The 865,018-nt window shown below is 40.3% G+C and overlaps 2 protein-coding genes and 2 long non-coding RNA genes across 19 annotated transcripts; 2 read left to right on the top strand and 2 right to left on the bottom strand.

The window, feature by feature from the left end:
- Positions 1-37,700: 37,700 nt before the first annotated feature.
- Positions 37,701-559,630, top strand: FHIT (fragile histidine triad diadenosine triphosphatase). Of its 6 annotated transcripts, none has more exons than XM_077184623.1 (9): positions 37,701-37,830; positions 53,913-53,989; positions 99,768-99,830; positions 167,716-167,837; positions 425,134-425,279; positions 426,156-426,185; positions 477,605-477,673; positions 551,793-551,896; positions 559,310-559,630. In XM_077184623.1, exons 4-8 carry the CDS (start codon positions 167,738-167,740, stop codon positions 551,892-551,894), a joined length of 447 nt encoding a protein of 148 aa, XP_077040738.1. In that variant the 5' UTR covers positions 37,701-37,830; positions 53,913-53,989; positions 99,768-99,830; positions 167,716-167,737; the 3' UTR covers positions 551,895-551,896; positions 559,310-559,630. The 6 variants fall into 6 exon arrangements, with proteins under 6 accessions (XP_077040738.1, XP_077040737.1, XP_054496210.2 ...); XM_077184622.1 differs by lacking the exon at positions 99,768-99,830 and adding an exon at positions 55,335-55,459; XM_054640235.2 differs by lacking the exon at positions 99,768-99,830.
- Positions 559,631-559,752: 122 nt separating this feature from the next.
- LOC143695009 (uncharacterized) lies at positions 559,753-606,622 on the bottom strand. Its single transcript, XR_013183876.1, has 4 exons — positions 606,487-606,622; positions 599,723-599,881; positions 563,252-563,828; positions 559,753-563,138 (listed from the first exon to the last, which is right to left on the bottom strand). It is a non-coding gene; the product is annotated as an uncharacterized LOC143695009 (long non-coding RNA).
- Positions 606,623-608,270: 1,648 nt separating this feature from the next.
- On the bottom strand, positions 608,271-615,694 carry LOC143695015 (uncharacterized). The gene is made up of 3 exons (XR_013183885.1): positions 615,618-615,694; positions 612,889-612,993; positions 608,271-608,384 (listed from the first exon to the last, which is right to left on the bottom strand). It is a non-coding gene; the product is annotated as an uncharacterized LOC143695015 (long non-coding RNA).
- A 161,057-nt stretch (positions 615,695-776,751) lies between these two features.
- Positions 776,752-864,645, top strand: CFAP20DC (CFAP20 domain containing). Of its 11 annotated transcripts, none has more exons than XR_013183869.1 (19): positions 796,979-797,257; positions 798,164-798,379; positions 801,710-801,797; positions 803,972-804,061; positions 804,528-804,621; positions 806,546-806,618; positions 815,457-815,571; positions 817,351-817,507; positions 821,104-821,262; positions 824,917-825,041; positions 826,148-826,322; positions 826,851-826,997; positions 832,135-832,466; positions 834,217-834,630; positions 839,569-839,775; positions 845,925-845,986; positions 858,868-858,959; positions 860,348-860,560; positions 864,178-864,645. XR_013183869.1 is itself a non-coding variant. In XM_077184581.1 (18 exons), exons 3-18 carry the CDS (start codon positions 801,762-801,764, stop codon positions 860,371-860,373), a joined length of 2,304 nt encoding a protein of 767 aa, XP_077040696.1. In that variant the 5' UTR covers positions 776,752-777,099; positions 798,164-798,379; positions 801,710-801,761; the 3' UTR covers positions 860,374-864,645. The 11 variants fall into 11 exon arrangements, 9 of the variants coding, with proteins under 9 accessions (XP_077040696.1, XP_077040704.1, XP_077040703.1 ...); XR_013183868.1 differs by having other exon boundaries at positions 860,348-861,679; XM_077184581.1 differs by lacking the exon at positions 796,979-797,257 and adding an exon at positions 776,752-777,099 and having other exon boundaries at positions 860,348-864,645.
- The last annotated feature ends 373 nt before the right edge of the window (positions 864,646-865,018 follow it).

Below are 865,018 nucleotides of genomic sequence, written 5' to 3'. Positions count from 1 at the left end.
TTACTAATGTGACAGTTCATTTAACCAGAGGCTTTGGTAGTGTCCTGTTTGAAGTGAATTACCACTGAAGACAATGTTGAGCCCCTGAATTTTAAAGGCAAGGAAACTATTATGCTTATCAGAGTTAGTTTTTAGGAAGGCTTTCTTATATTAAGAAGTTCAGACAAGCTGTTATCTTTAATAACTAGCTACTAGGATGAATTTCAAACCAAACACTGTCAGTCTTATTCATCTACCAGTTTGTACAGTGAATGCACCTTTCAGGAGAAGAAGAGAAGAAAGCAATCATGGATGAAGGAACATTCCTGTAAACTCCATTACCAGTTATGGAGTTACTCCCTTCTCACTCTTTGACCATAAAGTGCAAAATTATATTTTAGAAACTTTTCTGGAGTGAAGCTCAAGATACTGCATAGTAAAGCACAAAGTACTGAAGACAAAGCCATGTGTATGCAGCTGTGTCAAGGGAGGTTTAGGTGAGATATCAGGAAAAGCTTTTTCACCCAGGGAGCTGTCAGGCACTGGAACAGGCTCCCCAGAACTGTGCTCACAGCACAAATCCTTCCAGAGCTCATGGAACACTGGGACAATGCTCTCAGGCCCATGGTGGGATTGTTGGGGTGTCCTGTGCAGGGCCAGGAGCTGTACCTTGATTATCCTTGTGGGTCCCTTCCAACTCAGGATATTCTATGAGTCTATGATGAACTGATGCCTTTCAAGTATTACAGTAGAGTTTAGGGAGGTGGGAGGCCAGTGTCTTGCCTCACACACTTGGAACTCCTAGAAAAAGCAGGAAGTTTTGGACAAGCATATATTTAGGATCTTTTCCTTAAATCTAGATCTTGCTCCAGATTATTACCTTGTGTATTATCCATAGGCTGAAGCAAACTACATTTTCCCCTATTATCCTACTTTAACCCTAGAAATAGGGTTTATTTCACACACAGTGACTAGGTGGGAGCAGAGAGAAGTGTGATTGATTTTTGCTGTGACAAAAACCACCTGGTTCTCCTGGAGACAGGACAGGGAGGGGGAACCAGACACCCTCTGATGAGATCTTCATGTGTTTCTGCTCTACTAAAGTTTATCTAAGGCCATTTTCCCCACTTTGATTCTTGGCAAGCCATACTTTGCATTCAAAGGAAATCTGTCCCAGGACTGTAATCATGGAATTAATAGACCTATGCAGGGCTTCCCTGAATCTGCATTCGCTGAAAAATCCTGTACCCAGCATGTCTGTGAGGAACCATTCAAGCAGCTGCCTAAGTGCATAAAGCATTTGAAAACACTGGCCTTATCTCCTCAAGAGTAGACAGCAAAATGTACAGCCATGTTGAGGTTTCTGGCAGGTCTAGAAATAGTGCCTGCTGAGCAAATAAGGTCAGAGTGGGTGGGTGAAAATAGATTGTTCTCAAAATTTGGCACATAAAACTTTAAAAGTGCTTTATGAACAGAAATCATTCTCTCAGGTCTTGATCCTGCAAAAGCTCATGTGGGTAGACTTCTCAAGATCATAAATTTAAAGATCTGTTTATGTTTTTGTAGGGTGGGGATTTAGGCTAAATAAAAATGTGAAAGATTAGCCACAGGAGGCTTCACCTGGAAAGGAAGATATCCCTGCCTTTCTCTTTATTAGTTTTCCTGTGAGAAAAATTCTTGACTAACTTATTTTTTTCATTTGCCTACTCTTTCAAACCTTAAGAAGCAGTTCCTCTAAGGCACTTGTTTTGATTTTTTTCACGGAGGTATTCTAGGAACTCGCTTAAATCATTTGATGTTTGTGTTAATAACATAAAATTCTAGTGATCTGAAATCTTTATGTAATTAAGCAAAATAATACAGTTCCCTACATGAAACTAAAGTAGTTGGGGGCAATTCTCAGTGGAAATAAGAATGACTCATTCCTCCAGCAACACCAAGAATAACATATATATATATATATATGCTGTAAGTTCCCAATTGGAACATAAAAATGCGAGAGCTGCACTGTCCTGTGAGGGTTCAGGCTCCCCTGTGTGCTGGGGGGGACTCACACGTGGGCTGTGGGTGAAGTAATGGATGGAGCAGGGAGCGTGCTGGGAGGGGTGAAGGGAGGAGTGAGGGCTGGAGCTGCAGCGTGCCTGGAGCTTGGGGCTTTCTCCTTTAAAAACCCTAACCCTAACCCTAACCCTAACCCTAACCCTTGGCATAACCCTAACCCTAACCCTACCCTGGGCAGGTAAATCAGCCTAGGGTTTGGGATGGTGCCAAGGAAAAAGCTGTGGAGGCAGCCATGTGGTGGCAGTTTTGCACTCCCCTAGGGATGCCTTTCACAGCTGCAGTGTGCCTGGAGCTCAGGGCTGCCTGGTTTAAAAACCCTAACCCTAGGTGTAACCTAATCCTAACCCTAGGCACATAAATCAGCATAGGATTAGGGATGGTCCCAAGAGGATCAGTGTCCATGCTGAAGGCTATATAGACCCTTAATATCCACAGGCAAGTGTCAGTGGTATTGGCAACACTGTTTGGTGACCCACAGCCCTGTTTTCCTCACCCCAGAGCAATTTGGAATCCCACATTATTTACCTCTTGTGGTATTAGACCCTGTTTCCCATTGAAATCCCATGTTCTTGTCAAGAGGTGGGGAACCAAGGCAGGACCAGTCCTTTCCAGAGCTCCATGGGCACAGCATGGCAGCAGCAGTGTCCCACTGCAGGACAGTGTGAGGGGACACACAGCACTCAGGGATTCACAGGGGTGGGACTGTACAGAGACCAGAGCCAGGCAGCTCCTGGTGACCTCTCCCCTTCCATGTAAGAGCCACCCAGCTGGTGACAACAACAGCTTCACCGAGCCCACGGCTTTATCAACACCTGCACTTCATTCCTGCTTTCATCCCCTGTCCTCCCAGAGCTTGTCAGGAAGCCCAGTGTCCCTTTTCCACAGAGGAGCCTCTTCTGACAGTGAACTTCACTCCCTGTGTGTCTCTGCTTACACAACACACCCAGCTACCCTGCTTCCCTCCTAAGGAGTGGGATGTTCTTTAAACTGATACGAGATTTGATCCTCTGTGTTTATGGTGCATATTGGATGAACGCTAAATTGCAGAAGTTTTTACAAGTGAAAAACCTTGCTAAAACACATATTATTGAATGGGCATCTTGCTGGGCTTGGATCAATGAAGCTTATACTGTGGCTTAGGTCTAATCTTACGACAATTCAGCAATTGAATCCACTTATGTTGGGCTACTGGCAATGTTGCAGGATGCATTTTGTATCTACTGATTAACTGTGTTCAGTTTGTGCTGAAAATGAAAAAGAAATCAATGAAAACACTTAGAAAACTAAAACAGAGAAAGAAATGAACATATAAGAAACCAAAAAGAGGAAACAGCCCTGCAAATTCTGTAGTGATGTTGAAGATTTCTCTCAATTAATATATTTTTCTTGGTATCCTAGAATGATTCCTAGGTCATCACACTGAAAATTTAATTTTTAAACATTTAGTGCTTAAACTCTTAAAATAACAGCAGCTCTGGACATGTGGTGACTTAATGTGGGACCAACGTATCCACTGGAAAGCCATTGACCAGCACACAGGATGGTGATGTCCAAAACATAGTGAAGAAATGTTTCAGATTGAGTTCCTGGAATCATGCAGCTGTGGGAATTGGCACAAGGATGGAGGTCTTTAAGACTTTTCTACATAGTTTGTAGGCAGTGAGTAGAAAGAGGTGATCCTAATGTTTTTGCTTAGGAGGAAAAACTTCTATTACATCTCATGCCTTATTAGATATTAGGAACTACACAGAGGCAATCTGAGCAAACTCCACAGAAAACCAGGCAATGTTAATTTGGTTTGCTCAGGGAGACCCTCTTTATTAATACAGATCTGAGAATTCAGTTCTCCCAATTTAAGTGTTTTGGAAGTGATTTTCACCATTGGATTAATCTCCAAATGGGAAAAAATGGAGACAGAGCAATCTGGATTTTGATCTTGCAAAGCATTCCCAGGATCTGTCATTTGAGTCTTGCTAAATGGCTTCATGCAGCTAGGGATATATCACAGCATGTGTATTTAATGCTTTTGAAAGGTGCTTAGCTGACAGCCTCAGAGGATGACTCCTGGGCACATTCTGCCCTCAGTTGTGTGCAAGCTACTTCTCTAGGCATCAGTGAGAACTGCCCTTGCTTATGAGAGATGTAGGCAACTCACATTTTCCTCCTGTTTCTTCCCTGCTACTCTGACATATTGGCAACCTTGAACCTTCCTTTTTTAATTTTCACTTTTAATTCTTGCGTGATTCTTAAATCTTACGTGATAGATCAAAGTTTGCCTACTGGAAGTCATTGCTGGAACTCCAGCTCTATGAATGCTCTCCTAAGTTTGTTTCATCATTTTAATCCTTAGACAAGTCTCAGCATCCCGTGATGATTTCTATAATTCTCCCCCAAACACCTCTGCTGAATAAATTATTCTGTATTTGTCTATATTCTTACACCTTGATCTGATGCAGAGTTATCTCACATTGGATTTGTGTTCTGGTGTCTGTTTTTGTATGTGCATCTCTTCCACTGCTTTCCAAATGTGTCTGAATTGCTAAGCTCCTGTTCAGAGATTACTGCTTCCCCTCTCAAAGATGTAAATTTGCTTTCATTTCTTTGATCTTTGACTACTATCTTGGCCCACAGATCTACCTTCCACTTTCACTCTGTTTTATTCTGGTATCCAGTGGTGCTCACAGCACCATCCAGATTGGGCTTGGGCAAAAATATCCCAAGTACCTTGATCATTGCTGATTTTGACAGCAAGGATCCCAATCATTGCTGTCCAAATTGCCAGGCTTTGGCTGTGGGGCACCTCTGTTTTGCTCACTCCAGCACCACACTGAGCCACAGCTCCTTCTGATGCCACAGCAGAGGACAGGGCAGGCTGGATGTGGCAGCAGCACCATCCTCCTGCTCCCCCCATGAAAGCAGAAGGTGCTGCCTTGCTGTCTGCAAATCTTCTCTTGCTCCTCAGTAATTTCCTTCAGAAGACCAAGAACTAAATTTGTCAGTACTTCTGAGAAACAAGGAGCTTTTTGTGATACCATAAGATTGAAGCATTGTGTGCTCCACACTTTGCTTAATATTCCCCCTGCCACCTTCTGTTCCCATTGCTTAGGCTTTGTCATGATTTGAATCATCTGCTTCCTGAGAGTAATCAGATTAAAATATTAGTTTTCTATATCTGAGATTCCCTTTCCTGAAACAGAAAAAGCTGCAAGATGGGGTGGATCTTCAAAAAGCGCTATCACAAAGTTGTGTATTTCAACTACATTGAAATTCACATTGTCTAAACATCACTGCCACAGATTATTTTACCATTACCATTAAAAGACAACGTCAAGTTCTTCTTATGCTGTACTGATTTTCTAACTCCTTTTCCATTTTAATTTAAGCTAAAAGCTAACCATATGTCCTAGTTTAAAGGACAGGTGTCTGCCAGGGAAGACACCTCTGCCCTTCCCAAGAGAAAAGCTCCCACTAACAGGCTGCAGCCAGCTGCACCCTTTCCCCCACCTTGGCCACTTCTTTTGTCTCTCTTAAGCACCAGTTGTTATCATCTCTTAGGCAACAAATAGGACAAAAGACCCTGAGAGAAGGAAGAAAAAAAAAAAGGAAAAATCCTAACCTCCAGCACCATAGCATTCCCACTGTTCAATCTATTGCTTCTCTGACAGAAAATCATCTGCTGCAAGTGTTATATTTGTAATTTAACAGAACACAAATCAGAAAGGAATTTTTGGTTTTCAGAGTTATGCCCAAAGGTCAATAACTGCTGATTGCACTGCCAAATACTTTTCTCTGTGATGTTACTGTGAGTATCCAAGCAAGTCCCGCTTTTCTCTGACTAGGGGGAAAAAATCAGATAACCTCAAGTGAAAATTGTATTAAATCTGAAAAGATGCTAATGTGCTAAGAAGCTGGTGAGGTCACAGATGAGATGAAAAAAGGCCACAATTTCCTAAGAAATAGATTCAGGTGAAAAAGATGAAAAAGGTCCTGTGGATAAAATGGAAGTAAAGATCTGTCTCTTGTTTCCAATAAAGTGCTGCTAGAGGTTCTCCCAAGAGATTTCTGTTAGTCTATCTATTTCAGATTGCTGAAGTTTAGTTGTTTCAGCACAAAACCAATGAAATAACATAAACTCATGTCACAGCACATCCTTTTGCCTTGGTATCATCTGTCTGAAGACTTTAATGTTGACCAAGATACTGCATCTCATTATTTGTAGTTTAGTTTAGGTTCATTTTTCATGGAGCTAATGGATTCTGTGAGGCATGCAAGCCTGAGTGAGCTGGACAGGTGAGGGCTGGCAAAGATCCATGACATGGGTATAACTCAACAGCTTTCCTATAGTTTGATTTTGAATATCATAAAAGCCCAGCTTTGATAACAGATTAGTGCATCATTACTTAGTGTAATATTGTACAAACTCTGATTAATGAATTTACATTTTATCAGTAAATGTAGCCACATATACACAAAACTCGTACATTAAACAATGCTGACATGAACATGGTTATGTGTGTGTGTATGCCTTTCCTTTGGTGCAGAAAGAGTAATTTTTATTGTGTTTAACTGCAACAGCCACATTTTTATTAGCAGGTTACAAATTTCCTTAGCACAGGACTTCTCAATCCTCAAAGAAGCAAAACCATTAGGCTCTGTCTCCTTACTCCTGTACATGGGTGGAAGCTGGGGAATGACTCAGCAGCACTCAGACAGGTACAGGCAGCCCAGACTTCCCCTCCATGGTCAAATTTATAACCAAAAAGCCAACACCCAAAAGATAAAAGGGTGGCAGAAGGTTTCCTCCAGGGCAGCATCTAAACCCCAAACTACATCCTTGGTGGGGTTTTCCTCTTCTGTTGCCCTGGCAGCTGTTTCACACATCCTGAATTGTATGAGGCCATTGGATGTGGAGGGGCTGTACCAAGGGAGAGCTGGGCTGCAGCCTGGCTTCCTGCCCTGCTGGGGCTGCCCTGGTGCAAAACAGAGAGGGCATTTGTCCCTCCTTGTGGACACAGGAGTCCTTGGGTGCACCCTGGAAAATACCCTTGCTCAGACATCATAAGATTGCCGTGCTGACTGCCCTGCTTTGTATCTCAAAGATGATAATTTTCAGAAATTGTCTAATAAGCAAGCAACACTCCTGAATTTTTTGGAATTAGGTTTAGGTGATTTTATGTAATTCTTGCCTTTCAACTATTGGTTTCAACTTTGCCTTTCATTCTTTCAGGTTGTTCCTTGTCATGTTCTAGTTCAGAAAACATTAAAAGTAACCTTTTCCTAATGTTACAAGATATCAGGAGAGTTGTCTGCCTCAGTAATGGAAGTGTTTAATTTCAAGAGAGGGGCAAGTTATCATCTGACTAATACAAAAGAAAGGAATTATGTCTGGAGGCAAGGTCCCTGGACTGGGACTCAGGGACTGTGTTCCCTGCTCAACTTTGTGCACTTCTTTCTGCTGTATTCTGTTTTAACTTTCTATATCTCATTTACTTAGGCTTTAAGTTCTTTAGGGTTGAGGCTTTACCATGTGCCATGAAACCATGGGGTCCTGATTTTCACGTGGAATGTGTGGGTACTCTAAGAATTGGAAAGGAAAACAAAGCTTATGTCATTGTCTTATTGTAGGAAACAGGCAAGTCACAGGGCTTCTGATGCAGACTCACTCCTAAAGACACTCTGTTCCTCATCTCAGCCTTTTACCACCATCTGAAGTTGTTCTTTATAGAACAGGCTATGTAATGCAAATATTTTTTGCACAAGTTGCATCCCACCATTACATACTGCATTTTTGCTTGCAAAAGAACTATTAATTTGGAAAAAGAGAACAGGAAGTATCACTATATTCAGAGAATTGTTCTGCTGAGGTAAAATAATTTATTTAATTAAAGTGAATTGACTAATTTGAAGATGTCTGGAGGTACCTCTGGGCAATATTAAGGTAAAGGACAAAATGTATAGTTTACAGGAAACATGGAAAATGATAACTTCTCTGATGATTGTCTAAAAGTATTTGATGTGAAACGTCTCTTAATGAAAATTTTCCCCAAAATAATGATTATAAGGTGCTTCAGGAAATATTTAAGTCTAATTTATCTTTATTTCTGGTGTTCTAGGTTAATGAAAAGCATTCCCTAGGCATCTGCACATTGCCTGCTGTGTTTTTTCTTACTATGAATCTCATGACATAAAGCATAAGAATATTAAAAAATACATCCATGCTACAAGGTCATAATGCACTTACAGACAGGTGGAACACAGAACAACCTGGCTGCCTGCTCCAGCACTCCTCTCTCGTGTCTGTGACATTAGCAGCAGGAAACAGCTACAATAATTTGTGAAGCATTATCTCTGTTCTTTGTTTAAGAAAGGAAAAAAATAGTGAAACATCCCAGTTAAGGTGCTGGAGAGCCATTTACCACCCTAATTCCTTCCTAGTGGAGACTTCTTTGCTTGAAATATAGCATACTGCATTAAGTCTGTGCACTTTTCAAAGAACACCTCCAAAGATATCTGTAATGCAAAGGTATCTGCATGCATTGATATGGTAATCAAGTGTAAATGTCATAGTAGGTTACTTCAGATTATGTATTTTACAACACAATTACATTCCCATTAAATTAATACAGGAATCTTGCATTAGCAAGTCACACTTGCTGGCAAATAGCTACTAAATGGTTGTCTGTTACAATGAAGAAAAATGTAAATTTTGACTGATGCTGAAATACACGACTTCATTGCCACAGACAAATAATAGCTGATCCACTTCTCAGACGTCTGTGGGTTTCTTTTTCCTCTTCCAATTCTGTGTTCACAACCTGGGTACCTGATACAGTGACCTGTATTTCAATATGTGCTTGGAAAAAACCCCAACCAACCCCCAGACATAATCACTGAGAGAATGGAGAAGTTTTCATGTCCAAGGGGGAAATGTTCAAATTATTTGTGTGTCTAATGCTATGCCCTCTTTATCTTCAGCACACACCTCTAAGTTCCAAACTTAAGTAGTTTAAGTAGTTAAGACTTGGGATTTTCTGTTGCAAATTTAAAGGTGGCACAACTGATTGTCCTGTTTATAGCCTTGAGTTTGTTGGCATGTTACAAGGTTTCTACATTAATGATTTGTTCCTTCCAGTTGATGGTGTAGAGCTCTGAGTATTTGGCAGTGAACATACCACCTGTGCTGGGTTACTTTGATACCAAGAGCTGAAATCCTTTTTTTACTTTTTTTCTTGCTGCAGCAATGTGAATCCCTACTCACAGCCTCCTGATTTGCCAGGAAAGATGGAGAAAACTCCAGAAGGAATTAGCCTTCCAAAGAATTCCACCTAGAAGCTGTGTCCTTTTCTCAGAACTCTCCAGGACAAACTGGTCATTTGTTTAAGCTGGGCTCTTTGATGCACTGTGAGACATTGTCACCGTCTACCTTGAAATGCTTCCATAAGAAATGCTGGATGCTGTCATCTTCCTCCAGTGCCTGAAAAGAGGCTGCTGAAAGTCATGGAGGCCACTGCAAAATAAAAACAATGTGATGGAAAGTTGGAGCCATTTCCTTGGCTGTGGTAGCTTACAATAACTTTCAAAAAGTCAATACTGCTACGCTTAATTACTCTGAGTAAAAAATTTTGCTCCATATTTTCATCAGCCTTTCAGAGCAATAGAATCTCAGTCACCCCCAGCACAGCCTTCTTGGTGGCATGGACCAGAATTAACTCTGGCTGTGGAACCAGCCCAGATCGATTGCTGAAGTAAAAAGCCTTGTTACTTACAAAGACAGACTTGCATTAAGTATGCACAAATCATAGGCTGAGACAGAAGAGTCTTTCCTGTAGCTATTGTCAAAGGCAGTGAAACAAAGTATTTGTGTAGATTCAGTTCTCATCATATTAATGCATGCAAAATCTTTTTGGATTCCTTTCTACAGCCACAAACCTTAGCTCCATCCTTAATCTCACAATTTGGCCTCAAACTTAAAAAAAAAAAAAGCCAGTCATGTAGCTTTTGCAGCTGTCTGCAACATAATTCATAGTGGAAAATTCATTTCAGCTTGATTTATTGAGGGTGCTCACTTAAATCTTCTGCAGCACAATAGATTGCATCTCAGTAAAAGGGGCCAAACCAAATGGTATTTGGATGAAGTATAAAGCTTCAGACCCTGACCTGAGCACATTCCTAAGGCTCGATGACTTCATCATCCAGCCATTGCTAAATTAAAGATGAAGAGCGTAGGAAGTTGTGCGTAGCAGATGCAAATGTGTTTTATATAGAATATGCTAACTTTGACTATTTTTTGGTATTGTTTGCACACCCAAGGAACTAAGATGAATTTGTACAGATTCTCTGTGGGTGTAGGAATGCACACTTATCTAATAAAGGAAACTATATATATGAAAATTCAATTTTCTTGGAATTTAACCAAATTCATCTATGTGAAGTAGACAGTATTTTCACACACACACACACACACACACACACACACACACACACACATATATATATAATTTTTTTCTTCCAAGTACTAAAAATAATCCATCCTCATAATGAATACATTTTAAGAGAACCATTATATGAACTCAGCCAAAATGCATAGATTACATGAAAAGTTCTGTGGTGATGTTCTTGTAGGACAAAGACTGAGAGTTTGCAAAGCCCAAGCTGCATATGTTTATAAAGAAAAAAAGTTTTAATGTCTGCTCTGGAACTGAAAAGAATTGGAAAAAAAATCTTCTGTATGCTCAGAAAGAGGTAAAATGGAAAGAAAACTTGAAAGCTGCCTCATACAGCAAGTAACATTATCTGTGATCTGCATTTTAAGAGCATCTTCAGAAAGAACTAAGTCAAAACAAGGATTATCAATACAAAAGTATCATTAGCAAGGATAGAATTTTATGGGCCTTTTTCCATGCTTAGACAAATAGAAATAAACATGCAAGTAGGAGGCTGAGAGAGGATTATGACATTATATGGAATGATTATGCTTTTATTTCCACAAGTAAGCAAATGGAGAAACAATCAAGTCAAACTCAAGATATCCTGGCACCTTTTTGCCCTTTGTCACTCCGAAGAGGAAATTACAAATTTACAAGTGAAGGAAAACAAGGGTTCACAAGACATTCCTCCATCCAGTGTCAGAACTGCCAATCTCTGCCTGTTTGTGTGGGGATTGTGAACAACAGACCTTGGGCATGGCTTAGGTGTGTGAACAGACACAATGGCCTCCTCTCAAAGAAATGGGAACACATAAAGCATGGCTGCTAAAAGGGTAAAACCTGTGCAAATGGTCATTCATGAAAAGCAACATTCAGTGGTGAAATAGCATTTTAGTTACCATGCCAGTGAATGGTACAGCTCTCATCTTTCTCCACATGCTACTTTTATCCCAATTTTATTTCAAGTGTCATTGTCCAAAACGCCCTGACCACCTGTTTCAAGGTGACACTGGAATGCTTGAGACATCTTCTCCACTTTTATTTTTTGATGTATACTTGTGGAATCATTCTTAACTGTTCCTAAGAAAGAGTTGGTATTTTTTTCTATTTCTGTATGAAGGCCTAGCCCTCCTTTTTTTATACAAGCACATACACATTCATTCATTGTATTTGACCTAAACCTTCTATTTTTTAACACTTTATTTATGTATAAAATTTACTATATCAAGATATTATAAGTCAATAGAAGAAGCAATTACATTATAATAAGCATGCATCTATTTCAACCTGATTGACCTTGTTACAGCTTGTCATTCAATTTCTTAATTAAAAAAATGCAATTTTGTTTCTATAGAGCACCCAAGGAAATGAAATTCTGAGCCAAAAATAAACCAAACCTCTTCTGGAATATATAAAGAAATGTCCTATCATACTCCAATGCAAAATGTCATTAATTTGCTGCCTCTGACTAATTATAATAATTTGGAAAACAGAATGTTTCTTACCTTCATTAATATTTTTCTTTACTATAGGGATAGAGGTCTGGGACTTGGAGAAGACAAAAAAGGTTGCAAGTAGAGCATCATTCTTTCACTCCTTTGAGAATCTACTGAAGTCTTCAGAGAGGCAAGTTATTTAAGAATGTGCTTAAATGTCCCTTGTCACTAAAGAACATCATCACATCCTTCCCTTTGCTTGGAGATTCAGGTATCTTTTTATTGTACTTGGTTGAATTGAATTCTAAATTCAGAGATTGAGCACAATTTGTACTGTAAGACAAAAATATAAACACAAATTCCAACTTCCTCATGAAAAGGAATCTTAAGAATATTTGTCAACTTCATGTAGCAGGGATGAAAGAAGATTTTATACAAGAATACTGCTTTGACAATGGTGCTTTGCAGTGCAGATTGCTTCTTGAGTCTTTCTTTCCAGAGTCTGATACCTATGAAGAGCCCGCCTTTGTGATGGTAAGTTCTGGAAAGCAGCTCTCAGGGTTCCTATCAAAATGGTTTTGGGATCAGCATTTCAAGCAAAGGATATGCTACAACTGTTTTACCTAATCCAGCCAAGCCCAGCAGTGTTCAGCAGGTGATGCCAAAGAGGTGTTATAAATGTTGTGACCAGTTATATTGTTAAGGGTCATTACTTTCTACATAATTTTATAATCATTTTACAGATATTAATGCAAAACATAAACCCAAGCATTGCAGTTGAAGTTTAAAAATAAACTCAGGACTGTAAATGTTTATACGTGTTTATAATAATGTTGCCAACCCAAACTAAGCACAAGCAAGTGTAACATCACCCGGCATATGAAATTCCCAATCTTAGTGAAAGCTCTCAGGAATCGATGTCAGTAAGTCTGTCTGCTGACATCAGCAAGCTTGCCAAACACCAAACCAAATGTGGGTCATTCTGAAAGCTGGTTTTGTCTGGTTTCTTCTGGAAAACTGCATTGTGGCACTTTTAATTTTTCCCCAAGAGTCAATTAAAACATGAATGCAGGAGGAAGGACTTTTTTGCTGAGAGAAGTATCTTCTTGAGCTTAGATGATTATAGATTTAATGACTCATTTCATTAGCTGACACTGCTCCGAATGGCTTTTGTTAAGAAACTATCAATCACTGCTGGAAATTCAGCTTCAAGTATTTGCAAACAGTAACAGCCAAGATGGATGGCAGGAGATGGGGAGGAAGGACATGGCAGGAGATGCGATGGTGTTGTACAGCCTGTTGTCTGCAACCAGATGTCCATTGCTCAGCCCATTCCACAGTGATTCCCTGCAGAGCACAAACCAAGGCAGGGACCTCTGCCTTGGGGCTGCACTTAGGAAGTTGTGAACTCTCCAACATGGAGCATTTATTCCAGCAAAGGGACACCTTGTCATCCACTGTCACTGAATGACATCCAATTCATCCTTGCCACTAGATGACAGCACAGCAACACACATCCAGGAAGGAACCTGTATTTTGCTATGGGTTAAGAATTCCTGGGGACACAGGTTTCAGGAATTTTAGGATTAGCCCCATGGAGACGAGATGACCTGGGATTTCTGTGTCTTTGGACTTCTCCATCCAACATGAATGATGAGAAGGAACTTGAGTGATGTCTGTGCTACTGAGCAGGACAAAAGCCTCACCAGCACTGGATTGCTCTGCAGCTGGATGTTTTCCTGGTGTTTCTACAAGTAAAGCAGAAAGTGGGAGAACATGGAGGCCAGCACAACCTTCAATGCCAAAACACAGACCTGGCTACTAAATCCAAAAGTCTAAGGAAGGCATTTGGTATAAGAAGAAACTAGGATCCTTTTGAGATCAGATGTCTTCTGATGCTTTAGTTTCAGAAGTCTTTTCTCAGTGCTGATCTGGGAACTTGAGGAATAGAGTAGACCAGTACACATTGGAAGACTAGAGAACACTGGTAGTGATGGATGCTTTGGGATGGAAAACACCAATAATTCTGTCATTATTTCATGTACACTTCTTGACACACTCAAGATTTCTGGTAAAATACTTTTGTCAGATGTTCTAATGAGAAATTAAAGATAACAAAGAGAAAAAAACCTGTGAGTTCAATTTCATGAATATTAATTCTGGAGAGTCGACGCAAACAACAATCTTCCTTTCTGCTCTTTTTCTCTACTCTAAGTTACACTATTCTTCCAAAATGAGAAAGAAGAGGGCTACCACACAAACAGGTCCCTGCTCCAAACTTCTGTGATCCAGTCCACTTCCTGTGCTCAATGCAGGGAGGTGGAATACACGATCTCTTGAGATCCTCTTCAATCCCAGCTTTCTTCCTTAAGTTATTGTGGTCCTTGGGTTTGAATGAATACAATATTTAGTTACATTAATTCTTCACCCCCTCAGAAGGAAGATCTAAGAGTAAGTCAATATTCCTGTGCCACAAGACAGGGCTCTACACCAGACTCTAAGGAGAAGGGTCTCTCATGGTAGAATAATTATTGAAGTAATTAACTGTTCCTTCAAATGAAGTCTTGGAATGGTCTCCCATATTTGTGCAAGCCCTCTACCTTCAGGATATTCTGAGATCAATCCCAGTCTCTTTCCTCTCCTCTGCTCTTTCCCATATATTTCTGAACATAAGACTTTGCTTGTCAAAAAAAGCAGAACATTCTTGTGAAAACTTTTGCTTTTGAAAACCCTGCTTTTCCAAGAAACAGTCTTGTTTCCAAATTTTTTCCAATCAACAGATGGGGAGAAGATTTATAGTTTTCTGTGTGGCAAAAAAGAAAAGAGGAAAAACTGGATTTCATTTCAGTGTAACATTTTAAACCACCCCCCATCCCCCCCAAACCACCCCCCTGTCCTGCTTATCTGTCCTTTCTTAACGGTGCACATGTCCTGTCCTGAATTATTAGAATGCTTTCCTCCACCTTTGGTCAGTCCATGATAATTAGTGCTATTGCATTTGTGTAGGTATGCACCACATACAGGTGGTGACACAACAGGAATACAATATATTAGCATTTTGTGACCAATTCTTTAACATGTTTACCACTTTTCTTATAATTCTGCTTTCTTTCAAATGGTAAGGAGAAATTACAGCCCACTGAGAAAAGGAGGAGACAATAGTTGTGTGTGGGCAGAGAATAAGTGTATTACCGGATTTTGTGATTTTCTTTCATCTATTTCTTTCTATTTGATAATAGAGCTGGTTGATACCATACAGAGCGTACTTTATCATTGGCAAAAAATGTGTAGGAGAAAAAAAAAAACCCAAGCATGCCATTAATTGCTTATAAATATATGCTCTCAACACTAGCAATCAGCCTTCAGGATTTCTAACCTCTAAATTCTGTTCAATTCCTTCATTTGAATACAATTATCAACTTGTATCTTTTCTAGCATGATTAAACACATTGCTTGCAGGCAGGTTATGATTAAATAGGAAAGATTTGCATTTTTTGAAGTACACAGTATCTGTGGCTCTCTGCATGTGTGTCTGTGCATATCCAAGTCCCAGTATAAACTCCCACATGTGTGGATACACACATGAATGTGTTTGCCCATGTCTGCAAGTAAACTGGGGAGTGAGAAGCAGGAAAGAGGAACCAAAGCTAAGTTCCATGGAATGATCTAGAAGCTCAGGCCAGATTCTTCAATCTTCTGCACCCAGTTGCATCCAATGTGACATTCATAAACGCTCAGTACTGGTTTCTCAGGGAAGTTTAAGACCCAAGATGCTGAGCCTTTCTCACTTTTCCAACCACATACCTTGAGGAGCTCAGCTGGAGGTTGTTATTTCTTTCCTAGAAGACCTGTGTTTTAAAAGCAAGTAGGAATAAAAAAGAAACTCTCTCAGCTTGCTGAAAGCTTTTTCTTTAGACAGTCATGCCTCACATACACATGGTAGCACCTGCAAACACTACAGGAATATTTGTGCAGGCCTGTTGAAAAGCTGGCCATAAAAGTAATTTTCCCCAAAGCCATGGCTATAAAAAAATTATCTTACCAGAATTTTACATGCTTTCAAATATGTTTTTATTTCCCTTACTTATTATTTACTGTCACTCTGCCTCCCCTCCCACCCTACACAGCACCAAGGCTATGCTTGAGAGAAACACAAACATTCTCTCATGTTATGATCTGATGTTATAATGTGTTCTAATACTGAAATAATAAATGAGAAATTAGTGCCAGTAGTACAAAATATCAGTACACAACAGGAAAAACCACATGAACGATGGCAGAAAGGGAAGTATCTCATGTCTGCTCAGTGGTAATTGGGAATTAATTGGGCACTTCTGCTGATCATGTGCCTGCCTATGGCAACTGAGTCTGAGCTTCACTTTTCCATCACTTGGCTGGTTTAACACTGATACAGCACCATTGTGGCATTAAGACCAACTGACATTGGTAAAAATGAGGGCAAAGTTAAGCCTCCTCTACCTAAATAACATCCAGTTGGTCTTTTCCTCACAGTCTCTATCTTTTCTCTGCCTGTGGCCAATTAGGTAGGAGGCTTCTTGTCCTTCAGGGCAGGACATTTAATTTGTTATTGCTGTTCTTATTGGAGTTACAGCTGTCAATCAGCTTCAAGCTGATTAACTGCCAGTTATGGCCCCAGAGGGCCAAAATGCAGAGAAAGGCCATGTTACCATTTGCACTTCCATCATGAGAATCAGGAGTTTATCACATTAATAAGATTATGATGAGAAGAATGCTATCCAAGCATGACAAATTCTAATGTCTTAGGATCCACACTGTTGGACAGTACAGCCTTTGTCTTCATTCATGGACTTGCTTTACAGCACTGCTGAGAGCCTCTACTGTACTCCTCAGCAGAGACACTTGCAATGTAAATAGCAGGACAGACAAAAGAGAGGAAAAAGCGGAATCTTCATTCTAGTCAGGCCTTCTGGGTCTCCATGAGATTAAATGATCTGTCCAAGGCTGCACAAGTAGTCTGTGGCAGTGATAGTTTTCTGTATTTTACAGTCATTTGTAAACCTCTGTGCTACACAACCAATAGGTTTTCAAGTTGCCTTTTGATCTGTATTTCATACCAAGATCTTTTGCCTCGAAATAAGATCATGACTACTCAACTCTGAGGAATTTTGATGCCTTTTACAGTAGTTATCACACCTGGGAAATACTGAGCAGTTTCATTTTCTGATTCATCTCCCTCACAGTTCTGCCCATGTGGACTGCAGCACAGTGGTGGGACACCAATTTACCCTTCATGCATTCTCCCTGGCTTTGAAACCTATTGGTGCAAATGGGATTCTGCCTTTTTTCTTCTGGTATCTGTGATTCTGATACTACTCAACAGGAGTCAATGATCCTTTGTAGCAAAAAAAAAAAAAAAAAAATTAACCTCATCTATAACAGGACTTTTACAAAGATAGGAACACCGATAAAGTTAAGGACTAAGAGTAGTTCTGAAAGTTTATTTGGTAGACACAAAGCAAAAAATTTCAGAAAAGTCATGTATGCTGAAAGACTGCTGATTTCAGGAAAATTGTGCAAAGTAAATTTCCCCATTCACTTCTCTCTCATGTGAGGGGTAAGGGAATAGACAAAGTCAGAAAGGACTAAAACTATCCCAGATAATTCAGATGAAAGCAGCTTAACTGTACAGTTGACTAGGAAGTAGAAATGACTGTAGTTGGACAAGAAAAATCCAGAATTATTTTGGTAGTTGCATGGACTACACTTAGAATGTTTGGGAATAGCATCCATAAGGTGCTAAAATGCTCTAATAAGCCAAATGTGTATTTGGGTATGTCGGAAAATCAGTTGAAAAGACTAAGAAAAGGTGGTTACACATATGGGGCAATGCTAGCATGACAGATGGTATTTGTTTTATTTATGTCTTCACAACTGTGTTTATGTTCTTTCAAGAAGCCTGTCTGGGTGGAGTCTTGCAGAGAGGTTGTACAGGCTCCTTCCTCAGGGAAGCTGTTGAGTGTGTTGAGACAGCAACAATTCCAGGCTTCATGGGGACAGTAAAAGAGAAACAGAATGAAGATGATGGCTTGAAGCTCATGCAAAGACACTGCAGAGATGAGGAGGGTGAAACCAGGCAAATCTCACAATAGGTGCTCCCTTCCAAGCAACAACAGAATTTCCTCAGTGACCCAGGAAGTCCTGGAGCAGGGAGCACCCAACCAGCTGCAAGGACAGAGGGACCTGGGACAGCTCTGTCCAAAACATTGTAATGCAGCTCTGTCTCCCCCACCTGTTTTAAATAGTTTTTAATATAAAAATTTCACTTCCAGTTTTTCTTCAAGTAAATGTTGGCTTTTCTGAATTTAAAACCATTCTGTCTGCACTAGGTTGAAGGTCTAGGCACATCAAGTGTAGTGCTTGGTTGACTCACTGTCTTGGCAACAGTCAAAAAATAAAAAGCATGAAGGCAACCTAATTTAATGCAAACACCTATTAAATGTTGTCAGATTTCTTGGGAAAATGGAAAGTACTGGAAATTCTCTATGATAATGAATCATTAAATTACAATTTTGGTCTTTAAACCTTTCTTTCAAGAACAACAAATTGTATTGAGAAAAATACATACAGTAAATAAGATGCTTCAGGAAAAGACACGCTCTCCTAACAGAAATTGGTTTTTTGCCAGATGTTGAGCTTTGGCTCAAAGAAATTTTCTTTTAGAACATAGTTCCATCTCCAGGAACTAAGTTTCTGAGCACATCACTAAGGTATTGCTTTTTCTTTTCAGTTCTTCAGATAACTGCTTCAGGTGCTTTTGGCTACAGTAAAATAGAGCTCCTCTATGGTGAAAAGATTTTGGTTTTATTTTTCAAGCCATTCCCTGGAGAATGGGATCATTCAGATGTCAGTTCCTGTTAGGTAAACAGCACATCTTAGACCTTAATGCAGAAGTCTCTCACTGCTACCACTGCATAGAGGATAATGCAAGCAATTTATACTTTCCATTTATGTTAATAGTGACTTATTAAAAATTCATCTGAACAACTGAAGCTGGTAGAATCCCCCTGAACACTAAATAATTAATAAGTTTTCCACAAAGGTGACCTAGGCTCAGCATGCAATATGTATTTTTTTGGCTTAGCATGGGAATTTCTTGTTCCCTACCAGAGGAAATAACCAGTGTCCCTACACCAGTGCCAGGGAATAACTAGGTATCTTCCAAATCTACATTATTGAATTAGACACTGCCAAATGTAACTGATGGTAAATGCCAAGGAGAGAAAAAATTATTTCTTAATCTCCATTCTCTTCTGACACTTCCCCCCCTCAGAACATTGCAGATGTCAGGCTGGCTCTGTGCTTCAAATCCCTCTGCACAAAATAGAGTGAGAAGCAGCACTGGGGTTGCTGCTACCTTCTATCTGGTGGTCAACAGTTAGAGCAGGAAGGATATGAAAAATACAGACTCAAATTTCATTTTAGCTTCAGCAGATTTTAAGACAGATCTTCATCTTTCTCTTTTCCTGAAGCCTGGTTGATTTTGAGACTTGATTTCAGTTTTGACTGCTATAATTTCTATTTAATTAATATACTTATTTCAAATATCTAAAGCCATTGGAGAAAGCATCCAAGACTCCTCATTTACCAAGTGAAAAGAGAGATTTTATTTGCAGTGACTTTTTAAGCCTCTCTCTTAATACAAATATATTGAATTTTCAATTAATAATCTTTTTTTTTTTCTGTGCAGTGTGCTGTGAGTTCAAAAGACAAGTATTCTCTCTTAGAATAATCAATAATTGGGTTTTGAGGACAACATGACGGAATTTGCAGGGTCGAGTCACTCAATATGGATCTGTCACATCTCCAATTTGTGCATTCAAATATTTCAGCAAAATTGAGACAAACTCTGAACTCTTCAGCACTGGAAAAAGGAATTTCTGATCATGATCAATTACTTCTTGGATGTTTATGATCATGGTCAATTACTGCTGGACAAGTTTTACAATTATAGACTCCAAGTGGTAACTGAAGAGTGACTCTGAGGATTAAATGCGGTCTGAGTCTAAACTCTCTCTTAGTCACCTCTAAAGAGGTGTCTAAGGCCAGTGTAAGCACTTTAGAAGACCTTGCTCTTACTGAACTGCTCTCAGGTGAAAAATTAGGTCTGTAAAAAAGTGTAATTCTGTGCTTTTCATAAGCCATCTATGAGTAAATCCAATAGTTCCACTTGTACCAGCTGACAAAAGAGGGACACCTTCAATTCAATTCTGTAGAATGGGAATTATAAATTATTGAACTTTTTAATATATTATAATTAGAACAATGACTAAAAATGCAGTAATCTTAATGAGCAATGAAGGCCTGAAGTCTGTTAAAACTTGACAAAACAATACTGACTTTTATAGCTGTGAAAGTTAAATTATTTGTGCAAGTGGGATTCTAATGTACTGATCAGCAAATCCAATCCTCCAGTGTATTACCTTTTCTCATTCCATAAAACTTAAGTATCTATAGTTCTTTCACAGCAATTAAAAAAATGAACAGGGAAATGTATTTCCCCTTCAAAGAGGCTTCAATTACTAATTTTGCTGGTTTGATAGAGCAAGGATAGTGAAGTAACTCCGTGCTGAATCTGAGCCTGCCACAACAATCAGTGTTTTTGGACTGCCAGACAAATCAGTCCTAACAGCATATGTTCATTCCAGAGTCTTGACAAGTCTACAAGGATGCAATACATATTTTCTTACTGTTACCAACTTCATGTCAATCACCAAACACATGAAATTGTAATGGTTACATATTTGAGAGGACACATATCCAGCTAAGAAGGACTGGAATATAAAATAAAAAATTTGTTAGCGTAGAAAATTATGGCACAAAAAAAAAAAAAAATCTGTTGGGTTAGAAACAGACAAAAAGAGGCCACTGGTGAGATTTTAACATTCAGACTAGCAGACTCCCCCTATTATAACCTATTTATCAGGCACAGGAAGAATTTATCTGCTTAGCAAAAGAAAAGAATTTTTTGTTTCTCACATAACCTGGTTTTTAAATGCCTCTGTGACAGTTCTGTCTCCTGGTCTTGCTACTATACAGCAACCAAAAAAAAATTATATAAAACTATAGAACTTATATATTGACAGTGTACTGTTTCTATAAAGGGAATTGGTTTCAGTGACTTTAATGCTCCCTTAGAGCTCCCTTCATCAATAGAGTGGCCAATGGAGCTACACAGCTCTTCAAGAGAGACCAAACAGTAACCTGGGTCCCCAAAAGAGAGGGACAGCTCCTGTGGAAAGTTTCTCTCCTGCTCCCCCCTTCAGCCCCTCCTTTGGACTGTGATTGTTTCTATGGGAGGAGAAACCAGAGGAGTCTGGTTGTCTCTAGCTGAGTACAAAGGTAACTTTAAAACCTCTGCCTCACCTTGAGTTCCATTCTATTACAGTGTCCTTGAAACGTGTCAAGGAAAACAAGCCTAATGCCTCATAATTGCTCTGCATCAAAGCATCTCTCCTAAGCAGGAACTACCCTGACTTCCTGCACTGTGCCCTTCCAGGAGTGATAGCATCCCATATCTGATAAGGTAATCAAAGCTGACTGCAATACTGCAGGTGGAACTAGATTTTATACATTATGTCTTTTCATTAGTATTTTCTGTGTTGGCATTTTCCTCTTCCTGTGGATGCATTTTAGCAAGTGTGTGTTTTTTTCCAATTCACTGGGATGACGACTTCAGGTAGTTATTGGAAATAGCCCTTATCTATTCTTTTTCTGGTCAGTATTCTGCAGAAATTCTCTTTTTAATAGGTACTTCCTACTTCCTTATACAAGTCCAAATTACCTGTATTGTTGGAGACCCTGAATGTCAGTTGCTCCTAATTCAAATACAGTTCATATCCCTTGGTAAAAGACTGTGAATGCCCTGTGGTTCTCCAGCTATGCAGCCTTCCATTATATATCCATGGACTCATAAGAGTTGCACATCCTGATACTCCTGGCTGATGAGCAAGGAGACAAAGAGGAAATCATTTTACTTTGTCAGAAAATGTCTAGGTCTCAGAGTTACTATTACTGAGCCCACACTCTTTCTTGCTTGCTGTGAGAGGCAACATTTTTCTTTAAAGAAACCAACATCTAAACAGATGAGATAAAGGATTGAGAAAAGAATAATATTATCCATTTTATAGATAAGTAACAAAGGTACAGGGAAAGTGAGATACTCTCCTGTGGTCACACAGGAGGTCTTCGGCACAGGCATGTTCCAAACAAAGCCTTCACTCTTTGGTGAGGAGTCTATGAACTGTGAGTTGCAAGGATGTAAAAGCTCTTTTGTTAAACCACCATTTCTCTTTTAAGCTACTTACAACAGGGCTTTTTATTGGAATCTTCTATGATTTAATTAATCATCTCCAGACTCATCATTGCAGATTCAGTACCTGTATTTTTATCGAGCTGGAACTGAGTTTGGGATTTTTTGGGTTTGTGAATGATGAAGCCTACCTGAATTCCTCCCTGTTCTTTGTTGTGTTTTTATAAAAGCTCCCTGTCTCCCTGTTGCTGGCCAATGACCTTAGCTACATGGACATTCTGTTGCCCATGTGCAGCAGGTAACTGGCTTGTGCACCCAGTGAGCAGAGTCAATGCTGCAGGGGCAGCCTGCACTAAACCTGGGATGAACTGCGAGTGTGGACTGAGTTCCCACTGAGCTCTGTATTGTGTGGAAGGAGTAAACCCTACCCCAGCCTACGAGGGTACAGTGTAACACTGCCCTTTAATCTATATTAGGGTCTCCCTGTCCAGCAAATGAATTGGTTTTCTCCAGGATAGGGTTAGGTCAGAAATGAGTGTGTAAATGGTTGGCACAATGAGGAAGCTTTGACTGAGATGAATCAACACTGAAGTGCAGCTAATGCTAATTGAATCCTTCCACTCAGCACAGGATTATTTTCAATTGGTTCTAGAATGGCCTTTTCCCCGACACAATCACAGATGTCACTAGGATTAGGAAAGGACAACCAAAGGACAACCATGAAAAGCTGCCTAATGGCATCATTCCCTTGTATTCCCTTCCTGGTTTGTCCCAGTTTTAGAGCATGGCCTGAAAATGACCTTTAGGGAGGACAAAAAAATTCCCAAACACCTTCAATAATTTGCATTGTTAGACATGATCTGAATCTGCAGGGGTTTTTCTGGTCCAGAGGCCAATGCTACCAGGGTCAGAAGCAAACATGGATCTGTTTCGGAATAGTTTTATTTGGGAATGGGGAGAGTCAGAGATAACTGGCAACATTTGATATGAAAGAGACAAAACCACAACTGCACTTCTCAGGGAACAGTTTCTCTCTTGGATGCATGGTTAAAAATGGGACTGAATTTGCATGTGTGCTTATGATCCCCAGAGTGGGTCAGGGCCTTTCTGGGCTACAGAAGCACACAACAGAAAAGCAGCCACAAAAAGCCTGCATCAGAGACAGAAATTACTTTTCTGCTCTAGGATTAAGTGTATTCATCACATCATCTTAGCTAGTAGTTTTGTGGCTTGGTTTCCTTTGTTTGGCTGCTTTGTGTGGATATTAAAGGATGATTTGGGGAGGAAGAAAAAATGTCTCTAAAGAAACAGAAAAGAAAAAACCCTTTTGTTTGCAAGTGCACCAGACCTTAGAAAAGTATATAATCCATGGACCATTGGCACGATCAACTGTAATGTCTCCAAAAGAGCCATTGTGTTAATGTAGCTGATGAGCATGAGTATTGCCTCTGCATACTAGAAATTCTCATGAAAATTTAAGAAACATGAAGATAGTGGATAAGTGAAGCATATAGTCTTTGTAAAAATTGAGAACACAGCACTGTTTCATCAGAATGCAGAATAAACCACCAGCAAAATGTAACTTTAGCGGCATCTGATATTTTTTCTCAGATAAAGTAACTGATTTTTTGACAAAGGAAATGAAGCAGGTCTCATTCATCTGGACTTCATAAAAGGTTTTGATATAATACCATTTGGGAAATTACCAGTTAAGCAAGAGAAGCTGGGGAATAGTAGAGGAAATCTAAAGTAGGCAAGGAAGTATCTAAAGGAGAGATAACAATTTAAAGGGAAAGCATTGCAATGAAAAGAGCATGCTAATGGAGTTCTTCAAAGACTCATTTAATATTTTCATTAATGAGCATGACACAGAAAGGAAAATGTGTTAATGAAATTTCCTCAAAACAGAAAACTGGGAGAGATAATCAATGTAGAAGAGGACTAGAATAACATGTGGGTCAACTTAGATGATTTGATGATCTCAGAAATACAAATAGAAGGGCATTCAATATTGCACACTGCAAAGTCATGAGTTCAGAGATGAAAAAGAGAATTTTTGCTTTTAATTGGTGAAAGTCTACAAAGGGACACCACAAGACAATTGTGATGACTAATGCAAAATAGAAGAGAGAAAATTTCATCTTAGGATGCATCAGGAAGGTGTGGGAAACAGTATTGCATTTAGACAGTGATGTAAGACCTGATCTTGACTATGACTGAGAATCACGGCCTGAAAGAACAGGATTAATAATGTGATTAAAGAAAATGTATAGAATTTGATTTGCCTAGTCAAAAAACCAAAGGCTGGGAAAGGTTCTGTTTAATGCCTGCCAAAAACGAAGAGAGGTAAACACCTGACATTTAAATTAAAAGTATTACCAATAATGGGAAGTTTCACATTGGCAATGCATTTGTTGTAGCTGAGAATTAGGAGATTTTGGCCATTGCAGGAGTGACATACCAGAACAACTTCCAAAAGGAATCAGTGTCAAACACCCAGGGGTCTCTGAAACAGGGAGTGGACATTTTGTCAATGGGATGAACAGGAGATAGTGGTGGCAGCTCCCAAGATGGGAATCCATTTGGATCCCAGCTGTGATCCTGTGCAATAACACATTTTGAACCGTGATCTTACTAAGTAACCTCTGAGTGACTGATCCACGATCTTGTCACCTGGTCATGTGATTCAGACAGACTTATGTCACACCTTGTATCATCTGTATGAGGACTGGCATCGCTTTCCATCTTACTGAGTTATACTGGGGATGAACTTTTTTATACCAGGACTTCTGTGCTTTAAAACAAATGTGTAATTCTAAGTAATTTTATTTGTACCCCTCTTGATTGTTTCTTTTTATAATCTTTGTTCTTTAGCTTTTCAGTTTCTACAAATTCGTAGCTAAATATTCTGTTTTATTGTGCAAATAATCTTTTTACTTCCAAATCTTAATCTGGGTTCAGTTTTTTGACACCTATTAACTTTTGATTTTATTCAGCAATGACTAAGACTGAATGACACTAACAAAGTAGACAGAGATGGACAGAGAGACAGAATTTAGAGCCTCAAAAGAGTATTCTGATGTTGCTGTGCATTAAATTATACACTATTAGTTACATTATGTGCTGTCACGTCCTGTATGGCAGAAAAAACTGGGAGCTTGCTTGAAATTCTCTGCTTTTTACCTTTTTCTGCTTCCAAGGATTTATCCCTCTTCAATCCTTTGGTACCTAACCTTTTTTCGGTGAGGTCTCAAAGATGTCTGTCAGATCCATCTCAGTCAGTTCCTTAAGATCCTTTGGTTGAATATGATTTAGATCTTCTGAATAATAAATATTTAAATTATCTAAATATTCCTTTACTTGCTTTTTATTAATTCTGCTGCTAGATATTCCCAAACCTCATTAATATTTATCTCACTGAGCTCCATGATCTCCTTTTCTTTTCTATTAAATATAGAGAAAAAATGTAAATGTTGAGCAATCCTTTTTCTCTCTGGCCAGTATCAGTTGACCTTCCTTTTGATTTAGGAGATATTTGTTTTCTTTTATCCATAGCGTATTTATTTTCTTCATGTCTTCTCCCAGGTTACTTCATTAACTTGAATTCTATTTTGTCCTCTCCCATCCTTATTATTTCTATATTTCTATATTACAGATGTAGCTGCTTGTATTTTTAGCTCTCATTTATTGTGTTCTTTGCCTTCTGTCAGTTTGTAAATGGACAGTGTTGCCATATTTACGACTAAGGGATTTTCTGTGTAGAACTTGTAGACTGTCTCATAAAAATACCAAAATATGTGCTTTATATATTTGTCATATATGCAGCTATAGAAGAATAATGCCTGTTCATTTTTGCTAATTTGAAATAGTGGTATTAGAAGTAGCAACTTAAGGAGGGCTGATGGATGCAGGTATTTGAATATGAAAACTGTGTGATTAAATACTGGCATCAATGTAGCCTATGGAATTGCCATTGACTTCAGCTGGGTTAGGATTTTACTTGGATTCTGCATTTGTACATAGCTTTAACTTTAAACCTAGAATTAGACTGATGCCTTTAGCAGAAGTTGCAACACAGTAACATGATTCCTCTGCTTAAGAGCTTGCTGAACTGGACAATATTTTTCAGGTAAGAAATGTTTTCACACAAAGAACAAATTCACGTAGAATGAAGATGTTCCTATTTTAGAGCTTATGAACAACTTGAGTGAATCCTTCCTGTGCATTTGCTCAAAAAACAGTATCAAAATATTTATGGACAATCTGTTATTTAAAAATATCTGATATAGTCACAGTCCTATTTGCATAAGTGTTTTCCTGCAGTGCTCCATCCACAATATTCTTCAAAAAACAACTGAAACAATATTTTATTAATTATCATTAAGAAATAAAAACATCCTTAAGTTGTGTCTTTATGCAACCATAATTCAAAACTGGAAGGACTTCAGTCCTTCAGTTTTATTGTTGACATGACTTGATACAGGTTGCTATGTTTGAAGTTTGGGATAAGTCTTACAAAAATGCCTAAAATTACTATTGCTAGGCTATGACTACTCCCACAGTATGGGTGTGTATGTGCATAAGTGTTTTTTAAACAGTGATTACTCCACAGAATCAAAACTTGAATCATGTAGATATTTGGAGTATCACAAAAAATTTAGAGCTTGGGGAGGTTTTCTAATTGTAGGGAATTCTGCAGGACATGCAGCTGCTGTTGATTCATGTTTGTGAGTGTGCTGAAAGCTATGGTGGGACTGTGGCACAGTGCGTGGCTGCAGGCTTGGCACTTAAGGCTGGTCTAGAAATACAGGCACCTTTTTCTCATCTGACTTCTATTTACTGGGTGTGAGCAGTTCTTTGAGCTGCATCATGAATTTGTAAGGAATTTGCTTTCTTGTGTTGTGCAGTTAGAAGTCTCTCTATAGCAACAACAACAAGAATACTCACTCTTTCAAGTTCTTTGTGCAGTTTCTTATTGCCAACTCAACAGACACGAAAATTTTGTATTTCTTAAAAATTAAGGCTTGCATGGAAAAAAAGACACTATTTTAACTTCACCAAAGCCACAGTTTGTTGTTAGTATCAGAGTTCTAGCTGTAGCTTTTTTTATTGTAAAAGCTATCTTAGTTATTTCATTCAGAATCAATAATGACAAATAAAACAAGCTCTTCAGACACAATATAAAAGGACAATATGCAGACTACATTTCAAAAAAGTCTGTTTTTACAGGTTATTAATATGGATTGAGATTACTGTATTTTTGTAATTCAGATTCCATCTGGTTTTAACTTATGCTCTAGAAAATGAAAGTTTAGATAGAGATCTTGAGTATTTGTCTTACTGGCTAGAGCTGCTCGGAGCTGTAGTGCCAAAAGAATGAATGTGAAAACTGACATGCAATGAAGGCTGATAAATAGAGATGCAACAGCATGAAAATTATAGTTATGAATAAAAGATTTATTCTCAACCCCATGATTTTTTGTATCATTTATAACATGATAGTATACAATTTTCCACTGTCACTTAGTCCATGCTTCCGGGATTCTTCACAGGAAAGGAACTGATACTTTCAAGTCAGAAATACCAGCAATTGTTCAATAGCTGAAACAGGCAGTTGCAGGAGAAACGGCCATAACAATGAGCTGGAGCTGCTCATCTGGGATAATTTTGTTTATATTGATCCCTTGCCAGTGTTTGCTCAGAATAAAATATCTTAGCTGGTTTGTAGTTTGGAAATAAATATAAATGTCCAAGGATGTATTGCCTTTATCCTCTCCCAAATGCTGGCGTGCCAGCAGGACACTTTCCAATTTGTTTGTCTTCTTTCTTAAGTATATAAAAGCCTGTTCATACCAAGAATAATTAAAGTAATAAACAGACATTACTGGGTCCAACTAAATAGAAAATGAATATTCCTAAACATTTACTAAAGGCCTATTGGAAAATGGCAGCATTATTCAAGTAAATCAACCAATATGGCCCCCACCATTAACAAATAAACATGTATGAAAAATGAACAGAATCCCCACTAGTTTTCCACTGTTGTGCAGCTTTGACTCCATGATTGTCTCCAGTGTGGCAATGCATTAATGTTGAATTTCAAGCCTGGCAGCTGCCAGAGATTCTCTGTTCCCATAAGGGGAAGGAGTGGAAACCAAATGGTGCCTGCGCTACCGGGTGCTCCTGTGCCACAGGTTCTTTTTCAGAGTATAATGTTTAAAACCTCAAATCAAACACTCTGCTCTGGTTCTGGACCATCATTTCTTCACCTCACATCCATCCATTTCCCCCTGGAAAGGGAGATGTCTCATTGCTAAGCAAAGAGGGGAGAAATTGATGCAGTTGAATTCTTACAAACCTTCTCTTGCAGATTCATATTGTATCTTACTGAATACTAAATACAAAGCAGATACAATTTATGCTCTGCAGTAAAATTGCACTAGGCACCATATTTATTCTATGTTTATTTGAAAGTGGAAAATTTCACTATGATAACCATTCTCTGATGTTTAATACTACTCATGTTTGATTACAGAAACAGAGTATGGATTTCAAAGTTTAAACCCTCATTTCACTTGAGGTGTTACGCACAGCTCGTTACATGAGATACTGAACACAGTTTTGCACAAAATTATGAAAATCTCCTTCCTGCATGAAATTATTCAGGTTTTTCTAATTCATGGGAGACCATGTTAGATATGTCAGAGAAAGGTGATTTTCTAAAGTGAGTTGCAATACATACTTTAAAAGGCTTCTTCATATTCTAAGTACAAAACAAGTCCAAAAAAGCTGAATGTGAATTTAACATGAAAATTCAGGTCAAATTTATCCCTCAGACTCCAGTAACATCTTTTTCACTGGTTTATTTTACTGAAATCATGGTACAAATATATGAACTTACTCTAAATCTTGAAAATTTTAATCAGATTATATTTGATTTAGTAAAATTTGTTTTCTGCACTGCTTAAGTTGATGTCACTGTACAAATATTCACATATCTCAGTATTCTTCAGGTATAATCCCCCATAGCACTCAAGTGGAATGTCTGCAGTTTTGTAATAGCAAAAATACCTGCACAGGGATAGGCTTTACATTTTATGCTAAATATATTAAAATTCAAATGATGTCTTGTGGTAAAGAGACTGAAACCAAGAGCTATTTATTATATATTGCATAAAAATTTTAGAGCAGTCAGAGCCAGATTCTGCTCTCTATGGAGACAGATCATAACAAAGGGTAGAATTGAGAAGAAGGTATTAGGAAAAAACATGGCAACCTTCTTTTTCAGCACAATGAGATGGTTATGATTTCACCTCAGTGCCCAAGGATAGGGTTGCACTCTTTCAGACACTGCAGCTGCAAGATGGAATAGTCTTTTACTGAGTTTCTAGATATCCTATTATCTATATCCTCTTCCCAATTTGTCTATTGTATTCTATGGTGTTACTAGATCCAACTGCATCCAGCTTTGTTTTTAAGCAGAGAGTACATTTTGGAGACTGAGTGAGGACCAGAGAATCCTTCCCCATCTTACAGGAATCATAAAATATATCAGCTAAGTCAAGCCTTTTTGCTTACTCACTGTGTGAGTGGAATGCCAGTCTAGGTTAAAATTCTGTCTATGGCTTATAGTCATTCTCCTTTACCAAATATAAAATTCTCCTCTAACAAAATGAAGGGATTTTTCCCCACCACTTATTTAGGGAAGCCTACTACATTGCATTTAAATATTCCTGTGTGGCCTCACGTCTGTGAGACTGAGACTGGAATTTATCTGAACGTTTTTGTTGCCATTCTGTTGGCAATCAGTCCAGGCTTGCTGTCTTGCCAACTAAGGGATCTTAATAGTACTGTCTGTTTCTTGAGTAGCACCATTTTTCTCTGTATTGCTCTATTTGCCTCTCATGCTAATTCTGCTTTGCTTAGAAGTTTCTTGTGATAGGAATGCACTTTTGCTTTGTACTCTAATATTAAAAAAAAAAAGGTATGAAAGCAAAACAACAATTTACAGATCTTTGTTTCTCTATTGAATTATTATGTTCTGGAAGACAAGTGGTTTCATAATGAATCCAGTTGGGAGGCATATAAAGGACTAATTTGAAACCTCAAATATCTTGGTCTTTCCCTGGAATCTAGCAATACAGCTTTTGATTCATTCATGCAGCCTGTATTTTTATAAGGTTAGTCTCAGCTGGTTCAGCTCACTTCTAAACACTTGCTAGGGAGCCCACAGCAGCCACAGCCATGGCGCACTGATGAAGGAGTCAGCAGAGTGGCAGCCTTCAGTTACTTACTGTGAATCCTCCATAAACCCAGACCCCTTCAGATTCTCCCTCTCTCCGACCAGCAGCAGTGGCACTTTACTGATAACCCAGTTTGGAATGCCTTCCTTTCCCCAAAGGAGTGGTACAGCTGAGAATGAAGTGACAAGACTGTGCTGAGATTGTGAGACAGTGAGACTGAGTGCTGTGAATTTTTGTCAGTCTTTGCACAGGGCCATGCCTGCTTTTAGTGCTGCCTTCCTACTTGCAGACTTTATTCTGAGATTAATGCCAGAGAAAAATGATCATGGTCTTCTGTTAGTCAATGAACACCTATTCAAAACTCCTTGGGTTTCTTATTGAAAGAAAGGTAAGACAGGGTCATATGTGCTTTATTAAAATTCCCGAATATGAAGAAGAAGACATATTACCTGAACTAGTAGTGATCCTAAACCAACGTCAGAAAACAAAAAGCATATGGATGTCCAGGTAATGCTTAAAGTAATAGTTTTGACACATTCTGAACAGGGTTGAGAAAACTGTTTGGCTATTGCTGACAAATAAAGAATTTTCCAGGCCACATTTGTGATTTATATTGGTTACGAAGTGGCATCAAACCCAAGTTTCTTAATGTCCAAATCATAATTGTGATATCTGATGTGAAGCTTCTTCCTGCAGAAGTCATTTACACTGAGTTTGAATTGGTACTGGGTATTTGGCAATTCCAGTGTGGATGCTCACTCTGCCCTCTTAGCAGTGCCAGGATATTTACAGAGACAGCTTGCCAGGTCAGGAGGGCAGGATCACTGTTGCCAGTTGTTCCCAGTGCCTTATCTGACATGGGCAGCATGGCACAGGGCCAGGGAGAGACTGTGCTGCTCTGTGCACTCCTTCCCCACCTGCAGCTCCAGGATCAACTGTCCTTGCAACTGTTCCCAATGATCTTGAGGAACACTGGTTTGATGGCTCCCATTTACCAAAAGTACTGTAATAATATCAGTTCCTTATGACTTAAAAGGTCAGAGTATGCTGCAATAAAAATTACTATGAGAGGGTATTTTAGAACAGTTTAAAACTTGTTCCTGTGTTTTCTAGCTCCTCTCCTTTGCTGACTGCATAGGTGCTCCCAGAGGTAGGTGCAGACACAGTTTATGAAACCTACAGTCACTTTCAAATCCCCTTATCCCCCTGAAAAAAGCATTTTCCAGAGAAATCAAACAAAAATAAATCTAAAAATATCGGACTATCCCTTACCTACTCAAAAGAGAGCATAAAAAAAACCACAAAATATTTAAGCTATCAGGAGTGTGGCTAGCTTTCTGAGTTTTCTGTGGCCTAGTCAAGATTGCAACTGCAGTTAAGTAGCTGCTGGCACAGCTGTTTCAACTACTGAATGTTTTTCACAAGCACAAGAATTGTCAAAGGATAAGTTACATTTTTGTCAATACTTTATCATCCTGTTCTCGAGGTAAATTTCCTTTGGGTAATCTATGGATTCAAAGGCCAAGCTCTAAGATTGGCCAGCAGAATTTGATTAAAAACAGTAACTGATTTAAATCAGTTTATGTGATTTAGTAAAAAAAGTTCCTTAAATGACATTGTGTACATGACATATGGAAATTTTAGCAGCGTTTCTCCAAAGCTATACTGGGGCCTTCAACATTAGTCCACCAAGCAATTTAAAATATATTTGAGCAAACCTGTGATTGGTTTTGTCACTTCCAGTGAGATGCTTACAAGAGAAATTTAGTCCCTTCTTCTCTGTAAAACAGAGCTCTAAATTAACTTACCTTATCAAATCTTCAGAAGAAAAAGATAATTTCAAGCTTTCAAAATGAAACCCCTTCATGTAAAAAATCTTCAATTTTATGTAAGTTCTGTAAATGCCTATGGACCATATTTCTCACCCCGAGCTTGTCTGTAAGACAAGGCCTAGGTTGCCAAAGACCAAAGATTGCAGCCATGCTTACCTGGGCTGTTTTAAGAGCTGTGCCTGTCCTGCAACTCTCCTGCCTTTAGCTTCTTCCTTCCTAGTAAAGCACAATAATTTAATATACTCAGTATATCTTGAAAATGTTTTATAATTTCTTTGGACATGGCATGTCAAACCAAGTGCCAAAACAAAAGCAATTTTCCCTTGACTTTGCAAAAATGTACTCCACTTTGATGTATGCCTTTGATAGTGTCACAATATGAATATTCTTTGCATTAATATTCACATCTATTGTTTAACAACTTCTGTAGGTAATGTATGGGATGCTCAACCTTTTCTTTTAGATTTAATTATTGTAATATGTGTTTTAGTTGCTCTGGTTCCTTACAAAATTGCCTAGGAGATTTTTAAGGTTAAATAAGTTTTCTGTTGTACAGGAAAGCTTGGTGGGGTTTTTTTGTTTTGTTTTGTTTTGTTTTTCTGTTTGTTTTTTTTGGTGATAAAGATCTAGTTCTTTTTGTATTAAAATGCTCTAAAGGTTTTTGTTGCTCCTTTAGTTAAATAGGCACCATGTACCATCTTTGTTTTCAAGCATCGCAGAAAAAACTAAAATAAAACCAGAAACAAAGAAAAAATATTTACTGTTGTTTTTAGAAAAAGTGATCATAAGAGTAAAGTAAATACTGAAGTCTTTGTGTATAAACCTGTTTGCTTTTCTGCCTTTAAAATTTTAACACTTTGTGTCCCTTGTGTAAACTGAATATCTTCAGTTACCAAAAATATTTGGGTAAAAAATACATTAAGGAATTTCACTGCTCTTTAGTTTCAAACCACAAAATTGATTTACTTGAAAGAGAAGTTTTCCAGCATCAGAAGACAAAGATTGGTCTTCATTCAAAAGTACAATGTTAACAATCTAAGGAATTACCTAATTTATTTAGTCTGTACTGATTAACTTCGTTCTTGATGGAGACAGCTGCTATTGCATGTGATGACAAATGAAGCTCCCTGCTATGTTGCAAAGTTTTCTGACTAAATTGGCTGGTTTCCTAATAGTCTCAATGGCCACAGAGAGCATGGAAAAGGAAACAGATGAAAGAAAGACTTGTGGTGTTTTTTACGGTTTTTTCTTCTGTTCTTAAAATTTGAATTCAAATTATCAAGCTGTGTTGATTTGAAAATTGGTGTTTATATTTTATTAATTGTATTGTGTGCTGTGACACATCTGTGAACCTACAACAATTAACCAGCTTATTTTTCCAAGATATGAGTGTTGTTTCAATTATCCTTTTGAAATTTTATTTGTGGCATGCTGTAATTATACCTTGCACATACATTTTGTAAAGTTTCCCATTGAACAGAGAAACTGCATTGTGTTGGCAAACCCCAGCTTGTTGTGTTTGCTGTTTTAAGCGTGCTGCTGTGAAAGCTGGTCCTTGTGCTCCAAATGTAAATTGGACACAGCTAATTGCACCTACAGCTGGTGAGCAGGTTCAGTGAGTGCTGATTTCTGGAGGGAAATGTGCCTCCACTCCTCATGCCTAGACAGAGCTTTGATGTGTTTCATTATTGGCAGGGGTAGGCTTCACTGCCACTGCTTCTTATGGGAAAACAGAGCATTCTGTACTTGTTGGTATAAACCTGGAAAGGTTTTTCTGTTTTGAATGAAGACTATTTCTCATTACTGTCTCTGAAAAACTCACTTCCCAAAACCCTGAGTGTTGAAACTTATTCTGAAAGTAAAAGCAGCCTTACACTCTTGTGCTGTTTGTAGAGTCCTTCACTCCACAGAGAGGTACAACACCTAACACAAAGAGAGGCTGCATTCTGTGGTGAGCTGCAGCTGCTGAGGTAGGGAAGAGGAGAGTCCAAAAAAGGATGTGGTGTTATTATTGAAAATTCAGTCACTTGTGGATGCCTTGTGGATGCAGTTATGGGAAATGCACAGGGTGTAAACTCAGCAGACAAGCTCAGGTGGTGACAAGCAACCAGAGAGGAATTAATGGCCAACTTCTCAGAAGGAGCTGTTTTGGTTACATGCAGTATCATTGTTACTCTGCCAGATACATGAATATTGCTCCTGGTTTTGAGAAAAAATGACTAAAAGCAAGTTAGAAGGAACAGCCAGTTGGTCTGAAGTAGCTGATGTGTTGACCAGTGGAAAATACATTGTGGCTTGAAGAAGATACTTCATGAGAGTAAGCCTGCATCAGTAATTAAGAAGTGGCCACGAAAGTGAAACTGTGCATGAAAACCCAAGGCCCAGCCTCCTTAGAAAAGTGCTAATCCCACACATTACAATAAAACCAACAAAAGATAGCTTTAGAATTGAATGCTAAAGGAAGGAGTGAAAGCTTCTTTAAAAATCCTATGATAGTTTGCTGATTTTCTGATTCTACACACTGAGATCTCACAGAAGCTTTTGGATTGTGAATTATATAATTTCACACAAAAGAAGTAAATACACACTTTAAATTGCACAACCCAGCAGAAAGAGACTATGAGAAGAATCACCTTGTTTTATGACAAAACTGCAGATTTCCATTTACTTATACCATTTTTACTTCTTCAGAACTACTATGTTCCTGCTTCTTGGATACACAACAAATACTGAGGCAAAAGACAATAGAAAGTTTGATTGAAAACACATGCTATGTAACACCACATATCTAAGGCTTGTACTTTAATATAATTTAAGACAGTCCATATTGGAAACCACAGAATTCATTAAAAATAAATATAATTACCATGCATCACAGAGGAAGAGAGATTCTCATGTATTATTTTGCAGGTAAAACACCTTTTATAAGGATTTGACTTACTGAAACTTTGAAATTGGCAAAGTCAAGATATTAAGAGCTTGTGCTCCTCTTAGGATTAGAGGGAGGAAAAATACTTTCTGTGCTAGTATAAAGTATCTCAGTGTAAAGGAACAAAGTGAACTGCCCCATCAAACAAAGAAGCAGCAGTGAGCTAAAGGAATGTTTTCCTGGGATCTCTATCAGGCTTTTCTTCAAGAGATTTCATGCTCAGCTGAATGTTAGAAGCAGATTATCTACAAACACACTTCACTTCTGCTTATGTATTACATTTCCCTGTTAATAATAGAATATTAAAGCTGTTTTCTTGGTAAGCCAATGCTTCTGATGTAGCAGTAGCCCACCTCTTTGTGTGTCTCTCACATATTTTAGCAGCTGCAAGTATTTATTTAATACATAATCTCTGGTTAAAGACAGGGGTTGCAGAGGTAGAAGTGGAGAATTATGGTTAGAGCTATTCAAAGAGATTAGAATTTGCAGTTTGTTTTCAACAGTGTTGAATAACATTCAGGATTGTTTGTTGGTGGTGTTTTTCTGTTGGTTTTAAAACTTTGTGACATATTTAAGCAGATTTTCTGATGTGCTGCTTTACTGAAGTGTCTGCTTTCTCAGCATATATTTCAGTACAGTGTTTTCACACTATCATAAGCATGTGCTTGGAACAACAAAACTGTCTTAAATTTTTATCTTTTCATGTTGACCTTAAAAGAGGAAATGTTTTTGAACATTTTTTAAAATGTTGAGTCAACAAGAGACAACTCACATAAAAGAAGTGTATTTTTCATGAGGGTGTGATGGGCACATCATCTCACACAGCATTCCTTGACTTGGATGGATTTCCATCTGCAAATGGCAGTGAAATTGTGCATATACAAGTCTGATGGTCCTTGCTTTTACTAATTATATGGTCTCCTTAACAATCAATGACAGTAAAACATGCCAGGAAGGGGAAAGTGTGATCAGTAAGAAAGAAAGTGACCCTGTGATGGCAAAAAACTTCACTTTTACTAGGTAAGGGAATTGCTCCCACTGTGTTTGCTTTTCTAAACAAAATGAGTGGTCAGGATGTTTCTCAGGATCAAGTGCATATAGGAGGAGCAGCCACTACTGGATCCTCAATTGCTTAATCCTAGAAGACAGGTGTACACACTGTAAAAGGGACATATCCAGGGTAGCTTTGCAGACAAATGTCTCAAGGGACCTGTTGCTGTGCAGTGTCACAAAGGGCTGACAAAATGTGTAACAGCAGGGAGAATTGATGCTGTCACTTCAGCACAGAGTGGTTTTTGGGATTAGACAAGGGACTTTGCAGCATGGGAAGTACAGACACTAAGACATAATGCACAGCACTGGCATCAAAAGGCAGTTCTGGTGTTCTATTGGCATTCAGTAGTAATGACACTTGATACCACATTCATGGGTTGGGGACATCTTCAATGTGAGTTTACAGGATAAACTATGACAACTCCAGTATTGGTCATTATTTGTGGCAGTGTTCATTAATGCAGCAGTAGAAGTGCCTTGCACTAATTTTTAGTGGTACTGGCTCCAGCAAATACATCCAACATGTTCTTTAGTACATAAAATAAAGTTCAAGGTTTGGGCTTGAGCTCAGCATCTCTGATTGCTTGAAGTACTGTTAGTAATGTTCAGCAACTTCGTTCCCCTGCAGGGGATATACACTAAAGTAGCTGTGTGAGAGTTTTCTTGGGTACCAAACAAAACTCTCAACAAACCAAAGACCCATTGGAAACCTGGCTTTCTGCTCTAAGGCCTTGTCTTCACCAAAAAATCTCAGTCCAACTAAACAAAAGCAAGACGCTAACCATGCTTTTTTCCTTTAGGAAAAGGGTGGAAGGAGAAATACTTAATGGCAGAAGCGGATGATGGTGCTGGATGTGCTGCTCTGCAAGGAGCCGCTGCTACAAAGAGCCCTGTGTCTCCAATACTGAACTGAAGGAGCTTCAATATCGTGTCTGTGCAGGGAATTCAGCACTGCCTGCATAGAAGCACAGACTGACGGTCTCACTGTTGCTACATAGAACTAAAAATTAAGGCAAGATCATAGCAAAATGGAAGGTATCATCCCAACTCTTGTCTCCAGCATGGTCTACACCAGATACGCAGGGCAGCAGCACAAGCACAGCACACACTGTAACATCACTTTCCCCACTTGTAATGGTGGGAGCCGCTCGTATTGCCAAGGGAAGCGTCCACACAATTAATGAGCGAGGCTTTTCCTGCGGGCTCCCCTCGGGCACGGCTGGCCCTGAGCACGGCGCTCCTGCACGCCCCGGGTGTCCCTCACCTCCGGCAGGGCTGGCACCGCCGGGGCGGCCACCGCGGCCAAGGAGCCGCTCGCCCCGCGATCCCCCTGTGCCCGCCACAAGCGGGGAAACCGGCGACAGCGAGGAAAATAGGCGATTATGAGGAAAACAGGCGATTAAGAGGAAAACAGGCGATAAGGAGGAAAATAGGCGATAAGGAGGAAAATCGGCCACAGGCAGCACAATCGGCCGCAGTCCCTCAGCCACCGTGCCAGCGGGCCCTGAGATCGCGGCGACCCCGCCTCCCGGCCGTGCGCCACCACAGGCGGGGCTGCGCACGCGTGTCACCGCGGGACTGTAAGTCTCCATTTTGTGTTAATTTCACCCTCGTGTCCCTGTCCCCGCTGCGGATCGCTCCAGCGGGAGGGAGGAGCGGGCTGCGGGCGCTGCCGGGGAGCCCGGGGGCAGCGCTGCCCGCTCCCTGAGGCGGTGGCGGTGCCACTCCCGTGCCCTCCGCGCCCGCCGCCCCCTCACGGCCCCGCCATCCTCCTGTCCCTCCCCTCCGGCTGTTGAAATACCCTCGTGGGGACGTTTCGCGCTAATTAAAATTGTTTTATTTGCCTCTCGTGGCGGTGCTGCGGTCTCTCGGTGAGCGGCAGAAATAGAGTGTGTTATAGCAGATTTATTAATTCCCATGCTCAGCAGAACGCAAGACAGACATTGCAACAGCCAACCCATGCTTGGATCACTGAGACTGAGCAGTCGCTGAAGTTTAAATTTCTGCGTAAGGCAGTAACGCTTAAAACATTTCAGAAACCTTGCGTGCTTTGTCGAAGTGATCGATCAAGTGCTTTTATACCAGTTCCTAAATGATTTTAGCTGAACCTGGGTAGGCTGTATGACTATACCGTACACTAGATAAAGGTAGCTATGTTTTTTTGAGTATAGCATGTGTCCAAGGAATAGATTAGTATTGCAGATTCCTAGTAACCCATTTCAGAAATTAATAAAATCCAGATTAAGGACAAGAAAAACCCCCAGTCCCTACTCCCTCCCTAAAATAGTTCTCTTGTTCTTGGCTGTAGGATGGAACCTAAAATGTGAGCTCAGGGATTTTCAGCTAAAAGTTTTGAGACAAAGAATTATTTTAGGTTTAATTTTTTTTGAGGGTGTAGTGTAATGAAAAATCTTACATGATTTCATAATCTTAAAAAGACTAAAATACAAAGTTCAGCTCAAGGAGCAATTGCACAATATGTCCACCTGTAAGCAGTTTTTAAAGTACTTAACTTTTGAATGTTGGCTGTTAGTGATTCAGATAAGACATTACAGAACATGTGCTAAGATGTTAATTTTAAATTGAGTGACTGAAATGTCTAATGGAAAAATGGCATTAAATATTTTGTCTTTTTTTCTCAGAACACGATGTGTCATCTCCAATAAATAGCAGGTCCCCATATTTCATAACCTACATTCACATTTCCTTTCAAATGCAGTTTTAGACATTCTGAATAATTTCAAGTATTTGAACAACAGGAGAGTACTTTTCCTATCTTTGAAAGTTACATTCTATGCACTGAAAAATTCAAGTTAGGTGGAGATGGCACCTCACCCGTGCCCATAGAAACCCTTCCTGCACAGCCCTCTGAGGGACAAGGAGACAGCACCAACAAAACCACTGAGCTGTGCAGGGAAACCATGCAGACAGCTCACACTTCCATGAAGCTGGAGTTTGGATAAATTTGGGAATAGCAGCCTACACCCTCCTGTTACCATGCAAGCAGCCTGGGGCTAAGGCTGGTTCAGATGAGGAAGATGTGGAGGAAGCCATGTTTAGGCAGATTTGTGTTCCCCTTGGGACGCCTTTTGCAGCTGCAGTGTGCCTGGAGCTCTGGGTTTTGTGGTTTTCAGAAGCATAACCCTTGGTGTAACCCTAACCCTAATCCTAGGCAGAAAATGCAGCCTTGGGCTAAGGCTGATTCCAAGGAAAAAGCCATGGGGGCAGCGATGTTGAGGCAGGTTTAGTCTATAGACCCCACACTGGTTTTATCCTGTGTTTGCCTTAGTGCCAGGAAAAGCTGAATTTAGTTTACTTGCCAATTTCACCACTTACTGTGAAACCTTTCGTTTATTTCCTTCAGCTTGATTTCCTTTTTTTTTTTTTCCATTTTGGGCCATTTTGTCAGAGGTGCTGCTAGTTTCATTAAGTGGGAACTATTGCTTTTTCAAGTATAACAATTCTAATGTAAGTTCTAATTCAATCTCTTTGAAACGTACTATTGTAATAATGCTAATTTAATTGCCATTGTAGTTTTGAGAAAACTTAGAAGAAATAAGGCAATATGTGAAAGCTGTGAGGTGTACTTGTTTTCATTCACTTATTTATTAAACATTTAATCCATTTTTCTGACGCTTTTATTCAGTTTATAATTTTGTTTTCTTTGTTAACATTTATGTCTCAGTCTTAGAGTGCAATGAGAAGAATATGTTACACAAAGCCTGGAGTCACAATGATATATTTTAGTTTGACAGCCTTTGAACTGTGTGTTTTCAGTTTCCATTGACTTTGCTAGTGACCAAATTAATACTTTTACATGCTGGCAAAATTGGAGGATATAGAGATGCTATTGGAAACAATGGGTCAACTCATGTAACTTAACACTGAACATGGGATTATCCACTTGTCTTGCATATTACAACTATGTATGTACTTTATAGGATTTGCCTTTTTGTAGTTACAATGTATAATCCTCTCAGTCGTTTTGTCATCTGTCACATGAATCCTTTTGTGAATTTGCAGAAAATTGAATTACTCAGTTTCATACATGTCAGTCATTCTTTCTTCTCCAGAATCTGCAGATTCAATTATGTCAATTGCATGTATTTATATTCTAATTTTTTCCTATTTCTGCAAAGGTTAAAAATATTGTCACTTTCCAACTTTGTCAGCTGATTTGTGTATAGAATGTCTTCAGTGCATAAATAAACAGCTTCAGACAAATTGGCCATGCTTACTACAGAGGGCCAAATGTTGATATGGTAAGTCTCCAATAAAAGCATTGTTGACTTCTGTAGCTCAGATCCTAACAGGAGAATGATTACAAAATGCAAATTGATTACTTTCAAGCATTTTGGTGCTGTGTAGGCAATGTTTAATTTTGTGCATCAGTCTTAAGTTGATCCAGTTGATCCAGTATCATCCATATTTTCTCCTTATTAAAATAATATCTCAAGTGTCTTTTTTGCCTTCCTACAGATATTTTATCACTTAGATTTATTCTGTAAGTTATTCTTACAGGGCTACATCGTTTTGTTGCTTTGTTATTTCCATAAGCTCTAGGGGGAGATGGACGCTTTAAAGAAAATCTTAATAAATTACATTCATTCTTCTTGTCTTTTTCAACTCCACCAGTAATTTATCAAATAAAACTCTCAGACATGTTTGGTGCAATGTGTTCCTTGTGCATCCTTGCAGTTTATAACTCATGTTTTCTGAGTGCAGTGTTCAAATGCATATGTAATTGTGGTTTTTTCTTTGCTTGTTTGCTTTTTATTTATTTATTTCTTTTTAAGGCCTAACCAAACCTTTGGGGTTTTTTTTGCTGATAAAATGCCTGTTGGGTTCCATTGGGTACCAGGGAGGGAAATATGATTGTCCCTAAAGCTACAGGATAATTCTGAGTATCCATGGTAAACAGTCAATGTCAGAATAAGAAACCATTCACTTTTGCACGTAGGTTTTTGTAGTGAAGGAGTTACCTCTACACATAATAATGTTCACACAAACTACAGATAAAATTGGGCTGTATGGGAAAAGCAGCTTCATCATCAGCATTTAAAAAGCTTTACTGGTAAAAAGGGAACTTGCATTAGGTGAATATGATTCCTGTTGGAAAGGGTTGGATCTGGCCCTGATTGTGCCTAACCCAGTGGCCTCAGTGTCCCTGCAGTGTCACTGGGGACTCTGCAATTAAATTTCACTTGTGCTCTCTGTGACTCAGCTCCTGAAAGGGTTTCTGCAGAAGCTCTTAAATTAAGACTAGTTCCTCCTCCCTTCCCTTAAATTCCAAGAGAGTCTGCTAACTGTATTCCTACATGGAACAGACTGGAAAATTGTTGAAAGAGCTCTCCTCCTCCAGTGCTTGGACTGTGAGGGGGAATCCCAAGCTGTGAAAGGCTCCAGAGTGGAGGTTCCTAGGACTGTAATTCCTGAGGGGGATGTGTCAGGGTGGGAGGGCTGAGGATACCTGCAGAGGGGAGCAGGTGTTTGCATAGGTCCCTGAGGATTGTTAGAGGATAGAACTTTTCAAATTGATAGACCTACTCTTCCTTAAAGTGGCATGGCTATTCTAGTGGCAAATTTGAAAAATTGTAAAGAGGTCTTGGGAAAAAAAGCTGGTTTTAATCTTTTGGACAATACTAAAGAAAATGTCCTAATTGTGAGATTTAAATAAACCTTTTTATTTTATTCAGGCTATGTGCCTCTCCTCTCATCAATTTGCACTGCAATACTGAATATTCCCAGTGTAGCTCATCAGATTTGCATTGTAACACATAACAACAGCTGCATTTTTCTGCTTCTCATTTGTAGCTACTTCAAAGTACAGAATTTCTATATTGGCACTGCAGTGATAGCTTTTACTTTATCAAAATAATGCACTGTCTTACTGCATGAGGAGCCAAAATCATTTGTATCAATTCTTCTGAATATGGAGGGTTTTTAGCATTAATATTTGCTGAGATTTAGCAAGGTCTTAAGTCACTAAAAATCTGATGTGTCTGGTAGGTATTAGCCTTGGCAGGTGTTTTGTTCAGAAGTCATTGCAGACTGACTTGTTGGAATACTTTATATATGTCATTTAATTTGCTTTCCAAGTTATTTCTGAAATGTTAAAGAATAAGGCTTTAAATTGGCGTAGTGCTGATGCTTGGCACTAAGTATGCATATTATTTATCCTGTTCAGTGTTATTATGCAAATACTGAAAATTAAGTACCTTCTAAACTGTTGTGCTGGATTTGTGCATGAGTCTTAACTGAGAACTGAGAGATAATGAAGGCCTGTTAGAAAGCAGTAGGTAACACATGAGGCTCAAATTTGCATTTAGCTGGCATTAGGAATGAACATCAGTGTTCTGTTAGTGAAAACAAAATAATGATTCCTTAAGCTTGTAGGAAGTAAAGTGTTTCATAGGGACTTTGGATTTTGAAATAGCTTTTAGGTAGCATTAATGCAGTGATGTTTTTCTAGATGGTCACTAAAATAAAAAGGTGCTTGGTTTTGTTGTTTTCTGTTGTCACTACTTTGCCTGTTTTGATGCTTTACCTGACTTTTGCTGCCTTCCTGATACTTCCCTTTCAAAAAGAGAAAAAAAAGGAAAAATCATTAACTTTGTATACTTTATCCATGATCTTTTTGGTATTTTTATGAATCAAAACCAATAGCTTCATTACTTGCTTGTTTAATATACAGCAGCAGAGCAACCTAGCTGGCAGTCTTTAGATCCCTCTGTGAAAGGACTTTGAAATTGCACTTGCAGAGAAATCTGTGTCTCCTTTTTATTTCTTGTGATGTGACATCTAATGATTTCAGGCTTTCAGTCTCTTTTTAGTGCATGTTGTGTTATTAAATATTTAAGAATTATATAGTTGTGATGAATCCTATTTCAGAAGAGCAGAATTTGGGTTCATTGCAGAGAAATTTTCAGGTGATATTTGTTTTTAAAACATTCAATATTAGAAAGAGAGGGGGGAAGGTCAGAAGGGAGCTTGCCTAAATCTGGGGTTTATGAGTCTCTTAAGTCTTATTTTTGATTAGGCAGATGTTTTGCTGAATAAAATGTGTAGTCTTGTTTAAAAATATGGTTAGGTTCACATAATCATCAGAAAAACAAAATGCAGACAAACAGAGCTCAAATGAAGACCTAATGGTCTATCTAATATTTTTCTAGAAAATTTTAGGACCCAAGAATTCAGCTTCCATTGCTCTGCAAGCCTTTGTAGGAGTTGGATTTAAACTGCAGTGATATTATTGTTTGGGGAAGTGGTGATTGTCAACCTGCTGTGCCTGTTTGTGTGGTGCTGCAAACTATTGTCAACTAAGGTGTTCAGCTGTCATCATAGACTGGTGTAAGACAGGTTATTTTCCTATTAAAAACTGTAGTTTTTAAATATTTATATTATTAAATGTATTTATATTATAAATATAAGAATTTTTTTATAAGTGTAGCTATCATGGGTTGTCCTACTAAGGACTGAATTGGAAAAGGGAGAATACAGAGAGTATTCTTGGCACCCCCACTGTAGCAGTAGGACTGCTCAGTGGGGGATAATAAATAGTTGTGGGCTGGGAATTGCTGTTTGTCTGCAACTTTGTAATAAAAATCAGGATTAGTGTTTGAAGTTCTATGAGAGCATTTGAATCAGGAAAGAGGTGGTTGGATATTGAAGCTAAACAGTGCAAAGAATTCACTCAGGATATAATTTGAGGTACTCGAAGGTTAGACAAAAGAGTTCATTTTAGTGTAGGTATTTTGATAGGAGTAGTCAAATAAACAAAAATTACTTTCTGAGGAAAACAAGTTTTTTTTAAAGGTGTTTGTTTGTCTAAAGATGTAGAAAATTGCTTAAAAATTTGAAAGGAAAATATGAACCCAAAAGTTCTAGTCCATTTGGCAGTTGCTTTTCCTTTCTTTTTCTAGTGTAATGTTACTTTTTGGTTATGTGTGAGCATTTGTTGTATATTGAAAATAGCAATACGAAGGCAGCATTAGAAAGGATAGAATCATTCTACATTATTGCTTAAATGTTTTATAGTTATTGTAACATGTTGTAACAGGTTCTCTGTGTATTGAGACTGGATGATGCAGTTATCAATAATAGTTGCCGATATTGTAAGGAACCACCCACTGCACTCAGTGTGATTTATTTCCAGGTGCCAGGGCCTCTGTAACTCTGTTTGCAAGGTCAGAATGCTTCACACTGACAGACTGTGCAAGTGTCTGTACACAGTGATCAGCTCCCTTCTCAGCTCCCTGATAAGCTGAATAAATTAAACTCCTTAGTCAGAAAAGATGAGGATATCAGATAGCTGTTGCAGACAAGCTGTAAAATTCTCTGTGAGCAAAGGAGAGAGAAGAAGACCAGAAGAGGGTGGCAGAAGAGAAATGTGGTTGTTGCCATAATCTGAAAGGGTTGGCTGGCCTGCAGCAGTTTCAGAGAATGAATCAGTGACACACCAATGGAGGAATGCTGTTCTGGAAAGCTGTGTTGTTCGTGATCCCACCTCAACATGTGTTAGCTCTCAGCAAAGCTGGTTTTCAGAACGCTGTTCTCTTGCTTACTGTCTCAGAGGCCACAGGAAATAGTACCAGGTTTGCTCACAATGGTCTGAGTGTGGATAAAGGGAACAAATTCCTTAAAAACACATTTGACTCATTTTGCTGCTCATAAGAATTACAAGAGTAGTACAGATCCTACAAGGAAACAGCCAATATAGAAAATTCATTTGTGAGCCATGAATACTTATAAATTCATGTAGTTAATAGTATTAACTTTACATTTCCTTTCCAGCTCTTCTGAGTGGTCTATTAAACTGAGCATCTCCTTGTAAATGCTAAGAAGTGAAGCTTAAAAAGCAGCTAGGCCAGGAGTAATTTGGACTGGTGGTGTTAGATAAAGTGCATTATTTGACAAAGTTATGTTGTCATATTGCATCCCCCAGCTGGGCAAATAATTAATGAAGATCTCTGTCCTGCTCCCTGTTGCTTTTTCTCAAAAGTACCAATGCCAAACTTCAGCTTTTAAAGTGTCTTTGTTTAGTTGCATTTTACTCTCATGCTGTCTCTTCCAGCTTGGGCAGAATCCTCTTGTTGCTGTTGGCAGGGAAGTTCTGATTTGATGGAGGTTGAACATTGTGAACCTAAACAGGGCTTTTGGCTCCCCATGCTAATAATTCTCATTTCATCAGGCACAAGTAATAAAAGCACTTGCAGTGACCTGCTTTGGGGCTTCTATAAAATATAAGCTTTAACTCCTGGTGTAACATCTGTCCTTCCAAAAAGGAAGGTGCTGCCAGCTACTTCAGCTAAGGCTCATTTGTGTGTATTTCTGAGAACTTCTGCTCTTTGTAACTAGAGGTTTTTTACTAGTCAGCACTGCTTGTCAGGTTTATGCTGCAGATCTTGATATTTTTTAGTTATTAGCTCTGAAAAATCCTAGATAATCAATGTAACTGAGATCCTTTAAGCAGCCATTGCATGCTAGATGATCAAGGAGGTAACTACAGGCCACTCCTACGAAACCTGATTTTTAAAATATTTGTGTAAATTACTTTTTTTTCCCGTTTGATGTCAAGTCTTCATCTTAACTGAGAAGAAATGTGCATAACTGGCAGAAAGGGCTTTTCTGTCTAGAGCTGAGTTCTGCAACTTAGCCTGATATTGAGGGAATAGAATTTCAGAGAAATATTTTCTGAATCTGAGACTCTTAGGGACATTTAAAAAAATATTTAAAGATGGTTTTATTTTGGTAAAATGTTGTCTTTTTCTTTCCCTAAGTAGTTTTGTCATCTTTGTGTTACTACAAGGAACCTGAGACAGACTAACATTGTGCAAATCTGATTAAAATTATCTGTGCTGTTTCAAAGGTCAGGCACACTCAGTGAATTTGCTTTCAAATTATTTTGTTTATTCTGTGTACGTATGCATCTTGAGCTCTATAAAGGTCAGGAGAGGAGATTCATTTTGGAATTTAAAATAAGTTGGATTTTTTACTGCTGGTAGCCCTGGTTAGTTTCATTTGAACTGATGAAAATTGTTTTCCTGTGTTGGTTTTGTTCTGCTGTCAGTTTTATTTTTCTTGTGAAACTTGTTTGTAACTATGAAGTCTATTTGAAAATAAGACAGTATCAGTAATGCATTTTATTTTTTTAGTATTTTATGTGATCTTAAAAATTAAGTACTGTTTGACCTTAAAAATTAAGTACTCTTTGTACAAATTAAATAGTAGTCTTACTTGCTTTTGGTTTCTTGGCTTCTTTAATTCATCTGATAGACTGTTTTATCAACTAGAATAATATATTTAAAGGATACACAGCCTTTAACTGTCTCTTGCCACAAATGGTTTAATAAAATAGGCATGGTGATGCAATTCCTGTAGAATTTATAAGACTCCTGCTATTAATGTTCAGGCTGAATAGTATAACCACAAAAGGATTCGTGTGTGTCTTGTGAAGTGTAACTAATTGCAGTTTTCAGTCACAGAAACAGTGACAATTAGTAAGGAATTGGGCTTCTATTAAATACAAAAGGAACTGCATTGCAAGAGCCTAATAATTGTCCTAAAAAATGCTGTTATATAAACCCCCTTGCATTCCAGTTCTGTCTCTAAAATGGTTGAAATATTTAGGGTTGTTTGGCACAAAAAAAAAAAAAAAAAGAATGATACTTGTAGGAATGAAGAAATTTTCAAAACAATAATAATGATTTTCACTAAAAATGAGTATATTTTTCAAAGTTTACATTCACTTGAAAAGTCTTGAGCTGTTTAACCAAATCAGATTTTCCTGTCAAGAGCATTCTGACATTTTCTTTTCTGACTTAAGGAGGTGAAATCTGAATGAGGCAGAACATGCTGATTGAACAAACACAGTACTAAAACTTCACAACGTTCTGTGTTTTAATGCACATTTTACTGGAAGGATGGACAAATTGTGCAGTTATATGAGAGGTTAAGGAAATTGTTTTGAGTCTTTTTATGTGTAGAAGAATATACATCTCATGTGGGCAGTTCTGTCTCGTGGGCAGTTGTGGTGCTCTCAGAAGTAACAGATGTTGTTGTGAGCTGAGCACTTGTCTACCTTGCCAAAGATTGGTTCAGTGGGTATTCAACCTGCAGTTCCTTCAGTCTGTGTGGATGTAACCAGGCTTGGCCATCAGTAGCAACACACTGTTTTCTTTTTAGTTTATGAAAAAAAAAAGTTTAAAAAATTGCTTTAGCAAGTCAGCCATTTGCCCAGGCTGGTTGGCTCTAATTTCATAGGGCAGACATTGGAACAGAAGATGGTGGGGCCTCAACTGGTGCCTTTGCTTGTGGGGGTTTTGCCAAGATGCTGCTCCTGCTTTGAGGCTCTTATTTTTCTTGCCTGCTTCTTACTAATTAGTATAATTTGTAAGCTTCCCTCCACTGATTCATTATTTTTGGTAGCAGGCACTCTCATTTTTCTTTACTTAAGTGTTTTCAATGAGAAAGATTTCTGTGTCAGCTTTTCCTTTTGCTGTTTGAATCCTACTCCATTAATTAACTTCAGTGTTTTATATCTGTTGTGATATGTGGCCTTCCCAGTGCTGCAGCTGAAGCTGTAGCTGTTAGGCCTTGACAGTGTAATTTAAGAAAAAATTAAAAAAAATAAAATTGGGAATTTTAGGGTATTTGAATTAGAACTTAGAATACATTTTATAACAAAAAACCCCAAAATTCCAAGTATTGTGTATACTTGACTTACTTGGAAAAATTTCTGTTAAATAATATGTTGTCCTGTTTTTCACTTTCTCAGGTGTCAGGGGAAAAAATTGCATTCTAGTATTGTGATATTAACACTTTTCATGTCACGGTAATTCTGATGCATGGCTGGTTTTTAGAAGACTTGCTTAGGTGGGGCAACATCCCAGTGTGATGGGTGCTGTGATGGCACATCTGAGAGAGGGGAGAGCTGAGGGTGCTGACTGAGTGTCAGGGTCTGAATGCAGGGAAACAGAGAGCAGAAAGGAAGAAATGGTGGAAACAGTGTTCTTTAGAGGAAGATTAATAACACTTAACTTTGGGAGTGATATGTAAGGGCTGGTGTTGTACATAATCAGGATTCTGGCTTATATTAATACCTTGGATGCTACTTAGAGCTTCTAAAATTACTTTATTATTTTCTTCCAGAACTGTGTTGCGATATAGAATCACATTCATTTTCATATACTTACATGTAATAAAACATCTGTTTTTAAAACAGTGGAGATCTTTTATATAAAAAATAAACTCTTTTGAAAAGTTTGGGGTTGGTAGTAGATTCTGAGGTATTAGATACTAAGCATCCTGTGAGATAAATTTGGAATCCTAGAATTAGGAATACTCTATCCTTGAATTTTTTTGTTATTATTGGATACTGAGAGCAGAGCAGTGGCTTTCTGTGTTTGGAAATTTGGTGAATGGTGTGACTGTGCTACTGTGGGCACAATCAAGTGCTTTGCTGTGTTTGCACATTTATTTTATTTTATTGTCATTAGGAAGCTTATAACGGCTATTTCTCTTGCAGTGTAGGAGTTACTTCCTAGGTAGAATTCTCTGATGGATGGTTTCAAACTGGTGTAGCTTTATCTGAATGTATATATATATATATAAAAATATATATATGTATGTATTAATTTTGATATATTGTATTGAATCTGTTTGCTGCCATGTTGTGCTGGATTGCTTTGGTTCCCTTGGGTGCTTCTCATTTATTCTGTGTGTGCAATGCAGGTGATTCTGGGAGCATTCTGGGACTCTTCCTTTCAGATTCCTGTGGATATGCACTGCAAACAGTGGAAACTCAATCTGAGCACAGCTGATGTTTTCTGAAATGCAAAGCACACAAGTGCCTCGCTGTTCCTGCAGTTGTGTGTGCACCTGGGATGGCAAATATCAGTGGCTGCTCTTGTCTTCTGGCGACAGCACTGCTGCTTTTGTGCCTGTAAACTCCTGAGGCTGAAAAGTTGTGGCTGGATTCTTCCTTTGAGCATTATTCATTCTGTCCATATATATCATGTGTTTCTCTTGTTATCTGCTTAGGGTTCCATGCTCAAAATTGGCTGAATTAGTTATGCATTTGTTAAGTTCCCTTTTGTTTTGGAGAATGTGTACCATGTCTTCAGGAAGTTTGAAGGAAAAACTGGAGAATACAAAGAATTAAGTATTGTCAGTGTTGATGTAAAACATAAGTCAGAAAAAAATTTGATAGCATTGTTTAAGTAACTTCTCATAAATGTGTAAGATTCTCATTAGTCCAACATCAGAAGTCTAATGAATATTAATGAAGGAGATCAAAGACATTTAGAAATCAAAGCAATCATTTTTAAGAATTATATAAGTTTTTACTGCACAAAAATATGAATCATCTTAATGATATGGCTTCATGAGAAGTTTTTCTTGAAAATATTTTTCCTGAAAATTTTCGCGTTGAACTAGAAAGGCAAGTATGTAACATAAACCAGACAAATAGATACATCAAAACCTGAAATATTTAAAATGTCTTCATTATGCTGTATTGAAATACCTAAATTAAACTGTGGAGTCTAACAGGCTGGGAATTTTTACTTGGCCTGAGTCCATGATTTGAACTTGACTCAGACTGTCAACACAAATTGGTAAATATTGAGAAGGAAATTACTTTTGGATGTCTCAGACCTTTACTGTTTCCGTCTACATTTCTAGTACTTTTGGACTAAATGTATCCGTGCTGAAACATATACATACTGTAATTCTGTTAAAAAAGATGGCTTTACACATCATTTAATACATACAAGATTTTGATCATCAAATATCAGAGTATGACCAGAACTGTCTTCATCTCATTATCTGCTTTTCCAAATCTTATCTAGAACCAGCATGTGGTGTGACCTGTGTACCACAGTTATTTAATCTTTGAACAGTACATGCTTGTAAAATAGCATGGGATATTCCAGCATCACAGTATGGTGTGAGTAAATCTTCTAAGACTGAGGGCAACAATTTGAACAATTTATTAAATATTACTTTTCATTTATCTTTACATTTTTTTTTACTATCATTAATTTAATTATTCTTTTATTTCACTAAAAATAAAAAGTTAATTTTTCTATGAGGTGGTGATCTAAAAATCAAAATAATAGATGCAAGGCATGAGTTTAGGCATCTTTCATTTTTATTCCTGCAATTAAAGAAAACATATCTGTATAATTTTCTTTGGAATTTGTGATGATTTTAATGCATTTAATCCACAAAGGCCCTAATGGTGCTATAACTCCAAAGGCCCCACTCCCCTGGTGCAACATGGAGAGCGTTGTGCTCATAAAGCACCCGCTCGCTCTGGGCAATAGCGACATTATTTGACAGTTTGTGATTCCTACGAACTTTAATGGCAAAGAGGATCCTTCAAATACTGTCAGAGAAACAGTTTCATGTTGAACTTGGATATAAAGCTAATGGTATCTAACAGCTTTTAGTGTCACTGAATCAAATTCCTCAAGTAGAAAGAAGGGGTGACACTCTGTTTTAAAGTGACCGTATGTTTGACCCAGTTTGGCGATGGCGGTGTCATCACAATTGTATCTCGCTGCTGTAGGCTCTTGCAGCCTGACAGGCGGAACAAGTTGCTTTAGCTCACAGAGCTCATCTGTCACACTGAGCAGCTTGCAGCTTTCTGTTATCTGAATGAAATGTGGAGCGAGGACTTCTCCCTGCTGCCTGCCTATCAGCATAGTCAGCAACCTGCTCACACCCCACTCACATGAAATGAAATGGTAGAAGAAGAGAGAATTAAAAAAACTATTTCCAGAGATGCAAATGTAAGCCACATTTAATAATTAAATGACATGTGGTTCAAAAATAATAATTAAAAAAAGCATGTACAGGAACTCGAAGGAAAGTTAATTTCCAAAGAAGAATTACAGTTTCCTTATCTGAAATGAGAGATGGAAGCTTTTAATTGTATATTTAAGACCCAAAACTAAGAACAGTTTTATAATTTGGTAGGGCAGTGACAGGCATCTTTTTTTTCATCACAAGCACTTACTTAGCATTTAAAGTGTTCAAACCTTTATCGAGATTTTATTACATTTTCCCAAAATAGTGCATCTAGAATTTTGTACCTTAGGCCAAATCTTGCCATAATCTCTACATTCTTTGTAGTTCTGTGATAGGAGCAATGTTAGGGCACTGAGTTTGTGCTGGTTTCTTTGAAGTTCATATATGACTGACTTGGCTGCTTTATTGTTGAAATGACCAAATTTTACTTGTTCTGAGAATATTGGCAAAAGGTGCCCAAACCATAATTCTTAGTAAATGCTGATTAGTCTTTTTTCCTATGTTAAGCATAAGAAGAAATTCTTCTAGCCTGTTATGTCCAGTTTTAAAAATATTTTTACTAGAGTAAAATTTCCAAATAAAACTTCAGCCAGTAACAACTACTAAGTGGTTTCTGTTTGTTATAATAATAATAATAATGATTGTGGCAGTCCACAAACAAAATGATTCACAAGTAACGCATGTCAGGAATGCCTTCTGTTATTCAAAAATGAGATAGATTATAGCTGGGGAGAAACCTGTTAATAATGTTTTATTCAGAGGGATGCTGTACAACATTATTCAAAAGGAACACACCAGTTGGAATTTTCATCGTGGAAATGATGAGCTGAATCACCCCAGTCCAATGGAAAATAGGACTATGGAATGTGTAGTGTGAATGTATGAATTAGGAAGATATTTATACCTTTGGATTTTGCAGCTTCAGTGGAATAGAAAGGGTTGTTCTGTGATCGATGGATTTGTGGTGAATTGCACAAGATCTGAGAAAATGAGGATTGCATTTATCACATCTAAGGGGAATGTCAAAGTGTGTGTCTGCCCATAACCCCATCAGTGGTAAAATGATGACAATGTGCCTTTGGGAGATACCAATCAATATGACTGTTGTAAAGCTCAGCAACGACTGATTTCATTCTATCTGATGAGCTCTGGGGGTGCCTTAGAGAGCAATGGAAAGGGAAAAACAAAAACATCACGTTTGTACCCAAGACCTGCTTTGCAAAAGTTTGAAAAAAGTCTCATGAAAATGAAATGGGACATAATGTTCTAGGCTTGAAAAATTAGATAAAGATGTTCAGCTGAATTCTGTTAATCTGGTCATTATAGACAGCACGGACACACTAAATAATCATTGAGAGCATGACACAGAACCAGAATGAGTGTGCAGTGAACTTTCCAGAGTGCAGTTAGTTGGGAAAACCAATAGTTCTTGGTCTCCTTAAAAAAAAAAAAAAAAAAAAAAAAAAAGAAGTTGATGATAATTCATTCAGAAAGCTCATTGGTTTGTTCAACAGAAATAAATCCTATGATTTCTGACCAGAATAAATCATTGGCAATGTCACAGATGAAGAATATCCAAAACAAGCTTAGAAGTAAAATGTAAGAAATGTAAGTTAACAAGAACATTTTAAACAGCAGAAAACTGCTGCTTCTGTCACAAAACCTGTAACATATAAAGGCTAAAATATATTTTGTATATTGTTTTTCTTTTCCCAGTAAGAACTCTGACTCAGATTTTCTATGGACAAGAGTGAGGGATTTCTGAGGGAATAACTTGCATATATAATGTATAAAACCATGCATATATAATGTATATAGGCACACTTAAAATCTCTAAAATATTTTCAGCAGTGGTGAAGACAAAAGCACCAGAAATCTGTGGTGGCATTTCCTAACTCTGAAGTTCCTAGCTAAAAGATCTGCAGCTTTGTTCCTTCACTTGACCTGTTTTTGTGTGAATGGGTATCTTACTCCTTATGTAGCCAGCTCTTGCTAGTCTAAATAATTTGAAGAATCATTATCATTTAGGTGCAGTTCTGAAATTAAAGGAGGGAAGAGGGTGAAAGTGGGAGTTTTTTTGGCAGCAGCAACAAAGTGCAGACAAGAAGTAATTCTCCAATTTTTCCAGGAAAACTGAAGGAAAGACTCAAACAATTTTGGTTTTGCAGAAATTTGTGTTTCTTTTTGTGCTAAACTTAGATAAAAATTGTACCTAGGGTTATGAGGTAGAGATTCATAGTTGTACAGATCAGAAGAGATCACTGAAGTTCTCCCTTTGAACTCCTGCATGGGGAATGTAAATGTCTCTCATTTCCCTCGATGGAGGCTGGTAAGGCTCGGCTGAAGTGGATCTGCTGGGAAGCTTCTCTTCATTTGGAGAGACTGACAGGGTTCAGTGCCCACTTCCTTTGGTAGTTAGTTCTACCTGTTTGTTAATCATCTTCCACATTAAACTTGGGGTTGTACAAGTTGATCTTTTGTCTGTGTTGAGTTGTCTTGCTGGCATTCAGGGCAGTCCCTTTTAATTTCTGTGACAAATTGGCGTTGGCCAAAATTGCCTCAGCCTTGGCTCCCCTGTCCATGTACAGGACTGCTGGATGAGTTCAGTGTTAGTGACCAAACAGTGGGGTCATTAAAGCAGTAGAGGGAAGCAACATCTGTTTGTACAGACTTTTACCCTACAGTAGTAGCTGTACCAAATAAATATGATTATTAATGTATAGGCCAAACATGTATTTATTATCCCTTTGTAGTCTCAAATTACAGAAAGAGGATACTCTAAAGGTAAGTGTATTTCTTACATTGCAGTGACAAGCATCGCCTTACACCCTTTGTGTTAAATTCACAGATCTGCATGCAGAGATTGAAGATAAAGCTGACAGGACAACTTCTTTAGCCACCTGGCTTCACTGTCAGAAAAAAAGGGTGAGTGATAAAGGGAAAATGTAAAGAAAGTTGATATCTGGAAGTTGATATGCTGAGAGTCTCCAAATCTTAGAGAATAAGTGCTGACTTCTGCTTTGTTCACAGTGGTTAAGTTGTGCTGGTGTAGTGATGTTTGCAAAGATTAATGCCAGTGTATTTAAAAATAAGTGTAGTGGTCCTGCGTCTGCTCCCTTGATTAATAATGCCAGGTGGGAAAACCAAGAAAATTGAAAGTGACTTTTTAATGGTTCTTCTGAATTTGCATGAGGCTTGCTTATGTAGTAGTGCGCATCAAGGATTTCTGTGGAAAGCAGGAAATAAAGATAGATAAGGCTGCATAACTTTGTGGATTTTCACTGTGTATTGAGTGGATAAATACCTAAAATTTAGGTAGTAGAGCATAATAGTTATCTGTGTGTATAATAGCACAATAACTTTAGTCTTTTAAGATAATTCAGCATTCTGTACTTGCTCATAAACGTATAACATAATTGCTCTTTGATTAATAGCTAAAGTAGAAATAGGGTGGCTTTTTTGCTAAAAAGAGACTGGATGTTATATCAGGAAGCCTGACAAAGACCCATTTTCATCAATAAGCTATTTTGCTGAGTTTCAGGTATCCCATGAGCTTATATTTGTTTCAGCAACTTCATCTTTTCATTTTTCACTTCACCTTTTTTTGTTGTCACATTCAGAAAGTTGAACTAGGATAATTAAAGCAGCCTGCAACATAAAAGAAAGATGTAGAAATTCAAGATAGTCACATTATGCAGTGAAATTTAAATTGATATGATTTTGTGTTGTTATAAATTGTAAATCACTGTGATCAACTGTTTAAATACCAGTTAAATACCAGATTTGTATAGCCCAGAAGAAGCAAATGTGTGCTATGCTGTGGTGTGAATTTGCTTTTTTTCCTGATCATGTTTGCCTTTTATGACATGGTACATTAATTTTTAATATATATAGGCAGTTGAGCTGTTAATACATAAAAAAACATATAAGAAAAAAGAGATTGGAGCAAGTAAATATTTCTAATAAATAAAAGTGTTTTCAAAGGAAAACATTTAAGAGAAGCTAGAAAGTGGAGGTCTGTATGTGGCAGCAGCACTCTGTGGGTTTACAGTTGTTTGTACCTGTCTAATCTTCTTTCTACCTGAAGTTATTGTGGTAACTGTGGTGTTGCCTGCCATAGCTGATCTTGAACCAAATAGCCTTCTTATAATTATCTTTAATTTAGATAGATTTGGCTTCCATTTCATACTCACACATGCACACACCCAGTGTTCTTTCTCCTGCTCTTTATTTGGGAACAAGCTGAATGTGTCCTTTCGATCCCTTGCAGTACCTGCATCCTTTAGGTGGCACATCTGCACAGCTGCTGTCAGGTGCTGTTACCCACATTCATTGTCAGACTTGCTTTTCCTTAGAGAAATCCTGGCAGGAAGAAAATTCTCTGGAGAGGAGGTGGTGAGTAATTCTGCCCTCAAATGAGCACATTTCTTAGATGCTCCAGTCATGTGGATAGAAACTCACCAAACCTTTGTTGTGAACTGGTGAACACGAGCCAGCTCCGTCCTGATGCTGCTGTCTCACCCTTTTAGCTCTGACTTAAACTCAAACTGCTATGATTTGCCCCTTGGCATTGGCTACTGGTCTGGGTTTGATGTCAAACTAAGAGAATTGTGCAGCTTTTCTTCGGATTGAAGAGGCAGTTTAGGTCTGTCCTTTGTGTGTTGTGGGATGTTAAGCACAGGGGCTGGGTGAGCAGAAAATGGCAGTGAAGCGTCTGGACTGCAGAACCTTGTCCTTGGCTGTAACGCAATTGCACGTGGTGATCTCTGTGGCTCGTTGAGAGCCTGATTGCTTTGCTTTTGAGCCCTGAGCAGCCCTGGTGAACTGAATCAATTTATCTCTTTGTGAAAACATGTGGCTTGAATTCCTGATTCTCTGAGCATGTTTGAGCTGATATTAGTCTGGCTCCAGACAGAGAAAACAGGAGCTCTGAATGGAACTTAGAGAAGAAAGGAATGAAGGGTCTCTCCTTCTGTAATTCTATGATCAGTTCAAGTAATCAGCAGAGGAAATAAGAATTACAACATTTCTCTTTCTTGTTGGTCATTTTTATAATGTGGAATGTATATTTAGAATCATTTAGGTTGGAAAGACCTTTAAGATCATTGAGTCCCACCATTAGCGAAGCACTGCCACTAAACCATGACCCTAAGTGCCACATCTGCACATTCTGTATTTGAATATAGGATGCTGGTGTACTTAGAGTGTATGAAATATGGGACTTGCTTATCATGTCATTGAGAATTAATTTTATGTACTGTCAGTTTTAAAATAGTCTCAGATTTTCCAGATGGAGGAAGAGTGAATAAAGTAAAAAAAAAGAATAATAAAACCTTAATCACTGGCACATCACAATCTGGAGGTAACAGTACTATTTATTAGGTGGAAAGATGGAAAAGTTCCATTTGCAGAGGAGCACACTATGTATTCACATTTTTTTACTGCTTGCATTGCAGTGGGTCTAAATTTGATCAAGTATCTTTGTCATTGGGAGGCAATAAATGTTTTCCCCACTAATTGTTTCTAATGCATTTCTTTTAATTTATTGTGGACATGAGAGTTGGAAACACTGAAAGTTGCTCAGATTTCATGAAAGAGCTGGAGCAATGTTGCCTTGAAATAAAACAAGAGTTTTGAGTTCCTAGAGGAAGAAATGTATTCCCTGAATGCATTTTTTCCAAACCAGCTCTTTCATATGTCCGAGATTTTTAAGATAATTTTCTCTAGTATTTGTTTACTTGTAAGATGATTGACTTTAATATTTTTCTGGGACCATTGTATATCAGAGGCATCGGAGGGTTATATACATAGACTTTGAAAATATAATTACATTGACCAGCATAGATTTAATTTTTTTAAGTAAGTTATCTGAATTTGGAAGCACCTAACTTTGGAAACCTGCTATGTCCTGTAGAAAGAAACATGGTAGAATGGGAGTGTGTAGTTAATGTGTCCTTTTTAAAGAGAATATTCGTAGTACCAGAATACCAATTACTTTATTGGCCCTGCAGAAGAACTGGAAGGTGATTGCCTGAATTAAGGTGACATTGGGCGGGAGTGTGATCGAATTGAAGCTCCCTCTTACCAAACACAATTGGTAAGCCCTTAGAATCTCCAAATAAATACTTGTGCTTTAAGGTCAGTCCAGACCTCGTGGATTGCTTTTCCTTTCCCTGATAAAAGCAGATGCAAGCATGCCAAATTGCTTTGCTCCGGCTTAACCCCAGCACTGTTTGAATTCATAAATGCTACAAAAGGAAAGCTTATTACCGCATGCGACGGTGAAGTGGGGAAATGTCATGCCTACCTAATCTATTTCCTGGGAAGGGGAGAAAAATCTTTTTATTCTTTTACTAAGACCTGGGGAATAAAGTAAGGACTGGATGTGATGCTGATAATCAAGGATTGTCTTTCTTTTTCTGAATTGCTATCAACCCTGTATTTTCTGTTGTCTCTGATATATTTTCTCAGAAATGAGACAGTAAAGGAACTTTTTTCTGTATTGAATAATATACTGTATTTAAATAGTTTTTATTTTTTACACTTATTTTACTTATTTTTTTACTATTAAGCGGCTGTTTCTCTGAAGCTCTTGCTTTAAGGATAGATTGTTCAAACACTGACACATCATTTAGCAGATGAAACAAAGCAGTGCTGCATTTGGGCTGTATATGGTAACTATAGCAGTATTAGAAAGGGCATCAATGGGAGCTTTGCTCTGAATTGATAACAAGTACATAGTTTTAAATAACTTGGACAAGAACAAAACACTCCTAAAATAGAGTGCTTGAGGGGAAAGTAGGTTTTCACACTGTAAACAGTGTTCTTTGAAAGCTGGGAGAAGGAAAAAAAATACTGTAGCACAGTACTGTAGCACAGTAAGTTAAATCATTACGTTAATTGAACATTTGTCTATTTGCAGGTTTTTTTTTTTTTGGATGTCAGTAAGATGAATGGTTGAGAAAGGAAGTGAAAGGGAAGTAGTAGTGGGTAAGGTTCAAAACAAAGGAATTAACATTCTTAGGGTGTAAATTGTGGGTAATGTGTTAAGTTCACTTTCCTGAAACTGGTTTAGTGGTGTAAACTGCTACCTGTAATTGACTTAGCAAATCTACAAACACAACTTTTATGATAATATATTCCTCAAGTTTTGAATGAGGATGACTGACATCTTGTGTTCTATCAATGAATCTTATTTTGTTTCATCATAAATATTTCACAAAATTTTACTTCATTGTGAAGTTGAAATTCTGCATAACAGGTGTTGAGTCCTTTTCTTTTGGAAGGTAGTGCTTAAACCTGAATGCCTCTCATTGTGTTCTATGCCTAAAATCGGGCAGATACTTTTAAAGCTATTTAGTAGACAGTCTATCAGCCCAATGAGATACTGACAGGATTTTATAGGATGCAGATGGTGGAGGAAAATGTACTATTTCACTGTTAGCATTTTGTTTCTGATGACAATCCAGTTATTAGGTTGCTGGTTGTCTCACAAAACATAGCATGTGGCTACCTAATTAGATTGCTTTAAAGCCTGTTGGAAATGCTGATATGTTTCTTATAATCCTTTTGCCTTGGATTGCTGTTGTTAAAGGCTAACTTCCCAGTCTTGAAAAAAAGGCTTGTTCACTGGGCTAAACATGAAAAATGCATTATGCTTGATGTTCTGCTTGATGCTCTTGGTTAAAGTGTAATGTGCAACAAAATTCTCTCCGTACTGTGTGTGGCTCTCGAAGCTGTAGCTGCTGGGCAATAATGGCAAAAAGGTGCTCTGATTACAGTTATAAGGACTCTACTTAATCATAGTTGGTAAGAGATTAAACTTTAATCATTCAATTAAAGCTTTTGGTGCAACTTTTTTTAAAAGAATATCAGTAATGAAAAAACTTGGTCTGGGTAAGTGTGTGTTATTTGACACTGCAGATAGCATTGTCTTTGTACAGCATTCTGCATATATATTGCACTGGAAGGGTTTGCATTTAATGAGGTACTCGAAGAAAGTGGAAGGATTTTTTTTAATATGCTTTAAATTGTTCATTAATGAAACCTACATGTCCAAGGCTTCACTGTACACTTTTAACTACTAAAAAGTGAACCCACACTTCTGTGTGGGAGCAGTAAGACTGAAGTCTGGTTTTAGGGAATTGCTTATTTAAAGGCACTCAAGGGCAGTTGCAGAGAACTGAAGTCACCAAGAAGATTTAGTGTAATCAGGGTAAACACAAAACTAAAGTTTGAAGCTATTCAGTTGTCTTGTGAGCAAAAGCAGATCCCAAACTGGCATGCATTTATTGTTTTATTGATAATACTTCTGAAGAAAAGCTACTGAAATTCATCTTTAACCCCACATTTTCAAATTATTCAAAGAATTTCTCGGAATCTCTGCCAGTCTTCTCAAAGAAATGATGTGAGCAAGGAAGGTGGAAAATAACCTGTTTGTTCCAGCTGCTGTCCTGGAATACTGTGTCTGGTGTCAGTCTCAGGTGAGCTGAGCTGAGTGCTTGCAGAGAGTGTTCAGGAGTGGCTTCACTGTGCAGAAACTCAAACTTGGGTTCAGTGCCACAAAGTGAGGATGACTTTTGGCCATATTCCTGTTATGAGATGTCTTCTTGGCCTTTCAAGTGTTGGTACTAAAGGTTAGAACACAGAAGCTGCAGTAGCCAATTGATTCTTTTTTCCAATGTCAGCATTCTGTATTCTGCATGAGGAACATAAATCCTTACCATAATTCACACGTACAATTTAAAATAGTAGGCAAACCTGTTAACCTGCAGGTAGGTGAACCTGCTTATTCTTGTTATCATGAAAATGAGATGTTGAATAAGACAGCAGTAATCTGAACCTATTATGTTTTATGCTATTTGAGTCAATACTTTATAAACATTTGTTTCAGTAGATTGCTGTAGTTAATGCTATAGTAATACTAAGCATTTTGTTGCTGTCACTGTTTAAATAGTTTTGCAAACTGAATTTCTTCCAGGAAAATCTCTGCTGACTTCCAAGCCTGGACAATGCTGAAAGGTCCTAAAAAGGACTTGCCCATTTCTTACGTGTTTAAAGACTCATTAAAAGAATAAAATTTAGTGATGAATACAGAATTCCAATTTAATTGGAGAGTACTAGAATGCATTTTTTCCCTCTTCTAACTTAGAAACTGTTTTTTTTTTTTTTTTCATTTTTTTCCTACCTGACAAAAGCTAATTTAAGCCAACCAGATTGTACATTCAAAATGTACAGAAGTTGGTCCTATTTACTGAGTATTGCTCCCTGGATATATCTCAACTTCCCCTCACAGGACTGACAGATGCCTAAATGTAAGAGATTGTTCTTGTCATGGGAGGCACTGACACAAATTCAGTTGTGTGGGTTGTTGGTTCTGTCTGATGTTGTCCCTTCTAATGCTACTGAACAAATCACCTTGCACAAGGTAAGCAGCATGCCCTGTCTGTCTTTATTGAAAGCTGTTTCTTCTGATCTGTCATGTCATGATATCCTGTTTGAACCGAGTTCTTGAACAGTCTTGTGTTCAAGCCAAACTTTCACAGCAGTTTTCTGTTGCAGAGTGATCTGCTCTGCAGTGTTTGACTGTGGATGAGTATCAAAGGGCCCATTCACTGCAACATGAAAGGCTTTTACCTGCTGTGACTAAACCATGTTAAATTGTTGCAGACATGCAGGTGTACCGTGTGTTGGCAGGAGTGTTCGAGCATAAATACCTTTGTTCAATCACCAGGTAATGAAACCAGCAAACTTGATTTGTCTCCTTCATGTGAATTAAAGAAACAGATTGACTAAGGCACATCTTGCTGAAGGAGCAATGGCTTCTGAAGAAGTTCTGTCTTTCCTTTGAAATATATTTTGTTCACTATATTTTATGGGTCTTCTAATTGCATGTTGTTCAGAAGAGGTTTACTGTAAACTCTGCATGGTGTGCTCACAGTTGTATTGAAAGAGAATGTGATAAGCTACAGCTTTGTTGAACTAATTAAGTACTTCCTGGCTTTGTTAGTGTTCAGAAAACTTGACAACAGTTGTATTGTACTTTCCCCTGTATGTTTTGAAAAAGCTGTATTGTAAATGATACAAGGACAATTTTTTTGCTAGAGTGGTACCTTCTGTTGCACTGTTGACCCTGATGGAACAGCTAAAAAAGACACCTCTGGTCATTTTTTCTCATTATCAACTGCCTAATTAAGTATTTCCCTATGCACATTGTACAATAAAATCATTTTGTAAAAGTGTGGGAAAGAAGATGTTCCTGTTGACACTCTTGGTCTAGGAAAAAAAGTATTGGTAGAGAAATCTGCTCTCCAGAGGAGGAAGAAGCATTAACAGTCTTCAAGAGAACTTTTGGAACAAATACAGGTATGGGCAGCCCTCTTTCTTGGGAGGGGACAGTGTGAGTGAAAATTTAAAACCCCATAATGGCCTATGGGTTCTCTGTACACTGGAGTGTCCATGCTGCAGAGTGCCACATTTGAGCCTGAGTTCCCAGGGCAAGCTGCCATGGGTAAGGATGAGATGTTCACTTTTATTAGAGCTGTATTCTAGTCAAGGCTTTCCCTAGGTTTTTTAGAATAAGTAGGATGTACTTGGGATGTGAAAATGAGATGTTGGTTTGCTTGAGAATGCAGTTCAGAGCATCCTGGAGTTTTTTTATTACAATGATGACGTTTTTAGTGTTTTGGTAGACACAAAGAGGTGGAAGGAGCGGAGGCAAAATACAGTTATCTTCAGTAAGATGAAATAGAGTTAATAATGTATTCCTCTACTTGAAAAACTTTCAAGAAATTTTTCAGAAGATATTTTGATGAGTTCAGAGAGAAGTTGGTGGTATCATTAAATAAGTTGACAACTTCTGTAATCAGCTTTTTGGTATTATAGCTCAAGGGAAAGTCAATAAACTTTGATTCCCAGCATTAATGTAATTATTTTTCCTCTCTTTTTTTTTTTCTTTTCTGGCTCCTTCTGCAGAAGACTGCAGTAATGTAATATCAGATGGCCAAAAGCAATTCAGTGTTCAGAAAGGCAGTGTCCCCTAGGATGACGTACAAATGTAGGAAGACTGGGGGTGGAATAAATCATTTTCTCTGATCTTGTTAGGGATGAAATTATTATAGAGAAGCGAACGTAATTCACTGAATATTCTGTGAGATAGAGAATTAAGAAGCTCCTTTGATTATCAAAGGTATTTTTTAAAAGTTCTTTTTGTTTTCCCCTCACCCACAGTATTTTCCTTACACAGTACACAAAAGTGTGTTCTCATTGCCACTTGTTTTGGTAGTTGTAATGTACTACCTTAAGTCAGCTGCTATACTGCTCTAAGCCAGCTGCTATATTTTCGTTGATTGGGCTAATTGGACTAACGTTAATTTTTATCTTCTCCTGACCTTGGCCTAGTGAGAAATTACTTCAAATGTTTCAGTAAAAAAACTTGCATTGCATTAATTAAATAATATGAAATTGCATTTCATATTATTTAATTAATCTGCTATTGATGTATTCAATTTCATTCTCATAAGACAATATAAGACAGGTGAGATGAGTGAATCATTACAATATAAATGCCCTGGTGAGTAGTACAGGCCAAAGAATTTGCAAAACCCACAAAGGCTTGATCAACCTCCTGTGAAAATATTCTTTTCTATGGAAAAAAAAAAAAATTAAAGGTGATGTACTGAATCTTTAAAACCAAACCTTTCCATAGGTTAATCATCAGTGTGGTTATTTGAGGCTGACCAACAACATTCAGTTGGAAGTGTCAGGTGCAGCATTAAAGGTGTGAGTTCAGGTGTGATGTAGCAGCTGTGGTTGTGTAAATCTGCTTTCAGTGATGTGAACAGGCAGTAACTAGTAGCCAGCAGAGCAGACTGGCTTCAGTGCTTCTCTCAGTGTAGTCTGCCCTGAAGAGTCCAGCACTAACAACTTTAACTGGGTAAGTACAACTCCATCTATTTTTTTTAAACTTTTATTGTCTGGGTATTGCTTTCCAGTTCAAGCCTGAAGTTGCTTAGAATTATTAGTTATTGTTATGAAGGAGTAATGTCCCAAGTGCTTAAATTTAAGGGTAAAAAAAGATATACCCAACTGACAGAAGTGTTTATGTTCCAATCTGGGGAGAGACTTGCCTTTGAATAAGGTGGACACTTTTTTATCTCATGAATTCAGTGAACAGTAAGAGATACTGAATTTGCTGCTTGGTGGTTTCTCTGTAGTTATTCCCTGGGTAAATATTTGTAGAGTTTTTCTCTGCACTTCCTCAACTTACACTTACAGACATCCAGGGAATCAGTAGAGTGTGTCATGGTTGTTCTCCCCTTTGTCTATCTTAGTAACTTCCCCAGAAAAACAGTCTTAGAGCCTTGTCAGTACAGAGGAACAGGTTTCACAAAGCAGTTACAGGTTTGGATGATGCAGCTGAGCATATCTTGTAAATTCCACTATGTGCATTATTATACAGTGAGAATTTGGTGACCTGTGGTAATTATATTGTGTGATCTTTCAAAAGGAGGACCAAGCTCACATAATGGGCTAAGGTACTTTTGAAAAATGAAATGGTACTTTTTGATATTTATCTTATACAATTGGTATTTTCTGGCATTTAATAGGGAAAATGTTTTACTGTGTGTAAAACTGAACCTGAACTAAGTAATCTAAATGTTCTTTCCTTGTGGTTTCTCCTTATTTTTTTCCTTATTTCCCTTTTGGAAGAAACTGGTAATCAGAGTAGCAGACCTCTGGCAGACAAGACGTGTTTTATGTTGCTGTAAGTAGGGGTTCACTTTGAAATGCTGACAGGCCTTGCATAAACCAAGAGCTGATTTTTCTTGCCCCATGGCAAGAAAGCAAGATCATGATGCTTTATTATTGAGGCAGGTCCTTGAGTAGTGTAGCTAGATCTTAACAAAATGTACCAAATGGAAACTTCATTTCTGCAGGTAGTAAAATTGTTTTGAACTTCTGTTATTGCTGTGTGTGCTTTGTTTTTCTTGTGTCACTTTCTTAAAATGGTTGGTTTGTTTTTTTTTTTTCTGAAGGCATAATTTCACCTTTCCTGAGCATGTATTTTACCCTTTGAAGTTATCATTAGAGTATTTCCTTTGGCAATATATTTTATTGGAGCATTAGCAATGCAGCTGAGTCACTGAAAAATGTGGGAGCCATGGGCACATGAGGTTTGCCTGGTTTTGTGGTAGTAATAGGATTTTTTTTAGTGGTCTTTAGTAGAGACAACTGTCAGTAATGTTTACCTTGGCAAAGGCACTGGGAGTAGAATAAACCATAAAGAGAGTATGTAGGTAATACATGATAATAATGATGGTGCTTATTAGCAGATGACACGTTTGCATGTGAAACAGATTGGAGAAAGAGCTGTCCTGTACACTCTACTTCTGGAATAGCCAGTGCCAGTTGATAAATAAGTATTTAATGGGCTTAATGACTTTTTGCATCATTTCTTGAAGAAGGTCTGTGGTTACAGTTGATGATAGCATCACAGGATTATTTTGCATAGTGACTTGTATTTTCTTCTTAGGTATGTGTATGTAGAGATCGTTAAATTTCTATTCATGGTGCAAACATTTACATAGGTTCAAAATCCTGAATGACCAAGCAAATTTTATAGTTTGAAGTAATCTTCCACAGGCAGTTGACTGTATGACTAATAGAATTACATATGCGTAAAATTGCTTTTACTGGAGAAGCCAAAATGCAGAATAATAGCTTGTCAAACTGTCATTTGCCAGTGAGAGTGTAGATTTTGTAGTCCAAATTAGGTTGTGTTCTTTTTCTTTTTGTCAGGTCACATTCTAATAACCATATTGTGCATTAAACCCTGTGATTATCTGAACACTTGACAGATGGTAGGATGTTAATTTATATGTAAGAGACAGTGATTGCCTGTGCAGCAATGGCATTCAACAAAATATGAAATGTCAAAATTCCCTTTTTTTTGTTATGTCTTCACTTATTTCAGCAAGGTAATTCTAGCAGAGGAATATTTTGTGTAGTTAAACATATGCTTCATTTACTAGTATTAACAGGTTTTGGAGTTTTGAATCTTAATTTTTATATTGAGAGATGTTTACATGATGATCTAGTATACTAGAAGATTGTAGAGTACAGCGAAAGTGAAAGAGGTTATTATATTTGTGAATCTAAAGTTTTTAATATGCATATGTTTTAAGGAAAATGAGATTACTTTTAGGTTTACTTAAGAGTTACTATGATACCCCTGAGTTGGCTTTATGATAACACAATTGTCCTAACTTACACCAGAGTTACAGTAATTATTATCAAAATGAGTAGTTAGTTGCTTCTAATATCTTACTAAACTGTTATCCTAACTTGTGTAAAATGCCATGGGAAAAATGTGTTTGAACCCAAAGGATTTTGCCTTTTTTCTGAATTTGAAAGAGTTGAGTCTGTAACATGGAGCTGAGGGAGAAGTGTAAAGAGTGACACAGTTCAGCACCACACACTCCATGAAACTTGAAATAACTTTCTAAAGCTGCAATACAGATACCCAAAGAAACAAGCTAAGGTTCTAGTTTCCTTTGACAGTGCTGTTTTCAGAAAACTCTTTCTACCTTTAAATCATGTCAAGGCATTCCTTATTCCCTTGAGTTTATTGTATAAAATTCCTCTCTACCTGTGGTTCACAGGATTTGCTTGTCTGTTACAGATTGCTTATCAGTGTTACTCATGTTATCTGCTGGACCTTCAACTAAATGGTAACACCTTTGAGTTGAAAAACTTTCCTTTTTATGTGTCAAAATCTCCAGAATACTTGTCTTTTGAACAAAGAGTTTAAGTTTGTTGTTTTTTAGTACTTAAGAAAAGAAAAAGAGGAGGCCAAGTATTTAATTTGCTTGGAACAGTTTTCCAGCAGAAGAGAGTTGAGGTAGAAAATCCCAAGTCTTAATGATGTATTTTTGCAGTTCAATTGTCTTTGGCTGAGACATCATTATTATGTATTTATAATAAATCACTGCTGTATTTAGGTATTCAGTAACTCTTGACTTATGGAAGAATACGTTCCTTAATCACTAAGAAAATTAGTTTTCTGTAAACTGTTTCACTACACCAAGAAAGGAGTCATCAAGCCCTAGAGTGGTAATTACTTTGCTTGTGCCACAGCAGCATTGTGTTGTTGTTTTCAAGGTGTGGGAAAGGCTGTGAATTGGTACTTCCAGAGTGCAGACAACAGGGATCATTTCTGTTGAGTATCTAAGTTATAGAAATTCCTTGTTGGCTTCAGTGGTTGGGGAAACATGTGGTCATCAGTGTAGTCAATATGTGTTATGGAAATACTTACTATAGAAATATTGTCTCTGAAGCATAATTTTCTTTAGGAAGAATGACATGTACAAGAATTTCACAAACAAAATAGGTTGTACTTTGTAGGCTGCTACTTTAAGCTGAATGTTGTAACATCTCTCACCTTGTAGGTTTTGCAATGAGCACCTTCCTGTTGCAATCTTTTCTTGAAGGCAGATAAAAATCAGGGAGCAAAATAATAAAAAGTACAGTGAAATATTTCAATATTTGCAGTGGAGCTACATTGGAAATGAAGTTTACAGCTTTGCAGTCAGAAGTGATTTTTGTGTTATGGATTCTGGTGAACTGGCAGACTCTGAGTAGCTCTTCTAAGTTGATTGCAATGTTTGTGGCTGCTTGTGATGAGAATATGAGTTCTATAAATGCATAGTGATAATTCTCTATGTAGCTGAAAGAAGAGATGTAATATGTGGCCTTTTTTGTTATTTTGCTTGTGATTTTTGATATAGTGTGGAGTGTAGTTTCAGTGCACCTAAAGTCACTTGAGTACTACTTCTGAAGTGACATTTTACTTGACAGTGAGGTGTGTTTTCAAATAGGGATTATGTTTCAAAGTACTGTTTGAAATACTGAGCTTGTTTCTCTTTCTACAGTATATCCATCTAAAGATCTCTCAGCATTTCATAACCATTAATGAAATAAGCTTCACTGCAAGCCAGGTATTACCCCAATTTCACAGATTGCAGGGAGGTTAATTAACTTGCCCAGAGTCACTCAGTGGTCTGTGATGAAAATTGGTTTCTATTTAAAAATGGATTTTTCATCTCATGGTTCAACCATTAGGTTGTGCTTCCAAAATATTATTTGTGGTTGCAAATAATGTTTGGCTTATTATCAAGTTACCATAAGCTTTGTCTATGCACAAAATGGAGTTGAAGTGACCAAATCAGTTTTAACTCTACCTTTGTACATTTCAACTGAATGGAGTTGGGTTTGAGCTGGATTTAATCTAAAAGAAATTTAAAACAGGCATAGACTTGGCATTAAGTTTTTTTAATATGCAAATTTGTGCTAGTTTATGTCAAAGGAGCAAGTAAAATGAATCTTCCTTATTGGTCTGAGCTTTTAATAGAAGCATTATAATTTCACTTAGTGTAGTTTAACAGAAATAGCATCATTTGAAAACTGAGGGGAAAAGACATTTTTCAAATAACTTTAGAAGTCCATCAGGCATGTGACCTGTTCATTTCTATTATTTCAGTTGTATGGCCACCACATTTAATTTTAAACAAACATAAGAATTAGTTTCCTGTTAAGTGTTTTCACTTTCATTAATGAAACATACAAATTCAGCTGGAGAAACTTATTAGTTTTAAGCTATAAAACTTTATTTCTGGGAGAATCTTTCTCTATGGCTTTGTTGGCTTTGTAGGAAAGAAAGTCATTTAGGAGAGAGGACTTTATTTTTCTTGATTTATAGCTTCATTTTCCCTGGTTCTTTACCCAAGTATGCAAATCTGGTTGTAAAAGTGTTGATGCTTGGGTCTTAAGAAACCTGCAACTTCTTCACACTCCCACTGTTGACTCTTTATGTATCCTCTGACAGGTCATTTCAACTGCTTTTAATGTAGTTCCTGGGTTTACAAAATTGGCATAATGCTTGTGAAGTGCTTTGAAAGTTTGAAATATGTTTTGATTTGGAAAGTATTAATTTTATTATAAAAACATGGGAAGCTTTTCAAAATGGACTGATCTTTGGTTTTGACTTTAGGTGTAATCTAGTAAAGCCCAGCTAAATGCAATTCTGTTTAATGAAGAAGAATTGAATTAATCACCTAATTAATTAAGTCAACAGCATTTGACTTTATGCACCAGAATGCCTGATTTTAAATTAGTTATATCTTTCAAGTTTTTTTAAATGAAGTATTTTAGGGCATAAATCTTTTTTTTTTTTTAAATGCCACATAAATGTCTCCATATAATTGCTGATTACCTGTAGTGCAACACCTATGTAGGGCATGCAGTTGTGGATCTTTTCTTTGAGCATTGCTGCATCTAAGGTACTGCAGTAAGGCATAGGTGAGTGCTAAATTTTAACTAATTTTTTACATCTTCAAATGCAGTGAATCTTTAACATCTAGGTTAATACATTCAGAGATATATTTTTTTAGAAATTAGATGTTCAATGAGCCTTTTGGTACTTCCTCCTCATTATCCTTCCTTTCACATTCCTTGATTTTGTTGAAGGCCAGCATATATTTGTAGCTCACCAACTGAAGCTTCCCTCAGTTTCTTTCTTTATTTTTTTGTCCAAGCAATGAGAAGATTTCTAAGACTGTTCTGAAGGTAGTGGTCTACTTAGTGCTGACAGCAAAAATCTGTCTCTTCACTTGTATCTAATTTCCATAAGGACACTGTGGCCTGTAAGTGCAATATAATATAAATAATGCAACATGCCAGCCAGGAAAAAGAGTTTGATTTAATTAATGTTCATCCAACACATTAGTCCTTCATTACATATAATTACTTGGGGACTCAAAGTAGGCACAGCTGTAATATGGCTGGTGTTAAAGTTGAGATTTCTCAATAATGCATCTCATAGGTTACTTTTTCATGTTTCCTTCAAGTTCCCTTCTCTTAGTGTTGTGCAGAAAATTACTTCAGTTAGAAGTGGATTGACCAGGGAATGTTTAGTCTTGCTGCCACTCAGATGTCTGGGAGAGCAGACAGAATTGTTCAGTTACAGGGATGTTAAATTTATAGCAGGTAAAAGCTTTCTGTGTTTGTCAGACTATTTCTTGAACAAAAAGTGATTGCACCCTCAAGGCAAAGAGCCTCAATGAAAAGTGGCTGTACATAAATACAAACTAAATTCCAAGCCAAACAATTCCTAAACTTCAAAAACATGTTGCAAAGGAAAGCAGAGTGCCAGCCAAAGGTATATGTCAAGATTTGTCTAATTATATTTGTACTGTACAACAAAGAATAAAGTTATGTTTCACCAGAGTATTTAACTTCTTAGTATTTGTAGTCTCGGTCTTAAACTGCATTGTTGAAAGCTTTTATTTGTCACTTTTTGTACATATGGATACTCTGGCAAAGGGACTTAATGATCTGCACCTGCATCCAGCTAATGCTCTTCACTGTAAAATAAATGTCCAGTCAGGTAGAAAATTGTTCTGAGTACCTGGCCATGCTGAGAACAGAACTTGCTGAGAGTAGCACCCAGATTTTCTGTGAATGGAAGTTCAGTCTCTTCTGTTGATTTATTCCTGAACAGAAATAAATTTTGTGTGATATTCTCAAATAAAAAAACAAACAAAAACGGTGCCACTGTTGAGGGAATAGATGTTCAGGTAACACTGTACATCTTTGGGTAGGAAAATATTCATTGGCTGTGTATTGCCTAATAACAGGGTCAGGTTTGTTATAGTCAATGTTTTCTCTTAATATTGCCTTCAAATATTTTGATCATTGAGTTGGTGTTGTCTATGCCTCAAAAATATGACATTGTGTCCCAGTTCAGTTAGATGCTGTTGAGAATTTACTTCAAGTTTGTGTAGATATGTTTGAATGCCTTGTCAAAGTTGGAAATGAAAGAGTTCATTATTATTATTATTATTATTGGTAGATCTTGGTAACTTATTTCATATTTCTTTGTAATTGCTGAAGGTTAAATACCTTCAGTCACAGTTTGCTGGGATTTATGGACTGACAGTTCCAGGCAGGGTCTGGGAGTTTTCTTTTCCCCCATGTTTGCTACAGCCCTCGGGGTTTTCACAGGTATTTGAACCTTTCCATATTTTCCCTCATGTTAAAGCCTTTTGGTTGGTAAATAAGACTTAGTGATGTAGTAGTAATGTAGTTCCTCTGAGCACTTGGGCTTGGGAAAGCTAATACCTGCTGCCAAGGGAATGAGCATCAAAAGAGACCATGGATTAATGCTGACTCTGAAAGTTTTTTATCTTTTCTCATTCAGTCTTATTTCTAACACATGCCTGCGGCATGTCAAGAGCATAAGAATTCTTCCCTTCACAAGTCTTGTATGTAATAAATGGAATTGTTTTATTAATACTCAAGTTTGTTGTAGTTCTGTCTAGTGACACTGAAATGATTTTATGAAGGGTTTAAAAAAGCATAAAACATCTACTAAAAAGACATGTTGACAAGTGAAAATTTTGGAGGAAAACTGACTTCCTGTTGTCTTTATAAGAATAACAAGGAAAATAGCCTAGTTCAACTTAAGCGTAGACCACAGTGCTGAAGGTGTGCCTGATCAAAGGGCTGTTGAAGATATTAATGAAGGAACAGCAAAAATGTTTAGAAGATTTTTTTTTTCACTGACTTGCTTTGAGTATAATGTACAGAAATCTTTAATATAGGAGACAGGGCATTATTAGCTGACTTAAGAGAAAAATGAAGTTGTATCAAAAGGTTGGTTTCTCTTTTTGTGTTTCTTTGTGTTCAGCCTTTTTTCATCATAGCCCTTTTTCCACTTTTCTGTTGCGCTTTTCCACTTTTCTATTGCACTTTTCCATTAAATACTTCAGTGTGGTTCTCTGAGAGCTGAAGACAAAACAAAAAGTGGATTTAGAACTAAATAACGAAAAGCAGGGATGAGAAGCATCTGACTTCTTTTTATGTTTATAGTTGGAATATAAGAACCATGTATCAGAAACTTGACAGTAAAAATGAACACAAAGGTGTTATTCCTGTGCTCTGGCAGCACGTGTAGCTTAACGTGGGAGTTACTTTGTGCTAATAAGATTGTATTTCATGCCTAAAAGTGATGTTAAACACAAATGAAAACCTTTTCTAGCTATTATAATAACTATGAGCTTCAAATTAATGTTGGTTTATACCTGCTGCTGCTGCTTTAACATAACAGCCCTCACAGTGCAATGCCTCACCTGGATCAAATTGAGTATATGCATGAATCTTTGCAAGACTGGAGCATTTCATTAAATGCAAAATGGTAAACTTTTTATGGTTCTACACTTACTGTTTTTGTAAACCAATCTATAATTTAATTATGGCAGGGGAAATTGTATGAGCTTTATGAGAAGCTGCCTAACCAATGACACTTTCTAAGTTTTTTTGAAGGAGGGAGATAAAATAAATGTAGCTTTTGCTCTTTTGCTAGCACTAAGGTAAATTTTTTTTGCTCTGGTTCTTTTTGTGACAGAGCTGGGTGTATCCCTGCACATCCTGTAGTTTGAGAATGTTTGTTTAATGAGGATCTCCTATTCCTTGCTTCTTCTCCCTCTCTGTAACCCTGGCTCAAAGGGGGAAGGCAAAAAAACTTGTGTGCTTACAGGGTCTTGGTAAAGGACTGTAATTACATTTATCTTATAATTGTTCTTACTTTGCTATGTGACTGTTTTGGTACTCTCATCTGTCATGTCATGTCTTTTGATCAAGAGTCTGAACACTTCTGCCTCTTTCTAGGCACAATGCTTAGCCTGGGAGAGTTTACTGATTGTCCTTGGCTCCTTTCACATTCAGGAAGGGAGAATCTGCTGCAGAGTGTGACTTTGAGCACCTCCAGCACAGCTCACCAGGCTCTGCTGCCTCCAGGGACCATAAAGGGAGCTGTGCATGACTAAAGACACACAGGTTGCTGTCGTACTTGAATGTCCCAGACTTGATTTTTGTTGTAAAGCAAGGAAAGTGAGATTTTTAAGACCAGGCTCATAAGGTTTTATTACAATTTGACACTTGTTTTAGAAATATTTTTGTTTTAGTTAGAGAAACTGCTCATCAACGCTGGGGTTTGAGGTCACTTCTGCCCAGATTTGCAGCATGTCCCAACTTAATGTATTCACAGAATAAGCATGATATAAGACTTGGCATACCTGGGGAGATCAGTACTTGTGACTTACTCTGAATTGCCAGAACTCAAGTTTATGTGATGCTCAGACTTGTTCTGAATGTGCTGGATTGTGGTTTTTTTCCTGGTTTGGTTTTTCTTTTTCCCCTGGAGAACAGTAGTAAAGAGCAAAGAGTGTCTTTTCAATGATTACTGAAGTTCTTGGTCTGAAGTAAAAATGAAAATTCTCCAAACTTTGACTCAAATAACTGATGATAATAGCTTTTCTTTTGATTGGCAGGAAATACTTTGATCATAACTTGATTGAAAAACATAAGATGCAAAATGCCACTCTAAGTTTTACTGTTCCTTTGTGCAAGGAATGAATTACTGGTGATAGAATATACAAATTATTTATTTTGAGAAAAGAAAATTAATTTTTTTAGTTAAATTTTATTGGGACTAAATTTTACTTGAAGTTGTGATACATGCAATTTCTAAGACATACATTAATGAACTCATTAGTGCACAGTCATATTGAAATCTATTTTGGCCCTGGGCTAATTTGTCTTCTCAAAGCACAACATGCCATTACTGATTCTGAAAAATATTTTTCTTTTTCTTTAAATGTGATATTATTTCTATTTCTTCATTCCATCTTGTATATATATATAGCACCCAACCATAAGGGAGATGTTTTCTTTCCCCTCCTTTATATTTTCAAATACATGTTCAAACAGACTTCAAAGTTAATCTTGCAGTTTGGCCAGTGGAGAGAGCAGAGTAATCTGTGGTGACAGGCAAAGGGATAAGGGTGGAAAGGGTCCTTCTGGGATGCTGCTAGGGATAGCATTTATGGACTCATCCCAGGGGAACTGCTTGGTATCCAAAGCAAGTAGGAAAGTGCTTGCAGAATTGGCAGCTGAGTGCAAATAGAATATCTTATGTGGCGCTTCAATTATTGTGATAAATTTGCTCAAAATAAACCTATGCTTTCTACAGTCATTTTAGGTTTTGTTGTTGCTAAAATAAAATCTCAGTGTGCTCAGAAATTTGTATTTCCCATGAAACATGTAAAGTTCGTTTTCTACACTTGTGCTAATTCTGTTTCTGATCTGAATTTACAGAAATAGTCGTATAAAAGTAGAAAAATTTGGTTGTACTATTTCTCTGCTATAGTATTTGGTTGGAGTCATTATTTCTGTCTTTTTTAGTTTTGTTTTTTGTTTCAAGAAAAGTATCTGAGTGGTTAAAAAGCCAAACTTGGTGCAAATATAAATGGATTGCTTCACAGCTTTTGGATCCTGCTAATGCCCTTCACGGTGTTGGATTTGTACCATATTTGTTAATGGTCTGGATTGGATCTTCAGTAACAGATTAATGTCTTTAACAAAGGCAGGGTTTAAAGTTTCAAGTGTTTATGTGGATATAAACTGTTTTTCAGTTTTTTGTTTGGTGTCATTGTCTCTCTCCTCCTCTGAAATGTGTTTGTGAGATAATCTGATTGATGCAATCAGAGCCCACCAAAACATTTGCTGGCTTCCACTTAGAAACTCGTTGTGGGGGGTTTGGAGAGGCCTGAGGCTGATCTGCACTGAGCTTTTTGTTGACAGACCTTGAATTGAGTTTGCTATTCTATGACTCTCTTCTTTAGCACATAGATACAAGGATCTCTTTAAAAAACAATGGCAACCAAACCCAGCAGAAACAACAAAGCTTCATGAAGTCATTCTAATCCAACATCAGAAAAAAACCCCAACAACTATGAAAATAATTAAAGTTGAGGTCACAGTAAATACCCTAGGCCTCTGAATATGGAGGCCTTTTATCTGTTAAATTTGTTTATATAATAGTAGATTATATATCTAGTATTCCAGTTTATAATAGGTATTTTAGCTTTAGAGAACTCATAAGACTATATATTTTCCTGAAACTTTAGTTTACTGAATGTGCCCTGCCTTCTAAAATTAATCAGTCTTGCCATTGGAATGCAATTACTAGAAAGTGTGTTGGATGTTCTGGAGTTGCTTTGTGAAAAATAATTACACACACCCCCAACCACCACCTCCTCCCTGCAAAAGCAAAGCAAAATAAATCCAACTCAAACCTTAATTAATTATTAACTAATTCATTTGGAAAGAAAAAACAGTTGAAGTATATACTCTAATGTGTTTCATTTTGCCAGAGATCTTGACCTCTCTGGCATACCCAAGGTACAAGATTCTTAATGAGCAGAAAAAAAATTAAAATCAAATGGATTATATAGGTTGTGGTTTAAGAAATTATACTGGCAGATGTTAAAAATATTCCTTGGAGTGTACAATTTGGTTAATGTAAATTATTTTTGTGGATTTAATGATCCATGGATAGTAAATGTTTCTCATTTGTTACAAATATCTTGTGTCAAATCAAGAATAAGCTGCTGTTTTGTTTTGCTTCATATTTACACAACCAATTTAGCTCCTTTTAACCCTGCTTAAAGAAATTATGAAGAAGTTGCCAATGGTGTTCATAAATTTTCAGAATTTCTATCTTATGTCCTTGAAATTTCTGTTTAAGTCTCCCTTCTTCTAATTGCTTATTAAAGTTACATTGGAAGCACAGCAAACATGACACAAAGAAATAGTCTGTCTGGATCCTTGTGTTCTTTTCTAAGGGATATAAGGAAAAAGAGACTTTGTGCCAAATATAATTTTAGGAAGGGATACAATCTGAAATGCTCCTCTTTTTTGGGAAAAAAAAATCAATTAGGCTTGCTCTAGAGTACATAGTAGATTATTGCAAATGGGATTTGATCTCATGTTCACAATCTCTTAAGAACAGGATGAGTAGACAGAGCTGGTTCCTGGTAGTTGTTTTGTCATCCTGACCTTACCACTACTTTTGTTTAATTCTGTGAAATACAATTGACTCCTTAAAGGCAATTTGATTAAAAAAACGTCGGAATCAAAACTGGGCCATTGGAAATGGAATTCAGTTCCCAGTTGTGGTTCATGTTCCTTGTAATCTTGATATGGAGGCCAAATTCAGTTGTTTCAGTGTCTTTTAATATGTGGTAATAGATATTTTAAAACAGTAATTTACTGAAGTGTGAATTAAATGAAAAGTACGGGGGTTTTCCTTTTTTATTAAGTACAGAAAAAGTGAAGTGCAGGGAATGAAAGTGTTTGATAAGATGAAATATTCACATAAATGTTTGAATTTTTCCATTTTGTTTAAACCTTTTTATTTCCTTATTTGCAACAGAAATGTGCTGCTGCTGACAGTGATGACTGAACCATCCTTATCTGCCCTCTTTTGCAGCTTCACAGTGGGAAGTCTTGCAGCCCTTCCCATTTGGGCAGGGTGACCAGTTTGAGGGAACAAGCTTTTTAGCTCCATTTTGTGCTTATCACTCTGGGTCTTGATTGCTTCTGGTAGTTTGATTGCTTCCAGCTCTCTTCAAGGGGACTTGCCTGTAATCACACAAAATTGAGCAAAAAGAGTTGTATGTGAATATATTGAGGTGGCATATTGATAAACCAGTGCTGCCTTAGCAACCATTGGTGCTCAAGTGGTTTAATTAAAAAAATAGGCATTAAACCTCCAAGTAGCCTGTGGACAACTTAAAAGCACCGGTGGAGGAAAAATAAGTTGAATGTATTAATGACTTATTTGGTGCTACTTGAGAACTTTTCAGTGTTAGAGATCTCACCCAGTGTGACAATGCCCTGGAGGACTTGGCTCAGCCTGGAACAAGATGACACATGGCCTCCTCCTTTGTGGCCATGCTTACTGCCTAAAGAATATCTCCTTATGTGATGAGGTATAGAAAATATCACCACAGGATGGCTTGGGTTGCAAAGGACTTGAAAGATCATCTTGTTCCAGCAGCCCTGCCACGGGCAGGGGCACCTTTCCCTGGACCTGGTTGTTCAGTGCCCCATCCAATCTTGCAGAGCATCCAACTTCTCTGAGCAGCCTTTTCCAGCACCCTCACAGAAGAGAGGTACTGGGACAGGCTGCCCCAAGAAGGATCCTATGATAAGAGTTATGTGTTCTCCAGGGGCTTCAAAAAAATACATTTATTAACTGATTGGGAGAGGAGAAATATAAAATAGAGATATATTTAACAATATTTTTTGGTTTGGATTTTTTCTGTGGATTTTTAAAATGTTTTCTGGATTTAAAGACATTTTGCTTACCACTTAAGAGATGATGGATGATGTGCTTGCATCGAGGAACAGTATGCCTTTAATGTAATGGGAATTAGTTTGTAATAAAGCTTTTTTCCTACCACAGGAGAATTCTTAGCCTTCAACAAACTTGCACTTAAATGCTGACTTTTTTTATAGTACAATTTAGGTTAAGCTGTTTAAAATGAGGGTTGAACATAACAGTTTTGTTTTTTAATACATGTCACAGTGTAACCCCAGCTGGTGTCACAGTACCACATAGCCCCTTGCTCACTCTCCCCCTTCACTCCCCCAGTGGGAAGGAGAATCAATTGGAGACAAAATATAAAACTCCTGGGCTAAGAATGGTTTAATAATGGAAACAAAAAAAAATATAATAATAGTGATTATGATAATAACAGTGACAATAATAATAGTAGTAATAATTGTGATGAAAAGGAGACAGTGAGGTCTAAAAAGGGAGAGAAACAAGTGATGCTTGGTAGAGTTGTTGAGCACCCACTGGTGCCCAGCCTGTCCCTGAGCAACCACTGGCAGCTCAGTCTATACCAGGATGAAGCAGATTGGGTTTTTTCCTCAGAGGTAGAAGAGCATGCTTGTGTGTCAAGTTTATTGAAGAAGTGATAATAGATTAAAATGTGTGCTAGGGCATTTGGTGTGTAGAATTTCTAAAGCTGTATCTCATCTAAACCAGCTATGTTCAGGACTCAATTATTGGCATTTTAGATTCTCTTGGACTCTGTTATACCATTATGCTCTGTTTTAGAGTTACCTACATTTATTGATTTGGGACATATGCCAGTCCCTAATTGTTTCTTTCAAGTAGCATTTGTTGAGAGTCCTGACTCCATTATACAAATTCAGACTGTACAGTCCTTTGCCATATTATGACAATCTCCCTGAGCAATTTTAGGAACTGTGGACTTGATCAATCCTAGTCTTTGTCTTGCCAAATTCTGTCTTTCATACTTAAAGCATCTTGAAACTACTTGTCTGTTGCTAGTTGCTGTAATTTTTTTTCCACGTGTTAGTCTGTGTAGTTATATTGTGGATATCAGTCAATATCTCTGCCAGGTGGAAGCATTCTGTGTGTCACTTTACCTCTGAATCCTCTTGTGTACCATTTTCTCTCTGCAGTCAAGCAGCTCTTCAATCTTTTGGACAGATTTATGCAGCTCTTCTCCCTGGAGGAAATTTCAGTTGTGCTTTTTGCTGGTTGCTTATTTTCACATCACTGTTCCCCAAGCCCCCAAAATTAAAAAAGTGCTTATCCCCCAATCCCTCAGTTTTCTTTCATTGCAGCTCAGAATTTCCTGGTTTGATTCTCCTTTCATTCCATTATTTGCAAATAGTTAGGGAGGAGAAAGTCTTCTTATTTCATATATATATAAAGAGACGCACATACACATTATAAATTTATATGGTTTGTTAGAAGAAATGAAGGATGTCTTGCCTATTAACAATACTGTTAGTGGAAGGTTTTTGGGGTGGTGGTTCATTCCCCTCCCCCCACATTAAAATTCTGATAAATTTTTTCCTGAAAGGTTTTAAATTGAATGCAGGGAAATTTCTTTTTTGGTTAAGTTCAACCTGCATTTTGGAATACATTTCCCTTATTGAATGTGACAGACACCTATTTGAAAATGAAGATTATTTCTAGTCTTTAAATTAGTCCTGGAGCTGCAAATATCACATTAGTGCTGAAGAATAAAGGAAAGCTTGGGTTGAAAGAAGTTGATTTAAGTTCCGCAAATATGAGTTCAGTTCTTGACTCTTGCTCCTTCCTGACTTCATTCCTGACAGTGGTAAAATAATTTTGGTTTTGTCCAGTATTTTGAGGATTGTCTTCATTATTCCTACAGACTTGCAATGTAAAAGGAATGTAGATGTGGATGTAGATTATTTAGAAAAATTTTACCTTTCATTCTTTGCTTCCATCTGAGAGAGATGATGATAACTCTGTTCCTTTATCTCAATTTATGTTATGTTCATCAAACAGGGGAACTGGTCTCTTGCACCAGCAGCACCATCCCAATAGGACATTCTGAGAGTTCCAGAACTCACAGATGGCTGTAGGGCTTTCATTCATAAAAGTGCACCAGGATGTGTTGAAGAGTCTTCAAGGTCTTGAAAACTGCAAGTGAAAAGCACTTTTCTTGGTGCATTTGTACAGAAATATAGTAAAAGTTTCTATTGTATCAGCAGATTTCTTAGCTAGGCTGATGTTCAGCATACCTCTAAAAAAAGCAATGTAATACAGTTTTGGTGGATATAGATTCTTTATGCAAAATGTCCATGCCACTGTAGTCTCTGCATTAAAATTCCAAGGAGGAATATTTTTGTTTTAGCTTTCCAGTAGAAAAATCAAAACAACAAAATACAAAGTGGCAACAAGAATTCAAGTTCCCAGATACAAAAAGTATGAGAAGAGTTTTTGTAAGTATTTGGTTGTCTTAAATGCCTTGTCAAGGGGCTGGCCAGAATTGGATTTCAGTCCAAGTTAATGACAGAACTGATAATAAGAGCTGTTAGCAAGGAGCAATAGGAGTAACTCTGACTTCTTAGCATGTCAAGAATTCCAGGAAGTACTGTTTCCCTGAGACTTACTGACTCCTACAGTTGTGTGGGAATGCATTCAGTGTCATCAGAAGACAAATAACTTCCAATCAAAATGAACCTGGATGATGCATAAAAACCTGGGGACTGAAATAGGCAGTTGTTTGTGCTGACTGGAAGGGTACAATTTCAGTCATGTCCTTGCCCATCAACCTGTGCTGCTCTGTTTCAAAAGATGCCTTCCCAGCCACTTTCTTTGTAGAACAAAATGAAGGTGTACTTTGCTTATTGACACCTATGGGATCATTTATTTTTCAATGTAGAAATCATTAAAGTTAGAGATATAAACTTTTTAATAGTTTGTGAAGAGATTTAAAACATGAAGGCTTTTAGAAACAGAATAATTGGTAGTCTTATGGTGATGCAGAGGAGTTCTGTTTTGTCCTGTGTTGATTGTTTCTTAGGAAAGCTGTAGTTCAGGATGTAGTGCTGTCTAGGTCATTGGTGCAAAAATTAGAAGTGCTGCTGGATAATGCTCAAGCCTTTTGGTGATAAGGCTGAAAACTTTTAGAGGATTTCAACATGGGAGCCTGTCTATTGGTGTCAGGTAATAGAATTATTGTAGTACTTCCAGGAGTTGTGTATTGGTAGAATTATTAGGAAATACACATTGAGTTAATCTAGTTCAAAAGTCTAAAATCCCATAGATGTCACAAGAAACTGAAGGTTACAGAGGTTTTCATTTGGAGGGTGAATAGGACAGGGCTCTGCTGAACTACTGAGGGTGTAGATTCCCTCCCCCTTAACTGTTACATACAAGGGACAGTTCAACAAGTTGCAGTGGCTGTGCAGCTTTGCTGCCTGATTCATTGTGCATTTAATTTAATTCACTAAAGGTGATCTTTTTGTATTTCAGTACATTGACACAAACTTTGCTGGCTCTGATTACCCAGGCTTGCATTGGGCCTTCCCATGGTAGAAATGACATGATAATTGTACCCACATGCTGTTATATGGCCTGGCCTTTGAGTGTTTATTTAACTGATTTGACACAATTTGAATTTCCTCATCAGAATTGCTCATTTTTAGGGGGTTGGCTAAAAATGTATCCCAGCCATGTCCTTACCCTTTATGTGCAAGCTACCCTAAGCAGCAGCTGCTTCAGCACAGTGCAGAAAACGTTTTGGACTCTTGTTGAGTGCTTGGGCCTCTGATCTAGAGAGGAATTACTTTGTTATATATACACACACACTCTGATACCTTTCAAGATTATCTCCAAAGAAATGGTGGAATTTTGACTTGTAAGAGGGTGCTTTTTTTTTTTTCCTGAGTACTTATTTTGGAGGGGAATGGTAGTTGTAGGTGGTTGTAGTTGTAGGTGGTTGTAGTTGTGTTTTGCCACTCAAGTATCTTTCAGAAGACCTGGGAATTGGTCCGTGCAGAAGCTTTCCCAAGGGATGGAAATTAACTAATTGCTTTGACGAGGAGGACAAGGCTTCACTCTGGTCTTTTGCTCACCTCTCATACTTAAGGTTGTAAGAAAAAAATTGAATGCCTGATAAGCCTTTCACTGGGACAGATCATGTCCTGTCTAGCTTTGGATTTTCTTTGTCCTTCCTGGAAGTCACAGGTCTTAAGTCAGTTTTCTAGGAAAGTCTTAATCAGTAAAGCTGTGAGTTCCATTTCCTCAGTATAAAATTCCAAGAGTAAATCTAGGCATTTACTATGAAACACAGATTTTTACTCTCTTTTTTGTTTCTTAATAAAATGTCTTAGAGTAGCAGTATTTTTTTCTGTTTTCAGCTCCAGTTTAATGCTAGGATTCAATCTAATTGACATATTTCAATTTTCCATATTAAGTATTCTAGAAGAGTATCTGATTTTCTCAGCAATAAATTTCAACAACTTCTGTTTGTACAGCATCAGAAAACATCTGGTGTTATCAAAACCCAGACAAAATGAACTTGCTTTAGAAAAGACTGGTTTTCTGCTTGTAAGGTCCTCAGCTGTTTATTTTGCCCCTAAATAAAAAAAACAAATGTTGTGCATAGAATAATATCAAGACCCTTGCATTAATAGATTTTGATATTATCTAAAGCCTGGGGAGCTCTTTTTGCTTACACAATGGTTTGTTATGTAGCTTTTTTGGCTTGTGAAAAAGAGCTGTGTAAAAGCTGCTTTCTTTGAACTTGTAGAGAAATGTGTGTTTTTGTAGCTCTGATACTTCAGTTTTTCTTGTAAAACTTACCCAAGGAGCAGAGTAGTTTACTGCATAAAGGTTTTTGAAAATGCCATGGATTTTAGAAAGCTGCTGTGCATGTTTGCACCTGTGCAATCCACCTGTAGGAAGGAGAAGTCATTCTCTTGACTTGACATTTTGTTCACACTTCCATGTGCACCAGATTTATGGTATTAACTCTTCATTAATGTAGACTGTCTCTAGGTGAACTCACCTTTCTTAATCTGGCTTCTACCTCTATTTAACTTTTTAAGTATGTAGCAATATTTAAAGGAGCAGGGAATAGAACATTATCTAATTTCAGGGACTATTCATGATGTGTGCCTGATCCTCAGTGTATAGAGGATAACTGATTCTTTTTTTCCTTCCTATGAAGTATGAGGATTATAGTGAAAATTCAGATGAAAAGCACGATGGTTGTCAATAGGGTTTAATCTTCTTGAAATCCACCTAAAATAGAAGTGACTGTAATTCCACCTGAATGGAAGTGACCCTAAGGCACAGAACTAAAAGATACCAAGTCTGGAGCTATACATCTCTGCAGAATGGCAGTCCTCATGGTAGTTCTTTCAAACAGTCATTGCAGCTTTTCTGAGCAGCAGTGACTTCGGTGTTATGGGAATTTCTCAAGCAAAATGATATCCCAGTTATTGGATTTTCTTCTCAGCTTTCAGAAGTCCTGAACTTGACCAGAACTTGGGGTGCTCTGAGCTGGAGCATTGGTCTCCTTGTAGGAGATCAGACAAATATATTTTCACTCATCCATTGACACTTTTTCAGGTGCATTATTTGCATCATGCCACACAGGTGAAACTGCCAAAGATGCTTGTTGCCATCGTTTGGCTGCTTTTGCAATTTTAGGGATTCCTCAACAGATTAAAACTGATAATGGTCCTGCTTACACTTCTCAATGACTTTGGTCCTTTCTCACTCTATGGGGAATCTCTCATATCACTGGCATCCCTCACTCCTCCACAGAACAAGCAATTATTGAATGTGCTTATCCAACTCTTAAGTGTCTTTTAGCTCAGCAGAAAGGGGGAATGCAGGGATGTATGCCAATGGAACAGCTACATAAAGCACTGTGTGTTTTCAACTTTTTAAATTGCTATTCTGATAGCAAAGCTCCCCCTATAATAAAGCACTTTTCTACTTCTAAAGAAATGTTATTAGACTTAGGGCAAAAAGCACGAGTCCTTGTAAAAGACCCAGAAAGTGGGAAAATCGTAGGCCCATTTCCCCTCATTACATGGGGAATGGGTTATGCTTGTGTTTCCACAGATACTGGTCCTCATTGGGTTCCAGTCAAGAACATCAGACCCTTCATCGAACAACCAGCTGATCAAAATACAGAAAAGGATTAATGTCTTTGAAGAGGTGGTTTGGGTTTCCTAGAGATGTCAAAGTCATAAAAGATAAGTCTTCTGTCCTCGGGGAGCCGGTCGATCTTATGTCCAGAAGTGGTCGGTACTGTGCTCCCTTTCCTTTTGATGACCTTTTTCTTGCTCTGGACTGGCAACATCCAGATCCCAGCCAGTTTGTAACGTCTTTTGAACGTGAGCTTTCTGCAGGTCTGCTAATTTCCTTTCCCTGCTTGACCTGTCACACAGGGCATCATCAAGCATGGACTCTCTGTGAGTGTCAGAGGTGTGGGTGCCTTTGGTATTGTGCATCTCATAGAAGAAGAGCTGACTGTCGGCATTGTGACCCTTTAAGGAGCAGTCGGAATAATATACAAATTAAACAGCTGGTGTGTGGGCATCAGTATGGTTTGCCTGAACATCAGGAGTTATCAAGTGAGCAATGGCTTGCTGTTGTTAATAAGTTTTGTAGTGTTAATTCTAACTCCTCCCACAGCAGCAATGTGGAGTCCTCTATCGCCATTGCCTCAAGCTAGTATTTGGCTTACACCTAGCAAAGGCTTTTCTAGTATTAGTACTTCCTCCTGTTCTTTTACTTGGCCTGTTAATCAGCCACAAACAAATGTATGGATAACTTGAGCCAATTTAAAAGGGCAAGGTACTTTATGCTTGGCTACAGCCTCTCCTGAAAACCCATTTACTACTTGTCTTGTTGGTTTACCTTTAGATACAAGGCCACGTCCCCCTTCAGCTCATAATGCTGATGCGTGGAACCAATGGGTCTCCTATCTCCCTTGTGCAGCCCTTGAGCCTCAGGAATTAGAACTTTTAGGATCTGTAAAAATGGACCTTGTGTTAAATTTAATTATTCTGGGACGAGCCAATCTATAGCATGGGATATTTCTCCAAGCCAACCCATATTCAAGACTGCAAGTGCCTGGTGTAATTACACTTTCACCAATATCTCTCACTCTACTAATGCTCCATTATCATTACCAGCAGGAGTGTTTTTTATTTGTGGAGACAGAGCTTGGGCTGCTATTCCATTGCATATTGAGGGAGCCCCCTGCAGTTTAGGGTGACTCTTGCTGTTGACACCCAACACATCCATGATTTTACAACATAAATTTCCACGGGGAGGGAAGCACAGTATTCATGTGTTTAGCCCTGATTACGATGATAACCTCGACTTCTGGTCACTACAACAGTGTTGGGCTGTCTCCTTTTTGCTCCAGGAGTAGCGTCTGCGAAGACATGGATTGTTAAACCAGCTAGACTGCTGGTTAGCTCAACAAACTAATGATGCTTCACGTGCTTTAACAGGATTGTTAACCAATATTGATTTGATTTGACATGTTATACTGGAGAATTGAGCTGCTATTGGGTTTTTGCTTTTAGCACATGGACATGTATGTGAAGATCTTGATATGAACCTTTCTGATCACCCACAATCTATTCCTGTGGATATTAAAGCTTTAAAAGATAATGTAGCCAAATTAAAAACAGTAGCGCTATTGGAGCTGATTGGCTTAACAATATTTTTGGAGACTGGGGGATCACTGGATGGGTCAAAAATTTAATTAAGATGGGAATGTGTGTAATGGGAGGCTATTAATTATAGTGATACCTGCCTTGCTTGATTCAATGTATTCAGAGATTGATTAATAAATCAATAACACAAATAACGATTGTAGAACAGAAAGGGGGAAATGTAGGACATCAGACAGCTACAGAAGTTGAGTTGGGTAGCACTGCAGACCTCCTGGCCCTGATACAGTGGAAGCCATGGGAGAGGTAAACTCAAGGCAAGAACAAGAAGTGAAGACATCACGTCTGATTGCTCTGGTGCAAGAGGATATTAACAAGGACTTGATAACTGAAAAGATTATGTTGCTAAGGGAACAGGGGCAAGGGGGTCTGAGTTGAAAATTTTCTGTGGAAGTACGAGAACTCTAAATTCTGGTGATTAGTGTAATAAACTGGCTTTGCTTGCATACAGCATGGTCTGTCTCTCTCAATTGCTGCATCTCCTGACTCAGGGGTTGGCCTTTGTGTTCTGACAGGAGAAAATCCTGATACAAGGCACAGGTTCCATGGTTCCAGAAAAATACTCATGCTTCCTTTTCTAGCTCTGAGTGTAAATAGCTTTGCTAAGGCAGCCTTGCTCACTCCTTCCAGCCCTGGCTCTCTAAGTCACACTCTTGTTTTCTGCTTTCTCAGAATTAAACTCATAATTGCTTCTTAGCCTTTTAAAGTTTTTTCCTTCTGGCACCTCCACCAAGCTGGGGTGAGGTCATGGGGGTTAAAGCAGTGGAATGCCCCAGGCTTTGCAAAAGCATTTCTACTAGTTCAAGTTTGATTATTTCCTAAAAGGAGCTTCTAACAGAGATCTTTTAGGAGAGATCCAGTGACTTGGTAAACAGCTTCTGCTGTTTCAGCTCCATGAATGTTTTTTAAAAAGCTTAAGTGCTTATATAATTTAGCTGAAGAAAGGTGATTTAGAATATTAAAATAAAAATAATGATTGCAAATTTCACAAACTACTTTCAGAGTCCAGTCAGTAGCTTTTTGTGATGAATATCTGCACAATTTAAACAAAGCAGTTGCTGTCTGCACATAAGTGAATGTTCGGACAATTCATCTACTTTTGGAAAAAGCCCAGTACCTTTTATGAAGATATATGGAAAAATAGAGGAAAACTGTAATTTTCAGGAGAAAATCCAAATGGTAATTTTTGTTACTTTCATATTTTAAAATTGATATTAAGATATTCCGTAGTACTTCTTTCTTTGCAGAGAAAAACATCTAAAATTTTATTGGATACAACTTATGCTAAAGGCATGTTATTCAAGGAGGTCTTCATGGTTGTTATTGGGCACTTAGACTAACAATCCTTACCTATTGTTAGTGCTAAATTACATTTCATTTTGACAGTTGACCACTGTGTCACTTTTCCAGAGACTATTTTCTTCTTGCAGTGAATGTGACATAAGGAGAATGGTTTATCTATGAATATTGTTTCTTGTAGATATTTTGTTCTTACAAAGATGCTTTAACAGGCTTCAAGATTGCTGGGAAGAGTGGTGTTTTTTTTTGTTCTCTTGAGTTTTTTTAGTGCAAAAGTTGCAAAGTATTGAAAGCATGGATTTTCCTTGATTAATGTAGCCTTTGAGATTCTCAGCTTCTTGGCAGCCTGTCCCTGAAGATTCCTTTTCTTTCTTTTTTTTTCTTCCCATCTCCTTCTTCCTCTTCCCTCCAAGATAAAGAGGAGTAAAAAGCTATCTACCTGCTAGGGAAAACTATGCTTGAGCATAGCAAGGGGAATTAGTCTTATTCCTAGCTTTAAAGCTGAAGCTGTTCCTGAACTTGTACAGACATAAGGCATACTGGATCTGCGAAAACAATGTGACATAACAGAAACATGATTTAGTGTAGCAGCAGTTGAGCCTCTGATTATGCCCTCCCGATTCTGAATTGTTGTCTGTAGGTCTTTGCATTTAGAATGCCTTTAAAAGAACCAGACTCCACTGATTCAAAACCATGCTGGTTTGCTTTAGATTAGGAAGCAAACCCAGTTATTTGCTCTCTTTGCATTCAGAATAACATGAATGTCATGAAGTAGTGGAGACCGTGTCCATAGTCTTTTCTAATTGTCTTGAGTTTCTAAAAGATGCTTCAAGTTTTAGTTTCCCCTTTCTGTGCTTGACTCTAGGAATACCTGTTGTTAAGTAGTGGTGGGTATGTGGAAATACTTGCAAGAAAAATGAGTCATGTTTGATCTGTTTGTTTAAAAAGATGCAATAGTATTTAGTCTGTGAACTGTAGTGATGAACACTTCCATGTCAGGTGATTTGTGTGTAAGGCTGATGAGGAAATGTGAGCACTTGGAAAAGTATTTATTTTCTTGTGAAGTGCTAAGAAAAATAGATAGAGGCAGAGTGGTGAGAGTGGCAGGGCTTTAAGCTGGTTGTGCTCTTCCTTCTCGCAGATTGCTGTGCTCTGCTGCTGAGTAGGCAGTGAGCAGGTCAGGGACAGAGGCACCTCTGCTGCAATCCCAGCAGAGTTCTCTGGAATAAATCTGGTCCTGCAGATCCCAGCAGTGGTGTGTGGGGATGGTTGGACTGGAGGGCTGAACTAAAAGATAAAGTTTAAAACAAAACTCTTTTCTCATGATCCTCTTCAGTCTATATGTAGAATGCAATTAGTAATGTTTTGATCTTTCATGTGTTGTAGTCTTAGGCTTTTAAAAGCTTGTGTCAGATATTTGTGGTTGGGTTTGATCTGCCTTATTAATGTCTGTGTGGGCTTTACCAATGACCATTAGAATAAGCAGTGCAACTACAGAGGAAAAAGCCACAGCTCTCAGGTTTCTGATGTTCAGTTTGTCATGCCTTTTTCTCATTGGCTCAAAATCTTCCTTTTTTGTTCTGAACATTTTAGGAATTGGGCTACATAGCAGTGACTCTTGATGCTGAATGTGGGGATTCTTAACTGCAGCTGTCCCTGGAGTACAGCTCACCAATGACATGAATAAATGAGGACACTTCTCTTGTCTGTGAGAAGCTTACTAAGCTGCTTGCACTCTCTGACAATTGATGCAGAATTGGTTGAGACTTAACAAACCTTAAGACAACATTTATTCATAACATTTCCCCACATTCTTTCATATTTCTTACCTGAGAGCTTCCTTGCATTAATACATGGGTTTTGAAATATAAATAGCTCTACTTGATGAAGAGCACTACACACATATATTTTCTGTATGTAACTGTGTGTGAGGGAACTACAGTTTGGTTTTAGTATAACTAACTCTAAAATTAAGAGGCTATTATTTATCATAGTCATGACTTAGTCTTTTTATATATATATATATATATAGGGTTTTTTTAATAGCTGGGGTAATGTCATTGTGCTAAAACATGTCTTTTTTTTCCACCTGTGCTGGAGCCAGATTTTTTTTATTCAAGTATACTCAGGTGATTCCATTTCCTGATAGAGCCTGATGAGGTGAAGACCCTCATTGGGGACAGAACGTTTTGTGTGCTATTTAATTCACCTTAAGGTGTATGATAAAAATTCCTCAACACTTTCCTTTGTTTGTAAGGTTCCAGCATAGACAGCTACTTCTGCAAGAATATAAAAGGGTGTGAAAAACTGTATTTGGAACTTGTGGAAACTAGTAGAAGAACATGAAAAGTACTAGGCTTTAGAGCAGGTCAAGTATGTCTTCTGCTTGTATCTCAAGGTATTGCAGCTGCTGACAATCAAACAAGTTTCTTACCAAACAGTTCTATGAAATCAAAAGGTATTCCCAGATTTGGTATGTAAAATATAGACTCTGAAACAATGACCTGAATCACTGCCTTTCCCGAGCTCTGTAGATGATTGCTGTGGCTGATCAATAGGTTTTCTCTTAGCAGAGAATGTGGTGAACCCTCCTCTCTTGGTCCTGTTCCAGTGTTGGATAATAAGAACATAACTAATTCATCATCTTTCTATGGTTTGCCAGTAATCTGTTATTAATGCTTGTATTCAAGTAAATAAAACTAAACCTGATAGATGTAAAAACTGTTGCATTCACATCCTTATGGTGCAGTGAGGTGTAAAAAATTGGCTAGGAACTGAAAAGTATAGCTTTTCATGAAACCTAATGACAGTGTCTAACTTCCTGATGAAAACACATTTTTGTGAATGTCAGTGCACAGAGAATTGTTTAGACAGACTGCAATGATGATTGCTAAAGAAATATCGAAAGCAATAAAATATAGAATAACAACCTTCCATTGGTTTTGTTATAATTCAAATACGTTATCACTTGTGTAGTATAATTTCATATGAAGAGTCACATAGAGTGTGACAGCTGATCCTTGAAAAGGAAGTCATGGGGAAAAAGGTTTTCTTCTGATATCTTGAAGACTTAATATGGATGTTGTCCTGTGTTTTGTGTCTAAAACCCAATATTATAGAAATTTGAGATGGAAGAAACTTTGAATTAAACTTTTTTTTTCTTGTGGGTGGTGTTGGAGGTCCAATTAACTTTCATTGGTAATTAAAAGATCCACTTCTGAAGAGAATTGATTTGGAGAGTAATCTTACTCAGTGGAAATACTTTGTGGAAGGGAGCATCTAGTTGCATCCTTTTTGCCTCTGCAAATCAAGCCAACCAGAGGAGGCTGCTCTCTAATGGTATCCAATACAAAAGGTTACATTTATGAAAGGTGATTGTTTCCTTAGGATTGTTTATGTATTGCATTTATGCTGAGGTACTGCTTATCTAATAATTGCAATACTTAGTGGTATAGTTACTTTTTTAGAAAGGAAAAGTTTTTATCCTTTTGAAATAATGGGTCGCTATGTACATAAGTTAGGGAAACCCTTTGAGTTCCCTTGACATTGGAAATAAATTGCGAATCTTTGATCTCATTCATCTAAATTATACCTGTGCTAGGAAGTCTCAATCAGAGGTTAGCAGGGTGCAGGCAGTAGAGCTGCACTGCTTTAGGTTCTTACAACAGAAGGAAGCCTTGAGGGGGCTGTGTGTGTGTGCTCTGCCTAATGCCTGGCTCTCCTGAAGCCTGGAGTGCAGGGCTGTGCAGAGCTGTCTGCTGCACTGAGCATTTGGAGACAAGGCCACATCCCCTGAATGAGCTCAGGAGTCTGGCTGGGCTGGGATAACTCTTAGTCCCCCGTTATCTGCTGCTTTCACAAGAGGTGCATGTCCTGTTATTTGTGTCAGTATCTCCTTGGGGAGTCAGGGGCATTCTCACTCAAAACCAGAAAGCAGAACTCCGGGTTCAAATGATTGCTCAGAGCAGAAAGAATCTGCCCTGAATTTACAATGTTCATAATAATGTGTTCACTAGCTGTTTGTAAAATCTTCACAAATCCCAAGTCTTTCCTGCCTTAGCTCCACACACCCTCTTCTTTCTGAATGAGTTAGGTTGTCTTCAAAGCAAATGAAAATACTGCATTCTTAATCCGAATGTTCTACTATAGAAAATTACCTACTTATGATCAGCAAAAAATATTTTAGGATACAACTTTGACACTATTTTTCTTTTTTATTTTCAAACCTTAATTCAGTGTTGCTTTTAAAACCTTAATTCAGTATTGGTTTATAGTGTCGAGGGAGGGAAGCAAAAATGAACTTTGAAAGAATTGAATTTTATTTTCTCTTAAGAGCTTAAAATAATGTACCTGTAGATTGTTTTGTTTTAACAGTATTTATCAGAGTAGAGTCGATTTAAGCTTTTGCTCTGTTACATCTGTGGAGAGACAGATGGCTGAAAAGAATATAAAGAATGTAGTATTTTTTCAGTTCTTTCTGTTTTCAGTGAAATTGCTCATTGGGTCCCTTGGCTGCCTGAATACAGATGGAGAAAACAGGAAGAGATAGTGCAAGAAAAAGAATTTGTATGTGAAATTTCATCCAGTGAAATACAGAAAAACTCCCCATATTCTCCACTCCTTCCAAACCAAATTACTAAAAGCTAAGTAACAACAAAATCCTAAAAGTAATATCTCAACTGAGTTTTTACATTGGTCATGTTGTGTGCTCTTGGACAAACTGGGCTTTTTTTTAGATATTAAACTTTTATAAGTGACCACGCACAATACTTTGTTCTGTCACTTTGAATTTCTGTTCATATCTCCAGTTCAGTGAACCTTTTCCAGTGGTATCAAACATGACTCAGTATTGGGAAATGCTATCAGAATATTAAATTTGAGGTGCTTGGTTTCATTTTCAAGTTTCATTTATTGATAGGACACATACCTCTAATATGCTTAATGAATGAAACACCTTAAGCCCAGTCCATCTGAGTGCTGCTGGCTATCAGCTGGTAGCAGAGGGTTCATCATAAATACCAAGGCCTTTTTTTGCTCCACTGTTTAAAAAACAAAACCTTTTCTCACTTTCATATTTGTTATATATTTGTTATATATTTGTTATATATTTGTTATATATTTGTTATATATTTGTTATATATTTGTTATATATTTGTTATATATTTGTTATATATTTGTTATATATTTGTATAGAAAGAAACCCCAACAAACCACAAGAAACTGTCTCCTGGTGGTAAGGTCAGAGGTGATTGGTGTCACATAAAGGAGGAGCTTGACTGCTTCTGCAGGGAGACACAAGAAGAGCTGGCTTATTGAATTGACAAATTCTGCCTCTAAAAAGGCAGTGAAGGAGACTTGCTGAGGCTTCAGGATCTAAGAAAAGGTTTTTAAACATAGACATGGTGGAAGAGTAGATAGCCAGGTGATGGGAAGCTGTAGAAAATAAAAGAGGGATACCTGGAAACAAGAGATGTGAAGGCAGTTTTGACTGAAGGGATGTACAGAAGAAATGCATTTGATATTGGAGATATGGTAAAATAGGGACTGCAGGGATGATGAGTTACTATTTCTAATAAGCAGCTTGCACTTACATTCATCACTGCATTTCAATCATTGAAAAATCAAAACTTTATTTAAGGAAAAAAAATGTTCAGAAATAGCCCTTTATATAGTTAATAGCCTGTCTGGTCAGTTAGCTGCCAAATATATGCTGAGCTTAGTATTCCCACTGTGATTTCTTTTTCCATAATGGAAAGAGCAGGAATGGCTTTCATAAAGACTATTTGTCATCTTTTAAAGGATGTATTGGATTTTTTATTTTTTTTCATTCTAAAAACATGGCCTTTGGCATTCACAACATGCATTTTTCATAAATGCAATTCCTTGGCAGAGTGAACTATTCTGATGTTTGTAAGAAGTAGAATTGTATCAGGAAAAAAAATTTAAGTAGTTGAATGCAGGATACTATAGAGTTTTCATAATGCAGGAAAAGTATTTCCTAGACAAAAGCATAATCAGATTATTTTCAAGTTTTAATGAAAATATTTTACTTTGAAAGCTTAAATTATATTTGATCTGTTAAAATTTTGTGCTTTTTCCTACATTCCTGCTTAAATTATGATTGGAATATTAGTTCAAAGAGACAATTCCTAATGAAGCCTGCTCACATAATTGCTGGAAAATTATGTTGGAATTGTTGGAAAATTGTTGGAAATATTAAGTTTCCATAACTCTGGCAATCTACTAAAGATAAAACGAATTAGAAAAGGAATTGTGGTTTTACTCTTTTTCTCTTTCCCTCAAAAAAACCCCAAACCCAAACAACCAACCCCAAACTTTTCCTGTCCTGTTGCTTTAAGGTATTATTTCTAGATAAACCTTTTGGTGTTAGAATAAGAATTATTAGATTTCAGTTTAGCAGAAAATAGTGCTGACCACCTCTCCTGTTGGTCTTGGTACAATTCTTACCACTTGGTGTGAAAGGAAGGAATCTGAAAAATGAACAATAAGTGCCAGCAGTTTGAAAAAGTATATTTTAAATTACTCTATTAAAGCTGTTTAGCTCACTAGCTTGGATAGTGGTAGATAGCTTAGATATCTTAGATATTGAATAATTGCCCAATTCCTGTTACCGTAGTTGAAAAATTTTTTTGCCTTCTCAAAAATCTCCAATGCCTTCTAAAAATCACATTTGCAACAGTTTTTAAATGGCATTCTTAAATTCCCAACTGTTATCAGCAGCAGTAAGACTTTAGTGGCTATTGACTACTGAAACTGTATTTGACTTCAGTATTAAATATTCTGTTTTACAAGGACATTTACAGAGTAAAAAGAATTCTCTATCTCCTTCCCTCCCCATAATTAATAATTTTGTCATGTGCCTTCTCTGTGCCTCTTCTGTAACCATGACTCACCTTAATACCAGTGTTTGACATTAGAAGTCTCTCCAGAGAGGAAGAAAACCATTCAGAAATGAGCTGTATAAAGGTTATTAAACCAACACTTAAGATTCTAGTCCTGCACATTTTCCTTTGCCCCTAATTACATGCCAAGAACAGCAATGTAGAATTTTCAGTATATACATATGCTGAATGTATCTTTATCAGTGGAAAAGGACCTACAGGGAACTGAAAGTTTACTCCCAGCAGTCACATATTTTGCTTATATACATTTAGAATGCTCTTTTTATCAAGAATGGGGAGGAAATCTTGGGGGTTGAGTGTCCTAAAATTGCACATTGAAGTATATGTAATAGGATTCTTTTCTTACCCCTTCTTGTATGGGTCAGGTTTTTAGCTGATGTTGTTTTATTGACTGCACTGTTACTCTTTCTTGTGCAATTTGCCTTTACTTATAGAAAGTTTGGAACATTGAGTAGATGCTGTGTAAATACATCCCTGCTTGCAAACTTGTCACCTCCCAGAAAGCTCCAGGTCTAACCTGAATATCAATATCCATGATACCTGGAACAGTGTATTAATTTTCCAAATAACTTTGAAATGTAGGCAAAAACCCACTCACCTTAAGTTTTTCTGTTTCTAAAGCTTCTAAAATCCATGTAGACTGGGAAAAAGTTCATTTTTAATCACCAGAGCGTAGCATGCTCAGTTCCATTGCCTTTACAGGTAGCAGACAGGGGCAGCTGCAAAGCAGTGATAATTTGCAGTGAGGCTGTTCCAGCTTGCAGTGTGACCCTGGTCAGGGAGGTTCCTTTCAATTAGCAGGATGAGGCAGGGAATTCCCCTGCCATTATGTTCTTGTTGCCAGGGTCTGCTGCTGATTTACAAAGTATTGCATAGATTGGCCATTAAAGTCTAATTCCTTCAGAAACAATTTAACACAAACTTCCTTTCCTAATTTATAAAACTGTGTCTTTTTCTAACCAATTTTTTCGACCATGTGCATGTCAAATTAATGATTTGAGACTATAAAAGGTCTCTAGATTTTTATTTTTTTGTTGGCTTTTTCAGTGAAGTTTGCCTAATACTGGATGAAATTATTTTGCCCTCATGAGGGGTAAAGAGGTAATTCAGGTTAGCTGAGCAAAGGTGCAATTTTTGGTATTTAGTGCTTACTAAAAAAAAATTCAAGTAATTGAAGCATTTATAAAAGCTTTAGAATTCCCAAACTGATTAGGCTGCTTCTGCTAATTAATAATAATAAGGCGGCAGCACAAAGGCATATTTTAGCCAAAATGAGAGTTTCCTAAATTGAGAGAACTTTTAATAGAGTCTTTTCAAGAAGTAGAAAAGGCAGTGATAGAAAAAAAGTTGTGAATTATGAAAATCTGGAAATTATATTTTATCCATAAGCATGGTTTGTAAAATAGCATTTAAGTTAGCTTATAGCATTTAAGTTAGCTTATTTCTCAGTTCTTCAAATTCAGATATTTTTTGACAATAAAAAATTGGAATGCTAAGCTTGAAATCACTGATCTCTGGTTAGTAAGTCAAAACAAGAGACAGATACTGTAGAATTATGCTGGGTGTGTATGTAATGCTATTTTTTGTCTTGTTCATGGTTCAGTTTTCAATTAAATACCCACTAAAAAAAGGTAGTTAAACTGGGCATGAATAATTATCAGGGGTCATGTCTTTAATGGTTGTTTTTCCACTTTAACATCTATGAATGCAAATTTTGTTTTCTTAACAAAATACACAGATTTTCTTGTTTTAAACCTTGCCCTCTTTCTTTATTTCAAGAATGCATCCCCATTTGTTTTGGTTTTCTAAGCACATTATAGTCCTATTTGTAAATCAAATAATTCTGTTTGTTTTGAAACACTTTCCCCAAGTGTAGTTCTGATGTTCAGGGCAATGGGAATGGGGCAGCATTTCTGCTGCTCCTTGGCTCTTAAAATTCATGTCATTTGCTTAAAAATTAACTTGCATGGTGCACAAGCAGTGAGGGCATCTGTTGAAAAACTTCTTAATGTTATTTTTAGATATTCTTCATTTCAATATGTGTTGCTTTTAATATTCTACTTCTTGGTCAAATGATGAGGAAACAGCTACACTGTAGTGTTATCGCTATTGATACCTGCAGAGTGTTTATACTCAATTAAAATATGCAAAATTGAGAAATAAGTTTTGATTAAAAACTCATTTTACTTAGCTGATGTGAAGTTTGATAAAGGTTTTGAATCTCTGAACCAGCATTCTTGTTAATGCACCAGCATCTGTGCTGTGTTCCAGATTTCTTTCTGATATCGCCTTCAAAATGAGTATCATGTCTCCTTATAGTTCTCTGCTGGATATTTTCTGGTTTGTCAGAAGGTGTTTAATTACAAACTAAGCTATGCAAGTATTTAATTCAAACTGAAAAATGTTATTCTGATTTTTGGATTTAATCCTTTGTGATGTTTTTACTTATATAGATTGTAATATGCCTATTTTAGTAATTTAAAAACCTTTAGTTACTTTCCATTTCCTTTCAGGGTTGTCTGTTAAATTTTTCGTATGATGCAGTCTGAATTCCTCACTGTTACTAGTGTGGCTTCTCCCTTGCTTGCACACAGGTTGTGTGCACATATTTGTATTTTTATACTTGTGAGTATTTCCCTATGTACCTGACTCTGTCTTCTATCTTGAAAAATTATTTGGGAATATGCAGTTATCAATATGTACCAAAAAATTTTAATAATTCAATAATCCTGACTGCTGCTACTTTGTCAGAATCTGTTGTTCTGTTGTAAAATTAATAAGCAGATTTAATTAGGGGTGTTGGAAGGAGTATTACTTGAGAGAAAGAAGCATTCTGATGCATGATTGGTGCTAATTCAGGTATTTTAGGTACAACTTTTGACCAAATGATTCCTGCCTTGACACCTCAGGATGCACTGTTTGTGTGTTGAGGGGAGGAACTGGAGGGTCACTGTTTATCTGCAGCTGGCCAGGGGATTGCAGCCTATCATTTCCTAAAGGTGGTTTTATTATCTGCCTGTTTGTAAATGTTACTGTTCCAATCTTGTCCCATCCTCTGTTTGAGGTGGAAGTGAGCAGAGTTCCTGCTAACAGGCAGTCAAAGCACAACTCATGTCATGGCCCACTGGGGTTGCCTGGTTCTCAAGCCTCAGTAAGGGCTTTAAGTTCCTCTCTTGATACTTAGCCTGGAATTTAGTTATTTGAGAGTCTGACTTTTATCTTAAATCTCTATGAAATGAGATTTGTTGGAAAACATGCACAGCTTGAACTTCACTCAAAAGCCTGCATTTAGGGAACACATTCCCTTTCATGGTCACCCACAGAGCAAACATTTAGAAACGCTTTGCAGACAATTGATTTGATTAATCCTTTATCAAGTTATGCTTTGGATCTCAGTTTTTAAGAACCAATTTTGTAACACATTTTTTGTGATAACCACATTATTGATACCTGCAGAAATAAGTATTCTATTTCTTGTGTTATCCCAGGCTTTTCGTGACTGTAGTTAATTCACTGTGTGTTACATCCCTTTCATAGAAAGTCAGGTAGTTCCCATATTTGCTTTCATCATGGGAATTATGGCATACAGGAGTGAATCAGTTCTACATTTGACCAGTAACTCAGTAACCAGCACTGAATCACTTTCTTAAATAAAATCCTGACCTTTAAAAAGTCTCATCAAATGTGATGGGTTTTGTGCACTGTGTGTGTGTCTCCCTTCCAAGCATGGCTATAGGAATGGCAAACTGATGGATATTCTGGGCAAGGTACAGATCAGATTGATTTGTTTGGTGTACAGTTGCTTTGAACCTGTTTGCAATGGAGACTTGTGGTACTAATGAAGGTCTTTTCTCTTGGAATATTTTCACTTCCTTCTTCCTTGAGCCTCATTTTTTTCTGTTTGTTTTTCTTTTTTTTAATGGTAGTGTTGCACCATCTTATTGCACAATAAACTCTGAATTTGTTATAAAGCTATAGTGTTCCATTAAAACTATTATAACTGCTTGCTTAAATCCAGTTTTGATAAGGCAGAAAATTAATTCAGTTTCTAAACCAAGTAAATCTCTACCAACCTGTCTCATTTTATCAGTGAGAACTTGTGAGATTTTGTAGTTTCAGGAATCTTCCTCTGTTACTGGTAGAGATCAGTGGAACTTTAGCAACTTAATATTTTTGTTGGAATGGGGATGAAGGCATAAACTTTCCTATGCTAAGCAACAGGGCTGGCTGTTGCCTATAGAAAAATTGATTATAAAGCTTTTTTTTTTATTGCAGTGCCGATAAACCCAGGCTGCACTGGTGTATAGAATGCATGGACACTTCCCTCGTACTTGATTTATAGCAGTTCTATAATTTTTAGAAAAAGAACTTTTGAATTTCTTGTAATAAGAACTTTTTGTATTTTCTCTTTTTCTGTGTGATTTATAAGAAGTCTTCTTCTCTTTTATACATTACCCTGATTTCTAGGAAGATTTTGTAAATGTTCCTAATTGCCAGTTTGCACCCAGAAATCAGAATTATTGATTGCTTTGGGACAATTTATAACACATCTCATAGGATGTACTGAGTTTAGGAATTACAATATCACAATATGGTTCTAATAGAGGCTGAACTGCCTTTTTTTCCCCCCCCTCATATTTATCATTACCACTCAAATAACTCTCTCCAAAGTGTCTGTTGGTGTGCTGCCTCATGAGTGTTTAATGATGACTTTCATTCAGTCTGAGCTGTCAGTAGGTCAGAGATGCCTCATATCTTGGATGGAGTTATGAAATATCCTGAGTTTATTACCCTATTAAAATTCATTTTAAATGTCAAAGTTTCTAATTTGAACAAGGAAATTTAGTTTAGGAGCATCTTCAAAGTAGCACACAATTTTCTCCTTGAGTATCAAGTGAAGTGTCAGATAAAAATAAAAAGAATTTTACAGCATATGATATTTAATTCTTTCTGTGTTTTAACTTCAGGTAGTTTGCAGAGGGGGCTATAAGAAAGAATCATTCTGTGGTCTTTTATGATTTACTTTTTATGTTAAAAGCAGTTTGGAAAAAAAGCCTGTCTAACCCAAAGATACTGATGATTTTAATAAAACAAACCCCAGCATTCTAAGCAAAGCCCACTGCAATTTTTTCGTTTAGAAAATTCTATGCTTTGTCATCCCCAGAATGCCTCATTGTTTGCTTTGACCCAGTTTTTTGTCTGTTCTGTGATGATAATTTAATTTTTTTCCTTGCCAAGTTGTAGCCTGTCTGCCCAGGCCTTGTCCTCTCTGCTGGCTGGGTTGTGTTGGGTCCTCTTCTCACAGTAGCGTTTTCCTGGTCAGGGGACTGCAGCTTCAACAACCTGAATGTTCTACAGCAGGTGAAATATTACGGGGCAAATAGATGGCCAAGCTAGATGGTAGTGTGAGTCTAGAGTTGTCCAGGTGAAGATTATGAAGATTATCAGGTAATGATCAACAGAAATGTTTTTCTGAGCCCTTTCAGCGTGGTTCTGTTCCTGAAGCTGGACCCACAGTTGTTCCGTCAGCTGCTTGTAAAATCTGAAGCTGGAGCTTTGATAAATAGTCTCTTTTCTTGTTAATAAAGAAATGTCATTAATGGTATCAGATATCAGAGGTACTGGCTTGTTGCTCTCTGATTAATTCCTTGTGTGAAAGTATGAGATTAACAATGGAGGAGAAAAGACATGATAAATTCATTTAGTGATAAGGACTTAGAGTAATCAGGAAGTAGCTTGCTGGTTTGTGAAGCTTAAATGTTAAATTCCCTCACAAAAAAAAATAATAGTTGTGGTGTTCATTTCAGTATCACTAGATCACTGTTGAGTTTTGAGGATGGCTCATGTGAAGCTCAGTGAGGAAAATAGCATGTGCAATGTATGTCTGGAATTCTGTCAAATAGTCAGATAGCATTTGGTATCACACAGGAATTTTAATTTCAAAAGGAAATTATAGCAGCATAGGAGAAAATAACTGTAATTTTTTAAAATAATGGTAATGAATTTTGTTTGAAACAAGCCTCTTAGTGTTTGATAACTCCATCATAATGGTGTGTAACACTCTCCAGAATCCCCCATTACTGTAACTTTCTCTCCAGACTAATTTACCTGTTTCCATACTCAGAGTCTGCACAAAGAGGTATCATTTTCAGAGATGCTGGCCTGCATCTTGAATTGATCAGCCTGTGGGGCTGAGTAGCTATCCCTAAGGTCAGTAGTCTATTTTGAATGTTAGAAGTCTGTATCGTATTCCAAAATACTTAATAAAGCAGCCTTAAATTGCTTATATTAAAAAAAATAATGATGTTAGTAGCAATGAAAACTTGAATTTAATCATCACATTTTCATGACTTGAACTTCAAAAGTTTTGATGGCATCCTACATGTATTCAGAATGTAAGTCACAGTTATTCAGTCATTATCAAATGTTAGCCTTCTCAGCTAAATCTGTTCCTCTAAAAAGATTTGCAAAAAATACTTGTTTCTTGTGGCCACACAGAAAAGAGACTCTTGGTTTTGTTCTACAGCATGAACAAAAATGCAACCTGCCTTAAATTCTGGTATTGATGTAAGAAGAGTTAATGTTGGGAAATTGAATTACTTTCATGTGCTCTAAATATAAGTTTCGAGACAGTTAATTTCAGAATGGCATTTCTCAGCAGATGTGTGGAATTTATAATAGATCTCATCCTCACTATGAGCCTTAATATACAATTATATAAAAATTCTAGAAATGTCAAGTAGGGAAAAATTCTTAATGCAAATCAATAACAATTTGGCCGTATTGCTAGATCAGTTGTATTTTGTGGTTTGTAATTTTTCAATGAATAGACAATAATGTTTTACATAAGCATTGTAATTTCTTTTGATATTGATTTGTCTTGATAGTTCCCTTAGTTATTAGCATGACTGTTATTTGTTTGACATTACCACCTAGTGAATGTCATTCTTGTCATAAGCTGCTGTGCAAGTTCCTGCTCACACATTGAAGATACCTTGCCAATAATACCAAAAGCAGGACAAAATATTATCTCCCTTTTGCAGATGGGCTGCTTAACACGAGTACTTACCTTGGCTTCTGGGCAGAATTGTACAGTGCATGCTGGAAACTTTGCTGCACAACCACATTGTCACTGCTTCTTTTGGGACTCAAATTGAAGCCATTTGGATTCTCTGCAAATAACTGCAAAAGCAGCTCTTGCTTTGAGCTGTAGGGTTCTGTACCTTGCACCTCAATGGGGTGACAAGTTCTGTCACCAGTACTCTGTTATTAAGAGCCAATAACAGAAGAGTCTTCCAAGCTGTGTTTGTTTAATCTTCCATTCAAAACAGTTTCTTGAATAGTTAGAGCCTTGCTTTGATGGGGGCTCATGTGTTCAGGCTCATGTTTTATATTAAGGTCCAGAAAAGAGTTGAGTGCAGGAATCACGTTGCTCCAGAAGCCTGAGTCCCTGCCGTTGGAGCAGCTCATCCTCCCCTCTTCTCATGCTTCTCTCTGTTGTTTCTTTGCCACAGGATTTGGGAATCTCATCGCTGCTCTCTTCATTCAGGCCCAGAGGTCCCTCTTCTGTTGTACTTGTGAGCTGGTGGTAGTCTCCAGAGTGATGTAGTGATTGGGTTTGGGTGGGGGTTTGTGCTTGGTGGGGTATTTTCAGTGGCTCTTCACTACCCTTGTGCGTTGCTGGTTCTTTTCTCACATACATTCACACAGATGAGGACAGACTGCAAAGAATATTCTGGTCATTCTGACCACTCCTGTGATCCCCTGAATTTTATTGGTGAAAATTATTGTATTTTGATATTGAAGGGCATGTATCATGTGCTGGCTCAAACAACAAGTTCATTTGGTTTGCTCAATTTGTGTATTTTTAATATTGTTTATTACAGGTACTGTTGAATGAGCACATATACTCTTAGGGGTGACACAAATTAATTCCACTCCCATCATAGAATCTCTCCATGGATTTATCACAAATTGCTGCAGTTGTGAGTGATTCCATGCTCTCATGAGAAGCATGATATTAAATTCTGTCACTACTATACTGTTTTTAATTAATTTAGCCTCCAAACTAATCATTTCCCAGTGTCAGTTCCTTTCTCTTTGGTCAGTAGATAAATTAGTTAATGGCAAATTAATTAGTTAATGCAGTCAATGTTTAAAAGCTCCATGAAAGGGATAAGAATGACTGGTGCAGATTCTGTAAATGTTGAAGTAGGGGTTCATGTCTTTAACAGGGAATACAGAAGTTGCATTTTTTGCATTAGTTGCTTGACTGCTAGTGTTGAATTAACTGTGGAACATGCTCAGCTACAAAACAAGAGTGGAAACTGAAATATTGTAGTGCCAATAGCTAGATCCTGAAGTGATGTTTTTGTGATAATTTGGAGAATAACAAAACCAAACAGGAATAACTCTGACCGAGCTGAAAAGAATTGAACTGTGCTGTGTGCTGAGGAATGGGAATGGGCTTTTTTTTTTTGGAAGATTAATTAAGGTATCTCAAAAATAAACATTTTTTTTGAGTTTTTTGAAAGAGTCTGAAGTCCTTAACATTATCTATTAATTCATTGCTTACTTTAGTCTGTGCATTCTTACTGAAAATGTCTTTATCTGGTGAGTAACAGGGAAACAAATACAATAAACAGAGGACTGTTGCACTTTTACTGTTTCAATGTAGAAGGCTCATGCATTTGGGTTTCCTGGGAGATAAGCCTTACAAGGAAGGCTTAAATAGGCAGCAGAGCAGTGACCCTTGAAGAGACCCATGACCTGAGTTGGCAACATCTTCTCCTCATCCTTAAGTCCTGGCCCTCAGTTTTGCCAAAAGTGAGAAGCTGGAGCTCATTGCAGTGTGTGACACTGGAAGAGACAGAGGGCAGTGCTGGGGTACAGCCAGTCACCACAGCCCCATTTAGCAGTATCTGTGCTCTGAAAAAAGGGATTTGGAACTCGCTACTGGTGGAACACAGGGGATTAAGACAGAGCTGTGTCTGCCCAGGGGCTTGGGGAAATCACCAACCATAGGTCAGACAGGATGCAGACATCTCTGGTTTGGGGAAGTTGAATATACTTGAAACAAATGGCTTCTTGGACAGGTAGGACTTGGTCTCTCATGTATCAATCAGGTTGTTTCTGCCTTCTGTAGGTGCTGGCACCTACTGGTTGTTAATAATATAGACAAGTTGGATTTCTGGATACTTCCAGAGAGGCCAAGATTGAGTTGGAGTGTTTCTGCTGATAACAATGATTACTGAACTGGACTTGGGAAGTGTTTGCCTGCAATGTTTTCCACTAAATGAATCAGTGTAGTAGTTGGAAAATTGCATGTTGTTATACCAAAATTAATTTTAAATCTCATTAATAATTTGAACTAGTCTGACAATGAAATGTACACTTTACCCTCTGTACGCTGTTAGTTGCCATATTAAGAACTTCAACACTTGGGTTTGATTAAAACTTGTTTTAAATTGGATTTACTGCCTTTAATATAGATACTGGCTCAACAAGGAGGATGCAATGAATGTTTTGCAATTTTAATGAACTGTTTCAAATGACACCTTGTTATTAGTTTCAAAAGTGACATTGTTTTGTCATGACTTTTTCTAAATCAAATGTAAATGGGAAAAACACTGGAAGTAATCCTGAGGGTGCTCAGATAGGAGACAGAAAAAACTGTTTAAACTGTTGATATATAGCAAATGGAATTACTTAGTGAGTGGTTGAATCCTTGCCAGTTAAATGGGTGTCAAAACAGATAATGGTTAACATGATTGGAAAAGAGGTAATTTCTTCAAAATACATTGGCTCATATAAAACAATTGCATACACAAAACTCAGTAACACTTTTGGAAAACTGTCTCCTGTTACACTGCATTTGATCAAACAGATTTAGTGTTTGTCACTATTTAGAGATACAGACTTGGACATTAATTTTTAGGAAAGACTTTCTAGCTTCAGAGAACCCAGGCTGGAGAATGTCTTCTCTCAATACATAATTTGTGTGAGTGTTTTGTGTGTTCTAGGAGACTTTAGTGAAGATTTATGCCCTGTTGGGTGTATATGAGGCTAATTCTACTGTACTTTGTGTTTAATACTTCATGGCATGCTTTGTTTCTCAGGTCAGTGTGTATAATTCAAAGGCTAATATGCTTGCTCAGTGCTTACAGGATTCTGCTCTTTGAAACTTGAATTTTAGTTTTTTTTGGTATTGTTTTGGGTTTTTTCTGGCTCCCCCAACCCTCCACCCCCCCACCATGCAACCTGGTCTTTAAGAAATAATGGTATTTCTCCTGTGATGACTCAGGTGTACTTTGAATTTTATCGGTGTTTCTTGTGTTTCATGCCTAATCTTTTCAAATGCAATTATCCATGTGATGTATTATAAGCTTCTGGGGAGAACAGAACATTATAGTTTCTACATGAATAGCTTGTAAGAAAATGACTAAGTGGACCTGTTTATAGACCTAATGCACCGGGATTCAACTCTAAAAAGAATGTAAGAACAATGAGCCCTGGTTAACATTCTGTGGAAGCCAGCAGCTTTGATGTATGTATTTGTAGATGTCTGCAGAATACAGATAATCAGCATTTGAGGTGTGCAAATTAAAGATCTACTTGACCAGTCATAATTACAGCACTGCAAGGGCAGAATGGCAGTGAGAAGTAATAAAATGGTTTTTAATCTCTTGCACTGTAAATTATAATCTGATTGTGGTTAAGAGAAAATGTTTTGGTGGCTGCAGTATCCCATTCATGTGGCTGCTGGGGGGATTTTCTTACCTTCCAGATTTTACTTTGAGCAGGTATTGCTTAGGAGTTTCCTCAAAAAGGAGAAGCCACTAAAAATGTGCTTTATTTATTGATTAAAGGTTCTTCTGTCATGGGGGTTTGACTGACTTCCTTTTTTAGTATTGAAAGATGGTTGGTGTTTATTTCATGATGTTTTAGCTGCCTGAATGATATCTTAGCATTTTGAAATTTAACATATCTGTCTTCTGATTTGTGGAAAGTATCTCCATTTGATTGTTGTGTCAGTTTTACCCAATTATTAGTCAGGGTTTTTACGTGCAGTACCTTTACTGTATTTTCTAACTCTGCTTTTTTATTTGGCTTTTATATCCCCCCCACTAAATTTTGATTAATTATACTGAGTAGAAATACAAGTGTTTCTTATACTTAGGCTCTCTATTATAGCAACAGAAAGCAAAAAATATCAGATTAGACGTTCAGAAGAAAGAAGAATGGACTGAGGTCCTAAACTGCTCACTGTGCTGGAGAAAATGTTCAATGAATGCCAGGTGTGGGTAAGGTCCTGGTAGGTCCCCAGAGAAAGGCTGGCATTGCTGGGGCTGGCACCCAGGGACAGCTGCTCTGGCTGTGGGTGCTTGTACAGAAATGTTGTGCTGAGCACCCTGTGTGTTTCACTTCTTGTGCCAGGTGTTTCTCTTGCTTTGAGCTGGGATCCAGCCTTAGGGAGCCCTACTCAGGCTACCTGGACCACGTCCATAACTCAGCAGGAGTAGGAGCCATCATTTCCACTACAGTGAGTACAAGTGAAGTTAAGTAGAAAAGATGGTCTGTCCAGAAGTTTGCAAGAGTTAATTGCACATATCTGACAACACAATCCAGTCATTTTGGTCTGCTGGGTGCTCTAGTTACTATTAATATTTTCTCTCTATTATTTATGAGAATAAATAATTGTTTTGATGACTGTTCTGTGAACACTTGAACAATAATTTTGTCTTGAAGAGTATTTTCTGCAGTTATCTGCATTTGTAACAATTTTGGTAACATATCAAACAACTTCAGTATTTATGAAAAGAATAAAATTCCTGAGGTCTTAATAGCTGCACTTTAATTGCATTGATAGTAAATGAGGAATATTGTGAATTTAGAGTTAGAAACTTGGCAAGGTTGAGAATTGCTGGTGTTTCTTTCTTTTCTCATATGAAGAATGACTTTTACATTAGTTTGCTGAATTTCTAACTTGGCCAAATACACTGAAAATTGGGATGTGGTGCAGAGTATCTTGGTTGCAGGTTTGCAGTTCAGGCTATTAAACATAAGCTATATTTAAAACCTCATACAATTTTAGTAGCTTTCCCAGTAATGTTAACAGAATTGTCTCAACCTTTGCTATGTTGTTTAAAGTGCTGACAAAAAAGGAAGCCTGAACTATAGCATATACAGATTTTTTTTTTATACAGAACTGCCATTCTCTTGTTTCTATCATACTTTGATCATTACAGTCAAATAGTTTCAAGCATATTCCTTTCATTGACTTCTTTTTCTTTCAGCTAGAGTTAGTCCTGTTGCACCAGTGCTATTCAGGAGAAGATGAACTGATAGTAACTCTGCTGTGTCTCTCTTGTGACCACACCAAAGTATTTTAGACCTTCCTAATCTTGCATTGTGTGATAAAAGCTTTTATGTCCTTTGCTGTTGCCCTGATACCAGTGCAGCTGCCTCACCCGTGGTTCTTGTTATCCCATCACTAACATCACATTCCTTATATTGGCTAACTTGAAAAATCTGCTAAAAAATTTCCAGTGATAACTGGCAGGAGAGGCAGCACTGTTTCACAGCAAATGCTTGTGAATCATTTAAAACAAACACACATCTGTCTTCTATTTGAGTGGGAGTGTGTTTCTGTGATTCTTAAGTGTCGTTCTTCATCTGAAGCAGGCACCTGAAGAGCAAGGAGTAGTTAGAATGGAATAAATGTTTTAAATTGGAGAGAAGGATTTATTTGCCTCTAAGTAGAATTTCACAATCTCTGGACAGATGCTTTCTCCCAGTTAATTCTCTCCAATGTACACACTCCATCTGACAGTCTGGATATGTTTTTTGTTGTCAGATGATCTTCCTCTGTGCATTGAAGCTTCTTGACACTCTGCCTTGCTGGGAAGTGTAACTCTAGCAGGAAAGCAAGATGGAAAACAAAAAACAGCAAAGAAAATGCAGGATTCCCTTAGGGCAGTAAGTTTTGCTTTTATGTAGTAGCCATTTTCTGACAGGACACATAAGCAATTCCTTGTATTTTTTCCTTGTGTGACTCTCCATTTTCCACACAAGGCATACAGAGATGTTTATGCCTTTTTCTACTTCATTAAAGCACTTCCTGGAGGAACAGTTCCTTTCCTCTCTATGGCTTTGCATGGCTTGTTTTGTATAGAAGTACAAAGATGGGGGAGGTTAATGCTATTACTTATTTCAACAGGAACAAAATATGTGGTTTTTTAAGTACTATATAGAAGCAGGCTTGCAGGCAGGATGAGAGAATGTAAGTAAATACAGCTCTTACAGGCATCTGGTTTATAGACAGTAAGTATTTATCAAGCAAGACAAAAGCCATATCTGTATGAATATAAATGACATCCTGAAATTTGATCGCTTGTAAATGTGTACTGATCTGAAACATTCTTCAAAATGGTAGAAATTATTTATTCTTGTCTTTTATAATGCCTATGTTTTCATCAGAATATCTCTGAATAGAATTCTCTTCACTTTGACGTAATAATAACATGGAAATCAGGAATGTCACTGGCAGAACGGATGGACCTAGAGTGTTTTAAAGTTGTGTGTATATATATATATATATATATATATATATATATATATATACACACATACCATATATATTTGTTTATAACCAGACTCCTCTCAAGAGACTATCAGTAACGATTTGATGAAGTTTATCCTTTGGAGTGGCGGAGTTTGAAAAAAAAATGGTGAAGAGGTAATTCAAAAGACACTAAACAGTAGTAATTAGCTTAGAATTTTATGCCAACAAACCATTTTAGCATGGTTCTCCTCAGTTTTTGTGAGACAGGAACCTTGTGAATAGTATTGAAAAATATGTTAGTCTAAAGATGATTTTTATGTTTTGTTTTAGATAGAGCAGTGTCAGATGTCCCATATTGCTCTGTCATACAGAGAGAAGTTGAATAAGCAGAATTAGAAACTTTTTTTTCTTTAGATGGTTCTCTTTATTGTCCCAAAAGAAACATGGAGAGTGCTTTTTAAGTTAATGTTCCTGCAAAACTCTCATTTGTGGTGTTTCACATGGTTCAGATGTCATTCCCATGTCTGAGAAATGGATCCAGACCACTGCTGCTCTTCCTCTCAAAGCCAGATTTCCCTGAACCAAAGAGGAGATGTGGGGCACTGATGTATACCAGGCAGATAACAGAATGTAGACATCATGGCATGTGTAATGAAAATTTACTGAACAATGAAATAGATATTGACAACACAGATTTCTTAGAGAAAGACAAATGACACGTGACATAATAGAAACATGAAATGTAGTGCTTTGTGTTACAAATAAACAACTCCCTTGAGAAGCATCTTGTTAAATAGAGACATTACTTCCACTGGATTGAAATGCACATTTTTACAACTTCTGCTTTTCTTATGACAGCATATTTATATTAGGAAAAAGCTTTCTTTGATTCTTCTGAATGCAGATGTACCACTGAAAGTTCTCACGTTGGTGTAATTATTCTTCCTTAGGAATTACTATCCTGTAACAATGATTTATATCAGTAAAATGTATCTGTTCTATGGCTTTTGTTGGTGGATGAAGTGAATACTGCAGCACTAGTTAAGGTATTTCAGCTTAGAAAATTCTAAATTGTTCTGTTGGTGGGTCTGGATAACAGAAAGTTTGCTGTAGTGTCATCCTTATGATAAATGCAACCAAGGGCTGTACTGTTGCTGCTACAGTTAATCTAGCACATGTGGAGTGTGTTGTTAGGGAACTACAAAAAGAGAGATTTCCCCATGAAAATTGTCTTTGCTGAGAAGTTTGATCAGTGATTTCACCTTATTTCTCATGAATGATATAGCAGGGCCAGTGCAGACCTTATCTTAATGTATACACAGATTTTATGATTTTGAATTCTGGTCAAAACCAAACTTTGCACATCAATTACCTTTGTTCTTTTTTAAGCTAGACTTCTAAGCCTAGTAATGCTTAGAAAGTGTCATTTAAAATAAAAGAGGGTAGTTGAGAGAAAAGACTTTGGACATAAAGGTTAATAAATATTATAAGTACTCAACATTGGTCTGATTTGCTTCATTTTGAGAGGTCTTGCGAACTTGAATTTTGAATGCTGGCTTTCCTTTTTTGAAGGTTGTGTGCTTGTTTTAGGGGTGCATGGCAAATGGGTTAGCTTTAAAGAATTATCAGGCAAGTACTTTTGTAAAGTGATTTGAGCATGTTGCACTTTGGAGTGGCTTAGCCATTTCTGTATTTAGGGATGTTGTATAGGATAGAATGTTCTATCTATAGAACGTTCTATGTGTCAGAATGATCTGGGAGAACTGGCACATACAGGCTTCCAAAGTCCTTTGGGATCTTTGGAATTTTTTTGGCATTAAATAAGGGAATTAGAAGAGAAAAGGCAAAAAGGAGAAAATAAAGCCTGCCCTAGAGCAGTCACTGGGGACACTATCATTTTTATTTAAGATAATTGTGGAAGGTGGTAAAAGAGAGTTTTAAAAGATTTGATTTTACTGCCTGTTTTCTCAGACTTCCTGCTGTCTGCTGATGACAGCTGCTTCATTGAGATTATTGGTTGTGGCTTTTATTGTAAGAGTTTGGAAGCTGTTAATAAATAATGTATGAATAAACCAAATGGAAGCATATCCATATCTGCTTCATTAGCAAACAGACTTACAGGAATAGACCAACTTTTTGAACTCGCAATACCTAAAGTCAGTCCTTAATACGTGCAACAAATTTCTTTTATGCTTTTGTCCCCAAATGACACCCTTATACTCCTATGAGTGACTTTTCAATTGGAAGCTTTGCATGAAAATAATGGTGAATAGGTGATGTGGCAAGAATCTCCAAATTGTGTAATTTAAAAAATAATTATTTATCAAGTGAATATAATTTTACTTTGACTTGTACTTCACTTGGAATTCCTGTACTTTTTGGTAAGATGCTGAAGACAAGAACAATATATGACCTCAAAATAATCATGATGCTACCTGACTCTGGCTGCATTGCTGTCCTTGTATGTACTGGATTAGTTTTTTATTGACTTAATATATTTCTTTCCACTCTTTGTACATGTTTATGTTTTTCTTGTCTCACCTATTTGTGTATTTCTACACCTTCAGTTCATTTATATTCTTTATGGATTTGTTGTTTTACAGCAAATTGCCTCATGTAAGGCTTAGGTATTTCCTGCAGTGGACTGAACCATCGGAAATCCTTTTTTGCAGATGCAAATTCTTGGATGTAATAATAGTTTTTGCTTCAGTTACAAATCCATTGGATTCATAAAACTTTACCTCTTCATCAGCAGTTAAGCATGTTGGATCACTGTGGGCTACTTTCCTGTTGGTAGGCTGGGAAGAGTTTATTTAGGAGTAGATTTAGGTCTATTTTCTAAAATGTAAGTAACCCTTTGTGCCTTATGTGTATCTTTGATTTCATATCTGTTAAAGGAATGCAAGGGAATGCAGTTAGCTGTGGTTGTTGCTGTTGCACAATGAAAGGCCTATAATTCACCTCTCTCCTTTCCAGCCTTGGCCCCCTAGGCCCTTCCAAAAAAACCCCATAAAAACATCCTAAACAATCTCCAAACTCCCAAGACGGTAAAAGGATTGTGGGTTTTGGGGTAACTTTTGGAGAAACTTATTCTCAGTATCTTTTCTGAAGCTATGTGCAATCACCTGTACTGTATCATCTCCTATTTGCCTACTACTGCACAGTTCCACTGATGTGGAAAACGTCTCATGGAAAAGAAATTCAAGATTGTTATCTTTTTACTGCACTGAAAAATATCTAGAGTTTTACAAAGCTTTCAGTAAATTATTGGCAATCCATTTAAAGAATCTGGCTGAGCTATCAATAGATAAGTCAGGTTTTTGCTTGTCTGAGGTATCCTTAAAAGCCTGAATTTTCTACTTGAATTTAACAGTGGCAGTTGTTCCAGAGTAAGTACTGAAAAAAACCACTGCATATTTTTATCCAGCTCTTCTTTGCTGAAATTGTAATGAAGGCTGAGAGTGTTTATTTTTGATAATATAAAATTTTTATTTTACTTTTAAAGTAACACTCTAAGTGGTTTAGAGACCACTTTCAAATCTGTGAGTTCCTTAGGTACTCTGCTACAAAAATAATAGTATTTTCACCTTTGAGACTGAAGCTAGTTTAGATCTTGCCTTTTTACTTTTGTGGTTCATAATCATGTCCTATATTCCCTGTGGCCCTTCAGGGAAGGGAGCATCTCAAACTCTTGGTGTACAGGTTCTGTGGATCTTGTGGTTAGCCCCCCATGGGGAATTTCCTTCTGCTGATGAAATATTTCTGACCACTGAAATCTAACGGCTGATCTTTCTCCAGAAAGAGATGGAGTAGTTCTCACTAAATTAATCTTTGCATTAACTCTTAATTAGAAGAAATACTGAAGGTGGCATTATGGCATTATGTTTTCTAAGGAGTGCTCACATGATCTATAATTAATGTCATTAATGGGCTATTATATTTGGCAACAAAAGGTAACAAGAACTAAACTATTAATAAATTATTTTATGCCGTAGAAGTATTTCCCTAGACTTTATTACTGGTAATTTTTTTAAGTGGAACACAAGGCCCAGGTAGAATGATTTGAGCCATGCCTGAGCTGCTTAGGGTTGTTAAATATGCAATAAATAATTTAAGAATAATAAGATTGATTTAAGATGAGTAAGAGATTTTAAGGTCACTCAAATTCTAGATAAACATTTTGCAATCAAACTTTAGGCTTTACAGTTGGAAGACCGACCCTGAAAAAAACCCATATTAAATAAACAGACTTATAGCTTTTGAGGCACTGTTACACACAGAGGGCATGTAAAAGGATGTAATTGAAATATTTAGGTACAGACAATATTTGTGAAAGATACATCCATCATTTTCCTGGATAAATGAAATTGCAGTGGGTTGCTGTTTGTTTTATAAGCTGTGCTGCATCTGGCTATTAAGTTGACTTCTAATGGTGTGTGTAAAGGAATACCTTGCCCTTCATTAGTTTAATCTAAAATTCAAATTCTTAGAACAGTGTGTAACGGCATTAGAAGTATTCAGACAAATTAAATGATTCAGTATGGTAACTTTGAAGAATCTCATTTCCATGCAGGGAATAATTTCTATCATCTGGCAAAAAGACAAAACTGTGAATTTTACAGTGACTGCTTTCTTTTGTAACGTTTTGTTGCATGGGGTTTGCTTTACTGTTAATCCATGCTCAAATCTAAGCTCGTAAATGCTTATCTAATGTTACTGACTTTTAATGCACATACAAATTTTAATCTGCCTATTCTTCTCTTTTGCACATGTTGCTGTGGTCTCTGCTGGAGCAATTATGGTTTTGATGCAGTTTTTAATCATGACTTTATTTGGGATTTGTACTCACCTGTCTGTGTAGCACCATTATAATTTGTAGCATAATTATGGATGTGAGGCATTTAAAAATCTATACATGGTGAATGTGATGCCTGGAAGATACCTGTGCTCTATTCAGTTTGTCAGTATTTTCATCATCTTTTGTTGCTGTGAATGTTTATAAACCAGATTAATTCATCCCTTGAAAAATGTTACTCTCTTTCCAGTAGCAAATGTCAGGACTCTAATAACCTTTATTAATATTTTCTCTGAAATACTGAAAGTTCACCAAGTTGAACATGGTCTCTGGGCTGTGTGTCCACCCATCAATAACTGGTATTGACTCGTTGAGTTGGGTGAAGTTGCTTCCAGGACTGAAGAGAATTCCATGCCTGGCTGACAGCAGGTCACTGCCTCAGGCTGCCAGGGGAATGGACTGAAGTTTCAGCAGCGCTTAGGAAGGAAAGTTGGAGAGAGCTGCTGGGTAAAAGAACTTTCCACTGTGCTCATATTTTCTGTCTAACCTTGAGAGTTCAGATGTCATTCTTCTGGTGCATTCCTTTTGGAGAAATCTGGGCTGCTTTGAAGTTACTGCAAGTTCACTGATTCTAGATCTGCAGTTCCTGGCTATGTATTCCCATTTAGCTAATGAATTTGGATTGCAGGCACTAAGTTTTCTGTCCCTTTTTTGGTCATTTTGGGTTTTCAATTTTTTTAAAAAAATTATTTTATTTTTATTATAAGGCAATAAGGAAAAGGTTAAAAATTACTCTGCTTAAGGCAGCTCTCAATCCAAAGATTTTTATAGACATGCAGGAAGGTGATCAGGGCATTGCCAACAATCTGTTGTAAATCCTTTACATGTTCTTAGAAAGCTCGTGCATAGTGAACCTTTGCTTGAAATTATTGTAGGCAGGGAAGAAACCTCCCCAGATAAGCATAAAAAATACAGTGGATCTTTCTAGGTGCTTCTTTCCAGAACATTTTATGGCTTATTCCCAAGTGAAATTGAAAACCATCAGGTCAGCAGCTGCCTGCCCTGGCAGGGGGCTGGCTGATCAGAGTATTTGAGAGCTTGGGAATTCTGTATGGCTGTAGATTTCACATCAGGACAGAAGTTTGCTGCTTTATCATGTGTAGCAAACAATGGTCTGAAATCTCTGGTTGGCATGGACATGCTCTTAGAGAAGAAAAAAGAAGCATGAAAGTCAAAATCCATGAGGCAGTTTCAGGCATGGGGTTACAATAGTGGGTGTGGCATGACATGCTGACATAATCCATGTGTCTGTGAGGTTATCAGATCAAATCTTGACTTGATACTTCAGTTGTAGCCTTTGGGCAAATAGTCATTGAAATTTAAAGGTTTTCTTGGCCGTGGCCTGGTTCCTTTTGGCTGATTCTAGTCTTTGTTTCTCTTCTGGTGATGTACAAGCTATTAGACTTCCAGGTGTTGTTAAAACACAACTCTGGACTTGCTGAAAGCCACCCTAAGTGCAGGAGAAAGTGACTCATTGACGTTTTTGCCTTATTTGGCCAGAATTCTGAGCATTCATCTTTTTGGAAAATTCCCATTTCTCTCTGCTAGCTGAGGTACAGAAGGTGTTTATTGTGCTGAGTTAGACTCAGAAGGACTCCTGGGAGCTACAGGTTCAAAGTTCAGCCTACAAAGTTGTGGTTGAGAAACTTTATCCTCTGTGTATGCTCAGGGATGTATTGTGTGAGTTTGTTTGTTTTTGTGGTGGTGTTTTTTCTCTTTTTCTAAAAATGACAGAGTAGATAGAGGAACTATTTTAAAGAGGATAAATGGAGTTCCAGGCCTTTCAAATGAGAAGCAAGACATTCCCCCAAAACTAACGGAGCATGAGAAAATGGGGCATGAATATGTCTCAAGCTGATAAATATTTCATGTTTTTTCTTTTCCTTGGGTTTACTCTGTTTCCTGGCATTTGGACTTGCAGCAAATCTGAGGATATGAGTATGACTATCTCCTTTAGTTATATATCTATTTTTTGGAGAAAAAGTTCTTCTCCAAGTACAGTCTCCTTGTAAAATGCTGCAGTTTGATATCCTTCCTGTTTGGAAAATAATGACCTGGGAAGTACAAGCTAAGTCCTGCCTTGCTCTAAAAAAAGAGGAAAGCTGGTTGTTTTCACAGACCAGACGTTGTCATCCTCACACATCAGTGCTGTGAATCGGGAGTAAATTCAGTAGGCTCTTTTGTGTTTGACTTTTCTTTAGAGAAACTTCTGAAATGCGAGAATTTTAGATAAAAATGTAAAATAACTGTGCCACAGTCAAGGCAAGGATCAGACCAGTTCACTGTCCCTCTCATTTGTTACAAGAGTTTTTGTAAATTTGCTGCGTTCTTCAGTATTTGTGCAGAGTTCAGCCCAAACTGAGTACCTTAAACAATGCACTCTTCAGTATTGCAACAAATCCCAAGCTTTTCTTTCATGATTTCAAGAGATCTTTATCTTCTCATTAAAGATTTTTAAAAAAATCCTGGGGAGGAAGAGAGCCTACAAGAAAGATCTTTAAAGGTCTCTTCCAACCTACAACACTCCATGATTCTATGATTGGAAAAATGATTAAGGCTGGAAACATTTTTTTGCTTTTCTCCTGCAGATCTCTACATTTTGCATGTAAGGGTTCTGGATACAAACTGTTTCCCAAAACTTAAGTGTTTTGATATTCCTCTCTTTATGGCATTCCCTAAAGACTCAGTTCCTGAAGTTTTTGTATTATCTTCAAGAATCAGAATTTTAGGATGGTTTCATAGTGACCAAATATAGTCACTGTGTTATAAAAAGCCTTACCTCGAAGCATTGCAATAAATTGTTATGAGGTCCTTCCAAATATTTTTGAAATTTCTATATGTCCTAGCAATCTGAAATTTTCCCCAGATGTCTGATAAACACAAGATTTCAAGCAGTATAGAAGATGTGGCAGACACTAAATTCTGCAGAATGTAAATTACAGTCAATTTGCCCATAAATCCTCTTGGCATTTTTCTCCTGTAGGCTCAGCACAGTGTTACTCCAGTGAGTCCCATTTACCAGGAGTCTGGAATTTAACTGATGAGATACCAGTTAAAAAATCTCAAGCAGGTCACTAGAAGCTCTTGATGTTACAAAATTTACTTGCTACTTTAGGTCTTTGATTTTTCTCATTTAATTTTGTGTTTTGGATTGTTCTAATGTCACCAAACTCTAGCAGTACATGTTAAAAAAGCATCCATCCCAAAGTCTGTTCTAGTGGAAGCTGCTCTTAAATTACTTTTTTTTTTAGCAACTGCCACTTAAAAGCTTGTGCATATGGGTTTTAGAAAATTAGGGATTTCAATTTTCAAACAACTTCTCTGTGTTTTCAAATGACTGTTCTGTGTTTTCAAATTGGTCCAAGCTCCTGGTACTCCCACACAATGGTAGAATTTTACAAGTATTTGAATTTCTCAATCTATTTTCATTTTTCACATTTTAAAGGTTTGACAATCCACATTCCTGTAAATTGAATTACTTTAGTGAGGAGTGATTAAGCTGCAAATCAGGGGCCCATTTGGGAGCTGCCTTAGACCTACAGGGAGGAAGTTCTCTGATCCAGGGAGCTTAAGGCCTGTGAGTGGAACCTGGAAACAGCCAGCTTGGGCAAATAGGTGTGAGTGTGGAACTTACTGAGAGGACAATTCAGGAACCTCCTCCCATACACCCTGATAAAGCAATGCCTTCTTCTCTCTTCAACATTGCAAATGCCAAATCCCTATAAAAACTTCCTGATAGATATAACATTTGTACTTTCTGCTCTGATTTTCCTGTATTTCTCTTTGAGTTCTCTTCATCCTCAAAGCTATGTGGTAATTTATGATAATTACTAATTTACTGCTTTAGGTTGCAATGAAAAGCCCACCAAAATAATCAAGTTTCTTGCTGCTCCTTGTTTCTCCCCTGTAAACCTGAGCCTATAGTTTTGAGATTTAGATTCTGTGTGCTTTATCCCAAGAAGCCAAAATAGTGGAACTTATAGTCAAAGCACAGGATAAACCTTCCTGGAACTGGGAACTGATGGAGTTTTAATGTAATGAGCTGAAATCCTGCCTATAACCTTTGCCAGTTACTTTCAAGTATCTTTCATGTGTCTCTCTGCTTTAGTCTTAAATAATGATTCTAAGAGAGATGCTGAGGAGCGAATGTGTGTGATGTCAAGGAAGGTCAAATTACTGAAATATTGGTATAGTTCTAAAACATACCTGAAATATGTTCAAGAATAAAGCTTCTTAATTAGTAGATGTGTGAGCTTTTTGTTAACATTCCCTCTGTCAGTCTCTTCAAAGTGTTGGCTTGAAAACTCATGCTTATACTCATATATGTATAAATAAATTTATCTAAATTGGCCTCTAGAGTTACCTTTGTGCTGCCAAATTGCTTGGATCAAAAATAGAGGTATTTTTGCAGGCTAAAGACTAGAAGGTTTTAGCACCAGTCCTAGAGTGACCATCCTAGTGTGGTTACTAACAGTCAAGTTTACCTTTTAGGAGTCCTTAAGGTAGATATTTTTAAATCCCATATCCCTACCAATCAGAATTTTCCCTTCCTTCAAGCCTTTCTTTCCCATGTTAATTTCTTGTAATACCTAATGCTGTGTTTTTTGTTGTTAACTTTTTGTTTACCCCTGAGAATGATGCTTTGGAAGAATAGAAGACCAAGTATGAATTTCTCCATTCTTCTGATTCAATAATTGATCCCAATTTACAGAATTGCATTTCTGGAACAAAATATTTCCTCTTTATAAAGGCTTATGCTACTTCTATAAAACCAAAGAGGTTTTATTGGATGACAATAATTGTATGGTTGGCAACTAAACAATAGATAAATTACTGGCAAGCATAGAGTGGCACCTGGATAGAGGGATTTAATAGAATCATTAAATAGCATTAATTTAATAGAACTACTACTTAGAGCACTTTCCAGTGTTTTTAAACTCTCTGTAGACTGACAAAATGCCACATTAGGTTAGTTCTGTTCATGGTGGCTTTTTACTTACACTGAGAGAAATCTTCATGTCACTAATTTGCAATAACTGTGGATTGTTGCAGAATCTTGTCTCCTAAACACTGGCATATTTCTTACCCCAGGCTCATATTTCCTAATAACTCATTATCAAATCACATTTGGAGAAGGGACTGCTGGATTACTTAGCTAGAATGCAGTCATAGGTTTGGCCTTACTCATGACCTTCACCAAATAATAAGAGGCAGCTGCATAGATCTTGTGCATGACAGGAATGTTAATCTCCATTCTCCTATAGCACACCAGTGTAATTGATGGTGAAATGCATAGGGGCATATTGTCCCTTCCTTACACACTGCAAAATCACTCTGATCATGCTCTGCACTGAGCTCTATGGTATAGGCTTTTTCTCTCAGGCTTGGAGCTAAAATCCTTGGGTGGCTAAAATAGGTTCTAACAAGGAGCTCCTAGCAGTGTGCAAGAATGAGAAATATTCTTGCTTTTCCTAATCTTCAGACCATGCATTGCTTTACTGTATAGGTTTGGGAAGTTCATGTCAATTAATGTAGCCCTGTCAGAATTTAGATTAGCTGTAGCTGTGATCTGTATGGATAGAGCTGGGACTTGTTCTAAAGCAGATCTAATGAAAATAATATTTGGAGTGAGGCTTAAAAGAAAACCTGAATGAAAAGAGGTAATGTTGAAGCTTTTCCCCAAGGAAACATTAGTTTTTTCAAGATTTTGCTTTATGACAGAATTCCTATTTGGAGCTTATCATAAAATATGTTATATTGGTGGTAATGATTTCCAATCATGCAACTTTTTACTAAACTGTCAATTTGGTAACTCCTTCTTCAACAGATAGCAGATGATTGATGCTCTAAATATTAGTGATTATTGAATTAATTTTGATTTGATGGTTTTGTGGCAAAAAAAAAAATAATCAAATACCAATTGAGTTCTCCCAAACTGAACTGTTCTGTTCTGAGGAATTCAGTAAGGTTCCCATTGAGAGTGCATCTCCTCTTCCCACACAACAAACACTTATGCTTGAATTTCTCCACTGAATAATTTTGTGACCCTCTCCAGTGAAGTCCTCCAAGTTCTATTTTCTTCCAGGTGATTGAATAATACATAGAAGAGGCCTCCTGCAACCTCCTGATGTAAGCATGTATTTCTCATATGAGCATTCTGCTCTGGTTGCTGAAACACAAATAAGACCATCAGTGATTTCTTTGCAAGGTTGTGCAGCAATGAAAAAAGAAATGAATACCAAAATCCATGTGACACATATTCATTGAGTCCTTATTTAAACAGTGATTGCAAAAACCTTTGGGGAACAAAACCCCACCCCAAATCAGCTAGATCATGTAACACTGACCTCTGTGAGTCTCTTAGTCTACATACGTGCCTTGTCTTTGAACTGGGAGCACAATATTGTTAATCAGAATGTTTTGGAAAGAAAATAAGGATTATTATAGATCCAGTAATGTGAAGCAGCTTTAGGTACTCAGGACAAACTGCATATAAGGCTCTTTTGAATGTGAAATGAGGCTGGACAGTCCAATCCCCAGCAGGCAGAGCTGGGGTGGTGGTTATTTCATGATCTCTGATTGAGCTTATTCCTCTATAGCTCTTGCAAAAATTTTTAATCCAACAAAAGCCAATTTTATGAAGCCAAGAGGCTTGGCATTGGTAAATAGAGTGCCCAGCTGTACACCCTGACCCCTGGAGAGGGATTGACTTTCTGCTGAAATATGTTGTTCTCCTGCTCTCCTCTGCTTTCCTACTTGTAGCCTTCTGCATCTTCTAATTCTTCACTAAGCTAATGTTATTTAATGGGGAGCTGAATTGTGCAGCTGGTGTGCCTGTGAGGATTCTGAAATTAAAGTTTCATCAAGCCAGGATATCTCCAGACATTGAAGCCTTCGGTCTTCCCCATTCAAATGTGTGTAGCAATAATGGAACCCCAAGTGACCCTGCAAGTGAGCTGGTAACTGTAACAGGAATTCCCCAGAGAAATTATGTAATGAAATCAAAACCTTTCAGTACTGAGCTGTTAGTTTTGCAGGGAAGAAGCCTCACTGGTTTTAAAGCTAAAAGAAAAATCTTACTATAAATCTTATAAATCTCCACTTCTTATAAGGAACTACCGTGATACTTCTGGTTTGGAAAGTGGAGGCTTGTACATGAGTACACTGAAGGTTTTACATTTAGGCTTCATTTTCTTGTTCTTGCCCCTCTTTGACAGGGCTGTGGGCTTGTTTTGGTAAATTGCAGTGGAATGCAATGGAAATTATCCAAGAAAGCATGACACAGAGTATGTGGGTGGCACAAAATGTATTGAAGTATCAAAGCCTTGGGTTTACCATAAATTAATAATCTGTGGTCTCAGCTTTTGGAGGTGGGGGAAGTGTGATCTATTCCCACTCTGTAAATAAACTTCTTGGCTAACATAGGAGTGATCTGGTTGAAGAGGAGTCTTACTTGGTTTATCATTTCTTGATACTTCTCAGCCTCCAAGTTCCCAAGAACTGAGGTTGTTTAGCACACAAGTGATCATTGCCAAGAAGGAAAATGCTATAATAACTTTTTTCTTTTTTTCCTTAGGCATAAACAGAACAGCTGAAATAGAACTGATATTTGAACAAATTTTGAGGTTAGATAAGAAATACAAGGCTAGTTGAGCATGCAAATGGATCAGAAACCCAATAATCTTCTCAATATGAATAGGTTAGGAAAAAACTTGTGTCAGGCTACCCTTGCAGCTCCTGAGTTCTTTGATCACCTTTGCAGAGTAAAATGGCAAATACAGACCTGACCTGGGTTTATCCTGCCAGAAGGAAAAATATGAATTAGATCACATGCAGGGTTGTTTGCTTGCACTTTGACTCACTGAGTGGCAGAAAATCTACATGCTGCAGAAAAGTGCATTTGTATTTTTATGAAGACAAAGACCATCAGTCAGTTTATGAAAAAACCCCATTATTAAATATGTAATGTGAAAACTGTTACTTGAAAAGCACTGTCTCCATTAATTGTTAATATGCATTCTGTAAAAAAATGTTTTGAGATTGCTCCTTATGCAATAGTTTAGCTGTGGAACGAACATCTAGCAACTGATGTATTGGCAGACACATCCCTAGTAAATTGGTTTTATATTATTCACTGCTAACCAGCAGCTATCACATATGTGATATTCATCCCTCTTCTCTTGTACAAAGCTTTGGATGTCATTATTAATTCTTTATGGAAGTAACTATTGCTTTTTGATGACAGGGAAAAGGATTTGCTCTTTAATTTTGTGCTTTATTTGAGGAATTTCTACTTCCTTATCTGTGTCAGAGAATTTTTTTTGTTTGTAAATATGTCACTTGCAAAGAGGAAATAAAATTTAAAGTTTTACACTTTTTACATAAATCTTTTTCTTGCTTTCCTGCCTTGACCTCCGCTTTTCTCCAGTGACATGAGGTCTTGTCCAGCAGGGGGGTTACTCAAAGCTGACCAAATAGCAGGAGACATTTTCATTCTAGTGACAGAAAGGAACAAATAGATGTGTCTTCCCTTATCCCAGCTTTATAATTAGAGTCAGAAGGAGGCAGAAAAAACCAGACTGAGTCTGTTAGAGACAGCTTGTTCCTCAGAGGAGAAAAAAAGAGACAGTGGAGTGCTGAGAATAGTAGGGGGTTTTCTCCCCTGCAGTTTGTTTTGTTGTGGGTGGTTTTTTGCCCCCATTCTACTTCTCTCATGGAAAGGTGCTGGAAGGTGATGCAAGCACAACTCAAACATTTTTTCCTGGAGTGCAGCAAGGTGAGACTGATGGCTGTGAGCTCTGTCCTTACACTGGAGGTGAGCAAGGTCAGGGCCTCTCTGTGAGATGAGCAGCAGCAGGTAGTCAGGGAGCACCAGGATTGGCTTGCCTAAAATATACAGAAAATACCAGATAGACAAGTTATGTTGCTTTTAGTCTCTGTTTTGGGTGTGTGGAGATGATTGTTCAAATGCAGTGGCCTAAAGTTTGCAGTCCATTGACATGATTTTCTTAACCATCTTGATCTTCAAAGATGTCTTGACAGATAGGAAATGTGCTGTTCCTCATAACCAGATCACCAGGGTACACCTGGAGTAGTATATATTTTTCTTCCATTTAAATGAATTTAAAAATTGATACAAAACAAATGATATTTTTTAAATTTGAAAATAATTTTGAATAATTTTGAATCTTTGCAGGATCATTTAGATAGAGTACTGCTTTTGAGACAAAAAAAGTTATAAATGAACATTAGTGATTTTAGTACATGATGTGTTTGACTTTGGTTTGGTATCTCAGATAAGAGATGCTTGTGACTGTCTCCTTCCTGAGAACAAATCAGCTGGTGTTTATTTGGGAAGTATGCAGAAAACACCTTCTCCTTAATGGTTCATTGCATGATCTGGCATCTGGTAAGCTAATATATTTTCTTTATGGTGAAAATCCCCAAAAATCATTAAAGAACTATTCAACTTATTTATGCTTTCTAAAATACAGTAATTATGATAAAAATTATTCTTATTAACAACATTACTGAATGATGGTAAGCCAAGATCCATCTCATAGTAGAATCTGTTAGCACAGATAATAAAAAATGTTAATTCCAGAGGTAGTTTCCCTCTTCAGCAAGCAGGTGGCTGTGGTTAGTGGAGCTTCTTTCCTGTTTTGCATATGGTAGAATACAGTGGAGTTAATTTTTAAAGGAATCTTGTAATTTTTAGCTGTTTTATTGATCCCTTCACTGAAGAACTGAGCATCTGGAGCCATCTTGACTTGATTATATATATTTGTTTCAGTGAAATTTTTTATGATCAGTTATTTTTTACTTTTGAAACTGTGTGTGCCCTTGTATATGTAATGAAGATGACATCAAGTTCCTTTTTGAACCTTCCTGAGAATGCAGTTCTAAATTCAGCCTGGATTTCCCCAGCAGCTTGTCTGCTTTATGAAAGTTTCCCTTGTCTGTTCTGCAGCTGAATTTAAGAAGTAACATTCAGCTGTAGTATTCAACTTGATATTTCATAGCATGGTTTTAAAAAGGGGTTTTTCTGACATTTGAAGATGTGGGATTTAAAGTGGTATGCAGATGACAGAAGATAAATTTTCAAGGTTTTTTAGTATGTAACTTGAGCGTATTTTTAATGGGTAGTCACTTAAGATTATGCTTTTGTTTTATAAAACACAAATTATTGAATCAAAACTTGTTAAAGTGAAGACTCATTACAAGAGAAATGAAGGCTCTGAAATAGATAGGGCAAGATTTATTCCTGCACTGAAATGAGTAAGTTCAGGCAATAACATTTGTAGATGGAATCTCTAAGACTCATTTCAACTGTCAGGATCTTCTTGTTAGATCCTTCGGTTCAGTTTGGTGTCAATTTTCTCTTTTTAGTGAACTCCTGAGGCAGCAGATAGGGCTGAAATGCTGGTGATTTAAAGACGGATGGATGCAAAGTCGAGTTTTGAAAAGGCCAGACAGATCTCTCTCTCTTTCTGTATTTGCACAATAACTGTCTCTGCCATGCTTGTCACCCTTTAAAGTTTATATCACTTGTTGCAAAGGTTGTCATAGGGGTTCATTTTCCATCGCAACCACTCGCTGTGTCAAACCTTTCTTCCAGCATTCCCTTTGAAGATGACCCTTCCTTAGCTTAAGTTCATGCCCTTTGTTGTTATGTTTGACACAATTTTCTATAGCTTTATAAACTAGATCTTTTGTTATCTTACAAAGTTCTTGTGTAACTTCACAAAATCTGCTGTTAATATATTTTTCCAAGTTAGATCTCAATCCTCTGAGGAGTTTTTTAATGATCACAGATCTTCCAGCACCTACATGATTCAGTGATGTGTTTATATCATTATTTCTTGCATTCTTCTCATAAAACAGTGATTGAAAATGTAGGTGTTGTTCAACATGTGCTTTCAGTCTCATACCTGTGCAATAGATAATGTTCCTCTGCCTAACAGCATCTTCATACGTGAAACCATTCAAAATTGTATAAATAAGTAATCATTGCATTTTAACCCATGATAGAATAGGATTGAATGCTCTTTTTCTTTTTTTCAGGATAGCTTTTACTCAAAAATTGGTTCTGTGTAACAGACAACTAAAGAATAACCCCATTTATGGGCATAATCTGCACTAGCAAAAGTCAGTTACCAACCAAAAGTAATCTGGCTTTTTTTATCACTGAATTGCTGTACAAAATCATATACCTGCTTTAAAAGTATTTGCACAAAATGGAAATTTATCAAGGTAAATCTGTAATTGGTTTAAGCTATTTTGGGTTCTGTAGGAATAAATTCACCATTCAAAAGGGAATTGAAAAAAGAATAAAAAGAAGCTTAAAAGAGTCTTCAAATGATTTCTGTTATGTGCCTCAGAATGCTATTTGTAGCTTCATTGTTTATCTTCTGAAATTGACTCAAAGTTTAAAATTTTCTCAATTTTGCTTCTCTGTTTGTTGCATGGCTCATTGCAAGCATCTGTTGATTTCTTTTGCCTTCCTGTAAGGGAAGGGACCAATTTAGTAATTATCACATGAAATTCAGTTTTGCACTGTGCAACATGATAGAAAACAGGCTTTCTAAGGAAACTGTCAGCAAGGTTGATTAGATAATAATATTTTCTTTAGAATTCTGTAATATTTAAAATTAGCTGCATGGAAGGATTATGAACTTTTTTATAAATGCATTTGTATCTTTTCATAGAACAGCATTGGTGATGTCTGTAACACATGCTGGTTTGTCAGTATTATTATTTAATGACCCAGGATTATTAAATACTGTAGGATTGTGGCAGGTTGACCCTGGCTGGATGTCAGGTACCAAAGCCTCTCCATCATCCCCCCTGCTCAGCTGGACAGGGGAGAGACAATAGAATGAAAGGCTCATGTGTCAAGAGATCACTCACAAATTACCATCCCAGCAAAAGAGATCTGACTTGGGAAAATTAGTTTAATTTATTACCAATCAAGTCAGAACAAGTTAAAGAGAAATTGAATGTTAAACCCACCTTCCTCCCTCTCCCACCCCTTCCCCCTTTCCAGGGCTCAACCCTCACTCCTGCCTTTCATATGGGAAGTATTCATAAAATTTTGTTTATTTTACAGTGTATAATAAACGTAACTAATTTTGATTACAGCTTCTTAGTTTTTCCTTATAAAAAGAAAAAAAATTTTCAGAAAATTTAAATATTAACAAAATTTCACTCTCTATGTCTGAAACCATACTTACCTGAAATCTGCTCCCTCTGGTATGGATTATTTTTGCAGTTGCTCACAAATAGCTGGCAGCACCTTTCTGAGAAAAACAGGCTATGAATACAAAATATTAATAAACCAGAAACATGCAATTCCAAGACAAAGAGTTTTCAAAAATTGCATTATGTATACTTAATGCCTAACTGACCTTTTCTGCTGTTTCTTAAATCTCTTAAAAATTCATCTAATTTCAAAGCCAGAGTATTAGCCCATTTATATGTAAATTGCTTTTAATTCATGCATTGATTTGAAAGACTAATCCAAAAGATCCTTTACCACAGGTGACCTTTTTGACACTGTACTTCTGGGAAGACTGTAAAGTGGTTTCTTATGACCTCACATCCACCTGTAGCATAAAACATGTGCCTACTTCAGTCTGTATAAATCAATCATAAGAGAGTGGTTTTCAAGCAACACTGAATTATTAACACTGTAACTCTCTTGGTTAGTCATAGTTATAATAGGTCCTATTTAAACCAATAATTATTTTCTTTTGGCATCCTTGCATATTTTAGATGTTAAACACAGTTAAGGCATTCACTGATTATGCCCCTTAAATAATAAATAGTAGAATAATCTAGCTTTTAATGATGATCTCCAAAGATTTTAAATTTCAACAAACATTCAATATTTATTTTTTGTCAAAATTTCATTCACTGCAAGAGCTGCTAGAAGAAATATGCTAAACCTGACTTCTAAGCCCTTCCCTTTGCAGAGGAAAGTACAAAATTGGAATGATTAACTATTAGGATTTAAAAATATATGTTTTCTTCCATTTGTGCTCCAGAAAGTGGATTTTGATCCACACCTGCTGCAGAGTGCATTTCACTGCATAGTGAAGGCTCACCTGGCTTGATGGACAGTCTAGTATTTATTATTTTCTCCCTATGACAGGTTTTTACTGGGGAGCTCCATAATAATTCTGCTGAATTACTGCAGGTTTTTATTAATAATACATAATGTTGAAGAAAATAAATGCTGTATTTTCTTCTGATTTCTTTTTGAAAATAAGATTCATTTTTTCAATCAGTTAATGCTTCAGAAAATAAATGGTACAAAGAGCTAACATTAAAGATCATTGCCTACTTTCATAGTCATCAATAAAACAAGAAATGATTTGATGTTCTGAAAATGCATTTTAGTTCAGAAATTAAGAATTTTTTGGACTAAAGAAACCCAAAATCTACCTTTTAAAATCCACTTAGGCAATGAAGTGTACCAGACAATGCACACCTATATTATTATTATTACACAATAAGTGAAGATTATTTGTGTTGTATGGTTCATATGAGAAGACATAAAATATTTTACCAGTTATAATAAAGGAATAATCCCTTGCCAAGGTACATACAGTCTTGGAAAAATGCAGTAACTGAAAAAAGTGTGGAGATAATGAGATCCAAATTGGTCTCTGCCTAGAATTATCACACACTTATCTGTTTTATCAGGATAAATAAATACAAATGGTCTTTGTGGGGGACGGGCCTGTCTGCTCTCTGACTAAGGAGATTTTTTCAGAAGAATGAGAACAAGGTGACAGAAGTGGTGTTTTATCATTTTCTGTTAACATACACACAAAAAAATTCCCCAAGCTCATATGGCATTGTTTGCAGGATAAGATAAATTGCTTTCAGAAGAAGAATACTAAACCCCTAAAAAAGAAGTCGCTGCTGTAAACAAGAGCATTTCCTAACAGGTGTTTTTAGTAATGAAGCTATCTGCTTACCTGTTGTTTTAGCCATAAGTTGTTAATTATATCCTAATGTGGCTTGAGATTTCCTACCATTAATGAGCTGGCCATAGGTATTGGTTATAGGATTTCTTTTCTCTTCTGAAACACTGATCAAGTGTAGCTACCATGTTAAACAGTGTTGTCTGGGCATATATGGATCAAAAGGGATTTTATGCAGGACCACTGGCAGAACACATCTGGTGACAAAGAAATTGGCATTTTGATGAGATTGGGAAAGTTTGGTGAATTGAACAATTACATGTTGAAAATGTATCTTTGTTAAAATAACTCCACCAAAAAACCCCTCCAAAACACCTCCCCCAGGCCCCTGTTGATCGTGGTAGGGCATCCTTGCAATCTCCTTTTTTACTGATGGCCTGAATGGCTGCAGCTCTGAAAGTCACACACACAAGGGACAGGGATAGATGTCAGTATCCTTCTCTGGTCTGCTTGTGCATTTGATTGATTATCCTTGTTATTTGCTATGGTAATACAGTTGTCTGCTCAAAAATTAGATATAATTAGGAAATTGAAGGGATAGATGTAGGAAAGGGTACTGAAAATTAGCTGCCCATGCCAACAAATGGGATGGTGGTTTTGGCTGAGCTAAAACCAAGAACTAAGATATCTAACATCAGATTGGTAATTCTGAAAGTTTTTCTGGGTTTGAAGATGCATGTGAATAACTTGAAATGGAAATACTGGATTTAATTACCAAACCTGGAAGGCAGTTTCCATATTAGGGCCAATTGGTTTTCCTGTTATCATGGGGTGATATGATAAAGAGTAGGACATTGTTTCCTGTTACAGACTTTGTCACCTTCTGGATGGTTGAGAGGAAAGAAAAAAAAATCAGTTTGTCTTACACTGGTGTAAATACAGACAGAAATACCTATGTGTGTATCTGTTTGTGGACATGGGCTTATTACCCAGAGAACAAAATGCAAAGGTTTTAGTGTTAACAAGTGAATAGGAATGAGAGGGAAAGAAGTTTTAATTAGTGCTAGTATTTAAATATTCTCATTATGTTTTCCCTGGCTAATAACTGTAGTTGATGTGTTATGTTCTGGAGTGTACACAAGCAGAATGGAGAAAAAAAAAGCCCAGAAAGACCCCAAATTTCAAGTGTTTTCTGAATTGGTCAAAAATGTGTTTCACTATGAAGAGTGATAATACTCTTACAGCATTACTACAGTTTATTCCAGCAGTGAATCTGTGCCAGTAATGGCAGTGTTTCTGAAAGCTGTGCATTATCCTCCTCCTGACTGGGGACTGGGGTTCTGCTTAACTGATATGAAAAATGCTGGATTTTGATACAGGATAGCAGTGGAGAGGAAAAATACTTCAATTTTCAGCTGTTTTAAATGGCAAGGATTCTGCTTCATGATGTATACATGCAAAGGTCTCATGGTTGTGCATACAAATACTTTTCTTATACTAGCTGTCTGCTAAGGGTATAAAATTAAGAACTATTTTTTTCTGTAAGTATTTAATTGGTATTTTTATGAAAGTATAAAGGGGTGTTCAGTGTGACGGGGGAGGTGATGCTGCACAAAATATTAGGTTGAATGGCACTTTGTGTGGGTGTGAAAAATTAGCTGGAGCTTCTGGGGTCCATGTTTTTACTCCTGTTGTTGCTGAATGTTTTTCTTCACCACAGAACACAACAAACACATCTCTCAGTAGTGCTGCTTTCAAGTAAAGCCTCTGTTGCAGCAAGTAGCATTTAATGGGGTGGGACTTATGACTTTATGGAAGTCAATTCCTGAGAGGTGAATTTATGTGCAAACCTGGGAGGATCAGGGAGATTGATAATGATATATTCACAGGGTAGCTGTCAGGAAGAACAGGACTGCAGTACCAGGGATAAATGAGGATCTTGACTCAGCAACATAATACTTCACAGAGTGACAGCGAAAATAAGATGACAGAAAAGATTTATATTGATCAAAAGAAATACTGGCCTTGGGCTAAAGGACCAAAGTGATTAACAAAAAGTGATGCAACTGGCATTCCATGAGTAAGTTTTGACAGGATTCAGAGATCACACCTTGGAAATCCTGAGAATTCACACGTGAGGAGAGGCTTTGATGGCTCTCTTAGTTCTGAAGTCTTTTTTAACTGGACACAAACATAAAAAAGGATAAAGGGGCATGTGCAATGGTACCCCCAATGTCAGGAGTTGAGGAAGGGCTGCATTAACCTCTGAGTGCCACAGGGACAGCCCTGTCTGTGAGTGAGTGGGTGCATGCAGGATGGGCTGATTTACTGCCCAGCAAAGGGATAACAGGTCTGGCCTTCATAAAGGATGTTCCAGTTCACCAGGTTTAATGTGCTGTGTTAGTGTGCTTGTGTTTTATGAGAGTTACACGTGTTACAAGGAGAATGGGGGCCCTTTCTGTAAAGACAGAAGATGCCCATTATTCCCTACTGTGATTTCTATGCCTGGAATTGCCCTGTTTTACAGTGATGAGGTATTAATAAAACAGGAAATTAATTTTCCTGTTGGAGGAAAGGGGCAATCCTGTCCTGTCACATCCCATGGGTGTTCAGTGGCCTGGTGTCTCAGCAGAAATGTCAGCTGCTCAGGGATGGGCTCACTGCTCTCTTTGGTCCTCCAGCAAACAGGATGGTGCTCTGTGCTCCCTGTGAACTTGTGAAATACAGGGCTCAGGCCTCTGTGAAACATTATGCCTGACTTCTGCTGTGCCTTAGAGGAGCAGCAGCATTGCAGTAAATAACCGTGTCAAAGACAAGGTTTAGCTCAGTCCAGGGAGGGGAGTTGAACAGTGCCATGGCATAACTGAGCCTGAGCTGTGACAGGGAGGAGGAGGGTGGGGGTAAGGACTAGAAGGACAAGTGTGTTTGAAGTGGTCTTACCTTTCACAGATACTCTGAAGTGGTGCTCAGGAGGTATACATCAGAAAATCCATGCAAAGTGAGATTTGCCTCTCAGCTTCTACTGCAGTGGAATTTCTCTCCTTTTAAATTATATTTTTAGGATACTTTGATTGATATGGAGAGCAGCTTAGATTTTTCCATGGAATTTTCAAAGAATGGCTGTTATGCCTTCTAAGGACAGAACTCCACTATTTTCTAAACCAGTTTCAATAGAAGGAAATGAATGAAACCCTATCAGTATTGCCTGCAGAGATCTCTTGCAGAGGAGAAGTCTCCTAAGATAGTGATGCTCTTTCAAATCCTTTCTAACCCAAACCACTCTATGATTCTGTGACAGTTTTGTTTGCATATCAGGCAGATGGAAATGTGGAATGGAGCTGATCCACAGCTTCTTGAGTCCTATGCAAAAAAAAAAATTATATTTCTGAAGTGAGATAACCAAAGAACATGACGACAGGCTTTGACTATGAAATTTTGTCAAGAGAACTGTTTCATGCTACCTGTCCCACTTTTATTTCCTTTTAGAGTATTTAAGTTGAAAATATTCCTGCTAGGACTCTTTTTCTTCCTGCAGCTTAACAACTTCCAGAGTTTTCCATACTGACTTTGCTTAATCCAGTTCTTAATTTCTTTAGCATGTTTATTTTTCTGTTCAAAAGGGATCACAGCTCACAGGTAGGATTTCTAGCAATCCTTTACAGACCCTTTGTTGGATGCTGATTGATGTTCTCATATTCCTAGTCCTTGCTGCACACAAGTATTCAGCAAAGAACCCATGCAAGGTTATATTTCTAACTTACAAGAAACAGATTGAGAACCTTTGTATCTTGCATTTCTTTTCCCATTTGAATTTTGATACTAGACCAATTGCATTGGGGATTTTTTTGATGAACTTCAGTTTAGAGCCTCTTTTATTTTCCCTCACAAACTTTCTTTCCATGACAAGTGGATCTGATTTTCAAGATGTTTAATTTTTTTGCCTCTTGATATAATAGATAATCCAAATACTATGCAATATTGGGAGAACAGTTTTAGCCTTCTGCAAATAGCATTTTCTTGTGTGAATTCTGAAAAGCAAATTGTTTTGCTTGTCCAATTTGGTTTGTGTAATATGCAGTTAAACCAAAGGTTAAGGGTCACTTGTTCTTCCTATCTGCTGACTATTTTATAGTTTTGATATAGCAGCTAGTTTTGGGCTAATTCTCTATATGTGTAGAGCCTTATCCAGGAGGGATATTGTGTCTGATATTTAAATTTATTTTTTCTTCTGGAAATGAAACAAAATGGAATATTTACTTGTTCATACCTCCAGTTGATTATTTCAATATCTTTGTGCTGCAGCATCTCTTTGTCATACTTGTAAGTGGTGTGCTGGTTTTGCTGGAGAAGAAAACCTTATCTAATACAAATAACTTGATCCTATTTCAGTCTCAGCCCAAAGGTGTTTAATGTTACCAGGCTGTACATCTCAGCATTACACCTTGTTCAGAGATCTGGAGTATGTTACAAGTGTTAAAGATGTGCTCTGGCTGAGGAATGCTTTAGTCTTGGATTTGGATTAAAGGCAACTGTTGCTATCACAGAATGAATAAACCTGTTTGGGATTGAGACAAATACCTGTGTTCCAGCCCCTTTTCCTTTTAGGGTGAACAGAAGTCTGGCTCTCAAGGTCAGGGAGGGGATTTCTATTCTGCTTTTGTGTTTTGCTGTTGTTATTTTTTTTTTTCTGTGTGTGTTTCTTATATGATGGAAAAAAAGAAACCTTCTTTTCTGGTTACACATATTTCCTGAAAAATTAACTTAAAACCCTTTCCCCCCCACCTTAAATAGTAAAGCAGATATCTCCTTATTGGAGTTATTTCACAGTTTTCTTTTCCTGAAGGCAGAAATATATTTGTTTCCAAATTAAGTTAGAATTACTTAAACAGAAAAATTACTTTTCTGCATTAGCACCCATAATTTACTGTCATTCCTTTATTATTAATAGTTACAACAAAGCCACCGAGGTCAGTTTGCCAATGGAATGAAAGTTACAGATTCTGATGGTTTTATAACGTTAAAGGTAATTAACCCCAGCTTTGCTGTTCTAATGGAAGGTGCAGTTGGTCTCACATGCCTTCATGGCTGGCTGCCACCAAGTGCTGCACATGGCTCCAGCCTGCTGCTGCTCCAGCTTCACCTGAGGCACTCTGCAGTTCCTTCCTCTGCCTGCCTGAGTGCTGGGGGCTCAGAGAAGACACTGCACTTCCCCAGGAGCTGAATTTTGCTGATAATCCGGATGTTTTGAGCGAGGAACAAAGTTTCAGCAGGTGTGGTCATCACCTCAGAGTGTTACTCCTGTCAGGGATTGTCCCTGGCTGTCCATGTCTGTGCTGGAACTTGGAGTGGATGAGTACAGGGACTCCCTGCAGAGCCACTGAGGCTTCCCCAAGCAGAGAAGGTCATACCTTTGCTGATGTTTAGGGCCAAAAATAGGGAAAGATTACAACACTAGGTATTTTAATCTGGCTACAGATATTATTACTGTTTTGCTTATTGGGTAGGTTAATATATCACTGAGGACTTAATACAGATAACATTTTGTATTCTGTTGTAAATAAGAAAAATGAGAAATAGTATAGACTGTAAATAAATAAATGGCACTTGTGGTGAAATATCCTTCTATAGAGTTTCCCTTTGGACAATATCTTAGTCTCCCTAAAAATGGCAGTTCTCACATCCTGTTCTGTGGAAACTCTGTTGGTATGAACTCCTGTGAACTGGTAGAGCCCAGCATGGTGATAATAAACCAGTTTAAATCTTTAGTGTGTTAACTAACAATTGCATATTCTAACATCCCACTGATTGACTTTCTCAAGAGCCAGCCTGATTGCATTGTGATTCTGTGAAGGTCAGGACCTTGGTTTAGAAGGATCACAGAACTTGCTGTTCTCTTCAAATGGTGAACAAGAATAAACCCACTAGATCAAGCAAATACTTGACATTTTTCTTCCTGAGCTAGAGGACTCTTATCAAAAAACACATCTGCCTTCATACAGTCTGAAGCATAGGAAGGCTCTCTTCATATTGATTATGGGTTTTCTCTCTCTTGTTACTGATTGCAGAATTTGTTCCTTGAGGAAAAGAAAATCATAATTCCCATGTTATTTACTGTCTGAACATCTAGGCTTCTCAGAATTTTCCCTTCCAGAGGATTCTTCAGAGCACTTTTAGAAATAAATAGCTAATCACTTTGGTAGTCTTCTTGGAGTAAGTGTTATGTAAATAATGGACCAGGTTTTATTGACTTCAAAAGAACAGCAACAGCAAAAGGAAAATTCAACAATGTCCTCACTTTGCAAATACAATTTTTAAACAAAATTATTTCAAAGGCCTTTGATTTATTTATTTGGGAATCAGTGAACTTTGGATCAAACAGAAAATTATTTCCCCTTCATCTCTTCTTACCTCCTGTCTAAAAAACCTGTTCCTTTCCCCACTCCTGATGATTTTAATGTGATTTTATATGTATATCTATCTATATATATATATATATTCCACCCAATTTAAACAAAGACCAGAGCCACTCATAGTGCTGCCTAGGGAAATTTTATCAACATCAGGATAATATTAAGAGGATGAATCAAGCAATTAATTTATTTCAAGGTAAGATCAGCATATCTGACTAGATATTATATTACTATGTGTAGCAAAATTTCAAAGTTAATTTAGACTATGTGAAGTAAAGTCATCCTTTTTCAAATGCATGAGAAGAGATTATTAAATTCCATATTCCAGTGTAAATTAGCTTCTAAACATAGAGGTTTGCAGCTTGAATTGAATCAAGGAGTGTTTCAGAGGTTCAGAGTGTTAACTATTTGCTGATGGCTTTGCTCAATTCATTTCTGGAAAGGATATCTCACTGGGCTTGTCCAATTCTCAGTATATAATGGATTAATGGCTTGGAACTTTATCTATAATTCCTTGGTTTTATGTTTAAACACTTCATAAACTCTTGATATCCTTTTTTCCCTCTTGAGTTCATTAAGAAAATACCATAAAGCAAAGCTAGCCCTTTCTATTCTTTGTATTTAATTATTTAGAAAATGCATGGTGATATCAATATTCTAAACCACTGTAATGTAATAATTTAAGGACTTTGGGAAAAGTAAAAAACAAAACTCAGTTTTTTGTTGAGTCTTCTCTGTTAAGAAGAGCTGTAATGAGCAAATTCATCAAATGCCTGATGGGTAGAGTGGTTGCTTTTATAAAGCTTAGAAAGCCAATATGCCTTTGCTGCTCAGCTTTTGCAAACTGGGATATGGTGACCATGCATAAGGCTTGAATACAAAGCACTGGTTTTATTCTCTGCTCATTTCATTAACTCTTTTAACACAAACACTAACTCTAAAATGCATAACCTGCATTCCTGTGCAAAGGTTTAATCACTGACTATAAAGAAACATTTTGAAGCATTTTTGACGCTTCATATTTTCATGTTCCTTTTGTTACTGTTTCTTACCTCTTCCCTTAAAGGAAACAAAGTAAAAACAAGCAACTACCAAAAAAAACCCCAACAACCTCCCCCTGCAAAAAAGCACTCTCCCCAAAACCCCCAAACCAATAAAAAACCCAACACCCCCTGGGAGCTTTGTCCAATATATACAATATATATACCCCATGATGTTTCCAACATCAACAAGCCCTGTGACTGTGGAAGCAATTCTCCTTTGAATGTTCAGCTCTTGGTGCCTGAGTACTGATTCAAGTCAAGGAGGCAAAGGGCACAGTGTGGTTTCTCAACATTTTCAGAAGCATAAACTCTTGCAAGGCAATATTTTTTGGCTTGGTAATGCCAAGTATGAGCTATTCAGTGGCTTCTCTCATCTTAGTTTTCAATTCTGGAATTTATACTTCAGCAAAGGACCCATATTATTAACAAATAATAATAACATTGAGAAAAAAGAATCAAGATGCGTTTGTTTTTCTTGGTTCTAAATGTATTTAGCCAAATTCTCTGTACAGAGATATCTGCATATCACCAAATAATTTTTGCTCTTTGCTGAAAAGCAGTATAGCTTTTTTTGTGCTTCTTGAGATTCTGAACTGCTGGGAAGCAATGTGAATAATTGATACCTTTTATTACTCATTGCTCATTGCTTTTGCATAAAGAACAAAAAATGTCCTTTATAGTTTGCTCTCCTGTGTACTAAACTGGCTTTAGGCACGGAGAAATTAGCAGCTATAGAGACTACTATATCTGAAGAGGTTTTACATTTTGTGACTAGCTTGATGGACTTGCACTTTTAATTAACAAATCAACAAGCACTAATGTGCTAGCAGCAGAGCTTAGGTCAAACATAATCAGCCAAACCCGTTCTAATGAGTGAAATTACTCTAGGGATTAATCTGATGATGCAAATGAAAGGGCTAGGAAAAGAGCTGCTATTCCACTTCCTTGGATGATACATGTTTTCCTTCCAAAATATTTTAGAAAATATTTTAGCAACACTTAGATTTTGGATGTTACACACTCCTATGCTGGGAGCTAGTCAATATTTGAGGTTTATGTGCTGCTCATATTTTTTGTCAAATGAAGTATAAAATCGGGCATTGCAATTGTGTTAAAACGTATTAACACTAATTCTGGTTCTAGCTAAACTCATCTGAAAAGAACAAGGAATTAATTTTACAGGTCAGCTTGAGATGTTCTCACTGGTGTGTACTAGAAGCCGGTTTAGAGAAGGTTTTGCAGGCTGCTGTCATGGTATTTTTAATACATCTTAACTTTCCTTTGGCACAAAGATACTCTAATGCTAGTAGGCTTTGTATTTTCATGTAAATTATAGGATAAATATGAAGCTCTGTAGCCTTGCAAGGAGGATAAGGAACAGGATGTCATATCTAAATTCTGTCTCCAGCTTTTTCACTGTTAAGACATTTGCCATGTTACTTATCCTTTTGTGCCTTGTTCAATAAAAAAGGGATAATGATGCTAGCTTAATATTGTAAAGTGTTTTCAGGATGAGAAGAACTTGCAGTGTGGCAGCATTGCTGTTCTCAGTGTGTTACTGGTGAACTTCAGTTCTAAAAACCACTTTGATCCTTTGGGAGAGAACATTCTCAGGTCTGTCCCCTGCATGCAAGATTTGGGGAATGATGGTGCTTTGGGTGTTTTAATGAGAACCATATTTAAAAACTGCTGCTACCACAAGAACAGAAGGTGATCTCTTACTATATTGCAGTGAATTAGTGACTGTTCTGGTTTTTTTTTTTTTTTGTGGTTGTTTTGGGTTTTTTTGGGGTTTGTTTTTTGGGTTTTTGTTTCTTTGTTTGGTTGGGATTTTTTTTTTGTGTGCTTTGGGTTTTTTTGGTTTTGTTTTTTTGTACTTGTATTTAGTGCCCACAGAAAAACCATATTGGACTCAAGTAAAAGAATAGAAAGCAGGAATTCAGGAATGGACCATTTTGTGGTACAGTTTGGTCTTGTTTTCCCCCACTTTGTCTTTGTAGAATGATGAAATAAAGCACAAATGCTTAGCTATGATGCATTAGAAATAAGACACATGCACAGAAAGGAAAATGAACAAACTCAGTACAGCATAAGCACAATGTTTTCCTTATCACAAAATGAACTTTTTTTATGTCATATACTTTCCCAGTTCATTCTTGTCATGGGAACACAATGCTGTTATCGACACAGCATTCCCTAGCCTGCTTTCCAGAACATCTCAAGTTCATTATTCTCTGTTAAGATATTTAGGAGCTAAATTGAGCAATGCCATTTCATTACAAAATATAATGATTGGAAAGAGGACAAATACTTGTATCCTGAATCTTGTTTATCAGTTAATTCTTTATTATAGTACAGCAGCAATTGCATATGCAAAATGGAATTCTAATTACATTCTGCATAGCAGTGTAGTAGTTTTATCAATGCTATTTAGTTGCATAATGCACAGAGCACAAACTATGGTACAGCAATATAAATAATTAGTTTAATTTGCTATTAATGAATCTACAAAATGAAATTATATTAGTATTTTCAGAACAAGTGGTTAATTACAAACATGGTTTGCGTATTACCCTCTGTTGCTGTTGGATGTATTTTTTGACATTGGTTGTAATTATTTTGTGGAGAATTTCTCATAGTGGGATGTGCCAGGAGGTTTGTGCCAAGCTGTCTAAATTTTGGCCCAGACATCTCCCTTTAGGCTCCTGCACTTAGCTGATAGTGAAGGTATACTGGGGGTTTGAGTGGTTTTGGTAATGGGTAAATAGAAGAAAGTGCAAGAGACACGATGGGAAGTTGCTTTTTCTCACGCACCACAGGCATGGTTTCATCTACCTTCTAGCTATAAAACAGATTAGGTCTGAAAATGTGATTTATCAAAGATCATTCATGCTTTGTCTCTTTTGCAAAGAATTTTACTGTCAAAAGGTCATGGTGTTTCTGACTGCAGCAGTTCAGCAGTTTATTCATGTGGGCTGTGTTTTATGGCTGCTTTTGCAGGAGGAGCAAAATGTAAGTGGGCCCTGAAAACCCAGTCAGTTGAACAACATAGCATGAGGTGTAATTACCCAGACCCTGTGGGTTTTTTTAGGAAAAGAAGCTAGGGGGTTGTTAAATACACCTGAAAGACTGGCCCAGGAAAGCTCCCTCCTCCAGTTCAATCAATATCTTATTACATAATAAACCATGATAGAGAGGTGGGAATTATGCATTCATGGCCAAGGCTTTGTTCTGCAAAGGTTGCAGGAATCAGATAATCAATATAATTGTTATTGCCAGATGTTATCTTGTTAGGGGAAAGTAGCACTGATTACATCTCCTTTGTGGACAAGGTAATACTTATTGCTAACTGTGGGGAAAAATTATTAAGTTTTTAAGGCTGAAGTTCAGTTATGTTGACTGTCATTTGAAAATAAGTGTTTGAATGTGGTTTTGTCTGCCTTTGAGCAGACATTGCTTTCACTCTAATCTCAAAATTCCTATTGTTGTCCTGTTTTTATTAAACTTGCTGGCATTCTGTGTTGATCGTTATCTTCAGTAAACTCCAGTAAGGCTGAAAGAGCAACAAGCACATTTCCTTTTCATCTTTTAGCTCTAAGTGGTTCAGTATCTTAATTTTTTAAAACTACATTGTGCTGACAATAAGCTTCTAATCTAAATAACTGTTTGCTCAAAGGAGCTGAGCACCTAAATTATCCAGCTGCTTGCACATCTGTCTCTTCATTGATATCTGAACATGAGCTGCCTGAAGGTAGATGGTGCATATCTGGGCTACCTGCATTTCTCCCTCCCCTGTTGTCTCTGGACTGAACAGTGGCATCCTATTAAAATTTCAGTCTCCACATCTCCTGGCCTTCAATAGGTGTAGTTTGTTTCTGTGCTGTGGCTGCTTCTAGGGATAGAGGAATTTTAGTATTTACCACAGTTGAGGTATTTATCTCTGCAGGTCTCTTTTGATAGCTAAGAAAAAAGGGTATAGAAAAAACAACATAACCTGTTAGTGGAACTAAGAGAACAATTCAGTGTGCATCAGCTTCAACTCAAGGGACAAGCCCAACTTGCCTTGGGTCCTGTTTCCTGTTTTTCAGCTATTTGAAAATACCATCACTTCTTTTCTGGTCTAAGGCTGTTCCTTTGCTTTGTTTTCTACCAAGTGATGTTTTTGGCTGGTGATTTCAAAAATAATTCAACAGTTATCTGAAATGTTATACTTTAAACTGCTGCAGGCTATTAGCTAGCTGCTCTATAAATGTTTTGCTTAGAGTAATAATATGTGTCCTGCCCATGCCCAGGATGCCTCTCATCTTCCATCAAGAGGAATATGCAGCAGCACTGGTATGAGCCCATGTTCTCAATGGTTCTTTCTTCAGCATCCCTTATCAGTTTGCTTCTGACACTGGCCCTCTCTCAATGGAGTCAGCAAGGTATGACATCAGTTATTTTAATTCTTTGTCTGTATTACTTGCTCCTTGATCACTCTTTGTTTTTCATCTTAGAGAAGAGTTTCAGTAGCCTGGGGATTTCAGTTTCCTCACATGAGAAGTATGTGTTTGAGGGGGAGGTGAGTAAGATGCTGAAACCTCTGCCCCTGCTTTTCTCTTGATTCTTACAGAGAAAGAGAATGTAATTGTGCTGAAGTTGTACTTCACTTGATTCAGGATTTTGTTCACTTAACTGAAATTTCTTTGGTTTTCCACCCTGCTTTTTCTACTCTAATAAGCAGAATGAGGATTGTTGCTGTTGAAACATGTATCATTTCTGTTAAGCCATGTGAACCTGTGAATCTTTTTGCTAAGATTTGAAAAGTCAGACATTAAGGGGAATCACAGAAAGGGTACTGACTGGTCAACAGCAAGTTTATTCAATTCAGTGTCACAGTTAGACTTATTAGGCTTCATGTCTGCTTCTCTGGAAACAGAACTGCAATTTCTTTTTATCTATTGTGGCTGCAGACTCACATAGTACATGCATTAACCAGGGCAAATGGTCCGTAGTTAGTTTAGGAATTTAATCTAAAACAAAACTGGAGATTTACCCTTCTTCCTGGTTTATCAGTCTTGTTTCCTGCTGTATTCACTGTTCTTGGCTTCCCTTCCCAGCTGGGACAGATTGCTGCTGCCCTGGGAAGGTTGGATGAAAGCTGAGCCAGTTTGTGTTGCACCACTGCCTGCAGTGAGTGCTCATGGGCATTCCTGGTGCAAGTCCCTGGGAATTCCCTGGTGTTAATATCCATGCCTCTGTTTGATGGGTAGACTCTTGCTTCCAGTATAATTTCTCCAGCCAGGATCTTGCCTTTTTTTTTTTTTTTTTTTTTTTTTTTTTTTTCTAGATCACTTCTTCTGAGACTACTGATTCTCTTTGGGAACATCAATCTGTCTCTTTTTCCCAAGCTAAAGAGTCTATGTGCAAAAGCACAACATGTCTTCATCCTCCAGGGTGGCTGTTCTCATGTCACAGGTCAATCCCCTGCTGCCTGGTAGCGTTCTCAGTGTAAACTGTTTTTCCCACATACCGAGGTTCTGTAGTCAAATTGATAAAATCAGATCTTTCCCAGAGATTTTTCCCTTAGATTTTTCTCTTATTTTATTGTTTTGTTGGTATTTTTGCTTTCAGAAGAGCAGGTTTCTTTATGTTGCATCGTTTTCCTAATTTCCAAGTGGATTGTAGTGGAGGGCAAAATTTTCGCCGGCACTTTGATGAATGAATGATAAAATATCTACACAGCCCCAGTGTGTGCAGAGGGCCTGTGTCACTGTGTGGCAGAAGGTTTGTTCATTTTTAGCTGAAGCATTAACTGCTTAGGCCCAGGGTCCTTGTACAATATTGATTTTTAACTTTGCAAAAAAGAGATCAGTGTTTGTATTTAAGAAAAAGGAATTGGGAAGTGCTGCATCAGAGCAGTGGAACCACAGGAGAAAGATTAATATTAGCTGCATCTGACTACTTGTTATTCTAGCTCAGCATTTCATTAACGTTGTAAGATTGTTTTGCACTTGGTTTCCCAGGGAATATGAAGCTTAATGTTGAAAGACATCTAGTCTGGCAGTTCTGCCCTCTGGAGGGCTTAGAAAGGGCTTTTCAGAGGACCTACCCCTTTCAGGGCCTCTGTTGTTGGTCCTGTGCTAATTACTCATACAAAACTTGATTTTCCTTCAGCAGACATCAAAGGAAATTTTGCTAATTTATTTTTGAGTATTTGTCCTGGAAATAGAGATGACCACTTAGAAAGTAAGAGCTTTTTGAATTTCATCAAATCAGTCCTGCATGAGGCCATCCTGAAAAAATGAGTCTTTCAATTAGAAATATGAAATGGACATACCAGAAATTATCAATATTAAACATTTATTAACTGAAGTATTCCAATATTGAAACAGTCTGATATTTCTTCTTGGGTTGCTCAGTAGATATGTGAGATTTAGCTTCAATTCCAGATAATGGATTTGACATTATAATGCGGTTAATAGTAACTACTGAAATTTTATGTTCTGGAATTCTTTAAAATCTTTTAACTTGCACTTTGTTTTCCAAAGTATTTTACCCAACAGGTTAAAATACAGCATCCATAAAGTTCTCTGAAAATGCCATAGAGTATTCTATGGCATTTATTAAAAAATAAATCTCAAAAATATGAGGAATTTGTGAAATACAGACAGATTGATATACTTGTTCTATTATTCCTATTTGCTGATATTGTTGATGTTTGTGCCCTCACTCCTTATACTGGGTCCATAATTTATCTTTGCATTAGTGCAACTTTTGCATTTGACTGTGAGTACAGTGGCCAAGTTCTTTGTGCTGCCAAAGCCTGCTAACACTGGTAGCACTTTTATATTTCTGAAGACAATGAATTGGATGATGCAGTAGTAATCCAGTTCAGTTGGGGGCTGATCAGAATCATAACTCTGAACTTCTTTAGAAGCAAAAGCTTCTGAGTGTCTCTTTTCTCTGTTAAATAGAAGGTTTATAAAATTTAATTCACAATGTACTTTAACGACTGTGTTCTTAGCTCATCTCAGAAAAATGAGGGAAGTTGAAGAAATCCATTTTATTTGGCAACATACATAGCCCAATTTGCAAAATACTAGTATAAGGATCCTCAAATTGAATAATTTTATTTGTTTGGGAAAACAAATTTGTATCTGAATTCTGTGAAAGTATAGCAAGGACTTCCTGCTGTGCATTGATTTGGTACTTGGTGGTGGTGAGTTTTGAACCAACACTGTGTATCCTTTGTCTTCATTTCACTGGTTACTATAGACAAGATGGTGGTATTTTTAGTTTTTTTTTTCACAAACAATAATCAAGGTAGAGAGCTTCCTGGGTCAGGAGTTTATAACAGAAATTCTTCATCATGTATATAAATTCTGAATCCTTTAAAGATTCCAAAGTGTGAGAATGGATTGTTGCTAAGGAGTCACTGCAGTCCCTCTCCTGGGAGCCACATTTGGAAACAATGGATCAGCTCTGAGCAGCTCATCTTGGACTTCAGTCCACAGGCAGAGGAGTGAGGGCTTGTGCTTTATGGCAACCTTATTCCCAGCAGTTAAATTTCATTAAAAGTCAAGCAAATTATATTGGAGAGCTTGCTAAAATTACTGTCCAGTGTAAGCAGTTTCACTTGAAAATGTTTATGTACAAGAGTGAGCTGTGTTTACTGTGTAAGTAATGGCAATTTTAAAATAAACTGGCTATTTGTGTTTTTGATTATTGTTGCTTGCACTAGGCAGCATCAAGCAATTTGTGTTTCAGGTGCTGTCTTATAAAGTACATACTTTCAGGTAGTATTCTATGGTAGTCATCAATTGACCATGACCCTACAAGTTTATAAAATAAGAAACTTTCAGTTTGAAAAGCAGTAACTTTTTCAGCTCAGAAAGTTTGATTTGAATGTCTGAGCAGGTACAGACTTTAAAGCACTTGAAAATGACTAAAGAATTCAGATTTGACATGCTATTTCTAATTACTGATAGATGAAAACACACAGCAAGGGGAGCAAACTGGAAGAATTGGAAGTTTGTGCAGAATTGCAGAAGCTTGTTCTGGTTGATAGAGGTTAATAGTGGGGCAGTCTCCTGGCTGGAGTGCTGAAATGTGGATCCAGGATTAAGAGACTGGGAATGGGGAGTGGTTTGAATGCAGGGAGCTCTGCTTTGAAAGAGGAGATGAGTCCATGGAGAGCTCTTTGGGTAAAGATCATTAAGTAAAATGATCATCAGGAAAAATCTTTCTTCCTTACAACGTTCCAGTTTGAATACTAAGGACTGGAAATACTTGGCATCAGTTTCCTAAGAACCTTTTGTCTCAACCCCTTTGAGACTGGCAAACATTAAGGGGAGCATATAAATATATTATGAAGTATTTGCATATAATATTGAGCAACCTGCATACTAAACTTTGGAAAACTAATGTAAGATATTCTTCCCTTGTTATTGCTAAAGAAAGGGCAAGAAAGGGTAAAATCATAGAGATGGGTAAAAGCAGATTTCATTCCAAGAAGGAGAGATGAGAAAAACTAGGTTTTCTTGGTCTGTGTTTTTTTATTCACAGATCAGTGGTGCCAGGAGGATCATAAACTGACAAATGTGCATTGGTATTACTGGCAAGTCCCCTTGTCCTTTGTGAGCAAAGGACACAATTTCCACAGGGACCTTCTTCCTATTTTGAGACATCCAGAGGCTAATTGGAATCAAAAATAAATTTTACCTCATGATGAAAGATCACAGGGTTGATAAGGTCTACCACAGTTTTCTAGGCATGGAATAAGCTGGGTTTGATTGCTTAATACTTTCACTTTTTGGCCAGATGTAAAAAAAGAAAATTAAAAATTCTATAACTAAACCTCCTACTGCTCCTGTGAGTTTTCTGAAATGTTCAGTATCCAGTAATTCTCATTAATGTTTATACAGATCTTTTTCAAAAAAACACATGAAGATCATCTATACTCTGGAATGCAACAAGCTGGAAATAAAATAGATTTTTAGCATGTTCCTTAGTAATGAGATACACTTGCTTTATCAAAATAAAGAAAGCAGAAGAATAGAGGCATGTCTAGTCTTTAAAAGAAATCATAGGCCTGCCTGATAATGAAGAACTGTTCAAGAGCAATTCATCCTTGGGAAATGATTACCTCTGTCATCCACCCAAGGTCAGTGACACGTTCAGTTAACAGCTACATCAAAGGCAGAAGCATAAATTAAAAGAATTCCATGACTCCAAGTCAGTTTGAGCATAAAATCTAAAATACCCTGCAGTTTGTAGGGTCTCCCTTAGCCTTTTCAGTTTTTGCATTAGCTTTTGTTGTATTTTCTGTGCTATTTTTTATTGTTAATAATTCTTTACCAAATTGCTTCCAGAAGAGCCCAGGAAAATCAAAACTTGGTTGTGCTCTGGTACTGCCAGGATGCTGCAGACAGTAGACAATTCTCTAGGTGCACACAGTCACTATGTTGGTGAGCCTGGAAGTAATCCTACTAAAATGAATTTGACTACTAATAGTTGTCACTAAGTAAAAGAGGAAATTTCTGTCCTCAAAAGCAGAACATTTCCAGTGCTGGGGGCATGGGAGCATGCACATGCCCTGGCACTCAGGCTACACAAGTAGTGCTGTCACAGCCAATATTTATATATGCATGAGGGTGGTTATTTTATTTGTGTCAAACACAGACATTTTAAAAGTTAAAATATAATTTTGAAGGATTTAAATTATGCTGTTTCATTTTGTGCCCTACTGCCCCAATAGTCAACCAGAATCCCTTATCACTCCTTTCCCTGCAGCTTGATTTAAAGGTTATAAATAATTCTCTTCAATAGGTTTTGCTTTGGAGTCCAACTTTTGAACTTTAATATACACCACTATACTATATTGTTACATTGGCAAACAGTTGACTGAGAGTAGGTAATATGATTATAAAGCTGTTTGCTCTTGCCTACTTTAATAAAAAAAAGAAAAATAACAACAGAAAATGTGACTTAAATAGGCCTGAATAGTGGTAGGGCAAGATGATTCTGTTACCACATGAGAAACCTTGTTTGGTGTCACATGGAAGTATTGGGGATGCTCTGTAGCCTCTGAAGGAAAATAAGCTGTGATGTTGTCTAAAGTTTTGCATTCCCTTCCACTTCTCTCTGTGAACCCCCCAGTCTGTCTGTTGCAGGGATGGTCTGAGGCAGAGGTCACGTTGCTTTTTCTGCCTGGATGCCATGTAGAGACTCTGGATACTTGTTTGAGAACTTAATGTAATGAGAGTTAATTGCACAATACTGTCAAGGGCTTCTTCCTAGGTATAGACCCTTCCACTTTATGGAGCATGACTTGTGGGCAGTAAGGTTTTAGGTTTATTTCTTCTTTGCCTTGACTTTGCAAATTGCTGTTTTTAGAAGTTTCTTGTACTTTACGAAGAAGGTTTTATTTATTTTTTAAATTACAATGGCTGTGATGCAGGAGCAGGGAGGAAATGTAGCTATGTTAATCAAAGCTGTCAGCTCTTGTTACTGGAGCACTCTTTGTATCAATTTTTAAAGTGTTTAATAAAACATAGGGACTGTGTCTCCTCTTTCTAGTCTGTAGTCATCTGACTACACTGAAGTCAAAGGAAGGTACTTTTCATGTGCAGTGCAGTAATGAGAAGAGAATGATAGATTCTTTGCTGCTGAAGATTTCAGCATCTGGTAAGCAGTTTCTTTTTCTAGGTTGGAAAAGAAAGCAGCAGTGGGTAGTGGCCTCTGTTAAAACTCTTGATGCACTGTTGGCAGCTTTTCCTGGCTAGCTCTCATGTAGTGGTTATCTTCCATATGAATTTTGGGTCAAATTCTAAGTAAATTTACTTCTGAAAATCAAATACAGCTCTAATTCATTTTGCTTGTGGAAGGACTGAGAGGATAATTTCATCTCTTGGTTTTATTACATATTCTGATTTTGCAATTTCATCCATGTATGTGAAAAACAACTGAGAGTGCATGTTTTTTCATGAGGCCCAGAAATGCAGTGCCATCCTTTCTGAAGACTCTGAAGTCTGTTGTGTGCTAAGTGCATCAGAAGTGCTGCTGGGTTTCCAGAGTGCAATCATTCCTGAGGCAGACGTTGGCAGCCACATAATTAAGACAGGACGGAGTGCATGAGTTTAGCTCTGGAAACAAGAAAAGAGTTTTACACTGAATTGAGATGGAAATTATGAGGGTGCATCTCAGTCAGCTCAGGCTATCCAGCTGCTGTAACTACAGGAGGGAAAGGAACTCTGCACTTCTTATTGATGAAAAATAAACTTGTTTCACTATGATTCTATAAGAAAAGACATTGAGCAAAGGCATCTCTGTAAAAGTTAATGCTGAAAGCTTTGCAGAAGGAGATAGAAAATTGTTTACAAGAACCATTTAAAAACCTTTTAGAATGTAAAATAGTTGCAGGTCTGACAATGGTGTGCTGACCGTTTTATTTTTTTCTTCCTTCTTTTCCAATTTATAAGATTTTCGTTGTATTTTACATCTGCAGCCTTCAGAACAAATTCTGGCAAGAGTATTCAGTGTCAGGCTTTCCCACCCCTCCTTAAATCTGTTTTCCCAGAGGCCCCACCCCTGTTGTTGATGGGCTCAGCCTTGGCCAGTGGTGGATCCATCCTGGAGCTGCAGGAATGGGCTCCACTGGGCATGGGGGAGGCTTCTGGCAGCTCCTCACAGAAGCCACCCCTGTTGCCCCCTGCTACCAAAACCTGGCCATACAAACCCAATACAGTTACCATGAGGGTGAGGGGTTTCCTCAGGACAGAGAAAAAGCCAACTGTTATGAATTCCTGTTTCTCATACAGAGAGATGCCTTGAACACTCTATAATGAAATTTTTATATGTGAGAGAGATTGTCAACATCATCCTATATTGTTCTTTGATGTGCCCCAAAAATACTGCAGCAGAAGGTATTAAAGAATAAATCATGTGCACAGCCCCCCCAAGCACAGTTTGTCTCTTTACTCTTAACCAGTTTGTGTCAGGGTGAATTTCCTCCTTCCCTGGGCTTATCCCTTATGAATTCCCCATGGGTTTTCTGTTTGTGTCACGGGGGTGTTAGTACCTTCTTGCTCAGCATTCATTATCACATTATTTCATCATTTCAGGGGGAAAAGTAAAGCAGTAACAGTCTTGTGTCAATGTCCTCTACACAGTGGAAGCAAACCTCCTTTACCCTTTAGATGCAAAGAAATGCTTTGCACAGTGGTTGTGTTCAAGTATCACTGAGCTGGTAATTGTGTGAAAAACATTAGGTCCAAGTCTTTAAGTATCAGCTCTTGCCAGTCTCTAGAGATTTTGCTGTGACCTGTGAGTATATCAGATGTAAGAAAATCCAGAAGTGTGTGCATCTCAGTGCACATGACCCCCCCTACCCACACAAGTGCATTAAAAATTGAAGAGCCATTTCTTTTCAGTGCTGCTGTGGTTGGTCTGTGTTCCCCTCACACTGGGATGAATATTAAGATCAATGATTTCCCCTCTTTCTCACTGAAAAATCCTAAACTCCGGTTCTGGATTCAGGGCTTAGGTTGAATATATTTAAATTTTAAAATTTGAATAATTAGAATTTTATCTTCTCCCTTAAAGAACCTTGTACCTTTCTAATTTTTAGTAATGGAGAAATGTAAATTAAACAGAGCTCACTCTTCAGTCTTTCTTACTGGTTTTTGTTCTTGCCTTTTCATAGATAAGATCAAGGCTCCAGCCTTGCCTAAAGGGCTGCTAATCTATTTGCTCTCGATCTTTTAAACCTCTTTCCAAGAGGCCACAATACTGACTCTAAGGTTTCTGGGTTGCTCTTTTCTTTGCTTTTCAATCCCTAAAGACTACAGGGCCTCCTGCTAAGGCAGTTATTTTTATGTTCTTTCCTGTAGTAAAAAGTGTGTTGCATTTTAACAAGACTTCTGTTTTTAAACAAATGAAGAGGTGCCCTGACCAGAGGTACTTGTACAGCACTGTAACCATTAAAATGGTTCTCTTCAGGCAAAGTGAGACACAGTAAATAAGGTCCTTATCCTGACTCTGGAATCATTAGAGTGGGAGGCTGATAAAGTACAATTGTGAATTCTGAAGGCGTGTGGGCTTTGTGGGGGTGTGTGTGTGTCTGTGTTAGGAATCTTTGCTGTTTCACCTGCTGAATGTGGGCCATGCTTTTTCCTGGCTCTGAGAGACCTGGCCCCCTCTTATCACTGAGGTGACATTTGGCATTCTTGGTCCTCTGTTTATGAATCCATCTCTTCAGCTTTTGAAATTACATGGCAAATTCTTTTTCTTTCTTCATGCTGGAGCTGCTGCCTAGCATTACTGATTTTAGAACTTTTTTAGTTTTGCTGTAGTGCTGAGAAATTAGTTCCTTGTCTCCACATCCCAATGAAAGGAGCATAAAGAAAGAATGATTCACAGAGCATTCTGATGGAGATCGCTCTGTGCACTAGAGAAAGGTTTGCTTTTCCCTCAAAAACCCAAGGCTGAAAGCAGTGAGTAGGTGAAAATAGAGACATGTAGATAATAAAAAAAAATCTGCAGTCTGCTAAGTGATGTTTTCTTGCCAGAGATTTAGTAGTGGTACCTCTGCTACCCCTGGAAGGGGTTTGGAGCCCAGAGGCCTCTTTGTTACTGCTCATCCCTGCTAGCTGAAGATACTGGCAGTTCTGGATTGGTGGTGTAGCTGCCATACCTTATCCAAAGATGGCTACATTTCTGGAATCAGAGAAGTTACTCCCATATAAGTAACCTCTAAATGGAATTTTACAGTTTGTCAAAAAGGGTTTGGTTATTTGGAAGAAATAGCCTCTGTTTAAAACTGTCTTTCTTGTTGGAAGAGTTCCTCCTCTGGTGAAATTAGCTGGACTTGGTATGCAGGCTAATTTTCTTTTGTGAAACTTGATTTTCCTTTTATAGTTTTTAGACTTAGCTTGGAATGCATTGGCTTATACAGGTCTGTAAGAATTGCATCCACCTTTCATCCAAACTGGAGGCAGGATGTGGTTAGCATGTGCTAGCAGAACATTGCAGAAAGTTCCAGTGCCAGAGGAACTTTCTTGAAAATGGCCACTGGACACAAAAGACCACTTTTCCATGTGCTGCTTCATAGAACTCCCCAGGGGTTTGGTTACTTCTTCTGGTACTGGTTATGAGCTGTTGTACCTTGTGGTAAGCTGGTAGCTGGAAGTTGATGGAATTCCAGACCATACAGACATTTAACCATCTGCCTTGTTTGTTTTCTCTTCATTTAGCTTTGCCCAGTTCAAGCGAAACAATTTTGGAATAAGGGACTGCAGAGAGAAAAAGCCAAATATTTGTTTACTTTTTGCAAATGAAAATATTGTGCTTAGTTTACTGTAAATTTAAACCTTAGTTTTCTACCTGATTGCACATAGAAACATATGTGTGATTAGTGAAAACCAGCCTTCCAACTGTCATCCTAAACTCCTTAAATTATATTTTGGAAGTAAATGTAAATCACTCTTTTTCTGCTTGTGATGGCAGACTTTTTTGGCACTTAGAAAAGAGGCTGCATACCAAGTTTTTAAAATAGTACAGAGATAATGTTGATTAATGTGGGTTATTATGTAAGTACTGGACCAGAATTCATAACAGAATTAAAGGTGTAATAGAAATTAAACTTACATTTAATTTTAATTACAGATTACCTCATTTACTCAGTCCCCTACCACACTGCTCAATGATCATTATCATGACACGAAAAGCACCACAATATTTGTGAGCCTGCAATGTGCAGCAGTAAAATTCCTTAAAGGAACTAATTTCTAGTTTGGAGGGGCTGGCACTTGTGTAGTCAACTTAGAGTGCCTTCCATGTCACTGGACAAAGCCATACAACTTTCCCAAATGAATTAATGTTGGAATTAGATATTTCAGACCATCCTAATTTATTTGTTAAAAATTACTCTTGCTGAAAGATCCTGATCTGGGTAATTTGTTCAAATAATAAGGTATCCTTAAGTGAAATGTACCAAACAAAACATGCACTTTTTTTTCTGAGCTCATATCTTTTAATAGTTGCCATTTTCCATCAATAGAAGCTTTTATATCTTTTTGTTTCTAAATTTCTAAGCTCTGCATGGCATGTAGCTGCTTTTGCACTCAAGACACTCCTCAAGCTTCCCTTCAACAAGAGATAGATGGAGTTCTGTGCCCTTTGGCAAAGTATGTTTTCTAATAGATTTGTTGTTTTTGTGTTGCTTGAATATTCTCCAATGTATCTGCCTGATTAAAAAAATTATAAGTCCTTGCATGAGGCCTTATTCCAGCTCTGGCTGCACTGGTGCCAAGTGCATAAAGTAATTTAGCATCCATTTGTGTGCTTGGGACGTCCCTGTGTGCATGTCCAGAGATGAGGCTGAACCTTTGCTGCAAAGTCTCTGACATTGATCTCAGTGACTCCAGAACTCTTCTAAACCCCTGATTCTCAGTGTGTGCTCTTGATATGCAAATATGGCAACAGATACCTGATAACTTGATGTTTAGCACAGCCTCTGCTTCTCTCTGCTCAGCTTTCTCCATCAAATGATTTTATTGCTGAACATTTGTGTTCTACTCTACGTCAGAGCATTCTTCAGTCTATTATACAAAAGCCTTATCTGCAATGATTTTAATTTCCTTTTAAATACCAGTAATGATGCTAGTATGGAATTAAATGCCAAATTCTGCAGTGTTCATCTAAACTTAGGTTATTCTAATTCACAGTTATTTATTAGTGTCTATTAGTGATTTAAAAAAATGTTGTCTTGTGTATGTCATGTTGAATTGTTCTAGTTCTTAATGAAAATGTCCTGTGCTGTTGTTTTTTGAAAATGTACCCTTTTGAAGGGTACCCTAATTTTGAGGATGTACCCTTTTTTATCAGTCAAGCTTTCTAATGCATTTAAAGAAAAAAAAGGTGAATTCCAGGTAGCTAACTTTATTTCCCATACATCCATTTCATATGGCATTAATTTTGCCTTATTTTACTTGCTTATTAGTAAAGTCATACATGAACCATTCCAGTATTTTGCCTGACTTGCCCAATTTATGGATATTGGTTTTGCTTGTTTTTTAAAGCTTAGCAATGTAATCTCTTTGTGACACTTTTTGCTGCTTGGCTAGCTGTCTCAAAGTTTTGGGATGCAAATTATCCAGATCTATTTCACTTCAGCATCTGTTAATTAACTTTCCCTCTCTAATAATTGTTGTAGAAAGCACTCACCCTGCAATGGCATCATCTCACTTTTTCCTGAAGACCAATACTTAGTGACTGCTTTTGTCTTTTTTTCTGTATTATTACTTCTATTAATACTTCTGCCACAAACCATGCATGTATCCAGCATGTTATAAATACTGTGTTCTTTATGAAATCTCTTAGTGTCCTCTGCTGCCCATTTTTTTAATATATTTTTTTCCTTGATCAGTTATGCAATTGCTTAGTCCTGACTCATATGCATTGCTAGGAATGGCTGTAGTTTCTTTAATTCATTATGTGCCCTTTACTACTGATCTAAATCATGTTGGTTATTTTGATTTTTTTTTTAATCCAATATTACCTAATTTCTGTTTGAGTTAGGACTATCCATGAGCTTGAAACTTGTTCTTAAACAGTGCCCAACTTTATACAACCCAAATCACTTTTTCTCTGTTGAGTTCTATAATGAACAATTCACAAGTTTTTTTTTTAATTCAGATTTCCATAATTGCAAAGTTCATTGAAGTTTGGCTTAGTTTGCTGTCACTTCACTTTGTATGTTCTTTTGCATGGGGAGTTTTATTTTGTACACCTTGATCTTACAGTTTTGAAGAAGGGGGAAGCAAAGGCAAGAGGGTGATGTGTTCTAAATGTTCTTCCAAGAACTGAGCCATCACATTAATTTATTTTTTTAGTCTAGGATTGGTAGATCAATCTGGAATCTACGAATTTATTTGTAAGAGGACACATCTTTTAGATGAAATGTTCAAGTGCTCTCATCTGGAATAGAGATTTTGAGGTAGAACTTGATAGATTGAATACTGAAACAATACCATCCACAGATTGTGAGTTTAAGCTTGGTAAACATAATCATTCTATTATTCTCTCTCCTCACTTGAATATTTACCTGAAAAAAACAGTTCCTTAATCATCTTGATACAAAAGGATATTTGAGGATAGTGAATTTTTGTGCTCACAGTAACAGTAAAAAAGTATATGAACTGCTGGAAGTTAATCAGATGACACAGAAAATTAACTTGTATCATCTTAGAGTTATCTTTGATTTCAGAAATCACTCTTTGCCCTGAGTAGGTGGTTCAAATAAACTGTTCAAATAGACAATGAGTTAATGGAATAAATTAGGAGGGGATTAATAGTAGATGTACTTTATTCATCAGAGAAATGTCAGAATACTGTATATGCACCACTTCAGAAATACATTTTCCAGTTTCCATATTATTTCATATTATTTTGATATGAAATAATGGGATGAATGAAATAATAGGAGTGGTCGTGAGTGGATTAGGCATATCCATTTATAATCCATTTTTATTCCTCTTCAAGTTTGGGTAACTTGATTTTATTAAAGTCAGTTAAATATGGGTCAAATAGGAGTCTCATATCTGGGAGATCCATACCACTGACTGGTGAAATGGGCATATAGGCTATAAATTCTTTCAAAGAGTAAAATAAATTATGGAAAATTTACGTAAATTAATTTTCTGTAAGTGAAGGGGCACTAAACATCTGCAGGGAAGGCTGGACCTACAATATTGGTGTGATAAGTAGCATTTCTGAGAAGATCTTTTGAGTCATTTCAAGGGTTACGATAATTTTTCCTTCCTGTGAAAAGGCTTTGGATTGTGCCTTTAGTAAATTAAACCACCATAAAATGAGAAATTAATTTAAAACCGTGTTGATTCAGAAATAATTAAATATGTCAACACTTACATCTAGTACACTCAAGGTCTGTAAGTGAATACATATTGTACTTAGGCTGTCCTGAATGTTTACATATTAAATGCACTGCAGTATAATAGTTTTAAATGTCTTTAAATGCAAACTGCTGCTGCAGTTTGATTGCTGATTTGAGATAATACTTCACTTGTGTTTGGAAAAATTAATTCCTCTGGGGAAATCAATATTTGTCCTGTCAGATTCCATACCTTGGTTTGTTGGGGGACAGGATGGCCTCTGGGGAAATGCTGATTGTTCATCTGCATTAGCAAGATCTGGTTGTGGAATAAAGGATTGCTCAGTCCAGATCCCTCTGTCATTCTGGGGTGGGTAAATTCTACACTGTGAACTTGAGAAAGTAAAAGCTCTGCCTCCTGCTGCCATGACTTGTTTCCTCTGCAGCAGTGATGTTTGACTGTGTGTGTGTTCAGTAGGGATGGGGAATACCAGTGTGTGGGAAGGACAGAGGGCATTTCAAATACCTGGAGGAATGTTAGTGAGGTTCCTCTCCAGCTCAGAAATAATGACAAGCCATGCAATGGAACTGCCTTGTTTTCCTTTCTTGTTCAGTGGGTGTAGGCATATATGTACTTGTGCAGCAAATGTGCATAAAATAAATGACACACTGCTCTGATTTGTCTTCAGAATTCTCCCATGAGTATGATGCTCTGAAGAATACATCACACATATTTCTTCTCTCTATAAATACCTTTGTTTCAAACTTACCAAGCCATTCTCTATGGACATGTAGAAATTGCAGGATAAAAAAATACCCAGCCCAGTAAACAAAGTCACTTATTCACCTGAGTAGGCACGAGGTAGGCAAAAGCAGGATCCCTCCTTCCAGAAGGTGAATCTCCTACAAAATGGGGTCACTGCACTGTTTTCCCCATGCACAGAACTAAGGTGTTCACCAGGGGGAATGAGGCTGCTCCCCACAGTGCTTTGGGTTTGAAATCACGTTTCAAGGGATGCAATTCCTTCAGGGATTTCTTGTGAGATCCTGTGACTTCATCTGAGATTCTTTATCCCAAATTGCTGATTCCACAGAGTAGCTGTAATCAGGAATGCAGTGAGCCCCCAAAGCCCCCTTGCCTGCTTTATAAGTGCAAATGTCCAGGGTACAGGTGCAAACTGAGAGGCTGCACCTGAGCAAATTTAGAGCTGCAGTATGCGGTGCTGTACATTCTGAAGAGATGGAAATCAAAGTCCTTTGTAAAACTAATAATTTTGAATAAAATATTCAGCTGCAGGAATATGGATTAGCCATTGCCATGGCAACTGGTACACATTCTTCAGTTAAACAATGAATTACAGAGTATTAGTCCTACACCTTAAAAGAGCAAGGCCCAACATTTCATTCTTTAAGGTTAACCTAAGTGAGTCACAGCTTGGAATATCTATGTGGAACTGGGACAGTTGCTGTGTAACTGTTGAATTCCTCTTTCCATCCAACAAGTTGAAGGGGGTAATACATAACTAACATAAGAATCTGCTGCTCCATAAGGCTTGTGCTGTTTTTGGTGGAAACCTAAGGATTGTTTTCTTTAGTTTTCATTCATAATCTACATTTTTCCCCCTCCATATTGAAGAATATTGTTTCTAGGGTTGGTTGTGGAATGTCCATCCCTGGAGATCCAGCAGGCCAAAGCCATGGTTGAAATGATCAAGTGTTTGCCACGGTCCCACTGTTGTCCTGAGGTTGGAGTTGACACTTGTAGGTCTCCCTTCCAGCCAACATTTTCTATATAGTATAGGAGTTCTAACAGAACGAGCTACTCCTTCTCTCTTCACCTTCAATTTTCTGATCTTCTGATGCTGGGGGAAGAGGAAAATGCACAATTTAGCTGGTTACTGTCAGAAAGAGAAAATAGCTAAGTCAAGTTTGAGGGCAAGGCGTTTTGTTTATTACTTTATTTTGGCCAATTTATCTCTTTAAGTTTTTTTAAAAGGTGAAAGTTTTTAATTTCATACCACTTTGGCATTGGAAAACTCAAATTTGCTAGCAAGATATGACATCTGTGTTTGATATTTTGAGGTTTTTACAAGTCATACCCTTGAAATGCATGGAGATTTCCATAGTGATTTTGTAGCAGTGTTTGTGTATTTGTTGCTGTTTACTGAAATTTGGTTACTTGGCAATTAAGTATTTCAATAGAGAGAAAAGTGAGAAAGCTTTCTTTGGAATTATTTTTGTTTTTTTCAAAAAGCTCATAAGGTGAGAAATGTATGTCCATTATATTAGTTGTGTGATTAAATTATAGGTTGTTTGGTTTTTTTTCTTTTTTTCCTTTTCCTTTTGCTAAGAAATTTTAGATCATTTATAAGATTTCTAGTTTCTGGATAACTTTTTAACATTTCAAGAAGCCAGAGTACTTCAGTACATTCTCGCAGATTTTTAATAAACTTTTTCTAAATTAGTGAAAGAAAATAAGAAAATTTCCAGGGAAATCCCTTGCTAGGTATCACATCTGTCAATTCATGTCAAGCTGGAGTAATTTTCATCAGCTTCAATCCTCAGTTTTGTTCAAAACTCAATTGTAGTATTTGCTAAAGACAAATACAATTATTTTAGAGCATATCTCAATTTTGATCAAGTACCAAATATTTTACTGTTGAAACTGTAATGTCCCAAGTTATATCAACATTGAGCTAGTTAAATAAAAAGCTAAAAAAATTTCTGAAATGATGCTCAACAGTGTGAAAATCTCTGGAGACCTTCTGTAAGCAAAGTGAAACAGAAATCACTACCCTTGCAAGTACTGATAACACACAGAGCTGTTTGTCTTCATCACTAGCTGAGAATGTGGCACATCACTATGTAAATTTGATTTGAGTCCTAATTAAATATTTAAAAGATGTTGGCTTTCTGTTGCCTTTTTGAGAAGATGGCATATTCTAGATAGAAAACCTTCTGGCTTCTTATTCCTATATATTTCTTATATTATGAAAGATTTGTTCACAAAGTAAAATGAATTTGGTGTTGATTTGAAAAAAAATGTCTGCTAATTACTCTCTGAAGACAGATATTTTAGCTGGAATATAACAGGTTTTGCTTCTCTTGGGGATGTTTAAGAGCACTGATCATACATAAATTATATTAATGAAATGGGAGGATTATTTTCTTAAGGATTTGTGCAAGTGATCTCTGGGAAATCTATTTTTTCATATTATTTTGTATTAACAAAATTAGTTTGAGTTTGACTACATTATGCTATTTTAGTACTTGAGTTCTAGAAAACTTTTTGAGCTGCAGGGTCTGGGTCTGATCTATTTCTGGGTGTAACTCTTCTGGATTATAAGGAGCAATTTAGATGTCAGCAGAATGAAGTCAGGCCTGGGAGCTGCCCATGTGCCTGGAGTCTGCAGCCTTGGCAGAGCTGTTTGTGTAGGGCTCCCTCTGGGAGGGCTCTGCTCTCCCAGGGCACTCACAGTGGTGTCCATCACCTTCAGTGTGTCTGTGCACGCTGGAGCAGGAGATGGTCACCAGAAAAGCACCATCACCTACTTCTGCAAGTGCAGAGGGGATTCTTTTGGACAAGGAAGAAGGCACTGGAGAGCATGTTGGGGAGATTCTATTATTCTGTCATTCCCAAGTGCAGTTCTGGCTTAATTTCTGCCTGATTTACTTCAACAGGAGCTAGCAAGGGGAACACATCAGCTGCTGTTGTTGTTGAGAATTAAAATTTAATGCCTTGGGTTAAAATTAAAAGGACAGTGCCCTGATGTGTTTTCCCTTCCCAAGTGTCTTATGGCAGTGCACAGTAAGTGTGAACAGAAATAACACTTGGAACATTCCAAGCAACTGAAGAGGAAATTCAGTGGAAGTCCTGCTGAATTTACCAAGCCTAGGCAAGAGTGGTATTTTATTTTTCTAATGAATTTTTTTCAAGGGAAGATTTCTTTCATTACCACTTGTGCATAGAAATCTCACAATGAGATTATATTTCATACTTTTTAATATAAATGTTACATGTATAAACTTAATGAAGAGAACATTATTAAGAATGCAAAAGCAAGTGGGCACAAGAAGAGAGTGTTAAGATTGGAATTGCAACAGAAATTCAACTTCTCTTACACATATACTTCCTGATAAAGTAATCAGAATTATCTCAAACACATATTTTCCAGAAAACATCTTCTTTACTCAGTGCACAAGATGGACAGTGCTCAATTGATGAGCAGCTATTAGAGATGTTGTTTTATCCTGAGTGTTTGATATGTGTCCCTAAGCTTTATTTCCAGCACATTGTTCAGACCCTGCTCAGACGTCGGAATTATTAATTTCCTCATAGGCTTTTCTGTGCTCCTCATCACTACTGTATCCAAGTGCTACTCAGGTTTTAAATTAAATTTATCTGCACAAAGCCCCAGTGAGGGATGTGGTATTATCTCTGTTTTACAGATGGGGAGCTGACAGAGATTAAGGTCAGAAAAATTCACCAAATTTGGATGTACATTTTAGAACATAAGATTGGAATTTAGTGCCCTTCAGATCATACAGGACGTTCTGTGTTCAGAAAACACCACTTGCTTCTTCAGCATCAGGTGTGTTCTTCTTGTTGCTGGATAACTTCCCCAGCAGCTCAAGGCTGCAAACTGAACATTTACATGGCACTACTTATCACTAAAGAAAACTCTGTATTTGATATCTTGGGCAGTATCACACAGGCACTCAGAGCTTTCTCTGAAATAAGCAGAACTTCAGTGAATCACCTGCAGAAATGAGGCACTGGGCCTTGCTGAAAACTCTAATATGACTTTATTATTAAAGACTGTTCCTTAATGCTTGCACGTAAATTGGCTTTACACAAGCCATCTGAATTCTCATCCTTGTCAATTTGGTCATTTGATTTTTGCAATGGAGAAAGATTAATTTGGAATATTGGAATTTGTGATCCAGTTAATTTGGAGTATGAATATTAATTGAGAAACCATATTGCCTCAAAGATGGTACTGTCTTCTCTGTGATAAACATGAAGAGAATCTTTCCAAATGTTCTTCTTTAAAAGCAGCAGCATAAATTTGCACCATGGCTGAACATACTGATTTGTGAGTCTTTCTGTTCATTTTTGAGAATTTTGGTGGCATTATTTTGACCAGGGAAAAAAGATTTCACTGTATCATTTTGTACTCCTTAAAGTCTATCTCTGCTTTGTTTTCCTATCTGTTAGATTCATATTTATTTAAATTTTCCCAAAGCTCTTTGAAATCTTTAGCTGGCAATGATTAGAGAAGTGAAAAGTTTCTTACATTCATCAAGAAAGTTACCAGGATAGTGGCTGCTATGATAGAATTATGTAGAGAGTTAGAGAACCCCTTTCTTTAAACACCTTTTTAATGTTAACCTACAAAGCTTTTCATTAGACTACATTCCTCATGCCAAGTTCCTACCTCTTGTGGACCTGGGAGACACTACCCTGTGTGAATGGAGTTGGAGAGTTTCTCCTAGCTATGAAGTGCACTCAGGGAAGCCAAAACATCTCTTATAACAACACAAGAAAATTAATTTTTCAGTAGTTTCAAAGTCTCTTTTGTTTACAGTTGTATTCATTTCCAGACTGCTGAGAGCCAGCTATTCCCAGAGCTTTATGGTATTGCTGTGGCATTACTTACAGAACAACTGCTTGCTATTGAGGAAAAAATGAAAGTTAGTGAGAACTTTGCTTGACTAAAGTGTGATTTCCTACTGGGCAGCTTGGGTAGTACATGTGTATTGTGCAAATCACCTTTTAAATAATAAATTGCATCCATTATTCAAGAAGTGCAATGGTAGTCCAAAGTTTTCATTGGAAATAAACCATTTATGCCTACCTTCTATATAATATGCTAGTACTGGGAGAGTCAGGGCTGTGGGTGCAGGGCTGTGGCACTGAGCTGGCAGCCCAATTTATGAGTTCCCTGTCCAGGGGAGTCAGAGGAATTTGGAAATAAATCAGAGTTTCAGCTTTGACAAATTCTTGGAGCTACAGAGGGCTCCCTGGTTGAGGTCTCTGCCAGTTTGCCATACTTCAGCCTAAACATTTATCCTGCAGATTGCAGATTAAGATTTAATCATGTCTATAGATTTCTAATTACTCATGAGTATCTTATTAGAAACCCTGGCTGGCAAGGAGCCCCAAAGACCTTTCAGTAAATCGTACAAAAAATTTGTTCCCCAATTAGCTGCAGAACAGTCATCTGGCACCCAATTCTTGTTAAAAATGTTAGCAAGTTTACAGAAAAATGAGAACATAATACTCTCAGCTACTTCAATCCACCATGTGACCATAAATGTTTTTTAATCTTGAAAAGTTAAAAGCAGGAACACTAAAACATTTTTTGTTGATGCCTGAAGTGATACAGCGTAGGAAAGCGAGCCAGAAATACAGCAGAAACATACAAAACTATTTGCTTGGTTTATGGCTTGATTATGTGACTCGTGCAGTTCTCCATGGTGAGTCTAGGTTAAAAAATAATCATATAGATTGTTTTCTAAAAGGAGAAAACATGAAGAATCTTATGGTAGTTACAGATAGATGAAAATGCATATTTTTCGGGACATTTGGCAATCATGAAGTAAAAAGCAACCAGGAGAATGATGTGCAGATACAGCAAAATGTGTAATTATCAGATGAATAAGAAAATTAAAATAATACATTTGTGAAAATAATGAGCACTTAAATCTTCTATGTTTATTCAATTTTTTAAGCATTTCTTCATCTTTTACCAAGGACAATGCAGGCTAGCATATTGAAAAACAGGTTTAGGCTCTTTATCAGATTTGGTTTTGGTTTCTCTGTATTTCTGCTTCTAGTATTAAAGTGGAGAAGATGCTTTATTGCATCAATGATTTTGAAATTTGACTTGAAGAATATTGACAAGATCATCTTTGACTTCTCTTACTTCTGTAAATCAATCTAAGGAGTTGCTGACTTGTCTTAAGGCCTGATTCTGAAAGTAACCTAGTGCAACCAAAAAAACTGTTTATTAGATTTCAGTGATTAAGTTTCTAAGAGCACCTGTCTAGTGGGAAAATATTCCTGAAGAGCAACTTGAGGTGAAAATGTAACCCCAAACTTCTCAGGCTTTGTGTCCTACTGGAATAAATCTAATGTCTGCATGTATTATATAACAGGAACTGCAAGCCACTTTCTCTCAGCAGAAAATATCTTACGAAAAGAAGTCATAATGTAATATTCAGTAAGTAGCTGTATTTTAATATCACTGTGTTTTCTGCAACCAGATATGAAACTTCTCACAAAAACATCATGTAAGATTGCCTGTATTTGCCTACATTTTTTTGAGTCATAGTGTTCAGGATTAATCTAACCAAAAATCTGTACGTAGGTTCCTGTCATGCTTTAATGCTGGTTTGACAGTGAGTGTTCCTTTTTCAAAATTTGCTTATTCTTCCAATTGATTTGCAAGCCAGCTATCATTCAACATTACCTTGTTCAGGAAGGACCCTCATAGTCCTCTGTACAAAAATCCAGAAAACTCTGATTTCTGCCACAGGTTTCTTTGAGAAAGATAAGGAAGTGACCAGAAAGCAGGAATGGTGTTCGCCATTTTCCAAATATATGGTCAAGTAAAGGGAAAGCATTTGAGGAAAATCAGGGGGAAAACCTGTGCAGAGGGGGAAAGTAAAACCTAGAAAAGTGCTCTTTGTGTGCAGTCCATAATTTGACTCATGTGAATGAACCAGAAATAGTAAGAACATGTCACATTAGATTGCATTTTTCCAGTGAGTGTAATAAGAACTTAAAAAAAAAAATCTGTCAAATTTCAGCATTAGAGCAGTACTTTTTTTTTTTTTTAATACATTGGATATGTATGTGTACCATGGTCACTCTGTACTTGGCCTGTACTGTCCTAACAGTTCACTATTTGGCCCTGACCTGCTTTGCATTGTGGGAGCCTCTTTTTCTTCCTGCTGCTCCCCAGGGTGCAGCCCTGGGCTGCCAGCTCTCCACAAGGATAACCCTGGGAGCCCTGCTGGAATCACCTGCCTGGGATGCACTCAGGGCTGTGGCAGGGGGCTCTCATTCTGGGGGGGACAAAAGGAGGTGGGGGACAGATGGGGACATAAATCCTTTGAAATGATGCTTCATTAATTCCAGCATTCATGGAACTATCTGGTTTAAGTGGTTTTATGTTGGAGAGCAAGCACATATATAAAGTGATGAAATGAGAACCAATGGGATTTATCTTAAGGATTCCAGTATCTAGAAATAAACATAAATGTGCTGTACATAAATGTGAAGGACCCACTATCTTGTCTTATTAGCTAGATATAAATGTAAATATGAAAATAAATTTTCATTAAATGTCTATTTTCATTTATATGCCCGAGGAATTTTTAGACTAAGTATGGTGTCTGCATTTTCCTCTGAATGTTTGTGTTACATTTATTAATTCAGCAAGCTGAAATGCTTGCAGAGATACTCAAGTCTCACAGGAATTGCTCTAAATATAATAAATTCAAATTCATAGTATTGCCAAATAGCCATGGCCTAATAATAATAAGTTTGCATTCAGAATGAAATTTTGGGCAAAAGGACAAAAGAATAAAATACAAGAAATAAATCTTTAAAGGTGTTTACTGATTCAGGAGAGCTTTTGGAAGTGATGTAGCTGATTTCTTAGTGAAGAAATTATAAAATTCTGGACTGTATCTGGAAACTCATCATCCAACATTTCTGGCTCATACCACATTTCTTTTTGCCTGGGCTTGTGCTTGGCTCTGAGTTGTGTGGAGCAGCCTTTTGCCATAGCACACCCTGTGCTCTCTCTCTCTCTCTCTGATTGTGCTTTGGTTTACACCACCGTAAAGGTTTGGGAAGAGCCATTACTCTCTTCTCCCAATGGACTTTACTCCTTGAATCTTTTCACTTAACTCCCTGCAGGTTGTCTTCTGCAGCTCTCTTTGCCCCCTCTCTGCTGTCCAACACTGTAGATGTCCAAATTGCATTCACTCAGAGGAAATAGGAAGCCACTTCAGGGGAAGGCTTAGCCTTGGTGTGTATTTCTAAAGCCTGTAAAGTGACTTTATGTTTTGCAATATAAGTAATAATAATAATAATAAAAGATAGAACTGCTTTTTCTTCACTCCCCATTTTTAAAGCCACCTTTTTTTTTTCCATCGAAGAGTTCAGCAAAAGAACATTCTTAGTTGTTCCATCATGTCAGCTCTCTTAGTCTGTAGCTTCAAAAGGAATGAGCTTCCTCCCCATCACTCCTTTTGCTGGGGTAGAGTTTCCCTTACATTTATATATCTCAAGAGATGTCACCATTTTTTATTGCTCCTCTACCATGTAATGTAGCCCTAGGTAGCCACACTAGGAAAAAGGATTTTCATGGTATAATTTCTGCCATTTAATGCATACTGTAAAGCATTTTCTTAATTTTTTCCTTTTCTGCCTTTCACCTTTCTGCTTAAAAAAATAGCATGATTGATATGAATATTTTTCCCTAATAAAAATGTATTTTCCCTTGATCTTAGTGTTGCTAATACATTATTCAGTGTTCCTTCTTAATAAAAGCCATTGGTTGTTCCATTACTCACAGCAGCTATTACAACACTAAAGGTCTCGTTCATCAGAATGACTTGCAGAGGCAAAATCAAACCCCTGAGTTCTCCATGCATCAGGATAATAGCTGTGGTGCATGCAAGTTGTTAAAAAAATGAAATTCAATGTCTGTTTCTCTGTTTTGTTTTGCCTTCCCCCCCCCACCCCCCTCCAGAAGATTAACACTAAAGAAGGACCTGTGAACATAATTTATTTTATGGGATACTTGTGGTTTTGCATGTATTTTGTTCTTTTGGTAAAAGTTGTTGAGAATGAATTGATTGATTGTTGATTTTGATTGATTTTATCCTGTTTCACAGAACATCCTCCTTAAAATCACTGATATAGTCCATGGATTTTGAGTTTCATTAATTATCAGACTTGTCTTTGGATTTCTGCTGAATTTTTGTTGGATAATAATGATAGAAGGAGGTATAATCTTAGATAACCTCTGCTAATTTGAGGAAAAATGGGCACAGTTTTTGAGCAGAGAAGATTGTGAGAAGTCTTAGATCAAGTCTTTGAAAGATAACTTCTGTAATATTGTGGTGCATTGAGTTTGTGCATTCTGGCATAAAATGGACACAAACCTACTGCAGGATAATGCAAGACAGCAATCTCATTTCATGCTCATAGTTGTAAAAGGTTTTTTAAAAAAAGTAAAGTTGCAGGTCTAGATAGGATGTCAAAACAACAACAACAACAAAAAAGGGATGTTTGGAAACAAATCCTCATACTTGAAGTTGGCTGTTACCTCAGCACAGAGGCAAACAAGGGCTTCCACTGCCAGAGTGATTTTCTCAGCATGGTTAAATGGTGTGTGAGTCATCTTCTGAGGCACACAGTGTACACATGGACACTTGAAGAATGTCGAGCCTGTTTAGTGCTTTCAGGACTCTTCTAAACCCTCATTTTTCTACAAGTTTAATGTATTATATAACTCTTTTGCCTCTACAAACCTTTTCATTTATTGTTTATAGCTTTGCACTCTTTACCTGAATTATAAGAAAAAACCAAGTTGGCCTAATTTGTATTCCAAAATACTTGCTGCAGAAATGAATTTGACAACTACATCTACATCATTTAAAAATATTTATGCCCTCTCCATGTATTATGGATGTTATATCGCCTTTGATGTCTAACTTGATTCTGCATTTGCTGATTAACCTGTCAAAGTTGCAATTGCTTTACAGTGTTACTACAGGGTTGCTCACTTGCTTTTAGGTGTCTGCATTATTCTTGGTCAACTGGGTTCTGGGTATCTGAAGTTTGAGTTGTTTAGTTGTTTTTTGGGGTGGTTGTGAGGATTTTGGGAGTGGGGAAAAGTCTTAAAAAAATTTGTTTTGATGATGGACCAGAAAAAAATTGGAAAGGACAGACTTGTGTACATATTGCCCGTGTGTACCCACACATTGCCTGACCAGGCACAGCAGACAGGATGTGTAATGCCAGAAGAAGGAATAATTTTGAGAAATAACTGTGTATGCTAGTACACAAAAAATGATAATGCTGGTATTTTGTTTGACCTGTAGCTTTTAAATAGGCTATAGTCTTTGTTTGAATTTTGTGTGTTTTCTGCTTTAGATAAGTTGATGGGACAGCTGGACTGATTGCAGAAAGTATTTTGGGGCAATGCAGGTTTGGGGGCAATGCAGCTTTCCTGTCAGGAGCCAATGGTGAAGATGTACATCAGCTCACTGGTGATGGGCAGAATGGAGAAAAAGAGAAAGCCTTGTAAGCAATAGCCAAAATATTTGTGTCTTATCAGCACTGGTTTGGTTTCAAAACCAAACTGCAGGACCATACTGGCTCCTGAGAACAAAAGCCCATCCCAGTCAGACCCAGTACAACTGGGAACTATCTGGTTTTTCTCAGGAGCTCAGGTCACTGCTCATCCATGTCCTGTGCTGAGCTCAGGGAGTCCTGTGCTGCTTGCCCAGGGAGCTTTGTGTAGTCTCCTCCTTGGCCCACTGCTGCCACCCAAAAGCCACAGCCAGACAGGGGAAGGGACAGTTCTCATGATGGTCACAGTCATGACCTAGGAAAACCCACTATAACTGCAACACTGGGACTTTCAGGGCTGAGACTGTGAGAGCAGAATGGAAAATCCTGTCCCAGGGGGGCTGGGAAATGCTGCTGCAGCTCAGGGGAAAGGGAACAGAGCTGCAAGGCAAAGGCTGTGGGATTGCAGATGGATGTGTGGCATCACACATGGGAAGGTGCTGAGGAGCTATGCAACAGGCCACAGTCTATTTTCATTGTAAGTGTAGATAATTTAGCTTGATTGACCATGCTAAGAAAATGGGCTATCTATTTAAACAGTAATAATTTTGATGTTTTCTTCCCTGCTAGATTAAGCAGGGGAAGCCACGTGTAGTGGATTTGATTCCATCATAATCTGTCTGTGATGGGAGGAATTGGTCCTTGTCAATGCCACAGGATTGGTTACATGCATCACATTTAATGGGCTTGCTGTTCAGTAGCTTCTGTGGGTGGTGAAAATGAAAAATAATCCACACAAGCTTTTGCCTTCAACATCGTGTAGAGCATTAAATACCATCCCCATGGAGAGAATCTAGGCTATGGCTGTCAAAGATACAGGAGCACCTTTTCTAGTTTTGTAATTCTTCTTGGCTTTTTCAGAACAGAAATGGCATAGTATGTGATGTTTTGGCTCACTGAGAGGGAGAACAGTTTTTAATTAGAGGCCATTTTCTGGAACTGGAAGAACACAAAATATGTAGTTAAATTTTGTGCAAGAGTGGGAGTGAAGGGTGCTGAGAGATAAAGCTGTTCTAGGGACATAGAGCCAGTAGAAAAACCAAGTGATTTGAGAATAAAACAATTTCTTTCTATTAGTGTTTTTAGGTATTTCTTGATGAAAATGTCAAATCCTGGCTGCTAGCAACAAGCACATTTATTGCTAGGTGCTTGAGTTAAATAAGTAATATTCTGACTTGTGTGGATTTCATCCTTACAAAGTGGCAGTGAGAGCAGAGAATAAGTAAAAAATTCCAAAACATGAAAAGAGGGAAGGTAGCCTGCAGTGCAGGTCTTCATTGCACATTACTTCTTGAATGTGGTGCAGAATTCAATGTCTAAATAGAACTATCACTTTCCCCATAATCAAACCTTTGAAAGGGAGCAATGCCAAATAGGAATTTAAGGATGTAGGTACTTTGTTCCCTTAACTACAGTGTGTAACACACATTTTCATATCTTGATGAATTAAAAAAAAATTAGTATTTTTGTAAGACCTTAAAGAAAATTAGAAAGGAGGGAGCTTTGTTTTGCCACATAAATTTGCAGTGTTTTTACATGAAATTGAGTATTGGAATCAGGACTGTCAACATTCATGAAGAGGTGATGTTAATATGGTAAAATAAACTTTAAAATTTAAGAATACTCCTGGGAGTGTTTCTAAAACAGTCCTTTCTATTAGCACAGACAGATAATGGTATTGTAATTGGTTTCCTTTAATACACACATTTGAAATTAGCAGCCCATTTTGCATTCTCATCTTCTCCCTTTACAACCAGATGTGCAGCTTTCCTAAAACAGTGCTCAGGGGACTCTCAGCAAAAGCCTTGAGCTTGGTTCCCAGCAGGTGCTGATCTCAACACCTTGTTCTAAGGAGGAGTAATTGTATTAAAAAAAAAGAGGCATTTTGGAGTACCAACACCATCTCAATTAAGCATCCAATGGGGAGGTCTGTGGTGGCAGGGAGAGAACATTAAAGAACTGATGCCATCAGTCCTTGTAGTCAGCAAACTTCCAGCACTTCTCCAGGTCTCTGATTTTAGTGATGACCTGTAACAAGCAGACACCCATCTTCATGTGCTATGGACCTGCTTCTAGGTGAACTTACCTCCTGCCCACAAGAGAACTTATTTTCTGTTTGGAGTTCTCACTGTGTATTTGACACAAATGATTCTACAGCTTATGCTGTTTAAAAACTGAAGCGCAGACCAAAGCCCCTAACCCCAAAACTGAATAAATCTAAAAAGTGAGATGTGTATAAATTTCCTCTCAAAAATACATTTAATATATGACTAGTACTTATACAGACTGGGGAAATGCCATGTGCCTATGATGCCTTTTTCTTGGATCTAAAATTAAGAGCCAGGCATGGTAGAGGGATAAAGGGTTTTGATTTTGGTATTTAATAAGGATCCTTGTGGTGCAACATTTGGCCAAGGTGGAATGCACTGAAATGCACATTCAGGGTAGATCCTGCATACACTTTTATAGACCTTGCAAATTAGTATATTCAACAAAGATGCCCAATGAGAGGCTTGAATGAACAGTGTGATATCTTCCTATCTCAAAGTATTCCCTTCTAGATGGGCTTAATTTTAGTTTACAGGATGTATTCTAGAGGGGGCCTTGGTTTCTCTAGCTATTGTAGGGCTTTCTGGCCCCTAATTGTGAGGCCTTTAGGATGTTTGGTTTCCTGGCCTAACAGAATACCAGGACTAGGCTAAGTTATCAGACTTAAGGAATTACAAACACTTTTTTCAGGGTGAAATGTAGATTTCCAGTGTCTTCTTTTTTTTTTTTCTTTTTTTCCCTAGTATGGGTTATACAGATTTGAGGTCTGTTGTGGCTGTAAAATTAATCTACTTGCTGTGTTAGCCTTTAATACTGTATTCCAACCTACAACTGCAGTAGCACAGCTTGAAGGGAATTTAATTAGGAAAATGAGGCAGATGAAATAGGCAATGTAATGTATATCAGCAATATGAAGAAGAGTAGATACACTTTTCATCTGAATAGTCAGAATAGAAACTGTGTTAAACTGGGCTGAAATTTAATCAGAAATGGATTTCTTTCATTTTCTAACATTACTGTGTAATTGTCCTCCTTATTACTGGGGATTAGAAAGGCTACCATCATTAAAGAGGAAACATATTTAACCAATTATGTGTTGTTTCTAGTTTGTCTGGCACTGACCTCCTCTTTATGTGAAAAATGGAAATCCCTGGAGGAGCAGACTTAGAGTGGTCATTTCAATCTGGGAATTGGGAAGCCCTGTGTGTGTGCACACACCTGTGCTCATTGATTCCTGCTGCTTTACAGACCATGCAAGCAATAAGTGGTAGAGTTCAGGTGACTAAAATCTTGCTCTGCCAGTAGCAGTTTCCTGCCTGGCAGCACTCTGGAATATTCCAGCCTTGCTGTAGTGTGTAGCTGCACAGTCATGGATATTTCACTTGTACCCATTACTTATTTCCCTAGTGCATTTTTTAGCATTTGTGTTGGTTCTGAGCACAGATGATTGTACTGTGCAGAAAAACACAGAGGATCACTAGGGCAGAAGGCAGCTAAAGTAATATATAATAGATTATGAATAATTGTTTAAGAAGAAGTCTCCCATAATCCCTTTGCAGAATTGGAGAGAGTAGCACAGGGAGGTCTGCAATATTACACAGCACAACAGTACAACTGACACATTAGTTTGAAACATATTTATCTAGTCTGAATCAAAAGATAGAAATACATTATTCAGATACATTTTTGCATAATAAACAAACAGAAGGGGTTTTAATACATACTTTAATTCTATGCATGAGATTTTTTAATGTTCTAATAATTCTGGATCAACCCACTTGGGCTGTAATGTGATTCTTCAAACTATTGCAAAGAGCAGTATGAAATGAGTGCTTTTAATTTACTGATTGTTCTAGGTATTTTAAAAACAAGACAGGTAGTCAAGTAAATAAATATCATGTGGTAGGTGCATGATGAAAACACAGTACAGGCAACCTAATGCCACCAATCTTATTTTGCTACTTTTTGCTGTTTTTTGCTTATGGCAGCAATCAGCCAGAGGACTTCTCCAGTTGATTACCAAATCTCAGGTTCTCTCCCTCCTTAGGTCAAATTTCAAATCATCATATTTTACATTTAGCATTTGTGATTTTGAAGCCTTGTTTCTGTGTTTAAGTCTGTCCCATGCCTCTGGACAGTACCTTTATCTATCAGTGTCCTGGAAGATAAAACAAGTAATCATCAGTAGTATTTTTAGTTTTGTCCATAGCATTGCCAAGTGCAAGGGCAGGTGGTACATTTGATTTTCCAGCTTCTGGAGACAGCAGCTTACCATTTCATCACTGGAGGGTAGTCCTGGTATGGAATATGTCTCTATCCTTTGTCAGAAGCATTTCCTTCATTGCAAAGAGAACTATGTCTCTTTACTGAGTTGTGTGAAAACATTCTGCATGTTTTAATCAGAATGAAAAACCCCCATGGGTGGTTGCTGATGGACTGCTTAAGAGAAATGAGGCAGATTGATTGAAGTTCCTAATAGTCATTTTTTCAAGCATCAGCACAAGATAGCAGGTGTTTTCTCTGCTAAGCAATTCTTCTAGTAGCTAAAGAGACTTGATTTTTGTATGTTGTCAACTTTCAAGTTTAATATATGCTAAGGGACACATCTCAGACACTTAATCTTCTGTTGTCTTTATGTGGAAAAGAATGTAGAACCTTTTCAAATCTTTGAAACAGGCATACTTAAAATCTCCAGACTTCCATGGTCTGTTGAAGCATTTCCTTTCATCTGTGATTTTCAAAAATAAAACAAGACATGGTGCTTCTTAGAAAATGTTTATTACATGGAAATATAGTAATCTTATTTGTTACTGTATCTTATACTAAGACTTACATGTGTTTTTCTGGTGTAAACCCTGATTAGATGCATCTGCTGCCCTTAATTTAAAAGTTCTGCTGTGGAATCAGACCACTACAAAGCCAGAAGTTCCTTTAGAAGAACAAGTATTTCTCAAAGACATCTTCAAATGTCCCCCTCTTTAGAGGGGGTTGTTACCTACACATAACAACCCCTTCTAAAGAGGGGGACATTTGTATGTGGGAGCAGGTACAGGTGTTAGGCACAGAGTTTGGGGTAATTGGGGTGGGGCTGTGCCTGAGCCTCATCCCCAATGGGCTACAGCTGGGAAAAGCAGGTGAGCAGCACTGACAGCAACCAGGGAGTGCCCAGGGGCACTGACCAACCACCAAAGGGAACAGAGGGCACACGGGTGCAGTGCATCAACAGGAGGGGTAAAAGGTTCTGCTGAAGAACAAGGAAGGCACATGCTTGCAGCCTTCTGATGAGGTAAGGTGTTACTCTGTATGGGGGAATGCTTAAAGCTTTCTGAAATTGTGTGGTGATACTCTGTGTATTGTTGCTATCTCAACTGATACATGCTGTGACACAAGTGGGATGATAAATCAGAATAAATCTCTTAGATTAAGGACCAAGTTGAGGTCTTACTGTACACTTGTAATCTTGCAAGTAAAGAACTGCAACAGAAGACCCTCCATGGCTGTAGCAGTAGATTTCCCTGTCTCAGGCAACATATGAAACTGAATTTCCTGATTAGTCACTTGGTTCAAACTGGGTAATGCTTCTGATGTGTCTCAAGTATTGTCACATGAAATTTGTCATTTCTTCATTTTTCACCCTGCAGTACCTTGGATATTTCTGATTGAATTAAATACTTTAAATACTCTAGGGCTTAAAGACCTAAAATAGAGACAGTTGGGACTGTGCTGTAGCTATTTAAGAGGGTTTTTCATTCTTGTCACGAAGAGAGAATATTTTAGTGAATGAAAGTGGAATTCTTTGACTTGCTATAAGAGAAAATGTAGCAGTGATCATCTTCACATTCCAGTTGCTTAAGCTAGACAGTGTGGATGGAAAATGGCAAAATAAACTTTCTTCAATTTGCCAGTGTTTCTACAGTTGAGGTATTTAATGGAGAGATTAAGAAAATGTGGTTTATTTCATACATCCTGTGTGCACTGATTTGCATTGTGGCAGAAAAAATGTGAAATCCTATTTGCGCTTTTCAAAGAACATATGACCCAAATGTTTACAATGCAGGACAAATGAAAATGGGAGGGAGAAATTGCATTCCCTAGAATTCTGTAGCCCTGCCAAGATGATGAGAGACAACTTTAAGAAATTATATGTAAATTTTTTGCTTTGGAAAGAAGCCTTTTCCACCCCTTCTTCAAAGACATGATCATTTTATGGAAGATGTAACAACCATTCCGTGACCCCCCAAATGATGAGCCCAGGAGGCACTTTCTGCTGGAAGCCGTACAGGCAGTTTGATTGTTTTATTCCTGTTGCTTGGAAAAGGCAGAGTCCATCCCTTAATTATCTTAACCATTGTCTCTTTCAGACCCTGAAGATCAAGCCTGACCATGCTGAGATTTGGGCAGCACCTCATCAAGCCCTCGGTGGTGTTCCTGAGGACAGAGCTGTGCTTTGCTCTGGTGAACCGCAGGCCGGTGGTGCCAGGACGTATCCTTCCCATGCTGCTGCTCTCTGGGAAAGGCAGGACATGCTCGGGACACTTGGAAGGCCAGGTAGGATGCAACATGGGTTTATTCCAAGTCCAGGCAGTGATGCTTGATCAGAAGATGCTTGATCAGTGTTGCAGAACTGCTGAAAACAGTTGCTTAGCAACTGTGACCTTCGAGGTGAAATTCTATTGACCTTTTCACCACAGAAGATATATAAACAACCAGGTGCTACTAAAAGCATTTTAAAGTCTATTGGAGGTGGTACTGTTTATATTCCATATTATGCTAAATAACACATCCCACTTCCCTTTTAATAATGTCACTTATTTTTTGATGTGGTAACTCTTTTATGGAGGGTTTTCAACTTTTCCTGGCTAAATGTATAGCATTTGTTAAATGCCAGTAGAACCCTGTATGAAGATTTTGAAGACTTTTTTGGGGGATACAGATTGCTTTGATTAATTTAGGTGGGAATGGATTAAATAAGCCATCTGTATAGTGCACACATTTCATGATGAAAATATGAAGCCTCATGGTATAAGTAAAAATCTTGAGTTTGAAACTGTATTGTAACTTGATTATACAAGATGTTCAATGTACCTATTTAATGTGTTGTGTAGTGTGTTATTTTCCAGTCAAAATTCTGCTGCTCTGTAATTTGTGCTGATTTTAGTGGCTGGAAATGAAATTTTTCAGAAATAATTAAGACTGATCTCCTCTTCCATAGAGGTTCATGATAAAATTTTAGGAGGAGCTCAGGTAAAGAATGAATGTCTTGGGGAAAAAAAGGAAGTTGTCTGGAGTGTATTGAAAGTTCTCTTGTTAGTTTTGTAGTTTTATGTTGGTTTTTTCATAACTTAAAATCAAGTGAATTTTAATATAGATTTTTAAACCCAAAATTATTTTTCCTCTTAAGTATGGAACCTTCCTTTCCTCCCACCAGTTCTGTACATTATAATTGTTCAATATTGAACTTTTCTCTCCACCTGTTTTGAATGGTGTTTCTGTGTACCAGAAGTCAGAGCATGGCAAAGATGCACAGACTTCATAGAAACTTTAAAGGTGTTACTGTCTCACCAATATACTTTAATGAATTAAATGAACAGTTTTTCTGATCTCTGAGTGTCTGAAATTCTAGGTGTAAATCCAAGGTGATTTACAGATTTCTTATAACAAAAACTGGTTTTAGAGCTATATAAAGGCAGTGTCACATCGATCACTCTGAGATGCAGCGCCTGTAAGTGCTGGAGCAGTTGCTGTATGCATTGTATGGATCAGAGAGTAAATAAACTCTTATCTGTTCTGTGAGTACAGGTTTTAAAAACAACATTTGACTTTTTAAAAAAATTAATCAGTTAAGTGAACAATTGCATCTGTTGTTAAAAATAGAGTATTTCAGATGAAGCATTCTTGTTTTAAAGTTTTGTGAGCACCTAGTAATGACAAGTTAAGGACCCTATAAAACTTAATTATTACAAGCTTCTTTTCTTCTTAAATAATTAAAGATTATAAACTCTCATTGTATAATTATTGCTGACTTTTGGCAGATACATTTATTTGCTCAGGGTTTAGCTTTGTTATCCCATAATGAGTTTTGCAGTGTATTTTATAGTGTCACATTGTTTTAATAGCTTGTGTTGTAATATATAATGTAGTCTTTGTTTCTCCATTGAATAAATGTTCAGGTAATAAAAACCCAACCCTTTTCCTCTCTCATTACAATGAGAAGAAATTAGGAGAGATCTTGATGTAAGGGCTAGAATACAGTATGTAAAATAGAGCAATTTGCAGTTGTAAGCCTTTTTAAGTGTCTGTATAATGCAGCATTCATCTGGAGACCTGACAGTAAGAAGTGTATTTTCTTTGTTTTATTGCAATAATTTTATCTGCCTTGTCTTTGGCACATGTGTGACATTTTTTTTCAGTAGAAAATAAAATATTAATGTATGTGAATTAGAGATAAAGGAAATCAGTTTGAAAGCCAGATCACTCCAGGTGGTGGCTTTAATTAACTAGTAAGGTTGAAATTCCATCTTGAAACAGAACATAGGGTTGGAATTATGAATTTGCAGTAATAGTTTTAAAATAAAACTATTCTCTGGGAAAAAGTCTGTCACAATGACCTTGTGGAGTTCAGTGTGACTTGAGCAATGCCAAAGCAGGCTTGTTCACTTACACATTGCAAAGTTTTGTTTTGTTTATTTTGAGCTGCCAATCCTGTGAATTTATCTTGACATTTGAAAGGCAAATTGTGCCAGAAGTCCAAAATTAGGTAGAGTAAGAATATAGTATTTATGGTAAGGAAAGGGTTTTCCTGTTCCTGGACAGAGCTGCCTCATTTTTCCCAGCATTAAACTTCTGCCCAATGGGTGCACTGAGTTCACGGACTCAGGAACTCAGTTTGTATTGGGATTCCTTCAAATGATTACTGCAGATTCTTGGACAGGGAGGTGCTGGGTTCTTATTATTGAGTAAGGATATCCAACATTAAACTGGAATCTTCAGTGTGCAAGCCACAATGTGCACATGGGTGGGTCAGTAGGAAGTTGACCTCTTCTGGCATGAGGAGACAGAGGAGAGCTGCAGGTGGTTAGGGTGCAGGAATGGTGCCTGTTCCCCTCAGGAGATCCAGTCCCTTTGCTGTCACCTGGCAGGCAAAGACTCAGAGGTGTTGGACCACAGGCTGTCTGGAGACATTGTTGCTTGTAATAATAAGGGATCTGTATCTGCTCTGCTGTTGCCTTTGCCTTGTCTGATATCAGAGCAGAAGGCACATGGCATTGGGGACAGTGTTGATTAATGAGGTACTGGATTTTGGAGTGTACTTTTATAATGCCTTTCTGACATTGTTGCAGAGCCAAGAGTCTGGGTAGGAACACAAATACTGTATTCAGTGCACATCTGGGCTGTAAGCTTGGAGTGGGGAGGAGGTAGCAGGGTGTTCTGGAAGCTTGCTGGGATACCTTATACAGGTATCCATTCCCTTTTTCACAGGGGTCCCTGTTTCCTCTCTGTTCTGTCAGCTTGCTGCTTTGCAGAGGGTGATTGTGAAAAGCAGTCGCTTGTGGCTCCCTTGAACAGCTCTGTGGTTGTTTGGGAGGAGGCAGCTATTCAATAGCTGGAGCAGTGCAGGGATGTGTCTATAGTCAGCAAATGCATTGTTTCTGTCACACAAAGGGCACAAGACGAACTGAATCAGCTCATGCAAGCAGCATGAGCTCAGCTTCTCCTTGGCTTCTTGCTTGAATTACTTCATTCAGAACCTTGCTGCTTCCATAGAGCAGAACTGTGGTGCTGTTTGAAACAAATTCCATCTGCTCTTTGACATGGACCTTTTGTGCTTTAATTTGGTAGCAGATACCTTGTGAATGGCCTACCATTTTATTGATGTTTTCTTAGCCCTGCACCAGAGCTTTACATGGTTTCACTCCCATCTTCAATAAATATGAACTGGTTTTTATCACTGCCTTTCTTATGGTGTTGTGCAGGGTACTTGTTTTCATCTTGTGTTAAATATGAAAAATGAATTTTGACATTAGCAGAATCCATTTGGAGACTAGGACTTTTTATTATAAATAAAATTATTCATTAGTTATGTCCATTTTTTTTTTTCAGTAGACAAGGTATTGATCTTTAGATTTGTGTTCAGGGTGCCATAAGAACTAGCACAAAAGGAACACAGCAACATTTGTAAATTGATTGAATGCAGTGTGTAATGACAGAGACAAACAGCAGATCTATGGCAATACTATATTATACAAAGCATTTTTCAGCAGTTTATTGAATTGGTTATTAAAAGGAACAGTCTTTCCAGCTGGGAACAGCAAACTGAGGGTTATTGGGACCAAGTACTTTTATAGAAATTTGTGGACACTTTGGCTCCCTTACTAAGGGCGCACGTATGTGTGTAATAAATTAGAATAAACCATTTACAACAAATTTTCATATGGGATTGATTATGAAAAGGTTTTTCCATCTAAAAACCCCAACAAAACAGAAACAAAAAAGGAAGACTGTTTAACTGTTACATACTGAATTTCGCTGGACTATTTTGTACTGCTCTTTTCATAGATATCTAAGTTTTCCCACCAGAAAGTATTCTGATTGTGGGAAATAGACCATGTATAAAACCCCAAAGCATATGATATTTTCTGGCACCTTCATCACTACATGGAGGTAATGGTCATTATTTGTTGCCGAGGCCGTGTGCTGTTCTGTGAGTTCCTGCCGCTTGTTCCTGTTATTAATGAGCAGAGAAAACATTAGTTGAACCAGATGCTCCCTTCAAAGGGCTGCTCACACCCCGAGCTGCAGTGTAATTGGTCTGCTGCAGGGGTGGGATGGGATCCAGGGTCAGGCAATGTGAGAGCAGCATCTGCTCTGCTGCACCGTTTGTCTGGCTGGGAGCTCCCTGTCATCTGCTGTCACAATGGCTGTATTGCTTCAGACTGATGTGTTCTGTAGTGCCACAAATATTTTCCTAATGCTTTCCTTAAAAATAAATGGTCTTTTAGTATTATTATTGTTAATATATTTTCCAAGTAATTTTCATTTAGTTTCAGGTCTGACAGAGTTTCCACTGAAGATAGCACACTAGAAAGAACAGTAGTATTCTCGCACAAGTTTGGTTGAAAACCGTGGTATTTATCTTGTATATGAAGTTTAAATTCTTCCTAAACTTACAGAATTGCTGTTATGATTTTATTTGTACATTATACATTTATCATATCTATATTTATGCTCTGTAAGTATGAATTTTATGGGTTTCAGCCTAAATAAGTGTTAATATTTACCATAAAACTAAGATTAAGAAAATAAAATTTGTTATATTGCCAAATATATGTTTATATCTACATATTCCAATAATGTGCACTGCATGTTTGCAACAACTTGTTTGAGATATCTAATCTTGCAGGAAAGTACTCTTTAGTTCTCATTACAGAAGCTTCCTATACATTACCACTGTTATTAGTTTGTTTAGCACAATGTTAAGGAGCAGTCATGTTCTATTTAGCTCTTTAGCAAAGAGCTAAAAGTAAAGGGGTTTGGTAAAGGCTTTCTAATTTAAATAGGAGGCTGGAGATGCAAGGGAATCACAATGGAGACACAAAATGTTGTTTGGTACAATAAGGCCTGAGTTACTTACATGAATTTTTCGAAATGTGTGATAACTCTTGAAGAGGAGGGCATTAGGAGGAGGATGCAGTTCATTTGCTTGTGCAGAGAAGACCTCCTGAAGAACTAATATAAATGATGCATCTTTTTTTAAAATGGGGAGGAAGTGTAGAATATATCTCTTCATCAGGAATGCAGAGGAAATTCAGACTTTATGTATTATAAGTATCTGAAGCTGTTGCGTATTGGTGAAAACTCCTGAATTTTTTTACCTCAGATTCCAAATAAGGCTGTTCCATGGCTCTTCCTTACTGATCCCTCAAGTAGGATTTATTAATGCTTTATAATGTTTACTTGCACAAATGAGTGTAAGAAAAACAGTTCCTATGCTCAATAACGTTCAGCAAAATTAAGCTGTGTTGTACAGAGGGCAATGAGTGGGACTGTGCCCTTGGCAGCACCAAGCCAACAGAGTATTTGCTGTACTCTCCAGCTCCCTTCTGGGAAAAGGGCTCTCCTCCAACAGCCCAAGGAATGACTGATCCGCTCTGTGTATGCAAACCACTTGAACTTGCTGGTGATAGAGAGGCCAGTTAATTATCTCAGGGCTGGAGTCATTTTGTTTGCAGTCTACAAACAAAAGGATGGTATTTGACTCCCATTAAGAAATGCTGCTAGTGAAGATAAGAGATTCACGGCTCTGTGCACAAAGGCTTGTCTGTATGACTTATTTGTGGGGATGGAGTTCAACTGTCTCATTTGGTCTGATAAAAATGCTTTCTCCCCCTTCAAATCTTGTCTTGCTTGGAAGGTGCTGACTGTTGAAAGAGGATGTCCTTCACCATAAGGGTATACAATTCTGTTTGCATTGTTGTAGTTGTGTTAATATACTGGTATTGATGAAAATCCCATTCTAAATCCTTTGTGCCAGTATTGTAAATAGAAAGGAAAAAAAAATTAAAGTAATATGGTCAGAAGTATCTCTTGCCTATTTACAAATGGAATAAATTACCAGTTAAATCACTTATTTACATGTATTCAGCAGATCAGTGGTAAGAATTTCTCAGGCTGTAGCACAACCTACATTGGAAGAGGTGTTAGGAAAACTGTGTAAGGCCACATAAGGGAGAGGCAGCAGCTCCTGGGTTGGAACCTGTTGCATCTTACCAGGGCTGTGGAGGGTGAGCAGTCTCTTAATAGTCATGTGTTGAACCAACCTTCAACCCTGACTGTGTGGAGAGTAATGAGATCTCTGGGCTTGTAAGCAGTGTCATAATAGGTTGGATTTATGCAACTAAATTTCTTGACTACATTGCTAACGAATATTGAAATTCAGCTAAAAACTCCCATTTCTGTCTAATGGCTTTTATTCACCTGTTTGTCATCGTTGCTGATTGGAACTTATAAATGCCTTAAACAGCATTATGCATGAACCTCTCTACTACTCTTTGTGTTTCAGGGGCACTCAACTGTCCAATTCTGAAGGTGTGTTAGTAATGTGTGTCTTCTAAAGTGGAACTGCTTGTCCTTATGAGCTCCAGGGATACGCAGAAGGGCTCCCATTTTGTCATGTTTGCCCTTGTTATCAATTTTCAAAGCATGTTACAACTTTAGTTTCCAAGTAACTGAAGTGAATCTAGTTTGAGGTTTCTGTCATTGGGGTGACAGAAATACCTGGTAAAAGAATTTATTTTAGCATAGCAAGAAACCTGGCCAAATGTTTAGTGAGAAAAGCATCAATCTAAGGAGCTGGAAGAAGTCAAGCTTGAAAAGCAGAAGAGCAAAGCAATGTAGAAGGATATGAATTTAAGTGGTAGCAAAGTTTTGTATGAAAAGTGGCAGGGAAACTAAGGCAGGACTCAGGAAATGAGTGTTTCCTTTGAGGTTTAACACAATAATGGGGATTCTTGTTTAAAAAACTGTCAAGTCCTGTGTGTCTTATCACTCTCTACAACCACCTGAAAGGAGGTTGTAGGGAGGTGGAGACCAGTGTCTTCTCCCAAGGAACAAGAGATAGGACAGAGTAGTGGCCTGAAGTTGTTCTGAGGGGGGGTTAGATTGGACATTAGGAAAAATGTATTTGTCAAAAGCATTGCTCAGCTCTGGCACAGCTGCCCAGTGCAATGGAGGGATCACTTGTCCCTGGGGGGATTTAAATGATGTGTAGATGTGGCACTTGGGTACATGGGTTAGTGGTGGCCTTGGCAGTGTTGAGTAAAGGGTTGGACTTCAGGAGATTAAAGGCCTTTCCCAACCTGAACAGGTTCTGTGATTCTATAATAATGAGTACTTCTAGTCCAGCAGTTACTTTCTAGTCTAGTAGAGAGCAAATTTGTAATTGGTGTACTTACTGAACAAACCTGTAATTTTATCCTTTTTATCATGTCATTAATACCCAAATAAACAAATGGACGGTAGATAACAAGTATAAAGGAGGTGTTTGCTGCTGTTGCACTTTTGACACTATAGAAAATTTATGTTCCTGCACCAGTAGCAGATAACCACAAGCTTTGCATTCAAATTCCAATTACTACGAATTTCAGAAAAGAAAGGAGTACAAACAAGTTTTTTCTCTCAGTATATAGCTGGATTTAAGTTCAGATTTTTTTACTAATTTAAACAGTTTCTGGCTAATGAAGGAGATGACAGTTACAAGCCATTCCTGTTACAGTTTGTGCACCTTTTGTCCTCAATATAGCCATTAGAAAGTGATATGCAGCACACACACAGTTAACCAAGTCTGGGCAAGCTATTGCATGACTTGCTCTTACAGCAGAATATAATTAAAAGAGATGATTGGAATACATGGTTATTCATAATAGATGTCACACAATTACCATAAGTAATGCAATACATGCAAAATCTCCATTTGTAATGAGAATAGATTTGCTGGAAAGTCAATTGGAAATTTCATTTATTGCTTATTGTTTCCAGTATATTGGGCTATTTTGTGCTATTCAGTGTAATACAACTATGTGTTTTCTTCAGAAACACATTTTTTGAGAGGCATCTGGCATGAACTTCCTATTGCAACTCCTAAGAGGAGATCCAGTGATTCAATGTTAATCTGTCATCTCTTCTTGCTGTGAAGAGCCTAATATATGGTATTTTTCTGTTGAAACATACATTAATATTCCTTAATGTACCATAATTATATTCTAAAGAAGATATTTCATCATTTCACAAGTAACCATTTTGTACTCCTTATATTTTGAGGACCTCTATTGCGGTTTAACCCTAGTCAACAACTAATCACCATATAGTCACTTTGATGTTCCCCTGCAGCAGGAAGAGAGAGAGAATTGGAAGGGTAAAAATAAGAAAACAGTGTTAGATATAAAGACAGTTTAACAGGTAAAGCACAAGCTGCTCACATGAGCAAAACAAACCAAGAAATTCATTCTCTGGTTCCCATGGGCAGGCAGATGTTCAGCCATCCCCAGGAGAGCAGTGCCCTGTCACATGGAACAGTTTGAACACCCCTTGACTTCCTTCTTCCTCCCAAATCTTCTTTGGATTCCTTCTCCTTCCCTTAGCTCTCTATGCTGACCATGACCCCTCATGTCTGGGATATCCCTTGGGTCAGTTGGGATCAGCTGTTCCAGCTGTGTCCCCTTCCACTCCTTGTGCCACCCCCACAAGGTGGGGTGAGGAGCAAAGCGACAGTGCAAACATCCCTGAGTTGTCAATGCTGTTTCCAGCACAAACCCCAAACTGCCCCAGAGCAGCTCCTGTGATTACCTCCCCCCCAGCCCAAACCAGTACAACCTTCAGCAGCCAAGGGGGAAGTCAAGGGCATTCCATGTAAATGGGAGATAAGCAGGATGCTGCCTGGAATGAAGGAACAGGCCACTGTGAGGTGCCATCCTAGTGCATTCTCCAGAGCATAGAGTGATCTATATCTCTTCAGACTGCCTGGTGTAGGGGTTAGTCTTTGGGGGTAAAGCCAATTTACTGTATTCCCTCAATGAGTGCAGGTACAGAGATCTGGAGAGAGTCCAGTCACCAATACAGATTTTTTCAGATGCAACTCAAAGGAAATCTTGAGCACAATTTCTTTGCTCTGACACAGTACTAGACTTCCACATACCTGTGTAAAATAGCTTGAGTTTTGAGATGCAAGGCCTCAAGTCTGTTTGGCTTCAGCTCCTCTGGCTTCTATTGTTTTTAGGTAGGGTGAAGTCCTTCCCTCCCTGTTTTCCTCCTCTCCAGTGCACAGCACAGATAACTCATACCCAGTGTGTGCTTTCCCTCACTGGCTGCTCCAGAGGGGAGCACATACAGGGTCTCCCACCTCCTGTGTGTCCAAAGGTGCTCACCTGTTTCTTTTGTTCAGGGAATGTTTTCCTCTGTGGTTTGAAGTGATAAATGAGATTATCAAGTACAGTGATTCCAAAAGGCACCATAATTGCTTTGCAGAGCTTCAGCGGAGGGTCAAGCACCTTCTCTGAGCAGGTAATTGAGTAAATTATGTTTTAGTAAGTTGTCTTGAGTAAAGTTAGATATCAACATAGCAGACAATGGAGGCTTTGTTGTAAAATGAGGCTACAGTAGGAAGTGGAGTGCATAATTCATGGATACAGATGTATTTCACTTTATCACTCATACCATATCTGGGTTTCTAAGGCTGCACAAGTGTGCACAGGCTGCTATTCATTTGCTAATGTATTTTACTTGTGCTGCTCCTTGTAACCTGCCGACTTCTACTGCTTCTGATCAAAACATGAAAACCTCAGCATCTCTCAGTGATCTCTCTTGAGAAATGTTCATCTTGTACAATAAAAGTTGAATATTCTTCTTCTGATGCTCCAGTGTAACGTTGTACTGCATTCAGATGAGTGATCCCTCTAAGAGGCTGCCTAAGAGCTGTTGCTTTTAGTTCAGGATTCAATGATCTTTTCCTGTTGGTAATTGGGAATATATTGAGGTGGCCTGTTACTATTTACTTCATAGAACTAGAAATTGTGTGCAGTGAGTATGAATTTAAGTACGTAAATTTGGAAATTCTGCTTTTTGTTGGTCTGACTTTTTATTGGTCTGATGAACATTTCTGGTCTGATGAACTTTGTGTATCAGAATACAAGATTTTACTCCAATGTAAAAATGGAACTATTTATGAACATATTTTAAAAATGTGTCATTGTTTCATTCAGTATTTTTTTTTCTGTCACTCCCAGGTAGAATTTGCCTGCTTGTAGAGAAAGAATATATGATACAGGCTATATATTTAAATTATGCCATAGAAATGAACATTGCCAGAATTCAGGCCCTGTGAGCACATATTGCAGGAACACTTTCTTAGGCTCAGTTTCATTAATGATGTTTTAGGGGTAAGGCCTAACTAATTTGGGATTTAATTCACTTTACTACCTTCATACACCGAAGATAAAGGTGAGGAAAAAGTATAGTGAGCACCTGGCTCAGTAAATAAATGGCATTCCTGGCTGGGAAGAATCCTAGAGACCAATTGTGAGAGCATTTCATTTCTGGTGACATTACTGAGTTGAAAATCATGTGTGATTTGGGGAGCAAGGGGAAGAAGGGAGAAGTAGAGAAAGGGGAAGGGGAAACAGGTTTATATATATGGGAACAAATTTTCCAGGAATAGAAGTCTTAGATTAACAATGGCATTAATAAGAGCTATAGCTGTAAATCTGAATCTGGGGATTCCTGAACTAGGAGCAGTGATTTTTTTTTTTAATATTTAAAGTAAACTTTGTGACTGAAACAAATTGCTGGAGATGAGGAACATTTGTTATTATCTGATACTTTGAAATCAAGATTGAACTTCTCTATAAGATTAATAAGAAGCTAATATCTGTATGGAGGAATAATAATGGAATCTGGGTTGACATGGAGGAATTGAGAATAATTTCTCTCCTTTTCTCTCACTCACTGACTGATGGGGACTGTTAGTGGGACAACAATGAGCTGTGACATTTTTTTGCCGTTCTCAAGCCTTCAAAATGGAATTTCATCTTTAAAAGAAAGATTGATTTAAAAAGGAAGGGAAAAAGGTGTGTTAGGAAGTGAAGCCAACATAATTGGATAAGCTTTCAAAGGAGAGGTGCATCTTATTTCTGAAGGGGTATCCTTTAACTTTAATAATAGGGAGAATTACAAATAAAGCAGCTTTATTGACCTCTTAACCTCATATTCCTGCCAGGAGCTTGAAGGGAACATAAAGTTACTCTATTTCTAAATATCTGTTAATAACTAATTTAGAATTCATTAAAATTCTGCATAACTCATATATAGTAACTCCTATATTAGTGATTGTATTTCTATACATTTTAACACTTCTGTGAAATGCATTCACTGTAAGGCAAAATTCAATTGATTTGAACTGCATGTGAAAAAAAAGTCTGGTTTGGGTTTTTTACTGCCTGCTCATGAGGACATATCAGGACACCTCTGCCAAGCTTTACCTACCTGTTGAGTGTTTGGTGCAAGCACCACCAGCAATACTGCAAACAATCTGATGCTTTCCTGTTAGGGCCAATTGCCTCCCGTCTCAGTGTTCTGTATCAAACTTTGGCATATTTTCAAAATGAAATCGTGTGTTCTTCCCCCTGCCAATTGCTTTAGCTCCAGGTAGTGCAAATTAAAGACAAAATGAAGTCAAACTTTTAAATTCAATTTGCATAGCTCTGTTATGGTGGAGAGAAATTACGTTGGGAGTGAAAAGTCTGTAAACATTTTGAAATGGGATAAATGTATTTTTCAAGTGACTCTTCTTAAAAAAAAATTAGTGAGACACTTGAGACATGGCTGCTTACACTGAGAAGCAGAGGAACTAGCAGAGTATTGCAAGAAAGTTTTTTATTGCTATGTTTTTTTTTTTTTCTACAGTCATTTTGAGTGAATGCAAAATGTGGAATTGACACCCTTCTTAGGTAGTGAGAAGATTTTCAGGATAAAAAAAAAAAGAAAACCACTTAATTAGTATCCAGTCATGTGGAAGCATACTAATGACATTTCTGCTCAATTAATGTTTCCTTACTATGACCCTATCAATATTAATAAAATAAGTTATACTTGCTTGTCTTTCAAAAAAAAAAATCTGAATTTGACCTGGAGAAAGTTCATCACAAAAATATTGCGGAGTTGTACAATTCTATTTTTATCAGCAATGTTAATGGAGCACTGCTGACTTGACATAATATTTTGCTGAGGCCATTTTAGCTTAGAAAACAATGCAAATTTTTCCCTTTTCTCTCATATTCCTAAACAAAATTAAATTAAATGCATCTAGTATCAATTATGACTTATTTATAAATACCTGTGGTATTGAATATAATTTTTTAATGTGGAGAAACATCCTTCTTACATGAGAGTTTGGTGTTAAAAGAAAGGACACAATGATTTTTATGACATTTATTACATCTTTATATACAAATCTTAAGCTTGTTTGACCATTTTTTAAACTGTAGAGACACAAATTCAATATGAGTTTTCTTTTTCTGCATATGAATGATAATCTTAATCCAAACCTCCAGCAAGAGTCCAGATCAGGATTTATTCATCCTTAAACAAGAAAAATTTGGTTTATTTATCTGGCATTCACAGCAGCATTGCTTGTTTTACTGGAACCCTGATGTTTGGTGTGGATTCTTTATTCTTGTTGAGGACTGGATTTCTACATTTCTTGGTATTTTAGAAGCCCATGGATTTATCTGCTCGTTTGTATCTGTCCAGTGCTTGCAGTGTAGCAGACAGTTTGCAAAACTGCCTGCTAAAACCAGGGGCATTTTTGTGTGCAAATTAAACAGATGATTTTATGTACCTGCCATAGGTAAGAATTGAGAGAATTATACATGGGATCTATTTGGAAATGTAATGGGGTTTGATCTTCCTAATTTAAATGCCAGCACACATAATTATGAATATTTTGATATGAAACAGATACAAAGAATCTGGCTCTACTAAATGGAAGGGTAAAAGAATTACTATTTTAACTAAGCTGTAAAAATGCAAGGTCCTCTTCTGTGCAGTGGTTAGATGGCTGTTGTACCTATGTAGTCAAAAAATCTACTGTTTTTGAGATATTCTTCTATTTATTCCACATGAGGGCATGGTGAGGGAGCAGGGGAAAGGGAGTGATGTGCAATCCAGATCTGAGTCTTTTCTCGGATCCCCCTTGATCTTTAACCATCGCATTGATGGCACCTGAATGAATTTAACTTTGTACCTCAGCTAAAGTGTTGTCCATGGGGGATCATTTCATATTGCCTACAACATATCAGAGTAAAGGAAATAATGTGACTTGATACCTGTGTTTTGTCACGATTGAGAAGGCACAGAGAGATGCTCTATTTGTCTTTTTAAATAATGAAAGTTGAATCAAGATTGTCATCGGATCTGTCAGAGGATTCAGCAGCAATAACTATCTCCCATCTTATTACTTCTCCTTCCCTGTTTAAACTTTTTAATCTTTGCAAGAAAAATTGTTGACTGTTGTAGATCTCCAGTGTTTGTTGTGCCCATTTACTGCATGACATAAGGATAGGTGCTTACTTCCAAAGCCTATTTCCCAAGTTGGTGATTTTGTGAGGAGATGACAGTGTTCTCACCTGTCAGACACCTCCTGTGTTCTTATCCCTTCAGGTTTGCAGAGAAAAAACAGTAATTTACTAAATCCATGCTCTTTATCCCTGCAGGTTTGAAGAGAGAAAAATCATGATTTATCTAATCTGATTCTGTTTTTAATTTGTATTTTGGTTTTAAATGGTATTTAAGGCTTTTTCTGCCATATGTATTTGGTGGCTTTGATTTTTCAAAGCCATTGCTGAGAGCATGCTGCTGGTCTCCTTTGATAATTGTTTCCACTCATAGGCAGGGGCAATTTCATTAACTCTAAAAAGATTAATATTTGTCCTTCTTAGCCAAATGTGCATACTTGTTATTCTTAACACTGTACCAGTTTGTCAGTAGTCACAGACTGACCAAAATTGTTCATTTCTACCTACAAGGGGTAGAAGATAGCTTTAAGAGTAAGATACTCTGACACATAAGGAATTTGAGAATATTTCCCAGTTGGAATTCACATTTTTGGGAACATGTGACCATTAAAAAGATGTATTTACAAGTGTTTTATTTAAAAACTAAAAATGCCACTACAAATGCTGAACAGAAGAGGAACAGTGTGGAGGTATGAAATGTGTTTGTGTTTCTCATGAGAGACAGTGGACCTTTGACTGTCCCTATTGCAGGGCTGAGGCACTTCCCTGTGAGCTCCTTTTCCCATTGTCCTTGTTCCTTGCATTGGAGTGCAGTGAAAGCCAGCAGACTCATCTAAAACTAATGTTATTCCAACTCTTGAATCTAATTTTTGTTGGTTGTCAGTTGAGCTGCTGCACTCTGCAAAGCCTCTGCTGTCAGAGCCACAGAATTCTGAATATCTGTTTAAGAAGGTCCTTTGTGACGTCCTAATTATATTCCCTGACAGCCTTGTTTGTTCTGTAAAATAATGAAACTGAAAACTTCCAAAATTAGCTTTAATATAAACACATATTCTATGCAACACAGTGATAAACCTTGTGAAAGTGCCATTCCCATTGAGTAATTAAATATCATTACCTGTAGTGACTGTTGGATTGTCTGTTTGTTAAGGAAAGGGAAGCACAAGTGTGCTGCATATACTGAAAGCAATTCAATTTGCCCAGTTAGCAGCAAGGTTTAAGATTGATTTCAGTTTCATGATTCATCTCATGATATTAGTTGTTTTGTGCCTTTTGATGTAAAAATATTAGACCTAAAATGTTTTTTTATTTTATATTGTTGAAGCTTAAATTAACTTTAAAATTTTATATGCAGATTCAGTTGAAAATTGAGTTTAAAATATCCATTCCATATGAAAGAAAAAAAGGTAGTAATCATTTTTCTGTCCTCCTCCTTGGAGTTCTGGGCACACTGAATGCTGAGGATGTGACACAGGCTGTTTTCTTTAGGGTTTTAAATCTGCTCTGTTAAGACACTGAATCCCAGGTCCTGGCCTTCACCCCTCTGCAGTATTTGGTAATAAGGATGTGATGATGCATTTGGCACTAACAAAAGGAAGTAGAGAAGTAATTAATTAGGTTTGACTCTGCAGATGACAGTGTAGCTCAGATCACTTCGGACTATAAAAATACCACAAATGAAAGACATTTGGAAGTAGTTCCCAATAACTGGAAAAATGTCATTACTGGAAAATAATTTTAATGAAGCTGGAGAAACAGTAGGGAATAACTCAGAAACTGGTAGACTCTTTATACCCAGTTCCCTCCAATACCTTTTGGCAGCTATAAGAAGGAAAACAGTATTTTTTTCCCAGTTCTTCAGAAAGCAGTGAAAGATAACTAGACTTAAATAAACTCTTTAGATCAGCTAGTTGTATATGATGGCAGCTCTTTACTCAATTAAAATGTCTTCATTTATTCTCCAAACCTGTATTGGTTTAGTTGTTTTAGCTGTAACTTAGGCATGCCAACAGATATACATTGCTCTGTGAATAAGGCTGTACTAATATGGAAAAGGAAACCCTATAATTAACTCAGGTCATGTTCGACAGGATTCTTGAAATTTGCTGAACTTCTCCAGTTTCATTCATTACTGAGTTGATTTTGATTACTTAAAAGCACATTGCCCATCAGTGGATCAAGCTAGATGAAGAACATAACTGCTGTAATCAAATGAATTTTCTTCTTTTCCCATACATAAAATACTGTAATAAATTAAAGACAATGTAATAAAAAGGCTGGTTTTGTCTTTAATATTAAGACTCAGAGACTCCTTTCTGAAGTAGCCAATTTGTAGCTAAGAGGAAAGTCGGATTTTAATAAGGCTTTTGCAATCTGGTAAATACAATATTCAAAAAAGGTCTTGTCCTTACTTGTAATTTTTGTAGATTTTAAACATATTTTCCTTGTATTCATTTTTCCATGTCTTTGCCTATTGTCTATATGTCTCATTTAGAAGATTGTGGTAGAAAGGGGATTCCTAATAAAGCCACAAGGATTTCTTAAAGAGTCCACTTAAATCAATAAATAGCTTCTGATAGCTGCTTAATGACTGTCTAAAAACCTTTTACTGTTTTTCTTGACAATAGTTTTGATGGGAGAAAAAAAAAGTTGTATTCATGCAAAGCAAGTCTTTTAGATTACTTCCTGTAGTAGTTTGGTAGTAAGTATTAACACTGATAAGCTGGGCTGAGTGTAGTGTTTTGTCATGTTAGGTATAATAAAATAGAACTCTTTTAACTCCACAGCTAAATATGGTTCTTTCCTTTTTCTGATGTTGGTTTTGATCCTCTGCAGCAGATTTTGAGTTGTGTTGAGGGAAACTTTAAATCATTGCTTTGAAGAAGAGGAAAATATTACTGATAACAAATTTCCTTGCATAAATGTTACATTCTCATTTTGGATCCAGACAGCTTTAATCAGCAATCAGTTTCCTGGGGTAGTTATGTCTCAGTGTTTGAGCTCTTGTTAGGATCACTAAGTAATCCAAAGGACCAGCAGATATGATAAACTTGGTGTGTGAAGAACATGGTGGTTTTAGGTGTAGCAAGTGAACTCATCTTCACATCAGGATTTGGTAGAGCTGAAAAACTACTGTTTGAATTTTCAATATATTTCTTTGTCACGAGCAAATATTCAAAATCATGATCCTTCTTTTAAATGGAGATGCATCACACAGACTCTAAAATCTAAATGATATGTGCTAGTTTCATTTGGAAGTATAATTAAGGTGTATAATGTCATTTAACTGTTTAATGAACTCTGCATAATGTAATGGAATACAAATATTTGACCTTCCTGACAGTGACTGATGGATTGAAGTTGCACAGCATGATATCATTAGAATGTCAAATAACATCATTATTCATGATTATCAGGAATTATTCAGGTGAAATGGCAAATGTAATAGAAAGCTATTATTTTTGTGGGGGCCTCCGATTGACTTTCTCTGTCAGTATCAGTCTTTTGATGATACAGGGGGAAGATACTCAGATTTATTGAGCTACAAAGAATTAATGTTATAGGTTAAACAAATGTCAGTAATATCAGTAAAGTACTTTCAGTAGGTCACGTCATGTATTAAGTGTCGAAGAGTAACTACTACAGGTAATGTTTTAACTTCTGCTGAAAACTAAAGCCATCTTTAGATTACAGGTGTTTGCAGCATAAAAGTATATCAATCACCACTATCTTCTGGCTGCTATTTTTGATCAGCAGAAAGGAAAAATTCCATAGTCTTTACAGTAGAACTGCAATTTCACCCTCTTTTCTCAGAGCCTGCCTTGGGAGCCCAGACCTTTGTTCTGAGAGAATTTAAACTGAAATCACAACAAGGTGTTATTCTGTCACTTAAATGCTCAGGAAGTTGATGGCTTGGGGCAGGAAGTACCATGGACTTGGAGCACTCAAGTGCCTAAAAATATGTGATTGACCTTTGTAGATGGCTGAGACTAACCATCCTCCTGATTTCTATAGCTGCCTAGGTAAACACATGCTGTCTGAAGATATTAAAACTACTGCCTTTGTGAGGTTCTCCTACAGATTAACCACAAACAATAGAATTTAGCATGGAATTTAGTACAATTGGCTTTTATTTTACTTCCCTGTTGAATTTTGTAACTTTTAAACTTGTATACAGCCTCAGCGGAAGCATCCCTTCTTTTTACCCTTGTTTTCCCCCTCTGTAGATACACTGACAGTAATTTGGAGTGCTTCTTGATTTGTGTATTAAACCTAAATCGCAATCCTAATGCTCCAATTTACTTTTTGTTCATGTTGTGCAAGTCGTAAACCCTTCTGAAGTTGGTAGCTTGGGAATTTATGTGGAAGGATATTTTCTCTTAAGTGCCTGTATGATGTAAATGTGCTTGAATGGGCTGACAGAAGGCCAGGTGATTTCCAGTACCTATTTTTAGGGTGTTAAAATCTGAGTATTCTTTTGCTCCTTGCTGCTCTGGGCTTCTACCTCAGTCAACAGGTTTTCAATCTCACCAGAACTCCCACTTCACAAGTTGTCAAAGGGCTGCTCAAGCAGGAAATGGAAACCTTGAGCATGGTGTGTGTGATTTGAGGTGTGTGTTATTACCAGGGAGTTGAAAAGTAGCCTATCCTTGGATATGCAAAAGATGGTGAGTTATAACCCTGTACTGATTAGGAAAGTCTGGCAATGAGAGAAAAGTTATTGTTGTCATATTTATTTTTTTTTAAAGCAGTGGAATACAATTACAAAACCATGTTGGGGTTTGCCAGCTGTTCAGCCCCAGCAGCTGGGTGGGCAGTGCCTTGCATGCCAGGGGCTGCAGCTGCAGCAGTGCCATGGCTTGGGGACAGTGTTTATCAGATGCTTCCAAGTTGAACCTTGTGCATATTCAGAGTGTGTTGCTCCTCTGAATACAGAGGATCCTGGCTTGCAAAGCAGTTCCACAAGAAAAATCCCTGTGCCAGAAAGCTGCAGGCCAGAGCCAAGGGTGCTGACCGAGTCATGCGTACAACATAAACAAAATCCTTTGTGATTTTCATCATCATGTTCTGTTATGTTATTGCACTTAGCTTACAGAACAGAATAAAACAAACAGAAGACCAGTCAAAATGGTGCTGATTTGACCTTTGTGTACTTGTGTGAATAGTCCTTATTAATTTAATGTCTTTCTACTTATTCAAATGAGGCCATTTAATAAAACTAGCTTTGAGCAGAACTTTCTAGGAGCAGATGCTGTATTTATAGAGCAAAACCATAATTTTAAAGCTTTATGAAATCATAATAAAAAGATTATTACATATTACTGTCTTTGGTTACACATTTATAAATTATTCTAAATAAAAGGAATTATGTACATGAGGGGTCAATAAATTGTTTTCTCATAGATTCAACTGTCTTTCCTAACTGAGCTTGCCAGTTTGGGCTAAATTTGCAAGGACAGTAGTATAAAGGATTTTGGATATGAACATTTATCATGTGTGTAGCATGATAACATTTACATTTTATACTTTATCTTTAGGCTGGAAATGTTAATTCCCTGCCAGATTTGGCAGAGGGGGCAGATTGTATGTCAAAAGTAAGTAGGCAGCAGAGTGGAGGAGAGATACTAATGGTGACCCAAAATAAAGATTTTACAGGGGTTTGCCTTTTGCTAGACAGTAGAGAAATTACACTAAACTGATTCCCTGAGGCACAGATCCGTATGAAAACAGTTTGAGTTTGGGTGGGTTCTTAAACTGTTTTCCCTGTTTTTGAAACCCTTTGTTTATTGTATCATTAGTAAAATAGAAATGAAGAATGTCTTCCTATTTAAGAATCACATTTCTCTTGAAGCCTTTGAAATATTTTACTAAGCATAATATTGTAATCACATTATGGCTTAAAATACATCTGAGACTGCAATTTGTATATTCAGATACTCCAGACATTGATCAGGCATGTGTTTTATTTTCAGGAAGCTGCAGCACTAGTACAATATAATTTAGCTGATTCCATTCTCTGGTTAGTTTGTTGCTTTAGTCCAATGCTTGTGCATATGTTATCTTGCTTGATGACATGGGGAAAATTGTAATGGATTAAAATGGTTTTTAATGAATTTTAATTACCTGTATTCATAAGATATATGAAGTAGAAATAGCTTTGTGAGCCATAATACTTATAGGAGGAGATCTAAATTCTGTAAGGGTTATAATTATCTCAAACTGATGAAAAGAGAAACTGAGTTATAATATGGAAAATAAACATGAGATTTAGGCTTTTATCCTTTCCAGTGAAGGTGACTGAGCTTTTCCATAGGAGGATACATTTGCTGTAGATTTTACTTGAAAGAGGGCAAATTATGCATATGTGGTGTTCTTGTTCTCTTTGTAGAGTCTCTCAACTCCTTTTCCTTTGACTGTACAGGACAAACAAACAGCAAACAAATAGAAAAGCCCTAATTTAATGATTACTAGTTGCCTCAAAAAATAGTAGGGTGGAAAATTGTATTTCATCAATTTTTTATGGCTGTTATTGGAGTCAGGGACTGTGTTCAGCACATACTTTGCACATTGATTGTAAACAACTGCCATGTTCCATCTTGGATTCTCAGTCTTTTCTGCTGTCTTGTAGGGATTATCAGGTCTCTTATAGCAAGTTTAATGGATCAACAATCAGATTTGATCTAAAAGATACTGTTTTCCTGTATAATAAAGAAAATCTCCACTCCTCTAGGACTTGCTTTCTTCAGTTTTCCATCCTGTCTGACCATAGATCCAAGCAGAAGTTTCACATACTTATAATAAGGCTATTTATATTCATGACTATTTCTATATAGAAGCAACAAAGGGAACTTTTGAATAATACCTTCAACAAAATTAAAAAAGCTTTTAAGAAGTCTTGTTTTGTTGTAAATATGGAGTAAGGAGAACATTGCTTCATCTTAAAGATACTGGTATTTAAATTCCACATTTTTTTTTCATCTTCAGGGAATGTTGCTTTTCCAGCAATGTAGGGCTGTGCACTGTAAACATAAAGAGATATTAGAATGATTACACATTGAGTACTTCTCATAAATATCTTTTTAGTCTAGTTTAGGCACTAGAACAAGCACTGTTGTAATGGCACATGTAGTTCTCTTCCTGATGTAGTAAATTTTAAGGGATCAATAACAGCTTAAAGACAGAATTAGTAGCTACCTCGCATGTCTCCATATGAATGTAATGGCTGTCTTATCTGTGAGGAGCTGATGGCTATAAAATGAAATGCATTTAAATAAATGCCTAAGGATGATTAAAATATCATACAGAACCAAAGCACTTCAGCTGTAGATAGTCATTAAATTGACCATTAATAACTTACAATATAAGGGAATATTACTGTATTCATAAATTTTGCATGCAGATTTTATTAAGCTGGCATATTATATGAATTGATTCCCTGACACCTTCTAGCTGTGGCTGTATAGATAATAGTGTCTTGTAGGAGTTTTCTATAATCTGGGAATTCTGATTGACTGTTCCCAGCTAGAAATCAGAGTTTTGTTCTGGGTGGCAATTCTTTCAACCAGCTGTTAATCAAAGAATGTAATTATAGCATTGTGTTTAGAATGGTCATAATGTTTTGTCAGCATTTCTGTCACAAACTCCTTTTCTTCCAACGCTTGTAACTTGAACGTGAGAACATTCTCAAACCTGTCAATTATGGTTACAATGTTTTTAACCTTTTTAAACCTGTTTTTAACCTCTGAAGAGCAGCTGTGGTAACAACTTGTATGCAGCCAGGGTCACCCCACCACAATTCTCTATTTGCAGAAAGTGTATGTGGGTGTGTGTGTGCTCACACACAAATGAACACAGCCTTTATATTTGTAATACCTGCCCAGGATAGTCAGGCCTTCAGTGACATTTCTTAGATGTGAATTTAGAGCAAATATCCCAAATTATAAAATAAGGTATATCTTTAGCATGTAATAATCATTGTAGAATGTTTTTTAATACTGTTCAGGGAGAGAACTTGGTAGGACATAGTAACAATAACCTAAAATTTCTCTTTATTAGAAAAATTAAAAAGAAGTTGGAAATAAATCAAAATGAAAAGTTTGAATTTGATTATTTCCACAGCATAAACTTAGGTTGATTTCAAAATCATTCAGGAAAATACAATATCATAAGGAAAATGTAATTTCTATGGTTTGAAAACATAATTTCTCTAGTATGAAAATATCTTCTGCTGATGAATTTCATCTTTCATACAAAGTATGAGGTTTTTCTCAACTGGAACATGTTTTATTTTTTAGAATCATTTAAGTAAAATTAACCAAAAGGATAAAGCTGAAATATTTTATGCTTATCATGAGGTGAGAATTCATTTAAACAATTCACCTGTAGGAAATGTTACTTTGAGCAACCTCTTCTTGCAATATGTTTCCATTTTAATATGAGGTCTTTTTTCTACAGAAAACAAGTTTCTAAACAAAATCAGGCTGTTAGGGTTTACTTAGAAATAGCAGATTGCCAGAAAGGTGATGAGGAAACTCCAGTTCTTTGCAAAATGCCTTTCAGTGTCCCTGTGTGAAAATTTTCTGCTTACACTTTCTTCTATAGGAAATATTCTGACTTGTTTAGAAGCAAAGTCTTATTAAAGGAACAACTTTTAATGTGCAAGGCAGTGCTTATTTATCTCAACCCACAGGTAAAAGTTAAATTCATTCTTCAATCAGAACTACAACACAGAGCAGGGCTGTTTTCGAGGGCTGGAACAAAAAGTATGCTAAGAGAGTTCTGCATTAGGGAGTTTTCTACATGTCAGCTCTTTGAAAGGCAGTAGTTTTTGTTTTCCCATTTTACACTTGTATTAGCCCTGGGGCCGAGGCTGTAGGAAATGTTCCTTAAAGGGGGATCAGTGATCCGAGCATTCGGAGCTCCAGAGGGTGCTGAGCACACAGAGCCCAGCCAGAGGTGGGAGCCAGCATCAGCCAGGGGCTGCTCTGGCTGGCTGAGGGTGACACGGGGCTTTTGGCAGGGTGAGGGTGACATGGTGCAGGGTGAGGGTGACACGGGGCAGGGTGAGGGTGACACGGGGCAGGGTGAGGGTGACACGGGGCTTTTGGCAGGCTGAGGGTGACATGGGGCTGTTGGAAGGGTGAGGGTGACACAGGGCTTTTGGCAGGGTGAGGGTGACACGGGGCAGGGTGAGGGTGACATGGTGCTTTTGGCAGGCTGAGGGTGACATGGTGCTGTTGGCAGGGTGAGGGTGACACAGGGCTTTTGGCAGGCTGAGGGTGACATGGTGCTGTTGGCTTTACACATCAGTTGTTCATAGGTGTGAGATGCTCACAGAAATTTCAAGGCACTGCTAGCATCAACTTCCTTGCATGATTTAGCTGTGGGATGCAGGCTTTTTCTCTGAGCTTCTTCAGCCTAAAGCAGACTCCTTATCTGCTAAATTTGCCCAATGCAGAATTTTTTGACACTCAAATACACACAGAGGAATGCTCACAGACAAATTTCCATGGCAACCCTGAAGTCACCTCTCAACAGACTTTATGCTGCTTTTCTGTCCAGCTCTTTTGCAGTACTATTACCAATAAATAAACAGAGAATTAAAAGTTTCTCTCAAAGCATATGTTTGGCAGGTGTTTGCATGACACACAGTGACCTCCATAAGAATCTGCTGGACTCTGAATTGTTTACCTAACTTCTTTTTTAAAGTGCATTAAAGTGTAGTTGTTTAGTGAGATAAACTAAGAGAAATTAATGAGAAACTAACAGAGAACATTTTTGGTTCATTTCCCAACAAGCAAAAATCAAGTCAAAATTCAGTTAAGAGTGCTTGAAGTTAAAAGTTTATGAAAACAAATCCCAAACACTCTTATTGTGATTCAAAATGGAACCTACACCACCCCAAGATGCTTCCATATATTTTTCATCTCTCTGATAGATACTACCTCACCTTGCTAAGGCTAAAGTATTTATTGTTGATTATATGTGCATTACTGCACATAGTCCTAGTAGGAGAGTGAATGAGGTTTAAAAAACCTGATGTTGGAACATTGGCAGTATTTTCAGGCTTGTGCTAGGCAATAGGGGAGTTGAATGTAGGGTTCTACAAGAAGGAACTTTAAAAAAATAGCCTAGGAGTATTTATTGTTTTTTTTGATGAAGTGTTGTCACATGTACTGTCCTACAGTAAGAAGTAGCAAACTAAAATAAGTGGAGAATCTATGTAGTCAGTGATACATTTTTAAAAAATAAAATATAAGTAACAAATAAAAAGGTTCGGGGTGTAACTGATTGTAGAAGAAGCTGCCTTGGCCTAAAAAACTGATTTGGTGTTACAGGCTTTTCCCCTCAGCTGTATTCTCACTTGGATATATTTCCTTGTGCTTCTCTCCCCTGGATGAAACATTCCCACACTTGACAGACAATAACAAGCCAGTCCCACTGTGCCCAGCAGGGTTAGTCAGGGCTTGGGAGTTATATACTGAGTGTTCTCTATTACACTGCCTGTGGTATATATATTTGTTCCTGGTGTTATTGTGGATGCTTGTTGTGTAGCAGCTCAACTGGAAAGGTTTAGATTGTGCTGCTTTGGAACTGGCCAACCCTGCAGCTCTCTGAGGTGTTTGGGTTTGCTTTCTGCCTTGGATGCTGAGAGAACCAAGCACAGCAGCACTGGAGCGTGTCCTGGAGCAGGACAGGAACAGCACAGGGAGACAAACCAAGCTGGTGTAACTGGGGGGCTGAATCCCATGAACTTTGCTTTTGCAGTGCTGAATATTAATCAGGGAAAGGATGGATTAAGAAGATTTCCAAATGGCTCAAAAGATACATGTGTATGAAGTATGTTAGATTGAGAAGCTGATAAATATTACAAAAGATGTCTGTAACTTATTTCTCTTTGATGTGCCAGAATGCTTCCTGCCATACACGTTATCTTTGATACATTGAACTGATATTAAAAGTCTTATGTCTAATCCTTTCACTTGTGTTGAGCTTTAGAACTTAAAACACTGAATTTTAATTTATATTAAGTCTTTGTAGTCTCTTAAAAAACAACACTTACCTAGCTGAGCAGAAATCACGTTTTGCCAATCAAATTTATGCTTGCCTTCAAAAAATTCTTTCTCATCAACAAACCATATTGGTGTCAGAAAGTAAAATTTTGTAGTTGTTTGATGATCTTTTTTTTGTTCAATATGTTGAATTGAAATTGTGGAAACATAAGCATAAAAATGCTGGGGAGCCTGTCACATAGGGTGCTGCCTTCTCTTGCTTGCTTATTTTTGGTGCTTCAGCTGTTCCTTTGATGCCCTGTATCCCTGCTTGCAAAGCTAAGGCTGAAAAGCCAGAAGATGAAAAGAGACCTAGTAAAATATCTAGGTAGAGAAATCTGGTGACTGAAAAAGTCAAGAAATAAGACAAAACTAGCAAAAATCCTGGTCAAACCTTATAAAGTAATGCTGGGTGGTGAGCTTAACAACCATAACTATGTGGCTGCTTAAGCCAGTTGAGTAGAAACAATATTTTACTTATTTTTTTCTTTGCTGGGGACAGAATGAAAACTTTCCAAATATTTTTGTTTTGATTCAATCCACAAGGGTTTGTTCTATTCTTGAACATAAAAGTGTCGAAATTATATTTGTGTTGAAATATTAACACAAATATAATTTCAATTTAAGAGCTGACAGTTATTAAAACATGTATTTCTGAAAAATCAGAAATATTATATTAGTAAACACTATTTTAGTATATCTTTTTAAGGGATGCTTAAACCAACTTTTTCTTGAACTTCTTCAAGGGCAAGTGTTCACCTCCTTCCTTTGCTGACAGACTATTCCAGTAAGCCATCTGCATTGAATTTCTATTCCTATGTCCTTGTGCTCTTCCTTTTTAGCATTCAGGTCTGTAAACAACTCTCTTACTGCCGTTGCATTTCTTCTGGACAGGCTGTAAGAACATTGTCCCATGTGCTCTGTAAATACTGGTGGGGAAGGGCAGAAAAACTTACACATCACTCCTTTTGCAGTGGGAGGAAAGGAAGAGATTTCTTCTCCCTTGCAGTATCCCTATTTCCCTTCTCTTTCTTCAAGCCCATTAATGAAAGACAGATGCACTTTCTAGACATTGGAAGGGCAGTGAGTCTCCAGAAGAGCAGAAGCCAGAAGAATGAGAATCTCCAAGTTGTTTTTGGCTTTCCCAAACAATTAATAATGCTCAGAGTGTGTCTTTGAGCATTTCAGCTGGAAGAGATTGTTTTAGTGTCATTAAGTTGAATTGTGCTTAATCCATTGCTGCCTCCCAGCAGATCACAAAAGGCTTTGTGGAAAATTTGTCCAACATTGCTGTGTACGCTTCCAGCAGGTTGTTACATGGCTTTGATGGATAGGATACAGGTAGGAAAAATCACCACAACATCTGGGAAAGCAAGAATGCAGGCAGAGATACTCTTCTGGAAGGTGACTACCTAGAGGTGCTGACAGATGGTGAATAAACAAACTTGTCATGTGATTTGATCAACTAATTATGTGTTTGGACCACAAAGTGCCATGATATCAAGCTAAAACCAGTCTATATTTGTTGCTGATTTGAGAGTACCTGACACTTTGACTCAACTTAATCTCTGTTGTGTAACTTCTTCCACCTCAGCAATTATGGAGGAGAACATTGTTCTGTCCCTGACACTGCTGTCATAAATAGTGTCACGATGATATCAACGTGAATGTTGCTATCAAAGGAGGCACTGAGGTTATTCTTTGTGGAGAGGATATAACTTACACCCATTCTGCCTGAGACAATGATGGATTGCTATGGAACGTTCAAATAGGAAAGGAACTTTTATCAAGTCATGGAAAGTAATGTGCTGGAGATTAATAAGACACAATAGGGAGGGAGAAAAAGCAGCAGCAGAAGTCTTGACTGTCACAAAATTCCTGAGAGTAAGATGTGCAATTTATGTATTTCTAGTCTGTTATGCCTTGTATTTTTAAAATTTAGGGGTTAAAACCAACACCACATTATAGGAGAAGGGTTCTATGCTTGTGGAGAAGTACTGTGAGATGATTAATAATCATTATTGAAATTCCTGAGAGTCTTTGACATCTGGGAAATTAAGGCCTCAGGGACTTCATCGCTGAGCTTTGCAATTCTAAAAAGTGTGCAGCATTTTTTACTTGTCTTATTGATGGTAAAAAATTAGACTTAATCCTGATTTATCTACTTTTCCTGAAAAATCAAGACTTAACTGAGTTTTTTAATAATATGCATACATTACTAATGAAACTTGATCTACTTAATTTAACATGAAGAATAAATGCAGACTTTTCTCTTGTATGCTTTAGCATTCAATGAGGCAAATGGTAGATGCCAGTTTTTGGGAGGGAGCAAGTAATGTTTATTCAAGCCACTCGATTTTCCTGCAATTTATGGGATATGATAATTGCTGCAATTTTAAGATCAAAAAGCCATTTCTATTCATTTGAACACTAATGTCTTTAGGGGTTTGGGACTTTCTATTAATCCAAAATGTACAAAAGCTTAAAAAAAAAAATCCCAGATTTTACCAATGAGTTTCAAGGACTGCATGAAATATGATGGTTCTCTGTGTGAAATGAATATCATGAAGAGTTTTATCAGTAGGGGTAAATTAAACACACTGGAAATCCATGAATTGCCAATATTGGAATAAAGAAATCTATGTGCTGTGCTTCAATATAATGAATTGGAAACATAGGGAGTGTATGTACATGTATACAAATATGCAGTTGGAAAATTTAAAAAGCTGTTATCGAGAAAAAAGTATTAGAGTATTATAAGAAAGTTTCTAATTCTAATGAATGAACTCTTTAACATGCTGGTAATGCTGCTTCATTTAAATTGAAAATAAAAGATTATATGAAAAGAATATTCCCCAAATAGTATCCATGGACTAGAAATAAATGTTTCTGCTGTCAGCAGAAGCGCTGCACTTTAATCCTTGTGCTTTCAAGAGTCTGTGTTATAAAATATCTCTTCATTTGTGTGTGTCACACTGGAGCAGTGTCTGCAGCCTGTTCCTGAGTGAGGCTGTGCCCAGTGAGGCCACATTGGGTGACAGGATGAGGGCAGGCTGGTCACACTTGCAGTGATTTGGTGGCAATAGCTGTGAAAAATGCTTTCTCCTTGAGATGGTTCTGAAGTTTTGTCAAGCTGTGGCTGGTGCTCAGGACAGCTTGTGCATCCTTTTTGGAAAACTGTTGTTGTGCTGTGCTTGATCCAGTCTTCTCTTCCGTGGTGGTTTGCTGTGTGATCTGTTTGCTGTTGGCAGAGGGCAAACAGACTCTTCAGATTGCAAATTTGATCCATATTGTGCCACTTCCTGGCCCATTCCAAAGGCTTTGTAAAGGCCAGTGATGGACTTGCCAAGGTGAGGTGGTTGGGACTGGAGTCCCTGCTCCAGACTGCTAGGGACCATAAATAGTGTATTTTATCATGAACCTAGTTGCATGATAGGGCTTTAATATCTGCAAGATTTTGTATTTTTGTATCTATTCTTAGACAGTCTTTTTTTTTTTTGGTAACAAAAATCACCGTGGTTAAACCATAAAGCATTTAATAGAGTTGATAATCTTTCCTCTGGGAAGTGCTTTCACTAATGACTGGCTCCATAGGCTCTTATCCTAGGTAGTGTGCCTGTTATTGTCAAAAATGGACCTCTCTCAGCACAACCAACTTATGGATTAAAACAATGAACTGTGATCTTACAAGAGTGAACACATGTGCATCCAAGTCCTTCTAGAGGGATGTTTCTCGGGGTGATACTGCAGGAGTGCACAAATGTGTAAGTTCAAATATGACAAATTAGCAACCTAAATTTAAAACCAGTGTGTTGACTGCAGTTAACTACAAATTTTCCTCAGTATTACCTCAGAATCACAGATCATTCACCTGTTTGCACTGCAGGGAGATGTCTTTTGCACCAGCCTGTGGTAATACTGACAGGTTCAAACAATCCTTAGAGAAGTGGTCTGGACAGACAGTCCTTTTTGGCAGGCCCTGCCTGGGTTGGTAAACTTTACTGGCTATAATTTTGATTGTTTGGTGACCATTGCAGAATAAAACCCAAAATCAACCAACCAACCAAACCCCAACAGAAAATAAAAACCCCACTAGCAGGAGGATGACTGCAACCCTTCCTGCTCGCTGTGCCTTCAGAGTCGTGCCACACCTGTTTGCCTGCTCCCGTTCACTGCCCTCACCAGAACCTTTTAATTGCACCTCCCTGTGCCTGAATGGCTTAATAAGAAGACCTCATTCCCATCTGCCCATTTGCCAGCATATTAAAATATCAATTGTGTGAAACTTGACTGTAATTTTCTGGTGTCCTTAAGCAGGAAGGCTACAGAACTCAAATGCTGTTCATCTTTTCCCTGAATTGGTGGTAAAACCTGAAAAGGTGCTCTAGACTGAAGAGCATTAGAAAAATTAGGGGGCTAATCTGGTACAGAAGACATTACAAAAATTTGCCTCCCACTGTAATGACAGCATAGGACCCTAAGGGTTCAGAGGACTGGGTAACTAAATATTTTAATATGCAAGTTCTCTCATTTTGCAGATAGCTGAGGCATTTTTTAGTGCCATAAGATTGGGGGGGAAAAAAAGGGAAATATTTGGAAAAAACTGTGGGAGGAAGAGGAACATATCTGCTAGGCAATTGGAAAGGCTTCCTACTGAGAAGCAACATCTGGCAGGCATCATACTTTTGATAAATTTTCTAGGAAGCTGTGTCACTGCAAAATAATGGGAAATGGGCTTTCCTAGGTGTAAGAACTTCCTTTCCAGCTTAAGATAAAGCCTTATTCTCCAAACCGAGGAAAGAAAGAACAGCTGGTAAGGTTTAAAATTTGATTAACACAAAAAAAAGGAAGAAGGAATGGGTTCACTTCTGGAATGCATCCAAGGGTTTTGGCTGGTATGTAATGCCATTTTTTTCTGGAGCATATGCAAGAATTCAATGAACATATATTTATGTTTTATAAACTCAAGTTTCCAATTCATGTTTCCTTGGTCACTCTGAGTTAAGAGGGTTGCGTATGGCTGATGTTTAAAGACAGTGAAGCATGAGAAAAAACAAGTGAACATGTGATTCTGTGGTTGGCATTAATTTTTATTATGGAGCCCAAAATGAGAGGTTGGAACCTAGAAAGAAAAGCAGATAAAATGTCGTTTTTATAATTGAATTCTCTCCAAAGAACTGTGCCAATCATGCAACTGGTAAATTGCTATTACCCAAGATGAGCATTCAAGTTCAGTGGCTTATTGAATTATATCAGTTGACTGAATGATTAACTTGCCTGTTTTGTTACCAGTGCATGGTGTAAAGGGAATATACAAATAAAAAATCAAAGATTCCGTAGAGTTGATACATTTCCTCATTTCTCTTTTGTGAACTTTATTGTTTAGAGAATCAAGTAATTTTAACTTGGAAGCTGTAGTGGAGTTTTTTGGGAAGAGTTAGAGTGTTCCACTTGAATGCAAAGAATTTTTACTCTCTGGTAGAAGGCAGCTGTTCTTTTGAAAACTAACACAGAAACTTTACCCAGTGGGTTTCTTGCTTTCTCTCCATGCAAAGATGTACAAAAATTAAGTTTAGGAGTTATTTTTGTTGCTACTGCCTTATATGTGAAATAATGTCACCTTTCCTTAGACTGCTTAGCAAAGTTGTGATCAAGTAAAGGTTGTGCTGCAGGGTGTCAAGAAATGAAGGAGTGATGAAATCAGGAGGCAGGTAAGTCACAGCCCAGATTTCTTGCTGCCTTGTGGTTTCCTTACGTACTTGTTCTCATTGGATTCCTGCACAGGTATTGAACTGAAAAGCTGCAGCTATAGAAGCCATAAAAAAACTTCAGGGTTTTTGAAATTGGGAGACATTTAAAATCAGTTTTATTACCTTCTGTGATTCACTTTAGAACATATTTCTGTAGCGTCATATAAATATTTGAAAAATATGAAGTGGAAATGAAGAACTACTGGTGCTTGATTTTGTACTGTGTATTTTCTAGAAGTTGAAAACAACTCAGCACTGGCTATTCATGGCATTCTTTTGGGGAGCCAAGATAATGAGAAACACATAAGGAACAGTCTGGAAATTCTGCCTTTGGATGTTTTGAAAGATACTTCAAGGGAGTTTTTTGATCTTGTGCCTTTTAGGAAGATGTGTGGCATTGGTCTTCTGTCTTCTCTAACTCTCCACACCCCTCAAAAATTTTAAACAATAAAACCCCCAGCAAAAATATAATTTTCAGGAGCTGACTGACTGAGGAAGAGATTTTTTCATTTAAGGAATTTTTATATTTTTTTTAAGAAAATAGAATATATCTCAATAAAGATAACTTTCTAAAGTGCTGGGAAATAGTCACAGACATCCTTTTTGAGTTTGTTTGGGGTTTTTTTCAATTTTTTTTTAATAATGGTTCTATCATAATTCCATATACTATCAATTAAAAGGGGGGGAAAATACTGGAATTTCCAGGGCTGCAACAGGGATGGAGCAATGAATACTTCTACTGTTTGCAAGAAGTCTTACATCTGAACATTTCAGGTGAAGTCACATCCTTCAAAATTAAATGTACAAACCTTTCATCTCCTTAGGAGCCCTCAATCCATACAGAAAGCACTTCCTTTGTGAGCAGGGTTGAAGACATCTGCTGCACACCAGCAGCACAGGCAGCGAGTAGGATTACAGACTTATAATGTAATGGCCTAAGAGACCGATTTTAATATGGCTAAGAAAAAAAGTAAAGTATAATTTCTTTTTATCCTCTCATAAGAGTTTAATTAAAGGTTTTGTTTTCTCGAGGCAATCCTAATCCTGGCAGTACAGTAGGAGTAGAATAAATTGGTGTGAAACTTGCATTTTAAAAAATGTTTAGTTTTTGGTGTTTTTCTCTGGAGGTGTTAAAACAAATTTCACTATAAAAATTATAAGTATTAGAAACTCAGAATATCTCAAAATCTGCTATCTTTCTTAAAACCAAGTTACAGAAATCTCATTTGGGGGAAGGAAATCCCATCTATCACAATACTTATTTTGATGAAATGTGTAGATAGTAATGGAAATCTGAAAGAAAAAAAATTTTGGTGATGTAAATAATGTGAGAGCAAAGTACACCCCACTTTCTTTTTAGACAGTTTTGGTTTTTTTGGTTTTTTTTGAGTAGTATTACTGACTTTAGTGTTGAATTTAAAGCAAGCAAACAGTTTGGTAGGTTGAGCTCTGAGTTGTGCTGTGTCTGGAATGAGTAGGTTCAGGGAAAGTGTTGTTTTGGTTGATTGTATGGAAGCCCACACATTTTTGATCAAAACTCCATTAGTTTACTGCTGTTTCCCAGCAGTACAAATATATGATGTACTCACTTTTTTAGGTTTCTGTTTGACTGCTGGGGTCATCTTGCTGTTGGTGGGGAAGTCCTCAAAGCATCAATACTGTTCAGGCACAACTGTTGTGTTCCTGCAAAGGGGCAAATCCTGGGACAGAGTGATCAGCTCATTGTTAGGCTGGCAGTAAGGCCTGCAGAAGGCTGCATTCCCTTCCCAGCTCTGCCAGAACCTTTCCTATTCTTTTATCTTTGTCTCAGAGGCTCAGGAATGGCAGTGCTCTTCCCACAAGGCTGAGCAGATATTTTCTGATCCCAAAACGTCTGACATTTGACACTGCAAATGGAAATACTTGTAAGATGCTCTGACAGGCTCGTTCTTACCTGTGTGACATCATCATCATAAACATTCTTAAATACTGTGAAAATGCACGATGCATTTAAAAATAGCATGGCAGACAGGACACTCCTTCAGCCAAAACAAGATCAGAGAGATGCAGATTTTGAACTACCTTGTGATTCATCCCCAAAGCCTAATATTAATAGTACCTGATATTTCATAATTTGTTCGAACTTTGCTCTTAAAGAAGAGAAAATTATGTATGGGTGCCAGATAGGTTCTGCTGCTCACTGCAAAAGTGGAATGCTCTGCTTTGTATTGCCCTGGTTAGGTCATTCCTTCCTCTTAGGTCCATATGGTACTCTTTAAAAATTAAAAATCTTCCTGAAGAATAACTTTTAAAGTAAACTTTCACAGATGGGTTTTGGTAAGATGTCAACAAACATGACCTTTCAATCTCTAGTGCAAATGGCAATAAAACCCAAGCCTATCTAATCTGCCTGCAAATAGCTGTAGCTTCACTGATCTAGTCTAATCAAAGGAACAAGCCCACAGGGGTTTAAAGGATTTCTTGCTGTTGCTGCAGCCATTAATTTAATTGCTAGAGTATGGTGAACTCTCAGAGTACAGTAAATGTTTGGATCTGCAGGGGGATAAACAGCTGAACCCTTGGAAATAAAATCTAAAGTAAATAGGGTTTTCTCTGCAATTAGTGTTGTCTTAAAGTATGTTTTAAAAGCAGGCCCCAGTAGAGCTGACATGAGTTATCATCTGCATTTCTATGTGATGTAGCACTGGTTATTCCAACATGTCCTGCAGGAACTCCAGTGAATTGCCTGCAACTGCCAAGTGAAATGCTGAGCAATAACAAGTGGCAGGAGTGCACGTGGGGGTGGTAACACTTATTCCATCATCTGCCTGGCTGCTGCCATCCTTGTCCTCTTAAAATTATAGTCTCCATTTTGAGATGCTTTTCCCCCAAAGGATGAATTTTCAAGGTGCTACTGTACTTTTTAATTACATTTAAAGGTAATTACTATACAGGGCAGAGATTAAATTATTAGTGGAATGTAAAAAACTGATGATATGGATGAAAAGGACTTCTTGAACAGACTCTCAACTGTGCAGGTCTAAAGTGATTCCAGATTGAGGAAGGTGTCTGAATTTTAATTTTATGTGGGGCTTCCCAGGGCAGAGTTACCTTCCTTTCAATCTCAAAGATATTTTGCTTTTGGTATTAATATTAATAGAAGCATGGCTTTAGCAATTGTTGTATAAGGTATCTTTTTGTTTTAATCAAGAACAGAAAATGAATATTTTTTCCAGGAAAAAATGTTTCTGTGTAAAAGTCTGAGCAATTTACTGGTCAGCAAAGTTGGGTGCTTTCCCTTTTGGCAATGCATATTCCCACTTATGGAATGATGAATCGATTTCATTTAATAATGAGAATTGGCTTGAGGCAAAGCCAAGCTTAGAATAAAACAAAAGAGATCCTTATTGGGTTAGAGTTTAAATTGCCCTCTACCCACTCTCCATCCCAGCTCTAGCTTGGCTCCTTTGGCTGCCCTCTGGCTGGCAGCTGTAGGTCTGGGGAAGGTCACAGTCCAGCCTCTGGAGGTCCTGGGGCAGAGGAGGGTTGTGTGAAGATGCAAATGTTCATCATGAAAGGAGGAGAATTTCAAATCACTTGTAGCTGGAAATGCAGAATGCCAAGTGCAGCCGTAGGTTCTTAGGATGTTTGTGTGAGATTTTCAGATATTTTGATGAGCAAGGACTTAGATTCATGACTCAGAATTCTAATTAATTGGTGAGAAATAAATACTGAAGATTTAAGTGTAGTTTCAAGTGCTGCCAAATATTTAGGAGAAGCAAAGCTTCTCATGATATCTTTTTAGTAAGGACTGTAAGAGTACAGATGTATTAAGGAATTTATGGGTATGCTTTCTTTTTAATGGAAAATTGAAGACCCCCTTTTGGTTTCCCGTTAACAACCACAAACCCCACTGGAATTTCATCATAATGAAGGACAGACAGTTTAGTGCTTCTTCCCAGCTTCACAATGTCATGTGGTTCATCCCTTGTCATCCCTTCCCATGTATCTTAGGCAATTTTATGAAATGTATTTCTCACTGGGCTTGGATAATCCAGCAGAATTATTAATGAGAAGGTTACAAAAACCCTCTACAAGTTGGCAAGTTTATTTATGGATCAAATGTGACCACTGAAATGCAGGAAATCTCTAGGGAAAACTGTTATTACCTGTCTCTAACAGTGTGATCCAAATTAGAGTCTTTTATAAATGTGCAATGGAAACAGCCCCTGCCTTGCCAGTAGAACCTCCCCTGTGTGGAGCCCTCCATTGACTCAGGCACGTTTTTCTTTAATGCAAATGGCTTCCCAGTGTAGTTATTCAATGAGCAGCATTGCATCAGCAGGTGCCAAAATGGGGCTTGGCAGCTTTTTTTGCAGCACTGTGCAGTTCTCAGGGGCACACACTTTGTGCATCAGATGTGTGACACTTTCTGTCAGCCATGTAAGAGCTAAGGATAGGCTTTAAGCAGTGTTTAAGCACTAAAGATGTAGCTGACTATCCAACAATTTCAAAATTACTTTGGTGAATATTAATTTTTATTGAAAATCTTTTGTAGTTCTGTCTGACCACAGCCAATATTTCTAAGAAGAGAAACATGAAGTGTCACTTAGTGCCAGTTGGTGACTTTTTAATCCATGGAGTGTATGTGCTTTTTGTTTGAGTTGTGCTGCTCCAGAAAGGAATGAATTTCTATACACTGGCATTGTAATCTAGGACTACACTATCAATGTACTTAAAATCAGTCAGGTATAGAAGTAAGAAAATTCCAACAGTGCCCTAATTTTTTTAAAAAAAGGTTTGCTCAGGCATGTGGTAATTAAACTGTCCATGACCGCATGTAATTACATCATTATGTACACAGTCCTGTTTCTGTAATTTGGATCATTGGAGGGCAAAGTGTCAAAATCTCTCTAATGATGTTTAATTCCATTCTAACATTTCCTAGAGGAATTGCTTTGAGTTTATTTTCAAACCACAAAACTTAGGAAACCTCTTGAAGTTTGTGGGAATTATGTAAGTTACAGCTACTTTTCTGAACTGGTTTGATCATGCCATCACTAGTTTCCATACCTTCTGATCTGTCTCTTTGATTCTAACAAACAGGCAACATTTAGAGTAACCTACTTCTCCCAGATTTTCTCAGTACTTTTAGGAGCCTGAATATGGGTTGAAGTGATTTTATTTTAACATGAATACATTCTTTAATTATTCTAGTTTTTAATTACTTTGCAGAACTTTACCTGTTAGTATGACTTTTTGCAGTGAAGTACAGTATAGGAATAGCCATTGGACTCTTTATTGAAATCTACAAAATAATCTAGTATGGATTTTATTGTTCATGCTGTGCTCTCATTTGCTCCATTTAAAAAATGAGAAGGGTGTATTTTAAGAGCTATAAATATAAATGTGGGCTTTTCCCTCTCAGTTAAGATTTTTTCACTTTGCAGAAATGTTTTCAAAGTAATTATATTCCTAGAATAATAATTCAGAAGGTTTGTGATTAATTACTACTGTTCTGCCATTAAATCTCAAGATATTTAAAGACACTCTTTCTTATCGTTGGATTCATCATATGAAATGAGTAACTGCAAGGTTTTTTAATAAAAGATTTAATCTAGGTTGCTCCTAAGAGTCTGACCATTGAATTCAGAAGGCTTTGAATCAAGATGTAGAATAGGATAAAGAGCTGCACTGAATCTTACTGGATGCGAGGTCAAGTCTCTGGTCTTTCAGCGACCAGATCTGGTGCTGAAATGATTTTTGCCTCTTCCTCCCTCATTTTCTCTGTTTCAGCAATAGTGACACTATAATCACAGCCACTGAAAGCTCCAAGAACTCAGATTACTTTCTGAAATGATGTTGTGGAAGAAGTGGCAGTTTCTCCATGGATGATGGAGTGTGCCTAAAGCAGCAGGAGGGCTAATTAGGCACAATCGAAGCCTCTGTGTCTCTGTTTCTGTATACGAGAGCAGAATAATTGTTCCACTTCCCGCCCATGTTTTTAAAAATGCACTCATTAAAATGTAACCTTTTTGAGACAGACTCTCCCTTATTATGCATGAAGTATAATAAGGGGCTATTTTTAGTCTAAATTAATAGACAAATCAAAAAATATTTCGAGTTTAAAAAAAATGAACAAAATTAGTTAATATCTTAAGCAGACACATGCTTATTCTGGAAACCAGAGAGATATTTTGAAATTTTTATACAAAGGTTTTATTTTTAAAAGTGCATAAAATACCAGTAGCAGTTTGCATTGAGAAGAAAAGTTATCTAATACCAGGTAGTTTGATTCCTTCAAGAACACTGGTAGCTCTCCAGAGGTCTGTCTATAATTGGCCTCTTGGGATGTCTGCTTTGTTTTTTATGTCGTGGACAGGGTGAGCATGATGCCCAATAATTAACTAGCACAAGCCAACAGAGTCATCACGTTTAAAAAAATCTTGATGCTTTTCCCAGGCTTAATAATAGTGTCTGTTTGTTATACTTTGGCTCCTAGGGACACAACCTGGAAATCAGGAGTGCTATTAAACTAATTACAACACAGACCAAAACATGTTCTTGCCCCAAAAGGATGAGAGTGCAGAATATACACAAATTGCATATGGTTCCTTTAATAGTGGTGTGTATGAACAGTAAATGCCATTTGTCCCTGCCCTTTCTATTTATGGAGCTTTGCAGATACAGAGACAAGAACTGAAAGAAAATTACTTTCCCCTACCAGATTTGAGAGGTAGGGACAGACCAGTGCTTATGGAAGGACAATTCATGGTTTGAGTGCCAGGAAAATGAATTCATTTACTAGAACTCAGCATCAAAGTGGACAAGAGACACTGCTGGACAAACAAGGCTTCCCAGATTTCCTTGTAAACATACTATAAAATGTCCTAGCAACTTGTTAGATGAGAGAAGATGGCAGCTTTCAAGTGCCAAGGAATCACTGAAATGCCTGTTGGCTACAGGAAGAAAAATGAGATAGCATGGGCTTTTAAAACTTGGAAAGGTTTCGACTGCCAGGCTTGGAATAATTAAAGAATTTATTTCACAGTGAACATACTAGACACGAGAAGGCAAGAAAGCTTATGAAAACTTTATAAGGAATATTTAGCACAAAATGGGGAGTAGATAAGCCAAGTATCCCAGGAAGAGAATAATTAGAAGAAAGCCAGCAGTCTAAAGACAAACAATTAGAAACTGGCATACATCCAGCTGCTATAAAGTCAGATTATTTTAGGGCAAGAAATATACCACTGTATACTGAAATTACAGTCAGCTTATCTTAAGCAGCAGCTTGTATCCAGGCAGTGTGTGGTATTCCATTCTGAACAAACAGAATATCTCATTGGCAAAAGAATCAAAGATAAATTTGTGTGCAGAGGTGCTACTCATCAGGAATTATGTATTTCAACAGACAGATTCTTCAGGATGCTGATATTGCATGTATTAGGGGGAGAAAGAGAGAATTTTGGGGTTAGACAAACACCATACAGCTACTTCAAGAGTGCATTTTGTAAAAATCTTAAAATGCTCTCGGAGAGAAGATCTTGTTTTCAGCAGTGTTACCTGGCATCAAGTGAGGTCTTGGTGAGGTTTTTGGGGGAGCAGTCAGTAAATTTACACTGTTTCAAACTGTACCTAATGAAATATGTACTCTTAGTGCTTTCATAGAGAAATTCATTATTCACTTGAAGAACAAGTTCAACAACATGAAAGCACCTCTGTCCCTTCCTGTTGCTTCTAAAGAGAGCTTCTGGGGTGATTATTCCAAAGATATTTGGCCTTTGACCTCAGAGTTAGATTGACATGGCTCTTCATACTGTCAAGAAACTTCTTGTATGGCTGTGGGGAAGGTGAGAAGTTATAAGCATGTGGTTTTAGCTGTGTCTTACAGGTAATAAAGGCTAACATGCTGCCCTGGTAGTGTTTCATAAGCTTTTCCCTGATTTATATTATATCAGTTCTTAAAATACAGACATCAATTTATAATATACAGAAGAGTGGCTGAAACAATCAAAACAGGAGTTGCCTAGCAGTGATGGTTTAAAAGAATGGGACAGGTCATTTTGGATTGGAGGAGGCTCAGGAGGCTCAATAATGGTTTACAAATTTCCTAAGAGGCATGGCAGGTTTGAAAAAAAGTGAAAAGCACATATTTTCCTCTCTTCACTTCATGCTGAATATCCATATCCACAGCCTTTCCTCTAGACTTTGACCTGAATGCTTCCTATGGTGTTCCTGGAATTTCTCCTCACACAGCATTTCAGAGCATTAATAAATCCAGACTATGCATTCCCTATTCCCTCCACCCTCCCCCTTGTCCTTCTGTTTCTGTTCTTTGAAGTAACACCAATGACAACATTTTTAACAAAAGGTCTAAAATAGAATTGTTCCAGTGGTATATTTTTCTCTCCCTCCACCTGCTTCTCTAAAAAGCAGTTGCTTCCTGAAAAGCATGTCAGGAGCAACAAGCTGGCTGTCAGGCACCAGCATTGCCTGGCTTTGTTAGTTCTGCAGCCACAGACAGCACATATTGGAAAAGCACATGCCACATCCCCAAACTGCCTTCCCTCAGGGTCAGCTGCAAGCCACTTTTACATATCTGAGCTTGTTTTCAACTTATTTTCCATTCTTGTCATGGTTATTTCTATTTCACATGATATCCTTGCAGGTAATACTTTAATATCTAGTAGACAAATGTGCCATTCTGAGAAATTATTCCTGTATTTAAGAGTGTTTTATTTAAATATGACAATGTTTTCCCAAAATGACAACTCCACAGAGTCCTTTTTGCCAGGTCAATCTTGAATGCTGTAATTGTAATCTCAGCAGCAGGAAACTTGTCCCAATGCAGTCAATGGAAGAATATCTGTCATTCTGTAAATCACTTTAATAATAGGGGCCTTTTCATCTTCAGTAAGTAAAGCCATTATTATTACCAGGAAAATAACATGTCTTATTTGCTGGACACAGCTTGTCATGCTGTGTGAAGTCCAAACACAACTATTGAAGACTGCAAGGCAGAGGAGTGCCATCCTTCCAAGATAACTCAATCTTGTCTGTCTCTCTATAAATACAGAAAACCTAGAACAAGACAGATATTGCAAAGTCAGTCTGGAGTTAGGAAATAGCAGAATTAAAATAATTTTTACAGTTTTCTGGTTCCCAACACAAAACCAACTCTAATTACATCATCAAACTATTTCTTGCTTTCAGATCTCTGCATCTTTCAGTATGCAGAGACAGTGGTGGAAGCTTCAGAAGCAGCTGTTGAGAGTTTTGCTTCCTTGCATGATTGAGTATATGGCCCTGGTTTTTATACACTGTGCTAGGACTAGCTGCAGTATCATTTGCTTTATAGACTTTCCTGTGACACTTATCAAATTGTAGGTACTTCACAGAAGTAGTGAACCTCTGCTCACACTCTGCTGAGAAACCATGTGATGATTTTTATGCTCATTTGTCTTCATAGAGAAACAGCGAGCGTTAACATCAGCTAATTTGGGAAACTCAATCTGAGTCATTGTTTTTCAGAGCTCTGTTTCATGCAAAGTTCATATCTTCCTTTATTTGCAGCTATGAGAAATCTGAACCACACAATTCAATAATTCAATATTATGACAATTCAAAATTGTGACAATTCAGTAATTGCACCACAACATGCAGGGTTTATTTCTAGGTAGGGCACGATCCTCCTATGCCATTCCCTTTCGATGGTCTCTGTCCTTTTCTCTCATGTCACTTGGCTATCTGACCAGATTTTCCCACATTCAGTCCTTTTCTAAGTCTTCACACTTCTTTGTTTTCCTTTCTTCACCTCTTCTTCTCTTGGTCTCTGAGCTCTTAACAGAATGAAGAACCTTAACTGCTTATATTTTTGTGCTGCAAAGTGTACTCTGACCACTTAGTTGAATTCTCCTCCATGGTTTGGGACAGTTTTTAATGGCAGCAGAACCAAGAAGTTCCTCCATGAGAGGTGTGGTGGGGATAATGTACAAGCAGGTGCATCTCATGAGAAATGCGTGAGCAAAAGAAACCAGGGGATGATTTTTAAGAGCAGAGCTGATCCTTTACTTTGGCTCCAGGAGCTGTGAAAGCATCAAACCTCAACAGAGGGAGGCTGTGTGGTGATGTAATTATTTGGCTGAGGGTGTTGGAATGGCAGTCTCCAGCTGGCTTTATTGCACATCCAAATGGAGAGGGATTTTTGGCAGATGCCCAGTGAGCTCCTTCTTCCCAGTGGTTATGCCTAAAGTGCAGGAGGGTAATCAAAGAAAAGGTCACCAAACCTTTATAATAGGTAAAAGAAAGTTATCCACCATAAAGCCCACTGACCAAAACAGCTCCAAAGGTTGGTTAAATGCCATCTGCTTGGAAACAATTGTGTTGGGCATTCAAAGAGGATTTAGCTGGATAATGAGCCACATGCAGAACTGCAGCACATTTTTAACAGCTCTTTGCTGGTTTTTTTTGGTTTTGGGTTTGTTTTTGTGTGGTTTTTTGTTTGTTTTTTTTTTTTTTTATACAATGGAGTTGGTGGGCAATGCTGGTTCCTTTGGGTTTGGGACTGGAAGGGTCTGGATCCATTAATTCAGGGACTACAGTATAAAGAATGCCTGCATTTCCATTGAAGTATCAGGACTGTAAAATTAAATATTTTATTACAGTGTAAAAGCTGGAAATTGGTAGTTTGAGGAACATGACTGAGTCGAGCATTTTAGTATAGGCTTAATGTCATAACCATTAATTTGTTAAAAAGTGATAGATCTTTGTAAGCACAGTTCTGCTGAATGTGTTGTGTAGTACTGTAATTGTACATGCTTCTTTAGAATTGGGATGTGAATCATATTTACCTGCAGAATAAAATAATTTGATTAGTGAATGTATACAAATAGCCCATTTTGCAAAAGAGTCCATACAACAGCAAAGCTTGGATTTAACCTCTTTGTTGCAGAAGGCACATTCTAGTTTGTCAGTGCATATTGGTCAGTAAATCAATCTTCAGTAAAGATCTGCTTAGAATTATTTATTCCTGAGCAAATTCCTGCAGTCACTGTGATATTTTACACAGGATGGGCAGAGCAGGCAGCCAGAGTCACCTGGCAGGGCTTCTGCCAACTTTCACTGTAGCCCTTTGTGAGCTTTCCTGTAAGCTTTGTGTTCATGTGTGTGTGTGTCTGTGGAAAGGAGGGAAAAGAATTTGTGAGAGTGAGTGTCTATGTGCATGGTGAATTTTCAAAACAGTGTACAGAAAATTGGCAGCATTATTTACTAAGGGAAAAATTTCTGGAAAAATATCAGTATGGTGCTTGGTTTTTAGAGTGCACTTCCAAGACCTTGGATTATATCACTTAGGGTTTTGATGGTTGGTTTTTTCCATTTCTAAATGAGAAATGAGGATTAGTTCTAATACTCTTGTTGCTCTGCATATTAGTTATTTAACTCATCACGATACATGGAAAATCTAAAACTTTGATTTTATTTTCTGATTCCATAATTGCAGGAAACAACTCATAGTGGGCATTTAAAAAGTAAGACACTATTTAAAATAAGTCTTAAGTAAAATTGCTGGTCTTGAGTGTCATGAAAATACCTGGTGATGTTACAGGATGATATTGTGGAGATGAGATGTAAAGTTCATTGCTTTGGGAATGATGGGACCAAAGTTCTGCACTTCCCTCTGTCCTTTTCTCAGTGCTGCCTATTTTTGAAGTGACTGTCCAGAAGGCTCTTCTAGGAGCCATTTTGTTAGGCTGTAACCAGGAGATTGCTCTCTGTGTTGTATTTATTTGGTAAGAGAAATGGAACATTAATCAAATATTTTTTGCAGTTGACTGGTCTCCATAGTGGGAATACTGAAGGAATAACTAGGTTTGGGAAGAAATTTAGATGATAAATGAGCTGAATGCTCATATTGTGTCTTCTAGCCCTGTTCTAATCACTGTTCTAAGTGACTGCGTGGTTTTTTAAATCTTAAATGAGGTAGGATTGGTTTTACTCTCTGCAGATGCGATTGTATTTGAGAAGAGCATCTCCATTTATTTCTTACCAATTGCTAGTCACAAATTTTATCTGCTGCTCTAGTTTTGCATATAAACAACTTTGGATTTTCTTTCTATAAAAACACAATAATGTGAAACAACTTTTTGAACTGTATTGTACAAAGAAACAGATCTTTGTGAGGTTTTAAGAGGACAAGTTAAATAAAATGACTTTGTCATGAGGAATTCTGAGACAGTCTTAACTGTATTTACAAAAATTTGTCAGAGGCATTTTTTAGTCCTCATGTTTTAAGTGTCCAAAATGCTGAACTACCACACATTAAAACTTAACTTTTAAAAATAGCTAGTTATTAAATTTGCCTTCATTTGAACAGATGAATAGATGCAAGACAGAAATTAGTTTGCTACTTCTAGAACTTGACTTATCTTCAGAAGATACATGCAGTAACATTTTTCTTCTTTGTGTTTTCTGAGTTAGAGCTTCTCAGTGTAAGTAAATGTGTGTGTTTTTCTCATTACTTGTTTTTCGGGGTGTGAATATATTTATAAACTCTTGTAGCTTCACAACTTTTTCCATAATGGCAGAAAAAACATTGCTACAAAGTAAATCTGTATAAAGCAATATTTTACTTCTTTTGCTTTAATAAGGTTGTGTACACTCTTATTGGAAATCCCTACAGGATAAGTTTGGACTTTGAGTATCTGCAAGCACTGCAGAGCATTTCAGGGAATTTCAGGGAATAGCTCTACAAGAGCTCTGCAAGAGGAACCCAAGTCCCTTTCTTGGGCTAATTACAATCATGATTGAGCTGAAATCCTGCTTAGATAAAGGCTGGAACTATTTCAGCACCTTTGTTTCCTTCTAGAGCTGTTCTGTGCAGCTCAACATACTAAGTAATCATTTAAGGAGAGGGAAGGGGTAAGTTCTTACTCAGTGGAGGACTCCTGGAGTAGCAGTTTGGCTCCAGAGAACGCAGTAGAGCAGCATGAACTGTGAGACTGCCAGCCAAGGGTATGTGATACATCTCCAGGGAGTAAAGAGAGGCAAGTGAACGTGGATTTCTGGGCTTAGGGAAGGGCATTTTAAGTTGGAGCTGCACCACTAAAAGGGAACTGGCTCTACCTTCACATTTTTTGAAGCAGGTTCTTTTCTCTTTGCCTTTCTTATAGGTACCCAGAATAAATATTTGATGTCAGATTGAATTAACCATGTTGTGCTGAACTGAGAAAATGTTGTGCCACTTCATTGCAGTCTGTTGGGGAAAAACAAGATAAATAATGAAATAACTTAATCAAAAGCAGTTTGGGGTTCTTCAGTGTGTTGTTTGCTTGGTGTTTGATTTTTTTTTTACTTTCTAGTTCCAACTTTCAGCCAGAAAACCACTTCTTGCTACTATTCCTCTTGTGGAGTCATGAACTGATTTGTGACCCAGCTCACTTGCAAAGGATCCACTGCAATACTGAAATCCATGATGGTTTCAGAAGCAGTGCCAAAATATTTTTTCAATGCTGTGTATCAGACAGTATTGAAGCCATTAAAAATAAAATAGGGTGAAACTTGTGTATTTTGTATATTGACCATAATAAAATCTGTTGCTATCAGGAAAAAGAAAGGAAAAAATAATGACTTTAATGTATGAGGATGTGCAGTCACTTAGAGTGCTTGAAAAACACTCTCTATATCTTCATTTATCATCATTAGACTACATTTCCAAAAGAGTGAATTTACCTTTATCAAGTTGGGAAAGGAATTTGCCTTCATGCATCCTTACCCATATAAATGAAAATGTTTTATTTTTATGCTTTTGATAAATGCACATGTGCATTACTCTTCATAAAATGTAAATGACAAAATATGGATGCAGTTTTTAAAACTAAAAATAAAATAGGCAGAATTGAAAGTTTTATGTAAAAAGATTAGGGGCAAAGGAAAAAAATCAAAGATTGGACATAGAACACTAAATACAGAATAGCAGTTCGTTCTATGCACTAGAGTTCAGCAGCAGGAAATAATGCATTATAGCTTTCAAATAATTTGTACAGTTTAAGACTATATTTTAAGTAAAATCAGTAGCCAGAGTCTCAGCAGGTATAAATAATGTGCTTCCACTTGCCTTGAGATATTTTTGTCATCTGTTAAAATGGCTGTGGAAGAGGAGAGCTGGTCACAAGCAGAAAGTTTTCCAGTGCAGGGCTGGAAATCTCCAGAGCTGTGCAGCATCTGATGTGTGGCTGCAGACTGGAATTGTTTAACCTACCAGTTTACCCTAAAATCCATCACAGTACAGAAATGTGTCTACAAGAATTGAAAACTCCTTCCTCATACTCTGTGTGTTAAGTTTGGCGCTGAGCAGCAGAAGGTGTTTGTGGTTTGCATGTCAGTCTCTCGTGGGCCTGGCAAGAAGCCACAGGCAAGCTGATGCATCCTGAGCCTCAACAGAAGTGATAAACAATCAAAATAAACCAAAAAGTGCCTCTGTCTGCACAAGCAGCTTCTTCATGCAGAAGGCAACTGATGAGTGCTGACATTTCTCCTCCCTGCGTTTTTGCAGCAGTTCCATTGGTTACAAGCAGGCACAAGCTGTGATAGGTATCGAGTACATTCCTTGTTTTCATGTCCTGGGGATGCCTGTGGGCAAAAGAGAATATTTTCTATTTTTGAGTTTGATTGCTCTTTTGCTGCTTTGGGAATAGGAATTGAAACTGCAAAATGAGGATGCTATTGAGATGAGCAGGTACATCTCTGAAAAAGTGCTGAAAGTTTAAAGGGAGCAGGTTGGGTTCTGTGAATTAGCTGATAATTTTGGTTGTCTTTTATGGATAACAGCAATGGGGTAACTGTATTCTCCTGTTTTTTCTTCATGCCTTTGTAACTAGTTTTCCTTTTTATTGTCTTCCCAGTTTTGTCACCTTTGCTCTCAGTCTGTGACTTTTCTAACTCTGTGATCCATTCAGTAAAATCTCTATTTTTTTCTGAGAGATTTTGATCCCATTTACATTCTACAGAAAGGAGAAATACCCTTTGTTTTCTGTAACATATGTGCCTATAACAAATGGTTTGTTTATTTATCTTGTCCTGTAACACTTATGTGCTCCAGTGACATAAGAGGCAGGTTGTGCCTGCTCTGCAGTAGGGAACTGCTGCTCCTGCCTCATGGAACAGCTCTATTTCATTACCTCTTTTCAGTGTTGAGACAGGGGTTTGGTTGTTTTTTGGTTATTTTTTAAATAGCTCCTTTGTTTGACAGTTCCTGTTCATAGCCAGGTTAATGCCTTGTGTATTTTCTGTGCCTGATATGCACAGGAGTTTCACTCAGGTAAATTAACATACTTGATTTTCCACAGCTGGCAATTCCTCTCCTGTTGGCCCCTCTGAAATCCAGGCTTTGAAGAAAGGACATGGAGGATACACAGTGCCAGTGGCATCTGGGTCTTTTAAAGACTGAGACTGATGCCAGGGAGCAGCAGGTCATCTTCTTCACTTCTCATATTTGTTCATTTTTTTTCCTCCCTCTGCAATGTTTAAAGTCCATTTTATTCTATTTTTCTACCACTTTTTCTTTGTTCTATTTCCTGTAAGGCTGAACCAGCCTGTCCAATAGGTTACAGTAGAGCTTCAGAGTTCCCAAAGCTGCTGTGAGATGAGCTGTGAAAAGCTTCCAGCATTTCCCTGGCTGCCCAAATGAGTCAGGTAGCTCTGATACTCCATGAATGATGACTTTCAGAACTGTGAAAGACAATGAGGGTTCTTTTTCTGAAAATTAAAAATTTTGGCAACATGAATCCATATTTCTGACCATCCTTGTAATTTTTTAAATAATGAGATGTATTTACTAATGAACTGTGCTTTCTTTCTACTAGTTCTGTCCTCCAACTAAATCAGCATGGTTCTTATTAGTCTTTACTTTCTTTGAAAGCAACATCTATATTCTACTTTTTGCCATTTTCCCTTTGTTGTGTCACATCTACAAGTGCATAAACTTGTCACGCTCCCTAATCAAAAGCAAAATTTAAAACCTTTTCATTTAGTGGAATATATAAATTTCTTCTTCTCTCTTTTTAAAAAATTCAAAATATGTCTATTTCAGCTAATATGGAAAAAATTTAGGATTAAAAGGCAACTTTTCTGGCACAACCAATTCTTGCTTGTTTCTGATATGAATTCAAGTTAAATATTGCCCATAAAATTGCTGCCTTGTGTTTCTCTTACAGAGGCATAATAATGATGAAAAAGAGCTTTCTCTATTTCTGTATTACCACTATGGACTGTTTCACATCTGTGTATTTATAGAGACATACCTGCTGTGCAACAATTATTATTTTCATAAACATGAGAATGAAGAGAAGAGTTTGCCATTGTTCTGAATCAGAGATAATGATGGATGCTTGGCAGCTTGTTTTGAAGCAGCAAATGAAGAAGACAAGGACTGCAGATCCCTTGGTCAGGCTGGCCCCTGCGGGAGCCTGAATGGGAATCTGGGGGTAGGATGTGAAATAAAGATTACATTTAGACAGATGACATGATAATTTCACTTCTTCCACTAGAGCTTGAAATTGCATCCTTTTATGTTTCTATGATCCATTATTTCTGAAAGGAACACATGTCTTGGAGCATCCTGCACTGTCACAAAGATCTTGCTGTAGGTGTGAAATGAATCTGTGCAATCTCTGTGTTTACAGACAAACTATAAAATATTTCTTCCCTTTGCTAACTGCGAGCTGTAAGCATGGGGAAAAAAAGTGTTCAGGTTTTGAAAGGAATAGCAAATTTTCTGTAATTGAGATTGCTAATAATAATAATAATGTAATTTTAAATCACAATTCTATATCTTGATGTGATACAAAAAAGGGAAAATTATAAATATCGTGGAGTAAAGATGTTGCCTGTAAGGGATGAGAATGATAACAAGGACAGTGCTGATATAGCTGAGGGACAGAAGTGATTTCAGAGTTGTTAGTAAATATGTGGATATATAATATACTATGAAAAGGGGGAAAATATAAATATTAAGCTGAAAATGACAGTCTGAAGAAAAGAAAAATATTTTGATGACTTTAATATTGGCTGCTGTTAGGAAGTCTAGATGAAATACAAATACATATGGCTTTATAATAGTAGTGTGATTTATTTTGTTTCCTGTGTTATATCCTTGCATATGCAGTTCTTCCAGAAAAATAAAATAACAAAGTGGAAAAAAGATCAAATACAGGTAATGATTTTGAATTTATAGAATAAATTAATTTTGTTTAACTGTTCAGTTTAGCTGGTTTAAAAAATGTATCATTTCAGAAAATAAGAAAATATTTTTCTTTAATACAGCAAAATGAAGTATGACTGTAGCAGCTTTATTCTTTTATCCTTCCTTATAGTCTGTTTTGACCAGTTATTTCATGGCCTGAAAAAGGCAGGAAGAAAGGAAGAACAGACAGTCCTGATTGTGGCTGGGTAGATTCCAGTGGTATAGAGGGGATGGAATACATAAAAGGAGTAAGAAGAGATAAAAATGATTGGATATGACATTTAGGAGACTAAAGGAATGCTGGAATAATCATAAACAATGTAATGGTTGCAAGAAATGAAGTCTTTCATTAGATCAACTTATATTGCTGGGAAAAGAAAAACATATTTTGAGACAGAAGCATGTTTTCAGCTCTTTAGTTGTGGTCCAATTATTCTCACTGTGTCCTGAAAGACTCTGCCTGTCCTTCTCCCTTATTTTTTGCACAGTATCATTCAACTTTCATTTTTTTTCAGAACTTGTCTTCAGTTTCAGGCTTAGGAAGTATGGTGGCTGGCTGGAATAAATATCTCATTACAAGGTGAATTGGCTGCTCAATGCCTGAGTTGATAGATATTTTTTTTATAATCAATTTTGCATGTGATGTCTTAAAGTTCACATGAATGGTTTGAGAAATTTCTTGTCAAATGCAGAAATTTCTTCTATCATTAGAATGAGACAAGAAGTTTTGTGGCCTACTAACCCTAAATGATGCCAATAGTGGAGTTCTAAACCTCTCCTCTCCATATGAGGTACACTTGTATAAAATGCTGCTGGAACATTATACCTTTAGTCTTATTTTAGGCTGTGGCTTCAGTCATATTAATGCATAGTGTCCCACTGTTTGTAAAAAATACAAAGTTTACCTTGATAACAGCAGAATTTGTGTTAGGTATCTCTATTGCACTCAGCACTGAGAAATATCACTTCTTTTGATTTATGTTAGGGAAATCATGCTTGCCAAAGCACAGAATTTTGAATTTGAAATTAGGACATTTTTTGTTTGACTGCCATGACATCTGTTTCAGCTGCTTCAGTGCACATGGCTCTAGTTTATTGCACATTCCCTGGAAACAGTTTTAAATTGCAGGGCAGGTGTGTGTTTTGAGTATTTTAAGTCCCTGCACACATCTGGCACTAGAAAATAGGTCATATACAGGTGGCACTGGTATTTTGGATAAAAGATTTAGACCCCTTTTTTTTTATGGAAGATATTTTTGGTGATGCTTAACGAAGACCTTGTGAGAGGAGACAAGCATGTAAATGAAGTCAACTTTCAGACCTCTGGGATCTGTTACAGCATGAGTTACTCTTAACAGTTAATTAGCTGGGGCTGTTAATCAAGTTTAGCAGGTGTTGAGTAATGAACCGAGGCAGGGCATCTGCTGTGACCCACCTCACTCTAATCTGGTTAGGGAACCTAATGCCAGTTGGAGCCCAGAATGCTTTGTAGTGACATCCAGCATTGCATTTTCCTGATGCTTCCATCAGTGCTGTGACATCAAAGGATGGTGACTTTGCAACAGGAATGCATAAGGAATCAGTCCAAAATTCCCAAAGTGGAAGCTGTCAATGAATATGTTCCTTTTCTTGACTTTGAAAGCATTTCTTTGCTTAAGTTGAATAAGCAGTTGAACTTCTGTCAATGTTTATATCTGTTTGCCTTCCAAAATGTAATGAAATCCATTTTAGACTGCTGTTTAACTAGGATCATATAGAGCACTGTTGTCAAAGTGGTAGGAAATTATAGTTTCAGCATGTCATTTCCAAGACCTCTCTGCAATAAGAACTTTTCAACTTCCTATTATGTATTAGGTGATTTTGCATATTTTAGAATTCCAGGCTTTGCAATCCATTGTCACTGAGTAGCAGCTTCAACACTTTGGCCTTTCTATAAGCTCTTACCTTGACCATTAAGCTGCCTGTTTTTCCCAGCATTCTGTCCACAAAGTGGGCAGTGTCAGCTTGGGGTGTGAGGCCACGTTTGAGCTGGCTGGCAGGACTGATTCTTAGGAGCACCTTGGGGCTCACTTTAGGTCAATCAAATTGTTCAGGGAAGGGGAATCCAGTGCTGCTGAGTATGTTCTCTGTGTGTTGTGTCAGAATACAGAGTAATTTCCTATGTTTTCATTTTTTTTTTAATATCACCTTGCCTCAATTTATTTGCTGTACTCTGTACATTTCTTTCCAACTTTTGCCCAAAAGCAAAAAGTAACTCAAACTTTAATTTCCTTCCTCTTACTAGATTAATCAGAGATGCTTCAAATAGAAATGAAGGCTGAGTCATGTGAATATTGCAATTCTGTGCTTCTAACCAAGTCTGAAGCTTTTAGATCTGTTTTGCCATTAAATGGCAAAACCTGTGTAATGTTGTATCTGTGGCTATTTTGCTCCAGAGCTCTTTTATAATCTACTTTATTTATACTGGTCATTTTGTATCTCTGTGATCAAATTCATAGCAATGTTTCCAGCTATTCACTTTTTCAGCACAGCGTGGGCTTGTGTATCCAATAATTAGCATAATGCATAGAATAAGTGTGTTTCTAGCAAGTGGATAATTCAAAGTTGTAATCAACATTCCTGGCAGAAGCAACAGCAATAGTTCTACTGTTGGCAGTGTTTGACACGTGTCTTTTGATTGGTGTGAGAGATTATGGTGCTCTCATTTATACAGGACTTAAAGTCTCAGATTTTGATTATAGATCCCTGAAATGATCACAGGAATTAGAAAACCCTCTGCAATATTTCCTTGCATGAAAAGTAAAATTCTGATCCAGTGGGCTTGGCAGGCAGTTCCCACTGAGCTCAGGAGATTTAGGTTATCGCCCGGCCAGTCAGGAAAAGCTCAGCAGAATTGATATAATATAAAGCAAAAAGTGAGGTGAGAAACAAGCCCAGAATAACTACATGGGAATTCAGAATGAGGGAGATGAAGATATCACACAGCTACAGAGAGAGCAGGAGGAAAATTGAATATAATCAGAAATTGTGCTAGGAAGAGAAGGAGATCACATAGACTGTGAATTTTAGGTGAGCAGAGTCTGGAGAAGATCTGGAGAGGAATATGGACCAGTTGGTAACCTGGGGATGGGGAGAAAGCATCCCCAGGGCAGCAATGGAGGGGCAGAGTCAGAGCCAGGAAGCCACAGAACCTGTGCCTCGCTGCTCCCTTTTCAGGAGCATTAAACAGCTGTGTTTAATGTCTCATGTGATTTTTTTTCTGCAATGTTGTCAGTATGGAGTTGTGCTTGGCAGTTTAATTAGCTGTAGCCTTTCTATATGTTTTTATTTTATTTAGGATATGTAGTTTTCCCTATTGGAAGCCATTCCTGTCTATTATGTACATTAAAAAGCATGGTAAAATTCATTGGGAAAGCTCTTAATATATGTGCAAAGTAGCCATAATCCAAAATAGCCATATTTCATACATGGATATTTGATATTTCGTTTCCCCTATCCTCAAAAGTATGAAAAGTGATCAGCTCCTATTAAAGACTTATCCAATTTTATTTAAAAATTCTGGTTTGTAGTGCTATGATCTTTAAGACCCTCTGGGAAATTGCATGGAGTTTCATGACAAGAGTGATATTAACCTGTGCCATTATTGCAAGTAACATTTTTTAGAGCTTCTGGATGTGGTTTTCCCTTTCTCTTATTAATTTTGAGACCTTGTTCATCTCTTCTGCATTGGCCTGTGTAACCTTAAGGAGGATTATGGTTCTGCTTAACTGTTTGCCATCTTAAGCCATCTGGATAAAGATGCCTTCCTTTCATTGTGGTAGTAAGACACCTTTAACTTTCAGAGCAAAATTAAATTTTAGCTCTTTGTCTCCCCTCTGGATAAAAAAAAAAAAAAGGTGTCAAAACTTGGGACTTCTCCCTTGATGTTAGTTTTGCCAACATATATACTACTGCCTCTCTAGACTCCTTTCCTGCATTCAAAATTAACCTGTCTGTTCCTCTGAGCCTTTAACCTTTGCTCCAAAAGATAAATCACTTCCTGGAAATGTCTGAAAACTGTTCCAATGGTTTTTCCCCCTCAGCAAAGTCTTTTCTACGAATGCTTTTGTTAAGTAAAGTAGGTTTTAGTACTTCATAGGCCTGTTACTCTTTAGCAAGTTTGAAATGATTTTTTGTGATAATTTTCTTTCCCTTTTTAGGTTTTTTGCACTTCAAATTTTTGTTTTCAAAGTGCTTTAGTAACAGGCAGTATTACATGATTTTTGTCTTTTTGTGAGTGCATAGTGAAATTGCTTTTGTAAGTAGTCAGAGTAGTCTGTTCATCTCATTTCATACATGAAAACAAATGGTCTCTTTGAAGTTAGATGGTCCTGTGTGTTACATCACTGGTAGTCATGTAGGCTCCAGAAAGTCGTTTTTGTTGTCCAGTCCTTGCTGCTGGTTAACTTGCAGATATAATAGCTGCGGAAGGCAGCACAGCTGTGGTGTATCACCTTCAAATTCTTTTTAGTGGCAAAGACAGAGATTTTGCAGACTTTTGCAAGTTTCTCCAGAAGGACTTTGACTTCATTAATTTGACTTTGATATCTTTTTTGAGAAGTATGTAATGGATACATTACTAGAAATGTAGATGTGTGGCAGCAGGTTGTCATTCTCTGATCCCAAAATGCACACTGCAGTGTACATAAGGATAATGTCCTGGTCTGTCAGTGCCAGGAATAGAAACTGAAGTTCTTTATGCCCCTGGATTTCTGCAACATGTATTTTTGATTATTCCAGTTCTACCAGCAAATCAGAACAATCACAAGAAACTCCATGTCGAAAGTGCTTCCATAAAACCTTTTCAAGATTATTCAAGTAATCTTAGGAGTCTTCCACTATTTCCACTCTGTTTTGGAGGTGCCGACCTGCCCAGTATTATTAATGAATCAAAAGAGAAATTAATTATAAACTAGTATTAGGATAAATTAAAAGTACAAGTTTATTTATATAAAAGTATAAATTGACTGTTTTTTCATTCACGAGATGCAGCACTGTATAACCAGTGAAGTCTGTGTGAATTGATCAATCTATTTATATAGATATCGGTGCAGAGATCAACTGTTCAAAAATAACTTTCTTCTTTCCTACCAGGATCTGTTGCTGAAAATAATAAATTTTAGTTTCTAAACATTGTCTGTTTGAAGATCCAAAATTTATTTCTAAGGGTAACAATTTCTGTGCAAACTGAGACCCAGTCACTCCATCAATTATGGCAGGAGCGTGTGCTGATTTGTATGGCCCAATCTAAAGCTTCTGCATTGCCTTGGTTATATTGATATCTGACAGACAACAGGAAACAGAGAACACCCCAGGCTTAGTTAGCAGCAAGTGTTCTGGCTTTTGGTGGAGAGGAGAAAAGTGCAATGGATGTATCTTGGTTAGGATGCTGCTCCTGAGACTCTGGAAAGGAATTCTCTTCGATTAAACCAGGGCTGAGAAAAAGGCTCTTGTTTTCTGTCTGTATGTTGGTGTGCATCTGACAGGTGTCAGCTTCAAAGCCAAGACAAAGACATAAAAGCATATTTTGGAAAGTCTTTTGGGAGAGCAATTCTTGAAATAAATATTGGATAGGAAAAACAGTTGTGGTGCTTCAGCCAGAGGAGAATTCATAGAGCTTGATGGGGGAAGTTGGAGGTGGCTCAGTCTGTGTTACTGAGCCTATTTCAAAGCCACTATATTTGGCAGAGAAGCACAGGATGCTGACTGCTGTTGCAGGAATCAAGAAGCTGCCTCCCCTCTTTTACTATTTGCTTCTCAGTGTGTTTAAGTCACTCATGGTCTTTGGCCCTGCAGGATTTGTTCCAGAATGGTTTTTGGGACTGCCTCGAGCTCAGTGTCAGCAGCTTTAGAAGCTCTTTCCTACATGGCTGTATCTGAGTGCAGCCTTCTGCAGTGGTTACTACAATGCCCACAGCAACACTGACCCTGCACCACATTCTCCTTATTTGTACTCAAAAAATGAGTTTATAGTATTTGTATTTGCCTTCCCATTCCACTCCCACGCATCCACCAAATCACTTTTAAGTGATTTGCTTTTGAAGCCAAGCAGAATCATAAATATTTAAAAACAATATTTTAGTATTTTGAGACCTTGTTCAGGTTATGAGAAGAGCAAGTGAAATTTGGAATGTAGGAACTGCTGTTAATGACTGCAACAGTAGTGTAGGTTTGTTTGGTTTTTTTTTACATGCCAGACTTTGTTTGTTTTAGTGAAGTGAACCATATTATATTTTCCAACAGGAAGGAAGCTTCCGTGGATCTTGGTTTTTATAATTCTTATCAAACTGAACATTCTTACAGCACAGACATCTGTTTTCACAGTTGCCTTCTGTAGGAAGAGACTTTGTTTTGTTTTGAAATTCATAGTTCATGTATTTTAGCAGATGATCATATTTAAGCCAGATTCTGATTGTCATCAGTACAAATTGGGAATTAACTCAGTGTATTTCACTTCATCTCTCCCAATTTATGTTAGTGTAAAGGAAAACTGAATCTAATGAATTGGCTGTTCTATTTCTGTGTTTAATTGTGCCGACAAGTATTATTTTTAGAGAAATGAGACGATGCAATTGCAGATAGCTCAGAAAGCTCCAGTATTCTGGCAGCTTATTGCATTTATTTTGCTGTCCAATAGAGTGATTAGAAGACTTCATTTCGGTTTGACAAACAGTATGAGATACCCCAGCCTTCCATAGGAAGCTTTGAGCATGCTGGCACATTCTTCCAATCTAAAAAGATTTTGTAAATTTTATTAGAAGATTTTCTATTTGTTCTCTCAGATGCTCCATTCTGTATAGATTTTGTAAAACCTTTACATTTTGGTATTAGGTGGAAAAGGCTCACTTTCCAGAATCTTGCAGCTACTGCAGTACATTTTCTAAGGCATGAATATCAGTTGTGCTCTGAAGGAGCACTGTGTGAACTCTTTCAAATTATACTCCTAAATCTGTGCAAGCAAATGTTCTGACTTTTGGACTTCAAGGCAAATTTGAGAGCCACACTTGGTTTCAGTGTGTGGAAATTCAACTATAAACCCAAGTATGTTGGGCTCAAATTGGTCTATTTTTCTTCCTGGTTTTATTTAGCTCTTGGAATGGAAATAGATGTCCTTAGTAAATCCTGAAGCTTTTATAGCTGTAGTTTTATCTCAGACAAATTATTGGAAAATGCATAATGCCATTGATCTGACTAGAACTAATAGGAGTTTTAAATAGCAAAGAAAATAAGACCTTTAATGCTGAAAACCTCTTCCTCTCTTTTCTTTCTTCCTTCCTTCCTTCCCCAAAACATCAGCAAAAGGAGCTAATAAATGCAATTGATTTATTTTGAAGTGCTGTCTGTCTTTTTCACTTTTCTTTTGAATAGCAGAGTCTGTGCCAGCCCTGGCTCCAGATGTCTGCAAGACAAGCTGTAATATGTTTCAGAAATCCCTGTTTGATGGCAATTGTCTGGGGAGAAAAATGAAATAAGCTTTGTCTTTGCTACAGTAACACTTGGCTCCTGAGAGCAGCCTCACAAGGAGGGAGGGCATTTCTGATCTAGGATTAAAAAACCTCTGTTTGCAGTTGTTGGGGCATATTTGTAGTAAGCACAAGCAGTGGAGGTGTTTTTCTGCAGCACATGCAGATGAGCATCCTACAGTTGTACCTTTCTTCTGCAACTGCTGGGGCAATATAGCAGAATGCAATGAGCCATTCTGGAGTCTGTGGCTTGAAGAACTTTGTCCCAAACATGTTATGTAAGAGCTCTGATGTTTTAATATTTTAAGCATGAGCTATTTACTTGGTGGGCCTTACATTCCTGAAAACTTGCAATACTGGACCCATCTTCCTTGGAGATAGCCTCAAATATTTCATTAGAGCAGAAAAGGCCAGAAGTCAAGGTGCTCCCATGCTGTGTTTGCTTTTCAGGTCGTGTAACTTTGCTGGAACCACAGGGTTTTCTTTGCCATCAGCACTGGTTAGTGGTCAATTCAAACTCTTGCATGTATTCTGGTGAGAAAATTCAAGATGTAATTTCCATGTTGAGAAATTTGGGCCGCATGACTTATGTGCTTCTCTTGCTGGCAGCATCCTTCAAAGCATTTAAAATGGAAAGAAAATGCAAGGAATTCCACCTGTGCCCAATTTTTAAAGAAAGGACAGTAACAGCAGAAATTATCTAACCTCACCAATCTTGATTTTACAAAGGGATAATTTATTATTAATGTTTTTTAAGGTCAAACTTGTTAATGTGTGTCAGATACAGTCTAACTAATTCCATGTTCTTGGCTTATGTGCCACATTTAATTGCAGCAATTGGAATGGATTTCAGGAAACCATATTCCCAGTGTCAAGTGGGTTACATTTTCTTGTTTGTTAAAAATGAAAAATTCTGGGAGTTGCATCTTGGCTCTAAGAGAATCAGCTATATTTCTCCTGAAGTGTGAATTCTTCCCAAGTTGGCTCATTTTATTTGTCCTTTATTCAATTTCCAGTGGAAACATAATCAGAAAAAATATCTCTTTAGGAGATATTTGATAAGATTCTGGAAGATATTTCTATGTGGATTGGCTTTGGTGAAGAACAGTTACTGAGTACTAAGTCTCCAAACAAGTTGGAAAAGAACGATACCAAGATTTGATAGACTTGCTTTCCTAGAAGGAGCAGTTTGCTCACTGAACGGGGCTTTTCTCATTTGTGTTTTTTGTTTGTGTATTAAGTGAAGAGATGCTTCATCTGTGTTTATGGAATGCCTAGATAACAATTAGACAGGGATAGGAATGTAATCATGCTCTACCCTTGAGCTGTGTCATAGGAATAGTACAAGAAAATTAAGTCTTATGTTTGCTACTAGTGTAGCTTACTGCCCTATTTACCTATTGTATGAAAAGTTATTTAAAATACATTTATTTTTTGTTTGTTTGTTTGTTTTTAATTTCTGTGGAATAGTATTCTTTGCTGGTTTAGAAATAACAGGTTTTTAACCATATTAGACACTGGGTCTCAACATGTGCTCAGTTGAATGCAGTTTCTCAAATAAAAGTTTGCATGAATTTTTTGCTTACTGTAAGAAGAAATATTCTCCTTGCTCTTAATGCAAGGCTGATCAAGGAGTCTTGTTTGAGTAGTTACTGCTAATTGGAAACTTCTTCTATTCCATATGTGTTTATTTGCACTGTAGTTTTACTCTGTTATCTCCCCTCCAATCCAGATATGAATGTGGATCACCTGACAGCACTGTGAGTTAGGCATGTGTAACCTGCACCCTCTGTACCTTGTTTCTGATTCCTCTTCTAAAAGGCTTCCCAAGGGTCTTGTTAGAATTTTCCAGTTTAGTGAAATCAGTGTATGATGACAGTCACCAGTCTGTTCTGGTCTCTTTACTAAAGGGAGCTTGATGTCCACCCTTCTGGATCCTGAGGCCTTGGAGAACCCATTTGCCTGATTTTTTTTTATTCTCCTCTCTAAATAATGTCTTGTATTAAATGTAGGTACAGAAACTAAATCAAAGTGTTGTAAGAGAAAGCTGGCCTGTTACAGCCCCTGATTGCTGCTGGAAGTGAAATACTGCAGAATAGACCAAATCAAAGCATTGGGAGGTGAGATATGGAGAGAAAACATTTCCTGGCTTATAAAATATCAAGGGAAATAAACAAATGCACTCTATTTTACTTGCTATTGAAAGCCAGAATGTCCTTTTTCCATTAGGAGTGTTTTGCTATTCTTTTGGAAATCTCTTTTAATTAAGGCTGTATAATATGTTTCCAAGGATATGAAAGAAATAATTCACCGTGGCTCCAACAGCCACTGTTCCTTCCTGATGAAGAAAAGCAAATATTTCTTATCACTTGGAGAGGCAGCAATGATTAGAAATAGTCTATAGTCAGGAATCAATTACTCTTTCTCTGGACAGCTTCAAAATATTGTTGGCCATTTTGCTGTGTAATTCTGTGGTGTGATGATACTGCAGCAAGGTGTTGTGATCCTCTCTGTGCTGGGACATTGCTGGCAGTAGCTCTCCAGCACGTGAACTTGGCTGAACCCATTTAAAAGTTACTGGGGTGCTACAGAATGTTTGCAATATCATCACAAAACCCACTACAGTGGGTTTGACACCGAGTAAGGGCATCCAAACAGGACCAGAATTACTCTGAGCTCCCCAGCTCATAAAGCTGCCTGCCAGCCTTGGGGGTGTTGTCAGGGCACTTTTATCCAGAATGAACACAGTCCTGTTTCTGCAGTGTCAGGTGGACAAAGAGGAATGTTTTATTAGCTTCCTGTACTACCACAGAACTTGCTCAGAGTAATTCTTGGTTGTCCCAAAAAGAGCAGGAGGTGAAGAGGGAGCACTGACCACCGTGCCAGTGACCCTGGAACTGAGGAAGAATCTTGTGTGTGCTCCTCAGAAGTTCAGCAGGGTTTCAGCTCCTGCCCATGCTGCTCCAGGAGCTGTTAATGCCTGCTCAGGCACAGTCTCCCCCTTCCCTCACCTTCACAACCTGACCTGAATTCCTCTGTCTGCTTTTTGGTGATTAGCTTAGTCTCCTTCACAATGTGGGTTCATCATAGGGAAAAACTGCCTGAGAAGAGGGAACGTGAGCTGCTAAATATGACAGTGCTAGAAAGTAAAAAAAAAGGGAATCTTTCTGCATTGCAAAAGGTGATGTCCTTGTAAAAGGCTTCAGTCTGCTTTTTGTTCAACATTTTGCTGAAGAACTGTCCATCTCATTTACTTCCTCACTGCTAACAAAGAGGAGCACTGACAGCACTGTCAGTGCTCCAGGTGTCTGTCAGGAGAGCAATAAAAGTTTCAGCCATGCCCAGTGTGATTGTGTTTGATAGGTAAAAACAGACAGATGCTAATTTCAAAACTCAACTTGCAAGCAGACAATTCTCTGTAGGTCAGGTTAAGGAAATGAGAAGTATCTGTGACTTACAGAAACAAGTCACTGAATTTCTCTTGTGATTAAAAATATTAAATTACTTTCTTTTTATAGTGCTGATCATAATTTTTTACCAATAAGGCATGTGCATTTATTTTCTGCAGACACTGCAGTTTTACTGTCTTCCTTCAGAACAGAGATGTTGGAAATGAATCAAATGTGATTCACTGGACATACAATGACTACCTTTGAGCAGCACTAATGGCTCCAAGAGCAGGATGTATCCAGTACCATCTCTGATGTACAAACCCTGTAGTCAGTGGGGATAAAGTAGACAAAAGCCAGGCCCCTAGATCTTTTCCTCTCTTTTTCTTTGCTTTCTCCTACTATTCTCCCTTTTACATTTTATTTTTAACTTCCATTTTAGGTGTGTTATGAAAGTGGTTTTGTCAAATTATTGCTTTATTTATATAAAGGTTAAAGGGTTGGCACAGGACTGAACAGCTCAGTTTTTGCTTTCCCTTCAGGGCTTTAGGAAAGCTCTGTTAGGAATTGCTGAAGGACTGCTGGACCTGTTGATTCAGCAATAGTTTGGTGTGAATATGGCATCTACTTGCACATTTGAGATACCTCATTTGTAGTACAAATAGTAAACATTTTAGGAGCATGCTCAAGTGGCAGAGTTAACTGGCCTTCAAGTTCTTGATGGACCACTTTCAGTGGTGTTAATATAAATAACACATCTCAACATACAAGTAAGCAGCTTCTACATAATTATATGAAATTGTTTACTTGTAAGGGTACTAAGGCTTAGATATGAAAAAGGGCAGTATTTATTTCCAGAATGCACCCTTTTCTCCCTCCACTAGGTGAATTTATTCTCAGTATGCTATTCTGTACCATGTAATTGAATGAAAATTTAAAGTTTTTATCTAGAAATTGCATTGATTTCCTTTTTGCTCCTTGGATATTCTTCAAAGTGATGGTGCTTGTGGCAAATGTCACTTTATCAGCAGCCACACAGAACGTTATTTCCAGCTACAAAGCACCATGAAAGTATTCAGAGAAGCAAATAAAAGCTCTGAAGGATTGTTAGGATGGACAACTGCAATACCATCATCATCAGAATTACCTTAAATTCATTGCATACTCCGTGTGTTTTAATTAGTGTGTTGGTGAAATAAATGGGGACATATGTTACCACAGGAAAGTAGCAGGAGATGACAATCCATTAAGCCCTGACAGGTATTGTAGGCTTGAGAATGAATAATGAAAAAAAGTGACAGTAATTAAAACATGTTTACTTAAGATGACAATTACTTGAAATACGGTTGCATAGTAAAGACCTCATTATGAGCCAGACTCTGTATGTAAAAATTATCCTTATGCCAAGGGGTAATTAATTTGTTCTGGTAGGTGAGTGATAGGTCATTTGTGGTTCTGTCTCACCTTGTTTACATCTGATGGTAATGGAGATAGTATTGTACTTTGATCTCTCATGAACTTTAAGGTTCAACATGGTTTTATTATTGCTTTTAAATGAAAGTATCTTTATGGATTCTGAGTGAAGACATGGTCAAGTCTTGAAAAGTATGTGGACTTTCAAACAATGTGTTCTGCATAGCAAGATTTCCTGTTGCTGAAATAGTTGTTGCAGCCTATTTGCATCTTGTATCTCCCAGTTTTTACTTTGGCAGAGTGGAACTAAGAACTGTAATTGAACTATTACAGTTTCAGGAGAGCATTTGAGAGATGTAAAAATAATCCAAGAAAAGCAGTTGATATATTTTAGAGATGCCTAAGACAGGAGTTTCCAGGAAGTCTCAGTACTCTGGGGTTTGTTCAAGGCTCATGGAATCACTGGATATGTAACATTTACAATGTCCTAAGAGTCCCAAGTATGGTTAATATTTTTTAGAGTTCAAACAACAGATGCTGCTGAGGTGGCTGTCAGTCTTTAACATTTTCAGAGCCTTGTCTAAGGATGTGATACACATTTATATTTGTGAGTAACCTCAGAAGAAGAGCTGAAGATTTTTGAACTATTTTTACATTCACTTTTTGGATGTAATTTTTTTTCCCTTCATTGTAAGTGTTTACAGAAAGACAGATGGCCACTTCTCTTTTTCACTTGCCACCCCGTGTCATAATCTTCTGCTGGAGTTCAACTCTTTTTGACTACAAAAGTTTGGCAATGTGAAAAAATGAAGCTTGTTGAGAATCCCCAAAGGATTTTTATTATTGCATTTGAAAGACACTCTGTATAATACAACAGAGTAAAATAATGGTCTATTATCCCATACCATTTTTGGGGTTTTTGATCTGTTTTGTTTTGTTTGTCCCCACTCCAGCCCCCATCCTGCCTGGCTCTGGGGCTGCTGCAATAAATGGGAGCTGAGCTGGGGTTCCTGGAGGGAGCTGGGTGCAGGTGAGAGGCAGCCCTTCCTTTGAGTGTTCTGTTCCCCTGGACACACGTGGCCAGTACAGTAAAACCTCTTTTTCACAGCATTAAATGTAAGCATTATTAAAAAGAGGATGTGGTGTTAAAATGTCCTCCATTCCAAATGATTAGTATCTTATTTCTCACTGCCTCATAGGAATGAAAGATACTGAGTTGCCAAACTGGTATCAGAAACATCTCCCCTGCTCAGTGTGTAGTGCTGTCTCATTTTTCTTGTATGTATTATTGTTAATCAGTCATGGCCGTGTGAAGTCTGATAAACAAATTGTGCTTTCACTGCTTCAGTGAAGAACTAACAGATCCTTTTAAAGTGTCTTGGGAGTGCAAGAATTGCTTTACAGCATCATGCTACTGGTCTGTCGTGTCCATTATCCAGTTTCTCTAACAGTGCTGAAAATCAAATGCTGCAAGGAAAATGACACAATTCACCTACTAAAGCATTATGGATTGACGTGGTGGTTGGGAAGGAAAGTTCCTACACTGTGAGCTTCAGAAACACCTTATCTGCTTTTTGTCTCCACCAAGTTGCTATACCAAAATTCTGACACCGTGTCCTCTACAGGCTTCTTATGCTATGGGTGAGGGAAGAGGGATTGAGGAAAGTTCTCTTCTAACTATTGTCCATTAACAGGAAGAATGCATTAGGCATTTCTTTGCTACATTTTATGACCTCTTACTTTTGTCTTAATTAGTGGTATCTGAATGTCTGTACTATTTTAGATAAATTTTGACCAAAGATCATCCTTTACTGTTCATCTCTCTGTACTTATTTTCCTAAATAGTCTTTTGCATGGGAATTTGAGGAAAAAAATTATTCTCAAATAATTTTTTCAAACCATATTCCTTCATGCTAAAATTCATGTTCTAGCTTCATAGCAGGTTAGCTGTACATTCACACAAGTTTTTTGCTGACATGTGAATAACTTGATAAACAGATGCAATTGCCTTCATAACGTGACTTTCATAAATACAAATGTTAAGTTCTGACTTGTTCTGTTCAGGCATTTGATTGCTGGTTTCCTGCTGTACTGTTCACTTGTGGCAGAGAAAAACAGACTTTTCCTTCAAACTCTGGCCATCTGAAGAAACCTCTGACTTCTAAATTGAAAGGAAAAATTGATCTCAGTGTAAAAGATAACACTCATGGTTTCCAGGTCTGCAAGGCTGACTGTAAAAAATTGGGAGGAAGGATGCTGTCACCTTTGGTCTCTTTTGTGAGATGCACAAAATACAGGATAAGGATGGGGCAAACCAAAACTGTGGGAAATACAAGTCACATTTTTCGTTTCAGAATATGGATTATGAATTTTGTAAATCTTTGATATAAGCTTGGATATCAGCTTTTCCACTAGTGTGAGATTATTTAACCTTACTAATACTTCTAACATGACACCATTTTTTCTGTATATGCATTTTTAGGATTAACAAAAGCCAGCATATATATAATTCCTATTCTGGAAATAACTTTAACAGTTAATGGAACAGGTTAAGCTTTTGTATTTCATTCTGTGATTTTGCAAAACACTTTTCTTACTAAACTATTGCTCCTTTGAAAGAATTTTATATTTTCTACCTCAGTGTCAGATTTAGTATATACAAATCCCACTGTACGACTATAGATAAAGGAACAATAAACTTTATCTTAATATAGTGACAGATTTTGTGAGAAGTTGCTGGTATAGATCACATTGATTAAACTCACAGTGAATTTTCTACCACTTTGTGTAATTTCAAGTTAATATTTAGTAGAGCTCAGTCTTCGCTGGGAGTGAGCCCGCTGTGGTCAGTACTTAGCTTCTTTCTGCATTCACTCCTATTGATTCCAGTAATTTAGTGCAGAGATTTTGAATTCCCACAACTACTCCTTGACCTGCTATTGAAGAATAGGGTGGATTTGTCTTGGCAACTCAGAGTTGGAGTTCCTTAAATACCCATTAGCTTTAAGTTTATCCTTGTTTCACTTAGACACACACACACGCACACGGAGCCATTTGTTCGCTCTTAGCTTACATTTTCTGGATCACATCTACTTATAAAGACATCCTTGCAGAGAGCAAATGCTCATTACCGTCTCAGTAATTCCCCACTAAGGCCTAATTGATTGGCTTGTAGTCCCCAAGTCTACATTGGAGAAGGTTTTATCCTATTAGAATAGCTGGCAAATTGCTTAACTCCCATTGCATGATGGGCAAAACTGTCCTTGATGAAAGTAAAATTATTCTGTGACATGCAAAACTGGCTTTAATAGGAGATTTATCTATCTGTGATTCCTTTTGTGCTGGGATTCCTTTTGTTTTGGTTCACCGAGGGTTTTTTTGTGTTGGTTATTTTGGGTTTCCCCCACTGGAGGATAAATTCTTCATGACAATGCTAAGAATTTATAAAATTTAGTAAGCTTGATTTGATATGAAAAAGAGCCAAATCTGTCATTGAACATTTTTCTTAGTGTTAGAAAAGTAAAATTCGACTGCAGGCAAAATCAGACACTTGGCCCAAAGTAAAATTTTGCTTTTCTTGAAGGGATCCTTCATAATTTTAACAGTCAGAGTGTGGCTTCTGAGAGAGAGTAAGTAAAGCTGAAAGCATTGAGCCTATGTTTTCATGAAATCAAAAGGAAATTTGAGATAAAATTGGTATGAACCATGATTTTCATTTACCATTTTTGAAAGCAGCTGGATTTGGTTTTGATGTTTTTTTCCTATAGCTTCACCAGTCATTTAAATTTCTTATTTGAATAAAGACTCTCGGGGGCATATTGGGATCTTGGTCTGTGCCTGAGATTCCCACTGACAGCAGTGGGAGATCTGTGTGTGAGCCAATGATGGTTTGTGGCCTGTGGTTATTCTGTGCCTTAAAGGCACAATACACTTCTGCCACTAAAGATTTCATTTACATATTCATTTTACGTGGGGCTACCCAGTTCTTTCCCATAATAGTTCTTCAAAATATGCAGGACAGGAGATTTGCTGCTGTTACAGTGCCCTATTGACCAAATCTGCAGTGACTTGGCCTTGGGATGCTGAGCTGTCCCAGGGCAGAATTGGCCTTTGGAGCTGATGCTGAGTTAATGCTCAGGCTCCTGCAGTGAAATGTGTGGGGAGTGGGGTGTGGCAGCCTCTGTCTCTGTGACCTGAGCTCATTCCCACTGAACTCAGAAGAGTGAGTGGTGTTTAAATCCTGCCCTGGGAAGGAGCTGCCACTATCTCAGGTGTGGGGTGAAGTGCTTCTGGCAGAGAGCAGAACCTCTGGAGGGTGGGGACCTGTACCATCACAAGCTGAACCAGCAATGTCCCTTTCTTAGAGAGCAGCCTGGAAAGGGGAGAGTGATGGTGCCTCCTCCACACAGCAGATGAGGAAGGGCTCCCTTGCTCAGGGTGGGCCATCCTCAGCTCTCGTGGGTCAGGACAGGCTCTGTGCCACTGCAGAGGGATGTTTCATCTTCTCAGGGTATTCCATGCCTTTTGCAAAGGAAAAAAGAAGTGAGGATGTGCTTATATATTTATGAATATTTTCAAGCTTCACTCAACCAGAGAGAGGGAAGGGGGAGACTGATGCCATGACCTAGAGATTGGGGAACTTAGGGGAAATTAGTTGTAATCAGAAATCCCAGGATCCAGTCTCTGCTCCAAGGTCTTCCTATGCATTTTACATTAACTGAGCACTGCAGAAAATGAAACTTCAGGTGATATTGCCTGTAACAGTTAGCAGCATCTGCTTTTACTGAATCACAGGGATTTGATTGATGTGTTTTAAAATTGCTTTGAGGTAGCAAAATCCACATGGAGTAGGAGCTCAATATTTATTAAACAGAAAATTGTGGCCAGCTTCACATGATGGCTCCTAGCTTTGCAAATAGCATTGAAAACTATTCTAAAATTACAAATTGCCATTTTTATGCATGGTACTGATGTAGAGATACCCAAACCCATGATATCCCATTCAAATGTCTTGTTTTCATTTGCTTTTAGATCTTCCAGATTTTTTATTTTCAGGGCTAAGGTCTGATACAAACACATTTTAGATCTTAGACTGAATGGTTTCATCATGTTTGCACTTTTTTATTGATAATATTGCAAAGTTTAGGTGAAGTTATTCATCTATTTCCAAAAAGAAAATTAAGGAAAATGTTTTTGAAAATGTTCCTGTGGTGTTCCCTTTGAAAAAGTTTTCTAGTTTCCATGGAATTCTGATCCTGAGCTGTGTCAGCATCTCCTAAGGGACAGAGTGTTGGAGAACAGTCTGTACTTCAAGCATTCACACTCCTCATTCTGTTTGAAAATAAAGGTGCAAAAACAGGGAGAGGAAGAGAGAGCACTGAAATTAAGGGCAAGAGGAGTTGAAATCATGCCTCAAATCATGCCTTTGGACTGATGCACGAGGAGAGCCTTTCTCACTGATGGAAGTGCTAGAGTAGCAAAAAAGCTATAAGCTTTTTTCATAAAGATGGTTTAAGTTTTATCCAGGCCTTGCTTTATCTACTATATTTTTTCTGCAATTTCTGTGTGCTTTCAACCTCTCCTAATAAGATAACTTTCAGACCCCAAGTGATGCTTCTATGTACAGCCTTTGGGAAAAAAAAACCAAAGTGGTTAATGGATTTGGCTATGAAAGTCGCAGAATTATGGAAAACTGAAATATTTATAGACAGACCTGACAGAGAATTTGCTAAATAATAATGGAAAATTACAGACAGCAAGGTGGTCTTATATTTGGTACAGAATTAAATCAAGCAACCAGCAGAATTTGTTTAACCTTTCTGTAAAATTGTAATGAATTGCATCAGGCAGCAGCAACTCCTCTGCAGACCCTGTGGGGTTTTTGTTTTTTTTTTAAAACATAGTTCTAAAAGTTCATGGTGAAATTTCCTGTAGACAAATCCTTTAAGGTCACTTCTTGAGCCTCTTTTGGGGGAGTGATGAGGTTTTAGCACACATTAACCTGTTGCTTCTCATAACCATCCAGCCTAGTGCTGGGGCTGTGATTTTTGGCTGCTGCTTGGCTGCTTTCAGGTGATACTCCCATACATGGCAGCCCAAAGATGTGTCTGTCCTGATAAAGCATTTGTATTGCTTTGACTGTGGCATACCCAGCCTCTCCCAGCCTGCAGGCAGGGGAATGTGAGACTTGTTATCCTTCCACTGTGGGCCAGACTGGAGTGCTCTGTGTGTGTGTGGCACCCAGCACAGCCCAGATTAAACTCAGGAACCATGAGTGTGCTTTGAAACAAGTGTGTTTGCAGACAGTCATGTTTGAAGTGAAAGCCATCACTTATGTAGCATAAAGCTTGGCCCTGAGAAGTCTTTTGTCCAGTCCATTCATCTTGGTAAAAGATAGTTCAAGTAGTTTTTTTTTTCCCTGCTGGGCAGTTGATTGCACTGATTTAGAGCCCAATGGCTGGCACAACAGACATGCAAATGGAGCAAGAGATGGAGATAAAGCAGGGTCTGTTAGAGCAACTTGGTTTTGTCTGTTCAGGACACTAAATGTCATTCATTAAATATAGCCCTGTAGCCACAGATACAGTCACTTTTATGACTGTACTCAGAGATGGCTGGAGTTGTGCTTCTTTAATGAATGAGAGTCTTCAGTGCTTAAAAAATATACACACTATTAAGGAAGGTAGAAAGTTTTACACTTACTTTTATTCTCTGCAATCACTGCCTGAATGAGTTCAGTTTAATGAGAAATTGATACTGTACTAATCCAAATATATTTAAAAAAACCCTGAAGTCATCCTGAGTTCAAGTCAACTCTAATTTTTCCCTGTAGAAGACTGATGAAAGGCAATGACATCAGCCTTGATAATAGCCCTTCCTTTAGCTTATTGTTAATGATCACCATTGAATCAAATGTAGACTTGGTGGAATTCCAAGGACTTAAATGGAGGTGCACCAGAGATAAATTTTGCCCAGTTTACATAGCAGGAATATAAACATTGAGGCCCATGTCATGCCCAATGAGCCACTTACTGCACTAACAGATGCTTGTTCTTGTTAGGACAATGGGAATTTAGTAACTCTGTCTTTTCCTCTTAGAAACAATTGCACAAATTTGCACATTTTAATAACTTCCCTCAGCAAGAGTAGTCCATCTGTATCATGGCTTTTTTTACCTCCTTTTCAGTGTTTTGCCTATGTCAAGAGAAAGCCAAATTTTGCAGGAATTATCACCATGCAAAGTACATATTGTCAAAGGAACTTCCTGCTGGGACACATCTGTTGGCTTGATAAGAAAGCAAAACCAGAATAATACCTATTCTACTGCAGCATGCTGTAAGGAGGTAACACAATTAACATAGGCTAATTAGTTGTATTTTACTCATGATATTTTATCATAAACATAAAACTGCCTAAACTTGTGGAAAACTTACTACAGGAGCATCCCTGGAAGAAAAAAACATTTATTTTTCTGATTTTTCTTCCTCCTTTTCCTGTTTTAAAATGCAGAGAGAAGATAATTCCTTGGCTATTTAAAAGCATGGTTAGGTTCATCAGCTGGAATTGGTTTTTATGATGTTAGTGCTCTAGTTCCACTGGTTATCATCACCTGAATATATTCCCTTTTAGTCACATTAATATTTGCTAGAAACTGAAGATTAATCAGATGAACTCCACAAGCAGCTATTATTTACAGCTTGAAATAGGAGGAATGTTTTGGGAGAAAGATTATTCTGTAGCTGAAGTGTGTATTGCAGTACAGGAATAGAATGTGTAGAGCTAAGGGATCCTGAACTCTGCAATTTCCTCATCTAAGAATGCTTCACTTTGTGATATTCACATTTTGAGGTGGATTTCTGCAAAGTCTTAGAAGTCATGGGTGGGAAGGGAAAGTTTTTTCAGCTTATAGTGGTGAATTGGGATTGAAGAGTTTTATTGTTTCAATATAGAATTTACAATATTCAGAGCTCTAAGTTCATTTAGCTGTAATTTTGTTTGCTGTGGTGCTCAGTTCTTCAAGTCTTTGTGTCTGTTTGATGACATTGCACTGATTAAACAAAAGAATCATAAAGATAACAATGACAAAGCAAAACTTCCTGTAAATTGAGGTATTTACATAATGACCACAACTCACAAGTAGATTTCAAGCAGCAGACCTGAGTCACACCTGTATATTAAATAATTATCTACATGACTTAGCAATTACTGCAGTTATTTGACAGTGGTGCTTTGGATAAGGAAAAGGAATGCTGGGAACTACAGTAAATAGGTTCTTTATATATTTTAATTGACAAACATTTTTGAAGTTCAATAACCTTTCAGAAAAACCTTCTTTCAGTTGATTTCATGCTCTGCTTTTTAAGCTGTTTAAGTTTACAACTTATGCATAATTTTGTTTCTGTGCAAAGTTTTTTTTTTTTTTTAAACAAATGACATGGATTTCATATTTGACAAAATAAATGTGTAGCTTTTGGAGTATTTTTGAGAACTAAATGTCATTATTATGCTTTTCCCTTTTTTTTTTTGTAACACCATCTGTTTAGTAAACATCAAAATGGATTGATATGAAACTTAAAAAGTTTATAACAACAACAAAATAATGCATGACAGATTATATAAGAACAAGTCATTAAAATGGCCTATAAAAGGACAACCATCTGTAGCACTAAAATAATCTTTCTATTGAAGACAGTAATCACTTTCTAAGTCAATGACAATTTTGGATTTACAGCATAAATAGTAATCATGTGAACCAAATAATTGGAACGTATTTTTTGTAATTAATGAACTCTTTTTTCCCCCCATTACTGTTTGTGAAGAAGCAGAATTAATACAGAATACACATGTATGCTTAATAATGATTTCTATATCTTCTCCCGAGCTCACATAAAGCAATTATAAGTTCATGAAATATTATTATATATAACTCTAAGTCTGAAGAAAATAAGTTTGTGTTTATGGAGAAAGTTTCTGATGTCCTCTGTCACTCTGAAAATCTTGGCAGTAGGCAAGAAAAGTGAAAAATGCTGAGGCTGCAACTTCAGTAAAGATTCAGATCCACATAGATCCCCTCTTGGAGAGGCCAGTGGGTGTTTTCTGAGCAGAGAACAGCCAGCAGGTGTCCCAAGAGGAGAATATCTGTGAATTATTTTAATTAAAAAGCTACCTGTTCGTAATGGTTTGATTTTTTTTTTTTGACCTGTTCAAGGACATGTTAGAGGGAAATGTCCACTTTTAGTTGCACACAGCCTCTGCCTGGGAACCAGCAGCTGCCTCTCTCACAGCAGGATGCTGTGGTCACCTCTGATGATTTGTGTCTTGCTGGAGGTCTCCACCCTCTAACAGATTGATCCTGTTGGGAGTTGATTTAATTCCTTGTACATGAAAATTTATGTTCTTGGACTTAAAGCAACCCTTGTAATTCACTTTCAATCTAAAAAGGAATCCACTGAATAGAAGGTATTACCTTTACTTCTTTTATTAGTCATATAGTTAAAGCTTTTAATCTCCAAAGTACTTTAAAAATGCTAATTAACCTTCACAAAATTCCCTCCCCTTAATGGTAGGTGGCACACGAACGACTCCCTGCTACATTATAATCCAGCCATTTCAGTAATTAGTTTTGAAGTACAGCACATGAACTAATTAGAAAATTGTGCAACTACCAGGCACCTGTTGGCCACAAATGCCTGGGAACTATCCAAAAATGTCACATACTTTCAAGTGATGCTGTAGCTGTGTACCTCATGGAGTAATTAATTTTTTGTATGCCTTGAGATGGGTCTCTGGGAGTCAACAATAGGGGAGCTTTCCTCCTTCCCTGCTCCCACTGGGCCTGTGGGACTGTCTCAGTGCTGGAGAGCTCTGAGGACCCTGCAGGGCTGTGCCAGGGAGATTTTATTTTTTTATTTACGCGTTTTGTTCGTTGTGTGTATTGTGCACAGGCAGAGCTGTGGCCAGGAGCCTTTCCTGAGTGGAGGCACAGCAGGCTGGGGCCACAGCTGGGGGCTGGCACTGAGCAGGGGGGGACCAGAGCACCCCCAGTTTCCAAGCAGAGCCTAAAGCCTTCACGAGGCATGTGGAAAAGGAAGCTTGGCCAGATGCTTCAGCTTTCTCTCCTTCAGGGAGGTTTTACACTCCTGGTAAAGGAGAGGCACAGTAGGTCCATATTGAGTGCTTCTAGCTTTTAAAGTTATTTTTCTTCTTCGTTCTCAACTGTTAAGCAGAAATTAAACTTGCAACAAATACTGAGTGCTTGGAGTGTGCATTACCTGAGTATGTAAGTGTTGGCTATAAAAACACTTCACCCTGTCTGTTCTTGCTGCTGGGTCTGCTCTCCTGAAATAAACTTCCTTGGTGCTTCTCAAAGCCTGTTTTGCTGCCAAAAAACAGAGCTCTGATTTCAGTTCAGAAGTTTGTCTGGATTGAATAAGCAATAGCCATGTTTCTGTGACATAAATGTAAAGAAAACTATCTCCAGTCTAACAGTTCTTGCCCTAGAAGATGGAGCAAGCAAACATGGCTTCATTTGGGGCTCAGAGCTCTCAAGGACAGCAGCCTGCTGCTTTGTGCTTCTCATGTTTTGTGTTCAGTGCACAGCCAAGGAGAACAGCCTGGAAGTGGAAATGGAGTGTTTCACTTTGGTTTGCTGCAGTGGCACAGTCCCTGTGTCTTACTGACACTTTCAGTGTTGGTGGTGCTTTGATTTTTAATAGCAGATGAGATAAATCCTGTTGTTCAGATAAGCACAGCTGAATTCCAGTTACTTCCCATGTAGGGTAGTGAAGCTGGTTGCCTTTATCCATGTTATGGTATTGTGTACAGCCTAGGATAAATCCATTTATACCATGGATTGTGACACATGGGTATGTCATATCACTGATTTTTGTCTGAGTTGGAGAAGTTTAACATGTTCCTCTGATATTCTGTCCTTTGAAGACAGATCTAATTTCCTCCATTTTAAATTCAAGTAGCTTTGTGTGATCATGATTGTTATTGCTATATTGGTGTTCTATAACTCAACATCCAACTGCATACAGTGTACAATGATCACTTCCAACATTTTAGCATTTCCCTTTTCTCTGCTGCCTAAACATCTCTCCAAAACTCAGTGGTAAAACCCCATAAACAATATTATTTCACACTAAAACCAAAATCATTGCTTCTCTTGAGGACAAGACTAAACTATTTAGGACATTTTTCCAGAATTTGTCATGTCAACTTTCAACAAATTTGTTTTTTTCCAAGATGAAATAATTTGACTAGTTTTGCACATTGATGCCTAGCTGTGGACTTTGTTTCCTTTCAGGCATATGCAGAATCTGTTATTTAATGTTGGAATTCTTTGAAAATTTTGTTAAGATTTTTTTCAGTGAGAGAAGAGTCCCCATTCTTCTATGCTGACAGAACTATGTTAGTGCCAGCTTTTGTAGAAAGATTTTGTTGCCCTGAAATTCACTATTTCACCATCAGTCCCTTCCTCTGGCTTCCAGCATCTCTCCCTCGGAGGTTCCTGGGTGCCAGGAGCTGCCCAAACTGGTGAAATCAGCAGCCTGGAGCAGTCCTTACCCTCAGGGTTAAAGGCTTGGCTCTTGTTGGCTGCTGTGGGTTTTTCTCAGTCACAGTGATTTTCTTCTCTTAAGATGATGATTTTTCTGTCTGTGAGGGTTGAGGTTTCCTGTAGATGTTACATAAACTTGATACAAAATTAAGCCATTGAAACTTAATATTTCTGTGCTTTTACTTTCCATACCTTCAAAAGAAAGAATGATTTTTTTTTTGCCAGAATATCACAGAGACTCTCATGTGCATTCACTTTAATCCCTTACTCTCTACCTTCTTCCTGAAATTAACCCTGTTCTCATCCCCAAGAAATAAAAATCAAAATAAATATTGAAGATAGATTTTTTTAAACTTGAAATTGTATTTACTCCCATACAGCTGTGTTTATCCACATTTGGTTTTTTATTTACTGTTGAGTGCCTCCAAGGTTTTTTGGACCTCAGTGTAAGACTTCTTGTTGATCAGTAATTTTGAAAATATAATCTTTTCCTTAAGTAGGCATTAGACATATATATTAGACTAACATATATTAAATAACTAAGTAATTTTAATCTTTTCAGTACCAATAATCAGCTATGAAGCATATTAGAGATGTGTCACAACAATAAAGCCTTTTTTGGTTTTTTTTTCCTCTTGTTTAGTAACCATAATTTTTAATTCTCACCTGCTGTGCTGCACTAATTTAATATTGTTGAATTGTGGCTGATTGAAACTGTAAACTTTAGCAGAGAATTTAGTGCTTTAATATTATTAATGAATTCAGTATTGGATTTTCTAAGCACTCACTGAATGAAAGAAGCAATAAATTAGGAGCTGTTTAGTTTAGTTCTTCAGCACTGGCTTTGCAGGGAGTTCACTGGAGGTGATTTTATGGAAAAAGGTTCTGAGCAACTGAGGTGGATTTTCTTCCTTTCTTGTTTCCCCTTTTCCTTAGACAAGCTGAATTATTTAGGGGGTTGGTCAAAGAGGGCAGGATGGTAGCAGTGGCTGTTCCTGAGGAAAGTAAAAGAATTTGAGAAGCTGTAAAAGCTGCTGGAACCACTGTTAATTCAGAGTGTGAGTCATCCTGGTCCCCTCACTACCTCAATGTCCTCAGCTTGGCTGCCCAGGGAAAGCTGGGGGTTTTCAGTCATGCCTGGGTTTCAGCAATGCTTGTGATAGGAAAGACTTTGAAATTTTTTTCTTAATATTTATAGGGTTGATCCATCTAGTATTTAATGGATATTTGCCTGTTTAATGAGTTTTTAAGGGTGACAACTGCAGTAAAAAAAAAATAGTGCATTTGATTTTGTGAGAACCTGCATACTATTGAAGTGATACACACCTTTCTTGACAAGCTCATCTGATTTCTAAATTCATATGATCCATAGAAGAACTTATAAAATTAATTATATATTAATTTATCTAAGTGGGTCCCAGCACTTTTATTTATAATAATACTTGGTAAAATACTTCCTTAGATATTCACTGCACAAAAATAGACATAGTGCTTGGTGGCCCTTGCAGACAGCACCAATCCTGTCATCTCAGGGCATACTCAGACTTTTCTAATGCTTTGTGTGATGTGTGATTGTCACCAGCTTCTCCTCACAGCCCACTGGGTAACAGGATTGTAGATACTTTGGGCAAGGTAGGTCTTGAAAGTTCAAGAGCAAAAGTTGACTGATTCATGTGTGATGAGTAATCCTCTAGAATTTGTCATCACAAGTAAAGGTTACAGGTGCCTCTTAATAATTCACAGTCTGTAGTCTATTTGCAATATGAAGCTTATTAAATTTTAGCTTATCATTTGGGTGACAGGGAAATTAATGTAAAAAAATATTCCTTTTTTCACCTGCAATAAACCTGTAACTAATTAACAAATTTATGACTTGCCTCATGTGGTTTTCATGGTGTTTTGCAGTCTGAGAGCTCCTCTGTCAAATGTGTCCAGTCCTTGCTTTGGCAGAGATGAGCACAGAGGTCACTGTGCCATGTGTTACACACTGGCCTGGATTTGCTTACTCCAGAAAATGACATTTGTGCAAATGTGCAGGTGCTGACACTCCACACATTCTTGAGAACTTTATTTATTTTCTTTAATGATGTTGTTAATTGGAGAAAAAGATTAATCTGCATCAGCCTGAGGGCAGACTCAGTGAAAATGACACAACCAAAGTGGGTCACTCGCTTGTTTTATCTCCTTCATGGTTTATTCATGCAGAGACCCTTGGGTGTTCCTGCACAGGCTGAGGCCCCACTTACACCCAGGATGCTCCCCTTGTTCTGAGATGAGGAACATCAGCTCTGCAGCCTTGGGCAGCTGCACACAAAGCTGGGGGTGCTGAGCTGGGCTTTCCCTGCCCCAGGCAGGAGCTGCCCTCACCCACAGCATCTCCTGGCCAGCCCTTGGATCACCTGGGGGCACTTGTATCATTCTGCTCTTGGCTAAGATGTTCACTTCTTGCCTGATTCTTTTTTCCTTTTTTTGTAATACTCAAAAACCAAACAAACAACCACTTACTAATTTATTCTCTTACCTTACACTAACCTTTTTTTCCTGCATTGTCCTCTAGCTTAAAGGTTCTTGCCTCCTTTTGTCATTTCCTATCCCATCTCAATCCCTTAGGACAGAGATATTACAACACCTGAGATTTCTTTGTCAGCTCCTATTCTGGTACACTGAACAAGTCTAAGTTTTCCAATAATGAGATATATTGAATAAACACTTAAGGGTATGGCAATAAATTAAAAAATGAGCATTGCTTTTCTCTAGCCCAGTTAATATTATCTTGTATATATCTTGGTAAGTCACTTAGATTTACTTAAGTACACTGTAAAATGCTATAGCCTCTTCCTTTGCTGCCTCCCTAAAAAAATAGGTATAACATTTTTATTTGGTTAAGCAGATATTTTGGCTAAGATAAAAATGGAAACACAACTTTCCAGGCTGAGGAAGCATTTTAGGATTCTACACTAGTTTAAAAAGCTGGTCATAGAAGATAACTTAAGATCAACCCACTTTAATATTCCCCTGGTTTTCGTTGAGTTCTCAGAAGTTTTTTTTTCTCTCAGAAGAAAGTAAATGGTAAGGCTCCCAGATATCTCAGATATGATCCAAACTATCCATAGCAAGAACACACAGACATCCTATTAACTGCTGTTGCTGATCATGGTGTGCAGTGAGTGCTCCCCTGCTCAAGGAGCGCTCAGTACTGTGTAAGGCTTCAGGATTCAGGGGTGCTGGAGAAAGCTTTTGGTTTATTTTTTTTTTTTGAGACAAAATGGGACTAAGGAATATGATAGATGTCTTTGAAACCTGACAATATTTTAACAGGCTAGAATCAAAGCCTGTTTAAGCTTTCCCTTCTGCTTTTGCATAAATCTGACAATTTTTGAGCTCAGCACCTTTCCCAATCTAGGTATCATTATAGAACTGCTAAAAGAGAGCTTTATAATAGGAATTGATTGCAACTTTAACTTGGGAGCTGTTACTTCCTTTCCATAATGTTCTTTTCTCCCCCCTTCAGTTTACTCTTTATTAAATCATTCTCTCATGCTGCCTGTTTGATGCAGGCACAGTTGTGTTGCTGCTGGCCCATAACAAAATATTTGTGGCAGAGGTGCTTTGGGGAGAACAGGAGCTCCTCTCAGGCCATCAGCTGCTGAGTGCTTTGATGTCTGGAAGACAGCTTTCTTAATTTCATTAGATAGAAGGTGGCCCAGAAAATTAAATGTGCTGACAATTCTAAGCAGCTGGTTATATGCTGGTTATTAGTCCTTGTAGTTTCCTGACAGCAATTTTTTTAAAAACTTAAACAATCAGAAAAACAATGAAAATCAGGTAGAGCATTGAATATGTAATAAGATGAGGGCAGCTTTTATGTTAATATTCAGGATTTCTTTTCCCTCCACTTAGGTGAAATTTTGTTCAAAAATCATCACCATCACTGTCCCTTTTTAGAGAGAAGAGGAATATATTAAAAATTGAGTAGGTTTTATACTTTTGTGCTTTGTCCTTCTCCAAAATTTTTCTGCTATAACTCTGCCTTGGTTGCATTTGTCCATAACATGCACTTGGGTGCATGATTTCAGTATTGGCCTTTCTTACCTTTATGCTTCACCAAGCTTATTTCCCCCCTGTTTCTGTTTTCTGCTTTTTTGCTAATAGCCGTTCCAGTAAATGGGTATCATGCTCCAGAACCTTCACTCATGTTTCTTTGACTGAATTTACTGTAAGGCAAACTTATGATTCCCCAGCTGTCACAGCAGCATAGTCCTTACAACCTTTGTCTGATGTACTGGAAATGCTTTAATTTCACCATGGAAGCCTGTGAGCATGAGGATGTTCTTTGATTCTGCAATAGTATGGGGAGTCTTTTTTGATTGTGTTTTTGTTGTTGTTGTTGCTGTTGTTGTTTTTGTTGTGTGGTTTTTGTTTTTTTTAATACACAGTAGGAGGTGGCATTGTCTGTAGTTTTCTGCCTTTAGTCTAAGGAACTATTCCTCATAACCTTCCCTTTGCTGTGCTTTATGTACTGAAGTTCTGTTTTCCCTGTGTTCAGGCACATTCTCCTGAGCACAGCATACTGACCAAAGCTTTCAGAGCCCTTGGTTCAAAACTAGTTGTCCCTTTTGCTTTGTGTAATAAGTTGCATGAACAGCAGTCTCTAAGCTTCATGCCCTGCTTTCTTTATGGTGCACTATATTTGTAAACATGTTTCTTAACTTCAAAACATGTTTGTTCTGCCTCATTTATTTGCAGATAACTTACTGTCTCTTGGATCTTTAGCTTCTTGTTCTAATGATTGCTTTGAAATATTATTTTAATGAACCCATGTAACACATCATTGTATTCTTTTTTTGTGGTTGGACTGCTAATGATACCCATCCATTAAGTAAATGGTTTTGTAAGCAATACAAATGTAATAAATAAAGTTAGTTGGCTCTTTTTTACCACTTCTGTGCTGATAGGCATATCACATGCTGGGGAGGTAATGTTTCATGACCAGAATGTTTCAGGCTCTAGGCAGCCTGCGAATCTTTGTGTTTAGGTTCAGTCAAAGAGCTTCAGAGAACTTCCTGAACTATGATTTATATACAATAGAGTTTATAAATTTTGAATCTGGTTGCAGTGTCCCTTGGGAGGTGATCCTGAAAGGCAGAGAAGTCCAGGAAGGTTAGACATTGTTGAAGAAGGAAATCTTGGATGCACAAGATCAGGCTGTTCTCATGTGCTGGAAGAGGGGCCAGCAGGGAATGAGACCAGCCTGGAAGAACTGAGAGCTTTGGCTGGAACTCAGGAAAAAAAAAATAAGAAAAAAAAAGGAGAGTTTATGACAGTTGGAAAAAGGAACAAACAATGCAGGAAGTATACAAGGGTATCATGAGTTTATATAGGGAGGAAATTTAAAGGGTCAAAGCCCAACTGAAACTTAATTAGGTTACTGCCTTAAAAGGCAATAAAATATTTCTATGAATATGTTAGCAACTAAAGGAGGCTCTGAGACAATCTCCATCATTTATTGGATGGGAGGGAAAACATCATGACCAAGTGTAAGGAAAAGGCTGAGATACTTAGTGCTTTCTTGGCTGCAGTCTTTAAGAGCAAAATGACAGCAATTGTTCTGTGGGTACCCAGCCCCCAGAGCTGGAACAGGGAGCAGAATGAAGCCCCCCTAGCCCAAGGTCAGTGACCTGCTCCATGCTCCACTTGGACACACAGAGCTCTGTGGGGCCGCTGGGACCCAGCCAGAGGCACTGAGGACCTGCTGGAAGTGCTCACTGAGCCACTTTCCATGGTTTGCCAGCAGTCCAGGCTACCTGGGGAGGGCCCAATCAACTGGAAGCTGGCAAACATCACACCCATCTACAAGAAGGGCTGGAAGGAGGATCCAGGGAATTGTCAGCCTGATCTTGATCCAGGGAAGAGCCATGGAGCAGGTCACCTTGAGTGCCATCAAGTGGCATTTGCAGGACAGCTAAGGAGCAGGCCCAGCCAGGGGGGTTTAGGAAAGCAGGAACTGCTTGACCCATTGCTGAGTGGGAGAGGGAGAGGCTGTGCATGTGTCTACCTAGACTTTGGTGAATACATTACATATGAATGGCTATAAATAACATCATTTCTTTAACCAGCAAGGGTTAGCACTATGACAAGCTCTTATTTTTAATATTTCTAACATGAGCACTTACAGTGATAACTCAAGGTGGATAGCAGGGGTTAATTTTAGCCATTAAATAAAGCCATTGCCCCTGCCATCCTAAATGAGGAATTTTCTAAATGAAAAGAGGTGTTTCCTTTGAGTTCTTGAGAGATCAATAACAAATGTCACTGTAAAACTTCTAGGGATGTGCCAACAGCATAAAAAAATCAAGCTGCTTATAAGTTATAAATGAGACCTTTGCTTGAACTACTAGAGATGATTCCCTAATGAGATTCACATCACTTGATTTATTTTTTAATATATTTTAATTCTCAAAGGATATAAAAAATCTGTAAATTACAGCTCTGGAATGTAATCAGACTTAGTCATGAGAAGGCAAGGTTTAACCACGCATATGGAAATGACATAATATTTTACCAGGTAATTATAACTGGAAAATTTAGGTTGAAAGGATGGGTCAGAAGTCCTCTTTGAAATGTTATTAATTCACTGAAGAAATGAGAGTTACTATAAAAATTATTATTTTATCCCCTTTTGGAGAAAATAGTGCCTTTGCACTTCCAGTGATTTAGTAAGATTTAAGCCAGATGGCACAAGCAAGTGTTCACTTCCCCTAGAATTGTGAAGGTACCTGCCATTAAAGATCAAAGCTGACTTTATTAATGTTTTATGAGGTCTTCTACATCACTACTAATTTTGGAGCAGGTGTAGGGCAAGCATTGTCAGCAAGAATGCTTCTACTGCCCCTCCTTTTTTTTTCTTTTTTTGAATAGCATTTTAACATGATTGCCTCAGGCATTCATTCAGGGAAAGCATAGGGGTGATGGAAAATGGCAATTTTCATGTATTCCACACATTAGGATGATTTGGGAAAATTATCCCATTTTCTAAATGTCCTACCATCATGAATTGCACAGAAGATTAGGGTTTGCTTTGATTGAATGGCATTTTTCTTAGGTTTTGACTGTTCTGAACTCTAGTCTCTTCTTGACTGGGAATTGAAATACAGGGCAGGCTGCAAATTCTGGCTTAAAGCTTTTGACTGGTGGAATTTTAATTTTTTTCAAACATCCTTCTACAATGAACTTAATAAAGACAAATACAAATTCAGGTGGCATTTCAGGTTGATGCAAATTAGATTGAAATGTTATCCTAAAACTTCTGCATTTTGGTGGAGAGAAGTTAAGGTGAAGTTAAGAAGTTAAAACAGGGTTGATAATTTTCTTGTGTACTGCATGGAGATGTTAGGTCCTGGGCATATCCTGAAAGAAGAAATCATTCAGGATATTATTTATGATACAGAGTTACAGATTAAGCACACAATGCAGAAGTTTTGGGTTGGTTAGGAGATGCTTGCTCCTTGAATTGACTCTTCTGAACCTCTGAATTCCTAAGTTGTTTTTTTGCAATCCATGAAACTCAGATTTTTATTTATTTATGTTTAAATACAATACATCCTACAGTTTCAAAGATACTGTGCCAGGAGATGCATTAATAATGGAGATGTGTCCTACTCTCCAGACATTGGATTCAAACATCTCAGGAAGAAAATAAAAGCCCTGAAACTGTTGGGAAATACTAAGATACTTCTGAGGACTATTTACTTTGAGTTTTAGAATGACCATATTTTTGTGATTCAGTTCAAAGCTACTAACTTAAAATTGCCATCAGTATAGGGGTGTGTGCAGAAAAATTTGGTGTTTGCTGATAAACTGGAATGTATGTTTAAAAGACAAAAAATACACTTTATTGAGGACCTTTCCTAAATGACCATTAATTACTCTTTTAAGTTTTTGGCTTTTTTCCCCAGAGAAATGCTGAACTGCTTAACTGTAATTTGGAGCTGGCAGACCATGGACACTTTCCTGTCTGCCCTCCTCCTGCTGGCCAGCTTTTGTTGGAACATTGCAGATTTCCCATTTGAAAGTGAAGTGGGAAATGTCCTTTAAATTTTAGCTGTCGTGTCAAATTAGGTCAGAGTTTACAGCGTGCCATGGCACAAAGTGATGCAGTGTTTTATGAACACAGCCTGCTAAACCTGGGTGCCTTCTGCTGCCAGTTGTACATTATTTGAGAATGAAGTGACTTTCTGCTTATAAATCTTCATTGGATTCATAGCTCTCCTGAAAAGATGAATAGTGGGAATTACTGGGTCCTGCAATGTTGCAAATCACTTGTGTTGTTTGACTGTTCTGTTGAAAAATCTATTGTAGTCAACAGCTCCAGTTTTCTGGAAGGTGGAGGTCTGTGCAGAGCACTGAATCACTTAATAAAATAATTTCTGTGCAGGAAAGTTAAGCATAACACAGTTTGAAGCCCCAGAGATTTTCCAGGTGGCTTTACTGATTTACTGATCTACAGAAATGATTGAATTGCTATCAAAAAGATGAAGAAAAGGCTTTGTTTTTGCATGTAAAAAGAAGATTGTGAAGGAGAACTCCACCCATTAGAAAAATGGAGCTCCTCTGTTACCAGCCCATTAAACCAATCTGTTAAACCTGCTGGCAAGAGCAATCCATGATAGTGCCCTTTCTAGGCTGCTGGTTCTGTTCCTGGAAAAGTCATTCCCTGTGTCAAACCTGGACAAAGGAATTCATGAGGGGAAAAAAAAAATGCATCCTGCTCCACCTTCCCTTAAGCATTCATAAGATGAGAAAAATGGATTGATGGGCATTATCTAGAACTGTTTTAGCCAGACTCTCCACTACTCTGAATATGAGTTGAAGGGTGAAACCCATATCCAGAAAAAACACCTGATGCAATAATGTACTTCAGGCACAATGTCCTGGTGAAGGTCTTATGTTAGATGTGGAAAATCAGTCCAATGTCCCAGTGCTGGCTGTTCTAGCTGGGATTTATTTTTATTTGCCATACATGGTGCCAGGTATGATATTGTCGCAGGTGTTTCCTGCCACCACTGCTTGGTCAGGAATTGCACAATGCAGGAGACAACAACTCAGCAGGGATGCAGAGGAGTGCCAAGGCCAATGGAAGAGCTTTGGAAATGGAAAAGCCTATGGCTTTTATGAGCAATATTCCTCACAAGCCAGAGTTATTGGTAAAATGATTCCTGGTGCTTGTGGTGTGCTCAAAATAGGGAATGTGTAAACAGCAGGTGTCATAAAAAATGTGATGAATGAGAGATTGCACTTCAGTGTTCCTGGCCTGCCATGGGGGACAATGACCCAGCCACACTCTTGTGTCAGGCAAAACCACTGCAAAGCTCTGGATTAAGCTCCTTGAGGTGCCAGTGGAAACTGAGAGCTTGTCTGCTTGTTTGTCATGGTAGTTTAGATAAATTTGAAAGATAGCGTGGCAGGATTCAGAACAAGAGCAGATAAAGAAGTTCTGGCTAACAGCCTGTCTATCACTTAATACTCTGATAAAGCAGCAGCACCGACTTTCAGGGCTGTAGGCGAGGCTGCTGAGTGCATGATGGCTGCTGTGTTTATTTGGCAACAAGGAGCACTTTGCTCTCCTTTAGCATGCCACCTGCTGCTAAAGGCTTTGCTGTCTCTTTCTCTAATATGTCCATGGTAATTCTATACCTCAAAAAGGCTGTTATTACTGTTAAAGAGAAATGGAAATGTTTGTACACGAACAGAAAAGCCAGTGTGTGCACACAGACATTGTAGATGTTTATCATTCTGCACCATGGACTAAGAAACTGTATAATACAGTGCTTTTTAATTTTTTTTTTTCCAACTTGAACTTAGGTTGTCTGCATCCCTCTTTAAAAAGGGATGTTAAAGAAACTAACCATGGAAATTTGTATTATTTATATCATGATGAAATGTAATGGTCTAAACCAAGTATTTGAATTTCATCACATTTAAATATCTGGAAAGAGATTATCTCCTGCTCTGAAAATCATCCCTTCAGAAAGTGCAAAGTCCATGAATGACTGAGAGCAAAAGACCTAAGAGCTAAAGGGTCAGCAGATTTGGTCAAGGTTAAAGATCAGCCTCAAGACCTTCATGGCTTAAGTGAAAAGAAAACTATTCTCCCAATAATAGTGAATTTCTTTGATTTGTATGAAAATCAAGAGAATTAGAAGGGACATGGTTGAACTTGATTCATTTGGCTAAGATGTGCTTGGTTCCCTGTTGCTGTTTCCATTGAATTTTCAGCTGCTCCCACAGAGTGAAGAGCCTGCAGGGCAGTCCCCAGAGCCCCCCTGTGCCAGGAAAGCACTGACTGCTGGGCTGTTCCCTGACAGAACCACGAGTTTCCTTTGGCAGCTTTGTGATTTTAGCCTTTAGCACCTCCTGTGTGCAGGTGATACTGGTATTAGATGTGTTTTCTCTGTATGTGCAAAATGTGTGGCAGGGGCTTGAACAGCATTGCTCAGCACATTCACCACAAACAATTCCCTGGAGCTGTGCTTGGACAAGACCTGACAGGCAGGGAGGACCCACGGGCTGGGAAGACAACAGCAGGTCAGCTTAGCCTGCTAGGGGCTGCTCTCCATTTGTGTTCTTGGCCAAACAGAGATGGCTAAAGATTCCCAGCATTTCTCCCTCTGACACTTCCAAGGAAACTCACTCCATTTTGTAATTTTATATACTAATATGTTATTTAATGGATTCAGTGATGAGCGAGTAGATAATTCAGCATTATGTTGTGTTTGTGGAACCACAGCTGCTTAAGAGGGATGTTTCTAAGTCCAGTAAGTCAAAACCAAAAGATTTTGAAATAATAGCTGTGCTTGAACTGAAATTAAAATATTTGCTTGTCAAGTCACCCCAAGGAGCATAATCCAGCTGTTTAGATCATGCTTGCTGTGACTGATTGACAGTGCACTGCTCTGCTTTTTTTTTTTAATTATTTTTCAGGTAGGAGAAAGTCCACTAACCACAGGGAAATCCCTGTTCTTAGACATCCCAGAGTAGCAATTTGATGAAGTTAAGAACAATAATGAATAATAAAGAGATGAGACTATAGAACATCTCCCCCCATCTGAGGTAATTTACCAGGTGGACGAAAGCAAAGATCTCAAGGCCTTTCTGGGCATATCTGTCAGGCAACACAATGCAGATTAATTTCAGCTGTTCATGTGATTTACTGCTCCTAAGAAACAAAGAATCATCCATTGCTGGGTTGGGTTCAAATAAGTGTTACTTATTGTGTTGATTTTGTTTGTTATTTTGGTTTGGTTTAAAAAAAAAAAAATTCTGACAGGATTTTTTGTCTTATTGTGAGCCCTAAAGATAGAAAAGAGCATGATAAGGCTCTGTGGAGAAGTGGTGTGGAGTTTGGGAGGTTAGAGATTGCAGACAGAGCAGCAGACCTAGTAGGGCTTGAAACCTGGGGTTTTGTGTGCCTGACAGGGAGGTCACAAGTATTGTGTTCTCTCCAGTTCAGGGATAGGGACATTGGAACCCACTGGCTTTAGACACATCTTGATTCAATTTTATGTCTAAATGTGATGATTCAGAGCATTTGCTTTAACATTTTCGCAAAGTTTATGCTGACTTAGATTTTCTGATTTTCTAGTGAGGTGTCAGATATGTAAGTGGATTACTTACTCTTCTTCCTGGCCCTAAGCAACTGCTTACCAGTCAGTGTGATCCAATCTTTTATGAGCCACATTCCTCACAAGCCAGAGTTATTTGCCTTACATGTGCATGCAGTACTAAGCTAAACCTGTTTTCTTTCTTTACTTTATAACCTTTCTACATAGAGCATTTTATGCATGTTTTAACCCCAGAATTGGTGTCATAGTCTGATTCAGATATTTCAATGTAATTATTACACTTTTAAGCTATTCCATTTATAACATTTTGGGGTCACAGACCAGTTCAAAACATCCTGATTTCCAAAGGATATTGCCCTGGAGCCTTCATAGCTCAACGCATCTAAAATAGTGGACCCAGAAAAATGACTGTGTTTCCTTTTCATTTCCTCAGGATCTGAGGTACAGAGATGATGTGTGATTCTGAGACTGACATGAACACAAAAGAGGTGTTAAGAGGTCTTTAACACAATTAGAGGTGTTTAATAAACCCATCTGAACTCCATAGAGGAGGGCAGAAATTAGGCAGAGGACTGTTTTTGTCTTGCAACATGTGATGTAGGATGGCATTATCCAAATGCAAAGCTCTCAAGAAAGGCTGTCCTTGAACGTGCAGCTTGTAGACAGAATCTTGTAATACCCAAGAACAGCTGAATCATAGAACCACAGAATGCTTTGGCATGGAAGGCACCTTTAAAGATCATCCAATTCCAACCAAGGGCAGGAGCACCTTCCATTAGACCAGGTTGCTCCAAGCCCTGTCCAACCTGGCCTTGAGCATTTCCAGAGCTGGGGCATCTACAGCTGGTGTGGGCAATCTGTGCCAGGGCCTCCCCAAATTCTCTCTCAAGGAGAGAATTTCTTCATCCTCTCAGATGTAAATCCACCCTCTTCCAGTTGAAAGCCATTAGCCCTCACCATGCCCATGTAAAAAGTGCCTCTCTCTCTACCTCTCCTGGCCCCCTCCCAGTGCTGTAAGGTCTCCCCAGAGCCCTCTTTTCTCCAGGCTGAACAACCCCGGCTCCCCCAGTCTGACTCTAGAGCAGAGGTGCTCCAGCCTCCTCTGGACCCTCTCCAACAGATCCCTGTTCTTGTGTTAGGAGCCCCAGCCACAGCTGGATGCACTGCTCCAGGTGGGACCTTGTGGGAGCTGAGTGGAGGGGGAGAAGGAAAAACTCTTCTAAAAGCTTGGAGTTTCAGAAGGGGAATGATACCTTTCATCATGCATTTGTTTTGAACAATTTTAAGCTGACATTGGTGAAGAATCCAAAGCTTCCATAATAAAATAATGGGGAGGATGAAATAAAAGATTTAATGATTCCTGTAGTTGCTCAAGTTATTTGACTAGTGAATTTTGAAATATTTAAGTTGGAACTTAGATTAAAACTGAACTACATCCTATAAACATAACAGTACATATCCCAATCATAGTCTCTATCAATAAAATAACAAAGAGTTTTCAGCTGGAAGACATTGCTGGTTTTTACCATGTTTTTAGTGCAGATACAAATGCACAGATTGCTGCTGATTTAAAGCATGTGGAAAAAGCCCATGGAGATTTATATTTCTTTCATGATTGAATGCTGGTACTTGGTGTTATGTGGGAAAGCAGTCACTTGGTTTAATAGTTGCACAGCTGGTGTTATCTGAAAAATAATCATTATGATAGAAAGCACACATTTTTCATGTTTTTTGTCAGGTCTGTCAGAATATGTTCTGTGCTAAGTCTACACACTCCATCTGACATTCCTTAAATTAATATATTAACATATAATACTTTTAAGAATGTCAGTTATAAAATGTGACTGTAATTGAAACGTAACAGAGTATGGCTGTGTGAAACAAAGCAATTTGCAGGACCCATAAAGTGAGAAAGTCACTGAGATCCATGTTTAGAAACAACATAACATTATTGTCTGGGAAACAAGTGACAAATTGCAAGAATTAAAATTATGCATAACCAGTTCAGCTTGGTAATATGTACTGATTTGAACATCTTTAAATTACAGCAAATATGAAAATATTAATTTGAAGTACAAAACAGCTTGATTACAAAATCTGGATTTCTCTTTGCTGCTCTGTACCTCATCAGCAAGCAAGGAGAGGCAGATCAGTCCAGGCTGTAAATGAGCACATGATGTCACTTGTGAGGAGCTGGGGACTTGCTGGATCTCCATTATTTCTATCTGTGGTAACTGAACTTTTTATCTTCTTGCTGCCAGAGGCAGGGGTCAGCCTGGGAAAAAGAAGCTTATTTACCCAGTCTTCTCTCTTTTTTATATGGTAATGGCCAACCACTAACATAATTCTGTCCTGTGTGGACTCCAGCAACAGGAGGAAGGATAAGGAGGGGGTAGAGCGTGAATGCAAAATGATCTGCAGTGGCACAAGTTATGGGGAGCTCCTCCTCTTGTCACTTTGTCAAATGGCAGAGGTTTCATCTCCCAAATAAAGGGATTGTGTGAGCTCCAGAAGGAAATGTTTCTAGTTCTGAATTTGAATTATCTCCTTTTAAACTCGTGAGTGGAATGTGAGTGGCCCCATGCTGGATTGAAATTCCTCACTGTTACAGATGATTCTGTGCCAGGAAGGAAAAGTGGTGAGTTAAGTTTCATGTGCTGGTGCCTTTTCCTTGGCTATTCCACATGTGCAATTCCTACAGGAAACAAGATCTTGAGGAGGAAGAGGTTCTGTAATGGAAGAAGTGGCACACTAATTCTGTACTCAGAAAGACTTGTAGAATTTACCAGAACCATAAACCTTAATGTGTAAATGATATTGAATGTAATCTGTTGCTATCAGAAAATCCAAAGATTTGACTTAGGAAAACTCATAATATTTATATTGCTTGCTTTTACATTGCCATGACATTTTAAAACTCTTCACAGTATTTAAAAGCTTAACCCCACACTAAAGAGGTTTCTCTTTTTTACCATGAATATTTCATATCAAAGAAGAATACAGTAAGCTCAATTCAAATAGAAAAATTTCAGGATTTACATGGACGTGTTCCAGCATATGTTATTGTTCTAGTCAGCTGCTTCAGGAAAAATCCTATAGAAAATTCACCTTCCCTGACATTAGTAGAACTTTCCAGGCACTCATAGCCAGGGTTCATTTGATGGAGTAGCAATGACTGCCCACGTTTAGTTTTCATATAGGTAGCAAATATAAGGATAATAGCAGAAAATATAACCTGTAAGTTATAAGAGTGCCAGCCATCCTCAGTTCCCCCCAGTGCAGGCAGAAAAGAAGTGTTTATGATCCAAAATGGAAGAAATCTTGAGTATGTCCTTAATATAGAAGACAAATACACTTAAATGTTGCATTCAAGAAGTTCAGTTCACAGAGATGGCTCTTTTATTTTGGTGATTGAGTGGTTCTTTGTAAAGATAAAAAGTGTTCTGCACTACTGAAAAAGTGAGGTTCAGTTACCATGGTGGCTTTGAGATGGGTAGTAAAAGGGTGTTTGTTTGCAAATGTAACTGTTTCCTCTCTCTCTGCCCTGGCTTCAATACTTGGCAATTTCCAAAGTGAATCTTGAGCTAATTGCTGATATTGCATTAGCGTTTTTTTCACCATGTCTCGTTCACCCTCAGAAACACAATGGGCACAAAAGGAAAAGGTTTGAAAGAGAAGGAAAGTCCATCAGAAAGAATTCTGATCTGTTTAAGCAGCACTTATTAGCAGTGTTCACCCCTATTGTGCTGTTTTCATTAATTAATTAGCCTTTTCATGGCAATTTTCAGTGCCCTTCACACCCATTTTTATCAGAGTCTTAATTGAAGACACCAAGTCATGATGAGCCTGTGCAACTGCTCTGACAGAAGGAGCTGCTCTGGTCCAACAAGGGAAACACTCTGGTTGTGTTTGTCACTAATTGTCATCTCTACTTGTGGGTGAGGGGGATGAATTGGCTGCCACTCAAATGGGCTGCACTGTGCTAGGCCCTCCTGTAGCACAGGACTATTGCTGTGCACTCCAAAAACGAGCCTGAAGGAGCTCATCCCAAGCAAATGTGTGTTACAAGTGTTGAGTTACAGTAGAGACACCAAGCTAACAGACCTCATGTTTAAATAAATGAATAGTTTTGAACAGCTGCCTTGTTCCTCTGTTAATTTTGGTGCTCATGTTTTAAAGCATTCTAATTTCTTGTGTTTTTGCAACACACTGATATCCTGCTGTGTGTGGATCAATCCAAAATATTGTAATTAGTCAAGAAAAGTTTGACATCTGTAAATCTAATGTGCTGTTTTTTCTTTGCAGTTAGAAATTTACTAAATACTATTCTGGTGACGCAAGAAAGTTCATGCTCATTCTTAGTTTTTCAGTAAAATCTCAAGCAAGCATATTTTATTCCTTTATTTTCAGGACACAGGAATTTAAATACATGGAAAATAAAGACGAAGAGTTGTTGTTTCATATCATAAACAATAGGCATCAGGAAAAACCCAGGGTAGAAAAACACTTTGTCATTTTAAAATGAGAAGCTCCCTACTCTGGCTGTGGTTTCACATACAGAATTCTTCTAGAATTTTCCAGGAGTATTAAGGATGAGCCCATGCCTCCACCTTCCCAGTTGTTCACAGGTGTGTTCAGCCAGCATGGATCCAGCTGGAAAGTTGCTTTTGCTTTGATCTGCAAGAATATTGGTGATTACACTTCCTGTGACACGCAGCAGGAGTAAGGATGGCCCTTGGTGCCTGCTTGGCACAGCAGGGCTGGGCTCCCTTTGATCCTGACACTGGGCTTTGCACTAAAGCCTTTAATGCTTTTGAAGTGAAAGCTCTTCTCTCCCTCTGTTTGCACACACTAAAGAAAGAGCAGAATTTTGCCCTTTTATGTTTATATGATGGATTTTGTCTTTATAGATCCCAAATCACTTCACAAAAATTTGTAGGCTGCAAAGAGACCTTGAGAGTTTATCCAGTTTATCCCTCTGCCAAAAGGGAGCCCAAATGATACCTGATTGATTCTTGGCCAACTTAAACTTTTGCAATATTTCTAGGACTCTTATCACTGGATTACAACTGAATGACAGTTCTTTCCAAAACTGAGTGCTTTTTTGTTTGATTGTTTTTAATTTCTTCGGCATTTTGGTGAAGATATTTTTTAGAAGGGTCATCTTTTAGAAGGGTCATCCCTGGATTGGTTTAGGAATTGAAGCTCCAGATTAGAATCAAAGAGAATTATGTGCTTAGATTTATTCTAATAAGTAGTTGTTTTTCAGTGAGTGGGGTTACTCAAATATGATGTAAGTCAATCCAAAGTTTGTATACTTGGCTGGACAAGACTTTAATATCCAATATTGTAATTTTTTTCCAATGCTTATGAAATTTTTAGTTGTTTATGATTAACTGTATATTATTTTCAAAGCCTCCTGGTGTCACTATGTATATAACATTATTATTTATTATCAAATAAGGTCACTGGATCTGTTCAGACGAATCTGTCCTGAGTATTGTAAAAAGGTTTCAGATTGCTTTGGGGTTATGTGTTTCTTGTTTCGTGTTTGCAATAGTTTATTTCTTTTTCACAAAATATGTGGGACTGAAAACACAGATTGATTTCCAGGCCTATTTAGTTATGGGTATTGATCAGGTTCTAAATTTGAGAAGAAAAGTGCTTTGGTTAACCTTATATAGGAGTTTTGGATAAAGAACCTTATATAATAGCAGCCATGGCCATGGGAGCCTCATTTCTCCTTATCCTGCTGCTGTATTAGTGCTGAAAACAGTACAAGGATCTTGTAAACCCCCATTATTGAAATACAGCTTCTGCTTTGGTTTATCTTGCTAAATACTATGATTTATGCTTTAATATTTTGGAATATACTCAGAAGATTTTCAACTTAAAACAGTTTTACATTAATAGAATATATTTTATCCACCTGCTATGTAGAAATGTATTTTATATATTCCTGAATTGCTTGATAAATATGCATGGTGAGAGAAATTTGGTTTGGAAGCAATGTGATAGGAATAACTTGCCTGTTTCCAAACACAAAAGATGAAACCTCTAAGGGATGTGTGTGTGTGTGAAAGGGACTGGTGGGTGCTAAACACAGCTCTCTGATGTGAAAGCAGTTTTGGGCTCATGGGACTGCCATCCCTCAGGAGGGACAGGCAGGACTGATGATTTTCTGTGGGAAACGCAGCTGGAGCCAGAGGTGCTCCATGGAGCCCCAGAGCTGGAGCCAGAGGTGCTCCATGGAGCCCCAGAGGTGGAGCCAGAGGTGCTCCATGGAGCCCCAGAGCTGGAGCCAGAGGTGCTCCATGGAGCCCCAGCGCTGGAGCCAGAGGTGCTCCATGGAGCCCCAGCGCTGGAGCCAGAGGTGCTCCATGGAGCCGCAGAGCTGGAGCCAGAGGTGCTCCATGGAGCTGCAGAGCTGGAGCCAGAGGTGCTCCATGGAGCCCCAGAGCTGGAGCCAGAGGTGCTCCATGGGCCCCAGAGCTGGAGCCAGAGGTGCTCCATGGAGCCCCAGAGGTGGAGCCAGAGGTGCTCTGTGGAGCCCCAGAGCTGGAGCCAGAGGTGCTCCATGGAGCCGCAGAGCTGGAGCCAGAGGTGCTCCATGGGCCCCAGAGCTGGAGCCAGAGGTGCTCCATGGAGCCCCAGAGCTGGAGCCAGAGGTGCTCCATGGAGCCCCAGGGCTGGAGCACTGCCGAGGGGCTGGGGCTGGCAGGTGAGCTGGGCATCCCAAGGGGCAGAGACAGAGCTTCCTGCTTTATTGGCTTGCACCTCTGTGTACCTGGGAATGTCTGCGCTGGAATTCCCCAGGAAGCCAAGAGGAAACTCTCAGATAATGAGGGAAGTGCAGTTGTAAGGCAGAGCAGAGACAGGGAATGTGTAGGGATCAGACCCAGCTGGAAAGGCAAAGTTGGAAACCACTTTGCTTTTTTTTTCTTTTCCAGTAAGTTTTTTATGTTGTAGCAGAAGAACACTTGATTTATATCACTGGAGGGTTTTTTTGGCCTCCTGGGAACATGACATCACTGTTACATTGGCTGATTCCTTTGCTGAGGATAAAAAAAGATCCAGTCTCAAATGTACACCTGTGTATGTGCAGCTGAATGAGTGAGGAGTTCATTCTGCATGTTACAGCAACCCAAGAAATTAATTAGCATGTGTACAGCCTGACTCCAAAACATGAGCTGAACATAAAAGCTTTACTTGTTTATAGCAGTGATGAGAATCTGAGCTAGATTAATTTTGGGACTGTATGAGTGTGGAATTGTGTGGCTGTAGGATGGTGTAGAGAAAGGGAGCAAATCTTTTGTGGAAGATTTTATTGAGCCAGCCAAGCCTAGCATTAGATTATTACAACACTTTTGTAGTGTATAACAGTGGGGTTTTTCTCTTTCTTTTTTTTCTTTTTTTTTTTTTTTTTTTTTTTTGCATAGGAGCATAATTAGATATGAAAACAGCACAATCAAAGCATTGTGTCCCAAGCTGCCAGGATTGTGTTGGGTTTTCATTTCATGCTTGTAGTTTATTGTAGCTGCCTTGGTTATATGCCAGGTTATCTGAACTGTTGCAAAAGCAAATGTTTTGGGCTATTCTAAGCACTTTGAGCTTTTTGAAGGGCAGTTTCCTTTTGTGTGCTTAATTTGGGCATGGAACCCTGACCTGGGCTTTGAATGAAAGATTTGTAACATTCAGTGCCCTGCCACACTCCCAGTTTCTGTGCTCAAGGGTACTCTGGCACCCCTTTCTTCTCAGTGCATTTGTCTTGAAGAGCTTAAACCCAAATGGCAGTGCCTGATTTTAGCACCCAGTTTTGGAAAGCTGAATCTCCATTAAAAAGCAGTCTTAGTATAAGGACCACCAGCCACCAGCAGAGTTTTGAGAGTGTCTTAAATTACCATCACGGCAGTTATGATTAATATATTTGTCTCTTTAGGGCTTTTGTGGCACTGATAATATTTGCTGTTCTCACTAATCTCGATTAAATGAGTGCCTGAGACTGACGGGCAGTTTGTCTGTAATGACAAGTGCTTTACTGTAGCAGAAAAGGATGAGCTGCCCCAGGGAGACATCACCACCCACTTGAGCGAGATCCATGAAGGGTTTATGACCCGTTTGAATCCTGATTGAGCATCACTGTCTTGACCCTCAGGGAGCCAATTGTCTGGAATACTTGCTCTGTCAGTCTGAGCGATGTGCTCAGAATCCCTCTGAAACCTGGATGTCTTGATTGTGTGTAATACACACAGTGAATTATCAAAATGGTAAAAAAGATAGGGAAATATTTTGTCACTGGCTAGCTGGGTGTCATTATTTAGAGAGCACACTGTTTTACTTGCCAAGTAAAATGCACTGTGAGCTTAACCCTTTCAGGAATAAATTATTTCAGGTCTGGTATTTAAGGTATGTATGAAGGGTTTCCTTTGAGGCAGATGTGTCTGATAGGTAATTACTGAATAAAATTAAACTCATTGAGGCAGAGGGTCTGTGCCTGGAGCTCTGGGGAAGCTTGGGGCCAAATCCAATTGCAGGGATGGTCAGTGCCCCTCCATGGCAGCCCAGGTGGGCACAGGCTGGTCACAAGGTCTGGAAAGCTCTAAGAGGAAGCCAGGCTGGTGGGGAAGGCAGCACTTAGCACAGACACAGCTTCTGTGCTGCTTCTGGTCATAAAGAAGGTTTTGTGAGTCCATAGCAAGGGTGGAGCTGGAATCCTGTCTCTGCAGTGGGAGAAGTTGGGAAGGGCAGTTCAGGAGGGTGGTGCAGGTCTTTTTTTCTTATTGGTGTCATTGGCCTTTTAAATCTCAAATGCTCTTGTAGCAATCTCAGGATGGTCAAGTCATAACCCCCTGTGGAACAGGAGAGGGGTGCTCTTGTAATAAATAAACTGTGTTTCATCTGCTGGGCAGCCTTTAGACTGTGTCTATATGTAGTAGGGAAGAAGGAGATAGTTGACTGTTGCTGCAAAAATTTTAGAAAAAAAGCTTCACAAAAATCAAAACCAAAACACAAACAACAAAATCACAAAAAGAACCCTTCCTCCATTTTACCCTCATCCTGCAAAAGCAGAAAACAACACCCAGTACCAGAAATGGGGGGAAAAAAAATCCTCCTTTGTTTTATAGTTAAGTGTTTCACAGCCAGCTAATCTTTATTATTATGGCTATTGAAGCAATTAAACAGATTAAACAGAATTAACTGTTGTTTTTCTGCTAACATGAAGATGGCCTCTTAATCCCAAATGCCCTTTTTTCTAAGTAAATTGTACTTTCATTCCTAATTCCAAGAAGATTGTGGTGGGGTATGTATTTATCTATGCAGGTACTGTTGCTGTTAGCAACATTTTTTAAAATTATCAAATAGCATATGTAACTAAAACCTTGTTACAAAACTCATTAGATCTTAAAAATGGTTAGATAAATTAAAGGAAGTAGTAGCAGACTCCTGTATAACTCAGTACAAGAGAACATCAATATTGCTCATTGAACAGTTTATTCTTCTAATTTTAAAAGAACAACTATTTGTCATGGTTCCTGTCCTTGGGCTGGCAGTTATCTAATTAAATGCATATGAAATTCAAAAGCCTTTACTGAGGGACAGTAATTTTCCTTGGTTGTTTTTAAAGTCACCAAGAGGAAAGAAGAATTACATTGAACAGATAATGGATAAATTTCTCCATTGTGCATTAAGGTCTTGGATTGACTAATCATCCCATGGTTATTAATCAATGTGTTATCTTTTAATTTGAAATTAGAGGTTCCGTTCTCATTATTGCTGACTCCAGGTAATAATACCTGCAGTCCTTGATTACCATGACAGGCCAATGCACTGCCTTGCAAAATACCACAAAACTAATCAAAACCAGGTCAGATCTATAAAGAGCATTCTCAGTTCATTATGTTTACATGACTCTTCAACAGGGTATTTTTCAGTCTAGGCTCTCCTGAATGCCCTCTGTGTTGTTTTTCACACTGATGTGTGTCTGCCCCTTTTCCTTACCACCATCCAAATGGGATGTGCTGGTTTGTATGTGATGGTATTGGAAGATAGAGACACTGCCTGAGACTCTTGCTTAAAGGAGGTTTTTCCCTCAGTCATGCCAGGACAATTCCAAAGGGTGGATTGTTGCAGGTGCCCAGGAAGTACATGTGCAACATAGACAGAAAATAGCGTTTTAAAGTTGTGATTTCTGTACTAAATGTAATGCAGTGTTCAAAGGGAGTTTGTAGGCACAACCTAGCCCTGACTGCACCTTGTGAAGGTAGCCTGGCAAATTAGAAGGCACAGCAATGCGTAAATATATGTATTTTAGCACAATTAGGCATGTATTCTGGTATTTCTGAAGACCCGTTTTTGACCACTCATTGCATATAAAGATGAAAAGATATTAACCAGCAGATATGAGGATGGATTCATGGGAAGGTTTTGTTACTTTCACCCTTGTAATGGTTTCCTATTTCTTTACTTTTCCCCTAGGGTCAGAAATCCTCAGGCTTAGTGCACTTGAGGATCTTCTCTCCTATGGCTCATACTGAAGTGATATTATTTAGAGAGAAAAATAGTCCCTGATTCTGTAATTGAAGCTTTTAAGGGCACGATACAGACGCAAAGATCTGGCTATTCATGTGCAGCTGTGGAACTGGGATATTAGAACTAGATATTAGAATTGGAACAATCAAGTTGAACAAGTCTTGATCTGTACCACAATTATAGTGAACAATCCAGAGGGTTATGTTGGTTTCTTAACAGATCTGTAGTATTATGTAGTTTGAATTCAGCATTAAAAAATACACTGCAAAATGTTTCTCATCAATGTCAAAGACAGCACACTGTTTAAGGAGCAGAATGCTGCTTCTAACCCAAATTATCATTTAGTGAACTGCCAATAATGATCTCGGCTCAGGAATTTCCAGTATTGAACCCTTTTGATGGCAGAATAATGATGCTGTGAACAGACTCCTATTTCTGGTTTTGTCTACATCAGTGTCATGTTCAAAAGCAGTTAAATAATTCTAATTTTTGGGCTTGTTGCTGTGTGAATGCACACTTTTGTTGCTTTTTTAAATACTGGAAAAGGCACTAAAAAGTCATTTCATGAATAGTGCATGTGGTTTAAAGCTAAATATTTTAGAGGTATAGCATTCAACAGAGGTGCATAATATAGACTTCACATTTAAAAAGTAAGGTATCCATTGTATTGGAGGAAGTCTGAGAAAGAGCAAGTCATTATGCACAATCAAATGAAACAACCTTTCTGTGGTGTGTTGGGATTCATATCATCTACTTTAGCAGATAAGCTACGACACAGCAGAGATTAATCAGTTATTTGCTGTAATTAAATCACAAAAGTGCTTCATCAGCTTCCTGATTTCAGTGCTCTTCCACTTGCTTATATCCTGGCTGTGCTTGAGCCAACACAAACATGGAAAAAAAATGAACTCTTTGAAAGAAATTATATCCCAACATGTCAGAGCTAAAACCTCCACAGTATTAAAATTATACCCTGCTGAAACTTCTAATGTCCTGGAGAGATTTCATTATGCTATGTGCACTGAAGTTTGTGCTGAACTCCAAAATACAGTTCACACGTCTGATAAAATATTAAAGAAGGACAAATGTAGGGCTTGCCAAGCTGAGGTGCTGTACACTTGTCCGTGCATATTTGGCCTTTCATGACTTCTCATGCATCTTTATTTATTGTTTCCAAACGAAGTGTATTGTCACGAAAATGACATTGTACTTGGAAAAATCCTATCAGGCAAAGTCAGCCCCTAAAATAAGTGTTATAATAAATATGCAGAAATGTCATTCTTTACATTAGCCCAAAGGTTTTGTATAGCTTAAGGATATGTGCAGTAAGCTAACTATAAAAATAGAAGCTTGACAGTGGGGATGAATGTGTGTGTCAAAATAATATTACTCTTTCTGGGAGGATGGCAGAAAAAATGACACTACATCCACCAGCATGATTTTTATAGATCTGCCTCTTTGCCAGATGTCACCTTTTATAAACTACTTTATAAAAACATGACAGCGTAGAGAAGTAGTGTGTTTATAGCTTGATAAACTTTTGTAATAAAGTTAGGATTGGCTGAAAATTAAAGCCTTAGAGCCTACTCATTAAGCATTTGAGAAGCTTGCTCAGATTTAAAAAGGAAAATATTAAAGAAATATGCAGAATGAGTCACAGGCAGTAAGTGGTCTTTTTCAAGAGAGAATGGCTTATGGTTGTGTTTACCAGGATGCCATGCAATAACCTTTCCAGATATATTACTGGGATTTTAGAGAATAAAGTTTGCATTACTTTAAATGTAAACACACAGAGACAAAATATACAGTGTGTATTAAATTATATGTTTCCAAAGAGTGCTATGAAGACATACAGGATTATACTATAAATATCACCCCAGCACACAATTGTTTTATTACATAATAAAGGTCTGTATATTACCCTCTGCTGCACCATGTGACACATAATTCAGATTTTTCATGACATGTCTAATTTATACAGGTCTCTGGCTCTGGAAATCATACAGGGATAATATCTTATACTCAAACTGTTACTAGCCTGAAAGACTTCACCACTGGAATTGCTATCCCAGAACAAACACTGCTCTGTGGAGGCTGGGGTCACCTCTCTGTGTGCTTCACTAACTGCAGTGCAGGGAGAAAAGTCCCCTCTGGTCTGTAGGAAGCTTTGACAGACACCTTGAAGGCAGAGATGCAAAGACCTCCTGTATACCCTCTTGCCTCTTAGAGAATTCCTGTCATATCTCCCTCCTTCCTTCTTCACCCAGAGAAACTTTAGAAACTATTCCAGCAGACTTTATTCCATCTGTATTAACAGCTGGTGAGGAGCGGCCATGGGCAGAACGTGCAGGGTCCTGGGCATCAGCTGCCATCACAGGGGGGCTCTCCTGGACAAGATGAGGTGAAATCCTCTTTGTGCACATGGATTGCTCATAACTGGAAGTGCTGATCTGCTGAGAAGCAGAAATGCCACCACCACTTGAGGAAACAAACCCATGTTTATTTGCTCAGCCGCCTCTTTTTGACAGACACAACTTGAAGTCAAAATCGTCCTCTGACATACAGGATCTTCTGTACTGGGTGAACCATAAGCAAGCTGCTTTTTCACAATCATTTCTATACCTGAGTGTTCTCTAGCAAAGTGAAACATATTCAAGCCAATGCTGAAAATATTACTATCCTTTTAGTTGTGTTTGAAGTTCTTAACCTTACCCACTTCTACCCCCCTAGAGATGCACTTTCTTGTGTAACTTCAAATAAACACAGTCTTTCTCTTGGGCTATGTAGGTTTGCATTTTGTGGGGAAAAACACACACAACCACGATTTAGAATCACAGGAAAATAGGCTTGGAAGTCTCCCAAGAGGCAGTCAGTGCACTGCCATCCCATGGCAGTACCCGCCTGTGTTGGTTTATGCTGATACTCTGCCTCTCAAATGTTTGTTTAATCCTTTTCCCCCACAGATCTTTGGTGATGGAAGCTCCACAGTATCTCCAGGAAAATCCATTCCAGAATTATACTATTAATTTGGGGACATGCTGGTGGGAAGGTTTTTTCCCAGGTGTCTAACCCAGCCCTGTGAAATTTCCAGAAGCAAACAGTTTGGGGTTTTTTTGGGTTTTCTCAAAGGGTTGGGTTTGGATTTTTTCTAGTTGTGGTAGGGATTTTTGGGGGGGAGCATGGGTGTGGGAGGGGCAGGGGTTTGAGTTTTTTTTAATAAGGCTAGTTAAAAAATGAGAAAACTGTTTTATAAAATTTTACTAAGCCTATTTTGTAGTCCTTGTGTATCCCAAGAAAATGGTGCAGTACAATAGAAAAAGAATTTGCAGGACAACTTGAAGCTGAGCTTTACTTTAGTATTTAGTATGGAAATCAATCTAAAAGAACCTTTTGTTCCATAATACATCTAATGGATGGGAGTTCTGCTTTGGATGGCGTAATAGGCAAAGTGGCTCGCTCCTGTGATTAATGTCTCTTGCAGATATAGTCACAGTGGGTGCCTCTCTAAGTGTGAAAGCTCCCACAGCAATATGGAGGGCACAGGAGACTGGGTTTTCCTGGGAATTGTTCCTAATAGTTGAGCACAGGCCACTACTGGGAGGCATCTCCTGTACTGCCTGCAAGATCCCAAATGACACCAATCCCAAAACCCCTCTGTGACCCATCAGGTAACAGAGCAGTGAAGGAGTCACCTGGCTGCATTACAATGCCCAAGGGGGCATTGAAGGGCTCCTTGGGAGGGAGAACATGGCAAAATCTTGAAATGAAGCTTGACCTCACAGAAAATAGCACAGAATATTTGTTCACAGCAGCAACAATATTTGTTCAGAAAATAGCACAGACGTCCCTTGGCCCATCCTCTCAGCGAGGAGCAGCCACAAAGGAGGTGCTTCCAGGCCATGTCCTTCCTGTGCCCCTCTCCTGCACCCCAGTCTGGTGACAGCTGATGTGTCCCTGAGCACTGCTGGCTATTCCCCATCTCAGGAAAAGTGTAGGTTATGCTAGAGACAGATCTGCTCCTTAAATTCACTGCCCTATGAAACTTGACCACACAGGTTTTGACAATGGTAATGGATTTTTGGGGAAGACACCTGGCTGTTTGGGCCCAGTGTCCCTTACGTGTCCCTGAATTTATCCTGTTCTTTATGCACTGCTCTACCTGCTCATGGTATTTATCAGACTGTTAAAGTAGCACAGTCCTTGCCTTAGAGAGGCAAGTGAATGCTCTAATGGAGGAATATAAGGTGCTCTGGTAAATATCTAAGTACTTCTGATTGGTTGAAATGGAAATAGAGGAAAATTACATTATGGCATTAGAGTGGGTTAGATCTTATGATAAAGTTTTTGTGTGGTGAGGGTTAGTTTTGTTCCTCTAAGACTCCATATAGCTTTAAACATGGGATCTTAGAAAACATTGGTTTTCCTGCTGATCCTGCTCTCTGTGGTTTAAATAAACAAATTTCACTTAGGTCCCTGAGCTTCGCTTCGCACTACTGCAGCCAAATGCAGCTATCCTGAAACTAAATAGTTCAGACTTGAGGCTCTTTGGCTTGACTGCTTTTCTGCTGATTTTGTAGACTGAGTGGACTCCCTGAGGAGTCACATGAGCAGTGGGGTCAAGTGCACTGTAGTTTGTCCAGAGAAGTTTTTGACTGTGCAATTATTTGCAGATTCTAATACACCTGTAAATTTCTATATTCAGGTGTTGCCATTTGTAAATTAAAGGATTTCCAGATGCATGTGTCCTACTGATGGAGGGAAGTTCTTATGCTACAAGTGGAGCACTTAGAAGAAAATAGGCAATGCTGTGTAACGTTCTGGCTTTTTCTTGATCTTTCTCCTGTCATGTTGCTTGTTGTGGTTTTTAGAGTCTTGGCAAAATGAAATCCTTTGTGGCAAATGTCATTTTTCTATGCATGATTCCAAAAGGATGGGACTGTTTAGACTTTTATCTTTGCTTTGCTTAATTCTAAAGAAAAAATGGGGGGTACCCCCCTGTTTCTGTTGTACTTGTGAAAACAGATCAAACTTAGTGTAGCAGCACCAAAATTACACTGTGAACTGTGTAGCCATTTCAGGCATTCACTGTATGTTATATGTGTTAATTTGCATGAAATTCAGTCTAAGTGCCCTTGGAAAGGTGGAGGTGCTCCCAATGTGCAGGAGGTGTAACTCTGGCTCTGTGCACTTCATGGGCTCCCAGCTCAAGCTGGGCAAGTCCTTGACAGAATGTCCCAGGAGGGGGCTTGACCTGGTGGGTTTGTATCCAAAGCTGGATTCAAACCCCAGGGGAATGCAGAGTGTTTTGTTGGGCTCCTTCTGTGGAAGGTACTCGCTCCCTGCCAGCACTGAATGTCAGCTGTAAAGGTATGGGGTGATTCTGCACCACACACAATGCACTGCCTTGTTCCATTCCAGTTATTCAGTACTTTGTCCTTTATATTTTCACTCTCTGGTCCTTGATGGTTCTTAAGAAAGCACAAAGTGAGGTTTTGTAGCTGATTTGGTGCAGCAGTGCGACTCTATTGTCAGCGTCCGGCTGGCTCCAGCACTGCCAGCAGCATGAGGGGGCCCTTCTCCCGAGAGCGGCCTTCGGGATAGCGCCTGAGGCAGGGCCCAGCTTGCGGCTGCAGGCACACCTTGTGCAGGACGGAGTCTGGTAAAGGCTGCAGCCAGCGGAAAGAAGACCGCCAACCGCAGCTTAATCCAGCCTTTAATGAACCCCGGAGGGACCGACAGGAGAATTTAAGGGGTAGGGAGAACAAGGGAGGTGCCGGGCATTGGGCCAATGGGGGCGCAGTGGGGAGTGGGGTCCGAGGGATTGACACGTGGGCAGCACCAACGGGAACCATTCTGGGGAGGGGCCCCTGTTCCTCAGCCAACCATCGAACTCCCCTGCTGGAACATTCTGGCAGTAAGGGCGGGCAGTGAGAGTGATTGGCGGGGCACTGGGGAGGGGCCCCGGTCCCTCAGCCAACCATCGAACTCCCCTGCTGGAACATTCTAGCAGTAAGGGCGGGCAGTGAGAGTGATTGGCGGGGTACCGGGGAGGGGTCAGAAGAAAAGATCCAAGGGTTTCCAGGGAAACCAGGGCGGAGTTTAGGGGATACATTGTTGGCTGGGGTGGAGCCAGGGAGACAGACAGCTCCAAAGGCGGGAAGGGAGAACTGGGGCAGAACCATTTTCAGACAGAAGGGGATTGGAACAAACCAACCTAATAACTTAACAAAACACACTGCAACAATTTGGGAAATAAAATTATGAAAAGTTCTGTCGGGTATATTATATGGTTGTTTGATCATTTGCCATATTTACTACTTCATTTCTTCATGTTATTTTTGAAAAAAAGATGTGATTTCTTTAAATTCTACTTGCAAGTTATTTTTAAATTGATTATACGCAAAATATGAATAAAATAAAACGAAATAAAGTGAAAGGATTACAGAGCCTTCCATTGTATGCCTAAGCGTTAGGCAGGAAAGATTTCAACCAAACTAAATATGTAGCTGGCCATTCCCTTGTTTAAATGCTGATTTTTTTAAAATGGAATTTTATTGTACTTCTCTTGAAGTAACTTTTGGAAACAGTAGTTTTCCATGACTTGTAGCCAGTGAGAGCTATCTGGATCATTGTCAGCTATTCAGGCTCCTCAGCTGGGGTTTCTTATGCTGAGTAAGTGCCTTCTGAAATGTAATGTCACAGTCTACCTTCTTCTGTTACTTTTGGAATATGTTGCAAAGACAAATGGAATTCAATTAGTTTTAACCCACAAGCCCCACTTCATTTGCTCAGCAGAAAATCTCTCACCCTCCTTAGCTTTTCTTGGTTTTGGGAGATTGAGCATGAAGGCATGGAAGCAAGGCAGCAATTAGGAAATGTAACTAAAGATCTCAACTCTCAGAGAAGGAAAGATGCTAGAAAAACTGTACTTTATGTAGAGGAAAGGTGTTTGATTAACTTTATTGGACTTAGTATCTGAGTCAAAGTAGAGACACTGTATGACAGTGTGATGAGATTGGAGAGAATTATTCCAAAAGCAGGATAATCTGTGAATTAGAAAAAGCACATGGAGGAATGGATTAAGAAAGGGTGTAAGTAGACTGTTTTCCAGAATAATAATAATAATAAAACTTTTTAGATTATTGTTTCTGGTAAAACAGACAATGTTCTTAAAATTAAATATGGTTTTTCTGGATGAGTATTTAGGGCTTGGTGGCACTAAATCATTACTTAGTTGAGATAATCCTGTCAGAAAAAAAGACGGATATTTTGATAGAAGGAAAGCTTTTACAAGTGATTCATTCACTTTTTTAACTTCAACTTGGATAGTTATGAAACTCATCCCAGGGATTTTGTTGTCTGGCATTGTCATTTTGTAAATACTTGAGCAAGGCTTACAGAGATGAATACAGGATTATGCAGGTGCCATTAAGTATCCATCATTTTTTCTTACTAATTTGGTAAATAATATTTAATTTTATATATAAGTGAAAAACACAACAATATTTCATCTTTCCATCTTAATACTAGCTGAAATAAATAATTTTGTTTGTGCATTACACAGATATAGGCCCCTCTGTTTCTGCAGTCTTTGGCAGATGCAAAGTAGGCTTCATTTAAATGAAACTGCTTAAAACAAACAAAAAACATGTCCAGAAAGTAAAAGAGGCTGTGTAAATCATGGCCACTTACAAATTCAGAATCTGAGGATCTTTGTAAATGACTTCTTTTGACTTTGAAATTTTGCCTGTGCATGTGGTTGTTTTCTTTTACAAAGAAAATTAAGTGAAATGATCAAAGCACCAATTTTCATTACTCTTGTTTTCCTGACTACCCCCAAATGATGATGATTGATGTTTGTATTTTAACAGCTTCAGCTGAAGGGTCCACTTAACTGCATCTATTTTCTATTTTATAATGGGCCAAGGTAAATAATTTTTTTCTTATATGTACAGTCTACCTTTGTTGGGGTTTTTTTGTGGGCAGAGGAAATCTACTTAAAATTCCATTAGTTCCTAAGAGTTGGTTCTTGAGACGATATAAAACCTGTCCAAAAATGTGAACCATGAACATACCAGAGCTATTCACCACAGCTGTCAGAAGAACATGTGTTATTCCTCCGTGTTCCATGCTTTAAAATAAATGCTTTGTGGTTTCCATTTCAATAATTGTTTTCCACAAAGTAATAATTGTTTTCTCTCAATGTTATTGAAGTTGATTAAGAAATATTTTACTTGTGGAATTCTGCCTTTCCAAGTAACAGTAACTATTCCTCTGGAAATATAATATTTTAAGTTTGTGTGGTGCAAACTACTCCAGTATAGGTGATTTCAATTTTTTGACGGGCTCCAAAAGAGAGCAACAGGGTTCACCTTGTGGAGTTGTAATTTCAGGAATGTCAGTTACTGAAATTAATTTTCAGATAAACCCAAAAGAAATATAGACAGAGGGAAACTTTGTGACTGATTAAAAGAGTTTGTAGTTCATCCCAGTAGCAGGAACTAGGCAGCCAGCTGGTTTGAACTTTTAAGAAGAAATTTCAGTTCAGATTTTGATTAAGGGACTTCTTCTCGGTCTGCAATTCAAGGACCCGTTCATATAAAAGCCCTGGAATTTCATTGCAAACAGATTTGAAAAAGAGTTAAACCACCTCAACTTCAACCTCAGGCAGAATGGATCTTAATCATTATGAACCCGTGCCATTAGTGCTGAGGTGGGTGATAAATAGCCTGTCTGATGTCTCCATCCAGCCATCCTCCTTTGTAGCTGTGCTACTGCAACACTTTAAACTTCCACTTCTTTCTGGTGAGCTAGGAGACCATAGATAATCACTTAAGTTGAGTTCATATTAATTATATTGACAGCAAAATGAAGTATCTTAATTTCCCACTATCGATCAGAAGATTCTTTGTGAGGCTGCAGGGCTTGGATAGCTGTCTGTTGGACCTGGTCTTCATGCCAGAGGTCTGCAAAGTGTCTCATATGCAGCCTTTTGCTATCCTCCATAAAATCTAATTTCTCATTTGATAGATGTTTTGTGTACTGACCAACACTGGGATATGACTTTGTGCATTTAAGGGGTCAGTCTGTAAGGCACAAAAGGAAAGGAACCCATTTATATCAACCTGGAATGTCAGCTAAAATCTCATGAGGAGCCAGTGCAGCTGAATGTGTGTGAAATGCTGCAGATGGAGCTCTGCAAAGCACCCTGGCCATGTGAGCAGCAGAATTCTTTTCCTGAAGGTGGGAGGTTTTGTAACAGCCCACTGTTAGCAAAGTTCCTGGTTTGTTTGTAATTAATCATGTGCTGCTGTTTGACAGGACCTAATAGAACTAGAAAGCAATCACTTACAACAGGAAGCAACTGTCAATTAATACGCTAACACACTAATGAATCAAGTTTACCAAAAGTGGAGTGATGGGAAAAATGAAACCCTGAGCTTCTGTGTGCAGAAAATTCATCCTTTAGCATTTCAGATCTGTTTTGGTGGTTTTCAAACAGTGGCTCCTCCTTGTCCTTGCAGTGCTCATGTTGGTTCATGCTGATGCTGAACTCGCACAGGTTTAAACTTCCAACGTGATGAAATCTCACCACTATAGCTCTGAAAACCTGTGTGTTTATTTTAGTGAAAACATGAGAAGGCTCTGAAGCCAGTGCTCAGTTTGATTCAGCAATGTTTTTATTATTATTCAGGTAGTCATTGTTTTCCTAAGAGTGAGTCACATAATAAATGTGGTGTTGTACCAGACATTACCTGTAGTAGGTATCCCTAATATTTGACAGCCAGACAGATTTATTGGTTTGGGGGCTTTTTTTCAGATCTGGCATATCACTGGTACTTGCACACAGAGTCCAAAATGTGCTGGGGTATTTCTGTTTGCAATTCTGTGTACTCTGCCACAAGTAGGTGAAAACAAAAGCCTGAGACATTTCCATTTCAGAAACAGACTTCTGGCAATTTGGTATTGTGCCTCAAGGTTTCAGTAACCCATATTTCAGATTTCATTACAATGTGTTCTGTGATGTTGTTCTACATTATTTTTGTTTCCTGTTTAAAAAAGAAGAAAAGAAAAAAAAGAATGCAGTGATTTTGTGAGACTTAAGATGTCTTTGCAGTAAGAGTTGGCAAATCTCAGCACCCTCCCTTGGAATCAAGGCATGGATACCTGTCTTTTGGAAATAAATCCTGCTGCATTGGCATCAGATGCACTGTGAAGGGGATGCAAACAATGAATCTAAGAAGCTGTCAGTGTATATTGCCTTGTGGGCTGGGGTGTCCAGCAGTGCACAGTTCTTTCCATCTCCATGAAGGAGCAAGGCTGTGGAATGCCATATATATGGATTAATCTCAACCATGCAATTTATGGATTTGAAAGCTGCTGTAAATTTACCCCAGTGTTTTGCATTGAGGTGATTTGTATCTTCAAGCAGGAAACTGTGTGTATTTCCTGGACAAATCACTGTGGTATTTTAAGTGTCCTGAAGCAGTCTGGCACAAAGGAATGCTGCAGGAGTTCTGCTGATGGTGTTTGCCAGCTGTGGACATTGTGGTCAGCAGTGAAACCCTGGCTGTGGTGTAATTATGGTTTTGGGTTTATTTCACTGATTTTAATTCATATAGGCACCTGTGCTACTTAGATTTAGGTTTTTTATTCTTTTGATAGAAAATAAATTTTACATGACATGTAATTATGTTTGAAGTAAAATGGACACAGCCATTTAAATTAGCTTGTAATGTTATTTCAGGAAGGGGTGTTCCTTGGGAAGGTGACATGTGGTTTGAAAATGTCAGTAAACTAGCATTTTTTTCAAATTGCCACTGTGTGTCTGTACATTAAAATATTTGGAATTGGCTTTTGATTTATGTAAAAAATCAAGTAAGGTTTGGCTCTATATTGTGTATTTTTGAGTAGTACATTTTAAATATTTTGCTTTGTACCTGCTTTAAAAGTAGCAAAGGCAGCAAAAACCTATTTTATTATAAAGTTTGGTTTAATTATCTATGCTGAACAAGTCAGAAACACAGCATAAATAGGAAATAACATTGCTTTTATACTTTAAAATATATATATAAGTAGCCTTGTAAGTTGTTCTCCTGCTTGAGGCATTTGGCAGTTTATTTCTTATTTCCTGAATATTTCAAGATGTAAGCTTTTTAATGTTCAAAAGAAGCAGGGCCATAAAGCAAATTGTTTTGAAACTCCAAGATGAATGGACGATTGCAGACATCGTTCCTTTAAAGCACCAGCTGGGAGACTCCATTAAGTTGTGGCAGCAGCACACGGACCCACATGGAGATTTCTGCAGCCTGAAATATTGTTATTGGCAGGTTTCTGAATAATTTCACAAAGGCACTTCAGGCCAGGAATCTTGTTAGTGGAACCCAGTCTTTATATCTCCAGCATGTAAAACTCAGCTGTATCCTCCTAAGACTCCGAGTATTATTTTTTTATTCAATTCACTGGCTGTGATTGACAAGGACCTCTTCATGAATATGTTAAGAAAGAACTGTTTCCTGGATATTATGTCCTTTCATATCTGTCATAACTAGAATATTCATGATGCTGTTTTTAACAGGCCTTCTATTGTAAAAGAAATATCACGGAAACATATTCTACTTTTTATAAAGTCCAGGGAAAAATGAATGCCTTTGGGGCTGATAGGTAAGGGGTTTTTTTAACAATTTAGAAATACAATGTGACAGCTGGCAGAATATATATCAGTGAGCAGAAAGCTCTTAAATATCGCAGTCACAGGCCTAGAATTGATAAAATGGTAGGGGTTGTATATGTATTTTTGTATTTTCTGATGGCTGTAGTTACATAATAGTTTCTCGTACATATCTCCACTTAAAGATGCAATTATGAATCAATTTCTTTACAATTTTTATTTCTGGTTGCTGAGAGCCTTTTTTTTCTGTAAAATCCTGCCAAAACTTCAACATGCACAGCCATATGTCTGTGTTATACAGGAACATTGGACTGCTGAATGCCAGCTGCCCTTTGAGGTTCAGTGCTGGCATCTCCAAGAGAGGGATTCTGTGACAGAGAAGAGGGCAGCAAAACTGAAAGCCATGAAGAGCAGCCACCTCTTCCCTGAAGGAACAGGCAGATGCAACCCCCCCTGGTATTTTAAAGCAGGCTGAATTTGTCATGGGAGAGATTTTCTAAACAAAAATATGATATTGTCAAAACAAATTTTCTGTTTAATAGAAAATATTTACTTGGTCAAAAGGCTTCTTTCAATAATAAATAGAAGAGAACGTTCTAGTGAAGGTGTCCCTGCCCATAGCAGGGGGTTTGGAGCTAGATGGTCTTTAAGGTCCCTTCTAACCCAAACCATTCCATGTTTCTATGATTTTATGATTTTGACCTAACTTTATTTTGACTTGCAAAGGTAGTCCAATGTCAGTTTTTGAGATTAAAAGACAAATAAGATCCTTTTTTGTAGTCAGAATTGCAATTTTGATTTTCAGTATCATGTGACTTTGATCCCAGTCAAAGGTAAACACATCTGCTTTCTCATGGAGGAGTTAAATATTTCCCATGAACATATCCTTATTTGTCTTCGCTCAGAAACATTAAAGCTTTTTCTAGGGAAAAAAACATGTTTTTCTAGCTAATTCTAATGATTTCTATTCCAAGAGGCATTATGTGTTACTGAACAGTTCCGCTGTGTTACATAACTTTGTTAATGTTGATCCTGGGCACTTGCAGCATATTTCCAAATTAGTTATGGAGACACTTACAAATGTGTTCTGCACTTTAATGCAGATAAGGGGACTTCCACCACTCTACCTGAGGCTGGAATTGTTAGAATTCAGCTCATTATTTCCTGGGAAAAGATTGGTCTAAGTGTTGCATAGATGCAAGTAACTCTTCCCTAACTGCTGGATGCCATCAGTTTATTCAAAATACATTGTTATCCTTCTATATTGAAAAAAAAAGCAAGGAAAAAAAAGCTTAATGTTTATCAAGGGTTCAGGATTGTGTTTTGGAGAACCACTGTATTCTCTGTGGCTATTCACAGCATCCTTTTGGCTGGATGTGCCATGGGCTGGGTGCTGGGAGCAGATTCCTGCGGGCTGCAGCAGCGATTCAGGCCCGGTCGAAGTGCGTCTGCCACCGCGATGCCGTGCAACAAATGGGGCAGCCCCGTGTTTCCTTTTATTAAGTAAGAGGAAAAAAGCTGACGAGAGCACTGTGTTGCCCCTGGTGTCTCGGCGCAGCGCGATGGACGCTCCGTCAGCAGGGGCCGGCAGCTCCCGGCGCTGAGCGCTCCCGTCCCCGCCCGAGCTCCGAGCATCCCCGCGGCCCTGGCGGCCCCTGCGGAGCTCAGGCCGTGGTGCGAGATCGAGATGCAGACACTGGGCTGGAATTGAGCGCGCTGACCTGCAGGTGAAAGGCTCTGCATCCTATCGGACATCTTAGTGACATACAGTCCCCCAAAGGAAATAAGTCCTGATCAAAACGCAGGAGAGCAGCCCTGCTTAGGAGCAAGCGCAAAGTTATTGCGTGGATCAGCGTGCTTGGGGAGGTCGTGCCTGCCTGGCTCTGGGAGTGAGAACAGCTGGGTATTTGCTCTGTCAGAAGGAAAAAAGATGTCTTTGGCAAGGAAGAGTGAGATGTTTGTTCCCTGCCTTGTTGGTTTCTCTCCAGATGTTTTCTCAGGGCTTTTGTTTTTGTAGGGAAGTTGTATGGCAGTGAGAGAAGTTCCAGTTCACTTTGAATGTGCAGTGATCCCAGGGCGATGGGAACTCCTGGAAGAACTAAAAGGCTCTGGGTTTTGCTTTGTCTCCAAAGAGCTTCAGCTGGCACTGTTCTTACACCTGCTCATAAAATAAATATAGCACAAATTGTGGAGGCTTCACTTTGCTTAATGCGAGTGATCCAGGCAGCACAAGGGAAATTGGAAATTAGGGGTGCTCAATTTTGTTGTGTTGCCTGTGTGAATGGGTTTCCCACCTTTATGTTCAGTGGGATCTCTACTGGCTTAAACTGGATAAGACTGACCCAGGGCCTGCAATTCACTGTTCATGTCTTAAGGATGCTCATAATAGAGATATTAATATTTTATTTCTAATAGCTAATGGAGTCCTAAAGACTTTATAGACATTTTACCCCTTTATGTCACTGGTTTTGCACCGTAAGTCACTGGTGATTCATTGGGATCTCAGCACAGGTCCACAAGATTCCTCCACAGGCGTCATTGAACTAAATATTAAATTACCTTTTTCTTGCTCTTTGTAACCTCTGTCTGTAACTCTTATGGCTAAAGGGAAAAAGAGAAAACTGAGCTGGCATGAGTTAAACCTGGATGCTGTCTGTATAAAACATGATTAAGTAGGAAAAAAAGAAAAGCAATCAAAGTGGTGTTTTTATGCCAAAAAGCAGTGAATAAAGAATGCTGCTGGCTTCTGTCTTAATCCATAAAAATTCCACAGTCAGAATGTCTATGGAATAATCCTGTAAGAAAGAAAAACAGGAAGAGAGAGAATTCACATTGACTTATAACAATGCATGGGTGTTAAACTGTGCTCATCAGCACAATGAACCAAATACAAGACCAGAAAACCAAAACCACAAAACCCCCAGCCAGACAGGTTGGCATCCTTAGTGCTTGTGGTACTTAGTTCATGTGTGGGTTTCTCTTTAGGTCTGCTGCAGCTACATTTCTGGCTCTTGACTGATGTGGTAAAATTATGATAAATTAAAGAAATTATGATCTTGTGTAGTTTGCTTTTTGTCACATTTGGGTTATAAATTTTATCCTGCTTTGAATAATTAATACAAGCTAGTATTTACTGTTGCATAGTGATGAAAGAAACAAAGATGAGGAGGAACTGTATGTTTTCAGTGAAGAAATTCTTAATTTCTATGTAGGTTCCCTCATTTGGTTATTGATTGGTTAGAGACATGTAGGGATAAAACAATCTGGCCAGTTTCACAGTGCTTGTAAAAGATAATTCACATCCCAGATAATACAGGCAAATGCCCCTTTGTTGTGTCTGTAAGGCACAATAATGTCTTTATGGAATGTTAATATTCTGAGATTTGTATTTATTTCCTCTTAGACCCCTGGTTTTGTGAAGCTGCAGACCCCTGATGAAGTATCAATATAGAGACATGTGAGGTAATTAGAGCTCTGCTTGACAAGCAAGTCTGTGTTCAAAGTAAGCACAGCCTGGGTGGTTGGGAAGTGCTGACATGAAGGGGGAAGGGGAGTATCTGAAATAGCAGAGAATGAGTGACCTCATTGAGATAGTGAAATGGTGAAACAGGAGAACTGGGGGCTGGGAAGAAGGGAAATGGCATTGAGAGCTTTTGGAGAGAGGGTGATGAAACAGAAAATTCACATTCAAATGATCTTGAAGGATAAAGCTTGAAAGGCTTCTTGGGGTGGGAGTTGTTTTATGACACAGCAGCTTTTGCTGCATTTGCAGACCCAGTGGGGCCATGTCCCTCCTGTCCCCTGCCTGCAGTGTGGGTGCTGTTGGAGAGGTGCTGGAGGCATTGGCAGCTCATGTCCCTCTCCATTTTGGAGCTGAAGGTGTGACCCAGAGTGATGGCAGAATGTCCATGTGGGACAGAAAACAAATGGTTGGGGATGACAGTGCCTTGCTGACAGCTTCAGCTCCCAGTAATGTCCTGTGTCCATCCTGAGCCTGTCTCTGGGAAGTATTCTAGTGGTACATTTCTGAAAAAAGATGATAACTTTTATTTTATTTTGTTTTGTTTTGTTTTATTTTATTTTATTGTTTCATTTTAGCATTTTCCTAAAAATAATGACACAAGATTATTTGGGCAGAATGTGGATGGAATGTAGGACACAGTGACATCTCCCTCATGTCTCTGAACAGAAAACAGGAAAACAAATCACCAAGTAACTTTTTTATCAAATGATGCAGCTCATCCACAATAACAGCCATCCCATAAAATGTTCACCTAAAGTCTGTATTTTCCTGGCCACCATTTTAGGGTATGTTTAACAAAGAACATTGAGTATCTTTTGTACAGCACCTCCAATACTGAATAATTAGAATAGGAAGACTTTCAAGTTGGCTTCAAGTTTTAGGTTGTTATATAAATAAGTTCACAGGAATCTCAGATGCTTTACATAAATCTGACAGCAACTATAAAAGGCTTTTGAACATTTTTGTTGCCAAAGTCCCAGGGATTGCTGGAATCTTAAATAGCCTGTTTTAAGCTTCAATTCAGAAGCTTTTTGTCATGTTTAATAATGTGGTGAATAATTCCTTTTCTGTTCTTAGTTTTCACATTTATAATCCACAAGGATCTTTGAGGCATGGAATAGATGCTTTCCAGATCCATAAGGGTGAGGGGTCTTTCCTACCCCAAACTCCAAACTTGCTTTCAAGCTCTCTTTGTACTTATCTTTGTCTGTGTCTGGCTTCTTCCAAAGGGCTGTCATTAGAAGCTGCTAAAATCAGAAGTTGTTAGTAGTCTGCAGAATTATGTTTGAGGTATCAAAGTGAGAGAGACTAACGCTGATGATAAATACTTTGTAAAACCAGATGTGCATCATGCAGCTGGATTAGGGAAAGGTCTGAACTGCAGCAGGGTGGGACCCATGGCTCAGGCTCAGTCCAGGCAGTCCAGCTCCACTGAGCTGCACTGATGCATTTTCAGAGAGACTGTGCTGCAGTGCAACAAGGCAATTAAAGCACAGAACGTGCTGGAAACACGAGGCACAGGCATTCACAGAGGCTCAGAAATGCCAGCACCTGCCATCCCTGGATGACACAGCGTGTTGTTCCTGCTGTCACCGTCAGCCTGGGAGCTCCTAGAGCTGCAGGGTCAGAGTTTCATTTCAGTGTAGTAGAAATGAGTAGAGCTTTTCCTGGTTTAGCTGTATTTAATGGCATTCTGAATATGAATTCCACTCTTCCCATCCACCAGCCAGGTCAAGTTTCAAAAGTGGCCTCGTGCTAACTATTGTAGTTCCTTCAGCTTTTGTGCAGGCTCTGAAATTGCACCAGTGTGTGTGTGTTACATTCCCAAACCTGGTTGGTAGTTTCAGGGGTAAGCAGGTAGGTTATCTATATCATTTTCCTTTTGAAATTTGATTCCAAAAGATAGAATTGTTTGAGTATGCCTGATTTTGTGAATAAGTCTTGGGAATATTAGGATTTAAGACAGTGTTTATGAAAATACATCTGTGTTTGAGCTAAACAGTTTTCTTTGAAGTTCCACTTCTTCCTCTTCATCATCACCATGAGAAAACACTATTTCTCAATGCACTGTGAAGGAATCATTATTTAGCAAAATCATTTCAGAAAGTATCTTGCTATGTAAATATGTGGAATGGTAAATGTTCTTAAAGGCATATCTTTTTAGGGCTGAACATACCAAATGGTGGCTTATTTGAGATAGTTTAAGACCACACTAAAGCTATCTACAAACTTTAGAAATATCATTCTAGCACACATGAGTATTCTGAATAGCTCTTTTGATCCAAAACCATGGAATTTGTCACAGGCCTTCGTTTTGTAATCAAAACTTTAAGAATTTTTAGGAAAATGAAACGGATTTTTAAATTGCTCTAAAATGAATCTTATTTAATTAGAGAGCATGGTGTAAATAGGATTTTCATTTTGTGATCGAATGAAAAAGGTTTATCTGCCTGTTTTCATACCTTTTACTGATTCTGCCTCAACGATATTAATGTCCCACATTGTTGAGCTTTCATCAAAAGATGCAATAAAATGGTTTTCTTTTCATGAATAGCTCTGCTGTTTTGCAATCAAACATCTCTCTGCCATTTGTCATTGTATTTACCACCCTCCAGTTTCACTCTTTAATAAGCTTCTTGTATTGGCTGTTGTACATTTTCTGAGAATAATTTTTCTGTTTCAGAATAGAGGTTTGGTTTACTGTAGTTTTTCTAATCTCATTTGATTTTACAGACTCATAGAGTGAGATTGTCTTTCTTTTCTCCCCATTTTATTGTATGGCCTTCTTATTACATGGTTCCCACTATTTTATGACACACTCTCCTACTTCACTTTGCAGTTATTTCCAACAGATTTAGCATTTAGCTGTCCACATCCACTTTATGGCTATGTATAATGTATGGATGGCAGTACAGTGCCATTAATTTTTAATGAATTGGCTCTTTATCTAGTGCTATCTAATAAAGATGATCATCAGAGTGCATTGTCATACTGCAGGGCCCAAGAAACTTTTTAATATTCCTTATTGCATATGCATATTCCCAGATCCTCTCTTGCTCTCATTTGGTTTACCGTGGCTCAATCACATTTCCATTATTTAGTTGAAAATCTGCATGTTTCACTCCTAATAGCTTGCAGCCCGTGTTGAGCAGTAAATTGGCAGAGGGATGTGCAGAAATATTAAAAGTTCCAGTGAACACTGACTTCTCACTATAGTTTTATTCTCTGCTTTTCTGGAACTGACAATTACTAACTTAAACTGAAAATTAAACCAAATGAGTGCATCTGTGCTGATCCATTAAAGACTTGGTGTTTCCAATTGCTTGGCTTTCTTACTGCAGATTCTCTGATGTCTCCCAGGTAACTCAAATGGGACACTGTGGTGAGGCTGGGCAGTGGAGGAGGCAGAGTTACATCTGCTGAGTTAATTGAGGCTCTGCAGATGCTCTGGCAGAGAAACCCTGAGCTCAGAGTAAATAAGTATTTATTCACAAAATTATTTTATTCTGTCTGAAAGCTCACTACATCTGCCAGCAGTGAATGAGCTGAATTTTTTCCTTAGAAAAGCAACATTTCAAGTTCTCAAAGTGCACAACCTGTTCTTTGTGCCATGCAGAATGCTTTTTCCCACTGCCTCTGTACCTGTCTGTGCTGTGCCTGTGCAGGTGTGGATTTAGCACTTTTAGAGGTGAGAATGAGCAGTTCCAGAGGAGGAGCTCAGTGCAGCCCAAACCAACCTGCACAGCAGACCCACGTTATTCCAGAACTGGTTTCCATGAATCTTGCTTAGCCATGGAACTGCCAAAATGGCAGGAGATTGCAGCTGTGCTGTGACAGCTGTCCATAAAAACATGGAGTGGAGCAGGGAGTTAATTTAACAGGGGTCACGTGAATGCCCCCAGATGGTCACAACCTTCAGTCACTCCTGAATTTGAACCAAAGATGGGGATGGAAGCATTTGTATTACAAATGTTTGATTTCTGCCAGTACACAGGTTTATACAGTAAATGTAAATACTCCATTCAGGTTTCATGTTGAGGATAGGTTGACTTTTATAATTGATAAGGAGTATTTAGTATTAAAATGTAATGGGCTGCTGTTAAAGTCCCTGAAGGCAATTTTACATCATCTCTCTCCATTCTAGTGTTGGTGAGAATAGTAAAAGACTTTAAATCTAAGGCTTTAGTTGACATAATTAAATGTGAACCAACCTGCTGCATCAGATCTTAGACTGTTCTGCTGATAACTCTCATCTCCCCCATTATTTCTCAGTCTTCTTCTGTGGCTGATCCAGAGGCAATGTCCCCTTGCCTCCCTGCTCTGTGGCCTGTGGAGCCATCTCTCACCTCCTCTTAGCATGTTTCTGAGGCACCCTGCACTTCTGAGGAGCAAAAGTAAATGAGACTGGACTTGAGGCGTGCCCAGAGGGTCATCCCCTCTCTCTGTGCCCATGGCAGCACCTCAGCATGTCCCAGGGGAGGTGTAGGGCCACAGGACACAGTGCTGCCATCTGAAACCCTCCTCTGGCCTCCAGTGAACAGGAGGCCAGAGGAGGGTTTTATTTTAAGGCACAAGTTTTATTTTATTACTGTAAATTCTAGATGTTATCATTTTCTGATAGTCACATAACTTAATAATTGATCTTCAGATACAGACAATTCTCTTGGGAATATACTAAAATTACCATCTCGGTTCTGAGTGGTTTTGTAAGTATTTGAATTTGTTTCTTTTGCTAGAACTAAAGTGCCATCTGTGTGTCAGTGCATATATAAAGTCCCTTTCTGTTAAGTAAGTGGCTCTTAAAACCCAGGAGATAATATTTAATTGCTGCCTTGAATGGGTGCTGTCATTATTATTAATGTTGACTGGATTCGTAGTGTTATTTGAAACACTGGAAAACAGGTTTTGTTGCTTAAATAAAGGCACTTCAGTTCTAATTTGCTAAAAGACTTTCTAATTTTAAGCCTTCTTTATAAAGAAAATAATAGGACTATTACTCTACTGGTATATTTTCTATAAGTATATCTATACCAGATTCAGCTGAAGCTGGAAACAAAGGTGGCTGTGTTCATTTACACACACGGTATGTGGGGAAGCCCTTTGGTCCTTGCTCAGGCTGGAAGATTTTGAATTACATTTGGTTTTCTCTTATATTCAGAGGGCTTTGTGCTATTTCAAGACATTGTATGATGCTATAAATGCTGCTGACTTTTTGGTATCTGCTCTTAAAATAGATGTTGTGGAATAACATTTGGCTTCAAAGAAGCACTTTGTAAGTGAATCTTGACTGCTGGAATGAGACAACGGCAGCTGAAAAAAGAAAAACACTGATTCATGGATTTCTGGCCTTACAGAAACACAGTGTCCCTGGGAGCATCCATATTGTAGTCACTTCTGTAGCTTGCATCAGACCTGTCTTGGCTTTAGAGTGTTCACAGGGACCTGTGGTTGGCATGGCTGGGACACGAGTGCCATAAATCCCAGGAGCACTGGTGGGCAATGCCCACTGGGCATCAGGGCACTGCAGCACCCAGCCCAGGCAGGGCTGAACAAGCCTCAGTTCCTGCTGGAGATTCACAGCATCTCCCTTTACATTTGTACTTTCACAGCTACTGAGCACGTGGCTTGTGTGGTTTTATCTGGCATCTGCTGTTTCTCATCCTGGTCTCTGTTCCTGCATATAAATCATTTAGGGGGCAGGCAGAGGGAGTGGGGAACTCCTGCAGTGGTGTTGAATTACAGCTGTGTCTGAAATCACAGCCAGCCCAACAACCAGAATTTAAAAGCAAATCTAATATCTTCTTTTTTATCTATAGTTTGTCTTAGTTGTTTTAGAATGAAAAAGAACAACCACAGTTATTGAATATTGGCTTTCACAAAGATAGAGTTCTTTCCAGCAAAGCAGATAAAAGAACACTCCCCAAACCCACTGGAATACATTTTGCCCTCCTACACAGCATTGTTATGCTATCATTATCCTTCCTGTCCTTCCCCCTTTGCCTGATAAGGATGTTTTTATATGACCAAAAAAAGAATGTCGGGTCTGTCATAATAGTAAAAAACTTACTGGTACATGCCTGTATATTATACTGAATACGGATGCTTTGAAATAGCATTCTTTCTTTGAAATTTTGTTTCATAAAGACTGAGGTTATAGTGAAGCTCTGATAATGCAGCTGTTGATTTCAGTGGGGCTAGGGTTCCACTTCAGGAAAGAATTTTTTGGCTATCGTTCTCCAAATGGGAGGAACATGTGATATTCTCCTGCTGCTGAGTATAAAATATGTTCATTTTCAATAAATATAACCTTGTCTTGAGGTTTATATTGCTGTGTGTTATATTAATTATCTGAACATTCTCCACAGAAAGTCCAAGGCAGCATGTTCTCAGATTTCATGGATTCTCTGCAGTCTTTGTTTTCAGGCTGAAAATATTTCAGGGATCAGGGACTTAGTTAGTTATTTGGTACTTTGGACGTAGGCTTCTGGTGTTTTGGGAAATATGTGGCATTATTTCTGCTTCAGAGCAATCTGCTTGGGAAGTAGTGCTGTCTGGTTCATGTGGAATTCTTGCTTCCTAGGGTTATCCCATTAGCTTAACTGTTATCCCATCAGGAGGAAAAGGGCAGTTATTGTAGGAAGCTTTGTGGAGATTTTATCTCTCTTTAGCAAAGTATTGAGCAAGAAAGGGGAAGAAATCCCTGAGAATGCTCAGGGGCCATTTCTGACTGCACTGTCCCCGAGGGCAGCAGCCTTGATCCAATCCGAGTCCTTTTCAACTCTGTCCCAGAGCACACATCTAGCTTCCTGAAAAAATAAAATTAAAAGGCTTAATTGTGTCACCAGCGGGACAATTTTCAAAGTGAAAATAGATGATTTCATGAGAGATGTAAAAATCTCTGTTGCATGTGTTTATTTGTGTGCCTGGTGCCTTCTGTCTTATCCTCCCCATTCCCTGATCTCCAACAGCAGTGACATTATCCCAGCCAGCTCTAGTTTGACATTTCCAAATTAGTGTAAGGAACAGCCTACATTACTGTTTTCTTAAATTTACTTTTTAGTATGCTCCATCATCCTAGAAACAATGGCAGGTTATGCAAATTACTTTCAAAAAAAAAAGGAGAAAAAAAAGAAATAATATCCTTTTCTCTGGTGTCAAGTTTCCCAAACCTGATTACTGAGGGTTTTGTGTGTAATTTGCACTCACAGAAGCTACTTGTGCAGGAAAAGATGTCATTAGTCCCCTCAGACTTGCAGCCAGTGGTGGCCAGCCAACTTTTAAGTCAAATATGCTCTTTTTGACAAGAATGGACACCTCCCATTCTCTCTCCCGGGGGCACTGGACTGTGTAAAGCTCAGCCAAGGTTTGTCCCTGGCTCCAAAGGCCACCTGGCTACCAGCAGCCCCTTGGGGTGGGAGCTTTGTTCTGGCCTCCAGGGGGGCTGCAAACATCTGCCTGCACACATCAGCTTATGCTGGTTCAGTCTGAATTAGTACAGTTTTCAAATGAGCTGGCAGAGTGTTTGATCAGAACAGCTGTGATTTTTCTTTTTTCTTTTGCTGTCACATATACAGACATTTCTCTTTGCTCCGGAACTTTGTCTTAGTTTGTAAATTCTCAGGAGACAAGCAAACCCAGAAACTTCTAGAGCAAGGATGTGTTGAACCAGAAAAAAACAGGACCTGCAGCTTTGAGACACTGAATCTCTCTCTTGATAAGAGCTGAAGCCCTGGGGCATACATATATATATATAGCCAAACCACAATAAATATCAATGCACAAAATGTGTCACCAGGAAAGGAACTGAGAATTCACTCTGGGAACAGAGATCTGCAAATCAATAAAAAAGGGGAAAAGAGAGATTTCTAAGAAAACATACTGTGTTTCAACACCTGCCCCACCCAGTGACCAAGAGCAGGACTTTACACTAAAGCTCTGCAGAGATAAGTTGTGCTGTGATTTGCTCACACTACTGCTAATTTTCAAACTGTTTAAATGCCATGACTATAAAACATCTTTCCTGATGAAAGAGAATTGTATGTGAGCCTGGATATACTGCAAGGCAAGCACAGTGGCAGAAATGTGTTTCTCTTACAGATAGGCACCCTCAGCACTACACTGAGCTTTTGTTCAGAGACACTGCCTGCTGGGGCAATCATGGCACATCTGATGGCAGGGCCTCCAGTGGTATTTTAATGGTACTATTTACAACTTGCATGCAGTTGAAGGCTTGACAGCTGCTTCACAAACAAGTGTGTTGGGAGGACTGCAGCCACATGTACCTTATCACACTGAGGGCATGGTGAAGCCAGGGCAAACAAATTCAGGGGGAATATTTGCCTGTCAGTCTTAGTCCCACATTGTTAGGTTTATTAGTTGGAACAGGAAAGCAGCCTAACTAGGTGCCTTTGAGTAGAGGAGCTCTGCTCAGGAAGATATGGAAAAACTGGGGCTATCTGTGTATATATATAAAAGTTAGGCATGAGTGGGAGAAAGTAGAGGCCTTCCAGAGTATGGAGCTGAATTATTTGGGCTCAGGAGGATGGGAGGGTGAGAGGAAATGTGTGAAGAAAAGATGATATTTGAGAAAGCAGAGTGACCCATCACACTGAGCAAATCCAAGTGTGGAAGTGCAGTAGTGGGAAGGCAAGTATGTGTGTGGAAATGAACAGGTCTGTTAGGGAGCTCTGAGATCAAAATATGCAGTGTTTCTTAAAGACTATCTAAAATTAGCCAGATATGTAAAATGGAGGAGAAGAGCTGTGGCTGATAAAGACCAAACCAAGTCATTTTGCTATTAGTACTCCTAGGAGAAGTATTGCAAATATCTGTAACCTGATCTACTGCCCACCAAGAATTTCCTTACAGGTAACAAAGTGTTAGCTTGGTATTTGGGATCAGGCACCCACTGGAGGAGCTCACTTTTAGGACCAGGTTCCTTGCACCAAGTTAGTCTGGTTTTCTTATGGGTGATGAGCTGGCAATTTGTAAATGCTCTTGAAGTGCCCTGGCTTTGTCAGTGGGAGAAGCAACCACAATGGACAAGTGATCTTGGCATCTTCCCCCTCTCCATCCCCTGTGGCTGTCTTTTAGAATCATTGACAAAACCAAGCAAACAAAAAAGCATGTTGAAATTGCATACTATTTTACATCTACACTTTTTAAAAATCAGATATGCCAAAATGTTAAACTAATTACAGACAACTCCTGTGCTTATCAGGATCTCTTATCAGGTTGTTCATTCTTCTCTGACCACTGCCTACATGACCTGAATTTGTGTGCAGCCTGGGCACCTCCTGGGTGTGCCAAGTTCTGCACAGATCATTTGTGTAACACTGGCTTTACAAAGGAAACCAGAGTTCTGCCTTGTTTAAACACTTTTCTATATCAGTAGAATACTATCAGAGATCTAATATAACCTGATTCAGGATTTCTTTTGGTCATTGTAACCCTAGATTAAAGCTAATTACTTGATAGTATCAGTCAGTCAATCAAGCAAGCCTTGTAAAAATCAATATAGCTCGTAACATAATAATATCCTTTGTCCAGGCTCCTTATACATCATCTGCCACCTTAATTGGTACTGATGTCAAGCCACACAATGGTTCAAATCTGGGCTGATTTGTTTTAGCAGTAACATGTTACCCAGCTAATGCAGGATCATTAACATCATTTTTCCAGTTACTGACCTTGGGGAAGCTGTTCATAGTTTGCTTATGAAAATTGTCGTTACCCTTTACTCATTTTTATTCTTCTACTTCTTTCTGGACTACTCTCGACAAGAAGAGTCCAGAGCTAAGTTTCAGCTGATTGCTGAGCTTATTTTTTCTAGCTGATATGAATTATTTTGCAGCAATGAAGTTCTTATGATAACTAAGCAAAATGAAATCTCTTCAGTGTGTGACCTCCAAAATGATGATACTACACATCCTAAGGCTTATGGATCAGCAGCAAGAGCCTGGAAGGAGACTATTGCTTAACTTATTCACATCTTTGCCCCTATAATGCAAATTAATATAGAATCTGACAGTTGTTGTATGGACATTTAAAAGGATGGAGGAGAAATTGTTTAAAAAATTCTTAGGAAGGCCTTTGGATTAACCAGTTTCCTGTCACCCAGTGTGCCAGATGACTGCTCAGACTACAGAAATTGCATCCTCCAAACTTTTCTGTGCTTGAGAAATTTATCAACTCTGTCACATTTAAGAAATTTCTTTCCCTGCGATATGAACATTTCTCCAGGGATTTACAAATTTAGCAAAAGCTTTGCAAATAAATGGGATAAATTCCCTAGGCCAAATCCAAGTCTTGCTTGGATCAAATCAAAGGAAATTGTGACAATAATTTTTAGAAACCAAAATGAGGTTTAGCATGTAGCTGTATGTACATTGGAAGCTGATGGCTGCTGGGAGACAGTAAATAAGATTACCAAGAAAAATGAACATAGGTAGAGTTTATGTTGCTGCATGAAGATTACATGATATCTGCCAAATAGTGATAAGGGTGAGTAGCAATCAAAATATGTATACTGAGGATATGACCTGAAATAAGATACTTCATGCTCAGTGAAAACTCTCTGCTAGTTGTCACATTAGAAGGTGCCATGAGAGCAGGCAAAAAGTTGTTTATTATTATTATTATTATTATCTGGAAATATTTGTTTCAGTTCTGCTAAATGATCCTCCAGACAGAGCTACCCATTTAACACCAAAACCTTTTGGGAAGCTTTTGGTAGTGCTGTATGTTTTGATGGCTTTATTTTCTAGATAAATAAGTGTATGTCATATTAAAATGACAGTGTCTTACAGAACCTATTGAGGGTTGAAGTACTCTGCTTGCTGTTAATAGGGAGAGGGTTTATACAAGACATGTGAAACATGATTTAAATATAGATATACATGGAGGAATTTTCCCTTTAGATTTCTTTAAATGTCTATGCCTGCCAGTTAAACAGTAATACTGTAAATAATAATAAAACAGTAGCAATGACCATACTGGGAACATGTGACCCTCAGGTCTGTTCAGGTCCAAAGTGAATGCAGTGCTCATGGACCTCATTTTCAGCCCTGCTTCCAGCACCCTATTCTGTTCCCTCAGGCAGAAGGACTCCCAATGTACTCCCATAAAATGATGTTGATTCTCCTTCAAAACACTCCTTAAATGTCTCATTTTCAATGGAATATACACACAAATGTACTGGTTATTGGCAGAGGCTGTTGAGGAGCTAGAGACTGCTGTGGAGGTGCTGGACAGCAGTTTTTGGTGTGTGTTTCTCTTAGGGTTCCCTGTATTCTGCTGGATGATGAGGCTCTCATGGAAGAGGATTTGATCTCCTCCCTGAGCTGCTCCCACTCTGGGGCTCGTGACTGGTTTCCCATGTTCTGTGTTAATGTAAATTATGAGGGTGGTGACGATCTGGGGTCCATCCCTTCAGGGCCTCACCTGCCCCAGCCTTTTCAAAGGATGGGGTAGGAAACCTGCTGCCCTCCTTGTGAGGATTATTGGCCATGAGCCCTGCAGGAGCTGCTGAGCTCTCTGTGCTGCTCTCTGCAAATACTGCCAGGTGGCATTAGGACCTCCCTCAGCCTCAGAGAGCCACAGTGAGGAGGTTTTGCTGCTTGCAGTGAAAAGAATAAAAATTACAGCACGGGCAGGGTGGCCAGCATCCGTTCTTCACACTTACTTGGTGGAAGAAACCAAGGGAATTTGTTTAGATATGCACAACACAGTCCCAGGATTTTAATTTTCTGTACACATAACAGAAAAATTCCATTAGACCCAAATCTGAAGGAATACAGGTATCTTACTTCATCAGGGTCTATTAATTAGATGCAATTTACAGGCTTTAAAAGAGAAGTAGATGTAGCTGGTATTAGTTTAACATTTAGCTGTCATAAGTAAAGAAAAACAACCTCAAAATAACCTTCCTTAAAGTCTCCCCAGGCTTGTCTACCACGTTTCATTCTCATATTCACACAGGATTAAAAAAAATAAAAGAAGGCTGAAAGAGAATATTGCAATGATTCAAACCCCTTTCATCTGAGCTTCTCTCAGCATGTTATTCACCATATCACAACAGAAATGATCACACCCCTCAGATTTAATTGGCAAATCCCATTGTTATGAGGCCTCAACATATACTAAAGTGTCTCTATTTTGCAGTGAGCTTGCAATGTGCTATTCTCTGCTGAGCACAATGAATATTTATATTCTTCCACTCTGGGAAATTCAGAATTGTTTTGCAGTAGCTGCATCCTTCAGGACTCTTTCATTTTGTTTCCCATTTCAAGCCTGAGTATTTTCAGTGATTGTGAAAATGCCTTGCCAGTTCCTTCTGTCACTGTCAGGTCTTGGTTCTTAGACTGATGCCTATGGTATCCTTCTGGAAAAAAACCCACTTTTTCTTTGATATTGTTATTTACCATAATGAGAAACTGGAAGATGAATCGTGACAACAATAAAAACCATCTTAGAAAAAGTTTTGTTCCATGCAAAGGATATTGCCTCCTCCTCCCTATGGTCCTAATAGTGAATTATCATAAGGATAATTTAGAATCTCACCATCAGTGTGTGATTTGTGAAGCTCCTTTGTTAGAGTAGATGCTAAGAGAATATAAGTATTTTACCTTAAACTAATCCCAAAATTCTTAACTTTCCTTTGACCATGGGAAAAAGAAAAAAAGTGCCATGTACATGATAACATACAAAAAATGTTCATAATTACTGCTTGAAGACCCTCTGTATTATGCTTGGGAATATGATTATCTCAGAAGGCATGTTAAATACTGCACAAGTGCTGGAATAATCCCAAAGCTACCTGCTACAGAAAATTCCAATTTTATTTAAATTTGTATTTTTACATGGATATCACTGTCCTTTCTGAGGGATACAAGGTTTTAGTATTGATTTTACAGGTGAGGTTGTCAAGAGTATCTGTAAAGCCTGAATTGATTTAATGTCAAATCCAAATACCACATTACTCCTCTGGAAATCTAATTAATTGTAATATATTCCATTTTAACATATTTCTAGTGAATGCTGTTCACCAACACTTGTAACAAATAGTTTAGCTTCATTTCCCAGGGAAGAGAAATGAGGATTTCTTGGTAATGGTAAAGAACATTTTCTAATTTGCCTCAGGATTTGCAATGCATAAAAGTTTTATTCATGGGGCTACTTATGGATGGAATACATCAGGATATTCCATATTCAAAGTGTCCCTTTTCACATGGAGTGCTCAGCATGTCTTGCTAGGCTGGTTACAATGTATTATACCCCTGTACTAAACCCTCTCTCCAAACAGCTAAAATGGAAGCAGAAGATGATTTGTGAATGTTTTTGATAGTCAGCTCTGATGGAAAACTCTCAAAACTGAACAAAAATAAAAATAAAATAGTTGGCAGGCATCAGTGTCTCTGCATTGCTGTTGTGAGATCTGGTGATACAGGGACTGGAACCCTGATTCTGTGTCAAAAACCACTATATGTTATTGCATACTTATACCTTATTTGCATACCATACCTGAGTTTTGAGACTTATTAGAGGAAAGAAAAATGCAGTAAGACTTTCTTTATGTCAGAATCCTTGTTTCATAGTGAAACCCTGAAATTAGTGCCTCAGTAGAAATTTTTAGCCCAATAATTTTTGTGATGGCAGTTGTCTATAGACATTTGATGTGCAATAATAACATGGTTGGAAACTGAAATGGAAATTTTTGAGATCTCTGTTCCCGGAACTCTTTTCCATTGGAGACTATGTGTCACTGTACTTTCTGAGGTATCCAAGTTATCTTTCAAATTATCTCTTTCTAGTCTTCAAGATTTCCTTTTTGCCACAAAATTAATTGGGAGAAGATTTCTAATTACACTGAATAATTTGAAATACTCGAGGTAGAATGTACCATGCTTAAAATAATAAGACATTTAGAAGATTTAGACATGTTTTTTCAGGCTGTTGCATCTAAATAGCAATCCCACAGGCAATTATTGGTGTTGTCTGTCTACTTCTCATGGGATGCTTTGAAAAGGTACACCTCTGGCATAATGATGCAGAGATACAATAGCATGCTGTCATCATCAATAATACTTATTTTTCCTTCAGAGCTGATCATCCATACTGACAATTTAATGATTTTTCTTGGAGACTCCAGACGGGTGGAAACTATGTATGTATTGTTTAGTTACCTCATTTGGAAGATGGCTACAAACATCAATATTCATTACCCTGAATGCAGCAGACACCCAACATTGGTTTTAGTTGGAAAAAGTGGATAGTTTCCTTTTCTGACCAACATAAATTACAGCAGTTGGAGGGGACAGCCAGGAGAGAGCAATGCTTGGTTGCAGTGTGGTTGTTCTGAGCTGTGCTCATTTGTGGCTGCACTCTGGCATGGCATGGCCTGCTCTGCTCCCCCAGCTCTCTGCAGGAGCTGCTGCTGCTGCCCCAGCTGTGCTGGGGCCAGTGGAGCTGTGCTGGGGCCAGTGGAGCTGTTCTATGGCCAGTGGAGCTGTGCTGGGGGCAGTGGAGCAGTGCTGGGGCCCGTGGAGCTGTGCTGGGGCCAGTGGAGCAGTGCTGGGGCCAGTGGAGCTGTTCTGGGGGCAGTGGAGCTGTGCTGGGGCCAGTGGAGCTGTGCTGGGGCCAGTGGAGCTGTGCTGGGGCCAGTGGAGCTGAGCTGGGGCCACTGGAGCTGTTCTGGGGGCAGTGGAGCTGTGCTGGGGCCACTGGAGCTGTTCTGGGGGCAGTGGAGCTGTGCTGGGGCCAGTGGAGCTGTGCTGGGGGCAGTGGAGCTGTGCTGGGGGCAGTGGAGCTGTTCTGGGGCCAGTGGAGCTGTGCTGGGGGCAGTGGAGCTGTTCTGGGGCCAGTGGAGCTGTGCTGGGGTCCGTGGAGCTGTGCTGGGGCCAGTGGAGCTGTTCTGGGGCCAGTGGAGCTGTGCTGGGGCCAGTGGAGCAGTGCTGGGGCCAGTGGAGCTGTGCTGGGGGCAGTGGAGCTGTTCCGGGGCCAGTGGAGCTGTGCTGGGGCCAGTGGAGCTGTGCTGGGGCCAGTGGAGCTGTGCTGGGGCCAGTGGAGCTGTTCTGGTGCCAGTGGAGCTGTTCTGGTGCCCGTGGAGCTGTGCTGGGGCCAGTGGAGCTGTGCTGTGGCCAGTGGAGCTGTGTTGGGGTCAGTGGAGCTGTGCTGGGGCCAGTGGAGCTGTTCTGGGGTCCGTGGAGCTGTTCTGGGGCCAGTGGAGCAGTGCTGGGGCCAGTGGAGCAGTGCTGGGGCCAGTGGAGCTGTGCTGGGGCCAGTGGAGCTGTTCTGGTGCCCGTGGAGCTGTGCTGGGACCAGTGGAGCTGTGCTGGGGCCAGTGGAGCAGTGCTGGGGGCAGTGGAGCTGTGCTGGGGTCCGTGGAGCTGTTCTGGGGCCAGTGGAGCAGTGCTGGGGCCTGTGGAGCTGTTCTGGGGCCAGTGGAGCAGTGCTGGGGCCAGTGGAGCTGTTCTGGGGCCAGTGGAGCTGTTCTGGGGCCAGTGGAGCTGTTCTGGGGCCAGTGGAGCAGTGCTGGGGCCAGTGGAGCAGTGCTGGGGCCAGTGGAGCTGTTCTGGGGCCAGTGGAGCTGTTCTGGTGCCCGTGGAGCTGTGCTGGGACCAGTGGAGCAGTGCTGGGGCCAGTGGAGCTGTTCTGGGGCCAGTGGAGCTGTGCTGGGGCCAGTGGAGCTGTGCTGGGACCAGTGGAGCAGTGCTGGGGCCAGTGGAGCTGTTCTGGGGCCAGTGGAGCTGTGCTGGGGCCAGTGGAGCTGTGCTGGGACCAGTGGAGCAGTGCTGGTGCCAGTGGAGCTGTGCTGGGGCCAGTGGAGCTGTGCTGGGGCCAGTGGAGCAGTGCTGGGGGCAGTGGAGCAGTGCTGGGACCAGTGGAGCAGTGCTGGTGCCAGTGGAGCTGTGCTGGGGCCAGTGGAGCTGTTCTGGTGCCAGTGGAGCTGTGCTGGGGCCAGTGGAGCAGTGCTGGGGGCAGTGGAGCTGTGCTGGGACCAGTGGAGCTGTTCCGGGGCCAGTGGAGCTGTTCTGGGGCCAGTGGAGCTGTGCTGGGACCAGTGGAGCTGTGCTGGGGCCAGTGGAGCTGTTCTGGGGCCAGTGGAGCTGTGCTGGGGCCCGTGGAGCTGTGCTGGGGCCAGTGGAGCTGTGTTGGGGCCAGTGGAGCTGTTCTGGGGCCAGTGGAGCTGTGCTGGGACCAGTGGAGCTGTGTTGGGGCCAGTGGAGCTGTGCTGGGGCCAGTGGAGCAGTGCTGGGGCCAGTGGAGCTGTGCTGGGACCAGTGGAGCTGTGCTGGGGTCCGTAGAGCTGTGCTGGGACCAGTGGAGCTGCACTGCTGCAGCACCAGTGCTCTGCACGTGCCTGGCAACTCACTCGTGGCTCCAACAGATGTTTTCACTTCTTCGCCAATGGGAACTTTGTGAACCAACTTTTCTCTTTCTGATAACAAATAAGAAAGTAGAAACAGCTGAAGCAGCTTTTTTCTTTTTGTGAAATACAAGTGACTTTATATTACCATGACCACACATCCTTTTGTTTCTCTGTGGGTTTAATATCTTTTTCCAAATAACAGACCCATCAAAGTATTTTTTATTTTCTCCATATTGAAACAAGGTTGCTTTAAAATAGTGCATATGGAATTTCAAATGAAATGTAGATCTCATTTCCATATCACTGTTTTCTTTACTCTTTTTTTTTTTTCTTCAGAAAACAGTTAAGGAGTCATTATATTTTCCAGCAAGCTGTCTTGTACACCCTGAAGGGAATATTATAAGATTAAATGCAGAGTAGCATTCTTCTAGCAAGGTGAATGTTTCTCATTACAGAGATCCCTAGTTGATCTCCTAAATATAATTCCCTGTAATAATGTGAAACTTCTGAATTATTTATTTTTTCATATTAGATCAGGAGTATAATTTCTGAAAATAAATTTATTGTCATGAGCAAATCAGCTTATGAAGGTTATCCATAACCATGGAATGAAAGAGAACAGATGCCGTGTTTTGCAAGACGATCTATTGTAGCCACTTTTTGGCTTTTAGGAGGAAGCTCTAAATGCAGACTTAAAAATTGATGAACCACGATTCTGTTAATGTGCAGGCTCAGAGTCAGAGCACTTTGTGTCTTTACTATTATATTTGATTGAATAAAAACATCTCTGAGTGAAGGTCTGTGCTTGGCTGTGACCTGCCTGCCCAGCCCCAGGGACTGCCTGAGCGCTCGGGATGTGGCAGTGCAGACACCTCACTGAGCACTGGCTCAGCTCCCAAAGGGCACAAATCACAAGTGACTCAGCAATGACTCTGTTTCACAAACCTCTGAGGGGCCTGTGAACTTTTAATTGAGTTATTTCAGGAGTTACAGGTGCCTTCTGTTCTCACAGAGCCCACCCCTCCAGAATCAGAGTGGCTTGGATCAGTGTGTCCCAAGCTTCCAGCTCCATCAGATATTTCCTTGCCTTCTGCCAGGTTCTTAAAGTGGTCTTTGATGGCTGTTCCTCACAGTGATTTCTGGCACTGCTGGGTCTCTTTCAGGTGCAGTGAAAATAACAAAGGGGAAATATTGCTGAGTGTCAGGGTGTGCCAACCAAGGAAGGGCCCTGATCTTGGTAAGGATGGACCTTGGCTCACATTGAGCTTCCCCTGGATATAGCACTCAAGGTGCTTGGGGAAAATTGGGCATTGAAGGGAGTATCTTCATGATGAGTGAAAATTTCTCTCATTTTTCCAATGCTCCTGGGTTTTTTTCCCCCAATATGTTCACCCTCTGTTTGTCTTTGGGTGTATTTTCAGTCTCCCCATACTCAAGGAGCAGACAAGGAAGCAAATCTGTGCCTACTAATAGGAGACAGACTAGGACAAGTTTTGGGTTCTCCTGGCAGAGACAGAGCCCTCTTTCTGTACAGGTCTTGGCACTGGCAGCTGACATTGCATTTCATCTTCTCAGGGCATCTCTAGGATGGGGTCAAAAAGCTGCTTGTTGACAAATCACAAGTACAACTGTGTGTCAGCTCATTAGTAAAATAAACAGCGATGTGCAAAATCAAACTGGTTTTTAGTCTGACAGACAGCACTGAGAAGCCTATAAAAAGCACTTCCACGGAATGATTTCTTCTCCAAATCCTGGCCTGTTTTGCAGAGCAGGCATTTACTGTTCTATATGTGATCAGACACTTAGGAAAGATGTTGCCCATGTTAGGCTGAAGGACTCAGCAGGTGAAGTGTCTGTCTCCTGTCTGGGACAGAGGTTTAAGTCACAGTTGAAGTTTCAATTAACAGGACCTCATGGTTTCCTGCTGTGACTCTAATGGATAATGGTTCACATTAAAAAGAACTAAACATAATTTAGCACATTTTGGTGCAGATGGCTGTCGATGTTGAAGAGATGGCCACCTGGTGACTGTATTATTTTTCACCCCTGAAGAATGGCTGCTGAGGTCAAGTTTTCAATCACTGGCAGGGATGTGGAGGGGAATTTGTGCTGTGACTCTGTGTGCCACCTGGCCTGTCTAATTAAGGACTAACATTGTCTGCTTTGATATCCCCTTTGCCTTGGCGTCCACAAAACTCAGAATGATTACAGGCGTCTCAAACTAATGAATGCTCTCTGGATCTGAGGAGGAAAACATGGTGATTTTTTTCTTTGTTCATTCTGTTTTGTAATTAAAAAATATAGAAGTGAAGAAAAAATGTTTTGTTCCACGCCTGCCTTGAAATATCCTTCTGGGAATTGATATAAAGTTAAAATCATGCCTGAATCATTGCAGCTGAGAGAGAGCAGGCAACTGCAGACCTCCTGTGTGCAGCAGTTTCCTTAGCTGACTGTTACATTGCAAAAAATTCTTCCAGGCCATTTATGCAAAAATTTTGTTACAAAATGTTTTAATTATGAACAATTAAGTAGTTGTCTAGGAGTCAAAAATTGCATTTCTTCTATCCTTGTGCATCTATTTTATCACTCAGGTAAAGCTTTGAATACAAATTCCAGCAGAGGAGTTTACATAATGCATGTGAAAGACCTTTCTATTTAATATTAAAAAACAGGAATTATAATTTCAGCACCAAGCTGGGAAATGATTCATTATTTGGATAATCAGAGAAACAAAGATGAGCTGGCTCAGATGTATTATGATCCCTTTTGTGAGATTCATTAAATGGAGCCCCTGACTTCTAGAATCTATATCAGTGTTCTCTGTCTTAGGGGGATTAAACTCTGTTATAGATTATATTTCATTCAACCATAGTGGATTAGTTGCAGTTTCTACCTTTTAATTAAACAGCTGCTGTAACTAAACACAAATTTGAATTATTTAAAAGTCCACAGAATTTTAGTCAACTTACAGTGCTTGGATTTTTTAATTATATGAAGCTATACATTTTTTATGATGAAGGCTTTAGTCAGATCAATCGACAGTCACTAATAACTCATCCTTTCTAGAAGGCTGCAGCGTTTTCCCAATGCATGAAAGTATTTCAATTAAATTAAAAATATAAAGCTATCTAAGAAAAGGCCTTTGTCACCTTAATTTTCTTTGTGGCTTTTGATGAGATGTTTGTGGTGTCTTTGTTGTTTTTAAAACTATTCTCTTGGCTTAGTGTGTTGTCTAATTTACAATGTCTGTCTCATTATATCCAAGTGTAAACACTGCAGCTGAGTTTAAAAGGTGGTTGTTGTGCTAGATTGATGAGCATCATGCTCAGATCAAAATGTCATGATACTGGGAGTGTGTCAAAGCAAATACACCTTTGGTAGCTTTGGTAGTTTGTACTGAGAGCAGCTGTGAATGCACAGACTACTTCTTTATGACATACATAGAGCAAATCAGTCAGTTGAGTACTGTTACCAACAACAATTTGTACAGCTGAAATAATCCCTTACCCGTGGTTAATTTTTATATCTAAGCCATTGCTTACTTTTTAATTTCTTGGAAATTAAATAAAAATGGCTGAATAATTCAGAGTATCCATGAAGCCTATATATCCTAAAATAATTTTTGGAGCAATTATAGAAAAAGTCACTTAAGGCAAGAATGTCAAACTTGTGGGTAGCAGTGATGTGAAGGGCAGGTGTGAATCCCTTTGACCAATAAGAGGAAAATATCGTGAACTGTGTGAAAATACTATTGACAAAATATAATTAAGACCATTAAAGCCAAACAAATTCCAGGTGCATGAAGGGTACACATGAGTTAGAGGAAAAATCTGAAAACTCAATGCTGAAGTGGTCTGATATATAAATACTGATATGGCCAGATTTGTAAACTGTGAATTTTTTTGTCTACAAAGTAATTTCATTAGGAGAAAATCTCTTATTTGATATTTGATTATATTGATAGTCTCAAATGGTCCAAATGTTTTTCCATGTTAGTTTGTTGATCACTCAGAAAGTAAATGCAGATTTTTATTAAATCAACATTAATTTTTTTAAAATTTAAACTGTTTCAAAATAATTTATGTTAAGACTAATAAAACTCATTAAAATCTGAATATTTATATGAAAATTATAATAATTTTAAATTGAGATTATGTTGTGGTTGGGATGAGAGAACCTGGAGTTTGAGAGCTGAGCAATTTATAGAATTTCCTGGCTGGTCCTACTTCTAACTCCAGACAAATGAAACCCAGGATCCAGAGTCTCAGTTCAGAGGTATCAATTCACGTTGCCCTTTGGGGTGACTCTGCACACCTGGAAGTTTCTGACTTCCAAGCTCAAGAACCTCAACATGTGGGTGGCTTATTACAGAAGGGTGAAGTTCAATGCTTGGATTTTTTCTCATGTTGAAAAATTAACACAACAGAATTCAGGCAGCAGGGTAGTCACTCACTCCTTTTTTATCTACCAAAAGGGTTTCCACTTGCCGTAGACCTCCAGGGAAGGAATTGGCTTTCCACTTGAAACACATGTCTTCCTCTGAAACTAGAAAGGTCATTATTGAAGGATAACAATACAGAGAAAAAAAAAAAAGTTGCATTGGTAAGGATAACTAGAAATTCAACCAGACTCTCTGTGTCTTCTTGAAAGTGCATTGTCCTCTGACCCTCTGATACAGAGGCTGCACACAACAGATGCATCAACTGTGACCAAGCAAAATTATTTCTGTCATCTTTTCCTTGCAAGATTTCCTGCATTTCTTCTACTTGAACCTAACACCATGTATGTGCACTTCTGTGAAATGCACTGTGCATGTATAAACTGGTGGTTTAAGTCCTCAGGAGGTCACAGGCTACTATTTCACCTGTTTTTTTTTTTTAAGGGGCGTGCTGTACTGAGGTGTTTGTGTCCTTGATGAGGATTTGTCCTGTACTGTAGCCTAATCCATGTGGATTTTGATTGCCCAGACTCTGAGCATTTCCACAGCAAAAAATGTGAATGTGCCATGGTCATTGTGGAAAGCAGAATAAGCCTGAAGCTGTGCTGGCTGTAGCTTGGGAAGTGTGGCAGTGTTTTGGTCTCCAAGCTTTTCAGCTGGGTGTGATCAGGTCCTGTTGACTGCAGTCCTTGGCTGAACTGGGCTGATTTTCACTGCACTGTGGGTTCTCTGGTGCTGGTGAGGCTGTGGGGCTGGGAACAGCTGCTGGGGCTGAACCTGCTGCCTCTCTTGTCCTTCAGCTTGGCACTTCCACCACAGAGAGCACTTGGTCAAGTGACCATTTGCGGTTTGTTTATTCAGCCTTTGCCTGAGAATGTGTGCCTCAATTACCTTGTTGGAATGCAACTTGGGAATCTGTTCCTGTACAATAAAAAGGGTGTTTGGGGCAGCAGTGACCTTCAGAGTGTGGGGTCTGTGGAGGATCTTGGTGTGTGTTTTGGCTGAGCAGGTTATTTAGCCTTTAGGGAGGCACTTTCTCTGAATGTAGTGTTTTCCCTTGATACCAAAAAGCAGCATGAGTTTTGTGTTTGTGTCTGTTCTTTTGGATAAAAATCCCCATAGAGTCCAATCAATGCACATTCTATGGATTATTATTTATGTATTTTTCTTTAAAACCTACGTGCTGAGGCTCCTCAGGGCTGTAAGACTGCTGATGTTCAAGTTACGTGTTCAGTGGCTGTTTAGTTAGGGTTAACCTAATGCATTACAACAAATGTATTCTGAAAGGAATGCAAGAAATAAAAATAAGAAAGAAAGATGACTAAATATTGTTGGCACTTGAATAAAACAAAAAACATAGAGCAATAATTTCCACAGTCCCTGCAGTCATTCCTGAATTTTTAATATTGCTTTGTTTATTGTACCTTTACATTGCAGTCATGTTGTTTACCAAATAATTTCAGGTCATTGTAGTTGGAGAGTGATGGCTTCCCAGAGTCACATTTTCTAGATGTCAATATGTGGTAGAAGCTCCTGGCTGGGCTCTGTTCCTATTTGATTTATTTGATTGTAGGCTGTCAAGTTTGGGGGATTTTTAAATAATTTTTTCAATTGTGAGGTTACAAATGAGTCATTCTGAAGTGTTTCCCTTTCAGTGTTTTTAATGTTTGGGAAAAATAAGTCTAAAAAGGTCTTCCTGTTTTTTCCTCACTCTTTTATTACCAGATCTTGGAAGTGAAAGTCCTTTTTACAATTACTTTCAAGATATTATTACAGCCCCATACATATAATAAATAAAAAGCTTTAGAATTCATATGAAGTGCAAGCTGCACAGACATTTCAACTGCAATATTATTGCATTAGAGTTATACTCCCTTATTTTGGCATGGGGACCCAGATAAGTTCATTTTAGGCTCTCTTCTGCCTGAAGGAGCACAGATAACCCTGGTACAGCAATCAAGGGTTCCAAAAGGGGACCAGCAGAACCAGGCAGGTAAATAGACATGTCCCCTGAAGTAATTCCCAGTTTCCAACATGGGTGTTTTTTCAGGATAATGACTGAGTTATTAATGTTGTTGAAGGAGCAAAGGGCCATGCACTACACCTACACCTCTGAGAAAAAGGTGTTCACAGGGGGAAAAGTTGCCCAACCAAAGTCACCACCTGTACTTTTAATTTGGCTGCGTTGCCTTGATGGGAGGCACGTGTTTCATTTGTGTGTATATGAGATACACCCTTCCCTCAGCTGCCTTTGACCCTTTGTGCTGCATTTCAGCAGTGCAGAGGGTGCAGGCTGTGTTTTATGCTCCTGCAGCTGTGTCCTTTGCTAAGAGGGATCTGAGCACGGTGGAGATGGAGACTAAACAGTGCAATCTGCCAGTGGCATCCTGCATCCTCTGTTCCTTGCTCAGTTCTCACAGTCTTTACAGAAGCAATTTTCCTTTGACCTATATAGGTGTTTGCTTGACTGAAAAAGGAGTTCAGATGCCAGATTCAGCTCACTTGTGGCTGAGATGACAAATAGACTGAGAATGCTGTTAGATTTGGGGTTACCATGTGGGGAAGGGTGAGTCTGGTTTTGCTTACACATTTAATTTGTATACACTCACATCTAATTTTTAGAGAAATGGATATATGTTAACCATGAGAAAAATGAGAATTGATACCCATTCTTTTCCCAGGGTATGCATAGGGCTGTGAAAATTATTCTGCTCCAGTGAGTCTTCTGTTACACCCATAGATCAGGATAATTTGCTGGGATGTTTTTTGACCAGCTACGTCAAGAACCTCCAGGCTCTTGTGTCTCAGCTGAGCATCCTTTTATAATGGGGACAATGTAGAGGGCTGTGCTGCAATCATAGTTGATTCTTGGATTTTCAGACTAGAAAGGACTTTTCTTAAAAGATAGGCTGTTCTTTTGAGTAACACAAGAGATGGGTGGATCACAGAGATCCTAAACTGGAAATGATCCACAGGGATCATTGACTCCAACTCTCAACACCCATGGTAGCCCCTTCAGACAGCAATTGCTTGGTCTGAGTGTGTTTGCTAGGCTGGAGCATGACACCAACATCTCTTTAAAGAAAGCTTTGGGCAATTTTTTATTTAAACTTTGGTGAAAGAAATTGTGCATGCAAGCAGAAATCTATACCCTAGGCCTATGTAATTGGAACAGTAACATAAAGTTACACTAAAGGAGGAAATTCATTATCATGCAATGTAATCAGGTATAGCAAGCTCCTGGTCATTAGTTTTTACATGTAAGAAGGAGAAACCATAGTTCAGGAAGATGCACAGAAAGAATAATGTCAAAAAGAGCTAAATTGTGCTTGTCGTTAATCTAGTACAAAGAATGAAGTATTTCTCAAAGGATAATGTATATAAAAAATGAGCTCTGCAGAGGAGTGGTGGACAACAACCAGGCATGGAAGTCCATCATGAATCCTCATGATAGTGGAGAATCACCCCCAAAAGAACCAGAAAATTCATTGATAAAAATCTTAAAAATCAATTTTTTAAGCATCATGGAATAACTGAAGGAAAATCAAAGTGTGCTTAATATGCTGAGGTTGCTTAACACAAGATATGGCTGTTGCACCTGAATATAAAGTATGCTGAAGGCTGACAGAGGAATGTTCCTGTAAACCTGCAAATACATATTTAATAATCAGGACATGGTGTTATACATTTACTGTATGAACAAACAGCTGCCACATAATGTCCTCACTCTGCTGAAGGGAGCCTATGAATTCTTCTTCATCTTTCTGATTAAAGTGAAGCCAGACATAGCCATTAGAGCTGTCTGCAAATGAAAGCTTTTAAATATACCTGCTCTTTCTCTGGCTCAAATCTTCCCTGGCTTATTTTAATCTTTATCCACATCTTGGTCAGGCAGAATAAGGATATATATTTTTTTTATGTGATGGTTCACAGGTACTAGGGAGCCTTTCAGCTTAAGGAGGAAAAACTGACCTAGTTTATAGGATGTTATTTATCTCTAAAGTATTTCTTCTTATTTGGTATCTGCCACATAATGAAGAATTTTGCCATACATGTTGTACTTTGATCAGAAGTCACAAAAGGAGCCTTAAACTTACTATCTTTCAGGGAGATATTGGAACTTTTGTTCTTGTGAATAAGGTAGGTGGGTAATACTACAATAAGAAATACTGAGTACAGCTAGAAACTAATGCAGAGTGTAGGAAAAATCATCTGAAAGGAAGGAATAAAAGGAAGACTCATCTTTCTCTTAGGATCTCTAGGCATTTTTAAGCCTCAGTTCATCATTTCAAACTGCTTAAATAAAGGTAATTTCCAGTTAGAAGGGGGCCAGCCATTAAAAAAGCATAAGCAGTATCTTGTTATATCTCCTTTGTAATATTTTATGTGCTTTCCCTAGGACAGTAGAAGGTACATTGTATAAAATCTCATTTGACCCCAAACAGGATCACTTTTAAAACTTAAAAAAGGAGAGATTTATGTGCTACCTTATTGTTAGAGTTGAATTCCAGCTGGAAATGCAAAGAGGAACAGGTACAACCAGATATTGTCCTTATGATTTTCAAACTGATTTTTCAGAACTTGCTTTCCCTTGTTTTTTTGGTTTTTTTTTTTGATCCAACCCTCAACACTTTAGATAACCCACTCTATTTTTTTTGTTTTTGTTTTTTTTTTTTTTTTTGCTGAACTATCAGAACAAATAGCTTCAGGTCCAGTTGTTTCAGGGAATGGTGCAGTAAGCAATTGTTTTGATGTCATTCTGAATAGGCTCCATTCATAATCCTGTGTTGAGCCTCCTGCTTGGTGATGGGGAGACAGGTCCATGGAGAAACATGAGTGGTGGTTGTGCCACAGACATTTTTCCTTTGTACTGTGTGTGTTGGGGAAGAGATATTTCTAGGTAGGAAGCTTCCTTTTTTTTTTGCTGAACATGTTAGCTGGGTGTCTGAGCCCCACATAAATGTGGAGTTTTCTCCTGGGAGTGTGTGTGCCCAATTTACTTTTTGTGTGCCCGAGCATCAAAGCTCTTGAGAAGTTAATGGAATGCAGTGCCAGCAGCACCTTTAGGAATGGGGAGTTTAGGAACAGCAATGACTCTACTGATGCATGTTCTCCTTCTCTCTTCAGCTAGAACGTGCTTCAAATGAAAAATTGCTGTAGGGGAATTAGGAAAGGCTGGTTTTTACCCATCAGTGCATTTAAGTCTATGTGTGGAGGGTCACACGTGTAGGAGGTTTCCATAAAATTTATAATCTCAGAAATACCATACCTATCAGGAAACAGTTAATATTAAAATGCTTGATTCAGTCTTTGATGTTCCTTGGAACACACAAGTCCTCAAATAAGTGAGATATGGAAAGAATTGAAAGAAAGCAAAACAAAACACTTCTCCATTAGAGCATGTAACAGAGAGGGAAAGTTATACTTTTGTATTCACCTATAACCTTATCAGGGGATGCCAGACAGTAATTCCATTCTAGCTGCCACACAAAAATATCTTCAACAAACACAGTGATAGCTTCCCAGGAAAAGACTAATCTTTAATACAACAAGAAAAAGGGCAAGGAAGAGAGAGGGGATGGTTGATGTATGAGTAATGTGTAATATATTGTACCTGCTCAAATTTGAAACCAGTTAGACCACAAAAGGCACATGTACCCCATATCCTGGGCTGCATGCAGAGCAGGTTAGGGAGGGGATTCTGCCCCTCTGCCCTGCTCTGGTGGGACACCACCTGCAGAGCTGCTTCCAGCACAGGGAGCACATGGACCTGTTGGAGAAAGCCCAGAGGAGGCCACCAAAATGACCAGAGGGAGGGAGCACCTCTGCCATGAGGAAAGCCTGAGGGAATCAGGATTGTTCAGTCTGGAAAAGAGAAGGCTTTAGGGAGACCTGATTGTGTCCTTCCAGTACCTGAAGGGAACTTGAGGGAAAAACAGAGAGAGACTATTTACACAGACAAGAGGGAATGGCTTTAAACTGAGAGGGGGTTTAGATTGGATATTAGGGAGAAATTCTTTCATGTGAGGATGTTGCTCCACAAAGAGAAGTGCCTCAATCTTCCCACTATCCCTGAAAAGCCAAGTGCTATTGGCACCCTGGCATTTTTCTAGCAGCTAAATCACAGTAACCATCAGGGCTCTTCCTTGACATTCTGTACTCACAACAGTGTCCCACAAGTGGAGGGGGGAGGAAACTCTTAATTCATTGTGCCCTGATTTGCATTGTCCTCTCATCTGTGCCCTGGAATCCCCAAATTTCTCGCTACTGTTTCCCTGTAAGCCAGAGCAGGGTCTCTTAAGAGGCTGTGATGCAGGTGTTGCATTCATGCTTTTATCAATCCAGACTCTTCCATGGCTTCTCTTGTGTTTTTACCACTGATAATTAAAGTGCTGTTATTGCTATGCCCAAGGTTTCACCCAGAGCAACATGACACCATTTTAGTTGTGTGGTATTATCATAAAGTGACCCAGAATTCAGTGCAGAGGCTGTGGAAGAGCCTGATTTCTCTCTGATCCCTGCACAAAACCATCTGAGGTGTCACTGGAGCTCACCTCTCCACAAACTTAAACAGATTTTTCCAGAGCTAATGTTCTATTTTAAGGTATTGAAAGTGCATTAACTTAAGGATTTGTACCTAACACTGCTTTCTTTTTCTCTAAGCACCTGTAGAAATGCTTTTGTGAAGGAGAAATCTAATGATCTTATTGCAGAACTTTGAAAGATAATTGAGTTGTCTCCCATAAACTAATGTCTCTTATTCACTACTGTTGAAAGATCACAAATCTTTCTTTGGTGTGAGCTAGTTCTTATGTAAATTGTAGTAAATAATATATGTATGCATGGGCCAGCTAATGTAGGACTATACTCTGTTTGGTTTTGAAGAATTGTACACACTTGGCAGTGCAAAGGCAGAGAGGAGGGAGGAGGAGCAGTTAGTATTTCATATCCATGCATTGCAGGAAATAAAAGTTAACAGCTCTAGTAAAATTCATATGCTAGACAACTGTAGAGCTGAGGAGACAGTGAATCCCAGAGGGTTAACTCCTCCTCACCTAAGCAAAGTAAATTATTTGACTTTTTGAAATGTCTTCTGAAATGTAATAAAATCTGAAGGGGGTAAGGATCTTCATCTCATTAATACAGGGTCCCAGCAAATGTCATTTTCTAAGCTGCTTTGGGAAATGGGATTCTTTTCAGATTTCAGCGAATAGTTCACAGTCACAGTGTATTACTTTAGCAGCACATTTCTCTTCCTTATACATTACATGCAGCACAGTTTAAACAGTAGAGTGAGCTTATTTTGGCTTCATTCCTTTATATGAACAGAGAGAATTTTGATTTGCTATATATTTCACTGCTACTGTAGATTCCCTTTCCATCTTAAATGGTAGTTTATTAAGATTAAGTGCTTTCTTATGTAGATGTATTGAAAGGACCTTTGATTTGGTTTAAATTAAATTTGATTCAATTAAAATGTAAGATAGATTGAAGCACATTTGTGAAGAGAAAATGAAAAAGGCTCCATTAAAGAGAACCCAAGCCATAATAGACATGGAATCAGGAGGTTGCTATCAGGTAGGCAGGTTGTGAAAATTGGATACCAGAACATTACTTTCAATGAAGAATCCAACCTTGTGGTGTCTAGGAGGGTATACAAAGAGCAAATCACATGGCTCATGCATGCCCTAAGAAATTATCCAAAGTGACTAACTGGCTGGGTCAGGTCTTGTTAGCATTCAGCACCACTGCTTGGGCATGAAGAGAGAAAGAAGAAAAGAAACATGAAAGGAGACATTAAAGGAGGGGAATGAGAAAGGGAAAAAAGAAGGATTTGTGAAGGCATTATGAACCCAATCCTTTTTTCTTTGTACTCTCCTCGACCCACATTAAATCCAGGCTCTAGGATGTCCTCTGGACAGGGCAGAAGAGGATTGGGTGTAGCTCATCTGCACTCAAATCACCGCTCGAGACCTCTACAAAGTTTGCCTTGGTGCTGAACCTTGGAGTGGTGTCTCACCCTCACCCAGTTGGGTTTGTGAGTTCAGAGCCACGGTGAGCGGTGGGTTTGGAGCCCAAGCACTCCTGTAAAACACTTGTTCACTAAAACATGAGTGTCAGGCAGCCCAGCTGTGCCTGGGAGGGGTTACAGCCTGCAGAAAGAGCTGAGCCTCTCCTGGGAGCTGGCCCTGACCTCCTGCCTGGGGAGGAAACTTTCCAAGGTGCAGACCTTATCCACTCCTGCAAAGCCACTGATTTTTTCCACATAGACCGTGTCACATTTAAGCAGCTTTTGGTCATTTCCAACACAGACCGAATTTAAATCAGAAGCCTTGAAATAGGAACTATTTTATTTTATTGTGAGCAACCAGAGCTGCTTAGCCCTTTGCATAAAGTTTAGGAAAGCTTTCTTTTTATCCCCTTTTTTTCTTTGCATATGTATGCTTCATTTCAGACCTGGAAATGCATAAAGGCTTTTGCATTCAGTAGCATTATATATAGATAAGATATTTTACCATTAAGTCATTGTATGGTTATTAGTCACTATGATCAATGTAGCAGAGATGTTGGTTTAGCCGTTTCAATACTAATAGGCCACCAAAGAAACAGTTCATTTTGTCAGTTATGTATAAACTCTCTTCTCATTTGCATAATTGAAATTCTTTAAAATGGTTGGATATTTTTTTCAGACTGTCAAAGTTAAATATTTAAATTCTCAGCACTGCTTTGAAGATTTTATTTTTTGCTTTCTGAGGCAGTCACAAATATGAAGTTTAATGTTAGAATATCGATTTTAGAAACAGTCATCTGTAAGAACGCCAATTCAACACTTTGTCTTGATTTAGTGAACTGCATTTAGATATTTTTCAGTCAGTTTATTGAGTAATATTACACATCAGATATACTTCACTTGTCATGTTGACCTAGATCTGATATTTTTCACATGTATAAAGTTATTTGAACTTGCAAAAGTTTTTTTCTCTTTGCTGCTTGGTACCAGTTATTGGGGCTTTGTCCCTAACTTGGTATTAATATCCTATTTTTAAAAATTGGGATTTGGATGTTGCAAAAGGAAAGAAAACAGCACGTGCAAATGTGCAAGAGTGTGCCCGAGTGTGCCCAGGTGTGCCTGAGTGTGCCCGGGTGTGCCTGAGTGTGCACGGGTGTGCCTGAGTGTGCCCGGGTGTGCCCGAGTGTGCCCGAGTGTGCACGGGTATGCCTGAGTGTGCCCGGGTGTGCCTGAGTGTGCACGGGTGTGCCTGAGTGTGCCCGGGTGTGCCCGGGTGTGCAGGAGTGTGCCCGAGTGTGCCTGAGTGTGCCCGGGTGTGCCTGAGTGTGCCCGGGTGTGCCCAGGTGTGCCCGGGTGTGCATGAGTGTGCCTGGGTGTGCCCAGGCGTGCCTGAGTGTGCCCGAGTGTGCCCGGGTGTGCAGGAGTGTGCACGGGTGTGCCCGGGTGTGCAGGAGTGTGCCCGAGTGTGCCTGAGTGTGCACGGGTGTGCATGAGTGTGCCCGGGTGTGCCCGGGTGTGCCTGGGTGTGCCGGAGTGTGCCCGGGTGTGCATGAGTGTGCCCGGGTGTGCCCGGGTGTGCTTGAGTGTGCCCGGGTGTGCACGGGTGTGCATGAGTGTGCCTGGGTGTGCCGGAGTGTGCCCAGGTGTGCATGAGTGTGCCCAGGTGTGCCCGGGTGTGCCCGGGTGTGCCCAGGTGTGCCTGAGTGTGCCCGGGTGTGCCCGGGTGTGCCCAAGTGTGCATGAGTGTGCCCGGGTGTGCCTGAGTGTGCACGGGTGTTCCCGAGTGTGCCCGGGTGTGCCTGAGTGTGCCCGAGTGTGCCCGGGTGTGCATGAGTGTGCCTGAGTGTGCCCGGGTGTGCATGAGTGTGCCCAGGTGTGCCCGGGTGTGCCCGGGCGTGCCCAGGTGTGCCTGAGTGTGCCCGGGTGTGCCCGGGTGTGCCCAAGTGTGCATGAGTGTGCCCGGGTGTGCCTGAGTGTGCACGGGTGTCCCCGAGTGTGCCCGGGTGTGCCTGAGTGTGCCCGAGTGTGCCCGGGTGTGCATGAGTGTGCCCGGGTGTGCCCGGGTGTGCTTGAGTGTGCCCGGGTGTGCCCGGGTGTGCAGGAGTGTGCCCGGGTGTGCACGGGTGTGCCCGGGTGTGCATGAGTGTGCCCAGGTGTGCCCGGGTGTGCCTGGGTGTGCAGGAGTGTGCCCAGGTGTGCCTGAGTGTGCCCGGGTGTGCACGGGTGTGCATGAGTGTGCCCGAGTGTGCAGGAGTGTGCACGGGTGTTCCCGAGTGTGCCCGGGTGTGCATGAGTGTGCCCGGGTGTGCCTGAGTGTGCCCGAGTGTGCATGAGTGTGCCCGAGTGTGCCCGGGTGTGCCCGGGTGTGCCCGGGTGTGCTTGAGTGTGCACGGGTGTGCATGAGTGTGCCTGGGTGTGCCGGAGTGTGCCCGGGTGTGCATGAGTGTGCCCGGGTGTGCCCGGGTGTGCTTGAGTGTGCCGGAGTGTGCACGGGTGTGCATGAGTGTGCCCGGGTGTGCCCGGGTGTGCCTGAGTGTGCCCGAGTGTGCCCGGGTGTGCCTGAGTGTGCCCGGGTGTGCATGAGTGTGCCCGGGTGTGCTTGAGTGTGCCCGAGTGTGCCCGGGTGTGCAGGAGTGTGCCCAGGTGTGCCTGAGTGTGCCAGAGTGTGCCCGAGTGTGCAGGAGTGTGCACGGGTGTGCACGGGTGTTCCCGAGTGTGCCCGGGTGTGCATGAGTGTGCCCGGGTGTGCCTGAGTGTGCCCGAGTGTGCCCGGGTGTGCCTGAGTGTGCCCGGGTGTGCATGAGTGTGCCCGGGTGTGCCTGAGTGTGCCCGAGTGTGCCCAGGTGTGCCCGGGTGTGCAGGAGTGTGCCCGGGTGTGCCTGAGTGTGCCCGGGTGTGCATGAGTGTGCCCGGGTGTGCCCGGGTGTGCACGGGTGTTCCCGAGTGTGCCCGGGTGTGCATGAGTGTGCCCGGGTGTGCCTGAGTGTGCCCGGGTGTGCACGGGTGTGCATGAGTGTGCCTGGGTGTGCCGGAGTGTGCACGGGTGTGCATGAGTGTGCCCGGGTGTGCCCGGGTGTGCAGGAGTGTGCCCAGGTGTGCCTGAGTGTGCCCGGGTGTGCACGGGTGTGCATGAGTGTGCCCGAGTGTGCAGGAGTGTGCCCGAGTGTGCCTGAGTGTGCACGGGTGTGCCTGAGTGTGCCCGGGTGTGCATGAGTGTGCCCGGGTGTGCCCGGGTGTGCACGGGTGTTCCCGAGTGTGCCCGGGTGTGCATGAGTGTGCCCGGGTGTGCCTGAGTGTGCCCGAGTGTGCCCGGGTGTGCATGAGTGTGCCCAGGTGTGCCCGGGTGTTCAGGAGTGTGCACGGGTGTGCATGAGTGTGCCCGGGTGTGCCGGAGTGTGCCCGGGTGTGCTTGAGTGTGCCCGGGTGTGCACGGGTGTGCATGAGTGTGCCTGGGTGTGCCTGAGTGTGCACGGGTGTGCCCGAGTGTGCCCGGGTGTGCAGGAGTGTGCCCAGGTGTGCCTGAGTGTGCCAGAGTGTGCCCGGGTGTGCAGGAGTGTGCCCGGGTGTGCACGGGTGTGCCCGGGTGTGCAGGCGTGTGCCCAGGTGTGCCTGAGTGTGCCCGAGTGTGCACGGGTGTGTATGAGTGTGCCTGAGTGTGCCCGGGCGTGCAGGAGTGTGCCCGGGTGTGCACGAGTGTGCCTGAGTGTGCCCGGGTGTGCCTGAGCGTGCCCGGGTGTGCCTGAGTGCGCCCAGGTGTGCACGGGTGTGTAGGAGTGTGCCTGAGTGTGCCCGGGCGTGCAGGAGTGTGCCCAGGTGTGCCCGGGTGTGCAGGAGTGTGCACGGGTGTGCATGAGTGTGCACAGGTGTGCCTGAGTGTGCACAGGTGTGCCTGAGTGTGCCCGGGTGTGCCCAGGTGTCCCCGGGCGTGCCCGGGTGTGCAGGAGTGTGCCCGGGTGTGCCTGAGTGTGCCCGGGTGTGCCTGAGTGTGCCCGGGTGTGCAGGAGTGTGCCCGGGTGTGCATGAGTGTGCCCGGGCGTGCAGGAGTGTGCCCGGGTGTGCAGGAGTGTGCCTGAGTGTGCCCAGGTGTGCCCGGGCGTGCAGGAGTGTGCCCGAGTGTGCCCGGGTGTGCCCGGGTGTGCCTGGGTGTGCCCGGGTGTGCCAAGGTCAATTTTCCAAGGCAGTGCCCATATTCAGATCTGTCTCTGTGTGTGCAGTGTTCTTGCAGTCAGTGCACAGATCTGTGGCTTTCTTAGCTGAACTAACTCATGTTGTGTGTTCTGAGTGCACATTAGGAAGAAAGAACAGACTGTGGAAAAGTGTATGAGGTATTAAATAGGTCAATAATATATAATGTGCATTTCTGTTAATTGATGTAGCCAATGTACAGTGTAATAGCTGCAAAGGAGCTGTTGTGGTGCATGCTGTGAAGACATATTAAAACAATACACAATAGTAATTTAAATTCTAATAAGTCCTTTAACATAGAGCAGTATTGGATCCAAGAGTATCTCTATGATTTCCCTGTCTAAAGGGACAAGCTGTATGCTTTCATTTCTACTATATTAATAGAAAAGAAATTATGAGCCCAGCTACTTCCAGTGTATGGACTAAACGATGTGTATACATCATGTTTTGGTGTCGTGTAACCCAAGTTTATTTTAGGTTAAAGAAGATTGAATAATGTTTGTGCTTTTAGTAGGAGCATCTAAATAGCAGTTCCTGATAGTACAGTGCTGATAACTACTTTAAAGGGTCTTTGCTGATTAAAAAGCAGTTTGCATGATTCTTTTAAACAACTCTATACTTACTTGCCCGTGTAATCTAATGCACTTCAAACATGGGAGATGTTCATAGTTTTTGACCTCAGTAAATGTGATAGCCATGGACAAAGAATTTTTCAATTACCAGAGAACAAAGCTTTGTGGCTAGGATAATACAATGATACAGTAAGATACAGTATTTGTGGCACAGAAGGAAAAATGGGCACTGAACAAGGAGAAAGGATTATAAAGGTAAACACAAAGGATGTTATTTCCCATGTATAATTCTCTGGACAATACTGTATCTTTAAGAACATGATGCCCAGAAGCAGTGATCACAAATTAATCAAATATCACCTGAACTAGGGCTGAAAAGGATCAAGTTAATAAAGCAGAGGGGGAGCTAAAAGTAAGGATAGCATGGGAAGTGTTGTTTGTCTACTGGAATACAGCAATAAAGATAAAGATGAGTGTTCTAAAAATTGCAGTAAATTCATATCTCACAAAGAAATACTATTATATTTTTGTAGTTCATATATTAAAAAAAATAAAATAAAATCTGCCTTTAGGGATTTATACTGTAAAACCATAGAACTAATCCTTTTATAGTATCACCGTAAAGGAAACCTCCTAATCCTTGTCAATGAGTGTGTATCCAGTTGCTGCATCAGTTCAGAATATTTTGACAAATTTCACTGCAGCCAGACTTGTCTAGGAGCAAGATATTCTTGGATGTCTGGAACAGGCTGTAGAAAAGCTGCTCTTTCAGTGTGAGGCACTGTATAGACCCTTTGAAAGTTCATCTAATGAATTTCAGTTTATACTAAAGAACTGTTGCTGCTTAGCTGTCACCTCCCATTTGTCTCGAATGTACCACTGCAGGACTGAAAGTTCAAAGGTGTGTACCAGAATTTAGAGCAGTGGCAATTGTTGGAGCTGAGTTTAAGGCAGACCTCCTGGCAAGATTTACAAATGCGTCCTGGAACTCAATTTTCACACCCTTTAAATCATTAATAATTAGATATGTTGATCCCGTTTGCTTTTACTGAATGGGAAGAGTTCAGTTGGCTGAACCACTTTTAAGGAGACGAAAGATAATTTGTTCTGCAGCACAAGGTGACAGTTTCAGTCCTACTCCAAAACTAAACCCTATGTCCATATTTGATTTCACAGGAAAAGTACCCCACAACTGCTGGAAACATGCCCTGCTAGTAGCAAGCCTGGACAAGAATTTCTGGCTTGCACAAGATGGTTTTCAAGCTGTGATGCTTCAGTTTGGAAGGAAGGGAAAGGCTCTGCTGGTCTGTGGCAGTGCTTGTTTCTTTTGGCCCAACAGAGTTTTTCTGCTTTTTGCAGCCCTGCTGATCTGCAAGCTGCCAAGCATTACCACCTCTGTCTCTTTTTAAAAAAGAGCTAATATCACATGTGAAGGGGAACAAGCAAGTGCCTTCTACCCAGAGAGCATCAGAATGGAAGAGATCACCATGGCAGCAGTGTTATTAAGTGCAAAACCACTTTCCAATCATTTTCATTATATCCCAGCTCCCCAGCTGGATTCTTTTCCCCTAAAGGTGGCAACTCTATTGCAGGCTGGCTGCCAGGTCCAGGTGCCCGCTTCAGCAATGCCTCACTGAGGTGGCTTTGAACCCAATAAAACACAAAACCACTGCCTTGTAAGATCTCTGCCACAGGCTCCAGGCTCTGCAGGGACAGATGTGGATGTGGTTTATGGCAGTGGTGTCACAGGACTGATGTGTTGCCTTCCCCTCTCTGGTAACAGGGTATGGGGTTTTTTTTTCCCTTGTCAGTGCCTCTTCTTTTCAGTGAGACACAGCAGGGAATAAACTCATGAGTGAGACACCTTAGGAGCTAGCTACATGAAATGCACTTAGATTCCTCATAAAGTCCTGGAACTGCAATAGGTTTGAGATAATTACACCACTATTATGCTTGATTGCTTAAATATACTTTAAGAATTCATAAACAAGCATAGACTCCTCATGAAGTAATAATGAAATAAACATGGCAGATGCAAATTTCCATTTCAAATTTAGATGAGGTGCCTCTGAGTTCAGTTTGTTATTAATTTTACTGAAATACAGTATATGTAATTTGGCTATTTAGATGCAACATTCTTTCCTGTACCCTCTGGCCTGCTCTGTGTACACTGCCTGAATGTTGCACTGAACCCTCTGTGTCTCATGGCACATTTCAGGAAGGTTCTGCTGTGTCTGTGTCTGTTACAATGGGGCATAGGGGTGGTTGCCCCATCCCTGGAAGTTTCCAAGGCCAGGTTGGATGGGCCTAGGAGCAATTTGGGATAGTAGAGAGTGGCAGGAACTGGAATGAGATGATCTGTAAGGTCCCTTCCAACCCAAACCATCCTATGATTCCATGAGGTGTTACCAAATCTGCAGGGAAATGATGGGTCTCATTCTGCCCATACCTTCAAAAAAAATGGGCTGTGTCCATCCCTTACTGTGGCCTTTGCTTGGTAATGAACTTTCTATTTTGGCTCAAATAATGATGGAGTGACAGGGACTCACCTGTGCTCTTTAACCTCCTCAACAGGTTCTACATCTGCTTCCTGATTTCTTATGTGGCAGTGAGTGCAGTAGGCTGACACTGGAATTTAATGTTTTCACTGCTCTCTGGACAGCAGGACTCAGTCTCTTGGGGGCTATAAAACAATGTAAAATGCCCTATCTGTTGGTCTAGGAATGCCATGCCTTCTACTGGCTGGAGTGCATTTTTCACCTTCAAATGTCTCTAAGGATAGCACCATTTTGAGCAAAAAAGGCAAAAAAATTGCATAATAACAATACCAGAAGGAAAGAAAGGACAACACTGACCAAAGAAAGCTCAAATTTAGTATTTCCATGTGAGTCTTTCTAATATCTGAATTGAAGCAGATAGAAAGAGAAAATGCACTGTTCTTTCTGTTTAAAAAAGAAGGTACTGTAACTATTCCTTTTTATTTCAAGGAAGGAATAATTACAATGACTTAGTGTTTAAGGGCTCTTGGCAAAAGCTGTTTTCTTAAAACAGTAACTGTATTGCCCAAGGAAAATAAAAAGGTTAAATTTCTCAGAGAAACCCAATTGAAGTGTGCCTTTGCTCTAACAAGCTTTCTGCATATTGGTGAGCAGAACAGACAAACTTACTGGTTGAAATTTCCTGTAAAGGACATGGTGATGGGATAAGCAGATATCCATCACCAGGGAATTATTTTAGTAACTCAGTGTGCTTTGCCTCTGCCAGAAACACAGGACATGGAGCTCACCCAGGGATTCTTTAGATTTACCAGTGGTTGAGAACAAAAATTATAGGTAATTTTCCTTTCATCTCTTCTTGCCCATTTATATTTCAAGGTCATCATCATCCCCTTAATATCAGGACCCCTCCCTGGAGCAATATGTGAAGATTACTCTTATTTTCTTGGAGGTAATGCTATGAAATTACCGATAGTCTTCAGGTAATTTACACAGTCATGTGGATGAAATCATGTTTTTCCTAGAGAGATTGCCATCTGCTAGTAGACTGCTTTGCTGCCATGTTGGACAAGATTTACCAAAAACTCTCGACAAATATTTTTTAATCTTCTATAAATTCAGTATTTTTAAATGTATTTTCATGTTGCCTTAATGTGTAGCAGTAAGCTGTATTTAGTTGTCAAGTATGATGGTTGACTTCACTCCATGAGGACTGTGAGATCTTTTAAAAAGTTATAGCAGGTTTAAACAAGGAAAAAAGACAACTTCTATATTTTTTAGTAAAATTTGCTAACTTTAGTTTCACATTTTAATAGAAAATTTCTATATAGTTTTTATCTCTCACAATCAAAACAAGCTGGTGCCAGTATTCACCTGGCAAGTATTTATATAGCATTAGAAACTGGTAGAGAAAACTCTCCCCTTGCTAGCCAAAGGAGTGCTATATGATCACAGAAAGTATTGTCCTCTGTGCAGTATATTTTGCATTTATTTACCTTCAGATTTTTTCCCTATTTTATCATTTCTGACTTCCTGCACTGATTTCAGAAGTATGCATAACCTCATGAATGAAATGAAATTCATGTTTAATAATGGTTCTGAGGCTCTGTATAGCTTCAGCAGTGTGAAACACCATTAACAGGGAAGGTTAATGAAGGCACAGAGAAACAAAGTTGTTTGCTGATGCAGCATTGCTAAGTTTAGGACAGAAGACAGAAGTTGAAGTAAGATTGCTTCACTTTCTGTCAAATATCTTAATAATGGCATTTTCTCTTTTCTGTGGGGATGTAACATAGAACACATTGCATTAACATTTTTAGGTATTGACTGTAAGGTCACTGAACACCACACAGTCTATAACTAAAAGCACTCAGTGGGACAGAGCCTAATGCCAATATTTGTAATTGGAACAGGACTTGTTTAGACAAAGAAAAATGTGAAAACCAAATAATGCTGATTGATTGTCCATCAGGAATTGGACATCAGCCTCCATTCAAAAATACTGCAAAACTTGGCAAAGAGGCCTTATTTAGTTACATTTTATTGTGGGAGCCAGTGCTGAGTTCTGCTAAGTGAAAGTCTTTGCACTTTTTTGCTTTCTTATTTTAATATTTGTAATCCATGGCATGGATTGGCACTGATAATGTTCATTTCTAGTGTATCTTGTGTATATTGTACACTGTCTGCCTCTTTTGCACACACACCCACACCCCCCTCTAGTTTGGTTTCCATTGGCTGCCCAACCTGCCCATTGCAAGAAACTGGGACGGATGGAAATTGGTGTGATTTTGTGTAGAGACTGTCTAGGTCAGCCGAGGCACCAGAGGATGTGCTAGCTTCATTTTAACATCCTGAAAATCTGGAGATGGAATAGCCTCACTAACTGAGGAGAGGAAGGGGAGTTAAACAAGAGGGTAGGCAGCAGCTTCCTGTGCTGTGTTATAGGTTTTTGTAACACTGGGCTTTCCCCAGTTCCAATCTAACACACTGGGTGGGTGTGCAGGAGGTCGTTTTATGGCTGGATTTTGCTATGTCTAAGGAAGGCTTTTATTTATTTTTTTTATAAAAGAACATGAAGGCACTATTTCAATTTTCAAGGCACTTCAAAATCTCTGAAAAGGACCAACTGAGAAAGGTCCCTAGCAGTTCAAGTTAAAAGAAGTGAAGATTGTAGTTTCTGTGCCCTTACTACTTTAGATAACTTCTTATTTCAATAGATTTAGGTATTAACAGGCTTTTGCCATACCCTTTCAGATTTTGAATTTCACTCTAGGCTCATATCAATTTTTTAAAAGTGAATTTACAAATAATGTTTTGTGATTCCAGGGCATCCTTGGCTCACTTCGTGCTGGGCAAGACATCAAAGAAATTGGTCAGGTTTCCAGCAATGGCACACATTTATATCACTTTCCCTATAAGAATGTGATTAATTTAATAATAATGGGGTTTTGCCCAAAGCACTCTGAATTTCTTTGATTTAGCATATCTTTACAGTGACATGTTTGGCTTTCTCATCATGTCCTTTATGCAGATTAAAGGTAAATGTGTCCTGAATGATTGATCAGATGGAATCTATACTCTTTGAATGTATAATTTTAGCAGCTATAATTTAGCAGCCTCTGCACGTGTGTGTTGATATACATCCAGGTATTTATAGATATCACACACCTCTGCTTTTCTGTGTGCCCTCCTGATGCACACATGGTAGATTCTGTATATATCCTGTCTCACTGGATACTCTCCAACTTTCTGTCTGGTAGCAGGCTGTGTCGGGTTTCTCTTGAAAATATCTGTGTGCCACAGAGACTTCATCATTCCCAGCCAAGTGAGGGATTTCAGTGCTCAAAGGTAGTACTGAAACCCAGGTCAGGGACCACTTTAGGCTACTGTGTTTTCCAACACACCAAATCTTACCTTGAGTTTTTCATCACTTGAGCAGAAATTTCTAAATCTTTCTGGACCTGTAAGGTGTGGAGAAAATTAAAAATTGTGTAATTTCCATGTAAAGAGATTACTTTGTGTCATTTCCACACAACCAGGCATGCGAGATAGAAATAGTCACAAAGAGCTTTATTCACAGAGGCTTCTGTTTCTAGAGGAAGGGCCCACAGCAGTTCTGGATTAGCATCAGATCAACCATACCAAAATCAGAGAAAAAAGATTTATCAGCTGCACTGCTGTAAGGTGAAGAGTACTGAACAAAGTAAAGCAAATTGATGGATAGCTGTTGTGAGCTACTCATTTCAGGAGCTCCTGCCAAACTGTCCAGCCAGCTGTGGAGGTGGGAGGTGGTGCAAACTCTTTGTCCCTGGGGGCTTTCCAGCTGGTGGTGCCTCTGTGAGCACACCTGGGTGCTGCACGGGGCTCCCCAGGACTGGGCCCACTGCGCAGATGCTCTTGAGGACTGCCAAAGGACCCTGTGATGGCAGCAAGAACTTCAGTACTAAAAAACCTCCCCCAGATTTTTGATGCCATGCATTTATGGGTGCTCAGTGCACTTTTTAACCAAGAGGTGCAATCCCCCTTTGGATGGAGTCACACTGGCTTAAAACCTTGGGGGTGTTGTTTGTTAACACTGTATCTCCTCCTCATGTGGAAAATGTGATATTTTATAAACACAAACTGTAGAGATACAGTGGAGTTTTCTTTACTTTCCTTGAGCTACCAATGAGCCCACAGTCGGAACAGTTCAAGTTTCTGACAGTAAGCAAGGCCTAGTGGAGCAATGCAGTTGTTTGAAGTTTTTGTGAGGAAGTTACCATCCTTTCATCTTTCTTTACTTGCTTCCTGAATCCCTGTAATTTACAATGTGTTTACAGAAGAACTGGGGTTACATGGCCATGGCTGGAAGCTCTGAAAATTAATTGTGCTGAGCAATCTCTGTATTTGTTTTCCTTTTGAGTCTATAATGCAATGTTCTGCTTGGGTCCTCAGAACACAGCTGCAGTCGACTTTTAAAACAAATCTGCCGCCCCTCTTATCACTGTAACACGTAACTGTTCAAAAGGAAGCTGACAGAACTAATTTGAGCTTTTTTCCTAAGAGGTGTCAGCTGGCAATCTTTGTTTAAACACTGTGATTGTTATTAAAATTAGTCTTTATTTAATTTTTAATCTTAAAATTAGGCAGTCCAGCTTTGAATCCATTCCCATCGAGAAGTGAAGATTAGGTCTGTCTTGAGCAGTCAAACAGATTCGTAATCTGCTGTGTGGCTTTTAATGCAGTCCAAGTTCTGTGCCATTATGAACCATCTGAATCATGAATTAGTAACTCTGAACACAAATACACATAATATATACTATATGTGTAATTTGTACTTTGTAGATTAAATCCAGCCAATGAAGATTGCACTTGTACTGCTGTATCCTCGCTAAGAGTTTTAGGAGGCTATATTGTCAATTCTCATAGAAATACTTGACTCTTGCACATAAGATTCCTGGCAGCAGTGGGGTACATGTTCTCACTTAACAATGGAAATTCAGTCTTGCAGGGGTCTTGCAGTGTCATTTTACAGAGGCAGGAATTTTCATCCTGTGTCTAGTTCATGTAATGGTGTAAGCAAAGATTAATTTGACATGTCAGAAGTTGAAAGGATAGCTACATTTAGGACTATAATCTTCCCTTATAACATATTAATGACAGTTTTATATCTCTGTCAAAAGGAAAATGTACCTCTTATTACCCTTAGTAGTAGAGTATAATTTATTTATTTTATTGGTAAGACAAAGGACACAAGATGTGAATTGGTATTACAGTCAATTGTCTTAAAAATTACAGTGTAAGGGTATAATTTCTATCTTCCAAAATGCTGGCTGGATTTCTTAATGATGCCTAAAGGTTGTGGTGCCACTTGGAGCAATTACTGTTATGTCTCTCATTGCTGCCCTTTAGCACGAATGAAGCCAGAGGCCTAACTGCAAAAGTCAGGAAAAAATACCAATCCATTAAATTGACTATTCTGTTGTAACTACTGGAGATTTAACTGATGTCTTTACTTCTTTGTTGAAAATAATTGATTTTCTGTAGAACCTAAACTTCTTGCAATAGGTGATAAAGGCAGAATGCTGAGATAAATTCAGTTATTAAAGAAATATTTACTTAACACTTTAATGAATCAAACCATATTTGAGTACTTCAGATCAAGGCTATTGAGAAAATTAATCGCAAATTATCTTCAAGTTTTTTGAGAAGATTGAGGTAATTTCATTTATTCTTGAATGAAGACATGTAGAATGTTAATATGGCTGGCAGGAAAACTCCAGTTCCAAGGTGCACAAAAACATGATACTGTGAAATCAACTTCATTTTCACTGGAATAAAAAGGCCTTTTGAGAGATTTTACAAAATACAAGTGCAAGTAATCTGCTGCACTTCAAAGTTACTAAGTGCTTAGGGCATTCCTTTGGCAGGAGCCAGGTTCAAGCTACTGAGAGAAACAGCAAAGGGATTTGAAGTTAGGTTTTCTGCATCCTAAATGAGTGTTCTGGGATTTTTTTTTCTTTTCTTTTTTTTTTTTTTTAATTCCCCTTCATTTCAGTATGTTGACTGCTGAATACATTTGTTCTACACATGGGGCATAGGCCATTAAGGCTGGGGTGGTTTCCTGTTGTCCCCTGGTAACAGTCAAACAAGTTTCTCCAAGTGAAGTGTGTTCAGATGAACAGTTTTGCCCATCCCTTGAGGTCTGTCCAGGCTGACTTTGATTAGAAGACTTTAATTGCCACTCTGCCATGTTACAGCCCCATGTGCAGCTCCATAGCAGGAGTGGCTTTGCTGGGGAGGGACTGGCTCCCTTTAACTCACTCAGCTTCCTCACAAAGCTCCTCTGGGATAATTTGTCTTCTGGCATGTCCAAGCTGCAAATCCATGGCATCAGCTGGAGCACTGCCTCTTTGCTCTTTTGGCCTTGAAGTTGTGTTTCCAAGCTTTAAGGAAAAGAGCACAAGGGATAGGATTTTTTGGAAGTTGTCAGGAGGCAAAAATTGCCTCAGCTCTCAGGCTCACTCTGTATCTGATCTGTGTTTTTGTGGGGCATGAGGAACCTTCTGCAGTGGATGGTGCTTGAAGCTGGGCAGATCTTCAGTAGGAATCCATAATATCAAGTAAGCTGGAGAATATTTCTGTATTAGAAATGCTCGTGCTTTCTGGTAACTCAGGAAGGTGATGACACTGATGTGAGCTGGGCTTTTTTTCCTCTTTCTTTGTGCTAGTGCCTTATTTGAGAGGAGATGCTTCAGAAATGTGTCCCTTGTAAATACATGTTCTAAAATCCTGTCTCTGCTTGGGTCCCTTTCAAAATTGAATGGGAAACAGTTAGTAGAACACTTGATAAAATTTTAGGCTTTCTATTCTAAAAGCTTTCCTTAGGCTGCCTTATGATTTCGTAAGTGGCACATTTAGTGGCTGATAATGCTACTAGTCATACAGTACCTAACTTGTAACAGAAAAAAAATCTATTATATGGCTGTAAAAATGCATATGGACACTGCCCTTAGCTGCCAGATCCATCTCAGCCATGCCACAACCGTTGATATTAAAATCCTGGTAGTTTTATGTTTTGTGGATTAGGTGCTAATAGTGGAGAAGTGCTGAGCTTATCAAGGTTTTTTTCTTTTTTTTTCTTTGTGAACATCATGTAATCTGTGAAGAAGGAAAAACAGTAGGTCAGTAAGAAACAGGACTGGCCCCAGCCCTGTTGTCTGAAGTGGGCAGTGTCCAGTTTGCTGCTGCTGAGGGGCAGAGCCAGTGTGGGACAATGTGGCACAGCTCCATCAGAGCTGCAACCATGCTCTCTGACTTGAATTAAAGCTGCACAAACACAAAAGAAGTGATTTAGAAAAGACTGAAAGCTAAGTATAAGAAGCAAATATGGCAGGGAGACAGGACAGAGGTAAGATGCTGTTTGGAGAAGATGTAAATGAATGGCAGAGCTCAAATAGACTCAGGCACCCTGACATCCACACTAACATTCTGTCCCCTTCACTGCATTGCTTGTGAAAACATCCTGCCCTGAAAAATGGCAGTAGGTGCATACTGAAGTAACCTGTGTCAAGCTAGATGTTTCATTTTATTTTCATTTATAATTCAGGAAACACATTTTGCAGAAAAATGTCTCAATGGTTATAGTCATTACAAGCAGTGTGTGCTGCAGGAGGCTCATTCTGGGCAGAGAAATATTGTGCTTGCCCTCTGGATCTTTATTACAGCAAACAACCATCTTAAGCTCTGAATTGAATTTTTGTGATTAAAGATATGTTTAAAACTGGAAGAGGCTAGGTAAATAGAATAAATATTTCCTTTGAGCAGGACAGGTGATGCCAGGGCCATCTAAATCTTCAGCATTCATTTTCTGACATGTTCTTCTGACTGCAGTGACACCTGCTGAGATGATACTGGATTCTTAGTTGACAATACCCTTTTTCCAAATTAATTGCTTATCCATAATCAGTCAACCATGGCTGCTGTTTGCAAGCAACATCTTCTGTACAACTCTGAACAAGTGAATTAATGCCAATTAATTTCCCGTTATTATTCAAGAAACAGAATGATAGTTGGGGCAGTAGTGTCTCTTGCTGTCTTTTTGAATAGTCTCTTGAGATCCTAAGGTCCAATGAAATAACAAGAAGCAGGTAGGAGGAGAGCACCATCCTATGCTTTGTGAAAAATGGTGTTTGGTGATTAAATGCCCTTCTCATGAAGGGAACTGGAGTGCTGGGTGTCAAGAGGAAAGTTTAAAGCAATAATCCCACAGGCTGAAAAAGGAGCATGACACTGCACAACATGCAAAGGCTCCCCTTTGAAAACAGAGTTCTGTTCATAGCCACATAGTGATGTTGTCCCTTGCTACAGGTGACCTTTTCTTTTTAGGAAGATATTTACATATTTTGAAGTTTCACATATAGATTAAAAAAAAGTTCTCACAGGGATTTTTATTCCTACCAGGAGATGGTCCAGCTTGCAGAGGTTTTTTGTTGCTGCATCAGAATAGAGATGGAGTTTTAAATGGAGCAATTTTTATCTAAAATGTGATCTGTTTGGACATGGCTGGATGTTGGAGGAGAATTGCAGCCAGGCCAGCCAAAAAATGGGGCTGTGAGAGGGTGGCTCCTCCTGGGATCCAAGCAGGATGGCAAAGGCAGGAGAAGCTTTGGGCTGGGTTGTGTTGGGAGCACTGCTAAGAGGAGATGGAGCAGGCTTGGGATGGAGAGGAAAATCAGTGAGAAAGTCTTACTGCTGAGGATACAGAGATAATGGAAAGTGACAACATAAGGTGATGAAAATGAATATATGTACATATGAATATATAATTGCAAGAAGCCTTGTTAATATATTGGAATTTATTCTCATGATGCCACTAAAAAGCACACTTAGAATTCAGAACAGTCCTCTTGCCATCAGAGATGAACTGGCTCTGGAACAATTAGACTATGCTTTTGTCTTTAGTATTTACAAGGCTGAATTAAGCTGCAAAATTAATACAGCTAAAATCATTGCTGGGTCTATACTTTTTAAATTTAATTTTTCTTCTGTCTGGGTGAAAACTGAGAGATTTGTTTTGTAAATGCTGGTGTCCTTGTATTCATCTCACTTTCATTATTGCCCATCAAGGCATCTAGGACTGGAAAAACATCAGTATCACCCTTTGAGACCAGTGCTGAGCATGTAGGGTTGCTTCCTGTGCATGAATTTTCCTTTCCTGGCTTCAGGGACATTCTGCATTTACCTCTTTTCAAATGAATTAAACATCCTTCTGGTTCTCTGTAACTTGTGGAATGTTTTCTTACAAAAGGGTCCAGAATTATGATTCTCTGAATTGAAACCATTGATAGAAACATACAAACTTGTGCAAAAATTTGGGTTTATTTCTTGTGACTCACTTGAGCTGTGATATTAAGTGGATTCCTATTTATTATTTAAGTCAAGAATACAAGAGAGATATGAGTCTTTCCCTGGAAAAGATGAGATTTAAGATGAGAATAAGGCTAATATCCTTTCTATTTCTTATTTAAATTAAAAATAATTATTGGGAAACCAATTTCAAACTAAACTATTGTGTGGCTATTGAGTTAGAGACAGAACTTGGTGCCATTTTTTTAATCATAGATAATAAATTATTCCTATAAATTTAATGGATTTTAATGTAATACCTACATTCATTTTAAAAGAATTCTTAAAGAAAATGTTTTAGACATCTTTTGAGTTATGTGCAGCTTTTTACAGGGGTGTGTATATGCTGTGTCTATTTTCCTAGACAGGCCTATTTCCTGGTTTATTGACAAGGTATTCTTTTTCATCAGGCTTTAATTTGCTGACACATCTGTATCTGTTGCTCTGTGCAGCAGCTGAGTTGTTCTATCTGAATGTAAAGAGTTTTCCTGGCTGGGGTGCAGGGCACAGGAGGAGCCAAGTCCCTGGGGTCCTGCTCACAATCATAAGCTGACACTGAGAGCATTTTGCAGGTGGTGCTTGGGTGGACAAAAGAAGAGAACATATACAGATCTAATGAACGTGCTGAATTGGTTTCTGTTCAACATTTCTCACTGGACTACCAGAGAAAGGAAATTAAATCAACTCACGACAGCTATCTTGCACATCTCACCTGGGAAGGTATGCATGAGGTAGGACAGGCACTGCTTAACATTAATCAGTCTCCTGAAGTCATTACATTCATGAGGAAATGTAATTCACATGTGATTACTTTTTAATTTACTCTGTAATCACATTCCAAGTGAACAGGGCAAGCTTAAAATGAAATTTAAAAGTCAAATACTGCTTTGTATTAAGAATTCACAATTTTTATATGCACTTAGGTTAATAAAGATTTTACAATAACCATTTGTGACTGAACATATAATTTTTTGATGGAAGCTGGTGCCATATTTTGTATAAAATGTATTTGAATTTTGTCCGAGCATTGTAGTGGACCCTAGGACTTTAAGGATTATGTTTCATACCAAATTTTCCTCTTGTTTAAACTTTCTTATTTTAATAATAGAACAAAACAAAACAGATATATCCCAGATCTCATTTTGCATGAATTAATGCATTTTTAATTTCTGCTTTGCCTCTGAGGCAAATTATACACTTGTTATATCCATCATCAGGAAAGGCAGGCAGGATTTCCTAGAAGCAGAACTGATTTTATAGAATGACAAATGGGGATGTACAGTCATTTCATGCTTTCTTCAAGAGTTCCTTACACTTTTGTTTTGGTCCTAATTCCAGTGAATCAGTTGTGAAATTCCTGTTTGTCAAAAGCTTGGACCTTTTCAGAATAACAAACCTTGAAATCATCTAAACTTTTCATCACTTTTAGCTCTAAGCTTATCATTTCCAAGGAATTGTTGTTTGAAGTGAGGTGGTCAGAAGATAGTTCAGTGTTACTGCAGCTGAGTGTTGTAGGGGAAGGTGAGTGCTGGAGGATGTCTGGGGTAAATTAAAGCCAATTTACCTTGGTTTAGTTTAAAAGCAAAGTGAGCTCTTTCATGTAACACCGGATTTTTGTTCTGTTGGTGCAAATCCAGCCCTCCCTGTGGGCTGGGAATGACCTTGTTATGCTTTCCCAGAGTGTGCAGAGCACAGTGGTGTGTCCCAGGGAGCCCTGATCCCATTTCCCTAGCCTGGGAGAGGGGCTTGGTCAGCAATACAGGGAGGACAGAGCCATGAATTCACCTCTGTACACTCATCAAGCTGAGGATGGAGAGCCTGATATCACACTGGCTGGCACTGGGGATTTGCTTCTCTGAGTTTTCCAGTCCAGAAAGTTGAGTGGGGCACTCTCCTTTGAGCTGGACTGCCCAGCCTGTGGATGAGGAGAGGGCTGGATGGGTGCTTAGTGCTGAAAAAGGGTTGCAATTATTTTTTTCTGGTTGTGTCCCTTAAAGGAATGAGAATTTTTTTTTTTTCCCCACAGTTGGCTCTTTGGAAGTGTTGATTTGATACATATGTTATAAATGATCTCTTGGCAAAGAAACACTATGATTAAAAAAGGTAGCAGCCACCTACATACAAATACATGCAGTTTAGGATTTTGGTTCATTTTCTACTGAGAACACTCCCTGCACTCTTTATTTCAGCACAGAGGGAAAGGGACACTGTGAATTAAGATGGAGAAATTCCTGTTGTCTCTACCCTTCATCAAACAAGAAAGAATATTCTGCCACTAGAGCTCTCTGAGACTCCCCAAAGTCTTGTGCCCTTTGGTTTGCTTTGCAGCATCTTCCAGAGTGAGAAAACAAACAGAAAATCCTCACCTGTGGATCTTGGCAGGTTTGGTGCAGTCCTTGTCTTCAAAGCTCTCTGGCTCTCTCAGGATGTCCCTTGCTTGGTGGGCACTCCTCATGCCCTGTGTCACTTGGGACTGTGATTTGTGTCCCTCTGCCTTCACATGTGCCCCTCCTGAGGGGGGAATCAGGAATTTGGGACATTGCTTTTCACTGACACCTGTTCATGGGAGGGAGACTCATCTGAATCTCAAGTTTCCTCTGCTGTTCTGCTTGTGGCTCACTACTGGTGTGGGGATTTCTGATCCCAGGGGCTGGAAGTCATTGGCAGAAGGGATACCATGCTGCTAACATGTAAAATGTAAATACAGATTTTTAGCTTGTGAAGTATTTTCATTTTTGCCAGCCTCAGTATAAAATAGATCTTTTGGTAGCATTTCTTAGTGGACTAGCAAGAGCCCGGTTTTTCATTTTAAAGGCTCATGGTGTAATATGGTAAAATGTGGCTAAGAACTGGTTTAAACTAAGATCCTCAGTCTCCTAAAATCCAAAATAAACCTCTAAAAATCCTTTTAAAAAAAGAGGACTGAAACTATGGTTGCATGATCCTTCCTGGGCTCTTTAAGTCTTTGACTCCTTCATGTTTAACAGCACAAACTGTTGTTAGATGAGCCTTCAGGTCAACTTCTGCATCTAAGCTGCTTGGAAGCTTTACCTTCAAAGCAGAGATTGTCAGTTAAATCAGGCTTTGTTGTGTCCCTAGCTGTTTGTGTGACTTAAGCTATCATGATGTGTTTCAAGCTTCAGTAGTGAAAAACTTCTGTAAAAGGACAAGCAGAGGCTTTATATATTTCTAAGGCAGATAACCTTCCTGAATAAGGGCACTGAGCATGCTGTTGCTAAATTACATCTAAAATATGGTGAGATAGTTGGAATTGGGTTTCCCATGTGCTTGATCTGTGCCCAGCTCTTCGTATGGGTTTATGGAGCATGAATAATGAAAGAGACTTTGTACACTAACATCTGGAAAGCCATAAAAGTGTATTTATCACCACCCAAGATAGCAAAGCTGAAAAGTGCTGCAGACCTTGCATGGGTTGCAATAGTGACTGAGGAGGTGACTTTAATTGATAAAGCTCTCCTGAGCTATGTCTCCTGTCAGATTATTAGAATTGCAATTATGATCAAGATAATTATTGTCTTTTATTGTCAAGGACTGGGTGAAATGCAGGTCATATTCTGCTAGCTGTGGTCAGGACAGCATCTCAACAGCTGCAGGTGGGCTGTGAAGCATGCCAGAGGCTGTGCTGTAGTTGCTTTGCTCATCCTTTCTAGGGAGAGATGTGGAAATCTTTCAGCAGTGCCAAGTAATGTGTAAGACCTGGAAAAAAAATCCATCTTTCAGGCTTCAACAATAAAGTCTGTAAGGAGTTGTGGTCAAAACGTAGCTGCAAATCTCCTACAGTGGCAAGTTGCCCATTCCTGAGAGTATACAAATCACCATAGGAATGAAGAACACCAAGGCTTCAGGTCCAATGTTTTGTTCCAAATCTTGGTCCTCAGATTGACTCCTCAGCCCCCACCTGTCCTTGCTGTGGGATCTGCATCTGTAATATTTCAGGGGGATGCAAGAACAATCACCTACTCAATCACCAAGGCTTCCCTGGGCTTCACCTGCTACTGCTGTGTTGGAGACCTGCCATGGGATCTCTCCTGTCCCTACACGTGCAATTCCCTTCAAGTGAAATGGGCTTGGTATTTTTTTAAAATCACTTTTCTGGGGAATTGATATCTAGAATTCAGTTTGGAAATATTAACCTGTTAACTTCAGGGGATAAACTGCAGATTGTATGACCACAGCACCTTTTGTTTTGATGAATTTGAAGCAGTCTTGCTCTCAGTGGAGCTGCTGAAGTGATTTCCAAAGCCTTTCACTTTCTCACTCATCACATCAGGGAGGCCAGTGCTAGGATACCATGCTCAGCTCTGGTGCTCAAAGGACATTAAAAACAAGTGAGACTGCAGAAAAGAAGAATAATAGTCAATCAAGAAATGTAGAAAATGCCTGCAAGTGCAAGAGAGTAATGTGTATAGAAGAATAAGGCAGAAAGAGCCCTCAAGGACCAGCTTCAGATGGGGTTGCTCATGTCTTAAGCATTGCTCATGTCTTTGTGAGTAACAAAAGTCAAAGTTTGTCCCACAATTAGTTAAGAGAGAAACAACAACCAAATAGCTTCATGCAACTTTAAGCAAAGATACAGAGGCAACTCAATTTGTGGTTTTCGTTTTTTTCACACAAAGAGCTTATCTGCTGCTTAAAATGGTCAATGAGAAGCATGTTTCTATGGTTAGCATGCACAGCTGTAGGAAAAGATTCCTTAGATTTGACATGTTATAAATAAATAATTTGAATTTTTGTTTTAGAATGACATTTTCTTCTGAGATCAGTCTGATTTAATTAAGCAAGTTCCATCATCACACATGCATCCTAACCTGGAAATCATTTAGTAGGACTTGAAGGGACAGCTCTGGTTAACCTGGGGAAAAATGTGTCATATCAGATGGTTTGGCTGGGTTTTTTTGCTTTTGTTTTAATTTTAAAAAATCCCCACATTTTACATATTTTGACATTGTGAAATTATAGCTTCTCTGTTTGTTTTTATTTGTTCTCCTGTTTAGACAATGATCTCAAGAAGAAATTATTTAATAGCTCTAGACCTCCTTTTCCTGGTTTTCTTTTTTTTTAAGTTGTAGAAAAGATTAGCAGAGTAGCAGACGAACGTGACTATCAGCATTTTCTGTAAGACTTTCACAGTAATTGAAATTTCCTGTTTTCTTTGGCCTGTCCAGGCTGCACCATCCAGGTTTTGCTCTTTCCAGTGAGCTTCAATAACTGCATTTCATTTGGGAGCAGAAGACAGCATTCTCTAATAAAACACATCTGGTAGAGCTGAAGGATCAGTCATGAGCTGACCTAAATGTGGGCTGGAAGTGCTCCTGAGGGGACACTTCTTTCTTCAGTCCTTTTAATCTTTTTTAAATCCTTAGAAGTGGCAGCCCAGCTCTATAAGTAGTTCCCAGTCCTAATTAACAGCCCTACCTTGTGGATGTGGTTGTATATAGAGTTTGCTAAGTCAGAATTCAGTGAGACTGATTTGTGTTTACCTTTCATTAGGTCAGTGTCTCTTCCATCACAGAAACCCTTTTCTTGGAGGGAGCAGCCACAGGTAAATGTCACACAGTTTTAAAAGGAGACTTTCTTCATGCATTCAAGTTTAATTAACCCAAATCTGCTTTGAAAGAGTGTTTTCAGGGGTTTCTCTGTAGCTTGGCAAGGTGTCCCCAGCAGCAGGTCTCTCCAGCAGTGTGACTTTGCTGAATCCCATCAGATTTATGTGCAACCCAGTACTATAGGTGCTGGAACAGAGAGGGGAGCAAAGTTGTGCTGCTCAGCAGAACTGTCCAGAACTAGGAAACAAAAGCTGAAGTGATTGATTGGGTGAAGATTTCTGCAAATGATACCAAAATTAAAACATTAGGCTAATGACTTTAAAGAAAATTGCATTGCCATGTGCAATTTATTCACTAGAGTGAAAGCAAATGTGGTTTTACTTTCACAAAAAAAAAAAAAAAAACTTAAATAAAATTGAGCAAAGAAACCTTATTTCTCTCCTTCTTTCTCTGTCTGCTTCTCTCTGGAACTTCAAAGCTGAGTGGCTGTCAGAATGTTTTATCCATTTGACCTGTCACAGTGGAGGTCAGCAGTGATCAGTGACTATACTTGTTAAAAGATGGAGGGCTGTAATTGAGAATAATTCCTCAGCAATTTGGTAGGTAGGGGTTGTTTCAAACTGGCTTTCAAAGGCAGTGCCAGAATGGAAATGTTAGAAACTCTGTAAGTGAATCAGTTTTTATTTGTGTGGCTTTTTTGCAAATTTCTTTTTTACTTTTTTTCTGGGTGGGTGTTTTTTTTGTTGTTGTTTTGGTTTCTTGGGGGGGGAGGAGGGGGATGGGTTTTGTTGTTGTTTTTGTTGATGTTTGGTTTATGGGTTTTTTGTTTGTTTAGGGTTTTTTTAGGGGTTTTGGGGGTTTTTTTTGGAGGCTTTTTTTTTGTTTGGTTTTGTTTTTTGTTTTCTCTCTAATGAAAAAACTACAGAATGGGAGCACTCACATTTTAAACAGCCATGTATTTTCCAGAAATCACTTGAAGTGTAATCAATTTTTACCATCTCCTGGGGTGCCCTGCAGCTAAGATGAGAAGGAGCCCAGGAATGCAGTGACAAAGAGCTGACTGGGAGGGCTCAGGTGCCCTGGGCTGGACATGTGGCCCACGCAGCTGATGCACAAATGCCCAAGCAGCAGCTGCTGCACCCTGGGTTCATGCTCAGGAGGAGAGGCACAGCTGCCAGAGAAGAATTTTAGAGCTTCTCTGAAGTACTGCTTGGAATAAATGAGTTTATTTGTTGAGTGCTTGGAGAGAGCTAGGGAGCCCAGGTAAAGCTTCTGGGGCACAAAAATGGGTTAAGAACTGCAGTGTGTGTGCAGCATGAGGGAATTGTGACACTTCTGTGCTGGCCTCTGTCCAAGGGTGAGTCAGTGAGCACAGGGGGAAGTGTCCTAAGCCAGGATTTATGGGAACTGCAAGGGAAATGCACAGATCAGTGCTGGGGGCAATGCCCAAAGCCAGAGTTTCATGGGGGCTGCTAAGGAGCCAAGGTTTGTGCTCACTCCCTTCATCTCCTCAGGCAGAGCAGCCCTTGAATCTGAGCCACTCCTGTCCCTCTGCCCCCACCTGCAGCCAGGGGCACACAGCTCTACTGCCCTGGATATTGGGGTGGCTTTTGGGAGGCTTTTTGGATGATGAGGTTACAGTAATTCTGCTAAATGCCAATCTATGGCATTTTTTCTCACTCCTTTTCTGAAAGTAGCAGTTGGTTCTTTAGTTAGAAATCTGTGAAACTTTGATGGGTATGAGAATTCTGGTGGCTCAATACTGCAACATCTCTAAAGTCCTTTCCTATTTTTTTACTTAAAGAACTGCATATGTTTGTGGCTTTTATGTTTGGGTTGTCCACAGCAGCTTGGTTTCTTGTAAGAATCCTGTTTGGAGTTGTCACAGATGTTGAGGTGCCTGTTCATTAGGTGCTGACAGGTTAGGCATGTAGGAATTTTAAAAACATAAAAAATTTAATGTTTGCTTTCCTTTAATCTTTCTCCCAACCCCACCTTATTCAGCAAAGTAAATCCCTTTCTTTGTCTTGCTAACACTGTGTAGAAATTTTAAAAACTTCAGGTCATTTGAATACCACTATAGACTGCAAACCCTGAATGAGAAATGTATGTTAGTGCTGCAGCTCCATACATTTTCTGTACTTAGACCTGATTATGTAAATTAATATGTTCAGCTTGGTAATGTAAATTGGGTTGATTTAGATCACAGCCCAGGCTGAGTACAGTGACTGTTTGGGGTTATTTGGCATGATACAATATCATTCCCTTCCTCTCCACTGGGTATGACTGCATGCTCCCAACAGGCCACAGCACAATTAATTTAGAAACATGATCAAATTCTGCAATCATTACTGGATGTTGTCCACAGTCTCCAGAGACCACTGATAAGAACAACAATAGACTAAGACACGATAGTCCTCTCATCCACAGTCTAATTACAAAGTTACACACTTCAGTTCTCAAAGGACAACCTTTTAGCACAACTTCAGCATCTTTTGATTATCTTTTTGCACGATATCTATAATTTGATCCATCTTTATTTCTTTCTTTCTTTTACAAATCATAAGAAACAGGGGCTAAATGTGCAATAATGTGAGTCCAGAGTGACAGAATTAAGGGTTTTGTCCCTTATGGATTTGCTGCTGTGATTTCTGTATGTGAGTGACTGAGAAATCTTTATTTTATCATCTGTAAACAGACACAGAGAGAACAGGGAAGGGATTCAGAATTCCTACCATTTCATTTCTCATGGTGCCCCTGGGACAGCAAAGCATTTCTTTGACCTTGTCTTGGATCTAATTTCTTCCTGCAGACTGTAATGATGATCACTTTCATTTTATATAATAATAATAATAATAATAATAATAATAATAATAATAATAATAATAATAATAATAATATCAAGAGCTCTGGGGCAGAAAGACCAAAACGATCACATAGCTTGAATAAAGGGAAAAGATTTACTTTTAGAAACTGAGAAATGAGATGAAATCACAATTTAAATATCACCTCTGAATCATTAAGTTTCAGGCAGACTTTAAACTAAAAAACCCTGCTAACATCATTAAAGAAATCTTATTTATATATTATATATATATATATATATCAGATTATAAATATATATTATATATATATTTATAATCTGATAAATTTGGTTTCCTTAAATTTTAGTGTTCTGAATATAAGATATCATTTCTAATCTTTGTTATATCCAAATTCCCAAATATAAATTTATAAAAAATTTCTTACTGCTAGGTTTGCTATCCTTCATCCAGATGGAGCAATGGCTTGAAAAACAACACGGATACAAATATTGCTACATTCTGGTCTGTGGAAACAATTCTACTGGTTCCTGCATTCAGAATTTACACATTTTTTGTGAAATTCAGAGGTCTAATATGAACAAGTCCAATCACAGAGCAAAGGCATCTATAAATATTGGTCTGTTTGATTTGAGCTCCAGCTGCCCTTGGCTGGCAGACTGGACCCAGAGCTGCATTGGGCTTTTCCATGAGGCAATTCCAGAAAGGAATTCCAGAGGAATAGGATACCTAGGAAGCCTGAATTCCCAAGGCAGTGCCTGAGTTACATTAAATGGACATTGAGGATAAAAACAGCAAATCTTGACTCAGACTTCTCTCAGTACAGTAGAGGAATCCTTATCTGTATTAGAATAAGTTATTCTACTCTTCTTGTATTCCAGCTGTGTTTTGAGCTTCAAAATATCCAATCTTAAAAAAAAAATGATTAATGTCAGTGAATGTAATGATGGGACTTCTTTCAGTGAGAAAGTAAAATTGACTCTTTTTTTTCTTGCTGTTTTTTTAAGGTTTTTGGGGAGGATTAGCTGGAATTACTGTGCTGTATAATGACACATCCCAGCTAATTCTCTGTGCATTCATAGCAGGCAGTTCTGCTGTAATGCAGACTCTTAGCACACATTTTGATTGATGGGAATAAAGAAACAATTGGGTTATCTGAAACAGGTGTAGTGGAGCAGAGCTTCATTTGGCCCAAACAACAATTAGTGTATATTTCCATTTTGGCATGTAAAACAAAATAATTTTAAACATTTACTTTTGTCAGTTTCTAAAATAAAATATTTTCCATTTTCAGAATAAGGTTTCTTTCAAACCATCTGCTTAAAAGTTAGCACTTCTTTACTTAATTTTTTTTTAAGTTTTAGACTGATATGTAACATTTAAATTTTGTTAAAGAGAAACCTTTTCCCCACTATTTCTGATCTGCCAGTTTTAATAGTTGGGTTTTTTTGGTTTGGTTTGGTTGATTTTTGGGTTAATTTTTGGTTTTGGTTTTTTGGGGATTTTTTTTTTCCAGTTCTGTGTGATCTAAATATCTGGCTTGATTTTTCCCTCTGACTTCTAATGTGTGAGAGTTTATTTTAGTATACACGGAAAGGATATTAATTCTAATTAAGTTTTTCTCAATAGCTTTATATATAGAATAAAATTTCTCTAGGGCTTTTAAAAACACAAACCCCATGGAAACCTGGTTCTGAGGTCCTGCTGTCATGGCAAAAATATTGGTAAATATAAAACATACCATTTGGCCCATCAATATCTCCAGAAGGCAGAGAGACAAATGTGTGGGATGTCAAATCATCCTTGGGATTTTGCACTGCAACTTCATCTAAAGCTCTGTTACTTGTTCTAAGTATTTTTATTGGTAAAGCTGTACACTGAAGTTTTATTTATAGTTTCATCATCTTTATGCTGAAGTGCTAAGGGACACAGACTCAAAGATGTCATGTTAATCTTCATAAAAATCCTAGCCTGTATGGCCATACCCCTGACTGGGTTTTTAAGAGGGCTTTGGTTTGATTATTCTGGTTTTTTCAATTCCCCAAAAAGAGGCACCAGTAAGAAATGACTGCCTTTTTTTTTTTTTTCTTTTTTCATTCTCTTGTTTTTGTAAACATAAATTTTAGGGGAAAAAATTGCTGAAGTCTCATTGCCACTAAAGTGACTTTACAAGTTAAGCTGGAAAAGAGCTCAAGATACCACTTGAGCCATAAATGTAGTCACTCCTTTAATGCTGTTAAAAAGTCTCTGCCTAAAGAAATCCATTGATGCTCTATATTCTAATTTACAGTTCTGTGACTCACATTTGTAGCTATCAGCACCAGCTGCCAACACAGTCAATTCCAGCAATTCAGAGTATACTGATTTATGATAAGATTCCCCTGGAAGAAAGCTCAGAAAAACAGGTACTGGAAAAAATAAATGTTATTGTATGTTGCAAAATGATCTTGTGTTCATTCCGTTTTGCAAATAAGATTACCAAACAGGCAGGAAAATGATGTTAAGATCATCTGATTAAAATGACTATTAAAAGTTAAAGGTGCCAAAGTACCTCCTGTAATTTTTCCCTGCTGTTTGTAATAGCACCCTGTGAGGCTTGAAATTGGAATTGGATTGTCATCTGCCACGTTACTGTCCAATGCTGCTTTGCACCTTCTCAGCATCTTTCCTGGGAGTGCTGGTGCTGAGAATGGCTTGAAAGAAACACATTGCACTAAAAGCTGCTCCTCTGCAGTGCCATGGGAGCCAGGCAAAGGCTGGGAGTCTCCTCCTGCTTAGGTCCATCAGGTGGACCCCTTGCTGAACTCCCAAACAAAGCTTGACAAGCATCTGTTCTACAGCTGAGGCAGCTTTGGGGGCTCTGTGAGCACAGTTGTTATAAAGTTGTTTCCTACAAACAAGAGGAGAGAACAGTGGTCATGGGCAGGTCAGGTGAGCAGAGCCCTGTGTCCTGAGCAGGCTGATGCACAGCAGGAATCAGGAGTTCCAGGCACCTGGTCCTGCCCTTTAAAGAATTCCTGCTATTAGCACAACACTATTTCTCTAACTGAGGCCTTTGAAGTGGTGGGATATCCTGAAATACTGAAATACTGAAAGGTTTATACACAAAGGAGGGGAGGCAGAGTGAACCAGCACCTTCCAGTATTGCCATTGGCCAAGGCTGTCAGTGGCCAGCGCTGAGGAGGTGCACATTCCAGATCTCTTCATTTTGGGATGAATTGCTGTACCAGTAAAACCAAAGCTGGTTTTGTCATCTGCTTCCCATTCCATATCCCAAATGAACCTGTTCTCATGATGCTGTTTGCTCATTCTGGCATCTTGTTTCCAGTTTAAATCTGTTTTCTGATGCCTTGTTTTGGTGAGCCTTTCTGAAACCATGCTTACTGAAAGAATATGAATCTGTTGGGCAAGATTTGTCCTTCCCTCTTATTTCCTGCTGCAAGGTAGTTTCATATATCTCCCTTTTAGTCACATCCATCATATTGTACTGGGGGAGTTACTTCCCTTCTCCACATTTTATACTAAACAGTTGCTATACTCATAAATGGGATTAAAGGCTCTGCATGTGGCTTTTCAGTAGGGCTCTGCTTGTGACTGAGGGCTGTGTGCTGCTGTCCCTGTGAGCAGGGAACTCAACACTGTCACTGTCCAGCAGTGAATAATAGCTGCATATGGACCCATGTTTGTGGCTCTGATGCTGCAGAAATTGAGATAAACACTCCAACCCAAAGAGATGAGAGTTGGGGTTGTGCCAGTGTTCACCACCTTTGCCTCACTGGTGTCTGGATTCCTGCCAGTAACTCATCTGGGACCCCACCTGTATCAGAGGTACCCATCTGGGAGCATTTGCAGGATCAGATTTTGTGTTTGTGCTCTGAGGTCATAAATCTCCCAGGGAAGAGTGTCATTTTTACATGGTGTTTTAGACATAAAATCTGTTTGATGTTTAGGGTAGAAAATTTGATTAAAATTCAAAATTAAAAATTTTAGTACCTCATCATTTGACGGTACCTGTCAACTTCCAGCCCAGGCTATGCATTTCAAATTCATGGGATATTTACTTGAAAATAAATTACAAAATTATGCTGTGTGTGAGGCTTTTTCGACTTCAGAATGTAGCTTGTGTATCCCATTATAGAATATTTTTACCATCTCCTGTTAACCATCAAAAATGGATTTGTGTGTAATTGGTATAACTGGAAAATAATATGCTAAGATGTAAGTTGTTGTTTTTTGTGGTAATAGCTCAGTTAAATCGCTTTCAGTTATTCCTGCTGTTTGCAGAGTACTTCAAACCCCCTGCCTGACTCTGGTTTCTGAACTTCTTTTTTTTCTTTTTATGCTGTGTGCATCATTTAAATTCTGTTTTATGCTTTGTAAGCGAACACTAATATTTTGTATTTTGCAAAAGACAGCTGTGAGGCTCCTTATTTTTCTCTTCAAGGCTTTTTACAGTTTCTTTACACATACAGTGTTAGAATACTTCCCTTGTCTTCTTCACCATGAAAATGCTTCTGCTTCCAGTATGAAAATTTTAAGCTCAACAGGGTTGTTTTCCCTTTCATCAATTAATTTGTCAGGAAAACCTGTTTGTTTCCCACTGCATTTCATGAGAGATTGGTGATGACTGGCCAGGAATAAAACCAGACAGATTTTGGTACATTTAGTGATGCTAGAACCTCCCTGCACTCCATCATTAGCCACACTGATCCTGGTATCATACAACAAATGGAATCACAGCAGGGTCCAGGTGGAATAATTTCAGCTGAGACACTGCCCTAGAGCTTGCCTGAAGAGAAGCCAGTTGTCCCAATCTTTGTGTGTTACAGCTGAGGAAGGATTCTCATCCCTTTCTGAAAAAGTGACATCATGTGAAAATACACATTGGGGCAGATCACAGCCACAGCTGGGAGCTGCTGCTCTGCTCAGAAAGGGGATCAAAAGCCTGCCTGGGCTCTTCCAGAGCAAATCACAGCAAGGTGGCCTTAAATAGTTGAAGATGATTTAAGCAGAGGAGTTTTCCTTTGCTCTGAGTTGGAGCTGGGTGCTCACATGCCTGGTCACTGAGTCTCAGCTGCAGGGACACAGCTTAAGGCTGGGCTGCAGCTTCTCAAACTCTGCCTGAACAGGGTTATTGCCCCAAGAGAGGCTGCTGCAGTGTCTCAGGGGAAGGAGAAGCCTGCAGAGGAAAAAGGGTCAGCAACACTGAAGTGCTGAAGCTGTGGCTTACCAAATATCAGTATTTTAAAAGTTCCCATATCTAGGTGGTCTTAAGCAGAAGAATGTGATGATTTACAAAGTAGCAGAAGTTCTTATAGCCCTGGTCACTCTCTGCTCTAACCTGTAGCACTTGTAGTTCTTTCTCCTATGTTTTCTCAAGTCACATAATGGTGAGGAAATGAGAAAGGAACAAATGTGTCCTTAATTTGGGAAAACCAAAAGCTTCAAGGTCACTTCATGATAAGTCCATTGCTGGTGAGAGGCAGGAGGTTGTATTTTTTTTTATATTTTCTTTATCAGAAACAGCTCCCCATGCATCTTATTTTTAGGTACCATTTTCCTGCAGTGGGCCTGAACTGCTGTCACAATATTTTCTATCTTTAGGTAAAAATTAGAATTAATATATATTTAATTAGACCTTTTAACTGATAACAGTGTAACACAACTGCAGCTAAGCTTCTCCTGCTGCTTTTGGCTTATGCTTCTTTTAGGAAAGGTTTGTCACAGAGTGAGTTAATTTATATGTACCTGAGTGCATGTGCTATCAAGAGAGGCCTTGTAATTTGATGTGGTCACTGCATTTCTGGTATGACCCTTTTATCACCTCTGTAAATTCCACTGAAAAGCTTTACATTGGTCATATATATCTATATTTATTATGAATACATTATACACTGTGGCATTTCTCTCTAACCTGTCAACTAAGAGCAATTAAATTGCACCCTGACAACAGAACAAATAATCTTAAACAATATGAATATACCTCATCTCTCAAATCTGAGCTGTTACTTTCCTGTTGGTTTACCTACTCCTGCCATAATCTGAGAATATTTTTTGCTTTTCATCCTGTTTTTACAGTGCAGTTTGTTTTGCATTTATCTACATAGCAAGTGTGGGAGAGCACATAGAAGAGAGGAATGGAGTGTCTTGACCTACATTAACTCACAGCTGGGGAGCAGCAGTGTTTCTGATTTGATCTGACAACATCTGCTTAAGTTGATGCTTTATCTTTCCTCGCTGTTACTTTTAGAGATCACACTCTGTGATCTTCCCTGCCTGTCTGTGCTCTCACCAGCCCTCAGCTGCTCAGGGCATTTTTGTTCAGGGGAAGATAGTGGATGACTGTGCCGGCCCATGACCCTTCCCCAAGCTGTGTAGGAAGGGATTCTGGAGGAGGGTAGGCAGAAGTAATTTCCTTTCTCAAGTAGCAGTGCTGCCTGTTTGAGAGCCTTTATTATCTATGAACTGCTCTGGAGCTTGAGACAGAGAGGTGAGGAAAGACACAGAGCTCTGGCTGCAGTCCTCATGCTCTCAGCAGAGACCCCTCTGTGCTCACAAGGAGGGATGGATGTGCAGATTCCTTTGGGTTCTTCCTGGATCTTTAACCCTTTCTGAGAAGGGTTTATTGACAGCCCTGTTTCAAATAACCAGCCTGTATGTCTTTGTGTTCCTAACAATTCAGCAGCTGTTCTTTGGGCAGCTTTACCTGTGCCCATGCCAGTTACCCATGACCTGCTTTGGAGGACTGAGGATGTCCACGTTAGCTCTGGGTACCCTGGCAGAGTGGAGCTGAGCACTGGTTTCACTGACACAAAAAAAGAGACATCAGCTCCAGTGCCTGTGTGCTGCATGGGCTGTGGTCTCAGCCAAGGGTGAGACACAGGCAAGCAGCTGAGTTACAGAGATGGATTGTGTCAAGGGCTCCTTCCAGCTGGGGATTAAATACAGGATTCCAGTTCTGATGAGTGCCCAGGGTGTGAGCACTGCCCTTTGAGAAGGAAGCTCAGCATTTCTTCTGCAAGTGCTTAAATAGGCAGTGTATCAATCTTAATCTTGGCCTAGTTTAGCTTTATTTTCCTTAACCACATTTGATCTGTGTGAATGGGCTTTTTCTGCTCTTAGAAAAAACACCAGTAGTATTTGCATTGTGTTGGCACATTCATGTACCTTTGACTTTTAAGATGTCCACAGTTTGTTTAGCAAAGCATCTGTCTATGCTGTTGGCACTCCTGTAAATGCAAACAGCTCACAGTGCATCACAGCAGACCAACACCCTCCCACAGGGTATAAAATACTGCTCCATCTTGGTGAACAGCTCTCCTCATTTCACAGCCTTAACCTGAAACTGCAGCACAGCCTCATAGCATGTCTTAGAAGTCAATTGATGTGGACCAAAGGATTAGAAGGAGATGTTGGTTTCAGCAGTCTGTCATCTGCTGCAGACCTTCATGTATGCTCATGAACCCTCTTCACCCTCCAGGGAAAGTGTGCAAACACTTCTTCCTCCTGCAGCCCCTATTTTCTCTTTGTGTCTCTGCTATATACCTCATTGCCTGCTTTTATTCCAGATGAATGCTGCCTCTTCAGCTCTTTGTGTGTTTCTACTCTTTCTACTTGTGTGACAGCCTCCAGCTCCTTTGAACTCTTGTCTTTGTAATTCCTCCTTTTCCCTACAAAACTCTCCTTCTACTGATGTTCTGCTCCTATCTGCTGCCCATGGTTCTGCACCTCTCTCCACATATTTACCTTTGTGCTGTACCCTTTTGTGTGTCTCTTCTCTCATCTGTGCAATGGAAAATCCAGTGCTTCTCTTCCTATTGATAATTATGGAAAGAGGTGAAAGTTATGGAGAGGAGTGATGGTAAGTTTGGAGATCCTCCTTGCCAGACTTGATATGTTGGCCTCTTGCCTGTGACATGGACATTTCCCCATCTCTTACCCAAAACCACACATTTTCCTGTATGGCATCTGCCTTCCCAGATGTTTCTTCTTTTCTGGCATGCAGCTGCTGGTTGTCAAGTGTCTGTCTGGGTCTTGGGATTACAATGTAAGTCAGCATGGTTTCATGTTCAGGTATTCTGCTTTGAGCAATTTCTAGTGCTTTGTTCTTTCTAGGCTGGTTTTGTCAAAGGTCATCTTTGAATTTTCCAATAATTTATATTCCAAACTAGTCCTGGTGTCTCTGAGATAGGCTTCCCAGAGTGTCTATGAAAATGGAATCCCTCTCCTGGCCAGTCATGTATTATATTTAAACTGTTGTGTAATTGCTACCAGCTTAAGGCTGTGATAGTTTGTGTGTTGCTGTGCAGCTTCTTGAAAGATTTGTTACTGAGAATATCAGCTGCTCTCAAACTTTTAATGAAACTGTACAGTGTGTGTTTTTTCAACCTGCAAATTTCCAGCCCAATGTTCCTTACCATATTACTCTCAGTGCAGCCTGTGAAAGGGTTTCTGTATATTAAATCCAGTCCCTCTGATCTGAGCTATGCTGTGTAATTTCACTAATGTTGCAGTCAGATTCTCTAATGTACACTTAAGGTGATTAGAAAGAGTTTAGTGTTCTTTCTCTGTCTCTTACCCTCTTTATTTTTTCTGTCACTGCTACCCAAAGGAATTAAGAGCAGAAACTGTATGGAAACACTTCCCTTGTTACATCATTGCTTCACGTTGTCAAATTCCCTATATAATGTATTCAATACCCTGTAATTATTCCCACTGTAACACTGGGAACACAGCTCTGGTAATTCCAATGCTCTGTTTCACCACTGAAGTAACATTAGTTTTGGATTTAATAGGACAGTATATCCAAGTTTAGTGTATCTCACAGTTTTACAGCATTGGCATTCAGTGTACTGAGATTATCCATTTTCAGCTGCTGCATATTAATGTTGGCTTTGTGTGTATGAACTTCTGTTTTATGAACATGCTGCAGTGCACTGGGCTGAAATTTGCAGATAGGCCTAACATAGCATTTTGGCTATGCAAGATAAAATTTGAGAGCACAGTAATAGCACAGCTTTCTGACAAGTGTAAATGCTGCTTGGAGAGAGTGCAGCAGAAAAGCTGAGGAGACAACCGGGAAGATTTTTCCCAACCATTAGGGGAGATTGGAAAGAGAAATCCTAATCCTTGTGTCACACACACTGTTCTTGCTAGTTAAAAGAATTGCTGAGAACTCAGGTGTCTGTGAAAGCTCCTGCTCAGGCTGTGGTTTCAGAGTACAGGTAAATATTTAACCAAAATCCAATGGAACAATTACCCTGTGATATTGCTGTTCAAATGAATGTTGTAAATCCTTTTCAGCAGCAGCCTTGTGGAGCCCAGTCCATGGGAGGGATGCATGGGTATCATTAGAGACAGCAGGATGGAAAGGGAATAAATGTCCCTTGGGTTTCACCTTCAGCTCTATGCATCCCTAGGTTTCTTCACAATTTGTTTTCTCAGAAATTGCCTTTCACATGTGACAACTGTTGCAGAATGCAGAGGAATCAAAGCTTGACCAGGACTTTCAGTCTTGTAGAGTAAATGAGGATGTCCTGGATTCCACTAATTCCTGAAAATTGCATTGCTCTTCTTCCTAAGCCTACAGAACATAATGTATAAAATGTGATATCCTGGGTAAATTGTAAGTTTCAGGATTACATTCTATTTTATCTATATTCCTCCTCCTGCACTATAATTACCATATTTTTCTTAGCTTCCCACACAAGAATATAACCAGTGAAGATTATACACAGTGGGTTTTCTGGTCCATGTTCTGAAGATCTGCAGCCCTGCCCTGTGAGGTTTGGAAGCTCTGTAAGAGGTACTGTCAGTGAACTGGCTGCACTTTACCTGAGGCTATCCTGATTCTTCTGTGTACAGTCAGAAAAGCACTTGCAATTAAAGGCATTATAAAGATGCAATTTGCTACTTAGCAATCTAAGCATGTCTATAAAATCAATCCAGTTTTATTTTTCAATCCATTGATAGTGTATCATTCTGGCTGTCTTTACTCCACCTGTGTTTCTCACTAATGGCTCTTTTGGGGTTCTACTGCTGGGGAAAAAAGAAAAGGAAAAAAAGGATAAAAAAGCAACATCCCTACCATCATTCACCTTGTATTGATGCTGCCCTGACTACCAGCCTGATGGCACACACATGACATCTTACCTACCTTTCTTGTACCCAAGTGATCTTTGACATTTCTGGAGATTTTCAGGCACTTTTCCTGCTGAGGTGAATTGCATTGCTTTGGGGTGAAAATAAACCACTGAAAAAATAATTGTAAAATTTGATTGACAGGGCTTCCTTTCACAATCCCCACATTTCCAACTCCTTCTCTGCGGGAAGCAACCATAAAGAACAATCTCTACCTGGTACTTAAAGACCTAGAAGCTGTGTTTTTACCCTCACTGCAATTTCCAGCCCAGGTTGCTTTCTGGGATTTTCAAATCACATTGTGAGGGCTTAGATCACATTGGCTAAACTCAAGGATGTTTAGCTGCCACAAAAGTTGATTTAACAATTTTTCAAATGTTTCCCTGATGCCAGTCTCCTACTAGAGAGAAAATGACATCTGTTCCTTATTAAATCTGTGCATTCCTTTTCCCTTTCTGTCAAAAGGTGATGTCTAGCATTGGCCTGGTCAATGGATTAAGCTGTTTTTCTCTGTTTAGGTCACATCAATGCTTTTACCTGGTGTTACAGAATGTCCTGGCACAGTTTCAAGCAGTACCCAAGGGCTGGACATCTGATAAAGTTTGTTTGATGATTCCCAGCACATCAAGCTGGTCTTCCTAATTTGATTTCTTGGGGGCTTGTGGTGCTCTTCCTTAGGAGCTTTAAAACATAATTCAGTTTTTATTTTTTAAAGGAATGGGAGAACATAACTGATCAAACTCGAGTTTTTTCTTAGAGAAAAGTAGCAGTTGTTAAAGAAGCACCCTCTGACTTTTGAATTTCAAATGACTTTGTCCAATTGTACTGATAAGCTAAAGAGTACAGATGTACAGAAGTTAAACACAAATACTTCTTTAATTGGCAACAGAATAATGTGTGCAATCATTTTGCTTTATTCTTTTTTATTCTTGATTTTTTTTAACTGAATAGTCAGTAGGTACAACTACTACTAAAAATGAATCTTTTATTGGGAAAATAAGCTGGGCCTGCAAAACATTCCAAGTGATAGGGTTAACACAGTGGGGTTGTAACTCCTCAGAAGACAAACAAGAGGATGCCTCTGTGTTTTGGATAGAAGCTATTGCTGGATTAATGACTGGCATTGGTATAGATTGGGAGCAGAAAATACAGTTCAATACAGATGGGTTTGGAAGCTGTGTGCTTGGAAAATGTTTTATGCTTGAAATTGTGTAGAATGAATCAACCCATTGAATGGTGACTGGAGAGTCTCTCACTGGGTATTTGAGAAACATCAATTTCTCATCAATCCTGGTATGTTTTTTAAAGTAAAGATCATGGCTTGTGAAAAGTTCTCAAAGTGTGGTGATGTCCAGAGAGCTAGAAAAAGACATTTTGAAAGGTGTAAACTCAAAGGGGAAATAGTAGTTTCCCAATGCATATAAATAGCTGTAAACATGAATTTTGTGAGACTCCTGGCAGTAAGGTCAAAAGGGGTTTCTTAAAGTGTTTTGATTGTCCCCTAAGTTGTCAGTTCTGACAAAAGAAAAAGGCAGCTGGAAATGAGAGGAAACAAAAGCAGATCTTGTCTCAGCTGACAGTCATTAAAATGAAAGGCATGCATCCTGCAAGGGACGGCAGAGCTCTGGGGGAAGGTGGGAGCAAACAGCACTGAGGAATGTTTATTCACTGCTGGCACAGGGAGCTCTCTGGAGGACTCTCTGTACAAGGTGTAAAATTCCTAGCAATATGACCTTTCCTGAGGTCTTCACAGAGAATCCTTCCGAAGAAAGCTCTAAAGGCAAAATAAATATATTGAAAGGACTCTCCTAACACAAGCATTTCTATGCCTATTAAATCATCCACTAAGCTCCCCAGGGCACAAGGGTTGGTGAACATTATCATGTCTATCAGATGGGAGCATCTAAGGCCTTCACATCATTTCTTAAAGTAAATCTAGCTGAGTCATGGCATCACATGTGTTTATATCATCTTTGAGAGATGTATTTGTAGGTATATTGAACATTTAATGCTTACAGAGGCTGCTTGGTATCAAAAGGCTGTATATTCAAGTTTTCTTGAAATTCCTTTGTATTAAATGGACCCTTGAGGCAGAGTCTAGTAGAAACTGGGAAATCCAGTGTAGTAAATGCTTTTTTGCTTTGCATTTATTGTTATTCAGAAAAGTTTGTAGATAAAATGAGTGCATTGCTCTGGACTTTCAAATCTCCTTTCAGCCATGCAAGTACCTGCGGTAACACACTGAAGGTGGCCCCTGTTTTGAAGTTAACAGAGGAGCTCTGGGCTCTTGAACTCACAAGCTCTTATTTGCCCTTACTAAGGTCTGGTTTCTCTGGTATATGAGTATATGATTTGCTCTGCTATATTCTCTGGATCAGGGTTGTAAGTGAACTCGGTTTTGGTCATAGAGAAATCCATGGAGGAGTCTGCAACTATGAGCACCTTCACTTTGTGCCCCTTAACCACAAAGCTTTTGTCCTTTGCAGTGCCTGCCAGGTACCTGTGTTGTGCCTGAGGGCAGAAGGAAACACTCACTTGAGCCAGAGGCACTTTCCAAAGGTCTACACAGGACATGCCTGAGGCTCCAGGCTCTCTGAGGACACAGGGAGAAAGAGAGGTGCTGCCCAGAGGAGCAGAACAAAAATTAGCAAAAGAAGCTCAAACATGTGTTGAGACTGAAAATGTTTAAATTACTGTCTGGTGCTTTTCAGAAAAGGGTATTCTGGGCAGCATTTCCATGTGTGCTCACACAGAGATCACAGTGAGAAAAGCACTGTCTGAGCACTCCTGAAAATGTAGCTCTTAGTCTTGTTTTGAAGTGTTTTCAAGAGTTGTGGGAATAGTTGGATGAATGTTTGAATCTCTTAAACAATGGAGGAGAGAAAGAAAAGGTTAAAAGCTAGACAGCCTTCCACCCCACTCTTCAGGCAACCCAAGCTCTCAGAGGGCTGCACAACCAATAAAAAATGGTAAGATTTCTCCTCAGCAGACAGTTCAGATCTCAATTTTAATTTAGTTCAGTTCCTTTAGTTTAGTTTCCACTTGCCTTTGACCTGGGTGGGTTTTTTTGTTTTTTTTTTTTTTTTTTTCTGGTCTTTGTATGATGGCTGCAAACTCTAAAAGCAGGAATTGTGCTTTTCTGTCATTTGGTGCCTGCCATGGTGGTTTCAGCAGTGGGGTGGCATGGGAAGAATGGCAATGAGCAGGGATTTAAATGTGGGATACAAAGGGTTTTACTTGCCTGCACTGGATGGTGTCCCACTGGTGAAGGACTGACAGCTACTTAAGTGTTTTCCAGAAATTTTGACTCTCTTGGATTGGTATTTTCTAACATCAGTCCAAGGGCTGAAATCTGTGTAGGTAAGTCCAGAAAGCCATAAAACCATGAAATCTTTCTTCTTCCCTAACACAAACAACAATATTTGACAACTCAATTAAAATCAACTCGGTTGAGAAAAGAGTTAAAGGATTTGTGTGGTGGCTGTGTGGACCAAGTCTCAGCTTAGAGCAATTTTGTAATTTAAATATTAACCCTTGCAAACTGGGACTTGCACTGGTAGCAATGGTGCAGCCTTGAGCACAAACTGTTTTTTTAACATAGCTAAGAGCAGTTGAACTAAGGGAGCAAGGTCAGAGTAGACTCCTTCACTGGGTCTTTCCTTTTGATCATTGAAAACCACCCAAGTACAGATGGGATGCAATCTATGTGCCTGAAAGCACCTGTATTCTAAATAATTAACATGACATTTACAAGGCTGTTTGCTTACTCTTTTCCTCTTTTTTTCTACTTTTTTCTTTTTACCATTTACTTCCAATAATGGTAGCAAGTAGGTTTCTACTCCTGACTGAGTTAGTGATTATAATGTCAAAGGGGCTTGTGTAATGTCTTCTGTGTCTTAATAAACCTGTCAGCTGAGGTTACATTGCTTTCTAATTTTCACCAGTGTAACATGCTGCTGCACAGCTGGGGAGAGATGGCAGACTCGGGAGCATTGTAGCCTGCTGCTGTATTTTATTATTAGATTGTGTCCTGATAAAACCATGCAAAGTGGTTAAGCTTTAAGTTTACAGATTAATCCTACACTTTAGCAATCAGTCTGCTGCTGTCTTTGTGTGTTTGGTTTTGAGTGTTTGATCTGTATTGTCAGCCTTTTGCATCATTTTTCTCAGTTTCCTGGGCAATGCCTCATTTTAACATGCAGAATATAAATTCTGCTTGCAGCAGGGACAAACAATTAGTAATCAATAATAATAGCAGCTAGGAAATCCTAATGAATTGCTGTGGAATATCTATGTCTTGATTTGTCTGTGTGTGTGTGATGTTTTAGAGCAAACTAAAGCAAGAAGTTAGGGGAGGAGAATCCATAGCTCTGCAGATGGCTGGAAATAAAAGCATCTTATTGCTAAGGTGGATGCAGTGGGAGCATTAGATGAATGGCTGCACTGTGTGAGTTCAGTCCCTTATATTTACTGTACATAATGATTTGCTTATAAGTAAGTGAGGCCTTGCAAACAGGTCTGCAGAGACAGTGCATTCAGATAATTGTGGTTTCTACCAGGCAATTCTCCCCCTTACTGAAATTTCCAGGAGATCAGCAGGGGCTGCTTGAAGGGGAACCCAGGGCAGCTGTCCTCAGCTTCCTGTGCTGGTGCACAAGTTGCATTCCTTCCCTCATCAGCATCCACTGCTGTAGGGGGATAGAATATAAGAAAATAAAGACAGTGTAGAGAGTAATCTTACCCCTCAGGAGTTGCAGCTGGGCCAATTATCAAAGATTGGGAACAGGCCTGACTTTACCAGGCCACAGCTGTAAGCAATGAGAAGAAGATGCTATAAAAGAGTGGGGTGGCTGGGGAGAGGGGAACTGGAGTCAGTGGCTGCTTTGTGAAGAAGAAAGAGTCAGTGCTCTGAGGAGCTGCCCATGGGAAACACCAAGAAGGTGTGAAACCTTTGTGATAAGGAGACAACAGCATGGAACCCCTGCAATAAGATGACAACACACTGCCACTGGATATTTATTTCTTGCTTTACTCTGTCTCCTTCTTTCCTCAAGCACAGTCTTTGTTATTCCCTGGCTTGGTTTCCCCCTGCTCTTGGCACCTATGGGTTTCCTCTTTGTTTCCTCAGGCAGGATCATCTTGCCTGATGGTGTCTCCTCTCCTGGGCACTGGGCCCACCCCATCCTCTACAGCATGCACAATTTCCAAATTAGCACTTAATCATCCATAGAGAAGACCAATAGTACCTCCATCAGGGGAAGTGCAACTCTGAGTATATGACAAAGGTTGAAAGGACTTGGTCCAGCATGCTGGACATGAATTCAGCCTGCAAAGGGGGCTGGTTTCGATACTTCAGGTAATTTTGACAAACACAAGAAATTTCATTCATTTTCTTCTCATTACATTTTCAAATTTGCATTTCACAGAGTTAATCAATTAATAAAAGTGCCTCAAAATCTTCTCAAGACATATGGGGATTATTGGCATCTGTGTGTTTAAGGAAGCAGGTATTTTTCAGCTTGAAAATAGCATATGCCTAAGGTTCTAATGTAACAATTTAGTTTTCAAGAGCTGCAGCAGCAACACAAGTGCCTGTAACTCACCTACCATATGCTGTGGTGTGAGGGGACAGCAACAAACATGTTACATATCCTGTTTCTTTGCTACAGCTAGCTAAAAATGTGTATTGAAATGTGTTTGGGTGTTCAAAATAGAAAATAACATTAATTTAAAAATCTTTTTAATAGAAACCAGAGTTTTAGTGGGCTGTGTTTAATATAGAAATGAAAACTGCCATGATGTGTCCTGAACAAGCTGGGTTTCTGCTCAAAAGCATGGAGTCCAATGGATGTCACCAGACTTCAGTACCTTGGTCACTAAAGCACCACTGGCAGTTCCATCTGGAAGCCACCATTCCTGCATTCCAGCCTCCATGTTTTTCAAGGGCTGTGAGCCTGCAAACATCGATCACAATTTAAAGCATTTGTCCTTTATTTAGTTAACAAGGAGGCACAGCTGTTTCCCTCCTTTGCCCACCAATCCCTTTTGCAGCAAAGCTGTCTCAGAGGACTGAGCTTACCTTGAGTCTCTCCACTCATGTAATTCTCCGTATGGTTTGGGAAAGCATTTCCCCAAATACTTCCCAAGCATCTTTCTCCTAATTAAAAAACCCAGGGTATAGCCTTAAATAAGGTGTGAGCCAACCAGCATTTAGGATTTTATGTGATCTTAACAGGTTGCTTAAGACACTGAAGGCAAATTTGACCACTTTTGCTTGAAGCCTGACTTTAAGGTAGAAATTTGTATTTTAGTAATTTATTTTATGGCTACTTTCCTCCCAAATCATATTTTAGAGAACATTAAAGCCATTGGCCCAAACACACAAAGACTATAATCTTTCCCTTGGAGGAATGCTAGCTGACAAGGCTGCTAATGTGTCACCTTCTAATAATCTGATAATTATAAATGATGCAAACAGGAGCGTGGGGTGGAGGAGCAGCAGCACACACCAGGCAGTGCTGGCCTGATGATTGCAGCACAAAAGGGAGGGGGATTTGTTAGCTCCAATCCAAAGGCTGTACTTGAAACACCAGGGGCATGTTTAATTACCCTGCAAGGCACAGCCTGTCATGTTCCATTGCTATTGCAGGTGTATTATGGGAATAAGGTGTTATTTATACATCAGAGGACTTACTGTAAATTATATTCTGCCTTTTATGAATTTAGAAAAGAGGTTGAGTTTTGTCATCAAATCTGGCGTTCTGTTCTTCCAGAGGAAAAAAAGTATAATTTGTACTTTAATTAACATTTTTTTTCTAGATTGCAGCCTGTTTTGCAACTAAGAGAGTGTTATTGGTTTGGAATTGATTTTGGTGTCATATGTTGTCATTTGACAAAAAACAGTTTTACTAAGCTGTTTGACATTCGAACAGCTGGTAATGTCACTTTTGTTAATGTCTTTAACCACATTTTTAACAAAACAGCAGATGCTCATCACAAAAGCCATTTTCCTCTTCCATCCAAATGTGTAAAATCAGCTAACTTACTGCTTCAATTAGAGCTGAACCTTCTAAACAAGGGAACTGACCTGAAAACAGGCAACCCTTTAAGGAATGCCCTTTAGGTCTATATCTGGTTAACCTCTAATCCTAGGAAATACCTTTTTTGGAGAAATCTGTTCTTCAGTACGTAGGATTGCTGCAAATGGTCCCTAGATTTGCTACCTCTGAATGCTGAAGGATCTGTTTCAGTGCTGAAATACTCAGCAGTCATGGAAAGAATTGTTAACTGTGTATATAGAGCTATATGTTTTAACATCATCGAATATTTACAACGGAATAGTCGAGGAGCTAAGAGGAGCTGTAGTCTGGGATTTTGTATTTGTCAGATTGTGCCATATGTAAAATTGTTTATGCTTGTAAAATGTGACTGCATTTTGTTTGGTCCCACAAAAGAGGATTTCCAGCCAGAGTTGCATGTCAGAGATGATTCTGACAAGCAAGAACTTCCCCAGAACATGATCCTTTTTTTTGGTGAGTGCAAATTTTATACATACATGATTTACAGTTAAAACAAAATTTAATATGCATTTAGCAAACACAGCACACATAGGTAATTCTTTATGTTAGGTAATTCTTTGGAGTTTCTCAGACATCAAAAGTTCAATTTGGCTTTTTACTGAGGTTCAGCCTGGCAGGCAGCTCAACACCATGCAGGCACCCCCACACACACTATCCCCAACAGCTGGATGGGGAGACAGCTGGAAGAAAAAAGGTAAAATCTGTGGTTTGAGATAAGGAGAGCTTAATAGGACAGGAAAGGGAAATGATGATTATGATAATAATGATACTAATTGATGATGATAAAATAATCAGACTATACAAAACAAGGGATTCACTGTTCAATTGCTCAGCACCCACTGACTGGTGCTTGGCCAGTTCCTGAGCAGCACCCCCAGCCAGCTTCCCCCAGCATCCTGTGTGACCTGGGATGTCCCTTGGGTCACTTGGGATCAGCTGTCCCAGCTGGGTCCCCTCCCACCCCCTGACCCACCCCAGCTTCCTCACTGCTGGGCTGGGGTGGGGAGCAGCAAAGGCCTCGGCTCTGTCCAGCAATACCCACAACACCCCTGAGTTACCAATGTTATTCTCATCTTAAATCCAAAGCACAGTACCAGCTACTAGGGAGAAAATTAACTTTATCCCAGCAGAAACCAGGACACTTTTGGTGTCAAGGTGACAGACTCATCCTCTGTGTCGTATTTTAGCAACACTTCATAAAATCTGAGCTTGGATGGTGAAGTGGGAAATAGCTTAACAGGGGAATTATTTAACTCTTCCAGGCATTTTATAGGAAGAAGTTTAAATGAACCTTTAAAAATGGTAGCAAAATAATTTAAAAATAATTTATTATTTTTAATAGTTCAATACTGTCTTCTTGTCTTTTTTCTTTTTTATATTTTCTCTTTTTTTAGCTGAAGGTCAGTTACAAAACTGTAACTGTTACTAGGCAACAATTAAAAATGCTATTTCTACAGCTTATAAATTCTGTTTATTACATAGAATATATTAAGCCTGCACATGCTTACTATAAAAAAGAAATTATTGGGTTCTCTTTGTATGTGTGATGACAGCAAGAGATACCAAAATCTCATGATCAAGATACATTTAGTTTATATTCTGAAATTGACATTAAAAAAATAATGTACGTCTGTACCAATCCCTGATAGTACAAATTTGTTAAACTTTTTTACTAATTGTTACTGATATAAAATAGTAAAATTACCAGAATTTAATGTGAATGTGGTAAACGTTTTTCCAGTTTATCAGTTTTGTGATAATATTGTGGATCCAACAGAACTGCCCTTGTAGCTGTTATACTGTACTCCAAAATTTCTGCTGCTGTCCTCTTCCAGACATAGCCAAGTGAAATACCTGTTTGCATGTTTATTCTCTCTGGGATTATTTGAACAAATGTATGCACTAGGCTGACTAACAGTAGAAAAAGCAAGTTTTTACCAGATAAGGCACAGTACTTATGGAGAGGGAAATTTATATTCCTAACAGAGACCATTCATGCTCTGTGCTGAATTACAATTGGTACATGTTTCAGTTAAAGAAAGGAGATTTTCAGGTGGCCTCCATTTGGTGGCAAATTAAAATAAACTGATCCCAAATGTCAGGTTCTGAACATTTACTATGAAATGTATCTTACACTCTAATTCCCTGAAAAATTATATCTGTTCCACCTTCTGAGGGCATCTCATTGACCAGCTAGAACTATAAAGGTAAAAGATAAATGGTTGATTTAATAACAGCACAGGCTAAATTCAAGTTGATTTACTGTGTTTAGAGTTTCATCCACTTAGACAAATGAAAGGTAAAAAGTTTTTTGTTCTATTCTTTGTTTATACATTACTATCTTATGCATTTTCATTATGTAGAAAATACTTCAGCAAAGTAGCCTGTTTTAGTTGTTAGAGAGTGTGGCAGAGCAGGTGAAACTTCAATATTTGCTGGCAGTGTGTGACTGTTCTGAGTTTATCAAAGGATGGCTCTTGTAGAAAGGCTCTTAGGCCCCTTATTTTCACATTTACCTGACAAATTTCTTCTCAGTATTTCTCTTCCTTGCTGGGTACAGTTTATTCCACTTGTGTCCAAACCATCATGGCTCAGTTCCTCTTCTCTTGCTTCTTTGACCCAAATAATAGCCCTGAATGCTGACTCATATTTTCTGCTCAGTGATCACAAATTGTTTGTTCCTTGCCTACTTTTCTTTTTTTACCCAGAATGACATTCCTGCAAATAGAGGAGTTTGCTTGTTCCATGATTTTGGAGCTGCCTTTTCTGAGTTGGTTTTTCTATCAGGTTTTAGGTGCACAGCAATCACAGTTTTTCTTGGAGTCACATTCATGCCTGTTTTCCTCTGCTGCTTTAATGAATTTGGAGTGTTGGGACAATCTCTGAGTTTTGAGTCAGTCTCCAAGAAGTGCTTCTTGTTCTTACTCTGAAGTACAATTTGCCCAAAACCTTTTAGATGATGCTCTGGTGTGTGTGGCACCTCACTGCTTCCAGCTGCTGCTCCTTCCTTTCTGCCCAGATAATGGACAGTCTTTCTGTTTGGGCAGAAAAATGCTTCAAGGAACCCTTTTGTGTTTCCTGCAACAAAGGCTTCACACACTTAAAATATGCAAAATGTGTGCTATAGACCTATGCAGACATGTTGGCTCAGTATAGGTAATTAACTATAATTTTGTTAAGATCCCTTTCACTCTCTGGAGAGCATGACCTAAAGGCCAATAACCAGCCTTCTACTGACTTCAGCTTGTATCAGATCAATTCCTGGTCAGTATCTATATACTATAGAATAATTCAATTGAGTTTAAAGGTGGGTTTTAATTTCAATATCAGTGCTTTTCCTTAAACCTACAAATAAATGATATTTGAAAGTGGGAAATGAAATCCCCAAAGTACATCCTCCAAAAGAGTTGTTTATTGCTATCATCCATCTTTTGGTAATAATAAGAACAACTCAGAAGTCAGGAAATACTGAAGATTAACAAGCCTAAAACAAGTCTGAATAATGTGTTAGTTCTATTCAAAGTGGTTATTGAATGTAAGCTGACAAGAAGTCAAGGGGAAATTTGCCATAAATTATTGCCAGTGGTTTCTTTTGTTTTCAGAAAGTCAATCTTTCTCTCAGAAGTCAAAAGTAATTGAAGTTGTTTCTCTGAATTTTCATGATAATCCCTTTTAAAAAAGTGGTTGAGGTAATTTGGGTAAATAACTTAAATATCTCAAAAAAGCAAGAGATTTCTGTAAATGATGATATGCATGCATTGCTTTGGTGGTAACCACCTGTGCCGGAATATAGCTGAATTGTTGAACTATTCAACTTTATCAAACATCAAAAGCCTGAATTCATTTTTTTTTTAACATTATGTAATTTATATAGTGCATGAAATTATTTTAGAAACACATACTGAAGTGGAGTTAGAAAATTCTGAAATTAAGATTGCCTGTGCAATTGACTGGGAAAAGCTTCTTTTGCCACTCGGGTCCAATCACAAAGCAGAAGCAATGGACAGTGTGGGGTGTCTGGTTTTAATTCCATTGGGATTATGCAAACCTTGCACGACCCAACCTGGTGGGATGTTGCTTGTGAAGGGATGTCCCACACAAACAGGTCCCTCTTGCAGAGCTTGTGATGGATTGAGCCACAAAACTCCAGGAAGAGTCTACTGTAAAGAGCACCAGGGAACAAACAACAGTTTTAATCCAGCTGCTGAATATGCTGCTGGGAGAAACTGGTCTGTTATGGGACTAATCATTGCATAAAAATGGTGTGTGTGTATACATAAAATATATATATATATATTCTGGGTTTGCAACTTTGAGTGTATCAGCACTTGCTTGTGTGGGTCTTTGGTGAATTACACAACAAATCCCTTCTCTAGCAGCTTGCACAGCCAGTCTGTATTTACTCTCTGAGTCCTCAGTATTAGACTTGAAGTATTTGGATTTAACTGATAGCTCAGCCCATAAATGCCTTTCCCTGGAAAGACAGATTCCCTTTGTCTGCTCCATTAGTAGTAGCACCAACAACCTGCTCTTCTTCTGCACTTCAGGAAAGTCTCATAAACTGCACACAATTTTTTGACCTGAATTTTTCCTTGATCTGTGTGACTTAAGAGTTATGTTGTGAAATGACAAAGTTTAAGCTGCTTCATTCAGCTGAGTGTGTTTCAGCTGAAACCTCCCTGGTTGAATGAACTTTTCTGCATATGCAATAATATTGGAACTGTCTGATCTGGCTGAAAAAAAAATGTTAATATCACTTTTTCAACCACAGCTGCCTGTGAGCCACAACTACCTTTTTGCCAGCTCCAGTGCTGATCAAATTCACATAGAATCACAGAATAATTCAGGTTGTAAGGGACTTCACAACTTCAATGGGATCTTCAATTTGTCTAAACTTCAATCTCTTACTAGACTGCAGAGATCTGGGAATAGAAGGAAAGGAAGTTTTTCATTTGTCCTGCAGTTTGTGACATGGTTTGGGGATTTGTGGTTTTTCTTTTGTCTTTATCCAAGAACTGTGAGCATGAAAGATAAATGGAGTAAAAGATGTGTGACACCACAGAGGAACAGGAGACAACAAGCATCCTGAAGAGGAAGGAAGTGCATGTGTATGCAGAGGTGTGGTAAGGGCTGAGGGATCCTGGCACGGGCTGGGAGAGGTGCTTTGAGGAATTAACATTGTCTCTGGGGAGAGAGTGAGAAACCCTTGCTGGTGGCAGAGAGAAATATGAAAGTGAAGAGGAAAGGCATGAGGGAGAAGAGGAATACAGGTGAAAAGGCAGAAGGGATGTGAGGGTGTTTGGGACATGGTGAGCTGTCTCTGTCTAGGAAGTAGAGGAGGAGGGACAAGCTGTTCCCCAGCCATGGAGGAGGGTGTGTGGGCTGCAGGCAGCTGCAGAGCCCCCTGACCAGCCAGGAGATCAGTGTGGAGCTAGGGATGGAAACCAGGGATGGAAGTTCTGGACTTCTGCAGACTATGGAGCCAGACCCACTGTATCCCATATTTCTTATGGTAACTTCACTAAAAATCCCAACCCCTCAGTTCTGTCAGGGGAACCCTAATATTTCATATTCATTACAGTGAGTGTAGATCTTTGAATCAGTGCATTATGAGTTTATTATGTGTTGTACCCAAAACTGGTGTCACATTTTGCTGAATAGCATATAAGACATTTTGACATAATGCAGCTTTTTTATTCCAACCTTTTAGCTAAACACTGCAAAGTAATAACAACAAGAAAATAGTTTCTGCAAAGAAGCAGAAGTATTTTATGACAAAAACAGCATTTGGAGTTACATTCTAGAAGAGCAGAGACAGTTTTTTTCCCCTTGTCACTCTCATTAAAGCTCTGAGAGATTTTTTTGTACTGTCTCTAGCTGTTGGAATACCTGTCTCCAAACAGCTTTCTGTAGTGGAAAATCCAATTTAATCTCAAAGAGTTTTATCACTTCTTCACTACTTTTTTCTTCTATTGGAAAATAAAATAAAAAGATCATATGTCAACTAGACTACAAGGTGTAAAGCTTCTGAGCTTGCATTAATAAATGTATGCATCAATTATATTCTTGCACATTCATATATGTATAGCTGAAGGCAGCCTCTTTGTTGGCTAAGGTGTACTTATGCTGCATAGAATGTATTTTTCCAATTTCTAGTGTTCTTGAAAGGCAGAAATTTTCCAGAGATTGTCCAGCTTTCAAGTCTCCATGAGATGAAACTTAATTTCTTTTCCAGGGATAAAGAACATGGGAAATTAAATAAACTTTCAGTCTGAGAATGCTACATGCATTTAATTACTCTAATTTAAATGTTCACCCTTTTTCTCGCTGTGTGCTCCAGCTGGTGAAGGTGTTGCATGTACTCACTTATGCTGTGCCTTCTACAAACTGGTGTGGGTTTGGAGAGCCCAAAGGAAGAGCTTACAGAAGACTTTTGTTTGAGCTCTGCAATTCACAATATATTTCACACAGAATTCACAGAATGACTATCTTGGAAGAAACCTTCAAGATTATTGAGTCCAACCCATGCCCTAACACATAAGAATATATTTGAACAGAGGGATCTCAAACTGCCACCTCCTCCTTCCTTCTGAGTTCAGGCCTGCCAAGGCTCCTGCCCCATGTGCAGCTCATCTCCAGGGCTCTGGTTGTGCTCAGTTGTCCCAGGACCTCTTCCCACACCCTCTCAGCTTTCTGCCCTGAGGTTTAAGCTTAGCCCTGAGCTGTGCTTGTGCCTGTCTGCAGCCCTGGGTGAGTTCTGGTCTCTGGTTTGCTGTTACTGGGATGGTTGAAGGACTCAGGAACAATCTTCTTCTCTCTCCTGCTTTTAGTGGCCTCACTCCAGTGATTTGCCTGTGGCACCTTGCTGTCTTAAAGCAGCATCATGGCAGCTCTGGATTTCCTATCCCTCTCTGCCTCCTGGATCAGGTGTGTCCATCAGCTCTGTGGGTTTCCCTACAGCTGTGCTCACTTCTGTGTGCAGGGAATGTGCTGCAGGAGGCTGGAGGGGCTGCCTGGAGGAAAACCCCTCTGTGGCTGCTCCTGGCCTGGTTTGGGGGCAGCCCTGTTACCTCCAGGGCTGGAAGATCAGCTCTCATCCATGTGAGTGTAAGAAGGACTGGAAAGAGAAGCCCAGTTTCCTTTCTAAGCAGCAGCTGTGTAGTTGTACCCCTAGGAGAGAGTGCTTGCCTTGGCTGTGAAACAATGCCTGTAGCTAAAAAGCTTTCGGCATTGTAAATGATCACACACTTCATTTCAAGGCATTTTCCCTTTCCTTTGGGCAGTGTTCTACAGTTCTATTCCTCAAAACATGATGCTAGTTAATACTGCATCAAACACTTGGAAAATAACATTAATGCAACAGTTGGAATAAAAAGTACCCCAAAGTCAGGAAGTACCAAGGGTCTTGCTACTTCTGGAGCCATTTGCTTTGCTATCCTCTGCCCTCTTGCATATTTTATGATGTTCTGAGGTATCACACTGCTAACACATTTATAAGGTCTGGGTTTGTGAAAGAGCAATAGAGACAAGCAGGTGAGATGAACCTGAAAGAACAGAAGCCATCCTCATGGCTCTCCTTTGGATACCCTCTAATAGCTTAATGTCTCTGCCTGTGGCCTGTGCTCTTTTGGAGATTTTGAGGAGGCTGTAGCACATGTTGGTACCCAAAACAGGTGATATCATTGTGCAGAATGGGAAATTCCAGGCCAGGAGATGCATCTGCCACACATCCCCCTCACTGCAGGTGGACTCTGAGGGGACCCTGTGAGTGGGGACTTGGGCTCAGCTGGAGATGAACAAAATCCCATGGAGCAGCTGTCAGGAATCAGAACCTTCAGCTGAGCACAGGTGTTACATTACTTTCACTTGGATATTAACTGGTAATTAGTATTTTGAGTGACCATGTACTGCATTTACTGATCTTGAAAACATCAGTGGTCTTTCACCTCATCATCTGAGCTGTGCTCCAGGTAAAGCCATCTTTGCTTGTGTTGTGAATGTTGGTTTCTTGCCTCTACTGTTTGTAAATATAATTTATAATGATCTGCTGCTGGTTTTTATCAAGCATAGTGCACTCCTTTGTAGAAAATAGGATAATGTATTAGGGTTAGTAGTGAAACTTCTCTATAACGTGTGTGTGGGCATGCAGTTTGTCATTGGTTTTGATACAAAGGGGGAAAAAAAGGGAGACTGAAACAGTAATGCAGATGACACAGACAAAAATACTCAACAAGGCTTAATTGATGGTATTTTCACGTTATTTTTTTAAACCAGGCTGTAAGGTATGATAAGTGTTAGAGCTGTGCTATTGCATATCATTCTGGAATCTGTGTGGTGCCTGATTGGAGAAATTTTTATACAAGCCTAAGCTGCAGAAAAAGCTATTTGCAATAAGTGCTGGTAATGGATAGACTTGCAATAGTAGCACCCTTGATTTTCACAGCTTTAATAGTAAATCTGCTTTATTTATTGCTGTAGGTACTATGTATGTTAAATGATCAGTTAAGGGACTTCAATGTAAGAACACTTTGGTGTTCTTTAAGGGAGATCTGAGCCCATGAGCTTTTTGAAGAAATTATTTAGTATGTTTTGTATGATTGAAGTGGACTAAGCAGGAGAACATTTTGTATAGTCCCTGAATAGAGTAGCATTTCATGCTGAGAATCTGCCTGATTGCTGGGTGTCACTGGAATATGTTTATTGTATTTGATATGTACAGCAGAAATGAAAAGTAGCCTCTGATGTGGACAATGTCAGTGTTTGGCTGTCACATCTGACAAACAACAGCTGAGTCAAACAAGGGCTCTTAGTTCAGCTAAATGCATCTGTGTGCACCTATAGCCAAATGTGTGTCCAAGTCAGCTGCTCTTTGCTCCTGTGGCCTTCAAAGGCACCTGCAAGCTTTGGCCATGGCCCTGCACCCTGCTCTGCATGGGCAGGTTAGAGAGGGGTGTCTTACAGGAGTGGAGCCACACTGAGGGTTCCTGGGGTATCTCTGGTACACAGCACTCCTTGTTACTCTCTTGCATCCTGTCCTCTGGCAATATTTACTTGATTGACCGAAATTACACTTAAGTAAAACTTGCTATAACAGCAAAAACAATCACAGGGCACGTGGCACCTGGTTTGGGTTTTCCTGAGCTCTAAGTATCTGATATGTGTATTTAAATAAACACAGCTTCCTCTGCCCTTTCTCTGTCCAAAGGCTTGATATCTTTCTCTCTTCTAGCCTCATAAAGATTTGGTGTGTTGGGAGATGTGTACACGTCAGTGTTTAGAAACATCAAAAGAGATGTTGTGCTCGCATCAGTGATCAGCACTGAGTATCAAGCAGTATTTGGGAAAGAATCTGGCATATCCCTCAGTGACTTATCTGGGAAGTGTGAATGGCATTTAATAAAACAGATTTTCCAGCAAACGACAGGCCAGGGCCTTGAAGCAAAAAGTGCTTCTGCCCCGTGCCAATCATTCACTTTCTTCCAGCTCAGTGATTTCTCCCATGTAAAACGTTCTTGTATTTAAACAGCTCCACACTGCAGCATTAGTAAGGTGTCAAATCCCTCACTGAAGCCATATAATAAAATATGAAAACCTGACCACTAACCAGAGTTAGGTTACTCATCACTGCATGGTCTGCCTGCAGCCTGTGCCAGTGCCTCACCATCCTCACAGGAAAGGATTCCTTCCTAATATCTCATCCAAATCCACCTTCCTTCTGTTCAAAGCAATATCCTCTTCTCCTATCACTACATGTCTTTGTGGAAAGTCCCTCTCCAGGTCTTCTGGAGCCCTTTTAGGTACTAGAAGGGGCCTCAAGGTTTCCCCAAAGCCTTCTCTTCTCCAGGATGAACAGCCCCAGCTCTCTCAGCCTCCCTGCACAGCAGAAATTCTTCAGCCCTGTGAGCAGCTTAATTATTCTCTGGACTCATTCCAACAGGTCCATGTCATTCTTGTGTTGGGGACCCCAGATCTGGACAGTCCAAAGCCATCTCTTTACCTTTCCTGCTCCCCTGTGCTTACCCTGGGTTTAGGTTTTGAGTTTTCATTTCATTCCATTTACCTCATTCTTCCTTGTATTGTTCCTAGTAACAATAAGCTTGTTGCCTAGTACACCTTTGAAGCTTAAAAATGTGGTGTAGACAAGATACTTCTGAATTTTAATATGCACTGTGCATGCTAAGAAAGCATTAGTATTCTGTCTTGTTTGCTTCCACTTATAAAATTATAATAAAAGTATAGTTTGCCTTATCTAACCTGATTTTTAACACATTAGATACCTCTTAGCCAATATGTTCCTTTTTTTTTTTCCCCACAAAATTGTTGTTCAATGTAAATGATGCTCTAACCACCTTTTCAGAGTTTAAATCACACTGTCAGTTACATCAGCATTGTCCATGACAGAAAATAATGCCCTATTGTTCCAAGGTCCTGTGCTCTTTTTTACAGATCATGAAAAAGTAATGCACTGCAAAATATTGTGACATTAAGCAAGTTCAGTTGTGTTTTGAGGTTGTTAATTACCCTTACAAGGTGGATAAGAATTCTGTGGGGAATCTCTTAAAAGAAAAGTGCTTTGCCCTTGGGATGTGTATTACCATATGGAAAGCAGGCTTATGCTCTTAGTTAATTATCTTTTTTGTTTCAGTTCACTTAAAGGAAATGTAATAATTTGTTGGTTGTTAGTACCTGTGTATTTTAAAATGGGAAATTGTTAGAATAATAAACACCCCAAGGGTGTGCTTACAGTGCTCCAGGAAGACACTTTCAATTATTTTTTCCCAAGGCGTTAATTTTTTTAAGTGGAACTGACAAAAATATTAAACAAAGATGATGTATGGCATCTTTGGGAAAGCTTATTTCATTATTATTGCTATTTTTTGCAGATGGTTCAAAACTTTTCTCCCAGTGATAATGACATTCTTACTACTTTCAGTGAGAGTGGAATCACACTGAATTTGACAGCTTTGAGCAACAAAATATCAAAGTAATAAAATTGAAATTGGATAGGATGATAGTACTTAGTCTTGTCTCATGGAAATGTGAAGGTCATGGAAATAGGTGAGGGAAAAGCTCAGCATTATAATAAACAAATGGATATGGGCAGGATCCTACTGAAAGGAGAGCCTGGGATTAGTTCACCTGGCTGGTAACAGGATAGCATTTCAGTCACAGAAAATAGAATTCCTTGCTCTGTAAGGTGTTAGGAAGCTCTGTGTCATTTGGGGCAGTGTGCATCCTGCAGAGCTGTGTGGGATGCTGGTGATTCTGCTCTTCTAAAAGAGTCATGTCTGTGCCCAGCACTGAGGCCATGCTTGTTTTGCTGCTCCTACTGCAATTGTTGCTTTGACTTTTGGCATTATTTGGAAAAGATTAATTTTGTATTCTTTAAGGTGAAATTAGAGTAACTTTTCCTCTCAGTCAAACTAAAATTGTAGTTGATTGTTATTTATAATTTGTAGCTTTTGCTAGTTGAGTATTTTTTACATAAGCTTCTGAAAATGAGGGTCAAATTGAAGAGGTTATTCTACTGATTTCAAGTAGTTGCTTTGGATTTACCTCCCTGAGACTGAGAGCAAGAAGCATCATCTAAATAAAGGAGCAATTATTTCCAAAGCACTCAGAAATTAGTGGGGTTTAGTGTGTTTCATTTCCTAGAAGAAAACAAAATCATGTCTAAGCATTTCCTTCCTCAGCATTAGCTTAGGAAATCATCATTATTCTCCCAAGCTGAAACCAAAGATGGTTGGGAACTTGCTATACATGTCACAGATTTGGTGTACTCATTCCACCTGACACTGGGTTGCAGTAGGATGGATAGACCTAATTTAGGAGGAAATAAATTGAACAATTGGCAGCAGTTGCTTCCCATGAACACTAGGAGTCTTATGACTAAGATGTTCTGAAATGGAGAAAAAGCCAGAAGAGGAATGAAAGCACCCCATTTGTTCCTGTGTCAGCAAACAGGGAAATCAGTGTTGTGCACAGCTCCACTGTGCCAGGCACTGGAAAAACTGATGGACCCTTTTACCAGTGTTCACAGGCATGAGTAAAAGTGCTCAAATGTGTTCCCAGAGGAGTTGCTGGGAGCTTGGAATGGACTTCATCTAAAAGTCCTTACTTAGACTCTCTTTTCAAACTGCAGCAGTTTTTTCCTCTGCTTACTACAAATAGCTGGTTATTGAATTGCTTTAAAGTTAGAAAAATCACCTCAGAATGTCTTTGCCAACAAACCACTCTTGTGTACATGCTGAGCCACTTGTGCTGCCTTTCTCACATTTGTTCTTGCTTTGTATTCCTGTCCAACTCCCAGAGCCAGGATTGCCCAGGTGTAGCTGAGGGCAGGATTTGGTCAGGACAATCTCTGTGGTGGGAGCCAGAGAGCACAACTTGACTTTCAAAGGCCTAAGGTTGAGTTTGCAGAAAGATGAGCAAATTTGCTCTGGAAATGCCAGTCAGACTGATGCCTTCAGTTTTCCAGTTTTATATTTTTCAGATCAGTACTGCTTTAGTGTAGAACTCTAAACTCCATAGCCTGTCAGCTATTGTTCTTCCATTTTATTCAGACAAAACAGTTTCTCTCTAGGCCTGAAACTCAAGGACACCTCAGTTTCTCAGGCCTCCAAAAATGTAAACAGCAGTGAAGCAGGGGGGCAAACTGGGGGAATGTGACTCCATTACCTGAAGCTGTAATTGGACAGTTAACATCTGATACACAAATAGACCAAACTTATATCTGTCCAAAAAACCTGTGACCATTGTCCATCTTGGGTGCAGCCTCTGTGAGACTCCTGCACTGCCTAAGGTGTATCCTTTGAAGGCCTTTCAATAAATACCTGCTTTTATCTTTTAACTCTGTTCTAGGTAGCCTCTCCAGGCATCAAGACCAGAGCAGAACTGTGTTTTACTTTGGTGAAATGGGCAGTTCTGACTAGCCTGGGTCTGGCAGTGTCTCCTTGCAGTAGTGTTGCCATTGGAAAGCTGTGTCCTATGCCAAGGCCAGCAGTGTTGCTCTGTGGTTCCAATTGACCTTTTTGGGGAGGTGCCTCTTTCAGCATTGGTTTGGGCCTTCCTTAATCAGAGCATTTCAAGGTACTAAGGCATCTTTAGCAAAACAAGTTTTGTTTTGTTCTCTCCCCTCTGATAATTTGTCACATCAGTTCATTAATATCTTTCAGAAGAAGAGAATGCAAAAACATATTAGGTGGAATGGAGGTAATTCTGCTGTCTTTGGGGAAATGCTTTGGATGTGTGTGGGAGTAGAGATTGCACTTGGGTATTTCATGTTTCCAAATCCAAGTCTGCCTTGTTGGATGGAGGTTCTGCCAGGCTCGTGGGGTGGCATCTGAACTCTATCTGAAAATAGACCCATTTGGTTCTGAACTGTAGTTCTCATCTAGTCTTTAATTAAGTGTCTTTACACACCAAGAAGCATCCAGGCTTACATTGTGAAGCTCATACCTGCCTGATTATATTCCAGTTTTATTTCTATAAAATCTACTCTGAAAAAATCAATTGAATATAGAATTATGCTGGTAATACACATAAGATTTTCACTGATCACAAGCTCTGATTTGAGATTGGCAGGTGGTCATTATACAGTGCTTTCCAGATATGGTGGCAAAAGATATATTTATCTTCTGAACTGCTATTTTAAATGAGAGTGACAGCAGCTTGCAGTTTAGGTTACTTGGTGCATCCCAGATTGTTATAAAACAAGCACATAGCCTGAGGTTAAACACTGTCCTGGCTTTTTAGCTAAGACAGAGCCACCCATATTGGTGTATAAAACTAGGAGATCCTGACTTAACTTGTCTAAATAGCTATTAGCCCCTGCTTTAATCTTTATATAAGCCTTTCTTCTCAATTAGCAGGGTATAAATTTGTTTTCAAAAAGTCTTTGTTTTCTCTCTGGTGTTGTTTACTTTCACTTAGATGATCTCATTTGATCAATAGAAATGTAGTTATGGAGAAGGTAAGGAAGGAGAAAGCGTAAATAGCATGTTCATTTGAATGTCACCTCAGCATGGTGAAACAAAAGATTGGTTGACTTTACAGCCAAAAGGGAGTTCCTTTGCTGTCCTGTTTCATATTTCTCTCAGGTAATGTGAAAGGTTGCTGTGTAACTCCAGTCAGGAGCCAGTGAGCTGCCAAATGATGCCCAAGCAGCCCCTGTGTGCTATAGTGCTTCTCTGTGCCTCCTCCTCCTCCCCAGTGTGGCTATTGCTGGTAGGTCATTCTGGTTCATTACTGCTGAAGGAAAGGTTTGCTAAAGAGCCTTGGTCCAGTTGTGGGCAGCTCAGGCTCCTGGTTCAGGGTAGGAGGAGTTAGTCTGGGCTGAACTGTGGTCCTGAGCAGGTGTCCAGCACGTGTTTGTCTGAGCAGATGACTGGAATCTGGATGTGTGGACAACTTTAAAACTTTTGAACATGCTTACTTTAACACTTTAGCTAGGCCAGAAATAGTAAATAAGCAAGGTATAAGCATTATTCTAGCCTTCCCAAAAAGAGATAAGGCTTGATTAGAGGTTAAATAGCACTCAGCCTCCTTTGGGCTAACATTGCCTGGAATCTTTGTCTGGTGTTGGAGGCAGCAGACAGAAGGGAAGGCAATGTAGCCACCATCAGCTTGGCCTACAGGAGAGTTCAAAGAGCAAGATGGAGAAAATAACTCATTCAAAGACATCCAACCATTTATCTGTGTGGACTGGAATGTGTGAGGATGTCCTGCTGTGTGCTCAGCAGCCTGCAGGTTTTTCACTGCAGAGGAAAAGCACAGCAGCAGCTCCAGGAATTAACACTTGAGAAGTTGGTTCTCCTTGCTGCTCCTTCAAGGATTGCTGATAGGAGAGGGAGGATTCAGGACAAAAGATTTATCTGAGATATTAAGCTATATCACTGAAAAATGGACAGGAAAACACCTCAACAAGCTGTGTGAGGAACTCAAAGGCCATTTAGCTGGAGAGAAGCTGCAGGGTATTCTGAGCATGGAGCACAGAGGAGCTGAAGAGATACTGTGCATTAGACTTTAATGAGCATTACACAAGATCTTCCTAAAGTATTGATTAGCTAGACATGAGGGACTTTTGAACCTTAAATGCCTGCAAAAGCATGCAGGGTTTAAAAGGCTCATCACTACTCCACAGAATAAGAATCAGGTTCTGGGTAAAAGGACTGAACACGGCAAAGGCTTTGGTTCAGCTATTTTGGGCTACAAAGAGCCTTTGAGGGCTCAACAATAGCATCATGTTCAGAGCCCAAGAAGGAAAAAGAACAGACAAGCCATATATTGTGAAAGTCATCTACATGGCATTGAAGCTTGGCTGGGAGAGAATGAAAAGATGCAGATAAAACATGGTGCTGCATGAAAAAGCCTTTCTCCCATTTACATCCTCACCTCCTATTTGGAGAGACTTTTTAGAAGCTAGGGCTATGAGAAGGAAAAGACACAATGAACAATATGTATGTCTGGTGTTTTCAGATGTCAGTACTTCATGGTCCTGGGGCTGGGATCATTTTCATAGTCTGGTAGTACTTTACAGTGGTGCAAATGTGCTCAACTCTTCACCCAAAATGACAGCTCTGAGTATCCTTAGAAACAAGGGGTCCCACAAATAAAGGGTGCCTGAGTCTGCTGAGGGCTGGGTGTGCCAGGAGGTTAAGGTGGCCCCACTGAAGAGACAATAGGAGAAAGCAGTTGTCAAAATTATAGACATGGTATCCTTGGTATTTGATGTGTTCCACCTACTAACTGGTTTGGGTTGTTTTCTTTCTCAAAAACTTGTAAACACAATCAGATAATTTAAATTAAATTATGAATGTTTTTATTTTGAAATTCATATAAATATCTGTCTGGATCTAAATATATATTAAATAGATATAGAGAAAGATGTATGACACAACAAGAAGTAGAAAAAAGTTACAGTGGATGTAAAAGAACAGGATGCTAATTAAGAAGTCTCTGACGACTTGGCCAAAGAAGATGAGCATCAAAGATAGATTAACATTACTTGAATTTCCAAACAGAATAATGAACCAGTCTTTTTCACTTCAAATATTCACATAACACCTGTTCCATATAGGGATGCTCAAAGAGATGGAATAAGATTGAAGTTTTCAACTTTCAGGATAAAATTCTGGAATTAGATATTCTCTTCATGTGGAGGAAGGAAATCAACTATACTAAATAAAACTGAAGAAAATGAAGTCAAATAAGCAGAAGGTGAACCTGTATCTGATGGGGCAGATTTGTGCAGTGAAACACTGCAGGCCTTGCAGAACATGCTTACTTTAACAAAGAGATGCTGATATAATGACCTGGGATTGGTCCAGTACTGGAAGGAATGATGCTGGGACAAAGTGTGCTTGAAGCACAGTTTGCATAATTACTACCTTTTTGATCTTTATATAAGCAACAGCTTGCCATTTAGTGCAAATCTTGTGGTTATTTTACTACTTTTATACACTTGGGAAAATACTGCTCTTTAGATCTGGCTGATCTGCTATTTCACCATTGGTTAATTTGCCCAACATGGATATGTGTCTAATAAAAATATAATATTTTTCCCAAATACCTACTAAGTTATTATGAGAGGAGACATAATTTGGATTAATTCCAAACTAAGCAAAAGAAATTAAAGATTTTTTTTCTTAATTCTGTCTCCTCAGCACTTTACTGAATATTCAGGGATTTACCTCTGCATAGTTATTCACCTATGAGAAACTGCACTGGGTGAGAATCAATGGGTAGTCCAGCAAAGAATTAGCAAAACATCTCCCTGCCTCCATGTGGATGTACAACAGGCATGAGAAGGGCATGCAAACATCCTTTCTCTGCTGTTATTTGCTGAGAACAGTGAAAGAGGGACAGCACTGCTAATGCTGCTGTATATTTGCAATTAACAGCTTTCACAGCTAATGTGCATCCTTATCTCTCTGTGACATTTAATCACCTGCAGAAAGCACTTTTTCACTTGTATATTCTAACATGAATGTTATCCTTTAATTGTAAACAGGCAGAAATCAATTACCAGCAGTAGAGAAAGTCACTGCAGCAAACAAAAAAGAGAATATGTAGTCAAAAGATTTCACTTAACCACCATTGCTCATTTTTCTACCAGACCTCCTACATTTCAGCATGCTCACTTTCTCCTGGGAGCTTTTTAGTCCATTGTCAGTCTGTAAAATTAGAAAGAAGAGTGAGTTAAAACCTATGTAGAGACTAGAATTTTCCTATTAAAAATCATCTCTGCCTCAGTAGAATATCTGCATATCCATCCATTACAAATTGTTCTAAAACCTTTCCGTCCTGTTACAAAATTCTTCTCACACTACTTTAGTGCATTTAGCATCTACCCAGTTTGCTTGGGGAGTGCTACATAAGTGAAAGTAAATTCTCATGAGAGATGGAGAAAAGGTGAGGCAGGCAAAGTATGACAGGTCTGAGATGTATGCAAAGTCAATCCCTACTAAATAAACAAATGGCTGAGGAGAGATAGTGAACAGGGCATTTTAGCAGATGATTACATTATTATAATATTAAAAGAATAAAGACTCTATGGCTCTGTTACTCTTCTGTACATTGAAGTCTGTCACATTTCACTTAGATGAGATGGTACTTGGGCAGATTTATGCAGGGGGAATATGTCAGTTGTTAAAGGCCAGGTCCTGCAGCAGGCTCCACGGTGGGGCTGTGGTTTGTTAGAACAGGGCAAAGCCTTTCCTTTGGACATGTAAAGTATTTTATGTAAAGGGGACTGGAGCAGCTCAGCAATCCTTTTCCATAAAGCACAGGACTGGATTAGTTGTAGCACAAGACAGAGTGCAGAAACAAGTAAAAGTCTGAGGGATGGGAAATTAAAGCATCAGAGTCTGTTTATAAGGGTGGTTTCTAAGCAGGAGCCTGGTAGTCCAGAACACTGAACATCCCAGTAATCCATGCTGCTGGGACTTGTGCTGCTGCTATTGCAGCAAGGATTAGACTATCACAATAGGATGATGAATGAATAAATATAGGAATATATCCTCTTAGTGCTGCATCTCAGGGGAGAGGAACAGTGAGGTGGTGGGGTATTGATTCAATTATTTTCCTAATTAAACAGGAAATATTGCAGGTAACTAAAGGCACAGAAAGAGGTAGCAGAAATGCCCTCTGTGAAGAATGCACACAACAGAGTTGTTAAATGTGCCAAGGACATGGTGTTCATTCAGTCTCATCTGTGCCCTGTGCATGTGGGGACAGTGTAGGGGAGAAGATATTTAGGTTGCTCTGGATTCACTGGCACAATAATGATGGATCTACAGAAGGAATTTTCAGAATTTTTTGTGGCCAGGATTGCCCAGCAGAAAGATCTCCATGACACAGAACTTTCTGTGACTCCACATTTAATTTGGATAGTAGTTCTTTCAGGTAGATATTTTCTGAGCAGGTATCAGGGCTTGATTTAGTAGAAATACCAGTCGTTCATTTAAGCTGTCTTGTTTCTCAAATGTATATTTTAATTTGATAGGGTATTTGAAACAGTAGAATTTTTTACATAATTGGGCAACTAATTGTCCAGTTTATTCGATTTTTTATGAATAGATAACAGGGTAACAGAATTCTGTTGCTCAGCACTGGCATGGGGTTTGTAATACCTGAATTGTGCAAATGTTTTGACTTAGAAATAAACAGTCCTATCTCAGAGGCCCTGCTCTGTACATACCAAGTACTTCAAGATAACTCCTGAATGGGGTTTAAACATATTTTCAGGGCATCTCCTGGGACATCACTTGGAGGCCTTGCCCCTGTTCACAATCAGAAATGCTGTTGCCTTGGTCTGTTGCACAGGTAAAAGCAGTATTTGGCAGCATGCAGAGCACAAATGCTCTGTGGGTGTGCAAAAGGAGGAGACATTTTTGCTCATTGTCAGTTCTCACCTGCCTGGGCACACTCAAGGTGGTGTTTGTGTCTCCAGGTGTGTGTTCTGTACTGCTGGCAGAGAGCTCTGCCACAGCCTGCCTGATTTGTCTGAGGACATGGTACTTATTTTCTTATCAAAAGATAATTCATGAGTATTATTAAGACAATGGATTTGACTTTTCAATGAGTTTATGTCTTTAAGAATAGTTTTCAGAGAATGAGTCAGCCATATGTTAAATCAAATTTAACATCCATTATGAAACACTGAATCATACTTTATATCTCTGTAATGATAATAAATGATCATCTCTCCCATGTTCCCCTCATTTGTACTACTGCTCATCAATCTTGCTAATATCACAAAGATTTATTAAATGAATAATCTTCAAAGTATAGCTGCTTTAATATTAATAGCCCCATTTTATGTTGTTTCTCTTACGATAATTCCATTTGTGTTTAAGCATGCTGACTTTAAAAGTAATAATCCTTTTTACAGTGAAATTTAATGAATAGAAAACCAGTAAATCAATAATAAAGTCCTTCTTAATGAGATTCTGTAATTATACCAATACATTACGAAATACAGGAAACTTCTGAATGCCCTTCACATGTAGGAGAATCATAGAATTAGCAAACTATACAGTGAAAGCCAAGGTAGTACTTAAATGGAAGAGATGCTGAGATAGCATTGTGAATACATGCAGATGAATAATATATTTAGTCCATGTTTAACAGTATCCCAAAGTTGTTGTGTTATGCTCAGTGAGTTATGGCTCACCTCACTTCAGAGTAAACTCTCTGTTAAAGTACATTCTGCATGATTAGCTCTCATGACTCTGTTAACACACCAGTCCTGGTGCTAGTCATAGCTGGATTGTCTTAATTTTTGTTCTCCAAGAGTCTTTGGTGTCCCTTAGTTGTTTTTCCAGGCTGACTTTAGGGAGGAATCACTGCAGCCCTCTGCTTATACAGACAGATAATCTTTAACCCCACAACTGAGTAATATGTTAAGCATCTTCTTAGTAAAGTTTCTCACATAAAAAAAAATGTTCTATAAAATATCAAAGTGGTGAAATTTGAAATATTAATTTTTTAAAATGATTCTCATTCAAAACTAGAGAGCTGGGATTTACACGGGTGAATTGGGTGATTTCTAGGAGAATTGAGAAAGCCTGGCCAGTCTTGAATATTTTCCTTTTGGTGAAATAAATAGGTTTGAGCAGATGAAGAGTGGGTCTGTTGGCTGAATTTGACAGGAGAATCCCTGGGCTCTGGGAGGGTGTGAAGGCAAATCTGCTTTTTCCCGGGGTAGGGGAAATCAGTATTCTGATGTCTAGAGCACCACACAGTGCTCAACAAGTCCTGAACCTCTCTCTGCCATGTCATTAATAACCAAATAACACCCAGAGGGGCCAAATCTGTTTCTTGGGCTCGCTGCTGGTGCAGGTATGGAGAACTATTATTAGAGGTGGGTTGGGAGACAAGAGCTGCAGTTTTCTGCCTTGCCTGAGGTTCTTGTTTAGCTCTCAGCATGGGTGCAGTGGGTTGTGCTCACTGACAGCTCCTTATCCCTCCAGCTTCAATATTTTTGCTGTGTTGCAGTTTGTGAAGTGCCTGGTCTGGAAGGCATGTGAACAAAGTGTTTTGATAATCCAGCTGAGACGTAATGAAAGCATGAATGACAGCCTAGCACCCTCCTGAGACAGCCTTGGTTGTGGCTGTACTTACTGTCCTCTGCAGATGTGGAAGTTTTTGTTATGTAGCTAAACTGATAATCAAAAGCTGGGCTGATATCAAAGGTGACCTCCAGGTCAGGAACCTTCAAACCAGACACTCTGAAACTTCCTTGAAAAGGAGCTGCAAAGGATGAAGTGAAATTCAAAAGGCATCAGGCACCAGCCAAAATAAGCTCAGCATTTAAAAAATCTAATTGTAGGGCATGTTATTCTGATACCCACAGCTAAATGTCATTTAGGTGTCTCTCAAACAGGAAATTACTTTCCTTGGGTCACCTGTTGCAGGAAAATAAACCTGGCCTTAGCAGTATAAGAATAGTTTCAAATTATACCTCTCAGTCATAGTTCCTAATAAAACTCTAGGAACACATGGCAGGCACCCGTGAATTTCAGCCTGAGAGTCTCCAGAGCACATTTCTGGAGAGAAAAAAAAATTAGAAGGTCTTGTTCTATGTCAGAGAAGACACCAGGAAGGCCACTTGGGATGGGGTAGTGCTCCCATGTATGGAGTTAAAAAAAGAGTGGCTTTTAAACCAAGCAGGGGACTTGAGGCTGAGGATCAGTTCCCTGATCTATGTGTGTCTTAAAGCCTGTCCCATCATTTACTTTTGCTGTTCCTTTTCAATTTGGATTTTAATGAGCAGGCAACATGAAGTACAGTGTAGCTTTTATCAGAGCTGAAGTCTCTCATGTATTCTATTGCAAAGGTGATAAAATCATTACTCTGTGTGTTGGTCTTGTTGTTTTAACCTCATGTACTTTCCAGATAAAAAATGTCCTATAAAGGTAGGTATTTTTCCCTTTAAAGGTTTAAATTCTACTGTCATTTTGCTCTAAGTTTTAACTGATAAACTGAATTCCTGAGAACTGGAATGATGAGGTTACAGTATCATAACAGCAAATTCCATCTTTTTGCTTTGTTTTTTTAATGTAAAATCTAGAGAATTTTGTGTATAACTGATCTTATAGGAAACCTAGCTAACAACTACTCACAGTTTCTAAAAGCTGAAAAGTTGCTTGCTTCTCACCAGAAGGAATTTAGCAGCACATAAGCTCTCTTGAGCTGCTGCACTCAAGCATCACAGATCCTCACTTTGCCCTTCTACCAGTCTCCCAAGCTTCTCTAACTTCCTGAAATCAGACGTTTTAGATGGCTTGGGCCTCTAGGGCTCTCACATTTTAAGAAAGAATCTTCCCCTTCTGGACCTCAGAACTACCTATTGGAAATATTATCATCCATTTAGTTCAGCTTGTATTAAAATTCGGCAATTAATTATCTGCAGTTCTAATCCAGTGAGTCTGTGCAATTAACATCTGGGATTCAGCACATCCTTTTGCTGACTTTTTAATTTTAGGACTTGGAGACAATAGATCCCCTCTAGGAGAACTGAAATAAGTGCAAGTAACCTATAGCTGGAATTTTTAATCCTATCTTAGAACCCATCTTGTTGCTCACTGGCTCTCTAGTACCTTGATACTTCTGAGCTCCTTTAATGTGTGACAGCAAACCTGTGTGACCTGAAGTGGTCTAATGGATACAGGAAATGTGGAAATGGGGATTACTCTGTTCTCCCTTCCATAGCCAGCAGGTGACATTGGTTTTTCTGTCTTTTTCTAAAATGGAATCACAGAATCATAGAATGCTTTGGGTTGGAAGGGCCCTTAAAGACCTTGTTACAATTCTCTGCCATGGGCAGGCACAGTGTCCACTCGACCAGGCTGCTGAGAGCTCCATCCAGCCTGGCCCAGTCTGAATGCTCTTTGTGTTCCTGGTGTGACAGATTCAATTAATAAACAAACTTATCCTGAAAACCTATTACAGGATGTTATAAATGTGGAAAAAAAACCCCTGACTACTAACGTTAGCAAAAGTTCCTTCAACCCTGCCAGTGGAGCTTGGTTACGTATTCATAGAATCATAGAAGGTCTTGGGCTGCAAGAGACCTTAAAGATCATCTGGTTCTAGTTTCATTTAGCAGTCAGGGCATTTACTATTAAACAGAAAGACAAAAGAGTAGAAACAGAAATTAAAATTCTACATGTGCCTAGTCTTTCATTCTGGGGAACAAGGGGACTTCATCTCTAGGGAACAAAAGTGGAAAATGCAGCTATTTGTTTCACAATAGAAAATGGTAGGTAACTCCCTTCTGGAAAAGACTATTCTAGAAATGACTGTAAGTTTCTGAGCAGTCAAGCACTCAGCCATACCTTATTCTCAAGCAAAGCATCATCCTGTCTCTTCACATCTTTTATAGGCAAAAGCACTGTTCAGGACACAGTCCTATTTTTGCATTATCAAAGAACCTTAACTGCATCAAAGGAAAAATGGACATTTGTCCTTCATTCTCTGGGTGTCTAGATGCAAATTGCACCTGTGTTACTTAAAATCCTACTGACACCTAAAATCCTGCTGACAAATCCTGCTTAAAATCCTGCCCACAATTCATAAATCCCTTATTATTCAGCTGTGGTGAAATGCAGTGACAACAAAATGTCGTTTACAAAATGACACAGCAATGTCCTAGTAGAAGCCATCACCAGTGATGACTCAGGTTTCTTGGGGTAAGGTCCTTTAGCATTTTACTTAATTTGTCAGTATAATGTGCTTCTCTTTTGAAAAGACACTTAATTTCAATTATGTATTTGTAGTGAAACAAAAATTTTTGGGGAGGAGAAAAACCCACTTTTTTTTCTTTCTTATCTGTACCTCTCTTGTACAATTACATCCTGCATCTGTTCTGCTGAAGGATTTAGCATTTAGGATGGACTTGAGGTAGATTATCTGCAAAGGTGAGAATTGGCAGGTTTCTGTGTTTCAGTACTGGTTTTTTCTCTTGCCTGAAATATTCCTGAGCACTGTCAGAATATGTAAAGTCATAACTTAATCAGCCTTCACATCATCTGTGGATGTGCCACAGAAGGAAATATAAAAAATCTAGAATAGTGTAACTTCTTACAGATGTTCAGTGATTTACAGGATTGTATCTAGAAGCTAGAATATCATGTAGAAGGTGTGGATTAAATATTTAAGAGCTAAGAGACAAACTCTCTTTAGTCTCTCTGTTTGGCTGCAGGCGTATGGGTAACACAAGGGAAGATGAACTCCTGTGTTTTTAACTCTGAGCTTTTATTGTGCAGCGATGGCTCTGAGTCATCTACACAGGCAAAAAGCCTGAGCCTCCCCCAGCTGGTGTGGAAAGGAGTGGGCTGGGGGCTGGCTGAGCTCAGTGCCCACCCTACAGACCCCAGCTGGGGTTAGGCTCCGTGTGCTCAGAGCCAGGCGCTGCTGTGGGCTGGGAAGGGGCTGCTGCAGTGACCCTGTGGGAAGGAGAGAACAGACAGGTACCAGGCTCTAGAGGCACCTGCCTGTGCAGTCAGTTTGTAATTCCTGAGCAGAACCCTAGAGATGAGAAAACATATTGAAGTTGTTTGGGGCTCAAGTTAAGTAGAGAAATGTCTCGTCTTGGTCACAGAACATCCGGAGCTCAAACATGAAAATTCCTTTGCAAAAGGGGAGCTTCCATTAAACCATTATTAAATGGGCTTAATAGTATAGAATATAGTATAGAATAACAATCTTCAAGTTCTAGGAAGCATGGGCTTGCCCTTGAAAATTCTAAAATTGACTTAATAAGGAGATTCAGAGGAAAGAGAAAGAATAACCTTGGACTTACTATTGTTTGTGTTTTAATTTCTGAACATTTTGGGTGCATTGAGATGGATTTTCAGGCTTTCTTATCAATCAGGAAGAATAAAAAATAAGTCTTGTATTTTCGGTAAAAGCAGGAATATTCTAAAGCAATTTATCCCAGCAACAAAAGAGAAAATCCAACTGTTGCAACAGTGAGCAGCACTCCAGGAAGATGAAGCAGGAGACTATTCTGCCCATAACATTCACTGAGACAAGCTATATGAGTAGTCCAAAACAGATTTCACCCATGTATTGTCCATTTGAAAAGTGAGATTAGTGCCAATAAAAGCAAAATCCTTTACAGAGACCAACAGAAATCTCTCTATCAGAGATAGGTGCTTCTACCAAGCACTATGGAGGAGCAGCCTCCTTGTAAGGACCTAAAGAATGCTGTCATCTGGCTCATTGCTTGTTCTGTTTATTTGTCTTTCACCTTTGTGTTTTAATTAGCTCCCTTTTTTTCTTCTGTTGTAGTGATTTAGTTTACATGCCATGGAACATGCATTTGATTTCAGTGCAGCATGGCACGCATGCAAATAATACTCGGGTAGGTGCTGTCTGTTCAGGAGTTGTAGGTGTGTGATCCATTTTCTCACCCTAATCTGTTTAGAGTGAATAGATATATGTAAAACAATTAAGAAAATAACAGCAGGACCCTATCCAATTAGAAAGGCAGATATATTTCAAAACCAGGAGCTAAAACTGAAGGACCTAAGGAGTACTGACCCCTTCTCCTTTTGCTGTTATTCATCTTTGCAGTGTCCTGAGTTAAATACCTGTTTTTTGAGACAGGACTCAGTGACTAAGTTTCAGCAGCTGCTGGTTTTGCCTAGCTGTGTGCTATCAAGGACTAAGGATGAGGTGCAGTTGTTAAGGGCTGGTAAGAGAAGGTTGGCTGAACAGCATTTGCCTTGGAATTTAAAACTGAAACTTCCAGATTTATAACATGCAAAGTGCAGCATCTATTAACTGGAGTGCAGTGTGATAATATAAGCATTTTTCCTCACTCTTTCCCCAGACCTTAGTGTTTTGTAAGCCACCCTTAGCATTTACCTCTTTGTTTGGGATTAATAGAAAAACACAGGGAGCTTGAACTGAGGTCAAGAGCAAAGCCTGCCAGCATCCATTTTCCTAATGGTTCTAACACTGAAAGGAGGAAAGTTGGTAAAAGAACATATTTAATGCAGCTTTGAGTCTCTGTAGAGGACAGCACTGGTTTCCATAGCATCACCAGAAACATCTCTCTGAATATGGAAGAGGATGTTTGGGCTCAGGGTTCTTCTGGTTTGGCAGCAGGTGTGGAGTTAAAGCACCTCAGTCCAGAGTGCTTTTTCCATGGCCAGTGGGCACACAAGAGCATTTCCACAGGATGAAAGCATTTCCTAATAGACCATTGAGGTCACCCAGTATGAGGAGGCTTCTCTTAAGAGCCTGATTTTAGAGGTGAAAAGAAGTAGGCAGTTTTACAAGCATATAAACCAACTCAGATACACATATAATGCTACAGTGCCTTTGACTCCTGCTCTTTCCTCTTGGCAGCTTGGCGGCTGAACTCTTTTGCTTCATGGTTTTACAGGAAATATGCCCCATTTATTTCAGCTGGGCTGTGGTTTCACATTTAGTCACAGCTTAATGGTTTCTGTCCTTGATGTTGCCCTGGTTCCTGCTCTCCACTGCAAGCCACCCATTGTGTGTGGTGGCAGAGCTGGTGACCTGGATCAAGGGACTTTCCTGGCAGATTACAACCCATTATGTGGATCCCCAGCCTCACAAAGACAGGCTCAAAACAGCCAGGAGATTTTAAAGTACTTTTTTAAAAAAGGAAATCCACGTGAGCAGAGAGGGGGAGATAAGGAATCTTTCTGCAATGGGAGGTGCAGATGGAATTTTTTCCAGGGTTATCTGGCAGGCTGAGGCAGAATCTTTCTTCCTCTAAAAACTGTAATACACAACTTTGTATTTTCATCATCTTTGACAGTAGCAGTCTGTATGACTAGCTCTGGCTATTCTCTTTACACTTCCCCTCATGTTCTGCAGACTCTTGAGAATGGATTGGAATATCTTTCAGTTTAAAATGACTTTTTCTCTATAAATCTCAACTCAAAGATGTTGTGGGCACTAGTTAATCTAACATTTCCTTCTGGCTAGTATGTTATAATTATAAAGTGCAGATGACTTTTAAGATATATTTCTGTCTGTTGCAGCTGCCATTAGAGAAGCAGCACAATACAGCTTTGGAGAGTCACAGACTTTGTGTGTGTGTGCACATCCAGCTGAGTGAGACTTTTTTTTTTTTAAATTATTTTTTTAGCTGTTTAGAAATTGCCAGGAAAATAAAAGGTAAATAGCAGTATTTATTCTGTGGCAGGTCTCTCTAAGGCTGCTAATATCAAAGGCATGAAGAGGTTCAGGGAAATGACCACTGTTGGTAACTTTGTCCCTTTCCCATCGCTTGTGGTAAAGGTCAGGCCTAAGGCCCAGAATCTCATCTTGTGTGTCCCCTGAAGGGACAGGAGGGGCTGAGCCCAGCTGCTGGCCCTTCTGGCAAGGGAGGGGCTGCAGGTCACTGACCCACCTAAAGGGGAGGGAGGAAAAGGCAGGGGACATGTATATACACTGATATATGTGACATGCCTGCATGTGTGTGTACAGAAAATAAACGGGTCTCTCGGTGGATGTTGCTCTGTAGCCTTTCATATAAAAGCAGTCATTTAATATTTTCCTCTCTGGAGAACCTTACACTTGTTTTATTAGTATGTATTTTTTAATTTCTCAAGTAAATATATAAATAACTGGAGCAGATATATTATTGATGCAGAACACTTGTGTAAGTCACTGAAAGTCGCAGATGTGTCATAAAAATAGATGGCAATCAATAGTCACAGGAAAATGTTATTTGTTTCTTGCAAAGCTGCAGCTATAAACTCCCCTTCCTGCTAGTAGGAGTGTTACTGCCAAAGCTCTGCATAGGTAGTTCAGAACAGACTGTATCATTCACAGTTTTAAAGAAATCAGCTTCAAGAAGCAGACTTTTCAGGCAAATGCAGCACTGGCCTATATTGCAGAGTAGGGCTATTTAAAAACAAACCAGAAAAAGCTGCCCAGACTCTGAAAGTAAAGACATCTTTACATTGAGATGAATATGGCCTCTCCTCAATGTATGCATGGTTTTGGCCACTGTTTCCATCAGTTGTCTCATATAAGTTAAGGTAATGTAAGAGGGAAGAGGGGATTTACTGAAATTCACTTATTGCTGTAAAGCTAGGACTTGTTTAAGCAGGCTTGCAGGCTCAGAGGTGTGCATGGTACCCAAGTTATTCTGTGACTGCTTCATTTGATAACACAGATAACATTCAGACAGCCCATCTGTATGAGTCTTCCCTTTAATTTCAAAGAACAGGTATTTAAAAATCCCTTTTTACAAAAAGGAGCCAGTGCTACACCTGTGCACCCATTTCCTCCCTGTGACCATGGGCCCATGTGCAGATTTGAAACTGTCCATCTTTGTGATTGCTCCACTTATCTCAGTCCCTTTGATAGGTCTCCTATAAAATGCATTAACCAAAGATTTTTTTTTGAGCATGTTAGTGGGGCTCAGTTTTGATGTCTTTGATTTTTCTGAAGTGATTTCATTGTTTGGTGTCAGTGTGTCTGACACTCCCTGGGGTTTTTGTAAAGAAAAGGGAGCTTAGGTTTCTGGTGTGTGCCCATGGAAAACAGGTGTGAGGGAGACCCCATGGAGAATCTGCAGGCACTGCAGGTGTGGGGTGTCTAGATGCAAATTGCACCTGTGTTACTTAAAATCCTGCTGATATCTAAAATCCTATTGACAAATCCTACTTAAAATCCTGCCCACAATTCATCAATCCCTTATTATTGGGGGATTTATGGGGTGCTGAGCTGGGGTGTTGATTTGGCCACACTTCAGTCATCTCTGCTCCTCTGCCAGGGGCCTATCAGATGAAACACAAATTGTCCCCTTCCCACTGTGTTGTGTAAATTATTCCAGGGTGGGATTACACAGCCTTTCTTAAGCATGGCTGGGCAGGACCTGTCTTTACATTCTACCCAGTCTAATTTTCTGCCAACAGGAAGTGTTGGTGTGTAGCTGCCACCTTCTTTTCATTGGTATACAGTTTTTGTGACTTATGAATCATGAAGTATGAAAATGAAAAAACCCTGTTGTGATGTGCTTTTGGCATCTTATTTCTTTTCACGGATTTCTTATTACACTTTGACAGGTGTCTGACACAAGAAACTGTCACTACTGTGATTTAACCTTGGTGTACCACCTCCAATTTCAATGCCTAGGACTGTGAAACAATAGAACTCATCTGAGCTGTTGAAACATCAATAAAATTGCATTTAATGTTTTTAGAGAGATGCTCTGTAGGTTGCAGATTTTTTTTTATCCCGGTGCTCAGGATAGAAGCCAAATTTGTACACATTTTGGTGATTTTTAGGTTATCTTTTATGGGAATTTTTCTCAGAGAAGTCAGCTCAGACCAGCCTGATGTTTTGCAAAGAACTCAGTAAAATAGACACAGCTGCTTGCTAGTTCCTTATATAATTGTAAATTCATTCATTATAAATATCTAAGCTGTTAATACCAAAACAGTGTTACATGGATGAATGTGAAGCAATCTATACAGGTATTTTTTAAGATAATTTATTCCCTCAGAAACCTGCAGTGACTCAACCGCAGTCTACTTGGGTGCAGCAATTTTGTTTAATTTTCCAATTCCCGGAATCTGTGACTAACAGAAAATTGCCTCTTGGTGTGTTTGTGATTCTCTGGGAGCTGTGGCAGTACCCACTGCTGGTCTGCCCTGCCCTGCCCTGTGGCACTGCCAGAGCTGCTGCCCTGTGATGTCCCAGGTGATGTCCCAGGTGATGTCCCAGGTGATGTCCCAGGTGATGTCCCTGATGTGCTGCAGCCAGGGGCACCAACAGTCCCAAACCTGGGCTCCTGAGGCTCCTCTGCAGCAGAATCCTGTTTTGTGAGCCTGAGTCCAGACCCAGCAGTGCCTGGCCCAGTTTCCAGCCTGGCTTCCAGCATTATTTCCTGCAGAGTGAGAGGCCCCTGATGCTGACAGAGGAGCACCTAATGCAAGTCATTAGTGATCATGGCACTGCAATTCCTGCCAAACCGGAGCCTGGCACTTCAAAATGTGCTGCCCTGTGTCAACCCCAAAGTATCAAAGATGAGGCTGTTGTCACCCTGCAGTGCTGGTAGGTGCTGTAGAACAGGCTGTCATCTGGGCTTCATTGATCACACTAAGCAGCTTCTTTACTTTCAATTACTCACGGGTGTCAGGAGGAGAAGGAGAACACTGGAGAGGTATTATACGTAGTGGCACTTCAAAGGTGATTACTCTTTCTTCCTATCAATCATGTTAAGGAAATTCTCCTAGTGCACTTAATAATCCTATTTTCCTTTGAAGAAAAGAAAAAGTCTTGATTTGAAGCTAGCCATAGAATTAGCAGTGTCATTACACATTTTTGAACTCATTAGAGTGTACTTAGTATGCCTGAGATGTAATAGATTTGAAAAGCAATTTCTCCAATGATGGCTTCAAGTGGATAACAATTTTTTCCCAAAACAAATCATGAATCAACTCATCATTATTTTTTTCCTAGATTTTCATGTACAAATGTATCACAGTTCTTTAGCTGTGTGGTTCATGAGGGGTTAAAATTATAAGGACACAATATAGCAAATAACATACATAGCATACATTTTGATTGAATGCAAATTCTTCTATATGATTTCCAAGCCTGTTGTGATGGTTCAATTTTCCATTGCTTAAATCATGGTACCTACACACTTAGATTAAATCCAAGATTCACGTACAGCCAATCTATACAGAGGGTTTTGTTTACTTTGAAATCAATAGATTGGATAAGTGTGGGGTGGAGCAAGATTTGAATCTTAATAAAGATAAGGGATTTATTGTCAGCCCTTTCTAATAGGTTATGCCTGTTCCCCTGGCACTTTGCAGAGAAACTGTTTTGTGAGAAAATGACACTGACTTGTCTGCAGCTGGAGCATTGAGGTGATGCATGTGGTGCACATTGGAAAAACTCTTCAAAGGACTAATGGTTCACACCCATGGCTCTTGTCTTACAACAAATCTCACCAGAGACTGCGGGGTTTGCTGCAAAAAGCGGGGTGCCTCTTTGAAGGCTTTTCAATCAAGTCTTCCAACTTCTCTCCTGTCTTTATTTCCTTTATTTTATAACCCTTTCCCAATTTATCTTACAAGTGTCAGAAAGCATGAGCCCCTTGAGCTTTTTAGGGACCACTAATGACTGTGTGAGCGAGCCCATTTGATTTCCCTTTGGGCTTGATTACATGCCTGACAGAGCAGAAGCTTCCCAAGGGGTCAAAGAGTCTGAGGGGAGCAAAAATTCAGACAAATCAAGAGAATTTCAAACAAATCCCCCTGCTTCATCCCCCAGGCAACATATGTGAGTCCAGCAGTGTTTTGAGCTGGAAACAAATGGCTCACTTTGAGAAATTTCATTTGTTGTTAGTTCCTCTCCAGACTCAGCATGGTTTGGACACTACAGTCAGGATCTTCTGCTAAGAATGTTTGCTGTTCTGTCTGAGTGCAGCTGCTGGGAAACATTTTCTTTTTATTCATATATTAAAATATGTATTGGTGGAAAATACAGCTGACTGCTCTGCAGTATGACCAGGATCACTAAGACTGTTAATTTTCCTGGAATACCTAATCTATCATAAACCTCCACCTGATTTACATAGTTAATTTATCTGTAGAAAGGTGGCACCCACCAGATCCTTCCTTTCCAAAGCCTTGTTGAGCTGAGCATTGTGTATCAGACTGACAACCAAGGATGCTGAGACACAGATGAGATGGATTTCCCAGTGCTGCCACAGGGAATCAGGCTGTGAATAGCACAGTGTCCATCCCCTACTCACTGCTATAAAGATCTAAACAAAGGACAGTGCTTGGAGAGAAATCATTTGAACCAGCATTCTCAACAGCTTTTGGTTACAACATGTTGAACTGTTATAACACCAGCACATCACACCAGTTGGGCAGAAGTGTGAGTGTGAGATCTGCAGAAGGCTGCAAACATTCTCAGTGTATCACAATTATAGCCATCACAGCACCCAGCAGCACTGTGAAAACACAGCCTTGTGGAACCTGCAAGTTCTCACATCTTCCCTGTGCTGGGGTAGATTTTGGGTAAAAATAGGACAGCACAGGATAAATCAGAGGGATTTGGGATTTGGATTGCCTCTCTCCTTGATGAGGGTCTATTTTTGCTTTGGTCAGCTCGTGACAGTCCAAAGTGAGAATCAAACCCTGCCTTTGATGTGATGGCAAAATGCCTTAATCACTCTCCAATGTATTGAATTTCTAAAATCCATTGTTTTTCAAACTGTTTTGGCTGCCTATAACTGCTGGGAGCAGCTGCTCCTCCAGGGCTGGGGACAAGGACCTGCACCCAGTGATTAGTGGCTTCAGCAGCAAAGACTCATTCTCTGTCCCTGAGAGCTCTGCCAGCCGTGGTTAATGTCAGTGCTTTGTGATCTTTGAAATCTTCTGCCTCCCTCGGAGGAAAACCATTGTTTTTCTGTGGTTTGATAAACACTGAACGAGTCTGTTTGGGCTCTGTTAACAAGTAGTTGGCACAAAAGGTGTGTGGGGTTCAGCAGAGAGATTATTCTGCCAATCTGCAGCAGATCCGTGCTCCCACAGCTGCCTCTGCAGGAAGCAGAGGAAGATACCAAAGATCTCAGACTTTCTGTTATTGGCATAGCCTGTTCTGGCAGATCCCTTTGTTACTCAGGGTGGTTTTTCTAATGAGTGTTAGGGAAGTATCAGGCTCTTGGCATTGTTTATAGGTCGAGAGGACATTCAAACACATACACTTTTAACAGGTTTATTTGTTTGGTTGGTTTTTTGTGGTGACTTTCAAGCATGTTAAAAGCTTAAATCTTACATACAATCTTTAAATTCTTTTAGAGAGATATGAGGCTATTAATCAGAAATACATAAGACCAAGGTAAAATTACTTGCCTGAAGAAAATGTGGTTTTGATAATCAGGCTAAGAAACATTTCATCTTGTCCATGGACAATTGGTGAAATACTTGATGGTCAGGGAGGCCCCCAATGGCTCCTTGCTTCTGCAGTCAACCAGGGATGCCTAAAATGAGGTATAAAATAGTAAACAAATACCTGTGTGAGCTGTCCTTCACACCCAGGGTTGGGTTGGAGTCATTGCCTAAATGTGTAAGAAAAGACCTGTCTCTTGATTCAGGTGGAATTTCAGAGATAATGATTATTGCTAATTGCAGGCTAAGAAGCCTGGGGAGATAAATGCTGTTTAAAGTATGGAGTGACTTTTACTGCTTAAAATGATTAGGAACATGAATGATTAGAATTATGTGTGTTGTTTTCACTTTGTTACACTTTGATATCCTCATACCTTTGGGACAGGCATACATCTATTTTCTCCTTCTGTCTAGTGCTGAATACACTGCTGACTGTTTGCTCTCTCTCAGCAAAAGATGAGATATCCCTTAATAGAAGGCACTTAATTATGGGCCTTACTTAAAATTCTGATTTTATCTTTTGGAGTATTTTCCCCTGCTAAAATAAGAGAGATGACAATTGGTTTGTGACAACTGTTTCCATAATAATTATAGTTGCTACCTTTGATAGAAAATTAATGCTTTTCCTGGAACTGGGTCTATAGTAGTTTCTGGTTTAAGGTTAAAGAGAAATTGTGTTTTAAAAATATCAGAGAAGCATTTTTTCCCCTAGATTTTGCTTTTGGGAATTAACCCAGATTGTATTATCAACATACTATATCATTAAAATAATGACACTAAATGATAGTTTACAATGTTCAGTACACACTCAAGTGGAAAAATATAATTAGCACATCTCTGTTGCAACTCTTTATCAGTTGGTTTAACACCAGTGTAGATTCTGGTAAGGAGCCTAAATCACAGACTCTGTCACTGCAGTCCTGCTGCCAATAGGTAGTTGCAGCCCTTAGATGAGAATTACCAAGTTTTCTGTGCCACTTGCTTTTCTCACCCTATAGTCAGGGGTTGTACTTTACTGTGACTCCTTGGTGACTAGAAAATGTTGCAGGATTCGGGGGGAGCCATAGAAATGAGTTATAAACTAGAGTGGGTGCAATCTTCAGATTTTTTCCATGCCTTTTCCTTTTTTCTTTATTGTCTTTTTTACCCTTGATTACTGCTTCTTTAAAAGAAGAGACAGAAAGATGAGAGGGTGGGACAAAAAACATTGACAGATGACAGCAGAGAAATAGATGGGGAGGAATGCAGAATAAATGGACAGAAAGGTTCTGGGCAGATAGAAAAAGAATGGAAGCAGAAAGAAGGAGACAAGATGATGTCCTCAGAAATGAAATGAAATAAAGCCTTCTGCCCCCAATGGCCTCATGGTGCTCCTGAGCTGCCAGCCCTGTGTTGTTATTTTGCAAAGCTTGTTTGTGTGATGGGATTCACAAGCACAGGTCTGACCAGGGCATACAGGAAGGAGGCAGCAGATTTGCCAATGAGCTCAGTAGAGCCCTCAGTGCTTGCCTGGTCCTGGTAGATAAAACCCCTACATTTTAAAAGGCACCATCACCTTGTAGCTTGCGTTTGTGCATTTCTGCGTTAGCATCCGTAACAGTTCCCTACCAAAACACAAGGAAATTATTTGTAAAAATATATTTTCTCCTTTATCTCATGCAGTTGTCATTAGTGAGCTACTTAAGCACAGTGCCTGGGCTTAAAACTAGCTAGAGGCATAAATCAGTAGAATTGCTGAGAAGGTAGGCAGCACCTGGAGTCTCGCAGACTATTTCCTCAGGGAGTGGAAGCTGATGAGCCAGACTGGATTTCTTTGCAGCCATCAAGTTTATTCACAAAGAAAGCACCCTGTGACCCATTTCTCCAGACACATTAGACAGCAGATAACAAGGCTACTTCTCTGTGAAGCCAAGTCTTTCTTGGTTAGGGCTTTAGTCAAAGGTTCTGTTTCTGGTCTCACAGGGCAAATTACCAGTTTTGTTCTTAGTGCACAACTTTGGGGATGTTAGCACTTAAAAGTTTTAAGGTGTTTCTCTTCTTTCTGCTTTCTACATGCATACATGTCTTGACATTATTATCTGGCAAAACATTTCTGTCCATACAGACTGATTTCAAGCTTTCTTCTGTTTGGGTGGATGAGACAAAGCACAAAAGCTGGCTGGTCCTGGAATTACGTGGATATGTCAGGCCTGGATTGTGCCCCTGTTAAGCTTTTTGCTACAGCATATTAATCCTGCTGTTCCCATATCCTCTTGCTGGTTTCCAGTACTTCCTGAAAACCTTTGAGCTGGAAATTTGATCCTTCCATGTTAGTGGTGTCAAAAGAATAGCACAGAGAGAAGGTCTATTCCAGCTATGCTTGGGCATTTCTGATTTAGCTGAGGCTCCTTTCATGGCTCATTGGAAACAGCACAGGAGAGGAGGGATCCCAAAACCAAGCATAGGCACTTACATTCAAATCAATACTGGTTCTTCAGACTCACAGTAAATATGTTGTTCCTAATAAGATGACCTTGAACCTTCAGAAATGAACTGGGATTGTACAGCCTCATTTTCTGCGTATAATAATCGGCCAGAAACCCTAATATATCACTCAGGTCTCTTTCTGTGTCATGATCACATCAGATGATCTTTCTTATTTCCCCTTTTGCATTGCAGAAAACTAATTTGAAATATAATTATGTTGCTGCTGGGGATCAGCGTGGCTGTTGGGCTGCAGAGTGCTCACCATTTGCTGGGTGACATTGTGTGATATTATCTCCTCATCTATCACAGTCCCTTCCTCTCTCATCCTTGCACAATTCCAGCTAATACCCCAGCCTCTGCCTGGTGAGCCTGCATGGATAATGATAGCTGTGAGTTTATGCTTGTATGTTTTTGTTTTGTTTCCTTTCATCCCAGGTCAGCAATGATTGCACAATGCTGCCTTAATACAGGAAGAAACACAAAGGTTTGTAATCAACCCGTGGTTCTATCAGCACAGAAATTGGAGTTCTTGTATTCACCAATGCTTTTAATATTTTTTAAGAAGGATTTTTTAAAAAGGTCACTTGAAAATGAAAGCTGATTTTCCTTTTCCTTTTTAAAAAAACCCCTAATGTTACATTGGCAGAGGGAGGGTGTTTTAATGAGAATGCTTCAGTGAGGGTGCCTGCTTTTCTACAGTGCATTGCCTGAGGATTTGATCCCATTTCAATCTGTGAAAGCATCACTTCCTTGTCATGTTAAAAAATAGAGTTTTTTTTGTTTTAAGAGTGCAACTTTCTGACACCTGTCTGTGCTTTGCTGTTTCCTTTTCTTATTTCGTTACAGGTGAGCCTTGGTATTTCAGCCTTTGGTTTTGTTTTGTTTTCTGAATGAGCTTGTATGGGGAGCACTTGCAGTGCTGTTTCTGTGGTGCACAAAAAAGCAGCTGAATGGTGGTGAAAATGGAGCATTGGAGCAGGGAAAAGTGGCCTGTGAATCTGGGGGTTTCACACCCTGGACAATATTAAAATATGGACCTGTCCAATTTTCAGGGTTTCTTGAGCAAAACAGGATACATTTTCACTTGATATATTAGTTGTTGTGTGTCCATGCTTCTGCTTGAAGATTCTTTCTGGATGAATCTTAGAAGTTGAATTAGAATCTTAGAATTGGCACTGCGTTTAAGATCTTTAAATAAAGACAACTCTTTCTTCTCCTCCTTGGGAGATGAAAGCCGTGCTGAAAGCCATGTCTTTGAAAATGAGTTTCTGCTGTTGATGGGTCACTTGATGTGGTTGTCCTAAGAACCAGCCAACCCTGTTCTACAGACTGAAATTATACCTTTTTGAAGTTGGGAAAACATGTCAATATGTGTACTAAATCTTGCAGTTGGAAGAAAACAGTCTGCTCCTTTCTGCCTTTCTGGGTCTCTGGGGGGAAAAAAAAAAAGGAAGACCAAAATCCTAGATAAAATCATAGGGAAGTCTCAGGAGTGCTAGTCTGTAGTTTATCCTCTGTACTTGGCAAAACTTCATTTGTTGTCTTGGCAGCTCTGTGTGCACAATGTGCCCAATGATGAGACCAATCTGACCTCATTGCATCAAATAGCTGTTTTATAGCCAGTGACTCTAAATTGTTTTAATTGTTCAATGGAAAATGAAACATCTCTTGAGTTCACCTTCATAACATCTGCTGTTATCTGGAATTGATGCATTCCTCACCTTGCTATGGGAACCATTTGCTAGGGCTTTTCCAAATCTTACAGCTTCCCCATCATGATGAATGCGACGTGTGCCAGAATTATATAAAAAACATGCCAAAGACATTTCAGGTATTGTTTAATCTGGTCTCTGTCCCAGGACTTGTCACCTATGCTTTTATCACCAGTGCAAGATTCCTCAGTCTCTCTGGAAACATCTGCCCTTGAGCCCTACTTGGTAGCCCTCAAAAGAAACATTTTCTTTTCTCTAGTGGTCCCTTTGTGTTGCAGTTTAAGTTCATTATGTTTTGTGGCCAGACACACCAAAACAGTGTTTCCTCTTTGCAACAGACCTACATATACCTCAAGATTGTTATATTCCATCCTTAGGTTCCTCTAGCCCATTACCAGTGATGTCATTTAAGATTTTTATCTAAAGCCTTCAGCATCCTCCCTCTAGGCAGAAGAAATTTTCAAGAGCTCAGTGGTCACTGATGTGTGACTGCTTGTTGTAAATGAACATCACTAATAGAGGTGTTGTATGTGCTGTACAACCAAAACATGATAAACAGAAGTAGTAAAATTCCTCTGTTCTCAACTTTATTCTGTCCTTCCCATTACAGGTTTAAATGCTCACATCTTCTAGATGTTCTTACATATAGCATGGAAGAAATAGCTGCCCTTGTTGTGATTTCTTTGCCAAGATGTGCAAGATCTCTTTAATTTTGCAATAATTCTCTCCAAGCTCATTACATCCTCCTGTGGATAGCTGATATGTGTTGGTTGCTTCAGCTGTGCCAGGATCCTTTGCCTGCATTAGCAGACATTGAGTTGAGAGGCATTTTGGTTTTATTAGCATGTGCCTGCCACTCTCCTGCTCACATAATATTGTGCTTATTTGCTGTAATGCTACTGAAAATCTTTCCTACCACAAGAAGAAAAGTAAAAAAGGCAGGAACAGCAGGCTCACTATGGGCACTCCTGACAGTATGCAACTCCCTGGAATTTTTGCTGCTTCAGTGACTGAGTACCTTAATATTTCAACTTGCACCACATTATCTGCTGTATTTCCCAATACTGGCATCAATGGCATCAATGTGTTTTTCATGTTTTTCTTTTTCTTTTCTTTTTTTTTTTCCTCCCTGGGTGCCAACAGAGGATAATGTGCTGTCCTTGCTGTTTTTGCCTACAGCAGAGTAATTTCAATATGCCATTCTTCCTTTGGCAGAAGAGGAACAGATGACACTCATAAAACAGATCTTTGCATTAGTCCTGAGCCCTTCTCCCACATCCCTGGCACCAGTAAGATTTATTATTCTTCTAAATATCTCCTGGCAGGCTACTCAGAATGTTGGAAAAATGATAATAAAGGATTTTAGTCTGAGCACAAACAGCATGCTTTGCTGCTCAAAAAGTGTGGTAAGCTATATTCTTCTGCCTGTTAGGCAGACACTCAAAGATGTATCATAAAATTATGGATAAGTAAGATGCTGTGTGGACCCTTAGGTTTGATCTGGCTGAAATGGAGAGGAAACCTTGTCTAAACTAGAGCAGGACCTCCAAAGTCCCCAGTTATTTGAGCTGAAATCCATTAAAAGAAAAAGGAATGTAAAAATGATAATTATTGAAGGTCCTGTTGCCCCATCCCTAGGGAGCTGGGAATTGAGCCCAAGGGAGGCTGAAGGATGAGGAGATGGTGTGATGTGCTCTCCAGTGCCTCAGCTCAGCTCTTTAGCCAAGACACCTTCTCCTTTCCCTTTGCCTGTCCCATGCTACTCTTTCACTAAGGTTGGATAATTATTAGCAAGTTTTATATATATATATATATATAGGTAATGGCCTGGAAGCATTTAGACTTTCCATAGAGTAAAAGCAATTAAAAATATTATTGGAGACTCTGGAACTTCCAAATCCACAATCTGCATCATCCAAAGCAAAATTTAAAGGATTTTTTGCCAGTTACTTCTGAAAATATGACAATTCTGCTAATAAATGCAGTGCTCTGGAGTTGCTATATAAATGGAGTGTATAAGAAAAGCAGTTTTGTAGTCTTGAGACAAACTTTTTTTCCTAAATTTAGGATCTCCAGAGGTTATCTCAGTTAGAAGCTAAGTTTGGTGCTTGATCCACTGAATCCTTTGATCCATTGGAGATTACTCAGAGAAAAAAGAAAAAGAAAAGAATCCAATCCTGCACTGAAGGAATCAGCCAAAAAAAAATTGCTGATCATGGTGCCATTACCCCAGAGTTTTTGTCCCAGGATCACTGAAGCTGTGTTGGGTTGTGCTTTTTGTTTAATCTGTTTCTGACCTTTCTGTCTTTCAAATGTGTGACACACATAAGTCAAATGATCAGAAAACTTATTTTTGCTTGTGTGGAGGCACAGCTGTGTCCCAGGGCTGGAACCTGTTGCAGTTTTTTTCCTCCTGAGTCTGTAAGTGAGCTCAGTGATCCCCCACAAGTATCCCAAATGAAGGGCAGCTCTTATGGTCATCACTCTCAGCAAGGTTCCCTGCAATGCACCACCACATTAATAGGTTGTACTCACAGGTTATTTCCAGTACCACTGGCACAACATTGGCTTAATATATTCATTTAATGGGAGCCCAGAGGGAAATGAGATAGGGGATGAGAAAAGCCTCTGCAAATATGACAAGATGTTGATTCCCACTAGTAAACCTCTTTTGGGTAATAGTATTAGAGACTGTAATATCCTCCCTGCTGAAATAAAACAGTTTTCCTGTTCCCAGCTGCTGTGGGGTGAAGAGCTGACGTGGCTGGGAGAGCTGCTCTGACCAGAGAGGCCAGAGAATGTCTGCTCTGCTCAGACACATTTATTCACTATTGCTGCAAAATGCAGGGTTCTCTCTTTTGGCAGTGTGCAGGAAGGTGGGAGCTGCAGTGCTGTGTGAAATGCAGTTGTGATAAAACAAGAGCCATGCAAATATTGTCACCTGTGTACAGCACCTTCCAAACAAGCACTGAGCAAACAGCAGTTTGCTGCACCCTGTGGGCCCTGCCTAATGGGGGTGATGGTTTCAGTTTTAGAAATTTCTTTCAGTTATGTGACATTTTAAGGGAAATCAGAGAGGGAATGAGAGTGGTCTGTTCCTTTTCTAATGGTCCTAATTAGGGAGCTGCTGTTGCTTTGAGTGCTTGGGGGATGATGCATCCCTTCCTCAGCAGAGGGCTATTGCAGCACTTTGCCTACTCACACACCTGTTTTCTCAGAAAGTCTGAATGTTCCCATTCTCCAGGGGTGTTGAATATTTCTCTTTAGATCTTCAGACTCTCCAGGTTAGCTAGATCCCTCAAGGCACTTGTGTTGGCTTCTCCCAAAACCAGAACTTGTGATGGGGGAGTTTAGAAAGGTCCTTCTCTGATCCATATTTTGCATCTCCCCCTACTCCTGTTTGCAGTCTGAAACCTAAACTGCAAACTTCTCAGAGCAGCTGTCTGATCCAAAATGGAATAGCACATGGAGAACACATCCTGTCCTACATCCCTGACATTGCAAATGTGCCAAGCAGCCCCAGCAGCTCTCAGAGGCTGTGGCTGCTGCTGTCCCCAGCCTTTCTCTCAGTCTGATGTTATCTCAAACACTCTCTTCTCCTCCTGCCAATTGCTGTGGAATATCCGTGAATTTTTATGTTGAGAGTGTTCCTTGCTGAGGTGTATCAAACCCCATGCTGAAGGTGAAGGCATTTGGGGATGGGAAATGTGGGGAAGAGAGGCTGGTGCCCAGAGCAAGGGACACAGAGCAGGTTTATTGCCTGGGCTTCTTCCTCTGAGGAGATCAGGAGTCTCCAGCTCCTCCAGAGCACACACTTAGCAGTAAGATCACATAAAAAATTCAGATAAGACTTGCAGTCTGAGGGAAGGACCTTGCTCTTTTTCTTTACTATCAGGCAAAAGAAATGGACCAAATACTTTGGGGAAAGGATGCAATTCTAATGAGATGCAAGATTCCATTCATGTTTCTCTTGAGAGGCTTTTAACACTAATGGTCAGTGTTCAACTCTTCCACAAAACTTCTCAGGAAAAATAAAGTTTCACTTATAAGTAAGCAGTGCATGATTTCTAGACATCTGTTAGAGTTTTCCCAGTTTATTTTGTTGGAAGTGGTAAATGTCACACTACCCAAGGTGGAGGAGACGGTGAGGATTTCTCCTTTGGAATTCATTTCTTCCTTAAAACATTTTCACAGTATTTTATGAGCATTAACTATTTAATCATATTTCTTCATTAATAATTTAAAGGGAATTCAGCTTTGTAATCATACAAAGAAAAATCTTGGATTTTGTTGTTTTGGAGTTTAATAGCATTTAAGGTCAGTGCTTGGAAAGTAAACATTTCAATGGCAAGATCATTATGAAAGTGCTTTTGCTCTGCCTTGAAACATAGTGTATTTAATAATATTGAATTTAAGAAATATTTATTTAGTAAGATACATTCTCAGTTGATTTCAGTGAGAATATGGAGCTAACATACAAAGTAGTCTTGAACTAGGGATTGCTTTCCAACTGTGTGGGGAAAAATGTTCTTAGTTAAGGGGCTCTTCTCTGGTAAGATAAACCCAAATATTGCTGTAATTTCACTTCCTTTAGCCCACCCTTTATGAAGAGGTCTCATTTGGCATGATAATGCATGATTAAATTTATCAGTTTTTCCCAGTATACCCTGCTGGCACCAATATGGAGAAATCTCCAGAAGGAACCCAACAGAAATAACTTATGTGCTGTGATTTGCTACACTCGCCTTCTGTAGTAAAGCAATATAGATTACAGGGATAATTCAGCTATTGAAGAGGACCTTCTGTTGGAATACACTGGCACAGGTTTCCAAGTTTCTGCATTTTCACTTGGTTAAGGATTCAGCCCTTCACCTCCCCAGAAAATTGACTTGGAAAACGTTGCACCTTTTGTGATACATTAAAGATGCATTATGGAAAAGCAATACAGAAGAAAAATGGGAGAAGTTTACAGCTCCTGTGGCCTGTCCCTGTGGTGTGCCTGTGTTTGCTGCTGTCTCAGTGCAGCACAGCCCATTTTCCTTGGTGGATATCAGGGCAGGTTGTTTACAGCAGGAACAGGCAGTGCTGAAAGGCCCCTGTGTGTTCTGCTCAGATGCAGGGCAGATCCTGTTCAGGATGGAAGGAAATGACAGAACAGAGCAAAGCAGGTGCAGCACATTAGTCATAGTTACACTCCTTCATTACTGCTTCAAATTGAAAAATGCCAACCACTGCACAGCTCGCTGGAGTAAGTTCAGAGAGAACTGCACACATTCAAAGGTCAGGAAAAGGAAAATTATAAACTATATTGTTTTACTGCCTCCACAAAATGATTTATTTTTTCTTTGTCTTTCTTTCAAAGTTTAAAAGAGAGAGGGATTGTGGTAGGGAATGAAATTTTAGAAATTAAATTTACTTGCAATGCAACAGCTCTTTTATTTGAGTAGAAAGCTGTAAAGCAGGGCTGTATTTAGAGGCATCCTTTGGGAACTGAGCCTCGCAAGGTGAGATTTGAGAAGCATTGGAGGCTGATTTCTGCATATAAGGCATGATAATTTAGCAGGGTAGTGGGAGTATTTGCCTCTCCTAACTGCCTAATTTAATTTACCATTTTTTATAATTAGCTATAAAGCACTTTTGTTTTATGTGATTTCCATGTTGTGGGATGACATTATTGTGCACACTTGAAATGTTCCTAATTCTTTTTACTCTAACAAATAGGATGTGAGAAAATTTCACTATCCAAAACTTGTTCTGACTTCTTGGACTTTGTTTTCTCTCTCTCTCCCTTGTTTTTGGTTTTTTTAAGTTTTTTTGTTGTTCTTTGGTGGGTTTTTTTAGGTTTCTCTTTTTTTTTTTTTTTCTCTTTATTTTCTGGCACATTCTGTTGTTTGACTGACTGCATGCTCTGGAATTGCATCTATTTAGAAACCAAAAACCTCTATATATGACTGTGCTGAGAATATTATGGGGTAAACATTCCTGTGTTGTTTGGGTTTTGTTTTCATTGCATACTTCTGGTGTAAATATTTTTGTTTGTACAAACTTCACAGTAATGGGTCTCAATGCAATTTTGTCTGAAATTTGCTACATATCAACAGATTTCTTTTAGCCTTTTTGAAAACAGACAAATATAAACTAGACATAAAAAGTGTGCTCTATTTCTGGTTGAGGCTATTGTGCAAACCATAACTGGTAGCACAGTCCACTGGTCTCACTGGCACAAAAATGAGCAACTAAAACATCCCTCTGGGATTCTGATAGGAATAAAATAGCAATAATTATTATTTCAGATATAGATAGCAAAGAGTTTAGATATTCTGAGAGATTCCTGTTTAAAACCTGTTGGTTATGTCCTTATAAGGCATTTGTTATTCCTGTGTGTGTGGTAGATTTTTAGATTATTATCTTTTATTCTGTTTTTCTCAAAGTGTGGCTAATTGATGCAGCCTCCATGATTTGAAAGGTTTTAGGCTGATTTATCTCAAGTGTGCCCTGATGTTTTTCACCCAGGGCATTGGAGACCTGAATGCAAGACCAGAACTTTCTTTGGCACTGGAAAGTTGCTCTGTGGAGATGAAAATTATTGATGGGGGACAGCATTTGTTTAATGCTGTTTTCAAAAAACTAAATTCTTCTCATGTACCTCTTGTTCCCCCTTTAATATTTTCTGAGGGTGAGATGCAAAACTGAGAGGAAAAAACCATATTCTAGCATGATATAATTAAAAAATATTCTAGCATGATATAATTTATTAGGAATACAATTTGAGTGGCAGTGTTCTTTGTATGTAATGCAGTGAGTCACTGATAAAATGAAAGATTGAACTACACAAATACAATGTGGTCTGTTTACAAGGTTTTAGCGGAAAACAGTCAAGCCAGTTGTCTTTATAAAGTAGAAAAATATAGTGATTTTTTTTTTTTTGTAGAGTTTATTTGAATAATTTTTATTTTAAATTCTCCTTCTATGTTAGAAGATGTAGAGGTCCAATTAGCATCAAGCTCCCAGAAAGACTGAAATGACAAGGAAGCAAGCATGCATTTCATATCTCCAGTTAAGAGCATGAAGCCTATGAATTTTGTAGCATGCTCTCATTTTTGAGATGACTTTAATTCCTTATGTAATATATTCAGCACTGAATTTTAATCAGTACACAGTTTGTTGATTCTTATTGTGTGAATTTGTAAAAATAACTAATAATTGTGCCCTGCATAGTAAAAGGATGGTATTTTCATGGATCAATAATGAAGGATTCAGTGATCCTTAGTAAATCCCTAGATATCGATTCCATGATCTAAATTCATTTTAAGTTGATTTTTCTCCAGCTGTACTGTAGTGCTGTCCCCTGAAACCTCAGTGGTATTCCTGATTTGTTTTATTAATATGTATTACACACTAAAGATATGTCAGATGATTCAAGCAATTTAAGTGACACTTGATTGCTGAGATGCTTGTTTGGCTTGGGGTGGTTATTATTTTCCTTCTAATCATAATAACCCATTTGCTGTGAAACTTCATCTTTTTATTGTTCAAACAAGGTATAGAGCTTTCCAAGGGTTATTGTGCAATTTCATGTTGCCAGTGTCTGTCAACCATAAATAATTGTGACTGTCTTGATTTTTCTTTACACATCTAGATAGATTGCCCAGTGGAGCAGAGAATACCAATTTAACACTATTTAGGACAGTATTGTGAAGTGTATCTTGAGCTATGAATTATCACTCAGCAGATGCCAGTGGGAAGCTAAGTTCAAAAAGGATGTTCCTAAGAATGTGAATTCCTTAAACACAGTTTCTGTGCTGATTAGTTGGGTGCAAAAGGAAAAAGGTGCATTTTTTGGGGGCCTCTCAACAGAGCAGAGGTTTTTCCTCAGTGAAGGATTATCCTGAGTTCTTTCTAAAGTCTGCCTGAAAGCAATTAAGAATGAAACACTTTAAAGCCACAAAAGTGTAGGACTCCAAGAGGTGGAATAATCAAACTGGGTTTTATAATGGAAAAAAAAAAAATACTGTCTCAGATTAAACCAAAACTGATTAAATTTGGGGGAACCTGGAAGAAGAAATGTTGGACACTGACCTCCAGAAAAATTAGGCACAGCACTTTGCAAAATGTAGGAGTCTGACATGTCTTCAAATGAGCCCCATAAGTTATATAATTGTTTCTCAAAATGGCTTTCATGGTATCAATTTGACTCGCAATGCTTCTACGGTCAATTTTGCTGAAGCCAATGGTTTTAATTCCAAACAGGGAGTTACCATAAGGTAATGGTGAGTACAGCTGAATGAATTACTCATTCTCTTTTGGTCCTTAGAAGTGGCAGTCAAAAAACCCCAAAACACATATAAAAATATTATATAACTGTATTTCATATAAAGTTCCTACTTTCAGAAAAGTATTTTTAAGCTATTTAAATTTTGACCTCTGTAATATTTAGACAAAAGTTTGATTTTGCTAATTTAGTCAATTGAAATGGTCAGCTGCTGGCCCCCAAACTGGGTGGAATTTTTCTTGGAAACATCTCTCCTGTAAGTGTAATCAGTCTAGTTTATGTTGCTGCCATTGCAGTTAGTGAAGTATTAGGTACATAGTAGGAAATAGGTTACTTAGATAAACCTTTGAAATATGAAGTGCACTTTTTAAAAATAGTTTGTCTCATTTATATTTTACATGATATGCATAACTTTGTTATTCAGATTTCACTGTCTCGCTTCAGGGAGATATTATGAACAGCTGAGTTGTTGTTTGTTATAGGCATATTATTTATACTCCCATTTTCTGACACATTATCTGCTTGATCATATAAAGTAACACCATTTCAGGAACTATTTAATGTATTCTCTCCCCTGCCCCTAGAATCAGTAGGTACAATTCCCTAGAGGAAATCTATCACTGCCTGTTCTTCATCTGTTGCTTGGAGCTGTGCTACTCTTTAGTCAAAATAAGCTCTGTAGGACCTGGCCTGAAACTCAGGAAATTCACTGAAAACCTTTCTAGTGACTTTGGAAAACTCTCAGAAAATTGTAAGAATGGTGGAAATACCCTATTTTGAAAAAAAAAAACCAAAACCAAAACAAACTACTAAATCTCAACAAACCAAACCCAAACCAGTAATCAAGCACTAAATAGAAAGCTCAGACTGGGCTGTCAGAATCCAGCAGTAGTTAAGACCCCTGTACTTATGTAGGTGTGCAGGGATTCCACTTTGGGAATACCAGTGTGGCAAAAAAAATCAAATTATCTGGGGCAGTCAGGAAAGCCTCAGTCCAGAACATGACTTTTCATTGACTGCTGCCCACTAGGCATCTGCTGAGCATTGCTTGTTTAGCCTGATTAAAGGAAACCTTGGAAGGATATTTGGCTCTGTATTTCCATGTATGTGTAAATATAATGAAATGGTAGAACAAAAATTAATTGCTTTTTGGCCTTCTTCCCACTTTTGTGTAGTCATTCCCTAGCTCTTTGAAATCAGCCTTGGTACTCAATATTGCTACCAGGGAAGTGTGGTAAGCTATGGATTAATTTTGCTGAAAGAAAGTCCCAAAATATGGAGTGAAATTAAACTTTATTGAGATTGGTTCTAGAAATTCATCATCTTAGGCTTTAAGTTCAAATCTGTATTATAAGTTTGCATTCTGGCTTTTGAAAAGAGAATTAAAAAGATGTTTAGATAATTTGTGTGCTGTCTTGAGAAACCCCCATCTAAGTGTAGAAGAAAATGTGTTGTCACTTTTCCTTGACTGGAAGACTGTTTACTTCAGCTCTTGATCTGAAGTCTTGGCACAAAAGGTATTCACTACTATGCCAAGAACAGTAATGAAATAAATTTCACTTTAAATCACATCTGGATTTGAAGAGATTGAGATCACACTGGTTTTAGATGCTGTGCTGCAGACCCCTATTGCTATGGCAGTCTCACTGCCTTACCAAATAGAATTCTTTGTACATTCTTTGTACCTCCTCAAATCCATTACTGAAATATCTTTCTTTGCTCTCTCACCTCAAGCCAAATGTTTTTCAACTCTTCATGAAGTTACAGCTGTATTGATGTGGGCATGAAGTATTTATCATTATGCTAACAGTATGCATCACCACCAAGGAGATGCCAAAGAGCTTCTGGGGCTGGGCAGGAGGGAAGTGTTGACCTCTGTTTTCTCTTCAAAGAGGCTGATCCTCAGGCTTGCTGAGCTCAGTCTTTTGCTTTTTTGATTCTTATTTCTTATAGTTTTATATATTTTCAATTCAATGCTTTTGATTGCATGGATAATAATTATGAACTCAACAATTACACTTTGATCTTTTTGTTCCTATTTTGCATGGCTTTAGCTCATGTTCTCTATGCCAGTTGAAGCAACAGTTTTCTCAGTAAAGCTTGACCAAGGTCACCCAGCAATGTTCCTCCAAACTAGTCCTTGGGCTACAGGTTCTTGAAACCTGGGTTGTAATTTTGGCAGAAAGAAATACCCTGGTAGTTTAGCTGGCTGTGCCAGTGGGTGCTGTGCTGCTCCTGGGCTGGGCAGAGCACCCTTCTGGCAGCTCTGCTTAGCTGAGCCTCTGTTCTCAAGTATTTTATTCTGGAATAAGCAAAACTGCCTGGAAATGAGCCTGTAAGCACTGAGAAGCTGCAGATGTGTTACTGAGGAGGCTGTGCACAGTACAGGCACTGCAGAAGGGGCACAAAGCTGGGTCAAGAGTGGAATTAGAAAGTCTTAAGCATAAATGACAGCTTTTCTTGTGGTCAAGCTGTCTGGCTGCTCAGTTTCTCTCTCTGTGAAATGTCTTTTTTGATATGTATTACAGAGCAGACAGTGAAGATTACGTGATTAATGCTTTGCATGGTATTTTGTGAATGCAAAGTGCCATCTATCTTCTAGATGAAACTGTTAGGAGCAATATATAAACCTGAAGTGCAAAGATTCTGTTACAAGCTTAGTATTAGCCCTTATCTAAACATTTTAATTCAAAAAACTTGACTATATATAGATTTTTCTTCAGACCAAGGTATTTAAAAAGCACAGATCTTTCTACCATGTCATACTGCAAATCATTTATGTTTAAAAATGGGATTCTGATCATGTAACATCTGGCTTGATTACATTTTTCAAGCTTTCCATCAAGTTTGTATTTTTATTTTAAAAGGCAAAAACTATCCCACTCAGTGTCAAAATCTCAATATTTTGGAGGAGCTTTCATTTCTGTCTATTCAAGGTGAAAACAAATGGTGAACACCCAGAATTTTCCCTTAAAAGAAAATTTTGTTTTCCAGTTCTTTAAAATATTTCAATAATTTTAATGCCAGAACTGTCCTGCCTTCCTGTGGCTGACAGTTGTCTGTACATGTAGGTAGAGCAGGTCCATGGGGATTGTTTTCCAAGGCAAGGTGGGCCACTCTCACCATTGCTCAGTGTGGGAAGAAGCCCAAGAGGTGCAGGAAGCAGGTTCTTGTTTATGTTCTGGCCATTATATATTTTAAAGCCAAAAGAATTGATTGGGCAACATAAGTTGTCTTTGTACCAGAGTGAAGGATATTCAATAAACAAATAACTGCTTATTTTTGTACACAAAGAATGGGGGAACTGAAAGCTTATTCAATGGCCATTGTGATGGATTTCCTGGGTGTTATGGACGTCTCCAATGTGTAATTCTGCTCTCGAGTGTTTGCACAAAGTTTTATTTGTTCATAAATATTCTTGTTACTCTGTAGATAGATTTCTTTATTCTTAAGCAGCTACTTTAAGTATTTGTATGGAAGAGAGGAAACCTTCAGAGCAATGCCACTGGGCTCAAAGATTCATAATCAATGTGGAGCATTAGAACTGTGCATCACTCACCACATTTCTCATTGCCTTTTCTGGGTAGAGGATTCTGTTTTAAAATACTCTCTTCCATCTAGAGACTCATGTGTCTAGAAGAGTGTTTGACAGGAGTTTTTTTCTCTTTGTGCTAAGGCAGGGTAAAGTGACAAGGAGATGCACACTAGAGATGTCAGTTCATAGCATCCTGGATCTGGAATTGCTAATGAAGTCTCTTCTGTGCCTCACAGAGGATGTGCCAGTGCATTTCAGCTTCAAGAGGATAGAAGTACAAAGCAGTCAAGGGTACCTTCCTTATCACATAAGAAGAGAGGTTAAAAATACAAAAGAATGAGACTGTAATTCTGAATGGGAATGTTCTATTATTCATAAAGTATTTTGTTTCTGTAGAGAATCATATTATGAGATGACATTCAGATCTTATTACTCCTTTTGTTACTGTTGCGCTGTGAGGCTGTTCCACATTAGGGGGCTTCTCCTCCATTTGTTTTGCAGAACAATCCTTTTTCAGCTTTTTTCATATTTTAAGGGTGTGGCAAGGCAAGAAAATTTGTGCTTTCTTGGATTTTTGGCTATTTTAAGAACTATTCATCATTTCTCTCTGAGTCACTAAGCAATGTGATTGGCTATAAGAAATTAATACCAGAACTGAAGATCAGGAATAGTAGTAAGAGATATATAAAGAAAAATAAAATCTTCAGAGTGCTGATGAACTATGCATTTCTAACACTCTTCATATGTTGTTATACCCTCCTGCATTTTAATTGTGACACTTCAGGAGTAATACAAATGTTTTCCATGGCTCATTTGTATGCAGTGCAATAATTCTCCCTAACTTTGTGGGGCTTCTGTTCCAAGTGGGGAACAGGAACTGCCTCTCTACACTTGGATGATGTAATTTCTGACTTCCAATTAGTAAGAGTAGGATTCTTCTGCAGAAAATTCTGTTCTCCATTTCATTCTAAGGCTATTTCTTTCTTCTCAATCTGGCATTGTGATTACCCACTGTATACCTGAGCAGAAATTTGGATAAATGCTTCTGAAATATAGTGCACTGCAAATCAGTACAAAATGTAGATAATAGGTGAGTGACTGATTTAGATTTTCTGTTCAGGTCTTAAGGGGCATAAACATACCTCAGATTTTTCTCTCTAGTGCATCTTATCCCTATTTGTAGTAGCACCATTTCCAACAAACTAGCTTTTTAATGCTGGGTAGGAAAAAAAACCAAAAAACACACTGCAATTCTGAGTAGCTTTGGTGAATAAAAAATATTTATTCTTAGATATGATTTCCTTCCATGGAAAGGAAAATGCCACTCTTTCCACAGTGCATCAGCTTAACAAATTCACTGTGGAGGGCCAAAGCTGGCACAAGAGGAAGCAAGAGCTGCAGTTTCTTCATGCCACTTGGTTTTTCAGCAGGAGCAGCTTCATTTGTGGTCCCACCAGTAAGCTGTTTGGATACAAGCAAAGCAAATCATGCATAAATGCATGATTGTGGGTGCAAAATTGTGTAGATGATTTGAATAGGAAGTAATAAAAAAGGCAGTCAGGATGCTGTAAAATACAGAGCTCCTGGAAGTTTTCTCTTACATATTCAAGCACACTTATTTTTGTCCCATAACAGACATGATATAATCTAACAACTGTGATCTTTATGTGGCATTAAATAACTAATATTTGCAATTTTTCAAGCTAATGAAACAGGGTCAGTGGTCTGACACGTGACCTGTGGAACTGACAGGTTTCCAGAACAAGAATTTCCATGCTATGCTACAAAAGTCTGAAGTTAGAAATGAACAAACCAGCTTTGTGAGCAGGTGAGATGTAAGGTAGGAAATACAGCCTGTCTTGGCATGGACACTGCACGTTTCAGGTACTGCAAGTTTGTGTTTGGTTTTTTTGATGTGCGTTAGTGTTCAGAGAATCAAAGTCTAAAGTAGTACAGGAAGGGAAATATGCCATTTTCTCAGTCCTTGTGATCTCTATTAATAGTTTTCATCCCTGGTGTGTGCTGGGATTTACATAACAGAGACAAACATGCAAGAATCTCTGAATAAGAGCACAATATTCTCAATCTCCAGCCCTTTGAGAACTCTGTTCCAAAATAATAGGCATTAGACAAAGCAGGATCTTACTGCCTGCAGTGGGCCACAAGACCCTTGTTGTTTGCCACAATGTTTAATTTGTTTCTTTCTATCTCCTTGGCTGATAATTGGAATACTCAACCTATGACTTTTAATAAGCTGCCAGTCCCAAGGTTAATAGACTGAAGTTTTGTAGATGCTTTGACTTCTTGTGCTTGGAATAAATTGCCCACAACAGAAAATGTAGATCAAGACCTCAGAAATCAAATTGACTAATTTTAAGAAGAAATGAAAGCAAGAGAGACTGTTATTTACAATTACTGTTTCTCTTTGCACGTTTTATCTCCGTTTCTTTTTGTTAGATAAATGCCTATGCAGGCAGATATATTTATCAATTTAGACATGTATGTGGTTCCTGCAAATATATCTGCCATTCTGCTTCCTTGCTTTTGCTCTCCCTCCCTGAAGCTTTATATCCCAGTGATTAGAAGACATAGCTAGGTGTCTATGGAAATTTTGTGACTTTCATACGGGGGGAAGGTTTAAATTTAATTATTTCTAAACTTTAAATTATGATCTGTGACAAAATAATTAGGAAAAATCAAACCTATCTCAAAATTTCATGGTACTTTAAATGCTTGGTATTTTGTTGTAAATCAGAGCTCAGACTGGTAGAAATGTGCTGTGGGAAGGATAAGGACAGGTTTTCCTGTAGTGCTATTCATCCACTTCTACATGATAATGATAGAACAGGGATTACCAGAGTTAGGAACTTGAAATTTTGCAGAATAATTTGGTAGTCAGGAAAAAGTCAGGCATTGTTTGGTTTTATTTGTTACATTTAACATGTAGCTTACATTCTTAAGCTTTTTAAGAATTGACTATTAATGTTGACTGTTAATAAGACTCTGAAGGCTTTGATTTCCAGAAGAGTAGAGCAAATCTAATGTTGTGGTACTATTTAAAAGTTGTAAGCTGGGCTTTTATGACAAAATAACAGAGAGATTGATGTAAGTTTTAATTAATAATGCTGATGAAATGAAAAGAAGATGATGCTTATCACTGTAAATTTGGAGCAAATGGCTCTTATGGGACTGGCTGGGCAGACTTAAATTTGATTTCAAGCTGATAAAGCTGATAACACTGCTGTAAGATTTCCATGTATCCTTTAACTTGGCTTCACTTTTGTCATTCTGGTATTTCTGTCAGTAGTGGGGACGAAGGCACTGCACCCTGTTCAGTTTTGCAGATTACACCGACCAGGGTGACACAAATAACAAAGAGAATGACTCCCTAACACTGAGCACACCTGCACACACTACCTAGTCTAAGAGTTAGAAATCAGGACCTACTCCCAGATTTTTTGGTGCCTTTGTAGCACACCCTGCCTGCCTGGCTGCTGTCCCGACACACTTGACTGTAATTCAGCACAAGTTCATGACACCACCACCATTTCTGCTTCCTGCTGTTACCCCACTACAGTTTGTGGGAAACAGGAACTGATGACTTTCCCTTTTGTCTGGAGCCTGTAAGGTCTGGGGCTGTTGATCTTTAGGAGCCAGGGCAGCCTTTTCCTCCTTGGTCAGAAAGCAGGCCCAGGATGAAGCCATGAGCCAGGCTGAGTCCCCTCACAACCTTGCTCCTCCTGGGGCAGGCTGAAATCTCCGTTTGTGTCCTGGGCACAATATCCCCTCACACACTCACACCCTGTAGTACCCAGCCCTTCCTTCCCCAAGGGTCAGCACTGGTCTTTGGCAGCTATCCAGGCTGAAAAGAATCAGATTCCAGCAGGCAATTTATCCTGGTTGCCTGAGATAGCTGCCACAGGACGGGAAAATTGCATTCTAGAGAAATCTCGCTTTTCCCCCTGAGGGGTGGCTATAAACTAGATTTACACACATTTAAACTATCCTAATATTTAGATGGCTAAAGTTAGGTGAAGTGAGCAAAAGGTTTAGCATGGAATGAGTGGGAAAGTTTGACTCCTATATTTTCATATTTAGGACCCAAGAAGAATTTTCCCTTGGCTCACCCTGCAGCATCTATTGGATTCAAGAACAGAAATTTTTCTTTCTTAGCATCTTGAGAACCAGCAGGAAGCTGCCTGGGCTAGAAATGTTTCTAAACCACTGCTCTCAGGCCCTTCCCCTGCCCTCAGTAACAGAAATAGCTTTGCCATTCCAAGTGCTACTGGGCAACACTTGCAGCAGCTCTTCACTGTCTCACTGCCTGCAAGAACATTATCTGGGAAGAGCCTACTTTGCCCAGATTCTTAGGAGCCCATAACAATTCCTAGAGAATATCACTCAACAGGGACACCTAAAGAAGAAATAAAAGATAGTTTAGCTACTCCCGAAGTTGAGAGTTGCTTTCAAGTAGTGTCTAAAATTCAGTGTCAGGTAACAGGCTTTAGGATTAACTCTTGGGACCCTGAGGAAATGGCAGGGACACCTGTTTTTATTCTATTCACAGTTAGGCACCTAGCTACTTGACATGCTGCCCACACAAACGTGGCTTTACTCCAGAGTAACCCCCAGGTGTGGTAAAGGCACTGCACACGTTTGTGTATCATCAGGAGCACAGTGAGAATGAGCCAAATAAGGGAGTAACTAAGAAGCCTTTGATGGGGAACTGTACTTGCAAGTTATAATTTTCCCTCTGTTCTGATCCCCATGCAATTTATTCTGAAGTCATTATGTAAAGAAACTGCAGGCTTTCTGTCAGAAAGGTGCCTGTGAGGAATGTTCATTAGAACAGCAGAGAAAGGAGTGACACTGAGGGTATTTGCCTGTCCTCCTCCTTTCCTCCCACAGAGAGCAGGAGCAAACGTGCCTGTGGCTGGCTTCCACCTTACACCTCTTCAAAGAAGTTTCTTTGAAAGTCTCTTACACAAGTCTTCTGTAGAGAGCTAAATATGCAGGTGGAAGTTAACTGAGTGCACTGTGTACCACAGGATACTGAATTTTGGTGTTTATTCTATAAACACAGAAACCCCTGGGAAGGAGCAGCTAATTTATGTGGAGCACTGGCAGCCAAACCAGAAAAGCCCTGGCCACTCTTATGGGCAGCACTGGGCCATGTTTGATGGTGCAACTTTGGGGTACTGTAGCATTTTCTGACAAAATTCACAGCCTCTGTGCATTGGGCAAACTGCATAGAGATGCCACATGGAGTGGTATTTTATTTCCCTTCATCCACAGCTCTCTGCTGGTCTCAGATGAGCAGTGCTTGCTCCAGTGGGGAGCTGCTCTGGTGGTACAGCAAGTGATCTGCACTTTGTGTAACTGGAAATGAGCAGAGGGGACAGGGTTCTTCATGGGTTTGCAAAACAAAGACAAGACTGTGGTGAGGTGAACACACAGCAGCATGTAAGGGCTTTCTGGACCTCATAGCTAAACAGGAATATTTCCCTGATCACAAGTTAAGTCCCTTCTATTCATTGAGGGCTGCTAGAATGTGCTGTATGGCTACAGTGATTCAGCTGAGGTGTGGTAGCTTTGTGTCCCTGGCAGTTTTGCAATTATTTGTTGCTTGCATATTATAAAAACTCAGGTAATGAGCAAACATTGTATGGGTCTGGATATAAGCATTTTGTAAAAACCACGTTTAGTCAGCTCTTGATGCTTGGTAGTCAGGCAAGTAGCAGTCAAGTAGAGAGGTGGCAAGTTATGCTGCCCTAAAGCCATGTAGACTTATATGAAAATGTCCTACTTATGCAAATGGATCATAAAAAAGGACAGAGTCTGGTCTCCAGCACATTTAATAGCATTCTTAGACTTTGCCAGGCAAGTGTTGCTTCCTGCCTCATGGTTTTGATAGATGGAAAGTTACTGCTAATGCATTTTTAACTCTATTGTAGTGAAAATGTCATCGACTGAAATGCATTCTCTCTTCTACGTGTGCTGGCTCCCTTAACATGTCAAACTCTCCTAAGCAGGTAAAAGGTGTGGCTGCCATGTTCTGCCTGGCTTATGGACTCTGTTCTCTCAGTGTCCAGAATTTCTCATACCAGCTCCATCCATCCATCCCCCTCATTCCAACCAGGACCCATCGTGATCTGGACCCTCGGTGGTGCCAGAGCTCAGCCGGACTCTTTGGGCCAGAAGTGACCAAGGTTTTAGAGAGCACAGCTCCAGGCTGTGGTGCTGCCAGGTTGAGGGGATGGTGAAGCAATGGCAGGACAAGGCCTGTGCTCAGCAGCTGCCTTTGGAGACAGAAGCCCCTGCCTTGGCAGCTCCAGCGTCCCTGGCACTGCCTGGGCTGGGGCTGCAGGTGTCACAGCAGCCGCGGCACCGCGAGCGCCTGTGACCCTGTGTGTGTGCTCTGCCTGCTGGGCCTGACTTCAGGGAACATGGGCCTTCTTATTCAAAGGAGACCAACATATTTCTAAGTGCATTATTCTGCTAAAAAAATACACATGGAGATTATTAAAATCTTATCCATGTTTGTCTCCTTTCTCAGGCAAATGGTGCAGTTGATTTTCCTGTACACCTATGATGTGGCATATTTTCTGCAGTCCATCCTTTTTCTGCATGAGTCCTCACTTGTGTATCAGTTATGAGAATGTTTAATTTATGAAAATAAGGACCTTTAAATCCTTGTTTAGGGCAGACATTGCAGGTATTCATGATTTCCAGCATCCTCTGCTTTAAATTTAGCTGGAGCAGAGCCTGCTAGGTTGTGCTGTCATGCAGGGGGCTTGTGGGGAGTAACTGTGGCCAGACAGCTGATATGTAACTACTCAAACTTAAGTATTCACTGAAGCATTTTCTTGTCTGAGAGCTCTCAAATCTCGGGTATGTGATCTGTGTGCTGAAGCTGTGCCAGCCAAATATTTATTAGTCTACTGCTTCCTGAAAAATTTAGAGTTCACACATATTACAAAAAGTAGCATTTTTCAGAACAGACATCACTGAAAGATGTGCTCTATTAGTTAAAGTGGTTTGTTTTGCACTGTTGTAATTAGGGTTTAGCTCAGACAATGTTTTCTCAGTAGCCTCATGTTGTTTGAATAATTCAACTATGAAGAATATTCTGAGCTAAACTCTGCTTTAATTCCAGCCAATTTATGAACCTTCATTCAAACACTCTTCAAGATGCCACCATTTTAAAATTAAAATAATTTGCCTTTCTAGTTCCTGATTTTATATAACTTCCTTCTGCTTGTCTAACATCCTTTGTTTAGACATAAAATACAAAGTGATATAACATGTTTTTGGCATTTTTATCTGATGGAAATAACTAAGCTTCGGTACTGATTTGCTTTTATGTTGTTTGAAAATGAGTCCACATGGATAGGAGGGTTCACATTGCAAACACTGCTGGATTCTTTAGTGATCTCCAGCACTGTTCTGCTGAGTTAGATTATGGAAGATGTTTAGCACAGTTTCCCTAGGAAATGGCATTTATATTCTAGTGCTGCATACCTCTGTTTTGAACATGTGCTTTACTTCTTCTCCTTCTGTGTTCCTGTCCCCAGTCTCTCCTGCATGGTTTCTGAGCAGGGACTATTTCTTACTTCATCTGTGCAGGACCTCACACCTTGCCTCAGGTTTAGCTTTTGGGGCCTGAAGGGATTTTATAGTGCAGATGATAAAAAAACCCAACAAACTGATGTTGATAATGAACCATCTGCCTTGTCTGCCTTCAAACCAAGAGCAAAACTGTATTCAGATGTAAGCATTCCCTGGAACTTTGAGCCCATTGACCAGCTTTGAGAGGGAAGTGGTCTTCAGTGGTGGGAAAGGAAGGGGAATATGTCCAGAGGCTCCCTGGTGACCATGGGAGATGTTTGGGTGCAGGAGGCAGGCTCTGAGTATCCCTTCTCATCTCCCTTTTCTCTCAGGAAGGGCTGGAAGTGTGAACAGGCAGCAATAAAGCACAGGCCCTTATAAATGGGAACCAGCAGGGAGGATCTGGGTCACAGTTTGCAACCTCCTGCACAACAGGGGCCAGGAGGTTTTGAAATGCAATCCAAAGCCAGACTGCTCCTTTTTAAGCCTTCCTTGAATTTGTTAATAAACCAAATTTGGAGGAATTCTTTCTCACTATTAGGAAAAATATAATTTTATTAATCTTTAAAGAAAGTCCTCGTTCCCTTGGCCTGTAATTCCACCGTATCTCGTACTTTGGAGGAAGGTCAACATTAAGTGAAACCAAGCCTGTAGTAATTTTTAGGAGCAGTGCATACTCAGTGAATTGTGAAAAATACAGGGATTAATATATAGGTCTTAAACCTTAGGGAAGCACTTTGGACTTCTACAGGCAGCTTAATCTAATCTAAAGGGTGGGCATGGTTCTAAATGTATTTTCTAGTGAGCTCTGTGCTCCTGGAAGCAGTAGAGAAAATTGTTTGACCAGTTAATGGGATTAGCCAACCACATTCAAAGGTTTACAGTCCACTATGGAGCATCTAATTGAGTAAGATAGATATTTCTAATATTCATTGCTTTAATTTTTATGTTTTATTAAAGTATGAAAGGCTCAGTGCCTGCTTGTAAGATAGCTGGAAGGTCTTCTGAGAGAGGGATTGTTTAGGGTAAAATAAACCAGAAAGACAGTAAAAAGAGGCAGAGAAGAAAATGTTCTGAGAGCTTCTATTGTGCTAGGGATGTTTGTGCATCTATACAAATTACTCAACTGGACCATATTACCTTCCTGTGATGGTGTCATTGATGTGGGAGGAAATTGTGACTTAAGAAGCAAGAATAAAGGATTATGGAAATAATAACTGTTGTTAGAATTATCTGAAAATGCAGCTGGTTTAGTGCCTGCAAGAAGGCACAAAATGCAAGGACCACAGGCTGAATCTTCCTGTGCAGGATTCCAGCTGCTGTAGGAGTGGAAGGATGGTTCTCCCTGTCCTTTCTTCCTTCCCACCACGTCCTCTCTCTGACCCTGGTGTCTGGACAAAATGGAGCTGTAAATGCATCTCTGTGTCCTCATTGCCTCTGGCCCAAGTGCCAGCTGGGGACACAGGTGACAATGGTGACAAGGTGACAATGTCAGTGTTTCCCTGCAGGGTGTGGGACCGAGGGTGCCTGAAGCAGCCTGGCCTGAGGCCCCAGCACAGCTGAACATCCCCTGGCTCAGCCAGGCTCCATGGCACTGATACCAAGTCCTGGAGTGTCAGACCCCCAGTCTGAGTTGTTCCAAGTCTTTTCCAGTCCAGTCAGCTGCCAAGGGACAGGGACAGCTGCGAGCAGAGAGAAGCAAACCCCAAATACAAACTGTTCTTCACTCCTGAGAGCAGCAGCAGAGGGAATGAAGCATTCCCACACGTGCAGTGGGATGGCCAGAACTGTGGGAAGCCATGGCAGCCTGCAGGGCAAGAGGAATTCCTTGCAATCAGCTGTGTTTGAGAATTCCCAAGTCTTGTGGGTGGGAGAGCCAGACTGCTGTGTGTGTGCACTGAGGCACTTCTTACTCAGTTCTGAACAAGTGAAGGAAAGGGTGCACAGAAATGTACATTTAACATCCCCAGTGGTCCATTGTCCAAGTAAGGATTGAAACAAGCATGCTGCAGGCCTTAGGAAATAAAGAAAGAAACAGATTTGAACAAAATCTGTAAGATACTTATGCCATAAAGACATAAGAAGCCATCTTGATAATGAACATACAGAAGGTTGCAAAGATAGTGGGGAATTAACCCCATTAACTTGAAAGGGGAAACAAAAGCATGTGTCAATAAATATTTACTCTCCTTCTGGTATTTGAAAGTGTTCTTATGTGCAGAGCAAACTGAAATCTTTTCTGTGGGATTTTGTAGAAGTAATATTAATATTAACTTTGTGTCTTTGTTGCTTTATTTTATTTCTTTGAAACAAGTAGTAAATTTACCATTGCAAAAATGAGATTTTTTTTTTCAGTTGTAAAATTTATCTCAGCTCATTTGTCATGAAAATTTGCCCCTTAGGACTAGTTTGAACAGTATCCCAGGTGTTTAATGTTGTTCACCTAATGAAGGCACAACTCATGAAAACAACTATTGAACTGTGGTACACTTCATGAATACTGAGGAGGCATTCAATTTTAAAATGCATGTAGTGGTAACTGGGTCTATAAACTGCTGCTCCTGAAGCCTCAATGTTGGATGCATATTTCTCCAAATGAATGTTTTTCACTTGCATGTTTTTCTATTTACTGAAGCAGTTTGTAGATCTCCATTTAGCTTCATCAAGCTGCAGAGAGTACAGTTATAATTAGTTTGGCCATGGAGGGCTTGGCAGATTTTTTTGTGAAATACTCTACTTCATAACATGCCTTACTAGTCACATTTCTGTCCTCTTAAATAAGAGGAAATGAATCGTAGTTGGATGCAAATAATGTAGGAGAAGAGGTAGAGAGCAAAGAAAGGCGGCTTTTATATCCAGGTGTGAGGGCCTGCTGTGCATCTTTAACACTTTGTTAAAAGAGCAGCTGTGTGAAGAGGAGGCAGGAATATGGGGTGGATGAGGAGAAACCTGCACAAATGTGTCCAAAAGGAGTTTGAAAAAAAGAAAAAGCCTGACCCAGTTGCACCCCTTAGAGAGGAAGGGAACCAAATAAAAGGATCTGTGTAGACACTGAGCACCACAGGAGCAGCTTCTGCCGGGGCAGAACAGGAGATCTCCTGCACAATTGTGCCATTGAGATGCTCCAGCAAAACTGGAGGTTCTGGGAAGGGAGGATGCCTGGGGTGCCTACCCTGGAGGATGTCTTGGGGTGAAGCTGCTGTTCAAATGAGATGTCACCCTTACTACAGGGGAGCTGCAGCTCTGTCAGTCATAGCCTGAAAACACAAAGTCTGTATTCCAGGGAGCTGAAATGAAGTAGCTGTCGTTGTCTGCCACCCTGATGACAAACCCACTTTTCCTTTCTTTTTTCTTTTTTTTTTTAAGCTTCATTTTGCAGTGCCTGGCCCAAAGGCAGGGGGATTTTTCTCTTTTTTTCTCTCTTCTCTGAGCTGATGTTGCTTAGCTCTACTAAAAATGCGTATCAGCATTTGCCAGACGCAAATCATTGTTCTTGACAGATTAATGCAACTTGGATTATAAAAATCCAATGTTTTTCTCTTACTGTCTGAAAATTCGCAACTTGCCAGCATGGTGGGAGGCATTAATGTTCTCATTTAATTCTGAGAATTAAGCACATTTTCAAATTTAGGCTGGCTAAAAGTAAGAATTCTGTTCTGAGAAAAAATGGTTGATGTGCTTCTGTCTGTTGTTCTGAAATGGCTGTTGAGTTTCTCATTAAAAATCACCGAGAGTGTGTAACACAGCACAGAACAGTCAGGATGCTCATAGCAGGAGACAGGTCTCTGTGCAGAATTACCAGGCTCCAAATAAATGCTCAAATGCCCATATTTTTGACTGATCTGAGATCACTTAGAGTCTGGAATCTCAATTTTTCTTTTATTTTATTTTTAACTAGTCATTGTTTTGTAACCCTGAAAAACATTTACTTGTGAACCATCACTAACTGCATCGGAAAAATAAAAAAGAATGCCAGATAGCTCTATTCTTCAACTTTTACTGTATCCCAAAATAGCTCTAGACCTCATTCTGCTCTGAGATCTGCAGTGCACATCTCTGCTCTGATATGCTGCTCTCTGTCCTGTATTTTTAGGGAAACCAGTAGGAGTTCAGAGTATGTGGGGCTGCAGAATCCTCGATCTTCCTTGCTGGCCTGAGACTAGGTTTTATTTCTGTGATTGAAATGGATGTGCTGCTGTGATATTAAAAATGACTGTGAAAAATTTCATTCTTGCTGCAACCAGGTGGTCAGCATTTTGCATTTAGCCCTTTGTGTTTCCACTCAAAGAGCAAAGATGAACTCCTGATTCTGGGGATTTATTTTGCTTTTGTTTTCATATTGAGTCTGCCTTGTGTAAACACTGCAGATTCACTACATAGTGTCACCTCTGCCATGATTCCTGTGGCTGAGACACAAGCAGATTTTTATTTAAAGAGCCTAAACTACCAGATTTGGTAAATGATGTGTCTCATGTATTGAAATGGTGAGCTGGTGAAGAAATCTTACTGGCAGATCAAATTTCTCAGCTGTTTTGCTTGAAAGCCAGACACTTAGCATCATTTTAATGCAGTTTTTGTGTTTGAATTGATATAATAAATGTCAATGTTGAATAGCATAAGGTCATATTTTACTACTTTGACCACAAGTGCAATCTTCCAGGATTCAGTTTTATTACTATTATAACAGTCAAGCTGGAGAAGGTCACCAGTATATCTTTCAATATGAAGTAACATATGAATGAATAGTTTATACCAACTTTATTCTCTGCAATGTGCTGTGAGCTGTATTGACAAGGACCTGCCTGGGATATATTCTCTGTAACTCTGGAGCTGCTGTAATTTTGTGTTGCTTGTGATCATTAGGGCCTTAGTCTTTGCAAAGAAATGAACCTTTGAGGTTTGTACTCTGCTACTTCAAAAGAAAAAGGGCATTTTCTTCAGCAGTATAGATATTTACTCAGAAAAGCACAACTATACACCACACAGCATGATGAAAATGATCCAGCTTTTGCATGCATACACTTTGGTTGAACAACAACAGTCCCCAGCAGTGCCAGATTTCAAAGGTAATACATCAAGAGTGTGTATCAAAACCTGTGTGCACCCTCTCTGCTTATAAAGAGAAAGACTACACTGATCTTTAAAGCTGAAGTAATTGGACACCTACCTGCATATTTACATTGCCTGGCATAGTGTTACAATTACTTTTTTTTGCGGATTCCATGGTGCATTTGTACAAGATGCAATAGATACCCTTGATTTTTCTTTTGAGTGAAGGGCTGTGTTCCAAGTGAGACCATCTCTGTTGCCCTCTATGGAAGCTTCAGCACTACTGATTTTCCTCTTTTTGGGATTCATCCATTCATCCTTTGTTTTTTAAAGAATTTCTAATGAATTTTTATCATGTGAGGATGAAATGCTACTCAACTTATTAACTTGTATATCTTACTTCCTTAGAGAAAAGTCACCAGTTTTTGTGGAAATTGAGAGTGGAAAAAAAATGAGGGGTTAAAAGGTTTAGCAACATCCAGTGCTGTACTGAATTATGTAAGGCAAAAATATTAAGTAATAATATTTTTCTTATTGCACATAGTCTGTTTGGGGATTATGTGCAGCAGGATGTATGGATCCCAGGCTCCTTTCTTTACTTTTTTGGGGGCTTTAAAGCATTCTAGTAGCTAAAACAGTTGTTACTTTGGAAAACTTTTTTGCTTTTCTATTTATTTTTTTCTTGCAGTATCTCAAGGGTTAGCATTACTGAACAGTAAAACTATTTTGTAAAGCTGAAGTCCCCAAACTGTTTCTGCTTTGTATGGTGTTGAGTGCACAACAAACAATATCAGCTTGCTGCTCCTGCTGTCAGTCAAGATCTCCTATAGCTGTTGCAGAAGATTTGTGCATCCCATGCCAGAGGAACTGGGTTTCAAATCTTGTTTGACAGCTCTGGAGGAGCCTGTGCTGTGCATGCAGCTATTTTTGTGGTGAAAGCTACATAATGTGGAATGTTAGATATTTCAGGTGGGTTTTTCTGTGGCCGGATTTGTGCTGTGAGCTCCCTGAGCACGGTCAGGATGCCCAAGGTGAGACACCCGAGGTGAGGGCTGTGTCCCACTGTGCTGCACCCTCCTGCCCTTGGATTCCTGTGTGCCAGCAGCACATCCAGCCCTGCCTGGGGCTCCCCTTGCTGTGCCCAGGCAGGGGAAGAGGTCCCAATGCTCTTCCACCCACACAGGTGTAATGGGAGAATGGGGCTGCAAATGTCCCGGCCGTTCAGCCCAGCCTCTTCTTCATCAGTGCTAAACCATGTTTCAGAAAAATATTTTGAAATCCTTCTCCTTGAAGAATCTGAATCAAGGTAAATAATTTTCCTGACATCTGCTTCCACAATGTTTTGCTTGCCATTATGTGCAGATCTATTCTATTGCATAGCACTTGCCAGCGTGGGAACATTTTGTGCTCTGATGTATTCAAAATTATGTTTAATGACTTTGGCCTTCACATATTAGGGCTTTTATTTCTGAAAAATGTTTATAGCATGCAAACAGAGGAAGCAGGTGTGAACATGCAGGCACATAAGCTAAATCTCCAAGAGAGAGTTTTAGTTGTTGGTAAATTTTGGAAGTTTTGTGATAGATCAGTGGCAGTCCCAGAAATGTCATTCTCCAAAACACAATTGTGTGCCTATGTGAGTTAAGGCAAGAAAAAAAATTTAAAATTGTATTTTAAGATGCTCATTACCCTAGGAATCACTCCTGCTTTGTTAAAACTGATTTCCTTTTGTCCTGTAGGTTGTCCTAGAGCACACCTGGGGAGATTGGAGATGTTTTGATATTGGAGTTCTGAACAAGGAAACATGCTATGGGTTTCAATGCACGTACACATCTATATATCTATAGCTTACACAAGTTTAAAGGAAATCAATCAGCAATTGACTATTGCAGAGCAGTGGTGATAGCATCTGGAAGTAGGGACAGTTTTCTAAGTCTGAGCAAGGCTTTTGAATGGTCCAATACTTTTTGAGGGCAAAATAACTCAAGGATGAAGCTTGAGTAACTGCAGAATTTCATTATTTTAGTATTTCTGTAAGTGCAGATGAAAATGCAGAGGATTCATTTGTCACCAAATGTTTCCAAATCCAAAATCTGTAAGACAGAGTTGCTCTCAAGGCATTGTCTAAGTGGCCCCCATGGCTTTGGCCTCTGTCTGCTCCTGTTGACCTTTAAAGCGTGCTGGAGGGCTCATCCCTTCCCTGGGCCTTAAGGAGGGAGGCATGGCTACCAAATGTAATTCCTGATGCTTCTTTCCTGCTCAGTCCTTGCTGGTTGGAAGGCCTGGGTGAAACTGCCCAAGGGCAAACACGCTGTTCTGAGCAAACAAAGAAAATGAAAGCGTGTAAAGCAAAACGAGTCCGACCATTCCTTCCCAGCAGCAGAGTTTGCTCTTAGCTTTATTCAAACATTGGTTCCCCATTCCTCCTCCCACTGGAAAACATTAAATTATTATAAGTGATACTGAGTGTTTCATGCATTTTGTAGTACCTCAGGTCATAGAGGTTGCCAGTAAGTGCAGTGTTTTACTTCCAAGCTTGGGCCTCTTGATGTCTTGGCTGCTGCCACTGGAGGTTTAGGTGTCACAATTGTGCTGCATGTGTGCTGTCAGCTCTGCCTGTGAGCACAGCTCCATCTCCCAGCCTCCCAATTGCTATTAAAGGAGACAGCAGCAACCTTGCAGCAGGCATCTCATTTCATCAAAGTAGCGGTAAACTATCTTCGAAAAATCCTTCTCTCACTTCAAAATCCTTTAGTTTTGGTGACAAATGTTGGGGTATATTTGCATACAAATCCTTTTCTTCCAGGAAAAGGCTGATTTTTTTGTTGCTGCTGGTGTTTTTTTAATGCTTTCTAAACATAGTTTGTCTGAAAGTTTTATGAGCCACTCCTCTTTTTTTTTCATACACAGCCTGATGTGCTGTCTGCTTCTGGAACAGAAGATACTGAAACAACATTAAATTGCTTGTTGGTTCCTCTTTTGAGGACAGCCTAAGCATGTTTTGCTATAGAACAATTTCCCTTGCCTCTTACAATTCTTTGGCTTCTCATCTCCATTCATAACTTTGCTTATCTTGCACATATAAATTAGCAGTACAAATACGATTGGATCTGGCATCATGGCTGCAAGGGGTTTTTAAAATTTTTCACTATTGGTTTAACTTTTTTTCAAGTTTGGTTTAAAAGGCTGGGGTTTTTATTCATTAACTTTCCATTCTAATCAACTGTCCTAAGATAGTGGCAGTCAAATGGAAATTTTATTTACTCTTTCTGATGGGAAATTTGGTTTAAGAGAGGTTAATTTTCTCCCACTGAAAATCTACCCTGTAGAAGCACTTTTATCTCTTGATGACTGGTTGCATGGCAAAAACATCTCAGCCTAACCTGTCGTATTCTTGGGCACCATTTTATCTCCTCTGCAATCGAATTTGTCTGTAGTGGAACCAACATTCTTTTTATCACCCAAGGTCTGATCTTCCAGCTTTCACCTTCAAAAGCACAGCCATCCTTAGGCAGACTGGTAGCTCAGAATGATTTATAACTGAGGAGAACTTTGAAGTTCCTATAAATAACCAAAAAAAAGCAGTGTTTTCTGCCTTTTTTAGTTATACTGCAGTTTGCTTGCTTATGCTTAGGCATCTCTTGTGTCTTCCATTCTCTATCAGTGACATGCAGCCAGTAATGACTGTGCCACCAGTTTCTGAGTGGCCTGATAAGAATCCTAAGATAGTAATGTAAAGCCCAGGGAAAAATGATTCTCAAGTGTTTTTCACACCAGTGGTAAGGATCAGCATGGGGCTGCATGTGAAATGCAGGCACCACATTCAAGGGGACTCAGTAGAGAACATGTTTAATTCCCAGAGCAGCGAGTCTGCACATCACTTTTGCCAGACTGAGCTCTCCAGCTGCACACAGCCATCACTGACATGTTGGGAGGTTGCTGAGTGATTCACATCCAGCAGCTTAGCAAGGGGAGGCTGGACAAATGGCACTGGAGATGCTTTCATTTGGAGGAATACCAAATGTTCCTGCTCTCTCAGCCCCTAGATATGGGATATCTACTTTGTGACCTTCAGAAAGAGAAAGAAATTCACATTTCTCAGCAAGATGGCTTTGATGGTGATCATAAACCCCCAAGATATGCTGTGTGCTTGTAATTTAAGGAAGAAACACAGAAATCTGGAAATTCATATGCAGATACCTAATTCAACATCAATTTTCTCCCTCACATCCAGGATGCAGTTAGAATACTGTCACCTTTGATGGTTTTTTGTTTCAATTGTTTGTTTGTTTTTGGCATATATTTACTTTCTCTTTTAACACTGATAGCATGTCAGATTTAAACCATTTTTTTCCCTTCCCTCCAGGGAACTGTCTACTGGAAATAAGTGCAGTGACATATTGTTGTTATCAGCTCATATTATGGTAACACAGAGAATTCCAAACCAAAGATCACAGCCCAAATCTTTGGGGATATGTAGACATGCTGTGGAACTCTAACAGCTACTCAGATCTTGCTCCAGTGAGACTTTCAGGACTGGGATTAATTTGGAGTGCACAGGGATCTTGCAGGTTGTCCCACTGTTTCCAGCAGTGGAAAGGGAAATATCTACTGCTGAGGATGAGGTAGGATGTAAGGGTTGAAGGGCCCTAAAACCAGATGCTTCCCTTAATGGACATCAGCCTAAAGTATCTGAAAACCTCACACTCTACAGCACTTACAGGGAGCTACATGCAGGTATTGAGGTTCATAAGGGTGTTTCCATCTGGAGCTTTGCAAAAAAGTGGAGAAGGGATTGGAAGGGAGGAGAGCAGATTTGAGTTTCTGCAGAGCAGAAACCACAGTCATAAACACAGAAGATTTCACCTCTGAAAACATCCTTTCACACCCCATGTATGGTTGATTTTTGTGTTGATCTCACAACTACAAGACATTCAGGGTCTCCCCTTGCTACTTGTGTGTTGGAACATTTGTTTTTCCCAGAAGTGACCCTGTGCTAGGCATGAACATCCTTGGCTGCTTTCTGTAGTGTCAACAGAGGAAGAAAACATCAGTGGCTTTTACAAGAAGCTGATGTCGTGCAGGAGTCCATTGTTAGACTTGCCTCCTCAGGAATGTGTGCATTCCTGTGCCTCTCCACAAAGCTGGCTGTGGCTGACAGCAGCACAGGAGGATCTGCACCCAGCTGCTTCCCTGGAGGTGATGGGCTCATGGAAGTGGCAGGAGTGGAAGTGCTCCTGTGGGCAGCAAGCCACACCAGCTCCTGCTGCACAGGCCCTGAAGGGATTTTGTGCTGCATGTGATGAGGTTTGGCCCTTGCAGAGGGCAGAGGAGAGGGGGGAGATGCCTTCCCCCCCATCTCCTCCATGAGCACCTGTTAAAGAGCTAAACATGCTGCTCTGGATTTGCAAATCATTATAATGACAGACTGTGACAATAAAAAGAGCCATGAAAATAGATCATGTAAAGAAGTCCTGGATTAAAAATCCCCTGGTACGTGGGGACATGATAAAACTCCACTAAGTCAATAATCTGTGCATTAAGAACTCCTCTGGTTATGTAAAGCAACTAAAACAGTCTGTTTTTCTCAGTGAGCCAGAGGAAGCAGTAGCTTGGGTATGTAATAGGATGATAAAGAGTGCTTGCTTTTCAGTAGCCCTTACAGTCTAACTTGATTTACAGATCAGATCTCTGCTGCTGACAGTAGAAAGACTGTAATGATGCCAATGACCGTGTCTAAGAGAGTCTCGGTTGTGTCTTTATTCCAAGTCCTCAGAAAGGAAATAATAAAAACAGATAATCACATTAAAGTAATGGTTTCAGATGACACTCACACAAAATAAGGTTATTCAGTTAAGCTGCTAGTTTGTCTTCTTCATTCCCGTGTTCTTGAATATTGCAGGAGTTCTGCATGAGAGTATGAATTTATGGACCGTGCATGGCGGAGCGATTCAGCAGAGCTGGGAACAATGTGCATTAATGACAATAATAGCATTAGAACAGCATCTACAGAGGCAATCATGACACAGGGCCCTGTTGTCCTTATCCAAGAGAGCTTATTATGCAAGTGAAAAACAGGAAGGAGACCTACTTTCTGATTCCCCCCTCCTTTATAGCTTTCATTGTCTCGGGTGCTTTGTAAGCTATGTTTTAGCATCTCTGCTTGACTTTTATTTTGTATTAAAAGGAGTGCTTTGTACGGATAGTTTCATGTTGAAGATGTACTCCACATCTGTTTTACATTTTCTCAGCCCTTAAGTATGACTTTCTCAAAACTGACTCCCCTGGCAGGTGAAGAAAAATGCACCTTTGGGAGCATTTTGTCCTGACACACACCCTCTCTTTGAACTTTCTCATCGACACCAAGCTTTTTGTGTTAAAGCAGGTATGAAATAAGTTGTCAAAATTAAGCAGCTAAAGAATAGTGGCTTAAAATAATTTCTTTTCATGTTGAGCTGCCTCTTAGTCTCTGCTTAAATGCTACACAGGGTCTTTGATATTTCCACCCCACCTTTCTCTCTACTGCAGCTGAGTGAGGGCTGATTCCCTGCTTAGCTGCGCTCGTGGTTTTAATCCCCAGAGACATAAACTACAGAAGAGACTATTGCTCTATCCCTTTTCCTTCTGAAGTACCTGTGTCAGCCTCTACTTGCCTTTCCCTTGTTTACCCTTTCAGTGTCCTTGTCATCCAGCTATTAATGTTTGCAAGGTCTCCTGACACACACAGGGGTGTGTGTGTGTGTGCACCTGGGCCTCTCTGGTGAATGCTACAGAACTCCTTTGGGTGTTAACAGGGCTGCTCCCAGTAGTCCTGCTAAACAGCAAGGGAATTTACATTTACAAAGCCAGTAATCAACTCTCTTACTTGGAAAGTCATTTCTCTACTACATCTACTTCAACAGTGGCCAATGCAGTAGAGATCCACATCCATTATCATGGACTTTGCAATTTTAAGATTCAAAGGAACTGATGAAAATACACTGGGACATTTATCACATCAAAGATGTGATATTGCAGGGCAGAGATATTATAGTTTGTCTCTCTGTCATGCATATGTTATGAATGGCTCTGTCACAAGGGAGACAGAAGATTGTCATTTTTTGGACTGTTCCTAAAGATGCTGATGCTTTAACAGAGGGCTAAGCCATACCTGCAAGGGGTGCAGTAATTTAGGCTCCTCCTACTCTCATGGAATAGTTCCCTGGAACAGCATAGCCTACCTTGTTGCTTTAGATGCAATTTCATCTCATGCAAAATATGCCATGAGCACTTCCAGTTCAAGGCAAACACAGCTCTCCATTGACTTTAATTGGAGCAGTTTTCTGAATGCCCCAACAGAATCAGGTGGAAAACCAATCCTAGAAATTAATGGGAATCAGGTGGTTTAGTCTATTTAAAAACTTTGAAAATCCCAGCATACATTACAATATTCTTTGAGGAATACTTAGTGTAAGATAGCCTGAATTATCCAAATTCAGTTTTCCAAAACTCCCTGTTATTCATGTTTCTCATTATCTATAAATTACATTCAAAATTACCTTAATTACCTGAAACCTTGGTTATCCAGACATATTTGTTGTCCCCTGTGATGCTCTGGTAATTGATCTTGTACTGCATTGCTCCAGCTGATGCTTCAGTGGTTACAGAATGAAGGCACTGTTGGTCTGCCACGTGCTACTACAGGTTTGTCTTTCTCTGTGCTGCTCAGCATAAAGTTGGTGCAGAGCTACAAAGAGTACATGGAAATCTCTTAATCATTGCATTGATAGGTATTTGGAGAAAGCAGAGCTGTTATCAACTTCTCCAGGTCTAACAGGACCTTCCTTGACTTAACTCTGGAGCAAATAGAAGAGGATGAAATGAAACTTCCTAAGCAGCAAAGTACTTCAACACTGCCAATAAAGATCTGCCTTTTCACAGTTCCAGATCCACTGGTTTACTCTGGTCAAACCAATTTGCCCTCAAAATTAGGTGAGAGAAATCCCAGGGTGATTCACCAATTATTAATCTGATTAATTTACTACTGTCACCCACCATAGATGCCCAAACCAGAAAAAATATTGTACTTTGAAGTTCCATAGACAAAAATGTCACTAAAGCTTATGGTTTGTACAGAACCTTAATTCCCACATATGTGGTATCTTTCTACCATGTAAAATCTTGTTTCCAGGAAAGCTTATTGTCTGGTGTATGGCATCCAATAAATTTCAAGAAAGTAAATTTGTCATAACTAATATTTAGTCATTAGTTATTCCCTCATTATAGCTCCTGAATCATGACCTAGAATATAGCTTCATAATGATCACATTAGTTTTTGAATATGATGGTGCTGCAGCCTTAATTAAGACCAAACGCTGAAGCATTTTCTCACAATATTCTCAGGTGGAGGGGTTGGATCACAAACTCCCTTTCTCTGTTTGAAATGAGGCATTGCAATGGCATGCTAAAATGTTGTAATTCCAGCAGGGTTATTTTGGTAAATTGAATTTTTCTGGTGGTGCAGGTCATTTGGACAAGACTTGTAGCTGCTGAGTAGCTTTGCATGAATAAATCAGTTACTATGACAAATGCCATCGCTCCAATATTTAAGCCAAAGCCCTGGTTTTTGACTGTTGCACCCCAAATGTTGTTTGGTCTCTGCTGTCAGCTTTGGGTGTGGCTGTTTGTTTCAGTGGTCCTGTACATTTATAGTTGCTATAGGGGCATTGATAGCTTCATGTAATTGTGACCAGTTTTGTCATCCATTTAGAAAAGATATGTATCAACTGGAGCAATAAAGATGTAGTCCTTAGCTGGAATGGGTTGCTGTACAGCAGGATTTCTTTACAGGATCCCAGAGCATCACAGCAGTTAGAGATGACATCCTTCTATATTGGAATTTCTGCATTTCTCTGTTGGTCCCTGGTTATTTATTGCTTTTGGGCCCTCCAAGATCAGAAGCTTGTTGTGACTCTAAGAATGTGGTCATGATTCCTGTTACAAATGTAAGTTTAGATCTTGAGTAAATTTCCACCAAATGGGACTTGGATCAGAGGTGGTTTCTGAGCCACAAACTCCCACAGCTGCTCTCACTGTGGTTCCACTTAGGTACCTGCTCCTGCCCGAGGCTGTCCCTGAGGCCAGGAGCCAGCAGAAAAGGACAAATCCTGCAGTAAAATACCACTTGCCATGAGGAACTGAGCTTTAGGTTGACCTACTTGACATACCCTAAAGGCATTTAAAGGGAATATCAAATATATGAAAGACTTGTTTAAATGAAAAGTGAGCAGTTCTGAATCTCACATTTCCCCACTGTGGCCCTGTGTCTTGTGGAGTCACTGTACTTTGTGTAGCAGGACTTTGTACTTTGCTGTTCTATCAGGCAAGATTCAGACAATAAGCCATACCTATATTTAAATTAATAAGCCATATCTATATTTAAATTTGATGTATTGACTTTTAAAAGTAAAGTTTATTGTTCTTTTCTTGGAACTATTGCATGTTTCACTGCCATGAAAAGTTATTTTAAGTCCTTTCAGTGGGGTGAGAAGATCAAGTAGAATAAAAACCCCTCTGTATAAAAGCTGCAATGTGGTCTTCAAAGAGTGTACTTCTCATAGTGTGGAGAGATCCATGTCAAAGATTTGCAGTGATTGCTCTTTGTTCTAGTGGAACCACTAGTTCTCTGATATATTGCATAAATCTGATCTTCTGCATTAGTGTAAACATGTACTGAGCTGCCTTATCAAGATCAAATTATTTAGATAATTTGTCTTATCTTTATGGCTTTTTTTTATTAATGCTAATATGTGGCAGAGCAATATATTAAAAAAAGTTGTATGTGGGTTTAATAGTCTGAAGCAATTTTAAAGTTTTTATTGTAACTTTATTGCATTTGCATTGGTTCTTAATCATCTTTATTGTTCAGAGTTTTTTCCCAAACTAGCAAACTCTGTGATGTACTACTATTTCCCATATTGTACCAAGGCACTCCTCTAACATATATTTAAATACAGTTCTGCATGTAAAATCCATTAAAGAGTTCTCCTTCATGTTTTCCTATTATGAGATATTTACTCTTAATCCAAACAGCTCTACAGGTTTCCTCCCTAAAGTCAGTCCCTCCATCTTACTGAATAAGGCTTGTTCTGGGCTGGGGGAATGTCAGGTTTTGCATTGCTAGAGGTTTATGGATGTCCTGATTCTGTGGCTTTACTGGGAACTGAATGGGTGCCTTGACATATTGTTGTAATGAAGAAAATATGCATTTGATTAATTTTTAAAGGCTGTTTTGATGCCCTCTGTGTGTATGTGTGTGCTACTTCAGTGTTCTCTTCCTTCTTAACTCCTCCTACAGCAGCATCTGTGAAACCATTATTGTTTTCCTCACACAGAGAAATTGCTCCCATAGCCTTCAAAATTTGAAGAATCGTTCAAGGGCAGAAAAAAGATAAATGACTGGCAGTTGTTTTTCAGTTATAATAATTTTATTAGTCATGCATTCTCCTGTGTTTTTTCAGAGCTCTGGGACTTCTTTCTCTGAGCAATTAGAGCTTTTGAACAAAGAAAACTTCTGCTTAGATGCAATGATGAATTTAATACCCCTGCCCACACTCCTCAGCTGAATCTGGGGACATTGTGGTGAGTTTTAATACCTGAAGCTTTGTCTGTGTGATTCTCTCTGCTTGGGGGCTCTTGATGCAAATTCATGTAAAACATTGTAAGAAAAGAACCATCCCTCCCTCTGCCCCCTACGGCGCATTATTTCTGCATTCCCATCAGCCTAGGGGTGTGCAGAAGGGTTCTCTCATACAGATGCATGAAATAGTTGGAAATAATCATTTATTACAGTTTTCTAGTAATAATTTCTGCAGCTGGCTCTTCCAGGCCCTGGGCTCCCAGCACCCCCCAAGGCAGAGCCCTCCCTGCTCTCTCAGGGCTGGGCTGGCCCCTGAGCAGCTCCCAAGGGACATCGCCCATGTCCATCAAGTTCTTCCTGCTGGAACCAAGAGATGGTGGCAACACCTAATCTGCATTAATCCTACAGTGAGCAGAGCCCCCATTTCCAAGGCAGGAGGAAATCCCTGCTGGGGGCTGCTCTGTGAGTGACTGGGCTGTTTCCAGCCTGCAGGGAGAGCAGAGGCTGCTGTGCTTTTTAAGTTACTTACCTAAGTTTATGAAATGCATGCAGGAATATTAGGTCTCTATAGCTTGGGACAGTTTTTTGTAATGAAAACCAATTAGTCAAAACCAAAATATTAATGAAAAAGTAATTTTTGAGGTGTTTCCCAAAATTAAATCATTAAGGAAAATTTTGAGTATTAACTAATGCACTTTTTAGGTAAAAAAACTAGAATGCTAAAAATAGAAATTTTAAACTGTTAAAACTTTTGGAGATTTTGTTTTAAACTTTCAGAGATTTTATTTTGGAGATTTTGACTTTTTGTCATTAAAATATGTCTTTGGTTGCTTTTGTGAGGCGCTTTCATTGCTGTTGTTTGCTGTTTGGTGATGTGGTTGGCTGTTGTTCTGATTTGCTGTTGTTTTCTTAGATGTTGACTCTTGCACTCCCTCTTGTGAGAGGGAAGACTGTTTAATGAAACAGGAAATGTTTCTATTCTAATGTGACCTATGAATTCCTGACTGTGTGGAAATAAATAATTTTCCTAAGTTAAAAAATTTCATAACAAATGGTATAGAAAGCTAACAACATTGGTGAAACCCAGGAGCTTCATAAAGTAGCAATTACCCTTTCACTTTTAGATATTTTGCCTTTTTTCCCTTGTATTTTGTTCTTTTAAAGCCTAACATATTAAGAAAACCTGTCAATTTTAATGTTTTTAAGTGGTTCCTCAAAAAGACAAAGAGAAAAAAAAGAACTTTATTCCTATTGTTAGAGTGTCAGTATCTGGAGAGCCTTTAATTTTTTCCTTTTTAAAGCTTTGAATTGTTCTGTTTGAAGTTCAAATTCAGGAATAAAACAAGAGTCAAAACTGAAAGTATGTTTCTATATAGCAAATTAATGGACTTAACCAGGAAAAAGCTGTGTTCGGCTCTAAAGCTTGTCACATAAAAGGAATTTTAACCTCTTTGGGATTTCTTTTTTTTGATTTTCTTTCTTTTTTGACCCCCCCCCCAAAGGCCATTTTTCCAACATTTCAGAACTACAGAACGTGTGTACCTTGATAGTTATGTGTGAAAATTTATAATAGGCACTTTGTGGGGTTGAGTGGAGTCCCATTGAAGTGAACAGAGAGCTTGGCCTAGGCCTTAAATACACAATTACAATAATTTAAGCTTCTAAGTCAAAATCCATATAAAGCAAATAAAAATTACTGCTGAGCCTTTGAATTTCAGCCTTCACTCTGTGTGTATTAGTGGAAGGAAAATTACATTTGAAGTGGTCACCATGCAGATGTTGGCCAGGAGTTCTGATTTTCTTGTAGAATCTGATTTTTCTCTCTCTGATCAGCTCAAAGCCAGCGTGCAGTTAGCACGTGCTCACTTTTCAGTCATGCCCCAAAATCCCCAGGGTGAGCACATCCTTCAATCCACAAATCCAAGGGGGATTTTTCCAACACAGATTGATTTGTGTATGCATATTTAGGTGTTAGGGAGAGAAGTAAAGCTGTTGAGAGACTTCTGCAAGATTTAGAGAGAGAAATGTGTTGTTACAGATTATAATAAGGTGTAAAGGTTTTTCACTCCCTAAAATGGAGAAGCTGACATATTAAATTGCATGTGCTCTAGTGATGTGGACTGACTCAGAGAACTTGAAGGAAATAACAGCTGTGCACATCAAAGCTTAAAAATAGAAACTTCATCAGTCTGTAGCAGTTCAGAATGGATGAAGAAATCAAAAACTTATTAATTACAGTGCTTAGAGAAAGGAAAGCTAAAGTTCAAACTTTCTGAAGGCTGAATGCTGCCAGCAGTGCTGCACATGTCTGTGCTGGGTGGCAGCACCTTGTCCTGCTGAGCCACTGTTAAAGGGCACACACAGGCACCTGTGGCCATTTCAGATAGCCCAAGAGGACTCAGGGGTCCCACCTGAGTTATGATGTTATGATGTAGGGCATATGGGAGACTCCAGCCCTTCTGGAGTGGCAGCTGGATGCCCTGAGGCATCTCAGATGGCAGTGGATGCTTCAGTCTAAGGAGTAATTGCACATAAACATAAGCACAGACTCACTTTCTCTCACATTTTAATACATAGTCACCTGAAGTGGTTTCATAGCAGGGTTTACAGTGGGTTATTGTAGAAAGTAATGAACAGTTTATCTAATTTTAAACTTAGTAAGAACTCTGAGGTGAATGGAACAGGTGTAGAGCTTAAAACCAAACCAGGTATAAAATTAAAAACTATCCTAGCATCAAAAACTTTAGTTAAAAACTATGATTTAAAGTTGCAGTGGATGGTTGTTTTCCTAATGACCTCCAATTCATGAATTCATTCTAACATTTTCCTTTTAATATATTCATAGCTAAATATAACTTGAATGTTGTCCTAATTACATTCTCATGTTAATGTAGCTCTGATTCAGAATTTCTATCATTATTCTTTGTAGAATTGTTTTGAAATGATGGAAAGTTCAGAGAAGATGCTCCATTCTATGATTGTGCCTTTGAATTATTTATCAAATTCAAAGACAGAAATATAGCTAAAATCTAGTTTGAGTTGTAAATGAGTTTTGGTAATGTAAGGAGGAAGTGCAAGTCCTTTTTGCAGAATGCCATGGGTGCAGCATTAGGTACTGCAGGAGCACTGGGGGCCCAACATGAGCAGAGATGTTCTTGGTTAATAAGAAACCTCCACTGCACCAGCTGGCAAGTGCTGTCTAAGCACATAAGACAGATAAGACAGATGATGTATGGAAGAGGACAGACAAAGAGAGATACAGAGAACTTGCAAAATGGCAGTGCAGGTTAGTGATAAAATTAAGAGAAAACCTGTCCTGTCTTGGCCAGAACCAGCCATCGCTCCCTCTGCGATGTGCCATGGAAACAAAAGCTCTCCCAAGAACTGTTTGCCTCATGTTTTCCACAACCCATTGCAGTGGCAAACAGTACAGTGCTAACATCAGATTGTAGGAACCAGCATTAATGCAAAAATTGTGGCTGTGGCCCTGAGCTAGGTAGAGAACAAACAAGTGCTGGTGAGGCGTGCGCGAGTCTGAGAGGGTGAGACGCTGCTGGGGAAAACTCGAAAGGAGAAAAGGAAACTTCTCATAATGTAAGCAGCAGTTTTGCTAGAGGTAAGTGAGGGGAAATTCTTCATTTATAAATGGTTCATTGAGCCATGATAATAAAGCAGTGCTGCAGAAGAAGGATAATTATCTACTTAAGTATCAGATGCCCTAAGGGTACAAGCTTCCCTTCTCTCCTTTGGAAAAATGAATTCAGATTAAACAAATGTCCTTTTTCCTGTTTTAGTGTTGACATGGATTTCCTTCTTATGAGTAAAATTAATTAGTTTTTCCATTCCTATATTCCTGGTATGGAAATCAGGTCTGCCAATCAACTTTGCAGCTCTTCCTTCAGGCCCCAAGTTTAGCCAATAGCATCGTTTATGGATGTGCTCTGTACAATGCACTGGGAAGGCACAACTGAATTACAAGGGGTTTACTATGCCTGGTAATTTACCAAGGGAAACAGCATTGCAGAACTAAAACCCCACAAAATGAGGAGTTTTGTCTCCATCCACGATTGTTTTGTTTCCAAATGCCTGCTTTCTAAATATACTTTTTTCCTTTCTTAAATGTTAATAACATAAGCTGTAACAAGCGAAAAGGACAATAGGAGTGGCATAGCTGATTCTGTACAAAAAACCCCTGAGAGACAGATTTTCAAAGCAGATTAGCACCCACAGCTGGGAACAGTCTTCTCTTGTTCTCTTGGGAGCTGCTACAGGTAGAGCTTGCTCAATTGTGCTCCCACTATAGCAAATATCCATTACAGACTTGTCTGTTCTCATCTGGATTTAGAAAAATAATCAAAACCTGCCACTAAATCTTTACTTTGAGAAAATGTCTGGTTTTCTGTCCTATCAGAATGATAAGTGTGATTTTTATAATATAACCTTGGTGTACGTAAACATGTTGCCTCTGTGCTTATGGAAATAATTGATCTTTAATGTGTATTAATCTTATTTCAAATGTCTCACATGGTTCTTGACAATCAGGTTGATGTAACCTTTTTGTGAACCTGTTAACTGCAGAGCAGCTCCTAGTTACCTTTCCTAGATTAGAGAGAATATTCCTGAACACCTGCAGGCTTCAAGATGCAGTAAAAATAAAGATGACTGTAATACAATGGCATGGAACTTAATTTTCTTCAAATAGTCTTTTGAATACTTATTTTAATACTGGAAAAAATAATTTTCATAGCCTTTGGTCATGAAAGTTCAAGTGGTGTTAAAGGTTACTTTAAGGTCTTCATTCTGCAAATTCTGTTCTGTAAGTCAGCAAAGAATTCTGTCTGCAGGGAATTGAAATGAGAATCAAGTACTTGCTTGTTGGATCTACACAACTGAGGCTCTGCTAAGAATTCTGGACCATATTAGTAATGTTGCATAATTGACTTTCAAGTGAGGAATCATAGCAATTATTAATTACTGTGAACACAGCAGATCAGATGACTGTAAGCAGCATCTGTGTACTTCCATTATTTACTTTATAACTTCATTTCACTGACTGTCAAATCACAGTCACCAAGGTAGAATTAAATCAAAGTATATTTACAGGATTGTGAACACGGTGCTTAAAAGGAAATAGTCTTAATTATCTTAATGCATTTTTAAAAATACACGTTATAGTTACAACAGGTGAGCATTCCTCGTGAATTGTAAATAATGTGTAGAAATAAGTGACCTGCTATGATCAGCATAGTGCCAGCTTGTCATATTTAGGTGCCTAAAATTAGAGGGGTCAGATCAAGATTTTCAAAAAAATATATCACATATGGGGAAAAGCATTGTAAACTCCTGTCTCAGACAACACATCCAAAACCCTCTTAAATTGCTTTGGCTTTCCTCCATTTTTAATCACAAAAGAAAATGTCTCTGACTTTCACAGGAGATAAATACCAGCATTTCTCCATTGTGATGGTAAATTTGAGTCTGTGAAAAATTTGCTTTCCCTTAAAGGTCTCAGTACAGCACAAGAGCCTTGGTAATTTTTGTCCATATCTGAGGGAATATTCGTCCATATTTGAGGAAAAGAATTCTGAACACAGCATCGTATAATTCCCTGTAATTAGCCCTGTGTTTCTTGCTGTGTCACCAGAGAGGAGGAGCTCAGACAATTCAAGGTTGATCAGAACCAGGTTCCAGGCTGGGGATTGAGAGCACTCAGATTTGTGTTTGAGCCTTGACACTGCCACCCTCAGACGTCCTTGTTTGTCCCCTGCGGCCGGTGGAGCGTTTCCGTGACCTGCGTCCCGAGGAAGTGGCTGATTTGTTCCGTACGGCACAAAGGGTCGGCAACGTGGTGGAGAAACATTTCTGTGGCACTTCTCTCACCTTTTCCATCCAGGTTGGTAAACCAGTCAGCTGAGAAAGGTTTAATGGTTTGTTTTATCAAGCTTTCAGCCTTTTCCCCCAGCCCAATCACAAAAGGAACTTCAAGGAGCAATAAATGCAAAATAACAGCAATAACAGACAAGAAGCCAAATAACTGCATTGCAGTATTCCAGATTTGCCATTGAGAAATCTAAAGAGGAAACCAGTGGGAAAGTGTGGTTAATTACTGACTGCAAAGCCTTGGAGAAAGCCAGCAAACACTCTCAAATGCTGTGCTTGTTTGTGAGTATTTCAGGAAATATTCTTCCTTCAAAGAAGTGTTGGCAGGGTTGACCTCTGGAGAAGGCAGCCACAGCCCCTGTTGCACACACAACCCACTGTACATACTTGAGATAGGTGATCCCTCCTCACAGATATTTATATGCAGGCAGGGATCTGTAGCCATGTAAATACATTATAAATTCTGACCTTTCAGTTGTTTGTGCTGGGTGTTTTTATACCAAAAATGAACTCTGTTTAAAGCAAACCAGGACACTAAGCCCATTCATTAGAATCAGAATTTAAGCAAGCACAGTTTGATTAAATTCTTATTCCATGTGTGGATTTATGTTCACAAGGATCAGAAATCTATTGCTAGCTATTGAAAAATATAATCTGAAAAAATGAAAAATAGAAACTTGTTTTTGTGATGTGAGATAGTTTCCCTCTTTGCTGGGGTGTGATATGGAAAGGAGCTTTGTCCAAAAACTTAGTGTTGAATAGTCCTGTGGAAAAATATGCTAATTTAAGAGACAGTGTAATTGATGTAAATGACTGTTGAGTAAGATTTCTGAATTCCTTGTGATCCTTGTTAGATCCTCTAACCTGAGACTTTTCCTTTTGCTTACAGGATGGCCCTGAAGCTGGACAAACAGTGAAGGTGAGTGCTCATTATGCAGAATACAAATTAAGACACAATTATAGGAACTAATAAAAGATCAAAGCTCGTCATCTGCAGTGCATTGCTGTAGTGTGACTTTATCCTTGAGATCAAAAAATCCCAAGTGTACAATAGCAGTAAATACTTTTTATTGAAATTGCACAAGCTAATGTTTACACGTTTTCTTCCTGGACAAAAATTTTCAATCAAGAAAATATCTTTTCTAAGCTGCTGGGTGTATTTATGCAAGGAAAGCCTCATGAAAAAGGCATCCGGTTCTGTTTTTTGTTTGTTTTATGGAGAAAATATTGCCCTTCCATTCAGGATCTCTTTGTTTTTCTGTTTATTGCCTAATGAGTTGTAGCTAATTGTAGGAACAGTTAAACTGAACCACATTATGAAAATATACCTTTTGTCTATTCTATGCTTTCTCTCAGTGTATTCATATCACATTCTTGTTACTGAAGTTTAAATGTAATGGGCCCAGTGAAGCAAAAAACCAGATTTTAAGTGTACTTCCAAAAAAAAAAAGGTGGGAGGGTGGAAGGGAAGAGAAGGATTTATGATTATATTCTCCACTTGAGTAATAACACAGATAACATCCAAGATGTCTCTCCAGCCATGTTTCACTGCCTCATAATGCAAATGCAATTGCATGTGTAGTTAGATGATATGCCTCAACGTTAGATAAAGACTATTTTTACATTTGGAATCAGAGGAAAGTCAAATATAGCTATGGGTTAGCACTTTGTAAAATCAAATAAGATGTCTCAGAGAACCTGTTTGAGTTGATTAAGATAACTGTAACAACCAAATGATGGTGGATAGGAACATTTTACTTTTTTTTCAATTTGCTGAATTGACCTTATTTTTCCTTCTGCCTTTTGCTGCCTGCTTTGAATATTTAACAGAGAGGTAATAGGGAGAGAGAAGAAGAAATTAGAATATCACCAAGCTTGGGATGTGATGAAGGAATATAACATGATTTATTTCTGTACTGTGACAAAACAGATTCCTTGACTCATGACTTGGAGTGCATTGGGTGGGTTTCACTGGCAGTGTCGGTTGATAGGGGAAATAATAAGTTAAAATACTTTTGAAGTAAATTTTGTTATTATCACCAGTATGATTTATGATGAAAAACTGAGCATTTATTTTAATAATTTGGACAAGTGTTTTTCTCTCTATTAAGAAAAGGTATGTAGGAATGGTTATATGTGAGAAGAATTATTTATATGAGTGAGCAGAGATGTAAAAAGATGTGAACAGTACCAAATGCTTATGTAGGCCTTAAAAAGGCAGGAAGTTCTGGTTTGCTTTGGGTTTGTACTGGAAACAAAGAGCATTAAGTGTTCATTACAAAATGGCAGCCACCCTTCATGCCTCCTTCTCACACTTTTAATAAACACTGAGATGAAAATGACCCGTGCTTACACTGTGAACCCCTAGACTTTGCAATTATGAGTGTGTATTCATAAATCAGAGGTTATCAGTTTAAATTTCTCTACTTTTCTGCATCATTGGGCAACACTGTAATTTATCATCATCGCTTTGGGATGTTTATCATCCAAAAATGCCAACAACTATTTTCTTCAGAGAATTTAGAGCTTTCAAAACTTCAATCAGGAAAGAAATTACTGTGATCAAGATCTTCTTTTAAGTGAACAATAGCATGGATACATAAATAGCTGGTTTCATTTAAACTTTTCTGAATCACAAGGCTTGAAACAACACCTATGTGACCTACAAATAATTTACGAACCTTGAATTCAATGTGTCGTGCTTCTGGATGTGGATTTATTTGGGGTTTTCTTTTCATGTATGAGAATCCACAATAATCCAGTCTCCTCTGAGAGAGCTTTTAATTAAAATTTCTGGAACAGACCAAACATTAGAAAAACATTCTAAAAGTAAAAATAGCAAAACATCACAAATATCCAAGGGAGTTTGTGGAGACTGTTTAAGTAGGGTAGGCAAGCGTATCTCAGGAGCTAATTAGGTGTAGCTGATTTTGCTTTGAATGGGGTTACATACCAGATGGTTTCAAGAGTCTTTTCCAGTTGTATTTTTTTGTAATTCTGTATACCTGTGTAAATATATAAATAAATACTGTATTTGTTATGGAGGAACAGAAATACAGGAAGCAGAGGAGTATTGACTTTTCAATTGCTCATTACAAAATTTTGCTACAAAATGGGAAGAGCTATCAGCCTAGCTGAAGACAAAAACTGAGACTGAAAAAGATTAAGGAATTCTCCTTCTTTGTCCACAAGAAGAAATGGTAATCCATGTACAAGAAAAATCTTGAACCTGAATGTGCGTCTCAGGTGTGTCTTAGCAATGGAGATGCTGAAAATTATATGTGCAATGTATGCAGCAGGTTGGAAGGAGAAGACCCTTTCCATGTGATTTTGGCTAGAAATCAGTGATAAGATTGTCTGCCAGGGTTACATGTCCCTTTTGGTGGTGTGAAAGCTGCTGCTCTGTGCATTTTGTGTTAAAGCCTTTCTAGTTCCCTAATGGGAAGTTGTTCATGATCTAACTGCAGTTTCTTTATTGCTGTACTCTGTTCCTCCTTGGCATCTAAGGTAGCAGAGCCTGCAGTCAATGTTCTAGGGCAGCTGATGGCCCTTGCAAATTCCCTTTTACTGTGTGTTTTCACTGGATGGGTCTTTGGAAGCAATTGTACCTGACCCTCAGTTCACCAATATTTGTAAGTATAGATGGGTCTTCTCCCACCCTTTAGCAGCTGGAAATGTACACATGGTAAGGAATTCTGAACCATGTCCCCAGTCTCAGACAGCAAAATAATGCAATATATTCCTTCATAACATTTTTCATAGCTTTCCACCTATTGTACCTATTCCAGCCCTGTCACCTGTTTATGAGAGAAACAATTGTCCTTCTCCAAAGATGGCCACAGAATTGCACACTGTTTTATTGTGAGAGGTTCTTGAACCACTCACAACAGAGAACTTGAGTATCTCAGGCACCTGAACAGTGTGTCATCAAGCAAAGCTTTCTTTTAGCATTCAAGAGATTGTGAATACTTATTTCTTATTATTTGAGAAAAGGAGGAAATTGTGTTTAGGTGCTCCCTTAAAGACTATTAATCTCTGCAATTTTGAGCTCTCTTTTTATTGGAGAACACAAAACCCATGGTGTCCTTGTGCCAGGAAGGGAGGGTGAGTTTCCTGCTGGTTCTGTTTGAGAATGCCTTAAATATCCAGGTAATTTCATGGATCAGGGAAATCAGCTCTGCATCTTAATGCAGGGCTCTTATTGCTATGTCAAGTGAGCGACGTTTCAAGATTTCCCTGGTATGTTTTATAGCCTTCTTTTCATCATCAAGTCAGCAAATGCTCAGGCTGCCTGGGTGGATGTATAGCTTAGTGTAGAATAAGCTCTCAGGTTTACCTTTTACGTGAGATTCAATCACAAGAAACTCCATGGATTCTGTACTCTGTAAAGGCTAAACAAATCAAGCTGGCAGGAGCATGAAGCAACTAATTTATCTGTAGAGACAAGATAATATTGCACAGCAAGTGTCCATTGCACAAACAGGTATGAACACATCCTCTATTTTGCAGCAGTGTTGAAGTCTCCAGCAGCTCAGCACCTCCTCTGTTATCCATGGGAAAGGAAGGGCCTGTTTGCCAATTACAGGTTCCCCTAAATAAATGAGAAAGCAAAGCTGATGGTGGCAGTGTGGGTATGTGTGCAGAAACTTATTTTATATGTCACACATTCCACTGGTTATTTTACACTGAGAAGACTGTCTCATGATTATTTTTGATGTACATATTTTTCTTTTCCAGATGTTTTTTAATGCTGTGTTAAATCAATCCACCTGGCTTGCATTCCTCAGAAATCTTAGCCTGAGCTGTGGAGCCCAGGGCTCATTTAAGCCCACAGCAGACTTCTCTTTCATCCTCTTTGTCTATTTATGTCTTGACCCAAAGTACTGGACTTGAGGTTTGAGTCTTTAAATTTAATCAGATCTCATTGCAGACTAATTGCATCGGAAGGATTAAATTCACTAACTGCAATGCTTTTGATGCCTCAGCCTTCTTTCCCTGCAGACCAACAGAAGTGAGCCCCGGTTTAGTGAAGTACTAGAAACCCTCTTTTGCTCTCTTAGAAGAAAAAAAAAAACAAGCTGGTGTTTGAGAAATGTGAAGACTTTTCTTACCTTTAAACAAATCTAAAAACTCAGATACAAAAAGATGTGGAAGCAACAAATTTTTGAAAACCAGATTGTACTGAAACGTGAACAAATCATCTCCTGTGCTTTACCCTTAAGAATGATGATTCTCTTGGAAGCTTGTGAGACGTCCAAAAATGATTTGAGGAAGTGCAGCAGTGTCTTTGAATTACTCTGAGAACCACACTAATAGTATTTGGTTGGAGACTATGTAATATTGTGGACAGGTAATTGGTACAGCAAATTCAGTAGTCTCAGGGCTGCTATGTCTGGTTTGAGCTCAAAATTTCCTTTCTATTTCAGTACTATATTTAGTTTGGGGTGGTTTGGGGTTAGTGATGTGTATTTTCAAAGCTAGGATTATACTGCCCCTTACAGAGACAGAGAAGCAGCAGGATCATCCAGATAGTTTCTCCCCCGCTTCCTTGAAGTCTTTTGTCAGCTCTATGGTTTCTACTCACTCTAAATAATAATTCCTGCCCTTTCCTTCAGAAATTTTTTCAAAATCTGCCTTGTGTTGGTCTAAATCTCCTTTCAGTCCTTTGGCCAGACATGTGGCTTTTTATGATGCAAAATAAGTCCTAATAAGTCTTTGCTTTGTCAAGTCCTTATTTCTGTTCATAACATGTAGCATTTAGGTTTTGACTGAACAATAAAGAAAAACCATATTGCTATTTTTTTTTTTTTGCCAGGCTTATATTTAAGAGGCACTGATAACTCTGTAAACCCTTCCCTAAAACAAATAATAATTTACATGGCCTAGAATGAAAACAGTTCTTTTGGCCCACATAATTTGTACAGATCAGTTCCTGATCTGTACATGTAACATTTGACAGAAGTAAGAGGTGTCTGTGTCCAGCATATACCCATAGAAAGTTTAAGAGATTGTTTTGAAGACTGAAGAAGATGAAAGAAAAGTGGGAATGTGGAAAGAGCCTAGTGATTGATGGACATAACACCATCCTAGCTGTGAATACCAAAGGCCCCAAGGCACTGATAAATTGAAATGATGACCTGGATAATGAAGTCTGATCTAGAAATACTGGGTTGTGAAGTTCCCTGAAGGGATGGGGACTGAAATTTTTCAAAGATTCTCTTTAGCAGTGAATTATGATAGTTCTGAATCTAGATTATTATGAATTTCCAGTAGTGAGTGTCATGGCATGCTGTACCTCTGGCTTGTAAAGCAATATAATCCTCTGTCTCTGTACAAACACAGAGTAGTCTGTATAGACTATAAATATAAAAAACCTAACCAAACAAACAAAAAAGAAATCACCCAACAAAGCATTGTTAGAAATAGGCCAGTATAAATGAGGATAGTAAATTAAATTTCCAGAGATTTAAGTTGAAGAATGGTGATGAAAAGGAACATTTTACTATTCCATGCTAGCAGTTCTACCCTTCTTTCCTGCCATATGGATTTCTTAGATGAATGTTCTCTTTAGGTAGTTTAATTCCAAAAATATCCCCAGAGCTAGTCACAGATATTGACACTGTCTAAATTAAACTATAATAAGCAAGTAAGTGGGTTCAAATGCTGGTTGAAATTGCTTTGGCATGCAGATATTAAAGTCCTGCAGCTCTGCTGGCCACATCCAGCTCCTCCTGGCTGGGCACGTTCCCATTCACCCAGAGCTGCCCCTGGGCTTTTCCTGTCCCGGGCTGGTGGGTGGGAGCTGGACCATGGCATCTGCAGCTCTGTGGGACAGGAGGGGAGGGAGCACTGCCAGGAGGGTCCCTGGGAGGGTGCTGTGCCTGTCCCAGCCTGTCCCAGCCTGTCCCAGCCTGTCCCAGCCCCATGGCAGAGCCCAGGGCTTTGCCAGCAGCTGCTCCAGGGGAACCCAGCGGTCGCCTTGGGAGACCTGATCAGTTCCCACAGGAAAGGGTTAAACACTGCCAGGGCTCTCTGCATTCTGCCCCTCTGCAGCTCCAGGACAGCCTGCTCCTGCTTTGACAAAAGATTTTTAAATAGCCGTTTTTTATTTTTTTCCCCTGGTGTATGTTCAGATATTTGCAATTTTCATGACAGAAGAATCTTGAACAAATCAGTCTTTTTTTTTTTTTTTTTATTCAATAAACAGAGTTGCATTTCAAAATGAAAAAGTATTTCTAGCGAAAAGATAGAAATATTTTCCTCTGAAAATGTTATAACTGAGTATTTGACAACAAAAACTTTTTCTTTGTGATAACAAAACCTCTTTTGGAAATGCTGTTTTATTGAATTGACATGTTTTGACCAAAAAAAAAAACAATAGAGGGAGGGGTGTTGAGAAATCCATGACATGCTGCTCTTTATTTGCCCCTCAATGACTGAGATTAGGATCAAAAATCCTCTGTTTTAATTAGAAAGTATCTTTCACTTCTTTGTTCCCCTGTTACAGCAATATGTTTTGCATTTAAAGCATTCTCTGTCTCGGAGTAGGTTCAATCAATCAAATGCCACTCTTGAGTACAGGTCCTACAAATACTGTATTGTACTTGAAATGTAAAACCTCTTGAAATCCCATGCATCAGGTCTAAAATCATTAATAGCACAGCCAAGGCTGTCTGATTAATTTTTGTGTGGTTAGTGTATGAATTTCTTTTCAAGCTCCATCTCATCCATAATACTTCTCTTTGTCAGTCTCATATCTTATAAAACTCTTCACCAAGGAGGGAATGTTTGGTTTTGTTTTGTTTCTTTTTTTTTTCAATTTTGTTACAAAACATTGTTTTCGACTAAAATGTATCTCACCAAGAAATGTGCAAAATTATTCCAGTTTAATTCAGACGTGTAACTTGATGTTTTTCTGTGTTTTGTAGTAGGTGAAAATTGTTTACTAAGCAAGTGTTGTAAAGCTAGATTTCAGTTAAATAGGTTTTAAAAAGACTAACTCTTTCTAAAAAACAATACAATGCTTTAAAATGAAACATGACCTGACTGTGCTCTGATCTTGTGTGATTTTGCACATTTGTCTTTACATTCTTACCTCCCAGGTATTGCTTTTCCCAAGACCCACAGAAAATTATTCATTTGCTGACCACAGATTAGAAGGGATGTGAAAAGACTTCTCTGCCTCATGCCAGTGTGTGCCTTCCACAAGCAGGCACTAACCCACATTTAAACTGCTCATGGTTGGGTTTATTGGGTGTTCCTGCCCAGAGGCATTTTCAGTTGACTGATCTGAGCTAAACTCTGGTGGCCCAGTGTCTGTGTGGATGCTGTGCCAGGGCAGGGTCAGGTTCTTTGTGCATGGTGCTCACCCAGTTTTGGCCAGACAAAGGCAGCCCACTCGGGAGGGTCCTGGGTGCCTTTTCAGTGCAACAAGAAGGAAAAAAATATATTAAAAAACCATATATATGGTTTATATATATATGGTTCCATATTTTTTTCTCCTGAAAGTCACCTCCTCTTCTGAAAAGGAAAAAAGTGTGTACTTAAAGCTGCCCCTGCAAATTTCCAAAGAGCCTGCACAGCTTGGAGGAGTTTGCTTCTTAAAAATGTCAAAAAGAAAGAGTGTATGTAACATTTTTGCATGTAATATCAAGGGAATGGAGGCCTTTCCTAGCCCTGTGTTCCTGTGCCACATGAAAGAGCCAGTACCCTGGCACTGCCCTGTAATCTGAGGAAAGCACATCTGAAATACAGGAATATCTGACCTAGCCCATTTTAGTCTGTTCTGGCAGCACCATCTTAGCCCATACACGACTTTCTTTCTTAGAGAAAAGTCTCTGCCTGAAGTGATTTAGAAATGGAAAACTAAGGTTAAAATAATAGAATAAAACTTGCTCAGCAAGCTCCAGACAGGATGACAGGGTGAAAAGTAGGTAATATTTTTACTGTTAAAAAAAAAAAAAAAAGCCAATAATTCAGGATACTGCAGTGTGTTTCAGTTCATGCTCACATTGGACAAGCCAAGAGCTTCCTGCAAACAGCAAAACCCTTCTCTCAAGGCTCATTTGCCCAATCTCTCCTGAAAGCTGCTTGGGTGCCCTCTGGCAAGGCCACTCTTATGCTGGGTCTCTGCTCCCTGCATAAAGCTAAGCTGTCCTTTGAAAGAATTTGAAATATGCCTTTAAAATCCAGTCTCAGGGAGCTCCTGTGCTCACATTTTACACTGGCTTTCCCTTGTGTGCAGGGATGGGCTCAAACCCTGCCCTTGTGCAGTGCAGCTCAGCTGGGGCTGCCCCAGGGCACAGCCTCAGCCAGGGTGGGTTTGGAGCTCTGGGCTCCCCTCTGCCTGCCTGGTTTGCAGGTTCAGGGATGAGAAATCCTCTCTTGCTTGCACTCTGCTGCTTTTCCAGGCAGGTGAGTGCAGCACTCCCTGCAGGGAGAAGCACCCAGCCCTTCTCTTTGGCAGAAATCTCTCTCCAAGTGGATTGTGCACACACACACACAGCAAATGTTAGGAGATGTGCCTTTAAAAAGGGAAAGGAGCAGTCACAAAACATAGCCTGATTCTTCCATAAATGTAGGCAGTAACCTGCTAAAATCAGGTTGAGATGTTTGGCCTCTTCTCAGCTTTGGATCACATAAAAGAAATCAACATCTATGGGTGCAGTTCAGCACAGCTGCCTGGCTTTTTCTGGAGAGAAATTCCTGGTAGATAACTTGGCAGGTCAGGATTAGGATTTTTAAAACAAATTTTTCTGTGTCTAAATCAGATGCTGCTGCTTAGGATTTTCTTTCAACACATTACCACTGTTCAATCCTTTGCTTTTGAAGGAAAGAAAAATTATCACTGAAACTTCTGCATAGCAAGTTCTGTAAATTAAAAGCATCTCTGAGTATTTTAGTAATGATGCCACAATTGACATAAATTGGGGAAAAACCCAAAATTAATCTATCAACAATTACACTGTCTCCTTAACTGAGATTACAGACAGAAAATGTGAGGAAAGTTGTACTTTTTGAGAGATACCACCTTCATTGCTACCATGAAATCTTCGTTTCACATCGTCTGCCTGGCATCAGTGATCAGAATTCTCTCTGTGAGAGGCTGAAAGAAAATAAACTAGAAAGAAAATAAACCAGACCAGATGGAAAGTGCTCATGTGAATGATTGTCTTGATCTTATTTGTAAAGATGTTAAATCTCTAATGATGAATAATTCCTCTGATTTCATGAATGTTGAGTTTCTCAGATTTCAATTATAATTTTTAGTATTTGAAGTAAAGATAATGCCCAGAGGTAACACCTTTTTTTACTGGATCTGTGAATGAACTTTATTAATTCCCCATTGAGAAGGTATAGAAAAGGTAATATCACTAATTTCCTCAGCTGGCCTTCCAGCACCCCAGGTGGAGGGGATTTATCTTTAGGGAGTGGTCAGCCTGCCCAGATTGAGGAGTGGCTCAGTTCACACTGCATTTAATCAATCCTTTTTTGCCTGAAAATAAGTCATGTCTGTGCTCAACAAAAGCTATTCCTTCAATTGTGCCTTTTGGTGAGGCCACCCTGAGTTAAATTCAGAATTATGATCCAGCAGAATATGAATTTATAACCTGTCTTCGATTGTCTGAGCCTGATGTAAGTAGCACAACCTTGATGTCTGGGGCAAGATTTTTCTCTGGTATAAATGGTTCAACTCACTTGTGGAAACATGTGAAGTAAATCAATGGGGCTTTTTCCATTTCTTTACAAACATTTTTGATCCTACAATAGTAATATTTTGATTTCATATAGTGTATAATTTAGGCCTACAGTTATTAGTGATGTGTGTAAATCTAATAATTCTGAATGAAAAATAGCATTTTGAGAAAATAACTTATCAAGCATAATTCAATAGAACATTTTTTATTTTTTTCTTTAAATATGTTTCACTTCACCTGGAGAAGTTCAGTTATAATAACTATAAAGTAAAAAGAAAATACAAATAAAGAAGGAAAATACCAGTATTTATTATGTTCTAATAAACTCCCCTCAGTGCATATCCATTTAGTATCTTTTATTAACAATTATGAGAATTGTGCATGGATCCTGGGAAGAATAGGCCCTGTTGTTTTATTTCTCATCTTTGTTTTCAGTACTAAATCTTGCCCTGCAGTCAGTTCTATAGGGCAGACAGGCATTCCCACTGCTCGGTTGTTTCCTCTGCTCAACCCAGACAGTTTGAGCACCTCCTTTAGCACAGTGAAGGTAAAAAGTTCATAAATTAAAAAAAAAAAGCTGACAGAATTTGTGGCCACACATAAAAACAAGGGATATGCAAATTAATGAATTAATAGATTGCTATTGATTACCAGTAAGGCCTAATTAAATCATAAATTTTCCCCCACACAATTACTTGTTTCATGTTATTAAATGATCAAATCCATAACTAGTTTGGAAGCTCAGCCTCCCAGAATTAAATGAGGTGCTCAAGAGAGCAAAGTTGTGTTTTGGAGCAACCAAGACAGAGGCAGGGTCTAGTTACATGGATTTATGATTTAATTTTCTATGTAATCTAATTTAATGTAACTATTGAGTTTCTAAAAAAAATGAACTTTGATTAGATTTTGTTGACAAAAATAAATACAAAATACATGGTAGTTTATTCATTATCTGTTGCATATTGGGAGAAGTGGCTCATGGGTATTTCTGTACCTTAAGGGCCTTTTTTTCCCCATTTCCTCTGCTCTTAGCAGTCCTGCACAGCAGTCACTCATCCTTAGAGCCCATCCAGGTGCAGCACATTCCAAAGGTACAAAATCAGGAGGACTCAAAACTCATTTCTGTGGGATCCTTAATTCATTTTATATGACTAACAGCTTCATCATGTCTCATTCCTGGATAGGCATCAATATTTCACAGCATTAACTGTGTGTAAGCCCAAGGAAAGGCTGTGTTGGAGAAGGAGAGTGAGCAAATGAAGCTCTCCAGTTTGACACACTTTCACTTAATTGGGAGCTTTTAGAGCAGATCATGGGAGCAGGAAATGAGACTTTCAGCTAATTCCCTTCTGTATGAAGGATGCTTGGTGCCAAAGCAGAGCTGTCCTGGTGAGCAAACTCCTGGGCTCAGATTCCTCAGCCTGGGGCTCAGGGGGTGCCTCCCTGGCCGGCTCTGGAATTTACAGCACCTTTCAGGCAGACCCTGCCTCTCATGGATCAGCTTCAGAGATGTTTGGCCTCTTCTCAGCTTTGGGTCACATAAAAGAAATCAACTTCTATGGGTGCAGTCCAGCACAGCTGCCTGGCTTTTTCTGGAGAGAAATTCCTGTAGATAACTTGGCAGTTCAGGATTAGGATTTTTAAAATAAATTTTTCTGTGTCTAAATCAGGTGCTGCTGCTCAAGATTTTCTTTCAATACATAACCACTGTTCAGTCTCTTGCTTTTGAAGGAAAGAAAAAATTTTGCTTGGGTTTGCTGGACTTGCCTGGGATGGGGAGACAAGATCTCATTCTGCTCTAGGGCTCTGCACATCTGCATGGTCCTGGTGTGGTTTAATCACACTGTGCTGGGAATGTGCTGTCCTGGGCTGGCTCCCAAAGCTGGGCTTGGGGCAGGGCTTAGGACAGCCCAAAGGTTGGGCAGAGCAATGTTCCAGCTTTATTTGTGTGATGCCCTGGAGACTTTGGCTGGCTGTGCCCATCCTGGGCTGAGGCTGCTGCAGGGGCAGGACCCCAGCTCTGCCCATGGTGATGTGGAGGGGGATAGAATATAAGAAAATAGTGTACAGAGTAATCTTACCCCTAAGGAGCTGCAGCTGGGCCAATTATCAAAGATTATGAGCAGGCCTGACTTTAACAGGCCAGAGGTGTAAGCAATGAGAAGAAGATGCTATAAAAGAGTGGGGTGGCTGGGTGAGAGGGGAACTGGAGTCAGTGGCTGCTTTGTGAAGAAGAAAGAGTCAGTGCTCTGAGGAGATGCCCATGAGAAACACCGAGAAGGTGTGAAACCTTTGTGATAAGGAGACAAGAGAACCCCTGCAATAAGATGACAACAGTGATGGTTGTGGAGAGAGGAGGGATGGCTTAGGGATACAGGAATTCACTCAAAATTCTCAGGGCCCTTTGAACAAGCTGTGTATGGGAAATGCCAACATTGTCCTTCCTTGAGAGCTGGAAGGGTTTGCTTTGCTTCTTCAGCACATGAAATGCAGGGACCCATTTTTAAAACCCCTCTTCCACGTCTTTCCATTTTCTTGTGATTAGCATATTCAATTTCTCTATGAATCTTTCTATTTGTTGAACACCTGGATGCAGGAGCAAAAAGAAGTTGCTCTGTAGTAGCCTGCCTGGGTGACTCTGTAATTAGCAGCAGATTGCAATGAATGACATCCTGTTCCTTAATGGGCAGGGCTGTGTTTTGCTGGTGTTGGGTTGACTTGACCTCAGGAGGTCTGGGCTGGCAAGCAGATGTCAGCTCTATTCAGCAGAATATCTTCTGGTCACTCCAGTAAAACAGGGAATATCTGTGCAAAAGTGAAAGGCAGAATATTTGCAGTAACCCCTGAGAGAAACATGCGAACAAATTTCAGTAAGCAGGCAAAGACAGGTTGCAAACCCTATTGGGAAATGATAAATTGCTGTTAAATGTTGTAATTATCCCATGACATTCAGGACTGAAACTTAAATAAATTTTGCCGCAAACTTAAAAAATAATGGAGAGCGGTAATATGATTTAATAAATTAGGCACAGAGTAAGGGAAAAAAATAGAGCACAACAGAAAATTAATATTTATCTTTTACCAGTATGTAACAGACTTTGTTAAAAATTGTCAGAAAGTGAAGAAGAGTTTGTTAGACAAATTATAATTTTAATTGCAGATGTAATTGATTATACACAGCATGCTCATTAGGTTAAGGGAGAATATGAGGCAACTCTCAAGGTCATTACAGTAATAGATATTGTAGGCATGTAATTTGTGATAAGCTGGTTCCTGAACATCTAATTGCTCATTCATGGCAGTGTGTCTGGCACTTTTACTCCCCAAACACCTCTTTGTCCAATTTTTTAACACCCCTTAATATTCCAGAGTCAAATTTACTACAGGAGGCATCAAGCAGTGAATTTTCAGCCTCCAAATTACACCACCTCACCCTTTTTGTGCCTCAAAGACAGAGCACACATTACTAAAAGTTAGTGGTCTGGCACTAAGCAGGGTACATACAAATAGAAATACTCACCCACAGAGACGAGCTAGGATTTCTCATGGAAAACAGCTGTTCCCTGCCCTCCCCAATGGCAGCCAGACATTGCAGTAGGATGCCAAAAGAAATGTTCTTTTTTAAAATATGCACTAATTAATAAGGAGTTTGTATTGTTCCCTGAAAGAACACACGCTAGCAGTGCCTTGTTAACTCTTTCGTTATTTTGTGTCACTGCTTTGACACAAAGTCATCAATATTGCTCAATATTGTCTCCTTGGATGAATGTTAGTTGGAATGTCACTCCTCAGTTCTTACAGGCAGACAAAACAGAAGCCCTTACAATGTATATCCACTTACAATGTATATCAAGTGTAAGTGACAACCCTTCCTCACTTTGATATAATGCATTATATTCTTAAAGAGAATGAATCACTGCCCCAATTGTTGACATGCAAATAGTTGAATCCAGGCCACAGCACCAGGATAGGACTGGAAACTGAAGCCAGACATCCTGAAGTGCAGGTTGACTGATTTTCTACCTCCTCTCTCCAGTCATTCCACCTTAACCCAGGATCAGGCAGTCCCAATGAATTAACCAGTGCCATCAGGTTATGTAGAATTGCAGAGTGGTGGCTGGCATAAGACAACCAAATTCATTCTCTTTAGACTAAAAAGTAAGGAGAAAATGCAACTTTTGATTCAAATATCTTTGGCAGTATTACAGAGTTTTAGTTAGGATTTGCTTTTTTGTTTTTTAATAAATAAATAACGAGGCTCTCAGAGCAGCATAACTTTCCTTTATAATTATTACCTTATTTGTAAGATGTTATCTTCACTTGACACAACATAGCCCATAATTATCTCTTGTTTAATGCTGAAGAGTGCAGTAGATACAGCTATAGATATTTATTCATACACCAAATGAATCCCAGTATGATTTTATAGTCATTCTTTGTTAACATTATTTTTAAGATTTTGAGGTTTGAAGTACCTCAGGAAAAAGATTCTATCTAGAAGCATCATGTTCCATTACTGGTTCTCCTCTTGGTACTATGGTTTTGCTCTTTAAAGCATTGTCCATAATGATACATATTTGCTAAACCTCTCCTTTGCAATATAGAAATTACTCTGTTGACTGACTGTCTGATTGATAGTGCAAAAAATAATCCCCATGTGCACCAATATATATCAATCCCTATAACTACCTTGTAGATTGACCTGCCCAACAAAATTGTTATGCAAACACACTGCCATCTGTTGTGTAGTTATTCTTCAGTAATAGAACATAAACTGGGGATATGTCAAAGTAATTTAGTAACTCCACAAATGTAAAATGAGACTTAGTAAATATAGTGTGTTACACTGAGTTTATAAACCCTTGTCATATGCAACCACATAACAGGGATACCCAATGTCTGCAAGCCTGGCTTGTTTCGTTTCATCCATCAAATGCTGGTGCCAGATCTAGTTATAAAAAACATGATATGAATTATAATAATTAATTTTAAAATAAGGATTGAAAGAATTCTGTGGTTGATACCAAGCCCACTAAAAATTCTGGGAAGATCCAAGCAATTTATAAGACTGTCAGTGAGTTCTAAGCATCTTCATTTAATGAGTTCAGAGTGTACATTCACATTTATACTGGTGGTTGTGCTACCTGCTCAACAATGTATGTGTGGATTTGTCGCTCATTTTAGCAGTGAAGCCAACAGTACCCAAATAAAACAGATATCTCCTAGAAGAAGGTGCTGTTTTTTAATTGGAGAATTACAGTAAACTCAATAGATTAACAAAAAAATTATTATTTGGATTCTGGTTCTGTAAGTGCAGTTCTCAAAATGGTGTTTAGACATCGTGATAATTAATGAAGAGGTTTCAAATGAAGCATTTTCCAGTATCCCTTCCCTTTGCTAATTTCCACTTTTTTAATTAAGAAAAGATAAATTGTATCCAATTATTGAAAATTATGTAGGTCATTATCTTGAATGAAACTGCAATTAAACTGGGCTTTCACACAGAAAGAGGAGGGTGTCTTGTCACAGTGCAGGTGCTGGTGTCCCTGCCTTGGGGCCAGGGCCACAGTGGGGTCAGGTCCTGCCTCAGGCCAGGGTTTGACTGGGGCTGTGCTGAGACTCCTCAGTGCCCCCAAGAACTGGAGCCCAAACCCCACTGGGTGCAGTCCAAGTGTTCACTGTCTCATAGCAGCTTTTGTTTAAGCAACCAGCATGGAATAAATCCCCTTTTTGCTGAGCAGAGATTCCCCTTTCCCAGGCAGAACCAGCAGCTGGGGTGTCTCTGTGGGGTGGAAGTGGGGGGATCCCTGCACCAGCTGCTCCCCAGAGCTCAGCGGGATGCAGACCAGGCTCCTTGTCTGAGCCTGGGCACCAGCACACAGACTTTGTCCCAAAGGACTGAGAATTGCCTGTAAATGGAAGGGGACAGGGTGCTGAGAGCTCTGCTGGGTCCTGCCCCTCCTGCTGCTGGGAATCCCTTTGGCATCTCTCCCTCCTTTGGCCAGGCAATGGGCACAGGGTGGGAGGTGCTGGGCCTGAAGGAGGAGGAGAAACCCTGCAGGGACCTGAGAGGGAGGTCCCTGAGGAGAGAACATCCCTGAGGAGGAAAACTGAGAGGAAAGGACAGGGAGAGCCAGTGACCCCAAAAAACAAGCTGAGCAAGATTCTCCTGCATTTAGCAGGGCTCTAATTCAACCCCAAATAATCTTTTTCCTTTTAAAATAAACAAGCAAAGCCATCCAAGCATAAAACCAGGAGAATTTTATTGAAAGAATTAAGGAGGGCTACAGGTTATTTAACTGCTTACATTACTCAAATTGCTGTACCTGAGGAAATGTAAAGAAACAAAATTTATTCTGTTTTCTAGCCAATTTTAATAAACTAATTTAACCCTCTACCTTATGTTAAACTGCTTTAAGGTTTTCATATTAGATTCACCTTAGATTTAACTCTGATTATTACAGGCTTGGCTGCAATCATTGGTAATTACAGCTTCCCATCCTTTTCCAGAAATATAGGATGTGAAGTGCTTTGCACTTTAAACTTTTTTCTGTTTATTGTTCCCATCCAGTTGGATGTACTAATAAGCATTAACATGCAAATAATTATCACCAATATTTGATATTCATAGAGAACAAATGCTAATACAGTTTATACATCAAATATAAAAGAGGCTTTTAATTCAAAAAAGAAAAAAGATGAAAAATATTAGCTTTTTATATAAAAAAAGCATTTGCAATGATTATAAATTCTATTGAGCTTGCAGAAAACTTGAGCTTTGAGTTAGCAATATCTCTCATTAATGTTTAGCCTCAAGAAAGAGTTTATAATAAAGGGACTTAGGCAGACAACAGATAAATAGAATGATACAGCCAAGAGGGTTGAAGAGTCCTGGGTATGTTTGTTGTCATTCTACCATGCTGATTTCCATCAAGGTGCTGAATATGCTGAGAGTTTTGTAGAAGACAAAGTGAAATGCAATATGCATCGATAACAGCTAAGCTTGGAATGCCAGGAAATTATTTTCTTTTGATTCTCCTCTAAGTTTCTTTTTCTTGTTATAACTTCCTGTGGGATGGAACAGGTTAGCCCTGTTCTTGCAAAGTCAGCTGGTTGGGCTAAACCTGCAGATCTCAGTGGAATGGTAATTGGGAGGAATCTAATGTGCTGTAAAACAGAGGTCAGTGTGGGTAATCTGGTGTCCCCTGCTGGCTGTAAAAACTGGATCTCCTGCAGAGGGGAGGGAAATGTTTCTGTGTCGGCACCGTGTGCCTCTGTGGCTTTGCTGCTTCTGTGCCCTGGAATCCGGGTCCCTCTGGGTGTGACTGGGGCTTCAGTGAGGAAAAGGGATAAAAACAAATTGTCTTTGTTTTTATGGGAAGGCTGAGCTGAGTAGTTTGCTCCAAGGTGGTAGAACAAAATTTAAAAAAAAAATTAAAGAAAAAGGACTCTACCATTTGTTGCAGACAGAATTTAGTTTATACTGGGAGGAGTACCTGAAGTATGAGGCTGGGAAGGGAAGAGAGGAGGCTCAAAAGTAATGGAGGGGGACACAGAGCTGAGATTAGGTGGGAAAGGGTGGCAGGGTCCTGCCTGCAGGTTGGGTTGGATGTGGCAAGAGGTCAGCAGGGAACACTGAGGTATTTGGGCAAGGTCCTCACCATTTAAGCCAAATCCTTGTAGGTCTGGGATCAGACCACTTGGAAATTCTGTGTGCTTCTGTTGAGTTGTATAAGTGTCCCTAAATAACATCTGCTAAAAGCAGTCCTCAAATGAAAAATGAAAATGCACCAGAAGTATGAGCAATATCAGCACTTTGCTTTCACAGTGTTTGCAATAAATGCTTTCGGTGTTCTGAGGCTGAACTAGGAGAGTTCTAAATAGATTGGGTTTTTTTATAGCCCAGTCAATAAATGCTAGTAACCATAATCTCTTTCCCTAAGTGTCATTATGTTTTATGAATTTTTAATAGAAATTAATCACTGAAATATTTAAGTCTTAATTAATTAATTACACCAGGAATTTACAGCCAACGTAGTGTGATGTCTGTTAGAAAAAATTATTTAATAGGCTTTTAGTCCTGCCATTGTTCTGCCTTGTCAATGAATTACTTAAGTGTCATTTGTTAAATAAGTTAGGTCAATAAAGTTCTTTAGCTGTTTTTCAGAGAGTGAGCATTATTTCCAGATAATGTATATCTAATTCTCTTTTTACTTTGGTCTGTCTGTATTGGCTAGTGTGGGTTAGTATTAATTAGCCCTTCAAAGCAGATTAGGCAGGAGAGATCATAACAGAGTCATACATAAAGGTTCACAGTGACAGAATTCTTTAATTAGGAAGTGTGGGTTAGTGGTGAGCAGTGTCCTCAAATGGATTGCCATCTGTTAAATTAAAGCTGCTTTCCTTCATTTGCTTATGTAATGTTCCTAAAGAAAGTGGCTCTTTTTATTTATGGAAATTATATATTCCCTTTCATTATTTTCTCTTAATTGATTCTGCATTCCTGTAATTAGTAAGCAATGGAAACTCAGTGCAGGAGGAGAGCCACAGTAATGGACAATATGACCCTGTAGTAATTGCCATATGAACTGGAGAATATCATTCTGCTCTAAGATGTTCCTTTTGAAGTGTACGGATTAAATGAATGTAAATTTAAATTCCTGTTTCCAGGGGAATATGCTGCATCATTTTGTGTCCTTTTTTATTAGGTTACAGCAAACTCTGGAGTGGGCCTAGATATGCAGCCTTTTCTCTTCTAGCTTTTTTAGACAAAGATTCTTGCTTTCACGTTCTTTCACAATGTACTGATTTGGTTTGTAAATGACTGAAATAATTAATCCTGGGTTACTTAAATAATCATAATGTGTTGGGGACCAACATAAACAACGAAATTCACATAAGATAAATTGATTTTTGGGAAAAATTCCCTGGTACTCAAGGACATCCTAGAAATCTTGGAGTTTTATTGACAGCTTTGGAGTCCATAGTTTTGTGGCTTTGCTCTTTGCACAGCAATTTTCATGAAAGACCATGAAAAACAAAACCTCCTTGAGCTGAAATTCTCTTTTCCTTCTTTCTCTGATTTCTTTTAAAGAAGGAGCTGTCTGGTCCTGCAGTAATGGCTGTGGAGGGACGGTAATTAGCACTCAGCCTCTGATAGCTGTGCAGACACACCCCTCTCACCAGGGAAGGAAAACCCTGCTGCTGTTGTCAGTGGCTGCAGTAATGAACTCAGAAGTTTGGATCTGATGTTGGGCAGCTTCTGTTTGAAGCATGACATCTGTGATGGCACAAGTTACAAATTATAGTTAAATCAAGGATTATATCTCCAAGTTCAGCAGCTATTGATTGCCATGTGGAGATATAAAGAGCTCTTCTTTCTCCCCTGGATAATATAGATAATTAGATGTGCTGTTAAGAGATATTCAGCTTCTGCTGCAGCATCTGGCAATTGCCAGTCCCACAGCAAGAGATTGGCCCTGGTGGATTGCTTGGCTGGCTGGGGGGTGCTGGCACTTTTGGTGTGAAGGGTGGCACAGGGTGGTGCCTTTCAGGGGACTGGTGTCAAAATGGGATGTGCTGGAGGCCTTCCAGAAAGGAGCAAGGGAAGGCTCTGAACTTAGTTAAAACTTACCTTGTGCCACAAAATCCCAGAAGTCTCTTCCACTGCATATTCGAGGGTTTCGTGTGGGCTTTCCTTCTTTTGTGCAACATAGATATGGTAATTTGTGCATTATGTATTGAGAAATGGATCAATTAAAAGCATAGAAACAGAATTAATCAGATGTTCACTTTATTTATGAACATATGTTCCATATTATATTTCCACCAGGATATCTAATGAAACTAAGTCAGAAAAAGAGCAGTTCCTAACATGCTCCTTATATGTTCTTCCATCTCTGCTTTCAGTTAGAGACAAAGTTGTGTCTGGTTTCTTTGAATTTCTTTTTAATGTGGTACTTGATGTATCTTTAACAAGCAAGAAGTACTATAGAAGTCCCTGCAAAGCTCAAAAACATTTCCTTCACCAACAAATTTAAAAGCAACAGAAGGAACAGAGTCAGAGAGAGTTTAATTTAAAAACTCAATATACAATCCCTGAAGATACCCCCAAGAGGATAAAGGAATCACTGAGGAGAACAAGTGCTAGATTGCAAGATAAAAATATTCTACTTTTAAGTTATCTCACCACAAAAGGGTCTTTAAATTGGAGCAGAGAAGTTGAGCCTGTGTCAAGCTATGGACAAGGCATTAATAGCAATTTTTTGGTTTGATTTGGTTTTTGTCCTCTTGTGTGTTAAGATCTGATGGGGGGAAAATGCCAAGACCTGATACAGAACAGATAAAACACATGGAAAGGAAGAAAGGCCTTTATGCTGCTAGTAGAAAGAATGCATTAAAGTATGTGCATAGGTAATATCTTCTCAAGCATTTATTTTCTCAATTCCAAACACACTTTACTTTCGAAACAGGTGAACCACAGAGAGAGAAATAGATTGTAATTTTCTTCTAATAGTCCCAAACTCTTCTTGAAAATGCAACAAAGCAACTCAGCAACTTTAGTGCCAGATGGATGAAAAAAAAATGCATATTAAGCTTTCTTTGTTAATTAAAAATGGAATATCAAGGTTTAGGTTTACAAATGTCTCCAAACAGGGTGGTGTCTTGGGACAGGGTGCTGCTAATGCACTCAGTATTGGCCTTGGATATTGTTTTGTTTGAATGTTAAAAAGGTGATGTTATACAAGAGTGAAGAAAAGGTACACCAGGAGCAGGTAAAACAGCATTTCAGTGCATACCACAGGCAGCAGTCCTGCAGGGGTAGGGGTCCAGACAGGATAGCTTCAGAATTTTGTTCTAGGCCTAATGCTTATCTTCCTATTTGAAGTCTGTTGCATTTATGTCAATTTAATGATGCTTAGGTTTAGCCCCCCAAGCGAGAGGTAGGCAGAGAGCGCTCGCACCCGCTCCCAGCAGAATTCAATTAGGGCTCTCTGCAGTCCAGAGCCCAGCTCACCCTGCAAGGCAAAGCCTCTGCTGAATTTACATGTGCTCATCTCTGTAAAAATGATTTAGCTGAGGCATGCTGTGGGTGCAGTGTTTAACTGATGCTCCTCAGCTTCCTCCTGGAGGCCCAGCAGTGTTCAAGGTGAGAGAAGTCAGAGCTGCCTCTTTGCTGCATCTCAGATAAAAAGGGGAAGCTGTTTGATCAGAGGGAGGATTCTTAGCATGGCACTGCTGGTTCTGTTTGTCTTGTATCTCTTGCAAATCACATAAGGGCTTGGTTAATAGCACTGGATTTGGTGGCAGGGTGGAGTGGCTCCCAAGAGAAGCTTCCAGAAACTTCCCCTGTGTCTGATGGAGCCAATGCCAGCATTTCCAACAGGGGCCCTCCAAAGCTGAGGCCATCAGCACCAGGGGCAGTGTCTCTGAGAGACCCACATTACTCTATTCTGATGTGATTGGCAATAAATTAAATCAATTTCTCCAAGCCAGGTCTGTTTTGCCTGTAACGATAATTGGTGATTGATTTCCCCTCATCCTTATCTTGACCCACAAGACTTTCCAGCTGTGGAAAGTTAGTGACAAGTGTCTTTGGTGGGCACCTGCCATCCAGCCAGGGTCACTCCACCACACTTTAATGCATTCAGGTTTTTCATGCAACTACACAGGTCCATCTGCTGAGTTGGTAACTCTGCAGTGTAGTAGGGAGAGAGCTTGACAGAAGAGCATCAGGCTTTATGCCACCAAATTTAGTGATAAATGCCAAAATAATATCTGGAAAGTATCAGGCAGTACCAGATCAGTGCTGACATTTTTTTCTCCCCCTACACATCAGCTAAGTGTAAAGAGATGAGTGGTTTTGCTTACCTTGCAGCTGCTCCCAGGTGACAGCTCTGTTACCACCCAGCAAGTCTGACACAGAACTGGCTGCAACAGATTGCCTGTGCCCACATTCCTCTACTGCTAGAGAGCAGTGGATTACTGTATTTTTAGAACAAATGAGGATAAAAGCCACACTGTGGTTTTGGAGGGCAAAATCTGAGGTTGAATTCTGCTGTTCAGTGGTATTTTTCAGTAATTTCTATTCTAAAACAAGAATGAGGAATGAACATCTGTCATATGTAAAGGAAATAATGCAGAGTTACCCTCTAAGCACAGAATAAGTATATTCCATAATACAAATTCAGTGGATGAAGATGGATGATATTTCAGCTTCTGCCTATCAGAACTCTCTGTGTGCCTGGCTGATGTAATTTTGTCTGTTTGAAAATGTTGGCAGAAATTAATTCTTTACTAAAAAGCATAAGTACATCCATTTCCTTTACTTAAAAAGCAAAACAAAATTATTGCCAGGCATTGCCTCTGTCATAGCAGAAGTCTTATAATCATGCTCGCAATTATACAAATGTTGTCTTTATCTTAAAATAAAATATTTGACAGCAGAAGAGAATGCAATAAGGAAGTGATAGAGATGTCTCTCACAAGAGAAAAAACTTTAGTGTTTGGTGAAATCAAGAAGAGACAGTGAACTCATGCAGGGATGAAAAGAGAGAGGCAGGATGTTAAAATAACCAGCAAAGGGAAGATATTTACAGGATTTTGGGGTAGGTGGAGATGAAATTTGCTGTGACCTCAGGCAGTGCCCTGGCCCAGCGAGGCAGCAGTGGCTCTGGCTGGGCAGGGATGAGCTGCAGTCTGTCCCTGGGGGAGTGGGACAGGCTCTGCATGGGGACATTACCCAGGAAAGGGAGGGAGCCAAGGATCCAACAGAGCATGGAGAGAAAATGACAAGGAAAATGAAAGATTTTCTAAAGATATACTTAGAGAAAATCGAAGAGTAGAAAGTGACCCAAGAGAAGACTGACTTTTATTGGCAAGAGAAGGGCAGGATTTAAAGGAGAGTTCATTAAGAAAAGACAGCTGGAAATACAACAGCCAAGAACTCCTCACATTATCATATTTATGTTACAATAAACTATGTTTATGGCCAGAAGGGCTTATTAGAAATCCTGTTGCTCTGTAGGTTTGCTGAGATCTGATTTTTGCAGATAGCTGAACAGGAATCTGTCCCTGAATGTTGCATTTCTTTCCTAGTGTCTCAAAGGCTTTTTGTAGAGGAAATGTCATGATGCATGTCAAAAAACCAACCACACCAGAATGTTTTTAGTTTTACAGGAGAAAATACACTTTTTGTTTTTGCTAAACACAAAACCAGGAACCATAAGCTTGTTGGCAAAAGAAGGAGGTAAAAAAGAGCATGAATTATTTAAAAATAAAATCATAGTAGAAAACTTACTTGACAACATAGTTAACTTCATTTGCAAACACACAGAAATAATCACACCTTTCCCTCTGCTTCCTCTGGATATTGCCTTACAAAGAGTTTTTTAAAATTTATTTATTTTTAGCATTGCCCCTTTCTTATAATACTATATCAGAACTTTGCAGAAATTTTTATTTTTATTATGACAATAGTGAAATTTAAAATTTGAGCAGAATAAATTATATTCTGTATCTTCTCCAATAAAAGATATTCCTTGATATTCTTACAGAATATTGATATTTCCAAGGCAAATGTGAGAAGAGAGATTTGTCTGAATAGTGAATTTAGTGTTTCATCTTTCCACTAAAAGGATCAGCCTTGAGTGTATCTCTGGTCCTAAGTGCTGCTTGTTTGCAGAGGACTTCATGTCAACTGGTTTTTAATAATAATCAATCACTTTTTCTACTTTTGCTGGTCCTACAGTTGACTACACACTCTTGAACAGATATCTGTGATCCTGATGGGTTATCAAAGTGGGCCCAGGTAAATTGGGTTTTGACCTCAGTAACAGCATCCCTCTGTAAAGCCTTTGTGTGTTCCACTATTTTTTTACTTTATGGATTTTTAACTTAATGTCATCTACTTAATGCCCATTTGAATTACGTATTTCACACGTGCTTTATCCACATACCTGGTTTCTGGTCATTTGCTGACTTTACCAAAGCTTTTATACTTAATTTCTGTTTTAAGCTAATTAAAAAAAATTAAGATGCTACAAATTTCCTGTTTTCTTTGTTCAGCAAAAAAAACTTTCCATACTACTCTTGTCTTTCCTGTGTTGTGAAGCTGCTTGGTCAGTGCTCTGGGGATGAGGCAAAGTCTCCACTGTGAGGTCCTGTCACCTGATTTATCTTTCATAGAACTTTATAGCTTTTTTTTTTCACAGCTTTCCTAGAGCTGCTCTGTCTGATGTGGGTGTTATTTTGAGTTGGCAGTGTCTAACAAAGGTTTAGGTGCTGAGCCTGTGCCCAGCAGCTTTGAGGCAGAATTACTGCATTTGTTTTGCCCTCCAGTCAGTCCCAGCCCAAGGAGGCTAGCACACAGCAAGCCCTGCACTCTCTGCTGCATCCTTGGGAAGCAGCAGGGTGTAAGTGATGCTCAAGTGAACATTATGTTGCAGTGATGTAGCTGTGCTATAAACCTTTTCATCTGTCCTGTGTTTTAATTACGCTGCAGAGCTCCCTGGTGAGGCAGGTAAAATGATATATTAAAATTATTCCATCTGTCAGAAAACAGAGCCACATCTTTGGAAAAATACACTGCTATCATTTAAAAGCAGCTCAGGAAAAGGTCATAAGAAAAATCTGATGGCTGGTTAAAAGGTGGGAGAGTGGGATGTAAATTAGGAGAGGTATTTCTCCTTCACTTGTAACCTGCCCAGGATGTTGGTGTTGATACAGAACAGAGGCTGGGATCTATCCTGGGAAGAGCAGGAGACAGAAATTCAGCCTTGTAGCTTTGCTGAGGGTTTGTCTCTCTGCCTTTTTTACCTGCAACTATTCAGTTTCACATCATTCACCTAGTTGATATTTTTGTGCATAGAAATCTCTGGGTGGAGAGTTGGTTAATAAATGAGCTTTCTGCTTCTGTAGATAGCTGGATGTAACAGATGTTTCACCTCCAGCCACACTGTGATCCAAAGCCCTTTTCCACTCATTTGCAGTTTGGGGGTTTTGTCTCTTGTAGCTTATCAGTGCCATATGTAAGCTCTGGGGACATGTAGCAACCTTTCACCTTTCCTTCAATCCTTTTTGGGTGAATTAACATTGTTCTGCATGAACAGATGAGCCTAATGAGCCTGAGTGTTTCAGGAGGGTGAAGGTGATCGAGCTGCTCTCCATGCTCTGCTCTTTAATCACTGCAGACTTCCTCATTCAATCCCCATAAGCAGTAATTGCTCCTTATGCCACTGAGACAGGCATGAATAAATGCACTTTTGGCACTGTTCAGGCAAACTTTCAGCAGTAACTCTGTGGGGGATCCCAAGAGGGATCCCCCATGGTTATTGTGTGACATGCAGGACAGCTGGAGGAACTGAGCATCTCTCAGGGTGAGCTTGTGCTGCTGATCCACAGCTGTGTCAGCAGAGGCTCATGGAGCTCCTGAGTCCTAAACTGCTCTGCAAGGCTCCAGTGCAAAAGCCTTTGAGGTGTGAGGGGCTGTGTGAGTGCCAGGAAAGGGCTCTGTCTATGAAAGGGAGATGGAATCAAAGCTCTGGCTGCAGGCAGGGCAGTGCCACTCTCTGAGCATTCCCATGGACCAGGGCTCTTTTCCTGGGCTCCACAGAGCCTTGCTGCCTGTCCTCTGTAAGTCAGTGGTTAGTGGTGTGACTGTGGACAAACCATCCCTCATTATTTCCTCTCCCACCCTTTGACTGTCTTGTCTGTTTAGGCTGAAAATAAAATGTTTCTTCAGGACAGTAACTTGTCTCTTAGGATGTATTTGTTCAGCAAGTACAAATAAGATCAAGGCACCAGGGCTGGGGTTTCTATGTGCTCCCACAGCATGAATAATAAATAATAGCAGAGGTAAACTGATTGTGTTAGTACCATTTATGTGCAGAGGTATTATTGAATGAGACAACAAAGGAATACAATGGGAACATTCCTAAGTATTGCAGTAGAAAATGATGATTTTTAAATAGTGGGGGGGAATTTCCAGAGCAGATGTCTACTTGCAAGTGATGCAAAGATTGCACTGTACTCGTGTGGTAACAGCAGTGCTTTTAATCTCATATATGGAAATTCTGTTGTTACTATTTCAGGAATGGAAAAAAAATTTAAAATGCTGGTCTTCTTGAGATAAACACAAAAGGACTCCTCACCATCAAGGAGGGTTTGACAGTAGCTGAGATTTAAAACTTTGAGTATTGTGAGTGTTATCTGCTTCCACAGAAAGGCTGCCTCATTTCCCTCTGGGACTTCTGATCCCAGCCACACACTAAAACTATGCATGGCTGGATGCTAATGTTGCTATCTATAGGCTTTGAAGTGATTGAACTCCCACCAGAACTTAGATTTTAATCATCACTTTGATCTGAGGCTCTGCTACAGGACCAGTTACAAATGCGTCTCGAATCTGTAAACCTCAAATTGTGCAGGACTACTACGTGTCACCTATTTCAGGAACAGTGCAAATGATGGTACTTGTGAATCAAAGTCAAATCCAAGGGGAAGTTTATGCAAAGTTACTAGAGATTCTTAAAGAATGTCTATCAATTTGTCCTGTTCTGTTTCTTCGGGTAGAAATAAGAAAATTCTAAAGACGTTGTTAACTTTCTATGTGTTTACTTTCTAAAGTAGGAGAGAAAACTAAGTTTCTCTTATGACAATGGTCAAAGCATTGATGTTATTGTATATTTTTTAGTAAAAGGATATTTTTTGAGTGTTTATCATCATCCTGTCTCCCCTTGTCTGATTTCTGCAATTAAACTTCCAGCATTTACAGCACAGGCTGAATCCAATGCTGATTATTTCCTTAAAAGCTGCCAAAGAGTTCATTCTTGTCTCCACAGAAATAACTGCCAGAGACCCATTTGATGACTTCAAGTAAGTCAGTATTTTACTGTTTTCATCCTACACTAAAGCTAATGAGCCAAGTGGAAATTTCATATCTGATCAGCCACAGAACTAAAAGGTGGAGGATTATGTGCTCAGGGTATTATATCTACACAGCCAGGACAAACACATATTGTCAGGAAAAAAAAAGTCCCAAACAAATAAAAAAGAAAAACCCCAACCCCAAAAGACTTTTCTGTCCCAGTTGTTCCTGCATTGCACTTAGCATTACAGGCTGGCCCAGGCAGCATTCACAAAATTGCAGGATCTCTGCCAAAATGCAGAAAACAACAAATATTAGGAGGTGTCTCAGAAGTATATAAAAGAAAGCATTTTGCTCATTTGGGCTGTGGCCTGGTAAAATCTCTCCACATCTGCTGTGCAGTGTAGCCAGGCTCAGTGGAAAGCATGCTGGACACAAGAGGCTGCTCCAGGTGTTGGGGTATAAACTGATCCTTTCAGGTAGGAATGCAGCTGTGCTTGACAGACTGAATCTGTCCACTTGTCAGAGAGGAGGGAGCTGTTGTGTTACAATTTCCCATCCTATACTAATAATACCTAAACAACAGCTACTTACATTTGTATTCAGTCAAATACAATCAATAGACATCTGTTGGTACATGAATGACTGTACACTGGTACCTGTTTACTGCTAATTAAGCTTCATTAGTGATTAGTTTGTCTTCAGAAGGGGAAAGAAGCAACTGTAATTAAGGGCTAGCATATTATGTGGTCCCATATTTTCCCTTTTCAGAACTTGCATTCTAACAGGACCATTAGTCTGCAGTGCATTTGTCTGTATTTAAGTGTAACTACATTTCCTTGAAAAGACCATCTGTTCATAAAGACCATCTTTTTCATGCTCCCTGCAGTAAACTTTAGAGAGTGGTAGAATTAGCAGAGGACTGTATTTAAATGAAAATATATGTGGATTGAAACTAGGTGAAGCTGTTCTGTACACAGAATAGTTCTGTGCTGGAAAGATTGTAATTATCTTCCTCCTTTACTTTCACAGAGTTATTAATCTGCACTGAATTTTGCCACCTTTGACTGAGTAATTTTGTTCTTTCTACCTACACCTGAATGGAAAGTACCAAATGGCAAATTATTAGAGTAGTGATTGTGGTGAAGGTGGTTTTACTTTGCAGAAAATGAAGCACTTATATTTTTCATTTTGCTTGGAATGATCATAAATACTCACATTTTAAACCTGCAGTATAAAGGTCTGGATTTCACCCTACCACAGTTCCAGTGAGTGCTGCTTTATTCCACAAATTGTCCTGTTGTAGAGTTAGGTAGTATTCAGTTTTAGAGTGGCCTGGATGAACAGCGGGTTGGTCTCCTTTAAATAACAATTTCTGTTTAAATTAATCCTATACATAAACTGGGAGAGTAGACTAAACTGAATGTTAGTGAGGCAGAACTCACCACCATAGAGATTTCTATGAAAGAATGTGAAATACTCAGCAGCATTACAAAAAAAAATTGGAAAATTTGTAAATGTTTTCACATTGCACAAAACAGATCAAGTATTCCTGCTACTTCAGTGTAGATTATGCAAATACAGCCCTTGAAGATCAGCACAAACAGAAAAATGACAATAGAGAGCAAACAAGATAACATTCTTATCTGGAATGCAGACAAGAAGGATAAATGTTAACTCTATGAAAAAGTTAGGATAAACTTTTTTGGTTTTGTTTAACGGTTCATTTCTTGTACAACTAAAGTGTGTATCCTGGGCTTTCTTAGAAACCTCAGCAAAACACACAAGAACTTCAACCAGAAATCATGAACTGAGCAGTGCTGAAGTACTTGGAATGTGATTTTTTTCCCCAAAGATGAAAGAAATCTTCTTATTAGCTAATAGCTGCTTCTCATGCAGTAATCAGTGTAACCAACAATAAGGGAATCCTGTGGCCAGGAGTTCTCTTGAAATGTCTCACAGAAGTAAATTTCTGTTTAGCAGACAAAACCAGGTCTGTTTAATGGTGCAACCAAGTGACACCTCTGCACTGTGGGACTTATCAAACCTTCAATATCAGTATGACCTTCTGTGTACTCTTATCACAAGCATGTGCATCTCTTCCATGACAAGATAACTCTGTATGGCAGAGAGGTTGCCAAACAATCTCATTGTCTTGTTCTCCACATGCTGTTATCTAGAGGAGCTTCACACTGTAGGGGGATAGAATATAAGAAAATAGTGTAGAAAGTAATCTTACTCCTAAGGAGTTGCAGCTGGGTCAATTATCAAAGATTAGGAACAGGCCTGACTTTACCAGGCCACAGCTGTAAGCAATGAGAAGAAGATGCTATAAAAGAGTGGGGTGGCTGGGTGAGAGGGGAACTGGAGTCAGTGGCTGCTTTGTGAAGAAGAAAGAGTCAGTGCTCTGAGGAGCTGCCCATGAGAAACACCAAGAAGGTGTGGAACTTTTGTGATAAGGAGACAGCAGCATGGAACCCCTGCAATAGGATGACAACATCACATAATAGCTGAGTTATGTATAAATGCAAAAAGAGTTTCCATTTTAATAAAAGCTTCTTCCAATAAAAAAAAAACAACACATACTTGGGAGTCTGCCTGAGCTGCAGCTCAGGGGAATGCAGGGAAGCACTGGTCCAGAAGCCCTGGGGCTGTGTTAGCCCCGTGGTGAACTCCAGTTAATGAACCTGGAAACCAGGGCTGGGTTCTCTCTGAATTGTGATCCTGGTGCATGGCTCTACCCTGGCCTGCATCCCACTGTCTGGACAGGCAAACAGTGAGCTCCTGTATTCTTCTAAAGGCTGTAGACAGACCTAAAGCTGGAGGATGAGGGGTTTTCTAGTCCCGATTGACAGGAGGTATTTTCTCCTTTCAAATCTAGAAGCATTTTCTAAGGCTTATTTTCTGTAAGTGGGTTGATAAGCTATGGTAGCAAAGTGTATGTGTTATGGCTCTACATATATTAGGCAAGAGAGGAAGCCTTAATCAGCATTCAGATTTCCTCCAATGCCCTCTACCTTTCTGTCAGTACTATGCCAGGAATGCAGGGGAAGAAACAGTATTAGAGCCCTTGGATTTGTCCAGATTTCACATTCATGTTTTGAAGATACATAAATAGGGCAGAAAATTGAAAAATATTAGGGTTTGGTTGGTTTGTTTGATTGTTTCTCTTTACAGATGGCATAGTTGGATCAAAAGTGGAGAGCACTGGGTAATAGTCCTTAAGAAGTGCAGATGGATCTACTGAAATTACAAATGTCTGTATCTGAGTGTGCAATTTCAACACTGTGAAAAAGCTCAGGAAGTGCTAAAGTAAATTTTGCATTACAAAGATAGCAGGCCCGGCTGTGGATGCTGTTGTTCAGTCTGTGCCTGCAAGGAGTGTATAAACAAGTGAGGTTTAGTAGGAATATGTCCTTGAGCTTGCTTTCAATTGCTCAGCATTACTAAAAGCCACATCCTTTCTCTGACATGAATTACAAAAATCTAAATCAGCATAAAACAAACTATACAGCTTTGATTTCAGTTACAAAACTGTCTATTTATTTCTCTTTATGGTGCTGTTCTGCTCCCATTGTGCTGCTGATGATCTTGAGAGTGTTTTCAGTTGTGATTCTTGCTGCTGTTTGATGCCTTCTTGGTGCATCAGACTTGGAGATAACATTTGTTTAATGCCTCTGAAGTTCTGTGTCAAGTGTCTCTGCCTGCAACTACAAAAGGGATTCAGCCAAAGATTGCTCCCACTTGGCTTATTGCAAGTCTCTTTTCCAGACACCATTTCAAGTCCCTTTTCCAGAGACCCCCTGTTTTCCTGTCTCTTGCCCAAATGGTTTGCTCAGCTTGCACTGTTTGTTTTCATGCTCCTCAGGTGCTCCTGTGTTCTTCAGCTACACTGTTTGTCCATGTAACTCAGGTCTAATTTCAACAGCCTGCAGATGCCTGTTAGAACTCCCTAAATAATGGAAACACCCTGCTTCTGTGTTCTCATTTCTGGTCATTTTTTTTTAAACAGAGTGAACAGCTGTTGAACTTTCAGAAAAGAGAGGCAAAAGCTTGTCAGAGCTGTTGAAATGGCGCTTGTTGGAGTTCCCCTCACTAATTGCACATGTTAATTAGCACTGTTTTAGAGAGGTAAGAAACATAGAGGTTATTCTGTACAAATGTGCACCAGCAGCTACCTTGTCTCTACTCTTGCTGTCACCAGAGGAGCCTCCATCTAGAGCAGCTTTGCACACAGGTGAGAATTGCAATTACATGCCTCAGAAACAGCTCTGCAAAATTAATCCTGTGCTCTACATATAAGCCCTCCATCATAAGCAACTAAACAAATCCTGCCCATCATTTCTGTGATGTTGCTCAGAAAATGTGTAACAGGAAAAGAAATCAATATAATATCAATGCAATCGTTATTAGACTCAACTTCTTAAAGCTAGCATGAGATTAACTGAAACAAATCTGAAGGCTGAAAGTTTGATGTTGATGTCCTAAATCAAATTAAAATTGAGCTAGAATCGAGCACAGCATAAAATCTTATTTACACAACTTACATATTCTATTAAATCTTATCTCATTAGTTTAATCTTACTTGATAGCACCTCAAAATTTCTAATTTTAAAAAGATCCAATGTTCTTATTTAATGAATATAGCAATTAAATGTAATGCTATGTTATGATTCATGGGATCATTCCATTAGGATTTACTGTGCTAGTATACTGGATGTAAATCATTCTTGCCAGAGATGGGTGAATTATTACTGATGTGCAAAAACTACTATGTTTAAAGAAAGTTAGAACTGTAAAATTAAACTCTGAGGGATTAGGAAAAGGCAGAATTAAGGCTGTCTGTGTAGCTTTAATTTGGAAGATGAATGTGATACAGTCTTAAAGACTCGATCACAAGCTGTTACTTTATTCTGTGCTCAGGGTGGACAAGATCAAGTGTTTATTTTTATCTGCATAGTTCAGTGAAGTTCCAGATGCCATCCAAATTCTGCCCTGAATACAAGGTTATTAATGTCCTCTGAGCTTTCACACAGAGCCTCTCAGCAGAGTATCTGAATGTCTCTGAAGCATTAATACACATATTTTATACTTTAAGTAATGCTCATTCTCTTTGGGTGACAACTTAGCTTTAGAGCTTGATTTCTTTTGCATACTTAGCAACCTAAATGACAGATTCAGCTTATGGCTCTTAGAGACTACAGTTAAACTTGTCATTGCTCAGGGTTTCTGCAGAGCAGTCCAGTGTATTTCATGTGGATGCCCAGAAGGTGACCAACAGTGAACAGTGAGATGTTCTGGCTGAGGTGACTTTCCCAGTGGTGCAAAACTGTGGCAGAGAAAAGGACAGGCTCACTTCTATAAAGTGCTGTCTGATTACCTTATCCCTGGATTTATCCTTAAATAAAGCAGCCTCATGCACAATTTGCTGTGCTTTCTGAAATGCCTCTACCAGACAGAGCAAGGACCATATCACAGAAAGCCTCACTTAACCTCAGTCTGCTGTTAGAACTCTCTCTTGAACTTGCATGATACCACACCTTTCTTGAAACAGCATTTTCATTGTTCTTGCTTTTGATTAAATGTTTTAACTGATAATTGAGCATCTATACTGCATTGCTTGTCATCATATAGACTGATGAAAATTTAATTTTCCAATGTGAAGCTGGTTCAAAGCCAGTGTGGATCCTGGTAGGCAGAGTCTCCTTGGAACAGCCCCTGGTGAAACCCTCTGCCCTGTTGAACTGGATGCTAAATGGCTCACAAGGCTTTCCTGAAATTCTGCTCATCCCTGGTGTGAGCACCTCAAGGACCTAATCCTCTGTAGGATCATGTGCACCAGTTTCCCCTCTCTGGAGGTGTCTCTAAGCATGTTGTGACCCCTGGAAATGCTCTTGTACAGGTCTCTGTTCCAGTGTTGGTGGCTCTGCATCTCTGTGAAAATGTGTCTCTGCTCTTTGGGAGGACAGGATCCTTCTGGCTTGCTTTCCTGCCTAGCTGTGATGCAGGGCTGGTTTTGGCTAATTTCATCTATTATGCAGCTCAGGGGGAACTTAACTGAGCAACACATTTTTGCAGTATTTCAATGGGCAGAGGAAGCACAGTCAAAATTTCCTTCTGCAGTCTGTAATGACTGAGGTTGGGAAAACTCCAGCATTGTATTTGAGAAGCATTGGATTAAATGATGTCACTTAAGAACTCATTAGCCTGTCTTTCAAGTGTATGCACTTTGGGGAATAATCATCTTTCCTCTCCTGCTTTGCCTTTGAGTTGTTCGTGTGTCATATCTCTCATGCCTGGGTACTGCAGCTTTATGGCACTTTGGATTGGATAAAACCCCTTAGCTTTGAAATGTTAAATCCTTCAATTAGTTCAAGTTGAAGACTAAAGGCCAAACATTTCAAATGTGGGCACCTGAAGTCGACAGGAGCTGGAGGCATTCATCACCTTGGAAAATCAAACCAGATCATTTAGGGAGCTAAATTTAGACTCAGATACCTCACTTTGGCCAGCCCAGTTTAATCACTGAGTCCTGTAGAATTACTCTGGATTATATGTTTTTTCTCTACCCTTTGGAGTTCTGCTTTCCTTTCCATGGAGGGAAAAGGCTGGAATTTATGTTTAGATATTCATGTTATAATGTCCTCCTGTCCCAGCAAGCTGCTCCCTGTGAAAAGCTCCATCCCACTCCTTGTGCTGAAATCACCTACTGGGTTCAACAGTCTAAAGACAAAGTAGGCCCCTAAAAATTGCTTAGAAAGGTCTACATTTACCTACCAAAAACAAATACTAATTTACATTGTCTGGGTGAACCTGTGGCCTGTTTTTCTGACATCAGCCACTATCCCTCCAAGATGTGCTTTCTGGCTATCAACAATGCATGTCCTCTGGTCAGGATGGTCCAAAAAACATCTGTCTTTCTAAATCTTCCCTTTTAAATGTATTTGGGTACTATGAAGACTTGTATCCTACCCATAAGTTTTGATTTACTCCATAGTTTTGAGGGGAAAAAGTGATCAATTGAGGGTTGTGTAGTTTGGACACCTGCTTCTAACTATACACATGGAAAGAATTGATTTCTTTAACTGATTTCTTAACTGAGTGAAGTGGTAGAAGGAGTATGGACAACTGGTCAACTGTTTGCTTGTGCAAATTTAGGTGTGCAACTGCCCAAAGAAGTAAACCCGCAAGTAAAGAGAGTTTTTTAGAGATTTGTATTCATAAGATGAAAAGCTTCTGAAAGAATGCAACAACTCTGGGACTCAAATGCCTTTCCATTGCCATGATCTTCTGCTTCTGCTGATTGTGAATGCTGAAAGTCTGCTCTGCTTCCCCAGAGTCCTGATAGGAAACTCATTGTCAGAACTGGAAAGGCAGAAAACTAGCAGAGACAAAACCCCAAACAAACAAAACTCTCAAACCCCCAAACAAGGAAACAAGATTTCTTAATTATAGTTTACCCTAAGCAGATGTTAACAAGTCTATTTAAACCTGTAATCTGCTGCTGGCCTCCTGTCCTCATCCATGGTGGCATTTCCCTGATCAGCTAATTCTGCCCTGATTAGCATTTCAGAAATTGAGGGGTTTTGTCAAACAGCTTCAGGAGCTGCTTTGGAATACCCCCTTGGGTGGTTGGTTTTTGTGAGCTGCAGATTACAAAGGATGATTTCCCAGCCTGCTCCATTATATTTGTTCTTGCTTTGATTTGCCATGAGAAGGATTTGTGACATTGAGATGCCCCTCCTTGCTGGACTTCACAATTTCCCTGCTTGGATGGTCTCAGCCTTGCTCATTATCCTGCTGCCATCCCAGCAGCAGCCCCTCACTCCATGTCCTCCTTCCTTGGCAGGGCAGTCCCTGCTTCTCTGGGTGAAAAAGCTCTCTAAAGAGGCAAAGAGAATTGTCTGTCCTGCCTGTCCTGTATCTCCCCAGCTTTTCCCTCTTATGGAAAGGGCAAGGATCTGGTTCCATGCTTGGAGTAGTACAAAATTGAGAGTTTGTTTCCTCATAGAAATAGGGGAGGGAATTTCTTTAAGTTATTTTTAAGTTGTTAAACTGTTGTTTCCCATTAAAATTTGGGAAAAAACATTGACTTAAAATTCTTGCTAAGTCTAGTGTAACTTAATTCATTGCCATTTTTATTTTCCATGTGGAGAAAGAGGGTCCTTCTTTTTCCCTGGCCATATTTTGTGTGGTGCTTCCCCAAAGGCACCTCCTTTCCTTGGACTTGCAAATATGGACCTCTTCCTTTCTGATGACTAAGAATATGGAATACTTCATCCCTGTCTTCATCTTCTTATGCTCTCCTTCTGCCAGTATAAGAGTATTTTATATCCCTGGATATAGCATGTGCTGCTCTCCCACACCTCCTGCTAAGAGTTGCTTGTGGCAGTTCTCCTTGGAAAATACAAGAAGAACTTCTTTTCCCAGAGTTATCAAGATTCTCTTAATATCTAGTCTTCCTCCCTCTCTCCAGCAGTAGCAAGAGGAGGTTTGTTTGCTTGACTCAGTTTGGAACAATGTAGAGGTAAATGTTCCCAGCAGCTGAGTTACCAACAGAGGAGTCTGTGTAGTCCTATTTTTAACTTGAAGCTTGTCTTCATTTTACTTATCTGAGATGAAGGTCCTGTGATGATAGAAGATTTTTGATAAATAGACACATTGGGATTGATCCCAGTTTCTTTACAATTTTGGATAGATTGAACTAGAAAATAATTCCCTGTGAAAAGAGCCTTGACATGTCTCTAAAATATTCAAAGAATAGCTTCTGAAGCGCCTAAACACCGCTTGGAAAAAGACATATAGGTAGAAGTTTTCATGAGAGCTTAACACAGATGAAACAGGGTTTTCAGAACTGATTGGCAATAATGCAGCTGGCTAATTTCTTTGAAGTGTGCTGAACGTTGAAGTGCTTTGAAAATCTGACAAGATGTGTTGTTGTCAGTTGCTGCTCATTGCTGAGTGAGTTTAGAAATTTGGCTTTAAATTTGGATGTTTGATGATGTGGCTTAAGAGCAATGGCTACCTAAGAAGCAAATAAACTGATTTATTTTTGCTTTCTTTTCAGGTTAGATGCCCAAGGGAAAGCTCTTAAATGAGCATTTGTAATTTCTTGATTTGTGATTTGAGTTTCAGAATATCACTTTGCTTGCTAGTTGTCACTTTGCACACTCTAACTTCTAACATAGAGGCTAGTTCTGTTCATGTTGTTTAGCATATTCCTATGTAGTAGGAATGCCAATGGCATCCACTCTCTGTGAGCATGGCTTTCACTTCAGGTTCTTCCAGTGTTTAAATCTGAAGCTAAAATTCAGTTTTATTTTTATGTTTACAACCTGAACTGTGAGGTTTTGTATTTATTGCATTCTTAATCTGCTGAGATGCCAAGAGACTGCCATGATATGATTCACACAACTGGGGTTTTGCTTACTTGACTATAACAAAATAATAGCAATAAAGACCAAGCCTATCCCTGATGCACCTCCTGGAAGCAGGGACTGTTCTGCTGAGGAGTAAATAGAGCTCATTAGGAGCTTCCCTCTGTAGCTGCTGCTGCTTATTAGAGTCAGAACTGCTGCATGCAGAGCAGCACCCCAGGAGCATTACCCTTCACCTTCTAGAAATGTGCTCTCATGTAAAAATGCCTGTCTGCAGGTGCTGTTCTGGCACCTGGCTGCAGGGAAGCATAGAGCTGCTGATGCTGGAGAGAGGAACAAGTAGTTGGCACCTCTAAAATTCAGGCCTTTGCTCCTGGTGAGCTGAGAGAAAACCCAAGACTGCAGACTGATCTGGGGAGCTTCAGACTCTCAGAGATAACAGAAGGTTTGAGGGGAGCTTTGGATCAAGTCCAGTCTTAGCTGACCTGATTTGCTTATTCCCAGGCAGCACATATTGCTCTCTGAACATCCCTTGTTAGGAGCACAGACTACATTTCTGGAGCAGCAGCTTCACACTGTACAACTAGCACCTTTTTTTTTAATGTGTAACTGGCCTGAAAGTTGGAGTGCCCAACTCTGCTAATTACATGAAACTCTTTAATGTGATGCTGGAGGTGTTAAACAATCGTACCTGCATTAAATATGCTGTGCTTATGCAAACGTGGCACACAGATTGCAAGTTCTAAAATTTATCAGGCAGACTAATTATTTAAATGTGAGCTATAGGTTACATAAATAAATAGCTCTCCCTCAGTAAATGGTAAGGTGTCATGGTGTTAACCACGTGGCTTGTAGCAGAGTAGAATTAATGTTAACACTTCTGTAGCTTTCTTCCTCTGATTACTAATTCTTTCAATGTTGGTAGATGAACTGATTTTATGAAAGTTTTGCCTGCCCTCTAGGTCCCTATTTTGTATTCCTTGTGCATTGCAGCTTGCTTATGACTCTGGCAGCAATGTTGGATACTAAAAACCATGGAGAGCTCAGGCTGCCTGCTCAGCGTGTGGGATGAGGCAGATCCAGACCAAACTGGGAGCTTTACTGGGGCAAGATCACTCCCCCAGCTCCTGCAACCTGGTCCTCCAGCTATAGAAGCAGCCAAATTACAATTAGCAGCATTTATATCTTAGAGCAATGACATAGAATTGCATATATGCCAAGAAAATAGAGATCACTGAGGTAATGAATCAAGAGTTTGCTGTGATGGGCTCCTGACATTTTGCTGTTATAGGTGTGCTGCAGGAAAGGTGCATTTGTGTTCACAGAGGCACAAAGTGATAATATGCTGCCTGCAACTTCTGAGAATGGTTTTTGAGTGCAGAGTTATGAAAGCTTCAGAAAATCCTATATGAGAAAAGCAGCTTGAGCTAGTCAGAGAGAGTTTCATTAAAGTTTCTTGCTGTTATTAGTTTTAAATTCACTTACGTCTCCTTCAGTTTCATTTCCGGAGGCACCTGCTCTGGTGGTTTTCTGGCAGAAATGCTGCAGAGGGTGGGGAGTGTTAAATGACAGGTTGCATATTCCTCCTTGGTCTCCTAGAATTGCCTTTTTTTTCCCCTCCAGTCATGCTAATTTACGCACAGTTTTCATAATGAAACTTGAGCAGGCATCCTTCCCCATCTGCCCCAATTCCCAGTCCTTTTCTGCTGCACCAGCCGAGTTGCCTGATTTCACAGAAGTGGAAATCGGGTGAGTGTTTCACACTTCACCCAAGGGGAGGCTGTGGGTCTGATCCTGCCACCTTCAAACGCTGCGCTGGCAAAGCGCAGGGCAGGAGCTGAGCAAAATGCTCAGCTCTCAGAATCTCTGCTGGTCAGAGTGACCCCGAGATGCATTAGAAAGTCTCTTTTCCCAGCCCGGCAGTCAAAGAAGGAGTCAGAACTCTTCTATTCTTGTTCTCAAGGTTGTTTATTGTTTCTTATCTATAAAATTCTTTCTCTGACCTGCTGAGGTCTGTCTGGCAGGTTGGGTTGAGGCACGCTGCCTGTCCTTGGGGCAGTGTTATCTTTTTATACTAAAAACTACATGTACAATATTTACAATAACTTTCCAATACCTACCACCTATGTTAGACAGTGAGTTTCTACTCTAAACTAATCTAAAAATGCCAACATCACCCAGAAGATGGAGGCTAGGAACAAGAAGGAAAAAGGACAAGGTATGCCCAAATTCCTCCATCTTGGGACCCCGAGCCCCCATTCTAAATACCATAAAAATCTATTCTTCACCCCGTTACAAACTACTATTCTACTTAAACTCTCTTGACTTGTAAATCTTCATATAAAGGTTGGTAATTGTTTTTTCCAAGGCCTAAATCAAAGTCCGAGGGGTCTTGGGCTCTGTGCCAAGGTCTCTGAGACTGCTGGGCAGGGGCTCGAGTGCTCCAGGGCAGCCAGAGGAATTTCCTGGGTTCCAACACTCAGGCTCCCAGCCCAGGCAGTGCTGTGCTCTCCTGCATCGCAGGGAGCCTCTTGCCCACCCGTTTCATGGTGGATTTCGGAGGAAGATCGCGGTTTCATGGCAGTCATTCAGCAGCAGTGCCTGCGTTGCCGCGTCTCCGGAGGAAGCAATCGGATCAACTCCGTTAGTGCAAGGGATTAAAAGAAGCCAGATGCTCTCTTAATGGACAAACATACGGCGAAGTTGCAAACTTGGCCTTTTGGGGAAATTGAAAGCCGTTTAGTTCAGGTTCAGCTTAAAGGGTTGGGAAAGAAATTGTCGATTAGCGTCAAACCGGGCTGACAGCGCGCCCGCACCGCGCTCGCAGCTGCTCCGGAGCGGCCGGGCCGAGCCCCGATTCCCTGAGGGGCCTGGGGCCGCTCCTCGGCCTGGCAGCCACAGCCCGAGGGTCCTGAGCAGCACCTCCCGAGGCCAGCCCTCAGATGGTGCAGGCAGGGCACGGCTGTGCAATGGCAGCTCTCTGCAGCCCGAGGCAAACCCTGAGGGCTGCTGCTCGCACCGAGCCCCGCAGCGCCGGGCTGGGAGCGCAGGAGGGGCCCGGCTCGGTCACCTCAGCAACCCCCGGCCATCGCTCCGGGAGAACTGTACCGGGTTTGGGCCAACCAAATCCCTTCCCAGCCCCCTGAGAACATGGAAAGGGTCAGGTTGTGAGCCGAGTTCCAAGCTGCTCGCAGCTCTGATCCCAGGGCAGCAGATCAGCATTCGAGGCTGGCAGTGGAGCTGTGCTGTAACCCCTCACAGGTCACCTTTGTGCTCAGTGAAAATCCAGCTTGCTCTGCTAGGCTTTTCCTAGTCTGTGGAAAGGGAGCAGAAAATAATGGTGACTGCAGCTCCTTCTGTTTTCATTTTATTCTGTGAAGAGCTACTGGTGAATCATGAGACTGTTGTTAAAGTACAGTTTCAAGTTCTACATAAAGTTATGCTGCTTAAATTTGTTTAAATTCCTTCATTACTATTTCTTTCCTTCCATTTCCTTCCATTTCCTTCCATTTCCTTCCATTTCTTCCTCCCTCTCTCTTGTTTTCTGAGCAGTTTCTATATCATCAAGGTGTTGAGCTGCAAGCACAGAAGGCCATGCAAACAAGACCAAGGCAGATGCACAAGTTTTACACGCTTTAATGAAGTTGTGGGACTTCAGAGGAATTTGGCTCCAGTTTCTGATGCTTCCATGCTCTGTCTTCTGTTCCAGCGTGGATGTTAAATTGTGCAGAAATGGACCGTGACCTACCTTTCATGCCAGCTGATCTGGCTGTAGCTGTTTTTGTGTAACTAATTTAAAAAGATTGATTGTTGGTTAATTACATTAATGAACTGAACCAACATGGGCACAGACTAGAGCTCAGCAGTCTCCTAAACAGTCATTAGGAATAGACATCTATCTTTTTACCTGCTTGTACAGCCTCCTGTTGGGTGGCAGAGTGTGTGGAATGGTAATTCTGAAGGTTAAATGACTTAGGGACTAATCACAGACTGTTCACCTCTGCTCCCCCCTGCCCATATGGCCCTGCTTGTCACAGTCAAAGTCCATTTGGACAAAGTGTCTGTTGAAAGGTCTCCAGGACAGCAAGTCTGGTGGTTTCAGCTGGCCTCCTGGCAAACACCAGCCTGTGTTACAAATCCACCAAAGTTCCCTGTTGAAAGGATTCTGTGGATTTAAACAATTTTGAAATAACTTCTCTGCCAATTAGGGTAATTCATGTTTATCAAGGTGAAAGTGTACTGAGCAGAACAGTTCACTCTTCTCTCTAGCCAGCTCATGAATATGAAGAAAGATGGAATCAATAATACATTTCTCTAATTAAACTGGTAAGTTAAAATGATTGAGTTCTTGTTTTAGCAGGTGCTCAATGGAAGATGCATTTCTGGGTGTTTATCAGTGTTGACCTTGCAGCCATTCACCACACCTAGGTGGGAGCTGTGCAAATGTTGCCTGCCACACAAGGGCTTACAAAAGTACCTTAAGAACGTAATAAAATGTTTGAGAGAGGGATATTGGTACATTTTCTAAACTAACTTGAAAATTACACACAGTGAATAAAGGCAATGGAATGCATTTTAATTGCACTCCATTGGTGAAGTTTGGTGAAGTCTGTGGACATACTATTATATATCCTTTGCCATTATTAGCCCATCTGTTTGCCAGATTTAGTCAAACCAGGAGGGACTTCAGCTGAAATTAATAAATGTGTTGCCACTGGCTTGAGCAGAAAGAGAACTGAAGCAGGGCCGGATATTATGCAAGATGGTGAGAAAAATTCTATTTATTTGGGAAGTCAAGGACAGTACTTTGGCACTGGTAGCCTGGGGGAAGATGTTGGTCTGTAAAAGCTGTTGTCAGAATCTTCAAAGGTGTCACTGCTGCTAGCACAGTGTTCTGTTCTGCACAGCTTGATCCAACAGGAACCCAAGGAGTTGTTCCAGGGATTTCAGTCCCCTTTGGGTGATGTTGTAGGTGCCCTATGAAGTCTGATGATTTTCAAGGAGGCTTTTTTGTATCCCAAATTCAACACTGAGTGGGGGAAGTAAGTCAAAGAAAAGTGGGATTGTCCTGCAGTCATAAGATACAGGCTGAAAATCTGCTTTCTTCATTTTCAACTGTCATTGAAATGGTTTGAGGTGACGAGGGAGGAGACTTAATGCTGAGGGGTTTTTGGAGACTGGTCCATTCCCCGTGGCCCCAGAGGCTTCTGTGGACTGTTGAGGGGTGAACACCTGGGTGATTGCAAAAGGGATTTCAGGCATTGGTCCATGACACCTTAAAAATACTTTAAATGAGAGGCAAAGAAGTTGTGGAATTAGTCATATGCAAATAGCATTAAATTATGGTTTTATGTAAGATCTTATGTTTCTAGCTAATTGAAAGACAGAGGCCACTGCTGCAGGAGAAAAATATGAAAAGAAAACTATACTGAAACATAAAAGTGTTTCTGATCAAGTAAAATTCTGTTTCTGTTGAATGTTTTATTTTGTTCCAGTCACATAAATTACCATCTTTGAAATACTAAAACTCCCACAATCAGCTTTTTATAACAGAAAATAATTTACATTTAAAAGGTTTAACTGAAGCAGCTAAACCTTAGTGATGAATGTGCACATTTGGCAATAAAACAGGGAAATAGCCCATGTTTTGGAACCCATAGCTGCTATATATTATTTTAATATTATAAAGAACTAAATACAGTCAAGTGAATGCCACAGGTATGCACTGAGATATTTGCTAGTTCCTGGGAAATGTATTCTTAAGGGTATGTAGTACTGACACAGAGCCTTGGAAATCTCCTTTAGCACTGATGGATTCTGTGATGAGAGGCAGCATGGCTTGAATGCATTTCATCCTCCACAGAAACTTATGAACTTGGTCACATTGCCATCATCAGAACCCATTTCCTTCTCAGTGCAGCAGCACCTCTCTTCCATCTTGTGGTGGGCTGGCCCTGGCTGGATACCAGGTACCCACCAAAGTCACTCTGTCAATCCCCTTCCTCAACTGGACAGGGGGGAGAAAATATATCAAAAGGCTTGTAGGTAGAGATAAGGATGGGGAGAGATCAGTCACTATTTACTGTCATCAGCAAACAGACCTGACTTGGGGAAATTAATTTAATTTATTACCAATCAAATCAGAGTAGGGTAATGAAAAACAAAACCAAATCTTAAACCCACCTTCCCTCTACCCCTCCCTTCTTCTTGGGCTCAACTGCACTCCTGATTTTCCCTTCCAGTGGCACAGGAGGATGGGGAATGGGGGCTGTGGTAAATTCATCCTACTTGTCTCTGCTGCTCCTTTCCCCCACAGGGGCAGGACTCTTCATGCTGCTCCCCCGCTCCAGTGTAGGATTCTCTCCCACAGGAGACCAGAAAACCTGCACCACCATGGGCTTCCCATGAGATCTCATCCTTCTTTGGGCATCCCCTGTCCCCCTGTGATCCTCCATGGGCTGCAGGGGCACAGCTCCCTCTCCATGTTTTGCACCAGGGGCTGCAGCAGCTGCTGCTGCTGTTTCTGGAGCAGCTCCTGCCCCTCCTGCTCTGACCTTGGATTCTGCAGGGCTTTTTCTCTCACTCCTCTCTCTGGCTATAGTTGCTTTTGCACAGGGCTTTTTTCCCCTCCTCAAATCTGTTTTCCCAGAGGCCCCACCCCTGTTGTTGATGGGCTCAGCCTTGGCCAGTGGTGGATCCATCCTGGAGCTGCAGGAATGGGCTCCACTGGACATGGGGGAAGCTTCTGGCAGCTCCTCACAGAAGCCACCCCTGTGGCCCCCTGCTACCAAAACCTGGCCATACAAACCCAATACACATCCTTAAAAATGAAAGAGGAGACAGAGACAGTATTTTCATTCTGCAGGAACTTTGTCATCATCCTAGAAGAGATTGCAGCAGTTGTCTAAAAGGACCACAAAATAGCCACAAAAATTAGAGATAATGATTTCCCTCTCAGAATGGCTGGTATGTAAGGCTTGTCTTCCCCCTGTCACATCCATTCCTGATTTATTTTCTCTTCCTCTCCCCCAGTCCCTGCATTAAAGGGGGAGTGGGCCATTGCTGCTATAATGCTCTTATTCCCTGCTAGAGCAGAGAAGATATATTTCAGTTTTATGCTCTCCTCAAATGTACTCAGACATATGGAAGAAGTACCTTACAGGTGTTTGTATTCTTGCAGAGACTCCAGAGAATTGAAAACCCTCTGTATTCCAACAACAATCTTTCCCTTGACCTAGTGTGCTTTATATCTCACGTGGGAGACTGAGTCCTGCTATTACTGGAGTCAGAGAGAAAATGGGTGGAAGTTTCAGCAAAATGGGGATGAGACCCTGGGTGTTAATTGTGGGGCTGCAGGGCCCCGTGGTGGGAGCAGCTGTGCTCAGCTTTGTGCAGAGCTCAGCCCGCCCTGACCGAGCCGGATGTTCTTTTACATCTACGAGATTTGCCTGGGGGATTTGGTCCTTCCTCTTATTAATATCAGAAAGTAAATTAGCTTTATGTTGCCCTTCATATCAGCCCTTTCAGGGGTCTCCTATCCTTTTAATTTAGCCTGGGTCTCTGAGGGAAAAACCCAGTAAAAACACACCGGTGTGATGATTAGTAAGCACATTTTATATAATTACAGTGTTGGCATCTCAGGGGGGAAATGAAAGTTTGTGCTGTCCCTTTAACAGGACAATTTGATAATCCTCTTAGCATTTTCTCTTTTAGCTGATAATATTTCACACAATTTTACTTTGTAAAATATTCCTAAAGGGAGGCTTAAGCAATAATGCACAGATTATGGAAATGACTCTCATTAAATATAGGCAGAGACTTCAGCAAAGCCATGAACTGCTTCAAAATGTGTAACCCCCATTAGGAGCTTCATTTAAATGTTTATTCACAGAGCAGTAAATGTTTATTATAGAACATTTTATTGAAACATAAATTAAAGAACCCTAATTATACATATCACAAGTATTCAAACAATATGCATTTATCAAGACTTAAGTAAAGATCAGAGGTGGAGGAAATGCAGTTGTGCTTTTGTTTTCATCACAGCAACACCAAATTTGCACAAAAATACCTGGGCAAAGTGACCCTGATGGAAGGCACGGGGCCTCAAGGCAGGTGCTCTCCAGCTACACCTGAGCAGGTGCCACCTTCCAAAGTAACTTCAGAGGCACCTTCACTTGTCATTCCCATCTGTATGGGACTGGGGACTGTCAGGGTTTGGGGCTGTTTTTGCAGAGTAAGGGTTGCTGCTCCTGCAGGTCTGCCGAGGTGAGTGCTGTAGAGGGGATGGACAGTGAGTAAAGGCAGGGGATGGTCCTTGGCCTGACCTTCCCACCACCATGCATGGACCCTCATTTCTGAATTGCAGAGCAGCTTAGAGGTCAGGAAATACAAGTTCAAAGATTTAATCAATCTTTATTTCCAATTGGTTTATCCATTTGCTGCCTTTCAGAGGATCTCTTAAAGAGATGTTCAAAGAGATATACATTTGGATTACCACTCCCAACCAGCAGGCTTATTACCCTCATTATTGTGCAAGTTTTCTCGGGTTTGGGGCTGAAGGAGAGGGTTGGCACTTCTTTTGCAAGTGCTAAAGCTGCCTTCAGCCATGGAAGTTCTAACTCCAGATATCAAGTGTTTTAAAAAAAATCTTTCTGTGCTTGTTTTCATGAGGTCTACATCCCTTTTCTAGCTCACCCACAGCTCATTTCTTTAAACTTCATAGCAGTTGACATATGCATTATTTATTGAGAATGCTGAATCTGCACATTTCTGAACCTACATGTTTAAAGATGTACTCTGCTGCAAGTCCCCCACTTGGTTTGGCTTCTGAGACATTTGTAAATTCTCTTAATTTTGTTGCTTTCCAAAGTACCTGTTTTCTATGCTGAGCAAGTATCTGGATAATTACTCTTCCAGAGGCAAATCCATGGTGTAAGCATTGGTAGGGATCATTGCAGAGCTTTATTTTTCCTCCTAAGGATGCCTGTACTGCACAGTGTGATACAGATTTACACAAAGGACCCTCACACTCCAGCTTGGTAGCACATGGACAGCCTGTGTGACCTTCTCTCCCAAGACTTGTTCCACTTTCTTGTTTTCCTTCTTTGCAGTCTCTTTCTGAGCACCATTTTTGAGTCACAAAATTTTGACCACTGCCTTCATTCTATCAACAGCTTCAACCCTCCCTTTTTTCCAGTGGCTCTTCCAGTCCATCCTCACATCTGTCTCTGCTGTTTCCTCTGCTGCTGCCCTGGCCTTTGAGATAGGCATGGATTTCCCTGTCCTTCCCTTGCAAGCATCAATCTGCTCCTCTGCACATCCTGCTCTCCAGCCTGGCAGTCTGTGCCACTCCTTTCCATCTGTACCACGGCCTTATGGTCCTCACAACAGCAGAAAAGCAAACCTCAGGTTTGTGTTTAAATAAACCAGAGCCAGGGGTGCTACAGGGGTGTGTCAAGCCATGCAGCCCCCCTGGATTTGGAGCAATCCTCACCCCCAGCACTGCAGAGCTGCCAGCTGGGGAGGAGAAGCCCACGGCCTGCATCTGTGCAGCCTCGTGCTCAAGGCTTTAGTAAAGTTGGAAAAGAAAGCACTGATTCCTAGAAATGGGGCAGTTTTGTAGGAAAGGAAAGGTTTCAAGCAGTTTCCTGTCATATTTTATTATTTTATAAAAATTAGCTCCTTTAAAGTGGTCTGTCTTTGACTAATTTAGAACTCTTTAAATGAGGGAAAAAAAACACTACTAATGCAGGCAATAATTTTAAAGGCTGTTAAAATTGAGTGGTTTAGTTGTCCAAAACTCTTTTCCTAATGTTGGGTGGGACTTTTAAAATTTTTTTAAAATTTGTTTCTCCATCTTAAACCAATTCAGGACTTGGAAAATCGTCAAGAACTCATAAATACTCACTGAATAGAGATTGTTTTCCCACGGAGATGTCTCTGCCAGGACTTGCAGGTCAAGGGCCCTGGAAGTGGGCTTCCAGTGCCTAGAAAGAGCAGTGTTAGCAGGTGTGCCTGTGGCTGGTGACATGCTGGCTTTTCAGGGGCAGCAGAGGGAGAGCTTCCTGCTAATGAGCTGTGGATATACAGGCAGAGCTTTCCATGGAATAACTTTGTAACAGGGACAATTGAGCAGTTAATCAAGAATAGCAAACAAGGGCTCCATGGAAGCCCAGTTTACAGAGAGGACAAAATTGCCCTATTTTTCATGTGGCTATCTCTGTATTATGGCTGATTTTCTTTATCACCCACTAACAGTCTCACTTGGAGAATGGTTATTAGTTTGGAATTTCTACAGTTAATCTGGTAGTTTAGAAGAAGCATTATCACAGCCTCCCACAGGAAGCCCCTGTCTCTGTAATGGACAGGGCACTTTGCAGCAAGTGAGGTCTTACCTGAGAGCACCATCCCTTTTCCCAGTTACTGGCTGGTCAGAGTCTCCTGGCCAGCTGGTCTTGCTGCCTGGAGCTGCTGCTTCCCCTCCAGCCCTTCCTCCTGCCTGGCCACAGCCACAGCAGATCACAGCTTTTCCTGTCCTGCTGCACCCTGAGACTGTGGAAACCCACAGCTGCCAAGCTTTGATGTAGAAAAAATTAAAAGTAACAAGGGAAAGGATGAAGCTGCTGAAAGCATCTGGTTTTGCTGCATGAAGGCACAGGTCAGCCATGCTCTGCTTTTGCAGATGTGTGGGGAGCAGCCCTTCCTCTGCCAACATTTTGGCAGCCCCCCATCCTCAGGGGTTGCATGACTCTTTGCCAGCTTTTATGTGTTCATGCTGTAAGAACATGCATTGCTAATAGACCCTGGGTGCTGAGCAGCTCATGTGCAGACTGTTATCTTCCTTTCAACTGGAAGCTGAGCTCTGTTGCTCTGCTAACCAGCACAGCAGCTGAGTGAACACAACATAATGTCCATGAATTATTGCAGGCAACGCCCACGTCCTCCCTAGTGGTGTGTGGCAGGGTCATCTGCTCTTCACTGTTCTAGTCTACCTGGGAAATCTCTTTCACTGTCTATTTTTGTCTGCTATTTTCACTTTAAATCCAGTGCAGTGGCGACACGTTGGTTATTTGACCATAACTCAGTGTGTAAAACCAGCTGTAACCAGTTACATTGCTTTCTGCATGGCCTTGAGTGCTGAAGTAAAACTCACCTGACCTGAATGCTTGCTTCTCCAACAACACAAGCTCCAGGTCTTTTGGCTGAGACTTTCTGAGCATTTTGCAGCCCTGGTTCACTGGAGAGCAGCTTTAGTGGTGTAATCCCACAAATGCCTGTGATGCAGCCAGACTTTGGCAGTGGTGGGATGAGAGTGCCAGAGTGCCCATGAGCAGCCCAGTGCTCCCACAGTCCTGGAATGCATGGAGCTCATCAGAGCATCCTCTTGCTGCGCTGGGAGGCCAGAGGCATCACACCCTGGCTCTGGCTCATTAGTTCCTCATGGTGCTACAGATCTGTTCTTTGCAGTAAATTTTCTATTGCTCCTGTCATCCTGGGTATAAAGGTCTTGAAGAAACTTCTCTTACAAGTGATTTTGCATCACCTGATAGCTCTCACCATTAGAAGCTTCTCAATCTGAGATTTTATTTACATTGCAAAGCAGGGAGAGCTGCAGTCCCTACCCTAGAAAAATGTCAGTCTAATAATTTTAATTTTGAAGGTCCTATAAAATCCAGCTCCCGCAACCTCCTTCCAGCTACTGCTGTTTTAAATATCCCTGACTGGAAATCTTGCCCCCAGTTTCAGAAGCAGCTGGCAGGGTTCAGGCATCTTTAACTCACACAGTGACCCCACCTGGGTATTTCTACTGCATCCTCACATTGGCACTGTTGTCACACACACTGTGGAAGTGTCCTGCTTCCTCCATCAGTGCCTGAGGAGCAGGGGATGGACCTAAGCAATGCAAGTGTGTGCCTGCATTTTTCTGCCCTGATGTGGGTGATATTGATTGGTCCATTAATGTAAATGTCTTGGCTGTTGTGTGTTGCTTTCCTTGCTTATTAATCAAAATCCTGCAAAATGAGGGAAAAGCAATTTTTTAGGAAAAAAAATGAAATACCATCAACAGTGACTGATTACAGGCTGCTGGAATGTGATGGGGCTGTCTGCCACCCACCAGGCATGAGGCTCCCCACAATAACTGGGGAAAAAAAATAAAATGCTTTATTTTGACAATTTTGGTCAATGTTTAGATGTTTTCTGTTCAAGCAGTGTTTTGATGGAAGGTTTGCCAAAACAAAATTTGTTTTGTTTGCATCTGACATATTTCAGTCAATTGCAAATGGGTTTTTTTTGGATGTGCAGGTTTTTGTTTTGCTTGGAAAAACAAATTAAAGGAAACAACTTTAATTTGTGGGCACCTTGAAGTTATTTTTGCTACTGCCATTTAGGGAGACCTCTCCGTAGCTAGCAGTGGATGCAAAACACTGAGACATAAACAAAACATTTGGGATGTGAATATTCCCACTGAACCAATTCACAGGTTGGAAATGGAGCTGGTGCTTAAGTGCCTTGGTGGATTGAGGGTTTAGCAGTAACAAATAGTACTAAGGAGCAAAAATGATCAATTAAAGATCTCCTAATGAATCAAAGTATCAGCCACTCTGAGTTGAGAAGGGCAGAAGCTGAAAGGCAGATTGGAGAAGGTGTGAAATCTCCCTGTTCAGGGTTTCTGACTGCATGGTAGCCACAGCTCTGTGCTGCTCGTATTTCTTGGTAAAACTGAATAGAAGGGAAATATGTGAGACACTGCTGCTGATCCTGTTTGTTTCTGTTATACAAACAGTGGGGAGAATCCAGATATTTATTTCTTTGCCATACACTGAATTTAAAAAAACAAACAAACAAACCCCCCCAAAAAAAAACAAACCAAAAATGGATGACTGGAAAAAATTACTCTCTTTTAAATTGATTGTTGTTATTTCAAACCTTGGGAATGTTCATTTGTTTTGTGATACAGTTGATGGATTCTGCTGTGCAGGCTGGCAGTGTGTGAGAACATAATGCCTGTAGTAAAGGTGACTAACCCCTGAGAACATCCCACCAATGCCAAGTGGCCCATATGCTGTCATAAACACTTTTTATTCTTTTTTTTTTCCACACTGATCATCAGAGCCCATTTTGGGTAGAAGATCACATTAGGCTCGTTCATTACCTGCTGTGCTGCTCTGTGCATCTGCAGTGCAGCATCTCTGCTCTGAGCTTTGGACTCATCCCTGCGTGTTTTCTGATATTCCAAATCCTCTGTCACGGGTATACACAGATCTTCTCCTCTGTGTGTCCTGGAGCAGTCTGCACCAGAGATAAAAATTATGCTTAAAGGTGGCCAAACTTCTGGGGAATATGGTTGTTGATAGCTGATGTTAGGTTTTATATGTATCATCAAGAGAAATTCCTGTAAATTGATACTTGTAGCAAAACTATCATTCCTTGTAGCAGAAGAGAAGGAAACTGACTGCAGATGAACTGGCTCTATTCTTATGAATAAATTTAAAATCTAATGAGAACAACAGGTGTGAGACAGTAGTGAAATTTTACAGTATCCCTGCAAACTTTAATCTACACTTTTATTTTTCTTGAAGGTCTGTCCAAAAGCGAAATTTCAGGCCTAGGGCTACTGAAGACTGTCTTTAAAGTTGCTTTGTGATTTTGAGCAATACATCATGTGAGCAGTGATGTTCAGATGATACATTGCACTAATACATCACAGGAGCACTTTTGCTTTTATGATATATTAGTATAATACACTATCAGAACACTATCACTGATATATTACTCAAAAACACAGTTTCTGACCCTCAAGATTCACCCTCATCTCTAGTCTGAATACACTGAAAGCTGTGGATAATGATAAGAATAAGAAATCACATATTCGGTTTCTCTAGGGTAAAGCTGAGGAAAAAAATAGTGTGGTATTTGGAATATTTCATTAACTGAAACATCCTTGTGTTTTCATTTTATTCACTGAGCAAATGTTATTATGGATAGAAGCTAACACAATATAGGTGTGTTTGAATTTTCTTACAAATAGCCTAAGAAAACCTTTTTTGATTTCATATTTCATTATAGACTTAAGCCATGTTTTGAGAATGTTTCCATGAGGTGCAGGCGTTTCAGCTGATTTCTACCTCATCAAATTGAATCAGTTGCAAGCTATCTAAATTCTTTGCAAACCATTTGGTGCTGTTTCTGATTTTCAGTCATTTTTTAAAAGGATTTAGGCACCATCTAAAAAGATCTGAAGGTGCATAAATGTGATCTATCACTCAGATTATTTGCTGCCTCTCCTCACTGAGGTGTTGGGTTTTTTCCCTGAAGAATTATTCTCAGTTATTGTTTTTCTTTACTAAAGAGTGAAAGACAAAGGAAAAAAGAAAAAAGAATGCATTGCAATGTTGTTAGTAGCTGAACTTACTGCAGAAAAGTATTTTTCCCAGTAGAGTTTGGGTCTTGAGGACCTTCCTTTATGGTATGAACAGTGGGAGAAAAAAAAATAAAAGGTAATAGTAATGACACAACACTAAGGTGCTGCCAAGTCATATATTTGTGTTCTTGCCCATAATTTTGTTTGTATTCCTCAGATCTCATCAGCATTTTTGACGAAAACACATCACCATTCACCTCCTTCCCAAACTGGGTAACCCAAAGCTGCCTGTGCAGCTCAGTGCTCAGCTCTGCTACCCCGTGGGCAATTGCCCTGTGCCAGGAGAGGGACACAGTTCAGGCTCTGCCAAACTGGGCTTATAATCCTTGTGCCTCACAGGTTTTGGGCCACCTGGCACTCTGTCCCTGCAGGTGTGTCCCCAGCATGAGGCTTGTGCCCCACAGGTTTCAGTTTGTTGTGTTTGGGCTGCAGCCTGCAGGGGGGAAAGGAAGCATTAAAGTCTTTTTAACCTTGTGAGAGGCATTGTCCTCTTCTGCCAGCCCTTCTGCCCACGTGCTGTCCATGGCATGGCAGCTGTTCTGTCCCCAGAAGGGAGCCTTGAGCCCAGGCTGCCCACACGAGCTCTCCCCCACATCCCATCTCCAGCACCTTCCTATTTCCCTCTGTTCCAAAGCCACAACACTCAGCTCCAAGGGACATTGTTATTTCAAAGCTGTGGCTAAATATGTCTCTGACTGACAACTATGAATAATTCCACAGAGCCCCTAAACTTCCAGGCATTTCACTCTGAAGCTCATATAATACACCAGGGCTGCTCTCTCATGTTTTTCATCTTTTATATTCTCCAAAGAGTTGAGATACAGTTATGGAACAGGTTAATGTATTTTCCTCTGAATATAATGCTGTGGGAGCCTGTGCACAGTTACTTGTGTGTGTTGAGAATAATGCTGACAGTTCAGAAAAGAAAGTCATGAACTTGATAATCGCCATTATTTTGTTTCACGTTTTCAGCATGTTCATGTCCATGTGCTGCCAAGGAGGGCTGGAGACTTCAGCAGGAATGATGATGTCTACGAGGAGGTAAGATTTACACTCCATCTCTTCTTCAGAGTTGGTTTTGCTGTTAGTAAACTGCTTTAGTGGTCCAGCCCCTCCCATGGATGTAGGGATGGGATCTCTGTGTTTTTATTGCTTGCAAAGATCCTGTGACAGCACCAAAATCTATACTGGGATTTCTTTGTGAGCTCCCTCTCTGTGGGAGGATACAGTTGACACCTTTGGGACTTCAGTCTGTCACTGCACACAGGGTGCATCTCTACAAATAATTGTGGTCTCTTATTTTGAGGGCACAGGGAAAAAGGGTGACCACATGGTCAGCCTGGCATGCAGGGAGGGTGTCCTACACCAGCTGCTCACCTGGGGTGCCAAACCTCCCCCTTCCAGCCAGAGAAAACACAGGCAGCTTGTTACAGCTCAATCACAAACTGCCTTCTGGCCTGATTTTTGTAGGGCTCTGCTCAGCCCTGGACAAATCACATTGTAGCCCCAAAGGTGGAAACTAAAGAGCAACTCTGCATATAGATGGAATATCTGCATGTGTGCAGACTGTGCAGCAGAGCTCGGTTCATGAGCTGTTCCAGTGTGACTGAATCACTGGCTTTTGTTTAAGTGAACAATTGTACTGGCATTAACAAAAAGTTTTCCCCAGTTTGACAGCTGTCATAATGATTCTATGAAAAAATCTCACTATTGTTAAATTTATGGCTTGTTCTTCGTGGGTTTGGTAGGATCCTCTTTCTGAAACATGACATCTCCTTCTCTTCCTGAAAGTAATTAATATAAACTTGTTCAGTGCTACTGCAATACCATCTGCTTGAAAGAGACATCGTGACATTTTCCGCTTTGGTATTTTTTTCTTTGTGATATCTACATGATGACAAGTCCCCACTCACAAAAAAAAAAAAATGGTGGAGTGTTTTAAAGTTTTTCAATTACTTAAATATGCAAAAATGAAGAAGAAAGCATATTAGTGACAGGTTATATGAAGTGTAGTGCCTGAAAACTCCACTAGTAAGGGTAAAAGCCTAATGAGACTGCTGAGCAAGGAGATCCAATGGAAGTAAATGATGGCAATCTTTGCTGGCATGGTGGTTAAAAGCAGTTGAATGAGACAAAAGTTAGCAGGGTTAAAGGGTTGTCAGGCACTGGAAGAGGCTGTTCAGGGAAGTGGTGGAGTCACCATCCCTGGAGTTATTTAAAGGATGTGAAGACGGGGCTCTCAGGGCCCTGCATTACCGATGGGCTTGGCAGTGCTGGCTTGATGGGTGGATCCAGTGAGCTTGCAGGTGTTTTCCCCCTAAATGATTGTATGGTTCTGTGATCTTTTCCTTTTCACATGTGTTAAGGGGTTTCAGATGCTGCATCAACCCATCAAATCTCTTTCCATTTCTGTCATATTTACAATTTCATTTGCTTCTTTTTTAACACAATTACTTCTCCCTTGTTATAGCTAAACAGAAACAGGCAAAACTCTGATAAACTAGACTATATATTTAGTGTTGTTAAATGCAAAAGGGTGGCAAATTGGGGAAGAATTTCTTTTTTATTTTGTCATTTCCAATTACAGCAATTGTAGGTGTTGCTTTTAGCAAACAGGAACCATAAATATTTAGACATAGATGTGATAATGCATCTTTTAGCAGAAGAATGTATAGCCTCAGAGTCTAACTAGCTATTCTTGAACACTACAGAGCTAACACACTTTTGTACAGACTGTAGCTGAAGAAAGATTTATTTTTTTTTAGGATGACAGGGAAACAAAAACACATTTGCTGCTATAAAAAGTTTGGTACCGAGTTCTATCACTGTCTGGATTGAGGATGGAGAGACTTAAGAAATTTGCTATCACAGGTGAATAAAGTATTTTGAAAAATGAAAAAGGGACAAATTATTGAAAATACAGCTGACTTTGGAAATAATTTGGAGCTTATGTCAGTACAGCAAAAACATTTTTATATAATGCATCTCTGTTTGATGTCAGTAAGTCATATCCTTTTGACAAGAAGATACTTTAAAAGATTTAGGAAGATATGTAGATCATGGTGGGGCAACAGGCTGGAATTCGACAAGGGATAAAGTACCATTAAGTGAGATGTGGGTGCTGGAGAGAGCTTTAAATCTATTTTTCATGGAATTTGTACTTTAAAAATCCAAAACCCCTTCATAAACACTTCATTTCCATGTATTTGAGTGATGGAGCTCTAGTTTAGGCAGCAAAGACCACCTTCTAAAATCATCCCATTGGCCTTTTCCTTGTAAAATGTGACATGGAGGCTGATCAAACACTCAGCAATTGTAAAGCACACTGAAGATAAATTGTGCATATTGCAGTGCCTGGGTTAGCTACCACAGCTAAAGGTTTAACAGCAATTGGGAGCAATTTTCACAGGCTCTAGGTCTCAGCTCTGGCTCAACATGTCTTTTGCAAACCCTTTTCTATCTGTAAGTGCCTTTGAGCTCTCCAAGCTCTGCAGTTGTCATCTGTATATGCTCAGCAGATTGCTGATAAATCCCGCTGCTCTTAGTGTCTGACAGTGAAAGGAATGCCCAGATGCTGAGCCATCACTCCTAGGAGCCTTCTAGAACTGAGACAGCCAGAAAGTGCTTGCAGTCTCTGACTGTGTGCTTAATTTCTCCCATTCAGTTTTGGAGTGACCACTCACCTGATGGAAAAGGCAGAAGAAAGCACATCAGGTTGTTCCCTGCTTAGGCTGTTTACTGGGCTCTGAGATCTTCTGGCTTTTGGCTCTGAAGCTCTGACACAGCCCTGTCTAATGCAATTTTTTAGTGTAAAGAGTATAATTAAGGGAAGGGTGTTTCTTAGCACTTGTATTTTAATCAGGTATCTGATGGACACAACTGTCTGCTGATTTCTGGATATATTTTTAGATCTGTGGTAGTGGAAAATTAATTGTAGAAGGAATAAAACAGGGTCTGACACTTATTTCACAGCACCTTCTCTAAGGCACTCCTTGGTAGAATGTGTCACAACATTTTAGGTTTTTTTACTTCAGTGCATATGAAAGAAGTCACTGTGTGATTTTTCCAAGATACAAAGAGAATCACTAATAGTAAAAAACCATCTGCATTTAATATTTTAGATGTATTTCCTCTACATCTTTGCAGGGCTATTTCTTGGAAGGGTATTTCCGGGGAAGTGTTAGTTATCCACTCTCTGGGCTCACTGTAGTGGAAAGCTAAAGCTATAGTTTATCAGTTCTTACATTTCTCTACAATTATTTGAAGCCTAATCCTGCAAGTGTGCACATGCCAAAGTTAAATTGGTCTTACAGGATTTTTTATAGGATCAGGCTCTTCATCTTTTGCTATTGCTAGATTACTTTTCTCATCTTCATCTTGAGTAGTTCTTATTAATTGATTCTTTATTTCTTGGACAGCAGAACAATAGCAGCTAAATATTAGGAAAACCTGCTCTTAGAATAACTCTTCATACCTCTGTATTTTCTGTTTGGTTTGAAAGAGATTATATTTCACATTTATTAATCAAGGAACTTAAAAGCCTCTTATGAAGTAGTTGCTTGCTTTGAAGTAGATGAGTTCTTTGCTATTATAAGGGCATGTCACAGTGACTGATAAGAATTTGGTATGAAAGAACATCTTTACTGTAGAGCAGCCCCCAGTGTTGTTGCAGTCAGCACAAGTACTGCAGTTGTTGGAGGTCATCGTGTCCAAGACATTCAAGAACATTATCCTGAAAAGCCTTGGCACTTCCAGGCATCTGTGGGCAGCCCTCATTCAGTGGGTGTTTGAAAAGTCCATAGCACAGCCTGTCCCTGGTCTCCACTGAGTGGTTAGCCATTACTGCAATATAAATAACATTCATCATCCTTTAGGCTGGCAGGTAATAGCTGTACTGGGCCAGAGACGATGGGGCTCTCTCAGAAAGGAAGACTCAATCAAAACTCTGCACTCCTGTTATGAGTGCTGACCTCAATAAATTAATTTTGAGGCTGACAGACTCAGATGGGTAAGGGCAGCCTGGCCTCTCAGTGAAATCCTGAGCATCCCTGCTGAGGTGAGTTTTGTGGTGCACACCCCTGTTCCTCCCCAAATTCTGTGTTTCCCTTGGTGCCTGCAGCCTCCTGTAACAGATGCAGCTGCCACAGCAATGCACATCCAGGGCTGTGCACACAGGGCAAAGAGTGCCCAGCTCCTCACCAGCCTTGCTCTTGTGCCCTCCTTGTTTCACTGCCTGCCTGCAATTCCCATCCAGAACTGGGAGAGCACTGAAAGACTAGAGAGCACTGAAAAAGGGGAAAAGTGTGAGAGAGAGAGGTTAACCCAAACCCCTGTGTCTCCATCCTCCTCTGCCTGCCAGACCTGCATCATGGATCTCTTCTAATGAACCTGAGTGAAACTTCCTACTGCGAGTTCTTCAGTAATTTATGAAATTTTGTAAAAAGCCAGCAAAAGAATTTGCTTCATGCTATCCTCCTTCCCCTCTGGCATTCAGGCAAGCAGTGAGAGACTCACTTAGGAAAAGATACTTTGACTCAGTGATCTCATTCAGCATGTTATGCTAAATCATTTCAGCACGAATACCTATTAGTAATCATTTCCAGTTCCAGGAAGGATGAAGGAGGCATTTTGGCATATGAGTCAAGAACCTGCTGGGCTGTTTCTTCAGGCTGGCAAAACAGGGGAACTGTGGTGAATTCAGAAGTTTAGTCAAACAAGCCTGAAGTTTAATTCTCCCTGAATGGCTTTGACTGTGACATGCCATCACTCCGAGCTGCAGACAGCATCCTGCCTGCTGCTGGGCACTGAGCCTGGCACAGGGCTGGAAACCTGCACAGCTGCACTGAGCTGCTTAAAGGGCTTAAAGGTAAGGAATGAAGTAAAAAGATAAATAAGCCCTCATCCAGGTCTGTGAGACAAAATGGAAAGATGCCCAACAGCTCCTGGTAGCATCAGATTGAACTATTCATGAAAATTAATGGCATGCAGAGCTAATAGGCTGTTCCTTGGCCTCAGAATGATATTGTACCTTATGGGAACATATTGTAGCCTGCTGGGAGATCAGTCTGCTGTGTCTGAACTCCCTTGGGGCCAGACCCTGCTCTCTCTGCACCCTGCTTGGTTAAACCCTAGAAAAGGACAGAAGCAGCACAGAATCTCAGTAGTTTTATGGGGTGTTTTTTAAAGCTCTGGTTTCCCAGGTACAAGTTTATTTCCTAATCTCCTGATGCAGCAGCAAATAAATTCTCCCCAGTAGGCTTCAGATTTTACCCTGGTCTTGCCAATGCTGCTTTTTCTGACTGCAAGCATCAGAGGAGGTTCTCCTAGCCAAGGAGCATGAGCCCTTCCCAGTTGATTCCTGAGTCTTGTGATATTTTAGTGATTCCAGCAGGGCAGGGCACATGAACTGTGTGTGAATATTTCCAGCTGGGAGTATTGCAATAGAACCTAGAACTGTGCCAATAATTGTGGTTTTGATCTAGTAGATGGATGGACAAAAAAATCATTTTTAGCTAACCTGAAACAATGTTTTTTTCCATCAAATGAATTTCCTTTTGTTTTAAACAGGATAATTTATTTTCTGGACCATAATATTTTGTCTGATTAGGATTGGAAATCCCCTGGGTAATGCTGGCATGCCCTGCAAGCCTATTCCATGTCCTCAACCTACATGAGGCAAAACTGACAAATTTGTCAGTAAGGCCCAGTATCAATACTGGAAGACATCCTATGGTCACATTTATCTCCCTTGGTGAAACCCCCACTGTTTGTGGCATTTTCTGCCCTTTCCAGCCCTGTCAGGTATTTCTTAATTTGACACCTGAAATCTCTGAGACCTTCCTCTATGCTGTCCGTGTTGCTGCACTTACTTTAAGATAGCAGGATATCATAATCTGATCTGATTAAGTGCCATTTCATTCTTTTCTCTAGATCCTATGGAAGATCTTCTATAGGATCTAGAGAAATGGAAAGAACTCAGCTGTAGAAAGGAATTAGAAGTGGTAGAAGGTTTCCCATGAAGGCAGCCATCCCTCATGATCACACACGTGCCCTTTACACCTAGGCTTTGTCTGGAAGGCAACGTGCATTTGGCATTTTACCTACCATGGATCAGCCTCATTGCCCTCTACTCTGGCTGTCTCTCTGCATTCCATCACTGCTCTTGATGCTTCTTACCCTTTCCTGCCTCAGGGCTTTTACAATCCTTGTCCTTCCAGGTTAAAAGACATTGGCTGCCAGGATCCACTTACATTTCATCTATAATATAGTAGATGCAAATTTTTGTGACCATTGCAAAGGATCTCTCGGCTCCTTGTGTAGGATGTTTGTTGTGTTTAGCTCATGGAGTATTTGCTCTGCTGCGTCCTTGATGGTGCTTCATTGGCAAGTGACTTTGTGACAAAAAACCTCCGACCAAGGACAACTTGCTGATAAGAAGATTAAAGTGAACATGGTCTCTGAGGTCCGATCATGCTGTCAGTGCTTAGACTTGCTCAGATGCTTCCTGTGTATTCCCAGCCCTGAGGTAAAACTGTCTTCAGATCTCTGCTTATCCTTGGAGGCAGTGTAGGTTGAACTCATTCTGGTGGGGAGAACATCCCCATTGGTATCCTAGGTACTCATCTTTTTGGAATTGATGATATGGAAAGCAAACAAACCTATCAGGGAGCTGCCATTTTCTAAAGAGAGATTTTTCTTTGCCAAATTAAAATGCTGCCTTAAACTTCAAATGAAATGCTCCCCTGTTCTCTTTAAGGTTCAGGATATTGGAGGAGGTAGTTGGTAAGCACAAACCAAATCACACCAAAATCCAGTGCAGACCTGGCAAGGGATTAAGCCAGAAGAGAAGAGAAGCTGATGGTAAAATGAGGATAGAATGAGAATGGATTTAATCTTTTGTTGCAGTGGTTTTGCCAGGAAAGCAATGCAAAGTAACCAGAGATCTGTTGCAATACTGGAGGCAAAGAAAGTGTTATTTCAGTTTGAGAAAGGAAATTTTAATAATACATTGCAGCAGAGTGAGAATTTAGTTTAACAGAGTGTTAGCATAATTGTGCACAATTTGGTTTTATTTAAATACATTAAGCACCATTGTTTCTTTTCCGTGTTAAGGATTGACTTTGGTGCTAGTTTGCAGCAGTTTTCCTTAATTGCTTTAATCCTTGGCCTTAAGAAAATGAATACTTTAAATTCACACTTGTTAAGTACACTGCTAATGAAGAACAGGCTTTAGCAATCTTTGGTGGGCCCAAACTATATGTTGGAAAAAAAAAAAAAAAAAAAAAGAGAAAGCAAAGAGAGGAAAAAAAAAAGAGAGAGGGAGAAGCTAATCACCAACCATTCTGTTAATGCTTATTTTAATCATCCTGCCTGCCCTTGCTGGCAGACAGAGCCATTTGGCTGCAGAGGCAGGAGGCAGCCATCGCCTCAAATGGCACTGATGTTGAGAATTGGGCCCAGGAGGACAATCTGACTTGTCAGTTTATATAGACATAAAGCTTCATTGTTGTGCACAGACACAACTAGCTTTTTAAAAGCCTATTTCCCTCCTGATGATGTGAGAATCTGCTCCCCTCTCTCCTACTGTTTTCCAGCCCTCAGATTTATTAGACAGTGTTTGTAGCCCTGCTCAGTGTGTCTGTGGTGCCATAGGGGCAGGTGGGGACCAGCAGTGCCACGGTGACCAAATGCCCAGCTTCGAACCACAGGGACCTGTGGGGGCTGGGGGAGCAAAGAGCTGTGACTGCACACTGGGTGATGTCTCCTCAGAGAGTTTTAACATACTGATAGCCCCGATGGAATATTCTCTATGGAATTAAGTGTGTGTTTTAAAACACACAGGATGCTCAGAAGTGAGGAGCTAACAGCATTTCCTTGGGGGCCAGAAGAGAAACATCTCCAAAATTCAATTAATTACCAGAAATGTATGATCTGTTTTCAAAAACAGCAAATGCTGCTATTTTGCATGTGCAGGAAACTTTTATCTTTCTGACAACTAAAGAGTTGCAGCTCGCAAAGTCAGCTTACAACTTCTTCTGGCTGCCTGTGCCTCCCCGTGCTGCAGGGAGCCCCTGGAATGGTTTCAAGTAGCACAGTGCAGCATTTTTCCCATTTCAGCTTTTGTGTCCTGCAAATTGGAGAAAGTGACAACTGGTGCCCACATCAAGCAGTGGCATTTACTGCTCCAAGGAAAAGAAAGCTTCAAAATCCCACTTGGCTGAGTTACAACCCAGTTATAGCTATCCAAGCACAGGTATTCCAAAAAACAGGGAAGCAGGGAAGTAAGGCAGCCTTTGTCCCACTTTGGCCCAAGAGCTGGAGCATGGTGTATGAGGTTGCCAAAGAATCCCCTCCTGCCTTTAATTGATCATAGGTTTGTGGTAAACATACAAGCAAATCCAGCTAAACATTTGTGTCTCTCTTTTGCTACATAAATTACTTCAGTGGACTGGTATCTTGCTTCTAGGGGTTGTAATCTCTGTGGAAGTGGGAAGGTCTTGCAATAAATAGAGTTTTAATGGAAGGCCTGTTTTAGAATTTCTCTTTTCTTTGAACGATGACCTTTTTCTTTTTTTGGAAGGAAAAATCTATTCTCATTCATTACATGAATGTCTCTGAAGGGGCAAATGCACACAACTGCCAGGCCATGTACAGCACGGGCTCTATGCAGGGTTCTCTTCAGCTGAGGCTTGATTTGGAGCAGTAATTGAGATTAGCTCCCTAGGAGATGGGCCTCTGCTCTCTTCCTGGCTTTTTTCTCAGTAAAATAGTTGCATTTAATGCATTTATGAGTAGACTGTAAGTGCTAACATACTTTCTTCCCTTACACTTGCCATTTCCATGGCAGGCTCTGAAGAAATAACAATACATAAAGCTGCATAAACACTTAAGGTCTTCAGTGTCTGCTGCCATTGGCACTTTCAGATTTTCTATTTGAAGATAATTTCATTTCACACTTTTACATCTGAAGAGCCTGTTTTTGAAGACCTCCAAGTATATTTTTTAATGTATATAAATGAAATTTCCTCCTGCCTCTGTGAGTACATTAAGTAACAGTACTTGCAGGTTTGATGCAGAGAGGTGAAGAGACCTTGTGAAGTTCTGGAGTCAGGGCAAAACAGCTGAGTGCAGATACATCCATGAATCCCTGAACAAGCAAAAGGTGGACTGATCACCCATCTACAGCTACATGGAGTAATACAACATATGAAGTCCTTGCTTCCCTGTATGAAAGTATGATTCTAAGACAGCTGGTAGATATTCCAAGATGTGCTCCCCAGTGTCCACCAACATTGAAAACTGGAATGACTCTCAAGAACTTTGCTTCCATTCTTGGGTTTGTTTTTTTTATTTTTTTCCCCCCTGAAGAATAATACTACTGACATTTAAAAATTCAGATTGTGACCTGGTAGTGCACTGGCTTCATTCAGCCAAGGCCTGTGAGCAGCAGCAATTGCTGCTCTCTGAAGGGGAACACCTCAGGTATTTTAACAAGAGGTGACATGTTCACCCAGCTGTAGAAAAGGGGGTCTATCTTCACTGGTATGGTGTCTCCTGGGACACCAGGAGGGAAATGCTTAGGGAAAAAATGAGAAGAATGAACATATGTATGAAATGTCCCAGCTTTTTGTCTCCATAAAGGCAGATTCAGGGAGTCCTTTGCCATAAGTGAATTCTCAGGTGGTTTTCTAATAAAGGATAAGCAAAACAGCCACTGACTTTCAACAAGAGTCAGATGTCTGAATGCCTTAAAGACTTTGGAAAAGCTAGTCCTTTATCCTCTGTATCAGGTTGCAGTGGCAATATTGACACTCAGCAGGATGTTATTGGCATGTGATTTTCTCTTTTCATCTCGCACAAGGGCATGAGGCAGAATTGCCCTCTGCTGCTGCGTGAGCAGAGGAGTTGTGGATTGATGGATCAGCACTTCGTGTTTCTGGGTTGTTCTCAGGAACATGTGCAAAAGGGAAATAACAGCAGAGCAGGGACACTTCCCAGGTTAGGTAATGTGCTCCACTGACATCCTTTACGTTGCTTTAAAGAGTGATAAGCATAATGAAGCTGAGAACAATCTGGTGTTTTTCCACCACTTTTAGCAACCTCTTGTCATTTTGAGCTGCTGATGTTTCTTCTCAGGTGCTACCTGGTGATCCTTTTAACGTGTTTATTACTGTTGCTTCTTCTCAAGAAATAAATTTGCTGAGAGTAAAGAAAGTTACTCATTAGGGCAATGTAATTAAAGGAAAAGTAGACATCATGCCAAGTTCCGTTCTCTCTACAAAGCACCACCTTGGAGATTGCCTGAAACTCAATTACTCATTGCTATGCTTATTAGGGAGAACAATATGCTGAAATGATCCCTACTTCTAATAACCTTGTTTTCTACATGTGAATCATGTTGTTACTTTTTGCTTTAGTGCCTTAATCACCATGTGTAAAATGGCTCTGTTTCTAGAGGGGGAATAGGGAAGGTGGGCCACATGGTGGGTGTTCTCTGAATTGCCACTCTCCATGGAGAGTTTCTTGTTTCCTGCTGGTCCACAAGTTATTTTGTGGCACTTTTTTTTTGTTGTTTTTTTTTTTTCTTTTAATTACATGGAACAGTATTTATTAACAGATTACATCTTGATAGTCAGATTTCCTCTGGTGAAATGAAAATGTTCATCCTCTGCCTTGCTCTCTCCCTTTGGGGGAAGGAGTGTTCAGTGTCTTTCATGTCTCAATCTCTTCTTTGTTACCTCATGGCTTCACCAAGACAAATAATTTCTGCAACAGAAGGCTGGTATTAACACTTGCTAAATAACCTTGTTCTGATAATCAGTCTGGTGCCCAGTTTTCTTCCTTGATGAGCTACTCTGATACCTTCCTGCTGTCCTACTAACATGATGTCTTCAGCTTCTCTGAACACGCTGTTCCTATGGCCCCAAAAATCCTGTACCCCTGCAGGCGTGTTAGAGGGAGCTGTAAATACCAATATTCTGTCCAGGGCCTTGGAAGAGACCTGAAGCCATGAAGGAAACATGGTATACTTCCATCCAGCCCACAACATAATTGCCCTCCTGAGCTTCATGCTCAAGCCTTCTCCTCTAAACATGCAGGAAACCTTTGTTAATGGGGTATTCCATCAGAACTGAAGGACAGAAGTCTTAATCCTGCTAGTAAGGACAACCAAAATTGCCATGGGAATGTGGGGAAATGGCCTGAGATTCAAGCCCAGTGGTGGCCAAGTTAATTTAAGATACCAGTAAGTTTCCCTGAAATTCTTTGTCAAAAATGCCACAAGCACTCATAAAATAGTTGCGTGCAAACTTCACTTTTGATCAAAATCATGGATGAAAGCATGGAAGTGGCTGAATGAAAATATCTAAGGGACAGAGAAGGAAGTCATTTGTTCCTAAGCAAAAAAACTTGGTTGGCAAAGCTTCACTCCCAGAGTGGAAAAGAACTGGAAGGCTGTTGTTTTCTCTTTGGTGCATGCCTCCATCCCTGGAATTGTTGAGAGCCATATTGCATGAGGCTTGGAACAAACTCATCTAGTGGAAGGTGCTCCTGCCCATGACAGAGGAATTGGACTAGATGATTTTTAAGGTCCTTTCCAACCCAAACCATTCTATAATTCTATGATAGGAAGAAGAAATTAGTCCAGGAGATCAGTTCATGTACCACTGGTGTCTTATGTATCATGTAAGACAGGTATGCTTGTTACCAACTATGTCATATGAATATTAAGGAATCACTGCTCCTAAGAAATTCTGTGTGTTCATCTCAGAAGGAAGTGCATGGCTGTGCAGTTAACCATTCCTTCTCCTTTTTCATGTCAGAATATTTCCGTCCTTTTATGCAGAGCACAGGCAGACATGATTGAAAAGGAAAGTCTCACCCTTTGATGTTTGTTTGTTGTATTATCCATTTTTCATGGCTCTGTTATTCCAGAATCCTATTGAGCCATTCATTGGCAAGTGGAAATTTCCACTGCAGTCAGTAGGGTATTTCTGCCTCTAAATCACTTAATTTGGCCCCTGATACTTAACTTGGGGCCCGTATTATCAAAAGTGTTGAGCACCAGCTTTCTGAAGGCTTAGCACCTCCCACTGAGGAAAGATTTTCAAACTGCTCTAAACAGAGCAGCTCCTGTTGTGACCCTTTAAGGACAGATTTGCAAAAGAACTCAGCAGTTCCATTTCACCAAGGAGCTGAGTCCTTCCCAAAATCTGTCCAGCTTTGCTTGGTGCCAGGCTGGAAGATAGGGACTTTTGAAAATGTAGATTTTAGCAAGCTCTCTGATGTGGAAAAATACTAAGTTCCAAACATTGGGAAAGACTTGAAACAAATGCTTGCAAAGATAAAAACCTCCACGTTTCAAGATGTGCCAATTTTATTGACTGATAGAGGGGCTGGAAAAAAATTTTGGATCTGAACAGGTTTTCCCATAATTGCCCACTAGGAGGTTTTCTGCACATTCTCCTGCAGCAGCTGCCAGGCAGGATGCTGGGGCAGAGCACTGCTGTGCTGAGGCAGCACAGCAATTCCTGTGTTCTCAGAAATGCATTCACTTAGCAAAATGTGGTTTGTAAGCAAAGTAGCACAAAGCAGCCATTATTCTTCTACCAATCTTTCTGGGGAATAAAATACACAAAAAACCATCACAACAAAACAAGACCAAAAAAAAAAAAGGCAAAATATTGATTTGAACCTCATAAAAATTGAGTGAGTTTCACAATTTTACTTTTGACATTTTAGACCCAGGATTCCCCTTGCATGCTCTATACTGCCTTGTTTTCCAGAGAGCCTTTTCTGGTGTGGCTAGCAAGAAAAGTCTTCACAGAGCAGTTTGTGTAACCTTCTGGAAGCTTCTGGGTTTCTAGGTGAGTGTTAGTTCTTCACCTGAAAGTTATTGTAGGCAGGTGGCAATGGAGGATGTGATGCAGAGAGGATATTTCAGTATCTAAAATTCATGACTTTAGGCTTTAACCCTAGGCAGCACTTAAGCTCCCAGGAAGGCAGTTCTGTTAGACTTTCATGTTTCAGAAAACTGAAGGTGCACATCTTGTGTGTGTGTTCTGGAAGATGGGGTGTTCTGGTGTGTTCTGGAAGGTGGCTGTTCCCTCCCCCATGGGAGCTGGCAAAGGAGCACTAAAGCCTCTGCAGCCACTTTGGGACCTGGCACAGCCCAGTGCAAAACAGACATTTGATTTTGGTCTCCTGTGCTGCAGGAGCCTTGGCACATACAGACTTCAGTCCTCTGTGAACTTAGAGGGTGCTTTTCCTTTGCTTATCCAGCCCCACTTTGGCATAAAGTATTTTTTAAAATAATGAAATAGATGTAAAAGAAATAAAGCAAAGGAGGAGGCACAGCCTTGCTAAAAGCCTTTACTGCTGTCACAGGACTGTGCAGCTTCTGTGATTATCCCTTGCCTTGTTCAGCAGTGTATAATTTAATGATTGCATCCAGGGCATGCTATTAACTTTCTTTTCTACTTCTGTGACCCCAAAGCTCATTAATTCTTTTTACTATTCCCCAATTGACACATGTGTATGTGTATGGGGAGGGCAGTGGCTAAAGAAGTGTTATGGATTTCATATCTTTGCTTCGTCTGCCACATTATAGCAAATGACAGTTGATTAGGTCTTTCTATAGATCATTACCAATTGTTTTCTACCTTGCAAATGCTGCTATTACGACAAATCTATCATATCCTAGAGATCCTGTGCAGCTTGTTATTTCTGTGTGATTTATTACACTCACAGTAGAAATGTTGTTAGCGAACATTGGGGAAGCAGTGAATATATTGAGAAATATCAATGTATCCTCATGTTCTGGCTTGCAGTGACAGTCAGTGATCCATCTCACTGACACTTACCTTGTTAACATTTTGATCAGATGGCAAATTTGTCATTTTTCCTGGTAACAAGTATAAGTTTGTACAAGAATTGCAGAAACATGGGGAAGATAAAGGACCCCTCTCTTAGTTTTTTTCCAATGTGATGTAATCAGTAATCTTTCTGGAAAATGAAATAATTACTCTGTGAAAAAGCTTATCCACTACAAAATGTGCCAGTGTTAGAAAGCTCAGATTTCTCTTCATTTGAGGATTGAATGAGTTCTCTTTGCAGCCATTACTGACACATTGATTAACACACCAAACCAACATGAAATGATAATATAGAACAAAGAGGTTTACAGTCAGATTTCCTCTCCTTGATTGTAGTGAGGAACACAAAGATCTTGCAAGTAAAAGGGAAGGCATTATCTCTGGGAACAATGGAGTACAAAATGTTACAAACACAACGTTTCAGATTTCTTCTAATTCTCACACTCAGTGCTTTTTCTCAGCTGGGCTGTCGGCTCTGCAGCTCTCCTGTTCCAAAGCGTGGGCGTGAAAACTGCGCTCACAACACAAGTGGCTACACAGGGGGAAATTACAGCCCCTAATGAAATAGAGTCACCTCAAAGAGCCAGTGACTCACCTGACAGCCCACAAACATGGGGAAGGGGACAAGAAGAAGAGTGGGATGTTGCCGTTGGAGATTTAGAGTTGTTTGCCATCTCTGTGCATGGCATTAATAAGGGCTTGTCCGTGCAAGGGAATGAATATGGCAGCACTGACACAAAATCATAGACTCAAAGAATCATTTAGGTTGGAAAAGATTTCTAAGATCACTAAATCCAACCATGAACCCAGCACTGCCAAGCCACCACTAAACCATGTCCCTGAGTGCCACCTCTACACATCTTTTACAAACCTCCAGGGGTGGTGACTCACCCACTTTCCTGGGCAGCCTGTTCAGTGTTTGACAACACTTTCAGGGGAGAAACTTTTCTTAATTTCCAATCTAAATAAGCCTGTAGAGAGGATGTATGTTTGACTCAAGTTTCAGTTGAGGATCAAACCAGAATAAACCCCACACAAAACAGCCTTTATTTCAGGACTTGCATGAAAGTTTCTTTCATTCCATTGTTTTTTTCAGTTTTATCCAGTGAAAATTTGGCTGCATTATTTCAAATGACCGGTGCCAAATGTAAGCTCTCAGTCAACATAGTGAAAAAACCAGAGGTCAAACAGTTCTTAATTTCAACCAGATAGCTTAAAAAATAGAGTAGATAGATCTCGAGTACTTGGATGAGAGTTTAATTGAAATGATACAGCTTTTCACTCTCATCTTCACTAAATGATTTGGGAGGTCTGATCCTCAGCTGGGTTTGGTTTTATCTTGTTGCTGCTTTTCTAACTTTCTTTGTAGTGTATTGTCAGGTTGTAATGCTGTGAACAAAGGCTCAGATTGTATTCAGAGAGCGCACACAAAAGCTGAGCACTGCTTCAGTTGTGTCATTTTGGTCATAGCAGTATAGTTTGGAATTGTTTCATTCTTCTGATGTTATGCATAGCAATGCAATAGTTCAGGCATCAGAGAACTTGAGGAACGAGTCTTAGTGTTCTGCATCAGTTTGAGAAAGCACAATGTCATCTTCTAGAAAGTCTAATTGTTATGATTAATATTTAGCATAGGGAAGTCTGTGTGGAAGGGCAAAGTTGCATCTGCTTGTTGAATTGAATGAGTTACTGATTTTTCATTTCCTTTTATTTTCAGCATCCCACTGAACAGCAGAAAATGTACAAGTACCCATTTTCTTTAGCAGTATCTCTTGGGCTGTGCCTCTTACAAAGCCACTCCTCAGGTGCCTGGCCCAGGGCAGCAGATACAGGAATGGGGATGATGAGGTGATAGGAGACAGGAGTAAGCTCTGGAGAGGGGTAAGGGCTGGCTTTACTTCTTGAAACCAAAGCTGACAGGGCATCTCACAGATATATTGGACCTGATGGCACAATCTTTCTATTGGACAGTCCAGCAACATAATTGCAACTTCCTGAAAACTCTGGTCACTTAGTAAGTGTTTCTCCTCACTGAACACAAAGGGTCTTCATTAAAAATGAATAAAAATATGAAAATTCCAGCAAGTATTCCTGAAGAAACTTGGGCAAAATGTTTTGTGAGAGAAAAGCTAACAGTGAAACAGGTGCAAGGAGAATACACAGCAAAGTAAGTTTAACAGAGCTGGTTGACAAGATATTGCTGCAATTTGTTTTTAGGATCACACAGAAAGCTGACAGATTTCACTAGGCCTTGGTGACATTCATATAAAAAAGTTTCCTAAATCACCAGCTGAAATTTCAGACAATGGTTTCTGATAAAGGGATGTCAGAAAGTTTCACCTTCTGAAATTGGTGACTCATTTACCATTATCTTCATTGAACAGCTGAGATCTTTCCTTTAGGAAGAGAAATGAAAAATTATCTTTGAATGTACCATATTGCTTCTAATTCCAGAGAGGAGAAGGGAATTAATGTTGAGGGTGGTGTTGCAGTAATTAGTTTCAGATGCAAAGGGCTGAAAGTAAATCCCAACAAGCAGCAAGAAAGGGATTCACTAGCAGAGCAGCTGGAGGGTGGTATTTTTTTTTCTAGAATATGCAATCAGTGTTGTTCATCAGTGTTTTGCTCCTTAATAATTAGAGCAAGATTAAAAAAAAAAAAAGAAGAAGAAGAAGAGCAGATTATTGCTGGGAACTCATTTATGGCTGTATCAGGAGTTAATGTTGAACTCTGAAGGTGCTTAATGCTCTTGGTGGAGAGAGCATATGGGGTGTTCAGTGCCTGACAGTGGGAATGCAGAGCACCAGCTCCTGCTTTGTGGTTGTGAGCAATGTGCTCACACAGGCTGCTCGGAGTTCAATCCCATTCCTATTTAAACCAGTGTGAAGATCTATTAAGCTTGCTCAGCATTAGGCTGGGATCTGGAATTAAAAATTCTCCATTGAGTATATGTAACACTGCAGAACCCTCTCTTTCCTTTTCACTTAAGTGGCAGAACTCCTACTCTTGGGCAGTTGGCATCTCTCTTTTGCTGTCATTGACACAGAAGAATTTCCTGGGCCTGAGGACTAAATTTTATCAGGTCATGGAGTCTGCTGGATCTTGCAGAAGAGTGTTTTCTCAGACTTTGTTTTATGAGCTGGCAAATTGCAACTTGTGACTCTCTTAGGAGTTCTGTTCAGTCACTTAGGTTTTACCTGTTTCTAAAATAGAATTTTTCAGTCAGCCCAACTTATTTGGGTTTACAAAGAACAAACATGTTTGTCCTCTAATTTGCATTAAGGAAAGCTTTCATTACTCTTGCATTTCATTTCACTACGGAGAAAACTAAACACAAACCAAAATAAACCAGCACCACTGATGCAGCAAGAAAGAAGGTGGTTTTTAGTAAAAATCTGTGCCTTTGATGGCTTTGGATAACTGCTTGCTGGTGCCTGGAAAACCTGGCTACAGACTTACAGTGAGGGCTCCATCCTGTGATGACCCAAAATTGCAGTAGCACTGCCTGGCAGTTTTGATATGCATAAAGCTGAGCCACAGCCCACCTTGGGAACAGAGATCAAAATCTCAGAGACTGAAGAGAACCAGGAAAGAGGCTCCTTACGGGGATCTCTGCATTTTCAGGGAGTTTTTTTTAGATTAAACACTGCTCTCAGAATAAATCCAGTTGGGTGCCTCTCAGCTTCTCAGTTCAATTCCATGTCTGCTGTGCTGGGGTTTCTCCTCACCCTTGCACCTTGAGGGTGTGTACAGGATAAAAGGGAAAGGGAGCTGGGGGCTCTGTCAGGGAAGCCCTGCTGGCATTTCCAGGCAGCAAAGTGAGATCAGCCACAACACAGTTCTTTGACTTCAGCTCAGTTTGCTGGGGTCCCTGGCTGACAGCACTCCCTCCCTGCTTCTGCTACTCCAACATTTATTTCACAGTAAAGGCTGTGAAAAAAATTTCACAGTTTCATTTAATCACCAGTATTCTCAGACTAAAATGACCTCCTTTTTATTTTATTTGTTTTACCAAGAGTTGAAAGGTAAATATCATTTCAGTACAAAGCTGTAAGTAGCTTGATTTCTGTGATTTTTCCTCCTTCACACATCCCCAGCCTTATTCATAGGTACCTGACAAGGAAGCAGCAGCAGATGTTAAAACAGTACATCTTGCCAACAGTAAGATAGGCCATCATCAAAACAATGTTTTTGTATGCAAGTTTTTATTTTTTATTTCTGGCATCCAGTATCAGTAGGGAGGTTTTAATCTGAAGCAGAAAAAGCCTGAACAGGGTGTCCAAAAGCCAGACTTTCACCCAAGGGGGTGAGGAGAACTCTGAACTCCAGTGAGGTTATAGACAGATATTGAGTTTTGCTCATTGCAGGCTCGACAGCCACTTAGCACAGCTCACTGGCCCTTGCTAATGGATGTGTTGTAATGCCTTGCATCTCTCACAGCCATGGGTTTAGTTTTTAATGGATCTGAGGTCACTTGGGCTGAGAAGTCCATACCCTGACTTCTTGCTAATAGTGCTTAACATTTCTATGAAACTTAGTTGTGTTTCTTAATTTCTTTATTATGGGAATATTGCACTCATGGCCCTGCTGAAATGAGGATATAATGGATTCCTGCCTCCACCTTCAGTTTTCCACTGCTGAGCAAACCTTCCATTGGGAGAGCTGGACTTAGGTTGTTGTGGGCATGAGAGGCATAACTTAGGCAGGATTCACAAAGAATCACAAAGGGTTTTGTGGAACTACTGTGGGGTTTATCTTTGCTTTTTTGCTTTGTGATGGGCTGGCAACTCAGTAGCATGGGCTGAGTGGTTGCCCATGTCTGTGTGGTATTATTTGTCTGCAAGTGCCAGATTGTCTTGTCAGGAAATCAAACCCACAGAATATATTTTCATTGCCAAAATTATTGTAAAATTGGGGTTTGGGGTTTTGTTTGTTTGTCTTTAATTTTGAGGGTATTTTTTTCCAGGTTTTTTCCTGAATTTTGGGGTTTTTTCCCACAGAATAGGAGCTCTGCTTCTATCTTTGCCTTGCCAGGATCTCCTGCTTTCATTTCTATCCTGGCAAGGCCAGCCTGACTTTGTTTTGCCAGAAATCTGACAGCACTTCTATATTGCAGAGTTGTTATCAAAGTGTTTTAACAGCAGGTGGGGACACTGGTGGATCTCAAGTGCCCAGGGCACAAACTGTGTCTGCAGGTGCCACAGAGAACCTGCAGGCCCTTTCATGCAAAACTTCAACTTGGTTTGGACACTAACTAAATCAGGGATTTGCTTAGTGTGAAAATACACATTTTTTCACATTTGAAATTATTTATTTGATTTTCTTGAGACTGTGTTTATTCCACTAAGTTTTTTATTAGGAATTTGGTGCTTGTTTCTCTGGTGTGGTGGCCCTTGGTTGGCATTCTAGTGTGCTGCAAAGAGAAGTCAATCTTCTCTGCCACTGGTTTTCAAAATATTTACCACTAGGAGATAGTACTCAATTTTAAAAAGCATCGAGGGCTATGCATATCAGGGCGTGTTGGATTCAAAGGATATGAAGTCTGTACACAGAAAACAAGGGGTTAAGTTAGAGATGTTCACTTTTGCTGCAATTACTGGGATGGCTGCCTGCATTCCCAATGAATACCCCCAGTTGGAAAGATTTTAAATAGACTGGGCTGGATACATGGGAACAGCAAAAAAGAGTTGAACCGATGGGAGCGTTTTGTCAGGATGATGGAGTGAAAAATCCAGCAGGTATTTTCTGTCTTTTAATGTACCAGGCTGTGTAATGCAGTTGGGCTCTCCCACCTGAGGGACGTGTGTGCCAGTTGGCACCAGGCTCCCCTCTGGCTTGGCATGGCTGCCTTTCTGGGCCAGCCTTACTGAAGGAATGTGATTTGCTGTGAAAAATGTGTTGATCAGCCTTGGTTTTGTGCCACCAGGCAGATTAGTGAATTGCCTTGTCTGCCTCCCATTGCTTTACTCCAGCCAGCAACATCTAAGCCTTTATGATTTTGCAGGTCTTCATTAAAAATAGCTGTTTCTATATCTGATTACTGAGCCCCATCTGGGGAGAAATGAGCCTTTCATCTGTGTATTATGAGACCATATCCGAGCACATTGATTCCATAACAGAGTAAAATCAGACAAACTTTCTGTTCAATTGCTTTTCCAGCTCATCTCCAAGTTCTCTATGAGCCCTGTCCTGTCCCCAGCACATAATGTCTGGGGCTAGGGCATTATTTTTTTTTTTGTTTTAATTGCTCTTTTACTGCTAAATGCAATTTTTGTAATTGCTTACATAACTCCAGGGTTTTATTTTAAATTAATCTAACTTTGCAGTCATTCTACATATGTTGCTCCTAACATTGCCTATTATTTGGATTAATTCCACTAATTTATCACCTCTGTTTAGATATGCATTGTTTTTATAATCCTTACAACTGAATTAAAGCACACTTGTTGGGCTAAAGGCGAAGTTTGCCTCAGTAAATCAAATGGATTTCTTTTCCCTGTCTGTTACTACATATTTACTTGGACAGGGTTTTTTCTGTGTGTGCTCTGGTAGCTGGCTGTAAAATTAGCAAATATTCTACTAAATAAATTTAAATTATTTTGATCATAGAATAAAATTAATGGGTAGTGCTGGCATTTATTTTTTGTTTTGTCAAATTCTAAAATATTTCCCAAGATTTAAACACCTTATTAACAGCCAACTTCTTTTACCTAAGATTAGCACTAAAGTTTGATGGTGGCATTAGTGAGAGGAGCAGAACTCATGATTAGTTTGAATATTGAGTTGGTGCCTGGCTATTCATCTCTTGAGTATATTTTTAAATGGTTGGGTAGGCATAACCTAAAAGCCAGTACAGCCTGTCCTCATAAGCAGGAGCTGTGCCACCAGGTGCTTTCTTTATGCAGAGCAAATGGAGACATTTAATGGTGGTGCTCATCTCTCATCTTCCCATTTTCCTCACCAGTGCATTGTAAAGGGACCAAGCAAATACATAATGTGAGACTTATGGGCAAATTACTTTCTTAAAGGAAATTTTCCTTTGAAAATGGGCTTCCACTGTGAACAGGCTGTACTTCCATGAGTACAAATACAGAACCAGAAACGCTGAAATCTTTCACTGCCTATATATTGAAGCTGTCTTTAGGGACGTGGAAGAAAGGTTTTTTTTCTGAATGTGCATGAAAGGAACAGCACACAGTTTATTGTTCAACAGTCCCTGCCAAACTCTTTTTTGATGAATACATGCATATATTTCTGGGATTTGGCATGTGAAAAACCCTTGTGGGATATCTCTTTGGGTATGATAGAGTGTTAAAATATAACAGGTACCAAGTCCAACGTTTTCTCAACTGAAAAACTCCTCCATTGATGGTGACACTGCAAACAGCAGAAATGTGAGCCAAGGGTTTCTCAGATGTGCAGCAGAGCTCAGCTTTCCCATTGACTGTGAGCAGGCAAGGAGGATTCTTATGGCTACAAAAGGATGCAGGCTGCATTAGGAAAGGGCAACTCACATTTTCTCTAAAATGAGGAACAGTCAGGGGTTTTCTCCTAACTGAGTGGCTGATCAATTCAGTACATTGAAAAGATCTTTTTAAACAGAAACAAACCAATTCCCTTAGCTTCCACTATTAATTGCATGTAATACACGGTGCATCCATTATGTATTTTACTATAGTGTTAACATTTTTGAGATTGCATATAGTTATTTTTCTTCCAGCATGTGGTGCTTTGATGATTTCTCACAAATTGCAATTTTTAATCTTAAATTGAAAATGTGTCCAGAAATTTAACTAGGCCCAGACTTGCATTGTAGAAAATAAAGAAAAGGATTGCAGCTCTCATAAACTCTTATCCATGAGTAATTATCTTGTTATGTTAAAGTGGTTCTCCTGAATATTAAAATAATTAGGACCAACGATCTCAGCAATACTTTCCTCAGATGTTGTAATTGGCAGGGGGTGTTAACTAATTAAATGTATTTCTATTGCTGGCTGGCTAAAGAAAAGGATGAAGCACTTATAATTGCTGAGATTTAGCAAGAGCACTTGTTTACTACAGTATAAACACAGAGATTACGGTGTTTGTGATGGGCTAATAGCTGAGACAGGAACAGAAATGCTTCCTGAGGGCATTTCTCCTTGCTCAAGGGGAGCTGGAATAAGGGGTGTTGGCAGAGGGATGAGGCTCTCCCCGTGAGCTCAGCAGTGGCTGCTGCAGCCGTGGATCTCGCAGGATGTGTCCCAAAGCACTGGAATTGCTGTGGGCTGGAGGGAAAAGGAACAGATCTCTCTGCAAGTCTGCAGGGGCTGAGCTCATGATGGAAACAGGCTGGCAGGTCAGCCAAGGCATGCATCCACCCCTGAGCAGTGCTTGTGTACCAGTGCTGGGTTAAACACCTGCCCTGTGTGCAGTATCCTGGGATCCCATTCCTGCAAATGTTGGGTTGGTCTGTGCTTCCTCCCCTCCTCTGCAAAGAACCACTGCTGCTAAGTGGCTCTTTCTCTCTCTCTCTCTCTGGTTTGTTTTTTTTTAAGTTCATAGGAAAGACTTAAAAAAAATCACTCTAAAATTGGCTATTGTCTGATCTCTGAAGTAATCAATTTTGGATTCAGCCCCCTATAACAGTTTGACATTTCAGGATCAGCAGAACAACTCTCTGGCAGATTGAAAAGCTGTGTTTCTGGCCCCAGGGTAGATTAGAGTAAAACTGGGCCAAATAAAATGAGGTTTCAAAGCATCTCACTTCCATTTCACTGCAGTTGGAAAAGGCGGTGAGGGCTGTTTTAAGGGAGCACAGATGCCACAAACCCCAAACCTTGCCTCTTTCCATGCTTCCCTGTCTCCTTTTCTCCACGTGTGCTTCCTCCTCTTCCTTTGGAGCAATCCCAGGCACTGCACTGGAGTGACCCAGCCCAAGCTGGATCAGCCACAGCTGATCTCCAGAGCATCCCTAAACTGCACAGGAGGGACTGTCCCCTTGGAGAGGTGGGACATGAAAGCAGGGAGGTGCATCCCCCATCCCCAGCATTTTCCAGCTTCCTCTCCTCCTCCTTTACCCTCCTTTATTTCCTTTGCCCCTCCTCCTGCCTACCACTCCAGCTTTGTTCAACTCTGATTTTCTCATTCTCCTGCCATTTCTTCTTGGACTCTCTGCCCTCCCTCAGTCCACACTGACAGCACAGAAGAGCAGCAGCCTTTTCCCCAGCTGGGGGGAAGCTGGAGCCCATTAGCTGCCTCAGCCAAAATCCACCTCCCCTGCTCACTCCCTGCTTTTAGCCTCCTTATAAATGAAAATTCAGTTCACTAGAAAGGACATATGTTTACAATCCCACAGCTGGTAGGTACATGTGTAGCAGGAGCGTGTGCCAAGGTTATATAGACACATGTCACTTTTATCCCAGAATCCCATTTGGTGCCTGGGAACATCTTCATGCTGTAATGCTGTGGAGGTCATTATTACTCCCTGTAATCCTCCATGAAGGTTTTCCATTTTCATTTACACACAGTAATAAAATACACATCTCAGCATCAGGCATTAGGATTAGCACTGACAAGGCTTAAGCTGAAATGTTTTAAGGATGCATTTCCAGTGTGGATAGAATAGGTAGCACACAGCATGCAATTATGCTTCATGGAGGGTAGGATTCATGCTTCAGCAGTGTTCATATCACAGTGGCACCAACAGCATAAAAGGAACTTTTAAAAAAATGAAGATTGAATTAATTTTTCCATTGTAGTACTAATCTAGTATTATTAATTTATTTTAAGTTTCTCTTGTTGATAAGCCACCAGAAGTGTGAAGAGAAATGCCCTTTCTAATTTCATCATCTCTTCTTTATTTCTTTGAGGAAGTTGAAATCCTGGGAGGCTGCAATGTGGGGTTGGCTGTGCTCAGAGCAGGGACTGGTGTGTGGTGGCTCTGGACAGAGCTGTGTGGGGACAGAGTCAGTGCCTGGGCAGGACCCTGAGCCTGCTGTTCTTTGCTGATGCAGCTTTGAGCTCTTGTGGTTAAGTCTCATTGCATCCAACAGGGCTCCAGCCTGTCCCTAAATGTGTGTGAGCACGAGCCTGTGCCTTGCAGACCTATTTAATGCCTGTGCATTTAGAGCCAGCTACCCCTGCTGCAGGCAGCCCAGGCTGTACGTGCCAGGGGAGGGACAGAGCTCTGTGGGCTGGGAGAGCTCTGTCCCTTCCTGTCTCCCATCTCCCCTGGAAGTCACAGCCCTGCTTTAGCAGCCAGAAGAAAGCTGTTCTCTCCCTGCCATCCCCTGCCATCTGCTTCTCCTCTTCCTCAGCTGGGAGGAATGATGTAGTAATCCTCTGGAGCATCTTTGGAGGATGCATGAGGACTGGATGAATTGGAAAAGAATGGGAGATGCTTCTGGTGCAGCCAATGGGTGTGACAGTCCTGATGTTGCTGCCCTATGGCCAAAATGTGGGGTAAAACCAGGGCCAACCCAGTAGCACGAGGTGCATTGCCCCAGAGGGAGTCCTGCCTCCTGAAAATTCCTGTTACACACCCCAGTTCAAGCAACAGAAGGCTTTAGACCTCTCCTCCCCTATCCCTGCATCGTGGAGGAACAGCTGGCTCATAACAAAACATAAATTCCCAGTGCAGAATGAATGAAAAGGAGCAAATGGATTCATTAAAGGCAATCATGTTTTGCCCAAATTTTTCTGAGAGCCTTGGTTATTTAAGTGGAGGAGCCTGGCACAAGCATGGTCACTGGGTTATATATTCCCTTCTGGTTTCTGGCCATTCCACACTACAATAAACACAACTGGAGCCCAGCAGGTTCAGGCTGCTTTTACATTGCTAGATTTACAGTTGCTGGCATACTGGAGATATGAAGAATTGAGAAGCAATTTCATATATTGCTGTTGCCACTGCTGGCAGTTCCCTGCCCTTCAAGATATTTGTTGTGATAGTATGGAACCACCCCCTCTGAAGGATATATATTTAAAAGCCCAAGGTGCTGAAGGAATGATGTAGCTCAGTGTGCTTGCCAAGGTTTTAGTAAATATCATATATATTTAGTATAAATGTCATTATTTTCCGTTTCCTTTTCTAATTTGTAATTGGGGTTTAATTGCAGCCTTAAATGTCTCTTTATTTAGCAGAAATAGAAAAACAAATTACTCAACCTGTCATAAGAAGGAAAACAGATACAAGAAAAACTAAGTTTGTGGTATTAATTTTTCCCTCCTGATTTCCCCATCTTCGTGGTGAAAAGATGAAATTTGCTGCCTTGCAGGATGGGTGCTAAAAAAGGCAAAACTTAAGGACCTTAATTCACCAGCCTTAGACACCCTTCCATAAGTACCTACCCCTGACAATGTGACAGTGCTGGGTGCTGAAACTGCCTGAAAAAAGTGTATGATGGGGAAACCCAACCACCAGCTCTGGGGCAGCTCTCCATGTACAAGCTCTGTCTTTTGTACTGAGCATGTCCCAGTGAGACCCAGCAGCTGCCCTGAGCAGTGCACAAGGGCAGTAGCAGGAATAGCTGTAAGTGGCAGCTGCATAGTGCCCCTTGCAAAGCACCGGGCACTACTGTCATATTTTATGCCTGGTGGAAATTAAGCCATTTTCAGCCAGAAGAAATGTGTATCAGATGTTGTCTCAAGTCAGACAGTTAAATAGTACAAAGTCTTGTTGCAGTTGTGAATCAGGTCTCTCAGAAACTTACTTAGCTCAGCTTCCACTAGAGCCTCAGCACTGTTATTACTCTGTGAGGTAACCAGTTTATGGTGCAGCATTGTTTGTTTGGGGTGGGGCAGTTCCCAGGTCCTGGAGGGGCTGGGAATGTCAGGATTATCCCAATGGAAGGGAAGGGAGGCAGAGGCAGCCTGGCCCTGCACTGTCCCGTCACAGCTCTGCATGCTGTCCCCTGGCCATGCTGCTGCTGTCCTGTGCATTTCTCTCACGTTCTTGTCCATTTGGTGGCTGATTAAATACCTCCCTGTGTAGATGAGAGCAATTTCTGCAGCTGGAGGAATGGGGGCACACATACAGCCCCTGAGCTGGGCAGAGTTTGTGCTCGCAGCTCTGACACCCCAGAGGAGCTGCCAGCGCCCTGCTTCCCTCAGACACCATTTCTGTGGATTTCAGGGGGTCATTCCTCCCAGGACCTAGTGCCCAGACCCCAGGGCCTCTGCTCTGCTCCCTAAATAAACCCAAGCCCAGGAGCAGAGCACTGTTGTTCATACACCTTCTGAAATTTAAGAATCAAAAAGCACATTATCATTGCAATTCACTGTAGTGCCCTACATGTCAGCTCGTGGGACAAAGAAAATCTGTGAGGAATGCTAGATAGCAGGTCCCTAGCACAATGAATATTTTCCTGGTATAAAAACTTTTCATGATGAAATGGCCTCATCTCTGAGCAAAATCATTGTATTGCCCAAGCTGTTGTCAAAAACTTTTATGCATTGACTGCTTTTTCCACTAGATGATATTTACACTTCTCCATTCACCCCATTGATCTTCATTTTTGCAGGAAATTTTTTGGGGGTAAAATATAACCTTTTTTTTTTTTTAAAGGTAAACATCCAAGAATTGTACTCGAGGGAAGATATACAGGGTAGACATAGTGACAACTTAATAGCCTGTAGTATATCAGATGTCTTCTATGCTGCCATCTTCTTGGGGAAAGTATTTCTATTCTGTGCATTAAACTATGCACACAGAAAGCTGTATAAACTCCCTCATATTTTCTCTTTCAGGAATAAGCATTCTTGGCACTGGCAGAATGTGTGTGGTGTACAGGAGATGCACAGCTCCTCTCCTGCAGGAAATAGAATAAAACATTTATTCCATTGCTCCCACATTCACAACAAGCCTGTAGATTAACTGTCCTTTCACAGAATACTATTTACTCGTTTCACAGAAAATACATTATTTCCTTGATTTAGAGTCTATTTGGTGTGCTAAAGAAATCAAATTTCCATATAGAAAAGTATACACAAAGGATATGACCTTTTAAGTTTAGCAGAGAAAATAACTGAGTGAATGTAATTAATATGCCATATAAATGCCAACAACAACATTAATGCACCATAAAATCAGGACAGTTAAAATGATATAGTCTGGAAATGAAAAAGTTAAGTTTCTGGTAGCTTCATTAATTTGCTCACATGGTATTTCAGTGAAAGAACCACAATCTCCTTATCTGAAGCAGGAGAATAGATATGGAATGAGAAAATGTATTTTTGTTAGGAGGAAACTGGATCTTGCTTAAGGCTTGACCAAACTCCTGAGTTGGCAGCCCTACTTATGCAGTTAGTATCATTTTTCCAGTGCTTGTACTCTTTAATTTTTCCCTAAAACCTTCTGCATGTCTCAGATGCAAAGCCTGTCCACACCTGTAGGTCTGTCAGCAGTAATGTAGTAAAATACTTGCATTGCCATAGTTATACCACTGCAATGTATCTTTTTCTAGACTAAATATTTTTCCTGAAGTTGCTTTCTCATACAGAAAATTTCCATATCATGTTCATAGTCCCACATCCTCCTGTGAGTAAGGTCTTCACAGGGCATAAGTGCTTCCTAAGGTTGGGATGGGCAGCCTGTACTTGACTTTAACAAAGAGGCCTCCCAGGGAAAAAGTCTGGTTTTGGGGGTTTTTTTGTGTTTCTAGAATGAAAAATAACAGCCAAATTAATAGCTAAACTTTCCAACAAGGGGTATACAGTGGTGCAGGGGTCAGCCAGGCAAAATGTGATCCCCACACCATGGGGATGCTGCTCAAGAGCTGAAACTTCATTGGAAGTCACTCTGCCACCTCTGTGCTGGGGCTGGCAAATGCTTCCCATCACTGCAAGGGTGTGTTGTGGCTGTCACCACAACTAAGGCACCTGTCCAGCTGTTCCAGGCTTGGGTTAGTTATTAGAGGTGAAAGAAATGGTGGAGAAAAGAGACAAAGCTTTAGCTTAAAATAAGAGGGGATCTATTCTTCCCACTGTGTGTGCCCAGCTCCCATAAATAATGAAATGTTAATGATAGTTATGTGTTCACATCAAAGGCAGAGCACAGCCTTTCATCTCACTTAAATCTTATTCAAATAATTAATGGAAGTAGTTGTCTATGAAAAAAAATATTAAGAAATTCCTTTGTAGAGCATTTCAAACTTTGCTGCCCCTGGGGAGCAGCTCCTAGAACTGAGGATGCTAACAAATTGCATTTAAGTGGGTCTGTCCCTGCTTTCCACCAGCCTTGACTGCATTGCATCCTAAAAAACTGTGAAACGTTATTGGCATTGCAATAGATAATCCAACCAAAATCAAATCAAAAATCCCTGACAAGGCCTATGTTATGAAAATAATCATAAATCTTCTGCTCTGGTAGCTGTGTGTACCAGCAATAAGCATTCTGCTCAGGCCTGTGTCAATATTAAAAAAAATGGGGGAAAAGATGTCATCTGAAGTTCTGATATCTGCTCTGCATCTGTTGTCTGGTGTGCCTGGTCCTGCCAAGCACAGCCACTGCCCTTTGCTTTGGTCACAGCCACAGGCCTGCAACAGCTCCCCTGGAGAGCAAAGAGGGATAAAAGCCCAGTTCCCAGCTCTCATTAGCTGCCATTAGAGCCAGCCTCATTCCTGGTGGCTTTTAGCCTTCCTGCAAAGGCTGACGTGGCCCCTGCAGCTGGGGAATGCTCTCTGGGAATGCTCTCTGGTTTATGCTGCAGGATTGCTTCTGGTGGTGCTGCCCCAGGGAATGTGCAGCCCAGCTGGGCTGATGCTCCATCTCTGGAGGGCTCCACACTGCTCATCCCAGGTACTGCAGCCTTGGGACTCAGGGAAAGCTCTTGGTGGGCACCAGGGCTGCAAGAAGAGGCTTGAAGGAACTGCCTGCTCCTCACAACCCTGACAATACCCACACAATCTCTGCTTCTCCAGCTCCACTCTGCCTTGCATGATCCCCAGTCCAAGAGAAACTCCTGAGGCACAGCACAAATATTGATTTCAGGGAGAAAGTTTGCTCAGTGGTTTGGTTGCTGTCTGGAGCCCTCCCTACCCTGGGTCACTGCTGTGTGTACAAAGCTGGAGCAAACAGCATTTGCTGGAGATGCAGAGGCACAGCCTGCCAGGAAATGCTTCCTTGGATATTCATGGGATAATTACTCTGAAAATGATGCTGGTGTGGATAATGTCTGTAACAGAATGTAGTTCTGGGGCAGCAGTTTGGTACTTTGGCATTAATTTATCCATGGCATATGGATCCCTGCCATTTGCAAACCATGACTCCTTTAATCTGTGACTTCCTCAAAAAAGACCTTGAAAGTAGAGCACAGTAATATATTTTAGAACTTCAGAAATCAGAAAGTTTTTTTATACATAGATGTGCGCCATGGAAGTGCCTATAAATAGATATTAAAACGTGCAATTTATAGCCTATCATTTCATGGCCTTTCAAGGCTAGAAATAAAGCCATATTTTACTGTGAAAATGAGATTTGTAGTTTTCCATGGCTTAAAGCTCCTGTTGCTAACCCTGATGGGCTGCACGATGTTGGACAAGATACCTGTTACAGATCTGTAATATATATATATATATATATTTCTATATAGAAAATATCTATGGGTATATATAAATTAGTGGAAAATGATGATGTTTCTACCACTAAAGGAACAAGTTAAGAGATTGTAAGATAACTTGGTGGTGCCTGGGGGAAATACTTGCAGTGAGAGTAATTTTTATTCCTCAGTGATGGTAGCAAAGGCAATTAATCCACTCTCCCAGCAAACGAAGTCAATGGCACCATAACCTCCTATTAGTGCTTCAAGGTAAAATGAGCTCTCTGAATGCACTTCTGAAATAATTCTGAAGGTGCAGAAACTCCTGTGGCAGGGGACCAAGGGTCCTGCCTGGAGGGTCTGGCTCCAAGGTTGGCTCACTCCTGCTTGGGGTGCGCTCACTCTGAGCTTCCTCTGGGAAGGAAGAGCTGCCATGGCTGCAAAGCAAAAGATTAATTAACAAAATGAGTGACCAAATAAGCAAGGGGCTCAGTTTCATCCTTAGACTTGTTTCTCATTTGTCTCTGAGTGTTTCACAGGGCTCAGTGATGTGTTATATTTGTGTTAATCCGTGCAAATCTGCCCAAGGTGGGCACATGCCCTCCTCAGCCACAGAGACCTCAGCTTGTCCTGCTGGCAGGGGAAGGGGTGCTGGGACATGTCACTTGAATTAGATGCCTCAAACCAGACTTGCTGTCCTCAAACCTCCTCCTGTTCCTGATTTTTATGTGGATGTCTCCAGAATGTTTAGACCCAGTTTTTCTTATAAAAGATTAGGATTTGAAAGAATATGTGAACAAGATATAGCTGAGCTGCTAAAAATTTTAGTAAATAATTTAAATAACTTATTCAATATATATAAAAATTAAATGACCAGCAACAGTATCCCTCCTTTAGCATTACATATTTATTAAAACAATTTGGAGATGTAAATTATAATCAGTCATAGGTATGTGCCTAACCCTGAATTTTAATCTTAGCTGTTCCATCCCTCCAAATTAATTTTAAAAATATATGGGTTTCTTTGTAATCTAAATCTAGCAAGAATTTTTATTCAGAAGTGTTTTAAAATATAACTGCTGTGTCCCAAACCAGGATTGCAAATGATTCTGTCTTTAGCTAAAGCATAGTTTCTGGCCAGAGCATTTATTTTGGTGAGATGATAGTTGCACAAGTGCTAAGTTCACTGTAACCTTGTAAGATGTAATAGTTTTTGAAAAAAATATTCTTACTAATTAAAAAAGGCTGGTTGAGATACTAATTTGAACTGTAGAAGAACTGAGAATTACTGTGCTGTGGTTGGGACACACAACAAAGATGGAAAATTGCAGAAGAAATCAGAGACATTTTTGATATCTTGAAATTCAGGATCCATTGTAATTTTCTTTCCCTTTTCTTCCCAGAACTCAGTTTTCTATGAACAGAACTTCCTCTTGGGCATATGGCATTTATTATATTTGGGCAAAGTACAGCACTGCATTTTTTGAATTTAGGGAAATTTCAGTGAAATCCATTAAACCAGACAGCTTCAGGAGAATCTGCATGACTTCCCTGGGAAGGCAGAGTGAACAGGTCTGTCCTCTGGTTGGAAAAAAGAAAAAGAAAGAAATATATCTCTAAAAATCACAGGAAAACATGGAGAGGGTGAGTAGGAGAGGGTTATCTGCTATTCCTCTGAAGAAAGGGCAGGACATGTGATGGAATCCTGAAGCAGAATATTTGATACAAATTCTAGAATTAGGTGTTGCATTATTGAGCTGTGCAGGGTGGGAGCAGTGCTGGGGCTGTGCTGGATCTCCTGGCCCTGCCCGTGGCTGTGGCTCCTGTGTGGGTGAGGATTCACATTTGTCACCCTGAGCAGCTTTGGCAGAGTGCTGGGGTGGCCATGCTGGGCCCTCACCCTCCTTCAGCTTTGGAGAGTGAGAAAAGGAGCCCCCCAAACTGCAGACTGATTCCCAAACTGCTGTCTGCTCGTTTAGGATTGTTCTGTGGCACAGACTTTGTCACTGCACTGGGGGGAAAGTCCCTGACCCTTGGATAATGAGTGCTGCCAGGGAAGCACTCAAAGGGTTACATCTGGGGGAAAAAAGCCACAAAAACCCCACTTTTTTGTTAATCCCCTCCATTAAGCCTGGGAGAAGAAGCAAAGCAGCCTCCTGGGGGAAGCTTTCAGGCGCACATTTGTCAGCCCTGGCAAGGACAGTCGCTGGTTGTTGAATGAACGTGTCTGCAGTGCAGCTTCCCCAGGCCCAGGGTTCCCCTGCCACACCAGGGACCTGCTCGTGTACAACAGAGGAGCCACGTGTTTGTCCTCTGAGGGGATCAAAGTGCCCTGACCTGCAAGAGATGTGCGAGGGAGGGGTTTAAATTGAAACATTAAATTAAAAACTTTGAAAATTACAGGCTCATTTTCAATTTCTGACCTCTTAGGTTAGGGTACTTGCTCTGAGACTGCCTCATTAACTGCAATAACTCAGCCTCTAGGATCTCTGTGCTGTTTGATGAGGCAGATATCCTATCTTTTTTCTGTAATTTGGGAGAAGTAGCTTTTTTTTTTTTTCCTGAGGGCTGAGGTCCTCTAGTGTTAGACTGCATCTGAATTTTACTGTAATGTGGGAGCTCAGCAAAATCACAGGACTGCTCACTGGATGATTGGTATCTCATGACTTCAGAATGTTTATTCATGAAGCTAGACATTATGAACTAAGGTGGATGGCAAAGGGATGTATTTGTTGTTTGGAAACTTCCTAGCAAAATCTTCAAATTTAGAACTTTGTCTCTAGATGATGAAGACTGGCAGTTTTCTCTCATTTGGATGCTAATGGTTGCTCTTCCTCTTTCATAATTTGCATGGAAATCCTGACAGCTTTGTGTTAACAGTTACTGTTACATTTTTTTCTCTCAAGCAGGACTACTTCTGTCAAAGAGAATTTAGTCTAGAAAACTTCATCTTCACACACTATGAGTGCAGCTCATTTCCTCACCTCCAGATGTATTTCTGTGTGTACACATACATATTCTTCAACAGAGGCACAAAGTTGGTTATTGAGGGATGTGGGGGCTGTTTCTATAATTTTTACATTTTGGGAAGAAAGGCACTAAAGAGATGAAATATACCTTTAAACTGGCAGAGCAGTAACTAGAAACTTTCCATAGTTATGCCTTTATCAAACTTGTGGGAAAAAAAGTAGTGGAAGCAGAGGATGAAAAATTAATCTCTGAAAGTGCAGCAGTACCAGTAGTGGGTGAAGCAGGGCTGGGAGACAAAAGCTCTTACAATTCACCAAGAAGGACTTTCTTTGTACTGGAGAACACAGCTCACAAGTCTACAGAAATGTCTTAGATGTACAAAGTTAAAAAAACAAAACAAAACCCCACATGTATTTCTGGATGCTGTGGGAGAAGCTGCTTCCAAGGGAGGAAAACTTGCAGCACTGACTGCAAAGAGGAAAACAGAAAATGGACTTGAGGCTCCCAGAGCCACAGTCCCTCTTGGAGGGGGAGCAGAAAGAGCCTGAGACAAATGAAAAGGCAAAATGAATCCAGGACTAGACTGGGATGCAGGATCAGGCTCCAGTGCCTCCCCTGGCTGAGCTGTTAACGTTAGGGACAATGTCACCATTGTCACAGCTTAGGGGATTCATTCCCAGCTGACCTTTCTGAGGGTGGCAGGGCCAGCTGTGCCCACCCACAACACTGCTGAGGTGCTCCACCACCCTCAGGTGTCCCCAGACCCCTTTGGATGCCACATCAGCATCCTGCAGAGTGTGGCTGGACCTCCCAAAATGTGACATTGCAGTGGCACAGTCAGTGCCTCTTGCTGTTAGTTATTAGCCCCATGCTCAACTTTCTAACCTTAAGAAGAGCAAGCCTACTCTCAACTTTCCTTATTGAACCATCCCTGGGTTCTTTCAAAGCACAACATTTGTGCACTTGGATTTAAATTATTGCCCTCTCCACCCTCAAATAAAACTCAGTTGAATAAGAACCCCTTAGAAACATGGGATATGTAAATAAAAGAAGGTCCACTGCAAGCAGCCAGGCATCTCTTGTTGGTCAGAGAGCAAAGAAGGAGCATGGGACTGTTGGGTTAGCTGTGCTTGTGAAGGCAAAGGAAGTAACTTTTGAAATACTTTTCCAGTTTTTAGCTCAGTGCCTTTTTTTCCATCATTATTTCCCCATTGTTGAACCTGGTCCTTCTAATACAGCTGTATTGTTTTGCTCCAGACTATTTCCTCACAGCCAGTTCCATGGCAGTAAATCTTTATTCACTCTGTGTTTCACAGTGGAAACCCCAAGCATGTCCAAAACCTGTAAAATTCTGAATTTATTCAAATATTTTTGTTCTTTCCTGTTTGTTGCCTATAAGAGAAAATAGCAACAAAATATCAAGTATGCATGGTGAATTGGGTACCTGAACTCCCCCCAGAAAAACAACCCCAAATTTTTACTTGATGCTAAGAGCTGAAAAGGCAAATAATAAATTTACATGTTCTAATCAACATATTTTTACTTTGCAGATATTCTAAAGACTAATTAAAGATCTGAATTTAGCTGAGCAACTTAATAAATTATTAACACTTCTGTTTAGATCCATAATTTATATATAAATGGAAAAAGGAATTTTGTGATGCAGTTTCAATTTTAAGTGCAGTCTCTGTGTATATGCTGTGTTGCTATCCATTTTAAAAAGGAGCTTTGATAACCATGATTAATCCGTGGCCCTGCATTAAAGCTTTTCTCCAATCTCATGTTTTTGCAAATAGTTAAGAAAAGGTACAAATCTTGAGAGAGACAGAGAATCACACAAGGTGCAATACAACCTTGCCATCTCAGAGAGACAGATTAGGATTTATAAACTCTACAACTGCCAGGATAAGAGTGAAAGGAATGAATATTAAATGTATGAAGCCAATGCCAAAACAGAATGGAAGGTGTAAAGCCTGCAACATATAAATCAAGTTTGTCTCTTGGTGGATAAATTCTGTTGCAAGAACACCCAAATGCTGAATGTTCCAACAATCTTTGCTGCAATATTGTTTGTGAATAGGTGATGGGCAGCATGATGGAAATGGTGTCAGACCAAGCTGTGACTCCAGCAGTAAGAGGGGAAGGCTCTGAGAGAAAAAAGAAATCCCAGTTTGAATGAAAAGCACAATGATAGCAGAAGCAGTGCTTGGAGGACACGTCAATTGGCAAATGAATTCCTGAAATTTTTAAGGAGTTTCAGGATCCTCAGCAGCTGAGCAGTGCTGCAAATATGTATTGGCAATTCTGTGCTGAGTGGCAGAGCTGTGTGGAGAGCTGCAGGGTGTGGTGGAGCGAGGCACCATCCCCTGCACACTGAGCTGGGGCTGGAGCCTCAGGGAGAACCAGCACTGTGGTCACTGAAAAGGAGTTTAGGGCTAGTGCAAGACTCAGACTTGGGAGGGATCTAGGGGGATAGAATATAAGGAAATAAAGATAGTGGAGAGAGTAATCTCACCCCTAAGGAGTTGCAGCTGGGCCAATTATCAAAGATTAGGAACAGGCCTGACTTTACCAGGCCACAGCTGTAAGCAATGAGACAAAGAGTGCTATAGAAGAGTGGGGTGGCCCCTTGAGAAGGGACCTGGAGTTAGTGGCTGCTTTGTGAAGAAGAAAGAGTCAGTGCTCTGAGGAGATGCCCATGAGAAACACCAGGGAGGCATGAAACTCTTGTGATGAGGATGGAACTTTTCCATTCCAACAGCATGGAACCCCTGCAATAGGATGAGAACAAGGGATGTGGGATCCTGTACTCAGCAGGGCTGTGGGGACCCCCCTGGCAATGCTGTAGCTGAGCTGGACAGGGCTGGGGCTTCCCGTGCCTGCAGAGGTGTGGAAATGCACTTTACCTGCATGTCCAGCAAGCTCTGAAAGCTTAGAGTACACTCTGGAGTGATCTCCTCTGTAAATCAGATTATACTCACTGCACTGTGTCCTTAAGGAGACACTCTTGTTTCTGTGCTGGAGAGGCAAGGGAGATTATCCCTTCTGATGCAGGCTTGCTCTTAGAAGAGCAGCTAAAGATGGTAATTTTTTAATCCCCTTTCCAAAAAAACTTCAGAGAAAGAAAACCTTTTTTTTTTTTTTTTCTTTTCTGTTGTGGTATTGTTATATCAAAGAGATTATCTTAAGCAAAACAGATTTACTTTGAATAGATCTGCCCCAGTACTGCTGCAAAGTTTGGGGATTCAGAAACTGACAAATTCTGAAAATTGCATAGAAAATACAGGATTTTGGGAATTGTTTGATAATTTGGTGTCCTGGGTGTTCAGCCTTGTAGGCTGAAAATCAGTAAAGCCACTCTACCACACATAAAGATTTAAATGTTTAATTATTTTTTGACTTTGTCAGTAAGGGCCTCCAAACCTTGCTAAGGATCAATTCTGATTTTTAACTAAATCATAATTGCTACAAAGATATTTTATTCTAATATGAATATCAGATTTTATTGAAAATAATAATTTTTAAAAATGGACTGTTGAATAAATATCATTTAAAATGGAAGCTGTTAGTTTTCCCATTGATAAACTGCATATTTAAATACATAAATTAAATTCTCTAATATTTTTCTGATACTCTTGAATAATCTGTTTCAACAAATCTAATATAGGTACTTGACTTGTTCTTTAATCTTATTTTTAGGCATTTTAGTAAGGGACTGAATCTCCATAAATGCCTATTACCCAGAAATATTGTTGCCTGAAGGAACTTACAACAAGTGCCTAAGCAGATTTCCAGGAGAAAAATTGCAAAAAATATGCAGAGCACTTATATAGGAGACTCTCTGGAGTTCCCAAGTGACATCCTATGGTCCAGCTTGTTATTGGGATGTTAAAATCCAGAAATCCAGAGGGCATTTCCCCATTCTCTGTTAGGCAAAAAAGAAAATGTAACCCTGTATTGATTTCTTTCCCTTTAAACGGGGCTGTGTATAACCCTGTGTAATGGAATTCCAGTGTTAGGTGCTAACAGATGAAAATGCTTTGTTTGACCTCCTGTAACATACTCAGGAAAGCAAAATGGAATAGCCTAAAAACATGGAAATAAAAATGGGCAGGGTAACACTTGAGATTAAATTGATGGTTATAAAATAAAATTATTTTTCATATGCCTTTTTTGACATCCCTCCAATCTGAAATATACAGGGGGCAATTTTTTTTTTTTTGGCTTGATGATGTGCTGCCCAGATTGCTGCTGGTGGTTGCACGATTATGCAGTGATAGAAATCGTGTTTGAAGATGCATTCTAGGAAACTTCATCACCTTTATCTGCTCTTTTGGGTATTTCCATTGTTGTCTTCACTTTGGAGCTGGGATGGATGCTGACTTCATTAGTTGTTAATTGTGAGGAGAAGGGAGAGATCTTATTTCAAGTTTTTCCAGATTGCTCAGGGATGTATTTTCAGCCAATGTCAGGCAAGCTTCCATCTTGCACTAATGCAGGGTTTTCTTTTAATTATTTTGCATCAATTGTAGCAGAAAGTAGCTAGTCTTTCATTACACTTCTTTAGTAGTAACAACAAAAGATGAGATGAATGCATTAGCTGCGTTATTCTGAGAAATAATAAAACATTTCCTTTCTCAGAAAGACTCCACCCAAGCATCCTGCACATGCTGTGGCTTAAATAAGCAGGCTGCCCATGTCAGTCCACCTCACTGAATCAGAAAATGGATTTCAAGCAAATAAAATGCCACTCTTGTTTCTAGCAAGACTTGAAAGCTACAGTTTTATTTAGCTGTAAATTTACTGAAGAAAGATTCCTTTAATATTTTATGACTCCAGTGGATTAAACCTTGTATAAATCAACAAATTAGCAGTCACTCTGTATTTGCGTTCAGGAGAGGGCTGGGGAAGGTGAAGGCAAGATTACTCCTTTCTGGCAGGCTGACCAAACTGCAAAGCTAAATTGAATGACTTCAGCATGCTTAGAGCAATGCAGGAGTGAGGTGAGGATGATAAATAATACACACTGGCTGCAGCTAAAGCAGGTGCAAAGTAGCAGGATTTTCATTCTTCTTTGAAGTTTTCTTTTACTCCCCCTTTGGAGTGGATCAAAGGCATCTCAGTTTTGGGGGGTTCTTTGGGAACTCAAAATCCATGACATGGTGACTTCTATGCAACTTTTTCTGCTCTGATATATGTACATCTCTAGTCAAATTTTCAACAATGTTGCCTGCAACAGCTGGCCAAAAAATTCAGTCTCCTTAAAATATTCAGAGGCACTATGCCTTCTCATAATTCCTCAACTTTTTTTGTTTATTTGTTTACATAAATAATTTAAATCAGGAAAGAAATGCAGATAGATGAAAACAGGTGCTCCAAGTGTGGAGTGGGCTTTGGGGACTGATTTGAAACAGAAGCAAATGGTCCTTGGCATCTTGTGAGAATGTTGAATGGTTCTATTGTACTTTCCACCCACCAGTGTGGTTTCCTTCCTTGTAAGTAGCAAAGTGCTCAGTGGCAGAGGGGATGGCTCTGTGTCCAGCAGAGAGGAGCAAATGCCCTGCAGAGATGCTGCTGTCATATTCCATGGTTTGTTACAGACATGGTGTGAACCTGCACGGCTGAGCCTGTTGCCCATTCGGTTTTTTGAGATCCAAAATCAGAACGGCACCTTTGGGAGAAAGAACCTGAGAAAGAGGTGTGCCTACAACACATGAAAACATTTGAAATACTTTAAAAAATTCAAGCCTTAAGGCAACTGGTTTTCTGAAAACAGAGTATCCTACAGTTGCTAGTTTGGAAAATTAATGCAAAAACACCATCTGCTAAACTTCAGATGTATGAATACTATTTGGTCTATAGAGAGTACAGACTGTACAGGAAACTATTGATCCCCCATCTGCCTCAAAATTATCTTTTAAGGATTTCTCTCACTGAATCAAGTACTACATTAGTAACATAACATCATACAGAGCACAGCTTCCCAGTTGCTGTTAGAGGTGCAGCAAGCAGAGATGTTCTTCTGTCACCCTTCAGCCACCAGAGCACAGAAACAACTCTTGGCTTTCTGCAGGTTTATTTTCTGTGCAGCCAAGAAAATCTCAAGTAGATGTCCTTGTCTGCTAACATCATGGGTTTGGAAATGTTGTCAGATATTCATGGGGGGAGACCACACCTTGCAGACAGTGAGCTTCCTTCGTGTCCTCTACCTCCTAATTAATAATTAGATTATGTCCAGATGGTGAACCAGTAGGAAGTCTAGTTTTTGTTACTGTACTTCATAAAGTTCTTGTCCCTGAGCGCATTGGGGCTGAGATTTCTGTTCTAAACCTTCATCCCTAAGACAAATATTCCAACTCCAACTTGTGCCAGTGGAATTGAAGCCCAGCTGAGTGAGGTGCCTCTTTCAAAATCCAGCACTTCTTTATATATAAATTCCTCCAAATTTCTAGACACTTTTGCTGACCCTCTCATGGGTAGCCATCAAACATCTAAAATCATGTTCTAAAAAGGAGAAAATGTCATTTGTACTTCATTGTAACAGACTGCAAATGATTAATAACAGTTAAAGTAAAATAAGCAAAAAATAAATTACAGAAATATGCCCCCAACCAAGAATGCTCTGTGTGTGTCTGTGGATTCACAAGACAAGCAGATATTTAACTTGTTTAATTTAAGATAATACTATTTTATTGTTGTAAAATACATGTGTTTAAAAATGTATTTGTTTCTGTTGTTGAACTTCTCCTGGAACAAAATCTGTGCAGAAGTATAAGTATCAGATTTTTACCAAAGCTTCAGATTAATTCTGATTTTGACTTTCCAAGGAGTTGAATGTTGGCTTAGCATACTCTTCAATGCCAGCATAAACCCACAATTCTGCTTTCCAGCCTTTTGGGCCAGCATCCATTTGTCAGTCAGTGCCCATAATTTCTTAGGGATAGCATGCAGACTCATCAAGGAGCTCTAAATTTAAAATACCCAAAGGGTGTTATGTCTCTGTGGGCCAGATCAGGTTTCCAGCAAGGGCTGCACAGGCTGTCAGTAATCTGTGAACCTTAACTCAGGAAGTGGTGACACAGAATATCAGTCATTCCCTGTAAGATTCACAGCCCCTTTTGCAGATCAAACTGGCTACACTCCATGCAGAGTTCCATTTATAAATTAAAGGTTAATATATTAGTGTTAGCAGTGATATATCTGTTCATCAGGGAGCCAGTTGTTATACTGCTCCACAGCTTCAAAAAATAATTATCACCATAATCTCTAAGGCTTTCTTTTGTTGTATTTAGGACCATGTCTCATGCATTATATTCATGTCTCTACATGTAATAACAATTAACCATTTCTAGGCTTTTGTGAGCAACTTAGAAAAGCCTGATGCAGGAAATTCAGGGTAGGAGGAGAGTTTGGGGAAGTACCAACATATGCTCAGCCTGCTCTTTTATGCTTTTCTTGGGTCCCAATTCCCCTCTCTCATGGAGGCAGGTCCTGGGCTGGAGGGATTTGTGGTCAGACCATTCTCCCTAATGGAACACCAATCAGGACTCCAAACCTGAGTTCAAACCTACATTTGAACCCTGTAAGGAGGGGATAAAAGACCAGAAGTACTGCACCACACAGAAGTGTTGAATGTGAGTCAGGTTGATGCTTCCACTTAAACAGAAACTGTGAGAAATTAAATGTGTTGTGAAATGCATATAAGCCTAGGGACTGGGGTGCTCAAAGACAATTAGCAACTAAACATTTCATTAATGAATAATGATTAATTATAATTACTAATTAAAATTCAGGATTATGGTGTTGGTTTTGAGCATTAACAGGAGTAATGACATTACCATTTTTAATGAAATTCCAATAAAGAAAATTATAATACAAGTTAAAAAATTAGGTACAGGCAGCAGCAAGATTAGGAGTTATTGTTAAGCCCAGAGGCATAGAATTTTCCCAGCTGGTGAACCTAAGTTAAGTAAATTTAGTGCACTGTAATTTAATTACTAATCACAGTTTTTCTTCACAATGGGAATTGATACTAGGTCTATGTTTTACAAGAACAAAAATCAGAATTTGAATACCTGCTCTGTGATGGGTGATGACATTCTGCTATGGGCTACAAATAAAACAATACTTTGCAGACTTCTGTATAACATTTGGATTTAGATATATTAGAGTATGATTTAAGTATTATTTATTTAATGATTACTGGATCAGAAATTAAGTAGTCCCTATAGATTTTTAATACAAATATAATGCAGCCTTTGTGAAGAGCATGCTCAATACAATTTTGTATATATATGAAATATATCTTTGAATAATTCAGAGAGGCATATTAGTAAATGTCAAATTCCCACAAGAAGAAGGAATTTGACCTACATTAATAAAGCTATTTAGGATTCATTAATTGTAGACAGATGTCTTAAACTATTTGCTATTACTCACCTTTTCATGCATAATGCAATATGTTGGCTTAAATACAATTCCTAATTTACATACTGTTGGATCTGTTGCTCTTCTTGCTATTCACTATTTGACTTCTCTTAACCTGCCTGACTTATAGGTTCTCTTAGTAATTTGCCAACTTGTGAAGTTCTCAAATATCAAGTTCAATTAGAAGTTTTGTCACAGTTGGTTGAAGCTGAGCAACGGATGAAATTTCATTTTTCCTGAATTTTCTGGGAGAATTAGGAAGGATTTAATGAAACAATTCTGATGAGAGACCTGACTCCTCTTTCCCTTGCAGGTGAGGAAGATGGATTCCACAAAAGGAGATTTCATTCTGTTGGGTGTGCATGTTAGGAATATAAACTGATGTGAAGAGTTTTGCCAACACTCAGTAAATACATTTGTAATTCTTCAAGCTGAAATATGGAACCCACATACATGCTAAATGTATCTAGGTTCAAAGGAAATTTGCCTAGAGAGATAAAAGGCTTTTTATTGTTATTGATATTTATAATGAGGTCTTTGTGCTCCAAAGAGATATTACAACCAAGACAGTGAGCAAATTGGCACAGAGTGTGCCTGAGTATGTACAAATAGATATAGAAATGGCTCTGTAGGAAATGTGTGAATCCAGTCCAGCAAAAAGGCTGATGTGGTGGCAGCTCAGGAATATTAAAATCTGTTCATTAAATTAGTCATTAGCTCTCTGGGAGGTTTGGGGCAGCCTCAGCCAGCAGAGACGAGCCATTCTCTAAATGAAGTTGGATATGGAGCTGCCGTGGGACAGGCAGTGTTGAGAGTTGCTACCCTAAATTAATGGTGATGTGAAAGCCCCAGGTATACTGTGGAAGACAGGTTTTGAGGAATGATGTTTCCTTCTTGTGTTTGGAAAGTAATCAAATCTTCCTGAGAGCCATGGGCTTTCAATCACAGCCATGTGTGTTTGTGTTGGAGCATTAGAGGGAGATCCTGTCTCAAGAGATGACAACCAAACCTCCATTTCACCATTCCTGCTTTTTGCTTTTGTAATCTTTTCTTTCTGTGTTTGTGTTGTAGGTAAAATTCAAATCAACAAACTAATTGTTGTTGTGATTTCAGCAGGTAATTAATTCGAGGAAAGCTGAGCACATTGCCAGCTTTTCCTCCTGGTGTTGCTGCTGGCACTGGTGTGTTTTGCTGTTTTGAAGAGACCCAGAAACTGAGCATATCTGTTACTGTAATAAAACAACCCCATACTGTTAAGTTACATAAAATAGCATGGAGAGGCAGCAAAGGAAGCCCAGTTTTGCAAACCAGGCTCCTAGGTTTTGTAATTAGTCTGCAGCAAAGATGAAGTTTGACAGTCTTGCTCTTATATTGCTCTCTGGGGTACAAGTGCATACATAGCTTTCCGAGAAGAGCTGAAAATCAACTAGTACCTGGAATACTAATCTGTTATCTGTACCCTTCTGAATGACAAAAATGTGCCTTCTGGCAGACTGGGAAATGCATTGGTTTCGTGCCTCTCCTTTGCTCAGAGGCTGTGTACAGTGGTCACCATGGAGAACCCAATAACTGGGGAGTTTCTCCTTACATTAGCATGTTTCCATGAAAAAATTGCACACAGGCATGAAGTACTACTAATTCTTGTGACATTAAATATCAGCTCATTTGTATTCTTCTTCTGTCCCAAGAGTGCTGGTCAGGCTGCAGACACTGGGGGTAACCTCCCAGGCAGAAGAAGATCTTTTGCTGAGAAAAATAGCAAATAATTGTGACATTCCATTGTCCCCACCGAGCTGAAACAATCCATCAAAAACCATAGTTGGGTGCTGTGTGCACACATATTTGGCAGGATAAATAAATACAAAAGGATCTTATTAGTTCTTAGAATGTAAAACTTACAATATGTGATAACTGCAAAAACTTCTAATTGGATATAATTATAATCTTCAAAGCATGTTGAACAGGGTAGTGTTTGATCTTGTTGTTGACCTTTTCACTCCACTTTCAGGAGAAACCCTTAGAAATGAGGTGTTGTAAAATTCATCAGAGAGCAATTAATTTGTGCAATTAGAGGGATATAATCTGAATTAATGCCTATGTACATATCAGAACATAAATGGACTTTAATGTGGCTGCACAGGCTTCAACTGGTAATGAGAATTCATTGTATGACAACTAAGAGAATACATGAATAGGACCTTGCTCATGCGAGACAGGCTCGGTGGTAGTCCAGGCATAAGTGGAAAACCAGTACAAATTGTCACTGACTATTTGAAACTTTTTATCTGATATGAAAAGGCAAAGCAATCTATTTTCTTAAGCCCAAGTTCTTGTCAAAAGAAATAAACCTTTAATATTTGTTTAAAAATAGGAAATTTCTGTCTCATTTTACATTTTCCAAAGAGTAGGATGTCCTATTTTTCCTTGGCCTGTGTGAATTGAGTCCACCCCAGTCCTCACTTTAAAACAGGCTAAGAAAGAGCTACCCAAGCCTACTGCTGCTGGTCCTGTGTCTTTGTCTCACGATATCATTAACAGATAGCAAAGAGCACAGCAAAACTAGAACACTGCATCATTCATGTGACTCTGTTCACTTTAGAGACTCAAATCCAATCTGCAGGCACCATCTCTCATTGCACTGTTGCTCTTAGGTATAAATTTTCCTTTTCAATTAGAGGACAGGAAGTAGGATATGAGATAAAAATTGCATAAAGCTATAAATAAGAAGTAGAGGCTCTCATGAATCTGTTTTTCTTTTGTATCTCTCTGGGAAAATGTTTTCTATTACTGGTAACTGGATCAAAGACACAGATTTGATGGGGCTTTTTCTGACACATGTAGTCCAGAAGCACAATTTAAAAAAAATGTGCATTAGTTTTAATTCAAACTTGATGCTCCCAGATTTTGTAAAGCATAATTACTCTTTAGTTATCAGATATTCCTTTTGTATTCTATTTTTAGATAATATTTTCAACCTACCACTCCACTTATTTTTAATTTTACTTCATTAGCTCTTAGTTTTCTGTAAAGTGTGGTCATTGCCCAGCACTGGGTACAAATCTTTGCTATTTCAAAATCAAAGTGTGATTTCAGGCTCCTGGTGTGATTTCAGACTCCTCAGCTGCAATGAGTGCTCATTGGAACTGCCCCTCTGCGAGCATCCCATGCTCCTCTTCTTCCCATTCTGTATTTTCTAAATTACTGAAGCACAGCTCCAATAAATAAGCCTACCTTAAAATCTGTGCCAGTCAAAATATTTTTCACAGTTTTATGTGGAGGCATACATTGTTTTTATGCAGCTGTCTCTTTCTGAACTAATTTTATTGCCATACATCAAGCTTTAAAGACCATCTCATGTGAAAGTTTGCCAGTGCTTTAATGGGCTTAAAGTGCTTAGTATTCTTATTTATTTCTCTGTATTTACTTATAGGCACTGTAATGACAAGCAAATGTATGATCAGTGGCACAGAAAGCAGTATATTCAGGCTGAACATAATGCACATGAGCACGTGCATTCTGAGTGTAAGGAAATCCACAGCCAGGGGAGCCTGTGGCTGTCTCCTCCTCCATTCTGCAGGTTCTCATCTCCTGTGGGCAGCAGGAGTTGATGGACCCCCATACCTGCTCCCAATTCTCACAGTGAACTGGGAGCCAGGCCCTTTGCCCAGCTCTCAGCCCAAAATATCTCACAGAGCTGTTTTGGCCTGGAATGGCAGAGGTCAGTGCTGAAAGCCAGGGGCAGCTGTGGCACAGCTGGGGAGCACCAGCCCCGGACAAATCCAGAGCTGGAGTGAGCCAGAGGATAAGCTGCTTTCTGGCTCACAACAACAGTGTTGTGACCCTCTAGTGCCAGAGGGTCACATTTCCACCCAGGCTGGGTGATGGAGTTTGTGCTGCAGGCAGGTGACCCCCATGGATCACAGCTGCATCCTGAGACAGCTGATTACCTCCTCCTCTGGCAGCTTTTGGTTTTGCTGCTGCTCTCCTGCTCTAGAGGGGTTCTTTCACTCAGCCATGGCTGGGCAAGGGGTTTCTCTCCTGCCCTCAGCAGCTGAAGGTTGGATCTGAAAATCTCTGCACAGAGTGATCCCTGTGGCTCCTGCCCTCAGCCTCACGCCCAGGATTCAGCTGGCATTTGAAGGGTACTGTCCTGGTGGAAGTTGTCACATTGTAAATGGGCATTTCAAATGAGAACAAATGCAGGAGGAAAATTAAGTTGTTGAGACATTTTAACTGAAAAAGGGAAGGGGAGACTTCAGATTGATAAAGCTGTAAAAAGCTGCTCTGTGCATCTCTTGGAAGCCTGAAGCTCACAGTCATGCTGCAGAGGTGTCCCCAATAACCTGAGTGACCCCAGGAGCTAGGCTGAGATATGTGCCAGTAGTATTCCCCCTATGGATGAGGAACCCCTGTCCCCTGGGGAGAGGCATTTTACTGACCTCAGCCTGATGGCTGAGGGCGATTGCATACACAGGGTGTCATTTAATATCTGGGCCAGGGAAATAAAATGTCTAGAGGGTTTGATAGGCAGAAAAAATAGCCAGAACTATGGTTCAAAAGCAGCTGGTTCCATCTGCTAGGTGGCAAGATTTAAAGCTTTGCTGTAGGTTGGCCAGCACACTTGTGCAGTCACTGGGACCTCCTGAGACTCTCCTGGACTCACTTCACCTGTAACTCTCCATGCCAGAGTCAGAGGTTTCTCCGCTTGCCTCTGTTTTTTCTTGTACCTTTATAATATTGGTGTCCATTTTCTCCTCACCCTTAAACAACTTCCAACATTTTCATTGCATGTCCAACTTAATGAGAAACCTGGGATGTGCCTGGAGCTGTATCCAGGGCTGTGCTCAGATGTTGAAACCACTGCCTGAAAATTGGCTTCCTATGTAATAACCCAGAGCTCAGTGTATGCAGTGTACTGTGCTGTAGATGTTCTCTCAGTGCAATCTCTTTGAAGAAATAAATTACCACTGTGTTTTGTGTTGGGAGAAAGAGTGTTTTGTTGTTGTAAGTGACCCATAAAGATAACAGTTCCAGAATTTGGCACTTTACCTTCGTGGGTCTTTTTCAATAGATTTAAATGATGATAAAGGATTTCTTATAATAAAGGTCTCTGAATTACTTATCTAAATTATGAGTGAGGTGGATGTTATCCTTCAAAGGATAAGCTTTCTGCTTGCTGTGTTCTCAGACAAAGTATTTTCCAGCAACGTGGTCTTCAGTGTTTGCCCATTTTTGCACTGTAATGAGATGTATGCCACTACAAAACTGCATTAAAGGGCTTTTTAATGCAGTGGGGAGCCACAGCTAACAGGCCTTCTATCAGTGTAAGTGCCATAGCTCAAACTGATAAAGAGCTAAATCCCTAACAAGCTCTAAGTTACTGCATGGAAATAGAAAGTAGACTTTCTCCATACACGTTTTAAGTACCTCATTAGTTCTCAATATGTCTACATGAGCTGAAAGTAATTGATCTCATTACTATGTATGTAAATGTGGCAAATTTCTTAAATTTTGCAACTTAGCTATGTTCAATTAACCGGTTTGTTAAAATATATGACTCTTCAATTAATTGCAGGGGTGAGAGCGTGAAAGGGAATGTATGCATATGTTAGGGTCTAGAGGACAGAGATTCTGAGTCTCATCCAAGTCTCAGCTATGGAATTTTTGGATTTTGAAAAAGCCATCCTCCACAGAAGACAGTGCACAGAAAGGGGTGCTGGCTGCTGGGGTGGGAGAGCAGCTGTGCCCTGCTGATCCAGGGAATAACGGGCTGGGTGGTGGCAGCTTCAGTGATGCTGGAGATTGTTCTCTGTATTACCCAGAGCATTCTTCACACTGTTGTTTTTTCTTTTTCCTTTTGAAACTTGTCTGAAAGAGATGCTTTGGGGACTGGGAGAACCTGTACCTTCCTGCAGGGTGTAGCCAAGTCTGCATTGGTGCTTGAACTGGCTTTGGTGGATCCTTGCAATGCACCTGCAGCCCAGGTGTGAGAGTTACTGAGGTGAGACCTCTGGTGCACCAGAGGGTGTGCAATGAACAGCCCTTGTGTACACTCTCTGCTCAGGGGATTTCATTCTCTGCATCTCAGTACTAAGAGATTTGCAGGCTGGATTTCCCAATCTTCTGAACACACGATGGTCCCTAGAAATGCTTGCAAAATGGCCACAAAGTCCTTAACAATCACAGCAAACTCCTCTACATCCTCTGCATCTCTGCAGTGCAGCAGTTTCTGCTCCCCCAGGGCTGAGACATTTCCTGTCCCCTCCAGGAGAGCCCAGCAAGAGGTGGAAGTTGGCCTAAGGTTTGTGAAAGGAGCTGTGAGGGGCTTGTTCACATGCACTCCTAGCCCTGGGCAGAGGCCTTGGAGGCAAAGTGATTTCTGTGGAAGCCATACCATGATGGGGCTGTGAACTCACATCTGGAAAGAGCAGGGTACCTAGGAAAAAGTCCACCCAGGCAAAAGAATTGGGCTAGAACAAAGTAAACCATGGAAGTGAAAAATGTATGGGAGTGCAGTATCTGGGATGTTGAAATAAATGTGATAAGACTGGGAAGTCCTTAGTAGAGCCTGTTTAATACACTTTTGTAGAAGATCTGTAACTAGAATTGTAGTAGCTGTAACCAAGTAGGGTGATTTCTAATATTCCTTGAGGCTTTATTTGTTATGTGATATTCACTGATTAAAAAATGAGCCATAAGGATAAGACAACTGACATGGGGGTTTTATTTTTACCTTCAGAACTTCTTGAGTTTGCCTGGACATCACACGTTCCTGGCTAAGGCTGCCCTTAGGCAAAGCTCTCCTTGTCTGCAGTGAAAGGTTTGCCATGCTCAGAATTATGAGATTTGGTTCTGGGGTTATTTCTTCCTCCAGTGTTCCTGACAAACTCTTTTTCCCTCCTTAGAGCTTGTGACTTCTAAGAATTTTTTGAACAAAGTGATTTGTTCAGTTAGTTGCACTACATAAACCATACCTATAAATGTTTGCAGCATGCCCTGCTACTTCTTCTTCAGTAATAAAAGAACATGTTCTTGTTCTATTAATTCTACCTTTTGGAGGGCAGGGGGTTATTTGTTTTGTGAGTAGTTTTGTGTGCGACTTTACCCATAAAGCAGATGTTAACACAAGGATCCACATGTTTGTGATCATTAGACAATATTAAAAGCTGTTACTCAATCACCATTTGGGAACAAGAACACTGGGGGTTCTGCTACCTGCAAAGCAATGAAATTATTATCTGACACGTTTACAATCCCAGGACTGGCAATCTGCTTTTACACAGAATAAGGTGTGTTGATACAATACAGTGTCTTGCTGAGCTGTTCATATATAACATTTGCATTAGATAATTTAATTTAAATACATAGAGCACAGTTGTAGGTCTTATAAGTAAGGTAATGAGATAATCTTCAGATAGGTACTTCAGTAAATAATTGTGTCATTCTAAATTAATTCTGATTTTTTTTTTACCTGTTTTCTGTTAACCTTTGCCATTTTTGCCAAAGAGAGTATAAAATGCTGGATATTTGCAAACACTTGAGAACTATATTTCTATTTTATTTAACCATTTTTTTAAACATGGAAACAGTATCAGCATATTTTCCAGTTTCCAGAGGGTTTTGAAAAGAATGATAGGAAACCATAAAACTCCTGAAAGGACTTTACCTTGGCTGAAGACTTTATATATAAAGAGATCAATTTTCTGATAAGATTCTTTGGAATGAAAGGACATTTTGTAATTTTAGCAAACATGAATACCAAAACTAGGGAAGGCTGATTGGGACTCTGGAGCCTGATACAAACCTCATTATAGACTACACAAAGTTTCCTGGAACTTTTATGGCCTTTGGATCTGGTCCTTTAAAGTGTCTGGTAAGGTAATGGTTGAAATAACTTCAGTTTTCTGGCCTGCTCTCTGAATGTCACAATGCTGCCAATTTCTGTGGAAGGGCTTTAATTCTCTGGGAAGTCATTTCAGAGTGGGGGGAGGATGTTCCAGTGTTAGGAGCAATTACAATGCATTATTACACCTTCTACCCCTGTCTGTTCCAGCCTAACATCCCTGACGAGAAGCAAAGCCTGCTTATCTCTGCTGATTACACAGTGACAAATAACTTCTGCACACTGCCTGTTTTCATGGCAGTCAGTCAGTGCTCAGATGACTCCCCTTGCACAAAGGAGACGTGCTCTTGTTCCAAATTCCCACTGAGGGTGCCCAGCCTGGGGGCTGTGCTGGCTCCCCTGCAGGCTGTGTTTGCTGTGCTCTCATGGTCACCCTCCTCTCCCCCTGACTGATGGGAAGGTGAGGAAGGTGTGGGTGGAACATGAATTTCTGATCACTTTGGAAGGCATGTGCATGTGTTACTCTGCTGTCCAAAACTGGTGTTTGTGATGTCTTTTATAATCAAATCTGGCATGTCAGCAAAATGGACTCTTCTAACCCAAAACCAGTGAGAATGTTCATAGGTGAATAGAACTCCAGAAACATTAGTATCAATTGCCTTTGTACAGTGCTTGGATGTTAAATGCAGTGGTTTCATCAGAAACTCATGAGTTTCTTCATTTAGGAACAGAACTGGAAATCTGCTGAGTTCAGTAGGAAAGTAAACTTGCTTCAGTACCCTTCTGTCAGGTCAGGGCTTCCCTCTTCTCCATGAACTCCCTGAGAAATGCCTGCATGAGTTCAAAGCAAAATTTTCCTGTTATTCTGTGGATTTTAGTTCCAGGCACAGGCTGCATGGCTGCTTTTGGCCACATTAGCTGTATCATAATTAATGATTTCTGCTCACCACCAGGAGTTAAGGATGGTGACCAGACCAGCTTTGCCCACGACCCTGGGCTTCCTCTGGCTGCACAGCTCTTCCTCCACCCTCCCTTTGCCAAAACTTTGCCTCCAGTGCTGTGCTTGGATCTGTGGAATGTGTCATTTCCAGCACTGTGGATGCTGCCCTTCAACCTCAACAGCCCTCTAAGGCTCACACAGCTCATCTGCATTGCCTGGTGGGTGTTTTAACCTTATTAGCAGGTAGAAAGTGCAATTGAACTAGGAAGATTTCATTCAGCTGAAAATGTACACAGACCTTCAATAAGCAAGTAGCCAGAGAAATAAGGAACATGGGATAACCTGAGATAAACCAAAGGGATAATTGTAAGATGGGGAAAGCCCAGGGAAACAGGGTATGAGCAGATAATTGATACAATAACTTCCTCAGTTATTTGCCTTGTGTATTACACAGATTTCTTTTTTTTCTTTTTTTTTAATTACTATTTTTTTGTTGTTTGGTTGCTGGCTGAGTTTAACACTTTCCAACAAGAAAGGCTCCTGACAAGGAGGTGGATTATATTGCAGGTCGAGGTCCTGGATTGCTGCCATGCAAAGTGGTTTAGACAGAGAGGCTCCCACTAAGTGCTATAGTACTTGCAAATTGGCAGATCTTCTATGTGTGGATGCCAAATAGCCAATTCCCACTTCACAATGTTGAATAATGAGCATTGTTTCTACATTCTTTCAAGAATAAATTCCATTAAGATACTAGGAATGTAAATACTTCCTCTTAGAGAAAGTAATGATTTTAATTTGTTTTAATTCTATTATTAAGTCTGTTAATAAAAACGCCTATTTAAACTATTTAAGACATCCACTGAAATTCTACAATATTAATTTTATGGAAAACTTCCAAAGAACTCTATTAGTTTTCCTCCATTAAGATAACATTATGGACTTTTAATAGAGCTCTTGGCTACAGCAATTTTTATTGACCTAGTTAGTAAATGAATTAATGTTAGTCCCAGTGTCTTCAAAATATGTGATATACTTTTTAAAATAAAATTTTAAAAAAGTATTTAATAATTTATCCATTACAGCAACTTTTACCACCCCTTAATAACACGTATACATGCACTGGGTGAATTTTAGTTATGATTTAGTTTTGCTTAAGACTTTCTGGACACCTCAAATAATGATATTTTTTCTCTCCATAACCTTATTTTTTAAGTTGGGCAGAAAAACAAATTCTCAAATGATCTCACCCACAAGTTGGTTCCATACAAATAAATCTCAGGATGGGATGTGTTAATTCTTTTAATAATGCTCTTTCTGCTCAATCAGATTGAATAAATGCACCTAGCTTACCTACAGTGGTGGCTGATTTCTTTTTACCAAATTGTGCATGATCTTTAGCCATGGTTGTTTGCATCTTGCTTCTATTCTTGACAGAATTGTTTTTTCTGTAGGCTTGGACAGAGATTGCTGTGGTTTCCTCAGGGGTTGCACTGAGCTCCTGCCCATGACTCCGAGGAGGACCTAATCCTTTTCAAAGAGCTCAGATCTGGTCTGCTCTGACAGCCCAAGCCCCTGCTCAGTCTGGGGATCTCAGCTGGATCTCAGCATGGTATTCCAAGCAAAGGATCATGACTGACAGTATCCTAAATTCATTATGAAAACATACAATTCCTCTGGTCCTGGGGACATTTGTGTTTCTCTTGCACAGGCATTGGACACACAAGACATTTGTGTGCTCTTTGAAGCACTGTGTCATTAATTAGTCAATCCAGTGGTCCACTAATGAGAATTTTATTTGAAAAGTAAAAGCAAAACAGATTAATGTGCCTGAGTTAATAATTACTGAAGCTTATTTAAAGTCTGTGTTAGGTAGGTTATAGATGAAAAATGTAACTTTTTTCCAAGGGCTATTTCTTATAAAACAGCACTGTTTTATCTTCAACATGAAGAATGATGATTTAGGTTTGATTTGTTACTTTTCAGTGAATCCATCCACATTGTATTTCATATTCTGGCCTGTCATGTTCATATGAGTATGAGCCAGTAGCACATCATAGATTATTTGTGTAATGCAAGTCCTTTGTAATCACCCATCATCCTCAAATCTGAGCATAAAACAAGAGGTAGCCAGAAAAGTGAATCTATATTGCTGCCAGTTCTTTGCATGCTGTTTTGTTTGGGTACACTGGCCAGATTACATCCCTGCCTTGCACAGCTGACACCAGAGAGATGGATGCTGAGCCACTGTGCAGAGTCCCACCAGTAATTCAGTAAGTGACTTGGGCTTTTCCTGAGTGCCCTCTTGAGAGCTTTTAAATTACCTGTAGGTTATTTACTGGGTTTCTGCATAAGAATCAAGCTCATTTCTGGCCACTGAATGCCCAGATGTGCCAGAGTGACTGATTCCATGTTGTAGGAACTTGTGGTTTAGGTCTTGATCTTTTAAACACTTGCTACTTAATTTAACTTTATTCCTGGCCACAAAGTTGCTTCAATTTCTTTTCATTTACAGCTTTATTGGATCTGTCTGATGAATGTTAAGCCCAGCATTTTCACATTTGGGTGTTCTGAGGTGAGCAAGACTACATGTACAAGCACTGTGGCTAAATCCTGTTTTGATACACCAGGATCTTCTTGGGAGTGGGCTGGCACAGGCTGCAGATGATGGGCAAGGAAACAAAGCTGGATATGGAAAAGAACAAGGCTTAAAAGTGTCACTGCTGTTGTTCTCTGCTTGAAAATGCCACTGTGGGAGCTATGTGTGAGCACTAGACCTTGCTAATCTGAAAGCCTAAAGGTTGTGGAGACTTGCTAATGGAGGTCAAGGGAGGGATGTTTATTTTCAGCACTGTTCTCACACTGACAACTTGAGAGTGAAAGGGATCCATGGATGCGTATGCTTGGTGATTTCAAGTAGCACTCTTGCCACTTAGTTAGAACTGAGTAATTTCTGGCCAACACATCTATGCCACTTTGCCACTCATGTATCATAGCTTCAGGCCCAAGAGCTAAATTTGAGATTGTTTAGTGTTTGTTTATTAATATTTTTAAAACAGTGTAGCGTAGTACAGTTATGTTTGACTTTTCAAAATATAAAACAATATGGTGATGCTCATGCATCATTTCAGTCTGTGCTAAAACTCCTCAGGTAGCAGAGTATGTTTAGGGATTGACTTGTCTACACTGTATGTAAAATACAGCAGCCCATAAGGCAAATCTGACATATGTGTGCAGCGTGAACTGCTGAGAGGTCAGGCCAGCTCAGCACCTGGGCAAACTTTGATACAGAGTTTGTGTGGTAGATTAAGTGATTCCTGGTGTGCATGTGTACTCCTTGTGTGGTTCATGGAGATTTCTGTGTGTGCCACTTGTTTATCAGTGGCTGGCAGACTGTGTAATTGCATGTTCCCTTCCCTGAATGGGGAAATAGAGGCTCCTCAAGAACCCTTTCACAACCACAGTATCAGGAGCCTTTAAGCAATCTGGCCATGCTGAGAGCAAAAGCTGCAGCATTTTCAGGGTCCCTCCTTATTTCCAAAAGCAGTAATGCATCTCAGCAATGCATGCAGCCTTTCCTTGTCTTTTTGCAGGCTCTGCAACCATGCCATGCTCCTTTGTACATATTCTTGCCACACTAGCTTAGGAACCCTTGCTGTTGTTTCTACCATCTGGAGCAGCCTCAGTGTATCTTTCTGCCTCATCAACTCCTCATCTTTTCAACTTTTGTCTTTTTATCTTAAGTAGATTTTCTCATCTGTGTATGCCTCTGTTTTAATTTTTTTTCTCACTCTTTTATTGGCCTTGTTGCTCAGTGCCTTAATTTATTCATCAAACAGTGTCTTGACAGCACTTTACATCAGTGTATCACAATACACACATCTACTGTGCATTGCCTGAATTCACTTCTTCCTTCTATTTAATGCTGTCCATCTGGGAATGCAGTTGGTATGAAAGGCAGTGGAAGTTGTAAAGTTGTATTATATTGTGAGAGAGACAGCAGCATCTGCTGCTATACATATAAATACTCTAACTTTGCAATACTTCAACAAAGCAAATCATTTGGGCTAGTTTTAAAGAGGAAAATTATTAAGTGATAAGATGTACGCAATGGCTTTCAAAACAGAACTTGAGACCTTTAAGAATAGGGGTCAAGGACAAGGTTTGTTAACTTTTGTTTTTCATATGTATAATATGTACTAATATATATTTATATATAATATATTTAAATGTATATTTGTACATGTGTCTGTGTGTACATATCTATATTTTATATAATGCAGTATTGTTAAAAATCTCTTTTCTTGGAGCTCTGGGATCAAAGGAAGCCATTGCTTTCTTCTATTTCCTTTGGTTCATCTTTTTGACAATTTTGAAAATTGAGGCTTTCACCAGGGGAGCTCTGCATCTGACTGTCCTGGCTCCCAGGAGTGCAGGCTGCCTTTTATATCTGCTCTTCTGTGCTGGAGTTTGCTGTTGGCACAACACCTGAGCTACTCTGAACCTGCTTGTCTCTCTTTGCAGGTAATCTGAATTCCTCAAGTTATAAGACAGATTTGAGAAATGTACCTCATAAAACAAATACCTGTGGCTTTGTTTGTCCAAGTGAGAATTAAATTCAAAATTTGATTTTCAGAAATCTCATCAGTCAAATAACAGCACTAATGCTGTTCTATCCTCCCAGTAGTGCATTCCTGGGGCTGAAAGTCTCCACCCCTTCAAACCTCTGAGAGCTCTGAGGTTTTCCAACACCCTCAGGATTGCATAGCTTGTGGATGCTGGATTTGAATCTCATGAGTCCCTTCTGCTGGCAGGGGGCCCTGCAGGGCTGAGCAAGATTGCTGGGGCCAATCCATCCCCCAAAGCAAAGGCAATCAGTATTTAAGTGTTCAGGGGACAAAAGCAGTTGAGCATGGTTTGTGCTCAGAGAATCCTGTTCCTGGTCATCCCAGGACTATCCTGAAATGCCAAAGGCTTGTGGGTATGGCTAAACATTACTGTTTTAATGGGGTAACCAATATATGTTGAATCTCTGAGGTTTTTTCTTCACTTATTCAATTTTGCATCCTTTGTCCAAGCTGCTGTTTGTCTGAACTTCATAAGCCAAACTAGAATAACGAGAGACAACTCTTTAAAGAAAATAATTTAAACATGAGAGTGTTGGTAATAAAAAGAGTTCATCTGTGCAACAATATTACATTTGCCATTGTATTTGATTACTAATGAACACAGAGTATTCATCATAGCAACAAGCAGAAAAGGGGAGGAAAGAGCTTTTGTATTAAATCAACCAAACGATGAAGTGAGTCAGTGGAGGCTGTTTCAGTGTTCAGAATGCAAAATGTGCAGCTCATAACTATGAAATTTACTGTACCTTTTATAAGCATGTTTTGATTGTAAATGTGTGGGAGATAAAAATGCTTCGTTTTTAAGGCAAGATGGACAGCTAATTTTTTTAAAGTGTGACATTAATGGCTGGAACTGAAATGCCCTTGTTATTCAATCTTGAAGAAGTTTGCTTACAGTTCACTTCTAATGGCTCTTTCATACCATTATCAAATGACTGATAGTCATTGCAAGCATTTTAGCAGCTTTCAGATCTGTTATATTTTTAATTAAATTGGCTGTGAATTGTGTAAGTAGCAAAGGTTGACAAACTAGCACTCAGTGCATCATCACTGCTTCTCAGTGAAGCTGTCACAGGACATGCATGATCTTGATTTCTTTAGACACTTTATGATTCTTTTAATCTGTATCAGATGTTGACTTGGAACAGTAAGTAAAAGCTCTGGAGAGCAGGATGGGATGCTGCAGAAGTTCCCCTGAGGTGCTCCCATGGAAGCAGCCTGGTTCAGAGTGCATGGAGCAGCCTGGGCTGTGTGATGGCTGCGGATTTGTGGAGAGCGCGGTCTCTGTGCTCCAGGCCAAAGGACTTGTGTGTGGTGCACATGTGCCTGCTGCCAGCCCTGTGCCCTGCTTTCCAGCTGGAAAATGTCAGTAGGGTCTCTGAGGCTTACTGTTATTGGAGCAACAGCCACTTTCCTCCCCAGGGAGCTGCAGATAAACCTTAACCACCTGTGGGCTGCTGCTTGGACAGCTGCTTGCTTGCAGAATGAAAAATCAGAGGCTTCCCTGTTTCTGATGTGCCATTTATTATAAAGTATGTTTCTGTTAACATTGCCTTTGCTGCCTTTGTCTCTTTCTGCAAAGTTCCCTTCCAAACTGGTAGAGCAACACTGCAAACTTAGGAGGATAAGGCTCTTCTTGTGTTAGGCTGATTTGCAATGTCTCATTCAAAACTATCTTAGCCCAAACTAGTTCAGCCTGCCCAAAAACCATGGGTACCATCAACAGGAAGTAAAACTGTGATTTTTAAGAGATTAGTAAATCCTAAAGAAAATAAACTAATCTTTAGTATTTTGTTATCAAATGTATGGGCCAAATCTTGAAGACTCTTTGGTTTGTCTTTACTTGGGCAAAACCATATCAGAGAAAAAAGGTCTGGGGAAAAAAGATCCATCTCCAGTCCGACTTGTACTCAAGAGTTTACCATTTTTCCCTAATTCTTTTGTTTTTCTATGTCCCTTTCTCTGTACATATCACTTTCTAAGAATATCCTAACACATTCTAGGATAGACAGAAAGCTTCAATTTTTAGAACAAAAAGTGCAAAAATCATTGGTTTTCATTTCTTTCTGAGTTTCTGCTCTTACTTGACCCTTGTATTTGGTGTCAATGGGCAGCCACAGTTTGCTTAGAGCTTTGATCCAAGAAATGTGATATTTTCATGCTTAGCAGGCACCTGATCAACTTCTCTGCTTGCTATGGGGCTGCTGGTGGGGTAAAAGGCACTTGTTTCCCATCAAAGTGCTCTGCACTGATTCAGCCAGGGAAAAACACTGGGGGAAGGTTCTTCAGGGAGCTGCTGTGTCTCATCTTTAGAGTATCACCTGATAACCTCAGGCCTGGCTCAAGATAGCAGTGAAAATTCAGGCATATACAAACAGGTTTTTTTTTTGAAGAACAGAGAAACTTGAATCTAAATTCAGCCTCTACGGAGGTTGGCTGCAGCCAATGGGGTCAGATCCAGCCCTGCTTCACCAGGGTGGTAGTTTGTGCTTAAATGGATTAGCAGCCATCCATATCCTCTTGTTAGCATTGCAATTACGAATTAGTACAACATAAAAGCCTGGTATAATTGTGCTGGAAATGAAAAATATCTCTTTATGTTGCACATTTCACAGCCACATTAGCCTTGCAGAGTATTGTGACAATGATTACTTTTTGCTGAGGGGGAGAGAAAAAGATAAATGACTTCTAAATCACCACATGACTCAGCCTGCAAGCTCTGAGTTTATTTGTGAGACATTTATCTCCTTGTATACTCACCAGGAAAAAAAAATTATCATTTAATTAATAAAGGTAATAGCCTGAGGTATTCTGATCAATAAGAAATAGTTTGAGAACAGGGCCTGATGCAGTGAAATATTGAGTTGTCTGCAGACAAACCCATGATTTTCTTTAAAGCCGATCATACTTCTGCCTGGTTAGTTAGGGGAGCCTGCGTGGTAAAGCACAGTGCTCTGCTGAAAATCAAACTGATAGACCAGCTTGAACAAAAAAATTGAAGCAGCTCCTTGTGCCTTGAAACAATTTCCCCTTCATGTTTTCTCTGTGTGACCTTTTGAGCTTTGTTTCCCTGCTGGCGCTGAAGCACAGAACGAGCTTCCAGTGAAGCCAATGGATGCTGCAGAATGCACCAGACCCTGCTTGGGTCAAATTCTGCTGCCACTGGGCCCTGGCTCTCCTGTGACATGAGGTCAGAGCCCCATTACAGCTCTGCAAATCCAGAGTTCCTGTGCTGGCTCCAGGGCTGATCCTGGATAATGCAGAATAACCAACAGCAAGACATGCCCTGGCCTCCTGTTGGACGTGAGCAGGGGGAGCTGCTGGCAGGATGGGCTGGGTTTGCTTTCCCTCAGCCCCAGGATGATTTCACTCCTTGCCCAGGCAGCCAAAGGCTGATCTAATGCTTGCTGGGGGAAATACGCAAATGTGTCATTTCTTTCGTTCAACCCTGCTAAAAATGTGTCCTTAAAGAGAAGAGCTGTGCAGACTGGGCTTTGTAGGCATTCAGAAACAGCAGGAATTCTTCATCTCACTTTGCAGGGCAGCTTTACAGTGGCAGATGGAAATGGAAGCAATACACCTTTTCTCCCAGACAGATGCAGAGAATTAGCTCCACATGTCATTCTGACATCAGTGCCAAGTGAAGTATGGGGTTTAACATGCTTTTAGAAACAAGAAGAAACAATGCTGTGGACACCAGAACTTGATTGGGAATTGGTGGTTCTCAGTTCTTGCTTCCTGCATTGAAAAACCCAGATGCCCTGATGGTTCTCCTCTCTGGATTAGGATTGTGGATTAGGTACCTTGTGCTGCACAGCATCTGCTGGGGCATCAGATAAAACTGAGAGAAAAAGAAAATCATAATGGAGCATGGGAAAATAGACAAAGGAAGGGAAGGATGGTCAGGATGGTGGTGGATCTCCTTCAAAAGCTGCAGTTATAGTCTGACAAATATGCTGGCCTCAGTGTAGTTGTGGCTGGTACTGCATATCTGAGGCAGAAATGAGCCTTCTCTTCACTTCCTCTGGGGCCTGTTCACCCCTTTTGTTCTCACACTGCCTTTTGAAGCTCCAAAGTGACATGGAAATACTAGTCAGTGTTATTCACCTTGATTTTCACAAAATTAATGTAATTGTGTAATTAATGTAAATTGTGCCAATTATGATCCACTAATTTATCCTGTGTTAATCACAATATTGAGTTTATACACAAAGCTGTCTTGTTTGGATGAATGGAGGCTCCTCCCATTCTGTGCTGTTTTTATTAGCAGTGATTGTTACAGTTTTCCAGACGGTTGTGTTAAACCTTGCATTTCCTTGTGCTGAGGGAAACAATTATGGAAGACCTGCAGACCCCAATTATCACTGCAGGTCAAAGGGCATGCTATTGAAATGCTCATGGGTAAACACTGCAGGATGTGGTCATTCCTTGCTGGGGCTCTTTTTACCCCTTAAGCACCGTGCATATTTCCTATCTTTTTTTATAAAAAAGATCAAATGTTCATTAGCAACAATTGAAACATGACAGTGATGAAGAGTGATAATAAGAGAAACTTCTGAAGATGCAAGAGAAGAAACATTAACAATGAAGGAAATGTTGTTTTCCTCAAATTTGTCAGAATGTTTGGGTTTGTACTAGCAAATAATATTTTCATGAAGAATTTCATCTAATGTCTCATATTTTTTCCCGTGTTAATACAGCCCTACATGCAATTTTCTGACTCCCATTATGACTTAATTTCTTTCTCTGTGAGCATTCAGATGTCTTCACTTGATCACTTTAATTAAAGCAGGAGTCCTTACTCTCACATGTGGACAATGAGTAACACAGCCAGCTCTGCTTGTTAGGCTCAGAAGGGTTTTTTTAATTATAGATGTGCCTACTGGTATTCAGTGCAATCCCACTTTAGCATTTTAGCATTTAAGAAGTGATCAGCTTAAGTGAGTTCAAACAGCTCTTAAGCATTGAAAGAAAACTTAAATGCCCAGCTGAATGGGGACATGAATCAGCTTCAGATTTACTGGCAAATTTGTCTAGAGAGAATGCCCTTCCTACCTAGGATCCTATTACAGGAGTTGGAGATTTTCCTTTTCCTACTGGGGCCAAAATCAGCACAAGCTCTGTCTTTACATCACAAACTGCAGATTGGCACACACTATTTTGCTTTCTTTAGTTTATTGTCAGCCTTTCCCACTCCCTTTATTAAAGAATGAACATGAGATACTTCTCAATGTTAATTTTCAGAGGCTCTTTAGGTGTGAACTGGGATTTTTTTTTTCAATAGCAGATTTATCCAAATTTTTATGGATGTTCCAAAACCCCAGAGATGAGTCAAAGGATCAAAACTCTTGACTCAACCTGTGCCACTGAAATAATCCCTAGGAGAGAATTTACAGCTTTCCTAATGTTCTCAAGGCTGTCTCTCCTGAAATGTCTCCAGTTTCTGGGCACTGTCATCCTGCAGCAAACCCTTAAGGAAATAAATACGAAATTATCAGCTCAGATAGTGCCAGTAAGCTGTGATAGGGGGCAGTGAATTGCTGCCCTGTGGGCTCTCTCTGGCTCCAAGGCAGCTCAGAGTCCTGCCAGTGCTTTTCCAGAGGCAGGATGGCCCTGGCTGGGCACCAAAGCCAGGAGGAAGTGTGGGTGGAACCCAGAGAGGGCTTTTGCTCAGGTGGGGCACCAAACAGAGCTTTGGTCCTGAGCACCTGCTCAGGGATAAAAGTGCGCATTTCATGTAAAGAATTTCTCCCCAGAGAGAGAAGGATCCCCTTTGGCTGAGGGGATCAGAGGCACCCCAGGAGCCCAGAGACACTTGACAAAGAGAATGAGTAAAATCAGGCCTGAAATGGGTTTTGACATAAGAACAGATTCATGCATAAATGTAGTGTGGTGTTGGTTATAAATGGATGAAGTGGAAATAGAATGTTAGCAGAGAGTTTATTTTTAACTACTATTTAGACTTTCCAAAGTGTTGTATGTGATAAAAACCAAGGGCTGGTAAAAATTCAGGTAAGGGCAAAATGTTACAATATTCAGTAGAGTAGAGAGTAGATAAAACACCAGAGAAGAATGTTATTGTGGTAATGTGATAAGAAAAAAATTACTCCATCTAAAAATATTAGTTTATAATGTTAGCTAAATTAAGTAGTTATTGATTTTTAATATTTGTTTTCCTCTTACTGGCTTTTTTTTTTTTTAAGCTTTCAGAATTTATTATGGAATGCTCTCACTTTGAGTGGCACAGTGGAAGATATAGGCTCTGCAGCATGCTGGCTGCTCTGCCAGCAAAGTAAACAGCACTTCAGATAAGATTTGGGCTTGCAGCTTCTCTTAATGAGAACATCATCTTTCAGGGCACGGATTTGCTCGTGTAACCAAATAGGCCATGCATGCCCCTATTTATTATAAAAATTAATATACAAAACAAACTCCATGTATCTATATGGGCAAGCTATATTATGCCTGTGTCTTATCTGCATAACTTAATTATAGCAGTGCTCAGCAGCTCAGAGAAGGAATGGCAGTGAAGCTCTGTGGCATCGTGTGGGTGCTTCAGCTGGGAAGGAAAATCCAGCATTGCTGATATGAGAAGGAGCCCTGTACTGCATCCCCACTGCCACACTCTGCTGGCAGTGCTCCTCTTCACAGGGAGCTCTAGATGATATGCACAGCACAAAATGCTGAGCCCTACACTGAGGTTAAAATCAGTGTGGAATAGAACACAGGAATTGGTGCTGTGTGGTATTTGATGATAAAATTAAATTGGATGCCTGTAAGAGGAATAGCAGCTATGCCATATTGCTGCTTGGATGCTGTTATCTTACATGTGTGTTCATTTTTCTTAATTCTAAAATAATGCTGCAAACATGGAGTGAAAGGGAAAATAACGTCAGATTTGTAATCTGTTCACAAATGCTGCTCCTTTTACCACAACCGTGATGCAGAGCAAGAGCCTCCTCCCCATGCTTCCCCATTAAAGTGGGAATCATATTAAATGACACTGTCTTTTTATAAAATTCATCAGGAAAAACAAGGAAAGGAGAAGGGAAAGGCCATGAGGCCCAGCAGCTGCCCTGCTGTTGAGGCTGCTCAGTGGCTCCCCTCTCTCAGAGGTATTTGATAAATCTGTGAGATCTCTGTCAGAGATCTGTCCTTCCACCAGTGCCACACCATCAACAGGGTGTACTGATAAAACTTTCTATTTCACAATAGCTTTTTTGTGTAATTGTAGTTCCACAGTGGCCTAAAAGGCACTTTGTTCTCCTTCCAGACCTATCCATAAATCTGTATTTTCCATTTTTTTTCTTTTTAAATGAAAATAATTTAATTGTACTGATTGAGTTTTCTTTCCTATTATAAAACCTTCAAGCAAAAAGCATTCTTTAAAAGCTCTAGAGATGAAAAATGTAAACTAAACTTTAAAATTTGCTAATTGTAAATCCCTTTGTCTTTGGGTTGCTGCATAGCAGATCAATTCCAAGTAATTACTATGTGAAAAATGTAGGACTTTTTGGTTCATATGTGTATTGAAAAGATGCAAAGCCAATATTAAAAGAATTTTAATTGGTTTGAGATAGTAGCAGGAAATGATTTTCCTTCATTTGTAGAATCAAAAAAAAAATGAAAGTATCTCAGCTATTAAATTTGGGAAAGGAGTGCGTATTTCAGCACTGCAGTCACTGATGTGTGAAATACAGAAAAATGTTAATTGAGGTAGGCTTGTGAAGTGAAATTAGTTGCAAGTGGACTGTAGATGAGCAAAGGGATTCTTAGGGTGCTGCACCTCAGCCATACTTTGAGGTTAATTCATTAGAGATAATTGGAATGTTAAATAGCTTTCTATAAGGAATCACTGCTACAGTGGTCTAACACTTTTAATCTGATTGAATGAAATGCTAATTACCAATATTCAGATTTATGCTATGCTTATTTATGTACTTGCCACCCTTATTACTTCCTTGACTGCTGATAATATTTTCTGTCAAGGGTGACAGCCCTTCAATCATCTGAAAATAAGGGCTTGAATGAGGGAACTTCAGCAAGGGCTGCCTGTCCTGTCTCTATCCATGAAGTCTGCTAAAACACAGGAGCAGCTGAGCAGTCTTCAGTGTTTCACAGCTGATGAAATCCTCACAACACCTCCAGAGCAAATGCAAAGCCTTTTGTGTGGTTCTCTGTGTGGGCTTGACAGCATTTATGTACCATTGCACCAAAATTCCAACAAATGGCAATTCTTGGCATAGACACCAGTGGATTTGCAGCCAGGGTGCCCAGATGTGGTCTGGGTGCCTTTGTGACCCAGCAGGACCTGTTGCACTCCAGCCAGCAGGACAGATCCAGGGTCTCTGGAAGCAGGGAGAGGAGGTCTGGTCCTCCTGGCTCTGTCCCCTGGGCAGAGGCCATTCACGTGGGCAGACACAGTGTCCATGCCCTCAGCCAGGAGTAAGGCAAATCAAATAATGCAGGATATATTCTCCACAGAACACCAAGGTGAGCTGTCAGGAATGAAGAGAAATGCTGATTTACACCAGAAACCCAAATACGAACCCATAGCCTGTCACAGATTTTCTTTTTTTTCTTTCCTTTATTTATGACTGTGACATAAGTGTCCTCTGCATCTATTTACTCTTACCTGGGGTCTCAGGCTTGCATATTTCATTTGCCCAGATGGGCTGCATCACTCTGTGAAGGATGATCTCTCTGTGCTGGAGAGGTGCCTGTGCCAGGGCCCATGCATGTTATCTCTTATTTATTGCCTCCCTGGCGGCAGCCTGTCGCCAACAGGCAGATAATTAGAGTGGCTCAGGCTGGAGACCTGTGGAAAGTCTGGGTACTTTCATAATTAGCCCATAAATGCTGTAGGTTTGTGCTAGAATCCTCCACAATCTCCGCTATCAGAAGCTCAAGGTTCTTTCTTCAGTGACATATTTATCTTTTATTCTTATAAAAAGAGGAAATCTTTGCATTATGGATCTATTCTCATTTGTGTTGACTTACTTTTGATGGCTTCCTATTTAAAACAGACAGCTTTTGTTTTTGGAGAACCTTGGAATCATTTAAAGAGAAAAACTGTCCCTCTTTCTGCATGTGCTCCCACCCTGTACAGAAAGAGAAAAAGCAAAAGGAAAAAGTAAGAATAGGAGAAAAGTGTTACCAGAAACAGCTAAACCAACAGCATAATCTGCAAGTTCTGTGCGTACTGTTATGATATCTGAAACATAATTATCAAGCTTAAGTTAATTAGACTAATGCTTAGAAAATCTGGCATGGCAGATTGTGGTAAGTAATTATATATCCCGATTAAAAGATGTAATATGCAGCGAGCAAAAGCAAAAAGAAAACTCCATTTGATACAGCCAGTGAACACAGACAATTAAGAAGTCAAGTAGATGAGCACCGACAAAGATACTGAACTTTGTGGAAGATGATGGGCAAGATGCCAATTTTTCAGTGGAACAGATTTTGCACAGTATCAGTCAAACTTTTGTTTTATGAAAATCCATGCTACTGTTTCCTAACTGAAATACATGAAGGGCCACTTGCTTTAGCGTTAGGGCTAGCTGACATGAATACAAGGGAATGTGCAAACAAGAATGTGACATTAGAGTACTAGTTTACATATATATAGAAGTTGTGTAAATGGCTTTTCTTAAAAGCAATTCACAAGATGTCATATGAGAAATAAAGCTGTGAATGCAGTGTCTTCTGCAATTAAGTTTAATAATGATTATGGGTCAGGATGAATGGGGAGAGCTTGTGTGCCTTTGTACCGCACAGAATGTGCACAGGAAAACCCTGAAACACACTGAGAACATGGTCTCTTTATTTTTTTTTAAACTTTGCTTGAAGAAGAAAGTTTTGCTTGAAGAAGATAGTTTAAATAAAAAAGACCTAAAGAAAGGAGAGAAATGTAACAAAAGACCTGTGAAAGAAGTTCGTATTGCAATTTCAAAATGTCTCTAAATAAATAAAATTATTTTGCAAGTTCTCCACAAAGTGTGTGACTTTACAACTGATTCCCCAATCAACTCCATCCTGAAGGAGGAGTGAGAAACCTGCAAAGCCCTAGTCTGGTAAATTCAGATGAAGCAAGTCCATGCATGATCCATTCTCTCAGCATTTAATCCACAAGTTTTTGACTGTGCTTCTGGAATAACGTGCAAGTTCTTCTCAGCAGAGCCACGTGTTTTATCCATATCTGCTGAAAATTGCTTTCATTTCCGTTGATCTCATTGTTTCCTAAGGCATGAACAAACTGATTGAGCTGAAAGCATACAAAATTACTTTTTTGTCTCTGGAAATTGGGAGTGTTAGGGTTGCTTTAGGTTGTCTTTGTACCTTTCCTACCCTCCATCCTGCATGGTGATGTGCTCCCCCTCCAAGCAGTGTGGGATTTTCTGTAGCTCTGGAGCATGTCCTGTGGATTATGCAAAGAGAAGGTGGTGATCTGCTGCCAGGGTATCATCACCAGAACAGAACTTGCAAAAATATTGCAAACTAAAAAAGTTCCTGTGACTTTTCAGATGCGTATTTTTAAAATATCTGTGCTCAAAGGTTTTAATATTAATTTTGTCCAAAAGCAATGGTACTGAAGTCTACATATTAAATAATAATTGTTATGCAAATGCTATCAGTTTTTGATTTCTACATAGAAACATGGGATGTCTGGGAGGTTTTAGCATGGGCAATAGCAACTGTTTTTTCTTAGGCAGTTTAATAATATTTTCAATATATTTTCATCAAAAACACCTTTCTACAAGTAGAAGCTACCAGCCTTAATTAACTGCCAGTCTATCCAGCTAAAATTAATTCTTCACAAATTCACAGTCCCTTCACTTAAATTAATTTCAGAATATTCTATTCCATGGCTATTATGCCATCCTTATTTTTCTGCATGGGCATTATGTGGGTACAACTTATTCCCCAGAAGAAGGATTTCAACAGAAGGCCAACACTGCAACACAAATACATCTTTGTGACGTTTGTACAATAGGGAAAAAATTACATGGGCAAAACCTCCTGTGATGCCCCTTAATAGGACAACTTCCTGCCTAAGTTTTACAGCAATATTAATGGGCTGGATAAACTGGAAGAGGGGATTGGCCATCTGAAATCTCCAATTCTGCTCCCATATATGGGTCTGGTACTATCCACTGCCACTGGGTTATTGAGACATGGGAGCCTCCACTGGGTCTAAAAACTGTTCTAGGTATTGAAGATTTTCTTCCCTTTTCCTGCTGCTACTTTAAGAAATGAATTCACAGACTCAGGGGCATTTGCCCTTGATAAAATTTGTTTGGTTCTTATCCCACTAGGTCAGTGGAATATCAATAGATTCTTAATGCAGTCTGTATTTTAGAGTTTCTTTCATTTCTCAGAGCAAAAGTAAATGTCATTCATATTGGCAGGATGGAATGGGAACATTGAGACAGTAGTTTTTAAAAATATACACAACTTCTTTCAAATAGTCTTTGCCTCTCTCTTGTTTCTTCAATGTGTCTATAGCAATTACAAGGTCAGATATCCCTTAAGATGGTAGAAAAGGTCATTTTGTTGTCTTTTCTACCCCATGCCTCAGTGAAATATTCATGGTACAGCTCAGGTATTGGGCTCAGGTTTAATGTTTCGTTGCATTGCCATCTGTTTTGTTGTTGAAGTTGTTGTTGTTGTTGTTTTTTCCCTTGGAGGGGGGTGAGGGAGCCTGAAGGCAGCAGGGAGGGATGCTGGCATATGAGCCCAGACCTGATGGAAAAGAGGAGCAGTGAATCTGTAGGAGCAGAGTAGCTCCTTTGATCCACACTCTTCTTTTTTAACATTAAAAGTCCTTCTGGTGAAAATCTGCCATTGTGCATGTGGCTCATCAGTAGTAGATGTGGTAGGCTCTGTGCCTCCTCAAAGGCTATGAAGCCACATTAAAGTAGTTTTTTATATTAAATTGTAAAGTTCATTTATGTGACAGGCATTGAAGCCCAGCTCTCACTGAGCCAAGTGGCATTAACAAGGTCCAAGGTGTGTGGAAATCCAAGAGATTTCCAGAGTGCTGCAGGGGCTCAGGGGCAAAGGGCAGCACAGGGAAAGGATGAACCTGCAAGGGGATGCAGAGCACCAGGAGAACTTGGCAGCAGGTGCCCAAATCCCTTGGCCACAGCTGCCACCACCCACTGTGACAGAGCTGGGGACATCACAAGGACACAGAGGCCTGGGCAGGGAGCGTTTCTCTACAGTGGGTTTCTCACAGGTGTGTTTCAAGCTCCTTTGTGACTGTTTTTACTGTAATGAGAGTGTTTGGCCCATAATGACTCATCAGGATTTTCCAGATTCTTTTTGATCACCTTGCTCTTTTTCAGCATTTCCCTCTTACTGCTGTTGATTTAAATGTCATGACATTTTAAACATGACTTATTATAACAAAACAGTATATAAAACAATATGCTGCATAATAAATGCAGCCATATTTTTTTGAGTGAATGTTAAATGAGAGCAATTTACTCTTCAACCTATTTTACTACCTACTTACTAGAGGGTATAGGCTGCCTAAATCCCAGGGAGGCAATCTAGGTGGTGAAGTAGCCTTGCAAGGCTGAAAGCCAGAGAAGTACTTGAGGGGTGCCTGGGGAAAAGGGCTGCCCTGGGGATGTAGCTTTATCCAGGAGCATTGTGATCCTGAGCCCTGGGAAAGCAGAGCAGGCAGGATCACCCTGGGAAGGTCTGTTGGTGAGTGAGGAGTGCCCTGGGAAGCACACACACAATCAGGCTGTGAAGCCCCTGTGGTTCACCATGGTGTCATTTCAGACCCTGAAGTCTCCTTGAAATCCTCCTACAGCCAGTGGAGGGAGTGACTCAGAGTGTGAGTTACTCCAGAGCACACTGATGGAATGTTTTCATCTTCATTTCACAAAGTGGTGCAGGGGTGAGGAATTTTTTTAATAGCAATAAACAAATTCCCCAGAGAAGAAGAAATACACTCTGTCCACCATGGGCTCTTCGTGCACATCCCAGAGATGTGGTGAGAGAGGTGGAACTCCCCCCTGGAGAGGAGGGCATGCTCCCATTCCCCTTGGTGGTGAAATGGCTCTGTGCCAATGCCACAGCACCTGCAGCTGATATCCTTTGTGCTGTCAGAAAAAGACAAAGAAAGCAAATAAACCAAATCAACCTCCTTAACACACATGTGTTTTCCTTGGCATGTCGTGAATCTTATTGAGAGTACGGCAAATATTTGTCTAAAGTTAAGAAGATTACTGAGGGAAGCAGTGACTTTGAAATTCACTGCAGCAGGAGCCAGAATACATCACCCTGATTCAGGCACCTCGAGGTTATCTCTGCTCTTGGAGTGGGACATGCACATCTCTCTGCAGCTCTGACCTCTTGGGAAGAGGCTTTCAGTCAAGTAATGCATGCACCTGCATGAAATTTTTGAATCACTGACTCTACCCTTGATTAAAGTGCTTTTCCTTGATTAAAAATAGCCTTTTTCCAAATGAGTAATGTTGCATGACAGGCTGTGCACGCAGGATAAGGTTTCTTCCAACATTATCACACTGATGACATTGCCATTTCTTAGCCAGGTCTCTGTGTGACACATTTCTCATGTGTAGGCAGCCCTCTGTAGCCAAGGCCATTAGGAAGCTCCCCACAAAAATCCACCTTCACTTCCCAGGTGAGGAAGACTACAGAAGTGTTTGTAACATTATCTGCCAATTAGGAGAATAATGGGCATGGTGAAAATGTATCTAAACACTTCTATAGATTCTTGCCTGGATTCAAACCAGGTTGTAAATAGAAGTTCCCCAAGCCTTTGGCAAGACTTCTTAGCCCAGTGGATATTCCTTCAGGTATCTTCTTTATAATGTGCTCACTTTCCAAGAATTTTATCTCAGTTGGAGCCAAACTGGAAGTCTGTCAAGATCTGAGCTCTTCAGAGTGCAATCTACATATTTCACTGAATGGTAAACGTGCAACTGTCATTCTGCTTGTGGGCTTGCTTGTATTTTATATTTTCAAAAGCAAATTTCTTAAGATTCCTTTCATATTTAGTTTTTTTTTTTTATCAGAATTGTTAGAAACGGTGGTTTGCAGAGTTTATTTTAGCAAAGCACTTAAACATGTATGCTTAAGGGTTTTACTTAACCTTTATGTGTTTCCACAAAATTCTCTTCATCTAAGTGCTAAATAGGGTGCAGTTATTCATATGTGAAGTGTGGGGTTCAAGTCTTTCCTCAAAGCACAACAATACAACTGGAAAAATATTTGCAGTCACTAGGACAAAGAGTCAACAGGAGGGTAAAGAACCACCACTCTCTAAAACACACTTTTGATAAACTGCAGTTTCCAATGGAATATGTGCTTTGCAGCAATATCAGCAGCTGTGAGGTAGCAGCATATTTCATGCAGAAGCAGTAAAACAATTGGAGAAGGATTTTCCAGTAGATACTTTAAAAATTGTCTCATATAAAATGCAGATAATTTAGGCTTTTTTCCCATCTCCTTAAATAATTCAGATTTAATGCAGCATGTAAAACCCACCCTAAAATCAGGGATTTCTGATTCATGCAAACACAGATATCTGTATGATATAGAATCATAAGCAAAGTCAGCAGATGAGAAAATTATAGGATGTGGGTTTTTTCTGCAGTGTTCACTGTAAATTAGAGCAATTAAATTACAGCAGTTTTGTAGCTGTAATTAAATATGGAGACGGGCCCAGAGATGTGGAAAGCTCTGAACTGCCTGAGCTGCTGAGGCTGGGAGGGGGAGCAGTGGGAAAGGGGCTTGGAAAGGGGTCCTGATCCCACAGCACTGCATTAACACAGAGTCTGCTGGGTGCTGTGTGTGCTCAGGGGGAGCCTGCTGGGCTTGGTCTCTGCCTTGTTCTTGCCTTTCCTGGGCTCTGAGCAGAGCTGGGGTGATCTCAGCTGGGAGACAAGCCCAGGGCTGGGAGCTGCTGCAATGATTCCCCCCATGATTTTTCCCAGGTAGGTGGAACAGGATGTGTAAGGGCATGTGATTCCAGCATCCCTGAGAAGCTGCTTTGTGAAACTGCTGTGTTTCATCCATTATTCTTTCATTTCACATTGCAAGTCAAGTCAGGACTTGAGGCACAGCTGAAGGCAAATGGGATGGAGGCAGGAGGCTCAGACTGGCAGAGGAGGGCACCTACCAAAAAGCTCCCACTCCTTTCAGCAAGGCAGCAGAGAGTGAGGAAAGGCTGGAGCATAGCAGGAGGTGCAGATAATAGCAGTAAATGCTGCATTTAATCACATTGTGCAGTGGGGTGGAAATGAAGTCTTACTCTGAGCTTGTAAGTGAAATACAAAGAGAAGTGAAAGGAAAGAAAGCACTGGGGGAAAAGAGCAAAGAGGTCAAGACCAGGGAGAGCAGGGTAAAGGAAACAATTCAGGAGTTAAGTTGTAAAAGCAGTGGCAGAGGAGGCTTAGATGGCTGGAAGCCATCACCAGGACCGTCCCCCTATCACCAAAGGAGTTTTCCCCCGTGGGGTGGAGGTTCCCCACAGCTGCAGTGCCAGAAGAGGAGCAGGGGTGTGCTCTGCAGGGTTTTGGTCACACAGCTCTGCTGCCTTGAGGGAGCTGGGGGAAGCAAGGTGTAGCAGCAGCCCTGGGATAAAGTTTGTCTCCAGCCTCTGGAAATGGTTGCTACTGGTGAGAAGAAATTAGATTTTCAGCCTCCTCATGGTTCATGTGTTAATCTGATGTTGAGATATCACTCTGAATATTTCACCACAGTGTGATTTGACTATAGAAAAGATGCCTGGATATCCCAAGGTGTGTTGGTAATAATGAACACCAGCAGCTGGGTAATGCCTGATCTCTGATTCAAGCCACTGGCAAAAATTCATTCTTTTTATTTTTTGGTAGCTACTGGTTTTGATAATACTATATTTTATAATTGCTGAAGCAGCTGAGTTTTGTTATGTTGCTGCAGTTTTGTGTAATTACTCTCCATCACTATAATTTTTCTTTTAGTTAAATGCATTGGAGGTTATAAACTCTTAACTATCAACTATAAATATTCATGGGGAGTGAGAATAGTTCTAACTACCATAAAAGCTTTTTCCCAATAATTTTGGCTAGTGCTCTGTATTTACACAGGTTGCTTTGCTGATGGTGTTATGGCATAAGTAGAAAAAAAATAATATACATATCACTTCAAGCAACAGCCAGTCATAGACCCAGGTCCCCTATAGTCTGCTCTGCTGAGAATTCTGGGCCCCTCCACAAAGGGCAAGAAGGAGAGGTCTCCCAATGTGAATGTGCTATAAAACAATATTGTGTTTCCCTTAAGAATTGCAGTGATAAAAACATAGCCCATTCTGCAGCACTAGCAACTTTAATAAAATAACATAAAGCACAGCTGTCAGGTCTGCCAGCATCTCACACTGGGAGACATGAGTGAGAAAATGAACACTTTTCACAAGCAGAAATATTCAAAGAGCTGCACTGTTTACATGTAATCAAGACTGACAGTCATAGATTATCGGTGGAAGAGCATTTTCTGCTTGAGGTGAAAGAAGAGGATAATTTATCAGGAAGCCCAAGAAGTCAGACATCAGTAATGATCTGCTTGAAGAAGGGCATATCTTAGAAATAGTGCATTTATTTGTACTGCAAGGCAAGAAGGTGTTTGGAGTTATAAACACGAGCCTTGGTGCTTGAGGAATGTTGAGCAGACCCAGTGTGTAATTTGCTGGGCAGCTGTGATTGGAGACCTGACTAATGTATGTCCCAGTGCTTGTTCAGAAGATTAAAAGAAAAATTTAGCATAATAGAGATTGTCTAAAAGAGCTGCTCGTGCTCTCTCATCCTGTTCCCTCCTTTTGGAGTTCTCCAAGCTCTGCTGAGGGCGTTGCTCACCTTCCTGTTGATGCTCAGGGTTCAGAGACACTCCTGTAAAATGCCTACAAACAGGTTTGGTTTCAGAGAATTTGGGGCTTTTGGAGTTTTGCACTAAAATATTTTGTCCACCTGGTGCAATGCTTTTGCATCACTTCTCTCTTATGAAAACAGGCCAAATATCAGCTGCTTTGAAATGGTAACTAATTTGGAGCCCTACAGAAAAGGTTTTATAGGCTCACCTTGCCTTGGTGTGCTCTGAGTTTGCAGAAGTAGAACTGTTGTACAGAAAGTAGCACAAACTTCAAGCTAGTCTGTGTTTGGATATGTCTGATTAAGGATGTCTGCTCAACTTATCCAGCTTGTACTCTGACAGGGGTAGGCCAGATGGATAAATCACTATTTTTATGAATAGTTATCTGGCAAATAGAGGCACTGTTTTGCCCTTTAGGTTGAACAGAACCTTGGAGTGTTCTCCAGGTGCAAGAGAGTGTTGCTTCCTCAGCTTAATCCAAACTTTCAATACAAGTCAGATGTTTGCAAAGATTCACAGCTGGGACTTGCATGTATGTGTCAACATGAGCACACTCTGAGGCACAGAAGTCCCTAAGAAACAAGTTTCAACTGTTATGTTTGTTCCCCACCTGAATTCTAAATCAGTACAATTCATTACTGAAATGTCTATGTTCTCCTCTCCTGAAAGCAGCTTTACAACTTTTCAGCCACATTTCAGTTCTCCCCATGAGGGCCTCTGTAAGCTAAAGCTAAAGCTGCTTTTTACTTTTTTTTTACTTTATGTAAAATCTTACTTTATGTAAATTTTTTACTTTATGTAAAATGTTTTTGTTTGTTTTAATTGAGATTAAGACAGTCTCTGTAGTATTTTGGCTGGGCTGCTCTGGGTCCTGGGGACTGTGCATGGCAGCCAGGGCTGCTGGGCTTCCAGGCAAGTTTCAGGATTCATTGCTGCTCTCCATACATCTGTTTTAACCTCAAAGATTGATTATTTTTAAAGGTTAGCAGTTATGTAGCAGAAGAAACCCTCTCCTTTGCCAGCTTCAAGAAGTCACTGTGGTCTGTAACTGCACAGTTTTAATTTAGACAACAACAACAGCCATTGCAGGTTAACCCTCCTTATTACTACTCACTCCAGGATTTTTTAAGAGGAAAAAAAAAATCACCACCTACCAGTCCCACCCCCACTGCACCATCTCCACATGGAGCCAGCCTCACCTGGAGACCTGGAGTGTGCAGAAATGAGAGAGAAGGGAGAGCAGCAGCCAAATCATGTCACTAAAAGCAATTCTGGGTTAAACAAGGAGACCTTGAGGAGCAGGGGCAGCTCTCCTTGCCTTCCAGCCTTTGCCTGCTGCACCTCCTACCAGCATTAGGTTGAATGAGCAAAACTCTGCTTTTTTCAGAGAACAGCTCACACCTCAGTCAGATTGACCACCCCTTGCCTTGTCCTGGTGCATTCTCCTGTGGGGTGTGAGCATTCCCAGTCCATAGAAAGCACAGGGTGATGGAAACTCTTTCCAATAACTCATGGCAGGTCAGCTGTGGTGCCTCCACACCCTGTGGGTGTGAGCAGAGGGTGACAGCAGAGCTGTGGACCCAGGGCATGTGCTGACAGTGTGTTCACCACACCAGTCCCTGCCTTTTAAACCTTTCTCATTCTGTGGCATCATTACAAGATTGATTTATAATATACTTAGTACTAATGTAACAATGAAGATTAGTCTTCTCTGAGTCGAACAGTAATACACTTTAATTTGCCTACAGCTACTGCATTGTATTGGCATGAAAGGAAATGGTTTTCTAATGCAGCTTCATCTGCTGAGCAGGGGGAAATCTGTGCTGCAGAGTGTAAAGCTACATGGGACTCTAGCTGGCAGCAAAATTCAGAGTAGGAGAAACATAACATAAATAAAAGTATTTGTGAGTTTGAGGTGTGCTAACAATCCTAACATTCCATATCCAGTAATGCACTTTGCTTGGAGGTTCATGATGGCTTCATCTTTGTTTTTTCACCACTTCATCTTCTATATTATAATTTTTCCTGCAATAAGAGGTGTAAATTCATTAGTTTTCATTTTTTTTTTTGTGACATTAACAGGAAGTTGGTATTATGAAGTTCCTTAGAAGCACTGGTGCTGTTAATGCAGTCTGTGCTGTGCTCTAAACCTCGAGAACCACTGGAATCTCAACACTTGATCTGTTAAGTAAATGTTTCTGCTGTCTGGTGTAAATGCTGCCTTCACTTGACAAGTGTCAGGCGTTCTTTGAAGGGACATGTGCACAAATTGTCACTCAAGTGCCAGTATTTACCCTAATGTGGAGCTCCCCTCTTCAGGAAAGCAGCAAAGCTGTCAGCTGCTCCCTTCTTCTTGAGTGGCAAAGGAAGAAATTATCATGTCTGGGACAATATCATGTAACAGTTACTGCATTTGGGATAGAGCAAATTTTTGTGGGCATAGTGTGCCAGTTGGACACAAAAATTATGTTTCTTATACTTTTCTTTCCCCCAAGAAATCAATGAAATATAATTATGCTTAAAATAACAGGTTTTGTTTCTAGACCAGAGATGTGCCTTGCTTTCAGCAGTGGCAGGGAAGGATTGATAACTTGCATGCAGAGAAGGAATGAAAAAAATATTAATATAAACTGCTGGTGGGAAAGATTTGCAACAGGGCCTTGTTATCACAATAGGTCTTTGATAGGAAAGGTGGGCAGAGGAAAAGACAGAGAGAAAAATTCACAGGAAATAGTGACAAGGTGTCCAGCTCACTCCTCTGGTGGGGTGGGTCTTCAGAAGACCTGAGTGTTCTCCTGTTGGTTTATCTGCCAGCTTTGCATCAATTACCAACAAAGTGTCTGAGCATCAGCCCACCGAGCTGAGCCTGTCCCTGCCTGTCACCCACCCTGCTGCTGTCCTTGTAAATGCAGCCACTGTCACCACTCTAAACCAGCAACCTTCACCCTTCCTCTCGTCATCACCAGGTCCATCCATCCTGAAGGCACATGGAATAGTTTGACTGATTGCCCTAAATTTGACATTAAAACTGAAAAAATAATAAAGTGACTTTTTTTTTTCTTTTCTCCCTCAAAAAGCTGCAGCGCCACGACAAAGATGATTCCCCTGACAAGTGGAGGACAGAAGAAGAAATGGCAGCTGAAGCAGAAATTCTGAAGAAGTATTTCCAGGAAAATTAGAGGTAATGATCTGACCATTGACTTATTCCTGAAGCACCCAAGCCTTTGCTCAAGCCTCCAGAGGCTTCTTGAAGACAACAGGGCAAATATCTAGAATGAAACAAAAGAAAACAAAGCTCTTAGTTTTGTGTTGTTTCCAAAAGGTCACAGCACTCCAACAGTGGCTGAAATGACATGCTCCTTCTTGAACAAATCAGCACCCTCCTAGAGCATTTTGCTTCCAGACAGCAAAAATAATGGTGTGTCCAGAAATGAGAATCATCAGCATTTACTGAAGAGGAGTCTTTGTCCTAACATATCCTCCCACTGTTTTTAGGACAGAAAACAGCCCTGGTACCTCTACACAGAGCTAGAACTGGTGTGTCTGTGTACAACCACATATGCATATGCACCTATACATACAAAATTGCATCAGAATTCAGACTATAGTGGGGATAAATTCTAACCTCACCTGTCAAGTATTAAATTATTTGATCAGTTCAACTTCCAAAACTAAGCCTGCTGGAAAACTGCCTGTTCTGCTAAATTTTCCACTGACCTTAAAAGAAAAAGAAAGATTTGCAGGGAGGAATAGAAAAGAGAAAACACTTGGCAAACACTAACATTGGTGCTCTAGAAATTGAGAGTTTTTCATTTTGTACCTGGGGTCCCAGGAGCCAGATTCTTCCAGCAGAAATGAACTGGCCTCTGGAGATCAATGTGAGTTAGGCTGGGAGGTAATGCTGCAGCAAGGATGCCAAATCTCCCTCTCCCCTGCTCCCCATATGCTGTTTGCCATCATCCAGCACTCTCACTTCTCTGTCATTTCTGGCTGTTTCATGTTTTTCCTCTGTAGAACCAAAATCCCAGAAATAACTCTCCTCTCTCTCTGTGACTCACTGCTTGCAGCCTGGCTTGAGAAATCTTGAGCTAAACCACACACTGTATGGGTGGCACACTTAGGTGGCAGCTCTCATCTCCTGTGCCATGCAAATGGCAAATTCAAATGCTATTTGGATGGCATTTTGGATGACTCCATTTGGAGTTCAGCAGATTTCCCCTTCCATTTTTTTTTTCTTGCATCGTGACCATGCTCTTGTCTTCTCCAGCCAAAGTAGCTGTGCCAGCCCTTCTGTGGGTGCACAGAAAAAGCCATGGAACACATTTATTCCCATCTGGGAAGGAAATTCCTCCCCAGCAGCTGGGACCTCCAGGGTTTGGAGCAGCAGGGTTTGGGCTACACAGTCACATTTCTGCAGCGGCTGCTGGAGTTGCATTTAGACACCCACTTTTCACCTTCTCAGAAATATGCTGCTGAAATGTGAATTACTCAGGCAGGAAGAGCATATCCTTGGTAATGCATGTGTAAGCACTCTTCTCTAACAGAGGCATTATGTGGTGCTTCATCTGTGGCCCAGCAACCAATGAATAGTACTTAGGGGAAAATGGCACATCCCTATCCCAGTGTGATACTGTTTCCCTTTATTGATTTGGTAGGTTTTGGGGGGATTTTTTTTGGTCTCCTCAGAAATAAATTGGAAATGCATTTTTTCCTAGAGATTCTCAAAGGAGTTGGAATTAAATCCCCACATATCAATAAAATGTTCTTTATCTCTTCTGATATTAAACACAAGCTGGACAGATGATATAAATCCTTTCCTGCAAGCAAATTGGTGTGGCTGGACATCTATTTCCATTTATTATGAAAATGAGTCAGTGTGTGTCTGCATGGATGACCTCTTGATACGTTTCCCGTGATATTAAGGTCATTACCTTTCCTAGAACAAACTGGTAAATTAAATCTTCCTGGCATCATTATCATGAGAGTGCCTAGTCCTTCCAGCCCTTGATTCCCAACATCAGGCATCACTGTCAATCTCTTCTCCCCAACATTATTTTGCTTCTGAAGCTTAAGGCTCTGAACCTGAGATAAAGGTGTATCTATGCATTCTGCATTTCTCAGCCTTTGTCTTCTCTCTTAACCTTGCTTCTAAAGCCATGAAGATTGAAAACATTTGGCAAATTAACAAGGTTATATGCATCCTTCTTTGAAGCTATTTTTGCATTTCACCTCCAAAGGATTTATTTTGCCATTTGTGGGTTTACCTGAATGACACTTGACTTGAGGTTTTTTCGTGCAGCATAGGGAAAGTCAGAAAGAGCTGAATGTGGGTGTTCTGCAGCCAATTAATAGCAATTTTTTAGGCTTCATGCATTATTTTTGTACTTCATTGTTTTGTTTAAAGAAGCCCAGCTTGGCCAGCTTAGCCTGGGCAGACTGAGCTGTGTTTAGGGCTTTTCCAGCTATTCTCACATTTATCACAAGCCCTTCTCCACCTGCCACAACTCCTGTATGACTGGACAAGGTCCAGTAGCACCTTTTACATGTATTTAGAGACTATCTAATCAAGAAGGACTTGCAAGCAACTTTTTCCTAATAAATACTTGAATAAGGCAAGCAGCTCTTAGTTCTCTCCCTACTTCATTTGCTGGTGCTGTTCCCTCTTGGCTGCCTAACTACAGTTAAGTGCTTCTACATCAGTCCCCAGATGACCCAAAATATCCACCCACTTGCTTAAGGAAACGAACACATTTAGCCCTGCTAAGTTTCCACCCTTGAGAAAATGCTTATCTTTAAATATTTTATCTCTGTGTGCAATATCAGTGAAGGAATTTGTGCTTTGCTTGTGTTTCTGCTCTTCCCCCGGGTGTCCCCATGCCACTGTATCCCACCTCATTAGAAGGACTTGTTCTTTCTGCTCACAGAACTGTGTCTGCACAGCTGAAGCTCAGGAGAACTTCATGTGACTCTGGAAGAGAGAAAGAAAAGGAAAGAAAAACTTTCTAGGGGAGGATATTTAATTTAATATAGAATTTCCCTGTTAGTCACTCTGTTGTTAGTAGCACCAAGATTTTACTTTTTTACAGCCTCTTTGGGAGCTGTTTCTCATTCTGTGTTGGCTGTCCTCTGGTCAGCTGTGTTTGATAACTTGGTTGCTTTTTCAGGTGGATGCACAGGGAAAAGGCCCCTACTCCAAGAGCAGGATTTGATGCAGCACCCTAATTTCCAAGCCTATTTTCAGATGTGCCTCTTGAATTTTCTGGCTATGTATAGCTGGGTGTTTTGATAGTCTGTTTTGAACATTTTAAATTGCACATGCCAGCAAAAAGGCTAAAGATTAAAAGACTTTAACCTTCAGATAGTATGTGAAAAACGTTTCTCTTCAAAGGCAGCTTCACTCTGTGTTGTTATTTCTGAAGAAAGAAACAGGCTGCACAAGTTTCAGTAGTTTTCCTATTTTGTGCATAACTGAAGTAATACTTTTCTGCCATTAGAAAAGTAGTCAGTCTTAAGTACAATGTCAAAATGTCCCTTTGCATAAAGAAGTTGACAGTGATATTCTGTTGCCAAGTGCTTGGAGTTACAAATATTCAATAGCTTTTAATTGCTTAACCACCTGAATATTTTGTGTCCTGCAACATGCCAAATTCTTGTAGAAATCCTTTCAAATAATGTGTCCTGCACAGTCTTGCAGGATTTCTGATGTCAGTTCTCCCCCTTGTCCCCAGTCTGGCAATGTTTCTGGATAATATAATCTTTCCAGCTTTTCTAAAAAGTATAAATTTTATTCCTTTTTCCCCCCACTCATTCTTTGAGAGCAGTCATCCTGCCTCACAGCTGCCTGTTCTGCACCAAGATTCTGCATGTGTGAAAAAATGCTGTTCTATTGCCTTCAGCAGGGAAATTACCCCTGATAGCAGCAGCTGGCCAGGGGGGAATTTAAACTGGCAATTTGACTTGCATCTGATTTTGCTCCAGCACCTCTGGAGTGTGACAATCCATGCTGCATGCATGAGAGTGAACACCAGAGCAATCCCATCACTTTCCTTAAATTTAGGCAAGTATACAAAATGACTTGCAACACCCATCTTTGCTTGTTTTACTGTAAGAAAAACCCTCCTATCATTTCTGGTACTTTAACCTGCATAAACCCACAAAGAAATGGCTGTGTCTGTGATCCACAGGGTGAATCTGGGATGCAGTGAGGACAGTCTGCCCCAGAAGATGCTGTGCCTGCACCTCCAGAGCAGGCTGACCCCTGGCTGGGCACCACAGGCATGGCCAGAGGTGTTTTCTGCACTTGGTGCTGCCTGTTGGCACAGCAGAGTCCCCAGGCAGCTTTGAGGAGCACAGCAGGCTGGGCCATGGGACATGGGAGCAGGGACAAGGGTGCAGCAAGCAGAAACCCTCAGTATTCTCAGAGCCTCACTTGAGAAAGCTGAGCAACCTTTTGAGTGCTTACACTGGAGTTAGAGCCAGGTGGTGCCTGGGCTGGGCAATTCCCAGAGGGCATGGTCTGGGAGCTGTTTGTGTGTAATCCTGGAGTAAATACACATCCCAGTAATCTGCTATAGATTTCTCTGCACTCCAGACTTAAGTGCTATTAATTATATCCCCCACTCAGAAGCCTCCAAGAAGCATTAATTAGAAAGCAGGAGCTGGCAGTTTGCTTGCCTGTGTGAAACTATTATGACCTGGGAATGAAGTACAAGCTTCAAAAGAAACACATTTTATGAAGGTCACCTTGAAAAATATCATAAAAATCTGTCAGAAGAGAATGCGGCACTCCAAGTGTGCATTTCAGTGTGACATTATGCTTTAAGTAGTTGGAAATAGCAAAGAGAAGATGGATCAGATCATAGGGTCTGTGCTTTTCCACCCAAAACTCTCTTTTTTCTGCAGTAAGTACATATAAAGTAATGTTTTTGTCATTTCAATGGGATGCAAGGAAAATTAATTATCAACACCAATCCAACAAACATAATCTGCCCTTGCTGGTAATTTTTAAGTGTAAAATATCCAGACTCTCCAACTCTGCAGCAGGGAGGAGGTTTACACAGGAATTACATTGCCTCTTCAAGGTGTAAACAGCCAGAAGTGGTGCAGTGACTGCACAGCAGTGACACCCAGACTGGAAAGCTCAGGGCAAAAGGCTTCCCCAAATAAATGTGCTCTGCTAATGCACAGCAGCCTCAGTGTTGAGGTTGATTATTTTTCTGGTTGAAGCATGTGATTATTTCTTATGAAAACAGAGCTACAGGAGAGCTAGCTGGAGTTATAAATGAAATGTCATCCTCTTGTGGGAGGCAATGATGTCCTCCTCACACCCATTCCAGGGCTCTGTTTTGAGGCTGAAAGTAGCACTGTCCTGAAAGTTATACATTATTATACAAAGGTATTTCATTTCTCTATGGGTGGCCATTTAATTCAGCTGTCCAGTACATGAATTCCATACAGCACTGCTTGGATCCTGTAATTATGGCTACAGTAGAAACATCAGGGCCAGGGACACAGACACGATTTTACAGCAGAAATGCAAAGCAGCAAATGTGTTTCTGTTGGTGAAGAAAGCTGACAGCCAAATGTTCTCTTAACCTGCACATCCAGCAGCCTGAATGCCTACCTGGGCTGCCTGTCAAAATCAAATATTGTCAGTGGGATCAGTTCTTGATTCATCCTTGGCTTGGTGTGTCTCATTGTCCGAGAGGAAAATGGGGGAAGCTGAGCATAAGTGGTGGACATTTGTCTGAGGACCTGGGGTGAAAGAGCTGAGGTGCAGGACAATGCTGAGCTTCAAATAAGGATGATATCAACTGTGACCGGGTATTTTTACACCCCAACCTGTGCTAAAATGGTGCAAATCTCTTGCCCCCAAAGCTGCCAGAGGATGCTCCTCCCGAGCAGCCAGACCCTCCTCGAAGCAGATTCACAAAATCCGTGCCAAGTGATTCACAGGCTGCCATCGAACTGTCACTCACGAGGGGCTCACAATGGAAACTGTTGCTTGAAATGCCGTGGGAATGGGAAGCATATGTTTGAGTGAGAGAGACAATCAAACAAAGGAGTGGGTGGCTGGGGAATTGCAGCCACAACAGCGGCAAGAGCCGAGCCTCGCGCGCAGCCCCGGAGCGAGTTCGGGGGCCGTGCCCTCATCTAACACTTGGCACAGCTCTGTGCTTAATAAGCTGAGATAATTTCCCCAGTATTGAAGCCAGCTCTAAACATGTTCTGAAGTGAAGGTACAAAACTGAAGATACCAAGCCAAAAGCCTATTTCGTGCTCAATTATAAGCAAAGGTTTGTATGTGGTATCCCGTTGCTGTAGCTGCTGCATAATAGAACTGCCCAGAGAGACACTGGAACCAGCAGCTCAACGTGACCTCAGAGCTTCAGCACTGCCTTTGTGTGAGTGCCGTATCTAGGCTGTGTAGGTGGAAAGGCATTAATAACTCCTGCAGTAAGCAGTTATTTGAGAAGGGAAGGGGGTGATGGATATTGGAAATATGTTGGACTGAGCGTACTTGAGGCTCTGTTGTTTGCCAGGATGTCAGTCTCTACACAAAAGCAGAGGAATTGCAGGGATAAACTCAAATGCCCCACTTGTGTCAGCACCTGGGAATGCTGCAAGCCTCCAGCTACCACTGCAGTAGCACCTGTGCCGAGAGTTTGTGCAGGGATTTCACAAACAGCTTCCACAGCTTCAGGCTCTCAGCATTTCTATTTCTCTGCTTCAAGAACACCTTCACATCTGTCATGGCACCTATTACATGTCTTTTACTAGGATGGACCACCAAGAGATGTATAAAATTGGAGCAGACATGGCAAGAAATGCCCCATTTATTCTCCAGCATGTGAGGCTGGAGCATTTTCTGGGTGATGGTCCCAAATCACTGGTTTGTAATTCCTTGGCATTAGGCAGAGTCCCACCACATGGTCAGGATGGAGGAGGATAAACAAGAGATGATAGTCTTGGAAGATTATTTGTAGGGGCTTATATAAGAGATCATGAGCCCCAAAGAGTCTTGCATGAGGCTATTACAGCAAAATAGATTTGAAGAGTAAGAAACTGGATTTGATGACACAAGATGCCCTTTCTAATCCTTTGTTCCTATGAGGAGCGGTCAGCAGAGCTGGGGACTGTGCTGCCTTACTCAGGGACATCAGACAGGTGGCCTCACTTCATGTTTGTTTTTTGTAAAATGATCCTGACCTCTGTCCAAGGGTGCTTTGTGAGTTGGGAATGAAAAGCACTATGTGAAAGGCAGGCATTACTATTATTTGCAAGTGCAGTTTATTGAAAAAGCAGATAAGAAATTGGACAAATCTCTTTCTTGCTTTGGTAAATAATTTTAAAATAGTTGTGTGCAAGGCTTTTCTTCTTCCTCTGTTGCTGGGGCTGTAATAGGAGCTGCAATGTGCTGTGTGGGGGTTTAACACTGAACATTTCCTTTTGCCTATTGCTGTCAGTGACTCCTGTCAGAACACACTAATGAGCACCTAAGTCGTTAGTAATAAACAGCCTCACATTTTGTCTTACTAACAAAGATCAAAGCTGCTATTATATGTAATGATCTGTTATGTTTGATACTTCTCAGGTAACAAAGTGTTTGGAACACATCCCATGACACCAGAAAGTCCCCAGAAAGAAAAACCTCATTCTCCAGTTCTCAGTGGCCCTGGAGCTGCAGCTTGACAATTTTATTATGTTCTACAAATATGGGATTCTTCCATGAAAAATTTTATTGGACCTTTGGATATCATCAAGGTTGAATTCCAGCTAAGACAACTAAACAGCACTGGTTCAAAATATTGCTCTGAATTGTAACTCATATTTTTCTGAATTGTGTACTTGGGAATGAATCTTTTTAAATTGTCCCTTGGCCTAAATAGAAATAAAGTGCCAGGAAAATCAGGTAGCTACTGTGTTTAGGTACATTATAAAGTGTTTACTCCATGTTGTGCTCTTTGATTCAGTTACTGTATGGAGGCTATTTTATCATAGAAAAATTAGATCTTTTAGCAGTGTGGCAATTCATACAAACCAAGACTTTGTTACAGACTAGCCAAGATAAACTTGGAAAGCTGCTTTTTCTTCAGGTGAGTTCTATAACAAGAAATATTAAGCTTCCTGAGATCTTTCTTTTTTCTGTTCTTTTAATGCATTATGAAAAGGCCTCTGGAGTTTTAAGGGACACAAAACACTTCTGTAAAACAATTAATATGGGAAGTTGCTCGTGGGATAATAATCACATTAGGGTTAGGCTGGCATGAATGGCTGCTCCCAGCCACAAACAACGAGTGGGAGCCTCCCACATGGAACAATCCCTGGGCAAGAAATGCTGTGCTCAGAACCCTGCACAGGAAGAAACCCACCATGGGTTAGTTGTTGATTGCGAACACATAATGCAGGAAAAGAAGTCAAACAACAGATGGAAGAGAGAAGAAATGAGTCTGTAAGATGTGCATGAAAAGAGCACCCATAATCCTCCTCTGGAACTGCAGGAAAGCAAAAAAAACCCAAAGCTTTCTGTGTGCCACAAAGTCAGGATGAAAAACAAAATGCCCTCTTTCAGTAAGAGTCATGCTGAGGGAGGCCATGGGTGCAGAGCCTGCCTGAGGGCTTGAGGAGGTCAAGCAGGTCCAAACCAGAGCCTGGTAGAGCTTTCCCTGCCTGGCAGCACAGTGTGATCATGCTCAGAACAAATTCAGCTGCTCCATGATAGTCTGTCCTGGAGGGTTACAGCCTGACCTGAGCACGATGAAAATGCACAATGGATGAGTTCTCATCATTTTCACCAAGGCTCTCTCTGCTCTCCACTGCAGAGCCATGCAGTCCATTGGCTTGAAGTCTTTATGCTTGTCAAAATTAAATACTGGAGCAAAATCACTGATGTTTGATTCCAGTTTTTACTGTCATGCTATTTAAATATTGCCCCTGAAAACCACTTTGATTCAAAGACTTTACCAGGACCCAGTCCGGCCCCCAGTATCTTCCATTAGCCCTTTTAAAAACTGTACAGATTGTAACACTATTTCTTTTCCTGTGCAGAGTAAATGAAAAGTCCATTTTGATGGAGTCTGCACTTTTTAGACCCTGAGCAAGGGCTGAATAAACAGGAAATGAAGGTCAGGGAGCAAGAAGCAACAGAGAAGGTAAGGTGAGCAGACAGAATGGTCAAAGATGCTGGCAAATGGGCCAACATAAATGGTTGTCCTTTTGCACTTTAGCATTTCAAGTTGCTGTGATTTCACACAGAAGGAAGACAATGGTTGTGCTGCTGGGAAACACTAAAGAAAAACCTCAGCATCAGTTACATTTGCAAGGCATTTTCAAACCTGCTGCTCAATGGCTTCCTATTTATTACGGAATATTCTGTATTAATTCTGTAGCCTGTGATGAGCAGGCTCTGTGCCAGCCATTCTGCATGGGGGCTGCAGAGCAGATGAGTGCTGAGCTCCATGGAAGATTTCATTTGTGTAAATGAGGAGCCCGTTATCACAGCACTAAAGGTCCTGGTTTTAAAAAAGCCCTCCTGTGACATTATGCACAAAACAACCTCTTTATGCAGCATGAAAATATTTATGTGCTTCGCTCCAGCTTAAAAAGGGAATTTGCAATAGATGAGGGACATGAGAAAGGATTGGAGTGAGAGATAAGGAGAGATTAGAAAAGGCAGATCATGAGGTACATGACATCCTGCAGCAGTATGTGGAGTAAACCCTCGTGGTTTTTTTAAGATATGGACCTTGAAGATGCTGTCTGGATCATTTATATATTCTTACAGAGTTAATTTTCCATGGGCAAGGAGATATATGCAGAGGTGCTGTTGCTGGAAATGTGAGGAGAAGCTGTGCTGAAGGCACTGATGAACTTTGTAACCATCTTTGTCCTTTTCAGCCTTCATCTCTCACCCTCGTGGGGCTTGCCTATGGGCTGGGCAATGCTGCAGTGCTGAGCTCCCCCACCCAAAGCAGGAAACACAGGAAAAATCACCAGTGCAGGGCTCAGATGGACGTGGCACAAGAGGAGTGGTCCCAGTGGGGTGGCTTCATAAGCTCAGACCCTCATTCCCTGCCCTTACACAGAAGGAAATTTCCCCAATTTTTTCAATTCCTAAGAGTTTTTCCTGAAGCAGCAGTTCCTCTGAAGGGCTGCAAGGGCTGTGTGCCTCTTTTTCCATGAGTACACCAGATATGGTTCAGCCACAGCTCTCCTCACTGACCTGCAGGAGCAGCCTGGGAGCTCCACATGTCCCCTGAGGGCCCTGGAACTTGCAGAAGAGGTGTCTGAGGACACACACAGGAGAGCAGATGGGTTATTGGGAGCTTGATCTGATGAGGACACATCAGCCCACGCATCCACTGCCATGCCAGGCAGCTCAGGTGCCTTCAGCAAAGGCTGTGAGTGCAGCAGGGGCATGTTTGTTATTTGTCTTTCAGCAGTTCAGCATTGTTCTTGCTCAGATGCAGATGTACCAGCTCCAGGTTCTCCACAGGACAGCTGATGCCACCCCAGGCAGCCCAAAACGGGTGTGAGCTGAGAGATCAATGGGCTGGGAATGGGCTGTGTCAGCTCCTTGAGGACTTTGTGTGTTAATTCAGAAAGCTGTGCTGCTTCTAACCTCCCCCAGCACACATTCACCCACCCCCCAGGTATCAGGCTCTCTTTTGATGCTGTGCTCGAATAAGCCAGTGTTTGGTTTTTAGGTAATGTTGGAGAGGAGGGAAAATGTTCTGCTGGCTCTGTGGGAGCCTGACTGGGCTGCAGGCTCAGGCTGATGCCACAACAGTAGGTCCTGGATGCAGTGGGGGGAGTCAAGGTCAGCTCCTGGCATGTGACAGTACCCTGAAATGTGGCCAGGGACTGAGCACTCCTGAAATAAAAATACCTGAATCCATGTGGAATCCAGGGTGATCTCATACCCAGCCATAAAGCAATAAAAAATCTAAATGCCCAGTACCCACAGAGCTAATGAAAAACTCTCAAGCCCAAATACCCACAGAGTGACAGCCATGAAAGTTCCAAAATAATTTCTGTGCCAGCTTTCTGTGTCCTCCCATCCACTCCCCAGCTCTCACTGTCACTGTGGTCGATGGCTGCTGAAAAGCCTTGTCCAATTCCTGCATCCTGACGTGCAGGCCAGCAGCTCTGTGAAGGAGAAAATGCTGCTGCTCATGTAAGCTGTCCTGTGTGTTGGCAGGGCTGTGAGTTTCAGAACAGAGTGATATATTTCAGCTCTTGTGGAATTTCTGAATAATCAGCTCATCAAAAAATATCATGCAGAGTTCCCTTGTAGTCCTTTCCAACTTGCCACCTCTCCTGCCAATAGCTCCATAGGGTGACCACAGCTTGGCAGAGCCCATTAGCACAGCTCTGCACAATCACTCATGAGTAGAGCTGGCTGGAAAATACACTGTTCCCTCCTGAAAAAAAAAGAAAGAAAAAAGATGAGGTGGGGCAGAGGGTGTGTTTCAGGATGCAGGTTTTTCCCACTTCTCTCTCCAGAACCCTCTTCTGCTCCCCCATTGCTCCTCACCTTTTTTCCTTCTTTGACTCCTAGAAAATAAAAATTCAGCTTGACGTGGCAAAGACATTGGATGCTGTTTGATCTGCTGGTGACTCCTCCTGGCCCCCAGGGCTTGGACTGTCACTGCACTGGCACCTTCTCCACCAGAGACTCCTGAGCAAGTTGTCCTTGGACCTGCACATTTTGCTGCAACTGCCCAGTTTCTTCTCTGGAGTTTCTTGAGAAGACATTCTTGAGATAGATTTCTCTCCCTGAGCAGCTCAGCAGCCTGCTGTTTGGGCATCTGGGAGCTGGTACCTTGTCCCTGTGCATGGTGAGAATGGGGATGCTGGCAGGGCCTCAGGGAAACCTGAGCAGCAGTGCTGCAGAGACAAGGGGCTGAGCAGCCAGAGTCCCTTCAGCTGCTCCTCACAGTGCTGGGCCCCCTCCAGCCATGCCCCCTGTGCTTTCCCACTCATTGCAGGCAGCTGTTTCCACTGGCTTTGGCTGGGAAGAGCAGAGTCCCTCTGTGTCCTCCAAGGATGCTCAGCTGCTGCACTGTGGGGAGGGGGCTGCAGACCCCCCCAGGGCAGGTGGCAAACAGGTCCTGCAGAGGAAGGTGGTGCAAAAATCAATGGTTAGTGCATTAGGATTAAAGCTGTGGCATGAAGGCCTTGTATGACTCAGGTAATTGTAAGTTTTTAATATTTTTATTGTATTTTATTATATTTTTTAGTCTGTGGTAGCTGCATTGGCTGTGACACTTGGTGCAACATGGGTTTGGTACTTGTGTCAAATTGCAAACCCTGTGTGGGCCACAACTGCATCCATCAGTAGCAATGGCTCCAGCACAGGTTTCCTGTTCTGCCTGTGCCCTCCTGGATCTGTCCTGACCCACCTGCAGCTGCCAAGCATTTGCCCTGTCCCTCTCTACTTGTGTCACCATATCTTTCTGCTCAGGCTTTTGTCATGTCTTTTGTCACCATAGTGACAGGAAAAGAGTGATGATTGCTGGAGTAATTTCCCATATTAGCTAGCACTGGCTTTTCAGCCTAAATCAGCACTTCATTTTCCCTGTGCACTGGCTGAGCATCACTGGAGCACCATTAAGGAGCAGTGGCAGAGGAGCCTTGGTGTTTTGTGGTGCTGCCAGTGCTCCCTGGGGACAGCTGAGGCAGGGACAGGGCCTTCAGGTCACCTCATGTCCCACCAAGAATGCAGAGAGAGAAGGGGAAGACAAAAAAAAATATATATATATTTGCAAAGGTTTCTCCCTGAGTGCATTTGCTCAGTCTCAAGGTCAATAAAAGCAGGAATTTGGGCACTTCCACCTGTCCTGGGGCACGTGCCTGTCTGCAGGGCAATAGGAAGAGCTCCCCAGAGGGAACTGTTCTCCCTCACTGATGCAGTGAGTGGGAAAAGATTCCCCCCCGTGCCCCCAGGCTGTGCCCTGTGCTCTGCACAAAGCTGGGCTCCAAGGGGGTGCCTCAGTGCCAAACCCTGCTCTCTGCCAGGCCCCATTAGCCATGCAGTGCATCTCAGAGAGACACCCAGCACACACACACAAATACATACTTAAAAATCAAGATCATTAAGTAAGCAAATGTGTTTAAATAGCAAACAAGCTACTGAAAAGCAGGGAAAGGTCACAAAATGTGAAATGAAAGCAGCTCTTCTGTTCCCCACGCCAGCAGCACTGGTCCTGCCTCAGAGGATATATTAAGAAGAGTCAACCTTCATTTTGAGCACGCTGCCTTTTGTCCTTCTATCACAACATTAACATTATCCCCACATAATTTTATGTATTTAATTTTACAATAGACTGTGTCAGTGAGCACTGCCTGTAAATATTTGATCACCACCGTTCCTCTAGGATTATCTTATCAAGAGTAAAGATATTAAAATAGAAATCTTGTCATATGGCTGCCTTTATACTTCCAGCCTAAGAGCTGATTGACAGAAAATGAACTGCCCGAAGTAGCTGTAAAGTGTCTTTTCACTGAGAGTTTTAATGCCAGAGGCTATAGAAAAAAAGGTTAGCTAGTCACTGGGAACTTATGCCTTAGTTACAGAGCTTTTGTACTGAAGATTAAAAAATAGAATCTGCTAGGGGTATTTTTACAAGTGTAAAATGGCGTTGGTCTTTTTGTATCTTTTTGCCATCACTAATGAGCCTTAAAAAGAGCTTTTCCTTTTTTTGCTGCACTTGAATATTAGATGCAGTTTCACTGCAGCTCACAGACACAGGCTGAAGTTTTGCAAGAACAAGCTCTTGACTTTCCTAACCTGCAAAATTTCTTTTTGGTGATAAAATGGCTTGCAAGCCAGGACTAAATGTTCTTGTCTAGCTTGGAATATCAAACCACTGTAGACAAGTCAAGGTTTCTATTTATGGCCAGCTAAAGACACACTGGTAATGCTGTTTTAATGTTCCTAAATTGTGCTGAAATTGTCATGTGTCTGAAGAGCACCACACTGCAAATATACAGCTGGTCCCTGAGGGCTCACTCAGGCTGAGCTCCAGCACGGATCAATGGGAGTTTTTGCTGGAGTAAGGACCCAAGTGCCAATTGAGGAAGGTACAGCACGAGCAGACTTTAATCACAGGCTTAGAAATCAATAAAGAAGCTGGCTGGGGTGAGCAGACAGGGAGGGGTGTGGGTCCCAGATCTCTGCAGCTCCTACACCCAGCCGGGCACTGGGGCAACAGCTCCTGGCATCCTGGCATCCTTCATAAATCTGGATTTGTCTTGTCCTGATCCTGGAGGGCAGGAGAGGGTGGTTAGTTCACAGATCTGTCCCATTGCAATGACAAACTGCATCCACCAGCATTAAACCAGCCAAAGTCTTCCTGACATTAACAAAAGTGTTACTGTGGGATGGCTGAGGCTGGAGTGGCCAGAGACAGCAACCTGGAGCTTTCTGCTTTAACCAGAGCATCCCTCCCACTTTTTTACCCTCCAACATGAACAATAACAGTATGAAATGAAACTAATTGCACATTCAGCAGCCCATTGTTGAGCTGTCATAAAGGGATTTACATGGGTGGCTCCATTAACAGCAGTGGGTGGTCCCCTCCTTGCTCTCCATGGGCTCAGAATGTAGAGAAGCTTGTTCTAACATTTCACTCATGAGAAAGGTCAAGAGCTGTGCTTTTTGTTCAGAGTGCTCAATATATTCAATTAAAATATACTGCTGTGTTCATCAGCTATTAACTGTCTTTGCAATAGCTGTAATTAAACAGGTACTTCCCTGTGAAAGAAAATCTTTCAAGACAAATTCTGACATGGGGAGAGAGTGGGAATTTCTCCAGAGTGGCTTTGCCTTGTGTCTCCACTGGGTGTTTTCCTTTCCCTGTTGTTGAAGGAAGGATGGCTGGAGGTGATGGGCAGACCCAGGTCCTGGCATGTCCCTTCCCTGGGCACACTGGGGTGAGCTGGACACCAGCAGATGCTTGGCAACGGTGGGGGAATAAAACCAGCCAGGCAATTTCTTCAATCAGGCAATTCACTTGCAGAAATATCATTTACAAAGTTCCACTTAGAGCCTCAGAGATAAGAAATGGAGAATGAGAGGAGCTGGCTGCTCAGGAGAGTTTAACAGACTCAGAGGTTTTAGAGGGTTCAGCAGCTGGTGGCCTCCAATCCAATGGGTGGAAGAGTTAAAAGCCACACACCCTGCTTTGAAAACGTCCTACAAAAAGCCTGAAATGAAGAAAAACCCCAAAAGGCAGACCAGAGGAAATCAGAGGAAGGAACTGAAAAAAGAAAAAAAGAAATTACCTGAGCCAACTGTTCTAATTATATACACACAGCAGTCAAACAGTGATAGCAATTGTTGGCACTCTTAAGACGGATAGCAGGGAAATGGAGATACAGTGGAAAATAACACACATTAAGGAATTAGTATTCAATTATGCTAAAGAAGGGGGTGTGTATTTACATTAGTCAGAAATCAGGCATGCAGAGAGATGGGTGACAGCAGGGAGAAGTACAGCAGGAAAACCAGAGCGTGATTGTGACAGGTTTCCCTGGTAGCTGTGAACAGGGGGGTGCTGAACCAGGCATGGTACCACCAGCATTGCTGGATTATGTCACAGCTTTTTGCATCTGACAGCATCCAGCATCAGCTGCAGAAGCCTCCAGGCACATCCACTCCACAGGGATGGAGCAGGGCACGAGGAAATGCAGAGCCTTGGTGCACCACATGGGATAAACTGAGTGTGCCCCCTCTTGCCATGGGGCTGTGGGGACAGTGGAGTGCCTGTTACCCTGCTGCACCAGTTGGTTTTGGGCTCCTGTGTGTTCATGGTCCTCCAGGTCCTTTCACTAAAATATCCCAAAGCTCCTTGTGTGTTTGCCATTCATCCCCACCAGATTCCCTCAGCAAACACCCCTGCTCCTCTGCTGAGGCCTTCAATGCAGATAGAGAATGATCAAAGTAAGCTGCAGCCCAGTCCTTGAAAAAGCTCCCTTACCATTACTGGGCCCTATTAGCCAATTCCTCACCTATTTCTGAGTTATTTAATTAATCCCCATCTTCTCCAGCACGACTTACACTGTTAGATATTCAGAGCACAAAAGCAGGGGATTCACTGAAATCCTGGAGGAGGGGAACTGTTGGATTTCCTTTATCTACAAGATCAGTTAGGGATTTCAGGTTAATCTTGCTTGATAAATCATGTTGCATTTTATCCCATTTGCCTTCATGTCTCTGTAAATGGTCTTTCTCTCAGAAAAATGTGACCAAGCTCTCAGTACTGGAACCAGCAAGCCCTTCCTAAATACCTGCACAACATGGGACACACTGCTTGTACAAAATCCCACCCCTGAGCTTATAAGATGGTCAAGCACCCACCTTGAAAACTGCAGGAGAAAGACTGCCCAGTCTCTGCTGTTGGGAGCCCAAGCCTGCTCCTTAGGTGTCCAATAAACCCAGCAAACATTTTATTTACATAAAATACCTCCAAAATGTCCTGTTGTAAGTTCCTGTTGGTTGATCAGAATCTATAAAACCCAGCTCAGCATGGGCTCATGTGTTTGGGATTTCATTTCTGCACATCTTTCTTAACCTCCAATTTTTCTCCAAATCTTCCTCCTCATCCAAAAGCCAGGTATTTTTCCCACTTTGAGGAAGAAGCCACATAACCATATACTCCTGTCCTGTGCTTTGAGCCAGCTGCTCTCCCTCCAGCCTGCTCTCCCTGGTGCTCCTCATGCCCTGTGTTTGTAGAAGTTGAGCATTTGAAAAGTCTTCCCAAGGTCTAAATCTCAGCAAGTGTCCCTTCATCCTTCCCTTCCTGACCTATTCACACAGCTTGCTTTATTGCCAAAGCTTCCTTCATTATGCCACTTAGATTCTGCTAATTCTAGTTCTTTTTAATAATATTTTTCTTTTTAATAATATTTTTCTTTTTAATAATATTTTTCTTTTTAATAATATTTAATAATATTTTTCATCCAATTCTGCTTCCAGTTCCTTCCTAGATGTTGTTTTTTTCCTTTTAAAGTGATCAGGAGCAGGTGGGACCTGCCTGCTGAGTGACAATGCAGATGGTGGAGTTGCAAAGCTCCTTGGGTGGTCAAGCACTTCATAAATTTTGAGCCAGAGATAAACAAAAGAATGGCCAAAAGAAAAGTCTTTCCAGGGAGCAGAAAATCAACAGAACAGCTTTGGCTGGCTGCATGTAGGCAAGAATGCTGCACTGCCTTGAGCTGCCCAGGTGTGTGTGCCCCAGCTGCATTTCCAGCTACTGCCCCATCCTGAATTCTTCCAGCAGCACTTGCAAGCCCCACTGAGTCCTGTGACCAGAAGGGAAGGGAACACTGAATCCCAAGCCTCTCCTGATGTAAACCAGGCTGCAGATGATAAAAAACCCATCAGTATCTGTGCTACAGACACTAAACAGAAGATTTCTGCTCAAATCCATCAGCTGAGAAGCAAAGCATCCCCTTCCTAACCCTGGGTGTCCTCTCCAAAGGCCCAGCCACCTCTGCTGGCCCTGCAGCAGGGACCTGGCTCTGCCCTGTCCCCAGCCACCCTCCAGAGTCACTTTTGGACTAGGTTGAGACACTGACTGTCAGGAAAACAAGAGGGAAAATTAACAGTGGCAAGACAGCAAGCCTGGGTGTGTGCACACCTGTGCATCTCCCACAGGACAGACTGCAGCACACTCCCTGTTTGTCAGGCTAAACACAGACAGATGCCAGGAAATGCTCACAGGGGTGGCAGAGGGGGAACTGAAATCTCATTGTTTATAGAGTGGCATCAGGGGACAGAGACACAAACACAAATGCTCAGGCACAAGCTCAGCCAAGGGTGTTCTGGGCACTCAGTCCCAGGTCCCTGAACAGGGGGCAGCAGCAGCAGCAGCCCACAGAGATGGGGACTGCCCCCAGACCTTCTGGACAGGGGAGATGGGCACTGCTGAGCACAGCTGAGCCAAGCACCAGAGCCACAGCCTCTGCAAAAGGCTGATATTCACTGAATACAGATATAGAATGTTTTCAGGTATTTATATATACAAAGATATTTACATATCTAAACTCCAATGTTTTTTAATCTTTAAAATGTCTGCATATATATATATAGATACATATATATATATGCCCATATATATATATATATATATATATATATGATGGTTGTACATATATATATATGTATATATATGTATATATACACAAAGACCTTTTAAAAGGTCTTTATAGATACATGCATATGCATGTATAACATCTTCCTAAATATATTTATATTATATTATATTATATTATTCTATATTCTATTATATTATAGAATATTTACATATATATTAAATATATAAACATATAAAGGTCTTATAAAGGTCTTTTAGAGGGCTATATATTGATATATATATTTATATGCTTTACTTATCTATATATGACATTAAATTATTATAAGCAATAAATATGATTAGATATACATATACCATAAACCATTAAATTACCTAATGTTACCATGCATCTCAAAGTACTGAGGAGTCAGTGCTGGGGTGTGATGGAGGGGCAGAAAAAGAGGCCAGGATGGATCTGGTTTAACCCCACTTTGTGCCAGGAGAAACCACCCAAGTGCAGCCACCACATTTGCACATCTCACTTTTAAATCCATGGGCTGCTGCCTTTGGGTGTGACAGGTGCCCTTACCCCTCTCTGGTCCTGCTGCCCCCATCAGGAGCTGTGCTGTCTGTCTGTCTGTCTGTCTGTCCAGGTGCTGTGGCTGGCTGCTGCCAGAGGCCCCCACTCCCAGGTGCAGCTGGGACAGAGGAGCTGTCATGCTGTGACATTTCTCTCCTTCTCTGGCAGAGGGATCCTACTGAAAGAACTGAGGGAACAACATGAAAACCCCAGCCAGAGGCTGACAAGCAAACTGACATTTAGCAAAAAAGAAAATAAAAGTAGGAGAGGTGGGAAGAAAAGCCTGGGTGGGTTCAGATTTTGCCTACAGCTGCAAATCTTTTGGATGAGCCTTTCTGACTCCACGAATGCACTTGCAGACACTTCCAGTCCTAAAATGCCAGGACAGGTATTTCCCCCTCTTTTTGCTGTCATTAGCAGCTGTCCCTGAACTGCAGCAGCTCTCCCACACCCAGAAGAGCAGGGTGGCTGAGCAAAGTTTGTCACCATCTCCAGCTCCAGCTGCAGAGGGAGGTGGGCAAGCAAGGGTTAAGTTACAATGTATTTACGAGCCAGGGCTGTGCAGAAACCTGGAAGATTTTTTTTCCAACTTTCATTTGATGACAGACACTTTATGGGCAGTTCTGCTGTCCCTGGGAACGTCAGTGTGAAATGGAGAACTGGTGCCATTTACAGCCTGACGTTTCTCTTTGTCCTCAATGACAAAATTAAGTGGAAAAATTTAAAAACTAACACATGAATGTTTTTAACCAGGAGCACCTCCAGCCTGTTTTTATGCCAGCTCTAACTCTGGCTGGTTAGGCTCACTGCTTTGGTCTGGTTGAGCTGCTGGTGGACAGCACTGCTCTCCACTCCAACTATTCCTCCCTCAATTATACCCTGCACTTACACTTGTACAGAGAGCAGATGTGAAGGCTTACCTTGGGACAGATACATTATGTACACAGCATTAACTTCACACCCATCCAGTCCCCATTTTAATTACACAGCCAGTGGGGGACCCAGGATAGTTTGCTGGCAGAGCAGTTGGTTTCATTAGCAATTCCCAAGACCTCAGCTGTCTGCAGCATCCTCACTCATGCAGGCTGGGCTGCAATGGAGAGCCAGCCCATGGCAGCCAAGGATGCACTGCCTCACTTCAGGGAAAACACCCCAAAAAAGTGTAAAACTGCCCAGGCACACCTCTGGGCTGGTACAACCTCCAGCCTGAGTTTCATCTTAAACATGAGTATGTTGGAAAAACCTTAATGTGGCATGAAATGTGAGGCCAAAGGATATTGAAAGGATATGAAAGACAGCTTGGACGTAGATCACTGAGGAAGTTTGTTTGATCTCTGACCCCTGTCAGGGAAACATCACTGTGACAGGTCCCTGCAGGCTGAATCTCACTGCTAATAAAAGCCTTTCAGCAGCTCTCAGAGAAGGGGTTTGATCAGAGCCTCTTGCTGGCTTTAACAGGTGGCAAAGCACAAGGCAGCACTGGGTTTGTCCCTGCATGCTGAGCTCAGGGTGAGTGAGCAGAGCATGGCTGCAGCAAGGGGACACTGTAGCAGGCTGGCTCTGGGTGCCATCCCCAGGGCATCACCAGCAGAGATAAAGCAGTCATTAGCCCACCTTACCCAGCCCTAGCTGGCCCACACCTGCAGTTCTGTGCTCAGTCCTGCCTGTGACACCAAAAGGATGTGACCAGGCAGAGTCCAGACGAAGGCTGCAGAGGTGAGCCAAGGATTGGGAAGGGCTGCCACGTGAGGAAAGGTGAGAGAGCTGGGTTTGTTCAGCCTTGAGCAAACAAGCCTTGGGGAAGGCATTTATAGCCATGCTCCAATATTTAGAGGGTGACTACAAAAAAAACAGAGACTCCCTTTTCACAGGAGTCCCAGGGAAAAGGGAGGGATAATTGCTACAAATTACTTCTGGGAAGATTCCAAATAGACACAAGAGGAAATTTTTTCACAGGAGGAGCAATCAGCCAGTGCAATAATCTCCCCAGGGAAGTGTGGATCCCCTGACACTGGACACTTCTAAGATTCAGCAGGACAGGGTGATGGACTCCCTTGCCTGACACTGCTTTTGCCAAGAAATGTTGGACCAGCTGATCCTTGAGGTCACTTCCAGCCTGGTGCTCTATGATTTGACACATCTCCTCCTTGAAGTGACATAAGAAATGTCCTTTTGCTCATGCTACAATAAAGTAGGGAAAATTCTAAAAGAGCAGCATTTAATCCATCAAACCCACTGCATCACACCCAGGCAAGGAGACTGCTTCTGCAGTTGTTCCTTCACAAGGTGAACCAAAATAAAAGGGCCATTTTGCTACTTTCTCCTTTAAATTTTTTCCAGGTGACAATTGGCTCTCCTGAACCCTTTCCCCACAGCCACTTCTTGTTAGCAGAGCTGCCCTTCTCACTGCCCAGAGTGCAGCAATTCCATCCTCTGGTTCCAGCCCAGGAGAGAGAGAAACCATCAATATCAACATCAGGTGAAATTAAAATTGTCCCTGTGAGTTATTCTATGACACAAGCTAGCACTGGCTATATTAAATCTTATTAATTAATGTTAAATTAATTATTCTCCTTGCCTATAAACACAGAGTGTTACTGTGGAACACAGAAGCAATTATTATCCAGGATGCTTCAAGGTACAAGTTTCAGAGTCACAAAAGCTGCATATTTGTTAGAAACAGAATGACAAATCTGTCACTGTTAGAGCCACTCTACCAGGACAACAAAAATCCTGAATAAACTGCAATAGGTCAACAATTTGCCAGAAATATCAGCTGATTCAGGAGCCTGAGGTTTCATCTCACTGGAACACTACACAATATGTGCACAAAGAGCACTACCTCAGCAGAACTCTGTGTCACTTTCTGAGGGGCCAGCAAGGCGTGGCTCATGTTTCACTACCTTCTGCTCATTCAGCCTTAATTCTTTGCTGCTCCTCTGCTTTGGAAATGGGTGAGGAAGGGCATGGGGGGAGCTTTGAGGATGGTGGGACAGCCAAACTCTGCCTCTGGCAGGACTCTGCCCTTCGCAGTGGCAGCCAATGGAGCACAGCAGTGGGCAAGACTCAGCTGAACTGAGCAAGTTTCAGCAGGCACGGCACTGTGTGCTCCTCACTGCCTGGGAAGGGAGGCAAAAAGCAAGAGAGCAAGTCTCCCTTTGTTTCTGCTTGCTGGGAAAATGTTCTTCCAGCCAGCAGTGCTCTTGCAGGGCTGCATGCCCTTGCTGTGGGCACGTGGCTGGTACGGACAAGGGCGTGCTGCCCTATTCCCACAGGATCCAGCACTGCTGGGCTGTGCTGGTGTAAATATGGCCTATCAGGCTGGGGGATAACAGGTCACCAGCTATCTGCCAGCTGCTCACCAGGTCATGGCTGTGCTCCTTCAAAAGGCAGAAATGCTCTCGGTGTCCCTGCTCCCAGAGAGACTGCTGATGACATTTATCCAGGTCATGACTTTCTCAGTGCTCCTAGGAGACCTGGAAGGCAAAGCTCTCAAACAAAAGCCTTGATGGCCTTTTGAAAAGCTCATCTCTCTGTTTCCCTGCTTGAAGTAGAAGAGGGAAAAAAATCCCCCTTTGCTGAAGTTGTTATGCCATGAGTCATTTGTGGTGCACAGGAGATGGGCCAGCTTCCCTCTCTGCGCCGCAGTGATTTGACTAATTACTTCTATCTGCTCCAGCAGAAGAGCAGCCTCCTCCAGCCTTTCCGCTGCCTGAGCCCTGTCTGTCAGCAGCAGAGGAGGGGGAGGTGATGGGAAACAGTGTCCTTCTGCCTTGAGTGCTGGCATTTTGTCTGCTCCTTACCCCTGCTGGGTGGCAGGTCCCAAATTCGAAACGCCGGAGCCTCCAAAGCCAAGACTGGGTAGACTGGTTATTGTGGGCTAGACTGGCTATTGTGGGGCTGTCACACAGGGGTTCACATCCTCTCAACAGTCCCAGTGGCCCATTTTACACCAGCCCATGTCTCCATGTGCCCCTGGGCTCTGTGGCTGCTGGGGCAAGGACAGGGAGGATGCACAGCACATCCCCCTGTGGTGCTCCCAGCCATCCCCGGGGTTTAGGCATGGAGCAGCCATCAGCCTTCAAGGGACACAGGATGGAATTTTAAGGCAGTATTTTCTTTCAGCTTGCCTCTGATGTGTTCTCATAGAGGATTTGGGGGCTGAAGGGTCTCAGGTCTCACTCCAAAACATCATCCAAAACATCTGGACAGAGGGTGAGGATAGGGACAGGCAAGGGGCTTCTTCCAGCACTTCCAAAAAGCTTCAGTCTCCTCTGAGCTGCTAAACAGGGCCCAGGGTTTCCACAGCTGTTAAATGGAGGTGAATGTTATTAAAGTATATTAGAAGGAAAAGGCAGCTGCATATACAAACTAATTGTATTTTTACACTTGTTTAAAATCACAACTCTGATTTTTAATTATAGTGGATCAAAGAAAATAACCATATTAATCCAGTGTAATCACGTGCGAGTTGATAACAACACTGTATTTAATTGGCAGTAAGCTCAGGCAATGTTAAATACAAGTGAAAAACACTGACACATCCTGAAGACTAATTAATATGACAGACTGGTAGCAAATGTATTGTTTATTAGTACTAATTTCCAGTGGCTGGTTCAACACCATTTTGTTGCCACAATCCCTAGTGCTGTGTCCATCAATGCATGATATTTAAAAGGAAAATTAAATACTATTTATTTTAAGAAGGAACAAAGTAGTTCAAAGATAATTAAATTATGTATTTCAAATACCAAGTTGCAGATAAAGAGCTTTAAAATACAGGATTTTTCTCTTTCCCCTTGATATGTGCATATAATTCACATTAATGTGCCACATCAGTGACAGAAGACATTTCTTTCTCTGCACATTTTAATGCAGTTAACAAATGGAGATTTTTTTCAGGGCTGACACAACTCTCAGTGAAGTCAACAGAAGGATTACCCTCAGGACCCTGCCAAAACCCAGCAACTCATTGGAAGAATTTCCCTTGACTCCCATGGACTCTCAATCATATTTTAAGCTTTTCAGATCGGGACCTGTTATTTTCTTTTTTCATCCTTAGCAAGTACCTAGCAGAAATGAAGACCATTCATTCAGGTAACATCTTTTAAATGCAGTGTCCTGAAAGTTTTCTAAGGCTTTCCAGAGATTTGTGTGCATTAAAATTCTCCTACCTGACTGCACCACCTTGCACAGCTGGTTATGGACTGCAATGGCACATATTTGTCACACCTTGTTACAGCCTTGGTCAATAGAATAATGGAATAATCAATCTTCTATATTTTAGTGTGAGACAAAATAAATACAGTGCATAATAGTCAATCAGGTCTTCACCAAGGAAAAGTTGAACAATTACAGTGGCTGTCAGTGGTAAACTGCCTATGATAAGTATGCAAACATTGACCCCAAGTGTTACACTGAGAACATGGAAATTAAAACCATCTATCTTACTTGATTCAAAGTCTCCCAGATAACAAGGATGGTATTTAAGGAAAACATCAGCTGGACTTGGATTGCTTCTTTCTGTTAGATTAGAATTAAATTCAGTCAAAATTTAGAAAATACTGTTTTAATTAAAGATACTTCACTAGCTCATAAATTATACATTCTCTGTCCTGTTGCAAAGTGTAAGTTTGATATTAGGTGTCAGAGCTTCAGAGGATTCCTAAAGGTTAGTTCACATTTATGTGCTGTATAAGCAGACTTTTGGGAACAAAGGAGTAATTATTGAAGTTCCCAAATTGCTACCCCAGTCTGCTCAGCAAGTGCAGCCTCCCAGACTTCAGTAAAAGCAGTGTTTTCTCCAGAAGCTTAGTACTAATATGCAAAATAAGATGGTCAAAAGAGACCTTGGCCAAAAGCAGACATTGGCATAGAATCAAGCATGAAATATTAATAGATAATCATCTAGAAACTAATTACAAAATGTAAAAAGTCCAGCTATCTTGCACAGACCACTGCAAGGAAGAGTGTTTCAGTTTCATTAGCACAGCAGCAGAAGGAGAATCCTTGCAAAGGAGTTTTCTGAGCTTCCTACTGCTCATACCAATGTACATCTATGCTCGATAAAGCAATATTCATTTAAATTAGCAGCATAAAAAAAATAACCTAACAATGAAGGTAATAACTCACTGAAACATACTTGTCCTGGTTTCAGCTGGTATAGAGTCAATTATCTTCTCAGTAGCTGGTGCAGGGCTGTGTTTGGATTTTGGAGGAGAATAACACCAAGAACACCCCAATGCTGAACTGTGGCCAGGCAGGGCTGACTCTGAGTCAGGGAATTTCCAGTCCCGTGCCCTGGCACTGAGCAGGGGCATGAGGAGCTGGGAGGGGCCTGGCTGGGACTGTCCTGACCTGGCCAAGGGGATGTTCCACATGCTCAGGGCATTACCTGGGGGAGCCACTGGTGATGCCTGGGGTCAGGCTGAGCATCCATCTGTGGGTGGTGAGAGATTGTCCTTTGAATCACTTGGAATAAAATCATCCTGGTTTTTATTCCACTATTTTCTTTTCATAACAATAACAACAACAACATCATCATGTTGTTGTTACTATTGTTGCTAATATTGCTATTAAAGTTCTTTACATTATTAAACTGTCCTTATTTCACCTTTTTTCCAGGTCTCCTCCCCATTGCACTTGGGAGGGCAGGGAGTGAACCAGTGATTGTGGGTTCTCAGTTGCCAGCTGGAATTAAACTGTGTCAATACTGTAGATACAAATTAGAAAACAAGACAAAACAAAGAAAGATTGAGAGCAATGCCTTCCTAGAAATGCTGGATTCCAGTGCACCTATTGGGTCATCTCTAGGAACACAGACCAAAATGAAATGGCTGCTCACATAAAGGTGGGAGACTTTGTGACTAGCTTGAACTCTAATCTCATCTTAAAATGCACTTGGTCCAAACAAATTAAAATTAAATTTAGTGGGAATTAGCTGGACTCAGATCTAAGAATGAGTCAAAAAGCCATCTCTGAACTCTCCATCCCTGCATTGTTCTGTCAGCAATAGTGCCAAACTCTCCTGCCAACATCTCCACACCAGGAACTGGTTTGTGCCAGCACACATAGTTCTGGCAGTCCTTCCCCTTCCTGATTGCTAGGCCAGGTAACAAAGGCAGCCTTAGCCAGAGTGGATTTATTCATTCATTTAATGTCAAGCTTATGCCCCACCTGTGCCCTGCCCTTGTCCACTGTGGTGAGCAAAGGGGCACAGCCATATCCACCACCCATGGTCTCTGCTGAATCCTCTGCCACACTGCCAGGGCTGCCACTGCAGCCCAAAAGGAGCCTGGCAAACTCTGCCTTTGGGAGTGGGGCTGCCCTGGGTGACACAGATCCTCAGCAGCTTGTGGCCAGGAACAGCAGCATTTTCAACCCAGGTGCCTCCACCACATACTGGCAAGAGCTTGGCACTGAGACAGTGGGTAAGAGATGCCCACCAGGGCTGAGGAACACTGCTGGAGATGAGGATGGGAAAGGTAAATTCCCAGGGAATTTGGAGGAGAACTAGAGACATTATTGATTTGCAGCATTGCTGAGAGGCTCCCTTGCTGCTAGGCAGAGCTGGCACTCAGCAAGATGAGACCCTCCATCCAAAGAGTGGCTGTGATTGCCTGAACCACTGCTGAAGATGCACATCAGTGCATCCTGAATCGTCCTTGTACATTGACCCAGCAATTAGCAGCCTGCTGGTGTCAGAATAGGGAGCAGAGCCCTCTGTGCAGCTCTCAGTGCATCCACCACATTGTGGAGCCTTGCAGAGCCACAAAAATCCCTCTGAGGTGGTTTCAAAAACCCAGCGCTGATTATTCAGATAAGCCACGATGAGATAAGCTGTGATATCATCAGAAAGGGTGCAAGGCACTGTCACAAGAGGGAGAGAGATGGGAAGGATGTGAACTCTATTTAAGCGGTCCCACAGTGAAACAGTTTGCAGAGAGTGCACAACTTCCTGACAGCTCCCTGTGAGCAGCTCCTTTGATTGCACTGCTCTGTGAAGGAGCACTTGTCACTTTTTATTGAAGGAGAGGCAAAGAAAGCAAAGCAGCTTGTTGCCAGGAGAAAAGATGCCACTCACTTTAAGTTAAAATATAGACAGTTGCAATGCCCTGGCTGCTGGTGATGGAAGACCAGCAGAAGTGTGAAGGAAGTATCAATGCAGGGCAAGAAAAAGAAAACAGCAAGAGACTAAAGCAAGCACAGAGCAGGGAAGGATGAGGCTCAGACTCCCTGTTCATAACTGGGAATGCCTGACCATGCATGAAGGGAAAACAGCAGCTGTGTGCCCTTCAAAACCAGCAACTCCCATCAGGCTGAGTCAGGGTGCTGTTCCCACAACTCTTGTACCCAAACTCCTGTGAGACACCTGGACTGGGATAAACCAGACTCAGGATGACCCACTGCAGAGCAGCTGTTTAAATCCTCTCTAATAACAGTGCATGGGTTGTTTGGCATTGCACTGGTCCCTGCTTGCAGCATTATCCTCACCCAGCAGGTGATCAGCTCTAATCACCTGGGGAAGAGCTGCAGCCCTGCTCAGCCTGTCCTGCAGCTCTGCCTGCCCACACCATCAAGCTCAGTGAAATCCACCTAGCAGAGTTAGAAATCCCTCACCCCAAAGCAAGAGTATTAAAGCTTTGTGATTGTATCTCTGTAACCCAGCAAGCAGAGGAAAACAACCTGGAAAAGGTACAAAAGCTCAACGGGAGCAGCCTCTTCCCCCCTCCCTTCATTTGTCAGGATTCTGCTTGTTCAAGATAGTAATCAGCAAACAGAAAACCCTGCACAAAGAGGCTCTGGTGGAGAAAGCCCAATTTCCCCTCACCCTCTGGTGCTTCTGCTGAGAGTTACTGTGGAATATTAAAAGGAACAAGAGATGACAGAAGTAACTGCAAAGATGGAGGAAATGACTCTGCAGATATAAAACAAAAATGCAAGGCAATATTACAGTATCCCAAGTACCTCAAGGCAAAGCATTTCCCACTGGAACTGGGAAAGCTGCTATTTAACAGCTGGATCCTGCAGACTAACCAATTTGCTTCCACCTTTTTTTTACTTATAGCAAAGCAGAAAATATTAATAGCTACTGTTTTCCTAAATTCAGCTTCATCCTTGACCTATTTGTCAACACAACTGGTGCAATTTCTGGCAAGACTCTTAGGCTGTACCTCCTCACCCCCACTTTGTGAGGTGTTTTGCAATTCCAGCCACCTGTCCAATGGCAGAGAGGCTCCAACACCTTGTCCCAGCTACCAGGGTTTAAGGATCGTATTCCTATGCAATATAAGGGTCTGGAGCACAAATCTGATGAGGAGCAGCTGAGGGAACTGGGGGGTTTTAGCCTGAAGAAGAGGAGGCTCAGGGGAGATTTTATCCCTCTCTGAAAGGAGGTTATAACCAGGTAGAGGTTCATTGCTTCTCCCAAATAAAAAGCAACAAGATGAAATTTCCTCATGTTGTGCTGGGTGGGTGTTAGGCTGGATATCTGGAGCTTGGGAAGCTCTGCTCTGGTGCCTGGAGCACCTCCTGGCCTGACCCTGCTCTCTGCAGAGCTGTTCCTCTCTCAGATGCTCCCCCCTCACTGCAGCTGCAATCGTGCAGGGGTTTGGTTTTCTCTGCCCTTATTAAACTTGTTATCCCAGAGGCACTGCCAGCCTCCAGCACCCCTGATGGGCTCAGCCTTGGCCAGTGGCAGCTCTGCCGTGGCTCTATCAGACACTGGGGAAGCTTCTGGAAGCTTCTCACAGAAGCCACCCTTGTAGCCCCACTGCTACCAAAACCTTGACACACAGACCTGATAGGATTGCAGGATTTAAGATTCTAAGTGTAGAAATCACAAACGGTATATCTGTCCTGAACAGATAAAGGATAAAGTCACTAAAATCCCAATTTAGAGGCACTAAAACACAATTAACTTGGCATGCTGCAATGGAGGGAAAAGTGGAGGGGCTGATTTTTCATTGTTTCTAGTCACGCTGTATTTTCCTTGTCCTATGAGCACAAGGGCTCACTCAGATTCCATAGAGGTGCCTCTAATGCCAGTGTGTGTCTCGTGGCAGCACACAGCCATCCATCCTGGCACTGGAGAGCACTTGCTAAGGAGTTACACACACATTTGGCAACAGGCAGTACCAATGTCACCTTCCAAAGCAAGGCTTGCAGGAGCAAACAGAAGAACAGCCTTTCCCTGGAAGCAGAGGCAGGCAGAGGCTCCAAGTCCTGCAGTACAGGGCTGTCATCTGGACCTGGCTGCATTTCCCTGACTCTCTGCTCCTGCTCTCAGCCTCTGGCAGGGACAGGTGGCATATGGGCATCTTCCTGCTCCTGGCCATCCTGCCAGAGGTCACAGCTTTCTGTTCCCAGCAGGCTGGGGGTGGCTCCTGGAAGCACTGTGGGCTCTTCCCATCCTCTCTGCCTTTGGGCTCCTCAGCTCTGTGCTGTGCACTGACTGTGTGTGACTCCAGGAGTGACCCTGCCAGCTCCAGAACCATGGGGCCTTTTCCTTCAGTGAAACCTCAGTTTCTGTACAGAGCTCCAGCACAGCACAGGCACTGAGCCCTGGGAGCATCCGCCGTGCCAGCAATGAATATGGGATAAGGGAACCTCACAAGTGTCTGTTAGGAAAATTAGTCCACAAACACCAGAGGTTTATGTCCAAAAAGGAGACAGAGAAGTCCTTTTACTTTATTCCAATAAAGGGAGAGACCATGGGGCATTTCCCTGGGATCTCTCAAATTTTTGGAGGATGCAGCCTCCCTTTTTATCCCAATTTCCCGGCCGCATTTCCCTTCTCTCTTTCCCCATTTCTGAGGTACCTGAGAGGTACAGACTTCCCAATATGCCTGATACCAAAGATTTCCCTCTCATGTATAACCCTCCCTTTGAATTTTTAATTCTTACGGAATTTAGGGTTTTTCTTCCCCATTGTTTCTTTCATCTTTCAATGTCTAATTTCATTTCTCAGCAAGCCTAAAGTTTATTTGTAAAAGCAAATATCTTCTTCCATTCATCAATCAGTGGAATCCTTCCCATTGTTTCCTTTAGTTCCCAGTGCTAGTTTTATCTGCCAGCAGACCCACAGCTTGTTTGTAAAGACAAATCCACCATTCCTGTCCTGTCAAACACAGCAGGGCAGCAGTGCCATGGCCTGTGGGGACAGGCCCTGGGGACACAGAGCCAGCTGTCCCATGGCACCTGGGGAGCACACCGGGTGTGCCTGAGCTGAGACAGCATCTCTGCTGTGTGAGCAAGTGAAAAGGCTTTTTTGCTGTCTTTTGAGGTTGTTTTTTCCTTTTGTTTTTAAGAGAGAAGACTGCAGATCTTGTCTGTCCCGGGAAATGCGTTATAAAACTGCAATTTGCCTGTCTTGGCTCTTTCACCCCAGCATTGACCCTAAAGATGAACTCCCACGAACAAGTCTAATCCTGTTTTTCATGTTTCCCCAGGCTAATGAATATTTATGAATTGTTTCTCCAGAGCCAAAGCATGGCCCTTACAACCGGCCATGATAGTTCAATTTGTTTGCTTGCCAATTCTTCGAACTGGTTTTTTTTGTTGTTGTTCTTTATGAAACTTAGAGTAAAAAAAGAATCTCATTCCCAGTTGGCTCTTATCAAAGTGTGTGGGGTTTTTGTTAAGTTGTTGGAGTTTTTTTTTAACTCAGCTGGTGCTTGGAGACTTTCCAATCGGCTTGAATGATTAATGTGGTGCCACTGACTTGTTTTGTGTTTGTATTAACAAAAAAAAAAAAAAAAGCACAATTCATGTATTCCAAAGAGCCAGTTAGGTATCTCTGATTGACCATACCATGTAAGTTTTAAATTGTTCTTTGTATGCACAAAATGTACAGTAAAAAGGAAGCATTTCCACAGAGATGAATAGAAAATTCAGGGTTAGAGACACGGGCAAAATACCTCCTCTCAGCAAGCTGTGTATTAGACTGTAATCATTGCAAAGCCAGGTCTTAATATCTTACATTTATTTAGGGGAAAAGATTTGTTCTTTTGCCTGCTGCTTATTTAGCTAGTCTAAATTCAGTTTGAATAGCAGAACAGCTTTCCCAGTTTAGCTGCATTATCAAGTCAAGGTCATTCCCCTCAGAGAAAGATCAAGATCCTCTACAAGGAAGAAAAAAAAATAAATTACTCTCCCCCTGATTGATCTACTGAACATCATTAGCGAAGGGTAAGAGATATCTAAACATGCTCTGCAGTCCACTGATGTGCATGGTGCTTTTTAGTGTGAAACAGAAGGAAGTTATGCAATTACCTTGAGGGAAAAAACTGTTCCTTTAGTTGTGTGTGGAAATAAATAGAGTTGTGAAGGGGGGGCATCCTGAAGGACTCCTACAGGCTGCATGTTTGTCAGCCAATAAAGCGGTGAAGAAATGCAGCTCTCTTGATTTGCATTATGTGCCTCTTTGCAGGTGAGAGTTCAGCCTTTTCCAGTGCTTTTCATCCAATGTTATAATAATATCTACAGAAGTTTAATAGCACTTAATAGCATGTATTCCTTTAGAAATAATAACTGTTTGTGCTTAAACTTGTTAGATGAAGATGTGCCATTGTAAGGCCATGGCTCAGAGACTGCTTGGCAAAGCACACAGGGGCTCCACCCAGCAAGGGGAAATGTCACCCCAGCCAATGGATATTGCATCATAAACCCCCAAACAACAAAAGTTATCACACTAATTTCTGTTATTTTATCCCTCTGTCAGAGGGGGGAAAAAAGGTCATTTGAAACCTGAGAGTGAAGGGCAGCCTTTCCCAAATCGTTTTGCTGCAAGGAGACAGAGCATTACCAGGGATCCAGGGGTTGAAATTACTCACAACACATTATGGGGGTCTTGTCCACGTGCTCAGAACTGCCCAGGGTGTGGAGGGGGTGAGTGGGTTCCACTGCACCAGCCTGGCCAGGGGACAGGAGGATCTCCAGGGCAGGAGCTGCCTCCTCTGGTTTATTTGAGCAAGAGCAAACACAGCTGAACCCCAGAGAGGGAAGTGTCCATGAGCTGTGGTTAGGGCAGCACTGCAAATTCAGCACAAGGGAAGAATGCAGGGGAGGCTTGCTGGGAGGAGGTGACACTGCTGGGTGACTGACCCACTGAACCCCAGCCCAGAGCCCTGGGCTGCCCTCCCTGGGCCTCCAGGGCACCTCCCTGCCCATTGTGTACAGACAGAGATGCTCACACACCTCAGTCCCTGACAGCTTAACCCACCACACCTCAGAACTCTCTGGGGAGGACACCTAGAAAAGGTCTGGGAGGGCTCAGTCAGTTTTGAATTGTAACTCCTGTCTAACAATTGAAAGTGTAAATAGGGATGGCTGGGAAAAGAGCCTTTTTATCCACAGAAAGCTCCAAGATCCAGGAGGTTCAGCCCCTCTGGGGGAGTGGAGGGGCTCTTGGTGACTCCACCACACTCCCAGGCAGGTTGGTGGGGCAGGGGACTGGTCTGAGAGCAGCTCAAGGATTTGGGGAAAGGCCAGCACGGTTTAAACGTGTCTGCTGGCAGTGTCCTACAGAAACCACACCACAGAGGAGAAATGGGCTACAACAGTCTCCTCTGCCTTCCTGCCTGGCCACTGCCCAAGCTAAGGAGAGAACTGCCCTGCTATGGCTTGCAATTAAAGAAAATAACAATTTTTTGGCAGTTTACCTGGGTCACACCCCCATTCACCCTGCTAGTAATGATGAGTCAGTGAGCTCACACCACCCATGGGTGGAGGAGATACCCAGAGTGGGAGTTATGAGAACCAGAACCCAAATCTTAATGAACCATTAAGGAAAAACATTGCAGAAAGCCCCTGAGATCCATGCAGGTTCCTTGGGCACACACATCAGGCAGCTCTGGCAGCACACTGCTGGTTATCATTGCTGTAAATCAAAGCAGAATTAGCATAATTTTTCAGGTCTGGAGTTTGTTTTTTACTGAGGTCATAAACAAGCTGATAACACTGGGGGTTTTTTACACCACATTGTAATTGTGTTGGCAGCCTAATTTTCAACACTGTGCTCACCTATGCTCAGTCACAACCGTGTTAATGCCAACTTTCTTCGAAAGAAAACCAAATTGTTCCAGAAGCAAATCTGAATTCAGTGATATTTCTGTCAATCCAGTGGGCTGCCTTTCCTTCTGCCTTCCTTAGGAGACAATCATTGCCTGCTGGGACTTTATGCATAGATTGCTAACTTGCTGTGCATAAGCTGATGCAAAGAATGAGCTTTGTAATTTAAATAACAGACTGTGCAATTGGTGACAGACACACACGGTCATTCACCCGGTGGCAGAAAACTGACAGTGAAGACTCCAGCAGGAAGGTGGAGAAATATATTGCTTTTTCAGGGAACAGACACACAGCCTGCAGCCATGGACATCTCTTGGGGGACACCATATGCAAAATGAAGCAGATCCCCCCAAAACAGAAGGGTTTGCACAGTACCCTGCTCAGAGCAGAGGCGCCTCCTGTTCTGTGCTGCTTACTCCCATTCCACCTGGCTGGATCTTCAGTCCAACCTTGATGCAAAGTGGAGATGTTCCTTGCTAGGAGATTGGAGAAATAAGGTGGACTCTGGTAAAATGCTGCTGGTGGCTCTGTGGTCCTGAGAGGGGCAGCTGGAGAGGACTCATCAGCTCAGGCAGGACAGCCCCTCTCTGCCAGGCAGGGTCACAGCCACCAGCACTTCCTGCATCATCACAGAGCTCCCTCAGCCTCCAAACTGGGCCTTTTGCCCCTGGACACACTGATTTACACCCTGACCCACTGGTGCTGTGTCCCACAGTCCCCCTGTGCCTGCACTGAGCACTCTGGGGACCCTCAGCTGGAGCCGTGCATGGGGAGCAGCCCTGGGAAACACCCTGTGCAAAACAGGGTCATGCTGCAGAGCAAATACCTGTTCAGGTAAAATAAATCTGGTATGTCTCATTTGCATAACAACAAAGTCTTTGTTTTGGGAGTTTTTTTTAAGGTTTATAAATACCTTTTCTTTTTGAAAAGAAACAAAGTCTCTGACAAGGCCTTTCATCATCAAATCAGTACAAACAATATTATAATACATTAGACTTGGAAATTACAACCTGTGATTATGCATCAACTAATTAAATTAGTACTGACAGTTTTCAAAGTGTAGGAGAAAAAGGCAAAATACATCTCTTGCTTTCAGGGATGATTTTTCCTGGAAGAACTGAAGACAGACAAGCTGCAAGTGCTTTCTATCTGGGAGTGAGGATTCACACAGGAAACTCCCACACCTGAAACACAACCTCTGCTGATGCTTGCCAGGAAATCCATTTCACAAGTGGGAGCTAAGGCTGGTCAGCAGTGAGGAATAAGCAACAAGTGAAAGTCCTGCTTATAATGAAACCCAGAGAATTTGCCCTGGGAAAGACCAGGTACAGCTGCTGTGCCACTGAGCAGGAGCCAGGAGCCTTCTGGAAACAGATTGAGTTTCACTGTTCAGGAAGATGAAAGCCTTCACTTGGCTGAGAAACAGCATAAAAACAATTCATAAACGAGCAAGACAGAGTGTATTTATGCATAAGTAGCATTAATAGCCTTTTGAGGGTTCTTCTAATAATTTAGGGTTGCTATGCAACACACAGGCCCAAATAGGATTCCAGCAGCAGCAGAACTGAGCAGCTCCTCTGGTGGCTTTTACAGCACCTGGAGTGAGCCTGCACAGCCACTGGGCTGCCCCCAGCACAGTGTTCCAGCTGCCCAGGGCACTGGGGCTGAAAGGCAGCCCCTGGAGAGTCAGTGCTCAGAGGAGCTGCCCACAAGAAACACCAGGAAGTTATGAAACTGTTGTGATAAGGAGACAACAACATGGAACCCTTGCAATAAGATGACAACAAGCACTTGCAGCCCCTGTAGAGTTGCACACATTTAGAAAAGTGTGGGCAGAGGCCCCTCTCCTTCCCTCTGCCCTTCCCAGGCCTCATGGTTGTGTGTTTGCAGCCCCAAAATGGATCTCCAGAGGTGCTGCTCAGCACAGTTAGGGATGAGGTCCAGAGACCAATTTCCTCTCCCCAGAGCTCTCACCTGGGCTATGAGGAGATGTAGATCCATCAGGTGTAAAACATTCAACTTCTGAAGCCAACTTTCTGTCCTCTAGTACACATCAGATAAACAAACCCACTGTAGGACAAGTCCAACCAGTACTAAAAAAACTCCTGCAGCCAGCAAGTATCTCCTGCATATTTTATCCTGTAATCCACTGCACTAATACTTAACCACCACACCAAGCAGGTGGAAGTTTGAGGGCCATTGAGCACCGTGAATTTTCCCAATGCATCACAATTACCAAAACACCTGTGCTAAATAACTTTGCGCTGAGCTACTGTGAAAATTCACAGAGTGCTCAATAGCCCTTGAAATTTCTCATTTCTACCTGGCAGCAGAGTGGCTGAGTGCTCACACATCACACAGCACACACAGACACTGGAGCAGGACCTCGGAAAGGCCTTTTCTCCTCGGCAGGATGTTCTGCCATCCCTGTGATTTTCAGGCTGCTCCTGCTTTGTCTCTGCAATTACACTCACTGAGAGCTGGTGAACTCCTGTGTGAGCAGACTCTGAGCACAGCCAGGCTCCCCTGTCCCTGCTCCCCAGCACAGCACAGCTGCCTGTGCCAGGACTTCCCTTCTCCTCTGGCAGAGGCCAAGTGAGAGGCAGGAAAACGCAGTGGCCATGACAGACAAACCCAGCTCAGAACCACCTGGGTTTTGAAGACTGGAGAGGCAAGGGGGGATCTTGCAGGAGAAATTGTTAATGCAGGCTCTTGGTGGCTCCTGAATGTCACCATGTGTCCCCAGAGCCCTGCAGTGCCAGGCTGTGCCCTTTGCTGCTCTAAAGGAGCAGGGCAGCAGCAGAACATCTGCTCACGGGTGGGGTGACCGTGGCCCCTCTGTGTCCCCTCTGCCATCCCCCTGGGGGCTGGGAGCTGCCCAAACCACAGCTGCCGTGCTGGGCTGGGTTCCCCATCCTGCCTGCTCACCAGCTTGCATTGCTTTCTAGCATGGGCCCAGGCAGCAGCTCCCCTGGACAGGTGTGTGGCTCATTTCACATCAATAACAGCTCTTGAGTTCCATCCCTGAGCAAGAGTCACCCAAGCAGCCCCTTGGAAACCTGGGGCTCAGTGCTGCCTCTTCACACGCTTCTTCCCAGCCAAAATGCAATCAGAAAGAGGAATAGGTTTGCTCTGTCTTTCCCCACTTCATTAGGCTAATCAAACATTACCTATGCAAGCCTGGGATGAATTTGGGCCAACAAGGAAAGAGGTTTTGCCTGCCTTATTGGTCTACAGATTAGGCTTCCTGCTTTTCACTGCTTCCCAAAGACCCTTTCTTTGCCCTGGGGATGTGACAGCGATTTGGTTAATCCAGAAATGGGTACAATGACAGCTCACCAGCCACTTCCAGCTCATCTGTGGGACTGCACCACCTCAGCCTCTCTCTAACAGCTCCCCCACTTATTTGTAAAATGTTGCCATGATAATGAAGTTGAACTTCTATAGCAAATCTGTTGATACAAGTACTATAAACCTAATTTTCAGGGTTGCTTAGCTCATTGCTAAAAGGTTCACTGCATCTCTAGCAACCTCCAGCTGAAATCCAGATTATTTTTCCAGAGATGACTTTTTAGAAGCCTTAGGCTTTTATGTTACTTCTTGTATTTTAGAAAAGATATGTTTTGGAGCCCTTGACACAAATAGGAGGTGAAGTTCAATGGTCCCAATTTAAATGTGTTTTAGAGTTAGTGATGTTTATGATTCTTTTTTCTACATTAGCATAAGAATGTTGGGACAAAAGCCCAATTTTCTCATGTGGTTTTCTAGTAATTAGACACTTCTGATTATAAAATTATACAAATGCATCCATTCTGTAAGTGAAATAATTACTAAGTGAAATAATACTAAGTGAAATAATTTAAAAACTCAAACAAACAAAAGAGAAAGGAGCAAATCACATACAGACACAAACACAAATCACATACACACAAAAAGACGGGGGGCTTAAAACCTGGCTGGATAGGCACAACATCCCCCTTTGCCTCAGAGATCCATCACACACAGACTCATCCAAACGAGGGGCAAAAGAACCACCAACACCAAGCTCTGGAAAAGTAACTTTCTGCTAAATCCCCAATTAATGAGGCTGCCTGGCAGATTCCCATCTCCACAAAAGCAGCTGAAAAATCCCAAGGCCCCCTGACTATCCACTCACAGCATGCACCAGGGCCCAGGAGTATTGGAATATTTCCCAATATAGCCGGATGGGACGTGCCTGAGCTTGTCTGGCCCTTGCTGCTGAACCAGATATTGGCACTGTGGTGTTTTCACCCCAGAGACACCTTTGGCTGGCTGGGTGCTGCAGCTGGGCACTTGGGGACAAGTCCAGGCTGGCAGGAGCTCAGGTTTACCTTGGTGGAGAAGTTTAAGGTGATGGTGAAGGAAAGGAGTCAGTTCTGATGGAGGGTTTGGATCCAGAGCTTTATTCCTGGCCCACAGGCCTCTGAATCCAGCAACAGCTCCAACAGAACTCCCAAACCCCGTGGTTGCTGTTCCTTTTAACCCTGGGGAGAGGGGCAGGGAAGGGGTAGGGATCCCACCAAGCACGTTCATGAGAGGAGGCCTAAAGGGACAAAGGACCCCTGGATGGCCCAATGTCCCCCCAGGGATAGGGGGCATCCTTTGAATCTGCCCAATCCCTTCTGGAATGCCAGGACTGACAGACAGCACTGGGCAGGGGAAAGGAGAGGTGGCTGCCACACCTGGGGACGGAATCTTCAGGGAGAAACTGAGGCAAAGCACGACATCACACCGCAACACGTGAGCCCAGCTGAGCTCCAGATGCCCCAATGAGCCCCACTCTGAGCTGGGGCTCTGCAGGGCAGCACAGGCACCCCCAGCCTGCCTGGGCTCCAGCAGCCTCTCCAGCAGCTGGGCTTGTCCCTGCCTCCCTCTCCTGTGGCCACAGGCACCTGGTGAATGTGCTCCTCCTCTCTGCCACTGCTCATCTGTGTCACCTCAGTGCTGCTTCAAAAGTTGTCAAACAACTGCCTGGGCAATAAAACAATTTATATTTTCCATGTGTTTTGGTGTATTTCTTGTTAGGTAATAACAAAAAACAAACATTACATTGCTCTGAGTACATAAAAGGCTTATTTCACTGATTACCCAGGCTTTAATTTCCTTTAAGCAACTCTAAATGGGTGGTATTTGGGTGCAATTAGCCATCCAATAATCACAGTATTGAAGCCAAGAACCATTGTAGGCTGTCCAGAAGTCTCATGACTTCACTATGATGCACGGAGAAGGACTAATCAAAGTCCCATTATAATGAAAACAAATCCAATGGCCTGCTCATTAGGTCAATGTGGACAAAAGTGACTCTCCAATGTCTGTACTGGAAGGTTCACACAGATGCTGCTCTCTCTGCAGCAAGCAAGAGACCACTCCAAATGTGACTGGAAGGTTGTTTGCTTTGTAATAGGCACCTGAGTTTTATTTGGCTGGCTTCTAAATGATTCCCCCCTCCTTTCTGATTAGGAGAGCTTTCAGATCTTACACTCAGAGCTCTCAGGCTCTTTGTTCCTCAGGAATTCTTTTCTAATTAAAAAAAAATAAATAAAAACACACACACAAAAAAAACCCCCTCACATCTGCATACAGAAATGCAGGAAGACAGCCAAAAATCGGATCCTGAGCATTAACATTTAGCTGTGGCTGTGTTTCACTGTGGGCCTGTAGACATCTTGTACAGAGGCAGAGGCCCTTCTGCTCTGTGTCCCCTGGAACACAAGTACACGTGCTCCATCCATAATTGATGGCCCAGCTCTTCCACAAGCACCAACAACTGCATCTGTTCCTGCCTGCTGAGGGCTGGACCCTCAAGGTTCAGCTCCACCAGACTAAAGCTGTGCCTGCAGAGCGGCCACCCAGGACACGCTGGGGCCAGGCTTCATCTCCAGGTGATCCAAGGCTGGATCCCAGGTGCATCCAAGGCAGCAGCAAACATAACCACACTCATCCTCTGAAATCAATGCTGCCTTTGGCACCCATTTTGAGGGCAGTGAGCTTGGCCCCCAGCACAGAGCTTTCCAAGTGCTTAGGATTGGGACTAAGACCTCCTGAAGGCTCAAGCAAGCTGAGAGCCCTCAGCACCCCTGCCAAACTGAATTTCTACATGATTGCAGCCTTTGCACTGCCCAGAGATAGACACAGCACAGACACAGCACAGACACAGCCCAGCACTGCCTGCCCCAGGCACTCAGCACTTCAGCTCCCAGCAGGGCAGCAGCGATGCTCCTGGCAGCCAGGCTGCTGCTAAAAGGCATCAAAAGTCACCTGCAAATGGTTTCATTGCCTTCTTACCTGCTGCATGGAGTGAGAGATGCCCTGAGTATATTTGTTCTGCTGAGGTAACCAGAAAGAAAGCCTCACCAAAGCAGGCTCTCTACTGCCAGAGTGTGGTTTTGATTTTCAAGGGAACACAAATGTTTTTTCTAGTGCAGACTTGACCTGAAAACAATTCTCCATTCCTTTTTCTTGTGGCTTTTATTTGCTCTTCTCTTCACCAAGTGAGACAGTCCTCTCCTGTGGCCCCTTGAGAGGCTTCTCATTAAGAAAAATAAGTTTGGGCCCACCAGAAGGCATCAGAGGCTCTGGATGTGCCCTAGGAGAGCCCCCCTAGCCAGGGCCTTCCATAGCTGGTGGCCCAAATGCTGCATGGCAATATTCTTCAGTCAAAACAAAGCATTCTGCACAGGGAAAACCCCTGAAAAAATCACCCACAACTATAGAAATTCAACTTCTTTGTCAAGAAGACCCCCACATGGGTTCAAAAGACATTGGTTGGAAGAATACACCCTGATATACCTGGTCTGTCTTCACCTCAGTGTTGTCTGTTTCTCTTTGTTTTACATGGGTCTTCTGTATGTTGGAGTGATCCATGTAAAACTAAAGGGATAACATGAAGGGAACAAAGCTGGATAAAAACCTTAGAGTACTTGCCAAACTGAAAAAATAAAAGAAAGAAAGAAAAAAGGAAAGAAAACATCAAGCCAAGCGAATGCAAATACCTCTCTACTTTTGTGTGCTTTGTTACATTATTTTATGATTCATTTGTAACAAAGTAGGGTGGATAATGCAGACTTGCATCACAAACCTCTATGTGCATAAGAAATCACTCATGTTGCCCAAAGAAGGATTGGATAACAAAAAGAGAACCCTCTCATTTGCAAAAGTGGTTGGTGGTCCAAGCCTGAGTGCAGATCTCTCAAGGCCAGTTCCTCAAGCAGTGCTGAACCGGTGGCTCTCACATTGAAGTGGTCAGGTCCTCACCAGAGCATTCCAGCCCTGTGGAGACAGCCCAGCCCTGTGTATTCAAGCCTGCCAAGACATCCTGAAAGCACATCTCAGAGCACAGGGTGGATTTGGGGCAGCTGCCTCCAGGTGGATGGCCCAGGAGACACCCACGTGTGGGTGCGCCAAGAGATCTCCCGGAAAATGCTGGGAGATTTCAACCCTGTCTCAAAAGTCCCAGCATGGCAAAGGGCTGAGGCTGCTGAGGTCTGAGTCTGGCTCAGGGAGCTCAGGGATAACCTTTCAGTTCAGGGTCAGCTCTATCTCCACCAGATCACCCAGGCTCTTTTAGTATCAAAGCCCAAGATCTCCAGGCTTTGCAAACACAAAGGAAAACATCCCCTGTCCAAGCTGCTTGTATTTCTCACTGAATGTGTTGGGTGGACAAACACAAAGGGGAAGCAAGCAGATGGTGATATCACATAAAACAGACCAGGCTTTGCAGATGAGTTCATTGCCCTTCCAACACCAGCCCCACAAACTGCAAAATTCCAGCATCTTTCTTGTTTCCTTAACATTCCAAATATTTCACTCACAATTCTACAAGGAGCTGGGTCTCAAAGAAATTAGGCTTTCCTAAAATTCAGCATTTCTACATGCTAATCCCTGGCTGTGCCTGCCACTTGTGTCCTTCATCCAGGATCATGGAATGCCCCAGGGAAGCAGGGAATAATCCCAGCTCCCCCCTGCTGCCCACCCTGCTCCCAGGAGCTGCTCCAGGAATGATAACCACAGTGCTGGAGGGCATCTCCCAGGTGACAGGCAGCCAGAAACAAGCTGAGCAAGCAGGAAAAAAAGCATCCAGGGCTGTTTTGCAGGAAGGCTGCAGGTGTTAGGATTATTGTAGGAGTTTGGCAAACCAGGGGAACAGCACACGTTCCTAAAATGACAACACAGCTTTTATACTTTCATTGCACATCTGTGCATCAGTGTCTCAGCCACTCTCCCAGGCATTTCAAAAGTACACCAGAGCCACACAAAACCTTGGAGTGAAGTTCCAAACACTCAACAAAGTGATAAACGGGATCAGAACCTGCTCTGCTCTCTCACGCCACCCAGACCAGCTGCTGAGCATGGGAATGTGTGGCACAGTGAGAGGTGGCTCAGGGGGATGCTTCATGGTGCTGTGGCTGCTACAGAGGGGAAAGTGTCCCTGCTGGACACTTTCAGCCATTGGGCTTGGTGAATACTTCCCAGTTATGCAGGAAGTAAGAGCAGAGCATTCATTTGATGCCTTTTGCAAACTACCCCTGAGGGAAGAAGGAGCCAACAGGAACAGTTTCCACTTCTGCCAACTCCAACTCCCCATCTTCCTTTTTTGTTTATTGTTTCCCCTCATATTTTCAAATACTTGCCAATTTTCCCAAAACTTCTGTGTAAGAATATAGATTCTTTTCTGCTGCAAGACCCCAGCAATAAAAGAACATTTATTAGAGCAAGTATTTCCCCATCTCTGCTGAAGCAGAATTTCTTCTTTGGAAGGGGAACCCAAGCAAGTTTACCAGCTTTTGCTTTTCTGTGCATCCTGTAAACACACATTATCATTTCCTGCTCACCAATCCTGCAAAGGGGCACTCACAGCACATTCAGAATGGTTTTCCTCCCTGTGAACCCATCCTGGTCTGAAGGGCAATCAATAAAGAAGCCCTGCCACCCATCGAGGCTCCCAGTGAGAGCAGCAAACCCAATGTGCTGGTTTATTACCCACCAGCAGCAGCTGCCCTTGGCAGTGCCAGTGCTGGGTTTAGATGTTTGTGTTTGAGTAACACAGCAGTGAGGGCTGGGGAAGTCAGCAGGGCTGTTGTGTGCCAGGCTGCACAGATTCACTCACCGAGCTCTGCAGCTCCAGCACAGGGCGCTTTCGCCAACTGCTTGCATGGGGGTGGATGTCCATGTCATCATTTTAATTGCTCAGAACAGCAAATGGGTGAATTTCTGGCTTGTCAAGGACATTGTACAGAAAAGACACATTATTAATCTCTCCAAATCCTAGCTGGTGACAGGGCCTTAAAACAGCTGAACAGCAAAGCAAACACACTCGGCAAGTGGGCAGCGTGCCACGAGGAGGGACAGCATGGACAGGGCTCCAAGGGAAGGTGCTGCTGGCTCCTGAGCTCTTCTCCAGCTGATAAATAATGCTAAAAAGCCTGGCAGGAGGCAGCATAAGCAGAAGGTGCTGCTCCATCTCATATAGTTTTCAGAAAGAGGGATATATTTTCTTGAGGCACCACAAATGTTTTTTATGCACCCCTGAACTGGCAGTGCCAGCAGCTGCTGGTGCCAATGGGGTGTGCCAGTGCCTGGCCTGCAGGAGGAAAAGGCATGCCCTGATGCTACCAGTGAACAGAGCTGCCTGCCTGGCCCAGAACTGGCCTGAGGAGACTGCAGACAGCAGGGGCTGTGTAGACAAGCTCTGTCTGCCTCTCCCACAGCCACTGGGATCTGTGCTCTGCAGCATATCTGTGCTGGCATGCTGGCTATGGGAAAGCAGAAGGATATAAGAGCTGGTTTGAAGGGAGCTGAAAAGAGGAATTCCCATCCCGCCTAACTGAGAGTTTTAAGTGCATTTTAAATTAAAATGAAACCAATTCTCTAAAGGTTTTGACAGGAGGGGGCTGTCCTTGCAGGGAAGCACTGCTCACCCATGGAGGATTTATTCCTCTGTTATCTCTTTCCTTGGGTCACCAAGCTCCAGTCAGTCACTGCACAGAACACACCTGCACAGGGGAGCAGCTCAGTCCAGGGCTCCTCATCACACCAAGGAAGGTTCCAGGCTGGAAGAATCAGTTTAGTTAAGTTAGTTTAGTTTCATTCAGTTTAGTTTATTGGGTGAGCCACTTTACCCAATACACCCACTGGTGGAGGAAGGGGTGGGAGCCCCTGAGAGACACAGTGTCCCCATTTTCTCTACCTGCCCTCATGTCACCATTTTCCCTGCCTTTAACTCCCTCAGCTCAGCCAGTGAGTCTGAGCCCAGGCTCACCTTGCTGCACATCCACTGCTGGACCCCAGCTGCTCTCCTGCTCCCTTTGTCCATCACAAAACCACCCAGTCAGTCACACCACTCCCTCAAACCAGTAACTTTTGAACTTAAAATCAGATGCACAGCAAAAGCAGCAGCATGTCCAGTCTCCAGCCAGCACAGCCCAGCACCTCAGCAGTGATGGGCAGACTCTGCTCCAGGAGGCAGCTAAACCAAACAGCTGCCAAATGCAGAGTCCTTCCCCACAGAGGTTCTAAACCTGTGTTTGGGTATTTCAGGGGCACAGAGCTCCAACCAGCATGGAGAAGGAAGCACATCACAGGGCCAAACCTCTCCCAGACAGCACACTGCCTTCCGCTAATGGTCTTAAATCTTTCTTAACCACAGAAGTGCAAGAAGCAGATTTGGAAATAAAGGATGATAGTGGTCACTCAGCAGGGGATGGCATTATCCCAGGTGAGCCTCCCCCAGGAGGGCAGCAGAGATCATTAGAGGAATTGCTTGTCCTTATTTAAGCCTCCCCAGCTCTACCAGGAGCCCAGCTGACCTGCTGTTATCTGGTGGGTAAGCACAGATACAAGAGACTCATTACTCTAAGCTAAGGCATTGCAGGTCACTGTGCCACCTAAGAAGTAAAATAGATAAAAGATTCCCAATTTTCCTGCTTCCTGAGAGCAGCAGCCATTTTGCACCTCCATAAAGCAGGTCTCATCTGAGCAATTTGGCCTATTCAATAAGTAGCCAGCACTAACTAGCTGCCAGCTGAACACTAGCAAAAATGTTATATTCCTTCTTCAGTCCTATTTTTAAGCAGTGACATTAAAAGAAAAGACACAAGGGAATTAAATCTGTGGGAAGTCTTTAAGAGAGAACACATTTCTTCCACCTGCACTTTGCAGATAACACCCTACATTTCCAGCTTTTCTGATTTATTCCCACTCATTTTTCTCTTCTCCTACCCACCCAATGAGTGGGATATTAGCAGACTAGGCAGACTGCAGACACCTCTCACAGGTGGATAGATCATCCTACAGATGAAGGTCTCTTCTCCAGCTGCCTTCCAGCTCACCCTCACAATTCTACATCCCTCTCTTAAGCAGCAAAGTTCTTCATCCTACTGAGCCCTCAGGTGATACAATCCCCACCTGATCTGTCTGTATTAACAACTTGGCTACTCCTAATAGAGGTGAGCTTTGGTTTGGTTTTCCAGGTAAATACTCAGATTGGCATCTGCAGCCAAGAAACAGTCTCAGAAAATTTGGTGGTAAATGGGCACAGAGGAGGAAATTAAACTAAAGGGTGTCCTGGCAGACTAGAGACATGCAGGAGAGCCAGGCAGTCCCATCAAAGCCACTGCTGCCAGGCAAAGACTGCCTGGAGGAGGAGGGACATGGCTCCAACTTTCATGCAGGAAAGTCAGCTGAAAGGGGGAGCAGCTGCTCTCCTTAGGTAGTGCTTTAAACAGGAGATTTTCTAACAATTTCTGTGCTTTATGACTGTGCTTTACAGGATTTTTGCTTGAGACAAAGCTGATGCTCCAGGCCAAACACTGCTGCCAGGAAGTGACAGCTCCCCAGGGATTTCATCTGGCTGCTTGCCTGGGCCCTTCCACAACTCCCAGCAGGGCATCTCCCTCTCTCAGAGCCCAAGAGGCACAGGCTTGAGTAGGCCTGGCAATTCCTACCAAACTGGACCAGGACAGACAAGAACCCTGGATCCAGAGGGTCCACAGCAAAGCCTGGACATGGAGTTTGGGCCAAATCCCACCAGAGGTTTGCAGGGTGACTCAGCTTGGGTCTCTCTGTCCAAGCTAGTGTTGAGGCATGCTAGCAGGCATTTCACCAGGTCTCCCAAATTACTAAGTTGGTTAGGATGGCTGGCAAGGTGGCCCCAGGGCTGTAGTAATTACAGATCCTCTGAACAGAAAGAGGCATAGATCTCCCAGGATTTTAGAAGATGTGGGAAACTTAGGGAGAAGAATTCAAACAATTATTATCTCTCTTCCTGTAACTGTTGTTTATAAATATGGTTCTCCAGAGTGTGCTATTCATAGTTCACCAACAGTGTGAGAGAAGATTCCTAAAGGCCAATCAGGTCTTAGGTCCACCATTGTTTCTATAAGAACTGTAGATTTCTAATAATAAAGTGTTTTTTCATGCCTTCTGATGATAGAGTCTCTGTATCACCTTTGCCTGTCCCCAGTACCGCTTTGGTGACACAGGGCCACCCTCCTCCCAGGATTGTCCTCCTCCTCCACAAAGCCCATGACACAACTCTCCTCCTCCAGTGCACTGCAGCAAAGCAAAAGTTGAAGCACAACTGAGAAACTGCTGCAAGGAGAGTCTGTATCAGCCCAGCAGTGCTGCTGTAAGGCTTGGGTTGAGACCAGAGCCTCCAAAGCTGAACTTCCCAGAGCTCTCTCCATGCAGCACCTGAAACTCTGGCTGTGGCAGGACAAAGGGCTCCTGCCATTGAGCAGGTTAAATGAATGCCTCAGTGCCATGCTGTGCAAAGCCTGAAGCACTGATGGCTTCCCCTGCTGCTGTAATAGCCTCATCTCCCCAACTCTCATTAAGCCCAAGCCCCACAGATCCAAATCTTTGCTGAGCAGAGCCCCAAGTAAGGAAATCAATCATTCTCCAGCGGATGCTGTGCTGCCATCCACCCTCCCCAGCCCCTCAGAGGCACTGCAGAGGGGAGCTGCTGCTGCTGCCTGGGTGCCCCAGAGGGCTCAGCAGCCCACAGTGCCACAGCCCAGCAGGAGCCCATGGCCTCACCCCGTGCTAATGACCAGGACAAATCACTGAGCTGCGCCAGGGCCCTGCCGGGTGCCGTGTCAGTGACAGGGCAGCATCAGTCACCCTCAGCCCACAAATGCAGCCAAACCCCCAGGCCTCCATCCCCTGCCTGCAGCCCAGCTGGGAGAGGGAGGATTACCCTGCACTGCCAGGATCTCCTCCATGTGCTGAGCTGAGAGAGAGAAGCCCCAATGCTGGTGCTCAGCACCCTGCTCCCTGCAGAGGAGCCTCTGTAGAGACCAAGCTGCCTTGTAGGAATATTCATCCATGATGCAGGGGTTGCAGAAAACCACTGTACAGAACTAAGCTACATGCATGGAAATGCCAGTATTCCTCCCCCTTTCCCATACATGAATTTCAAATACTTCAGCATCCAAAGAGACCTCAGCATCCAAACAGGCTGGAGTAGGAGCTGTCTGCTGTTAGCAGCAGGGACTTGTCTGTGCTGGGGAAGCTGAAGGGCATTGAAAGCAAAGGCACAGCATTGCCACCTGCAAAGTCCATCCCATCCATGTGCAACCCAAACTCATGCTCTGAAGTGCACCAGGGGTGCTGGGGAGGGACACTTGTGCCAGGGGCTATCCCAGACTCTGAGCTGGAAGGCTGCAACTGTGCACTGGCAGTGCATTAACTTCCCTATTGTATTAGAATCTAACCCTAACCTGTAAAAATTCTCCTGGCCCCTGATAAGACACTGTATGTGACTTTCTTGTTTGCCTTACTCTCCCTCACCCTACACACCCAGCATCAGCTTTAGCATTGTGGCTGTAATCACTTTATTTCTTTATATTAATTAGGAAGTTATAAATTCTCTTCCCCATGAGCTTATAGGAGCTCAGTCTGGATCTCCCAGTGTTTCCCAGGCAGAGAGGAACACACAGCACTCTGCAGGAGAGGGAGGGATGCCTGGCTGCTTGGCTGAGCTCCCACTGTTCCACTGGACACAGCAAGGAACAATCCAGGGTGTTTTGTGACTTCTTTCTAATGAGGTCAGGCATCATGGTATTTCAGCTGGATTAAGGGTCTGCAATCACTGGCCTGGTCTTTGGTTTCCATGAGCTGTAGGGCCTGAGGCTGAATCAGTCACTGCTGTGCTGGAGCTTTACCTTTCCTGCAATTAGCTCAGCATTTCTGGAGCAGCACTGTGGCCTCAGCAGCCTGAGGTCTTTGCACCCATCACCAGCAGGACTCAGCTCTGCAGGGCTGGGTGACAGGAGCCCGCCACTCCAGGCTGCCCAGGGTCCTGGCCTGAGAGCTGGCAGAGGAGTGCAGGGCTCCTGCTGCCTTTGGGGAGCTGGGCTGCACCTCAGCCAGACTGTCCAGGGGGGTTTCAGTGCCAGAGGCTGAGAGACCACCCCGATTTTTGGGAAATCTTCCCCAGAAATGAGGGGAGGCTGCGGTGGGAGGGCTGGGAGCACTCTCACACTGCAAAACAGAGAGTTCCATTTCTCCCTGCCCCACAAAGGTTTCAGCCCCAGGGTGGACCTCAGTCACAAGCACAAAAGAAACAGAAAGCCTGCACATTCAGAAGGGGAGAGGCAACAGGACACTTCAGGTCAATGCAAGATTGGAGATGGTGTGAGCAGCTTCCTGCAAGGAGAGATTTAAGGGGCAAATTGCAAACACCCAAGAGCAACTTGAGCTTCCTCTCCCACACAGCTCAGTCCAAGAGGGCAGTGGCCATTCCTTAAAATCCCTGGGAGGAGCAAACTTAGGAGGGGCACAAAGAAAACTGCTGATGAAAAAGGCACAACACACGTGAGGGGTGAAGACAGGCACAGCCCCAAAGGCAGCTCTCATCTCCTTACTGCTCCCCTGGCACAGCACGCTGTGAAATGCAGTATTCTGTGTAGTGTTTTGGAATCAAGACCAAAACAGCTTTCATGGAGGAAATCTGAGTTAAAAGTAAGAGATAACTCAAAGGATGACACATCCTTAGTGCCTGCTGAGGAACTCCAAGGGGAGCCCAGCCCAGAGCTCTCTGCATACAGAATTGCACTGAGCTGCTCTCCCGGCACTGCCTGGGCACAAACACACTCCATATCACAGCAGCACCTTAAGGCAAGAGCTTTGAAAATCCAGAATTAGATGTTGCTATTAGACATTACAAGAGAAGAGATGCTGGCTTTTCATGTTGCTTCCATCCTGAGACTGGTTTGCACAGAGAGGAAGAAATGTTGTGTTTGTTTGCATTACTCACCAGGAGTGAAGGTGCCAGGAGCACCCATTGATAGCACAGCTCTCTCTGTCCTGGGCAGGCATCAGCCTCTGCTCAACTCCAGCAGCAAAACTGTCACAGGCAGCATCTGGCCAGAGCTATGTTGCATGTAGACTGTAAGAGCTTGATCCAGTTCATTTTCTAAGGAAGAAATGAAAAATCTGAGTTGTAGAGATTTGTGTCAGCAGACAAGAACCAGGTCTCCATGTCTAGCTGGAACTGTCCTGTCTGTGCACCCCTGTCCCATGCAGAAGAACCCCCAGAGCTGCTACCCTGTTAGTAATAGCAGAAAACAGAGCACTGTTCCAGGAGAGAAATCTGTGTTTATTCCATGAAAGTGGGACATGGAAACAATTTTTAATCCCAGCATTATTTGCAAATACATGACCTGCTGGTAGATGATCCCACAGTCACTGGGCAGTGCCCTTCTCCATAAATGATCATGAAAGAAAGAAGGCTGAAACAAAGGTAGTGATCAACCCAAAATCAAAGTGTCCATACATCTACTCATTTACATATCACACTAGAGGCAAAAGTAATGCCTTATAGAACAATGTCAGAAAAAGAAAGTTAAACAGTAGAAAGGAAAAAGACTGACTGCTATGTCAAATTATCAGACTGCCAAGGAATAAAACCTTGTCATATATCATTCATGCACTAAATACAGCACTCTCACTTCTGCAGCCTCTTCCTTCCTTCCTTCCTTGGATCTCAACATTGTTTGCTAACATAAATGAATAAACCCTCTCACCTCCCGTGAAGCAGGTAATTTGTTTTTATTAATACATAAATGATAGAGGAAATTAATTAAGGAACAGAAAGGGCAAGAGGCCCAAGATCACACAGCAAGAGCACTTTAATCACTACATTCTGGCCACTTAAGAGTAGTGCTTGCATGTTAATGCTTTCCTGTAGGAAGCAAGCATTTCCAACACACCACCTTTCCTAAGGCCTCCCCCAGCCCTGGCTAACTTTCCAACTTTGCAACATCAGGGACATGGAGTTGTTCTTCACATTCACACCACACCTCTGTCCCCTGGTTTAATTATTATTTATGCTGAATATAAATAGCATAGGAGATGATCCTAAGATGAATAATGTACAGGCAACAAGAGACAGAAAAACTGCTCCAGTCAGCTCATCTCCTACCTGCTTTATATTAAACACATCTGAGCACTGGGTCTCTGCATACTAGAGGAGGATGGGTGAGTTTTAGGGCCATTGCACAGTATGAACTTTCCCAATGTATCACAGTTCCAGAACCTCCCATGCCAAATAACTTTGTGCTGATCCCCAGTGAAAATTCACAGTGTTCAACAGCCCTTGAAATTTCTAATTTGTGAGTCCCCACGGAGGAGTGGTGCAGGGGGTGCATTTCTTGCTGCATCACCTGCCTTGGACAGGGGATCAGGTACTCCTTGGAGCCTGACTGCACTGCCCAAAATCTGTGCTCCTATTTTAATTAATAAGCAATGTATATCTATCTGCTTCCCCATTTGCATCTAGTGCTGTTAATGACAAGAAAATACATCTTTTTAAAATGCTAACCTAGTAAGAGGTATTAGGAAAAGTGAAAGCTATTACATGTGCAAATTTCAGAGCAATTAGTCACAGAGGCAGAAGCACAGACAGGAGATTAGTTCTCAAGTCCTCATTCCCACCTGCTTCCCCAGTGGAGCCAGCAGTTTTGTGCAGACCCAGGAGGTGAAGGCCAGGCTCAGCCCCACCAGGACGTGGCAAAGCAATTTCCCTGCACCCACCCTGCTGTCAGCAGTGCCCTGCACTCAGCATCTCCCACAGCCTGGCAGGAATCAGGACTGTGTGTCAGCAGTGCCCTGCACTCAGCATCTCCCACAGCCTGGCTGGAATCAGGACTGTGTGTCAGCAGTGCCCTGCACTCAGCATCTCCCACAGCCTGGCAGGGCTCAGGACTGTGTGTCAGCAGTGCCCTGCACTCAGCATCTCCCACAGCCTGGCTGGAATCAGGATTGGGTGTCAGCAGTGCCCTGCACTCAGCATCTCCCACAGCCTGGCTGGAATCAGGACTGGGTGTCAGCAGTGCCCTGCACTCAGCATCTCCCACAGCCTGGCAGGGCTCAGGACTGTGTGTCAGCAGTGCCCTGCACTCAGCATCTCCCACAGCCTGGCTGGAATCAGGACTGGGTGTCAGCAGTGCCCTGCACTCAGCATCTCCCACAGCCTGGCAGGGCTCAGGACTGTGTGTCAGCAGTGCCCTGCACTCAGCATCTCCCACAGCCTGGCTGGAATCAGGATTGGGTGTCAGCAGTGCCCTGCACTCAGCATCTCCCACAGCCTGGCTGGAATCAGGACTGGGTGTCAGCAGTGCCCTGCACTCAGCATCTCCCACAGCCTGGCAGGGCTCAGGACTGTGTGTCAGCAGTGCCCTGCACTCAGCATCTCCCACAGCCTGGCTGGAATCAGGACTGGGTGTCAGCAGTGCCCTGCACTCAGCATCTCCCACAGCCTGGCAGGGCTCAGGACTGTGTGTCAGCAGTGCCCTGCACTCAGCATCTCCCACAGCCTGGCTGGAATCAGGACTGGGTGCAGGCTACCAGAGCCTGGCCAAGGGGCAGGACTCAGAACAGGCTCACATCTAAAGAAACAATTTTCTTTCCCCATTTTCCTGCAGCCAATGTGATCTCACTGAAGAAAAAAACACTAAGTGCATCCAGAAAGAGAACACAAATAGCTAAATTCTGTTGGTGTGAAGATTTCTTCCCCTGACAGTGCTATTCTAGATGCATCACTGCATATTTGCAGTGGAAGATGGAAATACTTCTAACATTAAAGATAGTGACATTCTCAATTTATCTCACTTGTGGAAAGGTGTGTGTGGGAGTGTGAGTGACTCTTAGGAACATGTCCTAAGTAGTTTGATGAAGAATAGTACACATTTCTCCTAGGATTTTTTTTAATAAAGCTCAAAATTGTAGTAGAAGATTCTTGGCAAGAGTTTAGAAAAAAGAAACAGCTTTGGGAAATAAATCTTATATTGTGCTCCTTCTTGTAGGATTTTTGAGTCCTCTATCTCTATATATAAAAATTAAATTATTAAAAAATGGAATCCAAATTATTCTACAACACTTTTGAGCACTTGATTGCTCCCAGTTTTTAACAAATCTGTGGCTAGGGTTGTGTTGTGGCAAGGTAAACCTGGGCCTGAACAGCCAGTGTTTGTCACAGACCCATACTACCAAACTGCTCCTAAAAACAGAGAAAAAAAAAGAAAAAGAAAAAGGATCTGGTTTTCAGCATCAGAATGGACTCTCACTGTTGTCAGTTAAAATCACTCTCAGAGATGTGGGGAATTTTAACCCATTTGAGCAGCAACAGCCACCCCTGCCTGAGCTCCCCAACCCTGAGCCTCATCTCCCCCGAGGCTGGGGCAGCTCCATCCCCATCCAGAGCTGGCAGAGACACCGGAGAGCAGGGCAGGCTCCCAGCTCAGCCTCAGCACATCCAGAAGTGCCTCCCCACACTCCCAAAGCTGCTCCCATTCCTCACAGGAAATTGCAGAGTAAAAGTGCCAAGGGCACAGACAGGGCTCCAGATCCACCCCCAATACAAGAGCTACAAATGCTCTATTTTCCTCTGGCTGACAATACACTAGGAGACACATTTTTGTTGTTCATGGATGTTCACAGAAGACCTAAAGATAGCCTAGTATTGTCAACAGAAAATGCAATTCAATTCCCTAAAAATATCAGGAACACAGGCTATGAAGAGTTTGTTTTTCTCCAGTAATGCACTTTTTCATTATTGCCCTGGATTAAAATTAAATTGCTAACATAAGGACAAGCAGATGAATCTGTGGTTATGATAGCATAGAAAAATGTCAATACAATGCTTGTACACTGCATGCTCCTTCAGTATTTAAAGATTCTTATCTCCAGAATATTATAAACTGAAACACATTGTGAGGATCTCATGCTATTAAATCAAGCAATGCTGCTCATATTGCTTCACTTCTGCCATCAGCCAGGCAGTGCATCACCTCTGGGGAGAAAATTTCTGGGTGTCCTGCATAGGGAAGCAGCATTTTCAGAGCTCAGAAGCAGAACACGAATGTGTTTTCATGCATGCAAATACAACCCTAACATTGGCAAAAAAAAAATTAAAAATAAAAAAAATAAATAAAATAATAAAAATTAAAAATTAAAAAAAAAAAAACACCCTAAAATTTGATATTGACCCTAATCAAAACAAGCCCTGGCTCACAGCATCTTTGTAGTGGGGACAGTGAGCTGCCAATTTTTAGTGACAGGCAAAGTAGTGGCTCAAGTTCTGAAACATTTAATAAGACAGTGACTTAAGAAGTCAAATTAATTGTATAATTTCTAATTCCACATAAAAACAACAACAAAAAAAAGGCAATATAGAAACAAACTGCCATTTCAGAAAAAGACACATTCAAACATTCTTCCAAGGTGCTTTACACAGACAACCTTTGCTCTGAAAATGTCTTTTCTCTTTCCAGGGTAGCAGCACACAGAGGTGGAGGCTGCAGCCAAATGCCACAAAACTGGATTGAATATCATTGCCCTGCACAATGAGATTACAACTGTATTACCCCAGACCAGGAGCTGGTCCTGACAGCTCCAGCTTCACCCTGGAAAAGTTCCCTTACAAACCCTGCTTTTCCCAGTGTCAGTATTCTCCTTGGATTTCCTTTTTAGCTGGTGAAGGGTGATTTAAGTTGCCAAATACATAATTTCACACGTTTCCAAGTAGTCTCATCACTAAGCCCTATGTAAATACACAGGACCAGTGACTGACAGAAGAAGGTTGCCAAAACCAATCATTTTGAACCAACTAATTGGGAAACACTTTTGACTGATAATTTCATTTTTTTTCTTAGCAGCTGTATTTTACAAGGGTTATTCCCAGGATTCTGCACAAATGGACTTTCCCCATGAGACCAGTGGCTGGTGTGGACACTTGGCAGTCCCAGAGAGAGAACAGGAGCAGGATTAAAGCATGTGAGGCTGCATGAAATCAGGCTGTGGAGTGTCTGAGCTCAGTGCAAACTGCACATTGCACATGCTGCAGGCAGCCCTGCTGGCTCCTGGGCTCTCTTAGGAGATCAGACAGGAAACCAGGGCTTTGTTCTAGGAAAGGCATAAAGGCCTTCAGAAGTCACATTACCAAAGAACTCTGCAGGCATGGGCCAGAGTGAAACATTTTGTTATGTAGTCTCACCTTGCTGGAAACACACTGTCGGCTTCTAAGGAAAAAGAATAGGAATTAGATTTATTTCTGTAAACCAAATCCTTTCTTGCTTTACTTGCTAACCAACTGTTGAGTCTCATGCTTCTAGATATTGCTGTTTGGAAAATATTAATTTCAAATAATATGGAATTTAAAAAAACTATCACTGGTTATTGTTGGAGTCTCTGGGGAACACAAAATGGAAAAAAAAAATTCTGGACAACTTCTGCTCTCCTGTAATGAAAAAAGTAAATGGAAGTTTCAAAGTGACACCTCCATCCAGTAGAATTAAGGAATTGACTTTTTCTATCTTGAGTCAGAACACTGCAAAAAAATTCTGACAACCTCAGTTTAGAAACCTGTCATAGAGAAAGCAGGTAATTCATTCTTCACTGCAGCCCTTTAATGTATAAGAAAGTATACTCTGCAAACTAATATACCTACTGAATTTTACTCTACATTATTTTTGTCTCACTTTTCACTTCCATGCTTTCACTAATTGAGCTTCTGTCTTTTGTTATTTGTACAACAATCTCTCAGGGGATCCTCTTGTTCTCTTTATAAAAATCTAGTTAAAGTGCTTCCGTTATATGACCATGTCTCTGTATTAGCTTGTATTAGTGGGTGTATTTCAGCTGCATAGCTGGAACATTTAAACATACTGGAGAGGATGCAGAGAGTATAGAAAGCTTGGATGGTGTTTACATAGCCTTCCCACGCATTTTGGCAAAACTGTATTGCTCCAAGTCCTGTGACATGCTAAACAAAAACAAATTTGAGCACCAACAAGGGCAAACCTCAAGAGCAGAAACACATAATATGTGGTGTTATTTACCATAAATCATATGGCTGAGAGCTTTAAAAGAAGCTCTTTTCCTATAGGATCTTGGTGTTACTGAAAGGAGTCACCCTTCAGGATGTGATACTCCCTACAGGAGAGCTGAACATTAGTGCTCCACAATTATGTTTCATGAGACCTCACCATATGCCACACACAAAACTCATGTAGTGCAGCAATCAAGGCTCAATCCTACAAGCAGCTATGAGAAAGCTCAGCCATATTCATGTAAGGAGAGAAAAAAAAAAAAAGAAAGTAAAACTAATTATTGAAATTTATGGGTTCAGGTATTTACATAATGATTACAATTAACAAGGTGTTTATCTCTATTTTTGTTCTTCATCTATATGCTTGACGTCTATATCAGTCATAGAAATTACATATTTAAAAAAGGAGAAGGTAATTCAGGTCAGCCAGGAAAAGCTTTTTGGGATCAAACTGGAGCAAGAGCTGCACAGAATGGAAGCAGCCCTTCATGCCTGTCAGCATTTAGGGTCCAGCACAGCAAATATCAGACCTGTGAGCTCCCAGAGACCTGGCCCCCAGCCCCCTCAGCCTGGCTGGGAACACAGAGCTGGCAGCAGCCCCTGTTCCCACCAGGTGAGGATGCTGAGCTGCCTCAGAGCAAAGGTGACAATGGTGACAAACAGCTCCCAGGTAAACAAACAAACAAACTTACCCATCCAAAAGGAAACCTGCCTGTGAGTGCAATACATCTGCAGCAGCCCTCGGTGCTCCATGCTGGGCACAGCTCTGGGCCACTTTGTGGGCAGAAATGACCTCCTGACCATGCACCACAGCCTGGTGTGCAGAGGGCTCCTTGCCAGCTGAGAGTGAAACCCTGCAGGGGAGGGCATAAAAACCTGTGAAGGTGAAATCTGGAGAGACAAGATCCCAAAGAAAGCATTCACTTCCAAGAATAACCTGAGAGGGCCACTGACTCCCAAGTGCCACCAGATGCCACATGGTGTGTGCCATCCTCATTCCTGAATCTGAGGCATTCCTCCAAATGCAGAGATGCAATGACAGGGAAGACTACAGGGGTTTGCTGGGGAAAGTGCACTCTGCTTACTGCTGCTGTTGGATTTTAAACTGATAGTCAGAGACTGAGCCTCTTCTGAAGCAATAGTGAGAAAACTATTGCTATCATATTGTTCAAATTTAGTTTAGTATTAGCAAAGGAAGTTGAAAACAACTCAGCATCTCCATCTTTCATCCTTGAGCCTCTTCTGAAGCAATAGTGAGAAAACTCTCTTTGCTCTTCCTGCCCCTGCAGGGCAGATCCCAAGGAATTCATGGCAGGAGTGCAGTGAGGAGGCTGGGCTGGTGCAAATGGGTCACAGAAGTCCTTTGTGTCACAGCTGTGTCACAGCTGGCCCTGGCACAGGCATTCACAGCCCCTGGTGCTCCACTTGAATGTCCTCTCTGGGACATATTCTGGGACTTTCCTTGGGCTTCATTCATCTTTACACAGCAAAGGAGGATTTTTTTGTCAACAATCAGTTCTTTACACATTTTGGCACCTGACCTACACGTGGCACACCCAGTCAAGCTGCATGATACATTACATTAATACTGCAAGGAAAGATAGATATAGATGTAGAAGTAAATATAGATATATAGATGAGATAGATAGATAGATAGATATAGATATAGATTATATAAATAGATATAGATATAGATATAGATGATATAGATATAGATATAAATATATAGATTGACATAGATGATACAGATGATATAGATATATTAGATATAGATGATATAGATATAGATATAATATATATTTATACATATGCACTGTATTGTTTTTCCAAAGTGTCAGATCACTACATTATAACAGAGAGCCTATTACAGACAGGTTTAGTTAGCTGTGCATCATTTCACACCTTCATTACAATCTTTACTGGGAAAATGGATTGCTTTTGAGGCTCTCTCCATTCTCATTAAACTTCCACTCTTGCAGAGTGTCAGAACTGTAAAATGCCTAATACAGACAGTTAATTATAACAGCACTCACTACTTCAGCCTTTTCAATTACCCACATTTCCAGCAGCTGGAGCAGCCAAGCTCCCATTCAGGGTGAGTAAGAGCACCACTAACAAGGGAGACCAAGGGGTGGCCAGGGGACAACACACTCTGCCAGACCATGCAGAACCTGGAAAACCCTCAGAAAGCTTTCCACTGGCAGGAAACAGCATTGCTTGGGAGCTTTGTGATTGTGCAAGGATGAAAGATAGAGATGCAGAGTTGTTTTCCACTTCCTTTGCTAATACTAAACTAAATTTGAACAACATAAACATTATTAAGGAAGCTGTCCTTGGAGTTGCTCAGGGTAATAGAAGCACTTTGTCAGATGAAAAATTGGCAGAAATTAGCCTGAAATTGTTACCGAAAATGAAATCACATAAACAACTTTGATTTCTGCTTCAGGACACAAGCTGCCAGATAGGAGTTACCTCTCTCCTTGTCACATTCAGGCACGTGTGGCAAGCAGAAACCTCAGCTGATTGCAGCTCCCAGGGATCAGACACTGGAAATCTTCTCCTGGTCCAATGGGACAACTTCCACTCCCTCCTGCAAATGGGAGAGTCTCTGACACTTATACACAGCAAACTGTGCCCATGCCCCTGGAGTGCTGGCACTGGGGGTACCTCTGACACTTATACACAGCAAACTGTGCCCATGTCCCTGGAGTGCTGGCACTGGGGGTATCTCTGATACTTATACACAGCAAACTGTGCCCGTGCCCCTGGAGTTTGTGGTGGTACTGGGGGTATCTGGCATTCTGGGGCTGAAATGAGGCTCCCAGCAGTTTCTGAACAGCACAAACACTGTGGTGACTGTAAAGCCTGGCAGATGTTGAAGAACTGCTCCACATGGGAATGAAACTCCTCTGAGCAGCTGCCCTGAGTCCCCTGCCAGAGGCACCCAACCAGCTCCCATCTGAGCTGACTCCAGCCTCTCAAAGAAACCCCAGTTTCAGGTTTCTCATAGCAGCAAACCCACTCAGATGCAAACCAAGATTTTCCAAGGATAAATGACCCTCCTAGATTGCAGGCCCAGCACATGGCCACAACAGGTCACTGCTCTTCTCAGCTCTTTCCTCTTTTTACAAAAACCACACAACTGAGGATTGTCCAAGTCACACCCTGCTGTACAAATGAGAATTCCATTTTGAGCAGGTAACTCTCCATGTATTTATGGAGAGCATCCTTGCTGTAAAGGAACACCATGTTCCAGCACAGACATCCCAAACACAGCAGAAAAAGCCATCTCCCTTATGAGGGATCAGAAGATCAGAGCTGTGTTTTATTAGTTGTATAAAAAGTATCTTTAGCTCTCAGTTGAAAGGAAAAATTTGCATTTAAATAGAAAGATTAATAACTGTAATACACAGAGCCCACACTGAATAATTTTTTTGTAACAGAAAATAATTCATATTTTTGTATAAATTGTTCACCTTAAGTCAAGCTACAAAAAATCATAATCACAATATTTTATGGAACAATTTTAATCTAATACAGCTTTGTTAAATTATAATTCTCCAGTGTAAATAATGCATGCCTGCAGTTTTGAAAAAGGCCAGATTTAAAATACCTGTCTCTGAAAATTCAATAGGGTGTGTGCTTTTTGGTGTGTTTACACTGTGCATGAGTTTTACCTATTAAAATAAAAAGAATCCTTCAGAATGATAATAACAAACCATTACTGCAAGGACAGGCCAGGAGGTGATGCTTATGGAGAGCTTAATGAACTTTTTTGGAAAGAAGCTTTTTCTCTAGAACACACAATTTTGGATTCACTCATTTCAACATGATACTGAACCCTTGAGTTGTTTTGGTCAGGCTTAAAACCTGGTCTTAAAACCTGAAAAGTTACGTTTTGGCATTCTTTTGGCACTGAGGAGCAGATTTTAATTTTATTTTGCAATTATTTTTCACCTACAGCTATATTTTTTAACCACTGACCCCAAGCCACAGGAAAACAACCTCTCTTCTCCCTTTCAATCTAGCCAAGCCTTTTAAAAATGTATAAAAGCATTGACATGTCAGAGAAAACTTCCAAAAAATCCTCTAGGATCATCTTTAATAAGCATTTCCTTTTTTGTCTGTGTGCATTTTGCTTTAGTGCATCTCCTGTTTGAGATAAATTTGGGAGCCCCCCAGGACATGGCACGGGTTGTTTTCCCAGTGCTCAGGAGGGCAGCTGGGAGCACAGGGTGGTGTCTCCTGGCTGCAGCCCCTGGATGGTCCCTGGAGCTGTCCCAGCAGGGATATCACACCCTGGGGGCCAGATGGATGCAATTCCTCCCTGCTCCATCCCTCTGGGCTGCCAGTCTCCTCCCAGCTCCCCAGCTCCCCACGAGGGAAGCCATCAGGAAGAAGCCAGAGCTGCTGCAGCTGGGCAGAAAAACTGCATTTTCCACCCTGTGCCCTGGGAAAGAGGCCAGTGCAGCCCAGAGGCTGCAGCAACTGCTTGAAGCAGCTCTACTGTTGCTTTCTCTGTGCTGGAAGAAGGCAATGCCTTTGCTCTCCCCTCCTGGACTCATGCCAGCAGAGCCCTACCACACTCAGAGCATTTCTGCTGCCTTTGGCCAAGGGATGGCTCCTCCACCCCACGGCCAGTTGGCTCACCCTGGCCACTGTCCCCAGGCACAGCAAACCTGGCAGGAAGCCTCCAGGCTGGCAGTGCCACAAGCTCCTGTTTGCAGTGGGAAAGGAGCAGTTTCTTCTCTGGCCTGGCTGTGAGATGCAGAATCTATTTCCTGCTGCAGCAGGAGCCTGGCGTGGGGAACTTGTGACGTTTAATTTATCACATCCTCGTACATTACAGACCTTCCACATAAAAACCTTTTAATTAGAGGAGAATCAGGAGGGAGTTGCCTGGTGTTTCTCCAGTGCCACACAGATAATAGCAGAAAGCAAATCCCCTTATTCTGCTTGGAGCCACTGGCACCACTAATTACTCTCCCAAAATTCTGCTCAGGTCCCTCTCGCTGCTCATTTAATCTTTGTCACTCTTGCTGCCTTCCATTTCATCACTCAAGCACCAAGCAACAGGCACAGACACAATCAGGGAAGTTTGGAAGAGCTGCTGCTGGTGTGCAGGGGGAAGCCCAGCACTGCTGGAAGCCAGGGCTGAAAGCAGACAATCAGCAGAGGATGCAGGATGCTCAAAACCACGGCGTGTGTTCATTAGGGAGCTCAGCTCCCTTCAGGCTCTAATGCACCTGGACTCCAGAGGCTGCAGGCTTCCCTGTCACTGGGATATCTGCTACTGCCCAGCCTGATTTTAGGCTGGATGGTAGTGCAAGAATGGAGATATTCATCTTCACCTTCCTGCTCTCACCCCCTGTGCCACTGTGAGCCCAGAGCCAGTCTGGTGCCACCAGCAGGGAGACCTGGCAAGGCTGGCAGCTCCTGGAGAGCCCCCTCATCACTGCAACTACAGAATTACCACAAAAACCAAAGGGCTTCAGGAAACCACTGGAACTTGTGAAATAAGTTATAGATATACAGATATACAGATATAAATCATCAATAACCTAATTTTAAAAGACCCTTTAAACAGTGAAAATGAAAAGGCAAATGATGACAACCAGTGAAGAGCACATGGGAGCTGATGCAGACAAGCCCCAGCTTTAGCAGCAGCCCACCTGGGCAGCAGGTGAGGCTTGGGTAACCAAACACCTGAGCTGCCAGTGCTGGCTGGACTCCTCCTGCCCCATCTGCTCCCTTGGTTTGGCAGCTCAGCCCCTCAGGGGGACACAAAAGGATGGCAGGAGGTCAGGGGCAGCTCTTTCCCAGAGAGTGAGTGGGCTGGAATTTGGTTAAGGAGGTACTTTGTCTCAGGAGATTTGGTAGCAGGGATGTGTGCCGTCACATCTGGATGGCAGCAGATTACACAGCTGGAATTCCAGCTTTCATTGCTGCCTCAGGACCTAATGACACAAACAACTGCAAGCCAAAACAAATATCCCTTTGCTTGTACAGAAAAAAAGAAATCTAAAAAACCCCAAAAACTCGTGTGCAAGTAGGAATTTACATTACAAATTTTCCCTTGCTGGAAAAGGCTTTTGGAGAATCTCCACCACAGCAGAGCTGGTTTAGGAGCCCTCAGGGCAGTGCTGGGTCTGGGAGGTTGAGCTGAGCTGAAGGACAAGTCACCCACACACAGGCAGGGCTTGGGCAGGTCCCTGCACCCCAGTGTCCCCAACAGGTCCAACTCTTGCTCCTGCCTCTGCTCCCAAGGTGATGCAGCTCCCAGACTTGAGAGGAGTTTGCAGCAAGGGGCAGGGGGGGAATGTGCCATAGGTCAGGGATTTCTGCTCCAGGGATGATGCCAGCACTGGACTGGCAAGGATGGTGGGCAACTGGTTTAAACCCCAGCTCTGAGAGCATGGTCCCAAGATGCTGCTGTGACACATTGCTCTCCTGTGGCAGAGACACTCTGCCACCAGGGACCCTTCCTCCAGCAGCTGCCACGACCTCAGGCAGCTGCACAGGCATCTGTGGTACAGTCACCTCTTTTTGCCTATTGGGAGGGCCAAGACTGATCAAATCTTTTAGCAATAAAAGGAAACTAATTTATTTTGCACAATGTCAGTTAGCTTTACAATATTCTGTCGTATATTCTTTAGCTGCTCAATGTTACATTGGGAGCTTCTGAATGCAAATATTGCCTGACAAGAAGGATGAAACCAGATGATTTTTTATCTCAGCTATACATTCACATATCACATATCCAAAGTTAACAAGTGACTCTCTGGTGTAAAGCCATTTTCTACTTTCTATGCATCCCAAATAACAGCTATGAAAATCCTTGTCTATTATATAGTAAGATAGTTTGCTGCCTTTATTTTTCTGACCACTTGTGGATTTGTACAAGCAGAGGACTGAAGCTTTCATGTTATCATCCTGCTCCCTGGTAATCTCATTCTGCTATCTCTGCTTTTTCACTGCCGTTTTCAGATGTTTAATGAAGCAACACTTGGATATGAGATACCCCTGATAGTTCTTTTGCCCATTCTCCATTGTTTTCAATCTCAGAACTACTGAATAAATGGAAATATATTTACCAGGCCTGCTTTGCACTTCCTGAACAGAACTCCCTCTGGAGGCAATGAGAAATGTTGCTAACATGGACAATCCAGGTGTAAGTCTCCTTTTTTTCCCCACATTGCCTGTGTGGAAGAACATAAAAAGAACACATTTACAGTTAATAGGCCTTGTCTGCTCCTAAGCCAAATATTACCATTAGGAAAGAGTGTTTCCTAAATGAAGAATCTATGTTTACACTCCACCACATCCATTCCCTTACCTAGTTGCCTTTCCCTTGAGACCTTGTGCAAGTACCAGCAAAAGTCCAAGACAAAAATGTGCCACACTCTGCACACAGGTGGGGACTTGCCCAAGAAAGCCATGCTAAAGATCATTTCTCCCCATTTCCAGCTCAGAGCTGCCCCACTGACCTTTTCTTCCCACCCAGCCATCTCAAACAACAGGAATGATCAGGCTTGCACACTGAAGGTCAGCACCATCAGCCTTGTCCATTTTCCCCTGCACAGAAGCTCACACACGTCCTTCCCCTCCCCAGGATCACGCTCAGCCCACTGGTCTGCAAGAGCATACATTAGAGGGAATTTTAATGACTTGAACTCGTGCTGAACTTCCTCTTTTAGCTGCTATTTTAGTGATTTGTTGACTCTCCAAGGCTCATTCAGGACTTTTTTTTTTTTTTTAGCCTTGACAGAGTAGCTAGAGTAGACGTGGATTTTATGTGCCAACTCTTCTGTATTTTTGGCACTCTGCTCGTCACATAGCAGGGCAGAGAAATACAAGTTCAAGAAACAGAGGATGCCTCCCACATATATCTGAGATGTCTCAAAGTAGCCTAAACTAATCTCTTCCTCTCTTCACCATTAGCAGTGATGCTAAGCTAGAAGAAACGGCTGAGGATGATTTAACAGCCACACAGAATCTTAATAAGATCTACTTACATTTATATTGTCCATTTCAGGCTGGCTGGCTGTTTCCTTAGCCACAGCCTCACAAAAGGAGCTGAGTGCACTGTTTCATTTTTTGTGAGCTTTTTAATTATTTCAGCATTGTCTCTGATTTTTGTATCAGCCATCTGCAAAGTGTGGCAGGATGTGTGTAATCTTCTGTGGCACTTGTTGTACTTTCTCCATTATTATCAGATGGGAAAGAAAACCAAAGTTAAGGGAGATTAAGGTCAGCTACTCTCAACATCCAATCGCTGTATAATCCACTGTGTTATCGCCAGGGAAGATTATCAGCCTTGATAGGGACCATTCTTTGAGCCATTCAGCTCTGTGGCAGCCCACTTCTCTGGCAGAATGGCATTTCTGTTCCATCTGAAGGCAGAGAAATCACACATAAATTTTCCACCACGTCCCACTAATGTGCAGCAAGAGAGTGTGCAGGACGTGGGAGAGGTGCTTCACTGCAAAGCACAGCTGGGCCCTGGGCCCTTTGCTGTGCCCTGTACCTTGTGCTCTGTGCCCTGTGCTGTGCCCTGTGCCTAGTTCTGTGCTCTGTTCTGTGCCCTGTGCTCCGTGCTGTGCCCTGTGCTGTGCCAGAGCAGAAGCAATGCAGTTCTGCCCCACCAGTCATTTGGAGACATCCCCTCCCCTCCCAAGCCCCTAAAACACACGGGGGTGAAGGAGAGAGAAGCAGCTGCCCTGCCCAGGGGGCTCCCTGCCAGCCAGGAAGGTGTTCCTGGGCAGGATGAGGCCTCACCAGGCACAAATCCCATGCTGCTTCTTGCAAAGGGCTCACAGGCATGATTTTTTTGATGTTAAATGGACCAAAGAATTATTTGGGGAGGGTGAGGCCCAAAGTGCAGTGTGCTTGGGATGAGTGACTCCATGCCCTGCCTCCACTCTCCCAGCAGAGATGTGTGACATTCCAAAAAATACCCTGAAATGCATTATCTCCTAGCAGGAGCAATGAATCTCTCTCTAGTAGGACTATAACTCAGCAGCCACGCTTCATCTACCAAAGTTCAGTGAGGCTGGGCCCCACACAGCTCTGAGCAGCACCACAGTGACCTGTTAATGGTCTCTGCATGTCTCTGTGTGATGGGAGAGAGCAGAGACAGGGCCCAGCAGATGCTGGGCTCTGCCACACTCTGCATGGCTTAAACACCTCCATGGCTCCAGAGCAACCAGAATACCCCATATTTCAGGATAATTTTCCTGTTTGTAGTTAATGTATAGAAGTATTTTCCAACTAGCTTAACCCACAGTTTGTTATCCACTCCCAACAAGCTGATGAGTGCTGCTCTTCCAGGAGATGTCTCTTAGCAACAAAGGCTCATCAGCTCAGCTCCAACTCCATGCTGGGGCTTCATCAGGGATGTCAAAGGAAGGCAAGATGGAAGAGCAGCTGCTGACCCCGGGCAGGCAGCATTCAGCTCCAGGAAACTCCCTCTCAATTATCACATTGTGCACAAGTGAATGAGGGCTCTTTGCAGGGGACAGAGCAGGAGGCACCATCTCTTTCCCACAGGAAGATCCACCATGGATTCCAGGAGCCAATGCCTCACTGCAAGCCTCTGCTGCAGAATCTGCTTCTTAAAAATCCCTGCAGGCCTGCAGCAGGAAAAATGCCAGAGGGTGATTGCAATTTGGTCAGAGGTACCAAAACAACTCCTTCATTTGCTCCTGGGGCTTTTCAAGTCACTTGTGTCACACCTACACCTCAACAGTCCAAATTCCACAGCTCCTTTCCATGGATTTCCACTTATTTTTCGTTTTTAATGACTTGGGATTGCAGTACTCACCTTCTGCATCCATATCTTAAATACTGTGGATAACACATGGGGCAGGAATGGAAACTTCAGAACTGATGGATCTGGAATTGAGCAAATGAGAAACCAAAGCCAATACTGAGGAAAGAATCAAAATAACACAATTACAGCAAGCTACAAGCAAAGGAAGAATAAAAATTCATAAAATACTTCCATTGTTGGAAAACACAAGGCAAATAATCCAAACAGACCAACATGTTTCATTTTAAAAAGTAAAGTATTTCATTTCAGCATCATCCAAATGGAGCTTGTAGCTTTTTCTCTCCAAAATCTTTTTGGTGTGTAATTCAGTTTTAAAAGGAAGAATGAAAGGGAGTTTTTTTAAGGATCAGATCACATACAAAGTAGCTACAGCATCCTTTGGTCAATTCAAAAATGATTCAGAAATTCCAGCCATGGGAATCCCCCCTTGAAAAATGAGGATAACTGGGGAGAGATGGGACCCACCTCATTAAATGGGGCCAGAAGAAGCCAATATCCTACTAAGGACAGCAGTCAGTGAAATCCACAGGGACTAGATACTGAAGTCCACAGGAGAGCAAGTGGAGGTAGGGAGGTAGAAGATGGGCAAGGGGAAAACCCTGAAAAGGACCTGAGCTTCTAAATTACATAAAATCAATTAAAACCACAGATAACATTTTGCTACATTGCTTTCTGGGGCAATAAATGACTGTAGCTGTCATGAGGAAGGAAAATGAGGATGATGGGAGGAGAGGCAGACAGTGAAACAACTGAAACAAGGGTTTTTTTTCCCAGAAAATATCTGAAAAGCTGAGAGCCAGGTTCTGACTGTGGTGCTGGGAAAGTTCTGCTTTCTGTCCCAGGGTTTCCTGCAAGAGCAGAGATCACCACTAATGCCACAGAACGTGTCACAGCTCTGCTCAGAAAACTGGAAAGAAGCAGCCAAGGCTGAGGGGTGCCCAGGCCTGCCATGCAAACAGGAGCTGAGACCAGCAAGGTCCAGGACAGGGCTCCCCTGGGACATTGCCCAGCAGAGAGGGACTGCCCTGGAGCCAGTCTGGGGAACCTTCCTGGTGCCAACCTTACAGCCACGGTAAGGCCTTCATTCTGGTAGACTTTTAAGTATTTTCTTGTATCTTTAGCATTGCTGCATCATATATAACTGTACTTTCATGCTTGGGTAGCAGCAGTAATAGATCAGCATCAAGATTTCTTGCAAATAATCTCAGGAGGAAAGGTTTTATTAAATCATTAAATAAAATCATCACAGGGTCTGCCTTTACAAAGTACTAAAAAAAAATTCAGCTTTAGAACTGAAACACCAGTGGGAAAAGAGACAGTCATGAGAACTGTCCCAGAGCAGCTGAGCTAGATGCTGCTGTACACAAATGCAAGACAAAAAGAGAGAAAAAGAAAAGCAAAACAAAAGATCCTTTTGAATTAAGCCTTTTCTCACCTCTAACAAGGCTGTAGAAACAGCACTAATCAATCCAAATGACACTTTAGTATAGAGATCTATTATATTCCTCAATGATCATATGGCTTTATATGTTATAATTTGGTTCTGAATTATGACCTACATCAATTATAATTGAATGCTGCTTCCCACTCTACAATCAGACTATGATGAGAACAGAAAGGCAGTGGACATTAGAGGATTACTATCAGAACAACCTAATTCAATTAAGGAGGAGATTTATTAAAATGGTAACATTAACAGGTGTTTTATGAGACTAATAATTAATAAGGTTTCTGTAGAACATTTGTAAGAGAAATAGACAATATGCACTGGCAGCAGAACTCCCTGTAATGGGATAACAATAAAGCATTAGGAACTGCAGATAAGATATTGTGATAATAATCTGATACTGTAAATTAGGGTTTGAAAAGGATTAAATATCATTACTGCAAATTAGTATTTATTTAAGCTCCAGCAGGCCTTTGCACACTGCATGGAGGAAAGGTGGGCTGTGGACAGGCTCTCCAGCAGGGACACTTGATGTTCTCCTGAATCCCACTGCAGTGAGTTGGGACCTGCCAACACAGCAATAACACAGCCAGTCCCACCTAGGAAACCACACTGGGGCTCTGAGGGAGGATTTCTTGACAGTGAAGTTCAGCAACTCATTTTTGACCTTTCTGAAATTAACCTTCAAGCTCTGGACACAGCCCCAAGCTGCAGGCTCAGATGTGGCCCCAGGGGCAGAGCTGGCCCCTGGGGCTCCAACTCTCTCCCAGCACACAGGACAGAAATGTGTGGGGATGGCAGGGCTGATTTCTCCCTTCCCACTGCAAAACCTGCAGGTACAGCAAGAGGTGAATTCCAGAAGCATGAGGAGGAGAAGTGGGGAATGGGGGTGAAAAGCAGGGAGGGAGGACTCTGCTTCCACAGCACAGAGCAGTGCCCCAGCTCACTGAAGGGAGGAGTGGAGAGAAAATTGCCTCAGGATCTTTTCTGGAAATGAAGGTGCTGAGGGGTTTTGCCAGGGTTATTTAGCAATTTACTGCTCATGTTAACACCTTTCTTAGCTCTAGGCTTAAAAAAGTTTTATCCCAGCCCTGGTCCTGGTGGCCCCCAGGTAAGAGGTGGGAGAGAGCCACAGAGCACAGAGAACTTTCTCTAAACAGCTCCAGTCCCTGACACAGTGATGGAAGAGGATATTAGCAGTGGGAAATTTTTTCAAGGCCAGTACTTTAATGAGCTCCTAAATAATGACTTTATCTTAGAGGCACACTCAATATTCGTTCAGCATTGCACCAGAACAAAACCACTGCCTGCCTTCAGCCAACAGCAAACCAGCCTAGAGGAAGCAGCCCCCCACTCTGGGGAGCAGGGCTGGGGCAGGGTTCTCCCCCTGGCTGGGCACAGGGTGGGAGAGGTCCCTGGTGGGGCAGAAGGTGGAGGGGGCTCTGTCCCCCTCTGCCAGCTGAGGGTGTGGCACTGCTCACTGCCACCCTTCCTGCACCAAGGCAAAGATGCCCAGGCTCTGCACAGCTCAAGGGGGCGTTCATGCCACCCAGTCAAGGTCTGAGCCGTGTTTTTTCCATTCTTAGTTAGCATCTGATGGCAACAACAAGCACAGCTTGCAGAGCAATGAAACAGTGTCAAACAGGTGTTACTTCCCCTCTTGAGTGCAGAGATGCTGATTTTGGACCAGACCTCAGCTCCTTCTTTGCTCAGGGGTGGGTGGGTGGGATTTGGTTTTTAACCAGGCCAAGCCAAGGCAGGAGACCTTTGGCTTTGCTCCTAGCACCCAGTCCAGCAAACACTTTGTCACAGTCCTCTTTCATGAATAGCCCCCAAATGGGTTTGGGTTATTTCAAACATGCTCATTAATCAGTTTTGCTTCTGGGAATCATTCTGGTTAGTACACCTCAACTGGACAGCTTTGATCAAATTTTTTCCTGTTTTTTGTTTCCAAGTTGTGGACTACAAACATCTTGGAGATTTATGCCTAACCCAACATGAAATATTGTCTCTGCCAGAGCTTGGGGACCTCCTGCAGGAGACTATTTCCATTAAAATTTTCCCAGTCCAGAAACAGACTCTGGACATGTCATTTTTATGGTTCTGGGACACTTATGAAAGCAGATTGGTAACTAACCTGTCTTGAAAGAGAAACCATCCAGCAGCCTCTGGAGCTCTCATACATCTACTTTCAAGTTTTATTTCATTTTTAGCAATGTCCTTTACTTGTGTGTGTCCACAGGAAGCAGAAGCCCAAGCTGGAGTGCTGGGAATACCTTGTTTCTTGTTTTCCCCAGCAAGCACCTCATGGGCAGTAGAGACTGAGAAATGCCTCTCACCAGTGCAGTGTCACAGATCTTGGAGGTTCACAGCATGTAACAAAATCTCCATCCTGTTTTCCATGGGCAAGCAAGGACTCCCAGGCATTTTGCAGGACTCAGGTCCAGCTCCCACTTCACTGACTGGCTCTGTGAATCCAAACTTCATGAGGTCCTTTGAAATTCCCACCTGTAGGACGCACACCTTTTGTGACTATTAATTAGCCAAAGGTCTTCAGTTTCACAGGAATGCTCTTTTCATTTGCTTTGTCTCATGAATTACATGAAGAACAGGCTGGGGCTTGTTTGAACAGACAGCAGCCCTGTGCCCTACACAAATAACCTCTTCCCACCTACAACCCAAAAATTCCAACCTGCTTTCAAAGGCTGCACCCAGCTGTGCCAACAGCAGGAATCCTGTTGGCTTCACAGGCATAGACAGGGCTGCAAGAAATACCAATGACATATTTCAAAGGAAAAAGGTGCCCAGGCTATTCCCTCCATCCAAGGGAGTTCCTCTGTGCCAGTCTGAGCAAAATCATTGCAAAAGCAAAGCCTGCTTTCTTCCCTGGTACAGCTATTTAAATTACCTCTATGGGATGCCAGTGTCAGTCACTGGGTTTTAATATTACCACGGCAACATTACAGGAGAATGAGTGCTGAATCAATAAAAAAATTAAGGAAATACAGTTTTTATTACAGAGTGATATTTGGAATTGATCCCTCAGGCTTTCCAGTCACCTCAGTTTTGTTTTATATGCCCATGGATGGAGCATTGTTCAAAGCAGTTTGAATGCAGGAACCAATCAGTCGTAATCTAATTTTAAATGGACCACAAGCAAACTGAGAAAATAAAGACAGGCAGGGGCATCATGTTGACAGATGTGCCCATGGTATATTGGAACTCTGCTCTGCCTAACTAGGAGAAATACTTTCTGAAATTGCTTTATCTATGTATAATGTCAATAACAAGAGCAATAGGGGGGAAGCTTGGTTTCTGCAGAGACATGAAGAATAAATTTATTTTAAAAAATGGTGAAAAGAAAAAAGAATGTCATATCTTCATGGCTTTACTTGTAAAATAGCAAACTAACAGCCAGCAAGTGCATGAAAAGCATAGAATAGCAGCATGGATGCTTTACTTGCTCAAGTTAACAAGAATTTCTCTCTGAGACCAAAATACAATTGTTCCTCCAACTCCTCATGTGAAGGGGCTACCATTTGCCTTGAGGGATTGTGGACAAACAAAGAGATTGTGACAATCAGCAGGAAGTTACACACAGCACTGTGTGCACCTTTCTGCACCTTCACCTCGCACTGCAGTGCTAATTAATTTCAGCTGCTTTCACCTGCTATTTGCAATTATGATTTCCTCTCTCATTTCTACCACCACCAGCTCTCACAGCTGACCCTCCCCTGCTCCATCCAGCCTGCAGAGCCCCAGGGAGCAGGTCCTTGGATCCCAGAGCAGGGAGAGAGCAGCACTGACCTGCCAGCTCTGCTCCCACAGCCAAACCCTGACCCCCACCAGCCCCATCCTCAGCCTCAGCACGAGATATTTGTATATTTTGTATATTTATGTATTGATAAATAGACACATTTGTATATTTATCAATACATAAATGGCAAAATTTGGTGCTTGAAGCTTCAGCCTCTGCTGCTTCCTCCAGGAGGGCTGATGGTCTCTCCCATGTCCATCTCCTGCCTGCCAGCCTGTGAGAGTGATGTGCCCACTTATCAGACCGTGGCTCAACTGGAGCTAATTCAGATGGATTTTCCAGATCATTTATTTAGCTGGGTAATCCAGCTAATTTCAGCCCCTGGCCCTTCCTGAGTCAACAGCTTTTATTGGTCCTTTACTGAATTTGCACCTTTTACCTCTTCATCACCCATGGCTGTAATTCCTACTCTGTCCTGACTAAAACAGCTGTATTTGCTTCCTAAACATAAAGAAAACAGAATCAGAGTATTTTCTTTAAATTTAAGACCCAGTTACTATAGGATGCTACCATGGTGCATTGAGAGCTGTCCCTCTGAGACCCCTCCAGACCTACTGCAATACATCCACCATGACATGAGGAAAAAGTTACATTACCACAGGGGCTCAACTTCAGGAAACACTTTGGAAACTGATAACATTCTAACAGAAAAAAATACAGTGGTTGCACTGAGGTGGTTCAGCAGTCAATCTCCCTGGATAAAAAAACAGATGAAGAGAACGAATCACCAAGCTAAATATTCATCATGGATTCTCTGCTAGTAATCATGGCCACATTTCATTCTGCTCTGCAGATACCTGCTTGACCATTAATGCTGGCTGCTGGTACTCCAGAAAACCAGCAAGGCAAAATAGAAACTGAAAATGCTTTTCAGGCAAATAAACTGAGTGAATAATAAACAGGAGACAAGAGAAACAAACAAACAACCCTTTCAACCATGAAAGAAGGTTTCTTTAAAAAGGAAAAATACCCAATTAAAATGAAAGCTGTAAAAATGCTTTTAAATGCAATTACAAATGGAGAAGTCATGGCTGTGATCTCAAGAACATAGATCAGCAGCAAGGAAGAGCAGACATTAAGAAAAAGGAACCTAAAGGTATCAATGTAAATTCTAAAACTTGTAGAATAATAAAAATATGGAAATTTATTATAATAGCATGATATTAAACCCTAGCCAGATTGCAAATTTCATAATAGATGAGGATGGAAAAATTGTCAGACATGATGCAGGAAATAAACTACAAGCATTTCTGTCCTGTATTTAAAATGGTGGAAAATTTGTTCATCTTTTACAGAGACATGGCAACAATTTCTATTTCAACAGTAACAGATTTTAAATAGATATTAAATATAAACTTTTAAGTATGAGATTTAATAATTTGCTCTGCAGACTATCAAAATAATTGACAAAGATCCCCCTGGAGCAGCCACATTTTTTTGAATCATCTGAATTCAATGAGGAATGCCTCAAAAAACCTCCAAGAAATTCAGGACCACCCCCATATTGAGCAGCAGGGTGACCACAGCACTCATTCCCCCTACATCCCCAGGCTGGAGTCTCATCCCTACCCTTCCCCAGACCAATGAGAAAAGGCACTGCTATGTTATTTCTTGGCTTTGAAAACTCTTTGCTGTCAGTTTGGTTTCCCTGTTCCCCAGCCCACCTCAGAGGATGTTATTTGTTAAACTGATCCTACTTGAGAGAGTGAGTATATTTTGATTGGATTTGACTATCACATCTAAACCTCAGAGCACTTGGGCTGGTCAGGAACATAAATACAATTAGAAGCAGTAAAAAAAACCAAAGCAAAGCTGCACTTACTCAGTGCAGAATGCTCTTTAAGCCCTGGCCAAACAATTGCTTTTGCTTTGCTTTCCTGCCTGCTGCTTCTGCAGCAGATGCTCTTCAGAGGAAAAGCTGTATCACCTTCACCCAGAGCCCAAGTTTGACTTTACTCCACGTTTGCTCCCTTGCTTAAGTTATGCCAGCCCATCTGCAGGCACATCTAATCCTCTCGTTAGCGAGCTCCTGGTAGCTCAGCTCTGCTCTGCTGTGCTTCACATTACACAGATCAGCCAAGTATTGATGCAACATCACTGAGGAGAATCTAGATTTTTATTTTTTCCCTGTGCTTTCTTCTTTGGAAACTTAAAATACATGCTGGAAATAATTTCAAGGGCTGCTGAGCATTGCCACTGGGGGAATGCAAGGGGCTTTCAATACTAAGACTTAAAGACAGTTGGAAATTTGAAAGCGGTTACCTTTGAAATTAGATTTTGAGGTTAAATTCAAAGAAACTCGTGTAGCTTTTCCCAATCCCTCAATACATGAATGCTGCTGGCAGGGGGTAACAAAAGCTCTTCTCTCTTGCTGGGTTCTGAGCCCACTGTGCCTCATCCCAGAGCCCAAGTGCCCATCTGTGTGGGGCCAGCAGCAGCACCAGCCAGGGAGGCCAAACCAGCCCTGCAAACTCACCTGAGAGGAAGGTGCAGCTCAGCCCATGCTTGCTCAATGTGCAAACAAAACTCCACATTTCTCCCAAGCCAACTCACCAGCAGGGGCAGGATGGTGAGGGCTCATTACCACATCTCCATCCCAGCAGGTCCTGGCTCACCAGGGACAAACTGCAGCCACCAAATGCTGCTGCAAGTCCTGTGGTGTTGTTTTCCATCTCTGTTTCAAAAGCTCCAAAGGAAGCCAGGACTGCCTCTGTTACATCCTTCCAATGACAAATCCTTTCCAAATTCCTTCACAAGGAATTGACACTCAAACTAGGCAAGGTAGACCAAAAATATTATGAATGCAACACTACAGACAGGAAAAATACCACGAAACTTGCTAAATTGCACAGAAGCCTTCTGTGGTTCAGAAACAGGGGAAAAAAAAAGTAAAACCAGCTATCCTCAGCTCAGACACCCCCTACAATCCAAAATTCCATTTATCTGAATTTCCAGTACTCCCTGGCCCTCTGAGGCACAGCAGTGCCCAGCTCCTGTTCAATACAGGAAAGCACTGCTGTATCAAAGGGGGAGCTGCTCAGAGCAGTCTTTGGCCAGCAAGTTGTGTTTCCCACTTGGTACTAATTTCCATTCATATGAGAAGAGTTTTACATTACAAATTTTCACATTTCATCTTCCTGTAACCTGAACAGAGCCACATTTGCTTCTGTGCCATCTCCACTTCCATGCACTGAGTGAAGGACATGTGCCAAATCATCCTCATGGAGAGGTCACTTAATTTTGGTTTGCAAAGCCAAATCTCCTGTGAACTCCATACTTATCAATCAATACATAAATAGAAAAATTAAGCCCCATTATTCTCATTTGCCACAAAATTAAATGAATTAATTAAACATGGGAAAAGTGCTGATGTCTGCCAAATTGTTATTTCCAACAGATAAAAACAAATTGAGGAATGATGTGCAGACAGAAGAAGAAAATTAGCTTTCCATCCAGCAATGCAGTGAACTATAGCAAGGAAAACTGTAAATAACAATCAGGGCCAGACTTCTGCATCTGAACACTGAAACAAGAGGAACACAATCTTTGTTGTAGAGGAAAAAACCACTCTGAAACAATCTCCTTGTTTTTGCAGAACAGAAAAGGCCCTGGAGACTGGTAACAACAGGCTTCAGCAAGAATGGCTCTTTCAAACTCAGATTTGCAAAAGGAATGCTGCTTTGTCATTATCATGAATGGTTTTTGCTAAACATCTCAAAGAAACAAAAAAGAGTGCAAACACTTGGAGACAAGTTGTGACCACTGGAAGTTTTTTCCAGGTGGCTGAATAATAGCAGGGAGAGAGACTTTTCTGGACTCAGGGTTGGAAAATAGGGAAAAATTGAAGCAGAGCATTGGAGAATTTGGAAACTTCAGCATTTTCTCTTGTCCTGATGAAGATGCATCAACAGGCAGGTTCTGAAGTTACAGTCAAAAGACAAATGCATCACTGCAAGCAGTGTTTGAAAGACACTTGCAATTACAGCTGCTCTGGAACAATGAAATATATACTGTTCCTTAAATAAACTGAAAAAATGATAACCTCTTTTAACTGTCGTGGTGTAGTAGAGAGATCTTCATATCTTCCTTAATGAGATTTTTATTGCCAGTGTAAATTTGTCTTGAACTGAATTTTTGTCTTGGGAACTCTGAATTATGTTATACCAAGTTGTTCCTGGTAAGCATGCAGGCTTGCACACATTTTTTGCTGTGAAAATGGCTCCTTCTGGCAAACTGAAAGCAATTGAAGCTCAATTTAATTAGCTGCCTTCTGTAAATATGCCATTATTCTTCTAGCTCAACGCTGGAGTTATATTTACAAAGAGAACAGATAGCAATAATTATTTTGGGCCATAGTTAGTCAGCATTAGTTAATGCCTGAGTGTAATTGAGAGGAAATTAAGACAAGTGTAGTCTTTGGGGGGAAAAAAAGAATCTATCAGTCTATAGCAGAACAGACACTGCACCTGTGTGCTCCTTCTTGGGCTGGAATACAGAGAAAAGTTTGGCTAAAAGAAGCAAACATTTACTCTGTGCTCTGCAAGTCATTCAAAATTCGGTGAAAAGTTGAAATAACTCTTACCAGCCACCTTCTCTGAGTTTCTGTTTGCTTCTGAAGTCACAGCCCTGTGACCAGACACTGCTGAGTTCTGCTCATGAGGAAAGGAGCCCAGAGCCAGACAGCTCAGAGCATCCACAGCTTGAGGGGCACGAGTTGGCTTGGAAAGGTTTTGCAGATGATGTCCAGGAGTCCTTACATGGCTCAGAACAGGGGGAACCTGTTCCAAGGACATTTTCCTGCATCTCTGCAGGAATACTTTCCAATGCCCATCTTAATAGAATTCTTCAAAGTGCCCCACAGCCCTTTTCATTGGTCTGGATCTGCTATTCAAATCAACCCTCAGAACATATTAGTTTAATTGCATCACTATGTAGATGCATCTATTTAAAATTAAAGAGGCCTTAATTCAATTTGCCTTCATCCACTTTCAAAGTAAATTATAGCAAATGAAGAGTTTGCTAATTCTGAATGATTGTTCACACTCAGGTTAAATGCAGTTTAACTAACTCCCTTTAAACGTATGTATCTACTTAATTTTCATTACTTCCCCTTTATGTCACCACAACACATTCCTCTTTTTTTTAGGTTTGCAAGTGTCAAACTATACATGTAATACTAAAAAATAATTATTCAGATATTGCATTCCTTTATGTAGCAAAGATTCTTGAACAAATTCATGGGAACTCTTTTTTGCACATGGGTGAACAAATTGTGCCCACTGTTTCCATGCTGGAATAGTTGTTAATGCAGATAAACAGGGTAAGGATGGCTTTGTGATTAGCTTATTGCACCAAGCAATAGAATACTGTTTTGAGATTCATATTTCCAACAAAAATTCATATTTCCTACTGGACAGCCCCAGTGAGAGCTGAGGAACTTGCCCAGGCCATCAACATCATCCTGGCTGGGATCTTGCACTGAGAGCTGTTCTGCTAAATGGCTCCAGGGCTCACTCACTCGCTGTGCTGCCTGGCACGATGGAGAAACTCCCTCTCTGGTCCACATTTCCTCTAAGACAGGCCCACAAAACAATTTTTTTCACCTGCTGAATGCCCATCCAATCTGGGGGCTCAGGACACCAGGACTCACAGCACCCTGCTACCAAATGCACTTTTGTCCACAGCCTGCCTTGAAATCAGGGGTTTCTCTCTGCACTTAATGGTTGGCTAATCAGCAACACTACAAAAAACCCACAAAGCCACTTAAGCTGCAGGAGATATGTTAATGGGTTTCGAGTGGCACGACTCTGACAAGTGGCACGACTCTGACAAGCCAGAAAGTGCCCAGACTCCACTGATGCTACTGATTCCTGTGCTATTTCCATGCCATACAGAGCTCCACAGCAAATCAAAGGACCCCCAGGGTACCTATTCAACAGGTAAAAACCTCAGCCTTTATGCAAATGAAATGCTAAAAATTCTCTGAGGTATTAGTACTATTAATGCAAGGTGCACAAACTTCATAATGAAGTAAAAAATTACCTTGTGGTACTTGCAAAGTGCCAGAACTTTATTGACTCTGTCTCTAGGAGACCAGCAATACTCATGGAGCTTTAGATGTCCTTTAGCCAAAGTTCAAACGAAAAATGTTTTCATAATTTAAAATTCTGTTGTAAAGTGGGATGGGAAATGGCATGCACCTGGCATGCAGCTACTTAGAAATGAAGAGTTAGTACAATAACAATAAAAAAAGATCTAGTGTATGTGAGCACACATGGTTTCTCCTTTGTGTAACTTATGATTTCAGAGCATCTTGCCAAAGCTAAGCTGAACTATGAATACCAACTATTTTAGTCTCCAAGAGTTATAGTGCAGGAAATTCACGTCTCTGTATTCTTCCCGTAGCTGTCACTCAGGCTGCTCCTTGTGAAAGACCTGAATTCAAAAGGCAGCTTTGGACATTAATTTGACAGCAGATGGATCAGATAGATTGGCCCCCCATTTCAGCAGTACAAAGCTGGAATACATTTCTGCCCTGCATGCAGAATTGCTGCAGTGCCTGACTGCACAACAGTCCCCTCTGCCCTGCAGAATGGCACCAGTGCTCCATGGGCTGGTGATCCATGGGTCTGTCCCAGGCTACTGCTGACCCACAGACTCTCACAGGCAGACTCAGGCACAACAGCTACACTGGGAAACCATGGGAGAAGCATCACTTTCACAGAAACCCTACAGAGAACTGCTCTGAACCAAACCTCATCTGCTCTCATGGCTTCCAACTGCTGGCAAAGTTGATAAAATATCAAAGACAGAGACTCAGAGAAACATCTGATACCCTAATTGGACCTTCTCACAGAAAACACATCCATCACACCCACAATTCCACTAATTTAAGTTCCTTCCCTGTTCCCAACTTCAAACGGAGCACTCAGTAACTAAATTGAGTGCTAGGGATGCATTCAGCAAAGCAGCTCTGAGCAAGTGCCATCAACACTGGCCCAAGCATGCACCATCTCAAAATGCTCCACCAGGCACATTCAGATGGCTCCAATGTCCACAGAACCCTGTTAAGAGCAGGTGTGAGATATTCGAGCACAGGGACAGGAGATGCAGAGCACAGGGGGAAGAAGGAAATCAAGGCATTCCAGGTGTGCAGCATTTGCTTGCAGTGGGGGAGACTCAGAGGAGGAGCAGCTGCTAAAGAACGGAGCTGTGGGTCCAAATGAGTCCCCTGAAAATGAAAGATACAGACCATGGCTCCTGGGAAGGTCACAGGCAGCTGGGGTGTGCATGAGTTTGAAGGGTAAGATTTCCAGAGAGGGAGGCAAGGACAGAGTACAGAGTGGAAATATTATATGGAAAGGCAAGAAAGGGCTCAGAGCAGGCAGTGGGTTGAACCAGATGCAGCAGAAACATGAGCTCAACCTATCTGCCACAGCCTGGGAGCTGCTGGTAACTCCTCCCAGCTCAGCAGCAGCTCTTCCCAAGCAATGCAGCCACAAGAAATGTTTTTTTCTATACCTCAGAGTAATTCCAAATGGAGCATTAAATGGTTTTAACACAGGAATAAACACGAGTGGACTGTGAAGGACTCCTTGGGCAGTGAGTCTGGGCTTCTGCAGGACTCACCCCCATAATCCCTTTCACACCCTGAGGATCCTCCTTTAAAAAGGCAGCTTTGGGTTTTGCCTGATGTTCCTACTGTGCCATTGTCCCAGAATTGCCCTGACCAGACATGAAGGAGCTTCTGGCATTCTAAATTAATTCAGGACAAATCAAGCCCTCTTTGTTCTCCTGCAAGTATTATCCTCAGCTGAAACTGCTCTTCCCCACGCTTGGGCTTTTGCCCCTTGATGTGCTCACAGAAAGCTAATCCCTTCTCAGCTTTTGTTTTTCTTGGCTAAGGAGGTCAAACTGAAGTTTAAATCTATTTGTTAGCTAAGATTTTGTAGCAGTTCCCATTAGTTTTTAAAGGGAGTTGAAATTATGTGATAAGGACCACTGGTTTGGGGTTTTTTTCCCTACTACAGGCACAAACTTAGAAATACAGACACCAGGCAAATGAAATGCATACAGGATGGTTAGCACAACAATCCAAAGCTCAGTTCTACTGCCTTGTGTAACCAGGTAGGATGGTTGAAAAGAAGCCAAATTTAGCCCTCCTGAAATGGAGGGAAGCCTGCCAAACAGATGTGCCTTGCTAATGTAAAATACCTACATTCAGAGGAAACTTCTACATTCCTGTTAGGTCTGCTTTGCAACTGAAAACTTCTAATGCTTTTGAAATGCAGCAGAATTAACGCTGAAGCCTGGGTGTCTTGTACCCAGAGACAAACTGACAGCAAGGCTCTGCAGAGGGAGATCTCAACAGAACAGTGCAGTGTCGGAGGGGAAAATTAGGAAATGTCCAAAGGACATGCACTGGAGCAAGGAAGCCTGGGAAGGAAGGAGGTGCACAGACACAGCAAGGCACTGATGGCGTTATTGCCCCAACAGTGACATTAAGAGAGAGATGAGAAAATCTACAAAGGGCTGGATTCCCATTAGCTTGCAGGGGCCAAATGCTGACCTCTTTTATTCCAAACTTACCTGGGTGCAACAACCATTCTGATGAGCAGCAGGTAGTTCAGGGCAGGCACGGCCACGAGTTGATAATTGGAGCAGGGCTGTGCTTTGTGTGGCAGGAGAGCTGTCTCAGTAATACAGATGAAAATATGCCATTAGACCTGTTATGCTGCTCAGCACTGCCATATATAAAAATATTGTTTGAAGATACAATTCACTACAAAAAGAGCTGAGTACATTTCTCTGTCACAGTAAGAAAAAAAAAATATGGGTAGTTAGGTTTAAAAGAGAAGAAAGCATGTGCCCTGCTTTCTGACCCTGGTTTTTGTTTATTGTTTGGATCCTACACCATATTTTTCTCGTTTTCTCCTTCAATTATTTATTAAGAAAAAAAGAGATGGAGAAGGCTTCTCTGTTCTTGTTTGTGCCAGAACTCATGGCTGCTGCTGTGGGAATACTGCTAACAGCAGCTACTAGTGTTTTATAAAAAATAATAAAGTATATCGTTATCAAAAAATACCAATGTGATCAAAAGGATTATTCTGTTATGCCCTTGTCTAAGTTTCAACTGTAAATTAGAGCTCAGGTAAAAACAATCTACAATAGAGTATGTAAAGTTTGGAAATTATAATGTGTTTCTATACAAACTCTTACGTTAATCATATATATATATATAATCACAGAGCACTCCCCTCACCAAAAATGGGAATTTAACATGTATTTTTTTTACCCTGAAGCTTTCATTCTGTGTTTTATAGATGCACAGGAGCCGATCAGCTCAAGCCCACTGACGTTCACAGCGCTGCTCCGGCCCCGCTCCCCACCACGAGGCGCATCCAGCCCCGCATCCCTGAGCGCAGGAGCACTGCTCCATCTGCTGGGCTCCCGCTCCAGGACAAGGGCAGGGTGGGAGCTGAGGGAACACCCAGCTCCAGCCACAAATGCGAGGCTGCGGCCCCGGCATCGGGCACTCCGTTCATCCATCGGGCGGCCGCCGGGATGCACGGGGGGCTGCGCAGGCACAGAGGCTGCACACAAACCCTCCTGGCACTCCTCATCCTTCCCCGATACTCCTGCACCACCTCCCCTGTGAGCTCACACACCTTTGCTGAGGATGCCCAGGTTCCCACAGATTCCAGGTTCCTTGCTGAGAATCACAACCCCTCTGCAACAACCTCCTGTTGCTATTGTTTCTTGGTGGCACACAAATCTTGCTTTTACTTTCAGCCCACAGCATCAATAGTTTTCAACTATTACTAGGGAGTCTCTACCACTACCTGCTCTCTGTTCTGGTTTGTCACAGATACACACAGTAAATTGCACAGACAAACAGACCTGAGGCACATCCAAACACACCTTCCAGTGCTCCTGGGTGGTATCTTACTCTGCCCCTACACACTCATACTCCTTCAGAAATAAGTGTAGAGTTAGATTAATAAAATGGTGTCTTTCCCCTGCAACATAGCATGGCTTTGCATTGAAACAATCTGTTTAAAACCTCTTATTTAAAAAAAAAAATGTCCTGGTCTTGATTATTATTCAGAGCATATTCAATGATTCAAGTAAAAAAAAAAAATAGACATTTGCATTTAACTTCTCTTTTTACTGTGCTTTATTCTCTTCCTGCATTTCGAAGAGCTCAGCCAATGCAAAATACAGAAAATACAGGAACTGGCTTCTTGGCTTTGTTCTTACATTTTAACATATCATCACCTTACAGTCAATTAATTTCAGTGTCCTTTTTCATTAACAAAAAGCACCAACATCTGGATTGCAAATGCTGCAACATGACGTTGATTTATAGAAAAAAATGTTCTGCTGAAAATAAAGAAGCAAAAGAATGTAATTTCTGGAGGTGTTCTTTACCTCAGTAGCCAGCAGGGTTTGAGAGCAGTACCAAAACAGAGGGACTGGGTGACCTGGTGACTGATCTGTAACATTCAGGGATGGCTTTAAACTCAGAAGTTTGGGACATGAATATTGCCAGACAAAGTTTTGGGAAGAACCTCTTGCAGCAGGAAGCATTTGCAGAAGCCTCTGCTGAGCACCTTGAGCCAGCTCAGCTCTGCCCACCTCACCACTGGGAAAATGAGATTATTCCCTGGGAGCACACTGATCCACAGGAGCAGGATAACAGGTGGCAAGTGAAGGGAGCTCAGAGATGATGAAGTGAGCTGGGTTTATGCACCCAGGATGCATAGTAAAGCAGCAGTCTTATCCCCTAGCATTAAGCATTATATTGATGGAGTGACTTTTTGGTCAGAAGCCATCTGCTGTTTCCAGGGGTAGGAGTCCAAAAGAATTAGCAAAGCTGGCTATCAAAAAGAGAAAAGTTTTACACGGCTGTGGGTGTTTTCATGAGGCACCAGACTAGCAACAGCATGGAGGTACAAAATAAAATCATTTCTGAAACAAATGCACAAGGCAGCCTGCTGCTGAGGCCCAGGGTGATGGGCAGGGACAGTTGCCAATGCCAGCTGCCCTTGGAGGGGCAGAATGCAGCAGCCTGGTCTTTCTGCAAGAACTGAGGTAACTCCCTGGGTCTACAGATGGGCAGGGATTGGGATTGATGCATTGATGGACTTCAAATCTGATAAGGAGAGAAGGAGAAATGAGAGACAGCAAGTCAAGGACATCTTGGAGGAGAAGCAAAGATGGAGCAGGGCAGGAAAGGGCAGCAGGGAAGGCAGGGGCCATGGGGTGCTACCAGTGACTGCAGCAAGAACAGGAACAAGCCAACAGAGAGTGGCTGCCAACCCATCCTGACACCTGAGGTTCTGGGGCCAAAGCACCCCACAAACCCGTGAGCAAGGCTGCCTCCTGCAGCAGGGTGCCACCAGCAGCACTGCTGCCAGAGGACAGGCAGGACTTGTGCACATCCTCTGGGGCTCTACTGCCACAACAGCCCCTGTGCCTCCAGGAGAGGGTATAAGGAAGTGATGTGCTTTTTCCTGAGCAGGTCCAAAATTAGCACACACCACTCCAACAATCCCCCCCATGGCCCAGGCTGCCAGTCCCTTAGCTCAGAGCTGAGAACACACCATGGGCCAGTTCCCTCTGCTCCTGACCATGCTGCAGTAGCTGGAATTTCTGGTTTCCCTGGAGTGTCACAGTCTGTCTGAATGCCACAAGAAGTGCTCAGCCATGGATGGACAGCCAGGGCCAAGGCATCCCTGGAGCAATCACCCTTACCAGATGCTTAAGGTATTTATTTGTTCCTCTCCACACTCCCATCTCCACCTGGGCAGAATAAACAGCAACACTTAAGGTGAAATGGAGCCTCACAGCTGAGAGTGTAAGATAAGAGCCCAAGTCCCTGGTAAGAAGATGGGCAGCTTTTCAAATTGTCAAGCAGGTCAAGGCAGGGGCAGAGGGAGGGACAGGACAGGATGGCAGGAGCAGCCAGGACTGCTCCTCTGCTGTCACTCCTCTGGCACAAAGCAGCCAAATCCCTTCAGTTGTCAAATGCACACTATGCTATTGTTAATGATGCTATTACTTACCATATGTTTAGCAGTATGGCTAGATTTATTCAGTTTATTCAAATGTGGGATTGAACATTTTGGTGTAGCAAGCGGCCTTGGGCTCGGGGGGGTTGAACTGTGGAAGAAAGCAAAAGCTACTGCAGAGGAGGAAAAATGTTAGTTACTTAACAAGGTCAATAGCATAAATTCTTATTTTGTTTACTTCAGAGAGCACAGAAGCCAGTGTTTACACCCTGTTTCTGTTAATTACTTTCAGAGTAGGCTGTGAAATCATTTGCTCTCCACATAAAATTGTGCTTTATGCTGTTAAAAAAGAGCCTCCTGCCATTTCACCCAGGAATGGCTACACTCAAGAGAAGGATAAACTGATTCTTTTCCATCATTGTAGATGGGGTCAAGCTTTGATATTCAGAGCCAGTGCTTGCAGGACCTGGAACATTGGCTCAGCCACTTGAAAAGGAAAGGTTATTTGTGAAATTTAGATTGAGATTCAGACCTCAAACTTGTCCAAAGATTTGAGTTAACCAAAGAGAAGACTCTGTTAAGAGCTGGCTTGCCTGGGTTTATCTCTTAATCACAAGTGCTCCCATCAATTTCATATAAATCTGTGTTCTGCATGTTCAAAAAGAAAGGCTTGATAATCACTGAAAGGAGCATAATGTTCCAGAAGGTGTGGAAACAGAGTCTTAGGAAAAATTAAATTTGTTTGAAAGCAGAATAAACCCAATACCTGTTTTGCTTCCCTTTGCCTTGCAGCCATGAAACAGATATCACCACCAGATACCCCCACCACACATCTTACCCATATAATATCCCCATTGGATTCTCACCCAGTACAACCAGTTTAATTACCAAGATCTTCCTATTACCAGAACTTATTCTGGTACTCTAGAGCATCCTGCGGATTTGGCTGCTTTTACAGAAGAATGCAGCACAGTGACTTTTTTCACCCTACTAGTGCCATATTCTGACTCTTTGATAGATCCAAGCACAGTTCTAAATCCATCACCAGCCCAAATTCATATTTTTATTCTAGGAGGCCTGCTGACAAGAGTCAACAGAAAGGAAACATCATCCAAAATTATCTTAAAATCCCATTTTATTGGGAGTCCTCTGCAAAACTAGTAAAACATAGAGCTGGAGTAATATGCAATTGGTGCCAGCTGATTTGCAGTTTGATTGGATAATGTAGTGAAGAGGAAAGAAACAGCAAAGTTGCAGAACAGTAACTGCAACCATAGTATTTTTCAAAGTAGCAAGCAACCTTGCAAGACCTCTTCAGCTATTTAAAATCAAATATTCTTCCAGATATTAACTCATCTGGATATAAACTGTACCTAGCCCAATGCCCATGGACTGCGCCTTCACTGCCCGTGGTTTCCCAGGAACAGACATGGCAGTAATTAGTGGGCATAAAAATCAATTCTGAGGACTCCAAAGACAATCTGTGATTGTGGAAGTGACTGTGCCTGGAATAGCAAGGAATACACTTTGCATTCAGAACAAGGCAGGCTCTTCCTCTGCCCACAACCACACTCCTGTGACACCCTCCTTCAAGCCAAACAAGAGGTAGCTCTGAACCCAGCCACTACATGGAGCTAGCAGGTGAAACAGCTTTCCTGAATAATTAAAAATGCTTGCTGAAATCAGTGTTGCAAAACCAACTCCTTGCCTGGCTTTCACGAAACTACAGAGCTCTGCCTTGACATCCAAGACTGTCCCAGTTAGCACTTTCCTGCAGTGTGTAACATGGTGCTCTTGGAGCAGGCTGTATTTCTGCAGCAACAAGGAGATGCAGACATGGCCCTCAACCCTCTAATCCTCTGCTTCTGCTAAAAGAGTGTAACAGGTCCTTACTTGCCCACCAGTGCACTGACAACGGAGGGAACTGAACACTCACCTGTGCAGAGCACCAATCCAAACCCATTCTGGTTACAGCACTGGGAACATGATGTCCCAACACACACTACATAATAGAGGAGTATTTCATACCTCATTTTAGTGGATCTTCAAAACAGAAAGCCCATCAGCTTCTTCAAGACTAAAAGGTACTTTGCAGAGAAGAGCAGCCATCAAGCAAATTTGCAACAAAAAGCGTGAACAAAACCAGCAAGTTTCTCCTGCAAACAGCATCAGCTCTCTGTAGAACAGCACTGTAATTTACTCAAAGCATCACCAGCCTGGCTGAGAGGCTCCTATTTTACAGGAACACAGGCAACCCCAAGGGGCACCTAATCAATGGATAATACAAGGATGGTTCTTGCCGCGCCAGGTCTTGGTTAAAACAGAAAATGTGCTTTTTCCAGGATGGCTGCAAGGCCAAGGTGCTTTGTGGCACATACAAAACAGTAAATAACTGCATGTCCTTACTGCTCTGAGCAAACACAGCACAATCATTTGCAAAAAAAACCAGCTCATCAGTAGCTGCCTTCATTACTTTCACCTTTGCACACAGTGCTGCAGATGTGGGGTCACAAGCACCGTGCCAAACAACAGAGAAGCAAAAACCTCAGCCCGCTTGTAATTCTGTGTGCAACAGCAAAACCTCCTCAAGGGGACCACGAGAGGAACTGGCAGGCTGTTCTCAGTGCCCCAGTGCTGCTGGCACACCATCCTGGGCCAGGCAGGACCAGCCCCTGCTGCACAGCCCAGCCTCTGCCACACTGCTTGCCAACACTGCTCCCAGCACAGCCCCATTTCCACTACAGCTGGGGTGTAAAAGATTAATGGCACACAGAAATCCCAGGTCAAGGGGAACAAAGTAGGCAGAGAAAAAGGAAACTTCCGGTCATGTAGAACACGGAAAATACAACGCTAGATGCAAAAGGAAATTTTGACAAGACATTTCCTTTGGGTCAAGATCTAGGGCCTGGCTCAGTGAAATAAAAGCCATGAGGAAAGAACAGTAACAGATGCAAAAGCATCTGGGACTGAAAAGGAAAAAAAATAGAAGAAAAAAAAAAAAAAAAAGAAACATTTCAGCCCCGAAACTTAATGGTAGTAGGCTGTTCTTTAGCACAAATACTGCTTTGATCTGTCATAGCTTGCCTATGGGTTTGCTATCTTCAGCATTTCAAAGAAATCTCTTATCATTGTATACCTGCCTCAGAGAAATCATACCACTGAAGGAACAAAAAGGTTGATTGTTATTTTAATTGAATTTGTTTTCAATTTATTTTCAAGCTGTCTGGGGGAAACCTTTTACACGTGCATTGTTTGATTTGTTTTTAACTTTGGTTCCATTATCCTAATAATGAAGCTTTTAAGGCATTTTAAGAAGCCTGTTTGTCCAAAAGGGTACTCACATTGATCAGACCAATATCTAGGTAAGCGCCTGAAAGCAGGAAATAAATATGGATTTAAAAAAGCCAGCATTATTTTACAGAATTTGGGTTTTGTTGTGAATTCAGATGCTCAGCATGAACTGCTGGCTTGATCTCTGCCAACACACACAGCCATGAGCTAATGTGCCAGGGGATTATTTTCCAGCATCCCTTAATGCAGGCTACCTGCATGTGGTCTCTTTCTCAAAGGTGCTGAACAATTCCAGCTCCTGCTGCTCCTGGTGTTAAGCTCCAGGCCAAACAGGACAGAAGGAATCCTTGAATGAGATTAAGAGTAAAGCCAGGATTTGTGCTACAATAGGTTAATTAGTTTTCCAGGTAGTTAGCTAATAGCTCTTTTCCATTTTATAACAAACCAGAGCCACAGGAGCTGTGGAGCTGCAGGAAAGGGCACTGCACAGGCAGCTCTGCCCTTCTTCTGCAGCTCCCACTGACACCAGGGGCTTTGAGATGAGGCCCTGAACTGCACCAGCCCTTCTTCCCCCACTCCCCTCGAGTATAAAGGGGTCCTGTAATCCCCTGCTCAGGGCAGCAGCATCTCCCATTGCCCTTCCTGCTCAAGCCTGTGGAGCTGCACTCTGCCATCCTGGACCTTTCTGCAAACCTGCTTCTCCTGCAAGCCCAGCTGGAACTGCTGTGTGATGGCAGCTCCCTCACTGCCCACTCCCCTCCCACTCTAATATATCAGTCAGGCAAAACATCCTACTGCACAAGAAATCCAGAGGGTTTTGTGTTAAGACAAAAAGGGTTTAGAGTTACCTTTTCACTTCTCAGCCTTCTTCTCCAAGTGATATATGCTTCATTCTTAAAAAGGTGTTTGGAGTCTTTTAACATGTAGAAGTAGTTTTCATTAATAATGAAGGAGTTTCAGCTGATCTTCTAATGATTCCCTCCTTTAGTGCAGCTTTATCTCAGTTAATAGCTGATTTGCCTATGTGGCCTGATGCAACAGCTGTAGCTTATACCAAGGACTTACAGTCACTTGTTACATTTATGAATGAAATTAATTATTTTTTTTCCATGCTACTAAAACAGTGGGGTGGCATTAGACAGACAGGCCTCATTTTATGTTATTATTCCAGTGGAGATCTATTAATTTTTCTCAATATTAAATTTCTTGCAGAGCAGAAATGAAAGGACAAAAAAGACTTGCAATGAGTTGCTTCTGTCACTCTCTTGCCTTTCGTCTTGCCCCAAAAAGGAAACAAACTGTCAGCACCATTAATTTTTAAAATGCCATTTGAAAATTAAATATTGAGCTGGGTTTTTAAAAGACAGGACAGTTTTAAAAATTAAAGCACTAAAACTAAACTAAGTACTTTTTCAGAGTACACAGTATTTCTTTTTGGCCACTCAACTATAGCTGCTTATTCCACCTTGCCAATTTTTCATTTTTTACTACAGGTCCAAAACGTCCACGATTTACTCAGCTCTATCTTCACCTAGAGCAGCAAACCAGAAGTTTTAGTAATCTGAAGAGGAATCTCTTTAAGATGAAGTCCTTAGGGAAGGGCCTGCCATTAGTCACATGTTTGTCCAGCATTAAGTTCAGGTCTCAGTTCCCTGTGAGCCCATATTGCAGTGTGCAAGGAGAACCCTCATGGCTCTGGGGTCCATCAGACAGGCTGGGCACTAAAGCAGGAATGCTAATGTGGGTACCTGGGCCAAAGCTAAACCCAGGCAATGACACCAAGGAAACTCCTCTGAACACAGGGGGAATCTCCCAGAGCTGCAATAATGCTGTTTTAAAGCCATGCCCAGGATGAGCACAGCTCATGTTTTGGATCCAGTGGGATGGGTGAGAGGCACAGCTGCCTGCCTGGGTCCCAGGGCAGCTCTCACATGTCTGCCCTGGGCATAGCACAGGAAAACCTGCTCCAGCCTCATTTGTTTTCATATCTGCTCATGAAAGCTGTAAGCTGAGGAGAGTGCTGCTGCTTGCTTGGATCACACCACCCTACCTGTGTCAAGGAGCACTCTGCTGTTCAGACAGTCCCACTGAGATGGATAAAAGCCTCAAGAAGTATTAGATATGCAGGAAGGAGCAGGCTGGCCCAGAGTAAACACCACTGCCACAAGAGTGTCTTTTGAAGAGGAAACCTCTACTGCTGCACCTGAGAGGGCAACTCCTTACCCAGCATCAGCTCTGTGCCAGCCTGCTGCTGGCAAGGCAAATCTCTGCCAGGGACTGTCAGAGGGGCTGATGGAGGATGGAGACCTGCCCTCCTCACACACATCTGGGGCACAGGGCTGTGCCCTGCAGCTGTCTGGGGACCTGGTGCTACACCCCAAGATTGGTGCTACACCCCTGCCCAAACAGCCACGGCCAGCCATGAGCTCTGCAGCCATTGCACTGGGGAGTGTTCCTCCAGCTCCTCCAGCTGGAAAACCTTCATGGCTCCACTCCTCCCTCACTTTCAGCAGCCAACAAAGCAGGAGGGACACGTGGCTCTGGCCTCTACAGGTGGGCACTACCACCACCCTGGTCCCCTGGTGTGTGCAGCACACCTGCATGCCAGCCTCCCCAGTGTCCTCATGGACTGCTGATCCAGATGCCACCACACTGCCCTCCCACTTCAGCTTTAATTTCTGCTCCCTGCTGCTCTCAGTAGTGAACAATGATGCATTACAATTTTCAGGTGCCTAAGGCTCACAGAGCTTTCTCAATATAATCAGCAAAAAGAAGGATTTTGCATCGAAAGCCAGTGCCAACATCCCTGCAGTGATAACCATCCCTGTATAATTAAAATGAACATTTCACAAAATGTCATCTCCAAGCAGCATATTTTAGATTAATAAAAAATAAAAAAAAAATAAATTTCCATGATCAAAAGAAGAGAATCATAATTGGGAACGGGTGGAGGTGGGGGAGGACCGTGTGACAGCCCCAAGAAGAATTTCTATTATTATGGGAAAAAGTTTGCTAAAATACCAACTGCTTGCCCACAGTCAAAGGAAGCACCAGTTTACTTGTTAATTGCCTTAATTAATTAACTGGCATTGTCCCGGATTTCCTGAAGCTGGGTTTACTGTGGGAATCAATTTTAAAGAGCTTCCAGAAAGAAAATTTAAATTTCTGCTTAAAGACTTTACAGCTTAGTAAACAAGAGCCTGCTTCCAAACCATTTGGACAAAACCACAGCCATGATTTATGGAGACAAAGTCCTTTTTCCCATAGAGTCTGTTGTGATCAGCTATATTGACCTACTGCACAGCACAAACTCCCCTGAATTAATTCCTCTTTGAACTACAGCAGCTCTTTTGGAAAAACAGCCCATCCTGATTATAAAACTGGCAGTGAGTCAGGAGCCATTGTCATCAGGGTGTGCTGTACCAGGGGCTCCCACTGAGAGCCCTGCTCCTTTCCACCACTGATGTGTTCAGCTCCATGCTCCACCCAGTGCTGGCCTTCCCTTCTGCTGGATCAAGGGCAATTTGGCAAGGCCTTGCTCCCTGTACAGGAACTTACAGATGGTGAGAGAGTTTTCATTACTAGGGCTCTGATCTTCCAGACTTTCTCAATTAAATGGGAATGAAAAGAGGCCATGAGCTCCCTCATGGTCCTCTGGGGCTGTTCCATCTCATCATGCTTTCCAAGCCCAGGATGTGGTTGCACCCAGTGACAGATACTAGGGCAGCACCAATTCACTGAGAGTCCTGTTAACATACACAATTATCTGCTCTATAACTTCTGACCACAACATTGCATTGGACTTTCTCCCATCCCTGAGGTTATCTAACTTGTGCTCTAAACTTTACTTTAATCACTGTTTCCAGGGTTAGCAATTCTCACTCTATAAACTTGACTACTGGTCCCTCTTTGGCTGCAGTAAAACAGATTCTAAAAATATCTGTTACATGAAACAGCAACTAAAAAAGCACAAACATACACACAAAAAAAGAGAGAGTTTTCACATGTTAAACTCAAGTTTTCTCTTCCTGAGTCCACCAGGGCCCTTTCTTTCCTGGAGTTGTGCAGAAGACTCTGGTGTGGGATAGAATTCACCTCACTACAGACTTGACCCATCCAGGCCCAGAACCCAAAATGTCCTTTGTGATCAACAGAGTGGAAAAGGTTCCTTTAGGATTCATCTCTCTGCTCTTACACATCTATTTTTTGGATGATAAATGACATCTGTAAAGTACCAGCTTCCTCTCACTGACTGTAGTACATGTCCAAACTAAGATGAACACAACTACATCAGGTTAGGTGAGTCTCAGCCTTTGAGTTAAATAAAACAGTGCAGATAAGAAAAGCATCATATGTATGCCCTTATTAAAGTGTTCCAGCAGTAAAACACCCATCACATAAATATGGAAGTGCATACTTCTTTAAATAATATATTTTAAGTGCTAATTTTGGTGTCAGATTCTGCTCTTACATGCCTCTAACTAGACAAAAGTGAGTAAGGAGTTCTCCCAGCTCAGACTGAGTAAAGAATAGCTGGGTAGAACCTGCCCCTCCCAAGAAGAGGCACACAGAGATGGTTTTTGGTTCTCCAACAGGGTCAGCAGCACCAAGGAGGGTGCAGAATGTATCTCTCTCACCTGTGTAAGAAGATCACAGTCATTTTCTGCCTACAGGTGCAGGAGAAGATCACAGTCTAGCAACATTTCTCTTCTCTATTTTGTGGAATGGCTCATTTAGCAATGACAAAATTTTCCTTGGGAAAACTATAGTCTGTGAAGGAAAGGCTCAACAAATCAAAAAAAGTTTTAAAGAGAAAGCTGAATGGAAGGCACACACAGCCATTTTTCATCTGTTTTTCCTAATATGCAAATAAAACAGTTCCCCACTCCTCCTGGCAGGGGCAGAGGAGCAGCTAATGGAGCAATGCTGATCTCCTAAAGACAGAGAACATCTCAGAAAAATGACATGGAAGAGGTGTTGTGCCTGCCATGCTGATGGATTACACCAGGCATTTGGGTGTTTATCCTGCCAAACAGCTACATGAGCTGCACAGAAAGTGGTGAGAATTCTGTGAGGAAGATGTAGAATTTGCATAAATTTGTGTATGTCTCAGCCCCTGACCACGCACTTCTATGAAGGACTGAGAGTAAGAGAGTCATCCATGTGCTGGTGTCAGCTTTGGGGTGAAATGTGTCCTCTGGCATGAATGGGGACATTTACACAAGGGAAAAAAGTGTTGGATTTTCAAGTGTTGTGTTGTTCATCAGCTGCAGAGAAATTTGGTGAGACCTGAGGAGGGGCAACAAACACAGTGGGAAAGAGAGGGAGAGAAGGGAAGAGGGACGTGGTCAGGAGAGGGTTGGCCAACATTTTAAATCAGCTTGTTATCCAACAGCTTCCCTCACCTTAGAAAGGGCTCCTTTCTCAGCACAGCTCTTCTGCCCTTGTCTGACTGTGAATTCCTCTCAAGGAAGCTGGAGTTGGTCTCATGGCAGTGGGGAGGATGTGGAACATGGCATTATGGATGCAGGGCAAGGAGCTGTGTCCTGCCAGGGGCTGCCCAGGCACTGGGCAAGGCTGTGAAATTCTGCAGTTTGGTGGTTTTGGCCCATTTGGAGCTGCAGCAGTCCTGGCCTAGCTGGACAGGCTTCAATTTGCACAGTCCCAACCCCACAGCAGATAAACTGGAGCAGAGAAGTGCCATGGCCATTTCTCTGAATATCCAACACTGGTCATTTCCAGGAGAAGACTTTCCATTATTTCCTGAAAGATTTGACTGAAGCTGTTCAGTGAACCCTGTATTACAGAGGACATTTTTTATAAATCCTGGGGTCCCAGGCAGAAACTTCAAAGCAGCCCACACGAGGAGTGCACTTTGGAGGGATAAATCTGCAAAGATTGAAACAGGGAAGTTCATTTGTTTGCTATAGGAAATTGAGTTGCAGTGATGGGTGCTGGGTAACCTGTCCCCAGTCAGGGCACAAAACCACACCATGAGCAGTTCCCACCCTCTCTCCCCTCTGAGGCTGTTCCACCTTTTCTGGGGACAGGAAAGGCACCCAGTGTCTTTCTTCACCACTGAAATCTCTTCCCCTCATCGCTGAGCTTTGGGGCTGGATGACAAACCAATAATCCCGCAGAGCAGGGGAAATTTCTGCTGGACAATTAGCAGAGCACCCCAGCATTATGGGGCTTTGCTTGACTTCATCTCCAGCAACAGCAAAATTCACCTGACAGTTCCGTCTTTCATCTGCAAAAATCCTCCAGTACCAACACAGAGTACAAAAAATTCCTCCAGCACAACACAGATAAGTCATGTGCTGGCCCATTGCCCAGCTCAGTGCTTGGCTTGGCTTCAGCAGTTCAGCTGACATGCACATCTTTCTTTGCTTTCCTTTCCTAAGTCCCTTCTCCTGCTGCCCCACCACCTTCCACCACCACTCACCCCATGCACACATTCCACTCACAGCCAGGGCTGCTGCTCTGCTCACACAGGCCCCTCTTCAGCCTGTGCTGTGCCTTATTCTGCAAATTATGCCACAAAAAGAATAAAATTAAAATCTATAGAACTACTGAGTAGGATATACCAGACCTGACTGGAAAAGAGCAAAACAGCCCAGAGAGAGAAGTGGGAGATGATCTTGTCATGTCACATCCAGCTTTTGCACAGAGCCATGTGCTGCCTCCTGCAGCACCAGCCCAGCCCATTAGGCACACTCAGCCCTTCTCTCACCTCCTTAGACACCAGTCATTGATAATCTGTGCAATTAGTGTAAGGCTTACAGCTGGACTCAATGATCTTAAAGGTCTTTTCCAACCTGAATGATTCCATGATTAATCTTGGCTGTCAGTAAAGCTGCAGCATCTCTGCACACAGCAATACCCTACAACAGCTGAATACATTGCATAAGAGCAAGAATCTCCTTAATGGATTTCTGCAGCAAGAGTGGAAAATGGGGGTGTTCCCAGCCACATATATCCTAGTGAGAGGTAATGAATGGCACACCCATAGCATTTTGCTAATAACCTCAAATAGAGTGAAGAGTTCAGCTGGGAGGGGAGAGTTTCTTTTTTTCTGGTAAAAGTTTGATGAGCTTTCAGAATCAAATATTTCAGAACTTGCTCATTGCTAATTAAGGGTTAGTATACTAAATTAGCAGTAAATTAACATTCATTTCTCTGCTAGCACACTAGAGCTGCAGGAAATTACCCAAATTATTCAGGTAGTGACATTCATCACTGGGTGGAATTACTGTAGCTTAAACAAGATTTAGTGCTACTCTGTAGCTAATATTCACAGCTGCAGGAAAAGAGAGGCAGGCTCCCTCATTCACAGCAATTTTGACAGCAGAGGTGCCAAGATAGTGGAAAGTGTTCATCTGAGCTGTTGATTATTGAGACAAGAGAACAGGACAGGCCAGGCTTTGCTGAGCTCACTGCATGCTTGGGGTGCAAATGGTGAGGTGGCACCTGGCTGGTGGCTGCAAGTGACCGAGTGCTGCTGTAAAATGAAAATATCACCCTAAAAATATCTTTGTGCAGTTGCTGGGGATAATTGATGCTGGTGCAGCATTACTTCAAACCACTCATAAAGCTCCATCTGTGGCTGCAGCTCTATAGACATTTCATAATTATGTTTAATATTGCAATCCCCTATTTCTAGGGAGGATTTGAGGATCTCTGCACATTTGTCTAAGTGATGAGCGTTTTATCTAGGGCTTAGGAGCTTTCCTTCCTCCCTGGGGAACAGCTGGCTCAGGAAGCTGCTGACTGCCTTCAGAGCCCTCCCTAACCCCTTTTTAGGTCAAACACAACTCAACCATAGCAGGCTGAAGAAACCAGACAAGTTTTGATGGCCTAGGGAAGAGGTACTGAGCATCTCACTGGCACCACGTGCCCATACCCAAGCAGACCTTTCCTGATACATTAATCTCCAAAGCAAAGAGTGCACCTGAAATGCTGGAGCTGGGAGCTTGCTGCATGCCCAGGCCAGCTGCCTCCCAACCATTTTTGCATCATGAATGTCACAGATATATTTTCTGAAAAATCCTCTTGCCAGGATTTTTTTCTCCTGAGAAGCTGAGAAGCCTCAGAGGAAAAGAAAAACAATAATTATCTGCTGCTGTGGAATGCAACAGGTGCATCTTTGGTCTCATGTGATCATTTTTAATTAATGGCTAATCACAACCCAGCTGTCTCGGACTCTGGTCAGTCACAAGGTTTTGTTATCATTCCATTCCTTTCTTTGCTAGCCTTTTGATGAAATCCTTTCTTCTATTCTTTTAGTATAGTTTTAGTATATAAATTTTTTATTATTTCTTTTAATATAATATATATCATAAAATAATAAATCAGCCTTCTGAAAACAGAGTCAAGATTTTTATCTCTTCCCTCATTCTGGGACCCCTGCAAACACCACCACACATGAAGAATGTGAAATGTGCACAGCAGATCTTTCCTGGGCACTCTGAGGTTTTGGGCAGGCAGCAGAAAAGGTGTGCAGGCAGGGGAAGTCCCCCTGGGGAGGACAAGGATGGTTTATGTCCTAGTGCAAACCAGCCAGAGGGAGGGAAGCAGAGTCTCTGTGAGAGAAGAAAGGTGGCAAAGGGGAAGATGGAGCCTGAGAACAAAGCACTGCTGCTTTCTCATTCACTAAAACTGTGTGTCAAGAACCCAACACCTATACTACTTGAGGAGAAGCTCCTCAGGATATCATTTTACCCTTGACTATTAAGAACAGCCACTCTGTAGAATGCAGATGGCTGAACAGACACAGTTACACAGACAACAGGACAGATCCCTTTTGATCACAAAGAAGTCCACGTGCTGTCTGAAGCCTTGTGCAGAATGGCAGCAGGGGTCTTCACACTCTATTTTTACATTTTCCAGCACTCATAGTAGGGGAATGAGCTGCTGCCCCCTGCAAATAAAGGCCCAATCTAAAGCAAGCATTGCTTTTAAGCTCACGGATGGAGATTTCAGATGTCACCACTATTAATTTTCACTCTTCTGGCTGTGTTCCTTGTCTGCTGCTGGCAATCACAGTGGGATCAAGAATGAGTCTCAAAACAGGAGGAAAAGACAGTTGTCTAGTTGTGCTTTTTACATTCTCTCACAAGCAGCCCAAAGCAGAGATGATAATGCATATCTTAATTAACTAAGGCCCTCCACGAACTGCCTGGGGCAGGTTTTTATGGATACTGGCTTCTGGCTGGACAACTGGCAAGTAGACTTTTACTGCCTGGAAACAAAGGCATTGCAAAAAGCCAGTAAGTTAAATCAATGTTCTATTAATTCATTTTTAAAATCTCACAGGAACATTGTACTCTTTGTCCAAAAATGTTGCAGAGCTTTAACAGCTGCCCTGCTGGCATGGGAAGCACAACAACAGGATCTTTAGATGTCTGTGTGTGCAGGGACACAGCTCTCTTCTGTTTAAAATCCACCAGGTTTCATACAAAGCTGGTATGGGCCCACTTTTGTCATCTAACTTGCCCTTAAGATGAAGAATCACCATATTGCTGTGCTAGGAAGAAGCAAATCTCTCATCTGTGGGCAGGAGGAGCCCCCCAAGAGCTTCTCTCCCCTTTCTTTACCCTTTCTGGCTCAGGATTCCCACATATGTGCCCTAATCCTAAGCAGTGGCAGGAGGAACAAATCCACTGTCACCACTTTCAGCCACTCCTGGGGACAATAATAGAGGCTCCCCCAAACACCAATGTATATTTGAAGGATTTCCATCCCGTGGATATTTCATATGTTTTTAACTTTCTACATTTTCAAAAGAAAACCAAAAAAGCAATTAATGTCTTGCAATGGCAAAGAAGGTATGCTGTGGCATTGGAAAACAGGCAGCATGTGATCAACAAAAGCTGTAGAACAGGTCTGTTACAGGAGGAAGTCACAGTGCCAATTTTTTAATGCTGTTTACCAAATCAAACAGGCATTCTGCAGCCCACCTGTTCCTATTGCCTCTGACTTCAGGATAGCCATTTTCTGAAGCCAGAGAAATAATTACTGGACCAGTTTATTGATGGCAGCTGGTTTGGAGTGAAAAAGTCCAAAATGTGCAATAATTAAAGACTGTAAGGGATGCAAGCTATTAAGAGGACAAAGAAAGCGAAATAAATCGATCCAGAATGGGCAAATGGACACCTTCCATGGGAAGCCAAAACCTCTCCTCAAAGCTGATGTACTCAGTCAACTCACAGGGAAGTCCAAAAGGTGAGGTGGGGGGAAACCTCAACAATCCAAATTTCTGCAGTTGTTTATTTTTATGCAGGAATTATTACCCAGTCCTTGTCACTAACACAGAATTCAAAGTCCTGGAGTCAAGCAATGGCCTAGAGACCAACGTGTGCCAGCTGCTTCAAAAGGCCCTGTAAAATCCCATAAAGGAGAATTGTACACCAGCGTGCCTGGGGGATAAGCTGTGTGCAGCAGGCAGCCCAAAGTGCAGGGGATGGAGCTGCATCCCCACCCAGCTGGAGGTGATGCTGCCAATCCCACAAACAAAGCCAATCTGCCAGTCTCAATATCCCACCTTGTGGCAATGAGTCCCACTGGCTAATTAAAACTTAGGTTAAGAGTGCTTCCTATCAAAGCTGTTCAATGCATTGACTTCTAATTTAATTTTATGTCACTCTTTCTTCTCCAAGAGAGGAAAAAGCCATGGTGTTGGTGTTTTATTTATATCCATCATGGCCTGTCTCTCAGTAGCACTTCCCATGTATTGTTCTGCCTAAAATAAACAGACTTAACCTTTGCAGTCTCTGCTGCATGCAAATCTTCCCTCTAAAGTATTTTCTATGCTTCTGATTAGGTTTGCTGCCCTTCACTGAACCTCTTCTATTTCCTGCTCTATCATTTTTTAATTAGGGTAACCAAACCAAGCATGCTTCTCAAGGTGAGGCCACATCACCATCTCTAGAACAACACTGTCATATTTTCAGTGTTGTCCTCTATTCAACAAATTAATGTCATGCCATTTTATATTTATGCTTTCCTGATCACTGCTCAGACCTCAGCAGATGTTTTCCATTGAGCTCTTTGAGATATTTTTTTGTTCTGAGATCACCCCATTAGAGAATCAACTGTTCCATCCAATTAATAGTAACTTCCTTTTACTCACATTGCATTTTATTATCAGTATTTTGATTAATACAGCTTTGATAAATTCAAAGGAAATTCTTAGTCACACTTTGATTTGATTAAATTTTGGAGCATCCAATTTCAGCAATTTGCTACTTACTTTTTCAGATCATAAAAGACTGAGTACAGGCTCAAGGGGTGCCTGCCATACAAATGTCTGTATATGTAATTACTGAAGCTCTCCACAGAGACATGATTTTCAAAGAATGCATGTATCATAACATAAATAAAAACCTAATTTATTTTTAAAGCATTTTCAAATCTCAAACCTTGACTTTCTGTACCTGCACCACAAGTCTACAAAGAGGGAAGGAGTAAAGCCTCTGTCGTTTCCCAGGGTGCATTCACATGCACATCACCAAGCCAAACAGACCCTCCTCCTCTGGCTGCTGTAACACAATTTTCAAGAAAGGTGAACATGACAGTCTTCAAAGGGATTTAAACAAAACAATGTCAGGAAAGGTTTCACCACCCCTTGTACCAAACACTTCTATAGCCTGTGAAAAGAGATACCCCTCAGTGAAATTCAGACTACATAAGGGTTTTGAATTCAGAATGTCTTTTTATAATGATATATTCATGCTTGCTGCCATCCATCAGAAACTTCCTATAGAGTGGATGCTTTTCTGTCAAAAAAAAAAAAGAAGCTGAATTACTTTAGAAGGAATCAAGTTTTTGAACATCTACAGGGGGAAGAAGAGAAGTGAAGGCAATCTTCAGCAGTTTCTCATCTATATGGATGTCCCTTTCCAAGGATTTCATGATAGAATGGTTTGGGTTGGAAGGCAGCTTAAAGATCACCACTTCCAAACCCCCTGCCATGGGCAGGGACACCTTTCACCAAATCCAGTCTGGTCTTGAACTTCCAGGGATGGAGCATCCAGAGTTTCCCTGAGCAACCCATGCCAATGCCTCACCACCCTCACAGAAAGAACTTCTTCCTAATGTCTAATATAAACCTTCTCTCAGTTTAAATGCATTTCCTCTCATTCTACCACTACACATCCTTGCAACAAGTCCCCCTCCACTCCCTCATAGACCCTTTGGGTACCCAAAACCTCCTCCAGGCTGAACAACCCCAGCTCTCTCAGCCTGCCTTTGTAGGAGAGGTACAGCCAACAGGAATATTGCACAGCAGTGGCTTCAGCACCAACCTTCAAGAATTCCACTCCTCACTGGTCTCCACTTGGGTGTCAAGTCAGTGACCAAGGGCATGGAAGCAGATAGACAGCCTTCTTCCCACTACAGAAATATTCCCAAGTGCTTGGCAGCAGCCTCCTGCAGGAAGGCATCTTGCTGTTCAGACACCTGGAGAGCTCACCACAAATCACCAGTTAGTGCTGTGCCTGTTGGCAGTGGCTTCTGGGATATTATTAATTGCAGGAATTTATTTTAAAAAATATTTTCCCCAGCATATGACATACTAAGTTGTCACAAGTAACTTTCTTCTAATGAGAATTTCTGCATATTAGATAAGAATCCATAAGCATAGCTGGGTGTTATTTAAAAAGCTGTATTTCTGATGGGAAGGAAAAATCATCACATTTTCCAGAGATCAGTTTTCTAGAAAGGAAAAATAGCAACTTTCTTTTTAGGACAAAAGCAATAGTTTCTACCTCAGCTAAAGAATCCCATCTGCTGTGGGCTCTGAGTCATTGGCTTATTAGCAAAATTGTCTGAAAGAAGCATAAATCTGATTTGCTCAGAAACCAAATCTGCACACAGACAAAAATTACAGTCTGCCACTTCCCTGTAAATTAGGCTCCTTCCCTGTCCTCAGTTCATTTCCATGGACAATTGGTAGCACCTGCTGTCAGTCAGATTCCTGCAGCACTTTCCCTTTATATCCAGGAGGCTTTTGGCCAGTGCCAGCCCCCAAAGGCTGGTGCTTCCCACCCCAAGAGGCAGCCCATCCACACACTGTAATTTCTGGTTTATGCTACAATTCCTTTTTGGCCATATGCACAGACACCCCTTTTTTTCTTTCTCCTCTCTCTGCCTCTCTATCTTGTGAACACCCCACACTGTCAGAACCCCACGCTGGTTTGTGTCTTGTCACGGCTGTCACCACTCAGCAGCTCAGTCTCTGCTTCCCTTTTAATGGCACATTTCTCCTCTGCTTTACACTGAGCCATCTATTACCACTTGGATGATCAGCACAGCACACTTCTGGGGTCAGGTGTGAGACTGTAAGTTTGCTGGGGTTAATTTCAGAGTTGGTTTTTTGCTGGTACTTAGACACACACTCTTAGTAAATCATCAGAGCTAATGGGGGAGGGAGTCTGAGGAGGATGGTGGAGGCACAATTTACAGGCAATGTTTACAGCTCTTTTTTCTTTCCTCCATCCAAGCCTGTCATCTGGGGAGGCAGCACATCCTGATCTCTACCAACACAAGATCAAAGCTTTCCAGGTCTGTCAGAACTCCGAGCCTGTCGCTATCCCTATTTACACTTGTTTATTTTTATTATTGTTACCATTAATAGTAATTCATCTTGACAGCTCCTGAGCAGCCACATGGGTAAGGACCTTATCCCACTAAATGCTGTAAAAATGCAAACCAAAATGACAAGAGCTTACAGCTCTTAGGACAAGCTTGCAGCAGAGAAGCTGTTTAAATGCTGGCCTTCATTCAGGCTGAGCTGGTGCAGGCAGAGCCAGGCTGCACAGGCCAGCTCATCCCTGAAGTTTAGGGGCCCACTTCTGTTACACTGAGACAGAATTAGGCACCCAGATGTCTCTGAAGTTCAGTCCCTGTGCACCTTATTTTCACCAGCAGTCAAATTATCGGACTGTTGTGTCCTTCAAAGAACCTGCTCCAGGAACTTCACTGCTCAGTTCATCAGTCACCCCACTCCCCCACACCAGCAAAGTGCTCAAGTACCTGAGGAGTCTGAGAGCTTGCTTCATTTTGGCAGAGTAATTCCCAAGGTGTGAGATGCCAGGAGCACAAAATCATCATGTTCACAGACATAGAGTTTTGCTTCCAACCACTTCTGTGATAAACAGCACCAAAGGAGATGTGTGCCAAATGCAGTTGGAGTTTTATGGTTGTTCCTTTAGCACCTCTTCGGATTTTGTTTAGCTCACTTCTGCAACAACAGCTGGGAGTAGTATTTCCTTCAAATTACAGAAAGATTTAGTGTTACCTTAATGTGATACAAGTGTGGGCTGAATTATATTTAGGAGGAAGTACAATATGTGCTAATGAATAATAAAGACTGTCTACCAAGGTATTAGCCTGTCTCTGGGCTGCTGCTGCTGCCTCAGCCAGTTCTCACCTTCTTGATGGTGCCAGCAAGTCACAATGGCTCTGCCACTCAACACTGGGACCATACTGGAAACATTCTCCATTTGCTAAGGTTTCAGCTGGAAAGAGGCCCCTATTTCCAAACATAAGAACTGAGCTGGAAAACAGACTTTCCTTTCTGCTAAACACACCCTGTAGGATTGCAAAGCCAACACCTGTAAACCAGGGCTGTCCAAATCCAACACCTGTAAACTGACGGGCACAGAAAGAGTTTGGGAAGAGGCTCAGCCTCAGTTTCACTCCAAAAACTGGCAGTAAGTCCCAGATGCAGTCCTTGTTTTGCCCTTCTCAGTTTGTCCATGTGCAATGCAAGCGGGCATTTGGCAGGACACTCATGTCTGAATCACTGCTAGGGACGTGTGGCTGGTGGGAAACACAAGTTCAGCCCAGTCAACAGTGAACTGACAGCTGCAGCCAAGAACAGCACCAATATGGTTCACTGATTATCTGAATTACTTCAGGGTACCTTACAAAATCCCTGCAAGGTATCACAGCCACCAAAGGAACACATTATTTTATGCAAAGAACATTTTTGAAAGATGCAACAAAATACCCACTGATACAAATAGCTGAGAAAATGCAGTGCTAATGCATATTCCTTTCCTTCTGCATTATTTATCCTTCATAAACTACTACATAAATACACTTTTTCCTACAGAGAGTCAAAAATAACATATTTGACTTATCTGTTTAAGAAATAGTGACATGTGTCAACCAAAACGTTCCAACACAGGATTTTTCAGTTTCAACAACTGTCAGAGGGCCCCTCTATTGAAAATAATCAATGTCTTTGACAGATAAAGGGAGGTAATATTATGACTTATTTTGATACAACTTGACAGCTTTTTTTTGGACAGTATTTTTCACTGTCAGTCTATTGGATTTGAATTTTAGCTGGGGCCCATGAGAAACATGCTTTTGGTCTTTAGCACTGAATCTCTGCAAATCAAAAGGGCAGTGGGAGTGCAGTAGTTACCTGCTTTTTATTTGCCATTATCTATCAGTCTCCACTTTTAATTATTCATTTTTAATACCCTTCCCAATTTTTATACTCATGAGATGTCATAATAAGGCACATTTAAACTATACTTTGCTGCTCCCTTGGCAAGAAAGGACATTTCACACAGCTAGACTTGGAAATGGAGCTATTTCCTAATGTCACAGTGTTCAGACTGACAGTTCACTTCTATCAAGAGCTCATCTGTTCTGTTCTTATGAGACTGCAGCAACTTAAAAGAAGTTATTAATATTGATTATGAAATATTCAAACACTTGCCCATGCAGGAGATTGTGGGGGTAAGGATCTCTTCATTAAAATTCTTTATTCAAAACACATCCTTGAATTAAAATAATTTTGTTTTTACAAAATTCAACAATGGATCCAGATCTGAATTCTTGTAAAACAAAATCAAGGCATTTAAAAGAGTCACTTAAATCACAAGCCTGTTCTTCACTGCTGCAAAGCTCCACCAAAAAGGTGAGAAGTTCTAGACTTGGCAGACATTGCCCTGGAACAAAGAGAAGGCAGGTGCAGGGTGAAGAGGACAAAGGGAAATTCCTCATTACCCTGTATTTTGATAATAACCTTTTGATAACTACCATTTTGAACAGCTTCTCCCACTGAGCAGTCAGGCAGAGTCCACTTATTCTGACCCAAAGTGTTTGTTCCTGCCTGCAATTTCCATGAACATTGTCACCATATTTTGTCTTTGATATAAATATGTGACCTTGCAGGGTTTAGTATCTAAATATTTATTTGTTCCTGAGCCTAAATTCACAGCGTGATGTGTGAAATTCCCTTTGGTATAACAATGCTCACAGAGATAAGGCTGTGAGATGACTGAAGGTACAAAGGTGCAGGAAATAAAAGGACTTGTATTCCCAACTCATCATTCCATATACTGCTCAAGACAAGAATTGCATCCTGGCTTTTGATGCATTGTTGTTGTATATGTTGAGAGCTCAGTTATGTTTAAATGTAGTACTTCAGCTCCTTTGCTTAACAACACCTGCTAACTTGCTTGACATCTCAAAGAGTTTCTTAAAATATTCTTAAACCTTTGGCATCCCTTCCTGCCCTGGGCTCCATGAATAAAACATTTATCCAGTCAGCAGCTTTAGCAAAGAGGAACAGCCAAGTTCCATCCATCAACGTCAGCAGCTGAATTACTGAGTGATTTCAGATCCTTTAATAACTCTGCTTCTTTATGACTGTGTTGGTAAACAATCAAACAGTGCTGGCACCTGGCTTTCAGTGAGCATTAACTTTTTTTGCATTATCAAATACTGCTAATAGAGCTCGTTGCTGTTTTTGTTATTTCAATTTAAAAAATGTCGGCAATGCTGTCTACCTTTGTGAGAACGCACTGAGGTTTACTCCTGATTTGTTACGAAGGTCATCAAAAGCTACTCACATTAAACCTGCTGGGACTTTGGAAAAAAAAGCACAAGGATAAATAGAGCCTTTACTTCACATATAATGTGCTTCATTTATCATTGGGATCACCACGTAGTAATACACTGCCCTTTTGTAAGGCTGTTAATAGAAACTAAGCATTTTGGGGTGAAAAACCAATGATATAAAGCTTCTGTTGTTGTACAAGTCCAAGGAAGCTTGGAGGTCCAAGTACTACAAGGAAATTGCCTACAGATATTCAAAAAGAAGTTCCTGGTATGAGCCTCTGTGTAAAGGAGGGGGAATGGGGAGAAGAAAAATCAGCCTTCTGAATTGAAAACCTAGCCAGAATGTATATGAGCACATTTAGTTTGGATGAAATGGATATTCAAGATAAAAATCTTTTCCTAGGACTTTACATTGGCAGAACAGGAAGAAGAGATTTTCCACAAACTTGGATGCAAGGAGCAGTTTAGACTCTAACCAGGATATGCAAATGGAAGCGCTGGTATTCAATCCTCTGACCTCTCACAAAGGAAAACTATTCTTAGGCATGCAGGAGTAGCACACTGAAGTCAAAAGGGTCATTAAATAAGGATGAGTGGCCAGGCTAGAGCCCCTGGTCTGCCTCTGTTCACCAGGGGTTTGTGCCTGGAATATAAACAGCAAATCTCCACAGACACACTAATAGGAGAAAAACTTTTGAGTATCTGATCCGGCAAAAAGGATCCTTCCCAGCCCTGGGACAGAAAAAATTACCAACATGGAATTTGCAGAGGATGGAAAGCATGTGGAGTACAAGAGAAGAGCATGAGCCTCCCCTAAGCCCACCTAGACTCTTGCTCCTAAAACCTTTGGGCTCAGATGAAGGTGCCACTGTAGGACCACTCCAGAGACAATTCCAGAGGGTTCCAGTGTTTTCTCTCCCCTCTGGGGAGTCCCTCTTGCCACACAATAGTTCTTGTGCCTGGTTGGAGCAGAGCAATGTGTGCAGAAATATGGGAGGGGTTTTCTCACCTCCCAGAATGCATTCCCAGCTGCAGAACCAGAGGAAAACAGAGGTTGATTGCACCAGAGAAAATGCTTTTATAGGTTTCTGCATGTTTAAATGAGCTCTGTGCTACTGAAGTCAAGGGGCACACAGGTAGAGACCAGTAACATTTTCATTTAGAGGCATCTTAGAGCCTCTCCATAGGAAAATAAACAGACTCTTCAGTAGAATTACACCCAATTAAGCCACAGGCTTCACTATTTAAGCACTTCCCAGTTGCCTGGATAAGTGAAGTGTCATCATTATGGATTAGGCTTCTACACTCTAAGTTTTCTCTGTGGCATCTTAAAAATAAAAAGCAACACTTAGTTATGTCTAACCAAAGATTGTCTCTGTTTCTCTTGTTGAAATGAAGGCACGTACTGCTCCTGAGGAGCACAAGTTTGCTCATTCTTTGATTCCCAGGAAGGGTGATGGCAACAATTATTAACCATGAACATGCTGGCTTGGTAAAACAAACGCCCATGGCAGAGAAGCCCAGCCCCAAACTCTCCTACACAGCTGGTTTGCACACAAACTCATGCATGTGCTGATCATGGCTCACCATGCCCACCCAGCCCACCATCTCTGTTTCCCCCTGCTCCTGGGCACCCAGGGCTCACATCCTCCCATGTCCTGCCTGCACTGCCAGCACACAGGTCCCACCCAAAGCCCTCACAGCCAGGCTGGCTCCTGAGCCTGTACTGACGCCTTTGGGAACCCTGCCAAAGGACAGGGAGGAGAAGTTCCCATCAAGATCTTCTCCCACCTGCACAGAGCAGTCCAACAAGAGCAGGAGAACTGGAGCCAGGTGGATTTTAGAGTGAGACACTGCCTGTCCTGCTGTCACTGGCAGAGGTTTGGGGACAGCATCTCAAATCTGCCTCCCTTGGTGAGCCAGAGACAGGAGCTCCCCCTTGCCTGCTACAACACAAGCAGAGCTGGGACCAGCCACGGCTTTGAGGCCTGGGGGAGTTTTTTCTATATTTCTTCTAAAATTTGCAATTCTTCCTATGCCCTGTTGAAGGAAAAACATAGTACCCAGTGGAGGTCTTTGTGCTGGCTTTGGAGTAAGACCTGTGAATTTCTATTTTCAGTTTAAAAAAAAAAAAAAAATCCAAACCCTCATTCCATTTTATTGTTTGATCCCAGGCTCTACAGCTGTAAACACAAAAAGCATCTCTCCATAATAAACACAACCTCTCCACCATAAATCAATCTCCAGAGAAATTAGTAACTACATTTCTGGGGGGATTTTTTTGTTTTGTTTGTCAATTTTAAAGATTGTGGATTACATAACCAGACATGTGGGTATCAACAGCAGCTGCAACTGGATTGCCCAAGGCAAAAAATCCTTTGTCTTGAATTTTAAAGACGTCTGTTCTCCCCCTACATCCCCACTGAAACAAGTTTCACACTTTGCTACTGGAAACATACCCTGAAGACATTTACATCACAGGCTTTGTTAATATAAAGTTATAGCAAAAGACAAAAGGAACAAGGTTTTGTAACCAGAGGGCAAACATCACAACTGCTAATTTGTTAGGGGGTGACATTTCTGATAATGCCGTTTTAGTCGAGCTCCATATTGTAACTTCATCATGGTATCATATCACAGCACTTAAAAGGAGAGGTACACGTGAACAGATCTATTACCTAAAACAAACAGAGGTATTATTAGGAAACTTCTTAGGACTGAGTTGTATATTGACTTCTGGTCAACATTTCCAGAGAACTTCATTAAATTTATGTCATCAAAAACATAACTTATGGACCTTCTGAACGGGAACTCGTACCAGCAGGAGTAACAATTGTTTTTCCCCATTTTGTGATTTATCATCCATTCTATTACATGCTACACAGGCTGTCATTTTTCTTTAAATGTGTTTGATAAAAGACTTCTTGTTCTACTGGGTCAGGTATTATTATTCACCAACATTACGTACGAACCAGCACGGACGCCAGCAGCAGCCGCAGAGCTGGGGCTGAATATCAGAGTAAGGCTGGGCTTTTCCCCACTGCACATAAACCGCGGAGAGGGTGAAGGGGGAGCAGCCCCCATTGTGCCGAGCAGGACACAGGCACCCTGACAGGTTCGTGTAGCACAGAGGGAGGCTGCAGGGACTGAAAACAGCTCTGCCTTCCCCAGCACAGCTCACCTGGAAGGGCCAGGGCCGCCTCTGCTCCCAGCACCCCGGGCAGCTCCATCTCAGCGCCGCTCCCGCACCCAGCCCAGCCAATTCCACGGGAATTTGGGAGCACAGGGGTGGCAGCGGCACTGCCACCAGCGAGGTTGGAGCCATGGGAAGTGTCCCGGCCGCCCTGGCAGAGCTGAGCCGTGGGCAGGGCAGCGCTGGAGCCTCCTGCTCACCCTGTGTGCAGGGACGGGCCCCGGCCCCGCAGCCTGAGGCCCGGGGCTCAGCACGGGCAGGAAGCCTCTCTGCACTGCTTGCCAGCCCTTTCCATGGTCCCTTCTCTGCTCTTAATTACCCAGGCTATTTTTACACTGTCCCACCCCCCCACCCCCTTTCCTAATTGCCCGATCCTACTTTCCTGATCGTTTTGTGCTCAAGATGAATTTCAGGAGCTCAGGCCATTTCCAGACGTAATTAACAGCACCACTCCCCTCATTAGGGAGTGGCCTACTTTCCCTCCAGCACCACCATCCCCCCTAAAGGCTTGGAAGGACTTTTTATCCCCTGTAGCTCTCTGGCTAACATTAACTCCTTGTGTTTCACTGGACTCTCTCTCTCTCCCTGTCTGCAGCTGGGAATCCTGCCCGAGGATTGCTGGTTTCCTTCTCGAGTCCGTGCGCTGGGAAGTTGCAGCTCCCGCTCCTGGAGGAGAGCTGTGCTGCCTGTCCCACTGCAGGGTCCCATTTTGGCACCCATCAGCTGTCAGGGTACACAGCTGACAGGGCTCCAGGTGCTGCCCAGACCCATGAGAGGGATCCCAGCCCAGAGGGTTTGCAATCGATTCAGAGAAAACAAGGAAAGATCTTGGAAAATCCAGGTTGCAAGGCACAAATACACAGATCTTACAGTAAACCTGGCTTTACAGTTGGGTTACAAACTACCCTATAGTACCCAAGTGCAATTCCTCCTCAAGCTGAACTTCTCTTGGCTTCAGTATGAGTTTTCCTCAAGTAAGAGGAGCTGATTTGGCACAGCAGACTGGACTGTTCCACATTCCCCTTCCCTCAGTCCAGCATCCCGGTACTGCCATGCCCTACAAACCCCATCACTTAGGAAGCAAAGCCAAAAGCTTGTTTGCAGAGCTAACCCATCAAGAGCCCACATAGGAGGCTAAACTTAATTGTCTGTGGCTGTAGCAATATCAGATAAGCCCTGCAGAGGTAAACAAGCAGACTTGAGGGATTAACATTTTCTTTGATATAAACTTTGTAGGATGCTCTGTTGTCAAAAAGTCCACAGAGATTACTTGTGCTGTAGTAGGTGGCACTTCATTTTCCAGAATCTATGACCCAGCAGAAATTACTGTCAGCTCCCCGAGCAGCCAAGGGTATCGATTCCCCCGTTACTACAGCAACCCATTAGTTACTCGATTGTGTCTCATGTGCACTGACTAATCTGCCTCAGCAAGGGCTCGGATTTTGACACTTTTTCATTCTAATCTTTAATTAGTTTATTTGATGCGGCCTGCACATTTTATTTTTATACTAAGTAGTTATTGAAAATACAGTCAAACCGAGCAGAGATCAAAGGAGCAAAACCAGTCTGCTGTCAACTAAACTAGTTATGCAAAAAAATAACAAGGAAAAAAAGAGTAGCATGCCATATCAAATGTGTAAGCCAGTTTCACTCAGCACTCCTGAAGCTGCACAGAAATCAACCCAGGACACTCCTCCGTCCCCAGACTTCACTTGAAATGAAAGTGCCCCTGATATGTCACCTCCTTTGTATCCCCCATTTCAGTGATTACAGTAAAGGATTAGAAAGCATTCACCAGCAACTTTATCAACTTCCTTTGATACCTGGCTCTTGAGAGGAATAGACTTGGAGAGCTGTCTTCCCAAAATAGCCAGAGACTGGGCACCCTTTAATGGCTTCTCCTCTCTTTGATGTCAGGTAGTGAGTGAGGGGTTTGCACAACAACCCAAACCTGGACAGAGGAGCAGCATGGTTGGTTAAGACCCACACCCATTCTCACAAACCACTTTACAGATAAAACTGCAAGTTTTGGCCACAAACATAAACAATTTTAACTTAATATCACACTCATTAATAAGCCACTCTTTTCACCTGGCAAAAAAATCCCAGTAGTGGAAACAAAAAAAATCTTCACATTAATTCAGCAAGTTATGTGTATTCAAAAAAAACCCTCAAAAAATGGAGACTATGCAGTACCAAAAACCAAGGAAAAAAATTAATTTATGTTTAACTGAGGTGCCATAATATCAACATTTCACATCTCTTTGGGGCACAAAACATCCACCAGATTCTTGTGCACTTAAATGGTCAAACACATAAAACCAATATCTCTCCATAGGTTTTATCTCTGCTCCATTTCTACGTGTCAGGGTTGTCCACAGGTCTCAGCTGCATGTTTGAGCTTACACAAGCAAGATGCACTTAGTAAAGAGTTTGAATGAATCCCCTCAGTAAAGGGATGAAAAAATTGCTGAATTTTATGCAGTAAAGAGAGGTTTTGCTTTACCTTAATTTGATAGCAAACTATGGATTTATGCTATGGCCTTTCTCCAGCTTGATGAATCAAGTGGACAAAAAGGATCCTAAAAAGGAAAGGCTTAGGATAAATATCCAGACATCTAACTGCAGGCATTTCCATTGCTTGGTGTTATCACCAGGCTAGAGGGCAGCAAAAGTTACAATTCAAGCTATGGACTCTGTTTCACCAAACCAGGGAATACCCCTGTCCCCAAAATTTAAACTTCACAACACTGAAGAGATAGGAAGTGAACATTTGGACCACTCACTCACCAGCCCCAAGACACTCCATTTAGCCCAATCTCCAGTGCTTCAATCAACTTCAAAAGTCTCAAATAGATGAAATGTGAACAGACTAAAATAGACCAGAATTCAGAATTGGTTGTGTCTATGTGGTGCAGCGTGGGAGTGCACATACACATGTGCCAGCAGTTTTCCAAAACAAGCCCACTTTGATCCATTAGGAAGCTGATCCAGTGTGCTCAAGAGTGGCTTGAGGAAACCCAAGTAACCCATTTGTGTTATCATCCCTCTTGAACAATTCCCTGGATGTAATTCATGGGACTGCAGACCAGTTATTAAATCCCAACATTGCTCTCCAGAGAAACCTGACACAGACTGAGCCTGTAACAGTCAAGTGGTCCACATGTACACAGCCAAGCATTCCCAGTTACCTAAAAGGAAACCTGTAGGAACACTGGGTTTGGTAGTAAACTGTGCAGTATTTTATTAAGATGCATCTCAATGAAGATGGACAGAAGCACTAACAAAACACAAAAGGGAGTTTCTAATCACTGCTGCTGAAGATGCACTAAAACATTAAGGTAAAGCAAGATGCATTTGCACCAACAAAATAACACTTAGACGATTCAAGGGCATTGGCAATTGGAAACTGACATTTCATAAAACTGGACATATAGTTAAGGAATGGGATTGACCAACCTACACTCTCTGACAAGGTGTTTCATATCATCCATCCCTACTTTGCCATAAGTGAGACTTTCAGCTCAGCCTTTTTTCCATAAGACTAACAGTCTACTTAGGAGTAAACCAGTGATATTTGAGGCATAGGGTGAGATCTTAAATCTGTTCCCTGTATGCCTCTAACTTCTGTGTCCTTGGCTGGCTTCGGGAGTAAATACTGGTGTTCTGTCCTCTGAGATTCCCCTTTCAAGAACTTCCATTTCCTCCCAGAGCAGGCCAGGAAAAGCACTCCCCAAAACCTTTGCTATCCTAAATGCCTTCTCAATTTCTCATAAAGTCAGTGGGAGTTCAGTATGTCCTACAAACTCCTGTGGAGGTTGTAGATCCAATCCCAAAGGCCCAGCCCTGTAACACTGCAGCTGAACACAAGGCACGTCAGCCATCCCCTTGAAGTCTATTTTATTTAATTACCACTGTCAACTGTCTAAAAGGATGTTAGTTTAGAAAGAACTTCAGGAAAGTGAGGTGAAGAGGAGAAGCAGTGCTAGGAGAGGAAGCTTACAAGTGATTGTGATGAATGAGAAAGCAGAAGAGGCATTGCATCTAAGTAGCTGCTCCTGAGTCTTTATACACCATTACATATGCAGTTACCCACAAATAAAGCACATTCATGCTCCTCTCCATATCATGTTTCATTCTAGTGTATGAATAATTTGATATGCCTGTAAGCAGAGTCCAGATTCAAGAATATTAAGGAATTGCACAGATACAGTAATAATGAAACAAAATTCCTAAGCCAGAGAAAAACCAGCTGTGTGTAATTCATTATGTCACAAGACTGTCATGTTGCTCAACAGAAAAGCCTGCTTTTTGCCTGGCCAGGAATCACCCTAAACCCATAGCAAAATATAAATTATGCTTCAGGACATTATATATTTGTTTTGCAAATATAACTTGACTTTAGGCACTTCCAAGAATAAAGGAATATGCAGATGTGCATCCACTGCTAGTGACATGACAAAGCTCCTGTTCTGCTGGAGCAGAACACCCCTTAAGCATGAGTTCTGGCAGCATCACCATGTCCATGTGCCACATCCTCACACTGGTACTGATTAGTGTAATCCCTTTGCTGCAGGGCAGCTCTGCAGAAGAGCCCCAGAGGAGCGTGTGGTTTAACAGCCTGTGTGCTAAGTGAGGGCAGGAACCAGTGGAGAGGAAAAGAACAGGGCTGTAGCAGCCAGTTTATCACACTTGAACCAAGGACTTGCTCCTCTCCTACACTGCCCTTCCCAGCTGCCATGGCTTGGAGGCATTTTCTCTGCTCAGGGAGAGCTGTGCACATGGCAGCTCCCCCATGGTGGCTGGCAGTGATCCCATCACTGCTGTGTGGAGCATTAAGGTCAATATGCCTGTAACCATAAATACTCAAATACATTTTGCTAATGATCAGCCATCGTCACTGAGCAAAGACAAATGTGTTCACCACACACTCCAAGAGCACCACAGCACTGCTTTTAGAGGAAAATACACTGAAGAACCTGGACTTCTTGTCCCTGGAAATAAGCCACGTCTTCATGGCCTAGTCACCTCTATAAATACAATGAAGTATGGTAAATACATCTGGGATTACATTAGACACTGAGCAATTTGGGAAGATTGGTCGACTGTGGAAATCTAAAATGGTCTCACTAAAGCAGCTTAAGTGCTACTAGCTAAGCAGGTTTGGAGCCCACATTTCAATGCACAATACCATTCTCTATGGGAACTCACTTTGCAAAACTGTCCAGGCTCAATGTTCATTACTAGACTGCTTGATGATTTACTGTGTCATAAACTGGAACTTCTCCTAGTGCCCTTTGTGTTGATGATGTCATTTGAAGATCACTTCTCTTTATGGTTGGTACATGCAGTAAAAAGATTTACAGTGTTCATATGTCTCCACCAATGGCTTTTCTGTACAACCTTTAAGATCCAAACCCTGTTAGAGGTGGGATTCATCTCACCTAACCAATAACCCAAAGCCAGGCCAGCTTTGCTTTAAGGGTTGTTCTTCTGTGGAAAACAAAAAAAAGAAGAGACATGTCCAAATCAAGAGTCTTTCTACATAGCTCAGCCATCTATTTGATGAATCTAAGCCAGGATAAAGTCACATACTTATCTGACAAAGCTGTAGATGTTCAGCAGGGTAGGACAGGACAGACTAGAGAGACCTCTGCCCTATAAGCAAAATAATTTAGAAGGAGAGGGGGGTGATACATGTCCACCTTATCTGTATGTTTATACCTGGTTGAATCCAACTTGCATGATATATTAGTGAGATTCTTCCTTCAAGTTTCATTTACCCTGGAAAGACAGCAAAACAAGAAGAAAAGAAAAGACCCAAACTCAAGGAATTTATAAGGCTAAATCACATCACATGTTTCTGCAGATGCAAGCCCCGTAACGAGCGGAGAAAAGCAGTGGATTTATCCCAGTATTCTCCAACTCTACAGGTGCACCACTCTGGCCTCACTGAGCTTTGGGGTAAAAGTGGCCCAGAAAGGGTTTGCCCATTTTCACCAGTAACAGAGAGTTTGTCACAGGCATGATGAAAAACAAGCCAGAAAAGCCACTGATCTCAGGTTCAGTTGCAGGGAATATTTACTCCTCCCATCTCATGGGAGGAACATGCAATTTGGGTACCACATCAAGTGGAGATATCCACATTTCTGGGTGCTGGGTTACCCACCTTCCCAAGTCACCTGTGGGACACCAGCAGGAACACCAGTCAGCATCTCATCCCAAAATCCAACCTCTGCACCCGCAGCAAAAATTAAACCAATTGCACAACATCCCACCTCTTTAAGATCCTGTAGCAAAATTAGTAAAACATGCAGCTACTCTATGTCATTTTTATTGTATATAAAAAGAGCCCATTACATTTATTTGTTACTTTTTGTTGCTGTCACAAATGCCTAAATAATCCTTCAGTGTTTAGAAACAAGCCACTAGGGACCAATGAGACACATTTATTGTAATTACATGATTCTTCTAATTAATTTTTGTCAGGAAATTTGAAAGTAAAAATCTCCAGCTAAATGGTCTCCCCCTCCTTGCTTCCCTTCAGCCAACAGACACGTTCCTGAGCCTTGTTTAAAAAGCTCGTTTTCTTTTTGCCTAGTTGAAATAAAGTGGAATTGTAATTGAGAGTGGGCAGAAAGGAGAGAACATTGTCATTAGACCACATTGTTTAAATCAACCCCTAACAAGCATTTCATTTCGTTTGGGTCATTAACTACATTTGAGTGAAAAATGTAGTTTGCCTGGCAAATTGGTTGGTGGCCAAATGCCTCTAACTGGAGACTTGCCTGGGTGAAACCCAGAGACCACAGCACAGGCACACAAATTTTACAGGTGGGAAACTTAACCATAAAGGAAACATGTTTCAAACCAGCATTAAAAAGTGGATGCTTATCAAAGATACACAGAAAATTTGATATTTACTGATCTATGAGGTTGTACAGCCTGAGGCAGTATTCTCATAATTTATTCTATTCTCCCCTGTGACACAGATCACTGAATGTCATAGAGTAATTCAGATGAGATAGGCTGTAATTAGGGATTAATGCTATCAACTGCTGGACTCACAGCCACTTGTGACATGTGATATCCAGATGATGTTACTAAAACAGTTCACCAGATCCCTGGATAAGCCTCAAACAAATCCATTTGAATAGTCAACCTCCCTTTCCCAAGCCACACCAGGACTTGACAATAGCTCACTTTCTCTCTTTCTTTCTCTGACACAGCCCAGCAGGGAGCTGACCTGCCAGATGCTCAGCAGATGTCATTTGCCCCACACCTCTTTGGTGGTCCAGAGCTGAGTGTCCCTGACAGAATTCCTGCTCCCAACCAGGAGCCTTGCAGCAGACACAGCACAACTTCAGAGTCTCAGCCTCTGCCCCATGGCCAAGTCCTCCCTGAATGAGTTGTAACTCTTCTATCAGGACTCTATCCATAGGCATTTTCTACCAAGCCTCTGCTACAGCTTTTAAACACTGATTACACACAAGACCTGAAGTTCCTCTTTTATATTCCCAGTCTGACATACTTAAGACATTTGACTGACCCATTCAATTTTTTCTTGTGACAATTGTCCCTCAACCTCTCTCAGTTCTTGCTCATGCCAGTGGTTTGATGCTCCACTATCCTCTGCCAATCTTATTTTCAATCCTTCTCAGCAGCAGCAGCAAATCTCTCCTCATTGTCTGTTTCCTGCACATGAGGTTCCACTGGGACAACACATAACATGGGGACAGTGTCTAACATTGTATTTGGTCCCTGCTACTCCCAATCTCATCTCTTGCTTCATGTCATACTAACTGCAGAGATACTTATTTGAAATAACCCCAAGTTATTCTCTCCTATCCTCCTATTTATGGAAAAGCACTGATTAACCAGAAGTATTTTTATTTAAACCAAAAACCAATTTATATTATATAAGAAAAAAAAGGTCAGGTAGATACTCCATTTATCACTATTACAAAGGGCTGTAACACAGTGATGAAAAGAAAGAGAAATTAATTACAAGTCAGAGGCTGCAATAACTCTCTCTGTAATTGTGACGAAAAATTTAAATTAACATTTCTGTCACCAGGAGAAGTTTGATTAATTTTACAATAGTGGAGATGCTATCACCTTAATATTGGTGGGTAAGGAAATTTTACTATTTGCAATTTAGATGTAGATCATTTCTTTAAGACTCAAAAAGTGCCTGCAAGGCACCTTCACACTTTATTAACAGCTCAATCAGTGCCATGCTAGAAATAATTAGCCAAGAGACCATGTAGTAAATACATCCAGACTAGGAAACCTGCAGAATAAGAAGCACATGATAAAATCCAGACCCCTACAAGAGGAACAGCCTCTATCCAAAGTGACTGCTGCTACCCAGCTGCTTGCTATGGCACTCTGCCTTCAGGGAAACAACACAGATACCAGGGTTGCTGACAGATTTGGTTTGTTTTCTGGTTTTAAGCCTCTGCTTGGCTGCAAAGCTTGAGGGCAGAGGGGATGGATCCAAGCAGTAGCCACTGCCATCACAGCCTGCCATGGCAGCCAGCCCCATGCCCTGGTGCCATCTGAGGGGCTGCTTCCCTCTGGGGCTGGTGGGTGCAGGAGGTGGGAGGGAGAAGAGCTTCTAAGGAAAGCTGATGCTGGCAGATGGTGAGTGAAAGGCTGTAGGAAAGAAACTGAGGCCAGCAGGGATTCCCATGGTGTAGGACCAAGGACTCTGCAGCAGCCAGGCAGGCCTCCTGCTCCCAGCCCATGGACACAGTCTTTACCTTCTGAGTCTGTTTTGTTTTCCTCAGCTTTCAGTCCTCACAAGACCCTGACCAGGGTCTCAGACAGGGCTTGGACATGCACAGCCACTGGTATCCTGGAACACCAGCAGGCTTTGATATTTAACAGCCCACAGACAGACCCTGGCCAGCCCCTGCTTTCTCTGCAACTTGAGGTTTTCCTGCCCTTCAGACAGTGCAGAGCTCCATGCAGGACAGGACAGGACCCAGGCAGCCTCTCCACTCTTGCTGGGAGGAGAGGCACCCTTTGATCTCAGCCTTGCAGCTTCAGGCTTTGCAGAGAGCAGCATCAGAGCAGGGAAGGGCAGCACTGCCTTGGCATCCCTCTGGGACCACTCATGTCAACAGCCAAAATATCCCTGTCTGCACTGTGCCTCTAAGGGGAAATCCATGTGCTTCTGTCCCCTGGAGACCTTCCCCAGCTGCAGCACACACAGGGGCAGGGGAGGTGACCCAGAGGGAGCAGCACCAGAGCCCTGCAGGCTCTGTGGGTGACACCAGAACCCAGCCTCTGCTACCAGAGCAACCCATGCAAAAGCCCAAGGATATAATGCAAGAAATTAGGATCAGATCAAAACCCTGGGAAGCTTTCCCAGTTCTTCTCTGCACTGTTTAGCAAGGGCCATTAATTTCTTTTCATAAACACTGTGAATGACAAAAATCTGAGAAATAAAATGAGCCTAATGAAAATGTTCTGGTTCTAAGGCAATCCATAGCATTTGGCTTACAGAGAAGGGGAAACACTGCTCCCATCTGTACTCTGCTCCCTGTAGTCAAGCAGGCTGACTGTTTGCAGCATGGATCAGTGAACCATTCCTTAGGGGAAGCAAACCCAGATGAACAGCATTCATCTCCCTCCTTCAAGATCAAACTGACCCACATAGGAAGTTTCAAGAATGCTCTCAAAACTTTGAGTTTAGGAAAAGCTGGAGCACTTGAAGTTTCTCTGCACCTAATGGTGTCTAATAAACCACAGTACTTGCTGCACCCAGATGCTGAGCAGAAAGAAGTTGAGATTGTGCTCGTGGGGGTTGGATCACCTCCTCTGCAGCACAGAGGCAACACTGACCATGGGTGCAGGGGCTGCTGAAAGTGTTGGGGTGAGCAGGGGAGAAGGGGCTTTCTAATGCTCTCAGCTTGTAAGCAGTATTAAACAGCTGATACAAATTTTTCACTGAACTTCTTTAGATAGAGTGAAGTTAAATGAGGGGAAGAGGGGTAGGAAGGAGGAAAAAAATTGAAAAAGGGAGGATGGAAGACAGGATGGAAGGAAGGATGGAAGGCAACAGTGGGGCAATACAACCAAAGCAATGAAGTCACCATTCAAAGAACTTTAGAAAATAGGACTTTGCCCCAAAAAGTTGAAGATCCTTACAAGAAATGCTATGAATAAATGTTTACTCCAGCAGTGATGATATCCCCAAAAGCAGGCAGGAGCTGGCACTGCCACAGTCTGCACAGACAGCTCCAAAGCATTTGTGCTGGAGAGAGAGAAAGAGAGAGAGAGAGAGAAAGAGAGAGAGAGAGAGAGAGAGAGAGAGAGAGAGAGAGAGAGAGAGGCAACTGCTCTGTCAAGAGCCAGGCCCTTTCCTGAGACACATCAGCCCAGGCTCTGACAAATGGTACCTCCAGGATGGCTGTCAGAGGCTGTCACTGGGCCACGTTCCAGCAGCCAGTGTAATTCACCATGACAGTAACAGGCATGGGGCAGCACAAGGTCCCCAAACCACACTCATTTAAGTAACTGGAAAGCCAAGGAAAGCACAGGCTGGCCAAGGAGGTGAACTGCAGCAGGCACATAACAAATGTTTATTGCACATGGCTAAGGTAAGGCCACGTTCCTTCCTCCTCTTGAACTGACACAAAATTTAATGGGAGATCTTTATAAGGACAGGCTATGGAAAGAGGCACTAAAGGCTGTTTCCAATGACATTTAGAAGTAGGCAACAATAAAAAGAGGAAATTATAAAATACAGATACCAGACTGGCTGCAAAACTTAAAGTGGAATTTCTGCATGTTCTGAACATTGTTGTAAGCCAAGGAGAAACAGCTGCCCTCTGAAAAACAGCTGGAAAAGCAAGATATGGAAAGCAGAGTGAATGTAAGAGGACAATTCCAGTGGAGCAGTGTGGACTGCAGTCTGAGCTGCAGATGCCCATAGAACTGTACCATCCCCAAAAGACCAGCACTGGGAACAAAAACACAGCACAGTCCTACCAACTCCAGCCACCAAAAGCATTTACCCTATGATGGGGTCAGTATCATCAGGCAACTAAAACCTCAAATTATTTCAGTAGCTTCATGGCTGAGCTGCATCTTGGGACAAGGCACTGCCAGTATCCTCCATGGAGAAGGATTTTCTGGCTGGTCAGTGATAATCCTGTTGCCAAGACAATTTAGCAGGGCCTTTCCTTTACACTAAAACCTGCAAACAGGTTTTAGTGTAAAGGAACTAAAACTAAAGTAAACTACTTAGTTGTTTACTAAGTGAACAAACTAAACCCCCCCTTTAGTGCTTTGGCAGCACACAGCAGAAGTGGACAGGCCCTGGTGACAGCATCCCCTCCCCACCTCTGCTCCTGTAGATGCCTTTTGCCAGTAGCTGGCACTGCCCGAGTATAACAGAAACATGAACTATCATTCCTCTAGTTAGTATTTGACAGATTAAACATTGCCTTGAGCTTTATTTCTTCAGCAGAGTTATGAAAAACTAACTTCTGCTGGAATTAGCATTTAGTGGTAGCTTGCAGAGTGACTGCCTGAGGCTCTGCTCTGGAGCACATCTGCATCTGGCAGGGGATCCCTCTGACCCAGCAGATCTGTCTCCTGCTCTCGTGGCACTGCAAAAGCAGGAGCTGAGATCTGGTGCTCAGCTGCCCTGCAGGGATGACCATCATGAGAAAAGAGCACAGTGTGTGTGATACAGAGGCTGGTTCTAATGTTCTGGGATTAAACATTATAGCACAATTGAAGTTTGTCCCAGAGGTCTGATGGAGTCATCCCCAAGGAGGGAGGCTAACAGGGGGCAAGATGCTGTACATCTTCCCACATAGCAATTGAAAGAAGAAAAAAGTAGGAGAAATCATATTATTCTGTATCTGAGAGCTAAAGACACATTTAGAACTTATGAGTCACCCAAAAGAGCCACACAATTATGTGACCTGGCAAGACAGGAGGTTTTCCAAGAAACTTACTGTCTCTGGACAAACAGATGTCATCAAGTACCCAGCTTCTCTGTTACATGTTTTCTTCATCCTCATCTCCAACAAGAAGTAGTTTCTCAGCTCAGGCAGCAGCCACAGAGAATCAATTGAACCTGCTTATTGAGAAAATACTTTCAAACAACTGATTCCTTATCATAAAGGATGCACTTGGGAGCTCCACACCATCTGTGAATTAGAGCAAAAGCTCTCTAAAACTTCACGTCTTTGAATGGTAAAGCCTTTAAGAGGGAAGGGGGAAAAAAGGAAAAAAGAAGGAAATCCAGGTCCAATAACATTGCTAGCAGCAGTTTACCTTTGACTACTGAGGGAAAAAAAAAGAAAATCATTAAATGTATCTCTCACAGAATCCATTTTACAAGCTAATGTCACTTTGCTTTGCTTTCAATCAGAGATTAAGGTTAATCTCCAGAACTACTGGCACACATGCAGACACGGTGAAAAAATGCAAATAATTCCACCAAGGAGGCACAGAGAAGAAAGCTCTTTCTTCACCAGAAATCTATTATACTACATTAAAATGCACCATCTGATTTACAGTCCCTGTGGGGTACTGAAGTACGGCTGGGAACAGGCAGAAGCACTGAATGCAGCACCAAGAAAGCAAATTACAAATGAGTGCACGGGTAGCTGTGTCCAGCGGGGGGCAGGGGGCAAACATGGGCACAAGCTCTGAGTGCTTGTGGATTACTGACCTAAACACACCTCATTTCCTGCCCATTGGGAGAGCCTTGCAACGAGCCTGAGTGAATGCACAAGGGTCCATTTATGAAGATACACCCCTCATAGCACAAACAAGCAGTGACCACTTCCCAAGCCCTCCATGGAGTACTTGGATTCCCTAGGGATGAACAGGAAACCCCAGCAAGAGAATCAATGTTGTACACAGAACTATCACCTCCCAAGATTGCTGCGTGCTAGACACAGCTCCCCTGCCCTGAAGGCAGCTGTCTGACCCCATGACAGCAGGAACTAGGCAGCCACCAGCATTGCATCAGTGTGCTCCTCCTGAAAGAGAGTGGCAGCTTTATTCCAGGGCTGGAGTTCACAGCACCATCCTTTACAAAAGCTACCCAAGGTGCAAGGTACTGCTGGGAAAAAAAAAGGAAAAACAAGAAAAAAAAGAGGTAAATTTAAAGTTTAAATTATTCCAATTACAAAATTGTAAATTTGTCCATAGGTCATGTAACACAGTAACACAGAGACTGTATTGCAGTCCTTTCCAAGACAAGAGGTATTGGTCCTTAAAAAGAATGGATGTGTAACAGGTCAGATACACATGGTGAAGAACACTTTAAGCCACTTCCATTCCTTAGTGCCAAGCTTTTCTGTCCTGCCCCTCAACAGGTTTTGAGAGATCATCTTCAAAAACATTCCCCAGCTGGTCTGGCTGTGGTCAGCTGTGCCCTAAACTGTCCCATCACCGGAGTCTTATGCTGCTGCCTATGCCATTCCAAAGCTTTTTTCCTCCCTTATTCTCTTTCTCCTCACTTTTCTTTGCTTGGTTTTGTCTGTGCTTAACCAGAGCATGGCTTTACTGGCCACAACTGACCTGGCATTTCACTGACATGTTGGTCTATTTACAGTTATATTGCTGACAGAACCATACTTTCCTTTTAACTTGAATTTGCCCCTTGCAGACCCATTAACAGCCACAGGGAAGCTGACAAATTATTGTTTTTTGCTGTGGAGTAATTCCCTATATCCCAGATTTTCTTTAAAGCTGGCTGTACCACTGCAGCACATCCACCTGAGTAGAAGCACACACAGAGTGGAGCAAACCCCATTTGGGACTGCATGAAAAAGACAATCTGGAAATGTGTCAGCAAGGAAAGCCTGAGGACACTATTTTGTAAAATGTGTCTGAAAGCTGTAGAAGGTCTGTCTTGTAGTCAACACCTCATCATTAAAATTCAATCAAGAAAGGCAGTATAACCTTCTAAGTTAAAACACTAAATAAAAGGAGATCAAGATAAATAGCAGATATCATCTGAGCCAGTCATAAGAATGGATGTGCATCAATCTCCAAAAAAAGTCACTCAAGATTGATAACACCAAAAGACAACATCTTGATAATCAGTTTTACAGTGATGGATTGGGGGAAAGTTTAATGAGTCAACTACCAGTCTGGAATTTCATTAGAGACTTTACAAGAGCTAGAAAAACCTGTAAAAACATAAGAAAAATCTGCCTTGTAAAATACAATAGTGAATACATTTCTGTCCACACAGTGAATTATCACATACATTTGTGTCAGGAGGAGTTTGACTGGAATCTACTGCAGAAAATCCACTGCCTACTGCTCTGTAATTTAGCAGTTGTGAGAGCTGATCTAACATAATGTAATTGTATTTTAATGTCTTCTATGAGACAAAGGCTCATTAGTCATCCCCTAAAGAGAAGCACAAGCTGAAGTCACATGTCATTATACCAGGGTGTGTGGTGCTCACCACTCTCTTCACACTAGACTTCAAGTCAGGCTCTGCAGGAAAATGCAATCTGATGGAAGGGCCCTTAAGGATGTGAAGCTGGATTTTAGCTTCAAACTAAAATAAAATGTGTTTCATCTTCCACATTTACAGGTATCATGGTTTAACACCAGCCAGGAGCTCAGCCCCACACATCCTCACTCTTTCCTCCTTAGTGGGACAGAGGGAGAATCAGAAGGGTGAAAGAAAATTCTTGTGTAGATGTAGAGACAGTTTCATGGGTCAAACAAAAGCTTCACAAGAGCAAAGGCAAACACCATTGCTCTGAACCTCTCACCCCCAGCTCTATGTGCTGAGCATGATGCCCTGTGGGCTGGGACATCCCTTGGGTCAGCTGGGATCAGCTGCTCCAGCTCTGTCCCCCCCAGCTCCTTGTGCACCCCCAGCCTTCTCACTGTGGGTGGGGAGAGGAGCAGCAAAGGCCTTGACTGTGTAAGCACTGCCCAGCCAACAGCCCCAAATCATCAGCACTCTTCCAGCACAAAGCTGAAACCCAACTCCATACTAGCTCCCAGGAGGAATACTGACTAATCCAACCCAATTCAGCACAGTAGGGCTGGTAAAAAACGTCATGTTTCTTGGGTCAAATCCTCATTTTATTTAAAGCAGCTCACCCTGGGTACAGCTGATCTCTAGATGACTTCACAGCCAAGGGCTGTGCTGACATTGCATCAGTAGAGAAGCACCCATGTTTGTTAAAACAGCACTCTCCTCTTTACAGAACACACTGGTTGCACTCCTCCTCTGGGGGCTTTGCTCCTCCATTTGTTAATCCACCTGGCCATTTGCCATGCTTGTCTGTGGGGTATAAATCCAAATCCATGTAACACAGGCTGCTTCAGGAGCTACAAGGCCAACATGGAGCTCAAAAACCTCAGAGAGTGCTGCAACATAACAAGAGGGTCCCAATTTGATTGTTTAAAGTTAAACTCAAAGTTTTTAAACTTTTAGTTTGAGAAAAGATAGTTTTTTCCCTGTTGTTGATCCAAATGCCATAAGCAATGTGAATGCTAATATCACAGACACACAGTGATTATCAAACTCTCTAGGTGCTGCATTAAATATGTTGCCAACAGCATGTTTCTCACTGGAAGGCAACTCACTTCATAAGGTTTTCTTCTTTTATGGCTGAAAGATTTTTCCTTATTACATTAAAAGTGTATAATAATGATCCAGCAATGTGAGCATCATGAACAAGAGCATAACCCTGTACACAAGCTATCTGTGCAAATTAATGACATAGGCAAAAACACCAGGAGAAAAGTTCAACTATCAAAATAGCTATATAGCCCCTGAGACTACCTAGCAGTGATAAAATAGCTTATTATCCCTTTTGTAGGCTAGCTATTTGTGAAAAATTTACATTTTCATACCCTAGAAATGAATTATTAATAACGATGAGCACATCCTTGCCAACGGAGTCCTGCCTGTGCGATCCTTGTGGAGAGACAACACCACAAGGTGCTGCAGCCTGGTGCAACACTGACTGCAAGAGGGCAGAGCTGGGAGCTGAAGCCACCCCTGTGCTTCACCAGAACAGGCATCCAGATATTTCAGTTTTAATGCAAGCTCCTGCCCCAGTGAGTGCTGGGCAGAAGCTCAAGAGGCAGGGAGAGACCAAGCCCAGCCTGGCCAGGCAGATAACATGGTGTGGGCACCCTGGCAGTGGCTGGAGGGGCTCCTCATTCCTAGGAGAGAGAGATCTCACTGCCACAAAATTCAACCCTTTCCTCTCATGCCTTAAAGTTTTCATTTTTATATTTTTCAGATGCTGTAGTGCACTAGTGTATAACTGAATTCCATACAGTGTTATAAGCTCTCTTCACATTTTGGCCAGACAAAACAATCCTTCTGGGCCTGAGAACCAAGCACACCCTCTGCCTCAGGCCCTGAACAGTACAAACAAAGTGAATCAGGAGGGAGCAAACTGGGGGAATATGACTCCTTACCTGAAGCTGTGGTAAGTGGAGAATTAACCCTTGATATGCAAATAGACCAAACTTGTATCTGAAAAACTCATGGCCATTGTCCTTCTTGGGTGCAGCCTCTGCAAGGCTCTGCACTGCCCAAGGTGTAGCTATTGAAGGCCTTTAATAAATATCCATATAATATACCTACCTGATTTTTATAATATGAAATATATTATATATACTTTATATAATAAATATAATATAATATATAATATAATATATTATATTATATTAATATAATAGATAATATTATATATAATATAATACATATATAATATATAATATTAATATATAAAATATTATATATATAATGTATAATATTAATATATCTCATTACTATATATTTTATATATAATGTGCATAATATCATAAAAAATAATTTTTTTTTTTTCTCTTAACTCTGTCTGGCCTCTGTTCTAGGTAGCCTCTCCAGGCATCACCCCCAGGGACATTGGCCACACCAGGGAGCCCACGTTGCAAGGACCACCAGCTCCTTCTCCCAAACTCAGTATAGCCAGAACTAAATACAACAAACCTGTGCTGCTTTCTCCAGAAGCCAGAGCAGTGGCCATTTCTGCAGTTTCCATTTGTAAAAATGTAATATTCTGGCATGAGGAGAGATCTCTGTGTCCCTTGCAGGGTCCCCACTGCCACCAGGTCTGCCCAAAGGGTGAGTCACAGGAAAATCCTGTCAGAGCATCCCTGTGACACCCACCAGCAAGAACAGGGCAGGAAATCTGCTGCTAAACTGTGAAAAAATGAATATATTTAACAGATGTTGAAGTGAATACCTCTCTGGAAACCAAACTGGCAGACGTTTGGGTCTTCCTAAGTGGATAATTGATCACAAGGCTATGCCAGTGATGTTACAGCAATGAAACAAGGAGGGAACTGGGAATTAAGGATCTCAAATAAGCCTGTCAAAAACATGTAATAATACTGTCAGATCAATTTGCTGTCAAATACAGGTATGATGTGATAAAACCACAGAGTTTTTAGTATATTATATTATTGAAGCAGTAATTTAAGAACACCTTCCAGGTAATAAATTACAATAAATCAAAATTTAAAACTTGAAAGCGTGCACCAGAAGACACACAGTGTATGATATGAGAAAGACAAGTAAATTTAAGCCATATTCCCAAGCTGGAATAAAGCAAATTCAATTGCTTTAGAAAGATAATGATCAAAACCTATTTTTGTATTAAACCAATAAATCTTGCAAAGTTCTAAAGAAAAACCTGATAAATGCTTCTGCCCTTCACCCTCCTGTGTGTCTTAGTGCAGCATAAGCAAAGGTGATAAAGGAGTTCAAGAGAATGCCCTCAGAAAACACAGTGGTCAGTCAGAAATACTGCACAAACACAATGGGTGGCATTAACAAAGAAGTTTTACATAAGTCCAATTTCTCTGACCAACATTGCTTCACCAAAAAGAAAAATATTTTAGGGAGAAAACTTGGCTTTCATTTAAAAATTACTTACTTATCCTTTAAAAAGAAAGGGAGGGAGGGGAATGTTCATGAAAAGAATGTTAATGTCTTCCAATTTCCCCAAAAATGAGTGTATCTACAGCTCATAGTCCATAATTCACTGTTTCTGTCCTCCAGCACAACAAAAGGGCAAGAATTAAAATCTGAAGTCACAGCCTGGACCAGATGGGAAAATGCCATTGGGATGAGCACAAAAACACTGGTTCTTAAACAGCTTCAATAGGATGCAACCACCCAGCAGGACAATCTCAATGTCATGTCTGATGCTGCCTTAGGGGCTGTCATGGTTCAACCCCAGCCTCTCACTCCCCAGCTCCTCACAGGTGGGGTGAGGAGCAGAAGAGGCCTTGGCTCAGTGTAGGCTCTGCCCAGGAATAAAAACATCCCTGAGTTACAGCACTGCTTCCAGCACTGATCCAAAGCACAAACCCATACCAGCTACTATGGAGAAAATTCACTCCACTCCAGGCCAAACCAGCTAGGTGAAAATGAAAGGAAAACAGTGATCAATTATTGGATTGGCAGCCAGGAGAGGTCAGGGAAGAAAACAAATTAAATCATATCTAGATCAGTGAAAAAAAAAGTCCTGGCAGCTTTCAGCAAAGACCTTACAGCAAGAGATGTTTCCTAAAACACATGAGCACATCTTATACCCTGTGCTCATAAGTTATGAGGGTATTGCTCATATGTTTTCCAAGTCAATCCATTTTGAAATTGGAGTAAATTTTAAATTCCAGAAGAAAAAAAAGAAGTTACACACATGTATCCTCTCCTATTTCTTATTGCATTTATTATCACACAGCATCTCTGCAACAGCCATTGGAGTTATGTGGAGAAAAAGAGCATAAAGGAGAGTATTTAATGTATTTTTAATGCCTTTCAACACTCTTCAGCACCTGGATTCCAGGATCCTGCAGGATATGGCCAGACAGCACTCTCCTCTGAAAAGGGATCATTTATTGCTTCACTCAAGGGAACATTCTTCCAGCACAGCAGGAGCACATGAGCTGGAGCCTGGCAGCTAATGCTCCACTGCCCAGGGATCAGAATCAGCAAAATGTTTCCTCTTTTATATTTTACATAGGCTTTCTTGCAGAGAATACTGGATTTCTCTGCCTTTGATGAACCTCTTTTCCCAGCAATCATTTGCCTCAGGTTTTCCCTTTAGAATTTGGGTCATATGAAGCTTTGCTGACTTAACTTTCTGGTGCAGTATATTTCCCTCTGAGAAGCAGAGCCCAAGAGCCAGGTCAATATTACAGCAGAGCTCCTCTTTCTGCTCTGAGCTGGAACTGCTCCACAAAGATGTGTGCATACCCAATTTCTGTCAGGGCTTGCACTTAAAACACACTGTCAGTTCTCATTTCTCACATTACCCTCTCAAATGGGCAGAAAAGGACAACTAACCTGGCAATCAGCTTCCAGACAGAGCAGGTCAGACTGGACTATCTCCCATGAGGAGCTGTTGGCTGCCATGAGGAGGCCAAAACAGCTGCAGCCTGCAGAGCAGCACAGTCCATGGGCTCACTGGAGGAGCTCACCCCTGGGCAGGCCATCCCAGGGGATGGAGCATGGAAAGCACAGCAGTGAAGTCATCCTCCTGCAGATCCAGCCCCAGCGTGCTTCTGCTTTGCTGACTTAAGTGATGCACAGAATCTCATGCAAACACCTCACCCAGGAGAAGGATTCCAGCTGTTTTTCCTAAAACTACACCTGAGATACCTGCCTGGCAGGCACTGAGGCCAGCTGTCCTTGAACCTGCCCATGGGACACTCCCAGAGCTGAAGGGCCCCAGGGAAGGGCACACAGTGGCACTGAACAGCACCAAGCACCAGGCAGAAACCACACCAGAGCACAGGGACACTCAAACCATGTAAAAACACCTCATCTGCATGAAAGACACAGACATGACAGTCCTCCCTTGGCCTGGAGCACCCCCTCCAATGAATGAGGCACCCCTGTAACAGAGGCTGAGCTTCAGCAAAGCCCCTAAGAAATGCTGGTACTCAGCAACTTGGCAAGAGCAAGGAGTAAATTGGAAATAAGCCCTTCCTTGTTCCTGGCTGGAAAGCACAATGCAAAACCAATGTCTGCTTTGTCCAGAGAGTGACCACAGGGCTGGTCAGTGCCCTGTGCAGCACCACACAGCACTTGGGGCAGGCTGGAGTAAGCTGAGCCTTGTCACAAACTCCAGCACACGTTCAGAGCTGGCACCTGAATCCCTTTCCCCACAGAAAGATGAATTGATACTGAACTAATTCCTTCTGCTGCTGCAACAAGATAAAGGTGAAAAGCCAGGAGCAAAGGAAACCATGGTGCTTTCACTGATTGTGATGGTTCCAGTTAAACAGGTTTTGCCTGTGGCCATTGCCCCTGGAGCAGGTGCCAGGCTGGGGAAGCACTGCACTGCTCCAACCAATAACTTTTAGGAAATAGAAATCTGCACCTGTTTAATAGATGTTTCCAATTTCTTACATCACCATCAGTAGCTGTTTGTCACTTGGCAGGTTTTCTGTAGCTTCTTAGGTCCAAGCTGATTTCAAACCCAATTGCTAATGTCAATGTGACTTCAAGATTTAATGATTCATTATTTTTCAGGCACGAGAGCAAGAGAATGTGTTAATTTTTTTGCCTGCATGGGCTCAGTGATTTTCCTTCTGGTTTATTCACTTATGTATCTTTAAAAACAAGAACTGATAAGAAAAAAGTTTTCCCTTTCTGCTGTAACTTTGCTGTTATGTATGGGAAAAGGAGATGTTATGCACGTAAAAAGAAGAATTAGAGGATTGCAGCAACTCTGGAAAAGTGATGAATTTGCTTGTCACCATTCAGTCAATGCTGCCCTCTAAATAGCTGAGGCCTCTCATGTTTCTCCAGGGCCAAGAAATCAACAGAAGTTGCAAAGGGAAAAGTCAGAGGTCTTCAGGTGGGCATTCTGTTGATGTGGGGTCACAGCCAGCACTGCCCACCCTGTGCCACTCACATCTGACTTCTGCCTCCTGCAAAAGGAGAGAGCAGACCTGGTGCTGGGTGGATCCCATGCAGAGGCCATAGGTCATGGCAGAGAAATGTTCTTCTTCTAAAGGGTTTATTTTCCATATAACTGTTAACATTGGCTCCTTCGTGATCAATGGCTTTGGGGTCTTGGCAGCAAAAATACAGCCACCACTAAGATGTCTGCAGTTTCCCCCTCAATATCTCAACTTCTGCATGTCTCAGGAGCTGGGAAAGATTTTATTTTTTTTCCTGCCACAAGAATCATGACTGGGACCTGAATGCACCAGGAGGAAGGTGAGTTACACACTGGACTGGGGCATACAGAAAGGGAAGAAGGAAAATATTTCAATCAAACCTTCCTAATTAGAAGGGAATGTGCTGGTTTCAGTGCAGGTAGGAACAGACTTGGAGTTGAGACAGGGCTGATATTTCATTCATTCATTGCTTGTAGGAACTGAGAAAACAGCCAGAGTCCAGCCCCAGAGGCACCCACCTGGTGCAAGAAACTGCCCCCATTAGTGGGGCTGAAAGCAGCACTGGCTCTGGGGGAAGGAACCTGCTCACAGAGATATTAACATGCTGAATACTCCTCAGCTAAATGGCCTCATTCAGCCCAGAATAAAGAAGCAGTTTCACAGAATTTAATGACTGATTAATATTCATTTAATAATTCTTGCCTAAAACTGCAGCAAATGATTTTAAATTATGCCATTTGGGAGACAGCAGACTCAATTCAGCAGGATCACTGGGCTCAGACTGCTGAAGTCACTCCCTGGATTATTTGGTTCTTCCTTCCCTTGCCAATGACTGCCATGTGTCTACCTTGCCTTGCTTTTTCTGCTTATTTCTGCCTTTTCCTCTCTTTTTTTTTTTTTTTCATGATTCTTTTATAATACATGCAGCTCTTAACAGGACACACAGAGTTATGGCTAGCAGAGTGAGGCAAGGGCCCTACTGTTCTCACAGACCTTTGGAGACAGCAGGCTGCTGCAGACCAAGAGGACAGGCCATGCTTGATCTGCTGCCAGCAGACTCCAAAGGGAGCAATAAGAGGAGCATGCAGGGTAGAAAGCAGATCTGAGCTAGCAAGCAGAGCAGCCTGGATCTGCTCCTGCTCCGTAGAAAGACTGGGAATTTAAAGATGCTTTTTAAGAAATGCACAACCAGAACAAAGTTAAAGCCTGATGGATCCCTGGCACCCACCACTCAGCAGTCACAGCACCAAAACCTGCACCCATCAGCCCATGAGAAAGTCCACGGAAGAACAGTCAAGGGAGAACAAAAAAATCCACATTATATTAGCTTGTCCTTGGGGAGCTGGCTCAGTGCATTGTGCAAGGCAGCAAAGTCAGGCTCTTCACAACAAGCCCATAAAGCAGCGACCTCCAGCATCATCTGCACCATCCAAAGCTCACACTGAGTGCCAGCCCCACGCCACCTCCAGCACGGGCACATGGAAGCAGTGCCCATGGAGCACCTCTGGAGGCAAAGGATCCACAGCACTACAACTGGAGCCAAGGCACAGCAATGTGAATTTTTGTAGTTGGAGATGCCCCAAACCCAACCTCACCCTCCCATCCAAGCAGATCTCTGACAGGAGCCCAGGCACTGATGTGGAACTGTGCTGTTCCCACCTCTGCATCCAAGTGGAGGAAAGCCATCAAAATACAAAAGCAGTGTGCAGTGGTGCCCCTCAAATCCCAGAGAACTTAATTCTCTCTTCTATTCTATCCACAACCCCCTCCAGTGCAGATAGTATCACCTTTTCCTTGCTGTACTGTGCCCTGGCAGTGTGTCCCCTTTTTTCCAGAGCCAATCTCCCTTGCCATTCCCAGAGCCTGGCACTGGCCTTGCTGGCACCTTCACCTTCTTTGATGTACCTGCACCTAGACAACTACAATTCTTCCCTTTTCAGTTTTTATTGATTTTTGAGGCACTCATTTCTGAGATGTATGGTATCATTGGATTATACCATTTAGCAATTTATTTGTGTCTCTCTTTATGTTCTGGATTGATTCTTTTTTTCTGACGAGTCTCAACAAAGATGCTGCCACTGTTGTTATTTGGCTGTCACAACAGCTCACGTAGCCCTGGACTATTAGGCATTGCTGCTCCAAGAAATTTTGTGCTGAGGTAATTTGGAGACTAAATCAAGTTTTATCACTGAATGAGGTTAGTGGATATTAATGGGAAGGCAGGAGTTTGCACTGAATCATTAATGTGGATAAATGGAGAGCGCTTGTTTAATACTTTCTACAGCAAGTGCTAATAATGCCCTGAAATGGTGGGGAAATATTGCAAGTTGTATTTAAACTCAGAGAAGGAGGCCTAATTTGACCTGTTCTGGTACATTAGCTGTGACCATACACTGGGACCCTTTGTTAGCCTCAGCCATCTCTGTGTGCTGCTCTTCTCTATCTCAGTGTTCACATCCTCACTTTGAGCAATGTTTCTGAACAAAAGAAATACAGTTGGGGCTGGGAAATAAGTATTTGCGGGAAATTACAGCAAACAAACATTTCCAGGAACCTGAAAATTAAAATCATTTTTGAAACGAAGAAAATTAACTTACAAAGAAATAACAGTAAGAGCAACGTGTGACTCCCAGAAACTGCTCATCAATGAAATGCAAATGCTTCCCACACAGGCTTGTGTGTACACTGATTAAGTTGTTCAGAAGTGCTCAGAACTACTGTGACCTTTGTAAGGTGAACATGAAGCAGCTGTCTGGGACATATGGCCTGACCTGAGAGTCTGACATCCAGCACTTTCAGAAGCCTCTCTGTGAATGAATGCATGGAAAGAATGGACTTATAGAGATGGACCAGAGCCACACTTCTGCAACTATTTTAACAGACCACAGCAATGCAGAACACAGAGCATTCACACGTTTTATGTGCAGGAAGAAATTCAGTGGCAGTGGAATGATCTGCACTGCAGCCCTGCTGCTGTCAGAGTTTGCTAAAGAAGTCCTGCAACAGCAGACACTTTCACCACCAAGCAATCACCAGGCAATTATTCCCTGGTAATTCACACTAAGCAAGCAAAGTGAAGGTTCATTATCAGAAGCAGACACACAGGTCTGAGGTCACCCACTCTGGTAAGGAACATGCAGTCTTTGTACACAGAAGACAGGCTGCAAGATGAGGGGATTATAGAGAAACACTGAAGTGTTCTCATGCTTGTGAAAGTAGCACGGTATATTCTCTGTTTGCCAAGCAAAAGTAACTGCTCAAAGCTTGCATTGACTCCCTGTAACAGTAAGAATGAAACTCAGCAGTACTCACTAGCTGAAGAGACAGACCACAGCCAGTTATAAAACAGCATCTGCTAGGCTGCTCTCCCACATATAAAAAGCAAGCCCTGGAAAAAGCAAACTAGGAGAAAAGACTCCAAGAAAAAGAAAGCCCTGCAGGGGGAGAGTTAAAAAAGGACTAGCAAGTCAAAGAGGTGCTGTTTGAATAGGGATGACCCATGCTGTTAGAAGAGCTTCGGTCCCCTTTTAAACAACTAAATGAAACGAATAATACTCTGAATAGGGCCCCTCCTGACCCAGCAGGAGCTGAAGGCAGGGCTGTTTGTCACAATAAAATGTTTGCCATAGGTGAGTGGGGTGTGATCTGCCCTTCCACAAACACAGCTGATAAATTAGATAATAAAAATTAGATAAGCAGCTGATAATTAGAGAATAAAATGCCTCTCAGCATCACAGACCATGTGATTCCTTGTTGTCAAACTGGTCACAGAATTGCTGGTCAGTGCAGGTCCCTTTGGGATTGTCCCAAGTGCTCCACTTCCCTTGTGTCCTCAGCACTGCCTTTTCTAGGCTGTGCTTCCAATGAAATGGAATGTTTCCTGCAATGACACAACTGTTTTAGGGTTTCTAAAATTCTCCAGTGCCTCCAATGTCTTGGCAGGACACAAAAAGCCTCAGATACCTCCTGAGCACAGCTGGTGCTCTGCTCCTGCAGGCAAGGCAGGTGGATGCTGCACTCCATTTCCAAGGCACAGTTTTTCCAACCAATCTTCCAAGTGCACCAGCACTGCTTTACAATATTCAGCATTCATTAGCTTAAGTGGGCATCAGTAAAGCAGTTAGTGTGAAGCTGATACAGTGGAAGTTTGGAGGATGCTCTTAAGGACAGGCAGTTTGTGTGTCACAACTGCAACTCAGGAGAGTTTTCATCAACCAAAAAAAGACATGGGTGTGCAGGCTTTCAGGGATACATAGGCTGATGCTGGCTTTTGATTTTTTTCCTTTAGGAATTCAACTGTATCTTAAGTAGCCCCTAGATTTTGAATTATATTCCTTCCAGAGAGCTCCTTCCAGAGCTCTGCCTGGCCTGTGCAAATTGAACACCCTTGAGAGCACTCAGGAGTGGAGAGCAGAGAGCTAAAACTGTGTGAGGCACCAGGGTGGCATCCTTTTCCAGACCAGGAGGGGACAAACACAGAGCTCAGACAAGTCTGGCCTGCTCCATCCTCCCAACTGGTGTAGAAAACAATGAGGCTGTTCCAGGGAGACAAATAGGGAAGGAATATGTGCAAGCTACTTAATGTACATTGTGGCTGTTCCATCAGCTTTGGCTGTTCCATCTGCTTTCCTCTCAAATGGCTGCAGTGGGACTGGCAAGGGATGTGATGGAAGCCCCTGGCTCCCTGCAGGGAAATAGTGATCCCAGATGTGCTGAGGACTGTGCAGTGAAAGGTTGTGAGCACCCCACAGCTGCAGCCACCCAGAGCCTGCTAGGAGAGCTGCTTCCCCTGCAAACCCTTCAACGATTAGAAAATTCAAATTGAGTTTTTCCAAAACTTTCTCAGGAGTAAGGGGTTTAACCCAGTTGCAACTCACAGATCAAGCCATGCAGCTGAAAAATTACCACTTCATTGGCTTTTCCAAGTAATAAGCTCCTGATATCATCATATTTTGCTGAATGCATTTCACAGAGTGAATTTTGAAATGCAAAGTCAAAGCCCTGCTGACAGTGTGCCATCACCAGCCTTGTCTAAGCTGACCCAAGTAATTCCCTCTCTAATTCTGATGGAGCAGAGCACTGCAGCCATTTGTGGGGAAAGCAGCTGTTTCAGGAAGGAATGACTAAGTTAAACCAAATTAAATTGTTCCTGTGACCTCAGTTGTTCTTTGCAGCTCTAAGTGCAATTGCAATTCATTCAGTATTTACCAATAAATCCTTCTTGTTATTTCAGAAAGTCCAGTCTATTTTTGCTGATATATATTTACTGAAAAAGCACTGGCAAGTGCAGGAAGTGAAGAGTTAAAATGATGCTAACAGCTACAGCAAAGAAAAACACATGGGAAATGGAACATCACATAGCAACGAAAGAATGATGATGAAGAAATGATTACAGTGTAGAAAGGGCACAAAAGAACGATATAAAAGACTTGCACTTCCAAGTGCAAGTTAGAAAAAGAATTATAAAAATTATAAAAAGAATTTTGTGTAAGGGGAAAATATACTTAAGTAAGGAAGATGCAGAGAACAAAAGAAAATGCTTTTGAAACTCTGGAATCATTGGGTTAACACAGAACTACAATATTTTACAATATTTTGTTTTGCAGAAATTTATGCAGATTGGGGAAGCAGATGTTTATAGACCCTATAGAGAATCAAGGACAAAAGAGATACTTAATTTTTTTCTCTGTTTTTCTTTCCAACAGAAGAAGGACTGGAATTTCACTTTGTGACTCTTTAGGAGACATCCCCTATTGATTTGAACAACCCACTGGTGGAAAATCTGCCACGTCTTCCTTCAAGGTGTTTCAATTATTAATTACACTCATAGTTAAATAAATTAATCCTATTTCCAATGCAATCTTTGATGCCTTTTTCTATTCTCTGCTGTGAAATAAGATTCAGTTTACTAACCGGGTAAGTGAAATTTTTAAAGACACAAATTATTTTTTTTTAATTGCTCTCTGAACATCTTTTAAAGAACAAACATTGGAGCAATGTCACAGTTTCCATTAATTCAATACAGTTTTATACATTATGAGATTTTATATCACATGTTTTAGGAGGGCATGGAAGGGCATTGCTCATTTGGACAGCTTTTCAAAGCCTTTGGAACATCCCAGCAATCTTTCAAGCACTTGGATTACCCAGTAGCCTGCTGCCTCTCAGGAATACAGGGTGAGACATGGTGAAGAAAAGTCACTTCTTGGCAAACTCCCACCATGCCAATCCCTGCATTCAGAGGCAATAGTTGGGGTGATAAAGTATTTTCAATGTGTTTCCCAGCTTTCATTAAAGACACCTCACTGCAGCTTGGTTATCTGATGAGGCACCTGCTAGGAATCTGTTTTCTGGTTTCCTCTGTCTCTTCTTAAATTCTTTCCCTCTTAGTGTGAAAAGAGAACAACTTATGTTTGGAAAGGCAGGGAACAGAGAGATGGTTGTGGCATTGCTGCTGGAAGATTTCCTGCACTCAGACCCACAGGACACCAGGGAAACTCAGATTACTGCAAAGACAGGAGGGGCTGAAGTCTGTCTGGAGACAGGCATCAGCCTCACGCTGGGACCTTCCCTTCAAATCCAAGCTTCAAAGGTCAGGCTGGATGGGTTCCAGAAGCTGAAGGCTTCCCTACAGAGGGGAATAGTGGCACAATGAGCCACAGCAGCTCCATCTCTGCAAAGGACAGAATTTTCCTGAGAATGAGGTACTGAAAAGCCACAACAATCTCTTTAGTCCTAACTGCAAATGTGCCAATTTCCAAGGCAATATTCTTGGACCTGGAAAGTCTCTCTCTCTCTCTCTTTCACAGAAAATAAATTCAAGCAGGAATGCTACAGGGAGTGGAGGGTGTGTGGGTGGGTAGGTGTGAAAGAAAATAATTATTTAGAAGTTTTAAAACCAGGGAGAGAAACTTATTTGGAAAATACACATTTCTTCCAAAGCAAACATTACCCCTCCAGCAGCTCCCTTCAAATCATCCCTGAGCATGCTCAGGGTGACTGCAGAAATACTGCAAACACTGGGGTTGAAGAGTGACAGAACAAGAAATCACAGAGGGTCTACTGGACAATATAACACGAAGATAAAAAATTCACATTTGCTTTGTGTATCCCACTGAAGATGCAAAGGCTTTTTTCAAAGCAGCATGGCAGTCTATAAAAAGATGGAAGTGCAAGGCTCACCCCTCTTAAAAAAGCACAATTCCCATCCTGCAGCCATATAACCCACATCAGCAGTGGCCATAAAACATTCTCCTATTATGGTCCAGGACATTGCAGCTACAAAAGGGTTCCTTTCAAACTCAATCTTTTTCTGTGCATCCTGCAGGCCATTTTGCCACTATGGCCTTAAACCAGAGGCAGTTCCAGGGGTGCAGTGGGACCTGTGCTTGTCAGGAACTGGGGGAATGCAAGAAGGGAGGATTTCCTGCAGGAGTGCAGCAGGCATGGTGGGTGTGGGAGCCTGATGAGACCTGCTCAGGATGGAAAACTGCCACAGGAATAGTCCCACTCCACACCTTCCCATGGAAAACCCAATTCCTGCTCCATTATTCCCAGTTCTCTGTGTTGCCACAGTTGCACCACAAGAAATCATCCTCAAAGGGATGGCTCTGCTACAGAGGGGGTGGAGTGAGAAGGCATCTGAGAAAGGGGCTGCAAGAGGGGGTTCTGCCCTCACCAAGCAGGGGGAAGGCAGGGACAGACACAGAAACCCAGCTGAGCATAAAGATGCCCACCCACAGCCACCATTTCATTTCCCTATTTTATTTCCCCACCTTGGGAACTGCCTGCTTCACCTGTGCCTGCAGCCCTGCTGATGGGGCCTGTCTTGTGAACATGGCACTGAACAAATCCTGCAGGGTGGCTTTTTCCCTTGAGGAATCAGGTGGGGAGCATTTCCAGGAGCTGAAGACTGTGCTGAAATCAGTCAAGTTAAATGGTGGTATATGAGAATAGGAATGAATAAACCTCGAGGGATATCATTTGTCATTTACTGTACTTGTTAAAAGTTACAAAACAGCAGTTCAGCAGAGGCTAGAGAAAGGACAATGCAAGAACACAAACTTCCAACACATTTCTAAAACCCCCTGCAGCTCCAGTGTTTTCCAGAAAGATGAAAATTTCATAAAGAAAATACTGAAGATTAAAAGGAAACTTATTTAATTGAAAAGTAATAAGCTGTTCAGATCTTTCAATTGCCAGCAACCATTGCTTATAAGGTGAGAGATCCTGATCCAACCATCAAGAATTTTTGGACAATAAAATGTCCATGAACAAACACACGAAAATGATAATAAAGAAAACTGAACAGCCAGAGGTCAAACCTACTTTATACTAGAAGCTGAACTCTGATAATTCACAGTAGATTAAATTCAGCAGCAGTAGAAGCTTAGTAAGAAATTTGGATGTTAGGAAGATTTAAGCTGGGAATACGTCTTACTCTTATTTTACCAAAGGCCAGACGCAGACTCATACATGTTTATGAGGAAAAAGGAAAAGTGACTGAATTTCAAAGAACAGGCTGTGTAGAAAATACTTTGGGCTTAGCAGGGTCTTTGGAAAATGCTGTCAAAAGTTAGAGGGCAATAACTTAAATTTTCATCAGTGACTTTCAGCTTTACTTCCAAATGTCAAAAACCAAAAACCAGGGCCAGGAATACTAAATACAAAATGTTTTTTGAGCAGACTTTTCATCCTCCAACGTGAAACAGAGAATTTTGAAAGAAAGCAAATGCTTACGATCACAATTTTCGATATTACTCAATATCAAGCTTTTGACTTCAAAACATTATGAGGAATTTTTTTCATTTATTGCGCTTTTAAGTCCAATCCCGTTTCCTTTGGGAAATAACACAATGTTTTTGATTATAGAGGGTGTAGGAACCGTCAGAGCAAAGCAGGAGGCTCAGTAGCTCAGGGCTGCACTGTGACATCCCTGGGTGGGCACCAAGGCAGGCATCAGAGTGGGGACAAAGAGCAGCATCCTCCTGGATTTGCTCCAAAGCAAATATGACCACATGTTCACCACTGCCTCCCATCCCCTGCCCTCATCTATCTGCAGTATTTATGTTTCATGCGCTTCCCTGCACAAAATTGTCTTTCTTTGCAGACTTCACTTCAAAAAGTCCATCCTGGCATTACTTTGAAATAAGGTGATTTTTTGTGGGCCAAGAAGCCTCTTCCATGTGGCAGAGCCCTGCAGCCATTCCCCTTATCTTCTCATTGATGGTTCAGGGATTCTGTGGGAGGTTTCTGTGCAGAGGAATTGCAGGCTGGAATTTCTCAGTGACAGCACAGGAGGGAATTTGAAGGGCAGTAGGGCAAATCTGCCTGCCATTCTTATTAGCAGGTGACTACTACTGTAGCTTCCTGTCAGAGTTAAATTACAGCCTGTGAGATCTTTAGCTATTCCTGTCCATAGTCTCTTTTTGAGAGTCAGTTGCCATTGAAGACAAGATATAATTTTGATACCTGCCTAATTTGTGTACCTATATCCTGCCTGACAGAATGATTTCCCTGCCTTTATAAATGGAAGCGTGTTCCTCTCAATTGGCATTCAGTCCTCTGGCTGCATGAGCATCCATCTGTCCAAAATCTTTAGAGAAACAGTTCACAGAGAGCAGTTAACTATGATCTCTCTCAAAAAAATTAGTTCCTGTTTTTCCTCTGACAAATGAAGACATTGTTTCAACAATATTTTCCTTCTCCACTGACAGTGCTAAATATTTATAACCTGTGCCTCCTAGAAACGCTGGTCTCCTCATGAATAAACACTAGGCTAACAAGGAGCAGCTTCCAAGAAGAATGCAGGGTGTAGCTGACCTATTCACACTCCTTCCCCTCTCCAATACCTGGTTCCCCATGACAGCCATTTAAAATCAACACTGATCCTGACACCTGACCCAGACTTTTTTGTGTTTGCCAGAAAATATACTTGAGTAGGCCCATCTGGGCGGCATGTAACAAACAAGGCCAAGCCTTGCATTGCAAAATGCTACAATCCAAGCCACATATTAAAAATGCACAAATAAAATGAGCACATTTTCTGTAAGCCCTGGTAAATGCATCCCACCTCTGTCAGCTCCCAATTCAGCATGTGAGCAAGCACTGGTGTGGCATCCTTCTTTCCTCACAGTCTTTGCAGGTTGATTTCTTTGGTGTGGAGGCTCTAATTTGAAGGGGAAGGCACCTCTCTAACCACCATGGCCCGAGCACATCCCTGTCTTGGGGAACGTGGGTTCAAACCTCCAGCACTCTCAGCTTTCCAGCTGTTTTCTCACTGCTCAGCCTCCCAGCTGAGCAGCCCTGGCCAACAGTAACCCTTCCTCCCCAAAGCAAAGATTTTACTCTCTTCTACATTTTTATTTCAAGTTTAAATGAAGAAAAAAAGGAAGAAAGCAAAATTATGATGTCTACTGATGTTATTTTCACCATTTGCTTTTGTTATTCTTCTGCAGTTTGGGACTACCTCATGCACTGGGAACCAGGTGCATCAGCTCTGCTTGTGTCCAAAGCCCCTCTCTTCCCTAGGACTTCACCTACAGCAAGGCCATTTGCAAAAATGTCAAAATAATCACACAATTAACATATAAGGTCCCTTTGTTATAAAGGATGTCAGAAAGGCAGACAGTTTAGAGCAGGGAAAGAGTTTTGTATTCTAATTGCTGCAAAGTAGGACTCCAGCACTAATCAAATTAAATAGGTTTTCTTTTCTGGGAGATGAGTGCATGAGCTGATGTGGAGATTTTTTTCCTTACATTAAGGGACTGGTTCTGCAAGTGGATAAAGCTACAGCACTGCTCCCAAAAGGTGCAGTTCCATACTTTCTACTCATATGGCTATTCAGCATTATTCCCCATTTTAGGACAGTTTTCCCTTTTGTTTGAGCTGTTGTTGTTGTATTTATACAATCTCCTCTTCCCCCTTTCCTTCCCAAACCTCCTGTGCCTGTTATGAGCCTTCATGGAGTTCCCAGCTCGTGTTCCTGCTGTTAACACAGCACTGCCCTCTCCTACCTGGCAGAGCTTTGCAGTTCTCAATCCCAGTTCCCTCTGGAACAACCAAGCAGCCTGCAGCAATCTTTCCTTCAGCTTTAGCCCTCTTATTATCACACACAACTCCCATTTGAAATTAGCCCATCAATATTTAACTTCCATCACTGCAGCTGGTATGGAGCATGCACGCTCCCATCCCTTGTTTGCTCGCTCCCACTGAGCACTGTTGAAAACAATGCCTGTGATGTTGGGGAACAAGCACAAGTGAGGTAAATAAAGTCCTACATAACTTCTCCTAGAAAATAAGAAAAATTTCCCATCATTTCTGCACATATAATTACAATTCCTCTGCATGACTCCAGAGAAGCACAGAGTTTCTGCTGCTAAAGACATTTCTACTTTATTTCTTTTATAGATGAACTAAACTATGAGTGAGCCAACCCCTCCTAAAAATTTCCTGGCAAACTGCATTAAGTAACCCAATTAATGGCATGAAGAGTCCAAAGAGGAAGAGGCTTCCTATGGAAGCCCCCTTGCACCAAGCCCACAGCAGCTGCTCAATTCCTTTAAGTTCCATTGAGTTCCATTTCTCAGTAATTCAGTACCACCTTCCAGATGGAAAAGAAACTTAATAATTAATATTTAAATATTTGCTTTATTTGATTCCAAGAATGCTTACTGGGAAAAAAAAAACATAAAAAACAAGCATCTTTTCTCTGGACAGAAAATTTTATCAGCATTTGCCTACTTTGCTGAGATCCCATCTGCACAACATTATTTGATTCTTAATAAAGAGGATTCCAGAAGCATCATTCCTAATAGTGTTTAGATCACAGATAAAGATGCTTATTTATTTATTTTCTTAAAAATTAGCTTTTAAATCCTCACAATTGCCTGACTTTTCAAAAGCCTAGTAGGGTTTTTATTTTATTTAAAGGTCTATCACCACCTGTCAGTGCAGCATCAAGAAAACCCTGGAATGTGCCATTAGTTCAGAGCTTCAGTAGGACAGAAGAGCTTTTTTTGTAGCTGTACTGTATTAATGTCTTGTTAGGGGTTCTTATATGCCTCTTGATAATAGGAATTACCTCTGGAGCAATAGCAATTTATCCATACATCTAGCTCACCCTGCTTGTCAGAGATAGTAACAGTTGATAACCCTCTCAGGCTGCTTTTCATCTTCTGTAGAAGCAGTCTCATTCCAGAATATATTATTTTAACCTGTCAGCCTATGAACAGGACAATTACTTAGACCAATGTAGGCTGAAAATGTTGATAACTAAAGCTAAATCCAGCATTGTCACTCTAATGTTTTCCTGCTAAGTCAAGCCCAATGAGGCAGCATGTCTTCTCAAATGAAAACATTTGTCAAACTCATTAATTCAAAATCGACCTAGTGCAGACCTTGATTTGCACTGCTTGCTGACAAGATCAGGAAAGCAGCAATTGAAACAGTGAACTGATTATTGGGGCAAAGAGAGAAAATTATCAAGCAGAAAGAATGAAGATGGTTTGTGTCTGTGAAGGAGGAACTCAGCGCACTCTAACAACCCCTCCAATTGCACTCAGGTATTTTAAGACTTGCACAAAACCCAGGGCTGCTCTGCACTCCTGAGTGCAGTTTTGTGTCCACAAAAGCTGCTTTGCTGCTCTGCATCCTTCTCCAGCCTGTTTCCTACCAGCACACACAGCTGCATTTACAGCAACATCATTTTGCTCAACAAACCACCAGCAGCAGAGCTCCAGTGCATGCACTGCATGCAGTCACCTGTTCTTGCTGACCAATTTCTATGAAACAAAAAGGCAAAAGATGTCAAAACCATTTCTTCCCTCCCTTTTCCCCCTTCCCACAGTGCCTCTGCCTCGTTTATCCCATGGGCACATCATTTCCTGCTAAGAAGATCCAATGGTGATGCTGCTCTCTAACCTTTCTGCTTTCTCCTTCAGGGACTGCCTCAGTGCTCTCTCTCAAATTTGACCTTATCTTCCTCCTCTCCTTGTCCAAACCAAACCCAAACTCCCCTGAAATCACCTCTCTGAAATCTCTGCTGACCAAACCTGAGGATTTGTTCTCCATCTGCAGCTTCCTCAAGCATTCTGCTCCCCATGCTATTTTCCTGACTTGCATTCTGCACAGATACTCTACTTTTCTATTTAGCCATTAGCCCCTGATACAGCCCTGGCCAGGCTGTGCTGAGACCTCATCACTTCATCCTTCCTGACACTTTGTAAAAAGTCTTTAAAGAAATGTAGATCCAAGTGCCTCATCTCTGCCATATCCCACTGCTGAAAGCAATCCCTGGGCTTGAGTGGTGCTCTCTGAGTGCTTCAGGGAGGAGGAAATCAGCACACTGTCACTGAACCAAAAAGGAACCTGACTACAGTTTGAGCAAAAACATGATGATACCATGTGTATTTTTATATCAAATCCTCACAAGACACTCCAATTTTATGCAGAGTTCCAGAGGAAGAAAAGGGGTGAGTTTCTTTGACTCTCCAGCGTGGGCCACTGCAAACCAGCAGGATTGCTCACAATCCAGACCTAGGATCAAGTTGAACTTGCTTTACCTTCTATGCTATGCCTAATTTTACATTAAAATAGCTTGAAAGCCAGAAATGTAAACAACCCAGCTGCAAGTAAATTAATGTCATTGATTAAGTTCCTCTTTTACATTGTTGCCATAACACTTAGCCCAGTTTTCATTTCCCTGCCATTCTGTGAAGATAAATATTTACTTACAGCAATCTGATAATTAGTATGAAGACTTTGAATTGAAAAGAATCTGTGTACTTATTCATGTGTTCCTTCAATGCCCAACAATTATAAAAATTTATATGAAATTATATACCTTTCATTCATTCCTTTAGTTTATAGCATTTTTTAATTTTTTCCAATTTTTTAGTTTTAGATTGACAACCAGGCTTTGTAAAAGACTCACCATACCCTTCAATCTAAGGTTCAGAGGGTAACTCATCTTTTTATAACAGTTTGGGCAGGTAATTATAGCAATAACCATATCTACAGTTTATTATTTGCACCTCTGGGTAAGGCCTTTATCCCACGGTTTTCAGTAAGACTGTTGGAAAAACAAGAGTGGAAACTAATGACCATATAATTTCTGTATGAAAACAACTGGAAACAGGAGATCCCAAATAACCATCCATCAAGGCAAAGGGTTCAGCACAAAGGGGAATGCAGAGCTGGCTGGGTCCCACTCAGTGTTAATATTATCAGTACCCCTCCACTGATGAGACTGATGGAAAAGATATGATTTAATAACCCATGCTCCATTTAAAGTCTCAGGTTTATTAGATATAGAGGCTAGAAACATAAATGTTTAAAATGCAATCAGAGATGTTATAGATGGCTTCATTGAATATTTCACCTGCCTGTGCCACAGAGAATGAGGAAATCTGTAGGAGTTTTCATACACTGCAGCTTCTTATTGCAAAGTAAGCCAAACACTTGACACACGTGTTAATATATGCTTCCAGCTTCTCTTTTCACTGTTTATTCTTTTCTTAAGCTTATTTTTGTGTTATTTCCTTTTCTAGTTTTTAAACACTGTTTCAATGTCTTAAATTTTTTCAAAGTCTTCGTGGACCTCTCTATGACATTCTATGGTTCTTTAAAAGGCCAAAGTCCTTTTTCATCACTCTGTTACTGTTAATATCTACAGGTGGTTCTTTTATACTATTTGTTTCTTTATTTTACTAAGGACTAAACCTAAAAGTATCAGTTTGAAAGGGACGGAATGTATTTTCCACTGTGGCATTCTTCCCACTCCTTTGGGTGTCTCTAAAGGTCTCTATGATCTGTTTGAAATTACAGACAGCAGTTTAGCAAACAAGGAAATAATCCCCATTCAACCTTTACAACCCTCCCATCTCCTGAACTGCAGACTGGAGGCCCACTGAGAGAAATAAATAAACTATGGACCTGCAAAAGAACTCACCACCATAGCACCACTGTCACTGTGCTGGATAACTGTAAGAGGCACATTGTTCCTTAAACTAAAGAATCCAGTTATTTCCATTTAGTTCACACCATCATGGGATAAAGTGACATTTTCTTCTTCATTTTCTCTTTTTACTATTGATGCTAGAACCAGGGGTATTTACTTATTTGAAAACATTGCTAGGACCAAACAGAGAGGGGCCTGAGACCGAAGCACTACTGAATATTGTGCTGAAGGTCAGAAGCCTTACAATCTTATTTGGGTGTACCACAGGCAGTGCACTGAAGAACACAGGGCTGATAATTGCAATAATACCTTGAGCAAACCTTCTCATTGTGACGTGATGGAGTGAAAGTAGTTAAAAATGGGGAAAATGCCAATAAATGTCAAATGCAAAAGAGAGAAAGTTGGCAGCAATGCACTAAAAGCCAGGAATGACACAAAATTAATAAGGGAAGAAAAAGGACAACTGAAGAAATCAATAGTCAATAAAACTAAGGACAATAAAATGAAGTTTATAAACTGTGTTGTACCAAAGAGTATCTAACCAACAGCTACTGGTCCATTACCACTATGGTAATGATAATATTGTCAATAATACTGTAAGAAAGAACCATGTTCAATAAACACTTCTGTTCAGTTCTGTGTTTCAGCTAATGCCAGTGATGGAGCCATACAACAGATCAATGATGATTAAATACTGCATTTTCCAGTAGTCAATTAATAAAGATGTTAAACACCGTCTCTTACAATCATCATCTTTAATTAGCAATACAGACAATTAATATCAAGGAGCTTAAAGCCTCTGGCTGAAGACTTCTTATGACCTTTTCCCGTTGGTCTTAAACATTCACAAAATTCCAGGCTCCAGTAAAGTTACTCTTGTCATAGTATTTAAAATATTGAAGAAAAGTTAATGAATTCATTGTCAGTTTCAAAGCAAGAAACCAAAATATACCAAAAAAAAAAAAAAAGAAATCTGCAATTTAGCTAACAAAAAATTAATAGAAAGTATTTTGAGCAAGCTCTAAGCAGAACTTCAAGAAGAGCAAACACTTTTGCTTTGTGTTGCATAAGATTACAGAGTTATTTAATACAGATCATAGCTTTGACTAAACCAGATTTCTCCTACCCCATTTGGCTTCCACAGCATTTTGGAAGAGAAAACGGAACATTTCAAATCTACTGAAACAGACAGTAAGCATGTGCCAAAGAGATGGAACCAGTGACTGGAGAAACTCTTGGGCCAGCCCAGCCAAGACAAACACTGCCCTGCCTGGACAGGTCACATTCTCCCCTTGTCCACACCCAGCACTGCCCCACACAGATGACAAAAGCTGGGGGTCACATTAAAGGAAAGAATTTGATATCCAGACCAATGCAGTTAAAATACAGCAGGGCCAAGACAACATTCTCTGAGCAACACGGAATTTATGGGCAGGGGCACTGGCAAAGTAAGAACAGAGGCTTTGCTGTAGGACTTTGTGGATCAATGTACAAATTGTTATACTCATTGTTCAGTAGAACAATTACTAAAATCCATTTGCCGGTAAATGTGCCTTGTCTTGTAAATCATTGGGTCATTAACCTTAACAATGTCAGTGTGTTGTCACTATCCAATTCAATTAAATTACTGACCAAGGTAATACCTAAAAGCACATTTCAGACAAAGGGATCTACTATTATATCATTATCTGTGATGACACTTAGCATTATCTTAATTTTGTACCTGGAAATATGAATATATCCTAAAACTGAAATTATACTCTAAAAGCCAGGTGAGGAGATGCACAAACATCCTGAACAGAAAAATGGGTATGGAAAGGTTAGGAAAAGGGGAAGAGAGAGAGAGAGAAAATGGAAAATTGCACCAGTCACCTCCATGGGGTCATGTGTGCATTGTTATTTGCCATATTTCAATGTTCCATGAGGTCAGGAGACAGGGACGCAGGATCTTCTCCCGCCCATCAATTATTAAACCTGGCAATGTGCCTTAGCAAATGTCCAGTGATGCAGTTTCTAAAAGGGGCACTCTCTCCACCATGCCAGAGTGAGTAATACAGCAGCACATGGGAAGGGTGAGCAAGGAAAGTCTCCCATGACCTTCCCGGGCCAGCAGTGAAGCACAAGCCCAGCAGTCTGTTTAACTTGGAGGGGAAAAGCAGCCACTCATTTCCAGTTTCACTCAAAAAAACAAGTGTGTGTGCAATTCATGAGGGCTGGTGAGCTGCTGTCATCACACTAAAGAGCCTCATCTAGATGTCTGCATGTGCTTCCATGCAGATATTTTCATTTTTCAGGCAGATTCTCAACCCACACTTCAGGGCAGGGAGATAAAAATAAAAAAAAATACTTTGTTTCCCTCCATTTTTTTCCTTGCCCCTAAAAAAGCAGAAGTTTTATGATGGAAGGCACAAGCAGGCAGGCTCAGTGAGGTCACTTATTGCTATTGTTTATATGCCTCTTCCTTTCCCATGGCCTGAGACCTCACTGTGTGAGGTGCTGTAGAAAGCACAAGAAGAAAGGATGGCCTGTGCCATCAGAGAGATGCCAGAGGGCTGTGGGCAGATGGCTGGAGAGTATGTGGAAGCCACAAGATCATTTTTACCAGTACATCAGGCAATAAAGAGCCTTGCTCCTGACAGTCTTTTTGTAAACCAGTGAGCAAATAAGCTTGCCTTACTCTGGGGTTTGTGGTCAAAGCATTGAATTGGAGAACTCAGTCCTGTTTTTTAACCCTCAGCAGTCCTTTGGAGTGTCCTTGTAAGAGCATTGCTGGGGTACATCTGCTCAGGAGGAATGACTTACTGTGAACATGTAATCTCTGGACATCCCAGGTTCTGGAGGGCTTCCTAAGGGATGTCCTTGTGAAGCAACAACACAGGGTCACCACACTAAACTCAAGAAACTCAGCCAGGGGCAGTAGCCACTGGCTTTAGAACTGCTGATTCTGAGGCACTGAGGAAAACTGTACTCCTGTCTCAGAAGCTTTGAGCTAGGTCATATTTTGTTCCTCTTTTGGAAGAAGACAATTTCAGGCTGAATCAAGAGCTTTATGCACCTTGGATGCACAGGGAGCCCTCAGTGCTGAATGGCACACAATGCCACATGTGCTACTCACATTTTACAGAAAAGGTATCTCAGCCCTCAGAGGTGGAGGGAGGAACACTGTGAAATAAAGCAGGAAAAAAAACAACTTCATGCTTTATATAGGGAAAATTTTGATCGAATAAATGCATTTTACTTTACATTTTACTCAGTACAAGTTTTATCTTGAATGGAAAAATGAAAATGATTCTATCAAATGTTTTCTGAAAAGTTATTTGGTCTACAAAGAAAGAAAATAGAACAGAATGGAAATGAACTGAACTAAATCACCTGCAAAACTTCTCTTTTTATGGGAGACACAATGACAGGAACAGGCTTTAAGGATAACAGCATGCACAAAAGGTAGAGAGCTGCTTTGTTAATGGAATTACACTGTGGATCCCGAGCCAAATGGATGCAATTTTATGTCAACTGCACACACAAAAAATTCCCTCAATAAACATATGGAACATGAGGCTTCTTTTCCCCTTACTTTAACTAGGCAGCAGGGAAACATTATGACCAAAGAGTAGACATCAGTGCTAGAAAACTTATAGGGCTGCTTAAAAGGGAGTTCAAAATAAAATAGAAGGCAGACAAAATAATTGCTTGAGCACCATAAGAGATTATTGTTTTCCTTATAGGTTTTTCTCTTCTTTCAGGATGTACAAACCCAGGCACACATACACATTTTTGGAATTGTATTTTTCTTTTAACAGCAGAAGTATCTCCTAGATGTATGAAGAGAATAATGCAACCCATATAGTCCATTACAAGAGCTTGAGGGCTTTGAGGAGGAAAATATATTTATAACAGAGGAAGATCTGAATAGACAGACACAAAACAAGGCTTAAAGAATGCTTTGTACTATCTAGTGATTTTTTTTAGGTAACATACAATTAATTAGAAACCATTGACACTAACAACATTGGACTTGTATTACTTTCTTTGCTTTGGAATCTGGATTGGGCAGCACACTTAAGAGCTTTTCAGAAGGCTCCTGTTGATAAACTATTAGACTGAAATCCACATCCCATTTGCAGTTTACTGTCCTCATCAGATCATCTTTTAGTGGTCCCAGCTTGCATCCCTGCTGGCAGTGACTATGTTTTTAATAGAGCATCTCTTTTTAAAACTTACCTGACTCTAAGATGCTCATTATGTTTGAAATTATAGGAAACAAGGACAACAGTTTTGAACCCAAAAAGCACTGGCTGTCACTGCCCTCCTGTTCCCCAGTGCCAGGTCTTGTAAGGATGATTGCAGTGCAATCTTTAATACTGTTATCTTCATCCCTCAAGCCTTGCAAGGAAGGATCTCAACAACACCCTAAAGCTTGCTAAGAGACAATAACTCATCCAAAGACAACTGCAGCAGCTTCCAGGGACAGATTTTCCTCACAAAAGTTACACAGATACTCCAAGTACTTTATTGCTGTTTGGGAAAAAAAAAAAACCTCTTAGCTGCTGCAGTTTCAAACCCTGCTTTTAGAATTCTCTGCAGAATCAATATTTTACTGCAAAACTCTTTGCTCTTTCCCAGCTCTGAGCTGCAATTTCAAATTATAGCATCTCAGAGGTCTGCCTGAAATGGCCTTGGGTTTGTTCCCTCCAGTCTGATGGCAAATGTCTTAAAATGTGCAAGACTTCCCAGTAGGGAATGTGAAGAGTGGTACAAGTACGCAAAATCCAGTGTCCACAATCTGATAAACTCTCCCAACACGTAACAATGTCATGATCCTGAAGAACAAACCTCATGGTTTTGTGATGCCTGTTTTCAAATCCTTTTCATTATTTAGAAGGCATTCTGGCTCACCAAGTGCTAATGCTTAGGGCCAACCAATTGGAAGTTATTGATTATTGCTGAAATCTCCAGGCTGCCAGCAGCTCTGACACACGTGTGCCACAGAGCACGGCGTGAATACCAACAAATGTAATCTGCTGTGCTGATTCAGAGAGCCTTAATTGCAACAGACCACACAGACCTCACATACTTCATCATCCTGATAAGTTCTTATCACATGGATCATCTTATGGATTAGCTTTCACTGCTTGTTCTGGTCTTTGTTTCCCTCAGAGGCATAGCCACACTCTGCCACTCACTCACCAGCAGATTCCACCCCATTCCCCATCTTTCCTGAGGGTTTCAGAGTGATTAATGCTGAAATCACTTCACTTACACCTGTCTCCCCTTTGCCTGTCATACCTGAGAAACTGGAATTCTCAAAAACTCCAAAACAAGACTGCCTTTCCTCCCTGTGCTTCAGGAGCACGGGGAAACTAGAGAGAATTTTTAGTACACCTCAGCTTCTAAAAAAGCTGTATGAGAAGTTCATACTTCACTAACCCAAAGCTAGGCAAGTCTGCTAAATTTTTAATCATGGATAACCAGAAAAAACACCCTGAAAACAATATAGGAAATCCTAACACAACCTTCAAACATCAGTGCCTGGACAGGTTGATTTGCTACAGTGAGGGAAGCCTTGAGGTTACTGAAATGCATTATCTTAGCTCAACCACAATTTCAGGGTGTTTCTGCAGGTCTTCTCTTACCAGAAGAATAGCTTCTTCTCAGCAACATTTTTTTACTACATAAAGGTGAGCAGCAAACAATCCAAAATCCTATGTAAGGCATAAGCACAATGCAATCTCTGGGTCCAATTGTTGCAAAATAAATAATTTGCTCAACATTTCGATGAAAATTCATTCAAATTGAGTAAAGATATTGTACAAAAGATGTAATGCAAGCATGCACAAGCAATTAGGAATGTTGCTCCATCTCCTAAATACATTGTAATTAAACAAATGTCAGCAGTTCAGCTTTATGCAGAGATGATTTGACAGTACTTGAGAATCTCAATTCTACAGTTCAAGACAGTTCAGGGGCCTTGTTATTGTTTGCAGTAATTTTTTTTTATGTGTTTTGCACTGAAAACTTCTTCACCAAATTATATTCATCTTTGATAAACATCAGCTCTAATTAGGCATGGATGCATCATTATAAAACTTTGCTCTCTATCACAAGTGAAAAAGGTAAGGTAATCCTGTTCACCACTTTCCAGATTTAGAAACTCAGAAGGAGCCATCATTCTGCAGATATTGAAATCAAGATTGAATCCTTCAGTGTCAGAGCCAGTGTCAGCTCTGCTCCCAAGGGACAGCAATCTCTGTTCAAATACCTTAAATTCTTTAGCTACCTAAGGCTGGCAGGACATCCAACCAAAAGCCACATTCCAGTGCTAGGAGACATAAGAGAGAAATTACCACAGCCCTTTTGCTCAGTGTGACTCTCAGGTACACAGGAGGACCAGGTCTGTGTGAGTGTTAATGCTTCACCCAGACCCCTCAGCAGAACAGCTGAAGAGCACAAACACCATTCCCAGTGGAGCACAGCAACCACCAGGATGCACTGCCTGGGAAGCTCAGACTCTGGAGAGCAGAAGGATGAGCAGGGAGAAGCCCAGAAAGCTCCGCTCACATCCGAGCTTTGCAGGCAGGACTTTCTCCTCTTGCTTTCTCCTGCTCAGAATCCCTATCCATGGACTGCAGGCAGAAAGATGAGAAAGAAGAGACTGTCAGCTCCATTCCTGTGCTCACTGCTTGCTAATTACAGGAGAATGCAGGTGATCCCTAGATATGCCTCAGAAAATACCATGCCCAAAGCTCCTTTATACCACAGCATTATGAAATCTTTAACAATGATGAGACATCCAGCAGAGAAAGGAGTTAGCACATAACAGCATCCACTTTTGTCCAGGAACAAGAGAGTTAAATCATACCAAGCACCTGGCAGCATTTCTTTCTGAGCAAGGGCTGAACGTGACTATTACAGATTCTGGATACACAGGCAGCAGCACAGCTCTGAGTGCTGCTCTATGGTGCCCATCATATTTGTCTCCTCCTGTGCTCAACTTTCTTGTGCTGACAAATGAACAGTTAGAAGCTCTTTGTTATATAAATGTCAGCAGAGGCAAACAGAGTGGAAATTTGGTGGTCAAGTGTAGGTGGCCAAATACCCATAAAAAAAAGATTAGGTAGCTGATAGGGAATGGTATTTACCAGCTGCATGAGGTGTCAGGTGTTGTGGAGAGACATTGTTTTCACAAGAAAAGCTTGAAATAGGTTCCTTTTGTTTCTTCCCTGGCTTTTGTGCTCTCTGGAAGGGAACCCACTGATCTCCACAAGGTAGAGATGATCCTTGAAAATACTTGAATAGTATGGCTGAACCCCTGGAACCTCTTCCACAGTGTTGCTGCACGGTGCCTTTGTGCTGAGATTGAAATCACAGCAATAAGGATTTCTCACAAGGAGTGAAATCAGCCACCACTGACTCAAGCATCTTACCAAGCTCCTCAGTTTCTCTGAAGGAGATTTATCAAGTATTTGTAATTATAAGTTGCCTGTGCTGCCACTTGCTTCAGAGGACAGTGGAGTCAAACACCTGCTCTCAATGCCACAATTTTCCAATGAATTGCAAGAAACTTCAAGCACTTTCTGTGCAGACCTTTAGGCAGGATAAATTACAACTGTTCTCTCCAGCCAGTGGAGCTGTGCTGATTTACATCTTGGGAAGATCTGCTCCCTTGTGTGGGACAAGTTTAAAGGGGGAAATAGATTGTGTCTTGCTGGTTCCTTATCTTTGTCTCAAGACTCCAGTTTAAATACATTCCTTGATTACATCAAGATGAATTCTAAATTTGTTTGTCATTCTTTGGTCCTGCCCTGTCCTCTGCCATGGGTGTGGAGGGATGGCAGACCCAGCTGCAGCACTGCTGCAGTCAGGGAGCAGGTGGAAGTTGCTGAGTGCTTCTGTGTATTGAGGCTTTGCTAAATTCTCATTTTTCAGTATAACAGGGCACATCCTCACCTGCCTGTGAGTCAGACCCAGAGCCAGGATAGCCTGGTGGACAGCATCTCTTGATCAATGGGTCACATTTCTTCTTTACCTGACATTTAATTCCTTACTAGGACTTGTGACTGCTTGAAATCCAATATAAAAAGAACTCATGTGCATAAACATGAACACTCTAATAAGAACCTCAGTAACATCAGGCACCAACTCCTCACCATGAGGAGAGCTGGTAACTAATTAAAAGTGTGAATGAACAGACGTGAGAGATAAACAAAGTTCCCATTTGGCTGCAGTGTGATGTGAAAACTCTGCTGAGCTGCCACTGACAAAGCTGAAGGTCTGGTCCTACAGTGAGCCCTAATTCCATGGTGAACATATTTTAGCTGCTCTTTGTCACTGTTTTTATTTCAGTGATTCTTAAAGATCATTGAAGTGTGACTCCTACATTCAAGTGGCTGGTTTGGCAGCAGAGGACAGAGCACAGATTTTGGTGCATGCCTTATGAGCTTGGGCATCAACACTGCATGGCAGAAACCTGATCTGCTGCAGCTACACCACTTATTATAATTAGCAATCTGTGCCCTGTCTATACATACTAAAGAATCACATTTCACAGCAAAATGTAAACTTAACCCATCTTAGAGTCCACCCAGGGATTTTGTACCAATTTTAATTAAAGCATTCTCCAGAACAATTTGACTACTTTCCTTGTGTAGGCATAACACAGAAAAAAATGGATTATAAAATTTCTCACCCTCATATATTATCAATTTCATGTTAACAATTGTTCTTCAAGTCTTAAGTTCTGGAGTCGTGTTATTGTCTAGGAAATTCAACTTACATATTTCTTCTAATCCTGTGTTTCAAAGGATGATGTGAAAAGATAACCTTGTGTCCCAAAACTACTTAAAAATTTGCATGCAAATTATCCAATATGCATTGTTCTCCCTTTTAAATAGCAGTTATTTATATGCTGGTCCCATGCTGTGCAGGAGCTGTGCTCCAGATCTTTGAACCCATGAGTAAACAGAATGAAACTAGAACAAAAGTACTTCAGAGACACTTAACTGAGACAGCTGACTGAGCTGGTAGCTCTACAATCTTCAAAGCACCTGAGAAGATTCGGGAACCCCAAGAAGTGGTTGGGATCTCCACCACATGGAAGACCCCTGGGTGGAACCTCTCCCTCGAGTGTCCTGGCAAAGCCCAGGGGTGCCCTGTGGAGGTTTGGCCATGAAGCAGGACAAATTCAGCCTCTGTTCATGAACAGCAGTGATCCTGCTCTGCTCCCTCTGCCAAAGGGGAGCCAGGACAGGGACTGCAGTGCCCACACCCCCAGCAGCCCTCGCAGGAAGGCTGAAGCCCTTCCCTAGAATATGATGAACAAAGACTGCTCTGGGAAGGTCTGTGCTGCAATCACAGCTGCAATCACAGCTGCAGGTGCCGTTCCTCTGCAGCCCCAGGGACACCAGGACTGAGCCTGTAAAAGGTTCCTGCCTGCCCATGGACTCCTGCAATTCCTCCTCCTCCTGGCAGTCTGGCTCTCATCCCCAAGACACCAATCCTGGCACAGAAAGGAGGGACAGCCACCCTGCCAGACAATGGTGAATCACCTGCCATCCCACTCCAAAACTGCCAGCACAAACGAGTTAACAGAATCTGTTTGAGCTGAAAGTATTTATGCTTCAGCAGTTCCATTAATAGGTATTAAATAACACTCCTTTAAGCTACAATGCTGCTTCATAGGGTTTCAGCCTCATCTTTATGGATGTCTTGTCATAATTTCTAGAATTATAGAATTTCCAGCCACACACCTACATCTATCTGCAAAGTTACAAAATAGTCAAAGATTATTTTTTTGCCCACAACTAGCAGAAATGACTTTTCATTAATCAAGATCAGATGAGCTGAAACTAAATCAATTTTTCTCCTTAAAGTTTGAGATGCACAAAGAGAGAGCAAACAACTCTTCTCAACCCTCAGCTTGGGAGCTACAGTGAAACTCCAGCTGTGGGTACACTGTCCCTGGGTGGAATTGCCACACCATGTGAGCACTTACAACCTCTGCTGGCTGCTCCTCTCCACACACACACAAATGCTGCCTCAAATCCAAGAACATAAAGAGGGACCCTCCCCTCTTTACGTTCTTGGATTATTCCCAAAAATTCAAGCACAGCCTAACCCACATGTTCTTTCTTTTACTTTGTACATCATACACTCCCATTAGGCATCATCTCCCAAAAGGACCTTCCAGGAGATACAAATCCCCATTCCCTCAAGCAATTCCAAAGAGACTCAGAGGAGGTAGTGAGGCAATCTCCTACACATGGCAAATTGTGCTGGAGAGTAAAAAGATACCAGGTATAGAAATGCAATTGTGCCTGAGAAGGAGAGAAGTAAATGGGCTTCACAGTTACAATGTAAAATTCAGATTGCAACTGACTCCAGGACTCCCCTCTGGCCCAGAATCTGAGCTCAAATCTCACATGCATCACTTCTAGCATTTGTATGTGTGAATGCATCCATTGCCTAGCAGGAGACTGGAGAAAAAGCAGGAGTCTGCTGCTCTTCATGCTGAAATCCATGGGTGTTTTGGTTAAAACCTCTCTGAGGATCCCTGAGCACAGAGAGATGCTCTTTGCATTCACAGACAGCCCTCCCCAGGACACAGCAAGCCTTGCTGAGCACCTCCCATTCCCATTTATCTCCACATGACATTGGTGGGAGGCTTTTCCTACTGACAGAGCCTATTCTGCCCAGCCCAAAAGCATCCAGAGCGGCTCTTAGAATCTTCTGCTTGATAAACGGGAAACTTAAAAAAAACATGGGGGAGGCACATCAAAGTGCAGTAAAATGAGATGACATCCTCTGCTCTGCAGAGGCCCAGACAGATTTCTGACTACACTGTAGCAGCAAACCAGCGTGATAAAAGAGCTAAAGCAAAAGGTTATGATATGCTTGAATCACTCCAGAGAAAGCAAGTGCTGTGTGTAACTAGGGAGATAAATAATCAGGCAGACAGTGTAGCACTGCCCCCTCACTCACTTAAATCAAAGCAGGTTCTTTTGCCACCTCTCCACCCACTTGGAACTGGCATCAGGGGAGTTTAAAAGTTGTCACTGGCAGGAACAAATAGAGAAGTGCAGTTCTGGAACTGAGCTCTAAACCCAGAGGCAGCAGCAATGCCTCTTCAGCAGTGCTAGCAGGGCTCCCACAGCCCTGCTCCCCTCCATGTCAGCACCACAGCCAGGGCCACCCACAGCTGGAAAATACCCACTGCCCTCACAAGGAGCTTGGGAATCAGCAAAGCTGGACTGCCATACCCAGGATGTATCCTGGCCAGCACATACCAGCCAAAACACAGCAGCAAATACACCCAGGCATGCTTGGCACAAGCCCTTTGTTCTGAGACCCCAGTGGCATGTTGTCTGCTTAGCTGGCAGTGTCTGGCCCAGGACTGACTGGTGCTGCTACTCAGCAGCTTGGGTCTGACCCTCAGCAGGATTTACATTCTGGCTGAAGAGCCATGCATTGGAATCAGAGGGCCATGGGAGTATGTCCAAGGTCAGGTTTTACTGTAATACCCTCCACCTCAAAAGCAGCTGCATGTTTCTAACAATTACTTGAGAAGGTAATTGAACTCAGCTGTTTCAAATGTGATTTCCATACAATGTGCACTGTACTTTGATCCTGAGTTGGAAAAAGGAATAAATAATCCTGTTTTAACCTTGACTTGACATGGCACTTGCTAGGCAAACACCCTGCCTGCAGATTTCACAGCCCAAGGAGGAAAGAATGTGACATTCTAGCCTGGGGGAAGAGCTACTATTTGATATTTCTGCCCTTTAGTTCATGGTATCAAAAAAACATCTAAGCTCACAAAACAGGTAAAAAACTGAAAAGAAAAATCTGCTTTGGCCCCCCACTACATTCTTGACAAGGGAAACTGAAAACTACACATCTCACAAGGAGCAGGTACTTGGTGAAAGGAGAATCTTCCATTCTTTTGCATTATCTTGGTAGTAGAGTATCTGTTGTGCCTCAAATTAAGAATCTTTTCCCTAATGTAGGAAAAATAAAATAAAATCAAGTTTCCAAAATACACCTTTCATATTGGAAGGAAGGCTGAGGAGGACCAGCTGTGAGAGAGAATCACAGGTTTTCTTCACAGGCTCTGGCATGATCACAGCAAGCAGAGGGGCATGAGATTCAGGGAGTTTATTCTTGCAGCACCCTGAGGAGTTAGAGAAGTGACTTATTCTCCAGCTGGGAGCAAAGACAGAGGGAGTCCCAAGAAGATCTTGGTGGATCAGAGAGCTGACCCCAGGTCTGAGTTAGCTTAGCTATCCAAGCATCCTCGAGGAAGTCTGGTAAGAATAGAGAGAGAGAAGAGAGTACCCTGACAAAGTTGTGTGCACACCCATCCAGCCTCTTGGAGCAAGGGGTAATTTCACACCTAAATTACAGTGCAAAAGCACACACCTCTCTGCATGCAAAAAGTGAGGCCCTGCCTAAGATCTAACTTTTGGGGTGCAGAGTACAACTTCCTTTCCCCTGAGCTTCCCTTCTGTGAAACATAAGGACATTCCAGAACACACCAAGGCTGGGAAAGAAACAGGGAAACAGGCAAAGAAATGCAACAAAATGTATGGAAAACAAAGCAACATTATCATTCCAAAAGGGCATGAGAGCACCAGCAACAAAGTAGGGGCACAGCTTCCCTAGAAATGTACATCAAAGGAAAGCATACATGATTGCACAAAATGAGGTGAGGCACCAGTCTGGCTCAGCATCATGGCAAATACTGACAGAAGGCTCAGAGGCACTGATGGGACAGTAACTCCCTGATATTTGCATGAAGTTGTATTTAAACATCCAACAAGCTTTGATCTGCTACTCTTGCAAAGAAGCTGTTCTTAGGAGTCCTTCTGATCTAATCCCTGTAAGCTGCTCTGTTTACCCTGCTGACACCTCTGTACTAAGATGCTTCAAATTCAGCCATGCACACTTGGGTGCAGGTGTGTGCAGGCATGCACAAGGATATGCACAGGGCACGGGAAAGAAAAAAAACTGGGCATGCCTTTTGTCTTTGCAACCAGATCACTTACACAGGACAGAAACCAAATGGCCTTTTCATCCTCCACTGTGCTTAACTGACTTCAGCAGAATTAAATACTGCTCATGGTGAGGGAGAACAGAAAACTCCATCTCCAAATATGTAACGATCCACTCAGAATACACCAAGGGATTCAGTGAGTCTCTACATATGCTTCCTCTCAGCATGCAGGTGTAAGATTTAAAAATCCATATTTTTCTCCAATAAACTTAAAAACAGCTATAATACCAAGTACCAAAAGCACCATCTGTGCTTCACATATAGTGATGATGTTTTTTTCAGAGTTGGTGCTGTTTCTCAGTATAGCTCGATCTTATTTTGTCAACCGCATCATGAAAAGTGCAAAGAACCCCTGTGGATCCAAATGTCTCTGAACAAGCTGCTTTAACAAGAGCATACAACATATTTCTGCTTCTTTAGGGCAACTATACTGTTGGCTCACATACTCAGTAACATTTAAATGTGTAGAAATGTTCAGCCTGGACACCAAAGTGCTCCATACACCTTGGCAGTGACTGACTGGAGGTTGCTGTGGCCAGCACAAGACAAGGGTTTCTTGATGACAAAAAGAAGCTGAAAAATGCAAGTGCTCACAAAGATTTATTTTCTTTGAGGTGCAGACAGCACCTCCTCACTGTCCATCTCCCCTTTACTGCACATCCACCACTTACACCCTCCAAGAAATCCAGCCCAAGCACTGCCCTCTTGTACACCTACCAAGTGCCAGAGCTTTTATAAAGTCCACTGAGGACCTTGCTGTCCAAACATGTCTGCAATAGCCAGCAGTCAGTGATGGACACACATATCAAAGACAGAGCCCAGGCAAGGTAAGTTTGACCAACTCCTGTCTGGTCTTCCCCCCTTCACTTTTCCTCAGCTGTAAACTGTAACTTAAGCCTGGATCTGCTGCATCTCCTCAGAGCTGTGTTAATGCCATTTCCATTAACCTGCTCTGTTCAGGGCCATGGCAGCACCCACCATCCTTCTCAGAGGTACTGCAGGGATTCCTCACCACATTCAAATGTGGATGTGGGTGTCTACTTTAAACATACAGTTACCAATTTGACATTTGGAATTTTACTTGACTCAGAATCATAGAATCATTAAGGTTGGAAAAGAGCTCCAAGATCATTAAGTCCAACCTTTGATCAAACACTAACATGCCAACCAATCCACAGCAGGAAGTGTTATGTGCAGACCCTGCTGCACTCTGTACCTTGGTATAGCACCTGTCCTTGCTCCTTCTCCAAGGCCTTTTTTCTCTCAGTTTCTTTAATTTCTTCTTTTGTGTCTTATAATGTCCACAGACAGAAACATTACTAAATGTTTCTTTACAGAAGTCTTCAGCATGGTAGCAGCACTTCTTCATGGTACTGAGACAGCATTTAACAGAAAAGTTCCCCAATATATTCCTGGAAAAAAACATCAACTTTGAGCTGTTTTCCTCAGTGATGCCAGATTGATTTCCCTTGTCATCCTTTGCTTGGTTTATTTTTCTTCCTCGCTTTTGTCTTTCCAGTGGAGCACAGCTTCATGTCTGCCACTTTCTCTCCAGCAGGAATAGATCTCAGCAAGGCCCTGCTCTGTGCACCACCTCCTCCTCCAGCAGCTGTAACATTTTGGATGAGGGTGAACCAGGTGGCTGCCACCACATAATCAGGTACCACACCAAGGGAGCACCTCTTAGGAGTATACCCTGACTGGCCTTCTCACTGTGCCTTCCTACTGAGCTCAGCGTGTTCAGCGAGGAATAAATCACAGCATTTCATCTACCATCAAATACCACACATGTCTTTTGAAAGTTCAGATGGATTCATTTTGACCCAATCCCTTTTGTCCAAGTTCCCTTGTGCTGTGCTGCTCCAGATGGATTCTCCTCCATGCAAGCAATGCCATAGGAAGCAAGGATATGATGGCAGATATCAAACTGCATTCTCTGCTGGTGATAATCAAAGTAGTTTCACCCATAGCTTTGCCAGTTTATAACAACACAAAATACACCCCTGCATTTCTTCTCAGCCTGTCACTTTTTAATCAGTTGGAATGACAATCATTCTATTCAGATTTGCTGGAGCTCACAGCCACTACTCAGAACCATTGCTTGAATGCTGATTTTTTTTATACCATTCTTTGTAATATATCTAATTCTTTCATAATTCTTTGCAAACATTAAAAAAAAGAGAATATAAATTATTTACTAGTGAAGCAGTGAAGCATATTAACATTTAAAACCAATGACCAATTAGAGATTTGAAAACATCTGAATAGGCCTACTATTGAAAATGCCATCTGGTCTCCTGATTATTTCTTCCACATACTTCTTCATGACAACAACAAAAAAGATGATTTGGACCAAAAAAAATTAAATTTTTGAATTAAAAAATAAAAACAATTTTATTGTACTTAGCTGCTGTCAGCATTAGGGTAGGGCAAACAATCAGCCTCCAAACAAAAAATGCTCAAAGAGAGAGAGATTACTGACAGAGACTTTGCTTCCTCTACTTTGTTTCTGTGCAGTTTTCAACCAACACCTATTGACTTAGAGAGAAAAGCAGCAAGCCTACCTAAAGCTGTACTCTAAATTCACCCCCATTACCTTTGTGTTGACACCTCCTCCTAGAAGATATATGCTGAGCTCCAGGTAGATCATTTGTAACCTTTATAATGATGATGGCAACAAATGCAGCACAGTGCCCTCCAACTGACACGGAATGGGTACTCAGTGCTTCACTATTCTGCAATGAATAAATTGCTTGTCAACACACGTGCACCAGCGGTTTTTCCCCCAATTTAATGATCACACAGCCATGACACAGCAGATATTCAGGTATTAGAATGATCAGGAAAGTCTGATTCAAAGATTTGGAGAGTGAATTTCAAGCCAAAGTTGCCACTGCCCTGGAAAGCAGCAGTATGAATTGATTTCTGTGTTGGAGTGATGCTGCACAGCAGTTTCACCTTGCATAGGGGTGACCTTCATTACCATCCAGCTCCTTTGTCAGAGCAATAAAAGCTGTGTCCTATGAAGCACATTGTCATGGACAGCAAGGTGCAATACCTGTGTCTGTCCATTTGTCCTGGCAGCTGGGTGACTGCACACCTAACTGTGTACATGGTCAATATATTGAGAGCAGAGATGCACTGAGGTACCCAAAGGCCATGCTGTAGCAGGTAAGTTTATGTAAAAATTGTGAGCCATTTCCCTTCCTCTGTACAAGTTTTCTACAGGAAAACAATCTGTATAGGCCTGCATAGGCAGACAGAAACCTCCTGCACTGGGAGCATCTGTATCTCGGGAGCAGGATTCTTTTTTGGACACTGGGAAGCACAGAATCTCTCTGGAAAAGTGAACATGACCTAATCCACATCCCCACTGGGCACCAGGAGAGCCCTCACTCAGATGCTGAGCTCCCTGCAATGAGACAACAGCACTATCTCAGCCATGCTGCATTGCAGGACATTCAGCAAGATTTCTTTAAGAAAAAGTAGAGGCTTTGACATTAAAATTCCCAGTGATGGTTCCTCCCTCTTTAATGAATTTGTCTTTATTTTTTTCAGGTATCCAATCACAAGTGTGTTTTTTTGGTTTGGAGGGTTTTTTTTTTCCCCAGCTGACCTGAGAACACTCAATCTTTGCAGACAAACACTTCCAGATTTCAGATGTCTATTTGCAGTTTTACTGTTTCAGCAAAGTGTAGAATATTTGTTATTAAAAAAATAGAAATTTCCATAGGAAAAGCTAGACACCACTAATGAGTTCTATTTCCCAGCATGTGCAGATCCATCTAGCACAGAAGCACATTGCTCATGATCCTCCAGCAACACTTCCAGCATTAGGGGACTGCTTAATCTCACTCTGCTTCTAACTGGAATTAGCAAAACAGAGAGGAAAGTGGCCTCTTATTGATGTTAACAATCTTCATTTTAAATTTACAGTATGACTCCTTTAAAAATTCTCAGAAATCATTATACTTTGAACACTGAAGTAAAAAAATTACATTGCAATGGACTGATAATTATAAATTATTTGTTAAATTTAAGACTAATCCCTGCACAAAAGGCACAATTTTTTAATTTTGGGATAGAAAATGTTTGTGATGAAAGTTAACAACTGAATTATTATCCTGCCCCGTTCATCTTGTCAGCTGTCAAAGGGGAGAAAGTTCTTTGAAGGGTTTTTCCTTCATTTTGCTAAACTTTAGGCATTTTTAATGTCCTCCAGCTCCCCAGGTTATGCCTACATACACATGCACACACCATGCAATTTAAGCACTGAAAAACAACGCTTGCTTTTACTACTTTCTTTACCTCTTTCTACATTACATTGTTCAAAGTGAGACTTTCACCTCTGAGGTTCTCATTTCTTCTTCTTAATTATTTCCAGGCAGGAAAAAGTCAAGCAAGTGAGGATAAGTCATTTTCACCTTTAATTCCACAGTGGGAGAAAACCCAAGGACTCTAGATGTGCTCTAGAGTATAACAATTAGCATAGCAATTAATTATGGTCTCCCCTACCAATGGAAATTTGGTTCAGTGCAACAGCAACACCACGCGACTCTGCCTCACATTCTGAGTATGTTTATTTCTTCCCAAATTACACATGTAGGCCTAGAAAACTCTCACTTTTTTAATTAGCATCATACCAGATGGGATGACTAAGAGCCCGAGTTTAAAATTCATGTGCAAAACGTCCCTTCTGCAGAAGCCTATGATGTCATTTAGTGACACAGGCCCACCCCAGCCATGGGACAGCAGTTGTCCCTTCCAGGACATAAATGGTCACTGCAGAGACAGCTCCTGTGACCTCCAGGCAATGTTCAGGACCTTCACAGAATCATCATAGAGTCTTAGAAAGGTTTGGATTAGAAGGGATTTTTTTGAAGAACATCCAGTTCCAACTCCCTGCCATGGGCAGAAATGCCATTCAACGTTGCTCAAGGACCTCCCATCCAACCTGGCCTTGAACAGCTCCAGGAATGGGCACCCACACCCTTCCTGGGCAACCTCACAACTGTCCCAGCCTCATCACCCTCACAATGATTTCTTCCTAACATCTAATTTGAATCACCTCAGCCTTTACCCCTTGTCCTATTACTCCATATCATTTTTAGAAGTCCCTCTCTGGTTCTCTTGCAGACCTTTTATGCACTGGAAGGTGCCACAAGGTCTCCCTGAAGCCTTCTCTTCTCCATGCTGGACACTCCCAGCCCTCTCAAGCTGTCTCCACAGGAGTGGTGCTCCAGCCCTGTGATCACCTCCATGGCCCTCACCTTCCAGCAGTGGAGCCTTCACTTGGATTCTGCATTCCACGGGCAACTTGAATTCATGGCACAACTTGCAAAGAACATTCTGGGTTCACACCAACTCCTTTGCACATCCCTGCTTCAAACAGGCAGGGATCCCAGGCAGTAGTGCTGATAAAGGCAGATCAAGACAAGGCAGGACAAACCACTTGCAACTCTCAGGCCAGGGTGTGAATTGACATGGGAAGCTACAGCAAACCTCCTCTTCCTCCCTCACTGGGCTCCAAGGGGCAGCTCAGCAGCTGCTCTGCAGATTTCCTGCCTTAGCTGTGGCAAGCAGTCTTTCAAACTGCTTGCAGCTGTTATTATATTTCTGTGCTTTTTAAAATTACACATTTCCCTTTAAATACAGTATTTGATTTAAATATTTGGAGAATGCAAATTTCTTTATTTACACATGCCTGAAAAAAAAGCCTCTGACTGCTGTGTTCCCTGGGTAATTCAGGAATTCTCACCAGCCTCCTTTCAGTTAATTACTCTGTGAGACTGCCTGGTGAAAAATGAATCCTGCCTGATTCCCCTCCTGAAAAACATGCAGCAAGTGGCAAGTCAGACTAATTCTTGCTGCAAGAGAGCTGTGCACACAGCAAACACAGCATGTGAAACAAATCAATACTGTAATCACCAATGCAACCTATCAAACCCAACTCCAGGGTCAATCAATACTCTATCTTCCCAGATGACAACTGGGGAACAGAAGCTTTTAATACCTTCCCAAGATAAATCTCTTCCTTTACAATGTGAGACACAATTTTCCAGTATGTTCTGTAGTAAGGGGAGGATTTTCCAAGAAATTAGCCAGATCTTAGATTAAAGCAGCGAAAGCTTTCTGCATTTAGGAGACCTTCCATACACCTCCCCACTCAGAGACCCCATTTATTTATTAACAGTAACCCTTCCTGTTCCAAGCAATGCAAACCCCCAGTTTTGCCTCTTCAGGAGAGCAGATCATTTCATGACTGAACTGTATCTGCCAAATTAAACACTTAATAGCCCAGAAACCCTTCTACACCACCATCCAACTGTGCTTTCAGGAACCAGTTGATGTAAATCCCAGATACCAATGTGTTAATGTTAGCTTTATGTGATCCTGGCCTGTAGATGTACTTCTGGGAATGAAACCCATCTGTCTGAGCACTGAGCAATGATTAATGGGTTTTTATCCCATGCTACCTCCATGATGCAGTGGGCTATTAGACCCCCTTGACAGACCTGAGGCACAGGGAGATTAAGGGGCCAGCCTGCAGGGGTGGGTGCAGGCAGACACACAGACACACCCTGCCCTGCCCTGCTGGCTGCATGGGGCTCTCTTTGGGCCTGGGGGCCACGAGCAGCTGCTGGGCTTGGGCCATGCTCAGCTGAGCCCCTTTCCCTGGCTCAGCATCCTGCCAATGCTCCCAGGCAGGAGGAGCTGCCTGCCTCAGGAGCAGCCAGCCAGGGAGCAGAGGGCACAGGGCTGTCCTGGGGACACCTCTGCAGGGACAGGGACACTGGCTGAGGGCACAGGGCTGTCCTGGGGACACCTCTGCAGGGACAGGGACACTGGCTGAGGGCACAGGGCTGTCCTGGGGACACCTCTGCAGGGACAGGGACACTGGCTGAGGGCACAGGGCTGTCCTGGGGACACCTCTGCAGGGACATGGATCCTGATCAGGGACATGCCCTTACCAAGGACACCCAGCCAGTAGCAGTGGAGGGGTGAACCAGGCTGAAGCCTGAGCAGCCAAGGTCATCAGGACTCGAGGGAATGGCTGAATTTGTGTCAGGGGAAGTTTAGGTTGGATCATAGACAAGGGTTCTTCACCCAGAGGGCGGTTGGGAACTGGAACAGGCTCCCAGCTCCAAGTGTGACAGAGTTCAAGAAGCAATTGGACAATGCTCTCAGGGATATGGGGGGATCCCTGGGGATGGTCCTGTGCAGGGCCAGGAGTTGGATTTGATGATCCTGATGGGTCCCTTCCAACTCAGCACATTCTGTGATTCTGTGACTGTTCCTATCCTTGATCTGATAAGCTACAAATGAGGCACACTAACTGCAAGGCAGTACCTCAGAGAAGAGAAGGAAGAGAGAACCTTTAGAGAACCTTTAGAGGGTGCTCCTTCCATCCCAGAGCTGGGAACAGGGCCCAGGAAATCAAGGGGATCAGCCACTGGAGCACAGCAAATTATGCACATGTTTGCAGCAGGGGATCTTCCATTCCAGTGCTTTTCATTTCAGCAGAAAAACCCTTCTGGCAGCTCCAGGAACATATCATAGCTGGGAATGACTGCTATTATTGCCCACTTTAAAAACACACTAGGAAAAAAATAAACAACAACATATTTCTCTCTATTTAGGATGGCTCAGGTTGAGATTAATTTGGTAAAAATCCTTAAAATACACCTGCAAATGCCCAGCCATGATTCTGGCACACACTCCAAGCATCAAAGCCTGTGCCTTGTGGAGGTCTCCCCTCTGGAGAGTCAAGAGGCACACAAAGAGCATGAACTACATATTGGCTACAAACCTGTTTATAACAGCTCTCATCAGAAAAGGAGAAGGGAGCTCCCTTAGAAAGAAACAACTGAATGATTAGTTCTTTGATTAATTGATTTTCAGGCCATTAAGGACCATTTTGGTCCTCTCACTCATTCTCCTGTGTGAAAAGTCAGGGGATTTTCCCAGAGATTGCCAGGGCTCTGCTGGATTTGATGAGGTGTCTGTGGGGACAACCATCTGCCCAAGCACTGCCAGCCTCCAGATCAGTGCCTCAGCCTAGCAAGGGCCAAATTTCACAGCCTGCAGACATTTCATTTTCCATTTGGCATCCTGCTGATTTCATCAGAAGTGTTAACTGAGAAAAGACTGCTCATGGACCCTAAACCAGAACCTGGAACAGACAGCAATTGTTTTAAATGCATTTCCCTCAGCCTCTTAAACAGCATGTCGAGTGCTGTGGTTCCCTCTGCCCCTGGGACATTGTACCAAAACTCCTTTTCCTTAGGAAGCCTTTCCAAGCCTCTGATGTGCATATTTTATAGAGAGAATCCTAAAACGAAGATGACAGTCTTGTGCACTACTCTATTTCTTTGCATTTTCCTCTCTTCTTTAACTTTCCACTTCAGCGAATGAAGTTTAACAGAATCAATTTCTCTATGTGCTCAGTAAAATCCTCAGTGGGAGCCACTGCTCCATGGGCTTCTTTTAGTTATTTATTGCCTGCCTCCTGCATATGTTAAGAGATGTGCTACCAGCTTAGAAAACAATTAATCCTATTACTGTTTGGAACATGCATGGTGCAGAAGCAGTAACAGCACCAAGATTAACTATGCAGAAGGACTCAAATAAAAATAATTAGTTCCAGGGTGTGGAAATACTTCACCTCATGCACAGCACTGTTGCTGATATTTTGACTTCCCAAAGCTTGGATGTTTACACAAAACGTGACATATTTGGGTTACACTCACCTGCCAGACCATCAGCTACAAGCAGGAGCTCCAACACCCTCTCCCTGGAGGAGCCCTCCCTGAACTGAGCCCATTCCTGCTGCCTGTTATCATTCTAACACATCTACAGGTGTCAGCAGCAGTATTTTTCCTAAACTCAGTTATTTTGAATCCAAGTGTCTCTCACTTCCACTGACCTGCTAACAGAAAAAGTTGTTCTGAATGTGGAGATGAAGACAGGTCTCAGTGTGACAATTTGGATGACACAGGTCTGCCTGAGCTCACCCTGACCAGGCAAGTTGGTGCTGCCACAGCTACTGCTTTTCAGAGAACATAAACAAGATTCCAGCCCCGGGGCCAGGAGAGATCCCTGAGCACTTTGCATCGGGCAGCTGCAGCAGCAGCACGCCCTGGCTGAGCTCCACACTGCTGTCAGAGCTGACCACTCACCACACAGGGCACCTGCAAAGGCAGCTTGCTTTGAAAGATAAAACCTGCACTCCCAGCACTGGAGCCATCAGGCTCTGAGGAGGGGATGCTGTTGTACAGCAACAGCCAGGAAAAACTGCCAGAGCCAGCACAGAGACACCTGAGTGTGTCACCAGCAGTGCCAGCAGGTGACATCCCTGCCCAGAGAAAGAAAAACATCAAGTGTTTGGTGGATGTGTTGGGCAAAGAGCTGGCTCTTGCTCCTCTGGTGCATTGTGCTTTCAGGTTTGCAGAGAGGATGGGGCTGTGACCATTTTTCACTCAGTCTCACTAAATCAATTCATCTGCAGGGTAAATCGATTCATCTCTCTTTGTCATCATTTCTACATCTAGAAAATGGGGATAGAATCAGTAGCCTTCCTCTTCAGCAAAGCACTTTGGGATCATGATGAGCATGATATGAGAAGTCAGGTTTATTATACAGTGGCAGTTATGCCACAACTCCAAATGAAGGCAGCAGTGCTATGAAAAATTTCAGAAATCACAATTTTGTACTCAATCAAGACAAAGCAATATATCAGATGTGGGAATCCCTTTCCCCTCTTGGGCTCCACAGCCCAGGTTCTGCCTGTGGATTCCTGTACCACACAGAGCACGTCCCTCTGCTCCCTCCAGGAACAGCAACCTCTCTGGGCAAAGGGACACCTATGGGGGCTCCAGCTCCACCTGAGGAACCCTGTGAGACCCCATGGTGCAATGGCCAGAAAAAAAAAATCAAATTTCTTTGTCAAATTTGCTTGACCTGAAGCCAATTCACATTGAACTTTCCCAGCAGAAACCTCATATTCCCCTCTGACCACTTCCAGTGAGGAGCCAGTGTACAGAATACCTTTCATCTGCTCTGGTCAAGACTGTCACAACCCCTGCACATATCTGAGCATCCAAACTTCATTAATTTGTCTGCCTTCCTCTACCTTCAAGTCCAGGACCCTTTTTTCCCCTGCTTGTTGGGGTGGCAATTGCTCCTGCTAGAATTTTATGGCATGTGGCAGCTGATGACACCATTCATTGCTGGTACCTGTCAGGCTGACAGAGCCCTGCAGCTGAGCACCAGCACTGATCCCTGCCAGGTCAGGCACTGCTGGCTCTTCTCTCTCAGGGCCAGGCTGTGGCTCCAGACACACTGAGCCAGCCAAGGCTGATGTGCTGCTGTTTGCTTTGATGTGCACCTTTGCTCTCAGACACTTTCTGTGAAATTCTGTGAACAAGTTTGCTGCCACCAGTGCCTCTATGCCAGGGACAAATAATAAAACAACCCTGCAAACACATTCACACTCCAAATCCTCTCCTTCTTGCAAAAGTGAGTCATTCCTGTGCAGTCCAACAGGTCTCTGAAGGAGACTCCTGGACTGTAGGTTCCTGGCTAAAAGCACTGCTCCATCTTCTGATTCCTGCCCTCACAATTGAATTACTTAAGATTTCCTGGGCAGACTCGTGCCCTTCTTCCAGACTGCACACCCCTCCTGCTCTGGGCAGAATCACAAGTATTCTCTCAGATATTCTTCACCATCTCTCTCTCTATTCCCTCATCCAACCTCCTGCTATTTTGCCCATGTTTGTAAAGAGCTTTTGTCCCCAGCCCCAGCTCTCAGTCCCTTGGGAGCAGGGAATTCAGCAGCCCTTCAGGTGTCAGGGACAGCTGTGACACTTTCTGCCACTCACAGAGCCCAAAAGAGAGCCTGGCCCCCACAGCTGGAGCTTCCCTCCCCCTGCACATGAAGCAGGGACAAGCAGCTCCTCCTTTGCAGCTCAGGCTCCAGGGGAAATGTTTCCACAATTCTGTCTAAACATCAGAAGCCAGCAAGCAGTGAAACAGAAATTTCAAAATAATGAAACAGCTTGGTAACGCAATTCTCCACCCTGAAGTCCTCCAAAACAGCAATTTACTGCTTGAATTATGGACAGAAGTGATTGCTGAGCAAATCTGACCACTGCTACCAGAAAGGGAAATAAAGCCTCTCTCTAGTTTTACCTTCAGCACCAGAAAATTCAGGTGAACAAGGGGAAAAAGCAATACAGGCACGAGAGCAAAGGAAAGGTCCCTAGCTAGGAAGATCATTGCCCAAATTCTACCTTGGTTTCAAGCTTCACTCCTGGGCATTTGTGATTTTGACACACTTTAATAATTACTTATGTTTACAAGTCTCCTGTTGATTCTGTTTATTTATTGGTACACTATATATAGCTCTTATCCTAAGTGAAAAGATTATTAAAGTCAATAGAAGTTTTTCTATGGGCTTTTAATTCTATTCCCTAACTGCAAATAAAAAAAAAAAAATCTGTCCAAGCCAATTTCAACAAAGCACCACCAGAACATTTACAGGACAGTTCTACTTGAGAATTTCTATTGTGTACATCTCTGCTGTGCTTACAGAACACCAGACATGAAATGAGAGTTTCCCATGGTAAGGGATTGCTCTAGAAACACAACACATTGCTTCTACTTTGGCAGGACCAGGACCAAACTCTACAGCAAACACCAAAAATCAGCAGCTGGCACAGGCAGACAACACCATCAACAGGTGTGCTTTCACTGCTTGGGAGGCCTGAATTTGGCCAGGAATTTTCACATCCACCAGATGGAGTGGTCTGTCCCTGCTGCTGCTCCCTGTAAAGCTGATTCTGCACCCACAGTCACTCACATCACCTTGTGAGGAATATCTTCCATTTAAACCTGGAGCTTTATTAGCTCTGTTACAGGGGCTCCTGCCACCCTGAGAAACCTGCCTGGCACCAAGCTCCCACTGATGATTTTCTGGGTGGGTTACTACAGACAGAAGAATACTGCCAATACTCAGTGCAATTTTTTATATTATTACCTAAGTCTAATACTGTTTTGAATTTGCAGTTTTGGAGTTCATTTAAAAGCACTTAATTATACTTTGAGAAGAAATAGTCTTATAGCACAAGTCATTTTTTTCAAGTACACTTGAAGAAAGGATAGTCCATGGCTCAGTAAATACAACAGTCTGAAAAGTTATGAGCTATCAGCCTAAGCTGAATTGACTTACTGATATTACCTGCAATGAATGAGTTTTAGATAGCCTCTCATAAATAGGCAGCTACTGAGCCTACAATTTTATGGATGTCTTGTACTTATCAATATAGATGAGAAATGATGCTGTCAGGCTTTTGAGGGGATACTAGGTGAACCACACCACTGTCAATTTAATTTTTATGATTAAATATTTGGTGCTGTTAAAGGTTATTTAACATTTAATATAGCTGCTCTTCTACATAGCTGATAACTGTCATCTTTACATAATGCTGAAGCTGAAAATGGATGGGGAAGTCATATTTTTTAGAAGGTACCAATTTTTTTTTCCAATTTACTGTTAGATGTGTTCCAGTAATAGAATAATATTAGGTGAGTTTAAAAGGTTTTCAATATTCAGATGTACAAAAATTTAGTCTTAATGACAGCTGCAGCTGAGCTCAACATTTGATACAGAGGTTGCTGAATTTTTATCTGTGATAGGAAAACCTCTCCCAGGGTGTTGGGGGATGGCAGCTCATCCCTCAGTGGGATCTTCAGGGCTCATATCCAGGCTTATCAATTTTTATATCTTTAAGAGAGATGTCATCAATTTAAATATCACACTCCTGGAATTTTTTTTTTCATTTTATTTTTACTTGTTAAGGTTAGTGTAGCTGAGAGAAATGAAAGATAATACTATTTTTATGTGTTTTGCAGAAACCACATTTTGTGAAGTGACAGAATTCTGCCTGGACAGGCACATGGTCCCCACAAAACCACCCAATATTTAAGGAGTTAAGAGAAAAATGAGACTACTCAGCTCTTGGTAAGGACACTCACATGTGTAAAGGTGGGTACACAGGCATTGTTTCCAGAGCTCTTGCATAGAACAGCACACAGAGAAAGAAAAAAAAAAAAGACAATTCTTAAAACCAAAGAAATTGTCAGTAAACTGCACAGACTTAATGGAAAGATTGGGTGCTTACACCACTCTCAACTATTTTTTTTTCTTTCAACAACTGAACGTGTTAGCTGTGTTCCCTAAGCAGAGTCCAAAGCAATTCTTTGTTTCTTCTGCACCCACACATCAAAAAGCTGCAATTTTAAAAACACCTAGAGGCAGAAAATGTTTCTATAATTAAAAATAAAACCAAAATGTATAAACAAAACCAACCACACAACTAGAGAACAGAACAGGTCAGTTCAGGTCCTGATCTCAATTACATTTTCTGTCAAGTGGATCCCTTTGTGGAGCTGAGACTTTGTATTTTCTTCAGTAACACTTACTACAGTACATTTACAAAGAAATCTTTATTGCTTTTCAGTGATGGAATTATATTTTTCTGTAATAAAAGCCTTTATGTGGACTTCCCTTACTGAAGCACTAAAGTAAAAGTGCAAGCCTTTTTAATCTCCAAAAGGTATCACTCAATTTTTCTACAGTTTTTGAATGTACTGTCTTGTGTCCTGGCTCAGGATTGGCTCTGGGCTTCACCAAGGCACCCCAAAGACAGACACAAGTCATTGTTTTGCAGGCTGAAATGTCTTTCCTGTAACAACACCCATTAATTGGGATGATGCCCCTAAACAACAGAGAAACCAGAGCAAATGTCACTTATCAGTGACGTCACTTATCAGTGACACTAAAAATGCTCCTGGGGGCTGTTGTAGAAAAACACAGTCAAAGAGCAGAGCACCAATGCACTGAGGGTGACCCTGGGCATCAGCTGCTCCTGCAGGGACAGGGACAGCCCTGCCCAGCCCTGGTGCTGCTCACAGACCTTCCCTGTGCAGTGGGATGGACCAGGGGGGCTGTGCTGGGCAGGAGCTGCTGCTCAGCCCCTCCTGCAGCTGTGGCCTGGGCAGGCTGACCAGGCTGCTGCCAGGCTCACCACACTGCCAAGCTCTGCCTCACAGCTATGAGAATTAACCATGTAAACTGAAATATCAAACCAAGCAGTGGTGCAATCACGCATGCCCAAACCCACAATACCCCAGCTTTGAGTGGTGCTGTCTCACAGATGGGGTGTGCTCATTGCTTCATCTCCTCTCATACAAAACACTTAAAGAGAGATCAGATTTTAACCACTCCGAACTGCAATGAGCATGTGCAACCTCTTCATATATAATTTTAGAGTCAAGCAGTCTCTGAACATGTGGATCACTGAATTAAGGATTTTTTTGGGGGAAGCATTTTTCAAATGAAACCTCTAATATGCCTAGTGCTCCCATTCAGTGCAGCAGAGCAAATTCAGATATTAAATTAAATAGACATGGTTTCAGATATTCAAATTAAGTTTCTACAGTCCCCAGTGAAGTATATTTCATTATTTCAGGTCGAACCTACAAAATAAATAGGGCAGAAATACAGATTTTCCATATTAAAAAAAGAACTGAGAAATTTTTAGCAAAAATTCTCAAACACTTGAAAGGCCTCTTCTATCTCTTTGCAACAGAGGTAGGAAGGGCAGAAAATTATGACACAGTAATTATGATGATGGATGTTGAGCCAGTCCTTTATATTAGATACACTGCTTGTGCAGGAAGCAGCACTACAGATTGCACACTTCACTAAGCAGGACACTCGAGATTATAATGGGCAATACAGATTAACAACATTAGGTTAAAGCAGGATAATTCTTCTTCTTCTTCTTTCTCATTTCTATTCCTTTCCCATGGAATAGCTTCTGCTTCACATTTCTGTGCTCCTTGCTCCCAAGCCTTAATCTGCACATCAAGCAGGCATTTTTCCATTTCAGCAGGTACAAATCTCCAGTAATTGGATGGAAATTTATAAAATTGCACTGGTGTAAAATTCAGCTATGACTTAACCTGTCTGTTCTGAATTAAAGGTGATGATGTCTTTGCTTTTGCCATCTCATGCAAACAGCAGGAAAGATTCATCTTATTCAAAAGCAGCATGAGAATTTAAGAGAAAGACTTGTCTTGCCACGGTGTAAATAATCAGCTTGGTGCTATAAAAGGGTTGATTTATTCTTTCAGTGTCTGTGAAACCAGAGCAGAGTAACACTTTTAACATAGGTAGGAGCTGAACACTGTCCTGTGCTCATCCCTCAGATTTGGGAGTGCCACCAAGAAATGGTGCCTCAGTAATGACTGTCCCCAGATGTAGCCTCACTCCTGCTGTTCAAGGGGAATCAGATAAATACCTTGGAGAGCTCTGGCTCAGATCCTTGTCCCAGCAGCCCAGGGCTGAGCAGGAGCTACCTGCACACAGCACCTACCCAGCCCCTCTTCTCCTTGGCCCTGGGTCAGTCCAGCTGCACTGGGAGTATTCTCCAAGTGGGTCAACAAGCTTGAAGATAAATTAGCCGGCAGATTCATGGTGACACCAGGGACAGCAAAGCAGATGTGACTTTCATTCCTTTGGCCCTAATTCATTCCCTTCTCTGGTGACTCAGCATTTCAGGTGCTAAACTTTACCCAGGAAAGGTCTAAGGTGTCATAGGTGCTGGATGTGTGCAGCTCCTCTCCATTTCCAGCCAGTCCCAGGGACACTGAGCAGCACTGCTCCCCTTTCCACAAGGATAATGCAGCAACTACACTTTGCTTTTAAGCCTCGTGTTACAGCCACTCTCTGTCATGACCAACACATTAAAAAAGACACAGAAGTCCCCAGCACATGACACATTCATTCCCAGCCACCCATGACAGCTGACACAATGCAGGCTGCTTGCTGTTCTGCTGTGCTGAGCAACTGCCCATGGTCATTCCAGGCAGAGCATGGAGGAAACCAGAACATGGCTTGAGTTCTTAATGAATTTTTGCACTCTCACGTACATCCTCAGGGGATCCTGGGCATGGGATGCCAAGGCTCCCCTGCTCAGCAGGCTGCAGCTCCTGGCAGGGCTTCCAGCCACTTGCATTCCCACTGCTTGCTGTACACTGATTCCTGAAGGATCACCTCACCGTGGGTCAGTGACCCCCCCCCAGCATGTATAGGGCTGGATTCCAGCCTGGCTCATGAGGAGAGCTCTTAAATGTTTAATGTTAGCTGCAGTGGAGAAATGCTGTAAACATTCCTGTAATTGGTCTGCTTTAAAAAATTGATGTTGTGTGAAACAGCAAAGGAAGTTCACACTGCACTTTGTGGCTCAGAAGTGCTTGCAAGGCCTAAGAGGTAGAATCAGAGAGAAGACATTGTCTTGGCAGCACTTCTCTTTCTGCTGATCAGGACAGCAAATGTGCCTGTCCCCAGCTGTGTGCATGGTGCTGCCCTCAGCCACAGCATCAGGAAAGGAAAGAAGGGCTGGGGGCTACACTGAGCTGATGGAGCAGCCTCAGGCATCTCCTGCTTCTCCTGTGCTCAGCTCGGGGCTGCAAGGATGGACAGAAAGACAGCAAACATCTGCAGGAGGGGAAAAGTAAAGCCTGAGCATAAAGAAGGGAACTCTGCAACTCAGGTGACAAAGACTGAAAGGACTGGAGATTACTGGTGCTGTGCCTTATCAGTCCTAAGGACTGGTGATAGCAGAGATAATACAAAAGCAAGCTTACAGTGAATTTATGAATTGGTAAGTCACTTTGTTGTAACAGCCCTCAGTAAATCATTGTTTGTTCCTGCATTTCTGTAATGCTTTCTGTTACACATTCCCTACCTGCTCTCTAACTTTATCTCAGTTTGCTTCTTATTTGTCACACGAAGAATTCAAGATTTCTCCTAAATCACCTTGGCAAAACTGACATTTTCACTCCTCTTGGTTCTTAGAAAAATGAGGGGGAAAGTGGTTCATTGTTTCAAGTCCTCATTCATCTGGCTGCAATTTCTGCAGAGTTGGGTTAGTAATTTTCTTACATAGAAAACAGGTTGGCACCACTGGATCCCTGGGTTAGAGGTGGGGAAAGGCTCAGTGAGCACGACCTGAACACACAAGAATGCCTTGCTCACTCCTGGCTCTGTTGGTCAGGTTTTTAGTAAAGACACAGAACCCCCTCCCTGTGCTCACAGCTGCTGAGCAGTGAAGGTATTTCCCTGTATTCAGCCTCTCACTACTTCAGCTCCTGTCCTTGCAGGGAGAGCATTACCTGTTTACAGTAGAGTTTCTACTCCTGGAAATTCATACACTTTGTCTTTGATCCTGTCCAGCTTGGAGCATCTCAGTGCTACCAACCAGAGGCTTGAATGTCCCTCTGCTTTCCAGGATTTACCAGCCTGGAGTGGGTATTAACTGATGGCTCTGTTCATTTTGGTATGCAGGATTCCCCCATGGTATTATCACCATGACATGGAAGAGTTTTCTTGCTTATAGGACGTTATGCTATAACCCTTTTCTATCCTTTGAACATTGGCACTATCACCTATATCTCTGTAGGAAAAAAAAACCCCAAAAACACACACAAAAAACTACCTCTCCTCTTCACTAAAGAGTTTGTGCTGTGTTCCCACTCATTCCCTATGTGTGCCTGTCACTTCCCCTTATTACTTACACAAGAAAATAATTTGTCCTGTCAAAAGTTCTTTTGCTCCTTTAATAAGGAGTAATTACACATGGAAATAAACAATCTCTCTATTTTCCTCCAGGCACAGAGATTGATTGGCTCATTCTTTAGCTGCATGTACTAGACTGTTGCCTGCATGTGTGCAAAGGAGCAGGTGTGTGTGCAAAAAGCAAGGGAAAGAAGGAACTAATGAGGGAAACACTGCTTAAAGAAATCAGATTTGCATTTAGATTGATTTCTGTCCTGAAGCCAGATTACCAGATTAGTGTAACTTGAGTAAGATCAAGGTTTCCAGAAGTGATTTATGAAGTTCCACACACAATCTGAGGCAATCCCATGGCTTCCACAATCACACACCCAAAAAAAAAAAAATGTTGCTCTGATTGCTGGCATTATAATCCAAAAGACTCTGTTCAAAAGTCATTATTCAACTTCATGCTAGCAGAGTTTATGAAGTGTGCAAAGAAGAATCTCACAAACACAAAGCATTGCCTTGAAAGGAGAGAGCTATTCACATCAATCAGGTGTGCCTGGACAGTCTCCCCAAAATTAAATCAGTTCTGATATCTCACAGAGAAATTAAAGAATTAAGCAGTCCCAATTAAAAGGAGAAGGATATTTTGTAAGATAACATTATGCATGCCATATTATGATTTATTACTGACACATTGCAAAAAAAAAAAAGTTCCAATTTCCCCTCAATTTCTAAAATGGTATTTTAACTTACACTTCCAAGAAAGTTTCAGAAAGCTTTTCTTTGTACCAAACAGGAAGGAACATACACACTGAAATTAAAACATTTTCTGAAAAACAAACTCACAAGATCAATTCATTGCTACTTCCTATATAGCAGGAACTCAATAACAGTCATAGTCCACTCTTGCCTGGTGTAATATATCAAAGAAAATGCTCTGGCTTTTAACCATCATTGTCTTCAAGCTGTTTTTCCCCTTGAAGGTTATTAAACCTTCAGGCACTATTAATTCTCTTACAATGACCCTTTTGTTGCCAGAGGATGGGGCATTCCATAAGGAAATGTAATACTGAGGATGAGTTGGTGTCTATTCTTGACTATAGGTCAAGAATATTCAAGAGATTTTGTAAATTAAGCTGCTGAAGAAAGGAATAATTACATGGCCCAAGGATTCTTGTGCTGCTGCAGAAAAAGCCCTTTCTTGTTGGATTTCTTGGTTTTCATCACCACTTGCTGCAGGGATTAGGGTAAGCTCTTTTTGCTTACAAGTGGAGTTGCTCAGGAAAAGAGGAGCTTTCCTTCCTTTTCTTAGATAAAAGCCCAAGCTTTGTGTGCTTTTAAATAAAACTCTAAAGAAAACACCTCCCAGACTTCTCCACACATGAAGCAGCCAGTGCACCTTTGGCTCTCCCCTCCAAGACATGTTTCAAACATTCCCAACTCTTTGGTAAAATGGGAATTATATAAGCACACTATACTAAATTAATAAATAGCAATAAATATATCCTGCAGCTGGGTGTGGGAACATCAGACAACTCCTGAATAAGAGTTGGTAGTGGTGGTGAACTGGGGTATCAGCAAGACCTAGACGGAGAGGAGGGAAGTCCAGGAGGCAAAACTAAACCTACAAGGATGCTGCAGACCCTAAAAAAGCTGCTTGCCCCAGATGCAAGACAAGAGAGAGCAAACAGCCAACAACAGAGTTGAGAAAAACACTTGAGATGAAAGCATTTATTCTAGAAAATTCCTCTGAGCTGAAACGGTGAACATGTGAAGCAGGATCAGCAGCAAGATTCTTTACAATGTAACTGAATGATGCCCTTAGGAAGACTAGAGCTGCAGGATTGCTTAAAATCTAAAAACAAGAGCTGCCTAGAAATTGGTATTATTAGGAAACTAAGAAATTGCAGAAAAAAGGCAAGGCATTCATGGGAGGCATGGGAGCTATTTACTAAACCATAGGAGTTACTCAGAAGAAATACTTGCTACTTATTCTTTCAAAAAATCAAATAAATTGGTGATATGGTCAAACAGGATAAAAAAAATAAAGAAAACAGGTTAATAAGAGGTCCTTGTTTAAAAGTTCAACTCAGAAACATTAGATAGGAAGTCTAAAAAGGCAGGCAAAAACGCATCAAATGAGCAAAGACAAATCAACATGCCAAAGACACAAAAAGTAAACAGCAAAAAATTTTTCAATCCACAAGTCAAAAAGGAATCCTACCAAAGAATTTGCAGAGCTGATAAGAAATTGAGCTGTAAAGACTGAAAGAAGATAAAACCATTGCAAAAATTTAATAAAAAAATTGAGGGAGAAAAATCCAGCCATAACTATGTTTTTTGCATCAGATTTCTTGATGGAAGAGATTAAGGATGTTCTGATATCAGAGTGGGTTTTTGTGGGATTTTGTCAGGGGTTTTTTTCCCTCTTCTGCACAGGAAATATGTCTGAGAAATTGTGTCAAACTGAAATGTCAGTAAGAGACATTTCAGAATAAATGAATAAAATTACTAGTAACAAGTTACCAGCACCAACATAGAGCTGGATATGAAATTGCCAAAGCACTTACAGTGGCATGTACCCCATCCTTTACCTTCTCTTCAGCATTAAAGACGGAGAAATGAAAAAAAAAATTACAGCCATTTTTAACAGGCTTTTCCAGAAGACTGAAAGAGCTAGGTCCATTAAATCTGACTGGTTGGCTAAAACTGCAACAAAGAAAAGAATTAGCAGGCACTTAAATAAATACAATGCTGTGAGAATGCAGCAACATGGCTGCTGAAAGCATCCTGGCTCACAAATAGACCGGATGAATGGCCTAGGGGATTCTACCTCCACTTCAGAAAAGCTGCCCCAAATATGGGTCATGTTCCTCATGAAAAGCTCTTCAAGATCTCCAGATGTCCTGGGATGAGGTTCTGAGCCCACTAACAGGGCCAGAGGCAGCAAACACAGCACAGGAATGAGCCATCTGTCCCATGGGATCTGCTCACTGCATTCACAGTGACAGGAACACTGATGGGAATCCTCCAGCAACCAGCACTAAAGAACATACCAAACTGCTCCAGATACTCAGAATCTAAATTTTCTGTGAGGTATCTCACACATAGAACAATGGGGTAATAAAATGGCAGATGAAATTCAATGTCAAGACAGGAAAGTCTTTCAGAGGAAACACAAGCATATCTATACACACATATTGATTGCTCACCATCCTGAAATGTCTTGTCTTTGCCATTCAGTACAGGAAAAACAAAAAAATTATACACAAAATCCTTCCAATTTTGAAAATAAAATTAATTTCTGTGTGTTCATCATCCGGGTCACACAGCAGAGAACACGTGGAAAACGGCCTGACAAAATGAAGATATAAACTCTTCCTTAGAAGTTAAAGGGAAGCAGATCCTACATGGTTTAGTTGAAATTGAACTCCAAGAATCCACCAGCACTGAGCTATGACAATCAGGTTCTTGAGCTGCTTCATGCAGCAAGCACCAGCTCTGTGTTTGCCCTGCAGAAGTCCCAACCTCCATTGTACAGCCTTTTTCAGTCCCCGTTTTGTAATGCACCACCAGGCTTGTTTGAGAGACACAGCCACGTTTGTGGCTGTGATTTTTCTTTACTTTGTACAAGTCACTTCCAGAGTAGTTCTCTCTTACATGAGCAGGAGTAAAATACCATAGAACAAAGCTCCCAAGGACCAGGAGTGATGTGGAGGAGCAGGGGTACATCCCTGCTGGAAAAGCTGCTAATCTTGATGATCTCTAAGGACAATGATGAAATTGCACAGCAAACCCAGAGTACACAAGCATAATTCAGTCTTGAGAGTCATACCACAGCCTTTCCAACAGCACTGGAATTTAAGTCCTATTTTGAGTGCCCCAGCTCAACTCCCTGAAGGAAACTTCAAATCCAGCATTTCAAAAGGTCCTGAGTTCCTTGCAATGGTCTGCAATCCACAGCAAAACAAAGATTAAAAAAAAATCCTGAAAAATATCCTCTTAAATAATTTCCCACAAGTTAGGCAAGATGAGTGCAGGCAAACCCTTTCCTTCTACTCTCTTCTAGACACAAAAGCAGAAGCACAAACCTTTCCATTTGTATTTTCAGGGTTTTCAAGCTGTATAAGTTGTGTTTTATTACACAGATTTGCTGAAATATTCCTAATTTGAGTGGCAAGCAATAACAAATGTAGGCTGGAGCTTTAACTTGGTTTGAATTAAGCATCTCTTCATTTTTTACCATTAATTATGTTTATCACTGACTATCAGCTTTATGTCAAATTGTTACAGGTATGTATATCATGAATTGTCTAAAAAGCAGGTAAACATAAGGTCTCTGCATTTATATTTCCCAAGAATACAGCATTTTAGTATTATTTAATATTTTTCCCTCAGTTAATTTCATTTCAAAATGGAAAAAAATCTTTAATTGCTCTGAGATTTCAAATATTCCTACCCTCCTCCTGTGTACAGGGAATATTTTTGCAAAAAGCAAAATCTGTTCTTAAACAGCAGCTGTATAAATCAGCTCCCTTCAGTGAATGAGCTTAGCCTGTTTGTTTCCTTTTTTCCTAGGACTTCAAGGTACACCTCTTGACCCCAGTCTTGACTTTCACCCTGTGCTGTTTGTGTGGAAGTGATCAATGAAAAACATGTTAAGGAGATGGAAGGGACTTGTCTTGCTCAACCTGAAATACTTGTTGGGGGATTTCTGTAAAATTTATTTTGGATTGATCCAGAGCATTTCATTTGACCAAAAGAAAATAATCCTAGCTTCACTATATGGATTATTTAATTTATATTTCTTTTAACCTTGAAATTCAGGTCACACTGTTTCATGAGAAATGCTTCCTTGTAACAACAGGTTGAAAAGTTTTTCTCGATGCAGTGTGGCTGTGAATGCCAAAGTGAAATGTTTCATTGGATTACTTGGGGAAGAGTACACGAGGATGCTGCACTGGGGTGAGGCTCAGGCCACATCACAGCTCTGAGCCCCCATCATGGGCTTGGCAATGCCTGCAGGAGGAGAGAGGATTTCAGCCACCTGTGAAAGAGAGCTTTGACATATTCTAAGTTTCTGTCCCTGTTTTATTTTGAGTTACTGAGAGAACTCCATCTAAATTTGTAAATGGCATACATCACACCATCAAAATCTTCATTTCTCAGCATGCACACTCTTCACCAAAATAGCATCAGTTCCTTCCAAACCTTCTGGACACATGAACAAGACACACCTGAAACAAGTTTGCACTCCATGGTTTTGCATTCCCACTCCTCCCCATCAGCAGCATTTCCCTGGGACACTTCCCTGCTGGACCTGGGGCTGTGCTCCTGCCCCCAGAGGACTTGGGCAGCCACAGCCCTCAGCTGCCCGAGCTTACCCACCCATTTCCATCCACAAAACCTTCCACAAGCTACAAGTGGAAGGACTTCATACACACAGTCCCAAAATGTTATGTCCTTCACTGTGCCCCACCCCAGTCACAAATCCCAGGAGGCAGCAGCAGCTCTCACACCAAAGTGCAGCCAATTCACATTGCACACTAATAATGTTGGGAAATTTATGTACTATGGGGAAAACCAACCCTTCCTCCACCAAAACACTGTCCTAACTCTCCAGTAGAAAGCCACATTCCTGACAATGATCTGAGTTTAAATGTCTCTGTTTCCACCCATTTATACCTGGGCAACTGTGAATCAAGGAAATAGAGCCCACTTATCCCCCCATGTCTCCAAGTGTTTTTAAGAAGTAATTTCAGCCAAGAAAAGGATCTGGTTTTGCATGTTTACATTTTTTCTACTCTCAGCCCTCACCCCTCTTTTGAATCTCATTTACAAGTGACAGCCCTGAAGAAAGTGCTTTTAACACAGTCTACTCATAAATTATGAAAAAACAGATTTACAATCTAATCTCCTCATGTGCAGTGATGTGTATTAAATAAATTGTTAACATCAGAAACCACAGTAAATTTGGTGTATGCCTAAGAAACTATAATCTATGTTATCAACAGCAGAAGTTGTGGCTCTTTCTCAGTCCCACTACTTAGATAAACTGGGAGCAGTCTTATTGTAAGAAAATATCATTTTCCTAGCATGCTCTTCATTAGTTCAAAGCAGCAACAGTCCACTCAATAAAATAAAAGTTAATTTTTTGTTGATTTTTCTGAGTAGTGTCTACTCTTAAGTCATTAGCTAGCAAAATGTTTACTCCTATAAAAATATCCATTTCCTAGGGCTTGTTAATTACACTTTATTGAGAAACAATCAGTTATTTAGTTGAGTTACCCACCCCTTTAGAAAATTAAAAGCTGAGATATTCATTTTTGCAATGAATATCTATCCAGTAATTACCATATTTACTTTTCATTTATGGGGGAATAATCTGTTTTAATTAAGCCTAACTGAAGAACTTTTATCAGATGTAATTATCCCTTTCGATAAATATGTCTCTAGTAATTACAGTTAACCATGGGATTTATAGCTCTTAAGTCATTTGGTGGGAAACATAATAAATCTTTAGTAATACATGCTAAATTACTATAAATTAATTCAGATCATTAACATAATAAACAAATTAGGAAAATTTCACTTAATTAGTTTGGGTGGTTAACTCAAAATCCCTTGTAAAGCTTCATAGTAATCAAAATTTTACCAGTATTTTTAGAGATAAATTTTTTCTAACAAACCTATTTGAATATTTACACAGAAAATCAGATCACTGCTGGAACCCAGAACACACATACTCCTTTTAGATCATAGAGCCCTTAGGAATTGATGCTGGGTAACATTTTAAATGTAATTAATTGTGCCTCACAGGTTTTCAGGTCTGCACCATTGCACAGTGAAGAACCTGCATGGTGGGAAAGTAAGATTTTAGAAGTAAAGGTGCTTCCTCTCTCCTTCCCTTTGTTCATTTCTGTGAGTCCTCAAAAGGCAGCTACAGGGAAAGGTAAGAGCTGAGCACTCAGAGAGCAGGAGCAAGGGATTCCACAGGGAAAACAAAGCACCTGAGCAGGCAGGGGTGGGGGCCAGCCTGGATTAACCCCCTGCCCCAGGAGTGCTGCACTGGGGACCAGAGCTGGGCTGAAACCCTCAGGGACAATCCTGCAGCCCTGCCTGGGGCACATCCCAGCCAGCTCAGCCAATCCAGCAGTGCAGCTCTCTCCTTGCTGGTAACTCTTATTCCCTGTTCCACGTTTGTTCCATGCCCAGAGAGCCCAAGAGCAGTGGTGGGGCAGAGACCTGACACCAGGCACACGAGGTAATGACTCTCACAAATCCCTTTGCCATCTTTTTCTTGCACTGAACTCTCAGTGTATCCACCAAAGACTTCCTGAGTGGGTCCTGCTACATGAGCATTGCTCTCCTCCTGTGCAGGGGCTGGGGTGACAAGCCCTACAGAATGTCACTGTGCTGCCACACACACAGCCCACAGCTCCTGCTGACACACACACACCATCCCAGCACTGCTTCCACCTCCTGCTGGCTGGAGATAAGTCTTGGGCTTAGTTCAGCCCAGTCAAAGCCCATCTCTTTATTTATATCCAAACCACTCATCAGATTACATGTTCAAGGTGAGGAATACAGATGAACACAGATGAGCTTTTTAGTCATGAACTTTTGGAGTTTAATCTTCTTAAATAAACTCAGACAAGCAAAGAGCTTCCCTGCAGGCAAAATATCCTTCATAAATAGAGAACAAAGCATGCACCAAAACTTACTATTAAAAGAACATTTTAAATCCTTTTTACCCCGAAGCATTATTGGATCTTCCTGGTGGGAATGTCCCCTTTATTCCACGCTGTCCAACTTTGCTGTGGTGATCTGAGAGGGACAGGGGGTATTTGGCTCAGGCTAGCTGATTTTTTCTGCTCTTTAAGTTGCAGCCTGTATAGGTGAAGGACATAGGAAAGAGAAACTGTCCATGTCCTGGCTTCAGGTCTCAGACAATTCTCTGCATATAAAGAAAAATGAGAAAGCCATTTTGGGGGATCTTAACTCAATTTTTATGTACCAGTTTTGGAGTTAGCATTTTCCCTACTCCCTCCCTGCCTAGCACCAGTCTTTTGGCTCCCTGTAAGGACCTTTTCTTCTGGCCTCCAAGGGCAGTTCTGCCCACAGTGATCCAGGGTCCAGAGAATATCTCCTCTGCCTCTCCTTGCTCCAGTCCCAGGAGGGGGCAGGCAGGAAGGAAAGGGCAGAAATCACAATGTTGTCAACAGAAGCTCTCAGGGACACAGGGCAGCAAAAGGAGAAAAAGGAAGAAAATCAAAGTCATTACTTCAAACAGGTCTTTGTTTCACCCAGGAGCCCTGGCAGGACTCAGCAGCCCTTCTCCATGGAGGCTGCAGAAACTGGTCAGGTGATAGGCAGTAGAGTTTAAATTGTCCTAAGATAGAAGAGTGCCCAACAGACCCCTCAAGGGAGGCAGAGCAGATCCTCCCTTCTCTGAAGGCATTGACTTTCAGGGTTCAAACTCTTAGGGAAAAACCCCTCCTACATCCTACAGAACACCCAGGACCAGGGCAATACAAAGCATGCATCATGAACAGAGCTGGAGTTGTCCATCTGCAAATGAATGAATTTCACCCTGAATTGAACCTTTCAATACATCAGAAATGGTCCATCTCCATGTTTCATTTTCTAAAGATGGATGGTGCAGCTGTTTTATTTGACTTAGTGCTGGGAAACTCAAAATCCTATTTGTATTTCCAAACTGCCATGTTAACTTTCCTCCCATTTTTACTTAACTCATTTTTTACCTTCGTCATATTAATGGTTATATAATAATATTAGACAACGTTTGCTAACCATTAACTCCAAAAATAATGGTTGTGCTAAATCAGAGCTAATTAGTGTGTCACAAACTCCAGTCCTAGCACAGGGTGATGACTGAACGAAAAGAATGTAATGTCACTTCACCAAGAATTACATATACAATTTTAAGAGGTATTTTAAATATTTTTCTTAATAGCTGTCAGCAGAAACGATGGGATGTGATTCTTTAGAGAGCATTGCTCTTTACTAAGTACAGGCAAGTGAGTCATCACCAGCCTTACACTGGCTGCAGAAAACAGATTTAATATTAATTTATGAATAGCTGAACTTTTTCTCTTTAACGTCTAACAGTGAATTATGCTCTAAAGCCTTTATATTTCACTGCACATCAGCAAGGTTGTCAGGAGCAAAAGATCAGGATAACATAATTCTTATGGCTTGTTCTCACGCACCCCTCATTTACTCCTAAAGCAGCCTGAATCATCCTGAAAGTAAGATGCATGGGGTGGCAAAATTTAAATGTGAAAGGAGTTGCTCTTTAAGGGCCATCAAGTTTTTAAAAGCATAACTTCCAGCTGAAACCGTGGGAGTGGGATTTGTTCTCTCAGACAGACACTGAGTCATTCACATTCATTTCCAGCGCCCGTGAGCAAAGGAAGGTCAGGCCACTGGCTGTGCCTATGTACCTGCATCCCAGCTCACAGCAGAGGCAGGAGGAAAATGCAGATGGCAAAGCCTCCCAAGGCCCAGGATTTTCACCTTTTCAAATCTTCTCTCTAATTCACTTAATGGTATGAAGCAATGTGCAGCTACACCAGTTCCTCAGTGCCTCAGGGGTCACAGAGCAGGCTGCCAAAAGAGTAACTTCTGCCATTGTAACCAACAGATCACAGCATTTCATGGATTCCATACATTTTTAACTCTCCAATGTATTTGCAACATAGACCTGATGCCTCAGATCTCCACAAAGAGCAGAAAACTACATGATAGTTTTGGTAGTCTCCACAACCAGACCCTTAAATCCAAATTTCACAACTGTGTAGGCAAAGACACTTTAAACATGCTCATGGCACACTGCAGATTTACAGTATTAACACAGGGTTTCACTTTGAACTTTTTCTTGCTTTTCAAATTTATGAAACATCTACAAACATACATAAGATCAGATACTGCCAGTGAGAAGATGAAAAAAAAAAACCAGACCTAAAGGATCTATTTATAGAAGATGTCTTGGCAGAATTTTTTTCTTCTTCTTTCCTTTCAAATGTAAAGTCATTGCCAAGGGCTTCACAAGACCAGCAGAAAGTGTGATTCTGTCACCACACAGTGCAGTGTCTTGGCAAAGCCCTACCCAGCTTCCTCCCAACGCTTCCTGTGCAACATGGGATGAGGAGCAACACTAAAAAAACCCCACACAAAATTCATTGATGTCACATCAGGCTGAGCTTTTTACATTAACTTTGAGAGATGACAGCCCTATTCCCCTTCCTTTCCTTTCTTGATATTCCATTTTGATCTCCATAGATGTCAGGTTCTGCCTTAGGATTTCCAGAAAGCACTGACATAATCTTAGTCTTTAAGCCCTTCAGTGCAAAGGGTTACCAAAAACCTCAAGAGCACATAGCCACAAATTGCCCTTCTGCTGCTTCTATCATGGTATGCTTGGACACAAGCACAAAGGAACTTTGATATTTCTCCTACTCAAAGTAAGATATTAAAATGCAAGAATTAATTCTCATTTATTTTGAAATGGGCAAAAAGCTGCTAATTACAGGCTCATGGAAGTATCGGCATCATTTTAGTACTGCCAGCAAGTGTAGAAGGAAGAGGCTTCAAGCTCTAGGGAGCAGGCTCCAGTTTAGCTGCACTCAAAAAGCTAACTTAGACCAAGGTGTAAAGACATCAAATACCTGGCACAATGTTCAAAGACACGTGGGCTGCAGCAGTGTAACTTTCACTGCTGAGCTCTGACAGATGAACTGCATTTCTCTAACATTTCAGAAACCCGAGATGCTTCGATTAGACCCTGCAAGAGACTCTCTAACACCTGATGGAGGAGAAGGCTTCGGTTAAGGATCTGACCTCTGGTATTATGATGATTTAGGAGGACAGCAAGTCCTCCACAGGAACATCCACAGGACACTTAATGGAACACTATTCCCTTACCGAGCAGACAAAGGAAGAAAGAAGGTGAAAGCTTTTGTGTAGGACTCTATTATTACCACTACTGCCTGGGTGTTCTGTCTGCTCGAACGATCTCTGTGATCTCTCAGGTGTGGTGAAACACTGACTAATACTGGACATAAAATTGGTTAGCCCTGATGATCTTAGTGACTCTCAAGACTTCCTGAGCAGTGAAATCTCAACAGGCAGCTGCTCTCTCCTCCCCAGGCTGCTTTCTCTGTGACAGTAAATACATCCAGCACTACTGCTGTCTCGCCCCTCCAAGTGCTGCTGGTACAAACCATCAATTATAATTTTATAATGCCACAGAGGCTGGTTGTTATATTAGGTAATCATGGGACAGTTACAGAACTACGCAAGGAAAGTGAAGCCTCAGGCTGTTACAGTAGCTAACAAACCTGTCATTAATTACTGAGAAAAAAACCTTCTACCTTTTAAATAATTTATATAGCTGGATCTACAGTAGCAAAAGTTTAAACCTAATTAAAATGGAATCTTTCAATTCCAAGGGAAAGGCTGACCCCTGGACTTGGCCACCACCAGCAGAGCAAAGATAAGGACCAGGGCTAATGACAATCCTGCCCCTGGGCTGGCACACAGCACTGCCAGCTCCTGCTCTGGGCTGGGATTCCCTCTATGAAATCATTTCAGACAAAGATGAAGGCCTCTTAATCTCAACTTGCACATTGGATGCCTTGCTTAACCACTTTATCCCTATGACCAGCTTATCTTTGGAAGGGTTTCTTTGTTTTGGTCTTTGAGGTTTAGTGAAGAGTAATGTAATCTTCCAACAAGGTTACTGCGCTTCTAGATCTCAATTTAATTGGGCTGTCCTGTAGTTCAATTCCTATGGACACTCAAAAAATCTTGGGGTGAATTCAATCCATATATATATTATAGCCCCCTGGTATGCAAAGCAGTGTGCTAATGCACTCCAAACTCATTTACATTCTTCTTTCACAGGAAGCAGCTTTTATTATACTGTATTTTAAAATGAAGTAAAACGTGGCAAAATATTAATCTCATCATTATGCTTCCTTATAGCAGTCCTTACTGTATCTCCTGTTATACCTGAAAATAGACCAGTACTGCCCCAGTTTTCTGAACTCCAAAGCTTACTGAGAGGACTCTCTTTTCCAGTCTGGTAATTCAGGTATTAGCATCAACAAGTTCTCAGATCAAATGCTTTCAAAGGTCTTGCACACTTTGGCTTTCCAGAGTTCTAAAGATCTGTTCTTCTAGCATAATATGGAAAAAATCTGCACACACATATATTTATAAGTATATATGATATATACACACTTACACATACATACACTGTATGTTCCATCACTGTTACAGGACATAACTGTGCTAATCCTCAAAATGAGGAGTCCATCCACTGGGCATCCCAATCAGTGGAAATAACTCCTAGCTATGCTGGGGCTTTAGGATCTGGTTTTTAATTATTCATTTTAATAGTACTTCAAAGCATTCCATTCTATTATCTCTGATTAGAAGCTAAGAGACCTTTCTTCAGTGCAGATTGATGTCTTTTTGTACATATCCACCATCTTATTTTCAAATGAAAATTGCTGCCCCACTACTTCCATTTGTGTGCAGGCTCTAGTCAATACCTGTGTTGCTTTATCTCTCTGCACAGAGGGATAACATCACACAGTATATATTTTTCACTCCTACAGTGGTCTTCCTTAAAAGCTACCTACCAGTTAAACTTTGTTATTACTTTTCAGTGTTAAGGTTATCTGAAAAATGTTATTTGACATTAGCACCCACCCATTATACTGAGCATTCCCTAAATCACATTTGTTAACCTAGACTAACCTCCACATAGTTAAATTACCTTTTCATGTCTAATTATGCCCTGTGATGGGATATATTAGTTCCAATCCTCACAGTCACAAGGGACCTGCAGTTTCAAGTGACCTCTATACTTGGAGAGTAATCCAAATAAAAAGAGACATGAAAGCAGGATCAAGGCCTAGACATGAAGGATTTTGTACTATTTCCCAAGGTCAGTTTAAAGATTTGAAGACTCTTGGCACTTTTCTAATTAAGAGCTCCTAGAAAATTAACCTGTTTCAAAACCAACAGCAGGAAAGAGTAAAGAATCTCTGTGTGTACAAATTAACTTTTTATCACATGTTTGTATCCTGACAGATTCATGTGCTGTCCTCAGCTCCCTGTGCTAGCAATTCACATCCTGTATTGGAAAACATATAGAAGCACTTTGGAATGAGCTAATGGTTTTACCTGAATGATAAATTGTCATTATCTAATTGTTACACAACAATCAAAGTGGGTTTTGATGCTCTGTTAATTTATTATTTTGCAAGCAATGATCTTCCCATCCATTTACTGTCCTTATTTATCTAGCCTGATTCTGATATAATTTGATTGTTTGGTAGCTTTGCTAAACCGTTCAATTTGCATTTAAAACCTATTCAATGTAAGTTAATAAAATTGTGTCAACTAATCAGTAAGGAAATTTTAAATTAGTACAAAATAAGCCTTACCTAAAGCAGATCTCAGAAGAAAAGACAATTGCTTTGCAGACTGGACAAAGCTGTTCAGACTGAAAAGCTCATGGAGCCAAGGAGAAGAGCTATATGGAATTGAGTCTTAAGTTATTGCTGTTAATAAATCTTCATTGACAATTTAAATATATTAAAATAAAATAAAAAGCATGTGGGTCTTACTGTTACTGTTTTTTTCACATGGCAACTGCTCCTCACTGCATTCCTCTTAAGGCCACATTTCAGTTGTGCAACTGTGCATGAGCAGGATGAAAGATGTGCCAGGAATACTCAGCCAAAAATCAAGGCATCTTGTGTCCTTATGCTCCACATCACCAGCCCAAAACTGGCTGAACTTTGCCCAGCACCTGAAGCAGCTTCTCTCTAGCAGGCTTGTAGACTCTGAGGGCATGTCAGGTGGAGGAAGAAAATATCACTGCCAGATGATCTTCACAAAATAACTTGTGGCTACAGCAGAGAACTGAAGCTTGAACTTCATTTTTTCTGGTTGTTTAGATATCTAGAGAGACATCTGGAAAAATGGGAGTTTTGCCACTGGCCTCACTAAGGTGAGGCTATTGCTCTTCAGTCAGAAATCATTCTGAGTCCGCAGTGAGCCCCAAAGAGAGCCTTTGTTCAAGCAGATCAGCAACTTCCCCCTCCTCATACATTGTTCATGCTGACCTGGCCCTTTGGTAACTTCCTGCAGGGACACACATCAACTCAGCAACAAACACATCTATGGGGTGCCCTTACTTTATGTCATCTCCATCTCATCCAAGTACTTTTGGCCCTTGAAAAATGTTTTGTTGCTGTTTAGCACAACGTGGGGGTTAAATTCATCTCCTGGCTCCCTTTCTACCTCTAGGTTCAGCTGTCACAGGCAGTAACAGGAGGTTTTTGTTTATCACTTCTGCCTGCCCAGTGGTGCACCGAGGGCACAGCAGCACTGCTCTCACAGGTCACCCCTCCTACAGCTGGCACTCACCGTGTTTGCACATCCACCATTCCCTCAGGCTCCTCCCTGCACCTCACTTTCCTCTCACACACAGCTGAGAGTCCCTTCCCCATCCACATCCAAACCCCTCTCGTGTTGGATGGTCACCTGGCTGAGAAATGCAGGGCTGCCTGTGCCATGGGAGGCTCTTACCTGCCCTGCAAGGACACAATCCCCCAAAAACCCCCAGGGCAGGAAACAGAGCATGCCTGAGCAACCCCAGCCTGTCATGCTGGCTTACATCAAGGGACACCTTCCCCCAGGCAGCCCTCCAGGTCACCTTCTGCCATCTCCAGCTCAGGAATGAAAATGCAAAACGACAAACCCTGGTCCTGTGGGTCTTCCCCAGAGCATTAACATTTCCCATATAGTCAATTCTACCATGGACTCCACAGAAATGACAAAACCCACAAAGTTCAATATTTTTTTCCAGCTCAATTGCAAGGCTTCTGGCAGTTACTCAGCAGATACAAAGCAACACAGTCCTGTTCTACACTCCTGTAGGATAGAAAAATGCTGAAAATCCATGAAGTTGTTCTAGGTGTCATGAGTGGAGGATCTAGACCACTGTAGTTTACAAGACCTGGCTATGGATCAAAACACTACAAATATTTAGGGTCTGTAAAGAGCTAAAGCTAATGGAACATTCATATCAGGCAGGAAAAAAAGTATCCAAAAGCAGAGAAGATGCAATTATGTTCTATAATTTCCTAAAGTACTTTCAGCGCCCACATCTCAGTGTACAACTTTTATTATTAATGACTTAACTGCATAAGTAACAAAGGACTGTGCTACCATTTGCAGTTCATAATTATGCCACATTTGCCTGCCACCACTGATTCACTAATACTAATTTTGTTTAACATACACTGTTGAGAACAGTGCAATAAATCTTGTGACATAAAGTAGCAACCACTCCAGCCTTGTCTGTATGATTTCTCTCATTCCACCCAGAGTAATCTTTTAATCTTTTTCATAGTCTCTATACAGTTTTTAAAGAATTAGTAGCAATAAATGCACGTTTTTGTTGCATGAAATATGAATTTGAGTGGAATTGTATTTGTTGAAAGGTCAGTGCTAAAAGCATCTCACTGAACATAGTACATCAGCTGGGAATCAAAGGTCTAGAAAGTATAAAATATTTTACCAGTGGAGTCAGAACACAATCTAATTTGGCATTCTTTTCCAATACACACCACCATGAAAATACTCTATTTGTCAGTGCATTTCTCCATGTGAACACAGATATCTTCTCTAACATTATATTGGTACACTCCAATTGGTACCATTTGTTCTCTTAGCCCTTTAGCCACATTCTTCAGTGCTGTATATCTGAATAATTGGGCTAGATTTTATATTCATTTTCACAACAGCCCACCATATTATTTCATTACAGGTCTTCGTAGCTAAAATCAATAATCAAAGGTATTTTTATATTCTGCGTGAAGTTTCCATATTTCTAATCTGCAACTAGAGTGTGCACAGCTTGTATTATTCAAAGTTCATACAGCAATCCCATGAATTTTATAGTATTATTGTAAAATTAACTTTTATGTGCATTTTTCTGCAAGACAGATGAGCAAAAAATATAAGGACAGTTAAGTTCAGACATAGTAACTTCTTCTGAACAAGTTTTGGAGACAGCCAAAATGTTATCTATCTGGGGAGTAAATCAATAAAATGGAAAAAAATTGTTTTACAAAGTACTTGGCTTATAGAAACCTTTAATAAATACTCTCAGTAGAGGATTAAAATTCAGTGCTTATTCACTGCAAGACATTGGAATTTCTTACCAACTTGGCTTTAGTTTTTCAAGAAATTGAGGACTAAAAATAATTCAGAATTTGTGAGCCACAATGCCCATTAGTGCAAATGTTATGGATATGGTAATATTTGCCACTATTCTATCTACTGCAATTGATTTTGATCTGACCAGGATTCTTTATCTGTGGAGGACAAGAGTGCTCCTGGCCAGTTCTGTGGTTGCAAAATTTACCCATTATTCTCCAAATATCACCAAAATATCAAACAGTCTACCCTGAAGCATCAACGTGAGCAAGCAGGCAAATCAGTTACAGGAGGTGACAATGCTCTTCACATCTTCATTTTCCCTTTCCTTACCATCCTACCAGTACAATTGTATGAATAAAGCAGCACAACATGGACAAGTAGGATTTAAGTTAGGATTTAATAATCCTAACAAGTAGGATTTTTAAAAAGTAGGATTTAGGTCACTAAAAACCGAGAAGTGGAATGTGGCTGACACTTCACCTGCTGTTTGTTTCCTGTAGTTCAAACCCAGGAAGGCAGTGCAGCAGGGTTCAGCTCTGGCTTTGCTCACAGTAATATCAGAAGCAAATGCTTGACCTGGATCCTGTCAGTGCTCTCATCCTGCTCACTGCCTGGGTGCAGATGCTTTCCAGAGCAACGTCTTCATGTCAGTTGTTAAGATGAATTTGCCCAGATTTAATGGACCAACTCCAGACCCCTTTCTTAGCAATGTCAGCCAAGGGTCACCTGAGACATCTGCACATTATGGGCAGGACAATGCCCAGACTTGTGACAGCCACACAGCCTGATCCTACCAGCTCCACCTCCACTGACTGACCAGCTCCTGCTCATGCAGGCAGCCCCTTCCCCCAGAAGCAGCAGCAAGGGGAATCATGACAGCTCTGTCCTGCAGTCAGTGCTGGAATAGCCAAATACAAAAGTTTCATCTCACACTCCAAAATAAAGATCAAACAAGATCATATTACTTGGTCCAAACATTATCTCTTCTTGTAAATGGATCTTTCTCTACTGTTCTGAATACCTGATGTCTTTTACGAAGTAAGAAACATACAGTAAAATCAGGGCCAATCTCCTACCTAAAAGAGCTGTGGACAATTATCTTTTTGATTGAAGTGTATCATTTCCATAGCCTTTCAGAAAAAGAGCGATAAAAAATAAAACCTGCTCATATAAGTAATCTCTCTGATGCCAAAAGTCCAGCCTTAAACCATCTCCTATCTCCCAAGAGGGAGCACCAATTATCTGTCCTTACTCAAGATGCAGTGTTTGATCCATGTTGCAGAGGCAGAACAGCACATTTAGATTGTATCACACAGGCAATGCAAAGCTCAGCACCAAAAGTATTTTGCACAGAAATCTCTGCCATCACTGCTTGCTATCTTTTACAACATACCAGAGAAGTACTCTGTGCTGGGGGGAAAAAAGGAATATTATTTGTGTATCCAAGTGTACAAACCCAAATAAGGAATATTTGGAAGCTGACCACATCCTGCACTGAATTCCAGCCACAGCAGGACACTGCCTGCCCTGTAACATGTTGTAGCTGGAATCTGCTTCTTTATATGCTCTGACTTTCAGCTACATAATTATGTTCTTAATTCTTAGGGGAGGGAAAAATGTATATGCAGTTATCCATTAAATAATTTTCCATTATTAAATGGGAAATTAGGAAGAAAGATGAAAGTCTTTATCCTTTACAAAACCAGAAGGGCCTTGACTGCATACCTTGGTATTTGACTTTCAGTACAATATTTCTGTAACCACAGAGTTTCCACTAATGAAACACGTGCCATTACACAACCATGCTGCTCCCTTGATAGAATTTAGCACTAGATGAACTGAGAAATCTAAAATTTTCATAATGATGTTATTAACTGTCTATGCAGTGGAAAAGTTCTGAAACACTTGTGAAAACTCTGCACAAAGTACAGAAATTCTGAATTATACTTCAGCATTTTATCAACAACTCCTAAGTTCAACCAAAAATTAATTCCTATAAGTCCTTAGAGAATGGAAAAAGAAAAATCTAGTCTGGACACAAGGGAATATCAGATTTGTTCAATAAGTGAGAACCTGGAAAAACTAAATTCTGCAGTGCCCCAGCTCCTGTCAGATGGACTCCTGAACATAATTCAAAGTTGGAAAAACAGCAACTGGAGGATAAACCCTTCTTGGGAAGAAGCCATTTAGGTAGTGGCACTATTTTCAGACATCAGCAAACACAGAGACAGCAAAGGAACAGCCTTCATTCCTAAGTCACTGACACAAACCTGGTACACATGAGAGCTGCAGCAAAGCTACTCCTTGGGCAGCCATGGGTGAAGCAGAGAAAATCTGCACTCTGCTCCTGGCAAATGAGCTACTGGAAACTGAAAACTATGGCCATGAGTCCTTTCCCTTCTAGTGACAAGCTCCAGAATGAAAAGAATGCCTGTAACCAGTTTCCTGTTCAGCTGTAATGACTTTGGCCCTGGAGACCCTTTGTTCAGTCCCCTGATACATGTTCACTGCCTAGGAGTAGGTGGCTGCTCTGTGCTGCAGGTGGATTTCCACTGCAAGGCTTGTCATCCTGCACTGCTCACAAAATAACAATGCTTTTCCCCCTGATGACTGCTTCATTGCTTTGACTCTGATGATGAATGAGCAGTAAACATACCACAAAATTAATTCAACCCTATGGCAGATTATCGTTAGAAGCTGAAAATTACGAAAATAGACTCATTCTTATTACAGCTTTAAGACTGATAGGTAAATCTCATTCACAAAAGGAAACTATAATGACACTAACATAAATGTTAATGTGAGGTACAAATGCAATTTTAAATATTTATCTTGCAGAGGTAAACAGCCACAGCGAATATCTGAAGAGTAAACACATATTAAATCAATTCAAGTGCTTGCAAACTAATCTATTCTCAAATGCATTTACTTAAAGGCAAAGAGTCTGCATTGCCAAGAACCCAGACATTCCCTGATGTCAACGTACTTGAAAAGCACCAGTCTCTTGTGAGCAGCCTTCTCAGCAGGTCAGCTCTCTGCCCAGCAATCTCATTTCCTGGACTCTCTCATCACAAATTCTCAGGACAGTTTTGTGCACTTTAAAGTCGAGCTTGAACATTTTTCCAAAAGGTGCACACAAGTGTCAAAAAAACCAAAACCCTCCTAACACCTCTCGGCTGTCTTTGAAATGGAAGAGAATTTAAAAATCCAAAACATGGATCCACATGTGTATACCACTTTCATTTCATTTAATTGTCAAAATCCTGGACTAGCACCCGATTGCAGCAGCAGATCTAAAACCCAGGAAACTCCCATGGGTTCACCTTCACACTGTGTGGAAATGTTGACTTTTCAATGGTTTTGAATAAGTTTATTTTGATGGTTGATGTTCTAACATCCCACAACTCAGAGCTTTGGAAACATGAATTTTTGCCTTAGCTTCTTCTGAACCATAATTCTGGCATGCAGACACCAGAACAAAGGAGGGTGCATGAAGTGTGGTGCTCTTCTCTTTTAGCATTGCTGGCACATGGAGTGAAGACCCACCACTGAAGGAGACAGTAACTCCTGAAACCTTCATCCTTCTTAACAAATGCCATGATACCCTTAGAAGGCACTACCAATTGCCAGGTTCAGGGCAATGAGCCATAGGGGAAACTAACATCTCTTCATAAGGTAATGGTTGTATTTCCATATAATAAAGCCAACAAGGTAAGCTTGTACCAAGACACACAAACAAATAGCAATTAGGAACTGTCAGATTGCTCCCTCCACATTATACATAAAATGGATCAGTATCAGTAATTAAAACTACAGGATAGGAAAGTGAAGTCTCAATAACTCCCCATTTTAAATAAACACTTGGTCTGGACTTTTTAACACATGCACTTCTAAGCTTTCAGAATATCTCAGGACAGTAATTTCACACATTGCCAGAGCAGGACATTACCTACAAAACAATAATTATGATATTTAATGAAGAGCAGTTAAAAAGTCAGAGCTCTTTGTAGCTTGATGACAGCATACCAACAAAGAGTTGGAAATAAGGATATCTAATTTTTTCTGCATAATGTAACTAATTATGCAACAATTCACAGATTAAACAAACCTTGTATAAACATAATGCCTTCATTTGTAGGAATTCCCTCAGTTTAGTTAAGCAATTGCTTCTCTAATTCTTGAGGTATCATTAAAACCTTCCAAATTTGAATAGACACAGATGTGTACCATAATACCATTTCCAAATGTAACCCTTGATACTTCCATAAATAAATGAAGGAAGAATTGTATTTTTCTCATGTACTACTAATTACTTGGTGTAAGAGAAAACAGCAATTGCTAATGACAAAATTAAGGGTTTCAAGATGCAATTCTATTAGGTTTTTTCTTACAGGAATATTTCTCAAGGTGATTTCCAATTGACATGGGGCATAATTTATTTTTAAAGGAAAAGAATCTAAACCTCTAGTACATTATTTAAACTTGGTCACTTCTCTAGAACAACAGGCAATCCCTTGGCTATAACACTAAATGATGGCTGGATATGGAGACCACTGGCAGCTTGAGCCAAAGAGGAAGGCAGTTTAATGGACCAACATCAGATGTTCTTAGATTATGAGGATGTTTATTTTACAGGATGTTATTATGCTAATATGTTGTAAAAGAGTTTACAAGTACCTGGCTTTAATGTGTTCACCCCTGAAGGCGATCAAAATCTGCTTTGTAGGTAATGCTCGTGAATTCTTACAAATTTGAAAAACTACTTCTGTGGTATCATCTATTTCAGCTTTCAGGCTGTACATGCAGTAAAAAGAATGAGCAATCTAGTAGAAGAGAGATCACTTACAGACAGAGAATACAGTAATATAAGAGTGATTAAACAAGGTTAGGTACAATTAAAACCAGATAAATTAGATAAACAGACTCTTTCTAAAACACACACATAAAAGAAATGAGGCTTATTTGTCCAGGAATTGCAGAATATTTCATGAGCATTGGGTTGAACATGAGGCACCAAAGTTCACATCTAATTCAGTGAGCCACTTTTCCCCTATTACTGCCAGCATCTCACAGCAGCTGCTCCGTACCTGGGAGCCTCTAGCAATGCCATCTCCCTTTTTCCTTCCCAGCTGTTCTTCTTGCATGTGAGGAAAGGAAAACAGACTAAGATAGACAGATCAGCCCAGGCTGGCACCATCTCTGGAGAAACCCATCCAAACCAAACCTCTTTGCATCTGTTTACCAGGTCCCTTGTGGCAATGAATCTCACTTGAAGACACCTGCCTGAAGACAGAGTCTTCACTCTGTGGCAAGTTCTGGGCCTCCTTAGGCAGACATATGCTCCCCATTCTTCTGCCACATTACTCTTAATTTCAGAGGTACAAGTCTCATCAGGCACTGAAAGAAGGCACACACAGGCAGCAGATAACTGCTGGTGGAAAATGCTGTGTTTTATTTAGAAACCGGTCCAAGGGTGTCTCATGACCTCACTGCTGCAGCAATGACTGAATCTGAAAGGCTGCACTTGGCAGTAGGGCAGCTCTTGTTATAGCATTGTTAGGCACAATTTATGGCTATAATTTAAAAATTAAACTAAGACAAAGCACTGAACTGAAAAGAGCTCAATTAACATGCAGGAGGCCAAACTTCCTGCTGATATAATTTCTCCAACTTCAATGGCACCGGAACAGAAGAGAATCTGGCTCATTATTTCCTATTCTTCTGAAGAGAGAGGTGATACTATCTGTTATACTGTTATCACAGCATGGAAGGAGTTCTGCAATAGTGACCACTAATGCTGAATGCTGGGGAGAAGATAAATGCTATTTTTTCCTTCCAAACAATGAACAGAGAGATTGAATCTGGTCTCAAATAAGCCAATATTCAGTGTAAGCCCTTATACTGTATCCTGATAGCTGCCACACTCTGGCTAAAAATGAAGAAAGCCATGGATGAACACTTTCAAACAAGCAAATTAAAAATGTTAAATACTGTTCTCAGGTAAAAGTAAGGAAACACAGAACCTAGTCCAAATCCCTCTGTAAATGTGGGTGATCTAAGTGCTAGCAGCAGAGGGTTTTTTTATTCAGAGTTCAGACTTTACCCAGTTATGGAGTTATGTCTCAAACATAATTCTATCTTTTTTGTTTCTAATTTCAGAACTGTAGCCTGTTTTGCCTATCCTAGGGTTGGCATTTACACATTTTGGTTTTGGTACACTGGTATTAGCAAAGCTCTGTGCTGGGCTTTCAAAACAGAAATTAACTTGTCCCATTAGTTCTTTTTATGCACAGACTTCCAGTCTGCACTTAGGTTCCCGATACTGCCCTACAAACTATGGGTCACAATTAAAAAACCATTTCCTGTGGAATGGGACACCAGAAAAGTATGAAGGCATGTTACTCTGTGCTTTTATCTTCAAGCATTTTTATTTTTTACACATGCAAACATTGCCACATAGCACTAACCTAGGAACAAACACTATATTTAGCCAGGCTTGGTGTCTTTCTAGCACTTAGTCCTTTTCAGCAATAGCAACCCAAGAGATTTCATTAGTCTCATTCTACTTTAGTCAAACATTTCCGCTGAGGAACGGCAACTAATTAAGCACATCAAGATTAATGAAAAGTATAAGAAGCAAAGATACTGCAGTTGTTAAATCTAAAATACCTCTTGTGCTAGTACTTAAAAAAATTATATATCAAATTTCATTACAGTCTCATTTGAAGAAATGCTAGGAATTAATATTAACAACAAATCTTCATTTCTTAGCTAGTCACTAGCAGTTACAAGGCCAGATTCCAGAAGTGGGATATCTTCCTTTATTTCTATGAAAAATTAAGCACAGTTGCATGCTGGACCAGAAAGATAAGAGGATGTCTCAAGAACTTCCCTGAGAAAACAGGCGCTGTTAAAGGTCCCTGTGGGTCAGATTTCACAGGTAGCCCATGTTCTGCCACCTGCTAATGCTATCACAGAGCATTATCAACTGAGACAGAGTGCACCCTTGCCTGGTGAGATACTGGACAGCTCTACAGCTGCTTTGGAAGAATTAGCCAGGACACATCAATTTGGTGACTTTACTGTAATGAAATGATAGATGGCCAGCTGGTGGGAAAGGCCACAGATTCCTGGAGCCATGCAGCATTGCCTTCTGAATCAAAGCTGACACCAAGACAGGGACATCTCTCCTCAGCTGGAACAAGCCTTCAAGGAAATCAAGGCTCTTGAAAGAAAAATATAAGGTTAAGCTCAGGAGAAACTGAACTGCAAAGAAAAGCATTGTGTTTAAGGAGTCCAACATGTCCTGAAATTGTTCTTTCTATAGCTTTTTGACAGCTGAAGCTGTCTTTTGCTAAAAGTGGCTTAGAAGCAGAAAGATTTGCTTATGATAAAATGCACCACTGTCCTATGAGTAACAGCATTTACATAAATAAGTTGCACTCACTATTACCCTCCTGTCTTGGAGATGAGTTCAATGTATATTTCCATGTGTATTCCTGCACAGATTTAAAACATTTTTGCCATGGCCAAGGTGCTACCTAAGTTTTGCACTTCACAATTCATCTTTTCATCAGCTTCCTAATTCTTTCATGCTGCATTTTGGATGGAAAACCAAAGGCCAGCCTTATTTAAATATTCTGTTAATTGCCAGCCTTCAGCTTACAACTTTTTTGAAGCCAGGAGACATTTGGCATTGAATTCTGGATCAGGCTATGGCTTTGCCATGGGATCCAAGATAGAACTCTAGATTCCATCACATTTTGCTTGAGCCTTTACCAGCATTTGGCTTCTAGTGTGGCTGATTACACACCAGCAACAATTCTCTGCTATTCACTTTCCTCACCAGCTGTATCAATATCCCGATGAATTAAGCTGCAATTATTTTTCTCACACCTTTGGAATATGCTACAACCAATACATGAGCAGCTTGCTTCCTTGCTTTATATTTCAGCCCAAATATTCTCACATTAACACCCCTATTTGCTCATCATTGGAGGGGGCAATGTCTGACCCCGATTCTCCTGGAACACAGAGGGCTGCCTTGGCAGATGTAGCCACACACAAGTGCCACAGACACTGCTTTCATACAATGTTCAAGGCTGCTGCTCAGATGTTTTTTGCAGCAAGCCCATAAAACTGCCCATGATGTTTGTGGCTAAGTGGGTAAGAAAAAAGAATGCTTCCTGCATGAGCTAAAAATGGAAAGAGCTAATTAAATCAACTCTGAAATAATACTGAAACAATGCAGTAAAGGTTCCTCTCTCTCACGCAAATGCATAAAGTTCAGCCTGGTCTGACCCGATTACTGCAGCCCAGGATGACAAAAGCAATGACCCAGTGGAAGAAGAAATCTCTCTGGGCACTTGCTGGCATGTAGTTCTGAACAATGGGAAAATGCTGACCTGCTGTAGTCTGTGGGGATAGGTGCCACAAACCCATGAGTCACATCCCATTCAAGGCTCTGAAACTTACTTGTTGTGAAAAGTTTACAAAGTTTACAGTTTCCTTTGGGGGCTGATGGCTGGGTAATGCTGAGAGTGGATCTGCATGCAGGGTTGCTGGAGCAACCATAAGAAACCACTGCTCACACCTGGCCTGAAAAAAGAGAATTTTTTTTTTTTTTCTGGCAGACAGGACAGACTCCTAAAGCCATTCATGCACAGCCATGGGGAACATTGAGCTGCCGTGGTGGTCATCAAACACTTCTCCAGGCTTTAGCTGAGCTTTTTCCTCTACTCAGAAGAATGACAGCAAAAATAGCAGTTTACCTATTTTGGAACATATTTTACTCTACACTCTCTGAGGTCAGTTACAAACCTGTCCCTTCAGCAAACTTTATTTGGCTTCTTCACATCTCCTTCTTACAGTATAAAGGAGCATGAATTGTTACCGTCCAAATTCTAAGCTCTCAGTTTCCTTCTGATAAACCAGCAGTATGAGAATAACCTGGCATTCCAGAACTCCAACTGGCCTAGTCATTCTAGACTCTAGAGGACTAACAACATTTACACTTGCTGCTGCCAAAACCAGGACAGAGCAGGCATAAACCAAACAAAAGGCTGCTAATCTTCAACAACTATTTTCCAGATTAAAAGTTCAATCATGCAGGTGTTATACCTGTGGTGCAGAGGTGTAGTACTTCAGGCAATATGACTTGTTTAGGAAGATTTTTCTTGTCTCCCACCAAAGTAGGAGGAAAAAATAAAAAAAGGAAAAAAAGCAAAACAGCACGCACTCAGAAAAAGAAAACTCAAACCGCCTTTCACTAGTTTTTCAGCTACACAAGAACCACACTGTATTTTTTATCTGTAGCTTGTTCAGATTTATCCTTTCTATATTGATATAAACATGCTGCTTACTGATGCTGTTGTTTGCATACAGACTTATGTTACTTTCTTAGGAAGGAGAAAAATTACCAACAAATGTGCACTGCAGCAGACGGTGCATGCCGTGTGCTCGTTAGCAAGGTATCTTTATAATAGCAAAGCAGTTAAATATTGATCACGAAGTTGAGCAAGGGCACAAATGCTTTATCTAAATTACCTTGAGGTTTGAGGAGGTTGCTGAAGATAAAGTAGTCTACAGGGCTTACAAGAAATCAGCCCACACACGCATCTGCTGTGGAACTATTAGCAAAACTGTTCTGAGACAGATTGCAGTCTGGCAGCCCGGGACTCACGTACTCTGTAACTGCTCTATCAAACCCCACCAAGGAATGCTGCCAGTGGCCCTGTATTCACAGGGGAAAAGGGCTGGAGCCACCTCAGCTTGCTTAATTCTGCAGCATAGCAAAGAGAGCAGGAGTGGACATGGGATCCTGAAGCAATGTCACAGCAGGAATTCAGCTTTCATCATTATGAGGGAAAATAAAGGGCTGTGCAGAGAGATTCCTTCTGGTCCTAGCTGGATACTGCATGAGCTCAGTGGGTATCCACACCAAGAGATTCCCAGACACCAGATAAAACAGGGACACGTTGCAGTATCTCCATTAAGCAGAAGACTTTAAATAAATTAATTTGATTGCATTTTTTCCAGATCTAACCTTTTCCTACCCATGTCCAGACATCTTCCCTGCTAGACCATCCAGAAAGGGAGAGCAGACACAAAGAGGTCTGAGGAGGTTTCATCTACAACACCCAGAAGTATCTCACTCCTAATCCACACAGTCAGCACCAAATTTACACACCAGCTCGATTTGCAGAGGTGAGATTTTAAGAAGAAGGACCAAGAGAGCACATCTGCTTTCAATAGGCACACTGAGCCAAGCTGAAAGGCCAGAACCCTCTCAGTGCTGTCCCAGGAGATCAGCCCCAGAGCGGCCTGGCCTCTGCTCTGCTCCAGCCCCCAGCACTCATGGAATGGTGGGGAAAGCAGAGAGCTCGAGTTACCATGACATCCCAGACAGCAGCCCTCCAAGTCTTACACTAATGAGCCTGGATTCTGCTGTTTACATGCCTCGTTTAAAAGTATAATGATTTAGGAGTCAGCAGGATTAAATCAGAGTAAGAGAGAAGCATTTTGCCTCGAGGCTTTCTTTAGAAATTAGACATATCGCTTTCAAACATACCCAGTAGCATTTTAGTGTACCTTTGAGAGGCTTCAGCTCTGGTATGGCATCTCAAAAGCACAGGAAGAAGAAAATACAGGTCTTCAACATCTAGACTGTATGAGGAGAGGAGAGGCTGGTGTCCCCAAGGAAACAGTTCAGGGCTTATGTATGGAATCACTTTGTAATTCAGACTTTCTAATAAGACTCTCACAAAAAAGACTCTGAAATCTCCATGCCTTTTTCACTGATAAAGTAGGAGTACCCCTGGGCAGAACAAGGACAGCAGCAAACATGCTTTAAATTAAAGGGAAAGCAAGATGAGCAAGATGTGACCCAAATATCTGTGTGCCAGTGTACAGGCAGCATTTCTTGTCCTGGCCTCAGGGAATTCATGAGGCACTGCTCAAGCACTACACAGACACCCCAGAACAAGCGTTCTCAGTCACATTCTTGTGTATTTTTGCTCAGTACCTCTCATTGTAGCACTGAGCCAGACAGACAAAACAGACCAAGTAGAAGAAACAAAAGTTGCAGTTACAGTTGATGTGCTTAAGTGTCTAATTTTCACTATTATGGGGCTTCAACTTTTAAAAAATAAGTCTCCCATAATTATTTCAGTATTTTGGCCTAATTCCAGTTGAGGCTTTAATGGGACTCGTTTTGACAAGAAATAGGACATTGTCCCAATGGAGTCTCATTTGGATATGGGCCACCTGCAATTACCAATGAGCAGAGCTATGCAAGATTAAAAGCACAGGCAGTGTAATTTCTACCTTGTGTCCCAGGCTCTGTGGATTTGTTACTCATACAGCCTGTCCATCTGGGGAGCAAACAGCATGTACTCCTTGATGAGAAACTCTGGCCAACCGACCAGCTGTGAAAAAAATAGATTACTCTTGTCATTTTTTTTCTCCTAGGTAATTTGCTGGGAGTAAAAATATAATTTATTTGAAGGTTTGCAGTTAAAAGAAGATCCAAAGGATGGGTCTTACTTGTATTTAAATTCCACCACACTTTTATTTGCTAAATGCAGTTTTGAAGATATAATGCTGATTAAACACTTTTCCCTGTCATATGGAACACTGGAAAAGTGAACTGCTATTATTCAGAGTACACCAAAGCCAAATTACTGTTAAAGGGAAAAGTCCCTTTTAAAAGTAATACTACACTTTCTGAAAGAAAGATTTTTTTTTCTATCATTTTCTCAATATTTTTTTTCATAATCATATGTTCTTGCTGCACCCAGGAAACTGAACAGACAGTTTTTGTCTTATTCAAGAAGGTTTTGGGCAAAATTCCATGGTAGTTTTGAAATTGAAAGTTAAGAACAAGTCAGTGACCTAGAACTGCTCTTAAAAGACAGATTTCAAGTGACAGACTAAATGACATTATAATATGAAAATTATTCTTTTTAGCTTTAATTCCATTGTAGTCACAGCAGTTCACACATCATGCTTGCTGACAGATTCACTGCTTGAGCTAAAAAGGCAGAGGGTTTTGCCACAGATTCTACCATTTTCTCCAGAACACGTCACAAGAGGGTGCCAGAAAACTCATTTTTCTGAAAACAATGAATGAGAAACCAAGCAGGTCCAGATAGTACTTTGGCTTTTAGATGTATTCAACCAATTTCTGCTCTGTATTTCTTAAACCTTGTATCTGATGAGCCAAGACTACTGCTTTTAAAATGTTAACACATCTTCCCAACTACCAACTCATTTTAGGAAGTTATTGTGCTAATCACCAACAGCAGGACTTACTACTCAGCACCTGTCCTAAACCACACCCAGCAGTTGTAGATTTAGGTGTATCAGTGCAGCAATCACCCTTTCAGGGACAGTAGTTCTGTGGGAGTAAATCATGTAAACTTAAAAGCAGTGAACATAGTATGGCCAAACTGCATCATGAGAAGTGAAATGCTTTATATCATCCTGTCTTTTCCCACTGACTGCTACAGTTCTAAAATTTAAAAAGTAAATACTATTACATTTTTTATACCTAAAGGAGCATAAGAATAGCAGAAAAGTAGTCTGAAATAGAGAAAATACTGTTCTCCTTTATGATTCCCCCATTATCTCTGTTCCACATGATAGAAATACCTCTCCATGCATGCTGCACTTTCAATATTAGGTAATGGAAAGAGATGGATCTCAGTAATTAGGAAGAGAGGAAGTCACAACAGGGGAATCAGTGCTTGCTGTGTCTGATGCAGCAATTGCTAACCTGACCTGACTGGCAGAGGTCATGCACAAGGTACAACTCCAGTGCTGTCTGATGCCTCTGACTTTACCCACCAAACTCCCCCAGAACAGCCAGAGCTGGTGAGAGCAGCATCTTCAATGTTAAAAGGAGAGAGAAGAACAGATGTGTTCCCCCAGCTGCAAAAACTCTCTGCTAACAGCTGAGCTGTGGAAAGAAGATGATGGCAGAGAATCTGCACTACAAGCAACTGTACAGACTTCCCCTAAGATGTCAAAGACAGAATGTCTCCATGGACAGCACTTGTCCAGCACCTGCAGCACTAAAACATCAAGAGAGGTGCTTTAGCAGAGATGATCTCAAGAAATTAAACTGCTCCCCATTCTTGTTTTGAAAATTTGGTCCAAGGAAATAAGAAAAACTTGCCAGAAAGCAAAATTTCTTTTGTTGCCTTTATCATTTGTGAATTTCAATTTATCACAAAGGAAAGCAGAGACTAAATTCTCATTGGTTTAAGAGTGCAGAGTGAGTCAGATGAACCAGTTCACCTTGTAAGACTCAACCAGTCTTAAGTAAACTTTCAGTAGAGATAACAATGAAAAACACCTGCCAAGGACTTAGTAGAAATCAGTGTACCATTTTCAAACACTTTTCACTCTAAACTTATCCTATTCTTCTACTTTTCCATGAAAGTATGAATAAAAAGAGCATGGATGCACCCAAAGGTACACATTGAAGTTGTCAAATTCAATATTAGGCCTTTCTTTCTTACGTATTAATAAGTAGTCAATCCAATGGAAGTCATTCCAAATAAATGTTTACTACAGTTTTATTTTTAAAAGGCCATATATATATATATATATATATATAAAAAAGTCTTTTTTTTATCCTGAAGCACCAAAATTCACAAGTCTGGTCATTTAATTCTAAATATATTCCACACTACACACAGAGGGATAAATATTTTAAACATATCTGCATAGACAACATATATGTATTTTCAACACAATATTTCAAGTGCATTCTAATCAATGATTTACCATAAATAGAAGACAGACTGCTCTCCATTCATGATGCAGACAGCTGTGGTGAACATTATAAAATACTGACTCAATGCACATTTGTTTTGTTTTGACTGCACTGAAATCTATCTAGTAGTGAATATCCCCACTGCAAAGAGAGCCTGACACTGAATTAGGAGCCACTTAAGTCTGAGAAATTAGTCTTTATCAGACCTGTGCACAGAACTAAGTTTCACATAATGAAGGCAACACGATTCAACTGCACAAGGCTGTGTTTTAAACAAAATGGACAGAAGGCAACGTGCCCAAAACCTACAGTGTTCTGCTGCTACATGAAATGAAAAGATATTTAGCCAAATAATCTGCTGGCACATGCCCATGCACTTGGAGTCAAAGCAGTCATAGTAGTACAGAATCTGCTAACAATTATCCATATTCTCACACAGAAATGCATTGACATGAATCTACACACACAAGCTTATTCCTCATGCAGTTTCCAGATCACTCATCTTGTGGGTACAAAAAGATACATGCTCATATTTTATACAGTACATTTAAAGCCTGAGCTACAAAAAGATTTCTGCATGTAAACGTATGGGAACATTTCCTCTGAGTGGAGAGGGACGTCAGGAGAATCTGATCTCACAGCCAGATCTGCAGCAACCACCCCTGAGATAACCTCAGAGGCAGCTTCACAGCCAGCTGTTCTGAGTTCACAAAGAATTCAGGCAGTAAGCCAGAGCCAAGCCCAGATGCTGCTATTGGGAACTTTCCAAAGCTTTACATCTGGATCCTGCTTCTGCCAAATGCCCCATCTGCCTGCAAGGTGATAAATTCCACCTCTCGGAGGACAAGAAGCAAGAGAACACAGCAGGGAAGGAGAGCACCCACAGCATCAAATCAATACAAGGGATAGTTAACATTTGGTTAGAATTTCATAAAGTATTTTCTCAATATTCTCCTGCTCCACATTCCTACATCAGCTTTCCACAGAATGCCTAAAGTCCTGCTTTTCCATCATTTACAGCTACTGGAACACTTCACATCCAAGAGACCTAAAGGAACAAGCCATATGCCACATGTGCAAGGGCAATACAAATGGTTTGTGGGGGGATTTTTTTCTTCCCCAAGATACCAAGAGATGGCTCAGAGAGGTCTGAAGAGCAAGGATTTAAAACACTCCAAACACAGAAGCATCAATATGACTCTACCCAGAGGCAGGACTGTCCTTGGGAAGGGTTACAGGTTTTTAAAAGGCTGATCAGGAGACATAATTAGTATTGTGAGAGTTAAAAACATATCCCTTTATGCTCATGAACAGCAAGGAGGAAGAGAAAACTGCACAGGAAAAAAATATGCTCCTACTAGTGGGGCAACATATCTTATTTTTGCAACTGAGGACAGTATCAGAACAGTCAAAAAAAAGAAGAATTCAGTCCAAGAGAAGTCACAAAGGATATTCTGTATCTAGACTTGTAAAGCAAGGAGAGATGAAAAAAAAAAGACAACAAACACTGTGGAAGTGGTTTCATGTGCTTTAGGGTTTCTCTTGCCCCCCTTTTTGGTACTTTCTCTTTTAAAACCAGCAGTAGCTGAAATCCCTCTGAATATCACAGAACTGTGAGCTCTTCTCTCACACTGAACTGCAGAAATCTCAGCTTGGGGTGGGACCCTCTCTGAAAAGAACTTCTCTGAAAAAAAATCCATAGCATTCTATAGCTCAAAGCCTTTGTAACATCACTATTCTTAACAGCACTGGCTTGTACACCGCCCTAGAAAAGAGCAATTTTTCAATAGGGCTAAGCATTTGAGGAAAGTTTACATTGCATCCACACTTAAAACAGATTTAAGGGCCAAGCTAGAAAACTACAGAGCTGTAGCACAGGAAAAGATCCTAAACTCAGTGATCAGGCAAAGAACAGAAGACTATTCAGGCAGGCTGCATAGCTTGGTCCAAGAAGGCTTTTAAAGGGGAGTTTATGTTCAGCAAAACTTTTGTGAGCAAAGTAATGAAAAGCTGTTGGGACTCAAGTTAGAAATACAAAGTACTGGAAATAAAAGGTCCAGGAATGCTTTTTAGACCATACTGTATAACACTGGTATATAAAGATTAATAAGTACAGCAATGATGGCACAATTCATGGACAAGAAACAAGCTCAGTGCTACACCTAAGTTCAGTGATTAGCAATAGATGGGTTCAACTTGGAAAGAGGGAGAAGTGAATTGTGTTGCAATCTGGTTTTGTACAGGACCCAATTAATAAATATATAACAGCACTGTGGAGGAAGCAGCTGAGCTTACTTCCTACCTACACATTCATAGCTGGCCAAAGCCTTTATCAATCCTGGAAAAACAACAGAAAAAACTTCTACATTTTAAAGACAAAAAGGTAATTTTCAAGCCAATGACTTACACATAGTAATATTTTAACATTAAATATAACAGAGAACATAATGTTGCTTAGAGGCCTATCAAACTATTAACCTTGTACAAAGTATCATGTAAACAGAATAAATTCTACCCCCCCGCCTCAAAGGCCTTATAAAATAGAAAGTACATGATGCAGCGGGTTTGACATTTCAAGAAGATAAAAATCTAATGGCAAACATGCTAAAGAATCCACAAGGAAAGCAGTCCAGAGAACAAAGACAAACAAAAATTGGAAACCAAACAAGGGTCTGGCAGTGAGAAGCCACAGAATCAACCAAGACTGACAACAAGCAACCCAAAGAAACCTCCTCAGAAGGTCTTACAACAAAAGAGGTAAAAAGGGTTCTAAAGACAAGAGCTAGAACATACAAGAAGATCCAGGTATGCATAGACATACACATGTTTATATTGATATATATAAACTGACAAAGGGATGCGACCTTCCTGGAACTGAAGCCGAGGTGGGAGCTCACAGAGGCTGTAGTTGAGGACAGTGAAGGAAATAGAAGAATAGAACTGGACTTCCAGCACCAAATTGTGGCTTTTACTGTTGCTTTTTACTATTTAGTACAGCTACATCCCCTCAAGTCTTTTTGGTTTGAGGAACTAATATAGGAGATTTGGGGTCCTTTTAGGTCTAGAGTGACCTGCATTATTTTCCAGTGTTGAAAGTAAAATATTTATGTATATTAGTGAAAAGTCAGAATTGTTTATGACAAGGCAAGAACACAGGATGTTGCCAAAAGAGCAGAGCCTCTTACTGGCAGGAATGGAACACATTTCTGCAAAGGACTGGGCACATTTTGATTTAACAGAAGAGCAATGCTGCATTTCTGTCTATCAGCCAGTGTAAGATTAATGCCTTCTGATGTGAGACTACTGCACACCAGAGAGAGCTGACTGACAGAAGCATTAACTAATGTTTGTAACATGATGGTTTTACAATCACTGCCCTCATATCTTTTTAACTAGGGGCTCCTATAAAGCAGGAGGTGACACCACATGTCACTTTAATAAATCTCTAGAAGCTAAATTCAAAATCTAGCTGTTTGTGCATAGAGAAATACATATGTGTGCATGTGCACATATGTCCACTCCATGATATTTCTTTTAAGCTTAGTACCTATAATTACTGGCACAGAATTGCACAAGCTGAAAATAATTGTTCCTTTTTAAAGGAAAAAAATCCCAGCATTGTTGAATTAGGGTATTTCTAAATTTTAGGGAGAATATTTTTGGCCCTAAAGGTACTCCTCTGAAAACTAGTTTATTTATTTCATTTTCTATTGGGCATATTAAGTTGGCACAAAAATCCTATCTCATTGCCAACCAAGTAGTCAAGTGGATTTACAGCAAAATTCACTGTGGCTTACAAGGGGGAAGCCCAGATTCCAGCTTTGACTATTGCAAAACTGATATTGAGCAATTTTAAAGTTAGAGATGAAAGAAAAAGTGCTTGTAGACTCAGGCTTCATTCTAAGAAAAAGCAAAACAAAGACCAAAATTAGTATTCTGAAGCCTGTGGCTAACTCTACTGAGCTGGAGACTTCTCATTTATCCATTGCTGGTGTGCAAAATTTAAGACACGTCCCCAGCTTCAGTAGGACTAAAATCAAAACTATTTCTACTTTTCCCCATCACTAATGCAGATTAATTCATTAAGAACTAAGAAAAGACCATCAATCAAGCTTCCAGGTAATCAATATAAAGTCCTATAGGTTCAGACTGACCCATCTCTATTTTCACTGGGAAACAATTAGCAGGTTGAGTGTTATTAGAGTATATTGGACCAATTCCAATAGAGATGTAATGAATGGAATGAAACTGATTTCATTGACACCTGCATATTGAAATACATACAGAACAGGCTTGGTGAGAAACCAACAAGAAATGTGAAATGTGGTCCCAACCTGAATCGTCTCTTCAAACTGCTCTCCAGAAAAAGACAACCCAGCTCTATTGACCAAGTCTCTATGTTTAAGCCAGATTATTTTTTAAATTAATTTCTCATTCCCATCCAGTTGTCCCCTTCTTTTGCTTGCACATGAATAATAAAGCGGGGTTAAAAAAATAAAAATAGAGAAGGATCATTTGACAGCAATGCATTCATTCTTCTTTAACTCCAAACACTGACAACTCCAGCAGCTACCTCATATCTCCAGGTTCCAGCAGACTACTGGAAGGATTGATAACCAGCCTGCAAATAATTTCTATGTCTGTGAACACACTAAATACAGATTATTTCTCTTCTATGCTAAAGAATCTCTGTATCATCATCCTGGTTCTCCTTAAGACATTTCTATCGCTGCTTTTATGTTTCACTTAGGGTAGGGAGAAAAAAATTGAAAGATCTCTGTTAATCTTTTCTTGACAGGTACAGTTTAGAAGTGCAGTGGAGCAGGTAACGAGTTTGACCTTGTGGGAGTGGTGGGGCCCTCAGGGTACCCTGCTCTCGTGCTCTCTTCCTTTCTTTGGGACCCTGCAAGCAATGGACAGAGGCTTATGAGGAGATGAAAAGATTCCTTTTCAGTTGCTGTTGAAATTAACTGATCAGACTGCCATCTGTAGGGTCCTGCTCTTCCTTTTCTTGTATTCTCCCTGCTGTGGGAATGAAACTGCAAAGAGAACAAAAGTGCCACTCAATTCAGCTAAAAGGAGTTCTCTGAAATGGCAAGCTGTTAATGTACATACTAAAGATCATCTCCCATTGTGCTTGTCAACCAGTTTGCTCATCATTTAAGCTAACACTATCTCTTTGCTTTATCTTGAAAGTCCATGAGTTGCCATCACAAGTCTGGAAAAAAAAAAATCTTAAACGTTTCTTCAGATAATTGATGAGATGTTAATCTTGGGTTAATAAAGGCTAAGTATCAATTCCTGTTCATTTCAGCAAGGTAGGAATATTTCAGAAAAGAGCTCTACAGACTTCACACAAAATCCAGCTACAAAAGAAGAGCTAAGGAAGTCTCCAGAAGTTTGCATTGGGATACTCTCACTGGGGAGCAATGGCTGGGATGCTACAGCAGCAGGAGATAAACCTAAGAGCAACATTCCTAAACAACTCATTTTGATAGTAGGATCAAAACCCCAATGATACATCCACTACAGAACAGAGTTATACAAGAGGGACAGACTAGTTTTCCAGTACAAAGAAGAAGCAGACAAACATAACAAGTGAAAACTGTCAATATTCTGCATAAGGGTCATCATTTTTAGGTGCAACTCCTAAAAGGATGCAGATCTGACCTTGCATGAGGCTTTGCAGGCAAAACTCAGCACATTATCAGCCTTCATAGTTAACTGTTTGCATTGGGAGGCCTTTGGTTAAGTCAGTAGTGACTCAAGGATATTCTTATAGTGGAGAAGTAGTTTCAGGGTGGAGTAAGTGTAATTTTCTGAAAGAAAAGGGCTGGAGGCAAGAAGAAACAAGAGCTAAAAACAGCTGATGAGCTAAATCTCCATGGGAAAAAAACTATTACTACCATTTTTAATTTTTTATTTAAATATCAAGATCACCATTAGAAATTAATGCTTGCCATGCAAAGGTGCAATGCAGCATAAATTTGGTGAAGACTATGGTTAGATCAATATTCCTTTTGCTTGTAAAAAGGTGTCATAACCTAAAAAGCTCTAAAATACCTGCTGTCAATAAAGAAAAGTACATTTGCAAACTCTCAGGTTACATTATCTAGTACCTGATCCAAAAATGCTTATAAGAGCTCTCTACAATGTTTGGGAATTTCTGCCATCTTTATGTTAAATTTGGGAGTTGAGCTACAGTACTTGGACACAATGTACATTGTTTGTGCAAGCATCTTTCAAGCTGAGGGAATTTTAGGACACTGAAAATTCTTTGTGCTTCCTGTTCATATGTGCATACACTGAATTACCTGGAAACCAGATGCTTTGAAAGTGCTGGGACTCCTCTGCAGCTAAGGCAGAAATGTTCTAGTAAGAGTTTCTAGCTTTTTAGAGAACACCTTACTTTAAATTATCTCTTCTCTCTTTCATCAAGATCATTAATTGCATGTGTATTTGCAGTGCTGAGACAGGTGTCACATATCTTTGCCCAACTCATTTGATTAATTGCCTCCAAAGCCTGCCTCTGGCTAAGGGGCATGCCACCTTTTACTACAATCCCTGCCAGTCACCAGCAATTTATTTGTCACATGTACATACACAGCCCTAGCTAAGAACAGTAAGAACTCATGTTACCATGCCCATCTCATTCAATTAATTGCTTCAGTGGCAAGCCCCTGGCCAGGACAAATTTGGGTAACTGTAGTGTTAAATCACCCATACAAACATTTTCCACATCTATACTAAATCCATTTACTGGATTTACCACTTGCCCATTTTCTGTCACCATTTACCCCAGTCCTTGCCACTCATTTGAAGGTTAAATATTCCATGCACAATCTCAGCTCCAGCTGTTGATCTTGACTCTGCCTGCCCTTTGCTCCATGTTCTGGAGTCAGAACACACAGGTGAGGTGTTGTTTCTCCCAAATCTAAATATATATTATTAGGCAGAAAGTGTCAGCATTAAGAAGGCAGGTGGTGTAAAATTCACATCATGTTACATTTGTATTTTGTAGAATTTACCCATATCCCTTGTAGTTTCACAATGCCCAGAGAGCTGCAGTTTATACCAGGTGTGCAATGACCAGGAACTTACACACCCTGAGGAGGAAATAACAGTCAGAATGGGGAATTCCAGAATGCCCAGCTCAATAAACAGCACATGTCATTCAGGCCAACAAAAGTATTAGATCAGGGTACACACATCCATAGATTTTGATTGAGAGGATTCACATTTTAACTGCAGTTGGGACCAAAGCCTGTACAATGTGAATCAGGCAAAGACAGGAGGAAAAGGAGGGAATACACTGCTGCAAGTACCCAAACACAGAAAATACCAGATGAGATCCTTTCAGCAAAACCCAGACTTCACAAAAATCAGTGGAGGATATGCAACTGTCATTACCTACAGCAGTACTCCATCTTAGTCTGGCACTCATGGCTGATTTTACAAAGTCACAATTACAACTGGTACACATTACTTCTAATTTCTTTGTAATAATGATTAATCACTAAACTCTTCCTCCCTCAAAAGTTACCCAGTAATGAAAAAGCATAATGAAAACAGCATTATAAATGTGTCTGATAAACAATACAGCCTGACTTCTGGTCATTTTGTCATGGTTTAAAACCCCAACCAGCAGCCAAACACCACACAGCCACTCACTCCCCCTACAGCAGGACTGGGAGAGAAGTGGAAGGGTAAAAGCCAGAAAACTCATGGGTTGAGACAAAGACAGTTTAAAAGGGAGAGCAAAAACCATGCACAAAGCAAAGCAAAACAAGGAATGAATTCACTGCTTCCCATGGGCAGGCAGGAGTTCATCCATCTCCAGGAGAGCAGGGCCCCATCACGTGTATCAGTGACACACTGGTAAGACAAACACCATCACTCCAAACATCTCTTCTTCCCCCTTCTTCCCCCACTCAATACACTGAGCAGGAATATCCTGCTACATATCTGTATATGTGCTCTGGAATATCCCTTTGGTCAGCTAGGGTCACCAGTCCTGGCTGTGCCTCCTCCTAAGCTCTCATACTCCCCATTTCCTTGCCAGCACGGCAGTGTGGAAAGGAGAAAAGGCCTCAGCTCTGTGTAAGCCCTGCTCAGCAAGAACAAAAGCACTTCTGTTATCACCATCGCTGTGTTCAGCACAAATCCAAAACACAGCCCCACAGTCACTGGGAAGAAAAATAGCCTTACTCCAGCCAACACCAGCATAATATTATTTAACTTCAATCTCTACAATAAAAGTGAGTGAAAACCATCTGAACTATTAGAGAAAGTAATTTATGGTGGCAGAAAGTAAAAATTCAGAAAAGAAACAATACTGGAAAAATCTTGCTGTTCTGGCAGGGGTGAGCTGGTTCTGACAAACAGGCACCTGCTGCTGATGAACCCTTCACATGCCACAGTCACACTCTGCATCTGATCAGTCATGAAAGCACAAATTCTACCCTCAGACTGAATTGGGAAGAAGCTACATGACAAGCAGTTATCCCCCAGGTTCACAAAATTACACAAAAGGTCACATCTACCCTGGCCATTCTTCATTTAAGTGTCACCCACACAGCCATGTGTTCACAGGAGATTTATACACCAGTTAAGCAGCTGCTGTTCATTCTGGATGCAGGTCCATGCTCAGACCAGCTACTGCAATACAGCTGTATGCATTGGGAATGATAGTATGATTTCTCTGGATATTGTCCACATTTATGGAGCCTTATTTATTGATCTAGCAAAGGTTTCTGATACAGCTGACCACACATTTTTGTTACAGCAATTTAAGCATGACACAGATTTTACTGTGGCTTGGTTTAGCAGCAATATAATTGATCACTGGGTATTATGGGGAAGCTGGCACTGCAACATCTCTGCTGTGTCCCTGCAACAAAGGAAGGACATTCCATTCCCCCAGGTGTTGGCCCAGCACCTTCTCCAAGTATGGCACATTCACTCTCCACAACCTACAGGAGTCCACTGAAAGTCTGTGACAAACACTCAGTTTTATTCTTCAATGCAACCCGTCCACATCTGGCAGCCCGGACAGATCAAGAGACAGCAATTTCAAATACCCTCTCTGCTCCTCAGAAGAGCAACATCAGAACTCAGAAGCTTCAACATCATCTTCCAGGCTTTCCCCACATTCTGCAATTTAGTATCATTTTCTCTAACCCTTATCCTAGCAGATGTCTAATTCTTGGGCTTGCAGAAGGATGTGTAAAATCCCTTACAAGCTGCAGTGAGTGATTTCACTTCAGCTGACAGCAGTTTATTTTAATACGTATGCTGTTTACCAAAAAGTACAAATGCAAAGGTAAATAGTTAATTCTGTGAAAGAAGTGCTTCCTGCTTTATTTACTGTGCTTCTCATGTACCTCAGAAAGCACAGAAATACACAGGAGAATCTCTGCTACAGGAAGTCTGCATGGTGGGACATGAGGTTGTAGGAAACAGGGCAGCTCTGGTCTCAGAGGTCCGGCAGGATGAAGGCAGAGGGGAGAAGCCACTGCAGGACCAGCACTGCCACTGCTCCAGCATCCAGAGAAGCAATAAAGTCACCATTGCTGGCATCATAAACCACCAGAAGTCTGACTAAAGGACAGGGTTTGAACCCACTACTCAGCCTGGAAATGGAAGGCAAGAACAGGAGCAAATCCAGGAATGCCCCTGGGCAAGTCCTTTAGCCACAAGGCACAGCAAGCAACAGCAGCCCTTGATTTTCCTCAGTACTCACTCAAATTTTGAAAAATTATTGTAATCAGTTCTTTAATTTCAGGGGCTGATCATCTCCCAGAGCTAGCAAAGAATTTGCTTTCCTCCCAGCTGAGCAGATGTACTTGAGTTCTTTAGGTTTCTCTTTCTCCAGCCCTGAAGCATCAGAGCACCCATGTGTTCCTGGGTGCTGCAGGCACAGGGGGGAGGCATTTCCTTGCTTATCTGCCTGTGACACATCTGCTTTTTCCAAAGGCTAAACACTTCAGTCTGACTAAAAGCACTGGGTTAACAGTGCAGGCATCTGTGAGGGGTAATTATCTCTGTTATACAAAATTTACTTAATATCTAAGATGATAGTGTGTCCTCATCTCACCTTTAACCCTATGATGAAAGTATCTTAAATACACATAGTTGATTCCTGTCGATGTTCAGCAGGAAATAGCACAATCTCTAAACTGAGCAATTAATTAACTTTTTCTTACAGGATATAAAATAAATTGAACTTTGAATGATTTAGCACCTAAGATTATGGATCAGATTGCCTTTCTTAAAATTCCTTGGCAGAAGCAATGAATTGTCCAAAGAGCCAACCATTGGAGGGAGGAAGGCAGAAAGCACTCCTCCACAAAGCCAAGGATACAGGGAGATGGTCTCTCTTATCCCAGTGGGTCCTGGCATGCACAGCAAGGTCCTTGAGAGAACTTCAGACACACATGCAACACTTAAGTGTTACAATATGAGCACACACAGCCAGGAGCTCTCACAGCCTCACAGGTGTTGTTTGCCCCATGGAAACAGCTGCTAAAATCCCCTAATATCCTGAAGGAAACTGTAGTATTTCCACTCTAGAGTATCCTTTCTTTCTATTCCAGCTCATCTCAGGTGATATTTCCAAACCTTATGTGAAACAGCAAAGCTGATCTCTCTTTGACATTCTGATTAAAGGTACTGTAGTGCATTCCCTGTACACTTACACACAAAATGGCTTAGGTCCCATTCCAAATTATATGCACTTACTGAAATGGGATCCAAAAATGGATAGAACTTGAGATCACACATTTATATTAATTTTAATGTTCTCAAGATTAGTCAGAATTTTTTAAGCAAATCATTCATTTACTTGAATCTCTGTTTCACATTAGAGAGGATAGTTGTACTGAGATTTTAAATCAATTTTGGAGTCCTTTTCTACTGAGGATTAAGCTTGATGATTAAAGGGACTTCATGTTAATTTCAATAAAATTTTGCTTCCCCTTTCATTTACTATTTCATCAATTCAGTAAGAGAATTTTGCAGTCCCAGAGCTCATCTCTTGAGGTCTAACACAACAGTTTCTTGGTAGGCTGTTCTTTCTCCCTTTTCCACTGACTGTGATAGAGCCTAACAATGGTCTCTCTTCCCTTTGACACTGACCTGCTGGAAGACTCCTAATGTTCTCCTCACACCCCACTGTTCTCACTAAATGTATTTTGACAAAAGATCAAATAGGTGAATGACCAGCACATCCCTGTGCCTGCTCTGGGTTACCCCCATAGGTTGTAAAGAGAACAAATACAAATCAGTCTGTGTGCAAAAAGCCAAGAATAACTCACAGGCAGCACTGCTGGTGCCCTTAGAAAGCTTCCCTCCCAATTATGAAAATCCCAGAAACTGCTAGACAATATGAGCCCAACAAACCAACAGACAATTTCAGTCCCATCTACAGTCAGTGTTATAGAAGCCCCAAAAGCCCCAGCCTAAAAACCACACAAGGAAAGGCAGGAAAAGGCTCCAGGTTCATCAAACCCATTCTCTATCCCAGCTGTTCCTCTGAAGTATTTGCCTGTCCAACAACTCTGCCCCCTCTGTCCAGGGCTGCACAGCTGAAAACAACCCACAGTGACACCATGAGGAGTTCCCTCAGGAAGGAACAGTCCTCCAGCACATACATCCCCAACACCCCATCCCAGGGGTCATGGGCTCTAATGGGACCTCTGTTCCATATTCTTGTGCAATGAATCCAAACAAAATCAAAACAAGCAGTGATTGCTTCTGACAGAATAGAGAATTTTTCTCTGCATTGTGGTAATAGTAATTTCCCACCAATGTTCTTAAATATTAGATTTTTCCAATTGTAAGAGAAATATTCAAAACCATACAAAATTTCATTTTATTGTCCCCATTTAAAAAAAAGAATCCTTTCAATAAACGCTGATGGATTTACAAATTATAAAGTCTTTGTCACCATAAGTTCCTTTTATTCCAAGTACACCTAGTAAGTCCATAAAATATTGTCCAATTCCAAACCTGATATCAGCTTTGCAGACAAAGTACTCAAGGTCAACCCAGATGTCAAATAGCTCAACAAATGGTGAGGCTAGAAAACACACCCTCAGCTGCATGAGCACCTCCACAGCACCTTGCTCCTGTGCCATCTTATCCCTCTCAGCTCTGTACTTGGATTAAGAAAAGCTACATAACTGACACCACCTACATACTGTCCATGGCTATTTTTAACACTTCAAATCTGTTGCAAGTCTCTCCCTTATCCCTTTTTAAAGTAAACCTATCAACGAAGTAAGTCCTTCTCTCTAAAGAACATGGATATTTTTTCCTCCCAGGAGACAGGATAAATTTAAGACCCAACACCTAATGACTGAGCAGAGATGGAAGAAGGAAATGTTCAGCAGCGAAAAGGGAAGAATTTCAACTTTTTACTCTGAAAAGCATACCAATTCCTTCTTCCCTAAGTGCCCCAAATAAAAGTATACCTAGAAAAGATATTTGAAATAATTTTTAAGGGGTTTTATTCTCCACTGAGCCCTGTGCATTTGGACTTATGACAGCACTACAGAAAGATTGCAGTGGATTCCAGTCATTCATTCTCCACCACACACCTTTCAAATTCAGACAGGAGTGGTTTGCTCTTCCTGCTTCCAATGGAAATTACCAAGCAACATGTCCAATGCTTTTGCTCATAGGTTGAGGACTGGTTTTGCCATTGTAAATAGGTTTTTTAGGTCTACTACGTTAGATTGTGGATCTCTTAACAAATGTTTGTGCTAACCTTTCTCCCAAAATGTGGGTTTACTGGTATCTCAAACAAGACCACCTGGGCCTGTGTCTTGTTATCCCTCAGGCTTTGTCCAAGACCTTCTCCCCACTCATTTCTCCTGCTCCCTCCAAGGCATTGGCACAGGCTGCCCAGAGAAGCTGTGGATATCCCAGCCCTGGCAGTGTTCAAGGTCAGGATGGATGGGGCTTTGAGCAAGCTTGTCTATGGAAGATCTGCCCTGCCCATGGCAGGGGCTTGGAATTAAAAGATCTTTAAGGCATCTCTCAACTCAAACCATTCTGTGATTCCTCATCCTCACTCACAGCAAACAGGCAGAAGCTCCCAAGCATGAACCACCTCAGTGTGCCCCTACAAAATTCTTCTCCTTAAAATTAAATCTGGAGTGTGCTGTGCTAATCTGCTACTTAGTCCTACTCCCCAGTTCCCTCTCAGGCAAAAAAAAAGGGTACAGAAGCTGTGTTGCCCTGTCCTTTAGATAAGCAATGCTTCTTGTATTGCTTTCAGCAGTTTGATTAACACAGCAACTGCTCAGTACAGACTCCAGAGCTCCTTTTGGGAGACATTTAGGCAAAAGGTTTGATTGAGAAAGTCACAAGAATCAGCCTGGCTTTAAGAAAGTAGTTTAACACACCTATTAAATGCACAGAAGCTTATGGCTTCCTTGCAGCTGTGAATGCAGAGCTGTTAGAGACCATCTTTATTTTAACAAATATATAGAAATCCTTTGTGTTCATCTAGGGTTTTGAGCTGAGCCCAGTCTGCAGCCAACAGCATCTATTTCATGGTACAGAGTTCTCAAGATGCCTCTGAAGCTTTTATCAGGTACTTCAGCACACAGGTATTGAGCACAGGTGACAAAATACAAGAGTGCTCCCACCTCTGTCTGCACTCCACGATGGAAGAAAACAGGTTCTCTGCTCTGTGCCACTGCTGCCATCCAGAGCCAGGATGAATGGCTGGTTTTTTGGGAGTCTGACTCCAGCAGGAGGATTTCTGCTAGAATTTCATTCTGCAGCATTGCTATGTTTTATTTGCTGCATTTGCAATGCCATCCTTCTTCCCCTTTAAACAAATTGACTGTTAGAGCACATCACCAAGTGAAAACAGCTCTGAGAGTGCTGGCACTTTGAATGTTCTGCTGGAGTATGGGAAATTTGTATCTTTTGATGGAACAAAGTCAGTGGCTTTACTTTGCTGTCGCATTTTGTTAAGCTTGTGTCCAGTTTCATTTACATGGCTGTTAACATCCCTTTTTCCTTGCTTAGAAACACTGAGGCCAATAACACAGCGCTCACACTGGAAATGGAAATACGAGAATGCATCTCTCTATTTATACACTCACAGCCATAATGTCAGAGCCAGGGGCAGCAAGAAGAAAAATACCTGTGCAACTTACCTATGACAGCCAGGTAAATCTCAAATTTCTGAATTTGATGCCCAAAATATGCATGTTTAATTTTCTAATTAAACAAAACCATATCTGCCATGTGTTGAGATCTTTTTTTTTTCTTGTTGTTTTTCAGACTGTTGTAGGGATGTGGAAAAGGGGAGGCATGCATCCTGTATCTTACTGCTAGATGCTTTTACATGAGTCTGTCCACTACATTATATTCTCTTCTGCTTTCCCAATTAAGACAGCTTCACAGCAAGCTCTTTAGCATAACATTTCCTGCCAGCTAATGCCAGAAATACACAGCATGTTACAGTTTTACACGTTGGATTTAGCTCCCAAAGGTGTCAGAGCCATACTTGTGACAAGAGTGGACACTGGTCCTGGCATTTGTAAAGCTGTGCATGTAGCAGAGGATGGTCCTCAAACAAAGCAGCCCCTTCAGGCCAACCCTGCACCAAGTAGCAAAGGGGTAAGGGAAGGGCATGTGTAGATTTAAACACAACAGAAAGGTCTTTCCATATGTGATATGATGCACAAACATACAAGGTAACATGCAAGGGGTGCTGCAGTGCATATACCAGGTGGTGTCATGGAGCACCTGACATCACCCAGGATGGTCCTTGGGAGCAGGAGCTCATTTCAGCTACAGACTCTCAACAGCACTGTCCTGCATCAGCATCCCATTAAAAGGACCAGGAGCATTTAAAGACATATTCATTATTAATAAAGTGGGTAGAATTCAGCCTATAATGGCTTCAGAAAAATGAAGTGGTTCTAGGCAGCATGGGGGCTGGTCTATCAAACTGCTGAATGCAGCAAAGGCATTCACTGACTTCCACAAAATGACTGCCTGTCTCAGTCAGTTCAGACTCATTTGACAGTGCTCTTGGAAGAATCAAATATTTCTAAATTTAGAAATTCAACAGGGAATCTCGTTCTGTCTGAAACTTGAGAACAATGGCATCTTCTAGACAAGTTACTACTAGCACTGCAATTCAAATTTTATTTCTTCTTATATTTCAGTACTAATAATTGTGAAAAATGCATCAGGCCAATTTAACAACAGACAAACCCATTTCTGGTATAATTTCCCAGGGCTTTGCCTTATGACACACTTAGTGAAACAAATCTTATGCTCTGAAGATGAATACTTAATTTGATTTTTTTACACCATGTTGTACCCTCTGTTCTACATAAGAAACAGGCAGGGTAGGTGCCTGTGCCTTAATCAAAACCAGTACCATTTCATTAAGACTCACTTCCCTTTGAGAAGAAAGGTGTTAGGCTGGGATTCAGCAGGTGGCACTGTTACACATAATTTAACACTTTTACCAGCTAGACATACTTTTTGATATGGAGATGGATTATGCCTTTGTTAGGTTTTCCAGAGAAGTTCCTTTCTGGGGAACAGGGAAAAAAAAAGACAGGTCTTCCAAGTAGGAGGCTCTGTCTCCACTCTCTCTATAATCTCTCTCACAGGAGTCAGCAGTTGAAACAGAAGTCAAGGTGTACATTGGAAATGCTGGGAGACATGATGCATTTAAATTTGACACCATTTTTCTTTCAGGAACCAGTTGAACATTTAAGTAAATCTCACATCACTTTGAAGAGAGCCATCATCCATATGACTCTGCTTTTAACAGGGAGTCAACTCACAAAAATTCCTGAGGTGCAAAACCTTTACATTGAGAATGCTCACAATATTTAGTGGCAGTTATATTTAAAAAACAAAATAAAAATTAGTACCTAATACTTTTTCTTACACTGAATGTTACTTTATTGTACTGAAATTGGTCCTCCCCTCTATGTGAGCACCCCAGGTTACCAGGGGAAGAAATCTGGGTACAAAACTTCAACTTAACCCAGAAAAAAACAACAGGAAAAGAGAGTGAAGTGCAGCCCAGGTCCTTGGCTTGGTGCCCTCTATCATAACTATTCCCACCACTAGAAGCTCCCAGATGAGAGGCACTGACTTGTAGTTCCACACCCAGGAAGAGTTAAACATAGAGAAGCTTTCTAGCAGCCAGAAAAACAAATTTGCTGCTGTTTTGGCATTTCCATCACTCTCCAGTCTACTCCTCAAGATCACCAACCACCTCCCAGCAATGTGCACTGCAATTATGAATTAGTCTTGATGGCAGAAAGCTTATCTCTAGGCTCCAGACTTGTTTTCCTTGTTTCCCCTCACTCACCCCTCACTTCCACTGTCACTCACTGGCCTGCTCCCTCTCCACTTCCCACAACACAGCAGGGTCCACCTCTGACTGTCCATCAACTCTTCACAATAAGTTTTGAAATGGGATTTCAGTTTCAAAGAATTGATTCTTTATCACCTTTGTAGTATTGCAAGGAATGAGATTTTCAATTGCTGCCTTTTCCCACACAGCCAATGATGGTGACCAACACCTTTGAATCAGATCTAGTGTTGCATTATTTGTTTTGTCTGGGGTTTTTTTCTATCTACTTGCATGGAATTCACCAAACATGAAACAAAGTACTTTTTTCTTGGTGATTTTTTGAGGGGTTCCTGTTTGTTGGGGTTTTTTAAAATCATATCATTTAAACCGATTTGTGCCAACATCAAAAGCTTTGAACTTTTATCAAGGAGGTTGAGCTGAGCAAATAACAGATATTGCTGCCTGAGCTTTGGGAAAAAGCAAGGATGTGGAAGCATCAGGAAAGATTTATGAGAGAGGAGTTCAGTCTCTTTTGAGACAAATCTATACTGAGATTACAACAGCTTTTAAAACAGATGTTTGAGCCAGGAAACCACAGGTGGGGAGAGTCAGATGGCATCTTCTTAGAAAGACTAAAGGACTCTGGAGAGAAGATCTATAAGAGGCAGACTAGTACCCATTACAAACTCTGAAGCAAGCAGCCTTACTGACAGATGACATGCAGGAAAAAAAATGGGGAAGATGTAAAAAAAGAAAGGAAATTATCAGATTATTCTATTTGTGAGCATGCTTATTTCTTTGTCAAGATGGTAGTCAAACACTGGGACAGGTGTCCAAGAAAGAAAGATGGTTGATGCTCCAAGCCTGTCAGTGCTTAAGGAGCATTTGGACAATAGCCTTAGGAAACATGCTTTAACTTTTGATCACACAAGTTATCCCTTGAGTGGGAATGATTTAAATATAATTTGTTCCTGGATACTAGACAAGGAGACTGTACTTCCAAAGACATGCTGCTGCTTTGAATTAGCATTTGCCTTTGAACTCATGTCCATTTGTAAAGTTAAGGCTTTGGCACCAAGAAGAGCATCAATGCTGTACAAAAGCTGCCTATTTGGGAATGAATTTTTCAGTGACCTTCACAGGACATGGCCGATTTCCATGCCTGCAAGTTATTCTGATAGGAAACTAATATATGCAATTTGAAGACAATGCTGAGGAAACCAGCAGAGACAAAACTCAGAGACCAGTATCAGATGGGCTCAAAGAGACTTTTAATATGGCAGGACACGCTGGGCTATTCTCTCTGTAAAACAATACCATCTGCCTTCTCCCTTTAAAAATTAAAATTCAAATAGAAGCATAATTCTGACTGTTTCAGCCTTTATCAAACTCAACTGTTCAGCACAGCATTAAATAGTATGAAATAAGGACTCTTGGAGGACTGTGCATACTGCATGAAAGCATTCATTAAGTCTGCTATGGTTACTTCTGCTGTCAAGTCAACAATGCACAATCAGTGGTGGCTAAAATTTTAGGCTGGTGTGTTAGACTAACAAATAGCTTTTGAGTCATATAAATTCTGTTTCCTGCTAATGAGGACAAATTATATGTCACCACAGAATTAATTTCTTTCTTTGCACTAAACAAAATAACAGGAAGAAACTTCTTGCAGATACAACTTTGTAAAAACTTGCGATTTTTGCCAGAAGCAGCACTTCTGTTTTCACTTCACTTTTTCAGCATAAGTGCATACAAAGAGGAGGCAAAAGGAAAAAAAGATTTGGGTTCAGACTTTTAAGAAAAAGAAAAAAAAAATTGGAAATTACACCTATACATGATTCTGCAAGTGCCCCACACTGTCAAAAATATTTGGATTCACATGAAAATGAAGCATTTCTGAAGTTCAGGCTGTACTGAATCCAAACACAAACTTTATGACCAGGACCATCACTAGTTAGGAAGGCATCCTACAGTATCACAGACCACCAACCTGAGCTACTAAATTTTATTGAACACTCTTCCAAAAGTTTACAGGCTGCTCCTTGCTGGTTTGCCAAATGCCAACTCAGAGTCATCCAAATCAGCACTACAAAACAACATCCCCAGCTCATTTCTCTCTGACTGTATCAACACCATTTCTTATAAACCACTCGGCATAAAGCACAAAACCTTTTCATAGACCTATTGAATGGTTTGGATTGAAATGGATCTTAGGGATCATTTATCTAGAAAACATTAGGTATAGGGTATTTAGAGTAGGATTTGGGAATAACACCACTGGCCACACCACCACAGATCACATTAAGAGCATATAACCCCTCATGGAGGACAAAGCCTATGCCTCAGGGTCAAAACAGGAATTACAGAAAAATTCTACAGCTGCTCTACTTCCTCAGGACCACTAAAACAAAAGATTAAATGCTTTGCAGTCCAGACCATGCAGCTGAATCAAGATAAAATGGCCCATAGCTCTGTAGAGCTCTATCCATCCAGTGAGCAAAGAGCCCCAGAAAGCAAGTGCTGTATAGGAGCTACAAGGTGCACAAACTGAACTCATGTCAAAGAAAAAGACTAGTTTTTCAATAAAAACATAGATGCCTGCAATAGATGGTTCAGAAGAAAACACAAATAAGACTCTAAACTTACCTTAACCTCATGTTGGACCGGAACAAATGGGAAAGCTTGCACAAAGCAGCCCAACACCAAGAGCTTCAAATTCCATCCCAAGGCACAAAGAACCCACCTCCTCCAGAACCCCAAAACACCTGGAGGCATTTGTTTAGTAATTGCTCCTCAGCCCAGGTACTCCTGGGAAGTGCAATTCAAGGTCATTTAATGACAAAACCTGTGCATCTGAGGGAATTACAGACTGTGAGTTCACAGAATTGTGTATTTGTATGCAAGAGAAATCAGTAACCCCTTGATTATAGAAGACTAAATCAAGTGTTTTCAGGTGAAAAGACCTAAATCTTTGGGTCACTGCAAGAGGTTAAATTTCTTCTATAAAGCCACATTAACAGCATCTCAGTTAAGGCAGTTGAGATAGAGTTATCCTAGGAAAACATTCCATAAACATTGATGTACTCATTGTTATATTTGATAGGAAAATCTAAAGGCTTAAATATTTTGTATGAATTCTGCTAAGATTTTTAACTAAAAGATCTTTTTAACCAATTTTTCCATTTCTCCAGGAGTAAGCCTGACAGTCACAATTGATCCCTGCTTTCCCAGTACCTCACAAGGATGTCATCCCTTTCTTTTTAAACCAAATCCTTTCTAGCATTTCAGAAGACAGAAATAAAATCATCTGCTCTCAGTTTCAGCTATAATAGTTCTGAATAATTTATATGTAGGAAGAGAAGGAGATGTACAGCATATGACTGATCATATTAGTGTAGAACAGCCTGATAAACTGTTTTCCAGAGAAATGTCAGTCTAGTTGCATCTTTATAAATAATACACTGAAAACTGAACAAGAAGCCACTTCCAAAATGTAAATATTTCTAATGAAATAGTTACTACTGCATGTAAGAGTAGCTTCCCCTATCTTATTGCATACTTTTTTTTTATTAAAAAGGCAGATAATTATTTGACTATCAAAATCCCTATTAGATTCAGAGAGGGTGCACTGAAGTATAGGCCTGAGAAGCAGGAATTCAGGTCTCATCTATCCATTAACTGTTCTTTCAGAGGCACTGATGGATGGAGGATCTTGCTGAAAGGCAAAAGGCAAGTTCTGTTTCCAGTTCTGCCAAGTGATCCCAGACAAGACACTTGTCCTGTTACAATACTATGGTCTTTGCAATATAGCAATCAACTTCTGTGACTTCTTTCTTTTAAGGTCTACAAGACATAAAAATTTGCAAAGTCTAATGAGATTGAAAAATAAAAGGAACCTTGGTGCTTGTTCTAACGTGAAAGAATTAGTGAATTGCCCAAATAATTAGCTATAATTATACACTTCAGTTAGCAAAACACACAAACTCTCACAAACAAAACCCACAACTCTCAGTCCAATTGGTCTACTTCCATGTGCATTTGTAGGCTGGCATCCACATTAGAACTAGAATTTTCCAGTATATGCCAAATAAAGGCCTTACTAGGAGGTGAGTAGGTCCCTGGGTATGGGAATAGTCCTTTGCTCTTCCAGCACAGCCATACAGAATTAATGAAACGGAACATTCAGAATTTAACAGGCTCAGCAGATGATGCAAATTTCACCCTTTTTCTCTCCACAGTATTCCCTGATTGTATCATTAGCAGAACAGCTCCCACCAGGAAAAAAGAAAAAGTGGGTGTGAGTGAGAAAGACTTTATGTACTATACATATACAGAAAAGTACACAGAAAGAAGCTGATGTGAAAAAAAAAATTAGTCAAACGTCTGAAACAAGAACAACACAAGCAGAACCACTCCATAGGTTGCTGTGTGCCCCTCTGCTCCCTAAAAGGATCAATCATGATGGTGATTGCTGTGTAGATAGTAGGAACATATTTACATATTTAAAAATCCCTTTCTACCATTGGGTCAGACTCCTGAGAGAGGAAATTGCACAAGAGCCACTTGACCAATTCTGTGGAAGGTTAAAGCATTGCCTTTTAAATTTAGACTAAAGTGACTGCTCTGCCTTTTCTGGCTGTCCATTCTGAAGCTGCTTGCTGAGAAGTGACAGCATCCCCACCTCATCCTGGGCCCTACTTACAAAGTGGATTCTGGCAGGAAAAAAAGAGGTGTCCTGCTCCTGTTTGGACAAGGCTGCTGTGTGCTGGTAACCCAGTCCAGCCACAAAGCAGGTTGTGTCAGTGTCACAGCTTAGCCAGTCCCTCCTTAGCACACTGACCATGGAAAAGAGGGCAACATTTTGCTTTCTCTTGTAATAGAAAAAAACAAGTTAAACTTAATAAATCACCAGTAAAAGTGCTTCTCAAATTGATATTCAACTTTTGAGAGACATTTTACATCCAAGGAGGTATTTTCTAATCATCTCTGATACTTCTTATTTTCCAGGCATCCTAGACACTGCTATGAGGAAACAGGTAATTGATTGAGGCCTCAAGATTTAATGTATTCACTGAACCTTGGTCTACTAACAGCTCATATTCATCTCAATAACAATTGAATCAGCAGGTCACACCATGCCACCAGGATAATTACAGACAGAATGTATGAGATTTTTAAAATCCACTATTTTTTGTGTAGCTTTAGTTTATATCAAGCATGAATGACAAGGAAGGTCCAAAAGGTTAAAGCAAATGCTTAGCACAAGAATCAGACAGCTGTGATATTCTGTGCTATTCAGAACCAAACCAGCTATGTTTAGGGAGGTAAAACACAGTTATTTTCACTTAGAAGATAGTTTTTTCAAAGGTTTTGGGTTTGGTTTTTTTCCCAAATAACATTTGGCCTTATTCACATCTGAACTTAAAGGCACTTCATTACAATTTATAGTGAAACCCAGAGTGCAAATATGCATTTAAAAGTATTTATAAAAGCAATCGCTTCTACACTCCACAATTTCCACACTTAAATTTGGATCTTATTTCTTCACATTTTGTTAGTTACACAGTAATTTCTGCTTATCCAAGAATGCCCTGCTCAGATGTAATATCGCGCTTTCAGCAAGGCCCTGCTTTTTACCCAATTTTTCACAGCTAAATTCACTGGAGTAGAAGAAGGTCAATAAGCAACTCTCTCAAGAGTCTTAATATATAATCCAATTATTTTATGCATTTTTTTAACTTGACAATGTGAAGGGTTGATAAATTGAGAGTTAGGCAGACACACTGGAAACAGATGTTGGAGGCAAACTCTTCTGGCTCCCTGGTCTCTGGGTCCTGGCCATCAGCCAGATTATGAGACTCCTGCTCATCCATAACAAGAACACTTCATTTAGAAAGCATTTACACCCAACTGCATCTCAAGGCTAATGACTCTCCAGGCTAATGTCAGAGTTGGGTACCTACAGGATTTTGCTGAATTGTGACCAGCACCAGCTTTGCAGCAGCTCTTGTGGAGCTGCAGGTAAGTTCTGACATTTCCACTGGGAGTTTTGGGAGTGTACAGGTAGGAGAGATGGTGTTACCAGGGCATTAGGAGCAGACAGAGACTTCTAATATTTCCAGGTACTCTTAGGTATCACAGAAAAAGAATTTATCCCTGAAACAATGTTTAACATGGGAGACTTCAGTGTAGGCAGGCAAAATAGTGCTTAGCAACGGGCTGGTTGACAGAGCTGTATCCTACAAGAATGTGAATGCTGCCAACAAAGAAGCTGGTAATTCCTCTTGGAATGACCAAGGAATGTGCTACTGGTGTGTTGATGTGGGAAGGCAGGTGTAGTAAGTGGGACAGTATGGGAGGGATTTGGAGATAGACTCAAAGACAGAAGTCACTTGTAATTCAGATTAGATGACAGCAATAGCTGTTTCCACCTGAGAACTATACACATTCCCATGCCAGTGGAATAAGGGCTGTATAATAAGATGGGATCTATGGTGCTCTGACTGCCATAAAAAGTAAATAAGCCTATTACAAATAATATATCATAAATAATTATTATATACATAAAAATAGAGCAGCAAGGTTAATAACTGGGAAACTGGAAGTCTTTAAAATGCCTGAAAGAAATTATCACATTTAATTAAAAAATACATTTAATACTGATAAATTATTTTCAGACAGGGAAATTTCAGGCCATTATGCTGCAACTTGCTGTTTGAAAGATTCAGGATGCGAATGTGGTTAACTTGGTATCAATAGCCTGGCCCAGTTAATCACTGCCAAAGTAACTGAAGTGTTATTGAAATTACAATCATAACACTTAGGACTCACAGTCAGGCATTACAAGTCCTGTATATTAAAAAGACAGAACAGAAAGACAGTACCTGCTGTCTCAGAGCAGCTTACAGACTGGTTTGTCATGTGAGACAACAGAAGAATGGATACAAACAAGCAGAAGAAAACACACACTGGCAATGCATAAAGCTCATAGCAGAATGCCCTGCAGAGACCCCCCAAGTTTGTTGCTACGTTCACACCAGAAAATAGCAACATGTAAATGAGGTCCTACTGCTTGAGCACCTGCAATAGTCTACACTCATGCAGGCTGAACGGTGTTTTGGTCAGTAGAAGCCAAGGCTCCAGCAGAAGGTAACAGTTCCCATTCCCTGCAGGAAGAGAGGACCTCACTCACAAAGTGAAATTCATCTGAACTGCAGCCAGCAGTTCAAACTCAGCCCACCTCCCTTTGACACAAATGCTGCAATTGCTAGCACATGCCCTGGGCTGCCACCAGTTAATGAGTTGAATCATTATGATTTGTTGCTATAATTTCTTTTTCTATGGTATTTTAAACAGTTTCAATCCTAAAGGTTGTCCATTCCATCCTTATATTGGAATTTTGGGATGTCTGCTCTAAAATTGTCATGTGATGGAGCACTACAGTGTGTGCTGGTGATTAAACACAAACAAACTCCATGTATGGTTCAAAAGTTCAGCTCCAATTTGAAAGCTCTGGAATAGAAAGTGATAAAAAAGGAGAAAATGAAGGGAGAAAATATAGGATAAAAAATGCAGTTGAGAAGAGGGAGTAGAAAGTTGAAAATAAGCATAGAAGCTATTTAATTACTATATACAGCACACTTGTCAAATGCTACATTTCTCTGCTTTAACACCTGATCTACAGAGAAAAGCTGTTTGCTGCTCCTTCAGAGGCAATTTGGTTTTGCTTTATTGATTCAGCAGATACCATTGAATCCTCTGCTCTTGACCTCTGCCAAATGTAGCCTAGAGAATTTCACCAGTGGATTACTGCATGGAGCTCAATAACATCTTGTTGAACTGGGGCACAGCTTTTAGGAAGACATCTGTTCCTGACTGGATCCATAGGTGAGTTGTTTCAATTATTAATTTCCCTTGCTTTTAAAAAAAAATGACTTTATTTCCCATTTGAATTTGCCAACCTTTGTTCTAACAGTCACAGGTTTGTACCCTGATGACAGCTCATCTATCAGTTCAGCATTACACAATTCATATGTGCCAACAATCCTGTCTTTGGAAGGACTTTCCTTTAGAGGGAGCAAGAAAAACAACCTTTAATAAAAACTCCTCAGCAAGAAAAACAGCCTTTAATAAAATCTCGTCTGTAACTAAAGAGTGAATCAGAAACTCCAGGGAGAAACAATACAGGGATCAATCAGTAATGGCTCTAGAAGCTAGAATGACAAGCTTGGATGTTACAGCCTGAGAGCCTGCTGCTGATGCAAAACTAGAACACCCTCTCAATGATTTTTGAATGACTCAGTGGTTCACATTGAACTCTGCAAATCATCTCTAAAATGGAATGAAATTTTGGTGCCCAAGATTTGTCTATCTTTATCACCCAGACGGAGGCACTGTAGCAAAAAGTTACCATAGTTACCTCTTAACAACAGCAAAAGGAGGTTTCAGAGTTGAGCACTGCTGCTGCTTTTAACTCCTCTCCAATATTTGTGGCTACTCAAATATCCAAATATCACTACATCAACACCAGCTGCCCAAAGCAGAGAAGTGCCAGGACCAGGGAAGGGTGCTGGTAGCACTGTTCCCTGTAGCACCAATGAATGAAACTCAGCTGGCTGAGGAAATCAGCTCTGTGATCCTGGTGTAGGGTTAGCCAACCAAAGGCAAAGGGCTTGGCCAAGGAGCATGATATTGCCAAAGCTGGCTTTGCAGAACATGCAGTTTTGCCTGAAATGCTCAGTCTTCAGGGATACAAATTACTGTTTCATGTAAATGGACCTTCTGCCAAATTCCAAAGAGGGAAGAGAACAGAGAACTAGCCAGAAGATAACTAAAATCACAATTTTTATAAGTAGTATTAAGTATTCAGGCACACAGTAATACTGGCCAGATGGAGACTTGTATTAAAGCAGCAAAATCTTGCCTCTATCCTCTAGTATCTCTCCATCTATATTTTCCCAGTTCTCTGTTAGCAGGTGCTCTATGTACTTTCCTAAAACCCAAAAGCTGAAATCCATGTACCCATCAATTTACTCACTTGCAAGCTCTACATTATTTTTCTCTTTCTATTACTGTATATAGACACACACATATGCAAACATAGCTATGTCCAGTTTGCATCTGGGCAGGTGCTATTTTAATTGTAGTCAACACAGCACATACATTTCTCCACAAAAAGAATTATTTCTTGCATTATGTATCTCGCACATATTCCTTATCTTCTCTCCATTTGAGTTATTTCAAGTCCTTTTTTTCTGGCTACCATTGTTTTATGTTATATAGGTGGACATGTGAGGCAAACCAAAGGATTGGAATTGTATCACCATCTGACCCAATGCCAACCAACATTTCCTACATATTGCCCAATTCTGACATTCTCAATCTGAGAGATGTAAATGCACTCATGAGGTGGAACAACACTCTGACCTTGCTCAGAGAGCAGACATAGAAGAAGTGATTTTCAGCCAAAACAGTTTGCTTTTTGCTCTGTGTATCAGGCATGAAATTAAAAATCATCAGAGCCATGTCTTAGTAACTAAGTTTAAGTTTTCTTGCATGCATCTACAACTTTGTCTATGAGAGACCAGCAGGTAGATCACTGAGCACTGGAAGGGTTTGAATCAATATATGCTTCTGACTGACACATGCTCAACCACTGTGAAGGAAACTTCCCTGTCTGTCAGTCCTGGAGCCACTCTGGCAGCCACAATCACACTACCTGAGCTGGGACTGAGGCCCCTAAAGAGCTACAAACCCTACAGTCACATAGTCAGACAGAGTTGAGCAGAAAGTTTCCCTTTCTGCTCAACACAAGGTTTCCCATAGCAGAGCCTCAGATATCTCAATTTTAAAATAATTTAATCATGCTGCAACAACAAAATAACACCTTGAGCTCAAGCTGGGTGCCTCCAAGGAGGGACCCTGAACAAAAGAAGCCATAGATTTTATACTCTTACAGTCTGAGCACACAAAAGTCTGGGGTCATCAGCTCCTGTTGTGTCTCTGAGTGTCCAGTCACGGTTGTCAGCCTCTTGCCTGGGGCTCCTGTCACCCAGAGCTCAACCTGCAGCTGCACACCAAGCTACCTGCATGGGATGTATTCCTCCACAGCACACAGTACAAAACTACTCTCCACTAAGAGCCTCCTGAAGCTGTACCAAAGCAGCTAAGCAGCTGTCCAGGTTAGTGTGGAAAAACAACATGGGAAAGTCTAATGTCAGAAACTATGAATAGCCAATTAGTGCTCCCTCTTCTCTAGAAATCCTCTCCAGAAGGTTTGGTAGACCACACAGGACATGTTTTGGATTGCAAGCAGACTCTTGACTGTCCCTGTGAGGTACACCAAAGGAGACCTCCTGATTACAGCTACCACAAGGCATGTGAAGTTCCCTAGAGGGACACCTCAGTTAATAAACTGGAGAAAATGCAGCAAGATTTCTTGTCTCTGCATTGTAACCAGAGATCTTGTAACTAGAGAAAGACAGGAAAAGTTTCAGTGCAGGAAGATTTTCTTAGCTGCTTGAGAGCAGTTGCGTGGTGGAACAAGCACTGAGGTCTGGGTGGGAGGAATATCTTTATGCCCTTTTTGAAAGTCTTCAGCCAGAACCATTTGCTTCCCCACAGCAGCTAAGAATGTCCTCTTGTGTTACTGTCCTTCAGTTCCAGCTCTACACCTCCTTATTTCAGCCCCATCCATCCCTATTTTCTATGGCTGGTACTTTAATAAGAATTGAACCTACTCACACTTTTCTGATTTTAACTTTAATTTCAGTTTCTGGAGAACAGGTGTCATGAGGAATTAGTACCATTGCATTTAGCAATTCAATTAATGAAATTATATTAAAATTACAGTAGTAATGAGTAAAAAACTATTCAAACCATTAGCAGTGTCAGAACTCCCAAATTTCAGTAAAAATATGCAACCCTGCTGAATTTAATGTTAACTCTCAAGCCTGAGAACAAAATTTGAACTCCTTGCCATCCAATCACATCTCTACTCTTGGTCTAACCAGTTATTAATAATTTCTCTGGTGGTGATGAGGGCTATTTTGCAATTTTATTTCATCAATTTCTAGTAGAGCAAAGAGGACATGTAGTTTGGTTCCATTTTTCATCTCTAAAGACATGCGTAAATTTGAGTTTCTGACATTTAAATAAATCATTTTCTCCCATAGAAATGACAATAAACAAAAGTCAAACTCTTATTGATCTTCATCTCTCATTCGCCACACTGAATCACAGAACTGGCACCCAGAACCTGAGTGTATAATACATATTTTTTAGCATTATAATTGTAGAGGAAAGCCTGAATTTTGACAGCAAAAAAGCATATGTCACTGCTGCCTGTCAGCATATGTGGACAGCTTGGATAAAGCTCTAGAGGTGTCAGCTGCTCTCCTCTTCTTCTCCCTGACAGCCAGGTAGACCCCACTGCTCTGCAGCTGTAGCATATGTCAATTAGCCAACATCCAAATGCAAATTTTTTCTTAGGAGATTTTCCCTGCCCCAGCAAGATGTGACATGACTTCCTGCCAGACCCACTTGTACTCACCTCAGCTTTCCATCTTGCAGAGAGGAAGGCTTGGAACAACTCGAGGATGAATTGAGGCAATGGAACAGGCAGGAGGATTGTTGATAAAGCAATCTGCAAAGGATCACATGTAAGAAAGGGAAATTCTATGTTGGATTGCTCAAAGAGCAGAATTAGAGGAGAAGAATCATTAAGTTCTTCTGCAAGACATTACAGGCAACCCAATCTGCAAAAATAATGACCAACAGAAACAATCCTCTACACATTTAATGACATCTATTATTCTCAAATATAGGACTGTAGATGTGCAGGCTTTGGTGACACCACAAAAAGAGTGAGAATGACAAACATACCCAGTTAAGAGTACAATTTAAGGGAGTGAAACATTCTGGAATTACTAATATCTAATGTAGGATTGGATGTTGAATAAAGTGATTCAATTTTTCCAGAGACCTTCAGTGAACATAGCAGTCACACATGAATGGATTACAGGAGCTGATTAATTTATGTATTCACTTTGAGATTTTAAAAATATAGATTAAAAACACTTTGAATAAAAATGTAAAATTACATCCCATTACAAAGCCCTAGTAGTGATAAATGAAAGTGGTGGAAAGTGTGTTTTTGAATATTTCTCCACACCCTCACACTCTTTGTACTACATTGGATAAAAATATCTATTTTCTATCTATTTAACTTGGAAATCAATAGAAAAAAAAGTGGCCAGGATTTAAAAAAATAATTCTTATTAAAGCTCAGCATTTCCAGAGTACAGAAAATGTTTCACATACAATCAGCTAAATTCATTTCAGTAGGAAATTTCCCACTGATAGTTATGGAAGCAAGACTGAATCCTGAATTGTAGAGAACATTTGCATTCTTCACTTTAGTAATTGCTCAAAGTTCTGTTTGACTAAGTGGCCACAAAGAGCCATGAGAATGTGGTGACCAAAGAGCCGATGCCAGGGAGGCCTGGCACAGACACAGGCGAGCGCCACTCCTGTGACACACAGCCAGCAAAGCTGCCAGCTGTGTCAGGCCCCCTCCTCTTCCCCTCAAAACCTGTAAAATCTTCTTAAATACTCAAGAAGTACTGGCTAGTAAGCCAAGGCAGCTGCATAAAGGATAGCTGGAACCAGATTTTTAGCTGCATAAAACACTGTGATGAGTCAAAGTCAAGATGTGTTGAGGCAAGACTCCCCCAGAGGGACAGAGCTTTGTGCAGGGAAGGAAGAAACACCCACAGAGAGCTGCATGGGCACTGTGTCCAACAGCATTCCTGAGCTGAGGGGACTCATTCATGCATGTGTCATTTAGCAGCCTAAAATGTGAACAAAGCTTTGCCCACCATCAGAGGCATTGTCCTTTCACAGGGCTTATATTCTGTAAATACTGTGGACCCTCAGTGAGATTTCCAGGACACTATTTTCCTCAAAACTGTTCATAACTTCACCCAGGTATCACCCAGCAATTAGTTTTCTTAAGCAGTTTTATAACGACAGTGCCATGACCTTACTCCAATGAAATTAATTCTATAGCCCTTTTTAACTTAATCCAACAAAAACCTACTCATCTCAACACAGACTCATGAATCATTTTAATATATACATTTATACTAGTACAATTAGTGTTATTAATATAAATGAAATGAGAACCCTAACATTATTTTACACAGAGTAGTGATAGAATTATTAATGCCAGTGAGTATTAGGACAGTATTGAATATTAAATATGCTGTAGGTCATAGGTGTTTCTAAAGTACATTATCAGAGAAAATTTGTTCACTTTAAAAATGTAGGTTCTTTTTGTTTCATTTCATCTAAGTTATTTTTTATCTATATAAGTTAAACACATACATAGAGAATAATTTACACAATATCCCAATATTAAATCCCTCCAGTGAAAATGAAAATCCTTAACAGCAGACATTTCCTTAACCTACTTCTGTACGTGCATGTCTTCACTCAGGCACTATCTTTTCTGATGAGAATTAGTGTATATTTTTCTTACTCTGAGAGACCTCCAGCAGAACACTCTGTGTCATTAGAAACATGAAATTATGAGAAGAAAGAGCTGCTTTGTCCTGTATTTAATACCCACTCAATTAACAGAATGTTGAATTATTTTTCAGCTGTATCCCTCTTCTCTGGAGAAGCTTCACTCAACTTTTCCAGGGTCTCCAAACCTCATGTCTACAAAAGACAAACTATTTTTATCTGGATTTTCCCCCTTATATTTAAGGGACAACCATTCCTTCTTCACCTGTCCTCCAATCACCACTCTTCATGTAGACCCTTCCTTCTCCAGAACACCAGCTGAGAGCCACCTCCTGCTTTAACAGCAACAAGAGCAGTAGATTACCAGCAATGAGGAAAGAGGGACCTTCTTTATAGAAGAGGATATTACCAAATAACATCCTCAGCATCTTTATGTTTCAACAAGCACAAGTGCAAATCATTTTCCAAAAAGTGGAAAATCATCATTTATTCTAAACAAAAATTCAAGAAGTATAAAATCATTAATTTCATGAGCTTGAGAAGTTCAGAGTATTTTGCCTGGCAAAAAAAGTCTGAAACTAGACACTAAATATTATTAAAAATCCATTTTCATTTCATGTTAATTCCCAAAAAAATGATGGATTTATTTTAATGAGTATCCAGATAAATTATCACTGCATTTTCTGTATAAGATAAATGCTGGTCTTCATTTAAACAAAGTGCAGACCCTAACTGTAGAATCACCACCAGAGCTTCTGGAAATCCATATGGACACCTTTTCTGGTGTGGAAAGACACACACTATTACACTAAAATCAGCAGGGCCAAGAAACTGTTTCTGCATTTGAAGCAGCTTTCTGCACAAAGTGTGACATCTTTGTAAGAAATGTGCATAGAATAGACCTTAATCTCAAAGCTTTTGCTGGGAGAAATGAAATTTAAGGAGTGTGATTTCGTTAAACCAAAAAGCAAGTGCAAATATCTAATAAGGGATATACCAGAGGTGCATGAACAGAATGAAGGTTGCCTTGTCAAGTGTTGTAGAAAATGATATCTATGTTTATACTAGAGACAGACACCTCAGGAAAAAAAAAAAAAAAAAGAGAAAGGAGCATTTGATTTCATGAGTAGAAAACATTCATCTGACAGATTAATTATTTTTGAAGCAACAGCAGCAATGAACTGATTAATACATGGAGCTCTCTATCTCCATGCTCATATAAACATCACATTAAATAAATTCCATTTCCCTGAAAAGATTCTGACTTACTGAAAGGTCTTTATGCACTTATAAATGTGTCAACAAGCGACAAGGAGGTAATAGTTTCCAGGAGGTGCTACTGCAATGTATATTTGATAATGAAATTTGCTGGGTAAATTAGCCAAAGAAAAAGTATAAAGGTCTAATGGGCTTAGTCTACCATTCAATGAAGCACACACTGCTGGCTGTAGCAAAGATATGATGGATGCTTTCTGCCATGGAGTATCACAACCAGCAAGGACAGAGATTAATTTATCTGTTTGCAAGGAAGATATTTTTACAAATAAATTTGGCCATGAGAACAAAGTCTTTTCTTTGACAAACCAACCCCCATTACCATAGTTACCATTTACCAGAAAAAAAAAAATCTATCTTTTGTCTAGATCATTGCAACTTGCCCACTCCAGGAACCCTTTAGTGGATATCCACTGAGGGTCACTGATCATTTAAATCAAAGATATCACTGCTGTTCTGATCCCTAAACAGATTGTTCAAGTTAGAAAGTGATAAACAGCAAACCACCAGGTCCATTCTGGACATTTGGATGCTTTCAATTTGTACTTACATTAATATTTTTAGATTTGCAATATAAAGTGAAGATTCAGAGACTTCAGGGAGCTGTTCAAACAGCTGGGACACACTGGGAATTGTATGCCCCAAAAAATTAATATAAATCAAACTCAAAGCTTGTACTCTACCGAAATAACTTAAAATCATTCTTGTTAATAGTTGATTAGCCATACTAGCTAAACAGGGCAATGAGTGCTACTTATTACAGTGGAGAGAAGAGCTGCCTGAAAGCAGAAATCAAAATCTCAAAGCTTTAAAAATGCAGAGCACTGGGGAAGCCATTTGACCAGCACTCAGTCATACACTCACATTATAGGATGAGTGGCTTATAAGAAAGGATTCAAGTGTCAGAAATGTGTCATGTGCTATCATGGAATGCAATTCAATAGATATATCACTTTTGTCACTTCAGCTCATTGTTTAAGAAAAGGAAAAACCTAGTGGGATGTAGTAAAATGGCAATGGTATATTTATGCAAATGCATCCTTCTCATAAAGCTTCTCATCAAACAAGATGAATTACAGTTCATCCTCAACTTGAGACAAATTATAAAATATCAGAATATTTTACAGTTATGCAAGTATTACCACCTGGAAGAACCCAATCTAAAGGGATGATGTGATGCAGCAGGGAGCTCTGGGGACCAGATTTGCTTAAGTAAATACATCCCATATTTCCATAGAGAAAAAATTCACATTGCAGAGTTCTATATTAATATAGAATCATGAAAAAAATTGTAAGACTATACTGGTATGTTAATGGACTAGGTCTTCCATATAGGAGCCAGATTCATTTTTCTTCTTATGAAATGCAACAAGTCCTTTCACATTCTTTCTGAAGTGAAAAGAATTAATGTTCATTTTTGGAGGTGTGAGAAATTATGTTTTATCTGTAAATATAATATCTTTACAGATTCTAGTGTGAAATTAATACATTGCTAGTACACAAAATGTGTAATTCATGTACTGATAGCCACTCAGATGTAGCAGTCATGAAAACAGAGGCTTCTGCAAATCATCAGCATACATCTGCAAAACAAGTGTTGGCAATAATCCTCTAAAAGTAGACTATGGGGGGGCAGTTAAGTACCAAATTTTCACTGCCTGTTACCTTTGCGAGTTAAGATGCAAAAATGAAAATTAAACTTAGAAAATAAGACATGTTTTTTTGGTTTGTGTTTGTGTGTTTGTTTATTTAAAATCATTATGCATAAGTAGGAAAAGAATTAGTTGTTTGTCTGAAAGACAAACACCAATACACAATGAATATAATTGGGGCATAAGCTCTAGGAGAATAGTAGGGGCATATATTGAAACGATGTAGCTTGTAAGTGGTGCTGAGAGCAGGATTTGGGAAATACAGTGAGCAAATCAGGAGCTAGTGACACAGAACATAGAACACATCAAACTCCCATTTCCTTTGAGTCCTTCTCTGTTGTGGACCAGAGTGTGAAGGATCCTCCCCAGCACATCCAGAAGGTCACAGATCTCTGATAAAGTCACTGAGAGCAGATTGCAGGGGACACCATGGAACACATAACATGTACAACAGAAGTTAATAAAAGAAACGCGTAAAGTTGTGGATTAGCTTGTCAGTGATTTAAACAATGAAAAGGTAGATATCCTGCACCAAGAAACAAAAAAAATATCCCAAAGAAGCCAGAATCTCTACAACATATTTCCTGAGAGAAAGAACTGAGTGGATTTGAGAGTGTGCATAATAGGTACTCAGTGTCTGATGTAGTGGATATCACAGCCACTGAGTGAAAATGAGGGAACAAAATGTCATGCATCTGCCATGGCTGCAGTGCCAGAGTATAGGGATCACAGCAGGAAACCCAGTGCAAAATGCCTCATTTCTGTAGCTCTTTACAGGGACCTCCTTCACATTTCAAGTCAGTGCCAATGCCCCCCACACAACCAAAATATGGCCTGAAAGACAGTTGACTTTGTTGCCTGAACCTCAGAGTCCTCCCCCAAAGCATTCCTACTCATCCTTATGGGAAAATGCTGTTGGATTTGCAGGACCTTGCAGAGAAGCCACAGGAGACAGAGGCCTCATTCTCCTCTCAATCACCCAGGGCTATACAAAAAGATCCCTCTCCCCACTGAGCCTGATCCCGCCTTGCTCGCCAGCTGCCATTCACTGTTCTAATGGCTTCAAGCAGCCCCAAAGCCCATTAGCCACTCACTGGCAAGAAAATGAACATTTCCAAAGCATCCCAAACGTGCTTCAGCCCTAAGCTGTCAGCACAGCCTCTACAGACACTGGCAGAGAAATGAAGGGAGGAGAGCTTTCTCCAGAAGTGCAGCAGAAGCTGGTAGAAGCTTCAGGGTACTTGTGGCATAAAGATGGACATTAAGTCACCTTCATATAGAGCCACAAATGAGGGTCTGGCTCTTTGCACGGGACTAAAACATGAAAAGAATCTTTTAAAAGGATACAAGAGCAAAGAAACATTTTGTACTGGCTAGTCCTGTTCTCCCTGCTGTGATCTCCACACACTGGCACGCTGGCCTTGACAGATGCAAAGCATTTTTCGCCCTTCACTCTCATTTTGCAGTGGTGGCACAACTACAAGAAGCACAGTGAATCCATTAATCAATTACTCTCAAATATCCAACTCCTCCTCAGTCCAAACAGATGTCCCACAAACTTGTCACCGCATGTCTCAGGGTGCCTTTGTGAAAAAAAGTTCTTAAGTTTGTTTTACTTATATTAAATAAAGAATTAGCAGAAGAAGCTACATGTAAGGTTTGAGGAATAAGTAGAACTTGGTATCACAGAATCATAGAATGGTTTAGGTTGGAAGGGACCTTAAAAATCTTCTTCTTCCAACTCCCCTGCCATGGAGAGACACCCTTCCACCAGGCCAGGTTGCTCAGGTCTCTATCAAACTGGTCTTGAACACTCCAACGGATGGGGTATCCACAATTTCTCTGGGTAACCTGATCCAGTTTGTCACCACCTTCTTAGCAAATAATTTCTTCCTAACATATTATCTAAATCTCCCCTCTGTTAATTTAATTTTTCTTTGCCCTTACAATTCTCATGGGAAAACTGTTCCAGAATTTTACTTAATCAACAACTAAAAATGTCCTTCTAGTTTCCAGATTTAATTGTATTTATGATTGCTTTATGCTCATTTGTCCTTTTGCCAACACTGCTCTTTAGCTTCAGCACTTTTGCTTCCTCAGTCATTTCCCATACACAAGCTTGCAACTTACTCGTCTCCAAATGCATGACCTTGCACCACACAGCAGTGAATTTCATCTGATTTTCTCTACTCCAGGCCTTAAGTTCATCCACTTCTTCCTAGCTGACTCCTGCCGAGAGCTCTTTCATCTGTATATTTCACATGTGCCCGGGTGTGCAGGAGTGTGCCCGGGTGTGCCTGGGTGTGCCCGGGTGTGCCCTGGTGTGCAGGAGTGTGCCCGGGTGTGCATGAGTGTGTCTGAGTGTGCCCGGGTGTGCCTGAGTGTGCCCGGGTGTGCCCGGGCGTGCCTGGGTGTGCCCGGGTGTGCAGGAGTGTGCCTGAGTGTGCCCGGGTGTGCCCGGGTGTGCAGGAGTGTGCCCGGGCGTGCCTGGGTGTGCCCGGGCGTGCCTGGGTGTGCCCGGGTGTGCAGGAGTGTGCCCGGGTGTGCCCGGGTGTGCCCGGGTGTGCCCTGGTGTGCAGGAGTGTGCCCGGGTGTGCATGAGTGTGTCTGAGTGTGCCCGGGTGTGCAGGAGTGTGTCTGAGTGTGCCCGGGTGTGCCTGGGTGTGCAGGAGTGTGCCCGGGTGTGCCTGAGTGTGCCCGGGTGTGCCCGGGTGTGCAGGAGTGTGCCCGGGCGTGCCTGGGTGTGCCTGGGTGTGCCCGGGTGTGCCTGAGTGTGCCCGGGTGTGCAGGAGTGTGCCCGGGTGTGCATGAGTGTGTCTGAGTGTGCCCGGGTGTGCCTGAGTGTGCCCGGGTGTGCATGAGTGTGCCCAGGTGTGCCCGGGTGTGCAGGAGTGTGCCCGGGTGTGCCCGGGTGTGCAGGAGTGTGCCCGGGTGTGCCTGAGTGTGCCCGGGTGTGCAGGAGTGTGTCTGAGTGTGCCCGGGTGTGCCCGGGTGTGCCCGGGTGTGCCTGGGTGTGCCCGGGTGTGCAGGAGTGTGCCCGGGCGTGCCTGGGTGTGCCTGGGTGTGCCCGGGTGTGCCTGAGTGTGCCCGGGCGTGCCCGGGTGTGCAGGAGTGTGCCCGGGCGTGCCTGGGTGTGCCTGGGTGTGCCTGAGCGTGCCCGGGTGTGCCTGGGCGTGCCCGGGTGTGCCTGAGTGTGCCCGGGTGTGCCTGAGCGTGCCTGAGTGTGCCTGGGTGTGCCCGGGCGTGCCTGGGTGTGCCCGGGTGTGCAGGAGTGTGTCTGAGTGTGCCCGGGTGTGCATGAGTGTGCCCAGGTGTGCCCGGGTGTGCAGGAGTGTGCCCGGGTGTGCCTGGGTGTGCCCGGGCGTGCCCGGATGTGCAGGAGTGTGTCTGAGTGTGCCCGGGTGTGCAGGAGTGTGCCTGAGTGTGCCCGGGTGTGCCCGGGTGTGCAGGAGTGTGCCCGGGTGTGCCCGGGTGTGCAGGAGTGTGCCCGGGTGTGCCTGAGTGTGCCCGGGTGTGCCTGAGTGTGCAGGAGTGTGCCTGGGTGTGCCCGGGCGTGCCTGGGTGTGCCCGGGTGTGCAGGAGTGTGTCTGAGTGTGCCCGGGTGTGCCCGGGTGTGCAGGAGTGTGCCCGGGTGTGCAGGAGTGTGCCCGGGTGTGCCTGAGTGTGCCCGGGTGTGCAGGAGTGTGTCTGAGTGTGCCCGGGTGTGCCCGGGTGTGCCTGGGTGTGCCCGGGCGTGCCTGAGTGTGCCTGGGTGTGCCCGGGCGTGCCTGGGTGTGCCCGGGTGTGCAGGAGTGTGTCTGAGTGTGCCCGGGTGTGCAGGAGTGTGCCCGGGTGTGCCTGAGTGTGCAGGAGTGTGCCTGGGTGTGCCTGAGTGTGCAGGAGTGTGCCTGGGTGTGCCCGGGCGTGCCTGGGTGTGCCCGGGTGTGCAGGAGTGTGCCCGGGTGTGCCTGGGTGTGCAGGAGTGTGTCTGAGTGTGCCCGGGTGTGCCCTGGTGTGCAGGAGTGTGCCCAGGTGTGCCCGGGTGTGCAGGAGTGTGCCCGGGTGTGCAGGAGTGTGCCTGAGTGTGCCCGGGTGTGCAGGAGTGTGCCCGGGCGTGCCTGGGTGTGCCCGGGTGTGCCTGGGTGTGCAGGAGTGTGCCCGGGTGTGCAGGAGTGTGTCTGAGTGTGCCCGGGTGTGCCGGAGTGTGCCCGGGTGTGCCCAAGGTCAATTTTCCAGGGCAGTGCCCATATTCAGATCTGTCTCTGTGCTCAGTGCTCTTGCAGTCAGTGCACAGATAAAAGCATCCCCAATCTCCCTAGGAAATGCCAGATCACATACACAACTGCAGTCCTGCTAGAGAAGTCCAATTGCATTTTCCTATATAGAAAATAAGTTATCTTATCTACGAGGTCCCTATAGATTTATCCTCAATGTATTCCATCAAATCAGTGCTGAGCAGTGGCCAAAAGGACAAGTTACTGAAAGATTGTTTGCAAAAGTGCCAGGTGCTGTAGATTTTATCCAGCACAGTTCACCTTCATTTCTCATAACCCAAACCTCTATTAGTGGTTAATGTGACACCAGTGCCAATGTTTGGCAAGCTGAACCAAATTCCATCATGAGTATCCCTATTTATCTCAGGAGCCATCCCAGGGCACAGAACCTCCCCAGGCTGCCCTGTTTTAGACTCATGTTGTACCAAGGTGCAGTATAGTCTACAGCAGCCTGTGGCACAAAGCTCCACCTCTAGCAGTAAGCTCCAAAAAGAACAGAAAGTTCAGTCAGGGAAGGAAGAAGACAAAAATGTGATCTCTTCTCCCAGATTCATGACATTCATGGCATTCATGAAAAACTGAGCCAACGAACAGTTTCACATCATCATGGTGGCACTGGTGTGCAGGACTCCTAATTATGCCAGTTTGATTCGTAGCCCAAACTTCTCCAGAAGCTGAGGGTAACATGACATAAATTGAAGAGACTGAAAAACTTTCTCTATTTTGCAATTCTCTAAAGCCTATTAGTCTACACTTACTTTGCATCTGGCTTTATTCATAAGATCTAATGATGAAAGCATTCAAACTATATTAGCAGAGTTCTGTGAAAGCTCAGATCATCAGTGCACACAAAAGCACTGTGTGCTTTCACAGACATGTATTGCTTTTAGCAATACATCCTGGTAAGAAGTAAATAAATGTACCATTCCACAAACTAGCCTCTGTGAGGTTGGCTGCTGCTCCACAGGCAACCCCCAAAATTTGGTTCATTAATTTAAAATGAAAGTCAGATAATTCACATTTTATACTTTAAGAGGAATCAGTTAAAGTCATACAGAATTCATGCTTTGGAAGGGAGCAATGCATTTATGTCACATTGCCTACTACCAAGTCTTTGTAGTAGTACCAAGCAAGAATATAAATGTACAAAAGGAATATCATATTCATTTTGGTAGGTTTAAAAGTGTTCATGCTCCCCTCATGACAGAAGAATTTGTCAGCTCCCTCTAAGAAATATACAGGAACATTTAAGTTGTTTAAAATGAACCTACCACAAAATTATCTAAGGCATGGCTCCCCTCCTTTTCCATCTGCTTACAACAGAAAATAAAAGCTGGCTGTATCTGAAAGAGGAAAACAGCTTTAACCTCCACCAGCCTTGGAGGTTTTGACAACCAGCTACTCAGTCAAAACACAGTAAATATTGATTTACATTTCAGATCAAAGATATGAACAAAAGACCAAAGACAGTGAACTTTCACAATACATTGTATAACACAGAAATGTAAGGCATTAGGTCAAGTACTCCAAATCTTCCTCTCGAAATTGGTGACATTTTTTAGTCTTACTTCATATGGAATATCCTAAGACATTAAGCTCCTGAAAGGTTGTTGAGAATCCACAGCAGGATGCAGAACAGATGTTATTGATGCTGCCATTAGTGAAAGGTGGGAAGAAATGAAGTCACTACTCATGGGCTTTGGCAGCAGCCAGGCTGACAGGCACTCCCTGGCTGTCCACTCAGCACAGCCCCTGTTGGACACACCACAGCACAGACTTCCCTTCCTGGCTGCTGAGCAGAAAAAACACAGAAAGGAGCTTGGACATCTGGGAACTCTGCACTGCAGGAGGAGTTTTAGGAACGCAGAAACTGGTCAAGATACAAGATAAATGGCCAGGGATGTAGAAATGTGAAAACATATGAAAAAAAAAAGGAAAAACAAGTGAGATTGGTGTCTTAAGGGAGTTATGAGAGACAGAGGAAGTTGAGATTGTTAGACAGGAGGAACTCGGGACACAAATCTACATGAACATCTGTCTTTGTGAAGACTTTTTTTCCAGAGGACAATTTTGTAAAAGCCAAAATTAAGAATGTTGCATGGAATCCAGTGACTCAGTCCAAAGAAATTCATTGAAAACTGCAGATGCTCTTTATTTCTCAAAATTTGTATTTGTATGTTTATTTCTATTCCAAATGTGCAAAGAATTTTATTTGAAAGCGCTTGTATTTCTGAAAAAAAAATTAATTTTAAAAAATTAATTTAAAAGATAATACAACAGAGGCATTTATATGAAGTGCCTACTATGAGAAACCTTAAACCCTAACAATGTGAACAATAATTGAATGAAAAAGAAGTATCAAAACACTACACAAAAATCTGACAAGTTGGATGAGCAACATCAAACTATATATTGACTTCTTTTTTTTTTCTTGTCAGTAAATATAAAATCAAAGGTGGAGAGAAAGGAAAATAAGCCCCACAGTTATCAGAACAAATAAAGGCTGTGTTTATCCCATCTCAGCACAAAAGAACACAGGAAATGTCAGAATAGAAGATTCCATTTTGACCCATTGAAACCAATATCCTTCTTTCTAATATTTTATGCTGCTTCAAAGGAAATACTCCATGGCATTCTTGCTCTCTGTACAAACTATGTGATGGAGAGATGAAGAAATTCCTCTGTGAGTCCAGACAGCCATCCATTTTAACACTGGATCATGATGCTGCTCCTAAAATTCCAATTTTTATTCTTGTCTGGGCAAGTTACTAAAATTTTTAGGTACTGTAAACTATCTGCCTTAAGAAGGTCCCAATAATAGTAAATTACAGTGGTTACATTTTTTGTATATACACACTGCAATCAATGGGATAAAGACCATTGGTCCATTTCAGAGGCAAAACTCTGTGCAGCACTGGACTGGTGTGGAGATGGTTTCATTCTGAGAACAGCTTGAAGATTGTTTCACTCCAGACTGAGAACACTTCCCTCCAATTCACAATAGATAATGTGCTGAGTGCATAATACAGAAAATGTACAACGATTTCTTAAGAAATCATTGGCACCTTAATTGTGTTATAAAAATCAATAGTTTATCATTTAATGGATTTACTGGACAGAGAAGAGTGGTTATGCTATTTCAAGTTCCCACCAGTCATCCAGAGGCTGTTTTTCTTTAATCCTATTCAAAAATTCTCTGAATCAAAGAAGCATGACCGAACTACAAAAGGCATTACAAAAAATATCCTTCTACACTGCAAAGCTGAAATTAAACAACCAATACATTGGCATAGTTTGGGGTGTGTGAAGACTAACTCCTGTAAAGCACAGTAGCAGGTGCAAAGAGAACCTGCAAATTTTTTTCTACTCCAGCATAACTTGCCAAACTTAAGCACAGGTTGCTTCAATACTAAGGCAAACCATGGCAGGTTTTCCCTTTTCCTGTATGCTTTCCTTGTTATTATATAGCTTTAATGAACTATCCTGAGGGAAAGAAGGGGATTAGCACATACACTGCATAAAGCTGATGGATCTTTCAGTTACAGAAATTCACTGACTTTCTTCAGATGAGACCACATTTTTTTAATCTGGAAACAGATACCAGTTGCCTCAAAATAAATCAAACAAAACATAAAAGAGGAATAAATGAATAATCTTTTTAACCCTGTGCTAATTGTCTTTCTACATCCATGAATGCTGGCTAACTAGTTAGGCATCCTCATTAAATACATCTTCATGATTTAAAGTTTTAATTGCCTGCTCTGAACTGAAATGTGGCCAACTGGTCACATGGGTGGATTCCTATAAAGCCAGACAAGACCTAAGCAGCCAGTTTCAAGTATTACTCTCTGAGGACTCAATGCTTTCTGGAGTGGCACTACACTCCAACACATTTATTTTACAGAAAGACTACAATTTTTTCCATGCTTTGTCAACAGAATTAGTCTGGTGATGGAGAGTTGTCTCTCAACTCACCACTGTCCAGTGTGGTGTAAAGAACAGAAAGATGCAGATGGAATGTCTCTACAACTTTTCCATCCCTGCTCAGCTGTGTCTATCCCCTTGTCAGTCCCTTTGACCATGACCCTTCTGGAGTCTCCTCCTGTGTTTGAGCATCAGGACTATACGTCAGTGAGAGGAAACTTCATGAAAGTCTAATCTTGGAAGTAGACACCACAAAAATTGGCCCAACTCTGTTTTTTCATAACTATCCACAACCCTCAAATAAAGATTCTTACAGAAAAATCCTTATTCTTGAGGAATAAGGGTTCCTCAAGAACCTTATTGTGGGGCTTTGGAAAATAGGTTGCAAACTGATTCTCAATTTTAACATATTTACCCAAGAAGACTCTTCTGCAAACTGCTGTTTTTTGAATCAAAGGTGCTACTCCATCTTTCTAAAAGCAAAGCCTTAAGATGATGGAGAGATTATATGCATCTCTCACAGAATTTATTTTGTTCTAGAAGATCAAACAGTCCTGCTAATTAATGAATTTCACTTCTTTATTTATTTGAACGGTAATTCTATCAAAAGACCAAGGTACAAATAAAAATGAGAAAAACCTCAGAGCTCGTGTACATGGGTGAAGAAGGAGGAAGCATTCTGTTGGAAATTGTTCAGAGAGCCACAAATAGTTGTGGATATAATGGTGACTAGGCAGTTAAATTACCCTGCCTGATGTAATCTTGTCAAACATACTCCTAGGAAGGTGAGCAGGAATGTTCAGAGGAAATGCAGAGTGGTCTGGCACTGGGGCAAGCACACCTTGGCTCCATGGCAGCTGTCACCAAGTGAAGGCTAGGCAGGCAGCAACTCACATCGTGTCTCCCTTCCCTGCACATCAAGAATGGCAAGAAGGAACCACAGAAAATTTCATAGGATGCCTGGGTATCTTCTTTTTTTAGTTTAAATAGCATTTATAATACATACAGATCTCAAGACAAAACATAGCATTTTACAAAATGCAGTATGAACCAGAAGGACAAGAGATCTCCAGACCACATGAACTGACAGTCTTAAAAAAGCACAAACCAAACCAATTCAGAAGAGTACTGTACTGAAGAGACTGGAAAATGGTCATTAGAGCTGAAATGGAGCTTTACAGAGGGAAGGGAGACTGCTCCAAGTGTGAGCAATGATATGTAATAAGGCTAAGTCAGGAAAGGATGAAGGAAAATACAGAACTATTCCTATGAATATAAACCCAAGCTGTGTCAGTGGGGGTCCTTCAAAAATGGCTGGGTTTAATATCACACATCAGATATCTAATGCACATTGAATACTCTCCTAAATTAAATCAATTCATTTCCCAGCATGATGCTCCCAACTTCTCAGTATTTTAATTTAAGACAGGAGACCTAACCACACCTTATGCTTGGGTTATTTATGAGAAGAAGGGATGTTCATGTGTTCCATTTTCCTAGTCCAAGACACAATAGAAATCTCTTCACTGAAATATGTTCTAACATGTAAGGGGTGAAGATAAATGTATTTGAGTTCTCACAGTTATTCCCAAATTATTGCCCAGGCACTTGCTGAACACTCTGTACTAGTAGTTGTACACTGCACAGAGGCTTCAAATATTTAGCCAAAGAAAAGTGCATAGCCCAGCAGCTCAGGTATAAACTGCAGCCAACCTACAGGTGCAATCTCAAAGAATTAATCATAGCAAACACCTTGATTGTCTCATCACTATTTTTACAATGTTTCCCACATTAGCATAATTCCAAAACAGAATACAGAAGTATGATGTGCTCAGACTATGGATGGACCAAATTTAATGACACAAGATTCCATGTCAGTCTTACGTTACCTACAATTTTTGGGTCACAAGATAGGAGGTTTTTTCTGTAAATCTGGGGAAAAAAAAAAAAAAAAAAAAAAAAACAGGAGAAAGAAATTTCCCTCACAGTATGCCTAAAACCAGTTTCCAGTGGCAGCTGGCAAAGAGTACTTGGGCAGCCCAGTTTTGCCCCCAGAAGGCAGGCAGGTCTTCACACCTTCCACTCACAGATGGCTGCTTCATACAACATTTTGAATTTAGGTTCCTCAGCCCAAATCTCAGTTTTTAACCAGAATTTCTAAACTACTCAGGCCTTTTCCTGTCAGAAAGGGTGCAGGGTTTTTAGATACAGTACTATGTGTAATTAATTTCAAAACGACTTCAGGGTGAACCATATGTAATGAACTATGTAGTTTCTGTTGGCTACAGAACTCCACAATGGTTTTTTAACCTTTCTTTTCCTATCATCGTCTCTCTTCTGTCCTTGTTCTATTAACTGTTTTCATTTAATAACCTGTAGCTCTGCTTTAGTATTATTGTTTTCCTTATCTCCAATACCTAAGAACTCTAATCAGTGTAATCCAGAGTATGATAAAACAACATTGGATTTCTTTGAAAATCCTAAGGCAAAATGAGAAAGCCAAATACATCCTAAAACTGATTTAACTCATTCCCTTCCTTGGCAAAATCAGGATGGTACCTTCAGGACAAAAAACGAGGATGGTGAGCAGAGCAATGGTGAGCTGAGCACAGCGGGTCCCATGGCGTCTCAGCCCTTCAGTTCATGTATGTCATTATGCCGTGATGGGTCACAAGGTTCTTAATAATTGCTCTTCATAGAAACATTAAGACACGCTTTGAGGAAGAAAACGATATTCCAGTTCTTTTCTGTGAAAAGGCTACGAAGTTTCATGAGGAAATGCTGTGATCAAAAAAGCAGTCACTTCAAGGGAAGATCTTCTTCGACTAATATCTCATTATAAAACCCCAGATCAAACTGGTTCCCCATAACCTTGTTCCCAGAGGTTTTTGAAGGCATCGGGAGGTGTTTGCTTGTACTTGTCAGTGATGTTAAACTAATGGGGCTGTCCTCGCTTCCGTCTCACAGGGAAAAATGCCAGACCTCCGAGGCCACTGTAATTCCTTAAAAACCAAGGACTTTGATGTGGCTGCTGTAACTCACCCTTCATCCCTCAGAAAACAAAACAAAACAAAACAAAAGAGAAAAAAAAATGGTAATGCATCCTTAAAGGGGAAAGGACAAATATGTTTCATGAGTTGACATGTCAACGACATTTGCACTGGGCGACACGGCGTCATTTCCCACACGCTTGGGGGCACCTGTGAGGGGCCAGCGCAGGCTCTGCCACAGCCTCGGCCATTTGTGAGTGTCTTGGTGCGGGGCCGGAGACCTCGGGCCCGCAGCCCCCACGGGCCACCGGCACCCCCGCACCCCGGAGCCGCCGCCGCCGCTGCTGTCCCCGAGCCGGTACCGGCCCTCAGGGGCCGCGCCGCCCGCGCCGCCATCTTCAACGGCCCCGCCGCCCTCACCCAGGTGAGACCCGGCGGGGACGGAGCGCCCCGGGCTCAGCGGCCCCGGCCCCGATCCTGACCCCGACCCCGATCCCCGATCCCCGTCCCGATCGCAGCCCCGGCTCCGGCGGAGGGGCGGGGGATCCGCGGCCGTGCCGCTGTAGCTGCGCAGCGAAGGGGGAGCCGCAGGTGTCGCGGTCTTGTGTCAAAGCGTTTTGCGGTCCAGTTTTTATAAAGCGAAAGACTCGGTTTTGAGTTATTTTTCCCCTTAATTCTGCGCGTTGTGCATAAAAGCTTCGCCCGATGGAGCGCCAGTAGGCTTGCAATAGCTTATTAATGGTCTTTCTGCTCATTTATTATGGTAACTTGTATTTTGAGAAAATATATGGTGGTGTTACAAACTCAGCTTTAAATATTTAATATGTGGAATTCATTTGTCTGGGAGATACTAAAACCCTTCATCAGTGATGAACTGCTCTCCCTGGCGTGTCCCAGCCACCATAAATCAGCTCTGGCTTTGGGCCTATGATGGTGAGTTATGTGTATGAACAGTCCTGGGTCTAAGCCTGTGTGCCCTGCCAAAAATAGTGTATTCGTGTCATTTTTCAATGCAAATTACTAGTATGTGCAAATTCACTTTATTTTGCTTCACAGATATGACTTTGGAATAAAAAAAACTCAAATAAGCATTGCTTTTCCAACACTGGGATATCAAACAGAAGCTTGCATTTTTATACTTATGTAAATAGTGCCTTTTAAGATAAGGGACTAACCATGACTATGAAGGGTTTTAGGTCTGTGTCAGTCTGTCCATCCCTGTCTGTCCTGGATTTAGAGCAGTGCTTAGTACTAATTAGATTAAGAAAGCATGAAGGTCTGTTCGCATTTGCTGTTTGTGAAATACTCTTTTTGCTTGTTACTTTCAAAGGACCAATTGGTGGAATCTGGGACTACATAAACACCAAGTTTTATTGAAATTTACATGAGAAGCTGTCATAGAATGGAGATATTTTTGCAGAGTCCTGAGTGGCTTGGGTGAATGGAAGGAATATGGGACCCTTTGGACACTGCTACTTTATTGTTGATGTAAGAAGCATGGTGAAACCAGCAATCAAAGTCACTGCACAAACCAAGACATCACAAGGTAAATTCAGATAGGAATCTATTCAAAGATAAATATCTTTCATTGTTGCTTAACTTTATAAATTACTTTCTTGATTATTTGTCATTGACTGATATGTTAGGCCTGTGTTTCCAGTTGGACAAGCATTCATGGTTCATGGTTCAGGGCACTAAAAAAATAATTTTGATCTCTGACTGAAAAATGAGAAAGCTACTAATCTATGGTATTCTGCAAAGATGTCGTATGTTATCTGATAACTATGCAAAAAATTGAGGACTTGCATTTCAAATTGCTGGTGATTTTTTTTCTATAGACTCTCTGGATTTTAAGTACTCTTGAATTTTAGACTTTCTGGAGGGACTGAGAAGAGGGAAGGTGAAAAGAGGAAAAATACCCCAACTATCAATTTCCAGACTGTTCTCTCCTTTAAGAATAGCTTACTATAATTAAAGACAATAATACTTGATGCATAATGGAAGCACTTTTTAACATTGCCTCAGTAATTACGTGACAAATATGTCATTCACTTAATGGTTTTAGTGGCTACCAATCTTAATAGCAAAGGTAATTTCTAGTCTTCATTTGTAGTAATGAAATTTGGTAAGTTATAATTAAGCAATATAGGAGCAAAGATGTATTGCAGTGTCACTTGCAGTATTTTTCCTGCCTGAATGAAAAACAAACTGACATTTCGCTGGTTTCACAGAGGTGTTTACAGTGATCAGCTTTGTAGCTGAATGACTTGTCCAAACACAAATGCTTGGAAACTTTGGTCAGTTTACCTTCCACTGAAGTTGGGAAGAGACACCTGGTTATGAATTTGGTACCTACCACAGTTTTCTGAGTCTGCATAGAATATGCTCTGCAAATTAGCAGATAAGCTACCTTGTCCATATGAATATCAGTTTAAAACTACTACATTGATGACAAATTTTAAGCCAGAATAGTGGTAGTAGTCCCTGAAAGAGATGAACTATGTTTTTTTCAGTCTCAGAAGTGAAAACTTTCTGTACAGTGACTTTTAGATCAGAATTCCTCACATTTATTTAGTCCTGATGTTTTTCCTGAGATGTAATAAGGCATAACAGAACTGCAGAATATGTGAGGGCTCTGCTAGGTGCATGATTCTTGGCAAGTCTGAAACTGATCTTTGAAGCAAAAGTTAAAGAAAGTGCTTTGACCCAAGGAAAAAGAAGTGTATTCCTTTGCATCTCCTTCACTTAAAATCAATAATAAATAAAAACTGGGCAATGGTGAAATCCTCAGTCCTAAAATGACAATTTGGCAACTTGTAGAAATAAGTCTTACCAAATATAAATTAGTCATCTCTTGCATGGTTTTTGAATAGCTACAATAATTTTGCTTTCTAGAGAATGACATAATAGATAAAATAATTTAAAAATACTCCATGGTATTCCTTCAATTTTATCTTCTAATCCTCTAAGCCTCAGAGTGTGAGTTACAGGGGAGATACACTGGTTGTAAATGTCCTGCAGGAGGGTTTGGCTCCTGACTCTCATTCACTACAGATCCTTCACACATACATTATAAATTCAGAACAGTAGGTCACTGAGATTAGTTTCATGATGCCCCTACTTCTCACTAAGACATGAACCATACAACTTTGAGTAGTTCTGGCTTGTTTAAAGGCTGTAGATAATAACAAAGATAGGGCTGCAGACAGAAAAATGAGCAGTGATTTCAGAAATAAGTGATCTTTATGTTAAGTGAATATTTAGAGAGAAGGAAAAGTCTAATACACTTGGTTTAGGAGTGCATTCTTCAAAAGGTATTTCTGAAATGTCTCATTCATAATTAAGTAGCTCAATATAAATATTAATGTAGTAATTTTTTTAAAAATGCCAGCAAGTGGAAAATCTGTATAGAAAATAAAGGATAATGCAACTGGTGTTTTAGAAGTGCAGTGACCATATCAGTTAAATTTGATCAAAATATTAATTATAAGTTTTGACGGTCCTGTTACAAATGCTGTGGGGTTTAAATTCATTTTCCTTATAATAAAAAAATTTTAAATTACCTAATATTTCTGGCAACAGCATGGGATAAATTTACAATATCTGCTTGTTTTTCTGTTTTTATTTTATTTACAGACAACTTTAAGATTTAATTGTTGCTAATTAAAATCAGTGTGGATAAATATCAATAGATTTAATCATGTTTTCATAAATGAATGATTATTTACTTTTTCAAATAGAATGCTGCCCTAATCCTTTAGATGGATTCATTCTTCATGAACTCATGCATATTGTCAATGAATTTCTAGTTCATTTGTAGTCATATATGTTTTCTTTTTTTTTTTTTAACTTTGTTACTTTTTTGTTATCAGATCTGAACTGTTCATTATGAGAAGCTGTATTTATAATCACCTGGTCAGCATATTGTTTCCATTTGTTAAAAAAACTGGTTGCAGTCTGAAAAAATATCCAGTAGTTAAAAATAATTTAATTCTTAAGTTGTTTGTACCCAAACTGAACATGAACAGAAGAAAGTATATAAAATAAAAGTGAGGCAGAGTCTGGTGAAAGGATTCTTGTGTGAGTTTAGGAGCACTTTCAGTTCTCAGTGAAGGTGCTTGTTGTCTCTTGTGGCTGATTTCTCCCTGTCTTTGCAGTGACAACTCCCTTTTATGTTCAGGGTCTCTTCGCTTTCTGTGGATGCCAGGTGGGCCCCCAGACACTCAGTGTGATCAAAGAGGGACGTCCAGTGTCAGTCCCTTCCCTTTCCACTGTTCCAATTCTCTAACTGCAGACATCTCTTAATTCCCAGTGACTTGAGCAGCCCTCCGATAACTGAAGTGCTTGGTTTGAGTCTTACAGTAATCATCCTCAAAGAAGAGTGCTGAATGTGAAAGAAGATAACTTGTCTCAGAAGTCTCTGCCAAATACCTCTAGATGGAGAGATTTCTGTTGCAGCTGTTCATGTTTCTACTTTTCTATATTGAATGTTAAGCTCCTCTTTAATGGATTTTAATGTTTTCCAGTAGGCACTTGAGAACAGAGAACAATAAAAAAAGTGTTAAAGATTATTTTTAAGCATTTTTAAAGAATGAGAAGGTCTTCATTGATTAAAAATTACTAGTTCTACTTGGAATATAAGAAAAGGCAGCCCTGAGTATTTGATGCACAAAAAGAATGTTTTCCAAGACAGTGTCAATATTAATATTATTTTGGTGCTATTTCTTTTGCAGTAGCATTCTGATGCAGTTGATACACATTTCTGCTCAGAAAAGTACTTCATAATAGTATTCACATATTTTAAAATATGGCTGGAGTGTCATTATAGGATCTTTTCATGTCAGATCCTACATAAAGTTGTTTTCTTGTTTTTCAGCATAGCTTGCAAGTGTCTTCACTGATTGAGAAGCTAAAATTGTTTTCTGCCTATGAAAGCTGGAAAAATGTTCAGAAACCACTATCAGGTAAAACAGAAATCATTCTAATTTTTACCCACTCTCACTTCATCTTTGAGAGAGCTCAATTAAAATAGTTATTCTGAGATGCAAAAAGTCCAGCCACAGGAGTGTTTTGGAGTGTTTCATAATTCAGTATTTTTGTAGAAGTGTTATGAAGTAGTGGGTAGCTGTCAGGTCTAGAATGGGCACAACATGAGTTTGCCAATGGCTTTTGTTCTTTACCCTTGTGGGCCAGGGAAGGCACATCTGCTTCCATGCAGTCATGGAAGGAGTCCCAGCTCCTAAGGTGTAGTCAGTAAAGGGGCTTGGTTTAGTCCAGCACAAGCATGTGACAACAGCAGTCACATTATTTGGAGCTTCATTATCCCTTTGACTCCTTCCTGGCCTCTCTTTCCACCACACTTTGCCCTCCCTTTCTCTGCACCAGTCCCATCCCAAGAGAGCAGCCCACCACAACTGCATTTTCCCCACTGGTCCCAGATGTGCTACTTCTGTACCCAAAATTGATATTCCTGATGCTGTTCCCTAGGCTGTCTCAGCTTTCCATGGAATTTCTGATGCCTAGCTGCCACTGGCTTAGCAGGACTGTGCTCCCAAAGATGCTCCATACTCCCCTCCAGTTAACTGTGGAGTTTGGCAGTTTCTTGCCTAACTTCACTGGGACCCCTTGTGAGACCTAACAATCCTCCACAGCACCAAGTAACTTTGTCAGCAAAAGAAGCATCACTGTTTGCTATTTTCTCATGTCATATCTGGTATTTTTCCATGTCCTGTTCAGTTTAACCTCAAATCAGGGCCAACTCAAGGGCTGTGCTATTAACAAAATGTATTTGTAAAGATGGAAGAAAAAGCCACTTGTTTAAGATTTGCTGCAAGCACATACAGCTTGGCAGTTAAAAATCTTTCTTAACTTTTTGAGAGCTTGATCCTGTAGTCCTTAAATGAATCAGGTAAGTTGGAAATTGATAGTATACCATATTAAAAAAAATCATCCATTATTAGTTTAAAAAATATTTTGAGTGCAATTTATGGAATGCCATTTTGAATTTCCTAAGTTCAGCCACTGGATCAGCCATGTGGCTGGAGCTGCCAGGTGTGTGTGGGCAGAGGAAAATACCTAATTCATATACAGTGCAGAGTTGATGTTCTCTGAAAAACTAATCTGAGGAGCATTTCTTTTGCATGCCCCTCTTGCTCATTCTGACTTGCAGGCAATTGCTTGGGCAGCTGAGCATAAAGAGAATTGGGGAGTGCAGGCAACTAGAAATGAGAAGGGAATGGCAGAGTCGTAATGATTGATTAGGTCAACCATGCTGCTGAAAAATGCTTAGCAAACTGTAGGCTGAGTGCATCAGATGTCACAAAAAATGCGACATCAAATGGCAAAAATCTAGAAGTGAGTAATTCCCTAAGCAGAGGTGATAAAGCCAACCTCCCCAAGAGCCTGTGTTTGGATTCCTTGAGGTCCAGTAGGCACATGCTCTGTGTCAGGAGTTTTCACCTGACAGGCACATCTGTAATAATCTTTTTCCAGTTGTAATTCTGCTCCCTTATGAAGGCTGTAGCCCTTTTCATGGTGATACTGCCTGGAACAGTTCTACTCCCAGGCTGCTTAAGTTGGCTCAGAAAAGTTAGTAAGTTTTTGCTAGGTCAAATCAGGTTGAAATTTGGTAACTAGTAGAAAAGTTACTGCAAAATATGTAGGCAGAGTCATTCACATATGTAGACAAATGGTGTAAACTTCATTTCCTTTGGAAATCAGACAAAACATCCTATCTGCAACACCTTTTATTTTTTAGCAGCATGTTTTAAAACTCAGTTCATTTGGCATATTCTAGAAATAAATCTTATCTAAATATAAATTAGCCATCTCTTGCATGGGTTTTGAATATCTACAATAATTTTGCTTTTTAGAGAGTGATATAATAGAGAAAATAATTTTAAAATACTCCTTCAATTTTATCTTCTAACACTCTAGTAAAGCCAAATATTGACTACATGAATTGATATGTTATAGCAGTCTAGAAGCTGTAATTTATATTCTGCTGTCTGACTGATCAGTAGTACTGGCTGTGGTAACAACATGATGCAGAGGGATTCTTAGGTGCTCATCTTGACCCTTGACAATTTAGTGCTGAGCATTTGACTAGATGATGTATCCTTAAACCATTTTATCATAGGGGGGCCGGTTTGTTGAAATATTCAGTGCTCAAGGCAAGAACCCAGGAGCAAAATGGAAGATTTTTGGCAACCCGTCAGCTATATCAAAAGTAAGTTTTTAAAGAAATCTATAAAACCTAGAGTATAAACCAGAAAAATGTGAATGAAGCTTAAAATTAGAAGGTAATGAGGGCTTTGACCTGACAGTGGAGTTGTCACTTGCAGTTCTATCATTTTGGCAGACTAAATGACTACTTAAATTACTTCTGTATGCCTGCTTGCAGACTGAGTTGGTCACAGTGCAATTTTACAGTTTAAATATTTAGAAAGTAATTTTGGCACTCTGGTAACCAGTGAATTGAGCTTTGCTCACTGAATCGTGAATCCTGTTTGTCAGCAATATTTGTTCATAAAACACACAAATAAAGGACATATTTGTGTGGATTATATTTTTGCCATCAGATGTGATCCAGTCATACTTGCAGTGCCATCTGTATTTTTTGATGTTACTAGCATGGTTGGTTGACAGGAGGAGAATTCTATCAGGATGCTTATGTTTGTTGTTCCTTTCTGTAGGAATACGACAAAGAACTAAAAGGCTTTGTTTTTGTACTTGAAGGAAACAGTCTAATCAACAAAATGAAGCTACCAAAGGAAACCAAACAAACTTGTGAGTATCAAAGAATTCAATGTCTGTGATGCTGTTCTGATTATTACTTCACTCTTATATTGGAATGCTAAACATTATTCTCCCTTAGTTCAGACATAATTCAGCATGGAAAAGTTTTTTAACTTTTTAGCAGGTCAATTACAAATAAGTAAATCTTACAGAAATGCCATATTAGAGTAAGTGCTGTAGGGAAGGTCTAACATGTCCTGGTGCTGCCAAGGTCACTTTCTACCTGATCCTGCTACAGACCAATGTCTGATAAATAACCTCTGATTCCATTCAGCACTTAATAAAGTCAGTAATTCTACTGGCATTAATGAATGGAAACTAGATTCTTGTCCCCTTTCTTATTTTACTTTTTAAAGAATTTTTGGTTTTGTATCAAATAAGTGCTAGCAGTACAAGAAATTTATACCCAAATTTCCTCTGTGTTTATGTAAAGAGTGTTTAAGGGTACTGTGGAATGTTTTCCCAGGATGTCTGTTGAACCACAATAATCCAGAATCCAAGCAGTCTGAAATACACTTCTGCAATACAGAAGTCATCATATGCCTTAAACTCCATGATAGGGTGCTGTACTTTGTAAGGCTTGTAGGAGTGACTTGAGGTGGCTTAGAATTAACTGCTTGCTTTTGAAGAAAAATTGAGATGGTGATTTTAAACAAATGGTATGGGAATCTTCCAGTGTACTTCTAATATAAGACATAATTTTTTTCCAAAAACCACACACAAAAAAAAAAAAAAGAATACATTTTTTGGGCTGATGACTCTGTAAGGCCTTTAAGTTTAGTCTGATTTTCATAAAAGAAATTGGCTGTTATCTTCATTAAAATTAATATTAATGCAATGTATATTTTGGAAAAAGCAAACTAATTTATTTTCAATGGTCTAATAAACTAATATAGCAAACAGTAAACAATTAAAAGAAAAACAGTTGCTAACTGTTGATAAATATTAAAATGAGAATTAAGAATTTATTGTGTGGGTAATCATTGCTAAAAATAGTTTGGTTTTAAATTTACTTTAGCTAATGCTGCAATACTGCAGTCAGGTTTCCATCTGTTACCATTCTGTTTCCTTCTGTCTTGGTCTCTTCCTCTCTTGAGGTGTATGTACCTCAAGTATTTCATTAATCAAGTATATGGTCTCCCAGTTGCACTGGAACTTTGTATACTCTTCCAAAAGAAAAGCTACTATGTATGCAAATCTAATTTGAAGTTTTAACTTGTCATTTGGCCCTCAAAAGAAGAAAGTTCTGATGTGTCATTCTTTAGAGGAGGAGCCAGTGTTGCTGTTCAGGCTTGTGAAGTCCATGAAAAGCATCCTGTGTTGTCCCTGATGGAATATCTAAGAAAACAACATATGGTTCAATTCAGACAGCTTTGTACTGTTTTCCCTTGATAGGAAGCCACCTGAATCTTTTTGTTTGCTCCCTCAGTCAAAATCTGTTGTTATTATTCTAAAAATCAGAAGCCTCCACTGAGAGGCATTGTCATGATCTGAATTGCATTCTTACCCAAGAGTTTTGTTGAAGTTGCTTAGCAAGGTGTAAATTGTCACCAACATGAGTGCAAGTTTAACGCCACTATAAGATAATCTTGATAGGACAGTATTACTTCATTTTAAAATTCTTATGGGATATTTGTTGTCTTCATGCTCTTGGAGCACAAAAATTGTAAGCTAAAAAAAAAAGGTTCCTTTTGCTTTCATGAGAATTCCACCAAAGCCACAGATGGACTTTTAAAACAATACTTTTATTGCAGTTTGAATTGGATTTCTTCAGGTTTTTCTCGTGTTCATATGTTATGTGAACCTTGGGAAATAGTGTTGTAGGAGCATAGCATATGGTACAAAATCGAAATGCTGGATAGTGAAATGTGCATCTGCATGCACACAGCTTTTTTTTTTTTTTTCCTGTTTCTAGTGGGACTGGTGCAGCAATATCTGACACTTCAGATTTTTGTGCCATTGGGAAAAGACTTCGCCACTGAGTTACTGTAAGATGCATAAAATTTCTTTGAATACTTAAAGTGAATTCTTGATTGAGGTCATTAATTGTGGTGGCATATTTTGCATTAAAGCATGGTGACTTGTCAAGTCAATAAAAAGTAATTAAGCTAATGAGATCATTATTTCTTAGATGTTTTAAATACTGACATTCCTTTGAAGACAGAACAAACTCCAAAAAATCCTGAATGAAGATTATGAAAAATCCGAAGAAATGGAGCACAGATTTGTCAAACATATGAAAATACTGGTGCATGAGGACTGCCTGAAAATTCATGAGACTTATTCATTAATCATAAGAGAGGGCCCTTTGGTTCAGGGCAAAAAGAAATACATATTCTAATAACTGGAGGAGAATAACACAACCAAACAAAAAGCTAGAAAAACAAATGGAGTACTCAATTGGTATAATTTGTTCCACACTGTGAAGAAAGAGAGATACAGCAGAAACAGACATTTTATTGGTTAGGTGTGAAATCATTTAATAGAGTTTTAAACTTGGGCAGTTGTCAGGCTTTGGACAACATTTCTCCCTTAGTGACACCATCTGTTTATACTATATATAAACAGCACAACTCACTCAGCTTTATAGCCCATAGAATATCTGAGATTGGACTAAGAAAATAAATATAAACCCATTAGAAGCCCTGCAAGCAAAGTTGGTTTGAATGATATCAATTAAATTAGCAATTAAATTGTGTAAAGTGAAAGAAGGATTTTATTTTTGTTTGACTTTCTGTAAGTTTGTATTTAAAGGGACAAAACAAACAGGATATGTCATGCAACAGAGGCCAAACACCAAGTACCAACTCAAAACCAAGATTTGTTTCTCATGTTCATTGTGTAGGCAGGGGCAGAGATTTAATGACCGGTGCAGGAATTCAGATTTTTTTGTAGAGTCATCTTCAGTTTGATTCTTCTGGGTATTTGCCACCTTCTTAACAAGAACCTCTTTTCTACTTCTACTAATTTCATTTTTCTCATTGCTTTCTTTTTTTGATAAAAACGTTTTCTATCACCTCTCCCACTCTTATTTACCTTTTCTCTTTCCAGCTTATATTTAGACTTTACATGTTTTTAATATTTTCTTTCTACTTCCTGTTCTCATCTTTACTGTGTCCCTCTTATAAAAGCAAATATATGTTCCTATTATATTCTTAGCTACTTTTATAGATTTAAATACATGTATATTGTATTTGCTATAGATATATTTTATGTAACATATACTATATTGCTATATAATGCATATAATATAAACCATATTAACTATTTTCTCTGGAGCTCCAGTTACTTTGAATGAAGGTGTTTATGTCTTAAAAGTACAATATCAGTTGTTCCCCACTGAGTGCAGCTGTATTAAAAAGTTAATAAAAGTTCTTTAAAAATAGTTTTAATACTGAGTTTTGTATTTGAAATCAACTGTAACTTACTTGTACCCATAAAGTTCTTCAATACTTGCTGAACAGACAATGCATTATTTTATCCTAGCAGATTTAAGATAATCCAGTAAATAATAAATACAAGTCCTTCTTGCCATGTGACTGCTGTTCAGTTCCCTTCTTTCCAGATGTTTTGAAAGAAATCTCTTGCTTGTTTGCAGAGTGTTGATGGTGTTGTTGCTTTCTGAAGTTTAATGTTCAAAGGTGGTTTCTTACATAACCTGACTACTTAGTGCTGAATCTTTGAGCAGCTTCAAGTGAAAATTGATAGCATGCCAAGCTATGAAATTTACTTTATGTAAAAATCACTGACAAGTTTTGTAATAGCTGGGCATGAAGCTTTATGTTGCATTTCTTGCTCTCCCATTCTGCAGAGAGATGGAAATAGGAATTTAGTTTGAGCCTCATCTTCTTTTGCATTCTGTTCAGTAATTGATTTGGTCAGCAAACAAGAATTTCTTCAAGACCATCCATCACTGCTGGCATCAGCAGAGCTAAACTTTCTAACTTGCTGCTGTCACCAGTCATTCGAGATTCCTGCCATAAATACTGAAATGTGCAAACCATATATTAGCTGGTTTATCTTTTCTTCAGAAGAAATCTTAATAGAATTTTAGATACTTTTTAATGTGGCATGATTAGATGAATACCACCACATTAACAGTCAATGTATTGATCTGTGTAAAAATGTGTAAAATAGATTGTGGATGAAAAATTTGATGAAGCATAATAAAATCACAACTAAGGTAGAGAGCATGTAATTTATGCAGCTTCTTTGGAGCAAATAATAGCTAAGCTATTAGTAATGCTGAACATAGCTGTCTGCTGCAAATGCAGTAGCCACTTGTTAAATCTTCAGTGTTAGGAATTTTGCTACTTTTCTGAAAAAGCAAAGGTAACTCAATGTTTGAAAAAATATTTGCATGTAAAAGAAAACAGCATCTGGCTTGTGTTGTCATTTTTGCTTTAATTCCCAATACATGGACATGTGGGTGTTAGTACTTCTGCTTGGCATTTTGACAAGCACTCAAACATTTATTCTTAAAGAACTGTAATGCCAGTCATGGTCACACTTTGTTTCTGATATGGTTTTTCTTAGTGTTTGGTATCACATGAAATTAGCACATCTTGTAATGAAAAGTTTTACAGCAAATTTTGCTGTAAAAAGAGCAGACTGGTCTACTCTAAGAACAAGGATGAGATGCTCAATTCCTGGTGATGTACTGAAACATTTTGTGGTCTTGTATGAGTCCCTGTGTATTGTTCAATCTTTTTTTCCCCAGTTCAGGCATGGTTCTTGCTCATCCATTGCTGCAGCTCTGAAGTCACACTGCCTCTCTCACTGATGGCCAATTCATGCTGCTTCAAACTTGTTTAAATCTTGGCATGGTAAACAGCTGTAAAACAAATGTGGCACAACTTGTACCTGGGGAAGTCTGAGTTGTGTTAAGAGCTCCCCTCAGCTGTGCCATGAAACCCTGCAGAGCAAACATGCCCATTGTCAGGGGGAGCTGCTGCTGCCCCCAAGCCCAGACGTGTGCTCGGTGTTAATGTGCTGTGGGGCTCTGCTGTGCTGCCCCTTCCTAGAATCACTCAGGACCTTATGGACCATCTTTCCAGCCAGAATGTGCTGAGGATTCACATGATTGCTCATTCACTCTAATGGTACCTATGTCTCCTAATTTCTTAATTCTTCCTGGTGTTCCAACCTCAGCCTTTCAACCTTTGCTCAGCTGGTAAAGCACTTACCAACAGGTTGGCTCAGTTGCTATCCCACTGTTCATAGTCAAACTGGCTTTGTTTGCCACTAGCCTTAGCCAGCTCCAGAAGGCATCAGCTCTTGTTATATTCTGAATTAATGCAAACTCTTTAAGAGTTTCAAACTCTGGAACATACCTGATAAGTTTTCTGTTGAAGCTAGTTATGTATGAAGGAATCTGTAGGGAAAAAGGGGTTAAAATCTCTTCATTCCTGAAGTAGTTGTGCTTGCTGATAAGAAATCTTATTGCAAGGCCTGTGAACAGAACAGTGGAATATATATTTTGGTACCATATTTCCTGTTTTCAAACATTTGTTTCTATAAATATAAGCTTATTACTTTGAGATTTTTAATAACCACAACATAATAGGTTTTACAAGCATAGCTAATTTATTCATAGATACCATAACAGTTTGAATTTATGTGAATTAGATGCTATCATAATAAGTCATCATTTTAGCTATGCTGACAGAGATATCATAAATTATTCATGTTAACCTAAACACCCAGCATGTTTTCAGATACAGAACAATATGAATCTTGGTTAGTCTTGTATAACTTAGACCAACCTCTTAAAATTCAAAGCAGGACATAGATGCTAATTCTATCATGTACATCTGAAATTATTGGAAGATTTTAGATAGAGAATGAAGGTAAACTTTATTGAATAGATTTAGCTGAGAGATTATTTGAAATTCTGGTATTTAGTAGCATGAGACATGTTCCTTGATTTTTGGTGAAGCAGGAGTGAAATACATAAATATTCTTAGAAGTGTTAGGGTATGTTGAATTTCCTAATTTACAAAGGAGATTTTAACTCATATATTTGAAAGTTAAAAAATTTTAATAACTCTCCCAGTCATCACATCTTCTAGAACTTTAGATGGAAGCACTAATAAGTACTAAAGCACTAATTATTTGTATTTTGGTTGGGAGAGGTCAGGATTCACCATTTCTTCATAACTGCTCATATTTTGAAAGATTTTCATTCTAACAACCAGATTTGATGATTCTTGTTTTGTGCCTGCCACTTGCGTTACTCCTTCTTTATGGACACTGGTTAAGGGCACTTTGTGGTGTTTTTTTCTTAATGCTCTCCAGAAAAAAACACTATCAACAGGAAATTCCAGTATACAGTACAACTTGTTCTCTAGGTCTGGGTGACATAGTAGTCTACCAGATCCCTTATTTTATAGAGATTTGATGATTTTCAATGTAACTACTTCTGTTTTTATGGGGGCAGGATACGTTGTTCTGGATTGCAGATCATCAGGCAGCCACTTCAGTAACGTGGTATCTCCTACCAGACCAATTTACAAATAGCACATAAAATGAAATGTGTGTGAAGTACAGTGTGCCTCTGAATAAGGAAATTTGAGAATCTGAAAGCATGGCAAATCAGCTGACAATTGGTATTACTTTGTTTTTTGTCTTTAAAGTGGAGGTGATGATGATAATGATGTAACCATGTAATGTTTAGGAAGCACATGCCTTTATGGAGAAAATGGCACTACAGTTGTTAAGTACTAATGTACTAATAGTGAAGCATTAGCAGAGAATTCTCTCTGGATTTTGAACAGGATACAAAGAGATTTCTGTTAGTTATAAATTGCATGGGAGCTTAGCAACATCGATGAAATACCTGCTTTCATGTTTGGTAAACTTCCAGGTTACATCATTTATACAGAGAAGAACACTTTCATTTGAAGACCAAGTGATCCTGACAAATGAAGCATCCCTTCAATAGTTCAGTATTGTTTTTTCCTAAGTTCATTTTTGGCCTTGAATTGAACATTAACAAATGGTTATAAATTATTATCCATTTATCCATACAGAAGCAAAGTGAATAGGCAATCTGAGCAGATGAGTCTATCTGTGCTCTTGGGTAGTTGCTACCATTCACTGGCAATCTCACTATAGTTACCATTGTGAGCAAAATAGTCAATCAAATTTGAAGATGTAAAATAAAATTGAAAATTGAATTGGAAGGTAATTTTACTTTCAAATGGCTTGCAAATGTAGATGTTAAGTGTGAAATGAATGCAGTTAATGACCATAGCTGGAAGAGTTGTGCACCTGCTGATCACAGGAATATTATTATAAATGAGGTTGATTTTCTTGTTGACCACCTCATTTTTCTCAACATGGTCTCATTACTTTTCTATTACATCTGACCCTTAGATATAAATACTCAAGCACAGACATAATAAAAATACATTAACTCCCATATAGATTTTTTTTAAATTCATCTTTGAAAATCAAGATGTGTGCTGCAGATGCTTCTTGCTATTGTAGGTTTAACATAAGTTCTACTCTTGGATAGCAGGAAAAAAAGTTGTGTCCCACCAAAAGTACTCTGGACTCATTTTGTAACTGAGAGATCTGGTGTTCTAGCTCCCATTGTCTGAATTATTTCAGAAAAGAGTTTCTCCAGACCCTTTCTTTATTTTTATTTTCCAATAAGCAATGTAATTGAAAAGTCTGAAAGTTACACTAACTCTTAAATAATTATCTTCCTTCTCCTGGGAAATAAATTATTTTATATAATTTTAGGGCCATTTTCTTTTTTTTAATTTACCCGTTTGAATATTTCATCTACTTCTGCCTGTGGAATATATAAGTATTTTTATTATTTTAAATGTATTTATAAAAATAAATTACACTTCTTTAGGAGTGATTATATCTGAGCATCTCAGGTTTGCCCCTTCCTTATGGCACATCTATTGCCTAAAAAGTCTTCCTTTAGACTTATATGACAGAGTCTGATATTAATGTATGTCTTTTGATCTAAACAAATGTATTCAGTGTTACATTCTGGAATGTAACTGAGTTGTAAATTTACCAGTGGCCCTTCCATAACCAAAGTTCTTATTTTTTTTTCATGAGGGAGAGAGATAAACCTATTCGTATAGAAAATAAATAATAAAATTTAAGCATATTGAACTAATAGTATAGAATGAACTTAGGTTTTATTGCCAGTTGTTTGGAAATATGCATGACTTAATTCTAGGCTCTACTGCTCTGTTATAGCCTCATTTAAAGCACCATTCTCTGTTGAGAATTATGCAGTTTGAGGTTTAGCAGGGATGGTATTTTTGTTTCTCAGTACTCAGGTTATTGCAGCTGCCTGGTTTCTCAGCACAATTGCTCAGCTCTAAATGCAACCAGGAAATCCAGGGAGCCTCAAGCAACCATTGCTCCACTGCTTTGGACTGCTTTGTTGGACTGAATTTTGGCACTTCTGAACATCCAAGATTTAGAGTGAAGAGTTTCTGGAAACTAGATTCATAGGTTTTTCACCAAAGGCTGTATGGGAAGTAAAGTGATGGCTGGAATTATGCCTTAATCAGAAGCTTAGCCATGTGGCCCATTTGTTGGTGATCTTCATGGAGTTATTTCACATCTTGCTTAAACTTCTTCAAAAGTAAGATCAAGCCCAGGTACCAGCACTGTAAGGCACGTGGAGGTGTTCTGATGAAATCACTTTTCAAGGACTTGGTATAATTTGTCCATTCATAAAAATATGTGCAGCTGGTTCTGGAATCTCTCATCTCAAACAATAGCAATAGTGAGGATATAATAGGGTTTTTTTGGCACAGTAGTGGAGTTTCTGTTTGTCAAGTGCATGTGATTTATAAAAGGAACTGCCAGTCTTTAAAAATGAAACAGATAATGAGTCTTCCACTTTGTTTTCATTTGCCCACCCATGTTATGAGGATTAATAGATTAAAGGTCAGGTTATCTGCAAGGGAGAGGAAAGAATCAGCAAGTTCTACAAAGCTGGTGAACAGTTTGCTTTGGATGATGGTTCTTAATGACTATGGGGGAACAGGAAGGTGCTTCTGTATTTTTACTGCCTGTACTGGTAGAACCTTTTGATATTTACATACTTGCAGTATATTTTGTACTGTCCTTGCTTAAACTCTCAAACTGGCAAAAATAACTAAAGAAATAATTAAAGTATGTAATTTGCCCCAGAGTTAAGCTGACCTAAGGAAACCTATGAATGTTTTGTTATTCTGCAAGTTTATAATTTCATTATTTAAGCTACGGGTAGTCCTTAGCTAATGAAAAAGTGTTTTCAATAATAAATAAAAAAATCTACAGGACAATGATTATGAGTAATTACTTTTAGCAACACTAAGTAGTGACAAAAAAAAGTTGTTTTTTTTAAGTGTTTGTCATCTCAGAGGGGCTGCTAATTACAGAGAAATACCCATCTGTTAGAAATAGGCTTGTTCAAAATAATAGGTAAATTAATCATTGTTTCCCCATAGATTAAGCATATTCTCCCAGATTGCAGCCTTTAAAGTATTATCTGTGCTCTGGAGTGTTAAGGGAGGAGTGTTGGGGACTGTCAAGGTTGTGCTGATGCTGTGGTTTCACCCCAGGAAGCAGCTGAGCCACAGTGGCCCCTCTCCCTCCTGGGGAAGAGAATGCACAAGGGTAAAAGTGCAAAACCTTGTGCCCTGAGATAAAGACTTTTTAATGGGAGGAGCAAAAGCTGCACATGGAACCAGAATCTAAACAAGGCATTAGCTCCTTCCCATGGGCCTGCAGATGTTCAGCCATCTCCAGGAGCTCAGGGCCTCATGCTGTGAAATGGCTGCATGGGAGAACAAGGTAGCTCTGGGCTTCTCCCATTCCTTCTCCTTCCCCACAGTTCTTTCTGCTGATCATGGCTCAGTGTTGTCTGAAACATCCCCTGGGTCAGGAGGCATCTCCTGTCCTGACTGCCCCCTCCCAGCTCTGCAAACATCCCCAGCCTCCTGCCTGGTGAGATGAGGTGAGGAGCAGAAAAGGCTTTGGCTCTGTGTAAGCAGTGCCCAGCAGCAATGAAAACATCCCAGGGTTACCAACACTGCTTCCAGCAAAGCATAGAACTCTCCAAGCTGCCCTCAAGAAATTTAACTGGGTCCCAGCCAAAACCAGTACAGCTGCTAACAAGCCTTCAAGGAAATAGAACATTAAAATTACCCTCTTTATCAGTTTAAAAGAAACCTTTTTTTTTTTTTTTTTGTGACCATGGCTGTAGTCTAAATTTATTAGAAATGTTGAAATTCAGTGTCCTTGGTATCATTGTGAGATGACCTGAATAGTGAGCAATAAACTTCTGCATTATAATTCACCTTTGAAGATAAGTCCTTGTGAAGTAAAACAGATAGACAATGTATTGTGTTTACCTTTAAGCTGAAAAAAATCTATATGCAGTGACAGAGGCACTTTTAGGAAAAGAAAGCAAATAATGTTTTTCTAGTTAGCGGGCCCCAAGATAAGACAAGCTTAAGGGGCCAAATACTTGTGATTATTAAAGGCTACTGGGTTCTTAGTTCATACAAATTGAATTCTTTCATACTCTGGAGGGCTATGGAAATCTAGCAAAGAGTGTAGACTGTTGAAATGAAATTAGCATGTAAAGTGATTTTATATATGCTGGGATATAGCCACAAAGTTTGAATTGGAGAAAGAAATCTCATTACTCATCTTGTAAAAGAGTTTTTTAATTCCATATTTGTTGTCACTGACATAAAGGTTCTGCACATGAACAGGATTTTTGTGATTTCCCAAAGATACTGGAATATTGAATTGACAAAGATCTGTTCCGTTCTCTCCTGACTTTTCTTTTATAGGATAACTGATTTTGACAATATTAAAAGAAGATTATATTTGTCAACAGTCCACAAGGAGTTGTCTGTAACCCCTCTGCATGCCAAAATTCCTCTGTTTATGATCAAGCGCAAAATAGTAGGTACCTTGGGAATGTCACCTGGACTGAGGTTGAAAATCTGAAATATTTTGTGTATATTATGAATTTCTTTAAATTACTGCTTGTTTAGAACTCAGCTCCTACTGATTGAAGATACTTGTGTGTGTCCCCTTTACCAGATGGCTGCAGAACCACTTAGTGCTGCACCTCTTCCATCCTTCTTCTTATATTAGGAATTCATTCTCATTTTACAAAATTACTGCTGTTTGTGATGTTTCTTCACCTCTCCTGTTGATCCAGCCTCTATAAAATTCTCTGTGTCCCTGACATGTCCCTTCTCCTGTAGTGACCTTTGGTGGCATTCACTGGAGGGAGACTGCAGCTGATGGCTGCTTTCACATTCCTCAGGTTCTTCCAAATATAGAACAATCTCTGTGTCAAACTGATGAGAACAAAACAAAAAACATTTTTTTCTCCTCGTTCCCCTCTCCCAGCCACAATATATGGTAATGGCTGACAGGATACAAAGCCTGATGGTTACTGTATAACCATGTAAGGATTGGAGTCTCATATACTGCTTTCAAAAATAAACCTGATACGAGAATAGTTAGATTTCAAATATTTTAAAATGTATATTTGCGTGAAGAGAAGTAGATAAAGTATACTAAGGCTAGACATGAGAGAGAATATTTTACAAAAAACCCTCTGAATTTATAACTTTTTTTGAGATAGGTTAAGTGAAAGCAACTGTGGTAACTTAAAATTGAGAAGTTTTCTGCTTTGTGGGAAGAAGTAGTTGGACTTTTTTAAAATGAATATGTATCAGATCATACCACTGAAGTTGCTGTTAATTCAAAATCTAATGAAATTAAATTATTTTTCTTCAGTGTAATTTCAGTTAGTTGGTGTCAGACTAGTGCAGGTATTTCAGGATTAACGTGTGCATTAATGTACACCAAGTTAAATACAAGCAGAAGATGAACTTCAGTTATGAATTTTAATTTAGATTATAAAGCATGAATCAGATATGTCTAGATGGTCTGATCATTTATAATGACAAAATATTTTAATAACATTAATGCTTGACCAACCTTAAAGAGTAGATCTATATTCCTTAGTGTATCTGAATACATATCTGTCTCCCTTAAATGCTTCTCTGCCTTTTTATCATTGCTTTTGCTTAAAGGAGGGAGCATTCTGCTTTCAGTGGTTAGATAGATCCTTTACATGGCTCTGATAGTTCAACTTACTGTATACACAAGCTGATTGTTATTATCTGCATGAGGGGTTGTGAATCAGGATATGTAATAAGTTCTTTGTTCCATCAGCAGAACAGAGTTTGCATTTTCACATGCTAGATTTCGGTATTGTATTCCTACAAATTATTCTATGTTTCAATCTCATCACTAGAAGTATCAGTTATAATTAAATACTGAATTTTTCACTCCATTGCTTGATGTCTTCAAAATAAGTATTACTTTCCTTCCAAAATTTCAGATTTAAGACCTGTACAGTAATGTATGCATCTTAATTTTTTTCTCAAAAATATTTGCTATTTGTCAATTATAATATTTCTACCTTGACTTTATAAGGAAATTAGGCAATGTACAATCATTAATTTTTTGCTTTTCCCTTAAAATTTCAACCATTGATCAGCTAAATTTTACACATGAGTAATCATATAAAATGTATTACAGTTCTGCAAATTAAATGAAAATTGCTGCATTTCTACTCAAGGCCATCTGGTTTATTTGTATAGAAGGTGTGTTAGCCTCAGCTCATGGATTTTACTAAAGAGTATTGTTTCTCTTTTCTAGTGGTGCAATATGTGTATTGACTTGGTAACGTTTACCTATGAAATATTCAGAGGAGCTCTCTTCCAGTCCTTGGATGGAATTACTATTTCAGCCAACTGTAAGCTAAGAAAGGTCTTCACTTTAAAATTCAAGCCTCCAGTTACAGCTGAGGAAGATGGTGTGTTTTAAATTAATGTCTAGTTTTAATCATAACTGTTCATGTTATAAAATCAAAAGTTTCTTATTCATCAGATTGGCAATTTGAAGGATTACATGATTTCATAAAAATTAAAGTGGTAGTTCAGCACATTAAGTCTGCTAGTGTTGGACTTAGGGCAACTAATTAAATATGTGTGTACTCCTGTGTTTTAAACACTGAATTCCTTAGAAGTATTTTATTGAAAAAATTCCGGCAAGATTTATCAAGTAGAGAGCTTGTTTTAATGAGGGTGTCTTATGCTGATAGAAATCTGATTTTGGCCAAGAACAGAGTATCTGAGAGGAAAGAGAAGTACTGAAAACAGCAGCATTTGCTGTTTGCTTTCTTAATTTTGGATGTTAGCAGCTGACGAAAGATTTCTTTCTGAAATAATGGAGACAAAATTGTAACAAAACATTATATGAAACAAAGCTATGAAACTATAATAAACACCTCAGATCATGTCCAGTTATCCTAATGTGGCCTTGCTTATTGGGAAAGTAATGTTGGTGGTGAGCTGAAAAATAACAGGGTTTTTTTGACCAGATATTGGTCAGGTTTACCAGTCTCCAGACTCGCATCATAATCCTGAATCATCATTTTCCAAGGAGAGAACTTTATTCCTCACTGGTATTTGCAGTAATACAGGAGAAATTTCAAAAGCACAGCTGGCACTTTCTTATTTTAAAGGCACCCCTAGGAATAACTCAGCTTCTATTTCATTCAAATTTTCATTTTGTGGCTTTTAAGGAACATACCTGAAAAACGTTTCTGATTTCAGAAGGAGGGGTAGTTAACAGTATTTTAAGTGTAGCAAAATGTATCTTCTATTTGGCAACAGTCAACCAATAGGGGAGAGTAGGCAAACCTTGTGATTACTGATTTTTTGTTGGTAAGACTGGAAAAAATATTAATTAAAAATTTCTACAGAGAGAATATGGTAAATTCTCAGCAGGAAACTGCAGTTCAAGCTCTCACTGGCATTCATTTAATTTAATTCCATTGGTGCATTGTTTTTTCCCTTCCATTCTAAACAGCTTCTGAAATGTGCTTAAATATTCTAAATGAGTTCCAAAATTCTAAAATGCAGCTAACATAATGAGTCAACAGCTTTAATAAACTGTAAGCATACTAAAATATTACACTTTTAATTACTTCATTATCAATTCTATGATTATTACACAGCTGGTGGGCATTAGTACATTCTGCATGCTTTTGAATTTCCTTATCTAGGCAAGAATATAGAAATAGAATATAGAATATAGAAATAGAATATAGAATATAGGAATAGAATCAGAATCATGGAATTGTTTAGGTTGGAAAACCTTTTAAGGTATTTTGAGTCCAGCTATTAAGCCAGCACTGCCAAGGCCACCACTAAAGCCATGTCCCTAAGATCCCCACCCACATGGCTTTTAAATACCTCCAGGAATGGTGACTCCACCACCCTGGGCAGTCTGTTCCAGGACTTGACAACCCTTTTGATGAAGAAAGTGTTTCTATTATCCAATCTAAACATCTTCTGGCACAACTTGGGGCTCTTTCCTCTTGCTGCTTGTTGCCTGGGAGAAGACACCAGCACCTACCTCTCTACAAGGTCTCCCTTCAGCCTCCTTTTCTCCAGGCTGAGCAACCCCTGTTCCCTCAGCTACTCCTCTAAATTTGTTCTCTAGACCCATCTTAAATTTTCATTAGAGCTGAAGGTTTGGCTGAATTAAAATGATTCTATACTTCATACCCAATTAAAGAAAAACAATAGTAAGATTTTTTTATTATTAATTAAGTTTCATATAACAATTACTCTTTAATAAAGCTTTTTCCCTCTCAGAATGAATGGACTAGTTAGTTGAGCCCCACTGAATGCAGTGACATTGTATTGAGAGTTGTTGTGCTTTAGCCTTGGCCAGCACCTAAGCACCACACAGCCACTCCCCTCAGTGGGATGGGGGAAAGAAGCAGAAGGATAAAAGTAGGAAAATGGATGGGTTGAGATAAGAACAACTTAATAATGCTAAATTGTTATTACAAGGGGGAAAAAAAGATAAATAAAACCCAAGAAGGACAATTGGTTTTTATTTGCATCATTTGTTTACCACCAGCAGCTCCCCCCAGTCAGCTTTCCCTGCAGTTGATGTGCTGAGCACACTGTCCTGTGGTCTGGAATATCCCTTGGGTCAGTTGGGGTCAGCTGTCCTGGCTGTGTCCCCTCCAGCTTCTTGTACCCCCTGCCATCTGCTCCCTGACAGGGCAGCTTGGGGAGCTGAACAACAGCTCACACTCCAGTGTGTCATCAGCTCTGCCACATGCCAGATCCAACACACAGCCCTCCACCAGTTTCTGGGACAAAAATTAAATCTTTCCTAGCAGAAACCAGGACAAGGGGTGAGCTCTTTGCTTCAAACTCCTTGGTGTGGTGGAAGAACTGATTTCAAGGTGCAATGAGTGTGTTACTCTTTTCAAGTAGCAAGTATACACTATGTTTTGAATTTTTAAAATGACAGTAAATGCAAAGGAGAAACCACATATATGGAGAAATTATTTCTGTATGAGATTCTTGAGATAGAAGAGGAAATACTTAATCTTTTCTGCCTCATGACACTGAAGCACACAAGCTTAAACTATACCTAGTTTCTTGTTTCCATAGTGATGCAGAACTTATGTATGGGGTTTTATCACTAAGTATTGCCCAACAGTGATAAATAATCTACTGGCTTGGCAAAAAAAAATAAAAATACTGAAAAAATATGTCCTGCACTGAAATACAGCATGGGACATCTGATTTTTTTTTATTTGAATCTCAATACTTGATCCCTTATTTATGTTTGGGTTTCAGGTTGTGTTTTCCTCTTCTTTTCCTTGGAAACAGGCTAATTCATTTGCTTATTATATTCAAGTCTTCTAAAATTTGCAATGAATTTGTATTGTAACATCAGGAATGGTTCTGACATGGATTCCTTTCTTTGCAGAGAGCAGCTTTCATAAACTCAGTCTATATTGGTTATCAAAGGGAAAGCAGAGATAATCAGCTCACATTCTGCTATGCCTGGAGTCACAAGAATACATAAGTTGACAGCTTTTTAGTTTATCATGAAAGCATAATGGAGTCCAAAGTTTGGAATTAAAGCTTGTTAAATTCTTTATTTGCATATATGGGACTTCTTTGCTACTTCAGTCCCACAGATATGAATACCATATTTAGCTGTTCATTTTATCTGAAAATCACTGTATCAGTGTTACAATTAAAGCTGAGCTGTAAAAAAAAAATAACAAAATATATTTCATTATTGTTTTGTTTGCTCTCTTGACAATTCAAAGAAATTGATTCTCTATGGCTACTCCAGCCATTAGTGTATATTTCTATAACTGTATTCAAATTTTTTGGCCTAAAAGTATACACAATATAATTTTAAAATTTGCAATAAAAAGTGACCAATTGCAGCAAATTTTTTCAAATTACCATAATCTATCTAGTTTTTATAGCCATATGAACTAAAGTATATGTAATCTACCAAATAATACAAGTCCAATTGAATTCCACAGTGTCATGAAGTAAAGCCCATGTTTTCTGATTCTAGGTACAACCATTGTTACACCTGGGCCATATGAGGCCTCAGATGATATTCCTCCAACCTGCCAGCTCAATTCTGATGTCCCACAAGTTACACAACTGCTGGATCTAAATGAAATTCACAAGACAAAAATGAAATGTAGGGAAAAGGCAGTGCAAGAAACAGGTATTCTGTTGTATTAAAATCCTGTGGGTACAATCCATACAGTGTGTGTACAAACAATTGATTGTTTTGTAAATGTCCATGTTTAGAGTTCCAATGTCTTAAAATGAAACCTGACAACTCCTGCACACCTGTAGTGCCTCAAGCACATAGACACGTGTCTGTTCTATAGTTTGAGATCTGTGTGGAGCCAGAACAATTCTAATTCAAGCATGAGATTTATAACAATATTTGAGATGTCATATGAATGTACTTTGAAGCATTTTGCAGTGAAGTTGTTATATTTCTTTTTAAAGTATGTTCACATCAATGAAACTTTGCTGGCAATATGAGTATGCAGTGTCCTCAGCTGAAAAGGGAAAAGGGAAATCTTGTCTTATTGGTGTATTGTCTTATTTTAATGTTTCTTTAAGCTACAAATAATAAACCATATAATTTAGACTTTAGCAGCATTGCACTGAAGAGACTTATTAAAGAAGCTGGGCAGTCGTGTGCTACAATACAAGCTATTGACTTGGATAAAAGCTAAGAGAAGGCAAAGAAAGGATTAAATTTAAAATTATTGTTACAGCTGAAGGCTAACAGCAGGAGACCTAAAAAGCTTTTGTTCTAGTCTCTGTATTGTTTATCATAGTTGTGAATAATCTCAATAGAGAATAACAGGGGAGCAAAACTTTGTTATGATCCAGATACTGGTTTAATAAAGAGTGGGACTTCAGAAAGCTTTAAGCTTGTTAGATAGGAAATCCCATATTTACTTTTTTCTGAAAAACAAAGCAGGTAACTTGCAGGAAATATCAGTTTTCAGAGCAAGGGTTTCAGTTTACTGGTTTTATGTCTTGTGGCCACTGTGTTGAAAAATTATGGTCTAGGAACCACTGCATGGGGTAAATGTGGAACATGACATCACATAAAATCTAGCTTTGCTCAATGCAGAGGATTCTACACTGGGGAAGAATGATAACTACAGTTAAGCTTTAAAGGATCAAAATTAAATGAATCAAGGCTGGCAGGTTATCATCACCAGAGATACAGCTCAGTAGAACTTTCAGATTTTAATATGTTTTTAAAAACTAAGTAGCAGGAAATTCAAATTCATAGGAAATGAAAAAGGTATCAAACCTTTAAATCATTTTTGCATTATTATCTGAAATACTTTATACAATATCAGCTAAACCATCTCAGAAAATATCTTACAGACCAAGAAGTGATTCAGGGAGAAGCAGCATGAATGATAATCTCTCACATAAGATATGCTGAAAACATTAAAAATTTACATAAGGGCATTTAAAAAGTAACCAGTGATACAAAGGATGTTCAATAAAAGCTGTTTTTCTTATCTCATGGCACAAAAAGAAGACATCATTTGATGTGATGATGCAGTTGAAAATTAAAAACTCATAAAAGAAAATGCCATGTTACACAGAATATGATTAAAATATTGAATCTACTGCTAAAAGAGGCTGGTAAAAATTGGTATAATTCCAAAATCAGTTGCCAATTTATATAGGTAACAGTAATGTCGTATTTAGCAGCAGTAAAAATGCGAAGAGAAAATTCAATTTTGTACTTCCAAGTATTTCCAACCTTACACTAAGAACTGTGTTGAAGGCAGATGATTTCAAAAGTCCATACTGAATTATCTTGTGCTATTTCTGAACTGTTGGGTTTGGCCTTTGGAACTGAATGTTAGAGAGATTATTGGTCTGTTCTAGACCAGCATTTCCTGTGTTTTTACGTTTAAGTTGGCATGTCTGCTTGAGTAAGATCTGTAAGCCAAGAATCAGTAGAAACTGAATTGTAGATGCAAATGCCAAGATGTGAAATTGCTTAAATAGACTTGGGTTAGACAATTGAGAGCTTTTTAGTAAAGCTGCTGTTTTGCTTTAAAACTGTGTATTGCTTCCTACCTGCAGTAAAGTCAACAGCAGAATTTCACCGAGGCAAAAATATTTCCAGTCCTTATTGTCTTGATTCAAAGTACTGATTATCTCTTTAAAGCAATTTTGTAAAGAGATAGGTCATCATTATAAAACAGCATTATAGAGAAACATAGATTATTTATGTTCATTATTGGAAATCTGGAGTTGTAAAATTATTCATAAGTTGTGGTGGTCTTTAATCCCACCTTATAAACATAGCATGTGTCCTTCCAGACATGTTTTTTAAATTTCAGGTGTTGGTCTGCTTGAAATTGGAAGCTTTGGTATGCTTAGGTAAATTTTAATTGGAAAATCTTCCTTTAATCCACTAAACTTTTTTGTTTATTTGATAATCAAAAGCCCAAATTATTTTTAGTATCATCCACTTTTAATTACACATATTATTTCATTATGTCATCAACACACTGTTATGTGTAGATGTAGGTAATTAATTGCAGTCAATTAATGTGGTCATTAAGAGAGATTTTAATGCAAATCAGCTTTTCTAATTGGAGATAACAACATCCCAAGGTAGCCAGTAAAAAAGAAATTGATGTTAAACCAAGACAGGTCATCTGATCTTGTGAAATGGCAGCTGTTAACAGCAACCAAATGTCACATCAGGAAAAGAGTCAGGTAATGGCAGCAAGGAGCTTCTTCTGTGCTTATTAGCACAGTAAATGATGATATTGGTGGCAAATGTATGATCTGGTTTTCATTTCCTTGATGACACTGTAAATAAAGCTGATCTTGAAATAAGGTTATGAAAAATGCTCAGGGGAATCGGCAGAATATTCTGTTTCTACTTTATTGCTTTATGAAGGTGTCAAATCTCTAAAGTGAGATAGCAATTTAATACAAGTTGGAGCATGAAAATATCTTTGGACATTGTAAATATTAAATATAAATTAATGTGAAGATACCATTTTTATCAGCTCTGGAAAGGAGAATTCACTGACAATACTGGAGAATTATAAAAGGAAAATAGATAGTACGTGCAGCTCTACAACCCCAATGATAAAATTAATGTGTAACCATTTTACTGTCCTTCCTTTTTAAATTTTTTGGAGAACATTCACCTGCATTCCATGTTTACTTTTTGTCTTGAAGACTGGTTGGCAATTTCCATGCTTTAAAAGACTTATAAAAATAAATCTACAGTTTAAGCAGTAAAAAAAAAATAAATAGTAATAAATATTTTAGCAGCAATAGAGTGCATTTGCAATATTAGGGCTCAGCCCTGATAATACAGTAGATTCAGTAATTTCAAAAAGCAGGGTACATGTAAATAGTTCTCTGAGCTGTGACTGATGCCTTGACAGTCTTGCCTTCATTTTTTGGTGTTATTATTTATTTATTCTGTTATTTATCAATTAGAGTTCTTTTTTCTTCCTGTCAGAAGTAAGGTTTTCACTGAAGTTCTAAAGAAATCCTGCAAACCTTTTTTTTTTGTTTATAAATAACCCACTTTTAAATAAATCTTTAAAGCAAGAAGATTAGAATTATGTCTCTATAATAGACCAAAAGTTTCTTGCTGATCTGTTGACACACTTTTATACAATGTGTATTTGCTATTCCTGTGTTTCTAGGGAGTGCACTTTAAAGGCTCATAACTCTTAAATATGTTTAGTATTCATAATTCTTTTCTTTTAGTTGATTCTTTTTAAAAAAGCTACTTTTTATTGTTTGTAAGTACTGTAATTTTTTTTTTTTACTCTTAATTTTCTTAACTTAGGTATTTTGGGTAATAGAGGCCAAGGCAACACATGCAATGGTAAAACTCAGGATGTATCACATATTGCATTTGGGTCAAAGATCCTTGGGCCACCTCCATCTTCAAGCAGAAGAACCAATGCAAAGGTAAGAAGGGCTAAATTCCAGCTACACCATTGGCCCTTTTGCAAAGGAAGATATTGATAAGGAGAGGAGTTAAACTAAAGGTTTATTTCAGAGGCTGCTGTGATAGTCCTGGAACACCCAGGGAAGGGCCAGGAAAATGCATGGGTGGCTCCAGCACAGGGCATGGGTTTATGAGCCCACAGGAGAGAAGGCCAAGGGGAAATCTGGTTGCTATTTTCAATGAATGTAGGGCTGTAGAGAAGCCAGACCTCTTCTAAGGGGTGCCCTGAAAGGCCAAGGGCAGCAGGCCCTCATTGCAGGGAGACCCTGACTAAATACAACAAAGTGGTTCAGTACTGCTGCTGAGCCACAAGAGAGTGGAGAATTTCAAAGCTTAAATGAAACAGGCTGATTCAGCATCAGATGTAAAGATGCCTCTTTCTACTGAAATTAGTCTTATCATTCTTTTCTGAATTTTATTTTTTTCTAGATTGCTGAAATTTCTCTGTGTGTGTGTATGTGTGTGTGTAAATGTTTTGTCTTATGATGGGAGCTATAATGCAGAGCAGAAATTACATTTCAGGATGCTCTGATAGTCAGCCTTACAGTAGCTCCTGTGATGCTGGCAATTGCAATGCCAGGGAAAACACCTGATCCCAGTCTGCCAGCAACAAATATGCAGGTTTTTGGAATCTGATCAGGACTACAGTTTTCAGTTTAACACCAAGAATAAGAGACCCAGCCAACTCTTGAAAGTCAGGTTGTAAAATGATATTCCTTTCTTCAAAGAAAAAAATACTCCTGAGGTCTAGAATAACTATAAGTTTTAGTCTTTTTATTCTGATAGTGAATTCTAATTTTTTCCCTTTTCTTTGCATTGTTCCATTCACTCAGTGGGAAAAAAAAACTCTGCTTGCTACTTGACTGTAAGGATTGAAGATATCACACTGAATAGAGCCTACCATGAGATTTTGTGAAAAGATAGTGTTTTAAAAAAAGATTTGGAAATATATATTTGGAAAAAAAAGTGTAATTCATAATCTGTGTTTTACCTTTGAGTATTTTGAAAGCTGTTATATTTTTCATCAAGAAATAATGTTTTTCATCAAGAAATAATGTCTTTCAAGGTAACAAAGACCTTGGGTAGCAAAACATCGTGCCAACTTCAAAATTCAGGAATGCCAACTGAAACCATACCAGAAAATGAGAGATTGGAGCTACCACTGTGGCCATGCAATGATAGTTTAGATCAAGGAGGCAAAAGAAGTACTCTCCAAACAATTGCAAATGAATATCAAAATGGTAAGAGCATAAAGCAAAGAATATGTAGGCTTTTCAAACTGCCAAATTTTTGCATGATTGTGCCTTTGAATCTAGGACTTAATTCTTTGTTTTTCTAATCCTTTATCTACTTAATTAATTACTGAAGACATATTCATTAAATCATGATTTATTCTCCTGTATGAGGGTGAATAAATGCTCATTTTCTCTGCAGCTATTTGTATTGTGAGTGATTGAGCCAGGGATCATCACCTGCTGGCAGTACCCACAATTTATACACATGCTCCTTTTTCCTCATGCTGTGAAAATAACTGAGCTGCTACAGTGGTTCTTGATTGTTTTGCAGACTTTTGCAAGCCTGGTTTTTATAATTACTATGGTTTGCCCTTCTTCCATACCTTGTGTTAAATTTTTCCTTCCTTGTGACTGCCCTGTTCCTGCTGCCCTGCAAGATTCCCATGCTGTTTAGATGTTTGCATCCCAGTACAATACCCCATGTGGATACAATATGAGTCTTCACAGGCATTTCATTTCTGCATTGCATTTCAGACCCTGAAATTCAGACTCAGAAAACATCTGCAAGTGGAGAAGCAGATTTTCAGCTCACCTCACCACAAGTACCATCACCAGACAAGGACAGTCATATAAGATTATCTCTAAAAAATGCAACCAAACCCACATGGGAGATAACCAATGGTATGGTAGTCATTTTATGTTATTTTACATTTCAGTTCTATGTGGTCTGAAGGAATGTTATAAATTTCAAAGAACCCAAAAGCAGTTCATATAAAAAATAAACATCTGTGTTGTGGGGGATTATGGAAATCAAGCACCCTGCAACAGAATTGCTTTAGAGCATTGATAAAGATTTGCAGGATTAAGCAGAGTACCAGAGCAGTGAATGAATATCAAAAGAAAAATTCCATGCTCTCATGATTAAAGGAAAAGAACTAAAAATAATTTATTCTTTAAATCCCTAATAAATTTAACACTGAAGATTCCAAATATGAAAAGTACAAGAAATTTTACTTGTCCTAGATAAGAGTTTAGAATATTAACTACAGTATCTATGTAATATTGGAAGGGGAAGGAGGAAAGGAGGGGGAAAAGTTTGTTTTGTTTATAGAGTTCAGTGGTGATTCATTTCTTGTTATTCACAGAAAGACACTTCAGCTTACATTTTGAGGTTTTTCCCTTTCTCTGAGTTTTTTCCCTCTCTGACAAAAAAAGGGGATTTTTTTTGTCATTCATTGTCAATCAACTTCCTTTACATGAGCCTGGGAATTGCCTTCTTGGGGCAAAGTATCCCTTGTCTCTATGAAAAAGTAGTATTACTTTTTATTAGAAGGCATAGTCACCAATTTGAAAAGTGGTTGGACAATTCAAATGTGCTCAAAATTGACCAATGAGATTTTCCTTCATATTGTGAGTGATTTCCTTTGTGTTTATTCTTTGGGGATATTTAGAAGTGATTATATACTCTGGCAGTTTCAGTAATTCATAATTTTTATTATGGGTTCCATAATTTGACTGAAAGAGATCCAAGATGTTCAGGCAAATAGAGAATTCTTCCTGAGAATTTTTTAATTCTTTCCTATTCATCTGAATTTTGAGAACTCTGAGGCAGGAATCACTGTCTTAACTTTTTTTCATCTAGAGCACCAAAACCTCTATCTAGTGCCATAATTAAAAAAAAAAATCAACACTTGTTATTTTATGAAAATATAGGTGATATAAAAAGAGAGCTTTGGGGCAGTAGGCTGGCCTGTCTGAATGTCCTCTCATAGATTCAGAGGCAGAGAACTGAGGAAGAAGGATATGTGTAAACTCTGTTCTTCTGCTGTTTGAATTTCAAGGAATGAAAACTGTTTCTTTATAATCTTAGTTGTGTGTACAGACAGATAAATGCATTATGTGAGTTTGTAAGGTACAGTCCTACAAATTTTTTCCCTGTATTTTCATTGCCTGTCACTGTTGGCACACTCAGTCTGCAGATTTCTGTTTCTTTTCAGTATATGAAGTTATCTCATTTTACATAGATGACTTAATGATTTCCTTATCCATCAGTACTGGATTTATTTTTTCTGAAAAACTTCCTATAACCAACTTCTTCATCAGCCAAGTCCCCTTCTAGGCTTTCTTCTGGACATCTTCCAAAGTGGGATAAACTTGACCTGAGAGAAGAGAGAAAATGAATAAACAGTGTTTATGCCAATCTTATTTACTCAATGCTGAAGCCTTCATTATAATGTTAGGCTGTGATTAGGAGCTTTAGCATAAGTCTGACTGTGTAGAAGAGCTAATTAGATGTTAAGGTGATCATTCTTGCATTTATGTTGTTTGCTGCAATGTTGTGATTACGTAGTAGTTTGCATATTTTACTCAGAATGTACTCCAAATTATTCATTAGAATTGACATGGAAATTATGAGTTAAAAAGAAATTCTAGTATAGTTTTTGTTGGAGAGGTAAAGAGATTTTGTTTAGTCCAAAACTCCCTGTATCTTTCACTTGTGGACTATTGAAAGACTGCTACACTCACTACAGGTTACAGAAGTTCCTGAACTCTGTAAGCAGCATAAAATGTCATCTTCAAATCATAAAGACATTTTTTGCCTGCCCCCTGGATATTTCATTAAGAATAATTACTGTGCTGTGTGAATGAATGTTTGGGTTTGACTTATTCCTAACTCAAGTATATTTCTTCAACTCTAGAAATGAATGTAGTTCTTTACAGACTAAAAAAGCAGGATATTCAGTTTAATATTACATAGATAGTAATCATTTTAAAGTAGTTCTTTATATTTCTGAACTCCTTTTGGTCTGGGCAAGACATTATAATGGTGACTAAAATGTAAGAAATTTTTGGATATCTGAGGCAGAGCCAGAATTAGAAATCGGGAGTTTAAGGCTCTAATTGTCTCATATTCTCTAAATACTTGATAAAAACCCTTGCTCTGGGATTTATTTTGCATGTTTTGATACTACATTCAAAATTGACTTAAAATCTTAAAAAGCAAGTCATCCATCACATTGTTTCCTTCAGAATTCATTACACAATTTTATCTGTAATGCCCTCTGCAAATTAAACAGCAACAACTGCATGGGAAGCTATTCTAGAATGAGAATAGAGGTGAGATAGGTGAGATTGTAGTGTGGGAAGTGGGTTGCTGCTAAGTCAGTAGACAAAAATATGAAGCTACCCCCCTCTACTCTTTCCCAGTTCTATGTGCATAGGAATTAGTGAATTCTCCTGAAGTGGGTTGTACACTAAGTGTATAACCATACCCTAGAGGGCTCTTCACAGTGGTCTGAGCTATTAGTGCATATTTGTAAACCACAAAGGCAGCATGAGACATGTCAAATCTCATTTTATCATGGGGAAAAGACCTTCTGAATACTGAAGGAGTTTATGTTATGGTTTTTTTTGTGTTAGTCTCGGCACCGACAGGGAAACCTAATAAAATGTGTTTAGATTAAACTGGAATGGTTGGTGCCAGACTGGAAAGAAGACTGCACAGTGCTGAGATAAGAAAACAATACAAAAAGTTTCTTAGCTAGGTAATTTTTGAAGTTTTTTTTTATTTATTTGTTTTGATAAATGCAGCAAGTAAAAATTTTAATATTTTTGCCTTAGGAAAAAGGGTAAACATCATTTTAGACTTAGCAACCAAATAGCTGGGAAAAAGATTCTTCCAATCCTGAAGAGTTGTCTAGTTGAAGTTTGGGGACAAGTAATATTTTTGTGTCATTTCTGTATAGCAAATTCTGGAGTTGTGAACAAGGCATCTCCAGGTCCTAAGACTTTCAAAACAATCTCAGTCTTGATGGGCCAGATTCCTACAAGATAAATAATTGAATAATTGAAAATACTGCTTTAGTGTGACAGTTTTTCAATCATGTTAGGTCACAGAATCAGATGGGGAAACAACAGTTCCTGAGTCTTTGTTCTTGAACATCCAAATACTGTGTTCAGCCTCACTTGAAAAGCTCATGAAAATATCCCTCTTCTCATTTCATTTTTACTGGGGAAATGGTAGCTTAATAAAGGTAGCTTATATAGATATAAAAGCATAAAATCTGTGAAATGTTCATGACTGTGTTTTGTCTTATGATTTCAGTTGTTTCATTTTGTGTACCACCCTTCACATGTAATTCCAATTGCCTATAAAATTGTTTTGTCAGAGGAGCATGACACAATCTTGAATGATAGTAGACTGGAGAATTCTGCTCCAACACCCTCCTTTGAAGAACCTGTAGTTATAGATACAGAACTAAAAGTCATTTGGTTTATTCATTGAAGGGTGTTTCCTAAAAGTTTTGAGTAGTCTCACTTATTTCTTGATGCTCTTGACGGAACTAGTCCAAAATACTTATAAAATAAATGGAATCACTTGCATGTTCAGCTTTCAAGGCTTAAAATAATTAAAAGCAGAATCTACTACATTGTTTTAAACCAGAACAATTGTCTAATAGAATAAATTTACTTGAAAAGCCTTGGGGGTTCTTACTAAAGATGGTCTTCATGAAGAGATTGAAAAATGTTTTTTTCTGGAACAAGAAGGTGTGAGCCATGGTCATACAAGAGACATCAAATCTCAACCTTCCCCTGGTTCCTGGATATTAACTGGAGTTTGGTAGCTTTACACTCTTGTCTTCAGTAAACTGGAAAAATCACAGCAACCCAGTAAGAAGACAGCTGTTTCTCCTGGCATCTCAGTTTTCTTTCTTTTGCCTTTATTTATGGTGATTCAGACTTCCTCCCACCCTCTCACTCCTCCCAAGCTGCTGAATGTGCCTGAAGGGGTAATTCCAACAAAACTAAAAGTAAAATATCACTGTAAAGCACAAAATACCCTTCTAAACTTACTGTCTTCTGTGGTGGCAAGCATTTTATTATTGCAATGTTACTTTATTATTGCATTTTTAGTATTTTTTCATTGAGTTTTTTTAATATGGTTGATGGTAACTTTGTTTTATGGAGCTGGAAAGTTTCAATATCTAGTGAATAATCCACACCACACTACCTTTAATGAAGATAAGGGAGTATTGCATACTTGAGCAATTCTCCTTTTCTTAGATGCTATTTGAGATTGGTTGTAATCAATCAAATTGACATTTTTTTCTATACCATCATTCCAAACAGTAAAATATAATTTAACAATAAGAACATAAAAATGGTCTTTTCATGTGTATCTGGTGCACTCAATCTTTAAATCCATTTCTGTAGTTTATTGTTTGTTTTAAAATTGTCAGATTAGTTGTGGCTGTATTCAGGGAAACCTGGTGAAACAGATATCTTTATACATTTTTCATGTCACACTTTTTTATCAGAACAGTAGTTTGAAATTGAGATTTAAACCATAAGTTCTGAATGTAAAAGTGTGGAATTTCAGCATTAAAGAAGAAGCAGACTGTAATATTATGAACTTTCCACCAATGTGTGATTATTTTTTAAATGTCAGATGCAAAAAATGCCTTTAGAAAAAGATCAATGGCCATATTAAATAAAATCATGCTTTCCCAGAATAAAATTCAGTCGTGGGTTTCAAATCTTGATGGCTAAACAGTTTCAGGTTTGCAAATGGCAGGTTTTCATGTCCTGTACCAAAGCCTGTATACTTTTTGAGCTCTGTTTAGAAATTTTATTACCTTTGCACTTTGAAAGCAACCTGATCTTTTTCATTGCATCCTCATCACTCTTATTCTTCTTTAATAGGCAAAATATTTCTGTATTAGAGAAACTTACTTTGCTGTACAACTTTCTGAGAAAATGAGAATGATCAGAGTAGCTGACAATTTACATATTTTGGCATTGAAATTGTGTGTTTCAGATACATGGGTGTTTCCAGAGAGGTTCACTGAGAGCATTCAGTGGGATAGGAAGGAGCACTTTGAAGCTACTGGAGGTTCAGCCTGCTGTAATTTACCCTCAGCCCAGACTGCCTCTGTTGAACCTCCCAGCAGGGAAACAGCTGATCACCAAAGGAGTAAGAAAGAGGTTTTCACATTTTCATCCAAACCTCGATCAGCTCCTTATGGAACATCTCCCAATATATCCCCAGAAAGTTCCATTTCCCCATTGGAGTTGGAGCCCGACAGTAACGGAGAAGATGAGCAAACCAAAACTGAAGATAGCTCTGAAGGAACTGACAGCAGTGAGGAGGTAGGCCACTTTGTGCATGTAACTCTTGATAAAGCACTCCTCATCCTCAAACTCCTAGGATGAGATTCTGTCTTCAAGGTAGACAGAGAGGATAAATCATCTTTTCCCCATATACCAACGGGTAGATTTGTCTCTGTCAGGTTGCTGTGTCTAACCAGATACAGGGCTCAGAGCAGGTGTACCCTGTGTAACAAGTTGACAAAAGAAACCTAACTCTGTCAGCCCCTATGCTAACAGAGAGATGCCAGAACTGTGCATCATTTCTACAAAAAAAAAAAAAAAAAAACCAAAACAAAAAACTGCATCATAGATTTGAGTGAGATCCAAGTCCTTTATGGTTGCTCAAGACTTTAGTAAATAAGACTTCATTGTGTTTTTTAAAACTGCAAATGGAGACTGGTTTTGCTCATTGACATTGTTGAAAGTGAATTACAAAATTCCAGCTTTTGAATGTCACTTGATTATTGGTATTTCTGCTGCATATTCTGTCTGAGCATCACCAACTTTAATTCCTTTGTAATGTGGAAATCTTCCAGCGATGAAATTAATGAAAGAAAACAATTTTTTAGTATACCTATCTAATATAATTTGATACTATATAGAAATTTTCTGAATTGTCAATGTATGCAATAATTTCATTATGTCATTACAGTAACTGCTAAAGTTTCTACTTTTATGAACATTCTAATATATTTCACTTCTAACTATAAAATCTGTTTCTTAACACTTGAACCTGCAGCTCACAACAGAGAAATAAAATGTAACTGAGTTGCATAATAGCAAGATGGGCTGAATTTAACTGTTTTACAAAATAACGGAGGGAATCAAACTATAAATTTCCAAAATGTGTACCATTAATAAAACTGAGGGATTATCTTCTTGAACATACATTTCATGCTGTGTAATCCTGGACTCACTGAAGTCAGTAACAATCTTGGATCCCTTTCATGTGCAGCAGGATTGCACCTCAGCTGTGAGAGGCACTGCAGGTGATACTGCCTGACATCCTCTGTGGGAGCATAGGGCACAGGAGCAGCTCATGAGATGAGGATGAGGCTGCTCTCATCCTTTCTTTCTTGCAAATAAGAACACTGAGGCTAACACTAGATGCACTCTTGCATTATTTCTCTTTTCATCTGTTCCATCCTGCTGATTGCTGTTGAGATAGGGTATGAGTGAACATAATACATTTGATACATGGGATATTTTGCAGAGACTTTGTTAGAAGCATGGATATAAGGTTAATAAACTAACCTCTAAAATTCTTAAATTGTATTGAAATGGTAATGAATATGATATCCAGTATCATATGATTACCAGAGCAGAGCAAAGTGATCTCAGCAGGAGTTACTGCTTCTACGTTTAAGTTGAAGATGCAGCGTGAAAATATGGAATATTAATAATTCAAGGGAAAGACACCATCATGGACACATTGCTTAGTTTTGGTTTACAGCTGTAATAAATTCTATTGAAATTATGAATGTCAGGTAAGACACGGGTTGTGGATGTTACCAGCATTCAAAATCTGACCTGACATTTTGAAAAGTGTAATCAGCTTCAGATGTAAGAATATGTTTATGGTATAGTCAGTGTATTTGCCAGGAAAAGCAGCTGGTTTTCAGAATCCTTGTAAATTTAGAAACAGGAGGCAGAGATTAAAGAGAGATTTTGAAGTGTTAAGGTTATGTAAAACTGAACTGTGTAATGATGAGAGGGAACCAACCACTCTTGCTTTGTTTCCTAAATTTAGGATGACGACAGTGAACTCATCCAGAGTGCTGAGAACATTGAGAACAGCCAGAGTAGACAAGGAACACCTGATTCAGCAGTTTTTAAAGAGATCCCATTAAATAAGATGTCACAGGGAAATGAATACTGGAAGAATAAGGAACACAGCAAATATAACTTCGAAGAGGCCACCTTATCAAAACCACAGAGTTCTACCATGACAAAACCAGAATCTATTAGCTTTCAGAGAAGTTTAAAGCCTATCCTTTCTCTTTCTCCAGTTCAAAGTAAATCCAAATCCTTTAGAGTAATTAGAAATGTATCTGAAGAAACTGAAAGATACGAAGGAGTTTCAGATCAATTCGAAAGATCTGTCAGTAAAACATCTCTCAAGAAAGTTTCAAATGGAAATTCATGTCTGATAGCACAGACTTGTGTAAGTGATTTTTACTTTGAAATTGAATTACTAGATTGTGTAGAGAATCTATATTAGATATACCCATTTGCATGAAGTGATTAATAGTATATCTTTCATTCTGATATAGTCTGGCTTCATCATAACTGCATTTGCTGTGCTCATTCTGTTGAAAGTTGATTTTGTAGGGGTTTGTGGAACACAAAATCATACTCCAAATATAACAGAAATCACAAAGGTTTGTAGATAAAAAGATGTGTCACTGAGCAACTCACATTTTGGAAATAAATTAGTTAGAAAATAGTTTGGGGCTGAAAGGTTACAGAGGAAAATTGGCAGATTTTAAATTGCTGTGTTAACAAATGCCCACAGCAGGAGTGTTAATTTGGGTACTTCATGGTGTCTCTGTGTCAGCCCTGAGCAATGATGAATGATGTGCCTGGGAGCCAGAGCCAGGCAGCCCTAAATAGCTGGGGAGAGTAACAGGGCAAGGACAGGGAAAGCACCCGGAGTACCTCAGCAGCAGGGCCCTGCATGCTTCCTTCCAGCAGGCCTTAAATAGCCTTTTCTTCAGGAAAGGTGCTGAATAACTGGTGCTGGAGGTTTTTTCCCAGAGATTTGTGTGTTTGCTTTTTGCATCTATATGGCCTTTGCCTTGTGACAGTGAATTTCAAACTTTAATTGTTATTTGTGGGGGAAAAAAAATGTATCTTCATTTTTTTAATACATTGTCTCATTCCTGGTGCTTTCTTATTCTTCTCTTTGTTATAAAAAAGCAATGATTTCTTTTTTTTACTTAATATTCTTTCCTGTGCCACTTCCTAACTCATGGCTGTATATCAGATTCCCTTGCAGGTGTGTCTTTTACAGGTCTAGGAGTGGTATGGTACTCAGTCCCAGCATTGCTGTTTTGTGAATTGTTTTGGATAATTTTACCCAGGGATGTTGAATTGAACTCATGATCATTATTGTAAGCATGATCATCATTGTAAGCATGGGATTTGTTTTCTAGTATCTTGGATATATCTTGAATTTCTTATCATATCATTGGTCCCCAGGTATTGCACACCTCTGGAAAAAAAGAATAGACTCTTCTCTTTTGCAGGGTCTCTCAGCTGTTCTGGGTGTCCTTGATGGGGAAATGCTCATCCTGCCCTGGCACAGATTGATTTTTGTGAAATGAGTCTCTTTTAGTGTTGGTCAGGGTTTAGGTGTCTCAGTGCTGTGAGTTGTCTTTCACACTGGGCATTCTGGAAATCTCTTCCTGTATCCTGCAAGTAATTTATTGGATTGGTGAAGGCCCTGCACTTTTCCTGATAAAAACAGAACATCCTTTTCCATGAAGGTTGTGGAGACTGGTTTCCTTTGGGAAAGAAGGAGATTAGGGGGAAGCAAGGGGAATGAAACAAAGCAATGCAAATGAAAATCAGAAGCAGTGCTGAGACTTTATTATCATGAGAAGTATCAGTGGCTGCTGATTTTAAAGACTATGAAAAGCAAAAAAAATTAAAAAGCAAAGAAAATCCTTTTAATAGCAGCATATGTTCTATGTATTTATGATCTGGAAAAGACATTAGAATTGCCACTAGTGATGTAGAAAATGTGGAAGAAAGCAATGCATGGGTTCATTTCTATTTGGAAAGATAATGTTTCTGTAATTTTCAGTGATAGGAAAAGCCCCAGTTGATACCAATAATCTGATTCTCTTTTTCTTAGAGATGGCAATACGCAGTGAATGTGTATGATAAAATTTGTTTATATTTTTCATTCCCTTACCCTCCTATTATAGTTTATAGAAATTTAATCCTTCTTTTTTCCAATAGCTACTTACATCTTTGCAATTAAATGTATTCCTTGTTTCCTGATACTTTCAAGTTTTAGAAAATTGTTCCAGTTACAGTTTATTAGGTTTATTACTTATTATAACCATAACCTATTTGTCCATAATAAATGAAATTATACATGTATTACTTTCCTTAAAGATATTATCTGTGTTTAATGCAGTCATCAACTTTGTCCTGTAGAACACAGCTAAATGTGGCCTCTCTGGGTGGATTGCAGTAGTTGATTACTAATTTAAACAATAAGGTTATTACCATACTGCAGTTGTAGCTGTAAATGTATTGCACATATAATTTGTTCCTTGTATTTTTTTCAAGAAAAAATCCTATTATTAATGTATAGAAACTCATTAGCTACAGATTTTGTTTTATTGCTGCAAAACATGAGATTAAAGTATCTGGCAGATCTAGGTCTTACACTTGATCAAGTCTTAAAATTTTAGGGAAGCCTTTCCTTGGACTTCTTTGACATTTCTTTTTGTGCTCATACAAGGGACCAGTAAAGGAAAAAAAGTGCTTAACCAAGTCTTCTGCAATTGATTTGCCTGCTGCTTAATATGCTTTAAGGACCTGGTTTCTTGCAATGTTTTATTCATGTTTTAATAGAGTTCTCTATTATTAAGTTCAAATATTTTTAATTAAGAAAGAAGTATAGCCCTCTGGGAAATATTGCAAGCATGTAGATAGCTGGTAATTAAAGTTTTCCACACGTACAACTACATTCAAACAATTCTGAATAAATCATTTGAACCTAGAAGAATGCAAATGTCATTATATATGAAAAAAAATCCTTTAAACAACAGGTTTTAGCAATCTAGCAAAAGTTTTAAGTGCTTAATAAAAATACTTTATTGTAAGGAAAGGATATTCAAATAGACAAGATAAGCTTTTAATTACTAAATGAAATATTAATTTTAGAAAAATTTAGGAGTATTGGAAAATTACTTCTTACATCAAAAGATTCTCCTAAATTACAAAGTTAACTTAATTTCAAATTCAGTTTTCAAATTCTCTCTTTGAAAACCAACAAAGACAATATAAAATTTTTGAAGAGGCTTTTTGGTAGCAGTCATCTAAACTTGAAGAATAAATATTCCAAACTATTTCTCCTTCATTAGTTTATTTTAGGGGATGTTTAACACAGAAAATGGTCATAGCATCTCTTTTCCTTCCTGAGTGTGATATTTTCAGAGTGAGACCATTAGAGGAAAAGAAAACAGAATGACAATTTGAAACAAGCTGGGGAGGGGAACAGCAGATGTTTAGAATTTTGCTGTAATAATTCCACAAATCTATGCATTTTTCTTTATAGATGTAAAGGAAAAAAGCAAGTTTGGGCAATTTTTTGTACTTTTATTAAAAAGAGAATGAGAAAAAAAAGTTCTTTCAATAGTTAGTGCTTTTATTCTGCAGAGCACCAGTTCATTCTGTCAGTTTAATGACTGCATACCAATTATATGAAGGAAGAAAGATAAGCCAAAGCTTCTCTTATCATAAATAACTACAGAAGGTTTAAATATAGGAAAATTAACAGGAAATCAGCATGTTCAATAGGATCAATAAAAGTTACAGCAGCTGCAGGTCTGGTAGAAAATCGATACATTAGAGCAAAGCAGGCTCCCCAAGCACAACAAAGAGCTTTGGGTGAGGTGACCTAATGACTAATAGTCCCTGAGCTAGTAAGAGGCATTCAGAAAGGGTCTGGAGAAAACATCTCACATTATTTTAGGATTAAAAATGGTAGCAGTCATCAAAATATTCAGGAATTAAGCTTGGACTTCATTAGCGAGGTTTGTAAAAAAGGAATGGTAACTGTGCAAACTGCTTCTGTCATCTTATGCTTTGTATCTTCTCTCATCTTCTTGTACTTTATATCTTACATGCATAGGAAGAAAGCAAAGGAGGTAAAATTTCACTATGAATTCTGGTGTAAGGTGACTTCCATACCACTCACAGATACACTAAAACATTACACACCACCTTTCATAGCAAGAGAAGTTGTCAGTGTTTGTGTACTTGTACTGCTGACTTGTGTGTGTTCTTGAGGTCTTCAGTTACCCAGTGCCTTCTCACAGCAGAAGAGTCTGAGATCCTCCCTTCTGCCATGAATGTGATACATTCCTGCTCTAAAAGCTCCATTCTCTTCACTAGAATCAAAGCTCTGTCCCTCTTTGGGATGGTGTTATACAGGGTCTCACAGCCCACTGGCCAATACTCCAGTGATCTAAACCTATTCAAGTCCTGCTCACTGCCTGGATTCACTTTGCAAGCAGAAATGCTTTGTACTTACATTTTTAGAACCAAAACTAAATGTCTCAAGTATTAGACTTGTTCCCTTGTGGGAGAGCAATCTATGTGGACCCTTTAAAAAGGGGAAAGCTTTTCTTAAAGGAGGTGTTCTTTAAACAAAGATAGTGCCAGCAGCAGCTTGGGTGACTTTAAACTATTTTATCTTAAGGGTTTGAGCGAGGCTTAAGTATCAGCTGCAAAATGGTTAGTATGTGTTTGCAGCTTTTGGCCTGTGGATCAAGTTGGGTATAACAATTAGGGTTATATTAACAATTCCATCAGTGGATTTGAAGTGAAAAGACATTGAAGTTTACTTGAAAATTCATACACTAGCAAACTGCCAGAATAACCTTTGAAATTTAGTGTTGACATGGCTTTCCAGAGAAATTTTATGCTGTGCTTGACCAATAACTAAATGTTACATTGATGATGGTGTTGATGATTCTGTGATAACTGTGGGATTGGCTTTAATTCAAGATTTGCATTTAATAGCTGATGGATTTTTGAACTTCTTAAGGCCTGCTTTTATCTTCTATTTTTAATTGCAGTGGAACAGCAACTTCACCAAACACCCTGGATCAAAACTGCAGTTCATTACAGTGCTTGTGGTGTTCTTCCTTCCTGTAACTGTTTATAAATATGCTTGATCTTCATAGATTAACAGAAATCTGTTGACTAATTTTTTCTAGTAAATATTTTGTTTTTTCTTTCAGTATTGAAGCTTTTTGAAGATTCTCTGAGAGATTCTCCAAGGTCTCTCTGGGTTTCATTCATCTATTCTGTTTGGTGATCCTGTCTAGATTGTTGACTTTTCCATTTTATTTCACAGGAGTACGACAGGAAAAAGTACCAGTCAAATAGACTGAGTTCATCTGAACTACAGATGCTGGCCAGCATGAAGAGACAACAAAATGAAGAATTATGGGATGCTGGGATTTCCCATGGGCTGAGTGCCACACAGATCAATTGCTGCAATGTCAGCCTAAGTATCAGCAGTGATGATGATACAGCAACCTGGAACTCTTGTTTCTCACCAGTAAGTCTAAACTCCCAGTATTTTCTCAGGGGCCTTGAATACTAAATTTTCTTTGAGTAGAGTTGAAATTTAAGGTATCATTACCTAAGGCTCTTAGAACTTATCAAGGAAAACATTTAACCAAGACATAAGCACTTCCAGCATGTTCTCTAGTACCACCATGGAAAAAGAGCAAATCTATTATATATATTCCTTCCTAGAATTCTGAATAATCATGTAGGCTGTACAGTTCATGGCAATTGTGGCTGACAACCTGCAGGTGTGTGATATAGTACTTAAAAATAGTTCCAAAATGAATGAAACCCAGATATACGAGTCAGCAGCTGCATTACAGTGTGAGTAATGGAAAATAATTGCCTCTTACAATGATAAAGTCTCATTACTGAAAAGCTAAATGTTTAAAGAACTGAAGCAGGAGAAAGCAGCAAAAAGCTGCAGTAGTTCTGAGCACTTAGGCTGTGATCATTATGTGTTTTACACCTTGGATCATTATTTGTCCTGCTACAAAGTGGTACAGAATCACACACAGATGCACTATGTGACAGTACTGCTATAAGGAGCAGAGTATTTTGTTGCATTCCACCAAAAAGTATTGAATGTATGAAAGCACAGAATAACATTTCTGGAACTATATAAAGGTACTAGCAGGAGCTGCTGTAAAACTAGATAACCTCATGCTCCATATATATATCAGGAATATAGCTGTTATTTTATTACAGTTGAGGCAATAATAAACAATGAATGTGGCTTAAGTAAAGCACACAGCACAGCTCTGAGGCAAATCCAATGTTAGGAAACTAAACACAGCTGTGTTGCCCCAATATAAAGTATTGCAGAGTAAATGCTCTAAAATGTTAGGTGCAAATTACCTTCAAGGGCCTACAGGGTCCAAATAGAGGGGCCTGGAGCAGCAACTTTCCACAGTGAATGATCAACACAGTGCTGGAACTCTGGAGTACCCTGTTAAATGAAGGCTTCAAATGAGAAGAAATTTATTGATAAGTGAGTAATTGTACAAATAAGAACTTGGTTTACCAAGGAATATTTTGCAGGACATCAGAGAAACATTAGCTGGTATTAACTATTTGATATACATCTTCATTAGGCATTTTGTTAATTTAATATTTCCAATGTGTTTTCTCCCTACTCATTAAATAGGCTCAAATATGGTACAAATCTGCAAGACCAGACAAATGGAACTCAAATATAGAGAATAGCAGTCTCATTATTTTTTTAGCAGTTTAATTATAAGGAAATTGATAAGAATATTTAGACACGTCAGGTTTGGTTATTACAAATTACATGACTAAAACAAAATGAACTTTTAAAGTAAAATGTACTGCTGCAGTATTCAGTGAAGCACAATGTGATTGCAAAGACTATTCTTTGATCTTACTGCCTTGATCAACTTCTGTAGCTCCAATCTAAAATAGTGTTTAGATATAATAGGTTAGTAATATAAATTGCAATTTAATATAGTTGTAGTTTTTCATAACAGCCCTTTATTGCTATCTTTCTCTACATAATTCAAGCATAAAAAACAAGATTTTGTCTTTGAGAGAGCTCTTCACATTTCATTTAGCTGACTGAAGAGTTTGGTGTGCCTTGCACATTCAGCCTTGTCAGGTTTCTCCTCTGCATTTTGCAACATGGACATTGAGGGTTCAAGATACAATGGCAAGAACCTCATTTCCAAGGAGGGATAACTTAGGAAAGAAACCTAAACTTTCTCAGATAAAGATTACCACTTAGTCCCTCACAAAAACAAAGAAATTCAGCTTTTGAGGTCTTGCATACCCATTTACCTCAGCCTTTGTGGAGAGCAGCACTGGACCAGTGGAGTGTCAGTCAGTCTCCAGAATCTCCTGCTGCACTTCAGATTTTCCTTGCTGAGATATCAGCCAGAGCACCAGCTATTCATGGATATCATGGAAGCTTTTTGTGTGGACTTGTGTGTTTAACACTACTCAATGTAATTCTGTTCCAACATTTGGACAAATGCAGACTATATATGTGAGGGTGATAATTCACTTTGTAGTCCTTTGGTATCTAAGAAGGCTTTAACAACATTTGTTAATGGAGGTGATTATTTAATCACCCCACATTCTTTTAACACAGAAGCATTTAAAAGAGTAGTGGGGGGAATTGTTGGTATGCTGCTGTTAAATGTCAGTATATTTTGATATTATTACAACATTTCAGAAGGCTTGGGAGTAGCAGTGCGGTGCCAGTATTCAAATGGTTAGCTGAAAGTCTTTAGTCATGCATTCTCTTTCTCTAAGACCTAAAATAATGGAATTATAGAATACTTTCATTTGGAAGGGACCTTTAAAGGTCATCTAATCCCTCCCTCCTACCACTGGGCAAGGACACCTTCCACTAAACCCAGTTGCTCAGGTCCCCATCCAACCAGGCCTTGAGCATTTGTAGGGATGGGCAGTCACAGCTTCTCTGGGCAATCTGTTCCAATGCCTCACCACCCTCATTGTAACATCTGGTCTAAATCTACACTCTTTTAGTTTAAAACTGTTGCCCTTTGTCCTACCTCAACAGGCCCTACTAAAAACTGTCCCCATCTTTCTTGTAAAGCCTCCTGTAGGTTCTGAGTGGCTGCAGTAAGACCTTCCCAGAGCCTTCTCCATGCTGAAAACCCCAACCCTCTCAGCCCCTCTCCACAGGAGACATCTTCCAGTCCTCTGGTAATTTTTGCAGCCCTGCTCTGAGCTCACTCCAGCAGGTCCAAGTCTTTCCTGTGCTGAGGAGTCCAGAGCTGCACTCAGTGCCCCAGGTGAGGCCTCAGGGGCAGAGCAGAGGGACAGAATTCCCTCCCTGAGCCTGCTCCAATGCTTCCTTTGGATGCAGCCCAGGATACAATTGGCATTCTGGTCTAACAGGTCATGTCTGGTTTTTCAACCCCCAATACTCCCAAATCCTTCTCCACAGAGCTGCTCTCAATCCCTTCATCCCCCAGTACTAGTAAACTCATCATTTTCTCAGCTTCCAGTTTTTATAAAGTGTTTCTTTTATATATATATTTATTCCTTATATATGTTTCTTATGTAAAAACTATATGTGTAGAATAAAAGCAGATTTGTTTTTATGTCTCTGATCTTTAGTACCCCTCATTTGAGTTAAGAGAATTTTCCAATGCTCAATCCTTCCAAAATCAGATGTACAAACTGCAGAAAACTTTATAGATATATATATATGTATATATGTATATAGATATAGATCTGTAGCCATCTTCCAGTTGCACAAGTAAATGATTTTAGCAGTGCAGTATACAGAAAAGAAATAGAAATAATCCTTATATTGGAATTTCAGAAATTAAGTACAGCTTGAAATTCTCATCATGATTAAACTTTCATGCTTACATGTGTTTCCAGGTTGTATCTTTCTAAATCTTTAAATCAGTAGTATCAATTGCTTTCTCTTATGTTTTTCAAAGATAAATAAGGAGTATTTTCTTACAAATTTTTCTTCATTTTAGACATTTGTATCCTTTAGGTGGAATCTATGGCAACAGCACCACCAGAAGGCAGCTTTTTGTGTATCTTTCATTTTGAAAGACCTTTGATGTTTTGCAAGGCAGGGCAGGGTATAATCATGTTAGATAGTGAATTTATGTATCAAAGTAATATTCTATATATAAACCACATTCTAAGTGATTTTAATTTTTTTCATCACTTAACCATTTTTAGCCTGATTTCCAGAATCATTGAAAAGTGTCATTTTACTGACTTTAATGAATCTGAGAAACCCTTGTCAATGTAAAGGCACATGGATCAATCATATTATTGAGCTGCAGTTAGAACAGATGTCCTTAACAACTACAAAACAGATACACTGAAATTGTGGATTTATATTCTATGATAGTCTACCAACAACTGAATATATGCTGTCAGGAGAAAATGTTGAAATGTAACTGGTTTAGCTGCTGCTGTAAACTATGACAGCCAAAAAGGAATAAAATCACTTTGAATATTATACATTAGCTAGTATTGCCTCAGTTATAAATATGAAAAACTTCTATTTTAAAATGGGTTTACTTTGAAGGAGAATTGTAAACCCTTGTAAAATGTGTGTGGGGCACAGTTTCAATTCAGAAATATGTGTTTGTAGAGCTAAATATTTTTAAATATTTTATTTGACCATGTCTTACCTGTGTCTTACCTGAATGTTTTCTTAAATCTTAAGATCTATGAAAATCCATGCTAGATTTGCAACACCATGAAAGGCACAGTTCTGTATATTCCAGAATGTAATGTGAAGTTTATACTCACACATATATACATTATCCAAGAAAATTTGCAAAGCTTACAAAACATTTCTGTTTAAATGCCTTGCATTATTCTAGAGATCTTGTAAGGCTTTCTTGCCCTGTCAGAGAATTGGCCCATTCAGCTTCTTGGATAGTTGTTTCCACACTTCAGACACCAATTCAGACACAACACAAACATTTTGGAGAAAGATCTATCAGAGAATTCAGGATATCTTCCTACATATGGTCCCTGTTTCTCATCAGAAATTCAAAGGAGAAGGAGGATTCTCCTAATTGCTCACTGATATATCCTGGAAGCTTGTAAGTGATATAATAGTGATATAATGTTGCATTAGCAGAATCCAAATTCTGCCCACCACTAAAACCTGTCTTTCAAGTTAGGACGACTCCCAGAGAAGAAAGATTACTTGTTCCACAAGGAACTTCCTAAATATAAATTCAGTCACATAAGTCTTGATCTGAAAAATATTTGAAATAGTACTTCCAGGTTCATACCTAATTTCTGGAAGGTCTTTTGGCCTCCTTTGTGAGTCTTCAGAAAAGAAAGCCACTTAACACAGAAATGATCTGGCAGAAGTGAAGTCTGACAGACAAGAGGAGTGTTATTTAAACCCAGAATTATGCCAACTGTGAGCTCAGCTTGACAACCCCTGGAGGGATCTGTTCACATCAAGTCAAATTGCAAAACTGAGGAAGAGTATTCTTTACTATGAAATGAGACTAAAAATTATTTAGACAGATATTCTGGTTCATAGACTGACTAATTCACTCTCTGTCTTGTCTTCATCTTCCACTAGCTATCATCTGGGAATTGCACTATCCACCACCAGGCAGTGAGTCATTTTTGGCAGTAATTAGGATGTCATTCATCCTGAACATATATTTTACAAAGTCCCTTTCCATTTTCTGAAACCAGGAGGACATACTCATTTTTATATTAATTTTTGTTTAAAAAAATAATTTAATAACACTTTTTATTATTTTAGCATTTAATGTAGTAAATTGAGCAAGTATTGTCAATGTATGCTTACATTTTCACTTCTTTTGCATTTCCTTCAATGATTTGTTTAGAACTCTTTTGAGGTGTGTGATAATGGCAGGGAAAATCTCTTCTGGTAGAACCACACATTCTGGGAGAAAATGTTTTTGTGGATTTTAGAATTCTTGATTTTTACATCAGTTTATAAATATTGATTTTTCTTGGAAATAACTCTTTTTAATGCCATAAACCAAATGTAGTTTGAAACTTTTGAGGCATGTGCTTACAATGGGTAGGTAAGATTTGACTGGGAAATTATCATGTCTTGTATGAATATTCATTCAGTCCAATGTTAGCTATTCATTAACAGCTTAATCCAGGCTTCAAAGCTGCAGTGCCATGGAGAATCATATGTGCTTCAGTAATCTTCATTTGGGGCTGCTAAAATTACTGTTACTGCTTATAACCTGGTCTGCCAGCCCTCTTACCTCTCTCCCTTCATGTTTTTTACTCTTAAAAATGGTTTGTTCTGCACAGATTCTAAAAAGATTTTCTTCCTCGTGCTTTGTACACGTGTTCCATCCAGACTCTTCTGTCACACCAGACTTTACCACCCTCCATCTCTGAAGTCTCCTGACTGTCCCAACACTCTCACAGGCAGCAGAGAAATAACTGTGTAATCACCTCCTTAATTCATATGTATTTCCACCCAGACAAAAATCATCTTTAAAGTTGTACTTGTGTACAGTTACGACCAGAATATCCATTTTTAATTTCACGGATAAGAAAAAAGACTGTAAAATTCTAATATCAGAAACTGCAAATGTATATGCTCATACCAGATCTCTGACACACTTCTAAACAATCCATTCTTTTTGTTTTCCACAGCCTGTCAGTCAGCAGCATCACTATCAGAAAGAAATGAGCCCACTTTCCCATTGCAGCCCACGGTAAGATTCCATTTATAGCCCAGGCAGTAAGGATTCAGTTAGAGTGTTCTGAATATTAAATGTGACACTCTTTGATTTAATCTTCAATCTCTTTTCAATTGCAACCTCCTCTCAGAGGGCTTTATTGCTCATTTTAGTCATTGTCTACAGTATGTCTGAGCTGTCTGGGAACACAGAACTGAATTCTGGATGTTTTGGATGTAGCACTGTGTATTTAAAGTATCTGACACAGGCCTTGCTCCTGCATCTGCTTTGATGTGTGATTCAGCAAATCATCCTCATCTCACATACATGCACTCTCATCTATTTCTTTCTCCCTCTCTGCTTTGAAGGCTTAGAGCCAGAATTCTGTATGTGACTGTAGGTGTCAGGGAATCGATTGATTCCAGAAGATTTTAATGCCACTTATTAAGGAAGGGTTTTTTTCAAAAGATAGCCCAGTTAGGAGAGGGGGTAACAGCACTTTGGGAGACAGCAAAGGGATCCTGTCTACAGCATATTTTGTGTGGCAGATTTTTAGTTTGATCTGTTTTGTTTGGAATCAGGAACAAAATCCCTGTGAATTCACTGTAAGGTGAGATGACAAGGGGAGAAGGTGGCTAAGGAAAATTAATCACATTGAGATTGTTGAGACAATCAAGATTAATTGTCCAGTTTCAGACCTGCTTTGTACCTGTGAAACTCGAACATCACTTTGTCAATTTTTTAACTGCCTGAACAAGAGGTGTACTAATTTTTAAAAGCAGTCCTATTTCATCTTCACTTGGTGTCATTAATGTGGATTTTGCTTGTCCAAGTTTTAACTGGATGATGTATGTGTTGGGGGACAGGGATAGGAGGAGAGGACATTTCAGTTACAACTTCTTTATATTTTACCAACAGTCTGAAATGTTTTCTGACAGCTCACTGTCAGTCACTTGTGCAGGATAATGTGTTTCTCCTCACACAGATGTTTTCAGCCACTTGTCTCACTTGCTCTCCATATTTTTATGGATTCAAGATCTTCTGATTAGATTTTATGAAGTAAACCATCTGAAATGTTCTGTGCAAGTTCACCCAGTTGCATCAGTTATTGCAAGACACAGCCATATATTTCCAATATATTACTAAAGAATGATCCTGGATTCCTGTCCCCTTTCACATGTAAATCAAGGTACTTCTGTTTGTCTAGAAGACCTCTGTGCCTTGGGTGATGGTTGTCTAAGGAACCATCTCCTTGTAAGTTGGATGGATGAATGGATGAAGTGGACAGAGATAATTGACTACAGTCCACAGAGGACAACAGGAGGTACCTTGAGACAGGACTTTGGACTCTTTATTCCAAAAATGATTTTATAGTTCTGATGACATTAAAATTGCCTATATTTTAGTGCAAGGTACATTGTTTGTCTTCTTTTCCCCATATGTTGGTTAAGTCAGGTTTTATTAAGTTATTTTTATGCATGTGCTAATGCAATTTGGTACTTGGTATGTTTTATATACTGGAAAAACAAATAAACACCTTTATCTGTAAAAAGGAAGTGTTTCATCATATCAAGTTAATATGATCAACAATGAAAACTTGTATTTCCATATAATAAAATTTAAAACAAAATAGTATAATTTATTACTTAGTTCTTATGCTATTTTTATCCAGTACACACAGTAGACTTAAATTTCCGTAGAAATCATTTTTGAGAAATGCAGGTGGTATTCATAAAATACCTGACTTGCAAGTGCCCCATAAATTCAATAACCCTTGTGAACTGCCAGAAAAGCATTATTGGGCTGTAAATACAGAAGATGACAAAATTATGAGGTCAGTTTGCATCATGATATAAAAACTGGAGAGGATGTGACTTGAATACCATTATTCACATCATTACCTTTCATTTATACTGGAAAACTGTAATGTTTTTCACAGAGGATGTGTACCTAAATAAGGAGGAAATAAAATTAATGGTAATTCTATAACTTAGTTCTTAAACTGTTTCTAAAGGGAATTTTAACAAACCCTGTATAAGCAACTAGAAAATGTCTAAAACTTTGTAAGCCTACTATAGCTTTGTAGGGAATACATGGAATATTTGAAATACAGCCCCTTTAGGTGTGTGGGTGTAAATGCTATGGTATGAAGACACTTACATGGTGCATTCACTGAATGAACAAATAGTTTTTTTGTAAAGAGGGGAAAAGAACAGGTCTTGAGAGTAATTTTAGAAGTGTAGTAGTGATATCTTCTGGGAAATGAAGAGACCAATGTGGAAGCTATTGTCCAGTAAATGTAGGTTCTGTCCATAATAAGATAAAAGGACAAGCCAGGAAAGAAAGCCTGTGAAGGTAATTGAAATTCAGTCAATAAAGACACTCATTGTCCATGGTTCCACTGGGTGAAGGTCATAATTCTGCCAAGAATATTGTTCCTGCCACAGAAACCAGCCCAGCTGGGGCTGCTCTGCAGGGCAGAGAACCAGGGAATGAGAGGGGACAGGGCCAGGACAGTGAGGTGATGTGGCTGCTCCTGCCCTGGCCCTGCAATTCCCGCAGCTGGTGGGCTGCTGCCAGAGCTCGGGAATTGCTTTCTTCTCTGCACACAGGGAGCTCTGGCTGTGCTGCTGCTTCTCCAGTGCAAAGACCAAATTTATCTACATAACCAGCATCTCCTTAGTAAGATTTTCTCCTCCAAACTATTTGTGTGTCATAGAAGGTTTGGAAGTTTCACTAAAGGAAATCCTGGAAGAATTTCAGCTATACTGAGCTCCTCTCTGAAAAAGATCACTTGAACCTAATTTATTAGAAGACTTTTATACACTTCTACAGATGCTCTCCAGAACATTTATTTCTGATAAAAGATGATTTTTCTGCCTTAGAGAAAGGTTTCAAATTATTAGAAAAGCCCTATCTTTATAAACATTGTCTCACTAGATCCTGTCTTGGCATCCTACTCAACTCTTCCCAAACCACAAATAAAATTTGTTCCTCTTGTTCCAACAGTTGTTCCACAGAAACTGCACTGAAGCAGGGCACAAATATTTCAACATTTAATTGAGTATCCTTTCACAAGAAGTATATTTTACTTAAATAATTTTGTGCCAAATTTGCATAGCTAAATTTTCAATTAGTTTTTATCGAGATGTTTCTTTTTAGTTTCTTCTGTCTATAACCAGCTGATAAGTTCTGCAGCCTCTGACAAATGATTAAGAGCCATTGACCTCCCTTTATGTGGGCTTGGTATGAGCTGACTAAAGCAGGTTGTCCTGTCGTTGTAACCTGCATTTGTTAAGTTAGACTGATGGGGATGTCATCATTATTCTTCCCTCTACAATCAAAGAAACCCAAAAAACTAAACAATGCAATCGACCCAAAGAAAAGTAAATAACATTTTCGTCCCTTTTATGGTAAATGTTATAGATTTTTGTCACCACAAAATGTTTCATTGACATGGAGAGTGGTGTGTTTGAGGAGGACAATAACTTTTTTTTAAAAGTTGTTGGTTTTACCTTATGAAAAAAAAAAGAACCCAAATCCTCAGTTGCTACTTTATCCAACCATGCAATTTTCTTATTTTTGTAATGATATGCCTGCACAGCACTTCAGGTTATGAATCATGAGATGCATAAACATGTACCTTTAACTAAAAGTATCTTTTAATTATATTCAAACTTGATGACTGGTAAAATTTAAGTATGTAAGTTCTAAATATAAATTATATGAAAATATAATGAACACATCTTTCTGTGCATTCTGAACACTCTATTGGTTTTAGAGAATGAATTATTTCTTTCTCTTTGTTTGGAATTTTCTTCTACAGAAGTCTTTTTTCAGAACCTATTGTTACCATATATATTGCCATTACCATGGTACCTGACATTTGCATAATTTGCATAATATCAGTGATTCCAGCATAAAAAACACATCAGCTGTAAACTTTCAAATATTGAAATTATCTTCAGCTTTGAGACTACCATTCAAGTACTCTCATCCATCCCAGATGAAAACTAAACATTCCAATAGCTGGTGCATGTGTTATTATACCATTGAGAGATTCTGTAAATTAAACTCACCCATGAAATGGTGCAGTAAAAGAGGGATTGCAGCTATAACATTTATTTGCACTACACCAGAACCTCTCCCTCATGCAGGGTGTGAAATTCAGGCACAAGAGGCCTCTGTATTTCCATGCAGAGGTTTGAATAGCAGAATAACTTAGTTAAGAAGCACATTTAAAGACTGATTTTTTTCAAACAAAGAAGCATAATTATTCTTATGATTCATTATAAGATCATACAATACCATTACTTCTGCAAAACAGACAATATTACATTATGAAAAAGCATAAAATTACACAACAGTTGTCAAAATAAGTGAACAAGAGCAATGTATCACAAAATGTACTTTGGTTTTTATTTTACTTGTTCAGTTACTTACCCACAAAATAGAGTAATTTGCAGTAGATCTCCCAGTCGTTAATCTGAATTAGCAAAGTTCTGCTGCATTTGTCAGGCAATAATGTGCATGAAAAAGAACATGACAAAAGAAGCAAATGGCACAGGAACCATCTAATTGAACAGGTTACATTTTTTTAATCATGATGCTAAAAAGCTTAGCTGCAGAAAGGTTATGGAGAACCAAGCAGCTAACATGTTAAAGCTTGTTAAAATAATCCAAAAATGGCTTTACCTTGTATGGGAATCTAAGAACATGGAAATGTGACAGCATATGCCCTAAGAATTTAAATATAAAACATGGCAAATACTTTCAAATATGTTACATCCATGTCAATGTAAGGTAATGTAAGGTAGTCTATTTTTTCTTCTTCTTCTTCTTCTTCTTCTTCTTCTTCTTCTTCTTCTTCTTCTTCTTCTTCTTCTTCTTCTTTTTAATTTTATTTTTTTAGCTTCAGGATTTAATGGAGAATAATTTTTTTGGTTACCTACTTTTCGTGGGTATTCTTGGGGTATTCAAACAAAGGCCATGCTTATATGTAAAGATGGAGAATAGGCATTAAAAGATTTTACCTCTCAGACATGAGATGGAAAGAACAAGATCCCTGTTCCCAGACTGTTACAGTCTCTCCATACTCAGCTGTGGCCCTGTGCCCCTGTGGCTTTTCCCAGGGCATCTCCAGTGCTTATGGATCACAGGTGGCTTTGGTCCAGCCTAAATTCTGTCTTATTCCATCTTCTGAAAACTCTGAGAGCCTTGGGAACTGCACAGAAGAGTCAGAAGCTGTTGGTGGCTGGTTGTGGAAAAAGGAATTACTTTGATTGCAACAAGGCTTCTTAGTCACTAGATTCAGGTGCTTCCTGAACTGGTAGAAGAGTAAAATATAATTTCTTTTGAAAATTTTATTTAATTATTAAAAGTACACAAAAAATAAGCACATCCTACCTAAGAGACACTTCATTAAATGTGCAAATCCATTTCATTCACTGATCAATGAGTATCTAATGGAGTTACTAGAATTTACTTGCTTAGGTTAGATTAACACAATGGAATTTTGACACACCTTTGCAAATTCATTATTTCCAATTTATACAGGTGATCTTCTGATTAGTAGCAGGGAAGAAAGAGCTAATGCTTTACTTATATCAGGTGTTAAAACACTGGTTTTCTCTACTAGTGCCATTCATATTGCTAGTGAATATCAAGCCTATGATCTAGCCAGCAAGCTAACATAGTGATGATCTAAAGGTTCACTCTTTAAGTAAAATTAAATGTTCCTTCTATTTAACAGAAGCTATGATAGCAATTTCGTGTATTTAACTACAAAACATAGACCAAATAGTAAAATATATTAATTACTAAGCTGTTAAACCTCCAAATTTAGGTCATTTGTATTTTTAGAGGTAGATGACTGTGTATGGTTTTAGTAACCTGCACAAAGTTATGATTTCAACTTTGGTAATGAAAGACAAACCAGAAAACATTAACAGGTGAGATTTTCTGCCAATACCAGTCAGCATGATTATAGTGCAGATACCTGTAGTAGCACCTCACTTTATCTAAATATCTTGTTTAGTAAGTAGAATTCACATCTCCTTTGTTATCCTTGAATCCAATCTAGCACCCCTAAGATTGTTCATTTAGAGATTTAAGACTTTAAGAGCATATTCAAGTGTTCCCTGCACAGCTGCACTTGTACTTTTTATGATCTCATGGACAATTAAATTATTTAGCTTTTAAGGAGGTCCCTGCCTCCATTAGAAGTGCAGTGTTTGGCAAAAAGGACTTGGCTGAAGTGGTTTGGAGGAAGGAAAAAGGCATTTTCTAAATATGCTTGTGATTTTCTCCATCTTAGTGCTAGGGAAAAAAAGCAAGTTCCAGTAAGGCATACAGTAAATGAAGATATTATGTATTAGGGATGGAATGAATCTGTCACTTTGACAGATTGTGAGGCAGAGAACAGATTAACAGATTACTCATAGTCAGAATGCACCTCACTGTGAAAAATGTGCAGGAAATGATAAGTGTTGCTTTGTGCTGATTTAATGATATCTTGAAACTACAGTAGCACTCCAGGAAAATAACACAATTTTAGCTCATGGCTTTTTTTTTTTTTTTTAAATCATCAATGTATTGCCAGATTGCCCTTAAATAGTTTTGAAAATAGAACTTTCAATTCCTGCAAAGTCATAGCAAAATACTTATGTTATTTTTTTCAAGATTTTTGTTAAAATATGCATTCAAAACTCCTTGATTTTTATGTCTAAGTATATTCTGTATTCTTTTGGAAGTATATCTTCTGCTTCTGTGAACTCACTCAGTTTTTCATTTAAAAAAACACTGGTTTCCCCACCTGAAACTGAGTAGCACTGAACAGTTATTGATGTATAAATTAATACTGAATTTGCATTAGTTTATGGAATTTTTATGGAAAAGCTTAAAAATTTTCAAGAACTCGAATTGTTTAAAGCATTTTAGATACAATTATGGACAACTTAAAGCTCAGGTGATTTCATAATTATTACAGTCATATGTAGTGGCAAGACCTGAAATTATTTTCAAATAATAATGCCATTTTTTACACACATCAAACAAATCTCATTATTAATATGAAGCACAAAAGTCAGTGCTTCACTATTGAACCCTATTATTGAAGACTTTATTTTTATGGAGGTACTCCTGTTAAAAAATAAACCCAAACCTCCCATTATGATTCAGGACTTACATGTGACAAAGCAGAAACAAAACAACTGTGTGTAGGTAATTTGCCTTAAGTTAATAAAGTTACACATGTGCCTGAAGCTGATGAGATATGGAAATAATTGAAAATTCACATCTTTTAATCTGGAGGAGCCTAACCAGCAACTCATGCTCCAAAAAAGTTGGATCAGGGAATAGATGAGGGAGTCTTACAAAGCCAGGCAGTTTTTTATTAATTTTTCTAAGAACTGAGATAGTGTCTACTAAATTTTCTTAAATAGATATAACTAAAATTAAAACCAGGAGAAAATTAGGTCTCTATCTCGGCAGAACTGGAGCATCCTTTAGATGGGAGCTGGCACTCTGCATTCAGTGCATCATGGTAAGTTATCACACATTTCAGCATCTGCAGCAGGATTTGCTTCTCATGGTATTAAATACTGCTAATACAGCAGAGGTATGCACTGAGATTTAAGCTGATAGCTACACATGTCAGGAATTTGTCCTTTTTTTGTTAAATTATTTTTCCAGTTGATTCATACATTGACATTTTCTGGCCCTCCACAGTTAGTCAAATCATCCACTGTAAAAGCACAGTTCAGCAAATGTGCTCCTCTTACTTCACCCAGGCACAAGCCCATTCTCCTCTCAAGTCTGTAAAAATTCACTGAGTAAAGCAGCGAAATAAGATCTTTTGTGGTTTTAGTGATTGTACCCTTCAGGTGCTGAATAGACTGTCAATTTGATGTGTTCATAATGATACAAAACTAATGCTGGTTTTTCATTCCCTGATTTGAGGTAATGGAGCCCTAGCCTTGCACTTTTGCAGTTTACTGCAAGGCTGAACAAGTATTCCTTTTAATTTTGGTTAGACAAAACCATACTCAAACTTTGAAGCATTTCATTTTTTTAATAAAGTGGATTAAATGATCCCATTGATTTAAGTAAAACAAATTAAATGTGATCCAAAAGAAATGCAATAAAGTATGCTATCTCAAGACAGTGCAATATAAAAATCTTTATACTAAGTGATTTGACATTTTCTCAGTCTCCCAATCCGCAAAAGTATCTGTGAAAAAAATCAAAGTATCAAAGGTATTCATTAAGATTTCAGTGAAAAAGTTCTGATTCTAAAGATTTCTGTTGATGGTAATAATTTTAATACATTGTCATTGATAACTGCTGCTTAATAAAGCATCATTAATTTTCTCAACAGACTTTGCTGATGGAAGCCTTTTTTCTGCAAAATTTACCATACTGTCATAAAAGTGAAAATTATGTTCATGAAAGTCCAAAAGATTCTTTTGCTTTCCATCACAGTTCAGCTGTCATGTGACATTTCACTATATGACTACTATCTAAAAGTATTTTAAAGAATTTTTAAATAATTTTTTTTTTAAGAAAAATGTAAAAAGATTATATAATATTTGCTCTATATTTTGGTATACAGAATAGCTTTCAGAATAATGAAGAATTTTAGTGCAAGCTCTAAAGGTACATGATACAGTTGAGTGTGTGTGGAACCTATTCAGAGCCTTTCTACAATGCAGCTCACCATGTCAAAAGACAATATTTGGCATTCCACACTGTTATCAGGAAGCTCTGGATGGTTTATTGCACATTGATTGTATTGATTACAGCTGGAGGCATTGACAGCATAAATAGAGTGGGTTTAATTAGTCAGAATGTGTGATTAGCTTTTCTGTTTTAATGAGATAAACTGGCTTCTTTAATAAAAAATAAATAGTTTCTATTCACTCAGAATAAAACCACAATAACCAGGAACACAGAGCACAGTCTGTGTTTCTCAGAATATTGCCAGTTGCCTCCATGCTGGTCCTTGACTTTTGTCAAGGTCTAACACATTTTTCTGGATGCTTTTTTTAAAATTCACTGAAAATCTCTGTCCCACACACTCACACACACACACAAATGCTTTAGTTGCTTCCCAGAAGCAGCTGCAGGTTTTACTGTGGAGGTTTGGTGTGACTGCTCAGCTGCAGCATCTCTCAGAATTCCTGCTGTAAAGCCTCTCCTCAGAATTGTATCCATCAACTGCCAGCACTTAACCTTCAGTGTAATTTAACCAAGAAGGTTTCAGCACTCATGAAATTTTTTTAAAATTTCTCTTCAAGTTTTTAGGAGGTTAATTTAGACTTTGGTAACTAACTTACAGAAGTAGTAAACCACTTTTTAATATATATTGTGTAAAATGTTTTATCCTTGAAAGTAATACTAAGTCAACAATGAAACGCTAGTACTGAAATGTTTTAATTACATGTCTTGGTGGGAGGGGGTTGAACAGCAAAACTATTTGTTATCCTTGGACATTGAGAGAAAAAACATGATCTGAATCAAAACTGTCTTAATAGAAAATAATAAACTTTCCAACACATCTCTGTTGCTTCTGCCATTGATAAAAACTTCTTTGCCTCCTTCTAGAACCATCAAAATCATTAGATCTTACACTTGCACCTCCTAAAAAAAGTAGTTATTCATCTACTGAGTCAGATAAATCAAAATAAATATTAATATGAAACTGAACACCTTAATAGAATATTTGACTCCAATAAATGAAGGACAAAATCAAAGATAAAATCACCTGGCTCCTCAAAAAATCATCCCATCTCTGATTTCTCAGACTTAATATTTCATGCAGATCTTCCAGATATGAGACTTCAAACTAAAATTCATCAATTTCCTGAGTAATCAAACCTATTAATATAGCCCAAATACTGGTTTTAACAACATATTATTAAATATTAACATCTTATTTAATTTTAACAACATATTATTACCTTGTTCCCTCATTGTTTTCTCCATGTTTTGCCTCTTTCTTTTCCATTGGAGGTAATTACCTTACCAGCTTTCTTTCCTTCTTGCTGACATCCTCTCTGCTTTACAGGTCCTATTTTCTTTAGGAATTCCCTGATACATGTTTTATATGAAAAACACAAATCTTTAAATGCTTCTGGTTTATGCCAGACTGGTAGAACTGCATATGTACTCTAAAGCTTTTCTATTTTGTAACTGTGTTGGTGTGACTAAGATAATTCTCTTCAGAAGTGAGCCCTGTCTGTCTCTCTCCTGCACTTTTGTTTCAGCAGTTGTCCCAGCAGCAGAAAGATTCTCTTCTCTGGCTCTCAGACATCACTGCCTTCTGCAAAGGCTGTAGTGACTGGAAGGAAAGGCAGCTTGGGAAGCAGAGGTGTTATTTAGCCCTCACAGCACTTCCTTACCTGCCCCAAATTTGATGCAATCTCTCTGAGATCACCTTTGCCTTGGTGATCTGGCTTTGTTTCAGTGCAGCTGTAGAGAACCAGGCTGGTGCTGCTGCTTTGTGCTGCCAGCCCCTGCTGTGAGGATGGGCAGAGTCCCGTGGGTTTGGGGCTGATTCTCAGGCAGATCAAACCCCACAGGCAGGGGACAGCAATGGAAAATACACCCCACCATGTTACTGAGTACAGCCTGCATTCAATTGTTATTCCTAAAACTTCTGAGGCTTTGGTGTAGACAAAGAGGCTTTGGCTGCATTCAGGGAGTGCAGATAAGGTGACAATGACACTCAAGGCTGTGGGCATTGGTTGTACCAACTCCCAGTGGCCTTGGCTGAACAGCAGAAGAGAGGGATTGGCTGGGAGGTTGGCCATGTATGTGAAAATAACATGATGCTATAAGGAAATTTTAAAGTATGTTTTTTACATTTTGACACGATGGAAAATTCAATATCTCTTCCTTTAAATCTGCCATGCTACTTGCTGGGTTTCTACACCAACAGCTCTGTTTCCTGAGGCAGAAAATTGGTTTTTTCCATTTTGACTGCAAACAGATAGGTGGTTGTCCCCAGATTCAGCCCAGATTATGCACACATGCCAACAGGAGATGATGTAGAATCAATAACAAGTCAGAAGTAGCAGAAAAACTAAAAAAAAAAACCAAAGCAGTCAGCATATTTTAGCAATTGTACCAGATGACTGAGCCTTGCCAGATTTCTCTGACAGAAGCAACTTGTACATGAGATTATGGAGGCTTTTCAGAAACTAGAAGCGTGTTACCTATTTCCTTGGTGTTGGACAATCAAGTTGAGACAATTACAGTCTGGAATGTAAAGAAATCTGACAGACTTGTCTGGAAATCTGGAAAAATGTATCCCTTTTAGACAAAGCCATGGATGTTGAAGTTACCTCTCCAGCTCTGGCTCATCTCCCCAGCCTGTAGCACAAGTTCACATGCATGGTGCTTTTGTGCCAGCTGTTGGAACAGCCAGACATAAGATAAATCAATCCCAAACCAAGTTTAATTTACTCTTTAGAGCTGCACTGCTCCATCAGCATGAAGCAAACATATGGGAATTTATCCCCTTCCATACCTCTTGCCTTACAGTGAAATAGTTTGGTCAAAAATTTTGGATCTGGTTCTATCAAAATGAGGTGATTCATTGAGGTCCCTCAAACTCTGTGTTCAAGTGTTGACTTGCAGTTGTTCAGTCAAGGTAATGATGATATGGAAGCTTTAATGTGTTACAGCTCTTCACTGCTGGAGAGGATAGATGGGAATTTAAGGAAACTTCAGCTAAGCACAGTGTGCAGAGATTTATTTCATATGTGAAAGGAATTACAAGACATGGTCACCTGAGCAAAGAATGTCTTTGGACATGGGTGTGTCCTTCCAGGGCCATCCTTCTCTGATAGATAGTATATGAGTGACTTTGTCACTGCAATGCAATTTGCAACAAAAAAATGTGACAACAATAACAATAAAAACAGCTGTTCTGCTTTCCTTTATCTGAGCTGCAACAATCGAAGACAGTTTTTCATAAAGTGGGGTATGTGAAAGGAACATTGACCTTTGCATGAATGTATGATAGCATGAAAATAATTCTTAGAAGTTATGACACTAGTGTCCAGAACAGACAGAATTTGTCCATAAACAGAAGTACTCTCTCCTCTATGAGAGATGATGAAGATCCCATCAAAATATTTTTCTTTACAGAAGTAAAATAGATACAGGACACCTGTGATAAGAGTCCTCTATACTGTCCTGCCAGTAGGTAGAATCATGTTCAATAATAATTTTTTCTCTATTCCATACAAGATTTTATAATAGGAAATAGATAGAAATATTTAGAATGTCCCCCTCCCCCCCATATCAACAACAACATTCAGACTCAATCCAATGTTTCCTCTTCAGAAAACTGTGGCATCCATTTCTGTCTGAGCTCAGCTGTAACTCACCATCCACGCAGACAGGGAATGTCACAGCACATTCTGTGTCACCCAACTGCAGGGGGACCAGGCACTGCCAAGTCAGTGGTAACCAAACCAAACCCATCTTGTGATTGTCTTTGAGCCCCTTTCTTTAAAGGGGGTAAGGATTTTTAATCAAATTGACTCCCACAGGCTGTTCATCTGATGGGTCCTGTGCTCTTTCAGAGGATAACTCTGTGTGATACTTGTACACCCTGTGCTGAGACAGCCACACCAGCTGAAATCTGAAAAGAAAACCTGACTTAAACCACAGATTTTAATGTGAACAGAAGAGGTGAAAAGGTCTGAATGGAGAAAGCCTTAACATTTAATAATTCTATTAACTGTAAAGTTTATTTTTATAATAATACAATCCAGCTTGATTTTGTTTCAGAATACTTGACAACCTGAGATTTCTTCTTTTTTTTTTTTTAATAATCAAAAGAATTAGAAAAAAACAGGAACACAAACTGGGTTTTTATAGATGATATTTTGATTTGTATTTTTCAGGGACTTGTTAAATATGTTCAGTCCCCCTGCCATTCCTGGAAGCCAACAACTAGAAGAGAACACTAAATCTTCAGCAAAACAGAGACCTCCAGGTAGGAATTTATGAAGACAATGAAAAGAACCTGGGTAGAAAGGCACTTCTAAATGTTCTTTCTGTAGTGCTGGTACTGCCTTCTCATAGTTTTCTATCCTACCACTTTTTGGTTTTAAGTTCCCTTGTTTATGAATCTCAGCTCAAGGCAGCAGAGTTTTCCATGTAGTATTATTTGCCTTTGCTAGAAGAATAACATGCAGTGGCTGTTTCCTGGTGTTCTGGCTCTATACAGATTAGCTCATAAAAAATGCATTTTATTTGTTAAAAATAAGGAATTTATGCTAATGGAGATGGCAAACCTACGTAAGAACACAAGGACTAAACATTCAGAGGCATGATTATACTTGCATAAGAGATACTTCTCTTATGAAGAAAAATTGCAGATTTAGCTTTAAATGAAATCTTAGAGTGATTTCCTGAGGACTGTTGTCACCAGAGTTAGAGGCTTTTGCTTATTAATGGTGTTTGCTTAGAGAATGGTAAAGACCTTAACTGAAACTGGAAAGTCAACAGCAGAATAAAGAAAATACCTTGTTTTCCTCAAATGCCCTTTTTCTTATCATTTATGTTAGGAAACAGGGTAGAAGGATCATCATCACAAAATGGTTTGGGCTGAAGGGGACCTTGGAGTCCAGTTCCAACCCCCCTGCCATGGACAGGGACCCCTTCCCTCAGCCAGGTCCAACCTGGCCTTGGACATTTCCATTTTTCTTCAGGTCTCAGGAATTCACTGGGAGCTCTCATAAATCTGACCCCTCTGTTCTGGCTGTCCCAGGGGTAAAGATGTCTCAGTGATTTACTGTCTAAAATAAATTATGCCCCTCAAATTGGGAACATTTTCATAGACATAGACTTGTAATTGTTGGTGACAGCAAAATACAATTTTTCTGTCAGGAAGGGACCTTGCTTTGAAGAATCAAGTAATATGTTGTGTTAAGGGTCCTAAATAAGCCAAGCAGAATTGAACAGTCATCCTTGAGCTATAGGCACATTGGATAAAAATTCATGAAAGGTCCCAGAGAATGTTTTTCATTAGTATTATGAAATCCAAGGCTTGTTGCAGTAAAACTGTAATTTTTTAATTGTGTTAGTATCTTTAAAAAGCTTTGAAAAATAAGTATATTTGGGAATTCCTATTTCTCCTGTTCTCCACACTAGAATTTCCAAACTGTTTTGTGAATTGTTCCTAAACTAATTTTTCTTTAAGCTGAAATATTTTACATCATGTGCCTGTGATTGCACATTTGAAGAGAAATTATCTATATACCATAGCTTTTTTTTTTTTTGCCTTTTATTTTTGTACCTTCATTGAGCAAAATTCTGACTCGTGTATATGTAGGATGTTTGTAATTTTGATAACTTCATACAGAAATTTTCTGTCTCCAGGTACTCAAAAAACCCTGCTGTACTGAAAGGATCATTTCTCCAAGAAACAAGAGAGAACATCAAAGCCATTCCATGACCTTCCCTCCCCAAACAGGACAGTTTGGATTTTTCTGAGCTACTGGAACCCCTCTCTATGAAAGCAGCAGAGAAGCTGCAGTGCTGTGTGATAAAGGCTGCCAGATTAGATCATCCCCATCAAACATCAGAACCTGGGTATTTTCCTAGATACCTTGGTTTAAAAAAAATCTAATGGACCATGGTAACTAGATGGTTTGGAGTATCATTTTTGAAAGAGGTGCTAGATAAATTGTGTCCTGTGATATATCTTGAGGGCTCTGGGAAAAACTTTTTTTCTTTATTCAATTCACTTGAGGTCAGTAATTTGTATGACAAAAGAGCTGGTTCATTACTGACAGTTATTTACCAGATCTGAACAACAAACTGAATGCTCAAATCCATTCCAGAAAATTCTGCTGCTCTGCTCAGCCTCACCTTTTTTTGATTATTTAATATCACATTAGAAAATTACTTAATTCTCATATTGGGAAGTGTCCCAAGATTATTTACTCTGTGCAGTTTTCCAGTGTTCCAAGTATCACAAAATAACAAAACCATATAAACAGCCCTGAAAATCTGCAATGAGTCATACTCTATTCCAGATAGGAATTTTATCTAAAAGTATCCTTAAATAAAAATAGTATAGCATTAGTAAATTAATAAAGATTGGTCAATTCTTATATTTTAAAGAAATCTTTAAGTTGAGGCTTAACTTTGGGGGGGAAAGTGATTCCTTTCTAAGAAAGGATTTCACTCTGTAGTTCCTTTCTTAACATTTGCACCATCCATTAGTTAAATGGTGAGATGCAATGAGAAGTTGTCTTCTATTCAACAGGTTTCCCAACACAATAAGAGGAAATTTAGACTCATAAATACAATAAATTTCCATAGATTTTTCCATTATTGGGCACTGATGTTTCTGGGGTATATACAGTTTTGTTTCTCTTGACATAGCAAGAAAATCTCCAAATAAAGTGACAGTGATAAAGCTATAAATGTTCTGGAGCTTACTTTATGCTATCTTGGCCTTAAGACCCAGGGATAAGGTTATAAAACTCTAGGAACCACAGAGTGTTCCTTTTTGGGCCACAGCTGCTGACAGTATTCATATGGTGACCCTGCAGTACATAATTACAGGATAGATTTGAGCACTGTAGTTCAAGGATCACCTTGGAGAAAATACCAGCAGTGTTCTTTCCACCAGACCATCTGCTGGCAGCTGAGCCAGTGCATTTGACTTCCATCAGAGTCAGAATATGATCCATGTCTCTTAAAGTAAGATTTGCTACAAGGTGTTTTCTAATATTAAAACCTAGAATAAGATAAAAATATATTTCTGTGAAAAGGGAAATGATTTATTTTAGTTCTCCATAGTGGTGACTTTGTAAACACTGTTGACATAATCCACATAACACAGTTATCTTTACATTCACTTCTGAGTTCAGAAAAAGCTGCTACATGCCTTCCCTGATCTTTGTTGTCTGGGTTTAGACATCTTGATCAAGTCTTTTTCCAGAAAAACAATGCCCCCCCTGATTTCAGTGGGACAGCATTTCATTTCATACAACAGGTATTTACAGGTACTAGCTACCTTCAGTCTTCTTTCAGTTCAACAACAAACCACTCATCCCTCTGTAATGTACATCACAGACCTCAGTTTTCACTTAAAATCAAATTATTTTCCCACCTAAAATACCATTTAATTTTTTTATGATTTAAGAACAAAAGCTTTGATTCTGATTTCACCATGAGATGCAAATTAAACTGCAAAGAAGTTTTTTCATGCAATTCTGAGCAGCTTCAACCCCAAAAGTGTGGGTGGTGGCAAGATGAACAATGATGGAAATTTTCTTTGAAAGTGACCTGTTGACCACTTAATTTGGCTGCAAGCATCTCTTTCCTATCTATGGTCAGGTTGCCCAAAATGTACCACTTGAAACAAGAAAGACAACTTCTAACACAACCATTACATGCTACTGGAGTCTTTTAGAAGAATATCATTTAATTTAATTAGTACTTCTATTCAGGAAGAAGCAAGGAGGTTTTCATATGTCTGCTCAGAACTGAATACTCCATCCTGCCACTGGAAATGTGTTGCAACACCTAGAAATGCCTTATAATGAATTTGGGGGTCTTGTGAGCTGCTAAAAGAAAGAAGCCTGACTTTAAAAACAAGATAGGTCTAGAAAACTAAGTTCTCCTTTTGGTCACATGAAAATACATGCAGGGAATTGTTGATACAAAGGTATAAATCCAGCTAGTCCTGGATGCAATATGATTTTGATTTGGTATGGATTCAAGGCACATGGGGAAAGAGGTATAGCTCTGATGAGGCTGAAGAATTTCTTATTCCTAACTCAAACCAGGGAGTATATTGAGTGGCCAGTTCCAAGGTAAAGAGGGAGAGACATTTAAGCTTAGAGGAGAATAGAGAATCATTTTAAAGTGAAGCATAGGCACTGGAAAGCAAAATAATAAAGGAAGAATGCAGGGGAAATAACAGCATGGTTTCAGGTGAAATGTGAGGCTGTGTGAGGGAGTGAGGCATGAACGCCATTTGCTTGTGTACTGTGATCTGAAATGGAGAAAAACACATTCAGTTCTTCCCCTTCTTTCTGCACTGCATCACTTTTCCCAAGAGCTGTCCAAACAAAATATCCCAGTTGACCTCATTTAGTGCCCCAGGCCTGATGAAGCACCCACAGCAGGAGGGAAACAATTTGGCTTTGCCTTCTTATCTCTTGTTAGGGTAAAGGACAGTTTCTTTCTGATGGTATTTGTTAGATGGTACTGAGGAAACAAAACTGAAATCTCTTCTGAAGGGATGAAGTGCACACTTTTGTATGCATCAAATGCACCAAGTTACTTTCTGGTCTCCAGATAATGTTCCCCATTTATTGCTGTGTGATCCTGGCTGAAAATAGACTCAGAGTTGTGAAACCATTGCTGTTTGCATAACAGGCCATTACTTGTCATGGAGCTTTGGGATGTGCAAAGCACTCCATATTAGCAGGCTGAGGATGGGATGAACATGATGAAATTCAAGGTACAGATTGCATTCAGCTGTGAATTATCTCCTATCAAAAAGCTGTAGATCATCTGACTTAAATTTAGCTTATATGAAAGACACACAGGTTCAGAAAAGAATCTATAATATATAAAGCATCTGTTAGAAAAGCCTGTAGGGCTTTATCAGTGTATTTTAGACTAAAGATTCATTTCTGTTTCCTGAAAGTTTTCTTGCATTTTATATAACTTTAGACAAGTTAGATTTTAAATTTTTATTATCTGGAAGAATCTTTTTTCCTCTATGATATTGAAAGATCTTTTGCACAGATTTACCTATCCTGGATATTCAGGTGACATATTGGATACCAGACATCCAAATTCTTTCATTCTTACAAGCCTTAAGTATGCCCTGACTGTCTCCTTGTTCAAGCTAAAAAATTATTAAGAAGGTTATTGAGGAAAATACCACTTAAGAATACTTTTTTCCACCATTAGTAAAGGTACTTTTGGTGAACTGCTCCACTGAACTTTGAAAAGTCCAGGTGTTAAGCAAACTCCAGCTGACCTCATTCCACCTCAAGTTAAGTACAAGTCTTCAGAAATATAATAAAAATGTGAATTGCTGTTATCTTGAAGGTAACAATTCAGAAGTCAGAAGATTATACATTTGAAAGAAAAAATGTCACATCTGACAGAAAGATATTTCCATGTTATTGTTTGAGGGAATAAGAGTGATTTATTCTTACGTTCTCCACTTCACACAGGTGAAGATGACCCCAGTGCTGAAGAAGATGAGGAAGTTTTGACTCTTTTGTATGATCCATTTCTGAACTGTTACTTTGACCCAAATTCTGGGAAATACTATGAATTGGCATAGTCAGAACATCAGAGGGAATTATTTTGTATTCATAGTATCTTCTAACTTCTTGCAAAATCTGACTGAGCCATGTAATTTATTATATAATTTGAAACTTAAATTAAACAATAGTTTTGAAACCAAATTAATATATTTGGCAAACAGTGTCCTATTTTTATAGCTTTGTATTAAATTGTAATGCAGTGGAAGATCACATAGCATAAAAGTTCTTTGTGTCTAAGAGTTATTTGCTAGTCTAATTTATTTCCAACATTCACAGCTTCCATATGAAAACAAATGAAGCTGAATCAAGAAGGTTGGTGGTGTTTATGTGTAAATCATGGTTTTACTCAAATAAAAAAACTTTACTTGTTTACTGTGTATTTTGTGAGGTGCTGAGGGTATCAGCTGCCATCAGCTGTAACAGCCCAGGGCTGAGGAGTGGGGAGGGGTTGGTCCAACACCCCCAAAGTGGAGTCTTGTGTCAGGTAAGGCAGGGAGGTGGGTTTGTGCTTCCTGTGGGAAGCTGTGCTTGGAGGGCAGGTCCAACATGTCTGTGTGAGGTTCTCCACTACACCTTGCAATGAAATAATGCAATTCATTTAACACATCTCTGTTGGGTCTCAGTGCAGTTTTCAGTGAGGGCCCTAAGTTCCAACTTGGAGTTTTAAATTTCCTGCATCCCTGTGCATTTTGCTTTTATGCTATGTAAAATAACTCTACACAAAGAATACACAACGATCACAGAG

This window comes from Agelaius phoeniceus, chromosome 11, assembly GCF_051311805.1.
Source record: "Agelaius phoeniceus isolate bAgePho1 chromosome 11, bAgePho1.hap1, whole genome shotgun sequence".
Lineage (NCBI taxonomy): Eukaryota > Metazoa > Chordata > Aves > Passeriformes > Icteridae > Agelaius > Agelaius phoeniceus.
The sequence above is the reverse complement of the archived record's forward strand: the minus strand, read 5'-3'. Positions and strand labels throughout refer to the sequence as shown.

Excerpts from the sequence above, each read along its gene's own strand:
- FHIT (XM_054640235.2), top strand. The coding sequence starts at position 167,738 with ATGCTGAGATTTGGGCAGCACCTCATCAAGCCCTCGGTGGTGTTCCTG. Across the intron at positions 426,186-477,604 it reads AAGCTGGACAAACAGTGAAG|CATGTTCATGTCCATGTGCT; the intron begins GTGAGTGCTCAT and ends TCACGTTTTCAG. Across the intron at positions 477,674-551,792 it reads ATGATGATGTCTACGAGGAG|CTGCAGCGCCACGACAAAGA; the intron begins GTAAGATTTACA and ends TCCCTCAAAAAG.
- CFAP20DC (XM_077184581.1), top strand. The coding sequence starts at position 801,762 with ATGAAAGCTGGAAAAATGTTCAGAAACCACTATCAG. Across the intron at positions 815,572-817,350 it reads TTATGATCAAGCGCAAAATA|TGGTGCAATATGTGTATTGA; the intron begins GTAGGTACCTTG and ends TCTCTTTTCTAG. Across the intron at positions 832,467-834,216 it reads GAACTGACAGCAGTGAGGAG|GATGACGACAGTGAACTCAT; the intron begins GTAGGCCACTTT and ends TCCTAAATTTAG.